Source organism: Heterodontus francisci, chromosome 27 (genome assembly GCF_036365525.1).
Source record: "Heterodontus francisci isolate sHetFra1 chromosome 27, sHetFra1.hap1, whole genome shotgun sequence".
NCBI lineage: Eukaryota > Metazoa > Chordata > Chondrichthyes > Heterodontiformes > Heterodontidae > Heterodontus > Heterodontus francisci.
The window spans coordinates 6985380-8138812 of NC_090397.1; the positions used below are offsets into that span (position 1 = coordinate 6985380).

The window sequence follows — 1153433 nt, forward strand, 5'->3', positions numbered from 1 at the left end:
GACCTCCCTCCACCCTGCCAGTGGACCCCACTCGCCAGAGGCCCCTCCACCCTTCCAGTGGACCCCACCCGCCAGAGGCCCCTCCACCCTGCCAGTGGACTCCACCCACCAGAGGCCCCTCCACCCTGCCATTGACCCCCACCCCCCTACCCTCAGTAACACCTTCCAGTGACCTCCCTCCACCCTGCCAGTGGACTCCACCCGCCAGAGGCCCCCTCCACCCTGCCAGTGGACCCCACCCGTCAGAGGCCCCTCCACCCTTCCGGTAACCCCCTCCACCCTGCCAGTGGACCCCACCCACCAGAGGCCCCTCCACCCTGCCAGTGGACCCCACCCTCAGTGACCCCCTCCAACATCAGTAACATCCTCCACCCTGTCAGTGACCTCCCCAACCCTCAGTAACACCCTCCACCCTGCCAGTGACCCCCCCCCCAACCCTCAGTAACATCCTCCACCCTGTCAGTGACCCCCCAACCCTCAGTAACACCCTCCACCCTGTCATTGACCTCCCTCCACCCTGCCAGTCACCCCCCCCCCCCCTCACCCCCACAGGCATTCTAGGGGTTGGGGGAACTCCTCAGTCATTGCTCTGTGTAAGTGAGGTCTTTATCCAGCATAGTGACAGGGTGTGGAGTGAGGTGGTGAGGTTATGAGGTGTTTACTGGGAGAGGTTGTGAATATTTGGTGAGGGGGGAACCCACACTGGGAGGGACTAAGAAACTGTGCCCCAAAGAGCTGAAAGGGATGACTGTCTCTCCTGGTTATCAGGTTGGAATTCAATGTGCTCAAATCTACACCGGATTTTTGGGGGAAGGGGAGCTTGTGATCAGAGTGTTTGCACAGCTGGTCCTGGTGGGTAAATGACACCAGCCGGCTCTCCAAAACATCAAAAGTGAAACCATCCACTCTCAGTTCTAACACCACCAGGATCTGAGTCAGTAATATATCCCTGACTCTCCTCTTCCCCAACATCCTGCCCCATAAACACTTCAATATTCTAAGAGGATTAAAAGATTACCATAAGTGGATAAATATTATAAAAAGGAAGATGCACAATTTGATTTGAACAAAATTAATTTCCATTTTACAAGCCTTTTTTAAAATAATAGAATGGTTACAATACAGGAGACCATTTGGCCCATTGTGTCTGTGCCAGCTCTCTGCAAGAGCAACTCATCTGGCCCCACTCCCCTACCCTTTCCCCACAGCAATTCAGATCATTGTCCAATTCTCTTCTGAAAGCCTCAATTGAATCTGCCTCCACCACACGTTCCGGCAGTGCAGTCCAGATCCCAACCACTTGCTGTTTAAAAAAATTCTCATGTCGCTGTAACTTCTTTTGCCAATCCTCTGGTTCTCGAGCTTTCTGCCAATGGGAACAGTTAAAATTTTAAACGCCCCATTCACTTAGATACTCAGTTTTATCAAGATGGCTGACTGCCGGGAGGTTTGAGACAGCAAGTTGTCCCAAAACTGACCGCTGACCTCCGACTGGAGAGAAGGCAAACCCAACCCAACCTTTGGAATGGGGAATTGAAATTGTACTGTTTTGTTTTACCTTCCCCAGTGCTTTGACGTTGAGGCCCCATATATTTGGATTCACATCTGAAGAATGATCACAGACACTTAGGTGAAGAACCAAGTGAAGCCTAGTACCTGCATAGCTGCATGCAAATAAACTGAAACATGTCAACATTGTGACGTACAGCCTGTAGTTTTAAGCTGACAATCGACTGGGATACATCAATTGAAAAGCTGAGTGTATTTCTAATTCATGGCAACACTCTCGCCTCTGCATCAAAATGTTGTGGGTTCACATCCACTCCAGAGATTGAAGCACGTAATCTTGCACTGAAACGTCGGCTTAGATTGAAGGAGTGCTGCACTGTCAGAGGTGCTGTTTTTCAGGTGTGAAGTAGTCCTATCTACCTTCTCAGTTAGATGTAAAGATCTCATGACACTATTTGAAGAGTAGAGGAATCTTCAATTCTGGCAAGGAATAATTTGGTTCCTCATGGACGTTGTATTTGACACAATCTGTTACTTCAATTAAATTAGTCAAGCACGATCTGCCTTTTCCAAATCTATGCTGGCTCTCCCTAATTAACTCAACCTTCTCCAAATCCCTGTTGAGTTTTCCCCTAATTATTATTTTTAAAACCTTACCCACCACTGATGTTAGACTGACTAGCCTGTAGTTACTAGGGCTGTCCTTACATCTTTCTTTGAGTAAGGGTACCACATTTGCTGTTTTCCAATCCTCCGCTACCTCCCTCATGTCTAGGGAAGATTGGAAGATTACGGAAAGTCCTTCTGCTATCTCCACTCCCACTTCCTTTAGCAATCTGGGATGCAAACCATCCGGACCAGGTGACTGGTCCGGCACAGTGGCGCAGTGGTTAGCACTACAGCCTCACAGCTCCAGCGACCCGGGTTCAATTCTGGGTACTGCCTGTGTGGAGTTTGCAAGTTCTCCCTGTGTCTGTGTGGGTTTTCTCCGGGTGCTCCGGTTTCCTCCCACATGCCAAAGACTTGCAGGTTGGTAGGTAAATTGGCCATTATAAATTGCCCCTAGTATAGGTAGGTGGTAGGGAAATATAGGGACAGGTGAGGATGTGGTAGGAATATGGGATTAGTGTAGGATTGGTATGAGATGGGTGGTTGATGGTCGGCACAGACTCTGTGGGCAGAAGGGCCTGTTTCAGTGCTGTATCTCTAAACTAAAACTAAACTAAAAAATTATAAACAATAATCAGTATGCAAGATTTCAAGTCTTGAATGCTTAAACCTGTTGGTGTTTCAATAACTTTATATTCAGCATTCATGGTCTGCATAAAGATTTAAAAGATAAGTGGACACTATATATTTCCTGTGATATACAAAATCACTCCAACTTACTGCAGGAGCAGTACAGGTCTCACCAATACATTGCAATAGCACCCTCTGTTGAATAACTTGTGGGAAAGCATCAACTCACCCACAGCACAAAGAATTCATAAGAACAAATACTGCGGATGCTGGAACTCTGAAATGAGAACAGAAAGTGCTGGAAATACTCAGCAGGTCTGGCAGCATCAGTGTAGAAACAGACCCTGCTCTCCATGATTATGAATTTCTGCAATTTGGTATTCAGGGAAAAGTCTTCTCGACAAGTACAAATTAACCCTCCCCTTCCCCATTATATAAAACAAGAAAGATATCTCAGCTACCTGTGACTTTTTTTCCCAAAATATACTTTATTCATAAAAATTTGCAAAGATACATTGCAAAACAGTTCAAATTCCACATTTTGGGAAGTACAACAGAGATCAGATTTCTTCGATACAGAAAATCATGAAGTGCCTCACAATTCTTGCCATTCCATTTTAAATGCAATGTTCCATGGCATTACATAGTAAAAAACATTTTGGTGCATACAGCCCGGGGTGGGGTTTCACGGGTTCCAGCCCCTCAGTTCACTATGGTGGGAGGACCTTACACAGTGGCCTTTCCCCATTGAGCCTTTGAAGCAGCTGCCCCAAGCTTTAGTGCGTCCATCAGCACACAGTCCTGGACCTTGGAATGTGCCAGTCTGCAACACGCGGTCGTGGACAACCCTTTTCTCTGGAAGACCAGCACGTTTTGTGTGTCCTTCACCGAGTTGATGGTCCTCCAGTAACAGTTGATGTTTATTTCTGTGTGTGTCCCTGGGAACAGCCCGTAAAGCACAGAGTCCCGTGTTACGCAGCTGCTTGGGATGAACCTTGACAAAAACCACTGCATCTCTTTCTACAGCATGTAGTGACCCTTGGTGTTTAAATACTGTGGTCCCACGCACAAAAGTGGCCATCAGGATGAGAGCGATGTTGGGTACCCTTTTTCCCCCTTTATCCAGAGGTTTGAACATCATGTCCCTGTGGATACGGTCCATTTTTGATCTCCAGATAAAGCGGAAGATGGATCGGGTGACCGCCACGGCACAGGAGTGGGGTATGGGCCAGACCTGCACCATGCACAGTAACAATGTAAGCGCCTCGTACCTGATGACCAGGTTCTTACCCACAATGGAGAGAGAACGCTGCTCCCACATGCTCAGTTTATGTTTTACCATGACTATATGCTCCTTCCAGTTTTTGGCGCATGCCCCTGCCCCTCTGAAACATATCCCCAGCACCTTCAGGTAGTCTGACCTGATGGTGAAGGGAACAAAGGATTGGTCAACCCAGTTCCCAAAAAATATGGCCTCGCTCTTGCTACAATTTACTTTGGCTCCAGGCCAGTTCAAACTGGTTGCAGATGCTCATTAGATGTTCCCTTAACCCTTCACTGCTTCCAGTGTTTTCCAGCCCCGGGCCATTTGTCTCCTCTACCTCCTTGGTGTTTTGCCGCTTCTTTTGTTGATGGCGGCCTTCCTGCCCTTCCTCATCTGAGCAGGAGCAACCACTGGTGTCTGTCAGAGGCATCAGCCGCTTCTTGCCACTACTTTGCAGGGTGGCGTTCCCTTTTTCTGTCTTCTTCCTTGTAACAATTTGCCACTTTCCTTCTGCTGCTGCCTCTTCTTCCATTGAATCTGCTTTCTCTGGAGAAGTTAGAGGGGTTTGGTCAATTTCTGAAGTGCCCTTAGCATTTTGTTTGGATGCTATGCCCTCTTTCCCATTATTTCATGCACCAGAGGTCTTGGTGGAAGGTGGGGGGGAGGGGGGCAGCAGGCCTGGTTGTTGCTCCTGTTTTTATGGCCTGCGCATAAGTGAGTGTGTTTTGGGCAGGCCTTATGATGCAGCACTTGCTCTCTTTGCAGTCCTTTGTCAAATACCCTTCCTGCTTACAGTTCTGGAAAAAGGTTGCACTGCAATCGACAGCCAGGTGATCAGTTGTGCCACAGGTGCGACAGACTTTGGGTGACCCCGTGTAAACTAGGTGAATCATTTCTTCTCAAAGGCCTACTATTTTCTGAGGCTCCACTAGCTGCTCTGACATGGGTCATGGTGCAGCTCCACATCGTGGTGCTTCTTCCACTCGTGGCTGCAATTTAAATTGAACTTTACTGTCAGCTAGAAAAGCAGCCCTTGACTAACAGAGGTACACATACTAAACTGAATATTAAGCGGCTCCATGTAGTACTTAGTACTCAGAAAAAGCATCATGATGAATCAGTGAATATTTGTACATGAAGGTTTACTTTCTTTTGAAGAATACATGTAAGACTATACCTAATGGTAGATGAGCGTGTATTCTTTCTTATTCATTGAATCTTAACAATAGTACTATACCAAAGTGATACAGAAAGTATCAGACTGATGGAGCTTGATACCCAACCTCCTTAGTTACCATATCAAAGCATTTGTTGTCACATGAAGATAATAACACTTTGTGAAAGTACACTAGTTACACCAGGTAGCTTCTTTATGGACAACATTGAGAGAAGTTTATTTATTTATTTAGAGATACAGCACTGAAACAGGCCCTTCAGCCCACCGAGTCTGTGCCGACCAACAACCACCCATTTATACTAACCCTACAGTAATCACATATTCCCTACCACCTGCCTACACTAGAGGCAATTTACAATGGCGAATTTACCTATCACCTGCAAGTCTTTGGCTGAGAGAGGAAATCCACGTGGTTACAGGGAGAACTTGCAAACTCCACACAGACAGTACCCAGAATCGAACCCGGGTCGCTGGAGCTGTAAGGCTGCGGTGCGAACCACTGCACCTGCAACTTAGCCTATAATGAAGGAATACAGAGAATAAGCTCTAATTTTCCCTGTTGTTAGCTCACATGGAAATGATCCAAGTAGATTTATTCCAATATCCAATTCAATAGTCTTGTGTGGTCTTGAATCTATCTCATTTCAGTAAGAAACAGTATCTTGGAACTAAATGTGCTGATCGTCACCTAGAAAGTTGAAGCTGAATACACACCAAAATGACAATTCCTTTCACAGGAAGAAGTAGAAGTAGGCAAACCATTAACATTTAGAAAAATACAGCCTACTGGAGGTGGACAGCATAGTTTCTGAAGTAATAACTAGACAAATAATTCATTATGGCAAATAATCACAGCTGCTCAGAAGCCAACACTTTCACTGTCGCGGACTCAGCAAATTGTGCACAAAAGCTGAAAAGCTGCAGCAATTTGGATTTTTCCTGTTTTGCCGGAGCTCAAAGTTTTTGAAGGTATAATGGACCAGAATTTGCTGCAACAAGGCATGTCACGGCAAGTACCACGAGTTGGATCTTCAGCTCCAATTTGTTTTTGCGCCAAAAATTGATAACGGCAAGATCAACCCAGCATCTGGACCCTTGATAAATGAGCAGCAATTAGTTCATCTCCCTACCCAATCAAACAAAGTGAATGATGGAGAGAAAATAGGATGAATTAAGAGTCAAATTAGATAGAGAGAGAGAAACAAGAGGGATTGGATTGAGAGGGGAGAAAAGGATATGCAACATTAAAAAAACGCAAGAAAATCTCAAGAAACTATACACTACCTTCAGAAGTGAGGCTCCAGTTTTAAAGTGCTCCCTTTCTGGACCCTCGAGGTTGAATGGCATTGCAAAAACATAAACCTAGTCATTAAAAGAGTCCTCACATCATAAAGTACCAGCCCTATGCTGGGCTGGTCAAAAGATAAGACAATCATTTGCCCGAGTAGCAGCTCATTGCTTACAAATCTATTTAAATTCCTTCAAAAATAACTAAATGACTGAATCTAAATGTAATAATGCATTTGAATTTTCAGGAAGGATTTAATAATGCTTCTAATGTTAAGGTTCAAGGAATTAATAGGAATTTTGGTTTGTGGACTGAAAACTTTCAACTGAAAGGTAAAAATAAATCTAGATCAATCTTGTGCAACAAACCTCGACACTCACCATCAAGTCATGACATCTTTGTGACTAGCTTTGTATTGCAAGATAAAACCAGTTACAGTCCTTTGATGAGGAGTGGAAGTTACAGTGAAAATGAGATGTTCAATTATTCCATGGGGCATGGCATTTTCAGCAGTAATGTGGAGGTCGGGGTGCAGAGAACAAAGGTTGTCTCAGACAATTGGCCAGAGATGAATAATGAAGATGTAGCATGATCAGTATTTTCATGACTTAAAGGTGAAGTCCAGAGCTAGTTTAAGGTTAAATAGGAGGACCTTGCACTGATCATGGGGCCCGTCCATCAAATGCAGTACTTCTGGTGTGATTTTGACACCCTAAGTTAGTGTCCCTGGCATCCATAGCTATCACACATTGCTTCCATTATCACCTCAACTTTAAAAAAAAAGTGTAATAGGGGATGAAATCCCAAATTATTTTGGTGCAACGTAGCATACGGTTTTCTTGTCCAAATTATGCCTTTACAGCAGCCACAAAAAGGTTATTTCTTTATTTCATTGCCCGCAGCTTCACTCTAAACTGAATTTGGGTGGGGTGGGGAGAGGAATTGGCCTTATGAAGTTGGAGATAATCCTACAATTCTAACTTCTCTGCCAGGAGGTAGTTCTTCACTGAATCAGTGACCCTAGATAATTGCAGAGGATTGGAAGCAGTCCAGGATTTATTTTTCCTGTGGCCCTGGTGGTCTCTTGTATGTTCCCTGGCTTCATGTCTTCCCTGGCCTAAAAGGACGACCCTCTCCCTACCAGCAGTAATGTGGATGCTCAGCATTGAGCAGTCAGGAATTAGAGATCCTCAATTATATCTTAGATTTCTACCTAGGTACTAACCTAACCAGCTGAGCTGCAATCAGAATTGGGTAATTCTTTGCATAAACATTACCCAGTCAACTTGCTGCAGAAACCATTTTTACCTGAACTGTAGCTCAAGAATATGTGATCCTCCCCAGCTAGCTTTTGTCTGGAGTAACAGGCACCTTATTCTACACTGGAAGAGAACTTTATTTAACAATAAAGTCTGTTCAATCATCTGCTACAAAATATATAAGTAGGAGAGGCTGTCACACAATGTAGGACCTATATCCAAAGAAAGAATTTGCATTTATAGATCACTTTTATCATATCCTCAGGGCATCCCAAAACCTTTCACACCCAATGAATTTTTGCACAAACTGAGGTTCCACAAATAAATGTGATGAATAATCAGTTATTCTGCTTTTGGTCGTGGTGATGGGGAAAATTTGACCAGGACACCAGGAGAATTCCCCAATCTTTAAAATTGAACCTTGGACTTCTGCCCGCTGACCAGGGCGACTCCTGTAACTGAGGTAGATGTGTTTCTGCAAACATCAGGTGGGACCCGGTCTCCATTCAGTACACAGGCTCCTGATCTCAACCCACACTATGACCACTGTGCTCATTGAAACCCACTGACTCATTCTCAAGTTGTTCCATTGCCTGACTCCACCTCCTGGCTGCAATTTGTTACATCTCTACATGTTGGCACGTGTCTTCTAATCTCAGCTCTGCCATACTCAGTGTGGACCCTTGCTCTTTTCACTTGATGTCAGGAACTTCAGCTGTCACTTTCCTACACTCAAACTTTCCCTACAACTCTTTTTCACTTTACAAAGCCAAATAAAAACCTTAGTTCATATTTTGTCACCTCCTGTGACTTATCTCCCTTTTCCTGCTTAGTATCCTTTGGTCTCCAGTAAAGCTCTTTAATAAAATGTCAGCCTTGGTTCAGTGGTAGTATTCTTGCTTCTGAGTCAGAAGATTGTAGGTTCAAGCCCCACTCTCAAGGCTTGAGCACATAATCTTGGCTGACACTTCTGTACAATACTGAGGGAATGCAGCAATGGCAGACGTGTTGTCTTTTGGATGAAATGTTAAGTCAAGGCCCCTTCTACCCACTCAGGTAGTCATAAAAGATCCCATGGCATTAAAGAATAGCAGAGGAGTTCTCTCAGGGTCCTGGTCAATATTTATTCCTCAGTCAGCACTTTGCTTTTATATGAGTTTGCTGTGCACTTTACAATATCTCGATCGTCCGTTTCTGCCACTAATAACCAAGTTATGCCCCTACCTTAGCACCACCATTCGAGGGTGGGATAAACAGAACCGGACAGCTGAAGGAAATGGTCAGTGAGGATTCTGACATGACACAGCACTCTGGGTGTCGCATCAAGCTTTTATTTCTATCACTTTGGAGATGGTGAATCATCAGAAATAACTTTTTTTTTAAACCAGTAAAACACAAATATTTTTAAAACTCTACAAAGGACTTCAAAATTCTTACTTCATTAATAATTTTTGTTAATGTCTGGCTGAGTATTGAATTCAGTTTCTCAACAGCCAAGATGATACAAATCTCAGTGAAACAAAAATATAGCAATACATTTGAGAGAACACTGTACTAATTTTCAAATTTTCCATCCTATTTAAACACTTTTTTCTCAGCATCTCCAATTCGGAGTATTTTATACACCTTTGGATATGTTTAAATGTGCAATGTTCTTACCATATCACCAGCCTTACCTCTCCAAAAAATATTTGGTAACTGATTGTTTAAAAAAGATTGTATTAGCTTTAATTGGCTATCAAAGCATCCAAAGAGCAATAAACTCAATTTCCCTCTGAAATTACCGAAAATACAGTAAATCATTAAAATCAATAAAAATGCTAAATAGGCAGTGCTTGGCAGCTTTCAACTTTTACAAGCTGCATGTGACTATCAAATCCAAGTTTTCTTTTGTCAAAACAGTTTAATGATTGATCATAGGGTTATACAACACAGAAACAGGCCCTTCGGCCCACTATGTCCGTGCCGGCCATCAAGCCTATCTATTCTAATCACATTTTCCAGCACTTGGCCCATAAGCCTTGTATGCTATGGCGTTTCAAGTGCTCATCTAAATACTTCTTAAATGTTGTCAGGGTTCCTGCCTCTACCACCCTTTGAGGCAGTGTGTTCCAGATTCCAACTACCCTCTGGGTGAATTTTTTTCCCTCAAATCCCCTCTAAACCTTAAATCTATGCCCTCCGGTTATTGACCCCTCCGCTAAGGGAAAAAGTTTCTTATATACCCTAAATATGCCCCATATAATTTTGTATACCTCAATCAGGTCCCCCCTCAGCCTTCTCTGTGCGAAGGAAAACAATCCTAGACTATCCAGTCTCTCTTCATAGTTGAAATGCTCCAGCCCAGGCAACTTTCTAGTGAATCTCCTCTGCACCCTCGCCAGTGCAATCACATCCTTCCTATTGTGTGGCAACCAGAACTGTACACAGTACTCCAGCTATGGCCTACCTAGCGTTTTGTACAGCTCCATCATAACCTCCCTGCTCTTATAATTCTATGCCTTGGCTAATAAAAGCAAATATCCCATATGCCTTCCTAACCACCTTATCTACCTGTGCTGCTGCCCTCAGTGATCTATGGACAAGTGCACCAAGGTCCCTTTGACCTTCTGTACTTCCTAGGGTCCTACCATCCATTGTATATTCCTTTGACTTGTTAGCCCTCCCAAAATGCATCACCTCACACTTCTCAGGATTAAATTCCATTTGCCACTGCTCCGCCCATCTTACCAGCCCATCTATATCGTCCTGTAATCTAAGGCTTTCCTCCTCACTATTTACGACACCACCAATTTTTGTGTCTTCTGCAAACTTACTGATCATACCTCCTATATTCTCGTCTAAATCATTAATGTACACTACAAACAGCAAGGGTCCCAGCACCGATCCCTGTAGTACACCACTGGTCACAGGCCTCCAATCGCAAAAACAACTCTCGACCATCACTCTCTGCCTCCTGCCACGAAGCCAATTTTGGATCTAATTTGCCAAATTACCCTGGATCCCATGGGCTCTTACATTCTTGACCAATCTCCCATGTGGGCCCTTATCAAAAGCCTTACTGAAGTCCATGTGGACTACATCAATTACTTTACCCTCATCTGCACACCTAGCCACCTCCTCACAAAATTCAATCAAATTGGTTAGACGTCATCTCCCCCCGACAAAGCTATGCTATCCTTGATTATCCTCTGCCTCTCCAAGTGGAGATTTAACCCTGTCCCTCAGAACTTTTTCCAATAGTTCCCTAACCACTGATGTTAGACTCACTGGCCTGTAATGACTTGGTTTATCCCTTCTTGAATAATGGTAGCACATACGCTGTCCTCCAGTCCTCTGGCACTTCTCCTGTGGCCAGAGAGGATTTGAAAATTTGTGTCAGAGCCCCTGCCTCACATAGTAGCCTAGGATACATCTCACCTGGGCCTGGGGGATTTATCCACTTTAAGCCTGCTAAAACCACTAATACCTCCTTCCTTTCAATGCTAATTTGTTCAAGTATATCACAATCCCCCTCCCTGATCTCGTCACCTACATCGTCCTTCTCTATAGTGAACACAGATGAAAAGTAATAATTTAAAACCTCACCTACATCCTCTGGCTCCACACAAATTGCCACTTTGGTCCTTAACCAGGTTTCCCTGGTTATCCTCTTGCCCTTAACATACTTATAAAATACTTATAAATTTTTCTTTATCTTGCCTGCCAGTGTTTTTTCATGCCCCCTCTTTGCTTGCATGTGTTAAAAGAGGCTGTAAGTTGATTTCCCTTGATGTAGTAGCAAATGTTTTAATTTAACAGTGCTTTAATATTTAAAATACACAAAATATTATCTACATATTTATTGCTTAACATGTTTAATATAGCATATTTTCCATCAAAAATACACTGCAATTTAATTGTTATTTCAAAAATGAAATCCATACAGAAATTTTTATAAAATAGATGTGCTAAAACAGTGTACGGTTCAATATAAACAATTACTTAATTCTACACAACTGCTGAATGTCAGGTCAAGCAACAGTATATCAGAATTACTGTCTTGCTATTGACTGATCGACCTACTTATTCCAAAAACCCACTAAATCTGAAAAGGCACTTAAAACCATTCTTTCAGCATTGATGCGGTATTTTTAAATTTGCTTCTCCAGAGTCCTGAAAATACTGCTTGTACCAGAAACAGATATAAAGATACTGTCATCTTGTTTTTAAAGTACATGAAAAACTTAGGTACCTTGATAAGCAATCACGATTTAAGTATCTGAACAGATATGGCCACTGATGTTGTAGGACAAAAACCAACAGTTGCTACAAATCATAAAAAAGTAAGATCTAGAGTAGAAAAGGCCTCACTTAAAAGTCTCTTTGTTCAGAGAATTGCCCTTTTCCTTAAGTAATGTTTTCACTTGTTAATTTATTGAGAAATTTCTCTACAGTAGAATCTGGATAAATGCATATCTAATTCAATCTTTATTCTGATTATACTGAATTTCAACAGTATCCTTCCTCATTCATTCCCATTATGCAGAAGTCCTGATTCAAGCTTATTTCTTGGAAGGTTAGCTAGACATCTATCAGAATTCAGCTGTTTCACCTATGAAAACTCAGCTATTTACAGACCTGCAATGCTTTTATTCCAAACATTTTAATGCAATGGTATTAGCTCATTTTAGAACAACGGCTGATTAATTTGAGGAACTGACCTGTTTTATAAAACATTTAATATGTTAATTATTGTGAAACAGGTGGAAATCAGTGTTCACCATCTGGGCCTTCCTTGTTGCATGAAGTTATTGCTTCTTCTCAGTGTGAAACTCTCTTGCTGCAATGACGTACTGTTAAAATGTTGCCCGCAGTCTTTTATTCTCTTCTCGTAATCTCTCATTTTCTGCCACCAAAGCTTCATTAACAGAGTATCGTTCAAGTAAACCATGGATTTCATTCTGAAAGGAAAATGTAATATTTCTTGAGCCAATTGACAAGTCTACCTAAAAACCCCACTATAAAAGATGTTTCCAACAAATTCAATATAAACTTAGATAAAGTAAATCATTAAAGTGAAGCAGTTTACATAACCTTTGAGACGGTCAACTCACTCTAAAATGACAGGATGCGTTGTTTCCCTCAGTACCACTCCTTTCATTTTCCATTTCAGTTTGTAGGCCTCCTCTCACTTCCTCGGGGTTCTGCTAATATTTTATCTTGCCTCCCTACTTCATTTCCTGCTAGTTTCATTGTCCCAAAAGTTCATTTGGAGGAGGGTGAGCTTCATGCTTATTAAGATGGATGAATGCAATGCTGGGGAGCAGATATGTCATTCAATTTTTGTCCCATGACAACACCAAGCTCCCAAATCAGCCAGCTGCAGACCAGACTCAGTCCCAAACTCATAAAAGCACCCTCTACTGTACCAGTCCAATGTTCCCTATTTCTTCCCACCTCCCAGGGCATTAACCCCTTGCTGGCGTATGACTTCAGTCACTGACATCCTCTATTGCCTTACCAAGTGATTATTAACAGGTTAACTGACCATGGGGAGTGACAAAGCCATTCTCAATCCTGCACTCATTGAATATGCATACACATGACAGGACGGTCACAAGATAGAGATCAACACCCGGACACCTGCTTCACTTTTCCCCTTCCTAACCCAGAGGTACTGAGGGAAATCATATAATGACCTCCCCCGAATTACAGGCACAACTGCTTGGGAGGATTGTTCCGAACATTAGCTTTGAAGAGATGGTGGTCTGCTGTCTTGTCTTTTCTTTTGTGGATAATGTCCCATTTTCTAGCTGTGTAACTGCAATTTCAGTCTTTAGGTAAAGTAAAATGCTGCAATCTGAGTCACATTTTGCTCAATTTTGAAAGCATTCACAACTGTGATTGGCAAAAAGACATTTTGTGGGTTTCAGACAGATTCAGCTTTTAAAAATATTATTTAAAGAAAAAATAAGTCTGGTTAATGTGGGCCAGCAAACATTCTTTGGGAAACCCTCCCTCTCATTGCACAGCAGAGATAACACGATTGAGATCTGATGATGGAGAAAAAGGTAGCTGTTAGCAGGGGTGGAGTGACAAAATAAAACAAAGACTGATGCTCATTTGTGGAAATACGAAGTAAAAAACTAATTCTGCAGCTGCATCACTCAACTCTCAGTCATTCTAAATCATTTTATTTTCAGCTTCAAATTTAATCTTTAAGAAAGTACAAGTTAAAAAGTAAAGCAATCAACATTCATCAACTGAGTTCAACACTTCTGAAATAGAGAAAATGCTGGAAATACTCAGGTCAGGCAACATCTGTAGAGAAAGAAAGAGTTAATGGTTCATCTCAATGACCTTTCATCAGAACTAGGAGAAATGGAGCTGTAACAGGTTTTAATCAAGTATAGAGGCAGGGAAAGGGGAATGGGGAGGAAAGAACAAAAGAAAAGGTCTGTGACAGGATGGAGGGCAGGAGAGATTCAATCACAATGGTCCAAGGCAAAAGGCAATGGTAATGGGACAAGTAAAGAAACAAAAGATGGGTCCAGAGGAGCTGTAAATGGCAATAAAAAACCATTACCAGCACCTACTGTCCAAAACTGCTGAACTCCAGTAGTTTCTTGTACAAATTCATCTGTCTGGCTCTATTACACTACTCTTGATCCCAGCGCAACAGTTCTTGGATTCTCTCGTACAAACATCCACAGGGATTAAATAGCCTGCAAAATTTCAACTCTGCCAACCTTTGTCACTTAACTAATAAACACATTAAGTCAGCCTTGCAAACGACCCCAAATTGTGGAACTGGTCAGAAGCTGCTACCAGAGATGAAGTAGTATTGCTAAGTTGTCAAACAACGATATTTTGGAAACTGGGTTAAAAATTGGAATATCATCCTGCACTATTATGCATTAGTAATTTCTGCAAGAGACTCAATGCTTTCAGGCCACATACAACAGCTAAAATTCAAAAGGCGTTAATGTTTAATCAGTTTGCTAGTCACAGTATTAAGACAGGCTAAGTAGGATAATTCTCTTCCAGGAATGCCTACCTTGAAGTTCTGCTCTTCTCTCCGATGGGATTTTCGTTTGTCTCTTTTACTTTGTTCACCTTCATTGCTTTCTACTTCCCTCCTGGTATTTGGTAAAGTGTCTACCAAAACTCGTTTTCACAGCCACATCTCCTTCTTCAGTGCCTGTCTCCGGCTCGGACTTATTCCATGTGGATTCCAACTGCAGTTTCACCCATGTTTTGAATCCACCCAGGACTACAGGTATCTCCAAGAAATACAACGTTCCTTGGACTGCTATTCTCGCCGCATCCTGAGATCCACACTCAGTGCTATGCGCCGCCACATGTACACACTGAACCTCTCTTTCCCGCAGCACCGCCTCACCTTATCTCAAAGCTGTTCTACTCCGCAGTTTCATTTCATCCTTTGTTTCATCCGACGCATTAACAAAAAACTTTTTTTCTTTCAGATGTCAAGGAACGCAAGCTCCAGCAGCTGATGGGGACGAATGCTCCTCCAGAACCTCCTTCCCCGTCACTTCTCTCTGACCCCACCCCTTTTGATCTGACCCCTTGCCATGTATTCACTATACCTTCTGACCTCCCCCTCTCTGATGCTGAACGTTCTGTACTCAGCAAAGGTCTCAGTTTTATCCCCTTACGCCCCCACCTCAAATGAATTTTGCGCTCGGCACAATGTTGAGCTCTTCTTCCATCGCCTCCGCCTCTGGGCTCACTTCTTTGACCAGCAGTCCTCCTCCCCCCGACCAGCAGATCCATTCACCCGCCTCCAGCATTTTCCCTCTAACTGGACCCCTCCCCCGGCCTCTTACCCGCTCTTGATCTTTTCATTGAAAACTGTCGGCGAGACATTGGTCATCTCAATTTCTCTGCCCTCCCCTCACTCACTCTAACCTGTCCCCCTCTGAACTTGAGGCACTCCGTTCTCTCAGGTCTAACCCTGACATGGTCATCAAACCTGCAGACAAGGGTGGTGCTGTTGTTGTCTGGTGTACCGACCTCTACTTGCAGAGGCTCAGCGCCAACTCACAGATACTTCTTCCTACCTCCCTCTGGACCATGACCTCACCACCGAACATCAAGCTACTATCCACAGGACTGTCACTGACCTCATCTCCTCTGGAGATCTTCCCCCCCCTACAGCTTCCAACTTCATAGCCCCACAACCCCAGACAGCCCGCTTCTACCTCCTTCCCAAAATCCACAAACGGGACTGTCCCGGCAGACCCATTGTTTCAGCCTGCTCCTGCCCCACTGAACTTATTTCTTCCTATCTTGACTCTATCTTTTCTCCGCTGGTCCAGTCTCTTCCCACCTGCATCCGTGACTCTTCTGACGCCCTACGTCATTTTGACAATTTCCAGTTTCCTGGCCTCAACCGCCTCCTCTTCACTATGGACGTCCAATCTCTCTACACCTCCATCCCCCACCAGGACAGTTTGAGGGCTCTCCGCTTCATCCTGGAACAGAGGCCCAACCAGTCCCCATCCACCACCACCCTCCTCCGCCTGGCTGAACTTGTTCTCACATTGAACAACTTCTCCTTCAACTCCACTCACTTTCTTCAAGTAAAAGGTGTTGCTATGGGTACCCGCATGGGTCCTAGTTATGTCTGTCATTTTGTGAGATATGTCGAGCATTCTTTGTTCCAGTCCTACTCAGGCCCCCTCCCCCAACTCTTTTTCCGGTACATTGATGACTGTATCGGTGCCGTTTCCTGCTCCCGCCCCGAACTGGAAAACTTTATCAACTTTGCTTTTAATTTCCACCCTTCTCTCACCTTTACATGGTCCATCTCTGACACTTCCCTTCCCCGACTTCTCTGTCCCCATCTCTGGGGATAGGTTGTCTACTAATATCCGCAATAAGCCCACCGACTCCCACAGCTACCTCGACTACCCTTCTTCACACCCTGCCTCCAGTAAGGACTACAATCCATTCTCCCAGTTTCTCCGTCTCCGACACATCTGCTTTGATGATGCTACTTTACATGACAGCGCTTCTGATATGTCTTCCTTTTTCCTCAACTGAGGATTCCCCCCCAGTGGTTGACAGGGCCCTCAACCGTGTCCAGCCCATTTCCCGCACCTCTACCCTCACCCCTTCCCCTCCCTCCCAGAACCGCGACAGGGTTCCCCTTGTCCTCACTTTCCACCCCATCAGCCTCCATATCCAAAGGATCATCCTCCGCCATCTCCAGCGTGATGCCACCACCAAACGCATCTTCCCCTCCCCCTATCAGCATTCCGAAGGGATCGTTCCCTCTGCGACACCCTGGTCCACTCCTCCATTAACCCCACCACCTCGTCCCCTTCCCATGGCACCTTCCCCTGCAATCGCAGGTGGTGTAATACCTGCCCATTTACTTCCTCTCTCCTCACCATCCCAGGCCCCAAACACTCCTTTCAGGTGAAGCAGCAATTTACTTGTACTTCTTTCAATGTAGTATACTGTATTCGCTGCTCACAATGTGGTCTCCTCTACACTGGGGAGACCAAACGCAGACTGGGTGACCGCTTTGCGGAACACCATCGCTCAGTCCACAAGCAGGACCCTGAGCTTCCGGTTGCTTGCCATTTCAACACTCCCCCATGCTCTCATCTCTATCCTGGGCTTGCTCCATGACCTTCTGGTCAGCTATTCTGTGACCTTGTCTTATCTACACCACCTCCTTTGTTATCTCTTGCCCCACCCCCACTTTACTTGCTTATAACCTTTGACATTTCTAATAATTGCCAGTTCCGACCCGAAACGTTAACTCTGCTTCTCTCTCCGCAGATGCTGCCAGACCTGCTGAGTATTTCCAGCATTTCTTGTTTTTATTTCAGATTTCCAGCATCCGCAGTATTTTGCTTTTATACATATAAGTAGGATAGTTGCATGGGCACACCATTTTTTTTTTTTAGAAAAGGCACGGGTCAAATTTAGCTGATCTATTTTTAACCATTCCGGTTCAGAATCCAGTCTTCACCTTGGTCCTACACAAAAGCACACTGGAGATCACCTGCATTCTTCAATAGTTTCATGCAACTATGGAAATTTTTTATGTTTGCCCACTGACAGCCCAATACAGTCAGTCATTCTCAGCAACTATAGTGGTGAAATTCGCGAGACACTGGTCAGGAGCGCGATTACCTCCAACTACATCTTGCAAGATAAACTAATCTGGTGAACATTCAATAATACTAGAACTAAAGAACAGAACAGTTCAATTATTGTCGATTACCTGCTGGATTTGGAACTGTTTGATCATCTCCAGCTGTAAGTTTACGATGTCTCGATGCCATGCATCTCTGGGTTAAATAAAGAGAAGTTTCAGAATTTCATTACCATAATTTGACAAAAGTATGCCGAGTTTAAAACAGTGCTAGATTGAAACAAAAATGGAGAACAGAAGCAAAAATTATAGCTAGCTTCATCACTTTTCTTTTTAAGACACAATGTCAAGTCTCTAACAATAAAAGGTACATATTTACTTGTTTCAAGCAAGCAACACAAAACAATTAAGATCATAAGCTTGCCTTTTAAAATGGCTCTAATACAAGGCTTTTTAATCTCAACATTCCTTACTTGTAATCCTCCAAAGTTTCTTGTATGATGGTCTTAATTAACTGAATTTGAACTGATGTTAATTGCTGCTCAATGCCATCATTTCCAAAAGCATCCACAATTTTTTCAGACAGGTTCGGAATTCCTGCTGGAATCGGAATCATCTTTGCACCTGTAAAATGAGCACACACAACCACTGATCTGAACGGTTCGCAATATTCTTTACAAGTGGTAAAACTTGCACTTTGTAGCGACATATTAAAACTCCAGCATACAGAATACAACTGTGCCCAACTGGTCAGTATTTTATTAAACAAAATACATTAAAAGCTTTGTTCCTTCCTTATATATATTTCAGTTTAGCCTTTGGTAACTTTTCAAACTCTTGGTTGAATTTAAGTTCTTTGATGAACTAACAGAGTGTTGATGAGGGCTGTGGAGTTGGTGCGCCTCAAAGATAGCCTCGTTAGCAAAATTAAAGCCCATGGAATTAAAGGAACAGTGGCAGCGTGGACACAAAACTGGGTAAGGGACAGAAAGCAGAGACTAGTGGTGAAGGGTTGTTTTTCAGACTGGAGGTAAGTGTGCATTGGTGTCCCCCAGGGATTAGTATTAGGACCATTTCTCTTTTTAATATACATTAATAGTCTGGACTTGGGTGTACGGGGCATAATTTCAAAGTTTGCAGATCATGTAAAACTTGGAATTCTAGTAAACGGTGAAGATGACAACAACAGACTTCAGGAGGACACAGAGACTAGTGAAATGAGCAGAAACATTGCAGATGAAATGTAACAACGATCGGTGTGAAGTGATACATTTGGTAGGAAGATTGAGGAGGCAGTATAAACTAAAGTGTACAATTTTAAAGGAGGTGCAGAGACAGAGTCCTGGGGGCATATGTAGACACATTTTTGAATCTTTGGCTTTGTAAAAGTGGCTTAGGAGAACAAAATCAAGAAAATCATGCAAGGCCTTTATAAAACATTGGCTAGGCCCCAGCTGGAGTAGTGTGTTCAATTCTGGGTGCCACACTTCAGAAAGAATGTCAAGACCTTAGACAGGGTTCAAGGAAGTTTATTAGAATGGTACCAGGGATGAGGGACTTCAGTTATGTGGAGAGACTGGAGAAGCTAGGAAGAACCAGGTGCCTGTACACAGTGAGTTATGATCTGGAATGCACTACATGCAAAGGTGGTGGAAGCAGATTCAACAGCTGCTAAGTAAACTGGCTGAACTCAAACAGATGCGAATGAAGAGACTGCAAATTTCTGGCTCTGGTATTGTATGTTCCAGGACTTTTCAAATAAGATATGAAATATGCATTTGACATACTGGTTTTATTAACAGCCCTTTGTTCTGAGTTATGCTTGCTCGAAAGGTTGTATGAGAAGCTACTTTATTTCTGGTGAAGGCTGTCATGTCTGAATAGCAAATAAAATTCTTTAAAGGTAGAAAAGTGTTTCTGTTGATTCGGGACCTTTCGCATCCTAAATGAGAGAGGGGGTAACCCCAGTTTCTTAATAATGATTAATGCTCTATTGAAAGAATATAGCACTCCTCGAAACAAAGTAATGCAATTATTGGTTTGTTGTACCCTCCATTTTATTTGAAATTGCAATAACTTCTAATTTCCCTACATGCATAGTCACAAAGCACGTTTCCCTGTGAACAAACCCTCCTGTGTGTCTTGGAGGGTGGTTCAGTGATCTGCTTTTACACCTACAACAGTACCTCTGGTCTGGTCTCTCACTGTACCTCTGCTCATACCCTCCTTGTGAGTGAAGTTTCCTTTCTGTTTGACATCTCCTGTCAGTAATACTTCAGAATCTAGGAGCACTGCTGCATGCCTTTAACGTATGTATGCCCCAATGTCTGCAGGTGATGTTGTCAAGATTATCAGCCAAGTAACAGTAGAAAGGCAATCCCATTGAACTGGACGACAGAGGAGAGGCTTTGGAGAATGATGGCGTGGTTGACCATGTCAAAGGCTGCAAAGGGATAGGTAGGAAAGTATGTTGTGAAGAGGACATAAGGAGGTTGCAGACCGATATAGATAGGTTGAGAGAGTGGGCAAAAATCTGGCAGATGGAGTATAATGTGGGAAAACGTGAAGTTGTTCACTTTAGCAGGAAGAATAAAAAAAGCAGAGTATTACTTAACCGGAGAATGACTGCAGAACTCCGAGGTGCAGAGGGATTTAGGTGTTCTAGTGCATGAGTCACAAAAAGTGTCATGCCAGCCCCCACCTGCCAAGAATGGGGCACAGATATTTCACCACATGGACATTACATTTTAAAATTGTTGCTGGGAAGAAAAGGCGGCCTAATACAAGGGGTTGCCAAGCCCCTGACTGAAAAGACATTTGCATAGTAACAGACAGTGCTTGGAAAGGACAAAGGGGCCACTCCCTGCTCCAGGTTAATCCACAATAGACTTGATTACCAGATGTTGAAGGTGGAGAAGCTAGCCTTCTAGGTTAACTGCTACGATGGCCGAATACACAAACTGACGTGGTCAGACCAGTTTAGTCACATGAATAACTGGCTGTTGGAGTTTTTTTGAATTGGCTGCGTTTGCTGACAATGCCACATGCGCAAATGCAGCTTGTGCCACTAAAATGTCAGTCTGCGACGTCAGGCAGCTGCCAGGATTAAAGATGGCGCTGCTCAAATAATCACACGATTGCAACCCACAATGGCTGGAGGGGAGGGAGCGGGCCGGGGAGGGAGGGAGGAGGGAGGGAGCGAGCGGGCCGGGGAAGGGGGGAAGGAGCGGGCTTGGGAGGGAGGGAGGGAGCGGGCCGGGGAGGGGGAGGAAGCGAGCGGGCGGTTGAGCCACCGATCGGGGGCTGGGGCAGCTGTGAGCGAGCAGGCGGGCGGTGGGGGTTGGGAGCGGGCGGAAGGAGGAGAGCACATCTGCCACCAGCAAGGTCTTCAGCCGCGCTCTCCCCGCACCCGCTCTCTACCCGCTCCCAGACCCCCTCTTCCCCCACCCCTGCTCTCTCCGGCCCGGATCCCCACACCATCTTCCCGCGTTACACGATGACGTCATCTGCGCATGCGCCAACCCCATCTGCCCGTGTTACGATGACATCATCTGTGCATACGCCAACCAGACCTGGCACTGCGGAACACAGCGCATGCGCAGAGGGTAGGAACCAATCTTCGGATGACGTAAGCTGCCGGCTGCATTGTCAGTAATCACTTTGTTTTTTTAATTTGAAATCAGAGAATTTGAATTCAAAGCTCTTTGCTCCTTGACTGAGAACATCTCTCTGCTGTCTTCTCCCATCTCTTTCTCATGGAACTGAAGACCCACTGAAGACATGTGAACCCCGAGAGAGAAAAGTCTCCTACAGTGAACAAGGTTTAAGAAGAATACTGGGCCCCAACAAAAAGCAAGACTACCTACAAAAGGACTACAGTGAGCTCGAAGTACAGTAACAAGAAAGTCATCTGACATTGCCTCAAACCCCTCTACATTATTTTTTTCTTCTGCTTTTTTTGTCTCTATTTGCATGTGCTTATCGCATATGCATGCTCGCGTGGGACCCAAGGAGGCCTGCTTGTGCTCATTTCTTTGCCTTATAATTGGAAAGCCGTGAACAAGGATTCACCAAGGGGGAGCTCAAAACTGTGTTTAAAATTAAGCCCTATTACAATAAGACCAGATAAAGGCTGAAAGAGACACCTTTCTCACCTGGTCATAACAACAGGTACAGAAAGTATTAAAGAAAGCTAATGGAATGCGATCCTTTATTACGAGGGGAATTGAAAAAAGTAAGGATGTTATGCTTCAGTTATACAAAGCATTGGTGAGACCACATCTCGAATACTGTGTGCAGTTTTGGTCTCCTTATTTAAGGAATTGTGTGAATGTGTTAGAGGCGGTTTAGAGCAGGTTTACTAGATTGATACCTGGAATGAGCGGGTTGTCTTATGAGGAAAGGTTGGACAGACTGGGCTTGTTTTCACAGGAGTTTAGAAGAGTGAGGGGAGACTTGATTGAAGTGTATAAGATCCTGAATGGTCTTGACAAGGTGAATGTGGAAAGGATGTTTCCTCTTGTGGGGGAGTCCAGAACTAGGGGGCACTGTTATAAAATTAGGGGTCGCCCTTTTAGGACAGAGATAAGGAAAAGTTTTTCTCTGAGGGTTGTGCGACTTTGGAACTCTCTGCCTCAGAAAGGTCATTGAATAATTTTAAGGTGGGGGGGTAGATAGACTTGTGTTAGACAAGGGAATCAAAGGTTATCAGGGGTAGATGGGAGTGTGGAATTCGAGACACAAACAGATCAACCATGATCTTATTGAATGGCGGAGCAGGCTAGAGGGACTGAAAAGCCTACTTCTGCTCCTAATTCGTCTGTTCGTAATCAGTCATATAGCATATAATGTGAGATTGATGAGGGCTGTTTGAGTGCTGTGACAGGGCTAGAAACCTGACTGGAAAGATTTAAACAAAGCTGCAGGAAAGACTGGCATGGATTTGGGAGGTTACAACACATTCAAGGACTTGAGATAAAAAGGTTGAATTTGGGGCAGGAATTTGCATAAGTAGAAGGGTTGAGGGTGGGTTTTCTGATGAAGACAGTTTTGAAAGGAAGGGAAGAAGGTGAAGAGAGGGGATGGAGTTGTCAGGAAGAATAGTTGTGACGGAATAGGATCAAGAAGTAGGAGGTCCATCACATAAATGAGGGAAACTTGGAGAGATGGACTGCTCTCAGCTAAGTATGTGTGGAAAGAGCAGGGAGTGGGATTAACTGGATAGCTCTTTAAGACACATGATGGGCCAAATAGACTCCTTCTGTGCTGCATGATTTTATTTACAACAGGGAAGGTTGTGGCACAAATGTCACTCCCATTGACATTGAAACCTTTAAATAAATCACAGGTTGCTGCACTGATTGCACAGGGAAGATTTTAACAGCTGAAGACCAGCAGTAAAAACTACTCATGCTACTGTGTGGATTAAATTCCAAGTTTGGTCAACTGTGATATGAACCAAGGCAAGATTTTTGAACACACAAGTTATATTAAGACATGAGGGGAGCTGCACAAAGCTCATTAAGTTTTTAAGCAGGTCGCAGTTAAAAGAACAAAAACACAAACAGGCCTTATGTAAAATGCACTAAAATCTTCTAGTTAAACTAATATTATACTGTTCTTAAAAATTCAATTTTGCTCTGCTCCATTCTCTTTGGTATTCCTTTATACTTTCTGTGCCTGTTAAATTCGTAAAATATTTGGCCCATCCAGTCATGCCTTTCAGAACAAGTACAAATATAAACCAATGATTGCTCACTGAGTTGTGGAATACTCACCAGTTGTAGAGGTAACCTGCTCTGGGGATTCCTGAGGAAACTGAAATTCTCTTCCTTTTCTTTCACAAACATCAGGCGTTTTCACCATAGATGATGTTAGCGGTGTCCCCAAGGTCCCACACTCAGCAAAAGAATTTAACTTTGTAAACATATTGAAACCATTAACAAATTAACATCTTAAAACAGAAACATTCAATGCCTTTGAGGATTGAAGTGAGATTTCAAAATAGAAACAAAAAGATGTTCCATTATGTTCATTTATACTAACATTCACAGTTGTGTTATTTTCCTTCTTTAGTATTTTACAATATCCGTGCAAGCTGCAGAGTCTACTCTAGAGGTTCTAAACAAAACTATCCATCTCAAATACTGAACAGATCCAGTCATGTACAGTTTAAAGACAAGTATTCCCTTCAGTTGTAACAGCTTTTTAAAAAGGTATTTCAAAAAATCTAACAAATCTAGCAAAGGATGCTAAAGTATGTCAAGCTAAATAGGTTTACAATAAGTTGAGAGGGGAGGTAAAGAGGAAAATAAGACTGTCAGAGAGAGATTGGAGAATAGAATGGGAGTCAACATAAAAGGGAACCCAAAAATCTTCTACCGGCATGTAAATAGTAAATAGGTAGTAAGAGGTGGAGTGGGGCCTATTAGGAACAAAGAGGGTGATATATGCTTAGAGGTGTCGGGAAAGGCTAGAATACTTAACGAATACTTTGTATCAGTGTTTACTAAGGAAAAGGAACATGACACTATATCAGCAGAAATGGAGAGAGTAAAGACAATGGATAGGGTAAAAATTGAAAGGGAGGAGGCACTGGAAATGTTGGCTGTGCTTAGGGTAGATAAGTCACCTGGTCCAGAATGTTTGCATCCCAGGTTGCTAAAGGAAGTGGGGGTGAAGATAGCTGAACGGCTCACCATAATCTTACAATCTTCCCTAGAGATAGGGGAGGTGCCAGAGGATTGGAGTGTGGCAAATTTGACACCCTTATTCAAGAAAGGGTGCAAGGACAGCCCTAGCATCTACAGGCCAGTTAGTTTATCAGTGGTGGGTAGAAACACTAATCAGGGGGGAAAAAAAAAATCACCGGGCACAACCGAGGTTGGAATTAATTAAGGATAGCCTGCACAGATTTGTAAAAGGCAGATCCTGCTTGACTAATCTATTTAAATTTTTTTTATGAAATAACAGAAAAGATTGACAAAGGGAATGCGGTGGGATGTTGCCTCTATGGACTTTAAGACTGCCTTTGACAAAGTATCACATAAAATTGAGGCTCATGGAATAGGATTATCAGTGCCCAATTAGATAAAAAAAAATTAGCTTAAGGACAAAAAACAGACAGTCATGGTAAATGGCTATTTTTCAGACTGGAGAATGATAGACAGTGGTGTTCTCCAAGGGTCAATGGTAGGACCATTGCTTTTTCTGATTTTATATATAAGTTTAGTTTAGTTATACAGCACTGAAACAGGCCCTTCGGCCCACCGAGTCTGTGCCGACCATCAACCACCCATTTATACTAATCCTACACTAATCCCATATTCCTACCACATCCTCATCTGTCCCTATGTTTCCCTACCACCTACCTATACAAGGGGCAATTTATAATGGCCAATTAACCTACCAAACTGCAAGTCTTTGGCATGTGGGAGGAAACCGGAGCACCCGGAGGAAACCCACACAGACACAGGGAGAACTTGCAAACTCCACACAGGCAGTACCCAGAATTGAACCCGGGTCGCTGGAGCTGTGAGGCTGCAGTGCTAACCACTGCGCCACTGTGCCGCCCCATGAATTGGATCTTGGAATATAGAGTAAAATTTCAAAATTTGCCAATGATATCAAACTTGAAGGAGTGACAAACAGTGAGGATGATACCTATTGACTGCAACAGGACATAGATAAGCTAATAGAATGGGCAGACAAGTGGCAGATGAAGTTTAATATAGAGAAGTGTGAGGTGATGCATTTTGGCAAAAGGGACAAGGTGAGGCAATGTAGACTTAATGGCACAGTGTTATGAAGATGCGTCCATTGTGTTTAAAAGACTGTGGAAAATAACTGATGAGATGCTGGACTTGGATTGTTTTTTTAAAGGGTCACTAGAAGGACACTTGGGATTTTGTTTTAAAACAAACACTTACTGGAAGTTACATGTCTTAAGCTAAGTAAACAGCCAGAGCCTTTTGGACTGTGGAACTGTTTGGACTTAGAGAAGTCACATGTCCTGGTTTATGGCTAGGGAGTTTTGGTTTCGTTTTTGGATATTGTTTGGAGTTCAGTTGGGATGGCAGTCTGCTGAGAGAGACAGATGCAACCAACCCATCCTGTTCCACCTCTGAGAAACCCTGAGAATCCAGTGAGAGAGCTGGAAAAACTGATGCAGCATTTCTCCTGAGAAGCTTCCGCAAGACTTCCTCTCGACATCTCGAATGAACTGCTTCTGAAAAGATCCCAGTGACAACCACGTGTCTAGTGACACCCGTCTACGTGTGCCCAGATGCCAGACCAAATGTAATGTAATCTGGAACATTCCATACCTTATCCTTTTTCCTCAAGGATTAACAAATATATGGCCAAAGTATTTTTGTTTTTGTAAAGTTGATCACTGCAGAGAAAGTTTCTTTATTTATCCTTTACCCGGTGTGTGTTTGCGTGCGCATACGTGCTTGCATGTTGGGTTACTTAAAAGGGAATATATATATTTACTTCATATTTCAACCTGTGTTAATAAGCTTTGCATCTTTATTGTGTTATGACCAAGACGGGAGTAATGTGCTGTTAATTCAGTCCCACTACTTCACAGGTCACAACATATTAGTAAATTTTCCCACCTACTGGAAAGTAGCCAAATCAAACACTATTTGTCCCCCAGAATAAAGCACACCAAACCAGGTATCTTGAAACAACAATATTAATTATTTATTAATAAATTAAGTCTTAATCAATAATAAATCTAAATATGAAAAGCTTATTTTCAAACTTCTTAATCTTCCTAACCCTCATGCACACACACATACATTCAAAAACCAGTTAACCGGGGAAAAAGGCTTTTTTGGTGTTCAACTGTTTCATAGGAATAAGAATTGTGTTTTCATGGTCTGGTTGGATACTTTCGGGTTGGTGAGGTGCCCCAGAGTCAAATAGTCAGATGCCACTCAAGTTTTCTCCAGTTGAGGTTGACGAACAGTCTGCAATGGGTAGACATTCGTGGCACTTCGTCTGCAGCAGGCATCACACAGATCTTTCAGCAAAGGGTGAAGCAACAGGTCTACTTGGGTTTTGAAATAGCAGTCTAGCAATAGAAGCTTTCTTAAGTTTGCAGGATCTCCCAAAACATTAGCGGCAACAGGAATCACTCTTGAGGCAGGGATTTTTCAGGGACTGGAGACAACAGGAGTCTGCTACCTTTTAAAATGCAGGGCTTCCTCTCAGCAAAAGGAGCCTTTCTCCACAGAGAACAGCAACTCCTCTTTTCTTGGGTCTTTTCCTCTCTCCAGGCAGACCACAGCCACCACCCCAAATGTAGAATTTCTTTTTTTAAGTGGGGAAAATCTTCCTTTTAGGGAGTAGGTCTTTTTCTTCCTCTGGTCTGCAAACACAGGTCCCAGCCAGCTCACTGGTCTTTTTCACACTAAAAAACTGAAACGAAAACCCACAATTAAGTCATGTGACAGTCATAAGGCATCGTCATTTCCCTGAGTGTTGCTTGGAAACAAGTGCCTTGCAGTCTATGCGCTCAGTTCAAGTACCAAGTTTCAGCATTCAATGTTCACAAAAAATCCTTTTTCTCAGTGTTACGACCAGGTGAAAAAGATGTTTAGGGGTCCCTTTCAGCCTTCACCTGGTCTTACTGTAACAAGGTTTAATTTTAAACACACTGTGTTTTGAGCTCCCCCTTGGTGAATCCTTGTTCACCGCTTTCCAACTATAAGGCAAAGAAATGAGCACAAACAGGCTTTCTTTGGTTTAAAGAAGAGAAATTTATTAAAACAAACTTTATTCGGTTAACATCTACGGATACACGTTGCACCCCACACTAGCATGCATACGCCAAACGCACATGCAAATAGAGACAGAAAAGAAAAGATAAAGGGGAACAGTTTGAGGAAATCTCTGAGGAGGGTTTTTTGTTACTGTGCTTTGAGCTCACTGTAGTCCTTGAATGAAGATATGGTCTTGCTTTTTGTGGGGCCCAATATTCTTCTTAAACCTTGTTCACTATAGAAGACTTTTCTCTCTTGGGGTTCATGTGTCTTCAATGGTTTTCAGTTCTGAGAGAAAGAGATGACAGCAGGCAGGAGAGGCTGTGGCAAGCCAGCCACGAAAGGTCTTTTCAGTCCAGGAGCAAACAGCTTTGAGTTCAAATTCTCTGTGGCAAGTTAAAAAAAAAACTATAACAGTCAGTCATGTGACAAAACTGGTCTGACCACGTCGGTTTATGTATTCAGCCATCTTAGCAGTCAACCTGGAATGCGAGCTTCTCCACCTTCGACGTCTGGTAATCAAAAGTCTACTGTAGATTGAATGTGTCAGGGCATAGTCTTTTGTCCCTTTTAAGCACTGTCTGTAAATATGCAAATGTCTTTCCAGTCACGGGTCTTTTTTTTTAAAAAAAGCATGTTCTTTGTTTACTCCAATAACAGTTTAAAAATCAATGTTCATGTGGTGAAAATAATGTGCCTCACTCTTGGCAGGCGGAGGCCGACATGACATGAGTCTATAAAAACACAGAATTCTTAGCTTTCAATAAAAAAACAAAACTCCTGTGACAATTGAATGAGTCTTGTTTTATAATAAATTAATAATTTCGTTATTTATTTTTTAAAAACCTGGTTGGTGGATTTGTATTTTGAAGTGGATAGAAAAGTATATAATTGGCTTTACCCATAAATGGTTAAAATATTTTTAAATATATGTTGTGACCAGTGGAGTAGTGGGACTAAAGGGAGACAGTGACTCCTCCAACCTCAGTTGTAAAAACAGTCCTAAAGAATGGTGTAGGAACAAAGAGACCTGGGTGTGCATGTACATAGATCTTTGAAGGTGGCACGACATATTGAGAGAGTGGTTAGCAAAGTTTATGGCTTTATAGATAGAGGTATTGAGTACAAAAGCAAGTTATGCTGAACCTTCATAAAGCTCTGGTTAGGCCCCAATTAGAATATTGCGTCCAGTTCTGGTCACTACACTTTAGGAAGGATGTGAGGGCCCTTGAGAAGGTGCAGAGGAGATTTACCAGAATGGTTCCAGGGATGGGGAATTTTAGTTACAAGGTTAGGTTGGAAAAGCTGGGCTTGTTGTCCTTGGAGCAAAGGAGATTGAGGGGAGATTTGATAGAGGTGTACAAGATTATGACAGGCTTAGATAAGGTAGACAAAGATAAACTATTCCCACTAACTGATGGCACAAGTTCTATGGGACACAGATTGAAGTTTTTGGGCAAGAGATGCAGGGGAATATGAGGAAGAACTTTTTTAACGCAACGAGTGGTAATATGCTGGAACTCACTGCCCACGAGGGTGATAGAAGTGGAAACAATCAATGTTTTCAAAAGGAGCTTGGATGGGCACTCGAAGGAAATAAACCAGCAGGGCTTCAGGGATCGAGTGGGGGAGTGGGACTGACTAGATTGCTCGACGAGAGGCGGCATGAACTCGATGGGCTGAATGGCCTCTTTCTGTGCCATAAATGACTATGACTCCATATTCAGATAACTGAGTATATTCAAGATAGAGATCGATATATTTTTGGATACCAAGGGTATCAAAGGATATTGGGATAGTGCGCGAAGGTGTAGTTGAGATAGATCGGCCATGTTCTTAATGAATGACAGAGCAGGCTCAAACGGTCAAATAGAAACATAGAAAATAGGAGCAGCAGTAGGCCATTCGGCCCTTTGAGCCTGCTCCGCCATTCATCATCATGGCTGATCATCCAACTCAGTAACCTGTTCCCGCTTTCGTCCCATACCCTTTGATCCTTTGAAACCCAAGAGCTATATCCAATTCCTTCTTGAAAGCATATAATGTTTTGGCCTCAACTGCTTTGTGTGGTAGCGAATTCCACAGGTTCACCACTCTCTGGGTGAAGAAATTTCTCATCTCAGTCCTGAAAGGTTTACCCCGTATCCGGTCTACTCCTGCTCTTATTATGTTAGGTAAAATCCTGGGGTGAAAACCATAAAGCCCTGGCTATTAGTCAGTCTTTTGTGGCATTAATTTTTCCAATACAGTTTTCTTGCTTACATTAACTTTAGTGAGTTCCAGCCCTTGATTCGTTATTAATTTCCCTGGCAGATCAGGCATATTATCCCCTTTGATATTAAGTGTCTACTATAACTGAATTCATGCATTTTAAATTGTAATTGGAGCTTAAAATTGATTTTTTACCAACTTCCATCATAAATTTTGGATTTTCTTCTAGTTGGTAGATCAATGAAAAGTAATTGTCTCTCAACTTTTCCACTAAGAAAATCATGTGCTCGTACAAAACTTCCAGCAAAATATTATTTCAAGGAAGTAAGGAGAAATCTGGATGACTTGGTGAGTTCAATGTGGCCGTGAAACATACAAGGGGCATGATAATCCAGTAATATAACGACTGCACTAACAACCAGAGATCTGGATTAATAAATCCCAGTTGGCAGTTTGAGAATTTGAATTCAGAAGCCAACACAAAGCTGTCAGATCGCTGCAAAAAACAACTGGTTTACTAATGTGCTATAGGGAAGGAAAACTGCCATCCTTACCTGGTCTTGCCTATATGTGACTCCAGTTCCACACCAACATAACTGGCTTTTAAAACTGCCCTCTAAAATGTCCTAGCAAGTTACTTTGTTGTACCACATTGCTATCCACCACGAATGTCTCATCCAAAACTCCCTCTCCAATAGTGCAGCACTCCCTCAATACTGCAGTGAAGTGTCATTGGATCCCAGAGTGGGCTTTAAACCCATGACCTTCGGCAAAAGTGCTACCACTGAATCATGACAGTTAGCTCAACTTTTTTTTTAAGAAAGTGCCCTACTTGTTTTCCTGACTTCTAGCGATGTTCCAAATAAAACTGGATTCCACATATTTTCTTCAAATTTACCCAGTTTTTTTCGGGCCCAATTATCCCACCCTGATTTTCTCTTTGTTTTGATGCTAAAATGAGACTGTAAACAAACATAAGTTTTTAAATTGGCAATAAAAACCCACTTTAATTGCCTTTAATAATGAAATATTTCCAATGTTGAAATTATTTGAAACATATTGCTCCTTCATTCCAGTTATTTAGGAAAGATTTAGAAAGCAGCAAAATTGACAGGTAAACTTACCAGCCACTAAAAGTAATGCATTTCCAAAGTTCCTATTTTGATTCCCTTGAATACAAAGATTTATACAACTGTAAAATTTGGCTTTGAAAGTTGTTGTTTTGTACAGCATGACCGACTCCTACCTGATCCAATCTTGCAGTTTCCAACTGACCATTGTGCTCCATCATTTTGGATTTCTGGGTCCCCACGACATCATTTCCCTGCTGAGAATTTGGGATACATACATCATTGCAGACTGAGATTTTTTGCATTAAAATGCTACCATTACACTCACATTTACGAAAATCAAGGCCTAGGGGAGGCTAAGAAAAACTATTCTCTGTAACAAATAATCTTGACATTACTACTAGCCAAATCTTCTCAATGGAAAAAGTTGGTCATAGCAAACTTGTTGTGCTTTGCATGCACCATGCTGCAATCAACGTAACAAGAAACAACTCAAATATACACCCTGAAAAGAGTCAATGGCACACATTAAATCCTCTATGCCAGATGGTAACATGTCGTTTAAACCAACAATTCTCCACGTAGCAAGACCCTCATTGCTGCCATACCAAATATGCATTGAGGCAGGTACTTCCAACAGAGTAATGAAAACACTGAAAATAAATCACTCCCAAAGCCTCTGTCACTCATTTTGTAATCTGCAATACAGAAAGATGATTGCAGAGTCTTAAGAACATAATTGCTATGTTGTGCACAGCAAGCAAGATATGGAAGGAGAAAATGTAAAATGACCTTGTACAAAAGGACTCTGCCATCATAAATTAAAAAAAATAATTTTAGCAGCAAACGAACAGGGAAAGGGCTGGTAGCTGATAAATTATGTCCTTATCCTTAAAATTCTGATTCCCCTGCAGTACTCTTGCGCTTCCCAGAAGCTGATCAGTTTTTCCATATAGGTCAAAATCAGTTAAACATTCTAAATATATGAAACACAAATACTTTTCTTCCCCATTTGCAAATTCTCTCCCTTCACAAAGGCATTACTCTTTCTACAGTTCCATAGCACCAATAATCCAAACAGTATTTGCCTTGACAGTGAACATTGTCAGGCTATTCAACCACAGGGGCCATCACAGCCAAACCACACACACTTCCAATGGGACTATTTGGAAAGAGCTCAGCAGCAGAAATTCTTGCCTCTCAAACCCAGAAGTTCTGCCGCTAACTGTAACGTGCCTCGTTTAGATTAGCCAACTCAGCACGGACCAAGGATCAAGCCTGGGATCGTCCTTGCCTATATGCTTCAATTATATACTGCATAAACCAGTAAACTATTAATTTAGGAACATGTGCAAGTCATTCAGCCACTCAAACCTGCTCCATCTTTCAATTAGATCATGGCTGATGTGTACCTCAACTTCATTCCATATCCTTTGATATCCTTACATAAAAATCTATCAATCTCAGTCTTGAAGATTTCAAATGACTCAGCATCTACAGTTTTTTGGGGAAGTGTTCCAGATTTCCACCACCATCTGGTGTGAAAAAATGCTTCCTTATGTCACCCTTAAATGTTCTAGCTGTAATTTTATTATACTTTCTTATTCTGAATTCTTCTCTCCACCCCCACCGCCCGCCCCCAGGAAATACTTTCTCTGTATCTACCTACTGAATTCCTTAAATATTTTAAACACCTCAATTAGATCACTGCATAATAAGCTAAACTCAAGGGAACACAAGCCAAATTTGTGACCTGCCCTCGTAATTTAAAAGTGAAAGCAAAATACGACAGATGCTGGAAATCTGAAATAAAAACCAGAAATGCTGGAAATATTCAGCAGGTCTGGCAGCATCTGTGGAGAGAGAAGCAGAGTTAATGCTTCAGGTCAGTGACCCTTCATCAGAACTGGCAAATGTTAGAAATATAATATGTTTCAAGCAAATAAAGCTGGAGGTGGGGCAAGTGCTGCCAGACCTGCTGAGAAATATAAAAGCATTGCTGTTATAGATTAGGAAGTACCTGGCCAACTGGCTCCTTTGAATCTTGCCTCCCGCTCTGGAGTTTGCTAAGTATGGCGCTTATGTCTCTTTGCGGAGTCTGTTCTTTAATGGGAGATGGAGATCCAAAGCCCTGCAAGGAGTTCGAGTTCAACTCTTCCTGTGTACTTGCACCCACCGGATTACTTCTTGTGGAAAAGATGGTGTTCAACTGTGGCAAAAAGCCAGAACCTACAAAGAAAAATATGAGTCTTTAGTTCTCGAGGAGCAATAGTTTAAAACATGAAACCATAAAATGCAGGTATCCTTTAGAGTCACCTACCATTTCTAATGACTGGGGCAAGATTAGCCATATGGAAAAACAGAGAAATTAAGACGATGTACTGCTATGCTCAAATTTGGCTGGATCAATAGTTGATTACAGTTATGGTGAATTATATTAATATAAAAGCAAAATACTGCGGATGCTGGAAATCTGAAATAAACATAAAAGCAAAATACTGCGGATGCTGGAAATCTGAAATAACAAGAAATGCTGGAACCACTCAGCAGGTCTGGCAGCATCTGTGAAAGGAGAAGCAGCGTTAACGTTTCGGGTCAGTGACCCTTCATCGGAACTGACAAATATTAGAAAAGTCACAGGTTATAAGCAAGTGAGGTGGGGGTGGGGCAAGAGATAACAAAGGAGGTCTAGATTGGACCAGGCCACATAGCTGACCAAAAGGTCATGGAGCAAAGGCAAACAATATGTTAATGATGTGTTGAAAGACAAAGCATTAGTACAGATTAGCTGTTAATACACTGAATATTGAACAGCAGCAAGTGCAAACCTGAAAAAAAAACAGTGGGTAAGCAAACTGAACAAACTAAGATGAAATGAACTAAATGCAAAAAAAAAAATTGTAAAAAATGTAAAAAAAGAATGTAAAAAGAAGAAAAAAATAACTAAAAATGAAAGTAAAATGGGGGACTGTCATGCTCTGAAATTATTGAACTCAATGTTCAGTCCGGCAGGCTGTAGTGTGCCTAATCGGTAGATGAGATGCTGTTCCTCGAGCTTGCGTTGATGCTCACTGGAACACTGCAGCAATCCCATGTCCACTGGCCTTGCTACAATGGTTGCATTTCATACTCCTCCCTCGCCCAAATTTTGCTTTGTATGGAAATCTAGTGACAATGAACAGTTAATCATAGATGAAGGGCTGCTTAAAATTATATGAAAATTTACATGAAAAAAAGCAGAAATTTAGAGTTAGGAAAAGGCAATACAATCCTATTTGTTTTAATTTTAATTCATGTAAGTTAACAGTTGTACGAACAGTTGCCCCCAACCCCTCACTTAGCTGCTGTCCATTGATCAGAGAAACTTACAAATGTTCAGTTGCACTTAGTCAATTCTGTGATACGTTGTTGTAAAATTGGCAGAGCACAAAATCCCAGGTTATCAGTGGGAATGATTACCTATCAAAATGACTCCAGGACTTGATTCTAAAGGCCATCTGAAGATACTAAATTCGAGAGGTTGCACGACTGAAATCTTTAAGATGAGAGGGATGGATGACATAGATTTAACAAGGATTTTTGACTTCAACTGCAGTTCTGAGACTGCAGGACATTAATTCATGATAGTCAAACCTGACGAGGAGAAAGGTTTACAAGTTTATTGGAATTACTTCCTTTGCTTAGGGATTGATGTGCGTGGAATGGATTCCCAGTTAGCCAGTGCTCACTTAGCTCCCTTAAAAAAGCTATATGATCATTTAGCAGGAAGTTCATTTAAAAGAAATTGATTATAAAACTCTGTTTCAGCCTCAACTGGAGTACTGTTTTCAATTCTGGACAATGCACTTTAGGAAGGATGTGAAAACTTTAAAAAGGGTGCAGAAAAGATTTCCAAGAATGATTCCAGGGATGAGGGACTTCAATTACATGATAAGATTGGAGAAGCTGGGGCTCTTCTCCTTACAGAAGGGAGAGAGGAGATTTAATAGATGTGTTCAAGATCATGAGGAGTCTAGACAGAGAAGATAGGGAGAAACTGGTCCCACTGGCAGAAGGGTTGAGAACCAGAGGACACAGATTTAAGGTGACTGAAAAAGAACCAATGGTGACATGAGAAAAAACTTTTATGCAGTGATTAGGAATGCCCTGCCTAGAGTGTGGTGGAGGCAGATTCAATCGGTGCTTTCAAAAGGGAATTGGATAAGTACCTGAAAAGGTACAGGGAAAGGGCAGGGGAGTGGGACTAGATGAACTCTTCTTGCAGAAGCCAGCATGCACACAAGCCAAATGGCCTCCTTCTGCACCATAACCATTGTGATTCTATATTAGGAATGAAGGTTAAAGTCGATTTAGTTATAGGAAGTAATATAGCTATGAAATACTGCAGTATGGTATTCAGTACACAAGCAGAGAAAGCTCATGATTTTGGCTTTATTGAAGCTTTATGTGGTATAAATTCCTTTTTGCAGACATTCTGGATTGGGTTAGGTGGAAGCCTGCTATGTGGTGAAAATGGGTTAGATGGACTATGTAGCCATGCCTCATTCCACGTTTTCCTAGATTTCTAATGTTGATAACAGTCCCTCAGCACTGAAGCATGGACATGCAGTACCAATGATACTTCCTGTGAGAGTCCCTGATTACGGAGTGCAAGTATATGCCTTTTATGTCTATGTTATGGCCAGCATGAATTACTTGAATGATCTATACAATGTATAGAGTCTTTCAGCCCTTTGGGCCTACTCTTAGTTAGCCATGAATGCCCTATATCTCTAATCTCAATTCTTTACCCTTTCTTCACATGCTCTTAATTTTTTTTTATTAGTTTGTAGGATGAGGGCGCTGCTGGCTAGGCCAGCATTTATTGCCCTCCGTAATTGCCCTTGAGAAGGTGGTGAGCTGCCATCTTGAACTGCTGTAGTTCTTGGGGTGTAGGTTCACCAACAGTGTTGTTAGGAAGGGAGCTCCAGGATTTTGAGCCAGCGACAGTGAATGGTGACATAGTTCCAAGTCAGGATGGTGTGTGGCTTGGAGGGGAACCTGCAGGTGGTGGCGTGCCCATGCAGCTGCTGCCCTTGTATTTCGAGGTATTAGAGGTCATGGGTTTGGAAAGTGCTGTCGAAGGGGCCTTGGTGAGTTGCTGCAGTGCATCTTGCAGATGGTACACACTGCTGCCACTGTGCGTTGGCAGTGGAGGGAGTGAATGAATGTTGAAGGTGGTGGATGGGGTGCCAATCAAGCAGGCTGCTTTGTTCTGGATGGTGTCCAGCTTCTTGACTGTAGTGGGAACTGCATCCATCCAGGCAAGTGGAGAGTATTCCATCACACTCCTGACTTGTGCCCTGTAGATGGTGAACAGGCATTGGGGAGACAGGAGGCGAATTACCCACTGCAGAATTCCCACCCTTAGACCTGCTCTTTTAGCCACAGCTTTTATGTGGCTGGTCCAGTTCAGTTTCTGATCAATGGTAACACCCAGAATGTTGATAGTGGGGGATTCAGCGATGGTAATGCCATTGAATGTCAAGGGGAGATGGTTAAATTCTCTATTCTTTGGGATGGTCATTGCCTTTATGGTCTGAAATAGTGTATTCCAGTTTCTCATGACCTTTTGAGTGAAGATGGTCATCTCTGTCGTCGGCAGACCATTTTAAAATTCACAAATGTTGAAATGCCCTCCACCTACGTTTTATGACATCTATGATTTTACTTCAATGCATCTCAATAGTTCCAGCAACTGGGCGCTTATGCAAAATACTTAAGTGAAACTTTCATAAGACAGATCCTCAAGCAAGGAATAGCAGCATATAGGCAGTTATTCTGCCGCAGCATACATGCTGAACTGGCTTGAATATCTAGCATAGCTCTAAAAATTTGAAAGAGCCTGGTAAGAGACCATCCTCATCTGGAGTGAAATCTGAATGTAGAATTTCTTCTTGAGCCATGACTATGTATTCCCTTGAGCAGCATTTTAGGATATTTGATCTGTGCCTTGGAAAATCAATGGAAATACTTAACAGGACTGCAATCAACGAGCAGGGAACAGTGTCAGCCGTGGCTCAGTGGGTAGCACTCTTGCCTGTGTCAGAAGGTTGTGGGTTCACTCCAGGACTTGGACACAAAAATCAAGACTGACATTCCAATGCAGTCATGAGGGAGTGCTGCGCTGTTGAAGGTGCCTTATTTTAGAAGCAACATTAAACTGAGGATCCATCTGCCCTCTCAAGCGGATCATGGCACTGTTTCAATGAGGAGAGTTATCCCCAGGATCTGGCCAGTGGTCATCCCTCAAGCAATATCACAAATGTGGCTAAACATTAGCACCCTGCATCTGGAACAAGTACTCCAAAGTCAGTCCAAAGACTTTCCTCTAAACTATCCCAAAGATACACCTTAATCCCAACTTGAGATCAGCATAACCAAAATGCCAGTATTGATTTTTCACCTACTTACCTGGAGGTAGGACTTGTTTTGTCAACCCGTGCCAAACTAAGACATAATTTCTGCTGCTCTCAATGAAATCACTATTTTTGCACCCATGATGCCAAATTATGAGAGCCTTTGTAACTATGGGATTGTAACCACTAGGATTTAGATTCATAAAGGACTGCTGTAGCCAGTGGCAACTTTCATCCCATCAGTCCCAGCTACATTCAAATCCAGGCCCCAAAAAGGACACTGTGTTGCCCATATGTGAATTTCTAGATGCAAGTTAATTAGATTAATTGCCATGCGAGGAAGCCTATCCTACCATTTCCTCTTGCCACGCAGTCTTCACTTGTCTTTAATACTGCAACATCTATAAAAGCAAATCACAATTCATCATGACTAATTGTTATGTGGTTCATGAACTGTTTGCACAACTTAATAAATACCAATGAATGTTAATCTAAATCAACTTACCATCTCTGACTGGTGAGAATACGTCTCCAAAACTGTTTCTACCCACACAATCAAGGTTTTTAAAATTGCCACTATTATCTGCTCTTTTTGCATTTTCTGTCTCTTTGGATGGAATGACGTCCAAACTAGTGCTATGTGATAAACCTAGAAACAAACACAAAAGGCAAAGCAGGTTTTCATTGGCAATCAAAAATTCAATTTTGTCCCAGTTTAAAAATACAATGGGTACATTTATTCAAAGAATACTACTACCACAATCCCCAACAAACTAAAAATTCCTTAAGCACATGTTTTAAAAAGGGAAGATGAGGGCCTTTAGCCCAACAGTAATTTGATTCATTCCTCCTTCCCTTTTCACAATTCTCATCAGTTCTTTTCTCTGACAATATGCATCCACTTTGCTTCTGAACCTGTTTATGCCGTTCACTGCCATTCCCTGGAAAATTAGCCGACTAAATTTATTGTTTATCCCCTTTGCAGAAGCTAAATTTACCAATGCACAGGACTTCCAATGTTAAGATTTTAAATCTTTATGGCTGAGGACCACAAAATTCCCACTGCTCTTTCATTTGATCTCGAGATTAAAAGTCCGCTCAGGTCAGGAAAAAAATCCCGACCCGAACCCGACAGAACAACCAGACCAGAGTCGCTCCATTTTTTCCCCGAGCTCAACCCCCGGAATGTTTACTTCACCTACCTTCCAATTCCGAATCTGCAGGAAGCTGCAGCATGAGCGCGATGACGTCATAGAGACGCTCACTGCGCAGACTCAGAGTTTCCCTCCTTGACGTCCCGGACTCCCAGCTCAGGTAGGCTTTTCAACTTTTGACACTTACTAAACTCAACTTCCCAGCAGAGCAATACTTGATGTGTGTCCCCGATCCGGACCCTACACGACTTGAGCCCGAAAGTCGGACCCGGAAGAGCAACCCGACCCGAACCAGACACATGTCGTCGGGTCCGGGTCCGGTAGCAGGCCTTTACTGGAGATGTTGGGAACACTGGAAAATCAATATTCCCATCACAGGTCGCCCTGATGGCATTAAGGGTCAATCACTGTGTGGGAGTCACATATATAACAGAGTAGGTAGGGGTGGCGGGTTCCCTTTCATATAGAATCAGATATTTACAGCATGGAAGGTGGCCATTTGGCCCAGTGTGTCCATGCCAGTTGACAAGTAGCTGTCCAGCCTAATCCCACTCTCCAGCTGTTGGTCCATAGCCTTGTAGGGTACGGCATTTCAAGTGCATAGCCAAGTACTTTTAAATGTTATAAGGGTGTCTTCCTCTACCACCCTTTCAGGCAGTAAGTTCCACATCCCCACCACCCTCTGGGTGAAAACATTTCCCCCAAATCCCCTCTAAAGCTCCTAATTCTTACCCTAAATCTGAGACCTCTGGTTATGGACGCCTCAACCAAGGGGAATAGGACCTTCCTATCCACTCTATCTTTACCCCTCATGATTTTAGACACTTCAATTAGGTCTCCCCTCAGCCTCCTCTGTTCCAATGAAAACAACCCTAGTCTATCCAATCTTTCCCCATAACTAAAATTCTCCAGTCCAGGCAACATCCTCGTAAACTTCCTCATAAAATGTAATCGTTAATCAGACACGACCTTCCCTTAACAAATCCATGCTGACTGCCTTTGATAAATCAGTGCCTTAATGAAGAATTATCCTGACACGTAGAATTTTTTCCAATAATTTTTCCACCACCGAGGTTAGGCTGACTGGCTTATAATTACTCAGTCTAACCCTTTTTCCCTTTTTAAATAATGGTCCTCCAGTCGTCTGGCATCACACCAGCCGCCAGAGAGGATTAGGAAATGATAGTCAGAGCCTCTGCTATTTCTTCTCTTGCTTCCCTTAACAGCCTAGGATACATTCTTGTCTGGACCCAGAGATTTATCCACTTTCAAAGATGTTAAACCCCTTAATACTTCCTCTCTCACTGTTAATTTCATACTCCTCTTCCCTGATTGCAATGCCTGTATTGTCCCTCGCTTTTGTGAAAACAGATGCAAAGTATTCATTAAGAACCATAACTACGTCCTCTGCCTCCACACACAGGTTACCCTTATGGTCCCTACTCTTTCTTTAGTTGTCCTCTTGCTCTTTACGTATTTATAACAAATCTTTGTCTTTTTCTTGATTTTACTTGCCAATATTTTTGCATGCCCTGTCTTTGTTTTCCTAATTTTCATTTTAATTTCACCCCTACACTTTCAATACTCTAGATTTTCTGCAGTACTTAGCCCTCTGTATGTCATAAGCGTCCTTTTTTTTTTCTTTATCCTCGCCTTTAAGCTCCTTGATATCTAGCGGGCTCTGGATTTGTTAGTCCCACTCAGTTTCTTTAAAGGAACATGCTTGCTTTGAACCCTCACTATCATTGAATGCCTCCACTGATCTGGCACTAATTTACTTTCAAATAGCTGTTGCCAGTCCACTTAAGCTAAAACCACATCTCAGCTTAGTAAAATTAGATTTTCCCCTATTGAGAACTTTTATTCCTGGTCTATCTTTGTCCTTTTCCATTACTACCCTAAATCTAACTCAATTATGATCACTTCCCCAACTGCTAGCCCTTCCATCTGCTCAGCTTCATTCCCTAAAACTAAGTCCAGAACCGCCCCCTCTCCTGTTGGGCTTGCTACATACTGGCTAAAAAAATGTTCTCCTGAATGCATCTAAGAATTCTGCTCCCTTTGTGTCTTTCACACTAATTCTACATCCCAGTTATTAGGGTAGTTGAAATCCCCCAATATTACTGCCATATTGTTTTTGCACTTCTCAGAGATTTGCCTACATATTTCTCCCTCTGACTGTTTGTGGGTCTATAGTACACTCCTCAGTAGTGTGATTACTCCATTTTTGTTCTTCAGTTCAATCCATATGGCCTTATTTGATGATCCTTCTACCATAACATCCTTCCTCAAAGCTATAATTGTTTCTTTAATCAACATTGCAACCCCCCCCCTCCTTTTCTATTCCCCTATCTCGTCTGAAAATCCTGTAACCAGGAATGTTGAGCTGCCATTCCTGCCTTTCTTTCATCCATGTCTCAGTAATAGCTATAATGTCATACTCCCATGTGTCAATACATGCTCAGCTCATCTGCCTTATTCTCGACTTCTTGCATTGAAAAATTTAGCATTGCCAAACTCTCTTCTGGTCTATTTTCTAGCCTTTGCTTCCTCTGCCTTCCAAACACATTTACTACTTTTCCAGCCTTCCATTTCCAACTTTTTTCCCTTCTGAATCTACTCTCATGTTCCTGAAGGACATTAATGGACCAGCTTTCATAGACTTTTTTTGTGTACTAGCCTACTAATTGCTAGATATATTGAATTCAGTTTTACAACTTGCCATGGTGGGATTTGAACTCTTACCATTTGGACTGCTCATCCAGTATTAGAACCACTCAGCTACCACACCCATGCTGCTTTCAAGGGTAGACAGACAAAACAAAACGTCAAGACCTACTCAGTCAAACTGCACACTAAAAAAACTCCAAGGTTTTTGAAAAAAAATAAGATTTTAGGATTTGGGTAATGCAGGCAAGGCAACATTTATTGCCCATCCCTTGGTGCCCTAGTGGCATCAAGGCATTAAAAGTCAGTCATGCAGTCAAAATTTGGCCACAAAAGGATAAGGGATGGCAACTTTCACAGTCATTTTCTAGTACCAGCCGACAAATTATTAGATTAATTGAATTTACCCAAATAGATTACCAGCCTAGTACCATAGTAATAAGGCTAACATACTCCTTGAGTTGCAATCATAATTCTTTTTGTCCTCACTGTATGCCATTGTCCATTTAATTTAAACAGAAATAGTTCTACCTTTTACATCTAGATTAGCTTCAGCTCCTTTTTCTTCCATAATAGGATGTACTTTGACAGCAGGTGCAGATGTCACCAATGCAGTAAGCTCTGAGATTTCTTTTGCACTGCCACTACCTGAAGCACTGTTCACCTTAGATGAAGTCCTCTTAGTAGCTGTAGTGGACAATGAGGATGAAGCCCTGCTTGCAAAGCTTTTACCTGCATTTGACTAGAAGAGAGAAAAGGTCTATGTAAAAAAAATGCAACGAACCTGGTACTGACAACTGAAAGGCTGAAAATGTTAGTTATACGTGACTTGTACAACACATCTTGAAGGTTGCTGAAACAATAAGACTCACTACAGTTGGCACAGCACCTGTTATTTCTACAATGATGGGTTATCTACTAATCTAAAGTTACATTAAACTTAAAACAGATAACTTCAGTGTAATTCTCTTGATTCTTTCAAAGTGGTTTGCCGTCCAAGTACAAATGGACTGGCTGAGAAATCCAACAGAGGAAAAAAGAAATCTGACATGGATCTTGAAATTCTTCGAGACGCTTTACTCCCTTGGAGAGGGCCTGAAATATGGTTGGAGCCTGGATCTGACAGGATTCCGCCCTATTTGGGTAATTGTGTTGGGGGGCGTGGGGACCTTTAAGCAGATCTTTCATCCAACCCATCTGCCAAAGGGGTATGTAGGGCAGGGTTTCCTAGTTTCCACTCTTGAATGGCTCATGTTTGTTGATACCTTACAGGCCCTCCAAAAGCCCCACATCCTCATGAGAGTAAGATAATCGATGTCTGAGTGGATCGATTATTACTTGAGTTGGAGTGGCTCCAGTGGAAACCAGAGTTATTTTCTATGGCCCATTAGGGGTTCCAGAGGACTACACTCTGCCTTACAACAGTGGGTCAGTTCAGGCCCAGGGAGCTACTGCAAGTACATCCTTGTATCATAGCAACCCTGCAGCTATGCAAATGACATTATCCCCACTGTTAGTGACGTGGTCAAGCCTTGGACAAGGGACATCTGCGGTATCACTTCACCTCAGCAATTCCCAGATTATGATCTCTTTAAGGGTCAACAATATCTTCCCTTTCCATCAGAACTACATTTTAAAAATAAGAAAGACTGTGCCAACAAGATGACATTTTTTCCATTCAATTTCCATCCAAAAACAAATGATACTAAAAACTACAGAAAACTGGAAGTGGAAAACCTGATGCCCGGTGTTAAGACTAGATTAGAGCAGCATAAAAAGCATTCATTCATATAAACTGCCAGAACAAGAGCAATCAGGTTCCTCCACACCTTGCACACTAAGAATCAGGTCCCTATCAGACTGGATGGTGGCAAAAGAAGTTAGGGCCGTAACGTTCTCTGACTGTTCTTGCTTTGAAAAACACAAAGAAAACTGAGAGAGAGAAACTGGGAAAGATGGAAATAAGAAATAGAAACAAATGATAGAAAACATAAGGTCAATTAGCATTTGAAAGAAAAAGTCAGTTTGGATGAAATCTGTCGTCAGGAGTCATTTGAAAAGTAAATTTGCTGAAATTTGTTCTGTAATATAGAATCAGAATCTTATAGCACAGAAGAAGCCCTCGCAGCCGACTGTGTCTCTTTGAAAGAGCTATCCAATTTAGTCCCATACCCCAGCTTTTTCCCCCATAACCTTGCAAATTAGTTCTCTTCAAGTCCAATTGGCTTTTGAAAGTTCCTATGGAATCGGATTTCACCACTTCCAGGTAGTGTGCTCCAGATCTCAAAAACCTTCTGTGAAAAAATTTCTCATTTCCCCTGTAGTTCTTTTGCCATTTTTAAATCAATGGCCTCTGCTTACCAAAAAAAGTAGTTTCACCTTCATTGCTCTATTAAAACCGTTCAATTTTGAATACCTCCATTAGGTTTCCCCTTAACTTTCTCTGCTCCAAGGAGTACAATTCCAGCTTCTCCAATCTCTACGTAACTGAAGTCTCTCACCCCTATCATCGTGGTAAACCTTCGTCACGGCCTTGACATCCTTCCTACGTGTGATGCTTAAAATCGTACACAATGCTCCAGCTGGTTTGCCTAACCAGTGATGTGTAAATATTTAGCATGACTTCTTTGTTTTTGTATTCAGTGCCCCTATTTACAAAGCCAAGTATCTCATACACTTTAACTACCTTTTTGACTTGCCCTGCCACCTTCAATGATTGGTGAATGTACACCCACAGGTTGCTCTGCCTTTGCATGCCCTCAATATACTGCTATTTAGATTGCATTGCATTCTCCAGGTTGTTTTTCCCAAAGTGCATCATTTCATACTTATTTGCACTAAATTGCATCTGCCATATTTCTGCCCACTTCACCAGTCAGTATGCCTTCCTGAAGCTGCTAAAGTACTATCCTCTTTACTATTTACAGGTTCCCACCTTTTGTATCATCCACAATCTTCAAAATACGTCTCCACCAAAACAGACAAAACGTTATAACTAAAAATGGTGAGCCTCTGTAAACTTGAATGGAATAATGTCTGAAGGAAGAAATGAGGTGCCAGGCAAGGTTTTGGTGGTATACTTTGGGCCATGCTTGAATCTCTCCAATCAGGTTTCCACTCCTGCTGCAGCAGGACCTCAAAGTCACAAATGACATCCTCTGTGACTGTGAACTATCTGTCCTAATCCATCTCAATCGAACTGCTATCTGCGGCTAGTGTTCTCCCAAAGCCTCTCTTCCATTGTCCAGCTGGGTGGGACTGCTATTCCTGTCTATCCAGTCGCAGCCAGAGACTCTCCTACAAACGATTCTCTTCTTCCTTCTGCAGTTCCCTCTGGTGTCCCGAGAATCTGTCCTTGGCCCCCTCACATTTCTCATCTACATGCTGTCAGGTTCCATATATGCACTGATGGCACCCAGTTCAACCTCACCACTACCTCTCAATTCCTTCACTGCTTCTAATTTGTCACAAGACTTGTCCAACATCCAGTAATGCATAAGCGAAAATTTCCAATTAAACACTGGGAAGACTGAAGCCATTGCCTTCAGCTGTAACCATAACCTCTGTTCCATAGCCACTGACTCCACTTCACTCCCTGGCCATTGCCCAAGGCTAAACCGGAACATTCAGCAACTTGGTGTCCTATTTGACCTTGAGCTGAGCTTCCAACCCCATATCCTCTCCAATCACAAAGCCCACTTAATTCCATCTCAGTCATATCGCCCACTTACCCACCCATCTTAGCTCATCTGTTGCTGAAGCCCTCATTCAAACTTTTGTTACCTCCAGCCTCAACTATTCCAATGCCCTGCTGGTCAACCTACCAACCTTGATCCTTTTCTAAACTTCAGCTCATCTAAATCTCTGCCTGTCTGTGTTCTAACTTGCACCAAGTCCTGTTTACCCATCATCCCTGTGCTTGCTGACCTGCATTGGCTCCCAGTTCAGTAATGCCTTGATTTTAAAATTCTCATCCTTGTTTTCAAATGCGTCAATAGCCTCCCTCCTTCCCTATTTCTGGAACTTCCTCCAGACCCACAACCAGAGATCTCCACACTCAAACTCTGGCCTCTTGTGCATCCCTGACACTCAAATTGCTCCATCGCTGGTGACCATGCCTTCAGCTGCCTAAGCCCCAAGCTCTGGAATTTCCTTCCTAAACTCCTCCACCTCTTTACCTGCCTTTCTCCCCCTAAGCCACTCACTCAATGTACCTCTTTGACCAAGCTTTTGGTAACCTGTCCTAGTATCTCTAGGCTGCTCAGTGTCAAAATTTTGTTTGGTAACACTTCTCTGAAGCACCTACATTAAAGGCACTATATAAAAGCAAGCTGTTGTGAAATATTTAGACATCTTTGCTGAGATAAACTCAGACATAAAAATTAAACTGATGTATATAGTCTCACTAATGATTCATTCCGGGGCACCTTATAAAAGTGAACTGGTGTAAGCCTTAAAAGAAAAAGACTTGCATTTATATAGCACCTTTCGTGATCACAGGATGTCCCAAAGCACTTTACAGTCAATGAAGTATTTTTTGAAGTGTAGACACCGCTGTAATATAGGAAACACAACAGCCAACTTGCACATAGCAAGCTCCCACAAACGCAATGCAATAACAACTAAACAATCTGTTTTATTGATGTTGACTGGGGGATAAATATTGGCCAGGACACTGGGATAACTCTGCTGTTCTCTGAAATAATGCTATGGAATCTTTTAGGACCACCTGAGGGGGCAGTCGGAGCCTTGGTTTAGCATTTCATCCGAAAGATCACACCTCCAACAATGCAGCACACCCTCAGTACTGCACTAGAGCGTCCGCCTTGGCAGAGATCAACAAATTATTAAATTCCCTTCATTTTCCACACTTTTATTAAATGAAACAAATATGTACTGTGGTGATAGTTAGGTGCTTTGGTGTTTGCGTGGTACCGTGACAATATTGAATCACTTCATCTCAACATGTTTGGACTTAAAACTAAAAAGATATTACACAAGTTAGGATTGGTTCCAATGTTTTAAGATTTAGTAAGAGACACAGTCCACATACCTTGAATTGTGGAGAACCATTCTGAAACTTCAAGCACCGTACAGATTTCTTGTGGGCACTCACAACTTTTATTGGTGTAGTTGTCACTCGCAAATCATACACGTAAATTTTGCCCCTGATGGATCCTACAGCCAAAGTTGCTCCATCAGTCATAAAGTCTATTGCAGTCAAAGGAGCTTCAACAGAAATAGTTCTCAATAGCCTGCGCAAAATGAAATTTAACAAGATGACCAAAAAGTTTTAGCTTAAACAACAAAATGTTGAATAACTTTTCTGCTAAAACACACATAATTGTTCTATAAAGATATCTGTATAAAAATGTTTCGTCATCACATTTCAGATGTTGCATGCCCATGCACGAATTTCTAAGTTATGCTTGCACCTAATTTGTCAATATGAAATTGAATTCAAATAATGAAGCATCGTTACAAGTAAAACCAGCTCAAAATGAGCCAAAAACAAAAATACACAAATTGCTCAAAATATATTTTCTGAAAATCCTTTCAGCTACCATCTCACTCTCCACTAAGCTATTGTAAAAAGGTTTGCAACAAATTAAAAACAAAATAAAAAAAACTTATTGAACTATCCAGCGGCATTCATCTGTTAGCAAAGCAGAACAATTGGGGAGGAAAGCAAGTAACCTGAAAACATGAATGTTGCACAAAAAGGAGAATGGATCTTGTGAACTGCACCAACATTTAATCTGTAAGTAACTACTTGAAGTGGTCATTTTATCCATGTCTGCCATTTTTAATAAGTGTTCGGCCATTGCTTTAAGATTTCAAAGATTGTTTCCCTGGTCAATAGCAAGAATTTCACATGCAAACCATTTACTAAGTCTGTATTTTTACTTATTTTTACCCCAAAAATAAATAGTGTGAAGAATTGATTTATAATCTGACCTTCTTTGCATTTAATAATCGGCTAATTTTGAATATATACAATGCATGGTCCTGCATGAGCTAAAGCTAGACATAATGAAAGCACTGTAACTCCATGTTAATAGAACTGTGTATCTTCAGATGTTTAGTATATATGAATTTTCCTCCCACTCTCTCGAAGACAATGACCCATGCTTAGGTACAGTTCCATGATTGCTAGCAGCTCGATACCTCAAAATGGCCCATTGTTTTCTCCCTCAACTCAAATATTCGACGGACTATGATACCCTGGCAAGAGAGTCCTACGTGCCTTCTTCCCATTCACATTTATAGTACGAGTTCCTTCACAATATTCCGGACAAGTGAACGCTACTGCTTATGGTTATTTCTAGAAAAGTTTTTGTTTTTGAAGGCACACAATGCCAAATAGATAAACAACTTGCACTTATACAGCACCTTTAATGTAGTAAAACTTCCCAAAACACTTCACAGGAATGTAATCACATAAACCTTGACAGCGAGCCCCAGAGCTATTAATACAGATGACCAAAAGCATGGTCAAAGAGGTATGTTTTAAGAAGCATATTAATGGAGGGGAGAGGTGGGGAGGGTAAGGAAGGAAATACCAGAGCTTAGGACCGAAGCAGCTGAAAGAACAGCCAATGGAGGAGTGAAGGAAATTGGGATGTGCAAGAGGCCAGAACTGGAGGCGCACTGCGATCTTGGAGAGTTGTATGAGGAGTAAGACCATCGAGGGATTTGAAAACAAGGATGAGCATTTTAAAACCAAGTTGCTACTGGACCAGGAGTCAATGTAGGTCAGGAAGAACAGGGGTGATAGGTGAACACGACTTTGTGCAATTTCGGATACAGGCAGCAAATTTTTGGATTCATAAATGGGTCCCTAAAACACCACTTCAACAAATCATAATATGACGCACAAACAATTTTCTTCTACCAACAGATAGCACTAGATGAGAGCCTTACTCATTTGCTGCCTACCATCTGCTAGCAATTTGAAAAACTGTTGAATGCCCTGTGACATCTCATAAGTTAGGGTAATTCTACTTGAAAGACTAGTCTACTTTTGACAAAGATCATATATTCCGTACAAATGGACCGCTGGGTGGAGCACTACCTAGAACTGTACTCCAGGGAGAATGCTGTCACTGAGGCTGCCCTCAACGCAGCCCAGCCTCTACCAGTCATGGATGAGCTGGACACAGCCAACAAAATCGGAACTCAGTGATGCCATTGATTCTCTAGCCAGCGGAAAAGCCCCTGGGAAGGACAGCATTACCCCTGAAATAATCAAGAGTGCCAAGCCTGCTATACTCCCAGCACTACATGAACTGCTATGCCTGTGCTGGGACGAGGGAGCAGTACCTCAGGACATGCGCGATGCCAATATCATCACCCTCTATAAAAACAAAGGTGACCGGGGTGACTGCAACAACTACCGTGGAATCTCCCTGCTCAGCATAGTGGGGAAAGTCTTTGCTCGAGTCGCTCTAAACAGGCTCCAGAAGCTGGCTGAGCGCATCTACCCTGAGGCACAGTGTGGCTTTCGTGCAGAGAGATCGACCGTTGACATGCTGTTCTCCCTTCGTCAGATACAGGAGAAATGCCGCGAACAACAGATGCCCCTCTACGTTGCTGTCATTGATCTCACCAAAGCCTTGGACCTCGTCAGCAGATGTGGTCTCTTCAGACTACTAGAAAAGATTGGATGTCCACCAAAGCTAATAAGTATCATCACCTCATTCCATGACAATATGAAAGGCACAATTCAACATGGTGGCTCCTCATCAGACCCCTTTACTATCCTGAGTGGCGTGAAACAGGACTGTGATCTCGCACCCACACTTTCTGGGATTTTCTTCTCCCTGCTGCTTTCACATGCGTTCAAGTCCTCTGAAGAAGGAATTTTCCTCCACACAAGGGGGAAGGTTGTTCAACCTTGCCCGTCTAAAAGCGAAGTCCAAAGTACGGAAAGTCCTCATCAGGGAACTCCTCTTTGCTGATGATGCTGCTTTAACATCTCACACTGAAGAGTGCCTGCAGAGTCTCATCGACAGGTTTGCGGCTGCCTGTAATGAATTTGGCCTAACCATCAGCCTCAAGAAAACGAACATCATGGGACACGACGTCAGAAATGCTCCATCCATCAATATTGGCGCGCACGCTCTGGAAGTGGTTCAAGAGTTCACCTACCTAGGCTCAACTATCACCGGTAACCTGTCTCTAGATGCAGAAATCAATAAGCGTATGGGAAAGGCTTCTACTGCTATGTCCAGACTGGCCAAGAGTGTGTGGGAAAATGGCGCACTGACATGGAACACAAAAGTCCGAGTGTATCAAGCCTGTGTCCTCAGTACCTTGCTCTATGGCAGCGAGGCCTGGACAACGTATGTCAGCCAAGAGCGACGTCTCAATTCATTCCATCTTCGCTGCCTGCGGAGAATCCTTGGCATCAGGTGGCAGGACCGTATCTCCAACACAGAAGTCTTCGAGGCGGCCAACATCCCCAGCATATACACCCTACTGAGTCAGCGGCGCTTGAGATGGCTTGGCCATGTGAGCCGCATGGAAGATGGCAGGATTCCCAAAGACACATTGTACAGCGAACTCGCCACTGGTATCAGACCCACCAGCCGTCCATGTCTCCGCTTTAAAGACGTCTGCAAACGCGACATGAAGTCCTGTGACATTGATCACAAGTCGTGGGAGTCAGTTGCCAGCGTTCGCCAGAGCTGGCGGGCAGCCATAAAGGTGGGGCTAAAGTGTGGCGAGTCGAAGAGACTTAGCAGTTGGCAGGAAAAAAGACAGAGGCACAAAGAGAGAGCCAACTGTGTAACAGCCCCGACAAACAAATTTTTCTGCAGTAACATAGAAAAGTATAGCACAGTACAGGCCCTTCGGCCCACGATGTTGTGCCGAACCTTTAACCTACTCTAAGATCAAACTAACTACCTACCCTTCATTCTACTATTATCCATGTACCTATCCCAAGAGTGGCTTAAATGTCCCTAATGTATCTGCTTCTACCACCACCGCTGGCAGTGCATTCCACGCACCCACCACTCTCTGTGTAAAGAACCTGACATCTCCCCGAAACCTTCCTCCAATCACCTTAAAATTATGCCCCCTGCTGATAGCCCTTTCCACCCTGGGAAAAAGTCTCTGGCTATCCACTCTATCTATGCCTCTCATCATCTTGTACCCCTCTATCAAGTCACCTCTCATCCTTCTTCGCTCCAATGAGAAAAGCCCTAGCTCCCTCAATCTTTCTTCGTAGGACATGCCCTCCAGTCCAGGCAGCATCCTGGTAAATCTCCTCTGCACCCTCTCTAAAGCTTCCACATCCTTCCTATAATGAGGCGACCAGAACTGAACACAATATTCCAAGTGTGGTCGAACCAGGGCCTTACAGAGCTGCAGCATAACCTCGCGGCTCTTAAACTCAATCCCCCTGTTCATGAAAGCCAACACACCATACGCCTTCTTAACAACCCTATTAACTTGGGTGGCAACTTTGAGCGATCTATGGACATGGACCCCAAGATCCCTCTGTTCCTCCACACTACCAAGAATCCGGTCTTTAAGCCTGTATTCCGCATTCAAATCCGACCTTCCAAAATGAATCACTTCACACTTTTCCAGGTTGAACTCCATCTGCCACTTCTCAGCCCAGCTCTGCATCCAGTCAATGCCCCGTTGCAACCTACAACAGCCTTCCACACTATTCACAACTCCAGCAACCTTCGTGTCATTGGTAAACTTGCTAACCCAGCCTTCCACTTCCTCATCCAAGTCATCTATAAAAATCGCAAAGAGCAGAGGTTCCAGAACAGATCCTTGTGGAACACCATTGGTCACCGAGCTCCATGCTGAATACTTTCCATCTACTACCACCGTCTGACTTCTCTGGGCCAGCCAATTTTGTATCCAGACAGCCAACTTTCCCTGAATCCCATGCCTCCTTACTTTCTGAATGAGCCTACCATTGGGAACCTTATCAAACGCCTTGCTAAAATCCATATACACCACATCTACTGCTCTTCCTTCATCAATGAATGTTTTGTCTCCTATGACATTGACAGATGCTCCTGTATCTATGAGAGAATCTACGTCCGACAGCCAATGGTCACTGTCACATGTGGCTGTTTGCTGTGTCTGAGAGAGAGGACAAAAGTACAGTCAGGATCATCTGTCTTTATTTTGGTTACATTCTCCCACCCTTTTGCTATGGTATGCATCTGTGGCATCCTTCAGTTGGTATTGGTCTCAGTAGTTGATTTTACTGATGAACAACAAATATGAGCAAAGTGGTTGGATTTTCCACAGGCTTTGGATTGTTTACTAGTGACAAGATACTCGGACCTGTGGAAGAGTCTGTCACTCTAGAATTGGCCTTTATAGCCACTCCAGGCGCTGCTCCACACACCACTGACCACCTCCAGGCGCTTACCCATTGTCTCTCGAGACAAGGAGGCCAAAGAAGTCGTCTTAGAATAATACAGCACAGGAGGAGGCCATCCGTCCCAGCAAATCTGCACTGGCTCTTTCACAAAGCAATCCAGTTAGCCCCACTCCCTGCTCTTTCCCCAAATCCCTGCAATTTTTTCTCTATTTATCCAATCTCCTTTGGAAAACTACTATCGAATCTATACCTGCCACCTGTTCAGACAGTGCATTCGAAATGCTAACCGCTCGTGTGTAAAATATAAGTTTTTCTTCATCTGTCTCTGGTTCTTTGCCAATCACCTTTAATCTGTGCCCTCTAGTTATTGACCCTTCAGACACTGGTAAGTTTCTCTTTATTTACTCTACCTAAACCAGTCAGGATTCTAAACACCTCTATGAAATGTCCCTTTAGCCTTCTCTGCTCGAAGGAGAGGAGGGTGATGGAGGCAAAGACAATCAATGACTTCAAGAGGAAGTTGTGTGGCCACCTGAGAGAAATAGACTTGCAGGGCTATGGGGATCAAGCCAGGGAGTGGAACTAACTGAATAGCTCGGTGGAGAGCCGGCATGGACTCGAAGGGCCAAATGGCCTCCTTCTGTGCCGTAAATGACTATGCCTCGATGATTCTATGAAGTTTCTCCAATCTAGCCACGTACTGCAAACCCTCATCCCTGGAACCATTCTAATAAATCTCTTCTATATCCTCTCCAAAGCCTTTGAATCCCTCTTAGTGTTGTGCGCAGGATTGGACATAATACTCCACCTGGGCCGAACATGTAAGTTTAGCAAAGCTTGTTGGATTTTGTACTCTATGCCTCTACTTATAAAGCCCAGAATCTCATATGTTTTATTAACTACATTGTGCACAAAAATCTGTGCATGAATCCCCCCAGGTATCTGTTCCTGCACAGTCGTTAAAATTGTACCAATTTTTTTGTTTTGTTTCATGGGATGTGGGCCTTGTCACTGGCAAGGCCAGCATTTATTGCCCATCACTAATTGCCCTTGAGAAGGTGAGCTGCCTTCTTGAATTGCTGCAGTCCATCTGGTGTGAGTACACCCACAGTGCTGTGGGAGGGAGTTCCAGGATGTTGAGCCAGCAAGTGAAAGAATGGCAATATAGTTCCAAGTCAGGATGGTGTGTGACTTGGAGGGGAACTTGCAGGTGGTGTTCTCATGCATCTGCTGTCCTCGTCATTCTAGGTGGTAGAGGTTGCAGGTTAGGAAGGTGCTGTCGAAGGAGCCTTGGTGCATTGCTGCAGTGTATCTTGTAGATGGTACACACTGCTGCCACTGTGTGTCAGTGGTGGAGGGAGTGAATGTTTAAAGCAGTGGATGAGGTGATCAAGTGGGCTGCTTTGTCCTGGATGGTGTCGAGCGTCTTCGGCATTGTCGGATTTTCACCCATCCAGGCAAGTAGAGAGTATTCCATCACACTCCTGACTTGTGCCTTGTAGATGGTGGACAGCCATTGGGGAGGCAGGTGGTAAGTTACTCGCTGCAGAATTCCCAGCCTTTGCCCTGGTCTTGTAGCCACAGTACGTGTGTAGCTGGTCCAGTTAAGTCTTGGCTCAATGGTAACCCCAGGGTGTTGATAGTGGGGGGATTCAGTGACGGTCATGTCATTGAACATAAAGGAGAGATTCTCTTGCTCGAGATGGTCATTGCCTGGCACTTGTGTGGTGAGAATGTTACTTGCCACTTATCAGTCCAAACCTGAATGCTGTCCCGGTCTTACTGCATATGGACACGGACTGCTTCAGTATCTGAGGAGTTGAGAATGGCACTGATTGTACAATCAGTGAACAACCTCACTTCTGACCTGAAGAGGAGGAGGTCATTGATGAAACAGCTGAAGATGGTTGAGCCGAGCGAGCCACTCAGTTGCATCAAACCGCTACAAAGTCAATAAGAAATGGAACCAGACGGAACACCCGGCAGCCACCTAGGCACCGGAAATGACAACGACAAACCAGCCCAGACGACCCTGCAAAGTCCTCCTTACTAACACCTGGGGGCTTGTGCCAAAGTTGGGAGAGCTGTCCCACAGATTAGTCAAGCAACAGCCTGACACACATACTCACAGAATCATACCTTCCAATGTCCCAGACAGCACTATCACCATCCCTGGGTATGTCCTGTTCCACCTGCAGGGCAAGCCCACCAGATGTGGCAGCACAGTGGTATACAGGATGAAAGGAAATTGCCCTGGGAGTTCTCAACATCGACGCCTGACCCCATGAAATCAAACATGGGCAAGGAAACCTCATGCTGATTACCACCTACCGCGCCCCCCTCAGCGGAGTACTCCTCCATGTTGATCATCACTTAGAGGAAGCACTGAGGCTGGCAAGGGCGCAGAATGTACTCTGGGTGGGGGACTTCAACGTCCATCACCAAGAGTGGCTCGGCAGCACAATTACTAAAGGACATAGCTACGAGACTGGGTTTGTGGCATGTGGTGCGGGAACCAAGAGGGAAAAACATACTTGACCTCATCCTCACCAATCAGCCTGTCGCAGATGCATATGTTCATGACAGTATTGGTAGGAGTGACCACCGCACAGTCCTTGTTGAGACCAAGTCCCGTCTTCACATTGAGGCTACCTTTCATCATGTTGTGTGGCACTACCACCGTGCTAAATCGGATAGGTTTTGAACAGATGCAAAACTGGACATCCATGAGGTGCTGTGGACCATTAGCAGCAGCAGAATTCTACTCAAACACAATCTGTAACCTCATGGTCCTGCATATCCCCCACCCTACCATTAAGTTGGGTAATCAATCCTGGTTCAATGAAGAGTGCAGGAGGCATGTCAGGAGCAGCAAAAGAAAAAAACAGGCATACCTCAAAATGAGGTGTCAATCTGGTGAAGCTACAACCCAGGACTACTTGCGTGCCGAACAGCATAAGCAGCATGTGATAAGACAGAGCTAAGCAATCCCACAACCAACGGATCAGATCTAAACTCTGCAGTCCTCCAGTCGTGAATGATGGACAATTAAACAACTAACTGGAGGAGGTGGATCCACAAATATCCCCATCCCCCATGATGGGGGAGCCCAGCACATCAGTGCAAAGGATAAGGCTGAAGCATTTGCAGCAATCGTCAGCCAGAAGTGCTGAGTGGATGATCCATCTCAGCCTCCTACTGAAGTCCCCAGCATCACATGTCAGTCTTCAGCCAATTCGATTCAATCCACGTTATATCAAAACATGACTGAAGGCACTGGATATGACAAAGGTTATGGGCCCTGACAATATTCCGGCAATAGTACCTGGGCTCCAGAACTTGCCGCGCCCCTAGCCAAGCTGTTCCAATACAGCTACAACACTGGCATCTACCCAGCAATGTGGAAAAATTCCCAGGTATGTCCTGTGCACAAAAAGCATGACAAAACCAACCCAGCCAATTACTTTTCCATCAGTCTACTCTCAATCATCAGTAAAGTGATGGAAGGTGTCGTTGACAGTGCTAGCAAGCGGCACTTGCTTAGCAATAATCTGCTCAGTTTGGGTTCCACCAGGGCCACTCAGCTTCTGACCTCATTCCAGCCTTGGTTCAAACATGGACAAAAGAGCTGAACTCAAGTGGTGAGGTGAGAGTGACTGCCCTTGACATCAAGGCAGCATTTGACCGAGCATGGCATTAAGGAGCCCGAGCAAAACTGGAGTCAATGGGAATCGGGGGAAAACTCTCCTCTGGTTGGAATCATACCTAGCGCAAAGGAAGATGGTTGTGGTTGTTGAAGGTCAATCATTTGAGCACCAGGGCATCACTGTAGGCGTTCCTCACGGTAGTTTCCTAGGCCCAACCATCTTCACCTGCTTCATCAATGACCTTCCTTCAATCATAAGGTCAGAAGTGGGGAAGTTCGCTGATGATTGCACAATGTTCAGCACCATTCGCAACCCCGCAGATACTGAAGTAGCCCTTGTGGAAATGCAGCAAGACCTGGACAATATGCAGGCTTGGACTGATAAGTGGCAAGTAACATCCGTGCCACACAAGTGCCAGGCAATGACTATCTCCAACATGAGAGAATCTAACCATCGCCCCTTGACATTCATTGGCATTACGATCGCTGAATCCCCCACGATCAACATCCCTGGGGGTTACCAATGACCAGAAACTGAACTAGATCAGCGTTGGCTACAAGAACAGGTCAGAGGCTAGGAATCCTGCGGCAGGTAACTCACCTCCTGACTCCCCAAAGCCTGTCCACCATTTACAAGGCACAAGTCAGGAGTGTGATGGAATACCCTCCACTTGCCTGGATGGGTGCAACTGCAACAACACTCAAGAAGCTTGACACCATCCAGGACAAAGCAGCCTGCTTGATTGGCACCCCATCAACCACCTTCAACATTCACTCTCTCCACCACTGATGCACAGTGGCAGCAGTGTGTACCATCTACAAGATGCACTGCAGCAATGCACCAAGGCCCCTTAGACAGCACCTTCCAAACCCACGACCTCTACCACCTAGAAGGGACAAGAGCAGCAAGTGCATGGGAACACCACCACCTGCAAGTTCCCCTCCAAGCCACACACCATCCTGACTTGGAACTACATTGCCGTCCCTTCACGATCAGTGGGTCAAAATCCTGGAACTCCCTTCCCAACAGCTCTGTGGGTGTACCTACCCACAAGGTTCAAGGCGGCAGCTCACCACCACCTTCAAGGGCAATTAGGGATGGGCAATAAATGCTGTCCTAGCCAGCGACGCCCACATCCTATGAATGAGTAAAAAAAAGTACACTATTGTGAGAAACTCCTGCAGTAATGTCCTGGGGTTGAAATGACTGGCCTCCAACAACCACAACCAATTATCCTGTATGGTCTCTCCTCATTCTTTGAGCTAAACATTTCATCTCTCACTTTTCTGCATTGAATTTCAATTCAAGAATGCATGACTAGGCATGTTTTGTAGAGGATTCTGTAACTTTGAAGAATGAAGAAAGGCTACAAGGGACAGATTAACACTAAAGACCTGATTTGAACTTTGAGTGAGTGGGCTTTGAATGAGTTAAAATCTTGCCCTACCTCTGTCTTAATCAATAACCAGTTTTTTGTGTACACTCTTGGCATATTGCTACGTGTTCTGACTACTATCTTCCAAAGTGCATCCTTGGTGTTGTGTTTCACCCCGAGATGAAGTTTCCATCATGTACCCACATCATCACCAAAACCACTAACTTCTTCACGTACCAAACTTTCTCCAGTGGGTTTGTCAATTGCCAGATTTGACCCATAGTGCTTTACGATCACTTTACTTCATAGAATCATAAAATGGTTATAACACAGAAGGCCATTTGGCTTGTCAAGCCCATGTTAGCTTTCTGGAACAGCAATTTAGCTAGTTCCACGCCCTGCCTATCCCCCGTAGCCCTTTAAATATTTTCCTTTAAGGTTCTTATCCACTTCCCTTTTGAAAGCCACAATTCAACCTGCCTCCATGATATTCTCAGGTAGTGGATTCCAGATCCTAACCACTCGCTGTGTTTTCCTCCTGTTGCCATTAGTTCTTCTGCCATTCACCTCAAAGCATATCCTCTGATTCTCGACCCTTCTGCTAATGGAAACAGTTTCTCCCTATCTACTCTGTCTAGACCCCTCATGATTTTGAGCACCTCTATCAAATTTCCTCTCAATCTTCTCTTCTCGAAGAACTGTCCCAGCTTCTCCAATCTATCCATGTAACTGAAGTTCCTCATCCCTGGAACCATTCCAGAAAACCTTTTTGCACTCTCTCTAAAGCCTTCATATCTTTCCTATAGTGTGGTGTCCAGTTCTGGTCGCCTCATTATAGGAAGGATGTGGAAGCTTTAGAGAGGGTGCAGAGGAGATTTACCAGGATGCTGCCTGGACTGGAGGGCATGTCTTACGAATAAAGGTTGAGGGAGCTAGGGCTTTTCTCATTGGAGCGAAGAAGGACGAGAGGAGACTTGATAGAGGTGTACAAGATGATGAGAGGCATAGGTAGAGTGGATAGCCAGAGACTTTTTCCCAGGGCGGAAAGGGCCATCACCAGGGGGCATAATTTTAAGGTGATTGGAGGAAGGTTTTGGGGAGATGTCAGAGGTAGGTTCTTTACACAGAGAGTGGTGGGTGCGTGGAATGCACTGCCAGCGGTGGTAGTAGCAGATACATTAGGGACATTTAAGCGACTCTTGGATAGGTACATGGATGATAGTAGTATGAAGGGTATGTAGGTAGTTTGATCCTAGAGTAGGTTAAAGGTTCGGCACAACATCGTGGGCCGAAGGATCTGTACTGTGCTGTACTGTTCTATGTTCAATACGTCAGTGTTTCATAAAGGCTCATCATTACTTCCTTACTTTTTGTACTCTATTTATAAAGCCCAGGATCCCATGCTTTTTTTTTTAAAACCACTTTCTCAACCTGTCCTGCCACCTTCAATGATCTGTGCACATATACCCCAAGGTCTCTGTTCCAGCACTCTTTAGAATTTTCCCTGGTAGTTTATATTGCCTCTCCTCATCCTTCCTACCAAAATGAATCACTTCACACTTCTCTGCATTAAATTTGCCTATTTGCACAAAGTCTATTACTATCCTCTCTGCAGTTCACGATACATCCAAGTTTTGCATCTCCTGCAAACTTTGAAATTGTGTCCTGTACACCCAAATATGAGTCATATATCAAGAAAAGCAGTGGTCTTAGTACTGACAATACATAATTATGTAAACTAACTGCCAAACATCCCAAAACATACTCACATCTTGCTGGATGAATCATAGCAGTTTATCTTTTTATCCAAACCAACTGTGGCAAACAACAAATCATTTACTGGTGAAAAGCATAGTCCAGAAGCTGGAGCCTTGTGAGCATTCTCAAAGGTATGGTAAGGCTGTTGTGTATTAACATCCCAAAGAGTTACAGTCCCACTGTCATGGACACTTCCCAGTAAATTTTTCTTAAAGATGGAATACTTTAGGTTTTGCACTGGCTGAAAGAGGAAAAATAAAATCAAGCAGAAACACTTGAAATGTGCAGCTATGAAAGGAAAGAGAAATAGAATGAGAGATTTACTGTAGCCAACATGAAAAATAATTTTATGCAATTTTCTAGCATTTAACTTGTCAATTCATCAGTTAATTGTTTTATTGGGACAAAGAGTACTGCTTAAAGTTCTGCTGAAAGGTCATCGACCTGAAATATTAACTGTTCCTCTCTCCACAGATGCTGCCCGACTTGCTGAGCATTTCTAGCACTTTCTGCTTAAAGTCAATCTGATTTGTGAAAAAAATCTGATGTTAAATACATGGTCAAAATAGTTTAATAAATGTCTTACATTATACATTAAGCAGATTGTAGTAAGTCACTAATTGGAGTATAAAACAAAAGAAAGCTCAATTATAGAGAGATAGATACAGCACTGAAACAGGCCCTTCGGCCCGCCGAGTCTGTGCTAACCAACAACCACCCATTTATATTAATCCTACATTAATCCCATATTCCCTACCACCTACCTATAGAGGATCTGGATCGGAGCAGGCTTGGAGGGCCGAAGGGCCTGTTCCTGTGCTGTAATTTTCTTTGTTCTTTTGTTCTACCTACACTAGTGGCAATTTACAATGGCCAATTTACCTACTAACCTGCAAGTCTTTGACTGTGGGAGGAATCGGAGCACCCGGCGGAAACCCACGCGGTCACAGGGAGAACTTGCAAACTCCGTACAGGCAGTACCCAGAACCGAACCTGGGTCGCTGGAGCTGTGAGGCGACGGTGCTAACCACTGCGCCACTGTGCCGCCCCAAATTATATTTAAGTTTTTTGATCTGATTTGTGTAGGGCCATTCTGGTTCCATATATAGCAACAGACAATAGTTCCAATTTGATGGCAGATTAACGTGCAGATTTTGCAGTTATCAGCATTAAAAATATTTTGTTGGGAGCAATAAAATGATGAAAGTGGTGCTCATTAACTGAAGTAAAGCCAAACAACTTGAACTTCTAGTTAATGTACAGCTTTTCTGATAGTTTATTTACAGGAATGGGGAGGAGACAACAAATTAGTTGAATACTTTTCTGAATTTAGTTGATACGGCAATGTTTATTTTTGGACTCAACTAAACTAAAATATAAACATAACTATCTCCCAGAGAGCAGCAGCTGACAGGGGGAAAAAAAAAATCAGCAATGAGATTTCCCCAGGAACTTCTCTGCTCTCCATCCTCCCTCTCCCCTCCTACTTAAATCATTTGTAAAGATAGGCCAATAGATTCAGCAACAAGACAAAGGTGGAGACAAAGAACTTTAATTTTTTTTTAAGACGTTTTACCCACGTTTTACAAATAATACGTAACAGTGTAAATTTCTATGCTTCATTACAGACTTTAACAAACTGTTACTATAAAATAAAAACAGGCAAAATAAAGTTACCTCTTTTATTTATGCAAAGAAAGTGCATAACCTTATTTCATGTAAGCCACTGATAGCCAGCAGATACGAGAGATTTTCAACAAAGTCGTCTGGGCTAGATTTCATCTCCAATCCCGTAAATAAATAAAAAATCAGTGTCTAATGCCCTGCTCCTGAAAGGAGCTAACTGAAATAATAGTGGGAGCATATCATCACATAGGTGGAAAGTGAGTTCCTGCATAGGTACAACTTTAGAGGCAATTGATGTCCTAATTTGAAATCAAGCTTGGGATGGTAGTCAATTGGCGTGTTTTAAAACATTTAGCAAGTATTACATAAAAGTTACATATTAATCAGTTTCAAATCTAGAATCATAGAATGATACAGCACAGAAGGTGGCCATTCGATGCATTGTGCCCATGCAGGCTCTTTGAAAGAGCTGTCCCCCTCCCCTGCTCTTTCCTATAGTCCAGCAATTTTTCTCGCTTCAAGTATTAATCCTCTGAAAATTACTTATCTGCTTCCACCATCCTTTCAGGCAGTGCATCCAGTAAGTTATCCCAATAAAACCTCAAATCAAGATTATTTTTAATATCTTCTTGAACCAAACACTCAAGCCGAAAACTGTATCAGACAACTCATTTCGCATTTTCGCCAATATTCTGCCAGTTTTCAAAAGTAGAGAAAGAGCATATACAAAATTTTAAACTTCAAAGCATTGGTTGAAGAAATACGTACCTGAGTTTTACCATGGCCAAATGGAGCGCTCGAAATATTAGTTGTAACACTATGTACAATAATATCACCGCTACGGGAACCTGAAGCTATATAATGGTCATTCCAATTGAAACATACACTATTGACTTCGTCCCTGTGATCCTGTAATGCACATATTGTTGATTAATATAACACCATTAAATTGGAAGCTGTTGTTAGATACGGAAATTGTAAAAAAAAAATCTGTTAAACTCAAAACGTTAAAAGAAGGCAACACTAACAAAGTATTGTTAAACTTCCTCAAACAAGTCGGAATATAGGGAAATAGTGCACAATTTGGAAGTGGTATAGAATGCCTTAAGACACTCAAACACTAAAACACTTACTCTGAATGGAAAGGTAAATGTTACAATGCTAAGGGAAAATAGATGGGGTATTAAAATTCCAATCTGTTGTATATCTTCTCTGATCTAGTGGAGTCAGTTACTCCCATAAGCAGTCTGAGCATTTACTTTTGTGGGATTTGACTCAGACCGTCCTTTATCTACTTCTAAAAAAGAAAGACCTTGGATTCCATTAACAGTACACATTCCACAACCAGAACTAGATATTTTGTCTTTTACATCGTTATTCTCTATGAAGCAGAGCAAGGAAAGACTTGGTGAGGGTAGGAATCAAACAAATTATTTATCTGCTTTATTTGACAGGGAGGAAATGTACAGAACTGTTAATCACTAGCTTATCTTTATGTAATAACAAAGGACATGAGTGGCTCATCTTAATTAAGTATCTTGTCCATGCATTTGATCCTAAGGAACTTTAAATAAACAATTTTTGGCATTGGAATTAAAACTTTCACACTAAAGCAGCATATTCTTCTATACAAACAGACAAAGAAAAAAAAAGATGCTACAAAATACATTCCAAGCATACAATGTAAAATTAATTTCCAAAGCTGCAGACACAAACGGAGATTTTCATCAAAATATCTCTTACAACTTTCACAACACAATACTCAATGCATTTGTCTGTTTCTGTAGCTGAAACTTAATGCGTCAAAAAGGCGCAAGCCAAAAAATGTCCAGTTTGAAATTCATCATGTGGTATTATAAGAGATGGCTGGCATTTATTGCCCATCCCTAGTAGCCCTGACTGAGTAGCTTGATAGGGCAGTTAAGAGCCAACCGCTTATTGGGAGGAATTCACATGTGGGACAGGAGACGCATAGAGATCAAACCAGGTAAGGAGGGCAGGTTTCATTCCCTAAACGACATCAGTGAACCAATTGGATTTTTACAACAATCTGGCAGCTTCATGGTCACTTTGATATCCAGTAGACATTTTTTTTTCTTATTCATTCATGGATTTACTGCCCAACCCTAATTGCCCTCGAGAAGGTAGTGAGCTGCCTTCCTGAACCACTGCAGTCCATGTGGGTTAGGTACACCCACAGTGCTGTTAGGAAGGGAGTTCCAGGATTTTGACCCAGCAACAGTGAAGAAATGGCAATATAGTTCCAAGTCAGGATGGTGTGTGGCTTGGAGGGGAACTTGCAGGTGGTGGTGTTCCCATGCAACTGCTGCCCTTGTCCTTCTAGGTGGTAGAAGGTTTGGAAGGTGCTGTCTAAGGAGCCTTGGTGTGCTGCTGCAGTGCATCTTGTAGATGCTACATACGGCTGTCACTGTGCGTCAGTGGTGGGAGGTAGTGAATGTGTGTGTATGGGGTGCCAATCAAGCGGGCTGCTTTGTCCTGGATGGTGTCGAGCTTCTTTAAGTTGTTGCAGCTGCACCCATCCAGGCAAGTGGAGAGTATTCCATCACACTCCTGACTTGTGCCTTGTAGATGGACAGGCTTTGGGAGCAAGGTGAGTTGCTTGCTGCAGGATTCCTAGTGTCTGACCTGCTCTTGTAGCCACGGTATTTATATGGCTACTCCAGATCAGTTTCTGGTCAATAGTAGCCCCTAGGATGTTGATAGTGGGGGATTCAGCAATTGCAGTGACATTGAATGTCAAGGGGAGATGATTAGATTTTCTCTTGTTGGAGAAGGTCATAGTCTGGCACTTGTGAGGCACGGATGTTACTTGCCACTTATCAGCCCAAGCCTGGATATTTTCTACACGGAATGCTTCAGTATCAGAGTCGTCGCAAATGGTGCTGAACATTGTGCAATCATCAGCAAACATCCCCACTTCTGACCTTATGATTGATGGAAGGTCATTGATGAAGCAGCTGAAGATGGTTGGGCCTAGGACACTGAGGAACTCCTGCAGTGATGTCCTGCAGCTGAGATGATTGACCTCCAACAACCACAACCATCTTCCTTTGTGCTAGGTATGACTATATTGCTATATTGCCTACCTTGGAATAAACTGTAAGCTCTACGTTGCCCTGCCACCAAAACAACCTGCTTTCTTTCAGGTCCTCCTGATCCATATACTATTCCAGGGGCGAGGGGAGAAGCTGGCAAACTGCCCTTAACTTCTGCCAAAGGCTCCTAGCCCAGTATCGTTCCATGCAAGAAAACAATTCACATCAACTTAGTTTGATTCTCTCTCCCATCTGAAACGCAGAAAGTCTTTATTGTGCTCCACCAAAGATGAGATTAGGAAGTCATCATGTGGGGAATTAAGAGGATAAACCTGTGATATATTTGTCATGGCACAGTAAACTGAAATATCCATGAACACTTATCCATTGAACAGAATACCTTCAGTGTCCTATGAGATCTCTTCGACTTTATATCCCAGATATTGACTGTGTTATCAAGACCTCCACTTACAATACACTTGGAAGTGGAATTCAGATTTAGACATGTTTGCTTTTTCTGTGGAATGAAACAAAATCTGATTAAAACTGACTCACAAACACATTAAATAGAAGACATTTTACCCAAATTAATGAAGTTTAGTTACAAAGAATTTCCCAAACGTCTATAGACATTCTCCAATTTTAAAAAAAATGTTAGTTTCAAGTAAGATAAGGTCACCTACCCCTTCGGCAAGGTCTTTTATAGGAACTGGAGTAGATCTGCAGGATGACAGCACTATTTTATCACCACTGCTAGATGAGCTCACCAAACACTGATGTGGAGGAATGAAGGTAAAATGATTTCAGAAATAAAGTTGTCTCATCACAAGATCCAAATTACTATCTGAAGAACAAAAAGCTTTGCAAATGAAGCTGTGCCTTGAATATTCAGTGGCACTCAAATACTTGAAATTTCCTGAAAATTTTGCAAGAGGTTTATGATAGTTGAAACCAGGCTAAAAAAAAGTTCAATGTTCAAGCAAAAGATTCTGCTGATGCTACTTTATCCATTGTTTATTTTAAATAAATAAGTTTAAGTAGGCTCTGAAGGATTTTTTTTTATAATTTAGGAAGAACTGACATATGGGGAATTAGTAGACAATCACGGAAGCATTAGCCTTTAATTAAATGGAACTAGTGGTAGAAAGCAGCAGGAGGAAATCCAGCTACGATGTCAAGAGATCTGAAAGGAAAGGATGGAGGCAGGAAGAGACTAGCAAAAACTCAAGATTGGAAATAAAATGCAGAGACCTGAAAGAGACTTGAAATTCCAGAAGAACATTAAGGAACCTGAGAGCGGATGATCATGTCGATCAAATGTAGATTTTAAAAATAAATTCCTCCCTGCTTACTTAAAGTTATTGTTTTGCAAACCACAGAGCAAAACTTTTCCCTTACAATATCTTGACAAGTTTGGGGTTCTGTTTACAGATTACAAAATCAATTACAGCATTCTAATACTAACTGATTAAATTTCGCAGTTGAGTAGATTTACATAAATGCAATAATTACTGACAGCAATGAGCTCCAAAGGATATTATCAACAGTCCAGCAAACAGAAGTTACTTCACAGGGTTTCTTGTGATGGTTAAACTGTTCCACCACTGTCATGGAAACCGAATCCCAGATTTTAATGTCATCCCCGCACGAAGCTAACTTGATGCTATCCTGCATGGTATATTCTGCAAAGTATGAACATGGAATACATGTGAATACATGTGGAATATAGGCTCTTGTTAAGTATACAGTATTTTCTTAAACATTGAATAGGTACTGGATCTGAATATAGATTAATGGAAAGACAACAGATAACACACAGAACTTAAATATGTACAGTTTATACTATTCAGCTTTTCAAGTATGCATGTGTATTGCCATTGACAGCATTCGAACAGGTAACAACTTGCATTCATACAGCACCTTTAAAACATCCCAATGCACTCTGGAGTCATAGTAAGTGGGACAAACACTGAGCCAGGGGAGTGTGTTTAGGATGATTGAAAGCTAAGAGAAAAAAAGATAGATTTTAAGAAGTTCCATCAGTCTGATATATTGACTCCAAGCTGGAAGAACCTGATTTGACTAAAAATCAAATACTACGGCCAAAAAGGAGATCTTTAAAACTGCAATTATATATTACACAGAAGCCCACTTCCAGTGTTAAAACTGAAGCCTTTCATTCAACAGCAGGGTAAGCCATTTACAGTTTAACTAAGTAGAATTAATGGTAATATCTTCCCATTCTGATAATTTTAGCAAAAAGTAGACATAAATAAAAGGGGATCAGTAGAAAAAGGCTTGCATTTATATAGCATCTTTCACAACCTCAGCAAGTCCCAAAGCACTGCACGGCCATGAAGTACTTTTGAAGTGTAGTCACAGCTGTATGTAGGAAATGCTGCAGCCAATTTGTGCAAAGCAAAAACCCTCAAACAGCAATATGATAATAACCAGATCGTTTTAGTGATGCTGGTCGAGGGATGAATGTTGTCCAAGAGACTGGGGAGAACTGCCCTGCTCATCTTCAAAATAGTGCCACAGGTTCTTTTATGAATGAGTTGGAAGGCAGGGCCTCATTTTAACATCTCATCTGAAGGAAGGCATCTCCAGCAATGCAGCACTCCCTCAGTTACTGCACTGAATTGTCAGCCTGGAATATGAGAAGTGAGACTTGAACCCAAAATGCTCTGACTCAGAGGTGAAACTGCTTCAACTGATAATGTGTTTGCATTTGGCACTGCTTTCAAGATTTCTATCCTTCTCGGATAGGAGAGAAAAAGCCAATTTTTACTTGTAAAGCTCCACTATTGTGCTTCAAACTGCAATTAATGAGTTTAGCAAATGGGAAGGTTCTCAAGTATCACAATAAAAATGACAGAATTGCAAGGGCTCTTTTGTCACAGGTAGGGGCAGACAGATTGCAGAAAAGCAGGGAGAAGAGAAATGCTCCAAGATCAGACAGGAAAAAAGTACATCTTCACAATGGGTACCAGCAAGCAACCAGCTCACTGCAGAGGCAGCCATCTGTAAATGGCAAAGGAGCAGTGTGCAGGAGCAGGCAATGATTGACACATGCTATCTAGCCCAGTCATCCAGCTGCAATGCAAATAAAATATGGAAAGCCACCATTTGTTCTTAACTTTAATACCACAGGTTCTTCCCAGCACCCACATCAGAGGAGCCAGACAGTTTTTGCCAATTGCACCATAAATACTTTGCTTTGCTCACCAAGAAATATTTAGACTGCAAGACACCAATGATTTCGATACATGCCTGGAAGAGTAGTGTCGAAATTTGCAGATGTTTCCAAAATAGGAGATATAGTTAATTCTTTAAGAAGAAATATTAAAATGGGGAATAGACTAAAAAGGGTCATATGAAATTCAATGGCAGGAAGTGAAGTGATGGTTTAAAAAAAAAGCAGCATTTATAATCTAAATGTAAATGGTGGGCAGATTGCAAGCTGTGTGTGGAGATTAGTGTGTGGTGAGTGGGGATTTTAAGTGTTCTTATCTTTATAAAAGTCTGGTCTGCAGTTATCATTTAACTAGAATTTACCCTCCAGATAAAGTAAGGTTAAGTAAAGTGGTGTTAAGAAAGTAAAGAAGGGTTAAGGAAGTAAAGTAAGTTTCTTACAGTCTTAGGCAGGGATTAACAGGCTCTACTGCAGAGTAGCTGATTAATTAAGTAGCTGACCAGTCAAATCTGGTTGCTGCAGTTTCAGCTTCAAAAGGTATAAATAGAGGTGTCTGGGTTCAGCCTGTAGAGTGCAGATTGCAAGCTGAGTGTGGAGATTTGAGTTCGTTGAAAGGGATCGGAGATGCTCCATTTTTCTACTTTTTTAACCCTCCAGTATATGGTTCCTGCTTCGGTACAGTGGAAAGAGCTGTTTGGTGAGTATCTGGTAAGCTATTCTATTTATTATAAATAGTCTGTAAGGTTAAGGTATAGCAAAGCAGCTCTGCAGAGTGGAATGTACAGCCTGTGGCACGTGGGAAGTCATGGACGCGCCATGCGTCCGAGACAAACACATCTGCAGGATGTGCCATCGGCTGAAGAACCTTGAGCTCCGGGTTTCGGAACTCGAGCGGCAGCTGGAGTCACTGTTGTGCATCCGCGAGGCAGAGGACTACGCATGCAGGCAAATAGGGAATGGGTGACCGCCAGGGAGTCCAAGAGAACCAGGCAGGTAGTGCAGGAGTCCCCTGATATGATCTCATTCGCTAACTAGTTTTCCATTTTGGATACTGGTGAGGGTGATGTTTCTCAGAGGAGTGCAGTCAGAGGCACGTTTGTGGCACCACAGGTGGCTCAGCTGCACAGGAGGAGAGGAAGAGAAGTGGAAGAGCAGTAGTGATAGGGGATTCATTAGTTAGTGGAACAGACAGGTGTTTCTGCAGCAGTAAACGTGACTCCAGGATGGTGTGATGCCTCCCTGGTGCCAGGGTCAAGGATGTCATGGAGAGGCTGCAGGACATTCTTCTGGTGGAGGGTGAACAGCCAGAGGTTGTGGTCGACATTGGTACCAAAGACAGGGGGATGAGGTCCTGAAAGCAGATTTTAGGAAGCTAGGAAGATTAGAAAGGACCTCAAAATCAGTAATCTCAGGATTACTCCCAGTCCCACGTGCAAGTAAGCATAGGAATAGGAGAATTGAGTGATTGAACACGTGGCTAGAGAACTGGTGTAGGAGGGAGGGCATCAGATTTCTGAGGCATTGGGACCGGTTTTGGGGCAGGTGGGACCTGTATAAGGTGGATGGGCTGTATCTTAGCAGGACTGGAACGAATATCCTCGCAGGGAGATTTGCTAGTGCTGTTGGGGAGGGTTTACACTAAATTGTCAGGAGGACTGGAACCCGAGAGGGAGCTCAGATTGGAGGGAAGTAAAACTGTTAACTTGTCTGGGGTGTGGGAACCAAGAGCAAGTATTAGAGAGGAATACCAAGGTGCACAGAATACTGGGGGAGATAGAAAGCACGAGAGTAGGGAATAGTACGTTATTAGGTGGGGTCAGAGTAAGGGAGAAAGTAATAAAGTCTGAATCAGGGTTAATGTGCAAGTATGTAAATGCACAGAGTGTTGTTAATAAGACTGGTGAGGTACAGGCGCAGACTGCCATGTGAAAATATGATATTGTGGCTATGAGAGACCTGGCTCAAAGAAGAGCAGGACCGGGTGTTAAATATCCCTGGATACAAGGTGTTTAGAAAAGGGAGAAAAGGGGGAGGGGTAATGGTATTAAGCAGAGCACTGCAGTGTTGGAGAAAAAGGATATCCCAGAGCGGTCGAGGACAGAATCAATTTGGCGAGAGCTAAGGAACAAAAAGGTGCAGTTACATTGCTCGGTGTTGTCTATAGACCACCAGCTAGTGGGAAGGACATGAAGGAACAAATTTACAAGGAAACTACAGAGGTGCAAAAATTATAGGGTAGCGAGGATGGGGGGCTTTAATTATCCAAACATAGACTGGGATAATAATGTAAAGGGCATTGAGGGGCTAGAGTTTCTAGAGTGTGTTCAGGAAAATTTTCTAGAACAGTATGTTGGTAGTCCAATGAGAAAGGAGGCACTGCAAGTCCTGGTCCTTAGGAATGAGATGGGCCATGTGGATCAAGTATCAGTAGGAGAGCATTGCAGGGATAGTGATCATTGTAATTGTGATTCCTGGGATGACGCGACTGACTTATGAGGAGAGATTGAGTTGGTTAGGATTATATTCGCTGGAGTTCAGAAGAGTGAGGGGGGAATTTCATAGAAACCTATAAAATTCTAACAGGACTTGACAGGGTAGATGCAGGAAGGATGATCCTGATGGTGGGGAAGTACAGAACCAGGAGTCATAGTCTAAGGATACGGGGTAAACCTTTCAGGACTGAGATGAGGAGAAATTTCTTCATCCAGAGAGTGGTGAACCTGTGGAATTCGCTACTACAGAAAGCAGTTGAGGCCAAAACATTGTACATCTTACAAGGAGTTAGATATAGCTCTTGGGTCTAAAGGGATCAAAGGGTATGGGACAAAAGCAGGAACAGGTTACTGAGTTGAATGATCAGCCATGATCATAATGAATGGTGGAGCAGGCTCGAAGGGCCGAATGGCCTACTCCTGCTCCTATCTTCTATGTTTCTATGTATCATAAGGTTAGGCTGACAAGGGAAAGGACAAAGAGCAATCCAGGGTAAGAATAATTAACTGGGGGAAAGCCAACTTCAATGGGGTAGGAATGGAGCTGGGGCAAATAAACTGGAGTCAAAAGCTGGCAAGAAACTAGTAGATGAATGGGCTACCTTCAAAGGAGAACGAGTTCGGGCACAGTCAAGGTATGTTCGCACAAAGAGAAAAGGGCAAACAAATCCAGAGCTCCCTGGATGGCAAAAGAGGTAGAGATTAAGATAAAGAAGAAAAAGTGTGCTTATGACAGATGCCAGGTGGAAAATACCATTGAGAATCAGGCTGAATATAGAAGGTCCAGAGGGGAAGTGAAAAAGCAAATGAGAAGCAAAGAGAGAGCATGAAAAGAGACTGCTAGCATTAAAAGAAATCCCAAAGTTTTCGAAGACATATAAATAATAAGAGTGGTAAAAGGAATGGGGCTGATTACAGACCAGAAAGGGGATTTACACATGGAGAGCATAGGTGAGGTATTAAATGAATACGCTGCATCTATCTTTGCTACGGAAGACGAAGCAACCCAGGCAATGTTGAAACAGGAGGAAAGTCAGACACTAGAGGGGTTTAAAATTGATAAAGAGGAAGTATTAGATAGGCTGTCTGTACTTAAAGTGGATAAAACACCAGGGACGGATGAGATGCACCCAAGGATATTGAGGGAAGTGAGGGTGGAAATCGCAGAGGCACTGGCCATAATTTTTCAGTCTCCCTTAGACTCAGGGGTGGTGCCAGAGGAATGGTGAATTGCAAACATTACACCCTTGATCAAAAAAGGGAAAACTTCTCGAAAAAATAATTTGGGACAAAATCAATAGTCACATGGACAAATGCCAGTTAACTGAGGAAAAGCAGCATGGATTTCTTGAAAGAAAATCATGTTTAACTAATTTGTTGGAGTTTTTTGAGGAGGTATCAGAGAGAGTTGATGAGGGCAATGCTGTTGATGTAGTGTACTTGGATTTTCAAAAGGCGTTTGATGCAGTGCCACACAACAGACTTGTGAGCAAACTTGTAGCTCATGGAATAAAAGAGACAGTAGCAACATGGATACGAAATTGGCTGAGTGACAGGAAACAAAAAGTAGTGGTTAGTGGATGTTTTTTGGGCTGGAGGAAGGCTTGTAGTGGAGTTCCCCAGAGATCAGTGTTGGGGCCCTTGCTTTTCCTGATAAAAATGACCTGGACCTTGGTGTACAGGGCACAATTTCAAAGCTTGCAGATGATACGAAACTTGGAAGCATTGTGAACTGTGAGGAGGATAGTGTAGAACTTCACAAGGACATAGACAAGTTGGTGGAATGGGAAGACAGGTGGCAGATGAAGTTCAATGCAGAGAAATGTGAAGTGATTCACTTTGGTAGGAGGAACATGGAGAGACAACATAGAATAAATAAAGGGTACAATTCTAAAGGGGGTCCACGAGCAAAGGGACCTGGATGTATACGTGCACAAGTCATTGAAGGTGACAGGACAGGCTCAGAACGGTTAATAACGTGTACAGTATTATTAATAGGGGCATAGAGTACAAGAACAATTAAGTTATGTTGAACTTGTATAAGACATTAGTTTGGCCTCAGCTAGAGTAGTACGTCCAATTCTGAGAGCCGCTTGAGGAAAGACGTGAGGACATTGGAGAGGGTACAGAAAAGATTCATGAGAATGGTTCCAAGGATGAGGAATTTCAGTTATTAAGGTAGATTGGCGAAGTTAGGACTGTTTTCCTTGAAGAGAAGGCTGAGAGGTGATCTGATAGAGGTATTCAAAATCATGAGGGGTTTGGACAGAGTAAATAGAGAGAAACTGTTCCCACTTGTGAAAGGATCGAGAATGAGAGGGCACAGATTTAAAGTATTTGACAAGAGAAGCAAAAGTGACATGATGAAAAGCTTTTTCACGCAGCAAGTGGTTAAGGTCTAGAATGCACTACCTGAGAACGTGGTGGAGGCAGGTTGAATTGAAGCATTCAAAAGGGAAGAATGTGCAGGGTTATGGGGAAAAGGCAGGGGGGAATGGAACCGAGGGAGTTGCTCTTTCAGAGAGCTGCTGCGGACAAATGGGCCGAATGGCCTCCTTCTACGCTGTAATGATTCTGTAAGTTGGCTTGATGCTGTGGAAGAGTAGATGGATTTGGGAGCAGAAGTTCACAGAACATTAAAGGCAGCACCTCCCATTCACAAGGTTCAAAACAGCTAATCGAATTCTAGATTTTAGCACAAGAGATATGAAACATATAAGCCAAGAGGTAATTAACTTATAGAAAACCTAAAGACCTCAGTTAGACTACTGTGCACAGTACCGGCTCCACACTATAGCAAGGTTATTCAGGATTTAGAGGGGGTGCAACAGATTCACCAGGCTGCTGTCTGGTATGAGAAAATAGAAGGTTTTAAGTCATTTATGTCTTTTATTCATTAGAACAACGCAGATTATAGGGTGAGATGATAAAATGGGATACAGCACAGAGAAACAGACTTTCCAGGAATTGAGGGGACAAGAGGTCATCGATACAAGATTAAATGCAAGAGATTTAGAACAGAGGGTCGGAGAAACTTCTTCAGAGTTAGTGGCTGAGGCAGAAATTGTCAACATTCAAGATTAGATTGGATAGATGGATGAAATAAAGGAAATGGAAATTAAGGATGTGAGAACAGGGTAGGTGAATGTGATTGTTACAAGTTGCTTTTTTTTTTATTCACTCGTGGGATGTGGGCATCACTGCCAAGCCAGCATTTATTGCCCATCAGGATAAATGTTGTCACGATCCAGTCGGCCTGTCTTACATTGTGCATTCCACAGATTTCTATGTAGATACAATAAAAGTAAATTTTATTCAATGTAAACTGATAGTATTTCACATGTTTAATGCCTTTTGGAGCTGGGTTCAGTTATTATACATTGTGAACATATCAGTAATTAAATCACATTCTCAGCAAGCCACCTTTTGAAAACAACTAACCAGTCACAAACAACATGCAGTGATACATTATCCCTCTTTGTCCTCTCTGTAGTCTCCTAGTAAAACTGGTCACACCATCCTCCTCCAATGCCACTTTAGTGCTTGGTTCTGCTCTTACCTAACCAATAACAGCCTGAACATCTGTAGCTTAGACCATCTGAGTCCAAGAATCCATCTTGGAGCCCAACATTCCCTCTAAGCTGCATGGCCGTGTAGCAATCAAGAATGTGCTGCGCAGAGGTTAAACAGGCAATGCACAAGCACTGGTCCCTTTAAGAGGCATGCACAGCAATTTTAAAGGGACCATGCAGTGCAATGAACAGCCCATACACAGAGAAGGGAATGTAGAGGGAATATTGCTAGAGCCCTCCTCCTCATCTTACAGATGGACAAATCAAAAGAAGTAGCAAACGTTAATGAGCCCATAAAAATTAGACTGGAATTCATTTCTAGTGGGGATTAAAATAGAGAGGGGCTGAATAAGGAGAATAGTGTTAGTGTTGAGGGTATGGAGTTTATCAGGGAGCTGAAGACGATGGCTCAGTCTTCTCAGTTTAGATGGAAGTAGTTGTGGTTCATCTCAGACTGGATTTTGGACAGTGACAAGACAGAGGCGAGCTTGGTTCAGAGGCAGAGCTGGGTGTCATCAGCGCACATCTGGAAGCTGACTCCATACCTTTGGATGATATTGCCAGGCGTAGCATTACATAAAATGTACAGCACAAACAGATCATTCGGCCCAATTGGTCTATGTCTGTTTATGCTCCACAGAATTCTTGTCTCACCCCTCTTAATCTAACCTGATCATATCCTTCCATTCCTTTCTCCTTCATGTTTTTATCTAGCTTCTAATGGAATATCCCAATGACTCCATGTGGTAGTGAGTTCCACATTCTAACCACTGAGCAAGTAAGTTTTTCCTGAATTCCCTATTGGGTTTATTACTGACCATTTTGCATTTGTGGCCCCGAGTTTTGGCAGTTTCCACTTTCCACAGTTTCAGGTTCATTCAGATTGTATGGCTCCAAGTTAAAATCAAGAGGTATCCTCAACATCACAAAAACTGCCTCCATCCACCTTACATTGCCCAACTCCATCGCTGGCTCAACCAATTTGCTTTTGCCACCTTCATTAATGGTTTTATCACTCAGATCCAATTACTCAAATGCTCTTGTGACCAATTTCCCTCCACAAACTTGAACTTATCCAAATCCTATTTTGTACAATGTCATACCAGCCCATCACATCCATACAACCATTGGCAGCTGCACTGTCAAGATTCCATTCATTCACCATCCCCCACTCCTCTCCCAAAACACACCCTTCCACTCCTCCACCCTCAGCTTCTTTAAGGCCCGCCATAAAACTCTCTTTTGACCAGGCTTCTGGTCACCCTAACCTCTCCTTCAGTTCAGTGTCTGTTCTCTTCACACTTGAGGTGTGATATATATGCTAATTGTTGCTGAAAAGAAATAATAAAAGAACACATGGCATGCCAAAGGTGAGATGGTTGGACCATAGGTGGCAAGATTTCAACTCAGGAATACAAACAGACAGAATACAATCTGGAGACCAGTTGGCAAAATACCTGGCTTATAACTTAATTGATTTTACATTTTCTCTTGACAATACTGAAACTTTCCCAATTTATGTAAATGTTCAAAAAGAGCTTTACTTGCCTCAACATCTTGCATTAACAATGCTTTGTGATGAGAAGCTGAAATTGTAATTGTAGCACTCAGTGGTGGCACTCTTGCCCGAGTCCAATCAGTGATTTAAATCCCACTCCAGAGACTTGAGTCCATAATTCAGACCAACGCTCTCCAGTGCAGTACTGAAGGAGTACTGCACTAACAGAGATGCCACCTTTACAATGGAACACAGGCTCTGTCTGGTCTCTTGGGTAAAAGATCCCAGAACCAAATTTAAAGTAAAGCAGAACAGTTCTCCCCAATATACTGGGCAATACTTATCCCTGCTAAATTGTGTTGAGTCGAAGCGACGTAGTAGTTGGCAGGAAAAAAGACAGAGGCGCAAGGGGAGAGCCAACTGTGCAACAGCCCCGACAAACAAATTTCTCTGCAGCACCTGTGGAAGAGCCTGTCACTCTAGAATTGGCCTTTATAGCCACTCCAGGCGCTGCTTCACAAACCACTGACCACCTCCAGGCGCGTATCCATTGTCTCTCGAGATAAGGAGGCCCAAAAGAAAAGAACTTATCCCTCAACCAATATCACTAAAACATTATCTGGTCATTATCATATTGCTGTTCATGGGATCTTGCTGTGTGCAAATTGGCTGCTATGTTTCCTGCATTACAACAGGAATTCCACTTCAAAAGGACTTTACTGGCTGCTAAGTATTCTGGGACATCCTAAGGTCCTGAAAAGCGTGATGTAAATGTTAGTCTTTCTAATTAAGCAAGTATCTAATTAAGAAAGCAAACCCTTTTTCCCTAGAATGAGCCAGACTAGGGGAAAGTTGTGCCTCCTGTCAAAGAGCCGCTGTATTATCCAGCCTGAGTTGAGTTGGTTTATAAGGAGATTATCTACACCCAACCTGCACACAGAGCGCTCTTACCTGCAGCTCCCCGGAATGATAGGCCGCGGCTCGGGAAGCACCGCCCTCTACCCTTGGGGGAACGGCTGCAGCCAGGGGCCTGAGTGTCAGGAACGGGCCGGCCAGCAGGTAAGGGTCCCGGCACCAGCAGCGCGGCCTCAGTACAGACACTCCGTCCCTCCCCCTACAGCTCGGGCTCTCGGTCCATCCCAGCGCTACTTCTCCCCTGGCCACCACCGGGCCGGACACTCACAACCGCTTCGCGCCAAGAACCACCCTCCCCGTGGTGCGCGCGCACACCACCATGCAAGCCCCGCCCCCTCCCCGTGGTGCGCGCGCACAACGGCCTGCAAACCCCGCCCCCTCCCCGTGGTGCGCGCGCACAACGGCCTGCAAACCCCGCCCCCTCCCCGTGGTGCGCGCGCACAGCGGCCTGCAAACCCCGCCCCCGTTGGGCGCGCACACCACCATGCAAGCCCCGCCCCCTCCCCGTGGTGCGCGCGCGCACAGCGGCCTGCAAACCCCGCCCCGTTGGGCGCGCACACCAGCATGCAAGGCCCGCCCCCTCCCCATGGTGCGCGCACACCACCTTGCAAGCCCCGCCCCCTCCTCGTGGTGCGCTCACAGTTCTGCAAGCCCCGCCCTCTCCCTGTGGTGCGCGCACAGCACCCTGCAAGCCCCGCCCCCTCCCCGTGGTGCGCGCTCAGCGCCCTGCAAGCCCCGCCCCCTTCCCCGCCTCACCGCGATGCGCGCGCAGCACCAGACAACTGCTGACAGAAAAGGCATTCCCGCTCTCGGCATGGAAGCTGAATGTGGATATTGTGAGTCAATCACAATGATTACAACACAAGAGGCCTGATGAAGGGTCAAAAAGCTGAAACGTTAACTCTAGTTCTTTCTCCACAGATGCTGCCAGACCTGCTGAGTATTTCCAGCACTTTTTGGTTTTATTTCAGAAAGAGGCTATTTGGCCTGTCACGGCTCTCAATAATAATAAAAGCAAAATACTGCGGATGCTGGAAATCTGGAAAGCTACCTTGCAGAAGCTCAACGCCAACTCACAGACACCTCTTCCTACCTCCCTCTGGACCATGACCCCACCACCGAACATCAAGCCACCGTCCAAAGGACTGTCACTGACCTCATCTCCTCTGGAGATCTTCCCTCTACGGCTTCCAACCTCATAGTCCCGCAACCCCGGACAGCCCGCTTCTACCTCCTTCCCAAAATCCACAAACGGGACTGTCCTGGCAGACCCATTGTGTCAGCCTGCTCCTGCCCCACTGAACTTATTTCTTCCTATCTAGACTCTATCTTTTCTCCGCTGGTCCAGTCTCTTCCCACCTACATCCATGACTCTTCAGACGCCCCACGTCATTTTGACAATTTTCAGTTTCCTGGTCCCAACCGCCTCCTCTTCACTATGGACGTCCAATCGCTCTACACCTCCACCCCCCCACCAGGATGGTTTGAGGGCTCTCCGCTTCTTCCTGGAACAGAGGCCCAACCAGTCCCCATCCACCACCACCCTCCTCCGCCTGGCTGAACTTGTTCTCACATTGAACAACTTCTCCTTCAACTCCATGCAATTCCTTCAAGTAAAAGGTGTCGCTATGGGTACCCGCATGGGTACTAGTTATGCCTGTCTTTTTGTGGGATTTTTTTTAGATTAGAGATACAGCACTGAAACAGGCCCTTAGGCCCACCGAGTCTGTGCCGAGCATCAACCACCCATTTATACTAATCCTACACTAATCCCATATTCCTACCAAACATCCCCACCTGTATATTTCCCTACCACCTACCTATACTAGTGACAATTTATAATGGCCAATTTACCTATCAACCTGCAAGTCTTTTTGGCTTGTGGGAGGAAACCGGAGCACCCGGAGAAAACCCACGCAGACACAGGGAGAACTTGCAAACTCCACACAGGCAGTACCCAGAATCGAACCCGGGTCCCTGGAGCTGTGAGGCTGCGGTGCTAAACACTGCGCCACTGTGCCGAGCATTCTTTGTTCCAGTCCTACTCAGGCCCCCTCCCCCAACTCTTTTTCCGGTACATTGATGACTGTATCGGTGCCGTTTCCTGCTCCCGCCCCGAACTAGAAAACTTTATCAACTTTGCTTCCAATTTCCACCCTTCTCTCACCTTTACATGGTTCATCTCTGACACTTCCCTTCCCTTCCTCGACTTCTCTGTCTCCATCTCTGGGGATAGGTTGTCTACCAGTATCCATTATAAGCCCACTGACTCCCACAGCTACCTCGACTACACTTCTTCACACCCTACCTCCTGTAAGGACTCCATTCCATTCTCCCAGTTTCTCCGTCTCCGATGCATCTGCTCTGATGATGCTACCTTCCATGACGGTGCTTCTGATATGACCTCCTTTTTCCTCAACCGAGGATTTCCCCCCACTGTGGTTGACAGGGCCCTCAACCGTGTCCGACCCATTCCCCGCACCTCTACCCTCACCCCTTCCCCTCCCTCCCAGAACCGTGACAGGGTTCCCCTTGTCCTCACTTTTCATCCCACCAGCCTCCATATCCAAAGGATCATCCTCCGCCATTTTCGCCACTTCCAGCGTGATGCCACTACCAGTCGCATCTTCCCCTCCCTTCCCCTGTCAGCATTCCGAAGGGATCGTTCCCTCCGCGACACCCTGGTCCACTCCTCCATTACCCCCACCATCTCGTCCCCGTCCCAGGGCACCTTCCCCTGCAATCGCAGGAGGTGTAATACCTGCCCATTTACCTCCTCTCTCCTCACTATCCCAGGCCCCAAACACTCCTTTCAGGTGAAGCAGCGATTTACTTGTACTTCTTTCAATGTAGTATACTGTATTCGCTGCTCACAGTGTGGTCTCCTCTACATTGGGGCGACCAAGCGCAGACTGGGTGACCGCTTTGCGGAACATCTCCGCTCAGTCCGCAAGCAGGACCCTGAGCTTCCGGTTGCTTGCCATTTCAACACTCCCCCCTGCTCTCATGCTCACATCTCTGTCCTGGGATTGCTGCAGTGTTCCAGTGAACATCAACGCAAGCTCGAGGAACAGCATCTCATCTACCGATTAGGCACACTACAGTCTGCCGGACTGAACATTGAGTTCAATAATTTCAGAGCATGACAGCCCCCCATTTTACTTTTATTTTTAGTTATTTTTTCTTCCTTTTTTTTACATTCCTTTTTACATTTTTTACAATCTTTTTTTGCATTTATTTCATTTCATCTTAGTTTGTTCAGTTTGCTTACCCACTGTTTTTTTCAGGTTGTTTTTCTTCAGGTTTGCACTTGCTGCTGTTCAATATTCAGTGTATTAACAGCTAATCTGTACTAATGCTTTGTCTTTCAACACACCATTAACATATTGTTTGCCTTTTCTCCGTGACCTTTTGGTCAGCTATGTGGCCTGGTCCAATCTGCACCTTCTCCTTTGTTATCTCTTGCCCCACCCCCACCTCACTTGTTTATAATCTGTGACTTTTCTAATATTTGTCAGTTCCGAAGAAGGGTCACTGACCCGAAACGGCTCTCAACAAGTTCAACTCAGCTAGTTCTACTCCATCGTTAATGCATTTAAGGCTGGGACAGTCAGAGTTTTGGTCTCAAAGAAACAAGGGATGTGTGACTAGCGAGTGGGAAAGTGGAGTTGAAGCCTGAGATCAGCCATGATCGTATTGAATGGTGGAGCAGGCTCAAGGGGCCATATGGTCTACTCCTGCTCCTATTACTTGTGTTTTTGTTCAGGTAGTTACCCAGTTCCCTTTTTAATGCCTAATTAAATTTGCCTTCACCACACTCTCAGGCAATGCATTCCAGATCCTAACCACTTGCTGAATAAGAAAGATTTCCTCATGTTGCCTTTGATTCTTCTGCCAATTACGTTATATCAGTGTCCTCTGGTTCTGGATCCTGCCAATGGGAATAGTTTCTCCCTATCTGTTTCATCCAGACCTTTAATGATTTTGAAAACCTCTATCAAATCTCCTCAATCTTCTCCAAGGAGAACAGACACAGGTTCTCCAACCTATCCACATAACTGAAGTTCCTCATCCCTGGAATCATTCCTGTGAATCTTTTCTGCACCCTATCTAATGCCATCACATCCTTGTGAAAGTGCAGGACATGATACTCCAGTTGAGACCAAGTCAGTGTTTTATAAAGGTGCATTATAAATTCCTTGCTTTTGTATTCGTTGCCTTCAAAACTAGCAGTAATGGATTACCTTTTGTGGAACCGAAAGTCCTCCGGTCCAAATTTCTTGAAAAAGAAAGTCTCCCATTTCTCATACCACCTATCACAACCTCAGGATGTTATAAGAACATAAGAAATAGGAGCTGGAGTAGGCTGAAATTTCAAAATGTTTTACAGCCAATAAAGTATTTTTGAAGCATAGTCACTTGTTGCATTGTAGGAAATGTGGCAGCCAATTGGTGGAGGGATCAAGAACAAGAGGGCACACATTTAAGGTAATTGGCAAAAGAAGCAATGGTGACATGAGGAAAACTTTTTCACGCAGTGAGTCATTAGGACCTAGAATGCATTGCCTTACAATGTGATGGAGACAGATTCAATGGAGGCATCAAGAGGGAATTGGATTATTATCTGAAAAGGAAGAATTTGCAGGGCTACGGGAGAAGGCAGGGGAGTGTCAGTAGGTAAATTGTTCCTTCAGAGAGCCAGCACAGACATGACGGACAGAATGGCTTCCTGTGCAGTAACTGAATTCTGCGATTCAATTTCCACACACTGCAAGGTTTTGTGATGTTGATTAAGGATAAATATTAGGCAAGACACCAGGGATAACTCCCCTGCTCTTCTTTGAAATAGTGCCATGGGATCTTTCACATCAACTGGAGAGATAAGATGAGGCCTCAGCCTAATGTTTGATCTATTTGGCCGTTGCTTTAAAGTTTTTCAGCCAGTTTTACTTTTTATGGTTCAATAAAGAAGGTGAATCATAATCATTAATGTTGAACTTTCCTTCAGGGGATGAAATGTGTCCATCAGAGACAGGCCATTAGGTTGTCCCAGGAAAGTCTTGACCTCAGCTTGATGAACTGAATGGCCTTTTCAATGGGCTGGATCTTGTTAAACATAATGGTGTGCAAATGATTCATGTCATTATTAATGCACACAATGGCCAACAAGTTCAGGGCATTAAGAGGTACTCCATGACTTAACACCCAGCTTGAGAAATGGTGCAGGAAGGAGAGCTTCAGATTCCTGGGGCTTGAGGGACCTGCATAAGGTGGATGGGTTGCACCTCAAAGCTGGGACCAGTATCTTCTCAAGGAGGTTTAATAGTACTGCTGAGAGTTTTAAACTAATGTGGCAGGGGATGGGAAACCAGGAGTCATTAGAGAGGCGATACAACGTGCACCGAAAACTAAGAGAGAGACCAAAGTATGGAATAAACAGTAGTTCAGAAATGGGAGGGATCAGATGGGGGTAAATACGAGGCAAGCTAAGATGGGTTTGGAGTGCATGTGTGTAAATGCTGGGACCATGGTAACTAAGTTGCCGCATGGAACTACGATATAGTGGCAATAATGGAGACCTGACTCAAACAAAAGGAGGAATATACATTTAATATACAAAGTATTCAGCAAAAATAGGGAATGAATATGAGACAGAATTGTCAGTATTGATCAAAGATACTATTACAGCACTGGAAAGGCATGGTGTACTAGAGGGTTCACCCTGTGGTAGACAATTCCACAAGTTCACCACTCTCTGGGTGAAGAAATCCCTCCTCATCTCAGTCCTAAATGACTTACCACTTATTCTTATACTGTGACCCCTGGTCCTGGACTCCCCCGCCATCGGGAACATCCTTCCTGCATCTAATATATCCTTCCTGCTTCTAGACTTGATTGAAGTAGATAAGTTCCTGAACGGTCTTGACAAGGTGGATGTGGAAAGGATGTTTCCTCTTGTGGGTGAGTCCAGAACTAGGGGGCACTGTTTTAAAATTAGGGGTGGCCCTTTTAGGACAGAGATGAGAATTTTTCTCTCTCAGAGGGATGTGCGACTTTGGAACTCTCTGCCTCGGAAGGTGGTGGAAGCGGGGTCATTGAATATTTTTAAGGCGGAGGTAGATAGATCCTTGTTAGGCAAGGGAATCAGAGGTTATCGGAGGTAGATGGGAGTGGAATTTGAGACACAAACAGATCAGCCATGATCTTATTGAATGACAGAACAGGCTAGAGGGGCCAAATGGCCTACTTCTGCTCCTAATTCGTATGTTCATATGCAAGCTGCATGTAGATCCTAATGTGTCCCCACTTGTGCATCAACAGTGACGAATTACATTTCATGTCAGGAAACAGACAAAGAAGGAACTTCAACGGCTACTTGACCTTGACATTATTGAGAAAGTTGGGGATGAGCCTTCCCCTTGAGTCTCACCCATACAAGTTGTTAAAAAACCCAAGTGCAAGAACTAGATTAGGATCTGTGTTGATATGCAATCACCAAATCGAGCCATACAACGAGAAAGACACTTGACACTAACAATCGATGACATCATCGAGAAAGTGAATGGGGCTAAACACTTTGCTAAGCTTGACATCAATGCATGTTACCATCACATCAAGCTTGCAGAAGAACAGTGGCGCAGGGAGTGGCACAGTGGTGCAGTGGTTAGCACTGCAGCCTCACAGCTCCAGCGACCCGGGTTCGGTCTGGGTACTGCCTGTGCGGAGTTTGCAAGTTCTCCTTGTGACCGTGTGGGTTTTTGCCGGGTGCTCCGGTTTCCTCCCACAGCCAAAGACTTGCAGGTTGATAGGTAAATTGGCCATTGTAAATTGCCCCTAGTGTAGGTAGGTGGGGAGAATGGTGGGGATGTGGTAGGGAATATGGGATTAATGTAGGATTAGTATAACTGGGTGGTTGATGGTCGGCACAGACCTGGGCCGAAGGGCCTGCTTCAGTGCTGTATCTCTCTCTGACTATGACTCTATAATCGAGATATCTTACTGTGTTCGCTACTCACATAGCACATTTTTGATACAAAAGGCTCAACTTTGGAGTCAAATCAGTAGCTGAGGTATTTCAGCACTTGATTCAGTCTGCACTTCAAGGACTTGAAGGCTCGCTGAACATCAGTAATGAAATTCTCATCTATGGTCGCACTGAAAAAGAACTCGAGGCATGCCTACATGTATGCTTACAATGTCTCAGAGATTGTAACCTCAAACTGAACAAAGCCAAGTGCTTGTTTAGTGAAAGCTGCAGTGAATTCTTCAGTCATGTGTTCAGTGGTGAAGAAGTATTGTTATGACTGAGGTTGGGGGAATGCACTGTCTTTCTCCAGTTCCAGTACTCCACTGGTCACAGCATATATTTAAATGTTTTACCCAGTTACCGATATGGCCAATTATATACTTCATATTAGTTTCAGAATAAAATTACGCCAACCAGGTTTCTTTAATAAACAACAAAATTATTGATTTATTAGGAAACAAGACTTATTCAATAAAGATGCAAAGCTTCAACACACAGTTTGAAATATCAAAGTATAAAGAAACCCTTCTAAAATAACCTAACACACACAGACACCAGTTAAAGAGACAAAATAAAGAAAAATGAAAAAGCTGACTCTGCAGAGATGAACATTAAGAAAAATACTTTGGCCAAGTTATTATCCATTCTTGAAGAAAAAGGATAAGATATGCAATGTTCCAGATGGCCTTTGGTCTGGCATCCAGGTACATGTGGATGGCTGTCACTGGGATCTTTCTGGAGCAGTTCTTTTCAGGCAATGTCGAAGAGTTGTCTTGCAGGCTTTTTGGGAGAATTACTGCATCAGTGGTTTGAGTTATCACACTGGATTCTCAGAAGATTTTTCAAAACTGGTGGAAAAGGATGAGTTGGGAGACTTCTCTCTTAGCCAGCTCACACTACCAACTAACTGAGCATCCAAACAGTGCACGCCCAAATCAGAAAGCCAAAGCTCCTGACAACCATAAACCTAGATATATGACTTCTCTGTAAATAACTGCAATAGCCAGCAAGGGTCCTTATGTTTATTTAACACTTCATTGTCTCTTCCAGTGAGTGTTTTCTTTTAAATCCAAAGTGTCCTTCCAGTGAACCATTTTTTAAAAAAAAAGACACATCCATGGAATCTCTTCAGTCTTTCAAATGAACCAATTTCCACAATCTTTTCAACATAAGTCCTTAAAAAACATATTAATGATGGAAGCAGCTTCATGACATCTCCACCTTTGGAGAAATGAAAGACCATTTTTAAATGTGTTTCATTATAAAGTGTGCACAAAAAAGCAAAATATATTTTTAAAAAGTTAAAACACATTTACACACTTTTTTATTCATTCATGGGATGTGGGTGTCATTGGCTAAGCCATCATTTTTTGCCCATCCCTAATTGCCCTTGGTGAGCTGTCTTGAACTGCTGCAGTCCATGTGAGGTAGGTACACCCACAGTGCTGTTAGGAAGGGAGTTCCAGGATCTTGACCCACCTACAGTGAAGGAATGGCAATATAGTTCCAAGTCAGGATGGTGTGTGACTTGGAGGGGAACTTGCAGGTGGTGGTGTTCCCATGCATTTGCTGCCATTGTCCTAGCTGGTAGAGGTCGCGGGTTTGGAAGGTGCTGTCTAAGCAGCCTTGGTGCGTTGCTGCAGTGCATCTTGTAGATAGCACACAATGCTGCCACTGTGCATCGGTGGTGGAGGGAGTGAATGTTTGTGGATGGGGTACCAATCAAGCAGGCTGCTTTGTCCTGGATGGTGTCGAGCTTCTTGAGTGTTGTTGGAGCTGCACCGATCCAGGCAAGTGGAGAGTATTCCATCACACTCCTGACTTGTGCCTTGTAGATGGTAGACAGGCTTTGGGGGTCAGCAGGTGAGTTACTCGCCGCAGGATTCCTCGCCTCTGGCCTGCTCTTGTAGACATGGTATTTATATGGCTATTCCAGTTCAGTTTCTGGTCAATGGTAAGCCCTAGGATGTTGGTAGTGGGGGATTCAGCGATCGTAATGCCATTGAATGTCAAGGGGAGATGGTTAGATTCTCTCTTGTTGGAGATGGACATTGCCTGGCACTTGTGTGGCGCAAATATTACTTGCCACATATCAGCCCAAGCCTGGATATTGTCCAGGTCTTGCTGCATTTCTTCATGGACTGCTTCAGTATTTGAGGAGTTACGAATGGTGCTGAACATTGTGCAATCATCAGCGAACATCCCCACTTCTGACCTTATGATTGAAGGAAGGTCATTGGTGAAGCAGCTGAAGATGGTTGGGCGTAGGACACTACCCTGAGGAACTCCTGCCGTGATATCCTGGAGTTCAGATGATTGACCTCCAACAACCACAACCATCTTCCTTTGCGCTAGGTATGACTCCAACCAGCGGAGAGTTTTCCCCCTGATTCCCATTGACTTCAGCTTTGCTAGGGCTCCTTGATGTCAAGGGCAGTCACACTCACCTCACCTCTTGAGTTTAGCTTTTTTGTCCACGTTTGAACCAAGGCTGTAATGAGGTCAGGAGCTGGGTGGCCCTGGCGGAACCCAAACTGAGTGTCACTGAGCAAGGTTATTGCCGTTTGATGGCACTGTTGATGACAACTTCCATCATTTCACTGATGACTGAGAGTAGATTGACGGGGCGGTAATTGGCCGGGTTGGACATGTCCTGCTTTTTGTGCACAGGCCATACCTGGGCAATTTTCCATATTGCTGGGTAGATGCCAGTGTTGTAGCTGTACTGGAACAGCTTGGCTAGGGGCGTGGCAAGTTCTGCAGCACAGGTCTTCAGTACTATTGCTGGAATATTGTCAGGGCCCATAACCTTTGCAGTATGCAGTGTCTTCAGCTGTTTCTTGATATCATTTGGAATGAATCAAATTGGCTGAAGTCTGGCATCTGTGATGCTGGGGACTTCAGGAGGAGGCTGAGATGGATCATTAACTCAGCACTTCTGGCTGAAGATTGTTGCAAATGCTTCAGCCTTATCTTTCGCACTGATGTGCTGGGCTCCCCCATCATTGAGGATGGGGATATTTGTGGAGCAACCTCCTCCAGTTATTTGTTAATTCTCCACCACCATTCACGGTTGGATGGGGCAGGACTGCAGAGCTTAGATCTGATCCGTTGGTTATGGGATCGCTTCGCTCTATCGCATGCTGCCTATGCAGTTTGACACGTAAGTAGTCCTGTGTTGTAGCTTCACCAAGTTGACACCTCATTTTGAGGTATGCCTGTTGCTGTTCCTGGCATGCCCTCCTGCACTCTTCTTTGAACCAAGGTTGGTCTCCTGGCTTGATGGCAATGGTAGATTGGGGAATATGCCAGGCCCTGAGCTCACAGATTGTGGTTGAGTGCAATTCTGCTGCTGCTGATGGCCCACAGCACCTCATGGATGCCCAGTTTTGCATTGCTAGATCTATTCGAAATCTATCCCATTTAGCACGGTGGTAGTGCCACACAACATGAAGGAGGGTATCCTCAATCTGAAGGCGGGACTTTGTCTTCACAAGGACTGTTCGGTGGTCACTCCTATCAATACTGTCATGGACAGATGTATCTGCAGCAGCCAGATTGGTGAGGACGAGGTCAAGTATATTTTTCCCTCTTGTTGGTTTCCTCACCACCTGCCACATACCCAGTCTAGCAGCTATGCCATTTGGGACTTTGTCAGCTCGGTCAGTGCTACTGAGCCACTTTTGGTGATGGCCATTGAAGTCCCCCACCCAGAGTACATTCTGCGCCCTTGCCACCCTCAGTGCTTGCTCCAGTTGGTGCTCAACATGGTGGAGTACTGACTCATCAGCTGCGGTGGGGGGGGGGGGGGGGGGCGGTAGGTGGTAATCAGCAGGAGGTTTCCTTGCCCATGTTTGCCCTGATGCCATGAGACTTCATGGGGGACGGAGTTGATGTTGAGGACTCCCAGGGCAACTCCCTCCCGACTGTATACCACTCTGCCGCCACCTCTGTTGGGTCTGTCCTGCCGGTGGGACAGGACATACCCAGGGATGGTGATGGCAGTGTCTGGGACATTGTCTGTAACATATGATTCCATGAGTATGACTACGTCAGGCTGTTGCTTGACTAGTCTGTGGGACAGTTCTCCCAACTTTGGCACAAGCCCCCAGATGTTAGTAAGGAGGTCTTTGCAGGGTCGACAGGGCTGGGTTTGCCATTGTCGTTTCCGGTGCCTAGGTGGATGCCGGGTGGTCCATTCGGTTTCATTCTTTTTTATTGACTTCGTAGCGGTTAGATACAATGGAGTAGCTTGCTAGTCCATTTCAGAGGCCATATAAGAGTCAACCGCATTGTTATCATATCTAATATTTCAGACTCTTCCTGTTTAGCTGCACTGTCTGCATCAACCCTCCTCTTTGTGAAGCAAACACTAAAACTCATGAAGAACCCTACCCACATCTTCTGCATCCACACATAAGTTCCCTTGTACATCTCTGACAGGGTCCCATCCTTTCCTTCGTTATCCTGTTGCTCTTAATGTACTGACAGAAGGAAGAAATATGCGGACTTGTCCATATCCCTCTCTTGATGTCCATATCACTCTGTCATGTCCAACACCCCCGATTTTAGCCTGGGATGTCCGTATCTGAACCACACCCCCACGATGTCCAACACCCTTGTGATGTCTGTATCCTCCTGCGATGTCCATATCCCCAACCCAGGATGTCTGTTTTCCATTCCAACTGATATCTGACCACACCATCAATTGAAAACTGATTGACATCCACTCCCTCTATGTCTCCCAACCTGATAGGCAGCCAACCCGTCAATCTGTCTGGCTCTGAGGTGGAAAACCTTTTGAAAAAATTTAAAAGATGCCCTGCTGTTAACTTTGGCAAAACGTGCAGTAGACCCGATTTTCCGGGTTTCCCTTGCGAAATTCCTCCTACCTGGCCCTGCCCCCACGCCGTCCCCAACTCTGTGTAAATGTTGTGGCTATTGACTTAGTCCCCAGCAAAGACTCAATTCCTTCACTACTGATTTCATTCCTCTGCTTCTCGAATGTTCCAGGATATTTCCCTGTCAGGTTGGTGTGTTACTTGGAAGGGAAGAGTTCGCGGATTTGGGAAGAAGCCTTGGTGGGTTGTTGCTGTGCCTCTTATATATGGTACACTGCAGCCACAGTGCTCTGGTGGTGGAGAGAGTGAATGTTTTCTTTGTCCTGGAGTGTGTCATGTTTTAGTAGTAGGCGTTTGTCTGTCACCCAGGGTGTAAGTCACTTCTGAGTTGAACATCACCTATTGTGGCTGTAGAGGCCGACTCGTCAATGGCAATCCTTTCCATAGCTGGCACAGATGAATATCGTTGGTGCAAGGTAGACTGATATTTTTTCCTTCTGCTGGGTTCTCTTTTCAGCCATCTGATCGTTTCTTTTGTCCTTTGCTTTTCCCACACCCTTCTCCAGGAACACCGGTCAGCAGTAAGGACTTCCCATGTATCGATGCCGATCCCGGTCAACTTGAGGTCTCGCTTGCAGACATCCTTGTATTGCAGACGTGGGCGGCCTGTTGGTCTCATGCCAATAGCAGGCTCACCATAGAGCATGTCTTTGGGGATGCGGCTGTGGATTCGGTGCACTTGACCCAGCTAACAGAGTCGCTGCTGATTCAAGACAGCAAAAATGCTGAGGATCCCTGCACGCTGGTGTACTTCCATATTCGGCACTCTATCCTGTCAGAAGATGCCCAATATCCATCTGAGGCAGCGGAGGTGGAAGCTGTACAGCCGCTTTTCCTGGCTTGCATAAATTGTCAATACTTTGTGTTAAAGGAGGGTGCTGAGAACACAAGCCTGGTACATGTGGAGCTTTGTATTTTCAGTTAGTTTGCTGTTGGTCCACACCCGTTGTCTCAACTTTGACATGACAGCTGCAGCCTTGGCAATCCTGGTGCTGATTTTGTCATCAAGGAACAGATTACTGGTGATTGCTAATCCAAGGTATGTGAAGCTGTCGACGATCTCCAAAGTGAGGTTGTCAGTGTTGATGGAAGGTGCAGTCGCTACATCCTGGCCCATAACTTAGGTCTTCTGGACGCTGATTGTCAGTGTTTTTGGAGCTGCACTAATCTAGTCAAGTGGAGAGTATTCCATTACACTCCTGCCATGCTTTGCAGATGGTGGACAAGGTTTGGGGAGCCAGGAGGCCAGTTATATGCTGCAGAATTCCTAGCCTCTAATCTCCTCTCATAGCTATAGTAATTATGTGGCTGGTCCAATTAAGTTTCTAGTCAATGGTGACTCCCAGGATGTTGATGGTGGGGGATTCAGTGATAGTAATGCCATTGAATGTCAAGAGGAGGTGGTTAGACTCTCTCTTATTGGAGATGGTCATTTCCTGGCACTTGAGTGATGCGAATGTTACTTGCCCAAGATACTTGCCTTGTATCAGCCCAAGCCTGAATGTTGTCCAGGTCTTGCCGCATGCAAGTACGGACTCTTTCACTATCTGAGGAGTTGCGAATGGAACTGAACTCTGTGCAATCATCAGTGAATATCCCCACTTCTGACCTTATGATGGAGATCAGGTATTGAAGAAACAGCTGAAGATGGTTGGGCCTTCGGAAACTGCAGCAATGTGGGGCTGAGCTGATTGGGCTCCAACAACACAATCATCTTCTTTTGTGCTAGGTATGGCTGCATCCTAATGGATGCTCAAGCTAAAGGCACAGGTAATGGCAACAAAATTGCAGAAATATTTTCTTTGCCAGAGAGACTAACATGGTGCACTTGGCATTAGAAGCAGAGATCAAAAAAGCTATCAAAAAAGTAGGGGGAGATAATTGATCATCTAATCAAACTTAGACACTGTAAAACCTCTGATCCGGATAGGTTGCATCTGTGTATACTAAAGTCAGGGCAGAGTAGCAGAGGCATTATTACGTATATATATTCATTAGAAAAGGGAATAGTGCCAGAGGAAAGGCAGACAGCTAATGTGATTACTATATTTAAAAAGGGAGGTAGAACAAGTGCAAGGATCCAAAGACCAATTAGCTGAACATCGGTGGTAGGAAAGGGAATGGAATCCTTACTGGTCTTTGGATCCTTGGACTGGTTCTACCTCCCTTTTTAAATATAGTAATCACATTAGCTGTCTGCCTTTCCTCTGGCACTATTCCCTTTTCTAATGAATATATATATACGTAATAATGCCTCTGCTACTCTGCCCTGACCTCTTTTAGTCAAATATATTACATCTGCTACATTTGGATTTCCAAATAGCCTTTGATGAGGTACCATATCGCTTAGCATATCCATGACTATCACAGAATCACAGAATTGTTACAGCACAGATGGAGGCCATTCAGCCCATTGTGTCTGCACTTGCTCTCCAAATGAGCAATTCACTGAGTGTCATTCCCCTGCCTTCTCCCCGTAGCACTGCACATTATTCTTTTTTAGATAACTGTCCAATTCCCTTTTGAATGCCTCAACTAAACTTACCTCCACCACACTCTGGCAGTGCATTCCAGATCCTAGCCATTCATTGCGTGAAAAAGTTTTTCCTTATTTCCCATTGCTTCATTTGCCAATTACCTTAAATCTGTGCCCTCTCGTACTTGATCCTTTCACGAATAGAAACAGTTTCTCCCCATCTACACTGTCCAGACCCCTCATGATTTTGAATACCTCTATCAAATCACCTCTCAGCCTTTTCTTCTCCAAGGAAAACAGTCCCAACTTCTCCAATCTATCTTCATAAATGAAGTTCCTCATTCCTGAAACCATTCTTGTGAATCTTTCCTGCACTCTCTCGAATACCTTCACTTCCTTCCCAAAGTGTTGCATCCAGAATGGAACACAATACTCCAGTTGAAGCCTAACCAGTGTTTCAGACAAGTTTAACATAACCTCCTTGTTCTTGTATTTTAAGTCCCTATGAATAAAGTTTATGATACTGTATGTTTCATTAACCGCTCTCGCAACCTGTCCTGCCACCTTCAATGACTTATACACATGTACACCCAGGTCCCTCTACTCCTGCACCCCCTTTAGAATTGTACCCTTTATTTTATATTGTCCCTCTGTGTTCTTCCTACCAAAATGAATCGCTTCACACTTCTCCGCATTGAACTTCATCTGTCACTTGTTCGCCTATTCCACCAACTTGTCAATGTCCCTTTGAAGTTCGACATGATCCTCCTCACACTTCCCAATGTTTTTAAGTTTCATATAATCTGCAAATTTTGAAATTGTGCCCTGTACACATATGCACTCGGTCATTAATATATATTCAGGAAGAGTAAGGGTCCCAACACTGACCCTGGGGAACTCCACTACAAACCTTCCTCCAGTCTGAAAAACATCCATTAACCACTACTCTCTGTTTCCTATTACTCAGCCAATTTCGTACGCATGTTGCTACTGTCCCTTTTATTCCATCAGCTATAAGTTTGCTCATAAGTCTGTTGTGCAGTTTTGTATCAAATGCCTTTTGAAAGTCCATGTACACCACATCAACTGCATTGCCCTTATCAACCCTCTTTGTTACCTCATCAAAAGACTCCAGTAAATTACTTAAACACGGTTTTCCCTTAAGAAATCCATGCTGACTTTCCTTAATTTACCCACATTTGTCCATGTGACTAATAATTTTGTCCCGAGTTATTGTTTCTAGAAGTTTCCCCACCACCGAAATTAAACTGACTTGCCTGTAATTGCTGAGCTTATCTTTACACCCTTTTTTGAACAAGGGTGTAACATTTGTAATTCTCATTCCTCTGCCACCACCCCGAGTCTAAGGAAGACTAGAAAATTATGGCCAATGCCTCCACAATTTACACTCTCACTTCCCTCAGTATTCTTGGATGCATCCCATCCAATCCTGGTGTCTTATCAATTTTAAGTACAGACAGCCTATCCAATGCCTCCTCCTTATCAATTTTAAATCCTTCTAGTGTATTAATTACCTCCTCTGGTAGCATCTTCTTCTTTGGTAAAGATAGATTCAAAGTATTCACTTAATACCTCAGCTATGCCTCCTGCCTCCTTACGTAAATCCCCGTTTTGGTCCCTAATCAACCCTACTCCTCCTTTTAACCACCCTTTTCTATTTATATGCCTATAGAATACTATTGCTTTCCCTTTTATGTTAGCTGCCAGCCTCTTTTCATACTCTCTCTTTGCTTCTCTTATTTATTTTTTTCATTCCCCCTCGGAACCTTCTATATTCAGCCTGGTTCTGCATTGTATTATCCACCTCACATCTGTCGTAAGCACATTTCTTCTTTATCTTAATCTCCACCTTTCCTATTCATGGGAATATACCTTGACTGTGCCTGAACTATCTCTTCTTTGAAGGTTGCCCATTGTTCATGTACTGTTTTTCCTGGCAACCTTTGATTTCAATTTATCTGGCCCAGATCCATTCTTACCCCATTGAAGTTCGCTTTCCCCCAGTTAATTATTCTTACTCTGGATTGTTCTTTATCCTTTTCTATAGACATGCTAAACCTTATGATACAATGATCACTGTCCCCTAAATGTTCTCGTACTGACACTTGATCCACTTGGCCCGCCTCATTCCCAAGAACCAGGTCTAGCAGTGCCTCCTTTCTCGTTGGACTAAGGTGGAGTCAGAGGATGAGTAACAGAATGGATAGCAAGCTAGCTACAAAACAGAAAATAGAGAGTAGGAGTTAAAGGTAGTTACGCCCATTGGCAAATGATGGGAGGTAGTGTACAACAAGGATCATCGTTGGGACCACTTTTGTTCACCATTTATGTAAACAATTTGGACATGGGAATCAGAAGTAGAATTTCAAAATTTGCAGAAGGCACTGAAATCAGCATGGAGTTAATACAGAGGAGGACTGTGGCAAAATACAGGAAGACATTAATAAACTTGCAGAATGGACAAACAATTGGCATAAGAAGTTCAGTATGTGAGGTAGTTCAGTTTGGTATGGAGGATAAGAAGGCAACATACTCCTTGGAAAAAGTGTTTAAATTGGTTCGAAGAACAAAAGATCTGGGTTATAATTACACAAATCACTAAAAGCAGCAATGCAGGTTAAAAAGGCCATAAAAAGCAAACACAGCACTGGGGTTCAATTCTGCAGGGATAGAATTGAAAAACAGAGAAGTTCTGTTAAACTTGTATTGAACCTTGGTTAGATCACATGTGAACAGTTCTGATATCCATATTACGAAAAGGGCAAAGAGGTGCAAGAATTACTTACAAGGATAATACCAGAACTGTGAGGTTAGACCTATCAGGAAATATTAAACAGGTTGGGACTCTTTTCTCTACAAAAGAGAAGATTGAGGGGTGACCTGATGGAGTAGCTAGAAAACAATAAAGAGATAGAATCCACTCAACATCCAATGTTATCAAGAGGAAGCAAAAGAAAAATTAGACCAAAACATGTAAGAAACACAAGACATGAGCTTCATAATAAAGAGGAGATAAATGCAAACGATATTGGTGTTTGTGGTTTCCTGAAGGGGCACTGCCCTTTATGCTGGAGTACTTCTGTAATTCACTGTGGGCCTTGGGGCATCGCTGGTAAAGCCAGCATTTATTCCCCATCCCTAACTTCCATTGAGAAAGTGGTAGTGCATTGCCCACAGTCACAGTCATCCGTGTGGTCTAAATGCTCCCACAATGCTGTTAAGGAGAGAGTTCCAAGATTTTGACCCAGTAACATGAAGGAAGGCAATATATTTCCAAATCAGGATGGTGTGTGGCTTGGAGGGGAACTTGCAGGTGGTGGTGTTCTCACAGGCTTGCTGCCCTTGTTCTCCTGGAGGTCATGGGTTTTCAAGATGCTGTCAAAAGAGGCTTGAGTTGCTGCAGTGCATCTTGTATAGGGTACACACTGTGACTACTGTGCACTGGTGGTAAAGTGTGTGAATGTTTAAGGTGGTGGATGGGGTGAAGATTAGGCAGGCTGTGTTGTCCTGGTTGGTGCTGAGCTTTTTGAGTGTTGTTGGAGCTGCACCCATCCAGACAAGTGCAGAGTATTCGATCACACTCCTGGGTGGGCCTTGTAGATGGTGGACAGGTTTTGGGGAGTCAGGAGGTGAGTTAAACGCCGTGGAATTCCCAATCTCTGACCTGCTGTTGTAGCCACAGCATTTATGTGGCTGGTCCAGTTAATTTTACAGTCAATGGTGACACTCCCCCTCCCCCACCCTCTGACAGGATGTTGCTGGTGGTGGATTCAGCAATGGTAATGCTGTTGAATGTCATGGGGAGATTCTCTGTTAATAGAGATGGTCATGATCTGGCACTTGTGTGTCACTGATGTTACTTGCCATTTATCAGCCAAAGCCTGAATGTTGTCAAGTGTTGCTGCATGTGTACACTGCTTCGTTATCAGAGGAGTTGCAAATGAAACTGAACATTGTGCAATCATCAGCGAACATCCCTACTTCTGACCTTATGATGGAAGGAAGGTCATTGATGAAGCAGCTGAAGATGATTGCAAATGGAGATTAGTCCAGGTAATTGTGAGGTAATGCATTTGGGAAGGGCAAATAAAGCGAAGAAATGCACAATAAATGGGAGGATATTTAGAGGGGTAGAAGAAGTGAGAGACCTTGGAGTGAATGTCCACAGGTCCCTGAAGGTGGCAGGACAGGTAGATAGAGTGGTGAAGAATGCATATGGAATGTTTTCCTTTATTGGCCGAGGTATAGAATTCAAAAGCGGGGATGCAATGCTGGAACTGTATAAAACACTGGTTAGGCCACAGTTGGAGTATTGTATACAGTTCTGGTCACTACATTACAGAAAGGACATAATTGCTCTGGAGAGAGTACAGAGGAGATTTACAAGAATGTTGTCAGGGCTTGAAAGTTGCAGCTATGTGGAAAGATTGGATAGGCAAGGGTTGTTTTCCTTAGAACAGAGGAAGCTGAGGGGTGACTTAATAGAGGTGTACAAAATTATGAGAGGCCTAGATAGAGTTGACAGGAAGGACCTGTTTCCCTTAGCAGAAAGGTCAATTACCAGGGGACACAGATTTACGGTGATTAGTCAAAGGATTAGAGGGGGCGTGAGGAAAAACCTTTTCACCCAGAGGGTGGTGGGTGTCTGGAATTCACTGCCAGGAATGGTGGTGGAGGCAAAAACCCTCAATTCTTTTAAAAGGTACCTGGACCTGCACCTGAAGTGCTGTAACCGGCAAGGCTATGGACCAGGTGCTAGAAAGTGGGATTAGATTGGGCGGCTAGGTTTTTCGACCGGCGCAGACACGACAGGCTGAATGGCCTCCTTCTGTGCCGTAATTTTTCTATGATTTTATGATTAGGACACTACCCTGCAATGTCCTGGGGCCCCCAACAACTGCAATTTGTGGCACAGTGGCGCAGTGGTTAGCAGCGCAGCCTCACAGCAGCAACCCGGGTTCGGTTCTGGGTACTGCATGTGCAGAGTTTGCAAGTTCTCCCTGTGACCGCGTGGGTTTCCGCCGGGTGCTCCGGTTTCCTCCCACTGCCAAAAAGACTTGCAAGTTGATAGGTAAATTGGCCATTGTTAATTGCCCCTAGTGTAGGTAGGTGGTAGGAGAATGATGGGGATGCGGAAGGGAATATGGGATTAATGTAGGATTAGTATAAATGGGTGGCTGTTGGTCAGCACAGACTCGGTGGGCCAAAGGGCCTGTTTCAGTGCTGTATCTATAAATAAACAAAAAAACAAAATAAATAAATACGGACTAAATAAACACAGACCACTGTGCTAGGGGCTTAGATGGGGCAGAATTTGTAAGGAGCATCCAGGAGGGCTTCTTGAAACAATATGTAGATAGTCCAACTAGGGAAGGGGCCGTACTGGACCTGGTATTGGGGAATGAGCCCAGCCAAGTGGTCGAAGTCTCAGTAGGGGAGCATTTCGGGAACAGTGACCATAATTCCGTAAGTTTTAAGGTACTTGTGGATAAGGATAAGAGTAGTCCTCGAGTGAACATGCTAAATTGGGGGAAGGCTAATTATAACAATATTAGGCAGGAACTGAAGAATTTAGATGGGGGGCGGCTGTTTGAGGGTAAATCAACATCTGACGTGGGAGTGTTTCAAACGTCAGTTGATTAGAATCCAGGACCGGCATGTTCCTGTGAGGAAGAAGGATAAGTTTGGCAAGTTTCGGGAATCTTGGATAACGAGGGATATTGTGAGCCTGGTCAAAAAGAAAAAGGAAGCATTCGTAAGGGCCAGAAGGCTGGGAACAGACAAAGCCCTTGAGGAATATAAAGAAAGTAGGAAGGAACTTAAGCAAGGAGTCAGGAGGGCTAAAAGGGGTCATTAAAAGTCATTGGCAAACAGGATTAAGGAGAATTCCAAGGCTTTTTATACGTATATAAAGAGCAAGAGGGTAACCAGGGAAAGGGTTGGCCCACTCAAGGACAGAGGAGGGAATCTATGTGTGGAGTCAGAGGAAATGGGCGAGGTACTAAATGTGTACTTTGCATCAGTATTCACCAAAGAGAAGGACTTGGTGGATGATGAGTCTAGGGAAGGGAGTGTAGATAGTCTGGGTCATGTCGTTATCAAAAAGGAGGAGGTGTTGGGCGTCTTGCAAAGCATTAAGGTAGATAAGTCCCCAGGCCCTGATGGGATCTACCCCAGAATACTGAGGGAGGCAAGGGAGGAAATTGCTGGGGCCTTGACAGAAATCTTTGTATCCTCATTGGCTACAAATTCCCTGGAAATTAGAAGGGTAAGGGGTGATTTGATCATCAAGACATGAAGGGTAGATAGAGAGCTTGGAGGAGCAGAGCTTAGAGCCCATCTTCAGTGTATACGTGGCGGCCAATTCCATGAGAACACCTGCAGATCTGACCATGATGCAACGTGATCTTATCGCCAATGTCTCAGCTTCCACTGCAGCACAAACAGAAGCCAGGCAATGTTTGGGTGCTGCTACACAAGCTCAGACTGCTCTCATGCAAGCTCAGACTACTGTCATCATAGCCATGGTTCAAAGGGGCTTGCAGGCTGTCCCAGCAGTCCAGCAATTTGTCCTCTAATACTTTGCTCAGATTGCTGAGACACTGCCCCAGGGGAGTGGCAGTGGCACCATGGAGCATGAACTTGCGGTTGTCCCAACATGACCACTCCGCCAGTGCCCTTGCTGTTGCCTGTCAGCCAACCAGCCCAGACTGTTGCCGCCCATGCTGAGTGCTCGAGGTCACCCTCCAAGGCCAAGGGCAGTCTCCCATGTTGCAGCCACTGGGGTGGCACTGCATAGATCACATGGAAAGCAGGCCTAAGGGAATGCACAAAGGTGATTAGTTAACTTTTTTTATGCAATATGACATGGTTTGACTTATAAATTAAATATGGAATGTTTGTTTTGCGCTGGTTTTATTTTAGCATTGTGTTCAAGAGAATGTTCTGTTGAAAGATAAGGTAAGGACTGTTGGTGAATGGGGAATTAGGGTTGTGTTCACCGGTACAGCAGTCGGTGAGTTCCTCCCTCACCTCCTCTTCCTACTCAGCTGATCAATGTACACCTGGTGGCAAGGGCTCTAGCCTCATGATGGCGAGGTTGTGCACGATGCACACACGCTCAGCTGAGTACTGTCGGACTTCTCCAGAATGGTCCAGGCAGCCAACAGGTCGATCACATTTCATGTGGCAGCATGGCTATTGTTATATGCATGCTGCCTTTGTGCATGTAGGTTGTGCATCATAATCACGAGATATGTGGTTCATCGATAACTCTTATTGCCCATGAGCCGCCCTGTGGTTTCTCATGGTGGTTCAAATGCAGATAGTACAGTAGACTGATACAGAATTAAGACATCATGACTGCTGCCAGGAAGCCAGGCATTGACCTGTATTATGCACTGAGTATGGTCACACACCAGTGAACATTGAGGGAGTCGCATCCCTTCCAGTTGTGGCACATTTTAGGATTTATATGAGCTGTCAATGGCACCCCGCACCATGGGGAAGTCTTCAATCCGGGCAGAGCCATGTGCTCGTTCTACATGCTTATGTCTGGCACAATAGAATTCAGTTCTCTTGGAATACAGAGCCTCAGTGACCTCCCTTATGCAACAGTGGAGAGCGAAGATGTTGCAAATATCTCCAGCTCCAGCTTGGAAGGGGCCAGCACATAATAATTCATAGTCACCTTCACAGCCAGTGGCAATGCCGTCCACACCCTGCTCTAAAGCTGCAGTTCTGACAGCAACAGGGAGCAGATTTCAGTAAGCTCCTCTTTAGTGAAGCAGAGACATCTAGTAATCTGTTCGTCATTGAGGATGAGGTAGGAGAGTTGCTCCCTGAAAAACCTGGGCAGATATGACCTCCTGTTAAGAGCCTTTCTCCTCCTCCTCCCTCTTACAGCACTTTTTCCTGCTCTGTGTTGCCTCTGTTCATTCTTGTCGGCCATGGGGGATGCAATTACTGCACCCATGTCTGGGAGTAAGTGGTTTATGCAGAATCCTTGAAGTCATAACAAAATCCTTCAGCACATGTCACCCCACTCCCTATAGACCTCAGCAACTTCTTTGATTTTTTTACTTTGTTTCTTTCACTCTTCTTTGACCCTCTTCAGTTTCCCTCAATAGACTTGCAAAGCGACAGGGATCAAGCTGGCAAGTGGGACTGACAGCATTGGTCCATGGAGAGCTGGCAAGGACTTGATGGGCTGAATGGCCTTCTTCTGTGCCATAAATGACTTTATGACTCTACAATCACTGATTTCAAGAGGAAGTTGGATGGCCACTTGAGAGCAATAGAGGGCTGAATTTTGTTCTCCTCCAGGCTGTCGGGTTCCGTGGCTGGGGGGGGGCCTGAAGATGGCTCCGGATGGGGCCCATCATGGACCTCGATGCTGTGACGGCCCAGCCCGATCCTCCCAGCGGCAGCAAAGCTCTGTGGCAACCGCTCCCCCCACCCTCCCCCCCCCACCCCCGCCAACCACTGGGTGACTGCACCTCAATTAAAAAATTCAAATCAATAAAATGAATACATTTAAATAGACTTGCTTGCGATCTGACAGCCTGTCGCAAACTTCGGTGTGGCAATCGGCACTCCTGCACCTTCAAATCACCATCCAGGGAAACGTGGCACCACACTAGTGGGATGGGGGGAAGGAGGTACGATTTTCAGTGCAGGTGGTGGGGAGGAGCAATGGTGTCGGATAAATATAATGGTGTAGGGGATGGTGGGAAGGGTTGACCTTTACATTTTGTGCAGTTTGTGGGGGGAAGGTCAGATGTAAAAAATACTTTTTTTGGTGTGGAAGGGCAAATAGTTATTGTAATTATTATTGGGGGTTGGAAAGGGGCGTTACAAATTTATTTATTTAATTTTGGGTGGTTACGTCTTTACAAATTTAAATGTGATTTAAACTGGGAGGGTTGAGAAGGTCAATGCTGCGTGAGAGGACAATGGGTTAAGAAGGCCAAGCCAACAGTATTGATATTACAGAAAAAAGACCTGGGAGTATGAGACAGTGCAGGATGGCATCCCATGCAGGTGGGCAGAAGTTAATTTTACAACATTTCTATTTAAAATATATTTTGTTAGGCAAGTGTACTAATGGTCACGGGTCTAAGACAGGTAGATGGAGATAAGATAGAGAATTGCGGAACAGGCTTGAGGGGTTGTATGGCCTCCTCCTGTTCCTTCCTATGTTGGTTAATCAATGAAAAGTTAACAACTTAAATGTATTTTCACTTACCTGGGTTTCTTTGTCACAAATGTTGAATTTATTTAGACAGTATGTTACACCATGTGCAACAACATGCAGTAGAGTATCAGCTAATCATTACAGGACAATGTACATTAAGTGATTTCCTAGATTAGCATCAGAATCAGATCACATACACATACGGTAACACATATAGCTTAACATCTGTCTTAGGGAAAATGTTAGAAGCTATTCTTAAAGACGTTAGAGCAGGGCACTTCGAAAAATTCAAGGTAATCAGGCAGAGTCAACATGGTTTTGTGAAAGGGAAATCATATTTAACCAATTTATTGGAGTTCTTTGAAGAAGTAACATGTGCTTTGGCTAATGGGGAACTAGTGGATGTACTGTACTTAGATTTCCAGAAGGCATTTGATAAGATGCCACATCAAAGGTTATTGCGGAAATAAAAGATCATGGTGTAGGGGATAACATATTGGCATGGATAGAAAATTGGCTAGCTAACAGGAAAGAGAGAGTAGGCATAAATGGGTCATTTTCTGGTTGGCAAGATGCAACGAGTGGTGTGCCACAGAGATCGGTGTTGGGGCCTCAACTTTTTACTATTTATATAAATGGCTTGGATGAAGAGATCGAAGGTATGGTTGCTAGATTTGCTGATGACACAAAGGTAGACAGGAAAGTAAGTTGTGAAGAGGACATAAGGAGGCTGCAATGGAATGGGTCTCCTTATTCAAGGAAGGATGCAAATGCATTGGAGGCAGTACAGAGAAGGTTTACTAGACTAATACCTGGAATGGACAGGCAATCTTACGGGAAAGATTGGACAGTCTAGGCTTGTATCCGCTGGAATTTATAAGAGTAAGAAGCGACTTGATTGAAACATATAAGATTCTGAGGGGTCTTCACAGGGTGAACGTAGGAATGATATTTCCCCTTGTGGGAAAACCTAGAACTAAAGGTCACTATTTAAAAATATGGGGTTGCCCATTTAGGACAGATGAGGAAACATTTTTCCTCTCTTCCTCAAAAGGCAGTGGAAGCAAAGTCTTTAGATATTTTTAAGGCAGAGGTAGATAGATTCTTGATGAGCAAGGGAGTGAAAGGCTATTGGGGGCAGGCATTGTGGTTACAATAAAATGATACAATAACATGATCTTATTGAATGGTGGAGCAGGCTCGAGGGGCCAAGTGGCCTACTCCTACTCCTAGTTCGTAGGTTTGCATGGGGCCCGATGAGCATGAGGCACCATATTTCTTATATGGCGGGAGGCTATTGGGGGCTGGGATTTTGACTTCGGACACTGGAATGCATTTTGTGGCCTCTTGGGGCAGGCAGTTACCCAAAATGTTCTGCTGATAGTGTGGGAGGATGTCCAGAAAATTTCAGATAGGTGAACACCCGTCTCACCCACAACCTCACTGACTTTTCCACAGCAAGTACCAGTCATAGGCTGGCACACCCCGACCCTGTGGTATTTTATTATACTGTAGGCCAGTTCCTGTCCTGTTTTTAAAGGTAACATAAATTGAAGTACTGTGACATTACACAGTGAAGGATTCCTTCACCTTCGCAAGGACTATATGCGACCTGCATATCGATGGCAATGCAGTGTCTCTGTGCTCATTCGACATTGCAAGCCTATTCACTAACATGCCACTCAGGGGCGCCATGGACATTGGCTCCGTGTCACTATATCATGGAAATCTAGACACACCATCATTTTCTGAATTTGTATTCATTGAACTTATGAACTTAGCAACTTGTGCAGTTGAATTCAGCTTCAATGTCACAATGTATGCCCAAATAGATGGTGTCGCCATGGGATTCCCTCTAGGTCCAGCTCTTGCTAACATTTTCATCGGTTTCCATGAGAAACACGTTTTATATGCAATGACCCCTAGCTTCCTACCCCTTGCATATTTCCCATATGTAGATGACACTTTTGCTATATTTGAATCTGCAGCTGCATATAAGAATTACTTTACATACCTTAATGCGCTCCATCCCGCACTCAAATTCACCTTTGAAATGGAGCAGTCTAATGAGTTCCCTTTCCTCAACCTGCTAGTTGAGAAATCTGTGAATGGGTTCTCTAATACTGTCTACCGCAACCCTACCTTCACTGGTCAATATACGTGTTGTGATTCCGACAGCTCCATGCGCTATAAGATTGGCTTTATTGGCAATCTCGTAAATAGGGCCCAAGTTATTTGCTCACCGTGCAAGCTTGGTGCCGAATTAGGTCGTTTCAAAACTATCCTGCGAGATAATGGCTACCCCTGATCAGATCATTGCTTGTTGTCTATCGCACATACTCACGAATGGGCGTAAGGCCACCACTTTTGGACCTGAAAAGTGCCCAGTCTATCTCAAATTACCCTGGAAGAGTAAAGTATCTCAAAACTTTGAGCAACAGGTAAAGCTAGCTGTTTCACACTGTTACTATGCAGTAGCAACACAAGTGGTATTTTCCACTAACAGGATGCTGCTGTCAAGCCAAAAAGATGTTCTACGTACTACACAAATCAGTAATGTTGTATATGAATTTCAGTGCCAGTGCGATGCCAGGTACATAGGTCGTACGTCCCAACGACTGGTGGATCATATCAAACAGCACATCCCTTCGGCTGTTAGCAATAGGCAGAGTACTGACAGTACTCAAACTATAGTACTCAAACTGTACTTGCAAAACTCAGGACACAATGTCTAACATGACATGTGATTCTACGATTGAACAGCACTTACCGAACAACCCTGAGTGTGCTAAGAATTACACTAGCAAACAATTTAAGATTACCAGTCGGGCATTGTGGCTTATATAAAAGCTACATACGCAGGGACATATCCTCTGCAGGCAAAAGAAACATGTCTAAGCATTGTGCCTTTTTTTTTAATTAGACAAAAGCATGGGGAACAATAATTCCCTGATGCATTCTCCATGGCAATGCCTCGACCAATCAGAGTCAGCCTGCCAACCAATCAGCACCCTTTTCTCATGCAGTATAAATTGATGCTGCCTTTGAAATTTGGCATTCTTGCATCTGTCCTGATGAGTGCAAGATGAAAAGCTTCGACAGCATTATCTTTTTTTCAGCAATGCTCAAATTCTGTACTGCCAAGTGACTATTGTGATGTTATTAAACCAAAATGATCATTCTAATGACACTTGGTAGATTCGGAGAACTGAACAGTGATTAATGTATTCTGTTCAAATTTGAGCTAGGGAGGGAATGAAACCAGCAGGGTTAAGATTAATTCATGCTCTGTTTCCCATTGAACCTCACTTCTGTTCAGAACTTGCCTCAATGGTGTGACCTGGATTGGGAATTTACCACATGACAAATAATTTCTTGACTTGTTATGTGAGCACAACTTTGCAGAAATGTATTCTTTTTTCAGTTTTTATTTTGTTTCTTTCACTCTACTTTGACCTTCTGCAGATTCCCTCAATAGATTTGCAGGACTACAGGGATTGAGCCGGGATGTGGGACTGACAGCATAGCTCCTTGGAGAGCTGGAATGGACTTGATGGGCCAAATGGCCTCCTCCTGTGCCATAAATGACTCTATGACTCCATAATGACTGACTTCAAGAGGAAGTTGGATGGCCACTTGACAGCAATAGAGGGCCAGATTTTGTTCTCCCCCAGGCGTTGGGGTTCCATGGCGGGGGTGGGGGGTGCCAGAAGATGACTCCAGATGAGGCCCGCCACGGATCTCACTGCTGTGACAGTCCGGCCTGATCCTCCCAGCGGCGGCATGGCTCTGTGGCGGCTCCCCTCCCCCCTCACTCCGCCCGCCACTGGGCGACAGGGCCTCCATTAAAATATTCAAATCAATAAAATGAATACATTTAGAAAGACTTACCTGCGATCTTGAGGGCCTGCCACATTCTTCAGCTTGGCAGTCGACACTTCCACGCCTTCAAATCACCATCCGGGGAATCAGGGGGAGGAGGTGTGATTTTCAGTGTGGACGGGGGGATGGGGTCAAATAAACGTAATGGGTGTTGGGGATGATGGGAAAGGTTGACCTTTAAACTTTGTGCAGTTTGTGGGAGGATGGTCAGATGTAAAAGGTGTCTTTTGGGGGGTAGGGCAAATAGTTATTGTAATTGCGATTGGGGGTTAGGAAAGCGGTGTTAAGATTTTAGTTATTTAATTTTGAAGGGTTACTTCTTTACAAATGTAAATTTGCCAGCAAACGCCATTGCCGGTGACGGTCAGCCCACCCCATCTGGCCATTTAAATGAGCCGTCGTGCAGAAGATTGTGGCGGCTCTTTGGCATGCGGCCCATTGGCGGCGAGCTCTTAAAATCCAGCCCAGTCTTGCAGATTTTTGTTATTGCTCTGCCAGTTATGTCCTGCAGGTGATGCTATAACCCCATTGTACCATATTTTCATGTGAAGTGAGATGGATCCAACCACGAGTTTCATGGTATGTCCAATAATGTCTCACTCAAGGATGCTTCATTTGCAGGGACTGTACTTTGAGCGAGGAAGGGTTATAACTATATTAGCACACTGTTGATTGGTGAGCCACTAGTCAGATGTGGCTAATTGGGAATCCAGATGTGGCTTGTTGCATTTTGATTAATAAATGAAAAATTAGGGGAGGCGGTGGCGTCACTGTAACCCAGAGACCCAGGGTATTTCTCCGGGGACATGGGTCGAATCCCACCACAGCAGAAGGTGGAATTTGAATTAAATTAATAAATCTGGAATTTTTTAAAAAGCTAGTCTAATGATGGCCATGAAATTATTGCCGATTGTTGTATAAACCCATCTGGTTCACGAATGTCCTTCAGGGAAGGAAATCTGCTGTCCTTACCTGGTCTGGCCTACATGTGACTCCAGACCCACAGCAATGTGGTTGACTCTTACATGCCCTCTGAGATGGCCAAGCAAACCATTCAGTTGTATCAAACCGCTACGAAGTCAATAAAACAGAAAGAAACCGGACGGACCTCCCGGCATCGACTTAGGCACTGAAAACGACAACGGCAAAACCAGCCCTGTCGACCCTGCAAATTCCTCCTTACTAACATCTGGGGGCTTGTGTCAAAGTTGGGAGAGCTGTCCCACAGACTAGTCAAGCAACAGCCTGACATAGTCATACTCACGGAATCATACCGTACAATGTCCCAGACAGCGCCACCACCATCCCTGGGTATGTCCTGTCCCACTGACAGGACAACGCAGCAGAGGAGGCAGCACAGTGGTATACAGTCAGGAGGGAGTTACCCTGGGATTCCTCAACATCGATTCTGAACCCAATGAAGTCTCATGGGCAAGGAAACCTCCTGCTGATTACCACCTATCGCCCCCCCCTCAGCTGATGAATCAGTACTCCTCCATGTTGAACACCACTTGGAGGAAGTACTGAGGGTGGCAAGGGCGCAGAAGGTACTCCGTGTGGGGGACTTCAATGTCCATCACCAAGAGTGGCTCAGTAGTACCACTACTGACTGAGCTGGCCGAGTCCTAAAGGACATAGCTGCTAGACTGGCTATGCGGCAGGTGGTGAGGGAACCAACAAGAGGGAAAAACATACTTGACCTCGTCCTCACCTATCTGCTTGCCGCAGATGCATCTGTCCATGACTATTGGTAGGAATGACCACTGCACAGTCCTTGTGGAGACGAAGTCCCGCCTTCACATTGAGGATACCATCCATCGTGTTGTGTGGCACTACCACCGTGCTAAATGGGATAGATTTCAAACAGAGCTAGCAATGCAAAACTGGACATCCATGAGCCACTGTGGGCCATCAGCAGCAGCAGAATTGTACTCAACTACAATCTGTAACCTCATGAGATGAGGTGAGAGTTACTGCCCTTGACATCAAAACAGCATTTGACCAAGTATGGCATCAAGGAGCCCTAGCAAAACTGAAGTCAATGGGAACCAGGGGGGAAAATCACCGCTGGTTGGAGTCATACCCAGCGCAAAGGAAGATGGGTGTGGTTGTTGGAGGTCAATCATCTGAGCTCCAGGATATCACTGAGGAGTTCCTCAGGGTTGTGTCCTAGGCCCAACCATCTTCAGCTGCTTCATCAATGACCTTCCTTCAATCATAAGGTCAGAAGTGGGGATGTTCGCTGATGATTGCACAATGTTCAGCACCATTCGCGACCCCTCAGATACTGAAGCAGTCCATGTAGAAATACAGCAAGACCTGCACAATATCCAGGCTTGGGTTGATAAGTGGCAAGTAACATTCGCGGCACACAAGTGCCAGGCAATGACCATCTCCAACAAGAGAGAATCTAACCATGTCTTCTTGACTTTCAATGGCATGACGATCACTGAATCCCCCACTATCAGCATCCTAGTGGTTACCATTGACCAGAAACTGAACTGGAGTAGCCATATGAATACCGTGGCTACGAGCAGGTCAGAGGCTAGGAATCCTGCAGCAAGCAACTCACCTCCTGACTCTCCAAAGCCTGTCCACCATCTTCAAGGCACAAGTCAGGAGTGTGATGGAATACTCTCCACTTGCCTGGATGGGTGCAGCACCAACAACACTCAAGAAGCTCGACACCATCCAGGACAAAGCATCCCGCTTGATTGGCACCCCATTAACAAACGTTCACTCCTCCACCACCGACGCACAGTGACAGCAGTGTGTACCATCTACAAAATGCACTGCAGCAACGTACCAAGGCTCTTTAGACAGCACCTTCCAAACCCACGACCTCTACCAACTAGAAAGACAAGGGCAGCAAATGCATGGGAACACCACCACCTGCAAGTTCCCCTCCAAGTCACACACTGTCCTGACTTGGAACTATATCGTTGTTCCTTCACTGTCGCTGGGTCAAAATCCTGGAACTTCCTTCCCAAAAGCACTGTGGGTGTACCTACCTCACATGGACTGCAGCGGTTCAAGAAGGCAGCTCACCACCACCTTCTCAAGGGCAATTAGGGATGGGCAATAAATGCTGGCTTAGCCAGCGATGCCCACATCCCATGAATGAAAAAAAAATGAGTAATAGACACTGATGTTTGGCCTGTGGTCTCAATACACACAGTGTATGTATGTGAACTTTAATCTCTTCATGCATTTGTTGGTAAAATAGTAAAGATGATAGACAGAGGGCTGAATCTAATGATCCCACTGCTGTTCCCAGTGGCAGGTGCACAAAATGGCAGTGGCACCACTTGTCACGTGAGTGGCCACGCCACTGCGATTATGCAGCAGGCAGCCATTTTACTCAATGGAGGCATCTGTCTCCCCCAATCATGTGGCGGGGGTGGCAGGCGAGACGCCGTTCATGGTGTAAGCTGACCTCAGAGCAGATGCTGGTGCCATCTTTAATAGCGTGCCAGTCCTGCAATCACCCTCTCCTTGAATTCTACAGTAGCTCAGTCGTCGAAAACGTCTGTACATTAGCATCAGTTGCAACCTCAGCCAGTAGCCCCCCTGGGCAGAATGCTGAGAATGTCAGAGCTCAGAGCAAGGGTGGCCCCACACTTCAGTGATGCCTCCCTGCTGATTCTTCTCTGGGCTTTCCCCAGAGATAGCAAGAAGAGGTCCGCCCGCCTGACCAAGCAAGCCTGGACGAAGACTGCAGAGGAGGTCAGCAGCCATGGGGTCACCCGAACCAACGGGGTGCAGTGTAGGAAGAGGGTCAATGATTTCTTGCGTTCAGCCAAGGTAAGTACCATGTTTCAAAATTGCTTTGTGTGATTCAGGTGTCACTACACGGTGTGCCACGTGGTGAGGGTGTCACTGTGATTCAGGTGTCACTACACGGTGTGCCATATGGTAAGGGTGCCCTTGCCATTCCAAAGACAGGGAGGTCATAGCAGATTCATGGCAGGTGCATGGTTGCATCTGTGAAACAAGTCCCCCTCTTTTACACCTCAACCCAAGTAAATCCCATGACAGGGTGAGTCAGAATGAGATACATGACCTCTCCCAGTTGGTGAAGATGGGCCCATGTTAGCAGAACTGTGATGGTGAAACGTTTGGCAATTTTTAATTGTTACATCCTTGCTTTTGCAGAAGAAGAGGGCCAAAACAGGGGGGAGGTGGCCAGAACTGGTGGTGGAGTGCTGGACATGTGTCCTTTCAGCCAGGCTGAAGAAGAGGCCCTAGAACTAGCGAGTTGCCAAAGTGGGCGTGCTATTTCAGACAGGGAGATCAGGGTCCCTGCGCAAGAGAGTGATTATTTCTGATCAGCTAAAAATGCAATAAAAATGGAGAACCAGCTCGGCACGCTGTCCTTAATGGGATATGTGTAGCCTAACCCACACATGTTGTTTTCATTGTATCTTGCAGGTTGGCATTCGCAGGTGACTGCAGACACCGAGAGACTGACGGCAATATCTGAGGACGAGGAGCACTCAGAGGGTGTAGCATCCCATGACTGAAGTGAACTGGGTTACTAGGCTACAAGATAGATCAATAGAGAAGCAGTGGCAGACATTTGGGATATTTCAGAAAACTCAGAATAAGTATATTTCTGCGATAAAGAAAAATTCTAAGGGGAGGACCCACCATCCGTGGTTAACTAAAGAAGTCAAGGAAAGCATCAAACTTATGGAAAAAGTATATAATTGTGCAAAGATGAGTGCCAGGTCAGATGATTGATCAGAATCAAGAACGGCAGATAATGACTGAAAGGTTAATCAGGAGAAAGAAATTAGAGTATGAGAGGAAGCTAGCTAGAAATGTAAAAACAGAGAGCAAGAGTTTCGACAGGTATTTAAAAAGGAAAAGAGTAAGTAAAGTGAGTGTTGGTCCTCTAGAGAGTGAGAATGGGGAGTTAATAAAAGGTAATAAGGAAATGGCGGATGAAACAGACAAATATTTTCCTTCTGCCTTCACTATAGAGGATACAAAAAATATTCCAGTAATAGCTGTAAATCAGGAGGTGGAAGGAAGAGAGGAACTTGGTGAAATTATAATCACCAGGGAAGAGGTACTGACCAAACTGATGGAGCTGTGGGCTGACAAGTCCCCGAGTCCTGATGGGGTTCATCCTAGGATCTTAAAAGAGGAGGCTAATGAGGTAGTAGATGCATTGGTGTTAAATTTTTTTAATTCGCTAGATTTTGGAAAGGTTCCATCAGACTGAAAAGTAGCAAATGTAACCCCTCTATTCAAGAAGCAGTGGAGGCAGAAAATAGGTAACTATAGGCCAGTTAGCTTGACGTCTGTTGTGGGAAAGGTGTCAGAATCGATCATTAAGGAGGCTATAGTTGGGCACTTAGAAAAACTCAAAGTAATTGGGAACAGTCAGTATGGCTTTGTGAAAGGGAAATCATGTTTAACCAATTTATTGGAGTTCTTTGAAGGAATAACAAACACTATGGATAAAGGGGAGCCCATTGATGTACTGTACTTGGATTTCGAGAAGGCATTTGACAAGGTGCCACATAAAAGATTATTGCGCAAAGTAAAAGCTCATGGTGTAGGGGGTAACATATTAGCATAGATAGGAGATTGGCTGGCTGGTAGAAAACAAGAGTGTGCATAAATGGGTCCTTTTCTGATTGGCAGGATGTGACAAGTGGAGTTCTGCAGGGGTCTGTGCTGGGCCTCAACTTTTTACTATTTATATCAATAATGTAGATGAGGGGAGCGATGGCATGGTAGCTAAATTTGCAAATGACACAAAGATAGGTAGGAAAATAAGTTGTGAAGAGGACATAAGGAGGTTGCAGACCGATACAGGCAGGTTGAGTGGGCAAAAATCTAGCAGATAGAGTATAATGTGGGAAAATGTGAAGTTGTTCACTTTGGCAGGAAGAATGAAAAAGCAAAGTATTTCCTAAATAGGGAACGACTGCAGAATTCCGAGGTGCAGAGGGTTCTAGTGCATGAGCCACAAAAGGTTAGGATGCAGGTACAGCAATTAATAAAGAAGGCTAATGGAATGCTATCTTAATTACGAGAAGAATTGAAAATAAAGGTAAGGATGTTATGCTTCCATTATACAGGGCATTGGTAAGACCACATCTAGAATACTGTGTGCAGTTTTGGTCTCCTCATTTCAGGGAGGATGTGAATGCGTTGGAGGCGGTTCAGAGGAGGTTTACTAGATTGATACCTGGAATGAGCGGGCTGCCTTATGAGGAAAGGTTGGACAGACTGGGCTTGTTTTCACTGGAGTTTAGAAGAGTGATGGGAGACTTGATTGAAGTATATAAGATCCTGAATGGTCTTGACAAGGTGGATGTGGAAAGGATGTTTCCTCTGCTGGGTGAGTCCAGAACCAGGGGGCACTGCTTTAAAATTAGGGGTCACCCTTATAGGACAGAGACGAGGAGAAATTTTTTGTCTCAGAGGGATGTACGATTTTGGAATTCTCTGCCTCAGAAGATGGTGGAGGCGGGGTCATTGAATATTTTTAAGGCGGAGGTAGATAGATTCTTGTTAAACAAGGGAATCAAAGATTATCGGGGATAGATGAGAGTGTGGAATTCGAGACAGAAACAGATTAGCCATGATCTTATTAAACAACGGAGCAGGCTCGATGGGCTGAATGGCCTACTTCTGCTCCTAATTCATATGGTCGTAATGATTCACCTGCACCTTCCACCAGAGCAGATACTTTCACTTCGGTGGGAATCCACTCAGCTTTACAATCAGGGTCACAATCTGGTGAGAACACCAAACACACACCCGAGCAGCTGGCTGAGGCTGAGACAGCCGAGGTCTCTGACAGTCAGAAGACTGTGGGTGGTCAGGCCCAGGCTGAGCCCCAGGCTGATCACGAGCCTCTGGTGTCGGCAGCGCAGAGCATGCTGGAGTTGCAGAGAGAGGTAAGGCAACATCTGGCTGAGATACCATGAGCGGAAGGTGGGGGAGTCCATCCCTGCCATGACAGCTGCCATCTCCCAGGCATGTCTTCCTCCATTGAGAGGTTGGCGACCCTCCTGGAGTGCCGATCCCACAGATGAGCCATGCCCTGTAAACCCTCACCTTGGCCATGTGCTCAGATCAGCAGTGGCAAAGCGAGAGAAGGAACAGGAGCCTGGAGAGTTTTCCCACTCGTCGCCCTTCTCCGGAGAGTAGTAAGGTTCCAACGAGCATTGAGAGGGAGGAGGAGATGATGCCCTCAGGGTGTTTCAAGTGAGGACACTGGCTCCTCAGCTCTTCCACCAGTGAGTCCAGCTCCAGCAGCCTGAGGAGAGTCCTGCACTCCAGGCCTCAAGCACCCAGAGGTTAGTGACCGAAGTCATCGCAGGCCAAGGGGTAGCCTGATCAGCAGTCTGCCTCCAGCACAGCTGCTAGCACAGGGGTCACACCACACAGGAGCACCTGCAAGCAAGTAAAAAAAATCACCTAGCCACACATGGGATCCACAGGTGACATAACTGTGACCAGTATAATTTAATTAAATGCTTTTTTGTGCCAATCATTACCCATCTTCACCATGCCTTAATTGTGACCCTCTGAATCCCAAAACATCCCTTATAGCAGTGCCAATGTGATCGCAGACCTCATAACCATGGCAATGTGAGTGAAGAAGTAATCAACATATGCTCTCCCGTGGGCCATAATGCCTTCATTCAGGTAACACAGATGGAAAGGAGGCAGAAGACTACATGTAGGACTACATGCATGATGGTCAGTATATATTGCATTGTTATGAGGTTGTCTCTTGGCCTCCTTTGCGTATTGCTCACCATGTCTGGCCTCCATCGCCGTGTTGCTTGTTCCATTGCTGTTTGGCCCAGTCTCTCCTCCACATCCTCTTCATCGGAGGATGTTTGTTTCTCACACATATCTTCCTCATTTAAGGCCTTCCCCCTCTTAAGTGCTAGATTATGCAGAGCACAGCAGATCACCACGATCGTGAAATGGTTGCTAGGGCAAACATACTTCAGGGCTCCACCATATTAATCAAGGTCGCTGAATTTCATCTTGAACAGTCCAATAACCTACTTGATGGTCATTTGGGTGGAGCCGTGGCAAGTATTGTACCTCTCCTCCACAGAGCATTGCGAGGGTTCCTCACAAGCGTCAGAAGCCATGTTTTCAAGGGGTCGCCCATGTCCCCAAGAATCCATCCCTGAAGGCAAACGGGGAAGTGGAAAGCTGTGGCACCTGGGACTGTCGAAGTAAGTAGGCGTTGTGACTGTTTCCCGGGAAGTGGGCACACACTTGTAGGAAACACTTTTGGTGGTCGCAGACCAGTTGAACATTGATTGAATGGAAGCACTTCCTGTTGATGAAGGCGGCTGGCTGATCTATTGGAGACTTGATGGCCCCATGCGAGCAATCTATCACACCTTGCACCTGTGGGAATCCAGCAATGGTCCCGAACGTGATGGCCTGACTGCCAGGGTCTGCCTGGTAGCCCACAGAGTCGCTGACCCTCTTGAACAGGGCATTGGTCACTTCCTTGATGCAGCAGAGGGCTGTGGCCTGGGAGACCCCACACATGTCCCCAGTGGATCCCTGGAAAGATCCCAGTGCATAAAAGTTGAGTGCCACAGTTATCTTTAATGCCACAGGTATAGGGTGACCAACAAATCCCATTGTTTGCAAATCATTCTGCAGAAGGCCACATAGGTGTGTGACAGCCTCCCTGCACATCCGTAGCCTTTGCTGACAGTGTCGCTTGGACATCTGCAGGTAGGTGATGCGAGTCCTGTAGACTCTCTGGCATGCTGGGGTCCTTCTTGGCCTTGCCGGCTGTTGCTATTCGCATCTTGGAGCTTCAGGTTGAAGTGCAGCTGCCTCTTGGACCCACCTCCACAGAGGCACCTCAACACGCCAAGGGGATCCAGAAACACAGGGTGAATGAGACCCATGGCAAGTGCCCTGAGCCTTTCGGCTTCCATCCGATGCAGAGATGAGCCTGTCCAGCCAAATATCTTAGTAAATATTTGCTCGTCTGGATGCCTGATGTGGCTTAAGAGTCAAGGTTAGTGTTGGTCTAACATCTTTTCCAGCTGTTTGAGACAATACACAAAACAACATAATTTATGATACCCTCTAATGGCCCCCACATTCAACCAATATGCCTCCAGAGGACGTACCATTGCCAGAACTCCCTTACAGAGTACCCCAGGTACACATTTTTTTATTCATTCATGGGATGTGGGCATCGCTGGCTAGGCCAGCATTTATTGCCCATCCCTAATTGCTCTTGAGAAGATGATGGTGAGCCACCTTCTTGAACCGCTGCAGTTCTTGGGGTGTAGGTGCACCAACGGTGCTGTTAGGAAGGGAATTCCATGATTTTGACACAGTGACAGTGAAGGAACGGCAATACAGTTCCAAGTCAGGATGGTGTGCGGCTTGGAGGGGAACTTGTAGGTGGTGGTGCTTCCATGCATCTGCTGCCCTTGTCCTTCTAGAAGGTAGAGGTCATGGGTTTGGAAGGTGCTATCGAAGGAGACTTGGTGAGTTACTGCAATGCACCTTGTAGATGGTACACACTGCTGCCACTGTGTGTCAGTGGTAAAGGGAGTGAATGTTGAAAGTGGTGAATGAGGTGCTAATTAAGCAGGCTGCTTTGTCCTGGATGGCGTCGAGTTTCTTGAGTGTTGTTGCATCTGCACTCATCCAGGCAAGTGTAGAATATTCCATCACACTCCTGACTTGTGCCTTGTGGATAGTGGACAGGCTTTGGGGAGTCAGGAGGTGAGTTACTCGCCGCAGGATTCCTAGTCTCTGACCTGCTCTTGTAGCCAACATATTTATGTGGCTGGACCAGTTCAGTTTCTGGTCATTGGTCATATGTACAGGACATACCTAGGCAATTTCCCACATTGCAGGATGTTGATAGTGGGAGATTCAGTGATGGTAATGCCATTGAACATCAAGGGGAGATGGTTAGATTCTCTCTTGTTTGAGATAGTCATTGCCTGGCACTTGTGTGGCGCGAATATTACTTGCCACTTATCAGTCCAAGCCTGGATATTGTCCAGGTCTTGCTGCATTTCTACATGGACTGCTTCAGTACCTGAGGAGTCGCAAATGGTGCTGAACACTGTGCAATCATCAGCGAACATCCCCACTTCTGACCTTCTGATGGAGGGAAGGTCATTGATGAAACAGCTGAAGATCATTTGGCCTAGGACACTACTCAGAAGAACCTCTGCAGTGATGTCCTGGAGCTCATATGATTGACCTCCAACAACCACAACCATCTTCCTTTGCGCTAGGTATGACCCCAGCCAGCGGAGGGTTTTCCCCCTGATTCCCATTGACCTCAGTTTTGCTAGGGCTCCTTGATGCCATACTCGGTCAAATGCTGCCTTGATGTCAAGGGCAGTCACTCTCACCTGACCTCTTGAGTTCAGCTCTTTTGTCCATGTTTGAACCAAGGCTGTAATGAGGTCAAGAACTGAGTGGCCCTGGCGGAACCCAAACTGAGCTTCACTGAACAGGTCATTGCTAAGCAAGTGCCGCTTGATGGCACTATTGATGACACCTTCCATCACTTTACTAATGATTGAGAGTAGGCTGATGGGGCGGTAATTGGCCGGGTTGGACTTGTCCTGCTTTTTGTGTACAGGACATACCTAGGCAATTTTCCACATTGCAGGGTAGATGCCAGTGTTGTAGCTGTACTGGAACAGCTTGGCTAGGAGCGCGGCAAGTTCTGGAGCACAGGTCTTCAGTACTATTGCCGGAATATTATCAGGGCCCATAGCTTTTGCAGTATCCAGTGCCTTCAGTCGTTTCTTGATATCACTCGGAGTGAATCGAATTGGCTGAAGTCTGGCATCTGTGATGCTGGGGACTTCAGGAGGAGGCCGAGATGGATCATCAACTCGGCACTTCTGGCTGAAGATTGTTGCAAATGCTTCAGCCTTATCTTTCGCACTGGTGCTGGGCTCCCCCATCATTGACGTTGGGGATATTTGTGGAGCCACCTCCTCCAGTTAGTTGTTTAATTGTCCACCACCATTCACAGCTGGATGTGGCAGGACTGCAGAGCTTAGATCTGATCGTTGGTTATGGGATCGCTTAGCTCTGTCTATCGCATGCTGCTTACGCAGTTTGGCACGCAGATAGTCCTGTGTTGTAGCTTCACCAGGTTGACACCTCATTTTGAGGTATGCCTGGTGCTGCTCCTGGCATGCCCACCTGCACTCTTCATTGAACCAGGGTTGGTCTCCTGGCTTGATGGTAATGGTAGAGTGGGGGATATGCCGGGCCATGAGGTTACAGATTGTGGTTGAGTACAATTCTGTTGCTGCTGATGGCCCACAGCGCCTCATGGATGCCCAGTTTTGCATTGCTAGATCTGTTCGAAATCTATGCTATTTAGCACGGTGATAGTGCCACACAACACGACGGATGGTATCCTCAATTTGAAGGCGGGACTTCGTCTCCACAAGGACTGTGCGGTGGTCACTCCCACCAATACAGTCATGGACAGAAGCATCTGCAGCAGGCAGATTGGTGAGGACGAGGTCAAGTATGTTTTTCCCTCGTGTTGGTTCCCCACCACCTGCCGCAGACCCAGTCTAGCAGCTATGTCCTTTAGGACTCGGCCAGCTCGGTCAGTAGTGGTGCTACCGAGCCACTCTTGGTGATGAACATTGAAGTCCCCCACCCAGAGTACATTTTGTGTCCTTGCCACCCTCAGTGCTTCCTCCAAGTGGTGTTCAACATGGAGGAATACTGAGTCATCAGCTGAGGGAGGGCGGTAGGTGGTAATCAGTAGGAGGTTACCTTGCCCATGTTTGACCTGATGCCATGAGACTTCATGGGGTCCGGACTCAATGGTGAGGACTCCCAGGGCAACTCCCTCCCTACTGTATACCACTGTGCCACCATCTCTGGAGGTTACCTTGCCCAGAATTCTAGAATTCTCTTCCTCAAAAGGCAGCGGAAGCAGTGTCTTTGAATATTTTTAAGGCAGAGGTAGATAGATTCTTGATAAGTAAGGGAGTGGAAGGTTATCGGGGGTAGGTGGAAATGTGGCGTAATCAGTTCAGCCATGGACTTATTGAATGGCAGAACAGGCTCGAAGGGCTGAGTGGCCTACTCCAGCTCCTAATTCGTATGTTTGTATTAAGAGGAGGTTTGATAGAGGTGTTCAAAATCATGAGGGGTCTCGATAGAGTATATAGAGAGAAACTGTTCCCATTGGCTTAAGGATCCTGAACCAGAGATCACTAATTTTAGTTGATTGGCAAAAGAAGCAACGGCAACGTGAGGAAAAACCTTTTTACTCAGTGAGTGGTTAGGATCTGGAATGTACTGCCTGACAATGTGGTGGAGGCAGATTTAATCGAGGCCTCCAAAAGAGACTTGAATAATTATCTGGAGAAAATATTTGCATGGTTACAGGGAAAATTTGGGAGAGTGAGACTAGGTGAGTTGCTCTTGCAGACAGCCGACACAGACACGACAGGCCAAATGGCCTCCTTATGTGCTGTAACCATTCTATGACTCTATGTTGAGTGTATGCCTTAGTGTCCCTGTCTTGATGGACCACCTGAGATGGCAACAGCACTGAAGGAAAGGCCAACAAGGCCGTGTGAGGGAGAAAAGTGAAGGACTAACACAGATGTTTAAGGTTGGCTCAGGAGAAACATGCCTGTATGAGTGATTCTTGTGTCTCCCTGGCATGCATATCAACGCCCGTTAACATCGACCCCTTGGGTGCATTGCCTTTGGCTGCTCCGGGCCTCCTCCAGATTCTCCTCCTCCTTGGAGCAGGGTGCACTCTCAAGGAGATCCTCATTCTCCAGGCCTACTCCTCTCTGAAATGCCAGGTTGTGTACAGCACAGCATACCACGACGATACGTGACAGCCTTTATGGTGCAACTGCAGGGCTCCCCCAGATCTATCCAGGCACCAGAATCTAATTTTCAGAAGGCCTATGGCCTGCTTAATGGTTGCCCTTGTAGTCACGTGTCATCAGTTGTAAGTGTCCTCTGCCTGTGTGTTGGGGTGCTGCACAGGTGTAAGGAGCCACGTGCACTTATGAAGGCGTTCGGGTGGCCTGAAAAGCTGAAGCATCTGGAATTGCCTCAGGATGTAAGAGTCATGACAGCTTCCCAGGAACCTTGCACACACCTGCAGGATTTGTAAGGCAAGGGTAGATAGATTCTTGATAAGCAACGGGGTGAAAGGTTAAAGGGGCGTAGGCGGGAATGTGGAGTTGAGGTTACAATCAAATCAGCATGATCTTATTGAATAGTGGAGCAGGCTCGAGGTGCCGAGTGGCCTACTGCTGCTCCTAACTCATACGTTTGTACGCTCATTTGCAGTGGTCACATTCTAGATGTACATTCAGCGATTGAAAACCCTTCCTGTTGACAAAAGCTGCTGCCTGATCTGTGGGAGCCTTGATGGCCACATCCATGCAATCGATTACTCCGTGCACCCGGAGGAATCCAAGTGTAAACCGTGGAGCGGAGTCAACTCCCCCTTGTCCCCTTTATTCCCTATACCCAGTTGATCTTGGCCGTCACATGGGACTGAAGTCCTCTTAATTCAGGCTCAGGCTGAGTGTTTGGGTTTCAGGTTTCAAGAGAGCCACCCTCCAGCTTAATCCACAGCTACAGTTAATGGCTTAGTACAAAGAGGAGGAACTCAGTCCTTTCTTTTACAATCAATTTACTTTATTCACCTTGTTGTACAATGTAAGAATAAGGCTTATACACTTAGTTAGACAAAAGCATACAACTCCAATTGAGTTACACAGTTAATAACAAAACTAGCTAGAATTCATAAGCACACCCACTAGATTCCTCTGACCTTTCCCTGACCTAGTCACAGAATACAAAGGATATTACCCGAAAAAGGAAGAGTTAACGCTGGCCAGGCGTTCCGTTCTACTTTATTTCTTTTATTTTATTTAGAGATAAAGCACTGAAACAGGCCCTTCGGCCCACCGAGTCTGTGCCGACCATCAACCACCCATTTATACTAATCCTACACTAATTCCATATTCCTACCACATCCCCACCTGTCCCTATATTTCCCTACCACCTACCTATACTAGGGGCAATTTATAATGGCCAATTTACCTATCAACCTGCAAGTCTTTGGCATGTGGGAGGAAACTGGAGCACCCGGAGGAAACCCACGCAGACACAGGGAGAACTTGCAAACTCCACACAGGCAGTACCCAGAACTGAACCCGGGTCGCTGGAGCTGTGAGGCTGCGGTGCTAACCACTGCGCCACTGTGCCGCCCTTCAGTGCTACCTCGTCGCCGCGTCGCTCACGCAGGGTCTTCCGCTTCCACAATGGAGTCTTCGCTGGCTCTATGCCCAAAAAACTCTATTCTTATCCTGTTGCTTATCTCTCCAAATCTGAGCTGTGTCTTTCCGGTTGGCTTAACCTTGCTCACCTCGTTCACAGCTTCTCTTAATTGGCCCAGGCCCAAAGACCCTGGTATCACACCGTGTCCAAATAAGGCCCTTTTCCTGTGATGGATCCTTTGTTTGTCTCATAAAGTAACTAGTTCAAACTGGTTTTTACCAGCACAGGCCAGTGTCCGAGCTCCAGGTTACTACAGGTCAAACAATCCCAGCAGTTTGTAACTGATTCTGTGTTTCTTACAGCCCCTGGCCAACACAAGGATGGCCCTGAATCCAATCGCCCTCTCAGCTTGACTGGCCTGATCCATGCAAACATGTATGTATTAGCCTGCTCTCTGGTACAACGCATCTGTTAACAGCTTGATGCAGTGTTGGGCTGCTGACTGGGATATCCCTGGAATGATCCTGAGGTGTAAAAGTTGATGGCCGTGGTGACTTTCAACACCACAGACAAAGAGTGGCCACCACATCCCCTGGCCTTAAATCCTCCTCCAGCTTTTGCACAGCTCCAACACTACTTGCATGGACAGCTGCAGTCTCCGTAGACACACTGCTCCAGTGAATAGCTGGTAAGAGTTTCTGGTGAATAGCCTAGAAAGTAAAGGCATGGCAGGGAATCCCAGCCCCATGGAATGCACATCCTGTGTCATGTGGAAAATCCTGGATGCTTCTCGTGGCCTGGACCACCACACGTGCAGGAAGTGTTGCCAGATAGAGCAGCTCAATATACAGGTTTTGGAGCTTGAGCAGTGGCTGGAGTCACTACGGGGAATCCGTGAGGCTGAGAGCTTCATGGATAGCACAGTTCTGGAGGTGGTCACCCATTCCCTCTCTGCCTGTATATTTTTAAGTTGTGGGGTGACTGCCAGAACGACAGGAAGGTCCAGACATGCAGGGTAGGGATCCTCTGATTGCACAGGTGAGTGCAGGCAGAGCCAAGTTCATGGCACCACAGTTGGCTCAGCTGCACAGATGAATGGTGGGCGGAGCAGGGGGTGGGGGTTGAGAAAAAAGAGTGGAACAGCAACAGTGATAGGGATTCGACAGTGAGGGGAACAGACAGGTGCTTCTGTGGCCACAGACCTGACTCCAGGATGGTATGTTGCCTCGCTGGTGCCAGGGCAAGGATGTCACTGAGCAGCTGCAGGACATTCTGAGGGGGGAGGGTGATCAGCCAGAGGTTGTGGTCCGTATCGACACCAATGACACAATAACATAGGCAGAAAGAGAGATGAAGTCCTGCAGGCAAAGTTTGTGCAGCTAGCAGAGAGATTGTAAAGCAGGACCTCCAAATCTCTGGATTACTCCCACTGCCATGTCCTAGCGAGTACAGAAATAGGTGGCGCTGATGAATATGTGAATAGAAAGATGGTGTAGGAGGGAGGGCTTCAGATTCCTGAGACATTGGGACTGCTTCTGGGGGAGATGGAACCTGTACAAGACAGACGGGTTGCACTTAAAAGGACTGAGAACAATATCCTTGCAAGAAGTTTTGCTAGTGCTGTTGGGGAGGGTTTAAACTAGCTTGACAGGGGGATGGGAACCTGAAAGTAGATTCAGAAAGGAGGGAAGAGAAGTTGGAAATGGAAGGCAAAAAATTAGTAAGCGTGTTTGGGCAGAGGAAACAAAGGCTAGAAAATAGACAACAAAGGAGTTTGGCAATGCTAAATGGTATATATTTCAATGCAAGAAATCTAGGAAATAAGACAGAAGAGATGAGGAAACTGATTGACATGTATGGTATATCTATTACTGAGACATGACTCAAAGAAGGGCAGGAATGGTAGCTCAATATTCCTGGTTACAGGGTTTTCAGGCAAGATAGAGAGGGGGATAAAAAGGAGAGAGGGTCACAATATTGATGAAAGAAACAATTATACCTGTGAGGAAGGATGTTATGGTCGAAGGATCATCAAATGAGGCCATATTGGTTCAACTGAACAAAAAACAGGCAATCTCTGGGAGTGTACTCTGGGACTCTCCAACAGCCAGAGGGAGATAGAAGAGCGAATATGTAGACAAATTTTGGAGAAATGCAAAACCGATAGGGCAGTAATAGCGGGGGATTTCAACTACCCCAATATTAACTGGGACGGAATTAGTGTTAAAGGCAGAGAGGGAGCAGAATTTTGAAACTGCTTTGAGGAGAACCTTTTCAGCCAGTACATAGCAAGCCCAATAGGAGAGGGGGTGGTTCTAGACTTAGTTTTAGGAAATGAAACTGGTTATGTGGAAGGGGTAGCAGTTGAGGAGGACTTTGGTGGAAGTGATCATAATTTAGTTAGATGTGGGTAGTTATGGAAAAGGACAAAGATAGACCAGGAATAAGTTCCCAATTGGGGAAAAGCTAATTTAACTAAGCTGTGATGTGATTTAGCTAAAGTGGATGGGAAACAGCTACTTGAAGGTAAATCAGTGCCAGGTCAGTGGGAGGTATTCAAGAAAGAGATGATGAGGGTTCAGCGCAAGAATCGGGCGGCACAGTGGTGCAGTGGTTAGCACCGCAACCTCACAGCTCCAGTGACCCGGGTTCAGTTCTGGGTACTGCCTGTGTGGAGTTTGCAAGATCTCCCTGTGACTGCATGGGTTTCCACCGGGTGCTCTGGTTTCCTCCAAAGACTTACAGGTTGATAGGTAAATTGGCCATTGTAAATTGCCCCTAGTGTAGTTAGGTGGTTGGAGAATGGTGGGGATGTGGTAGAGAATATGGGATTAATGTAGGATTAGTATAAATGGGTGGTTGTTGGTCAGCACAGACTCGGTGGGCCGAAGGGCCTGTTTCAGTGCTGTATCTCAAAATAAATAAATAAAAATGATGGGAGTGACAATCCACAGCCCCCTTAATGTCAGGGGCTTAAAGGAGAGGATAAAGAAATAAAGGGAGGCTTGTGAAAAATACCAAGGGCTCCATACTGCAGAAAACCAAGAGGAATATAAAATTGTAGGGGTGAAATTAAGAAGGAAATTAGGAAAGCAAAGAGAGGGCATGAAAAAATATTAGCAAGGAAAATCTGAAGATTTTTTACAAATACATAAGGAGCAAGAGGATAACTAAAGAAAGATTAGGACCTATTAGAGACCATAAGGGTAACCTGTGTGTGGAGGCATGGACGTTGGTATGGTTCTTAATAAATACTTTGCGTCCAATTTCACAAATGAGAGGACGATACAGACATTGCAATTTTTTGAGGAGGTAACAAGGAGGGGCGATGAGGGTAGTGCATTTGATGCAGTTTATATGGATTTCAGCAAAGGTTTTGATAAAGTCCCACAGGGCATACTGGTCACAAAAGTAAAAGCCCATGGGTTCCAAGGCAAAGTGACAATTTGGATTCAAAATGGGCTCAGAGGCAGGAAGCAAAGGGTAACGGTTGATGAGTGTTGTTCTGACTGGAAGGTTATCTTCAGTGGGTCTCTGCAGGGCTCATTACTTGGTCCCTTTCTTTCTGTGGTGTATATCAATGGTTTGGACTTTGAATGTAGGGGATATGATTAAGAAGTTTGCAGACAATATAAAAATTGGCCATGTGGTTGAAAATGTAGGAGAAAGCTATCGACTGCATGAGGATATCGATGGCCTAGTCAGGTGGGCGGAACAGTAGCAAATGGAGTTCAATCTGAGGTGTGAGGTAATGCATTTGGGGAAGGCTAACAAGGAAAGGGAATACACAATAAATCTAGGACACTGAGAACTGTAGAGGAACAGAGGGACCTTGGAGTGCATGTCCACAGGTATCTGAAGGTGGCTGGACAGGTGGGTAAGGTGGTCAAGAAAGCATACGGGATACTTGCCTTTATTAGCCGAGGCATAGAATATAAGAGCTGGGAGGTTGGTTATGCTGGAACTGTAAAAAATACTAGTTAGGTCACTGCTGGAGTACTGCATGCAGTTCTGGTCCCCCCACTATAGGAATGATGTGATTGCACTAGAGAGGGTACAGAGGAAATTCATGAGGATGTTGCTTGGGCTGGAGAACTTTAGTTATGAGGAAAGACTGGATAGGCTGGAGTTGTTTCCTTTGGAACAGAGGAGACTCAGGGGAGGCCTAATTGAAGTGTTTAAAATTATGATGGATCTAGATAGAGTGGATAGGAAGGCCCTATTCCCCTTGGTTGAGGGATCCATAACCAGGGGGCATTGATTTAGGGTAAGAGGTAGAAGGTTTAGAGGGGATTCAAGGGTATATTTTTTCACCTAGAGAGTGGTGGGGATCTGGAACTCTTTGCCTAAAAGGGTGGTAGAGGCAGAAACCCTCATAATATTTAAAAAGTACTTGGGTATGCACTTGAAGTGCTGTAACCTACAAGGCTACAAATCAAGAGCTGGAAAGTAGGAATAGGCTGGATGGCTGCTTGTCAGCTGGCGCAGACAGAATGGGCTGAATGGCCTGCTTCCATGCTGTAAATTTCTATGATTCCATGATTCAATCCCCGTGTAGCAGATTCTTTGCCAGTAGACTCTTGTGGTTGGATAGTGCCTCTACGACCATAAGCCCCCAATCATGTCAGTTTCCACCCTCCCCATTCGCATAGTCTTTCAACCTTGTCAGGCTGCAGCCCCATTTCCTGTGCCTGCACCTGTCTCTGTCTCTCTCAGTCCCCTCCTCAGTGGAGGAGTCAAATTCTGAGTGCCTGAGACCCATTGCTAATTGATGCGCTCAGGTCTCAAAGTCTCTCAATCCCCTAACTCTGCAGGCATGAGTTGCACCTCAGAGATACCCTACCTATAATCTGCCTCCGATGTGTGCGTCCACTTGGCTGTACCTCCAGCTTCACCCTCCTATGTTTTATTGCCTCTCACTCTTCTGTATTGAAACACTGCTGCTCTCAAAGGCTTCCACCTCCAGTCACTGAGATCTCGGCTCCTTATAGATAGCAAGCTGCTGAAGCTCCCTGGATCCCATGCACCCCGGGTAACATTTATAAACCTGCTAAAAATAACCTTCAATTGACATCTTAACAGGCTTCAATTGCCTGCCCGGCACTGCCATGTTCGCTCTTGACCCCGCCACCCCACCACCTCTGGAAAAATTGGCCGGAGGTGGGAACACATGTTCCGTTCCAACGTGTCCCCTCACCATTTTACCAGCCACCCCACCTGCCTCCAATCCCATTGCCCAGGGCCACTATAATTCAGCCCATAATGTTTGAAAATAATTGGAGGCAGGATTTAGAAATATGTGATTACAAAAATATTTAAAGCAAAATTGGTTAGTTGTATTGGAACTCTGGAAGGGATGTGATGGAAGCGATAATGGAAATGTAGCTTAAGTTGGGACACAATTAGGAACTTAATAACTTCTTGTTATAACATTTTCAGGAGCAACTTTCAGTGCCCAATAACACTAAGGGCATAAAAACAATAGAATTGAACACTATTACCGCTGGAACTGAGAAGGCTAAGAGAAGATACAGTAAAATGATGAAGGACTTTAATCGAGCGAATCGGGAAAACAATTTCCTCTGTTTGGGGAGTCATTAATGAGAAAGCATGAGTTCAAAATTAACACTAATGTTTGAGGGGAGAGGTCAGGAGAAATTTCTTCACACAGAGGGTTATTGGAGCTTGGGATGCTTTGCCAGAAGAGGTGGTTGAAGCAGATACCATTGTATCTCTAAAGAGAAAATTGAACAAATATTTGAAGCAGAGGAAGATGTATGTCAATGGGCAGAGAGGAGGATGGTAGGATTAGTTTTAATTATTCTAGGAAAGAGCTAGCATAGACATAATGGATGGAATATTCTCAATGCTTTTAATTTCACTAGTTCTGTAAAGGTTTTTTTTCAGATGTTACATCTCCAGAGCAGTATTTTCTCTTTAACATGCTTCTCTTAATGGAAGTTCCCTTCAACTGAAAAGTGCTAATAAGATAAATTCATTTAAGGGAATAAATTGATTGGTTGCAGTGCAAATACTTCTCAGTGGCTCCAAACATTGAAAAAAACCCAGTTTTTTGGCAGTTAACCAATTCATTTAATGTATAAATGTCAACTTAGCTCATTTGCCTCAGGATCACAGGTTGTATGTTTGAGCGTACACATAATCTAACTAATACTCCAGAATAGGTTTGGATAAGATGTCAAACGAAGGACTCTGCTGCCTGTTCCTGTGGATGTGAAAGATCCATAGCACTCTTTGAAGGAGGGCAGAGGGTCATCCAGGTAGCTGGCTGATATTCCATCAACAAACAAGTAGATTTATGTAACTACAGGTAATTAAAGTCAAGGCATTGATGGTATAATGCAGGTATTTTAATTTGCAGAAACAATCGACTGATATAATTATTTGATTCTGATACAGAGCAAATACTGCTAAAGACTGATTGGAAGAAAGAAACCTATGGTTTTACATAGTACAAAAAGTAAAATGAATGGGACGGATTGTAAATTTAGAAAACACATTGTGAAATATTATTCAACAGCTTAAAAACTACAAACTATGCTTTAAAACAGTACCAACTCCTGGACGTGATAAAATATCATTTGTACTGCATCTGTCAAATGAATGCTCAATAGTGTGTCTAAGTTAGCTGCTAGAAGAGATGTCCAGGCGCATATTATGAATAAATGTGAAAGGAAAATCAATTTAAAATATTTTAAAGACATTGTTACCAGCTGCAAGTTCCAAATTCTATGAATGTAGTAAAGGTACAGTAATTCAATCTGATTCTATGCAAGAAATTAGCCACCTGAACAGACTCCCATGCTTTAAGATGTAGCCAACTTCAGGATTAAATATTTGTTCCAACTGGTCTAGGGTATGGAAGGAAATATCAAAGGGAACCTGTTGAGAAAGTAAATGCATTTACAACAATATATGAAACAGCCAACTCCTGTGTTAAATCTTCTATACTGTATTTGCTATAACAATAATATCAGAAAGAGAGCAAAAAAGATTTGCTTGTAAGGTTTGTGGCAATTCTCCCACAAGAGATTGATGGAACCCCTGAGCGAATGGCACAAAAGACGAAACGCAGTCATTTATACACTTTTCCGGGAATCCTGCCAAAGTTATGACAGATAATAGGAAGAACCCTCTGTAAATAGAAGGCAATTTAGTCCAATAAGACCATGTATAATCGTCTTGGACATTATCCCAACTTATTTACTTTCCTGAGGAAATATCCTGCAATCTCTCCCTAAGTGAATGTCAAGCATTAACTCCAGGACACGTGTCTAACCTTACATCCTGCATTATAAATGTCTGCTTTCTTTGGCATGAATGTCCAGTTCCAGCCACAGAAAACCATCATGTTTTATACACCACTGAATCCAGTACTTATAAACCATAATCAGTTCCTGAACCCAATACACTTCCAGATCATTTTAAAAAATGCAGTATTAAGTTTGTTAGCTGCAACTCGGTTCTACAAATCCACTCTTCTTCTTGAAAAAAATGATCTTGCTTGAGGCATGTTAATTTTATCCTCATTTTCTCTGCTTTTGCAATACAGTTGAAGATATCCCATGTAGAATCAATGTCTTCACTGTAAGTGAGGTGGAAGTCCTGTACAGGTTATACGGGCTAAACAAATACAAGGAGAGGTGGTATTTGTCCCACAGTGATGAGAGAGCCAAGGGAAGAAAATTGTGAAAAACTGATAATTATGGGAGAGAGGGAGGTACAAGAAGTTTGGAAATAGGCATATGTGATGCCCATATTTTAAAAAGATGGCAAGACTGACAGACAACTACAGACCCATTAATCTTCCATTCCACACTATATAATGGACTTGATTATCAAGAGTAAACTTCATGTTCATCTGTACAAAAATAATCAAATAAACAGAATCTTGAAGAAGATCCTGCCCGACCAAACTCCTTGGGGGAATTTTATGCATTCTTTCGTGGTGGATTTGTTGGCAAAAAGGGTGATATAATTAGGAATCCAAAAAAAACTTTCCACCTAACAGCAGGATATTTCAGAGGAATTAAGTTGGGGAGGATTTTCAGCTTTGCATTCATTTAAATAACATGAATACTCATTATCTTACGCATATTTATGATTCAGTCCTACCTGCCAGATTAAGTGAAGGGCAAGCAATATCCCCGTCCCACCCAATTCATGAATGTTTCAAATTGGCGTGCAGTAGTTGAATTTGTGCAGTTGAGTCTCAGGACTGTGCTCTCCTCTCTTTAACTCAGCTGCAAAACTATCTCCAGCATTGGAATAGATGTTTATCTCCATGCCAGCATCGTAATGGATGTTTGCCTCCAGGCTTGGCACCAGCAAAGGTAAATCATCTCAGACAATGGCAGCGATGGTATGGGCAGGGGCTATATGGAGAAGCAAGGGAGGGTGGTAGGGGAGGGAAAGGTGGAGTTGATCGGGCAGATGGAGGAGCAGAAGAGGGTGGAGAGGAGCGTCCAGCTTGTTGAATGGTTGATGTTGATGGTGAAGATGCATTTTATTAGCTGCGGGGTGGTGATCAGTACTGTGTGAAGATATTTGGCAAGGGCCTAAAGGGAGGGATGACTGCTGTCGACATCAGGGAGCTGTTGGGCAAATTGAGGGTGCTGGCTAGCAGAGAGAATAGTAACAGTCAATGGGGCAAATGGATTCTGCAGTGGGGAAAGGTCAAGACTAATAGGTGGGTATTCAACAGCTTCATATGGAGGGGAATGGAACTTGGCAACAAATGTCAGTTTGATGTGAGCAGGTTCAAGAATAAGAGTTGTCATGTCAATAGTAACAGGACTAGGACCAGCGGGGAGGGATGGCATGAATACATTGTTGATTATACTGTGCACGGTAACAGGGGAAAGCTCAGTGGTAACGGAGGGAAGGTAATGGTAACATTGGGTGGGTCAAGGGTGATGGGTTCAAGCTGGAAAGTTGCAGGTGGAGGTTGGAAGGTGGGGAGACTTGTCCCGAGTTCCATGTGCACCATCTTCTCCAACGATAATGGGAACCACGTGGATGCTCAAGGATTGCAAAGAGAGTGGGAGGAGGCAAACGACAGTGGGTGTGTCTTTAAACTGGCTGCAATTTGAAGGCAGATATAAGGGAACTCTTCATTGCTTTGATGTTTCAGCTCACTAGCAACTAAGGGCTAAATTGCCACGCTCTGCTTATTATTGTTCAGAAAAGCCACAGCGATATGGGTCTCATACACCTAATTTGTCCAGTACCACGGGAAGAAGAACGAAGAGTGAGACTAAGCACAGCTCTTTTTCCTCAACTCATGATGCCTGAGCACCAGCAACAGGCAGAACAGGAAGGTGAGGATGCTCCAAATGATAACATCCAGGAACAGCCTTATTGAAGACAGGCACTGGCACATCATCGCATCCTCAGGACAAGGGAAAATACCTTCAAATGTCAGAGAGGCAATGTCACAGATGCCTAAGGATGTTTGTGAAATAGTCACAGAAATTTGTAGGATCCTGCAGCATGACCTGCAGCCACTCGGCTTCAGTGGGAATCGCATGCCAGTAGTCCTCGAGGTGACTGCTGCATGCAGTTTTTTTCTCCAGCGGCTCCTTCCAGGGATCCACGGGCAACATATGTGGCATCTCGCAGTCTGCAACCCACAGGTGCGTCAAAGAGGTGACTAATCCCCTTTCTCGACATGCCAATGATTTCATCTACTTACCTGTAGATGAGGACAGCCAGGCAACAAGGTCTGCGGCCTTCGGCGCCATCGCTGGGTTCCCGAGAGTACAAGGGGTGATCGACTGTACTCATGTAGCCATTAGAGCTCCCTGGGACCAGCCTGTTGCCTTTGTCAATCGTAAAGGCTTCCACTCTTTAAATGTACAACTGGTTTGTGACCACAGGAGAAGAATCATGCGTGTTTGTGCACGTTTCCCAGGGAGCTGCCATGATTCCTACTTTTTGAGGAACTCTCACCTGCCAGCAGTTTTCAAGGAACCAGCCAAAGTGGACGGATGGATCCTGGGTGACAAAGGTTACCTGCTTTGTACATGGTTGATGATACCAGTACGTCATCCCCAAAGCATTGCTGAAGAGAGGTACAATGTCGCTTACACATCCACCAAAGCCATCATTGAGCACACCATTGGCATGCCGAAAATGCGATTTTGTTGCCTTGGCCAGTCTGGAGAGGCTCTTCAGTACGCGCCACAGAGGGTGTCACGAGTAATCATTGTCTGTTGTGCCTTGCACAACCTTGCAATTAGAAGCGGCAACATTCTGCTGATGGAGCAACAGGAGGAACACCAGTCCTCCTCAGATGAGGATGACTATGAAGAGGGTAAGGAAGAGAATGATGACGACAATGCCATCTTCGATATGAGGGCCATGGAGAGACATGCAAGGGGAGAAGCTCATTTATGCACTTTTCAGCCAACAATAAGCCACATCATCAAGGAATATTGGGAACAGAAACAACAATTTCCCACAGAAATTCATCTCTGCAATCTTAATGAAGCGTGGATGCACTTTGATGTGAACGGCATTTGAAATCATCTATGGGCTACGATGAATGTGACTACACACCACCGCAAGCAGCGTTAAGTTATGACCACAGAAAACAAAAGTAAGGCATGACAGTATTGGAAAAAGTTATTAATCATCAATAGGAAAACAGCTATCAGTCAGTGAAGGCTCAAATTCTAATGAAATATAGACACTGGAGATTTCCTGAGATGTTTTGCAAACATCATTGTGTTCCTGCCATAATCCTCCCACCTTAGTGATCAAAATTCTTTCAATTTCCTTTTTCTTCCACTATGTCTTGGTGCTACCCCGACATTAGCAGCTGAGGTAGAGGCAGTCTGCTCAGTCCGCTGCCCCATTGCTGGGAATGACACTGGCAGGCGTCCTCGGGAGGAACGGGACCGTGATGGTTCCATCCTACTGGGGGTCTGCAACAATGGTGCTTGAGTATCCCCTGTGTGATTGCCTGCTGGAGGTCAGGAGGTCAATGTCGGGAGGGAGATGAGAAGCCACCTACCCTGGGGGTGTCCTGTGAGCAAGGTCCCGGGGCAGCTGGCACGTGCTCCTCCTCTTCCATTTGTGTGCACGATGGCACCTGCCTGTCTCCCTGAGGGGAAGGAGCACCCGGAGGGAGGTCCAGGTTCCTCGTCCCCCTCTTGCTGCATGGAGCCCATAACAACAGCGATGGAGTGCAGGACAGAACGCATATGACTCGAGTGCTCAAACAGACTCACCACGGAGCTCGCCAGACTCTATGCTGAGAAGCCATACGCTCAAATGGCTGGGACATGGCAGACGTCATGGCTTGTGTGGATTCCTCCATGGCACGCACAAAGCCACCATGACCTCAGGCATCTCCAACATATTTTCCACATGGCTTTGCTGCACATCCAGCAGACTTCTCATAGCAACAAACAGAGGATCATCATGAGCATGGGGCTGAGCAGGGACCTGGTCCCCAGCAGTCCTCCGATTGTCAGGGGACCTGGCTGGCACATGCTCCCTCAGCTGCTGGGACGTGTCTGTGTCGTTCACACAAGATTATGACCCAGATTCTAATCTTAATCTCCCGCAGATCGTATGGATGTATCTACACTGGTGGAGGTGGAGGAAGAGGCAAGTGACAGTGCACCTTCTGGGGCACTGGCTTCCTCTTCCTCTCTGGAGGAGGATTCTTAGGAAGATAGGAACATGGGAGCAGGAGTAGGCCAGTCAGCCCATTGAGCCTGCTCCGCCATTCAATACAATCATGGCTGATCATCCATTTCAATGCATTTTTCCCACACTATCCCCACTTGAACCACACAGTGTTCTGCTACTCGAGTGTGGGCACCTGCAGTGGAGACACAAACAGAGGCACTTTAAGCATGTGCTTTTTCTTTTCATTCATGCTGCCAGGCCAGCATTTATTGCCCATCCCTAATTGCCCTTGAGAAGGTGGTGGTGAGCTGCCTTCCTGAACCATTGCAGTCCATTTGGGGTAGGTACACCCACAGTGCTGTTAGGAAGGGAGTTCCAGGATTTCGACCCAGCGACAGTGAAGGAACGGCGATATAGTTCCAAGTCAGGATGGCGTGTGACTTGGAGGGGTGTCATTTCCATTGCCTAGGTCGATGCCGGGTGGTCCGTCCAGTTTCATCATGAGTTCAAACAATTTCCTTCAGTTTCCACATATGGCTGCAAGAGCAGAGATGACACTTCATCCTTACGGCTTGTGGCTCCTGCCTCACCATCTCCACTTGCCCTGCCTCCCTCCTCTCTCACGATCTCCGAAGCCTCCTCCTCAGCTATGGTCAGTAGCCTGATGTCAGGGATCCCTCCACCTGTCTTAGCATTCTCACGTTTCTCCTGCAACAGACAGATTTAATGACATGGCAAATGATGCATCACAACCATTGCGTACATGCATCAACATCACTCATTCTGCATTGGGTTTCGCAAGACACATCCAATCACATAAACAATGCCAATCTTCATCAGTTAGTGACTGGTACCAAGGCTGCTCATGCATTTGACTGCATTCCTTGCATATCCTCTGCCTTAAAGACACGGAGCCATGGAAGAAAATGATGGAGCAGCCTTGCCAGGACCACTTACCCTCACTGATTTGAGCAAGCCATTGATTCACTTGGGGCACTGCACCCCTATTTTATGAGTTACTCCACTGTTCGAGACCTCCTTCGCTACCTCTATCCAGGCCACCTTAGTGAGGCGAGAGGGTCTTCGCACTCCATCTGCAGGGAAGAGGACCTCCCGCCTTCCTTGATGGCCTGGAGGAGAACCTGCAGGGAGGCATCACTGAACCATGGAACAGGTCGCTGCCTGCTGGCTGCCATGAGGGAAATAAGTGATATGAAGTTGGTGGTGAGTTTCATAAAATAAGGGAGGCAAAAACATTTTGATTTAAGTGAAAGCTTCAACTAAGTTATTTTGAATTTACTTACATGAAAGGAAGGCTGCTGCTTCTTGAGGCTCCAAGCACAGAATGTTTTATATCTGTGACGATCATGGTGCTTACGGCAGTGACGGGGGTTCCACCAATGAAAGGCCGACCCCGTTGCATGGTCCCATGTGATCCCCGTGCCCATCGCCACATGGCTAATTTAGATACAAAATCGCATGGGAAACAGTATTTGCAGCGGAAGCAGAAGTTACGACAACTTCCGATTCCGCTGTCGGGAACGCTGCGGCAACGATAAGATTCCACCCTTTGACTTATCTGAGGAAGTGACAACAAATGTACTCTGTTAAGCCCAATGGCATGGTGGATCCTGATTTCCAAAAGGCTTTAGGTCAAGTTTTACATGAAAGATTAATTCAACTCAAAGCTCTGGTGTTTCAGGGTAAAATCTGGGAACTGATAGGAAACTAGCTGAAAGGTAGAACAAATAAGTACTCATTGCAGGAGTTATATCAAGAAAGGTGAGAATTACTGAGTGGAGTGACTTGGAACTCAGTGTTTGTAGCCACTGTTATTTCAAATTTATATTGATGACATGGATTCAGGAACTCAATGTAAAGTGGTCAAAATCCAGATGGTACCAAACTATGAGAGGCAGTTGAATTGGAAGAAGCAGATGAAATATTATAGAATGTGTTCTACAAGCTCGGCAATTGGGCAAAACAATGTCAGATGCAATTTAATGCAGCCAAGTCTCTCATTTTATTGCTGGAATGGCCAGAATTTATTGCCCATCCCTAGTTGCTCTGAGGCAATTGTAAGCCTTCTTTTTGGACTGCTGCAGTTGTGTCATGAAGGTTTTAGTTTTAGTTTTAGAGATACAGCACTGAAACAGGCCCTTCGACCCACCGAGTCTGTGCTGACCATCAACCACCCATTTATACGGATCCTACACTAATTCCATATTCCTTCCACATCCCCACCTTCCCTATCACTTACCTATACTAGGGGCAATTTATAATGGCCAATTAACCTATCAACCAGCAAGTCTTTGGCATGTGGGAGGAAACCGGAGCACCCGGAGGAAACCCACGCAGACACAGGGAGAACTTGCAAACTCCACACAGGCAGTACCCAGAATTGAACCCGGGTCGCTGGAGCTGTGAGGCTGTGGTGCTAACCACTGCGCCACTGTGCCGCCCCACAATGCTGTTAATTATGGAGTTATTATTCTTTGTAGTGGTTTAATGCAGCTGAGTGGCTTGTTAGGCCACTTCGGAGAACAATTAGGAGTCAACCACTTTGATGTGGGACTGGAGTCAGACACGGTAGGGATAGCAGATTTCCTTTCTTAAAGGACATTAGTAAACCAGTTGGGTTATTACAAAAACCCGGCAGCTTTATGGTCACTTTTAATGTTATCGGTTATTTATTTCCAGATTTTTGAACTGAATTCAAGTTCTGAAACTGCCACGGTCGGATTTGAACTCATGGACCAGGATTTCATGGGACTTGCCGGATAAGGGAAGGCGGAAGTAGTAGCGGGTGGTGAAGGCCCTCCACTTCTGGCTTCCATCCCCTTAGCGATCTTGCACCGGCTGGCCAATTAACAGCCGGCAGATGGTGGACGGCCACTCAGCGGCTGGATGCAGGCTATCAGGTAGCAACCACATCATCACCTGACATGGAAGGAAGTGCTGGTGCCATGTTTGATAGGCCACCAGCACTCAAGCCCTGTTGCACACATCCATTGCTGCAGCTCTTGTCCCTGTAAGTATTCTGCAAGGACCCAGGCTGCCACCATCCAGCTGCCAGTCACCCCTCCAGCATCCAGCTGCCAGTCACCCCTCCACCATCCTCTGAAGAAATGCTCAGGAGAAACGCACTTATAGCCATACAGAAGCAAGATCTTGAGTGGCCCCATAGTTCAGTGACAGCTCCCTGCATGTTCTCCTCCAGGCTACATGGACAAGGTGGGAGATCCTATTCCTCAGGAACAGAAAGAGGAGACCTCCCCACCTAACCAAGCAAGCCTGGAAAGAGGTCACAGAGGAGGTCATCCACAGAAATTGGCTGCAGTGACTGACTCGATTCCCTTTGGAAGGCAGAAAATGGATACGTTTGAGGGCGTGCATGGTGGTGATGGCGAGTATACCATGTCGGTGGTCCAGATTGCCAAGGAGAGGGCTTGGACCAGTGTCAGTCAGGATGCTCACCATCCTGGTGCCCATAGAGCTGGAGGCTCTAGAACTGGCAGGTTTTCATGGCAGCAGCTCCATCATGGATGGTGAGGCTGGAGTGCACTCGCAGGAGGGTGAGTCGCCTCATCAGCATGTATGAGGGAAGCCTCAGGTGAGCATGAATATGGTGTTCAAGTGTTCTCCAATGTACAGACATTGATGTGAGGTGAAGGCCACTCTGTGAGCTCCTGTCTGGAAAGGCAAGGAATGCTGATTGTTCTGTTCTCTCTCCAGGTCAACCACAAGAACCTGAGGAGGTGGAGGGGAACTCAGAGGGCGCAGCATCACAACATTCACTCACACCCTCCACCAGCACAGAGATTTGCACATTGGTGGATATGCGTTTGCGAGTAGAATCGGAGTTACAATCTGGTGAGAGTACCACACATGCACATGATCAGCTGTTGGAGGCTGTGACAGCCAAGGCCACTGACACTCAGAGGAGTTTGGGAGGCCAGGCTCATGCTGAGCCTCAGGCTGATGATGTGCCTCGGGAGTCGTCTGTGAGGCGGTAGATGCTGGAAGTCAAGCGTGAGGTGCGTGAAGATCTGGCAGGGATTCCTGAGGGTATGCGCACCCTGGCTCGGACAGTGCAGGACTCCATCCAGGTCATGAGTGGTGCAATCTCCCTCTCGCCTGAGCGCGTGGCCTCCTGTATCAAGAGATTGGCGACTCTGATGGACAGCCACAACCAGCAAGCCAGTCCATGCAAGCTGGCGATGCGCTCAGACCTGCATGCCATTCCTTGTCCATAAGCTCTATCCAGCAGTGGCATGCAAGGGAGGGAAGAGGCACCTGGAGTGTCCAGGAGGTCCTCATCCTTCTCAGGTCAGCAGGGAGGTGCAATTGTGCCTTACAAGGGAGGACGAGCTTCAGCTTCTGGGGGCTCTTCTCATGGTGCTCCTGGAGTAGACAGCTCCTCAGTCCCTCTGCCAATGACACCAGCACCTCAAGTTGCTGCAACGATAGAGGAGGTTGGTGTGAGTATAGAGTGAATATAAGAGCCTCCCAAGCCTCCCTTGAGCATATGACATTGCGTGCTCCATGAGGCCCCACAAGTCTTTCAGGATCCTCAGCTGTTCATCAGATTCCTCATCTTTCTCCTCATGTGAGGACTCCTTGCGTTCTATTAAGTCCTCATCAACCAAGGCTTCTGCCCTCTGCAACGCCAGGTTGTGTAATGCGCTACAAACCACCACTATCCTTTCTGGGGCATACCGAAGCTGAAATGATCCCGGCACCTGAATCTTATCTTGAGGAGACCGATGGTCTGCTCAACACATGGCTCATGTTGTTGTGTTCCTCACTCTCTGTCATAAGGTTCCTCACAGATAACAGCAGTCATCTTTTCAGTGGGTATCCCTTGTCGGCAAGTATCCATCCTTGAATGTGCATGGGTGGGGGGGGTGGGGTGTTGAAAAGCTGTGGTACCTGGGAATGCTGGAGAATTCAAGTGTCGTGGCTGCTCCCACATGCACATGCAGGATCCGTTGATGGTGGTCACAGATGCGTTGCACATTAAGGGAATGAAATTTCTTCTGCTTAAAGAAGGCCACTGGCTGGTCTGTGGGAGTCTTGATGGTCACATACGTTCAGTCTATCACACCTTGTACCTGGGGGTACCCTGCCATGGCAGAGAATCCTCTAGCTCTCTCAGCCTGACTGTCAGCATCAGTTCGGTAATGGATTTACTGACTGACCCTCCTGAAGAGGGCATCTGTTACCACCTTGATGATTAGGAGATGCCACACATCTCTCCAGTGGGCCCCTAGAATGAACCTGAGGCATAGAAATTCAGGGCCATAGTGACCTTGATGGCCATTGGCATCAGATGCCAATCACTGCAATCAGAGCTCATCTCTTCTGCCATCGTGGAACACAGTCTACAGCGACACTGCCTCTCCGACATCTGGAGGTAGTTCCTCCTCTGTCTGTATGCCCTTGATGTAGGGAACCTTCGTCTCCACGCTGGTGCCTGCTTGTGGTCCCCTCTGCGGCCTTCTGCTATGTCCCCAAAGGGAGGCTGCCCCTGCAGGTGGCAATGAGCTTTCTGCTGTAATGATCCGTGTGCCCAAATGACCGAAAACTGTCTCCCTCGCCAGGTCCTGTTTTCTCAACTATCAAATGGCCAGCATTCCAGGGCAGAATAAAGAAAACACTTCAAAGACACTTGGAAGCTCTCTTTGAAGCACGGCAGCATTGGCATTGATGACTGGGAGGAGCTTACTACCAATCATTCAAAATGGTGACTACTTGTCCATCAAGCTGCATCTTGCTTTGAGTCCAAATGCTTTAATGATGAGGCAGAGTGGCAGCACAGAAGGAAAGGAAACAAATCCTGCACTCCAGATCCCACTACCTCATGGGACGTCCTGCCCCATGTGCTCAAAGATCTGCGGGTCGTGAATCGGCCTGTTCAGTCACCTGAAGACCCATGGCAGAAACCTGCAACCTTGAGTAGACATCATCCACGAACAGAGGGACCTCTGATGATGGCGCCGGTGACACCCACAGCTACCCCCCTCTAAGGTTCTCCTCCTCACTGGAGGAACCTCCACCGGAATGAACAATGTCCATGGCACTTGGGCACTGGTACTCCAGCTTGCACACCCTGCCAGTGGTTGCTCCAACCTTCCTACATCTCCAGGCCCTCTCTAATGAGTCCCCTGCCAGAAGCATGATCTCATCAAGGAGGCTCCCCCCCAAATCACTTGGCTGCCCAACTCCTTTCAACTACGTTCTGGTTGCCATGAAATAAGAGTGATATCCAAGAGCTGGAGACAATGCAAAGAATAACCATGGATCTGATTTGCAGTATCAAGAAAGATGGGAGAGACCTGGGAATTTCAGTCTGGAAAGGAGTTTTTTGAGATGTGATCTTATAGATAGTTACGGGCATAGAAGAAAGTAACCTGGAATATTACTTTAAACTGTGGGAGTAGAATTCAGCATAATGGGCTCAAAGTAGAGAAAGGTAATTTGACAAATGATGCCATGAAATTCTTCTTCAAAATGTAATCAACATGTGGAACAGACGTGCAGATAAAGCAGTGGAGGCATAAACCCTAGAATAATTTTTTTTTAAAATTAAATGGTACAGCGAGTGTGTGTGTGTTGCTGGGCTGGGCGCTGGGGTGTGGTGTTGGCAGGGGGAATGCACATTCAGATTTATCTGGATAGATAAAAGACATGCTAAATGGCTAACCCACATGTTCTGGAAATGCAATTTAGTTCCAGAAGAAACTACATAGTACTCTACCCAGTATTTATAGCACAGAAACAGGCCATTCGGTCCAAATGGTGCATGCTGATTTTTATGTTCCATATGAGCCTCCTTCCACCCTTCTTCATCTAACCATCAACATATCCTTCTATTCCTTTCCCCTCTTGTGTTTATCCAGTTTTCCCTTAAATGCTATTCGCCTCAAAAACTTCTTGTAGTAACAAGTTCCACATTCTAACCACTCTCTGGGTATAGAAGCTTCTTTTGCATTACCAATTGGATTTATTTGTAACTGCCTTATTTGTATGGCCCCTTAGTTCTGGTTCATGATCTTAAACACCTATATCAGGTCACCCCTAAGTCTCCTATGAAACAGAGCCCCAGCCTGTTCAATCTTTCTTGATAGATATAACCTCTCATTTCTGGTTTCATTCGATTAAACATTTTTTGTACCTTCTCCAGTACTTCCATATTCTTTTTATAATATGGAAACCAGAACTGTTCACAGTATCTGAATGTGGTCTAGCAAGGTTCTGTAAAAGTTTAACATAACTTCTCTGCTTTTCAATTCTATTTCTCTGGAAATGAACCCCAGTGCTTCTTTTATGGTCTTATTAGCCCGCACTGCTACTTTTATTGACTTGTTTATTTGTACCTCTAGATCCCTCTGTGCTCTACCCCATAGAGACACTTATTTTCCAAGGAGTATGTTACCTCTTAATTCTCTATCTATATTGAAGTACATTGTGTAAGTTTATTAATATCTTCCTGCATTTTGTTGTAGCCTTCCTTTTTCAATTACACCCAAGCAATTTTCACCTGCAAATTTTGGAATTGTGTTTCTGATTCCAGAGTAAAAGTTACATAAATTATAAACAACAGTGGCCCCAGGACTGATGCTTGTGGAACACCATTTCTCACCCTTTGCCAACCTCAGTAACTACCTTTAACTCCTACTCTTTGTTTTATATTTAGTAGCCAGCTTGCTATCCATCGTGGCACTTGGCCCCTGACTCTACATGTGCTGACCTTATATATTCAGCCCAATATATTTGGATTTTCAAAAGGCCTTTGATAAGATATCAAATCGTAGGTTCATGACTAAGGTCATGAATCCCCCGACATCGGGGGTCGTGGCAAGGGGGGGGGGTTGCTGGAAATGCCTCTGGCAAAGGCTCACCACAGGCCTTGACGCCGAAAAGACCTGGCCCAAGATTGCCGGTGGCGGCAAGAACTCGTGGCGGCCCCCCCACTGATCGGCAATGGGGGCCAAATTTACATATTTAAATAAATGCAAATTAACAAATTAATTACTTATCCACTCTCGCCATCTGTCCTGCTCCAATATTGGTGCCGGTGGTCGGCACTCCCGCGCCTTCGGATCTCCATCCGGAGATCCAATGCGGAACACTAGTGGGAGAGGGTGGTAGGTAAGTATTTCAATGTGGGGGGAGAGGGAGTGAGGGCCAAAACTAAACTGTTTGTGTAGGGGATGGTCAGAAGGTATGAAGTTAAAAGTTTATGAACTTTGTAGGGGGGGGGTGGGGGGAAGGTCAGACACACCAGTTAAGTATTTTGAGGGGAGAGGGCAAGGAATGAATTATATGGTTATTGGGGGGTGGGAGAAGGGCTAGAAACAGTTATTTAATTTTTTGGAATAAATTTTAAATGACTATCCCTTTAAAGATTTAAACTAAATGGAAGGGTTTGAAGCCCTTTAAAAATGGTGTCAGCGCTCGCGCAGTGGCGCCTGATGCGATTGCCAGGGACAGACCACCCGCCCCCTCCACATCATCAGGGGGTGGGGAGGGGGCAGTCCACCCTGGCCATTTAAATGAGCCACCGCGATATTAAGTACAGCCCGCACGCGTGGGTCGCCATTGTTTATGGCGGCGGCAATGTAAAATCCAGCCCATTACGTTAACTACATTACCCTAATCTATTAATATAGTTTGCAACTTACTGCTCTCATCTACACTATTTACTATGTCTCCTAACAGTGTAATCAGCAAACTTAGATAAGAACATATGAATATAAGAAATAGGCGCAGCAGTAGGCCACCTGGGCCCTTGAGCCTGCTCCACTACTCAACAAGGTCATGGCTTAACTGATTGTGCCTCTAACATCACTTTCGCATCTGCCCCATAACCCTTGCCTCCCTTGTAGATCAAAAATCTGTCTAACTCAGCCTTGAATATGTTCAATGTCCCAGCCTCGACATCATTGGAGGGGGCGGGGAGGGGGGGTTTGGTGGCGACAGCCCCGGCGATGCTAATGAGCCGCCGGGTTTGGAATCGCGGCAGCTTCGTGACATATGTCCCGTATCTGCAGGCCGTAAATTTGTTTGCGGGCTGGCTTTTAAAATGCAGCCCTTTGTGTCCTCCTCACAATTGCTTTCCTACTGGCTTGCCTATGTCTCTTTGTATTGTCAGCAAATTTGGCTACAATACACTTAGTCCCTTCATCCCAGTCATTAATATAGATCGTAAATAATTGAGGCCCAAGCACTGATCTCTGTGGCATCCAACTTGTTACAGTTTGCCAACCTGAAAATGACCCATTTACCCCAAATCTCTGGGGGGAATTTTATGCTCGCCCTAGTGGTGGGTTTGGAAGCTGGGAGAGCATAAAATCAGATGGGATGGTAGTGAGGTGGGGAGTGCGGGTTCCCCACTACCATCCCGCCTCCGTCAAAATTTAGTTCAGGACGGGATGGACTGTGAATGGCTTTCCTACCCCGTTGCCAATTGGAATTAATGCCCAATTGAGGGCCTCATCCCATTGCTGCCACAATTACCTGTGCGGAGGGTGGCCCTGTCGCTGCACGGGAAGCATGGCACAAGAAACCATGCAGGCTGCTTTCTGGTTTCGGCTTGTGGGGGGGGGGTGGTCTCGTTAAAAGTACCAGAATGTGGGACTCAGCATCGGATGGGGGTGCCTGCTGAGAGTCACACTTCCCACCCTTGCTACTGACCCCCCCCACATCCCTCTACCCCGCAAGACTCTCCCGTCCTCATCTACTTGTAGTCTGGGTCCAGTGCCGCTTCTGGGCCTCTGGTAGGAGCTCCTCCGGCAGCAGCCACCACCTCCACAGTAGTGCTGCTCAGTAGAAGAGCTGCCGGCCTCTGATTGGCTGGCAGCTCTCGAAGGGTAGGACTTCCAGCGACGGGATCCTTGATCCTGTGGAAGGCCCGCTGCTGTCCACTTAAGTGCCTAATTGGCACTAGATTTGGTGGGCTCTCCGGAGAATAGGCAGAGCACGGCTCGTGGCGTCACTTTCTCCAGCCATCGCGACCCCCGTCATGAGCATAAAATTCCGGCTCTGTTTCTGGTAGTTAGCCAATCCTCTATCTATATTAATATATTACCCCCAACACCATGAGCTCTTATCTTGTGCAGTAACCTTTTATGTGGCACCACATCAAATTCCTTTTGGAAATCCAAATATACTACATCTACTGCTTCCCCTTTATCCACCCTACTCGTTACATCTTCAAAGAATTCTGATAAGTTTGTCAAACACAATTTTCCTGTCACAAAACCATGTTGACTGCTCGATTGCATTATGATTTTCTAAATGTCCTGCTACTACTTCCTTAATAATGGATTCTAGCATTTTCCCAATGACAGATGCTAGGCTAACTATAGTTTCCTGTTTTCTGTCTCCCTCCTTTCCAATCCACTGGGACCTTTCCAGAATCTAGGGAATTTTAGAAGATTACAACCAATCCATCAGAATCTCTTGTCTCTCTGCAGCCACTTCTTTTAAGACCCTAGGATGCAGGTCATCAGGTCCAGGGGACTTGTCAGCCTTTAGTACCATTAATTTTTCTAGTAATAGTGATTGTTTTAAGTTCCTCTCTCCCTTTTGCCCCTTGATTTTCTATTACTATAAGTGTCTTCTACTGTGAAGACATTATCCTTTACAAATCCATGTTGGCTCTCTGATTAGTTCATATTTGTCCAAATGCTCAGTCACTCTATCCCTAATAACAGATTCTAGTAATTTCCCCAAAACTGATGTTAGGCCTATAATTTGCTCGTATATCTTTCTGACCTTTCTTAAATGATCAGGTGACCTTGGCAATTCTGCAATCCATGGGGACATACCTTCTAGGTGAAACAGCGATTTACTTGTACTTCTTTCAATTTAGTATACTGTATTCACTGATCACAATGCGCTCTCCTCTACAATGGGGAGACCAAATGCAGATTGGGTGACCGCTTTGCAGAACACCGCCATTCAGTCCGCAAGCATGACGCCAAGCTTCTGGTGGTTTGCCATATTAATTCAGCACCCTGCTCTCATGCCCACATTTCTATCCTTTGCCTGCTCTAGGGTTCCAGTGAGGCTCAACACAAGCTCGAGAAACAGCACCTCGTCTGCACTCTACAGCCTGCTGGACTCAATATTGAGTTCAATAATTTCAGACCATGAGCCCCATTATTTATTTATTTGTTTGTTTATTTTAATATATTTTCACTTACTTATTTTTATTATTTGTTTTTCACCATGTCCTCATCTTGAAAATGTTTTTCATGTTGTTGCTTTTGGATGGAGCTGTTCATTACTCTGCCATTAGCTCTCTCTCTGGACTCATGCTTTTATCTTTCACTACAACTATTTAGCACTCCATTTGCATTCTGTTCCATGACACCTGTCATTTAATCTCTCCCCCCTCCGCCCTATCACAGACCTTCCCTTTTGTTCTTCCCACCTCCCCCTTTCAGTTGTTCAAAGACAGTTACATTTCTAAACTTTGCCAGTTCTGATGAAAGGTCACAGACCTGAAACGCTAACTCTGTTTCTCTCAAAACAGATGCTGTCAGACCTGCTGAGTATTTCCAGCACTTTCTGTTCTCATTTCAGATTTCCAGCATCCGCAGTATTTTGCTCTTATTTTAGTGTTTAATTCAACTGCCACTTCTCTTCCAGGAATGCCTACCTTGAAGAGGTTCTGCTCCTCTCTCCAAAGGGATTTTCATTTGTCTCTTTTACCTTGCTCACCTTCATTGCTTTCTATTTCCCTCCTGGTGCTCGATAAGGTTTCTGCTAAAAACTTATTTTTGTAGCCGCATTTCTTTCCTCAGCGACTGTCTCCACCCTGCTCTCATGCCCACATTTCTGTCCTCAGCTTGCTGCAGTGTTCCAGTGAAGTTCAACACAAGCTCGAGAAACAGCATCTCATCTTCTGATTAGGTACTCTACAGCCTTCTGGACTCAATATTGAGTTCAATAATTTCAGACCATGAGCCCAATTATTTATTTATTATATATTTTCATTTTTATTATTTTTTTTTCACCATGGATTCCAACTGAAGTTTCAGCCTTCATGTTTCAATTCCACACTGGACTACAGGTATCTCCAAGGCCTACAATGTTCTTTGGACTGCTCTGTTCGCCACATCCTAGGATCTAGTCAGTGCCATGCGCACCACATGTACACAATCGACCTCTCTCTCTCTCCAACAGCACCAACTCACCCTCTGTCAAAGCTGTCCTGCTCCGCAGTTTGATTTCATCCTTCACCTTATCTGATGCATTAACAAAAAACCTTTTCTCTTCCTTTCAGGTGTTAAGGAACACAAGCTCCAGCAACTCATGGGTACCAATGCCCTTCCAGACCTTTCTTCCCCTTCCCTTCCCTGTGACCCCATCCCGTCTCCTAATCTCACCCCTTACCGTGTATTTACAATACCCTCTGACATTTCCCTCTCTGACGCTGTACGATCTGTACTTAGCAAAAGACTCAGTTTTATCCCCTTATGCCCCCACCTCAATGAATTTTGACGTTGAGCTCTTCCTCCGATGCCTTTGCCTCCAGGCTCACTTCTTTGGCTCAGAGTCCTTCCCCTGACCAACGGACCCATTCACCCACCGCCAGTATTCTCCCTTCATCTGGACCCCTCCCTCTGGTCTCTTACCCGCTCTTGATCTTTTTATTGAGCACTATTGGCGTGACATCGGCCGTCTCAATTTTTCTGCCCCCCTCACTCACTCTAACCTGTGTCCCTCGGAACTTGCTGCGCTCTGCTCTCTCAGGTCTAACCCTGGCATTGTGATCAAACCCACTGACTGAAGTGGTGCTGTTGTTGTCTGGTGCACCAACCTCTACCTTGCTGAGGCTGAGAGCCAACTCTCAGACACTTTTCCTACCTCCCCCTGGACCATGAACCTACCACCGAAAATCAAGCCACTGTCTCCAGGACTGTTGCTGAACTCATCTCCTCTGGAAATCTTCTCTATACAGCTTTGAACCTCATAGTCCCGCAGCCCCTAACAGTCCACTTCTATCTCCTTCCCAAAATCCAAAAACAGGATTGTCCTGGTAGACCCATCATTTCAGCTCCATTGAACTTATTTCCTCCTATCTTGATTCTCTTTTTTCTCCCCTTGTCCAGTCTCTTCCCACCTACATCCATGACTCTTCTGATGCCCTACATCATTTCAACAGTTTCCAGTTTCCTGGTCGTAACTGCCTCCTCTTCACTATGGATGTCCAATCTCTCTACAGTTCCATCCCCCACCAGGATGGTCTGAGGGCTCATCACTTCTTCCTTGAACAGAGGCCCAACCAGTCCCCTTCCACCACCCTCCTCCGCCTGGCTGAACGTGTTCTCACATGAACAACTTCTCTTTCAATTCCACTCAGTTCCTCCAAATAAAAGATGTTGCTATGGGTACCCGCATGGTCCTAGTTGTGCCTGTCTTTTTGTGGGCTATGTTGAACATTTCTTGTTCCAGTCCTACTTGGGCCCCCTTCCCCAACTTTTCTTCCAGTACATTGATGACTGTATCGATGTAGTTTCCTGCTCTCACCCCGAACTGGAAAACTTCATCAACTTTGCTTCCAATTTCCACCCTTCTCTCACCTTTACATGGTCCATCTCCGACACTTCCCTTCCCTTCCTTGACTTCTCTGTCTCCATCTCTGGGGGTAGGCTGCACACTAGTATTTATTATTAGTCCACCGATTCCCACTGCTACCTAGATTACGCTTCCTCACACCCTGCCTCCCATAAGGATTCTATTCCATTCTCCCAGTTTCTCCATCTCATCTGTTCTGATGATGCAACCTTCCACAACAGCGCTTTAGAATTAGAATTAGAATTAGAACATTACAGCGCAGTACAGGCCCTTCGGCCCTCGATGTTGCGCCAACCTGTGAAACCATCTGACCTACACTATTCCATTTTCATCCATATGTCTATCCAGTGACCACTTAAATGCCCTTAAAGTTGGCGAGTCTACTACTGTTGCAGGCAGGGCATTCCACGCCCCTACTACTCTCTGAGTAAAGAAACTACCTCTAACATCTGTCCTATATCTATCACCCCTCAACTTAAAGCTATGTCCCCTCGTGTTTGCCATCACCATCCGAGGAAAAAGATTCTCACTATCCACCCTATCGAACCCTCTGATTATCTTATATGTCTCTATTAAGTCACCTCTCCTCCTCCTTCTCTCCAACGAAAACAACCTCAAGTCCCTCAGCCTTTCCTCGTAAGACCTTCCCTCCATACCAGGCAACATCCTAGTAAATCTCCTCTGCACCCATGCTTCGGATATGTTTTCCTTTTTCCTCAACCAAGGATTCCCCCACACTGTGGTTGACATGGTCTTCAACCGTGATGACTCATTTCCCGCACTTCTGCCCACACACCTTTTCTTCCTCCCAGAACTGCGACAGAGTTCCCCTTGTCCTCACTTTCCATCCCACCAGCCTCCACATCCAAAGGATCATCCTCCACCATTTCCGCCACCTCCAAACACATCTTCCCCTCCCCTCCCCTGCCAACATTCAAAAGGGACTGTTCCCTCTGCAACACCCTGGTCTACACCTCCACCACCCCCTTCCCACAGCACCTTCCCATGCAATCGCAGGAGGTTATAGCTGCCCTTTTACCTCCTCTCTCCTCCCCATCCAAGGCCCCAAACACTCCTTCCAGGTGAAGTATCGATTTACTTGTACTTCTTTCAATTTAGTATACTGTATTCGCTGCTCACAATGTGGTCTCTTCTACATTGGGGAGACAAACACAGATTGGGTGACCACTTTGCAGAACACCTCTGCTTGGTCCACAAGCATGACCCTGAGCTTCTGGTGGCTTGTCATTTTAATTCAGCACCCTACTCTCATACCTAAATTACTGTCCTCGCCCTGCTGCAGTGTTCCAGTGAAGCACAACGCAAGTTTGAGGAACAGCACCTCATCTTCCAATTAGGTGCTTTACAGCCTCAATATTGAGTTCAATAATTTCAGACCATGAGCCCCGGTATTTATTGATTAATTTACTTATTTAGTATTTTTATTTTTTGATATTTTATTTTTTTTATTTTTTCACCAGGTCCTAGTCTTAAACTTGTTTTCCAGGTTCTTGCTTTCGTACAGAGCTGTTCATTATTCTGCCATTAGCACTCTCTCTGGACTCATGCTTTGTCATTCGCTACAACTTTAGCACTCCATATGCATTCTGTTCCATGACATCTCTGTCATTTAATCTCTCCCCCTCCGCCCTATCACAGACCTTCCCTCACGTTCTTCTTCCTTCCTCCCCCCCTTTCACTTGCTCAAAGACTGTCACATTTCTAACCTTTGCCAGCTCTGATGAAAGGTCACAGACCTGAAATGTTAACTCTGTTTCTCTTTACACAGATGCTGCCAGACCTGCTGAGAATTTCCAGCACTTTCTGTTCTCATTTCAGGCCAATTCCTGAATTGAAAGAGTTATGGAAGATCATGACTAATGCATCAACAATTTATAGAGTCACCCTCCTGGGTCTTACCATGGAGCCACTGCCAGTGAGGGAAATGGCTCAACACTTGTGCTTTTGAAATTTGTTAGCTGCCTGTAACAGGTTCCAACTGCTTCCTTGTAAAGTGTTAACGAGGCCTGATGCCCAATTTCAGGCCAGCTCCAGGCCTCGGTGGGGTATGTCACCTGCGAACGGAGCCTGAGCCCAGACAGATTTTTACCTCTGAAAATCTGCACTAATCTGGAATGGAAGTCAGACAAAAAGGGCAATAATTGCCTTTGTGAATTTAGTGCTGACTAGTTTCAAAGATGAACCTACCAGCAGGTTTAGGGTAGCATGCGTTTGTCATTTTCTAGGTTACTGACACCATTAGGAAATACGTTGAAGTCTATAGCATCTTAATCTAGTTTCTCTCCTATTTCTCCTCATGCCCCCTCTGAGTTCAACTTGTCCTTGTGACCCACCTCCTGTCCCCACCATTCAAATTCCCTTCTTGGCCCCCATGCTAGTTAAAGTTGTTACTCTACCCCTCTCCTTCAATCTTCTGTCATCACTCCTCTCCTCAAAAAACACCCTTGATCACTCTGTCCTTGCAAACTACTGCCCAATTTTCAACCCCCCTTTCCTCTCCAAAGGCTCCTCCCAAATTTGTGCCCATCTTTCTCGCAGCTCCATGTTTGCAATCAGGTTAATGTCCCTGCTATGCACAAAATGGCTCTTATCAAAGTCACAAATAACATCCTATGTGATTGTGATCATGGTAATCTATCCCTCCTCATGCTTCTTGACCTATTGTATCATTTGACACAGTTGATCACGTTATCCTCCTTCAATGTCTCTCCTCTGTCATTCAGCTGGGTAGGATTGCACTCGCCTGGTTCCTGATTCTTATCTGTTCAGTTGTAACCAGAGAATCACATGCAACCTGTTGCCTCGATACCTGACTAGTCCTATGCTCTCCTGGCCGACTTCCTATCTTCCACTCTCCAAAAGCCTGAGCTCCTCCAAAACTCTGCTGCCCATATCCTGACTCACACCAAGTCCCATTCATCCATCACCCCTTTGCTCACTGATCTACAACAGCTCCCAATCCTGTAATGCCTCAATTTTAAAATTCTCAACCTTGTTTTCAAATCCTTCCTTGACCTCATTCTCCCTATCGCTGTAAACTCCTGCAGCCTTACAACTCTCTGCGCTCCTCCAATTAAGGCCTCTTGCACATCCCTGATTTTAATGCTCAGCTGTTGGCGGCCTGGGCCCTAAGCTCTGGAACTCCCTCACTAAACCTCTCTGCCTCTCTACTGCTCACTCCTCCTTTAAAATGCTCCTTAAAACCTACCTCATTGACCAAACTTTTGGTTATGTGTCCTAATATCTCTTTTTGTGGCTTGGTATCAAATTTGTTTGATAACGCTCCTCTGAAGTGGTTTGGGATGTTCGACTACGTTAAAGGCACAGTATCAACAAAATTTGTTGTTGCTGTTGGATTTATCATGTTCATTTGCATACTACATGTAAAATAAACTCATTCAGTATGCCACTGATCAGTCACCTTCCAGAAGATAGGAAAAGGGCACTTGGGGCTATGTATGAGATTACAGTATTCAATACACACAACATGCAATATCATGCCTGGTAACATTATCATATGACTAGATATTGGGTAGCAAAGGTGAACTCCAGATTTTAGATGATATAGGGTTTGCTTAGAAGATGAACTATCTATTCCCAACCAGACAGAGTATCTAGTGCAGACCTGAAATTTGCACCACTTACCCAACTTTGGAAAACACAAACCTGCAGACTGAGTCACTGGATAGCAATGGGGAATGGGAACCTTGGGTGATTTTTCCCATCCTAAGCTTGAAGCTAACTATTGCACCCATACTGACACTCCAGATGAGTTCAATTAATTCAGCATAAACTGAAGATGCAACCAGGGAACTTTTTGATCTAATGTGGCTCAGTGTCTCATTGAATAAATTCATTGAGCTGTCAGGATAATTACAATTTTCTTTTAAGAAGAAAAATATTGGCATATTTGCCCAAACTTCAATATGAATTCCTGAAATAATCGTTAGTAAAGAGACAAATAAAAGTACTAATGTTTAGCGGTGACCATACCTCTGTCTCAGGCCTCACGATTGATCCAGGAAACAATAATTCTTTTATTTCTCTGCATAAATTCAGAACCATATCCTGTAAAATGGGTGAAAGCATTTAAAAATGGTCAACCTGGAAAGAATGTTATAGGCTGTCAAATCACATGTGATTAATATACCTGCAGTTTGTTTATTTATCAACTGTCAATAACATACTGGGAAAGTGTAGATCTTCATTTTTCTAAATGCAACGAGTGACAAATTGATACTGTTAGAAAGAAAAGCTTAGCCTATGGTTTTTGAAAAATGCCCCTTTGTTTAAATAGATAATGATCTATAAAGAATTAAACGCAGTTGTGAGTACTTACTTCCATATTGATAATCTCTTGATTCATTCCTAGGTTTTATTGGATCTAAATTTTCCATTTTTGCACCCTTTTCTCAAGCATGAACCAACAACGATGACAGATAGACGTGTGATAGACTGCACGTGATGATTTGTGCCTGTGCCTGGGTTGCTGCTATATTGGTCTTGAGTTTTTTTTAGGTGGCTATTGGGGCACAGCATAGATTTAAATATTAAAATGAGGGTCCTGCACCTAAATAATGGCCTGTTTCCTAAATTCTTCTGTGGAAAAGCCTGATTCTCTGGACCTTGCCCAGGAAATCATTGCCATAACGTTTTGGTGATTTTTTTGCTACTGTTTTGCTGAGTTGCACTCGGAGAGTGATTTCTGGGAGGTCCCGCACGCAGTCAAAAGACTGTCTTGCCAACATTGTTGGAGCATGGGTATTCTGTTTGGTTTCTTTGCGGCTGAGAAAGGAGCGCAAGCAGTAGAGGCAGCAGAGGGCTGTACAGGTTGATAGAAGAGCATGAAGGCGGGAAGAGTGGAGGAGACCTGACACCATTAGACTAAACAGGAACTGAATTTCCTACCTCAGCTTTACAGTGCATCAGGTAGCTCCAGTCTTCTGGGAGTCAGGGGTTGATCTCTACCACTTGCTGAAACAAGAATTACAGCCCAGCACCAGAACATCTATACACTGCCTGTGGCTGTGATGGTGCCTGTGACCCTGAACTTTTATGCCCACGCTCCTTCTAACAACTAGCAGGTGACATCAGTAACCCACTCCAATCAAGGATGTCAAAGACACATTATTTGCTACAAGCCAGGACTTCATCACTTTCCAAAAGGAGGCTGCCAAGCAGGAAAAGACCTGGTGAGGTTTGCAAGAATTGCTGCATTTGATTAGATGTAGGGGTCATCATCTGCCCACGTGACTCTGCTTGCTCCTGTACGGGTCTAAGCCCTCTGCTACAATCAGAAGGGATTCTACTATTTAACTGTGAAACTTGTCAGATTAGGCATCAAATTATACAAGTCAGTGCCTGGTGTACCAGTCCTGAAAGAAAGGAAATATTGAGGACAGGATCATGACTCCTGTCAGGAACCCAGGCACAGAGGTACAGCATGTATACAATGAGAGTTACACCAGAACCAAGGAGTTCATACAGCAGACCACCAGCCTCCTCAAATAAGGGTTCCAATGTCTCATAAGATCTGCAGGTGACCTTCAACCAAAGCAAAAGTCAAAATTTGTCATTGTGTGCTGCTTTGGAAAGGGGGAAAGTAATGGAGCTGCAAGAGCAGGAAGAAGTTGAGGAACAGAAAGAAGAGGATTGGAAAGCTGAGGCTGCAGGGGAATATCAAGGTTCAGCAGTTCTGCCAGAACTCTCAGGCAGCAACTCATTGATGAAAGACTTTCATTAAAGTTCTCTTCCCAATGCACCAACAGTCCTTCAATCAACTAATCCTAAGCTCACAACTACCATCTTTATGCCCTAATACAGTCCACCTTCATGGGTGTTGGCTTTATATGACTAAGAATGTCAAGTTCAACAATTTACTACACCAAGATACTTCATTACTCTTCAGTTAATAATAGTCCATACTGAGCATAGAGAACTAAAATTTATGATTGTGCAAAGCCTTATTGCCTGTCTTCTGCACTCGAAAATCTATTCCAGCACTCCTAAAATGTCCTCCCCAAGTGGATTTGTATGGCAGGTGAAAGACTGATGACGTTCCATTTAGGACTCCTGAGACGACTGCGATGGGCAGCTTCAAGTAGCTCTGACTGTAGAGGCTGTAGCTTCCAATGGCCAGGACAGTCTGGCCTAGCTATCTATCTTGCACTAACAAGGGTACTATTTGAGTGTGTGGCAAGGAAGCAGGCATGCTGACATGGGGAAGGACAGCATCTGCCTCTCAAATGGAACTAATGCCACTCCTGTGGGGCTGCTGTACATCTGAACAGAATGCAAGAGTGATGAGATGCTTCAAAGCCCTTATCATATTCTCCTTAATGATCTGAAATCCAGAGAAGATGGTGGAACCCAGAGGCAAGAAAGCAGCGGTCTCAGCATCCATCAAAGCTGCCACCAGAAGCTAAAACATTGTGGGTCCCAATGCAGTGAGCGCTCGCTCCATGGTTGTCTCCATAGTTTGAATACAGTACCCAAAGACCCTACACTAGTTGGAGCTGGAGACCTCCATGCTCCCTGTCATTGTCAGAAAATTGCTGTCTAGCTGCCCTTGCTTCTTCAGACTTTGTGCTTGGTGAATTTCCCAGTGGAGATCTCATGACTCTGGCCTCTAAACTATACATAGTGCCAGTCACTGAGTTGGTGCTTACTTGGGTAATGTTTAGTAATGCTGCATGTTCTGAAGAGATGTCCTCCTCTTCCTCCAGTCCCCTGGAGTTTCAATATCTGGAAGGGAAGTGTGGGACAAGGGTTAGCCGTCAATGGCAAGTGTAAGCAATGACTACAGCCCTTTCTCATGCAAAGTTTGAGAGAGTGAGATTTCAGTGAGAAGGGCAAGAGAGTGAAATGGTGAAAAAACTCCTGTGGAACTTCTCCTTCAACCTCAACAGAAATCATGCTCCCGGAACGCCCCTGCCCTAGTATCGATATGATATCTTCCAGAGAGGGCAGGATGGGTGCATAAATGCCAGGCCTTCTCCTACAGCTGCCTGCTCCACAGTTGTGTGCCAGCTTCTCCTGAAAGAAGGGAGTATATTAATGTTAGCCTGGTGAGAGGTTGTGAGGATGTGCATGTCAGGGTAAAATAGGGTGTGCAAAATGGCACAGGTGTAAGGAGCTGAGGGAAGTCACAGGACAAAATTTAATGGGCCCCCAGGAGATGGGCTAGAAGGTGGGGTTAAATAGAATTGTAATGGAAGGTGAGGGGGTAGAGGGCCCATCGCTTCTTGTCACATCATAATTAAGTTGGGGGCAGGAAAGGCCTGCCTCGAGGCCAATTGAGGCCCTTAATTGGCAATCACTAGCCATGTAAGGGCCTCTTCCTGCTTCTGCAGCTGGAATTAAACTAGCAGTGGGGAGTGGGAGTGCCTCCATCATGCAGAAAGGTCACCCAGTAAAACAAGGTGGGCTTGGTGGGGGGGGGGCCTCCTCTATGGGCAATCTGTGTCCCATGGAGGGCCCGCGGTGACAAAGGCTGCCCCTCTGTTGACAATGCCTTCAATGCCCACCCTTCACCACTCCCCCACCCTCCCCCATTGCCAGGGGCCTGCTGGACTGGCCCTGGCAACCCTGCCTCGTCACCTTTGGTCCAGGGCACCAGCGCTGGGCCTGGACACAAGCCTCTGTAGTACTGGCATTGGCTGCCACTCCTGGTGGCACTGCCGATACTCCTGAGCTGCTGGCCATCTGATTGGCTGCTGGTGCCAGGCAATTAATTGCCCGAGCACTGTTGAATCGCAGCGGAGGTTGGGGGCTCCAAAGGGCCAAGACGGAAATTCTCTTGCCTTTTCAGCCTAGCGCCGGGAGCCCCACCGGCTCAACTAAATTCAGTCCATAGTGTGGACAGCTGTAAGTGCAATATACTACAGTGATTGTAGGAAAGTGATAGGAAATGGAGAGGGAAGTGTTGAGGATAAAGGTAATCCAAGGTTAAGCAGAGAGTCATGAGAGATATAAGAATCAATGTTACCTTATCAGGCATTAAACTTTCTTCTACATTGCAGCCAGGTCCTTGGAGCAATGTTTCTGGCCTGACCTGCTCTACCACCTTTACCCACTGTTGCCAGGAAGCTACCTTCTTGCCACTGGGTGGTGTGATGGAGTCCATGGTTTGCAAGAGCAGTGGAGGAGCTTGAGCAGACTATTGTCTGAACGGCTAACTTGTTGACTTCTGTAAGGTGCACTAACTCTGGTTTCAAAGCTCATTTTTTTGAGACTGTCCCTAACATAAGTGTGAAACTAAAAACTTCAGGGTTCTGGCGAGACAGAAGTAGTTGGAACCAGATAAGGTACAGAGCCATTTGACCAGAGACATCTGAACAGAGCTTTCAAGCTAAGAGTACAAGATGGCAGCCAAGCTGCTGAGACTAGAACCTGATTCCGGAAGCTGGGAATTGGCAAATACAAGGTGCAGCAATGCTTTCAGAGACTTAAAGAAATACTGGTGGAACCACGTCATCAAGACTGTCATGAACAGGACCAAGGAGGGTTGAGAAGCGACAAGACCGAAACGTTGAAGAGAAAACTGCAATGTTTGCTATCAATGGGAAGGCATTAAATCACCGACTGCATCATGGAGCACAGAAGCTGGAAATCTACCTGAAGAAGTTCAGAATTTTGAAGAACTTTGTGGACTGCCCAGTAAATCTGTACGTTGCATCTGATAATTATCATGTAATCTGTAAACTATATATAGTGACCATGATTTATCTGTTATTTCATGTTTGATTTATGATGATTTTGGTTTGATTGTTGGAGTAAACATTATAAAGGTGAAATCTTGTCGATTTGTTTTTTTATTGGGCCTGTTCGGTAAATTCAGTTATTTTTGATTGTTGATCTCCATGGGGATCATAACAGTGGAAAGATAAGGGCCCTGTTCTTGATGACCTCCTTCCCCAGCCCCTCTAATGCTGCATCTGAGAACTGGGGCATCCTAATCATCTCTTCTGCCTGCCATTTTACTGGTGTTCACAATGAAGCTGATTGCAGCTGAGTGCACTTCCCCTTTAAGAGATGCCTTTAAATAACATAAGTGACTAACAATTTCCTGTCTCTACCCTTTGTTAGATGAACTACCAATGAAGGGTGTAAGTAGCACTGAAAGTTAAAAGTTTCACCATGTGGCACTGCTTGCCTGGTAACTCACAGTTCTATGGCAGGAGAGAGGGGGCCAGTGGTGAATGCACTGCCAAAACACCTCTAATTCCTCTTTCATTTATAAGGACTGTTCCTCCATTCAGTTGCTAATCGAGAAAAATCTCAGCAAATAAAGCAGAAATACATTTGGAAATTCCAACGGATCATTATTTTTATCGACTTTTTTCCACTCAGAAAAAGGCATTCTATTTGCTAAAGAGGAGAACATCCTGCTTGTCCACCCTAACTATGTTCGGTCACCCACAGGAAACAAAGATAAGCAACGTAAAGACCATTTATGCCTGTTCTCTAGGGCTTCCACGGCTCCTTCGTCACAGTTACACTGGACAAGTGGGAGACCCCCACAGAAATTCATCCCCTAAGTGTCACTTTAATCAGTCTTAACATTGTTTTGAAAGTACCTCTGTGTTTTGTTAAATATATTTTTTGAGGATTCATTTTTGAAAGATTGAAGAAATGTTAAACTTTGGGGTTTTCAAAGGGGTTGTGTAAAGGCCACTTGACTTTGAAAAACAGTCCCTGTAAATGTCTTAAAAGGAACACTGAGAGGTCTTGTGAGGAAAACAAGCCTTTCTGGGAAACCACTTGACTTCCAGCAACAAAGCAAGCCTTTCTGGGAAACCACCTGACTTCCAGCTCAATAAACAACAGAGAACTTGGAGACACCTGGAGAAGTTGTTTACAAAGAAGTGACAGGTCAAAATTGACGGAGGTCAAAAGGTTGACCTCATGTTGTCGGTTTCACTTTTGAATTGTTTTGAGTTAGGATTGAACTGTATAAATAGGAAGGAAACTTCCAAGGAGAGAAGAGAATTCCCAAGGAAGGAGAGAAGACCACAACCCAGCTCAGCTTTCCAGCACTTCTCTAAAGGACCCTGAGAAGTGCGCTGTGTCAACTCATCTCGACTCCTGTCTTTGAAGAAAATCCTGCTAAATTAATTCTCAATGCCGCCAGAAAATAGCTGTTCTAAAAGATCCCAGTGACCCATCTACGTGTACTTGGAGTCCAGACTGTATGTTAATTTTGGAACACAGCATATCTCTGCTGCTGTTTCTTCAAGAATAAGCAAGTATTCAGTCCAAGTGTTTTTTGTCTGTAATAGAGCTCGAAAAACAAAAATCCCTTTATTTTTCTGGTTAACTGGTGTATGTGTGAGTGTGAGAGGCTAAGGTAAAAAGGGAACTTTAATATTTCAATCTGTGTGTTTATGCTTTACTTCATTACTGGTTCAGACTTGTTTTATAATAATATGATAATTTTGTTGTTTATTAAAGAAACCTGTTTGGTGTGTTTTATTCTGGGATAAAAAATCTACACCACCGGAATGTCTTTTACAGTTGCTAAGACTTTTCTGGGGATGAAGGATGTATCCCTGAGTGATTTGAGGAACTTAGCCAAGGTTAAGCTAACAGCATTGGCAGCAAAATTGAAGTTAGGGTTAGGGTTAAAACCAAATAAAGCAGTCATACTTGAAATAATAGCACAACATTTGCAATTGGAAGAAGACGAAAAGCAAACAGAGGGTAGTGCAGTTGAATGAGCTAAATTTCAGTTACAGCTTGAGCTTGAACAAAAAAAGGAGGAAAAGGAATTGAAAGAACTTGAACTTGAAAGAGAATTGACAATGAAGAAACTTGAACTTGAGGAAAAAGAAAGAGAAAGAGAAGGAAAGGAATTTGAATGAAAAAAGATGGAACTAAGACAAAAGAGTGGCCTTGGCTCCAAGGTAAGTTCTGGTGAGCAAAGATCCGGCTCCAGCCCAGGACCCAGTGTCGAGCTGTTTAAATTTGTGCAAGCCCTCCCTAAGTTTGAGGAAAGGGACGTAGAGGCATTTTTCATTTCTTTTGAAAAGATAGCCAAACAGATGAAGTGGCCAAAGGAAAGCTGCACACTGCTTATGCAAAGCAGGTTGATGGGCAGAGCACATGAAGTTTATGCCATGCTTTCTGAGGAGGCTTCTGCAGATTATGAGATGGCAAAAAAGGCTATTCTCGCTGCGTATGAGTTAGTCTCTGAAGCCTACAGGCAGACATTTTGGAACCTCAGGAGATTGTCTGGGCAGACTTATAGAATTTGAGAAGGTAAAGCAAATTACTTTTGATTGTTGGATAGGGGCACTAAAGATGGAAGCCACTTATGAGAACCTTAGGGAACTAATTCTCCTGGAAGAATTTTAAAATTCACTCCCTCTGTTAGTAAGAACCCATGTAGAGAACCAGAAGGTTTCAATAGCCAGACAGGCAGCGGAAATTGTTGATGATTATGAGCTTGTTTATAAGCCCAAACCCTTTGTCTGTCACTCCCATAAACCCAAGAAGGATAGAAGGTGGGAGAGTGAAAGGAAGGCAAGTAGCCAGGAACAGGAAGGGACAGCTGGGAATGCCCAGGATCTCCTCCTCAGGACAGAAAGGAAGATACTGATGGTGCAAGTGAGGTTGCAAGCCAAAATATTATCATTATCACAGGTGGGACACCTTCGTGCAGAATGCTGGAAGTTGCGGGGTAAACCCATGTGACTTATTGGGGTACACAAGGCCAATGTTGAGAAAGGGGCCCTGACCGACAGCACAGCAGATCAGGCTATAGCTCTGAATGCAGCTGTAAGGCCAAATATGAAAACCAATGCGTGCAGGGATTGTGAATAAGATACCTGAGAGTTATAGGGAATTCTTGTCAAAAAGAAAAGTAACTCATTATTTCTCAAGTGAGGCAGGCAAACCAATACAGGTGCCACCCAAACTCTTTTGCTGGGGAAAGGTATAATATTTCCACCAGAGAGCGCACTGAATACTAAGGTTTTATTGAATGGTATTGGCGGGGAGTGTATACCCGTACCTTTGTATTGGGTGCACCTAGAGTTTGACCTAATGTCTGGAACGGTAACTGTAGGAGTTGTCCATAGTTTGCCAGTAGAAGAAGTTGACCTACTCCTGGGGAATGATTTGGCCAAAGCGAAAGTAGTAGCTTCTCCAGTAGTCACGGAAAATCCAAGTGAAGTTAAAGAGGCAGAACAGTTACACGAAAAAGTTCCAGGAATTTTTCCTTCATGTGTAGTAACCCAAGCAATGGCTGAACAAGTTCCCTTATTTATTTATTTAGAGATACAGCACTGAAACAGGCCCTTCGGCCCACCGAGTCTGTGCCGACCATCAACCACCCATTTATACTAATCCTACACTAATTCCATATTCCTACCACATCCCCACATATTTCCCTACCACCTACCTATACTAGGGGCAATTTATAATGGCCAATTTACCTATCAACCTGCAAGTCTTTGGCATGTGGGAGGAAACCAGAGCACCCGGAGGAAACCCACGCAGACACAGGGAGAACTTGCAAACTCCACACAGGCAGTACCCAGAATTGAACCCGGGTCGCTGGAGCTGTGAGGCTGCGGTGCTAACCACTGCGCCACTGTGCCGCCCCTTGTCAGATGTAAAACTGACACCATCAGATAGTAGAATATCTGAAACTTTTCTGGAGGATTTTAATAATCCGAAGGAAATGTTTAATATCTCTTCTCCGATCAAGGCTCAGCAAGCCAATCCAGAGTTAAATAAAGTGGCAAAATCAGCTCCAACAGAAGTTAAGGCAAAAGGAGTTCCATAAGGCTATGAAGTTAAAAATGGGATTCTCATGAGGAAGAGGAGACCTCCTCATAGACCTGCAGATGAAGAATGGACGGTCGTTCATCAGATAGTAGTACCGCCCAAGTATTGCCCGGTAATATTAAGGATAGTGCATGAATTTTCTATAGCGGGACTTGTGGGATCCGAAAGACCAAATCACATAAAAGTTGACATTTTTACTGGCCAGGTCTTTCCAAGGACGTGCTGCAGCTTTGTAAAATGTACCATATGTGCCAGATTGTGGGAAAACTGCAACCTGCCATAAAAGTGGCAACTCTAATTCCCATACCACTTATTGGGCAACCATTTAGTAGGGTGTTGGTAGACTGTGTAGTACCTTAACTGAAAACTAAAGCAGGACACCAATATATACTCACTATCATTGTTATGGCTACTCAGTTCCCAGAGGCCATTCCCTTTAGAACAATTTCTGCTAAGGTAGTGGTCGAGAAGTTAACCCAGTTTTTCACTGGATATGTATTACTGATTGAGATTCAGTCGGATTGCGGTTCCAATTTTATGTCTAAAATTTTTCAGGAAGTTATGGGTAATTTGGATATAATACAGTTAAAGTCTTCAGCATACCATCCACAGACACAAGGAGCTTTAGAAAGGTACCATCAGACCCTCAAAACGATGGTCAGGGCATACTGTCATGAATATCTCCATGATTGAGATAAAGGGCTAAATTTCTTTTGTTTGCCACTAGGGATTCACCTAATGAGTCTACCGGTTTTAGTCCTTTTGAATTAGTTTATTGACATGAGATAAGAGGCCCTCTAAAACTAATTAAAGAAAGATTTTTAGAAGACAGGGGTGAAGCTTCTGTGCTAGATTATGTATCCATGTTCGAGGAACAGCTCATACAAGCTTGCAATGTGGCTCAGGAACACTTTCAAGTTTCTCAAACAACTATGAAAAAAGGATGCCGAAACCCGAACATTTCAACAGAGGATGAGGTGTTAGTATTACTGCCTTTACAGAGTGAACCGTTGAAAGCACGGTTCAGTGGTCCATATAGAGTGGTCAAGAGAATTGGTAAGGTAAATAAAAGCAAAATACTGCGGATGCTGGAAATCTGAAATAAAAACAAAAAATGCTGGAACCACTCTGTGGAAAGAGAAGCAGAGTTAACGTTTCGGGTCAGTGACCCTTCTTCGGAACTGACAAATATTAGAAATGTCACAGGTTATAAGCAAGTGAGGTGGGGGTGGGGCAAGAGATAACAAAGGAGGTGTAGATTGGACAAGGCCACATAGCTGACCAGAAGGTCATGGAGCAAAGGCAAACAATATGTTAATGGTGTGTTGAAAGACAAAGCATTAGTACAGATAAGGTTTTAACAGAATGAATATTGAACAGCAGCAAGTGCAAACATGAAAAAAAACAGTGGGTAAGCAAACTGAACAAATTAAGATGAAATGAAATAAATGCAAAAAAAAGATTGTAAAAAATGTAAAAAAGAAAAAACGAAATAATAACTAAAAATAAAAGTAAAATGGGGGGGCTGTCATGCTCTGAAATTATTGAACTCAATGTTCAGTCCGGCAGGCTGTAGTGTGCCTAATCGGTAGATGAGATGCTGTTCCTCGAGCTTGCGTTGATGTTCACTGGAACACTGCAGCAATCCCAGGACAGAGATGTGAGCATGAGAGCAGGGGGGAGTGTTGAAATGGCAAGCAACCGGAAGCTCAGGGTCCTGCTTGCGGACTGAGCATAGGTGTTCCGCAAAGTGGTCACCCAGTCTGCGCTTGGTCTCCCCAATGTAGAGGAGACCACATTGTGAGCAGCGAATATAGTACACTACATTGAAAGAAGTACAAGTAAATCGCTGCTTCACCTGAAAGGAGTGTGTGGGGCCTGGGATAGTGAGGAAAGAGGAGGTAAATGGGCAGGTATTACACCTCCTGCGATTGCAGGGGAAGGTGCCATGGGACAGGGACTGTATTCCCCGGAAATGTTTTGTAAAAGGAGCACTGAGAGGTCTTGCGAGGAAAGCAAGCCTTTCCGGGAAACCACCTGACTTGCAGCAACAACAAGCCTTTCTGGAAACCACCTAACTTGCAGCTCAATAAACAACGGAGAACTTTAGACGACTGGAGAAGTTGTTTACAAAGAAGTGACAGGTCAAGATTGATGGAGGTCAAAAGGTTGACCTCCTGTTGTCAGTTTCACTTTTGAATTGTTTTGAGTTAGGGTTGACCTGTATAAATAGGAAGACTACTTCCAAGGAGTGAAGAGAACTTCCAAGGAGAGAATTCTCAAGGAAGGAGAGAAGACCATAACCCAGCTCAGTTTTCCGAAGAAGGGTCACTGACCCAAAACGTTAACTCTGCTTCTCTTTCCACAGATGCTGCCAGACCTGCTGAGTGGTTCCAGCATTTCTTGTTCTTATTTCAGTTTTCCGCCACCTCTGTAAAGACCCTGAGAAGTCCACTGTGTTAACTCATCTCATCTCCCATCTTTGAAGAAAAGCCTGCTAAATTAATTCTCAACGCTGCCTGAAAAGAACTGTTCTAAAAGATCCCAGTGACCCGTCTACATATCCTTGGAGGCCAGACTGTATGCCAGTTTTGGAACACAACATATCTCATTTGCTGTTTCTTCAAGAATGAGTATTCAGCCTAAGTATTCAGTCTGTAATAGAGCTCGAAAAAGAAAAATCCCTTTATTTTTCCAGTTAACCTGTGTGTACGTGTGTGTGAGTGTGAGGGGCTAAGGTAAAAGTGGAACTTTAATATTTCAATACACGTGTTTATGGTTTACTCTATTACTAGTTAAGATTTGTTTTCAATAAACTGATAATTTTGTTGTTTATTAAAGAAACCTGGTTAGTGTGTTTTATTCTGGGATAAAAATATAGCCTATGATTGACAGTAATGGTCAGTGGGAAAAAATTTAAATATATGTTGTGTCCCACGGAGAAGTGGAACTAGAACAAACAATGCACTCCTCCTGCCTCAGTTGTAAGCACACCATTCTTCAAATTAGAGTCATAGAGTTTTACAGCACAAGAAGCAGGCCCTTCGGCCCAACGAGCCTGCGCTGACCATCAAGCACCCGTCCAAAACTAATCCCACTTCCCCACACTTGGCCTGTAGCCTTGTATGTTATGCCGTTTCAAGTGCTCATCTAAATACTTCTTAAATGTCGTGAGTGTTCTTGCCTCTGCCACCCCTTCAGGCAGTGTGTTCCAGATTCCAACCACCCTCTGGGTGAAAACATTTTTCCTCAACTCCCCTCTAAACCTCCTGCTCCTTACCTTAAATCCATTCCCCCTAGTTATTGACCTCTCTGCTAAGGGAAAAAGTTTCTTCCGATCTATCCTATCAATGCCCCTCATAATTTTGTATACCTCAATCAGGTCCCCCCTCAGCCTTCTCTACTCCAAGGAAAACAACTCAAGCCTATCCAGTCACTCTTCATAGCTGAAATGTTCCAGCCCAGGCAACATTCTGGTGAACCTCCTCTGCACCCTCTCCATTGTAATCACATCCTTCCTATAGTGTGGTGACCAGAACTGTACACAGTACTCCAGCTGCGGCCTAACCAGCATTTTATATAGCTTCATCATAACCTCCGTGCTCTTATATTCTATGCCTCGGCTAATAAAGGCAAGTATCCCATATGCCTTCCTAACCACCTTATCTACCTGTGCTGCTGCCTTCAGTGATCTAGGTACAAGCATGCCAAGGTCCCTCTGACCCTCTGTAGTCCCTAGGGTCCTACCATCCATTGTATATTCTCTTGCCTTGTTAGCCCTCCCAAAGTGCATCACCTCACACTTCTCAGGGTTAAACTCCATTTGCCACACTCTCTGCCCATCTATATCGTCCTGTAATCCAAGGCTTTCCTCCTCACTATTTACGACACCACCAATTTTCGTGTCGTCTGCGAACTTACTGATCATACCTCCTTTATTCACGTCTAAATCATTAATGTGAACTACAAACAGTAAGGGTCCCATCACCAATCCCTGTGGTGCCCCACTGGCCACAGGCCTCCATTCGCAAAAACAACCCTCAACCATCACCCTCTGCCTCCTTCCACGAAGCCAATTTTGAATCCAATTTGCCAAATTACCCTGGATCCCATGGGATCTTACCTTCTTAACCAAGCTCCCATGCGGGACCTTATCAAAAGCCTTGCTGAAGTCCATGTCGACGACATCGACTACTTTACCCTCATTGACACCTCTAGTCACCTCCTCGAATAATTCAATCAAATTTGTTAGACACGATCTGCCCCTGACAAAGCCATGCTGACTATCCCTGATCAAACCCTGCCTTTCCAAGTGGCGATTAATCGTGTCTCTCAGAATTTGTTCCAATAATTTCCCGACCACTGGCGGTAGACTCACAGGCCTATAATTACCTGGTTTATCCCTGCTACCCTTCTTGAATAATGGTACCACATTCGCTGTCCTTCAGTCCGCTGGCACCTCTCTTGTGGCCAGAGAGGATCTGAAAATTTGTGTCAGAGCCCCTGCTATCACCTCCCTTGCCTCACGTAGCAGCCTGGGAAACATCTCATCTGGGCCTGGGGATTTATCCACCTTTATTAAACCCTGGTTCAATGAAGAGTGCAGGAGGGCATGCCAGGAGCAGCACCAGGCATACCTCAAAATGAGGTGTCAACCTGGTGAAGCTATTACCCAGGACTACTGGCATGCCAAACTGCATAAGCAGCGTGCAATAGACAGAGCTAAGCGACCCCATAAACAACGGATCAGATCTAAGCTCTGCAGTCCTGCCACATCCAGCTGTGAATGGTGATGGGCAATTAAACAACTAACTGGAGGAGGTGGCTCCACAAATATCCCCATCCTCAATGATGGGGGAGCCCAGCACATCAGTGCGAAAAGTAAGGTTGAAGCATTTGCAACCATCTTCAGCCATAGGTGCCAAGTTGATGATCCATCTTGGCCTCCTCCTGAAGTCCCCAGCATCACAGGTGCCAGTCTTCAGCCAATTCAATTCACTCCGCGTGATATCAAGAAACGACAAAGGCTATGGGTCCTGACAATATTCCGGCAATAGTACTGAAGACCTGTGCTCCAGAACTTATCGCACCTCTAGCCAAGCTGTTCCAGTATAGCTACAATACTGGCATCTACCCTGCAATGTGGAAAATTGCCCAGGTATGTCCTGTACACAAAAGGCAGAACAAGTCCAACCCAGCCAATTAACGCCCCATCAGTCTACTCTCGATCATCAGCAAAGTGATGGAATGTGTCATCAACAGTGTCATCAAGCAGCACTTGCTTAGCAATAACCTGCTCAGTGATGCTCAGTTTGGGTTCCGACAGGGCCATTCAGCACCTGACCTCATTACAGCCTTGGTTCAAACATGGACAAAAGAGCTGAACTCAAGAGGTCAGGTGAGAGTGACTGCCCTTGACATCAAGGCAGCATTTGACCGAGTATGGCATCAAGGAGCCCTAGCAAAACTGGAGTCAAATAGGAATCAGGGGGAAAACTCTCTGCTGGCTAGAGTCATACCTAGCGCAAAGGAAGATGGCTATGGTTGTTGGAGGTCAATCATGTGAGCTCCAGGACATCACTGTAGGCGTTCCTCAGGGTAGTTTCCTAGGCCCAACCATCTTCATCTGCTTCATCAATGACCTTCCTTCAATCATAAGGTCAGAAGTGGGGATGGTCGCTGATAATTGCACAATGTTCAGCACCATTCGTGACTCCTCAAATACTGAAGCAGTCAGTGTAGAAATGCAGCAAGACCTGGACAATATCCAGGCTTGGGCTGATAAGTGGCAAGTAACATGCGTGACACACAAGTGCCACGCAATGACCATTTCCAACAAGAGAGAATCTAACCATCTCCCCTTGACATTCAATGGCATTACGATCGCTGAATCCCCCACTATCAACATCCTAGGGGCTACCATTGACCAGAAACTGAACTGGAGTAGCCATATAAATACCGTGGCTACACAAGCAGGTCAGAGGCTAGGAATCCTGCAGTGAGTAACTCACCTCCTGACTCCCCAAAGCCTGTCCACCATCTACAAGGCACAAGTCAGGAGTGTGATCCACTTGCCTGGATGGGTGCAACTCCAACAACACTCAAGAAGCTCGACAAAGCAGTCCGCTTGATTGGCACACCATCCACAAGCATTCACTCCCTCCACCACCGACGCACAGTGGCAGCAGTGTGTACCATCTACAAGATGCACTGCAGCCAAGCACCAAGGCTCTTTAGACAGCACCTTCCAAACCCGCGACCTCTACCACCTTGAAGGACAAGAGTAGCAGATGCACGGGAACACCACCACCTGCAAGGTCCCGTCCAAGTCACACACCATCCTGACTTGAAACAATATCGCCGTTCCTTCACTGTCGCTGGGTCAAAATTCTGGAACTCCATTCCTAACAGCACTGTGGGTACACCTACCTCACATGGACTGCAGCGGTTCAAAGAAGGCAGCTCACCACCACCTTCTCAAGGGCAATTAGGGATGGGCAATAAATGGTGGCATAGCCAGTGACGCCCACATCCCATGAATGAATTTTAAAAAGCCCTGTAATACTGCTAATACCTCCTTCTTTTCAATGTTAATTTGATCAAGTATATCACAATCCCCCTCCCTGATCACTACACCTACCTCATCCTTCTCCATAGTGAACACAGATGAAAAGTAATCATTCAAAACCTCACCTATGTCCTCCCGCTCCACACATAGATTGCCTCTTAGATCCTTAATGGGCCCCATTTTTTCCCTGGTTATCCTCTTTCCCCTAACATACTTATAAAATGCCTTGGGATTTTCCTTTATCTTGCCTGCCAGTGATTTTTCATGCCCCCTCTTTGCTCTCCTAATTACTTTTTTAAGTGCTCCCCTACACTTTCTATGCTCCTCTCGGGCCTCTGTTGTTTTCAGCGCTCCGAATCTGCTATACGCCTCCTTTTTTGACCTTATCCAATCCTCTATATCCTTTGACATCCAGGGTTCCCTGGACTTATTGGTCCTACTCTTCACCTTTACGGGAACATGCTAGACCTGAACTCTTGCCATTTCCTTTCTAAATGACTCCTACTGGTCTGATGTAGACTTTCCTATAAGAAGCTGCTCCCAGTTCACTTTGGCCAGATCCTGTTTTTTATATTTTATTTTGAGATACAGCACTGAAACAGGCCCTTCGGCCCACCGAGTCTGTGCCGACCATCAACCACTCATTTATACTAATCCTACACTAATCCATATTCCTACCACATCCCCACCTGTCCCTATATTTCCCTACCACCTACCTATACTAGGGGCAATTGATAATGGCCAATTTACCTACCAACCTGCAAGTCTTTTGGCTGTGGGAGGAAACCGGAGCACCCGGAGAAAACCCACGCAGACACAGGGAGAACTTGCAAACTCCACACGGGCAGTACCCAGAATTGAACCCGGGTCGCTGGAGCTGTGAGGCTGTGGTGCTAACCACTGTGCCACTGAAATCTGCCTTCCCCCAATTCAGTACTCATATTCCTGGCCCCTCTATGTGCTTTTCCATAACTACCTTAAATCTTACAGAGTTACTGTCACTATCCCCGAAATGCTCCCCCCGCCACTTCTACCAATTGTCCGGCTTCATTCCCCAGGATTAAGTCCAGTACCGCCCCTTCTCTTGTAGGACACTCTACGTGCTGGCTCAACAAGCTCTCCTGAATGCACTTGAAGAATTCCGCCCCCTTTAAGCTTTTTGCACGAATACTATCCCCTCTAATATAGGGGAAATTGAAGTCCCTTACTATTATTACCCTATTATTTTTGACCTTGCCTGAGATTTGCCTACATATCTGCTCCTCTATCACTGCCTGACTGTTCGGAGGCCTGTAGTACACGCCCAGCTAAGTGATAGCCCTCTTTTTGTTTTTAAGTTCTACCCATATGGCCTCATTAAAGGAACCTTCTAAGATATCATCCCTCCTTATTGCAGTAATTGACTCCTTGATCAACAGTGCAATGCCACCTCCTCTTTTACCCCCTCCCCATCACATCTGAAGATTCTATACCCTGGGATATTAAGTTGCCTGTCCTGCCCTTCCCTCAACCATGTCTCACTGATAGTAATAATATTATATTCCCATGTATTAATCAACGCCCTCAATTCATCTAAAAGCAAAATACTGCGGATGTTGGAAATCTGAAATAAAAACAAGAAATGCTGGAACCACTCAGCAGGTCTGGCAGCATCTGTGAAAAGGGAAGCAGAGTTAACGTTTCAGGTCAGTGACCCTTCATCGGAACTGACAAATATTAGAAAAGTCACAGGTAAAAAGCAAGTGAGGTGGGGGTGGGGCAAGAGATAACAAAGGAGGACTAGATTGGACCAGGCCACATAGCTGACCAAAAGGTCACGGAGCAAAGGCAGACAATATGTTGATGGTGTGTTGAAAGACAAAGCATTAGTACAGATTAGGTGTTAATACACTGAATATTGAACAGCAGCAAGTGCATACCTGAAAAAAAACAGTGGGTAAGCAAACTGAACAAACTAAGATGAAATGAAATAAATGCAAAAAAAAATTGTAAAAAATGTAAAAAAGAATGTAAAAAAAAGGAAGAAAAAATAACTAAAAATGAAAGTAAAATAGGGGGCTGTCATGCTCTGATATTATTGAACTCAATGTTCAGTCCGGCAGGCTGTAGTGTGCCCAATCGGTAGATGAGATGCTGTTCCTCGAGCTTGCGTTGATGTTCATTGGAACACTGCAGCAATCCCAGGACAGAGGTGTGAGCATGAGAGCAGGGGGGAGTGTTGAAATGGCAAGCAACTGGATGCTCAGGGTCCTGCTTGCGGACTGAGCGGAGATGTTCCGCAAAGCGGTCGCCCAGTCTGCGCTTGGTCTCCCCAATGTAGAGGAGACCACACTGTGAGCAGCGAATACAGTATACTACATTGAAAGAAGTACAAGTAAATCGCTGCTTCACCTGAAAGGAGTGTTTGGGGCCTGGGATAGTGAGGAGAGAGGAGGTAAATGGGCAGGTATTAACCTCCTGCGATTGCAGGGGAAGGTGCCAAGGGACGGGGACGAGGTGGTGGGGGTAATGGAGGAGTGGACCAGGGTGTCGCGGAGGGAACGATCCCTTCGGAATGCTGACAAGGGAAGGGAGGGGAAGATGCGACTGGTAATGGCATCACGCTGGAAGTGGCGGAAATGGCGGAGGATGATCCTTTGGATATGGAGGCTGATGGGGTGAAAAGTGAGGACAAGGGGAACCCTGTCAAGGTTCTGGGAGGGAGGGGAAGGGGTGAGGGTAGAGGTGCGGGGAATAGGTCGGACACAGTTGAGGGCCCTGTCAACCACAGTGGGGGGGGAATCCTCGGTTGAGGAAAAAGGTCATATCAGAAGCACTGTCATGGAAGGTAGCATCATCAGAGCAGATGCGTCGGAGACGGAGAAACTGGGAGAATGGAATGGAGTCCTTACAGGAGGTAGGGTGTGAAGAAGTGTAGTCGAGGTGGCTGTGGGAGTCGGTGGGCTTATAATGGATATTAGCAGACAACCTATCCCCAGAGATGGAGACAGAGAAGTCGCGGAAGGGAAGGGAAGTGTCAGAGATGGACCATGTAAAGGTGAGAGAAGGGTGGAAATTGGAAGCAAAGTTGATAAAGTTTTCCAGTTCGGGGCGGGAGCAGGATACGGCACCGATACAGTCATCAATGTACCGGAAAAAGAGTTGGGGGAGGGGGCCTGAGTCGCACTGGAACAAAGAATGCTTGACATATCCCACAAAAAGACAGGCATAACTAGGACCCATGCGGGTACCCATAGCGACACCTTTTACTTGAAGGACACCCTACGTCATTTTGACAATTTCCAGTTTCCTGGTCCCAACCGCCTTCTCTTCACTATGGACGTCCAATCGCTCTACACCTCCAACCCCCACCAGGATGGTTTGAGGGCTCTCCGCTTCTTCCTGGAACAGAGGCCCTACCAGTCCCCATCCACCACCACCCTCCTCCGCCTGGCTGAACTTGTTCTCACATTGAACAACTTCTCCTTCAACTCCACGCACTTCCTTCAAGTAAGAGGTGTCGCTATGGGTACCCGCATGGGTCCTAGTTATGCCTGTCTTTTTGTGGGATATGTCGAGCATTCTTTGTTCCAGTGCTACTTCCAAGGAGTGAAGAGAACTTCCAAGGAGAGAATTCTCAAGGAAGGAGAGAAGACCATAACCCAGCTCAGTTTTCCAAAGAAGGGTCACTGACCCAAAACGTTAACTCTGCTTCTCTTTTCACAGATGCTGCCAGACCTGCTGAGTGGTTCCAGCATTTCTTGTTTTTATCCCTCAATTCATCTGCCTTGCTAGTAAGACTCCTTGCATTAAAATAGATAAAATGCAGCCTTGCATTATTTGCTTGAGCCTTAACAGGTCTACATTTACTCTGTCCTCCAGACTGACTTAGCTTCTCATTTATATTTGATTGTAGAACGCCCCCTTACTGTGTTTCCACTCTGTATCCCATCCCCCTGCCAAATTAGTTTAACCCCCCACCCCCAACAGCACTAGCAAACCTCCCAGCAAGGATGCTGGTCCCATTCCGGTTCAGGTGCAACCCGTCCTTCTTATAAAGATCCCACCTTCGCCAGAAACAGGCCCAGTGATCCAGGAAACTAAAGCCCTCCCTCCTGCACTATCTCCTCAACTGTGCATTCATCTGCTCTAACCTCCTATTAATATACTCACTAGCCCGTGGCACCGGAAAAAACCCAGACATTACAACCCTTGAGGTCCTACTTTTTAATCTGCTACCTAGCTCCCTAAATTCTTTTTGCAGGACTTCATCCCTCTTTCTACCTATGTCATTGGTACCAACATGGACCACGACCTCCAGCTGTGCACCCTCACCCTCCAGAATACTTTGTAGCCGCTCAGTGATATCCAAGACCCTTGCACCAGGAAGACAACATACCATCCTGGAATCACGTCTGCGACCACAGAAACGCCTATCTGTTCCTCTAACCATAGAATCCCCTACCACTATTTCCCTTTTGTCCCTTTTTCTCCATCCCAGCACAGCTGAGTCAGCCATGACATTCTGGTGCATTCTCCAGAGGAACCCTCTCCCCCATCGGTACTCAGAACTGAATATCGGTTAGAAAGTGGGATGTCCTCTGGGGACTCCTGCACTACCTGCCCTGACTTCTTTGTCCATCCGGCAGCCACTCAGTCACCCCCCAACTGTGCTTGCCTAGGCACCGGGTTGACTACCTCCTGAAACGTGCCATCCACGTAGTCCTCCACCTCGCGGATGCGCCACGGTGACTCCAACCGCTGCTCGAGCTCCGAAACCCGAAGCTCAAGCTTCTGCAACCGGAGACACTTTCTGCAAACATGCTCGCCAAGGTCACATGGCACTTCCACAACCTCCCACATTGCACAGGAGGTACATTCCGCTTGGCCAAGCTGCCCTGCCATTACTTACTTTGACAATGAAAGAAAATCTTGCTAATGTAATAACTTACCAGCTATTTACAATCAGCTTTTATCCCCTGTGCCTTTGAGGCTGTGAAAGAAAAAGACCAAAGAGGACCTTCCACCGCCCCCAGCCAGTGAAAATACCCCCACTCAACTTACAGCTTCATGCAAACAGCACTAGTATAGCCAGTAAATACTAAACATTTACAGGTAGCTATATTAGGGCTTTAATTTAAAGGGAACCTCTTTATTAACTCCAATCAATCTCAGTTGCCCCCAGGCAATAACAGCTGCCGCCCACCGACCAATCAACGCACATAATTTCAGTGATGTCACTGTTCGTCTTTTTTACACTAAATCCAAACAGAGCGCGAGCAGAAACAGTCAGAGAGTCCGCTGCCGCCGTCCCCGACTTCAGGTTAGTGAAGGTACCACGGGTGAGGTACCGGAAGACTGGAGGATAGCTAATGTTGTGCCTTTATTTAAGAAGGGCAGCTGGGATAAACCAGGGAACTACAGGCCGGTGAGCCTTACATCAGGGGTGGGAAAGTTATTGGAAGGGATTCTGATAGACAGGATTTATATGCATCTGGAAAGGCATGGTCTGATTAGGGATAGTCAGCATGGCTTTGTGCGTGGGAAATCATGTCTCATGAATTTGATAGAGTTTTTCGAGGAGGTGACCAAGAGGATTGACGAGGGCAGGGCGATGGACGTTGTCTACATGGACTTTAGCAAGACCTTTGACAAGGTCCCACATGGTAGGCTGGTCCAGAAGGTTCAAACACATGGGATCCAGGGTGAGCTGGCAAATTGGATGCAAAATTGGCTTGGTGATAGGAGACAGAGAGTGGTAGTGGAGGGTTGTTTTTCAGATTGGAGGCTGGTGACCAGTGTTGTCCCGCAGGGATCGGTGCTGGGCCCTCTGTTGTTTGTCATATATATTAATGACTTGGATATGAATGTAAAGGACATGATTAGTAAGTTTGCAGATGATACCAAAATTGGTGGTATGGTATAGTGGACAGTGAAGAAGGTTGTCTAAGGTTACAACGGGATATAGATCAACTGGGAAAGTAAGCAAGGGAGTGGCAAATGGAATTTAACGCAGACAAGTGTGAAGTGATGCATTTTGGGAAGTTAAACTAGGGCAGTATATATAAAGTGAATGGCAGGGCCCTGGTGAGTGTTCTTGAGCAGAGAGACCTTGGGGTGCAAGTACATAGTTCCCTGAAAGTGGCAACACAGGTAGACAGGGTGGTGAAGAAGGCATTTGGCAAGCTTGCCTTCATCGGTTGAGGCATTGAGTACAAGAGTTGGGATGTCAGGTTACAGTTGTACATAACGTTGGTTAGGCCGCATTTGGAGTACTGTGTGCAGTTCTGGTCGCCGCACTACAGAAAAGATGTGATTAAGCTAGAGAGGGTGCAGAAAAGATTCACAAGAATGTTGCTTGTTTTGGCAGGCATGAGTTATAAAGAGAGATTGGATAGGCTGGGTCTGTTTTCCCTGGAGCGAAGGAGGCTGAAGGGGACATGATAGAGGTATATAAAATTATGAGAGGCATAGATAGGGTAGATAGCCAGAGGCTGTTTCCCATGGTAGGGATGGATTTAAGGTGAGAGGGAGGAGGTTTAAAGGGGATCAAAGAGGTAAATACTTCACACAAAGAATAGTGGGTATCTGGAACGAGCTGCCTGAGGAGGTGGTGGAGGCAGGATCAGTAGCGACATTTAAGAGGCATCTGGACAGGTACTTGAATGAGCAAGACATAGAGGGATATAGAATTACTGCAGGCAGGTGGGATTAGTATAGATAGGCATTATAGTCGGCATGGACGCGGTGGGCCTGTTTCTATGCTGTACGACTCCATGAAGGGCCTCGAGCCCCACTCTTTCTTTTGTAGGTCTGCTCGGGTAACATAGATTCAATATAGTTGGTAATCCTTTATGCTGATGGAGTAAAATTAATGGATACTGGATTGAATTAGCATTAGCCATGCCGAAAATTCCAATCTATTATCGTTTAATTTTTTTTATTATTTGTTTCATGGGATATGGGCATCACTGCCCATCCCTAATTGCTCATGTGAAGTTGGTGGTGAGCTGCCTTCTTGAACTGCTGCAGTCCATGTGGGGTCGGTACACCCAGAGTGCTATTAGGAAGGGAGTTCCAGCATTTTGACCCAGCGACAGTGAAGGAACAGCAATATAGTTCCAAGTCAGGATGGTGTGTGACTTGGAGGGGAACTTGCAGGTGGTGGTGTCCCCATGCATCTGCTGTCCTTGTCTTTCTAGGTGGTAGAGGTCGCGGGTTTGGAAGGTGCTGCCTGAGTAGCCTTGGTGTGTTGCTGCAGTGCATCTTGTAGATGGTACACACTGCTGCCATTGTGCATCAATGATGGAGGGAGTGAATGTTATGCCAATCAAGGGGGCTGCTTTGTCATGGATGGTGTCTAGTGTCTTGAGTGTTGTCAGAGCTGCAGGCAAGTGGAGTGTATTCCATCACACTCCTGACATGTGCCTTGTAGATGGTGGACAGGCTTTGAGGAGTCAGCAGGTGTGTCACTCACAGCAGGATTCCTAGCCTCTGACCTGCTCGTATAGCCATGGTATTTATATGGCTACTCCAGTTCAGTTTCTGGTCAATGGTGACCCCCAGCTTGTTGATAGTGGGGGATTCAGTGATTACTTATTTTATTCAGAGATACAGCACTGAAACAGGCCCTTCGGCCCACTGAGTCTGTGCCGACCAACAACCACCCACTTATACTAATCCTACATTAATCCCATATTCTCTACCACATCCCCACCATTCTCCTATCACCTACCTACACTAGGGGCAATTTATAATGGCCAATTAACCTATCAACCTGCAAGTCTTTGGCATGTGGGAGGAAACCGGAGCACCCGGAGGAAACCCACGCAGACACAGGGAGAACTTGCAAACTCCACACAGGCAGTACCCAGAACTGAACCCGGGTCGCTGGAGCTGTGCGGCTGCGGTGCTAACCACTGCGCCACTGTGCCATGGTCCTTTATGACTTTTGCTAGTTCACCAATACCTAATACAAATATTTTAAAAATCTTTGTCCTCGTCTACAAATCCATCCATTCCACCTCAGCAATGTCCTCTGACTCTACATTCCAGCTCAACCCTCTGCTCATCTGAGTCATTCTCCCTCTGCTCCAGCATTAATACTGGATTGGTTTTGATGGCCTAAGGGGGTTGGAGATGTATTTTCCAGAGTATATTTTCCCTTAATGGCCCTGGGTTTTTTCTCCATTGTTTTTGCCTCTCTATGAAATTTCATGGCTGTGAAAGGGAGCAAGTATTTAATCAGCATGGCCATCATGAATGTTGTCCAGGCTCAACAGACCATCTAGTCTTTTCCTGTCAATCAATTTTGTATGTTCATATTAATAGAAATGCCATCAGCTATCGTACGCCGTGATTGCTTCCAAAATCCCTTGGCCATGCCACATCTCTTCGGCTTTCCAAAGGCCTAAACCTAAATTTCCAATGGCCTCCTTTAGCCACCTTTCAATTCACATTTGCACCTTGGGAAGTTTTACTATTGCTGAAAATAAAGACACGTTGTCGAAGCTTTTCGTCTTGCACTCATCAGGACAATCGCAAGAATAACCAATGTAAGGAAAACAACAACTTATACTGCATGCAAAGAGAGTGCTGATTGGTTGGCAAGTGAACTTTGATTCGTAGAGGTGTTGCCATGGTGAACGCACCAGTTTACGGTGACTGACAGGTAACTGCCAAGAAGGGAATAGAGGGATATGGGCCCCGGAAGTGCAGAAGGTGTTATTTTAGGCAGGCATCAAGATCAGCGCAGGCTTGGAGGGCCGAATGGCCTGTTCCTGTGCTGTACTGTTCTTTGTTCTTTGTTTAAAATTTAAACCAGGCAGCTTGACTCTGATTGCTCAATGCATTGCCCTGAGGAATGAACCAGCAAATGGCTGTCACTTATTGATTGGACAACATTTGCTAAATAACCCACAGTGCGCTAAGAATTAGACTGACAACCAATTTAAGATTGTCAGTAGGGCTCGCATTGTGGCATATTTGCGCGTACTGGAAGCTACATATATTAATACACAGGGCCCTGTTCTTTGCAGGCAGAAAGAATATGTACAAACATTGCGCCTGTTTCAGCTGAACAAAATAAGTGTCAGCCATTTGCTGGTTCATTCCTGAGCGCAATGCATTGAGCAGTCAGAGTCAAGCTGCCTGGTTTAAATCTTAAACAAAGCTTGGCAGTTAACTGTCAGTCATCGTACACTGGTGTCTTTGCCATGGCATCACCTCTACCAATCAGAGTTCACTTGCCAACCAATCAGCACTCTCTTTGAATGTGGTATAAGTTTTGTTTTCCCTTACATTGGTTATTCTTGCGATTGTCCTGATGAGTGCAAGATGAAAAGCTTCGATAACATGTCTCTATTTTTAGCAATACTGAAGTTTTACTACGTTTAAGGTGCTATTTAAGTTGAGAATTTTGTTCTCTCACCATTCCCAGCTGTTCCACTGTGGTGCCTTGGCTTCTTGGTTCACATCTGTCGGCAAATTATCAATTTTATCTTTGCAAACATCAAACAATACTGAATCCAGATGTTTTCAAAGCAAAGCAGCATGCTTCACCAATGGAGGGATTTCTGTACCTCTCCTGCGAATGATAATCTCCAGGATTACAAAGATCACAACATTGACAATCGCACCACTGATGCGACATTATTTTATTCATGACAACATGTAAACTTTCAAAATACCTTGACAAATAAAACTGAAACAAGTAAACTTGCTATTCTAAAACCTATTTTGACTTACATCCAACGGCGTAGATAGTTTTCCAACACTCATTGCAGAATCAGTTCGACTATACCTTTGCCTCAGTCTATGGTGACTGCGCTGAATTGAAGCAGATGCTGGAAGTTCTGGTTGCAAGGACGCCTCAGCCTTTTGTTTTAATGCAACAAGTTTCTTGTGCAACAAATTAAGTCTAAAAAAGATGGAGACACATTAAAACCTTAGTGTCTAGGAATACATGACTATAAAAACATTGTGATGAAAGTCCATATTGTTAGTATGCTACAAAGCTATGTACTCAACGCATAAATGATTGAACACACAGGTAATTCGGGTTCAATAGGTATAACAGAGATTAGAAGAGAGATGTTCTGGTTGTAACTAGAGGTCCTTCTACCTTATTCCAGATGTTTACCTGAAGACAGGAGCGGCGGAGGCTGGCGGATCTGGGCGGAAGCTGATCCATTGTGGGAGCTGTAAAAGACAGCGCGGGGCTCGAGGCCCTCACTTACCTGAGGACAGGAGCGGCGGCTGGCAAACCTGCTCTCCCTCTCGGCGCGCGCTGAGACTCGAAATAAAATTACAGTGACATCACGGGAAATCTGCAAGGTGATTGGCTGGGTGAGTAGCAGCTGTTCGTGCATTTAAATAGCTCAAAAAAAGGAAAGGTTTTTTTTGCTGAAAAAAACCTCTAGTGATAAGGTGAGTACTACTAAATTATTTTTTTTAATTCAATGTAACTTATTAAGGACCTTAGATTGTAGTGGGTAGAACAAGACCCCTAGTGTAATTAGTATTTTTTAATTAAGGGAGTAACTGATTAATCTAAGGGTAAGTGATGGCAGGAGAGCTCAGCCCCGTGATATGCTCCTCCTGCGCTATGTGGGAAATCAGGGACACTGGACCATGTGTGCAGGAAGTGTATCCATCTGCAGCTACTGGTTCCTGCATTACGGAGCTGGAGCTGCGAGTGGATTCACTGTGGAGCATACGCGATGCTGAGGACGTCGTGGATAGCACGTTTAGCGAGGTGGTCACACCGCAGGTAATGGCTGCGCAGGGATGGGTGACCACCAGACGGAGTAGTAGGCGCAAGCAGTTAGTGCAGGAGTCCCCTGTGGCCATCCCCCTCTCAAACAGATATACCGCTTTGGATACTGTTGGGGGGGAATGACCTCCCAGGGGAAAGCAGCAACAGCCATGTTCGTGGCACCACGGAGGGCTCTGCTGCGCAGCAGGGGAGGAAAAGGGTTGGAAGAGCCATAGTGATAGGGGATTTTATCGTAAGTGGTGCAGATAGGCGTTTCTGTGGCCGCAAACGAGACTCCTGGATGGTATGTTGCCTCCCTGGTGCTAGGGTTAAGGATGTCTCGGAGCGCCTGCAGGACATTCTGAAGGAGGAGGGTGAGCAGTCAGAGGTCGTGATACACATTGGTACCAACGTCATAGGTGGAAAGAGGGATGAGGTCCTGCAACAAGAATTTAGGGAGCTAGGTAGCAGATTAAAAAGCAGGACCTCAAAGGTTGTAATCTCTGGATTACTCCCGGTGCTACGTGCTAGCGAGTATAGGAATAGGAGGATAGAGCAGATGAATGCGTGGCTGAGGAGATGGTGCAGGAGGGAGGGCTTTAGGTTCCTGGATCGCTGGGTCTGTTTCTGGCGAAGGTGGGACCTGTACAAGTTGGACAGATTGCACCTGAACTGGAACGGGACCAACATCCTTGCTGGGAGGTTTGCTAGTGCTGTTGGGGGGAGTTTAAACTAATTTGGCAGGGGGATGGGATTCAGAGTGTAGGTACAATAGGGGGTGAGGCACAGCCAAATATAGAAGAGAAACTGAGTCAGTCTGGAAGGCAGAGCAAATATAGACCTGTTAAGGCACAAGTGAAAAATGTAAGGCTGGATTGCATATACTTTAATGCAAGGAGTCTTACAAATAAGGCAGATGAATTGAGGGCATTGATTATTGCTATCACAGAGACATGGCTAAGGGAGTGGCAGGACTGGCAACTCAATATTCCAGGGTATAGAATCTTCAGGCGTGACAGGGGAGGGAATAAGAGAGGAGGTGGTATTGCACTGTTGATCAACGAGTCAATTACTGCAGTAAGGAGGGATGATATCTTAGAAGGTTCCTCAAATGAGGCCATATGGGTAGAACTTAAGAACAAAAGGGGGTGCAATCACTTGGCTGGGCGTGTACTACAGGCCTCCAAACAGTCAGGGAGAGATAGAGGAACAGATATGTAGGCAAATCTCAGAGAGGTGTAAAAATAATAAGGTAATAATAGGGGATTTCAACTGACCTAATATCAACTGGGGATAGTCTTAGTGCAAAAGGCTTAAAGGGGGAGGAATTTTTAAACTGCATACAGGACAGCCTTTTGAGCCAGTACGTAGAAAGTCCTACAAGAGAAGGGACAGTACTGGACCTAATCCTAGGGAATGAAGCTGGACAAGCGGTAGAAGTGTCAGCGGGAGAGCATTTCGGGGATACTGACCATAACTCTGAAAGACTTAAGGTAGTTATGGAAAAGGACAAAGATGGGCCAGAAATAAAGGTACTGAATTGGGAGAAGGCCGATTTCAATTTGATAAAACAGGATCTGGCCAAAGTGGACTGGGAGCAGCTACTTGTAGGAAAGTCTACATCAGGCCAGTGGGAGTCATTCAAAGAGGAAATAGTGAGAGCTCATAGCCAACATGTACTCATGAAGGTGAAGGGTAGGACCATCAAGTCCAGGGAACCCTGGATGTCAAGGGATATAGAGTATTGGATCAGGAAAAAAAAAAGGATTATGGCAGATTCGGAGCACTGAAAACAGTGGAGGCACTAGAGGAGTATAGAAAGTGTAGGGGGATACTTAAAAAAGTAAGTAGGAGAGCGAAGACGGGACATGAAAAAACACTGGCAGGCAAGATAAAGGAAAATCCTAAGGCGTTTTATAAGTATATTAAAGGCAAGAGGATAACCAGGGAAAGAGTAGGGCCCATTAGGGACCAAAGTGGTAATCTGTGTGTGGAGCCGGAGGACATAGGTGAGGTTTTAAATGATTACTTTTCATCTGTTTTCACTGTGGAGAACGGCGATGTAGGTGTAGAGATCAGGGAGGGGGATTGCGATATACTTGAGCATATTAACATTGAAAGGGAGGAGGTATTAGATGTTTTAGCAGGCTTAAAAGTGGATAAATCCCCAGGCCCAGATGAGATGTATCCCAGGCTGTTGTGTGAGGCAAGGGAGGTGATAGCAGGAGCTCTGACACTAATTTTCAGATCCTCTCTGGCCACGGGAGAGGTGCCAGAGGACTGGAGGACAGCGACTGTGGTACCATTATTCAAGAAGGGTAGCAGGGATAGACCAGGTAATTACAGGCCGGTGAGTCTAACATCAGTGGTTGGGAAACTATTGGAAAAAGGGACAAGATTAATCTCCACTTGGAGAGGCAGGGAATAATCAGGGATAGTCAGCACGGCTTTGTCAGGGGGAGATCGTGTATAACTAACTTGATTGAATTTTTCGAGAAGGTGACTAGATGTGTAGATGAGGGTACAGCAGTTGGTGTAGTTTACATGGACTTCAGTAAGGCTTTTGATAAGGGCCCGCATGGGCGATTGGTTAAGAAGGTACAGTGGCGCAGTGGTTAGCACCGCAGCCTCACAGCTCCAGGGACCCGGGTTCAATTCTGGGTACTGCCTGTGTGGAGTTTGCAAGTTCTCCCTGTGACCGCGTGGGTTTTCGCTGGGTGTTCCGGTTTCCTCCCACAGCTAAAGACTTGCAGGTTGATAGGTAAATTGGCCATTGTAAATTGCCCTTAGTGTAGGTGGGGAATATGGGATTCCTGTAGGATTAGTATAAATGGGTAGTTGTTGGTCGGCACAGACTCGGTGGGCCGAAGGGCCTGTTTCAGTGCTGTATCTCTAAATAAATAAAGGTAAGATCCCAAGGAATCCAGAGCACATTGGATTCAAAACTGGCTTGGTGGCAGGAGGCAGAGGGTGATGGTCAAGGGTTGTTTTTGCGACTGGAAGCCGGTGACCTGTGGTGTACTACAGGGATCGGTGCTGGGACCCTTGCTGTTTGTAGTGTACATCAATGATTTAGATGTGAATATAGGAGGTATTAGTTTAGAGATACAGCACTGAAACAGGCCCTTCGGCCCACCGAGTCTGTGCCGACCATCAACCACCCATTTATACTAATCCTACACTAATTCCATATTTCTACCTCATCCCCACCTGGCCCTATATTTCCCTACCACCTACCTATACGAGGGGCAATTTATGATGGCCAATTTACCTATCAACCTGCAAGTCTTTGGCATGTGGGAGGAAACCGGAGCACCCAGAGGAAACCCACGCAGACACAGGGAGAACTTGCAAACTCCACACAGGCAGTACCCAGAATTGAACCCGGGTCGCTGGAGCTGTATGATAAGTAAGTTCGCAGATGACACGTAAATTGGTGGTGTCGTAAATAGTGAGGAGGAAAGCCTTAGATTACAGGACGATATAGATGGGCTGGAAAGATGGGCGGAGCTGTGGCAAATGGAATTTAATCCTGAGAAGTGTGAGGTGATGCATTTAGGGAGAACTAACAAGGTAAGGGAATATACAATGGATGGTAGGACCCTAGGAAGTACAGAAAGTCAGAGGAACCTTGGTGTACCTGTCCATCGATCACTGAAGACAGCAGCACAGGTAGATAAGGTGGTTCGGAAGGCATATGGGATACTTGCTTTATTAGCCGAGGCATAGAATATAAGAGCAGGGAGGTTATGATGGAGCTGTACAAAATACTAGTTCGGCCACAGCTGGAGTACTGAGTACAGTTCTGGGCATCACACTATAGGAAGGATGTGATTGCACTGGAGAGGGTGCAGAGGAGATTCACCAGGATGTTGCCTGGGCTGGAGCATTTCAGTTACGAAGAAAGACTGAAAAGGCTAGGGTTGTTTTCCTTAGAACAGAGAAGGATGAGGGGGGATATGATTGAGGTATACAGAATTATGAGGGGCACTGATAGGTTAGATAGGAAGAGACTTTTTCCCTTAGCGGAGGGGTCAATAACAAGGGGACACAGATTTAAGGTAAGGGGCAGGAGGTTTAGAGGGGATTTAAGGAAAGAAATTTTCACCCGGAGGGTGGTTGGAATCTGGAATACACTGCCTGAAGGGGTGGTAGAGCCAGGAACCCTCACAACATTTAAGAAGTATTTAGATGAGCACTTGAAATGCCATAGCATACAAGGCTACGGGCCAAGTGCTGGAAAATGGGACTAGAATAATTAGGTGCTTGATGGCCGGCACAGACATGATGGGCCGAAGGGCCTGTTTCTGTGCTGTATAACTCTATGACTATGGCTCTATGACTTTGTATCAGATCGATGAAAATGGTTACACCCAATTATCTGGTACTTTAGCTTACTATATTTTAAAAAAAGGCAAGGATCTCTCACAGTTTGGTCGCTCTTCTGATGGTACTTGGAGGTGTGGGGGAGATTTTCCTCTTCATCAGTCATAGCTGAAGGAAAGCCATTGTCATCAGAATTTCTGTCGGTTCGTGGAGCTGTCAGTTTGTTTTGGGATACCTACCTTGTGTCTGGACATCAATCTTCATCTGCAGCTGTTAATACTACTGGATTGGGAATCCAGTGTTCCCACCTACTGTTTAGGTGGGAATCGAGTGCCATTTTGGAGATTTGCTGGAGAATAGCAGTGGCAGCATTCAACATTTTGTGCCTTTGGAGTTTTGGTCAGTCAGAATTTGATCTCCACGCCTGTTCTTTGACGTACTGGACTTAACCTAATTGTGAGCTCACAATCGGCATAACTGCAATGGAACATTCACAATGGACTTGGAATAAAGCAAGGTCTAACTTTGTTATATCCATTGTATAATGTATAATTCATATTGACTTTGGTTTGATTTAAAATACCAAAATAAGGAGAAATTTGTTTATTTTTTATTCTGGTCATTTGGTGAACCTATTCTTTTGTTTTGCTGATCTCAATGTGGATCATAACAACATATACTTGTAGAAACCTAGGCTAAAATTTTACTCAGCCCCACCCCACATCACCAAGTCTCATTCCCTGCTTGCTCAAAGCTCCATGCTTCCTCTCCACTGCAGGATCAAGCAAAGAGGATCGAGGCAAGAACCTATAGAAAATATAGGCTTCTCTACCCCTTCAAAATTTAATACTGCATAAAGTTCAAATCATCACAAAAGTTACAGCAATAATATCTATTTTTAATAAAACCTACTTTGGAAAGTGCCTCAGTGTCTGGAGATGGTGGAGTTATTAAATAAAATTATTGCATTCATTTTTGTGATGATATCAGCACTGGGGCTTTATTTCATATTCTAAAGGGAAGAGGATGCATTTTGCCACCATCTCCTGACGTCACATCAACAAGAGAATCTAACCCTCTCCCCTTGACATTCAATGGCATTACCATCGTTGAATTCCCCAGCATCAACAACCTGGGGGTTACCATTGACCAGAAACTGAACTTGACCAGCTACATAAATACTGTGGCTAAAAGAACAGGTCAGAAGCTGGGAATTCTGTGGCAAGTAACTCACCTCCTGACTCCCCAAAGCCTGTCCACCATCTACAAAGCACAAGTCAGGAGTGTGATGGAATACTCTCCACTTGCCTGGATGGGTGCAGCTCCAACAACACTCAGGAAGTTCGACACCATCCAGGACAAAGCATCCCGCTTGATCGGCACCCCAACCAGCAACTTAAAACATTCACTCCCTCCACTGCCGGCACACAGTAGCAGCACTGCTGCAACTTGCTAAGCCTCCTTCAACAGAACCTTTCAAACTCATGAACTCTATCACCTAGAAGGACAAGGGCAGCAGACGCATGGGAACACCACCACCTGCAAGTTCCAATCCAAGTCACACATCATCCTGACTCGGAACTATTTTGCCGTTCCCTCACTGTTGCTGAGTCAGAAATGTGGAATTCCCTTCCTAAAAGTGCTGTGCGTGCAGCTACACCAGATGCAGTGGTTCAAGAAGGCAGCTCACCACCACTTTCTCAAGGGCAATTAGGGATGGCAAACAAATGCTGGCCTTGCCAGTGATGCTCACATCCCATGAAAGAATTAAAAAAAAGGCCTCAAGCATTTCTATTTTACTGCTTCCTGGCACTGTGGTCGTTTCCTCCTGCCTGCTTCTTCCAAGCCTTAGCCTTATAATCCCAGGAAATCCATGACTCTGAGCTGGCTACATTCAGTCCCCTGCCTCACTCACTCCCATCCCTGGCTTACCCTCTCCCTGCCCTCCCAATCAAGTCTTCATTCACTCACTCACTCACTCATATCTGGCCTGGGAGAGTTTGGGTAGGGAATGCCTAGCCTCAGGCTGAGATGCAACAGCATCTCAGACTGCTGGTCCATGACTGGGAAAGATATACAACTATATGCAACTGTTCGTTGCACAACAGCTACTCATTGCCAGGAAGAGACATTTTAATGGCTACTGGAGGGTTAAAGCCAAATTTGCACTACAGATATTAATAGGAGAAGGCAGGGAAAAGAAAGAGTAAAGGAGAAACAGATAGATAGACTAAGTCATACAAATAGAAAGTATGAGAGAACCATTCAAAGAAAATAGCAAATATATAGGAGGTCAGACACAGTGAAATGGAGACTTTCAGAAACTAAGAGCGAGAGACAGAAAGAAGTTTATGAAAGAAAGTGTATGAGATGTACATAAGGATAAAAAGAGCCAAAAACATAACCCCCAACACAGTGACACAGATTCAACCCTGTCTCCATTTCCCTCCTATTTTGTGAGGCCATGTTGTGCAAGTTTCCCGGTAGCATTCTACATAATCCTCCTCATGGCATAGTTCTTTGATCTGCCTGATTGACTGTATGATATTCATAGTGACAAAGAGTATAACACAAGTGAAATTTTCAATGGCCAGCTCTTACAGCAGTAACATTCAGGGTACATGATGGTGGCAAAGGAGGCAGGAGGGGATGGTAAAATGACGCTGGTCGATGTGGAGTCCATGACGTCGTCCCGCCAATGACCAATTTCACGTGATGCAGGTGGCGGGACAGATCAGTGGCTGACAAATCAGCAGCGGGCAAGTAACTAACTAAGGTCATTAAACAGCCAATTGTCAGGTATTTTCCAACCTTTTTCTGATTTTACAAATGGCACATGGGATACATGGAGGCTCAGAGTCTCACCTCTTCAGACAAGATCTGAATGGCAATTGAGTTGTGGAGGGAACTGGCAGCCATACTGCAAAGCTGTCTGCTGGCTGTGTCTTGAAGAAGTGATACTATCAAGTTTGGAGGCAGTGCAGAGGGTGGGGCAAAAGTGAAGTAATACCAGTGGCAGGGTGTCTCCCAGGTCCAAAGCAGTCACTGAAGGCTGGACAAGGTTCTTGAAAGGCTTATCACAGTCGAGCCTTCTTCTAGCTATGGGGGTCAATGCTTTCAGACTTGACTCCTCTAGTGAGGAGGAGAGTGGCACAGAGATGGGAATGCCGCCACATGGAGCACCTGTGCAGTAGCTAGGGGGAGCTCTAGCAGTTTGAGGACGAGGAGGGTGCATGGGGGCAAGAGGGCAGCCTCATGGTCACAGAAGGCACTATCCAGCTCCAAGGGTGTACCGTCAGAGGTTGAGCTTCATGGAGATGTCCAAGAACCAATGTCTCTGAAGACTGCACCTCTCCATAGAGTTGATGGCATAGCTGTGCGGTATGCTGGAGTAGGAGTTGATGCCTTTTTTATTATTCATTCATGGGATGTGGGCAGCACTGGCTAGGACAGCAATTATTGCCCTTGAGAAGGTGGTGGTGATCTGCCTTCTTGAACCGCTACAGTACATGTGGGGTAGGTACACACAGTGAAATTGGGAAGTGGTGGACAATGAATGCCTGCAGCATTAAAGGCGACATTGCCATTCAACCTTTTCACCTGTGGTTCGTTCCAGGGATCATCCAGAGATTTATGTAGCATCACTTAGTCAGCAGCCCATCCCTGCATTAGGATGTCACAGATCCCATGTACTGTTAGGCTGGCCAATATATCAAGTTCACAAGCGAGCAGGCTTTGGGGCCGTGGCTGGATTTCCCCAGGTGCAGAAGGTACTCATGTGGCCATCAAGCCTCCCTCAGAGCAGCCAGGCACCTTTGTGAACAGAAAGAGATTCCACTCCCTTTGTGACCAGACACTGGGGTCAAGGGGTTTCCAAAGAATAAACGGCTTCAAACCCCAGTACGCAAACCCAACATCTAGGCAGAGGACACAAACAACCACTGCCATATGACGACAAGGGCCACCATCGAGCAGGCCATTGCACATTTGAAGATGAGGTTTAGATGCCTTGAAAGGTCTGAGGGAGCCTTCTGCACCCTCAAGGGTATCTCAAATCAGTACTGTTTGCTCTGCATTACTCAACCTGGCCCTCCAGAGGGGATTAGCACTGAAGTCAGGGGAAGGCAATGAGCGAGCCGCTTCCTCCTCCGAGGAGAATGAGTATGAGTTGCCACAACAGGTGCCAGCTGATGAAGATGTGCCGTGGGGCCCAGTTCACCGCGCAGTGACATGCGTGGCAGGGAGATTTGCGACTCTGAACAGCAGATGCTTCATTTGAGGTCAAGTGCAAGGGGCCATTGAAGCAAGAAGTTCTCTCTGAGGCAGACTTGCTGACCTTTCACAAGAGGCGCTTAGCATCTGTCTGTAACCTTCAACACTGAATGGCAAGGCCGTCTGTTACCATAGGTGCACATAAGGTGCCGACCTTTTCAGACCATCCATATACTTGAATCCACATTTGGCCACTGTTAACTGGTGTACAAAAATAAATATATGAATCGTTACACACTCTGACACGTGTTCCTACCTAGCCATGAATGACGAAGCCAATACCAAACATCAAGTCATTCCATCCAGCACTATCACTCACCAGCGGCAGCATAAAGGACGGGCCTGAGAGGCAACACAGTGAGACCAGTGACAGTATAAAGGACGGCCTGAGAGGCAACACAGTGAGACCAGTGGCAGTATAAAGGAGATACCTGAGAGGCAACACAGTGAGACCAGTGACAGTATAAAGGACGGGCCTGAGAGGCAACACAGAGAGACCAGTGACAGAATAAAGGACGGCCTGAGAGGCAACACAGGGAGACCAGTGACAGTATAAAGGACGGCCTGAGAGGCAACACAGTGAGACCAGTGACAGTATAAAGGACGGGCCTGAGAGGCAACACAGGGAGACCAGTGACAGGATAAAGGACGGGCCTGAGAGGCAACACAGTGAGACCAGTGACAGTATAAAGGACGGCCTGAGAGGCAACACAGTGAGACCAGTGACAGAATAAAGGACGGCCTGAGAGGCAACACAGTGAGACCAGTGACAGTATAAAGGACGGGTCTGAGAGGCAACACAGTGAGACCAGTGACAGTATAAAGGACGGCCTGAGAGGCAACACAGTGAGACCAGTGACAGTATAAAGGACGGGCCTGAGAGGGAACACAGTGAGACCAGTGGCAGTATAAAGGAAAGGCCTGAGAGGGAACACAGTTAGACCAGTGGAAGTATAAAGGAGAGGCCTGAGTGGGGACACAGTGAAAACAGTGGCAGGATAAAGGAGAGGCCTGAGAGGGAACACAGTGAGACCAGTGGCAGAAGAAAGGAAAGGCCTGAGAGGGAACGCAGTTAGACCAGTGGAAGTCTAAAGGAGAGGCCTGAGAGGGGACACAGTGAAACCAGTGGCAGTATAAAGGAGAGGGCTGAGAGGGAACACAGTGAGACCAGTGGCACAAAAAGGAGGCCTGAGAGGGAACACAGTGAGACCAGTGGCGCAAAAAGGAGAGGCCTGAGAGGGTACACAGTGAGACCAGTGGCAACATAAATGACAGGCCAAATGGGAACACAGTTCGACCAGTGGAAGTATAAAGGAGAGGCCTGAGTGGGGACACAGTGAAACCAGTGGCAGTAGAAAGGAGATACCTGAGAGGGAACACAGTGAGACCAGTGGCAACATAAATGACAGGCCAAATGGGAACACAATGAGACCAGTGGCAGTATAAAGGAAAGGCCTGAGAGGGAACATAGTTAGACCAGTGGCAACATAAATGACAGACCTGAGAGGGAACACAGTGAGACCAGTGGCAGTACAAAGGAGGCCTGAGAGGGAACACAGTGAGACCAGTGGCAGTTCAAAGGATGGGCCTGAGAGGGGACAAAGTGTGACCAATGGCAGTATAAAGCAAAGGCCTGAGGGGGGAAACAGTGGGACCAGCGGCAGCCTAATGCAGAGGCCTGAGAGCGGACACAGTGAGACCGGTGGCAGTATAAAGGAGATACCTGAGAGGGAACACAGTAAGACCAGTGGCAGTTCAAAGGAGAGGCCTGAAGGGGGACACAGTGAAACCAGTGGCTGCCTAATGGAGAGGCCTGAGAGGAGACACAGTGAGACCAGAGGCAGCATTCATGACAGGCCAAGAGGCAACACAGTGAGACCAGCGGCACTGCAAAGGAGAGGCTTGAGAGGGGACACATTGAGACCAGTGGCAGTATAAAGGAGAGGCCTGAGAGGCAACACAGTGAGACCAGTGGCAGTATAAAGGAGAGGCCTGAGAGGGAACACAGTGAGACCAGTGGCAGTACAAAGGAGAGGCCTGAGAGGGAACACAGTGAGACCAGTGGCAGTATAAAGGAGATACCTGAGAGGGAACACAGTGAGACCAGTGGCAGTATAAAGGAGAGGCCTGACAAGGAACACAGTGAGACCATTGGCAGTATAAAGGAGAGGCCTGACAAGGAACACAGTGAGACCATTGGCAGTATAAAGGAGAGGCCTGAGAGGGAACACAGTGAGACCAGTGGCAGGATAAAGGACGGGCCTGAGAGGGAACACAGTGAGACCAGTGGCAGAATAAAGGAGATGCCTGAGAGGGAACACAGTGAGACCAGGGGCAGTATAAAGGACTGGCCTGAGAGGGAACACAATGAGACCACTGGCAGTAAAAAGGAGATACCTGAGAGGGAACACAGTGAGACCAGTGGCAGTATAAAGGAGAGGCCTGACCAGGAACACAGTGAGACCAGTGGCAGTATAAAGGAGAGGCCTGAGAGGGAACACAGTGAGACCAGTGGCAGTATAAAGGACGGGCCTGAGAGGGAACACAGTGAGACCAGTGGCAGAATAAAGGAGATGCCTGAGAGGGAACACAGTGAGACCAGTGGCAGTAGAAAGGACGGGCCTGAGTGGGAACACAGTGAGACCAGTGGAAGTATAAAGGAGATACCTGAGATGGAACACAGTGAGACCAGTGGCAGTATAAAGGAGATACCTGAGATGGAACACAGTGAGACCAGTGGCAGTACAAAGGAGATACCTGAGATGGAACACAGTGAGACCAGTGGCAGAATAAAGGAGATGCCTGAGAGGGAACACAGTGAGACCAGTGGCAGTATAAAGGAGATACCTGAGATGGAACACAGTGAGACCAGTGGCAGTATAAAGGAGATACCTGAGATGGAACAAAGTGAGACCAGTGGCAGTATAAAGGACGGGCCTGAGATGGAACATAGTGAGACCAGTGGCAGTATAAAGGAGAGGCCTGAGAGGCAACACAGTGAGACCAGTGGCAGTACAAAGGAGAGGCCTGAGAGGGGACACAGTGAGACCAGTGGCAGAATAAAGGAGAGGCCTGAGAGGGGACACAGTGAGACCAGTGGCAGTACAAAGGAGAGGCCTGAGAGGGTACACAGTGAGACCAGTGGCAGTATAAAGGAGAGGCCTGAGAGGGGACACAGTGAGACCAGTGGCAGAATAAAGGAGATGCCTGAGAGGGAACACAGTGAGACCAGGGGCAGTATAAAGGACTGGCCTGAGAGGGAACACAATGAGACCAGTGGCAGTAAAAAGGAGAGGCCTGACCAGGAACACAGTGAGACCAGTGGCAGTATAAAGGAGAGGCCTGAGAGGGAATACAGTGAGACCAGTGGCAGTATAAAGGACGGGCCTGAGAGGGAACACAGTGAGACCAGTGGCAGAATAAAGGAGATGCCTGAGAGGGAACACAGTGAGACCAGTGGCAGTATAAAGGACGGGCCTGAGAGGGAACACAGTGAGACCAGTGGAAGTATAAAGGAGATACCTGAGATGGAACACAGTGAGACCAGTGGCAGTATAAAGGAGATACCTGAGATGGAACACAGTGAGACCAGTGGCAGAATAAAGGAGATGCCTGAGAGGGAACACAGTGAGACCAGTGGCAGTATAAAGGACGGGCCGGAGAGGGAACACAGTGAGACCAGTGGAAGTATAAAGGAGATACCTGAGATGGAACACAGTGAGACCAGTGGCAGTATAAAGGAGATACTTGAGATGGAACACAGTGAGACCAGTGGCAGTATAAAGGACGGGCCTGAGATGGAACATAGTGAGACCAGTGGCAGTATAAAGGAGAGGCCTGCGAGGCAACACAGTGAGACCAGTGGCAGTACAAAGGAGAGGCCTGAGAGGGGACACAGTGAGACCAGTGGCAGTATAAAGGACGGGCCTGAGAGGCAACACAGTGAGACCAGTGACAGTATAAAGGACGGCCTGAGAGGCAACACAGTGAGACCAGTGACAGTATAAAGGACGGGCCTGAGAGGCAACACAGTGAGACCAGTGACAGTATAAAGGACGGCCTGAGAGGCAACACAGTGAGACCAGTGACAGTATAAAGGACGGGCCTGAGAGGCAACACAGTGAGACCAGTGACAGTATAAAGGACGGGTCTGAGAGGCAACACAGGGAGACCAGTGACAGGATAAAGGAAGGGTCTCAGAGGCAACACAGTAAGACCAGCAGCAGTATAAAGGAGAGGCCGGAGACGGAACACAGTGAGAACAGTGGCAGTATAAAGGAGATACCTGAGAGGGAACACAGTGAGACCAGTGGCAGTACTAAGGAAAGGCCTGAGAGGGAACACAGTGAGACCAGTGGCAGTATAAAGGAGATGCCTGACAGGGAACACAGTGAGACCAGTGGCAGTATAAAGGACTAGCCTGAGAGGGAATACAGTGAGACCAGTGGCAGTATAAAGGAAAGGCCTGAGAGGGAACACAGTGTGACCAGTGGCAGTATAAAGGAGATGCCTGAGAGGGAACACAGTGAGACCAGTGGCAGTATAAAGGAGAGGCCTGAGAGGGGACACAGTGAAACCAGTGGCAGTATAAAGGAGAGGCCTGAGAGGGGACACAGTGAGACCAGTGGCAGTATAAAGGAGAGGCCTTGGAGGGGACACAGTGAGACCAGTGGCAGCATTAATGACAGGCCAAGAGGGAACACAGTGAGACCAGTGGCAGTATAAAGGAGAGGCCTTGGAGGGGACACAGTGAGACCAGTGGCAGCATTAATGACAGGCCAAGAGGGAACACAGTGAGACCAGTGGCAGTATAAAGGAGAGGCCTGTGAGGGGACACAGTGAAACCAGTGGCAGTAGAAAGGAGAGGGCTGAGAGGGAACACAGTGAGACCAGTGGCACAAAAAGGAGAGGCCTCAGAGGGAACACAGTGAGACCAGTGGCGCAAAAAGGAGAGGCCTGAGAGGGAACACAGTGAGACCAGTGGCAGTATAAAGGAAAGGCCTGAGAGGGAACACAGTTAGACCAGTGGAAGTATAAAGGAGAGGCCTGAGTGGGGACACAGTGAAAACAGTGGCAGGATAAAGGAGAGGCCTGAGAGGGAACACAGTGAGACCAGTGGCAGAAGAAAGGAAAGGCCTGAGAGGGAACACAGTTAGACCAGTGGAAGTCTAAAGGAGAGGCCTGAGAGGGGACACAGTGAAACCAGTGGCAGTATAAAGGAGAGGGCTGAGAGGGAACACAGTGAGACCAGTGGCACAAAAAGGAGGCCTGAGAGGGAACACAGTGAGACCAGTGGCGCAAAAAGGAGAGGCCTGAGAGGGAACACAGTGAGACCAGTGGCAACATAAATGACAGGCCAAATGGGAACACAGTGAGACCAGTGGCAGTATAAAGGAAAGGCCTGAGAGGGAACACAGTTCGACCAGTGGAAGTATAAAGGAGAGGCCTGAGTGGGGACACAGTGAAACCAGTGGCAGTAGAAAGGAGATACCTGAGAGGGAACACAGTGAGACCAGTGGCAACATAAATGACAGGCCAAATGGGAACACAATGAGACCAGTGGCAGTATAAAGGAAAGGCCTGAGAGGGAACATAGTTAGACCAGTGGCAACATAAATGACAGACCTGAGAGGGAACACAGTGAGACCAGTGGCAGTACAAAGGAGGCCTGAGAGGGAACACAGTGAGACCAGTGGCAGTTCAAAGGATGGGCCTGAGAGGGGACAAAGTGTGACCAATGGCAGTATAAAGCAAAGGCCTGAGGGGGGAAACAGTGGGACCAGCGGCAGCCTAATGCAGAGGCCTGAGAGCGGACACAGTGAGACCGGTGGCAGTGTAAAGGAGATACCTGAGAGGGAACACAGTAAGACCAGTGGCAACATAAATGACAGACCAAACGGGAACACAGTGAGACCAGTGGCAGTTCAAAGGAGAGGCCTGAAGGGGGACACAGTGAAACCAGTGGCTGCCTAATGGAGAGGCCTGAGAGGAGACACAGTGAGACCAGAGGCAGCATTCATGACAGGCCAAGAGGCAACACAGTGAGACCAGTGGCACTGCAAAGGAGAGGCTTGAGAGGGGACACATTGAGACCAGTGGCAGTATAAAGGAGGCCTGAGAGGCAACACAGTGAGACCAGTGGCAGTATAAAGGAGAGGCCTGAGAGGGAACACAGTGAGACCAGTGGCAGTACAAAGGAGAGGCCTGAGAGGGAACACAGTGAGACCAGTGGCAGTATAAAGGAGATACCTGAGAGGGAACACAGTGAGACCAGTGGCAGTATAAAGGAGAGGCCTGACAAGGAACACAGTGAGACCATTGGCAGTATAAAGGAGAGGCCTGAGAGGGAACACAGTGAGACCAGTGGCAGTATAATGGAGAGGCCTGAGAGGGGCCACAGTGAAACCAGTGGCAGTATAAAGTAGAGGCCTGGGGGGACAATGTGAGACCAGTGGCAGTATAAAGGAGAGGCCTGAGAGGGGACACGGTGAAACCAGTGGCAGTATAAAGTAGATGCCTGGGCGGACAATGTGAGACCAGTGGCAGTATAAAGGAGAGGCCTGAGAGGGCACACAGTGAAACCAGTGGCAGTATAAAGTAGATGCCTGGGGGGACAATGTGAGACCAGTGGCAGTATAATGGAGAGGCCTGAGAGGGAACACAGTGAGACCAGTGGCAGTATAAAGAAGAGTCCTGAGATGGAACACAGTGAGACCAGTGGCCCAAAAAGGAGAGGCCTGAGAGGGAACACAGTGAGACCAGTGGCAGTATAAAGTAGATGCCTGGGGGGACAATGTGAGACCAGTGGCAGTATAATGGAGAGGCCTGGGAGGGGACACAGTGAAACCAGTGGCAGTATAAAGTAGATGCCTGGGGGGACAATGTGAAACCAGTGGCAGTATAATGGAGAGGGCTGAGAGGGAACACAGTGAGACCAGTGGCAGTATAAAGAAGAGTCCTGAGATGGAACACAGTGAGACCAGTGGCCCAAAAAGGAGAGGCCTGAGAGGGAACACAGTGAGACCAGTGGCCGTATAAAGGAGATGCCTGAGAGGGAACACAGTGAGACCAGTGGCAGCATAAAGCAGAGGCTTGAGAGGGAACACAGTGAGACCAGTGGCAGTATAAAGGAGAGGCCTGAGAGGGAACACAGTGAGACTAATGGCAGAATAAAGGAGGGGCCTGAGAGGGAACACAGTGAGACCAGTGGCAGTATAAAGGAGACGCTTGAGAGGGAACACACTGAGACCAGTGGCAGTATAACTGACAGGCCAAACAGGAACACAGTGAGACCAGTGGCAGTATAAAGGAGATCCCTGAGAGGGAACACAGTGAGACTAATGGCAGTATAAAGGAGGGGCCTGAGAGGGAACACATGGAGACCAGTGGCAGTATAAAGGAGACGCTTGAGAGGGAACACAGTGAGACCAGTGGCAGTAGAAAGGAGAGGCCAGAGAGGGAACACAGTGAGACTAATGGCAGTATAAAGGAGGGGCCTGAGAGGGAACACAGTGAGACCAGTGGCAGTATAAAGGAGACACTTGAGAGGGAACACAGTGAGACCAGTGGCAGTATAACTGACAGGCCAAACAGGAACACAGTGAGACCAGTGGCAGTATAAAGGAGATCCCTGGGAGGGAACACAGTGAGACCAGTGGCAGCAGAAAGCAGAGGCTTGAGAGGGAACACAGTGAGACCAGTGGCAGGATAAAGGAGAGGCCTGAGAGGGAACACAGTGAGACTAATGGCAGTGTAAAGGAGGGGCCTGAGAGGGGACACAGTGAGACCAGTGGCAGTATAAAGGAGACGCTTGAGAGGGAACACAGTGAGACCAGTGGCAGTAGAAAGGAGAGGCCAGAGAGGGAACACAGTGAGACTAATGGCAGTATAAAGGAGGGGCCTGAGAGGGAACACAGTGAGACCAGTGGCAGTATAAAGGAGACACTTGAGAGGGAACACAGTGAGACCAGTGGCAGTATAACTGACAGGCCAAACAGGAACACAGTGAGACCAGTGGCAGTATAAAGGAGATCCCTGGGAGGGAACACAGTGAGACCAGTGGCAGCAGAAAGCAGAGGCTTGAGAGGGGACACAGTGAGACCAGTGGCAGTATAAAGGAGAGGCCTGAGAGGGAACACAGTGAGACTAATGGCAGTATAAAGGACTGGCCTGAGGGGGACACAGTGAGACCAGTGGCAGTATAAAGGACTGGCCTGAGGGGGACACAGTGAGACCAGTGGCAGGATAAAGGAGAGGCCTGACAAGGAACACAGTGAGACCATTGGCAGTATAAAGGAGAGGCCTGAGAGGGAACACAGTGAGACCAGTGGCAGTATAATGGAGAGGCCTGAGAGGGGCCACAGTGAAACCAGTGGCAGTATAAAGTAGAGGCCTGGGGGGACAATGTGAGACCAGTGGCACTGCAAAGGAGAGGCTTGAGAGGGGACACATTGAGACCAGTGGCAGTATAAAGGAGGCCTGAGAGGCAACACAGTGAGACCAGTGGCAGTATAAAGGAGAGGCCTGAGAGGGAACACAGTGAGACTAATGGCAGTATAAAGGACTGGCCTGAGGGGGACACAGTGAGACCAGTGGCAGTATAAAGGACTGGCCTGAGGGGGACACAGTGAGACCAGTGGCAGGATAAAGGACTGGCCTGAGGGGGACACAGTGAGACCAGTGACAGTATAAAGGAACGGCCTGAGAGGGAACACAGTGAGACCGGTGGCAGTATAATGGAGAGGCCTGAGAGGGGCCACAGTGAAACCAGTGGCAATATAAAGTAGAGGCCTGGGGGGACAATGTGAGACCAGTGGCAGTATAATGGAGAGGCCTCAGATGGGACACAGTGAAACCAGTGGCAGTATAAAGTAGATGCCTTGGGGGACAATGTGAGACCAGTGGCAGTATAAAGGAGATTCCTGAGAGGGGACACAGTGAAACCAGTGGCAGTATAAAGGAGAGGCCTGAGAGGGAACACAGTGAGACAAGTGGCAGTATAAAGGATAGCCCTGAGATGGAATACAGTGAGACCAGTGGCAGTATAAAGGTCGGGCTTGAGAGAGAAAATAGTGAGACCAGTGGCAGTATCAAGGATGGCCCTGAGAGGGAACTCAGTGAGACCAGTGGCACTATAAAGGATGGCCCTGAGAGGGAACACAGTGAGACCAGTGGAAGTATAAAGGACAGGCCTAAGACGGAATACAGTGAGACGAGTGCCAGTATAAAGGAGAGGTCTGAGAGAGAATACAGTGACACCAGTGGCAGTATAAAGGAGAGGCATGAGAGGGAACAGAGTGAGACCAGTGGCAGTATAAAGGACAGGCCTGAGACGGAGCACAGTGGGACCAGTGGCAGTATAAAGGATGGCCCTGAGAGGGAACACAGTGAGACCAGTGGAAGTATAAAGGACAGGCCTGAGACGGAGCACAGTGGGACCAGTGGCACTATAAAGGATGGCCCTGAGAGGGAACACAGTGAGACCAGGGGCAGTATAAAGGAGAGGCCTGAGAGGGAATACAGTGAGACCAGGGGCAGTGTAAAGGATGGCCTTCAGAGGGAACATAGTGTGACCAGTGGAAGTATAAAGGAGCAGCCTGAGACGGAGCACAGTGGGACCTGTATTAGTACAAATGTCGAGCCTGAGAGGTAACACATGGAGACCAGCTGTGGTATAAAGGAGCAGGCCTGGGAGGGAACACAGTGTGACCAGTATTAGTACAAAGGAGCGAACCTGAGAGGGAACACAGTGAGACCTGCAGAAGTATAAAGGAGCAGGCCTGGGACGGAACACAGTGAGAGCCATGGCAGTTTAAAGGACAGGCCTGAGAGGGAACACAGTGAGACCAGCGGCAGTATACAGAACGGGCCAACTGACTGCTTTCTAAAGTAAGTGAAAGTTTGATTTCACAGGGATGAAGGTAAGTGATTGTTTGGTGGGTATTTTTCTATTTTCTCTCTCTAAATCAGGGTATTAGTTCAAATTAGGTGCTGGGAATTTAAAAATATTCAATCGGGATCGTGTAGCACTAAGTGTTGTAATAAGAGTATCGGAACAGGGCACGTCTCGAGGTGTTAATTAAAATTGATAGTTTAAACAGGGTATAAAATAGATTGTTAAAAAAGGGAATAGAGAGTTTTTTTGGATCATGGATGGACAACTACGACTTGTTACTTGCAGTTCCTGTGCCATGCCGTAACCTCAGGACACTTCATGTGTCTTGGGCCACGTGTGTAGGACGTTTCTCCAGCTGTTTCAGTTTGAGTTCAGGATTTCTGAGGTTGAGGGGCAGTTGGAATAACTGCAGAATAGAGAGCAGAAGAGTTTCCTAGATCATATGTTCCAGGTGCTGGTCATCCCACAGGCAGTAGTAGGTCAGGATAGTCGGTAGGTCGCCATCTGGAGGACTAGGAAGAGGCAGAAAGTGCACTAGTCTTTTGCAGTGCTACTCTCAAACTGGTAATCAGCTTTCGAGACTGCTGGGAGTGACAACACCTTAAAGGAATGCAGTTCAGACCATGACACCATTGCATATGGGACTGTACAGGAGGGAGCAACAAAGGGCAGAAATGCAGTTGTTATAATTGATTCCATAGTCAGGGGAACAGACAGGTATTTCTGCAACCTTTATCATGAGTCCTGCATGTTGTGTTGCCTCCCTGATGCCAGGGTAAAGGACATCACAGATAGGATGCAGGATATTCTGCAGGGGGAAGGGAATGAGCCAGAAGTTGTGGCACACGTTGATACCAACAACATAGAGAGGGCAGATATTGAGGGCTTGTGGTCAGATTTTCAGGAGCTAGGGAGGAAATTAGGAGTAGGACCTGGAAGTAGTAATCTCTGGATTGCTCCCAGTGCCATGGGCTTGCGAGAGTAGAAACCGAAAGATAGGGAGGATCAATGCTTGGCTTGAAGCATGGTGCAGGAGAGTGCTTTAGATTCTTGGGGCACTGGGACCAGTTCTAGGGCAGAAGGTACCCATTCAAAAGGGACGGATTGTACCTCAACAGGACTGGGACCCATGTCGTCATGGGGAGATTCACTCGTGTGGTAGGGAGGGTATAAACTAAACTGACAGGGGGATGGAAACCAGCATTTAGAAGGAGGAAAGAGGAATATGGTGCATAATGTGAGAGTGTTCGACAGTACTAGAGAGGGGAGTACTTCTGTATAAGATGGAGTGGACTGAGAAGGACTACGAGGAACGCAAAGACAGGATTATAACGTCTGTGTGTAAATGCACAAAGTGTGGTGAATAAGGTTGGTGAGCTACAAGCTGTGTGGGAATATGATGTTGTGGCAATAACGGAAATGTGGCTGAAAAATGGTGAGGACTGGATGCTTAATATACAAGGATATAAAGTGTTCAGAAAAGATAGAGAAGGAAAAAAGGTGAGGTGGCAGTTCTGATCAGGGAAGACATTGCAGTGTGGGACAGGGAGGATGTCCTTGAAGGCGAAAGGACAGAATTCATTTGTTTAGAGTTGAAAATCAAAAAGTGTATCATCATGCCTCTCGGGGTATTCTATAGGTCTTCGAACAGTGAGAGAGATATAGAGGAGCAAATCTTCAGGGAAATCACAGGGATGTGCAAGAAATATAGAGTGGTGATATTGGGGGACTTTAATTACCCAAATATCGATTGGGATAATTTTCGAGTAAAAAGGAGGGGGAGGAATTTCTGAAATGTGTTCAAGAGAACTTCCTTGATCAGCATGTTCTCAGCCCAACTAGAAATGAGGCACTTCTGGATATGGTGCTGGGGAATGAGGTAACCCAAGTGGGCCAAGTATCTGTCAGGGAACACTTGGGTAAGAGTCATAATCATTTCGTTAGGTTTAGATTCGTAATGCAGAAAAGAAAGGAACAAAATAAGGTAGAATGTCTAGATTGGAAGGGGGCTAATTTCAAGGCAATGAGAAGGGACCTAACCAGGGTAAAATGGAACCAAAGACTGACAGGAAAAGTTGTAGCAGAACAATGGGGTATCTTTAATGAAAAGATGCTTCAAGTAAAGGTTAGGTACATTCCAACAAGAGCCAAAGGTAACAGAATCAAAAAAGGGCACCTTGGATGATGAGGGAGATAGAGAATATGACGAAAGAAAAAAGGTGTGTGGTGCATATCAGGTGAATTCTTCAACTGAGAACCAGGCCAAATACAATAAGTTGAGAGGGAAGGTGAAGCGGAAAGTAAGACTAGCAAAGAGAGAATGAGAATAGAATGGCAGTCAATATAAAAGGAAACCCCTTTCTACCAGTATGTAAATAGTAAGCGGGTAGTAAGAGGTGGAGTGGGGCCTATTGAGGACAAAGAGGGTAATGTATACTTAGAGGCGGAGGGCAAGGTTAATATACTTAGTGAGTACTTTGTATCAGTTTTCACTAAGAAAGAGGAATCTGACAAAATATCGGTCGAAGTAGAGAGAGTAGAGACAATTGATAGGATAAAAAGGAAAGGGGGAGGTACTAAAAAGGCTAGCTATGCTTTGGGTAGATAAGTCACCTGATCCAGAAGACTTGCATCCCAGGATGCTAAAGGAAGTGGGGGTGGAGATAGTGGAAGGGCTTGCCATAATCTTCCGATCTTCCCTGGATATGAAGGATGTGCCAGAGGATTGCAGAGTGGCAAAAGTGACACCCTTATTCAAGAAAGGGTGTAAGGCCAGTCCTAACAACTACAGGCCAGTTAGTTTAACATCAGTGATGGGTAAGGTTTTAGAAACAATAATCAGGGTAAAAAGTCAAGAGGCACATGGAGAGGTTTGAGTTAATTAAGGAGAGCCAGCACAGAGTTGTAAAAGGGAGATCATGCTTGACGAATCTAATTTAATTTTTTGATGAAGTAACAGAGAAGATTGATGAAGGGAATGCAGTGGATGTTGTTTCTATGGATTTTAAGAAAGCATTTGATAAGGTACCACATAAAAGGCAGGTTAACAAAATTGAGGGTGATGGAATAGGAGGTCAGTGTCTAATTGGAAAAAAAATTGGCTTGAGGACAGAAAACAGCGAGTCATAGTAAATGCTTGTTTTTCAGACTGGAGGATGGGAGACAGTGGTCTTCCCCAAAGGTCAGTGCTTAAGACCACTGCTTTTTCTGCTATACATATAAATGAGTTGGATCTTGGAATACAGAGTAGAATTTCAAAATTTGCCAATGACACCCAATCTGGAGGTGTGGCAAACAGTGAGGATCATATGAAATGCCTGCAACAGGATATAGATAGGCTAGCAGAATGGGCAGACTGGTGGCAGATGAAATTTAATACTGACAAGAGTGAGGTGATGCATTTGGCAGAAGGAACAGGGAAAGGCAATATATACTTAATGGCACAGTGCTAAAGAGTGCTTAGGAACAGACGGACCTGGGGGTGCATGTGCATCAATCTTTGAAGATGACAGGATATATTGAGTGGTGAGTAAAGCATATGGGATCTTGGGCTACATAAATAGAGGCATAGACTACAAAAGCAGGGAAGTTATGCTGAACCTTTCTAAAGCTCTGGTTAGGTCACAACTAGAGTATTGCATCCAGTTCTGGTCCCACACTTTAGGAAGGATGTGAGGGTCCTTAAGAGGATGCAGAGGAGATTTACCAGAATGGTTCCAGGGACGGGGGATTTTAGCTACACGGTTAGGTTTGAAAAGCTGGGTTTATTCTCCTTAGAACAAAGGAGATTAAGGGGAAATTTGATAGAAGTGTACAAGATTATTGCAGGTTTAGATACGTTAGACAGGTGTTATGACCAGGTAAAAAAGGTATCTAGGAGTCTTTTCTGTCTTCACCTGGTCTGATTGTAACAGGGTTTAATTTTAAACACACTGTATTTTGAGCTCCCACTTTGGTGAATCCTTGTTCACAGCTTTCCAATTATAAGGCAAAGAAATGAGCACACCAGGTTTTCATAGGTTTAAAGAAGAAAAGTGAAATTTATTAAACCTTAAACTTAAACTCTAATATGGTTAACGCCTGCGGATATACAATGCGCCCACGCTAGCATGCACACATGATACACACGTGCAAATAGGGACAGAGCAGAAGAAAATAAAATGGAGAGGTTTGAGGCAATCTCTGAAGAATGGTTTTTACTGTGCTTTGAGCTCGCTGTAGGGTCCTTGATAGTAGGTAGCCTTGCTTTTCGTTGGGGCCCAGTATTCTTCTTAAACTTTATTCACTGTAGGAGACTTTTCTCTCTTGGGGTTTATATGTCTTCAATGGTTTCCGAAGCTGGTGAGAGCGAGATGAGGGCAGACAGGAGAGAGGTCATTTCCAGTCCAGGCTTTCTGATTTCAAATTAAACAGCTTTCTGATTTCAAATTCCTTGTTGGAAGTTCAAATTCAAAAAACTCCAACAGTCTGTTAGTCATGTACCTAAACTGGTTCGACCACGTCTGTTTGTGTATTCGGTCATTTTAGCAGTTAACCTGGAAAGCTAGCCTTTCCACCTTCAACGTCTGGTAACAAAAAATCCATTGTGGATTAAATTGGAGCAGGGAATAGCCCCTTTGTCCTTTGAAGTACTGCCTGTTGATATGCTAATGTCTCTCTCCAACCAAAGCCTCCAATTGTTTTTTAAAGCAAGTTTTTTCTTCACCAACAGTCCAAAATCAACGTTCATGTGGCAAAATTAATTTTCCTCATTCTTGGCAGGTGGTGGAGGGGGCAGGGGGGATGGGCTTGCCTGACACAGCGTATAACTGTTTCCAATGACAAATGATACAAGGACTAGGGGACACATATTGAAGGTTTTGGGCAAGTGATGCGAGGGGAATATAAGGGAGCAATTTTTTACATAGTGGGTGGTAATAACCTGAAACTCGCTGCCCACAAGGCTGGTGAAAGTAGAGACAATCAGTGATTTCAAAAGGAAATTAGATGGCCGCTTGAAGGAAATAAACTTGCAGGCCTATGGGGATCGAGCTGGGGAGTGGGACAGATTGGATTGCTCCGTGGCGTGCTGGCATGGACTCGATGGGCCAAATCGCCTCCTTCTATGACCCTATGACTTTATTTCTGCCAGAGATCTTCCCTCCATGGCCTCCAACCTCATAGTTCCCCAACCCCATACAGCTCGCTTGTACCTCCTTTCCAAAATCCATAATCAAGACTCCGCTGGCAGACCCATTGTTTCAGCCTGTTCCTGTCCCCCGAACTGATTTCTTCCTATCTCAACTCTATTTTTTCTCCCCTTGTCAAGACTCTACCCACCTACATCTGTGACTCTTCCAATGCCCTCCGTCACATCAACAGTTTCCAGTTTCCTGGCCCTCACTGTCTCCTATTCACCATGGATGTCCAATCTCTCTACACCTCCATCCCCACCAGGATAGTTTGAGAGCTCTCCGCTTCTTCCTTTCTCCAGCTCCTCTTCTTGGTTGTTCTCATGTCCAATGTTCTCACATTGAACAACTTCTCCTTCAACTCCACTCACTTCCTCCAAATAAAAGGTGTTGCAATGGATACCCGCATGGGTCCTAGCTATGCCTGTCTTTTTGTTGGATATGTGGAACATTCCTTATTCCTGTCCTACTCAGGTGCCCTCCCTCACCTCTTCATTCAGTTCATTGATAACTGTATCAGTGCTGCTTCCTGCTCTCACCTTAAACTGGAATAGATCATTGACTTTGTTTCCAATTGCCACCTTTCACCTTCACATATTCCATTTTGGACTCTTCCATTCCCTTCCTTGACTTCTCTGTTTGCATTTCTGGGGATAGACTGTCAACCAAATTCACTATAAGCCCACAGACTCTCACAGCTCCCTGGACTGCACTTCCTCACACCCCACTTCCTGCAAGAACTCAATTTACATTCTCCCAGTTTCTCCTCTCTGTTGTACCTGTTCGGGCGTTGCAACCTATTATACTAGAGCTTCTGATATGTCGTCCTTTACCCTCAACCAAGGATTCCCCCCCAATGTGGTTGACAGGGCCCTCAACCGTGTCTGATCTATTTCATGCATTTCTGCTCTCATCCTGTTCCCCCACCTCCCAGACTATTATAGGGCTCCTCTTGTCTTCACCTTCTACCCCACCAGCCTCAGTATTCAACGGATCATCCTTCTCCATTTTCACCACCTCCAGCATGATGCCACCACCAAATACATCTTCATCTCCCCTCCCCTTTTAGCATTCCGAAGGGACCGTTCTCTCTGCGACATCCTGGTCCACTCTTCAGTCACCCTGAACATCTCCCCTGTTTCCTTCGACACCTTCCCATGCAAGCACAGGAGATGCAACACCTGCTCTTTTACTTCCTCTGTTTTCACCGTCCAGGACCCCAAACACTCTTTCCAGGTGAAACAGCAACTTATTTGTAAATCTTTCAATTTAGTATACTGTATTCGCTGCTCACAATGTGGTCTCCTTTATACTGGGGAGACTAAACGCAGTCTGGGTGCAAAACATTCCGTTCAGTCCTCAAGCACGACCCTGAGCTTCCTGTTGCTTTTCATTTCAGTTCTCCATCTTGTTCTCACACTGACCTCTCTGTACATGGCCTGCTACAGTGTTCCAATGAAGCTCAACGCAAGCTCGAGGAACAGCACCTTATCTTTCGACTGGACTCTTTACAGCCTTCCGGACTCGACACTGAGTTCAATAATTTTAGATCATAACCTCCGCCCACATTTTTTCTTTTCTCATGTTTTTTTGCTGATTCGTTTTTACCCCTACCCCTCGTTTCTTTCGTCATCGCTTTACTTTGTGTTCGGACGGCTGCTATCCTGCCAGCCAGACACATCTTTTGCTTCTTTACTTGTCCCATTACTACTCCCTTTGGCTTTGTTCCATGAAACCTTTGTCACTTAATCTCCCCTGCCCTCCACCATATCACAGTCCTTCCTTGTTGTTCTTCTTGCCCCATCCCCCCTTTCACTTGCTCAAAGATTGTGGACTGATTCCAATTCCTGCCTATAAATAGCTTAACACAAGGTAGAAGATGGAGTGGACATCTTATGTATCCTCTGGTAAGTAGTTTGTCATGATTCAGGTTAATTGTTAAGTGTTTTTTACACTAATTAAATGAGACAAAGAATGAAGGTGCAGGTTTCAGTTAATATGAGACTGTGAAACAATCATCAAATATGAAAAAGGGCTTTGGGAAAAAGTGGAAATTGTAACACTTTGAATTTTAACTTTTACCTATAAACTTATTACTCTTAGCAGTTTAATTTGTTCTCAGTGCAGTAATGACGTCTTGTATTTTGTTCCTTTTCTAACACATTTGAAGAACATACAAGTTTACTTTACGTATTTTTAGTTCTCAGATGCATGACAAGTAAAACATAACTGAACAGCTAAGCCAAAGGTACCTGCAATAATCTGCTGAATCACTATTAACTGTTCTAAAGGAATTTAAACACAATAAAAAAAAACCTCAGCCCATCAATCCAGTTGTGAAGTCAGAAAAATTGGGCGCTCATGGAAGGAACAAAATGATGCCGAAAGCCTGTTTCACAGAAGAGGCTCCACAGATCACTGTGGATAGTAAAAGGGAACAGCACAAAGCCCTCTACAGAATGGTGACAGACCACCAAATAAAGGACCCAGTAAACAAGAAGGCAAAATTACTGCACCTCTACATAGAATTAACCTATGTAAAGGGCAAGTTGCTAACATATGCAGAAGAATAATTTGTGCAGAAGAATAATTGCTCTTCTGTTTAATAAAATACTGTTATATATCTCAGGTTTCAACTTTAAGGGCATTTAAGTGGTCATTGGATAGACATATGGATGAAAATGGAATAGTGTAGGTCAGATGGTTTCACAGGTCGGCGCAACATCGAGGGCCGAAGGGCCTGTACTGCGCTGTAATGTTCTATGTTCTATGTTCTATGTTTCACATCAATGATTATGAGCAAAATAACATATATTTAAAGAACTTTTCCCCTTTTAAAATAATTATTCTTCTCCAAGCAGAGACCCACAAAACATTTGCGGTGAAATTAGTATCTTTGTTGCAATAAGACATCTTTAAATTATCATCCCATGCCATTGCATCCTTCCCATGCCATCCCTCTCATGCCATACACATCCCATTCCTTTCATTCCCATCCAAACCGCATCCTATACCTTCTTCCAATGCTATTCCCATCCCCTATTCGACACCTCCCAGGCCATCCCACCCAATCCCCCATTCTCCCTCCCATACTGCTTCTCCTCCCCCTCCCTTTCTCCCCTGCTGCTCCCCCCTTCCACATTGTAACACCACTCTACCAACGCCCCCCCCCCCCCCACGCAGCTCCCACATCCCATGCCGTTTTCCCCCACCCATGCTGTCTCCCCTACCATCCCCCTTGTCATGTTGTCTCGAACAGGAATGGTAGCATCATGGTAATGTTACTGGACTAGTAATCTAGAGGCCCAGACTAATGCTCTAGAGACATGGGACAGAATTTAATGTTGGGCGGGAGCCATGCTGGGATTTTTCAATCCCCAGGCCCTTAACTGACCTTGGGTGGGGCTTCCACCTCCTTGAGGCAGCAGGTCGACAGCTCTTAGACCCAACAGTACCACTGGGAGCGGTGGCCACTGCTGGGACTACACCCAGCTTCAGCAGAAAGAGGAAGGTCAGCCCTGGAACACAGGTAAGTTTTTGAGGCCCCAGTGAGGCAATGGGTGGGGTGGGGGGGGGGAGTGTTGTGCATTGGGGGGTGATTGGGGCTTCAGGGATGGCCCTCCGTGGGGTACTGGGTGCCCGATTAGGACGGCCCTCCCCCCCCAGCCTGCAAGAAGGCCGGCAGGCTTTACCAGGTGGTGTTCTTGGGGCCTTTGCCGCCCACCAGCCACGAGAAAAATACCAGTGGCAGTGGGAAGAGGCCCTTAAGTGGCAGTTAATTGTCCACTTAAGGGCCTTGAATGGCCTGGAATGGGTGGGCCATTTCTCACTGTCACTGCCATGGGTAAAATTACAGCGGAGCCGGGAAGGTGCCGGTAACAACACCCCCCCGCCTCCCAGTCAATTTTTCGGCCCCCCCCCCCCGCCACCAGCCCAGTCATTGGGGGGGCTGTAAAATTCCAGCCATGAGTTCAAATCCTACCATGATAGTTGGAGGAATTTAACTTCAATTAATTAATAAATCTGCAATTAAAAAAGCTAGTCTCAGTAATAATGATGATGAAGCTACCAGATTGTTGTAAAAACCCATTTGATTCACTAATGTCCTTCAGGCAAGGAATTCTGCCATCCCGACCCAGTGTGGCCTACATGTGACTCCAGACACACAGCAATGTGACTGACTCTTAACTGCCCTCTGAAATGGCCTAGCAAGCCACTTAGTTGTATCAACCTGCTACAGAAAAAAGCACTGTGAGTGTACCTACACCACATGGATGGCAGCAGTTCAAGAAAGCAGCTCACTACCACCTTGTCTAGGGCAATCAGAAATGAGCAATATATGTTGGCCTTGCCAGTGATGCTCACATCCCAAGACAATTTTTTTTAAATTACAAAAATGTTTTGTTAATACCGTTTTAAATGAATCCACTTGTAACCACAGGAAGCATTAGTTAATGTGCTTGTCTTGAGGCTGACCAGTGTAATAGGCTTTTCATTGTAAGCATACAGAAATAAGATCTGAATGAAAGAAAAAAAGACAATTTTATTTTTTTTTTGGATTCCTCATTCATACATGATATTTGCAATGTAATTTTAAAAATTACCCCCTTTTCAGTAAAATAAAAGCAAACTACTGCGGAGGCTGGAAATCTGAAATAAAAACAAGAAATGCTGGAAATACTCAGCAGGTCTGGCAGCATCTGTGGAGAGAGAAGCAGAGTTAACGTTTCAGGTCAGTGACCCTTCTTCAGAACTGGCAAATATTAGAAATGTGAAAGGTTATAAGCAAGTAAAGCGGGGGTGGAGCAAGAGTTAACAAAGGAGAAGGTGTAGATAAGACAAGGTCACAGAATAGCTAACCAGAAGGTCATGGAGCAAAGGCAAACAATATGTTAATGGTGTGTTGAAAGACAAAGCATTAGTAAAGATAGGGTATTAATGGACTGAAAATTGAACAGCCACAAGTACAAACATGAAATAAACATTGAGTTCAATAATTTCAGAGCATGATGGGGCCCCCATTTTACTTTCATTTTAGTTTTTTTTTCTTTTTTTAATAATTTTTTGTGTTTATTTTATTTTATTTCATCTTAGTTTGTTCAGTTTGCTTACCCACTGTTTTTTTCATGTTTGTACTTGTGGCTGTTCAATTTTCAGTCCGTTAACACCCTATCTGTACTAATGCTTTGTCTTTCAACACGCCATTAACATATTGTTTGCCTTTGCTCCATGACCTTCTGGTTAGCTATTCTGTGACCTTGTCCTATCTACACCTTCTCCTTTGTTATCTCTTGCCCCACACCCGCTTTACTTGCTTATAACCTTTCACATTTCTAATATTTGCCAGTTCTGAAGAAGGGTCACTGACCTGAAATGTTAAGTCTGCTTCTCTCTGCACAGATGCTGCCAGACCTGCTGAGTATTTCCAGCATTTCTTGTTTTTATTACCCCCTTTTCAGTGTTTGTTTTATTTCTCTCCTCTGCAAACCACTGTTCCCTGTGGCCTCCCAACTCCACGATTGTCCATTTTACTGCATGTCCATGTAGCACAAGGTGCTATTCAGACTGGGTGCAGCATTTTGAACTTTTATCTATATGGCCTAAAAGGAATATTGTTTTAATTCATGCATGCAATGATATTGCTATAAAGGTGCAATTCAGCTACAAAAGGCCACTTTGGTGCATGGTTGGACAAAAGCAACTTTACAACATGTTAAAGAATGTCAGCACATTTAGTGAATTGTAATGCTTGTGACACCTGAATACAAGCAATACTTTAGATTATGTGGTATTATTGTGGGATATGTTTGCATAGTTTGCTTGGAGAGTTTTAAAGTGGCCTTTGTGACTTATACCTAAATCCTCCCTTAGCACAAAGTAGATGAGGGTTGCTGATTTAGCCATCAGTCCAGCTGCTTGAGATTTCTAAAGCTAAGCTCGTGTCTACGCTGATGAAATTTCAGTGTCAGGAGCTTACTTTGCCACAGTCAATATGGTTTTATTGCTTCCTAGTGCAGCATCTCCAGGCCAGGAAAGGCGGCAATGAACCACCCTTGATAATGGTTGCACTTAAGGTTTCCCAAGACAGTCAAATGTGGCTTTGATTGTTTCTTGAATCTTGCACCACATATCATTAATAGCAGCAGTGTTAACCATTCAGGAGAGATGCTCCAACTGTGTGTATATGGTCAGCATTACTGAAGTCAAAAGTGCAACTGTCACTACTGAAATTCTCTGCTGCAGGCAGATTCATTGATCACAACTATTCTTTCACCTTTACATTGCATCACATAAAGTCAACATACTAGGTGCTCTTATCAACATCAGTTGGAAGCAATGCACTCTTTGTCTTTCTCTTTGGCCTCCTTGTCTGGGGAGACAATGGGTAAGCGCCTGGAGGTGGTCAGTGGTTTGTGAAGCAGCGCCTGGAGTGGCTATAAAGGCCAATTCTAGAGTGAGGTGCTCTTATCAACATCAGTTGGAAGCAATGCACTAAGCATAGGATAAAGAGGCAAGTCACAGTGGCATGCAACACCCAAGCCCTTAGTCTCCACCACTAGTCTCCTATAATAAATAAAAACAGAAAATTCTGGAAATACTCAGCAGATCAGGCAGCATCCATGGTGAGAAAAACAGAGTTAACATTTCAGGTCGAAGACCTTTAATCAGAACAGGGAAAAGTTAGAAATATAATAGGTTTTAAGCAAGTAAAATGGAGGGGGGGGGGGGGCGAAGGGAGTGGTAATGAGACAAGTAAAGAAACAAACCTTGTGACTAGAGGAGGTGTGAATAGCAAAATGATGAAAAGCTGCTGTCCAAAAGCAAAAATAAGAGAAAAACGAGACCGAAACATGCAAAGAAAAGGAAACAAAATGGGGGCAGAGATTACGGTCTGAAATTGTTGAACTCAAAGTTGAATCCAGAAGGCTGTAAAGTGCCTAATCGAAAGATAAGGTGCAATTCCTCAAGCTTATGCTGGCCTTTATTGGAGCACTGCAGTAGGCCAAGGACAGAGCATGAGAGCAAGGTGGAGAATTAAAATGACAGGTGACTGGAAGCCCAGGGTCACGCATGCGGACTGAATGGAAGTGTTTAAAAAGCTGCGTTTTGTCTCTCCAAGGTAGAGCAGACCTCACTGTGAGCAGTGACTAGAGTATACTAAATTGAAAGAAGTACACATAAATTGCTGTTTCAACTGGAAGTGGTGAAAGGGCAGGTGTTGCATCTTTTGCACTTGCAAGGAAAGGTGCCGTGGGAAGGGATGGGGGTGTTGGGGGCGATTGAGGGTTGACCACATGACAGCGTGTCATGAAGGAAATGGTTCCGTCGGAATACTGAAAGGGGAGGAGAGGAAGAAGTGTTTGGTAGTGATGTTACACTGGAGGTGGGGGAAATGGTGGAGGATCATCTGTTGAACATTGAGGCTGGTGGGGTGGAAGGTGAGGACAAGGGGAACCCTATCATGCTTCTAGGAGGGAAGGGAGGGTGTGGCAGCAGGTGCAGGAACTGGGACGGACAAAGTTGAGGGCCCTGTCAACCACAGTGGGGAGGAATCCTCGGTTGAGAAAAAAGGAAAACATTTCAGAAGTGCTGATATGGAAAGTGCATCATCAGAGCTGATGTGACTGAGATGGAAAAACCGGGAGAATGGGATGGCGTCCTCACAGAAGTAAGGTCTGAGAAAGTGTAGTCGAGGTAGCTGTGGGAGTCAGTAGGCTTATCCCCAGAAACGGAGACAGAGAGGTCAAGAAGGGAAGGGAAGAGTTGGAGTTGGACCATGTGAAGGTGAGAGAAAGGTGGAAATTCAAAGCAAAGTTGGTGAGATTTTCCAATTCAGGACAAGAGCAGGTAACATCACCAATACTGTCATCAATGTACTAGAAATGGAGGTGAAGGAGAGGGCCTGAGTAGGACAGGAACAAGGAATGTTCCACAAATACAACAAAAAGGTAGGCAGAACCAGGACCCTTGCTGGTAGCCATAGCAACATCTTCTACTTGGAGGAAGTGAGTTGTGTTAAAAGTGAAGTTGTTCAATGTGAAAACAAGTTCAGCCAGACGCAGGGGGTACGGGTTGGTGGGGACTGATTGGGCCTTCGTTCAAGGAAGAAATGGAGAGCCCTAAGACCGTCCTGTTGGGGAACAGAGATGTAGTGAGATTTTATTTTATTTATTTAGAGATACAGCTCTGAAACAGGCCCTTCGGCCCACCGAGTCTGTGCCGATCATCAACCACCCATTTATACTAATCCTACATTAATCCCATATTCCTACCACATCCCCACCTTCCCTCAATTCCCCTACCACCTACCTATACTAGGGGCAATTTACAATGGCCAATTTACCTAAACCTGCAAGTCTTTGGGTGTGGGAGGAAACCGGAGCACCCGGCAGAAACCCACGCGGTCACAGGGAGAACTTGCAAACTCCACACAGGCAGTACCCAGAATCGAACCTGGGTCACTGGAGCTGTGAGGCTGCGGTGCTAACCACTGCACCACTGTGCTGCCCATGGGACAGGAAATTGGAAACTGTTAAAGTGATGGGGGCATCAGAAGATTCATGGATGTAAGTGGGGAGAGACTGGACAAGGGGACAGAAAATTGAGTTGAGATAGGAAGAAATCAGTTCAATGGGGCAGGAACAGGCTGAAGCAATAGGTACACTAGGGCAGTTCTCTTTATGGATTTTGGGAAGGAGATAGAAATGGATTGGGGAACTATGAGGTTGGAAGCCTTGGAGGGAAGATCGCCAGAGGAGATGAGGTCAGTGACAGTCCTGGAAACAATGGCTTGATGTTCAGTGGTGGGGTCATGGTCCAGGGGGAGATAGGAAGAAGTGTCAGAGAGTTGGTGTTCGGCCTCTGTTAGATAGAGATCAGTTTGCCAGACAACCACATTACCCTTGTCAGCAGGTTAGATAACAATACCGGGGTTAGACCTGAGAGAACAGGTTAGAGTGAGTGAGGGGAGCAGAGAAATTTAGACAGCCGATGTCATGCCAGCAGCTCTGAATGAAGAGATCAAGAGGATAAGAGGCTAGAGGGAGGAGTCAGGTGGAGGGAGAATAACTGGAGATGGGTTAAAGGGTCCACTACGGGGGGGGGAGGACTCCTGCCCAAAGAAGTGGCCATAGAGGCGAAGGCGAGGAAAGAAAAGCTTCGCGTCATGCTGAGATCGAAATCCATTTGATGTGGGGACATAAGGAAGTGAAGCTGAGGCCTTTTGAGAAGAACAGATTGTTCAGGGTCAGAGCGGGGATGGTCAGATGGTGTTGCGAATACAGGGCAAGGGTTGAGATTAGAAAGAGGAATGGGGTCAGAGGGAAGTGAAAGGCAAGAAAGATCAGGAGGGGTGTTGCTACCCATGAGTTGTTGGAGCTTACATAATCACCTTTGATATGCATTTCAAAGTAGGCTGCCTCTCAGCTCGATAAATGATAGCCACACACTTTCTGTCCATGGGCTTTGTGCCAGTTAATGCAAAATGCTCTGGTGAATGATGCTGTATTAGGTTTGCTACAGACTTTCACCATCTGTGAGAATGGATGGCACTTTAATTGATTTGGCTATTATTGTACTATTTTATGGCCTATTAACTACTCTTCCCTAAGAGTGTGTGAAGACATAGAATGTAATATGTAGTGGGCTGGATGAATATGTGTTTTGAAAGATATGACTTCATAACATGGCTCTCCAGAGAGATGTGGACCTTGAGGGCAATAAGGCCCGGGAAGGAGGCAGCTCATCGGGGGAGGAGCAGGAGGTGACAGAGGTAGAGGAAGAGGAAATGGAGGAAGATAACACTGAACAGAGAGGTCTCCCTGCTGCATGATAAGGTGGTCTCCTCCTGCCACCCTTTGGAAAGAGGACCTCCCTACTCTTCCTCAAGGCCTGCAGCATTAGATTCAGGTCAGCATCAATGAAGCTGATGGTCTGTCTTGCCCCCGGTCCCAGGTCTCCAATTGCCAAGAGACATCTCATTTCCCTCTGGTGCAGTGGAAGGCTTTGGCACAAATTGCAGATCTCTCCCTCAGGACAACCAGCAGCCTCAGTGATGTTTGCCATGGGAGTTCAAATCAGTCCCACTCTTCATCTAACCCTCCTCCGTTCTCACCCCCACCAGTTAGGGCTCACCCGGTGAAAACTTGAACTTTAATCAGTTTCCCACCGGAGGCAGGTTTCAGACCTGAAAACAAACCCAGCTCCTGTTTTCAGCCTCTGCGGCAAAAATTCAGCCCTTGATGTCCAATCTCTTCAATATCTGAGCCTTCCACTGCTCTGTGCTGAAGAGCTCCTGAAAGTGTTGGTCATATGGTGTTAATAAGTAGTGCTGGTGCCGCATTGACCTGTTCTTCTCCTTGCTTTGCTGCTCATGTAAATCTGACTTTTAGACTCACAGGTGTTTAATTTTCTCTGGAATGAGAGAGTTGGCAATTAATGCCAATGCCACCTCCCTCCGTATGGCACTTCCTCCTATGGACACCCAGCAGTTTGTCTTTCCTCTGCCCTACTTCATTGAAGTTTTACCATTCAACTTACTGAAGCTGTGGCTCTTCTCATGACTCTGTGCTGTGCCCTTGTCCACCCTCTGGCATTATTTGGCAGCTGCTGCTTCAGTAAGCATTTTTGAAAAGCGGCATAAAAACATTCATGAGATATCCAGTTAAGATATCTGGCAGTGAACTGAGTTTGCTACTTAACTGCTGCTCCTCCAGCCTATGACTGCAATCAGAATCAGCTTTTTAAAGCAATTTGCAATTACCCCAGCACATTTCTCCTGTTTTACATGAGATTTACACCAATGGATATGCAAATAAGTTGACCCACAAAATACTTGTGGAAACAGCTCTCCAGGTGATCAGCAGGCACAACTTATGTCACATCAGTGAAAATGTGGTGCAGAATTTCAGGGCCTAAATCTGTAATTGGTTCGTCTCATTAGCTATTTTTATGCTGTTTTGCACCTAGTTATTACCTTCTGGGTTTCGCAACTTGTTGGAGGTATTGCCAGAGCTGGCAAGTACCACTGGACACGTAGCTCTTTGGCCGTAGAATGTACTGCAATGCTCATCTTGGGATGAAGTTGACCAGTGTAACTGTCCCCTGGTGTTGTTAGCATATATTCTCCAAAGACACTTGTGTAAATCTGCAACATACAAAATTATGAATTAATGTCTAATTAGTAAAGACTTAAAGTTTGATGCCTCTGCTCATGTTTGGAATATAGAAACAAGAAAACACTGAACTGGTAACATTAAACACAGCTACTAATTGTTTTAGAACAGCTAATGTAATCTCTAAAAGCTGGAAGCAAGTTCTGGAAATTACAGGCCTCTTAACTAGGGGTTGACCGTGGAAAAAATATTGTTGTCTATTGAAATCACAAATCCCAAGTGGCTAGTGATGTAAAGTCAATAGATGTGAGTTGATGTGGGTTTATGAAAGGGAGATCATGAGCAAGAATTTCCTCACAGGTACTGTTGCTCTACTGTGTAACTTGGCCAGATGCAGAGCGTAAACTACACTTCCGTCGCACTTTCTGTGAAGTTAAAGCGTTAAGAGTGGCAGCAACTCTGAGGAAATTCCTGACTCATGTCACTGAGGAGTATTTTGTCAGACGCCAATTACATCTGACACCCACTAATACTAACTGTTTGGGCAAAATGACATTTTTCAGCTTCCTGAAGAATTTCAGCTTATTAATTTGTGCCAATGCTTAAGGGGGAGAAAACTGAAAGGGTATTCAATGCGCAGTGAGAAGGGGTCAGGGAATTGATGATGCCAGCTGTTGCAAATCAATCTGGGAATGGGCCCGACATGCCATTAAGGTTCCCAGGTTTGATCCATGGTCTATGCTGAGCTTGCTGATCTCAAATGCTGCAGGAGTATAGGCACTACAAATGGTTTCAGCATCCCTAGGTCAGAGAGGGGAAAATCATGGTCCCCATCCCTGATTGATACCCAGTGACCACTGTTGGACATTTTTATGTGTGGATATCAGATGGTGATAGAAGCAGATTTGTCTCTGATGCACAGAATGTTAACATCTAGGTTTATACATCAGAAATTGTCACTTAGGTGAGGTGCCAGAGGGCACCTGGCAGTCATGGAACTGTACTTTGGGGGAAGGAAATCAACACCTTAAGGATGGAGAGGGGAAATGGGGAAATGGTAGAGTGGGAAAAAAGTGTTAATCAATAACAAGACTTAGATTTTTCAGCTTATTTCAGTATTGTTATTCATATTTTTCATTCTGAACTACTTTTCTTGGATATTAGCTGTGTACATTTTTCATTGGCTGCATTTCATATTGCTCTACACTAATTTTAGGAGATTTTAATAATTTCCTTGGGTCACTCTGACTGCAGATCATAGGCTCGAGGCAAATGCAAATGTAAAAACATACAATCCTAAATATTGTTAATCTACTGTTAAAAACAGATACACAACATAGGTTGAGCTGCAATGTGCACAATTTGAATTAGTTGGTAATGCCAAAAGTTTAAAAAGTGAAGCCTGGGGTCTTTATCTAAGCCAGAAGACTTGCAGGTTGATAGGTAAATTGGCCATTATAAATTGTCACTAGTATAGGTAGGTGGTAGGGAAATATAGGGACAGGTGGGGATGTTTGGTAGGAATATGGGATTAGTGTAGGATTAGTATAAATGGGTGGTTGATGTTCGGCACAGACTCGGTGGGCCGAAGGGCCTGTTTCAGTGCTGTATCTCTAATCTAATTACCATTATAATCATTTGCTACAATTTGTAAAACACTTCAGCCAAATCTTTATTTTGCAAAATGTAAATGTAGGCAATTTAATTTCTTATTTGGAAACGTCTGCAGTGCAGCTGACTCAGACACCTTCGATTCTGTGATCAGTTTTGAGATCTGGATGCCAATTCTGTGTGAGAATCTATGAAATAAGGCAAGGCTTAATTTTTTCAGGCTCCATTTTGGGTTTTGTTGTCTTTAAAATTTTAACTCATAGTGTTCAAATGAATGCGCTTATTTGAAGTAATCTCTTCAAAATAGCGCATGAATTAGAGCACTGAAGGGACTCTTGGCAGTATTTGTATACAATATTACCTTAGCAGCTCAAAGTACATAGTAGGCTAGGTTGTACAAGACTAATGAAAGTAATGAGTCTGATGGGCTGAATGGCCTTTTCTTAATCTGTGCTGCCTGATATCACTAAATATGAGTGTACAGCAAACAGTTATAATGAACTAAACTTTCACAAAATAACATTACAAGAGGCACTAATGGACTGCTAATATTTTTATTGGTGTGATACTGAAAATTAGCCTGTGTATGCCATTCAAGAAGCTTATTCTCGGAAGTCATTGGAAAATATACCACAAAATATTACAAACATAAACTTCACCTCAGGGTGGAAGTCTGGTAATTTCAGGCTGCCGTCAAACATTTCATACAGGATTACAGGAACGCTCTCAGCACAGCAAGTATTATTATATGCAGGTAGGTGGGTCTTTAAAAATGAATGTATTAGTTCCAGACGTAAACAAATGCCTGTGTTAAATACAGGTGTATGAACTCCATCTTCAGTGTCATTCAGAGCACACTTTAAGAAATCTATATTAACTGAAGCAAAAATATTTAAGGATTCAATTTTAAAATACAAAAATAAAATATCTCAAGCATTCATAACTAAACATCCTTTGTTCCACAACAATAAGCTAATAGGATACCCATGACTGGGGTTAATTGCTACACTTTTGGAACCATAATTAATTTTTACATTGCTCAGTTTTTAACCCATATTACTAACTGAATATTATACTCACCAATCTCTTTGAACCAACAACATTCACTAATATGTGAGACCATAAAAATAAATTTAAACTGTGGAGGCCACATGATGCAGTAATTAATACACTGTCCATTCACATTGTCAGTTCAACTCTTGGGTCTAGGCTTGAATTTGCCAATAAGAGAGTCCCTTTTCTTGCCTAGTGTAATCAAAATGAGTGAACAATCTTAAGCCAAGGTCTATTGCACAAAACTACCTTTATTTCACAATCCCACTCATGGCTGGAGTGAAGAATGAAGATATTCATAGTGATGTAATAAGAATTGCTCTTCTGATGTTGTGGCTAAGTCGTATTGTTGGGGCAGATGGAGAGAGTTTCACTCTTCACCTAACTCAAGTTATTTAGATTTAGATTTTTTAGATTTAGAGATACAGCACTGAAACAGGCCCTTCGGCCCATCGAGTCTGTGCCGACCATTAACCACCCATTTATACTAATCCTACACTAATCCCATATTCCTACTACATCCTCTCCTGTCCCTATATTTCCCTACCACCTACCTATATTAGGGGCAATTTATAATGGCCAATTTCCCTATCAACCTGCAAGTCTTTTGGCTTGTGGGAGGAAACCGGAGCACCCGGAGGAAACCCACGCAGACACAGGGAGAACTTGTAAACTCCACACAGGCAGTACCCAGAATTGAACCCGGGTCGCTGGAGCTGTGAGGCTGCGGTGCTAACCACTGCACCACTGTGCTGCCCCCATTTGTAAGTGCTTGATAATGACAATTGATGGCAAAAATAAGCAAAAATATTCACTTAGAAGAAGTACATAAAACTTAGAATAAAAATTAACAAAAAAAAACACAAAATGAGAATTTTATTTTTGAGGGTTTGGAGGTCCAGGAGCCAATGTAAGTCAACAGGGATTGGGGTGATGGGCGAATAGGGCTTGGTGTGGCATAGGATACAGGCAGCATAGTTTTGGATAAGCTGAAGTTTATAGAAGTTGAACAATAGGAGACCAGCTAGGAGTACATTGGAATACGCAAATGTGGAAGTGGTGAATGGATGGATCAGGGTTTCTGCACAAAGTGGGCTGAGGCAGGGGCTGAAGTGGAGCTCATATTACTGAGGTGGAAGTAGGCAGTTTGGGTTAGTGAGTACTTGGAGTTGGAAGTTCAGCTTGGAGTTGAATAGATGCTAAGGTTGCAGAGTCTGATTTAGCCTGAGACAATGGCCAAGGAGGAGGAATCAGTGGTCAGGGTAAGGGGTTTGTGGTGGGGACTGAAGACAATAGCTTCAGTTTTCCCAATGTTTAACTGAATCCTCAAGAGGCTCCAAGGTAATAAAGCAAGGTAGGAAGAGAAGTCATTGCTGAAGATGTTCTATTATTAGATAAGGAAGAGTAAAATCAAGTGAGGAAATCTCAATGAGCTGGAAAACAGAGGAAAGACATTGGAGGAAGATGATGTTTGTGACCATGTCAAAGACTAGAGGGAGGTCAAGGAGGATGAGGAGAGCTAATGCACCAATGTCACAGAGGATGTGATTTGTGTCTTTGCTCAGGGCCGTTTACATTCTGTGACAATTCTGCGTGTAGAGATTCAAATTTGAATTTGATGGATAGATGGGTACAGTTTTGGGAGATGGCAACATATTCAAGAGTTGGCCATTTAGTGAATATAGTTGTCACAAAGGATGTAGGGATGTGATGTCAAGCAATACATACAAGTGGTTGAAGATGGCCTTGGATTTAGAGAAATGGAAGTAGCCAGGGAGATGTTAAGGTTTAGAGAGTGGCTATGAAGATAGGTAGGAGAGTCTAGAGCAGCTGGGAGTGTTCCCCTTAGAGCGAAGAACAAAGAAAATTACAGCACAGGAACAGGCCCTTCGGCCCTCCAAGCCTGCGCCGATCCAGATCCTCTATCTAAACATGTCGCTTATTTTCTAAAGAACAAAGAAAATTACAGCACAGGAACAGAGCAGAGAAGGTTAAAGGGATATTTAATAGAGGTGTTCAAAATTATAAATGATTTTGATAGTGTAGATAGAGAGAAGGAGGAGGGTCAGTAACCAGAAGGCACATATTTAAAATAATTGGCAAAAGAACGAGATAGGAGATGAGGAGAGTTTTCATAAGCAATGCATTGTTATGATCTGGAATGTGCTGAAAGGGCTAAATTTTATGCGCCCCCGGAGAGGCATTTGGAGGCAAGGGGGCCATAGAATTGCAACAGGGGCAGGGGGTGGAAGACCCATCGCTACCCTGTCGCAACGCAATTTTGTCAGAGGTGGGATAGGCCAAAGACAGCCTTCCTGTCCAGAGGCCACTTGAGGCCCTTAAGTCACCTATTACCAGCCACAACCAGTCCTCTTTCTGCCGCCGCTGGGATTTAACCGGTGGCTATGGGGGCCTCCACAACACGGGCAGGTCGCCCAGTAAAACGAGGCAACCTCTCTGGGGGTCTGTGGTGGGGATCCATCCTCCATGGGAAATCTGGGGCCTACAGAGGACCCCCGCTGGAAAACCACCCACCTCCCTGAACCTTCTCCCCCTGCACTGTGCCCATCCTTCCCCCACCCTCGCTGGGGCCTGCTGGTCTGGCCCTGGCAACAACTGCGCCCCCACCACCTCCCCCCACCTCACCACTCACCTTGGCTCCGGGCTCCAGTGCTCGGCTTCTGGAGTACCGGTAGTGGCCACTGCTCTTGCTGGTGCTGCCAATTCTACTGAGCTGCCAGCCCTCTGATTGGCTGGCAGCTGTTGGAGGCAGGATCCCCATCTTCATCTTTAAAGGTACAGGCTCCCGACACTGGACACTGAAATGCCTGAACGCCTGAAATGTAGATCGTGCTAGGGGAGCTCCGAAAGGCTGAGGCAGGATTCTGCCCGCCTTTATGGCCCAATGTCCGGAGCCCTGCCGGCACCACAAAACCCAGACCAAAGGGTGTAGATTCAATAGTAACTTTTAAAAGGCAATTGATTGGATACTTGAATAGGAAAAATTCGCAGGGCAACGGGGAAAGAGCAGGGAACTGCGACTTTCAAAGAGTTGGCAGAGGCACAATGGGCTAAATAGCCTCTTTATTTGCTTTATGACACTTGAGAGTTTATATGGAGGGAGATATTTAAAGAGGACAGGACGACAGTGAGTCCAGAGCAGAAATGGCAGGGAGCTGAGATGGAGATTGAAATCACTGAGGCAGAGGAATTTCTCAGTGCAAAGGATGAGGGAGGAAAGGAGGGAAGATAGCTGTGTGGGAAAAACAGAGTCAGGCTTATGAGAATAGAGAACAAGGACATCAAAAGGAGAGAAGTCGAACAAGTTCAGGTGCTCAAAGGAGGATAAAGTACCAGAGGAATAGGAGGTGCGATTAGGTTCACAAAAACAAAAAGTGCTGGACATACTCAGCAGGTCTGGCAGCATCTTGGAGAGAGAAGCAAAGTTAATGTTTCAGGTCTGTGATCTTTCATAAGAACTGGCAAAGGTTAGAAAAGAATTAGGTTTTAAGCAAGGAGAGGGAGGTGGGGGAGAGAACAAAGAGGAAGGTTTTTGATAGGACAGGAGAGATTAAATAACAAAGCTGTCCTGGGACAAAGGCAAAGTGTGTGTTAATGCTTGTGGTGAAAGACAAAGCATTAGTCTAGAGAGAGTGTTAGGTTCTATGGTTCTAAGAGCTAAACCACTATTGTAGCGGTTTGGGCAAGGCAGGTACTGGAAAATATAACCAACATGCAAGGCTTTGTTCAGGGCCAAGGTGTCATCACCCATGAGCCAAGTTACAGTCCAAGCCAGATTGTCAATGCAACCTTCCACAATAAGGTAAGGGCCTTATTCATGAGTGAATGGCCATTCTGGAGGTGGCATGGCTGGGCAACAAGAAATGGAGGAATCAGGAAAGAGGGGCCCCAGAAGGGCCAAGGGGAAAAAAAAGCACACGTTATCTACAAACTGAAGATCTCTCTACACTATGCTATAATAACACACACAATTGCACTTGATGGTAATTTCCATTTCCCACATGTACCACACGCTTATATCAATGGAAGATTGTTCAAGTAGTGCTGAATTATGAAAAGCTTAGGGTTATGAATTCATGTCCAGTAATGGAATCAAACTAATTGAACTTATAACTTAGTGCATTTATGACCCCTATGTTATCAGAAAGAGAAAATTTTAGTTGTGTGCAGTTCTGGTCACCTCATTATAGAAGGGATGTAATTGCACTAGAGAGGGTACAGAGGAGATTTATAAGGATGTTGCCAGGACTGGAAAAATGCAGCTATGAGGAAAGATTGGATAGGCTGGGGTTGTTCTCCTTGGAACAGAGAAGGCTGATTGAAATGTGAAAAATTTTGAGGAGCCTGGATAGAGTGGAGGTGAAGGACCTATATACCTTAGCAGAGAGGTCAGTGACTAGGGGACATAGATTTAAAGTGATTTGTAGGAAGATTAGAGGAGAGAGGAGGAAACATTTTTTCACCCAGAGGGTGGTGGGGGTCTGGAACTCACTGTCTGAAAGGGTAGTAGAGGAAGAAACCCTCAACTCATTTAAAAGGAACCTGGATATGCACCTCAAGTGCCGTAATCTGCAGGGCTACAGACCAAATGCTGGAAGGTGGGATTAGATTAGGTGGATTGTTTATTGGCCGGCACAGACGTGATGGGCCAAGTGGTTTCTTTCTGTGCCTTAAACTTTCTATGATCCTATTCTATGATCAGTCAGTGCTAGAGTTCTCATATTAATCAAGACAACGTACAAGAAAAACAGATGAAATTGAGACCAAATTAGAAAAAGAATTGCATCTGCCCATGAGATCATTTGATCAAAATATGTACTGGAACTATATTTGGCTTTGCTTTATGAAAATAATGAATTAAAAATGTGTCTCCATTTACCTCCATGGATTTGCCCCTCAGAAAGCTCAGCAAAATGAAACTTGAGATCAGGATGTTCTGGCACTTCAGCATTCACATTTTTAACTGTACTTCGAACTAAAAAGAAGTAAGCATACAAAATTAATTGTCAAATTATCAACTATATTTCAATTCAAAAAGTAAATTATTTACTGTTAAACCTAGTAGTCAACATTCTTGGAATCTACACACTATGTATACTGCAGCCAATCCAACCAAAATCCCTTTATCTGTTTGGCACTAGGAATGAGTTTGTTGACATACATACTGGCCTACAAAAGCTGATGAATTGCTTCAGATAAGCTGCCACAGTCTCAAAATAATGTGACAGAACAAAAAAATGCACAACAGAGAAACAGTTGTGAGATTCAATAGTAAATTTCAAAAAGCAATTGGATAAATACTTGAAGGGAAAAAATTTACAGACTATGGTGAAAGAGAACAGCAGTGTGACACATTCCTCTCCATGCACTAGTCTGCAAATGTGTGTGTCTATGTGAGTATGAGAGCAGCAAAGTCTGCATGCCGAAGCTGTTTACTAATGGATTGCTCGAGAAACCAAATAGCATCATACTGGATTGAACTGGGCCTCTCTCCATGGTTCAGGAGGTGGAGGAGAAAGGTCCACTATCCACAGGGGACCAGGAGGCCCTCCAAATAGACATTGCAGTGATAGACAAGGCAGTGAGACCAGATAGCCGTCATGGTCAATGTGAGCAGTGGAGCCTTGAAAACCTGGATGCAGTGCCTCAAGAAGTTTGATGACCTTGCAATGCCATATGCTACCAACTGCACCATTAGCCTCACACACAGGCCCCATCTTCAGTCACTTGCCAAGAATCGCTATGAATCTGTGTCAATCATGACTCGTACCTCACATTCATATTTTCAGCTCACCCTAGGACACTGCTGGAAGCCTCGCACCCACATCTCACAGTTTGCACACACTGCCAGCTATTCACCCATGGCAGCCACTTAACTAAAACACATGGCACCACACTTAAAGACATACTTCCCTCTCTCCCAGGACAAGGTGGTGCATAACCAGACGAAGCAGTGCTAAATTGGTGGAGGACAGGCCTGGCTGCATCTCCTTACCCTTTTGGAGGAGATGGTGGTCACCAGCAATAGACTGGCCATGACTGAGGCTGTGGCCAGGGGCGGAGCTGATACCATCAAAGATGAGGGTATCCTCACACCTAACACACCTTCTCACATATCACTCCGTCATCATTCCACAATCTCTTCCCTCTTCCGATTTAGAAGCTGCAGATGGTGTAAGCATATAAAAACAAGAAATGTTGGAACCACTCAGCAGGTCTGGCAGCATCTGTGGAAAGAGAAGCAGAGTTAACGTTTCAGGTCAGTGATCCTTCTTCGGAAATCTTGGGTTCCAAAGAAGGGTCACTGACCCGAAACGTTAACTCTGCTTCTCTTTCCACAGATGCTGCCGGACCTGCTGAGTGGTTCCAGCATTTCTTGTTTTTATTTCAGATTTCCAGCATCCGCAGTATTTTGCTTTTATGATGGTGTAAGCATGCTCCTCTTGTTTTCCCCACCACCGCCCCCCCCCCCACCCCTTACCATAACCCATTGGCTGGATTTTGTGCTGGAGACTGGGCTCCCAGCGTTGGGCCAAAAAGGCAGGGGTGAGGGAGAGGGTGGGGCGGTGTCCTGCTGCCCTTTTCATGCTGCCGCACCCCCCCCTGCAAACCCAGAGCGATCATCTTTCTTTTCACTCAAAATTTTAGGAGGCGGGAACCCCGTTTCCATCAAAGATTTTAAAGGAGCGGGGATCCTGCCTCCAAGAGCTGCTGGCTAATCAAAGGGCCAGCAGCTCAGCAGTATCAGCAGCAGCACTGGGAATGGTGGCCACTGCCGGTACTGTAGAGGCCTCGGACCCAGGGCTAGCCGTGGAACCTCGGAACAGAGATGGGTTAGGCACCGGGGCCAGTCCAGAAGGCCCCAGCAAGGGGGTGGGGGTGGAGGGGTGGTTATGCAATCCAGTGGGAGGGGCAAGGGGTGTCCTGTGGGGATAAAGTTGTTCCCGGTGGGGGTTCTCCATGGGCCACAAATTGCGCAGGAAGAAGGGACCCCACAAGACCGCAGGAAGGGTAAGATCCCAGCAGCAGTGGGAAGAGGCCCTTAATTGGTCATTAATAGGCCACTTAAGGGACTCAATTGGCCTCTGGGTGGGAAGGCCGTCATCAGCCTATCCCGCCCCTGGGACGACTGCTTGGTGACGGGGAGGCGACGGGCACTCCGCACCACTGGTCCCCCCACAACCCATTGCGATACTCCGTGCCCCTCCCATGATCCTGCCTCGGGGAAAAATCCCAGCTTATGTGTGTGCCTTTCTCCTTTCAGATACCCAAGAGCTGCAACCTGTCCAGGCAGTGGTGGAAGAGAAGAAGGTGGAAGAGCAATAGAATACTGCTGATGAAGAAACACTGTCACTCAATTTCACAGTCTTGGCCACCAGCTGAGATACTGACGCTGCATGTGTTGTAGAGGGTAGCTTAGAGACAGGATCTGCATTTAATAACACACTGGGCATGAATGGCTCGCAGCCAGGGCAGGAGCAAGAGGAGCACAGGTGCCTGCTCACCAGAAGACAAGATTGTATACAAGTTCTACTACTGATGAGGATTTTGATGGGCCAATAGGCATGGATACTGAAATCTTTGATACACTGGTACATTGGCAGGTCTGCCAGGAAGCCTGCAGTCACTGTCAAGGGCCATGGAAAGATCCAGCACCAATCAGACACAGGAATTTGTGCAGAGCTTGGAGCCCATCCTTTCCAGTTTGGAAGTGGTGAAAATTCTGTGAAAACCCTTGCAAACCTATCTATGATGTAGTGTCTGATGACCAATGTCTCAGCTTCCATTGCAGTAAAGGCATAAGCCATCCGGCATCTGTGCAGCTCCAGTGAAAGCTCAGACTGAAGTCATACAAGCTGTTCAGCGCCATGCAAGCTCAGACTGCTGTCATCATGGCTGCAGATACCAGTGTTCAAAATGGCTTGCAGGATCTCACAGGACTCCAGCAATCTGTCCTCCAACAGATTGCTGGGATGCTGGCTGTGGGAGTGGCAGTAGCACCATGTAGCACAAACTTGCATCCTCTCTCTAAATGACAGCATTCGTCCTCCCACCACTGCCACTCCGCCAGTGCCTTTGCTGCTGCCTGTCAGCCAGCCAACCCAGACTGCTGCCACCCATACTGAAGTGGTGCAGTCAAAGCTGCACCTTCTAGGGCCAGAGCTGCTTGAGGTTGCTCACCGAGGCCATCTGCAGTCTCTCCCCACTGAAAGTCAGCAGCTTTCCACCAGCCATGCTGTAATCAATGGGGTAACACTGCATTGGAGCACAAGGCCAGGCAAAGACACATGGAAAACAGGCACTAAGGGAATACAGAAGGGTGATTAGTTGACTTTTGTAGGGAATATTGAATGGTTTGATTTATAAAGTTGTTTTGAAATTGTTTGTTTTGTGGTGGCTTTTATTTCAGAAGGTTGGTGAATAGGGAATTGGAGTTGTGTTCACTGGTACCACAGTCAGGTGATACAGAAACGTTCACCACCACGGTCACCTTCACAACCACTGGCAATTCCATCCTCACCTTATTCTGAGGCTGCAATTCAGGCAGATTTCAATGAGCACTTCCTTGATGAAGTGGAGACGTCTGATGCACTGTTTATCACTGAGGTTGGTCGGAGAATTACTCCCTAAAGACTCTGGGTGGATATGGCCTCCTGCTGAGAGCCTTTCTCTCCTCCTCCTTCCTCTTTCAGCAGCTGTGTTACTTCTGCTCATTCTCCCTGTCATGTTGCAGGCCAAGTTGGATGGTAACTGGAGCACCCATGAAGGAGAGTAAGTGATCTGAGTAGAACCCTTGAAATCAGGACCAAGGCCTTCAATGTGTGCCACACCACTCCCTGTAGACAGTGACTTTAAATAATGTACAAACCACCAGAAATTCAGCAACAGCGAGAAGAAATCAATCAGCAACAAACCTGAAAGAAGTTGATGATTCTAATACCGCTGGTGGGGGCATTCTTCTTGCTGCTGAACGGATGTTCAGCTATCAGATGTTAAGAGAGGGCATTAGTTGAAGCGTTCAGGTTATAAATGATACTGCTGGCATCAAATCAGCATTACATGCTGAATGACTTCACAATCTGCCTACTCTGCATGTTTCTGGCACAAGCTCACTGTGCCTGCACTAATGCCCTCATCAAAGGGATGCCAGGATGGCCAGCCCCAGATGTCTGCGCAAGCACTGCAGATGTCATTTTCGACCGAAATGGCATCCAAAACGTCGAAAATACAGGCACTATAGAGGCAAACTTTGCGGACATAGATTTTCTTTGTTTCCATCCCTTAGTAGAGATCCAAAATACAGCTATTAATAAAACCTCACCTACTTCATAGAATCAGAGCACCATAGAATGGTAACTGCTCGGAAGGAGGCCATTTGGCTTGTCATGCAGTTTTGGTCCCCTTAGTTTAGGAAATATATTATTGCCAAAGAGGGAGTGCAATGAAGGTTCACCAGACTTGTTCCTGGGATGGCGGGACTGTCTTTTGAAGAGAGATTGGGGAAACTGGACCTATATTCTCTAGTTTCGAAGAATGAGAGGTGATCTCATTGAAACCTACAAAATACTTAAAGGGATAGGCAGGGTTGATGCAGGTAAGATGTTTCCCCTTGTTGGGGAGTCTAGAACCAGGTGACACAATTTCAAAATAAGCATGAAGCCACTTAGGACTGAGATGAGGAGAAATTTCTTTACTCAGAGGGTTGTGAATCTTTGGAATTCTCTACCCCAGAGGGCTGTGGAAGCTCCGTCATTGAGTATGTTTAAAGCAGAGATTGACAGATTTCTAAATACAAATGACATAAAGGGATATGAGGATAGTGTGGGAAAAAGGCATTGAAGTGGATGATCAGCCATGATTGTACTGAATGGTGGAGCATGCTCGATGGGCTGAATGGCCTACTCCTGCTCCTGTGTTCTTATGCCAATGCCAGGTCTCTGTAAGAGCTAATCAGCTAGTTCCATTGCCCTGCCTTTTCTCTATAGCCCGACACTTTTTTTCTCTTCAGATAATTATCCAATTCCCTTTTGAAAGCCTCAATTGAATCTGCCTCCATCACACTTTCAGGACATCTATTCTAGATCCTAACCACTCACTGCGTAAAAAGGTTTTTTCTCATGGTGCCTTTGGTTCTTTTGGCAATCACCTTAAATTGGTGTGGTCTGGTTCTTGGCCCTTCCATCAATGGGAGCAGTTTTTCCCTGTCTACTCTCTCCAGGCACCTCATGATTTTGAACACCTCTATCAAATCTCAGCCTTCTCTTCTCTAAAGAAAACAGCTCAAGCTTTGCCAATCTATCCTTACAACTGAAGTCTCTCATCCCTGGAACTATTCTCATAAATCTTTTCTGCAACACTTTAAAGCAGTCACATCCTTCCTGAAATGTAGTACCCAGAATGGACACAATACTCCAGCTAAGGCTGAACCAGTCTTTTATAAAAGTTTATCATAACTTCCTTGCTTTTGTACTCTATGCCTTTATTTATAAATCCCTGGATCCCATATGCTTTATTAACCACTTTCTCAATCTGCCTTGCCACCTTCAACAAATTGTCCACATATACCCACAGGACCTTCTACTCCTGTACCCCCTTTAGAATTGCATCCTTTATTTTATATTGCCATTCCTCATTCTTCCTACCAAAATGTTTCATTTCACATTTCCCTGCATTAAATTTCATTTGCCATGTGTCTGCCCATTCCACCAGCCTGTCTATGTCCTCTTGAAGTCCATCACTATCCTCCTCAAGTTCACAATACTTTCAAGTTTTGTGTCATCTGCAAATTTCAAAACTGTGCCCTGTACACCCAATTATAGGGCATTAATATAGATCAAGCAAAGCAGGGGTCCTAATAACAATCCCTGCGGAACCCCACTCTGTACCTTTCTCCAATCCAAAAAAGAACTGTTCACCACTACCCTCTGTTTTCTGTTACTCAGCCAACTTTGAATCCATGCTGCCACTGTCCCTTTTCTTCCAAGGGCTTCAGCCTTGCCAACAAGCTTGTCATGTGACACTTTATCAAACATCTTGTGGAAGACCATGTACATCACATCAACCGCATTACCCTCATTAACCCTTTCTGTTAGATCATCGGAAACCTCAATCAAATTAGTTAAACACGGTTTGCCCTTAACGAATCCATGCTGGCTTTCTTTAATTAATCCACGTTTGTTCAATTTTGTCCTGGATTATTGTTTCTAGAGGTTTTCCCACTACTGAGATTAAACTGACTGGCCTGCAGTGGCTGGATTTATCCTAACACCTTTTTTTGAATAAGGGTGTAGCATTTGCAATTCTCCTGTATCTAAGGAGGATTTGAAGATTAAGGCCAGTACCTCCACAATTTCCACCCTTACTTCCCTCAGTATACTCAGATGCATCTAATCTGGTCCCGGTGGCTTATCAACTTTAAGTACAGCCAGCCTATCTAATACTTCCTCTTTATCAATTTTTAGCTCATCCAGTGTCTCAACTACCTCCTCTTTCACTACAACTTTGTCAGCATCTTCTTCCCTGTTCAAGGCAAATGCAAAGTAATTATTTTGTATCTCAGCCATGCCCTCTGCCTCCATGCGTAAATCTTCTTTATGGTCCCTAATCAGTCCCACTCTTCCTTCTACCACCCTTTTAGTATTTATATGCATATAGAAGACTTCTGTATTCCCTTTTCTGTTGGCGACCAGTCTCTTCTCATACTCTCTCTTTGCTGCTCTTATTTATTTTTTCATTTCCCCGCTGACCTTTCTATATATAGCCTAGTTCTCATTTGTTTAATCAACCTGACATCTGTCATATGCACCCATTTCCTGCTACATCTTACTCTCTAGCTCTTTCGACATTCAGGGAGCTCTGGCTCTGTTTGTCCTAGCTTTCTGCCTCTTGGGAATGGACCTTGACTGGACCCGAACTATCTCCTCTTTAAAGGCAGCCCATTGTTCAATTACAGTTTTACCTCCCAATCTTTAATTCCAATTTACCTGGGCCAGATCTGTTCTCACCCCATTGAAATTGGGCTGTCCCTCAATTAATTATTTTTACTCTGGATTGCTTGTTGTCCTTTTCCATGGGTAACTTAAACCTTACGATTCTAAAATCACTGTCCCCTAAATGTTCCCTTACTGACACTTGATCCACTTGACCCACTTCATTCCCTCAAACCAGATCCAGCAACAACTCTAAAATAAAAGCAAAGTACTGTGGATGCTGAAAATCTGAAATAAAAACAAGAAATGCTGGAAATACTCAGCAGGTCTGGCAGCATCTGTGGAGAGAGAAGCAGAGTTAACGTTTCAGGTCAGTGACCCTTCTTCAGAACCCTGAGCATTTCTTGTTTTTATTCCAGCAACAACTCCATCCTTGTTGGGCCAGAAACATACTGATCTAGAAAATTCTCCTGAACACACTTTAGAAACTGTTCCCCCTCTCTGCCCTTTAAACTATTACTATCCAGTCTATATTAGGATAATTAAAGCCCTCCATTCTAACTACAATATAATTTTTGCACCTCTCTGTAATTTCCGTGAAAATTTGTTCCTCTCTATCTTTCAAACCAGTTGGAGGCTTATAGAATACACCGAGTAGTATAATGATACATCTATTGTTTCTGAGCTCCGACTAAATAGGTTCTGTTGTTGACCTTTCTTGGGCATCCTCTCTCTTCAGCACTGCAATATTCTCCTTAATCAATACTGCCGCCCCTCCTCCTTTCTTTCCTTCCCTATCTTTCCTGAACACCTAGTAACCAGGAATATTTGGTAACCAGTCCTGCCCTTTTTTGAGCCAGGTCTCCGTTATCGCCACAGCGTCATACTTCCATGTGGCTACCTGCACTTGCAGCTCACCAACCTTATTTGCCACACTTCGTGCATTCACATACATGCACCATGAATCTAATTTATTGTATTTCCTCTTACTCTGACTACACCTGATACCTTACTGTTTCTTACTCTAGTGCTATCTGTCACTCCCAATTCTTTGTGCAGCTTGTTTTTTCCCCTTTGATGTTATCTCCTGGTTCCGATTCCCCTGCCATTAGTTCAAGCCCTTCCCAATAACACTAGCAAACCTCCCCATAACGACATCAGTCCCGGCTCTGTTCAGGTGCCACATGTGCAACCTGTACAGGTTCCATCGCCCACAGAACTGGTCCCTATGTCCCAAGAATCTAAAGCCCCCCACTCCTGCACCATCTCTCCAGTCACGCATTCATCTTCTCTATCCTACTATTTCTATATTCATTAGCAAATAACACCAGAAGTAATCTGGAGATAATTATCTCTGAAGTCCTACTTGCTAGTTTCTTTCCTAGCTCACTAAAATCTGCCTGCAGGACCTCACCCCTTTTTCTACCTATGTTGTTGGTACCAATATGTGCCATGACCACTGGCTGTTCACCCTCCCCCTCAGTGTGCTTTGCAACCACTCTGTGACATCCTTGACCCTGGCACCAGGGAGGCAACAAACACTGAATTCATGTCTGTGGCTGCACAAATGTCTGTCTGCTCCCCTAACTATAGAATCCCCTTTCATTACTACTTTCCCTACCTTCCTCTTCCCCTACTCCCTGTGCAGCTGAGCTAATGGCGGTGCTGTGCGTTTGGCTCTGGCTGCACTCCCCAGAGGAACCATCACTCTCACCAGAATTCAGAACTGAATACTCGTTGCAGAGCGAGATGTACAGGTACTCCTGCACTACCTGCCTGGTCCTTTTTGACTGCCGGGCGGTTACCCATTCCCCATCTTGCCTGCATACCCTTAAGCTGAGGGGAGACCACATCCAGAAATGTGCTATGCATAAAACTCTCAACCTCGCAGATGCACAACAGTGACACCAGCTGCCACTCAAGCTATGAAATCCAGATCGCAAGTTGCTGCAGCTATTTCATGCACATGTGAATGTCCAGGCCACGAGAAGCATCCTGGAGTTCCCACATGGAACAGGATGTGCATTCCACAGGACTGAGATGCTCTAGCATGCTTCTATTTATTAGACTATTAACTGATTTAACAGAAATAAATTTAAAATTTAACTAAAGACTCACCAGCTACTCACCAATCAACTACTTCCCTTGTATGGCCGACACTTTATTTTATGGGAAGTTAATTTAAATGTTTTACTTAACTCTTACTGTCTATGTACCTCAGATGCTAATTTACTGAAAAGTTTATAGCCTCCTTGTTTAATTTCAACTTTATCACCTAAATTTGATTAATCTATTGTACATTGATTAGAATTATATGATAAACAAACAACTTGACTTTTCATTTTTATACTAATTAATTGATCTAGTCTTACTTTAGAGTTGATTAATATATATTAAAATAAAAGCTTACCAGTATACTCACCCCACATGACTCTTTGACCTGTGATGTCACTTAGTGATATTTTTGTTTCTTTCCCTCCCTTTTGATTCAGACTCAGTGTCAGTGTGGCTCTGCCCCCGGGCCACTCCTTTTGTCCGATTATTCAACATTTCTTTGTAGTTATATTAATTAGTTTAACTATAAACTTCTGTAAAGAGGTCAATAAAGTGACTTATTGACAAGGACACCCAGGTCCCTTTGCACATCAACACTTTCTAATCTCTTCCCATTTAAGAAATACTCTGCACATCTATTCCTCCTACCAAAGTGCATAACCTCACATTTTTCCACATTATATTCCATCTGCCATGTTCTTGCCCACCCACTCAGTCTGTCCAAATCCCCTTGAAGTCGTTCTGCATCTTTCTCACAACACACATTCCCACCTAGTTTGGTGTCATCGCGAACTTAGAAATATTACATTTGGTTCCCCACATCCAAATCATTGATATATATTGTGAACAGCTGGGGCCCAAGCACTGATCGCTGCAGTACCTCAACAGTCACAGCCTGCCAATTTGAGAATGACCCGTTTATTCCTACTCTCTGCTTTCCGCCTGTTAACCAATCCTTAATCCATGCCAGTATATTATCTCCTATCCCAAGTGCTTTAATTTTGCTAACCAACCTCCTGTGGGGCACTTTACCAAAAGACTTCTGAAATTCCAAGTATACCTCATCCACCGACTCCCCTTTATCAATTCTGTTAGTAACAGCCTCAAAAAACTCCAACAGATTCATCAAACATGATTTCCCATTCATAAATCCATGTTGACAATGCCCAATCAGATCATTATTATCCAAGTGTCCATTTATCACATCCTTTAGAATAGATTCTAGCATTTTCCCAATGACTGATGTAAGGCTAATAGGTCTGTAATTCCCTGTTTTCTCTCTCCCTCCCTTCTTAAATAGTGGTGTGACATTTGCTACCTTCCAATCTGCAGGAACCACTCTAGAATCTACAGACTTTTGAAAGATGATCACCAATGCATCCACTATCTCCATAGCTACCTCTTTCAACAATTGTATGTCGAATATCAGGTCCTGGGGACTTATCAGCCTTCAGCCCTATTAATTTCTTCAATACAACCTTCTTACTAATACTAATTTCCTTCAATTCCTCATTCTCCCTAATCCCTTGGATCTCTAATTCTGGGAGATTTCTTGTATCTTCCTCAGTGAAGACAGACACAAAGTAATTATTTCGCTTTTCTGCCATTTCTCTGCTCTCCATTATAAATTCTGCTGACTCTGCCTGTAATGGACCCACATTTGTCTTAGCCAGAAGTTTCCTTTTTATGTACCTACAAAAGCTTTTACAGTCCTTTTTTATATTTTTTGCTAGCTTACATTCATATTCTATTCTCCCTTTCTTTATCAGTTTCTTCATTCTCCTTTGCTGTATTCTAAAATCCTCCCAATCCTCAGGTTTACTACTATTTCTGGCAACTTTATAGGCCTTTTCTTTTCATCTTATACAATCTTTAACTTCCTTTGTTATCCACGGTTGACTGCCTTTACTTTTGGGGTTTTTGTGCCTTGAAGGAATGTATAGTTGCTGTAAACTATGTAATATTTCTTTAAAAACTATTAATTGCCTATGTACTATCAGTCTCACTGAGAATAAATACCAGGTAACTTACCTGGAAGTAGACTGATGTTGTATAGCTTGCGGAGGTGATTATTGTAACGTAGAAGCTGGACTGAGGTCAGTTTTTGTGCAGCCCTTCTATATGGTGCCATAATATTTGGAATTTTAACTGATGCCAATTCTTTATTCTCCTGTTCCTCTTCTTCCACGTTTTCTCCTGGTGCCAATTCTTTGTTCTCCTCTTCCTCTTCTTCCACTTTTTCTCCTTGTATAGTAGTTAAGCTTGGCAACAGTTCATCATTTTCTACAGCAAGATCATGTGCAACAAAAATGACAAACTTTATGAAAGGAACTAACTGAAAATTGTGTGTTCTTTTGATCATTGTAAGTAGTTGATTACATTTTATAAATAATTTTTCTATAATAAATTTGGAAAGATATTGTTGTTTAAAAAGAGAGGAAGGGATAGACCAAGTAATTACAAGCCAGTCAGCCTAAACTTGGTGGTGGGCAAATTGTTGAAAAAAATTCTGAGGGATATTATATATCATTTAGAAAGGAATGAATTAATCAAGGTCAGCAAACATAGATTGTTAAGGGAAGGTTGTCTCTGACGAACCTGATTGAATTTTTTGAGGAGGTAACAAGGAGGATCGATGAGGGTAGCACATTTGATGTAGTCTACATGGATTTTAGAAAGGCTTTTGACATGATCCCACATGGCAGATTGATCAGAAAAGTGAGAGACCATAGGATCGAAGGGCGAGTGTTAAGTTGGATCCAAAATTGGCTCAGTGGTATGAAGCAAAGGCTAATGGTCCACTGGTGTTTTTGTGACTGGAAGATTGAACATGGGCTTACAGTCTCAGAAAAAGGGGTCAGGTATTTAGGACCGAGATGAGGGGAAATTTCTTCACCCAAAGGATTGTGAATCTTGGAATTCTCTACCTCAGACAGCAGTGGATGCTCAGTTGTTGAGTATATTCAAGACAGAGGTTGATAAGAGTTTTGGGTACTAAGGGATTTAAGAGATATTGGGTTTGTGTGGGAAAGTGGAGTTGAGGTAGAAGATCAGCCATGATCTGATTGAATGGCTCGAAGGACCAAATGGCCTAGGCCTCTTCCTATTTCTTATATTCATATATTCTTATGTGTGTTTGATCATAAGGAAGAAAGCTGTAAACTGGAGGAAGATCTCAATGGACTGGTCAGGTGAGCAGAAAAGTGGTAAATGCAATTCAGACTGAAGAAGTGTGAGGTAATGCATTTGGGGAGGGCAGACAAGGTGAGGGAATGTTTCAGCATATTCCTGCCCACTGAACTGATTTCTTCCTATCGCGACTCTATTTTTTCCCCTTGTCCAGTCTCTTCCCACCTATAATTCGTGCCTCTTCAGATGCCCACAATCACTTTAACAGCTTCCAGTTTCCAGTTTCCTGACCATGAACATCTCCTTTTCACTATGGACATCCAATCCCTCTACACTTCCATCACTCATTAGGAATTTCTGAGAGCTCTCCATTTCATTCTAGAATGGGGGCCCAATCAATCCCCATCCACCACTGACATGCTCCGCTTGACTGAGCTTGTTCTCACATTGAACAACTTCTCCTTCAACTTCACTCTCTTCCTCCAAATAAAATTTGTTGCGATAGGTACCCAGATGGAGCCTGCTTTTTTGTGGGATATGTGGAATATTCTGATTTCCAGTCCTACTCAGACCCTCTCTCTCACCTCTTTTTACTGTACATTGATGACTGTAAAGGTGCCGTTTCCTGCTCTTGCCCTGAACTGCAACATTTCATTGACTGCTTCCAATTTCCACCCTTCGCTCACCTCCACATGTTCCATCTCTGACTCTTCCCTTTCCTTCCTTGACTTCTCTGTCTCCATTTCTGGGGATAAGCCATCAACCAATATTCTCTATAAGCCACTGGCACCTATAGTCACCTTGACTGCACTTTCTCACACTCTGTTTCCTGCAAGGACTCTAATCCATTCTTCCAGTTTTTCCATCTCTGTTGCATCTGTTCTGACAATCTAATGTTCCATACTAGCGCTTCTGATGTGTCTTCCTTTTTCCTCAACTGAAGACTCCCCGCCCCACCGTGGTTGACAGGACGCTCGACCGGGTCTATTTTATTTCATGTACTTCCGCTCTCACTCCTCCCCCTCCCTCCCAGAACCACAATAGGGTTTTCCTTGTCCTCACCTTCCATTCCACCAGCTTCCGTATTCAATAGATCATCCTCCTCCATTTCCACCATCTCTCGGATGATGCCACCATCAAACACATCTTCCCCTCCCCTCTCATGATTCTGAAGTGACCATTTCCTCCCTGACACTCTGTGTTCCACACCTCAATCACTCCGAATAGCCCTCCCCTTCTCAGGGCATGCTCCATGCAAGTGCAGAAGATACAATACCTGCCCTTTTACCTCCTCCCTTCTCACTATGCAAGACCCTAAATACTCCTTCTTGTACTTCTTTTAATTTATTATTCTGTATTCCGTGCTCATGATGCAGTCTCCTTTATACTGGGAAGACCAAATGCAGACTGGGTGATCACTTTGCAGAACACTCAGTCCGCAAGCATGACCCTGCTCTTCCAGCCAGATCTGCTAAGTATTTCCAGCATTTTCTTTTTTATTTCACATTACTGCAGCATTTTGTTTTTGTAAACAGGATACTTTCTTTTATTAGCTGAGGCATAGAATGTAGGAGCCAGAAGGTTATGATAGAACTGTATAAAACACTATTTAGGTCACAGCTGGAATACTGCACACAGTTTTGGTCATTGCAATTCAGGAAGGATGTGATTGCAATAGAGATGGTACACAGGAGACTTATGAAGATGTTGCCAGGAGTGCAGATTTTTAGTTATGAGGAAAGATTGGAGGAGGCTGAGGGGGATTTAATGGAAGTCTACAAAATTATGAGGGACCTAGTTAGAGTGGATAGGAAGGACCTATTTCCCTTAGCAGACAGGCCAAGATCAGGGGCATACATTTAAAGTAAGTGGCAGAAGGATTAGAAGGGAGTTGAGGAGAATTTTGTTTCATCCAGAGGGTGGTGGGCATCTGGAACTCACTCGAGGCAGAAACCCTCATTGCATTTAAAATACTTGGATAGGCATTTAAAGTGCTGTAACCTACAGGGCTATGGACCAAGAGGTGGAAAGCGGGATTAGGCCGGATAACTCTTTTTCAGCTGGAACAGACATAATAGCTTCCTTCTGTGCCATAAATTTGCTGTGATTCAATGCTTCGATTTCCTAAAAAAAAAATCACTTTATATATTTGTAACAAGTTAACTTTATGAGTAAGCACAAGCTTGCAATAATGTGGCTGTGAAAAATGATGGTGTGTGAATAGGGGAGAGTTCTGGTTATATTGTGAGACTTCACCTTTTTCTTCTAGCTTGTTAACCTTCAGGGAGAGGAGCAGGTCCCTATTCTGTGGTCAGGGAGCCATTGTTAGTGGCTCAGCAGAGGTCCAGCTGAATGACTTTAGCTCAGTTTTCCTCTTGCTGGTAGAATAACAGTGGGGGCTCAGGTAACCTGCGGGACAGACTCCCAGCAGATGCCCCATGACCAAGAGGATGCAGTATAATTGCAGCACCCAGACAGGCAGTGAGGATTTAAAGGGAAGAAGAGCCTTGAAGAGGAAAGATTACATTTTATTTTGGATCGTGGCCTTGACCAAGGTAGGTAGATTTTTGGGGACCAATATGCAGGCAGATGCTCTCCCCTTCCCTAAGCAATGCTTACTGGCTTACTCCAGGGACTACTGCCAGCTTTCGGCTGGAGGTCCCTGGGGTCAGTGGCAACCACAGTGATAATTAGAGGAACAGCATAACTTGCTGGGATAACATTTACATATGGCAGGTGAGGAAGGGGCAACCAACGGCCATCCAGGTAGGGCAAGGGGGGATGACGTTGAGTTTTGGCTAACAGCAAAACACAAGGTTCCACTACCCAATTTACCCACTCTTTCTACCACATCCTGCTTGATTGCAGACAGGATAGTGGAGGAAAATCTAGCCCACTGGCAAATAACACTGACAGACCCCACACCTCAGGCCACAACTACTAATCACGTTTATTAATAAATCAAGTTAGCTGAAGCAATAATTACATGGCAGCAGATAGAAAATCATAGTGGTTCAATTAATCTTAAAAATCTGTTACAAAACAGATATCTTTAGCAGTTTCTGCAGTACTAAAACTAACTTGCATTCTTGAGAAATACCTTTATGTAAGAAAAACAAACTCAGGGGGGTAATTTTGACTTTGGGAGATACTGTGAAATGGGTGATATTGGACCAGCAGTCCATTATGCATCCCTCCCAATTTTTATTTCTGCTGAAATCAATGACAATAATAACTGGGAGGGATGTCTAATCCAATATTGCCCATGTTACACGATCTCCCCAAGTCAAAATTACCTCAAGGGAGTTTTCCATTTGTCTCTGCTCCTGCAACAAAGGAGGGAACGAGTGAACTGGGATGATATGGAGTTAATTGTCATACCTTCTTTGGTTAAGAGCTGATTGCAATGTTGGCATGACACCTGACAATTGTATCAGAAACCTAATTCTGGTCTGCTCCTGTGGTGACCAAAAGAAATACATTCCCCAACATGGATATTTATTTTAAAGAAAATCTGGGAAAGGTACAAATGGTGTCCGGTAAAGATTATACTCACTCACAGTATGAAGCACACGGTGCTATAGCATGTAAAACCTAATGAACTCCACATAACTGTCCATAATAAAATATTATATTTATGCTGCCATTGATGTTTCACTAAGAATTAATTTGCATTTAACCTTGTGTGGTTTAAATCACTTGCACTTGTGCTTAGGTTAACCTATATTGTGTGGAAGTCTACAATATTCTGATTATTTTCATAAATGTGAGCGGAAAGAATGAGTTTGCTGAGATGGATCTGATCTGCGTGGAGACAGGATACAAGATAATTCACTGGAGTTCCAAGAGCTCCCCGAGGAAACCACAGTGGCTGGAGGTGTGAAATTCTTCTGGAGCTCTCTGCCAGCCCCATATGCCATCTCACAATTTCTGGCATTCTTCACCACAAGTGACAGGAAATATATATGGGTGTATGTATTCAAAGAGCACATAAATTGGTTGAAGCTATGTGCCTAGCCAACTTCAAGACAAAAATAGTTAAAAAGCAGATGCAGGAGACCAAGACTTGTTAAGTCTGAGATCAATAACAGCTAACATGATGAAACTGATCATCAGGAGCAACTCTGAGAATTATCGAAGAAGGGTCACTGACCCGAAACGTTAACTCTGCTTCTCTTTCCACAGATGCTGCCAGACCTGCTGAGTGAATCCAGCATTTCTTGTTTTTGTCTGAGAATTATCTGTATGATACTAACTGAGTAAAGGTTTATTCATTTAAAAAGGTAATGGCTATCCTGGAATATTAAGTGTTACTGTATATGATAATGCCATACTGACGCTTTGAAAACCTGCAGCATAATTAAGACTATTGAAATAGTGGAAGTGAATGTTCTTACCAGTTTGAAAATCTTGATAAGATGCCAAAATATCCAGAAGCATATATTCATGCAATTCATTTTGAACTAATCTTTCCATTTTTGTCACACTTATTGTGTTGTCTCTAGTTAGTGCCTGGCAGCCATGCAGCATTTTGAGGGCCTAATCAACAGACAATATTTATGTGCAAGAGCAGAGGTACAGCAGCAAAAACAACTTGTATTTATATAGCACCTTTAAAATAGTAAAACATCACAAGTTGCTTCACAGGAGCGTTATTGAACAAAATTTCACAGTGAGTTCCATAAGGAGATAATAGGGCAGGTGATGGCTTTTAGGATTGTCTTAAAGGAGGAAAGAGGGGGAGAGACTTGGGAGGGAATTGCAGAGCACAGGGACTTGGCAGCTGATGTTACAGCCGCAAATGACGGAGCAATTAAAATCGGAGATCGGTAAAAGGCCAAAGTTGGAGGAACGAAGATATTTCGGAGGGTGGTGGTGCTGGAGATTACTGAGACAAGGAGGGCCGAAGCCATGGAGGGATTTAAAAACAAGGATGAGAATTTTAAAATTGAGGAGTTGTTTAACCAGGATCCAACATAGGTCAGCGAGAACAGAGGTTAGTGGTAAATGGGACTTGGTGCGAGTTAGGTCACGGGCACAGAGTTTCGGATGACCTCAAGTTTACAAAGGGTAGAATGTTGAAGGTCGGTCAGGAGAATGTTAAAATAGTCAAATCTAGAGGTAACAAAGGCATTGACGGGGGTTTTAGCAGAAGATAAGTTAAGGTAGGGGCCAGATCTGGCGATGTTGTGGAGGTGGACATAGGTGGTTTTAGTGATGTCGCAGATATGAAGTTGGAAGCTCATCTTGGGGTCAACTATGATACCAAGGTTGTGAAGAGTCTGGTTCAGCCTCAGACCTTCATCAGGGAGAGGGATGGAGTCAGTGGCTAGACAATGGAGCTTGTGACAAAGACCAAAGACAATAGCTTCAGTCTTCCTAATATTTAACTGGAAGGATTTCTACTCATCCAATTCTGGATGTCGGATAAGCAGTCTGATAACTTAGAGACAGTGGAGGAGTCGAAAGAGGTGATGGCAAAACAGAGCTGGGTGTCATCAGTGTACATGTGGAAATTGATGCTGTGTTTTCAGATGATGTTGCTGAGGGGCAGTTTATAGATCAGAAATAGGATGGGGCCAAGGATAGATCCTGGGTTAATGGTGTGGGAATGGGAAGAGCTGACATTGCCAGTGGACAGGTGAATCTCTGGCTACTAATGGATAGATAAGAATGGAACCTGATGAATGCAGTCCCACCCAGCTGGATGACACTGAACAGGCATTGGAAAAAGATGGTGCAATCAAAGGTGCCAAAGGCTACAGATAGGTCAAGAATGACGAGGAGGGATAGTTTACTTTTGTCACAGTCACATTGGATGTCATTTGTGACTTTGATGAGAGCTGTTTTAGTACTGTGGCGGGTTGGGGGTGGGGTGCATGCGGGGAGAAACCTGTTTGGAGGGATTCAAACATGGAGGGTTTAAACTAGTTTGGCAGGGGGATGGGAACCGGAGCCACGGATCAGTGGATGGGGTAGCTGTTAAACAGGCAGATACCGAGTGCAGAGAGTCTGTGAGGAAGGTTAGACAGTTGACAGGGCAAAGTTGCAGCCAGTATGATGGGTTGAAGTGTGTCTATTTTAACGCAAGAAGTGTCAGGAATAAGGGTGATGAACTTAAAGCATGGATCAGTACTTGGAGCTACGATGTTGTGGCCATTATGGAGACGTGGATATCACAGGGGCAGGAATGGATGTTGGATGTTCCGGGGTTTAGATGTTTCAAAAGGAATAGGGAGGGAGGTAAAAGAGGTGGGGAAGTGGCATTGTTAATCAGGGATAGTATCACAGCTGCAGAAAGGGAGGTCGTCGAGGAGGGTTTGTCCACTGAGTCATTATGGGTGGAAGTCAGAAACAGGAAAGGAACAGTCACTTTGTTGGGAGTTTTCTATAGACCCCCCAATAGCAACAGAGACACGGAGGAACAGATTGGGAGGCAGATTTTGGAAAGGTGCAGAAGTAGCAGGGTTGTTGTCATGGGTGACTTCAACTTCCCTAATATTGATTGGAACCTCCTTAGTGCAAATAGTTTGGATGGAGCAGTTTTTGTCAGGTGTGTCCAGGAAGGTTTCCTGACTCAATATGTAGATAGGCCGACTAGAGGGGAGACTATGTTGAACTTGGTGCTTGGCAATGAACCAGGCCAGGTGGCAGATCTCTCGGTGGGAGAGCATTTCGGTGATAGTGATCACAACTCCCCGACCTTTACTATAGTCATGGAGAGGGACAGGAGCAGACGGGATGGGAAAATATTTAATTGGGGGAGGGGGAATTACAATGCTATTAGGCAGGAGCTGGGGAGCATAAATTGGGAACAGATGTTCTCAGGGAAATGCGCGACAGAAATGTGGAGGTTGTTTAGGGAGCACTTGCTGCGACTGCTGGATAGGTTTGTCCCGATGAGGCAGGGAAGGGATGGTAGGGTGAAGGAACCTTGGATGACAAGAGATGTGGAACAGCTAGTCAAGAGGAAGAAGGAAGCTTACTTAAGGTTGAGGAAGCAAGGATCAGACAGAGCTCTAGAGGGTTACAAGGTAGCCAGGAAGGAACTGAAGAATGGACTTAGGAGAGCTAGAAGGGGACATGAAAAAGTCTTGGCGGGTAGGATTAAGGAAAATCCCAAGGCGTTCTACACTTATGTGAGGAACACGAGGATGGCCACAGTGAGGGTAGGGCCGATCAGGGATAGTGGAGGGAACTTGTGCCTGGAGTCGGAGGAGGTAGGGGAGGTCCTAAATGAATACTTTGCTTCAGTATTCACTAGTGAGAGGGACCTGGTCATTTGTGAGGACAGCGTGGAACAGGCTGATATGCTCGAACAGGTTGAGGTTAAGAGGGAGGATGTGCTGGAAATTGTGAATGATATGAGGACAGATAAGTCCCCGGGGCCAGACGGGATATACCCAAGGATATTACGGGAAGCAAGGGAAGAGATTGCTGCGCCTTTGGCGATGATCTTTGTGTCTTCACTGTCCACTGGAGTAGTACCGGATGATTGGAGGGTGTCAAATGTTGTTCCCTTGTTCAAGAAAGGGAATAGGGATAACCCTGGGAATTATAGACCAGTCAGTCTTACGTCGGTAGTGGGCAAATTATTGGAGAGGATTCTGAGAGACAGGATTTATGATTATTTGGAAAAGCATGGTTTGATTAGAGACAGTCAGCATGGCTTTGTGAGGGGCAGGTCATGCCTCGCAAGCCTTATTGAATTCTTTGAAGATGTGACAAAACACATTGATGAAGGAAGAGCAGCAGATGTGGTGTATATGGATTTTAGCAAGGCATTTGATAAGGTTCCCCATGGTAGGCTCATTCACAAAGTAAGGAGGCATGGGATTCAGGGAAAGTTGGCTGTCTGGATACAAAATTGGCTGGCCCATAGAAGTCAGAGGGTGGTAGTAGATGGAAAGTATTCAGCATGGAGCTCGGTGACCAGTGGTGTTCCACAAGGATCTGTTCTGGGACCTCTGCTCTTTGTGATTTTTATAAATGACTTGGATGAGGAATTGGAAGGCTGGGTTAGCAAGTTTGCCGATGACACGAAGGTTGCTGGAGTTGTGGATAGTGTGGAAGGCTGTTGTAGGTTGCAACGGGACATTGACAGGATGCAGAGCTGGGCTGAGAAGTGGCAGATGGAGTTCAACCTGGAAAAGTGTGAAGTGATTCATTTTGGAAGGTCGAATTTGAATGCGGAATACAGGCTTAAAGACAGGATTCTTGGTAGTGTGGAGGAACAGAGGGATCTTGGGGTCCACGTCCATATATCGCTCAAAGTTGCCACCCAAGTTGATAGGGTTGTTAAGAAGGCGTATGGTGTGTTGGCTTTCATTAACAGGGGGATTGAGTTTAAGAGTCGCGAGGTTATGCTGCAGCTCTATAAGGCCTTGGTTCGACCACACTTGGAATATTGTGTTCAGTTCTGGTCGCCTCATTATAGGAAGGATGTGGAAGCTTTAGAGAGGGTGCAGAGGAGATTTACCAGGATGCTGCCTGGACTGGAGGGCATGGCCTACGAAGAAAGATTGGGGGAGCTAGGGCTTTTCTCATTGGAGTGAAGAAGGATGAGAGGTGACTTGACAGAGGGGTACAAGGTGATGAGAGGCATAGATAGAGTGGATAGTCAGAGACTTTTTCCCAGGGTGGAAAGGGCTATCACCAGGGGGCATAATTTTAAGGTGATTGGAGGAAGGTTTCGGGGAGATGTCAGAGGTAGGTTCTTTACACAGAGAGTGGTGGGTGCGTGGAATGCGCTGCCAGCGGTGGTAGTAGAAGCAGATACGTTAGGGGCATTTAAGCGACTCTTGGATAGGTACATGGATGATAATAGAATGGAGGGTAGGTAGTTAGTTTGATCTTAGAGTAGGTTAAAGGTTCGGCACAACATCGTGGGCCGAAGGGCCTGTACTGTGCTGTACTGTTCTATGTTCTATGAGTTCCGGGAAAGATGGGCACGAGTAAATAAGTAGAGCTGCAGATTCACAGAACCTGTTCTATGCTAAAAGATTGCTCATACTATCTTCTTTTTAATGTTAATCTGTTGTGTTATTTCTAAATAATTTCCTATACCTGTAGCAAAAAAAATTAGCAATTTGATTGTTTTAATATTAAGCTTCAATAACGAATAGTCAACGGTAAATTGGCAAATTACAAATATTGGTGAACCCTAATTATATGTTAGGCTTGGGGCTCCTGATTTTCAGGTTTAACTGGTCAATCCTACAAAATGAAAAATTCTGAAATTGGTGTTTCTGTTGACCACTTAATAAAACATGAAAAGGTACTAAAACAAATGATAAACAGCAAACAAAATATCATCAGAAGCTCTCCATCTGTTAGTTTGATCACTTCAGAAAATTTGAGATCAAAGGATTTCTCAACTTTAATTTCCTTTTCTAGTCAATCATAATTTTGCCACTTTTTAAGCCACTTTTAACTTATTTAACAAAACAAACTGGTGAAACTGAAAAATTGATAAAATTGCCTGATGAAATGAAAACTTAAAACATAATTATGTTCCGGTGTGCATAAAACTTTAAACAATGGAAGTGGTTTCAGATCTGAAGAGAACCAACCAATATTTTTGGGTACCAACCAATATGATTAATGGCTAGCCTGAGGCGTCAGCATGTTTCTTCAGGGCCAAGCCAAGCCATGCTATTCTGGAGGATCCCACGCTCAGTTTCTAGTCCAAGCTATTTAACTGATAGCAACTAGAGTGGGAATTGGGAATGGCAGTTTTCACCGATTCACCCAAGTCAGGAAGGGGAAAATTGTTCTAACCTTTATAAAGCTCTGGTTAGGTCCCAATTGGACTATTGCATTCAGTTCTGGTCACTATGCTTCAGAGATGATGTGAGGGACCTTGAGAAGGTGCAGAGGAGATTTACCAGAATGGTTCCAAGGATGGAGGATTTTAGTTACAAGGTTAGGTTCGAAAAGCTGGGTTTGTTCTCCTTAGAACAAAGGAGATTGAGCGGAGATATAATAGAAGTGTACAAGATTATGACAGGCTTAGATAAGTTAGACAAGGAAAAGCTGTTCCCATTAACAAATGCTACAAGGACTAGGGGACACAGATTGAAGGTTTCAGGCAAAAGATGCAGGGGGAATATGAGAAAGCACTTTTTAAAGCAGCGGGAGGTAATGACCTGGAACTCACTGACCCTGAGGGTAGTGGAAGTGGAGACGATGAATGATTGTCAAAGGAATTTGGATTGGCACTTGAGGAAATAAACTTGCGAGGCTACGGGATCAAGTGGTGGAGTGGGACTGACAGCATAGCTCCTTGGAGATTGGCATGGACTCGATGGGCTGAATGGCCTCCTTCTTTGCTTAAATGACTCTATCACATCTCACAGGAATGAATATTAACAAACACATTACACCATTTGTACACGTTACACCCCTGGATCATTTGGAAAACTTGCAAATTCTCACTGCCGCCTTTTAAAAATGGCATTTCTCAACCTTTTGTTATAAAAATTGAAACTCTTATGACTACTAGTATTACAGAATATTTTTGAACTCAGTGATTTAACCAAGCGTAATACCTCTGACTTTCTCACTTGTCTGTTGTGCAACCATATCCATTCCACACCAATAGCTTCCAGTTAAATCATTAAGTACAAACATTTTCTTTATACATTGAGAAATTTAGGTGAGTGGTCAAGGTCCATATTGCTCGATAATGGCACAAATAAAAAGGCAGAGGACATCATAAATAAAGCAGTGATCAAGTGATACTGATCCTAAGATTAAAAGCCTGTAGATTATAGGAGAAAGAGAAGACTATGGGAGATAAGGAATTCCACAATTCTCATAGGATTACTTGAGTGTACAGGACTTGAAAAGTCTCTGGCGTCTATCCATCAGTCTCAAAAACCCCTCAAATTCCCCTCACATATCTTTCTAGTTCTCCTTTAAATTTTCCTCACTGCACGTACTGCCTATCAGGGGTATCCATTTCTCATGTTCACCACTGTGTAAATTGGTTAAATCTAAACTGTCTTGCACTTTCCCTCTTCGATGTGTTCTCCAGTTTTAGATTTTGTAGTAACCTCAGCCATGTTATCTGATTTCAATGTATTTATTCCCTTAAGGACCCTGAATGCTTGATTATCTCACAGGAGAGTGTGGCGCTGCTGGGAGTGCTGAGCTGCCAGCACTTCAATTGGCCGGCAGCTCTTGGAATCTTGCCCCTTAAAGGGGATGGCATCCAGACGATAGGCATTTAATTTAACTGAATTCGGGCAGGGTTCCGATAAAGGGCCAAGGCGGTTCAAGCCCATCACCAGGATTCCCATCACCAAAATAAAATCCAGCCCTCTCTCTGTGTATACTCTATCAAAATATTTCACAATTTTAAAGACCTCTATTAGATCACCCGTCAACCTTCTCTTTTCAAGAGAAAAAAGATCCAGCCTATTTTCATTGATTGACTGGTATAGCCTGGCATTTCAGGTATCATCCTTGTAAATCTTTTTTGCACCCTCTCCAATGCTTCTATAGATTTTTAATAATATGCTGACTAGAACTGTACACAGTGCTCTAAGTGTGATCTAACCAAGGTTTGATATAAGTTTAGCATAACTTCTTTACTTTGCAATTCTATACCTCTGAAATAAACCCACGTGTTTAATTTGCTTTTCTTCTGGCCTTATTAACTTATATCGCTACTTTTAGTGATGTGTATTTGTATTCTCAAATCCCTCAGATGTCTAAAGCTCAGGATATGTTTGGCTGCCATTTTCTACCCTGTCTCCCACTCAAGAAAAATAAAGTGGAAAAGCTTGAGGCGATATCTGAAGAGTCGCTGTTACGATTCTTCGACCTCACTGTAGAGTCCTTGATTGGAGGTAGATCTTGCTTTTCATTGGGGCCCAGTATTCTTCTTAAACCTTGTTCGCTGTAGGAGACTTTTCTCTCTTGGTGTTCATGTGTCTTCAGTGGATTCAGGGCTTGTGAGAAAGAGATGGGAGCAGACAGGAGAGATCTTCTCAGTCCAGGAGCAAACAAACTTTCTGCCCAAACTGTTTGTACAAATTTTAAATACAGGTTGCCTAGCAGGTTAGTCATGTGACTAGCTGGTTTGACCATGTCCGTTTGTGTATTCAGCCAACTTAGTCGTCAACCTGGAATGTGAGCTCCCCGACCTTCAATGTCTGGTCCATTGTGGGTTGAATGTGTCAGGGAATGGCTAATTTGTCCTTCCAAACACTGTCTGTTAATATGCAAATATATTTCCAGCCACAGCTGATCCATTTAACAAGTCCTTTCTTCAGTCCAGTAACAGTTTAAAATCAATGTTCATGACAAAATTCATGTGCCTCATTCTTGGCAGGTGGTGGCCAAGCATGACAACAGTAATCTACTGCAGCACAAATTGCTTGACGACTGTGAGACCCAAGCCCGTGTGTAGCAGCAAGAGCGAGAGCACATCAAGATCAGCGGGGAGGATAAAAGAGCTAGGGAGGAGATCAGAGCGGGTCAACTGCATTTGGAAAGAGCTAGGGAGGAGATCAGAGCGGATCGACCGCGTTCGGAAAGAGCTAGGGAGGAGACCAGAGCGGGTCGACCGCGTTTGGAAAGAGCTAGGGAGGAGACCAGAGCGGGTCGACCGCGTTCGGAAAGAGCTAGGGAGGAGACCAGAGCGGGTCGACCGCGTTCGGAAAGAGCTAGGGAGGAGACCAGAGCGGGTCAACCGCGTTCAGAAAAAAAAATCAAAGTGTGGCATCACAGGAAAACAGGTAATTGATTGGTTAGTGAATATTTCTCTTTTTCTCTCTTTAAACTAGGGCATTTGTTCAAACTAGCAGCCGGGAAATTAAAAAATTCAATCAGGGTAAGTATAACTGTATATAAGAGTATTAGCACTGAGCAAATCTAGAGGCATGAATTAAAATTAGTAGTTTAAACAAGGTATTAACAAGTTTGTAAAAGAAGGAAAAGAGGGTTTCTTTAGATCATGGATGGGCATCTGAAACCTGTGCCATGTGGGAACTTCAGGACACTTCACATGACTTGGGGGACCAGGTGTGTAGAAAGTATCTCCAGCTGCTTCAGCCTGAGCTCAGGATTTCCAAGCTTGAGGGTCAGATGGAGTCTCTGCAGAGCATCAGGGACTTTGAAAGTTTCTGGATGATATGTTCCAGGAGATGGAAGACAATGGGTTAACTACTGCTGGTTGAACTGGTGCCTGTGTGTCTGCAAATTGTATTGATCTGTGTTGATCAGACCTCCCTGGCAGAGTGCTAAAGTCATTAAGTCACAAACAAGATCAAGAAACTGGTGGACATATGTATGTGACAAGGATAGTATAAATATCAGCTTGGCTTTGGGTTCTGAAGAAGACCAAAAGGAGGCTATTAGCCCACGAAAACAATTAGAAGAAGCTAGGAAAAGAAATAATAACCGAGAAGCGATAGTTAGTAGGCTCATGAAGGAGTTAGAAAAGCTTGTAGCAGAGAAGGTTAAAACAGAAACAATCTGTGAGCAAACAGTAGCCTTTACAGGGCATGTAAGGTGATAGAAGAGGTGAACGAATATAAAGAGTTATATTATAAAGCAGATGGAGAGGCAGAAAGTTTCAGAAGAAAATGTGAGGATATGAAGGCTATGATAAAGGAATAGAGCCATGAAAGGGCAGACCATAGCCAGTGTCAGAGAACAAAACAGGAGCTGAAACAACAAGTAGCTGCCCAGCAGGGAGTAATCAACCTTATGGGAGGAGATGAAAAGAAGCCCAGGAACAGGTTGACTACCTGGAATACAGTGATGCCCCTGATATTACAAGAAGACCATCTCCTATGGCCCCTGTTCATCAGACCAAATACGGACCCCTGCCAGCTGGCGGAGGATAACTGCCAATAGTTCAACAGTACATGCGGGGATATACTAGTATTCAGTTGAAGGACCATTGACGGGGGTGCCACTCTTTCAACACAGAGGGAATATTATCTCCTATATCCAGGAGATTGAGTGGCTCCAGCCCATGCATGGATGGGATAATGATAAGAAAAAGAAGGTGGCCTGAATCGTATTGTCACCCTCCGTATAGAGAGGTCTGGCGTTAATGGCCAAGATGGGCCAGGGGAACTGGGACACTTTTAAGGATACTTTAAGGATAGTCATGGGTCAGGGTAGGTGGTCCCATTAAAGGTCGTCTCGGACACTAAACAAGGGGATCAGGATGTGGTGAACAGTTATGATGAGAGGAAATGGAGGGCCTCCTCTCATGCCATAGGAGGAGGATTGGTACGAAATCAGTTACAAGGGGAAACAAAGCAAAGTGGCTGAGGACCCCAATTTTGGGAATGAGGGCTGGAATACAGGATAAATGGAAGATTGGTATGACCTCAGTCATCATGCCATAATAGAAGCTTGAATGGTTAGGAAAGCCACCTTAATGCATTAAAGTACCCCAGTCCCTGGAAAGAAAGGGCAGTTGCACTGGGGGCAACCTGGTACAGGAAGAACAATGGGAGCTAGTATGACCATCTGGAAACAGGAGGGAGCTAAGCCCAAAACCCCAACAGGTAATAAGGGCCAGTGTCACAACTGTAGGAAGCCAGGCCACTTTGCAAAAGAATGTAGGCCATCTCCAAAAGGGGGACGGAATAATTCCAATTGGAAAACAAGGGAAGAACCCAGGGAACAACTGACTAGTGTCTTGTCTGGGGAAGATTTAGTGAAACTGTTGGCAATTGCCACACAGCTAAAGGAAGAGTGGAAAACCAAAAAAAAATGTTGCCACAGGACCAGTACCCAGTACCCCCAGAGGGATCCTGGGGAGGAGCAAGCAACAATGAAGGAGCCCCGCCTGGCCAGAGTACCTGTGCCCCCTCAGGTACAATTCATGAGGTTCACAGCTGTTCACAATCTATATAAATGATTTGGATGTGGGGACCAAATGTAATATTTTCAAATTTGCTGATGATACAGAACTAGATGGGTTGTGAGTTGTGAGGAGGATGCAAGGAAGCTTCAAAGGGACTTGGACAAGCTAACTGACAGGCAAGAACAGGGCAGATGAAATATAACGTGAATAAGTGTGAAGTTATCCACTTTGGTAGAAAAAAACAGAAAGACAGCGTATTTCCTAAATGGTGAGAAGTTGGGAAGTGTTGATGTCCAAAGGGACCTGGGTGTCCTTGTTCATGAGTCACTAAAAGCTAGTATGCAGGTGCAGCAAGCAATTAGGAAGGCAAATGGTATGTTGGCCTTCATCGCAAGGGGTTTTGAGTACAGGAGTAAAGATGTCTTGCTGCAGTTGTATAGAGTTTTGGTGAAACTGCACCTGGAGTATTGTTTTGGTCTCCTCGTCTAAGGAAGGATATACTTGTCTTAGAGGGAGTGCAACAGAGGTTCACCAGACATATCCCTGGTATGGTGGGATTGTCTTATGAGGAGAGATTGAGGAAACTGGGCCTGTATTCTCTAGAGTTTCGAAGAATGAGAGGTGATCTCATTGAAACTTACAAAATTCTTACAGGGTGGATGGAGATAGGATGTTTCCCCTGGCTGTTGAGTCTAGAACCAGGGGACACAGTCTCAGAATGAGGGGTAGGCCTTTTAAAACTGATATGAGGAGGAATTTCTTCACTGAGAGGATGGTGAATCTTTGGAATTGTCTACCCCAGAAGCCTGTGGAAGCTCAATAATTGAGCATGTTTTCGACAGAAGTTGATAGATATCTGGATACTAATGTCATCAACGGATATGGGGATAAAGTGGGAAAGTGGCATTGAGGTAGATGACCAGCAACGATCTAACTGAATGGCAGAGCAGGCTCCATGAGCTGAATGGCCTACTCCTGTTCCTATGTGTTCATATGACATCCGGGACCCCTGGAAAGGTGAGTGGGGTGAGGGTCTAGTGCTGTTCAGGCAGGCCACATCAATGGAGTGGGGGGCGGGGGGATGGTTGTGGTGGTTGGTAAGGATGGGATCTGTCTTGCCGGGGTGGGGAGGGGGACAGCAATTCTCACTGGGGGCCTTCAGGGGGACCCAGATTGCCTCGAAAGAAGGGTCCATGCCCTGACCCCATTAGGACGCCGCTAGGCTTTACCTGGTAGCATCTCCCCTTGGCGGTGGGCCCTTCTGCCTTCCCCAAAATTGAGGTGGAGGCAGAAAGAGGCCCTTAAGTGGTCATTAATTGGCCACTTATAGGGCCTCAATTGTTCTGTGGGGGGAAGACTATCCTTGGCCCTCCCCGTCCCGAACAAAATGGCAGGGAGACTGGGCAACGTCGGGAATGGCGCCCCAGCCATTTCATTTGGTGCTCCCCGCCTCTGTGCCTGCCTTAAAGGGCAGCAAAAAATTCTGCCCAAGTGTTTGGAAAAGAGAGGGAAGGAAAAAAAGGTGGGGGGGGGGGGGAGGGGTGGGTTGTGGGGTGGCCATACTGATTAGGGAAGACATTATAGTATTGGAAAGAGAGGATGTCCGTGAGGAGGCAAAAACAGAATCCATTTGGTTAGAGTAGAGAAGCAGGAAAGGCATAATCACACTACTAGGGGTATTATATACGCCTCCAAATAGTGTGAGAGAGAGATAGAGGATCAAATCTGCAGGAAAATCACAGAGATATGCAAGAACAATAGAGTGGTGATATTGGGGAACTTTAATTAACCAAATATCAATTGTGATAATGTTAGAGTAGAGGGTAAAAAGGGGTGGAATTTCTGAAATGTGTCCAGGAGAACTTCCTAGACCAGTATGTTCTCCGTCCAACTAGGAAGGAGGTATTGCTGGATGTGGTGCTGGGGAATGAGGTGGGCCAAGTGAACTGTGAGGGAACGCTTGTATGGGAGTGATCATCATATCGTAAGGTTTGGATTAGTAATGGAGAAAAGAAAGGAACAATCTAAAGTAAAACTTCTAAATTGGAAGAGAGCTAATTTCAATGGGATGAGAGGGGATCTGGCCAGGGTAAAATGGAGCCAAAGTCTGAAAGGAAAAACTGCAGCAGAACAGTACATGATCTTTAAGGTGGAGATTTTTCAGGTACAGGCTAGGTACATTCCAACAAGGGCAAAAGTTAGAGGAACCAAAGCCAGGGCTCCATGGATGAAAAATGCAATAGAGAATATGATGAAACAAAAAAAAACATGCATGATTCATGTCAGGTGAATTCTTCAAGCAAAAATAAGGTCTAATACAATAAGTTGAGAGGGAAAGTGAAGAGGAAAATAAGACTGGCAAAGACAGAATATGAGAATAGAATGCAGTTAACATAAAAGGAAACCTAAAAATCTTCTACTGGCATGTAAATAGTAAGTGGCTAGTAAGAGGCGGAGTGCATCCTATTAGGAACCAAGAGGGTGATATATGTTTAGAAGTGCAGGACAAAGCCAGAATAATTAATGAGTAGTTTGGAGTGGTGTTGCTAAGGAAGAGGATGCTATTGGTGGAAGTGTAGATGATAGAGGTAATGGATGGAGTGAAAATTGAGAGGCAGGATGTACTGGAAAGACTGGCTATGCTTAGAGTGGATAATCCTCCTGGTCCAGATGGCTTGCATCCCAAGTTGCTAAAGGAAGTGGGAGTGGAGATAATGTTAGAGTAGAGGGTAAGAAGGGGTGGAATTTCTGAAATGTGTTTGGAAAACTTCTTAGACAATCTTCCCTAGATACAGGGGATGTGCCAGAGGATTGGAAAGTGGCAAAAAAAGAAAGGGTGTAAGGACAGTCTAATAATTACAGACCAGTCAGTTTAACATCAGTGGTGAGTAAGATTGTAGAAATGATAATCGGGAAAAATATCAACAGGCAGTTGGAGAGTTTTGAGTTAATTAAGGGTAGTTAACACAGATTTGTAAAAGGCAGATTGTGCTTGACTAATCTAATTAAAGTTTTTAATGAAGTAACAGAGAAGGTTGATGAAGGGAATACAATGGATGCTGTCTATATGGGTTTTAAGAAAGCATTTGATAAAGTACCACATAAAAGGCTGATTAAAAAATTAAGGCTCATGGAATAGGAGGGTCGGTGTCCAATTGGTTAAAAAGTAATTGGCTTAAGGACAGAAAACAATGACTCGTGATAAATGGTTGTTTTTCAGGCTGGAGGATGATAGACGGATGTGTTTCCCAAGGGTCAGTGCTTAAGACCACTATTTTTTGATGTATATCATATATAAATATATACATATATATATATACACATGACTTGGATATTGGAATAACGAATAAAATTTCAAAATTTGCTGATGATATCCAACTTGGAGGAATGGCAAACAGTGAGGATGCTACAAATCGACTGAAATAGGACATAGATAGGCTAGCAGAATGGACAGACAAGTGGCAAATGGAACTGAATACAGAGAAGTGTGAGGCAATGCATTTTGGTAGAAGGGATAGGGAAAGGTGATATAGATTTAATGGCACAGTTCTAAAGTGTGTGCAGGGACAGTGGGACTTGGGGATTCATGTGCATAGATCTTGGAAGGTGGTGAGAGAGTGGTTAGCAAAGCATATGGGATCTTGGGCTTCATAAATGGAGGCATTGAGTACAAAGCAGGGAAGTTATACTGAACCTTTATAAAGCTCTGGTTAGGCCCCAACTGGGGTATTGCACCCAGTTCTGATCACCACACTTAAAGAAGCATCTGAGGGTCCTTGAGAGGGTTCAGAGGAGATTTAACAGAATGGTTCTAGGGATGGGGGATTTTAGTTACAAAGTTAGGTTAGAGAAGCTGGTGTCGTTCTCCTAGGAGCAAAGGAGATTGATGGGGTATTTGATAGAACTCTCCAAGATTAAGACAGGTTTAGAAAAGGTACACTAAGAAAATCTGCTTCCATTAGCTGATGATACAAGGAGTAGGGGACATAGATTTAAGGTTTTGGGGAACAGGTGCTGAGGCGATGTAAGGAAGAACGTTTTTACGCAATGACTGGGAACTCGCTGCCTCCGAGTGTGGTGGAAGCGGCGGCGATCAATGATTTCAAAAGGAAATTGGATGGGCACTTGATGCAGATAAACTTGCAGGGCGATGGCGATAGAATGAGGGACTGGATTGCTCTACGGAGAGCTGGTATAGATTCGATGGGCCGAATGGATGCTTCTGTGCCATCATGACTCTATGGTCCTGCAAACCCCTTTGAGCACTGGTATCCACAGCCATGATGCAACAGTCTGAGCCCGCATGGCAGCAAAACGGAGGTTTCATGGCCTCAGTTTGAACTTCCATTACGGTACTCAGATGTTGGATGGCTTTTGTCTGTGCTGCAATGTAAGCTGAGATATTGGTCATCAGCCACTGCACCACGGTTTGGTCCACAAGCGTTCTCATGAAGTTGGCGACCACTTCAATGTTGGAAAGGGTGGGCTCCAAACTTTGGACAAATTCCTTTGCCAATCTCAAGCTAGATTCCTCCATGCCAACTGATAGTGACAACCATCAGTCCTTTTTCTATGCACCCCATCAAAGTCCTCATCTGAGTCCTGAGCAGAAGAACTCATGGGCAACCTCTCTGGGGAGCTGACACACACACTATTTTTCCCCCATTTTGGTTGCAGTGCACTCACGATTGGTGACTCACCACATGCATATCCCTCTAAAGTACTTGCAGTGCCAGTACATGACTGTAAGATCAAGTGATGGTGTTTCTTCCTCAGCCGTCTGCTCTTCCTCTCAGCCTTCAGCCACAGGCACCACTGGACAGTCAGTGGCATAAAGGCACAAGGGCAGGGTTGGGGCGAGGGAAGGCAGGGGAAAGCTAGAGGTGCTTGGTTACACCATTTGCAGCTTGCAGAGATTGTCAGATGAGGGTGAACTGGGATAAGAGAAGGTGCATTAGGCAAGAACATACTGTCTCTCATCCACAATGGCTTCCACAATGCCGCTGGCCACTGCTTCAGTGATGGCTGCTCCAATTAATCCCAGCACCTTCTCCTTATATGGGTCAGTGTATGCAGACATTCCTTTCCCCTACTGGGTAGCAGCTGCTACCTTCTATCATGAGCCATCCTGTCCTACAAAAGAGATGGAAGTATGTCAGTGAATGTATTGCAATGTGTTTGGGTGGTGCGCCTGCCACAGTTGAATGCAGTATGTGCAAGCTGTGAGATGTGAGTGTGCAGCTTCCAGCAGTGTTAAGTGCGTGAAGGTGAGGTGAAGCTTATGAGTGTGAGGCTTAAATTGTAGTGATTTGGATTGTTGGTAGGCGAGTGAAGGGTGAATGGAGCAGTGCGTGAGGTTGGTGGTGCAGCTCATAGGATTTGGCATGTGAGAATGCATTCACTGACCTTGACTACTCGTGTGAGGTCATTAAACTTTTTGTGGCACTGCATCCAGGTCCTCGGCACATACTATTGTCATTGACTGCCAAGGCCACCTGCTTCCACTGCGTTCTGATCACTTGTTTGAAGGGCCTCCTGGCCCCATAATGGAAGAGAACCTCTCTTGTCTGATCCACCTCCTGCACCAGCAACTCCCCAGTGCATCTGAAAACCTGGGAGTACACCTTTGTCCCATTTCAGGTCTTTCCTGAAGGTCTTCAAATGCAGTTCCAGCCTATGTTGCAGCCAGAATGCATCCAATCTTTAACTGGCACAGTCTGGCTTTAAGTTGTGCTTGATAGCTTTAAGTGGTACTAGCCTCACACCAACTTAGGCCCCCTATTATGGCTTGCAGCCACTCAGTAGTACGTTCAGCACTGGGCTACATGACACGATCATGAAAATAAGCGGGCAGCATGAAGTTTGCATGCTGCCTGCATCACTTTGATCGGGTGTGGGGTAATCATACATCACGATCTGCCCGCCCAATTCAGGGACTATCTAATTTAGCTTCCCTAGCTGTGGCTTATGCAGGCTCAATATTACATCTGGGATTGTGTTGTATCTTATTTCATGCTATTCTAACTATTCTAATTAGCTATATTGACCAGTTTCTTAACCTACTTGTTTTTATATTCATTTCAGTCCACGATGCCACTTGAAGCTTTGTACTTTAGAATAGGGTAAATTTTTGCTTTCGCCTCCTGGGCAGTAATCTTGCAGGGCAAACCACATATCAAAGAATGATACTTCACAGAAGGAGGCCATTTGGCCCATCATGCCTGTGTTGGCTCTTTGTAGAGCTATCCAATTAATCCTACTCCCCTACTCTTTAACCAGGCTCCAGCAACTTTTTTTTTTGCTTTAAGTATTTATCCAATTCTATTTTGAATGTTGCTATTGAATCTGCTTCCACCACCCTTTCAGGCAATGCATTCCAGATTATAACAATTCACTACATGTTTCCCATATTACCTCTGGTTCTTTTGCCAATTACCTTGAATCCTCTGGTTACTGATCCTTATGTCACTGGAAACAGTTTCTTCTTATTTACTCTATCAAAACCGTTCAAAATTTTGAACACCTCATCAAATCTGCTCTTACCCTATTCTGCTCTAAGTAGAACAACACCAGCTTCTCTAGTCTTTCCATATAAACTGAAGTCCCACATCCCTGGGATCATTCCAGCAAATTTCTTCTGCATCCTCTCCAAGGTCTTGACATCCTTCCTAAAGTGCGGTGCCCAGAATTGAACATAATAATCCAGCTGAAGCCTAACCCGTGTTTTAGGAAGATTAAGCATAATATCCTTGCCGTTGTACTCTATGTCTCAAATAATAAAGTCGAAGATTCTATATGCCTTTTTAGCAGCCATCTCAACATTTCCTGCCACCTTCAAAGACTTGTGTACATATAACCCCAAATTTGTCTGTGCCTGTACTCCTTTAAAACTATACTGTATAAGTTCATATTGCCTCTTCTCATTCTCCATACCAAAATGTTTCACTTCACACTTCTTTGCATTGAATTTAGTCTTTCATGCATCTGCCTATTTTACCCGTCTTGCTATGTCTTCCTGCAGTCTGTTAATATCCTTACTGTTTACCACATTTCCGAATTTGCAATTATGGCCCTGCATACCCTAGTTCAGGTCATTAATATATATCAAACAGAGCAATGGTTCTAATGCTGACCCTTTCCTCCAGTGTGAAAAACAACCATACACCACTACTTCCTGCTTTCAGTCCTAAGCCAATTTTATATCCATGCTGCAGTGTCTTTTTAATCCAATGGGCTTTAACTTTGCTAACAAGTCTATTATGTGGCACTTTGTCAAACGCCTTTTGAAAGTTAATATAGACATCAACCTCACTGACCTCATTAAATCTCTCTGTTACTTCATCAAAATAACTGAATCAAGTTAGTCAAACATGCTTTGCCTTTAACAAATCTATATTGACTTTCATTTACTAACCCATACCTTTCAATGCCAATTAATTGTGTTTCAGATTAATGCCTCTAAAAGTTTCCTACCACTGATGTTAGGTTGACTGGCCTATAATTGCTGGGTTTATCCCTTTCCCCTTTTCTTTAAAACTTGAGTATAACATTTGGAATCCCCCAGTCCTCAAGCACAAACCCCATATCTAAGGAGGATTGAAAGATTGTGGCCAGGGCCTCTGCAATTTCAATCCTTATTTTCCTCAGTAACCTAGGATGCATCCCATCCAGACTGGTAACTTTTTTACTGTGAGCACTGTCAAGCTTTTAGGTACAACTGATTTATTGATTTTTATTCTATCCAATATCACTATGCCTCCTCCTTTACATTGGCAGCATCCTCTTCTCAAGTGAAGGCAGATGCAAAGTGTTCATTTAGTATCTCAACCATACCCTCTGGCTCCAGAAGGAGATCAGTTTTTGGTCCCAATCACCCACCCTTTGACTACCTCTTTACAATTTATGTGTTTATAATGACTCTTGGATTCCCTTTTATGCTGGACACTAACCTATTTTCATGCGTTCTCTTTGCCCCACTTTTAGATATCCTCTGTGCTTTCTACAATCAGCTTGGTTCTCTACTTATTATGGACCTTACAATAGTCATAAGCCTCTTTTAACTGTCTCATTTTAACCTCTATAGCATTAGTCATCAAGGGAGTTCTGGCTTCGGATGCACTTCCTTTCCCTGTTATAGGAATGTTCCTACACCTTACCCAAACGATTTCCTCTTTGATTTCCTCCTTTCATTATTCAATTACTGTTTAGTCTACCAGTTTTGATTCCAATCCATTTAGGCTGGATCCCTTTCCAACTCACTGGTGTTAGGCATCCTCCAGTTTAGTATTTTCAATCTTGATTATCCCTTCTCCTTTTCCATAACTATTCTAAATCTAATGATATTATAATCACTGTTCCCTAGATGTTGTCCCAATGAAACATGATCTACTTGACCCACCTCTTTCCCCAGAAATAGATCAGGCACCACTTCCTTCCTCATTGGGCTGGAAATGTACTGATCAAGAAAGTTGTCTTGTACACATTTCAGGAATTCCTCCTCTCTTTGCCTTTATGCTGTTACTCTCCCATCTATATTAGGATAATTAAGTCCCCTATTATCACTACTTCTAGTTCTTGCATTTTTCAGTAATTTGCCTGCAAATTTGCTCCTCTATCTCCTTCTCACTCTTTTTGTGGCCTATAGTATACACCCAGTAGAGTAATAGCTCCCCTATTGTTCCTTAATTTTAACCAAATGGATTCAGTCTTTGGCCCATCAACTACATGCCTCTCCAGCGCTATTATAACTTCTTCGAATAAAATTGCTACCCCCCTCCTTTTTCCTTTCCGTATCTTTGCTCAATACCTTGTAGTCAGGAATATTAAGTTCCCAATCTTCCCCATTTTTGAGCCAGATCTCTGCATTTGTCACTATATCATCGTTCCATGTGGTGACTTCTGCTGCAGCTCACCAACCTTACTCCATGCATTTATGTAAATGCACTTCAAACCCATTCCAGATTGCTTCACATTTTCCCCATGCTTGATTCTTCCTTTATATAAACTACTCTTTACTTTACTGCTATCTTCCTCTTCCAGTCCTCTGTGCATCTTGTTTCTCCCCTCTAATGTTTCATCCTGGTGCCCATTCCCCTACTAAATTAGTTTAAACTCTCCCACAGAGAATCAATTAACCTTCCCACAAGGACATTCGAGTTCTGTTAAGATGTTCCCATGTGGACCATGACTTCTGGCTCTTCCCCTTCCCCTCTCAAAATGTTCTGCATCCTCTCAGAGGTATCCTTTATGCTTATCTACCTTCTAGACTATTGAATTCTCTATGACCACAGCATTTCTACATTGTGCTGCACCTCTTGTGCAGTCATTCACCCCACAATGCAGTGGACATGTTCCAGGTGAAAAGCAGTTTGAGAATGCCACACTCCCGGAAGATTCCTGCACTGCTTGCCGCTTTCTACCCTGCCAGATGGCCACCCATTTAATATTCTCCTGAAGGAAATTCTCAGCCTCCCATATGCCCTGTAGCCATCTGCTCTGTGAGCTCAGAAATCTTAAGCTCGAGTTTAAGCAACTGTAGGTTTCTCCTACACACGATTATCCTGGATATGTGAAGAGTCCTGGAGTTCCCACCTGACACAGGAATTTCAGGCAACGGGTCTCAGCTATCCCATCACTTAAATTCAATGGAATGCAAATCAGATGAGCTCTCCACAAAGGGAAGGACAATCTTCAGCCAAATTACCACTCAAGCAGTAAAGCAAAAAAAAATTCTATTGCTGTTTATATTGATTTTTACAAGTTTGATGCATCTGGTTTGTACTTTTTGTACAGTATTTATAAATATAGTCCACTTTTCCTCGACACTTTTCCCTTATAAATTGGTGGTGTAGTTGATAATGAAGAAGAAAGCTGAAGACTGGTCAGGTGGGTGGAACAGTGGCAAATGGAGTTTAGTTCGGAGAAGTGTGAGGTAATGCATTGGGGGAAGGCTAATAAGGCAATGGAATACACAGTAAATGTTAGAGATACTGAGAAATATACAGGAACAGAGGGACCTTGGAGTATATGTCCACAGAACCCTGAAAGTGGCTGGACAGGTAGATAAGGTGGTGAAGAAGGCATCCCGATAATTGCCTTCATTAGTCGAGGCATAGAATATAAGACCTGGGAGATTATGCTGGAACTATATAAGTACTAATTAGGCCACAGCTGGAGTACCGTGTGTAGTTCTGGTCACCGTACTATAGGAAAGATATGATTGCACTACAGAGGGTATAGAGGATATTTACAAGGATGTTGCCTGGACTGGAGAATTTTAGCTATGAGAAAAGATTGGATAGCCTAGGGTTGTTTTCTTTGGAACAGAGGAGGCTGAGGGAAGACCTAATTGAAGTGTATAAAATTATGAGGGGTCTAGTTAGAGTGGATAGGAAGGTCAATAATGGGGGTGGGGGCATAGATTTAGGGTAAGAGGTAGGAAGTCTAGAGGGGATTCGTGGGGAAATTTTCTGCGACTAGAAGGTGGCGGTGGTCTGGAACTCACTTCCTGAAAGTACTTGGATATGCACGAAGTGCTGTAACCTACAAGGCTATGGACCACGAGCTGGAAAGTGGGATTAGGCTGAATGGCTATGTGTTGGCTGGAGCAGGCACGATAGGCTGAATGGGCTCTTTCCGTGCTGTAAAGTTTTATGACTTCTATGACTGAGATAACAATGTTATCCAATTCAGTTTCCTTCGATCACACGTCATCACCTCAAAAACCTGCCTTTCTAAAGTTGTATGATTCTACTATACCCATTCTCTTTGTGATCATTAACCTAGCCTTAAACTACACATTGGTACTAATGACATAGGCAGCAAGAGTGCCGAGGTCCTGCAGGGGGAGTTCAGGGAGTTAGGTAGAAAGTTCAAAAAACAGGAACTCTCGGGTTGTAATCTCGGGATTACTCCCTGTGCCATGTGCCAGTGAGGCTAGAAATAGGAAGAAAGTGCAGCTAAACACGTGGCTGAACAGCTGGTGTAGGAGGGAGGGTTTCAGATATCTGGATCATTGGGATCTCTTCCGGGACAGGTGGGACCTGGACAAGAAGGACGGGTTGCATCTAAACTGGAGGGGCACAAATATCCTGGCTGCGAGGTTTGCGAGCGTCACTCGGGAGGGTTTAAACTAGTGTGACAGGAGGGTGGGAACCAGAGCAATAGGTCAGCACGTGAAATAACTGAGGGGGAACTAGTAAATAAGGCCAGTAATACTAAGAGGAAGAGCAGGCAGGGAGATGTTGCTGAGCACAGCGGGACTGGTGGTCTGAAGTGCATTTGTTTCAATGCGAGAAGTATAACAGGTAAGGCAGATGAACTTAGAGCTTGGATTAGTACTTGGAACTATGATGTTGTTGCTATTACAGAGACTTGGTTGAGGGAAGGACAGGATTGGCACCTAAATGTTCCGGGATTTAGAAGCTTCAGGCGGGATAGAGGGTGATGTAAAAGGAATGGGGGAGTTGCATTACTGGTTAAGGAGAATATCACAGCTGTACTGCGGGGGGAGACCTCGGAGGGGTCATGCAGCGAGGCAATATGGGTAGAGCTCAGGAATTGGAAGGGTGCAGTCACGATGCTGGAGGTTTTCTACTGGCCTCCCAACAGCCAGCAGGAGATAGAGGAGCAGATATGTAGACAGATTTTGGAAAGATGTAAAAGCAACAGGGTTGTAATGGTGGGTGATTTTAACTTCCCCTATATTGACTGGGACTCACTTAGTGCTAGGGGCTTGGATGGGGCAGAATTTGTAAGGAGCATCCAGGAGGGCTTCTTGAAACAATACGTAGATAGTCCAACTGGAGAAGGGGCCGTACTGGACCTGGTATTGGGGAATGAGCCCGGTCAGGTGGTCGAAGTCTCAGTAGGGGAGCATTTCGGGAACAGTGACCATAATTCCGTAAGTTTTAAGGTACTTGTGGATAAGGATAAGAGTAGTCCTCAGGTGAACGTGCTAAATTGGGGGAAGGCTAATTATAACAATATTAGGCAGGAACTGAAGAATTTAGATTGGGGGCGGCTGTTTGAGGGTAAATCAACATCTGACATGTGGGAGTCCTTCAAACGTCAGTTGATTAGAATCCAGGACCGGCATGTTCCTGTGAGGAAGAAGGATAAGTTTGGCAAGTTTCAGGAACTTTGGATAACGAGGGATATTGTGAGCCTAGTCAAAAAGAAAAAGGAAGTATTCGTAAGGGCGAGAAGGCTGGGAACAGACGAATCCCTTGAGGAATATAAAGAAAGTAGGAAGGAACTTAAGCAAGCAGTCAGGAGGGCTAAAAGGGGTCATGATAAGTCATTGGCAAACAGGATTAAGGAAAATCCCAAGGCTTTTTATACGTATATAAAGAGCAAGAGGGTACTAGGGAAAGGGTTGGCCCACTCAAGGACAGAGGAGGGAATCTATGCGTGGAGCCAGAGGAAATCGGCGAGGTACTAAATGAGTACTTTGCATCAGTATTCACCAAAGAGAAGGACTTGGTGGATGATGAGCCTAGGGAAGGGAGTGTAGATAGTCTGGGTCATGTCATTATCAAAAAGGAGGAGGTGTTGGGCGTCTTGCAAAACATTAAGGTAGATAAGTCCCCAGGGCCTGATGGGATCTGCCCCAGAATACTGAGGGAGGCAAGGGAGGAAATTGCTGGGGCCTTGACAGAAATATTTGTATCCTCATTGGCTACAGGTGAGGTCCCAGAGGACTGGAGAATAGCCAATGTCGTTCCTTTGTTTAAGAAGGGTAGCAAGGATAATCCAGGAAATTATAGGCCAGTGGGCCTTATGTCAGTGGTAGGGAAATTATGGGAGTGGATTCTTCGGGACAGGATTTACTCCCATTTGTAAACAAATGAACTTATTAGCGTGAGGCAGCATGGTTTTGTGAAGAGGACGTCGTGTCTCACTAACTTGATCGAGTTTTTTGAGGAAGTGACGAAGATGATTGATGAAGGAAGGGATGTTGTCTACATGGACTTCAGTAAAGCCTTTGACAAGGTCCCTCATGGCAGACTGGTATAAAAGTTGAAGTCACATGGGATCAGAGGTGAGCTGGCAAGATGGATACAGAACTGGCTCGGTCATAGAAGACAGAGGGTAGCAGTGGAAGGGTGCTTTTCTGAATGGAGGGCTGTGACTAGTGGTGTTCCGCAGGGATCAGTGCTGGGACCTTTGCTGTTTGTAGTATATATAAATGATTTGGAGGAAAATGTAGCTGGTCTGATTAGTAAGTTTGCGGACGACACAAAGGTTGGTGGAGTTGCGGACAGTGATGAGGATTGTCAGAGGATACAGCAGGATATAGATCGGTTGGAGACTTGGGCGGAGAAATGGCAGATGGAGTTTAATCCGGACAAAAGTGAGGTAATGCATTTTGGAAGGTCTAATGCAGGTGGGAAGTATACAGTAAATGGCAGAACCCTTAGGAGTATTGACAGGCAGAGAGATCTGGGCGTACAGGTCCACAGGTCACTGAAAGTGGCAACGCAGGTGGATAAGGTAGTCAAGAAGGCATACGGCATGCTTGCCTTCATCGGTCGGGGCATAGAGTATAAAAATTGGCAAGTCATGTTGCAGCTGTACAGAACCTTAGTTAGGCCACACTTAGAATATTGCATGCAATTCTGGTCGCCACACTACCAGAAGGATGTGGAGCCTTTGGAGAGGGTACCGAAGAGGTTTACCAGGATGTTGCCTGGTCTGGAGGGTATTAGCTATGAGGAGAGGTTGGATAAACCTGGATTGTTTTCACTGGAACGATGGAGATGGAGGGGCAACATGATGGAGGTTTACAAAGTTATGAGTGGCATGGACAGAGTGGATAGTCAGAAGTTTTTTCCCAGGGTGTAAGAGTCAGTTACTTGGGGACATAGGTTTAAGGTGCAAGGGGCAAAGTTTAGAGGGGATGTGTGAGGCAAGGTCTTTACACAAAGGGTGGTGAGTGCCTGGAACTTGCTGCTGGGGGAGGTGGTGGAAGCAGGTACAATTGCGATGTTTAAGAGGCATCTTGACAAATACATGAATAGGATGGGAATAGAGGGATACGGACCCCGGAAGTGCAGAAGGTTTTAGTTTAGATAGGCATCAAGATCGGCGCAGGCTTGGAGGGCCGAATGGCCTGTTCCTGCGCTGTATTGTTCTTTGTTCTATGTTGCCAAAATATTCTAACCTGCTACACCATCTCCTGATTGTTCCATGATTTCAGAACCAATTGCACCCCTGCCCACATGGGATCCTTGACCAATTTATTTTGCTTATTCACAAGATGAGTGCCGTAAAGAGCAGAATTTATTGCATTTATTGTTCCATGTAACAATAAATATTATACCCAGGATTATATTTTCACTCCTACGTTATCTCAATTTTCTAGGGATAGATTGCAAATTCTCCCTTTATAGATTTCTCAGTCTATTGGTCGTAAATTGAAGTCACTCAAAACAACTATCTATTCCTCTCCATACTTTTCTTGTCCAACCACAAACTTCTCGATCATATCCCTTTTCCTGTAACAGATGCCTACAGTCAGTTCCCTTCCCTTCATGTCTCTCATCATTACCAAAGGATTTCCATATTTTCTAAACTTGGACCAGACATGTCTATCCCTGTTAGTCTACAATACCTGTCTGTGGAGTTCCATATCAGTTAGACTACAATTTCTCCCATATGACATCCAATTACTGTCTGTTATATATATGCTAAGCAGAGAAGCAAAAGATTATAAGGAAGACTTAATTTGAATAATAGCACAAACCTGACTTGCAGCTCTGATTCCAATCCACGCCAGCATTTTACATTTTGGAGGCACCTTCAAAACGTATTGCAGTATTTCTATAAGTCTTCCCTGGCCAGTAATCTTGTTAAAAAAACAAAGTTATTGACAATTAATAAACTGTTTCCTTAAGTTTGTCAAACTATGCATCCCCAAACATAGAACAATGATTTTTTGAAACTGCAAGAAGCTAGGTTTAACCTAACCTAAGACTGGAGTTATTGTGATAAATAATGTCATAAATTGTTTTCAGGGTGTGGATAGTAAACTGGTTTAGCACACTCTTCTTTCACCTCTGTGTCTTGACATATTCAGCCAATATTGACAGAATGAAAGTCTCCTCTTTTCTGGCTGTAGGCTTTACACAAAATAAGCTTGGGGAGCTCCAGTCCAATTCTCTCAGCATGAACCATAATGGAGACCTAACCCTAATTTGGAATAATGGCACTGAATTGTAAAACAGACAGGGAAGTGGAAATAGAGTTAACATGAAAGGTCAATACCTGAAAAAAGCTGTGTTTCTCCCTCTATAATTGCTGCCTGAGCTCCTGAGTGTTTCCAGCATTTTCTTTTATTTTAGCTTTCAAGCTTTTTATGCTTCCCTTGGCGGCATAGTGGCGCAGTGGTTAGCACTGCAGCCTCACAGCTCCAAGGACCCGGGTTCGATTCCGGGTACTGCCTGTGTGGAGTTTGCAAGTTCTCCCTGTGTCTGCGTGGGTTTTCTCCGGGTGCTCCGGTTTCCTCCCACATGCCAAAGACTTGCAGGTTGGTAGGTAAATTGGCCATTATAAATTGTCACTAGTATAGGTAGGTGGTAGGGAAATATAGGGACAGGTGGGGATGTTTGGTAGGAATATGGGATTAGTGTAGGATTAGTATAAATGGGTGGTTGATGTTCGGCACAGACTCGGTGGGCCGAAGGGCCTGTTTCAGTGCTGTATCTCTAATCATTAAAGCTTATCTTGTACTTGCCCTGGAAGCGCTTACTACCAGCAGCATATACCATAAATGGGAAACTGTTCTATTCCTCAGCATTATCATTTTTTGCCTTGATAAGCTCAGGAAAAAACACACAAGGTCTGTGATTGTGCTGAAAAGATCAGGGATATCTGTGTTTTAGCGCATTTAGATACGTTTACACCATTACTGCACTGAACATTATTCAGCAAATTCTTCATTGACTGATGGACTGCAGTGGCAGCACGTCAACCATACCTTTTTCTATTCATCCTACCAGATGACACCAAATCAGCTGTCTTTGGCCCAGCAAGGCCTTTGTGAAGGTGTCTGAACCTACTGAACAATCTATTTCCTCGCTTACTGTAATGTTCATAAATAACGAATCACAAGACAAATCTCCAGAGTTGTTGAAAACAAACATTTCTGTTAATGCAAACTCATGCAGTAGAGGGTTTTGTGTGTGTATCAGGATAAGGCTGCCAGTTAAGCAGTGTATGGTAATTGTGATAGGGCAATTGAAATGAACAATGTGGGAATTTAAAGATGTTTGAGTTGAGGAAGAGGTTTTGGGGTTGTGCAAGGTGTGTGTTAGCGGATTTGTAGATACCTTCATCCAGAGTGTAGTGTGAAGAATTAGTAATGTTTGCTGCTTTAAAAGAATGAAGACATAGACCAGTTGATATCTCACCTTCCCTAAGATTCACATTTACTAAGTACAACCCAAATATAGGAATAATGCTACTCTGCAGGCGTTTTATCTAAACCACTTGTTTATACTGTCAAACAGTGATAATTTCTGTATTCTTACCTTTTTTTTAGGCTGCTTCGGAACTAAAATTAGTCCTGATTTCAATTGCAGCTTGTTTTCTGATCCTAGCTCTTGTTTTAAATTATTCTCTGCTTCTTTCTCATCCTGATCGACCATATAGAAGTATAACAAAGCAAGTTCCAAATATGACTGCCTGATCAACCTACAAGATTTAAAAAAATCACTTTGTGTTCGTCATTATTCATTTAAAAACAATGGCTGAAGTTTCCTCCTAGTGGCAGGACAAAACCTCCGCCCACCCACATGACTCAGCCACGAACCCACTCAATGTTCTCCCCAGGGTCCTCATTATGAATGCAGGTAATACCATTCCTCATTGGCTTACTGGCACTAGAGAGGAGGGAAATACAGTTTGGTAGCAGCCTTTAAAAGGCAGCACATAGTTAAGAGAAGACACCATTTTTCAGCAACGTAACACTGCATGACATTGGAAGAATGAGTAGTCTCAGGGGAAGCCAGCAATAGAAACAAGGGCGAAAGATAGGGGAACAAAAAACAGAGCTCCTTGGGTGACAAGGGAGATAGAGATTATGATGAAACTAAATAAAAGGATGTATGATGCATGTCAGATGAATTCTTTAAATGAGAACCAGGTTAAATGCAATAGGTTGAGAGGGGAGGTGAAGAGGAAAATAAGACTGGCAAAGAGACGATGAGAACAGAATGGCAGTCAACATAAAAGGGAACCCAAAAACCTTCTGCCAGCATGTAAATAGTAAGTGGGTAGTAAGAGGTGGAGTTGGGTCTATTAGGGACAAAGAGGTTAATAGATGCTTGGAGGCGCAGGGCAAGGCTAGAATACTTAATGAGTACTTTGTATTGGTGTTTGCCAAGGAAGAGGAATCTGACAAAATATCAGTAAAAGCAGAGAGAGTAGAGGCAATGGAAAGGGTAAAAATTGTGAGAGAGGAGGTACTGGAAAGGCTGGCTATGCTCGGGGTAGGTAAGTTACCTGGTCCAGATGGCTTGCATCACTGGTTGCTAAATGAGGTGGGAATGGAGATATGGGAAGGGCTTGCCATAATCTTCCAATCTTCTGTAGATATGGGTGAGATGCCAGAGGATTGGAGAGTGGCAAATGTGACACCCTTATCTGAGTAAAGTGTAAGGACAGTCGGAGCAACTACAGGCCGGTTAGTTTGACATTAGACAGGTTTTAGAAACAATAATCCGGGAAAAAATTAACAAGCACATGGAGATGTTTGAGGATTAAGGAGAACCAGCACAGATTTGTAAAACGCAGATTGTTTTTGACTAATCTAATTTAATTTTTTGATGAAGTAAAAGAGAAAGTTGATGAAGGGAATGCAATGGAGAGTGGTTAGCAAAGCATATGGGATCTTGGGCTTCATAAGTACAGGCATTAAGTACAAAAGCAGGGAAGTTATGCTGAACCTTTATAAAGCTCTGGTTAAACCCCAACTAGAGTACTGCATCCAGTTCTGGTCACCACACTTTAGGAAAGAAGGTGAAGGTCCTTGAAAGGGTGCAGAGGAGATTTACCAGAATAGTTCCAGGGATGAGGGATTTTAGTTACAAGGGCCAGACTTTTACTCCCTTCTCTCCCCAGGAGCAGGCTGGAGGCAGGGAGGGAATGGGGGGGGGGGGGGGGGATATCGAGTAGGAGGCGGGGGGTGCTGTTCCCGTCGCCTACCTGCCCCCTGCCATTTTACAAGCAGCAGGGGAGGTTGCAAACAGCCTACCCATTCCAGGCCAATTGAGGCCTTAAGTGGCCAATTAATTTCCATTTAAGGGCCTCCTCCTGCCACCGCTGGCATATTACCAGCAGCAGCCAGGCAGTTCATCAGCTGAGGAGGCTGCCTGGTAACACTAGGCGGCCTCCTTGAAGCCCAGGGCGGGTGGGGGGGAGCCTCCAGGTTGGAATCCCTGTGCCCCACAGAGGGCCCCTCCAGCAGCATCAGCTGCCCCTGCTGGAGAATCTCCCTCCACCCTCTGAGTGACCCCCACCCACCTTGTGGGGTCCAGCTGATTGTCCCTGGAGAGACCTGAAACCCCACTTATCTATTTCAGATCTGGCGTCCCGCCAGCTCCTCATGCAGGGTGTAGCCCCAGCAGTGACCTCTGTTCCTGGTGGCACAGCTGGTGCCCAATCACGAGGGCCCATCCCCGAGCCCACAAGAAGGCCACCAAGTAAAACCTGGCAGTGTTCTTAGGGTCTTTGCCACCCACCCACCATGGGTAAAATAGCTGTGGTGGCAGAAGGAGGCCTTTAAGTGGAAGTTAATTGGCCACTTAAGGGCTTTGATTGGCCTGGGATGGGCGGCCATTTCTCACTGCCGCCACCCTGCGTAAAATTGTGTCAGGAACGGCAGCCCCCACCTCCCACTCAATTTTTCGGCTCCCCTCACCACCAACCCACTTGTTGAGGGGTCATAAAATTCTGGCCTATGTCTCTAATAGTGCTTTGTGATTCACCCAGTAAAAAGTCTTCATGGAATCATGGAATGATACAGCACAGAAGGAGGCTATTCAGCCCATCTTGCCTCTGTTGGCTCTTTGAAAGAGCTATGCAATTAATCTGAGTCCCTTGTTCCTTCCCCAAAGCCCAACAAATGTTTCCACTTCAAGTATTAATCCAATTGCCTTTTGAAAGCTATTATTGACTCTGTTTCCATCACCCTTTCCAGCAGTGCATTGCAGATCAAAACAACTTGCTGCATTCAAAACAAAAATTCCACATGCTGTCTCTTTTTTTGCCAAACAGTGTAAATCTGTGTCCTCTGGTTACTGACCCTTCTGCCACAGGGAACAGTTTCTCCTTATTTACGATATCAATATCCTTCAAGATTTTAAGCACTGCTATCAAATCTCCCCATAACCTTCTCTACTCTAAGGAGAAGAACCCGAGTTCCTCTATTCTCTCAATGTAACTGAAATCTTTCATCCTTAGTACCATTTTAGAAAATCTCCTTTGTACCCTTTCTAAGGCCTCGACATCTTCCTAAAGAGTGGTGCCCAGAATTGGATGCAATACTCCAGATGGGGCCCAGCCTTCTCAACTTCTCCTGCCAACTTGAAAGAGATGTGAGAGACCCCAGCGTCTGAATTTTCATTCTGGAGTCAGGAACCCGACACCTGAATCATTTCCAGGTCCCAACTGCACTCCATGGCAGCACGCTAACGTTATTTTTAAGTGTAAAGGACCTAATTGGCCAGGGGGTGAAAGTGGTGTTCAACTAGTGGCATTGGGACCGGCATGGAGATAGGACTTTTTTCAAATTCATTTTTGGGATGTGGGCGCCGCTGGCCAGGCCAGCATTTATTGCCCATCCCTAATTGCCCTTGAGAAGGTGGTGATGAGCTGCCTTCTTGAACCGCTGCAGTCCACGTGGGGTAGGTACACCAACAGTGCTGTTAGGAAGGGAGTTCCAGGATTTTGACCCAGCGACAGTGAAGGAACGGCGATATAGTTCCAAGTCAGGATGGTGTGTGACTTGGAGGGGAACTTGCAGGTGGTGATGTTCCAAAGCATTTGCTGCCTTTGTCCTTCTAGGTGGTAGAGGTTGCGGATTTGGAAGGTGCTGCCTGAGTAGCCTTGGTGTGTTGCTGCAGTGCATCTTGTTGATGGTACACACTGCTGCCACTGTGTGTCGGTGATGGAGGGATTGAATGTTTGTGGATGGGGTGCCAATCAAGCGGATTGCTTTGGCCTGGATGGTGTTGAGCATCTTCAGTGTTGTTGGAACTGCACCCATCCAGGCAAGGGGACGGTTTTCCATCACACTCCTGACTTATGCCTTGAAAATGGTGGGCAGGCTTTGGGGAGTCAGGAGGTGAGTTACTCGCCTCAGGATTCCTAGCCTCTGACCCGCTCTTGTAGCCACGGTATTTATATGGCTACTCCAGTTCAGATTCTGGTCAATGGTAACCCCCAGGATGTTGATAGTGGCAGATTCAGCGATCATAATGCCATTGAATGTCAAGGGGAGATGGTTAGATTCTCTCTTGTTGGAGATGGTCATTGTCTGGCACTTGTGTGGCGTGAATGTTACTTGCCACTTATCAGCCCAAGCCTGGATATTGTCCAAGTCTTGCTGCATTTCTACATGGACTGCTTCAGTATCTGAGGAGTCACAAATGGTAAAGGAGAGGCCTTTGAAAAGGCGAGTGGCAGGAGACCTCCATGAAAAGAGATGAAACGGGTAGGCATCCATGGATGGCCCCACAATTCTCAGATGCCTCCTTTGAGGCATTAACGGAGGCTATCAGCAACAGGCGAAACATCTTCTTCCAACCACCTGGAAGAAGGAACCTGTTGAAGGAGACACAAAAGGCATGGATAGAGGTGGCGAGTGAGATCAGCGGCAGTGGAGTGACCCGAAGGACATGGGTCCAATGCCACAAGAGATTCAACGACCTCTTCGGGTCCAGAAAGGTGAGTGGCAAGCAGCACCTGGGTGACAGGTGACCAGCAGAATGTAGGCAAACTGGGCTCACAGAATGTCCATAAGTCTCCTAACATTGTCAGATCAAGCAGCCATTTCTATCACTGAGCCGGCAGCCACCCCAACATATGGGTGATATTCGGAAGGGGCATCACTGAGAACACCAGAACGCAAGAAATCGGAGCATGAATAGACCATATGACCCATCGAGCCTGTACCACCATTCTACTCCACTTTCCTGCCCGCTCCCCATATCCCTTGATTCCCTGACAGACCAAAAATCTGTCTATCCCAGCCTTAAATGTATTCAATGATAGAGCATTCACAATCCTCTGGGGGAGAGAATTACAAAGATTCACAACCCTCTGAGTGAAGTAATTTCTCCTCATCTCAGTCCTAAATATGCTGAACATTGTGCAATCTTCAGTGAACATCCCCACTTCTGACCTTATGATTGAAGGTCATTGATGAAGCAGCTGAAGATGGTTGGGCCTAGGACATTACCCTAAGGAACTCCTGCAGTGATGTCCTGGAGCTAAGATGATTGACTTCTAACAACCACAACCATCTTCCTTTGCGCGAGGTACAATTCCAACCAGCAGAGAGTTTTCCCCCGATTCCCATTGACTTCAGTTTTGGTAGGGCTCCTTGATGCCATAGTCGGTCAAATATTGCCTTGATGTCAAGGGCAGTCACTCTCACCTCATCTCTTGAGTTCAACTCTTTTGTCCATGTTTGAGCCAAGGCTGTAATGAGGTCAGGAGCTGAGTGGCCTTGGCGGAACCCAAAGTGAGCGTCACTCAGCAGGTTATTGCTAAGTAAGTGCCGCTTGATAGCACTGTCAATGACACCTTCCACCACTTTATTGATGATCAAGAGTAGATTGAGAATATGTCCCTTACTAGTTACATCATCATTAGTAAAACCATGTTGACTTGTTCTAATTACACTATGCTTTTCTAAGTGCATTGTTAAGACTTCCTTAATAATAATTTCCAGCATTTTCCCAACGACTGATGCTAACTGGCTGTATTTCACAGTTTTCTCTTTCCCTCCTTTCTTGAAAAGCAGTGCAACATTTTTCAACTTCCAATCTGATGGGACTGTTTCCGCATCTAAGGAATTTTGGGCATCACAGCTAGCACATGCACTATCACTGCACTCTCTTTTAGAACCCTAGGGTGCAGTACACCAGTAGATGCAGTTTACCTGGATTTCCAATAGGCATTCAATCAGGTGCCACGCAAAACGTTAATAGGCAATATAAGGTCTCACGAAGTTGGGGGTAATATACTCGCATGGATAGAGGATAGGCAAAGAGATATAGACAGGTTGAGTGAGTGTCAACAATGTGGCAGATGGAGTATAATGTAGGGAAGTGTGAAGTTATGCATTGCGGTCGTAAGAATAGAAAAGCAGAATATTTTTTAAAAGGTGTGAAACTATCAGGTCCTGGGGATTTGTCAGATTTTAATCCCTTAAGTTTCTCCAATACTTTTTCTCACTGATGTTAATTTCCTTAATTTCCTGACTCTTTTTAGCCCCTAGGTTACCATCAATTTCTGAGCAGAGCGCCAGTGCAAGTGAATGTGATGCTGGAATATGTGAAGGAGGGCATTCTACAAATGAATCTTTCTCTATTCATCCTGCAGGAAAAGAGAGACCACAATTCCCGTGAAATGGCCAGAAGGGGTGGTGGCGTCCCCGAGCTGCACAGTCTCACGCCAATGCAGGAGGAGGCACAGCTAGGGTGCCGATGCGCCAGACTGTGGGTGATGGGGAGATGAAAGACCGAGATCAACAGGGTCATTTAAAAGTTTTATGTTGGATGAAGGGCATGGAGGACACTCCTGCCCAATAAGCACTCCACTCTGAGTGGATGCATGAGTAGCACGCAGATATGCACAGAAAGAGTGAGACTCTCTGCAGCATTGACTACTCAATGTCACTGATGGCACTGAGATGCTCAGAATGGATTCCAGCTGCGTCCATGTCGATGGCCTTATTCAGCATCCAAGGGCGTCAGGAAAGGGCTAAGATGGCCAAAGCAGCACTCCTCAGGTGGCACTGGCTTCAAACTTCGGTCTCTCGTTGCCCTGACCCAGGAACCATCTATGTACCAAAGCCCTGTGAAAGAGGCTGCTCCTGCAATGACACAGGCACAGCAGTCTGTGAAGGACATCCCATGGGCACCTCCAATAAGAGGATGGAAGCCATGGGCGTCTTAGCCGGAGGCAGAGAGTAGGGAGCAGGCTGCCGTCACCTCACCGGGGGAGCACCCCTTAGAAGTGATAGGGAAAGAAAAAGACACCTGGCCGTTGATTTCACTTAATAGGTCACCCAGATGCTGTTTTCCACATTTGTATGCTGTTTTGTTTTCATTTCAGTATTAATTGTTAATGCATTCAGACTGGTATGTGTGTTAATGACGCTTCATGTCAGAAGGGGGATGGAGTTTCGTTAGGTGGGTAGAGGGACCAGGGGATGCCTGGGATTGCTGTATTTCCACGCTCTGTGATGTTGGAGAACGTTAGTGGTGAAAACCTCATTCTCCATGGTTATATTGCTCTTTATCTGGAAGATGAATTATAGGGTCATCTGTCAGAGGCGATCAGGTGAAACATTGCTGAATCACATGGCCCTTATGGCCATGCAGCCTGCCATTCACCCTGAGGTCTGGGATGGCATCAGCAGATATCCTCCAATGGCTGGGTGCCGGCCACCTCTGGAACGATCCCTTCCTCCTCCTCTTTCCTCCTCCCAGTCCTCCTCTGAGGTGGAGAGGTATTTCAGCTGCTTCTCTTTATCGAGCTCCAGGCCTCTTTGTATTGTCAGGTTGTGCAGGGTGCAGCAGATGACCACAATAGAAGACTGACTGGCTCGTACTGGAGGGAACCACTGGTCAGTCAAGGCAATGGAAGCTCATCTTCAAGAGGCCAATGGTCTGTTCAATGCAGATCTGTGTTAGTTCAATGCAGATCTGGGTGTCGAGACTCTCTGCATCTGTGTCTGGGAGATGTACGGGTATCAGGAGCCATCCTCTCAGGGGATAACCCTTATCCCCCAGCAGCCACCCACAGATTCTGGATGTGGGCCTGAAGAGATGCGGCACTTTCAACTCTCGCAGGATAAACAAATCATGTCAGCTGCCCAGCAAACTAGTGTAGACCTGCAAGCTTCCCTCCATGGGGTCACATACCAGCTGGACATTCAACTTTCTGTTTAAGAATATAGTTGGCTAGTTTGTCGGTACCTTGATGGCTATGTCGGTGCTATCAATGACCCCTTGGACCTGAGGGAATCCATCAATGGCACCAAACCCCAATGCCCTCAGTGCCTGCACTGACCCATCTATATTAAAATGAATGCAGTCCCCCTCCCTCTGGAATAGGGCATCCGTGACCTGCCTGATGGCGTGATGAGCTGCTGAGTGCAAGATGCCACTTAGATCAGCAGCTGATCCCTGGAACCACTTGATTGCATCAAAATTCAATGCCATGGTGACCTAAAGGACTGCCATGGGGGTCGCAAGCCCTCAGGTCATTGCGGACCAAAGCACAAATGTTCGAGACCATCTGCCTGGATAGGCACAGCCTTCTATGGCGTTGGCGCACTGTCATTTGCAGGTACCTGACTCTTGGGCAGTACACCAGATGTCTTCAATAGCGCATTCTTCACCTTGCAGCTCCCACCATGTTTCTCTAGCCTCCTTCTGTTGAGGAGGGTACATCTGCTGAAGCTCCTCCTGGCTGCCCTGTCCGATGTCAGAGTAGTCTGCTCCAATCTCAATTCCCTCAGTTCTACAACTTCTACAACCTACCGTGTTCCAGACATCGCGTTTTCCGCTTGCCCTTCTGTTGAATATTGCTAACTGCTCTTGACAAGCTTTTCAGTGCGTGAGCTCCTCAACAAGCTCAACGAGCTTGAAGGCTTGATTGAAGGTGTACAGGTTTCCTGTTTTCCCACCCTCCTGGCAACCCTTTAAAAATCACTTCATGTTCCGGAGACGATGGAACCCAGAGCTGCCCTCCAGGAATGTGATTTTCAACTTGTGCACACACCTACTTACGTCCCCCATTGGCATTTAAAATCCAACCCCAGATCTCTCTGCTCCTACACCCCTTTTAAAATTATACCATTTAGTTTGTATTGCCTCTCCTTATCCTTCCTACTGAAATGAATCACTTCACACTTCGCTGTGTTAAATTTCATCTGCCATGACTCTGCCATTTCACCAGTCTGTTACTATTAAGTTCTGTGACATCTGCAAACTTTGAAATTTTCCCTGTATACCTGAGTCCAATAAATATCAAGATAAGTTGTAGTCACAACGCCAACCCCAGAGGACACCACAGTCTAGTTCCTTCCATTCTTAAAGACAATGGGCATAAAACTCAAATTAGGAGCAGGAGTAGGCCACTCGGCCCCTCAAGCCTTCTCTGCCATTCAATAACATCATAGCTGATCTGATTGTAACCTCGACTCCACATTCCCGCCTACCTCCGATAATCTTTCACTCCCTTGTTTATCAAGAATCTATCTACCTCTTCCTTAAAAATATTTAAAGACCTGCTTCCACTGCCTTTTGAGGAAGAGAGTTCCAAAGACTCACGACCCTATGAGAGAAAAGATTTCCCCTCATCTCTGTCTTAAATGGGCGACCCCTTATTTTTAAATAGTGACCCCTAGTTCTAGATTCTCCCACAGGGGGAAACATCCTTTCCACATCCAGCCTGTCAAGACCCCTCAGGATCTTATACGTTTCAATCAAGTTGCCTCTTACTCTGCTGAACTCCAGCGGATACAAGCCTAGTCTGTCCAACCTTTCCTCGTAAGACAACCCCACCCATTCCAGATATGGGTCTAGTGGTCTAGTAAACCTTCTTTGAACTGCTTCCAACACATTTACATCCTTCCTTAAAAAAGGAGACCAATACTGTATACAGTACTCCAGATGTGGTCTCACCAATGCCCTGTATAACTGAAGCACAACATCCATACTTTCGTATTCAATTCCCCTTGCAATAAACGATAACATTCAATTAGCTTTCCCAAGTACTTGCTGAATCTGCATACTAACCCTTTGTGATTCATGCACTAGAACACTCAGATCCCTCTGCATCTCAGAGATCTGTAATCTCTCACCATTGAGATAATATGCTTCTTTTTTATTCTTCCTGCCAAAATGGACAATTTCACATTTTTCCACATTGTACTCCATTTGCCAGATCTTTGCCCACTTACTTAAGCTATCTATATCCCTTTGTAGCCTCCTTATATCCTCTTCACAACTTACTTTCCTACCTACCTTTGCAAATTTAGCAACCATTCCTTTGGTCCCTTCACCAAGAAATTTATATAAACTGTAAAAAGTTGAGGCCCCAGCACTGATTCCTGCAGCACATCATTCATTACATCTTGTCAACCAGAAAATGACCCACTTATGCCTACTCTCGGTTTCCTGTTAGCTAGCCAATCTTCTATCCATGCCAATATGTTATCCCCTACACTATGAGCTTTTATTTTCTGCAATAACATTTGATGTGGTACCAAATCAAATGCCTTCTGGAAATCTAAGTACAATACATCCACAGGTTCCCCTTTATCCACAGCACATGCTACTTCTTCAAAGAAGTCCAATATACTGTGTTGCAACCAAGGCGGGAGTAATGCACTGTTAATTCAGTCCTACTACTCCATAGGTCACAGCATATAAATAAAGTTTCTCACCTACCAAAAAATAGCCAAATTAAACACTTTATTTATCCTCCAGAATAAAGCACACCAAACCAGGTTTTTTCAAACAACAACAAAATTAATTATTTCTTAATAAACTAAATCTTAAACAATGATGGGATAAATCTATATATATGAAAAGATTTTACAACTTCTTATTCTTCCTAACCCTCATGCACATACATATACATTCAAAAACCAATGGTTAACCTGTTTTAAAAGGATGATTGAATTAGAACTGTTTCCTAGGAATAATAAAATGATTGGTTGTCATGGTATGGTAGGATATTTCCGGATCGGTGAGGTGTCCCAGAGTCAAATGCCACTCGAAGTCTCTCCAGGCAAGATTAATGAACAGATTGTGATGGGTAGGCATTCAAGGCAATTCATCTGCAGCAGGTGTCACACAGATCTTTCAGCAAAAGGATGTAGCAACAGGTCTATTTGGATTTTGAAGTAACAGTCTAACAGTAGAAGTTTTCTTGAGATTTCAGGATCTCCCAAAAACACAGAAGTAACAGGAATCACTCCTGAGGCAGGGATTTTTCAGAGACTGGAGGCAACAGTAATCTGCCACACCTGAAATATAAAGGCCACACCTGAAATACAAGGCTTCCTCTCTGCAAAGCAGTGTTCCTCGACAAAGTGTAGCAACTCCTCTTTTCCTGGGTCTTTCCCTCTCTTCAGGCAGGTCAAAACAACATCTTAAATGCAGAATTTCTTTCAAAGAGATGCAAGGCTTCTTTTGCAGAGAGTGGTAACACTTTCTGGGTCTTCCGCTCTTTCTAGGCAGACACAGCAACAAGGCTCTTAGCTCCCATACATTGGAAGTTCTTTTAACTTCTTGAAGAAATTAGAATTTCACTTGATGCAGGAATTATTTTCAATAGAAAGAGCTTCTGGGTTGTCTTTGGCAGGTCTCTGGCAGCAACTGAACTCAATCCAAAACAAAGCTAAAAATTTTCAATAGTCAAGTCACAAGACCATCATAAATCTTCCTGTTTGCTTAGAAACTAGTCTTGCAGTTTGGACACTTCAAACACCAAAGGTTGGATTTTAAAGCCCCTCCACCGTCAGAAACGTTGGTGGGGGGGGCAATGAAGATCAGTGCGGTGGAGACCCACCACCAACCCCGACAGCAACAAGCTCCGTGCCAATCTCAGCGCTGGTGGCGAGGCCTCGTGGCAGCACCCCCCGCCGCTCGGCGATGGGACCCCATTTAAATATGGAAAGTACTTTACATACCGGAATTACTAAGGGTCCTGTCACTTCCTAATTCGCCCCACCGATCTGCATTCAGGCGGCCTTTGAATCTCCATTCGGGGAAATGTGACATGACACCTGTGGGGAGGAGTTTTTTCTCTGCGTGGAAGTGGGGAGCGAGGTTAAAATGATGCAGATTGGTCGGGGGGTGGTAATGGGAAGGGGGAAAGGGCAAATTCTAAATATTCACATTCTGGAGGGGGTGGGGAGGGCACGAATGTCCGGAAATGCTATTGGGGGGCTGGGAAAATGCATTCCGACATCATGAAATTATGCTTTGGTGCAATGTGACCTACCTGGCCCATTAATTTTCAAATGTCCATGAAGGGCTATAAGCCCTTTAAAAATGGCGCCACGCCTGCACATTGACGCCAGACACCATTGTCTGCGATGGCTTGCCCGCACCCTACATGTCATCGTGAGGAGTGGGCACTGCGGTCATGCAAATGAGCCACCATGTTTAATATTGCGGTGGCTCCGTGACATGGTGCTCGTGCAGGTGGGGCGCATTTTTTTTTACGTCCGCCGCCTACATCAGCAGCGGACTCTTAAAATGCAGCCTCAAGTGTCAGCATTCAGTGTTCACAGAAAATTCTTATTCCAAGCTTTCATAAACGCAGCTTTCAACAAGAAAAACTCTTGCGACAATTGGTTACAAAACCATGTTCATTCTGCCTGATTACCATGAATTTTTCTAAGTGCCCTGCTGTAATGTCTTTATTGATAGCTTCTAACATTTTCCCTAAGATAGATGTTAAGCTACTGGCCTGTAGTTTCCTGCTTTCTATCTTCCTCCCTTTGTGAATAAAGGAAATCTGCTGTCCTTACCTGATCTGGCCTACATGTGACTCCAGACCAACAACAATATGGGTAATCTCTTAAATGCCCTCTGAAGCGGCCTAGCAAGCCATTCAGTAGTATCAAATTGCTACAAAGTGAATAACGATTCAAGACGGCGGCTCACCACCACCTTACGAAGGGCAATTAGGGATGGGCAATAAATGCTGTCCTAGCCAGCGATGCCCACATCCCATGAACAAATAAAAAAACAAATTGCATTCGCTATTTTTCAATCTACAAAGAACAAAGAACAGTACAGCACAGGAACAGGCCATTCGGCCCTCCAAGCCTGCACCAAATCTAATGGAACCTTCCCTGAATCTAGGGAATTTTGGAAAATTAAATCCAACGCATCAACTATCTCATTCGCCACTTCTTTTAGCACCGTAGGATAAAGTCCATCAGGCTCTGGGGACCAGTCAGCCTGCAGCTCCAACATTTTACTCAGTACTTGTACTGAGTCCTAGTTATGCCTGTCTTTTTGTGGGATATGTCGAGCATTCTTTGTTCCAGTCCTACTCAGGCCCCCTCCCCCAACTCTTTTTCCGGTACATTGATGACTGTATCGGTGCCGTATCCTGCTCCCGCCCCGAACTCAAAAACTTTATCAACTTTGCTTCCAATTTCCACCCTTCTCTCACCTTTACATGGTCCATCTCTGACACTTCCCTTCCCTTCCTCGACTTCTCTGTCTCCATCTCTGGGGATAGGTTGTCTACTAATATCCATTATAAGCCCACCGACTCCCACAGCTACCTCGACTACATTTCTTCACACCCTACCTCCTGTAAGGACTCCATTCCATTCTCCCAGTTTCTCCTTCTCCGACGTATCTGCTCTGATGATGCTACCTTCCATGACGGTGCTTCTGGTATGACCTCCTCTCTCCTCACTATCCCAGGCCCCAAACACTCCTTTCAGGTGAAGCAGCGATTTACTTGTACTTCTTTCAATGTAGTATACTGTATTCGCTGCTCACAGTGTGGTCTCTTCTACATTGGGGAGACCAAGCGCAGACTGGGTGACCGTTTTGTGGAACACCTCCGCTCGGTTCGCAAGCAGGACCCTGAGCTTCCAGTTGCTTGCCATTTCAACACTCCCCCCTGCTCTCATGCTCACATCTCTATCCTGGGATTGCTGCAGTGTTCCAGTGAGCATCGCATCTACCGATTAGGCACACTACAGCCTGCCAGACTGAACATTGAGTTCAATAATTTCAGAGCATGACGGGCCCCCCATTTTACTTTCATTTTTAGTTGTTTTTTCTTTTTTCTTTTTTTCTTTTTTACATTTTTTACAACCTTTTTTTTGCATTTATTTCATTTCATCTTAGTTTGTTCAGTTTGCTTACCCACTGTTTTTTTTTTCATGTTTGCACTTGCTGCTGTTCAATATTCAGTCCGTTAACACCTGTTCTGTACTAATGCTTTGTCTTTCAACACACCATTAACATATTGTTTGCCTTTGCTCCATGACCTTTTGGTCAGCTATGTGGCCTTGTCCAATCTGCACCTTCTCCTTTGTTATCTCTTGCCCCACCCCCACCTCACTTGCTTATAACCTGTGACATTTTAAATATTTGTCAGTTCCGAAGAAGGGTCACTGACCCAAAACGTTAACTCTGCTTCTCTTTCCACAGATGCTGCCAGACCTGCTGAGTGGTTCCAGCATTTCTTGTTTGTATTTCAGATTTCCAGCATCCGCAGTATTTTGCTTTTAATTTACTCAGTACCACTTCCCCGATGATCGTAATTTTCTTGAGTTCCTCCCTCCTTTCTATTCCCTGATTTACAGCTATTTATGGGATGTTACTTGTATCCACTATAATGAAGATTGATGCAGAATATCTATTCAATTCATTTGCCATCTACTTATTTTCCCTTCTTAATTTCGCAGACTCACTTTTTATAGGACCAATACTCACTTTGTTCACTCTTTTCTTTTTTAAATATCTATAGAAACTCTTACTATCTGTTTTTATATTTCTAGCCAGCATTCACCCGTATTCTAATTTTTCCCTCCTTATTCATCTTTTAGTCATTCTTTGCTGTTTTTTATATTCTGTCCAATCTTCTGACCTGCCACCCATCTTTGCACAATTATATGGCTTTTTTTAAAGTCTGATAATATCTTTAATGTTTTTAGTTAACCATGGAAGTTGGGTCTTCCCCTTGGACTTTTTCGTTCTTGTTGCAATGTATCTATTCTCCTTATGCTGAAATATCCCCTTAAATGTCTGCTACTGTATTTTTATTGATGTATCCTGTAACCTAATTTGCCTGTTCACTTTAGCAGGCTCTGCTTTCATGCCCTCATAAATGCCCTTGTTTAATTTTAAAGTGCTAGTCTTGGACCCATTCTTCTCTCCCTCAAACTGAATGTAAAATTCAATCATATTATGATCGCTGCTACCTAGGGGTGCCTTCAGTATGAGGCCATCAATTAATCCTAACTCATTGCACAATACCAGGCCTAGTATAGTCTGCTCTCTGGTTGGCTCCAGAACATGCTGTTCTAAGAAACTATCTTGAAAACATTCTATGAACTCCTCATCTAGGCATCTTTGACCATCTGATTCTTCCAGTCCATATGTAGATTAAAATCCCTCATGATTATTGCCGTACCTTTCTGACAAGCTCCCATCATTTCTTCCTTTATACTCTATCCTACCATGTAGTTACTGTTAGGGGGCCTGTACGACACTCCCACGAATGACTTCTTACCTTTATCATTTCTCATCTCTACTCAAACCACTTCTATATCCTGGTTTCCTGAACTGTAGTCATTCCGCTCTATTGCACTAATACCATCATTAATTAACAGAGCCATCCCTCCACCTTTTCCTAGCTGCTGACCTTTCTAAATGTCTTGTACCCTTCAATATTCTGGTCGCAATCTATTTCATCCTGCAGTCATGTCTCTGCAATGGCTATCAGATCGTATTTATTTATTTCTATTTGCACTCTCAGTTCATCTGTTTTGTTTTGAATGCTACATGCATTCAGATACAGAGCCTTTAGTTTTATCCTTTAATTATTTTTGTAATGTCTAGCCTTGACTGTTGATTTACGCTTAGATTTGTACTCTCTATCCCTTCCTGTCACGGTCTGTTTATCATTTCCCATATTAATACCTTTCTGTCTTGTCTTGTCGCTACTCTTTGATTTACCACATCTTCCCAAATTTGATCCCTTGCCCCCACTATTTAGTTCAAAATCCTCTCTACTTCCCTAGTTATGCGACTCACGAGAACATCAGCCCAAGCATGGTTCAGGTGCAGATCGTCCCAACGGTATGGACCCCACTTTCCCCAGTACTGGTGTCAGTGCCCAATGAACCAGAAACCACTTCTACTACATCAGTGTTTGAGCCACGCATTAATTTCTCTCATCTTATTCTCCCTATGCCAATTTGCATGTGGCTCAGGTAATAATCCAGAGATTACTACCTTTGAGGTTCTGCTTCTTAACTTGGTGCCTAACTCCTCATACTGACTATGCAGAACCTCCTTTCTAGTCCTGCCTATGTCGGTACCTACACGGACCATGTCGACTGGATCCTCCCCCTCCTCTTGTAAGTTCCTCTCCAGCCCTGAGCAGATATCTCATATCCTGGCACTGGGCAAGAAACACAGCCGTCTGGACTCTCGCTCTTTGCTGCAGAGAACAGTGTCAATCCCCCTGACTGTCCTCTACTGCCATTACATTCCATTATGCTCCACCCACTTGAATAGCTTCCTGTAGCATGGTGCTATGGTCAGTTAGCTCATCCACCCAGCAGTCCCCGCTCTCATCCAAAGAAGCTGAAAGAACTTCATACCTTTTGGACAATCACAAAGGCTGAGGGTCCTGCACTCCTGCCCTCTGGGTCCCCTTATCTGCCCCAGCTGTAGCCACACTCTCTGGTCCCTGACCACTGACCAAATCAGAAGACCCTATCCTAAGGGGTGTGACCCCTTCCTGCTACAAAGTGTCCAGGTAACTTTCACCCTCCATGATGCATCGCAATGTCTCTAGCTCAGCCTCCAGCTCAATGACTCTGATTCAAAGCTCCTCGAGGCACAAACACTTAGTGCAGACGTGTTTGCCCTGGATTACACTGACATCCAGGAGCTCCCACAAACTGCAGCTGTGACACATCAACTGTCCTGCCATCCTTAATGTGTTTTAATTAACTACTTAATGATATTATTCAATTATTTATTTTCCTTTTTTACATATTTTATTAAACTTACCACCAGTTCCTGTACTATATTAAACCTTAGGAATAGAATAGACCATAACCACTTAGCAGATAGTCACCAAACAGCTGGCTTCTTCCCCTGTTGTAGAACAAGAACCAAATCCTACAGGGTGAAAAATTTTGTAAACGCAAAGGAGCACCTCTTTCCTCTCCTCACCCAACTCCCTCAAATCACCCAACTCCTAGCACTCTGTTCAAGTTGCATTCAGCCTCTTTTTTTAACAATCTAACTAGTAACCTGTTTAAACTGTCAATGTTATTTATACCACTAGTCCTGCTTTGTGCTCATACTCTTTTTACAACACTTACTGTTACACTACCCAATCAAATATTGTTAATTTCCCAGGTCCTAATTTGAACCAATAGACTCCCTGCTAGTCTCTCTCTCTCTCTCTCACACACACTCTGTGTGATAAATTATAAAATGCAGCCTAGTTTTTAGTTTATATACTCACGAATCGATCAAGTCTTATTTCATATTTGATTGACTTAGATTGTAGGAAAGTCTACATCAGACCAGTGGGAGTCATCAAAAAAGGAAACAGTGAGAGTTCAGGGCCAACATATTCCCATAAAGGTGAAGGGTAGGACCAACAAGTCCAGGGAACCCTGGATGTAAAGGGATATAGAGGATTGGATAAGGAAAAAAAAAGGAGGCTTATGGCAGATTCAGAGGACTGAAAACAGCGGAGGCCCAAGAGGACAATAGAAAGTGTAGGGGGTACTTTAAAAAGTATTTAGGAGAGAGAAGAAGGGGCATGAAAAAACACTGGCGGGCAAGATAAAGAAAAATCCCAAGGTGTTTTATAAGTATATTAAGGGCAAGAAGATAACCAGGGAAAGAGTAGGGCCCATTAGGGACCAAATGGCAATTTTTGTGTGGAGCCGGAGGACATAGGTGAGGTTTTAAATGATTACTTTTCATCTGTGTTCACTATGGGGAAGGACGGTGTAGGTGCAGAGATTAAGGATGGGGATTGTGATATACTTGAACAAATTAGCATTTAAAGGGAGGAGGTATTAGCGGTTTTAGTGGGCTTAAAAGTGGATAAATCCCCAGGCCCAGATGAGATGTATCCCAGGCTGCTACGTGAAGCAAAGGAGGAGATTTCAGGGGCTCTGACACAAACTTTGAAATCCTCTCTGGCCACAGGAGAGGTGCCAGAGGACTGGAGGACAATGAATGTGGTACCATTATTCAAGAAGGGTAGTAGGGATAAACCAGGTAATTACAGGCCAGTGAGTCTAACGTCAGTGGTAGGGAAACTATTGAAAAATATTCTGAGGGACTGGATTAATCTCCACTTGGAGAGGCAGGGATTAATCAAGGATAGTCAGCATGGCTTTGTCAGGGGGAGATCATGTCCAACAAACTTGATTAAATTTTTCGAGGAGGTGAACAGGTGTGTGGATGAGGGTAAAGCAGTTGATGTAGTCCACATAGACTTCAGCAAGGCTTTTGACAAAGTCCCGCATGGGAGATTGGTCAAGAAGGTAAGAACCCATGGGATCCAGGGCAATTTGGCAAATTGGATCCAAAATTGGCTTAGTGGCAGGAGACAGAGGGTGATGGTCAAGGGTTGTTTTTGCGATTGGAAGCCTGTAACCAATGGTGTACCACGGGGATCGGTGCTGGGACCCTTGCTGTTTGTAGCGTACATTAATGATTTAGACATGAATATAGGAGGTATGATCAGTAAGTTCACAGATGACATGAAAATTGGCGGTGTCATAAATAGTGAGGAGGAAAGCCTTAGATTACATGACGATATCGATAGACTGGTAAATTGGGCAGAGCAGTGGCAAATGGAATTTAATCCTGAAAGTGTGAGGTGATGCATTTTGGGAGGGCTAACAAGGCAAGGGAATACACAATTGATGGTAGGACCCTAGGAGGTGCAGAGGGTCAGAGGGACCTTGGTGTACTTGTCCATAAATCACTGAAGGCAGCAGAACAGGTAGATAAGGTGGTTAGGAAGGCGTATGGGCTACTTGCCTTTATTAGCGGAGGCATAGAATATAAGAGCAGGGAGGTTATGATGAAGCTGTATAAAATGCTAGTTAGGCCATAGCTGGAGTACTGTGTACAATTCTGGGCACCACACTATAGGAAGGATGTGATTGCACTGGAGAGGGTGCAGAGGAGATTCATCAAGATGTTGCCTGGGCTGGAGCATTTCAGCTATGAAGAGAGACTGGATAGGCTTGAGCTGTTTTCCTTCGAGCAGGGAAGGCTGAAGGGGGACCTGATAGAAGTATACAAAATTGAGAGGCATTGATAGGTTAGATAGGAAGAAACTTTTTCCCTTAACTTTTTCCCATAGCCATTTTGTCACTGGGTCAAAATCCTGGAACTCCATTCCTAACAGCACTGTGTGTGTACCTACCTCACATGGACTGCAGCGGTTCAAGAAGGCAGCTCACCACCACCTTCTCAAGGACAATTAGGGATGGGCAATAAATGCTGGCATAGCCAGTGACGCCCACATCCCATGAATGAATAAATAAATAAAAAATTAGTCAATAACCAGGGGACATAGATTTAAGGTAAGGGGCAGGAGGTTTAGAGAGGATTTGAGGAAAAAGTTTTTCACCCAGAGCGTGGTTGGAATCTGGAACACACTGTGTGTAGGGGTGGTAGAGGCAGGAACCCTCACAACATTTATGAAGTATTTAGATGAGCGCTTGAAATGCCATAGCATACAAGGCTACGGGCTAAGTGCTGGAAAATGGGATTATAATAGATAGGTGCTTGTTGGCCGGCAGACACGATGCACCAAAGGGCCTGGTTCTGTGCTCCATGACTCGATGACGCTATTAAATTAAATTAAAAGCTTACCAGTATACACACCCCTGACAGCTTTCTGTTTCCTGCTGCTCTCTCTGTTGATTGTGATATCACTCTGATGTCACTTTTTGATTTCTTTCTCCCACTCTGTTCCCGCTGCTCTCTCTCCGGCCTCCTAACTTTTGGTGCGCTTTTTAAATCTCCGCTCTGCTCTCCCTTTGGCCTCTGACCTTTTGGTGACTGCACACACTTCAGCATGGGCAGCAGCAGAGTGGGCTGGCTGACATAGAGGCAACAGCAGAGGCACTGGCAGAGTTGCCAATGTAGGAGCACGAATGCTGCCACCCTGAAAGAGACCATCAGGTTTGTTATCCACGGTGCTACTGCCACTTCCACGGGGCGGAATCTCAGCAATCTTAATAATCTGTTCAAGAACAGATTGCTGGACTGTCATGAGAGGCTGCTTCCCCTGTGAGCACTGAAATCTGCATCCATGATGGCATCAGTCTGAGCCTGCATGGCACCAAGCTGGGCTTGCATGGCAACAAGCATGAATCTCATGACATCCGTCTGAGCTTCTACAGCAGCACTGAGACGTTGGGTGGCCTCTGCCTGTGCTGCAGTGGATACTGGCCACCAGACACTCCATCACAATTGGGTCTGCTACAGTACTGGAATTGGCCACCCACTGTGGACAGGATGTGCTTCTGCTAGAAAGAGGGCAGAATATCAGTGATTGTGTGGTACTTTGCTTGGGTGATATGGCCTGCCATAGCTGAATAGATAGAAGTATGTGGAGGCAGTGAGAGGTGGATGTGGGCCTGGCATCAGTGGAAGATGACTGTTAGGTGTGAGTTCTGAGTGCTACTGAGAGATGCTGGGTAAATGTTGGGAGTGTGGAGCATGGAGCAGTGTGATAGGCTGGTAGTCTGGTGGGTATGAGAGTTGATGTGAAGATTCATTCACTGACCTTGACCATGCATGTAAAGTCATTAAACTTCTTTGGCACTAGTTTGTCAAAGGGATGGGAACTTGACAGGTAGCTCAAATTGGAAGGAAGTAAAGCTGATAACAGGAGGTAGAAAAGTAGCAAGTGACATTAGAAGGCAGGCAAAACAAAGGCAAGCATCAACTAGGCTTAGAATACAGAATGTCAAGAAGACAATGTTAAGGGCACTCTACCTGAATGCACACAGCATTCACAACAAGGTAGATGATTTAAAGGCCCAAATAGAGGTAAATGGATATGATCTAATTGCCATAACGAAACGTGGCTACAGGGTGACGAAGACTGGGAACTGAATATTCAATGACATTCGAAATTTAGGAAGGATAGGCAAAAAGGTGTTGCGATGATAAGAAGGGATGGGATCAGTACATTAGTAAGGGAGGATCTCAGATCAGAAGAACAAAATGTGGAGCTGTTTGGGTGGAGCTAAGAAACAGCAAGGGGCAGCAAACATTGGTAGTAGTTGTTAATAGGCCACCAAACAGTAGTGGTAGTGTGGGGCATGGTATTAATCAGGAGATTAGAGAAGCATGTAGCATGGGTAATACAGTAATCATGGGTGACTTCAATCTGCATATAGACTGGGTAAACCGAATGAGCACTAATGCTGTGGAGGATGAGTTTCTAGAATGTGTTAGCGATGGTTTTCAAGAGCAGTATGTTGAGAAACCGACTAGAGAACAGGCTACTTTAGATCTAGTATTATGTAATGAGAAAGGGCTAATTAATAATCTTGTTGTAAAAGAACCTTTAGGGATGAGTGACCATAATATGATGGAATTTTACATTATGTTTGAAAGTGAGGTAGTTCAATCTGAAGCCAGGATGTTAAATTTGAATAAAGGAAATTATGAAGGTATGAGGGGCAAATTGGCTGAGGTGGATTGGGAAAATACATTAAAAGGTACGACAGTACATGGGCAATGGATAGTCTTTAAAGAATTATTACATAGTTTACAGCAACAATACATTCCTTCAAGGCATAAAACCCCCAAATGTAAAGACAGTCAACCGTGGATAACAAAGGAAGTTAAGGATTGTATAAGCTTAAAAGAAAAGGCCTATAAAGTTGCCAGAAATAGTAGTAAACCTGAGGATTGGGCGGATTTTAGAATACAACAAAGGAGAACAAAGGAACTGATAAAGAATGGGAAAGCAGAATATGAATGTAAGCTAGCAAAAACTATAAAAATGGACAGGAAAAGCTTCCAGAGATACGTAAAAAGGAAACATTTGGCTAAGACAAATGTGAGTCCATTATAGGCAGAGTCAGGAGAATTTATAATGGGGAATAGAGAAATGGCAGAGAAGCTAAATGATTACTTCTTGTCTGTCTTCACTGAGGAAGGGACAAGAAATCTCCCAGAATTAGAGATCCAAGGGATTAGGAATACTATCTATATTAATGACTTGGATGAGGGGACAGAATGTAATATATCCAAATTTGCTGATGATACAAAAATCGGTGGGATGGAATGTGGTGATGAGGACGTAAGGATTCTGCAAGGGGATATAGATAGGTTCAGTGAGTTGGAAAAAGACTTGGCAGATGGAGTTTATTGTAGGAAAGTGTGAGGTCAGGACCAGGGGTCACAGTCTAAGGATAAGTGGTAAGCCAATTAGGACTGATGAGGAGAAATGTCTTCACCCAGAGAGTGGTAAATCTGTGGAATTTTCTACCATGGAAAGCATTTGAGGACAAATCATAAAATATATTCAAGAGTTAGATATAGTTCTTAGGGTTAATGGGATCAAGGGATACGGGGAGAAAGCGGGAACAGGATACTGAGTTTGGATGATCAGCCATGATTAGATTCAATTGCGAAGCAGGCTCGAAGGGCCGAATGGCCTACTCCTGCTCCTATTTTTTCTATGTTTCTACGTCATGCACTTTGGTAGGAAGAATCAAAAGGCAGACTATTATTTAAATGGAGAGAGACTCCAAAACAGCAAAGTGCAGAGGGATCTGGGTGTTCTTGTGCATGAAACACAAAAAGTTAGCATGCAGGTGCAGCAAGAAATTAAGAAGGCAAATGGAATTTTGACCTTTATTGCTAGGGGGTTGGAGTTTTAAAATAGGAAAGTCTTGTTACAACTGTACAGGCTTTTGGTGAGGCCACACCTGGAGTACTGTGTACAGTTTTGGTCCGCGTATTTAATAAAAGGATATTCTGGCATTGAAGGCAGTTCAAAAGAGATTCAGTAGGCCGATTCCTGGGATGAAGGGATTGTCTTATCAAGAACGGCTAAACAGGTTAGGCCTTTATTCATCAGAGCTTAGAAGAATTAATCTTATTGAAACGTCGTGGGTTTGCCGGCGTAGATGTTGAGAAGATGTTTCCACTAGTGGGGGAATATCGAACTAGGGAACATAGTTGCAGAATAAGGAGATACTCATTTAAAACTAAGATGCGAAGGAATTTCTTCTCTCAGAGGGTAAGTGAATGTCTGGAATTCTCTCCCCCAGAGAGTTGTGAAGACTAGGTCACTGAAAGTATTTAAAGAGGAGGTAGATAGATTTTTGAAATATCGGGGAGTTGAGGGCTATGAGGAGCTGGCACGAAAGAGGAGTTGAGGTCTGGGGCAGATCAGCCATGATCTTATAGAATGGCGGGGCAGGCTTGAGTGGCCGAATGGCCTACTCTTGCTCCTACTTCTTATGAATGAGGAATTGAAGGAAATTAGTATTAGTAAGAAGGTTGTATTGGAGATAATAATGGGGCTGAAGGTTGATAAGTCTCCAGGATCTGATATTCTATATCCAAGAGTGTTGAAAGAGGTAGTTATGGAGATAGTGGATGCACTGGTGATCATCTTTCAAAATGGAGCAGTTCCTGCAGATTGGAAGGTCACAAATGTCACCCCACTATTTAAGAAGGGAGGGAGAGAGAAAACAGGGAATTACAGACCTTACATCAGTCGTTGGGAAAATGCTAGAATCTATTCTCAAGGATGTGATAAATGGACACTTGGATAATAATGATCTGATTGGGCAGAGTCAACATGGGTTTATGAATGGGAAATCATGTTTGATGAATCTGTTGGAGTTTTTTGAGGATGTTACCGACAGAATTGATAAAAGGGAGTTGGTGGACATGGTATACTTGGATTTTCAGAAGGCTTTTGATAAAATCCCCCACAGGAGATTGATTAGAAAAATTAAAGCACGTGGGATAGGAGGTAATATACTGGCATGGATTAAGGATTGGTTAACAGGCAGAAAGCAAAGAGTAGGAATACACGGGTCATTCTCAAGTTGGCAGGCTGTGACGAGTGGGGTACAGCAGGGATCGGTGCTTGGGCCACAGCTGTTCACAATATATATCAATGATTTGGATGTGGGGACCAAATGTAGTATTTCCAAGTTCGTGGATGACACCAAACTAGGTGGGAATGTGTGTTGTGAGGAAGATGCAAAGCAGCTTCAAGGGGATTTGGACAGACTTAGTGAGTGGGCAAGAACGTGGCATACGGAATATAATGTGGAAAAATGTGAGGTTATCCACTTTGGTAGGAGAAACAGATCTGCAGAGTATTTCTTAAATCGTAAGAGATTACAAAGTGTAGATATACAAAGGGACCTGTGTGTCCTTGTCAATAAGTCACTGAAAGCTAACATGCAGGTGCAGCAAGCAATTAGGAAGGTTAATGGTATGTTAGCCTTTATCGCAAGAGGATTTGAGTGCAGAAGTGGTGAATTTTTGCTTCAATTGTGTGGAACCTGTTAGACTGCACTTGGACTATTGTGTGCAGTTTGAGTCCCCTTACCTTAGGAAGGATATTATTGCCATGGAGGGAGTGCAACGAAGATTCACCAGGCTTGTTCCCGGGATGGAGGGACTGCCCTATGAAGAGAAATTGTGAAAACTGTGCCTGTATTAGAGTCATAGACTCATAGAGTTATACAGCACAGAAACAGGCCCTTCGGCCCATCATGTCTGTGCCGGTCGTCAAGCACCTATCTATTCTAATCCCATTTTCCAGCACTTGGCCCGTAGCCTTGTATGCTATGGCGTTTCAAGTGCTCATCTAAATACTTCTTAAATGTTGTGAGGGTTCCTGCCTCGACCACCCCTTCAGGTAGTGTGTTCCAGATTCCAACCACCCACTAAGTGAATTTATTTTTCCTCAAATCCCCTCTAAACCTCCTGCCCCTTACCTTAAATCTATGCCTCCTGGTTATTGATCCCTCCGCTAAGGGAAAAAGTTCCTTCCTATCTATCCTATCAATGTCCCTCATAATTTTGTATACCTCAATCAGGTCCCCCCTCAGCCTTCTATGCTCTAAGGAAAACAACCCAACTTATCCAGTTTCTCTTCATAGCTGAAATGCTCTAGCCCAGGCAACATCCTGGTGAATCTCCTCTGCACCCTCTCCAGTGCAATCATATCCTTCCTATGGTGTGGTGACCAGAACTGTGCACAGTACTCCAGCTGTGGCCTAACTAGTGTTTTATACAGCTGTATAGAGAACTATATTCTCTATGGTTTCGAAGAATGAGGTGATCTCATTGAAAGCTACAAAATATTTAAAGGGATAGACAGAGTCGTTGCAGCTAAGATGTTTCCCCTGGTTGACGAGTCTAGAACCAGGGGACACAATTTCAAAATAAGGGGGAAGCCACTTAGGACCGAGATGAGGAGAAACTTCTTTACTCAGAGGGTTGTGAATCTTTGGAATTCTCTACCCTAGAGAGCTATGGAAGCTCAGTCATTGAGTATGCTTAAAACAGAGATTGACAGATTTCTAAATACAAATGACATAAGGGGATATGGGGATTGTATGGGAAAAAGGCATTGAAGTGGATGATCAGCCACGATCATAGTGAATGACGGGGCAGGCTCGATGGCCTACTCCTGTTCCTAATACTAGGACCTTTGGGCCAGACTCCAGGCATTTACCTCCCTCACTACCTGCTCCCACTCTATTTGTAAGGTCTGGTGTGAGGGTCTCCTGGCCCCCTGTGGAAATATTGCCTCTCTCCTTAAATCCACATCTGACACTAGTGTCTTCAGCGCGGCATCTGACAACCTTGTAGCCCGCTCCTTGGCCTGGTGTTCCAGTTTCTTTCACTTTGACAATTTCAATATTATTTAGCTGCAGCCTATAGATTACAAGTGTATCTGGTAATCTTAAAAGAGACAGGCTGCTTTTAAGATCTGGGGACTAGCTAGAACATGTGCTAGCCTCGCACAATCTTAGGCTCCTGTAGTACGTGCAACCAGCCAGCAGTATGGGTTGCACTGAGCTGCATGCTGTAATCAGTTATATGAGGAGGTAGCACAAAATTTACATGTTGCCTATCATAACCAGGATCGGCGCTAGCAGGTCGTGAATTGTGACCCCTATGCCGAAATAATGGCACAATCCAATTTTTATCCTAACCATTCACCAATACACTCTGCATTCAATATCTTAGCCAATTTCAAATCCACAAAGGCACTGCCCATTAATCGCATGCACTTCAATATTGCTAACAACACAATTATGTGGCACTTCATCAAATGTCTTTTGAAAGTCCATATACATAACATCAACCACATTACCCTCAGCTCTCCCCTCCATTACTGCATCAAGGAATTCAATCAAACATACTCTGCCTTTAACAAAATCCATGCAGGCTTTCATTTATTAATTCATATTTTCCAAGTGCCAATTAATGTTGTCCCGGCTTAGTTTAATAATTAAAGTTTCCCCAACACCGTTGTTGGCCTATAATTGTCAAATTTATCCTCTTCCCCTTTTGAACAGGGTTGTAAAATATGCAATTGCTAGGATGCATCCCATCTGGACTTTGAGCACTACCAACCTTTTAAATGTATCCCCTTTATCTATACTCATCCTATTCAATTTCTCTACTACCACCTCCTTTTAGGTGACATTGGCAGCATCCTCCTCTTTAGTGCAGACAGATGCAAAGTATTAATTCAGTATCTCAGCTATGAAGATCTTATTTTTGGTCCCTGATTGGCCCCACCCTTCCTTTGATTACCTTTTTACTATTCATATGTTTACACAAAACCTTTGGTTTCCCTTTATGTTATCCATTAATCTATTCTCATACAACCTCTTTACTTCTTTTCTTTCGTTTTACAGTTCTCCCCTGTACTTTTTACATTCAGTTTGGTTATCTATGAACCCCATATTTAACAGAAGCTTCTTTTTTATGTTTCATTTCAATCTCTATATCTTTACTCATCCAGAGAGCTCTAGCTTTGGATGCCCTTCGTTTCCACCTCAAGGGCATGTGTCTAGTCTTTACCTGAACTATCTTCTCTTTGATAGCCTCCCATTGCTCATTTACAATTTTACCTGCTAATCTTTGATTTCAATCCATCTAGGCCAGATCAATTTTCAATTCATTGAAGTTATCTCCCCTACAGTTGAAAATCTTCACATTTCATTTTTCCTTGTCCTTTTCCATAACTACTCTAAATATGATGATATTGTGATCACTGTTTCCCAAATACTCTCTCACTGAAACATGCTCCACTTAACCCACTTCATTCCCCAGAATTACATCCAGCACTGCTTTCTTCCTGGTTGAGCTGGAAACACACTGATCAAGAATGTTTTCTTGTAGAGCAATCCAATCAATCCCATTTCCCTCCTCTACCCCCGTAGCCTTGCAAGTTTATTTCCCTCAAGTGCCCATCCAATTTCCTTTTGAGATCATTGATCATCTCTACTTCCACCACTCTTGTAGGCAGCGAGTTCCAGGTCACTACCACTCACTGCGGAAAGAAGTTCTTCAGCACATCTGCCCTGCACGTCTTGCCCAAAACTTTAAATTTGTATCCTTTAATCTTTGTACCATCTGCTACTGGGAACAACTTTTCCTTGTCTACCCTATCCAAATCTGTCATATTCTTGTACACCTCTATCAAATCTCCCCTCAATCTCCTTTGCTCCAGGGAGAACAACCCCAGCTTCTTCAACCTAAAATTTGTAGCTAAAATCCCTCATCCCTGGAACCATTCTGGCAAATCTCCTCTGCACCCTCTCAAGGACCCTCACATCTTTTCTAAAGAGTGGTGACCAGAACTGGATACAATACTCTAGTTGGGGGCTAATCAGAGCTTTATACAGGTTCAGCATAACTTTCCTGCTTTTGTACTCAATGCCTCTATTTATGAAGCCCAAGATCCTATATGCTTTACTAACCACTCTCTCAATATGACCTGCTACCTTCAAAGATCGATGCATCCCAGGTCCCTCTGTCCCTGCACACTCTTTAGATCTGTGCCATTAAGTCTATATTGCCTCTCCCTATCCCTTCTGCCAAAATGCATAACCTCACACTGGTCTGTATTAAATTCCATCTGCCAGTTGTCTGCCCATTCTGCTAGTCTATCTCTATCCTGTTGCAATCGATTAGTGTCACCCTCAAGTTTGGTGCCATAGGCAAATTTTGAAATTTTGCTCTGCATTCCAATATCCAAATCATTTATATATATCAAAAAAACTTGGCTCTGGCACTGGACTTTGGGGAACACCATTGTCTACTATCCTCCAGTATGAAAACAACCATTTACCTTGACTCCCTGTTTTCTGCCCTTAAGTCAACTTTTTAACCAAGCTGACAGTGACCTTTCTATCCATGAGTCTCAGTTTTATTAACCAGCCTTTTACATGGTACTTTGTCAAACACTTTCTTCAAATCCATGTAGACAGCATCCATTGTATTCTCTTCATCAACCTTCTCTGTTACTTCATTAAAAAACTGAAACGTCAAACATGATTTGCCTTTTACAAATCCGTACTGATTCTCCTTAACTCAAACCTCTCTATGTGCCTGTTGATCTTTTCCCCTGATTATTCTTTCTAAAATCTGACCCACCACTCATGTTAAACTGACCGGCCTGTAGTTACCAGGAATGTCTTTACACCTTTTCTTGAATAAGGGTGTCACATTTGCCACTCTCCAATCTTCTGGGGTGATATATGCTTAGAGGCGCAGGGCAAGGCTAGAATACTGAATGACTACTTTTTATCTGTGTTTAATAAGAGGATGCTGCCAATATCGGTAGAAGTGACGACGATGGAGGTAAAGCATGGGGAGAAAATTGATAAGCAAGATGTAATGGAGAGGCTGGCTATTCTTAGGGTAAATAAGTTGCCTGGTCCAGATGGCTTGCCACCCAGGTTGCTAAAGGAAGTGGGGGTGGAGATAGCAGAAAAGCTTGTCATAATCTTCCAATCTTCCCTAGATATGTGGGAGGTGTCAGAGGATTTTCCCCAGTCTATCATTGGATAGTTGAATTCTCTCATTATCATTACTTTAAAGTTTTTGCATTCTTCTGTAATTTGCCGGTAAATTTGCTCCTCTATTTCTAGGTGAAGGGCAAAGAGGGGGAGAAATTCCTGAAACGTGTACAAGAGAACTGTCATGACCAGTGTGTTTCCAGCCCAATGAAGAAAAAGAAAAACTTAAGATTTGTATAGCTCCTTTCACAACCACAGAACTTCCCAAAGTATTTTATAGCTGATGAAGCACTAGTGAAGTGTAGTCACTCTGGTAATGTAGGAAACTCAGCAGCCATTTTTACACAGCAAGATCCCACAAACAGAAATGCAACAGTGACCAGATAATCTGTTTTTATGATGTTGTTTGAGGGATAAATATTGGTTAGGACATCACGAATAACTCCCCTGCCCTTTGTCAAAGTAGTGTCATGGGATCTCTTACACCCACCTGAGGGGGCAGACAAGGTCTTGGTTTAATGGCTCATCCCAAAGAAACCACTTTCAACAGTGCAGCACTGATTTTTGTACTTAAATCCTGGACTGGGACTTGAACCCACAACAATTGGATTTAGAAACAAGAGCAGCACCAACTGACCCACAGCTGACACTGAAGGGTCACTGCTGGATTTAGTTCTGTGGAATGAAGTGGAGCATGTTTCATTGGGAGAGTACATTATTAGGTTTAGAGTAGTTATGTAAAAGGACAAGGTGCAATCAAAGATGATGATACTCAACTGGAGGAGAGCTAATTTCACTGAGTTGGAAAGGGATCTGGCTCAGGTAGACTGGAATCAAGGATTGGTAGGTAAAACAGTTAATGAGTAATGGGAGGGGTTCAAAGAGGAGATAGTCCAGGTAAAAACTAAACACATTGTCATAAGAGTTTTTTTTGAAAAAACAAAGAGGTCTGTGTGCCTTAAAGACTGAAAATAAAGACTCTGTGAACAATGACTGCAGAGCCTTAGTGTTTACAGAGTGCAGACTGTAAGACCAGTTTCCAAGCCACCAGAAAGACTTACTGCAGTCTTGTGATTTGGATTAAAAACAAGAGATGCTGGAACCACTCAGCAGGTCTGGCAGCATCTGTGGAAAGAGAAGCAGAGTTAACGTTTCGGGTCAGTGATCCTCTTTCCACAGATGCTGCCAGACCTGCTGAGTGGTTCCAGCATTTCATGTTTTTATTTCAGATTTCCAGCATCCGCAGTATTTTGCTTTTATTTTTGTGATTTGGATTGTTGGGGGCTTTCAGTTTCATTTTGGCAGTATAGAAAATACCAGGGCAGCTGTGAGCAGCTAAAAAGAGTTACTGCTGGAGACTGGCCATGAATACAGCCCAGAAAACTCTCCCTCTCTTGAAAAATAATTCCTGTATCAAAGAGGAAGAACCCCAGAGAAAAGAGGTATTGCTACACACTGTGGAGAAACACTGCTTTTGAGAAGGGAAGTCTGTGTTTCGGGTGTGGCGGGTTGCTGTTGCCTCCAGTCAAGAATCCCTGCCTGAAGAGTGAGTTCTGTAGTTGCTGTGCTCTGTGGAGAAGGCTCCTTTGCTGAGAATAGGTCCTGTTGACTTTTGTGTTTTTGGAAGTTCCTGAACTCTCAAGAAAGTTTCTACTGTTAGACTGCTACTTTAAAATTTAACTAGACCTGTTGCTACAACCTGTTGCTGAAAGACCTGTGTGATGCCTGCTGCAGATGAACTACCTTGAATGCCTACCCACCGGAGACTGTTCGTTAATTTCACTGGAGACTTCGAGTGACATCTGACTATTCGATTCTGGAACACCTCACTGATCTGAAAACACCCACCAGGAGTTACAACCCGGTTATTTTTATTATCTCTAAGAAACTGTTATAAAATCAATATAACCATTTTCCCCGGTTAACCGTTGGTAATTGAATATATGTGTGTGCATGAGGGTTGGGAAGATTAAAGTGTTATAAAGTCTTGTCATACAAAAAGATTCATCTCATTATCATTTAAAACTTGGTTTATTAATAAAGAGTTAATTTTGTTATTGTTTAAAGAAAGCTGGTTTGGCATGCTTTATTATGGGGAGAAATAAAGTGATTAATTTGGCTATTTCGCCAGTAGGTGGGACACATTACTAATATGCTGTGACCTGTGGAGTAGTGGGACTGAATTAACAGTACAATACTCCCACCTCGGTCATAACATATCAATGGGGGGCTCTTGCAGGATTCAAATCCGACACTAGTTACGTGAACTGTAAGGGAAGTAATAATTTGAAAGATAAAATAAAAGATTCAGGTTTCTTGTATAAGGGTAAAGGCTATATCATCTGAATGCATGAGCAGATGCAGCAGCTTTTCTGGGAAAGAAGAATGCGAAAACTTTAACCAAGAATAAATTGATAGAGTTGGCAACAAAATTGGGATAAGAGTTGAAACCAGGTGCTAAAAAAGCAGAGATATTTGATATAATAGTCCAACATTTAAAATTGGAAGAAGAAGAGGAACAAGAAGATAGTAAGTTGGTGAGTGATTCAATGAATTGGCTAAGATTCTGTTAGAAATGAAAAAATTTGAGCAGGAACAAGAAATAAAAAAACTTGAGCCTGAAAAGAAAAAAAGAAAACTTGAACAGGAAAAAGAAACAGAAATAGCATTGGAAAGACTTAAGCTTGAATTTCAGAGAGAAAGTGAAAAAGAAGAAAGGGGATTCTAATTAAGGAAGATGGAACAAAGACAAAGCGGTCATCTTGACTCCAGAGTAAATTCTGGTCAGCCCAGGATCTAGCAAAAAGCTGTTTAAATTTATACAAGCTCTCCCGAAGCTTGAAGAAAGGGACGTAGAGGCATTTTTCATTTCTTTTGAAACAATAGCCAAACAAATGAAATGGTCAATGGAAAGCTGGACACTGCTTATGCAAAGCAAGTTGATGGGCAGAGCTCATGAAGTTTATGCCATGCTTCCTGAAGAGGCTTCTGCAGTTTATGAGATAGCAAAAAAGGCTATTCTCGCTGCGTATGAGTTAGTCCCTGAAGCTTACCGTCAGAAGTTTCAGAATTTACGGATTGGCTGGGCAGACATTTGTAGAATTTCAGAGTGTGAAGCAAATTAATTCTGATCATTGGATATGGGCATTTAAGATGGAAACTATGTATGAGAACCTTAGAGAATTGATTCTCTTGGAAGAATTTAAAAATTCAATCCCTTCAGTAATGAGAACTCATGTAGATAACCTGAAAGTTTTAAAAGCCAGGCAAGCAGCGGAAATTGATGATTTTTGAGCTTGTAAATAAGCCAAAACGTTTTGTCCGTCACATCCCGAGAAGGCTAGAAAGTGGGAGAGTGAAAGGAAGGCAAGTAGCCAGGGATCAGAAGGAACAGTTGGGAATGCCCCAGGATCGCCTCCTCAAGTCAGAAAAAAAGGTGCTGAGGGTGGAAGTGAGGTCCACAAGTCGAAGCATTCACTACCATCTTCGTTCAGAATGCTGGAAGTTACGAGGTAAACCCATGGGACTTACTGGGGTACACAAAACTAATGCTGAGAAAGAGCCTCTTCCTCTGACTGAAAGTACAGCAGACCAGGCTGTAGCTTTAACAGCAGTTGTAAAACCAGACACTAAAACTAAAGTGAGTATAGATGTTAAGAATAAGATACCTGAAAGTTATAACAAATTCTTGTCAAAGGGAAAAGTAACGCCATATCCCTGAAGTGAGGCAGGAAAACCTAGCGTTATACTTAGGGATACAGGAGCAACCCAAGCTATTTTGCTGGGAAAGGTATAACATTTCCACCACAGAGCACACTGAATGCTAAAGTTTTAGTTAATGGAAATGGCGGGGACTATATACCTGTACCTTTTTATAGAGTGCACCTAGAGTGTGACCTAAGATCTGGGATGGTAACTGTAGCAGTTGTCCATAGTGTTCCAGTAGAGTCGGATCAAAAGTATCAGTTTCTCCCATAGTCAAAGAGAAACCAAGTGAACTTAAGGAAACGGAACAATTACAGGAACAAGTTCCGGGAATATTTACTGCATGTGCAGTAACCCGAGCAATGGCTAAACAGGTTCCATTGTTGGAGGTAAAACTGGCACCACAGACAGATAGCCAAGTATCTGAAACTTTATTTAGGGATTTGGATAATCCAGATGAGATGTTTAATAAACCTTCTATAATTGCAGCACAACAAGCTGATCCAGAGTTACATAGAATAGCAAAATCGGCTCTGACGGAAGCTGAGGCGAAAGGAGTTCCAGAAGGATGGAGTTTTGAGGAGGAAATGGAGACTGCCTCATAGACCTGCGAAGAAGATTGGATGGTTGTTCGACAGATAGTGGTACCACCTAAATATCGCCAGGAATTATTCAGGTTAGCACATGACATTCCTCTATAAAGACATAGGGGTATTCAGAAGACCAACTCACGTATAAAGTCAACATTTTTACTGGCCAGGACTTACAAAGGACATGAAGCAGTTTTGTAGGACATGCCATACATGCCAAATGGTGGGAAAGTCCGAGCTACCATAAAACCAGCACTACTAATTCCCATACAAATTACTGAGGAACAATTTAGTAGGGAATTGGTAGACTCTGTAGGACTCTTGCCAAAAGCAAAAGCAGGACATCAATATATACTTACTATCATGCATATGGCAGCTTGACTTCCAGAGACTATTCCCTTGAGGACAATGACTGCTAAAGTAGTAGTAGAGAAGATAACCCTATTCTTTACGAGATATGGATTACCACTTGAAGTTCAATCAGATCAAGGTTCAAATTTCATGTCTAAAATATTTCAAGAAGTCATGGGCAATTTGGGTATCAGACAGTAAATACCTTCAGCATATCAGCCAGACACAGGGAGCTTTAGAGAGGTACCATCAAACTTTCAAAACAACGATTTGAGCCTACTGTCATAAATATCTGCATGATAGGGATAAAGGGATAGAGTTTCTTTTATTTGCCACCAGAGATTCACCGAAAGAGGTCCTCTAAAACTCATCAAAGACAGATTCTTAGAACAAAGGAATGAATCTTCGATACTAGACTATGTGTCTGTGTTCCGGGAAAGGCTATGAAATCTTGCAAAATGGCTCAGGAACACCTCAAGGCATCCCAAGTCAATATGAAAAAATGGGCAGACAAGAATGCAAAGACCCGAAATTTTCAACCAGGGAATGAAGTATTGGTATTATTAATGTTACAGGTTGAACCATTAAAAGCACGGCTCAGTGGTCCAAGTAAAGTGGTCAAAAGAGTGGGTAAGGTAAATTACTTGATTGACACCCCTGATCATCTGAAGAAAAATCCATTGTGTCATATCAATATGTTGAAGCAATATTATCGCAGGGAGCAGCACAGGTACGTCAGGTAATGGGGACAGTTGAGAAGGAATAGCAAGGATGAGGCAGAAGGAGGCCTAGACAATTCTAAGATTAAACCTCTTACTATCCAATTAGCGAATACAAAATGGCTAGGAAAATTGGACAACATGCTTTTGTACTTAGATGCAGAACAATGTGAAGACCTAACCAGGCTACTCACAACATTTAGAAGGTTCTGTAGGGATAAGCCAGGATGTACAACCTTAGTCACACATGATGTGGATGTGGGGGAACCCGTTCCTTTAAAACAGCATCCTTGCCGCTTAAGTCCAGACAAACAGGCCCAAGTAAAATCAGAAATCCAATATATGTTGGAAAACAACTTAATTGAACCTAGTCAAAGGAGCTGGAGTTCACCAATAGTGTTCGTGCCTACACCTGACGGGTTAACTCGACTTTGTATAAACAACAGAAAAGTCAATGCAGTAACAAAGGTAGACTCCTACCCAATTCCTCATTTAGAAGACTGTATTGATAGAGTGGGCAATGCTATATTTCTTACAAAGATAGATTTGTTAAAGGGATAATGTCAAATTACTTTGACACCCCAAGCTAAGGAAGAATCAGTTTTGTTACACCGGATGGGCTTTTTCAGTATCAAGTGAAACCACACAGGTTAATGGGTACTCGAGAAACCTCTCAGAACCCAGTAGTGGCCAGTGTTCCTAACTGTGCAGTTCACCTGGCTGAGGTGATGGTCCATAGGGACACTTGGAAGGAAAACTTGAAACAACTTGGGGACTATGTTTGGAAGGTTGCAATTGGCTGAATGGGACAGCCTTAGTGGGAAAAATTGAAAACCAAAATGCTAGAATATTTAGATGGAGTTTATTTTTACAGCCTGATCACTTGAAAACTGTACACATTTCGGGAAAAAACAATGTTATCACCGATGCTGTGCCACAGGTTTAATCTTGTTGAGTTACATGAGTAACAATGGTCCGACGAAAAATTGTGTTAACTATGGGTAGAGTGAATGAGGGCATGAAGGCGAAATATGATTATAATGGTTTTTTTCATTTTTGGTTTACAATGTAATGAAACACATTCAAGAACGGTGTTTCATTTGGCGAAGGGCAGAGGTGTCATAAGAGTTTTCTTTTTAAACTAAAAGGCCTTTAAGACTGAAGAAAAGACTCTGAACAATGACTAGAGAGGCTTAGTGTTTGCATGGAGCAGACAGTAAGACTAGTTTCCAAGCAACCAGAAAGATTTATTGCAGTCTTGCGATTTGGATTGTTGGGGGCTTTCAGTTTCATTTTGGCAGTGTAGAAAATACCAGGGGAGCTGTGAGCAACTAAAATGAGTTACTCATAGAGTCATAGAGTTATACAGCAAAGAAACAGGCCCTTCGGCCGATTATGTCCATTCCAGCCATCAAGCCTATCTATTATAATCCCATTTTTCAGCACTTGGCCCGTAGCCGTGTAGCTATGGCGTTTCAAGTGTTCATCTAGATACTTCTTAAATGTTGTGATGGTTCCTGCCTCCTCCACCCCTTCAGACAGTGTGTTCCAGATTCCAACCACCCTCTGGGTGAAAAGAATTTTCCTCCAATCTCCTCTATAAACCTCCTGCCCCTTACCTTAAATCTATGTCCCTGGTTATTGACACCTCGGCTAAGGAGAAAAGGTTTCTTCCTACGTACCCTATCTATGCCCCTCATAATTTTGTATACCTCAATCAGGTCCCCCCTCAGCCTTCTCTGCTCTAAGGAAAACAAGCCGAGCCTATCCAGTCTCTCTTCATAACTGAAATGCTTCAGCCCAGGCAACATCCTGGTGAATCTCCTCTGCACCCTCTCCAGTGCAATCACATCCTTCCTATAGTGTGGTGCCCAGAACTGTACACAGTACTCCAGCTGCGGCCTAACTAACATTTTATACAGCTCCATCATAACCTCCCTGCTCTTATATTCTATGCCTCAGCTAATAAAGGCAAGTATCCCATATGCCTTCCTAACCACCTTATCTACCTGTGCTGCTGCCTTCAGTGATTTATGGACAAGTACACCAAGGTCCCTCTGACCCTCTGTACTTCCTAGGGTCCTATCACCCATTATATATTCCATTGCCTTGTTAGCCCTCCCAAACTGCATCACCTCAAACTTCTCATGATTAAATTCCATTTGCCCATCTTACCAGCCTTTCTATATCGTCCTGTAATCTAAGGCTTTCCTCCTTAATATTTACAACGCCCTGAATTTTCATGTCATCTGCGAACTTACTGATCATACCTCCTATATTCACGTCTAAATCATTAATGTACACTACAAACAGCAAGGGTCCCAGCACCGATCCCTGTGGTACACCACTGGTCACAGGCTTCCAATCGCAAAACAATCCTCGACCATCACCTTCTGCCTCCTGAAACTAAGCCAATTTTGGATCCAATTTGCCAAATTGCCCCGGATCCCATGAGCTCTTACCTTCTTAACCAATCTCCCATGAGGATCATATCAAAAGCCTTACGAAAGTCCATGTAGACTACATCAACTGCTTTACCTTCACCTACACATCTCGTCACCTCTTTGAAAAATTCAAAAATTCAATCAAGTTTGTTAGACATGATCTCCCCCTGCCTCTCCAAGTGGAGATTAATCCTGTTCCTCAGAATTTGTTCCAATAGTTTCCCTACCACTGATGTTAGAATCACCGGCCTGTAATTACCTGCTTTATCCTTGCTACTCTCCTTGAATAATGGTACTACATTCTCTGTCCTCCAGTCCTCTGGCCCTTCTGTAGCCAGAGAGGATTTGAAAATTTGTTATCGCCTCCCTTGCCTCACATAACAGCCTGGATACATCTCATCTGGGCCTGGGGATTTATCCACTTTTATACCCACTAAAACCGCTAATCCCTACTCCCTTTCAATGCTAATTTGTTCAAGTATATCACAATCCCCTTCCCTGATCTCTACACCTACATCATCCTTCTCCATAGTGAACACAGGTGAAAAGTAATCATTTAAAACCTCACCGACATCCTCCGGCTCCACACACAGATTGCCACTTTGGTCCGTAATTGGCCCTACTCTTTCCCTGGTTATCCACTTGCCCTTAATATACTTATAAAACGCTTTGGGATTTTCCTTTATCTTGCCCACCAGTGGTTTTTCATGCCCCTTCTTTGCTCTCCTAATTGCTTTTATAAGTACCCCTACACTTTCTATACTCCTCTACTGCCTCCGTTGTTTTCAGTCCCCTGAATCTGCTATAAGCCTCTTCTTTTTTCCTTATCCAATCCTCTATATCCCTTGACATCCAGGGTTCCCTGGACTTGTTGGTCCTACCCTTCACCTTGACAGGAATATGTTGGCCCTGAACTCTCACTATTTCCTTTTGAATGACTCCCACTGGTCTGATGTAGACTTTCCTGCAAGTAGCTGCTCCCAGTCCACTTTGGCCAGATCCTCTTTTATCACATTGAAATTGGCCTTCCTCCAATTCAGTACCTTTATTTCCGGTCCACCTTAAATCTTACAGAGTTATGGTCACTATCCCCGAAATAAAAACATAAAAACATAGAAAATAGGAGCAGGAGTATGCCATATGGCCCTTCGAGCCTGCTCCGCCATTCATTATGATCATGGCTGATTACCCAACTCAGTAACCTGTTCCTGCTTTCGCCCCATATCCTTTGATCCCTTTAGACTCAAGAGCTATATCTAACTCCCTCTTGAAAACATACAATGTTTTGGCCTCAACTGCTTAATGTGGTAGCGAATTCCACAGGCTCACCACTCTCTGGGTGAAGAAATTTCTCCTCATCTCAGTCCTGAAAGGTTTACCCCGTATCCTTAGACTATGACCCCTGGTTCTGGACTCCCCCACCATCAGGAACATCCTTCCTGCATCTACCCTGTCAAGTCCTGTTAGAATTTTATAGGTTTCCATGAGATCCCTCCTCACTCTTCTGAACTCCAGCGAATATAATCCTAACTGACTCAATCTCTCCTCATGCGTCAGACCCACCATCCCAGGATGGTGGTAAACCTTCGCTGCACTCCCTCTATAGCAAGAACATCGTTCCTCAGATAAGGAGACCAAAACTGCACACAATATTCCAGATGTGGCCTCACCAAGGCCCTGTAGAATTGCAGCAAGACATCCCTGCTCCTGTACTCGAATCCTCTCGCTATGAAGACCAACACACCATTTGCCTTTTTTACCGCCTGTTGCACCTGCATGCTTACCTTCAGCGATTGGTGTACGAGAACACCCAGGTCTCGCAGCATATTCCCCTCTCTCAGTTTAAACCTGTTCAGATAATAATCTGCCTTTCTGTTTTTGCTACCAAAGGGGATAACCTCACATTTATCCACATTATACTGCATCTGCCATGCATTAGCCCACTCACTCAACTTGTCTAAATCACCCTGAAGCCTCTCTGCATCCTCCTCACAACTCACCCTCCCACCCAGTTTTGTGTCATCTGCAAATTTGGAAGGTCCCCCACTGACACTTCTGCCACTTGTCCGGTTTCATTCCCTAGGATTAGATCCAGTACCGCCCCTTCTACATGCTAGCTCAAAAAGCTCTCCTGTATGCATTTTAAGAATTCCGCCCCTTTTAAGCCTTTTGCACTAAGACTATCCCAGTTAATATTGGGAAAGTTGAAATCCCCTACTATTATTACCCTATTTTTACACCTCTCTGAGATTTTCCTACATATCTGCTGCTCTATCTCTCTCTGACTATTTGGGGGTCTGTAGTACACTCCCAGCCAACTGATTGATTGCCCCCTTTTTGTTGTTAAGTTCGACCCATATGGCCTCATTTGAGGAACCTTCTAAGATATCATCCCCCCTGACTGCAGTAATTGACTCCTTTATCAACAGTGCAATGCCACCTCCTCTTTTACACCACCCCCACCCCCCCGCCCCCCACACACCCCACAACCCCTGTCATGCCTGAAGATTTTATTTCCTGGAACATTGAGCTGCCAGTCCCGCCCTTCCCTCAACCAGGTCACTGTGATAGCAATGTATCATATTTCCATGTGTTAATCAACGACCTCAATTCATCTGCCTTACTTGTAAGACTCCTTGCGTTAAAATAAATGTAATCCAGCCTTGTATTATTCGCTTGTGCCTTAACAGGTCTATATTTGCTCTGTCTTCCAGACAGACTTAATTTCTCTTCTATATTTGGATGTGCATCACTCCCTACTGTACCTCCACTCTGTATCCCATTCCCCTGCCAAATTAGTTTAAACGCCGCCCCCAACAGCACTAGCAAACCTCCCAGCAAGGATGTTGGTCCCGCTCCAGTTCAGGTGCAACCCGTCCAACCCTCGCCAGAAATAGACCCAGTGATCCAGGAAACTAAAGCCCTCCCTGCAGCACCATGACTTCAGCCACGCATTCATCTGCTCTATCCTCCTATTCTAATACTCACTATCACGTGGCACCGGGAGTAATCCAGAGATTACAACCTTTGAGGCTCTGCTTTTTAATCTGCCACCTAGCTCCCTAAATTCTTGTTGCAGGACCTCATCCCTCTTTCTACCTATGTCAGTGGTACCAATGTGAACCACAACCTCTGACAGTTCACCCTCCCCTTCAGAATGTCCTGCAGCTAGGAGAGGCGGTGGCATAGCGGTATTGTCACTGGACTAGTAACCCAGAGACCCGGGACAGCAGAAGGTGGAATTTGATTTAATTAATAAATCTGGAATTAAAAGCGAGTCGAATGATGGCCATGGAACCATTGTCGATTGTTGTAAAAACCCATCCTTTAGGGAAGGAAATCTGCTGTCCTTACCTGGTCTGGCCTACATGTGACTCCAGACCCACAGCAATGTGGTTAACTCTTACATTCCCTCTGAAATGGCCTAGCAAGCCACTCAGTTGTACTTCACCGCTACGAAGTCAATAAAAAGGAACGAAACCGAACGGACCACCCAGCATCGAACTAGGCACCGGAAACGACAACGGCAAACCCAGCCCTGTCGACTCTGCAAAGTCCTCCTTACTAACATCTGGGGGCTTGTGCCAAAGTTGGGAGAGCTGTCCCACAGACTAATCAAGCAACAGCCTGACATAGTCATACTCACGGAATCATACCTTACAGACAATGTCCCAGAGACTGCAATCACTATCCCTGGGTATGTCCTGTCCCACCGGCAGGACAGACCCAGCAGAGGTGGCGGGACAGTGGTCTACAGTAGGGAGGGAGTTGCCCTGGGAGTCCTCAGCATCGACTCCGGACCCCATGAAGTCTCATGGCATCAGGTCAAACATGGGCAAGGTAACCTCCCACTGATTACCACCTACCACCCTGGCTCAGCTGATGAATCAGTACTCCTCCATCTTGAACACCACTTGGAGGCAGCACTGAGAGTGGCAAGGGCACAAAATGTACTCTGGGTGAGGGACTTCAATGTCCATCACCAAGAGTGGCTCGGTAGCACCACTACTGACCGAGCTGGCCGAATACTAAAGGACATAGCTGCTAGACTGGGTCTGCGGCAGGTGGTGGGGGAACCAACACGAGGGAAAAACATACTTGACCTTGTCCTCACCAATCTGCCTGCCGCAGATGCTTCTGTATTGGTAGGAGTGACCACCACACAGTCCTTGTGGAGACAAAGTCCCACCTTCCCATTGAGGATACCGTCCATCATGTTGTGTGGCACTATCATCGTGCTAAATGGGATCGATTTCGAACAGATCTAGCAATGCAAAACTGGGCATCCATGAGGCGCTGTGGGCCATCAGCAGCAGAATTGTACTCAACCACAATCTGTAACCTCATGGCCCAGCATATCCCCCACTCTACCATTACCATCAAGCCAGGAGACCAACCCTGGTTCAATGAAGAGTGCAGGAGGGCATGCCAGGAGCAGCACCAGGCATACCTCAAAATGAGGTGTCAACCTGGTGAAGCTACTACCCAGAACTACTTGCATGCCAAACTGCATAAGCAGCATGTAATAGACAGAGCTAAGCGATCCCATAACCAACGGATCAGAACTAAGCTCTGCAGTCCTGCCACATCCAGTCGTGAGTGGTGGTGGACAATTAAACAACTAACTGGAGGAGGTGGCTCCACAAACATCCCCATCTTCAATGATGGGGGAGCCCAGCACATCAGTGCAAAACATAAGGCTGAAGCATTTGCAACAATCTTCAGCCAGAAGTGCCAAGTTGATGATCCATCTCAGCCCCCTCCTGAAGTCCTCAGCATTACAGATCCAGACTTCAGCCAATTCGATTACCTCCACGTGATATCAAGAAACGACTGAAGGCACTGGATACTGCAAAGGCTATGGGTCCTGACAATATTCCGGCAATAGTACTGAAGACCTGTGCTCCAGAACCTGCCGCACCCCTAGCCAAGCTGTTCCAGTACAGCTACAACACTGGCATCTACCCGGCAATGTGGAAAATTGCCCAGGTTTGTCCTGTACACAAAAAGCAGGACAAGTTCAACCCGGCCAATTACCGCCCCATCAGTCAACTCTCAATCATCAGTAAAGTGATGGAAGGTGTCATCAACAGTGCCATCAAGCAGCACTTGCTTAGCAATAACCTGCTCAGTGAGGCTCAGTTTGGGTTCCGCCAGGGCCACTCAGCTCCTGACTTCATTACAGCCTTGGTTCAAACATGGACAAAAGAGCTGAACTCAAGAGGTGAGGTGAGAGAGACTGCCCTTGACATAAAGGCAGCATTTGACCGAGTATGGCATCAAGGAGCCCTCGCAAAACTGGAGTCAATGGGAATCAGGGGGAAAACTCTCCGCTGGCTGGAGTCATACCAAGCACAAATGAAGATGGCTGTGGTTGTTGGAGGTCAAACATCTGAGCTCCAGGACATCACTGCAGGAGTTCCTCAGGGTAGTGTCCTAGGCCCAACCATCTTCAGCTGCTTCATCAATGACCTTCCTTCTATCATAAGGTCAGAAGTGGGGATGTTCGCTGATGATTGCACAATGTTCAGCACCATTTGCGACTCCTCAAATACTAAAGCAGTCCGTGTAGAAATGCAGCAAGACCTGGACAATATCCAGGCTTGGGCTGATAAGTGGCAAGTAACATTTGCGCCACACAAGTGCCAGGTAATGACCATCTCCAACAAGAGAAAATCTAACCATCTCCCCTTGACATTCAATGGCATTACCATCGCTGAATCCCCCACTATCAAATCCTGGGGGTTACTATTGACCAGAAAATGAACTGGAGTAGCCATATAAATACTGTGGCTACAAGAGCAGGTCAGAGGTAGGAATCCTGCGGCGAGTAACTCACCGCCTGACTCCCCAAAGCCTGTCCACCATCTACAAGGCACAAGTCAGGAGTGTGATGGAATACTCTCCACTTGCCTGGATGGGTGCAGCTCCAACAACACACAGGAAGCTCAACACCATCCAGAACAAAGCAGCCCATTTGATTGGCACACCATCTACAAACATTCACTCCCTCCAGCATCAACGTCCAGTGGCAGCAGTGTGTACCATCTACAAGATGCACTGCAGCAACGTACCAAGGGTCCTTAGACAGCACCTTACAAACCCGCGACATCTACCACCTCGAAGGACAAGAGCAGCAGATGCATGGGAACATCACCACCTGCAGGTTCCCGTCCAAGTCACACACCATCCTGACTTGGAACTATGTCGCTGTTCCTTCACTGTCGCTGGGTCAAAATCCTGGAACTCCATTCCTAACAGCACTGTGGGTGTACCTACCTCACATGGACTGCAGCGGTTCAAGAAGGCAGCTCATCACCACCTTCCCAAGGGCAATTAGGGATGGGCAATAAATGCTGTCATAGCCAGTGACCCCCACATCCCATGAATGAATAAAAAAAAAAGCTTCTCCGTGACATCCTTGACCCGAGCACCAGGGAGGCAACATACCATCCTGGAGTCACGTTTGTGGCCTATCAGTACCCCTTACGATAGAATCCCTTATCATCATAGCTCCATATACATATATCACTAAACACTCATGGCTCTTCCTGCATTCCCCTGCGAAGCTATCTCCCCCAACAGTATTCAAAGCGGAATATCTGTTAAAGAGGGAGATGGACCCAGGGGACTCCTGCACTACCTGCCTAGTTCTTCTACTCTGCCTGGCGGTCACCCATTCCCTTTCTGCCTGAGCAGTCTTTACCTGCGGTGTGACCACCTCCCTGTACGTGCCATGCATGATGATCTCAGCCTTGCGGATTCTCCACAGTGCCTCCAGCCACCGCTCCAGATCCGAAATGCGGATTTCGAGTAGCTGCAGCTGGAGACACTTCCTGCACACGTGTTCGCCTTGGACACTGGAAGTGTCCCTGACTTTCCACATTGCACAGGAGGAGCACTGCACGTTGCCGAGCTGCCCTGCCATGACTTGCCCTTAATTTACTCAAAAATGTGAGATTATTTATTCTGGGGAGTTTGATTCCCAAAAACGACTACTTACTATATAAAAAATTAGTAATAATTACTAGTACTTATTAATAAATAACACTAATTAAAAACAAAAAACACATTTTATCGGTACTCACCTTATCAGTAATAAGGTAGGTTTTGAATTTTTTTTCAAAAAAATAACTTTCTCGCCCCTGATCTTTTTAAGCTATTTACTTACCCAGCCAATCAACTTACAGATTTCTCGTGATGACACTGTCAGTCTTTTTTTCCCTCCTTTGAAATTCAGCATGCGCCAGACCAGAGAAAGAGAGCCTGCCCCCGCCGCTCTGGTCCAAGTTAGGTGTAGGCCTTGAGCCCCACTCTTTCTTATGTAGGTCCCGCTCTGAATCCGCCTCCTCCCAGGTCCGCCTGCCGACACTGCTCCGGTCCAGGGTAAGTGTCGGCCTCGAGCCCTACACTTTCTGCTGGAGACTGGCCAGGATTACAGCCCAGAAAACTCGCTCTCTCTCTTGAAAAATAATTCATGTATCAAAGAGGAAGAGACCCAGAGAAAAGAGGTATTGCTACACTCTGTGGAGAAACACTGCTTTCAAGAAGGGAAGTCTGTGTTTCGGGTGTGGCGGGTTGCTGTTGCCTCCAGTCAAGAATCCCTGCCTGAAGAGTGAGTTCTGTTGTTGCTGTGCTCTGTGGAGAAGACTCCTTTGCTGAGAGTAAGTCCTGTTGACTTTTGTGTTTTTGGAAGTTCCTGAACTCTCAAGAAAGTTTCTACTGTTAGACTACTACTTTAAAATTTAACTAGACCTGTTGCTATAACCTGTTGCTGAAAGACCTGTGTGACGCCTGCTGCAGACGAACTACCTTGAACGCCTACCCACCAGACTGTTCATTAATTTCACCTGGAGACTTTGAGTGGCATCTGACTGTTCAACTCTAGGACACCTCACCACTCCAGAAACAGCCGACCAGGAGTGACAACCCAGTTATTTTTATTATCCCTAAGAAACTGTTATAAAATCAATACAATCATTTTCCCCAGTTAACTGTTGCTAGTTGAATGCCTGTGTGTGCTTGAGGGTTAGGAAGATTAAGGAGCTATAAAGTCTTTTCATACATATAGATTCATCTCATTATCGTTCAGAACTTGGTTTATTAATAAATAGTTAATTTTATTGTTGTTTAAAGAAACCTGGTTTGGCGTGCTTTATTCTCGGGAGAAATAAAGTGATTAATTTGGCTATTTTTCCAGTAGGTGGGAAACTTTACTAATATGCTGTGACCCGTCGAGTAGTGGGACTGAATTAACAGTGCATTACTTCTGCCTTGGTCGTAACAACATTCTCATGAGGCGGGAAGAGCCTGCAGTACCAATCCCCCTTGAGCAAAACCTGGAAAAAGCAGAGCCCAAAAATGGTCATCGAGTCATATACAGTACAGAAGGTGGTTTGAAGGTATTGGGTGGGAAATATGGGCCCTGTTAATTCTGTGCATAGAATATGTTTGCGATGGGAGTTACTATAAACAGAAAGAAGTAAGTAGGGGGAAGTGGCAGGAACAGCCCACAGAATCAGTTTCCACAATAATACTAATCATTTACTTAAACATGAAAAGAGGGAAACTGAATCAGGAGAAGGAAAACGGGGAATAGTTATTCCAAAGCTGGGGCTGAATTTTCAGCCCTGATGAGGGTGAAAACAGAGGCAGATGGGTGTGGAATTCTGCTGCCAGCCAGTGTGCCGGCTCCCCAGCTCCATCCTTCCCCGGGCCCATTTTCCCGGAGGCACAATGCGGGGGTGGGGTGGGGGAGTGGCACAGCTACCCACTCACAACCAATTAAAGAACTATTAAGGCCTGTTTTCAGAGGCCGAGTGCGATTTTCCAGTCAGCCTCCAGGTTCCTGGAGGTGGCAAGTAAAATGCAGCTGCCTGGAGGTGGCCTCCCGACAGCAGACCACCAGCACTCCATGCAGGCTTACAGGCCCTCCCCGCCTGCCAGGTTTCACCCGCAGGCCGCACTTGGAAGGGGCGCCTGCTCCACATTGGTGGCCCGGCTGCTAGATTTATTTTTTATTTTAAATTTAAGGGAGTTGGAGGCACCCTCTCCCTCACTTACCTTGAAAGGCAGCCTGCTGTTGCTTCCAAGTTGGAGGGCCTCCAGCATCGAGAGCTTGCTCAGTGTCCTTAATTGGATGGCAAGCGTGCCCCCTGACAACTAATTGACCAATTCGGGGAAAATCACAGGTGAGTGACAGTTCCCCAAGCTGTGTGGGCTTCTGACCCACATTTGAGCTTGCTAGTGGGGTCCTGAAGCCTGCAGAGAAAATCCTGTCCCTGCTATTGTGCTAGAGGGTGATTAGGAAGTTGGTAGTGCCCTGGGGCTGTGAGCTTCTTTAAATAAAGCTGCTCTAAGCACATGTATGGGGATCGGCAGCTTATGGGTCCCAACTGGTGACAGATGACAGGTAGTTTCACTATGCCTGATGGGATACTGGAAACAGATTCTTTAGTAGCTTTCAAAAGGGAATTGGATAAATACTCAAAGGAGAAAAAGAACTGCAGGGATTTTTGGAAAGAGCAGGGGAGTGGAACTAAATGGATTGCTGTTTGAAAGAGCCAGCAGAGATTTAATGAGACAAATGTTCTCCTTCTGTGCTGTACTGTTCTATGATTGTATGATATTCAGAGCCAGCCAATGTTCTTTCTAAGCTGTGTTGCTGTGCAGCCACCCGGACGTTACCATGCATGCACACCCACACAAAAAAATTTAAATGTACTGCACACTTAAATGAATAGGCAGCACACAGCAACAAAAAATTAAGGGGACATTGATTACAACATATAATCAGATTGAAAAAACTACATAACAAAAAGATGTTAAAACTGAAAAATTATGTAAATACACTGCAGGCTCATCAGTATTTGAAAAGAGACAAGACAAGTTAATATGCCTGCTGAAGAACTTTCCTCTGAACACAGAATGCTCCATATTTCCAGCATTTTTTGGATTTCAGTATTCACAGCTTTACTTTTCACCTCTACAAAGATTGATGCTGTTGTCACAATTGATACCTTCATCTATCCCATTAAACGTACCAGGTATGAAAAAAACAGAAATTACTGGAAATACTCAGCCTGTCTGGCAGATCCGTGGAGAGTGAAACAGAGTTAACATTTCAGGTCAGCGAACTTGCATCAGACTCAGCCTTTTAACGTATTAAGTGTGACTGTATACCCGAATCGATATTCAGATTTGGCATGCTAAAATGCAACACATATCTGATGAAATGCTGTTCACTCTGATTTCTTCTCCACAGAGGCTGCCTGACCTGCTGAGTATTTCCAGCATTTTCTGTTTCAATTTCAGATTCCTAAGGTTGGATTTTAAATGACTGTCGTCGGAATCGGCGGCAGGCAGAAAAAATGGCGGCCCACACATGCGAGCCGGGCGGCACCATGCCGCTGTAATCTACCATACAGCAGCTAATGTAAATGCGCCGGTTGGCCTGCTATCCCCCACATCTCCAATCATGTGGACGGGGCGGGCTCCCCAATGCTGGCAATGGCATCAGCTGCCTGTGCGCAGGCGCTGGCGCCATGTTTTAAGGACAACCAGCCCCTGCTGGCTAATTTAACTTTTTAAAGTGAATGCCCCCTCCTCCTTCCCCCCACCGCTGGTCCCATCAAAATTCTATCGCCCCTTTCCCACCCCCAATAACAATAAAATTAAATGTTTGCCCTTCCTCACAAAGACTTATCTTGCAAACATGACCTTTCACCCCAAACTGAACAAAGTGCAGAGGTCACCACTTCCCACCATCCCCTACACGAATGATGAAAATTTGATCCCGTCTTCCCCACTTCCACACTAAAAATTTTAAGTCCCCGCCCCCTTCCCCACCACTGTGGCACCTGCTTTCCCGCCACACAGAAGATCGCAGTCTGACTGTAAGATTTCAGGTAATTTTATTTAAATTTATGCATTTTGATCATTTAAATATGGAAAGCCGTGTCCTGTCTCCCAGCAGTGGAGGGGGCCGTCATGGGCCCTTGCCGCCGCAGGGAGGATCCGGCCCTCCCGGCATCGGGTTCAGTGGCAGGCTGCTGCCAGAATGATCTTCCAGCTTCCCTCCCCACCTGCCATGGAGCCCGACGTCGGGAGCTCTGTAAGATCCCAGCCCTAGTATGTGCAGTACTCTGCTTTTGTTTAAAGCTTACCAGAGATTTTGGTCATGAAAGTAAGTGATATTGATAGCTTCCATCAAAAAATTAGCAGCTTCCGGGCTTTTCCCAAAGTGTGCTTCAGTAAGTTGGCGCAGTACTTTTCCTAAAAAAAAGAAATAAACAATACACTAGCAATTTAACTCATTTGTTGAACGTCTCCCTTCGTTTAATACTAATCTGCACTATGAAGAAGCACAGCACAGTTATATTTCCTGATCTAAAAACAGAAAATACTGGAAAGAATCAGCAGGTCTAGCAGCATCGATGGCGAGAGAGTAGGGAAAAGTTAAAATTGTAATAGGTTTTGAGCAAGTGAATGTGGGGAGGGAAGGAAGAAGAACAAAAGGGAAGGTCTGTGATGGGGTAAGGGCAGGAGAGATTAAGTGACAAAAGATTTCATGGTGCAAGGCCAATGGGACAGTAATGGGACAAATAAAGAAACAAAAGCTGTGTCTACAGGAGGTGATTGGCAGGATAGCGGCCATCCGAACACAAAGTGAAGGAAAGAAGAGAGAAACAAGAAAAAAAACAAACCAGCAAGAAACAAAATGGGGGCAGAGGTTATGATCTGAAATTATTGAACTCTATGTTGAGTCCAGAAGGCTGTAAAGAGCCCAGTCGTAAGATGAGGTGCTGTTCCTCAAGCTTGCGTTGATCTTCATTGAAAAAAAAATCCCATGGGATCCAGGGAAATGCAGCATGGTGGATACAAAATTGGCTCAGTGGCAGGAAACGAAGGATAATTGTTCACAGCCGGTTTAGTTACTGGAGGGCTGTTTCCAGTGGCGTTCCGCAGGGCTCAGTACTGGGTCCCCTGCTTTTTGTGGTGTATATTAACGATTTTGGACGTAAATGTAGGGAGCATGATCAAGAAGTTTGCAGACGACACAAAGATTGGCCATGTGGTAGAGAGCAAGGAGGATAGCTGTAGGCTGCAGGAAAATATTGATGGTCTGGTCAGATGGGAAGAAAAGCGGCAAATGGAATTCAAGTTGGAGAAGTGTGAGGTGATGCTTTTAGGGAGGTCAAACAAAAGGAATACTCAATTGAGTAAAAAGGAAGACATATCGGAACTGTTAGTATGGAACATTGCATTGCCTGAACAGATACAATGGAGGCAGAGCACTCCTGCTACTCCTGGCCCACAAGGAATGCTATAAGAGGCACTTATCTTCTGGAACGGGCATCTCCTGTCTCCAATTTACTGCAGAGTTTCATGAGTCCTGGGAAACCCAACTAGCAGGTTAAATTGAAATCAGGCTCACTGTAGGCACTATGTGCCACTCTGTTAAGCCAGCCAACATCTTGGTGTGCATGCTCATCCAGCACTTCTGTATGCTGCCCTATCAAGGCCTTCATCTGAGTTCTCTGCAAATAGGACTTGTCTGCCACCTCATCCTCCAGTGAGCTGGCAAACAAACCATCCTTTACCCCTGACCTGGCTGTAGCCCACTCATGCTTGCACGACTAACCATGTGCTGATCCATCTCTATGCTAGCCTCCAAGGTGCCCGTATCTGAGCTGGTAGCCGCAAGCATGAGATCAAGTGATGGGACCTCGTCCTTAATGCTGTGCTGTTGCTCTCTTTCCACTTCCTGTGGCATCGTGGTTGTGCAGGCAGCAGTTCTTGGGTGTTTGAAAGCAGGAACTCAGAAGAGAAAAGTTGGTGTGATGGAAGGGGGTGGGGGTGGGGGTGGGGGTGGGAAGCAGGAGGTCCATACCATCTGCAGCTTGTTCATCATGACAGATATCAGGATGAGAGTGAGCTGGGAGTTGAGAAGAGGCATAAGACAAGAACATGGCATCATCCTCAATGTTCTCAGCAATGCTGGATGTTACAGACTCTGTCACAGCCGGTACCATGATGTAGAGAACCATCTCCTCTGTAGGGCTCAGGAAATGCAGGTGTCCTTGTCCCCCACTGGCTCTGCTCTGCTACTTTCTATTGTGTGCCTCTGTTTTTTAAATTCATTCATGGGAAGTGGGCATCACTGGCAAGGCCAGCATTTATTGCCCATCCCAAATTTCCCTTGAGATGATGGTGGTGAGCCTCCTTCTTAACCTCTGCAGTCCAGGTGATATAGCTACATCGACAGTGCTGGGAGGGAGGGAGTTCCAGGATTCTGACCCAGCAGCAGTAAAGGAACGGCGATACATTTCCAAGTCAGGATGGTATGTAAATTGTAGGGAACTTGTGTTCCCATCCATCTGCTTCCTTGGTTTTGCAGGTGGTAAAGCTCACAGATTTGGAAGTGGTTGTGTAGTATTATGTTTGGGTGATTAGGCCTGCCATAATTGAATAGCTGGAGGTATGTGGAGGCAGAGAGAGGCGAATGTGAGGCTGACAACAATGGCAAGTGTGTGAGGGTAAGGTGGAGCATCTGGATGTTTAGGCGTGATTCTTGAATGCCAGGGAGTGCTACTGGGTGAATTATGGGGTTGTGGTGCATTGAGCAGCATGAAAGGTTGGTGGTGCAATGGGTACATGATGTCATGTGAAGGTGCATTCACTGACCTTGACCACCCATGTGAGGATATTAGACCACTTGTGGCACTGCTTCAAGGTCCTTGGGTCCAGACTCCAGGAATTGACTTCTCTGACTACCTACTCCCTTCTGAAGGTGGTCATTGAGGGTCTTCCGAACCCCCGTGGGATCATGGCGTCTCTACTCCTGACCACATGCACCACTAATGCTTCCAGGGTTACATCTATCACTATGTCTGTCCTAGTAGTCACTTCATAAGAAATTACATTACGGCAATATTTTTGTGCAGCTTCCCTTTAAGATGCAGCCTGCCTTTAAGAAGAGGAGGCTGTCTACCACGTGATTGGCAAACTATGTTGCCAGAGCCTTCTGCTGCGTTCAGGAGCAGACAGCAGTGTTGAAAGTGCACCGACTAGCATCATCATCCAGCAGATGAGACAGATACACAAATTTTGCGTGTTGCCCACCTCGATCTGAACTGGCAGAGGCAGACCACGAATTGGAACTCCATGCCCAAAAAGCAGGGATAACCAATTCCTAGCCCAGCATGCCCAGAACTTTGGAACTTGGCCTCTATGCAGCACAAGTCCTCACTGGGCTTCAGCAATGCCATCTCCCTAATGATATTAAATCTCTGATTTAGGCATAGTATAGTCTGAACTGCATTCCTCAGACACGTAGGAGGAGCTCAGAGTACAGGTTGACTAAAAGGGTTTATTCTTTGCTAGTGCAATTAATATTGTACCATTGTGCAGACAAAACTGAACTGCACTGTCAAATATGATTAAAAGCAAAATAACAAATGTAAGTGTTTTGTTTTCTCTGATCTTGTGACTTGTAACTTTATGTGGGTGAATATGCAAATACAGTGAACATTGCAACTGATTTTTTTGCTGCATGTCTGTTAAAACTCACTGAAAGACAAGGGGATCCATTTTCTTGCTTTGTTGTTGCAACGTTAAAGCCTATATGGATATAGGTTCGTGTGATACATAGAGTTTCTGGTATATTTATCTAGTCCAATAGGATCATTTATTTCCTCTAATCTTGTAAAAACAAAGGTTAGTGATAAATTTTGTAACAGTTTGATTTTTATATTATGTCTTGATGATAAACTTCCCTCTTTAAATAAGCTGCATAACAGTAACGTTTTATTTTTCATATCTGAAGGTGCCATAGAATCATTGCACTTTACACCAATCTGCAAGTAATGGTTTAAGCAGTGGTCTTGACCACTTATCTATAACCAAAGTCACTGCACTGTTATGGTTTGTCCCTGCCAAAGTCATATGGGTAAGTTTTACAAGTCAGCATTCTTGGCATACAGCTGCAGTCAACAGTTGAACAGATCAGACAATTGTGTGTGGTTGTCAGTGCACCCCATTCGTGGCCCCAGTGATTTCTTAGTCATTAAAATAAATGACTGAAAAACAGAGGGTGCCAATCTCTACAACCAATGTTCGCTTTTGTTGAGCAAAGTTAGGAGTGCCAATTCATAAAGTTCACCTTGTAACAGGTTACTAAACATGTACATTTTCACAGTAAACACTGGCAATTTCTACAAACACAACACTTGGCTGCAAATGCTCAACCGGGGAGTCAGCCTAACATTTCTAAATCACTTCATTTAATATTTAATGTAAAACTACCTGAAAAAGCTGAACAGAAGATAAATGCAAATATGTTTATTGCAATATTCATTGGCAAGGCATGTTAATACTAAGTAGATGGTATACCTTTCTGAAACAGGAATTCTGCTTCTAAATTAATTTCCTTAGATGCTGCTTCTTTGTAAAGTTCAAGACCTGCATTGAAACAGAAAAGTGTTCCTTGCCATGCTGATAGGCTCCTTCTTTTGGATGAACATATTGCCAATTCTGCTGAAGCACATCCTTATATGGAAAGAAAAAAGGCAACTTGTTAAACACTATATATAAAAATATGCGGCAGCAACTTAGTCAGTCATACTGAGAGCCAAAATTTTGAAATAGTATTGACAATAATTCAGTTATTTTCAGGATACAGGTAAAAAAAAACAGCACAACTATCAGTCAGGGAAAAGTGCCATTACTTTTTGACACTTCAGCAATTTCCATTTTGGGAAAGATAACTTGTTCTTGTCAAGGTGAAATATGAGGAATATATTTCTCACTTTTGTTCTGGTACATCAACATCAGTGTTCCCTTGATAGTGACAGCATATCCACTTTCAATCTGCTTACATAGCCTTAAGCACAAGCTCAGAAGTATATGTTTTACCTCACACATGTGAATTTCATTCTCTGCTGGAGGCGGGCTTCCCGGCACTGGGCCGAAAGGATGGGGGAACTCCACCTCTGACTTTTAGCGCCATCCGCTCCCCCCCGCCAGGAGCGATCCTCCGGTGTTTTTAAATCAAAGTTTCAGCAGCTGGAATCCCTGTTCCTTTAAAGACGGGATCCCGCCTCCAAGAACTAGAGCCGGCAGCTTAGCGGTATCGGCAATGCCACTGGGAGCGGTGGCCACTACTGGTCGTGCAGAGGCCTCAGATTCAGACTCAGCGCTGGAAGCCCACAACGGAGGTAGGTAAGGCAGGGTCACTGGGGCCAGTTCAGAAAGACCCAGCAACGGAGGGTGGGGGGGGAGGTGGTGGTTGTGCAGTCCAGGGAGATGGTGGTCCCTGGGGGTAAAGTGGTTCCTGGAGGGGGTCCTCCTTGGGCCACAAATTAGCCAGGAAAGAGGACACCCCCGCAAAGTCTGCAGGGAGGGTGCCTCGTGTCATAAAGCATCTTCCCCACATCGCGGAGGGACTCCCCTACCGCTGTTAAGATCCCAACAGCGGTGGGAAGATCCCTTAATTGGCCATTAATAGGCCAATTAAGGGCCTCAATTGGCCTCTCGGAAGGCCATTGTCGACCTATCCCATCCCTGGGAAGATTGCTTGGCGATGGGGTGGAGATAGGCCCTCTGCACCCCCCAAACCCCACCCCCCCCACCACAACTCAGCGCAATACTCCGTACCCCCCAATCCCTGTGTCTGATCCTGCTTCAAGGGACCACACAAAGTCCCGGCCTTATTCTTACTTATACTCTATCAGAGTGCCATTGCAAATTGTTGCTTTGCCCAATTTAGGGAAATTATGTGTCAAGGCCACACAATACGAGATGGCACATGACATAGCAAGCTTATGGCCAACAGAGAGAGGAGATTTCATCCCCTTATTCCAGGATTTATTTGAACTCAAGTTCAAAGGTGAAAGAGCAATATACAAATCCAGCATAGGTAAATAAAGACCCAATAGACTTACTTCAATCCTGTGTAAAATAGTGATCAAGTATCAGCAGTATACATGAGAATTATCCATATATTAATAACCTAATAAAAAAAGGAGCCAATATGGATTTAGAAGGGGCAAATCCTGCCTGACCAAAATCCTCAAATCCTCAGAATGGACGTCAATGTGGAAAAGTGTGAGGTCATCCACTTTGGACCAAAGAGAGATAAGAGTAGCTAGGAACAGTAGAGAAATCACCAAAGGCTAGTGGACAGGAACAAAAAAAAATAATTAAACGGCTATTAAAATTAAAATTAATGTAATAAAATTTATTTTAATTAATGAAATAAAATTAAAAATACCATTAGAATATTGGTCTTTATGTCAGACACTGCCTTCACCATTCCTGGGTATATCCTGTCCCACCGGTGGTATACAGTCGGGAGGGAGTTGCCCTGGGAGTTCTCAACATTGACTCTGGACCCCATGAAGTCTCACGGCATCAGGTCAAACATGGGCAAAGAAAAACTCCTGCTGATTACCACCTACCACCCTCCCTCAGCTGATGAGTCAGTACTCCTTCATGTTGAACAACACTTGGAGGAAGCACTAAGGGTGGCAAGGGCGCAGAATGTAATCTGGGTGGGGGACTTCAATGTCCATCACCAAGAGTGGCTCGGTAGCACCACTACTGACCGAACTGGCCGAGTCCTAAAGGACATAGCTGCCAGACTGGGTCTGCAATAGGTGGTGAGGGAACCAACAAGAGAGAAAAACATACTCGACCTCATCCTCCCCAATCTGCCTGCCGCAGATGCACCTGTCCATGACAGTATTGATAGGAGTGACCACCGCACAGTCCTTGTGGAGACGAAGTCCCGCCTCACATTGAGGATACCCTCCATCGTGTTGTGTGGCACTACCACCGTGCTAAATGGGATAGATTTCGAACAGATCTAGTAATGCAAAATTGGGCAAACATGAGGCACTGTGGGCCATCAGCAGCAGCAGAATTGTACTCAACCACAAACTGTAACCTCATGGCCCGGCATATCTCCCACTCTACCATTACCTTCAAGCCAGGAGACCAACCCTGGTTCGATGAAGAGTGCAGGAGGGCATGTCAGGAGCAGCACCAGGCATACCTCAAAATGAGGTGTCAACCTGGTGAAGCTACAATACAGGACTACTTGCATGCCAAACTGCGTAAGCAGCATGCAATAGACAGAGTTAAGCGATCCCATAACCAACGGATCAGATCTAAGCTCGCAGTCCTGCCACATCCATCCCTGAATGGTGGTCGACAATTAAACAACTAACTGGAGAAAGTGGCTCCACAAATATTCCCATCCTCAATGATGGGGGAGCCCAGCACATCAGTGCAAATGATAAGGCTGAAGATTTGCAACAATCTTCAGCCAGAAATGCCGAGTTGATGATCCATCTTGGCCTCCTCCTGAAGTCCCTAGCATCACAGATGACAGACTGCAGCCAATTCGATTCACTTCGCGCATTATCAAGAAACGCATGAAGGCACTGGATACTGCAAAGGCTATGGGCCCTGACAATATTCCGGCAATAGTACTGAAGACCTGTGTTCCAGAACTTGCCGCGCCCCTAGCCAAGCTGTTCCAGTACAGCTACAACACTGGCATCTACCCGGCAATATGGAAAACTGCCCAGGTATGTCCTGTCCACAAAAAGCAGGACAAGTCCACCCCTGTCAATTAACGCACCATCAGTCTACTCTCAATCATCGGTAAAGTGATGGAAGGTGTCATCAACAGTGCAATCAAGTGGCACTTGCTTAGCAATAACCTGCTCAGTGACGCTCAGTTTGGGTTCCAGCAGAGCCACTCAGTTCCTGACCTCATTACAACCTTGATACAAATCTGGACAAAAGAGCTGAACTGAAGAGGTGAGGTGAGAGTGACTGCCCTTGACATCAAGGCAGCATTTGACCGAGTATGGCATCAAGGAGCCCTCGCAAAACTGAAGTCAATGCGAATCAGGGGGAAAATTCTCCGCTGGTTGGAGTCATACCAAGCACAAAGGAAGATGGTTGTGGTTGTTGGAGGTCAATCATCTCAGCTCCAGGACATCACTGCAGGAGTTCCTCAGGGTAGTGTCCTAGGCCCAACCATCTTCAGCTGCTTCATCAATGACCTTCCTTCAATCATAAGGTCAGAAGTGGGGATGTTCGCTGATGATTGCACAATGTTCAGCACCATTCGCGACTCCTCAGATACTGAAGCAGTCCATGTAGAAATGCAGCAAGACCTGGGCAATATCTAGCCTTGGGCTGATAAGTGGCAAGTAACATTCGTGCAACACATGTGCCAGGCAATGACCATCTCCAACAAGAGAAAATCTGACATTCAATGGCATTACCATCACTGAATCCCCCACTATCAACATCCTAGGGGCTACCATTGACCAGAAACTGAACTGGAGTAGCCATATAAATACCATGGCTACAAGAGCTGGTCAGAGGCTAGGAATCCTGCGGCGAGTAACTCACCTCCTGACTCCACAAAGCCATCTACAAGGCACAAATCAGGAGTGTGAATACTCTCCACTTGCCTGGATGGGTGTAGCTCCAACAACACTCAAGGAGCTCGAAACCATCCAGGCCAAAGCAACCCACTTGATTGGCACCTCATCCACAAACATTCACTCCCTTCACCACCGTCGCACAGTGGCAGGAGTGTGTACCATCTACAAGATGCACTGCAGCAACGCACCAAAGCTCCTTAGACAGCACCTTACAAACCCGCGACCTCTATCAACTAGAAGGACAAGGGCAGCAAATGCATGGGACACCACCACCTGCAAGTTCCCCTCCAAGCCATGTTGACTTGGAACTATATCACCGTTCCTTTACTGTCACTGGGTCAAAATCCTGGAACTCCCTTCCTAACAGCACTGTGGGTGTACCTACGCCACATGGACTGCAGCAGTTCAAGAAGGCAGCTCACTACCACCTTCTCAAGGGCAATTAGAGATGGGCAATAAATGCTGGCCTAGCCAGCAACGCCCACATCCCATGAATGAATTTAGAAAAATACAAGGGGGTGAAAGCTGTAGAGTTCTGGTTAGATAGCACTTGGAATACCGCATTTAGTCCTGAATACCACACCTCAAGAAGGATATAGCCCTGGAAGGGGGCGCAGCACAGATTTATCAGAATGATACCAGGTCTAGCAGGGTTAAATTAGGACTACAGGTTGCACATACAATGCTTGTATTATATTTTATGTAAAAGATTTTGGCTGATCCAACTAAGATGTTTAAGATGATTGATCGGATAAAGAGAAACTATTTCCTCTGGTGGGGGACCCCAGAACAAGGAGGCATAATGTTAAAATTAGAGCTAAGTCATTCAGGGGTGTCAGAAAGCAACCTCTTCACACAAAGGGGCGTGGAAATCTGGAACTACTCCCCATAAGTTTGTTGAGGCTCGGCCAATTGAAAATTTCAAAACTGAGATTCATAGGTTTTTGTCAGGATATTTGGAGTGTGATTGAGTCCGCAGCATGCAAGACCAGTGCGGGAGAGTGTGTGAGCTGTTGTCTGAACAGATGACTTGTCGAATGTTATGTTAAGTGTACTGACCCTGGTTTTAAAGCTTGTTTTTTTGAGACAAACCCTAACTGAAAGGGAAACTAAAACTGAAACAGAAACTCAAACCAAAACTAAATGGAAACTGCAACTAATATTTCAGGTTTATGGGGAAACAGAAACTGGTTGGAACCAAATAAAATGGAGACATAGCCATTCAAGATCAGAACACGTAGCAGTGGAGTCCCAGCAGGCAGAAGAACGTGAAGGCTGAATCTAGGAGGTGTTTCTTTACTTAAAGTAATTGAGTAACCAGACTAGGCCATACAGTGCATAGGTTGTCACTGAAGGGCACGTATAAAGATAATACAAGTGGATCCATGCCATCAAGACTCCTGTGAGCGGAGATGACTAGGTTCTGGAGTAGTGTGCCGTTTTGGGTAAAGACCGTACCTGTGGAGTTCGGGTTGAAAGGGAACTGCTGTCAGATGAGATATCAGTGGCTGCATCTTGGAAGCCAGGAGCTGCAGATCTATCTGAGGAAGTTCAGAATTTGAAGACCTTTCTAGCTGTAATTGGTGCCATATATGCTGACTGGACTGCTCAATGAATCTGTGGGATCTATCCTTGTTGCATCTGATAGTTAATGTGTAATTTGTAATTTATATATATAGAGAGAGAGACTGTGACTTGTCTGTTAATTCGTGTTTAATTTATGTTGATTATGGTTGGATTGCTAAAGTAAAAGTTATAAAGTGAAATCTTGTCCATTTGGTTTTTATTGGGGTTGTTTGGGTAAATTTGGTTCTTTTGGTTTGTTGATCATGGGGATCATAGCACAGACTACAGAACCAATGCTGACAGATGGAGTTAAGAAATAGATTATCAGTGCTCTAATCGAATGGTCCAAGGGGTTGAATGGCCTCCTCCTTTTCCTATCTTCTGGAGAAGTGACAACCCAAGTGGATTATTGGAAGCTCTATGGCATGGTGTACTTGAGTTCCAAAAGGCTTTTGAAGTAGTTCCACTGAGCTCTTTGAAGTTATTTCTAGATTGCCATCCTCAACAATTTTTATCTTGTGATCTCAAATTCCCCTCACCTATTTTTCTATCTTGAATATGACCTGGCAAATTACATTTTCAGGTTTATGATGCTTTGTGATTTTACTATTGTCAAGGCAGCATAAAATGATTACTGAATGTGAGGTTTATTTTTTTAAGTTTCACTTTTTGATTGTTTCTTTTCTCCATAATCATATTTGCATCTTTATCTAGGAGCTCGAAATGTGGCATCTGTCTTAACTATAATAATCACTGCACCTCCATAGACAAAAAGATGGGTATGGAAATAAAAGGAAATTCACATTTTACACATATGGAGTGCTTCATTGTAATGGCATTAAGAAACATGAAGAATAATTCAGCCTAATCAATGATCTCCTCAATGTAATACCTGTCATCATGGGGAAATTATTTCAGAAAGATTTGGGGCAGAAGTTGTGGGAAATGGGTCAGATGGGTTAACCACAACTCCTTGCCATCATATTCATGAAGCAGATCGGGTTCATGGCATTTCAATAAAGGGCACAAATGCTTTCTTAGGAACTAATTCAAGTGGAGCTTCTTTGTAAATCATTTAAGACAGTAATCTGTAAAAACCCATTTTACTCCGTTTACTGCCCAAATTCCATCACCCAAAAACAGACGGTAATTTGGAGGAAAATCGAGGCTCCTGGGTGACTGCCCATTAGCCCTCCTTGACCTCTTTTCCACCTACAGCCACTCCATTCTCCTTCAAATAAAAAAAATTTTATAGCGCTTTTCATGACCACCAGATGTCTCAAAGCACTTTACAGCAGTGAAGTACTTTTTATGGGCACAACACTTTAGGAAAGGCGTGAGGGCATTGGAGAGAGTCCAGAAAATATTCATGAGAATGGTTCCAGGGATGAGGAATTTCAGTTATGAAGATAGATTGGAGAAGTTAGGACTGTTTTCCTTGGAGAAGAGAAGGCTGAGAGGTGATTTGATAGAGGTATTCAAAATCATGAGTGGTCTGGACCAAGTAGACAGAGAGAAACTGTTCCCATTCATGAAAGGATCAAGAACTAGAGGGCACAGATTTAAAGCATTTGGTAAGAGAAGCAAAAGTGACATGAGGAAAAACTTTTTCACGCAGCGAGTGGTTAAGGTCTGGAATGCGCTGCCGGAGAACGTGGTGGAGGCAGGTTCAACTGAAGCGTTCAAAAGGGAATTAGGGAAGAATGTGCAGGGCTATGGGGAGAAGGCAGGGGAGTGGAATTGAGGGAATTGCTCCTTCGGAGAGCCAGTGAGGGCACAATGGGCCGAATGGCCTTCTTCTGCACTGTAATGATTCTGTGATTCTGTGAAATGTAGTCACTGTTCTAATGTAGAAAATGTGGCAGCCAACTGTACACAGCAAGCTCCTAAAAACAGCAATATGATAATGACCAAATAATCTGTTTTTATGAAATTGATTGTGGGATAAATATTGGCCAGGACACGAGGGATAACTCCCCTGCTCTTCTTTAAAATAGTGCCATGGGATATTTTATGTCCACCTGAGAGGGCAGAGAGAGCCTCGGTTTAAAATCTCATCTGAAAGACGGCACCTCCAACTGTGCAGCACTCCCTTCAGTCTTCATCTTTGTGCTCAAATCCTAGAGCAGTACTTACTAACTTGATTGTGTTTTTTGAGGAAGTAACAAAAAGGATTGATGAGGGTAGTGCAGTGGATGTGGTCGACATGGATTTTAGTAAGGCATTTGACAAGGTCCCACATGGCAGACTGGTCAGTAAAATGAAAGCCCATGGGATACAGGGGAATGTGGCAGGTTGGATCCAAAATTGGCTCAGTGATAGGAAGCAAAGGGTAGTAGTCGACAGATGTTTCTGCGAATGGAAAGTGTTTTCCCGTGGCATTCCACAGGGTTCAGTGTTAGGACCCTTGCTGTTTGTGGTATATATAATGACTTCAATGTGGGAGGCATGATTGGGAAATTTGCTCATCACACAAAAATTGGCCGTGTAGTTGATAGTGAAGAGGTTAGCTGTAGATTCCAGAATATCAATGGTTTGGTTGAGTGGGTGGAAAAGTGGCAAATGGAATTCAATCCAGAAATACGTGAGGGTAATGTATTTGGGGAGGGCAAACAAAGCAAGGGAATATACAATAAATGGGAGGATATTGAGAGGGGTAGAAGAAGTGAGAGACCTTGGAGTGCATGTCCACAGAACCCTGAAGGTGGCAGGACAGGTAAATAATGTGGTGAAGAAGGCATATGGAATACTTTCCTTCAATTGGCCGAGGTATAGAATATAAAAGCAGGGATGTAATGCCAGAACTGTATAAAACGCTGGTTAGGCCACAGCTGGAGTATTGCGTACAGTTCTGGTCACCACATTACAGGAAGGACATAATTGCTCTGGAGAGAGTACAGAGGAAATTTACAAGAATGTTGCCAGGGCTTGAAAGTAGCAGCCATGAGGAACGATTGGATCGGCTAGAGTTGTTTTCCTTAGAACAAAGGAGGCTGAGGGGTGACTTAATTGATGTACAAAATTATGAGGGGCCTAGACAGAGTAGACAGGAAGGATCTGTTTCCCCTAGTGCAGAGGTCAATTACTAGGGGGCACAGATTTAAGGTGATTGGTAGAAGGATTAGAGAGGACATGAGGAAAAACTTTTTCACCCAGAGGGTGGTGGGTGTCTGGAATTCACTGCCAAGAATGGTGGTGGAGGCAGAAACCCTCAACTCATTTAAAAGGTACCTGGACCTGCACCTGAAGTGCAGTAACCTGCAAGGCCATGGAGCAGGTGCTGGAAGGTGGGATTAGATTGGGCGGTTAGATTTTTGGCCAGCACGGACACGATCAGCTGAATGGCCTCCTTCTGTGCTGTAATTTTTCTATGGTTCTAAATCCAGAACCTTGTGACTGAGAAATAAGAAGGCTACCAAGTGAGCCACAGCTGGCACTCTAACAAATAAAGCTACCTAGCTCTGTCTTGGTTCCTTTCCTATACAGTGCAGCCATTTCTGCTTAAGCCATTTCTCTTCCTACACATACATGGCCACCTGTGGCGAGCCACAGAGCTCCATGCTTGGTCCCCTCATATATCATTTGCATGCTATCCTTAGTGGATTGTTCACCTTTCACAAGTTTGGTGACAAACAAACAAGTAATTAAGGAATGAGGCTCAGAAGAGGGATGATGAATGGAAAGGTCAGATCTAACTGCTTCACACAGAGAGTGGTGACTGACTGTCTGAAATGAACTGATTGAGGCTGATAAAATCAACAATTTTTACAAACAATGTATAGCACAGAAACAGATCATTCAGCCAACAGATCCATACCAGTATTTATGCACAATATGAGCTTCCTCCCACTCCTCTTCATCTCACCCAATCAGCATAACATATTCTTTTCGCCCTCATATGTTTAGTTACCTTCCCCTTAAAAGCATGTATGCTACTTTTGTTTCAACTACTCCACATTACAACCACTTTCCAGGTAAAGAAATTTCTCCTTAATTTCCAATTGGATTTATTAGTGTTTATATTATATTTATGACTCCCCCAAAATTAGGAGGTGGGGATTCTGATTCCTGGGACACTGGCATCAGTACTAGGGAAAGAGGGAACTGTTCCAGTGGGACGGGCTACACTTAAATCCAGCTGGGACCAGTGTCCTGGAAAATCAAATAACTCAGGCGGTAGGTGGGACTTTAAACTAATGCGGGGGTGGGGGGGGGGGAGTGAGAGAATTCAGGAAAAAATGAGAGGAATATTAAGGCCGTAGAGCAGAGTAACACTTTGGGTAAAAATAAGCAGGGTAGGACAAAAAAGGTACAAACAGCTTAGCAAGAAATGTCAATGGTGACACCAGGGAGAAACAAAAAAAAGTTAAAACTAAAGCATGTGAAGCATTCACCACAAAATAGATGAATTAATAGCATCGATAGAAATGAATGGGTTTGATCTAATAGCCATTACAGAGATGTGGGGCTGGATTTAGTTCGGAAGTAACAGGTCCCAACGTCGGGAACGGAACGAGTGTGGCTTCCATTCGGGCCATGAGCAGCTGGCTGCATGTGATTGAGCAGCGGCTTACCAATTAAGGTGAATGAGGTGTGCAGTGTGTCCAATGACGTGGACGATGGCAGGTGCAGAAGTGGCGACAGTGGCAACAGCTGACGCCATGGTGGCTGCTTGCGCCATATTTAAACGGTTGCCAGCACTGCATTTAATAAATGATTTTCCGTTACAAGATTTTCTTCAGGGAAGAGAGGCAACACAACTACGGCAGAAGAACCCGGGTAGCCCCACACTTTAGTGATGCCTTCCTCCAGGTCCTCCGCCAGGCTGCAAGGGAAAGGTGGGAGGTCCTCTTCCCAAGGGACTGGAGGATCAGATCGATCCGTTGAATAAACAAGCTTGGCTGTAGATAGTGGAGGAGGTCAGCATCCATGGGGCCACCTCAAGGACATGGATCCAGTGCCACAAGCAGCTCAATGACCTCATCCGGCCGTGAAAATGAGTACCTCATAAAACCTTGACCTCTTCGGCCTTGCATGTGTCAGAGCTGGACGGTGCATTGGTTGGAGAGTCATGGCCAAAGGGTCAGGCATAAAGACACGCTGCCTGAGGCATGGCTAAATGGCATTGAAAGGCACCTGTTTGTCATTAAAGACCCCCACAAAGTCCCTGGAAAGGACTGCACACAGGAGGCATCCGTGTACCCCCATCAATTACCGTTGGATTAGCACCAACATATGTCTTGGGATTGTCCCTGCTGACAGACCAACAACATTCATCTTTGTGTCTTCAGAAGAATGTAGCACACAATCGCAGAGAGTGGGCCAAGATCAGGGGTGGACTGCCACATCTCCATCTACTGAGCCCGAGGAGGCGATGGAGCTGGCACAGTCACAAGATGGACACTCTGTAGCAGGTGGAGAGACAGGAGCACCTTCAAACACAGAGTAAGGTTGTCATGGGGCACAAGGATGCATCCACAGTGACGGAACCATGCTGTTCATGTGGCATCTGTTGCCAACAGGAAGCTCCCACATAGGAGTGGTTGGAATGTCAGGAGGGGAGGCCCTTAACCCTTCAATGTCTATTCTCTCACGTAGGTTACCCAGATCATCAACAAAGAGCTGCTGAGACTGTGAGAGAGTCTGCCGTCTCTGTGGAGAAGGAGGGAGCTTCAGAGGGTGCTTTGTTACCTCATACCTTGCACGCTCCACCAGCACAGATGCTCTCTTGTCAGTGGGTATGCACTCGCAGTTAGATTCGGTCACACATGGGCCCAAGAAATAGGAACAGTTGTAGACCATATGGCCCATCAAGCCTGCTCCACTATTCAGAACAATTATGGCTGACCTTAGGATTCAACTCCACGTTCCTGCCCACAACTTGGTGAACGTAACGTCTGAGCAGCTGTCAGAGGCTGTGACATCCCAGGCTACTGACACTTGGAGGACTCTTGAGAGACCAGACCCAGGCTCATGACATGCCTCTGGTGTAGCCAGCATCATGGGAAATGCAGTAGCAAGAGATCAGGCAGAGATGTCAGAGGCTATGTGTTCCCAAGCATGGATGATGGCAGAGTCCATCCAGGCCTTGAGTGCTGCAATGTCTCTGACTGGTGTACGAGTGGCATCCTCCATTGAGATTGGCGTCTCTGATGAAAAAAAGGAAAGAGGAACGGCTGCCTCCTGCAGCTGGGGGCTCCTCTCAGGGTGCTCCTGGTGCAGGCAGCAGTTCCTCTTCCCTTGTAAGGCGCATTTGTGCCTCCCTGCTGACCTGAGAGGTAGAGAACCTGGTGGCTATTCCATGTCCTGTCTCCCTCTCGCCTTGCCACTATTGTCTTGAGTTCAAGGTCAAGGTGAAGGTATATAGGTCTGCATGAATCTCCTGCAGCCACTGAGTGTTCTGCTGGATGTGGCCTCCCTCTGCCAGTGATGCCAGATCTTCCTTCATCCATGACAACAGTGGGTACAGGAAGCCCTCGGCATGCCGAAGCCCTCCAAGCCTCAGGCATCCAAAGGTTGACCGCCAAAATCATCCCTAGCCAAGGGACAGCAAGGTCAGCAACCTGCCTCCACTTCAACTGAAAGCGCAGGGGGAGCACCAGATAGGAGCACACACAAAAGAATAAAGAGCACTTAGATGCAAGCAGGATTCTACTGTAAATAGAAAGGCTTGTGTTTGTCAGGGATAATAAAAATACACTTCTATCTCACAAGATCTCCATCCTTTTATTTATGGCCTTGGGGGCTTCATTTTACCCTCGCCTCTGTCAAGGGGCTCGAGGCGAGGGATCATGCTTCAAGGGGTCAAGTCTTGAGTCTTGCCAGCTGAGCGCTGTGCACCTGGGCAATGGCTTGCTAAAGGAAGGAAGGTGACAAAAGGGCTGCATAAAGGTGAGGCTTTATTGGTCAACTTACATCTGGTAGTAAGGATCATAGGAAACATCAATGTATAAGGGCATCGTAAGCCTTTGCATCTCAAGGTATCTTTCCTGCTGTCCCTGGGACCTTCATCTGGCAATGCTTGGCCAGCTTTCCTCTCCACATCCTCATCACTCGAGGAGGCATCATGCTCCTCGATATCCTCATTATTCAGTGCCTCCCCCCTCTGTTGTGCTAGGTTGTGCAGTGCACAGCAAGGCCACCACATTAAGCGAGACCCTCAACAGGGCATACTGAAGAGCTCAATCAGACCGATCTGGGCGCCTAAATCTCATCTCGAGATGGCCTGTTTAATGGTCGCTTGTGTTGTCCCATGGCAGGTATTGTACCACTCCCCTACATTGGTGTGTGGTTTGCTCACAGTCGTCAGGAGCCATGTACTCAGTGGGCAGCCCTTGTCTCCAAAGATCCATCCCTGAAGGCATGCAGGGGGCCAGAAAAGCTCTGGCACCTGGGACTGTCTCAAAATGTAAGCATTGTGGCAACTTCCCAGGAAGCAGGCACAGACCTGCAGGATCAATTTACGGTGGTCACAGGCCAGTTGTACATTGAGGGAGTGGAAGCCCTTCCTGTTGTTGAAATCTACTGGCTGCAGCCTTGATGGCCACATGTGTGCAGTCGATGGCACCTGGGGGATGGCCCCAAACTTAATGGACTTTTCAAATTGACTGTTGGGATCCATGCAGAAGTGACCATAGTCGCCAGCCCTCCTGAAAAGGGCACTGGTGACCTCTTCTTGCACCGATAGGCTGCTGACTGTGAGATCCCACAGTGCCCTCAGTGCATCCCTGGAATGATCCAGAGGCTTAGAAGTACAGTGCAATGGTGACCTTCAGCACCAGTGGCATTCGATTTCCACCAAATCCCCTGGGACTCAGCTCATCTTGCATCATAGTGCATAAGTTATTGACAATCTCCCTGTGGAGAGGCAGAGTCTTCATCGGCACAGCATCTCAGACATCTGTAAGTAGTCGAGCCTTGACTGGTACACCCTCTCTGGAGGGTAGCTTCTTCTATGTGGAGGAGGCTACTGGCATTTCCCTTTGTGCTTATCTCCATCATCTGGAGGCCACTGCTGACCCTTCTGTGGGCTTACAGGTCACTGCTGTGCCGCTGCTGGTGCCTGGACCTCCCTCCTGCTCTGCTGCACCTCCGCCCCAAAGCCTGGATGAATGAAGCCTGGGGCACAGCCCACCCCTTTCCCCCCACTTGTCACCTCTGATGAATTGGCACTTGCCCATTTCCCCCCAGTATGGCACCACTGCAGTACTGGCACCTTTGCCCCCATTCCTCAGTCCATTCCCTCCTTTAGGAAACGGAAAAATGCAATCTCGGTATCCTATTGAATGTAAGTTAAGGAGGTTAGTTCATTGTTGAGTAGAATTCTAAGTTTATGCATTGTGTAGCTCAGCTTGAAAAGTCAGCTAGGGTGGTTGATGGAGCTGAAGCAAGAATTTTGTTGCAGGAACTGATAAAGATGATTTCAATTTTGCTGCCGTCATGTTGCAGGAAATTTTGACTCATACATGATGTAATGTTGAACAAGCAAATTTATCATCTACCTACAGTAACTCTAAAGCTATTGCCATACTGCCCAAATGCTTCATATCTGACCTTCCCTCTTCGGAAATTAATCTCATAATTCCCTTGTTCTTCTCTGGATCAAGATAAATACTCTTCGGGCACAACTTGTTGATACTCTAAAGGTTCTTGAATACCTTAATAAGATATCCTCATATTCTTTTCTTTAGTGATGCCCACTTACTGCAAAACCTCTCTTTCCTCTCCTGCCAAAATCCTAATCCACACACTTGTCACCTTGAAGTTTCAGTTCTCAAAGATTCTGCTTGCTGTTCTGACTCCCACCCTTTGTTACTGCTCATGTTCTCTGTTTCATCATCATCCATCATCAAAGGTAAATCTTTCAGCCACTATCTCTGATCACTGGAACTTTCTCCCAAAAACTAGTTAACATTGATACTCTCCCCCACTCCTTCAAAAGTCTCCTAAAAATCTCTTTGATCATGCCCATCTCTTGTGCACACTTAATCTCCCCTGTCTCCTGCTCAAAATCCTTTAATCCCCTTTGTAAAGCAACTGGTGATGTTATTCTACATAAGGGATGCAATAAAAATGCTGCTATTGATAATAAACTGTTCATTCAAAGTGGTATCAGAAATTAATCAAATACTAATTTCACCTCCAGAATGGAATTAGAGTGTGGAGATAAAGTTTGTAATAGATACTCTTACCTAGTCTTAGTTTAATTTTTGCCATCACGATAATGTGTGGAAGATAAATATTTTTCAACGGGCATACCAGAATGGAGTAAATGCTTCCATCAGCTTGATGCTGCACACTTTCCCCCAGTAAAACAAGCTACACAAAAAACACAAACACATTAGTTCAGAACATCTTTTCAGCAAAGGTTCTTCAGTTTACTTATTTTCGATAAAGGAAAAGTAGTCAAATTAAAGATTTACATAGTATGTATGGATAAATTAAAATAGATTACATAGATCTCACAGCACAGAAACAGGCTATTCAGCCCAACTGGTCAATGCCAGTGCTTATGCTCCACACAAGCCTCTTCTCGCCCTACTTCATCGTAACCCCATCAACATATCCTTCTATTCCTTTCTCCCTTATGTACTTGTTTAGTTTCCCCTTAAATTCACCTATTCAGCTCAACCACTCCATGTGGTAGTGAGTTCACTGCTCTAACCTCTAACCAAGCAGTTTCTTCTGAAATAAAAACAGAAACTGCTGCAAATACTCATTAGGTCAAGCAGCATGAGTGGAGAGGGAAACAGAGTTAATGTTTGAGGACTGTTTTCCTTGGAGAAGAGAAGGCTGAGAGGTGATTTGATCGAGGTATTCAAAACCATGAGTGGTCTGGACAGAGTAGATAGAGAGAAACTGTTCCCACTCATGAAAGGATCGAGAACGAGAGGGCAGAGATTTAAAGTATTTGGTAAGAGAAGCAAAAGTGACATGAGGAAAAACTTTTTCACGCAGCGAGTGGTTAAGGTCTGGAATGCACTGCCCGAGAACATGCTGGTGGCAGGTTCAACTGAAGCATTCAAAAGGGAATTAGACAGTTATATGAAAAGGAAGAATGTGCAGGGTTACGGGGAGAAGGCAGGGGAATGGAACTGAGGGAATTGCTCTTTCAGAGAGCCAGTGCAGACACAATGGGCTGAAAGGCCTCCTTCTGCACTGTAATAATTCTGTTATTCTGTCAATGACCTTTCATTAGCACTGGGAAAAGTTAGAAATATCGTAGATTTTAAGCAAGTGAAATGGCAGAGAAAAGAGCCAAAGGGATAAAGGTGAAACAGGGTGAAAGACAGGAGAGATTAAATGGCAAAAGAGTTGATGATGCAGGAAGTGGTAATGGAACAAGTAAAGAAACAAAGAAACAAAAGGTGTGTCTGGAGAAGGTGCAAATGGCAGAATGATGAACAGCTGCTGTCTGAAAGCAAAAATAAGAGAAAAACAAGATTAAGACCGAAACATGCAAAGAAAAGGAAACAAAATGGGGTCAGAGGTTACGTCTAACATTGTTGAACTCAGTGTTGAGTCCCAAAGGTTGTAAAGTGTCTCATCAAAAAATGAGGTGCTGTTCCTGGAGTTAATGTCAGCTTCACTGGAACACTGCAGAAGGACAGAGAGGTCAGTGTGACAGCAAGGTGCAGAATTAAAATGACAGACGACTGGAAGCTTGGGATCATGTCTGCAGACTAAATGGAGGTGTTCCGCAAAGCAGTCACCCGATCTGTGTTTGGTCTTCCCAATGTAGAGCAGACCACATTGTGAGCAGTGAATACAGTACAGCTGTTTCACCTGGAAGGAGTGTTTGGGGCCTTCGATGGTGAGGAGAGAAAAGGTAAAAGGGCAGGTGTTGCATCTACTCTGCTTGCATGGAAAGGTGCCATGGGAAGGGTAAGGGGTGTTGGGGTGATTGAGGAGTGGACCAGGGTGTCGTAGAGGAATGGATCCTTCAGCATTTTGAAAGCGGAGGGGAGTGCAAGATGTGTTTGGTGGTGGCATCACGCTGGAGGTGGCAGAAGATGATCTGTTGAATACAGATGCTGGTGGAGTGGAAGGTGAGGACAAGGGGAACTCTGTCGTGGCTCTGGGAGGGAGAGGAAGCAGTAAGAGCAGAAGTCTGGGAAATGGGACAGACACAGTCAAGGGCCCTGTCAACCACGGTGATGGAGGATTCCTCAGCTGAGGAAAAAGGAAAACATATCAGAAGTGGTATGGTATGGAAGGCTCCATCATCAGATTAGATATGATGGAGACAGAGAAATTGGGAGAATGGAATGGAGCCTTGCAGGAAATGGGGTGTGAGGAAGTGTAATTGAGGTAGCTGTGGTGGACAGTGGGCCTATAGTGAATATTTGCTAATACCCTATTCCCAGCAATGGAAACAGAGAAGACAAAGAAAGGAAGAGTTGGAGATGGACCATGTGAAGGTGAGAGGAGGGTGGAAATTGGAAGCAAGGTTGATGAAAAGTTTTCCAGTTTAGGGTGAGAGCAGGAAACAGCACTGATACAGTCATCAATGAAGAAGAAGTGAGGGTGGGGTCCCTCAAAAAGGCAGGCATAGCTAGGATACAGGCAGGTATCCAATGCAGCACCATTTATTTGGAGGAAGTGAGTTGAATTAAAGAAGAAATTGTCCAATGAGAGTACAAGTTCTCTTTGCTTTTCTTTTCTTTGCAGAGGAGGGTGGTAGTGGATGGGGACTGGTTGGGCCTCTGTTCAAGAAAGAAGCGGAGAGCCCTTAGGGGTTGGTGGTGTCGAGAGATTGGATATTCATGATGAAGAGGAGACTGTTAGGGTCAGGAAATTGGAAACTGTGCAAGTAACATTGGAAGAGTTGTGGATGTAGGTGGGAAGAGACTGGACAAGAGGAGAAAAATAGAATTGAGATAGGAAGAAATAGTGGGGCAGGAACAGGCTGTAATATTAGGGGATAGGTCCTGCTTGTGGATTTTAGGAAGGAGGTAGAAGTAGGCTGTTCAGGTTTGGGGGACTATGAGGTTGGAGGGCATGGAGGGAAGATCTCCAGAGGGGATGAGATCAGTGCCAGTCCTGAAAACAATCGCTTGATGTTTGATGGTGGAGTCATAGTCCAGGGGAGGTAGGATGAAGTGTTGGAGAATTGTCGTTTGGCCTCTGCTAGGTAGAGGTCAGTATGCCAGACAACAGCACCAGCCTTGTCAGCTGGTTTGATGATAATATTAGGGTTGGACCCGAAAGAAGGGAGTCAGCAAGTTCAGAGGGAAACAGGTTAGAGTGAGAGAGGGGAGCAGAGAAATTGAGACGGCTGATGTCACGCCGACAGTTCTCAATGAACAGATCAAGAGACGGTAAGAGGACGGAGGAAGTGGTCCAGATGGAGGGAGAATACTTGAGAGGGCTAAAAGGGTATGTGGGGGCAGGACTCCTGGCCAAAGAAGTGGGCACAAAGGCAAAGGTGAGAGAAGAAGAGCGCAGCATTGTGCCGAGCTTGAAACTCATTGAGGTGGGGGCATAAAGGGATGAAGCTAAGGCCTTTACCAAGAACAGATTTCTAAGTTTCTTCAGAATTTCTTATTGGATTGATTAGGGAACATTTCTGGTCCTTAGTTTTGGATTCCTGAGAAGTGGAAGCATCTTCTCTACCACTAACCTACCAAACCCCTTCATAATTTTACAGACCTCTATCAGGTCATTCCTTCGCCTTCTCTTTTCTAAACAAAAAGAGTGCTCAATCTTCCATGAAAGGTATAACCTCTCAGTTCTAGTATCATCCTTGTAAATCTTCTTGTACATTCTCCAGTGCCTCTATATTCTTCTTATAATACAGAGAACAAAAAAGATGAAAATATTCATTCTATTCTGTATATTTTGTCAATGCACTTCCTAGTTAAACTTTACTATATTTCAAAGGAAGTTTTCTCCTTCTGGCAGCATTTTCAAATGCTTTGGATAAACATTCATTAAGGAAGGAATTCCTTTGATATTTATAAATGATTTTAAATTTCAAACTAAATGGAAATCAGAACAAACAGAACATTATTACAATTCTATAGGAAAGTTCATAATGAGATCCAAAACAATTGTATCAATGATTTAACTTTACTAAGAAGTTCAAATCTCTTAACAGAGATGAAATGCATCAATTTAAGAAATTATATAAATTAGGGAATAACTTACATGGAAAACACTTCCCAAATATTTTCTTTCGCCGCTAAGTTCTTATTTTTCAAAGACAGAGGACAAACCGATCTGACCTTAAAGCTGCTCTGCATCAGTAACAGTCCATTCATGTAACACACTGGAGCATTAACACATTGATCCATTCAGTGCTGAAATACTTTTTATTTTCTGCAATGACCTACATGCTGTAATGCTGATCTGATGTGGGTCATGTGGGTTTTTTTTATTCATTCATGGTATATCAATGTCACTGGAAAAGCCAACGTTTATTGCCCATCCGTAAATGCCTCACAGAAGGTGGTGGTGCTGCCTTCTTGAAGCGCTGCAGTTCATGTGGTGTACGTACATCAACAGTGTTGTTAGGGAGGAAGTTCCAGAATTTTGACCCAATGAGAGTGAAGGAACAGCGACCTAGGTCCAAGTCAGAAAGGTGTGTAATTTGGAGGTGAACCTGCAAGTGGTGATGTTCCCATGCGCCTGTTACCCTTGTTCTGCTAGGTGGTGGAGGTCACAGATTTGGAAGGTGCTGTCAAAGGACCCTCTACAACTTGCTGCAGTGCATCTTGTATTGAATTTCCTAATCTTTTATGAAGCAGCTAATTCTTCACTCGTGAACTGAGGGCCATTGTCGCTCATCACAATGTCTGGAATGCCGTAATGACTGAAGTCTGCTTTCAGGCATTCTATAATCTCATGGGTAGTCATTGAGGTCAGCTGGTCTACCTCCCAGGAGTCAGAATAGTAGTCTATGGTGACAAGATAATCAGTTCCTGTGAGAGTGAAGAGGTATACTCCCAACTTCATCCATGGCCTGTCTGTGAAGTCATGTGTCATCAGTAGCTCTTTAGCTTGCTTAGCTTGGTACTTGTTACATGCACTGCACTGGCTGATGTGGTCCTTGATTTCACTGCTCATGTTTGGCCAGAAGAGCACTTCTCTTGCCTTCCTCAGGTGCGCTTTAGCATCTCTTCTTTCAACTCCTTCGGGATAATGATTCTATTTCCTTTGTACAAAATGCCACAATCTCTGTATGCCGAATATGCTCTTGTGAACACGGGAGTGTCCTTGATGCTTTCAGGCCATCCTTTCATCACTACTTCTTATAACACTTGGAGAGTTGCATCTTGTTGGGTAGTTTGCTTGATTTAAGCAAGGCGCGTGTCTGTCAGATTCAATGTCTCTGCTGGTTTGATGACTTCCAGAGCATGTCGAGCTGCAACTTCACATTGGATCTGGAAGATTTCACACTCTGTTGTAGTAACCTCTACTTTCTACATAGGGAGTGTTGCTCTCGACAGCATGGCAGCAATGTACATCTGTTTCCCTTGCCTGTATGTCACATCCAGATGATATCTCTGGAACCGAAGTAACTTCTTTGCAGTCGCTTTGGAGCAGATAGTAGTGGCTTGTGGTAGGACTCGACTATCACTTTGTCTCTTCCAAGTAAGTATTGATGAAAATGTTCACAAGCAAAGACAATGGTCAGGCACACTTTCTCGATCTGAGCGTAGCATCATTCCGTTTGCATTAACGCCCTAGATGCAAATACAACCAGTTGTTCTTGCTGCGTTAGTGTTGCTCCAAGTCCTGTTTCATTGGCATCACACTGCAGGGTGACTTCATCTTTTATGTCATTTTATATATTGCTAAATAGTTGACAAATCCAACAAATCGTTGCACTGCTTTTATATCTGTTGGTCTCCACATCATTGCTACCGCTCTCATCTTTTTGGGATCCAGGTGAAGACTTTTTGCTGTTAGTACATGACCGATCTACTTGATTTCGGGCATCTTTAATTGTAATTGTTTCTTGTTCAGCTTCAGGTTCATCTGGCCAGCTCCAGCAGCCGCACTAGATTTTGATTGTGGTCAGCAATGATTATCAGCTGTAGCTTCCACTCCAGAAAGATCACTAACTATCTCATGCTGTCTGCATTGATTCTCCTCTGGAGCTCTGGAAATGCCAAACAGCATTCGTAACCATCTATATATATATCCTGAATGGCGTCCAGAATGGAGTTAGAAAGCTGCTGCTTTCATCCAGCTTCACTTGCCAGTAACCATCTTTCACATCTAAGGTAATGAGAATTTTTCCCTTTGCAAATTGTGGCGAAATTCCTTCGATGGGGTTGTCATGGGGTAGTGAGATCTCTTCAGAGCTTTATTTAGATCACTTGGGTTGATGCATACTCTTAGTTTTCCAGGTTGTTTCTGCTGCTAATCCATTCTGTAGGAGTTGTCACTTTCTTGATTACTCCCTTCTTTTACAACCCTTCTATCTTGTCTTTCAGGCTGGCCTTGAGGGCAGCTGAAACTTTCCTCAGCAGTTGCTGAATTGGTCTTACCCTCTCATCTACTTCGAGATGATATTCTTCAGGAAAACATCCTAAACCTGTAAAAATATAGTTGCACTTCTCCAGGATCTGTTCCACGGTCAATGGTTTAGTGTTCTGCAACACGTTGCACATCTCTTTTTGTATGTTGAGGGTTACAAGTCCAAGCTTTAGACTTGCTCCGGCTGAGATGAGTGGCTTTTGCTTGCCATCTATGATCTGGAACTCCAGATCTTCATTCTTGTCATTGCATTGGGCTCTCAGAGTAACTTGTCCTCTTAGCACTAATATGGTGCCATCATATAGCCTCAACCTTACTTTTGAGGGCTTCATTTTTGGATTGCCAGGTTGAGCCACTTTGCACAGGTCTGTGAAGGTCATGATGTTACATGACATACCAGTGTCTATCTGACACTTTATGTTGACTTGATGTTCACCTTCTGCAGTCATCATTCCAACAGTCACAAACCATTTATCATCTATTGACCAGACTGAATCAACCTGTTATATGGTGTATAGTGATTGGTCAGAATCTTTGGCTGATATCTCTCCAGTGACCATCTGTACCTGCTTATTGTGCTTCCTTCTAGCCAAACACTTGTGTGAAAAATGATTCAGCTTCTTGCAGTGAGAACACTGCTTTCCCCACGCTGGACATACCTCCTTTTCCTTTGTGTGATGTCTTCTTCAGTATTTGCATCCTGCCCTTTGTCCGTGATCTTTCTGCCCTTTTAGAGTCATAGAGTTATACAGCATAGAAACATGCTCTTCGGTCCATCTTGTCCGTTCCGTCCATCAAGCACCTATCTATTCTAAATCCCATTTTCCAGCACTTGGCCCATAACCTTGAATGCTATAGCTACGAGGGTTCCTTCCTCTACCACCTCTTCAGGCAGTGTGTTCCAGATTCCAACCACCCTCTGGGTGAAATTTTTTTTTCCTCAAATCCCCTCTAAACCTCCTGCCCCTTAGCTTAAATCTATGCCACCTGATTATTGACCCCTCCGCTAAGGGAAAAAAGTTTCTTCCTATCTACCCTATCTATGCCCCATATAATTTTGTATACCTCAATCAGGTCCCCCCTCAGCCTTCTCTGCTCTAAGGAAAACAACCACAGCCTATCCAGTCTCTCTTCATAGCTGAAATGTTCCAGCCCAGGCAACATCCTGGTGAATCTTCTCTGCACCCTCTCCAGTGCAATCAAATCCTTCCTATAGTGTGGCGACCAGAACTGTACACAGAACTCCAGTTGTGGCCTAACTAGTGTTTTATACAGCTCCATCATAACCTCCCTGCTTTTATATTCTAGTATCCCATATGCCTTCCTAACCACCTTGTCTACCTGTGCTGCTGCCTTCAGTGATTTATGGACAAGTACACCAAGGTCTCTCTGGCCCTCTGTACTTCCTAGAGTCCTACCACCCATTATATATTCCCTTGCCTTGTTAGTCCTCCCAAAATACCTCACCTCACACTTATCAGGATTAAATTCCATTTGCCACTGCTCTGCCTATCTTACCCACCCATCTATATCGCCTGTAATCTAATGCTTTCCTCCTCACTATTTACGACATCACCAATTTTCGTGTCATCTGCAAACTTACTAATCATACCTCCTATATTCATGTCTAAATCATTAATGTACACTACAAACAGCAAGGGTCCCAGGACTGATCCCTGCAGTACACCACTCGTAACAGGCTTCCAATCGCAAAAACCTGGAATATCCATTAGCAAAATATCAGCCTGGTCTGTTCTGCCATAACTATGTTCTAGCTGTTGATTTACAACCTCAGTACTTTTGCACAAGTCGATTGCTTTCCTGGGAGTAAGTTTGTCCTCTCTCAGTAGTGCTCTCACTACGAGTCTCTTAAGCCTAGTGCAATCCTGTCTTTAATTAGATCATCTTTTAGTTGCACAAATTCACAGGATTCTGCAAGCTGTATAATGCAGTTGCATATTGATCAATGGACTCTTTTTCACCTTGGGCCCTAAATTGAACACATACCATTCATAAGTTACGTTCACTTGGGGTTCAAAGTGTGCATTCAAGACTTTCAAAATTTCTGCTCTTTGTTTTGTTCTTCAGAGAGATTTAGGGTGGAATACATTTTGTAACAGCCTCTCCCCAACAGTGATAAAAGTGTAGCTACTCGTAGATGCTCTGGTTTGTTAATTAAATCTGTTGCAATTTTGCCATTGTGAGTGGAAAAACTGCCAGATCTTCTTCATATCATCTTTCATTTCGACTGGCGCCGGGAGAGCAACATTTGCAGCTATTGTGTCTTACCCAATGCTTTCAGCTGTGGCCTGCTTCTTTGTTCCTTTTCTGTGGCTTCCTGTGGCTTTTAGCAGCTCTGAAAATTCCTGTGTTCCTCTTTTAGTAGCTGTGCTTCTATACAGCTCTTTAACACTCAATCTCAGCTCCACTCTGACACCATGTTATGAGCTCACGGGACGACAGTCTTGCTTGTACTATGCCTTTTTTGAACTGCCTTGTGATGGCTGCCTGCAATGAGTGCCTCATTGTAGAGATCACTTAACTACTGCAAGCCAGGATGCACATTAGTACAGTATTGCATTTCTATCCCAAACATCCATAGAAATGAACCTCTAGTCTCACACGCGGCTCCATTCGCCACCTCCACTTCACTTACCAACCAACGTTCTCTATCAATCACGACTCATACTTAACACTCATAGCTTTACCTTACCCATCACACATTCAGGACTGCTGCAAGCTTCATACACACACATCTCTCAGCTTACACACACTGCCAACTATTCAACTATGACAGGAACAACACCCAAACATATTACACCATACTCACTGACTCACCTCCCTCTCTCTTGGAGACAACTGGTGGCGCACAGCTGGAGGCAGCAGAACCTAACCAGCAAGGGTCCGGCACAGCTGCACGTCCTCATGCCAGGGAGGAAACGGTGCTGGCAATCATTGGTGACTTGAAAAGGTAGCATAGAGGTGTGATCTGCACGTGCTGAGTCACTGGGCACGAGTGGTCTGCAGTCAGGGCAGGGGAAAGGGTAGCAGAAGTGCCAGTTCCCAGAGATTACGCAGATGAGGACCCCAACAAGGCATTGTGCAGGAAAAAGTTGATGGCCATGCACAATGATATGCTTTTGCATTGGCAGACTTGCAAAAAAAACTATTGTCATTGTCAAGGAGTATGTAGAAGTCCGGCACCAACTTGGGACAGAAATTTGCACAGAACTTGGAACTCATTCTTTCGAGTGTGGCAGCTGTGGCCGACTCTATTAGCATACTTGTGGACCCAACCATGGCCGATGTCTCAGCCGCCACTGCAGCAAAAGCAGAAGCCACCCAAAGTTTGGATGATGCAATGGAAGCTCAGGAGGTCAGGATCATGGTGAAGCAGGTTGGGAGCAGTGTGAAACAGACTGGGATCACTGTGAAGCATACCGGAATCAGTGTGAAGCAAACTGGGATCAGAGCAGTATGAAGCAGATTGGGATCACTGTGAAGCAGACTGGGATCAGAGCAGTATGAAGCAGATTGGGATCACTGTGAAGCAGACTGGGATCAGAGCAGTATGAAGCAAACTGGGGTCAGAGCAGTGTGGAGCAAACCGGGATCAGAGCAGTGTGAAGCAAACTGGGATCACTGTGAAGCAAACTGGGATCACTGTGAAGCAAACCGGGATCAGAGCAGTGTGAAGCAAACTGGGATCAGAGCAGTGTGGAGCAAACCGGGATCAGAGCAGTGTGAAGCAAACCGGAATCACTGTGAAGCAGACCAGGATCAGAGCAGTGTGAAGCAGACCGGGATCAGAGCAGTGTGAAGCAGACCGGGATCACAGCAGTGTGAAGCAGACTGGGATCAGAGCAGTGTGAAGCAGACCGGGATCAGAGCAGTGTGAAGCAAACCGGGATCAGAGCAGTGTGAAGCAGACCGGGATCAGAGCAGTGTGAAGCAAACCGGGATCAGAGCAGTGTGAAGTGGACCAGGATCAGAGCAGTGTGAAGCAAACTGGGATCAGAGTAGCATGAAGCAGACTGGGATCAGAACAGTGTGAAGCAAACCGGGATCAGAGCAATGTGACGCAGACCGGGATCAGAGCAGTGTGAAGCAGACCGGGATCAGAGCAGTGTGAAGCAGACTGGGATCAGAGCAGTGTGAAGTGGATCAGGATCAGAGCAGTGTGAAGTGGACCAGGATCAGAGCAGTGTGAAGCAGACCGGGATCAGAGCAGTGTGAAGTGGACCAGGATCAGAGCAGTGTGAAGTGGACCAGGATCAGAGCAGTGTGAAGCAGACCGGGATCAGAGCAGTGTGAAGCAGACTGGGATCAGAGCAGTGTGAAGCAGACTGGGATCAGAGCAGTATGAAGCAGATTGGGTTCAGAGCAGTGTGGAGCAAACTGGGATCAGAGCAGTGTGAAGCAAACTGGGATCACTGTGAAGCAAACTGGGATCACTGTGAAGCAAACCGGGGTCAGAACAGTGTGGAGCAAACCGGGATCAGAGCAGTGTGAAGCAAACTGGGATCACTGTGAAGCAAACTGGGATCACTGTGAAGCAAACCGGGATCAGAGCAGTGTGAAGCAAACTGGGATCAGAGCAGTGTGGAGCAAACCGGGATCAGAGCAGTGTGAAGCAAACCGGAATCACTGTGAAGCAGACCAGGATCAGAGCAGTGTGAAGCAGACCGGGATCAGAGCAGTGTGAAGCAGACCGGGATCACAGCAGTATGAAGCAGACTGGGATCAGAGCAGTGTGAAGCAAACCGGGATCAGAGCAGTGTGAAGCAGACCGGGATCAGAGCAGTGTGAAGCAAACCGGGATCAGAGCAGTGTGAAGTGGACCAGGATCAGAGCAGTGTGAAGCAAACTGGGATCAGAGTAGCATGAAGCAGACTGGGATCAGAACAGTGTGAAGCAGACTGGGATCAGAGCAGTGTGAAGTGGATCAGGATCAGAGCAGTGTGAAGTGGACCAGGATCAGAGCAGTGTGAAGCAGACCGGGATCAGAGCAGTGTGAAGTGGACCAGGATCAGAGCAGTGTGAAGTGGACCAGGATCAGAGCAGTGTGAAGTGGACCAGGATCAGAGCAGTGTGAAGCAGACTGGGATCAGAGCAGTGTGAAGCAGACTGGGATCAGAGCAGTGTGAAGCAGACTGGGATCAGAACAGTGTGAAGCAAACCGGGATCAGAGCAATGTGACGCAGACCGGGATCAGAGCAGTGTGAAGCAGACCGGGATCAGAGCAGTGTGAAGCAGACTGGGATCAGAGCAGTGTGAAGCAGACTGGGATCAGAACAGTGTGAAGTGGACCAGGATCAGAGCAGTGTGAAGTGGACCAGGATCAGAGCAGTGTGAAGCAGACCGGGATCAGAGCAGTGTGAAGCAGACCGGGATCAGAGCAGTGTGAAGCAGACCGGGATCAGAGCAGTGTGAAGTGGACCAGGATCAGAGCAGTGTGAAGTGGACCAGGATCAGAGCAGTGTGAAGCAGACCGGGATCAGAGCAATGTGAAGCAGACTGGGATCAGAGCAGTGTGAAGTGGACTGGGATCAGAGCAGTGTGAAGCAGACCAGGATCAGAGCAGTGTGAAGCAGACTGGGATCAGAGCAGTGTGAAGTGGACTGGGATCAGAGCAGTGTGAAGCAGACCGGGATCAGAGCAGTGTGAAGTGGACTGGGATCAGAGCAGTGTGAAGCAGACTGGGATCAGAGTGACAGGAAACAGAACAGTTGTGAACAGTTGTTTTTCGGACTGGAGGAGGAGATATAGTGGGGTACCCCAGGGGTCAGTGTTGGCACCCCCACTTTTCTTGATATATATTAATGACCTAGACTTGGGTGTACAGACCACAATTTCAAAATTTGCAGTTGACACAAAACATGGAAGTATTGTGAACTGTGAGGAGAATAACCTTTAAGAGGAAATAGACAGGCTGTTGGACTGGGCAGACACGTGGCAGATGAAATCTAATGCAGGAAAGTGTGAAGTGATTCATTTTGTTCGGAAGAATGAGGAGAGGCAATATAAACTAAAGGGCACAATTCTAAAGGGGGTGCAGGAGCAGAGGGACTTGGGGTATATGTGTACAAATCATTGAAGGTGGCAGGGCAGGTTGAGAAAGCGGTTAATAAAGCATATGGGATCCTGGGCTTTATAAATAGCAGCATAGAGTACAAAAGCAAGGAAGTTATGATCAACCTGTATAAAATACTTGTTCAACCTCAGCTGGAATATTGTGTCTAGTTCTGGGCACCACACATTCAGAAGGTCTTAAGCCATGAGAGAGTGTGCAGAAAAAATTCACAAGAATTGTTCCAGGGATGAGGAATTTCAGTTACATGGATAGATTGGTTAAGCTGGGTCTGTTCTCCTTGGAGAAAAGACTAAGAGGAGATATGATAGAGGTATTCAAAATCACGAGGGGTCTGAACAGAATAGATAGGGATAAACTATGCCCATTGGCCAAAGGATCCAGAACCACACCACACTGATTTAAGATGATTGGCAAAAGACGCAACAGCCATATGAGGAAAAATGTTTTCAGTATTGCTGAAGATAGAGACATTTTGTTGAAGCTTTCTGCCTTGCACTCATCAGGACAATTCACAAGAATACCAATGTAAGGGAAACAACAAATTTATACTGTATGAGAAAAGAGTGCTGATTGGTTGGCAAGTGGACTCTGATTGGTAGAGGCGTTGCCGTGGAGAATGCACCAGTTCATGGTGACTGACAATTAACTGCCAAGCTTTGTTTGAAATTTAAACCAGGCAGATTGACTATGATTGGTCAAGGCACTGCCCTGAGGAATGAACCAGCGAATGGCTGTCACTTATTTTGTTCAGCTGAAACAGGTGCAATGTGTGTCCATGTTCTTTCCGTCTGCAAAGAACAGGGCCCTGTGTATTCATATATGTGGTTTCCAGTACGCGCAAATGCACCACATTGTGAGCCCGACTTACAAGCAGCACTCTCTTCTCATACATTATAAATTTGTTGTTTCCGTTACATTGGTATTCTTACAGATTGTCCTGATGAGTACAAGACAAAAAGCTTTGTTGAAATGTCTCTATTTTCAGCACTGCTCAGTACTCTGTGCTACCAACGACTATTTGAAAAACTTTTTTACGCAGTGAGTGGTTAGGACCTGGAATCCACTGCCTGGTAGAATAGTGGAGGCAGATTCAATCGAGGCCTTCAAAAGAGAACTGGATAATTCTCTGAAGAGAAAAAATCTGCAGGGCTGGGGGATAAGGCAGGGGAGTGAGACTCAGTGAGTTGATCTTGCAGAGTGCTGGCATGGACATAACGGGCCTAATGGCCTCCTTCTGTTCTATTATTCTGTAATTATGAAATCTCAGCTTGATGACATGTAGACTCAGACTGCTGCCTAATGGCTACAGATAGCAGTGCTCAAAGGGGCTTTTTCACGGTGTCACAGCAGTCCAGAAATCCTTTTTTTATTCATTCACAGGATATGGGCTTCACTGGCAAGGCCAGCATTTGTTACCCATTCTTTACTGCCCTTGAGAAGGTGGTGGTGAGCCATGTGGTTTAGGTACAAACAGGTAGGGAGTTCCAGGATTTTGATCCAGCAACCGTGAAGGAGTAGCAATATTTTTTCAAGTCAGGATGCTGCATTCCTTGGAGGGGAATTTGTAGGAGGTGGTGTTCCCATGTGCCTGCTGCCCTTGTCCTTCTTGGCGATAGCGGTGGCGGGTTTGAAAGGATTCTGTCCTCCAACACATTGCTGAGGCGCTGCCCTGGGGGCGTAGCAGTGGCTTCATGGAGTATGAATCTGCTGTCCTCGGGATAACAACATTCATCCTTCCATCACTGCTACTCAACTAGTTCCCTTGTTGCCCAGACTGCTGCTGCCCTTATCAAGGTGGTGAAGTCCGAAGCTGGGTTGTCTCGGCCCAGAGTTGCTGGAGGGCATCCTGCAAGGCCATCTGCAGGCTCCCCACTAAAAGCTAGCAGCCATGCTGCAGCCACTTGATTTAGTACTGTACGGGTGATATCTTCTGAGCCCTGTGGAGGCGGGTTTGGATGCGGGGCTGGGAGCAAATCTATAAACTCATACAACATGTCGGCTCCCCAACACGTTCCCACCTCCAAGCACTCTTGACAGGGTGGAGTCATAGCGGCATCAGCTACATGCCCAGTCATGTCAGGCAGATAATTGAGGCATTAATTGAAGTAATTAGCAGCCATTCATTGAAGAGTCTGAAATTTAGCCGAGGACACACAGGACCCTGCTTTGTCTGCAGGTTGCTGATTCAAAGGAGGTTAGAGCAGAGCGGGAGGCCAAGGCATCATGAGATCAACACAAAATTTTAATTTTGAAGCTATAAACTAGCAATCCTCAGGCCTTCTTCCAGCAAAGGCTTGCAAATTAATTTGCGTCACCTGCAGACGCATCCACTGGAGAGTGCTGGGCAGGAGGGATAGGCTGCCAGTTACATAATGAGAATCGTGCCTCCATCTTGTGCTGCCCTCTCTTCCATGCAGATCAGCAGCTCACAGCCTTCACAGTGGGGCTGGCGCCTGCCCCAGGCTCTCCAATTGGCCCTGTCACCTGTGCAGCCTGCCTACCTTCCCTAATTGGATGGCAAACGCAGAGGCAAACTGTTAATTGGCCAAGCAGCCAGGTGGACCACAGATGCCAGTGGGTCCGGGACCCAGAACTGTTTCAGATATGAAAATTATTACAGAGTAAAGACTCCGCCCCTCACAAGCACTAGAACTGACACCCATGATACAGGTGCTTAGGGAATGCACAAGGTGATTAGTTGATTAGTATGGCATATTGGATGGTTTTGATAAAATTGGCTTGGAATGATTTTTTTCTGTGGTGGTTTTTATTTCAACAGTGTGGCCAAGAGGATACTGTGATGGCCAATGACCGAGGAAAGAGAAGGTGTGTGACTGGGAATTAGGGCCTGTGTTCACTGGAAATGTGTTCAGATGAGGTGAACACAGACAGCCCAGCCGAAATGGGGATGTGTTGGTTGCCTCCTTCCTTGCTCCTGCTCTGCCTCTTCCTATACCTCCTTTTCCTCCCTCTCCTCTTCCTCAGCTAATCGCTGTAATCCTGGTGGCTGTGCCCTCATGATGGCGAGATTATACAGGATATGGCAGACCACAACGAATTGTGACACATACTCCAGCGAAAACTGCAGGGTTCCTCCAGGAACGTCCAGGCAGCGGAACCACTGAGCACCCCAATAATCTGATCAATGGTGTTTTTTGTGGTAGTATGGTTCTTTTTATATGCATGTTGCCCACCTGTGGTTGGTTTGCACACTGGAGCCATGAGCCAGATGTCAGTGGATAACCTTTTTCACCAGCAACCACCCTCTAGTCTGACGTGATGGTTCAAATACTGAGGGAACAAAAGACTGCCATCATGAACACATCATGACTGCTGCCAGGATACCAGGCATTCACCTGTAGTATGTGCTGAATATGATGGTTGCCACTAACTGCACGTTCAATGATTAAAACCCTTTGAGGTTGTGGTACATCTCTGCGTTTAGATACGATGCCCACAAAGGCACCTGTGCGCAATCAATGGAGCACTGCATCATGGCGAAGCCCACTATCCTGGTAAAGCAATGTGCATGTTCTGCCTGCTTCAGGTCAGAGAGAGCACAATGTATTACCCTCTCCAGGCAGAAAGAGTATCAGTCACCTCCCTTATGCAGCAGTAGAATGCAAATTGGGAAATGTTAATTATGTTGCCTGCTTCAGCCTGGAAGGATCCCAACACAAAGAAATTCATGGCCATGGTCACCTGCACAGCCACTGGCAGTGCCGTCCTTGCCTTACTCTGAGGCTGCAGGTCTGCTTGCAAGAGGCAGCAGATTTCTACGAGCACCTCTTTCATAAAAAAGAGATGTCGCATATGCTGTTCCTCCCCCTTAGATGAGGTGAAGGAAATGCTTCCAGAGGACCCTTCTGCTGAGAGCCCTTTTACCCTCCTCCTCGCTCTGTGAGCAGCTTGTCCTGTTCTGTGCTACCTTTGCTCAATCTCCCTGATATGCTGCAAGCCAAGGGGAATAATTACAGCATCCATGACTGGGAGCAAGTGCTCTGACCAGAACCCATGAAGTCATGACCAAGGCCTTTACCATGTGCAACAGCACTCCCTGTTTACTTCACCAACTTTAAACAGAGTAGAAAATGCACAGCACTTCTGTAAACTCAGACAGAGCCAGTGGAAATCAATCAATCAACAACTAACCTGAAAGCAGTTGTTGTGCTGGTGGGGTTTCCTTGCTGCTGCTGAATGTATGTTCAACTGTGTGCATTTAAGAGAAGACGTTAGCTGGCGAGCCGGGGTCAAAAATGCAGTGCTGGTGTCAAATTGTTACACACTGACTGCGTCATGATCTGCCTATTTGCATACTTTGGGCACATGCTCCTAACAGCCACGCTACCGCCCTCAACAAAATGGCATCAGGCACAGGTCTTGCTAGAAGTTTGCATGCTCAGCCAGGTTGCACCAATGGTACCAAAACTATGGGTGCTACAGAGCTGAAATTTGTAGTCATACAATTCATAGAACATGTTTACTCTGGAGGATCATTACCTGTGTATTTATAGATGTATGAACACTGCCTACATTCTAAATTCCATGTATGAGACATAGCCCCCTGTTAATTCTGCTCTAAAACCTGCTGTAGAACACTCATTAAAGGATGACTCTTCCTCTGATTTGGCTTCATTCTCTACTTAGCTCTTTGTACAGCAACACTGCTGAGGTTTCAATTTAACAGTGTTGTCATGCACAGCGGAAGTGCAATGATATAACAATCATGGACTAAATCTGGAGAGTTATGAAGAATGGACTTTGTCTTTAAAAAAATGAACCTTTATTTTAAAAAGTGAACAATGGTCCAAAATAGCCACCAAAGTAAAAGGGATTGACCTTTTATGTATTCAAACTGTCTGGCAAAGACAAAGAACAAATCTTCAAAGCTAAGAGATGTTAATTGAACCCATCCTCCACCTATCGTATAACATTTCAGAATTGAATGTCTTCTTCTGAAATGAAAAAGGTATGAAGTAGCCACATCCTGGACCATTGTGCAATCACCCCCTTTGCTTATAAAGAATCTATCTACCTCTGCCTTAAAGATATTCAAAGACTCCACCTTTTGAGGAAGAGAGTTCCAAAGACTCACAACCTTCTGAGAGAAAAAAGTTCTCCTCATCTCTGTCTTAAATGGGCCCTAGTTCTAGATTCTCCCACAAGAGGAAACATCCTTGTTGCGGTCAGGTGGGGAATTGAACAGTGGGAACCACCATATACTCGTAACAGTGTGGACTAAGAGCAGGAGCAATGTTCGACTGCAATTTGACTACATGATTTGTTGCACACAAGTTACACTTGATATATGTCAGTTCTGTACAATAAAGGACAACGAAAAACATTTAAAAGTTAGTACCTGGTCAAGAATCAATTTCTGGGCTGAAAGACACATATTTATCTTCTCTTGCATGGCAGTAGTTTTTGAGATGCACAACGTTTCTGACTTTCTTAAATCAGACAACTGAAGAATAGTTTGAGCAAGAATCAAATGGGCACTGGGTGAAATAAACTGTTTTGCATTCAGTAGATCAATTATATTCTGTTTATGGAGTAAAGCATAGAAAACATAATTATTTTTAAAAAGCATAAAACAATAATACAAAATAAAATAGGACAGAACAAAAATTTGAAATGTCAGTGTTTCTGCTTGGCAAAAGTGAATGCACTTTCCACATTGGCTATATTTCACCAGTTAGCGCTCCCAGTGCAGACCATAGCAACTGGACACATATTGGAAATGCGGATGCAGAGGCCAGTGTGTTTAATTTGTAACCTACTCAACTTTCTATTATTGAAATGAACCAATGTAAAATTGTGAACTTGTAAAATGTACCCCTATAGCAACAAGGTGTAATGTGAGGGGTGATTTCCTGACATCTGATGCCCACACGCAGTGATATAAGAAGCAGAAGGTGTTTGTCAGAAACTTTCAAGATGGCAGGGAAGCATTTTGAAATTGACTCCTAGAAGCATGTTAATCTCTGCAATTAATCATTCCAGCCACTATTTAAGAATGCCAGACAATAAACAGCTGTTTCCTCAGAGGGTCTGGAAAATTTATGCCTGAGATAAGGTGAGGGGTGAATGGATTAAGATGGGAGATCTCATATTGTGGCCTGCATCTATTGGATTTTAAAAGAGCAAATAATCATATAATCATAGAAAATTTAAGGCACAGAAAGAGGCCACTTGGCCCATCGTGTCTGTGCCAGCTGAAAAACAATCCACCTATTCTAATCCCACCTTCCAGCATTTGGTCCGTAGCCCTGCAGATTACGGCACTTGAGGTGCATATCCAGACTCCTTTTGAATGAGTTGAAGGTTTCTGCCTCAACTACCCTTTCAGCCAGTGAGTTCCAGACCCCACCACCTTCTGTGTGAAAAAGTTTTTCCTCATTTCCCCTCTAATCTTTCTACCAATCACTTTAAGTCTATGCCCCTAAATCACTGACCATGCAGCACAGAGGTGACCATTCGCCCCTCTTGAACAGCTATCCGATTGGTTTCACTTCCAAGCTGCTGCCCAACATCCCTACATTTGTTTTGCTTTTCAAGTACATATCTAATACCCTTTTGAAACTTACTATTCAACCTGCTTCCACTACCCTTTCAGGCAGTGCATTCCAGATTAATCAGCTTTTTACCTAAAATAGATTCTCCTCATTTCCCTCTGGTTCTTTTGGAATTATCTTAAATCTATGTTTTCTGATTACCAACCCTCCTGCCAGTAGGACTGTTTTCTCCTTTTCTATTCTCTCAAAACCCTTTACGGTCAACATAATACCCACAATAACCTTGTTAATGATTTTTCGGGGGATGATGTGGCAAATTCCACTGGAGCAGATGAAAAACAAATCAGGGAACACTCACAGAATTAATATTCTGGTGCCCAGAAGGGATCCAGGTGTTATAGTCCAAAACACTCTGAGGTACATCTTGATAGTGTATATAGAATTTACAGCAAAGAAACAGACCATTTGGTTCAATGCCGGTGTTTATGCTCCACTTGAACCTCTCCCATTCTATTTACTTCATCTCACCCTACCTACATACCCTTCCATTCCTTTCTTTCTGATGTATGTGTCTGGCTTCCCATTAAATATTTTTTTATTTATTTAGAGATACAGCACTGAAACAGGCCCTTCGGCCCACCGAGTCTGTGCCGACCAACAACCACCCATTTATACTAACCCTACAGTAATCCCATATTCCCTATCACTTCCCTACACTAGGGGCGATTTACAACGGCCAATTTACCTATCACCTGCAAGTCTTTTAGCTTGTGGGAGGAAACCAGAGCACCCGGCAAAAACCCACGCAGACACAGGGAGAACTTGCAAACTCCGCACAGGCAGTACCCAGAATCGAACCCGGGTCCCTGGAGCTGTGAAGCTGCGGTGTTAACCACTGCACCACTGTACCGCCCATATTTTTATATTGCTATATTTATACTATTTGCCTTAACTACTCTATGTGGTTGTGAGTTCCACATTCTCACCATTATCTGAGTAATGAAGTTTCTCCTGAATTCCTTATTAGAGCCTGTTCAGATTTTCCTGATAGTTGCAGCTTCTTAGTTCTGGTATTACCTTTGTTTAACAGTTTTTCACTTTCTCCTGTGCTTCTATATTATTTTTATAATATGGAGACCAGAATTGTGCACAGTACTCCAAGGCGGAAATATTATACTCTCCCCCTCGGTGGGTTTGGAGGCGGGGAGAACATAAAATCGACAGGGATGGTTCTTGCCACCATCCCACCTCTGCCAAAATTGAGTCCAGGGCGGGAAGGCCTGTGAACATTCTTCCCACCCCGTTGTCAATTGAGGATTTTAACTGGACAGTTTTTTAACCCTCAATTAAGGGCCTTTTCCAGCTGCAGCCGCAATTAGCCGTGCAGCAAGCGGTCGTGTCGCTGCATGGGAAGCACGGCATGAAAAACCATGTGGGCTGCTTCCCAGCTCCGGGGCTGCTTCCAGGAGGGAAGGGGGGTGGGAGGGGAGTGGGAGGGAAGGGGGGGGGGGGGGTAGAGGGGGGAGGGGGGGCCCTCGTTTAAAGGCACTTGGTGCCTGAACGAGGGACCCAACATCAGGAAGGGGGGTGCCTGCTGGGGGTCATCCTTCTGCCTTTACTGACAACTGACAAACCTCCCCCGGCACCCACCCCCCCACCCCACCCCACGAGAACCCTCCCACCCTGATCTACCCGAGGCCTGGCTCCAGCAATGATCCTCAGCCTCCAGTACATGCACCTCTAGCAGCAGCCACCACCTCCACAGTGGTTCTGCACCTGTTGGCCTCAGATTGGCTGGCAGGTCTCCAAGGATGGGACTTCTGGTGATGGGGTCTTAGCTCCTGTGCAAGGCCCGCCACTGACCACTTAAGTGCCTAGTTGGCACTAAATTCAACAGGCCTTCTGAAGAAGAGGAACCCTGGGCTCTCGGCATCACTTTTTCAGGACCTTGAGACTCCTACCACCAGGAGAAAATTCACCCTAAGTGTAGTCTAACTATGGTTCTACATAAATTTAATATAACTTCTCTGCTTTTGAATTCCATTCTTCTAGAAATGAACTCCAGTGCTGTTTGTCCTCTTTCTGGCCTTATTAACCCAAATTGATCCTTTTAATTTTTGTATCTGTACTCTTAGATCCCTTTACTCCTCTACCCTATTTAGACTTTTATTTTCCAAGGTAGCCTTCTGATTCCTCCTACAAAAATGCACCATGCCATACTTATCAGTATTGAATTAATTTGACGTTTAACACCAATTCTGCGAGTTTGTTACATTTCTTCGTATTTTGTCGTCGTCTTCCTCTATATTAAATATAACCCACAATTTGGTATCATCCGCAAATTTTGATATTGCACTTCCGACTCCCGAGTCCAAATCATTTATGTTAAAAGTGAAGATACGAACATACAAAATTGATGGACAAGAAAAGACCATTTGGTCCAACAAGCCTGGCTGACAACAGTGATTCCTGCACCAAGCTCAGTGGGCCACTTACCACCTTCTTTCAGTCTGAACATCTACCTTTAACCCCTACTCCTAGCTTTCATGGTAGCTAGTTTGTTATCCATTTTGCTACTTGTCCCCTGACTCCACATACTCAGACTGTAGAAATGAGTCTACTCTGCAATACCTTATTGAAGGCCTTTTGTAAGTCCATACATATTACATCCACTGCATTAGTCTTATCATAGAGTGATACAGCACTAAAACAGGGCCTTCAGCCCACTGAGTCCATGCCAACCATCGACCACCCATTTATACTAATCCTACATTAATCCCATTTTTCCTTCTCATATCCCCACCTTCCCTCAATTCTCCTACCACCTGCCTACACTAGGGGCAATTTTGTTTGCAATGGCCAATTTACCTATCGACCCACAAGTCTTTGGCACATGGGAGGAAACCAGAGCACCTGGAGAAAACCCATGCAGTCACAGGGAGAACTTGCAAACTCGGCAGTACCCAGAACCGAACCTGGGTCGCTGGAGCTGTGAGGCTGCAGTGCGAACCACTGTGCCACTGTGCCGCCCTCTTTTTGTTACTTCTTCAAATAATTTAATAAGGTTGGTCAAGCATAATTCCCCCTTTTGAACACAGGAGGAGGCCATTCAGCCTCTCAAGCCTGTTCTGTCATTCAATTACAACATGGCTGACCTGTACCTCAACTACCCACCTTGGTTCCATAAACCTTAATAACCTTGTCTAACAAAAACCTATCAATCTCAGCTTTGAAATTTTCAATTAACCTAGCTTCAACAGTTTTTGTAGTGAGAGAATTCAAAATTTTCACTACCCTTTGTGTGAAAAATTGCTTCCTTACAGCATCCCTGAATGGCCTGTCTCAAATGTTAAGGTTTTAAGGCCCCTCTTCCTTCATGACAGAATTGAAATTATCATGACTTGAACTCCATGCTGTTTATTCTTTATTATATTTCCCAATTTTTGGATGTTTTTCTGTTACATCTTTGAGTAAAGATTCCAATATCTATCCTACAACTTAGTGCAAATCAGGTGATAGTAAATTGGCAGTTCATTTTATATCTCTGTCATTGAAGTCAATGAAAACAAAAATGACGAGAGATGTAAAACATGTTGCACCCATTTTACACTACTGCACAAAGAGAAGATTTAGCCCTCTGTGTGAATAAGATAATGATTGAACTTATCATCCGTATTTGAGTTCCCACCCCATTTTAGGAACCTAGGCTTTTTCAAGTGGATGTTTATCTATAATTTTACTTCATTTTCCCAGGTCATTAGGAATGGGAGAGACAGATATAGAAATAGAGGCATTTTTTATTGCGGTCAGTAAGAAGTGCTACATGAGATCCAGTATAGAAAATTTTAGTGTCTGATGTGCAGATATCAAGAAACAAATATAATGTGTATGAACATTTTTGGACATTTTACAGGATACAATTTATTCTAAGTGGCTCACAATTGTTTTCTCATTGTCTAAAATACTAAAATATAGTGAAGGAACAACTGGCAATCAGCACAAAATCAGTCAAGCAAATTGCTGAGAAAATGTTTTCAAACTCCTTTGAACAGCCATTTTTCTTTGTTCTCAGGCTATAATAGAGGAACATGAGTGGACCATTCAACCCCTCAGGCCTGTTCTGCAATTTAATTAGATCATGGCTGAAATGGATCCTAACTCCATCCACCCACCTAGGTTCTATATCCCTCTACTAGCAAAACTCTATCGATTTAAGATATAAAGTTATTAACTGAGCTAATATTTTACTGCTTTCTGTGGGAGAGTATTTTGGACTTCTACCACCCTTTGTGTGAAGAAGTGTGTCCTATCTTCTCTCCTGCAACAGGACATAGGCTAGCGGAGTGGGCAGACAGGTGGCAGATGGAATTTAATACTGACAAGTGTGAGGTGATGCATTTTGGCAGAAGGAATACAGAGTGGCTTAATGATACAGTTCTAAAGAGTGTGCAGGAACAGAGGGACCTGGAGGTGCATGTGCATCGATCTTTGAAGGTGGCAGGACATATTGTTACTCTGATTAGTAAAACATATGGGATCTTGGGCTTCATAAATAGAGATATTGAGTCCAGAAGCAGTGAAGTTATGCTGAACTTTTATAAAGCTCTGGTTAGGCCCCAACTGGAGTTCTGGTCAACACACTTCAAGAAGGATGTGAGGGTCTTTGAGAGGATGCAGAGGAGATTTACCAGAATGGTTCCAGGAATGGAAAATTTTAGATGCAAGATTAGGTTGGAAAAGTTGGGTTTGTTCTCCTTAGAACAGAGGGGATTGAGGGGAGATTATCACAGGCTTAGATAAGTTACACAAGGAAAAACCGTTCCCATTAGCTAATGGTACAAGGACTAGGGGACACAGATTGAAAGTTTTGAGATGCAGGGAAATATGAGGAAGAACTTTTTATGCAGCGGATAGTAATGGCCTGGAACTCACTGCCCACAAGGATGGTGGAAATAGAGACAATCAATGACTTCAAGAGGAAGTTGGATGGCCACTTGAAGGAAATAAACTTGCAGGGCTATGGGGATCGAGGGTGCAGGGATGGGGAGAGTGGGACTGACTAGATTGCTACGTGGAGAGCTGGCACCTGCTTGGTGGGCTGAATGGCCTCCTTCAGTGCCATAAATGACGCTATGATTGATCTAACTCTGATTTTCCTTGCCCTAGACACCTATACCAATGGAAAAAAATTCTTTCCATCTCCCTATCAATTTCTTCCTAAAAACCTCAATCAAATCCCCCTCAACCTTCTATATTCCAGCAAAAACAAGCATAGTTTTGTCTCATAATCTAGCTCTTTGAGTCTTTCTAAAGTGCTATGCCCAAAACTGCACACTGTACACTAGATGTGGTCTAACTAGGGCTTTGTATAGTTGTAGCAAAACTGCCTCCCCTTTATATTCGAGCTCTCTAGATATAAAAGCTGACATTCCATTATCCTTTTTGATTATTTTTTGCACCTAACCACCACATTTTAGTGATCTGTGTACATGGACCTGTAGATGTCATCCATTGTTCCTATCTTTTCACCATGTAAAAAATACTAGGATCTATCCTGTTTTGGTCTAAAACGGATGAGATCACTCTTACCAGTGTTGAAATCCATCTGCCACAGTTCTACCCACTCCCGCCTACACTAAATATGATGCCACCAACCTTTGTGTCATCGGCAAACTTGAATATATGGCTCCCTATCTTAGTAACTAATAATTATTACATAAAATTACATAGAATATATAGCATATAATCAAGCCATTTGGCCCAACTAGCAATACTGATCTTTAGACGCCATACAATTCTCCTTCTATTCCCTTTTCTCTCATGTAAGAAAAGAAAGACTTGCATTCATATTGCACCTTGCATGACCACTGGATATCCCAAAGGGCTTTACAGCCAATGAATTGGAAAACTGGCTGGATAGCACAATCTCAGGAAATTGGGAGCTTTGCACATGTAATTGTGATGGAATAGTCTCCTGGATGAGTGCATCTCCAACACTCAAGAAGCTTGACACCATCCAGGACAAAGCAGCCCGCTTGATTAGCACCCCATCCACCACCTTCAACATTCACTCCCTTCACCACCAATGCACAGTGGCAGCAGTGTGTACCATCTACAAGATGCACTGCAGCAACTCACCAAAGCTCCTTCAAAAGCACCTTCGAAACCCGTGACCTCTACCACCTAGAAGGACAAGGGCAGCAGATGCATGGGAACACCACCACCTGCAAGTTCCCCTCCAAGTCACATACCATCCTGACTTGGAACTATATCGCTGTTCCTACACAGTCGCTGGGTCAAAATCCTGGAACTCCCTTCCAGTTTCCTGTACGCCGTTGGTGTACCTACACTCCAAGGACTACAGCGGTTCAAAAAGGCAAACCACCACCACCTGCTCAAGGGCAATTAGGGATGGGCAATAAATGCTGGCCGAGCCTGCGATGCCCACATCCCACAAACGAATATATAAAAAATATTCTCCAACATGGAAGCCAGCGAACAAGGCCTCACTTACATTGTCATCACCATCCCACCCACCGCCTGCAGAAGACACAGATCAGATGGTAATTTACACACCCCAGCTTCAACAGCTTACATTCCTATAGCATCTTCAATGTAGAAAAGCATCCCATGGCACTTCACAGGACCAATTCTCAAATAACTGACACCTAGCCACATAAGGAGATACTGGGCTGAATTTGATGAGCCCCTCGCGTTGGGGGTCATAGTGGTGGGGGGGGGCCTGTAAAATTCTGCCGAGAGTGGCCCACCTTGACCCCTGATGTCGAGAAGGCCCCGCCGGATATTACCAGCGGCGGGGGGCACCTCAGTGCGGCTGGTGGGGCCTTTATCTAAATATTAAAATGAGCATTAATGAATGCAAATTTACTCACCGGCTGACGGCGGCTATACCACGCCGATTTTACATTCCACCAGATGCAACTCACGTGCCTTTGGAACTCCGTTGGAATTATGAGGCGAGACACTGGTGGGGAGGGGGTGGAATAAAATTATCGGGGTGGGGGAAAACATTTTTTATTGGTATGGGGATGGTGGGAAGAGGTTGAAGGGCAAATGTGAGAAGGTTGGAGGGGGAAGTTTGGGTCAGGAATAAAATAACTTTTCAGAATAAAGGGCAATGAAAACACCATTGTGGAGGGCAGGGTGTTGGGAAAGGGCCTCCATCTTCCAATTATTTATTAAAAACAAACTAAATGTAATATTCCTTTAAAAATGTAACATTTTTGCTAAGGGCTTGAAACCCTTTAAAAATGGTGTGGCGCCTGTGCGATGATGCCAGACACCATTGCCAGGGACACGGCGGCCACCCCCTCTACGTCATCGGGGGCAGCCGCTCCACCCCCTCTATTTAAATGACCCCTGCGGGGGCTCCGCAGTGGTGTGCTGATAAAATTCAGCCCATTAGGACTGGCAAATGCAGCCATATAATGAAACTGTTCTTTGTGGTAAAAGCAGTACAGGAGCAAACTCAATCCAAGTGTGACATTTACTGACTGCATAAACAATTGTAGTGTGGAGCAATGTGTGCAAAGAGTACTAATGGAGCATTTATCCGTGAGATGTGCTTCTCCCTCAACTCCCTGCTTTTGAAAGTTTCTTGAAATTCCCCCAGGAGTTCTCCTGATCGGTCACTGTAACATCAGTAGAAGATCAGCAGGATGCATAAATTGAATTTCCGGATGATCGGGAGAAGCGGCCAGGAAGTTCACAGCGAGCTTTTGAAAATACCATCTGCTGCTTGTTATACAACAATTTATACAGACTATTACAAGGTTGGATCTTTTATATGTCTTAATCCAGATTATTCAAAATTATTTGTATTTTAGGTCACTCTCATAGGGATTCTCATTCCTTTGAGAGTTTCCATTCCATCTACAGCTGTATACTTCTTGACATCCAGGGGGCTCTAGATTTGGCACCCACCCTTCTTCTCCATGGGAACATGTTTACTCCGAATCCCCTGAATCTCCTCTTTGAATGCCTCCTGCTACTCTGACACTGATTTACCTTTGAGTCGCTGTTTCCAATCCACTTTTGCTAAATCGCTGCTCAGCTTAGTAACATTGGCCTTACCCCAATTTAGAACTTTAAATCCTGTTCTAACTTTGTCCTTTTCCAAAATTATGTTAAAACTAACTGAATGATGATCGCTATCCCCAATATGCTCTCCCACTGTCACTCCTTCCACCTGCCCAGCTTCTTTTTTTATTCTTCCTGCCAAAATGGACAATTTCACATTTTCCTGCATTATGGCCGGAATTTTATGCCGCCTCAGCGGGTCGGTTGGTGGCGTGGAGGCGGCGTAAAATTGAGCGGCAGGCTCCGGGAGGCCTACCCGCCCTGCTTCCGCCTCCGGACAAGTTTTCGGTGGTCGGGCAGGGGGTGGTGGGGTCAGAAACGGCCCGCCTGCCCGAGGCCAATCAAGACCCTTAAGTGGCCACTTAATGGCCACTTAAGGGCCCTCGCCCGCCTCCACAGGTATTTTACCTGTGGCAAATGAGTGTGCTGGGGACGTGAAAGGCTGCCCAGCGATAGCTGCTGGCCTTTCCGTGCCCCAGCAGGGAGGGGGCATGGCAGTCGGGCACAGGGTGCCCAATTGAGGGCCATCCTCGCCTCCCAACCCACCCCCAGGACCCAAGACACCCCCCTCCCCCAAACAACCACTCCAGCCTCACCAGGGAAGTACCGATTCCCCTGGTGAGGCATGCCCCTACTTACCTTCTCTCCTCGATCCATGGTGTCGACTGGGCTGCAGTTCCAGCAGTGGCCACTGCTCCCGGTGGCGCTGCTGGGACTAAGAGCTGCCGGCCCGCTGATTGGCCGGCAGCTCACTGAGGCGGGACCTCTTCCCTCAAGTGGGTGGAAGACCCGCCACGGGACAATTAAAGCTCGGGAACCCGTAAAATACGGGACGGATCCCCAGGCTAGGCGGAAGCGGGTTCACCACCGACTTTCATGTCGGAGTCCGGCTCCCATCCATCCACTGTAAAATTCCGGCCTATACCCCATCTGCCAGATCTTTGCCTACTCACTTAACCCATCTATATCCCTTTGTAGCCTCCTTATGCCCTCTTCACAACTTACTTTCCTACATATAATGAAAGCAAAATACTTCATAAGCTGGAAATCTCAAATAAAAACAAGAAATGCTGGAAATACTCAGCAGGTCTGGCAGCATCTGTGGAGAGAGAATGCTTATAAATTGTAAAAACTGAACCCTGTGGCACACCACTCGTTACATCTTGCCAAACAGAAAATTACCCATTTATGTCTACTCTCTGTTTCCTATCAGCTGGTCAATCTTCTATCCATGCCAATATGTTACCTCCTACACCATGAGCTTTCATTTTCCGCAATAACCTTTGATGCAGCACCTTATCAAATGCCTTCTGGAAATCTAAGTACAGCACATCCATCGGTTCCCCTTTATCCACAGCACATGTTATTTCTTCAAAGAACTCCAATAAATTGGTTAAACATGATTTCCCTTTCACAAAGCCTTGTTGCTTCTGCCTGATTACCTTGAATTTTTCTAAGTGCCCTGCTGTAAAGCTTTTAAAAATAGTTTCTAACATTTTCCCTAAGCTAACTGGCCTGTAGTTTCCTGCTTTCTGTCTCCCTCCCATTTTGAATAAAGGAGTTATATTTGTTATTTTCTAATCTAACGGAACCTTCCACGAATTTAGGGGATTTTGGAAAATTAAAACCAATGCATCAACTACCTTACTAGCCACCTCTTTTAGGACCGTAGGATGAAGTCCATCAGAACCTGCAGACTTGTCAGCCCGCAGCTCCAACAATTTGATCAGTATCACTTCTCTGGTGATTGTAATTTTCTAGAGTTCCTCCCTCCCTTCCATTTCCTGATTTACAGCTATTTCTGGGATGTTACTTGTATCCTCTATAGTGAAGACCGATGTAAAATACCTGCTCAAATCATCTGCCATCTCCTTAATTTCCATTATTAATTCCCTAGACTCACTTTCTATAGGACCAACGCACACTTTAACTCTTCTTTTTAAAATATCTATAGAAACTCTTACTATTTATATACATTATACATATAATGTTTTTAAATTTCTAGCTAGCTTTCTAATACTCTAATTTTTCCTTCCTTATTAATCTTTTATTCATTCTTTGCTGTTTTTTATATTCTGTCCAATCGTCTGACCTGCCTCCCATCTTTGCGCAATTTTATGTTTTTTCTTTATGTTTGATGCTATCTTGAACCTTTTTAATTAACCATGGAAGGTGGGTCCTCCCCTTGGAATTTTTCTTTCACAGAATCGTTACAGCACAGAAGGAGGCCACTCAGCCCATTGTGCCTGCACTGGCTCTCCAAAAGAGCAATTTACCTAGGCCTGAATTTTATTTGGGCGCCGCACTTCAACGAGGCGCCCTTTGAACACAGCAGACTGCCCGCATTCAGTGGCTGCTGCTGAGCCTCCGCGATATTACGTGTGGGGCTCATTTAAATAGAGGGGGCAGAGCGGCTGCCCCCGATGACGTAGAGGGGGTGCCCGCTGCGTCCTGGGCAACGGCGTCCAGTGCCACCATGCAGGCGCCAGCACATTTTTAAAGGGCTTTAAGCTCTTACAATTAATTTTAATTATTAAAGGGAAATCATTAGTAATGTTTATTAAATATAAAATTAGGTGATGGGTTGCCTGAAATGACCTACAATTGATTTTTCAAATACCCGAACTTCCCCCCCAACTTTCAATCTTTTGCCCTTCAACCCCCTTCCCACCACCCCCACATCCAATCAAAATTGTTATCCCCGCTCCTCCACCCCTCCTGCCCTGAAAATTTTAGTCCTCTCCCTCCCCACCAGGTTCTCGCCTCGGAACGCAGGCTGAAAAATCATCGTGGGACGGCAGGTAAGTTAATTTGAATATCTTTAATGTCAATTTACATATGGAGATGAAGGGTTCGCCGCCAGGCAGGTCCCCCTGCCACCGGTAATATGCAGCAGGCCCTTCTCGATGTCGCAGGTCGAGGCGGGCCGCTCCCCACAGAATTCTACCGGCCCCCGCACCGCAACCTGCAGCGTTGAGGGGCCAGTAAAATTCAGCCCCTAAAGTCAATAACCCCTCCTTGTCCCCATAGCCCTACAGATTATTCTTTTTCAGGTAACAATCAAATTCCCTCTTGAAGGCCTTGATTGAAACTACTTCCACCACACTTTCCGGCAGTGCATTCCAGATCCTAACCACTCGCTGCGTGAAAAAGTTTTCCTCATATCGCCATTTCTTCTTTTGCCAATCACCTTAAATCAGTGTCATCTGGTTCTTTCTTGTTGAAATGTATCTATTCTGTGTATTCTGAAATATTCTCTTAAATGTCTGCCCTGCATCTCGATTGACCTATCACTTAGCCTAATTTGCCAGTTCACTTTAGCTAGCTCTGCTTTCATGCCCTCATAATTGTCCTTATTTAAGTTTAAAATACTAGTCTTAGACCCATTCTTCTCTTCCTCAAACTGAATGTAAAATTCAAACATATTATGATCGCTGCTGCCTAAGGCTGCCTTCACTATGAGGTAATTAATTAATCCTATCTCATTGCACAATACCAGGTCCAATATAGCTTGCTCTCTGGTTCGCTCTAGAACATGCTGTTGTAAGAAACTGTCCTGAAAACATTCTATGAACTCCTCATCTAGGCTACCTTTTCCCATCTGATTTTTCTAGACCACATGTAGATTAAAATCCCCCATGATTATCACCATACCTTTCTGACAAGCTCCCATTATATCTTCGTTTATACATGTCCTAACATGTGGTTAGTGCTAGGGGGTCTGTACACCACTCCCATACGAGTGACTTCTTGCCTTTATCATTTCTCATCTCTACCCAAACCGCTTCTACATCCTGGTTTCCTGAACTTAGGTCATCCCTTTCTGTTGTGCTAATACCATCATTAACTAACAGAGCCACCCTTTCACCTTTTCCTAGCTTCTTGTCCTTTCTAAATGTCATGTACCCTTCAACATTTAGGTCCCAATCTATGTCGTCCTGCAGCCATGTCTCTGTAATAGCTATCAGATCATACTTATTTATTTCTAATTGTGCTATCAGTTCATCTGTTTTGTTTTGAATGCTACATGCATTCAGATACAGAGCCTTTAGTTTTGTACTTTTATTATTTTTGTAACCTCTAGCCTTGTCTGCTGATTTACTCTTAGACTTGTACTCTCTGTCTCTTCCTGCCACGGTCAGTTTATCATTTCCCTATTAATACCTTTCTATCTTGCCTTGTCTCTACTCTTTGATTTACCACATCTTCTCAAATTTGATCCCTTGCCCCCATATTTAGTTTAAAACCCTCTCTACATCCCTAGCTTTGTGGCTCGCTACGACACTGGTCCCAACTTCGCACGCACCCCCACCAGGCAAACAGCACCACCGCTTGCTTCCAGCCCAGCAGTGGGATCATGGGAGGTGCTGAAAAATTCAGCCCTTAGTTTTACTAGTTTGTAAATTATTGTCTCCTTTTTCGTGTCAATTATATTACTTTTCCTTTTCAGCTCAATCTTCGAGTGAAGTGTTTATTTTTTCTCTTTTAATAAAAGGTGAGGCAAAGTAGTTATTGTATAATTCTGCTATTTCTCTGTCATTATCTGTGAGTTTATCTTCCTTCAGCAGGGCTATCCCTAATTTTCTTTTGTTATTTATCTGTCTACAGAACACTTTATTATCCATTTTATATTCTTTGATAATTTGATTTTGTAATTTCTCTTCACCTTCCTGATTTTTTTAACTCCTCTTTTGAGCCCTTTTGTCCTCCCCCTTAATATATTTTATATTTATTTTTTTTATACTTAGAGATACAGCACTGATACAGGCCCTTCAGCCCACTGAGTCTGTGCTGACCAACAACCACCCATTTATACTAATCCTACATTAACCCCATATTCTCTACCACATCCCCACCATTCTACTACCACATCCCCACCATTCTACCTCCACCTACCTACAGTAGGGGCAATTTACAATGGCCAATTTACCTATCAACCTGTAAGTCTTTGGCTGTGGGAGGAAACCGGAGCACCCGGAAGTATCTAAATACTTCTTCTATGTCTTTTTCTTTAGATTCAGTTTTTCCTATAATTCCTTATTCATCCACAGAGCCCCATAATTAGCTTGTTTTTTCTGGCTTTTATTTATTTAGAGATACAGCACTGAAACTGGCCCTTCAGCCCACCGAGTCTGTGCCGACCATCAACCACCTATTTATACTAATCCTACATTCCTACCACATCCCCACCATTCTACTACCACCTACCTACACTAGGGTCAATTTACAATGGCCAATTTACCTATCAACCTGCAAGTCTTTGGCTGTGGGAGGAAACTGGAGTACTTGGCAGAAACCCACACGGTCACAGGGAGAACTTGCAAACTCCGCACAGGCAGTACCCAGAATCGAACCTGGGTCCCTGGAGCTGTGAGGCTTCGATGCTAACCACTGCGCCACTGTGCTGCCCTTCAGCACAGTGTTCTCTTCAGGTGTTGTCCCTCTCGCCTTTAAATCTGCCAGCAACACCTCAACACACCAACCCTGCAAACTACAATCCCATCTCCAATTGCCCTTTCCTCTCAAGTCCTTGAAGGTGCTGTCGCCTCCTAAAAGCATTTGCATCTTTCCCAGAACTCCATGTTTGAATCGCTCCAGTTTTCCACCCCACCAGTACTGAAACAGCTCTTAGCAAAGTAACAAATGACATCCTGTGAGACTGTGAAAAGGTAAGCTTTCCCTCCTCATCCTTCTAATAATGGGTATGCACTGGAATTGGAAGAAAGTGACTTGTGTTCCATGAGTATCTGTGCTGGGGCTTCAGCTGTTCACTATAGAAATTAATGACTTAGATTATACAACAGAGCCATATATTCAAGTTTGCTGATGACACAAAGGATGGTAGTATAGTAAGTAGTGTAGATGGGAGCATAAAATTACAGAGAATATGATGGATTAAGTGAATGGGCAAAACTGTGGAAGATGGATTTCACTGGACCAAAATAAGATAGATCCGAGTATTATTTTTAATGGTGCGTAGCGAGGAACAGAGGAGGTCCAAAGAGATGTAGGGGTCTATGTACACAGACACTGTAATGTAATAATCAGATACAAAAATAATCAGAAAGACTAATGGAATGGTAGTCTTTATTTATTTAGAGATACAGTACTGAAACAGGCCCTTCGGCCCACCGAGTCTGTGCCGACCAACAACCACCCATTTGTACTAACCCTACAGTAAGCCCATATTCCCTACAACCTACCTGCACTAGGAGCAATTTACAATGGCCAATTTACCTATCAACCTGCAAGTCTTTTGGTGGTGGGAGGAAACCGGAGCACCCGGCGAAAACCCACGCTATCACAGGGAGAACTTACAAACTCCGCTCAGGCAGTATCCAGAATCGAACCTGGGTCGCTAGAGCTGTGAGGCTGCGGTGCTAACCACTGCACCACTGCGCTACTGTATTGCGCCACCCTTGAACTCTGTTGATTACCCTTTTAAAGATTTTTCATTGTTTTTCTGTCTCTTTGTTGTTCAAAGTTTTCTCCCCATATATCTTATTTATTTCCAACATCATTTCCTTATAATTTGCTCTTTACCAATCTATTTACCTTAATCTTTGTCCGACTGCTGTCATTCTCAATCCTTCTCTTGAACCTTACTATCGTGTGACTATTGTGATGCTCTCCTATTCTTAGTTCTCCTAACTATTCTGATTCATTCCAGACCTGCTGAGTATTTCCAGCATTTCTTGTTTTTATTTCATATTTCCAACATCTGCAGTATTTTGCTTTTATTCTGATTCATTACCCATTACCAGATTCGCAGTGATTCTTTTCTTGCTGGACTTTTTATGTACAAAGTGAGAAAGGAGTCTGAATAGTTAAGGCCCAAGCACAGATCCTTGTAGGACATAACTAGTCACTTCCTTCCATCACCCTGAAAATATATTTCTAATAAAAGCTATTAAAAAGAAGAAATAAAAAAAGCACTAAAAGTACGCATGAACTTACCCACGCTACCTAAGAAATGCCTGCAAAAGTTCCCACAAAAATCTGTCCTCTGTCTCCTCCCTGCAGCCTGGGCTCAGATTCAATTGCATTTCCAGACCTTGCATTCTTAATCCAGACATTCCCTTTTATTTCCCCTGCTCTCTAAATGAACAAGTTTGGTGCTTCCTCAACTCCTCTTTTGTGGCTTTGGTATATTATGGGCCTTCAGTGGCCCCCGGTGCTGGTTTGTTCAGTCCCTGGATTTCACATGTCTGAAAATCTAAAGGTTTGTAACTTTCTGCACATGTGTAGGTTTCTTTTCTGTCCTTGCAATTTTGTTTTGTATTATTGCTCTCATCTTCTTGTTATTTGTTTTTATATCACATGGTACTGGGATGAGCTGAGACACAACCAATGCTGAATTGTCACCATCAGACTAAGAACTGGAGCACAGCCAGGCACATTCTCAGACCCAAAAAGAACTGAGATGGTTAAGATATAAAAGGGAACATCAAACTGACTTTGGGGTGGAGACCCAAAGACACAACACAGTGTGTGTTGTGGCGAAGTGGCGCAGTGGTTAGCACCGCAGTCTCACAGCTCCAGCGACCCAGGTTCAATTCTGGGTACTGCCTGTGTGGAGTTTGCAAGTTCTCCCTGTGTCTGCGTGGGTTTCCTCCGGGTGCTCCGGTTTCCTCCCACATGCCAAAGACTTGCAGGTTGATAGGTAAATTGGCCATTAGCAATTGCCCCTAGTGTAGGTAGGTGGTAGGGAAATATAGGGACTGGTGGGGATGTGGTAGGAATGTGTAGGATTAGTATAAATGGGTGGTTGATGGTCGGCACAGACTCGGTGGGCCGAAGGGCCTGTTTCAGTGCTGTATCTCTAAACTAAACTAAACTAAACAAGCACTCCACAAGCTTTTCCTTCAGAAATCTCAGAAATAACAATCAAAGGTGATCCCTTTCTCTATTCAGAGATGCTTCAACAGAAGCCAAAGAAATTAAAAATGAATCTTTTCTTCAGCCTACTTGGGCCTCAGGAGAGCTTCAGGCAGAATGACAAATGCTGACCAATCTTAGAGGGGAATTTTATGTTGGGCTGGGACAGGCATCACTGATGTGCAAAGGGATAATCATTAAGGATATGTTTAGTTTAGTTTAGAGATACAGCACTGAAACAGGCCCTTTGGCCCACCGAGTCTGTGCCGACCATCAACCACCCACTTATACTAATCCTACACTAATCCCATATTCCTACCACATCCTCACCTGTCCCTATATTTTCCCTACCACCTACCTATACTAGGGGCAATTTCTAATGGCCAATTTACCTATCAACCTGCAAGTCTTTGGCATGTGGGAGGAAACCGGAGCACCCGGAGGAAACCCACGCAGACACAGGGAGAACTTGCAAACTCCACACAGGCAGTACCCGGAATTGAACCCGGGTCGCCGGAGCTGTGAGGCTGCGGTGCTAACCACTGCGCCACTGTGCCGCCCTAACTGACTCCGCCCTCAGGTAAGACTGTGTAGAAATCATGGGCTTGTCCACTCATGCTAACCGAGTAGCTCTCCAGAACTTCCAGGACATTATTTTTGATTTATACATTCACCTAACTAAAGGGTAATAACGACAGTCAAAAAATAAGAAATTGTTTTGTTTGAAAAAAATATTGAGGAATTTTGTTGCCCAATTTTTCCCTATTGTTTGTCATTTATATAAACGACATAGATGACTAAGTGGGGGGTAGGATCAGTAAGTTTGCAGATGACACAAAGATTGGCCGAGTGGTTAACAGTGAGGTGGAGTGTCTTGGGTTACATGAAGATATAGACGGGATGGTCAAATGGGCAGAAAAGTGGCAGATGGAATTTAACGCTGAAAAGTGAGAGGTGATACACTTTTGAAGGAGTAATGTGACACGGAAGTATTCAATGAATGGCCTGACACTGGGAAGTTCCGAGGAACAAAGGGACCTTGGCGTGTTGGTCCATAGATCTCTGAAGGCAGAAGGGCAGGTTAATAGGGTGTTGAAAAAGGCATATGGGACACTTGCCTTTATCAATCAAGGCATAGATTACAAAAGCAGGGAGGTCATGTTGGGGTTGTACAGAACTTTGGTAAGGCCACAGCTGCAGTACTGTGTGCAATTCTGGTCGCCACATTATAGGAAGGATGTGATTGCATTGGAGGGGGTGCAGAGGCGATTCACCAGGATGTTGCCTGGGATGGAACATTTAAGTTATGAAGAGAGGTTGAATAGGCTTGGGTTGTTTTCACTGGAGCAGAGAAGACTGAGGGGTGACCTGATCGAGGTGTACAAGATTATGAGGGGCATGGACAGGGTGGATAGGGAGCAGCTGTTCCCCTTAGTTGAAGGGTCAGTTACAAGGGGTCACAAGTTTAAGGTGAGCGGCGGAAGGTTTAAGGGGGATTTGAGGAAGAACTTTCTTACCCAGAGGGTAGTGACGGTCTGGAATGCCCTGCCTGGGAGGGTGGTAGAGGCGGGTTGCCTCACATCCTTCAAAAAGTACCTGGATGAGCACTTGGCATGTCATAACATTCAAGGCTATGGGCTAAGTGCTGGCAAATGGGATTAGGTAGACAGGTCAGGTGTTTTAATGCATCGGTGCAGACTCGATGGGCCGAAGGACTTCTTCTGCACTGTATTATTCTGTGATTCTGTGAATTTTCTGTTCACTATTTCTTTCCCTTTGCTACTTTTATTACTTTTGATTCAAACACATATGTGCTTTGAAAGGTGTTTGTCTTAGCTCAGTGGATGTAAGTTCATGCCCTTAGCAGGCTCTTACCTGCTAAGTCAGAAGGATGTAAGTTCATGCCCTATTCCAGCTATCTAAATACATCATCTAGCCTGTTACTTCACTGTAGTACTAAGGGAATGCTGCACTGTGGCAGATGCCATCTTTTGAATATGCAATGTTAAGCAGAGCCTGGCCTCTCGGGTGGATGTAAAAGATCTCATAACACTATTTAAAAAAGAGTAAGGGAATTCTCCCCTGTGGCCTAGCTTATATTTACCCCTTAGTTAACATCACTAAAGAACATGTAAAATCCAGGGACTGAACAAACCAGCACCAAGGGCCATTGAAGGCCCATATATCAAAGCCACAAAAGAGTTGAGGAAGCACCAAACCTGTGCATCTTACCCTAGCTTATCTTGCACATTTGCTACCATGTTTTGTAAGATCCCTACACATTGACTGTGAAGCGCTTAGGATCGTCCTAAAGTCATGAAAGGTGCAAGTCCATTTCTTTTCCTTGGAAAACAAGAAATGAAAGCATGGAGTTCCTCCTACTGAGTAACCTACCATCATTCAAAATATGTATTTGTTTATTCTTGATAGCTTTATGATCTCAAGAAAGAAATACAAATTACAAAATCCCTTATCTAAAATCTAGATGACATCCTCACCTGCAAAACTGTTTTGATGCGATCCTTAACATGTCCCAGTCGTAAATCAAGCAGAATAGCCTGCAGCATAAACTCGGCTTGTGTCTCAACATCACCATAGGCCTTTGCTTCTTCTATTCCTTCTTCACAGAGCTGACCAGTTTCCAGAAAGCCGTCTTCATCTTATTTATTTAAAAAAAGCCATATTTCCACAAGGTTAAAGACTTGTTTTTTATTCCCCATTTCCACTTTTCTTCCTAATCTAATCTCAAAGTTTGAAACTGAAATAGCATTGTAAGTATAATCTGCAACTCACACGGATAAAGCTGTGCATCACTAATAGAGTTTAAAGATTTTCAAAAATGACGCAACCAATAATAACATGAAATGTGAGGGAAGTAGGAAAAATATTACAACAATCTCTTACGAATGGTATCTGCCTTGCTAATAAAACCTTTATCAGGAGCCCACCCTTCCTTTTCGATTCTTAGATCATTCCTCTCACTTGCAATTTACACTCCTCCATTCTTAAAAGGAGGTGTGACCCCATGCTTTTTGGTGCCACAATCATGTAGCAATGTTTCTCTTCCATCCTAGATATGAGAGCAGTGAGCTACTCAACTATGGGGGCATCACAGGTGAGTTGATTCTGTCCTTTCCTGATAGCCACACAAAGAGCAAAGAACAGTACAGTACAGGAACAGGCCATTCGGCCCTCCAAGCTGTCTAAACTAAAACCTTCTGCACTTCCGGGGCCCATATCCCTCTATTCCCATCCTATTCATGTATTTGTCAAGATGCCTCTTAAACGTCGCTATCGTACCTGCTTCCACCACCTCCCCCGGCAGCAGGTTCCAGGCACTTACCACCCTCTGTGTAAAAAACTTGCCTCGCACATCCCCTCTAAACTTTGCCCCTCACACCTTAAACCTATGTCCCCTAGTAACTGACTCTTCCATCCTGGAAGATTGGCTAGCTAACAGGAAAGAAAGTAGGCATAAATGGGTAATTTTCTGGTTGGCAAGATACAGCGAGTGGTGTGCTGCAGTGATCAGTGTTGGGGCCTCAACTTTTTACATTTATATAAATGACTTGGAGGAAGGGACTGAAGGTATGGTTGCTAAATTTGCTGATGACACAAAGATAGGCAGGAAAGTAAGTGGTGAAGAGGACATAAGGGGGCTACAAAGAGATATAGATTTAGAGTTAGATTTTAGATTAGAGATACAGCACTGAAAAAGGCCCTTCGGCCCACCAAGTCTGTGCCGACCATTAACCACCCATTTATACTAATCTTACACTACTCCCGTATTCCTACCACATCCTCACCTGTCCCTATATTCCCCTACCACCTACTAGGTGGCAATTTATAATGGCCAATTTACCTATCAACCTGCAAGTCTTTAGCATGTGGGAGGAAACCGGAGCACCCGGAAGAAACCCACGCAGACACAGGGAGAACTTGCAAACTCCACACAGGCAGTACCCAGAATTGAACCTGGGTCGCTGGAGCTGTGAGGCTGTGGTGCTAACCACTGCGCCACTGTGCCACCCATATAGATAGGTTAAGTGGGTGGGCAAAGATCTGGCAAATGGAGTATAATGTGGGAAAATGTGAAATTGTTCTTTTTGGCAGAAAGAATAAAAAAGAAGCATGTTATCTAAATGCTGAGAGATTGCAGAGCTCTGAGATGCAGAGGGATCTGGGTGTCCTAGTGCATGAACCTCAGCATGTTAGTACACAGGTTCAGCAAGTAATTAGAAAAGCTAATAGAATAATAGGAAGGATGTAAATGTGTTGGAAGCAGTTCAGAGAAGGTTTACTAGACTAATACCTGGAATGGGCGGGCTGTCTTATGAGGAAAGGTTGGACAGGCTAGGCTTGTATTCGCTGGAGTTTAGAAGAGTAAGAGGCGACTCGATTGAAACATATAAGATCCTGAGGGGTCTTGAAAGGGTGGATGTGGAAAGGATGTTTCCTCTTGTGGGAGAATCTAGAACTAGGGGACACTATTTTAAAAAAAGGGTCACCCATTTAAGACAGAGATGAGGAGAATTTTTTTTCCTCAGAGGGTTGTGAGTCTATGGAACTCTCTTGCTCAAAAGGGAGTGGAAGCAGAATCTTTAAATATTTTTAAGGCAGAGGTAGATACTTGATCGCAAGAGGGTGAAAGGTTTTCGGGGATAGGAGAATGTGGAGTTGAGGTTACAATCAAATCAGCCATGATCTTATTGATGGGCGGAGAGGCTTGAGGGACCAAGTGGCCTACTCCTGCTCCTAATTCATATGTTCGTATGTATGTTCGTATGGTGCAAAAAATGTTACAAGGATGTATCAGGAATGCAGGTTATACCCATGAGGAGAGGATGAACAGGCTGGGTCTCTTTTATCTTGAAACAAAGTTCACTGTGGCATGGAAGTCGACACCTACAGGCATTTGGTACTTTTACAGAGTGGACTGCGGCAAAGACGAAAGCAGAGTAACACTTGGATCCTCCTCACTTCTGGGATCATGCAAAACAGCTGACAGAGTGGCAGCAGCAGCATGCATCCTTCCCCACTATAATCAAATTCCTTCGCGTAGGTTTTGCTGTAAAGTGTGACCTACAGACATAAAACCGAGTCCTACGGTGATGGGAAGCAGGTGAAGCAACAGGTTCAGTCACATTGGTAGTCGTAGTCCTCAACTTGCACGTAGGCAGTGCTTGCATGATGATCGGTAGCTCGATGTACCCGGAAGCAACATCAGCATCAGGGAGCACTATGTGACAACCCAGCTATCCTACTTAAGGATGCACAGCTGGCTAGTTTTTCCTGGGGGGTCCCATAAAAGAAGGCCTAAACAAAGCCTGCTTCTTAGGTTACTGCCCAGCAGTTGCGAGTGACTCAATCTAGCGATAAGAAGCTACAGAAGAAAGCAAAGACAAACACAAAGTCACCAACCGTGACAGTGGCATACTGGAATGCCTACAGCCTATTTGATTGTCAAACCAGCAATAGACCTAAATGCCATTTAGGTCTAGTAGCCAGGTAACTTAAAGCTGCCCTTAGCAAAACAAGACATGTAGGAGAAGGTCAGCTTGAAGAAACAGAAGCAGATACGATTCCTTTTGGAGTGGTATACCTCCTACAGAACATAGAGAGGCAGGGGTTGGTTTCACCATCAGGAGAGAGATTACAAAGGATCTGGAAAACCTTCCCAAAGGCATCAACGAACTCCTGATGAGCCTACGCCTTCCCCCGCAAGAACATGAGAGACGCACAACACTCATAAGTGTATATGCTCCCACAATGATGAACAGTGATGATATAAAGGAGGCTCTATGATGATGTGGACCAGGGTTGTTCAACATATGGCCCATGGGCCAGGATCTGGCCCGCCAAAGGTTTCCATCCGGCCCGCAGATGTAAACTGCATCCAGGACCATTCCTCATCCTCCCCAGGAGTCCATGACTGGAGATGAGAAATTCTGCATTGTCAGACTGGCTTTTAAAAAAAGGTCGCAAGTCATTTTCACAGCTGAGAGATCATGACATCGGGAACAGCAGTTTCTGAACTTCATACAGATTTGGAGGTTTTTAAAAAAGGCCGCTGGAAAACCCCGAATCTGTCCGAAGTTCAGAAACTGCTGTTCCCGATATCAGGATCTGTCTGCTGTGAAATTGGGTTGCAATTTTAAAAAGAACTGATCAACCATTTAGGGGTGGCACAGTGGCGCAGTGGTTAGCACCGTAGCCTCACAGCTCCAGGGACCCGGGTTCAATTCTGGGTACTGCCTGTGTGGAGTTTGCAAGTTCTCCCTGTGACTGCGTGGGTTTTCGCTGGGTGCTCTGGTTTCCTCCCACAGCCAAAGACTTGCAGGTGATAGGTAAATTGGCTGTAGTAAATTGCCCCTAGTGTAGGTAGCTGGTAGGGAATATGGGATTACTGTAGGGTTAGTATAAAGGGGTGGTTGTTGGTCGGCACAGACTCGGTGGGCCGAAGGGCCTGTTTCAGTGCTGTATCTCTAAATAAAATCTGCTGAGTGTTCCCACGCTCTGCAACAGTCAGAGGGAAAGGGGGACACAGAGAGAGGGAAAGGGGGACACAGAGAGAAGGAAAGGGGGACAGATGGAAAGGGAGAGAGAAAGAGGGGGAAGAGAGAAAGGGAGGGAGAGAGTAATCAAGGTCATTAGATCACTCCTGACAGAATGATATCCATCCAGAATACTCAACATTGCTACAACAAGTGTGTGGGCAAACATTGACTACTTGTGCAAGCAAAGAAATGCCAGGTATCTCACTAAATCAGTGTCCAACATAGTGACTAGAAAGTAAGTCAATAAATAAATTCTCATTTAAAGCTTCTTTACAAAAATGCACCTTTGTTGTTGTTTTGATTAACAGTAAGATAAATTTTAATGCCTTTATTTTTCCAAAATTGTCTCACCAACCCGCCCCCCCACCACCCACCACCCCGCCCCCCCGACCCTATGTAAGATAAAAATTGTAATGTGGCCCTCCACGTGAAAATGTTGGACAACCCTGATGTGGACTGTCTCCTACGATCAATCCATAAAATCAGCAAAATTATCCTTATGACTGATTTCAATGCCAGAGTGGACATGACCACATCATATGGGCAGGCATCCTCGGTCAACATGGAATTGGAAAGGAAAACTCAAATGGAACTCTCTGACTTTCATTGTGTGCTAAGTACGACCTTGCCATAACCAATACCATGTTCCGCCTGCAAGGAAAATAGGAAAAGGTTGATACCATACGAGGAGCTGATTGCTGGACAGACCACCGCCGAATCTGCACCTAGCTGAATCTAAAGATCCAGCTAAAACATTGTAAATCAATTTGCCAGGCACAGCCAAAGCTAGATGTTGAATTCTTCAAGAACACTATTATTGCCATGGACCTTGCTACCCAATTTGGCACCACTCTGCAGATCTTTCACTCCCGAGTGACACAGTTGAATGGAAACAGCTCCATGATCAGATCTTCAAGACTTCAGTGGACATCCTGAGATATTGCAAGCACAAGCATCAAGACTAGTTTGATGTGGGTGATGAAAACATCTCCCACTTTCTCAAACAGTAACTACTTGCACACGCAAGTTTTCCAGAAGCTCCACAGTCAATAACTAGCCATCAAGTCTATAAAAATGCTAAACACAACCTCCAGTGTGCTTTAACAGAAATGCAGAAGGTCTGGTGGAACACAAAAGCTGAGAGGCATGATCCATGTTTTTACAATGTGCTGAAGACTGCATATGGCCACCCACCACAACCTTTTCTCCTCTCCAAACAGCTGATGGAAATGAAGCTGTAATGGAAAGGTGGTGTGAGCACTTCGTTGTGCTCCTCAACAATGACTGCCACATCTTAGCAGGTTCTCTGCATCAAATGAAGCAGTTGCCCAAGAAAGAAAGCCTATCTCTTTCTCCTTCCACTGAAGAGATGACTATGGCAATCAAATCAACCAAACAAGGCAAGGCCCCTGGCCCAGATAGAATTCCAGCAGAGATATGAAAATGTCATGCTACACAGGTTGTTAACAAACTTACAACCATCTTCAAGAGTATCTGGGATCAGGAAAAAGTTCCTCAGAACCTCAAGGATGCCAACATAGTCAGCATCTGAAAGCAGGAAGGATCCAAAAATGTATGCGGCAACTATTGAGGAATAGCCTTCTTTAAATCGCAGGAAAGATCATCACAAGGGTCCTATTAAGCCATCTATTAGACAGCCTCATGGATGATGTTTTCCCGGAATCACAGTGTGGTTTTAGGGCTAACCATGGGACAGCTGCAGTTTGTAGAAAGACAACTACAAGAAAAGTGCAGAGAGCAACATCAGGATCTATACATGCTGTCCATAGATCTAACTAAAACTTTTGACAGTGGGCGTCGATCTGCTCTATGGTACTTGCTATCCAAGCTAGGATGTCCAAACAGGTTTGTCAAAATCCCTAACTGTATGATGGCATGATTGGATGAGTTTGTGCCTGTGGTGAGATTTCTGACACCTTTGCAGTAAGCAGTGGTGTAAAGCAAGGATGCATTCTCTTCTTTGTTGCAATGCTTAACGAAGTCACCAGAGACATGCCTGCAGGCATCAACATTAAGTTTTGTTCAGGGAAGCTCTTCAATCTCTCCAGCAAAGTCACGGAGGCAGTAATCAGCGAGCTTCTGTATGCAGATGACTGTGCCCTAGCTGACCACAGCAAGGAAGACATTCACACTATGGCAAACAATTTCTCGAGTACTGCCAAAAACGGTGGTTTCCAAATCAGTGTCCCTAAGACCAAGGTTATGTTTCGGCCAGCACCTGGCACACACTATGAAGCACCAGACATAATAACACCAGTCTTAAGGCTGTATAAAAATTCTCATACCTTGGTAGTGTGTTCTCTAGGGATGCCAATATTGATGATGATATCCGTGCATACCTCCAGAAAGCAAGCTCTACATATAGCCAACTCCATGATCTTGCCTGGAAGCAGCATGGCATGAAGCCAAAGACTAAAATCAAACTATATCAGCTATTGTCCTTAACACTCTGCTGCATGGCGCAGAATACTGGGCCTGCTTTGGCACCACAATAAAGCTCTGGAACGCTTCCATCAAAGACACCTGGGGTTCATCATGAGAATTGGATGGCAGAACAAAATCACAAACAACCATTGTGCTGGGTTCAACAGCATAAGGACCACCCTCCAGAAAATTCAACTTTGATGGGCAGGCACAAGGAATGCACAAGGTGATTGATTTATTTTTAAATGTATTATGTTATGATTGAATTTATAAATTTGGATTGGAAGGTGCATTTTCTGGTGGTTTTTATTCATTGAGTTGTTGGAAAGAGGACGATGTGTTGGAAAGGTAAAGAGCATGGGACTGCTGGTGATTGGGGTGGTATGGTGGAGGTTACTGGTGTCACGCATTAATTACTCAATCATGTACAGCCTGGACGGAAGGGGCTGTCTACGTGTATCCTCCCATCCTTTTCCTGTTCCACCATTTCCTGCTGCACTTCCCTCTCCTCTTCCTCAAGCTCCTGCTCCTCAGTCTCTTGTCTAGTAAGGGGTGACATGGGCTCTACCTTCTAAATAACCAGGTTTGAGCAGTATGTAGCATACCACCACAAATCTTGAGTCCTGCTCAGCTAAGTACTGCAGGTCTCCTCCAGAGCAATCCAGGCAGTAGAAGCATTACTTGAAGACACCAATGGTGTGCTCTATGGAAGCAGGGTTCTCATTGTAGGTGTGTATCCTGGGATCAAATATGACACCGAGGTTGCAAACAGTCTGGTTCATCCACAGACAGTTGGCAGGGAGAAAGATGGAATCAGTGGCGAGAAAGCAGTGTTTGTGGCTGGGACCAAAGACAATGGCATCAGTCTTCCCTATATTTTGATGGTTCATTGTTGTCATCTTCTTCCCAGATGGTTGACTGCCATGGATCTCCACCTCTGTCTGTCCTGTGCTGCCCTTACACATTCCGCATAAGTCAACTGCATCCAGTCCATTATATCCATCCATTTTCTCCTCTGTTTCCCTCTCCTACGTTTTATTTAATTTAGAGGAAATTTCTGTGCAGCCACTACTCGATGTTGAATAAGTAGTCTAACAATTCTGAGACAGTGAAGGGGTGGAGAGAGGTGGTGGTGGTGAGGTAGAGCTGGCTGTCATCAGCACATGTGTGGAAACTGATGTATTTTTGGATGATGTCGCCGATGGGCAGCAGGTAGATGAGAAATAGGAGGGGGCCAAGAATAAATCCTTGGGGGATACCAGAGGTGAATGTCTGAGAATGGGAAGACAAGCCATTGATGGTGATTCTCTGGCTATGATTAGACAGATAAGAATGGAACCTGACGCGTGCAGTTCCACCCAGCTGGACAACAGTGGAGGTGTTGGAGGAGGATGGTGTGATCAGCTGTGTCAAAGGCTGCAGTCAGGTCGAGAATGACAAGGAGGGATAGTTTACCTTTGTTACAGTCACATAGGATGTCATTTGTGACTTTGATAGGAGCTGTTTCAGTACTGTGTCAGAGATGGAAACCTGATTGGAGGGTTTCAAACATGAAGTTCCAGGAACAATGGGCACAAATTTGGGAGGCAACAACACATTCAAAGATTTTGCAGAGGAAAGGGAAGTTGGAGATAGGGCATTAGTTTGCAAGGACAGAGGGGTCAAGATTAGGCTTTCTGAGGAGAGGGGTGATGGCGACAGCTTTGAAGTAGAGAGGAACAGAATCTGAGGAGAGAGAACCAATTACAATGTCAGCTAACATGCAGCCAGAAAGGGATGTTGGTTGGTCAGTAGTTTAGTGGAAATAGGGTTGAGACAGTCCCAGGGGTAATGGTGTGAGAGCAGTAAGAGAAGTCATTGCAGGGTGTTGTGGTCAACCATGTCAACGGCTGCAGACAGGTCAAGAAGGATGAGAAGGGATAGTTTACCATGAACACTGTCACAGAGGATGTCATTTGTGGCTTTGATAAGGGCTGTTTCAGTGCTGTTACAGGGGAAACCAGACCGGATAGGATCAACATGGAGTTCTGGGAAAGATGGGCACAGATTTGAGAAATAATAACACGTTCATAGACTTCAGAGAGGAAAGAAACGTTTGAGACGGTGTGGTTGTTTACAAGGACAAAAGGGGTCAAAGGTTTTTTTTGAGGAGGTGGTGATGATCATACATTTACTGGAGAGGGAAACACATCCTGAAGAAAGGGATCCATTAACAACATCAGCTAACATAAAGGTCACCACCTCATTGCCACTTTTCTTGACTCCTCCACTGTTGCTCAATTATCAGACTGCTTATTCGACAGCCACTACTGGAGGAGCAGAAATTTCCTCCAATTAAATATTGGGAACTGAAGTCACTGTTTTCAGTCCCCGTTTCAAACTCTATTCCCTAGCTCCCAACTCCATCCCTCTCCCTGGCAACAGTCTGAGATTAAACCAGTCTGTTCACAATCTTGGTGCCAAATTTGACCTCTAGATGAGCTTCCTACCTCATATTCGTGCCATCACTAAGATCGCCTATTTCCACCTCAGTAACATTGCCTGGCTTCGTCTCTGTCTCAGCTCATCTGCTGCTGAAACTGTCATTCATGCCTTGGTTACTTCTAGACTTGACTATTCCAATGCACTCTGGCTGGTATCCAGATTCTACCCTCCAGAAACTTGAGGTCATCCAAAAAGCTGCTGCCTTAACTCACACCAAGTCACATTCTCCTATCACTCCTGTGCTCGCAGACCTACATTGGCTCCCGGTCAAGCAAAGTCTTGATGTTAGAATTCTCATCCTTGTTTTCAAATTCCTCTATGGGCTCGCTCCTCCCTATCTCTGTAATCTCCTCCAGTCCCATCACCCTCCAAGATATCTGCACTCCTCTAATTCTGGCCTCTTGGGCAGGCCTGATTTTAATTGTTCCACCATTGGTAGCTGCACCTTCAGTTGCCTAGGCCTCAAGCTCTGGAATACCCTCCCTACACCACTCGGCTCTCTACCTCACTTTCCTCCTTTAAGACACTTCTTAAAACCTATCTCTTTGTCCAAGATCTCGGTCATCTGTCCTAACATCTCCTGTGGCTCAAGTGTCATACTCTGTTTTATAATGTTTCTGTGAAGCACCTTGGGGTGTTTTATTATGTTAAAGGCACTATATAAGTTGTTATTGTTGTTGATGAAGTTAAGAGTCACAGTCACCTTGACAGCCACAGGCAATGTAGTCCTTGCCTTGCTTCGGCACAAGCTTTTAAATCAACAAAATGTACTTCAGCACGAGCCAGACGACCCTCTGTGGATTACTAAAACTCAAGGCGACTAGAGGAAAGCTTCAAAAACACTACAGGTACACCATCAGTCAGAAGAAGTAATTCAGCAACTAGCCTGTAGTTAATAATCTCTTCAAATAGTGCTGACGTGTTCAGCTGGGTAGGCTGAAGCGTGGTAGTCAAAAATGGCAACACTGACAGTGAGTCAGCATTAAACATTGATTGACATTATAATCTGACTGCTCTGCATGCTGCCGCTGGTCATTAAGATTGCATGTGCTAGCCACTTTATCAGGATGCCATCCAGCACACTCTCTATCAGAAGTGAGTGTAGGCATCCCAGACACCATTTTTGAGAGCTAAGATGCCTAAAAATGGGAGCTACACAGTCCACTGTGTCTAACCTAGTAGCTTAACAGTAAATGACAGTAAATGTGAAGTGTCTTTTACACACTTCTTAGCTACCAGCAATAACATTACAAAACAAACTCTGAAGTAAGATATTGAACTGCCCTGGAAAAAACTAGAAACCTGCTTAGATAAAACAAGTAAGAAAGATGGCTAAGATATCATGAAACAGAGCAAGCAGAAACTGAAAGCAAAATACCTTTCTTTAGTCCAACACCGTATACTTGAGCAGTCAGGGCAGTCACCATAGCCAACCGACATTTCAGCCAAAGACCCATGTGCAAGCGTTCACGGGCTTCCATGTTGTGAGGTTCTTGATGTAGATTTTTATTAACCATGTTTTCAATTGACTGGGGGAAATATTTTCCATTACATAGCGAAAAAGCATTTTAAGTTTACTTTCAATCGAAGCAACACATTTATTGTTCACTGGCCTCAGGTCAGGTAAAGGTCACATTGAACATTGCTCTGAACTCAATTGGGAGACCATCAAAAGAAAACCTTATATACACATATATCCCAATCTGAATTAGCAAAAATGTAAAAACCTCAAAAAGAAAGCTGACAATCTAAAACAACTTTGAATATAGGAAGTTATACTGAAAGGTCAGATTAGTCACAACTTCAGTATCAAGCATACTTCAATATTCTACCACCTATACAGTAAAAAGGTGTGAGAAGTTATCACTGATCAGTTGCTGAGAAATTGCAGGCTATAGAGCACACATACTGGTGCTCTGTTGCTAAATTTGATTGATAAATTGCTTTAAAATTGTTTCTATGGAGGCACCCATTGCCCAAAATTCATAGTGATGTTCCATGCCTGCTCTAGTTCAGTTTGTACTGGGACTCTGTTCCCTTTTCAGTTCATTCTGGCTTCTCACCTTTCCCTGGGTTCTTCTTACACAATTCTCACCCATCAGACGATGTGCCAGCATGAACTGGGGGAGGGGAAAGTGTCAGCAAAAACTCGGGGAGGGGAAATTGTGTCAGCATGAACCGGGGGAGGGGAACGTGTGTCAACACACTCATCGGGGAGAGGGTGGTGTAGTGGTAATGTCATTGGACTAATAATCCAGAGGTCTGGGGTAATGCCCTGGGACAGGGGTTGATGGCAACGGTGGAATTTAAATTCAATTAATTCATAAAACATCTGGAATTAAAAGCTAGTCTCAATAATAGTGCAATGAAACCATCATTGACTGTTGAAAAAACCGACTAATGCCTTTTAGGGAAGGAAATCTGCCATCCTTACTTGGTCTGGCCTACATGTGATTCCAGACCCACAACAATGTGGTTGACTCTTAACTGCCCTCTGAAATGGCCTAGCCAGTCACTTAGGTGTCAAGGGCAATTAGGGATGTCAATTAGGCAATTAGGAATGCTGGCCTTGCCAGCGATGCCCATATCCCATGAAAGAATAAAAAAAGCATGAACCTGGGGAGGGGAAAGTTTGTCAGCATGAATGTGGGGAGGGGAAAGTGTGTCAGCATGCACTTGGAGAGGGGAAAGTGTGTCAACAACAGCAACAATAACCATTTGTATTTATATAATGCCTTTAAGGTAAGAAAAGATCTCAAGGTGTTTCACAGGAGTGTTATGAAGCAAAATTGGATACCAAGCCACATATTAGGGCAGATGGCCAAAAGCTTAGTTAAGGAGGTAGGTTTTAAGGAGTATCTTAGAGGAGGAAAAGGATGTGGAGAGGCAGAGACGTTTAGGGAAGGAATTCCAGAGCTTAGGGCCTTGGCAACTGAAGGGACAGCCACCAGTGGTGGAATGATTAAAATCAAGGATGTGCTGAATATCAGAATTGGAGGAGCACAGCGATCTCCCAGAGGTTAGTAGGGCTTGAAAGGAACAAAAGTGAGGTATCCAAAATACCATCAACTATTATTTCTATTATTAATCTATACAGTGTTGAGAATAGCCAAGCAATGACAGGTCTAACTAACTGGGTGTGAAAGAGGTAGAGTATTACACTGGCATTGTGGTGAGCATGTTGGTGTGTTTAAAACTCATGCAATTAATTGTTGAACCTCATGGGTTCCTGCTTGATCCCATTTGGGAAAAACAGAGTGGTCCCTACAGGATGTTGCAACAACAAATTGCAGTTATATGGTGCCTTTGATGGAGAAAAAGATTCCAATGTGCTTCACAAGGGTGTAAGCAAAATAAAATGTCTGCCTTAATATTTACACCAGACTATGGCATTTTCTTTCAATAAAGGATTGATGCACAAATCTCATATAAATTGCTGTCTAACTTACAGTGTTCTTTTTCAATGTGCTTCTGAGTGCTGATGATGAAATTGTTGTAATGTTTTGTTTGTGTTGTACCAAGATTCTGGCTCTTTGTAAGAGTTGAATTGCAGATAATGCAATGGCAGCACTGTAAAAAATAGAAAACTGTCATAAATGGCTTCAAGTAACATTTAAGCCCCAGTTCATTGAAACATTATTTTTACTCAGAAACTATCACTCACAGTGTCAAATATTAGCTCTATGATGCAAGGACAAAATGGGGAGAGTAAAATAATGTTTTGAGGTATCTAAACATCCAGAGTGGAAATGCTTTCTCCATTGTACACACTGATTCTCTATATTCCTATTATTTTTCAGTAAGAATTGATTATTTTACTCAATCTGGCCCAGAGTTTTTAAACTACATTAATAACTTTAATATTAAATGAATAGTGAATTTAATGAATCTAATTTTCTTTGTCAACTGGTTCACTTAATATTTCTTTACTGTAGCTTAAACTCGCTATAAAAAAGCCTTGATTTTAATTCTCGTGGGAGATGTACAGAAAGGAAACCAGCCCTGATATTAACTCCCAGGTCTTATCTGCATGGACCTGGTCAGTCTACTGCCTGAACCTTGTGGGAAGTGGGACTTCAGGCAGGAGATGAGTGCCGCCAGGACCCAAAGTAATGGCTCCTGGCACTCACAAAAGTGGTTGTGAGGGGAGTCAGAAGGACCTCACATGCAGGGGAAAGGGAGCAGACAGCACGACAGAGGAGACATAAGGTCTTCTTGTGGGGCTGGGATGAGTACACTTACTCTTCCTGGTGCACGAACGAACAAACAGAAAATGATTAACTCATCTTTTTGGCCAGGTTGGCCTGTCAAGAAAACTACAGCAGTTTCCCACACAGGCCTCAAGTTAAAATTGCAGTTGAGCCCTGAGGGTGCCATTAGAGCCCCTCAGCATCTTTACAGAAGGACCTCACTGCCTTCCAGTGAGTGTTCCACTCACCTGCTCAGAAGAGCAAGTTTAAATTGCAACCCTCGAAAAGGAACAAGGATCAGCATAGGTAAATTGCTGAGGCCATTTTAACTGTACATTGCCCAGCTTCATTCACGCAAGGAGAGTGAAAATAAACCCTATAGCAAGTGTAGAAAAATAATTTAATCTTTAATTTGCAAGTCACATTGGGGCTAATGAAACAGTAGGCAACAGTGAAAAGTGGAACTGTCTCTTTTTGGTCACGTGAAGACAAGGAATTTTAACACCATTATTTTCAACTTTTTTTAAAACAATTTGTTTATATGCAGAAATTATCACCTATAATACCAAATATAAACCAAATATAAGAGCAAGGACAAGATGAGATCAGTTAGCAATTGTTTGAAATATCAAAACTTCGACAACAACAACTTGCATTTATATAGCGCCTTTATCGTAGTAAAACATCCTCAGGCACTTTACATGAGCATTATTGAACACAAAATCTGACACTGAGCCATTGAGGAAATTTTAAGACAGGTGACCAAAAGGTCTTACGTATTACAAAGTAGCAGGATAATTTAGGGAGAGAAGTCGAGATTCCTAAGGCGTAGGCAGCTGAAGCCATGGCCACCATTGGTGGAGCAGTGATAACTGAGGATGCGCAAGAGGCCAGAATTGGAGGAAAGTTGTAGGTCTGGAGGGGTTTAGAGAGATAGTGATGGACAAGGCCAGGGAAGGATTTAAAAACAAATAAGTGAATTTTAAAATTGAGGCATTGCTGTAATGGGAGCCAATGTAGGTCAGTTAGTAGAGGAGTGATGGGTGAATGGGACTTGGTGCAAGGTAAGTGCAAGATGAGAGGCCAAAGGAGCACTGAAATTTTCACTTCTCGAGGCAACGAAGGCAGGGAGTGAGGATTTCAGGTGTAGGAATGGTAGGCTAGAGTGGAGAGAGGCGATGCTGCAGAGGTGAAAGTAGGCAGTCTTAGTTGGGGCGAAGATATGGGGTCATAAGTTCAGCTCAGAGTCAAATAGGATGCCGAGGTTGCGAAAAGTCTGGTTTAGTTTCAAATCGTGGCCAGACAGGGCATGAAATCAGCAGCTAGGGAAGAGCTTGTAGCGGGGACCATCCAATACTGAATGTAGTAGAAGCACCTTGATAAATCAGAGGCAGTGGAGAGGTCAAGAGAGGTGGTAGTGAGGTAGAACTGAGTATTGTCAGTGTACATGTAGAACCTGACATTGTGTTTTTGGATATTGTCACCAAGAGGAAGCAGAGAAATAGGAGGGGGCCAAGGGTAGATCCTTGGGAGCAGTAAGAGAAGTCATTGCAGGGTGTTGTGGTCAATCAGGTCAAGGGCAGACAGGTTGAGAAGAATGAGAAGGAATAGTTTATCATGATCACAGTCACAGAGGATGTCATCTGTGGCTTTGATAAGAGCTGTTTCAGTGCTGTGGCAGGGAGAAACCTGATTGGAGAGGATCAACGTGGAGTTCTGGGAAAGATGAGCACAGATTTGCGAGGCAGCAACATGTTCAAGGACTTTGGAGAGGTAAGAGAAGTTGTAGCTGGGGTAGTATTTCCAAGGACAAAGGGATCAAAGTGTTTTTTGAGGATGTAGTGATGATGGTAGATTTGATGAACAGGGAAACACAATCTGAGGAGAGGGAACCATTAACAATATCAGCTAACATAAAGGCCAGGATGGAAGTTGAACTGTCAGTAATTTGGTGGGAATAGGATCAAGAGAGCAGGAGGTAGGTCTCATGGAAAAGTTGAGCTTGAAGAGGACATGAGGGAAGATAGGAGAGAAACTAGAGAAAGATGTAAGTTCAGGGCAAAGGTGAAAGAATCTTAGGGAAAGCTTCACTTGGGCTTAGGGAAGAGACAGAGGCAGCTAAATGGATGGTCTCAAACTTAGAGACAAAGAAGTCCATGTTGATGCAGGTGAGGGTGGAAAGGGCAGGGGACAGAAGTTTAAGAAGAAGGCTTGCAGTGAAAATACACAGAATTACATTACGTATCATTTTACAGCACAGGAACAGACCAGTCAGCCCAAATGGTCAATGCCAGTACTAATGCTCCACACAAGGCTCCTCCCACTGTACTTCATCTAATCCAGTCAGCAAATCCTTCTATTCTTTTTCCCCTCATGTACTTATCAATCTTTCCCTTGAATGCATCTATGCTATTCGCTTCAACTACAACTCAACTAGCAGGTTCCACTTTGCACCCAGGTTTTGGGTAAAGAAGTTTATCCTGAGTTTCTCATTTGATTTATTGGTGACTATCATATATTTATGACCACTAATTTTGGATTCCTCCGCAAGCAGAAATGCTTCCTCTACGTCTAACCTATCAAAGGCTTTTATATTTTTAAAATACCTCTATCAGGTCACCACTCAGTCTTCTCTTTTCTAGAGAAAAGAGGCCCAGCCTGTTCAGTCTTTTCTGCTAGTTATAATCTCTCAGTTTTGGCCTTATACAAGACCATCTTTTCAGTGTACATAGTTTTGTTACAGATGATTATGAATTTAATAGCAGGAATGAAAGTCATTCAATCATAATCCCTGTAGTAATGCTCCTTTCACACTTTGCAAGTATCTAATGAAGGAGTAAACTAGTATAAATGATGAATGATTTGTTAAACCAGCTTATGGAGAACATAAAACTATAGAAAAATGGCTCCATAAAATATTAGGGTTGCTCATTTCATTGAGCTCCTGTCAGACAGCATTTTGAAGATGTGTTGATGCTGTAAGACTGGGTTGGGTGTCCCACAAACCAGACAGAAGTAGCAGGGTGATATACCAAAGACTGAGTCAGCTCAGGACTACCTATATAAGAACCTGGGAAGTGATCCAAAAACTGTATTATAATTTGAAAAAGGATAGCTAGTTGAGGTAAGTAAATCACCTTGTCTTAATATGAAGATGTATAAATGTATAAAGATGACACTAAAAGGTAGACAGATAATAGTGAGGAGATTGTCTCCAGCAGTGACATGTGAGGAGAACAGTCGAAGCAGTCAAGTGAACAGAGAATCCTTCAACTACAAATGAACAGCAAATAATGCAGTAGAGAGGGAGGCTCTGAAAGGAATGGATCCATAGGAGGATGGAATGCTGTACAACCCACTTTCCACATAATAAGCACTATATTGAGCCTATATATTCTATAACAATATGTTACATCAGTAAGTTACTAGCTGGAATCTAAACCAAGGATATGGATGATTTACATAAAATAACAGGATATATGGCATCAATTTAAACTGGAATCTTAACAGAGATTTGAGTGGCTTATATACAGAATAACATATTGCGAGAAGGAAGTTACAGGTTAGAATGTAAGTGAGGGGCTGGGAGTGTATAAATAGAATAATTGATACATGGGAGTGAGATACAGACTGGAATCTATTCCAGGAGTTTGGGTGGTTTGTGTAGACTAAGATGCCTGTGTGTGAGATACAAGCTGCAATCTATTCAAGGGATTTAGGTTCTTTTTAAGGGTATTATTCATCATTCCTGTAAGTCATTGTGTGCTATAGGCCAATTCTGTGATTAATCACAGAATCACAGCATTGTTACAGTGGAGGCCATTTAGCACATTGCAGGCCAAAAAAGAGTTATCCAGTTGAATCCCACTTTCCAGCTCTTTGTCCATAGCCTGTAGGATATGGCACTTCCAGTACATATCCAAGTGCTTTTTAAATGCAATGAGGGTTTCTGCCTCTACCACCCTTCCAGGCAGTGAGTTGCCGATCCCCACCACCCTCTGAGTGAAAATAAAATTCTCCTAAACTCTCCTTTGAGCCTTCTAGCAATTACTGACCTCTCTGCTAATAGAAATAAGCCCAATCCTATCCACTCTATCTAGGCCCCTCATAATTTTATACACCTCCTCTGCTTCAAAGAAAACCATCCCATCCTCAGAGGTAAAATTCTCTATTCCTGGCAACATCCCCAGAACTGTATGCAGTACTCTAGCTCTGGTTCAACTAGTGTTTTATACAGTTCCAGCATAACCTCCCTGCTCTAATACTCTATACCTTGACTGATAAAGGAAAGTATCCCATATTCCTTCTTCACTACGTTATTTTTGATTTTTATGATTACTATGGAGATCATAGGCTGGATTCAGACCAGCTTCAGGTCCTGACCTCGCACGACGTGTTCCAGGCACATGCCCAACTGTATTTTTTAAAGGGCCAGGCCAATTAATGGCAGGGAGCAGCCTCTCCATCCAATTAAGGATGGCAGGCCAGCTCACGAGGCTGAAGGGCCAATGGGAGTCCCTCTAGCACTGAAACATTGGCAGCTCCACCAGCTGAGGCAGGAGCTGCCGATTTGTGATGGAGAGAGTGGGCGCCTCAACATGGAGGCATCCTCTGGAGGAGGCCAGCTTCTTAAAAATTTATAACGGCTGTGATGGTGGAGAGGCACCCCTCCACAAGATGGCCAGTGGCTACAGCTGTAGCCCGGTGGTCTTGACTGGTGTAAGTGGGGAAGTCCATTGCAGGATGAAGTGTGGCCCCAACACCGCACCCCCCGCCCCCGCACTTTCGACGTGAGCCCGCCATAGTTGCCCAGCCCTAGTTCAGGTCGATGTCTCTTGTCCACATTGCCGACTGGTAATTCCAGTAGGCTTGGGAACGTAATTTGCCCTAATTGACCTCATATGGCTACCCGCAATGGGAAAAGGTGTCATGTGAACTGAAAATATTTCTCTCATTTTCAATACTGCAACAACGCAACAGTAATGCTGATATGTACCTAAACGCCAGCTGCATCCTTTGGAAAGCAATTGCTGCTGCCTGACATTTAGCATCAATGGCCATCTCTAATTCAGCAGGTGCAAGGTTGGCTAATTCAGAGTCAGGTTCCTTTTTCAGTTTGTCCATTAACATTTTCAACTTATTTTGTGCTTCTGACAAGATGATGTCCTGCAACATAAAATGATCAATCATTAAAGTCAGAAACCATGTCATCTGAGGTGCAAAATAAAAAATGAAAAATGTGAAATAAGGAAAACAGACCACTGATGTACCAGCTCTATCTGCACTGATATACATCTTGCTTAACTTCATTCTGAAATTTCTCCTGAATTCCCAAATTTAACAAAGAAGAAACTGCAACACACAGCAAGTGCATTTATCTAATATTTATTGTGTTTATTAAGCAATCAGAACTCTTAATGCTCTTTGTGATAAGTTACATGGTTCATGGGCTAGCGTGTTCCTTTGTTGTGGATTTCAATCCTTGCTAATCCGTTACTATCCTTTGCCCTTTCTCCCCCAGTCTCCTCTCTTCCAGTGTCTAAGTTCCTCTGGCTCAAATAATTGGTATATTTAGCCTAACTACAAGTTCAAGTTTAGTGTTACTCAGGCTTTCCCCTGACTTTGCTCAATCTGGCTTCCACCACTACCTGTTCCCTGGCCATATTTAAATCTGTGTTCAAAAGCAAAATACTGTGGATGTTGGAAACCTGAAATAAAAGCAGAAAATGTTGGAAATACTCAGCAGGTCAGGCAACATCTGTGGAAAGAGAAACAGAGTTAGCATTTCAGGTCGATGACCTTTCATTGGAACTCAAATTTTAAATCTGTATTTTCTGCTGGCTGGTCTGCGCAACTGTACTGTTGGTTTCTCAGCTTTATTTTGCTACAGTGTAGTCAGAAATTGATTTTCTTGCACTGTTGTCCATTTTTATTGCTGCTTCCGGATCTTACGCTATCTTCCAAATTCTGCACCTCACATTCACAGCTTGCGCACGCTGCCAACTGTGGGAGGCACATCACCCCACATTGCACCATACTGACAAACTTCCCTCTCTCTTGCAGGACAAAGGTGGCCCAGAATAGGCAGCAGCAGAAATGAACCAGCAGGGTGCAGGCATAGCAGCATGTGCTCACCCCTATGGAGGAGATAGTGCTGGAAAGAATCACTGAGGCAGTGGCTAACAGCAGGACCGAAACCATCGAGGATGACGTTATGTTCCTGCCTAATCCACCCTCTCACATTCCATTTCACCCTCATTCTGCAATCTGTAATGATTTATAAGCTGCAGATGGTGTAACTCTTCCCTCACCTCAACTTTGATCTTGTACCTTTATGCTTTCAGATACCCAAAAACTGCCATCTGGCCAGCCAATGGCACAAGAGATTGGAGACAGAGAAGAAGAAGAGACTGACGGGGAAGAAGCACCGTCACTCGATCTCACATTCACAGCCACCAGCTTAGATACTGGCACTGCGCATACTTTAGAGGCTAGCATAGAGGCGGGATCTGCATGGCATTAGTCACCAGATACGAGTGGACTGCAGCCAGCGCAGGAGAAAGGGACAAGTTGGGTGTCAGCTCCCGGAGGGCAAGCCTGCACATGGATTCTGCTTCAGAGAACTCAGATGAGGACTTCGATGAGGCAGTGTACATAAAAAGGCTGATGGGCATGCACACAGAAATGCTTGGTGTATTGTTTGGTCTGCCAGAAAGCCTACTGTCACTGTCAAAGAGGTGCCATGCTCCAACTTGGCACAGGGCATCGCACAGAGCTTGGAGCCCATCCTTTCTATCATGGAAGTGATGACCAACTACATGAGGATACTTGCAGACCCAACCATGATGTAACATCTGATGGCCAATATCTCAGCTTCCATTGCAGCAACTAATGTCTCAGTGCTGCAAAGGAAACTTGGACTGAGTTCAAAACAATCTATGCTGTTATCCTGCAGGTTCAGACTGCTCCCATTATCGCTGTGGATGTCAATGCTCCAAGGGGCTTTCAGAGTTTGATAGCAGTCCAGCCATCTGTCTTCCAACAGATTACTCAGATTGCTGAGGTGCCGCCCAAGGGAGTGGCAGTGGCTTGTGTGGAGTCCAAACCTGCTGTCCTCTCTCAAGATGGCAGCAGCCCTGCTTCCACCACCACCACTCCGCCTGTGTCCTTGTTGTTGCCTGTTAGCCTGTCTGCTGCAGAATTCATTGGGTGCTATGGAACTGAACTTTGCACCCTAAGTGTTGAGCAGGTAACAACCCTGATAGAATCATGGTCAAATGCAGCTTATGGCTGCCTGCAGTCTTGACCTTAAGCCTGAGTCCAATGTGCCTAGCTAACAAGAGCCAATCAAAACTACTTTCCTCAGTGGCACTGGAGCTTCGTGGAGCGGATGAGAGGAGACACTGAGGGAGGCACCAAGGATGTCACTGCCTTGCTAGTGATAGAAATTACACCATCACACAGTGGCTGCCATCCATTAACCAGCCTCTTCCCAGGTTGCCACCGTAATTGAACAAACCAAGAAACCACAAAGAATGCAGTGGATCGATCATTCCAGTTGACAAATGGGTCCCATATCCAGGATTAAAGGCAGAGGACTCCCTGGCATACTCCAGGGCAGAAGGCATCAGCAGATCAAGGCACCATCGTCCACAGTCAGGGAGATTGTGCAACATGAGAATTTCCCCAAACTGATAAGTCCATTGCAATTTATTTTCCAGATACCTTGCCGTGGGCTGAAAGGCCAGCATCATATTGAACTTCAATGTGACCAAGAACAAGCTGTGTGTCATCTCAGAGCAGCTTGTGCACATGTGCCAAGACCTGAGTCCAAAATATTCATGTTTCTATGGCAGGAGACAACACACTGAATTGGGATGAAATGCAGAAGGTGGATGAGTTTTCATTTGATCTCTGCGAGGACAGCGGGAGGCCAGAGAACACAGCAGAGTAAATAGAGAAGTGGAGAGAGAGAGAAAGAGAGCACTGCAAAAACAGTGGGAAGCTCTTGAGCACAGCGTGGTAAAAGGAGTGATGTAGAGAGAGCACTGTGAGAACAAGGAGAGACCCAAGAGTATGGCAGAGATAAAAGAAGTGGTGGAGAGAGAGAGACCACTGTAAGACTAGTTTTTTTATTTATTCATGGGATGTGGGTGTTGCTGGCTAGACCAGCATTTATTGCCCATCCCTAATTGACCTTGAGAAGGTGTTGGTGAGCTGCCTTCTTGAACTGCTGCAGTCCATGTGGGGTAGGTACACCCACAGTGCTGTTAGGAAGGGAGTTCCAGGATTTTGACTCAGTGACAGTGAAGGAATGGCATTATAGTTCCAAGTCAGGATGGTGTGTGACTTGGAGGGGAACTTGCAGGTGGTGGTGTCCCATGCATTTGCTGCCCTTGTCCTTCTAGTTGGTAGAGGTCACGGGTTTGGAAGCTGCTATCTAAGAAGCCTTGGTGTGTTTCTACAGTGCATCTTGTAGATGGTACACACTGCTGCCACTGTGCGTTGGTGATAGAGGGAGTGCATGTTTGTGGATGGGGTGCCAATCAAGCGGGCTGCTTTGTCCTGGATATGGCGTTGAGCTTCTTGAGTGTTGTTGGAGCTGCACCTATCCAGGCAAGTGGAGAGTATTTCATCACACTCCTGACTTGTGCCTTGTAAATGATGGACAGGCTTTGGGGAGTCAGTAGGTGAGTTACTCACTGTAGGATTCCTAGCCTCTGACCTGCTCTTGCAGCCGTGGCATTTATATGGCTACTCCAGTTCAGTTTCTGGTCAATGGTCACCCCCAGGATGTTCATAGTGGGGGAGACAACGATTGTAATGCCATTGAATGTCAAGGGGAGATGGTTACATTCTTTCTTGTTGGAGATGGTCATTACCTGGCACTTGTGTGGCACAAATGTTACGTGCCACTTACCAGCCGAAGCCTGGATATTGTCCAGATCTTGCTGCATTTCTACACGGACTACTTCAGTATCTGAGGAGTCACGAATGGTGCTGAACATTGTGCAATCATCAGCGAACATCCCGACTTCTGACCTTGTGATTGAAGGAAGGTCATAGATGAAGCAACTGAAGCTGGTTGGACCTAGTATCCTACCCTCAGGAATGCCTGCAGTGATGTCCTGGAGCTGTGATGATTGACCTCCAACAACCACAACCATCTTCCTTTGTGCTAGGTATGACTCCAACCAGCGAAGAGTTTTCCCCCTGATTCCCATTGACTCCAGTTTTGCTAGGGCTCCTTGATGCCATACTCAGTCAAATGCTGCCTTGATGTCAAGGGCAGTCACTCTCACCTCACCTCCTGAGTTCAGCTCTTTTGTCCATGTTTGGACCAAGGCTGTAAAGAGGTCAGGAGCTGAGTGACCCTGGCGGCACCCAAACTGAGTATCACTGAGCAGGTTATTGTAAAGCAAGTCCAATTGATAGCACTGTTAACGACATCTTCCATCACTTTACTGATGATCGAGAGTAGACTGATGGGGCGGTAATTGGCCGGATTAGACTCGTCCTGCTTTTTATGTACAGGACATATCTGGGCAACGTTCCACATTGCCGGTTAGATGCCAGTGTTGTAGCTGTACTGGAACAGCTTGGAACAGTAGCAGGCCTGAGAGCATAAAGGAGATAAAAGGAGCAGTGGCGATATGAGCACTGCGAGAATAGTGGGAGACCTGAGAGCACAGCGGAAATAAAAGGAGAACTAGAGAGAGAGAGAAAGAGAGAGAGAGAAAGATGACTGTGATAGCAAATCAATAAAAGAAAAAAAAAATCAAGTGGTGACATCACAGGACGGCAGGTAGGTGATTAGTTGTTTAGAGAGTCTGCAGGTAAGGAGCGTGTACCTGAAGGAGTTTGGGTGCAGAGCAGCAGAGTGGAGTGAGCGTGAGCACTAGAGAACAAAGTATATAAAAAATTGAAAGTGACATCAGCACAAAGAGAGGAGCTGATTGGTGAGTAACCAGTGAATTTTAAAAGTTTTTAATGAGTCCTTATTTCTGTTAAGTTTAGTTAGTCTAAATAAATAGATGCATGGCAAGGCACCTCAGCACCATGGAGCGCACATCCTGTTCCATGTGGGAACGCCAGGATGCTTCTCGTGTCCTGGACAACTGCAGATGCAGGAAGTGACATCAGCCGGAGCAGCTCAAGCTCCAGGTCCTGGAGCTTAAGCAGCAGCTGGTATCATTGCGGTATATCCACGAGGCTGAGAGCTGCATAGATAGCACATTTCTGGGTGTGGTCGCCAACAGTTTAAGGGTGTACTGACAGAGAGGGAATGAGGGTAGCCAACTAGGACGAGGTAGGTAATGCAGCAGACCCTGAGTATATCTCACTCTCCAACTGGCATTCAGTTCTAAATTCTGGAGAGTGTGGTCATTCATCTGGGGAATGCAGCCAAAATCAAGTCCACAGCACCACCGGTGGCTCAGCTGCACAGGGGAGCAGGAGGAAGATTGGGAAAGCAACAGTGATAGGGCATTCAATAGTCAGAGGAACAGAGAGATGTTCAATCGGCCATGAATCTAGGATGAAATTTTGTCTCTCTGTACCAAGGGTCAAGAATGTCACTTAGAGGCTGCAGAGCTCTCTTGAGACGGAGGACGAACAGCTAGAAGTCATAGTTCATATCGGTACCAACAACATAGGTAGAAAGAGGGATGAGATCCTGCTGCCAGGTTTTATGCAGCTAGGAAGGAGACTAGCAAGCAGGATCAAAGGTAGTAATTTCTGGATTACTCCCAGTGTCACGCGGTAGTGAGTATAGAAATAGGAGGATACAGCAGATGATTGTGTGGCTGGAGAGATGGTGTAGGAGGGAGAGCTTTAGATTCCTGGGACATTGGGACAGGTTATGGGGGAGGGGGGAACTATAAAGGCCAGACAGGTTGCATCTCAACAGGGCCAGGACCAATGTCCTCATGGGGTGGTTTGCCATTTCAGTTGTGGAGGGTTCAAACTAACTTGGCGGGTGAATGGGAATAAGGATGTAGTATTAGAAAGGAAAAACACTGGTGAACAAAGGGTTGGGAGAGACAGATAGCACTAGAGGAAGAAATAGTAAGGTATTAGGTGGGGTCAGAGTAAGAGGGAATGCAATATGTTCTAAATTAGGTTCACAGTGCATGTATGTAAACACACAAAGCATAGCAAATAATGTTGGTGAGTTGCAGGCACAGATAACCACATAGGAATATTATGTGATAGTGATAACGGAGATCTGGCTTAAAAAAGAGCGGGACTGGGTACTAAATATTCTGGATACAGAATTTTCAGGAAATATAGGGAGGGAAAGAAAGGAGGAAAGGTGGCAGTACTGCATAAGAATAATATTACAGTGCTGGAGAGAGAGGATGTCCTACAGGGACCAAGGAAAGAATTGATAAGGTTAGAATTAAGAAACAATGAAGGTGCCATACTAGGTGTATTCTATAGGCCACCAACTAGTAGGAAAGATTCAGAGGAACAAATTTACAGAGAGGTGGGGGTGCAAATTTAGGTCAGTGATGGAAAAGGACAAGCAGCAATCTAAAGTAAAAATACTTACTTGGAGGAGGGTCTGTTTCATGGGGTCAGAACAGATCTGGCCCAGGTAAATTGCAATCAAAGATTGGCAGGCAAAATTGTAACGGAATAATGGCTTGCTTTAAAGAGGAGATGATTCGGGTACAGTCGAGGTACATTTCCACAAGTGGCAAAGGTAGGAAAAGCAAAGCCAGAGCTCTCTGGATGATGAAAGAGAGAGTAAGAAGAAGCAGAAAAAGGATGTGTATGACAGATAGTCTGATGAGGGGTCACAGACCTGAAATGTTAACTCTGCTTCTCTCTCCACAGATCCTGCCAGACCTGCTGAATATTTCCAGCATTTTTTGTTTTTATTTCAAATTTCCAGCATCTGCAGTATTTTGCTTTTATTATATGTGTATGACAGATGTCAGGTTGATAATACAAGTGAGAACCCAGGCTGAATATAGAAAGTTCAGAGGGAAATCAAAAAGATAATAAAAGGCAATGAGACAGTATGAGAAGAAACTGGCAGCTAACTTAAAAGGGAATTAAAAAATCTTCTATCCGCATATAAATAGTAAAAAGGTAGTAAGAGGTAGGGTGGTGCTGATTGGGAATCAAAAAGGAGATCTACACATGGAAACAGATGGCATGGCTGAGGTATTAAATGAGAACTTTGCATCAGTCTTTAGACAGGAAGAAGATGCTGCTTAAGTCACAGTGAAAGAGGAGGTAGTTGAGACAATGGATGGGTTAAAAGTTGATAAAGAGGAAGTATTAGAAAGACTGGTAGCACTTAAAGTTGATAAGTCACTAGGACCGGAGGGGATGCATCCGAGGATATTGAGAGAAGTAAGGGTGGAAAGGCAGAGGCACTGGCCATAATCTTCCAATCTTGTTTAGATACAAGGGTGTGCCAGAGGACTGAATAATTGCAAATGTTATACCGTTGTTCAAAAAGGGTGTAAGGATAGACCCTGCAACTACAGGCCAGTCAGTTTAACTTCAGTCTTGGGAAAGCTTTTAGAAACAATAATCCAGGACAAAAGTAACAGTCACTTGGACAAATGTAGATTAATTAAGGAAAGCCGGCACACATTTGTTAAAGTCAAATCATGTTTACTTAATTTGATTGAGTTGTTTGACGAGGTTGATGAGGGCAATGCCATGGATATGATGTACATGAACTTCCAAAAGATCTTTGATAAAGTGGCACATGATAGGATTGCCAGCCAAGTTAAAGTCCATGGACTAAAAGGGACAGTGGATATGAAGTTGGCTAAATGACAAGAAACAGAGAGTAGTGATGCACAGTTGTTTTTTAGACTGCATAAAGGTATAGAGTGGGGTTTCCCAGTGACGGTACTAGGACCACTGCTTTTCTTGATAAATATTATTAACCTAGACTTGGATGTACTGGTACAATTTCAAAATTTGCAGATGACATAAAAACTCGGAAGTATTGTGAACTGCGAGGAGGGTAGTAATAGAATAGAGAGGCTGGTGGAATGGGCGGATACGTGACAGATGAAATTTAATGCAGAGAAATTAAGTGATACGTTTTGGTAGGAAGATAATGGAAAGGAAATATAAGAGTGCAATTCTAAAGGGGATGCAGGAACAAAGAGATCTGTGGGTATATGTGCACAAATCGTTGAAGGTGGCAGGGCAGGTCAAGAAAGTGGTTAAGACAGCATACAGGATCCTGGGCTTTATAAATTGAGGCAGAGAGTTGTACAAAAGCAAGGAAATTATAATGAATCTCTATAAAATACTGGTTCAACCTCGGTTGGAGTGTTGTATTCTATTCAGGGTACGACACTTTAGAAAGGATGTGAAAGCTTTCGAGAGGATGCAGAAAAGATTTATGAGAATGGTTCCAGGGATGAGGAACTTTACTTACATGGATAGATTGGAGAAGCTGGGCTGGTTTTCCTTCGAGAAATAAAGGCTGAGAGGAGATTTGATAGAGGCGATCAAAATTGTGAGGGGTCTAGACAAAGTAGACAGAGAGACTTTGCATTGGCTGAAGGGTCGAGAATCAGCGCACACTGAAATAAAGTGAATGGCAAAAGAACCAATGACGAAATGAGGAAAAACGTTTTGATGCAAGTGATAATGATCTGGAATGCACTGCCTGAGAATGTGTTGGAGGCAGATTCAATCGTGGTTTTCAAAAGGGAATTGGATAAACAAATGAAAATTTAAAAATTGCAGGGCTACGGGGAAAAGGCAGAGGAGTGGGACGAGGTGAGCTGCTCTTGCACAGAGACGGTGCAGACATTACGAGTCAAATGGCCTCCTGTGCTGTAATCATTCTAAGATTCTATGACTTCAATTTTTAAAGCATCTTACAGAACCTCTGGACATCTTCACACCCAAATGAGTAACAGTGTAATTATTATTGTAAGGTAGGGTATTTAAAAATATATTTTATCACTGCTGTAATGTAGGGATTCACAGAATCATAGAATCACAGAATTGTTACAGTGCAGAAGGAGGCCATTCGGCCCATCGTGTTTGCACTGGCTCTCTGAAACAGCAATTCCCTCAGTTCCATTCCCCTGCCTTCTCCCCGTAACTCTGCATATTCTTCTTTTACATATAACTGTCTAATTCACTTTTGAATGTTTCAGTTGAACCTGCCTCCACCACATTCTCAGGCAGCACATTCCAGACCTTAACCACTCGCTGCATGAAAAAGTGTTTCTTCATGTCACTTTTGTTTCTCTAACCAAATACTTTAAATCTGTGCCATCTCGTTCTCGACCCTTTCACCAGTGGGAACAGTTTCTCGCTATCTACTCTGTCCAGACCCCTCATGATTTTGAATACCTCGATCAAATCACCTCTCAGCCTTCTCTTCTCCAAGGAAAATAGTCCTAACTTCTCCAATCTATCTTCATACATGATATGAAATTTCTCATCCTTGGAAACACTCTCGTGAATCTTTTCTGTACTCTCTCCATTGCCCTCACGTCTTTTCTAAAGTGAAGCACCCAGAACTGGACGCAATACTCCAGCGGAGGCCGAATTAATGTCTTATACAAGTTCAACATAACTTCCTTGCTCTTGTACTATATGCCCCTATTAATAAAGCCCAGGATACTGTATGCTTTATTAACTGCTCTCTCAACCTGTCCTGCCACCTTCAATGACTTATGCACATTTACACCCTGGTCCCTCTGCTCCTGCACCCGCTTTAGAATTGTACCCTTTATTCTATATTGTCTCTCCATGTTCTTCCTACCAAAATGAATCACTTCACATTTCATTGCATTGAACTTCATTTGCCACCTGTCTGCCCATTCCATCAACTTGTCTATGTCCTTGTGAAGTTCTACACTATCCTCCTCACAGTTCACAATGCGTCCAAGTTTCGTATCATCTGCAAATTTTGAAATTGTGCCCTGTACACCAAGCTCTAGGTCATTAATATATATCAGGAAAAGCAAGGGTCCCAACACTGATCCCTGGGGAACTCTACTACAAACCTTCCTCCAGCCTGAAAAACATCCACTAACCACTACTCTTTGTTTCCTGTTACTCAGCCAATTTCGTATCCATGTTGCTACTGTCCCTTTTATTCCATGAGCTACAAGTTTGCTCACACGTCTGTTGTGTGGCACTGTATCAAATGACTTTTGAAAGTCCATGTACACTACATCATCGGGATTGCCCTCATCAACTCTCTCTGTTACCTTCTCAAAAAACTCCAGCAAGTTAGTTAAACATGATTTTCCCTTGAGAAATCCATGTTATCTTTCCTTAATTAACATGCATTTGTCCATGTGACTATTGATTTTGCCCCGAATTATTTTTTCTAGAAGGTTTCCCACCACAGAGGTTAAACTGACTGGACTGTAGTTGCTGGGCTTATCTTTACACGCTTTTTTGAACAAGGGTGTAACGTTTGCGATTCTCCAGTCCTCTGGCACCACTCCTGAGTCTAAGGAAGACTGAAAAATTATGGCCAGTGCCTCTGCGATTTCCACCCTCACTTCCTTCAGTATTCTTGGTTGCATCTCATCTGGTCCTGGTGTTTTATCCAATTTAAGTACAGACAGCCTATCTAATATAAAATAAAAACAAAGAAATGCTCAGCAGGTTTGGCAGCATCTGTGGAGAGAGAAGCAGAGTTAACGTTACAGGTCAGTGAAATACTTCCTTAGTTTAGTTTAGAGATACAGCACTGAAACAGGCCCTTCAGCCCACCGAGTCTGTGCCGACCATCAACCACCCATTTATACTAATCCTACACTAATCCCATATTCCTACCACATCCCCACCTGTCCCTATATTTCCCTACCACCTACCTATACTAGGGGCAATTTATAATGGCCAATTAACCTATCAACCTGCAAGTCTTTGGCATGTGGGAGGAAACCGGAGCACCCGGAGGAAACCCACGCAGACACAGGGAGAACTTGCAAACTCCATACAGGCAGTACCCAGAATTGAACCCGGGTCGCTGGAGCTGTGAGGCTGCGGTGCTAACCACTGCGCCACTGTGCCGCCCTCTTTATCAATTTTAAACCCCTCTGGTGTCTGACCTACCTCCTCTTTCACCATTGCCTGGGTTGTATCTTCTTCCTTGGTAAGACAGATGCAAAGTATTCATTTCATACCTCAGCTATGCCCTCTGCCTCCATGCGTAAATCCCCTTTCTGGTCCATAATCGACCCCATTCCTCCTTTTACCACCCTTTTACCTTTTATATGTCTATAGAAAACGTTGGGATTTCCTTTAATGCTAGCTGCCAGTCTCTTTTCATGCTCTCTCTTTGCTTCTCTTATTTGCTTTTTCACTTCTCCTCTGGACCTTCTATATTCAGCCTGGTTCTCAATACTATTTTCTACCTGACATCTGTGATAAGCACACTTTTTCTTCTTTATCTTAAACTCTACCTCTTTTGTCATCCCGGGAGCTCTGGATTTGTTTGTCCTACTTTTCCCCTTTGAGGGAACATACCTTGACTGTGCCTGAACTATCTCTTCTTTGAAGGTGGCCCATTGTTCATCTACTGGCTTTCCTGCCAGCTTTTGACTCCAATTTATTTACCCCAGCTCCATTCTTGCCCCATTGAAGTTGGCCTTCCCCCAGTTAATTATTCTTACCCTCGATTGCTCTTTTCCATAGTCAGCTGAAATCTTATCATACAATGATCACTATCCCCTAAATGCTCTCCGACTGATACTTAATCCACTTGGCCCACCTCATTCCCAAGAATCAGGTCTAGCAGTGCCTCCTTTCTCATTGGACTAGCAACATACTGTTTAGAAAATATTCCTGAACTCTCGCCCATCACTGCCCTTTACACTGCTATTATCCTAGTCTATGTTTGGATAATTAAAGTCCTCCATTGTAACTACCCTATAATTTTTGCAACTCTCTGTAACTTCCTTGCAAATTTGTTCCTCCACATCCTTCCCAGTAACTGATGGCCTACAGACAACACCGAGCAATGTAACCGCACCTTTTTGTTCCTTAGCTCTAGCCAAATTTATTCTGTCCTTGACCCCTCTGGGACATCCTTTTTCTCCAGCACTGCAATAGTCTCCTTAATCAATATTGCCTCCCCTCCCCCTTTTTTCCCTTTCCTATCTTTCCTGAACACCTTGTATCCAGGAATATTTAACACCCAGTCCTGCCCTTCTTTGAGCCAGATCTCTGTTATAGCCACAACATCATATTTCCACACGGCAATCTGCACCTATACCTCACCAGTCTTATTAACCACACTCCACATTAACCCGGATTCAGACTTTATTACTTTCACCCTTACTCTAACCCCACCTAATAACTTACCATTCCCTACTCTAGTGCTATCTATCTCCCCCAGTATTCTGCGCACTTTGGTCTTCCACTCTGATGCTTGTTCCTGGTTTCCAAACCCCTGACAAGTTACCAGTTTTGCTTCCCTCCAATCTGAACTCCCTCTCATGTTCCCATCCCCCTGACAATTTAGTTTAAACCCTCCCCAACAGCACTAGCAAATCTCCCTGCTAGGATATTCGTCCCAGTCCTGCTAGGTTGCAACCCGTCCATCTTGTACAAGTCCCACCTGCCCCAGAACCAGTCCCAATGTCTCAGAAATCTGAAGCCCTCCCTCCTACACCAGTTCTCTAGCCACGTGTTCAATTGCTCAATTCTCCTATTCCTACGCTCACTTGCATGTAGGACTGGGAGTAATCCTGAGATTACTTCTTTTGAAGTCCTGCTTTTTAATCTCATTCCTAGCTCCCTAAAATCTACTTTCAGGACCTCATCCCACTTCTTACCTATGTCATTGGTACCAATGTGGACCACAACCTCTGGCTGTTCACCTTCCCCCAGAAGAATGTCCTGTAGCCACTCCATGACATCCTTAACCCTGGCACCAGGGAGGCAACACACCATCCTGGAGTCACGTTTGACTGCCGCAGAAACGCCTGTCTGTTCTCCTAACTACCGAGTCCCCTATCACTCCTGCTCTTCCACTCCTCACCTCACCTCCTGTGCAGCTGAGCCACTTGTGGTGCCACAAACTTGGCTCTGACTGCACTCCTCTGAAGAACCATCACCCTCAGCAGTATCCAAAATGGAAAACCAATCAGCGAATGAGATCATATGAGGGGACTCCTGCACTACCTGCCTGGTTCTCTGAGACTGCCTGGTGGTCACCCATTCCCTATCTGCCTGTGTGCTCCTAACCTGCAGTGTGACCACCTCCCTAAATGTTGTTATTGTCAGATACCCCTCCCTGACTTCAGCTCAGGTACTTGCAGTGGCTGTACGAAGCTGTTTCAAATACTTTGTCATTTTATTTTTCCATAAGTACAAATGTTTGAAAACATGAATTCAAGTTCAGACATCAAGTCTTTTAGAATCTGTTAATTCCAATGTCATGAACAGGAATGTATCTATCTACTGGATCGGAGTAATTGGATGAAAATCTAACAACCTATTGTCAAAGTATTTAAACTATATTGTTGTCCCTGAGCCTACATAAATGCAAGGGGAAGACTTACATTTATGTCTCCACAATGAATCATAAGTCCGCACTAACTACTATGTCAAAACTGAATGAACGTTTTCTCACTGGTATTCTGTTACCCTAGTAGGTTGCCCTGTTTCACAGGCCAGTAATATTGCAGTGCTTAGTGCTACATAATTGTGTTTTCAGTTGGTAAAACATAGTAGAAGAATTTAAACTCACCACTAATATGTTGACTGGTCAAGTTTCACAAATACAACGTTATGATCTAGTCGTGCCCAGTAAAGACATATGATATTCCTCCTTTTAAGATATGAACTTTATTCAATTTGGAATCTTTGACTTGACTTTTCCTTTAAAAATTGGTCAATGTGCTGCAAGGTGGCCACCGAATGTCAGCTGACTTGGCTATATATTCAAACTGTCTCACTGTCTCAAAAAGGATACATTCCAGACTAAGAAGTGTCAATTACACCCATTCTGAAACCATCAAGAGACATTCCTGAATTGAATGGCTTCTTCTGAAACAATGCAGGTGTGGAGTAGCCACATCATAACAGGATTATACCCATCCAGACATCAATTAATGGCCATGGATTCACATCCTTATCCATTGTCTGATCACATCAGGGGAGAGGGTCATGTGTCAACTAGCAATGACTCTAATTTGAAGGACTATGATCTTAAAAGGCAACCCTCTAGAGAGAGAGATCACATAAACCTCACAGAAGGAGTCTAGCCAAGAGCTGTGGAAAGACCCAGCCTAAACAAGAAGTAGGCCTGCTGCTGATTCTACACTTCAACCTGGTGCAGCAGAGAACTGAAAGTGACCACCACCTCCAATCTGAAGTTGTAACCACCAGAATTCTACAACATCTCAACAAGTCAAAACTACAAACAATACTGGCCTGCATCTTTAAAAGATACTGTCCTACCTAGAAGATTCAACAGGTTTACCAGAAACCACAAACACCTACCACACCTTGAACTCTTAACTTTTACCTTCTATTTTCTCTTGAGAGTGCAAGTGAAAGTGAATTCATGCTTGAGTGGTGTTACAAACATTTCGGGGAAGGATATTGTTCAATAAATAGTTAATCTTCTGTTTCAAACCTACAAGAAAACCTGTCACTATCTGTATATATGTATATTTGGCAAGCAAAACACTCAGGGTCTAATTCATCATTTTAAACAAAACACAATTGCGGTCAGTTGGGAGGTGATCAGTGCAAACCACCCACACCCCTTACCACCTGTCCAGAACAATCTTGATTTTCTTTTTAGGACAGTTTTTAAATTTGGCAGTCCTGAGTTGATGGCTAAATCTGCAGAGTATTTTGTGAAGACATAGCTGTGGATTACAAATTGAATTTCCAGTTTGTTGGCAGGAGTTACTCCAAAAATAAAATCCTTTGGTATGAGCATTTGGTTGAGTATGGATACCAGATTCCAATGTATAATATTCACAGCTCAACTATGGCATACTACAAAAAAACTCTACTGTCCAAAACACACTGCTAGCTGTCCATGCGCCAGATGCAACAACTTGTTGCACATAAAATCACAGCTTGTTGCACACTAACAGAAGTCCTTTTATGCCGTACATGTTTTTAAACAATGTTTTCCCATGTGTGTATATCACAACAAATGTCTGTTTTATTTGAAGGGTTTGATGCAAAACTTATTTTCCCTCCAAAGAGCGAATACAATTTGCTTAGAGGCTCTGAGAAACTATAGTAATTACACTTAACGTAGGTTTAAAAACTATGGGCTGAATTTTCTGGTCCTGCCCAGGATGGGATTGGAGGCAGACAGAGCCCAAAAATACTGGTGCTAGCCTGCATGCCACCTTCCTCATGCCATTTCCAGCCCCAGCCATGTTCACTAGGGCAGAGGGGAAGGTGGAATTGCGATCCCAGGCCGATCCCTGACTAAAGCCAATTAAGGTGGTTGAGTGACTCATTAAGAGCTGGTTAATGGTGGGGGGGGTGGGGGGGGGGGGGGGGGGGGTGGTGGGGGGGATGTGTTGAGATTTTTGCAGGAGCACACAGGTTGCACATGTTGTCTATGGCAGAACAGGTGATGGGAGGTGGATACACAGTGGGGAGCCAGTCATGGCCGACCCAGGGAATTACCTCAGCGCCATACAATGGTGAACGGCACAGAGAGGGACTTGGCCATTGACAAAAGGTGCCCTTGGCACTGTGCAGATGGCGGGCAGTAAAAAGTCGGACAGTTTAGGAGATCGTGAACCTCCTGGCATTTCAGGGGCACAAGAACAGGGGCCGAAGGTGCCAAGGCCAATTGGGCGGCCATGTGGCTATAAGGAAGGCAACAGTTGGCAATGGGGGCACAGTGGCGCAGTGGTTAGCACCGCAGCCTCAAAGCTCCAGCGATCCGGGTTCAATTCTGGGTACTGCCTGTGTGGAGTTTGCAAGTTCTCCCTGTGTCTGCGTGGGTTTCCTCCGGGTGCTCCGGTTTCCTCCCACATGCCAAAGACTTGCAGGTTGATAGGTAAATTGGCCATTAGAAATTGCCCCTAGTATAGGTAGGTGGTAGGGATAATATAGGGACAGGTGGGGATGTGGTAGGAATATGGAATTAGTGTAGGATTAGTATAAATGGGTGGTTGATGGTCGGCACAGACTCGGTGGGCCGAAGGGCCTGTTTCAGTGCTGTATCTCTAAACTAAACTAAACTAAAAACTCTCAAATTTTTGGCCCAATGGCAACGAGCAGCATCACCCTCTGCCAGAAGACCGGTGCCCTTGGCATCAAGAGGACTGGGGAGAGGAATGAGGGGTAGGAAGGACCCAGAGGTCATACCCTTAACATAGGATCTACATGCGAAGACAGAGTTACCTGGAGATGACTGAGAACCAGTGCCTCAGAAGACTAAGTCTCCCCAGGCAGGTAAGAACATAAGAAAAAGGAGCAGGAGTAGACCATACGGCTTATTCAATATGATCATGGCTGATCCTTGGCCTCAACTCCAATTTCCTGCTCCCCATATCCTCAATTCTTGAGAGACCAAAAATCTGTCTATCTCAGCCTTAAATATATTCAACAATGGAGCATCCAGAAACCTCCGGAGTACAGAATTCCTTCAGTGAAGAGAATTCTCCTCATCAGCCAGATTGGCTGACTGGCAGAAAATAGAGAGTATACATAAATGGGTCCTTTTTTGAGTGGCATGATGTGACGAGTGGAGTCCCACACGGGTCTGTGCTGGGGCCTACTCTTTTTACAGTTTATATCAATGACTTAGATGAGGGGAGCAATGGCATAGTAGATAAATTTGCAGATGACACAAAGATAGGTAGGAAAGTATGTTGTGAAGAGGACAGAAGGAGGTTGCAGACCGATATAGATAGGCTGAGTGAGTGGGCAAAAATCTGGCAGATAGAGTATAATGTGGGAAAATGTGAAGTTATTCTCTGTGGCAGGAAGAATAAAAAAGCAGAGTATTACTTAAATGGAAAACGACTGCAGAACTCAGGGGTACAGAGGGATCTGGGTGCTCTAGCACATGAGTCACAAAAATTAGTATGCAGGTACTGCAAGTAATAAAGAAGGCTAATGGAATGCTATCCTTTATTACGAGAGGAATTGAAAATAAAAGTATGGATGTTGTACTTCAGTTATACAGGGCATTGGTGAGACCACATCTCTCAAACTGTGTGCAGTTTTGGTCTCCTTATTTAAGGAAGGATGTAAATGCATTGGAGGCGGTTCAGAGGAGGTTTACTAGAATGACAACTTGAATGAGCGGGTTGTCTTATGAGGACAGACTGGGCTTGTTTTCATTGGAGTTTAGAAGAGTGAGGGAAGACTTGATTAAAGTTTATAAGATCCTGAATGGTCTTGACAAGGTGGATGTGGAGAGGATGTTTTCTCCTGTGGGTGAGTCCAGAACTAGGGGGCACTGTTTTAAAATTAGGGGTCACCCTTTTAAGACAGAGAGGAGGAGAAATTATTTCTCTCAGAGGGTTGTGTGACTTTGGAACTCTCTGCCTCAAAAGGTGGTGGAGGCGGGGTCATTGAATATTTTTAAGGCAGAGGTAGATAGATTCTTGTTAGGCAAGGGAATCAAAGATTATTGGGGGTAGATGGGAGTGTAGAATTCGAAAATCAAACGGATCAGCCATGATCTTATTGAATGGCGGAGCAGGCTCTAGGGGCTGAATGGCCTATTTCTGCTCCTAATTTGTATGTTCGTATGTATGTATCTCAGTCTTAAATGTTCGGCCCCTTATCCTGAGACTGTGCCCCCATGTTCTAGATTCCCCAGCCAGGAAAAATAACTTCTCAGTGTCTACCCTGTGAAGCCCCTTCAGAATCTTGTATGTTTTAATGAGATTACCTTTCATTCTTGTAAAGTCCAGAGAGTGCAGGGCCAATTTACTCAGCCTATCACCATAGGACAATTTTCTCATCCCTGGAACCAATCTAGTGAAACTTTGCTGTACTGCCTCCAATGTAAATATGGAGACCAAAATTACACACTCCAGGTGTGGTCTCACCAAAGACCTATACAATGTTGCAAGACTTCCTTATTGTTGTACTCCAATCCCCTTGCAATGAAGGCCAACATGCCATTTGCCTTCTGAATTACTTGCTGCACCTGCTTGTTAATTTTCAATGTTCCTGATATGAGTACACCCAAGTCACTCTGATCATCAACATTTACAAGTTTCACACCTATAAAAAATTTATTTTTCTATGCTTGCCACCAAAGTGAATAACCTCACACTTCCCCATATTATCCTCCATCTGCCACCTTGTTGCCCAGTCATTTAACCTGTCTATATATCTTTACAGCCTCTTTGTGTCTTCACAGCTTACATTCCCACCTAGCTTTGTATCATAAGCAAACTTAGATACATTATTCTCGGATCTTTGTCTAAGTCATTAATATAGATTGTAAATAGCTGAGGTCCCAGCAATAATCCTTGCAGCACTCCACCACTCAGCCTGCCAACTTGAAAATGCCCGGTTTATTTGTACTCTCTGCTTCCTGTCCGTTAACAAATCCTCTATCCATGCTAATATATTATTCCAGCACCACAAATCCTTATTTTGTGTAATAACCTTTTGTGTGGCACCTGATCAAATACCTTTTGGAAATCCAAGTACAACACATCTACTGGTTCTTCTTTATCTACCCTACTAGTTACATCCTAAAAAGCTCTAATAAATTTGTCAAACATGATTTCCCTTTTTTAAAACCATGTTGACTTTGTCCGATCATACTGGCATCTTCTCCAACCATCTCTGTGCCACAAGCGACACTGACAGGTCCAGGCTACACATTGTGGCATGCATCCTGTGGACATCAGTGCCCAGTTCCTACATGCACTACATGCTGCCACATAGTGTTCTCCTGTGACTCCTGAGGCCTGCATTTGTGCTCAGTTGAGCACAGCTGTATCTGTCCTCGCTCCTCCAATGGGAACTGCCCATAGATAGCTGCCTCTGCCACATCCTTCTGCACACTAGTACCATGCTCCTCACACAGTGCCACCCTATCTAAATGGGCACGAGGACCCACCAAGCTAAGAATATCTGTGCTGGTGATGCTGCACTTGTAAGGTGTGACTGCTTTTTTGATTCCTTGGTGGTCATTTGGGGCTGCAGAGGGGGAGGGAGAAGGTCTCATGAGGTCGACATCTGTACCTGTGGCAGAAACAAGAAGAGATCATGAGAGATAGCCTTGGAAAACAGAAGCCTCTGCAGTGCTGAGGCTTCCCAATGCAACTCAGTTGTCAGACTGAGCCCATTAATGAACCCATTAATAAGCACATTGCCCTCTGTAATTGCCATCTCCAACACGAGTTCCCATCTTGCCAGTGCTGACCTTCTTCTGGTCTGCAATCCTGGCTACTTCCATCACCTGCTCCTCGAGTACCGTGATGATCTGCAGATAGGGTGCCCCTCCACCTGTCAAGGCCCTCTCGCGGGCATTATGCGCTCATTTCTCCTGCAAAGCCAAAAGAGAGCATGAAATGGCACTGATGTTCTCCATAGCCAATGGCATCTACTCCAATTCATTGGAGGGTGCATGTTTCAGTGCTGGCGTATCCTAGCAGCACTATGGCTTAAAGCCATTCTGAGGGGTCAGTAAGTTCCATGGGCACACACCCCTCCCATGTTCAAGAGCAACATGTGCCCTGAGGCAGCTCAGCTGGTATGTCTGCTGGAGAGTGAATATCCAGAGGCCAGTCTTGAGAGTTGGTGGTAGCACTCAACTTGCCAGAGGTTATTAAAGCTTTTCCTGCACCTTCTCATGGCACCAATTCTGCCGCTTACAATGACAGCAATTTCTACCCAGGCCTGTTTGGTTGCTGTGGGTGGCCTCCTCCTGGCACCCTCTGGGAAAATCACCTCTCTTCTCTCCCTCACAGTCTCTAGCATGACATTGAGGTCAGCATCTGAAAAACGAGAACTGCCCTGCCCCAGGTTCCTGGCAGATCCTGAGACATCGTTAGGATCAGAAATCCAGCCCAAAGTTCTCTGTGAATCTTCACTGTGCACTTTCACCACTCAAACGGCAGCCACAGAATTGGCTGCAGTGGTGAGTTTAAATCGAGCCCACACTTGACTTGGCCGCTACTGCTCCCAACCCTGCACCGACTAATTGGCTGCCAAACCCTTCTCCAAATCAATTAAGGGGTCGCCCCCGTGAAACTCGGGTCTCATTTCTGTTTCCCCTCGGGTCTGGGTTGCGACTACAGTTTCCCACCCCAACATGAAAATTCAACCCCATAAATTTCCACTGACTTGTCCTGATGTGAAGCTATGTACTTGGGCGGAAGGAGAAGAGTTCAGATTAACTATTCAATGTAATATTTTAATTTATTTAATTTTCTTTTTCTTAACACACCAGCCCAAGAGCCATGCAACCTCTCACAAACAGCATTAGAAGTTCTGATTGCCAAATAAGCACAATAACAAGTCGTTAAATGCTCAAGAACTCACAGCTAACACATTTTAGAGTATGTTCCCACTCTAAAAATGTTTTTGCTTTTCTGGACTTTCATGGAGGAGCATCCAACACGAATAAAGGTATGTGTGCATGTCAGATGACACCACCACACGCAATTGGAACTGCGCATGTGCAAGAAGTTTGGATGATTTAGGCAAGCACAAACTAAGCATGATGCCACTCAGGTGAATGTAACTTGTAAAAGACCTGCCCAACAACAGTAAAGAAGGTATTTTCTTTTTACTAGTTTCTGCTAAATAAATAGCATGCACCATATCTATTGCATGAGTATAATTTTGTTTGCTCACACTTCACCCTTGCATTAATATTCCCATAAAATATGGGGTTGCAACTTTTTACCACTTGTCTTGTTAGGTTGTGACTTTTATACTAGAGGCCAAGCAAAGTCCAAAAAGAATGGTGTTCTATAGAAAATATCACTTCAACAGTAGTTGGTCTTATTAATATTAAACATTAAGCTTATATATTCAGGACTTTTCATTAGAATGCCCTCTGAACCTGAATATTGGTATAGCAGTTCCCACAGCTTGTCACTCTTTATTGCTATCTTTTGTTTCTGATCACTTTGGAATTCTGAGATAGAATTGAGGAAATGTAGCTGGTGTAACCATCTACAATGCTTAAAAAAACTCACTGATGCTCTGTTTAGTTTCTTGACACAATTTTGAGGTTTGGTGATCTGAACTGCACTTAAGATGCCCAATCTACCAGATCAGGTTGGATGGCACTAATGCAGCCTCAGAATGGGCCTCAGATGAGGACCAAGATGACTCGCAATAGCACCAGAAACAACCTGGTGGTTGCAGGCTCTTACAGCCACAGAAGAGAGGGCAGCAACAGAGAGCTGCAGCTCACAGGAGCTTCTGTACCTTTGAATCAGGCACCATGTATCAGTTCTATTCCTGTAATTAATTTGTAGCGAAGGCTGGCACTATTTTTAATCTGATAGTCGGTGCAGCTTTGGACCGAGACTGGGATTACCTGTCAGCAGTATTGAGCTGGGGTGAAATGGAAACAAGATCTGTCTCTCCTGCTCTAAATTGGCTTGGATTGGAAAGGTCTCTGGGCCTTGGAATGAGTGCGGGACGAACTACTTCTGCTGTCTGATTTTCATTAAATAAGGGAAGTAAGGGCATGAGACAATGGCGGGTAGGCTGTATAATAATAGTTACAAATTCTTACCACCAGCGTCTTAGGGCAACAAGAAGCAGGCGATAAATGTGGCTTTATTAGCATCACCTACACCCTGAGAACAGATTTTTTTTTAAGTCACTGCATGAGCTAAAAATTAAAGAAACTGGCCATCCGACAAAGATTGTAATTTCCTTGAATCTGTCAGCAATCTATCCATGCCTTTCACCATTTCATCTAGATACAAAACTGGCTAAACATGATTAGTCGAGTTTTTCTACCCTAGATTAGTTTGCATAATTACCTTCAACTGGGCCAATGTTAGCTTGTACTTTATGGAATGAAGGTCCAGAGCGTCTTTACGTGGTTGACATTCTATTACCTTACTTTGTACATGCTTGAATTCAGTGATAATTAGCGCATCTTCAGTATCCAGATCTATAACCCTTTCACCTGCAATAAGAGGCAGAAGCAGTTTACCCCTGACATGGTGCAGGAAATAAATCTTATAGGCATTATAAACATCAAACAAAATGTTACCCATTCTGGCTCACATGAAATACTGAATACCAAATGAGCTTTTATCAAGACAAATAGCATGTTGCTGAGTAAAAATAATAATTCATCACACATTTTTGTCAACTAAGCAGCACAGAATGCTTCATCTAATTGTCAACTTGGCAGTGGCAGTTAAGGGTGGCTGGATAACCCACAGATCTCACTAGTACTGTGAGCAGGTGTAAGGAGAGTGGTCAAATTCGGACAAAGCTTGTTTCTTGCCAGGTTCCTTCTTCCCAGCAATTTTACGTGAAAAGATGCATTCAGATGAAATGGACTGTCCATGTGTGATGGATCTCAAAAGGGGTAGAGGTTATTCATAGGTATTGTCCCATTTTCCCAATAAATTTTGAACACAATGTCATTGTTCCAATAAGTTTTACTTCATTTCTTTTCATTTTTTAATTGAATTTTTTTCTGAGGCAATTTTTATTTTGTTACGCGATAAGGTAATTGTATTTTAGATGCTTTCCCCAAGAAACAGCCAAATATTGTCATCAGAAAGTCAAATGCAAATGAAACACTTATTAAACTTCAGCAGAAGTGGAACAGATGAATATAAAAGAGGTAATATAAAAAAAACTTGCACTGGAGCTCAAGAAGTGAAACGGTGTTTAAAGGCATGCTAGAGTCAAGCCAAGATAAAATTAATAACAGATTTGATACATGGGGTAGATCTAAACTCAAAGCCTGGAATGAGTAGACAGAACAGTTGCCCCTTCATGCCAGTGGCAGGATTGGTCCATTACAAGGGAGGGTCTCATTACTGAACGGGTGTCCTGCTGCAGCTCACCAACTCTAAGCCCACACATAAGGAACATAGGATAGGAGGAGGCCATTCAGTCCAGCTCATCTGTCCCATCAATCCATTTGACTATGGCTGATCTGTATCTCAATTCCATCTACTTGCCTTAATCTTGTCACACATATTACTCTTGTCAAACAAAAATCTATAAAATTAAGTTTTGAAAATTTCAGTTCACCCCTAGTCTCAAGAGCTTTTTGGGGGAGAGAGGCCCAGATTTCCACTGCCCTTTGTGTGAAGAAGTGCTACCTGACATCACCTTTGAATAGGTTAGCTCTAATTGTAATTTTGTGTCACCTTATTCAGGACTCTCCCACCAGACAAAAATAGTTCCTCTATTTATCTATAGTGCTATTCTGGTGAATTGATACTGCACCCCCTCCAAAGTCAATATACCCTTCCTGAAGTGCGGTGCAAAGAACTAAATGCAATACTCCAGATGGGGTCTAACCAGAGCTTTGTATAACTGAAACATTACATCCATTCCTCTTGAGATGAAAGTCAAAATTCCACTATCTTTTAAAATTAGTTTTTGTACCTGTCTAGCTTTTTAAAATTCATTCACGGGATGTGGACAAAGCCAGCATTTATTGCTCATTCCTAATTGCCCTTGAGAAGGTGGTGGTGAGCTGCCTTCTTCAATGGTTGCAGTCCATGTGGTGAAAGTACATCCACAAAGCTGTTAGGGAGTTCCAGAATTTTGATTCATTGACAGTGAAGAAAGAGCACTATATTTCCAAGTGTGCATGGTGTGTGGCTTGGAGGGGAACTTGCAGGTAGTGGTGTCCCCAGGCACTTGCTGCCCTTGTTCTTCTAGGTGGTAGAGGTCATGGGTTTGGAAGGTGCAGTTGAAGGAGCCTTGGCGGGCTGCTGCAATGCATCTTGTAGATGGTACACAGTGCAGACATGGTGTGACGATGTTCATGCTTAAGATGGTAGATGGAGTGATCCACCACATTAGCTGCCACCTCAAAAAAATCAACGAGGTGCGTTGACGTGACTTACCTTTTTACAAATCCATGCTGGCTCTCTGATAGGTCATATTTGTCCAAATGTTCAGTCACTCTGTCCCTAGTAACTTCGCCACAACAGATGTTAGACAAATAAGCCTATAATTTCCTCGTTTATCTACCCTGCCCTTCTTAAATATGGCACGACATTAATTTCCCAAGCTATGAGGACAATTCCTAAATTAAGAGTGTTTTGGAAAATTATGACTAATATAGCATGAGTAATGCATCATCAGCTACTTCTTTTAATACCCTGGAGTGGAAACCATGAGGAGCTGGGAAACTGTATATTTTTAATCTCCTAATTTTTCCCATTACCATTCTTTTACTTATATTGAACCTAGTTAGCTCTTCCCCATGATTTAGTTTTACTTAGCTTCATATATATGGTGCGTTATCTTTATCTTCTACTATGAAGTACTAAGCAACTATTTAGCAAGTCTGCCATTTCCTGATTTTCAATTGCAATGTCAGGTAGGTCCAGGATGGGGAGCCAACCACAGCAGGGAGCTGACCTCAGTGGGGAGCCTGGAGGAACACTGCTACTTTTCCTGGGTGCTCAAAAACAATTATATGCTCATGTTACATTTTAGGGGCCTATTTGTTCTCACCGTGTGGTTCATAAGAGCCACCAATCAGAAGGCCCCTGTAAATAAGGCGGGATAGCAGTAAGTGGTGCACAGCAATTTTAACTACCATCTCTTTTCCACTGGGTATGTCGAGTAAAAAGCTGCTTTTAAATTTGATGGCACAGGATAAAAGATAGCATCCCAAAAAAGATCCACAGACACCAAATCTACAATGCCTGCCATCACCATCATTGATAGCTACAAGCCTTGGCACACTTACTTTTGGAGGACAACTGCCTCCATTGGCTCTGGGTCAGTGAACAACAGGTAGCAGAGCTTAGCCATCTGCTTCAAGGATACCTACTACACAGAGTTGGCTATGCCAGTGGGAGCCAACATCATCAACACCCTCAACTTTTATGGTTTTTAGCTCATTCCAGATAAATGCTGCAATATCAGCTACTCTGCTGTCCACACAGGTAACAAGTAACCAGTACACCTGATTTTGTGAGACAGGACAGATATGTGGGCGGCACAGTGGTTAGCACTGCAGCCTCACAGCTGCAGCGACCTGGGTTCGATCTGGGTACTGCCTGTGTGGAGTTTGCAAGTTCTCCCTGTGACCGCATGGGTTTTTGCCGGGTGCTCCAGTTTCCTCACACAGCCAAAGACTTGCAGGTTGATAGGCAAATTGGCCATTATAAATTGCCCCTAGTATAGGTAGGGGAATTGAGGGAAGGTGGGGATGTGGTAGGAATATGGGATTAGTGTAGGATTAGTATAAATGGGTGGTTGATGGTCGGCACAGACTCGGTGGGCCGAAGGGCCTGTTTCAGTGCTGTATCTCTAAACTAAATAAATAAATAAAAGCAGAATGGTGCTCATCCTGAAACAGGATAGCAGTCAACCTCAGAGAAGGAGCAGTCAGAGAATGCACCATCACATGATTCCCCTGCACCTTCCACCAGTGCAGACACTTTGGTTTACGCATGAATCAGGGTCACAAGCTGGTGAGAGCACCGCACACATGCCTGAGCAGCTGGCTGAGGCTGAGACAACCGAAGCCTCTGACAGTCAGAAGACTGTGGGTGGCCTGGCCCATACTGATCCCTAGGCTGATGACGAGCTTCTGCTGTCAACAGCACAGGGCATGCTGGAGTTGCAGAGAGAGGTAAGGGAACATCTGGTGGAGATGCCAGAGGCCATTCACAGCCATGAGTGGATGATGATGGAGTCCATCTATGCTATGAGTGCTGCTATGTCTCAGGCTCGTGAGCCTATAGCTTCCTCCATCGAGAGGTTGATGACCCTCATGGAGAATCAGATCCCACAGATGCACGTAAACCTGCACACCATCGCCTTGGCCATGAGTTCCATGCAACAGTGGCAAGGCAAGAGAAGGACAAGGTGCCTGGAGTCTTCTCCAGTTCCTCGGCCTTCTCTGGTCAGCAGGGATATTCAAGTGAGCCATTAAAGCTCCAGTAGCCGCATCACTTGAAGACAGTTCTGCACCTGTGGAGGAAACCCTCAGGCAACCGGGACCCTCCAGGTCTCCAGCAGCCAGAGGATGGCTGCCAAAGTCATTACAGGCTAAGGGGCAGCCTTCCTTCTGTCCAGCTGCCAGTCTAGGCTCAGCCCTCCTTTGTAATCACCTCCGATGTGCCAGAGCATGTGGGTGATCTGGGCACTAGGTATGGAACCCAAATAGAAAGGAGGCAACAGACTGAATGCTTTTAGGTGAATCTTTATTGCTTTCACTCTGAGAGGCCATTATGGTGGCTAGAAGCGGGTAACTATGAAACTGTCTCTTGCCTCCTTGGCCCATCGGTCAATGTGCCTGGCTTCTGGAGCAAGTGGTTCAACATCCTGTGCTGCATGGTCAGTTGAGGAGTGGCAATCAATCAGGCAAGGCCTCAGGAAAAAGCTCTTTAAAAGTGGAAAATTGAATGGTTTTGAATCTAATAATGCATAAAGTATTATTATCTATTTAAAAATGTTGCATTTAAAAGGTGGCAGAGTGGCGCAGTGGTTGGCACTGCAGCCTCACAGCTCCAGCGACCTGAGTTCAGTTCTGGGTACTACCTGTGCGGAGTTTGCAAGTTCTCCCTGCGACTGCAATTGGCCATTGTAAATTGCCCCTAGTGTAGGTCGGTGGTAGGAGAATTGGGGGAAGATGGGGATGTAGTAGGGAATATGGGATTAATGTAGGATTAGTATAAATGGGTGGTTGACGGTCAGCATGGACTTGGTGGGCTGAAGGGCCTGTTTCAGTGCTGCATCTCTCAATGACGGTGCGAATCAGTCACATCAGATCTTTTGAAAATGTCATCTAAAAGTGAGACCTCTGAGACTTTAAAGTGCTGCTTTTCAGGACATCACACCTCATTGTGGCATGTATCCACAAAGCAGACATTACCGTTGGCTGGAATGAAAACTTAGATTCGGCTGAGATGAAGTAAATAGAATGGGAAATAAAAACAAGAAATGCTGCAATCACTCAGCAGGTCTGGCAGCATCTGTGGAAAGAGAAGCAGAGTTAACGTTTCGGGTCAGTGACCCTTCATCGGAACCCTTCCGATGAAGGGTCACTGACCCGAAACATTAACTCTGCTTCTCTTTCCACAGATGCTGCCAGACCTACTGAGTGATTCCAGCATTTCTTGTTTTTATTTCAGATTTCCAGCATCCGCAGTATTTTGCTTTTATTAAATAGAATGGGAGGTGGTTTGTATGAAACATAATTATTGGAAAAGACCTGTTAGGCCAAATAACCTGTTTCTGTTCTGTAAATTATAACATTCTATGTAATAGTTAATAAGCATGTACCCAAAATATAATTACACAAATAAGTTACCTGCAGCTGGCTTTGTTATATTGACTTTTTCACAATCAAAGTTTTCCGATTCTGGAATCTGGTTTATAGTTTCAGCAAGTTTGATGACAAGGTATGTTCGGGCAAGTTCAAGTTTATTCACAAGGTAAGGACCATAAAGTGTATCTAAGGTTGGAGACAAAGTTGTCTTGAGTAGGTCCTCAATTGGCTGTGGATTAATAAATAAAATGATTTAGCATAACAGCAACATGGTAAACCCATGCATGATCCATCCCAGGCCAAGGCGTTTGGACTGCTTTTTCAGTATACATGTGGGACAAAGAAATAGAGGGATATAGGGACAGGGTGGGAAGAGGTAGAGTGAGAGGAGATTCAGATGTGGTGTAAACACTGGCATAGACCTGTTGAACCAAAAGGACTATGGGTGTTATGTAGCATGAGGATCAATACCTCCAAAGTGGCTATTCAGATTTTTGATGGATAGGAAATGGAAGGGAGGGAGCACCTCAAGAAAATTACAATCACCAGGGAAGTGGTACTGAAGAAATTGTTGGAGCTGTGGGCTGACAAGTTCCTGGGTCCTGATGGACTTCATCCTAGGGTGTTAAAAGAAATGGCTAGTGAAATAGTTGATGCGTTAGTTTTAATTTTCCAAAATTCTCTGGATTCGGGGACGGTTCCTTTAGAAAATAGTGAATGTAACTCCTTTATTCAAAAAGAGAGGGAGACAGAAAGCAGAAAACTACAGGCCAGTTAGCTTAACATCTGTCGCAGGGAAAATGTTAGAAGCTATTATTAAAGATGTTATAACAGGGCATTTAGAAAAATTCAAGGTAATCAGGCAGAGGCAACATGGTTTTGTGAAAGGGAAACCATGTTTAACCAATTTATTGGAGTTCTTTGAGGGAGTTACATGTGCTGTGGATAAAGGGGAACTGGTGGATGTATTGTACTTAGATTTCCAGAAGGCATCCGATAAGGTGCCAAATCAAAGGTTATTGCAGAAAATAAAAGCTCATGGTATAGGCATGGATAGAAGATTGGTTAGCTAACAGGAAATAGAGAGTCGGCATAAATGGGTCATTTTCTGGTTGGCAAGATGTCACGAGTGGTGTGCCACAGGGATCTGTGCTGGGGCCTCAACTTTTTACAATTTATATAAATGGGTTAGATGAAGGGACTGAAGATATGGTTGCTAAATTTGCTGATGACACAAAGTTAGGTAAGAAAGTAACTTGTGAAGAGGACATAAGGAGGCTACAAAGAGATATAGATAGGTTAAGTGAGTGGCAAAGATCTGGCAAATGGAGTATAATGTGGGAAAATGTGAAATTGTCCTCTTTGGCAGGAGGAATAAAAAAGAAGCATATTATCTAAATGGTGAGAGATTGCAGAGCTCTGAGATGCAGAGGGGTCTGGGTGTCCTAGTGCATGAATCGCAAAAGGTACAGCTGCTAAACAGGAATGTAAAAACCCAACTGGTTCACTGGAGAAGGGGACCTGCCTCCCCTACCTTGCTTGGCTGACATGTAAGTCATAAGGCCCTCAAATCAAGCTTCAAAGATGGCGACCTGCATGCGCGGGCCTTACTCCATGAGCCATTGTGATTTTAAACGCAGCTTCTCATTTACATGGTCGGGGCAGACTGCCCCGCCCCTCCCCAGACAGTGATGTGGAGGGGGCGGGCCATCTGTCCCCAACAACGATGGGGGGGGGGGGGGAGCTCACTGTGCAGGCGCCGATGCCATTTTTAAAGGGCTTCCAGCCCTTCAATTTAAGTAAAATACTTTCAAGCAATATGAGTGTAAAGAATTAAAGCTATCCCGACTCTCTCCCATCCCCCCAATGACCATCAAATTTATTACTTGTCCACTCCCCCCAAAAAACTTACCTTGGGCTCCTGACCTTCCCCCCACAAATTTCATAAACTATGAACTTTACCCCTTCCCACCATCCCCTAAACCAATTAAAAACGTGCTCCCCCCCACAGCCCTCAAAACATACCTGCCCACCCTTCCCCACCAATGTTCCGTCTCGGATTTCTGAATGGTGATCTGAAGGTACGGGAGTACTGGCTGCCGCCACCAATATGGCATTCGGATGGACGGCAGGAGCTGGTAAGTATTACTTTAAATACATTTACATATTTAAATTTTGATGCTGCCGCCGGCAATATGGGGCCGGGCCTTCCCGGCATCAAGATCCATGGCGGGCCTCTCCCAGAGGCATTTTCCAGGCCCCCCCACCACGACCCCCGACAGCGGTGTGGAGGGGAGTGGTGGCGGGGGGAGGGGAGGCGGTAAAATCCAGCCCGTGTCTAATGAAGAAAAAACAAATTCTACTTCAATAATATTGACTATATTTCTTACCAGCAAATTATTAGATATAAGTGTGCTTGAGTGATCAAACTTCATTTGAACCTATAAAGGAAAATAGTTAACATTTTCAATTGACTTTATATAGATCAATTTATCTAACAGAACTGTTCTCTTCCAATGTAAATATAAGAAAAAAAAGTGACAGGGAGGGTTTACACTAGTAATCACCAGAAGATATTTACTTCATGTCATTGTGGAGAAAGAAATAGAGAAAGAGCAAAAGAGTGAAAAAAGAAATTACATTTAGAAAGCAATTTATGACATTTCAAAATGCTTTACAACCAACGAAATACTGTTAACATGTTGTTAACACTGTTGCAATGTGGGCAAATGCAGCAGTCAAATTACACACTGGAAAGTCCCACAAATGGAAAATGAATGAATAAATAATCTTGACAGTGTAATATTTGCCAGGACTAAAGGAGCACTCTTCAAATCGTGTCATGGATCTATTACATTCAGCTGAACAGACAAACTTTGTTTAGTATCTCAACTGAAAATTCTCTGAAAATGCAGTATACCTTTAATACGACACTGAAGCCTAGATTATATGCTTAAATCTCCAGTGCGATTTCATCCCACAACTTTCAGACACAGAAGTAAAAGCCCTACCAACTAAGCCAAGCTGACACTCAGAGAGGCACAAAGTACAGGTAAGTGCTTTACTACAGGAGAGGACTCAGGGCTTAATTTAGTGAGCCCGTTTGAAGCAGGAATGGAGGCGTGGGGATGGCCAGAGAGTAGCAATTATACTCATCCGCCCGGAAAACCAATGCCGTAACATCAGTTCCAGATTTATTCAGTGGCAATAAAGCACATACGAACATACAAACACATGGATTAGGAGCAGAAGCAGGCCATTTGTCCCCTCGAGCCTGCTCCGCCATTCAATAAGATCATGGCTGATCTGTTTCTGTCTCGAATTCCACACTCCCATCTACCCCCATAACCTTTGATTCCCTTGCACTAAGGCGACGTCGCCAAACACGACGGGACTGTCACTTCAATTGCATGAACAGTTTTAATATATTTGCATGCAACTGACTGCAATTCAATGGAAGGCTTAGAATTAAGTGGATAACGGAGGCCCTCACATGCCTTCGGATCCCTGGCCATTGAAAGATGGCAGTACCAAGGCGAGGCTTCAGTGCCATGATGGGAGGCAGCCACATGGGCGGGCTTGGTCTCGGGTGCTCGGTACGGCTGGCCAAACAACTGGGAGAGAGGGTTGGCTATCAGCAAAGGGTGGGCACTGAGGGCCATCAGCGCATAAGTCGACAGTAGCAAAGGCAAAGATAACAGGGCAACTTTGTCACTGCAAGGACAATGCTCTTGAGAACACAAGAATACAAGAAATAGGAACAGGAGCAGATCATAAGACCCATCGAGCCTGCTCCGCCATTCAGTGCGATCATGGTTGATCTTAGGCTGCAACTCCATTTTCCCACCTGCTCGCATATCCCTTCATTCCATGAGAGACCAAAAATATGTTGATCCCAGCCTTCAAAGTATTCAACGATGGAACATCCACAAACTTCAGGGGTAGAGAATTTCAAAGATTCATAACATTTTGAGAGAAGCAACTTCTCCTCATCTCAGTACTAAATGATTGGTTCCTTTTCCTGAACCCCCGTGTTTTAGATTCTCCGATGGAGGGAGGGCCAGGAGGCAAGAAACAGTTTCATACTTACCCACTTCCAGCCACCATGCTTGTCTCTGAGTGAAAGCAAAACAAACTTACCTAAAAGCATTCAGTCTGTCACATCCTTCCTATTTTAGTTCAGTGCCTAGCACCCAGATCACCCATGCACTCTGGCACATCAGAGGCACTTACCAAAGAAGGGCTAAGCCAAGACTGGCAGCCCACAATGGGAGAAGGATGAAGTCAGCATTTCACAATTAAGGCATGAAGGAATCAGCATCTTTCAAATTCTTTGTTAACTTCAAAAGTGAATAAACTTCATAGCAGAAAAAACAAATGGCAAATTTCAAGCATCTCTGAAACTCCAAGTGTGTCTAGGTGTTTTTTTTTTCAAATACGTTTGAGTGCTTCTATACAGTCTGAGCCCAGCAATTGCAGCTGGACTGGAGGCAGGCTGCTGATCAGGCTGCCCCTTGCCCTGTGATGACTTCAACCTCTCGATGGAGGAAGCCATGTGCTCACATGCCTGAGGCCTGGCATGGGTGAACTCCTCCATTGTCCGCTCAAGGCTGCGCATGGCCACTGGCATCTCCACCAGATGTTCCCTTACCTCTCTCTGCAACACCAGCATGTCCTGTGCTGTCGATACCAGAGGCATGTCAACAGCCTGGGGCACAGCATGGGCTTGCCACCGACAATCCTCTGACTATCAGTGACCTCAGCACCAGCCAGCTGCTCGGGCGTGTGTGCGTGCTCTCACCAGCTTGTGACCCTGATTCAAGGTGAAAGCATCTGCTCTGGTGGAAAGTTCAGGAGAGTTATGTGATGGTGCATCCTCTGACTGCTCCTCCTCTGAGGTTGACTGATGTCCCCATTCTGATGGAGTCTCCTGCAACTGCCGAGCTGCATGAGAGAACACAAACATTTATGGGTTTCGGCCCATTTTGTCATGATATCCATGCATTATGTGAATCTCCAGAAGTGTGCTGGATGTCGATGGAAGACAATCCTCGCTCTCTTGCGCAGAGACTCCAGTCTCACTATCTGTAATTTAGCAGCTGCCCTGGATTCTCACTAATTCCAGTGCTTCATTCTCAGCTGCTGAGAGGCTGTATGTCAGCAATTCCTCTGCCAGTCTGCAAGGTCTCCTGTTATAATGGGCCTGCTTGTCAACAAAGAAAGAACAAAGAAAATTACAGCACAGGAACAGGCCCTTCGGCCCTACAATCTGCACCGATCCAGATCCTCTATTTAAACATGTCGCCTATTTTCTAAGGGTCTGTATCTCTTTGCTTCCTGCCCATTCATGTATCTGTCTAGATACATCTTAAAAGATGCTATCGTGCCCGCGTCTACCACCTCCGCTGGCAACGCGTTCCAGGCACCCACCGCCCTCTGCGTAAAGAACTTTCCACGCATATCCCCCTTAAACTTTTTCCCTCTCACTTTGAACTCGTGACCCCTAGTAATTGAATCCCCCACTCTGGGAAAAAGCTTCTTGCTATCCACCCTGTCTATACCTCTCATGATTTTGTACACCTCAATCTCCGTCTTTCTAATGAAAATAATCCTAATCTACTCAACCTCTCTTCATAGCTAGCGCCCTCCATACCAGGCAACATCCTGGTGAACCTCCTCTGCACCCTCTCCAAAGCATCTACATTCTTTTGGTAATGTGGCGACCAGAACTGCACGCAGTATTCCAAATGTGGCCGAACCAAAGTCTTATACAACTGTAACATGACCTGCCAACTCTTGTACTTAATACCCCGTCCGATGAAGGAAAGCATGCCGTATGCCTTCTTGACCACTCTATTGACCTGCGTTGCCACCTTCAGGGAACAATGGACCTGAACACCCAAATCTCTCTGTACATCAATTTTCCCCAGGACTTTTCCATTTACTGTATAGTTCATTCTTGAATTGGATCTTCCAAAATGCATCACCTCGCATTTGCCCTGATTGAACTCCATCTGCCATTTCTCTGCCCAACTCTCCAATCTATCTAGATTCTGCAGTATTCTCTGACAGTCCCCTTCACTATCTGCTACTCCACCAATCTTAATGTCATCTGCAAACTTGCTAATCAGACCACCTATACTTTCCTCCAAATCATTTATGTATATCACAAACAACAGTGGTCCCAGCACGGATCCCTGTGGAACACCACTGGTCACACATCTCCATTTTGAGAAACTCCCTTCCACTGCTACTGTCTGTCTCCTGTTGCCCAGCCAGTTCTTTATCCATCTAGCTAGTACACCCTGGACCCCATGCGACTTCATTTTCTCCATCAACCTACCATGGGGAACCTTATCAAACGCCTTACTGAAGTCCATGTATATGACATCTACAGCCCTTCCCTCATCAATCAACTTTGTCACTTCCTCAAAGAATTCTATTAAGTTGGTAAGACATGACCTTCCCTACACAAAACCATGTTGCCTATCACTGATAAGCCCATTTTCTTCCAAATGGGAATAGATCCTATCCCTCAGTATCTTCTCCAGCAGCTTCCCTACCACTGACGTCAGGTTCACCGGTCTATAATTACCTGGATTTTCCCTGCTACCCTTCTTAAACAAGGGGACAACATTAGCAATTCTCCAGTCTTCCGGGACCTCACCCGTGTTTAAGGATGCTGCAAAGATATCTGTTAAGGCCCCAGCTATTTCCTCTCTTGCTTCCCTCAGTAACCTGGGATAGATCCCATCCGGACCTGGGGACTTGTCCACCTTAATGCCTTTTAGAATACCCAACATTTCCTCCCTCCTTATGCCGACTTGACCTAGAGTAATCAAACAAGTGGAAAAAGGAGGTAGTCATAGAAAGAAGCACTGAGGGTAGCTAGGGCACAAAATGTACTCTGGGTGGGGGATTTCAATGTCCATCACCAGGAGTGGCTCGATAGCACTACTGCTGTCTGTGCCCTAAAGGACATAGCTGCTAGACTGGGTCTGCGGCAGGTGGTGAGGGAACTAACAAGAGAGAAAAACCTACTTGACCTCGTCCTCACCAATCTACCTGTCGCAGGTGCATCTGTCCCTGACAGTACTGGTAGGAGACAAAGTCCCGTTTTCACATTGAGGGGACCCACGATCGTGTTGTGTGGCACTACCACCATGCTAAATGAGATAGATTTCGAACAGATCTAGCAAGTCAAAACTGGGCATCCATGAGGCGCTGTGAGCCATCAGCAGCAGCAGAATTGTATTCAACCACAATTTGTAACCTCATGGCCCAGCATATCCCCTACTCTCCCAACACCATCAAGCTGGGGGACCAACCCTGGTTCAACGAAGAGTGCAGGAGGGCATTCCAGGAGCAGCATCAGGCATACCTAAAAATGAAATGTCAGCCTGGTGAAGCTACAACACAGGACTATGTGCGTGCCAAACAGCGGAAGCAGCATGCAATAGACAGGGCTATGCAATCCCATAACCAACGGATCAGATCTAAGCTTTGCAGTACTGCCCCATCTAGTCATGAACAACTGACAGGAGGAAGAGGCTCCACAAATATTCCCATCCTCTAGGATGGGGAGCCCAGCACATCAGTGCAAGAGACAAGGCTGAAGCATTTGCATCTATCATCAGCCAGAAATGCCGAGTGGATGATCCAACTCGGCCTCCTCCTGAGGTCCCATGCATCACAGAGTGATACAGCACTGAAACAGGCCCTTTGTCCCACTGAGTCTGTGCTGACCATCAACCACCCATATATACTAATCCTACATTAATCCCATGTCCCCTACCACATCCCCACCTTCCCTCAATTCTCCTACCACCTACCTACACAAGGGGCAATTTACAATGGCCAATTTACCTATCAACCTGCAAGTCTTTGGCTGTGGGAGGAAATCGGAGCACCCGGCGGAAACACACGCGGTCACAGGGAGAACTTGCAAACTCTGCACAGGCAGTACCCAGAACCGAACCCGGATGCTGGAGCTGTGAGGCTGTGGTGCTAACCACAGATGTCAGTCTTCAGCCAATCTGATTCACTCCGCGTGATATCAAGAAAAGGTTGAAGGCACCAGATACTGCAAAGGCCCTGACAACATTCCAGCAATAGTACTGAAGATTTGTGCTCTAAAACTAGCCATGCCCCGCGCCAAGCTGTTCCAGTACAGCTACAACACTGGCATCCACTCGGCAATGTGGAAAATTGCCCAGAAATGTCCTGTCCATAAAAAGCACAACAAATCCAACCTGGCCAATTACCGCCCTATCAGTCGACTCCCAATCATCAGCAAAGTGATATCAAGAGGCATTTGCTCAGCAATAACCTGCTCACTGACGCTCAGTTTGGGTTCCACCAGGGCCACTCAGCCACTGACCTCGTTTCAGCCTTGGTCCAAACATGGAGAAAAGAGTTGAACTCAAGAGGTGAGGTGAGAGTGATTGCCCTTGACATCAAGGCAGAATTTGACTGAGTGCGGCATCAAGGAGCCCTAGCAAAATTGGAGTCAATGGGAATCGGGGAGAAACTCGCCGCTGATTGGAGTCATACATAGAACAAAGGAAGATGGTTGTGGTTGTTGGAGGTTAATCATCTCAGTCCCAGGACATCACTGCAGGAGTTCCTCAGGGTAGTGTCCTAGGCCCAACCATCTTCAGCTGCTTCATCAATGACCTTCCCTCCATCATAAGGTCAGAAGTGGGGATGTTTGCTGATGATTGCACATAGTTCAGCACCATTCGCGACTTCTACTAAAGCAGCCCATGTCCATATGCAGCAAGAACTGGACAACATCCAGGCTTGGGCTGATAAGTGACAAGTGACATTCAGGCCAGAAAACTGCCAGGCAATGATCATCTCCAGCATGAGAGAACCGAACCATCTCCCCTTGACATTCAATGGCATTACTATCGCTGAATCCCCCATTATCGACATTCTGGGAGTTACCATTGACCAGAAACTGAACTAGACCAGCCACATAAATGATGTGGCTACTACAGCAGGTCAGAGGATGGGAATTTTGCAGTGAGTAACTCACCTCCTGTCTCGCCAATGCCTGTCCGCCATCTACATGGCACAAATCAGGAGTGTGGTGGAATGCTCTCCACTTGCCTGGAAGGGTGCAGCTCCAACAACACTCAAGAAGCTCAACACCATCCAGGACAAAGCAGCCCGTTTGAGTGGCACCCCCATCTACAACCTTCAACATTCACTCCCACCACCACAAACGCACAGTTGCAGCAGTGTGTAAGATCTAGAAGAACAAGAGCAGCAGATTCATGGGAACACTACCACCTGCAAGTTCCCCTCCAAGCTGCACACCATCCTGACTTGGAACGAGATCACCGTTCCTTCGCTGTCAAGATCCTGGAATCCCTTCCTAACAGCACTGATGGTGTACCCTAAGGACTGCAGCGGTTCAAGAAGGCAGCTCACCACCACCTTCTCAAGGGCAATTAGGGATGGGCAATAAATGCTGGCCTAGCCAGCAGCGCCCATATCCCCCGAACGAATAAAAAAAACCTACAAGCACATCCATTTTCTGGTGCCTCGCTCCTTGGGCGCATGAGCCTTTATCTATGTCAAACGGACTTCCAGTGCAGCTTTACGAAACCTTTGGGCATTGACCAACACAGACACTCCTGATGTTGATCTTCCGCTGTCCCTGGTATTGTAACTTGAGCTCCAGCTCTCTTTTTCTCTCTCTTCCCCTCACCCCACCGCCACAACTCTTTTATTTAAAACACCTTTGAAGTGCTGTAGTTAGACCATATTTTCCTCCTTCCCAGCAGCAGAGAACCAGTCAGGAGTAGAATTCATGCTTTAAACCCACCCTGAACTGAGAAAAGTCTGGTTAGGTGCCAGTGGTATGACAGGAGTAGGTGGAAATCAAGCTCCACCGTTTCCCTAACCAGGGCCAGCTCAGTCATAGGTTTTCTCTAATGACCTTCTTTAACCAGGAATTCCCCAGCTATACAACTATTTAGGGAATACACTGATCTTCTGCCAAAGTTACAGCAGCCGATTGGAAGAATTCGGAGGAAATTCCCAGAGCTTATCAAAATTCTACTTTATTCTGAACACACCTGTTAAATCTTAACATTCTTTGTTCTAATGAAAACTGCCACAGTTTCTCTAATGTGTCTTCATTAACTAAAACTTTTATGAAAGGGAAATCATGTTTGACAAATTTATTAGAGTTCTTTGAGGATGTAGCAAGCAGGGTGGTTAAAGGGGAACCATTAGATGTAGTGTATTTGGATTTCCAAAAGCATTTGATAAGGTGCCACATAAAAGGTTACTACATAAGATAAGAACTCATCATGTTGGGGGGAATATAGTAGGATGGATAGATGATTGGCTAACTAACAGGAAACAGAGAGTTGGGATAAATGGTTAGCAAACTGTAATTAGTGGAGTGCCACAGGGTTAGTGCTGGGGCCTCAACTATTTATGATCTATATTAATGACTTGGATGAAGGGACCGAGTGTATTATAGCCAGATTTGCAGATGATACAAAGATAAGTAGGAAAGCAAGTTGTGAGGAGGACACAAGTGTCTGTAAAGAGATATAGATAGCTGGAAACAGAGACATTTTGTCAAAGCTTTTCGTCTTGCACTCATCAGGACAATTTGCAAGAACATCAATGTAAGGGAAGACAACAATTTTATACTGTGTGAAAACAGAGTGCTCATTGGTAGGCAAGTGGACTCTGATTGGTAGAGGCATTGCCATGGAGAATGCACCAGTTTATGGTGACTGACAGTTAACTGCCAAGCTTTGTTTGAAATTTAAACCAGGGTGCTTGACTCGGATTGGTCAAGGCATTGCCTTGAGGAATGAAGCAGTGAATGGTTGTCATTTATTTTGTTTAGCTGAAACAGACACAATGTGTGTACATGTTCTTTCTGTCTGCAAAGCACAGGGCCCTGTGTATTAATATATGGAGCTTCCAGTGCACGCAAATACGCCACACTGCGAGTCCGACTGACAATCTTAAATTGGTTGTCAGCATAATTCTTAGCACACTGAGGATTATTTAGCAGATGCCTTCCAATCGCGGAATCACATCTAATGTTGGACACCGTGTTTTGAGCTTTGCAAACACGGGCTGGTTGGATACGGCCTGTACCTTGCCCATTGCGAACAGCGGAAGGGATATGTTGTTTGATACGATCCGCCAGTCTTTGGGACATACGGCCTATATATATAGCATCACACTGGCATTGAAATTCATATCTAACATTACTAATTTGTGTAATGGGCAGGACATCTTTTTGGCTTGATGACAGCATCCTGTTAGTGGTGAACACCACATATGTTGCGACTGCATAGCAGTAGCGTGAAACAGCTAGCTTCACCTGTTGTTCAAATTTTTGGGATATGTTACCCTTCCAGGGTAATCGGAGGTAGACTGGGCACTTTCACACAAATGAGTAATGTGATAGATAAATTTCAATGCCATTGTGATGCTAGGTATATAGGCTGTACGTCCCAAAGATTGGTGGATCGTATCAAACAACATGTCCCTTCCGCTGTTTACAACGGGCAAGGTACAGGCCGTACCCAACTAGCTCATGCTTGCAAAACTCAAAACACAGTGTCCAAAATTGGATGTGATTCTGCGATTGGACAACATTTGCTAAATAATCTTCAGTGTACTAAACATTACGCTGACAACTAATTTAAGATTGTCAGCAGGGCTCGTGGCACTTTTGTGCATACGGGAAGCTACATATATTAATACATAGGGCCCTGTTCTTTGCAGACAGAAAGAAAATGTACATACATTGCATCTGTTGCAGCTGAACAAAATAAGTGACAGCCATTTGCTGCTTCATTCCACAGGGCAATGCCTTGACCAGAGTCAAGTTGCCTGGTTTCAATTTCAACCAAACTGTCAGTCACCATAAACTGGTGCATTCTCCATGGCAACGCTTCTACCAATCAGAGTCCACTTGCCAACCAATCAGCACTCTCTTCCCATACAGTATAAATATGTTATTTTCCCTTACATTGGTATTCCTGCGAATTGTCCTGATGAGTGCAAGACGAAAAGCTTCGACAAAATGTCTCTACTTTCAGCAATACTCAAGTTCTGTACTGCCAAACGACTACAGATAGGTTAAGTGAGTGGGCAAAAATTTGGCAGATGGAGTATAATATGGGAAAATGTGGGGTTGTCCACTTTAACAGGAATAGAAAAGCAGAATATTATTTATATGGAGAGAGACTGCAGAATGCTGCGGTACAGAGGGATCTGGGTGTCCTTGTACATGAATCACAAAAAGTTAGCATGCAGGTACAGCAAATAATTAAGAAGGCAAATGGAATGTTGGCATTTATTGCAAGGGGGATGGAGTATAAAAGTAAGAAAGTTTTGCTACAATTATACAGGGCACTGGTGAGACCACACCTCAAGTACTGCATGCAGTTTTGGTGTGTCCTTACTTAAGAAGGGATATACTTGCATTGGAAGCATTTCAGAGAAGGTTCATTAGGCTTATTCCTGGAATGAAGGGATTGTCTTATGAGGAAAGGTTGAACAGGTTGGGCCTGTACACATTGGAGTTTAGAAGAGTGAGAGGTAATCTTATTGAAACATTAAAGATTCTGAGTGGGCTTGACAGGGTAGATGCTGAGAGGATGTTTCCCCTCGTGGGGGTATCTAGAACAAGGTAGCACAGTTTCAAAATAAGGAGTCTTCCATTTAAAATGGAGGTGGGGAATTTCTTCTCTCAGATGGTAGTTAATCTTTGGAATTCTCTTCCCCAGAGAACAATGGAGGCTGGGTCATTGAAAATATTCAAGATTGAGTTAGACAGATTTTTGATCTACAAGGGAGTCAAGCATTATGATTGGAGGGGGGGGGGGTGCAGGGGACAGGCAGGAAAGTGGAGTTGAGGCCACAATCAGATCAGCCATGATCTTATTAAATGGTGAAGCAGCCTCGACGGACCGATTGTCCTACTCCTGCTCCTAATTTCTTATGTTCTTATGTAACTTAGGTTCCTAGCACCATAGAGAATCATTTGTGCACCCTCGCCATGGCCTTTATATCCTTCCTAAAGTACAGTGCCCAAAACCGATCTCAATAATGTAACCTGGACCTTACCAATGATTAATTTCAATGAAACGGACCAAAATAAAATAATCTCGCTCATTTTCTGCAGAGCTGCCAGTGACTCTTTGGAATTGTTTTCATCCTCCTCCTCCTTCCTGTTTTTCTGCCATTGCCAGGACACTTTCAGTTTGAAACATGGCAAAGTGCTTCCTATGTATCCTAGCAACACAAATGTTGTTTTTCACACGCTTGCATTTAACAAATCCAAATCTAGCTGACTTGATTATCCCATGTATTTCTAAATACTTACTAATTTTTCCTCAAATTGTCGACTTTAAGGGGGTAATTTTCCCAGGCCGTTGGAGGCAGGTTCGGGGGCAAGCTGGGTGGGAAAGTCCCAGAAAGTGATGTCAGGTTGGGATCCCAATGTGAATCCACCCTCTGCCGGCTTTCCCCAGGGTGGGATTGAAGGAGAGCGGGGAACCCCCTTGGATCTATAAGGTAGGTAATTAAGAAGTGGTGTGGCTGTTAAGAAATCAATTATTCACTGTTTTAAAACTGAATCCTAAATTTCTCAGCTCTGGAACATGTTTCCCAAGCTGTCAGCAACTCGCCAACATCACCGAGGCAAGTGCACAGTGGAAAGAGCTTCTTCAGTGAAACTGACAAGCTGGGAAAGCTTTGATCTGTTACACTGAAGAGCTCCAGCCATGGTCATTAAGAGACCAATGTTCAAAACACTTCTACTCTCAGAGAGTGCTTTCACTGCTTGGCAGGTGTTTGCCAGCAACTTGGAAGACACCTCACCTGCCTTGCCCTTCACTCACCTTCAGCTGCACTTCCTTGTTGCCAGCCTTCAACACTGCCTGGAAGCAACTTTTGCAGCTCCACCTTCCATTTCTGCTGAAGGGCAAGAGCACAAACTACACCAGCACCAACTGCTCCAGCAGCAGCGGGAGCAACACCAGCAGCAGCACCATTTATCTTTTTCTCGGCCACATATCCCTCCAGAGGGCAGAGGAGATGAACATAGAGATCCAGCTGGAAGGAGGTGAGACTCCCAACACAGAATCTACAGGTAGAAGATCAGCTCTGTCAACAATGCAAGAGCATCAGCGCCTCAGGAGGATTAGGCTCTCACAGCAAGTCGCTGCTGACATCTGCAGTCTCCCAGAACCAAACCTCCTTCCCATTGGAGCAGGTGGGCACCCATTGCCAATGGTCAGCAAGGTGCCTGTCACTGGAGGGCACCCCCGGGTCTCTGCCTCTCACCAAGTTGCGGGCTGTTCTGTAAGCAGAGAAAGCAGAAAGATGTGAATGGTCATAATGGCTTGTGCGCAGAGGAGGGAAGGACAACATTTGTGGAAGGTGACTGTTAAGGTGTGAGAGGGCAATAGGCTGAGGGTGAGTGTGAGTGTCGGCTGCTTAAATGAGGATGTGAAGTGCCTGCAGGGACAGGAATGAGTGGAGCTGCAAGGTGTGTTGACCTGAGGTATGCTATATAGTTGAATGTTGGGCAAGTCAGAGTGTCGAGCTTGGTACCTGAAATTGTTATGGCACTCACCTGTCATGCCCTCCTGAACTCCTAGATCCTCTCAGTACACTCTCTCCAGGATGAAGGGAGCATACGCCTGCAGCTGATTTCCTTGGTCACTTCCATCCATGTATGTTTAGTTGGAGAGGTTGTCCTCTTCCTCTTGTCCTTGTGAGAGCTCAGCTCACTGCAGCCCCTTAGATTCCTCAGCAGGACCTCCAGGCACGATCGAGTGACCTGGTCGGGTAGCCTTCCCAGGTCTCCGCTCCATTCCCGTGGTTGTTACAGGCTGAACAATCAAAGTGCTATTGTGAGCTTTTCTGAAACATGTTCTGGTCCCTTTAAATAGAAATCCTTCCTTTGACAGGAGGGACACCTCATCCTGCCCTCCTTTCCTAATTGGTCGGGGAGCCTGAGGCGGGCTGTTAATTGGTTTGCTCTGATGAAGAGCAAACACAAAGTGCACACATCAAGGGGTTATGTTCCAAACCCAAAAATGGTTCCCCTGTTGTTCCAGGGACGAAGGCAGTAACATTCCACCCTAAGAGTTTGTCCACAACTGACTTTAGACTAACTTGTCCACATTTACTTGCTTTTCCCTTCTGTGCATTCTTAAACAAAGGTGTTATATTGGTCACTCTCCAGTGTCGTGGCACAATTTGAATATTTGAGGATTGAAAAATTGTAGCAAGAGTTTTCACTATCTGAAGTCTGACCTCTCAACAACCTAAGGTACACCAATAAGGGCCTGGTAATTCATCCACTGTGAATTCTGCTGCTTTTTTCAGAACCGATTCCATTTCTACAGAGTGATCGTTACCTGGTACGGGTGTACATACATAAACTTTGAAGTCAGTCAATGGGAAAGATCATAGGTTCCTCTCAAAGGAGGAATTGATGGGCTTAAATAGCCATGATTGTACTTCATATTTCATTGCAGGTTAATCAGGCCCAGTCAAGTATGACACTGGAAATGAAGTTTTGCTTGACAGCAGGCCATGAGTGATAAGGAGTCATAGAACATAGAACATAGAACAGTACAGCACAGTACAGGCCCTTCGGCCCACGATATTGTGCCAAACATTTAACCTACTCTAAGATCAAACTAACAACCTACCCTTCATTCTACTATCATCCATATACCTATCCAAGAGTCGCTTAAATGCCCCTAATGTATCTGCTTCTACTACCACCGCTGGCAGTGCATTCCACGCACCCACCACTCTCTGTGTAAAGAACATGTCAGAGAAGAAATCACATTAGCGGGATCATCACCCACGTCCCACTAAAAACAAACGCAATCGCTTTTGGCATTCCTTGTCAATTTATTTCTATGTTTTGTTTAGTTTTGTATCATGCTTTACCCGCTGAGGAAAATGTATCCCTCTGTGTGTTATATATTGGCAGAAGGAGAGATAGGAACATAGTAGTTATTTTCATATTATTAGTTATTAGAACATATTATCAAAACATATATTACAAAAAATGATCAGTTGACTGAATGAAAATACTGTTTCATACCTTGGACCCTAGAGTTCTGAAACCTCCCAAAAGTGTGTGTGGGATCTTTTTACCATTAAGCAAGAAAAATTGTTCCTCAAAAGCTTCTGCAAAGAGGCCCAAGTCTGTCAAAACCCTCACCTGTTTAGATTTATCAAAATAAAAATAAATTCACTTTAATCAATCAACAAATGATTGTAAAACTAAATCAAAACAAATTCCAAATTGGCAATGTTTAGGAAAAAGAAAAGGACCTATTTTTTCCAATCAATAGGTCAATACAACCCCTCCAAATAGTCTTATCAAGTTTGGTTTTTTAAATCCCTTATAAACAATTTGAGCAAGTATTAAGAAACACATTTCAACGTTCCTTCTATTTCAGTTGTGACTACTGCAGTAACAGATGAAGAATGCATTATAAAACATATTGTTCTCTTGGTAACTGTAAGGAATTAGCAAAACTATATTAAAAGCAAAATACTGCGGATGCTGGAAATCTGAAATAAAAACAAGAAATGCTGGAAACACTCAGCAGGTCTGGTAGCATCTGTGGAGAGAAAAGTAGAGTTAACGTTTCAGGTCAGTGACCCTTCTTCGGAACTGGCAAATATTAGAAATGTAAAAGTTTATAAGCAAGTAAAGTGAGGGTGGGGCAAGAGATTACAAAGGAGAAGGTGTAGATAGGACAAGGTCACAGAATAGCTGACCAGAAGGTCATGGAGCAAAGATATGTTAATGGTGTGTTGAAAGACAAAGCATTAGTACAGAAAGAGTGTTAACGGACTTCACACCCTGCCTCCTGTAAGGACTCCATTCCATTCTCCCAGTTTCTCCTTCTCCGACGCATCTGCTCTGATGATGCTACCTTCCATGACAGCGCTTCTGATATGTCTTTTTCCTCAACTGAGGATTTCCCTCCACTGTGGTTGACAGGGCCCTCAACCGTGTCCAGCCCATTTCCTGCACCTCTACCCTCACCCCTTCCCCTCCCTCCCAGAACCGTGACAGGGTTCCCCTTGTCCTCACTTTCCACCCCATCAGCCTCCATATCCAAAGGATCATCCTCCGCCATTTCCGCCACCTCCAGCGTGATGCCACTACCAAACGCATCTTCCCCTCCCTTCCCCGTCAGCATTCTGAAGGGATCGTTCCCTCCGTGACACCCTGGTCCACTCCTCCATTACCACCATCACTTCATCCCCTTCCCAAGGCACCTTCCCCTGCAGTCGCAGGAGGTGTAATACCTGCCCATTTACCTCCTCTCTCCTCACTATCCCAGGCCCCAAACACTGCTTTCAGGAGAAGCAGCGATTTACTTGTATTTCTTTCAATGTAGTATACTGTATTCGCTGCTCACAGTGTGGTCTCCTCTACATTCGGGAGACCAAACGCAGACTGGGTGACCACTTTGCGGAACACCTCCGCTCAGTCTGCAAGCAGGACCCCGAGCTTCCGGTTGCTGGCCATTTCAACACTCCCCCCTGCTCTCATGTTCATATCTCTGTCCTGGGATTGCTGCAGTGTTCCAGTGAACATCAACGCAAGCTCGAGGAACAGCATCTCATTTACCGATTAGGCACATTACAGCCTGCTGGACTGAACATTGAGTTCAATAATTTCAGAGCATGACGGGCCCCCCATTTTACTTTTATTTTTAGTTATTTTTTTATTTTTCCTTTTTAAAATTTTTTTTGTGTTTATTTTATCTTATTTCATCTTAGTTTGTTCAGTTTGCTTACCCACTGTTTTTTTCATGTTTGTACTTGCGGCTGTTCTAATTTCAGTCCGTTAACACTCTTTCTGTACTAATGCTTTGTCTTTCAACACCCATTAACATATCTTTGCTCCATGACCTTCTGGTCAGCTATTCTGTGACCTTGTCTATCTACACCTTCTCCTTTGTTATCTCTTGCCCCACCCCCACTTTACTTGCTTATAACCTTTAACATTTCTAATATTTGCCAGTTCTGAAGAAGGGTCACTGACCTGAAACGTTAACTCTCCACAGATGCTGCCAGACCTGCTGAGTGTTTCCAGCATTTCTTGTTTTTATTATAGCAAAACTACATGATGTACACTGAGAAAAGGAACCACCATTTCTTAACAAGTTGTCAAATTTCCACTTTTTCCCTGTGTAGTTAGATTTGTAAGAATGCATATGAGTGCTCATGCAGCTGTATATGGTGACGCATGCAGCAACTGCACGGAGCATATCCTCACCTCCTTTGGTTATTTTAATCTGAATGGAGTAATAGGAAAGTAGCTCTATAATTCTATGATGGCTCTAAATTTACATGGTTTAAAGAAAATCACACAAAACAACATACTCCAATAGCAATGTCCTGTTACCTTCAGTATCCTTCCCTCAACACTTCTGTGTACGTCACGACAGATTGCATTGACAAAGTACTGGTAGAGCGTGAACAAAGGTAGAGTCTACCATGTAAAACAGAGATACATGATTAAAACAAGCTTTTTCAACTGAATCAGTGGTAAGCTTTACATTGGGCAAGGCATCCTGTCATAAAAAGGTTGATTGCTGAGCATCCAATCCATTATTTCCTCTATCTTGCTGAAGTCAGCATTCCCGAATTGTGACTACCTGGTGTGTCCCCCATTTGTTTTGTTCAGTAATACTTAGGTGTTCACTTATCTTCCAGCTTCAGTTCAGACAAACCCAAAACACTAATTTGCCTTTTGTTTCTTTACAGGTGCTGACTGACCTGCATATTTCTGGCATTTTCTCTTTTTATTTCAGATATTCAGCATTTATGAATTATTCCTTTTCTGGGGATTACATAGTAATTATTTCAAATGTATAAACTGTGTGGACTGAAAACCATATACAATGAAGCAGGAATCATATTTATAGGCCAGCCTTTCAGGTATTTTACTTTCCGCCCTACTGTAGGTCAATTACTTCATTCTACACACTAACTACTCCCAGGCCTTTGCCAATGTTGCTCCTAAACAGCTTGGGGATGAATGGCAATGGCACATTAACACATAATATTTTCCCCTCCTCTTTTGCCAATTTGCTCCCCTCTCCCTCGAGGCACTGAATCTTTGTTAGGGCAGAGGGATCACTTGATAATGATCGGCAGTGAGAATCCTGACCAATTTTCCTCTTCCAATCTCACTGGTGCTCAAATCAACTGGCACTCAAATTAATCAAAGCAGCCCACCAGCTGTATCACTAAGCACACCTAACTCAGCACAGATTGTAGACTGAAGCTGCAACCTTCCTGGTCTCTCTCCCTCAAGCTACTTCTCCAGAATTTGACTTCTGTTTCCTCCCTCCCTTTCTGTGGAAATCAATGCTTTGCTTGCCAGCTTCCCCTGCAGCATAGCCAAATTAACCACCTCCAACTGCCACGCAAGTAATCGCAGGTTACTTTATTTCCATGGAACCACTAGATGGTAAAATACATCAGAGAATGAGCACCATATAATACACCTTTATTGCCTCCTGTGAAAAAAAAAATGTTTTTGTAAAATTGTTATTCACTAAAAGTTATTTTCTCTATCAAAGCACAAAATGCCACTAGAACATTGTCAAAATGAATCAGTCAATTTATACTTTATATAAGCTTTTTTCAATTGTTAATTTTCTTTCTTTTTAATGCACTCATCAAGTGGCACATGAGGTAGTAGGTGCCACTTGAGCCCTAGGTGCAGTGCTCCACACAAAATCTCAAACATTGATCTCAGCTGCATCAAGGTAAATCAGGAAGTAATGAATAGGTGACATTAGGCTTGAGTTTTGGTGACCTGAAGAAATATTAGGACAGGAAGACTTAGAGAGGTGTAGAGCTTTGAGGCCTCGGAAAAAAACTAACCAGAATAGGAAACCACACAATAAGTTCTTATTTTAACAGAGTGAAGAAACAATAAAGGGAAGAGTGTCTGGCAGAGTATATTTGCAGCTAAAGAGTTCAGTAGAAAAAAAAAGTTCAGAGGAGATCTGGGCATAGTAGTATTCATACAGTGGAAAGAAAGAGACAAGGAATTAAATGATTGGAGGTTAAAGGTGAAAAAGAGATTGCCTCCCATGCAGTAAACTTTTCCTTGTATCAAGTGCTACTACATGAAAGAGCTGCTAGAAAAGCTTTCCCAGATATAGAAGCAGCATTCAATTCTTAGCAGATTTGGGCAGAGTAGAGAATTAAGGAGTGTTGAAAGCGAGTGATGCACCTAGTATGTATGAAGAAAGCTTCACATTTAGCAATGGAGGACATCAGAGAAAAGAGTGAGGTTATGGATGGCAATAGATGAAGACAAATGACAGGAAGAGCCATCAAATGTAGCTGGGCTTGTAAAAGATATGAATAAACTATATCTTTAAAGGAAACTAAATAACCATGAAGAAAGTTTTGGTGGAAACCATATGAAGATAATTTTCTGTATGCACATCCACACAAGCGTATCATCAATAATTTAGTTCTTTGACTTAAATCATTCACGTTCTCTTCCAGTTTGGGGAGCCTTCAGATGTTAGCTGTTCTGTAGCAACTTGTTCACAACCTAGGGTGATGTGGTAGATCTTTAATTTGATTTCATTATTACTTTTTCTCTTCTTGTTACTATGCATTGGTTAGTTTAACACCTGATTGAACTATTTTTAGGTCAATAACAAGTTACAAAATCTCTACTTCTTTTCAGATCAAAACAGATAGGTCACACCGTAATTTCGTATCTTAGAACACTTCTAAAATTTTGTTTTAAGTTGAGATGATTTTTATGTTAAAAATATTAAAAAATTGAGATCAGAGCAAAACATTGATACAGAAATCTATTCAGTCAGATTTATCATTGGTGCAGCCTATTTTGGTAGTTTTCATACACCATCTGCCAATTGTCTAAAGAGGTATATTGTTTAGCAATTGAAATGCATAATTGGAAATGCTCCAGAGCAGCGGAGAACAAAAAGAGCTTTTATAAGTTTCTATAATAATTGACACTTTTTCTTGGCATCAGAATTGCACAACTTGTAAGAAAATACCAAGTTGTTAAAGGTGCAGAGATGACAAGTGAACTTATTACAATACATACATTAACATGGCAAATTCTATTTTCCGTAATATTTATGTCTAAATCAAGCCAAATTAAGTAAAAACAAAAGTATCAGTTACAATCAAAAATATAGGACAGAATTTAATCTCCCCCTCCCCCCCCCCCCAACTCAATGGAAGTGGGCTGGGAGGTTGTGGGGGGGGGGGGAGGGTGGTGGGGGATGCCGTAGAATGGTGGGGAGGAGGGCAAACCACCTCACCCTCCTCCCAACCCCCCTCCCCCGATTATGTCTGGGACAGGGAAGTTCAAGAATGGCCTTCCCACCCAGGGGCCAATCATACCACTGTTGGTATTCTACCAGCTTGGGGGGTTGTGGGGAGGAAGGGCATACACCACATGAGGAGGCCACCCAGTAAAAGCTGGCAGCCTCCTTGTGGGGTCGGGAGCGGGGAGGCCTCTGGATTGAGCACCCTGTGGATCATGGAGGGCCAGGCCCGCTGCAATAACCCCCCTGCTCTCACTAATGACGACCCCCCATTGCCGGAGAGCCCAACCCAACTTAACATAATTCTAGGGCCTCCTCCATAGCTGCACTCTGGGCCTCCTGCAGTACCAGCCGTGGTAACCACTCCCGGTGGCACTGCTAGAACTGAAGAGCTGCCAGCCACTTGATTGGCTGGCAGCTCTTGGAGGCGGGATTCTTCACCCTTAAAGGCACAGAGTTCCCACCAGTGGGCAGTTAGCTGCCTGATAGACTTTGAATTCCACTGGGGCTTCTGAAAATGGCCATGCTGGGGTTACCCTCAGCTTTCCTGGCCGGTGGATGGGCCCATAGTATTTGTCCGTTGAACTTTACATATAATTAATCTGTAGTTTAAGATTTCCTTACCTTTAGGTTTTGCTTAGCGCTATGTAGCTCATGGAGTAGGAAGTTTAGGCTTCCCACCACTGCGCGTATATCAGCTCTGAATCGGTCTGAGAGGAGATCAATCCCAGGAATGAGTTCAACAACCTCACAGTCAAACCCTATTTCATATGATGCATACTCATGATCAGATCGCGGGTGTGGAAATGTGGTCCTGAACAGGCCCTAAGACGAGGGATAAAAAGTAAAAATGTTAAACTGACTTTTTATTTGTTATATTTTATGATGCTTACTGTTTGTATTCAAATTTTTTGAACAAAGTTCGTCTAAGTCGTAGAACCATCCACAGTATAGCGCTAATTTGCAATCTCACTCAAACAAGCCACAAGAATAAGTGGTGCAGGAAATGGATTTGTTACACTGGTGATTTGGGGTGTTCTTCTAAGGCTGGAGTCACCACTCTGTGCCTCCCAAGCTGAGACTGGAAATTTGTAGGTGCAGACATGTGCTTATTGGGATAACTTCACTGCTCATCTTTATGCTGACAAGGTTAGAAAAAAGAACAAATATCCCAAAAATATTTTATTTGATCACCAATAAAATGATCAATCTAACCTAGCCAATTACCATCCTATCAGCCTACTTTCAATTGTCAACAAAGAAATGGAAGGAACAATCAACTGTGCTATCAAGTTAAAAAAAAAAGCTAGTCTAATGATGGCCATGAAACCATTGTCGATTGTTGTAAAAACCCATCTGGTTCACTAATGTCCTTTAGGGAAAGAAATCTGCTGTCCTTACCTGGTCTGGCCTACATGTGACTCGAGACCCACAGCAATGTGGTTGACCCTTACATGCCCTCTGAAATGGCCTAGCAAGCCACTCAGTTAAGGCAATTAGGGATGGGCAATAAATGCTGGCCTGGCCAGTGACGCCCACATCCCATGAATGAATAAAAAAAAAAGTGGCAGTTGCCCTGTAATAAATTGCTCACTGATGCTCAGTTTGAGTTCAATTAGGATCACTCAGCTCTAGCGTCATTACAGCATTGGTCCAAATATGAATTCCAGTGACAAGATGAGAGTGACAAAGCTTGACATCAAGGCAGCTTTTGATCAAAGGTGGCACAAAGGAGTCTCGCAAAACTAAAGTCAATGGGGATCAAGGGGAAAACTATTAAATAGCTGGTGTCATGCCTAGTACAAAGGAAGATGACTGTGATTATTCGATGCCAATTACTGCAGCCACAGGATATCGCTGCTTCAGGAGTTCCTCAGGGTCGTGTCCTAGGCCCCAACCATCTTCAGCTGCTTCATCGATAAACTCCATCTTGGGGTCAGATTCGCTGATGATGTCATAGAGTTCAGTTTCATTTGTTCAATTCCTCAGATAATGAAGTCCTTGCCTTAATGCAGCAAGATTTGGACAACATCCAGGCTTGCAATAAGTGGCAAGTAGTATTCACACCATACAAGTGCCAGGAAATGAACATCTCCATGAGGAGAAAGCATGTCTTATATTCTGCTTTTAATGTATTATGTACAACTAGTTCTTGAGCAAAGACTTAAGTGACTAGAATGACATCATCATTGAGAATAACTTTAGTGGCTGGTATAATAAATATAGGCAGAGGGTATAATATAAAAAGATAAGCTATTAATAAAACTATTGCTCAAAGGGTTCAAGAACAGTTAAGTCAGGAAGTCTGGTTTGAGGGAAGTATCTCGGAAGTAAAAAACCAGAACTGTTTACATAAATAGCACATTCGGGAACAGATACATCTGAGGTTTTATATGTGATCTGTACTTTTGATGTCGGCAAACTAAGGTGTATAAAGGAGCATGGTTTTCAACAGTTATTTGGAGTTTGAAAGATAGATACGGAAACAGAAATGCTACTTTCTATATAGAGTTAGGCTAATCACCTGTGCTGCATTTGAATAAAGTCTATTGTGTATACTTCAACAAGTGTCTCGTGTTTACTCAAAGCTTATCATTGTGAAACATAGAAGGAAGGAGGCTGACTAACAGGTGATCCTAACAATAACTCTTTCTAGGACTTTGGAGCAAAAAGGGTCAATGGGGATAGAGCGGTCGTCTGCAAGACAAAGAGGTGAAGGGCGTATTTTTTGAGCAGGAGAGTGATGGTAGCAGTTTTCAAAGTGAGTGGGACAGTACCGTGTCATTATTAAGTGTGTAGCAAATAACATCACTTCCGGTGGGGTCATAAGTATCATTATACCTGAAAAAAAAATGATGACAAGATGCAGCAATCATGTCTGAAGCTGAAGTTCAATGATGTAATAAACCTGTCAAAAGCAGAGCAGAGCATATTAATAATACAACAAACAAGGAGTTATGGAAATTATTCATATCAGCTGGAACGAAATATCAATAACTGTTTAGGAACTCTACCAGAACAAGTGCTCAGGGATAATTGAGACGTTTATATTATGATTAAATTGTGGCGTTAGTTCTTTTAAATTAATTCGACCAATGTTATCATAATGTAGACAACACAGAAAATGTACTAGCAAAACTGAAGAGCAAGAAAACAACTAAAACAAAAGGGTTAAATTTAATTATGATAACTTGAAGCTGCATGAATAAGATGATGATGTGGATGAAGTAACTTGATGGTTGAGATTTCCCAGGTCTATCCACCTTACTCAATAAAGACATAGGGGCTTATTATCTTCAATCGTGTGGCTGATAATATGATGTACTAAATGCATGAAACAAAATTATCACTGAAATTATATTTTTGAATTCATTCAAAGGATGTGGGCATCACTGGTAAGGCCAGCATTTATTGCCCATTCCTAATTACCCATGAGAAGGTGGTGGTGAGTCACCTTCCTGAATACAACTAAGGAGACAGTTAAGTGTCAACCATGTTGCTGTAAGTCTGAAGTCACATATAGGCCAGACCCCATAAGGATGGCAGATTTCCTTCCCTAAAGGACATTAGTGAACCAGTGGGGTTTTTATGATAATCCAGTAATTTAATGATCATCATTAATGATACTAGCTTTTCACTCCGGATTATTTAGTTAATTGAAATTAAATTCCCCAGCTACCACGGTGGGATTGGAACTCTTGTCTACAGATCATTGGTCCAGGCATCTGGAATAGTAGTCCTGTAACATAACCAGTACATTACCAGACTCTCTAACTTTATTTTATTCCATATATTAAAAATACAATGTTACCTCTCTGCTCTAACTTAAGCCCTCTTGAAATACTGCTGGAAATATTCAGCAGGTTAGGCAGCATCTGCTGAGCATTTACTGCATTTCCTGTTTATTTTCAGATTTTCAGCATCTGCAGTATTTTGTCTTGCTTTTATAATTGATTGATTTGCGATGAGTGGTCAGAGGAAAGGAGAAGTAAAGGTAATGAGTGCGGTATGCTAATCTGCATAACAAAGTTAATGGGTCTAACAGGAAATGAATAGCTTTGTCTACAAGAAGGCTGCGTTTGTTGCAACGACATGTCGACTGGTGCAAAGCTATATAGAGAGCAGAATGAAGTGGGATGTAATGAGGCTAAGACCTCCAAATTCCATGATGCTCACTACTGTTGAATCAGTAGCAGTCTGGCTGCAAACTCCATGGGTTAGTTATTCTAAAGTCAAAATTGACATGTGTGGTGAATGAATGGGACAGACTGCCCAAAGAGAAAGTAGAAGTAGATAGTGTCAACAGAAGAATTTTTGATTTAAAAAGCACTAAAGAAGTGTAAGCATTAGTGTACCGTTAAACTTTGGGAGTGGCCAAATGGATCGCATGTTCTGGGGGATGAATTTGGAGCCCTTTAAGTGTATCTAGAACCTCCAACTCATTAATGTAGAAGTCTGTAAATATACTTGGGCTATCTCTAGTCTAGATAGCAGGTACTATAGCCTGTTTTGCAAATACTTAAATTGTACTTAATACTTAAGTTACTAAATACTTAATACTTAAGTTGCTAAATTATCAGACTGCTTATCCAACATCCAGTACTGAATGAGCAGAAATTTCCTCCAACTAAATATTGGGAAGACTGAAGCCATTGTTTTCGGCTCCCGCTAAACACACTGTTTCCTAGCGACTAACTCCATCCCTCTCCCTGGCAACAGTCTGATTAAACCAGTCAGTTTGCAATCTTGATGTCATATTTGACCTGGGATGATCTTCCGACCACATATTCACACCATCAATAAGACCATCTATTTCCATCTCCGTAACATTGCCTTTCTTTGCCCTGTCATAGCTCATCTGCTGCTGAAACCCTCATTCATGACTTTGTTACCTCTAGACATGAGTATTCCAATGCATTCCTGGCTGATCTCCCACATTCTACTCTCCATAAACTTGACTGCCCATGTCCTAACTCGCACCAAGTCCCATTTAACTATCACCCCTGTGCTTGCTGGCCTATATTGGCTCCCAGTCAAGCAACATCTTGATTTTAAAATTCTCATCCTTGTTTTCAAATCTGTCCATGGCTTCTCTCCCTCCCACCTCTGTAATCTCCTCCAGCCCACAATCCTTTAAGATGTCTGCACTCATCTAATTCTGGCCTCCTGAGCATCCCTGAATTTAATTGCTCCACCATTGGTGGCTGCACCTTCAGTTGCCTAAACCCTAAGCTCTGGAATTCTCTCCCTACACCTCTCCACCTCTCCACCTCACTTTCCTCCTTTAAGACACTCCTTAAAACCTACCTCTTTGACCAAGCTTTTGGTCATCTGACCTAATATCTCCTTATGTGGCTTGGTGTCATATTTTGTTTTATAATGCTGCTATGAAGAGCCTTGGACACTTTATTCCATAAAGGCACTATATAAATATGTTTTTGTTGTACACATCTCTTAGAAATTCTACTGCAATTTAATAAAAGCCATAGCAAACACAGATTAATTAGCTAGTTATTCCGGTTTCCAAAAATTTATGCAACAATTTGTTAAATTTGTAGCTACTTGCTGCATTATCCTGGAACATACTAGAAAAAAAAGTTAGAGAACTTTTAACATCTATCAATACCATACATTAAAATGGAAGAACATTGCATGACGTAGGTTTACAAAATGAATGTAGAGCGTTGTGTAGAGGTCAGTGCTACCACATCATTTCTTCTCAACAAAAAATCTTGCAGAGTGCAATGATCTCCCCATCTGAATTACCGATCTTCTCCCCAGTCACACGCAATTGTATCTGGTGTGCTAATTTGTAAACTCTATCCTAATATCCTAACAGGAAACATAAAGCAACTTATGGTTTCTTATGGACTATAAAATAAGGCTGCGTTGCTAACAACGCTACCACTAGGTGGCGCTGCAGTGGCACATGCGCAAATGCAGCATGTGCCACCAAAACGTCACAGTCTGCGACTTCAGGCAGCTGCCAGGACTAAAGATGGCGCTGCTCAAATAATCACACGAAGGCAACCTGACCTAAACACATGGCAGCACACAATGGCGGGAGGGGGAAAGCGAGTGAGCGGGCCGGGGACGGGGGGAGCAAAGTGGCCCGGTGAAAGGGGGGGGAAGCGGAGCTGGCCGGGGAGGGGGCGAGCGAGCGGGCCGGGGATGGGAGGGAGCGGAGCAGCCGAAAGAGTGGAGTGAAGTGGAGCGGCCAGAGAGAGCAGCGAGGGGGGGAGCGGAGCAGCCGGCGAGAGCAGCGAGGGGGGGGAGCGGAGCAGCCGGCGAGAGCAGCAAAGTGGGGAGCGGAGCTTGACGCATGGGTTAGCGTGGCATTGCTGTACGCGTAAAGCACATGCGCAGAGCCTGACCAGGCGCGTTGCCCGAAGATGCACACGTCACGCATCGATGTCATCGGCGCATGCGCTAACCAGTGATAGCGTTGTCAGCAAACGCAGCCATAAAATAATGCACAACTGGTGGTACTTACTCAGCTATTTTCGCAGATAAGATTCCAGCCTGTAAACAACCCCAAATACCAGCTCGATTTAGCAAGGCTTCACTGTAATCTTTGGAATGTTTTAACGAAATGCTGTTGCTGCTTTCCAAGTGTTGCCAGTTATTTATAAAGTCAGTCATGTTTAATACTGCATCAATTGCTTGGCACCAACATGTAAAAGCTGCTCTGTAAAATAAAGTAATTTCTATATTAGGAAATCAATACTTTCATTGGCATAAACATTCAGGTTCCCAATCCTCCTGATTTGGGCAGCAGTATAACAGAATAGCCATTGATCTCCTGATCAGTGCTGTTGGTGACTCATTAACAATGATCCTTGTATGCACAGTATCCCGGATGCCGTAGCTTGCAGCCAATTCTTGTTGTCTGGGCCTTGCTTGTCTCCTTGCTATTCAGAAACACTGCTTCATTGCTGGCTGTGAGGATGGCAGCATTGGGGCCAACAAAAATCGCCTGGAAGCCCTATGAGTCCCAAGAGTGAAATTGAGACAGGAAGAGAGAGCATAACACAAACTGGGGGAGGAAGAGTGTGAGAGAAACAAACAACCAGTCACACGTTATCAGACTCGTAACTGAGTAAGAAACGGGACCAATGTCCTTGCGGGACGATTTGCTAGTGCTATTGGGAAGGGTTTAAACCAACTTGGCAAGGGGATGGGAACCAGGAAGCAACATTAGGGAGGAAAAACAAAATGCACAAAGAGACAGAGGTAGAGACAGATAACACTAGAGGAAGAGATACTAAAGTATTAGGTACAGTCAGAGTAAGAAGGAATGCAATAAGGCCTAAATTAGGTTTACTGTGCATGTTGTGAATGCACGGAGAGTCGTAAATAAGGTTCATGTGCTGGAGGCACAGATGGCCACATGGGAATCTGATGTCATGGAGACCTGGCTCAAAAAAGAACAGGATTTGGTACTAAATATTCTTGGATACAAGTTGTTCAGCAAAGATAAGGAAGGAAAGAAAGAAGGAGGGGTGGCAGTTTTGACTAAGCATATTCCAGTGCTGGAGAGAGATGGTGTCAGAGAGGGATCAAGGATAGAACCTATTGGGTTATAGCTAAGAAACAATAGAGGTACCACTACACTACTGAGTGTATACTAAAGGCCACCAACTAGTGGGAAGATACAGACCAACAAATTTGCAAAGAAATTACAGAGAGATGCAAAAACTATATAGTTAGAATGGGGAAGTTTAATTATCCCCATACAGACTGGGATAGTTATAGTGTAAAAGGCAGAGAGGGGGAACACTTTCTAAAGTATGTTCAGGATAATTTCCAAAGCAGTATTCTTCTGGTCCAAAGAGGAAGGAGGCATTGTGGATCTGGTTCTAGAGAATGAGATAGATCAAGTGGATCAAGTGTCAGTAGGGGAACATTTAGGGGACAATAATGATAGTATCATAAGGTTTAGGTTAATTTCAATAGGGTGAGAACAGATCTGGCCCAGGCAAATTGGAATCAAAGATTGGCAGGCAAAATTGTAATTGAACTGCCTTCAAAGAGGAGATAGGTCGAGTACAGTCAAGGTACATTCCCACGAGGGGTCAAGATAAGATGAACAAAGTCAGAGCTCACTGAACGATGAAAGAAATAGAGAATAAGATGAAGCAGAAAAAAGTTGCGTATGACAGATGTCAGGTTGATAATATGAGTAAGAACTGGCTGAATCTAGAAAGTTCAGAGAGGAAGTGAAAAAGAAATAAGAAAAACAGAGAGAGCATGCTAATGGTGCAAGGACTAGGGAACACCAATTTAAGGCTTTGGGCAAGAGATGCAGGGGAGATGTGAGGAACAACCTCCTATGCCGCGAGCGGTAATGACCTGGAAATCACTGCTTGTGAGGGTGGTAGAAGCGGAGACAGTTAATGATTTCAAAAGGAAATTGGATGGACACTTGAGGGAAATAAACATTCAGGACTACAGAGGTAGAGCGGGGGAATGGAACTGAGTGGTTTGCTCTACAGAGAGCCAGCATGGACTCAATGGGCCAAATCGCCTCCTTCTATGCGGTTATGACTCTATGAGAAGAGACTGGCAGCTAACATAAAAGGGAATACAAAAGTCTTCTATAGGCATATAAATAGTAAAAGGGTGATAAAAGGAGGAGTGGGGCCATTTAGGGATCAAAAAGGGGATTTCCGTATAGAGGCGGAAGGCATGGCTGAGGGACTAAATGAGTAGTTTGAATCTGTTTTTACCAAGGAGGATGATACTACCAAAGTCATAGTGAAAGAGGAGGTATCTGAAACATTGGATGGGTTAAAAATTAATAAAGAGGAAGTATTAGGAAGGCTGGCTGTACTTAAAGTTAGTAAATCAATGGGACTGGTACAGATGTGACTCCAGATCCACAGCAATGTGGTTGACTCTTAACTGCTCTATGAAATGGCCTAGCAAGCCACTGAGTTCAAGCGCAATTAAGGATGGGAAACAAATGCTGGCCTTGCCAGTGAGGCCCGCATCCCATGAAAGAATAAAAAAGGATGGATCCGTGGATACTGATGAAAGTAAGCATGAAAATTGTGCAGGCACTGGCCATAATCTTCCAATCCTCCTTAGCTATAGGGGCGGTGCCAGATGACTGGCCAATTGCAAATGTTACATTCTTGTTCAAAAAAGGGTGTAAGGATAAGCCAGTAATACAGGCCAGTCAGTTTAACCTTGGTGGTGGGAAAGTTTTTAGAAACGATAAACCGGGACAAAATTAACAGTCACTTGAACAAATATGGATTAGTTAAGGAACTCCAGCACAGATTTGTTAAGGGCAAATCATGTTTAACTAATTTGATTGTGTTTTTGATGACGTAACAGAGAGGGTTGATAAAGGTAATGTGGTTGATGTGAAGTACATGGACTTCCAAAAAGCGTTTGATAAAGTGCCACATAAGGCTTGTCAGCAAAGTTGAAGTCCATGGTATAAAAGGAGCAGTGACAGCATGAATACGAAGTTGGCTGAGTGACAAGAATCAGGGAGTAGTGGTGAATGGTTATTTTTCAGACTGGAGAAAGTTATATAGTAGGGTTCCCCAGAGGTTGGTGTTAGGATCACTGCTTTACTTGATCTACATTGGATCTAGATTGGAAAAAGCTGGAGGTATTCTCCTTGGAAAATAGAAAGTTGAGAGGAGTTTTGATAGAGTTTTAAATCATGAGGGGTCCATACAGACTAGATAGAGAGAAACTGTTCCTATTGCTGAAAGGGTCAAGAACCAGAGAACACTGATTAAAGGTGAAGAGCAAAATGTGGAAAAATGTTTCGATGTGGTGACTGATTAGGATCTGGAATGCACTGCCTGAGAGTGTGGTGAAGACAGACTCAATCATGGCTTTCAAAATGGAATTGGGTAATTACCCTGAAGAGAAAAAAAATTGCAGTACTATGGATAAAAGGCAGGGGAGTGGGACTAGCTGACTTGTTCATGTAGAGAACCAGCATGGACTCGATGGGCTGACCAGCCTCCTTCTGTGCTGCAACCATTCTATGGTTCTATGATAATCAGGTTCAATCACCTAACATATGCTGGTTTCAGCCACAGCAGTAGTAGAGGTGCTATAATCGGACTCGGCACTCTTGCATTACAAAGTGAGAATCCGACCCACCACATTCATTTCAAAAATAGAATAGCCTATATTCCCTGGAATATAGATTCTTTGAATACTTCTCTTTAGTATTATAAATAATGAATCCAACAGTCTACAGCTGTGTGAAAAATCCTGTGAAACCAGAAATCTCTCAGCTTCAACAAAAAATTTGGCAATAAATTCACAAGTTACAAGGTTCTATATCATCAAGGATAATAGTTTTAAAAAGCATGATTTTGAATACACAAATCCATTCTTTCCACAAGCCTTCAGCTTCAAAAAGCTTCAAATAATGTTAGTGAAAAATAGAAAAAGGACAAAACTAAAGGCACTATATCTGAACTTGCAAAGCAATCACAACAAAATAGGTAAATTAATACCGAAGAACTGAGTGGATTTGATTTAATTACCATTATGGAGATGTGGTTGCAAAAGGACCAAGGTTGCAAACTAAATATTCCAGACTATTTGACTTTTGGAATTGATAGGCAAAATGTAAAAGTTGGGGGTGGGTGGTGGGTAGCCCTGATAATAAAGGCTGGGATAAAGGCAGTAGAGAGAAAGGATCTTAGCTCAGAAAACCAAGAAGTAGAATCAGTTTCGGTGGAACTAAGAAACAACAAGGTACATAAATACTTATAGGCCCTCTGACAGTAATGGTAGCATCTGGCCTAGTATAAGTCAGAAAATTAGGGGTGTGCGTAACAAGTGTAATACAGTAACCCAAGGGAACTTTAATCTTCATATAGACTGGGCAAACCAAATTCTTAGAAATAGTTTGGAGGATGAGTTCATGGAATGTATATAAGATAATTTTTTACATCCGCATATTGAGGAACCAACTGGGAATCAGGCTATTTTAGATATAGTACTGTGGAGGGTTAATTAGGGTTAATTAATAACCTTGTAGTAAAGGAGCCTCCAGGGTATATTGATAGAATTTGTATTGAGTTTGAGTGATTTAGTTGAGCCCAAAACTAGGGTCTTAAATCTGAAGAAAGCAAATTACGTATGTATGAGAGGCGAGTTGGATAAGGTAGATTGGGAAACTACATTGAAAGATATGATAACAAATATGCAATGGCAAACATTTAAAGCATTAATTCCTAATTTCCAACAAATATACATTCCCTCAAAGAATAAAAACCCCATGGGAAAAGTGGTCCAACCGTCTAATAATGTTGCTAAAATGAGTAGTAAACCTGAGGCTTAGGAGGGTTTTAGAATTCAGCAAAGAAAGACCAATAAACTGGTAAGGAAAGAGAAAATAACATATGAGAGTAACTGACAAGACACATAAAAATAGATGGTTAAATATTCTATAGGCATGGAAAAAGGAAGAGATTAGCAATAGTAAATGTGGGTTCCCGACTGGCAGAGACAGGAGAAATTATAATAGGGGAATAAGGAAATGGTAGAGGCATTAAACAAATATTTTGTATCTGTCTTTAAGGTGGAAGACACAAAAACATAATGGAAATAGTGGGGAACCAAGGGCCGATTGAAAATGAGGAACTTAGGGATATTATTATTAGTAAGGAAATAGTACTGGAGTTATTGGGTTTTAAAAGAGGTGACTGCAGAGATAATGGATGCATTAGTTTTGATTTTCCAGAATTCCCTAGATTCTAGAACAGTCCTCATGGATTGGAAGGTAGCAAACCGAACCCCACTATTCAAGAAAGGAGGGAGAGAGAAGGCAGGGAACTATAGGCCAGTTAGCCTGACATCAACGGTAGAGAAAATGCTGGAAGCTATTATTAGGGATGTGATAACAAAGCACTCAGAGAATCATAATTTGACTGGGCAGAGTCTACACAGGTTTGTGAAAGGAAAATTGCGTTTGACAAGTCTGTTAAGAATTTTTTAACTAGTAGGGTAGATAAGGGGGAACCAGAGAGTGTCGTGTATTTGGATTTTCAAAGGGCATTCAATAAGATGCCACTCCAGAGGTTATCACACAAAATTAGGGCTCATTGGATTGGGGGGTAATATATTAGCATGGATTGAGGTGCAGTTAACGGATAGAGAACATCCAGTAGGAGTAAACGGATCATTTTCGGATAGCAGGTTGTAACTAGTGGGATATCACAAGGATTAATGCTTGAGTCTCAGCTATTTACAATCTATACCAATGACGTAGATGAGGGGACTTGAGTGTAATCAATCCAGGTTTGCTGATGATACAAAGTTAGGTGGAAAATTAAGCTGTGAGGAGGACGCAAAGAAGCTGCAAAGGAAATTAGATATATTAAGCGAGTGTGCAAGGACATGGCAGATTGATATAATAGAGGGAAGTGTGAAGTTATTTACTTTCGAAGGAAAACAGAAAAGCAGAATATTTTTTAAATTGTGAGTGACTGGGAAATTGGTATTCAAAGGGACATAGGTGTCCTTGTACATAAATCACAAAAAGTCAACATACAGTTACAGCAAGCCAATACTATGTTAACCTCCATTATGAAGGGATTGGAGTATACGAATGAGGGAGTCTTACTGCAATTGTATAGGGCCTTAATGAGACCACACCTGGAGTACAGTTTTCATCTACTTATCTAAGGAAGGATATACTAGCCTCGGAGGGAGTGCAGTAAAGGTTCACTGGACTGTTTCCTGGGGTGGAAAGAGACTGGCTAGGCTGGATCTATATTCTCTGGAATTGAGAAGAATGAGAGGTGAAACATATAAATTTCTTAATGGGTTTAGCAGGGTAGAATTTTTCCCCTGGCTTGGGAGTCTAGAACTAGGGGTCACAGTCTCAGAATAAGGGGTAGGCCATTTAGGACTGAGGTGAGGAGAAATTTCTTCACTCAAAGGGTTGTGAATCTTTGGAATTTTCTACAGGCTGTGGATGCTCAGTTGTTGAGTATATTCAAGACAGTGATCGATAGAATTTTGGATACTGAGGGAATTAAGGGATATGGGGATAGTGTGGGAAGGTGGAGCTAAGGTAGATCAACCATGATCATAACTGAATGATGGAGCAGACTCAAGGGGTCAAATGGCCTACTCCTGCTCCTATTTCTTATGTTCTGCTGTCCTTAGTAGTCATAAAAATATTGAAGATTGGAAAAATGGCTGTTTGGCTGACAGTCAAGAATCATCCAATTGGGTAACCAAGAATTTCTTCACATTCCAATTGGTGTTGAAAGGTGGTGTACTGCAAGATCATGCGATAAAACCTCCAGGAATACATTCAACCAGAGTTGACAACCCTAGTTAAGAATGACATTACAAAGTATTTCACAGAATGTACAGCATAGGAGCGGGCCATTCGGTCCAGCATCCACCTCATCTCAGCCTTTCAGCATATCTTTCCAGTCCCTTTTCTCTCATGTAGTCGTGTAGTTTCCTTTTGAAAGGATCTAAGCTATATGCTTCAACGCTTTCTTCTTGTGCTAATGTGTTTCACATTCCAACTTTTCTCTGAGTAAAGAAATTTCTCCTTATTTCGTTATTGGATTATTAGAAACTATCTTGTATTTATGGTCCCTAGTTTTGGATTCTCCCACATGTAAAAACATGCTCTTCACATTTACCCTGTCTAACCTGTTCATAATTTTAACGACCTCTATCAGTTTCCTCTAAGTCCTCCATTAAGAAAAAAGCCCCAAACTGTTCAACCCTTCCTGATAGCTGTAATCTCTCATTTTGATGCTGTCCATATAAATCCAGTATGCCCTTTGTCCAGTGCTTCTATGTCCTTTTTATAGTAGGGAGACCAGTACTGTGCACAGTACTCTAAGCAGAGCTGACCTGTATAAGTTTAGCAAAACTTCACTAATTTTGAATTCTATACCCTAGAAATAAATCCGATTGCTTTGTTAGCATTGTTAATTGCTTTTCTGACCTGTGATTGTGATTTTAACGATTTGTTCACCTGTATCCCTAGATCCCTTTGCTCTTCCACCCCACTCAGTTTCTTATTTTCTTGCTTGGAATGCTCACTAGAAAGCCAATAGCCACTTTAGTTACTTCTAGCTACATGAAATAAACAAAATAAAATTAACTGAATTCTCCCTGTTACTTCTAATATTACCTGTCAAGATAATACAATGTTCAAATATCAGATTAAGTTTCAAAAATACCTCCTGTTTCCTGCACAGAAGTGAAGATTTCCTTGTTCATGGAGGGCCTGTGCACACAAACTGTTCTGCCCATTTACTCGAAGTAACTCTATTTACAACCAGAATAAGATATACATTATAGAAAGGCCTTTGTATAATCTGTAACAGCAGATTTTAAACATTCACAGCTGAATTTCATTTGTTTAGAATCGATTATGGCCCATGTTGACCCACAATGCATTTCAGCATGTTGAAGCAGTGGGTTGAATTTCATGGGCCCCCTTAGGATGTGAGCGGAGGCGGGGGTGGCCCATAAAACTGCATGGGAAGGCGGGGGTGGGGGTGGGGCGGAGTGCCCATCGCCTTCCCGATGCCTTCCAAGTTAGCCCAGGGTGGGAAAGGCTGAGGATAGCCTGCTCGCCCCAGGCCAATTAATGGCCACTTAAGAGCCTCTTCCCACTTCCGCCTCAATTTAATAGGTGGAGGGACCTGTTGCTGCATTGAGATGCTGCCAGGTAAAACCTGGCGGCCTCCTAGCAGAGTTGGAGGGGTAATCTCTCCTTCTGGGGCATTGTAGTTCCTCCGGAGGTCCTCCCACCCCTGGGAAGACCCCCTCAACCTCACTAAACCCCACCGTCACCACCCCCCCCCACCCCCATCCCCTTGCTGGGGCCTGCCTGAATGACCCTGGTATCCCCGACCCCATTCACCTGTCCTGACGTCTCCTGACATCTTTGTACTGCAGGGCCTCCTGCAATACCAGTAGTGGCCACTGCTCCCAGGGGTGCTGCTGGTACTGCAGAGCTGCTGGCCCTTCTATTGGTTGGCAGCTCAGTGGGAGCTCATCCCTTAAAGGGACTGAATCCCTAACGGTGGGCAGTTAATTGCTTTCCCGCCATGTAATTGCAATGGGGGTCCAAAGGAGGGCCAAGGTTGGGTCTCCCCCTACCTTTCAGCCCACTGTCGGGATCCCCGTCATTACAACAAAATTCAGCCCACTGTTTCATCTCATTTATTTTTAGAAATTTTAGAAACTAATATTCAGAATAGCCTTCAATTCACTTTTCACAGCTCTTTTTCTTTCCAGAGTTATACTGGGACATCACATTGGAAGATGGTGTATTCACGCAGTGGTTAGCACCGCAGCCTCACAGCTCCAGCGACCCAGGTTCAATTCTGGGTACTGCCTGTGTGGAGTTTGCAAGTTCTCCCTGTGTCTGCGTGGGTTTCCTCCGGGTGCTCCGGTTTCCTCCCACATGCCAAAGACTTGCAGGTTGATAGGTTAATTGGCCATTATAAATTGCCCCTAGTATAGGTAGGTGGTAGGGAAATATAGGGATAGGTGGGGATGTGGTAGGAATATGGAATTAGTGTAGGATTAGTATAAATGAGTGGTTGATGGTCGGCACAGACTCGGTGGGCCGAAGGGCCTGTTTCAGTGCTGTATCTCTAAGCTAAACAAATATAGAGGGTATTTCTACACCAGGATAAGGTAGGACTTGTTCCAATTTTCTTCTCCTTTCTCCTTTTCTCCTGAAGGCTGAGATTCATCCTGGAGTGGGGTTTCACAGATGCCATCAACCCTTTAATACTTCACAAATCTGGACAATGATTGTTTGTGGAAACAACAAAGCCTCAGCCTATCCTCCTGTGCACTGCACAGTGTAGGTCACTGGATAGTATTCTGGAAAGGGAACCCTAACTGATTTGCCATTCTGTGGCTCAGAAGCAAAAAAGTGAATTACAAAACCTTTATTATTACCCCAGCTGAGATCAGTGAACTCAGTACAGACTGCACACAGAACCTAGAGTCACCCTGGGCTGCACAACACGAGGCAATGCATGTGCCCATCAACCCTTGCAAAAGGCAATTACTTTTTAAGAAATAAAGAACTATGAGGAGCATTTTGGATACTTGTGAATTGGAATTATTTTAAAACTTCAGATTGATGTGTAGATTTTGTGATCGTTTTGCCACAGTGAGCACAGCAACTAAATTCATGCAAAGCTCCCGTGGTGGTACTTCTAGCACTGCATATTTGTTAAAATTAAATTTATTAAAATTGGATGGGGCATACAGTATTTTTATGGTTGGTTAAGCTATCTATCAAAAACTTTGAGTGCTCCTCTGTTGGTCGATGCTTATGTCTTGTTCAGCTACAGAGATTTGAATAAGTGTCTTTCCAATAGGCAGAACCACAATGTAATATAAAAGCTCTGCTATCATATTGGTAGATATGTTCTTATTCATGTCCAATAAAAAGAGAAGGTAATGTGCATTTCTTACCAATGGTATGATCATACGATGAAATCACAAGAGAAACCTGTGACCAAGGCAGTGGCTTACACAAGATATTATCAAATAAAAGAAAGTCTTCATTTGACAGGTCAGCAGGTTTTGAATTTTCAGCATGTGTTGGTGATGCACTGAAGCCAACAGTTCCAGGTAGATGTTTCATGATATCTTTCCGTCCTAAAACGTAATCAGAGGGAGATTCAGGCTTTTATTGCAGCTCTTACTACAATTTGATGATATCCTTATCTGGTGAAATCTGAGAAAGCCACAACATTTTACTGCAGACAAATGTCATTTCCAGTTATCACACTGAAAATAGTTATTGTATAAATCAGCCTTATTTAATGCATATGATTTTCTCATTACGTAACATGCCTGTATCTTAAATCTTACGGGGAACTAAATTGGATAGGCCCTGAAAACAGGCATGGGGAGCACAATGTGTGACTTATTGTAATGCAGGCAGCACGCCATCTTTGTGCTGCCTGCTCATTATCACGGTTTCTGCATTCAGCCGGCAATAAGTGTTCATTGGCTGGATACATCAGCAGGGGGCCTCTTTATCGTTACTTGTTAGCACTGCTTAAAACTGGCCTACACTGCTTAATGCTAGGCTGCACCTCTTTAAAGGGACATGCATTGTGACTGTTGGAGGTGCAGATATTATTTGCAATAGTGCTGGCAACAAGGAACAATGATTAATCATGGGACAGAGGGTGCACCAAGGTTTTCCGATGCACAGGAGGTCTTAGTGGAGGGGATGGAAAAGGGAGAGATATCATTTATCTGCAGGGGGCCAGGAGACCCTCCAGACACACGGTGAGAAGGCAGTGGGAGCAGATAACTGCAGAGGCCAATGCTAGGAGTTTAACCCTGAGGACCTGGAAGCAGTGCTGCAAGAAGTTTAATGGCCTCATACGACTGGTCAAGGTCAGTGAATGCATCTTCAAATGCCATATCTTACCAACTGCACCACTAGCCTCAACCACTGCTCAATTCACCACATCTCTATCACTCACCTACAAACAATCCCTCTTGATCAGGACTCATACCTAAGATTCATATACTTCACCTCATCCTCACAGAATTAACACATATTCAACCACGATAACCACATGACCAATGATCCTGCTAAGCTGCACAGTGGCGCAGTGGTTAGCACCGCAGCCTCACAGCTCCAGGGACCCGGGTTCGATTCCGGGTACTGCCTGTGTGGAGTTTGCAAGTTCTCCCTGTGTCTGCGTGGGTTTTCTCCGGGTGCTCCGGTTTCCTCCCACAAGCCAAAAGACTTGCAGGTTGATAGGTAAATTGGCCATTATAAATTGTCACCAGTATAGGTAGGTGGTAGGGAAATATAGGGACAGGTGGGGATGTTTGTTGGGAATATGGGATTAGTGTAGGATTAGTAAAAATGGGTGGTTGATGTTCGGCACAGACTCGGTGGGCCGAAGGGCCCGTTTCAGTGCTGTATCTCTAATCTAATCTAAAATGTGCAGCCTGAAAGGTATTGCTCAGGCTTTGTTCTGTATTAAATAGTGCACCTGCGCAGTCACCATAAAAAGATTTATTTCAAACTGGCTGCTCACAACAACAAAATGCTACAGTGAACATTGCCCATGACCCAAATATATTGCATGATATACACTGACACACTTCCCTCTCCCTTGCAGACAAGGTAGTGCACAATCGGAGGCAGCAGCACCTGACCAGTGTCGGAGGAAGCCCCTGCAAGTTCTAAGCCCCATCGAGAAGATGTTGGTGGCCATAATTGGAAGGGGCATTGCTGAGGCTGTAGTCAGTGGTGGGGCTGAATCCACTGAAGGTGACGGTATTCTCAAACCTAATTCTCCTTACATCCCACTTCCCCGTCAACCCACAATCTCTTCTGACTGACAAGCTGCAGATGGTGTAAGGGTGCACTTCTTACTTTCCTCAGCCTCCTTTCACCACATTCTTAGCCTCGTGCCATTTTCCTTTCAGATACCCAAGTAGTGCAACTGAGCCAGGCAGTTGAGGAAGACTAAGGAAGACAGTGATGATGAAGACACTCCATCACTTGATTCCACACTTGGAGCCACCAGCTCAGATACTGACACTGTGCATATCTTAGAGGATAGCATAAAGGTAGGATCTAGACATGGTGAGACACCTGGCACAAGTGTGCTGCAGCCAGAGCAGGGAGAAGGATAGCGCAGGTGCTGCAACACCAGCCTCTCATGCTGCTCAATTCACCACACCCTTATCACTCACCCAGCAGCAAGCACTCCCTGATAATCATGACTCACACCTAACACCCAGATACTCCACATCACAACCCGACCAGCACTGCCAGCCTCACATCCACCTCCCACTACCTCCACATATCTCCAACTATTCAGCTATGGCAGGCACATCACACAAACACAGTGCTACACAACTATATTCGGCCTTTTTTTGGCAAGACTGAGCAGAACTGGCAGGAGCCAAGGCCACTGCATCTCCTGAGCCTACAGAGGAGACAATTCGCAGCATTATGGAGTCAGGTGTGACAGAGCCCACGGCATCCGATGTCCCTGAGAACATTGAGGATGACAGTATGTGGCTGCATTCTGCCACTGCTCAACTCCCAATTCACCCTCATTCTGCTACCTGGCATGATCAGCAAGCTGCTGATGGTGTGTCCATGCACCTCTTGCTTCCCACCCATCTTTCCTTACACCAACCTTCCCCTCTTAAATCTGGCTTTTAGAACTGCCGCCTGTCCAACCACAGCAGTCCTAGGAGGAGGAAAGAGAGCAATAGCACAATACTAATGATTCATTTGCCAGCTCACCAGAGGACAAACTGTCATATGAGTACTACTGCAGAACACTCAGATAAGGACCTCAATGGGGTGACATAAAGGAGAGGGCTGAATAGGCATGTACACCGAGATGCTGGATGCATTGGAGGGGTCTGGCTTCAACTTAGCAGAGGGGATAGTGCACAGCTCGCCCTCTCCACAGCAACTGCTCCGTCTCCCTCAGGAGTTGCCATGTGTCCATACTCGGATACCAGTGGCTGTGGTAAAAATTTTGAGGTCTGTGACTGGTAATTTCAGGGATGAGAAATTTCCCATTGGCTTCTTCCAGACCAGTCTGTTTTAAAAACATCACAGCCGCGGGTTCCAATTTTTTTTTAAAAGCTCGCTGAAAACCGTGACCTTATCTGAGGTTCGGAAATGCTGTCTCTGCTCGAAGCACCTGAAAGCTGGAAATTGATGGCTGCGGTTCTTTAAAAAATTGGACCAACCACAAAGCTGCTCTACTGAGAGTTCCTGCTCTCTGCAACTGTTAGAGAGGGGAGCAGAGAGAGAGAAGGGGGCAGGAAGATAGAGGGGGGATAGGGAGAGCGAGGGGGACAGGGAGAGAGACAGAGAGAAGGGGGGGACAGGGAGAGAGAGGGGGCAGGGACAGGGAGAGAGAGGGGGTCAGAGAGAGAGAGAGAGAGGGCAAAGAGAGAAAGAGAGAGGGGGCAGAGAGAGAGCAAGGGGGGCAGAGAGAGAGAGAGAGCAGCTAGGTTATTTTAAAAAAATGGTTTAAAGTCTTGTGTTATGTAAACTCATTTTAAAATGGCAAAAGTCACTTAGGGGATGTCTCGATTTCTGCGCTCTGGCATGCATTACTTTCACCTGGGACACAAGCTCAGTGACATGGTGAAAGTTGCTGGACTTTTACTTTTATATAAATGTCACAATTCTGCTGCTATTCATTTGAAATCACATTGTTTCAGAACTTGTATTGAGGGAAAAATGGGCAAGTAAATCCAAGAAATCTCCAGAAGTCAGCACTGTAAGTTCCTCATGAATACAACAGTGCAGTTTAATGAAGCTGAGTGATATTGACAAAAACTGGATGCTGCTGACCCATATACAATAGTTAGTAAATACAATGTAATGGATAGCTTTAATAAACCTTAATCTATGATGAACTGTCTATGATTCCTCAATAAAATCTATGCTTTGTAGTTTTAAAAACTGTCAGGGAAGACATAGGAAAAATGTATTATGTTTCAATGAGCATGTTAGAAATAGTCATTAACTGATTTTTATTGCTGTGAATGGAATTAAAGGACAAGTTTTGCAAGTATGTCAAAGATCAGTAACTCCAATGTGCATCATTTACTACCCGGTCTGAAGGCAGATGACCTGAGTGGATAATGTCATTTGAAAGTTATCTGTATGATACTGTGTTAAAAATGCACTTTTGCCAACAATTAATAGATTTGGCTTGGATATAAATTAGTTAGTCTGGAGTACAATCTTACAGATAGTGACGAAACATTTTGTAACTGAGTAACACATACATTAATAACTGATAACATTTTGCAGAAAAGATTTTTGTAAATAATTATCTTGTCAGAGCTGAATCAGAATTGACAGTGATAGACTGGGCTATAGACATAAATGAATTTAAGAGATTTGCTTTATTGGACGAACTGGAGGTCACTCTTCATTTGTAAGTGTGTTTATCTGTCAAGATAAATAAACTAGTCTTGGCTACCTACCATTAATCTCTCTGTCCCTTCCTGCCCCACTGTACTTTTCTGTTTTATATGACCCTTCTGAAGTACTATCAGCTTCACCCTATAACATTCTCCTGATTTAGAGATCACTGCCCTTTTGTTGGCTGCCCTGCCTTCTGATACGTTTTACAAGCAGGTGGAAAAGTTGCACGGGGACGATCATGAGTTAAATTGTCTTGTGACAACAGCAGCATGAGAAATGGTCCGCTTTCCTTTTGCTGATTTTTCTACTGCCTCCCTCAATGACCACAATAACATTCCTCTCCTTGGTTTCGTGGTTTATTGAATGAATTTGCAGTCCTGATACAGTGTGAATCCACAGAGGTCATCCGATAAGGTCCATCTACCACCCCATGACATGATGTTGCTAGCTCTATTCTGTCAACAAAAGTAATTCGCATTGGCATTGCATACCATTTTGCTTGCGAACTAGCTAATACAGTTGTGCTGCTCTCCGCTGATGTTTGTATGCTTAGCTACTTTATTTATAGGGAGAAATGTGCCTTAAATCGGATTATGTTTTGATGCCGTTAGATTGGCTATACATTTTATATACAGATTAATTGCCCCCATGTCCATGGCTGAGTCAATAATTTTGTCAAACGTCCTTGGCGCAACATGTTGGTGCCTATCTCTGGTCTCCCTGTCGTGCTGTAGACTCAGAGACAGTGCCCTGGCTGTCCCTCTATGTGTTGTAACATTTGGGCAGAATTTTAACATGCAATAGTGGGGAGGGGGTGGTTCTGGTGCTGTTGGAAGGATCCCGCTCACTTCCGCTTTTCAACAGTGCAGAACTGGGGGACAGCCTTCCCACGTTACACTTCCATTCTTCTTAATGATGAAACCTCAGTAATCAATCTGCAATGGAGCCATTATAACACCTGCCAGGGACCCTCTAAATAAAAATCCTATCATTGATGGATAAGGATCGTCACCATGCCCACACTCCGTGATCAGCTGCAAAACCCAAAAGCGGGATGCTAATTTCGTGGCTGATTTAAAGAGCCACAGCAAGGTCTGCTCCACTCAAAATCAGGTTCCTGACTTGCTGCCAGGCCCTCTGCTGTGTGCGGGTTGATTCTGTTAAAATTCTGCCCTTTGTGTGCACAGGTCATCTACTCCTCTGGCCCCATCTGTTAGGATGTGGCAACATCCTCTGGCAAATCCAAGAATTCACCAAAACACCTCCAAAAACAATCCTGAGTACTTCCAGGCACTTGGCAATAGAAACATTTCCAAAAATTTAATTAACTGGCAATCAGGGTGATTGGTCCTTTATATAACATAGCTGCAGGACCCCTGGAAATCACTGCAGGAGTTCCTCAGGGTAGTGTCCTAGGCCCAACCATCTTCAGCTGCTTCATCAATGACCTTCCCTCCATCATAAGGTCAGAAAGTGGGGATGTTTGCTGATGATTGCACAAGGTTCAGTGCCATTCGCGACACCTCAGATTCTGAAGCAGTCTGTGTCCACAAGCAGCAAGACCTGGACAACATTCAGGCTTCAGCTGATAAGTGGTAAGTAACAATCGCATCACACAAGTGCCAGGTGTTCCAACCTCAGTGAGACCGTTAACGTTAAAATATGAACCTCCAGACCAATTTAATAATTACACAAGATTTCACATTTTGACTTTTATTATAACAACTAAACAAAAATAAATCTCTGTGAACTATGTTACGACCGACCACTCCTGTCCAAAGCCCCCAATCAAAATATACGATTCTGATTGTGGTGGGAGAAACGCACTGATAATTCAATCCTGTCCCTCCACAGATCAGCTAACATATCATTTAAAAACTTTCCAAATTAAAGAAAGGCCTACCAAAGTGTACCATCTATTAACCCCTGAATGAGGCTAACCAAACTAGGTGTCTTTAAATCAACAAATTAACTCTTTATTAGAAGAACAAAATTCTTAAACAATATGAACATTTAAAAATAGAAAAATTAGAGTCCTTGCAAATTTACAATCCGATGTTGTTCGCAGTCCTCGCAGAATGTTGTTCGAAGTCAAGTAAATTTCAACAATTAATGACTTGCAAACACTTTCAACAGAATCAATCTGACTTTAGAATTTTTTGAGGGATAAAAGGTTGTCACAGTCTAACTTCCCTTTCTTCAATTTAAATTAGCAGAGATCTCTGTCTTGGCTTGACTTTCGAGAGATAATAATTAAACAGACAAAAATCCTATTTCCTTCAGTTTAAATGGTTGAGAGCTCTTCTTCAGTGCTGACACCACAGCTATCTGTGTCTTCTGTCCTGTTAGGACAAACTGTCTCATTAAAAACTAGTTCAAACTGAATTGAAACAAATGTATCGCATCAGGCTCACTCCCAGTGGCTGTTGCCATGGTATCGAGAATACACCCTTTGAATCGCAGTCTCCAAATGGCTGTTTCTAAGGCAACGAAAATGCACCTTCCGAGAACTCTTAGGGTTGCCAGCTCTTAAATCAATACTGATCCCTTGCAAGCCTTAAAGGCAAACCGCATATTCCGAAAAAAAAACTACAGGACCATGACAACTTAATGGTACTTTGTAAGTAGCTGATAGCCCAAATTACAAAGAAAGGTATTTCCTTTACTTATTACAATACTTGGAAACCTCACACCACTCTTATAAGTTACACAGTCCTCTTTGATGGTGAAATCTTTGCAGTTAAAAGTCACAAACTCCTCCCAATTGCAAAGGGTTGCATGTCCACGACATTTTCAAAATCTATGTTCTCTTTGCTCACTTCTCCGAGCATTTTCGACCAGGACATCTGTGAATAAGGCAATTCCTGGTGATCCTGTTGGTCTTTTACTTCTCCTCAAACTTCAACTTTCAAAACAAGTTCCAGGATTTCGCTGTCTCAGGCTTCTGACAGCAGATGTTCCCTCTCTTCCTCTCGAGGCTGCCACCACTGGTTATCTTCTTTAAAACTGCTCTGAGGCTGCAACCATTGGGGTCCCTTCATACAGTCTGCCTTCCTTCAGAAAATCTGTTAAATGTCTCTGGAGTCAAAAGTCAATAGCTTATTGTCCTGTTCCAATATGAAAAGTATAAAAGTCTGGTTTCACAGTGCTACCTGGGCTTTCCAGGTGTGAACAGCTGCCTGGTACATTTGTATGTTCAGAATCACTGACACCTTGTTTATGACTGGAAAGTTTGGAAGGGTGAAGCCCATTGTTCTTCAGGTGTTACCCCTGCAGTCCCTGTATCTTCAAGAAAAAAAGTATTTGATCGGTGTTCTCTGTTGTCCTGGTAACCAAGATTTCTGTAATGTCCTTTAGCAGAATGGATGTGAGGTTATCTGACTTTATGGACTCCATCTTAAACTTTTAAAAATCACAGTTTTTAAAACCTAATTGCATTACAAAGTCCAGCATTCATGACACAGGCAACAACCATCTCCAATAAGAAAGAATCTAACCATCTCCCCTTGACATTCAACGACATTACCATCGCTGAATCAATCACCATCAACATTCTGGGGGGGGGGGGGGGGGGGAGGGGGGGGTACCACTGACCAGAAACTTAACTGGTCCAGCCACATAAATACTGTGGCAACAAGAGCAGGTCAGAGCCTGGGAATTCTGCGGCAAGAAACTCGCTTCCTGACTCCCCAAAACCTAGCTACCAACTACAAGGTACAAGTCAGGAGTGTGATGGAATACTCTCCAATTGCCTGGATGAGTGCAGCTCTAACAACATTCAAGAAGCTTGACACCATCCAGGATAAAGCAACCCACTTGATTGGCACGCCATCCACCCCTGAAACATTCACTTCCTCCACCACCACCGCACAGTGGCAGTAGTGTGTGCCATATTGTTACGGATGAGGCAGGAGGACTGCACTGTCATTTCTAGTTCCACTTCTCACAGGTCACAACATATATTCAAATGTTTACCCGGTTACTGGTACAGCCAATCATACACTATTTTTTTTTTATCCCAGAATAAAATACACCAAGCAGGTTTCTTTAGTAAACAACAAAATTATCAGTTTACTATAAAACAAGATATAACCAGTAACAAAGCAAAGCATTAACACACATTGAAATATGGAATTCCCTTTTTAAATTCCCCAATTACACTCATACACACTGGAAAATACAGAAATTCTCTCTGCAGAGGTCTGTTACATAAAAGACAAAAAAAAAGACTACTTTGGCCAATTCTTGACAAAAAAAGATATGGAAGGAAGACAGTTTTCCCTTTTTTGTTCTGGTGTCTGAGTATATGGAGATGGGTCACTGGGATCGTTTCAGAAGCATTCCTTTCTGGAGATGTCGAGAATTATTCTAGTTGGCTTTCCAGGAGAATGTGGCATCAGGGTTTTACCGCCAGCACACACTTGAATCGCAGAATTTTTCTCAGCTTCTCAGGAGCTATGCCGCACCAGGGATTTTAGCTCTCCGACACTGGAGTCTTGCAGGATGTCTTCAAAGAGGTAGAGAAGGAGGTGAGCTGGGTAGTTTCTTTTTCCTTGGCAGGTAAACACCTACTGTCTTCAAACAGTTCACACCCCAACTAAACTGAAAACAATGTCCAAAACCCAAACAGAGAGTCGACCTCCTGACCTACCCTGACATGTGGCTTCTCTGTAACCATTTTTCCCCAAGTCACCAAGGGTTCTGTTGTTTTCTGAGCCCAAATCACAGGTGGTTTTCAAACAACATCTCAAGTGTCCTTTTGGTGAACTTGGTAAAAAAACACATTCATGAAATCCTTTCAGTTTTAACACAAGTCCTCAAAAAAATTGAAGCATTTTCGTAATAATATACAAGATGGACTGCAGCATCTCGCCAAGACTCCTTCGACAGCACCTTCTAAATCCGTCACCTCTACCACCTAGCAGGATAAGGGCAGCAGATAGATGCATGGGAACACCACCACCTGCAGGTTCTCCCCCCAAGCCATGCATCGTCCTTACTTGGAACTATATCACTGTTCCTTCACTGGTGCTGGATCAAAAACCTGGAACTCCCTCCCTAACAGCACTGTGGGGCTACCTACACCAGATGGACTGCAGCTGTTCAAGATGATGGCTCACCACCACCTTAAGGACAATTAGGGATGGGCAACAAATTCTGGCCTTGCCAGCAATGCTCACATCCCACAAAACAATAAAAGATCTTGCAGCTTCACAGTTGTTTTTCTTGAGTTAATGATGCAGACGTTGCCTGATATTCATTGACAAATTTTGGGATCCAGGCATCACGCCAGCCAGTTGGGTGTGTGACATCAGAATAGTGCTGAAACAGACCCTCGCAGCACATGCACGGGACACGCACCTGCATGTGCCCTTACCCTGGCAGAATGCCACATGGGCCACACAAGAAGACACTGGTAGAGTGGCGCCAGGTATTCATAAATGGTGCTGCATCAGTCAATCATATGCCCCTTGTGTTTTATGTAGCTGCATCAGTCCCTCTTCTGAGGTCATGATGAAAGATGTGGGGCACTTTTTGCACCTATCTCCTTGTTGAGATAATTCCTTCTTGTCAAGAAAAGAAGCAAAGGTCTGGCACAATTTGGTTTCCCCTCTTAAATTCCAGCCACACCATCCTAAAATGCCCCATCCCACCCACCCAGCCTCAAATTCTGTTCTTGAGGCATCCACCCATGCCTCTCTGCTGCAGGTGCCACCAAGAACCTACCAAACTATTTATAAAAGTTGGCCCCAGGAAATTGGCTGGGGTCAATGGTATAGTCAGGGGCAGAAGTCATAGCCAGCTAAAGCTACAACAGTGTGGGGGAGTAATGTCCTGTCCTGCTTAAGAGTTCCCAAATTAATTTTGCTTAACACCCTTACAGCCAGCAGACAGGAGAAACTTTCATCCCACCAGTAAGGAGAGATGTAAACATGCAAGCAGAAATGCAAGTCCAGCATCTAATTAATTACATTACCAGTGCTGAGTTTAAACAAATTACTGCTGCCATATTATGTGATTGACAAAATACAGATATGAGTTTTGACTATGGGTTAATATGGCTTAGGTTGTGTTGACAAACTATTTTATCTGTTAATGGTGGCAGGCATCATGCTGACTTACTGAGAACAAAGAACAAAGAACAGTGCAGCACAGGAACAGGCCATTCGGCCCTCCAAGCCTGCACCGATCTTGATGCCTGTCTAAACTAAAACCTTCTGCACTTCCGGGGCCCATATCCCTCTATTCCCTTCCTATTCATATATTTGTCAAGATGTCTCTTAAACATCACTATCGTATCTGCTTCCACCACCTCCCCTGGCAGCAAGTTCCAGGCACTCAGCACCCTCTGTGTAAAAAACTTGCCTCGTACATCCCCTCTAAACTTTGCCCCTCGCACCTTAAACCTATGTCCCCTAGTAACTGACTCTTCCACCCTGGGAAAAAGCTTCTGACTATCCACTCTGTCCACGCCGCTCATAACTTTGTAAACCTCTATCATGTCGCCCCTCCACCTCCGTCGTTCCAATTAAAACAATTCGAGTTTTTCCAACCTCTCCTCATAGCTAATGCCCTCCAGACCAGGCAACATCCTGGTAAACCTCCTCTGTACCCTCTACAAAGACTCCACGTCCTTCTGGTAGTGTGGCGACCAGAATTGCACGCAATATTCTAAGTGTGGCCTAACTAAGGTTCTGTACAGCTGCAACATGACTTGCCAATTTCTATACTCTCTGCCCCGACCGATGAAGGCAAGCATGCCGTATGCCTTCTTGACTACCTTATCCACCTGCGTTGCCACTTTCAGTGACCTGTGGACCTGTACACCCAGATCTCTCTGCCTGTCAATACTCCTAAGGGTTCTGCCATTTACTGTATACTTCCCACCTGCATTAGACCTTCCGAAATGCATTACCTCACATTTGTCCGGATTAAACTCCATCTGCCATTTCTCCGCCCAAGTCTCCAACCGATCTATATCCTGCTGTTCCTCTGACAATCCTCATCACTGTCCGCAACTCCACCAACCTTTGTGTCGTCCGCAAACTTACTAATCAGACCAGCTACATTTTCCTCCAAATCATTTATATATACAACAAACAGCAAAGGTCCCAGCACTGATCCCTGCGGAACACCACTAGTCACATCCCTCCATTCAGAAAAACACCCATCCACTGATACCCTCTGTCTTCTATGACCAAGCTAGTTCTGTATCCATCTTGCCAGCTCACCTCTGATCCCGTGTGACTTCACCTTTTGTACCAGTCTGAACTAATTCTTGGGATGTTGGTGTCACGAGCAAAGTTATTATCCGAAGTTGCCTTGGGAATGTGGTGATGGTTGTTCTTGCTCTGCTGCAGACCATGTAGTGAATGCACTCAGACAGTGCTGTTAGGTAAGGAGATCTAACGATTTGGCCCAGCAGTGATGAAGGAACAATGATATGTCTCGAGGTTAGGATGCTGTGTAACTTGGAGGGAACCTGGAGATGGTGGGATTCCCTTCCACCTGCTGTCCTTGATCTTTAAATAGCCCTAGTGGGGACTTCTGTCTGTTGCTGAACGCATGTTCAGTTGTGCATGTTTAAGAGAGGTTGTCAGCTGAAATGGTGAGGTCAAAAATAGCATTGTGTCAAATCAGCATTACACGTTGGTAGATTTCTGCCTGAGATAGAAGGTGTGATAGAACCTTAGTTAGGCCACACTTGGAATATGGTGTACAATTCTGGTCGCCACACTACCAGAAGGATGTGGAGGCTTTGGAGAGGGTACAGAAGAGGTTTACCAGGATGTTGCCTGATCTGGAGGGTATTAGCTATGAGGAGAGGTTGGATAAACTCGGATTGTTTTCACTGGAATGACAGAGGTGGAGGGGCGACATGATAGAGGTTTACAAAGTTATGAGCGGCATGGACAGAGTGGATAGTCAGAAGCTTTTTCCCAGGGTGGAAGAGTCAGTTACTTGGGGACATAGGTTTAAGCTGCGAGGGGCAAAGTTTAGAGGGGATGTGCGAGGCAAGTCTTTTACACAGAAGGTGCTGTGTGCCTGGAACTTGCTGCCAGGGGAGGTGGTGGAAGCAGGTACGATAGCGATGGTTAAGAGGCATCTTGACAAATACATGAACAGGATGCGAATAGAGGGATACGGACCCCTGAAGTGCAGAAGGTTTTAGTTTAGACAGACATCATGATCGGCACAGGCTTGGAGGGCCGAATGGCCTGTTCCTGTGCTGTACTGCGGGGTGGGTTCAAGTCCCATTCTATGATGAGCACAATAACTTCCGATAACAGTCGTTAAACTGAAGGCCTATCTGCCTTCTCAGGAGGACATAAAAGATCCCATGGTACTGTTTCAAAAAAGAGCAGGGGAGTTATCCCCAGTGTCCTGGCCAATATTCATCCCTCAATCGACATCACAAAAACAGATTACATGGTCATTATCTCATTGCTGTTTGAAGGAGCTTGCTGTGCATGATTGGCTGCCGTGTTTCCTACATTACAACCGTGACTAGACTTTAAAAGTACTTTATTGGCTATAAAGCGCTGTTGGACATCCGATGGTCATGAAAGGCGCTCTACAAATGCAAGTCTTTCTTTTCTTTTCTGATGTCACAATCTCCCGACTCTGCATACCTCTGATGCATGCACCTAATGCCTGCACTAATGCCCTCACCCAGATACCATTCAGCACGCACCATGCGAACACTATCTTGGTATCAAAACGGTACCTGCAGTACCGAAACAACTGCTGCTCTGCAGCCCAATTTTGTAGACATTGAATCACTGAATCTTACAACACAGGAAGAGGCCGTTTGGCCTAACATGCCTGTATCAGCTCTTTGAAAGAGCTATCCAAATAAGGCACACCCCAGCTTATTCCCCATAACCTCCTTTGATCTGTTGGCAAAGTAATTAAGGAGTGTTGAAGTTAAGAAGCCAATTATGAGGTATTTTAGTCCTGAATCCTGAATTTCTAAGACATGAAACATGTTTCCTCACCTGCCAGTTACTTGGCAGGGACACCGAGATGAGTGCAGAGCAGGAACATCTTCTTCAAGCTGGGAAGGCTTTGATCAGTTACACTGAAGAGCTATGGCCATTGAGAGACTGATGTTCAAAACACTTATTCTCGCAGAGAGTGTTTTCACTGCTTGGCAGTGTCATGAAAACATGCTATGTCGAACAATTATTTTTTTAATCCAGCAGCTGGAAACCTGACTATTAAACTGGTGGAGCCAAATCACCAAAACCTTGCAAGCTTCAAACTCTGCCTGCTACTCATGACCACTGAGGCATATCCCCTGCTGCAGACTGTAGTGTTCAGTGGTTTAATTGATCTGTGTTTGATTGTGTTCGTCTGTTCACCGATTAACATTCACTGTGCTTAATGACTTAAGCCTCAGGGTGGAGCTAGAGAGTTTTGAGAAGGTTCTGGAAAGAACAGAACCACCTCCCCGCCCCCCCACCCCCCCTTAAAGGAAATCATCTGCATTGTGTCACGGACTTGCATCCTTCTTCTCCTTGGATTAAAAACAGTGTGAGCCTTTAAGACTCTGTAAAAACAGTGTATCTTTAAGGGAAAGTTCTGGAATTCCTAAGGCACAGTGTGTCAGCAGCTGCAATTTGTTACCTAGGCAATAGCAGGAGAGAGAGAGGTCACATGGTGTAATGTTTCCATTTGGCTGTGTGTAAAACTGGCATAAACCGGCTGAAACCAGTCTCACCAGCGAAGCACACAAAGAGAAAGGAGCTGGTTATTCTCTCTCAGCAGAAATTCTACAAGGAGCTACAGGCCAAGATAATTCCCTAAAGAAAAAAGAAAAGCCTTTTTTTAAGAAACCATTTGTACTGCTGAATGGACTATTAATGCCGATTGCAGCTGAAGAGTTGAATGCCTATTAAGAATTGACTACAGCACGTGAAGACTTTGAATGGCCTTTGACTAATTCCACATTAGAATACCTCATCCATCAGGAACGTAACACACAAAAACGTACTTATTTTATTTATTCTTAAGAGACAGCTAATTTTAAAGACACCACTTTAAAAACTGGTTTATTACTGTTAATTTTGAATGTGTGTGTGTGAATGAGGGAGTTAGAGTAAAATAAGAAGTTATAAGGTGTCTAGACATAGGTTTATCTTAATAGTGTTTAAGATTTAGTTTTAATAAATCGTTAATTTGTTGTCTAACGATACCTGGTTTGGTCTGTTTTATTCTGAGGGTTGCTAGCGTGTTTAATTTGGCTGTTTTCTGATTGGGTGTGAAATAGAGAAACATAGAAAATAGGAGTAGGTCATTCGGCCCTCTGAGTCTGCACCGCCATTCAATACGATCATGGCTGATCATCCAAACTCAGTTCCTGCTTTCTCCCCGTATCCCTTGATCCCTTTAGCCCTAAGAACTTTATCTAACTCTTTCTTGAATATATTTAATGATGTGAAAGCTTAATAATATGCTGCGACCTGTGGAGTGATGGGACTGAATTGACAGTCTGTTGCTCCCGTCACAGTCATAACAATTGCTGCCTCCAAGAGAACCACCTAAACAGCCAACCACATCTTCAAACCAGAAGCCTCAGGACCACCAAAGTAAAGTTGCATAACCAATGAATTCAGCCTGAAGCCAGCCAAGTCACCAACCTCCACAGACTGTATACCCCTTTTATTTCTATGGATTCTAGTTCGACTAATCTATCCTGCCTCACTCTGTAACCTACTTGTGTGTGCATGTGTATGAAAGTTGGAGCGTGTTTTATTATTTTACTTAGATTGGTTGAAGTACAATAAAGCTAATCTCTTTCATTGTTAAACTCGAGAAAACTTGTGTTACGGTCAAGTGAGGAGGGGTCGAAGGGCTTCCCTCTTGTCCCTCTCCTTGTTTTTCCACAACAGGTTTAATTCCTTCCTAAAGTGGATGTACTGGGCAATTCAGTAGGTGTGTTGTTAATTACTTGCTATGGTCATAACAAGAATCAATTGGACAGGTTTCCTTGAGCTTAACAAAGAAAGAGGTTAATTTTATTTGTACCTAAATCGAACTAATGAAAATAATAAACTATGCGCCAACTTTCATTCACACACACTCACACACAATAGAGGTTTACACACACGCAAATAGGTTACAGAGAGGGGAAAGATAGATTGGTTGAGTTAGAATCCATGGAAAACGGGGTATACAGTCAGTGGCATTCGGTGATTTGGCTGGCTTGTAGCTTTTAGTTTGAAGAGGTAGATGACTGGTTTGGTGGGTCTCTTGGAGACAGTGTCACAAAGCTGCTTCCATTATTAATATTTCTTGAGGACTCGTGTTTAAAAGATTATGAAAATTGGTTCATTTGAAGGACTGAGGAGATGCCTGGATTTGTTTTTGTTTTAAACATTACTGGAAGGACACTTTGTATTTTTTTTATAACACTTGCTGGAAGAGACAATGACATGCTAAATAAACATAAGGACCCTTGCTGGCTATTGAAGTTGTTTAGAGAGAAATCACATGTCTACGTTTATGGTTGTGAGGGTGGATTGCTGAAAATGTGGTTCAGTGCACCATGGAGAGTAGTCAAAAAGATTGGTAAAGTAAATTATTTGACTGACACCCCAGATCTCCGGAAAAAGAATCGGCTGTGTCACATCAATATGTTGAAACAACATCACCACTGAGAGGAGGATAAGCAAGCACAGGTATGTCAGGTAGCAAGGATAGGGAAGGACAAAAGAAATAGTAGGATGAGGCAGAAGGAGGCCTAGGCAATTTCCAAATTGAACCTCTTACTCTCCGGTTAGCTAACACTGAATTGTTAGGGAGATTAGACACTATGCTTTCCCATTTAGATGCAGAACAACGAGGAGACCTAACAAGGCTACTGACAGAATTTAAAGGAGTCTATAGGAACAAACCAGGATGTACAACCTTAGCCATATATGTGATGGATGTAGCAGCATCCTTATTGCTTAGGTCCAGAGAAACAGGTCCTGATGAAAGCAGAAATCCAATACATGTTGGAAAACCACCTAATTGAACCCAGTCAAAGTAGCTGGAGTTCCCTAGTTGTGTTTATGCCTAAATCTGATGGTTCAACTCAATTTTGCATAGACTACAGAAAGGTTAATGCAGTAACAAAGGCAGATTCCTACCCAATTCCTCGCTGGCAGTGCCACATTTCTTAGCAAAATAGATTTGTTAAAGGGATACTGTCAGGTTCCTTTAACACCCCGAGTTAAAGAAATATTGGCCTTTGTCATACCTTCTTTTCCAATGCCGAGTGATGTCATTCAGGGTAAAAAAATGCCTCAGCAACTTTGCAGACACTAATGAACCAAGTGGTAGCCGGTGTTCCTAACTGTGTGGTTTACCTTGATGATGTGTTGGTGTACAGTGACACTTGGAAGGATCACTTAGAACAACTAGAAGCTCTTTAGAAAATCACAGTCAGCTGATTTGATGATAAACTTTGCCAAAAGTGAATTTGCAAAAGCGCGGGTAACCTACCTCGGGCATAGAGTAGGGCAAGGACAAGTGTTGCCAAGTACAGTAAAGGTACAAGCATTGGTGGTGTTCCCTGCCCCTAGACTAATGAGAAATCAAGAGGTTTTTGGGGATGTGTGGTTTCTACTGCAAGTTTGTACCAAATTTCAGCACTATAGCTGCTCCACAGATGGATTTTCTATAAAAGAAAGCCAAGGTAATGTGGTCAGGAAAGTTATGAGTTTTGAGAGACTGAAGGCATTTTGATCAATGAACCAGTGTTGGCTGCCCCAAATTTCATTAAGCCCTTCAAGGTAGCAATTAATGCAAGTGACCTGGAAATAGGTGCAGTCCTATTACAAGATGATGAATTGGGCATTGAAAGGCCAGTGAGATACTTTTCCAAAAAGCTAAATCGATACCAAAGAGATATTCTACAGTGGAAAAAGAAATCCTGGGCTTACTACTAACTCTTAAACATTTTGAAGTATATGTTCACCGTGGCTATAGGGAGACACTAGTATATACTGATCGTTACGCCCTAGCCCTTGTGGAAAAATTCAAAAACCAAATGCCAGACTATTTCGATGGAGTTTATTATTGCAGTCCTTTCACTTAAAGATTATCCACATTGCGATGAAAAACAACGTAATTGCTGATGCTTTGTCTAAAATTTAACTTTGCTCTGAGTTATTTGAGTACAAAGATGGTACAGGGCATAACTGTATTAGTTACAGGTGAAGAGTGAATGAGAATGAGTGTGTAAATGTGTTTTTTTTTAGATTTTGCTTTTTGTCCACACTTTATAACGAAACACATTTTAAAATAGCATTTCGTTCCTCCAAGGGTGGAGGTGTCATAAAGGTGCTTCCATTATTAATTTATTTTGAGGGTTTGTGTTTAAAAGATTGTGAAAATTGGTTCATTTGAAAGACTGAGGAGATGCCTGGATTATTTTTTTTAAGAAGGTTACTGGAAGGACACTTCGGATTTTTTTTTTTTAAAACACTTACTGGAAGAGACAATGAAGTAATAAATAAACATAAGGAGCCTTGCTGGCTATTGGAGTTATTTACAGTGAAGTCACATGTCTAGGTTTATGTTTGCCAGGAGGTTCTGGCTTTCTGATTTGGGCAGAGACTGTTGGAATGCTCAGTTGGCATGTATCCTGCTAAGAGAGAAGCCACCCAACGCATCCTTTTCCACCTGCTTTGGAAAATCTTCTGAGAATCCAGTGTGAAAGCTGAAACCACTGATGCAGTAATTCTCCCGAAAATATGCTGCGACCTGTGGAGTGACGGGACTGACTATTCCTCGACATCACCTGAACAGAACTGCTCCAGAAAGATCCCAGTGACAGCTGTCTACATCTACCCGGACGCCAGACCAGAGGCCATCTGGAACATTCCATATCTTATCCTTCTTCTTCAAGAATTGACAATAACTTGGCCAAAGTATTTTTTTAAAATAAAAGCAAAATACTGCAGATGCTGCAAATCTGTAATAAAAACAGAAAGTGCTGGAAATACTCAGCAGGATTCTGATGAAAGGTCACTGACATGAAACATTAAATCTGCTTTGTCTTTCAACACACCATTAACATATTGTTTGCCTTTGCTCCATGACCTTTAGGTCAACTATGTGGCCTTGTTCAATCTACACCTTCTCCTTTGTTATCTCTTGCCCCACCCCCATCTCACTTGCTTATAACCTGTGACATTTCTAATATTTGTCAGTTCCGAAGAAGGGTCACTGACCCGAAACGTTAACTCTGCTTCTCTTTCCACAGATGCTGCCAGACCTGCTGAGTATTTCCAGCACGTTCTGATTTTTATTTTTAAAGTTGATCTCTGCAGTCAGTTTTTTTTCATTTTACTTTATTTTTTCATTTATCCAGTGTGTGTGTATGCACGTGTGTGTTTGGTTATTTTAGAAGGGTATTTATACTTTCATATTTCAAACTGTATAAGCTTTGCATCTTTATTGAATAAGTCTTGTTTTATAACAAAAAAACAATTTTGTTGCTTATTAAAGAAACCTGGTTGGCGGATTTTTATTCTGAAACTAATATAAAGTATTTAATTGACCGTATCAGTAACTGGGTAAAACATTTAAATATATGTTGTGACCAGTGGAGTAGTGGAAGTAGAGAAAACAGTGCATTCCTCCAACCTCGGTCCTAACAACAGCAATGCAGATGATTTCCTCCAACGGGGCTTCTGATTGTAGCCGGAGTATGCAAAGGTGGTCAGTCAACAAGCAGAATTCGAAGCTTGTAAGCTGAAATGGAGAGCGAGAGAGAGAGAGAGGGATCCCCACTTGGGTCTGCATGTGTCAGAGTCCAGAAGCTTCTCCTTGCTGCTGTAGAGAAACACAAGCTTAAAACCACAGATGGGGAGGGGCTTGTCACAAGACCATCACCCAGTGATTCAAAAATGGTAGCAGTGTTTCTCTTAAAGGACAGGTAGTTCCCGTAAACTTCTTGGGTCTTGTTTCTTGCTGGGATGAACAGCCATTTCATCTCCACCTCACAGGCCTTGCAATGTAGGATACAGTGTTGCAAATAATTTTTTTCATCTGTTCTTTTTAAAATTCCTTCAAAAATATAAATTTAGATCTCCAGTCAGTAAAATAAAGAAAATTATCATTCAACAATGCAAATTGGCATGACACTTGTCTGATTGGCTCTTTTTATGATCCTGACGTGTAAACAGTTAAACATTCACTGAATTGGCACATATATCCACTTAAAAAATTAACCTGTTGTGGTTAAACAAGGAGAGGGAAAAGAGGTAAGCCTTTCGATCCCTCCTCACCTGATCGTAACAACAGGTGTTTGTCAACTGTTTGGACGTCACTTCATCTGTCTCACACTGCACTGACCTTCAGCTGCACTTCCCTGCTGCTAGCCTTCAACATGGCATGGAAGCAACTTATGCAGCTCTATTTTCCATCTGTGCTGAGGGGCAAAAGCAGTGAACACACCACTGCCAACTGCTCCAGCAGCAGCAGCTGTCTTCTCCTCAGCCACATGCCCCTCCACAGGCAGAGGAAATGGACACTGAGATCCAGATGGAAGGAGGCAAAACTCCCAACACAGGCTCTATAGGCAGAGGATCTGCTCTCTCGACAGGTCTGAGCACCACTGACTCAGGAGGCTCAGGCTCTCATGGCAGGTAGCTGCTGACATCTGCAGCCTCCTGGAATAAGACTTCCTTCCCAGTGGACCAGGTGGGCAAGCAGTGCCAGTGGCTGACATGGTGCCTGTCAGTGGAGAGCATGCTGCCACACTCCCGCTCCCCACTTGGGTCTCTGGTTCTCACCAAGTTATGTACTCTCTCTCCTGCAAGCGGAGAGGTGTGAGTGCTCGTAATGGCTTGTGTGCAGAAGTGGAAAGGACACCATTTGTGGACAGTGAACTGTGCTAGAGGGCAATAGGCTGAGAGTAGGCTGTTCAGATGGCGATGTGAGATGCCTGCAGGGAAAGGAATGAGTGAAGCTGCAAGGTGTGTTGACCTGAGGCATGCTATGCAGGAGAATGCTGGATAAGGCAGGGTGTGGGGTTTGGAACCTGAATGTGTAATGCCACTCACCTGTTCCACCCTCCTGAGGTCCAGGATCCTGTAGGTGCTCTGCCTCCAGGTCGGAGGGACCACACTTCTGCTGCTAATTTCCTCAACCACTTCTATCCACCTTGTTTGATTGGAGAGATTATCCTCTTCCTCTCCTTGGTAAAGCTCACCTGATTGCATCTCCTCAGATCTCTCAGCAGGATCTCCAGGTAAGTGTGAGAGACCGGTGGAGGGTTGAGCAGGGGGTGGGGGCAGCCTTCCCAGATCTCTTCTCCATTCCTGTGGATGCTGCAGTCTAAAATATCCAAGTTTCGGTGAGTTTTTCTGACATATGCTATGATCCCTTTAATTGGAAATCCTTCCTTTGACAGAATGGACACGTCATGCCACTCTCCCTCCCTAACTGGTTGGGAACCCGGAGGCAGGATGTCAGTTGGTTTGCTCTGGTAAAGAGGAACTGTCAGGCGTACAGTTCAGAGAATTGCATTTCAAACCCGAAAATGGTCCCGCCATTCCGGCAAAAACTAAAGTGGTAAGATTCCGTGTATTAACTCTCTGTTTCTCTCTCTACTGATGCTGCTGACCTGATGAGTATTTCCAGCATTTTATGTTTTCAATTCAGATTTCCAGCAATTGCAGTATTTTTCTTTTGTATGGAAGAGTGCTGATTCATCAGCTGAGGGAGGGTGATAAGTGGTAAACAACAGGAGTTTGCCTTGCCCATGTTTGACCTGAAGCGTTGAAACTTCTGGAGTCAATGTTGCGGACTCCCAGAACCACTCCCACCCTGCTATACACTACTGTGCGCCCACCTCTGTTGGGTCTCTCCGACTGGTGAGAAAGGACACACTCAGGAATGATGATGGAGAGTCTGGGATGTTGGTTGGTAGGTATTATTCTGTGAACATGACTATCTAAGGCTGTTACTTGACTGACCTGTGTGACAGCTCTCCCAAATTTGGCACACGTCCCCAGATGTTAGTGAGGAAGACTTTTCAGAGCCAAATAGACTGGGTGTGCGCTCATTGTGTCCGACCACGATGTCTAGGTTGAAGCTGAGTGGTTTGTTGATTTTTATTCTCTGTATCCTTTTCTGTGGCAGTTTGATACAACTGAGTGGCTTGCCAGGCCATTTCACAGGGCAGTTAAGAGTCATACAAACGTACGAATTAGGAATAGGAGTAGGCCACTCCGCCCCTCGAGCCTGCTCTGCCATTCAAAAAGATCATGGCTGATCTGATTGTAACATCAACTCCACATTGATGTAGGTCTGGAGTCACATATAAGCCAGACTGGTTGAGGAAAGTAGATTTCATTCCCTAAAGGACATTAGTGAACCAGCTGGGTTTTCATCATAATCAACAGCTTTGTGGTCACTTTTACTGATAATTGATTTTTACTCCAATTTTATTAATTTTTTAAAACTGAATTATTGGTACACCGCATATTGTACTTCACTCAACAAAATGCACTACAGATTTAGACCAATATTAAAAGAGAATCACAGAATTATGGAATAGTACAATGCAGAAGGAGGCATTTTGGCCCATCAAGTCTGCACTCGCTCTTTCAAAGAGTAATCCTAGTTAGTGCCACTCCCCTGTTCTTCTCCCAAATCCCTGCAGTTTTTTCTTCTTCATCCAATTCCCTTTGAAAGCTACTATTGAATCAGTATCCACCACCCGATCCGGCAGTACATTCCAAATCCTAACCACTCATTGCGTAAAGAAGTTTTTCCTCATGTTGTCTCAGGTACTTTTGCCAATCACCTTAAATCTGTACCTTCTGTTTATAGACCCGTCAGACACTGGAGACAGTTTCTCTTTATTTCCTACATCTAAACCCTTCATAATTTTAAACACCTCTATCAAATCTCTGCTTAGCCTTCTCTGCTCTAAACAGAGGAGCCCTAGCTTCTCCAGTCCATTCACATAAGTATAACCCCTCAACCCTGGAACCATTCTATTAAATCTTTTCTGTAACCTCTCCAAAGCATTCACGAACTTCCCAAAGTGTCCAGAATTGGACACAATATTCCAGCTGAGACCGATTCCAATCTGTAAACATATGTTCTTTCACTCTTTGTTTGTATCCTCACATTCTGCTTTTAATATGTACTACCATTATTTAATACTAATCAAACTAATTGAACAGTTAAAAATACTCATATTTTACTATTGTAACATAATTTGCACTTACTTTGCTGTGTATAAGCCAGGAGTAATGCCAGGAGTTTCCTACTATGCTTGAGGGCACAACTATCATATTTACTGTAGGCTAGTGTCTCCCTGAAGTTCCTCAGCGTATCCATCACATCCACTGGAACGGACACCAAAGCATTTGTTCTCATGTCACCTAACGGTGCAGTTACAGGTTTAGAATCTCAACATAAGTTTATGTTAAACCAAGCTTCAAAGAATAAAGTTTAATTCATTGCATAGGCAGTATAGCATATCTAAGTTAACAGACAGTATGTTAATGGAATATTTATGCGAAGTCACCTTTCATCAAGACAGTTGAATTCCTCATTCAAACCAAAAGTGGAAAAATAATAACATTGACTGGGTTGTTGCTTTATGGGTACATTTTCTTTGGCATATATAAGTGCAACTGACCTATTAGCAGCTGTCCATTTTTGTTTTATTAATTCATGGGATGTGGGTGTCGCTGGCTAGGCCAGGATTTATTGCCCATCCCTAATTGCTCTTGGTGGCGAGCTGCCTTCTTGAACCGCTGCAGTCCATGTTGGGTAGGGACACCCACAGTGCTGTTAGGAAGGGAGTTGCCGCTGTCATTTCCGGTGCCTAGGGCGATGGCAGGTGGTCCGTCTGGTTTCATTCTTTATTGACTTTGTAGTGGTTAGATAGAGTGGCTTGCTAGGCCATTTCAGAGGGCATTTAAGAGTCAACCACATTGCTGTGGGTCTGGAATCACATGTAGGCCAGACCAGGTAAGGATGGCAGATTTCCTTCCCTAAAGGACATTAGTGAGCCAGATGGGTTTTTACAACAATCAACAATGGTTTCATGGCCATCATTAGACTAGGTTTTAATTCCAGATTTATTAATTGAATTCAAAGTCCACCTTCTGCTGTGGTGGGATTCAAACCCATGTACCCAGAGCAATACCCTGGGTCTCTGGGTTACTAGTCCAGTGACAATACCCCTATGCCATCACCTCCGCTATTTTAAGAAAAATCGGTAACAGGAATCAATCTGATACTGCACTTGTTGTAACAAGTGCAAAATGGTTCAGTTTGTTTAGCTGGAAGGGCTTTATTCTTTGCGCCTAGTACATCATACACATACCGCTGGGAGCATGTTCCTGTATTTAATTATTCTGAACCTTCACATACGACAAGAGTCACAACTGGGAGGCAAGCTGGATTTGCCAGCTCAACATCACTCCAGCTGCATGTGGAGGGTGAAAAAGTAGGACTATTCAACAAGTTAAGGCATCCTCAATTCATTAAGTCTGAAGTATCCTGACACTCCACTGGAATTGAACATTTCTGTATGCCCAAAAGGCCTGATTTTAGCGGTGTACAGCGTGTGCAGGGGATTGAGTAGTGTATTTACTATTAAAACAAATATCCTCCCCAAAGTGTGCTCTAATGATCAGCTCAAACCACCAATGGTTGTAAGAGGCAAGTATTTGTAGCTGTGATGAGCTTTACTCATAGGAGACAGCAAACTTAGCAGTACGATTAACCTTAAGTTAGAGCCACAGTTACTTTAAAACACATTTGGTAAAAGAAAAATGAATTAAGGGATATAGTTATGCTGTATACTGGGCTAGCCAAAGAGACCAAAATGATTGTTTTCAATTCTTCTACAGAGTTCAATTCAGGAGATTTGCTATACTATGACAGAGTCATAGGGAATGGAAAGCCCCTGGTAATGATGGTCATGATGGTAAGACAATACTTGTTAAATATGGCGATCAAACTATTAAGGTTCATTCCTTACAATTAATTGGAATTAATTATAAAATCTTGGGCTCTGAGCAGTTGATAGAGGTAAACAAGGCACTCTGTACCTCCAATAAACACCTTTTTAAATGAGGAATGAACAGAATGTGGTAGATCATGGGCTAGATAGGGGTCATTTGTGTGACCATGACACATGACAGAACTATCACACCCACAGCACAATTGCCCACAGAGGGTACACATGTGACATATGTTCCAGAGGGAACTTCTGAACGAAGAGATGCAACATTTATGGGACATGCAGGAAAAGCTACAGGTAAGTATAGATTTTGGTTGAAGTCAAGTTTGGTTGATGGCCAAGAAGTGAGGGGCATGGACCGGCAGAATGGGGCAAAAGAGTGGAGAGTAGGAAAGTGCAGTGCAAGTAGTGATGGTGAGTCCGGAAGTAACTCTTGCGTCAGAAAATGATCATGAACTGCAGAAACAACCTCTGAAAACGCAAGAGAGAGATCTTGCTGTAGGAGTCCCAACAGACATTAAATTGGAAGTAGAGATGGTAGCCTGATTAGATTAGACAATGGAATAAAGGCCATAGAACAGTGACATAACAGAACTAGAAGCAGAAGTCGAAAAGACAGAAGAAAGGAAAAGGAGGGGCAGTGGTGCTGAGAGTAAAGGATGACATAAGGACACTATTGAGAAAGTATCTTGCCTTAGAAGATTAGGAAGTAAAATCAGAATCAGAGGAGATTTGCAATAACAATGGTCAGAAAATACTGGTTGGAGTAGTTCATAGCCTCCTCTAACTGTAATTATACCATTGGATGAAGCATTAAGCAAGAAATAATTGGAGTTGGAAAAGAGGCAATGGAATAATCAGGGGGTACTTTAATCTTCATAGAGACTGGACAAATCAAATTGGCAAAGGTAGTCTGGAAGATGAGATTGTAGAATATTTTTGTGACAATTTCCTGCAGCAATATGTTGCGGAACCCACTAGGGATGACGCTATTTTAGATCCAACATTGTGCAATTAGGCAGGCTTAATTAGTAATCTCATAGTAAAAAATCCTCTGGGAAAAAGCAATCATTACAATTGAATTACATATTAAGCTTGAAAGCAACGTACTCCAGATATGAGGGGAAAGCTGGCTAGGGTAAATTGGGTCAATAGACTCAAAGGTATGGCAGTAAATAAAGAGTGGAAAATATTTACCAAAACAATTCAAAATGTTTGACAAAAATACATTCCATTAAAATAACAAAACTTTAGCAAGAAAGATCCATCCATGGCTGGCAAGGGAAGTTAAGGATAGTATTGGATTTAAATGAAGAGGCTTATAATGTTGCGAAGAATAGTAATAAGCCTGAGGATTGGGAGTGTTTTAGAAACCAGCAAAGGGTGACCAAAAAGTTGATAAAAATGGAAAAAAAATAGAATGCGAGTGCAGGAGTCATGAATATAAAAAGGGATTGTGTGCTTTTATAAATATATAAAAAGGAGGAGAGTAGCTAAAGTAAGCATTGGTCCTTAGAGGCAGAGACAGGAGAGATCATCATGGGGAATGAGGAAATGGCGAAGATGTTAAATAAATATTTTCTGTCTGTTTTCACAGTCGAAGATCCAAATTAAATATCAGAAATAGGGGACAACCAAGGTGCTAATAAGAGACAGCAGAGAAAAAATACTGGAGACACTTAAGGGATGAAAGTATGACAAATCCCCTGAATCTGATGGCCTACATCCTCGCGTTCGAAAAGAGGTAGCTGCAGATAGCGGATTTGCAGGTTATGATTTTCCAAAATTCCCTAGAGTCTAGAATGGATTGGAAGTTAACAAATATAACAAGAAAGGAGGGAGAGAGAAAACAGTAAACAATAGACCAATGAGCCTGACATCAGGTGTCAGAGTATGCTGGGATTAAGGAAGTCTTAACAATGAACTTGGAAAATCATAGTATGAACAGGCAAAGTTAACATGGTTTTATGAAAGAGGGGCGGCACAGTGGCACAGTGGTTAGCACCACAGCCTCACAGCTCCAGGGACCCGGAGTTCGATTCTGGGTACTGCCTGTGTGGAGTTTGCAAGTTCTCCCTGTGTCTGCGTGGGTTTCCTCCGGGTGCTCCGGTTTCCTCCCACATGCCAAAGACTTGCAGGTTGATAGGTTAATTGGCCATTATAAATTGCCCCTAGTATAGGTAGGTGGTAGGGAAATATATAGGGACAGGTGGGGATGTGATAGGAATATGGGATTAGTGTAGGATTAGTATAAATGGGTGGTTGATGGTCGGCACAGACTCGGTGGGCCGAAGGGCCTGTTTCAGTGCTGTATCTCTAAACTAAACTAAAAATCATATTTGACAAATTTATTAGAGTTTATCTGAGGTGTAACCAGTTGGGTAGTTATATGTGAACCAGCAGATATAGTCTTGTATCTGCTGGAGTTTAGAAGAGTAAGAAGGTGACTTGATTGAAACATATATGATCCTGAGGGGTCTTGACAGGATGGATGTGGAAAGGATGTTTCCCCTTGTGGGGCAGTCTAGAATTAGGGGTCACTGTTTAAAAATAAGGGGTTGCTCATTTAAAACAGAGATGAGGAGAAATTTTTCTCTCAGAGTGTTGAGAGTCTTTGGAATTCTCTTCCTCAAAAGGTGATGGAAGCAGAGTCTTTGAATATTTTTAAGGCAGAGGTAGATAGATCCTTGATAAGCAAGGGGGTGAAAGGTTATTGGGGTTAGGCGGGAATGTGGAGTTGAGGTTACAATCAGATCAGCCATGATCTTTTGAATGGTGGAGCAGGCTCAAGGGGCCGAGTGGCCTACTCCAGCTCCTAATTCACATGATCGTGCGTATGTATGTATATTTGGATTTTCAAAAGGCATTCGATAAGGTGCCACACAAAAGGCTGAATTTTACGAATACGCCGCACTTTGTGGCTGCGCACTCTGATGGCGGTGTGCATCCCACATGGATCGCCGTCCCTGAGCCCCCACGATATTACACGCGGGGGCTGATTTAAGTAGAGGGAGCAGATCGGCCACCCCCGATGACGAAGAAGGGGCAGCTGCCATGGCCCCGGCAATGGCGTCTGGCACCACTGCGTAGGCGCCAGCGCAATTTTTAAAGGTACAGAATGCTTTATTTCTAATTAACAAATAATAATATGGAGGCCCTTCCCCAACCACCCCCCACCCCCCACCCCATGGTCATTTCATTGCCTGATATTGAATAAAATTGCCTTTTTCCCTACCCGTACTTTCCTCCTCAACCTTCTAACTTTTGCCCTTCAACCCTTCCCCATAGCCAATAAACATCGTTTTCTCCGCTCCTTCACCCCTCCCACCCTGAAAATTTTATTATTTCCCCCTCCCCACCAGATTCTCTTCGCGGAACCCCATATGGAATTCTCAAGGCGTGTGAAGGGCCGTAAAATGAGACTGGGATGGCCGCCTGCAGGTCAGTTTATTTGCAGCTAATTAATGTTAATCTGCATATGTAGATGAAGGTCCCCCGCCGCCAGTAATATGTGGCGGGTCCTGCTAGATGCCGCAGGTCAAGGCGTCGCTCCCCGCAGAATTTTACTGGCCCCACCCCCCACCCCGCTGCAACCCATCGAGGGGCTGGTAAAATTCAGCTCAAATGGTTAATAGACAAGATAAGGGCTCATGGAGTTGGGAGTAATATAATAGCGTGGGTGGAGGATTAGTTAACGGAAGGAAGCAGAGAGTAGGGATTAAAGGGCCATTTTCAAGTTGGTAGGCATTAACTAGTAGAGTGCCACAAGCATCAGTGCTGGCGCCTCAGCTGTTTACTGTCGATATTAATAACTTAGATGAAGAAACTGTGAGTAATGTATCTAAGTTTGCTGATGAATCAAAGTTAGGTGGGAATGTAAGCTGTGAGAAGGACACAACGAGGCTGCAAAGAGATATAGACAGGTTAAATGAGTGGGCAACATAGTGGCAGATGGAGTGTAATATTCACTTTGGTAGTAAAAATAGAAAAGCAGAATACTTTTTAAAAGGCGTGAAACTTTTAAATGTTGATGTCAGGGAGAGCTGGATGTACTCGTACAAGGAACACAGAATGTTGGCATCCAGAAAGCAATTCGGAAGGTAAATAGCATGTTGCCAATTATTGCAAGGGGATTGGAGTACAAGAATAAGAATGTCTTGCTACAGTTGTCCAGGGCCTTTGTGAGACTACATGCGGAGTACTGTGCACAGTTTTCATTTCCATATCTAAGGAAGGATATACTTGCCTTGGAGACAGTACAAAGGATATTCCTGAACCAGATGGGTTCTTATGACAATTGTTGATCGTTCCATGGCACCATTACTGAGACTAGCTTTCAATTCCAGATTTTTATTAATTAACTGAATTTAAATTCCACCAGCTGCTGTGGTGGGAATTGAGCCTGTGTCTCCAGGGCATTAGCCTGGGCCTCTGGATTACTAGTCCAGTGACAGTACCACTGCGCCACCATTGGTGGCTGCCAATAAATTTGAGGATAAACTCAGAGGAGGTTTACTAGATTGATACCTGGAATGAGCAGGTTGTCTTATGAGTACAGTGACTTATTCCTGGATGAGAGGGCTGTTCAATGATGAAAGGCAGAGTAAATTGGGTTGATAGTCTCTGGAGTTTAGAAGAATGAGAAATGACCTCATTGAAACATACAAGATACTGAAGGGGCTCGACAGGTTAGACACCAAGAGGTTGTTTCCCCTGGCTGGAGAATCTGGAACATGGGGTCACCATCTCAGGGATAAGCAGATAATCATTGAGATAAGCAGAAATTACTTCACTCAGAGGGTTGTGAATCTGTGGAATTTTCTACCTCAGTGTGTTGTGGATGCTCCATCATTGAGTATGTTTAAGACTGAGACTGTAGATTTTTGATCTCTCAGGGAATCAAGGGATATGGGGAGTGGGCAGGAAAGTGCAGTTGAGGTAGTAGATCAGCCATGATTGTATTGAATGGCAGAGCCGGCTCGAGGAGCTGCATGGGCTACTCCTGCTCCTATTCCTTTTGCTCTTATGTTGCGAAGTCCTCATGATCGTGAATTTCTTTTTTTATTCTTTCATGGAATGTGAGCATCACTGGCGATGCCAGCATTTGTGCCCATCCCTAATTGCCCTTGACGAACTGAATAACTTGCTAGCCCATTTCAGAGGGCAGTTAAGAGTCAATCACATTACTGTGGGTCTGGAGTCACAATGTAGACCAGGAAAGGATGGCAGATTTCCTTTCCTAAAGGATATTAGTGAACTAGGTGCTTTTTTACGACAATCGTTGATCGTTTCATGGCATCATTACTGAGACTAGCTTTCAATTCGAGAGTTTTTTTATTAATTAAGTGAATTTAAGTTCCACCAGCTGCTGTGGTGGGAATTGAACCCATGTCTCCAGGGCATTAGCTTGGGCCTCTGGATTACTCGTCCAGTGACATTAACACTGTGCCACCATTGGTGGCTGCCAATAAATTTGAGGATAAACTCAGAGGAGGTTTACCAGATTGATACCTGGAATGAGCAGGTTGTCTTATGAGGAAACGTTGGACAGACTGGGCTTGTTTTCACTGGAGTTTAGAAGAGTGAGGGGAGACTTGATTGACGTTTATAAGTTCCTGAACGGTCTTGACAAGGTTAATGTGGAGAGGATGTTTCCTCTTGTGGGTAAGTCCAGAACTAGGGGGCACTGTTTTAAAATTAGGGTTCACCCTTTTAGGACAGAGATGAGGATAATTTTTTTCTCTCAGAGGGTTGTACAACTTTGAAACTCCCTGCCTCAGAAGATGGTGGAGGCGGGGTCATTGAAAATTTTAAAGGCAGAGGTAGATAGATTCTTGATAGGCAAGGGAATCAAAGGTTATCGGGGGAAGATGGGAGTGTGGAACTCGAGACACAAACAGATCAGCCATGACCTTATTGAATGGCGGAGAAGGCTAGAGGGGCCGAATGACCTACTTCTGCTCCTAATTCGTATGTTTGTATGTTAATCTGCTTTGTCACACAGGTGTATTTCTACTGAAAAAGTCCTTGAGTTTAGTAGCTAGGGGCTTTGAAGATCGGCTGGGTGATAAAGATGTTAGTGTGTACTCTCCCACAGCTGGAAAAGTAATCTGAAAAATGTTTCTGTTTCTTTTGGACACATATTCATGTAGGTTAACTGACATAAAAGCTACATTTCTGCAAGACAATACTTTTTAGAGCGAAGTGTTTTTGAAACTGCCTGAAGAGGCAGAAGGAAAACTATGGAATTTCAACAAATGCACACAGGACCTGAATGATACTTCCAGGGTGTGGTATTTTTCGGTAAGATCTGTTTTACTGAAAATAGTTTGTGCTCAACTGAAAGCAGATCCAGCAATATTTTGCTCGTATCATAAGGGAAAACTTTCAGGCACCTTCATGGTGTTGGTTGGTGATTTTTTTCAAGGGGTGGCATGTGAAATTTGAGAAATGTGTTCTTACAGTAGAATTTAAAATTGGGAGTCAGGTTTGTGGGGCTTTTAAAGATATTGGTTTAGATATTAAGCAGAGTAGTTTTGGAATAACTGTAAATCAACAACTCTATTCATAGAGTGTTACTTGCATACCAGTTAATCATACGAGGTCATCACAGAAAGATGATGATATATCTAAAAAAGAGACAGAGCAATTGTGAAGCTTGATTGGGTCAGTTGAACTGTTTGGGCCGAGACGAGACCAGGTGCTAGTTTTGATGTATTGGAATTAAGTACTTCAGTGAAAAACCCTAAAGTAGAGAATGCTTCAAGGGCAAAGAAAGCACTAAAAAAATAAATCTAGGTGACCCAAAGAACATAAAACTAGCCATTTTAGTGATACTTTACATCTTAATCTATGTGATGGGTGTTTTAGAGCAGCTGGCTTCATAATATTTCTAATGGGCAAGAATGGGAAATGTTGTCCTTTAGCTTGGAAAGCTAAGAAAATAAAAAGGGTTGTTAAAAGTATTCTGGCTGCTGAAACACTAGCTCCTGTGGAGGCAGTGGATATGGTATAATATTTGACAAAAATTTTAAGTGAGATTCTGTACAATGGGCATACTGAAAATAGTATACACATTGACTGTTATGTACATAATTGTTCATTGTGGAGTAATGTAATGGATTCAAGCCACCAACTGCCAGATTGCGTTACTCAAAGTTGTGCATGTAGAAAGAAATTGTTAACAGTCTGAGAGGGTGGCATCTCGCAATGTACTGCTTTGTTCAAAATATGGAAGTTTTGACTTTGTTTTGGAAACTTTTGTTGTACAAATAGACCAGAATTTAGTGTTTGGACTAGAGGCCCTGCCCACCGGCCAAAAATGTAGGGGGCGAGGCCAATTCCACCGGGCCTGAAAGCCACGCAATGATTCTACGTGGCCCAAGCCCCTAATTAGCCTTAGGTGGGACTTCCGACCATTTGAGGCAGGAAGCCCCACTGCACGGAGTCAGAAGAGCAAGAGGGACGTCGGGCCTGGAATGAAGGTAAATGTGTGGGGCCTCACCAGGGAATAATTTTTATTTAAAGAGAGAGAAGGGAACCTGTTAATTGTATATTAATTGCATGTTTAATTGTATTCATTGGAGACGTAGCGGAACAGTTTTACAAGAATGGTTACAGGGATGAGAGACTTCTGTTACATGGATAGACTGGCAAAGCTGGGGCTGTTCTCCTTAGAGAAGAGAAGGTTGAGAGTAGATTTGATATAGGTATTTAAAATCATGAGGAGTCTTGACAGACTGGAGAGGGGGAAACTGTTCCCATTGGTGGAAGGGTCAAGAGCAAGAAGACACCGATTTAAGGTGATTAGCAAATGATCCAGAGGCGACATGAGTGATTAGGAGGTGAATGATTTGCCTGAGAGTGTGGTGGAGGCAGATTCAATCAAGAGTTTCAAAAAGGAATTGGATAAGCACCCGAAGAGAAAAAAATTGCAGGGCTATGAGGAAAGGGCAGGCAGTGGGACTAGCTGAGTAGCTTTCTCTGCTGCTGTAACCATTCTATGATTCTATTGGCGATGGGCATTAACTGGAGATTCATTGTGCTCCTAGATATAGGAGCAATCTGAAACTGTGTTGGTTGGGTTTGGAGGTGCATGTTTGTAATGCGTTTCTCTTTAAATAAAAGCTTATTAGTGTGTGAAGACTAGGCCCAAGTTCTATCTTGCACTGCCTGGTGATGAGAAATAGGAGGGAACCAAGTCCTTGGGGGACTCAAGAGGCAATATAGCACAAGTGGGAAAAGCTGCAAATTCAGGAGATTCTCTGGATATGACTGGTTGGATAGGAATGGAACCAAATGAAAGCAATTCCATCGAGCTGGACAATGGAGGAGAGGCACTGGAGGACGAATTGGAAACCAAAGGAACTGACTCAGGCATATATGAAAATTGCAATAAACGTGTGTCTTTGAAACCAGCTAAGAATCCTCTCTATATATGTCTTGAAAAACCTATAATGGCTGCCAAATGAAATGTATACGGAAATGTGAACATTCCTACCTGAGAACGCAACATTCTCATTAAGGTCGAAATGGCCATCTTGGTGTAAAGATGTTGTGACTATCAGTTGCTTTCCTATAAAGTTTCTGCAATTTATCTGAAAAATAATTGTTTCAATATTATTGCCTTTCTGTTTCTTACACCGAATCAAGAGATTTAAAACTTTTTTAAATATTTTAGATTGTTTTTATGTCACAGTACTTCTGGGGGGTTTTCAGCTTGTGAATTTAAGCCTTTGCATAAATCCATATACCACAAAAATCAGAGATAAAAATGAGAGCAGATATTTGATCCATCTCAGCTTATTCACAAGCCTGTTTCAAATTACCATTTGTGTTTGAACTTAATGCATTGAGAGATTGAGTTCATCACTGGCAAGTGATGTTTAATTTAGTTAAGTGCAGTGTTATGCATGTAGGAAAAGCAAATTAACATACAAACATAAAAAATAGGAGTAGGCCATTTGGCCCCATGAGCTTGCTCTGCCATTCAATAAGACCATGGGCGATCTGATCTTGGCCTCAACTCCATTTTCCTGCTGGCCCCCATAACTTTTGACTCCTTTGTCAATCAAAAATCTGTCGTACTCAGCCTTGAATATTTTCAATGACCCAGCCTCCACTGCTCTCTGGGGAAGAGAATTCCAAAGATTAATGACCCTCTGAGTGAAGAAATTCCTCATCTCCATCTTAAATGGAAGACTCCTTATTTTGAAACTGTGCCCCTAGTTCTAGATTCCCCCATGAGGGGAAACATCCTCTCAGCATCTACCCTGTCAAGCCCCCTCGGAATCTTACATGTTTCAATAAGATCACCTCTCATTCTTTTAAACTCCAATGAGTATGGGCCCAACCTGCTTAACCTTTCCTCATAAGACAACCCCTTCATCCTAGGAAGCAGCCTAATGAACCTTCTCTGAATTGTCTCCAATGCAAGTATAACCCTCTTTAAATAAAGAGACCAAAACTGTAAAGCAGTACTCTAGGTGTTGTCTCATCAATGACCTGTACAGTTGTGGCAAAATTTCCCATTTTTATACTCCACCCTCCCCCCCCCCCTTACAATAAAGATCAACATTCTACTTGCCTTCCTAATTACTTGCTGTACCCACATGCTAACTTTTTGTGTACAAGGACACCCAGACCCCTCTGCATCACAGCGTTCTGCAATATCTCTCCATTTAAATAATATTTTGCTTTTCTATTCTTCCGACCAAATAATCTCACGTTATATTCCATCTGCCAAATTTTCACCTTTTGGAAATTGTTATGATCCTCTAGTTTTTTTTTCTGGGAAGAATGCGGAGTGCCTTTAAGGCTGTAACAGGATCAGTACTGCTTTAAGGCAATAAGCTCCAGAGACTGAGTCAAAGAATGCATTCTCTTTCCTGGATACAGCCAAATGGAGAACAAGGACACGCGATACATTGTTGCCGATTGATATTTGAAACTAGCTGAAAAACTGGCTTTTGAGACACAGTTAACAGAGATACACACACACAGACTGTCTGCCAGCATATACTGAAGGAAAAGAGAGCTCTCTCTCGGTTTATCAAAACCCTATTTAATATACTCTCAGAATTCAAGCCAGATTAATTTCTTAAAAGAAAATAACCAATTCTTTTGACTACTGAACTGTAATTGTTGAAATTCATCGCTGGAAAAGAAGAGAACTTTTTTCCCCATCGGACAGCTATAAGGACTTCAAGCAACCTTGGACTGTTTTACATTGGAAGATTTCACTTCGGGAGGAGTATTAATATGCAAGGACACTAATTTTGCTGTTTTAAATGTTTTTTATATCTTAGTAGTGTTTAAGAATTTAGTTTTTCTAATTAAACAGTTAATTTGTTGATCTATAGACAACTGGTTTGGTTAGCCTCATTCGGGGGTTAATAGATGGTACAATTTGGCTGGGTCTTTCTTTAATTTGGAAAGTTTAAAATGATATGTTAGGCAATCTTTGGAGGGATGGGACTGAATCAACAGTGCGTTTTTCCCACCACAATCAGAATCGTAGATTTTGATTGGGGGCTTTGACTTGAGCGGTTGGTCATAACAAAATACAAATGCACTATATCTACTGGTTCCCCTTTATCCATCCTGCTTGTTGCATCCTCAAAAAAAGCTCAACATTTTTCAGGGAAAAGTATTAAAGGTGGAGAAAGAAAGAGATCTGGGAATTCTAGTGCATATATCTCTAATGGTTCACAAAAGTACATTCACAGACATAAAGACAAGAAATGCTGGAAATACTCAGCAGGTCTGGCAGCATCTGTGGAGAGAGAAGAACAGTTAACGTTTCAGGTCAGTGACCCTTCTTCAGAACTGACAAATATTAGAAATGCAAACGGTTTTAGGCAAGTAAAGTGGGGGGTAGGGCAAGAGATAACAAAAGAGGTGTTGATAGCACAAGGTCACAGAGAATAACTGACCAGAAGGTCATGAAACAAAGGCAAACGGTATGTTAATAGTGTGCTGAAAGACAAAGCATTAGTACAGAGAGGGTGTGAATTGACTGTAGAGCACAAAGCACTCCAAGCACTAACATTAATTTAAAAAAAAAACAGAACAGTGGGTAGGCACAGTAGAAACAAACTAACCAAACTAAAAAAACCTAAAATAAAAGAAAAAATAACTAAACATAAAAGGGGGGGCCCGTCATGCTCTGAAATTATTAAATTCAATGTTCAGTCCAGCAGGCTGTTGTGTGCTTAATCGGTAAATGAGATGCTGTTCCTTGAGCTTGCGTTGACGTTCACTGGAACACTGCAGCAATCCCAGGACAGAGCTGTGAGCATGAGAGCAGGGGGGGTTGTTTAAATGGCCAGAAACCTGAAGCTCGGGGTCATGCTTACGGACTGAGCGGAGGTGTACCACAAAGCGGTCACCCAATCTGCGTTTGGTCTCCCCAGTGTAGAGGAGACCACATTGTGAGCAGCAAATACAGTATACTAAATTGAAAGAAGTACAAGTAAATCGCTGCCTCACCTGAAAGGAGTGTTTGGGGCCTTGGATAGTGAGGAGAGAGGAGGTAAATGGGCAGGTGTTACACCTCATGCGATTGCAGGGGAATGTGCCTTGGGAAGGGGACGAAGTGGTGGAGGTAATGGAGGAATGGACGAGGGTGTCATGGAGGGAATGATCCCTTCGGAATGCTGAAAGGGGGAGGGGAAGATGCGTTTGGTGGTGGCATCACACTGGATGTGGTGGAAGTGGCGGAGGTTGATCCTTTGGATCTGGAGACTGATGATGTGGAAAGTGAGGACAAGGGAAACCCTGTCGCGGTTCTGGGAGGGAGGGGAAGGGGTGAGGGTAGAGGTGCGGGAAATGGACTGGACGCAGTTGAGGGCCCTGCCAACCACAGTGGGGGGGAATTCTTGGTTGAGGAAAAAGGAAGACATATCAGAAGCACTGTCATGGAAGGTAGCATCATCAGAGCAGATGCGTTGGAGAAGGAGAAACTGGGAGAATGGAATGGAGTCCTTACAGGAGGCAGGACATGTTAAACTTGCATAAAATACTGGTTCAGCCTCAACTAGAGTGTTGTGTCCAGTTCTGGGCACCACATTTGAGGAAAGATGTGAAGGCAAATAGGCAACTGATCATAAGATGAGGCATACTATTTGGTCCTTGTTGAAGATCTTGGCCAGTCGTCACTTGCAATACTTTGCCCAATTTTGTTCTTCTCACATGGCGAGTGATGTTGAGGCTTTGGAAAGGGTGCAGAGGAGGTCCACTAGACTAATACCTAGTATAAATTATCTTATCAAGATTACAGAATCACAGAATTGTTACAGCACAGAAGGAGATCATTTGGCCCGTTGTGGCTGCGCTGGCTCTCAGAGTGAGCAATTCACTTCTTGCTATTCCCCCACCTTCTTCCCATAAGCCTGCACATTCTTTTCAGATAACAGTTTAATTTCCTTATGAGAACCTCGATTGAACCTGCCTCCACCCACACTCTCAGGCAGTGCATTCAGATTCTAACCACTCATTGTGTGAAAAAAATTTTCCTCATGTCACCATTGTTTCTTTTGCCAATTACCTTAAATTTGTGCCCTCTCAGTCTTGATCCTTTGACGAGTAGGAACAGTTATTCCCTATCTACTCTGTCCATATCCCTCATGATTTTGAATACCTCTAACAAATCTCATCTCAGCCTTCTCTTCTCCAAGGAAAACAGTCCCAACTTCTCCAATCTATCTTCATAAATGAAGTTCTTCATCCCTGGAACCATGCTCGTGAATCTTTATTGCACTCTCTCCAATGCCATCACATCTTTCCTCAAATGTGGTGCCCAGAACTGGACACAATACTCTAGTTGAGGCTGAACCAGTGTTTTATGCAAGTTTAACATGCCCTCATTGCTCTTGTACTCCATGCCCCTATTAATAAAGCCTATAATACTGTATGATTTATTAAGCACTCTCTCAACCTATCCTGCCATCTTCAATGACCTGTGGACATATACACTCAGGTTCCTCTGCTCCTCCATCCTCTTTAGAATTGTCTCCTTTATTTTATATTGTATCTCCATGTCCTTCCTACCAAAATGATTCATCTCACACTTCTCCGCATTGGACTTCATCTGCCACCAGCCTGCCATTCCACCAACTTATCTATGTCTTTTTGAAGTTCCACACTATCTTCCTCACAGTTCACAATGCTTCCAAGTTTCGTATCATCCACAAATTTTGAACTTGTGCCCTGTACACCAAGGTCTAGGTCATTAATATATATCAAGAAGAGCAAGGGTCTCAACACTGAACCCTGGCGAACTCCACACGCACCTTTTTAAAGTTTGAAAAACTTCCATTAACCACTACTCCCTGTTTCCTATCACTCAGCCAATTTCAAATCCATGTTGCTATTATCCCTTTTGGTCCATGAGCTATAACTTTGCCCATACGAGCATATGAATTAGGAGCAATAGTAGGCCACTCAGCCCCTCCAGCCTGCTCTGCCAATCAATACGTTCATGGCGGAACTGCTTACTCCACATTCCCGCTAACCCCCAATAACCTTTTACTCCTTTGGTTATCAAGAACCTATCTGCCTCTGCCTTAAATATTTAAAGATTCTGCTTCCACCACCTTTTGAGGAAGATAGTTCCAAAGACTCGCGACCCTCTGTGAGAAAAAATTTCTACTCATCTCTGCCTTAAATGGGCAACCCCTAACTAGATTCTCCCACAAGAGGAAACATCCTTTCTACATCCACCCTGTCAAGACCCCTCAGGATCTTATATGTTTCAATCAAGTCACCTCCTACTCTTCTAAACTCCAGAGGATACAAGCCTAGCCTGTCCAATCTTTCCTCATAAGACAACCTGCCCATTCCAGGTATTAGTCTGATAAACCTTCTCTGAACTGCTTCCAACACATCTACATCCTTCCTTAAATAAGGGGACCAATACTGATCACAGTACTCCAGATGTGGTCTCACCAATACCCTGTATAACTGAAGCATAACCTCCCTATTTTTGTATTCAATTCCCCTCGCAATAAACGATAACATTCTATTAGCTTTCCTAATTACTTGCTGTATCTGCATATGAACCTTAGGCGATTCATGCACTAGGACATCCAGATCCCTCTGCACCTCAGAGCTCTGCAATCTCTCACCATTTAGATAATATTCTTCTTTTTTATTCTTCCTGCCAAAATGGACAATTTCATATTTTCCCACATTATATTCCATTTGCGAGATTTTTTCCATTAACTTAACCAACTATATCCCTTTGCAGCCTCCTTATGTCCTCTTCACAACTTACTTTCCTACCTTTCTTGGTGTCATCAGCAAATTTAACAAACACACTTTCGATCCCTTCACCCAAATCATTTATATAAATTGTAAAAAGTGAGGCCCCAGCACAGATCCCTGTGGCACACCACTCGTTACATCTTCCCAACCAGAATATGACCCATTTATATCTACTGCTGTGAGCTGGCCAATCTTCTATCCATGCCAATATGTTACCCCCTATACCATGAGCTTTTATTTTTTGCAATAACCTTTGATGTGGCACCTTATCAAATGCCTTCTGGAAATCTAAGTACAGTACATCCACCAGTTCCCCTTTATCCACAGCACGTGTTACTTCCTCAAAGAACTCTAATAAATTGTTTAAACATGATTTTCCTTTCACAAACCCATGTTGACTCTGCCTGATTACCTTAAGTGCCCTGCTACAATGTCTTTAATAATAGCTAAAATCTTCCCTATGACAGATGTTAAGCTAACTGACCTGTAGTTTCCTGCTTTCTGTCTCTGTCCCCAGTTACATTCGCTATTTTCCAATCTAATGGAACCTTCCCCGAATCTAGGGAATTTTGGAAAACTAAAACCAATGCATCAACTATCTCACTAGCCACTTCTTTTAAAACCCTAAGATGAAGTTCATCAGGACCCGGGGACTTGTCAGCCCGCAGCTCCAACAATTTGCTCCGTACCACTTCCCTGGTGATTGTAATTTTATTGAATTCCTCGTAGTTACATAAACATTCATGGACCATTAGGCTGTTAAGTAAACCTGGATCATTAATCATTACTAAATCTAATATGGCATGCACCGTGGTTGGCTCTAGGACATACTGATGCAGAAAATTATGCTGTTCAAACTCAAAAAATTCACTATCTTTCTAACATGAGCTAGTCTGCTTATCCCAATCCATATGAAAGTTAAAATCCTCAATTAAAACACTCTGCCTTTGCTACATGCTTGTCTAATCACTATGTTTATACAATCTCAACTTCATAGTTGCTACCAAGGGGCAAATACACAACTATACAACAACTCTCACTGCAGTTTTAAATCCTTTTCTATTTCTAAAATCTGCACCTACAGGTCCCACAACAGCACAACATGACTGGCTGGCGATTGTCATCCTCATCTGATATTCTATCAAAAGCATCCATGGCGCCCTGATTTTGATGGTGTCCATTTGAAAGCTTCTGAAGCACATCTACGATCACAAGAAAGCTCTGCAAAACATTTCCCAGAGGGAACTCCGAAAGCAGCTATAAGCACTGAATTTTCATTCATATCAGGTAGTATATTCTTTAAACACCCACATGAAGTTCTGCTCAATCTTGCCTTAATTTCACTGGCAAGTTTCCTAAGCCATGGGAAACCTGTGTGCTAGAGATGTTCAATTCAAATTCCTTTTGAAATCTCTTCAAATGTGCCTCATTAGCATGTGATACCGATAGACCAGCCTCTGCAGAGCAGATGACTTGCATGCACTCAATGTGCCTCCGTTAAGTGCAGAAGTGGGTGTTTTGGAGGCAGGTTGGTATGCAGTTTGAGAATTTAGAGATTTTTTTCTTCCCATCCACCCCCTAACTCACATGTCCTTGCCAGTTAAAATCCACCAACAGCACCTGTCTGTAATCATAGGTCATTGCAAAATACTGAGCTTCACCTGTCTGTAATCGAGAGATATTGCAAAATACTGAGCTTCACCCATCTGTAATCTAGAGGCATTGCAAAATACTGTCTAATCTAAGGCCATTCTAAAATACTATGGCCGTGAAATTTGAGAAGGCCCAAAAACGGATGTGGGTGTCATGTGTACAGTGTTGTGAGCCTTATACCTTCCTACGCTCTTTCTTTCTTACTATACCAAAAAAGCAAACAACATAAAAATGAAATCCAAAAGTTTCATTTTTTCCTTTTTGGAGGAGGTGTCATGATCACGTGACATGCAGCAATTGAAATCCAAAATAGAAACTAAAGTTATACAAAATTGACTTTTCTTTTTAAAAAGTGGACAATGTTCTTCAAAATGACTGCCAAAGGTCAAACTGTATATTCAAACTGTCTTACTGTGATAAAGACAAAAGAATACATTCCAAGCTAAGAGGTGTCAATTACACCGATCCTGAACACATCATCAGACATTTTTGAATTGAATGGGTTCTTCTGAAACAAAAAAGGTGTGAAGTAGCCACATCCGGCACCATTGTCGGTCACTAAAGGGAGGGGGCTCAAGTCTCCCAACAGAGGCAAGATGTGAGATATCTTCACCTTAAAAAGTAGCTCTTTAGAGAGGGAGAATGAGAGAGAAAAAAACAGGCCAAACATCACAAAAGCCTGTCCAGCTGAGAGTTGAGAGAAATCCAGCAAAAGTCAAAGAAGGTGCCCTGCTTTGAGTCCTACACTTCAACTTGTGCAGCAGAGAACAAAGTGCTCCCCCATCTCTAAATTGAAGTCCCAGCTACAAGAGAAATCAACAAAGCCCAGGCCTGCAACTTTAAAAGAGAAACTGATCTCCGAGTAAATTCAACAGGTTTACCATGAACCCTGAAAATCTACCTCACTTCAGTCCAATCACCCCTTTTCCTCTTTTGTGTGTGTGTGTGGGTGTGTGTGTGCATGCACGAGTGAATGTGTGTGCGCACGCGCGAGTGAATGCGCATGTGGGCGTGGATGCGACCATTTCAGGAATAAATATTCCTCAATAAATAGTTAATCTTCTGTTTTAAATCTAAAAGAAAAACTGTCACTGTCTGTTTATTTGACAAATAAAACTAAGGGGTTAAAACCCTAGTAGCAAAAAACAGAATTGGAATCAATTCTGAGAGACAGGATAAACTGTCACTTGGAAAGGCACAGATTAATCAAGGATATTCAGCATGGATTTATTAAGGGAAGATATTGTTTGACCAACTTGATGGAATTTTTTGAACAAATAACAAGATAGATGAGGTCGTGTAATTGATGTGGTCTACATGGATTTTTGCAAGGTTTCTGATATGGTGCCACATGGCAGACTGGTTAAAAAAATAAAATCCCATGGGATCCAGGAAAATGCAGCAAGCTGGATACAAAATTAGTTCAGTGGTAGGAAACAAAGAGTAATTGTTGATGGGTGTTTCAGCGACTGGAGGGCTGGTTCCAGTGGTGTTCCGCAGGGCTCAGGACTGGGTCACCTGTTTTTTGTGGTATATATTAACGATTTGGATGTAAATGTAAGGGGCACGATCAAGTCGTTTGCAGACAATATAAAGATTGGCCGTGTGGTTGATAGCGAGGAAGATAGCTGTGGACTGCAGTAAGATATCAATGGACTGGTCAGGTGGGCAGAAAAGTGGCAAATGGAATTCAACCCGGAGAAGTGTGAGGTGATGCATTTGGGGAGGTCAAACAAGGCAAAGGAATACACGATTAATGGGAAAATACTGAGAAGCGTACAGGACATCAGGGACCTTGAAATGAATGTCCACAGATCCCTGAAGGTAGCAGGATAGACCGATAAGTTGGTTAAGAAGATATATGGAATCCTTTCACTTATTAGCCAAGGTATAGAATATAAGAGCAGGGAGGTTACGTTGTAACTGTATAAATCATTGGTTAGGCCACAACTTGAGTACTGCGAGCAGTTCTGGTCACCTCATTACAGAAAGGATGTAATTGCACGAGAGAGGGTACAGAGGAGATTTACGAGGATGTTGCCTGGACTGGAAAAATGCAGCTATGAGGAGAGATTGGATAGGCTGGGGTTGTTCTCCTTAGAACAGAGAAGGCTGAGGGGAGATCCGATTGAAATGTACACAACATTTTGAGGGGCCTGGATAGAGTGAAGATGAAAGGCCTATTTACCTTAGCAGAGAGGTCAGTGGCTAGGGGGAATAGATTTAAAGTGATTGGTAGAAAGATTAGAGGGGAGGTTTGGAAAAAAATCTTTCACCCAGAGGGTGGTGAGAATCTGGAACTCACTGCCTGAAAGGATAGTTGAGGCAGAAACCTTCAACTTATTCAAAAGGAGTCTGGATATGCACCTCAAGTGCCATAATCTGCAAGGCTATGGACCAACTGCTGGAAGGTGGGATTAGAATTGGTGGGATCGTTTTTCAGCTGGCACAGATATGATGGGCCAAGTGGCCTCTTTCTGTGCCATAAACCTCCTATGATTCTAATATTATCCTTAACTTCTCTAGCAAGCCAAATATGAAGCTTGCTTGCTGAATTTTTGTTTTTCTAATGGAATGCATTTTTCTTGAACATTTTGAATTGTTTCCTTAAATAGAGTCAGAGAGAGATACAGCACCGAAACAGGCCCTTCAGCCCACCAAGTCTGCGCCGACCATCAACCACCCATTTATACCAATCCTACATTAATCCCATTTTCCCACTCTTAAGTCAACCTTATCCAGCTTTCCCCTCATACCTATATAACTGGCTTTGTTTAAGTTCAGAATTCTTGTTTGAACTATGGTTCTTTCAAACTTAATATGGAATTTAACTGTATTATGATCATATTTCACTATTTGATTATTAATTAAATATGTCTCATTACACAATACTAGATCGAAAATAGCTTTATTCTCAGCTGCAATTCCTCTTCCACTTTTGCTAATTTGATTTGTCCAGTCTATATGAAGATTAAAGTTCCCTACAATTTTTGTACTGCCTTTGACGAAGCTCCAATTATTTCTTGCTTAATGCTCTGTCCAATGACATAACTTCTGCTAAGGGACCTATAAATTACCCCCAACAGCATTTTCTGACCCTTGTTATTCCTAATCTTCACCCATACTGACTCTATTTCCTGATCTTTTCAACCAACATCCTTTCTCACTACTTTTACTAACAGGGCTATTCCTCCATTTCCATCTTTTCATTTCACATCTTTTTCAAAATGTTGTGTGCACAAGAACATTTATTCCTAACTTTGGTCACCTTGTAACCATGTCTCTGTAATGGAGATTAGATCTACACCATTTATCTCTGTTTGTGCTGCCAGTTCATCTATCTTATTGTGAATGCTTCGCCATTCAGATAGACATCACTTAATTTTATTTTTTACTACTATACTTTGCATTTTATACAGCTCCATCCTAACCTCCCTGTTCTTATATTCTATGCTTCAGCTGATAAAGGCAAGTATCCCATATGCCTTCCTAACCACCTTATCTACCTGTGCTGCTGCCTTCAGTGATCTATGGACAAGTACACCGAGGTCTCTCTGACCCTCTGTACTTCCTAGGGTCCTACCATCCATTGTATATTCCCTTGCCTTGTTAGTCCTCCCAAAGTGCATCACCTCACACTTCTCAGGATTAAATTTCATTTGCCACAGCTCTGCCCATCTATATTGTCCTGTAATCTAAGGTTTTCCTCCTCACTATTTACGACACCACCAATTTACGTGTCATCTGCAGACTTACCTATCATACCTCCTATATTCACATCTAAATCATTAATGTACACTACAAACAGCAAGGGTCCCAGCACCGATCCCTGCGGTACACCACTGGTCACAGACTTCCACTCGCAAAAACAACGCTCGACCATCACCCTCTGCCTCCTGCCACTAAGCCAATTTTGGATCCACTTTGCCAAAGTGCCTTGGATCCCATGGGCTCTTACCTTCTTAACCAATCTCCCATATGGGACCTCATCAAAAGCCTTACTGAAGTCTATGTAGACTACATCAACTGCTTTACCCTCATCTACACATCTAGTCACTGCTTCGAAAAATTCAATCAAGTTTGTTAGACGTGATCTCCCCGACAAAGCCATGCTGACTATCCCTGATTAATCCCTGCCTCTCCAAGTGCAGATTAATCCTGTCCCTCAGAATTTTTCCAATATTTTCCCAACCACTGATGTTAGACTCACTGGCCTGTAATTACCTGGTTTATCCCTGCTACCCTTCTTGAATAATGGCACCACATTTGCTGTCCTCTAGTCCTCTGGTACCTCTCCTGTGGCCACAGAGGATTTGAAAATTTGTGTCAGAGCCCCTGCTATCTCCTCTCTTGCCTCACATAACAGCCTGGTATACATCTCATCTGGGTCTGGGGATTTATCCACTTTTAAGCCCACTAAAACAGCTAATACTTCCTCCCTTTCAATGCTAATTTGTTCAAGGATATCACATGTCACAGCATTTTGTGTATATGTAGACGATAAAGCTTCTATCATTTAACATTAATTATTAACCGTTTTTTGTGCATGCCTTTGATATCTTTTCTCTTCCAGTCTTTATGGCAAAAGGAACTTACAGCAGTGTATGTATTGGAGTCCATTCAACAATTGCAGTTCTTTTATTACACTCTCCCCTGTTGTGCTAAAAGCCTGTTTGGTACATCTATGTCTTTGCAAAGTGAGTTCTAACCTAACACTCCAGTTCAATATTATATAGTTCTAAGTATTACAACTAGATACTCATTTCATACTCAGTATGTGCCAAGCCTTACACTGGTTTGAGGTGCTGTCTTTCAGATGAAATATTAAACCTACCTATTCAGACAGATGTAAAAGATTCCAATGCAAAAAAAATTGATGGAAGGAAGATGTCTTGATTAATATTTTCCTTCAACCAACATCAGTGAGAAAAACAGACTGACAATTTTTCTCATTGCTGCCTGTTAGGCCTTGATGTGTCAAAATTAGTTGCCATATTTGCCGACATTACATCTCTGACTGCACTGCAACAATACTTAATTCTCTGTGAAGTGCTTAAGGATGTCTTAAGATCATGCCAGTGATTTCCTTGGGGATGCTCCTGATTTTTGACATAACATCGGTATGAAATTAACAGAAACCCCCAAAAAAGCATAAATGAGCATTCTCTAGGTTTGCGCAAAAGCTACAGTAGCATGTGTGTGGAAATGCTATCCCCAAACCTATGGCTGGGGATTCTATTGTGCTCTTGGAAACCCTTGAATTTCCTGTACACCCCTGCCCCCATGTTAAAACGAATGCAAGAAAAGACTTGCTTTTATATGCAGCCTCTCATGAAAACCAAACACCCCAAAACACTTTACAGCCAATAAGACACTTTTGACTAAGACACAGTCACAGCTGAAACGTAGGAAACACAGCAGCCAATTTTTGCACAGCAAGTTCCCACAAACAGTAATGTACTAATGACCATATAACCTGTTTTTTGCAATGTTGTTTGAGGGGTAAATATTGGCCAGGATATCACTCCCCCACAAAATAGGACCATGGAATATTTTACGTCCACCTGAAAGAGCAGGTCGGGCCTTGCTTCTGTGTCTCATCTGAAAGACTATACTTCCAACATTGCAGCACTCCTTCACTACTCCATTAGAGTGTCAGCTTAGATTGTTGTGTTCAAGTGGGATCTGAACCCACAATCTCATAACTCAGAGGTGAGGGTGCTGCCAACTGAGCCATGGTTGACCTAATGGACTCTCCAAAAGAGCAATTCACTTAGTGCCATTCCCCCGCCTTCTCCCTGTAACACTGCACATTATTCCTTTTCATATGATTCCCTTTTGAATGCTTCAGTTGAATCTGCCTCCACCACACTCTCAGGCAGCGCATTCCAGACATTAACCACTTGCTGCGTGAAAAAGTTTTTCCTCATGTTGCTTTTGCTTCTCTTACCCATTACTTTACTTCTGTGCCCTCTCATTCTCAGTCCTTTCATGAGTGGGAACAGTTTCTCTCTATCTACTCTGTCCAGACCCCTCATGATTTTGAATACCTCTATCAAATCACCTCTCAGCCTTCTCTTCTCCAAGGAAAACAGTCCTAACTTCTCCAATCTATCTTCATAACTGAAGTTCCTCGTCCCTGGAACCATTCTCGTGAATCTTTTCTGTACTCTCTCCAATGCCCTCACATCTTTCCTAAAGTGCGGCGCCCAGAACTGCAGAAACAGCAACATTTTTCATCAGCTGTACTAAGAACAATGGTTGAAACTTTTTAGTGCAATTTTGAAACAATCTGGAAGGGAACAACTGTCTTGTTCTCTGACAGTGTCATCTCTGCAAATAAAAACACTGCTTTCATGACAGAGAACAACACTCTTAGTGATTAATGTGTAGCAACAGAAATAATGTGCTAGTTTAGCAACAATGAGAAAAATCTAGAGTCCAGCATTTTTCGGGACTCAAAGATGACAGTGAGAAATGTGCTCAGACCTAGAGAGAAATCTGATGACCTCAGATGGGCTTATAGATACAGGTTTGCTGCCTGCTGGATCGGGAAGCCACGCAATACCACTGACTGTCAAAGTCATCACCACCCTCAACTTTGTTCCCTCTGATCCCTCCAGGGCTCCACCAGAGCCATATCAAGGATCTCCCAGTTAGCAGCCCACAAAAAAGGCAGGTTACTAATGGATCATTTGCTAGGGCCAGAAATTATCTGAAATTCCCCTGCAGTGAGTAGGTTTAAGAAGGCAGAGCGAGGAGTTGGTGTGATGTGCACAGCAGGATACAGGTGACTGTGCAACTGTACTCAACTTTCCTGATCTGATTAGATCTTTAAAACACTTCCAGCACCTGAATCAATGAGCATGGCACTACAATCCTTCTGCTTATCTCCTGAGTCACCACCAGCGATGCCTTCTTGGTATCATAGAATGGTTACAGAACAGAAGGAGGCCATTTCAGCCCGTTGTGTCTGTGCCGGCTCTCTGCAAGAACAATTCAGCTCGTCCCACTCCCCCACCCTTTTCTCATAGCCCAGCAATTTTTTTCTCTTCAAATGCTTATCCAATTTTGAAAGCCATGATTGAATTTGCCTCCACCACACGCTCAGGCAGTGCATTCCAGATCCTAACCACTTGCTGAATAGAAAAGTTTCTCCTCCTGTCGCTGGTGGCTCTTTTGCCAGTCACTTTAAATTAGTGTTCTTTGGTTCTCGACCCTCTGTCAATGAGAACAGTTTTTCTCTACCCATCCCATCTTGACCCCTCATAATTTTGAACACTTCAAATCTCCTCTCAACCTTCTTTACTCTAAGGAGAACAGCCCCAGTTTCTCCAATCTATCCACATCCCTCATCCCTGAAACCATTCTTGTGAATCTTTTCTGCACCTTCTCTAAAGCCTTTGCATCCTTCCTAAGGTGCAGTGCCCGGAATTGGACTTAATACTCCAGTTGAAGCCGAACCAGTATTTCATAAAGGTTCATCATAATTCCTTGCTTTTGTACTCGATGCCTCTATTTATAAAGGTCATGATTCCATATACCTTTTTAGCCACTTTCTCAAACTGCCCTGCCACCTTCAACGATTTGTGCATGCATACCCTCAGGCCTCTCTGTTCCTGCATCACCTTTAGAATAGTATCCTCTATTTTGTATTGGCAGTCCTCAGTCCTCCTACCAAAATGATCACTTCACACTTCTCTACATTAAATTTCATCTGACTTGTGTCCACCCATTCCACCAACCTGTCTCTGTCCTCTTGAAGTCCATCACTATCTTCCTCACAGTTCACAATACCTCCAAGTTTTATGTCATCGGCAAATTTCAAAATTGTGCCCTGCCCACCCAAGCTTAGCTCATTAATACAGACAAAGAAAAGCAGTGGACTGAACACGGACCTCTGGGGAACCACACTATATACCATCCTTTAGTTTGAAAAACAGCCATTCACCTCTACTATCTGTTTCCTGTCACTCAGCCAACTTTGTACCCATCTACCACATTCCCTTTTATTCCATGGACTTCAACTTTGCTTGCCAGTCTATTATATGGCACTTTGTCAAACACCTTTTCGAAGTCGACATCAACCACATGATCCTCATCAACCCTCTGTTACCTCATCAAAAAAATCAGGTTCATTAAATATGATTTTCCTTTAACAAATCCATGTTGGCTTTCCTGTCCAAGTGATGGTTAATTTTGTCCCTGGTTATCGTTTCTAAAAGCTTTCCCACCACCGAAAGTAAACTGTCTGGTCCCTAGTTGCTGGGATTATCCTTATACTTTGTCAAATAAAAGTGTATCATTTGCAATTCTCCAGTCCTCTGGCACCACCTCTGTATCTAAGGAGATGTCAGGGGCAGATTACTTCCTCCAATTGCTGAGGAACAGTATCTCTCTCCAGTTCCTCACTGACCCCAGAAGCACATCAAGGGAAGCATCAATAACTCATGGCACAGCCTTTACTGTTCTTAAATTTCCATTTCCATTGTTTCCAACTTCAACTCCTCCAAATTCCATTTTCAGATTAGCCTTGTAAATACTGGAAATTGCATCATGCAGATCCACAATACAGCCACTGCTGTGCATTGGATGTCAAACTCTGAAGTAAAATGCTAACAAGCTGAGTTAACAAACCACAGACTAACAAACTTACTTCCAGGTGTCTTGTGCGTTATCAGACCTGCCTAGTCTCAATGTGTCTCTGAGTTAATATTGTGGCCAGTGGGCAGAACCTTATCACCTTATGGTGGAACCATTTCCGGGTCGGGAAGTCATCTCCCTGATTTGCACACCTTGTGATTGCTCTTTCCCAGAGGGGGAACTAGTAAATAAGGCCAGTAAGACTAAGAGGAAGAGCAGGCAGGGAGATGTTGCGGAGCACAGCGGGACTGGTGGTCTGAAGTGCATTTGTTTCAATGCGAGAAGTATAACAGGTAAGGCAGACGAACTTAGAGCTTGGATTAGTACTTGGAACTATGATGTTGTTGCTATTACAGAGACTTGGTTGAGGGAAGGACAGGATTGGCAGCTAAATGTTCTAGGATTTAGAAGCTTCAGGCGGGATAGAGGGGGATGTAAAAGGGGTGGGGGAGTTGCATTACAGGTTAAGGAGAATATCACAGCTGTACTGCGGGAGGACACCTTGGAGGGGTCATGCAGCGAGGCAATATGGGTGGAGCTCAGGAATAGGAAAGGTGCAGTCACGATGTTGGAGGTTTACTACAGGCCTCCCAACAGCCAGCGGGAGGTAGAGGAGCAGATATGTAGACAGATTTTGGAAAGGTGTAAAGGTAACAGGGTTGTAGTGGTGGGTGATTTTAACTTCCCCTATATTGACTGGGACTCACTTAGTGCTAGGGGCTTCGATGGGGCAGAATTTGTAAGGAGCATCCAGGAGGGCTTCTTGAAACAATATGTAGATAGTCCAACTAGGGATGGGGCCGTACTGAACCTGGTTTTGGGGAATGAGCCCGGACCGGTGGTCGAACTTTCAGTAGGGGAGCATTTCGGGAATAGTGACCATAATTCCATAAGTTTTAAGGTATTTGTGGATAAGGATAAGAGTAGTCCTCGGGTGAAGGTGCTAAATTGGGGGAAGGCTAATTATAACAATATTAGGCAGGAACTGAAGAATTTAGATTGGGGGCGGCTATTTGAGCATAAATCAACATCTGACATGTGGGAGTCTTTCAAACGTCAGTTGATTAGAATCCAGGACCTTCTTCCTGTAAGGAAGAAGGATAAGTTTGGCAAGTTTCGGGAACCTTGGATAACGTGGGATATGGTGAGCCTAGTCAAAAAGAAAAAGGAAGCATTTGTAAGGGTTGGAAGACTGGGAACAGACGAATCCCTTGAGGAATATAAAGACAGTAGGAAGGAACTTAAGCAAGGAGTCAGGAGGGCTAAAAGGGGTCATGATAAGTCATTGGCAAACAGGATTAAGGAAAATCCCAAGGCTTTTTATACGTATATAAAGAGCAAGAGGGTAACCAGGGAAAGGGTTGGCCCACTCAAGGACAGAAAAGGGAATCTATGTGTGGAGCCAGAGGAAATGGGCGAGGTACTAAAAGAGTACTTTGCATCAGTATTCACCAAGGAAAAGGACTTGGTGGATGATGAGCCCAGGGAAGGGAGTGTAGATAGTCTCAGTCATTTCATTCTCAAAAAGGAGGAGGTGTTGGGTGTCTTGCAAAGCATTAAGGTAGAAAAGTCCCCAGGGCCTGATGGGATCTACCCCAGAATACTGAGGGAGGCAAGGGAAGAAATTGCTGGGGTCTTGACAGAAATCTTTGCATCCTCATTGGCTACAGGTGAAGTCCCAGAGGACTGGAGAATAGCCAATGTCGTTCCTTTGTTTAAGAAGGGTAGGTAGGATAATCCAGGAAATTATAGGCCGGTGAGCCTTATGTCAGTGGTAGGGAAATTATGAGAGAGGATTCTTCGGGACAGGATTTACTCCCATTTGGAATCAAATGGACTTATTAGCGAGAGGCAGCATAGTTTTGTGAAGGGGAGGTCGTGTCTCACTAATTTGATTTGAGTTTTTTGAGGAAGTGACGAAGATGATTGATGAGGGAAAGGCGGTGGATGTTATCTATATGGACTTCAGTAAAGCCTTTGACAAGGTTCCTCATGGTAGACTGCTTCAAAAAGTGAAGTCACACGGGATCAGAGGGGAGCTGGCAAGATGGATACAGAACTGGCTCGGTCAGAGAAGACAGAGGGTTGCAGTGGAAGGGTGCTTTTCTGAATGGAGGGATGTGACTAGTGGTGTTCTGCAGGGATCAGTGCTGGGACCTTTGCTGTTTGTAGTATATATAAACAAAGTGATTGATGACAACGCTACATCATCAGGATGCGCCGCGGTGCGCACATGCGCACACGGTCTCGGGCCCTCTGCGCATGCGCTGCGTTCCGGATTGCCAGGACCAATTTGCGCATGCGCAGATGACGTCATCGCGAACGTCATCGTCCTCGGGGAACACGCCAGGTTGGCCTCTGCGCATGCGCAAACTGGTCCTGGCAATCCGGACCGCAGCGCATGCGCAGAGGGCCTGAGACCGTGTGCGCATGTGCGTCAATCTTCCGAAAGCTTCGGCGCGAGTTTTTGAAAATGGGAGGAGGGGAGGTTTCGTCGGGCATTTTATCTCAATTATTTAGTCATTTTGGACATTTGCTTCATTTTTATTAGACAGAGGAGATTGTTCCAAGGTAAGTTGCTTTGAAAATATTTACATTGTCTGGGGCACCGCATGTGGGACCTCCAGTCCCTGTTGTTAAGTTGGTCTGAAAACATTTCAAGGGGGGGGAGGGGGGAAGGGAGGGAGGGAAGTAGGAAGGAAGGGAGGGAGGGAAGGAGGAAGGAAGGGAGGGAGGGACGGGGGGGTGGGGAGGGAGGGACGGGAGGGGAAGGGAGGTCGGGGGGAGCAACGGAGCGGAAGGGGAGTGCCTTTTTCTGTGCATGCGCCATAAACACAAGGACTGGCTGATGAGATGGAGCCAATTAATTTGCCCAAGAATTGCCCGGAAGCACCTTCGGATGGAGGTGGCCATGCGCTGGACATCAGTCGCGTGCCACAATCCATGGATCCTGAGCGTTTCACCCCCTGGCTTAATGATCTGATGGACCATACATACGCCTGCCTGTTCAAAGCTCCACTTCCCCCACCTGCGGTACCCTCTCCTTGCTGTTCAGTTACACAGTCACCTGTTCCTGCACCCATCCGAGCAGTACACGTGGACACGCAGCCACATGTTTCCCCATCCACCCTTGAAACAACCATGCAGAGCCTTGTGAGACTCCGCAATTGCCAGATGCTGCCTGTCAAGCAGAGAAAGCGTCCAAAGGGGTCAAGCACTTGGGGAACATTCAGCAAGAAGAGACTGAGCACTAAAAGAAACAAGCATGCCGTGTCCAGTGGTAGCACAAATGTGAATGCTCTTGCTGCGTATACAACTGGTGAGGTGGGAGTGCAGCCACACCATTCTCCATCTTCAGTGTTGCTTTAAGGCAAAGGTAGATAAGAGTGAAAGAAATGGAAGATGATGCTGATAGTAGTAGGCAGGATTAAATGGGAATGGATGGGAAGACGCACGAGTAGCATAACCACTAGCAGGGAACAGCTGGGCTAAATGGCCTGCTTTATGTTCATCGTCCAAAAGAAATGTGCTTCTTTTTCCAGCACCCTCACATCATTCATGTTTTCCCTGAGAGCAGCATTGGACCATCACGAGATAGGGGCAGTTACATCATCCTGACTCCCACAGCTGAGGTGGGTACTAAGTGATTCATTGGCCTATACTGCAGATCATAAAGCATGCGCAACAGTAATTTCATTGGAGGGAGGGAAGCTCTGACACTGATGTTCTTTCATTATTTCCTTTCATGTAAAATGTGCCCTTGAGAAAACAATCCTTGACACTTAAGGATGGCATTCAAGCAAAGGAGGCAGTGCAGGAGATGACGCAAGGAAGTGATGATTCCTGCATCTGAGGTGGGTAATAAGTGCTTCATTGGCGACATTATCAATTGGTGCCTTCACTGCAGAACTTAAAAAGGTGTGCGCAACAGTAATTTCATTGGAGGGAGGGAAGCTCTGACTCTGATTTGCTTTTCTTCTTTTCATGTAAAACATGCCGTCGAGAAAACAATCCTCGAGACTTACGGTCAGCATTCAAGCAACGAAGGCAACTGGATCATGCTGCGGAGCTCATCACGATGTGGAAAGGAACATTGCATTTACGGATGAATTGGGAATGCACATTGGGATGCGCTTGGGGAACATTCACCAAGAATAGACTGAGCTCAGACTCTTGTGACTTTGCCTTCTTCACATGGACAATGCAGTAGTGGAATAGAGAGCCAAGCGTTCATTCACCACAAGGCTCTCCAGGAACAATCTCTTTAGCTGTGCATAGCAGAGACTCGGCCTGTCTGACTAACGGGAATGCTGGACACAACACTCATGTATCCATGAACAGCAGTTCCTCGGATACTTAATGAACTTAATAAAACTTTTCAATAATTAAACCCAGAATTGTTGAGGTTTTGTTTTGCATGCTATTTCCCCGACTTTGCAACTGCACTTCAGATATTCAACTATGGTGGAGGGGTAGAGGGAGGGGTGGGTGAAGAGGGGGAGGGGTGGGGAGAGCGGTGGGGAGAGGGAGCATGCAAAATGCAGGGACCAGACAGTTCCAATGCCTGAAGTACTGTGGAGAAGGGGAGAAAGCAATTGGATTGGGCATCCGCAGCTGGAGGGAACGGCTGAATGGATAGGGCTGGAAGCGAGAGGCCATAGAGAGCCGCGGGGAGCGAGCGTGCGAAGACCTTGGTGTCACCGGGTCCAGGGACTGGCCAGTAAGTCTTTTGCTGTTGTGTTTCTGGCGCATGCACAGAAAAAGGCACTCCTCTTCCGTTCCGCTGCTCCCCCCCCCCACTCTCCCCTTCCTCCCTCTCCCTCCCCTCCTCCGTCTCCCCCTCCCCCCCACTTCCCCCAGCTCTCCCCCCCCTCTTTCTCCCCCCTCCCCCTCCCTCTTTCTCCCCCCTCCCCCTCCCTCTTTCTCCCCCCCTCCCTCTCCCTCTTTCTCCCCCCCTCCCTCTCCCTCTATCTCCCCCCTCCCTCTTTCTCCCCCCCTCCTTCTTTCTCCCCCCCTCCCTCTTTCTCCCCCCTCCCTCTTTCTCCCCCCCCTCCCTCTCCCTCTTTCTCCACCCCCCCCGGCACCGCTACCGCTGGTCTCCCCGCGCTGCTCTCCCCGGCCCGCTCCACTCTCTCACTCCGGCCATTGTATTCTGCCACGTGTTTGTTAGGTTTCATCTCTGTGATTCTTTGAGCAGCGCCATCTTTAGTCCTGGCAGCTGCTACAGTCGCAAGCTGTGACGTTTTCGTGGCACATGCTGTTATTTGCGCATGTGCCAAAACAGCGCCACCTACCGATCGCGTTGTCAACAATTGCGGTCATATATAAATGATTTGGAGGAAAATGCAGCTGGTCTGATTAGTAAATTTGCGGATGACACAAAGGTTGGTGGAGTTGCGGATAGTGATGAGGATTGTCAGAGGATACAGCAGGATATAGATCGGTTGGAGACTTGGGCAGAGAAATGGCAGATGGAGTTTAATCCGGACAAATGTGACGTAATGCATTTTGGAAGGTCCAATGCAGGTGGGAAGTATACAGTAAATGGCAGAACCCTTAGGAGTATTGACAGGCAGAGAGATCTGGGCATACAGGTCCACAAGTCACTGAAAGTGGCAATGCAGGTGGATAAGGTAGTCAAGAAGGCATATGGCATGCTTGCCTTCATCAGTCGGGGCATAGAGTATAAAAATTGGCAAGTCATGTTGCAGCTGTACAGAACCTTAGTTAGGCCACACTTAGAATATTGTGTGCAATTCTGGTCACCACACTACCAGAAGGACGTGGAGGCTTTGGAGAGGGTACAGAGGAGGTTTACCAGGATGTTGCCTGGTCTGGAGGGCATTAGCTATGACGAGAGGTTGGATAAACTCGGATTGTTTTCACTGAAACGACGGAGGTGGAGGGGCGACATGATAGAGGTTTACAAAGTTATAAGCGGCATGGACAGAGTGGATAGTTAGAAGCTTTTCCCAGGGTGGAAAGTCAGTTACTAGGGGACATAGCTTTAAGGTGAGAGGGACAAAGTTTAGAGGGGATGTGCGAGGCAAGTTCTTTACTTGAGTGGTGAGTGCCTGGAACTTGTTGCCAGGGGAGGTGGTGGAAGCAGATACCATCGAGACGTTTAAGAGGCATCTCGACAAATACATGAATAGGATGGGAATAGAGGGATATGGACCCCGGAAGTGCAGAAGGTTTTAGTTTAGGCAGGCATCAAGATCGGCGCAGGCTTGGAGGGCCGAATGGCCTGTTCCTGTGCTGTACTGTTCTTTGTTCTTTGTTCAAACCAATTAGCAGCCCACCTCTGGGTTCCCCGACCAATCAAAGACGGCCCATGATGATGCAGCTAATGCACCAATGAAGGATCTCTATTTAAAGTGGCACTGGCAAAATTCACAATGGCAGCACTGTTTGGAGGAAAATGTCCAGTGTGAGGGAGGAAAGAGCAGGAGCGCAGATCCAAGATGTGGAAAGGTTGCTCTCCCAGTTCACTGACTCATCCTGGGGGTCACGATTCCAGCAATGAGGGCATAGACAGAAGTCCATCAGGTCAGCAGGAGGAGGTCAGACAGCCTCACGAAGCAGGCGTGGCTAAAAGTGACTGAGGCGGTGAAGTGCAGGAGTGTGAACCGAGGACCTGAATGCAGTACTGGAAAAGGTTCAATGATCTCATGAGATCTGACAAGGTGAAGTTATGCAACTCTCAGCTGGCAGCCATCCCTCTCTAGCTCCCCAACAGTCTTCTGCACAGCACGCCTTTGAACAACAGCTTGCTGTCATACACATTCCTTTCTTTCCAGCCTCTTCCTCAAATCTGCATCTCAACAGACAACACACACTCAGCCGCAACCTATTGCCCTCTCACTCCCATTCCTCAGTCACCCTCCTCAAATGCCTACCTTCCATTCTCACCAATCAGTAAACTCCTCAGAATCTGAACTCTCTGCTTTTTCTCATTGCAGGAAAAGAGAGCCCAAACTCCAGGGAAAGCCAGAGATCCAGGGGTGGAGCTGCAGCCATGGCCACCATGACATCGATGGAGGAACAAGCCCCTGAGATAACCAGTACAGGTGATTGCAGATAGAGAGTTCAGGGTGGCCCAGAGACCTGGTGACATCATTAGATATCACACTGCCACTTGGCATTTAACTGTCATTCATGTTGAATCAATGCCCCCAATACATTAACTGTCATTATCTGCACTATGCTACCTTGGAGCCCTATTTCATCTACATTAAGCAGTAACTCATGTCTTTCATCTCCCACCGGTGCCTTGCTGGAGCCGGCACAGGAGATGAGAGAGGAGCCCATGGTCTCCTCAGAGAAGGACAAGCTTGCTGAGGATGCAGTGTCACATGACTCCTGAATGCTCATACACACACATTGATGGGTCCAATCTCTCAGTTAGATAGGGTGGCACATGGTGAGAAGCACATCACTTGTGAGCAAGAGCAGGTGCTAGAGGCAGGGAGAGCAGTGCAGAGGGCGCAGGACACTTCAAGCTCTGCTTAGCTGGACACAGATGCTGAGCCTCAGGGGTAAGGGTACTGGTGGGGCAACAACTGGAGATGTGTGTGCATCAGTCAGCATTTCCAGAGGCAGTGCACACCTTTGCACAGAAAATGGAGGGGTCCATCTCTAGCATGAATGCCTTGATGGCTCAGGCATTTGTACTGATGACCACCTCCATTGAAAGGAGAATCAGATGCATCAGGCCACTAAGCGCATTCTGGCCCACACCAATGGCCTGCACTCTGGCTGCCAGGTTGCACAATATCAATTTCCACATAGAAACCACACTCACATGCAGCCAAGTGTTCTTCCATTCTTGGTTAACAGGGATGTGCAAGTGGGCCCTGAGAAGGAAGATAGAGAAAGGCTGATGGCAGTGTGTGCTCTTCTCAAGGCACACCCACTTCCCGGCCCTTGCCCTCACCCCCTGTGACATGCTGTGTCCTGCCCCGATGACAGAGTCTACCTCTGCACAGGTGCAGGTGGGGCAGTCTGTGGTGGAGTCCTCATGGGCCTCAAAACCCAGACAGCATCTACCACAGGCATTTCCTGCAGGAGAATGAGCAGCTTGCCTCTAGCTTTGCTGAAGCCACAGGGATGGCACCACCTAGAAGTAATAAAAACATACGAGGTAAAGGTCTTAGCTGCGCAAAGGGAATCACTTGGGTGCTTATTACATTGTCAGAGTTTCATCACAATAATGAGCATTAAGGGCAGAACAAATTTTTGTGAGTTAATTATTGTCATAGCTTCTACTTTGTTGAATCCCCCATTGACACTGGTCAGCTAAATTCCAATGATTGGCATGAGCCGCATTGATAAGGAGTTAAAGCTGTGCAATTGATGGATGGATACATGTCTGTAAGAAGGTTTGCTGCTGGGGGTGGTGGTTGGGGGTTTTGCACAAGGGTCTTAATGGAAAGCCTGTAATGCTGCAAGCACACTTTTCAAGTGAAGCGTGCCTCGATGAGTGTGTCATGTGTTCTCTGGCAGGTGGATCAGCGGCTGCAAACACTAACAACACTTCAGGATGCTCCTCCTCTGAGGATGCTGGGTGCTCTCCACCTTCCTCTGGTACCAGCTCCGGTCTCTGCAGTACCATGTTGTGAAGGGCACAGCAGACCACTAAGATCTGGGAGGCCCTTGCTGGGCCATATTGAAGGGTGCCTCCAGATCGGTAAGGCAGCAGAACCTCATTTTGCGATTGTGTCCCTCTGGGTGTATCTCTCCTGTGCCTCTGTGGTGGGGTTCCTCACTGGGGTCATTAGCCAGGTCTTGAATGGGTATCCCTTGTCGCACAGCAGCCAACCATCTGAGGCTGCCTGGTGGAGAGAGAGCTATGGAACCTGAAGCTGCCGAAGGATGAACGAGTCACAGAAGCTCTCTGGATACTTGGCATACACTTGTATTATCTCCTTACAGTGGTCACATACCAGCTGCACATTAAAGGAGTGGAATTTCTTCCGATTGATAAATATGTCAGGCTGTTCTGATATCTGATACAAGTAACAGCTGCCTTGAAACCGTGAACCTCGCTATCTCTCTTAACCTAAGGAACTTCTGCGAGGGAAACAAAGTTGACAGCCCTCCGGTGTGAGTGGCCTCATTCATCTCAAAATTGATATAGTTGGAAGCCCTCCCAAACAAGGCATAATTGACCTGGCTGATGCAGCTTTGGGCTGCAGATTATGAGATCCTACATGGACCAGCATGGACCCTGGATGGACCCAGCGCAAAGACATTGAGGGCTGTGGTCACCTTGACAGCCATGGGCAATGAGTGACCACCTGCTCCTCTTGGGTGGAGGTCTTCTTCAAAGAACTGTAGAGGTCTGCGACCAGCTGGCAGGAAAGCCTAAGCTTTCAGAGGCACTGCTGTTCAAAAAATGTGGAGGAAGTGGCCCTTGGCCTATAGACCCTCCTTCATGGTGCAGCCCTGTGTCCATGCCCTCTGTCCTGTGGAGCTGCATGTGGCTGTGGAGAAGGCAGCAGCTGCTGCTGCTGCTGCTAGAATTGCTGACCGTGCCACTGTGGCTGCTGAGCTGGAGGACACTGCACCTCCTCCTCAAAGGTCCTGTCAATTTCAGAATATGTAGACCCCACATCATAGGGAAGTCTCACTGGCAATAAGGTAAGATTACATTTAAATTGCAATAAGTTGTACAAAGTTGCTGTGCCCAACAAAATTACTGAGTTTAGGCTGAAGGAACTGCTCCTACCAGCACAAGCCTTTCACTGTGACTGACAACAAGTTTATTGGTTTCACCCTTTATACTGCTCATGTCAGGTCAGTTTTACTCTAGAATGACTTCCTGCTGTGCATTCACCTTCTCTAATCTGGCAAGCTGCAGACACAGGGCTGGATTCTGAGCTGGAGGCAGGGCTCCTGACGCTGGGCCGAAAGGGCAGGGAGAGCCCCGCCTCTGCTTTTTCGTGGTCCCCCCGGAGCGATCCTCCAGTGTTTATTTATATATTTATTTAGAGATATAGCACTGAAACAGGCCCTTCGGCCCACCGAGTCTGTGCCGACCATCAACCACCCATTTATACTAATCCTACACTAATCCCATATTTCTACCATATCCCCACCTGTCCCTATATTCCCCTACCACCTACCTACACTAGGGGCAATTTATAATGGCCAACTTACCTATCAACCTGCAAGTCATTTGGTGGTGGGAGGAAACTGGAGCACCCGGCGAAAACCCACGCAGACACAGGGAGAACTTGCAAACTCCGCACAGGCAGTACCCAGAATTGAACCCGGGTCGCTGGAGCTGTGAGGCTGCGGTGCTAACCACTGCGCCACTGTGCCGCCCAAAAATATGGAACGCTTCACGAATTTGTTCTTAAATGGAAGTCTCAGGAAATGGGATCCCTGGCCCTTTAAAGATGAACTGCCAGCCAATCAGAGGGCCAGCAGTTCAGCAATATCGGCAGCACCACCAGGAATGGTGGCCACTGCCGGTACTGCAGAGGCCTTGGACCCAGGCAAGCAGACAGGTAAGTGAGGCGGGGTCACCGGAACCAGTCCAGAAGGCCCCAGCGAGGAGGGCTGGGGAGTGGTCTTGCAGTCCAGGGAGTGGGGGGGGGGGGGGTCCCAGGGGTGAATTGGTTCCTAGAGGGGGTCCTCCGTAGGCCAAAAATTGATAAGATCCGAATGGCAGCGGGAAGAGGATCTTAATTGGCAATTAATAGGCCACTTAAGGGCTTCAATCGGCCTCTGGGCGGTGTCATGAACGGATGAAAATCAACTGTAAATGATAGTATTTTTATGCAATAGGTGTTATTGTCAGCTGTCATTATACACAGCATGTTAAGTTGATTTACTTCTGTGTTCAACTTGTTTAAGGTGGAGGGGGGGGGGGAGATCACTTCACCAACAGGAGGTGGGAAAGCTACTTGAAGGTGTCTGGTCACATGAACTAGAAGCCACCCTTTTTAGCCTGTCTAATTTTGAAACAGTTTCAGTTTAAAGAGAACAGCTCGTACAAGAAACTGCTGCCCTGAAACAGTGAACCTCACTGTCTCCGGGGCTCTGCCTGCAAGAAGAAAAAATCCACAGTCTGAAAAGCAGCAAGAAATCTATCTCCGCTCTCTGCCAGTTTCTCTCTCGTCGAAAAGAGTGAAATCAAGAACTAAGCTTCCTCAGCATATCTCCAAAAGTGCAAAAGAAGGAAGTTTAAGTGAAATTTCTAACAACTTCTACTCCACTCAGCATTTCCAATCAGTTAATTCCAACTTTGGACTTTTAAGTTCGAAAAAAAAGGACTTTGATTTCAACTGGGGCTCCCATCAGTTTGGAATTAAACTATTTTCTACTTGGTAAATATCCTTGACCTTCTTGATGCCTTTACCTTTCCTTGTATGTTTGTGAGCGTGCGTTGCAAAGTTAACACCCTCTGAGTTTAAGAGTGTGTGTTAATAAACCCCACTTTTTTTTTTTAACTTTAAAAATAGTGTTGTTTCGGTCCTTTAAAAGTCAGGGTTCACAAACTGAGGGAGTGAAGAAATTCCCCATCAGGGTTTCTTTTTTTTTAAAAAAAGGGATATTTAAATCACACTATGCTTATGGACAGGTTGTTGAAAACAGAAAAATTTGGATTGAAAATTATCTACCTATTCGTAACAGTGGCTGTCGTTGGTCTATCCTGGCCCCTGGAAGATCGCTGGGTGATGGGGAGACGACGGGCCCTCCACCCCGCCGCCCCCCTGCCATCTGTCGTGATACTCTGTGTCCCCCCCCCCCCATCTCCGATTCCATGTAAAATCCAGCCCACAGCGTGTGACCCATGCACTGTTGGCAAAGAGGGATTCCATGCTTAAAAAGGCTCCTAATTGCTTTTCAAACTACTTGAGTTGGTTTCCCGCCAGACCCATGAGGGTTTCCCGCTGGACTCACAAGCTGCTCTGGGGAAAGCCAGAAGAGGGCAGGATCACTTTGGGCTCCCAATCCGAGGTCCTTTTCTGGAACTTTCTCACCCTAGTTTCTCCTGAACACGCCTCTATCTGACTGGGAAAAGTCCGCCCAAAGTGTCAGAAATGCAATAGACAGCCTGTATATTGGGATAGCAACAGCTTCCAAATTCAACCTGCAGTGATAAATCTGCCTGATTCATCTCAGTGCTCAGCTCACTTCTTTTGGTTTGCTACCTTCTCAATGCTTTTCAGAGACATGTTTCCCTCTCTTCCCACCTCGAACCTCTAACTGAGCATGTTAGACTAAGCACACCTGAAGTACAAACTGACTGATGAGATTTGAACCTGCCGGTATTTATGAATCAGGTATGTAGACAGTACTGGCATAGGAAAGGCTCCTGGAAGGGGCTAGGGACAAAAATGAGGGAAGAAACTGTATCAGCCGAGGCTTGCATCAGCATTGATAGTAGCCAACTTCAGAATGCCTGTATATGCTGGCCATGCAAAAGAAAAGCTATGAGTCATTTTGATACTTCCAAATGTTTGCAGTGTACTTCTTCTTGGATCCTCTAATCTGAAGAAGGCTGGGCTTAAACACTAAGGACCACTTGTTATGGGCATCCCTGCATTGTGGCCCTGCTAAATGCAGACTGAGCAAAATGAGATGGGAGGAGCAATGACAACATCTGTGCCTCATTGCCATTCAATTTACATACTTTCATCTGCCCCAGTTATAATTGCTCTTCCCCTTGAGGAACATGCCCAATGTGTGCAGCAAAAAAGAGCAATGATCCAGGATCACAGTCTTCCCCCCCTTTTTCCTCTGCCTAGCATGTGGGATATAAGTAAACTTCGAAGTAATTTATCATAAAAAACACAACAGATGAAGTAGATACTTACAATTGTTCCTGAGTTGACTGCAGCTTCAACAAAATGAGGCTGTGGAGGAGGCGGACCATTGTACTCACTGATTCTTTTCCGAAGTTGGTTTTGGGCATAGACCAAGAGAGGAGTGACTTTCTGAGTGTACCGTTCACTAGTAAGCAGACAAAGCAAGAAATCAGCATATAAAATAACTTTGTGATATACTGCTTTTAAAGAGCTGGAAAGACAATGACTGAAGTCCAAAATATTCCATTCCCTATTTGAGGCTGTGATTTGCCACATGAAGGTGGGTGGGCAGGGTGTTTTCTGCATCATCTGCAATGGCAATCAACAAAGCAAACTGAATTCACAACTACCTGGCCAAGAATGTGAGATAAAACTGAGAGGAAGTAACACTTAAACCATACAGTGCTCTGCTTGATCCAAATCTAGAGTACTGTGCCCAGTTCTGGAAATAGGGATAGGAGGACAAGAATGATCTGCTCTCTACTATCAGGTGCCTGAGTTGGGAAAAGAACACAATTCTTGGGAAAAGTACTCTGGGATGCAGACCATCAAGCCCTGGGGATTTATCGGCCTTCAATCCCATTAATTTCCCCAACACAATTTCTCTGCTAATACGGATTTCCTTCAGTTCGTCTTTCTCACTAAACCCTGTGTTTCCCAACATTTCTGGTATGATATTTGTGTCCTCCTTTGTGAAGACAGAACCAAAGTATGCATTTAGTTGGTCAGCCATTTCTTTGTTCCCCATAATAAATTGCCTTGTTGAAGGCAGTGGATGCAGTGCCCATCAAGCAAGCTGCTTTGTCCTGGATGGTGACGAGCTTCTTGAGTGTTGTTGGAGCTGCACCCATCCAGGCAAGTGGAGAGTATTCCATCACACTCCTGACTTGTGCCTTGTAGCTGCTGGACAGACTTTGGTAACTCAGGAGGCGAGTTAGTCACCGGAAAATTACCAGCCTCTGACTTGCTCTTGTAGCCGCAGTACTTATATGGCTGGTCCAGTTCAGTTTCTGGTCAATGGTAACCCCAGGATGTTGATAGTAGGGATTCAGCATTGGTCATGCCATTGAATGTCAAGAGGAGATGGTTTGAGATGGTCACTGCCTGGCACTTGTGTGATGCAAACGTCACTCGCCGCTGATCAGCCTAAGCCCGAATGTTGTCCAGGTCTTGCTGCATATGGACACAGACTGGTTCAATATCTGAGGATTGCAAATGGTGCTCAACATTGTGCAATCATCAGCAAACATCCCCACTTCTGACTTTATGTTGGATGTAAGGTCAATGATGAAGCAGCTGAATATGGTTGAGCCTAGGACACAACCCTGAGGAATTCCTGCAGTGATATTTTGGGACTGAGATGATTGACCTCCAACAACCACAATCATCTTCCTTTGTGCTAGGTATGACTCCAACCAGCGAAGAGTTTACCCCTGTTTCCCATTGACTCCAGTTTTACTAGGGCTCCTTGATGCCACACTCAGTCAAATGCTGCCTTAATATCAAGAGCAGTCACTCTCACCTCACCTCTTGCATTTAGCCATGTTTTGTCCATGTTTGGACCAAGGCTGTAATGAGATCAGGAACTGAGTGGCCCTGGCGGAACCCAAACTGAGTGTCAGGGATCAGGTTATTGCTCAGTAAGTGGTGCTTGATAGCACTGTCGAAGACACTTTCCATCATTTTGATGATTGAGAGTAGACTGATGGGCGGTAATTGGCTGGGTTGGATTTGTCCTGCTTATTGTGTACAGGACACACCTGGGCAACTTTCCACATTGCTGGGTAGATGCCAGTATTGAAGCCGTACTAAAACAACTTGGCTAGGGGCACGGCCAGTTCAGGAGCTCAAGTCTTCAGTACAATTGCCAGAATGTTGTCAGGGCCCATAGCCTATGCAGTATCCAGTGCCTCATCTCATTCAAGCCACCTGTAAGGAAGTGTCAAACAAGGGATAGGTGCTATCCCACAGAAATTAGGAACATAAAAATAGGAGTAGGCCATTCGGCCCTTTGAGTCTGCCCCGCTATTCAGTAAGATCATGGCTGATCTTCTACCTCAAATCCACCTTACTGTGCTCTTCTCATATCTCTTGATTCCCTCAATAGGCAAAAATCTATTGTTAATTCAAAGTAATTTCTTTGCACCGTTGAAAAATTCACATTATACAGTAAATTAGAGAAAGCAATGGCATTAAAAGGATACAATCAATCCCCATGGATTATCTGGCCACTATTGCATTGTTGTTCGTGGAAACTTGCTATGTGTAACTTTTTAAATGCAATTCAAGTGATCCAGTAATTTAAAAGAAATAACTGAGTTAAGAGGTGTAAATAAACGAAAGAACTTGCTCAGGAAAGGAGGGGAACTCTTCTTCTTCCTCCCAGAACCACAACATAATTTCCCTTGTCCTCATCTCCCAACCCTCCAGACTCCACATTCAACGGATCATCCTCTGCCATTTCTGCAACCTCCAGCGTGATGCCACACCAAACACCCTCCCCTTTCAGCATTCCAAAGGGACCATTCCCTCCGTGACTTCGTGGTCCACTTTTCAATCATCCCCAACATCCCTTCTCATGGCAACTTCCCATGCAACACCTGCCCTTTTACCTCTTCTCTTCTCACTATCCAGGGCCCCAGACACTGCTTCCCTGTTTGCTGCTCACGAACAAGCATGACCCCGAGTTTCTGCGTCCCATTTTAATTCTCCGTCCCATTCTCACTCTCTGTCCTCAGCCTCCTGTACTGTTCTAATGAAGCTCATCATACGTTTGACAAACGGCAACGACACTTTTATAGCCTTCCAGACTCAACATTGAGTTCATAACATCTACCTCATTTTTTGGAAAGCATCTGTTGCTAATGATTCTGCTATTTCCATTTACACATTTTGTTTCTTTACTTGCCCCATTACCACACCCTTTTTCCTTGAGTTTCATTCCTTTTGTCATTTAATCTCTCTGCTTTTCACCCAATCACAGACCTTCCCCTTTTGTTCTTTTTCCACCCGCTTCCCTTGCTTAAAACCTATTAAATTTCTAACTTTTCTCAGTTCTGATAAAAGGTCCTCGACCTGAAATGTTGGGCTAGATTTTACGAGGCCCCCAACCTCGGGGGTCATGGCGAGGGGGCCCAGAAAATGCCTCTGGGAGAGGCCAACACAGGCCTTGGCACCAGGAAGACCCGGCCCCATACTGCTGGCGATGGCCAGGCTTCGTGGTGGCCCCTCTGGCACTCGGCAATGGGACATTCATTTAAATATGTTAATACATTAAAATGAACAAATAATTACTTATCTTGTCCCGCCGGCTGTCCTCCTCCGATATTACAGTCGGTGGCCGGTACCCCCGTGCTGGATGCGGGACACTGGTGGGGAGCTTTCAGGGCGGGAGGGAAGCGGGGTGAAACCTTTCTGATTGGTCTAGGGCATGGTGGGAAGGGGTAAAGTTCATTGTTTATGAACTTTGAGGGGGGAAGGTCGGGATCGTAAGGTACGTTTTATTGGATGGGAGACAGCAAGTAATAAATTTTATGGTCATTGTGGGGGAGAGGGGGTTGCGATAACTTTATTTAGTTTTTCACAATGAGGTTTCTTTAAAAATTCAAATTACATTGGAGGGCTGGAAGCCCTTTAAAACTGGTGCCGGCGTCTGTGTAGTTGCACCGGACACTGTTGCCGGGGACGGATCGCCTGCCCCCTCCACATCATCGAAGCAGAATTTTACTGGCCCCCAGGTGGCAGAAACAGAGGTGAAGGGGCTGGTATAATAGTGGGGAGCCGTGTCAGGACGGCTGCCTATGCAGTCCCAATGCCGGGGGAGTTTCTCAGCGGTGGGCTGCAATGTGGACTGGCAGCCTGCTCCGAGGAGGCGGGAAGCCAATTTGTATATTTAAAGGCTCTATGAAGGGCCATTTCATGGGGCTGCTGGCATTTTGCCGCCGGCAGGGTGGCGCCCCTGCTGCGAGGGGAGGCCACCAGCTTCTTGGAGCTGGCCTCCTGGAGCAGTCGGGAGGGCCACCGGAGCCTGAAGCTCCATGCCCACAGAGGGCCACCGGAGCCCTCGCAGCCCCCACAATCCTGCTGGTGGGATTTGCCCTGCAATCAGTAGGGCCTTCCCCCTCAGCTATCCTAAATTTTAAGTTATGCTTAACTCTCCGGGAGTTTCCATCACAACCTGCCTCAGCAGCATCTACCTCTCCGGGTGGTACTGCTAAGGCTTCAGAGCTGTGGCCCTCTGATCGCACTGGCAGCATCAGGAGTCTGTCAGTGTCTTTAATGGATGGCAGGCCCAGAGATGGCCAATTAGGACCACCTCCAGTAAAATCGCTAAGATGATCCTGCTGCCTTCAAGTGTGGACTCAGGAACCTTATTTGGTGCCAACGTCAGGATTCCAAAGCCCTCAGTAAAATCGAGCCCATTATTTCAAATGAAGTTACATCTTTGTTCAAATAACACACTCAATAATTTGGTGGCGATACGTTGACTGCGATAAAATACTGCACAATATTTCAATCACGAAGCAAGTTTCCCATGCTTTGCTGTTCATTTGGAGGAAACACAAGGTGAAATCAAGGTGCTTCACCACTGGGAGTGAGGGAAATTTGTGGGACTAGCCACCACAGTGCATCTCTCCTTAAACGATAGAAAAACACAAAATAAAATGGGGCAGAAGATTAAAACATCACTCACTGTGTAACTGCGTTGAAGTAGATGGCTAAGTAGACTAAGGATTCCCATTTTTTTTGATTGCAGAGCAATTCTATAGAGTACTGCACCACGGCACACACTAAGTGTAAGTCAACCACATTTACATCGTCAAATGGCTGTTCAAATTTCAAATTAAATCCACCTTCATCATCTGATATATCTCCCACACAGCTAGGTACACTAAAGACGTCATCTGGATCAACAAACTGATTAAGAAAAAATATAACGTTGAAGTTAATCATTGCATAAAAGTGCAGAAAATGATTCACCTACATGAAATGTAATTATATAAACTGAAATGTATTTGACATTTCCACCATTACCGTAAAGGAAGAAAATGAAATTGATGAGCCTGATGCAGATCATAAGAAAAACACTTCCACACTGCAATTACTGGCCAGTTTAAAATATGAACACAGTTGAATTGCAAAGTTACAAGCTTTGCCAATAAAAATAACAACAACTTGCATTTATACATCAGCGTCCCAAGCTGCTTCACAGGAGCATTATTAAACAAAACTGAACACCAGGCCACTCAACTATTACAGCAGAAAACCAAGAGCTTGATCAAAATAGGCAGGTGTTAAAGAGTGACTTAAAGGAGAAAAGGGAGGTAGAGAAGCAGAGAGGTTTGGGGAGGGGAAGTTCCAGAGCTGAAGGCCTTGGCAGCCGAAGGCACGACCACCAACGGTGGAGCAATTAATATCGGTGATGCTCAAAAGGCCAGAATTGGAGGAGTGCAGGTATTTCTCAGGGTTGTAGGCCTAGCAGAGTATACAGAGCTATGGAGGGGAGAGGCCATGGAGGGATTTGAACACAAGGATGAGAATTTTAAATACAGGTGCTGCTTAACCGGAAGCCAACGTAGGTAAGCAAGTACAGGGGTGATGGGTGAACGGGACTTGGTGTGACACAGGACACACTCCTTTGGCTTTTCTGATGATTCATGTTAAAACTCCATTTCTCCACTAAAACGGTTTCTCTTCAAATTTCTTGGAAATTACTCAGAACTGCTTCCGTCTTTCACTGCTGCTATTAACAGAGCAGGAACAGCTTCCAGGAATTCCCTGGCCTTAGATTCCACATTCCAGCCTCCTTAGTATAATCTTGAAACTGCTACCTTGATATTATTGTAAGTGTTCTGTAGTTCCACTATCATATCAAGGAGAGCCAGTGCGGCAAAGTTAAATGGAAGACAGAGGATACTCTTGACTTTGGCTGTAGTTAAAATGGATTTATTTGCTAAGTCCATGCCAGTAATGTACATCATTGCAATATGTGCACAGTTCCATAGAAGTCGACAGGCATTCTGCAGAGCTGTCCAATGGCGTCCACGGTGTGCAAGCACCTAAAATTACAGAACAATGCTTCAATGAAAATGTAAACTTGAGTTATATAGTTTATATTGCTGTTTTATTCCCACCTAATGAAACTCTTCGTTATGGGTAACTACGGAGAGGGAATATCAAGGAAATAATACTTTTTTAAAAATCAGGATTTCTGCAAAGGTGACACAGATATTTTAAATGGGCATTTAGACGCCATGAAAATGCTGATAGTGCTTCTCACGACCATCATTCCTGATATTACCAGAACAAATTCCAATCAAAGGAATAAATATTCAATCTGTCTCCACCTGACAGCATGGTATAAAAGGGCAACCAAGAGACCGTGTTAAATGTACAGATAGGCTTTTTCACATGTCCATTGTGAAAAATCAGCAGAAAATATTGCAGAGTTACATTATTTAAACTCTGGAGCATGGAATACTTGAAATTTTCTCAAGCAAGTCAAATCATGCACATGATCCTCATCATTCTCCTCTTTCTCGTGAGTCTCACCTTCCAACCTGCTAGCTGGAGGCTTACCCATTTCAAGGATGGATCTTTACAATGGAGCAGATACTGACAGTATGATCTCAGCTCTAGTGTTTGGAATAATGAAGGCTCAAAGTACCTGATTGAGACACTGAGGTTGTCCAATTGCATACAAATGGCATTTTGCTAAGGAGTTGGAGGCACCACAGAGAGGTCCATATCTTCCACTCCCAACAAAACCCTATAACCTGAGCACTGGCCAGGAATTGCAGAGTGCAACAACAGTGGACTCATTGAGGGTCAGGTATTATCCTCTTATGTCCAATAATATTACAAATTACTTTGGATGAGGCAGCTTACCAATAATGCCAGTGTACTTCTTCTGGTGAGCGACAGAACAGAAAACGGTCACTGATGCTGTAAGCAAAGAAGTTAACACATGGCCCAAAACAAGGTATTTTGCACAGGGAGGGATCGCGTGACCACTTGGCATGATTTTCTTAAAGGGACAGGAAGCAGGTAATTGTTATCCATGGATAATGGCCATGCCTATTTGTATATGGAGACCAAATGAATGAGGCAGAATTATTTTTGTAAGCAATGTCTACATATCAACCACCTAATTCTTTTCATTGGAAGGAATGTAACTTTAGGCAAACAAGTAACAAATTCAATGATAATCACCTTACTCATATCAAGCAAAATATTTTGTTAAGGAAATTACCACTGATCTTCTGAAGTGTAAAAAGGCTTTGTTTAATTGGTCTAGAATAAAAGTGGTTGAAGTGATTGGTTTGCCTGGTTCTTCTGGAGAGAGATCAGATTCTTCAGTGGTGATTTGAGTCAGTGGTGTATTCGCAGCACTTTCGGTGCTCTCAGAAATGCCATCGTCCCCTTCCACTAAGAGATTATACAACAAATAAATTATGGTCGGCATAAACATCAATACCAGATTCAGAAATCTGCTTTTTTTAAAAAATGTATTGCCACAACGAGATTAACTAGTTATGAGTTTTTAAAGTGGATTTTGCAATACAGCTTTAAATGATACCACTCCAACTAAACAGTACATGGGGCCTGTTAGTACATCCTTTCAACTAACATTAAAAATAATCTGTGATCATGGAATTGTATCCTTATCAGAGAGGAGCTATAGAAAAGACTGATCAGTAAAGGCCAAAATTCAATGACCAGTGATCCCGGTGGAGTTTGTAGGGGCCAATGATATTTGCATGAGGTAGGCAGGTGTAAGTGCCATTGGGGGTGTAGTTGTGGTGCCTGCCTGCCCCGACAGTAGAAATTCAGCCAGCATTATGGGCGAGAAAGAGAATAAATGCCTCCTCTTCAATGCTTGCAGTGCTCCTGATCAGGCCTGATCAAGAATTTTTTTTTAATAAAATGTTTTTCTTCTTCAAGGTCTAGGCTGCTTGCCAGATCTGAGTTCCCTCCTGGTGGGGCCCACATGCGCTTGGGGAGTTCTCACCCACAATTCTGGTACTCCAAACCCATTTTTCCACCCTAACATGGAAATCGGGAAATACCCTGAAAAGATGGAGAACCAACCTTAGCTGCTCTCCCTGGTTCTTTGGGGGCTCCATAGGTCTCCTGCCGAAGTTATGTAAAAGTTTGGGGCTTAATATATATTAACATGAAGGGTTGTTTGCAAACACTTCCCCAATTCCCACACAAAGAGTATGTGCAACTCATCCTTACTACTGCATAATGCTTCTTCACACAGTACGTTTATATGACTTAGCTCTCACTGGAAATTCGGTCGGATGTTTAAAAGATACTGCAAGCATATTTATTTTAGTCTGTCAGCAGCAAATCAGATGCAAAATGACCCATTGTATTGTGGAGTTTTTCATTTTACCATTTAGAATTTGTAATATTATGATTAAATTTGATTGCATGCCTAGTAATTGACTTTGTTTTTAGTTCACTAGCATTTGGCTGTGTTACACTAACAGCAGAATGAATATCCAAACCAGTTCCTTTGTATATGAACTAATATTTTCTGTTAAGCAATAGGCAGATGCTACAATTAACACAACCTGGAATAAGTCACTCTTCCAGTGGAAGCAATAAGCATTAGGGACAAAGCTGAGCAAGTACTTCATAGTTCAGTGCCCAGCTTCACAAATACAACAAAGATGGCAGCCTTAATTGTGAGGCATTTACTGCCTGTCCCTAATTGCCCTTGAGAAAGTGGCAGTGAGCTGCCTTCTTGAACTGTTGCACTGCATGTTGTTATAGGTACACCCACAGTGCTGTTCGGGAAGGAGTTCCAGAATTTTGGCCCAGCGACAGTGAAGGACCAGCAATATACTTCCAAGCCAGGATGGTGTGTGACTTGCAGGTGAACTTGCAGGTTGTTGTGCCCATGCGACTGCTGCTTTTAATTATTCTGGAACATTCTTTTAATGTTTGTTGAAAAAAGCACACATAGTTAATTGGATGTTTAGCAGCCTAACTATTTTTTAAATGCAGTGCAACCTACAGCCGTGTCCTGATTTTGATGGCATTTCATTTCTTCTGAGTGAATGCAGTGACATTTCAGGAGTTTGTCGTATCGTTTCTGAACCATCACTCTCTGTGTCTAAGAGTAGAGCACCAGAATTATGTAGAGTAAAAATATCAGGGTCCAAAAAGGAATATCTGTAAACAACATGAAAGCAACAATCTGTTAAAGGTAAACTCACTTTGTTTAACACGAGTCACTCGAGGAGCAGCATTTGCTGCAGAAATTTTAATTTAACGCAACAGAGTGAAAATTTGCTTTTTGGACTTGGACGAAAATTTTTCTTTCAGAGATGTTGTCTTAGGCCCTCACCCCATTCAAAAGCCAGGGTTTGTGATGTCATTCAGACGCCAACTACTTTTTAACTGACATAAACGAGGTCAGCGCTTGGTGTTGGCCTTGCCAGGGAAACCTGCCGCCAAGGGTCAGCAGACTCAGAAGGCCAAAACGGTCAAATTATTTAATTTTTTTGAAAGGTTTTCATAGGAACTAGAAACAACAGGAACCAAAGGCAGTGGCCTCCTGCCACACCTGCCCGACTCTGTCTGACGTCAATGTGGCCACGTTCAGGTGAGAGTTGGGACTTGTCTAATTAAATGTGGCCTGTGAGTTGAAAGGGTTGTGGCCTAAAGTTTGCGAGTTAGGATGAGTTAAAATCAGGGTTTATATGTTTGGAAATTGACTTCTGTTCTGGTGGCCCTGCATGAACTATATTAGAAAGAAGCAAGTTAAGCCAATCCTATCTACAGACACATTAGAAAAAAGACATACATGTTAGAAAACAAAAACCCAAATGAAAGAAACAATTAACCTGTGTCACCAAGCTATTAAGCAATGCCATAATCTAATAATTCTTGCATAGGTAGTACTAGGCGGGCATTCCAAGTGACTATTATGTCTTTGTTCATGTGGTATGAAATTAACATTGAAAATTGTTCAAGTAAAATGGTTCAGTTTCAATTCAATTTGTCTTAGTCATTTACACGGCAGAAGGAGACCATTCAACATATCGAGTCCACGATGGCTCTCCATGGAGCTATTCAGTCAGTCCCACTTGTCAAATGAGATATTCTGACCCAATATTTACGAAGAGCCAGGGAGGAAGCGGAGGAGGCTGAAAACAGCCGAAGAACCCAGCAAGGCCGGGAATGCGGAGGTCCTGCCATACTTAACGGTAGGATCTCATTATCATTTTTTAGTTATGTCTCCCACCCGGTAGCAGGGCAAATAAACCTAAGCAAAATACTGTGGATGCTCTGACACTTCCTCCTACTTCCCCTGGACCATGGCCCCACGACCAAACATCAAGCAATGGCTGTCACTGACCTCATCTCTATTGGGGTTCTTCCCTCCGTGGCCTCCAACCTCACAGTCTCCCAACCCCAAACAGTCCACTTCTACCCCCTTCCCAAAATCCATAAATAGGACTGCCCTGGTAGACCCATCATTTCAGCCTGCCCCGCTGAACTGACTTCTTCCTATCTCAACTCCATTTTTTCTCCCCTTGTCCAGACTCTTTTCACCTACATCCATGACCCTTCCAATGCCCTCTGTCACTTCAAAAGTTTCCAGTTTCTGAGTGCAAACCATTTCTTTTTCACCATGGGCACTCTACACCACCATCCCCACAGGATGGTCTGAGGGCTCTCTGCCTGTTCCAAGAACAGAGGCCCAACCAGTCCCCATCCAACACCATCTTCCTCAGCCTGGCTGAACTTGTTCTCAGATTGAACAACTTCTCCTTCAACTCCACTCACATCCTCCAAATAAAAGGTGCTGCTATGGGAATGAGCTATGCCTACCTTTTTGTGGGATATGTGGAACATTCTTTGATCCAGTCCTCCATTGGTCCCCTCCCTCACCTTTCTTTCCGGTACATTCGTGACTGTATTGGTGTCATTTTCTGCTCTCACTCTGAACTGGAAAATTGGCTTTGCCTCCAATTTCCACCCTTCTCTCACCTTCCCATGGTCCATCTCCAACTCTTCCTTTCCCTTCCTTGACTTCTCTATTTCTGGGGCTAGGCTATCAACCAATATTCACTATAAGCCCATGGATTCCCACAGCTACCTGGACAACATCCCCTCACACCCCACTTCCTGCAATGACTCAACTCCATTGTCCAAGTTTTTCTGTTCAGACGACGCAACCTTCCATAGTACCACTTCCAATGTGTCTTTCTTTTTCCTCAGCCTAAGATTCCCCCCCAACCATGGTTGACAAGGCCCTCGACCATGTCCGTTCTATTTCATGCACTTCTGCTCTCGCCCCTTCCCCTCCCTCCCAGAACCATGATAGGCTTCTCCTTATCCTCACCTTCCACCCCACGAGCCTCCATATTCAACAAATCATTCTCCACCATTTCCGCCACCACTAGCCGGATGGCACCATCAAACATATCTTCTCCGCCCCTCCCCTTTCAGCATTCCGAAGGGACTGTTCCCTCCGTGACACCCTAGTCCACTCCTCAGTTGCCCGCAATGCCCTCTCCCTTTCCTACGGCACCTTTCCATGCAAGCGCAGGAGATACAACAGCTGCTCTTAGACCTCCTTCCTCACCGTCCAAGGCCCCAAACACACCTTCTAAGTAAAACAACGATTTATTTGTACTTCTTTCAATTTAGTATACTGAATTCCCTGCTCACAATTTGGTCTTCTCTACACCGAGGAGACCAAACGTAGGCTGGCTAACTGCTTAGCGGAACACCTACATTCAGTCCGCAAGCATGACCTCGAATTTCGAGTCAGCTGTCATTTTAATTCTCCACCTTGCTCCCACTCTGACATTTCTGTCCTTGGTCTGCTACAGTGTTCCAACGAAACTCAACACAAGATCGAAGAAGAGCACCTCATATTTCAACTGGGCATTTTACAGCCTTCTGGACTCAACACTGAGTTCAACAATTTTAGATCATAACCTCTGCCCCCATTTTGTTTCAATTTTTTGCTGGTTTGTTTTTTTTTCTCTCGTTTATTAATTCCTTTACTTGGCGTTCAGATATCTGCTATCGTGCCCTCCACACCTCCTTTAGGCACATCTTTTGTTTCTTTACTTGTCCCATTACCACTCCCTTTGGCTTTGGACCCTGAAACCTTTTATTATTTAATCTCTCCTGCCCTCCACCCTATCACAGAACTTCCCTTTTGTTCTTCTTCCCACCTTCTCCACTTTCACTTGCTCAAAACCTATTACATTTCTATCTCTTCTCAGTTCTGATGAAAGGTCACAGACCTGAAACATTGGTCTGAATTTTAAGGAGTCCTTGACGTCAGGTACCGTGGCGGGGGGAGCCTGAAGCTTGCCCCAGATAAGGCCCGACAAGGAGCTGGGCGCCAGCAGTGCCTGACCAGATGCTCCCGGGGGCAGCGAGGCACAGAATCACAGAATAATACAGTGCAGAAGAGGCCCTTTGGCCCATCGAGTCTGCACCGATGCATTAAAACACCTGACCTGTCTACCTAATCCCATTTGCCAGCACTTGGCCCATAGCCTTGAATGTTGGCTCCCTGGTGCAGGGCGACTGGACTGTAATTTGAAAATTTAAATCAATTAAAATAATTAACTTAAATAAACTGTCCCGCTGTGATCTTTGGCCCAGTGGCTGGCACTCCCGTGACTTCAGATCCCCATCTGGGGAAACGAGGCACAATACTGGTGGGGAGGGGGAAGGAGGTAAGTTTCTCACTGCAGGGGGCGGGGAGCGGGGACAGGGTCAAATTAACGTCATGGATGTAGGGGATGGTGGGAAGTGTTGTAGCTTAAAGTTTATTCAGTTTGGGCGGGGTGGGAAGGTCAGATGGCAAAGGTAAGTGCTTGGGGGGGGGGAAGGGCAAATAATTAATTTAATTGTTATTGGAAGTGTGTGAGAATGGCTAAAGAGATGTATTTATTTAATTAAATCTTGCTTTAAATATTAAAAATGCCGATAGGGCTAACAGCCCTTTAAAAATGGCGTCAGCGCCTACGCATAGGCAGTTGACGCTACTGCCGGGGACGGACAGCCCGCCTCCACCATGTAATCGGGGTGGGGCAGCCCGCCCCGGCTATTTAAATGAGCCGCCACGCTTGGAATCGTGGTGGCTCGTTGGCGTGCAACGTGCACGGACAGGCTGCCATTCTTTTCACCCGCCACCGAAATCAATGGCGGGCTCATCAAATACTCTGTTTCTGTCTCCACAGATGTTGCCTGACCTGTTAAGTATTTCCAGCATTTTCTGTTTTTAGGTCAAACACCCAGGAGAGAACAGCAGCTGTAGCAGGCTGCAGCCGGGAACCCTTTTAACCCCAACAAAGATTGAATTGAGAGTGAGTAGGAGATAAAACCTTTAAATTTCTCAAACTCAATCCCAAGCTACTCACTCCTGGTTTTACCGCAGGTGGGTTACAAGGGTGGAGGGCAGGACGGGGTAACCAAACCACTCTTAGGTGGCAGATCAGTCAGTAGAATGGTTTAAAGAGCCTCCATTTTACCTACATTTTTATTTTTAATGCATGGACGTTGGTAAATGCATTTGCAGCACTGCTTGTGGACCAAGAAGAGCAAGAGTGCTTCCCCTGGCCCCTAAGCTAACCTCATAAAACCATGCTGTCAGACACATTGTTGTCTGATTCCCCCTGTCTGAAACCTTTCATTGCCCTCCACAAACCACAACCACCTGCATCTCCCACCCCACAATAACTGACTGCTTAATGCAATCTCCACATGCTCATCCTCACCACCCTGCCTCCACCCTGAATCCCCAACTACCTCCACCCTGAATCTCCAACTACCTCCACTGCAACCTCTGAAATGAATTGCAAGGGAAATTGAGCTGGATGTGTAACAGGCAATCAATCCAATAGTGCCAGCTTCCCCTATCGTGCACCCCTGCTGAAGTTGAAATTTTCCCTAAGTCACATCAATGTTTAAATGGGGGATATAAATGATTATCCTCGACTGGGCAAACAAGTCTGACAACACAGAGGAAGCCGAATGGTTGAGAGAGATGGTGGAGAGGTACAGCAGGTGTCATCAGCATACTTGTGAAATTGACCTATTGTCTGTGGATGATGTTGCTAATATCATATCAGTTAGGTGTCAATCATATTCAGGTGTTGGGTATTAATTGGCAACTCAGTTGTTCTTACATACATAGGAACATATAAAAAAGAAGCAGGAGTAGGCACAAAATAAGAGCTCAGGGTATTGGGGGTAATGTGTTGGCATGGATTGAAGATTGGCTAACACACACAAGGCAGAGAGTTGAGATCAATGGGTCTTTTTCAGGTTGGAAAGCCGTAACTAGTGGGGTGCCACAAGGATCGGTCCTAGGGCCTCAACTATTTACTATCTATATTAATGACTTAGAGGAAGGGACAGAGTGTAATATATCCAAATTTGCTGACGATACAAAAATAGGTGGGAAGGCATGTTGTGATGAGGACACAAAGAATCTGCAAAGGGATATCGATAGGTTAAGTGAGTGGGCAAAAACTTGGCAGATGGAGTTCAATGTGGGAAAGTGTGAGGTCATCCACTTTGGTAGGAAGAATAAAAAGGCAGATTATTATTTAGATGGAGAAAGACTACAAAATACTGCAGTACAGAGGGATCTGGGTGTTCATGTGTATGAAACACAAAAGGTTAGCATGCAGGTGCAGCAAGTAATTAGGAAGGCACATGGAATTTTGGCCTTTATTGCTAGGGGGTTAGAGTTTAAAAATAGGGAAGTCTTGTTACAACTGTACAGGGTGTTGGTGAGGCCACACCTGGAGTGCTGTGTACAGTTTTGGTCCGTGTATTTAAAGAAGGATATACTAGCATTGGAGGCAGTTCAGAAAAGATTCACTAGGCTGATTCCTGGGATGAAGGGGTTGTCCTATCAAGAGCGGCTAAACAGGTTAGGCCTTTGTTCATTGGAGTTTAGAAGAATGAGAGGTGATCTCAGAAACATAAGATTTTAAGGAGGCTTGACAGGGTAGATGTTGAGAAGATGTTTCCACTAGTGGGGGAATCTCGAACTAGGGGACATAGTTACAGAATAAGGGGGAACTCATTTAAAACTGAGATGCAAAGTAATTTCTTCTTCCAGAGGGTGGTGAATCTCTGGAATTCTCTGCCTCAGAGAGTTGTGGAGGCTAGGTCACTAAATGTACTTAAGGAAGAGGTAATTTTGAAATCTCGGGGAGTCGAGGGTTAGGCGGAGCAGGCCCGAAAGAAGAGTTGAGGCCTGGGACAGATCAGCCATGATCTTATTGAATGGCAGGGCAGGTTTGAGGGGCTGAATGGCCTACTCCTGCTCCTAGTTCTTATGTCCTTATGATCTTATTCGGCCCCTCATGCCTGCTCCAACATTCAACGAGATCATGGCTACTCTTCTACCTCAATACCACTTTCCTGCACTATCCCTATATCCCTTGATGCTTTTAATATCTAGAAATCTATTGATCTCTGTCTTGGACATACTCAATGACAGCCTCCACCACCCTCTGGGGTAGAGAATTCCTCCTCATTTCGATCCTAAATGGCCTACTTCTTATTCTGAGACTGTGTCCCCTGGTTCTAGACACCCCCAGCCAGGGGAAATATCCTTCCTGCATCTATCCTGTTGAGCCCTGTAAGAAATTTTATGTTTCAATGAGATCACCTCTCATTCTTCTAAATTATAGAGAATACAGGCCCAGTCTCCTTAATCTCTCCTCAAGGGACAATCCCACCACCCCAAGGATCAGTCTGGTGAACCTTTGTTGCACTCCCTCTATGGCAAGTAAGGAGACCAAAACTGTACACAATACTCAAGGTGCAGTCTCACTAAGGCTCTATACAATCGCAGCAAGACATCTTTACTTCTGTATCAAATCCTCCCGCAATACATAGAGGAGCAGGCTGAAACAAGGTTTTTTGTTGAAGGTGCATGGTATTCAATGTGTGTCTCTATAAATAAAAGCTCGTAAATGTATAAAGACATGGCTCCAGTATTCCATCCTTTACTACCTGGCTATGCACGGTTTAACATGGTAGGAGAGAATGGTTTCATAAAGCTGGAGGTTGGAAACAATGAGCTGTATTTTATATTTCCACCGCCGAAACAATGATGGCCCACGCATTTGTGGAGCCGCCGCGATATTAAATGTGTAGGCTCATTTAATTAGCCAGGGTGGACCGCCCCCCGATGACATGGAGAGCGTGGGCGGTCTGTCCCCGGCAATGGCATTAGCCACCTATGCGCAGGCACTGGTGCCATTTTTAAAGGGCTTCAAGCTCTGCATGTCAATTTAAATATTTAAAGAAATACTGACTTTAGAAAATTAAAGAAACTGATCCTGGCCCTCTCCCAAACACCCCCCCCACAATAACTATAGAATTAATTACCTGCCCTCCCCCACCAAAACACTTACCTTGTGCTCCCAACCTCCCCCGCCCCCGAAAAGTTCATCAACTTTAAACTTTACGCTTTCCCACCATCCCCTACACCAATGACATTACCCCCCTTCACCACCCCCGCATTGTAAAATTTGCTTGTTTCCCTCTCCCCACCAGTGTTCTGCCTCGGATCCCCGGGGATCAGAAGGCGCGGGAGTGCCGGCCACCGGCAACAATATTGCAGCAGGATGGATGGCGGAGGCAAGCAGGTAATTAATTCCTTTATTTACATTTCGCTAAGTATTGAAATTTGATTCCCCTCGCCTAGCAGCGGGGGGACTGTCAAGAGGCCTTGCTGCCACCGGCCAGATCACGTCAGGCCTTCCAGATGTCAAGGCCGAGGAGGGCCTCTGCTGGAGGCATTTTCCAGCCCCCCACCCCCCCCCAACCCCGCTCCCCAACGTCGGGAGGTCTGTAAAATCCAGCCCCATGCTTTCTTTTATTTCAGTCATACAATTTGAAATCCTGGTGGCTATTGTAGAAAATGACAAAGACAAAAATGACAGAAATCATCGAGATAGGATTACCCTCCGATATTTTTGGAGTTTGAACCATATCACCAGTGGAAGAATGAAATTGATATATAGACATGGGTTATCACTCTACCAAAGAAAAACAAGGCATAGTCTTCGCATTGTTGCTTCCTGAGAGAAGTAAAATCAGAGGTAAGGTATTTTCTGAGATGGATGCCACTGAGTTGGATAGTGATGAAGGTTTTGACTTTCTAATAAAATTTCTGAATGAAATCTACAAGATGGTCTGTTTAATGCCCTTGAAGCCATGACAGAATTTGACAGCTTTCCGAAAACAGATGGTCATGGGTTTTAACAAATTATACAAAAGTTTGACAAAGCTCAAGCTGAGAATCCCTGGATCGGTATTGACGTTGAAATCACTTCATGTGCTAAGTTGTCTCATAAGGACAGGCAACTGATCGTAACTGACATCCAGCTCTCAAAGGAGACTGTTGGATCAGATGTCTGCTGCCTTAAGAAAATTCCTGGGAAAACAATCATTCCCTCCAACCTTCTCGGAACAAATGAAGCTCTGCACTATGATATAGAGAATAGAAGACCCACCCGATAGTTACCAGGTTTCAGAATTTTCCAGATAGAAGACGCAGGCGTCAATGTAATGGGAGGATTAATGACAGGCAGAGTCATGACGAAAGCACAGATAACAAATCTGATTATATCAGCAGAAGATGAAATTGAATTCCCGAGGAAAAGTTAATGAATGCTTTAAATGTGACTTGAAGAATCATTATGCAGCAAATTGCCCAGAGTAAACCGGCAGGATACTTGAAATCATAGAATCATAGAATGGTTATAGAAGAAGGCCATTTGACCCATTGTTTCCATGCTGGCTCTCTGCAAAAGCAACTCAATTAGTCCCACACACCCAACCTTTCCTCATAAGCCTGCAAATTTTTATTCTTCAAGTGTTTATTAAATTCCCTTTTGAAAGACACGATTGAATCTGTCTCCACTAACCACTCACTGCATAACAAAAGCTTTTCCTCCTGTTGCTGTTGGTTCTTTTGCCTTAAATTGGTGCCCTCTGGTTCTTGACCCTTCTGCCAATGGGAACAGTTTCTCCCTATCTACCCAGTCCAGATTTTGAAAATCAAATCTCCTCTCAATCTGCACTACTCTAAGGAGAACAGCACCAGCTTCTCCAATCTATTCACGCAACTGAAGTCCCTCATCCCCGGAAGCAGTTTATTTATTTATTTATTTGGAGATACAGCACAGAAACAGGCCCTTGGGCCCACCGAGTCTGTGCTGACCATCAACCACCCATTTATACTAATCCTACACTAATCCCATATTCCTACCACATCCCCACCTTCTCTATATTCCCCTACCCACCTACCTATACTAGGGGCAATTTATAATGACCAATTTACCTATCAACCTGTAAGTCTTTGGCTGTGGGAGGAAACCGGAGCACCCGGCGAAAACCCACGCGGTCACAGGGAGAACTTGCAAACTCTGCACAGGCAGTACCCAGAATTGAACCCGGGTCGCTGGAGCTGTGAGGCTGCGGTGCTAACCACTGCGCCACTGTGCCGCCCCACAAATCTTTTTTGCACCTTCTCTAAAGCCCAGGATATCAATGCCTTATTAACCGCTTTCTCAAAATGCCCTGCCACCTTCAACGATTTGTGCACATATACCTTCAGATCCCTCTACTCCTGCACCCATTCTGGAATTGCATCCTTTACTTTATATTGCCTTGCCTCATTCTACCTACCAAAATGTATCACTCCACATTTCATTGTATTAAATTTCATCTGCCAGGTGTCAGCCCATTCCACCAGCCTATGTCCCCTTGAAGTTTATCACTATACTCCTCACAGTTCACAATACTTTCAATAACATAAAAGCAAAATACTGCAGATGCTGGAAATCTGAAATAAAAACAAGAAATGCTGGAAATACTCAGCAGGTCTGGCAGCATCTATGCAGAGAGAAGCAGAATTAACGTTTCAGGTCAGTGACCCTTCATCAGAACTGGCAGAGGTTAGAAATATAATAGGTTTTAAGCAAATAAAGTGGGGGCGGGGCAAAATATAACTAAAGTGGTGTTGATAGGACATGGTCACAGAGGATTTCAAGTTTTGTGTCATTCACAAATTTTGAAATTGTGCCCTGCACACCCAAGTCAAGGTCAATATATATCAAGAAAAGCAGTGGTCCTAATACCAAACCCAGGGGAATCCCACCATTTACTTTTCTCCTGTTCTTCTAGTTCTTTATATTTCTCAAATTCTGCAGTACTACCCCATAGGTACTGGAAGAACATGAAAAAAACATGATGAAAATAGTTTCGAGGAAGAGGATGAAGATAATGACAAATATGAACAGATTACACTGGCCACAAGGAATTTTAATCCTGTGATGAATGTATTAGTTGCAGACTCCTTTAATTGTGCAGTATTAGACAGTAAATGTACTTCAATTGTATGTGGGTTAGATTGGTTAAAATGTTATCTTGATTCAGAAAGTAGAGATGATTGGTGCATGGTTAAGGAATATAAAAGTACTATTTACTTTAGGGTTGGCAGTGACAACACCTTAAGATCGCTCAAAAGAGCAGTAATTCATTTGAAATAGCTGGAGTAAGCTATTTCATAAGTATGTATATAGTCTCTAATGAGATATCTATGCTGTTGACTAAATCTTCCATGAAAAAAGTGCAAATGAAACTTGACATGGAACACTATAAGGCAATTACTTTGGGGAAATTTGCTGGTCTGCAGTTTACCCAGTCAAGATATTATTGTATTCCCTTAACAAAACTGATATTTTTCATCACAGTGTGAGGCAAATATTAATGGAATCAAGAGAGAACAGAACAAATTGTCTTAAAGTTACATAGACAATTTGCCCACACTGTCTGTCAACAGTTAAAAATCCTGCTAAAAGATGCAGGTGTAGTTGATGAGGAGTATACGAAGCTAATAAAAGAGTTTAGTGAGAATGGAGAAATCTGCAACAAGTATCAAAGGACAGCCCCAGTTTTCCATTGACACGTGACTTTAGTGAGGTAGTTGTCATAGATCTAAAGATATTGGACAAAGACAGAAATGTTTTCATCTTGCACTTTATTGACCTAGCTACAAGATTTAGTATTTCTACACTAATGTATAGTAAGGACAAGAACGTTATTCTAGATATAATTATGCAAAAATGAATAGGGACTGGACGTCAGATAGCAGCAAAGTTTTTGACCAAAAATGGAGGAGAATTTGCTAACGAGGATCTTAGCGGTATGTGTAAAAATATGAGTACCATCACATGGAAACAACACCTGACAACCCTTTTAGCAATGGTCTTTTTGAAAGGAATCATGCTGCGATTGAAGATATGGTGCGTAAAATTTTTGCTGATTGACCAGCCTATAAATTGTCAACTGCATGGGCAGTTCATGCAAAGAATTCTCTTTAGATGGTTGGAGGATGTAGTCCTCACCAACTCTCTATGGGCACAATACCAAATTACATTCTGTTCTTTGTGGTAATTCTCCTGCTTTAGAAGGTACTACAATTAATGTCATTTATTTAGGAGCATTTAAATGCTTTGGATGCAGGGAAATAGGCTTTATCAAGGCTGAGATATCAGAGAAAATTTGTAGAGCACTGAGGCATCGGATTAGACTATCTGAGATAGAGTTAATTCAGAAGATGTGGTGTATTATAAAAGAGAGAGTCATAGGGAACGGAAAGGCTCCGGTGGAGTAATAGGTCGTGATGGTACAACAGTACTTGTCAAAAATGGCAATAAAACTGTTAAGGTTCATTCCTGACAATTAATTGGAATTAATTATAAAATCTTGGACTCTGAGCAGTTAATTAAAGTAAACGGAGCACCTTATACCTCAAATTTTTTGGTGAGGGCCCTGAGGAACAGAATGAGATTAATCAAGGGCTAGACAGGGATAATGTGAGTGATCATGACACACATGACAGAGCTATCACATCCACAGAACAATTAACCAAAGTGGGTACACGTGTAACATATGTTCCAGAATGAACTAATGAATGGGGAGATGCGACAATTGTGGGAAGTGCAAGAAAAGCTACAAATAAGTCTAAATTTTGGTTAAATGTTCAGGATGATGGCCAAAAAACTAGGTCTACAGACTGGGAGAATGGTGTAAAAGAGTGGAAAGTAAGAAAGCGCATTGCAAGAAGTGATGGTGAGTCTGGAAGTGACTTTTACGTCAGAATGAGGTGTACTCTCTCCCCCACATTCTCAACAAATAAGGGTACCTCCCTTCAATGCTCCCAGATACTGGGGCACTGCTCATCACAATGCTTCCATACCCTAAGATACTATTATCAAACTCCGAAACACCCAATAAGCATCAGACACTAGAAATCAACCAATTAACCAATTAAAATAAAATTCCTGGAATCATAGAATTATATAGAACAGAAGGAGCCATTCATCCCATTGTGACTGTGCTGATTGTCTGCAAGAGTTATCTAATTAGTTCTGCTTCCCAGCTCTTTCCACATAACCAGGATTTTTTTTTTCTTTTCCAATATATATCCAATTCCCATTTGAAATGTACTAATGAATCTGCTTCCACCATCCTCTCAGGCTACACATTCCCTATCATAACAACTTGATAAGTCAAAACAATTCTCCTCATCTCCCCCTGGCTTTTTTGCCAATTACCTTAAATCTGCTCTGGTTCTTACTGAAAACAGCTTCTCTGTATCAATGCGATCAAAACCCCTTATTATTTGGAACACATTGATTACATTTTCCCTTAACATCCCCTGCTCTGAGGAGAACAACTCCAGCTTCTCTAGACTCTAGAACTGGAGTCCTTCATTCTTGGTACCATTCTGGTAAATCTCCTCTGTACCTCTCCAAGGCCTTGACATCCTTCCTGAAATGTGATGCACAGAATTGGACACAATAATCCAGCTGAGGCATAATCAGTGGTTTAATGAAGGTTTAGGAAAACGTCCTTGCTTTTGTATCCCATGGCTCCAATATTTACTGTGAGCAAAGGGGAGGAGTTTTGTTCAGGTCAGCTAAACTCCAGAATGTGCCTCTTCTTTGTCTAGCAGTTTCACCACCTGGAAGCTAGCTTGATTGTCGGGTGAGGAATCTTCTGTAGCATTTTAGCATGGGAGTGGGTGTCCAGATCCTATGGGTGATGCTTCCTGATCCCTAATAGGGAGTGTCAGATCCAGGGGTTCCAATCCCCGATCCAGGGGATCTGAGTTCCCCATCCTGGGGTGTGGGGGGGGGGGGGTTGGTCCAATATCAGGGGACTGGATGTGGATGGGGGAATGGTCTGATGGCCGGGGAGGCGGAGTCCAATGGCAGGTAGATAAAAAAGGTAAATTTGGTGGGCTGGGAGCACTGTTCCTCTCGGCTTGCCAATGCAGTAAAAGCACTTAGCTTTTCCACAAAGCATGTGAACCTCCAGGTCTTTCTGCTTCTGCATCCCATTTAGAATTTTAGCAGTTAGTTTATATCACCTCTCACCCTTCTTCCTTCCAAAACACATTACCCAGCTCTCTTCTCTGCCTCTTCCCTAGACTGCCCACTGACCTTCTAGTTGTACTCGACCTGCCTGTCTCAGCTCCAACCCTGCCCTACCTTTCCACCCACCCACTTTACAGCTTAATTTCTGTTTTGGCCAGGTTCAAAATACTGGTGTAAAAACAAAAGTGCTGGAAAATACTCAGCAGGTCTGACAGCATCTGTGGAGAGAGAAGAAAAGTTAACATTTCAGGTCAGTGACCTTTCATCAGAACTGGCAAAGGTTAGAAATGTAATAGGTTTTAAGCAAATAAAGTGGGGGTGGGGCAAAAGAGAACAAAAGGGGAGGTGTTGATAGGACATAGGGTCACAGAGAATAACTGACAAGGAGGTCATGGGGCAAAGGCAAAGAGTGTGGTGAAAGACAAAGCGTTAGTGCAGAGAGGGTGTTAAAGGACATAATAATGAAAGCACTAGCCAAAAGCACAAACATGAAAAAAAACAGTGGGCAGGCATATGGTAGAACAAAAATTGAATGATGAAACAAAGTAAAATAAAATGAAATAAAAATAAAAAGTTAAACGAAAAATAAAAAAGGGAGGGCCAGTCATGCTCTGAAATTACTGAACTCAATTTTCAGTCCGGTAGGCGATAGCAGACCTTCCACAACAGCGCTTCTGATATGTCTTCCTTTTTCCTTATCTGAGGATTCCCCCACCCACTGCAGTTGACAGGGCTCTCAACCCGTGTCTGACCCATTTCCCGCACCTCTGCCCTCACCCCTTCCCCTCCCTCCCAGAACCGCGACAGGGTTCCCTTTGTCATCACTTTCCAGCCCACCAGCCTCCACATCCAAAGGGTCATCCTCCGCCATTTCCCCCACATCCAGCGTGATGCCACTATCAAACGCATCTTCCCCTCCCCTCCCCTATCGGTATTTCAAAGGGATCTTTCCCTCCGTGAAACCCTAATCCACTCCTCCATTACCCCCACCACCTCATCCCCTTCCCACAGCACCTTCCCTTGCAATCACATGAGATGTAATACCTGCCCTTTTACCTCCTCTCTCTTCACTCTCCAAGGCCCCAAATACTCCTTTCAGGTGAAGCAGTGATTTACTTGTACTTCTTTCAATTTCTTATACTGCATTCATTGCACCCAATGTGGTCTCCACTACATTGGGGAGACCAAATGCAGATTGGGTGAATGCTTTGCAGAACACCTCTGCTCAGTCCGAAAACCTGACCCCGAGCTTCCTGTTGTTTGCCATTTCAACACACCCCCCTGCTCTCATGCTCACATCTCTGTCCTGGGCTTGCTGCAGTGTTCCAGTGAACAATAACGCAAGCTCGAGGAACAGCATCTCATTTACCGATTAGGCACATTACAGCCTGCCGGACTGGACATTGAGTTCAATAATTTCAGAGCATGACTGCCCCCCCCACTTTTATTTTTAGTTTTACTTTTTATTTTTATTTCATTTTATTTTAGTTTGTTTCATCATTAATTTTTTTCGACCATGTGCCTGCCCACTGTTTTTTTCATGTTTATGCTTTTGGCTAGGGCTTTCATTACTTTGTCATTTAATACCCTCACTGCCCTAACGCTTTGTCTTTCACCATACTATTAACACACTCTTTGCCTTTGCCCCATGATCTCCTTGTCAGTTATTCTCTGTGATCCTATGTCCTATCAAAACCTTCCCTTTTGTTGTCTTTTGCCTCACCCCCACTTTACTTGCTTAAAAACTATTACATTTCCAACCTTTGCCAGTTCTGATGAAATGTCACTGACCTGAAACGTTAACTTTGCTTCTCTCTCCACAGATGCTGCTAGATCTGCTGAGTATTTTCCAACACTTTTTGCTTTTATTTCAGATTTCCAGCATCTGCAGTATTTTGGTTTTATTAAAATACTGGTGTCACTGGTTGCAACAGTGCAATCACTTCCTCTGCTCTCTAGCCCTGCTCCAGCATTCTCACCTTTCCCTACCTTTCCACAGCATCTCCAGATTTTTATGCAGCTATAATCTTCTCCAACCAGTCTCCAACTTTCACCATTCTTTCCTTAGCCACCTCTAAAAATGCTCCTGCTTCTCCTGCTTTTTAACCCTCCTCTACTCCCTATTCTTCCTAGTATCTAACCTGGCTCTACTTTCACTCTCTGGTCTCCAGTTTCACAGTCCTGCCCAAGGCTCATGTTACGACCAGGTGTGAAAGGTGGCTCGGGGTATTTTACTGTCTTCACCTGGTCTTATTGTAACAGAGTTTAATTTTTAAACACACTGTGTTTTGAGCTTCCCCTTTGGTGAATTCTTGTTCACCACTTTCCAATTATAAGGCAAAGAAATGAGCCAGATTTTCTTAGGTTTAAAGAAGAAAAGTGAAATTTATTAAAACTTACTTAAACTCTAAGTTGGTTAACTCCTATGGATACACGCCATGCCCACGCTAGCATGTACATGCGAGACGCACATGCAAATAGAGACAGAAAAGAGAGGAAAAATAAAATGGAGAAGTTTGAGGCAATCTCTGAAGAGGGCTTTTTTTACTGTGCTTCGAGCTCACTGTAGGGTCCTTGATTGTAGGTAGTCTTTCTTTTTGTTGGGGCCCAGTATTCTTCTTAAACCTTGTTCACTGTAGGAGTCTTTTCTCTCTTGGGGTTCATATGTCTTCAATGGTTTCTGCAGCTGGTGAGAGCAAGATGAGAGCAGATAGGAGAGAAGTCTTTTCCAGTCCAGGAGCAAACAGCTTTCTGACTTTTTAATCCTGTGGCCAGTTCAAATTCAAAAAACTCCAAGAGTCAGTTAGTCATGTGACTAAACTGGTCTTACCAGTCTGTTTGTATTGAGCCATCTTAGTAGTTAACCTGGAATGCTTCAATGTCTGGTAATCAAAAGTCCATCGTGGATTAAATTGGAGCAGGGAATGGTCCCTTTGTTCTTTGAAGTACTGTCTGCTATATGCTAATGTCTCTCTCCAGTCAAAGTCTCCAATTGTTTCTTAAAGCAAGTTCTTCCTTCATCAACAACAGTTTAAAAATCAATGTTCCTGTGGCAAAATTAATTTTCTTCATTCTTGGCAGGTGGGGGGCTTGCCTGACAGTTCAGTTCAATTATCCTCCACTTCACATAAAAACAGCACTTAGTCCTAGTTGGCCAGATAATGCCATGGGAAATTGTCTATCTCCATTTTTACCGTTTAGCTAATGATGCTACATTTTCTAAGACCTACATCACCAGCAGCTTATTAGGGTATTGCCTATAACATTCCATCCACAAAGATGCAAAATTGCAGAATCTCTGAATTTTTTTCTGTCCTGACCCAGTAAATCTAACATCTGATTTGAGAAACCTTCCCTATTCTTCCAGAGTAAAAGAATTGCTTTCACATGACACATCTTCATTTCTGGGTCTAGTGCACATGAGGTTACCCGCTTCTTTCAGTTTTATATCCAACAGATCATGCTCTAGTTTGTTTCCATAACAAAGTCCCTTGTTATGTGGACAGCTCATTTGTTTGCCTCACAATTATCTACCAGGAGAACTGGCTAGCTGCAAAGAAGCTCACCCCTCCACTCCCATCAAACACAAGCACCTCAGTCAACCCACTATTCAGAGACCAGAACTCTCATCGCTGCTCACCAGGACTGTTTGGAGTGGGACTCCGAACCATAACCTTGTGACTCAGAGGTGGAACGTGACCACTGACCTATGGATCATTCCTTATATTGCACATGTATAGTGACAATTTGTGAAAATATTTAGTAGTTGATTCCAAGGTACCTGCTAATGTTTGCTGAGGTCCAATCTTCTTCAGAACACTTCACGAATGAATTAAAGCACAGAATACCCAATAGCATGTTCAGCTGACTACGCCATGGCATCTCATTAATACAAGCTTGATTGAATTTTTTACGTTGCAGATAACAATGCACAACTTGTCTAAGCTGAGTTCGGAAAACTTCCTTAGCTCTCTTTTCCAATATATCCCTTTGTTTCCTAAACAAAACAATCAAAAATGTACACATATTACAGATTGAAAGAAAATTACATCAGTAAATTAAAAAAAATACACACAACTGGCAAACATTTTTCAAGCACTATTTTATTTTTGGATATTAATAGATAATTGCATTTTAAGTGAACTGTAAGCATTTCAACTATTCTGTACATATATCATACTCAATATAATGTACTCAAATTACAGATTCTTTCAAAAAATGCAGTATTCATTAGGACATGGTTCATCAATATCTCCTACTACTTTCACATCATGACCGAAGCATTCAATGGTTTTTGAAACAGAATTAAGTTTAAATAGAGGAAAATTTTGAATCTCTTCTTCACAAATAGATCCACAAGGTGGACAGGCCAAGTGAAATATTTAGTGGAAAGAATGCAAGAGGATATAATGAAATGTAAAATTTCCAGTTCTCTGAGTAGTTTCCGAAGGCAGAAACTTTCTCCTGGTGACTCCAATAATGTCCTTTTGTTCGAATATGAATGGTCTGTCTGTTGAATGGTTGAAGCTGGATTTTGGAACAGTATTTAAGGTAATCACGGAATGAATGCTGGAGGGAGCCTCGCAAGTGAGCAGCAAGAGCATAGCACTACACTCATAGATTAAGTGCAGGATGTACTTTAATGGCCTAACCAAGCCAGGAAAGATGAGTACCGTTGTACATTCACCTACATCCTGCTATGCACATCACCCCACCCTCTCACTCTACCTTCTTAAAGCTGCACTGTCACATGACTCCTCACACCCACTTACCTTGCATGCACACCCGTCCATCTCTAACTATGCACTTCCTCACATCCCCATCTATTCATCCATCACTGCCACTCATCCTCAACCTTATGCAATTTCATACCTCTCACTGGTAGTCATCCTCTCCAAATGCATTCCATCCATCGGGTGCACACTCACTCAGGGCACTGTTCTTTCCCTCATTGAAGAAGAGAGCAAAGAACATCAGGGAGAGGCAGAGAACCCAAAGTAGACCTCCACAGATTTCCCTCCTCTCAGCAGAGGAGGCGGCGCTGGAGATCAGTTGAGTCTTGGGGTCCCTGGCTGTTGGACATGAGGAGAAATGGGGCTCCCAAATACCTGGTGACACAATTAAATATCAGCGGCCTGTATGACATATGGCAGTCATGTTGACTTGTTTTCAACAACGAGTGAAATATGATCATCTTTATAATGATCAGTTGCATCATTCTTGCCTTGCCACAACTAATTTATGTCTTTTAACGGGGCGGCACAGTGGCGCAGTGGTTAGTACTACAGCCTCACAGCTCCAGGGACCCGGGTTCAATTCTGGGTACTGCCTGTGTGGAGTTTGCAAGTTCTTCCTGTGACCGCGTGGGTTTTCGCCGGGTGTTCCGGTTTTCTCCCACCGCCAAAGACTTGCAGGTGATAGGTAAATTGGCCATTGTAAATTGCCCCTAGTGTAGGTAGGTGGTAGGGAATATGGGATTACTGTAGGGTTGGTATAAATGGGTGGTTGATGGTCGGCACAGACTCGGTGGGCCGAAGGGCCTGTTTCAGTGCTGTATCTCTAAATAAAATAAAATAAAATAAATAAAACTCTGGGCTTTCACGCATGCAGCAGAGGTCAGTGGAGGTCAAGGATGACGATTCTTCAGAGGAGCTGAATCCTTCTGAGGATGCACCTTCACAGGACTCATGCAGATCATGCACTAACTCAAATACTCACACTTCGGTGACACCACTTCGACAGATAGCTTGGGTATATACCTGGTGGCTCACATTTCACAAGTGAGCAAGAGCGGATAGTGGAGTCAAGAACACGAGTGGCGGGTACAGACCTTGCAAAGCTCTGTTCAAGTGAACACAGCTGCTGTATCCTGGGGGCTGCGGATGAAAAGGAGAATCGTTGAGCAGCAGAGAATGTCAGATGCAGTAACAGGCCTTCCAAGCACACTGTCCATGATTGCCGAGAGAATGGAGGAGTCTGTCTCAAGAATGAGTGGGATAATGTTGCAGGACACTGGTGGCGAACCCGCTTCCGCCTGGCCTGGGGATCCGACACATATTTTGCCGGTCCCCGGGCTTTAATTAGTTTGAGGCGGGACTTCCACCTGCTTGAGGTAGGAAGTCCCGCCTATAGAGCTGCTGGCCAATCAGCGGGCCGGCAGCTCTCTGTCCCAGCAGCTCTCTGTCCCAGCAGCTCCACCGGGAACGGTGGCCACTGCTGGGACTGCACCCAGCAGTGCGGAGATGATATCGGGGAACCCTGGAACGCAGGTAAATTTTTGTTGCCTCGCCGGGGTGATCAGTCGGGGGGGGGGGGAGGGGAGGGGAGTGCTGGGTGTGGTTGAGGCATCAGGGGCGGCCCTCTGTTGGGCACAGAGTGCCCAATCATGATGTTCCCCCACCCTCCCAAGCCGTCAAAAGCCACCTGCTTTTGTCAGGTAGCTTTTCTTGGGACTTGGAGGCCTGCTTGCCATTGGTAAAATTCACGTGGAGGCGGGTGAAGGCCCTTCAGTGGCCATTAACTGGCCACATAAGGGCCTTGATTGGCCTGGGGCGGGTGGGGAGGGAAGGGCTCCCAGAGCCTCCTGCTCCATTTTACGCCACCCCCCTGCCACCCTCCCGCTCTTTGCGGGAGCGTAAAGTTCAGCGGAATGAGCCAAATCCAGCCTGCGCTACATAAAACTAGTCTGTACCTATTAAGGGGAGGTGCATTGTGGCTGGAGCAGGTTTGGAAGTTATTCCACAACTGATTCTGACCTGGGAAACTCAACTTAGGAAAGAGTGGGCTCCAAGATTCTCCAATGCTGCACTGGAGGTCTGGGTCGAGGAGGCGCAGAGGAGGAGAGGGGGCCTTTGAGACCTTCCAGACAAACTCTTACAAGGCAGTAGGACTAGATAGCTTTGGCGGTGCACGCCAAGAATCTATCCCTGAGGACCTGGATGCAGTACCGCAAAATGTTCAGCACCTCACACAAGAGGTCAAAGTTAGCGAATGTATTTCCAAATGCCACATCCTATCAACTGCATCACTAGCCTCAGACACTGCTCAATGCACAAAAATCCCATTAGTCACTTACCAACAATCTAGCTATCCGGATTCATATCTAACATCATATCTTCACCTCACCCTCACACATTCAGCACTACTGCATGCCTCACAGCATGTACACACTACCAGCTATTCAACGAAGACAGCCACATCACACAAATACATTGCAACACACTCAGTGACACACTCCCTCCTCTCTTGCAGGACAAGGTAGCACACAACCAGAGGCAGCAGGTGCTAACCAGTGTGGGACAGGCAAGGCTGTATATCTTTACCCCGTGGAGAGATGGCACTCGCCATCATTGGAGTAGCCATTGCTGAGGTTGTAGCCAGCAGTGGGGCTGAAATTATCTGAGATGACAGTATCCTCATAGCTAATCCTCCTTCCCACATCCTACTTCCATGCAGTGCGCAGCCAATTATATTAATAGAGGCGTGCAGCCCATCCAATTACTCAATGGGGGTGGTATTTGAGGTGCCGAATGCGGTGTCAAATGGAGCAACGTCTGCCACCATATTTAAAGCCCTGACAGCCCTCTTTTCATTCCTGCCTTTGAGTCATTTGCTGTTTGCTGCTAAAACTGGTGTTGGAGTGACTCCTGGATGCCCCCACCCCCAATAAGGGAGCCATAGTTTGGCAGAAGCAAGACACCCGGTGGCACCATGGTATTGCGATGCCTCCCTGCATATTCTCTTCCAGGCCGCAAGGAAAAGGCAAGAGGTCCTCTTCCTCAGGGATGGCAAGGCAAGGTCCTCCAGCCTTACCAAGAAAGTCTGTATGGAGATCACAGAGGAGGTAAGCAGCCATGGGGTCACCCCCGAACATGCATGCAGTGCAGGAAGAGAGTCAACGACCTCCTTCAGTCTGCCAAGGTGAGTGCTCCAAACCAGTCTCCTTTTTGGGGATTGCATGGTGGCCACACAGGAGGCATCACAAAGGAGCTGGCAAAGTGGGGGGAGTTAGGCGTCAACATATCCTGCCGGATGCATGGCTGCATCTCAGCCACAGGCCACTATCTTACGAAGCACACCCCCATCACCTCCCCTGAGAGCTGACATGGGGATGAGCCATATAGGAAACCCCAACAGGAAACGAGGTGTTGCCACGAGCATAAGTGTCCTGTAGCTCTTCCTGTGATGTATTGCTATCTTTCTCTTTCGATTTGCAGAAAAAGCGAGCCCCGAACAACATGGAGACCTCACGGACTGGCGGAGGAATTGCAGTCATATGGCCTCTCTCAGCAGCTGAGAGTGAAGCTTTGGAGTTTGTTGTGGGACGACCTGAAGAGAGGATCACCTTAAGAAGCTGTAAGTGAAGGTCACCGGAGGAAGTGATGTCACGTCACACATGACCAGGGAGTTTGGGGTGTAGCCAGACAGAGAGAGATGTGTTTAGATGTGGCTCATGCAGTAACTATTATAAAAACACATATTTTCTTTGGATATTACTTGTAAGCCTGTGAGTCTTAAAATAGTTCACATATCAAACGAACAAGTAATATTATATGGTGGCAGTGGTGGGATATATTTTTTCTGAAGACCACCAAATATTAGATCGTGGAAATGTTTGATTTTTTCTGAAGAACACACTATGAGAGAACAAAGAACAGCAGGTTGCCTACCTGGAGTGGCTGAAGATTTAGGCGAGAGCAGTTGGCAGGAAATCCCAAAACAGAGCAGTGAGCTAGGCTATAGACAGGACCCCGGAAGGAGTTGAAACTCTGAGTACGGTCGGCAATTTGCCAGGAGATCAGAGCTTTCAACTGATCTGGCAGTGGGTCGAAAAATTTGAAAAGCAGTTGCTGAAGGCATTACAGTTTTAGTTTTCTCATTTTTTTACTTCATGGGGAGGGCCTAAGCTGAAAAGAGAGGGAAGAGCTCAACAGCACCACTGGAGGTCCACAACACAGTGAGAAAGGCTGGTTGTGGCAGCTGCCTATACTGCAAGGTGCAACTGGCTGCAGAGAACAAAGCTGTCTCAGTTTTTAAAAATGAGCAATGCAAGCAGAAAGCAGCTGTGGTGTCTTACTCTTAAAGGGGCAAGCCTGCAGTAAACGAGTCTGTTTAAACAAGGAAAGAAATGTGCCTGTGTAAAGGAAACCTGTAAAAAGTCCTATATTTATAAAAAGCAGGATCATTAAGACAATGTCTTTCAGATATCCAGTTATAGATTGGAAGGCATAGGACATAACATATGAACTTAAACTGTTTTAACAACGAATCGAACTGTGTTTCCTGGATCAAGAAGTGAGTGAACCAGAGAAGCAAGCTATCAAGATTAAGATCGTACTGGGCAACGAGGGCCTGTAGTGGATCAATGCATCAGGATTGTCAGCTGAGGATCAGAAGGACCATAGCAAGATATGGAGGTAATGGTCAATTTCTGAGCATATAGGCTTGAGCTTATGACCTACCGGCAAATGCAAGATGAGTCCATTGACCAGTTTGTTGCGAGGTGCCGAGGCAAAGCTCAAGAATGCTACTTTGCAGATATCAAATTGTCAGAGTGTGTTATAGAACTAGTAATCATGTCTACCCCACTAGAGGCCTTTCAAAAAGACCTGCTAGAAGAGAAGAAATTATACACAATATATGCACTACTCAATAATGGAAGGAAATCTGACACTATCATGGCTGTGCGCCAACAGTTACAAGTGTTGGGGATGGCTATGACAATTGTTAAGCTAACCAAGGCTCAGAGGTCCGCTATGCCTTGGAGCATATGTGGCCTGACTCACCCAATTCACAGTTGTCCGGTGTACCAGGATAAAGCTTGTGGCATGCGAGGACATTGAGCAAGGTCGTGCAGAAGGCCGAGCTCAGATACTGCACAAAGTGGCAGACCTCATACAGAGAGAGCATCTGCAAGATAGGATAGCAAACACAACAAAAGGCATGCCAACACACAACAAAACCCCAAGCAGGAACAGCAGGTCAGTAGAGAAACAGATTGCCAAGAGGACACGGATGAAGAATGCACTCGTGTGAACAAGCATTTAATTTCATCCTTCCTAATCAACCTTGTCGAGCCCTGTAAGAATTTTGAATGCTTCAATGAAATCATCTCTCATTCTTCGAAATTCTGGAGAATAAAGGCCTAGTGTCCTCAATCGCTCCACATAGGACAATCCCGCCATCCCAGGAATCAGTCTGGTGAACCTTTGTTGCACTCCCTCTATAGCAAGTATATCCTCCCTTCGGTAAAAAGACCAAATCTGTACATCATACTCCAGGTACAGTCTCACCAAGGCTCTATACAGGTGCAATCTCACCAAGGCTCTACACAATTGCAGCAAAATTTCTTTACTTCTGTTCTTTGATCCTCTTGTAATAAAGGCCAACATCGCATCTGCCTTCCTAATTGCTTGCTGCACCTGTTAGCTTTCAGTGACTTCTGAGCAAGGATACCCAGGTCCCTTTGGACATCAACACTTACCACTCTCTTACCATTTGAGAAATATTCTGCATTTCTGTTTTTCCGACCAAAGTGGATAATTTCACATTTTTCCACATAATATTCCATCTGCCATGTTCTTGCCCACTCATTTAGCCTGTCTAAATCCCCCTGAAGCCTCTTTGCAACCTCCTCACAACTCACATTCCCACCTAGTTTTGCAGCATCAGCAAACTTGGAAATATTACATTTGGTCCTCACGTTAAAATCATTGATATAGATTGTGAATAGCTGCAGCCCAAGCACTGATCCTTGTGATACCCCATTAGTCACAGCTTGCCAACATGAGAATGACCCATTTATTCCCTCTCACTGTTCTCTGTTCATTAACCAATCGTCAATCCATGCCAGTATATTACCTCCAATCCCATGTGCTCTAATTTTGCTTACTAACCTCTTGCGTGGGACCTTATTGAAAGCCTTCTGAAAATCCAAATACACCACATCCACTCGTTCCCCATTATCTATTCTGTTAGCTACATCTTAAAAAACCTCCAACAGGTTTGTCAAGCATGATTTCCCTTTCACAAATCCATGTTGACTGTGCCCAATTCTACCATTATTTTCTAATTGTCCAGTTATCACATCCTTTATATACCGCTGATGTCAGGCTAACAGGTCTGTAGTTCCCCGTTTTCTCTCTCCCTGCTTTCTTAAATAGTGGGGTTATATTTGCTTCCTTCCAACCTTCAGGAACCATTCCAGAATCTATAGAATTTTGGAAGATGATCACCAATGCATCCACTATCTCTACAGCCACCTCTTTCAACACTCTGGGATGTAGATCATTAGTTCCATGAGATTTGACAACTTTCAGGCCCATTAATTTCTCCAGTACTACTTTTTTATTAATACTAATTTCTTTCAGTTCCTCATTCTCGCTAGTCCCTTGGTTCTCTAGTATTTCTGGGAAGTTTTTTGTATCTTCCTCCAGACAGACGCAAAGCATTTGTTTAGTTTCTCTGCCATTTCCTTATTCCCCATTATAACTTGTCCTGTCTCTGCCAGTAATGGGCCCACATTTGTCTTTACTAATCTTTTCCTTTTTACATACCTATAGAAGCTCTTACAGTTCAATTTATGTTTCTCACAAGTTTATTTTCATAGTCTGTTTTCTCTTTCTTTTTCAGTTTCTTGGTCCTCCTTTGCTGATTTCCAAAATGCTCCCCATCCTCAGGCTTATTACTTTTTTTGGCAACTTTATTAGCCTCTTCCTTTGATCCAATATAATCTATAACTTCTCTTGTTAGTTATGGTTGGATCACTTTCCTGTTGAGTTTTGTGTCTCAAAGGAATGTAAATTTGTTGTAAACCATGTATTAATTCTTTAAATGCTAACCATTACCTGTCTAACGTCATACCTTTTAATGTAGTTTCCCAATTTACCACAGCCAACTTACCCCTCATACCTTCATAGTTTCCTTTGTTTAGATTTAAGACCCTAATTTCAGATGAGTTACATCACTTTCAAACTTAATGTAAAATGCTATCATATTATGGTTATTCTTCCCTAGAGGCTCCTTTACGATGAGATTATTAATTAGCCCTTTCTCATTGCATAATATTTAGATGAGCACTTGAAACACCATAGCATACAAGGCTATGGACCAAGTGCTGAAAAATGGGATTAGAATAGTTAGGTGCTTGATGGCCGGCACAGACACGATGGGCCGAAGGGCCTGTTTCTGTGCTGCAAAACTCTGTGACTCTATGACACTAATACCAGATCTAAAATATCTCATTCTCTAGTTGGTTCCTCAATATATCATTCTAGAAAAGCATCTTGTATACATTCCTGGAATTCGTCCTCCATAGTATTCGTGGTAATTAGGTTTACCTAATTTTTGATCTGCCTCCGAACCTCCTGCTCCTCTCCTGCTGCTTCTCTCTGAATCTCCGAGGTTCTGGCGCGCTCCTTCCAAGGATTAGCTGCGGGCCTTGGCGGTATCTGGCAAATGGCTGCCCACCACTGATTTCACACGTTACTGACACCGTCTTTGCCAGAACTGGACAGTACATCCACAGAGGGCATTGGTTTTCGCTGCCATTGCTGGATTCTCCCAGGTGCAGAGCATTATTGATTGCACCAATGTGGCCATCAAGATACCCAATGGCTGTCCACTTAGATTCATCAAGAGGAAGGGCTTCCACTTCGTCAATGTTCAGCTGGTCTGCAACCACAACAGCTGCTTTCTCCTTGTGTGGTCTCGCTTTCCTGGCAGCTGCCATGACCTCCTTCATCATCAGCCAGTCCCGGCTGCCTCAGATCTTCACTTCAACCCCCAAAGTACGTGGATAGATCTGGGCGATAAGGAATATCCCTTGAAGACATGGCAACTCACCTCTCTACAGGAATCCCAGATAGAGGCACAGATGTGACACAAACACTGCCACCTGTTCAGTAGGATAGCCATTGAGCATGCCATTGGGCTTCTGAAGATGTGATTCTGGTGCCTGGACTGGTCAGATGGCACTCTCCAATGCACTCCTGCATTGCTCTCCATAACATGGACCTCCAGAGAGGAGTGGACCTTGAAGAGGGTGAGGCCCTGGAAAGAGACAGCTCATCAGGGGAGGAGCAGCAGGCAGCAGGAGGTGAGAGAGGTGAAGGAAGAGGAGGCTGAGGGAGATGGTGTTAAACATTGAGGTGCCCATGCTGTACAATAAGGTGACCTTCTTCTGCCACCCTCTGGGAAGAGGACCTCCATCTTCTCCCTCACAGCCTCCAGCATTAGATCCAGGTCGGCATCGATGAAACGAGGGGCAGCCATGCCTCCGGGTGCCAAGCCGCCGGCTCTCCTGTGACATCTCACTTCCCTTTGGTGCTGTGGAAGGCTTTGGGACAACCAGCAGATTTCTCCCACAGGGCAACCAGCAGCTTCAGTGATGGCTGCTGTGGGGAGTCTAAATCAGTTCCACACTTCATCTGACCTGCCTCCATTCCACCCCACTGGCTCTAATTGGACAGGAAACCTGTCTCCATACCAATTAAGGGCTAACAAACATGAAAACTTTAACTTTAATCCGTTTCCCACCAGAGGCAGGTTTCTGACCCAAAAACAAATCCAGCTCCTGTTTCCCGCCACTGTGGTGCAAAATTCAGTGAAAATGAAGTGATGCATCAGTTATAGAGAGCCTTGGCCAGACCTCATCTGGAATTCAATTTTGCGCACCAAACCTGAGGAAGAGTTATATTGATCTTGGAAGGAATACAGCACAGATTCACCAAAATGATACCAAGGCTAATTAGAACAAGTTGCAAAAACTTGCCTTGTACTTCCTTACATTTATAGAAGGTTGAGGAATGATCTAATTGAGGTATGAACGAAGTGATTCGCTAACATAGATACAGAGAAACTATTTCTTCTAATTAGTGAATCTAGAACAAGAACATATAATCTAAATTTACAGCTCGGTCATTTAGGAGAAAATTAAGGAACTGATATTCAAAAGTGAGGAAGTGATGCTTCAGTTCCACACAAGGCATAGTAGAAATCTGGATCTGGTTGCTGGGTCAATTGATATCAAGAGATATCACAGCCCCACTTTCTCTAAGGATTTCAGTGTGAATACCATCAGGATCAGCAGCAGATTCAGCCTTAAGTGTCCAAACCTTTACTAAGAATAATTCTGAACCAATCACCAGAGAGCATCTCAAGATGGAGGCGCCCTCATGTTCCCACTCCAACAGCAGCAGCACCTACCTCTGCTAGTGGGGCTTCCAAGGTAGCAGGCCTTCTGATTGGGTCTGCAGCCTCAGGGACCCGCACACAATCTTTAATTGGATGGCAGACCCTGAGGAGGCAAATTGGCTGCCTTCAGGAAGATCTCCCATTTGGGCGCCCTGATAGGCAAAGCAGGGTTGGGACCCGGAAATTGTCCCAACTTATGCTCATAGCCTAAGCATCAGCATCACATCGCTCATTTTCAGCAGCTGCAGCAGATGGATAGAAACCATTCAACATCACAATTACATCTTGGATACCAGACAAATATGCATCGCTGGTTCTTCCAAGATCCGATGCGATCTTGACCATCCACCAACTCATAAGAGCCTTGTGTCACTATCAGACCTATCCACCATACCTCTTTATGATAGATATCATGGGATATAGTATTTTATAGACATTGGAGCTTGCCAGATGTGCTGCAATAGTATTTTCAGGTCTTGTGATTTTCTATGTAATATTTGGAAGGAAATCTTTGGGTGGAATCTTTTACCCTTAGGCTATGAGCATAAGTTGGGACAATTTCCGGGTCCCAACCCTGCTTTGCCTATCAGGGCGCCCAAATGGGAGATCTTCCTGAAAGCAGCCAATTTGCCTCCTCAGGGTCTGCCATCCAATTAAAGATTGTGTGCGGGTCCCTGAGGCTGCAGACCCAATCAGAAGGCCTGCTACCTTGGAAGCCCCACTAGCAGAGGTAGGCGCTGCTGCTGTTGGAGTGGGAACATGAGGGTGCCTCCATCTTGAGATGCTCTCTGAAAAGGTGGCAATTTAATAAAATAAACAGTTTCCGCAGCTGTGAGACCACCCCTGTGGAGGGGAAATCCCGCCACAGGAGGGCCAGCGGCAGCAGCTGTGACCCACTGATGGCCATGGCTACGGTGTGGGGTACGTTGGTGAAGGAGGCCTAGCAGCCCTTCAGGCAAGCCGCCAGCAAGCCACCTCCAGGAACCTGCTGGGCTTGGTGCGAAGTGGGGGAGAGAGCAGGGGCGCTGGCTGTCCGTTGCTGGGAAGATCCTGGTGGCGGCCCCAATCAGCCCACAAATAAGCACTTAATTATGGAGATTGGCTACCTGTCACTGCCAGGTAGGTAGCCTCCACAGGTGATGACCCACCCCAGGAAGTTCACCCGGAGGCAGGGGCACATCGGGCCACTGACCTGACCCCAACTTCAGTGAAATTCATCCCGGTCCTGCTTTCAGGCTCGCCTCTGCAGGACCGGGAAGATTCCACCCTTTATTATCGTCAAATTAACAGTGAGGTTATGACATGCTTTTATCTTTTCTGTACTTTTGTATGGATTTCACATGCAGTTAACAATAGCACAGGAAGGGAAACAAGTGAGGATATTGAAAATTTGGTGCTACCAGAAGTTCTATGAATTTACAATACTGCGTGCAACACCAGTATTAAGGCAACTCACTGAAGTCAAAAAAAGACCTAAAGTGAATCTGTGGGCTGAATTTTACCGGTCCCTTGACGCCACCGGTCGTGGCACGGGGGCCGGTAAAATATCGCGGGGAGAGGCCCGCCTCGACCCACAACGTCGAGAAGGGCCCGCCACATATTACCGGCGGCAGGGAGACCTTGGTGCCCTCCACGCCGTCCCCCCCCCGCCACCCGCCGCATGGCAGCAGACCCCTCATCTGCATATTTAAATTGACATTAAGTACATTCAAATGAACTTACCCGCCGTCCTATGCTGATTCCACGGCCTCCATTCGGCCTTCACGCGCCTTTGGAACTCCGCATGGAATTCCGAGGCGAGAACCTGGTGAGGAGGGGGGGAGTAATAAAAATTTCAGGGCGGGAGGGTTGGAGGAGCGGGGAAATCAATTTTTATTGGATGTGGGGATGATGGGAAGGGGTTATAAGCCAAATGTTATAAGTTTAGGGGGTAAAGTTCGGGTAGGGAAAATGGAAATTCTTGGTCATGTCAGGCATTGAAATGACCACTGGGGGTTGGGGAAAGGCCATCCACATATTTCATATTGTTTAATAAAAATTTAATAATGCTGCCTGTTTAAAAATTTTAAGTAATTCTAAGGGCTTAAAGCTCTTTAAAAATGGTGCCGGCACCTGCGCAGTGGCGCCGGACGCTGTTGTCAGGGACGGGGAGGCCGCCCCAACATGTCATCGGGGGGCGGGCGCTCCGCCCCCACTATTTAAATGAGCCCCCACACAAAATATTGCGGTGTTATAGGTAAATCAATCGTGTGGCCGGTCATTATCTTCTACCAATGGTGCTTGAGGAGAGAAGGAATGGAAGAGGAGGAAAGGTTGAACAAGCTGGTAAAAAAAAAGTGCGAACATACACTAGGGTACAGAAACAGCAGTGATGTCAATTAAAAGCAATCAAGGCCAGTAATTAAAAACCATTCAGACATATAGCAGGGTCGTTAATAACATGCAGAAATCTTAGCTACCTTTGTGCAGTTGGGTCCGTCTTAAAGGCCGGATTCCTGAGAAAGTTGTCCAGGAGTTCCTTCAACTTTACTTTTTCCTTTTTTGGTTTTTTGCTCACAGGATTCTGAACAGTGGGAAATAATATTTATTGCATTGAAATTGCAAATTTCCAAATGAATGATTTCCCCGAATTAATTTCCTAAATTCTATAAATATTGTGAACTAAGGCAACATTATTCAACTGTGCATTCATGTCCAACTTCACTGACTCCAGTGTGCTTTTACATTTGAAAAACAATATCAAAATATTAATTCTTATGAGCAACTGCATTGTGTTTCAGGCTTCAAAATCAATAAAATATTGTACGTTTCTATAAAATACTTGAGCACATGTACAATGAAGTAACTTATTGTGCAAGTATGGATGTAAGGCTCGGTTTTGTCCATGCTAGAAGTAGGGATAGCTAGCTTTACTGAATTTTGAATGGGCTCTCTGCACGTGGAAAATGTATAAGGGAAATCTGGTCTGGAAGCCAGTTGGCTACAAGGTGCAAAATTAAAATGAAAGGGAAATAGTCTGTAATTGGAGTGCAGACAGTGCACAATAAGGACATACCATAGCCTATCTCCTTCAGTTGCAGGAATTGCAGTGAAAGAGCCTTGTTTGATGCTGAGGATAATATCCAAGCGCAAACTACATAGTTAAAGGTAACTGATCAGACGAATCTCCCAGGTCCACCAGGCAGCCAAACAGTGATCACTTCAACTCTCCAAAATCCACAAAAAATCTCTTTTAACAGTTTCAGGTATCATCTTCAACTGCTCCACAAGCAGTCAATATGCAGCTGCATGAGGCTGCTGTCATTTTCCTCTAACAAGAGATGGGCTGTTCCATGGAAATAGGAATTTCACTGGGAGCAAACGACCTGAAACGGGGACAATCTGCCAGGGTCTAGGGTGGGTGGAACTCTTGATTTACTGTAAGTGCACTGGGGTTCATCAAATTGAAAAATCCCAACAGCCAACCATCCATTCATTTTCTTGGGATGTTCAAATAATGAAAACACCACTCACCAACACTCCCCCCTGCTCTCATGCTCACATCTCTATCCTGGGCTTGCTGCAGTGTTCCAGTGAACATCAACACAAGCTCGAGGAACAGCATCTCATTTTCCGATTAGGCACACTACAGCCTGCCGGACTAAACATTGAGTTCAATAATTTCAGAGCATGACGGGCCCCCCATTTTACTTTTATTTTTAGTTATTTTTTCTTTTTTTACATTTTTTACAATTTTTTTTTTTTGTTCATTTCATTTCATTGTAGTTTGTTCAGTTTGCTTACCCACTGTTTTTTTTTTCATGTTTGCACTTGCTGCTGTTCAATATTCATTCTGTTAACACCCTATCTGTACTAATGCTTTGTCTTTCAACACACCATTAACATATTGTTTGCCTTTGCTCCATGACCTATGGAGCTATGTGGCCTTGTCCAATCTACACCTTCTTCTTCGTTATCTCTTGCCCCACCCCCGGCTCACTTGCTTATAACCTTTGACATTTCTTATATTTGCTAGTTCTGAAGAAGGGTCACTGACCCGAAAGGTTAACTCTGCTTCTCTTTCCACAGATGCTGCCAGACCTGCTGAGTGGTTCCAGCATTTCTTGTTTTTAACTCACCAATAAAAGCAGGAAAGGTACTTGTATTTGTGTATAGAATTACTTTTCTGTAGCCCAAACCCATCTACATATTTACACAATTGTATCTCTTTATTTCCATGTAAGCCCTGATAGACACATGGGTTCGATCTAGAACAAGTAGAAACAAGGTGCACAGAGGCCTGGGAGAGACATTTAGAGTTAGAAATAATATAGAATGAGATGTGATCACAGAAGATACAAAGAAGGCTAATTTAGGTTTGGAGTGGATGTGTGTCAATCCACAAAATGTTAATAAGGTTGGTAATCTGCAGGTGCAAATAGCCAGGTGGGATTATGATGCAGTGGTGATGACAAAGATCGGACAAATGAAAAGGGAGGATTGGAGGCTAAATATTCTAGGGTACAAATATTCAGGAAAGGTAAGGATGGAAAAAAGAATGAGGGATAGCAGTTTTGATTAAGGAAAATATTATAGTGCTAGAGAAAGAGAATATCCTTAAGGAGTCAAAGACAGAATCTATTTGGTTAATGTTAAGAAACAATAGAGGAGCTATTATACTACATTGTACATTTTATAAGCTACAAAATAGTGGCAGGGAGGTAGAGGAGTAGATTTTCAGGGAAATTACTGAGAGGTGCAAGGACTATAGGGTATTAATAATGGGGCAGTAATTGCGTTAAGGGCAGTGAGGGGGAAGAATTTTTGAAGTGTTCAGGATAGAACTTTCTTGATTCTACCAAATAAGGAAGGAGGTGTTACTGATTCTAGTCCTGGGAAATGAAGTGGGTAAAGTAGAGAATGTCACAGTGGGGGAGCATCTTGAGAATAGTGATCATTGTGTCATAAGGTTTGGATCAATTTTGGAGAAGGACAAGCAATAAAAAAAATACAAAACTGGAGAAGGACTAATTTCAGCGAATTGAAGAGTGCCTAGGTAAATTGGAGTCAAAGACTGTAATGTAATGGTGCCCTTTAAAGGGAAGATGGTTCTGGTACAGTCCAGGTACATTCCTGCAAGGGGTAAAGGGTGTGGGCAGCCAAAGCCAAACTTTCCTGGATGATGGAGTTAGAGAGCAGGATGAAAAATAAAAAGGGGAAGTATGACAAATGTCAGTTTGATAATTCAAGGCTGAATATAAAAAAGAGGAAAAGTGAAAAAGGAATTAAGAGGGGGCAAGGAGACAATGCAAGAATAGATTGCCAGCTAACATAAAGGGGAATCCAAAGGTTTTCTATAGTCAAATTAACAATAGAAGGGTTGTTAGATGAATGGTGGCGCTGACTAAGGACCAAAATGGAGATCTAATGGTGGAGGCAGAGGGTCTAAATAAGGTACTCAATGAGTACTTGCTTTGGCATTTATCAAGGGATAGAGCTTTGCCAAAGCTATGGTAAATGAGGAGGGTGTCACAATACTGGATGAGATAAAAATACAGAGGAAGAACTAGAAAGGCTGGCAGTACTTAAAGTGGATAAGTCACCCAGTCCGGATGGGGTGAGTCTTATGTTGCTGAGGTAAGTAAGGGGACAAATTGTAGAGGTGCTGGCCACAATCTTCCAATCCTCCTTAGAAAGAAAGGTAGTGCCAGAGGACTGGAGGAATGTAAATATTCCACACTTGTTTTAAAAAGGGGAGAGAATAAGCCGGAAATTATGGGCCAGTCAGTTTAACATCGAAGGTGGGGAAGCCTTTAAAAACATTAATGTGAGAGAAAATTGAACAAGTATAGACTAATAAAGAAGACCAACATGGATTTCTCCTCGTTCAATTAGGGACAGATGACAAATAGTGGTCCAGCAAGTGACACCCAGACTCATACCCACCACCGCAAATTTAACACAACTGAGTATTGTGTGGCTCTAAAAATAAACGGCATCAATTCGTCTGTGGCCAGTTTGCAACATTTGGCAAGTGGTGAACATATTGGACAACATTGGTTTACATAGAGTAAATAAACAGAAAATGTTTCCAATGGCTGAAGGATTGATGACCAGAGGTTTAAGGTGATTCAAAAGAACCCGAGACGATGTGAGGTAAAGGTATTTTATGCAATGAGTGGTTAGGATTTGGAATGCACTGCCTGTGATATGTGATGAAAGCAGATTCAATAGTAGCTTTCAAAAGAAAATTGGTACTGAAAGAGAAAAAAAAATCAAAGAGATTTGGGAAAAGAACCGGAATCGGACGAATTGGATTGCTCTTGTCAGGCAAGACCCCCACCTACCAAGACTGAACACACATTACTTCATCACATGAACATTAAAACTTAAAACTGCAAGTCCCTGACTGGAAGGATATTTGCATAGTAACTAGCAATGTTGGAACAATGGGGACCCAGTCGGTGCTTCCTCAATACACAGAAAAAGTGGTCAGACTAGTTTTTGTCACATGACTACCTGGCTGTTGCAGAGAATTTGAACTTCCAACAAAGGATTTAAACTCAGAATGCCGTGTGCTCCTGGAACTGAAGCAAGAATTACAGCCTCTCCTGTCTGCCTCCCATCTCTTTCCCACAGAACTGAATCTTGTGAAGCCTCCTACGTGAACAAGGTTTAAGAATACTGGGCCCCAATGAATACCGACAAGCAAGTGAGCTCGAAGCACCGTAAACAAGAAACTCTTCTGAAATTGCCTCAGACCCTTCTCTATTATATTTTCCTCTTCTCTTTTCTATCTGCATGTGTATATCGCATGTGTATGCTAGTGTGGGTGCGTCGTATATCCATAGGTGTGAGCCATATTAGAGTTTAAGTTTAAGGTTTCTTCTTTCAACCTGAGAAAACCTGGTGTGCTCATTTATTGCCTTAGAATTGGAAAACTGTGAACAAGGATTCACAAAAAGGGGAGCTCAAAACACTGTGTGTTTAAAATTAAACCCTGTTACACTAAAACCAGGTAAAAACAGCAAAAGACCCCCAGACACCTATCTCACCTTGCTGTAACAGAAATTTGGGTGCTAGCGTCCAGGATTTCACCCACAGACAAATGAGTGAAATTGGAAGTGGGAAGCCAAATTATTCCCAATCAAAAAAGGCAAAGAGTAATACAGGTTTTCTTGTGGTTGTGTATAATTGAATACTAACATGTCTGCAACTGAAGCTAGTAGCACACCAAGCCAGGGTGAAGTAACTTGGGATAAGTTAAAAGCACTGTATGTCGACAGTTGAGGAAAATGGCTGAGCAATGTGGGATTACTGTACGTGGCAAGGCTAGGAAGTCTGAACTCCTAAGGCTAGTGGCCAACCATTTTTCCCTTGAATCTGAAGAAGCAGAAATAGGGTTAGAAGTAGACTCTGACAGGGTATTGTTAGCAAAGATACAATTGGAACAAAGGAAACTTGAGTTTGAGGAAAGAGAAAGGGAGAAAGAAAGAGCCTTCCAAAAGGAATGTGAAGAAAATGAAAGGCAGGAGGAGGAACGAGACAGGAAAGAGAGAGAGACAGAAAGAAAATTCCGGAAAGAATGCGAAGAGAGTTGAAGTGGCTTGAGTTAATTAGGGAGCGACAGAGTAACCCCAGTGAAAGCATGGCCAATATGGAGGAACATAATGCAGGGTTGGGTACAAGATTGCTAAAACTCGCTCAATTCCAAAATTCAATGAGGAAGATGTGGAAGATTTTTTGTGTCTTTCGAGAAACTGGCAAGGCAGCTAAAATGGCCAGCTGAGACTTGGTCTCTTTTACTGCAAAGCAAACTAACCAGAAAAGCCCATGAGGTTTATCCCTTGTTGCCAGATGAGAGTTCATCAAATTTTGAACTGACCAAAAATGCTATCCTTGGGGCATATGAATTAGTACCTGAAGCCTATCGCCAAAAGTTTAGAACCCTCAAAAAGCAAACCAGTCAAACTTACCTGGAGTTCGAAAGAAGTAAGCAGCTGGCTTTTGACCAGTGGCTGAGGGCTTTAAAAATACAACTCAGCTAAAGACTCTCAGAGAAGTAATCCTGTTAGAGGAATTTAAAAACGCTCTCCCATTCTCAATAAAAACTCATGTCGAGGAGCAGTGGGTTCAGGGAGCCCTGCAAGCGACCGTTCTGGCCAATGAGTTTGCTTTAATTTATAAGTGGTTTCCCAGGGCAGAACCTTTCCAAATCACCCCCACAAATCCAAAAAGGACAAAGGGTGGGAAGGTGATAGAAGATCAGGCAGTCCTGGAAGAGAAAGGAAAACAGGAGACACGGGGGTCCTCCTCCAGCCAAAATGGAAGGTGCTGTGAGCAAGACCGAGACCCGGAGACCTGTGTGCTTCCATTGTAATAAGGCAGGGCATTTAAAAGCTGACTGCTGGAAACTAAAGGCGAAACCAATAGTGTGGTAGTGGTAATCAGGGCACACGCACTCAGCGAAGACGAGGGCCTGATGGAAAACACGGAACGAGCTGTGGCTTTGACTGCAGTAAGGGTGCAACCCAGGAAGCTTAATACGGCCAGTGCAGGAAAATTTAATAGGATTCCTGTAAGTTATCAGGGTTTTGTATTTGAACGGAAAGCAACCCCATATCGTCGCTATCGCTATAAAATGAAGGGTAGGTAGTTACTTATATCTTAGAGTAGGTTAAAGGTTCGGCACAACATCGTGGGCCGAAGGGCCTGTACTGTGCTGTACTGTTCTATGTTCTATATCCCTCGAGTGGGGCAAGCAAGCCATATTGATTCTCAGGAACACAGGGGCCACCAGATCCCTTTTACTGACCTTTCCCCAAGAGAGTGCAGTGAACACCAAAATGGTGGTGAACGGTATTGGAGAGCAGTGTATGCCTGTACCTGTACACTGGGCACACCTGGGACCAGTGACTGTAGGGATTGTCCCTAGTTTGCCTGTGGACGGGGTTGACCTGCTCCGAGGTAATGAACTGGCGGGGGTGAAGGTGGTAGACCCCCCAGCAGTGAAAGGAAGACTGCAGAAGGTCAGAGAGACAAGGCAATGGCAGGAGACGGACCCCTGCAGTTCCCCTGAATGTGTAGTGGATCAGGCCATGATCAAACCAGCTTCACCATGGGAGACTACATTGGCACTGCAGGCAGATGACCATGAGGTCTGCCTGTCTGAGACTTTCTTTGGAAAGTTAGGAGAGCCAGGGAATGAATTAAATGGATTTTCCCTAGGTGAGGCTCAGCGAGCTGACCCAGTATTGCGAGAGTTAGCGCAGGCTGCCCAGTCTGAAAGTGATCAGATGGAGTTGCTGCTTGCTGCTATTTAAAGAATGAGGTACTGATGAGGAAATGGAATTCTCCTCACAGACCCGAGGGCAAGGAGTGGACAGTAGTTCACCAGTTTGTGGTGCCACAGAGATACCAGGGAGAAATATTAAGAAGGGGCCATGAGACTACAGTGGCTGTACATGCCGGTATACGAAAGACCGAAGCCTGCATAAGATAGCAGTTTGACTTGCCAAAACTCCACAAGGATGTGGTGGAGTACTACAGGAGTTGCCGCATGTGCCAGATTGAGGGGAAACACCAACCTACAGAGAAACCAGCAGCCCTAAGTCCTGTACCGGTGTTAGGAGGACCGTCCAGCAGAGAGCTGGTGAACTGTAAGGGACCCCCGCCATGGACAAAAGGGGACAGGCAGGCACACGGCTGGCAAAGGTTTAGAAAGAAAAGGGGGAAAAATGACCAACAGGGCAGGTTAAAGGAAGTCCGGGAAGATCTCCGGATGAAAACCCCTACTGCCTGGTCAACCCAATCCCGAAAAACGTGAAAAGTTAGACCCCACAGCCTCCGATGTGAATGCAGAATCTAGAAGCACCCCAGCACAGTTGCTAGCAGCATTTACAGGAACCTGCAGAGACAAAGGGAGACCTCTAGGGGCAGAGAACGAACAAAGAACAGTACAGCACAGGAACAGGCCATTTGGCCCTCCAAGCCTGCGCCGATCTTGATGCCTGTCTAAACTAAAACCTTCTGCACTTCCGGGTCCGTATCCCTCTATTCCCATCCTATTCATGTAGTTGTCAAGATGCCTCTTAGATGTCGCTATCGTACCTGCTTCCACTACCTCCCCCGGCAGCAGGTTCCAGGCACTCTGTACACCTCTGTGTAAAGAACTTGCCTCGCACATCCCCTCTAAAATTTGCCCCTCGCACCTTAAATCTATGTCCCCTAGTAACTCACTCTTCCACCCTGGGAAAAAGCTTCTGACTCTCCACTCTGTCCATGCCACTCATAACCTTTTAAACCTCTATCATGTCGCCCCTCCACCTCCGTCGTTCCAGTGAAAACAATCTGAGTTTATCCAGCCTCTCCTCATAGCTAAGGCCCTCCAGACCAGGCAACATCCTGGTAAACCTCTTCTGTACCCTCTCCAAAGCCTCCACGCCCTTCTGGTAGTGTGGCGACCAGAATTGCATGCAATATTCTAAGTGTGGCCTAACTAAGGTTCTGTACAGCTTAGGCATGACTTGCCTATTTTTATACTCTATGCCCCGACCGATGAAGGCAAGCATGCCATATACCTTCTTGACTACCTTATCCACATGTGTTGCCACTTTCAGTGACCTGTGGACCTGTACGCCCAGATCTCTCTGCCTGTCAATACTCCTAAGGGTTCTGCCATTTACTGTATACTTCCCACCTGTATTAGATCTTCCAAAATGCATTACCTCACATTTGTCCGGATTAAACTCCATCTGCCATTTCTCCGCCCAAGTCTCCAACCGATCTATATCCTGCTGTATCCTCTGACAATCCTCATCACTATCCGCAACTCCACCAACCTTTGTGTCGTCTGCAAACGAACTAATCAGACCAGCTACATTTTCCTCCAAATCATTTATATATACTACAAACAGCAAAGGTCCCAGCACTAATCCCTGCAGAACACCACTAGTCACAGCCTTCCATTCAGAAAAGTACTCTTCCACTGCTACCCTGTGTCTTCTATGACCGAGCCAGTTCTGTATCCATCTTGCCAGCTCACCTCTGATCCCATGTGACTTCACCTTTTGTCGCAGTCTGCCATGAGGGACCTTGTCAAAGGCTTTATTGAAGTCCTTATAGACAACATCTACTGCCCTTCCTTCATCACTCATCTTCGTCACTTCTTCAAAAAACTCAATCAAGTTAGTGAGACACAACCCCCCTTCACAAAACCATGCTGCCTCTCGCTATTAAGTTAATTTGATTCCAAATGGGAGTAAATCCTGTCCCAAAGAATCCTCTCTAATAATTTCACTACCACTGACGTAAGGCTCACCGGCCTATAATTTCCTGGATTATCCTTGCTATCCTTCTTAAACAAAGGAACAACATTGGCTATTCTCCAGTCCTCTGGGACCTCACCTGTAGCCAATGATGATATAAAGATTTCTGTCAAGGCCCCAGCAATTTCTTCCCTTGCCTCCCTCAGTATTCTGGGGTAGATCCCATCAGGCCCTGGGGACTTAGCTACCTTAATGCTTTGCAAGACGCCCAACACCTCCTCCTTTTTATAACGACGTGACCCAGACTATCTACACTCCCTTCCCTAGGCTCATCATCCACCAAGTCTTTCTCTTTGGTGAACACTGATGCAAAGTACTCATTTAGTACCTCGCCCATTTCCTCTGGCTCCACACATAGATTCCCTCCTCTGTCCTTGAGTGGGCCAACCCATTCCCTGGTTACCCTCTTGCTCTTTATATACGTATAAAAAGCCTTGGGATTCTCCTTAATCCTGTTTGCCAATGACCTTTCATGACCCCTTTTAGCCCTCCTGACTCCTTGCTTAAGTTCCTTCCTACTTTCTTTATATTCCTCAAGGGCTCTGTCTGTTCCCAGCCTTCTAGCCTTTATGAATGCTTCCTTTTTCTTTTTGACTAGAAACCCATAAGCGTGATGCCTCACCTAGTTGAAGTGTCACAGGAGAATGCAGTTAAGTCTGCACAAATACCTGCAGGTAGGAGTGTCCCAGAGAACAAAGGGGAGAGTAACAAAGACACCTCCCCCACAGTCAGAGGAAAAGGGAACCACCCATCCCCTGAAGTCAAAAGTCTTTGCATGGATCAGGGAGTTCAGATTAGACCCACCCCCCTAACTAACTCTCCTGAGGAAAAAAAGAGAAAATTAAAGCAGCCCTGGCACCCGGATCAGACCATTTTAATAAGCTTTAAGATTGGTGAATGAATGGAAATGAATGAGAGAAATGCATGGTTTTTCTTTCTGTATCCTATATTTCTCTTAAACTCTGTAATGAAATGCGCCATTTTTCCTCAAAGCGCATTTCATTCCCCTGGGGGGAAGTGTCAAGCAAGCCTCCCACCTACCAAGATTGAGGCACACATTATTTTGCCACATGAACATTGAAACATAAAATTGCAAGTCCCTGACTGGAAGGACATTTGCATAGTAACTAGCGGTGTTGGAACAATGGGGACCCAGTCATTGCTTCCCCAATATGCAGAAGAAGTGGTCAGATCAGTTTTTGTCACATGACTACCTGGCTGTTGCAGAGAATTTGAACTTCCTATAAAGGATTTGAACTCAGAATGCCATGTGCTTCTGGAACTGAAGCAAGAATTAGAATTCCTGTTTGCCTCCCATCTCTTTCCCACAAAACTGAATCTTGTGAAGTCTCCTACATGAACAAAGTTTGAGAATACTGGGCCCTACCTACAAGCAAGTGAGCTCGAAGCACTGTAAACAAGAAACTCTTCTGAAACTGCCTCAAACCCCTCTCTACCATATTTTCCTCTTCTATTTTCTGTCCCTATCTGCATGTGTATAGAACATAGAACATTACAGCGCAGTACAGGCCCTTCAGCCCTCGATGTTGCGCCGACCTGTGAAACCATCTGACCTACACTATTCCATTTATAGAACATAGAACATTACAGTATATCGCATGTATGTCGCGTGTGCATGCTAGTGTGAGCGCGTCGTATATCCGAAAGCATGAACCATATTAGAGTTTAAGTTTAAGGTTTGATACATTTCATTTTTTCTTCCTTAAACCGGAGAAAACCTGATGTGCTCATTTCTTTGCCTTATAATTGGAAAACTGTGAACAAGGATTCACAAAAAGGGGAGCTCAAAACACAGAGTGTTTAAAATTAAACTCTGTTACACTAAGACCAGGTAAAGACAACAAAAGGCCCCTGGACACATTTCTCACCCAGCTGCAACACTCTTCAAAAGAGCCGGTGCAGACTCGATGGGTTGAATTTTTTTTTTTAGTTCTTGGGATGTAAGCGTCACTGGCAAGGCCAGCATTTATTGCCCATCCCTAACTGCCCTTGAGAATGGCCTCCATCTGTGCCGTACTATTTTCTGATAGTAAACCTACAGAAATATTCTCTTGTTAAAAGTGTTTTCCCCAGCCAACTTGCTTTGTACAAGTATAAATAGCCCCACTGGCGGCACAGCACCTTGCAAAATTTACCCTGTGAGAAATCATGGCAATTCTGCATTTTCTCTACATATTCAGTCACAGTGGATTTCAGCTTTTCCACAACTTTCATAGAGTCAAAGAGAGATACAGCACTGAAACAGGCCCCTCAGCCCACTGAGTCTGTGCCAACCACCCATTTATACTAATCCTACATTAATCCCATATTTCCTACCACATCCCCACAATTCTCCTACCTACACTAGGGGTAATTTACAATGGCCAATTTACCTATCAACCTACAAGTCTTTGGCTGTGGGAGGAAACCAGAGCACCCAGTGGAAACCCACGTGGTCACAGGGAGAACTTGCAAACTCCGCACAGGCAGTACCCAGAACTGAACCTAGGTCACTGGAGCTGTGAGGCTGTGGTGCTAACCACTGCACCACCCAGTATAAACACTTTTGTGAGAACTATCTTTTGCTACACAAAATTCAAGCTGGTAACTAGTAAACAATCAGAAATGCAAACCGAATATGCCAACTATAACTTACATTGTTATACTCTACCACAACTGCTGTATTTTTCAGGAGTTTAGTTCTTTTATCAGATGTTTTCTTTTGTCCAAGAAGAATTTTGTTCCGGCTGTTGAGTTAAAACAAAATATTGTTGTGCATTTAGGCAATCAAAGCAAATAACTAATGAATGATTTGATGGACATCTTAACCCCAATATTTACTGGCGTCAGGTTTCGTTGGTCGTGCGGGGGGCGGGAGGTGGTGGAGGAGTTATGGGCCTGAGACCATGGAGTTTTAACCGATTTTGAACAGGCTCCCAGCCAAGGAGCCAGCCTGATTGACAGGCTTGGCTGCCTGTCTCTTTGGGGACGCTCCAGAAAAGCGAGAAAATCAGAAAATGCTGGAAATACTCAGCAGGTCAGGCAGCATCTGTGGAGACAGAAACAGAGTTAATGGCCTGAATATTATGTTGTGGCAGAGGCCCCATCCACAGGCTTAAAGGTCAGGGGCAAGCCTACCTCCGTCGGGTCTGGAAGCCACGCTGTAATTATCCATGGCCCAGGCCCTTTATTGACCTCAAGCAGGACGTCCGTACCTCTGAGGCAGGAGCCTGCAGCTCCTGAGTCCCAGCAGCGCCATCAGGAGTGGTGGCCACTGCTGGGACTGCACCCAGCATGAGGAGCAAGAAGGACGTTGTTCCCAAAAAAGGTAAATGGGGTTTCGGGCCTCGCTGGGGACAATCGGCTGGGCTCCGCCAAGGGGGGTGGGGGTCGATCAGGACGGCAATGGGAGGTTCTCCAGCAGGGCAGCTTGTGCAGCTGGGGGGGGGCCCTTTGTAAGGCACAGGGTGCGTGATCAGGAGGATCCCCCCCCCCCCGGGCCCACAATGAGGTTGCCTAGTATTACTGGGCAGCCTCCTCAGCTGATGAAGTGCCCAGTTGTTGATGGTAATATACCAACGGCAGCAGGAGGAGACCCGTAAGTGGCAATTAATTGGCCACTTAAGGGCCTCAAGTGGCCTGGAGTGGGCTGGCTGCTTGCCACCACCCCTGTCACTGGTAAAATGGTAGCAGGGGCTGGTAGGCAATGGGAACAGCATCCCTCATGTCGCACTCGATTTTTAAGGGTGCAGCTTCGTGCATGCTGCTGGAAGAGATCGTCAGGGTGGGTAGAGAATGATTGAAAGGATCATAGGTGTTCACGGGATGGTGGAAGATTGTGGGGGGGGGGATGAGGAGAGATCAGGTGGGGGGGCATCAAAGAGAGATCAGAGGGCTCGGATATTGGGGACAAAGATGGGGGCTTGGGAGAGACGAATATCGGGTAGGGGGAGCAAGGAGTGATTGGAGAAGCGTTAGAGATTAGGGCCAGAGTAGAGGCAACCTGGGGAAGAGAAAGGGATAAAGGGAGCAGGGAGATATGGGTGCCAGAGATTAGGAAGTAATTGGATGGGGAAGAGTTCGAGATCTGGAGGGTCAGGGAGACATTGGACTGGGGTCGGAAATCAGGGGAAGAGAAGGATGTTCAGGAGTGAATAGGGGAAGGCAAGTAGAGATGATGGGGTGGCATAGCAAGTGGAGATCAAGGAGGTGAGGGCGGTGTTTACAGGGTAAGTTTATTGGGCCTGGAGGAAACATTCCTGCTCCTCCTAGCCCACAAGAAGTGCTGTAAAGTCGCTTACGTCTTGGAACCAGCCCTTCTCACCTCATTTTACCTGCCAGGTTTCCAGAGGCCCGGCAAGCCTAGCTGACTGTGCTTAAAAATAGAAACACTGTTAAATTGGCAGCATACAGCATCTTTAAAAGCTATCAATGACAGTACCTCCTGCTTAGAGCAGATTACTTGCCTGCCCCTCATCCTGTCTTAGTTAAAACTGAGTGGATGGGTTTGTGGTGGCTTGGGTTCCTGTTTCAGATTTTTAGCATTTTTAATTTCCTGTCTGACCTAAACTCACCAGTCTGTGGGGGGTTAAAATTACCTCCCTCATTTTCTTGTACTGTGTTCATTGGTTAAAAAATTAACAATTTCTAACAATAAGTTGTTTATGGCATTTGATAAGCAGTTATATATTAATAATGCAAATAAATATCTTTCATTTTTTTAAATGTTCAATGTTGGTGTACAGCCTTTTTTCACAATGGAATACTGATAATACTGGCCAGACACAAATCAAATTAATTGATTTAGCTTGCCAAAGCAAATTTTCTTTGAGAGCAACAAAAGAACCTTTTGAGCACATTTTCTGATCTGCACATGTTTGTCAACATTAACCAATAGTGTTTGATTTATAGAGGAAGGTGCTTACTTTCTTATAGACCATACAACTTCAGACACCCATTTTGATATAGGTGTGAAATTCTCCTCTCGTACCAGTCTGTGCAGCAGTAGTACAAAATACTCCAGAAATCGATTTTGGTCTCTAAACCTCGTGACTGTAACAGAGGAGATATAAAAATGGCTTTCAACAAAAGAATATTTCTGTAGGTTTACAATCTAATTATATTTCTTACAGGATTATTCTGCCAGATCAACAGACATGTTTCACAGTTATACAGGCAAGAATCTGGCAAATGATTAAGAATAAAACTAGATGGATCATCTGTGATTGACCAAGGCACTGGATTCGGATACAACAAAGACACACCCAGCCCAGTTGACCCTGCAAAGTCTTCCTCATTAACAACTGTGGATTTGTGCTAAAGTTAGGAGAGCTGACCCAAAGATCAGTCATGTGACAGCCTGACATAGTCATATGCGCAGAATTACACCTTTCAGCCAATGTCCCAGACCATTCCTGAGTATGTCTTGTCCCAACAGCACGATAGACCCACCAGAGGTGGTGGCACAATGGTATAAAGTCAGAAATGAGTGGCACTTAACATTGACTCCAGAATCCACGAAGTTTCATGGCATCAGGTCAAACAGGGACAAGGAAACCTCCTGTTGATTACCATCTACTGCCTCCTGAGCTGATGAATCAATACTCCTCCATGTTGAGCATCACTTGGAAGAAGCATTGAGGGTAGTAGGGGCACAGAACGTACTCTGGATGGGTAGGTTTCAATGTCTATCACCAAGAGCGGCTCGGAAACACCATTACTGACAAAGCTGATCGAGTCCTGAAGGACATAGCTCCCAAACTGGGCTTGGGGAAGGTGAGAGAACCAACACGAAGGAAAAACCAACCTGACCTTGTTCTCATCCAATCTACCTGTCACAGATGCCTCTGTCCATGGAGTATGGGTAGGAGCAACAACCGCAGTCCTTGTGGAGAAGAAATCATGTCTTCATACTGAGGACACCCTCCATCGTGTTGTGTGGCACACTGCATTTCCTTCCCTTTTGTTCTTTTTCCACCCTCCCCCCTTTCACTTGCTTAAAATCTATTACATTTCTAACTTTTCCCAGTTCTGATGAAAGGTCATCGACCTGAAACGTTAACTGTTTCTCTCTCCACAGATGCTGCCTGACCTGTTGAGTATTTCCAGCATTTTCAGTTTTTATTTTAAAAGTTTCACAACTTTTAAAAAATATTCTGGTTTTCTATTCTTATTACCAAAATGAATAACCTCACACTTCCCCACAATACTCCACCTGTCACCTTGTTACCCACTCACTTAACCTGTCTATATCTCTTTGTATCGACAGCAAACCTGGATACATTACTTTCAGTCTCTTCATCTAAGTCATTAATATAGTTTGTAAATAGCTGAGGCCCAGCACTGATCTTTGCGGCACTCCACTAGTTACAGCCTGCCAACTTGAAAATGCCCCATTTATCCCAGCTCTCTGTTTCCTGTCTGTGAACTAATCCTCCATCCATGCTAATATATTACCCAAACTCTATAAGCCTTGATCTTGTGTATTAAACTTTCGTGTGGCAGCTTATCGAATACATTTTAGAAATCCAAGTATACTATATCTAATGGCTCTCCTTGATCTACGCTATTAGTTACATCCTCAAAAAACCCTAATACATTTGTCAAACACAATTTCCCTTTCATAAAACCATGTTGATTCTGCGTCATCATACTATTATTTTCTAAGTGCATTGTTAAGACTTCCTTAATAATAGATTCCAGCATTTCCCTGACAATTGATGCCAGGGTAACTAGCCTGTAGCTCCCTGTTATCACTCTCCCTCCATTCTTGAAGAATGCATTTGCTGACTTCCAATCTGCTGGGACCGTTCCAGAATCGAGGGAATTTTATTTTTTTTTGTTTTTTTATTTAGAGATACAGCACTGAAACAGGCCCTTCGGCCCACCGAGTCTGTGCCGACCATCAACCACCCATTTATACTGATCCTACGCTAATTCCATATTCCTATCACATCCCCACCTGTCCCTATATTTTCCTACCACCTACCTATACTAGGGGCAATTTATAATGGCCAATTTACCTATCAACCTGCAAGTCTTTGGCATGTGGGAGGAAACTGGAGCACCCAGAGGAAACCCACGCAGACACAGGGAGAACTTGCAAACTCCACACAGGCAGTACCCAGAATTGAACCCGGGTCGCTGGAGCTGTGAGGCTGCGGTGCTAACCACTGTGCCACCCATTTTGGAAAATGATAACCAGCATAACCACTATCTGTGCAGCTACCTCTTTTAGAACCCTAGGATGTAGGCCATCAGGCCCTGGAGATTCATTGGCTTTTAGTCCCTTAAGTTTCTCACAGAATCATATAATGGTTACAGCACACAAAGAGGCTATTTGGTCCATCGTGTCTGTGCCAACTGTTATAGTCAAGTGAGGAGGAGTCGAAGGGCTTCCCTCTTTTCCCTGTCCTTGTTTGACCACAACATTTAAAGTGGATGCACTGGCCAATTGAGTGGGTGCTAGATTACTTACTTGCTATGATCATGACAAGAACCAATCAGACAGGTTTTCTTGAGTTTAAAAAAGAAAGAGATTATCTTAATTGTACTTAAACCGAACTAAGAAATATAATAAACTACATTCTAGCTTTCACACACACACAAATAGGTTACAGAGTGAGGAAGGGTAGATTAGTTGAGTTAGAGTCCATAGAAAAAAGGGGTATACAGTCTGTGGGGTTTAGTGATTTGGCTGGTTTCTAGCTGAATTCAATGGTCTTGCTTTTAGTTTGAAGAGATACATGATTGATTTGGTGGGTCTCTTAGAGACAGTGATGCAGTTGATTTCCTCCAAAGGGGTTTCTGATTATAGCTGGAGTATGCAGAGCTGGTCAGTCAGCAGGCAGGGTTCGAAGCTTGCAAGCTGGAATGGAGACAGAGAAGGGACCCCCACTTGTGTCTGCACATATCAGAGTCCAGATGCTTCTCCTTTCTGCTGCAGAGAAACACCAGCTTAAAAACACGGAAGTGTCGGGGCGGGGGGGGGGTCTTGTCACGTGACAGTCACCCAGTGATTCAAGCATAGTAGTTAGCAGTGTATTTCTTCTTACTAAAAAGAACATGCAGTTTCCTTAAACTTCCAAGGTCTTAGTTCTTGTTGGGATGAGCAGACATTTTGTCTCCACCTCACAGGCCTTTCAATGCTGAAAATTAGGTGGCCATCTTAAGCTGCTAGCAAAGTCATTTTATATCTGTTCCTTTATAAATTTGTTCAAAAAATATAAATTCAGATCTCCAGCTGGCAGACAGCCATAAAGGCGGGGCTAAAGTGTGGCGAGTCGAAGAGACTTAGTAGTTGACAGGAAAAAAGACAGAGGCGCAAGGGGAGAGCCAACTGTGTAACAGCCCCAAAAATCAAATTTTTCTGCAGCACATGTGGAAGAGCCTGTCACTCTAGAATTGGCCTTTATAGCCACTCCAGGCGCTGCTCCACACACCACTGACCACTTCCAGGTGCTTACCCATTGTCTCTCGAGATAAGAAGGCCAAAGAAAGAAAGATCACCAGTCAGCGGATTAAAGAAAATTATCATTAAACAAAGCAAGTTGGTGTGATGGCTCCCCACCATACAAAATGAAATGTGACGACAGGAGCATTTCATTATGAGGTCACAAATTAAAAAGAAACTGTACACACACATTCATTCTCAAACACTCACTTATCAGTCACAGCCATACTCTGGTTTAGTTTTTTTTCATCCGGGCTTGGCTACGAGCACAACTGTGGAACTCCAACTGCTCTGACTGGTCTCAATCAGCGTGTGCTCCAGCATATACTGAATTTCCTTCCGAACCTCAGTCAGTTTCCTGGGACTGAGGTAATAGGGATTTTGTTTTATGGGAGGGGGTCTCTCCTATATCCACATTGTGTAGGGTTAGGGTTGTGCACCCTGGTTTGTCCCTGCAGATCCCTTTAAAGGCTGTGAGCAGCCTTGTTAGGTCTCCTCTCTGTTCTGTGTTTAAATAGGAGAGTTTTTTTTAATTGTTCAAGGGATGTGGGCGTCGCTGGCTAGGCCAGCATTTATTGCCCATCCCTAACTGCCCTTGCGAAGGTGGTGGTGAGCTGCCTTACTGAACCACTGCAGTCCATGTGGGGTAGGTAGACCCACAGTGCTGTTAGGAAGGGAGTTCCAGGATTTTGACCCAGCGACAGTGAAGAAATGGCGAAATAGTTCCAAGTCAGGATGGTGTGTGACTTGGAGGGGAACTTGTGGTGTTCCCATGCATCTGCAGCTCTTGTCCTTCTAGGTGGTAGAGGTCGTGGGTTTGGGAGGTACTGTCTAAGGAGCCTTGGTGCATTGCTGCAGTGCATCTTGTAGATGGTACACACTGTTGCCACTTTGCGTCGGCGGTGGATAGAGTGAAGGTTTGTGGATGGGGTGCCAATTAAGCGGGCTGCTTTGTCCTGGATGGTGTCAAGCTTCTTGAGTGTTGTTGGAGCTGCACCCATCCAGGCAAGAAGGGGAGTATTCCATCATACTCCTGACTTGTGCCATTTAGATGGTGGACAGGCTTTGGGGAGTCAGGAGGTGAGTTACTTACTGCAGAATTCCTCGCCTCTGACCTGCTCTTGTAGCCATGGTATTTATATGACTACTCCAGTTCAGTTTCTGGTCAATGGTAATTGCCAGGATATTGACAGTGGAGGATTCAGTGATGGTAATGTCATTGAATGTCAAGGGGAGATGGTTAGATTCTCTCTTGTTGGAGATGGTCATTGCCTGGCACTTGTGTGGCGCGAATGTTACTTGCCACTTACCAGCCCAAGCCTGGATATTGTCCAGGTCTTGCTGCATTTCTACACGGACTGCTTCAGTATCTGAGGAGTTGCGAATGGTGCTGAACATTGTGCATTCATCAACAAACATTCCCACTTGTGACGTTATGATGGAGGGAATGTCATTGATTAAGCAGCTGAAGATGGTTGGGCCTAGGACATTAGCCTGAGGAACTACTGCAGTGATGTCCTGGAACTGAGATGATTGACTTCCAACAACCATAACCAACTTCCTTTGCACTAGGTATGACTCCAACCAGCGGAGAGTTTACGGTGTCCAATTTCTCTAACATTTCAATGTTAGCTAACCGGACGGTAGGGGTTTCAATTTGGGAATCCTCCAGGCCTCCCTCCACTCATGCTCACTGTCCCTTTCGCCCTTCTCTTTCCCGACTGTCTGACAGACCTGTGCTTGTTTGTCCCCCTTCCTGGCTGTGATAACGTTTTAACATATTGATGTGGCACAGCCTTTGATATTTCCTACGATCTGGGTTGTCAATTATATAATTCACCTTGCTAATTCGCTTTACTACTCTGTACGGGCCACTGAACCAGGCTTTCAATTTTTCTCCCTGTATTGGTAGTAGCAGTAAAACATAGGCTGAAATGTTCTGGCCTTGGCATCTTTATCCGCCTGTCTTTTCATAGCTATTGGGAGGTTTTGAGGTGTTCCTGAGCCATGGCACAGACTCTCGTAAGTTATTCTCGGAACATGGAAACATGGAGATGTAGTTAACAGGGAAAGATTGTCCCTGTGTACCAAAAAGCTTCCTTGATTAGTTTTAGAGGACCTCTCACTTCATGTCAATAAACTAATTTAAAGGGACTAAAGCCAGTGGACTCATTGAGTTAGTTCCTGGTAGCAAACAGAAGAAATCCCAGCCCTTTGTCCCAGTCATGGGGTACTCAGCAGTATGTCCTTATCATTGTATTAAGGGTCTGGTGGTACTGTTCCACAGCCCCTTCTGATTGTGGGTGGTAGGCTGAGGACTTTAGCTGGGTTATGCCCAGATTACCCTTGACCTTTTGAAAAATACTGGACATAAAATTCGTGCCCTGATCCAACTGGATCTCAGCAGGCAGCTCATATCGGGTGAAGAATTGGGTTAGCCCCTCCACCACTATCTTGGCAGAGATAATTCTTAGAGGGATAGCCTCTGGAAATCGGGTAGCCACATATGAACATACGAATTAGGAGCAAGAGTCAGCCACTCGGCCTCTCAAGCCTACTATGCCATTCTACAATACCATGACTGATCTGATTGTAATCTCAACTCCACATTCCTGCCTACCCCCAATAATCATCACCCCCTTGCTTATCAAGAATCTATCTACCTCGGTCTTAAAAATGTTCGAAGACTCTGCTTCCACTGCCTTTTGAGGAAGAGAATTCCAAAGACTCACAACCTTCTGAGAGAAAAAAAATTCTCCTCAACTCTGTCTTAAATCGGCAACCCCTTATTTTCAAATAGTGACCCCTACTTCTAGATTCTCCGCCCTCAACGCAGCCCAGTCTCTGCCAGTCATGGATGAGCTGGACATACAGCCAACAAAATCGGAACTCAGTGATGCCAGTGATTCTCTCGCCAGCGGAAAAGCCCCTGGGAAGGATGGCATTACCCCTGAAATAATCAAGAGTGCCAAGCCTGCTATACTTTCAGCACTCTACGAACTGCTTTGCCTGTGCTGGGACGAGGGAGCAGTACCACAGGACATGTGCGATGTCAATATCATCACCCTCTATAAGAACAAAGGTGACCGCGGTGACTGCAACCGTGGAATCTCCCTGCTCAGCATAGTGGGGAAAGTCTTCGCTCGCGTCGCTTTAAACAGGCTCCAGAAGCTGGCTGAGCACGTCTACCCTGAGGCACAGTGTGGCTTTCGAGCAGAGAGACCGACCACTGACATGCTGTTCTCCCTTTGTGAACTACAGGAGAAATGCCGCAAACAACAGATGCCCCTCTACATTGCTTTCATTGATCTCACCAAAGCCTTTGACCTCGTCAGCAGACGTGGTCTCCTCAGACTACTAGAAAAGATCGGATGTCCACCAAAGCTACTAAGTATCATCACCTCATTCCATGACAATAAGAAAGGCACAATTCAGCATAGCGGCGCCTCATCAGACCCCTTTCCTATCCTGAGTGGCGTGAAACAGGGCTGTATTCTCGCACCTACACTGCTTGGGATCTTCTTCTCCCTGCTGCTCTCACATGCGTTCAAGTCTTCAGAAGAAGGAATTTTCCTCCACAAAAGATCAGGGGGCAGGTTGTTCAACCTTGCCCGTCTAAGAGCGAAGACCAAAGTACGGAAAGTCCTCATCAGGGAACTCCTCTTTGCTGACGATGCTGCATTAACTTCTCACACTGAAGAGTGGCTGCAGAGACTCATCGACAGGATTGTGGCTGCCTGCAACGAATTTGGCCTAACCATCAGCCTCAAGAAAACGAACATCATGGGACAGGACGTCAGAAATGCCCCATCCATCAATATCGGCGACCACGCTCTGGAAGTGGTTCAAGAGTTCATCTACCTAGGCTCAACTATCACCAGTAACCTGTCTCTCGATGCAGAAATCAACAAGTGCATGGGAAAGGCTTCCACTGCTATGTCCAGACTGGCCAAGAGAGTGTGGGAAAATGGCGCACTGACACGGAACACAAAAGTCCGAGTGTTTCAAGCCTGTGTCCTCAGTACCTTGCTCTACGGCAGCGAGGCCTGGACAACGTATGTCAGCCAAGAGCGACGTCTCAAATCATCCATTGCAATGTAGGATACAGTGTTGCAAATTAGGTAGGTTTCTTAAGCTGCTAGCAAGGTCATCTCTTATCTGTTCCTTTTTAAATTTCTTTAAAAAATATAAATTCTGATCTCCAGTCAGTGGATTAAAGAAAATTATATTCAACAAAGCACGTTGGCGTGACACAGCTCTCTACATGAGCAACTCAGCTTCCCCTCCCCTTTCCCTATAGCCCTGCAATTTTTTTTCTCTTCAGGTGCTTATCCAATTCCTTTTTAAAAGCCAAATTGAATCTGCCTCCACTGCACTCACTATCAGTGTATTTCCAGATCCGAACCAACTGCTGCATAAAAAAGTATTTCTTCATGTCGCTGTTAATTCATTTGCCATTCACCTTAAATTGATGTCTTCTGATTCTCGATCCTTCCACAAATGGGAACATTCTCCTTATCTACTCCGACTAGACCACTCAAGATTTTGTACACCTCTATCAAATCTCCTCCCAACCTTCTCTTCTCAAAAGAAAACAACAACAATTTTTCCAATCTAACCACGTAATCGAAGTCACTCATCCTGGAACCATTCTCGTAAATCTAGTTTGCACCCCCTCTACAGCCTTTGTATCCTTCCGAAAGTGTGGTGCCCAGAACTGGGCACAATACTCCTGGTCAGGACGAACCCGTGTTTTATAAAGGTTCATCATAACTTCTTTGCTTTTGTACATGATGCCTCTATTTATGAAGCCCAGGATCCCATATGCCTTTTTAACCATTTTGTCAAACTGCCCTGCCATCTTCAATGATTTGTGCTCATATAGCAAGTCTCTTTATTCCTGCACCCCTTTAGAATTGTACTCTTTATTTTATGTAGCCTCGTTGTTCCTACCAAAATGTATTACTTCACACTTCTCTGCATTAAATTTCATCTGCCACATGTCCTCCCATTCCACCAGTCTGTCTATGTCCTCTCCTATCACTATCCTCTTCACATATCACAAAACTTCTAAGTTTTGTGCCATTTGCAAATTTTGAAATTATGCTGTGGATACTCAAGTCTAGGTCATTAGTATACATCAAGAAAAGCAGTGGTCCAAATATTGACCCCCGGGGAACTCCACTGTATTCCTTCCTCCAATCCAAAAACAAGCATTCACCACTACTCCCTAGCCAATTTTGTATCCATGCCGCCACTATCCCTTTCAATCCATGGCTCTGATTTTGCTGACAAGCCTATAATGTGGCACTTTATTAAATGCCTTTTGGAAGTCCATGTACACCACATCAAATGCAGTACCCTCATCAATTCTCTCTGCTACCTCAACAAAAAACTCAATCAATTTAGTTAAACACGATTTGCCTTTGAAGAAATCCGTGCTCGCTTTCCTTAATTAATCAACACTTGTCCAAGTGAAGGTTAATTTTCTCCCATATTAACATTTCTGACAGCTTTCCTACCACTGAGGTTAAACTGACTGGCCTGTAGATGCTGGGTTCATCCTTACACCCCTTTTTATTCAAATATAACATTATTACGTTTACAATTCTCCAGTCTTCTGGTACCACCCCTGTATCTAGGGAGGACTGGAGGATTATGTTCCACACTCTCAAAGTAATTAATATCAGCAGAGAAAAAGTTGGTCTCCTCTGTATCCTTTCAATAATTGAAATATCTTTGTTGTACTGTGGCATCCAAAACTGTACACAGTATTCTAAGCGTGGTCACATCAATGACATATAAAATGACAGGATCATCTTGCTATTTTGATTCAATATTGCCCTTTGAACACATCCACATATTGCTCTCATTTCTCACACACCATCTCCCAGTGCGTGGGCAGCCGCCAAGGGCATGGACTGAGCCCCAACCTTGGAAAGCCCCCAGGGTCAGCGATGGAGGTGAGCGATCTTTCATGGGATGTGAGCATCACTGGCAATGTCAGCATCAATAATTGCACTTGAGAAGATGGTGGTGAGCTGCATTTTTGAACTGTTGCAGTCCATGTGGTGTAGGTACACCTATAGTGCTGTTAGGAGGGAGTTCCAGGATTTTGACCCAGTGACAGTGAAAGAATGACGATATACTTCTAAGTCAGGATGGTTGTAGCTTGGAGGGGAACTTTCAGGTAGTGGTGTTCCCATGCATCTGCTGCCCCTGTCCTTCAAGGTGGTACAGGTCATGGGTTTGGAAAGTGGTATTAAAATAGGCTCGGTGAGTTGCCATCTTGTAGATGGTACACACTGCTGCCACTGTGCGGCGGTGGGGAAGGGAGTGAATGTTACAGATGGCGGATGGGGTGAGGTTCAAGCTTTGTCCTGGTTGGCGTTGAGCTTCTTGAGCGTTGTTGGAGCTGCACTCATCTAGCCAAGTAGAGAGTGTTCCTGCCTTGCAGATGGTGGACAGGCTTTGGGGAGTTAGGAAGTGGGCTACTCACTGCAGAATTCCCAGCTTCTGACCTGCTCTTGTAGCCACAGTATTTATATGGCTAGCCCGGTTAAGTTTCTGATCAATGGTAACCCCCAGGATGTTGATGGTGGGGGATTCATAAGCTCAAAAGAAATAGGATTGTGATTTAATCTGATCCAATTGTGGCTTTAACCTCACTTTCATGCCTGCCCCGACCCATAACACTTGATTCTCTTGTAGGTCAAAAATCTATCTTACTCAGCCTTGAACATTTTCAATGATCCAGCCACCACTGCTCTCTGGGTAAGAGAATTCAAATGTTTACCAACCCTCTGAGTGAAAAGAAAGTCCTCCTCATCTCCATCTTAAAAGGGAGACCCCTTATTTTGAAACTGTGCCCCCTAGTTCGAGATTCCCTCACAAGGGGAAACATCCTCTCAGCATCTACTCTGTCAAGCCCGCTCAGAATCTTATGTTTCAATAAGATCACCTCTCAATCTTCTGACCTTCAATAAGTATAGGCACAACCTGCTCAACCTTTCCTCATAAGAAAACCCCTTCATCCGAGGAATCCCAGAGAGGATTTTAGAATATAGCAAAGGAGGACGAAGAAACTGATAAAGAAAGGGAGAATAGAATATGAATGTAAGCTAGCAAAAAATATAAAAACAGACTGTAAAAGCTTCTATAGGTACATAAAAAGGAAACGTTTGGCAAAGACAAATGTGGGTCCATTACAGGCTGATTCAGGAGAATTTATAATGGGGAACAGAGAAATCACAGAGAAGCTAAATGATTACTTCGTGTCTGTCTTCACTGAGGAATCTGAATTAGCGATCCAAGAGATTAGGGGGTATGAGGAATTGAAGGAAATTAGTATTAATAAGAAGGTTGTATTAGAGAAATTAATGGGCTGAAGGTTGATAAGTCTCCAGGACCTAATATTCTACATTCCAGAGTGTTGAAAGAGGTAGCTATGGAGATAGTGGACGCATTGGTGATCATCTGGAGTGGTTCCTGCAGATTGGAAGGTAGCAAATGTCACCCCACTATTTAAGAAGGGAGGAAGAGAGGAAATAGGGAATTACAGACCTGTTAGCCCGACATTAGTCATTGGGAAAAGGCTAGAATCTATTCTAAAGGATGTGATAAATGGACACTTGGATAATAATGATCTGATTGGGCATAGTCAACATGGATTTATGAATGGGAAATCATGTTTGACAAACCTGTTGGGAGTTTTTTGAGGACATTACTAACAGAATTGATAAAGGGGAGTCTTGGATGTAGTATACTTAGATTTTCAAAAGGCCTTTGATAAAGTAACCCACAGGAGATTGGTTAGCAAAATTAAAGCACATGGGATAGGAGGTAATATACTGCAATGGATTAAGGATTGGTTAACACGTAGAAAACAGAGAGTAGGAATAAATGGGTCATTCCCAAGTTGACAGGCTGTGACTAGTGAGGTACCGCAGGGATCAATGCTTGGGCCCCAGCTGTTCACAATATATATCAATGATTTGGATGTGGGGACCAAATGTAGAATTTCCAAGTTCGCAGATGACACAAAACTAGGTGGGAATGTGTGTTGTCAGGAAGATGCGAAGCGGCTTCAAGCAGATTTGGAAACACTGAGTGAGTGGGCAAGAGTATGGCAGATGGAATATAATGTAGAAAAATGTGAGGTTTTCCACTCTGGTATGAGGAATAGATGTGCAGAGTATTTCTTAAATGGTAAGAGATTAGAAAGTGTAGATGTACAAAGGGACCTGGGTGTCCTTGTCAATAAGTCACTGAAAGCTAATATGCAGATGCAGCAAGCAATTAAGAAGCCTTTATTGCAAGACAATTTGAGTAGACGAGGAGTGAAGTCTTGTTTCAATTGTATAGAAGCTTGGTTAGGCTGTACCTGGAGTACTATGTGTAGTTTTGGTCCCCTTACCTTAGGGAGGATATTATTGCCATAGATGGAGTGCAACCAAGGTTCATCAGACTTGTTCCTGGGATGGCGGAACTGTCCTATGAAGAGAGATTGGGGAAACTGGGCCTGTATTCTCTAGAGTTTTGAAGAATGAGAGATGGTCTCATTGAAACCTACAAAATACTTAAAGGGATAGACAGGGAGAAATGTCTTTACTCAGAGGGTTGTTAATAATTTGGAATTCTCTACCCCAGAGGGCTGTGGAAGCATAGCCATAGAGTATGTTTAAAGCAGAGATTGACAGATTTCTAAATACAAACGACATAAAGGGGATATGAGGATAATGTTGGGAAAAGGCATTGAAGTGGATGATCAGCCATGATCATATTGAATGGCAGAGCAGGCTCGATGGGCTGAATGGCCTACTTCTGCTCCTATGAATCAGCCTAGTGAACCTGCTCTAAACTGCCTTCAATGCAAGTATATGCCTTCTTAATTAAGGAGACCAAAACAATATGCAGTACTCTCAGTGCAGTCTCAGCAATGCCCTGTACAGTTGTAGCAAGACTTCCCTGCTTTTATACTCTATCCCCCTTGCAATAAATGCCAACATTCCATTTGCCTTCCTAATTACTTGCAGTACCTGCATGCTAACTTTTTGTGATTTACGTACAAGAATTTTGCAGCCTCTCCATGAAAATAATATTCAGCTTTACTATTCTTCCCACCAAAGTTGGCAACCTCACATTTCCCAATATTCCATCTGTCAAATTTTTGCCCACTCACTTAACCTATCTATATCTCTTTGCAGACACTTTGTCTCCTCCTCACAACTTGCTTTCCTATCTGTCTTATCATCTGGAAATTTGCCTACAATACACTCAGCCACTTTGTCCAAGTCATGACTATAGATCATAAATAGTTAAGGCCCCAGCACTGATCACCTTTGGCACTTCACTAGTCACAGTTTGCCAACCTGAAAATGGCCCATTTATCCTGACACACTGGGACAAATTTTACAGGTGTCCAACGTCGGGGGTCGTGGGGGGAAGCCCACAAAATGGTCCAGGGAGAGGCCTGCCATGGGTCTCGATGCCAGGAAGGACCACCCCATATTGCCGGTGGCGACGAGGCCTCGTGGCAGACCCCAGCTGCTCAGCGATGGGAGCCAAATTCACATTGTCAAAACAATGTTAATCAATTAATGAAATACTTACCCACTCCCGCCGTCCGTTCCGATGTCATATTGGTGGCAGCAGCCGGCACTCCCAAGCCTTCAGAGATCTGATGCTGGCCACTGGTGGGGAGGGGGGAGCAGGTAAGTATTTCAGTGAGGGAGGAGCGCCCAAACTAATGGAGGGGATGGTGGGAAGGGGTAAAATTAAAAGTTTGTGAACTTTGGAGGGGAGAAAGTCAGGTCCACAATGTAGGTATTTTGGGGGGGGAGAGGGCAAGGAATGAATATATGGTTATGGGGGGGGTGGTGGGAAATATGTGTGTAATTTTTTTCAGTACATTTTAATGAAACTTTAAACTTTAAACTGAAATGTGAGGGCTGGAAGCCCTTTAAAAATGGTGTCAGCACCTGCGCAGTGGTGCCTGACACCATTGCCGGGGCACACTGCCCGCCCTCTCCCACTCAAGATCAGCGGTGAGCTTGTAAAATGCAGCCCACTGTTTCCTGTTAGTTAGCCAATCCTTTACCTGTGCTAATGTTTTCCCCCCAACACCATGAGCTCTTATCTTGTATAGTAACCAATTATTCAGTGGTTAACATTTATTTAAATATTTAAATTCAGTTTCTGTTGCCGAGCAGTGGGGGGCCCACCACGAGGCCTCTCTGCTGCCGGTAAAATGGGACGGGGCCTTCCTGGCATAAAGGCCTGTGGCGTGCCTCTCCTGGAAATATTTTCTGGGTCCCCCTGCCACAGTCCCCAACGTCGGGGAACTAGTAAAATCCAGGCCTACATCTACTGGTTCCCTTTTACCAACCCTGCTTGTTACATGATCAAAAGAACTCCAATAAATTTGTCAAACATGATTTCCCTTTCATAAAACCATGTTGACTCTGCTTGATTGCATTATGATTTTCTAAATGTCCTGCTACTATTTCCTTAATAATGGATTCCAGCATTTTCTCAATGACAGCTGTTAGGCTAACTGGCCTATAGTTTCCTGCTTTCTGTCTCCCTCCTTTCTTGAATAGAGTTGTTACATTTGCAGTTTTCCAATCCACTGGGACTTTTTCAGAATCTAGGGAGTTTTGGAAGATTACAACCAATGTACCCACTATCTCTTCAGCCACTTCTTTTAAGGCCTCCAGGATGGAGGCCATCAGGTCCATGGGCCTTGTCAGCCTTTAGTCCCATGTGTTTTCCTAGTACTTTTTCTCCAGTGATAGTGATTGTGTTCCTCCCTCCCTTTTGCCTCTTGATTTTCTGCTATTCTTGAGATGCTCTTTTTGTCTTCTACTGTGAAGACACTTACAAAATACTTGTTCAAAGTCTCTGCCATTTCCTTGTTTCCGATTATTAATTCCCCAGAGATGGAAGGTGTTGTCGACAGTGCTATCATGCGCCACTTAAACAGCAACAACCTGCTCACTGATGCTCAGTTTAGGGCTGCCAGGGCTGCTCAGCATCCTGACTTCATTACAGCCTTGGTCCAAACAGGGACAAAAGAGCTGAACTCAAAAGGTGAGGTGAGAATGATTGCCTTTGATATCAAGGCAGCACCTGACCGATGGTGGCACCAAGGAGCCCTAGCCAAATGAAAGTCAATGGGAATCAGGGGGAAAATTATCCACTGGTCGGAATGATACTTAGTACAAAGGAAGATGGTGGTAGTTGTTGCAGGCTAATTATCTCAGCCCCTGCAAGAATTCCTCACGGTAGTGTCCTAGGCCCAACCATTTCAGCTGCTTCATCAGTGAACTTACCTGCATCATAAGGACAGAAGTGGGGATATTCGCTGGTAATTCACAGTGTTCAGCACCATTCGTGACTCCTCAGATACTGAAGCAGTCCGTGTCCATATGCAGCAAGACCTGGACAACATTTAGGCTTGGGCTGATAAGTGGCAAGTAACATTCGTGACACACAAGTGACAGGCAATGACCATCTCCACAAGAGAGAATCTCACCATGTCCCCTTGACGTTCAGTGGCATTATCATCACTGAATCTCCCACCATCAACATGCTGGGGGTTACCATTGACCAGAAACTGAACTGGAGCAGTCCCACAATTACTGTGGCTTCAAGAGCAGGTCAGAGGCTGGGACGTCTGCGGCAAGTAGACTCCTGACTCCCCATCATCAAGCCTATCCACCATCTACATGGAACAAGTCAGGAGTGTGATGGAATATTCTCAACTTGCCTGAATCAGTGCGGCTCCAACAACATTCAGGAAGCTCAACGCCATCCAGGACAAAGCATCCTTCTTGATTAGCACCCTATCTACCACCTTAAACATTCACTCCCTCCACCACCAATGTACAGTGGCAGCAATGTGTACCATCTCCAAGATGCACTGCAGCAACTCACCATGCCTCTTTCAACAGCAACTTCCAAACCTGTGATTTCTTACACCAAGAGGAAAGCGCAGCAGACATGTGGGAACATCACCATCTGCAAATCACCCTCCAAGCAGCACACCATCCTGACATGCAAATATATCGCCGTTGTTTCACGGTCACTGGATCAAAGTCCTGAGACTCCCTCCCTAACGGCACCGTGGTGCACCCGCACCAGATGGAACTGCAGCGGTTCAAGAAGGCACCTCATAAACACCTTCTCAAAGGCAATTAGGAATGAGCAACAAATGTTGGCCTTGCTCAAAGCCCAGGAAATGAAGAAAAAAGTCTCATCCTCGAAGGGACCAATGCTTACTTTCACTACTCTCTTCCTTTTTATATATTTGTACAAGCTTTTGCTGTCTGTTTTTATATTTCTTGCTTGTTTACTCTCATACTCTAATTTCTCCGTCTTCTGGTTTAGTCATCCTCTGCTGGCTTCTAAAATTTTCCCAATCCTCTGGCCTACCACTAATCTTTGCAACATTGTACACCTTTCCTTTCAATTTGACATCATCCTTAACTTCCTCAGTTAGTTGTGAATGGTGCATCCTTCTCATAGTCTTTCTTTCTCAATGGAATATATCTTTGTTGAGAGTTATGAAATATCTGCTTAAAAGTCTGCCACTGCTTCTCTACCGTCTTACCTTTTAACCTAATTTCCCAGTCCACTTTAGCCAACTCTGTCTTCATAACCTTGTTTAAAGTTTAAAACACTAGTACCAGACCCAAATGAATCTAAATAAAGGAAACTGTGAAGGTATGAGGCGCAAGTTGGCCATGGTAGATTGGGGAACTTTACTAAAAGGGTTGACGGTGGATAGGCAATGGATAATATTTAAAGAACATGTGCATGAATTACAACAATTATTCATTCCTGTCTGACGCAAAAATAAAACCGGAAAGATGGCTCAACTGTGGCTTACAAAAGAAATTAGGGATAGTATTAGATCCAAAGAGGAGGCATATAAACTTGCCAGAAAAAGCAGCATCTGAGGATTGGGAGCAGTTTAGAATTCAGCAAAGGAAGACCAAGAGGTTGATTAAGCAGGGGGAAATAGAGTATGAGAGTAAACTTGCGGGGAACATAAAAACTGTAAAAGCCTCTATAAATATGTGAAGAGAAAAAGATCAGTGAAGACAAATGTAGGTCCCTTACAGTCAGAAATGGGGGAAATTATAATGGGGAACAAAGAAATGGCTGAACAATTAAACACATACTTTGGTTCTGACTTCACAAAGGAGGACACAAATAATCTCCCAGAAATGTTAGGGAACCAAGGGTTTAATGAGAGGGAGGAACTGAAGGAAATAAGTATTAAGTATCAGTAAAAAAGTATTAAGTTAGAAAAAAAGTGCTCTGGAAATTAACGGGGTTAAAGGCTGACAAATCCCCAGGGTCTGATAATCTACATTCCAGCGTACTAAAGTAAGTGGCCCTGGAAATAGTGGATGCATTGGTGATCATCTTCCAAAATTCCATAGACTCTGGAACAGTTCCTGCAGATTGGAGGATGGCAAATATAACCCCACTATTTAAAAAAGGAGGGAGAAAAAAAAAACAAGGAATTACAGACCAGTCAGCCTGACATCAGTAGTGGGGAAAATGCTAGAGCCTATTATAAAGGATGTGATATCAGAACACTTGGAACGCATAAATGGGATTGGACAAAGTCTGCATGGGTTTGCGAAAGGGAAATCATGCTTAACAAATCTACTGGAGCTTTTTGAGGATGTAACTAGTAGAATAGATAAGGGAGAACCAGTGGATGTGGTGTATTTGGATTTTCAGATGCTTTTGATAAGGTCCCACATTAGAGGTTAGTGTGCAAAATTAAAGCACATGGGATTGGGGGTAATATACTGGCATGGATTGAGAATTGGTTGACAGACAGGAAACAGAGAGTAGGAATAAATGGGTCTTTTTCCAGGTGGCAGGCAGTGACTAGTGCGGTACCGCAGGGATCAGTGCTTGCGCCCCAGCTAGTCACAATATATATTAATGACTTGGGTGAGGGAACTAAATGTAATATTTCCAAGTTTGCAGATGACACAAAGTTGGGGGAATGTGAGCTGTGAGGAGGTTGCAAAGAGGCTCCAATGTGAATTGGACAAGTTAGGTGAGTGGGCAAATGCATGGCAGATGAAGTATAACGCGGATAAATATCAGGTTGTCCACTTGGGTTGTAAAAACAAAAAAGCAGATTATTATCTGAATGGTAAAATAAAAGCAAAATACTGCGGATGCTGGAAATCTGAAATAAAAACAGAAAATGTTGGAAAAACTCAGCAGGTCTGGCAGCATCTGTGGAGAGAGAAGTAGAGTTAACGTTTCAGGTCAGTGACCCTTCTGCTCACAACGTGGTCTCCTCTACATCGGGGAGACCAAACGGAGACTGGGTGACCGCTTTGCGGTACACCTCCGCTCAGTCAAAAAGCATGACCCTGAGCTTCTGGTTGCTGGCCATTTCAACACACACCCCTGCTCTCATGCTCACATCTCTGTCCTGGGATTGCTGCAGTGTTTCAGTGAACATCAACGCAAGCTCGAAGAACAGCATCTCATTTACTGATTAGGCATGCAACAGCCTGCCGGACTGAACATTGAGTTCAATCATTTCAGAGCATGACCGGCCCCCCATTTTACTTTTATCTTTAGTTATTTTTTCTTTTTTCTTTTCTTTTTTGCGTTTATTTTATTTTAGTTTGTTCAGTTTGTTTCTACTGTGCCTATCCACTGACTTTTTCATGTTTGTGATTGTGGCTGGTCAGTTTTCAGTCCATTAACACCCTATCTGTACTAATGCTTTGTCTTTCAGCACACCATTAACATATTGTTTGCTTTTGCTCCATGACCTTCTGGTCAGCTATTCTGTGACCTTGTCCTATCAATACCTTCTCTTTTGTTATCTCTTGCCCCACCCCCGCTTTACTTGCTTAAAATCTTTTACATTTCTTATTTCTGCCAGTTCTGAAGAAGGGTCACTGACCTGAAAAGCTAACTCTGCTTCTCTCTCCACAGATGCTGCCAGACCTGCTGAGTTTTTCCAGCACTTTCTATTTTTATTATCTGAATGGTGATAGATTGGGAAAGGGGGAGATGCAACGAGACCTGGGTGTCCTTGTCACTAGTCGCTGAAAGCAAGCATTCAGGTGCAGCAAGAAGTTAGGAAGGCGAACAGTATGTTGGCCTTCATTGCAAAAGGATTTGAGTACAGGAGCAAGGATGTCTTACTGCAGTTATACAGGGCCTTGGTGAGACCACATCTGGAGTATTGTGTGCAGTTTTGGTCTCCTTATCTGAGAAAGGATATTCTTGCCATGGAGGGAGTGCAAAGAAGATTTACCATGCTGATTCCTGAGATGGCAGATTTGACGTATGACGAGAGATTGGGTCGAGTAGGCCTATATTCACTAGAGTTTAGAAGAATGAGAGGGGATCTCATAGAAACCTATAAAATTCGACTAGACAGGCTGGATGTAGGGAGGGTGTTCCCGATGACTAGGGAGTCCGGAACCAGGGGTCACAGTCTCAGGATACGGGCTATGCCGTTTAGAACTAAAATGAGGAGAAATTTCTTCACTCAGAGGGTGGTGAACCTGTGGAGTTCTCTACCGCAGAAGAGTGGAGGCCAAGTCATTAAATATATTCAAGAAGGAGATAGATATATTTCTTAACGCCAAAGGGATCAAGGGATATGGGGAGAAAGTGGGAACAGGGTACTGAATCAGATGATCAGCCATGTTCTTTGTTGAATGGCAGAGCAGGCCCGAAGGGCCAAATGGCCTACTCCTGCTCCTATTTTCTATGTCTTACCCTCAAACTAAATGTGAATTTCTATCGTGTTATGATCACTTTTGACTACAGCATCCTTTACTATGCTGCTCCCTGGTTGGTTCCAGAATGTACTGTTCTAAGAAACTGTCTCTAATACGCTCTAAGAACTCATCTGCTAGAATACCTTTGCCGATTTGATTAGTCCAATCTATATGAGGATTAAAATTGCCCATGATTATTGCAGTACATTTCCTACAAGCCACTATTATTTCTTGATTTATACACTGTCCTACAGTGTAGCTTCTGTTAGGAGGCCTATAAACTATTCCCAGCAGTGGCTTTTTTCCTTTGCTATTTCTTATTTTCATCCAAACTGATTCTATATCTTGGTTTTCCAAGCCAAGATAATTTCTCACTAATGTACTGATCTCATCCTTTATTAACAGAGCTACCCCACCTCCTTTTCCGTTCTTCCTATCCTTCTGCAACGTCAAATAGCCTTGAATATTTAGTTAATAAAACAAAGTGCTGGAAATACACAGCAGGTCTGGCAGCATCTGAGGAGAGAGAAGGAGCGTTTATGTTTCAGGTCAGTGACCTTTCATCAGAACTGATGAAATAATGGTGGTTTGTAGGAAAGGTACCGCAATAATCGTGGGCAATTTTCATCTTCATATAGATTGGACTAATCAAATTGGCAAAGGTAGTCTGCAGGATGACTTCATAGAGTGTATTAGGGACAGTTTCTCAGAGCATTCTGGAACCAATCCAGTTCTGATGAAAGATCACCGACCTGAAACATTTCAAATTTCCAGCATCCACAGTATTTTGCTTGAATATTTGGTTCCCAGCCTTTGTCACCTTGCAACCACATCTCTGAAATAGATATATCATACCCATTTATTTTTATCTGTGCTATCAATTCATCCATCTTGTTACAAATGCTGCATGAATTCAGATAAAGAGTCTTTAGTTCTGTTTTTTTAGCATTTCCCCTACTATAACCGTATTTGCTGGTGCACTCTTATGTTTGTACGCTCTGTCCCTTCCGGTCACACTCTGATTATCATTACTCGTATCACTACCCTGCACTGTTGCCATGTACTTTCTCATTAACTTTCTAAATTTCCCCTCACCTGAACCCTCTCCCTCCAATATTTGGTTTAAAGCCCTCTCTACAGCCCTAGTTATTCAATTTGCCAGGACACTCGTCAGATGAAGGCTGTCCCAATGATACTGCTCCCTCTTTCTCCAGTACTGTGAGGTGATCCACTTAGGCAGCAAAATCAGGAAGGCAGATTATTATTTGAACGACTATAAACTGAGAGAGGGAATATGCAACGAGATGTGGGTGTTCTCATACACCAATAGATGAAGGTAAGCATGCAGGTGTAACAGGTGGTAAAAAAGGCAAATGGCATGTTGGCCTTCATAGCGAGAGGATTCGAGTACAGGAGCAGGGATGTCTTGCTGCAATTATACAGGGCCTTGGTGAGGCCACACCTGGAATATTGTGTGTAGTTTTGGTCTCCTTATCTGAGGAAGGATGTTCTTGCTATAGAGGGAGTGCAGCAAAGGTTTACTGATTCCTGGGAGGGCGGGACTGTCATAAGGAGAGATTGAGTCAGTTAGGATTATATTCGCTGGAGTTCAGAAGAGTGAGGGGGGATCTCATAGAAACCTATAAAATTCTAACAGTACTTGATAAGGTAGATGCAGGAAGGATGTTCCCGATGGTGGGGGAGTCCAGAACCAGGGGTCATAGTCTAAGGATACGGAGTAAACCTTTCAGGACTGAGATGAGGAGAAATATCTTTATCCAGAGAGTGGTGAGCCTGTGGAATTCGCTACCACAGAAATCAGTTGAGGTCAAAACATTGTATGTTTTCAAGAAAGAGTTAGGTATAGCTCTTGGGGCGTAAGGGATCAAAGTATATGGGGGTAAAGCGGGAACAGGCTACTGAGTTGGATGATCAGCCATGATCATAATGAATGGCGGAGCAGGTTCGAAGGGCCGAATGGCCTACTCCTGCTCCTATTTTCTATTTTTCTATGTTACTGGTGCCAGTGCCCCAGGAATCGAAACCCATTTCTCCTACACCATTGTTTGAGCCGTGCATTTAATTCTCTGATCTTATTTACCCTATGCCAATTTGCCCGTGGCTCAGGTAGTAATCCAGACATTACCACCTTTGTGTTCTGCATTTTAATTTAGCCCCTAGCTGCTCATATTCCGTCAGCAGAACCTCTTTCTTAGTCCTACCGATGTCATTGGTAACCACATAGACCATGACAATTGGATCCTTTCCCTCTTACTCCAAGTTCCTCACCAGCCCTGAGGAGGTGTCCTTAACCCTGGCACCGGGCAGACAAATCAGTCTTCGGGGCTCACCCTCTCAATTGCAGAGAGTAGTATCTATTTCCCTAACTATAGTGTCCCCTCCGACTACTACTACATTCCTTTTTACTTCATCCACTTGAATGGTTCCCTTCACCACAGTGCTGTGGTCAGTTTGCTGATCCCCTTTGCAGTCTCTGCTCTTGTCCACACAATCTCGAACATGTTGAACAAGTGCAAGGGTTGCAGCTCTTCTATTGCTACCTTCTGGATCCCCATACCTGCTTCACTTGTAGTCACACCCTCCTGTTCCTGAGAACAGACCAAATCTGAGAACCTAGCCTAAAGGAGTGACTGCCTCCTGGAACAAAGTGTCCAGATAACTTTCCCCCTCCCTGATGCATCGCAGTGTCAGAATCTGAGACTCCAACTCACCAACTCTAAGCTGAATTTCCTTGAGCTGCAGACACTTACTGCAGATGTGGTTGCCGTGGATCACACTGATGTCCACCAGCTCCCACATGCTACAGTTGCAATACATCACCTGCCCTGCCATTTATACTGTGCTTACCTAATTAGGTTTCAAGTTCAGAAATATCACTATATAATAATTTTTAGTTATATCAAGTGGTTTAACTAGTTAAGCTACAAATCTAATACAATACTTATAGTGATGGTAATACTATCGAATGTCAAGGGGAGATGGTTAGATTCTCTCTTGTTGGAGATCTTCATTGCCTGGCACTTGTGTGGCACGAATGTTACTTGCCACTCATCAGCCCAAGCCTGAATGTTGTTCAGGTCGTGCTGCATATGTACATGGACTGCTTCAGTATCACGAATAGTACTGAGCATTGTGGTTGAGATGATTGGCCTCCAACAATGACAATAGTGCAATGTGTGATTCCAACAGTGGAGAGCTTTCCCCCCAATTCTCATGGACTTCAATTTTGCTAGAGCTCCTTGGTACCACACTCGGTCAAATGCTGCCTTGATGTCAAGGGCAACCACTCTCAGCTCACCTCTGGAATTCAGATCTTTTGTCCATGTTTGGACCAAGGCTGTAATGAGGTCAGGAGCCAAGTGGCCCTGGCAGAAGCCAAACTGAACATCAGTGAGAAGGTTATGGCTGCTTGATAGCACTGTCGATGACACCTTCCATCCCTTTGTTGCTGATCGAGAGTAGACTGATGGGGCGGTAATTGGCTGGATTGATTTATCCTGCTTTTTGCATACAAGATATACCTGTCATACCTGTATGATCTCAGTGATGGTTGGAGACAAATTGTATGAAAATGTACCATGTAGTGTTCAAATACAATTGAAGCATTTAATGTGTCACAAAGCTGAAACATTCTACCTGTATTGTAAGCAGTATTTATTGGTGCAGTTAAGATGGTTGTGTAAATCACAGCAGGGGCAACATTTCCAGTAAGCACTTCTGTTTTCACTGGAAGAAAAAAGAAGATATTTATCAATTTCAGAATTCATCGGTTTTACAAAAATGCAAAGTATTTGGATATTAATCCAAAATTTGTCTAAAACTGTTTTACATTCTAAAAGTGTTACATAGTTAGATCAATTAATTAATGTAGTGTTGAAATATAAAAGGGACAGATTTCCCATGTTGAATATTTATAGCAAAATTTCAAACACAGTGATAAAGAACAACATTAAAAGAAAATAAGCAACCTCAGGATGTCCCAAAGTGCTTTATAGCCAATGGAGTGCTTTTTGAAATGTAGGAACTGCGACAGCCAATATGCGCACAACTAGGTCCCACTAATAGCAATGTGATAACAATGTTAGTTGAGGAATAAATATTGGCCAGGACACCAAGGAGAACTTCCCCGCTCTTCTTCAAAATAGTGCCATGGGATCTCCTACATGGGCAGACAGAGCCTTGGTTTAAAATGTCATCTGAAAGATGATGCCTGCCACAGGATAGCACTCCCTCAGGACTGCACTGAAGTGTCAGCCTCGACTTTGTGCTCAAGTCCCTGGAGTGTGAACCCATAACCTTCTGACTCAGAGGCAAAAGTGCTACCACTGATCCACAGCTAATTGCAGCTTCACTACAAATTATGAACAACAGAAATTGTCTACATACTAAAGCAGTACACTGGCTGATATCATGCTTTGCCAAAAGGTAGTGACAATATTTTGTATTTTCTACCTTCCTTTTTCAGATCAGCCAAACCTTCGTCCATTGCCTTCACCTGCAGCTGCAAAGAGTTCTCAATTGCCAATTTCTGTTGGTTGGTGGTGCTTTCCCATTTGTTCTAAAAAAACAAAGTATGAGAATATTTAGAAAAAAAGTTTTTTTTATTCTGTTTATATCGAAAGAGGCCATTTGAATGGAAAGAGACTATCACATGTATGATTTACATCTTTCAAGCTGACAATTTATTCCACAAAAAATACCATCCACCCATCCATACACCTCTACCCACTTAGCACACTTAGCATTTATCAGCATTGTGTGCTGATAAAAGCTGACCTTTGACCTCCGTTGTTGGAGGACTACCTCCCAAAAAATGAGGTGGAGATGTTGAACCTTTCTATGTAGAAACATAGAAAATAGGAGCAGGAGTAGGCCATTCGGCCCTTCGAGCCTGCTCCGCCATTCATTATGATCATGTCTGATCATCGAACTCAGTAACCTGTTCCCGCTTTCGTCCCATATCCTTTGATCCCTTTAAACCCAAGAGCTATATCTAACTCCTTCTTGAAAACATATAATGTTTTGACCTCAACTGCTTTCTGTGGTAGCGAATTCCACAGGCTCACCACTCTCTGGGTGAAGAAATTTCTCCTCATCTCAGTCCTGAAAGGTTTACCCCGTATCCTTAGACTATGACCCCTGGTTCTGGACTCCCCTACCATCAGGAACATTCTTCCTGCATCTACCTTATCAAGTCCTGTTAGAATTTTAAAGGTTTCTATGAGATCCCCCCTCACTCTTCTGAACTCCAGCGAATATAATCCTAACTGACTCAATCTCTCCTCATACGTCAGTCCCACCATCCCAGGAATCAGTCTGGTAAACCTTCACTGCACTCCCTCTATAGCAAGAACATCCTTCCTCAGATAAGGAGACCAAAACTGCACACAATATTCCAGGTGTGGCCTCACCAAGGCCCTGTATAATTGCAGCAAGACATCCCTGCTCCTGTACTCGAATCCTCTCGCTATGAAGGCCAACATACCATTTGCTCTTTTTACCATCTGTTGCACCTGCATGCTTACCTTCAACGATCGGTGTACGAGAACACCCAGGTCTCGCTGCATATTCCCCTCTCAGTTTATAGCCGTTCAGATAATAATCTGCCTTTCTGTTTTTGCTATCAAAGTGGATAACCTCACATTTATCCACATTATACTGTATCTGCCATGCATTTGCCCATTCACTCAACTTGTCCAAATCACCCTAAAGCCTCTCTGCATCCTCCTCACAACTCACCCTCCCACCCAGTTTTGTATCATCTGCAAACTTGGAGATATTACCTTTAGTTCCCTCATCTAAATCATTACTATATATTGTGAATAGCTGGGGTCCTAGCACCGATCCCTGCAGTACCCCACTAGTCACTGCCTGCCATTCGGAAAAACACCCGTTTATTCCTACTCTTTGTTTCCTGTCTGCCAACCAATTTTCTATCCATCGCAATACACTAACCCCAATCCCATTAATTTTACACGCTAATCTCTTATGTGGGACTTTGTTGAAAGCCTTATGAAAGTCCAAATAAACCACATCCACTGGCTCCCCCTCATCAACTCTACTAGTTACATCCTCGAAGAACTCTAGTATATTTGTCAAGCATGATTTCCCTTTCATAAATCCATGCTGACTCTGTCTGATTCTACCACTGTTCTCCAAGTGCTCTGCTATAAAATCTTTGATAATGGACTCTAGAATTTTCCCCACTACCGACATCAGGCTAACTGGTCTATAATTCCCTGCTTTCTCTCTACCTCTCTTTTTAAATAGTGGGGTTACATTAGCTACCCTCCAATCTGTAGGAATTCTTCCAGTCTATAGAATCTTGGAAGATGACCACCAATGCATCCACTATTTCTAGGGCCACTTCCTTAAGTACTCTGGGATGCATACCACCAGGCCCTGGGGATTTATCGGCCTTCAATCCCATTAATTTCCCCAACACCATTTCTCTACTAATACTAATTTCCTTCAGTTCCTCTCTCTCACTAAACCCTGTGTTCCCCAACATTTCTGGTATGATATTTGTGTCCTCCTTTGTGAAGACAGAACCAAAGTATGCATTTAGTTGGTCAGCCATTTCTTTGTTCCCCATAATAATTTCCCCTGTTTCTGACTGTAAGGGATCTACATTTGTCTTCACCAATCTTTTTCTCTTCACATACCTATAGAAACTTTTACAGTCAGTTTTCATGTTCCCCACAAGCTTACTCTCATACTCTATTTTCCCCTTCCTAATCAATCCCTTGGTCCTCCATTGCTGAATTCTAAACTGCTCCCAATCCTCAGGTCTGTTGTTTTTTCTGGCGAATTTGTATGCCTCTTCCTTGGATCTAATGCTATATCTAATTTCCCTTGTAAGCCACGGTTTGGCTATCTTTCCCGTTTTTCTTTTGCGCCAGACAGGAATAAACAATTGTTGCAGTTCATCCATGCGCTCTGTGAATCTATGCCATTGCCTTTCCACCGTCGTCCCTTCAAGTAACGTTTCCCAATCCATCATAGCCAACCCGAGCCTTATACCTTCATCGTTTCCTTTACTAAGATTCAGGACCCTAATCTCAGAATCAACTATGTCACTCTCTATCTTGATGAAGAATTCTATCATATTATGGTTGCTCATCCCCAAGGGGTCGCGCACAACTAGATTGTCAATTATTCCTCTCTCATTACACAATACCCAGTCTAGGATGGCCTGTTCTCTAATTGGTTCCTCAACGTTTTGGTCCAGAAAACCATCCAGTAGACACTCCAAGAATTCCTCCTCTAAGGTACTGTGACTAATTTGATTTGCCCAATCTATATGCAGATTAAAATCATCCACAATTACAGATGTTCCTTTATCGCATGCATCTCTAATTTCCTGTTTAATGCCATTCCCAACATCACCACTACAGTTTTGGGGTCTATATACAAGCCCCACTAACGTTTTTTGCCCCTTAGTGTTTCTCAGTTCTCGTCATACAGATTCCACCTCATCAGAGCTAATATCTTTCCTCACTATTGTGTTAATTCCCTCTTTAACCAGCAATGCAACTCCACTGCCTTTTGCTTTTTGTCTGTCCTTCCTAAATACTGAATACCCCTGGATGTTCATTTCTCATCCCTGGTCACCTTGCAGCCATGTCTCCGTAATCCCAACTATATCATACTCATTTACATCGATTTTAACAATTAATTCATCCACTTTATTGCGAATGCTCCATGTGTTCAGGCACAAAGCCTTAAGGCTTGTCTTTTTAACATTACTTGGCCCCTTCCCACTATTTTTCACTGTGGTCCTGTTTGATTCTGGCCCTTGATTTCTCTGCCTATCACTTTTCTTATTCCCCTTACTGTCTTTTGTTCTTGTCTTTGTTCTTGACTTTCTCCACTTTGTACATGGAGCTTGAACAAAAGAGAAAGATGAAATTTCATCGAGCTGCATACAAATACTGAAATTTGTGGTTCTTCTAATATATTTTCATCAAGAAATGATGATTACACTGATACAGTCCGAAGCTCTGTATTAACTCAGGTACTCAGCATGACGTCCATGGGTCAGCTTTTGCTGCAATGGGACATCTCATGGGGTGTCACATTAGTTAGACAATTGCATATTTAGGTTTTAAAAACTTTTGTCTGCAAAGTTACTAAAAGTGCGAGATAATAATGGCGAGGCAAGGGCAACAAGGAATCTAGGACCTGTAAACAATGGGACAAACAATGTACCTCCTTTACCAATGAGATTAAAGGACTGAGAAATAAATAAAATAATAAATAAAAAGGAAAGAAAGTTTGGATTAAGAGTGATAAAAAGATTCAGAAAGGAAAAGCAAGAAAAAAATTTAAAAAATAAAATTTGACATTTTTAAAATTTCCTGAAACAATACACAACTTGAAGGAATGAGACTAAACACTCAATGTTTTACTTTCTGGGCAGGAGAGGTTGATTGGCAGTTATTAACAATTATCATGTTGCTAAAAGGGTACTTAACATTCTGTGGCCAATTTGATGAGTCAAAGTGTAAATGCAGCAATTTCATGAAAGTTACAGGGACATTAAAGACAAGATGCCATTTTCGGGATTCACACTTGACATTGTATCACTTCCTCAATAAAAAGTAGCGAGTAGATTTTCACATTAGTGACAGTGCCTGTCATTCATACAAAATCTGGCCCTTTGACTTTAAAAGACACATTATTGCTACTTATTGCTAATAAATAGGCATTTAGATCCAGTACTTGTGTTGTTTCAACGTCATCTTCAATTTCCACTGCCTTTTGTTCAACAGTAGTTTCCTGAAGTGCAGACTTCAGAATCTCTTTTCCAATATTTACGACTTCTAAAGCGAGATCATACTCTTTCCAGCATCGTAATATCTATTAATATAATAAAAAAAAAATTAAAACTAGTGCTGGAGTATCAGTTCTCAGTGAGGATTAAATAGCTTACCTCAAAATTTATAAAATTATATGCAAAGGTAAAAATCCCAATCCAAGAATGAAAGCAGACCATTTAATGGTCAAAAATGTAATTGCAAAATCCAGTGCAGTAGCCTCACATTATTGGGTGCTAAAACCATCGGCCAACGGTGCACCTGTAAAAAACACAGCAGTATATCATGGGGAAGTGCCTGTGGCATAGGGGGATTAAGCACCACATTCATAGCTCCATAATGTGGTTTTAGCCTCTGGAGCTGGAGTTCAGCACCAATATCGAACAGGTGTTCCATGGTTGGTCTTGGGATTTGATGCTTTATTTTTTTCGTGCCTTTGGACTTCTGCAGCTTCAACTTCATAAATATAGCCTCATGTGCCCTCTGTGGTTGTATGCTGAGGGAACAGTAATTGAGCTTGATCGAAACAGAGAGGATATCCCGGGGGGAACGTCCAGCGCAGCCTTTTGGGTAGAACTTCGAAATAAGAAAGGGGTGATCACTTTGATGGGATTATACTATAGGCCCCCCAATAGTCAGAGGGAATTGGAGGAGCATATATGTAGGGAAATCACACATAAGTGTAGGAATTATAGGGTTGTAATAGTAGGTGATTTTAACTTCCCTAATATTGACTGGGACTGCCTGAGTGCTAAGGGATCAGATGGGGAAGAATTTGTTAAGTGTATCCAGGATAGTTTTCTGAAGCAGTATGTGGATGGCCCTACTAGAGAAGGGGCTACACTCGTCCTCCTCTTAGGAAATGAGGCTGGGCAGGTGGTTCATGTGTCAGTGGGGGAGCACTTTGGGACCAGTGACCATAACTCTATTAGCTTCAAGATAGTTATGGAAAAGGATAGGACTGGTCCTCAGGTTGAAGTCCTAAATTGGGGGAAGGCTAATTTCGATGGCATCAGACAGGAACTCTCAAAAGTTGAATGGGAGAGGCTGTTTACAGGTAAAGGGACGTCTGGCAAGTGGGAGGCTTTTAAAAGTGAGATAGGAAGAGTTCAGGGCCGGCATGTTCCTGTTAGATGGAACGGCAAGGCTGGCAAGTTTAGGGAACCTTGGTTGGCGAGGGATATTGGGGGTCTAGTCAATACAAAGAAGGAGGCATATGTCAGGTATAGGCAGCTGGGATCAAGCAAGTCCCTCGAGGAGTATAGGGATATAGGAGTACACTTAAGAAGGAAATTAGGAGGGCGAAAAAGGGCCATGCGATTTCCCTGGCAGATAAGATAAAGGAGAATCCTAAAAGATTCTATAAGTATATTAAGAGTAAAAGGGTAGCTAGGGAGAGTGTAGGTCCCCTTAAGGATCAGTGTGGTAATCTACGTGTGGAACCACGGGAAATGGGCGAGGTCTTAAATGAATACTTCTCGTCTGTATTTACTGTGGAGAAGGTCATGGAAGGTAGTGAGTTCAAGGGAGGGAACAACGATATCCTGGAGCATATCAACATTACAGAGGAGGAGGTGTTGGAGGTTTTGAAGCGCATTAAGGTGGATAAATCCCCAGGGCCTGACCAGGTGTATTCTAGGATGCTATGGGAAGCAAGGGAGGAGATTGCTGGGGCCCTGGCAGAGATTTTTGTATCAGCATTAGCCACAGGTGAGGTACCGGAAGACTGGAGGATAGCTAATGTTGTGCCTTTACTTAAGAAGGGCAGCAGGGATAAGCCAGGGAACTACAGGCCGGTTAGCCTTCTATCAGTGGTGGGAAAGTTATTGGAAGGGATTCTGAGAGACAGGATTTATATGCATTTGGAAAGACAAGGTCTGATTAGGGATAGTCAGCATGGTTTTGTGCGTGGGAAATCATGTCTCACAAATTTGATTGAGTTTTTTGAGGAGGTGACCAAGAGGACGAGGGCAGGGCGATGGACATTGTCTACATGGACTTTAGTAAGGCCTTTGACAAGGTCCCGTATGGTAGGCTGGTCCAAGGTCCCGCATGGTAGGCTGGTCCGGAATGTTCGAACACATGGGATCCAGGGTGAGCTAGCAAATTGGATACAAAAGTGGCTTGGTGACAGCAGGCAGAGGGTGGTAGTGGAGGGTTGTTTTTCAGATTAGAGGCCAGTGACCAGTGGTGTGCCGCAGGGATTGGTGCTGGGCCCTCTGTTGTTTGTCATATATATTAATGACTTGGATGTGAATGTACGGGGCATGATTAATAAGTTTGCAGATGACACCAAAATTGGTGGTATAGTGGACAGTGAAGAAGGTTGTCTAAGGTTACAACAGGATATAGATAAACTGGGAAAGTGGGCAAGGGATTGGCAAATGGAATTTAACGCTGACAAGTGTGAAGTGATGCATTTTGGGAAATTAAACCAGGGCAGAACATATTCAGTGAATGGCAGGGCCCTGGGGAGTGTTGTTGAGCAGAGAGACCTTGGGGTGCAAGTACATAGTTCCCTGAAAGTGGCAACACAGGTAGACAGGGTGATGAAGAAGGCATATGGTATGCTTGCCTTTATCGGCCGAGGCACTGAGTACAAGAGTTGTACGTAACGCACTACAGGAAAGATATGATTAAGCTAGAGAGGGTGCAGAAAAGATTCACAAGATTGTTGCCTGGTTTGGACGGCTTGAGTTATAAAGAGAGATTGGATAGGTTGGGTCTGTTTTCCCTGGAGCGAAGGAGGCTGAGAGGGGACATGATAGAGGTATATAAAATTATGAGAGGCATAGATAGGGTAGATAGCCAGAGTCTGTTTCCCATGGTAGGGGTGACTAAAACTTGAGGGCATAGATTTAAGGTGAGAGGGAGGAGGTTTAAAGGGGATCAAAGGGGTAAATATTTCACACAAAGAATAGTGGGTATCTGGAATGAGCTGCCAGAGGAGGTGGTGGAGGCAGGAACAGTAGCAACATTTAAGAGGCATCTGGACAGGTACTTGAATGAGCAAGGCATAGAGGGATATGGAATTAATGCAGGTCGGTGGGATTAGTATAGCTAGGCATTATGGTCAGCATGGACAAGGTGGGCCGAAGGGCCTGTTTCTGTGCTGTACGACTATGACTCAATTACTCTAAACAGGACCGATGGGTGTCCTGCTGACCTTCGCACTCTACCTGCTGATGCTGGAGGAGGAAGAAGTTTAGAGCATAGTTTGACCCAACACGATTGTAACTAGATGTGCCAAAAGCGACTTCTCTCTGGAAAGGACCATTTCATTGGAACAAATGAAGAGAAATGCGCCAACCAAAAACAAAAGAGTACTCTGAGCAGAAGACATATGCATATCTGCGCAATCATTCATATAGCAAGACATTTAATGCTGCCTCTGTGGCTGTAGTATCTATTGACAAGATTCATTTAAACACAATATCCTTGCAAAAACAGTATCTTATCAGCCTCATCCCTAATAATCTGTCACATACACCAGAGCACCATTTGAGGTAAATTTTATTGCAACTTAAAGTTACAGCATATGCTGTTTATGATAGCATATGGGATGTCCTGTACATGCTAAACATGCTCCTTCTAAACATTTCCCGGGTGAAAGGAGAAAATAAGAGGGATGATTAATAGTGTGGTGGTGTCAACCTTCAAAAATGGACATGGCCTCCCTTTATTAGGTCACTATACAGACTGGGTCTTTATATATAAGATACATATGCAGTAATTTAGCAGTGCACTGGGTGTCATGGATGTGGCCCAAGTGACATTTTCAGCATCCATCCATTCTCCTGCTGGTAGGCACTCTCTCAGTCTGACAAGAAATCTACAAGGGAGCAGGCCACCAATCAGCAATGAGGCTTATCAGAGAATGGTAATATTTTCCCATTCTTTCTCTATTTGGGGAGCACAGGCTGGGATTGTGCGTCCATGGCTATTGATCTATGTTTAATCCCAGGGAAAACCTGATTCAAAACATTTGAAGTGAAATGTCTATAGTTTGGAAACACAGAGCAGGAAAGTATTTTATCTGAGGAAAAGGAAATGGACATAATTGTACAAAAATTTAAAAAAACGTAAAATATAGAACCATACAGGAAAAAGTAAAATCACAAATACTTCAACAGCTATCAAATAAATTAGGAGGGACAGTAAGTAGTGCAGATGGGATCAGGAAGTTGCAAAAGGACTTAGATTAAGTGATTGGGCAAAACAATGTCAGATGGATTTTACATGGCACTCAAGTCACAAGAAAGATAAACTGGAGTATTTTCTAAATGGTGAGAAATTAGGAACGGTGGAAAAGCAAAGAGATTTGGGAGTTCAAGTACACAAATTTCAAAAGAATTTGATAGGGCAAATAGAGAGATCTAATTTAATGCCGGAGCTGGCTTAAGGGCCTGAATGGGCTACTCTTGTTCCCTATTATTGTGATAAAATAACTTATCGTGTATTACTGCAGTAAAAAGCAAGATACAAAAATTATGGGTAAGTGTAAAAACCGTACCTTTGCTAAATGATACGTGACACAAGCTGTCATGTGTTGCAAACTTTCGGTTATTCCAAACTGTTTCCTTTGCCTGTATGCACCAGCAACGGCTTGTAGGACACACAGACATTTTATGAGAATCTGTTACATAATTATTGAAAATAGAATCATTCTTTTTGCATTAATGCATGGGAAATTTCCTCAAGCCAGTGCTATTGTATGTGTTTCGGAACAGTAAATTAAGAACACTTTGCTGAACATTGCTTCACTAAAATTGATGCCAATACCTATTTCAAGCCTGTTACCAGACAGGCATAAATATTTGGAATATGGACACATGCTACAAAATAATATTGAAAAGCAGAGAAATTACATCAAACTTGCACAAGACCTGGCAGACCTTCAATGAGGAGATGATTCAGGTACAGAATAGACACATTCCCATGAGGCCAACTGGTCTGCACCTGCTCCTCAGAGGTCCAAGCAACTACAGAATATATAGTCCCCATTCTACAGGGAAGTTTCACAGGCAAAATAGAATCACAGAATGGTTACAGCACGGAAGGATTGAAACTGACGATGGTCAATGGGGGATGCAACATAGCAACATGGGCAGCACAGTGGCGCCGTGGTTAGCACCGCAGCCTCACAGCTCCAGGGACCTGGGTTCGATTCTGGGTACTGCCTGTGCGGAGTTTGCAAGTTCTCCCTGTGTCAGCGTGGGTTTCCTCCCACATGCCAAAGACTTGCAGGTTGATAGATTAATTGGCCATTATAAATTGCCCCTAGTATAGGTAGGTGGTAGGGAAATATATAGGAACAGGTGGGGATGTGGTAGGAATATGGGATTGGTGTAGGATTAGTATAAATGGGTGGTTGATGGTCGGCACAGACTTGGTGGGCCGAAGGGCCTGTTTCAGTGCTGTATCTCTAAACTAAACTAAACTAAACTAAACTAAAAGCCTATCCCATAAACTCATTGTTTCATTCAAATAAAGAGCATGAATGGTAACCATGAAGAGCATCAAAGGAATTTCGAGTCAGCAACCTGCAAACCTCATCTTGCAGAGATTAGATATCAAGCAACCTTACAGACTAGACTGGAACATCCTGATCTCACTGCTGATTCCACTCCAGAAGAATTCTGGGAATACATCAAAGCGGCAGTACTGAATGGTACAGTAACAAAGTAATAAGCACCTAAACGATTCCCTTTGTGCAACTAAAATGTTTTCTTCTTAACATTTTCCATTAATTCTACACCTGTGGCTTCAGCAGACCTACAGGCAGGATGTTCATTCCCCTGCTCTAATACATAAGATGCCCATGGCAGATTTCCTCTGGGTTTTGAAGCCTGTAGGGCCACGCCAAAGACTGCCCCACTTGCACCTGCGCAGGAGCAGAATCAGTCATCAGGGGAGAAGGCACTGTGTGTGGCTTTGTCTGAGGGAGGAGGGCAAGGGCCGAGAAGTGGGGCACTTTGAGAAGAGCCCCCACTGCCATGAGTCTTTTCTCCATCTTCCCTCTCAGGGCCCACCTGCACTTCCTTGCTAACCAGGAGCAGGAGAGCATTTTGCTGCAAGTCAGTATAGCTTTGCTCAATGTTCCATATGTCCAGTGGGGACTCTCCACTGCTGTCTCTTTTCCAGCAGCTGCTCCTGTGATGTGCTCCTCACCTATCTATCTGAGATGCTGGAACCACTGAGGTGTATGTATCTGCTGGTGGAGGGTGTGCAGCAGTCATGTAACATGCATTCTCAGAATTCTGGTCCTACTCTGAGGACTCCTCGGGCACATTCGTCTTTTCTCCATTGGTACCGTCAATGTATCTGTGGGAGCTGAAGGGCGAGGTAGTGCTGAAAGTAGGTGAGATTGGGTTCCAAATTAGTTTACTGCAGATCATGACTTTTAATGTATTGGTGACATCGATTCAACATGAGTGACAGTTGTTTGCCAAGTGGAAGTATGTTATCTAATGCTGTCTGGGCCAGCCCCCATCACTCCATTGACAACGGCCTGTACTGATGCCATCCTGCCAATTTCCAGAGCTTCCTCCTCCACCACAGTCAGGGTGGCCATGTCTGCAGGGCCATCTTGGTTCTTTGCCTCTCCCTGGAGTTGTTAGCCGTTTTCTCCAGCAATGGTAAAAGGCAGAGAGTAAGGAGTGTGAGAAGTGAACGTCTTGCTGAGGATGAGGGTGAACATTTGCGGAAGTCACTGTGTGGAATGGGCGCAAGAGGAAAATAGGATGAGGGTGAGTTTGAGTGTGGTCTGTTGGGAGGGAAATTTGAGAAGGAGGCTGGAAAGAAAGTAATGCATGTAACACAAGGGGCTGAATTTTACCGGGCTCCGACATCAGGGGTCGTGGCAGGGGGCGGGGAGGGGGGCCCGGAAAATACTTCAGGAAAAGGCTTGCCATGGGAAGGCCCCGCACCATATTACCAGCGGAAGCAGGGCCTCATGGCGGCCCCCCTGCCACTCAACATCGGCATCACAATTTACATATGCTAATATATGGCAAGTAATGAATTAATCACTTACCTGCTGCAGCCGGCCATCCTGTTGTGATATTCCGGTCGGTTGCTGGCACTCCCGTGCCTTTGGATCTCCATTCGGAGATCCGAGGAGGAACACTGGTTGAGAGGGGGTATCAGGGTGGGGGCGGGAGCAGGGAAACCTACTGCGATTGGTGGAGGGGATGGCAGGAAAGGGTTGAAGGTAAAAGGTTTTCAACTTTGTGGGGGGAGAAGTAAGTTTTTTGGGGGGAGAGGGCAATTAATAAATTGATTAGTCATGGGGGGGTGGTGGGAGAGGGGATTGAAACTTTTATTACATTTTTCTTTTTCATTTAATAGGTTATGTAACTTTACAACATTAAACTGAATATGAAGGGCTGGAAGCCCTTTAAAAATGGTGCAGGCGCCTGTGTGGTGGCACTGGACACCGTTGCCGGGGACGGAGCGCCCACCCCTCCCACATAATCAGGTGAGGCGGTCCGTCCTGGCCATGTAAATGAGCCACAGCGCTAAATATCGTGGTGGTTCCGTGGTGCAAATCCCGCGCATGCGCCACATCGTTTTTCCTCCTCAGCTGGTCACCGTGTAGCTGGAGGGAAAGACTGTGCCCTCATCATGGTAAGCTCGTGGAACATGCAGCAGACTGCCGCAAATCTTGACATGCACGCAGCTGAGTAGCCCAGAGCAGTCCAGGCAGCGTTGTTTAAGCATTCCGTTGGGCTGCTCAATCACATTTCATGTGGCTGCAGAGTTTTTGTTACATGTATGCTGCCTACATGTGTGTGGGGTGTGCATTGGTATCTTGAGCCATATTGTCAAAGCATAGCCCTTGTCACCCAGTAGCTACCATCTGTCTTTTCATAGTGGCTCAAATGGAGATGGGCAGCAGATGGCTGAAGTACGAAGGCATTGTGACTGTTGTCATGATACTGGGCATTGATCTGCATGATATATTGCGTATGGTTGCACATCAGCTGGACTTGAGGGAGTGAACAACAAAGGAAGGGAGGAAGAAACCAACATAGCTCCGTTCTAGTCCAGCTGTCTGTAATTGACTCACCTGACTGCGATACAAGGAAATGCAACCCCAATTCCCCATTCGCCAACAATTACCTTCCCTCTGTTATTAACCATCAAAGTAAATGCTTGGCCACAGAGTTGGCATGCAGCTCCCACAAGACGACATGGGTGCAGTTAATTGTAACCTGCACCATGGGGAAGTCTCCAATTCTCGCAAAGACATGTGCTTGCTCCATCTGTTTCTCTCTGGCAAGAAGGAATGGAGTGTATTCAGCCCTTTTGGAATATAGAGCTTCAGTGACCTCCCTTATGCAACATTTCACTGCAAATTAGGAGACGTTACAAATATTGCCTTCTTTGACCTGGATACTGCCAAACACATAAAAGTTCATGGCCATGGTCACCTTTAGAGCTACAGGCAATGCCTCGTTGCCTTGATCCGAGGTTACAGTTATGGCTGCAGCAGGTGGTAAATTTCAATGAGGATTTCCTTATTGAAGTGGAGACGTCAGACACAGAGTGAGATTTTAATTCATTCAAGATCCACACACTTGCAGAGCGTTAAAATTGGGCCCACTGTTCATTAGGAGAATTACTCCCTGGTTGGATACTGCATCCTATTGAAAGCCTTTCTTCCCCACACCCCAACCCACCCCCAACTCCTTCCTCTTCCAGCAGCTTGTCCTGTTCTATCTTGCCTCTGCTCATTCTCCCTGACATGTTGTGGCCCGAGAATGCAAACTATTGCACCCATATCTGGGACCAAGTGGTTTGTGCAGAATCCTTGAAGTCGGGACAAAATCCTACAATACGTGCCATACCATTCCACCATTCCTGTAGAGTTCAGCAACTTTAAATAACTCTGGAAACCATCGAACGGTTCTACAATCATGGCAACAGCCAGTGGAAATCAATCAGCAACTAACCTAAAGGTAGCTGATGATCCCTTTAAATGCGTTGGTGGGGGGTTGCAGGTGAGTCGTTACTGCTGCGGAATGTGTGTACAGCTGTGCAAGGTTAAGAGAGGGCGTTAGCTGGAGCACGAGCTCCAAAATGGCAGTGCTGGTGTCAATTCAGTGTTACCCGCTGACTGACATCACAATCTACCTATTCTGCATACTTCTGGAGATCACTTCCTGCACCCGTGCTAAACCCATCCTCACTAAAATGGCATCCAGTGCGGCTAACACTGGAAGTGTACTCAGCACTGAAAATGCATTTTGGAAAGAAAAAGACTTGCATTTATTTAGCAACTTTCACAACCACAGGACATCCCAAAGTGCTTTACAGCCAATGAAGTCCTTTTGAAGTGTAGTCACTGTTGTAATGTAGGAAAATGGATGCAATGGCACACATAGCACCAAAAAAACGAGCACAATAGAGCCAAATTTTGTGGCCCTCTTATTTTTCATGCATTCTGACCTGCACAACGGAAGTTGATGGGATTCTATGAAAGATCATAGGTGCAAGAAGTCCGTAGCACTGGACAACAGCCTGCAAAGCTTGATTGGCATCGTTGATCCAACCGGCAATTTCAATGGCCACCAGAAGTCTTTCACATTTAGCCAGTCTACCAAGCTGAAAATTAAAACAATAGGTTAGTAACCAATGGAGCAACTCTGCTTTGATTTCAAACACAAAACTGTGTTTTTATTCAGAGACTGTGACAGTCTAGAAATAATCTGATTTCTTTGCCTTAGATATAGATTTTGACGGTACTTGAAAGGATTAATGATACAAATTATCACCACTGTAAAAAGAAAAGTGAAGCACGTTCAGAAAACTTTAATTGATACAATATTAAAAAGGAACATTTGCTTGAATTAGCAAATAGTTAGAACATGGCATGCCTTTGTTTTCTCTTGCCAGACTCTTGTTTTGAATTCATGCTTTTTGTACTCACTGTTAAATTTGAGAAGTCCAGTATTGGATTCTGCTGCTAATTTGTGAATCATAGAAGTTAGAGCTGTACGACCGACAGATAGGGACTAAGTAAGAGTCTTTCACTAACCCTTATATTTTAATTAATTTGACAATCTGTCCAAATTGGAAATTTTGATCCTTCCTTTTCGTTTAACTCGAATATTTGCAATCCAGTAGCTAAATGATCAATTTTAGATTCCTGCCTGAAATTGTGGAGGATTTGACTGGACTAGAGCCTCAAAGAGTCAGCAAAGTAACTTCATTTCTTCTAACTTAAAAATGTTATAAGTGCTTTTTCTACTAAAAACAAACAGATGATACAGATTTTTCACCCAACTTGGTCAAATATATTCACCAATATAAACAAAAGAACATCTAATTTTCAGTCTGATTGAACACTGTGTATAAAAGATACCATTACCACGCAAGCAAAATGGTCTCGAGTTTCTTTTAAGTCACAGTGGCAGTGGAACTTTGGTGGGCCAAGGGCGAGACTGGACTTAACCCTGTTTCTTTTCTGTGTCCCTGATTCTGCATTGCTGGAGAGCCCACTTTGGGGGTGGAGGTGACGGGTGCAGCGGAAATTGTTGCAATGCTTTGCCACAGCATCAGCAGTCGGTAAAAGATTGGAAAAAAACTTAAAAGATTTTGAAGTTCATGTTTTACCGAAAGTACAATTGAAAAATTGGGCATTTAAAATTTAAATAAAGCCCTGTGACCCATAACAACACTGGTTGCCAGGGTTCTGTACGTGGTCCTAGCACCCAGTGTTGCTATGGTACATGTAATGTAAAATACATTATCTATATTTGGGAAAATTTACTATATGGCATTTCTGGTGGCAAATGCCAGAAGCTAGTCAAGTCACAGGGAGTTGCTGGAACACCTCTATATCCAATTTTCCCTAATCTGACAGGAAAATCAGCCACAAACACAAAAATAAAATACTGCAGATGCTGGAAATCTGAAATAAAACAGAAAATGCTGCAAATTCTAAGCAGGTCAGGCAGCGACTGTGGAGAGAGAGTTAACTCTCCACTTGTTGGAGTCATACTTAGCACAAAGAAATATGGTTGTGGTTGTTGGAAACCAATCATCTCAGCCCCAGGACTTCACTGCAGCAGCTCCTCAGGGTTGTGTATTAGGCCCAAAAATCTTCAGCTGCTTCATCAATGACCTTCCCTCCAACATAAGGTCAGAAGTGAGGATGTTTGCTGAAGAATGCACAATGTTCATTACCATTCGCAACTCCTCAGATACAGAAGCAGTCCATGCCCGCGTGCAGCTCGACCTAGACAACATTCAAGCTTGAGCTGATAAGTGGCAAATAACATTCATGCCACACAAGTGCCAAGCAATAACTATCTCCAACAAGAGAGAATCTAACCATCTCCCCTTGAAATTCAATGACAATACCATCACTGAATCCACCATCAACATTCGGGGGGGGGGGGGGAGCGGTGGGTGGGGGGGTTACCATTGATCAGAAACTGAACTAGATCCATCATATAAATACTGTGGCTGCAAGAGCAGGTCGGAGGCTGGAAACTCTGCACATTTAACTCACCTCCTGATTCCCCAAAGCCTGTCTACCATCTGCAAGGCACAGAGTACCCAGATCCTAATTTCCTGAATTTCTGTCACACTCACAGCAGGGAACAGCCTTTCCTGCCCTCGGCACTGTCATTGGGGCATGGAGCCTCCAGCTCCAATGGCTCCCCAGCCTGTCACAGAGATGCCGCCTCCAGTGAGCTGGCGGTCTCCGCTTGCAGCAGGGGGCCGCTCTGCCGACAGCAAAATGCCGGTGAGGCCGCAAAATCACCCCTAATTGGGTAATTAGCCAATTAACCATCTTTATTGGCTGCCCACCTCCGTGAAGCAGCAGCCAATATTCCCAACCCACCCTGGGAAAGATCCCTGGTGGCAGGAATGCATTGTAGAGCCGTCCAGACACAGCTCCCCACTATTTTCCTGGCAACCCCTTCGCCTCTAAGTCCACCATTGTGGGGCTGGGAAAATTCAGCCCATTATGGGGGAGGAGGTGGTGTAGTGGTAATGTCACTGGACTAGTAATCCAGAGACCCAAGCTAATGCTCTGGGACAAGTTTCAAATCCCATCATGGCAGGTGGTGAAATTTGAATTCAATCAATAAAAACCTGGAATTAAAAGCTAGTCTAATGGTGACCATGAAACCACTGTCGATTGTTGCAAAAACCCATCTGGTTCACTAATGTCCTTTAGGGAATGAAATCTTCTGTCCTTACCTAGTCTGGCCGACATGTGACTCCAGACCCACAGCAATGTGGTTAACTCTGAAATGCCCTAGCAAGTCACTCAGTTCAAGGGTAATTAGGGATGGGCAATAAATGCTGGCCTAGCCAGTGACACCCATATCTCACGAACAAATAAAAAGATGGGCTGGATTTTACCAGCCCCCCGACGTCGGGGTCATGGCGGGGGTGGGGGCCAGAAAATATCTCCGGGAGAGGACTGCCACGGGCCTCGACGCCGGGAAGGCTTGCCCCATTTTATCAGCAGTGGCAAGACCTTGGGGTGGCCACCCTGCTGCTCGGTGACAAACACTTAATTTAAATATTCAAATAAATGTTAACTCGCGAATAATTACTTACCTCGTCGCAACGGCCATCCCACGCCGATATTCCAGCTGGCTGCCGGAACCCCCGTGCCTTTGGATCACCGTTCAGAGATCCATGGCAGAACACTGGTGGGGAGGGGGGAGGAGTGAAGTTTTCAGGGCAGTTGGGGGCAGGAACGGCAAAAGCTAACGCAATTAGTTGAGGGGATGGTGGAAAGGGGTTGAAGGTTAAAGTAAAGAAAGTTCGGGCGGGAAGGTCGGGATCGAGAATGTACTTTATTTGGGGAAGAGGACAAATAATAAAATGATTGTTCATCCGGGGGATGGCTGAGGGGATTGGAAGTGTGAATAAATTTTTATTTTAATTTCTTTCCAAACCTGTGCCTTTAAACATTTCAATGAAACGGAAGGGCCTGAAGCCCTTTAAAAATAGCTCCAGTATCTGCTTGGCGGCGCCGGACGCTGTTGCCGGCAAAGCGGTGCCCGCCTCCTCTACGTCATCAGGGGCGGGCATTCCGCCCTCTCCATGTTAATGAGCTGCCGTGCAAAGTATCGCGGCAGTTCCGCGGCGCACATCTTGTACATGCTCTGCACCCTTTTTGAAGCTCGCCGCCGAGATTGGCAAGCTGTAAAAGTTGCCCTCTGTTTCTCTCTTCACAGATGCTGCCTGACCTGCTGAGTATTTCCAGCATTTCTGCTTTTATTTAGGAAAATCAGGCATATGTTTTACAGTGAATAATTATGAAAAAATATTCTTTAATGTTTGAACTTACTGTACCTGTTGCACATATATTTAATTACCAATTCTATACTTAGTCATCAAATTTACTCCAGAACATACTTGTCCATTGTAGAGCGGTCCACTATCAGACAGAGAGTCACAGAAAACAGCTCCTTCCTTGCAACTAATATCAGAATCAATGAAGATGCTTCCCAGAAAACTCCGCAGAAGGATGGGAGATGCCAGAGATTTAGCACTATTGTTTAAGCTAAAAAATCAACAATTATGAATATGGTTAACATGATAAACACAGAGTTATGAGCTGTAGTTTTGTTCAAAGCAGTTATGTTCACTTATTTTACTGCTTACTGTTAGATACTTCAACACATTTGAATTAGTCTGCACATCTCGGCTGATGGGGTTGGAGGGGGCTGGTAAAATAGCAGGGAGCCATATCAGGACAGCTCCCTGCGCATTTCTGCCTCAGGGGCCTTTCCCGGGCAGACTGGGAACCAGGTTGGCTGCCTGCTCTATGCAAGCAGGTAGCTAATTAAGGCCCCACTTAAGGGCCATTTTGCGACAGCACCATAATCTTCCCGCTGTTGGAGTGGCCCCACACTAAGCACAGAAGCAGCCAGCTCAATGGAGACGGCCTCCTGGCTGCAGGCTAGGGTGCCATCACAACTGGAGGCTCCATGCCCCAATGAAGGGGCCACAGGAATGAAAGGCCACAAACGTGTCCGTCACTACTCTCACGGAGGGGTTTCCTCTCCAATCCAGTGGACCTACCAGCTTCAGGCCTCGTTATTTGATGACTTCAATGCAGGCAACTGAGGACGCCTCCTTGTTGAGGCTCCTGCACCCTCGCCTGCCTGTGTCAGCAACGCCCACCCGCTCAGTGGGACTGCCAGCCTGACATCACTGCGGGCCCTCTGATTGGGCCTCCAAACCTGGAACTTGAGTCCCCCAGAAAAATCAGCCCTCTGTGTCACTTTCGTCACCATTATACAAAGTCAGTTTGGCTCAATTTGCAGCACCCTTGTTTTCAAATCAAAAGGTTGTGGATTGAAGTTATAATCCAACATTGCACTAAAAATCCACAGCTTTTTTGGAACATTCCTGCTGATTGCGATAGAAGTTCAGGAAATTAGGATCTGCATACTCTGGATCCTAGCCTTCCTCACCAATTGGCCATGTTTGGGACAGAACCTCCACCACACCACATGGGGGTCCAGGATTAGACTCCAGAAATTATTTCAAGTTTGTTTTCAACTAGGCAACTTCAGCATGTTTCCCATTGGGGCAGCAGCATCTTCTCCACCCACAAAGGAGATAACCTGGACCAGAAATTCTCAGTCTCCCCTGAAATGCACGCTAGCAATATGGACACTTGCTATTGATATTTTAATAATGGAGGAGTCAAGAGAAGACCACATAAACATTTATGCCAGGATGTTAAATGGAAATCTTGTCCCTGTGGTTTGCTGGTCAACATCATCAAAACACATAAACTAGTCAATCATTCAACTGTTGTCTGGGATCTTATTTATTTAAATTAACAGCTTTGCTTTCAATAATATCCTGTTCATGCAGTCTAGGGAATAAGGCCGATGAGCTGAGAGCATAGTTTGACACATGGAATATGATCTTATAGCTATTACCAAGACATGGCTCAAAGAAGGGCCAGAATGGCAGCTCAACATTCCTGGTTACAGGGTTTTCAGACGAGATAGAGAGCAGGATAAAAAAGGAATGTCAGAGATGGTCGTAATATTGATTAAAGCAATAATTATAGCGGTGAGGAGGGATGATTTGGTAGAAGGATCATCAAATGAGGCCAAATGAGTTGAATTGAAAAACAAAAAATCACTCCACTTGGAGTGTAGTACAGACCCCCAAACAGTCAGAGGGAGATAAAAGAGCAAATATGTAGACAAATCACTGAGAAGTGAAAAAACAATAGGGGAGCAATAGTGAGGATTTCAACTACCCTTATATTAACTGGGATAGAAGTAGTGTGAAAGGTTTAAAGGGAGCAGAATTCTTCAAATATATTCAGGAGAACTGTTTTAGCCAGTACGTAGCAAAAGAGAGCAGGCAGTTTGGCACCTAAATTTAGGGAATGAAGTTGGGCAAGTGGAAGGGATGGTAGCAGTTGGTGAGCACTTCACTGGAAGTAATCATAATTCAGTTAGATTTAGGGTAGTTATGGAAAAGGACAAAGACGGACCAGGAATAAAAGTTCTCAATTGGGGAAAAGATTAATTTTACTAAGCTGAGATGTGATTTAGCTAAAGTGGACTGGGAACAGTTACTTGAAGGTATCAGATCAATGGCAGGCTTCAAGGAAGAGATAGTGAGGCTTCAGAGCAAGTATATTCCCTTAAAGAATAAGGGAGGAACTCACAAATCCAGAGCACCCTGGATGTCAAGGGCTTAAAGGAGAGGATAAAGAAAAATGGGAAGCTTGTGACAGATACTGAAGGCTCAATATTGCAGAAAACATAGAGGAGTATAAAAAGTGTAGGGGTGAAATTAAAAGGAAATTAGAAAAGCAAAGAGAGGGCATGAAAATATATTCACAAGTAAAATCAAGGAAAACCCAAAATGTTTTATAAATATAATAAAGAGCAAGAGGATAACTAAAGAAAGAGTAGAGCCTAGTAGGGACCTTAAGAAACGTGTGTGGAGGCGGTAGACATTGGCATTGTTCTTAATGAATACTTTGCATCAGTCTTCACAAAAGAGTGGGACGGTACAGACATTGCAATCAGGGAAGAGGAGTGTGAAATATTACATGACATTAACATAGTGAGAGAGAAAGTATTAAGGGGTTTAACATCTTTAAAAGTGAATAAATCCCTGGACCGGACGAAATGTATCCTAGGTTGTTAAGGGAAGCAAGAGAAGAAATAATGGAGGCTCTGACTATCATTTTCTAATCCTCTCTGGCTACAGGTGTAGTGCCACAGGACAGGAGGACAGCTAATGTAGTACCATTGTTTAAAAAGGGAGAAAGGGATACACTGAGGAATTATAAGCCAGTCAGCCCAACCTTGGTGGTGGGAAAATTATTGGAAAAAATTCTGAGGGACAGGATAAATATTCATTTGGAAAGACATGGATTAATTAAATAAAAACAGGAAGTGCTGGAAATATACAGCAGGTCTGGCAGTATCTGTGGAATTCAGCATCCACAGTATTTTACTTTTATTTTACAAATAGTCGTTTGGTAATACAGAACTTGAGAATTGCTGAAAATAGAGACATGTTGTTGAAGCTTTTCGGCTTGCACTCATGTAAGGGAAAACAACAACTTATACTGCATGAGAAGAGAGTGCTGATTGGTTGGCAAGTGAACTCTGATTGGTAGAGGCGTTGCCATGGAGAATGCACCAGTTTATGGTGACTGACAGTTAACTGCCAAGCTTTGTTTGCCAGTGTGATGCTAAGTATATAGGCCGTACATCCCAGAGACTGGTGGATCGTATCAAACAACATGTCCCTTCCACTGTTTGCAATGGGCAAGGTACAGGCCTTACCCAACCAGTCTGTGCTTGCAAAACCCAAAATACAGTGTCCAACATTAGATGTGATTCCCCAATTGGACAACATTTGCTAAATAATCTGCAGTGTTCTCAGAATTACGCTGACAACCAATTTAAGATTGTCAATAGGGCTCGCAGTGTGGCGCATTTGCGCGTACTGGAAGCTACATATATTAATATACAGGTCCTATTCTTTGCGGACTGAAAGAATATGTACACACATTGCGCCTGTTTCAGCTGAACAAAATAAGTGGCAGCCTTTCACTGGTTCATTCCTCAGGCAATGCCTTGACCAATCAGAATCAAGCTGCCTGATTTAAATTTCAAACAAAGCTTGGCAGTTAACTGTCAGTCACCGTAAACTGGTGCATTCTCCGTGGCAACACCTCTACCAATCAGAGTTTACTTGCCAACCAATCAGCACTCTCTTCTCATGCAGTACAAGTTGTTGTTTCCCTTACATTGGTTATTCTTGTGAATTTGTTTGTTGGGTGGCACAGTGGTGCAGTGGTTAGCCTCACAGCTCCAGCGACCTGGGTTCAATTCTGGGTACTGCCTGTGCGGAGTTTGCAAGTTCTCCCTGTGAACCGCGTGGGTTTTCGCCGGGTGCTCTAATTTCCTCCCACAGCCAAAGACTTTCAGGTTGATAGGTAAATTGGCCATTATAAAATTGCCCCTAGTATAGGTAGGAGAAGGTGGGGATGTGGTAGGAATGTAGGATTAGTATAAATGGGTGGTTGATGGTTGGCACAGACTTGGTGGGCCGAAGGGCCTGTTTCAGTGCTGTATCTCTAAATAAAATAATTGTCCTGATGAGTGCAAGATGAAAAGTTTCAACAACATGACTATATTTTCAGCTACTTAATTTACAGATTAATCAAAGACAATCAGCATGGATTTGTTAAGGGAACGTCTTGTCTAATTTACATGATTGAATTTTTTGAGGTCGTAACAAGGAGGTTGCTACATTTGATGTAATCTATATGGATTTTAGTGAGGCTTTTGATAAGGTCCCACATGGCAGACTGGTCACGAAAGTAAAAGCCCATGGGAGCCAAGGAAAAGTGGCAAGTTGGATCCAAAGTTGGCTCAGAGGCAGCAAAGGGTAATGGTCAATGGGTGTTTTTGTGACTGGAAGGCTGTTTCCAATGGGGTTCCACAGGACTCAGTACTAGATCCCTTGCTTTTGTGGTATATGTGAAAGATTCGGACTTGAATAAAAGAGTATAATTTGCAGACGGTAGAAATATTAGCCATGTGGTTGATAACGAAGAAGAAAGCTGTGGACTGCAGGAAGATATCAATGGATTAGTCAGGTGGGTGGAACAGTGGCAAATGGAGTTCAATTCGGAAAAGTGTGAGGTATTGCATTTGGGGAAGGCTAACAATGCAAGGGGATACGCAAATTAATGGTAGGATTCTGAGAAGTATAGAGGTACAGAGGGACCTTGGACTGCATGTCCACAGATCCCTGAAGGTGGCTGGACAAGTAGATAAGGTGTCAATAAGGCATATGGGATACTTCCCTTTATTCATCGAGGCATAGAATATCAGAGCTGGGAGGTTATGTTGGAACTATATAAGATGCTAGTTAGGCCACAGCTGGAGCACTACATGCAATTCACTGCACTATAGGAAAGATGTGATTGCACTAGACAGAGTACAAAGGAGATTTATGAGAATGTTGCCTGGACTGGAGAATTTTAGTTATGAGGAAAAATTGGAATAGCTAGGGTTGTTTTCTTTGGAACAGTGGAGGCTGAGGGGAGACCTAATTGAAGTGTATAAAATTATGAGGGGTCTGGATAGAGTGGATAGAAAGGCCCTATTCCCCTTGTTTGAGGGATCCATAACTGGGGAAATAGATTTAAAGTAAGAGGTAGGAGGTTTAGAAGGGATTCAAGGGGAAATCTTTTTACCCGGGGGTGGTGGAGATCTGGATCTCACTGCCTAAAAGGGTGGTAGAGGAAGAAGCCCTCATAATAGTTTTAAAATATTTGGATATATACGTGAAGTGCCTGTAACCTATGAGGCTATGGACCAAGAGCCAGAATATGGGATTAGGCTGAATTGCTACTTGTCGGTCAGCACAGACACGATGGGTTGAATGGCCTCCTTCCATGCTGTAAATTTCTATAATTCTATGATTTTTGAGAGACATGTTTAAGTGATATGTAAATTTTTTTCAAAGCTTTTTAACATGGTGACATTCTTACACCAGTGCTCAGAATGCAACCTGCCTTACTACATGGAGAAACAAGGATTGAGATTATTGTTGGCAGTGTGACCATCCAAAACTTTAATCCTTAAAAGGAAGAGGTATTTGTTACATAGAGTCAGAAGAAAGAATGTTGATCTGCCGCACAATCTCGAGTAGAAATGTGGCAGTGTGGGCCTAATGCCCAAGCACCTAATTCATAACTGAACCCAACAAATGTTTAGGTGTTAGCCTCATTTAAATATCTTGGGGGCTTCCAGCAGTGTTCCTGCATCTGATGGGAACTACCTCCTGATCCCTTGCTCATATTCCCACCAAACTCCTGACCACCCAATTTCTCTAACCCCCCTTCGGCCCCATCTCCAATCTCCCTTTCCTCTCCAAAGTCCTTGAATTTGTTGTCCCCTCCCAAAACGTTGCTCATCTTTCCCAGAACTCCATGTTTGAATCCCTCCAATCAGGTTTCTGCCCCGTCTCAGTACCCAAATGGCTCTTATCAAAGTCACAAGTGACCTCCTAAGTGATTGTGACAAAGGTAAACTATCCCTCCTCTTCCTTCTCAACCTGCATGTAGCCTTTGACATAGTTTCCCACACCATCTTCCTCCAACTCCTCTCCTCCGTCATCCAGCTCAGTGGAACTGCACTCACCTGATTCCATTCTTATCTATCCAGTCATAACTAGAGTATCACCTGCAATGGATTCTCTTCCCATTCCTGCACCATTACCTCTGGAGTTCCCCAAGGATCCATCCTTGGTTCCATATTTTTCAGCTACATGCTGTGCTTGAAGACATTACCCGAAAACAGAATGTCAGGTTCCATATGTACATGGATGGCATGCAGTTTGACCTTACCACCACCTCTCTCAACATCTTCATTGTCTCTCAATTGTCAGGCTGCTTGTCTGACATCCAGTACTGGATGAGTGGAAATTTCCTCCAATTAAATATTGGGAAGATCAGAGCCAGTGTCCTTGGTCCGTGCCACAAACTGCATTCCCTAGCCAGCGACTCCACCCCTCTCCCTGTCTGGGGATGAACCAGACCATTCACACTCTCAGTGTATTATTTGAAAATGAGATGATCTTTTAACCACATATCCATGCCTTCACCAAAGCTGCCTACTTCCACCTCCATTTCATCATCTGATTCCGCCCTAGCTTCAACTCAACTGCCACTGAAACCCTCATCCATGCTTTTGTTACCTCTAGACTTGAGTCTTCCAACGGTCTCTTGGCCAGCCTCCCATCTTCCACCCTCCATTAACTTGAACTCAGTCAAACCTCTGCTACCCATATCCTAACTTGTATTAAGTCTCGTTCACCTATCACTCCTATGCTTGCTGACCTACATTGACCTACAAGATGGTTGGGCCTGGGAAATTCCTGCAGCGACGTCCAGGGCTGAGATGATTGACCTCCAACAATCACAACCACCTTCATTTGTTCTGGTCTGACTCCAACCAGTGCAGAGTTTTCCTCTTGGTCCCCATTGACTTCAATTTTACTCGGGCTCCCTGATGCCACACATGGTCAAATGCTACCTTGATGTCAAGGGCAGTCAGTCCCACCTCATTTTTGGAATTCAGCACTTTCTTCCACATTTGGACAAAGGTTGTAATGAGATCTGGAGCTGAGTGGCCCTGGCAGAACCCTAACTTACTGGGTCTATGCCCGCCTGAAGTTCATTACTATCCACCTCATTGTTCATTCCATTTCTGAGATTTGTATCATCTGCAAACTTTGAAATTATGCCTTGTATAGGCATTGACAGCTATCAAAAAGAGCAGTGGTCCTAATATCGATCCCTGGGGAGCACCACTGCATATTTTCCTGCAGTTAAAAAAAACTACTCACTGCAATCTGTCCCTTAGTCAATTTTGTATCCATGGTGCCATTGTCTCTTTAATCTCATGAGCTTTAATTTTGCTGGCACGTCTATTACATGGTACTTAGTCAAATTTGTGCAGTGGCACACTGCAGAATAACAAAAATTGACTTTACATAAGCAAAATTCTAAACATATGAATTCATATGGAGATAAAAGTTGACCCAAAATTAGATAAAGAATTCAAGTTGTTCAGATAGGAAATGTGAGGAGATATTAAGGGTCTAGAAATTGAATAGCCCCGTTTCTTTGTGCACAGGGGTCGCAATTTGCAACCTGCCTGCACCCATGCCGATCAAGGTGGGCAACATGCAAATATGGTGTAGCCATCTCATCTGCATGATTGTAGCATAGTGTCAAGCAGGCCTGGTGCTGCTGTCTGTACCTCCAAGCTACCTGCCGTCTCTGTGCTCAGCAGGGGTGGCCAGCAGCATTGTTTGCAGAACAAGTACTTCTTAAAGGCAGGCTGTATCTGAAAGGGAAGTTGCGCAAAATATTGCTGCAATGTAAACTATTGCAAAGTGAACACCAGAGCAGAGAGAGGGTTCCAAAGGAACAGATGTGGTGCTGGTGGGCACAAAGACAGGCGGCATGGTTCCACGGGATGCCAGGATGACCACAAGGACACTCCTGAGAAGGGAGTGGCAGCAGGTGACCAGGTAGGTGAACTCCTGGAGTCAAGACCTGGCTGCAGTGCCACAAGAAGTCTAATGACCTCACACAGTGGTCAAAGTCAGTGACTGCATAATCACATGTCATCTCCTACCTACCACAACACCAGCCTCTCACACTGGTTATTGCACCATACCCCCATCACTCAGCTATCAGCAGTCTCTGGAACTCAGCACTTATGCCTAATGTTGAAATACTCCACCTCATATCAGTGCTTCCAGTTTCACACTCACCTCTCACTGCCTCCACATACACCTAGCTATTCAGTTCTGGCAGTCACATCACCAACACAGTGCTACACAACCAATGACTCTCTTATAGGACAAGCTGGCACAAAATAGAGAGGAGCACAGCAGAACTAGCAGGAAACAGGATACTTGCATCTCCTGAGTCCCACAGAAGAAACAGTTATCTGCATCATGGGGAGGGCGCTTGTGGCATCTGATATTGCAGAAAACATTGAGGATGATAGCATATTTTTCCCGTATGCTTCTTCTCAACCCAGCGTGCTCTCATGATGCTGATGGTGTGACCACAGACCTCTTGCTTCGCACTCCACCCCCATTTCCTCATGCTCTTCTGAGTTCCTGCCCTGAAACACCTAAGAACTGCTGCCTGCACAGCCACAGCAGCCTCAGGAGAAGGAATGAGAGCAACAGCACAGCATTAATGAAAAGGGACTATCACTTGAGCCACCACCTCAGATATTCACACCGCACATACCTTTGAGGCTAGTGTAGAGTTGGGATCAGCACATGGTCAGTGATCCAGGCATGAATGGCCTGCAGCCAGGCCAGGGGTAAAGGATGGATTGTTTGCCAGCTCACCAGAGGGTGGATTCACAGATGAGTTCTGCAGTGCAGGACAGAGATGAGGACCTCGATGGGTTGTCATACAGGAGACCACTGATGGGCACACACATCAAGATGCTGGGAGCATTTGCTGGTGTGCCAGATAGCCTCCTTACTGTCAAGGAGCATGGGAGAGTCCGGCTCCAAATTGACAGAGGGCATGGCACAGAGCTTGCTCTCTCCATAGCCTCTGCTCCATCTCCCTGACATGCTGCAGGCACTGCCACTGCTTTCCCCATACCTGTCACAGCCTTTGAGTGGACAGATCACCAACCCTTCTGGCCCCTGCCATGATGATGTGGAAACAATCTCTGGCAAATGCAGGAATTCACCAGAACACCTCAAAAAACACTCCAGAGTACTTCCAAACACTTTGCAATGGAAAGCATTCCAAAACATTACCTTGCCTGCAAGGTTGGGTGCCTGGCCCTTTAAATAACAGCACAGGGCCCATCTTGCTGCTTCACACTTGTTATTTGCAGAGTGAACAATGGAGAGGCTGCCGACACATTCGCTGATCAAATTTGGAATCTTAGTATCACATCAGTTGGTTGGGTTATGTGACATCAGGATAGCGTCCATTCAAGGACTTCCGGAACACGTAGGAGATGCCCTTGTGTCCGCCGATATCATTCAGCAACATCGTGTGGGCCGCACAGGAAGCAACTGGCAGCACGGGGCAGACAGGCAGAAGCGGGCAATTTTGCTCCCTTGATTTTTAATTAAATATCTTGAATAAAATGTATTTACATTTATTTAGTTTAAAATCTGCTTTCAATTCTGAATGAGATACTAAAATACTGCTTCCAAAGGCCAATGATATTCAAATTAATCTTCTTTGGCAAAATAAATTGTACATGGAGTGGGAAAAAAGAGTCCTGGAATTTGTAACAATTGTACCTTTTCTGAGTGATGCACCAATCAGTCTTGTCAGAAACAAACCATTTATCTGATGGTGGTGGAGATGCCTGTGAAACAAAGTGCTTCCATAAAACTGAGAAAGCTGCCTTTGCCACTGGATAATGTCCCAACTGATATGCAGCCTAAAAACAAACATTAAGTTAAAATTACAATTTAATTAGAATACAACATTTTTTGGAAAAAAATTTTCAAATGATTCTGTGACAGAGGAACAGCAGTTTTTTAAATAAAATCCCCCTCCCTCCCCACCGTTCGTCGGGGCCCCAGCTCTTTAAAATAGACATAGGAACATAGGAAATAGGAGTAGGAGTAGGCCACTCAGCCTGTCGAGCCAGCCATGCCATTCAAACAGATCATGGCTGATCATCTACCTCTATGCCATTTTTCCCCACTATTCCCATATCCCTTGATGTCATTAGTCTCCAGATATCTATCAATATCGGTCTTGAACATGCTCAACGATTGAGCTTCCACAGCCCTCTGGGGTAGAGAATTCCAAAGATTCACAACCCTCTGAGTGAAGAAATTCCTCCTCATCTCAGTCTTAAAAGGGCTGCTCCTTATTCTGAAACTGTGTCCCCTGGTTCTAGACTCAGCAGCCAAAGAAAACATCATATTCACATCCACCCTGTCACGCCCTGTAAGAATTTTGTAAGTTTCATTGAGATCACCTCTCATTCTTCGAAACTCTAGAGAAAACAGGCCCAGTTTCCACAATCTCTCCTCCTAAGAGAATCCTGTCATCCCAGGGATTAGTCTGGTGAACCTCTAATGGTGGTGCTGCCAAGGATGCTGAACTCTCTGATTGGGCCAGCAGCTCTTGGAGGCGGGCCACCGTCCTTAATTGAATGGCGGCCCATCGGTGGCCTCTTAATTGGCTGCTGCTGATAAAATGTCACCCCAGTCTGCATGGGATTGGGTCCCACTTTTGGTCGCAGGAGCGGACTTCTTAGCTCGATAGAATTCTGCCCATTGTAGCAGCAAATTAAGGAGCTTCTATCCCTCAGCAAAAAGATAGCAATAATATTCAGAATGGCAGAGACCCAAGACCTAGGTCAGACTGTTAAATCAAGGTGTAAGTAGTACTATTACATTAACATTGTCAGGAAACCCCTCCATGCCAAATGGGAAATATTCATTTCATCGGTTGGAAACTTACAATAGATTTTTAATGGAAAAATCCTACAAGTTAACTTTTTAAAAAATAGCAGCCAAGATGACCACGGCAATCTACATGTGAAACACTGGGAGACTGAACTGAAGACGAGAAGGCTAACAACAAAGAAGAACAATGGCTTGCTCAAAGTGATTGAATTACTAGAATGGCTTTATTAGCACGGCTGTCATGGCTATTCCCACCCATTGACTTTGAAAGAGCCAAACCCTCCAAGTGTGACTGGACATCCTAAGACATGTAGTACCTTGACTTTCAGAGAAGATTCCAGAAAAAATCTCATTAATAAAAAGCACTGTGGTAGAACCATATGACTGCTTACGCAGCTCTGAAGAAACTGTACATTTTGTCACACAGACTGCAGACAGCAATAACTGAAATGCCAGCAATGAAGCAGGCTCTCTCTTTCTCTCCCCAGAAAATATCAAGAGAAGATCCAGCGGCAACTGGGAACCCACCCGCACCACCCCACACCCCCCAAGCCTACAGACCGCTACAGCCAGCAACCAGGAAATGAGAATCAACCCTGCCCGACCTTCTGCCTTCAGGAGCCCTGAGAAAAGCAAGCCAACCACCGTGCGCATAGCCCAGCGAGGACATCAAGGCAACAACTTCAGCCGAGGACTACTGGACTCACATGCTGCATTTAAATTCCATTTATTCCAGACTTTAATCCAACCACCAAATCTGTTTCCCTCTATAATCTATTTGTGTGTGTGTGACTCTTGTGTGAATGTGTGTGTGTGAATGTGTAGCATATTTTTAGTATTTTAAATCGGGTTAGAGTGTTAAGTGTAATAAATTTACCTCTTTCCTATTTAAACTCAAGAAAACCTATCTGATTGGTTATTTTATAATCACGTTAGAGGAACAAGAGCAAACGCTCACTGAGGTGGTAAGTTCAACCACTGTGTTAAAAAAGGATAAACCCTGTTGCAGTCAAACAAGAGAAGGGGCGAAAGTGGAGACTGAGACCCCCTCCTCACCTGGCCGTATGAGAAATTTGGGGACGATTGTCCGGGGTTGTAACCCAAAGACAAATGAGAAATTGGAAGTGGGAAACCAAATTGATCCTGATATAAAAAAACTCTTGTGTGAATGTGTGTGTGTGAATGTGTAGCATATTTTTAGTATTTTAAATCGGGTTAGAGTGTTAAGTGTAATAAATTTACCTCTTTCCTATTTAAACTCAAGAAAACCTATCTGATTGGTTATTTTATAATCACGTTAGAGGAACAAGAGCAAACGCTCACTGAGGTGGTAAGTTCAACCACTGTGTTAAAAAAGGATAAACCCTGTTGCAGTCAAACAAGAGAAGGGGCGAAAGTGGAGACTGAGACCCCCTCCTCACCTGGCCGTATGAGAAATTTGGGGACGATTGTCCGGGGTTGTAACCCAAAGACAAATGAGAAATTGGAAGTGGGAAACCAAATTGATCCTGATATAAAAAAACTTCAATACAGGTTTTCTTGTGGTTTTTGCTGCTAGAGGACTAACATGTACTAGCATCTGAGGCCAGTACCTTCCCAAGTCAGGGTGAAGTAACCTCGGATAAGTTAAAGGCCATATCTATTGAAGAGTTGAGGAATGTAGATGGGCAGTTTGGGATTACTTTCCATACAAAAGCTAAGAAATCCAAAATCCTAAGACTTGTGGCCAACCATTTTTCACTTGAACCTAAAGATACAGAAACAGGATTGAAGTCAGACACAGACAGGGTTATGTTAGCTAAAATATAATTAGAACAGAGGAAATTCAAATTGGAATTCCAGAGGGAAGAGAGGAAAAAAGAGAGGGAAAGAGAGAGGGATGAGAGGGAAAGAGAGAACTTCCCAGAAGGCGAAGGAGGAAAGAAAGCTAAGGTGGCTTGAATTAACTAGGGGGCAACACAGTAACCCTAGTGAAAGCACGGCTAGTAAGGAACCTTCCCTCAGCTCAGGGCCGTGTGTTGAGCTCTTAAAGTTCTCCCAGTTGATTCCAAAGTTCAATGAGGGAGATGTGGAAGCATTTTATGTCACTCTTGAAAAGTTTGCAAGACAGTTGAAATGGCCAGCCAAGAGCTGGACTCTGTTGTTGCAAAGCAAGCTAACAGGAAAAGCCCATAAGGTTTATTCACTGTTGCCAAATGAAAGTTCATTAGATTATGAATTGACTACAAATGCTACCCTAGGGGCTTATGAGCTTGTACTGAAAGCATACCGCCAGAAATTCCGAACCCTCTGGAAACAGCATGATCAACCTTACCTTGAGTTTGAAAGAGTTAAGCAGCTGGCTTTTGACCTGTAGCTAAGGGTTAGGGTTAGGGACTATTGCACTCACACACTACATTTAAATTCCATTTATTCCAGACTTTAATCCAACCATCAAATCTGTTTCCCTCTATAATCTATGTCTGTGTATGTGACTCTCATGCGAATGTGTGCGTGAATGTGTAGTGTATTTTTAGTATTTTAAATCGGGTGAGAGTGTTAAGTGTAATAAACTTACCCCTTTCTTGTCTAAATGCAAAAAAACCTATCAGATTGGTGCTTTTGCAATCACATTAGAGGAACAAGAGCAAACACACACTAAGGTGGTAAGCTCAACCACTGTGTTAAAAAAGGATAAACCCTGTTGCGGTCAAACAAGAGAAGGGGCGAAAGGGAAGCCTGGGACCCCCTCCTCACCTAGCTGTAACAGGATGAACAATTGGTAAAAATGCATTCACTACATTCTGTTATGTCAGCATTCACACTTCAGTGGGGTCAGGAAGATATTTAGGGCAGAATTTTACCAGATGGTGTCAGTAGGAATGGAGGCTGAGAGGCCAGTAAGTGTTGGCACGTGTCAGCATGGCTCTCCAACGTGAACCTGTCGCCAACCAATTTTATCAGATGCGGGTGTGGGGGATGGATCAGCGGTAGACACATCTGCAGAGGACAGGTAATTTAAGGTCATTGAATAGCCAGTTGTTAGGTATTTTCCTACCTTTTTCGAATTTTACAAATGGCATAGGGGATGTAAGGCGGCTCAGACTCTTGTCCACTCAAATAAGGTGAGTTCTGAACGGCAGTTGTGTTGTGGAGGGAACTGGCAGCCATACTTTGACTCTGTCTGCTGGTTGCATCTTGAAGAAACGATGCTATCAAGTGTGGAGGTACTGCAGAGGATGGGGTCAAAGTGAAGTGTTGCTAGTGGAAAGGTGTCTCCCAGGTCCACAGCAACCACTGAAGTCAGGACAAGGTTCTTGAGAAGCTCATCACAGTGGAGGCTTCCTCTGTCTATGGGATCAATGCTTTCATATTTCAATTATATAAATAAATAAAACTCCTCCAGTGAGGTGTCCATGTTTGAACCAAGGCTGCAATGAGGTCAGGAGCTGAGTGGCCTTGGCAGAACCCAAGCTGAGCGTCAGTGAGCACATTATTGCTAAGCAAGTGCCGCTTGATAGCACTGTCAACGACACCTTCCATCACTTTACAGAAGATTGAAAAGACTGATGGGGCGGTAATTGGCTGGGTTGGATTTGTCCTACTTTTTGTGTACAGGACATACCTGAGCAATTTTCCACATTGCAGGGTAGATGCCAGTGTTGTAGCTGTACTGGAACAGCTTGGCTAGGAGCGCGGCAAGTTCTGGAGAATAGGTGTTCAGTATTCTCACCGGAATGTTGTCAGGGCCCATTACCTTTGCAGTATCCAGTGCATTCAGTCGTTACTTGATATAATGCAGTGTGAATCGAATTAGCTGAAGACTGGCATCTGTGATGCTGGGACTGCAGGAGGAGGCCGAGATGGATCATCAACTTGGCACTTCTGGCTGAAGATTGTTGCAAATACTTTTGCCTTATCTTTCACACTGCTGTGCTGGGCTCCCCCATCATTGAAGATGGGGATATTTGTGGAGCCACCTCCTCCAGTTAGTTGTTTAATTGTCCACCACCATTCACGACTGAACGTGGCAGAACTGCAGAGCTTAGATCTGATCCGTTGTTTATGAGATTGCTTAGCTCTGTCTATCGCATGTTGCTTAAGCTGTTTGGCATGCAAGTAGTCCTGGGTTGTAGTTTCACCAGGCTGACACCTCATTTTGAGGTATGCCTGGTACTGCTCCTAGCATGCCCTCCTGCACTGACCCCAGCTTGATGGTGATAGTAAAGTGGGGGATATGCCGGGCCTTTAGGTTACAGATAGTGGTTGAATACAATTCTGCTGCTGCTGATGGCCCACAGTGCCTCATGGATGCCCAGTTTTGCATTGCTAGATCTGTTTGAAATCTATCCCATTTAGCACGGTGGTAGTGCCACACAACAAGATGGAGAGTATCCTCAATGTGGAGACGGGACTTTGTCACCACAAGGACTGTGCGGTGGTCACTCCTACCAATACGGTCATGGACAGATGCATCTGCAGCAGGCAGATTGGTGAGGACGAGGTCAAATATATTTTTCCCTCTTTTTGGTTCCCCCACCACCTGCCGCATACCCAGTCTAGCAGCTATGTCCTTTAGAACTCGGCCAGCTCGGTCAGCAGTGGTGCAACTGAGCCACTCTTGGTGATGGACATTGAAGTCCCCCACCCAGAGTGCATTCTGTGCCCTTGCCATCCTCAGTGCTTCCTCCAAGTGCTGTTCAACATGGAGGAGTACTGATTCACCACTTGAGGAAGGGTGATAGGTGGTAATCAGCCAGACGTTTCCTTGCCCATGTTTGACCTGATGCCATGAGAATTCATGGGGTCTGGAGTCAATGTTGAGGACTCCCAGGGCAACTCCCTCCTGACTGTATACCACTGTGCTGCCAACTCTGCTGGGTCTGTCCTGCTGGTGGGACAGAACATATCCGGGGATGGCAATGGCGATGTCTTGGACATTGTCTGTAAGGTATGATTCCTTGAGTATGACTATGTCAGGATGTTGCTTGACTAGTCAGTGGAACAGCTCTCCCAACTTTGGCACAAGCCCCCAGATGTTAGTAAGGAGGACATTGCAGGGCTGGGTTTGCCGTTTCTGGTGCCTAGATCGATGCCGGGTGGTCTGTCAGGTTTCATCCCTCATTGGCTTCGTAGCGGTTAGATACAACTGAGTGGCTTGGTAGGCCATTTCAGAGGGTATTTTAAGAGTCACACGTAGGCCAGACCAGGTAAGGACAGCAGATGTCCTTCCCTGAATGACATTAGTGAACCAGATGGGTTTTTACAACAATCGACAATGGTTTCACGGCCACCATTTGACGAGCTTTTTAATTCCATTTTTTTTTATTAGCTGAATTCAAATTCCACCTTCTGCCATGGTCCTTTAGGAGCAATACCCTGGGTCTCTGGGTTACTACTATGCCACTGGCTCTCCTTTCTTCCTGTCGGGATCTGCAGGGGAATTGTTAGATTACATTCGTTCTGAGTTTGAGCTTTGACATGGAAGTCTGCAGGGGTGGATCCACTCCGACCTCACTTTCAGTGGTCTGTTGAGTCATCCAAATGCTGCTTACTTCAGGGTATTGTTGATTTCCTTTTCTCCTGACTGTGGGGGAGAATTCTTTGCTAATCTTCCTTTTGTCTTCTGGGACACTCCTGCTTACAGTTATTTGTCCAGATTCTACTGCACTCCCCTGCAACACTGCGACTAGGTGAGACATAACCCTCAATGTTTCTCTGTCCACTTGAGGACTTTCTTTGTCGCTGCAGGTTTCTGCAAATGCTGTTAACAGTCCTGGTGGGGTGCTTCTGTTGTCTATATTAACATAGGAAGATGTGTGGTCTAATTTTTCCAACATTTCAGGGTTGGCTGACCGGACAGTAGGGGTTTTCATTTGGGAATCCTCCCAGACGTCCTTTAACCTGTCCTCTTTGTCTTTTGCTCCACTTTCCTCTCTAACTCTCTGGAAGACCTGCGCCTGCCTGTCCCCTTTTGTTCTCAGAAGGGGTCTCTTACAATTCACCAGCCCTCAGCTGGAGGGTTTCCCAAAAGCCGGTAAAGCAATTAGGGGTGTAGATTTCACTACAGGTTGGGGCTTCCCTACAACCTGGCACCTGTGGCAAGTTTATTTTATTTATTTAGAGATACAGCACTGAAACAGGCCCTTCAGCCCACCGAGTCTGTGCCGACCATCAACCACCCATTTATACTAATCCTACACTAATCCCATATTCCTACCATATCCCCACCTGTCCCTATAGTCCCGTACCACCTACCTATATTAGGGGCAATTTATAATGGCCAATTTACCTATCAACCTGCAAGTCTTTGGCGGTGGGAGGAAACCGGAGCACCCGGAGGAAACCCACGCAGACACAGGGAGAACTTGTAAACTCCACACAGGCAGTACCCAGAATTGAACCCAGGTCACTGGAGCTGTGAGGCTGCGGTGCTAACCACTGCGCCGCCCAAGTTTTACAGTACTCCACTACATTCTTGTGGAGTTTTGGCGAGTCTTATGCGAAACTGCTGTCTTATGCAGGCTTTGGTTTCTCGTATACTGACATGTACAGCCATTGTCAACTCATGCACCATTCTTAATATTTCTTTATGGTACCTCTGCAGCACCACTATCTGGTGAACCACTGTCCACTCTTTGTCCTCAGGTCTGCGAGGAGAACTCTACTTCCTCATCAGTATCTCATTCTTTGAATTGTAGCAATCAGGGACTCCCTCTGCTTCAATTTCAGTCTGAGCAGCTTGTGCTAACTTTCTCAATACTGGGTCAGCTCGCTGTGCCTCAGTTAGGGAAGCTCCATTTAGTCCATTCTCTGGGTCCTCTAACTTTTCAAAGAAAGTTTCAGACAGATAGGCAGCATAGTTATCTATCTGCACTGCCATTTCAGTCTCCTCTGGGGGAGCTGGTTTGGCCATGGCCCATCACTACACAGGTAGGGGAATTGCAGGGGCCATTGCCTCCTGCCACTGCCCTGTCTCTCCGACCTCCGTCGGTCTCTCTTTCACTACTGGGGAAGCTATCACCTTTGCCCCCACCAGATCATTACCTAGGAGCAGGTCAATCCCATCCACAGGCAAACTAGGGACAATCCCCACAGTCACCAGCCCTGAAACTAGGTCACACTCCAAGTGCACCCGATGTAAAGGTACGGGCGCCCTCCAATACCATTTACCACCATTCTGGTATTTACTGTACTCTCTGGGGGAAAGGTCAAGCCTTTTCCCAGCAAAAGAGATCTAGTGGCCCCTGTATCCCTGAGTATTACTATGGGCTTGCTTGCCCCACTCAAGGGGTATGGGGTTACTCTCCCTTCAGATACGAAATCCTGATAACTTTCAGGGGTTCTAATAAATTTTCCTGCACCCAGTATTTTTCTGGGTCTTACTGCTGCTGCATTTAAAGCCACAGCCTGCTCGGGTGGTTTTCCATTAGGGTCTCTTCTCGTGCACTGAGCGGGTGTGCCCAGATTAACCCTACAGGCTTTCCCCATAGTTTCTAGCAGTCAGCTCTTAGATGTCCAATGTCTTATTACAATGGAAGCACAGAGGTCTCTGGTCACACTCCTACATTCAGCACTATCCTTTCTGGCTGCAGGAGGGCCCCAATGAGTGTACAAATCTTCTTTCTCTCCCAGAACTGCTTGGGTTCTTATCACCTTCTCACTCCTTGTCCTTTTCCGGTTTGAGGGGATGACTAGGAAAAGTTTTCCCCTGGGCAACCAACTTGTTAATGAGAGTGAGCTCATCAGCTAGAACTGCGGCTTGCCTCGCTCGATGTACTTTTTGTTCCTCCACATGGGTCTTTATGGAGAGGGGGAGAGTTTTTAAATTCCTCAAGGAAAATTACCTCTCTGAGGTATGTGGGCTATACTTTAACAGCCCTCAACCACTGGTCAAAAGCCAGCTGCTTACTCCTCTCAAACTCCAAGTAAGTTTGATCAACTTGTTTCCGGAGGGTTCGGAACTTCTAGCGGTGAACTTCCGGTACTAGCTCATATGCCCCGAGGATAGCATTTTTAGTCAGTTCATAATTTGATGAACTCTCGTCTGGCAACAGGGAATAAACTTCACGTGTTTTTGATCCCACACTGCTCAGCCATATTCCTCAACTCCTCCATAGATAGTGCCTTTAACCTATCCCAAGTTACTTCACCCTGGCTTGGCGAGGTACTGGCTTCAGATGCGGACATATTGTAGCACACAAACCACAAGAAAACTTGTATTGAAGTCTTTTCTCTTTTTGTTTGGGATCAATTTGATTTCCCACTTCCAATTTCTTGTTTGTCTGTGGGTCCAATCTTGGATGATAGCCCGAAAATTTCTGTTATGACCGGGTGAGGAAGGGGTTTCAGGTTCCCCCCTTGCCCCTTTCCCGGTTTGGCCATAACAGGGTTTATCTTTTAAAACAGTGATTTTAGCTTACCACCTCAGTGAACCCTTGCTCACTGTGCTCTCATTACAATTACAAATGAACCAATCAGACAGATTTTCTTACGTTTAAATAAAACAGATGTAAGTTTATTCGCCTTATCACTCTAACCTGGTTAAATGTACTAAAATTCGCAATGCAACCACGCTCACATGCATACAAGAGGCACACACACACACATAGATAGAGAGGGAAAGAAAGAATTGAGGTGGATGGGGGTTGATGTAGAGTTTGTAATAAATGGAATTCAGTTTCTGAGTGGTAATGTCCTTGATACAATGTCCATATTAAAGCTAAGGTCATGGAGTCCTCACTGGGCCTCAGTGCACAATTTCAAGCTTGCTTCTCTGGTACCAGAAGGCTGAAGAGAGGCTTTGTCTGTAGTCTTGAAATGTAGAAGCTGCCACTGTGGTTTTCCTGGGATTCTACTGGAGAGAGAGACAGACAGAGAGAAAGATCTTCTCCTTGGTGTTCGAAATGCAGTCTTTTCTCTGAGCACATTTCAAAAAACTCCAATCTTACCAGCAAGTAGTCATCTGACCATCTATTTGTTTGAAACAGCAACTTCTGGGAGGGTTATTAGATTTCAGAGACTCCCAGATATACATGGTGGGGGGGGGGGAGTTTTGTCTCTTACAAAGTCAAAAGCTGTCTTTTGATCATCACTATTGTCCAGACCAATCTTGTTATTTGAATCAAGGAGCACCCCCATTGTCTCTCCTTTCATGTCTCTCAGAATGCTAATGTGCAACTATGTTTTCAGCTGCTCAGTTCTGTTTTTTAAACAAGTTCTTTGCAATGTCCAGTAAAAGGTTTGAAGTAGTGTCCCATATAACAAAATTAATATGTTCCCATTTGGCAGGTGTGATTTCCGTCATAGGTACAAATGCTTCAAGCATTGTCTTTTGCACTGGTGTGATGGGCTCCCCCATCATTGAGGATGGGGATTTCTGTGAAGCCTTCTCCTACTGTTAGCTGTTTAATTGTCCACCACGATTCATGACTGGATGTGGCAGGACTAGAGAACTTTGATTTTAACTGCTGGTTGTAGGATCACTTAGCTTAGTCTATCGCATGCTACCTCCGCTGTTTAGCATGCATGTAGTCCTTGGAGCTTCAACAGGTTAGCACCTCATTTTGAGGTATGCCTGCAGCTGGTCCTGGCATGCTCTCTCTGCACTCCACACTGAACCAGGGTTGGTAATGGTGGTAATGGTAGAGTTAGGGATATGACAGGCCATGAGGATACAGCTGCACAGCTCACATATGGTCCAGGGAATGTTGGATGCAATCATTGCTTTACTCAGTCTCCAAGGCCACCACACCTGCCCATCACCCTCAGTGATAGGCTGCCCTGCCGTGACCCATCTGATGTCCATGGCTTTCTCCTCCATCAGTGTCACCATGACGAGGAAAGGCACTCCAACTATGGTGCGTTGATGCTCCCTGGCATTCTGAGACTGCTTATCCTGTAAACACAAATATACTTAGTGTCACACCTGACTCAATTTTATTTCTTCATGGGATGTGGCCATCGCTGGTTAGGACAGCATTTATTGCCTATTCCTAACTGTCCTCGAGAAGATGGTGGTGAGCTGCCTTCTTGAGCTGCTGCAGTCATAGGGGTGTAGGTACACCCACAGTGCTGTTAGGAAGGGAGTTCCAGGATTATGACCCAGCGACACTGAAGGAACGGCGATCTAGTTCCAAGTCAGGATGGTGTGTGGCTTGGAGCAGAACTTGCAGGTGGTGGTGTTCTCATGTATTTGCTGCCCTTGTCCTTCTAGGTGGTAGAGGTCGCAGGTTTGGAAGGTGCTGTTGAAGGAGCCTTGGTGAGTTGTTGCAGTGCATCTTGTAGATGGTACACACTGCTGCCACTCTGTGTCGGGGTGAAGGAAGTGAATGTTGAAAGTGGTGGATGGGATGCCAATCCTGGAATGTGTCGAGCTTCTTGAGTGTTGATGGAGCTGCACCCATCCAGGCAAGTCGTGTGCATTCCATCACACTCCTGACTTGTGCCTTGTAGATAGCAGACAGGCATTGGGGAGACAGGAGGTGAGTTACTTGTCGCAGAATTTCTAGCCTTTGACCTGCAGTTGCAGCCACAGCATTTATGTGGCTGCTCCAGTTCAATTTCTGGTCAATGGTAACCCCCAGGATGTTGATGGTGGGGGATTCAGCGATGGTAATGCCATTCAGTGTCAAGGGGAGATGGTTAGATTCTCTCTTATTGGAGGTAGTCATTGCCTGGCGCTTGTGTAGCACGAATTTTACTTGACACTTATCAGCCCAAGCCTAGATGTTGTCCAGGTCTTGCTGCATCTGGACATGAGCTGCTTCAGTATCTGAGCAGTCATGAATAGTGCTGAACATTGTGCAATCATCAGCGAACATCCTCACTTCTGATGAAGGGAAGGTCATTGATGAAGCAGCTAAAGATGGTTGGGCTGAGGACACTACCCTGACGAACTCCTGCAGTGTTGTCCTGAGACTGAGATGATTGACCTCCAACAATCACAACCATATTCCTTTGTGGGATAGGTATAACTCTAACCAGTGGAGGGCTTTCCCTCAATTCCCATTGACTCCAGTTTTTCAAGGGCTCCTTGATGCAATACTTGGCCGAGTAGTGCCTTGATCTCAAGGGTAGTAACTCTCACCTCACCTCTGGAGTTCAGCTCCTTTCTCCATGTTTGGACTAAGGCTGTAATAAGGTGAGGAGCTGACTGGCCCTGGCAGAACCCAAACTGAGCATCAGTGAGCATGTTATTGCTGAGCATATGGCGCTTGATGGCACTGTCGACGACACCTTCCATCACTTTGCTGATGATCAAGAGTAGACGAATGGGGCAGTAATTGGCCGGGTTGGTTTTGTCCTGCTTTTTGTGGACAGGACATACTTGGGCAATTTTTCACATTGCCGGGTAGATGCCAATGTTGTAGCTGTACTGGAACAGCTTGGCTAGGGGCGTGGCTAGTTCTGGAGCACAAGTCTTCAGTACTATTGCCGGAATATTGTCAGGGCCCATAGCCTTTGCAGTATCATGGTTTATCTGTGCTGGTCACTCTGAGGCACTGTAAATGTGCAGCACCACGCTGATGGCAATGGTGAGGAAGCCATTCAGCCATCTCAATGAAGCCTTCACCCATCACTGACCATGTGTGTGAACTGGGCGCGTCAATGTGGTCATTGCTGCCCATTGTTGTTATCTGCGTGGATCTACCACCTGGCCTCACTTTTCACGGACACCTTTTAATTTATGCTGGGCTTCCAGTTGGCAACTCTAAACGCCAATCACCTTTCCAAACTGCAGCAAGTCATGAAATCGCTTCCTGTACAGGATCCAGTTTCTTGCTGACTAACTCTGCCACCTCCGGCCATGCCTTCTTGGCCAGACTTGCTGGACTCCTCCTCCCGTCTGCTGGAAACAGGACATCTCTCCTTTCTCTTCCTGCCTGCAGGAGCACCTCCAGGGAGGCATCGCTGAATCGTAGAGAGACATTTTCTCATGCTGAGCTGTTATTTCACTGCCTCCATTGATATAAACCTCTTCTGTTGTAGCCTGTGTCTGCAGCCTGTCTGAATGCTGCACATGTGCCTTTAAAACTGGTACCTCACAGTGAGCAACCAGCATTATACCCCGTCCACCCCTTAATTGGCTGGCTCCCCTGACAGCCGCCCCTTAACTAGCTCTTCCTTGTAAAATTGGTGTGAGTGCCGCCGACTGGGATATCACAGAATTGTTACAGCACAGGAGGCAGCCATTCAGCTCATCGTGTCTGCATCAGTTCTCTGAATGAGCAATTCTCTGAATGCCGTTTCCCCGCCTTCTCCCCATAACCCTGTACATTCTTTTTTTGATTGAACCTGCCTGCATCATACTCTCAGGCAGAGCATTCCAGACCTTAACTACTCGTTGTGTGAAAAGGTTTTTCCTCATGTCACTTTTGCTTCTTTTGTCAATCACTTTGCATCTGTGCCCTCTCATTCTCAATCCTTTCACGAGTGGGAAAAGTTTTTCCTTATCCACGCTGCCCAGACCCCTCATGATTTTGAATACCTCTATCAAATCACCTCTCAGCCTTCAAGTAAAACAGTGCCAACTTTGTCAATCTAACTCCATAACTGAAGTTCCTCATCCCGAGAACCATTCTCGTGAATCTTTTCTGCACTCTCTTCAATGCTTTCACATCTTTCCTAAAGTGCAACACCCAGAACTGGACACAATACTCCAGCTGATGCTGAACTTGTGTCTTATACAAGTTCAACATAAACTCCTTGCTCTTGTACTTTATGCCCCTATTAATAAAGCCTAGGATACCGTGTGCTGTATGTACTCCCAACATCGGGTCATCCACCAGATCTGTAAAATTCAGGCCTTAGTATTTGGTCAGCTTTGTCCCCAGTATACATGGGAGGTAATTTTGTCTTTGTGCAACAGTGATAGTGAGTCAGCAGACCATTTTACGTCCCAGATAGTGACTTTATGGAGATACAATTAGGAAGAAATATAAAATGGGTGCCCGACACACTATTACACAATCACACAAAGTCAAAATTACCCCCATTCTGTCCATATAGGAACTAGTTGTACCTGACAAAGGTATGTCCATGCTGTAAGGATGGGAAGAGGATAATATGCGAGAATTGGCTTTGTTGTCTCTCCTATTCCATTTCCAATGATATTTCCATCTTCTGAGTAAGCAGCAACAGCAAAAATGTATTTTTCATTAGGTTCGAGGCCTTTTACCTTCAGTAAACACTCTCCAAGTGCAGGTACCTTCAGTTAGAAGAAAAGTGATATTATTGTTTCACACAATTTGATAGGTACAATATAGAATCTTAAAAAGATAATGCCTCATTAAAAATTACTAAATGGAAATTGTATAACACTAGGGGCTGAAATTTATGCTGCTGCCGCTGATGCAGCCCGCACATGCGGGCCAAGCTTTGTGGAGACGCCGTGATATTAAACGCAGCAGCTCATTTAAATGGCCAGGGTGGGGCGGACTGCACCCCCACTACCCCCCGCTCCCCCACCCTCCCCCACAATGTAGAGGGGGCAAGTGGTCCATCCCCGGCAACAGTGTCAGGCACCACTGGACAGGCGCCAATGACATTTTTAAAGGGCTTCGAGCCCTAGAGAGCAGTTTAAATTTTTAAAGGACGACTCATTTTTTAGAAATAAATAAAGTGATCCCAACCCTCTCCCACCACAGCCCCCCCCCACAAATAGGCTTACAAGTAATTACCTGCCCTCTCCCCCACCCGAAACATTTACCTTGTGCTGCCGAGCATTCCCCCCAAAGTTCATCAACTTTAAACTTTACCCCTTCCCACCACCCCCTAGACCAATTGGAGGAGTTTTACCCCGCTCCCCCACTCCCGCAAAGAGAAACTCATCTACTTCCCCCTCCCCACTAGTGTTCCGCCTCGGATCTCTGGATGGGGATCCAAAGGTGCGGGGGTGCCGGCCACTGGCACCAATATGGCACCGGAGAGAACGGTGAGAGTGGGTAAGTACTTAATTCATTTATTCACATAATTTTGCCAATGTAAATTTGTCTCCCATCGACAAACAGCAGGGGGCTGCCGCGATGCCTCGCCACCACCGGCAATGTCGGGCCTGGCCTTCCCAGCGTTGAGACCCGTGGCGGGCTTCTGCCAGAGGCATTTTCCGGAACCCCTCACCACGACCCCCAACTTCGGAGGGGCTGTAAAATCCAGCCCTAGATATTACAATATGATCATTAATCATCATTCAATTATTGGAACATAATTTGGCTTTCCTCCTGTACCTCTTGCCCCGTACCCTGAAGGTGAAAATCCATCAGCCGAACTTTGAGAATGCTTCCTGTTGCAGAACGGCCAAAAATGCAATACCAGTGAACCTTAACAAAAAGAGAGGAAAAGCTTTCAGCATGCTTTCAATACTTAAAAATATAAATATACAAGAATTAGTTAAATTATTTTTCCAGACTATTAAATTTGCCATACCTTATTAGGTTAACCTAATGTTATATGCTACAATGTATTTAGACAAAGAATGTGGTGATCAAGATTGAATGCCCACTGCACAGTATTCTGCACCACAAAACGTTAACCATATAGCGACAATTTAGACTTTGGAATCAAAAACATAACTTCTAAATTTGCAGATGAGACCAAATTGAGGGGACGGGGGAGAATCCTGTGGCGGGTACCTCACCTCCTGTCTCCCCAAAGGCTGTCCACCATCTACAAGGCACAAGTCAGGAGTGTGATGGAATACTCTCCACTTGCCTGGATGGGTGCAGCTCCAACAACACTCAAGAAGTTCGTCACCATCCAGGACAAAGCAGCCCCGTGATTTTCACCCCATCTACAAACATTCACTCCCTCCACCACTGATGCACAGTGGCAACGGTGTGTACCATCTATTGCAGCAAAAACAGGAAGGCAGATTATTATCTGAACGGCTATAAACTGAGAGAGGGGAATATGCAGCGAAACTTGAGTGTTCTCATACACCAGTAGCTGAAGGTAAGCTAGCAGGTCCAACAGGTGGTAAAAAAGGCAAATGGTATGTTGGCCTTCATAGTGAGAGGATTCGAGTACAGGAGCAGGGATGTCTTGCTGCAATTATACCGGGCCTTGGGTGTGGCTACACCGAGAACATTGTGTGCAGTTTTGGTCTCCTTATCTGAGGAAGGATGTCCTTGCTATAGAGGCAGTGCGGCAAAGGTTTACCAGACTGATTCCTGGGATGGCGGGACTGATGTATGAGGAGAGATTGAGTCGGTTAGGATTATATTCGCTGGAGTTCAGAAGAGTGAGGGGGGATCTCATAGAAACCTCTAAAATTCTAACAGGACTTGACAGGGTAGATGCAGGAAGGATGTCATCTCAGTCCTGAAAGGTTTACCCCGTATCCTTAGACTATGACCCCTGGTTCTGGACACCTCCACCATCGGGAACATCCTTCCTGGGATTGGGATATTTGAGGAGCCACCTCCTCCAGTTAGTTGTTTATTGTTGACCACCACTCACAACTGGATATGGCATGACTGCAGAGCTTAGATCTGATCCATTGGTTATGGGATCGCTTAGCTCTGTCTATCGCATGCTGCTTATGCTGTTTGGCACGCAAGTAGTCCTGGGTTGTAGGTTCACCAGGTTGACACCTCATTTTGAGGTAGGCCTGGTGCTGCTCCTGGCAAGTCCTCCTGCACTCTTTATTGAACCAGGGTTGATCCCCTGGCTTGATGGTGATGGTAGAGTAGGGGATATGCCAGACCATGAGGTTACTGATCATGGTTGAGTACAATTCCGCTGCTGCTGATGGCCCACAGCGCCTCATGGATGCCCAGTTTTGCACTGCTAGATCTGTTTGAAATCTATCCCATTTAACACGGAGATAATGCCACACAACACGATGGACGGTATCCTCAATGTGAAGATGGGACTTTGTCTCCACAAGGACTGTGCAGTGGTCACTTGCACCAATACTGTCATGGACAGATGCATCTGCAGTAGACAGATTGCTGAGGACGAGGTCGAATATATTTTTCCCTCTTGTTGGTTCCCTTACCACCTGCCACAGCTCTGTCCTTTAGGGCTCGGCCAGCTCGGTCAGTAGTGGTGCTACTGAGCCACACTTGGTGATGGACATTGAAGTCCCCCACCCAGAGTACATTCTGTACCCTTGCCACCCTCAGTGCTTCCTCCAAGAGGACTCCCATGGCAACTCCCTCCTGACTGTATACCAGTGTGCCGCCACCTCTTCTGGGTCTGTCCTGTAATATTCTATTATAACTAGAATAGCTTACTAGGTACTCATCAACCAGTTCCTTCCACTGCACCAAAGCAGGAATCAAATACTGAAGGGTTAAAAAAGTAGAAAAAGTAGAAAAATGGAGCACCTCCTCCCACTTTACCGAACTCGCCACTCACCAAACTTGAATCTCTACACTCAGCTTGCAATCTGTATTCTGTTTCTTGTGCAAATGCTGCATGCCTTCAGATAAAAACATTTAATTCTGTCTTTTTACCATTTTTCCCTACTGTGACCTTATTTGCTGGTGCACTCTTATGTTTGTACGCTCTGACTCTTCCTGTCACACTCTGGTAATCTTAACACGTGTCGCTACCCTGCACTATTGCCTTGTCCCTTTTCATGAACTTTCTAAATTTCCCCTCACCTGAAACCTCCACCCCCACTATTTAGTTTAAAGCCCTCTCTACAGCCCTAGTTATACGATTCCTCTAGGACCCCGGTCCCAGCGCAGTTCAGGTGACAGCCATCCCAATGGTACCGCTCCCTCTTTACCCAGTGCTGGTGCCAGTGCCCCATAAATCAAAAGCCATTTCTCCCACACCAACCTTTCAGCCAAGCAATTAGCCAGCTGATGATGTTTACTTTATGCCAATTTGCCTGTGCCTCAGGTAGTAATCCAGACATCATTAACTTTGTGGTTTTGCTTTTCAATTTAGCCCCTCACTGTTCATACGCCCTCAGCAGAATCTCTTTCTTAGTCCTACCTATGTCGTTGGTACCCACATGGACCATGACAACTGGATCCTTCCCTTCCCACTCTAAGTTTCTCTCCAGTCCTGAGGAGATGTACTTAATTCTGGCAACACTTCCAACGGAACTCACGCTCTCGACTGCAGAGAACAGTATCTAGCCCCCTAACTATACTGCCCCCTACTGCTACATTCCTTTTTACTCCCCCCATTTGAATAGTGCAGGTTGTGCTGCATGTGAACATTTGCACTTCTGAACGTATGATGGAGGGAAGGTCATTGATGAAGCAGCTGAAGATGGTTGGGCCTAGAACACTAGCCTGAGGAACCCCTGCAGAGATGTCCGAGGGCGAAGATGATTGACCTCCAACTACAACATCTTCCTTTGTGCTAGGTATGAAGAATTTTCCCCTTGGTTGCCATTGTCTTCAATTACTCCAAGGGCTCCTTGATGCCACACTCAGTCAAATGTTGTCTTGATATCAAGTGCAATCACTCTCAGTTCACCTTCAGGAACTCAGCTCTTTTGTCCATGTTTGGACCAAGGCTGTAATGAGGTGATGAGATGAGTGGCTCTGGCAGCACCCAAACTGAGCATAAGTTAGCAAGTTATTGCTGTGTAAGTACTGCTTGATAGCACTGTCACTGACACCTTGCTTCACTTCACTGATGCTTGAGAGTAGACTGATGGGGCTGTAATTGGTCAGATTGGATTTGTCCTGCTTTTTGTGGACAGGACTTAACTGGGCAATTTCCCACATTGCTGGGTCGATGCCAGTGTTATAGCTGTACTGGAATTGCTTGGCTAGGGGCACGGCTAGTTCTGGAGCACAAGTCGTCTGTACTATAGGTGGATTATGACAGGGCCTGTAGTCTTTGCTGTATCCAGTGCCTTCAGCCATTTCTTGGTATCACATGGAGTTGGCTAAAGACTGGCATCTGTGATTTATTTAGAGTGATACAGCACTGAAACAGGCCCTTCGGCCCACCGAGTCTGTGCCGACCAACAACCACCCATTTATACTAATCCTACATTAACCCCATATTTCCTACCACATCCCCACCTTCCTTCAATTCTCCTACCACCTACCTAAACTAGGGACAATTTACAATGGCTAATTTACCTAGCAACCTGCAAGTCTTTGGCTGTGGGAGGAAACCGGAGTGATGTTGGGGAGCTCAGGAGGAGGCCGAGATGGATCATCCACTCGCTATTTCTCCTGAAGCAAATGCTTCAGCCTTGGTCTATTGCACTGATGTAGTGGGCTCTCTCAACACTGAGGATGGGGATGATAGTGGAGCATCTCCTCCTGTTAATTGTTTAATTATCCACCATGTTACAATCCTCGTGGAGACCACCAACAAACAAAAAGTATTGACTACAACAATTGACCCCAATTTAGGAAACCAAACCAAACAGACAATATTTCACTTTTATCATTTTAACTTTCACACTCAAAACAAAACCAACTTGAGATGGGTCTCAAGGTTTCACTGGGCTGTCCACTCAGCATATATGGCAACAATTACAGTCATACAGTTCTTCACAACTCTGAAGTTCCTCAAGTAGATTTTTGGCTCCTCTCTTCAAGGATTTAGCCACTGTTCTTCTCCTGACAGCAGATCCCCCTCAATCCAAACTCCACGGGTGTGGTCTTCACCAAAAGGTGCACTTCTCCAGAACTTCCTCAGCTCTGCTCATGACAGTCTTGATGGCGTGGATTTACCAGTCTTCACTTTCTCTGAGTCCTTCAAACGACAACCTGTTGTCACGCACTCTGGAAGTGCGATGACATAACAATCAAAGGCTAATCTGAAGTGTTATGAAAAACAGACTTTGTCTTTAAAAAAGAATGTTTAATTTCAAAAAGTGAAGAATATTCAAAATGGCCATCGAAGAAAAGGGGAATTGGCCTTTTGTGTATTCAAATAGTCTGACAAAGACAAAGGATAAATCTTCAAAGCCAAAAGATGTTAATGAAACCCATCTTACACCTATCCTAAAAGCAATTCCAGAATTGAATGTCTTTTTCTGAAACAAAGGAGGTGTGAAGTAGCCAAGTCCTGGACCACTGCGCAATCATCATGGGGCTGAGAAGAGAATGACTCCTACCAGAAGGTGAAAGGTGACACAGTTTTACCTTAAACAAAGACAGCCAGAGTGAGAGACTGACGCAGAGGTGAAGCTACTTGTAACAGCTCGAGTTCCAGCCAAGCCAGGCCAGGAAGCCCAGTATACTGCAGTGAGAGCTAGAAGTAACCCACAATCTTTAATAGAACCTTCAATCAAGACAGAGGTCTACAATGATCTCAGGCCTACATCCAACTAGAACTTGAATCTCAAGAGAAATCAACAAGTTTAACGTAATCTTTCCCCCCCACTGAAAACCTCCTTCCTCCTTTCCTTCTGTTACAACCAGGTGAGAAAGAGATCTAGGATTTCCTTTCAGCCTTCACCTGGTCTTACTGTTACAGGGTTTTATTTTTCAACACACTTTTTTTTTAGCTCCCCCTTTGGTGAATCCTTGGTCACCGCTTTCCAATTATAAGGCAAAGAAACCAGCACAAAAAGGCTTTCATAGGTTGAAAGAAGAAAAGTTGAAATTTATTAAACAAACTCGAATTTGGTTAACACCGACGGATACATGCCGCGCCCCACACTAGCATGCATATGCGATACACACACACAAATAGAGACAGAAAAGAGAAGAAAAATCAAGTGGAGAAGTTTGAGGCAATATCTGAAGAGTTTTTGTTACAGTTATTCGAGCTCACTGTAGAGTCCTTGACTGTAGATAGATCTTGTTTTTCATTGGGGCCCAGTATTCTTCTTACACCTTGTTTGCTGTAGGAGACTTTTCTCTCTTGGGGTTCATATATCTTCAGTGGATTCAGAGACTTGTGAGAAAGAGATGGGAGCAGGCAGACAGGAGAGAGATCTTCTCAGTCTAGGAGCAAACAGACACTCTGGCCAAACTGTTCCTACAAATTCAAAAAATTTAAGCTCCCCAGCAGGTTAGTCATGTGACTAGCTGGTCTGACCATGTCCGTTTGTGTATTTGGCCACCTTAGCAGTCACCCTGGAATGCGAGCTTCCCCACCTTCAACGTCTGGTGATCAAAAGTCCATTGTGGGTTGAATGTCAGGGAATGGCTGCTTTGTCCTTCCAAACACTCTGCTAATATGCAAATGTCTTTTCCAGCCATGGCTGATCTGTTTAACAAGTCCTTTCTTAACTCCAGTAACAGTTTAAAATCAATGTTCATGACAAAATTGATGTGCCTCGTTCTTGGCAGCTGGGGGCCTACCATGACACTTCGCGGTCTTTGTCTTGAGTTTGTGTGTGCGCGAGCGAATGCGTGAGTGGATGTGGTTGCGACAATTTCGGGATAAGGTGTATTGATCAATAAACAATTGTTTTTAAAACCTGCAAGAAAACCTGTTGCTGTCTGTTTATTTCAGAAATAAAACACTATGGGGCTAGATTTTAACACAAATACACTTGCTGTGGCCAGGTGGGGAGATGAACAGCGGGAACCACCCATGTCACACCACGTGGCCGTAACAAATTGGGGTCTCAACCGGGATCTGAACTCCCAGACAAACGAGAGATTTGGAAAGCAGGAGGAAAATTGACTTCAAAAATTATGGAAAAATGAAAAAAACAGGTTTTCTTGCATTCTTTGTTTTTTCTCTACAGTGCTAGAAACAAAAGAGTTGGCCACATTTAATGCGAAGGAATTTAGAAAGCAGGGAGATATATCCCATGAGAAGTTAAACAAATTAAGTGTTAAAGATTCAGAAAGCTTAGCTACAGAGATGGGAAACAATTTCGGTCAAAAAGCAAAATGTAGCCAACCACTTTAAACTTACCACTGAACTAGAAGAAGAAAGCCTAGAATCAGAGTCTGAAAAAGTAATTGTAGGCAGAATGCAGTTACAGATGAAAAAGGAAGAATCACAGCTTCAAAAGGAAAAGGAAGAAAAGAAGTTTCAACTTCAAAAGGAAAAACAGGAAAGAGAATTTCAAAAGGAAAAGGAAGAAAGGGAGTTACAGCTTCAAAAGGAAAAAGAGGAAAGAGAGATGCAAAGTGAGGAAGCAGCAAAAAAGTTTGAGTTACAGAGACTGCAAACCCAAAATTAAAATGCTGCTCGTCACTCAAACCATATCCCCAATGCAGAGTAAAACTCTGATGTGCTGAGACACTCAAGACTAGTGCTAACATTTAATGAGGAGGAGGTTGAGTCATATTTTATCTCATTTGAGAAAATAGCTACCTGGCTAAAATGGCCAAAAGAATTCTGGACTCTCCTCTTACAAAGCGAGATTGTGGTAGGGCTCGTGAAGCTTTTTCCCTCTTATCAGAAGAATATTACTCTGATTATGAACAAACTAAAACTGCAAAACAAGCTGTGCAACAACAGATTCCATCACAACCACCATTCATGACTGGCAATACTGCAGAGCTTTGATCTGATCCTTTGGTTGTGGTACGGTTTAGCCCTGTCTATCGCATGCTGCTTCCACTGTTTAGCATGCATGTAGTCCTGTGGTTTAACTTCAACAGGTTGGCACCTCAATTTTATATACGCCTGGTTCTGCAGCTGGGATGCTCACTGAACCGGGGCGGGTCCCCTGACTTAATTGTCATGGTAGAGAGAGGGATACGCCAGGCCATGAGGTGACATTTTCTGACTGAATACAATGCTGCTGCCGATAGCCCAACAGTGCCTCATGGATGCCCAGTTTTGAGCTGCTACATTTGTTCTTAATCACATTGCTAGTGCCACACAACACAATGGAGGATATCCTCAATGTGAAGACGGGACTTCGTTGCTACAAGGACTGTGCAGTGCTTATTTCTACCAATACTGTCATGGACAGATGCATTTGCAACAGACAGATTGGTGAGGGCAAGGTCTAGTTCTCCCTCTCTCACCACCAGATGCAGCCCAGTTTGGCAGATATGTCCTTCAGGACTTGGCCAATCGTAGTGCTACCGAGCCACTCTTGGTAATGGGCATTGACATTCTCTCACGCAGGGTAAATTTTGTGCCCCTGCTACCCTCAGTGTTTCTTCCAAGGTGGTGTCAACATGGAGGAGTACTGAAACATCAGCTCAGGCTTATTGGTAGTTAGGAATCAGCAGGAGGTTTCTTTCCCAATGGTTGACCTGATGCTGTGAGAGTTCATGAGGTACGGAGGCAATGTTGAGAACTTGCAGGGCCACTCCCTTCCGACTGTAAACCACTGTGCCGCCACCTCAAGTAGATCTGATACAAGGATGGTGATGGATGAGTTTCAGACATTGGCTATAAGGTATGATCCGGTAAGTATGACTCTCTCAGGCTGTTGCTTGAGTAGTCTGTGGCACAGCTCTTCCACTTTTGGCACAAGTCACAGATGTTAATAAAGAGGACTTTGTATGTCTTTGTCACTTCCCGTGCTCAATGAATATGCCAGGGGATCCATCCAGTTTCATCCTCTTTTGATTTTACTGCAGTGGTTTGATACAACTGACTGGCTTGCTAGGCCATTTCAGGGGCTGTTAAGAGTCAACCACATTTCTGTGGGTCTAGTGTCACATGTATCCAGACCGGGTAAGAGGACATTCGTGAATGAGATGGGTTTTTATGACAATCCAGTAGCTTCATGAGAATAACTTTCTATTCCAAATTTATTAATTAATTGAATTTACGAGCATACGAATTAGGAGCAGGAGTAGTGCACTCGGCCCCTCAAGCCTGCTCCGCCATACAATAAAGATCATAACTGATCTGATTGAAACTTCAATGCCCCATTCCTGCCTACCCCCAATAACCTTTCGTCCCCTTGCTTATCAAGAATCTAACTGCTTCTGCCTTAAAAATATTCAAAGACTCTGCTTCCACTGCCTTTTGAGGAAGGGTTCCAAAGACTCAAGACCCTCTGAGAGAAACAATTTCTCCTTATCTCTGACTTAAATGGGTGACCCTTTATTTTTAAACAGTGACCCCTAGTTCTAGATTCTCCCACAAGGGGAAACATCCTTTCCACATCCACCCTGTCAAGACCCCTCAGGATCTGAAATGCTTCAATCAAGTCGCCACTTACTCTTCTAAATTCCAACAGATACAAGCCAAGCCTGTTCAATCTTTCCTCACAAGACAACCCGCTCATTCCAGGTATTAGTCCAGTAAACCTTCTCTGAACTGCTTCCAACGCATTTACATCCTTAAAACAACGAAACCAATAAAGTACACAATACTCCAGATGCCATCTCACCAATACCCTGTGTATCTGAAGCATAAGCTCTCTACTTTTGTTTTCAATTCCCCTAGCAATAAACAATAACATTCTATTAGCTTTCCTAATTACAAAGGACAGAGAACAGTACAGCATAGGAACAGGCCATTCAGCCCTCCAAGCCAGCGCCGATCTTGATGCCTGCCTAAACCAAAACCTTCTGCACTTCCGGGGACCGTATCCCTCTATTCCCATCCTATTCATGTATTTGTCAAGATGTCTCTTAAACGTTGCTATCGTACCTGCTTCCACCACCTCCCCCGGCAGCAAGTTCCAGGCACTCACCACCCTCTGTGCAAAAAACTTGCCTCGCACATCCCATCTAAACTTTGCCCCTCTCACCTTAAACCTATGTCCCCAAGTAACTGACTCTTCCACCCTGGGAAAAAGCTTCTGACTATCCACTCTGTCCATGCCGCTCATAACTTTGTAAACCTCTATAATGTCGCCCCTCCACCTCCATCGTTCCAGTGAAAACAATCAGAGTTTATCCAACCTCTCCTCATAGCTAATGCCCTCCAGACCAGGCAACATCCTGGTAAACCTCTTCTGTACGCTCTCCAAAGCCTCCACGTCCTTCTGGTATTGTGGCGACCAGAATTGCACGCAATATTCTAAGTGTGGCCCAACTAAAGTTCTGTACAGCTGCAGCATGACTTGCCAATTTTTATACTCTGTGCCTCGACCGATGAAGGCAAGCATGCCATATGCCTTCTTGACTACCTTATCCACCTGCGTTGCCACTTTCGGTGACCTGTGGACCTGTACGCCCAGATCTCTCTGCCTGTCAATACTCCTAAGGGTTCTGCCATTTACTGTATACTTCCCACCTGCATTAGACCTTCCAAAATGCATTACCTCACATTTGTCCAGATTAAACTCCATCTGCCATTTCTCCGCCCAAGTCTCCAACCGATCTATATCCTGCTGTATCCTCTGACAATCCTCATCACTATCCTCAACTCCACCAACCTTTGTGTCATCCGCAAACTTACTAATCAGACCAGCTACATTTTCCTCCAAATCATTTATATATACTACAAAGAGCAAAGGTCCCAGCACAGATCCCTGCGGAACACCACTAGTCACAGCCCTCCCTTCAGAAAAGCACCCTTCCACTGCTACCCTCTGTCTTCTATGACTGAGCCAGTTCTGTATCCATCTTGCCAGCTCACCTCTGATCCCGTGTGTCTTCACCTTTTGTACCAGTCTGCCATGAGGGAGCTTGTCAAAGGCTTTAGTGAAGTCCATATAGATAACATCCACTGCCCTTACTTCATCAATCATCTTCGTCACTTCCTCAAAAAACTCAATCAAATTAGTGAGACATGACCTCCCCTTCACAAAACTATGCTGCCTCTCGCTAATAAGTTCATTTGTTTCCAAATGGGAGTAAATCCTGTCCCGAAGAATCCTCTCTAATAATTTCCCTACCATTGACGTAAGGCTCACTGGCCTATAATTTCCTGGATTATCCTTGCTACCCTTCTTAAACAAAGGAACAACATTGGCTATTCTCCAGTCCTCTGGCACCTCACCTGTAGCCAATGAGGATGCAAAGATTTCTGTCAAGGTCCCAGCAATTTCTTCCCTTGCCTCCCTCAGTATTCTGGGGTAGATCCCATCAGGCCCTGGGGACTTATCTACCTTAATGCTTTGCAAGACACCCAACACCTCCTCCTTTTTGATAATGAGATGACTGAGACTATCTACACTCTCTTCCCTGGGCTCATCATCCACCAAGTCCTTCTCTTTGGTGAATACTGATGCAAAGTACTCATTTAGTACCTCACCCATTTCCTCTGGCTCCACACATAGATTCCCTTCTGTGTCCTTGAGTGGGCCAACCCTTTCCCTAGTTACCCTCTTGCTCTTTATATACGTATAAAAAGCCTTGGGATTTTCCTTAATCCTGTTTGTCAATGACTTTTCATGACCCCTTTTAGCCTTCCTGACTCCTTGCTTAAGTTCCTTCCTACTGTCTTTATATTCCTCAAGGGATTCGTCTGTTCCTAGCCTTCCAGCCCTTACGAATGCTTCCTTTTTCTTTTTGACTAGGCTCACAATACCCTGCGTTATCCAAGGTTCCCGAAACTTGCCAAACTTATCCTTCCTCCTCACAGGAACACGCCGGTCCTGGATTCTAATCAACTGACCTTTGAAAGACTCCCACATGTCAGATGTTGATTTATGCTCAAACAGCCGCCCCCAATCTAAATTCTTCAGTTCCTGCCCAATATTGTTATAATTAGCCTTCCCTCAATTTAGCACCTTCACCCGAGGACTACTCTTATCCTTATCCACAAATACCTTAAAACTTATGGAATAAGGTCACTGTTCCCGAAATGCTCCCCTACTGAAACTTCGACCACCTGGCCGGGCTCATTCCCCAATACCAGGTCCAGTATGGCCCCATCCCTAGTTGGACTATCTACATATTGTTTCAAGAAGCCCTCCTGGATGTTCCTTACAAATTCTGCCCCTAGCACTAAGTGAGTCCCAGTCAATATAGGGGAAGTTAAAATCACCCACCACTACAACCCTGTTACCTTGACATCTTTCCAAAATATGTCTACATATCTGCTCCTCTACCTCCCGCTGGCTTTTGGGAGGCCTGTAGAAAACACCCAACATCGTGACTGCACCCTTCCTATTCCTGAGCTCCACCCATATTGCCTCGCTGCACGACCCCTCCGAGGTGTCCTCCCACAGTACAGCTGTGATATTCTCCTTCACAAGTAATGCAACTCCCCCACCCCTTTTACATCCCCCTCTATCCCGCCTGAAGCTTCTAAATCCTGGAACATTTAGCTGCCAATCCTGTCCTTCCCTCAATCAAGTCTCTGTAATAGCAACAACATCATAGTTCCAAGTACTAATCCAAGCTCTAAGTTTATCTGCCTTACCTGTTATACTTCTCGCATTGAAACAAATGCACTTCAGACCACCAGTCCCGCAACATCTCCCTGCCTGCTCTTCCTCTTAGTCTTACTGGCCTTATTTACTGGTTCCCCCTCATTTATTTCACTTGCTGTCCTACTGCTCTGGTTCCCACCCCCCTGCCACACTAATTTAAACCCTCCCGAGTGACGCTAGCAAACCTCGCAGCCAGGATATTTGTGCCTCTCCAGTTTAGATGCAACCCATCCTTCTTGTACAGGTCCCACCTGTCCCTGAAGAGATCCCAATGGTCCAGATATCTGAAACCCTCCCTTCTACACCAGCTGTTCAGCCACGTGTTTAGCTGCACTATCTTCCTATTTCTAGCCTCACTGACACGTGGCACAGGGAGTAATCCTGAGATTACAACCCTCGAGGTCCTGTCTTTTAACTTTCTACCTAACTCCCTAAACTCCCCCTGCAGGACCTCATCACTCTTCCTGCCTATGTCGTTTATGTCAATTACTTGCTGAACCTGCATACCAATGTTTTGTGATTCATGCAGTAGAACATCCAGGTCCCTCTGCATCTGAGATCTGCAATCTCTCACCAATTAGATAATTTGATTCTTTTTTTATTATTCCTGCCAAAATGGACAATTTCACATTTTCCCACATTGTACTCCATTTGCCAGATCTCTGCCCACTTTCTTCACCTATCTATATCCCTTTTAGGCTCCTTATGTCCTCTTCACAACTTACTTTCCGACCTACCTTTGTGTCATCAGCAAATTTAGCAACCATATCTTCGGTTCCTTCATCCAAGTCATTTATATACATTGTAAAAAGTTGATCCCTGCGGCACACCACTCGTTACATCTTGCCAACCTGAAAATGAACCATTTATGCCGATTCTATTTCCCATTAGCTAGCCAATCTTCTGTCCATGCCAGTATGTTACCCCCTATACCATCAGCTTTCATGTTCTGCAATACCTTTAACGTGGCAGCTTATCAAATGCCTTCTGGAAATCTAAGTACAGTCTATCCATCGGTTCCCCTTTATCCACAGCACATGTTACTTCTTCAAACAACTACAATAAATTGGTCAAACATGATTTCCCTTTCACAAAGCATGTTGACTCTTCCCTGATCAGCTTGAATTTTTCTAAGTGCCCTGCTATAACATCTTTACTAATAGCTTCTAACATGGGGCGGCACAGTGGCGCAGTGGTTAGCACTGCAGCCTCACAGCTCCAGGGACCCGGGTTCGATTCTGGGTACTGCCTGTGTGGAGTTTGCAAGTTCTCCCTGTGTCTGCGTGGGTTTTCTCCGGGTGCTCCGGTTTCCTCCCACAAGCCAAAAGACTTGCAGGTTGATAGGTAAATTGGCCATTATAAATTGTCACTAGTATAGGTAGGTGGTAGGGAAATATAGGTACAGGTGGGGATGTTTGGTAGGAATATGGGATTAGTGTAGGATTAGTATAAATGGGTGGTTGATGTTCGGCACAGACTCGGTGGGCCGAAGGGCCTGTTTCAGTGCTGTATCTCTAATCTAATCTAAAATCTAATTTTCCCGAAGACAGATGTTAGGCTAACTGGCCTGCTTTCTGTCTCCCTCCCTTTTTGAATAAAGGTATTACATTCACTATTTTCCAATCTAAAGGAACCTTTCCCAAATCTAGGGACATTTGGGAAATTAAAACCAACGCATCAACTATCTCGCTAGCCACTTCTTTTAAGACCCTCGGATGAAGTCCATCAGGACCCAGGGACCTGTCAGCCCACAGCTCCAACAATTTGCTCAGTGCCACTTCCCTGGTGATTATAATTTTCTAGAGTTCCTCCCTCCCTTTCATTTCCTGATTTACAGCTATTTCTGGGATGTTAATTGTATCCTCCATAGTGAAGACTGATGCAAAATACCTGTTCAGTTCATCTGCCATATCCTTATTTTCCATTATTAAGTCTCCAGACTCACTTATATAGGTCCAATGCTCACTTTGTTCACTCTTCTTTTATATCTATACAAACTCTTACTATCTGTTTTTATATTTCTAGCTATCTTTCTCTCATACTCTAATTTTTCTCTCCTTATTAATCTTTTAGTCATTCTTTAGTGCTTTTTATATTCTGTCCAATCTTCTGACCTACCTTCCATCTTTGCGCAATTATATGCTTTTCCTTTAAGTTTGATACTGTCTTTAACTGTTTTAGTTAAGCACGGATGGTAGGTCCTCCCCTTGAAATATTTCTTTCTCGTTGGAATGTAACTATTCTGTGTATTCTGAAATATCCCCTTAAATGCCTGCCACTGCATTTTTATTGACCTATCCCTTTACCTAATTTGCCACTTTACTTTAGCTAGCTCTGCTTTCATGCCCTCATAATTGCCCTTGTTTAAATTTAAAATACTACTCTTAGACCCACTCTTCTCTCCCTCAAACTGAATATAAAATTCAATCATATTATGATTGCTGCTGCCGAGGGATGCCTTCACTGAGGTCATGAATTAATCCAATCTTGTTGCACAATATCAGGTCTAGTATAGCCTGCTCTTTGGTTGGCTCCAGAAAGTGATGTTCTAAGAAACTATCCCGAAAACATTCTATGAACTCATCTAAGCTACCGTTGCCGATTGGATTTTTCCAGTCTATATGTAGAATAAAATCCCCCATGATTCTTGCCGTACCTTTCTGACAAGCACCCATAATTTCTTCCTTGATAATCCGTCCTACTGTGTGGTTACCTTTAGGGGGCCTGTACACCACCTCCACAAGTGACTTCTTGCCTTAATCATTTCTCATCTCTACCCAAATCACTTCTACATCCTGGTTTCCTGAACTTAAGTCATCCCTCTCTGTGGCCCTAAAACCACCATTAATTAACAGAGCTACCCCTCCACCTTTTCCGAGCTTCCTGTCCTTCCTAAATGTCATGTACCCTTCAATATTCAAGTCCCAATCTATGTCACCCTGCAACCATGTCCCTATCATGGCTATCAGATCATACTTATTTATTTCTATTTGCGCCATTAGTTCAACTGTTTTGTTTCAAATGCTGTGTGCATTCAGATACAGAGCGTTGTCCTTTTATTATTTTTGTAACCTCTAGCCTCATCTGCTGATTTACTCTTAGATTTGTACTCACTGTCTCAGTCTGTAATTATTTCCCATAAGAACACCTTTCTCTCTTGCCTTGTCTCTATGCTTTGATTTACCATATCTTCCCAAATTTGATCCCTTGTCCCCACTATTTAGTTTAAAACCCTCTCTACTTCCCTCACTAGAACACAAGTCCCAGCATGGTTCATGTGTCCCAACGGTACAGTTCCCACTTCCCCCAGTACTGGTGCCAGTGCCCCACAAACTGGAACTCACTTCTACCACACCTGTCTTTGAGCCATGCATTCATTTCTCTAATCTTATTTGCCCTATGCCAATTTGCATGTGACTCAGGTAACAATCCAGAGATTATTACCTTTGAGGTTTTGCTTCTTAATTAGATGGCTAGTTCCTTATACTGACTATGCAAAACCTCTTTCCTTGTCCTGCCTATGTCGTTGGTACCAACATGAACCACAGTGACTGAATCCTCCCCCTCCCATGCAAGTTCCTCTCCAGCCCTGAGCAGATGTCCCGAACCCCGGCGCTGGGCAGACAACACAGCCTTCTGGATTCTCACTCTTTGCTGCAGAGGACAGTATCAATCCCCCTCACTATACTGTCCCCTACTACCACTACTTTACTTTTTACTCCCACCACTTGAACGGCTTCCTGTACCATGGTGAGTCTGCTCATTCATTGTACATTCCTCGCTCTTGTCTATACAAGCTGCAAGAACCTCAATCTTGTTGCTCAATTGTAACGGCTGCTCTACTTCCACCTTCTTGATCCCCTGACCTGCCTGACTCGTAGTCACACCCTCCTGTCTCTGAACAATGACCAAAACAGACAACTCTATCCTAAGGGGTGTGACTCCCTTCTGGAACAAAGTGTCCAGGTAACATTCCCTTTCCCTGATGCATCGCAATTTCTGCTGCTCGGCCTCCAATTCATCTACTCTGAGCCAAAGCTCTTCAAGCCACAGGCACTTACTAAAGACATGGTTGCCATGGATTGCCGTGGAATCCAGGAGCTTCCGCATACTGCAGCCACAACACATCATCTGTCATGCTATCTGTATTGTCGTAATTAAATTAAATTTATTTTTCTTAATTTATAGTTCCCCTCCTCACTGAACTCCCTCACTTACCAAATTCCCTTCTACACACTCCGTGCACTCAAGCAGCACTAAGTGCAGACGAGCTGCACTCAGAGACCCCTTAATTTATACTCTCTGAAAACAATGATGAATCAGCTTTGCTGGAGCTCAGAAACCAGTTTAAGCTAGCTACCCAATTAACTAGCTATGGCTACTCTCAGAAAGTATGTATAGCTCTCTTTAAAACTGTAAGAAAATTAATTTATCTATTAACGTAAACAGTAATTTAAGTTAATTGCTGAATTTAAACGGCGCAGTGGTTAGCACTGCAGCCTCACAGCTGCAGGGACCCGGGTTCGATTCCGGGTACTGCCTGTGTGGAGTTTGCAAGTTCTCCCTGTGTCTGCGTGGGTTTTCTCCGGGTGCTCCGGTTTCCTCCCACAAGCCAAAGACTTGCAGGTTGGTAGGTAAATTGGCCATTATAAATTGTCACTAGTATAGGTAGGTGGTAGGGAAATATAGGGACAGGTGGGGATGTTTGGTAGGAATGTAGGATTAGTATAAATGGGTGGTTGATGGTCGGCACAGACTCGGTGGGCTGAAGGGCCTGTTTCAGTGCTGTATCTCTAATCTAATCTAATCTAATCTAATCTAAACAAAAAATAAACTTTAGAGAGATTAACCCTTAAAATCTCATCACATACCAACATCCTTCTTCACACACAAGCAGCACTCCATCAGTTGCCATGGTAGGATTTGAACTCCATGTCACAGAAGCATTATCTGGGTCTGTGGGTTACTAGTCAAATAACATTACCACTAAACTACCAACCCCCTCAATTATTGTACTAACCATTACTAGTACTAAAATAAAAATGTTAAATGTTATGTGTTATGACAGCTACGAACATAGTGATGACCATTTTTGCACTGGCAGAAATATATATACATTTATGTATAAGCACAACACAGTTCAAAAGAATACTTCAAAAGTTTGCCAACCTTTTTAGATGAAGCAAAAGGAGCTGGTTTGAATATCACAGAATTGTGTGTTCTGGACAGCAAGATGGGGGCTGGTACAACATCAGTCTTCTTGTTATCTGTTGTTGATTGTTGTGTGCTTAACAAATATAGTCTCTTTTCCTCAGCTTCAGCCTTCCGTAGAAGAGTCGCAGCTTCCTGTAAAATAATCTCTTTTCTTTAAGAGGAGCTCTCAATATCAGAGACAATTTTAAAACTTAACTAATTACAAACAATTATGATTACACTGTCATTTTTTAATGTACATTTCTGTTAATTTTAAGATATTTATGTTTAAATTGTGGCCTTAAATTAACACGTACAGCTGACACTGAAGCACCTGTTTATAAACGACCACTGGTGGGAAATTCCTCAAGATTTCTTCTGCTTTGCCGAGAAAACTTCAGCAGAGGTTTAGTAGAAACCCTGTTGTCACACATTAATGGGGTTTTCGTCAAGCTTCCAATAAAGTTACGGTGAAGTAGGAGATGCCACGAGGAAATGCCCAGCATATCTCTACTTACGCTATTCAACCCTCTCATACTTCATTCAATTTAATCACGCCTGATGACATCATCAGCACTTGTTTTTCAGAAAAAAAAGTTCCCAAAAAAACACAATTCATCAGCACATTTTCTTATATGGAAGCTTCTTGTAGTTGACTGCTATAAATGCACTATTTATAGAACAGCAGCAAAACTGCAATCTAACCATTAACAGTGAGGAAAATCGACCAATATGTAAACAGAAACTTCATCAATGAAGTCACCCATAATACAGTTTGAAAATCTTTCATTCACTACGTTCCTTCTCACAAACTTTTCATAATCTAAGCTCAAAATTAGGTATCTGACATAACAAAGGCATAATGAATTACACACTACACAATTGCTATTCACCAATCAATTTGACTTTTGTATTTTGGAGTAATTTAACAAATGTTTTGCTTGGAAGACTCAACCTCTCTTGAAAGCCTAATCTTTAGAACATACAGGGCCAGAAAAAACAATTCAATCTATCTGGTCAGTCCCACAATTCAATAACAGGATACACAGTTCACTTTCTCTATCTCTTAATTGCTTTAAAAATCAACCTGAAGGTCAAAACTCCAGCTCAGCCTGTTCCATCTCTTTGAAAAGCCTGTCAGTTTTTCAATCTCTTTGAGAAGCTCTTAGAACTGAGCGCAAGAAATAGAGAAATTGATGATGTATTCCTCCTGAAAGACCTGCCTGAAACCCCGGTTGCCACATTTCTCCTGAGACACTGGAAACACCTGCCAGATAAATCCTCGATGCTGTTTGAACAAATTGCTCCAGAGAAAGATCCCCGTGACAGCTGTCTATGTGTATTTTGGACGCCAAACCAAAAGAAAGGACATCTGACATCATCTTTCCATACCTTTCCCTTTCTCTTCAAGAATTAGCAAGTATTTGGCCAAAGTATTCCTTTTTGTCTTTTTTTTTGTAACAGAGCTCTAAAAAGAAAATCTATATTTTTTTTCCGGTTAACGTGTGTGTGTGTATGTGAGGGGCTAAGACAAAAAGGAACTTACATATTTCAATCTGTGTGTCAATGCTTTGCTTCGTATCTGGTTGTGTCTTGTTTTATAATAAACTGATAATTTTGTTGTTTATTGAAGAAACCTGGTTTAGTTTAGCTTAGTTTAGTTTAGAGATACAGCACTGAAACAGGCCCTTCAGCCCACCGAGTCTGTACCGACCATCAACCACCCATTTATACTAATCCTACACTAATTCCATATTCCTACCACATCCCCACCTGTCCCTATATTTCCCTACCACCTACCTATATTAGGAGCAATTGCTAATGGCCAATTTACCTATCAACCTGCAAGTCTTTTGGCATGTGGGAGGAAACTGGAGCACCCGGAGGAAACCCACGCAGACACAGGGAGAACTTGCAAATTCCACACAGGCAGTACCCAGAATTGAACCCGGGTCGCTGGAGCTGTGAGGCTGCGGTGCTAACCACTGCGCCACTGTGCATTTTATTATATGGTGCATTTTATTCTGGGATAAAGAGTAGAGTCTATGATTGACCTTATCAGTAACTGGGGAAACATTTAAACATATGTTGTGACCTGTGGAGAAGTGCAACTAGAAAAGACAGTGCACTTCTCCCACCTCGGTCGTAACATGTTGCCATTCAGTTGGATAGTGATGAAGCTTTGGTCTTTCTAATAGAATTCCTGGATGAAATTTACAAGAATACAAAAATAACACCCTGGCAAATACCTATGAGGTCCGGCAGAATTTGAATGCTTTTGGAAAACAGATGGTCATTCCATGGAAGAATATATCATGGACTTTAAAAAATTGTACAAAAGGTTGATAAAGCTCCAGCTGGGGATTCCAGAATTGGTACTAGTGTTTAAATTATTAGATTGTATTATGGGAGGTAGCTGGTGTCCAGTTCTGAGAAAGTGACTGTTGGATCAGATGTCCACTGCCTTAAAAAATCCTGAGCAAACAATCATTTGATTCAGCCTTCATGGAAAAATTGAGGCATTCTGCTATGGCACAAAGATTACCAGGTTTCAAAATATTCCAGATACCGGATGCAAGGGTCAATGAAAAAAAAGGATTAAAGAGAAGCAGAATGGTGCTGATAGCATGTATAAGCAATCCAATTAGATCAGCAGATGAAATTGGAACATTAATAATGGGAGAATGAATCCCAGGAATGCCCAAGGAAAAGTTAATAGCTGCTTTAGATGTGACTTGGAGTATCATTATGCAGTAAATTACCCAGAACAAAGGGGCGGGGTCTTTGAAATTTCATATGAAGAAAATAGTTCTGAGGAAGAAGATGAAGATAATGATTAATATGAACAAATTATACTGGACACAAGAAATTCTAATCCTGTGAGGAATGTGTTCGTTGCAGTCTCCTTTAATTGTGCAGTATTAGATTGTACATGTACTTCAATGGTATGTTGGTTCGACTAGTTAAGCGTTATCTTGATTCACTAAGTATTGATGATCATGCAAGATTAAGGAATGTAAAAAGGACTACTTGCTTTAGAGCTGGTCATGATAACACCTTGAGGTCAGTCAGGAGTGTATTTTCCATGTAAAATAGCTGGGGTAAGCTATTTTGTAAGTATAGATGTAGGCTCTAGGGGGATACATATGCTGTCGAGTGAACCTTCCATGAAAAGGGCACAAAATAAACCTCACATGGAACACAATAAGGCAATTATTTTGGGGAATCAGTTGATCGACAGTTTACCCAATCAGGAGAGTATTATATCCCCTTAACAAAACCTGATGTTTATCATTAGATATGGGGGCAAGTATTTATGATATTGATATCAGGTGATAAGGATAAGAGAATAAAAAGCAAACTGTCTTAAAATCACATTGACAATTTTCTCACCCTACTTGTCAATGGTTAAAACTCCTGCTAAAATATTTATTTAGATACAGCACTGAAACAGGCCCTTCGGCCCACCGGGTCTGTGCCGACCATCAACCACCCATTTATACTAACTCTACATTAATCCCATTACCCTCTCACATCCTCACCTTCCCTCAATTCCCCGACCACCTACTTATACTAGGGGCAATTTATAATGGCCAATTTACCTATCAACCTGCAAGTCTTTGGCTGTGGGAGGAAACCTGAGCACCCGGCGGAAACCCACACGGTCACAAAAAGAACTTGCAAACTCCGCACAAGCAGTACCCAGAATCGAACCCAGGTCGCTGGAGCTGTGAGGCTGCGGTGCTAACCACTGTGCCACCCATATGCAAGTGTAGTTGATGTGGCGTATACAATGCTAATAGAAGAGGTTTAATAAGAATTGTGAAATCTCTAAGTATTGAAAGATGCTCCACCTCATATTCGAAGTCTTCCATTAGCACATAACTTTAGCAACTTGCCATGTATCGAAAGACGTGGAACAAAGAATTGTCTTAATCTTACATTTTGTTAACCTTGCTACAAAATTTAGTATTTCTACATTAATGTGTAGTGAGGAAAAGTAAGTTATTATGGATAAAATTATGGAAAAATGGATAGGTACTGGACTTGGGACCACAGCAAAGTTTTTGACCAATAATGGAGGTGAATTTGTTAATGAGAGGTTTAGGAACATGTGTCAGAGTATGAATATCATTGCAATCAATACAATGCCAGAGAGTACTTTTAGCAATGATCTTGGTGAAAGGAATCAAGCAGTCATTGATGACATGGTGCGTAAAATATTGCCTGATTGACCAGAGCGTAAATTTTCAACTGCCCTAGCATGAGCAGTTGAAGCAAAGAGTTTACTTCAGATAGTTGGAGAATATAGTCCTCACTAAGTAGTCCATGGATACAATCCCAAATTATCTTCTGTTCCTTGTGATAATCCTCCTGCTCCAGAAGATACTACAATTAATGTCATTTTTTTCTGAGCATTTAAATGCTTTGCATACAGGGAGACAGGCTTTATCAAGGCTGAAATATTAGAGAAAATTTCTGGAGCACTGAGGTGTTGTATTTGACCATCTGAGACCGCATTCCATTCAGGCAATTTGGTATAGTCTCAAAGAGAGAGTCATAGGGAATGGAAAAGTCCTGGTAAGGTACAAAAGGTGAAGTCACACGGGATCAGAGGTGAGCTGGCAAGATGGATATAGAATTGCCTCGGTCATAGAAGACAGAGGGTATCAGTAGATAGGTGTTTTTCTGAATGGAGGGATGTGACTAGTGGTGTTCCGCAGGGATCAGTGCTGGGACCTTTGCTGTTTGTAGTATATATAAATGATTTGGAGGAAAATGTAGCTGGTCTGATTAATAAGTTTGCGGACGACACAAAGGTTGGTGGAGTTGCGGATAATGATGAGGATTGTCAGAGGATACAGCAGGATATAGATCGGTTGGAGACTTGGGCGGAGAAATGGCAGATGGAGTTTAATCTGGACAAATGTGAGGTAATGCATTTTGGAAGGTCTAATGCAGGTGGGAGGTATATAGTAAATGGCAGAACCCTTAGGAGTATTGACAGGCAGAGAGATCTGGGCGTACAGGTCCACAGGTCACTGAAAGTGGCAACGCAGGTGGATAAGGTAGTCAAGAAGGCATAAGGCATGCTTGCCTTCATCGGTCGGGGCATAGAGTATAAAAATTGGCAAGTCATGTTGCAGCTGTACAGAACCTTAGTTAGGTCACACTTAGAATATTGCGTGCATTTCTGGTCGCCACACTACCAGAAGGACGTGGAGGCTTTGGAGAGGGTACAGAGAAGGTTTACCAGGATGTTGCCTGGTCTGGAGGACATTAGCTATGAGGAGAGGTTGGAAAAACTCGGATTGTTTTCACTGGAACGACGGAGATGGAGGGGCGACATGATTGAGGTTTACAAAGTTATGAGCGGCATGGACAGAGTGGATAGTCAGAAGCTTTTTCCCAGGGTGGAAGAGTCAGTTACTGAGGGACATAGGTTTAAGGTGCGAGGGGCAAAGTTTAGAGGGGATGTGCGAGGCAAGTTTTTTTACACAGAGGGTGGTGAGTGCCTGGAACTTGCTGCCAGGGGAGGTGGTGGAAGCAGATACGATAGCGACGTTTAAGAGACATCTTGACAAATATATGAATAGGAAGGGAATAGAGGGATATGGGCCCCGGAAGTGCAGAAGGTGTTAGTTTAAGCAGGCATCAAGATCGGCGCAGGCTTGGAGGGCTGAATGGCCTGTTCCTGTGCTGTACTGTTCTTTGTTCTTTGTACTTCATGATGATAAGACAGTACTTGTCAAACATGGCAAGCAAATTGCTAAGGTTCATACATATGATTAATTTGAATTAATTATAAAATCTCAGACGCTGAGCAATTGATAGAACAATAGCACTTCAATTACTCATGTTTTTTATGAAGGCCCTGAGCAACAGAATAAAGTAAATCAGGGGCTAGATAGGGGTAATGTGAGTGATCATGACACACATAACAGAGCTATCACACCCACAGAACAAATACCTGCAGTGGGTACAACTGTGACATATGTTCCAGAGCGAACTAATGAATGGAGAGTTGCGACCATTAGAAACGTAGAAAAATAGAAGCAGGAGTAGGCCATTCAGCCCTTCGAGCCTGCTCCGCCATTCAATACGATCATGGCTGATCATCCAAACTCAGTAACCCATTCCCACTTTCTCCCCGTATCCCTTGATCCCATTAGCCCTAAGAACTACATCTCACTCTTTCTTGAATATATTTAATGATTTGGCCTCAACTGCTTTCCATGGTAGAGAATGCCACAGGTTCACCACTTTCTGGGTGAAGAAATCTCTCCTCATCTCAGTCCTAAATGGCTTACCCCTTATCCTTAGACTGCGACCCATGGTCCTGGACTCCCCCGCCATCGAAAACATCCTTTCTGCATCTAGTCTGTTCAGTCCTGTTAGAATTTTGTAGGTTTCTATGAGATCCCCTCTCATTCTTCTAAACTCTAGCGAATATAAGCCTAAACGACCCAATCTCTCATCATACGTCAGTCCTGCCATCAACGATTGTACAGGGTGTCACTTCAGATGTTTGCCAAGTAGAATCCACTGCCTCCACAAGAGTTAGTGTTTAAGCAGCCAGAGTACTTTTAATCACCTTTTTATTTTCTTAACCTCCCAATGTAAAGGAAAATATTTCCCACTCTCATGCATAAGAAATATTATGAAACTTGCTGCACTGGAATACCCATCAGGAAGATTAGCATGTAAAGAATTGCTAGAAATAATTTCATTCATTTGACTATGTTAATAGCCCAGCGGTGGGGAGGGGAGGTGCTGCCATGGAGCCTTGCCGCCGCCGTGAAGATCGAGCCGCGCCCTCACGGTGTCGAGGTCCGTGGCGGGCCTCATCCAGAGCCATCTTCAGGCCCACCCCACCACAGAACCCGACGCCTGGGGAGAACAAAATACAGCCCAAAATTTTATGAACGTCTTTCAGTTTTATAAATCATTAAAGAACTGATAGATTTTTAAGTAATGCTTAATGTATATTAGCTGTGATTACCTGAAGAAGGCGATATTCCTTGCTGTCCAGAATCATCACTTTTTGCATTAGAAATAAGGCCTTCAACACGTTGTTCTCCTTGACTTCTTTAATGATGTCTGCCTCTGATTGGACAAAAATGAAAAGGTACTACGCAACAACTAAAAACATTACAAACTAGTTTTTAACCTGGTGTTATAATTTTCATAAGCATCCTGAATTGTATCTAATTTACCTTCCTCATATTCTATCATAAAAAGGTAAACAAAGAAACGGGAGCTGCAGTACTACAGAATTACCAGTCAGGTATCTATGTAGTAAGAAGCAGCATAACTAACAAAAATACTTCTATAACTAATAGGTTATCTTAATTATAAAATACCTAGAGCATTGTGTACAGTTTTGGCCTCCTCATCTAAGGAGGATATACCTGCCACAGAAGCAGTGCAACGAAGGTTCACCAGACTAATCCCTGGGATGGTGGGATTGTCTTATGAGGAGAGATTGAGGAAACTAAGCCTGTATTCTCCAGAATTTCAAAGAATGAAAGGTGATTTCATTGAAACTTACAGGGCATAATAGGGTGGATGTAGACAGGATGTTCCCCTGGTTGGTGAGTCTAGAATAAGGGGTAGGCCATTTAAGACTGAGATGAGGAGGAATTTCTTTGCTCAGATGGTGGTGAATCTTTGGAATTCTCTGCCCCAAAGGGCTGTGGAAGTTCAATCATTGAGCATGTTCAAGACAGAAATCAACAGATATCTGGAGACTAATGACATCAAGGGATATGAAGACAGCGGGGGAAAGTGGCGTTAAAGTAGATCATCAGCATTTATCTAATTGAATGGCGGAGCAGGCACAATGGGTTGAATGGCCTACTCCCGCTCCTATGTTCCTAATGTGTCCAGTTCCGTGCACCATACTTTAGGAAGGATGTGAAGGCTTTAAAGAGGGTACAGACAAGATATACGAGAATGGTTCCAGGAATGAGGGATCTCAGTTATGTGGATAGATTGAAGAAGCTGGGGTTATTCTCATTGGAGAAGGTTGAGAGGAGATTTGATAGAAGTGTTCAAAATAATTAGGGGTCTAAATAGAGAGAAACCATCCCCATTGGCAGACGGATCAAGAACCAGAGGACACGAATTTCAGGTGATTGGCAAAAGAACCAGCGGCGACATGAGAAAAAGCTGTTTTACAAAGCAAATGGTTAGGTTCTGAAATGCACTGCCTGAGATTGTAGTGTAGGCAGATAGAATCAGACCTTTCAAAGGGAACTGGATAAGAACCTGAAGAGAAAAAAATGGCAGGCTACAGGGAAAGGTCAGGGGAGTGAGACCAGCTGAGCTGCTCTTGCAGACAGCTGGCACAGACATGACAGGCTGAAGGACCTCCTTTTGTGCTGTAACCATTCTTTGATGCTATAATTCCTGTCCATTTTACTACTCATTTTCATGCATTACACTACAATATAAATAGTGTTTGTTGATTTCCACATACTATTCCATTTGGATTTACCTGTTGAAATGGTAAAGTCATAATTTTCATCAGCACCAATGGTTTCTTGACTGCGGTTTTTGGAATTCATTGACTCTTCAGGGGGTAAAAGAGAAACAGTTGAGGGCATCAGAGACTTATTAGTAATTTTCTGTGATTTATACCACATATATTGATTTACCAGCTCTCTTTTTTATTTGGGATTCTCACACACCACTGTTGGAACTACTTCCAAATGTTGAATTTCATGCTTCAGTCCAAATTCACTTACTACTCTGCGTTTTCTCTCATGTATTGCTTCTGCTTTTCCAGATATGTAAGAGTTTATCTTTTCTTCAACATTGTGAACAGTGACATCCTAAAGGACAACTTGTCTTTATGTAGTGCTTTATACATAGAAAAATGCCCCAAAGTGCATCCCAATTCAGGGTCAAACCAGAACAGGAGCAGTAGGGCAACTAATAGAAGTAGCCAAAGTATCTTTGAAGAAGTAAATTTGAAGAAGGCTTTTGAAGGTACAGAAAGATGCATCAAAGCAGAAGCAATTAGAAAGAAAATTTCAGCATGTGGGGGCAACATGGTTGAAATATCTGCCATCGATGCTGCAGACGAGGTGGTGGGGGGGGGGACAAGCAGGGATACAGGGTTGAAGAAGGCTGCAGAAGTTGAGTGGACTGAAGTCATGCAGGCTTTTGTTGACAAAGATAAGGATTTAACTGGTATCCCTGACAATACTCATCTGTGTTGGTCCAAGGTGCTGATATCAACAGTTAAATGCGCCAAAGGAGAAGCAGAGCACTGCCCCACAAGTAAATAGTAACTGGAGAGTCAATCAAAGAACAAAGAACAGTACAGCACAGGAACCGGCCATTCAGCCCCCCAAGCCTGCGCCGATCTTGATGCCTGCCTAAACTAACACCTTCTGCACTTCCGGGGACCATACCGCTCTATTCCCTTCCTATTCATGTATTTGTCAAGATGTCTCTTAAACGTCGCTATCGTATCTGCTTCCACCACCTTCCCTGGCAGCAAGTTCCAGGCACTCACCACCCTCTGTGTAAAAAACTTGCCTCGCACATCCCCTCTAAACTTTGCCCCTCGCACCTTAAACCTATGTCCCCTAGTAACTGACTCTTACACCCTGGGAAAAAGCTTCTGAATATCCACTCTGTCCATGCCGCTCATAACTTTGTAAACCTCTATCATGTCGCCCCTCCACCTCCGTCGTTCCAGTGAAAACAATCCGAGTTTTTCCAACCTCTCCTCATAGCTAATGCCCTCCAGACCAGGCAATATCCTGGTAAACCTCTTCTGTACCCTCTCCAAAGCCTCCACGTCCTTCTGGAAGTGTGGCGACCAGAATTGCACGCAATATTTTAAGTGTGGCCTAACTAAGGTTCTGTACAGCTGCAACATGACTTGCCAATTTTTATACTCTATGCCCCGACCGATGAAGGCAAGCATGCCGTATGCCTTCTTGACTACCTTATCCACTTGCGTTGCCACTTTCAGTGACCTGTGGACCTGTACGCCCAGATCTCTCAGCCTGTCAATACTCCTAAGCCTCAGTAATTCTGGTAATTCTGTAACTTAGGAACAGGAGTAGGACATTCAGCCTCTCGAGTTGTACCACCGTTCAAGTAGGTCATAGCTGAAATGAAATGAGATGAGGAGGGATTTCTTCACCCAGAGAGCGGTGAACCTGTGGAATTCTCTACCACGGAAAGCAGTTGAGGCCAAATCATTAAATATATTCAAGAAAGAGTCAGATATAGCTCTTAGGGTCAATGGGATTAAGCACAGGGAGAAAACGGGAACAGGTTACTGAGTTTGGTTGATCATCCATGATCGTATAGAATGGCAGAGCAGGCTCAAAGGGCCGAATGGCCTCCTCCTGCTCCTATTTTTCTGTTTCTATACAATAACTCCATCTACCAACAACAAAAACAACTTCTACTTATGTAATAAAATAGTCCAAGGTGTTTCACAGGAACAATATCAAACAAAATTTCACACTGAGACAAATAAGGAGATATTAGGTCAGATAGTAGGTTTTAAGGAACGTCTTAAAGGACGGAATTCCTGACCTCAGGATCTTGGCAGCTGAAGGCACAACCACCAATGGTGGAGTGATTAAAATCAGGGATGCTGAAGATGCCAGAATTGGAGAAGTGCAGATATCTCAGAGGGTTGTGGGGCTGGAGGGGTTTACAGAGATAGGGAGGGGTGAGGTCATGATGGAATCTGAAAATAAGGATGACAATTTTAAAATCAAGGTGTTGCTTAACCGGGAGCCAATTTAAGTCAATGAACACAGGAGTGATAGGTGAATGGGACTTGGTGCGAGTTATACACAGGCAGCAGAGGTTTGGATGACCTCAAGTTTACAGAAGGTAGAAAGTGGGAGGCCGGCCAGGGGTGGCTTGGAATCGTCACGTCTAGAGGTGGAGTCGGACAATGTTACAGAGTGCAAATTGGCGGTCTTAATGCTGGCATGGCTATGTGGTCAGATGTTCAATTCAGAGCCAAATACAACATCAAGGGCTGAATTTTATAAGCCCCCTGACATCAGGGATCATGGCAGGGGGGCCCGGATTATCCTTCCAGGAGAGGCCTGCCACGGACCTCGATGCCAGTAAGACCCCGCCCCATTTTACCAATGGCGGCAAGGCCTCATGGCGACCTCCCAGCCATATGGCGACGGAGACTTTATTTTAATATGACAATTACATTAAAATGACTGCATAAGCACCGACCTTATCCCGATGGCTGTCCCATGCCGATATTCTAGCCGGTGGCCGGAAGTCCCACAGCTGGGGATCTCTGGAGATCCGAGGTGTAATGCTGGTGGAGCAGGGGAGGAGTGGAATTTTCAGGGCAGGGTGAGGAGCGGGTAAACTGTTTCGACTGGCTGAGGGGATGATGGGAAGGATTTGAAGGGCAAAGGTAATGAAGTTCGTGGGGGAAGTTCAGGATGGGAACAACATTTTTTTTAGTGGGGAAATAACAATAAATGAAAGTGTATGGTCATGGCGGGGGTGGGGGGAGGCCTTTGATCTTTTATTAAACTTATAAATTTCCATGTCACATCCATTTCACTTTAAAAAGTAAAAACACCAACAAGGGCGTGAAGCCCTTTAAAAGTGGCACCAGCGCAATGATGCTAGATGCCATTGCCGGAGACGAAGTGCCCGCCCCCTCTATGTAATCAGGGTGGGCAATCTGCCCCCTCTATGTTAATGAGTTGCCGCACGAAATATCGCGGTGGTTCCGCGGCGCACGTGCATGCACCACGCTGTTTTTGAAGTATGCCGCCGTTCTCGCTTCAACAGCTTTTTGGGAGCGAGCGTTCCTGATTTCCACGACCCTTCGTGTAAAGAAGTGCTTCCTGACATCATCATGAATGGCCTGGCTCTAATTTAAGATTATGCCCCCTCGTTCTGGACACCTCCACCAGAGGAAATAAGATTTTCTCTATTCCCACCCCCTTAAGATAAAGGCTGGCATTGCATTTGCCTTTTTAATTAATTTTTGCACCTGTCCACGAGCTTTTAGTGATTTCTGTACTTGCACCCCTAAATCTCTGTGCTCCGCCCCAGTCCCTAATTTCTCACCATTCAGAAAATACTCTGATCTGTATTCCTTAGGTTCCAAATGGATGAACCCAGACTTCTCCATGTTGAATTCCATCTGCCACAGTTTTACACACTCACATAATCTATCAGTGTCCCTTTGCAACTTTCTGCTCCCATCTACACTATTTACTGTGCCAGTTAACTTGGCGCCATCAGCAAACTTGGATATACGGCTCTCCATTCCTTTATGTAAATCATTTAAAAATATAGTGGAAAGCCGAGGCCCAGTACAGATCCCTGAGGGACACCACTAGTCACGTCCTGCCAATTTGAGTACGTACCCAAAAGCCACTATTGGACTGAGGGGGAGATGTCACCAAAACACAGAAATAGGAAAACAACTGGAAGAAATCAGCATTCAAATTTACGAACGACCTTCACTAAGGAGCAAAAGTGGATTTTACAGCAGAATACGGATCTTATATAAGCAGCAAAGTGTCACAGAAAAATAGGCAATCAATATGCCACAGAAGAGGAAATTCCCACCTAGCAGAATTGCTGACCTCAGTTGTGCTACAGAATAGAGATCCTTTCCACAAAGGGAGAGAAGAGGAAGCAGACAGCTAGCTAAAAGTAACATTGGCTGGTGCCTAACAGCAGGTCACCTCATCCACTCTTAACGAGCAGCTGCAAGAACTGGAGAGAAATTAAGGAATCCATATTATGATAAAAATTGCTGCCACCTGACCAAAAAATAAATAAATTCTCATATATAATTTTAAATGTTACAAGATATCATTTTAATTATTATATTAGTCTATTAAATAATTAAAGATTTACAAAGTTGGAAGAGGCATTAACTAACCAAGATTTGTCTTGAGAAGTTTAAATGCCACTCTGTAATAAACCTGAATAAGCTCAAGATGTAAATCCATGATAAGACTGTGGACAGCTGTTGCTTTATAAGATTCAGCTTGTGAATCTTCATCTTGTTCTTGTAGATCTGATCGGCTGGTTGACTGGTGAATAGGCTCCTCTAACTGCAACAAAGACAAAATAAATTGAACAGTGCAACTGTTCAACATCCTGGGGGTTACCATTGACCAGAAACCGAACTGGAGTCGCCACATAAATACCGTGGCTATAAGAGCAGGTCAGAGGCTGGGAATTCTGTGACGAGTAACTCACCTCCTGACTCCCCAAAGCCTGTCCACCATCTGCAAGGCATAAGTCAGCAGTGTGATGGAATACTCTCCACTTGCCTGGATGGGTGCAGCTCCAACAACACTCAAGAAGCTCGACAACATCCAGGACAAAGCAGCCCACTCCATCTATAAACATTCACTCCCTTCACCACCGATGCACAGTGGCAGCAGTGTGTACCATCTACAAGGTGCATTGCAGCAACACATCAAGGCTCCTTAGACAGCACCTTCCAAACCCACGACCTTTACCACCTAGAAGGATAAGGGCAGCAGATGCATGGGAACACCACCACCTGCAAGTTCCCCTCCATACCACACAACATCCTGGCTTGGAACTATATCGTCATTCCTTCACTGAGGCTGGGTCAAAATCCTGGAACTCCCTTCCTAACAGCACTGTGGGTGTACCTACCTCAAATGGACTGCAGTGGTTCAAGAAAGCAGCTCACCACCACCTTCTCAAGGGCAATTAGGGATGGTCAATAAATGCTGGTCTGGCCAGCGTCATCCACATCCCATGAATGAATAAAAAAAAGGTCAAGCAAGCAATAGGAAATAATAATGTTTTGGGGTTGGTTTTTTTGCCCTTTGCCCTGGGAAAATTCCCAATCCACAGATTCAAAGGTCAGAAAACAAAGTCAGAGACTGTGGACTGGGAGCAGTTACTTGTAGGAAAGTCTACATCAGATCAGTGGGAGTCATTCAAAGAGGAAATAGTGAGAGTTCAGAGCCAACATGTACCCGTTAAGGTGAAGGGTAGGACCAACAAGTCCAGGGAACCCTGGATATCAAGGGATATAGGGGATTGGATAAGGGAAAAAAAGGAGGCTTATGGTAGATTCAGAACGCTGAAAACAGCAGAGGGACTAGAGGAGTATAGAAAGTGTAGGGGAGCAAGAGGATAACCAGGGAAAGAGTAGGGCCCATTAGGGACCAAAGTAGCGATCTGTGTGTGGAGCCGGAGGATGTAGGTGAGGTTTTAAATGATTACTTTTCATCTGTGTTCACTATGGAGAAGGACGATGTAGGTGTAGAGATCAGGGAGGGGGAATGTGATATACTTGAACATATTAGCATTGAAAGGGAGGAAGTATTAGCTGTTTTAGCGGGCTTAAAAGTGGATAAATCCCCAGGCCCAGATGAGATGTATCCCAGGCTGTTATGTGAGGCAAGGGAGGATATTGCAGGGGCTTTGACACAAATTTTCAAATCCTCTCTGGCCACAGGAGAGGTACCAGAGGATTGGAGGACAGCGAATGTGGTACCATTATTCAAGAAGGGTAGCAGGGATAAACCAGGTAATTACAGGCTGGTGAGTCTAACATCAGTAATGGGAAATGATTGGAAAATATTCTGACGGACAGGATTAATCTCCACTTGGAGAGGACGGGATTAATCAGGGAAGTCAGCACGGCTGTGTCGGGGGATTGAACTAACTTGATTGAATTTTTCGAGGTGGTGCCGAGATGTGTAGATGAGGGTAAAGCAACTGATGTAGTCTACATAGACTTCAGTAAGGCTTTTGATAAGGTCCCGCATGGGAGATTGATTAAGAAGGTAAGAGCCCAAGGGATCCAGGACAGTTTGGCAATTTGGATCCAAAATTGGCTTAGTGGCAGGAGGCAGAGGGTAATGGTCGAGGGTTGTTTTTGCGAGTGGAAGCCTGTGACCAGTGGTGTACCGCAGGGATCGGTGCTGGGACCCTTGCTGTTTGCAGTGTACATTAATGATTTAGACGTGAATATAGGAGGTATGATCAGTAAGTTCGCAGATGACATGAAAAATGGTGGTGTCGTAAATAATGAGGAGGAAAGCCTTAGATTACAGGATGATATAGATGGGCTGGTAAGATGGGCAGAGCTGTGGCAAATGGAATTTAATCCTGAGAGGTGTGAGGTGATGCATTTCGGGAGGACTAACAAGGCAAGGGAATATACAATGGATGTTAGGACCCTAGGAAGTACAGAAGGTCAGAGGGACCTTGGCGTACTTGTCCATAGATCACTGAGGGCAGCAGTACGGGTAGATAAGGTGGTTAGGAAGGCATATGGGGTACTTGCCTTCCTTAGCCGAGCCATAGAATATAAGAGCAGGGAGGTTATGATGGAGCTGTATAAAACACTAGTTAGGCCGCAGCTGGAGTACTGTGTACAGTTCTGGGCACCACACTATAGGAAGGAAGTGACTGCACTGGAGAGGGTGCAGAGGAGATTCACCAGGATGTTGCCTGGGCTGGAGCATTTCAGCTACGAAGAGAGACTGAAAAGGCTAGGGTTGTTTTACTTAGAGCAGAGAAGACTGAGGGGAGATATCATTAAGGTATACAAATTTATGAGGGGCATTGATAGGTTAGATAGGAAGAAACTTTCTCCCTTCATGGAGGGGTCAATAACCAGGGGCATAGATTTAAGGTAAGGTGCAGGTAGTTTAGAGGGGAGTTGAGGAAAAAAAATTTCACCCAGAGGGTGGATAGAATCTGGAACGCACTGCCTGAAGGGGTGGTAAAGGCAGGAACCCTCACAACATTTCATAAGTATTTAGATGAGCACTTGAAACGCCATAGCATACAATGCTATGGGCCAAGGGCTGGAAAATGGGATTAGAATAGTTAGGTGCTTGATGGCCGGCACAGACACGATGGGTTTCTGTGCTGTATAACTCTATGACTCGATGAGAGACACTATTTGCCAAGTCTCTGAAAAACCTTTAAACTGCTCAGGATTTCCAGGACTGAGAGACAGAGCAGGGCCTGTTTCTGCAGTTAGTGCATGCCAAGTTAGTTCATAGAAATTAAGCAAGAGTATGTATTCCCAACCCTCTCATATCTATTTTCAGTGCATGCGGCCTTGGGGTACCCAGGGCTACTGTACACATTATACGTCACAGACACCAAAGTCCTGATAATGGGAGTCATACGACCAGAGGCCAAAGTGGACAGCAAACTGTCTGGCCCACAGTAGCGTGAGACCCATGAGATTTTAAGTCCCTGGCCTCATCTCTATGGACCCAATCAGGCCCTTACTGCCTGAACCTGGTGAAATGTGGGATTTCAGGGGGGCAATGGGCGCCACTGGGGATCTAAGGTAATGGTTCCTGGCACTCAGATAAGTGGTTGAGAGGTGAGCCAGGAGGACTTGCACTCATGGGAGAGGGAACATAGCCCAGGGCAGAGGAGGCCTAAGGTCTCCTTGTGGGGCTGGGATGAGCATTCTTATTCCTATGGCCCACGAACAAACAAGAAAATGATTAACTCATCTTTCTGGCCTGTTCTGATCTTGGATCTGTTCACCACCAGGTTGACCTGGCAGGGAAATTACAAACAGCTTTCCTGCTCAAGAATAGGTTAAAATTGCAGTTGTAATTGAGGATGTCACTGAAGCCCCATCAATATCTTTAGAGAAGGACCTCACTGCCTTCTAGCATGTGTCCATTTGCCTGCCCTAAAAAACTGGTTTAAATTGCAACCCATGGGAAAGGAGAAGGATTGGTGTGGATAAGTCGGTGAGGCCATTTTAACTATCAGTTGCCCAGTTTCCAACAGGTGTAGAGGGTTAAAATCAGCCCTTGAAATTAACCTTGAATTCACATCCATCGATGGCATCCTCAACAGTTTGAGATGGTAGATGGCCATAGTGGCCTTATTTAACAGATGTCACCTCCTTAGCTGACCTGCCAAAAGCACTCATCACTGAGGTCAATTGATAGCTTTTCTTACCTTTATACAGCTGTTGTCGATCAACAAGCTTCTATCTGTTGAACTAGCTGCTGAGCGAGCTGCAGCCATACCAAGCATTGCCTTCTCGAGCATTTTACATGCAATATCAAGTTGTTCAGCTGGGTGTTTCTGAAAAGTAAGTACAGTACATACCAATCACACCTTTGTGGTTCCCTTTAAGTCGGAAATTTTAAGGTTTTAGGTTGTTTTATTTTTTCTGGAATTTGCAAAAAACAAAGAAAAATTGGTTGAAATCAGCTGTAAGCTTTTCTGGATTTTTAAGATTAAAAATTAAACAAAAAATATTGGTTATCAGAAAACCTCAGTCTTAATTGAGAAAGTCCAGCAAATCAGAAAAACAGTCGGGGAGAGCTTGGATGTGACCCAAAATGGACGCAGAACGTTAAATTCATGCTGCCTATTGTTTTAAATGATTGCTGCACACAGCCAGCACTTCCTGCACTGTTCATTGGCTGCATACATCAGTGCAAGGGGATCGATATTGCAAGTGTTACTTAAAGGCAGCCTGCACCTCTTGGGCAAATGCATTGTGGCTGTAGGGAATGGTGGCAGTCTTTTGTGAACTGAATCTGGGCTATCAAAGACTGAAGAATGGCTGGGGATGCAAGAAACAGTGAACAATGGTTTTCTGATATTGGGCTGGAGGTCTTGGTGGAAGAGGTAGAAGTGAGGAGAAATGACCTATGTCGGCATGGAGGCAGGAGACCCTCTTGACGTATGCTCAGGAGGCAGTGGGAAGAAATAGCAGCAGATGTCAATGCCAAGAGCGTTGCTTGTTGAACAAGGATACAGTGAAGGAAGAAGTTAAATGATCTCGCCCGACTTGTCAAGGTGAATTACTTCTAATTCAAAAGCCATATCCCACCAACAGCAGCAACAGCCTCATACACTGCTCAATTCACCACACCCCCATCACTCACCTACCAATAATCTCTATCAATCAGAACTCAATAATAACATTCATAAGCTTTACCTCACCCTCACACACCTAGCTCTGTTGCAAGCTTCATACCCAGAACTCACAGCTCTCACACACACAGACAGCTATTCTACCATGGCAGCCATATCACCCAAACATAACACTCACTGATATACTTTCCTCATTCTTGCAGGAGATGGTGGTGTATAACAGCAGACAGCAAAGAACTGGACAAGGATAATCACATAAGAAATAGGAGCAGGGGTAGGCCTTACAGCCCCTCGAGACTGGTCTGCCATTCAGTAAGATCGTGGCTGACCATTTCACTTCTCTACCTGATCCCCATATCTCTTGATTACCCTACTGTCCAAAAATCTATCTCAGCCTTGAATATATTCAACGACTGAGCATCCACAGCTCTCTGCAGCAAAAAGTTCCAAAGATTCACAATCCTCTGAGTTGAGAAATTTCTCCTCACCTCAGTCTTAAAAGATCAACCCCTTATCCTGAGGCTAGGACCTCCTAGTTCTTGATTCTCCAGCCAGGGGAAACAGACTCTCAGCAGCTACTCTGTCAAGCCGCTACATAATCCTATATGTTTCAATGAGATCACCTCTCATCCTTCTAAACCTCTCTTTATAGGACAACACTCTCATTCCAGGAATCAATCCAGTGAACCTTTGCTGTACCACCTCCAAAGCAAGTATATCCATCAAAGCTATAGTTTGGGCACAAAGTATATTCCCTGTCATGAACAGATGAAAATCAACTGAAAAATTGTCATGAACAAATAACAACCAATTGTAAATTATGTTTTGTGCACTTGAGTATTATTGTCAACTGCCATTTTATACATGTTCAAGTTTTTACTTCTGTGTTCTAATTGTTAAAATGGAGAAGGGAGATCACGTGGGACAACTACTTGAAAGGATCTAGTTACAGGACCCAGGAGCTGCCTTTTCAGCCTGCCTGGATGTGAAACTAGGAGTTGAAGATACAGCTTGTTCAGAAACCATAGCTGCTTTGGGAAGACTAGCACAGCTGCCTGAAGTTGCACACCTCTCTTTACACTCTTCTCTGAGACCTTTCCTACAAGCAAGAAAATTAAAAAGACACAGTCTGCAATAAACAAGAAGAAAACCTGTTTTCTGCCAGCTTTTCTCTCCGTCGAAGGAAAAGGTGACTTCAGCAAATTAAGCTGCCTCCACTTATATCCGAGAGTGCAAGAAGAAGAAGAAATTGTAAGAGAAGAGGTATTCTCAACAACTCCTTCCCCTATCCGGCATTTCCAGTCGGTGATCTCCAATTTTGGACTTTCCATTAATTTAAAAAAAGGACTCGAGTTGTAACTGAAATCCATGTTAGCTTGTAGTTAAGATAATTTTCTATTTAGTAAATGTCTTTTTTTATGCCTTTAACATTTCCTTGTATGTTTTTTTTGTATGCGTGTGTTGCGAAGTTAATCCCCTTCCTGAGTTGAAGAGTATATGTTAATAAACCCTACTTCTTTGTTTTAACTTTAACAACCATGCTGTTGTTGCGGTCATTTACTAGTCAGGGTTTAAGGGAGGGAAAAATTCAAACATAATGTGTTTACGGACAGGTGGTGGGAAATACAGGGAAATTTGGTTTAAAAAAAATCAATTAACCACCTGCTCGTAACATCCCACAATTGGGAAAGGTAGGGCCAACAAATCCAGAGCTTCCAGGATGACAAAAGAGATAGAGATTAAGATGAAAAAAAAGTGTGCTTATGATAGATGTCAGGTGGATAATACAACTGAGAACCAGACTAAATATAGAAGGTTCAGAGGGTAAGTGAAAATGCAAATAAGAGAAGCAAAGAGAGAGCACGAAAAGGGACTGGCAGCTAACATAAAAGGGTATCCAAAAATCTCCTGAAGGCATAAAGATAGTAAAAGGGTGGTAAAAGGAGGAGTGGGGCCAATTAGGGACCAAAATGGTATTTACACATGGAGGCAAGGGGCGTAGCTGAGATATTGAATGAATACTTTGCATCTGTTTTTACCAAGGAAGAAGATGCTGCGCAAGTCATGGAAAAGAGGAGGGAATTCAGACACTTGAAGGGTTTAAAATTGATAAGGAGGAGGTATTGGTAGGTTGTTTGTGCTTAAAGTTGATAAGGCACCAGGTCCTGTTCTGTCTTCACAAAGGAGGACACAAATAACCTCCCAGAAATGTTCGGGAACCAAGGGTCTAATGAGAGGGAGGAACTGAAGGAAATCAGTATTAGTAAAAAAAAAGTGCTTGGGAAATTAATGGGGTTAAAGGCTGAAAGATCCCCAGGGCCTGAGAATCTACATCCCAGAGTACTAAAGGAAGCGGCCCTGGAAATAGCAGATGCATTGGTGGTCATCTTCCAAAATTCTATGGACTCTAGAGCAGTTCCTACAGATTGGAGGGTGGCAAATGTAACCCCACTATTTAAAAAAGGAGGGAGAGAAAAAACAGGCAATTACAGACCAGTTAGTCTTACATCAGTAGTGAGGAAAATGCGAGAGTCTATTATAAAGGATGTGATAGCAGAACACCTGGAAAGCATTAGCGGTCAGCATGGGTTTATGAAAGGGAAATCATGCTTAACAAATCTACTAGAATTTTTTGAGGATGTAACTAGTAGAATAGATAAGGGAAAACCAGTGGATGTGGTGTTTTTGGATTTTCAGAAGGCTTTTGATAAGATCCCACATAAGAGGTTAGTATGCAAAATTAAAGCACATGGAAATGGGAGCAATATACTGACATGCATTGAGAATTGGTTGACAGACAGGAAACAGAGAGTAGGAATAAACGGGTCTTTTTCTGGGAAGCAGGCACTGACTAGTGGGGTACCGTTGGGATCAGTGCTTGGGCCCCAGCTAGTCACAATATATATTAATGACTTGGGTGAGGGAACTAAATATAACATTTCCAAGTTTGCAGGTGACATAAAGCTGGGTGGATGGGAATGTGAGCTGTGAGGAGGATGCAAAGAGGCTCCAATGTGATTTGGACAAGTTGGGTGAGTGGGCAAATGCATGGCAGATGCAGTATAATGTGGATAAATGTGAGGTTATCCACTTTGGTTGTAAAAACAGAAAGGCAGATTATCATCTGAATGGTGATAGATTGGGAAAGAGGGACATGCAACGAGACCTGAGTGTCCTTGTACACCAGTCGCTGAAAGCACGCATTCCGGTGCAGCAAGCAGTTAGGAAGGCGAATGGTATGTTGGGCCTTCATTGCAAGAGGATTTGAGTACAAGAGCAAGGATGTCTTACTGCAGTTATACAGGTCCTTGGTGAGACCACATCTGGAGTATTGTGTGCAGCTTTGGTCTCCTTATCTGAGGAAGGATGTTCTTGCCATGGAGGGAGTGCAAAGAAGATTTGCTAGGCTGAATCCTGGGATGGCAGGAGAAACGTATGAGGAGAGACTGGGTCAACTAGGCCTATATTCACTAAAGTTTAGAAGAATGAGAGGGGATCTCATAAAAACCTATAAAATTCGAACAGGACTAGACAGGCCTGAAGCAGGAAGGATGTTCCTGATGGCTGAGGAGTCCAGAACCAGGGGTCACAGTCTCAGGATATGGGGTATACCATTTTGAAACCGAGATGAGGAGAAATTTTGGGTGGTGAATGTGTGGCATTCTCTACCGCAGAAGCGAGTGGAGGACAAGTCATTAAATATATTAGTCGGGGAAGGCGGTGGTGTAGTGGTATTGTCACTGGACTAGTAACCCAGAGACCCAGGGTATTACTCTGGGGACATGGGTTCGAATCCCACCACAGCAGAAGGTGGAATTTGAATTGAATTAATAAATCTGGAATTAAAAAGCTAGTCTAATGATGGCCATGAAACCACTGTCGATTGTTATGAAAACCCATCTGGTTCACTAATGCCCTTTAGGGAAGGAAATCTGCTGTCCTTACCTGGTCTGGCCTACATGTGACTCCAGACCCACAGCAATGTGGTTGACTCTTAACTGCCCTCTGAAATGGCCGAGCAAGCCACTCAGTTGTATCTAACCGCTACGAAGTCAATAAAAAGGAATGAAACTGGACGGAGCACCCGGCATCAACCTAGGCACCGGAAACGACAATCGCAAATCCAGCCCTGTCGACCCTGCAAAGCCCTCCTTACTAACATCTGGGAGCTTGTGCCAACGTTGGGAGAGCGGTCCCACAGACTAGTCAAGCAATAGCCTGACATAGTCATACTCACGGAATCATAAGTGACAGACAATGTCACAGACACTGCCATCACCATCCCCGGGTATGACCTGTCCCACCAGCAGGACAGACCCAGCAGAGGTGGCAGCATAGGGTATACAGTAGAGAGGGAGTTGCCCTGGAAGTCCTCAACATCGACTCTGGACCCCATGAAGTCTCATTGCATCAGGTCAAACATGGACAAGGAAACCTCCTGCTGATTACCACCTACTGCCCTCCCTCAGCTGATGAGTCAGTACTCCTCCATGTTGAACAGCATTTGGGGGAAGCACTGAGGGTGGCAAGGGCACTGAATGCACTCTGGGTGGGGGACTTCAATGTCCATCACCAAGAGTGGCTTGGTAGCACCACTACTGACCGAGCTGGTCGAGTCCTAAAGGGCATAGCTGCTAGACTGGGTATGCGGCAGGTGGTAAGGGAACCAACGAGAGGGGAAAACATACTTGACCTTGTCCTCACCAATCTGCCTGCTGCAGATGCATCTGTCCATGACAGTATTGGTAAGCGTGACCACTGAACAGTCCTTGTGGAGACGAAGTCCCGCCTTCACATTGAGGATACCCTCCTCCATGTTGTGTGGCACTACCACCGCGCTAAATGGGATAGATTTCGAACAGATCTAGCAATGCAAAACTGGGCATCCATGAGGCGCTGTGGGCCATCAGCAGCAGAATTGTGCTCAACCACAATCTGTAACCTCATGGCCCAGCATATCCCCCACTCTACCATTACCATCAAGCCAGGAGACCAACCCCGGTTCAATGAGGAGTGCAGGAGGGCATGCCAGGAGCAACACCAGGCATACCTCAAAATGAGGTGTCAATCTAATGAAGCTACAACACAGGACTATCTGCGTGCCAAACTGCGTAAGCAGCATGCGATAGACAGAGCTAAGCAATCCCATAACCAACGGATCAGAACTAAGCTCTGTAGTCCTGCCACATCCAGCCACGAATGGTGGTGGACAATTAAACAACTAACTGGAGGAGGTGGGTCCACAAATATCCCCATCCTCAATCTTCAGCCAGAAGTGCCGAGTTGATGATCCATCTCGGCCCCCTCCTGAAGTCCCCAGCATCACAGATGCCAGACTTCAGCCAATTCGATTCACTCCGAGTGATATCAAGAAACGACTGAAGGCACTGGATACTGCAAAGGGTATGGACCCTGTCAATATTCCAGCAATAATACTGAAGACCTGTGCTCCAGACCTTGCCACACCCCTAGCCAAGCTGTTCCAACACAGCTACAACACTGGCATCTATCCTGCACTGTGGAAAATTGCCCAGGTATGTCCTGTACACAAAAAGCAGGACAAGTCCAACCCGGCCAATTATCGCCCCATCAGTCTACTCTCAATCATCAGTAAAGTGATGGAAGGTGTCATCAACAGTGCCATTAAGCGGCACTTGCTTATTTCTTTTAAATTTATTTTATTTTATTTTAAGATACAGTACTGAAACAGGCCCTTCAGCCCACCGAGTCTGTGCCGACCAACAACCACCCATTTATACTAATCCTACATTAATCCCATATTCCCGACCAATCCCCACCATCTACCTAAACTAGGGGCAATTTACAATGGCCAATTTACCTAACAACCTGCAAGTCTTTGGCTGTGGGAGGAAACCGGAGCACCCGGCAGAAACCCACGCGGTCACAGGGAGAACTTGCAAACTCCGCACAGGCAGTACCCAGAACTGAAACTGGGTCACTGGAGCTGTGAGGCTGCAGTGCTAACCACTGCGCCACTGTGCCGCCCTTGCTTAGTAATAACCTGCTCAGTGACACTCAGTTTGGGTTCCGCCAGGGCCACTCAGCTCCAGACCTCATTACAGCCTTGGTTCAAACATAGACAAAAGAGCTGAACTCAGGAGGTGAGGTGAGAGTGACTGCCCTTGATATCAAGGCAGCATTTGACCAAGTATGGCATCAAGGAGCCCGAGCAAAACTGAGGTGAATGGGAATCAGAGGGAGAACCCTCCGCTGGCTGGAGTCATACCTAGCACAAAGGAAGATGGTTGTGGTTGTTGGAGGTCAATCATCTCAGCTCCAGGACATCACTGCAGGAGTTCCTCAAGGTAGTGTCCTTGGCCCAACCATCTTCAGCTGCTTCATCAATGACCTTCCTTCAATCATAAGGTCAGAATTGGGGATGTTTGCTGATGTTTGCACAATGTTCAGCACCATTCTTGACTCCTCAGGTACTGAAACAGTCCGTGTATAAACGCAGCAAGACTCGGACAGTATCCAGGCTTGGGCTGATAAGTGGCAAGTAACATTCGTGCCACACAAGTGCCAGGCAATGACCATCTCCAACAAGAGAGAATCTAACCATCTCCCCTTGACATTCAGTGGCATTACCATCGCTGAATCCCCCACTGTCAACATCCTAGGGGCTACCATTGACCAGAAACTGAACTGGAGTAGCCATATAAATACCATGGCTACAAGAGCAGGTCAGAGGCTAGGAATCCTGAGGCGAGTAACTCACCTCCTGACTCACCAAAGCCTGTCCACCATCTACAAGGCACAAGTCAGGAGTGTGATGGAATACTCTCCACTTGCCTGGATGGGTGCAGCTGCAACAACATTCAAAAAGCTCGACACCATCCAGGACAAAGCAGCCCGCTTGATTGGCACCCCATCTACAAATATTCTCTTCCTCCACCACCGACCACAGTGGCAGCAGTGTGTACCATCTACAAGATGCACTGCAGCAACGCACCAAGGCTCCTTAGACAGCACCTTCCAAACCCGCGAACTCTATCAACGAGAAGGACAAGGGCAGCAAATGCATGGGAACACCACCACCTGCAAGTTCCCCTCCAAGTCACACACCATTCTGACTTGGAACTATATCGCCGTTCCTTCACTGTCGCTGGATCAAAATCCTGGAACTCCCTTCCTCATACCACTGCGGGTGTATCTACCTCACATGGACTGCAGCGGTTCAAGAAGGCAGCTCACCACCACCTTCTCAAGGGCAATTAGGGATGGGCAATAAATGCTGGCCTGGCCAGTGATGCCCACATCCCATACATAAATAAAAAATATATATATATTCAAGAAGGAGATAGATATATTTCTTAATGCCAAAGGGATCAAGGGATATGGGGAGAAAGCAGTAACAGGGTACTGAATTAGATGATCAACCGTGATCTTTTTGAATGGAGGAGCAGGCCCTAAGGGCCGAATGGCCGACTCCTGCTCCTATTTTCTATGTTTCTCTGATGCATCCAGGAATACGGAGGGAAGTGAGACTGGAAATTGCAGAGGTATTATTCATAATTTCCCAGTCTTCCTTAGATTCAGGGATGGTGCCAGTGGACTGGAGAATTGTAAATGTTACACTCTTGTTCAAAAAAAAGTGTAACGCTAAGCCCAGCAACTACAGGCCAGTCAGTTTAATTCGGCACAAAATTAATAGTCACTTGGGCGAATGTGGGTTAATTAAGGAATGCCAGTGTGTATTTGTTCAGGGAAAATTGTGTCTAACTTGCTGAAATTTTTTGAAGAGTTAACAGAGAGGGTTGATGAGGGTAATGCTGTTGATATGGCGTACATAGACTTCCAAAAGGCATTTGATACAGTGCTGCACAACAGACTTGAGAGCAAAGTGAACTCATGAAATAAATGGGACAGTAGATGGGACAGAAGTTACATGGATACAAAATTGGCTGAGTGACAGGAAACAGACTTTTCAGACTGGAGGAAGGTTTGTAATGGAGTTCCCCAGGGTCGGTGTTAGGACTCTTGCTCTTCCTGATATAGGTTAATGACTTAGACCTTGGTGCACAAAGCACAATTTCAAAGTTCGCAGATGATACGAAACTTTTGTGAACTGTGAGGAGGATAGTGCAGAATTTCAAAAGGACATAGACAGGTTGTTGGAATGGGCAGACAAGTGACAGATGAAATTTAATGCAGAGAAGTGTGAAGTGATTCATTTTGGTAGGAAGAACACAGAAAGACAATATAAAATAAAGGGTACAATTCTAAAGAGGGTGCAGCAGCAGAGGGACCTGGGTGTATATGTGCATAAGTCATTGAAGGTGGCAGGACAGGTTGTGACAGCAGTTAACTAAGCATACAGCATCCTCAGCTTTATTAACTGGGGCATAGAGTAAAAAAGCAAGGAAGTTCCATTAAACCTCAATGCAAGTGTACTCACAGGCAGGTGAAAGCAAGTTGCATACCATGCTGTCCTCCTGGGTTAGAAAGGTGCATCTGAAACGTGCCTGAATCAGATGATGCCTGATGTTGTTGACATCCCGATGAGATCCTCGAGTTCTGCACTGGTCCCAGCCACCTCCCTGTGTAGCAGGGACACCTCTCCGTACTGCATCTTCTTCCTCCTCCTCCTCCTGTTCCACCTCCTGCCCGTCCTCTTCCTCTGATAAGCTGTGTCATTCCAGGGCTTCACCCCCTTCAAAGTCCACATCTCTCCAGAAGGAATTGGGAGCAGGAGTAGGCCATTTGGCCCTACGAGCCTGCTCCGCCATTTAATAAGATCATGGATGATCTTATTGTGGCCTCAACTCCACTTTCCTGCCTACCCCGATACCCTTTGACTCTCTTTGTTAATCAAGAATTTACCCACCTCTGCCGTAAAAATATTCAATGACCCTGCCTCCACCAGTCTCTGGGAAAGAGAGTTCCGAAGACTCACAACCCTCAGAGAAAAAATTTCTCCTCATCTCCGTCTTCAATGGGCAACACCTTATTTTTAAATCTCCTAGTACTAGTCTCTCCCACAAGGGGAAACATCCTTTCAGCATCCACCCTGTCAAATCACCTCAGAATCTTATATGTTTCAAGACAATCACCTCTCATTCTTCTAAACTCCAATGGATGCAGACCCAACCTGTCCAACCTTTCTTCATAAGATAATCCCAGGTATCAGTCAAGTGAACATTCTTTGAACTGCCTCGAATGCATTTATATCCTTTCTTAAATAAGGTGACCAAAACTGTACACAGTCCTCCAGATGTGGTCTCAGCAATACCCTATACAACTGAAGCAAAACATCCCTACTTTTATATTCCATTCCCCTTGCAATAAACAACATTTCATTTGGCTTCCTAATCACTTGCTGTATCTGCATACCAACCTTTTATGATTCATGAAACAGGACACCCAGATCCCTATGTACCTCAGAGTTCTGCAATCTCTCTCCATTTAAATAATATGCTGCTTTACTATTCTTCCAGCCAAAGTGGACAAGTTCACATTTTCTCACATTATACTCCATCTGCCAAATTTTTGCCCACTCACTTAACCTATCTATATGATATGAATATGAATATGCACCCTTTGCAGATTCCTTATGTCCTCTTCACAACTTACTCTCCGACCTACCTTTGTATCATCAGCAAATTTAGCAACCCATACATTCTGTCCCTTCATCCAAGTCATTGATATAAATTGTAAATAGTTGAGGCCCCAGCAGTGAACCCTGTGGCACTCCACTCGTTACATCTCGCCCCAAAAATGACCCATGTTTCCTGTTAGATAACCAATCCTCCATCCATGCTAATATGTTACCCCCATCACCATGAGTTCTTATTTTGCTAAGTAACCTTTGATGTGTCACCTTGTCAAAAGCCTTCTGGAAATCCAAGTACACCACATCCACAGGTTACCCTTTATCCATGCTGCATGTTACTTCCTCAAAGAACTCTAAAAAATTAGTCAAACACGATTTCCCTTTCACAAAACCATGTTCACTCCGCCTGATTACATTGAGATGTTCTAAGTGCCCCACTGTATCCTTTCTGTATCCTTTCCCTGGTGATTGTAATTGTTTTACAACCCTTTCACCTCCTGATTCACAATTATTTCTGGGATGTTATTGTATCCTCCACAGTGAAGATGCAAAATATCTGTTCATTTCATCCACCATCTCCTTATTTTCCATTATTAATTCCCCAGATTCACTCTACAGGACCAACACTCATTTTACTTACTCTTTTCCTTTTTCAATTCCTGTAGAAATTCTTACTCTCCGTTTTATATTTCTAGCTAGCTTTCTCTCATACTCTAATTTCTCCCTCTTTATTAACCTTATAGTCATTCTTTGCTGTTCGTTACACTCTGCCAAATCCTCTGACCTGCCACTCATCTTTGCAGAATTGTATGCTTTTTTTTTCATTTGATACAATATTTAACTTTCTTACTTAGCCACGGATGGAGCGTCCTTCCCTTAGAGTCCTTCTTTCTCACTAGAATGTATCCTGAAATATCTCCTTAAATGTCTGCCACTGCATCTCTACTGACCTAGCCCTTAACCTAATTTGCCAGTTTACTTCAGCCAGTTCTGCCTTCATGCCCTCATAATTGCCCTTATTTAAGTTTAAAACACGAGTGTCAGATTTGCCCTTCTTTCCCTCAAACTGAATGTGAAATTCGATCATATTATGATCACTGTTACCATGGGGTGCCTTCGCTATAAGGCCATTAATTAATCCTGTCTCATTGCACAGTATCAGATCTAATACAGCCTGCTCTTTGGTTGGCTCAAGAACATGTTGCTCCAAGAAACTGTCCTGAAAACATTCTATAAACTCATCATCCAGATTATCTTTGCCAATCTGATTCGTCCAATCTATATGTACATTAAAATTACCCATGATTAGCATCGTACCTTTCTCAAAAGCCCCCATTACTTCATCCTGTGTACCCCGTCCTATAGTGTGGTTACTGTCAGGGGGCCTATAAACCACACCCACAATTGACTTCTTACCTTTACTATTTCTCATCTCTATCCAAACTAATTCTACATCTTCATCTCTGGAAAAAAGGTCATCTCTCTCTATTGCACCAATGTCATCCTTAAAGGGGGAGGAGGAGGTGTAGTCGAAATGTCACCAGACAAGTAACCCAGAGCCCCAGGCTAATGCTCTGGGGACATGGGTTCCAATCCCAGCAAGGCAGACAATGCAATTTGAATTGAATTAATAAATCTGGAATTAAAAGCTAGTATAGTGGTGCTAGAGGTGACCATGAAACCATTGTCGATTGCTGTAAAAACACATCTGGTTCACTAATGTCCTTTCGGGAAGGAAATCTGCCATCCTTATCTGGTCTGGTCTACATGTGACTCTAGACCCACAGCAATGTGGTTGACTCTTAAATGCCCTCTGAAATGGTCTAGCAAACCACTCAGTTGTATCAAACTGCTACAAAGTCTAAGAAAAGGAATGAAACCGGACAGACCACCCGACATCGACCTAGGCACCGCAAACAAGAACGGCAAACCCAGCCCTATCAACCCTGCAAAGTCCTCCTTACTAATGTCTGGGGGCTTGTGCCAAAATTGGGAGAGCTGTCCCACAGACTAGTCAAGCAACAGCCTGACATAGTCATACTCTCCGAATCATACCTTACAGATAATGTCCCAGACACCACCATCACCATCCCTGGTTATGTCATAGAGTTATACAGCACAGAAACAGGCCCTTCGGCCCATCGTGTCTGTGCTGGTCATCAAGCACCCATTTATTCTAATCCCATTTTTCAGCACTTGGCTCGTTGCCCTGTATGTTATGGCGTTTCAAGTGCTCATTTAAATACTACTTAAATGTTGTGAGGGTTCCTGCTTCGACTTCCCCTTCAGGCAGTGTGTTCCAGATTCCAACCGTCCTCTGGGTGAAAAATTATTTCCTCAACTCCCCTCTAAACCTCCTGCCCCTTACCTTAAATCTATGCCCCCTGGTTATTGACACCTCCGCTAAGGGAAGAAGTTTCTTCTGATCTACCCGATTTATGTCCCTCATAATGTTGTATACCTCAATCGGGATCCCCTCAGCCTTCTCTGCTCTAAGGAAAACAACCCTAGCCTATCCAGTCTCTCTTCATAGCTAAAATGCTCCAGCCCAGGCAACATCCTTGTGAATCTCCTCTGCACCCCCTCCAGTGCAATCACATCCTTCCTATAGTGTGGCGACCAGAACTGTACACAGTACTCCAGTTGTGGCCCAACTTGCGTTTTATACAGCTCCATCACAACCTCCCTGCTCTTATATTCTATGCCTTGGCTAATAAAGGCAAGTATCCCATATGCCTTCCTAACCACCTTATCTACCTGTGCTGCTGCCTTCAGTGATCTATGGACAAGTACACCAAGGTCCCTCTGACCCTCTGTACTTCCCAGGGTCCATTTGCCACTGCTCTGCCCATCTTACCAGCCCATCTGCATCGACCTGTATTCTAAGGCTTTCCTCCTCATTATTTACGACACCACCAATTTTGTGTCATCTGCGAACTTACTGATCATACCTCCTATATTCACGTCTAAATCATTAATGTACACTACAAACAGCAAGGGTCCCAGCACCAATCCCTGCGGTACACCGCTGGTTACAGGCTTCCAATCTTAAAAAACAACCCTCGACCATCACCCTCTGCCTCCTGCCACGAAGCCAATTTTGGATCCAATTTGCCAAATTGCCCTGGTGCCCATGGGCTCTTACCTTCTTGACCAACCTCCCATGCGGGACCTTATCAAAAGCCTTACTGAAGTCCATGTAGACTACATCAACTGCTTTACCCTCATCTACACATCTAGCCACCACCTTGAAAAATTCAATCAAGTTTGTTAGACATGATCGCCCCCTGACAAAGCCATGCTGACTATCCTTGATTAATCCCTGCCTCTCCAAGTGGAGATTAATCCTGTCCCTCAGACTTTTTTCCAATAGTTTACCAACCACTGATGTTAGACTCACCGGCCTATAATCTTCCAGTCCTCTGGTACCTCTCCTGTGGCCAGAGAGGATGTGAAAATTTGTGTCAGAGCCCCTACTATCTCCTCTCTTGCCTCACATAACAGCCTGGGATACTTCTCATCTGGGCCTGGGGATTTATCCACTTTTAAGCCCGCTAAAACCGCTAATACCCCCTCCCTTTCAATGTTAATCTGTTTGAGTATATCACAATCCCCCTCTCTGATCTCTACAGCTACATCGTCCTTCGCCATAGTGAACACAGATGAAAATAAACATTTAAAACCTCACCTATGTCCTCCGGCTCCACACACAGATTGCCACTTTGGTTCATAATGGGCCCTACTTTTTCCTTGATTATCCTCTTGCCCTTAATATACTTATAAAACGCTTTGGGATTTTCCTTTATCTTGCCTGCCAGTGTTTTTTCATGTCCCCTCTTTGCTCTCCCAATTACTTTTTTAAGTACTCTCCTACACTTTCTATACTTCTCTAGGGCCTCTGCTGTTTTCAGCCCCCTGAATCGACCATAAGCCTCCTTTTTGTCCCTTATCCAATCCTCTATGTCCTGTACCATCGACAGGACAGATCCACCAGAGTTGGCGGCACAGTTGTATACAGTCGGGAGGGTGTTGCTCTGTGAGGTTTTTTTTATTCATTCATGGGATGCAGGCGTCATTGGCCAGGCCAGCATTTATTGCCCATCCCTAATTGCCCTTGAGAAGGTGGTGGTGAGCTGCCTTCTTGAACCGCTGCAGTCCATTTGGGGTAGGTACACCCACAGTGCTGTTAGGAAGGGAGTTCCAGGATTTTGACCCAGTGACAGTGAAGGAATGGCGATATAGTTCCAAGTCAGAATGGTGTGTGACTTGGAGGGGAACTTGCAGGTGGTGGTGTTCCCATGCATTTGCTGCCCTATTCCTTCTAGTTGGTAGAGGTCGTGGGTTTGGAAGGTGCTGTCTGAGGAGCCTTGGTGCATTTCTGCAGTGCATCTTGCAGATGGTACACACTGCTGCCACTGTGCGCCGGTGATGGAGGGAGTGAATGTTTGTAGATGGGGTGCCAATCAAGCGGGCTGCTTTGTCCTGGATGGTGTCGAGCTTCTTGAGTGTTGTTGGAGCTGCACCCATCCAGGCAAGTGCAGAGTATTCCATCACACTCCTGACTTGTGCCTTGTAGATGGTGCACAGGTTTTGGGGAGTCAGGAGGTGAGTTACTCGCCTCAGGATTCCTAGCCTCTGATCTGCTCTTGTTGCCATGGTATTTATATGGCTACTCCAGTTCAGTTTCTGGTCAATGGCAGCCCCTAGGATGTTGATAGTGGGGGATTCAGCGATGGTAATGCCATTGAATGTCAAGGGGAGATGGTTAGATTCTCTCTTGTTGGAGATGGTCATTGCCTGGCACTTGCGTGGCACGAATGTTACTTGCCACTTATCAGCCCAAGCCTGGATATTGTCCAGGTCTTGCTGCATTTCTACACGGACTGATTCAGTATCTGAGGAGTCACGAATGGTGCTGAACATTGTGCAATCATCAGTGAACATCACCACTTCTGACCTTATGATTGAAGGAAGGTCATTAATGAAGCAGCTGAAGATGGTTGGGCCAAGGACACTACTCCTGCAGCAATGTCCTGGAGCTCAGATGATTGACCTCCAACAACCACAACTATCTTCCTTTGCGCTAGGTATGACTCCAGCCAGCAGAGGGTTTTCCCCCTCATTCCCGTTGACCTCAGTTTTGCTCGGGCTCCTTGATGCCATACTTGGTCAAATGCTGCCTTGATGTCAAGGGCAGTCCCTCTCACCTCACCTCTTGAGTTCAGTTCTTTTGTCCATGTTTGAACCAAGGCTGTAATGAGGTCAGGAGCTGAGTGGCCCTGGTGGAACCCAAACTGAGTGTCACTGAGCAGGTTATTGCTAAGCAAGTGCCGCTTGATGGCACTGTTGATGACACCTTCCATCACTTTACTGATGATTGAGAGTAGGCTGATGGGGTGGTAATTGGCTGGGTTGGACTTGTCCTGCTTTTTGTGAACAGGACATACCTAGGCAATTTTCCACATTGCAGGGTAGATGCCAGTGTTGTAGCTGTACTGGAACAGCTTGGCTACGGGTGCGGCATTGACTCAACATTGACTCCAGACCACATGAAATCTCATGGCATTAGGTCAAACAAGGGCAAGGAAACCTGATTACCAACTACCACCACTGCCTCGGCTGATGAATCAGTGCTTCTCCATGTTGAACACCACTTGGAAGAAGCACTGAGGGTAGCAAGGGCACAGAATGTGCTATGGATGGGGGACTTCAATGTCGATCACCAAGAGTAGCTCGGTAGCACCATTACTAGCCGGGTCCTAAAGGACATAGCTGCTTGATTAGGTCTGCGACAGGTGGTGAGGGAACCAACAAGAGGGAAAAACCTACTTGACCTCCTCCTCACCAATCTACCAGACGCAGATGCACCAGTCCATAAATGTATTGGTAGGAGTGACCACTGCATAGTCCTCGCGGAGACGAAATCCTGTCTTCACATTGATGATACCCACCGTTGTGTTGTGTGGCACCACCACCGTGCTAAATGAGATAGATTTCGCACAGATTACGCAACTCAAAACTGGGCATCCATGAGGTGCTGTGAGCCATCAGCAGCAGAAAAATTGTATTCAACCACAATCTGTAACCTCATGGCCTGGGATATCCCCCACTCTACCATTACTATCAAGCAGGGGGACCAACCCTGGTTCAATGAAGAGTGCAGGAGGGCATACCAGGAGCAGTGCCAGGCATACCTAAAAATGATGTGTCAACTTGATGAAGCTACAACACAGGGATACTTGCATGTCAAACAACAGAAGCAGTAGGCAATAGACAGGGCTAAGTGATCCCACAAACAATGGATTAGACCTAAGCTCTGCAGTCCTGCCACATCCAGTCATGAATGGTGGTGGACAATTAAACAACTAACTGGAGGAGGAGGCTCCACAAATATACCCATCCCCAATGATGGGGGAGCCCAGCACATTAGTGCAAAAGACAAGCATTTGCATCCATCTTCAGCCAGTAGGGTCGAGTGGATGATCCATCTCAGCCTCTTCCTGAGGTGCCCGGCATCACAGATGCCAGTCTCCAGCCAATCCGATTCATTCCATGTAATATCAAGAAACAGCTGAAGGCACTGGATACTGTAAAGGCTTTGGGCCCTGACAACATTCCAGCAATAGTACTGAAGACCTGTGCTACAGAACTAGCTGTGCCCCTAGCCATTCTGTTCCAGTACAGCTGCAACACTGGCATCTACCCGGCAATGTAGAAAATTGTCCAGGTATGTCCTGTAGGACAAATTCAACCCAGCCAATTACCGACCTTTCAGTCTACTCTTGATCGTCAGTAAAGTGATGGAAGGGATCATTGACAGTGCTATCAAGCGGCATTTGCTCAGCAATAACCTGCTCACTGATGCTCAGTTTCGATTCCGCCAGCGCCACTCATCTCCTCACCTTATTACAGTCTTCGTCCAAACATGGACAAAAGAGCTAAACTCCAGAGGTGAGGTGAGAATGACTGCCCTTGACATCAAGGCAGCAACTGTCTGAGTATGGCATCAAGGAGCCCTAGCAAAGCTGGAGTCACTGGGAATCAGGGGAAAAACTCTCCACTGGTTGCAGTCATACCTAGCACAAAGGAAGATGGTTGTGGTTGTTCGAGGTCAATCATCTCAGTCCCAGGACATCACTGCAGGAGTTCCTCAGGGTAGTGTCCTAGGCCCAACCATCTTCAGCTGCTTCATCAATAACCTTCTCTCCATCAGAAGGTCAGAAGTGGGGATGTTCGCTGATGATTGCACAATGTTCAGTACCATTCACAATTCCTCAGATATTGAAGCTGTCAGTGCCCACGTGCAGCAAGACCTGGACAACATTCAGGCTTGGACTGATAAGGGGCAAGTAACAATCACTCCACACAAGTGCCAGGCAATGATCATCTCAAACAAGAGAGAATCTAACCATCTCCCCTTGATATTCAATGGCATTACCATCGCAGAATCCCCCACCATCAACATCCAGGGTTTTACCATTGATCAGAAACTTAACTGGACCAGTCTTATAAATACCATGGCTACAATAACAGGTCGGAGGCTGGGAATTCTGTGGCGAGTAATTCACTTCCTGTCTCCCCAATGCCTGCCCACCATCTACAAGTCAGAAATGTGATGGAATACTCTCCACTTGCCTGGATGGGTGCAACTCCAACAACACTCAAGACGCTCGACACCATCTAGGACAAAGCAACCTGCTTGATTGGCACCCCATTCACACCCTCTGCCACTGACGCACAGTGGCAGCAGTGTGTGCCATCTACAAGATGCACTGCGGCAACTCACCAAGGCTCCTTAGACAGCACCTTCCAAACCCGCGACCTCTACCACCGAGAAGGACAAAGGCAGCTGATGCATGGGAACACGACCACCTGCAAGTTTCCCTCCAAGCCACACACCATTCTGACTTGGAACTGTCTTGCTGTTCCTTCACTGTTGCTGGGTCAAAATCCTGGAACTCCTTCCTAACAGCACTGTTGGTGTACCTAAACCCCAAAGACTGCAGCGGTTCAAGAAATCAGCTCACCACCACCTTCTCAAGGGCAATTAGGGATGGCTTAGCCAGCAATGCCCACATCCTACAAAGGAATAAAAAAAATTAACAGAGCTACCCCTCCACCTTTTCCTAGCTTCCTGGCTTCCTAAATGTCATGTATCCTTAAATATTCAGGAGCCAGTCTTTGTCCTCTTGCAGCAATGTCTCTGTAATGGCTCTCAGATCATACATATTTATTACTATTTGTGCTGTCAATTCACCTGCTTTGTTATGAATGCTACGTGCATTCAGATACAGAGCCTTTAGTCCTGTCTTTTTACTATTTTTGTAACCCCTAGTCTTATCTGCTGGTGCACTCTGAGGTTTCAACAATCTGTCCCTTCCTGCCACACTAATCATCATTTCCCTTATTGCTACCTTGCTCTCTTGCCTTGTCTTCTCTGCTTAATTTATCACATCTTCTCAACCCTGATCCCTCGCCCCCACCTTTTACTTTAAACCCCATTCTACTGCCCTGGTTATACGACTCGCCAGAACATTGGTCCCGGCACAGTTTAGGTGAAGACCATCCCAACAGTATAGGTCCCACTTTCCCCAGTACTGGTGTCAGTGCCCCATGAATCAAAACCTATTTCTCCCACACCAATCTTTGAGCCACGTATTTAACTCTCTAATCTTATTTACCCTATGCCAATTTGCTCATGGCTCAGGTAATAATCCAGAGATTATCACCTTTGAGCTTCTGCTTTTTAATTTAGACCCTAGCTGCTCATAACCCCTCAGCAGAACCTCTTTCCTAGGTGGCAATTTATAATGGCCAATTTACCTATCAACCTGCAAGTCCATTGGCTGTGGGAGGAAACCGGAGCACCCGGAGGAAACCCACGCAGACACAGGGAGAACTTGCAAACTCCACACAGGCAGTACCCAGAATTGAACCCGGGTCACTGGAGCTGTGAGGCTGCGGTGCTAACCACTGCGCCACTGTGCCGCTCTACATTCTGGGTCCCCATACCTGCCTCACTCACAGTCACACCCTATTGTCCCTGACCATGGACCAAATCAGTAGACTCTATTCTAAGGGGTGTGACCGCCTCCTGGTACAAAGTGTTGAGGTAACTTTCCCCCTCCCTGATGTGTCGCAGCGTCTGCAGTTCAGTCTCCGGCTCATAAACACTGAGGCGAAGTTCCTGCAGCCATAGACACTTCCTGCAGACGTGTTTGCCCTGGATCACACTGGCATCCAGAAGCTCCCATATCAGGCAGACACAATACATCACCTGCCCTTCCAATTTTATTATGTGATAATTCATTTTTTTTTTACTTAATTATCTTATCATTATTGAATCCTACTACTAATACTAATAAAACCTTACAATTTCTGATAAATTACCTGAGTTTTGAAAGATAAATGTGAAAAATAGCAAAATACTCACCAACCAATGACCTACCTGTTTCCCTGTGACATCACTTTTTATTTTTTCTCCAAATGTGGTGCGCTCACAGACTGAGACCCAGACTTAGCCCCAGCCCCAGCCCCAGGCTCAGGCCCAGCCCCAGCTAGCTGTTATAAAGCTCTCGGACAGTTCCCCTTTCGCGTTGTTTTGAAACTCTCTCTCTAATGGAGAACACAGTAGACCAACGCAATGCATGAGATTCTTGCATGAGTATACTGCTGGGCGTCACCCGACTGGTCCAGGCACCGGAACCACATCTTCAGAAGCCAGATGGCCTGCTCGATGATCATCCTTGTGAGTAGATGGCTTCGGTTGTAGTGCCTCTGTGTATCCATCTCGTAAAGGGGTGAATAGCCATCTCTTAAAGGGATAACCCTTGTCCCCTAGAATCGATCCATGCAGTTTTGGCGGGTGGAATGAAGAACTGCTGGACTGCTAGACTGCTGGAGGATGAAGGAGTCATGGCAGCTGCCAGGAAAGCAAGCGCATACATGCATGAAACTTTTGTTGTGGTTGCAGACCAGCTGTACTTTGAAAGAGTGGAAGCCCTTCCCGTTGATGAATCTCACTGGCCGGTCAGTTGGTGCCTTAACGGGCACATGGGTGCAATCGATGATGCCCTGCAGCTGGGGGAATCCAGTAATGGAGGTGAATCTCACCGCCCTTTGTGCCTGTGAGACCCCATCTGTTTGAAATTGTATGTACTGTCCAGCTCTCGCAAAAAAGACGTCAGTGACCTGCAAGATGCAGTGGTGAGCTGCCACTTGTGAGACTCCACCAAGATCCGCTGCTGATCCTTAGAAGGAGCCAGAGGTGAAGAAGTTCAATAACTTTCACGGCTACTGGCAGGGCATGGCAAGTAGTGCTGTGAGGTGTGAGGTCTTCTGTGATGAGGGCACAAATCTCAGTGACCATCTGCCTGGACAGGTGCAGTCTCCTGCAACGATGGTTCTCCGGCAGGTACTGAAAGTAATTAATATCAATAAAGAGGTAGTATTTGAAAAATTAACTGGATTGAAAGTTGATAAATCTCCTGGATAAGATGATCTACACCCCTGAGTATTGAAGGAGTTGGCTATAGTGATAGTGGATGCATTGGTGGATATCTTTCAAAATTCTATAGATTCTGAAAGGGTTCCTGCAGACTGGAAAGTAGCAAATGTAACCCCACTATTTAAGAAGGGAGCAAGAGAGAAAATGGAGAATTACAGGCCTGTTAGTTTGACGTTAGTAGGGAAAATGTTGGAATCTATTATAAAGGATGAGATAAATGGACACGGAAAATAATGATATGATTGGGCAGAGTCAACATGCATTTGTGAAAGAGAAATCATGTTTGACAAACCTGTTGGAGTTTTTTGAGGATGTTATTTGCAGCATAGATAAAGGAGAACCAGTGGATGTGGTGTCTTTGGATTTTCAGAAAGCTTTTGATAAGGTCCCACACTGGATGTTAGTAAACAAAATTAGAGCACATGGGATTGGGGGTAATATACAGCAATGGATTGAGAATTGGTTAACAGACAGAAAGCAGAGAGTAGGAATAAATGGGTCATTCTCAGGATGGCAGGCTTTTACTAGTGGGGTACCGCAAGGATCAGTACTTGGGCCACAGCTGTTCACAATCTATATAAGTGATTTGGATATGGGGACCAATTGTAATATTTCCAAATTAGCGGATGACACAAAACTAGGAGGGGATGTAAGGAGGTTTCAAGGGGATTTGGACAGGCTAAGTGAAAGGGCAAGAACATGGCAGATGAAATATGTGAATAAGTGTGAAGTTATCCACTTTGTAGAAAAAACAGAAAGGCAGAGTATTTCTTAAATGGTGAGAGGTTGGGAAGTGTTGATGTCCAAAGAGACCTGGGTGTCCTTGTTCATATGTCACTAGAAGCTAGTACGCAGGTGCAGCAAGCAATTAGGAAGGCATATGGTATGTTGGCCTTCATTGTAAGGGGATTTGAGTACAGGAGTAAATATGTCTTGCTGCAATTGTATACAGCCTTGGTGAGACTGCACCTGGAGTATTGTGTACAGTTTTGGTCTCCTTATCTAAGGAAGGGATATACTTGCCATAGAGGGAGTACAACGGAGGTTCACCAGATTAATCCCTGGGACGGCGGGATTGTTTTATGAGGAGAGATTGCAGAAACTGGGCCTGTATTCTTTAGAGTTTCAAAGAAAGAGAGGTGATCACATTGAAACTTACAAAATTCTTACAGGGCGTGACAGGGTGGCTGTGGATAGGATGTTTCCCCTGGCTGGTGAGTCTAGAACAAGGGGACACAGTTTCAGAATAAGGGGTAGGCCATTTAAGACTGAAATGAGGAGGAATTTCTTCACTCAGAGGGTTGTGAATCTTTGGAATTCTCTACCCCAGAGGGCTGTGGAAGCTCAATCGTTGAGCATGTTCAAGACAGAGATCGATAGATTTCTAAATACTAACGACATCAGGGAATATGGGAATAGTGGGGAAAAATGGCATAGAGGTAGATGATGAGCCATGATCTGTTTGAATGGCATGGCAGGCTCGATGGGCCAAATGGCCTACTCCTGCTCCTATTTCCTACGATCCTATGATCCTATATCCAGGTAGCTCCATCTTCGGTGGTACTCCCTATGCTGAGGGTCCATTTCCTTCCTGCCCCTCATTCCTCTCCTCTGCCCTCCTCATGCCCAGGGCTCGGCCTCTGCTGCTGAGGATGTTGATCCTCATCGCCACTCGACCCAATATTAGAGAATTCTGATCCCATTACCAGGTGTTGCGCTCATCTGTACTCACAAAAGTCTAAACCCCTCTTCTTTTTAGTTTAAAGCCCTATCCACAGCCCTAGTTATTTGATTGACCAGGACACTGATCTCCAGCTTGGTTTAAGTGGAGCCCGTCCCAACAGAACAGCTCCCTTTTCCCCAATACTGGTGCCAGCGCCCTTATGAATTGAAACCCCTTCCTCCCACACCACTCTTTGAGCCATTTAACTCTCTGATCTGCTTGACCCTATGCCAATGTGCACTTGGCTCAGGTAGTAATCCTGAGATTGTTATCCTTGATGTTCTGCTTATTAATTTAGACCCAGGTTCCTCAAACACCACGACTCCCTGCACAGCCTGGGTGCGTATCGATCACTCTCTGCACAACCTCTGCACACCCAATGGCACCTGTATGCCAATGTCAATGGCTGAGTGTCCCTCTCAGCCATGCTCCCTTTTAAGGGCTGACTTAATATCATGGTATGGCCATGAATGGCTCCCCGCTGTGTTGCCGCCCCCATGCACTTCGACTGTCCCTGTTCCAGTGTGCAACCTGTGCGCCCCCACCAAAATTCCAAACAGCCCCTCAACCAGCTGACAGTGAGCTCGATAACAACATTAATTGACCTCATTCCCAAATTGTGTGGGTTTCTGGGGCCCACCTTCCCCTATCTTGAGGAAAATCGCCGGCAGCAGGAATCCAGCACACCGGCCAGTGGCACTATTTTTAGCGCCGGCTCACCTCTGTCCCCACCCCCATCGGGACCCAAAAATCCTACCCCATGTCTCTGGAATGGCTATTAGATCAAGCACATTTATCTCTATTTGTGCCACTAGCTTGTTTATCTTGTTATAAATACCTCTTACATTCAGATTTTACACCCATTTGGATGACCTTTTGTACCATGATGCCATGGTCAGTTTTCCCATCTTCCCGGCAGTCCTCATTCTCATCCACATGGGTAGTAAGTACCTGTCGGACAATGTCAAGAGCCAAGGCTCCTCCAACACTGCACTTGGGGTCCACATATCTGTCTGACTTGCAATCTCGCCCTCCTGTCCCTAACCACTAACTAACTCAAAAGTACCACTTAACCTAAGAGGTATGACTGCCTCCTGGAACAAAGTATCCAAGTAACTCTCCCCTCCCTGATGCCCCGCAATGTCTGCAGTTCGAATCCAGCCCAATAACTCTGAGCCTAAGTTCCTCAGGTTGCAGGCACTTACCACAGATGTGGTTGTTTGGGATATTGTTGGTCTCCACAAACTCCCACATGCTGCAGTTATGGCACACCACCTTCCCTGTCATTTCTATCTAACCTTGTTCGATTTAATTAATTAGTTAAGGTTTGTATTCAATCAATATTTTAGTTTAATTACCGATTTAAAACCATCATGGAAAGGGGCTCCACAGAGACCATGGCCGCTGGCAGTGATTGATAATGAGGGTATCTCCGCATACCTAATCCTCCTTCTCTCATGCCATTTCTCCCTCAATACTCAATCTCTTCTGAATGAGAGCCTACAGACAGTATAAGCAGGCATTTCTTACTTTTTCCTCTCCCCTCACCACAACCCAACCCTTGCCCCTTTTCACTTCAGATACCCAAGAACTGGAACCTTCCCAAACAGAGGAGGAAAAAGAAGACAGCGAGATGAAGCGATACTATCACTTGATTTGACACAAACAACTGCCAGGTGCTGACACTATGCATATTTTAAAGGCTAGGATAGAGGAGGGATCTGCACATGGTGGGACACTGGGCACAAGTGAGCAGGAGCCAGGGTGAGTGAGAAAGGATAGCACAGGTGTTAACTCGCCAAAGGGAGAGGTCACACACTATTTCTGCTGCAGAGGACTCAAATGAAGACTTTTATGGGCCAGGCTACAGAAGGCAGATGGGTGTACATACTCAAATGCTTGGTGCACTGAAAATCCTGCACTGTCAAGCAGCATGGAAAAGTCCAGCACCAACTTGGCGTAGGGCTTTGCACAGAACTTGGAGCCCATCTTTTCCAATATGGTGTAGATCAGGATTGTCCAACAAATGGCCCGCGGGCCAGGATCTGGCCCGCCAAAGGTTTCCATCCAGCCCACAGATGTAAACTGCCGCTCATCTTCGCCATGGGTCCATGACTGGTAATTTCAGATATGAGAAATGTCCCATTTGATTCTTCTGCCAGACCGATGATTTTTAAAAAAATCGCAGTGTCAGTTTCACAGCTGACAAGTGCTTGGAGTGGGAACAGCAGTTTCCCAACTTCAGACAGCTTTGGGGTTTTCTGGCAGGCTTTGTTGCAACAACTGAGTGGGCAAACATTGACTACTTGTGCAAGCAACAAAATGCCAGGTATCTCACTATATCAGTGTCCAACATAGTGACGAGAAAGTAAGGCAATAAATTAATCTTCTCATTTAAAGCCTCTTCACAAAAATGCACATTTGTTGTTGTTTTGCTTAATAGGAAGAAAATTTTTAATGCCTTTATTTTTTCAAAATTGTATTTATAGGAGGGAGGTGTTATGAACACTGGTCTTCGTAGTATGGTTACGTTTTAAAAACTGTGATCTTTCATGCAGTGTAAAATGGATTCAGAGGAGACATGTGATCTCACATCAAGTCCACCCTGAAACAAGCCAGGGATCTTGGTTACCATGAACACAAGGAACCCAGATCAAAGAATCCTTTGAAGCAGGGTGCAAGTTTGTAACACCTGAAGGACAATGGGTTTCACTGTCCCAGACTCTCAGATGGCAAACAGGGAGCAAGAGGCTCTAAAAATGCAAATACAAGTTGCAATTGCTAACACCTGGAAACAAAGGAAGACGCCATTGTTTTTTTTATGATCAGACTTATGGACTCTGAATATTGTAAAAGGCAAACACCTATTGACTTTTGTTGTGGATAAATTTAACAGGCTTTCCTAGATTTGGCAGGCTGTAAGGAAGAAGGGACCAGCAAACAGTCAGCTGCAACTTCGAGAGAGAGAGAAACAACTGCTCTCAGATTACTGATACAGGAAAAAGACGGCTAAGACTTGAAACTAATTTCAAAGTTGAGGTTTGTCGAGGAGAAAACACCAACAGGTTCACCAGAGATTTCCTTATCAACAGAAGGCCAGTCGAATGTGCTCGGAAGAAGTGAGCGAAGAGAACATTGGCTATGAGAAGGAATGGGAGATCCAGCCCATTGTATCTGGGAGGCTTCTGGGACTTTGAACTGCAAAGATACCTTGTTTTTTGCTGAGCAAGTTGTGTAACTTATAAATGTGGTGTGGGGTTTACAAGTGTGTTAACAAGTTAATGGGAAATACCTTTCTCTGTAATTTAGTGTATTAACTACCTACTAAGTGCTGTTTAGTTAATGTGGATTTATAGTTTAGTAGTTATAGTACAAGTCTTAAAAATGTGAAATCTTGTCATGCAACTCTTTAATCGGTCTATGGAATTCATATCTCTTAATTTCAAGTTAATGGTCTCTACTGAGGTTGTAACAATGGTCATTGCCTGGAACTTGTGTGGTGGAAATGTTACTTGCCACTCATCAACCCAAGCCTGAATACTGTCCAAATGTTGCTGCATGACATGGTTTCAGTATCTGAGGGGTCGCGAATGGTACTGAACACCACTCAATCATCAGCGAACATCCCCACTTCTGACCTTATGATGGAGGGAACGTAATTGATGAAGCAGCTGAAGATAGTTGGGCCTTGGACACACGTGGCAATGTGTGAGGGTGAGGTTGTAAGAAAGGGAATGCCCGCCCAGTCAATGGCAATCGGGTCAGGATAAAGTAGATCCTTTAAGAGGAATGGCTATATCTCGGTCAACTGCGTTCGTCAGTCAGCATTGACTGTAGCAAGGTCACTCCAGAATGTCAACATGCAGGAGGCGTTTGTGTGCCCCCATCATGGACAGCTCGGCTGCCACCTGCTTAGGCGTTGTGCCTGTCTTTGTTGGGCAACTAACACTGTTCATTTTTGTTCCTGCAGGAAAACAGAGCTCACAGTGTAAAAGGGCCTACAATGGCATCAGGGTGCCCTTTCTTGCCATCCTAACACCTATGGAAGAGGAGGCTTTGGAATTGGCAGGACAGCATTGTGGCTGTTCCATCGCAGACAGTGAAACAGGAGTGTAGTCGCAAGGAAGTGAGTAACCTCATGGCCAGGCACAAGGGAGACTTTGTCAAACACGAGGGATGGACCTCTTGTGTCCTCCACTGGACACATATGGATCTACACACTAGTTGAATTTGGAAGGACGTGTTTGGAAGTGCAAAACCCTTTGATCTATCTGTTCTCTCACTCAGGTCAGCCACGGGGAACAGTCGCCCATTTCACTGGAGGAGAAGGGGACCTCGGGGTGCACTGGCACATCATTCCCCCACACCCTCCACCAGCACAGATATTCTCACATAGGTGGTATCTGTCCACACGTAGATTCAAGTTCACAAGCTGCTGAAAGCACCACAGATGCACCTGAGCAGCTGTCGGAGGCTGTAACAGCTGAGGCCTCTGACAGTGGGAGGGACTGTGGGAGGCCAGAACATTGCTGAGACCCAGGTTGATGACGTGCCTCTAGTCATTGGGAAGGCAGCAGATGCTGGACCTACAGCGTGAGGTGCATGAAGATCTGGCAGAGCTTCCAAAGAGTATGCGCACCCTTGCTCAGACAGTGGAGGAATCCATCCAGGCCATAAGTGCTGCCATTTTCCTCTCATCTGTGTGCCAGGCTTCCTCCATTGAGAGACTGGCGATCTACATGAGCCAGATTCAGCAGACCACTCAGTGGAGGCTGGAGATGCCCGCAGACCTGCACACCATCGCCGAATCCATGAGCCTTGTGCATCAATGACTGGGCAAGAGTGGGGTGAGGTATATGGCTTCGCCGCCAGGTCCTCGGACAACTCTGTTCTCGAACGCTCATTTTCACACCACTGAGTCATCACCAATTCGTGATCTGCTGAGAAGGAGGTAAAGAGAAAGTACGCAATGGATGAGGGCAATGGTGAGTGTATGCCTTGATGTCCTGTCATGACGAACCAACTGAGATGGTAAGGGTTTTCAAGGATGTTTCGGGGAGATAACTGAAGCGCGTGTATAGGCCTTTAAGGTTGGCTGAGGAGAAACGTGCCCATATGAGTGATTCACGTGTCTTCCTGGCACGCATGTCGCTGGCCGTTGGCATCGACCCTCGGGTACATTGCTATTGTCTGCCTGGTCTGAAGCCCCCGACAGATACTTCTCCTTGGAGAAGAAAGATGTGCACACGAGGAGATTCTCATTCGCCAAGGCTACTCCCCTCTGGAGCGCCAAGATGCACATAGCACAGCACACCACCACGATACGCGACTACCTTGATGGTGTAAACTGCAGGGCTCCACCAAATCTATCCAAGCACCAGAACTTCATTTTCAGCAGGCCATAGACCTGCTGAATGGTTGCCCTTGTAGTTATGTGGCAGTGGCTGTAGATGTCCTCTGCCTCTGTGTTGGGGTGCCACACAGGTGTAAGGAGCCCTTGTCACCCAATATCCATCCATGGAGTCATACAGGTGGCCTGAAAAGCTGAGGCACCTGGGACTGTCTCAGAATGTAAGAGTCATGACAGCTTCCCGGGAACCTTGTAGGAACCGTTTACAGTGGTCACATACTCATTGTACATTCAGTGAGTGGAACCCCTTCCCATTTGCAAAAGCCCCTGGCTGCTTTGCAGGAGCCTTGATAGCCACACGCATGCAGTCGATTACCCCCTGCACCTGGGGGAATACAGTGATGGCCCCGAAACAAACTGCCCTGTCAGCCTGACTGGACTGAGCTAGACAAAGGCATATGTATTGACCTGCCCTCTGGTATAAGGCATATGTGACCAGCTTGGTTCAGTGTTGGACCACTGACTGGGAGATCCCTGGAATGATCCTCAGGCATAAAAATTGAGGGCTCGTCATCACAGGCAACGGATGGCCACCATATCACAGTGGCCTCAAATCCTCCTTAAGCATTGTGCAAGCTCTGACACCAACAGCCTAGACAGCTGCAGTGTTCGTAAACACTGATGCTCCAACATCTCCATGTAGCTGAGTCCTTGCCGGTAGACCTATTTTGCAAAGTAATGCCTGCTGCGTCCTTTTGTAGCCATCTCCATCCTCCTTTTCCACATTCCCTATCACCCTCACGAGCCTGCTGCTCCTCTGGGGTTTGCTGCCCCACTCTGTAGGGCTGCACCTGTCTCCCTCTCATTCTCCTCCTCCTCAGTGGAGGAGTCAAAATCTGAGTACATGAGACCCATTGCTAACTGATGCACTCAGGTCTCAAAGCCTCTCAATCCCTCTACATAAAAGAGAACCCAAAGATCTTCTACCGGCAAATAAATAGTAAGTGAGTAGTAAAAGCTGGAGCTGGGCCTATTAGGGACAAAAAGGATAACATATGCTTAGAGGCACAGGACAAGGCTAATATACTTTGTATTACTAAGGGAATGAAATCTGATAAAATATCAGTAGAAGTGGCGAGAGTAGAGGCAATGGATAGGATAAAAATTGAGAGGGGGGAGGTACTGAAAAAGGCTGGCTATACTTAAGGTAGATAAGACACCTGGTCCAGATGGCTGGCATTCCAGGTTGTGAAAGGAAGTGGAGATGGAGATAGCGAAAGGGCTTGCCATAATCTTCCAATCTTCCCCAGAAACAGGGGTGGTGGCAGAGATTGGAGAGTGGCAAATGTGACACCCTTATTCAAGAAAGGGTGTAAGGACAGCCCTAGCAACTACAGGCCGGTTTTTTAATATCATTGGTGGGTAAGGCTTTAAAAACTATCAGGTAAAATATCAACTGACACTTTGAGAGGTTCGAGTTAATTAAGGATAGCCAGCACGGATTTGTAAAAGGCAGATCATGCTTGACTAATCTAATGAAATTTTTTGATGAAGTAACAGAGAAATCTAATGAAGGGAATGTGGTGGATGTTCTTCATATGGATTTTAAGAAACTGTTTGATAAGGTACCACATAAAAGGCTGGTTAACAAAATTGAGGCTCATCGAATGGGAGGATCAGTGTCCAATTGGATGAAAAATTAGCTTAAGGACAGAAAACAGCAAATTGTAGTCAATGGTTGCTTTTCAGACTGGAGGATGGTAGACAATGGTGTTCCCCAAGGGTCAGTGATTTTTTTTGCTATATATAAATGACGGATCTTGAAACAGAGTAGAATCTCAAAATTTGCCGCTGAAACCAAACTTGGAGGTGCGGCAAACAGTGGGGATGATATGAACTACCTCCAACAGGATATAGATAGGCTAGTGGAGTGGGCGAACAGGTGGCAGATGGAATTTAATACTGATAAGTGTGAGGTGATGCATTTTGGCAGAAGGAATAGAGAGAGGCAATATATAATTGATGGCATCTTTCTAAAAAGTCTGCAAGAGCAGAGGAGCCTGGGGGTGCAAGTGCATAGATCTTTCAAGGTGGCAGGACTAATTTCAAGTGTGGTTAGTAAAGCATATGGGATCTTGGGCTTCAAAAATAGAGGTATTGAGTACAAAAGCAGGGAAGTTATGCTGAATCTTTATAAAGCTCTGGTTAGGCCCCAACTGGAGTACTGCGTCCAGTTCTGGTCACCACATTTTAGGAAGGTGTTACGACCAGGTGGTAAGGATGTGGGTGGTTCCCATTGTTCATCTCCCAACAGACCGCAGCAAATGTTTTTGTTACTAGAGTTTTAACCCCTTGTGTTTTGTCAAATAAACGGACAGAGACAAGTTTTTGTGAAGGTTTAAAAAAGATTAATTATTTATTAAGCAATATTCATTCCCAAAATTGTCACAACCACGCACACATACACAAGGATAGAGAGGAAAAAGGTAAATGGTTTGAAGTGAAGTTGGTGTTTGGGGTTCACGGTAAACCTGCTGAAAATTCTCGGGGGATAGTTTATCTTTTAAAGTTGTAGGCCTGGGTTGTCGGTAGATTTTTTTTGGTGATTGAGACTTCAGTCTGGAGTGGTGATCACTTTCAGTTCTCTGCTGCTGCAAGTTGAAGTGTAGAATTCACAGCAAGGCTCCTTCTTTGGTTTTTGCTGGATCTCTTACAGCGCTCAGCTGGACAGACTTTTGTGAGGTGGTTCTGCTTCTCTCCCTCTCTCTCCAGAGAGCTACTTTTTAAGTTCAAAATCTCTCACATGTTGCCTCTGTTAGAAGATGCAGAGCCCCCTCCCTGTGGTGACCAACAATGGACCAGGATGTGGCTACTTCACACCTTCTTTGTTTCAGAAGAACCCATTCAATTCAAAAATGTCTCTTGATGGGTTCAGGATGTGTGCAATTGGCACCTTTTAGCTTGGAATATAACCTTTTGTCCTTAACAAACAGTAAGACAGTTTGAATATACAGGGCCAGGTTGTTTGACCTTCAGCAGCCATTTTGTAGCACAGTGTCCACTTTTTTAAAGGAAAAGTCAGTTTTTATCACTCTTCAGTTTGTGTTCTGTTTTTTCATCATTACACTTCAGGAGAGTGTGACAAAGGATTTGAGGGTCCTTGACAGGGTACACAGGAGATTTACCAGAATGGTTCCAGGAATGGAGGATTTTAGTTAAAAAGTTAGGTTGGAAAAAGCTTTGTTTGTTCTCCTTAGAACAAAGGAGATTGAGATGAGATACCATAGAAATGTACAAGATTATGACAAGCTTAGTTAAGTTAGAAAGGGAAAACTGTTCCCATTAACTAATGGTACAAAGACTAGGGGACATACATTGAAGGCTTTGGGCAAGAGATGCAGGGGAATATGAAGAAACACTTTTTTACGTAGCGGGTGGTAATGACCTGGAAATCGCTGCCCACAAGAGTGGTGGAAGTGGAGACAATCAGACTTCAAGAGGAGGTTGGATGGCTACTTCAGGGAAATAGACTTGCAGGGCTATGGGGATCAAGCAGGGGAGTGAGACTGACTGGATAACTCCATGGAGAGCTGACATGGACTTGAAGGGCCGAATGGTCTCCTTCTGTGCTGTAAATCACTCTATGACTCGCTAGCTCTGTATGCAGGAGTTGCACCTCAGAGATACCCTTCTCATAATCTGCCTCTGACAATCTTGCCCACTTGGCAGTGCCTCCAGCTTCTCCCTCCCATGCTTTATTGCCTCTCACCCTTCCTGTTTTAAAATGCTGTACCTCTCTATGGCTTCCACTTCCAGCCACCACTCAGCTGCCACTGAGCTCTCGCCTCCTTACAGCTAGCAAGCTGCTGAAGCTCTGTGGATCCTGAACACCCCCAGTAAAATGGGAAAAGCAGCTGAAAATTGCTTCTTAACAGGTTTAGCCTGCCGCCACCACGCACGATCCCAACACTGCCACCAGTGGATATGGGATTCTATTCGTCAAAAATCTTAAGTGAGATTCTGTACAATGGGTTTACTAAAGATAGTATACCCATGGAATGTTATGTAGATAATCATTCACTGTGACATTACATACACTCTACAAAAAGTGTGAGTGAGAAAAGGTTACAGATTAACCTTGCTGGCTTGAAACCAATGCTGGAGAGAAAGAAAATCTCTAAAATTCAATGGGTGGGTGCAAGTCATCAATTGTCTGATTGTTTTACAAAAAGAAATGCATGTACAAAGAAATTGTTCAGGATCTGAGAGGAAGACTGTTTTACACTATAATGCTTTGTGCAAAATATGGAGGATCTTGATTTAATGTGTTTTGAAATTTTGGCTGTGCATATGAATAATTTTTCTTTAAAGAGAGAAAAGGGAATCTGTTAATTGTATATTAATTGTGTTTAATTTTATGCAGACCGGGGGCATTAACTGGAGACTGAAACTGTGGTTGTTGGATTAGGAGGTGCATGTTTGTTAATGTGTAATTCTATAAATAAATACTCATAAAAGTGTTTAAAGATTGGCTCCCGTTCTATCCATCACCAAATTGGCTTTCTGGAATACAACCATCAAACCATTCAAGTGGCCTAATGTTACAGAGTGCATTTGTTAATACATCGTCATTACGCCATGTCAAAATGTATACTTTTAATAACAAATATTTTAAGTAATATATGTTTGTGTAATTTTGTTAGCAAGTTTCCTTGCAAATCTTTGACACTGTTAAATGGAAAAAGGGGAATCAGTAAGAGGCTTTGGCGGGCTTGCTGAACAAAGGGAAATTGTTAACTATATTTGACAATAGAGGGGTCACAGGGTCCAAGCACAGACATCCCATGGTCACTGCTGTGCTGGAACAATTGCTAGCTTCTAGTAAACAAGTTACCTACATAATGTGCCAACAAACCACATATGCCAGAAAAGACATGAAAAGCTAGCAATGGAGGCCAGCGCCCATCTATTCTCCAGAATGAGTTTATAGTATTTGTAGTGTTGTTAATAAAGAATCTTAACAAACAATCTGTTCTTGTGAGCCTGATTATGTGATGTTCTAAACTATAAGAGTTTTCTTATTCTTCCATTAGTGGAAGAATCTTGAACAAGTTGACATAGTTACAGAATAAGGGGACACTCATTTAAACTGAGATGCGAAGGAATTTCTATTCGCAGAGGATAGTGAATGTCTGGAATTCTCTACCCCAGAGAGTTGTGGAGGCTAGATCACTGAAAGTATTTAAAGGAGGTAGATAGATTTTTGAAATATTGGAGAGTTGAGGGCTATAAGGAGCTGGCACGAAAGAGGAGTTGAGGTCTGGGGCAGATCAGCCATGATCTTATTAAATGACGGGGCACACTTGAGGGGCCGAATGGTCTACTCCAGCTCCTATTTTTTATGTTCATATGTTCAGACAGACACTATTACAGCCTTAGATGCTCGACTGTATGTGGCCCTGCAAGAAGACACACTTCTTGGTGAACTGTAAAGTTTCCGTCCTATACATCAGAACCGCATGCGTCTGGGCTATGGGATCTGCCACACTAATTGCCACATGCTGAAAACACCTAGGCACACAATCCAAGCCTGCAGCAATCTACCATGAAAAGAATATGTGATGTTGCACCTCGAAGTGGACTTTCCACAACCACATCACTTCACCCTAACTCCAAGTAATTGTAGACCTTGAGAACGGGAAGAAAGGGCTAGGGTGAGCTTTAACAAAGAAAGGAAGACTTGCATTTGTACAGCGCCTTTAACAAATATAGAATGTCCCAAAGTGCTTTAAAGTCAAGTAAGTATTTTTCAAGTGTAGTCAATACCTACATTAGCTGTCTTCTCCACAGCCATAAGCATTCAACAAGTCAGAGGGGATGGACACAGAGTTCTAGCTGCAAGGAAGCTACACCCCCAGTAGAGGGCATACTGACAGAGAACCAGCTTCCTTGTCATGATGGAGCAACACTGCCTCAGGAGGCTCAGGTATTCAGGGCAGGTTGTTGTCGACGTAGAGTCATAGAATCATTACAGCACAGGAGGCCATTCAGCCCATTGAGCCTATGCAGGAACCCTGTACAACATTTCAATCAGTCCCATTCCCCTGCTCTATCCCAGTAACCCTGCAAGTTTATTCCCTCAAGTGCCCATCTAGCTTCCTTTTGAAATCATTTATTGTCTCTGCTCCCACTACTCTTATAGGCAGCGAGTTCCAGGTCATTACCACTCGCTGCGGAAAGTCGTTCTTACTCACATACTCTCTGCATCTCTTGCCAAAAACCTTAATCTGTGCCTCCTAGTCCTTGTACCGTCAGCTAATGGGAACAGCTTTTCAGCCAGAAAAAACAACAGACCTGAGGATTGGGAACAGTTTAGAATTCAGCAAAGGAGGACCAAGGGATTGATTAAGAAGGGGAAAATAGAGTACGAGAGTAAACTTGCGGGGAACATAAAAACTGACTGTAAAAGTTTCTATAGGTATGTGAAGAGAAAAGGATTGGTGAAGACAAATGTAGGTCCCTTCCAGTCAGAAATAGGGGAATTTATTATGGCGAACAAAGAAATGGCTGACCAACTAAATGCATACTTTGGTTCTGTCTTCACAAAGGAGGACACAGATATCACACTAGAAATGTTGGGGAACACAGGGTTTAGTGAGAGAGAGGAACTGAAGGAAATCAGTATTAGTAGAGAAATGGTGTTGGGGAGATTGATGGGATTGAAGGCCGATAAATCCCCAGGGCCTGATAATCTACATCCCAGAGTACTTAAGGAAGTGGCCCTAGAAATAGTGGATGCATTGGAGGTCATCTTCCAAGATTCTATAGACTCTGGAACAGTTCCTACAGATTGGAGGGTAGCTAATGTAACCCCACTATTTAAAAAGGGAGGTAGAGAGAAAGCAGGGAATTATAGACCAGTCAGCCTGACGTCGGTAGTGGGGAAAATTCTAGAGTCCATTATCAAAGATTTTATAGCAGAGCACTTGGAGAACAGTGGTAGAATCAGACAGAGTCAGCATGGATTTACGAAAGGGAAATCATGCCTGACAAATCTACTAGAATTCTTCGAGGATGTAACTAGTAGAGTTGATGAGGGGAAGCCAGTGAATGTGGTTTATTTGGACTTTCACAAGGCTTTCAACAAAGTCCCACATAAGAGATTAGCGTGTAAAATTAAAGCAAATGGGATTGGGGGTAGTGTATTGCAATGGACAGAAAATTGGTTGGCAGACAGGAAACAAAGAGTAGGGATAAATGAGTCTTTTTCCAAATGGCAGGCAGTAACTAGTGGGGTACCGCAGGGATCAGTGCTAGGACCCCAGCTATTCACAACATATATCACTGATTTATATGAGGCAACTAAATGTAACAGCTCCAAATTTGCACACGACACAAAACTGAGTGGGAGGGTGAGTTGTGAGGAGGATGCAGAGAGGCTTCAGGGTGATTTGGACAAGTTGAGTGAGTGGACTAATGCATGGCAGATGCAGTATAATGTGGATAAATGTGAGGTTATCCACTTTGATAGCAAAAACAGAAAGGCAGATTATTATCTGAACAGCTATAAACTGAGAGGGGAATATGCAATAAGGCCTGGGTGTTCTCGTACACCAGTAGCTGAAAGTAAGCATGCAGGTGCAACAGGCGGTAAAAAAGGCAAATGGTATGTTGGCCTTCATAGCGAGAGGATTTGAGTACAGGAGCAGGGATGTCTTGCTGCAATTATACAGGGCCTTGGTGAGGTCACACCTGGAACATTGTGTGCAGTTTTGGTCTCCTTATCTGAGGAAGGATGTTCTTGCTATAGAGGGAGTGCAACGAAGGTTTACCAGACTGATTCCTGGGATGGCGGGACTGACCTATGAGGAGAGATTGAGTCGGTTAGGATTATATTCACTGGAGTTCAGAAGAGTGAGGGGGGATCTCATAGAAACCTATAAAATTCTAACAGGACTTGACAGGGTAGATACAGGAAGGATGTTCCCGATGGTGGGTGAGTCCAGAACCAGGGGTCATAGTCTAAGGATATGGAGTAAACCTTTCAGGACTGAGATGAGGAGAAATTACTTCACCCAGGAGAGTGGTGAGCCTGTGGAATTCGCTACCACAGAAAACAGTTGAGGCCAAAACATTGTATGTTTTCAAGAAGGAGTTAGATCTCGCTCTTGGGGCAAATGGGATCAAAGGATATGGGGGGAAAGCGGAACAGGTTACTGAGTTGGATGATCAGCCATGATCAAAATGAATGGTGGAGCAAGTTCGAAGGGCCGAATGGCCTACTCCTGCTCCTATTTTCTATGTTTCTATGTTTGTCAACCTTATCTAAGCCTGTCATAATCTTGTACACCTCTATCAAATCTCCCCTCAATCTTTTATGTTCCAAGGAAAACAACAGCAACTTCTCCAACCTAATCTTGTTGCTAAAATCCCTAATTTCTGGAACCATTCTAGTAAATCTACTTTGTACCCTCTCAAGGACTCTCAAATCCTTCCTAAAGTGTGGTGACCAAAACTGCATGCAATACTCCAGTTTTGGCCTAACCAGAGGTTCAGCATAACTCATCTGCTCTTGTACTCAATTCCTTTATTTATGAAGGCAAGATCCTATCTGCTTTGTTAACTACTCTCTCAATATGTCGTGCCACTTTAAAAGATCTATTCACATGAACCTCTAGGTCCCTTGTCCCCATACACTCTTTATAACTGTGCCATTTAGTCTATACTGCCTCTCCCTATCCCTTCTGCCAAAATGCATCACCCTCCACTTCTATGTATTAAATTCCATTTGTCACTTGTCTGCCCATTCTGCTGGCCTATCTATGACCTGTTGTCATCTACTGGTATCATCCTCACTGTCTGCCACACCTCCAAGTTTGGTATCATTGGCAAATTTTGAAATTTTACCCTGTATCCAATATCTAAGTCATTTATATATCAAAAAAGCAGTGGTCCTAGCACAGAACCTTGGGGAACACCACTGTCTACTGTCCTCCAGTCTGAAAAACAACCATTTACCACGACTTGCTGTTTTCTGTCCTTAAGCCAATATTTTATCCAAGCAGACTCTGAACCTCCTATTCCATGATACTCAATTTTGTTAACCAGCCTTTTATGTGTTACTTTGTCAAACGCTTTCTTGAAATCCAGAGACAACATCCACTGCTTTCCCTTAATTAACCTTGGCTGGTACTTCTTCAAAAACTTCAACTGGATGAGTCAAGCATGATCTGCCTTTTACAAATCCATGTTGGCTCTGTTTAATTAACTCAAACTTCTCCAACTGCCCGTTGATTTTTTCCCTGATTATTGTTTCTAAAACTTTACCCACCACTAATGTTAAACTGACCAGCCTGTGCTTAATAGGAGTGTCCTTACACCCTTTCTTGAATAAAAGTGTTACATTTGCCACTCCCCTGTATCTACAGAAGATTGAAGATCATGTCAAAGCCTTCTGCTATCTCCACTCCTACTTCCTTTCACAGCCTGGAATGCAAGCCATCTGGACCAGACGACTTAGCTACTCCAAGCATAGACAGCCTTTCCAATACATCCTTCCCATCAATTTTCACCCCATTCATTACCTCTACCATCTCCACTTCTACCAAGACTTTGTCAGCATCCTCTTCCTTAGTAAAAACTGATATAAACTACTCATTAAGTATTCTAGCCTTGCCCTGCAAGAACCTCTAAGCATATATCACCCTCTTTGTCCCCAATAGGCCTCACCCCACCTCTTATTGTCCGCTTACTATTTACATGCTGGTAGAAGATTTCTGGATTCCCTTTTATGTTAACGGCCATTCTATTCCCATATTCTATCTTTGCCAGTCTTATTTTCCTCTTCAATTCCCCTCCCAACTTACTGTATTTGGCCTGGTTGTTGCCTGAAGAACTCACCTGACATACATCATACACCCTCTTTTTTGTTTCATCACATTCTCTATCTCTCCTGTCATCCAAGGATCCCTGACTTTGGTTCCCTTATCTTTAACCCTGGTTGGAATTTACCTAGCCTGTACCTGAAACATCTCTTCCTTAAAGATCACCCATTGCTCTGTTACCATTTTCCATCAGTCTTTAGTTCCATTTTACCTTGGCCAGATCCCCTCTCAGCCCATTGATGTTTGCCCCCTTCCAATTTAGAAGTTCTACTTTAGATTGTTCCTTGCTCTTCTCTTTTACTAATCTAAGCCTTATGATACAATGATCACTCTTACCAAAGTGTCCCTCCACAGACACTTGGTCCACTTGGCCTACCTTATTCCCCAGCACCAGATCCAGCAATGCCTCCTTTCTAATTGGGCTGAGTACATTCTGGTCAAGGAGGTCCTCCTGAACACATTTCAGAAATTCCTCCCCCCTCCTAACCCTTTACTCTAGAATTATTCCAATTAATATTTGGGCAATTAAAGTCCCCCAGTATTACCACTCTATTTTTCTTGCACTTCTCTGTGATCTCCCTGCAAATTTGCTCCTCTATTTCTCTCTCACTATTTGTAGGCCTGTCGAATGTGCCCAGCATCGTGATCAAACCCTTTTTGCTTCTCAGCTCTAGCCAAATGGATTCTGTCTTTGCCCCCTCAAGAACATCCTCTCTTTCCAACACTACGCTTTCCCGAATCAGTATTGCCATCTCACTTCCCTTTTTTTATTCCTTATCTTTTCTGAACACTTTGTATCCTTGAATATTAACTGCTCACTCCTCACCATTTTTAAGCCACTTTACTGTTATTGCCACTACATTACATTCCCACAAGGCTGTTTGTGCTAGTAACTCACCAACCTTATTGTTCACCACACTTTGTGCGTTTACATACATGCATTCTAAACCTGGCTTTGTATTCCTCGTAGTCCTTCTTAGTCTGTGCCTATCTAATCTGGTACTAATTCCTTCTCCAGTACTATCCAGACACTCTTATTCCTGTATGTACTTTATTCTTCTTTTCTACTTCTATATGTTGGTTTCCATCCCCCTGCCAATTTAGCTTAAAGCCTCCCAACCACACTAGTGAACCTCACCGCGAAGACATTGGTCCCAGTCCTGTTGAGGTGTAACCCGCCCCTTTTAAATAGGTCCCTCCTGTTCCAGAACTGATTCCAAAGTTGCAAGAATCTGAAGCCCTCCCTCCTGCAACATGCCTCACGCCACACATTGATCTCCCTATCTTCCTTTTTCTATTCTCACCAGTGCGTGGCACTGGGAATAATCCAGAGAGTGCTACCGTCAAGCTCATACTTTTTAACTTCCTCTCAAGGTCCTGAAATTCTGACCATAAGACCTCAATACCTGCTCTCGCTCAGTCATAGGTACCGATGTGTACCACAGCTTCTGGCTCACTCCATTCCCCCTATGGAACATTCTGCATTTTCTCCATGATGTCCTTTACCCTGTCACCAGGGAGGCAACACACCATGCAGGACATCTACCGCCTCATGAAACAAGACCTTCATCCTAGAGGACCAGGTGACATGCATTGCCAGTAGCTGTCAAGATATAACCATGAACCTGAATTTCTTTGCCTCTGGCTCATTCCCGTGATCTGCTGGTGACATCTGCAGGATCTCACAATCAGCTGCCCACAAGTATATCTCCCAGGTGACCAAAGCCACGTTTGCCAAGGCCACCACTTAGGTCCACTTTGGCACTAATGAGGCCTGTCAGACACAGAGGCCTCTTGCATTTGCTGCAGTCACCAGATTCCCTCAGGTACAGACAGATATTAACTGTGACCCATGGAGGTCCCTACAGAAGGTCCCCCAGTGGCAAAGGCTGCCCCATGCCCACACTACTTGTCTAACTGACTCCAGCAAACTCACCCCCATTTACTTGCTTCCAAGGCTGGCGTCCACATTGCCTCTTGCAGCTGTGTGCAATCCCAACAGTGGCCACCGCTCCCAGTAGCCCTGCTGAGACTACTTAGCTGCTGGCCCTTTGACTGGCCAGCAGCACTTGAGGCAGGATCCCCTTCCTTAAAGGGACATGAACCCCAGCGGCAGACAGTTAACTGCATGAGCATCGTAAAATGCAGCCGGGGATCTTCCAAATGACCAAGGCGGGGACTCCCCAACTTTCTGGCCTGGCATCAGGACCCCACTGCCTCCATAACATTCAGCTCCACGCCTTCTGTGAGGAGCCCTACCATTGATGCAGAGGAGAAGTACAACAAGAGCCACATGATCACAAGGACAATCATTGAGTAAGCCACTGGGTTGCTGAAGATGCAATTTAAGTGCCTGGGCAGATCTGGGACGTTCTTCAGTATGCACCAGCAAGGAACCCCAGAATAGTTGTGGTCTGCTGTGCCATCATAACATCGTGCTGCTGACAGTAATAGAGCTGGGTGCCTGCAGTCACACACCCAGCTGCCAGAGAAGCCTGTGACAGCCTCATACAGGCACACTTCAGCTAATCTGAGTGCGCGAGGCCAAAGGCAGTGCAATTTGGCCCCCCAACCCAGTCCACACAACCGCAACATAAATGATTCTCACAGTCAAAAGTCCAACTGTTACATTTACACTCAACCTGGTCATACCATTCACCTGAAGAATACCGTGCATTTGGAATTCAGAATGCAACAAAGTAGACAGCAGGAGAATGAGGAATTCAAATAAAGTAAAAGCAAAATACTGCAGATGCTGGAAATCTGAAATAAAAACAAGAAATGCTGGAAATACTCAGCAGGTCTAGCAGCATCTGTGGAGAGAGAAGCAGAGTTAACGTGTCAGGTCAGTAACCCTTCATCAGAACTGGCAAAAATTAGAAATGTAAAAGATTTTAAGCAAGTAAAGAAGGGGTGGGGCAGGAGATAACAAAGAGCTGTTGATAGGACAAGGTCACAGAGAATAACTGACCAGAAGGTCATGGAGCAAAGGCAAGCGGCAAGTTAATGACGTGCTGAAAGACACAGCTTTAGTACAGAGAGGGTGTTAATGGACAGAAAACTGAACAACCTGGTCCCAAGCACAAACATGAAAAAAACAGTGGATAAGTTGTAGAAACAAACTAAACAAACTAAAATAAAATAAACACCTAAAAATAACAAAAATTAAAAATAAAAAGGGGGGTCCATCATGCCCTGAAATTATTGAACTCAACGTTCAGTCCGGCAGGCTGTAGCATGCCTAATCGGTAAATGAGGCGCTGTTCCTCGAGCTTACGTTGACGTTCACAGCACCTCATTTACCGATTAGGCATGCTACAACCTGCCCGGAAGCAGGATGCTAATGTTGTGCCTGCGTTAAACAGCCACGGCAAAGCCCGCTGCTGAAACAAATGGGTTCCTGACCCGTTGCCGGCATCCCCTAACTCACACTTGTAACTCAGGTGAAATTGCAACTACTGAGCCACATTTGAAAATATAAGCTTTGCAACCCAAAAATTAGACATGCATTGAGGATTAACCTGGCACTTTGAGTTGTAAGGCTACAGACTACATTTCCATTGACTCCAATGGACGCAGTAAAGTCCCCAACACTTACACCATCCATGCTTAGCGCAGACAGCCGCCAATATCAGACAAATACTGCAAACTGTTTGCCATTGCTGTTACCCTAGGAGTCAAAAGCAAAGGCACAGCCTATAGCATATCAAGTGCACCAAATATTTCAGTAGTTCATTCATTTTTATCCTATACTTATCCATTTAAACAGCTCTGTTGATTTCAACTAAAGTTGGGTCTTCAAGCAGTTTCATTCAGCTGTTTTCACCTAATTAAAATGCGATTATCTTAGTGATAAGATTCTGTATTTAACTGCTAACAATTAGGCGAGACAATTGTGAAGTAAGATTTCCTGTTTTCTTAGATATGTTCGTTACTTACCTTTTTGGTTTTACCATCCACCAATACAGCAAGCAAATCGCATTAACACCAACACACTCACTAGTGGTGGGGACTGTACCTGTATAATCTTTTAAGAAGCAAAAGGGGATCAGGAAAGATTGAAAGGATATAGGATTGACATTAGGGCAAGCTGAAGGCAGTCTGGATATGTCAGAGAACATTTTATCATTCCTATTTCTTTTATTTACAACTTGATAATATAACTCACCATTAATAGGTTTGTTGGAGCACAGTGTTCTGTTTGCATAGATATTGCTGGACTTTGTGTAGATGTTGCTGTATCGCTTTGATTCTCATGTGCAGTAGTATTACCTGTCAAGGCAAGTATTGAAATTAATAATAAAGTGCTAGAATGTAATAACTAAGGAAAGTACTTGTCTGCTGAAAGAAATACCCACGAAGTCTTACTTCCCCTTGCATAAGCTAATAACAGACATAATGGGCGGCACAGTGGCGCAGTGGTTAGCACTGCAGCCTCACAGCTCCAGCGAACCGGGTTCAATTCTGGGCACTGCCTGTGTGGAGTTTGCAAGTTCTCCCTGTGTCTGCGTGGGTTTCCTCCGGGTGCTCCGGTTTCCTCCCACAGCCAAAAGACTTGCAGGTTGATAGGTAAATCGGCCATTATAAATTGCCCCTAGTATAGGTAGGTGGTAGGGGAATATCGGGACAGGCGAGGATGTGGTAGGAAAATGGGATCAGTGTAGGATTAGTATAAATGGGTGGTTAATGGTCGACACAGACTCGGTGGGCCGAAGGGCCTGTTTCAGTGCTGTATCTCGAAATCAAATCTAAATTTAGAATACACAAACATCCCAAGTTTTAACTTCGTAACTTAGTGAACAATTTGCATCAATGTAAAGTGCCTCATAACACATCAACTTTTAAATTTAAAAAAATGGATTTTATAACTTTATTCTTTGAAAAATATGCATCCTCCATACAGCAATGGAGTAAAGTCAGGACAGGATTCATTCGGGGGGATCCATGTCCTATATACACTCATTTAATTGCATTTCAGAGAAATTATCTGGGCTGTGCGACATGTGATATCTATTTCTATACCATACATAATCTCTGCCCACCCACTGGAACACAAATTTGTTTTAACCTATAGCTGGTCTAAAATCCTAAAACCCCAAAATAATGAATCACTGCAACCATTGAAAGGACAGTCAGGACAGCGTCTGTGGAGGATGCATATCTTTGAAATCTTTCTTTCTCTATTTGGCATCCTCTGTACATTCTGCAAGAATAACTAAGTCCGATGGCAGAGCCAACAACAACTCACATTTATACAGTGCCTGCAATGTAGAAAAATGTAACAAAACAATTCACAGATGCGTAATCAAAAAACGGACGTTGAGCCAAAAAAGATATTAGGAGGGGTGAGTAAAGCTTGGTCAAGGAGCTTTGAATTCTTGGCATCATCTGTGCACTCTCTACATCTTTAATGCGACACCAAAAATAACATACAGTACTCTAACTGTATTGCATATCTTTATCATTACTTCTTTATTTTTACTCCAGCCCTTATAAAACATAAAATGCTGTTGGCCTTTTCATACTTTATCTAGCTGCACTCATACTTTCAGGAATTATGTATTTCAACAACTAGGTCCTCCTCCAAACCATGAAGCATTTTTCTATTCAGAATATACTCTCATTCTATACTCTTCCTCACAAAACATATTACAACATCAACTTGTATTTATCTAGCGTATTTAACATAACAAAATGTCCCAATGTGATCACAGGAGTGTTAGAAGAACAGAAGAAATAAGAGCAGGAGAAGACCATATATGGCCCCTTCAGCCTGCTCTGCCATTCAATAAGATCATGGCTCATCTGATCTTGGCCTCGACTCCACTTTCCTGCCTGTTCCCCATAATCCTCGACTTCACTATAGTTCAAAACTCTGTCTATCTCAGCCTTGAGTAAATTTAATAGCTCAGCCTCCACTGCTCTCTGGGATACAGAATCCAAAGTTTCACGACCCTCTGAGCGGAGAAATTCCTCCTCATCTCCAGCTTAAATGGTGACCTCTTATTCTGAAACTATGCCCCCTAGTTCTAGATTCTCTCACAAGGGGAAACATTCTTTCAACATCAACCCCCCTCAGAATTTATGTTGCAATAAGATCACTTCTCATTCTTCTAAACTTCAACGAATATAGGCCCAACCTGCTCAACCCTTCCTCATAAGACAACGCCTTCACCCGAGGAATCAACGTAGTGAGTCTTCTCTGAATTGCCTCAAATGCAAGTATATCCCCTCCTTAGATAAGGAAACCAAACTGTACACAGTACTCTAGGTGCGGTCTCACCAATACCTTGTACAGTTGTAGGAAGGCTTCCCAACTTTTATGCTTCATCCCCTTTGCAATAAGGGACATCGTTCCATTTGCCTTCCCAATTACTTGCTATAACTGCATGCTACCATTTTGCATTTCATGTATGAGGACACTCAGATTGCTCTGTACTGCAGCATTCTGTAGTCTCTCTCCATTTAAATACTATTTTGCATTTTTATTCTTCTAACCAAAGTGGATAATCTCACATTTTCCCACATGATACTTCATCGGTCAATTTTTTGTCTATTCACGTAACCCATCCATATCCCTTTGCAGACGCTATGGGTTGAATTTTATCAGCCGTTGCGGGTCCCAGCAGTGACACCGGAAGTTGGTACCATCGCACAATCATGCGACGGCCAGCCAATTAACAAAACCGAGACATAGGGCCCATCCTGTTGCAGGATGTCGGGGGGGGGGGGGGGGGGGGGGGGTGGTTACGAGGCACTGATAGTGGCATCAGATGACTAGAACACAGGTGCCAGCACCATCTTTAAAGTTCTGTCAGCCCTGCTTGTACTGCTGCATTTCACTGATGTGGTGAACCTGGAGTGCTGCTGGACCTCTCTGCTGCTGCTGCAACTCCTGGACACCCTTCCATCACTGCTGCTGCTGTAACTGCTAGACCCACCTATACCACTGCTGCGACTCCTGCACCAGGACTGCAGATCGACCAGATGGAGCGCGAGCCAACTGGGACCACATCTAAGGCAAGACAGCAGGTGGCACCACGGTTTAGCAATGCCTCCCCCGAGATTCTCCTCCAGGCTGCAAGGGAAAGGCGGGTGGTCTTCTTTCCAAGGGATGGCAAGAAGGGATCCTCCCCTCTGGACCAAGCAAGCCCGGATGCAGATCGCAGAGGTGGTCAGCAGCCGTAGGGTCAGCCCCGAAGCTGGGTCCAGTGCTGCAAGAAGGTCAATGACCTCCTTCGCTCTGCCATGGTGAGTCCTCCATACCCACCTCCTCTTTGGGGCTTGCATGCGGCTATGTGGGAGGCAGCGCTACATGGGGAGGGAGTGACCACAAACATGGTGGCAAGGAGGTTAGGCATTCCCACATCCTGGCAGATGCATGGCTGCATCTCGGCGACAGGCCGCCTTCTTTCAGAGCTCAATTCATTATGTCCCCGAGAGTGGACGTGGGAGGAGCCATTTAGGAAATCCCATCAGGGGATGAGAGGCTCCACAAGCACAAGTGTTCTGTTGCTCTTCGTGCAAAGTCTGTGTCCCTCTTTCCGCGTGCAGGAGAAACAGGCCCATAACACCAGGGAGACATCGAGGACTAGCAGTAGATCCCTGATGTGTGTCCTCTGACATCAGTAGAGGCGGCGGCTCTGGAACTGGCGGAGACCCAGGGCAGCCATGCAATCAGGGATGGTGAGACTGGAGTGTCCATATAAGAGAGTGAGGAGGCATTGTGTTCAACACACTTCTGGAGATCCATGTCACATGGCTGGCATGAGGAGAGCTAAACAACCTAACCCACAAATGTTTGTGTTTTCTCAAGCAGGTCATGGGACTATGGAGACAAGCACAGTCGCTGGGACAGGGGGCCTGCAGTCATCCTCTGAGGAGGAGGAGGAACAGTCAGAGGATGCACCGTTACATCATTTCCCTGCACCCTCCACCAGCGCAGATATTTTCACATCAATGGGTATGCGCTTGGGCTTAGATTCAGCATCACAAGCTGTTGAGAGCACCATGTATACACCTGAGCAGCTGGCTGTGGCAGAGACAGCCGAGGCCACTCTCAGTCAATCAACTGTGGGAGGCCAGGCCCATGCTGAGCCCCAGACTGATGACAAGCCTCTGGTGTCAGCAGAATAGAACATGCAGAGAGAGGTAAGGAAACATCTGGGAGAGCTGCCAGAGGCAATGCGCAGCCATGAGCAGACAATAGAAGAGTCCATCCATGCCATGATTGCTGCCATGCCTCAGGCATGTGAGCGCATGGTTTCTTCCATCAAGAGGTTAGTGATCCTCATGGAGAGCCAGATCCCACAGATCCAAGCAGACCTGCACACCATCACCTTGGCCATGAGCTCAATGCAGCAGTGGCAAAGTGAGACACAGATGAGCTCAATGCAGCAGTGGCAAAGTGAGACACAGATGAGCTCAATGCAGCAGTGGCAAAGTGAGACACAGATGAGCTCAATGCAGCAGTGGCAAGGTGAAAGACAGAGGAGAAGCCTGGAGTCTTCTCCAGGTCCTCATTCTTTTCTGGTGAGCAGGGAGGTTCAAGTGAGCCTTGAAAGGGAGGAGGAGAGGCTGACCTCCACATCTGGTGGCTCCCCTCAGGGCGCTCTGAGTGTGAACACCGGCTCCTCAGCTACTCCACCAGTGACCCTAGCTCCAGTAGCTGCAACGACTAAGGAGACTCTTGTACCTGTGCAGGAACGCCTCAGCCAGCCAGGGCCCTCCAAACCTCAAGCAGCCAGAGGACACCCACCATAGTCATCCCAAGCCAAGAACAGACCATCAGCAGCCTGCCTCCACCTCATCTGGCAGTTCAGGGGTCACACCGCATAGAAGTGCACGAAAACAAATGAAGAAGAGCACATAGACGCACTTGGGTATGACACGTGTATAAAATGTGGCCTTTGCATTGGCTTGTGCAATTGTGTTAATGAATAGATGTCAGTTTCATTACTATAAATGGCTCATGATTTCATTGCTGAATTGTGAGATGCTACCTTCACCCTTGCTCCCTCAATGAGCTGCCAGTGTAGGCATAGGCCATGTTTGGTCAGCGCCTCAGATGTGGTGAATCTGGGCACTAGGCACTGGAGTGCGATAGGAAGGAGGTGACAGGTGGAATACAGTGAGGTGAGTCTTTATTGAGTCCACTTTGAGAGGCCATCATGGTGGCAGGAAGTGAGTATGTATGAGATTGTGTCATGCCTCCCTTGCATGCCTCTCAATGGCCCCAGTTTTCGGTGCAAGGGAAGCAAGATCCAGTGCTGCCTTCTCAGTAGCCTCCTCCTCATCGGATGATGACTGGTGATTGATCATGTCCCCTTCATGCAAGACCTCCCCCTTCTACTGTGCTAGATTGCGCAGAGCACAACAGACCACCACAATACACAAGACCCTCACTGGGGCATAATGCAGGGCTCCACCAGATCGATCCAGGCAACGGAATCTCATCTCCAGCAGCCCAAAGGCATACCCGATGGTCACTCAGGTGGACCCGTGGCAGGTGCTGTACCTCTCCTCTGCTGTAGTGTAAGAATTCCTCAAAGGTGTCAGTAGCCACATCTTCAATGCGTAGCCTTTGTCCCCGAGAATCCATCCCTGAGGGCAAGCGGAGGCCTGAAAAGCTGTGGCACCTGGGACTGTCGAAGTATGGAGGCATCGTGCCTGCTACCCAGGAAGTGGGCATACACCCGCAGGATGTACTTTTGGTGGTCACAGACCAGTTTTACGGTGATGAAATGGAAGCCCTTCCTGTGGATGAAGGCCACTGGCTGCTCCATGGGAGCCTTGATGGCCACATGCGTACAGTTGATGACACCTTGCACCTGGGGGAAATCCAGCAATGGCTCCGAAGCTGATGGCCCTCTCTGCCTGACTGTCAGGGTCAGTCCAGTACCACTGCGGCACAGTGGCGCAGTGGTTAACACCGCAGCCTCACAGCTCCAGCGACCCGGGTTCAATTCTGGGTACTGCCTGTGTGGAGTTTGCAAGTTCTCCCTGTGTCTGCGTGGGTTTCCTCCGGGTGCTCCGGTTTCCTCCCACAAGCCAAAGACTTGCAGGTTGATAGGTAAATTGGCCATTAGCAATTGCCCCTAGTATAGGTAGGTGGTAGGGAAATATAGGGACAGGTGGGGATATGGTAGGAATATGGAATCAATGTAGGATTAGTATAAATGGGTGGTTGATGGTCGGCACAGACTCGGTGCGCCGAAGGGCCTGTTTCAGTGCTGTATCTCTAAACTAAACTAAACATGTAGTCGCTGGCCCCCTTGAACAAGGCACTGGTCGCCCCCTTGATGCAGTGGGGGGTGCTACCTGGGAGACCACACACATGTCCCCAGTGGATCCCTGGAAAGAGTCAGACATCTCTTTTCACAGATGCTGCCAGACCTGCTGAGTGGTGCCAGCATTTCTTGTTTTTATTTCAGATTTCCAGCATCCGCAATATTTTGCTTTTATTTATAGAAGTTGAGTGCCATGGTAATCTTCAGGACCAACGGGCATTGGGTGTCCACCGAAGCCCACGGGTTGCAGCTGATCCTGCAGCATGGCGCATTAGTTGGTGATGGCCTCCCTGGAAAGCCGCAGTCTTTGCTGACAATGCCGCTCGGGTATTTGGAGGTAGCTGAGGCAAATCCTGTACATTTTCTGACACAGATGGGCACTTCTTGGTGTGGCCAGCTGCTGCCGCTCTCCTATTAGAGTTTCACGGCCAGGCCCAGCCGGATCCTGGCCCTCCCTCACTCTGAGCACTGCTGCACAGCACGGGGATCCACAAAGACTGGGTGTACGAGACATATGCCAGCTGTTAGTTAGCCAATCCTCTTTCCCTGCTAATATATTACTTCCAACACCATGAGTTCTTGTCTTGTGCAGTACCCTTTTATGTGGCACCTCATCGAATCCTTTTAGAAATCCAAATACAATAAATCTACCGGTTCCCCTTCATCTACCCTACTCGTTACATCCTCAAAGAACTCTAATAAGTTTTGTCATGCGAGGGCCCCACCTGCCAAGAATGAGGCACATTAATTTTGTCATGAACATTGATTTTAAATTGTTGCTGGAGCGACGAAATGACTTGTTAAACAGATGAGCCGTGGCTGGAAAAGACATTTGCATATTAACAGACAGTGCTTGGAAGGGCAAAGGACCATTCCCTGACACATTCAACCCATAATGGACCTTGATCACCAGGTATTCTGTGTAAGAGGAGCATTCCAGGGTGACTGCTAAAATCATACAATCCAGGACTGGTTAGACCAGCTGGTCACATGACGCCCTGGCTGTTCCAGGGTCTTTTGAACTAGCCGCAGAGAGTTTGAACGCAGAAAGACTGTTTGCTCCTAGACTGAGAAGTTCTCTCCTGTCTGCACCCATCTCTTTCTCACAAGCCTCTGAATCCACTGAAGATACATGACCCCAAGAGAGAAGTCTCCTACAGTGAACAAGGTTTAAGAATACTGGGCCCCAATGAAAAGCAAGATCGACCTACAATCAAGGACTCTACAGTGAGCTCAAAGAACCGTAATAAAAACTCTTCAGATATTGCCTCAAATTTTTCTACTTTATTTTTCTTCTGCTCTTTTCGGTCTCTATTTGCATGTGTGTATTGTGTATGCATGTTAGTGTGGGCGTGTCCGTTATCTGCAGACGTCAACTGAATTAGAGTTTAAGTTCAAGTCTAACAAATTTCAACTTTTCTTCTTTAAACCTAAAAAAACCTGTTTGTCCTGGTTTCTTTGCCTTATAATTGGAAAGTGGTGAACAAGGATTCACCAAGGGGGAGCTAAAAACACGGTGTGTTGAAAATTAAACCCTGTTACGGCAAGACCAGGTGAAGGCTGAGAGGGGCCCCTGGACACTTTTCTCACCTGGTCGTAATAGTTTGTTAAACATTATTTCGCTTTCATAAAACCATGTTGACTCTGCTTCATTGCATTATGATTTTCTAAATATCCTGCTCCTACTTCCTTAATAATGGATTCCAGTATTTTGCCAATGAAGATGTTAGGCTACAGTTTCCTGCTTTCTGTCTCTCTCCTTTCTTGAATAGTAGCACGACGTTTGCAGTTTTCCACTCTGCTAGAACCTTTCCAGGGAATTTTAGAAGATTGCAACCAATGCATCCACTATCTCCGTAGCTACTCCTTTTAAGACCCTAGGATGCAGGCCATCAGGTCCAGGGGATTTATTAGCCTTTAGTTCCATTAGTTTGCTTAGTACTTTTTCCCTGCTGATAATTGTTTTAAGTTCCTCCCTTTTGCCCCCTGATTTTCCACTATTATTGGCATGAACAAAAAACAAAGAACAGTACAGCACAGGAACAGGCCATTCGTCCCTCCGAGGCTGCGCCGATCTTGATGCCTGCCTAAACTAAAACCTTCTGCACTTCCGGGGACCGTATCCTTCTATTCCCATCCTATTCATGTATTTGTCAAGATGCCTCTTAAACGTCGCTATCGTACCTGCTTCCACCACCTCCCCCCGCAGCAAGTTCCAGGCACTCACCACCCTCTGTGTAAAGAACCTGTCTCGCACATCCCCTCTAAACTTTGCTCCTCGCACCTTAAACCTATGTCCCCCAGTAACTGACTCTTCCAGCCTGGGAAAAAGCTTCTGCCTATCCACTCTGTCCATGCCATTCATAACTTTGTAAACCTCTATCATGTCACCCCTCCACCTCCGTCGTTCCAGTGAGTACAATCCGAGTTTATCCATAGCTCTCCTCATAGCTAATACCCTCCAGACCAGGCAACATCCTGGTAAACCTCTTCTGTACCCTCTCCAAAGCCTCCACGTCCTTCTGGTAGTGTGGCGACCAGAATTGCACGCAATATTCAAAGTGTGGTCTAACTAAAGTTCTGTACAGCTGCAGCATGACTTGCCAATTTTTATACTCTATGCCCCGACTGATGAAGACAAGCATGCCGTATGTCTTCTTGACTACTTTATCCACCTGCATTGCCACTTTCAGTGACCTGTGGACCTGTACGCCCAGATCTCTCTGCCTGTCAATACTCCTAAGGGTTCTGCCATTTACTGTATACCTCCCACCTGCATTAGACCTTCCAAAATGCATTACCTCACATTTGTCCGGATTAAACTCCATCTGCCAATTCTCTGCCCAAGTCTCCAACCGATCTATATCCTGCTGTATCCTCTGACAATCCTCATCACTATCCGCAACTCCACCAACCTTTGTGTCGTCCACAAACTTACTAATCAGACCAGCTACTTTGCCTGCAAATCATTTATATATATTACAGAGCCCCCAGCAATGATCTCTGCGGAACATCACTAGTCACATCCCTCCATTCAGAAAACCACCCTTCCACTGCTACCCTCTGTCTTCTATGACAGAGTCAGTTCTGCATCATCTTGCCAGCTCACCTCTGATCCCGTGTGACTTCACCTTTTGTACCAGTCTGCCATGAGGGACCTTGTCAAAGGCTTTACTGAAGTCCATATAGATAACATCCACTGCCCTTCCTTCATCAATCATCTTCGTCACTTCCTCAAAAAACTCAATCAAATTAGTGAGACATGACCTCCCCTTCACAAAACCATGCTGCCTCTCACTAATAAGTTAGTTTGTTTCCAAATGGGAGTAAATCCTGTCCCGAAGAATCCTCTCTAATAATTTCCCTACCCCTGACGTAAGGCTCACCGGCCTATAATTTCCTGGATTATCCTTACCACCCTTCTTAAACAAAGGAACAACATTGGCTATTCTCCAGTCCTCTGGGACCTCACCTGTAGCCAATGAGGATGCAAAGATTTCTGTCGAGGCCCCAGCAATTTCTTCCCTTGCCTCTCTCACTATTCTGGGGTAGATCCCATCAGGCCCTGGAGACTTATCTACCTTAATGCTTTGCAAGACACCCAACACCTCCTCCTTTTTGATAACGAGATGACTGAGACTATCTGCACTCCCTTCCCTCGGCTCATCATCCACCAAGTACCTCTCTTTGGTGAATACTGATGCAAAGTACTCATTTAGTACCTCGCCCATTTCCTCTGGCTCCACGCATAGATTCCCTTCTGTGTCCTTGAGTGGGCCAACCCTTTCCCTGGTTGCTCGCTTGCTCTTTATATACGTATAAAAAGCCTTGGGATTTTCCTTAATCCTGTTTGCCAATGACTTTTCATGACCCCTTTTAGCCCTCCTGACTCCTTGCTTAAGTTTCTTCCTACTGTCTTTATATTCCTCAAGGGATTCATCTGTTCCTCGCCTTCCAGCCCTTACGAATGCTTCCTTTTTCTTTTTGACTAGGCTCACAATATCTCTCGTTATCCAAGGTTCCTGAAACTTGCCAAACTTATCCATCTTCCTTACAGGAACATGCCGGTCCTGGATTCTAATCAACTGATGTTTGAAAGACTCCCACATGTCAGATGTTGATTTACCCTCAAACAGCCGCCCCCAATCTAAATTCTTCAGATCCTGCCTAATATTGTTATAATTAGCCTTCCCCCAATTTAGCGCCTTCACCCGAGGACTACTCTTATCTTTATCCACAAGTACCTTAAAATGTGTGGAATTATGGTCGCTGTTCCCGAAATGCTCCCCTACTGAAACTTCGACCACCTGGCCAGGCTCATTCCCCAATACCAGGTCCAGTATGGCCCCATCCCTAGTTGGACTATGTACATATTGTTTCAAGAAGCCCTCCTGGATGCTCCTTACAAATTCTGCCCCATCCAAGCCCCTAGCACTAAGTGAGTCCCAGTCAATATAGGGGAAGTTAAAATCACCCACCACTACAACCCTGTTACCTTTACATCTTTCCAAAATCTGTCTACATATCTGCTCCTCTACCTCCCGCTGGCTGGTGGGAGGCCTGTAGAAAACCCCAACATCGTGACTGCACCCTTCCTATTCCTGAGCTCTACCCATATTGCCTCGCTGCATGACCCCTCCGAGGTGTCCCTCCGCAGTACAGCTGTGATATTCTCCTTAACCAGTAATGCAACTCCCCCACCCCTTTTACATCCCCATCTATCCCGCCTGAAGCTTCTAAATCCTAGAACATTTAGCTGCCAATCCTGTCCTTCCCTCAACCAAGTCTCTGTAATAGCAACAACATCATAGTTCCAAGTACTAATCCAAGCTCTAAGTTCACCTGCCTTACCTGTTATACTTCTCGCATTGAAACAAATGCACTTCAGACCTCCAGTCCCGCTCTGCTCCGCAACATCTCCCTGCTTGCTCTTCCTCTTAGTCCTACTGGCCTTATTTACTAGGTCCTCCTCATTTACTTCACTAGCTGTCCTACTGCTCTGGTTCCCACCTTCCTGTCACACTAGTTTAAACCCTCCTGAGTGACGCTAGCAAACCTCATAGCCAGGATATTTGTGCCCCTCCAGTTTCGATGCAACCCGTCCTTCTTGTACAGGTCCCATCTGTCCCTGAAGAGATCCCAATGGTCCAGATATCTGAAACCCTCCCTTCTACACCAGCTGTTCAGCCACGTGTTTAGCTGCACTATCTTCCTATTTCTAGCCTCACTGGCACGTGGCACAGGGAGCAATCCCGAGATTACAACCCTAGAGGTCCTGTTTTTTAACTTTCTACCTAACTCCCTAAACTCCCCCTGCAGGACCTCGTCGCTCTTCCTGCCTATGTCGTTGGTACCGATGTGTACCACAACCTCTGGCTGTTCACCCTCCCCCTTCAGAATGCCCCCTGTCCATTCAGAGACATCCTTGACCCTGGCACCAGGGAGGCAACATACCATCCTGGAGTCTCTTTCACGTCCACAGAAGCACCTATCTGTGCCCCTGACTATACAGTCCCCTATAACTATTTCTCTTCTGCGCTATGTCCCTCCCTGCTGAACAACAGTGCCAGCCGCGGTGCCACTGCTCTGGCTGCTGCTGTTTTCCCCCGATAGGCCATCCCCCCACCCAACAGTATCCAAAACGGTATACTTGTTAGAGAGGGGGATAGCCACAGGGGATTCCTGCACTGACTACCTTCCCCTTCTAGCGGTCACCCATCTATCTGCCTGCACCTTGGGTGTAACCACTTCTCTAAAACACCTGTCTATGACGCTTTCTGCCATCTGCATGCTCCTAAGTGCATCCAGTTGCTGCTCCAACCAATCCATGCGGTCTTTTAGTGTTTTCTACCATGAAGGCAGATAGAAAATATTTGTTGAAAGTCTCTGCCATTTCCTTGTTTTGCATTATTAGTTCCCCAGTCTCATCCTCTAAGGGACCAACATTTACCTTAGATAATCTTTTCCTTTTTATATACCTGTAGAAACTCTTACTGTCTGTTTTTATATTTCTTGCTCGTTTACTCTCAGTCTATTTTCTCTCTCTTTTAGTCATCCTTTACTGGTTTCTAAAATTTTCCCAATCTTCTGGTCCCCCACGAATTTTCACAACTTTATATTCTTTCAATTTGATACCATCCTTAACTTCCTTAGTTAGCCACAGATGGTTCATCCTTCTTGTTGAGCCTTTCTTCTCTCATTGAAATAGATCTTTGTTGAGAGACTTATGAAATATCTCCTTAAATGTCTGCCATTGCTTGTCTACCGTCTTCCCCTTTAATCTATTTTCCCAGTCCACTTTAGCCAACTCTTTCTTCATACCTTTGTAATTACCTTGATTTAAGTTTAAGACATTAGTTTCAGAACCAGGTTTTTAACCCTGAAAATGAATGTGAAATTCTCTACAGGATCCTGAACTATGAAATCATTAATTCATCCTGTCTCAGTACACATTATCAGATCTAAAATAGCCTTATTCCTGGTTGGTTCAAATAACGTATTGTTCTGTTACAGACAGGAGGTTCCTATTGTTCACCTCCCAACTGACTGCAATTGTGTTTTGTTTAAAATGATGAGTTTGCCCTTGTGTTTTATATTTGTCAAATAAACAGACAGTAATAGGTTTTCTTGTAGGTTTAAAACAGAAGATTAACGACTCGTTGAACAATATTTATTCCCCGAAATGTTTGCAACACCACTCATGCACACATTCATTCTCACATGCACTCTCAAGAGAATACAGATTGAAGGTAAAGGTAAGAGTTCAAGGTGTGGTAGTTGTTCGTAGTTTACATTAAACCTGTTGAATCTTCAAAGTAGAATAGTCTCTTTTAAAGGTGCAGGCATAGGTTGTTTGTAGTCTTGAATTTGTTAAGGTGTTGTAGATTTCTGGTTGTTACAATTTCAGACTAGAGGTCTGCTACACCAGGCAGAGGTGTAGAATCAGCAGCAGGGTTTCTTCCTGTTAGGCTGGATCTTTCCACAGCCCTTGGCTGAACCCCTTCGGTGACTCCAGAAGGTTGCTTTTTAAGATCAAAATCCATCAGAGACTTTGTTAGTTGACACATGGCCCTGTTCCCTGGTGTGACAATAAAATGGACCAGGATGTGGAATCCATGGCCATCCATTTATGTTTGGATGGGTATAATCCTGTTAAGATGCGGCTACTTCTTACCTTCTTTGTTTCAGAAGAACCAATTTAATTCAGGAATGTCTCTTGATGGTTTCAGGATGGGTGTAATTGACACCTCTTACTGTGGAATGTATCCTTTCTCCTATCGAGACAGTGTGATAGTTTGAATATACAGGCCATCTTGCAGCACTCTGGCCACTTTTTAAAAGGAAAAGCCAATTTCAAAGATTCCACATTGAATAAAGTTTGTATCTTAAACATAGGAATGTGATGATGTCTTTACTGGGCATGACAGTTCTAAGAAACAGTCCTGAATACACACATAGGAACGTAGGAAATGGAGTAGGCCATTCAGCCCATTGTGCCTGCTCCGCCATTCAATTAGATCAATGCTGATTATCTACCTTAATGCCACTTTCCCGCACGATCTCCATATCCCTTGATGTCATTAGTCTCCAGATATGTATCAATTTCAGTCTTGAGCTTCCACAGCCCTCTGGGGTAGAGAATCGCAAAGATTCACCACCCTCTGAGTGAAGAAATTCCTCCTCATCTCAGTCTTAAATGGCCTAACCCTTATTCGGAGATTATATCCCCTGGTCCTGAACTCACCAACCAGGGGAAACATCCTGTCATGCCGTGTAAGAATTCTGTAAGTTTCATTGAGATTACCAATCATTCTTCGAAACTCTAGAGAATACAGGCCCAGTTTCTGCAATCTCTCCTCATAACACAATCCTGCCCATCCCAGGGATTAGTCTGGTGAATCGTCGTTGCACTCCTTCTATAGCAAGTATATCCTTCCTTAGATAAGGAGACCAAAACTGTACACAATACTTCAGCTGCAGTCTTAACAAGGCTCTATACAATTGCAGCAAGATTTCTTTACTTCTGCTTTCAAATCCCCTTGCGCTGAAGGACAAAATACATTTTCCTTCCTTATTGCTTGCTGCACCTGCATGCCAGCTTTTGGTGACTCATGAACAAGGACACCCAGGTTACTTTGGACACCAACACTTCCCAACTTCTCACTATTTAAGAAATATTCTGTTTTTTTCTACCAAAGTGGATCACTTCACACTTATTCACATTATATTCCATCTTCCATGTTCTTGCCCATTCACTTAGCCTATCCAAGACCCCTTGCATCTTCCTCAGAACTTACATTCCCACCTAGTTTTGTGTCATTAGCAAATTTGGAAATATTACCATTGGTCCCCACATCCAAATCATTTATTTAGATTGTGACCAGCTGTGGCCCAAGTACTGATCCTGGCAGTACCCCACTAGTAACAAGCCTGTCATCCTGAGAATGACCCATTTATTCCTGCTCTCTGCTTTCTGTCTGTGAACCAATTCTCAATCCAGACTAGTATATTACCCCCAATCCCACGTGCTCTAATTTTGTTTACTAACCTCCTGTGTGGGACCTTATCAAAAGCCTTCTGAAAATCCAAATACACCACATCCACTGATTCTCCCTTATCTATGCTACATCCTAATAAAACTCTTAACAGGTTTGTCAAACATGATTTCCCTTTCATAAATCCATGTTGACTCTGCCCAATGTTACCATTATTTTCTAAGGGTCCAGTTATCACATCATTTATAATAGATTCTAACATTTGCCCTACTCCTGACTTCAAAATTAGAAGTCTGTAATTCTCCATTCTTCCTCTCCCTCCCTTGTTAAATAGTGGGGTTACATTTGCTACTTTCCAGACTGCAAGAACTTTTCCAGAATGTATAGAATTTTGAAAGATCACCACAAATGCATCCACTATCTCTATAGCCACCTCCTTCAACACTCTGGGATGTAGCTCATCTCAGGGGACTTATCAACCTTCAATCCATTTAACTTGTCAAGGACTATCTCTTTACTAATGTTAATTTCTTTTGGTTCCTCAGTTTCACAAGTACCTTGGTTGTCCAGTATTTCATGGAGATTTTCTGTATCTTCATCTGTGAAGGCAAAGTAAATGTTTGATTTCTCCACCGTTTCCCTGTTCTCCACTATAAATGCTCTTGTCTCCACCTGTAATGGGCCCACATTTGTCCTAGCTAATCTTTTCATTTTCACATACCTAAAGAAGCTTTTACAGGCCAGCTTTATGTTTCTCTCTAGCTTGCATTCATATTCTCTTTTCCCTTTCTTTATCGGTTTCTTGGTCCATCCTTCAATGGATTCTAAATTGCTCCCAATCCTCATGCTTACCACTTTTTCTGACATCCTTATAAGCCACTTACTTTGATCTAATGCAATCTTTAACTTATTTTGTTAGCCACGATTGATTCACCTTTCCCATTGGAGGAATATATATCTGTTGCAGACCCTGTAGTACTTCTTTAGATACTAGCCATTGCCTGTCTACCCTCAAATCTTTAGTGTATTTTTCCAATCCACGAGAGCCAACTTGTCCCTCATAACTTCATAGCTGCCCTTGTTCAGATTTAAGACCCTAGTTTCATACAAACATACGAATTAAAAACAGGAGTTGGCCACTCGGCCCTTCGAGCCTGCTCTGCCATTCAATAAGTTCATGGCTGAACTGATTACTCCACATTTCCACCTACCCCTGATAACCTTCCACTCCCTTGCTTATCAAGAATCTATCTACCTCTGCCTTAAAAATATTCAAAGACTCTGCTTCCACTGCCTTTTGAGGAAGACAATTTCAAAGACTCACAACACTCAGAGAAAAAAATTATCCTCATCTCTGTCTTAAATGGGCAACCCCTTATTTTTAAACAGTGACCCCTAGTTCTAGATTTTCCCACAAGGGAAAATATCCTTTCCATATCCACCCTGTCAACATCCCTCAAGATCTTATATGTTGAAATCAAGTCGCCTCTTACTCTTCGAAATTCCAGTGGATACAAGCCTAGCCTGTCCAATCTTTCCTCATAAGACAGCCCGCCCATTCCAGGTATTAGTCTGGTAAACCTTCTCTGTACTGCCTCCAAAGCATTTACATCCTTCCTTAAATAAAGAGACCAGTACTGTACACAGTACTCCAGATGTGGTCTCACCAATGCCCTGTATAGCTCAAGCATAAACTCCCTACTTTTGTATTCAATTCCCCTCGCGATAAACGATAACTTTCTATTAGCTTTCCCAATTACGTGCTGCACCTGCATACTAACCTTTTGCAATTCATGCATTTGGACACCCAGAGCCCTCTGCATCTCAGAGCTCTGCAAACTCTCACCATTTAGATAATATACTTCTTTTTTACTCTTCCTGCCAAAGTGGACAATTTCACACTTTCCCACATTATACTCCATTTGCCAGATCTTTGCCCATTCACTTAACCTATCTATATCCCTTTGTAGCCCCCTTACGTCCTCTTCACAACTTACTTTATGTCATCAGCAAATTTAACAACCATACCTTCAGTCCCTTCATCCAAGTCATTTATATAAATTGTAAAAAGTTGAGGCCCCAGCATAGATCCCTGTGGCACACGTTACATCTTGCCAACCAGAAAATGACCCATTTATGTCTACTCTGTTTCCTGTTAGCTAACCAATCTTAAACCCATGCCAATATGTTACCCTATACAATGAGCTTTTATTTTCTGCAATAACCTTTGATGTGGCACCTTATCAAATGCCTTCTGGAAATCTAAGTACAATACATCCACCGGTTTCCCTTTATCCACAGCACATGTAACTCCCTCAAAGAAATCCAAAAAATTGGTGAAAAATGATTTCCCTTTCACAAATCCATGTTGCCTCTGCCTGATTACCTTGAATTTTTTTCAATGCCCTGCTATAACATCTTTAATAATAGTTTCTAACATTTTTCCTAAGACAGATGTTAAGCTAACTGGCCTGTAGTTTCCTGCTTTCTGTCTCCCTCTCTTTTTGAATAAAAGAGTTGCATTCGCTATTTTCCAATCTAACAGAACCTTCCCCGAAACTAGGGAATTTTGGAAAATTAAAACTAACGCATCAGCTCTTTCACTAGCCACTTCTTTTAACACCCGGGGACTTGTCAGCCCGCAGCTCCAACAATTTGTTCAGTACCACTTCCCTGGTGATTGTAATTTTATTGAGCTCCTCCCTCCTTTCCATTTCCTGACTTACAGCTAATACTGGGATGTTACTTGTATCCTCAATAGTGAAGACCGATACAAAATATCTGTTCAATTCATCTGTCACCTCCTTATTATTCATTACTAATTCCCCAGAATCACTTTCTATAGGACCAAAGCTCACTTTGTTAACTCTTCCTTTTTAAATATCTATACAAACTCTTACTACCTGTCGTTATATTTCTAGCTAGCTTTCTCTCGTACTCTAATTTTACCTTGCTTATCAATCTTTTAGTCATTCAGAATGAACTATATCACATTCAAACTTAATATAAAATTTGATTATATTATGGTCACAATTTCTCAAAGGCTTCTTTACAGCAAGGTTAATAATTAACCCTTTCTCATTACATAATACTGAATCTAAATTAGCCCAATCCTAGTTAATTTTTCAACATACTGCTCCAGAAACCCATCTCATACACCAGGAATTCATCCTCCACAGCCTTAGTGCTAATTAGGTTTACCCAGTCTCTATGAAAATTGAAGTCACCCATTATTCCTGTATTACCCACGTTACATGCATCTCTAATTTTCTGAGTAATGCCATCCCCAACAATACCACTAATGTTTGATGACCTATAAACAATGCCTACCAATGTTTGCTTCCCCTTGCTGTCTCTTAGCTCCACCCAAACTGATTCTACATATTGATCCTCTCTCACTCATGTACTGATCTCGTTCCTTATTAAGAGCATCACCCCACCTCCTTTTCCTTTTTGCCTATCCTTCCAAAATGACGAATATCCTTGAATATTTAGTTCCAAATCATGATCACCCTGAAGCCATGTCTCTGTAATGGCAATTAAATAATACCCATTTCCCTCAATTTGTGCCTTCAAATCATCAACCTTATTGCGAATACTGCATGCATTCAGATAGAGTGCCCTTAATTCTGCCTTTTTAACATTATTCTGTATTCTGATCCTATTTGATGCTTGCCTTTGCTTTGTTTGTCTTCTAATTTTGCTTACTACTTTTCTACTTCCTGTTATCAGTTTTGCTTCCCTCCAATCTGAGCTCCCTTTCAGGTTCCTATCCCCTGCCAATCAAGTTTAAACGCTCCCCAACAGCACTAGCAAATCTCCCTGTGAGGATATTAATTCCAGTCCTGCTAAGATGCAACCTGTCCATCTTTTACAGGTCCCACCTGCTCCAGAACCAGTCCCAATGCCTCAGAAATCTGATGCCCTCCCTCTTACACAAATTCTCCAGCCACTTGTTCAATTGCTCAATTCTCCTATTCCTATGCTCACTAGCACATGGGACTGGGAGTAATCCTGAGATTACTGCTCTTGAGACCCTGCTTTTTAATCTCCTTCCTAGCTCCCCAAAATCTGCTTTCAGGACTTCATCCCCCTTCCTACCGATGTTGTTGGTGCTCATGTCAACCACTACCTCTGGCTGTTCAACCTCCTCCAGAAGAATGTCCTGTAGCTGCTCAGTGACATCCTTAACCCTGGCACCAGGGAGGCAACATAATATCCTGGAGTCACATCTATGGCCGCAGAATCGACTGTCAATTCCCCGAATTAATAAATCTCCTATCACTCCTGCTCTTCCATTCTTCCTCCTCCCCTCCTGTGCAGCTGAGCCACCTGTGCTGCCACGGATTTGGCTCTGACTGCACTCCTCAAAGGAACCGTGCCCTCACAGGATCCAAAATGGAATACCGATTAGTGAGCGAGCTCGCTCAAGGGACTCCTGCACTACCTGCCTGGTTCTTTTAGACTGCTTGGCGGTCACCCATTCCCTATCTGCCTGCATGCTCCTAAGCTGCAGTGTGACCACCTCCCTAAACGTGCTGTCCATGTAGTTCTCTGCCTTGCGGATGCACCACCGTGACTCCAGTTGCCGCACGAATACGAAAACTCGGTGCTCAAGCTTGTGCAGCTGGTGACACTTCCTGCAGATGTATTTGTCTAGGACACATGGTGCGTCCATGAACTCGTCCTCAAGTCACATAAGAAGATATCAAAGTAGATGACCAGAAGTTTAGTCAAAGAGGTAGGTTTAATGTGTGTCTTTAAAGGATGAGGAAGATGTAGAGGCAGAGAAGTCCTGGGAGGAAATTCCAGATCTTAGGACCCTGGCAGCTGAAGGCACAGCTGTCAGTTTTGGAGCGGGTAAAATTGAGGGTCTGCAAGGGATCAGAATTCAAAGAGCACAGATATCTTGGAGGGTTGTAGGGCTGGATGAGGCTACAGAGATAGGAAGGGGTGAGGCCATGGAAGCATATGAAAACAAAGATGAGACTTTTAAAATCGAGACATTGCTAAACCACAAACAAGGATTCGGTCAGCGAGCACAGGGATGATGGGTGAACAGGACTTAGTGTGAATTAGGATACAGGCAAAAGGGTTTTGGATGAGCTTAAGTTTCTGGCGGGTAGAAGATGATTACCCCATACATCTTGACATTAAGCTGTATCTGCCAGCTGCCTACCGATCCTACCATCCTCCTTATGTTCTTCCGAAGTCATTTACCATTACCCTTACTGTGACCTTCTGCATTTGTGTGACAGCAAATTTCATTATTGTATTCCCTACCCCAAATCCAAACCATGTACATGTGTAGTGAGAACAAAATCAGGTCCAGCATAACCTCTGGTGTACACCACTTCCACCCTCCTCAACAGCACCCATTGACTCTCGCCCATTATTTCCTTTATATCAACACACTTTCCGTCCATGGTATTACACTTCCTGTTTGATGACTGCTTGTCAAAAAGCTTCTGAAGATTCACATGCATCACATGTGATGCATTTCCAGAACTTGTCCAATTCATCACTTGTTCAAAAATAATTACTAATTCTGTTAAGCAAAACTTGTTTTAACGAATTCATGCCAGCCATTCAGGACCAATCTTTGAATTTCTAAATGCATGCTTAGCGGCAGTTCCTTGTCTGGTACAAACAGTCTTTCCCAAAAATCTTCTTCACATCTTCTGTGCTGGAAATAACAAAAATCTAATTAGTGTGCAATTTCCAGGCTCCTGTATGGATCTCCATCACATCGGCATTTGATGCTTGGTGGCTCTCCCCACATACAGTTTCACTGTAAACAGTGTTCACAGTTTACGTTTAGTGATGCTGTTGTCCCTAAAAAAAGACTGTTGGCAGAATGTGAGACCCATGAAAAGATTTCTGAGACATTGGGATTGGTTCTGGGGCAGGTGGGACTTGTACAAGATGGACGGGCTACACCTTAAAAGGACCAGAACTAACATCATCGCAGGGAGATTTGCTGGTGCTGTTGGGAAGGTTTAAACGAGCTTGTCAGGGGATGGGAACTTCAGGGGTAGCTCAAATTGCAAGGAAGTAAAGCTGGTAACAGGAGGTAGAAAAGTAGCAAGTGACATTAGAGGGCAGGTGAAACAAAGGTGAGCATCAACCAGGCTTAGAATGCAGAATGTCAAGAAGACAAGGTTAAGGGCACTCTACCTGAATGCACGCAGCATTCACAACAAGGTAGATAATTTAAAGGCCAAAATAGAGGTAAATGGGTATGATCTAATTACCATAACGGAAACGAGACCACAGGGTGACCAAGACTGGGTGCTGAATATTTAAGGATATTCAACATTTAGGAAGGGCGGGCAAAAAGGAAAAGGAGGTAGTGTTGCGCTGATAATAAGGGATGGGATCAGTACATTAATAAGGGAGGATCTCAGTTCGGAAGAACAAAATGTGGAATCTGTTTGGGTGGAGCTAAGAAACAGCAAGGTGCAGTAATCATTGGTAGGAGTTGTTTATAGGCCACCAAACAATGGTGGTAGTGTGGGGCATTGCATTAATCAGGAGATTAGAGAAACATGTAGCATGGGTAATACAGTATTCATGGGTGACTTCAATCTGCATAGAGACTGGGTAAACCTAATGAGCACTAATGCTGTGGAGGACGAGTTTCTGGAGTGTGTTAGGGATGGTTTTCTAGAGCAGTATGTTGAGGAACTGACTAGAGAACAAGCTATTTTAGATACAGTATTATGTAATGAGAAAGGGCTAATTCATAATCTTGTTGCAAAAAAACCTTTAGGGATGAGTGACCATAATATAATAGAATTTTACATTATGTTTGAAAGTGAGGTAGTTCAATCTGAAGCCAGAGTGTTAAATTTGAACAAAGAAAATTATGAAGGTAAGAGGGGCAAATTGGCTCAGATGGATTGGGAAAATACATTAAAAGATATGACAGAGACAATGGATAGTCTTTAAAGAAATATTACATAGTTTACAGCAACTATTCATTATTTCAAGGCACAAAACCCCCAGAAGTAAAGGCAGTCAACCGTGGATAACAAAGGAAGTTAAGGATTGTATAAGATTAAAAGAACAGGCCTGTACCGTTACCAGAAATAGTAGTAGAACTGAGGATTGGGAGGATTTTAGAATACAGCAAAGGAGGGTGAAGAAACTGATAAAGAAAGGGAGAATAGAATATGAATGTAAACTAGCAAAAAATATAAAAACGGACTGTTAAAGTTTCTATAAGTACATAAAAAAGAAACGTTTGGCTAAGACAAATGTGGGTCCATTACAGGCAGTCAGGAGAATTTATAATGAGTAATAGAGAAATGGCAGAGAAGCTAAATGATTACCTTGTGTCTGTCTTCACCGAGGAAGATAGAAGAGATCTCCCAGAATCAGAGATCCCAGGGATTAGGGGGATTGAAGGAAATTAGTCATAGAGTTATACAACACAGAAACAGGCGCTTCGGCCCATCATGTCCGTACTGGGAATTATTAGTATTAGTAAGGAGGTTATATTGGACACATTAATGGGGATGAAGGTTGATAGGTCTCCAGGACCTGATATTCTACATTCCAAAGTGTTGAAAGAGGTAGCTATGGAGATAGTGGATGCATTGGTGATCATCTTCCAAAACTCTATAGATTGTGGAGCGGTTCCTGCAGATTGGAAGGTCACAAATGCCACCCCACTATTTAAGAAGGGAGGGAGAGAGAAAACAGGGAATTACATACCTGTTCGCCTTACATCAGTCATTGAGAAAATGTTAGAATTTATTCTAACGGATGTGATAAATGGACACTTGGATAATAATGATCTGATTGGGCAGAGTCAACATGGGTTTATGAATGGGAAATCATGTTTGACAAACCTGTTAGGAGTTTTTTGAGGATGTTACTAACAGAATTAATAAAGGGGAGTTGGTGGACGTGGGATACTTGGATCTTCAGAAGGCTTTTGATAAAGTCCTCACAGGAGGTTGGTTATCAAAATTAAAAGCACATGGGATAGGAAGTAATATACTGGCATGGATTAATGATCGGTTAACAGGCAGAAAGCAGAGGGTAGGAATAAATGGGTCATTCTCACATTGGCAGGCTGTGACTAGTGGGGTACCTCAGGGATATAGTGTTTGGGCCCCAGCTGTTCACAATATATATCAATGCTATGGATGTGGGGACCAAATGTAATATTTCCAAGTTTGCGGATGACACAAAACTAGGTGGGAATGTGTGTTGTGAGGAAGATGCAAAGCGGCTTCGAGGGGATTTGGACAGACTGAGTGAGTGGGCAAGAATGTGGCAGATGGAATATAATGTGGAAAAATGTGAGGTTATCCACTTTGGTAACAGGAATAGATGTGCAGAGTATTTCTTAAATGGGAAGAGATTAGTAAGTGTAGATGTACAAAGGGACCTGGGTGTCCTTGTCAATAAGTCACTGAAAGCTAACATGCAGGTGCAGCAAGCAATTAAGAAGGCTAATGGCATGTTAGCTTTTATCACAAGAGGATTTGAGTACAGGAATAGTGAAATATAGAAAGTAGGAGGAGTAAGCCATTCGGCCCTTCGGGCCTGCTCTACCATTCAAAAAAGATCATGGCTGATCGTCTAATTCAGTACCCTGTTCCTGCTTTCTCCCCATATCCCTTGATCCCTTTGGCATTAAGAAATATATCTATCTCCTTCTTGAATATATTTAATGACTTGGCCTCCACTGCCTTCTGCAGTAGAGAATTCCACAGGTTCACCACTCTCTGAGTGAAGAAATTTCTCCTCATCTCAGTTCTAAATGGCATACCCCATATCCTGAAACCGTGACCCCTGGTTCTGGACTCACCAGCCATCGGGAACATCCTCTTTGCATCTAGCCTGTCTAGTCCTGTTAGAATTCTTTAGGTTTCTATGAGATCCCCTCTCATTCTTCTAAACTCTGGTGAATATAGGCCTAGTTGACCCAATCTCACCTCATACGTCAATCCTGCCATCCCAGGAATCAGCCGAGTAAATCTTCTTTGCACTCCCTCCATGGTAAGAACATCCTTCCTCAGATAAGGAGATCAAAACTGCACACAATAGTGAAGTCTTGCTTCAATTGTATAGAAGCTGGGTTAGACTGCACCTGGAGTATTGTGTGCAGTTTTGGTTCCCTTACCTTAGGAAGGATATTATTGCCATAGAGACAGTGCAACGAAGGTTCACCAGACTTGTTCCTGGGATGGCAGGACTGTCCTTTGAAGAGAGATTGGGGAAACTGGGCCTGTTTTCTCTATAGTTTCGAAGAATGAGAGGTGATCTCATTGAAACCTACAAAATAATTAAAGCGATAGACAGGGCAGATGCATCTAAGATGTTTCCCCTAGTTAGGAAGTCCAGAACCAGGGGACATAATTTCAAAATAAGGAAGAAGCCACTTAGGACAGAGATGAGGAGAAATTTCTTTACTCAGAGGGTTGTGAATCTTTGGAAGTCTCTACTCCGGAGGGCTGTGGAAGCTCAGCCATTGAGTATGTTTAAAGCAGAGATTGACAGATTTCTAAATACAAATGACATAAGGGGATATGAGGATAGTGTGGGGAAAAGGCATTGAAATGAAAGATCAGCTATGATCGTATTGAATGGCGCAGCAGGCTCAATGGCTAAATGGCCTACTTCTGCTCCGATGTTCCTATATGACTCTCTTGATGCTACAGCATCTCAGGATGTGAGCAGATTTACTGTGGGCAGTGGTTTCCACAGCAGAACTTTGAGTCTACTACATCAATGGCACTTGCAACATAAAGGTGCCTGTTAAATCAATGAAGTGCAAATGTATGCTATCATACAAAACTGAACAGGCTAGATTACAGGTCTAAATATTCTATTATACTAACAGTGAACATATCAGCATGACATTCATAAAATGAATAATACTGTATGTCGTTTACATACCTCTCAGCTACATGCAAGATCCAATATACAAGTGAATTTGTTTGTTTTTTTATGCTACTGATAAGAGCTGACATTCATATAGTGACTTATCAAGTCTCAAAAATATCTCCAATCATTTCAAATAAAATGATTACATTGTGCCATTACTGTTCTTATTTGGATAAACTCAGCAACTATTTTGCACACAGTAAGATTCTACAAACAGCTTTACAAAGTATTTACAGCACTGACACTGGCCATTCAGCCCAACAGGATAATGCTGGTGTATATGTTCCACACGAGCCTCCTCCCACACCTCTTTATCCAACCCCATCTACATATCCTTCTATTTCTTTCTCTTATGTGCTAATCTAGCTTCCCCTTGAATGACTCTTTGCTATTCATCTGAAATGCTTCCTGTGGTCGTGAGTTCCATATTCTAACCATTCACTGGGTAAAGAAGAGCTCCTGAATTCCTAACTATATTTATGAGTGACCATCTTACATTTATGGCCCCTAGTTGTGATCTCGCTCATAATGGAAACATCTTATCTATGTCTACCCTATTAAACTCTTTCACAATTTTGAAGACCTCTATTACTCTTCTCTTTTTTAGCGAAAAATGACCAGCCTGTTTCATTTTTCCTGATAGGTCTAACTTAAGAAGGCTGCAGCAGCAAGGTGGTCCAAGTCATCATGGTTCTCCCACCTTGCAGCCGATGAGACGCACAGTGTTCCTTCGCCTGTTCTGCCTTTGAGGACTTTTTGGACCACACTTTGTCTGACACCTTCCCCCGACCTTGCCGCCATGGGTGGCCCTACCAGGAGCAAGGAGCTCCCGACTGCATCGCTCAGGGGATCGTTGGAGTGCACAAGTCTCTCCACCATGTCAGGGTGGCGATCCATGGAGGGCTTTAGTGGTGACCTAATGGGCAAGAACACCAATTTCACACCACTGCATTGATTTCACTGTCAAATGTATCGGCAAAGACAGTTAAAGCAAAATGCCCTTCGCTCACAGGATGGCATTTCTCTTCTTAAGGATGACAATGCCATCTGTCAACACTGGAAAGAACATTTTCAACAACTCCTCAACATTGAATGCACAGTGGCAGCTGATACTCTCCAGGCTATTCCCCCAGTACCCTGTGGTAGAATCTATGGGTGAATTACCATCGATGGGAGAGCTGCAACAAGCATTCAAATGGATGAAAAAGAACAAAGCCTGTGGCCCCAATGGTATTCCAGCTGAGGTCTGCAAAGCTGGTGAGCTTTTGCTCACATCAAGACTCCATGTACTCATCCTATGGATTTGGGAGGAAAAAGAACACCCCCCCACCACCAACTTCAGGAATGTGACAATTGCAACTATTTTCAAGGAAGGAGTTAAATCATGCTGTGAAAGCTATTGAGGTTTTCGCTCTTGTCCGTAGCAGTGAAAATCCTGACATGGGTTCTCCTGAATTGCCTACTTTCTGTGGCTGATAAAATCCTCCCAGAGACACAGTGTGGCTTTAGACTTTCCAGAGGAACCTCCGGCATGGTCTTTGTTGCCAGACAAATTCAAGAAAAAGGTCAAGAACAGCACCAGGAACTCTTCAGAGCATTCATTCATCAATCTGACCAAAGCGTTTGACTCAGTAAATCGTGAGGCTCTGTGAATTGTGCTCCAAAGATTTGGATGTCCAAGGAACGTCATCACAATCCTGCAATTGCTTCACGATGATTTAACTGCAACTGTCTTGAGTGGGAGATCTGAAACACAGGCCTTCAAAATACGGACTGGGGACAAGCAAGGCCATGTGATAGCCCCCATACTACTTACAATCTACCTGCCAGTGGCTATTCACTTCAAAGATCAGCTTCCGTTTGGAGTGAGTATTAAATACTGTCTAAATGTAAAACTCTTTAACCTCAGTTGCCTCCATGCTAAAACTAAACTGACCACCACAGACATACATGATCTATGGTTTGCAGATAACTGCAGTGTCATTGCCCACTCTGCACCAGATTTACAAGCTCTCTATCTCTTCAATTCTGCTCACAAGAGACTCAGCCTGTCCTTGAATGTTGCCAAAACAAAACTCATATCAACCCACACCTGGGTCAGCCAAATATTCCAGCTTCCACATATATTGATGGAGAGACTTGGAATATGTTGAGCACTTCCCATACCTTGGCAGCCATCTCTCTCAAAAGGTCACCAATGACCAAGAGATCCAAGACCGGATTAGCTGCGCCAGCTCAGCCTTCGACAAACTACAGCAGTGAGTGTTTGACAACAAAGACATCTGCAAGCCAACACACTCCTGTACTGCAGTGAGATCGGGACTGTGTATCAGCAACACATAAAAGCGCTAGAGAAATTCCATCAGCAATGCCTCCACCGCATCCTCTGGATTCATTGGGAGGACCGACAAAAAAACTCCAGTACCTCTCTTGAAGACGTTTCCACATGCATTAAGGTAAAACTCCTGCAAAACCATCTTTGATGGACTGGACACCGTGTCCGAATGTCTGAAAAACATCTCCCTGCCAGGTCCTGTTGTCTCAACTCTCAAATGGCCAGCATTCCAGGGAAAGACAAAGAAAATGCTTCAAAGACACTCTGAAGCTCTCTTTGAAGCACAGCAACATTTACATCGATCACTGGGAGGAACTTGCTAACAATCGTTCAAAATGGCGACAACTTGTCCATCAAGCTACATTATGCCTCGAGTCCAAAAGCCTGAACGATGAGTCAGAGCGACAGCAGAGAAGGAAAGAAAACAAAGCAAATCCTGCACTCCAGATCCCACTACCTCGGGGGACGTCCTATCCCACATGCCAAAAGATCTGAGAGTTGAAAATCGCCCTGTTCAGTCACCTGAAAACCCATGGCAGAAACTCGTGACCTTGAGTTAACGTCATCCTTGACTTGAGGGACAACAGCCAATGATCACTAAAGATGCCAGAGGAATTTAGGCCTGCTGCATCCAGGAGTAAATGAATTTTTAACGGTGTGATAAGTAATAATTATTGCCAAATGTTCTCTCTGGCCTGGAAAATTTAATTTTACTAGTGTGGAGTCTCATTCCTTTAGAAGTTGATTAGCGTTGGGGACTTTGTAAAATAAAAATGTTTGTCTTTTACTTTCTCAGTCTGTCTCTTTTATCTCTCAATCCTATCTGTCTTTCCAAATCTTTACTTTGTTTTTTGTGCATGCTTTAAATCTAATTTATATGTCCTGCTTTATACTTTCCGGTTTAGACTCTGCATGTCTCAGTGAGGTTTCAATGGTTGGTTGAAAATGTTTGTGGGTAGCGGTGAGTTGGTGAATAGCGAACTGTTTATTTCCCATTGACCACAAAATCCAGGTCATTATGACAAAAAAAATACAAAATATCTACTTTTTGCAAACTGCAGAGGAGTTCTCCCAGGTATTCTGGTCAATATTTATCCCTTAACCAAAATCATTAAAAATAAATTCTGTGGTTATTATCACATTGCTGTCCATGGGACCTTGTTATGCACAAATTAGCTAACATGTTTTCTACATTACAACACTAACTACACTTCAAAAATACTTTGTTGGCTACAAAGCACATTGCGACCAACTGAGGTTGTGAAAGGTGCTTCATAAACGTAAATCTTTCTTCTTTCTCTTCTTATTTTATTCTCTATTATGTGATTAGCTATAAAATATATTACTAAATGTAAACACATTGCCAGCAATAAAATCTCATTTTTCTTCATCTATTTGTTTCCCATGATTAAATACCATACCTGGCTTTCTCTTGGATTTCACACTTGATTCGGCCAGGTTTTCAAGCAACCCTGCTGAGTACAGTGTAATATCTATCATCACTACTGGGTCAACGTCTGCTAGGTTGCACCAAATAGTCACTTCTTGAAGTATGGACAAGATGTGCAGCCACTGGGAAAAAAAACAAGATAAAGAAATCAGTAGTGTGAAAAGGTAAACTACTTGAGTATTGCGGAAAACAGAGACATTTTGTCTAAGCTTTTCATCTTGCACTCATCAGGACAGTCCACAAGAATTCCAATGTAAAGGCAAGCAATAAATTTATACTGTATGAGAAGAGAGTGCTGATTGGTTGGCAAGTGGACTCTGATTGGTAGAGGCATTGCTATGGTGAATGCACCAATTTACGGTGACTGACAGTTAACTGCCATGCTTTGTTTAAAATTTAAACCAGGCAGATTGACTATGATTGGTCAAGATATTGCCCTGAGGAATGAACCAGCGAATGGCTATCACTTATTTTGTTTAGATGAAACAGGTGCAATGTGTGCACATGTTTTTTTTGTCTGCAAAGAACAGGGCCCTGTGTATTCATATACGTAGCTTCCAGTACACGCAAATGTGCCACACTGCGAGCCCGACTGACAATCTTAAATTGGTTGTCAGCGTAATTCTTAGCACGCTGAGGATTATTTAGCAGATGTTGTCCAATCGCGAAATCACATCTAATGTTGGACGCGGTGTTTTGAGTTTTGCAAGCATGAGCTGGTTCGGTACGGTCTGTACCTGGCCCGTTGCGAACAGCATAAGGGACATGCTGTTTGATGCGATCCGCCGGTCTTTGGGACATATGGGTCATACGTGATGCTAGCCGTATATTGGCTGCCACATTTCCTATATTACAACAGTGACGACACTTCAGAAATACTTAATTGGCTGTAAAGTGCTTTGGGATGTCTTGAGGTTGTGAATGCTGCTATATAAATCCAAGTTCTTTCTTTTTGCCTTTTATTATATCTATATGGTGTGGGGCAGTACTAAGTAAAGCAAATAGGCTTCTGGGTTATATTACCAAATCAGTTAAGTACAAATGCCCAGAGGTAATGCTGAGGTTGTGCAGGGCACCAGTCATAATTCACCTGAGTGCTGCATATAGTCTGGTCACTACAACACAAGTGGCCCACTCAGGCCCTAGAAATAGTGTAAAAAAGAGCTACAGTTCTGACATACCCACTATCAGAGGGAAGGATTTGATAACTTAGAGTCCATCAATCTTCTAAAGGAAGTCGCAGATGGGAAACAATGAGGTAATAAAATATTTAACAGTTAAAGAAAGTAAATCCATAGTAATACTTTCAAATATGCCTTGGCACTATAGGTTCTAGTTCAGCATAGTGAAGAGAGAATCTAGGATAAATGTCAGGAAGCATTTTGATACAACTGTGGCCCTCAGGAGCGGGACAGAAGGTGGGGGGGCAGAAAATCGGGAGGGGACGCACTCGTCTGGAACTCCAATGCCAAGACGTCGGTTCCGCACTTTACCAGTGATGGGAAAGATCCAAGGCAGTGTTGCCACTGCGCCACAGTGGGACTGCAATTATGCTCGTTGACAAGGTAGTAAGAATAATTTGCATGTACTTGACTGAGATTTTACATGGAGCTTGGCATTTTACAATTGATGAATAGGGACTTCAGATCCCCAACCGGCTCAGGCGGGCAGCACCAAGGCGAGGCCACAGTGCTGCCTATGGAAGTCAGACATATTGAGCTTGTTGGTTGATTGCTGCTTGCCCTGAAGGGGAAGAGCATGAAGCGGAGGCCATGGCTGGCTTGCGGTAGAAGGCCTTTAAAGGTGAGAGCTGCTCAGGGTGGTGGACTCTCAGCAACAGTGGGAGCTGCTCAGGGTGGTGGGCTTTCAGCAACAGTGGGAGCTGCTCAGGGTGGTGGACTCTCAGCAACAGTGGGAGCTGCTCAGGGTGGTGGGCTCTCAGCAACAGTGGGAGCTGCTCAGGGTGGTGGGCTTTCAGCAACAGTGGGAGCTGCTCAGGGTGGTGGGCTCTCAGCAACAGTGGGGGTTGCTCAGGGTGGTGGGCTTTCAGCAACAGTGGGAGCTGCTCAGGGTGGTGGGCTTTCAGCAACAGTGGGAGCTGCTCAGGGTGGTGGGCTTTCAGCAACAGTGGGAGCTGCTCAGGGTGGTGGGCTTTCAGCAACAGTGGGAGCTGCTCAGGGTGGTGCTTTCAGCAACAGTGGGAGCTGCTCAGGGTGGTGGGCTTTCAGCAACAGTGGGAGCTGCTCAGGGTGGTGCTCTCAGCAACAGTGGGAGCTGCACAGGGTGGTGGGCTCTCAGCAACAGTGGGAGCTGCTCAGCACGGTGGATCCTCAGCAACAGTAGGAGCTGCTCAGGCTTTAGGGTGGAGGGGTCCAATCTGGAGGCAAGGGATTCTCTGCAGAGCTGCTGTAGTGACTGCAATGTGCAAGGCTGGACTAAATGCAGGGCTAGCTGCCTTTAAAAATGGCGCCAGCACCTGTCTCCGATTCAGGTGACACCAAAGTCATCACTTCATGGTCCACCCCGCAATAGCACTGGATGGGCCTTGCGCCTCCAGGCCATTAATGGGTTGGCTGCTGTGTGTGCCCCATTTCTCCTGTGTGGCAAAGGCACCTGCTTTCGGGGCTGCCGCTGTGTGCCCTGCACACTAAATTCAGCCCATCCATTCCCATTATTGAATTGATTTTAATTTCATGGATGTGGAGGGTGGAGAGATGATTTAAATCTCACAAGTTTCGGGAAGTTGGATCAGTGCTTTGAGGGTCACATGACTGCTGCTGCAAGTGGGTATGATTGATGGTGCAACAGTGGTCCAGTGGACATTGGTCGCATTGAACCTACATGCACCCCTTGTGTTTTGACAACAATATGTACTCTTCTGTGTGGGATGTTAATGTAGCATCGTCAGCAAAGAGGAGTTTTCTGATGAGGACCTTCTGCACTTTCGTCTTCACTCTAAGATGGGCAAGGTTGAACAACCTGCCATCTGATCTTGTGTGGAGGAAAATTCCTTCTTCTGAAGACTTGAATGCATGTGAGAGCATCAGTGAGAAGAAGATCCCGAACAGTATAGGTGGGAGAACACAGCCCTGTTTCACACCACTCAGGATAGGAAAGGGGTCTGATGAGGCTGAATTGTGCCTTTCATATTGTCATGGAATGAGGTGATGATACTTAGTAGCTTTAGTGGATATCCGATCTTTGCTAGTAGTCTGAAGAGACCACGTCTGCTGATGAGGTCAAAGGCTTTGATGAGATCTATGAAAGCAACGTAGAGGGGCATCTGTTGTTCGCGACATTTCTCCTGTAGCTGGCGAAGGGAGAACAGCATGTCAATGGTGGATCTCTCTGCTCGAAAGCCGCACTGTGCCTGAGGGTAGACTCGCTCAGCCAGCTTCTGGAGTCTGTTTAAAACGACTCGAGCGAAGACTTTCCCCACTATGCTGAGCAGAGAGATTCCACGGTAGTTGTTGTAGTCACCACGGTCACCCTTGTTCTTATAGAGGGTGATGATATTGGCATCGCGCATGTCCTGTGGTACTGCTCCCTCATCCCAGCACAGGCAAAGCAGTTCATGGAGTGCTGAGAGTATAGCAGGCTTGGCACTCTTGATTATTTCAGGGGTAATGCCGTCCTTCCCAGGGGCTTTTCCACTGACTAACGAATCAATGGCATCACTGAGTTCCGATTTTGGTGGCTGTTCGTCCAGCTCATCCATAACTGGCAGAGACTGGGCTGCACTGAGGGTGGAATCAGTGACAACATTTTCCTTGGAGTACAGTTCGAAGTAGTGCTCCACCCAGCGGTTCATGTGCTTGCGTTGGTCTGTGATCGTGTCGTCTGATTTAGACCTGAGGGGGCGATCTTCTTGATGGTTGGCCCAAAAGCTCTCTTGATGCCATCATACACTCCTCTGATGTTTCCAGTGTCGGAGTCCAGCTGAATACGACTGCATAGGTGTTGCTAATAGTCATTTGCACAGCGCCTGGCTGTTGTTTGTGCAGCGCTTCTGGCTACTTTAAGTGCTACGGATGTTAACTTGCTGGGGGCTTTCTTGTAGTTCAACAGTGCAGTGCGCTTAGCGGCTATGACAGGTTCCAGCTCTTCAAAGTGTGATTGAAACCAGTCTGCATTCTGCTTCTCACGTTTGCCAAAAGTGGTCATTGCTGACTCATAGATGGTGTCTCTGATGTGGGCCCACTTCGTCTCTGCATCCCCTGCAGGAGTGTTTTGAAGGGTTTTTTCAAGTGGATTTAGAAACTTATGTAACAGCTGTGGATAAGAAATTCTGTTAATGTTGATGCACGGGCGGCCCTTCTGCTTGGAGTGATGTAGCTTCTTTGGTTTGCGTCAAACTTTGCTGCACACCAGGGAGTGGTCGGTGTCGCAGTCCGCACTGTGGAAGCTGTGTGTGATTTGGACACGGTTTATAGAGGCTCGCCTTGTGACGATGAGGTCCAGCTGGTGCCAATGATGTGATCTTGGGTGCCTCCATGAAACCTGGTGACATGGTTTAGTATGGAAGAACGAGTTGGTGATGCAGAGGTTGTGATAGGTACACAACTCCAGCAGTCTCTGTCCATTCTCATTCATCCTTCCAATGCCATCACGCCCAAGGCAGGAGGGCCATGAGTCATGGTCAGCTCCAACCACGGCATTAAAGTCCTCCAGCAGGGACAAATGTTCAGTATTAGGAATGGTACTAATGATATTCTGGAGTTCCTCGTAGAACTGGTCTTTAACTTCAGGTGGGGAGCAGAGTGTTGGAGTATAGATGCTGAGTAGGTATACTGGACTAGAGGTGGTGAGCAGTCGGATGGACAGTATGCGAAGGTGGCCATTTGAAGGTGGCTGTATTATGCTGAGCAAAGAGTTTCTGATGGTGAAGCCCACTCCATGCTGTCTTGGTTCTTCAGGATCCCTACCCTGCCAGAAGAAGGTATAGTCTTGCTCTGTTAGAGATCCACTCGCAAGGAGGCATGCCTCCTGAAGTGCTGCAATGTCCACATTGAGTCTACTGAGCTCATTGTTAATGATGGCAGTCTTTTGAGAGTCGTTGGTTTGTGTAAGGTCTTCCGACAGGCCAGGACACACAGTTCTGATGTTCCAGCTTGCAAAACGAAGGGCTGGTACCTTCTTTCCTTTTTTTGTCGTACTGTTTGGTGCGGTATTACAGTCCACTTGTCGGGCAATGACCCTGAGTTCCAAGCACCCATTGAAGCAGTGGGACTGTGGCGGGACAGAACCTTTCTGACCAGGGGTTACATGGTTTGAGGCAGGCAGTAGCTGTCCAGTGAGATGCCATGATCTCTCCCACTGACAAAGGCAACCCGTGGCACCCAATCTCTACGCCAATTGAGCTGGATTTATAACCCGTAACTGCTGCCTTCCGTGTTGTTTTGGTCGCTGTGAGGCGACTATGGAGTGACCTCTCCATGGCGCATGCCTGGGCGGAATGTAAGGAGGTTGCGAGTTGCCCAAGCATCAAAACCTTGCCAGTGGGGTCCAAAGGAGTGCAGAGCATGACGTTTGGAACCGGTATGGCTGCAGGAACTGCCGGAAACGTACCAAAAGTGACACATGACCGCCTTAGGAGTTCTGCTCCGGATTTTCTGTTAGGGTTTACTCCCTTAGTCTTGGTCTCTCCCGAGACACCCACAAGGCAGTGGGTTACTGCTCTGAGTGGCACTGCCAGTACTGCAGACCTGCTGGCCTTCTGCTCTGGAGGTGGAAGTTTGTCCCTTAAATGGAGAATGCCCCCAACAGGGGGCAGTTAATTGGCTACCCGCTGTAGAATGGCTTTGGGGGTCTGACGGAGGGCCAAATCAGAGTCTCCCTCAGCCTTCCAGCCAGCCGTCGGTACCTCCGTCACAAGAATAAAATTTAGCTCTCTGTTTCCTGTTAGTTAACCAATCCTCTATCCATGCTAATATATTACACCCACCAACGTGAGCTCTTATCTTGTGCAGTAACCTTTTATGCGGCACCTTATTGAATGCCTTCTGGAAATCCAAATACACTACATCTACTGGCTCCCCTTTATCCACCCTGCTCATTACATCTTCAAAGAACTCGAATAAACTTGCCAAACACAATTTTTTTTCACAAAAACATGTTGAGTCTGCTTGATTGTACTATGATTTTCTAAATGTCCTGCTACTACTTCCTTAATGAAGGATTCCAGCATTTTCCCAATGACAGACGTTAGGCTAATCGGCCTATAGTTTCCTTCTTTCTGTCTCCTTCCTTTCTTGAATAGGGGCATTACATTTGCAGTTTTCCAATCTCCTGTGACCTTTCCAGAATCTAGGGAATTTTGGAAGATTACAACCAATGCATCCACTATCTCTGCAGGCACATCTTTTAAAACCCTAGGATGTAGGCCATCAGGTCCAGGGACTTGTCACCCTTCAGTCCCATTAGTTTTCCTCGTACTTTTTCTCTAGTGATAGTTTTAAGTTCTTGCCTCCCTTTTGTCCCCTGATTTTCTATGATTATTGGGATGCTTTTAGTGCCTTCTCCTGTGAAGACAGCTACAAAACATTTGTTCAATGTCTCTGTCAGTTCCTTGCTTCCCATTATTAATTCCCCAGTCTTATCCTCCAAGGGACCAACATTTACTAGAGCTAATCTCTTCCTTTTAATATATGTAGAAGCTTTTACTGTCTATTTTTATATTTCTTGCTAGTTTACTCTCATATTCTAATTTCTCCCTCTTTATTTTTCTTTGTCATCCTTTGCTGGTTTCTAAAATGTTCCCAATCTTCTGGTCCACCACTAATCTTCACTGAATTGTACACCTTTTCTTTCAATTTGATAGCATCCTTAACTTCCTTAGTTAGCCACAGATGATCCATCCTTCTCATCGAGTCTTTCTTTCTCAATCTAATATATCTAGTTATGAAACAGCTCCTTAAGTGTCTGCCACTGCTTATCTACTGTCTTCATACCCTTGTAATTGCCTTTACTTAAGTTTAAGACACTAGTTTCAGATCCAAGTTTCTCACCTTCAAACTGAATGTGAAATTCTGTCATGTTGTGATCACTCTTCCCGACAGGATCCCTTACTATGAGATCATTAATTAAACCAGTCTCATTACACATTACCACGTCTAAAGTAGCCTGTTCCCAGGTTGGTTCCACAACATATTGTTCTAATGAACTGTCCCGAATACATTCCATGAACCTTTCCTCAAGGCTAACTTTGACAATTTGACTTGTCCAATCTATATGAAGATTAAAATTGCCCATGATTATTGCTGCATCTTTCTTACAAGCTCCCATTAGTTCTTGATTTAATCTCTGTCCTACAGTGTAGCTACTATTCAGGGGCTTATAAACTATTCCCACCGGTGACTTCTTTTCTTTCCTTTGCTATTTCTTATTTCCACCCAAACTAATTCTGCAACTTGATCTTCCAAGCCAAGATTATTTTTCACTACTGTACTGATCTCATCCTTTATTAACAGAACTACCCCACCTCCTTTTCTTTTCTTCCCATCCTTTTGAAATGTCTACTACCCTTGAATATTCAGTTCCCAAACCTGCTGAGTGCTTCCAGCATTTTTTGTTTTTATTTCAGGTTTCCAGCAACCGCAGTATTTTGCTTTTGTCATAAATCATGGAATTAGGCTGATGGTGAATGAATGCTCTTACCTTCCCAAGGTTATCCATTTTCTTTAGGTACTTAGTGGAACCAGTAATCCCGAAGTTCCCTCTCTGCAGAACTGTTTTGCACTTCTGCCACAGAAAAAGAACGGCATCCACAACCATGTCTATGTCTGCCATGGTATCCTAGAAATGGATGAAAGAAACTTCAGTGGTAACTGATTTTTTTTTGTAATATTATCTTTGACAATATGTTACTTTCTAATTATTTCCTATTTTTTCTTTGGCTTAGCATGTTGTTTTGAACTGACGATGAAGAGCCAAATTGAACCTTTCAACTTGGAGGACGCATTTCTCGCGCTACCAGGTAATGCTAATCCCTTGCTGTCAGTCTTTACTGAAGGAAGACTTTTTCCCTTCCTAGACATCTGCATCAGGATCACAATTGGACCATGCTGCTATCTGGAATGGGGCATCAAGCCTACACCCCACCATAGGGTGCACTGGTGCTTCAAATGCTATGCTACTACTCTTCATATTTTAACATATATTTGGCTATTCAGCACCCTGCCCCTCTGGTATCCTTTCACCATCAATTCTCATACTTCACCTTGAGGTTCTTCAACCACATCACTATCTAATAGTATAAAGTATCTAGGCACAAAACCCGGATCAGTACTGTCACTGGAGACAGTGTTATTGAAGCCCTCTTCAGGGTGCCTACTGCAGCACCAGCTGCTTCCGGCATGGCCCACGCAGTGCACCATCTTGAGAAGAGCACTCTCACGGGCGTCTCCTGCAAGCACTGGAAGCAGTTAAAATGGTGCTATCCTGATGTCCTGCAGCCCTGTCGGCTGATGTGACACCTATTAAACAAATTTGGAACACACAGATCTATTCAACAAACTTTCATATCATTCAACAAAGGTCAAGCCTTTGGCTGCAAGAGGGGCCCTGCACTAAATTATTTAAAGGGCCAGGCACCCAACTGACAGGTAAGGTGATTTTGAAGAACTCCCGCTATTGCAAAGTTTCTGGAAGTACTCTGGCGTGTTTTTGGAGGTGCTGTGGTGAGTTGCTGGATTTGGCAAGGAGTGCTGCTGCATTCTCAAAGGGAGGGCAGAGAATTTGGTGATCTGCCCACACAAAGGTTGCAAAAGGTTTTGGGGCTGCAGTTGTAATGCCTCTGTGTCTGCAGCATGGCAGGGAGATGAAACAGAGGCTGCAGAGAGAGCACACTCTGTGTGATACCCTCTGCCAAGTTGGAGCCGGACTCCTCCATGTTCCTTGACAATGACAGTAAGGTGACTGGCAAGTCAGCCAATGCACCCAGCATCTCAGTTCAGCATCAGCATTCTACTGTATGCCACCCCATCGAAGTCCTCATCTGATTTCCCTGGAGCAGAACAATTCTGCCACCTTGCCCTCCGGGGAGCAGGCAAGCAAACTATTCTTTACCACTGGACTGGCTACAGGCCACTCATGCCTGGTGACTCATCACATACTGACTCAACTCTATACTAGCCTCCAGTGTACAGTACCAGTAACTCAGCTGATGGCTGTGAGTGTCAGATCAAGTGATGGGGCCTCTTCTTCAGTGCTGTGCTGTAGCTCTCTCTCCTCCTCTTGGGGCTGCTGTGGCTGGACAGGTGGCAGTTCTTACGCGATTGAAAGCAGAATATCAGAAACCAGAAGATTGATGTGAGGGAAAAAGGGTTGGGAGGAAAACAAGAAGTCCATGATCACACCATCCGCAGCTTGCTGATCATGCTAGATAGCAGGATGAGGGTGAGCTGGGAGTTGAGAAGAAACATAATTCAGGAACATGCCATGATCCTCAATGTTCTCAGTGATGTCAGATGCCATGGGCTATGTCACAGCTGGACACATGATGTGGGGAACCATCTCCTCTGTTGGGTTCAGGAGATACAGGTGTCCTTGTCCCTGCCCCAATTCTGTTCTGCTCCCTCCTGTTATAGGCCAGCTTGTCCTGTAAGAGAGAGGGCAGAATGTCAGTTACTGTGTTGCTATGTGTTTGGGTGATTTTCCTGCCACAGCTTAAATAGCTAAAGGTATGTGGAATCAGCAAGAGCTGGGTTTAAGGCTGGCAACATTGGTAGTTATGTGAGGGTAAGATGGAGTATCTGGATGTTAGGCATGAGTCCTGAGTGCCAGGAAGTGCTGATGGGCAAGTGATGGATATGCGATGCTTTGAGCATGACAGGTTGGCGGAGCAATGGGTAGGAGGTGTCATCTGAAAATGCATTCACCAACCACAACCACCACGTGAGGTCATTATACTTCTTGGGGCACTGCTGCTAGGTCTTCGGGTCCAGACACCGAGAACTGACCCTCCTAGCTACCTGCTCCCAATCCCTTCTAAGGATGGTCCTTGAGGGCCTCCTGGCACCCTGTGAACCATGGCGTCGCTCCTCCTGTCCACCTCCACCACTTAAAGTCTCCAGCACCGCATCTGAGACCCTGGAGCCATCTCTCTGCCCTGGTATTCCATTTTCCTTGTTTAAAATTGCAGTAATAACATTCAGCAGCAGCCTCCTATAATTCAGTGCAGCTTCCTTTCAAGAAGGACAGATTGTCTTTAAGAACAGAAGGCTGGTTGCACCACATGTTTTTAGCACAACACTGCTCAGCTCCCTGCTGAGCGCAGAGGCAGCCAGCAGCATAGCAGACACTCGGCCCTATGCTACTAACCACTCAATAAGGTGGCAGCACCAAATTTATATGCTGCGTACCTCCACTGGAACCAGCACAGAGAGATCTTGAATCATGACCCCAGTGCCCGAAAAATGGGGCAAGCCAATATTCAGCCCTTTGCATCTATGCTACTGCTTAATGCAAGTGCTTGTGGTAACCTCTTGGTATTCTAGTGACCCTCTCTGGGTTCATGCTGAAGAGCACTGTGTTCCTGCATTCTGAAGAAAGCAGACAGAACATGATGATTACATAACTACACATACCCATTTAGTTATTTTATTATCATTGCATGTGTACAAACATATTGACAAAACATATCATAAGACATATGATTAACAAACAACCTGCCAGTTGATCTGTGCAGCCCTCTAACTTCTTCAAGCCCAATGCCATTGTGAGCCGCCCTACCAAATCATTAAATAATTATCTGTCCATATTCAATAGTTAAAGGTACTTGCTGGTAAGGGTCATCACCTGTAAATTGCATGTTACTTTTTTTTTGAAACATAACTGCAGTGTGGTTCAAGATGGAGCAAGATGGCCTGTACAAATTCCAACCCACAGTATAATCTCTTTGCCACATCCTTCCTGGGCACAAATGGATTAGATCAGATTAGAACCTGACTATTGGGCTGGATTGGATTGGACTGGACTGGACTGGACTGAAATAAAGGTTTAGCAATAATTTCCTGGCTTTTGTAATCTGTGCCTGTTTATAAAGCCCTGGATTTCATACGCTTTATTAACGGTTCTGTTAACCTGTCCTGCCATTTCCAAAGATTTGTGATCTATAACAACACTCCCTTCCCCAGGTGTCTCTGTTCTTGCAGCCCCTTTAAAACTGTACCATTTACTGAACCCTGGAAAACACCACTGTATACACTCCCTCCAGTCTTAAAAGCAGCCATTCACTACATTTCTTTGTTTTCTACCCATTAGCAAATTTTGTGTCCATGCTGACCCCTTTATCCCATGGGTTTCAATTTTGCTGACATGGCTATTATGTGGTACTTTATCAAACGCCTTTTGAAAGTCCGTATACACAATATCAGCTGCAGTGCCTGCATCCACCGTCTCTGCTACCTCATCAAAAATTCAATGAAATTAGTCAAACAAGATTTGCCCTTGTCAAATCTGTGCTGGCTCTCCTTTATTAGTCTATGCTTGTCCAAGTCACTGTTAATTTTCTTCTGGGTTAATGTTTCTAAAAGCTTCCCACTAGCCTGTAATTGCCACGTTTATCCTTCTCCCCTTTTTTGAACAAGGGTGTGTAACATTTGTAATCCTCCACTCCTTTGGCATCACATCTGTATCTAAGAAGGATTGGAAAATTGTGGCCAGCAGCTCTGTAATTTATTTAATTTAGAGATACAGCACTGAAACAGGCCCTTCAGCCCACCAAGTCTGTGCTAACCAACAACCACCCATTTATACTAATCCTACATTAATCCCATATTTCCTATCACATCCCCACCATTCCCCTCCCACCTACCTACACTAGGGGAAATTTACAATAGCCAAATTACCGATCAACTTGAAAGTTTTTGGCTGTGGGAGGAAACCGGAGCACCCAGTGGAAACCCACACAGTCACAGGGAGAACTTGCAAACCCCGCACAGACAGTACCCAGAACTGGACCCGGGTCGCTGGAGCTGTGAGGCTGCGGTGCTAACCACTGCGCCACTGTTGTAGAAGTGGGCAGCACAGTGGCGCAGTGGTTAGCACTACAGCCTCACAGCTCCAGCGACCCGGGTAATTATAGAAGTGGGCAGCATTACTTCCCTCATCAACCTAGTCTGCATCCTATCTGGACTGGGTGACTTATCTACTCTGAGTACTTTCAACCTCTAGTATCTCCTCTTTATCTATTTCTATCTTTTCCAGTAGCCTGACAACCTCCTGGCTTATCACAGCTTTGGCAAAGTGCTCATCCCTGATAAACGCTGATGCAAAATACTCACTTAATGTCTCAGCCATACCTTTTGCCTCCACCAATAGATCTCCATTTTGGGCCCTAATTGGCTATACTGTTCCTTTGACAACCCTTTCACTGTTAAAAGATTAATGTGGAAAATGTGTATTTACATCAGCTAGAATATGCTTTACACATATGGTAACTCTAAAAAAAAGCAACAAACTAAACAAAACCAGCTGGATTGGGAAACCAGTTGAAGCAACGTTGCATCCCCTGTTTGCACTTCCAAGCGCACTGGAGTACAAGAATAATGAAGTCTTGTTGCAATTGTACAGAGCTTTGGTGAGACCACACCTGGATCACTGTGCATAGTTTTGGTCTCCTTATTTAAGGAAGGATGTAAATGCGTTGGAGGCGGTTCAGAGGTTTACTAGATTGATACCTGGAATGAGCGGGTTGTCTTATGCGGAAAGGTTGTCAGACTGGGCTGGTTTTCACTGAAGTTTAGAAGACTGAGGAAAACTTGATTGAAGTTTATAAGATCCTGAACGGTCTTGACAAGGTGGATGTGAAAAGGATGTTTCCTCTTGTGGGTTAATCCAGAACTAGGGGGCACTGTTTAAAAATTAGGGGTCGCCCTTTTAGGACAAAGATGAGGAGAAATTTTTTCTCTCAGAGGGTTGTGCGACTTTGAAACACTCTGCCTCAGAAGGTGGTGGATGCAGGAACGTTGAATATCTTTAAGGCGGAGGTAGATTGATTCTTGGAAGGCAAGGGAATCAAAGGTTATTAGGGATAGATGGGAGGTGTAGAATTCGAGACACAAACAGCTCAGCCATGATTTTGTTGAATGGTGGAGCAGGCTCGAGGGGCCAAATGGCCTACTTCTGCTCCTAGTTCGTATGTCTGACTGCCTTAGAGGCAGTACAGCGAAGGTTCACTAGATTGGTCCCTGGAATGAGAGGGTTGTCCTATGAGAGGCTGAGTAAATTGGGTCTATATTCTCTGGAGTTTAGAAGAATGAGAGGTGATCTCATTGAAACATACAAAGTTCTGAGGGGGCTTGACAGGGTAGACACTGAGACGTCGATTCCCCAGCTGGAGAATTTAAAGCACAGGGGTACAGTCTCAGGATCAGGGGCTGATCATTTAGGACAGAGATGAGGAGAAATTTCTTCACTCAAAGGGTTGTGGATGCTTCTTCATTGAATATATTTAAGGCTGAGATAGACTTTTGGCTTCTCAGAGAATCAAAGGTTATGGGGAATGTGCGGAAAAGTGGAACTGAAGCCGAAGATCACCCATGATCATACTGAATGGCGGAGCAGGCTTGACCAACCATATGCTCCCATGTTCTGATTGAATCACTGTGGAAGATTTGCTGGCAGCAGAGATGAGTGACAGGGTTTTCCCCTGTTTTCCTGATGCCTCCCTGGATATCCTAGTAGAGGAAGTGAGGGTCAGGAGGGAAGTAGTCTTCCCAGCACCTGGAGGAGCATCCCCAGAGCCATTGTCTGGCAGGCCTGGACAGAGGTGACTGTTAGGATTAGGGAAAGCAGCATCATCCCAGAACCTGGGTTCAATGTAGAAAGAGATAAAAGGACCTCACAAGTGTAAGTATGCCTCTCAACTCACCTTTTCCCCCATCAATCTTAACTACTACTTGCCCTCCATCACTTCTTCAACAAGGCACCCCAAAATACTTCTCTTGCTCATTTCAATAGTGACCTGTTCCTTTGCTCTCATCACACCACATACTAACAATATTCTCTTCTCCCAAATGAACATTTTCACAACTACCAACAATTGTCACCACTACTTCCTCACTTCACCTCACATAAAAGTCCCTTTACATTCAGCACCTCCCTATGCTGAGTCCATTTTGATTCTGCTACACCCTTTAACACACACACACACACACACACACACACACACACACACACACACACACACACACACACAGCGCTCCGTCTGCAGGACAGTACCAGGGAGAGTACAGGACAAGGTGTGGAATCCCAAATATCCTCAACTTTACATGGACAGCACAAGAAATCCTGGGAAGCTGGTAGGATCATGAGCATCGGGGAAGAAGAGACTGGTAGCTAACTGAGCAGAGTGTCTGCCTATTAATGTCTCTGAGGGAATCAAGGGACATGGGGAGCAGGCAAGAAAGCGGAGTTGAGGCATACCTCAGACATGATCGTATTGAATGGTGGAGCAGGCTCCAGAGGCTGGATGGTCTACTCCTGTTCCTATTTCTTATGTTGTAACCTATCATTCAGCTCAGCACAGATGCAATAAGCTTAGCAACTTTCAAACTGCATTCTCAAGACTGCCACCTGATCACAGACTGCTTCACTTTTCCATCCTAAGTCCTCCCTTTTATCTTTCTTCTAGGGCCTTCTCAACACCAAGAGATTCCTGCCGAACAGACCTCAGAAGAGCACAGTCCCTTTGAAGGTGCACAGTCAGGTGCTCCATCCCCCGCAGGCATCCATTCACATATTGGCATACAGCATAGGTTCGACGAAGAGTTACACCGATCTGCACATGTTTAAAACACCCAGCACCAGCAGATCCTGGTGACAGGGACAGCACAGAAAACACCACGTCAGAGGGCAAGGTCCTCTCTAGCTCTGCTGAGAAAAAGAAATGAGGGCTTTGAGGGCCCCGCCATGAGAATAAATCTGTTCACCTCACACAAACAGCTGTGCAAGGTATTGGAAGGTGTATCAAAGAGTTTCATCACTATTGTTGAGAGTGTGGAGGACTCTATATCCAGCCCTGGCAGTGAGTTCTAACATGGCATCACCACTCAACAATCTACACTGCAAGTGTAATCACCTCCAGGGACACTACAGCTGGGCCCGCACAACAGTCCATGGTAGTAGGCCCTACAACTTTGGTGGAAGCTCAAATGGCTGCCCTGAAGGCTCTGTGTTCCCCAATGGAGAGGTTGGTGGATCAAATGCATAGGGGCTTTGATGGGATTGACCATTTTCTGCAATCTTCTCTGCCCTGGCAAAGAGGGCATTGGTCATGCAGACTGAAAGGATCCAATGGCATAAAAGTTCAAGGCTGTGGCATGCCTCCAGTAATCCAGCAGGCATCAGATCCTACTCGGAAATTGCACAGGTCTGCAACAGCCTTTCTGAAGAATCACAGCTTCTGCCTACACTACTTCACAGAGAGGTCCAAGAAGTGTTAAATTCTAGAAAGCTTGTTGTGGAAGGATGATGCTGGAGCCTATCTTTATTCAGTTTCACCTTTATTGCACAGAGTAAAAGGATTACAAACATGTCGCTCCTCACTCAAAAACCTCCCCCAGTCTCAGTAAGTGTTTGCTTATAAGTGCTCAAGTCAGACCCCAATTAACACCTTCCACCTGCATTTAATTAAAGAATTAATACACAATTAAAAGATTAGCAAGAAGGTGTCTCCTGGCCTGTAGATCCTGTGTGCTGGCTATGGCTTCCTGAATGCAGCCCCCAACCACCCTGCCCCCTGAAACCCATCACATGTTATTTTTTGAGAGGTCATGTGCTGGTGTTGGTTGCTGAGGCTACTGCTTTTCCTCCTTCAAGTCTTGCTCCATCCAGAACAAAGAGGAAAAATGGCTCCCATAGCAAGTAGATAAAGCTGACTGTAGGGTGGTAGGGTAATAAAAGTGTAGAAGTAGGGATTTAGAAGCTTGAAACTTTCCTGGAAAACCACAGTAAAACAGATGATGATCCAGTGAGCTCCTTTTTATACTGTCAGAACCAATCATGCTTAGTTTTTCTGGTGATCTGAGACTTGGTGGGGTAATGCGATTTCATGTAAAAATGCAGTGAGTGCAGGTAAGGCGTTATTTCAGTGTCACTTTGACCATTTAATTTGGACACTGCTTGCCTGGGGTGAGCATCTGACCTAAAGGCAAAATCTGCCGAGTTAAAATAGTGGGGACGGGGACAGTGCACAGTGACCCCAGGTAAGACCTTACCCCGCCTACACGTCCCCTTTCCGTCGGGTAGGTTGGTTTAAAAGCAGCCCTACCAGCATAAATCAAAGTACTCCATCTAGTATTATAAATAAATTAAATTGATGTATGTATTTTAAAGCAAAAGCATTCCCTTCTCGTGTTTGAGAGTTCTGATGAAAGGTCACAGAACTGAAATGTTACCTCTGCTTCTTTCTCCATAGCTACTGCCAGACTTGCTGAGTATTTCCAGAATTTTCTATTCTTATTATGGATAATAATGTTTTTCTTTCACTGTTGTAAGCCTACTGATAGTCCTTTAAGATTTCAAATATATCAGTAAACTAAACCATTGATGCTGTCTTTTATTACACTAATGCCCTAATTTGAAGACCTTGTTCTTGAAATTTTTACATACATACCTGCAGTGGGGTACAGATATATGCAAACATTGCTTCCGCTAGTATCACAAGATTATCACATAAAACGATGGTCCCTCCAGGTTGAAGTGTTCCTCCTGCAATAAATAAACAGATTCCTGTACGTTATTGACTGCAATTCTACAATGATCTAATCTCCCTCCAAAAGTCATTGAGGAATTGAAAATCAGTCTGCAGCAGAAAGACTTTGCTACAAGTAATTTAGTTGTTGAAATGAGCCTCTGCAGAGACTGAGGTGTTTGATGGAACAGAAATTGTTCACCAAGTGCTTCTAAGGTTCTGCATCCAACATCTGGCCATGAAGGAGGAGACCTGACAGTTGCTTCACTGGGTAACTTAGTAGTAGCCTTCTCACAACGATTTATGTTGTTCTATCGGGAGGTAAGGCTGAGTGAAAGCCACATGCTTCCAAACAATGGAAGTGAGAAAATGATAGAAGCAGCGACCCATCAGTGTCCTCAAGTGTTTCCTAGCCGCTACATCAAGAATAGCAAATGCCAGAACATAAGAACCCAAAGACATAAGAAATAGGAGCAGGAGTAGGCCATTCAGCCCCTTGAGCCTGCTCCGCCATTCAATAGGATCATGGTTGCCCTGATTGTGGCCTTATCTCTACTTCCCTGCCTCTGCCCCATTACCCTTGACTCCCTTGTAAACCAAAAATCTATCAACCTTAAGGTAAATTGCATGGGCATGGTGCATTCCACATTGACTGATTGAGTGCTGTTTTCCTGCACCCCATTTTTCTTATATGCCCAAATCAATAATGAGAGAGATATCATCTATTCCAGGTAGCTTTGCCCTATTGCAAGACTTGGAACCCTGGAGTGCCATTCACGAACAAAACACTAAAGAATTGTAGCATCACATTTCTCCTCGAGTCTATTCCATGGTTCTTACATTTCTGTCTTCAATTGCACCTGCTTCCTCCACTTGCTTCCCTTCCCCTTTGCAATGATTCTGATGGCCTTAGTGTCCACCATATCTAATTGATGTCTCTGTTGCCTAAAGATGTAGGGCTGAATTTTACTAACCCCTCGGCATCATGGATCATGGCAGGAAAGCCTGTAAAATGCTTAAAGGAGCGGCCCACCACGACCCACAACACCGAGAAGGCACCGCCGCATATTAGCCTCAATGCGGACCTCCGTTGTCAAGTGGCGGGGCCTTCATTTCAATATTGAAATTATGTAAAATAAATGCAAATCTCCTTACCGTATGGAGTTCCGAAGATGTGCGAGTTTCGGGACAAACACTTTTTATTGGCTGCGGGGATGATGGGAAGGGGTTGAACGGCAGATGTGTTGAGGTTAGGGAGGAAAGTTCCATCAGATCGGACGATAAAAACACCATTGTGGGCATTGGGAAAGGGCCCACATCTTTTAATGTTTTATTTCAATGACATGTGCTGTTGCAACGCTTTAAAAATTTATATTAACCTGAAGGGCTTGATGCCTTTTAAAAATGGCACCGGCGCCTGCGTGGTGGTGCAAGACGCTGTAGCCAGGGACACGGTAGCTGCAACCTCTATGTCGTCAGGGGTGGCCGCTCCGCCCCTTCCATTTAAATGAGCCCCTTCCATTTAAATGAGCCCATGTGCATAAGATCGCAGGGGCTGTGCGGCAGCACTTCCTTGTCAGAAGGCCGCCGCCTTCACAGCACCGCCGCGCAGCACGGCACGCTGATAAAATTCAGCCTGTAGAGTCCTTCTGGACCGCTGGGCTGTTAAGATTACCTACCTATTGCACAGTTTCCTCCTACAGGATGACCATGCTTGGGTTTGCGGGTTGAAACGAATGGTTCCATAGCAATCAGTAGATCCAAATCCAGCTCATAACCTTTCCAGGCCAGATTTTCATTTTGCTAGAAAAGACAAGAAAAGTGCTATTTTGAAAGAAAAATAGGTGATTCAGTTTACTGTTCACTTTGTTCATCAGTACAGGACTTACCCTTAAGAAATTTAGAAGTGGTGCAATGATGGCATCAAATGTTTCCAAATTCTCATAGCAGAATGCAGCCTTTGCAAACCTCACAGCAGCTTCCACAGACACACCATCTTCACCTACAAACATCAATTGAAAGAATGGGTGAGAAATATTGCACAAGCATTTATAATTTTTTTAATTCATTCTTGGGATGTTGGCATTGTCTATTTACTGCCTATCTGCAGTTGCACTCTGAAGGTGGTGGTGGTTTGATACAACTGAGTGACTTGCTAGGCCACCTCAGAGTTAACTTGGACTGAAGTCACAGAGAGGCCAGACCGGGTAAGGACTGCAGGTCTACTTCCCTCAAGGACCTTAGGGAAGCAATTTGTTTTTTTACAACAATCCGGTAATGACATGGTTATTTTAACAGATATTGGCTTTTCTATTTCTATATTTTTTGAACTGAATTCAAATTCTCAAACCGCTATGGTGGGATTTTGCAGAAGCAGTGAATGATACAGTACAGAAGGAGGTAATTTGGTCCACTGTACCTTTGAAAGAGCTTTTCAATTAGTCCCATTCTTCTGCTCTTTCCCCCATAACTGTTTCCCTTCAATTATTTATGCAACTCCTTTTTGAAAGTTATCAGTGAATCTGCTTCCACTGCCCTTTATCGCAGGGCATTCCAGATCATACAAACTCACTGCGTATATTTTTTCCCTCATGTCACCTCTGGTTCTTTTGGCAATTATCTTAAATCTGTGTCTTCTGGTTATCGATCCTTCAGTCACTGGAAACAGTTTCTCCTTATTTACTCAGCCCTTGCCATAAACTCTGTTTCCCAGCCACAAACTCCATTCTCTCCCTGGCCACTGTCTGAGACTGAACCAAGCTGCAAGCAACCTCAACATCCTTTTTGACCCTGAGCTGAACTTCCAACCCCATACCTTTCCATCACCAAAACCAATAAGTTCCACCTCTGAAACATCGCCCATCTCCACCCACCTCCCCCGCTTCAGCTCACTTGCTGCTGAAACCCTCATTGATGCCTTTATTATCCCCAGACTTAATTATTCCAATGCACTCCTGGCTAGACTCCCACCTTCCACCTGTCATAAAGCTGAGCTCATCGATATTTTTGCTGCCCGTATCACATGCGTTCAAGTCTTCAGAAGAAGGAATTTTCCTCCACACAAGATCAGATGGCAGGTTGTTCAACCTTGCCCGTCTAAGAGCGAAGACCAAAGTACGGAAGGTCCTCATCAGGGAACTCATCTTTGCTGATGATGCTGCATTAACATCCCACACAGAAGAGTGTCTGCAGAGATTCATCGACAGGATTGCGGCTGCCTGCTACGAATTTGGCCGAACCATCAGCCTCAAGAAAACGAACATCATGGGGCAGGACGTCAGAAATGCTCCATCCATCAATATCGGCGACCATGCTCTGGAAGTGGTTCAAGAGTTCACCTACCTAGGCTCAACTATCTCGATGCAGAAATCAACAAGCGCATGGGAAAGGCGTCCGCTGCTATGTCCAGACTGGCCAAGAGAGTGTGGAAAAATGGCGCACTGACACGGAACACAAAAGTCCAAGTGTATCAAGCCTGTGTCCTCAGTACCTTGCTCTACGGCAGTGAGGCCTGGACAACGTATGTCAGCCAAGAGCGACGTCTCAATTCATTCCATCTTCGCTGCCTCCGGAGAACCCTTGGCATCAGTTGGCAGGACCGTACCTCCAACACAGAAGTCCTCGAGGTGGACAACATCCCCAGCATATACACCCTACTGAGTCAGCGGCGCTTGAGATGGCTTGGCCATGTGAGCCGCATGGTAGATGGCAGGATCCCCAAAGGCACATTGTACAGCAAGCTCGTCACTGGTATCAGACCCACGGCCGTCCATGTCTCCACTTTAAAGACGTCTACAAACGCGACATGAAGTCCTGTGACATTGACCACAAGTCATGGGAGTCAGTGATCGCCAGAGCTGGTGGACAGCCATAAAGGCGGGGCTGAAGAGTGGCGAGTCGAAGAGACTTAGCTATCGGCAGGTAAAAAGACAGAAGCGCAAGGAGAGAATCAACAGTTTAACAGCCCCGACAACCAATTTTATCTGCAGCGCCTGTGGAAGAGTCTGTCACTCTCGAATTGGCCTTTATAGCCACTCCAGGCACTGCTTCACAAACCACTGACCACCTCCAGGCACTTACCCATTGTCTCTCGAGACAAGGAGGCCAAAGAGAGAGAAGAGAGAGATCCTAATTCGCACTAAGTCCTGTTCACCAATCACCCCTGTGCTCACTGACCTTAGTGGTTCCTGGTACAGCAATGCCTCAACTTTAAAATTCTCATCCTTGTATTCAAATCCCTCCTTGGCCTCATCCCTCCCTATCTCCGAAATCTCTTCCAGCTCTACATCCATCAGAGATCTCTGCAACCCTCCAATTTTGGTCTCTTGTGCATATCAAATTTTCTTTGCTCCATCATTGATCGCCATGCCTTTAGCTGCCTCGGCCTTTCCCTAATTCCCTCCCTAAACCTCATTGCCGCTCTACCTCTCCTTCTACCAATTCTTCTGTGCAGCACCTTATTAAGTTAAAGGTACTATATAAGTTGTTGCTAACTACTCTTTTCACATCGCATGCACTGACTTGTAGCATCCTCTTTTGCCTATCGTCTGCACCATATGTAACAAAAATCAAAAACTGTTTGGACAGTATGTTCAGTAAGGTGTAGGTTTGTTCCTGAAATTCCCCATGCAGAAGTCATAAGCATGGTTGCAACAGGAGGAGTTTTAGAACAGACTGCTTCATCACAGGGAGGAGGAGAAAATCACTTAAAAAACTGGCATCACTGTTGCCATATCCACCTATTGTTAACAAGAGCAGAACTGAAAGAATCAGGAAACCAAAAAAAAAATGAAAACGTCTAATTTAAAATGATATTACATTCCTCTCCCATTATTTTAACAGAGACGTTGTTCCATTTAAAGTACACAGATTTATGACCCATGGTTAAACTATGAATATAACATTAACATTTTTGACTGACATATATAGAAAATGTTAGCCTGAAAATGACTGAGTGGGGAAAGGAAATGACAAGCAAGTTGTGGAAGGAGGGAGGGATGAAGGCAGAAAAGTAGGGAAAGAGGATCAGAGCCATAGAGCAGGCTAGAGAAAAAAATTAGCATCAGCCAATTGTATTGTTTAATATCTTTGTAAGTGAATGATATCCAAGGATTTCAATGGATATTGATTTCAGGCAGAAAGACTGAGAGAAGCGGCCTCCTGGCCCAACAATTAAAGTTAAAACAAAAATATTACACTTACCTTTTTGGGCCTCTTGTGATCCCAATACATTTCCTCACTGGGTTGGCCTGGCGGGAAGCTCAGTACCACTTGCCGCAAGCCTCCTAGTAAAAACTGCAGTCGGACCTGACGATATCATTGGCACCGTACATGCATATGTTAAAAAAGGACCTTACTGGCTGGCCCGGGGCATATATCTTTGCCGTCATGTGAAAATCATTGCAAATCAGCTACCAGTGGCTCCAGATAGGGCAAGTTACCCAAACGATTTTATCAGCCCACGTGTCTGATTTCCACCAGTATGATAGGGTTAATATCCCTCCCTGCACACCAACCCCCCCCCACCCTGCCCACCCACTGCCCATAGTTAACACTGAGTTTTGGGCTGTGGTCAAAATGACAAAAATGAAATGTACATCAATATGGCAAGTTACCACAGATATTTTGGAAATCAGTGAAACGTTAGCAAGCAGTCCAGCTATTTAATCAGCAAATCTAAGCCACACAATTAAAATTCTGAGTTCTTCTGTCACCCCTCTCACCCGAAATTCTTTGCTGCACAGAGAAAGATAACAATTCAGAACAAGAGTTCTTACCAGCGGCTGCAAGCTGTATAAGGGAACTTGATTTGTTTATCCCACCAATCGGGTCTGTGCAGGCAGTTGCACTAAGCTGAGTATTACCACCACCACCTAAGGAAACAACACAAGTTTCAGTATGTTTACCATCTTTACAGTGGTTGCATGTAGCCTATCCTTGATCGTTCACTAATTTCTGCAAAACGTATTTCCTGAAATACGTTAAAATACTGCTGCATTGTTTCTGGAGGAATAGAATTCAAAAGCAGAAATGTTACATTGAACTTATATAAAACCTTGGTTAGATCAGACCTGGAGTACTGTGAACAAATAGTTCTAGTCTCCATGCTGTAAAAAGGATGTAGAAGTACTGGAAAAAGTGCAAAAGAAGATTTACAAAAATGACAGCAGAACTGAAAGGGAAAGTGTAACATGAAAGATTGAACAAGCTGGGGTTCTTTTCACTAGAAACGAAAAGGCTGAAGGGTTACCTGACAGAGGTCTTCAAGATTATGAAACAGTTTGATAAGTTTAGATGGAGAGATGTTTTCATTTGTGAGGAGTCCAAAAGTAGGGCCCATAATTATAGGATAGTCACTAATAAATCCAAAAAAGAATGCAGGAGAAACCTCTTTACTCAGAGCACGGTAAGAAAGCAGAACTCACGACCACATGGAGCGGTTGAGCTGAATAGCATAGATGCATTTAAGTGGAAGCCAGATAAGTAACATAGAAAATAGGAGCAGTAGACCATTCAGCCCTTCGAGCCTGCTCTGCTATTCATTATGATCGTGGCTGATCATCCAACTCAGTAACCTGTTCCCGCTTTCCCCCTATATCCTTTGATCCCTTTCGCCCCAAGAGCTATATCTCCTTCTTGAAAACATACAATGTTTTGGCCTCAACTGCTTTCTGTGGTAGCGAATTCCACAGGCTCACCACTCTCTGGGTGAAGAAATTTCTCCTCATCTCAGTCCTGAAAGGTTTACCCCGTATCCTTAGACTATGACCCCTGGTTCTGGACTCCCCCACCACTGGGACTATCCTTCCTGCATCTACCCTGTCAAGTCCTGTTAGAATTTTATAGGTTTCTAGGAGATTCCCCCCTCACTCTTCTGAACTTCAGCGAATATAATTCTGACTGACTCAATCTCTCGTCATACGTCAGACCCGCCATCCCAGGAATCAGTCTGGTAAACCTTCGCTGCACTCCCTCTATAGCAAGAACGTCCTTCCTCAGACAAGGAGACCAAAACTGCACACAATATTCCAGGTGTGACCTCACTGCAGCAAGACATCCCTGCTCCTGTACTCGAATCCTTTGAAGGCCAACACACCATTTGCCCTTTTTACCGCCTGTTACACCTGCATGCTTACCTTCAGCGACTGGTGTACAAGAACACCCAGGTCTCATTGCATATTCCCCTCTCGAAGTTTATAGCCATTCAGATAATAATCTGCCTTCCCGTTTTTGCTACCAAAGTAGCATTGATCCACATTGTACTGCATCTGCCATGCATTTTCCCACTCACTCAACTTGTCCAAATCACCCTGAAGCCTCTCTGCATCCTCCTCACAACTCACCCGCCCACCCAGTTTTGTGTCATTTGCAATTTGGAGCTATTACATTTAGTTCCCTCATCTAAATCATTAATATATATTGTGAATAGCTGGGGTCCTAGCACCGATCCCTGCAGTACCCCACGTGTCACTGCCTGCCATTCGGAAAAAGACCCGTTTATTCCTACTCTTTGTTTCCTGTCTGCCAATCAATTTTCTATCCATCGCAATACACTACCCCGAATCCCATGCACTTTAATTTTACACGCTACCCCCTTATGTGGGACTTTGTCGAAAGCCTTCTAAAAGTCCAAATAAACCACATCCACTGGCTCCCCCTCATCAACTCTACGAGTTACATCCTCGAAGAATTCTAGTAGCTATGTTAAGCATGATTTCCCTTTCATAAATCCATGCTGACTCTGTCTGATTCTACCACTGTTCTCCAAGTGCTCTGCTATAAAATCTTTGATAATGGACGTCAGGCTGACTGGTCTATAATTCCCTGCTTTCTCTACCTCCCTTTTTAAATAGTGGGGTTACATTAGCTACCCTCCAATCTGTAGGAACTGTTCCAGAGTCTATAGAATCTTGGAAGATGACCACCAATGGGGCCACTTCCTTAAATACTCTGGAATGTAGGTTATCAGGCCCTGGGGATTTATCGGCCATCAATTTCCCCAACACCATTTCTCTACTAATACTGATTTCCTTCAGTTCCTCCCTCTCACTAAGCCCTGTGTTCCCCAACATTTCTGGTATGTTATTTGTGTCCTCCTTTGTGAAGACAGAACCAAAGTGTGCATTTAGTTGGTCAGCCATTTCTTTGTTCCCCATAATAAATTCCCCTGTTTCAGACTGTAAGGGATCTACATTTGTCTTCACCAATCTTTTTCTCTTCATATACCTATAGAAACTTTTACAGTCAGTTTTTATGTTCCCCGCAAGCTTACTCTCATACTCTATTTTCCCCTTCTTAATCAATCCCTTGGTCCTCCGTTGCTGAATTCTAAACTGCTCCCAATCCTCAGGTCTGTTGTTTTTTCTGCCAAATTTGTATGCCTCTTCCTTGGATCTAATGCTATCTCTAATTTCCCTTGTAAGCCATGGTTTGGCTACCTTTCCCGTTTTACTTTTGTGCCAGACAGCAATAAACAATTGTTGCAGTTCATCCATGCGCTCTTTGAATGTTTGCCATTGCCTTTCCACCGTCATCCCTTTAAGTAATGTTTCCAAATACGTCATAGCCAATTCATGCCTCATACCTTCGTAGTTTCCTTTATTAAGTTCAGGACCCTAGTCTCAGAATCAACTACGTCACTCTCCATCTTGATGAAGAATTCTATCCTATTATGGTCACTCATTCCCAAGGGGTTATGTGATGCCTTCGGACCCCATCCAGGGAAACGAGGTGCCACACTGGTGGGGAACGGGGAGGATGTAAGCTTCTCAGTGCAGGAGTGGGGGGATCGGGGTCAAATTAACGTCATGGGTGTAGAGGATGGTGGGAAGGGTTGTAGTTCAAACTTTGTGCAGTTTGGTGGGGGAAGGTCAGATGGTAAAGGTAAGATGCCTTAAGTTTCCCTTTATACCAATAAAACATCGCAGGATCTGCTTTTAGTTGAACACAACCAATTTTCAACAAAACAGATCTCACCAAGAAATACCACACCCTGGAAGCATCATTAAGGTCATAGACGCATTTGTTCAGTTTCCATAATTTTCCTTCTGTATCTGCTGCCTCTTTAGGTTGTTTCAGAAACACTTCTTTCTGAAAAGTATCACCCTGCAGAAATGCTGCTTTTATATCAATGGATCTACACTCCCATGAATATGTGGCCAAAAGAGCAAAAAAGATTTTCAAGATTACTTTTCCAGCTGTTGGAGAGTTCACTGTAACATTGGTATCACCCAGTCACTCTTCAAAACCCCTTGCAACTAGCTTTGCTTTAGCCTTATAAGTTCCTTATGATTTTTTCAGTACAAATCCATCTATGTGACAAGGTTGGCTGTCCCCTATCTGGTACCTCATAATAAGCTCCGAACTCTCTCCAACACATTCTTTGCTTCTCTTATAGTTTATCCTCAAGTTTATTGGCGGCCAGTAAAACCTCACGGTCAAGAGGACTTCTGCTTCTAGTTCTATTCAGAGACTGCTCTCTCGCCTTCATTTCATTGTGGAATCTGCTCAAACTATGGCCTCTATTAACACATTGATGTCTTCAGGACCACTGCTAGAAGACCTCCCTCGCACATTATTGGAGGCTCTTTCTCCAGTACGTGATCACTTCCTTACACAAGAGTCACTTCCAGACTCACTATTAGAAATTGCACTGCGCTTTCTTACCGTCCACTCTTTCACTCCATTCTGTCAGTCCTTGCAGGACCTTGCTTCTTGGCCATCATCTTGAACATTTATCCAATATTTAAACTTGTCAGTAGATTTTCCTGCACGACCCACAATTGTTGCATCTGTCCATCTATTAGACCCTAGTTATATGTTACCCAAGGAGCAACTCAGGGCAATTGTCCTTTGGATGCGATAGCTCTTTCTTGAGCATCATGATCTCTCACATTACTATCCAATCCTTGACCTATCTTATTCTGTTCCTCATGACCTTCATCACAAAACACATGAGTATTTGGGGTACAAGGTGCATTGTTTTCCTCTATCAACTGCTCAGGTTCTGAGAGTTTGTAATCAGCCCTGATCAATTGTGAGGAATGAACATTTTCAGTTTGATTTCCATGCTTGATAACTACTGTTTTACCATCACGACCTATTACCTGACCAGAGCCCTTCCATTCCCTATGACCCTCTCTTTCATAATACACCAAATTTCCCAAATTAAATTCCACCTCAGATAACCTTATACAATGCCTCAGAGCTCTCCGAATTTTCTCTCAGACCTCAGCCCTGATGAAAGCCCATCTCCCTGCATGCAAAGCATTCAAATGTGCAGAAAGAATGGAACTAATTGTCGTACCTTCTACAGCAGGAGGACTGTCGCACAGTACAGAAGGCAATTTGGGATTCCGCCCATAGATCAATTGATAGGGACTATATCCTCCAACCATCTGAAGCGAATTCTTCACATGAACTGTCCATGCCTAATATTGTGGTGTGCCGCAGGGATCGGTGCTGGGCCCTCTGTTGTTTGTCTTATATATTAATGACTTGGATGTGAATGTAGGGGGCATGATTAGTAAGTTTGCAGATGACAACAAAATTGGTGGTATAGTGGACAGTGAAGAAGGTTGTCTAAGGCTACAACAGGATAGAGATAAACTGGGAAAGTGGGCAAATGGAATTTAACACAGACAAGTGCAGTGATGCATTTTGGGAAGTTAAACTAGGGCAGGATATATACAGTGAACAGCAGGGTCCTGGGGAGTGTTGTTGAGCAGAGAGACCTTGGGGTGCAAGTACATAGTTCCCTGAAAGTGGCAACACAGGTAGACAGGGTGGTAAAGAAGGGGCATGGCATGCTTGCCCTCATCGGCCGAGGCATTGACTACAAGAGTTGGGACGTCATGTTACAGTTGTACATAACGTTGGTTAGGCTGCACTTGGAGTACTGTGTGCAGTTCTGGTCGCCGCACTACAGGAAAGATGTGATTAAGCTAGAGAGGGTGCAGAAAAGATTCACAAGATTGTTGCCTGGTTTGGAGGGCTTGATTTATAAAGAGAGATTGGATAGGCTGGGTTTGTTTTCCCTGGAGCAAAAGAGGCTGAGAGGGGACATGATAGAGGTATATAAAATTATGAGAGGCATAGATAGGGTAGATAGCCAGAGTCTGTTTCCCATGGTAGGGGTGACTAAAACTAGAGGGCATAGATTTAAGGTGCGAGGGAGGAGGTTTAAAGGGGATCAAAGGGATAAATTTTTCACACAAAGAATAGTGGGTATCTGGAATGAGCTGCCAGAGGTGGTGGAGGCAGGAACAGTAGCAACATTCAAGAGGCATCAGGACAGGTACTTTAATGAGAAAGGCATAGAGGGACATGCAATTAATGCAGGCAGGTGGGATTAGTATAAATAGGCATTATGGTCGGCATGGAGGCGGTGGGCCGAAGGGCCTGTTTCTCTGTTTTTTTTATTCATTCATGGGGTGTGGGTGTCGCTGGCCAGGCCAGCATTTATTGCCCATCCCTAATTGCCCTTGAGAAGTTGGTGGTGAGCTGCCTTCTTGAACTGCTGCAGTCCATGTGGGGTAGGAAGGGAGTTCCAGGATTTTGACCCAGCGATGGTGAAGGAATGGCGAAATAGTTCCAAGTCAGGATGGTGTGTGACTCGGAGGGGAACTTGCAGGTTGCGATGTTCCCATGCATTTACTGCCCTTGTCCTTCTAGTTGGTAGAGGTCGCGGGTTTGGAAGGTGCTGTCTAAGGAGCCTTGGTGCGTTGCTGCAGTGCATCTTGGTATTTATATGACTATTCCAGCTCAGTTTCTGGTCAATGGTAGCCCCGGGATATTGATAGTGGGGGCTTCAGCGATGGTAATGCCATTGAATGGCAAGGGGAGATGGTTAGATTCTCTCTTGTTGGAGATGGTCATTGCCTGGCACTTCTGTGGCGCGAATGTTACTTGCCACTTATCAGCCCAAGCCTGGATATTGTCCAAGTCTTACTGCATTTCTACACAGACTGCTTCAGTATCTGAGGAGTCACGAATGGTGCTGAACATTGTGCAATCATCACCGAACATCCCCACTTCTAACCTTATGATTGAAAGAAGGTCATTGATGAAGCAGCTGAAGATGGTTGGGCCAAGGACACTACCCTGAGGAACTCCTGCAGTGATGTCCTGGAGCTCAGATGATTGACCTCCAACAACCACAACCATTTTCCTTTGTGCTAGGTATGACTCCAGCCAGCGGAGGGTTTTCCTGCTGATTCCCATTGACCTCAGTTTTGCTAGGGCTCCTTGATGCCATACTCGGTCAAATGCTGCCTTGATGTTAAGGGCAGTCTCTCTCACCTCACCTCTTGAGTTCAGCTCTTTTGTCTATGTTTGAACCAAGGCTGTAATGAGGTCAGGAGCTGAGTGGCCCTGGCAGAACCCAAACTGAGTGTCACTGAGCAGGTTATTGCTAAGCAAGTGCCGCATGATGGCACTGTTGATGTACAGCACTGCTGTATGACTCTATGCCAGGGCAGTTGTCAACTTGCAGTTTGGCTGGTCAGCTAAGCTTTTATGCAGCATTTCATCAACCACTGGATGATTCCTTTCACAGAGTCCATTGCTGAAAGGATTTTTAGCTGTAGTATTCATAACCATAATATTCATGTTTATACACATGTCTCTGAACTCGTTATTGGCAAATTCCCCTCCATTATCTGGCAGAAACTTAGCTGGTGCCACAAGTCCAGTCTCAATCCAATTCTTCATAATTTTATCTACAATCACCCTTTTGTCCTTGCTATTTATTATTGTACAAGGACTAAATCTAGTTGCTAGGTCTATAAAATGTAGAATGGAAATATTCTTGTCTTTGTCCCACACCTTTAAATCCAACACAACTACCTCTTTAAAGTCACGTGCCAATGGAAGACTGACAATAGGATGTGATGGTGTCCTCCGATACTTTTTACACGTTTCTATTATCCCCATATACTCTTCATCAATCACACCTGCATCCTTTCGCAGGGTTTTTAATCTCTAAAAAGAAAGGTGAGCAAATTGTCTGTGTAACTTTCAGACAATTTGCTTTTTATCTCTCTGATTCTTAGCAGCGGATACCATAAATACTTCTCTAACATGCAGGCTAGAAACATCAGGCTCTGTTAAGGGGATACAATAATTCCCTGACTGGGTAAACTGCAAATTCACTGACATTCGAAAAACAATTGCGTTATCATGCTCCATATCAATGTTCATTTCTGCCTTTTCTATTGAAGGCTTACTCAACAGTAAAGGTATCTCACTAGAGACTACATCAGTACTGATAAAGTGGCTTACTCCAGCTATTTTACATGGAATTACTACTCTCTTCAGTGACTTCAATGTGTTGTCATCACCAAACCTAAAGCTGGTAGTGCCTTTATACTCCTTAACCTTGTGTCAATCCTCACTATTGAGTGAATCCAGACAACATAGTAGCCAATCAGTTCCGCACACTGTCAAGTGCAAGCACTATCCAATACAGCACAGCTGAACGAATCCGCAACTAACACATTCGTCACAGGACTAAAACTCCATGTGACTAGTACAATTCACTTAAGATTCATCAGCATCTTCCTCTTCTGCCTCAGAGTTCTCTGCATCGTGTGTCATTTCGAAGACTCTAACCCTCAGCTCAGGGCAGTTAATTGCATAATGATTCTTTGAGTAAAACTGAAGCACCTATTAACAGTTCATTGGGCATTCCTGGGATTCATTCGCCTATGAATGCTGTTCCAATTCTGTCTTCCACTGTAATAGTCAGACCTGCTAAAGGTGCTTTCATTCTCATTCCTCCTGTCTTTAACTCTTCTATTGAATTTATGCCTGCTTCCAGTATCTGGACCATTTCAAAATCTAGTAAACATTGAGTCCTCCATTCTTTGTGTCACCGCACAATGCCCTGCTTGTTCTACCAGGGCTGCAGGAAATGACTGTTTCCCCAGGAATTTCTTTCAGGCAGAAGGCCTTTGATCCAGCAGGGAGTTTTTGTCCAAGAACCGAACCCCAGTTAGAACCAGGAGTCTGTCCATATGCAACACCCTAGTACAATCTAGCAATTTAAATGCAAGCACTGAACCAGGGCTATCCAAATTGAATTTCCTCAATCTTCTATTCTTCTTTCTTCTTTGGCCTCCTTATCTCGAGAGACAATGGGTAAGTGCCTGGAGGTGGTCAGTGGTGTGTGGAGCAATGCCTGGAATGGCTATAAAGGCCAATTCTAGAGTGACAGGCTCTTCCACAGGTGCTGCAGAAAAATTTGTTTGTCGGGGCTGTTACACAGTTGGTTCTCCCCTTGCGCTTCTGTCTTTTTTCCTGCCAACTGCTAAGTCTCTTTGACTCGCCACACTTTAGCCCCGCCTTTATGGCTGCCCGCCAGCTCTGGCGAACGCTGGCAACTGACTCCCACGACTTGTGATCAATGTCACAGGACTTCATGTCGCGTTTGCAGACGTCTTTAAAGCGGAGACATGGACAGCCGGTGGGTCTGGTACCAGTGACGAGCTCGCTGTCCAATGTGTCCTTGGGGATCCTGCCATCTTCCATGCGGCTCACATGGCCAAGCCATCTCAAGCGCCGCTGACTCAGTAGTGTGTATAAGCTGGGGATGTTGGCCGCCTCGAGGACTTCTGCGTTGGAGATACGGTCCTGCTACCTGATGCCAAGTATTCTCCAGAGGCAGCGAAGATGGAATGAATTGAGACGTCGCTCTTGGCTGACATACGTTGTCCAGGCCTCGCTGCCATAGAGCAAGGTACTGAGGACACAGGCTTGATACACTCGGACTTTTGTGTTCCGTGTCAGTGCGCCATTTTCCCACACTCGCTTGGCCAGTCTGGACATAGCAGTGGAAGCCTTTCCCATGCGCTTGTTGATTTCTGCATCTAGAAACAGGTTACTGGTGATAGTTGAGCCTAGGTAGGTGAACTCTTGAACCACTTCCAGAGCATGGTCGCCAATATTGATGGATGGAGCATTTCCGACGTCCTGCCCCATGATGTTCGTTTTCTTGAGGCTGATGGTTAGGCCAAATTCATTGCAGGCAGCCGCAAACCTGTCGATGAGACTCTGCAGGCACTCTTCAGTGTGAGATGTTAGAGCAGCATCGTCAGCAAAGAGGAGTTCCCTGATGAGGACTTTCCGTACTTTGGTCTTCGCTTTTAGACGGGCAAGGTTGAACGACCTGCCACCTGATCTTGTGTGGAGGAAAATTCCTTCTTCAGAGGACTTGAACGCATGTGAAAGCAGCAGGGAGAAGAAAATCCCAAAAAGTGTGGGTGCGAGAACACAGCCCTGTTTCACGCCACTCAGGATAGTAAAGGGGTCTGATGAGGAGCCACCATGTTGAATTGTGCCTTTCATATTGTCATGGAATGAGGTGATGATACTTAGTAGCTTTGGTGGACATCCAATCTTTTCTAGTAGTCTGAAGAGACCACGTCTGCTGACGAGGTCAAAGGCTTTGGTGAGATCAATGAAAGCAATGTAGAGGGGCATCTGTTGTTCGCGGCATTTCTCCTGTATCTGACGAAGGGAGAACAGCATGTCAACGGTCGATCTCTCTGCACGAAAGCCACACTGTGCCTCAGGGTAGATGCGCTCGGCCAGCTTCTGGAGCCTGTTTAGAGCGACTCGAGCAAAGACTTTCCCCACTATGCTGAGCAGGGAGATTCCACGGTAGTTGTTGCAGTCACCGCGGTCACCTTTGTTTTTATAGAGGCGGATGATATTGGCATCGCGCATGTCCTGAGGTACTGCTCCCTCGTCCCAGCATAGGCATAGCAGTTCATGTAGTGCTGAGAGTATAGCAGGCTTGGCACTCTTGATTATTTCAGGGGTAATGCTGGGGTAATCTTCTATACAGTCTGTTAAAGTCCATGATATATTCTTCTATCAATTAACCATCTGTTTTCCGAAATCTATCAAAGTCTGACCAATTAATAGCCACTTAAGGGCCTTTTTCCGCAGTTACTGGTATTTTACCAGCAGCAGATGGATGCTTCAACACCTGGGGAGGCTGCCCAGTAAAACCTGGCAGCTTCCCTTGGGGCTGGGGTGGGATCCCTCCTGATTGGGCACCCTGTGCCCCATGGACAGGTTCCCCAGTGGCACAGGCTGCACCCGCTGAAAGTCTCCACCCCCCACCCCGCCCTTGCATGTGACTGTCCTACCCCTTGCCAGTGCCTGGCTCAATGGCCCGAGCGAGCCGCCACCCAACTTAACAGCACCCCAGGGCCTCCTAATGGCTGCTCTTCTGGGGACTACTGCAGTCTAAGCATTACCACCACTCATGGTGGCGCTGTTGGGATTGAAGAGCTGCCGACCCTCTGATTGACCGGCAGCTTTTGGAGGTGGGACATCCTGTCTCAGAGGGGTGGAAGCCACAACCTCGGGCAATTAATTGTCTGAACCACACAAAATAGCATCATGGCTTCCACAGCTGGTGGAGGCGGGCTCTTCCCCGACTTTCCAGCTGGTGGGCGGGGCCACCACCTCTTCATTAAATCCCAGCCTTTGTTCCTAAAACTCCAGGTCATTTGTACCATCTACTTATAAGTCCAAAAAGTCTGAGTGCTCGTTTTCCTCTGCCTTGTGCCTGGGAATTGCCATTCTCTGCCACAGGTGTTACAACTAGGTGAGAAAGAGATCTATGGGTCCCTTTCAGCCTTCACCTGGTCTTACTGTAACAGGGTTTTATTTTTAAACACACTGTGTTTTTCGCTCCCCCTTGGTGAATCCTTGCTCACCGCTTTCCAATTATAAGGCAAAGAAACCATCACAAACAGGTATTTTTAGGTTTAAAGAAGAAAGGTGAAATTTTATTAAACAAACTCTAATTTGGTTGATACCTACGGATACACGACGCACCCATACTAGCATGCATATGCGATACACACATGCAAATAGAGAGAGAAAAAAGCAGAAGAAATAAAGTGGTAAAGTTTGAGGCACTATCTGAAGAGTTGTTGTTACAGTTCTTCGAACTCACTGTTGAGTCCTTGATTGTAGGTGGATCTTGTTTTTCATTGGGGCCCAGTATTCTTCTTAAACCTTGTTAACTGTAGGAGACTTGTCTCTTTTGGGGTTCATGTGCCTTCAGTGGGTTTTTGGAGTTCCGTGAGAAAGAGATGGGAACAGACAGGAGAGCTGTGGCGAGCCAGCCAGGAGAGGTCTTTACAATCCAGGAGCAATGAGCTTTCTGCCAGTTCAAACACTGTCTATACAATTTCAGTTGGCCAGCAGGGTAGTCATGTGACTGACTGGTATAACCATTTCTGGCTTTGTATATTGTGTGTATCAGGGAATGGTCTGTTCTCTGCAAACACTGTCTGTTAATATGCAAAAAATGTCTTTCCAGCCAGGGGCCTGGCAACCCCTTGTCTTCCTCCCAGCAACAATTTGAAATTTAATGTTCACGTGGTGAAAGTAATGTGCCTCATTCTTGGCAGGTGGGGGCCTGCATGACAAAGGCTAGAGGAAAGAAGCATGGAGACCTGCTATGTCAGTGAACCCCGCATGCACTTCTCTGGGATTTCAAGTGGCATTCCCAGCAGACCTAAGCATAGCTACAGCTGAAGTGGGTGCATTCCCAGCCTTGAATCCTTGGATTTTCACTCATTTGGTGATCCACAGGGAGAGGTACCTGAAAATGTATGGTTCAAGGGCTTGTGCCTAGACTACAGGGGTGCTAGGGTAAGCTGAAGATCATGCATGTAAGTGAATAAGATTGTTACGAGCTCACAGGACAAAAGTCTTGCTTGTACAGTGTCTTTATTGAACTGCCTGCTGATGAATCCCTGCAGTGAGTGCGTCATGGTAGAGATCACATGACTATGCAAGCCAGGAGGCACATTAGTACAGCATTGCATCTCTATCCCAAACATCCTCTTTTCATACAAAAAAACATTAAAAAATTGCATGCATTATCATTTACATTTGAGTTGCCCAAATTACCAACAATGCACACAACTGTTCTCATGCATTGAAGTTTGATTTCAGCAAGGCACTTGTCTATCAGATTCAATGTCTCTGCTGGATTGATGAATTCCAGAGCATGTTGAGCTGCAGCTTCATGTTGGATCTGGAAGATTTTACACTCTGTCGTAGCATCCTCTATTTTCTTCATAGGGAGTGCTGCCATCGACAACATGTCAGCGATGTGCCTCTGTTTCCCTTGCTTTTATGTCACGTCCAGATGCTACCTCTGTGACCAGAGTAACATTCTTTGACATTTGACAGTAACATTTCCTTGCAGACGCTTTGGAGCAGATAGGAGCAGCTTGAGGATAATGCTTTGAAGTGGCTTGTGATCAGACGTGACTGGCACTTTGTCTCTGATGAAAATATTCACAAGCAAAGACAGGCACTCTTTCTCGATCTGAACTTAGCGTAATTCCATTTGCATTAACGCCCTGGATGCAAATGTAACCGGTTGTTCTTGCTGCATTTGGGTTGTCTCAAGTCTTATCTCGCTGACGTCAAACTGCAGGGTGACTTCATCATTTACGCCATAGTATTTCAGCACTGGTGTTGCCGTCACTAGTTGCTTGATTTTAGTGAATGCTGCTTCTTGTTCTATGCCCCAATACCACTGCACATCCTTGGCAGTGAATTGGCATAATGGTTCACACTCCGATGACAAATTGGGCAAGAAGTTTGCTAAATGGTTGACGAAACCAACAAATTGTTGCACTGCTTTTACATCTGTTGGTCATCTCATCACTGCTACCTCTCTCACATTTTCGGGATCCAGGCAAAGACCTTTTTTTTTATTTGTTCACAGGATGTGGGCGTTGTTGTCTAGGCCAGCATTTATTGCCCATCCCTAATTACCGTTGAGAAGGTAGTGGTGAGTTGCCTTCTTGAACCACTGCAGTTTATGTAGGGTAGGTACACCAACAATGCTGTTGGGAAGGGAGCTCCAGGATTTTGACCCAGCAACAGTAAAGGAATGGCAATATAGTTCCAAGTCAGGATAGTGTGGGGCATGGAGGGGAGCTTGCAGGTAGTGGTGTTCCCATGCATCTGCTGCCCTTGTCCTTCTATGTGGTAGAGGTCGCAGAATTGGAAGGTGCTCTCCAAGGAGCCTTGGTGCATCTTGTAGATGGTACAGGGTGGCACAGTGGTTAGCACCGCAGCCTCACAGCTCCAGCAACCTGGGTTTCGTTCTGGGTGCTACCTGTGTGGAGTTTGCAAGTTCTCTGTGTGGGTTTCCGCCAGGTGCTCTGGTTTCCTCCTACAGCTCTTCACTGAACCAGGGTTATTCCCCCAGCTGATGATAATGGCAGAGTGGGGGATATGCCGGGCCATGAGGTTACAGATTATAGTTGAGTACAATTCTGCTGCTGCTGATGGCCACAGCGCCATGGATGCTGAGTTTTGCATTGCTAGATCTGTTCGAAATCTATCCCATTTAGCACGGTGGTAGTGCCACACAACATGATGGAGGGTATCCTCAATATGAAGATGGGACTTTGTCTCCACAGTGACTGTGTGGTGGTCACTCCTACCAATACTGTAATGAACAGATGCATCTGCGGCAGGCAGATTGATGAGGACAAGGTCAAGTATATTTTTACCTCTTGTTGGTTTCCTCACCACCTGCCGCATGCCCAGTCTAGCAGCTATGTCCTTTAGGACACGGCCAGCTCAGTCAGTAGTGGTGCTACCGAGCCACATTTGGTGATGGACATTGAAGTCCCCCACCCAGAGTACATTCTGCTCCCTTGCCACCTTCAGTGCTTCCTCCAAGTGCTGTTCAACACGGAGGAGTACTGATTCACCAGCTGAGGGGGGGGTGGTAGGTGGTAATCAGCAGGGGGTTTCCTTGCCCATGTTTGACCTGATGCCATGAGACTTCATGGGGTCTGGAGTCAATGTTGAGGACTCCCAGAACAACTCCCTCCCGACTGTATACCACTGTGCCGCCACCTCTTCTGGGTATGTCCTGCCGATGGGACAGGACATACCTAGGGATGGTGATTGGTGATGGCGGTGTCTGGGACATTGTCTGTAAGGTATGATTCTGTGAGTATGACTATGTCAGGCTGTTGCTTGATTAGTCTGTGGGACAGCTCTCCCAACTTTGGCACAAGCCCCCAGATGTTAGTAAGGAGGACCTTGCAGGGTCGAGAGGGCTGGGTTTGCGATTGTCGTTTCCAGTTCAGGTCAATGCCGGGTGGTCCGTCCGTTTTCTTTCCTTATTAACTTTGTACTGGTTAGATACAACTGAGAGGCTTGTTAGGCCATTTCAGAGGGCATTTAAAAGTTAACCACATTGCTGTGGGTCTGGAGTCACATGTAAGCCAGACCAGGTAAGGACAGCAGATTTCTTTCCCTAAGCGGACATTCGAGAACCAGATGGGGTTTTACAACAATTGACAACGGTTTCATGGCCATCATTAGACTAGCTTTTAATTCCAGATTTATTAATTTAATTCAAATTCCACCTTTTGCTGTGGTGGGATTCAAACCCATGTCCCTAGAGCAATACCTTGGGTACCATTTCCTCTCTGCATCACATGTTATAAATGAGGAGAACCACCCCTTTATAATTCTGCCCATTTATAATGGTATAACTGTTATAATGCTATCAAGAAAACACAATACTGTGCAAAGTTGATGTCAAAACTCAATATCACACCTGCGAGGAGCAGCAGACCCGCTAGGAAAAGTTCGGTTGTCACATCAAATACTTCATGTTCAGCAGGAAAGGGAGGCTTAGTCCGTAGCACACGTCTATTACCACTCGACAATGCCTCTGAAATAGCAAGGAACTGGGCTGCACTGCCATTAAACATTTCTGCCAATAGATATTCTGTGGCATTGTGTGGCCAGGGTAACTGTAAGAAATTAAAGGAGAACATTAGTCAGGAACAAAACAATAAGAATAATTGTACCAAAATAAATTGTTTTTGTTTGTGATTTATGTGGCCTTAATGAGTTAATTTTCTTGGTAAGTTATCAAGGCTGGGAGTGAACACTTTCATATTTCAGGCAGTTAGTGCATAAAGCATTCCTGGGTCAGGTACAGCAAAACTATCTACAGAACTAAACTCCCCGTATTTCACTAATATAACATTTCAATTTCCACTCCAGCAAACACTGTGGCTTTTCTGCAAGATATTATTCATTCAATTTAAGTTTAGGACAGTTTTGTGAGTGATCATACACCTATTAGGAACTGCTTAAAACCTTTTATATCTCTAAATTTCTCCAGTTCTAACTGAAGGTCATCGCCATGAAACATTGGGTAGAATTTTAGCAGGCTGGGGCGGGGTGGGTGGGCGGATTTGGTTGTGGGCTGGAGAAGATTAAATCCTCAAAAAAGGGCACAGTATAAGAAAACCAATATGATCCCACTCAGTTCCGTCTTTAACCGGGGCACAGAAAAGTGTGGGAAACTCCTGTGGAGATGTTGGGTCTGTAATCTAAATATGTTATTGAATTATTGAATATTAAATTCTCATTGAAACCTACAAAATACTTAAAGGGATAGACAGGGTAGATGCATCTAAGATGTTTCCCCTGGTTGGGGAGTCTAGAACCAGGGGACACAATTCCAAAATAAGCCATTTAGGACTGAGATTAGGAGAAATTTCTTTACTCAGAGGGTTGTGAATCTTTGGAATTCTCTACCCCAGAGGGCGATGGAAGCTCAGTCATTGAGTATGTTTAAAGCAGAGATTGACAGATTTCTAAATACAAATGACATACGGGGATATGAGAATAGTGTGTGAAAAAGGCATTGAAGTGGATGATCAGCTCTGATCATATTGAATGACGGGCCAGGCTTGATGGGCTGAATGGCCTCCACCTGTTCCTCTGTTCAGAGCTAATTAATTCTAGCTTTAACTCAGCATTCTGGCTTTAACAGCCAGTGCACGGGTTTCCCCAGCTATGTGAAACTCACCAGGGTCAACAAGGTGAGAGCACATCGGGGATTTATTGCTCAGTGAAACTGCCAGCCTGGAAAGCCTTTAAAGAGTGAAACTACACAGCTGCTTCCTTGCCATGGTGAAATGATTGTGCTCACAGGATTTCTTCCGAAAGTGTGCTTTCACTGCATTACAGGTGATTTCCAACTTTTTGGAAGTCATATTTCACCTATCTTAGAGTTTACTCACCTTGATCTGATTTTCCCCACTATCAGCCTTCACTGCAGCATGGGAGCAGCTTATGCAGCTCTGCCTTTGACCTCCGATGGGAAACAAAGAAGCAGCAACACCAGCACCCACAGTAGTAGCGGCTTCAGCCACATACTGCTATAAAGAGCTCCAGCTCCAAGGAGGCAATACCGCCAGCACCCAGTATACCAGCAGAGGATCAGTTTTCTCAGCATTACAGAGCAACAGTACCTCAGGAGGCTCATGCAGGTTATTGCTGACATCTACAGCATCCTGGAACAAGTCCTCCTTCCCAGTGGACCAGATGGACATGCATTGCCAGTGGCCATCAAGGTCACCGCAACCTTGAATTTCTTCACCTGTGGCTCCTTCCAGGGATCTGCTGGTGACATCTGCTGGATTTCACAATCTGCTGTCAACAAGTACATCACCCAGGTGACCAATGCCATGTTTGCCAGGACTGCCACTTGAGTCCACTTTGCTACTGATGAGGTCAGTCAGAACCAGAGAGTTTTCGCATTTCTTGCAGTGGCTGGATTCACACATAGACTGCACACGTGGCAATCAAGGCACCTTAGATCACCCAGCCATCTTTGTCAATCGGAAGGAATTTCACTCCATCAATGTTCAGCTGGCATGTGACCACCAGAGGGTTTTCATGCATGCCTGTGCAAGATACCTGGAAGCTGCCTTAATTCTGAGCCAGTCACATCTCCCACATCTCCAAGCAGACTCAGAGGCTGGCTCCTTGAAGACAAGGGCTACCCTCTCAGGAAACGGCTGATGACACCCATGAGAAGTCCTACCACTGATGCAGAGGAGAGGTACATGCAGAGCCACATGAGCACAAGAGTGCTCACACAGCAAGCCATTAAGTTGCTGAAGATGTGATTCAGGTGCCCAGAAAATCTGGGGAAGTTCTTCAGTCTGCACTAGCAAAGGTATCCAGAATGGTTGTGGTCTGCTATGCCTTGCACAACATCACGCTGCAGAGAGGACTGGAACTGCAGATGGAAGAAGCTGACGAGCACTCTGCATCCTCAGGAGGAGGAGGTGGTGCAGGATGAGGGGGTGCCTGATATGGCCAGGGGGCCTGCAGCTGCTCATCTAAATGCCAGAGAAGCCCACAACGGACACATCCAGGAACAGTTCAGATAACCTGAGTGTATGAAGCCAATGGCAAACCAATACTGAACCCATCGTTCCCCGCTTCCCAAAAATTAATCATTCCAACGTTCAGAAATCCCTCCATCTCATTCACTCCCTTTGCTCATCTTCCACTCTGGTCATCCCATTCTCCTCAAGACTAATGTCCATTTGAAAGGCAGGAGGCAATGATAGAGATGAATGGGCAACGGAAACTTGAAATAAAATTCATGATTCATTTATATTTTGGAATATATTAACACTGATATTATTTATAATCACCCAAGTGAAACCCCTTTGTGCAACTAAAAAGTTTTTCTTTCCTTATCCTATCACTTATATGTTCTCCTATGGCTTAGCAGAGCTAGAGGCAGGCTGCTCATTCCCCTGCTCTGACAGATGCAATGCCTGTGACAGACGTCCTCTGGGTTTGGGGCCTATGGAGGCCCCACCAAAGACCACCCCACCTGCACCTGCCCTGTCCTCAAACAAATTGGGATTCTGATCCCCTGCTGTTTCCCTCTCACCACCACCATCCCCAACACCCCACCCCTGCTGCAAGTAGGTCTGTAAGGTGAAAATTCTGGTGCTTCTCTCTCCACATATGCTGCCTGACCTGTTGCATGTTTCTAGCATTTTCTGTTTGAAATTCAGATTTCCAGCAGCCATAGTATTTTACTTTTGTATTTGTGTCAGACTTCTCAAACTCATTTTACACTGGGCTATATCACTGAACCTGTGTACTATCCAATCAGGAATATAGTTCACAAACATCAGAGCCTCTTGATTACATCTCCTCGAGCCTGTCGTCAGCCTCATTTTGTGTATCCCTGTGTAACTTAGCAACATAAAATCTAAACCAACAGCTTCTGTCATGTATCTGATTGCATTACATCAGTGATTTTTTAATACTATATTTTAGCACTGGTGAAGAGCCCTTTTTAGCACAGACTGAACATCAAACACAACCTTTTAGCATGATGCTGATTTAGCATAAATCAAGCACGATGGGCTGGATTTTCCTCCATTGTCTCACTCAAAATTGGGCAGAATAACAGCAGAATATGGGGCAAAATTGGGTAGCAAGACCTACCTTCATACTCCTGCCACACATTATGATTGAATTTTACATTTAGTTTGAGGGAGAGAAGAGTGGGTCCAAGACTAGTATTTTAAACTTAAATAAGGGCAATTATGAGGGCATGAAAGCAGAGCTAAAGTGAACTGGCAAATTAGGTTAAGGGATAGGTCAATAGAGATGTAGTAGTAGACATTTATGGGGAAATTTCAGAATACACAGAATAGATACATTTCAAGGAGAAAGAAAAATCCCAAGGGTGGTTAATTAAAATGGTTAAAGTTGTATCAAACTTAAAGAAAAAGCCTATATTTGCACAAAGATGGGTGGCAGGTCAGAAGATTGGACAGAATATAACAAACAGCTCAGAAGGACTAAAAGATTGAGAAGGAAGGTAAAATTAGAGTACGAGAGAAAGCTAGCTATAAATATAAAGACAGATAGTAAGAGTTTCTATAGATATTTAAAAAAGAAAAGAGTTAACAAAGTGAGCGTTGGTCCTATAGAAAGTGAGTCTGGGGAATTAACAATGGATAATAAGGAGATGGCAGATGAATTGAACAGATATTTTGCATCAGTCTTCATTATTGAGGATACAAGTAACATCCCAGTATTAGCTGCAAGTTAGGAATGGAAGGGAGGGAGGAACTCAAGAAAATTACCATCACCAGGGAAGTGGTACTGAACAAATTGTTGGAGCTGCGGGCTGACAAGTCCCCGGGTCCTGATGGGCTTCATCCTAGGGTGTTAAAAGAAGTGGCTAGTGAGATAGTTAATGCGTTAGTTTTAATTTTCCAAAATTCCCTAGATTCAGGGAAGGTTCCGTTAGATTGGAAAATAGCGAATGTAACTCCTTTATTCAAAAAGGGAGACAGAAAACAGGAAACTACAGACCAGTTAGTTTAACATCTGTCAAAGCGAAATTGTTAGAAGCTATTATTAAAGATGTTATAGCAGGGCATTTAGAAAAATTCAAGGTAATCAGGCAGAGTCAACATGGATTTGTGAAAAGGAAATCATGTTGAACCAATTTATTGGAGTTCTTTGAAGACATGTGCTGTGGATAAAGGGGAACTAGTGGATGTATTGTACTTAGATTTCCAGAAAGCATTTGATAAGGTTATTGCAAAAAATAAAAGCTCATGGTGTAGGGGGTAACATATTGGCATGGATAGAAGATGGGTTAGCTAACAGGAAACATAGAGTAGGCATAAATGGGTCATTTTCTGGTTGGCAAGAGGTTAACGAGTGGTGTGCCATAGGGATTTGTGCTGGGACCTCAACTTTTTACAATTTATATAAATGACTTGGATGAAGGGACTGAAGGTATGGTTGCTAAATTTGCTGATGACACAAAGATAGGTAGGAAAGTAAGTTGTGAAGAGGACAGAAGGGGGCTACAAAGGGATATAGGTAGGTTAAGTGAGTGGGCAAAGATCTGGCAAATAGAGTATAATGTCGGAAAGTGTGAAATTGTCCACTTTGGCAGGAAGAATGAAAAAGAAGCATATTATTTAAATGGTGAGAAGTTGCAGAGATCTGAGATGCAGAGGAATCTGGGTGTCCTACCGATCTACCGATTAGGCACACTACAGCCTGCCGGACTGAACATTGAGTTCAATAATTTCAGAGCATGACAGCCCCCCATTTTACTTTCATTTTTAGTTATTTTTTTCTTTCTTTTTTTTACATTCCTTTTTACATTTTTTACAATCTTTTTTTGCATTTATTTCATTTCATCTTAGTTTGTTCAGTTTGCTTACCCACTGTTTTTTTCAGGTTGTTTTTCTTCAGGTTTGCACTTGCTGCTGTTCAATATTCAGTGTATTCACACCTAATCTGTACTAATGCTTTGTCTTTCAACACACCATTAACATATTGTTTGCCTGTTCTCTGTGACCTTTTGGTCAGCTATGTGGCCTGGTCCAATCTGCACCTTCTCCTTTGTTATCTCTTGCCCCACCCCCACCTCACTTGTTTATAATCTGTGACTTTTCTAATATTTGTCAGTTCCGAAGAAGGGTCACTGACCCGAAACGTTAACTCTGCTTCTCTTTTCACAGATGCTGCCAGACCTGCTGAGTGATTCCAGCATTTCTTGTTTTTGTTTCAGATTTCCAGCATCCGCAGTATTTTGCTTTTATTTGGGTGTCCTAGTGCTTGAATCACAAAAGATTAGTCTGCAGGTACAGCACGTAATTAGGAAAGCTAATAGAATGCTATCGTTTAGCGCGAGGGGAATTGAATACAAAAGTAAGGAAGTTATGCTTCAGTTATACAGGGCATCGGCGAGACCACATCTGGAGTACTGTGTACAGTACCGGTCTCTTTATTTAAGGAAGGATGTAAATGCTTTGGAGGCAGTACAAAGAAGGTTTACTAGACTAATACCTGGAATGGGCGGGCTGTCTTACGAGGAGAGATTGGACAGGCTAGGTTTGTATCCGCTGGAATTTAGAACAGTAAGAGGCGACCTGATTGAAACATATAAGATCCTGAGGGGTCTTGACAGGGTGGATGTGGAAAGGATATTTCCCCTTGTGGGAGAATCTAGAACTGTTTAAAAATAAGCAGTCGCCCATTTAAGACAGAGATGAGGAGAATATTTTTCTTTCAGAAGGGTGTGAGTCTTTGGAATTCTCTTCCTCAAAAGGCAGTGGAAGCAGTCTTTGAATATTTTTAAGGCAGAGGTAGATAGATTCTTGATAAGCAAGGGAGTGGAAGGTTATCGGGGGTAGGTGGAAATGTGGTGTAATCAGTTCAGCCATGAACTTGTTGAATGGCGGAGCAGGCTCGAAGGGTGGAGTGGCCTACTTCTGCTCCTAATTTGTATGTTCGTATGCAACTTAAATTTCTTAATCTCCTGCCCTTGCCAGGACAGCCCTTCCCTGCCCATTGCATGCAAATGCCAGCAGAGAGGTAGAACCCAGTAAATGATCAGATTTCCCAGCTTACCACCACTATCATCACTGACCCCAGGGCCCATCAGGAGAAAGGTGACAGCAGCCTCTGGGGTAGAGGAGTAAGCACCCAGTGGGCCTCTCTCACTTCATACAGAGTCCAAACACGAACCTTTAAAACCTTAAAAAAGAAATCCTCTACTTCTCTTCAGTGTTTTCCCTATCCTTTTAAATCTCTAGCCACCACTGCAGCTACTGCAACAGTGGTCTTGTGTTAGCAGCGCTGGCACCTTCTTAGTGGTGAGGGTTCCACTGGGAGACCCCTGCATGCCAAGTGAGTGGCAACCAAAGAAGACAGGTTGGGGTTGCAGCAGGGTCACAGTGGTGGGCAGAATTCCAATCCTACAACTATCGTACCAGCAAGTGAAGAATTCAGCCCTGATTGTGCAATATGAATTTCACATCAGTACACTGTTAGCAGCAACTGCTAGAATAGATAGTAAAGAAGGGCTTTGGTCCTAATATAAATAAACTGGGGTGGCTTATTGTCCCACTGTTCATTTCTTAATAATTAATAAGAACTGAAGTGAAAGCTCTTTTTATTTGTTAAAATACCATGTTGGAATGGACTACAGTGAACAGCATTTCATGTAATAAAAACAAGAAATGCTGGAACCACTCAGCAGGTCTGGCAGCATCTGTGGAAAGAGAAGCAGAGTTAACGTTTCGGGTCAGTGACCCTTCTTCGGAACGAGCAAATATTAGAAATGTCAAAGGTTATAAGCAAGTGAGCCGGGGGTGGGGCAAGAGATAACAAAGGAGAAGGTGTAGGTTCTCCTTTGTTATCTCTTGCCCCACCCCCGGCTCACTTGCTTATAACCTTTGACATTTCTAATATTTGCTCGTTCCGAAGAAGGGTCACTGACCCGAAACGTTAACTCTGCTTCTCTTTCCACAGATGCTGCCAGACCTGCTGAGTGGTTCCAGCATTTCTTGTTTTTATTTCAGATTTCCAGCATCCACAGTATTTTGCTTTTATTATAACAGCATTTCATGGCTGTGTTTGAGTTTACACAGATGCAGCTCTTGCCTCGGCCAACTTGAAAGTGAACACCTTACAGCAGTAAGAAATTTAAGCAGAAGCATTTTAGAAACCAATCACAAATAAAGCATGGATAATTAAAAACTTACATTTTGCATCTCTTTGTAGTTAGTTCTTTGTTTAGGCCGTAAAATCCCTTTTGGTTTTCTTCTACTTTCAAGTACTGCTCTTTTGAAGATCATTACTGATACCTTAAGGAAGCAAAACATTTTCAGTTAAATGGATTGGTTAAGTGGAAGTGAATGTTACGTTTCAATTGGTATCATTTAACATTGCTGCTCCTGGTACCTTGACAGTGGCCTCCCTGAAGGCTTTTGCAACTTCAGGACTTTGAGGAGAGGAGCCCATTGTTTCCAGCTGGCTTAATTCACGGATCTTGCCTAAAGCACGACGAGCAAACGACTATTTTAAAATAATAAAAACAACATTAACTTGCTGAATGAAGATAAAAGAATGTATGCAATCTGAGCAGCCATGAAATGTTACACATATTAAAATTAATCTTCATAATCAACTTACATTTCTATTACTGAATTATTCACAATATTGTCAGAGGCAATATAATATTTTATTTACTGATTTCAAAATTAATTTGAATAGTCTCCTTTATGCTCTGGAATTCATCCATTGATGCACATCAGATTAAAATTAATGTGTAATTTATATAATTCTATCCAATGTGCAGTTTAGACACCCCATTAATGAAAGGATATCAGAGCCATAGAAAAGGTGTGCCATAAATTTGCTAAGATGTTACCAGAGATGACAGGGTGCAGTTATGATGACCTGAAAAAAATCGAGCTGAATTCAGTGGATGACAGAGGATTAAGCGCAAATCTAACAGAGGTGATCAAAATTTCAGAGGTTAACATCACAGTACATTGGGTCTGTTTATTTCTAAGAAAACACCAAAATTAATCCCATTGCCATACACTGAAATGGGGCATTACAATATCTCACAAAAATAAAGTGGTAAAGCAGATAGGGTAAAGGGCACAGACAATGGGATAACGGGAAAGGAGTGGTTGAAGTACAAACAACTTTATGAAGGCAATCTGCAATGGCTTCTTCATAAAAAATGTAAACATAGAACCTGAGCAGATGTTATGAGATTAGTAGTCTACAAGAACTCGCTCAAAAGCGGGTAACTATGTGGGTTCCAGTGACCTTTGTACAGTTCCATTGAACATAATTAAGGCCAAGAACAAAAGTAAGAAAATGGTCATGCAAAAACATAGACAAGTAACCGTTGGAAGTGTAAGAAGAGCTCCAGAAAAGATCACCTGGAAAGTGCAGCTAGAAAATTCACTAAAAGGAGAAAAATGATGGCCCTCCATACCGGTCCCAATAGCTGAGACGTTCACCACTATTAAGGGCCGCAACAGCACTGCAGCTTCCAGCAAGCCCACTTACACTGAAATCCAGAACTTGCTGTGCACCTGAATGGGCCCCACAATGATGGTACCACCATTTCTATTCTTAAAGCGGCATTGACCATTAATTCGTAAACTTTGCCTATTTGTCCACAACTTGCATGGATTTTTATGTGCAAAAAGTTACAGCTCAGAGGCACAGGGACAGGCAGAAGTAAGCAAAGTTAGTAACCTGTCAGGCAGGGTATCTTTGAAATAAAAATGGCCTTCATGATTTCCCCAGCCACCCCCACGTCCCCCCCGGCTCCTTTCCCCACACCCCAAGCCCCACGCCCCAGCTTCTCTACCAGCAACCCCACCCCCCCCCCCCACCCCCTGCTCCTCCAACTCCACCCCCCAGCTCCTCTTCCCCCTGCACCCCTGGCTCCTTCTGCTCCCCAGGCTCCCCGCACCCCTGGCTCCCCCCAGCCCTCCCCAGGCTCGACCCCCAACTCCACTCTCCTCTGGCTCCCCCCTGCACCCTTGGCACCCTTCTGCCACACCACCCCCACCACCCCCCAGCAACCCTGGCTCTGCTCCCTGCCTGGGCTCCTATCACCCCATCTCCCCCATGACTCCTCTCCCCAAACTCCCGCCCCTCCCACAACTCCAGCACTGCACACGCCCCACCTTCTCCGGCTCTTCCCCCACTTCCCTACCCACCCCCTCTCGGCTCTTCAGTCACACCAGAAACAGCAGAAGGGTTTTCCCTCAGGGGAGCTGGAGGGAGCCAGGGGTGCTGGTGGGGGGACGGGGGGGATTCAGGGGAGTGCAGGAGGAGCCGGGTGTGCCAGGGGTGTTGGGGGGGGTTGGGGGGAGAACCGGAGGAGCGGGGGAGAGCTGGCAGAGGTGGAGCCAGGGGGAAGCTGGACAAGCCAGGGGATTGTGGGGGTGGCAGGGGACAGCCAGGTGTGGGAGAGGAGCTGGGTGGCTTGAATGTCCCCAGCCGACATTTAAAATTGTTATAAAAGTACTAAATGTATTTTAAAGTTTAAACAGTTTGAAAAAGCATCCTTATTGTTTTAAAATATTAAAAATCATTATAAAAAAGTACCTGTCGTTGACCTGAACACAGACCTCATGCGGCATGACTTCAACCCATGGCATCAAAAGAGGGCATGGCTTCTCTGGCCGTATGCGGCCCTGGAACCCCATGCTTCTTGTCCTGACGGTCAGCCCTGCTTCAGGAACAGCAGGAAGTTTTCACTGAAAACTACGAACCGGGTGAGTTCGGAGAGCATAAGCCACAGCTTCACTGCTGACAAGAAGATCTGGACCGATATCTTTTCAAGACTATTCTAAGAGCTGTGGAAGGGAACTATTAAGGTAATGTCCTGACCAACACCGAGCATTGACAGATGTGAATGTAGGTCAGAGAGGGTTTGTATTTTTCGATCTATTATATCCTACTTTTTGAAGTATGTTTGATATGCACTAATTGGCAGATACAAAAAATTATGCAACCTTCACACCAAGAATGCAATAGATAGATTTTGCAATAAAACTAATAAAAGACTATATACCTCTGCAAGTATGCCAGATTCACAGTCATAGTAACACTGACACACAGCAGTATAAAGAGTAGCTCTCCATCTTAGATACCGAACTGTTGAAAGTGGGACAGATGATTCCATGCAGATGCTGGCCCACAGTATATATTCAAAGGCCTACACAAACAACAAAATAGTTATGTAACATTGTCAGATTTGTCAAATACTTAACACAACCATTCGTGGCAACCAGAAAATAATTGACTCCAATTAACTTACATTTTAACAGAGTGATTGTGATTGTCACTCAGACAGCGGGAACCAGCGAGAGTGGGGCCGGAGCACAAAGAGACCGGGAGAGAGAGAGAGAGTTCACTCAGACAGCGGGAAACAGCGAGAGCGGAGCCGGAGCACAAAGAGACCGGGAGAGAGAGAGAGAGTTCACTCAGACAGCGGGAAACAGCGAGAGCGGAGCCGGAGCACAAAGAGACCGGGAAAGAGAGAGAGAGTTCACTCAGAGAGCACCGGAGGTTTGAAAAAATAGTCAACAGTGACATCACAGGAAAGTTGCAAGGTGATTGGTTGGTGAGTAACTGCTGTTAGGGAATAATTCTAAATAGCTGGGTTCGTAACTAAAGTAAAGAGAAAGATGACAGTTCTTTTTTAATATAGTAGGTAGTGTTTTTTTGTGGGGGGGGGGGGGGGAAATCAAGGTTCCTAGTGTAATCAATCTAATTTTTGGGTAATTTAAGGGAGTAAAAACAGTGAAAAAAACAAAGAGTGACATCACAGGAAAACCATAAGTTCCTTGGTTGGTAAGTAACTGCTAATTTAAATTACCTATTCTAAGTTGATTTCAGATTAAAGGTGAATAGGAGAAATATTTTACAGTTTAAAAACTAAAGGCCAGTCAGAAATTTTAAAAACAAATTAAAATCTAATTAAATAAAATAGAGATGCAGGGCCAGGCGATGTGTTGTACCTGCATGATGTGGGAGCGTCTGGACCCCATTGTGGTACCTAGTGACCACTTCTGTAGCAAGTGTTGGCTGCTCGAGGAACTCCGGCTCAGAGTTGATGAGCTGCAGTCTGAGCTTCGGACACTGGAACACATCAGGGAGGGGGAGAGTTACCTGGATGCTGTGTTTCAGGACACAGTCACACTCCTTAGATTAACTACCCTGAATTCGGCCAGTGGTCAGGTACAGGAGGGTGTGACTACGAGTGAGGCAGGTAGAGGAGGTAGTTTTGCAGGAGCCTCAGCCCTTGTCCTGGTCCAACAGGTTTGAGATTCTTGCTCCCTGTGTGGACGAGAGCAGGGACTGTAGGGAGGATGAGCAAACTGACCATAGCATCGTGGTACAGGGAACCATTCAAGTGGGGGGAGAAAAGAGAAATGTAGTCGTAATCGGGGATAATGTAGTTTGGGGCGTAGACATTGTTCTCTGTGGCCAGGATCGAGAGTCCCGAAAGCTCTGTTGCCTAGCTGGTGCCAGGGTTCAGGACATCTCATCCGAGCTGCAGAGGAACTTAGAGTGGGAGGGGAAAGATCCAGTTGTCGTGGTCCACGTAGGTACCAACGATATAGGTAGAACGAGGTTAACGGTTCTGCAGAGGGAATATGAGCAGCTAGGGGATAAATTAAAAAGCAGAACCAAAAAGGTAATAATCTCCGGATTACTACCTGAGCCACGAGCAAATTGGCAGAGGGTCAATAAGATTAAAGAGGTAAATGCGTGGCTCAAAGATTGGTGTGGGAGAAATGGGTTCGAATGCGTCGGACATTGGCACCAGTACCGGGGAAGGAGGGAGTTGTTTCGATGGGACGGGCTCCACCTGAATCATGCTGGGACTAGAGTCCTGGCGAATCGCATAACTAGGGCTGTAGATAGGGCTTTAAACTAAATAGTGGGGGGGGAGGGGGCGGGCTTCAGTTGCATGGAAAAACAGGAAGTTAAAGGAGAAGGTAGGAATGCAGGTTAGTGGTGAGGCTGATTGTTACCAAACATGCAAGAAGTATGCTGGTTAAACCAGAAGAGAGAAATAATAAATAGGCGAATAAAGCATCAGTGCTGAGGGACAGGTTAGGGGGTATAGCCCAAATAAGAGTTCTATATACAAATGCACGGAGTGTAAGGAATAAACTAGATGAGCTGCAGGCGCAAATTCAAATGGAAGACTATGATGTGGTGGCCATTGCGGACATGTGACTGCAGGATGGTCGGGACTGGGAACTAAATATACCTGGTTATAAAGTTTACAGGAGGGACAGGGAAATGGCAGAGAGAGTGGAGTAGCCTTCCTGATTAGAAATAATATCACCTCATTGGTGAGGGAAGATATAATGAGGGGAAAGCATCCAGTGGAGACCTTATGGGTGGAATTGAAAAGGATCTAAAACTGTACTAGGTGTTGTGTATAGACCTCCTGGTAGCAGTCCTGAGGTGTTAGATTGTATAAATGCACAAATTAGGCAAGTGTGTAACAAAGGCAGAGTAGTATTAATGGGGGATTTTAAACTTACACATAGATTGGGAGAGGCAAACAAGCACCTGCCAGAAAGGTAGTGAATTTCTAGAATGTGTTCAGGATAGTTTCCTACAGCAATATGTCCCAGATGTAACAAGGGGACAGGCAATATTAGATTTAGTTAGGAGTAATGAGCCAAATTTAATTAGTAGCCCAATTGTGCGTGAACATTTATCAAATAGTGATCACAACATGATCGAATTCAAGGTAGCATTTGAAAATGAAAAGTACGAATCAGCTACTAGAATTGACTTTAACGGGATGAGACAGAGACTGTCCACGGTAAACTGGGTAGATCTGTTAATGGGTCAAACGACTGAAGAACCGTGGAGAATATTTAAAGAAACATTTAACGAAATACAGAGCGAGTATATACCCCTGAGAGGAAAAAGCACCACTTCACAGAAAAAACAGCCATGGACAACTAAAGAGATTGGGGACAGCATAAAACAAAAAGAAAGGGCTTGCAAAAATGCAAAACACAGCACAGATCCGGCCGAATGGGATCGATACAAAGACCAGCAAAGGGTCACAAAGCAGCTTACAAGAGCTACTAAAAGAGATTATGAAAGGAAACTTGCAAGGGACATCAAAATCAATAAGAAGAAATTTTATAGTTAAATAAAGGGAAAGCGGGTGGTCAAGAGCTATGTAGGCCCACTAAAAGCTGAAAATGGAGATATTGTCATTGATAATGGGGAAATGGCAGACATGTTGAACAATTACTTTGCCTCAGTATATACAGCTGAAAAGGAGGATAACTTATCGGAAGTTCTGAAAAAATTAATAGCCGATAGGGGACAGGGACTTAATACAATTAACGTAAGTAAAACATCAGTAATAAGGAAATTAATGGAACTAAAGAATGAGAAATCCCCAGGACCTGACGGTTTCCATCCGAGGGTGTTAAAGGAAGTAGGGGAGCACATTGTAGATGCCCTAACTATAGTCTTTCAGAGTTCCCTAGATTCAGGAGTGATCCCTCTGGATTGGAAAGTTGCACATGTCACTCCACTTTTTAAGAAGTGTAAAAGGGGGAACCAAGGAAATCACAGACCAGTTAGCCTGACATCTGTGGTGGGCAAATTGCTGGAGCCTTTAATCAAGGATAGGGTCACTGAACACCGAGAAAATTTTCAGTTAATCAGGGACAGCCAGCATGGATTCATGACAGGAAGGTCATGCCTGACAAATCTCATTGAATTTTTTGAAGAGGTGACTAAGGTAGTGGACAGAGGAATGTCTATGGATGTTATTTATATGGACTTCCAGAAGGTATTTGATAAAGTTCCACAAAAGAGACTATTAACTAAGGCAGAAGCTCATGGAGTTGAGGGCAAATTATTGACATGGTTAGGAAGTTGGTTGAGTGGTAGGCGACAGAGAGTGGGGATAATGGGTAAGTACTCTGATTGGCAGGATGTGACTAGTGGTGTCCCACAGGGATCTGTGTTGGGGCCTCAATTATTCACATTATTCATTAACAACTTGGATGATAGCATAGTAAGTCATATATCCAAATTTGCTGATGATACAAAGTTAGGCTGCATTGTAGACAGTCTAGATGATAGCATAAAATTACAAAGAGATATTGGCAGACTAGGTGCATGGGCAAAACTGTGGCAGATGGATTTCAATATGGGCAAGTGTGAGATTATCCATTTTGGACCAAAAAAGAATAGAGCAGGGTACTTTCCAAATGGGAAGAGGTTAAGAACAGTGGATGTCCAAAGAGACTTGGGGGTTCAGGTGCATAGATCTTTAAAATGCCACGAGCAAGTGCAGATAATAATCAAGAAGGCTAATGGAATGCTAGCCTTTATATCTAGAGGATTGGAGTATAAAGACACAGAGGTTATGCTGCAGATGTACAAAACCCTGGTTAGACCCCACTTGGAGTACTGTGAGCAGTTCTGGGCACCGCACCTTCGGAAAGATATATTGGGAGTGCAACGTAGGTTTACAAGAATGATACCCGGACTACAGGGGTTAAGTTACGAGGAGAGATTACACAAATTAGGCCTGTTTTTGCTAGAATTTAGAAGGTTAAGGGGTGATCTGATCGAAGTCTTCAAGATATTAACAGGAAAATGCAGGCTAGATAAAGATAAACTATTTCCACTGGTTGGAGATTCTAAAACTAGGGGGTATAGTCTAAACGTTACGACCAGACCATTCAGGAGAGATGTTAGGAAGCACTTCTTCACACAAAGGGTGGTAGAGGTTTGGAACTCTCTCCCACAAACAGCAGTTGAAGGTAGAACAGTTGTTAATTTTAAATCTGAGATAGATTTTTATTAAGCAAAGATATTCAGGGATATGGGCCAAAGGCAGGTATATGGAGTTAGGCCGTGGATCAGCCATGATCTCATTGAATGGTGGGACAGGCTCGAGGGGCTGAATGGCCTACTCCTATTCCTATCTTCCTATGTTCCTATTTTAATATCTCTTTTACATGTTCATCTATATTCTCTGTCTCCTGTTCACACACTCACTCTCACATATACAGATAGCATCAGCAGGCATCTAAAGAAATTTAGTTACATACATATTAAGACATACGCTAAAAAAAGGTGGATCCTTTAATATATATAAGATAGAAATATTACTGAGCCCAAAAAAAAGGAAGAATTCTTCATAGCACTCTATACAAAATGAAGGGTATGTATAAAGAGCACCTGGAAATCCACCACAATATCTGCACACCTTTCAGCTCCTGCTCCTGGCGTTTGTTACTTCCATGTTTCTAAGACCCCCAGGGGTAATTTTTTATCTTCACTGCATGAGCAGGCTAGCACTCATCCATTATTTCATTCCTCTGATTTTAATACATCGAAGATTGGGTGGGTTCGGTAATGGAGGACAGGGAGGGCTCTGCTCTGCCGAATTACCGCCTATGTGGTGAAGATGAAAATGTACTCCCTGTACTTTTGTCTCCATGACACTAAGCATTTACATAAATCTTTTCCAAGATTTTTCCCTCTATGCCTGCAAGTTGACCTGCAGCATCTCCAAGGTTATCCCTCCTAGTCACACTCCATCTCACTGAGAATCCCTCTCCTATTCTTTCATCTCCAAGCTCTTAAGTCCCACCCTCCCATTTTTGCATATTTTCATATTTTTAGATTCCTCCCACCCAATAAAGATTCTACATTTCCCCGCCATTAAGATGTCTCTTAGAACTTTCTCCACATTAAGGATGCAATATTTAGAGTTTGGCATGGTTTCCAGTTGGCTTTTGGGTCCACTCTGAATTACACCCGTTCTTGCTATCTTCTGCTCTTTTCCTGTTCAGCTCACCCAGCTCCAATTTCATGTGGACTTGACCAAAAGCAAATTGCACTTTATCTTCTGAAGATCTGCTGCTGACCTAATTCTCCTGTACAGTTGATTTTACACAGACAGAGAAATACAGGCACATGGATGAACAGAGTGAGGAAAACACCCAAGGAAACAGAAAGACCACACACGATGGTATTGGAAGTGACATGGTGAGAGAACAACAGATATATATTATGACAGAGAGCAAGTCAGATTGTCAGGCAAATCCCCCACCTGCCAAGACTGAGGCACACATGATTTCACCACATGAACATTAAAACTTAAAACTGCAAGCCCTTGACTAGAAAAACATTTGCACAGTAACCAACAGTGTTGGAACAATGGACAATGGGGACCCAGTCGTTGCTTCCCCAATACACAGAAGAAGTGGTCAGACCAGTTTTGGTCCCATGACTGACTGACTGTTAAGAGTTTTTGAATTTGAACTTCCAACAGAGGATTTAAATTCAGAAAGCTGTGTGCTCCCCATTAGAACAGAACCTCCTCTCCTGCCTGCCTGCCTCCATCTCTTTCCCACAGAACTGAATCTTGTGAAAACACGGGAACCAAAGACATAAAAGACATGAATATGAAGGTTTAAAAATAATACTGGACCCCGACGAATAGCAAGACTACAATCAAGTGAGGTCAAAGCACAGTGAACAAGAAACTCTTCTGATATTGCCTCAAACCGCTCTCTACTATATTTTCCGTGGAGGAAGTCAAACCAAAGGGAAGGGTCCATGAAATGAATGCCAGTGAGGGTAATAGGAAGGAATGGTGACAGGAAGGGGTTAGTACCGACAAGTCCAGGACTTGTTTAGGGTGTGGGAAGATGGGACACTGGAGGCGAGACTGCCTGTTCCCAAAAGGGTAGATGCCAGTCCAAGGGGGTCCTCCAGTGTAAAGGTCACGTGTTAGAGGCAGAGGGGATGACTGACGAGTCATTCGAGCTTCTGGTGGCTGCCCTACGGAAGGCGATGGGGAAGGACAAAGTCAAGTTAGACGCTGCTGTGAGCAGTGAAGCGCCTACCGCACCCGTACGCCCCCCACCCTGACTAAAACGCGCCCAGCCTGAGCACCTGTGTCTGTTCACATACGACGAGTGGGGAAGGCCCTGTGTAAAGATGGGGGTGGAGACGGTGCAGGGGAAATATTTGGTGGACACCGGGGCTTCCAGCACGGTGGTCCATTCGAAAAACCTGACCAAGTCACCCTAGTCTAGAGGGTCACATTCAGCCTCGTGGGGTTCACAGGGAATGAACAGGCTGGGGCCATCTCAAAACACCTGGCCATAAAACTAGCATCCCTCCATACTATGTGGGAGTGCATCCTGATGCAATGGGAACAGCCAGGATTAGGAGTCCTCAGGGCTGACTTTAAGTGAGCCAACTGAGTGATTGTGGATTTAAGGAATCACTGCCTATGGGGGCAGTGGATTCAGATAAAGCTGAGGAGGTGCTAGTGATCCCAAGATAGGGAAGGAAAGGGTAGTGTGTGCACTATGAAGCCCAAGGGGAATTACAACCCAGAGCAGTTGGTCTGTAAAACCCCAGCCAAATATCAGGCAAACGTGCGGGACCACCTCACCGAATTTGCCATTCACAAGCATGACTGTGGCAGTGTGACAGGGGTAGAAATCAGAGTGCAAGGGGACCCCATGTCACGGCCACAGAAACAGTAGCTTCCCCAGAGAGGCAGAAGCCAACTTCGAGACAGCACTGGGATCCCTCATAGAACAGGGGGTTTTGAGGCCGATAGCCACACTCACGTAAACTCACCACTTTGGCTGGTCAAGAAGCCCAACCAGTTGTGGAGGGCTACTGTGGACTATCGTGCGCTCAATAAAAACATCCCAGCCTGCGCGCCACAGTCGTGGCTGTTGCTGACCTCATAGGGAGCATTCCAGCAACCGCAACAACTTTCACGGTGCTGGATATCTCCAATAGGTTCTGGTCAATTCCCCTTAAATGGAAAGACCAGTACAAATTTGCCTTTAAAGGGCAACAGTACACCTGGACATGCCTTCCCCAAGGGTTTCACAACAGTCCCTTCACATTTCACCAGTGTATGGCAGAGGCACTCAAAGGCTTCAGCCGACCCAATCAGCTAATCCAGTATGTGGACGACTTGCTTTTGTTCTCTGCGGAGGGGGAGGAGCACGGGCCACTGCTGAACTAGCTGTTGAGGGAGACCGACTTTAAAGTGAACCCAAAGAAAGCCCAGATCGGTCGGGAGGAAGTCAATTTCCTTGGGCTGACCATGAGGGCTGGTGAGTGAGCGATAGATGAGGCAAAAAGAAAGGCAGCACAGGAGTTACCAGCCCCCAAGGATGTAACAGGGGTAAGATCCTTCCTGGGACTCACAGGGTACTGCAGGGACTTTATATAGGGTTATGCAGCCACAGTAGCCCCGCTGCTTCGGCTCCTCTGAAAGGGACTCTGGTGAGAATGGGACCAGAACTGCCAGGAAGCGTTCACCCACCTCATGGAAAAGCATGGTTTGATTAGAGACAGTCAGCATGGCTTTGTGAGGGGCAGGTCATGCCTCACAAGCCTTATTGAATTCTTTGAAGATGTGACAAAACACATTGATGAAGGAAGAGCAGTGGATGTGGTGTATATGGATTTTAGCAAGGCGTTTGATAAGGTTCCCCATGGTAGGCTCATTCAGAAAGTGAGGAGGCATGGGATACAGGGAAAGTTGGCTGTCTGGATACAAAATTGTCTGGCCCATAGAAGACAGAAGGTGGTAGTAGATGGAAAGTATTCAGCATGGAGCTCGGTGACCAGTGGTGTTCCGCAGGGATCTGTTCTGGGACCTCTGCTCTTTGTGATTTTTATAAATGACTTGGATGAGGAAGTGGAAGGCTGGGTCAGCAAGTTTGCCGATGACACAAAGGTTGCTGGAGTTGTGGATAGTGTGGAAGGCTGTTGTAGGTTGCAACGGGACATTAACAGGATGCAGAGCTGGGCTGAGAAGTGGCAGATGGAGTTCAACCTGGAAAAGTGTGAAGTGATTCATTTTGGAAGGTCGAATTTGAATGCGGAATACAGGCTTAAAGACAGGATTCTTGGTAGTGTGGAGGAACAGAGGGATCTTGGGGTCCATGTCCATAGATCACTCAAAGTTGCCACCCAAGTTGATAGGGTTGTTAAGAAGGCATATGGGGTGTTGGCTTTCATTAACAGGGGGATTGAGTTTAAGAGCCGCGAGGTTATGCTGCAGCTCTACAAGGCCCTGGTTCGACCACACTTGGAATATTGTGTTCAGTTCTGGTCGCCTCATTATAGGAAGGATGTGGAAGCTTTAGAGAGGGTGCAGAGGAGATTTACCAGGATGCTGCCTGGACTGGAGGGCATGTCTTACGAAGAAAGGTTGAGGGAGCTAGGGCTTTTCTCATTGGAGCGAAGAAGGATGAGAGGTGACTTGATAGAGGGGTACAAGATGATGAGAGGCATACAGTGGATAGCAAGAGACTTTTTCCCAGGGTGGAAAGGGCTATCACCAGGGGGCATAATTTTAAGGTGATTGGAGGAAGGTTTCGGGGAGATGTCAGGTGTAGGTTCTTTACACAGAGAGCGGTGGGTGCGTGGAATGCGCTGCCAGCGGTGGTAGTAGAAGCAGATACATTAGGGACATTTAAGCGACTCTTGGATAGGTACATGGATGATAATAGAATGAAGGGTAGGTAGTTAGTTTGATCTTAGAGTAGGTTAAAGGTTCGGCACAACATCGTGGGCCGAAGGGCCTGTACTGTGCTGTACTGTTCTATGTTCTATGTTCAAGGAGAATTTACAGACGGCACCCGCGTTGGAAGCCATTAACAGTCGTGAGAAATTCTTTTTGGAGGTAGCAGCCAGCAGGGATAGCTTGAGTGCGGTGTTGCTACAGCAAGATACGACCCGTGGTCTACCCCTCAAGGGTTCTCACTGAGGGAGAAAGGGGACACTCCAACTATGAGAGGCATCTCCTAGCCACGCACTGGGCCATAAAGCGCTCCCAGCTCTTTATGAGAGCATCCCTGATAACTTTACTAACTCACCACACCCCACTCAGATGTTGTTCGATGGGAGGATAAAGGACAGAACCGTGAGCACTACCCATATTGCTCACTGGACTTTATTGCTCTCGCAAATGAATCTGAAAGTGCAGGGGTTGACATAGCCAAAGCTGGCTATGAATTTAATCTACCCAGGGACTGCCCTTGCGCATACTGTAGAAAGGGTGTGGGACGTAGATGTGGGATTCCAGGCCGGGATACACCCAACAGGACGTGACATGTACACAGATGGGTCCAGTTTGGTAGTGAACAGGGAGCGTCTCACCGGGTGCGGGATTTATGACCCCACAGCTAAGGTAGTGAAGGACATTAAATTCCCCAGCACGCTGAGCACTCAGCATGCCAAACTGTCGGCGGTGGCATACGTGGTTACCCACCCCAATGAATTCCCCACCTCCGATACCATCTGTTTGGATTCCATGTTCACCTTTAATTCGTGTACAGAGTACTTGGCCATTTGGGCCAGGTACAAAGAACAAAGAACAGTACAGTACAGGAACAGGCCATTCGGCCCTCCAAGCCTGCGCCGATCTTGATGCCTGCCTAAACTAACACCTTCTGCACTTCCGGGGCCCATATCCCTCTATTCCCTCCCTATTCATATATTTGTCAAGATGTCTCTTAAACGTCGCTATCGTACCTGCTTCCACCACCTCCCCCGGCAGCAAGTTCCAGGCACTCAGCACCCTCTGTGCAAAAAAACTTGCCTCGCACATCCCCTCTAAACTTTGCCCCTCTCACCATAAACCTATGTCCCCTAGTAACTGACTCTTCCACCCTGGGAAAAAGCTTCTGACTATCCACTCTGTCCATGCCACTCATAACTTTGTAAACCTCTATCATGTCGCCCCTCCACCTCCGTCGTTCCAGTGAAAACAATCCGAGTTTTTCCAACCTCTCCTCATAGCTAATGCCCTCCAGACCAGGCAACATCCTGGTAAACCTCTTCTGTACCCTCTCCAAAGCCTCCACGTCCTTCTGGTAGTGTGGCGACCAGAATTGCACGCAATATTCTAAGTGTGGCCTAACTAAGGTTCTGTACAGCTGCAACATGACTTGCCAATTTTTATACTCCATGCCCCGACCGATGAAGGCAAGCATGCCGTATGCCTTCTCGATTACCTTATCCACCTGCGTTGCCACTTTCCTGTATGCCCAGATCTCTCTGCCTGTCAATACTCCTAAGGGTTCTGCCATTTACTGTATACCTCCCACCTGCATTAGACCTTCCAAAATGCATTACCTCACATTTGTCCGGATTAAACTCCATCTGCCATTTCTCCGCCCAAGTCTCCAACTGATCTATATCCTGCTGTATCCTCTGACAATCCTCATCATTATCCGCACCTCCACCAACCTTTGTGTCGTCCGCAAACTTACTAATCAGACCAGCTACATTTTCCTCCAAATCATTTATATATACTACAAACAGCAAAGGTCCCAGCACTGATCCCTGCGGAACACCACTAGTCACATCCCTCCATTCAGAAAAACACACATCCACTGTTACCTTCTGTCTTCTGTGACTGAGCCAGTTCTGTTTCCATCTTGCCAGCTTCACGTCGGCAGACTGGAAGCCCCTAGCAACAGCACCGTTGCTCAGGAGAATTTTAGAAGTCACAGGCACCTGGGAAGATTACTACATACACAAGGTTAAAGCCCATTCAAAGACAGAGCCCAAGTAGGAAGGCAACCAAAAGGCAGACGAGCTGGCCAAACAGGGGGCCAGGGAAGGAGTATTCCGGGATCCGAACAGAGCAGGTCCAGTAGCAGCAATCCGGGACAAGGGAGGTACACAGGGGCTTTGGCCCTGGACTTAACACAAGTCCAAGCGCAGGATCCCGTACTTAAGGCTGTCCTTGTAAAAAGGGAGAACAGCGAACTGGTAGAAGGTCCGTTCGGGGCAGCGGACATCACGGTTAAGGAGGGGATGCTTTTCAAGGGGGATCGTTGGATAGTTCCAGCACAGCACCAGGAGAAATTCCTCCAGTTGACCCACGGGGACCCAGGAACAGGATACCCAGAACCGGAAACTACCTGGCAAAGGGTAGAGGAGTGGGTTGGTGGCCGTAGTGGCCAGTCAAAGGATTCTGTGCGAATTGTTTGATGTGTGGGGCTAACAACCCGAATCTCCAGCGCAGAAAAGCCCCCATAGGACACACCAGAAGGGTAGAGGGACCATGGCGGTCCCTGTAGGTCGATTTCATCGGATCACTACCCACCACAAAAGCAGGTAACAAGTACTGCTTTGTCCTGGTGGATGTATTCTCGAAGTGGGTGGAGGCTTCCCATGCTGAGCAGCCAAGGCACGAGCGACAGCTAGGATCCTAGTGAGGGAAGTGTTCTCTCGATGGGGACTGCTACAGGTCATGGAGTGCGACCAAGGAACCATTTCACAGGGCAGGTGATGCAGGCCACCTTAAAACTTTTGGGAATACAAGTGAAGTGGCAGGTAGCTCACAACCCCCAGTCATCAGGGATTGTGGAGCACATGAACCCGACACTGAAAAAAAGACTGAGGAAGGAGATAAGCCCATTCCCGCAGAGATGGGATGAGGTCTTGTCTCTTGTCTTAATGGGTGTCCTGGCTAGCCCCTCCAGAAGCACAGGGTACTGCCCACATGAGCTCATGGCCAGGAGGATTATGCGCACCCCAACCCACGTGTTGGCGCCGGTTCTTACAGAAGCTCAGGTCAGGAAGGTAAACCAGGACAGGTTTGTCCAGAATCTGTTTGACACTGTAAAACAGATTCACTGGCAGGCAGCCAGTAACCTGGGGAGCCAGCACCGGAAAAATCGGTTGTTGCTGGAGCCCCAGAAAACCCACGAGTGGAAGGTAGGACACCAGGTAATGCTCAGGAACTATGCCCGCGTAGGGGCACTTGAGCCACTATATATGGGGCCTTATAACATCGTAGATAAGACGAGCCCCATGGTCGGAACAGATCTGCCCAACAGGTGTGTCAATTGCCTTTTCGCGGCAATGACAGGATTCCGGGACTGGGATCGGAGTTTGGACTTCTGTGTGATCCCAGACCCTCCCAACACAGCAAATGCCACAGAACTTGTTGCACAGGAGAAGCCCCTGCCCACAGCCCCACAGGTACAGGGAACAGAGATTAGGTGTCCCGCACCACATCGTGACCAAGAAACGGATTAGTGTTCATCCCAACGGAAAGATCTTGTATCGTGATGTAGATTGTGAGGTACGGTCGGTCATTTTAAATCTAACCCATGTGCAGCTTCCCCGGTGCTGTCCAGTAGAAACGGAGAAACTTTACGAGACCTTGTTGAAAGAAATGTTCCGCCGGTTTTACGAGCTGAGTTACAGGGATGAGAGTCGGGAAGGGTTATATACATTTAATACGGACAGTCGCATTGGTTTGGGGAGACAGAGGAGAGGGGTGTTCAACTATGCTGCCACGCCGTTTAGCACAGGAACGTCTCTAATAAACAGTTTGGACGATGTACAACTGCAGATGCAGGTCAACACTTTAAGGGACCAGCTGCGAAAGATACTGGGGGAGGGTAACGAGCTAGAGGGGTCGGAGTTACGGCAGGACCAGGCTATGACCATACATTTAAAGGAGGTCATAGCCGAGCTGGAGGCGTATGCACAGATGATCAATAGTTTGATCAGGGAGGATCAGAATGCGTCAGCACATGCAGCTAGAACTGATGCGTGTATTTTGTACAGTGCGTGGCTGCTGAACGAAGGGCGTAGTAATTTGGAGGACCTGCAGCAAGGTCGCGTCCCTTCCTGGGTTAGCAACCGGCACCTCACCACGCTGAGCCCGTATGATAATCTGATGAGCCCATGTCAACTCCGACCGGGCTCAGAGGCATACCTGGTTCCAGTTGATTGTAGCCAGTTCAACCACACAGTAATGGGGATTGTACTCCGGATGCCGGTAATGGGCAGGTCACAGCGGCCAGCACCGGTATACCAGATAGAAAACAGTGGCGTCCTGAGGAACGGGGTACACGTGCAGCATCATGGGGCCCCACCGTTCGTAATAAAGTGGGAGCACGCCATGACCGACACTGACCTCAAGGGTTGCCAGAGCAGGGGTGCGCACGTTGTGTTGTGTCCCTAGCACCTGAACACGTTCGATCGGCCAGTGTGTGGGTTTGAATCGGAGAGTGAGGAGCCCATTAATTGCGCCACGGAGGTGATGGCCCAGAGCCACGTTCCACCCCAGGTAGCATATGCAGGCAATGGGACGTACTGCATCACAATGAACGTGGACCAGTACACAATGACACTTGGTGCCCTGTTGCCGACAAAACTTTCTGCTTCAAACCCCACACAGAGGTTCAGGTGGCGCAAGAACGCAACATCCCCATTTCAGATTTCACCGTGGTACACCTCACAGTGAACAACACGGTACAGGACCTGCAGCAATATGTAACACGGTTCGAGTATGAAATTCTTCTTCTGCCCGAACACCTGACAAAATTAATACAGAAAGTTGGACTCTCTCAAAAACATTTCTACACCCTCAAACAACAGAACAGGGAAGCAGGGGAAGAAATAAAAGGAATAGCTTCCTTTCCTGGTGGGACTTTGGTTTGAATGTCGAGATCCCTTCATGGATCCAAATAGTTTCACACATAATAGTAATAGTACAACTAACCATGGTGTTGTATCTGTTAAAAGTTATCCTATAAAAAGAGAAGGAAAGCACTCCAAAATCATTGGGAGGCCCTAATGAAAGAGTAACCAGGAGTTTTACTGTCTGTAAATATGTTGAATCGTTTGAATGGCATAAGAAGCGGGACCCCAAATGTAATTGATAAGTAATGTACGGTTTGGTTGAGACCCACAATGCGCCTCCCACAGCAGAAAATGACAAAATTCCTGATATTTCTGGTTTTGGTAATGAAATATCAAAGGGGGGAATGTAGCACCAGCTTTCTGGCCATTTTTATGAATCACGTTTTAAATCCAAAACCCCAATAAAGAACTGTACTGTTTGGCAAGCTTGTGGAAGGAGCTTAGGAAATAGGATCGACTGGCAGGAGTTTCGAGCCAAGCTAACCTGACTAAGGTGTATTCATATGTAAACGGACATTTCACACTGACGGGCTGGGTGGAAGGGAACCCAGGCCGGTTGACATTATCACCATCTTACATGATTACTGGGAACAATACTCTGAGAGGTAACTCAGTAAAGCACAGTCACGACTCAGTCCCAACCAAAACTGGTGGAAGGCCAGGAGATGGCCGGGCCATTGCCTTCCAGGAGATAAGCCAGTTAAGCAAGATCGGTTTGAGACTGAAACCCATTACCTGTTAATGGGGGCCGTTAACTCAGGCAACAACAGACATTCAGTAATCAGCACTAATTGTCTCTCCAGGTGCCAGGCCTGGGAGCAGGAAAAACAAATATCATTTTTCATAAAGATTCCAAAGGTTATGAGTCACTCCAGGCCACGGCAGGGGTGGGGGGGGCGGGGGGGGGCGCGTCCAGACAGATCACTTGAGTCAATACATCGATCAGTATTGGCGACAGAAAAGGTGATGGTTTTTGGATATATATGGAGCCGTTTGGCAATGGTGCTGCCTCTTCTCTCTTCTCCTTGGCATCAATCTACAGCGAGTCTCCCAAGTGGGGCTCGGCTCGATTCAACAGAACACTGCCAGAAGCTGAGAGCTGCTCTTCATCCGTCATCAATGGCCCTCAACTCAAAATGGAACTTGGATACTGCGTCGGAGGTAACCAGGAGCGAGGCGTACAGGAAGAAGCTGCAAGCAAGACAACGGGCAATCGGGGTGAGCATATTGCCTGCGCCTACACATCCACAAGATCACTTAGCTGTGTGACGGGATGATTGTAAATCCCAACCAAACCTTAGAGGGATTTAGTGCTGAGGTTCCTGTGTTAGTTTAATTCACGGGAGGGTTCTTTTATTAGGCTGTGGTAATTTATCACGGTAGGGTTTGTTGGACAAGCCAAGATTGTACTGTTTGTACTGTTTACGAGTGTTATTGTTAATCTTATTAAACACAATATGGTTGAGCCCAAAAAACGTGGGTCCGAATCTGATCTGTCCATATAATCCCTATCATCCAGAACTTGTAGTAAGAGGTGTGTTTTCAGTAAGCCCGAGAAAACCATTTACACAACCAGCATCACTGAAACAGTTTATCCATTACAACAGTGACTACATTTCCAAAAGTACTTAATTAGCTGTAAAGCACTTTGAGATGTTCCGAAGTCATTAAAGGTGCTTTATAAATGCAATTCCGATCATTCATCACAAAAAGAGCACGATGGAAAAAGAACAGTTGATACACATTCGGATAGAGAGAGAATCAAACACATACAAAGGGACAGAGAAAGGCAGAATCATCACTACACACAGAGATAAAATGAAAGAGTATTAGAAACATAGGACAGAGGGAAACATATAGGTATCAACTTTTGTTTGATAACACTTCTGTGAAGCGCCTTGCAACATTTTACTACATTAAAGGCACTACATAAGTGCAAGTTGTTTTGTTGTTGTTATAAAAAAAAAGGATATACATGGAGTATTGAGAGTATTTTCTGGTATTTACTATAAAGGTCAAACTTGTTGCAGCAACACATCGCTGGTGAAGCAGGGCCTACTGAGTATAAAATACAATTATTTTGCTCCCTGACTGACACAATCTGCTACGTTACTAGAACAGCCACCACAGTAAGAAATGCAGAAGATCAAATTTAATATTCTTGTTGCTTTACCTTAGCGTAAAGTGCTAAAGCCATCAAATGTCTACATATGGTGTAAATGTAAATTGTACCTAAAAACACATAAAAACATGTTAATGCATTTCAACCAATAATTGAAAAGATAAATTTAAAAACTCATATACTTTGTTTTTCTTAAAAGAAACTGATATTTAGAAAAGTCAGAAAAAACTATTGATCAAAACTTTTTTTGTCGTCCATAAAATAGAAATTACAATTTTAAGTGACTGTCAGGATACATTACCTTGATTTTCAGATTATCTGGTATTTACATGAATAACACAGGGGTAATTTTGTAAAATTGTGTTCCCAACACATTAAAAAGGATATGTTCTCTAAGTTCATAAATAGTGTTTTTAAACCATTGATTTGAAAACTACGGAGGCAGACAATTACAACTGCCAATAATTACAGAGCTAGGTTCACAATAAAGCAGCTGTGATGACCACTTTGAAACCAGAATGGTCTCGAAGGCAATGGCAGCAGTAGGACCAATAATGTCCAAAGGGGAGAAAGTGGCAGTGTTGGCATTCCAGCAAGCCTATAAAAATGGTAAACATTTAAAACTTTACATTTAAAAGCAAACTTTAATAGGAAAAGTATTCCTCTGTCAAAAATAGAGAGCTCAATGAAAGCTGAAAAACTTTAACAACTGCTCCACTATGACAACTGGTGGTCAAATTCAACAACAGCATGCAAACCTAAAGCAGTTTGTAAAGTATTCGAGTGGCACAGACTGCCACAATAATGGGAAAATCCCATTAAAAATGTGACAAAGCAGGTGTCACCAACATGTAACAGCGGTGTGGACACAACTAATATTGAAATGACCACAAGGAATGCTGTCTGATGACAGAACATGTCTGTTTTAAAATATATATTGGTTATTAAGGATCTATCATTTGGGAAATCATCCACAGAGTGATACAGGGATCTGGCTGGAGGAAGGTTACCAGTACTGCAAATTATTAACCAGTTTTCTCTGTTAACTGTGCCTCACCAAATTATATAATTGTATACATCATCATCTCACATCAATGTATGTCAATCATGGGAGCCATGGGAGCTAATCAGTCGTGGCTCCCAACAACACATGTAACACATGTACTTGCATCACTACCTGGTATCCCTTCAACTGCATTGGTGCAAAGTCCCAATAATTACACAATGAGCAATCAACTTGGCTGCATTTTTATCACAGAATCATAGAGCATAGCAAGAACCCATTCAGCCATCATATCTGTGCTAGTTCTTTTAAAGAGCCAACTACTCCCCTGATATTTTCCATATCCCTACAACGTCATCCTTTTCAAGTATTTATTCAATCCCCTTTTGAAATTATGATTGAATCAGGCTCCAGTTAGAGGCCTGCTTTAGGTCGGGAAAAAGAACCCGAGCCGAACCCGACCGAACCACAGCGGGCCCAGCCCAAGTCCCTCCGATTTTGTCCGAGCCCGACCCAACCCGAACCCGCCACTAGTCGGCCCGACCCGAGCCCGACCCAACCATCCCTTTACTTACGTACCTGACATCGAAACTGCAAGAAGCTGCAACGCATGTGTGAGACGTCATAGTGACATCGCTCGTTCACTGTGCAGACTCAGTCTCGTCCTGGACTCCCAGCGCAGGTAAGATTTTTTATTTTTAATACTTACCAGCAGAGCACTTACCATGTGTGTCCGGCCCGACTCGATCTGGACTCGGCCCGACCCGACCCGAACCCGAAAGCCGGCCCCGGAGGATGGGCCCGACCCGACCCGAGCCCGACACATGTCAGGTCACGTCGGGTTCGGGACGGGTAGCAGGCCTCTACCTCCAGCACCCTTTCAGGCAGTGCAGTCCAGATCATAATTCACTGCATTAAAAAAAAGTTTTATTTCCCACAAGGTTCTTTAATCAACTATTTTAAGTCTGCATCCTCTGGTTACCAACCCCCTTGCCAGTGGAAACAGTTTCTCTCTATCTACTCCATTAAAATCCCTCATAACTTTGAACACCTCAATTAAATCACCCTTAACCCTCTCTGCTCTAAGGAGAACAATCTTAGCTTCTCTAGTCTTGCCACATAACTGAAGTCCCACATGCCTGGTACCATTCTAGTAAATCTCATCTGCACCTTCTCCAAAGCTTTCACATCTTTTCTTAAGTACAGGTTATTAATCTACATTAAAAAGAGAAGTGGTCTTAATACTGTCCTCTGTGATTCACAATTCAATCAGAAAAACAGCAGTTCACCACTACTATCTGCTTTCTATCTCTTAGCCAATTTTGGATCTAGGCTGCCCTTTAATCCCATGGGCTTCAATTTTGCTAACAAGTCTATGACGTGGCACTTCATGAAACCCTTTTATCAAAGTCTATGTTCACAACATTAACTGCACTCCCTTCATCAACCCTCTCCATTATTTAATCACACAGAACAAGTTTGTCAGACATGATTTGCCTTTAACAATTCCATCTTAGCTGTAATTTATTAACCCAAATTCTTCAAAGTAACAATTAATTTTATCCCAGATTACCATCTCCAGAAGTTTCCCTGCCACCTACTATGGGCTGATTGGCCTGTAGTTGTAGGATTCATCCCTCTGCTCATTTTTGAACAGACTAATGGCATTTGCAACGTTCCAATCCTCATTCCCATAACTAAGGAGGATTGAAAGATTGCAGGCAAAGTGCTGCGACTTCCACCCTTACATCCTTCAGCAACCAAGGATTCATTCCATTCAAACCTTTCTAATTTGAGCACTACCAGCCTTTTAAGTACCTCCATTTTAACTACTTTTATCCTATCCAATTTATGTACCCACTCCTCTTTTACAGGTCATGGCAGAATCCTCTTCTTTAATGAAGACAGATGCAAAGTACTCATTCAGTACCTCCACCATGCCCTGTCTCCACAAGAAGATTCCTGTTTCTGCCCTTAATCAGCTCCACCCTCTCTTTGACTACTCTTTCACTCTTTGTATGTTTATAAAATACTTTAGGGTCCCTTTTTTATGCTACCCACAAATCAAGATGAGCACAATACAATACCATTGAAAATAAGCCAGCAAAGCTCTTCTTTTGGCAGGGCCACTTGCATAATAAGTCGAAGGAACTTCAGAATGCTTGTGCACTTTCTCTGTGACTCCAGTTTCAGTAGTTTCGGATCAGCTTTTTTCACCAAATGATAACTGCAAATGCTGTCCATTTGCAACACATGAAGCTACAGAGCAGCAAATAGAATAATAAAGAATAATTAATTTCTGAGATGGGTACATAATAATGAAATAATTCACTTAAAGAATACTGTTTAGTCAACTTTCACTCTCCTGTTCTTGAATATAGTGAAAAATACTTGTCTTATAATGCTGCATTATAAAATGTGTGTATTTAAAAAGCTCATGTGGAAATATATGCCCAGTTTCAATATGAATGAGTCGCCATAAGAGCTTATTCAGATGTTATCTGTAATCAGCTGATTTATTTATTTAATGCTGCTTAACCAGTAATCATCCAAATTATTTAATGTTGCTATTCTATGGCTCTTCAGGAGAGGGAGAGGGAAAAATTGGATAAGGCCCGAAAACAGCCACAGAGACTGCGATGCACAATTAACCCATGCCCATTTGTTGTGCCAAAGGCAGCATGCAAACATCATGCTGTCTGATCATTTACATGATTGCAGCATGCAGTCAGCATTAAGCATGGAAACATAGGAACATGAGTAGGCCATTTAACCCCTTGAGCCTGTTCCACCAATGAGATCACGGCTGGCCTGCGACCTAATTCCATATACCCACCTTTGCCCCACATCTCATAACCTTTGGCTAACAAAAATCTATCAATCGCAGTTTTAAAATTAACAATTAATTTAGCATCAATTGCCATTTGCAGAAAAAAGTTCAAAACTTCTACCATCCTTTTTGTGTAGAAGCGGTTCCTAATTTCACTCCAGAAAAGTCTGATTCTAATTTTTAGATTTCGTCTACACTTCCTGCTTTCCCTCTATCTACATTATCTGTTCCCTTTAATATCTTGAAAACTTTGATCAAATCACCCCTTAGCCTTCTAAATTCCAGGATTACAACCCTAGTTTGTATAATCTCTGCTTGTAATTTAACCCTTGGAGTCCAGGTATCATTCTGGTAAATCTACAATGTACTCCCTCTAAGGCCAATTATCCTTCCGAAGGTGTGGTGCCCAGAACTGCCCACAGTGCTCCCCTCTCGTATTCTAATCCTCTAGATATAAAGGCCAGCATTCCATTACCCTTTCTGATTATTTTCTGTACCTATTCATGACAATTTTATTCACCCGGTGGGTAGTGGCAGTCTGGAACTCACTGCCTGAAAGGGTGATACAAGCAGAAACCCTCACTGCATTTAAAAAGTACTTAGATATGCATCTGAAGTGCCGTAACCTATAAGGCTACGGATCTACAGCTGGAAAGTGGGATTAGGCTACATGGCTCTTTTTAGGCTGGCATAGACATGATAGGCCAAATGGCCTTCTTCTGTACTGTAAATGTCCATGATTCTATTCTATGATCATTGTTTGCCAATACTGTTCTTCATTTTATTTTCCCAAGTTGTATTCTCAGCCCCTCAAAATTGGCTTTTCTAAAATCTTTTACCCTGGTCTTTGTCATGCTTATGTCCTTCCCAATTATTATCTTAAAGCATATATTACGGCCATTATTGCCTAGACGTTACCCTACTTTTAATTCTCTTATCTGCTCTGGTTCATTCCCTGTTACTGGATCAAGAAACAAATTCTCCCTTGTTGGCCTTCTTAAATACTGGGATAGAAAAGAGATCTGTACATTTTGCATTGGAATGTCAAATTTCACTTCACAGAATCACAGAATTGTTACAGTGCAGAAGGAAGCCATTTGGCCCATTGTGTCTGCAGCCTTTCTCCGAAACAGCAATTCCCTCAGTTCCATTCCCCTGCCTTCTCCCCGTAACCCTGCACATTCTTCCTTTTCATATAACAGTCAAATTCCCTTTCAATGCTTCAATTGAACCTGCCTCCACCACAGTCTTAGGCAGCGCATTCCACACCCTAACCACTCTTGGCGTGAAAAAGTTTTTCCTCATGTCACTTTTTTTTTAGATTAGAGATACAGCACTGAAACAGGCCCTTCGGCCCACCGAGTCTGTGCCGAACATCAACCACCCATTTATACTAATCCTACACTAATCCCATATTCCTACCAAACATCCCCACCGTCCCTATATTTCCCTACCACCTACCTATACTAGTGACAATTTATAATGGCCAATTTACCTATCAACCTGCAAGTCTTTTGGCTTGTGGGAGGAAACCGGAGCACCCGGAGAAAACCCACGCAGACACAGGGAGAACTTGCAAACTCCACACAGGCAGTACCCGGAATCGAACCCGGGTCCCTGGAGCTGTGAGGCTGCGGTGCTAACCACTGCGCCACTGTGCCGCCCACACTTTTGCTTCTCTTACCAAATATTTTTAATCTGTGCCCTCTCGTTCTCGATCCTTTCATGAGTGGGAACAGTTTCTCTGCTCTGTCCAGACTCCTCATGATTTTGAATACCTCTATCAAATCACCTCTCAGCCTTCTCTTCTCCAAGGAAAACAGTCCTAACTTCTCCAATCTATCTTCATAACTGAAGTTCTTCATCCCTGGAACCATTCTCGTGAATCTTTTCTGTATACCCTCCAATGCCCTCACGTCTTTCCTAAAGTGTGGCACCCAAAACTAGACGCAATACTCCAGCTGAGGGCAAACTAGAGTCTTATACAAGTTCAACATAACCTTCTTGCTCTTGTATTCTATGCCCCTATTAATAAAGCCCAGGATACTGTATGCTTCATTAACCGAGCTCTCAATCTGTATGCTTCAGAGGTTTGAGTTAAACAACAAATTTTTAATACATTTCCAATAGGAAGCATTTTTACACAATTTCAATTCAAGTAAAATAAGGACAAGGTTTTAAAAGAGCTGCCAGAGAAAAAGTGATTCTCTCTGTGACTACATTCTCACAGCAACTCCCATATCTGAATTCCCCGTGTGACACAGAATATCACTGTTCTTTTTTACACATGATGATGGCACTGTTTAATTACAAGGATTCAGATTCATCACAGTAGGGAATACAGTTATGTTGCACGGTTCAGTCCTTGCTTGGTGAGTGGGAGGACTCCAGCGCAGGAGTACTTGGTTGCATGGATTGAAATTTGCTTTACATTCTAGTCCAAAGCTGGACGTGAGATTCCCTCCCTACACTGCCTACAGTGCGGCTAATATGCCAACTCTGAATTCACAATCAACTACAGACACAATTTACTATTTTAAAATAACAGATTTTTAAAATATATATTTTGTAAATTTCAACTCCCATCCCCATAAACTTGAATCTTCCTATGTAAACAATGCTACAATGATCTTTAAAAATAAAATGTAGTGTGATGGCCACAGACTTGTACACTAATGAAAGAATCCTGGTAGGGAATTTGGCTGAGAGGTACTGTAAAGGAAAGAACAGGGAACATTGGAAAGGCATCAGCAAACAACAATGTAGGCTAATCTGTTCCACTCTCATCCCTAATTGCCCTTGAACTGAGGGGCTTTCAAGGCACTTCAGAGGGCAGTTAAGAGTCAACCACCGAGCTGTCAGTTTGGAATCACCAGGTAAGATCAACAGATTTCTTTCCCCAAAGGACATTATCAAGCCTGATGGGTTTTTACGACAACCGTTGATAGTGCCATGAAATTATTCCAATCCCAGACTTTTTTTTTAATTAATTAATTGACTTTAAATTCCACCAGCTGCCATGGTGGGATTCAAACCCATATCCCCAGGCATTAGCCTGGTCCTCAAGATTACTAATCCACTGACATCAACACTATGCCACCGTCTCTGAAGACATCAGCCACTCATGGTTACACAAAGTTTAACCCACTCTTTTTAATGGGTTTTTGTAGGAAAACTAGGCCATTTTGATACTGACTGTTTTAATTTAGTATATATTAATATTAATTACATATGGTTCATAAATAACTGCATTTGGAACAAGTACTTAGTATTTCACTTAAGTTTAGAAAAACAGCGAGAGAATTGCAATGCTACTGTACTTTCTTTGATTATATTTAGTAAATTTTCAAAGTGATGCAGGAACATTGTGGTAAAAAAGCAAGGCATCCCACTCGTCCCAGCTTCAGCTGAAAGAAAAATGAGTTTAGGATCTAAAAAACTATCAGTTTAGAACAGTGATCCGATACTAAAAAAAAACTACAGCAAAGGTAGAGACAATAAAATATGTAAAGAAATGACAAATCTCAGAGATTCAATAATAACAGAAGTGTATAACGAATATCGTTCAGCATTTCTCATTATAAAAACAGGCAGATTTCTGCACATACCGTTAAGCAAGCATTCTCCGTTTCAAATCCACCTGAGAAGAAGATGGTCTTAAATTTATTTATATCTGTGATGTCATCAATCTCGAAAGAACCGAACTGTTGTACGTATCGTCCATAGCACTGCCACAAGGCCAATTTATACAGCTGAGAGTGAATGCCAATATTCATTAGAATACCACACTACAAAAACATTTGATTATAATAATTATAAAAAATGATAAGGAACAGCTAGTGTGAGAAAAATTAACTACAGTGCTGATCACTCTATGGCTGGGATTTTACAGCAGTAATGAAGTCCCAGCATCGGGACCTAAAGCAGGTGGCATGGCCGCGCAGGCTGGGAAACAGAAATGGGAGCACGATATTCTCGGGACACTTCCGATTAACGACCAGTTAGGAGATGCGGACCGGAGCAAATATTGGCAATGCTGGCGCCTTGCGGAGTCTCACTTAGGTTCGGAATCATAGTCTGGACTGACTGAACACCAAATAATGTGTTAAAACAGCAATTTTTATTCAGCAATTGTCGAACAATTATTAATGATATATATAGGAAGGAAAGATAACTTTATTAAAAAGGAAGGAAAAGAGTATAGAAAGACAACAATCTTATAGTACAACTACTACAACCCCAAATTTGTCTGTTCAAAACAGCTCCCTAAAATGGTACCTTTCCCCCTTGGTATATACATCACCAAGTCTCCGGAAAACCTTGCACGGGGGTGGACTCACTCCTCCATGGTCTTCAGTGGTTGACTAGACCACTCCAGCTGCAGCCCTGAACATTGGATGCTGTGCCCCTTTGAGTCCAATTTCTGGCTCCATTCCAGCTGTCTGAGGTCTCCATCAGACTTTCTCAAAACAAGAGTCTGACAACCATGAGTCCATATCGAATTCTTCTCACAGGTACTATGAGGCTGTTCAGGCAGTTTACACATCCTTTGATGGTGTCTCGCATCTGCCACCAATTAGGTTAGACTGTCCATCAATTAAACTCCATCTCCTAACTCCACACCATAGTGAACCACCCCATGTGCAAGGCTGTCCATTGTCCTGGCTTGTAGTTCAAGGGCATCGAATACCATAAGAATTGACTCCTGTTTAAACAATAGCAAACAACTTATATTTTTAAGAAGAGAAAAACAGTTGTTTAAACAAAGTGACAGCTGCGAACATGGCCTGCTTTGACCAGCATGAAAAAAAAATGAAGTAGTTCTTTGGAAAAACAGGTTCACAGTTAATAATATTACTGCTGACTACCATTGATCAAATAATTGATTAATATCTGGGAGATTGTCTGCAATGTATGACTATGTCAGGCTGTTGCTTGAATGCACTGTGGGACAGCTCACCCAATTTTGGCACAAGCCCCCAGATGTTAGTAAGGAGGACTTTGCAGTGTCGACAGGGCTGGGTTTGTTGTTGTCGTTTCCGGTGCCTAGGTTGGTGCCAGGTGGTCCGTCCGGTTTCACTCCTTTTCTTAGACTGTAGCGTTTTTATACAACTGAGTGACTTGCTAGGCCATCTCAGAGGGCATTTAAGAGTCAACCACATTGCTGTGGGTCTGGAGTCACCTGTAGGCCAGACCAGGTAAGGACAGCAAATTTCCTTCCCGAAAGGGAATTAGTGAATCAGATGGGTTTTTAGAACATTCAACAATGTTTTCATGATCACCACCAGACTAGATTTTAATTCCAGATTTTTTTAATTAATTGAATTCAAATTCCACCACCTGCTGTGGTGGGCTTCGAACCCATGTCCCCAAAGCATTAGCTTGGGTCTCTGGGTTACTAGTCTAGTGACATTACCAGTACAACACCGCCTCCCAGATAAACAGGGTATTTTCAAGTTGGCAGGCTGTAACTACTGGTGTGCCGCAAGGATCAATCCATATTAATGACTTAGAGGAAGAGACCGAGAGTAATCTATCCAAGTTTGCTGATGATGAAACACCATAGCATACAAGGCTATGGGCCAAGTGCTGGAAAATGGGATTAGGATAGGTGCTTGATGGGCACGATGGGCCAAAGGGCCTGTTTCTGTGCTGTATTACTCTATGAGTCTAATTACTTGAGTTAATCAGAGCACAATCACACTTAGATTTAAATCAATACCTCAAAGTAACCTTTAAAAATTCAAAAATGCAATATAGTTTTTTTTAAATCAAGAACAAAGCAGAAGTAAAATGCAAAAATATAAAGTGCAAAATAAAGTGCAAAAAGTAGTGGTGCAAGCCCCAGGCCTACAGCCATCTTCAAAAGGCAGCAGCCCCAAAGGGAACAGTAAGGGAGTCCCGGCAATGACAGAAATTGTGACATGGCAGAAAGCAGAGCAAGGATGGCGCCCAGGTGCTCTGAAGCCTCCCTGGAGGTGCTCCTCCAGGTTGCACAGACTTGGAGGGAAGTCATGTTTCCTCGGAATGGGAGGAGGAGACTGGCTTGTCAGACCAAACAGGCATGGATGGAGATAGCAGAGCAGGTGAACAGCTGTGGGTTGGACCCACACACATGGCTGTAGTGTAGAAAGAGAATGACCTTATGAGCTCTGGCAAGGTGAGTGCAATGTATAATATAAAGCTTGCAGCCTTAAATGTGACTAAATATGAAATTGAAGAAGTGGGGCACCCATCCACTCAGCAGCAATGCCCAGGCATCAGCATTGGCTGTCAGATGCTGTGGAGGATATCAGTCAGTCAGAGTTGACTCCTCCACTGCAGGCCGTATGCAGGAGGCATTCCTGTGGCACCATGATGAACAGTTAGGCTGTCACCAACATAGGCATAGTGTGTGTCTTTGATGGGTGAGTAACAATGGAAATCTATGTGCTTGCAAGAGAAGAGAGCTCACAATACGAGAGAAAGGTCAAGAACCTGAGGCGGTGTGCCATACATGGCGATCCTCACACAAATGTTAGAAGAGGCATTGGAGCCTGGAGACATAAAGGCAGGGAAGGCAATCACTGATGGTGAGACGGGAGTGGAGCCCCAAGAGAGTGAGTGGTCTAATGGATGGGTGCAATAAACTCTGTGATGAGCACAAAGCATAGTGTTAATGTGTCCACCATTGGTCACATGGAGCTCCAGATGATGAGTAGTCAGAAGGACGTGTTGGAATGCGCATTGCCCTCCCATCACTCCCTCTCTCGGAGGCCATGGACAAGAGCAGCCTGCTGCCAAGTCTGTGGGACAGCCTTCCACCTCTAAGGAGGAGACCTCAGTAGATGCACCATCACACCATTCCCCCACACCCTCCACCAACGCAGATACTCTCACATCAGTGAGTATCACGCGCGAATAGCAACAGGTCACAATCTGGTGAGCACAGCACAGATCTGCCCAAGCAGCTGATAAAGGCAGCGACAGTTGAGGTTATTCACGCTCAGAGGACTGTGGAAGGGAACACCGATGCCTCTGGAGTCATCAACAAGGTGGAAGATGTTGGAGCTCCAGTTTGGGGTGCTTGAACACTGGCAGAGCTTCCAGAGGCATGTGCACCCATGCGTGAATGATGGAGGCCATGAGTGCAGCCATGTCTTTGGCATTGCGCGTATGGCATCCTCCATTGAGAGAGTGGCAATCCTCTTGGAGAGCCACATCCAGAAAACCACTCAGTGGATGCCAGAGACGTGCACGGACCTACATGCCACGGTGGATCTTCAGCCACTCAAGAGTGATACCAACGCCTCAAGTAGCCGTGATGACAGAGGCGGCTCCTGCACCTGTGCAGGAAGCCTCCAATATGCCTAGCTCTCAAGGCCTCAGGCAACCAGCAGACGACTGTCATGGCCATCGAAAGCCATGCAGCAGAAAGATAAGCAGCCTGCCTTCACCTCAGCTGACAGAGCAGGGGGTGCACCATGTAGGAACACCTGCAAATGCATGAGAAAGTCCACCTAGCTGCACTTGGGTTTCACTAGTTTAGATTATATATTGATGTCCCCTTGCTGTTTATTAGTCTGTAACGAATTCTGATATGCTGCACCACAAAAAAACCTTTAATTATTTATACACTTCTGGGCCATTAACAAATCGATATCTCTTTCAAAGGGTGTGATGGGAAGGACCACATCAAATGAGGTCAATGCATTTCCCATGCTGTTGCCTCATGTGATGACGGGTCCAGGGTTATGGTAAAGGCGTTCAGGAAAGAGCAACAGGCCTATAGAGGGCGGAAGATTTATTGAATTGAATGGGTGTGTAAGGAAATCTCACGAGAAAATTGTCTGTATCAGTGAGTCGCGAGCCTCTCTTGTATATATCTCATTGCACCTTGCCTGCTGTCCCTCAGGGTCTTCATCATATTGTACTCCTCAGAGGCGGCTTTGCGCTCCAGGATGTTCTCATTGTTCAACGTTTCTCCCCTCTGTAGCGCCAGGTTGTGCAGAGCACAGCACACCATAACGATACGCCAGACTTTTGTCGGGGCATATTGAAGGGCTGCACCAGATCTATCAATGCAACTGAACCTCATCCTCAGAAGCCCTATGGCCTCCTCAATGGTCAAGTTTTCCTGTGGCAGCTGTTGTATCTCTCCTCTGCATCTGGGCTTGGGTTCCGCACGGGCCTAAGTTGTCATCACTTCAGTGGGTAGCCCAGTCACCAGTATCCATCCTGGAAAGCTCGCGGGGGAACCTGGAAAAGTCAGGCGCCTGGGACTGTCTTAGTATGTATGACAGCTTCCCAGGAAACCTGCACAGACCTGAAAGATCTGTTTACGGTCGTCGCAGGCCAGTTGTACATTAAGCAAGTGGAAGCCCTTCCTGTTGATGAAAGTTGCTGCCTAGTCTGTGGGAGTTTTGATGGCTACACGCGTGCAGTCGATGACACCCTGCATGTGGGGGAATCCAGCGATGGCCCCGAATCCAATAGCCCTCTCAGCCTGACTGTTCGGATCAGTGGGACACCACATGTATTGTCTGGCCCTCTTGAACATGGCACTGGTGACCATCTTGATGCAACGATGAGCCACAGACTGGGAGAACCCGCAGATATCTCCAGAAGATCCCTGGAATGATCCTGAGGTGTAGAAATTCAGTGCTCGGTGACCTTCAATGCTACAGGCAATGGGTACCACCACTTCCCATTGGGCTCAGCTCCTCCTCCATCATGGCGCACAAGCTCAGTGACCACCTCCCTGAAGAGGCGCAGTCTTCCGTAACACAGCTGCTATGACATTTTCAGGAAGCAGAGCCTCGGATGGTAGATGTTCTCTGGTGGGTACTGTCTTCTGCGTGCAAAAGACTGGTTGTATGCCTCTCTGCGCGCTCCTTGTCCATTCCCCCTTCCAGCCTCATGATTCTGGTGCCTCTCTGGGTGCTGCAGTCCCGATGGCTGCAGCTCTCTCACTCCCTGATGCTCCTCCTCACTAGAGGTCTCAAGGCTTGAGTGAATTAGGCTCATAGCAAATTGCTGCACTCACTTCTCCACTTCTCCCACCCACCTTACTCTATACATACAAGTGCCAAGTCAGAAAGGACACTCAACCAAAATGCCTCCACTGTGCTAGCAAGTTTGGCTTGCCTCCAGATTGCTACTGCCACTGTATACTCAGTTTCACACTCCCTATTGAGCTACGTCCCCTTTTACAATGGCTGCCGACTGCAGTTAGAACTGTCCTTCTGCTGAGCTTCCGCCTCCTTTCAGTTAGCAAGGCTCTGAAGCTCCACTGTTCTTGTGCGCCCCTCATAAAATAAAAAATGTTTGTAATATTGCCATTAATTGCCCGCTCAACAAGCTTAATTATCTCCCCAAAGCCTTCAATCACAGCTGCCTCTAGGAATATTCCCTTAGCGGTGTAAACTTGTTGGGCTTCCCTCCTGACGCCATTCACTCCCATTTTCACTGCCTCCCAGCCCATCTCCACTGCGCTGACAAAATCCCAGCCTATGTTTCAGCAAAATTTCTAATTTACTGAGCTATGACTTTACCATTACTGACTATTACCATTGAATTTATTGCCAATTGGAAAAATATTGAGAACAATCTACACATTGTATTGATTCTCCAGCACGTTGCACTAACTGTTTTGGATTGTGGTCCCATTCTTTAATATGCACTCTTTCAGATTTTGCCTGCACCACAATTGTGAGGTGTAAAGTCATACAACGGAAGCCACCAGAGAAAGGAGGAAAATTAAACAGGCCAGACATGTCAGGCTACTCTGGTGTGCCTATTAATTGCAAGAAAATAAGAGACTATTAACAGAATAATAATTCCAAAGGCTTAGAAGCAGATCATGGACCTATCCTTTCTACTTTCCGACTGCACTGTAGTCAAATTTGCTGATGATACGAAGATGGGTAGGAAAGCAAGTTGTGAGGAGGATACAAAGAGTATGCAAAGAGATATAGGTAGGTTAAGTCAGTGGGCAAAAATCTGGCAGATGGAAAGTGTGCGAAAATGTGAGGTTGTCCACTTTGGCAGGAAGAATAGAAAGCAGAATATTACTTAAATGGACAGAGACTGCAGAATGCTGCGGTACAGAGGGACCTAGGTGTCCTTGTTCATGAATCACAAAACGTTAGCATGCAGGTACAGCAAGTAATTAGGAAGGCAAATAAAATGTTGCAAGGGGGATGGAGTATAAAAGTAGGGACGTCTTGCTACAGCTGGACAGGACATTGGTGTGACCGCACCGAGAGTACTGTGTACAGTTTTGGTGATTTTATTTAAGGAAGGGCATACTTTCATTAGAAGCAGTTTATACGAACATACAAATTAGGAGCAGGAGTCGGCCACTCAGCCCCTCGAGCCTGCTCCGCCATTCAACAAGATCATGGCTGATCTGATTGTAACCTTGACTCCACATTCCTGCCTACCCCAATAACCTTTCACCCCCTTGCTTATCAAGAATCTATCTACCTCTGCCTTAAAATTATTCAAAGCCTTTTGAGGAAGATGGTTCCAAAGACTCACGACCCTCCGAGAGAAAACATTTCTCCTTATCTCTGTCTTAAATGGGCGACCCCTTATTTTTAAACAGTGACCCCGAGTTCTAGATTCTCCCACAAGAGGAAACATCCTTTCCACATCCACCCTGTCAAGACCCCTCAGAATCTTATATGTTGAAATCAAGTCACCTCTTACTCTTCTAAATTCCAGCGGATACAAGCGAGCCTGTCCAATCTTTCCTCATAAGACAACCCACCCGTTCCAGGTATTAGTAAAACTTCTCTGAACTGCCTCCAACTCATTTACATCCTTCCTTAAATAAGGAGGCCAATACTGTACACAGTACGCCAGATGTGGTCTCACCAATGCCCTATATTACTGAAGCATAACCTCCCTACTTTTGTATTCAATTCCCCTTGCGATAAACGATAACATTCTATTAGCTTTCCTAATGACTTGCTGTACCTGCAGACTAACCTATTGCAATTCATGCACTAGGACACCCAGATCCCTCTGCATCTCAGAGCTCTGCAATCTCTCACCATGTTGCTAATATGCTTCTTTTTTATTCTTCCTACCAAAATGGACAATTTCATATTCTCCCACATTATACTCCATTTGCCAGATCTTTGCCCACTCAATTAACCTATCTATATCCCTTTGTAGCCCCCTTATGTCCTCTTCACAACTTACTTTCCTATCTATCTTTGTGTCATCAGCAAATTTAGCAAACATACCTTTGGTCCCTTCATCCAAGTTATTTATATAAATTGTAAAAAGTTGAGGCCCCGGCACCACACCACCCATTACATCTTGCCAGGCAAAAAATGATCCATTTTTGCCTACTCTCTCTTTCCTGTTAGCCAGCCAACCTTCTATCCATGCCAATATGTTACCCCCTACACCATGAGCTTTTATTTTCTGCAATAACCTTTGATGTGGCACCTTATCAAATGCCTTCTGGAAATCTAAGTACAGTACATTCACCGGTCCCCCTTTATCCACAGCACATGTTACTTCTTTAAAGAACGCCAATAAGCTGGTTAAACGTGATTCCCTTTCACAAAACCATGTTGACTCTGCCTGATTACCTTGAATTTTTCTAAGAGCCCTGCTATAATATCTTTATTAATATATTCTAACATTTTCCCTAAGACAGATGTTAAGCTAACTGGCCTGTAGTTTCCTGCTTTCCGTCTCCCTCCCTTTTTGAATAAAGGTATTACATTGACTCTTTTCCAATCTAATGGATCCTTCCCTGAATTTAGGGAATATTGGAAAATTAAAACCAACGCATCAACTATCTCACTAGCCACTTCTTTTAAGACCCTAGGATGAAGACCATCAGGACCCGGGGACTTGTCAGCCCGCAGCGCCAACAATTTGCTCAGTACCACTTCCCTGTTGATCGTTATTTTCTTGAGTTCCTCCCTCCCTTCCATTTCCTGATTTACAGCTATTTCTGGGATGTTACTTGTGTATGGTGAAGACCGATGCAAAATACATGTTCAATTCATCTACCATCGCCTTATTTTCCCTGATTAATTAATTCCCCAGACTCACTTTCTATAGGACCAATGCTCACTTTGTTAACTTTTTTCTTTTTTAAATATCTATAGAAACTCTTACTATTTGTTTTTATATTTCTAGCTAGCTTTCTCTCATACTCTAATTTTTTGCTCCAATTTTAATCTTTTAGTCATTCTTTGCTGCTTTTTATATTCTATCCAATCTTCTGACCTGCCACCCATCTTTGCACAATTATATGCTTTTTCTTTAAATTTGATACTATCTTTAACTTTTTTAGTTAACCACAGTTGGTGGGTCCTTCCCTCGGAATTTATTTTCTCGTTGGAATGTATCTATTCTGTGTATTCTGAAATATCCCCTTAAATGTCTACCACTGCATCTCTTTTGACCTATCCCTTAACCTACTTTTCCAGTTCACCTTTGCTAGCTCTGCTTTCATGCCCTCATAATTGCCTTTATTTGAGTTTAAAATACTGGTCTTTGACCCACTCTTCTCTCCCTCAAACTGAATGTAAAATTCAATCATATTATGATCACTGCTGCCTAGGGGCGCCTTCACTATGAGGTCATGAATTAATCCTATCTCGTTGCACAATACCAAGTCCTGCTCTCTGGCTGTTCTAAGAAACTATCCCGGAAACATTCCATGAACTCCTCATCTTGGTTACTTTTGCCCATCTGATCTTTCCAGTCTATGTGTAGGTTAAAATCCCCCATGATTATTGCCATACCTTTTTGGCTAGCTCCCATTATTTCTTCCTTTATACCCCGTCCTACCGTGACTGTTAGGGGGCCTGTACACCACTCCCACAAGTGATTCTTGCCTTTATCATTTCTTATCTCGACTCAAACTGCTTCTACATCCTGGTTTCCTGAACTTAGGTCATCCCTCTTTATTGCACTAATACCATCATTAATTAACAGAGCCACCTCTCCGCCTTTTCCTAGCTTCCTGTCCTTCCTAAATATCATGTACCCTTCAATATTCAGATCCCAATGTATGTCATCTGTCATAGCTATCAGATCATACTTATTTATTTCTATTTGCGCTTTCAGTTCATCTGTATTGTTTCAAATGCTACGTGCATTCAGATACGGAGCCTTTAATTTTGTCCTTTTATTATTTTGTAAGCTCTAGCCTTGTCTGCTGATTTACTCTTAGATTTGTGCTCATTGTCCCTTCCTGTCATGGTCTGTTTATCTTTGCCCATATTAGTAACTTTTCCTCTTGCATTGTTTCTGCTCTTTGATTTACCACATTTTCCCAAATTTGATCCATTGCCCCCGCTATTTAGTTTAAACCCCTCTCTACTTCCCTGGTTATACAGCGCGCTAGAACACTGGTCCCAGCATGGTTCAGGTGTAGACGGTCCCAACGGTACAGCCCCCACTTTCCCCAGTACTGATGCCAGTGCCCCATGAACCGGAATCCACTTCTACCACACCAGTCTTTGAGCCACGCATTTATTTCTCTAATCTTATTTATCCTACTCCAATATGCACATGGCTCAGGTAATAATCCAGAGATTACCACCTTTGAGGTTCTGCTTTTTAATTTGGTGCCAAGCTCCTCATACTGACTATGCAGAATCTCTTTTCTTGTCCTGTCTATGTTGTTGGTACCTACATGGAACACGACAACTGGATCCTACCCCTCCCAGACAAGATTCACGAGGCTAATTCCTGGGAAGTGGTGTTTGTCTTACGAGGAAAGGTTGAGCAGATTGGCCCTATACTCATTGGAGGTTAGAAGATCAAGAGGTGATTTTATTGAAACATATAAAATTCTGAGGGGGCTTGACTGGGTTGCTGAGAGGATGTTTTCCCTCGTGGGGGAGTCTAGAACCAGGGGCACAGTTTCAAATTAAGCAGTCTCCCATTTAAGACAGATATGAGGAGGAATTTCTTCTCTCAGAGGGTCATTAGTGTTTGGAATTCTCTTCCCCAGCAACCAGTGGAGGCTGAGTCATTGAATATGTTCAAGGCTGAGTTAGACAGATTTTTCATTGACTTGGGAGTCAAAGATTATGGGGGTGCAGGCAGGAAAGTGGAATGAAGGCCACCATCAGATCTGCCATGAGGCGCCAAAGGGCCTACTCCTGCTCCTATTTCTTATGTTCTTATGTCCTTACCCTGAACTATACACGACCAGGGAAGTGAAAGTAAAAATATTATCAACCGTTGTAAATTTTGTAAGTGTCAAGCTGAATTATGAGGAAGCAAGAACTGCAAGAATCCCACACAGATCTTAAAAGCAAGATCAAAGAAAGCTGGTGTTCTTTTTGGAAAATATTAATGACGAACAGGAGAAGCTACATTCTCCCTGCGGTCAGATTAGTCAAATACTGCAGAATTTATATACTTTTAGTATTTACATACTTTTATTAATACTGGAAATCATTGCAATACGGTTTCCTAGTTCCTGTTTCACTATTTCCAGCATTGCAACTGTAACTACAGTTCAAAAGTACTTAAATGGATGTAAAGTGCTTTTGAAAGGCATTATTTAGATGCAATTCTTTTTTCTATCTGCCCCAAAGAACTGTACAATAGCAACTTTTTGGCTAGTTGCAGCATGTTACAACAAGCAGATATATGTTGACTACACAATTATAAAACAAAGTTGTGCTCATCAGCAGTCCTTGTGGGTTTTGAAGTGTAATAAATGGAGCAGAGGTTAACTATGTGCGTATTGCCTTTCTGCCAATGAGAACCATTTTTCTGAACTTGTACACACCTCCTAAAGTGGGAACCAGGAGCAAGAAAAATAAGCCAAGTAAAAGATTAAACTTCATTTGTGAAAGATACCAATAATATGAAAAGGTGTGATAGATCAGAATTGGCAGAAAAGAGTAAAATCAAAAGTTTAAAAAGTGTCAGATTAAGTGACAGGGCCTCTTCATCATTGCTCAGCTATTGCTGTCTCTCCTCCTCCTTGGCCTGCTGTAGCTGAGCAGGGGACAGTTCTTGGGTCTTGGACCCCACAATTCAAGCAGCTAAGAGATGTGACAGTATGTGACCTTACCCTATTGTTACGACCGAGGCAGGAGTAATGCACTGTCAATTCAGTCCCACTACTCCACAGGTCTCAGCATATTATTCAGGTTTTCCACCTACTGGAAATCAGTCAAATTAAACACTTTACTAACCCCCAGAATAAAAACGCACCAAACCAGGTATCTTTAAACAACAACAAAGTAATTATTTATTAATAAACTAAATCTTAAACAATATTGAGATAAATCTACGCCTAAGACTTTATAATGTCTTATTCCTCCTAACCCTCATGCAAACACACATATACATTCAAAAATCAACAGTTAACCGGTTCTAAAATTATGTTTTTAAATTAGAGCTGTTTCTTCGGAATAATAAAACAACTGGGTTGTAAGTCTTGGTGGGTTACGTTCCTGGTTTGGTGAGGTGTTCCAGAGTCAAATAGTCAGATGCCACCCAAAGTCTCCAGGTGAGTTTGATGAACAGTCTGTAATGGATAGACGTTCACAGCACTTCGGCTGCAGTAGGCGTCACACAGATCTTTCAACAAGGACTATAACAACAAGTCTATTTAGATTTTGAATTAGCAGTCTATCAGAAGAAACTTTACTGAGTTTCCAGAACTCCCGGAAACAGAAAATACAACAGAAAGTCACTCCTGAGGCAGCGACCTCTGAGAGACTGGAAGTAAAAAGGACTTTGCTACCTCCAATAATGCAAAGATTCCTTTCCAGGGTTTTTTTCCTCTTTAGGCGAAACACAGCCTGTCGGCCAATGTAGATTTTCTGCTGAGAGAGACAACTTTTGCCTTCAAGGAAAGCACGCTTCACTGGTCTGCCAGATCAAACCGGTTCTATCCAGTGTTAATACACAGTCAAACTGATACAATACGGCATGTGACTGTATCTCTCTTGCTTTTGCTTAGGAACAGGCTTGTAGTTCGCACACACAGTCTTCAGAGAATATTAAACTTCTTTCAGTCTTAAAGGCACAAAGACCCCCTTTAGTTTTTAAACAACAAAAAAAACACTTTCATGACACTATCCAAAACCCATGAGGTCGATCTTCAGGACATCCTCAATCTCAGTATCCACACTGTGGACCTGCAAAACTAGGGAGACATCTGAATCTTTATTTGGGTTAAGCAACCTGCTCAAGGTGTCCAATTATGCATTTTGCTGCCCAGTTTATATCTGATGTCACAATCGTGGCCCTGGACCTACACCAAATGTTTCTGCAACTGCAGAGGAGCACTCGTAAATGGTTTGCGCCATATGGTTTCAAGTGGTTTGTGGTCAGTCTCCATGGTAAAATGTTTTCCGATCAAGTAGGTGTGAAACCTAACGATAATAAAAAATAGAGCCAAGGTTTCACGTTTGATGTTAGAATAATTGGATTGGGTTTGTGACAAACTCTCAGACACAAAGGCGATTGGCTTCCCTTCCTGCATGATGCAGGCGCCTAATCCCTTCGGGGACGCGTCAACCTCAAGCATGGTCTCTTTCGTCTGGTCGTAATACTGCAGCATGCTCCCTGCCTTTACAGAGCTAACTTTAAGTACTCAAACACCTGCTGGTGGTCTTCCAGCCACAAGTAAGGGGTATCTTTATGCAGTAGTTCCCTAAATGGTGCAGTTCACTCAGCGAAATTGGGGATGTATAGGGCCAAAACGTTGAACAGACATTGGTCTTCCCGGTCCCATGGAGTTGGCATGGCTCTGACATCTTCGATCTTATCTAGGTTGAGTGTATTCCTGTGGTGGAATATATCAACCCAAAGAACTTGATGTGCCCAACGTTGACCTGGCACTTCTTGCTAGTAAACACAAGGCCCTCATGACGAACAGCCAGCATTAGCTAATGCAAGTTTCGGTCACGCTCTGCTTTGGTCCGCCCCATCACCACAATATCATCAGCTATACAGATACAGCCCAGGACATTTTCCGTAATCCTGTGCATATATTGTTGGTGCACAGACCAAAAGGTAACCATCTGAGACATTATCCCCCGAATGGTGTTCTAAAAGTTGTGAATTCATGTGACTTCTTGGCTAAGTGGACAGTAACCATGCTTCGTGTCGAGCTTTGAAAAATACTTAGCACCAGTAAACTTAGAAAACAGCTCCTCCAGGGTCAGGATTTTATGCGGTCATCTCTTGAGGGCTAAATTCAGTTGCCGCGGGTCTAATCAAATCCTGAGATTGCCATCTTTCTTCAGCAGGCAAGTGCACTCGGCGAATGACTCCATTGCACGCTATCTCATTCAACTCCACTTTAAGCTTCGCTTGCAAGTGCACACTGCACTTCCTTGGGCGTCGACAGTAGGAACTGCATCCTCCCTCACGAGCAATGTGGCATCACCCTTGAAATCACCGACTGCATCAAACCTGTCTGGGTAAAGTAGTTTCAGGTCTCTAACCGACGCAATGCATTCTGTGCTGCAATCGTCTGTGCCTTTCATTGCAGTGCTAACATCATGTATTGTGACGATTCGTAAACCTCAGCATATTGGAATGGTGGCAGAGAGAACATCTGCAAGACAAGATGGCAATCGCAACAAAAGGTATGCCAACACACAACTGCATCCTCCCTCACGTGCAATATGGCATCACTCTTGACAGCTGGTCCAGTTGTATCTACAATATAAAACATTTGGGGTAGCCAATCGGAGTTCCCATAGCTGCACTTCAAGGTTATCGTTCCAATGCACAAGAACCATTGTAGGCAGTCAGCCTAGCTGTGATGGGTTAGATACATAGAAAATAGGAGCAGGTGTAGGCCATTCAGCCCTTCCAGCCTGCTCCACCATTCATTATGATCATGGCTGATCATTTAGCTCAGTAACCTGTTCCCACTTTCCCCCCTTTTCCTTTGATCCCTTTAAACCCAAGAGCTATATCTAACTCCTTCTTGAAAACATACAATGTTTTGGCCTCAACTGCTTTCTGTGGTAGCGAATTCCACAGGCTCACCACTCTCTGGGTGAAGAAATTTCTCCTCATCTCAGTCCTGAAAGGTTTACCCTGTATCCTGAGACTATGACCCCTGGTTCTGGACTCCCCCACCATCGGGAGTATCCTTCCTGCATCTACCCTGTCAAGTCGTGTTAGGATTTTGTAGGTTTCTATGAGCTCCTCCCTCACTCTTCTGAACTCCAGCAAATATAATCCTAACCAACTCAATCTCTCCTCATACGTCAGTCCCGCCATCCCAGGAGTCAGTCTGGTAAACCTTCGCTGCACTCCCTCTATAGCAAGAGCAGCCTTCCTCAGATCGGCACCACAGATCCCCATTTCTTTAAGTACATGTCCTTCAGTATACGGGTGGCAGAATATTTGCACTTGCTCCGATGTCAATTTTTACTCTGAGCTTATGCTTGCCACTTTCCTGCAAACATATAATTCCAATCATGACAAATGCCTCAGATTGCATGATAGCATTGACATGTTGATCAAAATGAACTACATGGAATACATGTTCACTGTTTGCACGAATGCCTTCTTCAACCCTGTCCTCCTGACAATCTATCTCTCTGCTGACCTGATGTACCTGCTTGGGCTTTTGTAGTATGTTGGCATACCTTTTGTTGCATTTGCTATCCTGTCTTGCAGATGTTCTCTCCGCATATGATCTGCCACCATTCCTGTCTTGATCAATCAGAGTCAAGCTGCCTGGTTTAAATTTCAAACAAAGCTTGACAGTTAACTGTCAGTCACATAAACTGGTGCATTCTCCATGGCAACGCCTCTACCAATCAGAGTTCACTTGCCAACCAATCAGCACTCTCTTCTCATGCAATATAAAATTGTTCTTTTCCCTTACATTGGTATTCTTGCAGATTGCCCTGATGAGTGCAAGACGAAAAGCTTCGACAACGCGTCTCTATTTTCAGCAATTATTTACTAGTACTAATTTCTTTCATTTCCTCACTCTAATATTCCTGAGAGGTTTTTTGTATCTTCCCCCTTGAAGATAGACACAAAGGGATGGATTTTAAGAGCTCGCTGCAGCTCATTTAACATGGAAGGGGCGGGCTGTCCGTCGTCATAATTGCATCTGCTGCCTATGCGCAGGTGCTGGTGCCATTTTTAAAGGCAGCCAGCCCTGCCGGCACATTTACATTTTTAAAGAAGTAACCTCCCAAAATTAAATAAATACATTTATAACGCAAATTTCCGAACACCCAATCACAATTACAGTAACTATTTGCCCTTCACCCCGCTCCCCCGCAAAACACTTAGCTTTTACATCTGACCTTTCCCTTCGCAAGCTGCACAAAGTATAAACGTCACCCCTTCCCACCATCTTCTATACCCATTACATTTATTTGACCGCTTTCCCCCCTCACCCCACCCCACACTGAAAATCTTACCATCTCCCTCCTCCCCATCAGTGTGGCGCTGCCTTTTCCTGGACAGGGATTTGAAGATGCTGGAGTGCCGGCCACTGCGCTGAAGATCGTGGCGGGCCCTCAAGATTGCAGGGGAGTCTACTTAAATGTATTCATTTTATTGATTTGATTATTTTAATTGAGGTCCCACTGCCCAGTGGCAGGGGGTGCCACCACGGAGCCTCACTGCTGCCGGGAGGAGAGGGCCTGGCCCTCATGGCACCAAGGTCTGTGGCGGGTCTCATCTGGAGCCATCTTCAGGCCCTCCGCATCACAGAACTCAACGCCTGGGGAGAACAAATTCCAGCCCAAAGTATTTGTTTAGTTTTCTGCCATTTCCTTAGTGGCGCAGTGGTTAGCACCGCAGCCTCACAGCTCCAGGGACCCGGGTTCGATTCCGGGTACTGCCTGTGTGGAGTTTGCAAGTTCTCCCTGTGTCTGCGTGGGTTATCTCCGGGTGCTCCAGTTTCCTCCCACAAGCCAAAAGACTTGCAGGTTGGTAGGTAAATTGGCCATTATAAATTGCCCCTAGTATAGGTAGGTGGTAGGGAAATATAGGGACAGGTGGGGATGTGGTAGGAATATGGGATTAGTGTAGGATTAGTATAAACGGGTGGTTGATGGTCGGCACAGACTCGGTGGGCCGAAGGGCCTGTTTCAGTGCTGTATCTCTAAACTAAACTAAAATCCTCCTGTCTCTGCCTGTAGTGGGCCCACATTTGTCTTTGCTAATCTTTTCCTTTTTACATACCTATAGAAGCTTATTAGGTTAGTTTTTATGTTTCTTGCCAGTTCACTTTCATATTTTATTTTCTCTTTATCAATTTTTTGGTCCTCCTTTGCTGAATTCTAAAAGTAAGAGACACCTGACGACGCAGCAGCCAGCCGACGATAACAGAGCACTCCAAGCTGTGCACATGTGCAAACGGACTCTTGCTCTCAGTGAGATGCTGCGCACGCGCAGCCTGCGTTTTGCCAGGACTAATTGGCCCATGTGCGGGAAAACGACATCGCGTAACACCAATATTATCACATAATGCCAACATCATTGCGTATCCGCGCCTCCCACTCAGCTGGTCGGTCGTCTGAAAGTGGAAAGAAGAGAGACTGGAGCGAGCGTTGAATGGGGGACTTTGAGGCTGGAGCTCTATCTCCCTCACTCGCTCCCCCAAACTCAGCTACACGCTCCCCTCAGCCGTATCCCCCCACTCAACTACTCGCTTCCACCTCACTGGCTGCTCTCGTTCCAGGCCTCAACGCTTTCTCCCCCTCCCCACTCCCCGCTTAACCCCCTCAGTTGCTTGCTCCAGACCTCGCCACTGCTCCCCCCTCCCTAGGTTGATTATTCACTGCTTCCTGCTCCCCCGCACCCCGGCCACTCGCTACCCAGCCCCCACAACTCCAGCTGCCAGTTCAAGGCCGCACCGCTTTCTCTCCTCTGGGCCACTCACTCCTACGTTACCCCATCACCCCTCATGGCCTGCCTTGCTTCTTCGGGCAACGCACGGAGAACAATCGAACGTGCAGACGTAGGGTGGCGGGGAGCGAGCGGCCAGAGAGCGGTGGGGGGGGGGGGGGTGGTGGGAAGCGAGGTGCGGGGAACAATCGGCCAAGGGGAGGGGAAGGGGGTGAGGAGAAGTGGCAATCTCTGGAGTGAGCAGCTGAGCAGTGGGGGGAAACAGCAAGGCTGTAGCGAGCGCTTAAGGGAAGGCAGCGGGGAGCCAGCGGTGAGAAGACAGGCGTAGGTAGGAAAGATAGAGAGAAGGGCAATGGCAGGAGGTTGCGGGGACTGTTGTGGATGGGATGAAGGTGGGGATGGCAACTATTGAGGGGATTTTTGAGTTGAATTTGTTTCTCTGTGATAATTTGAACAGCGCCATCTTTAATACTGGTAGCTGCCTAAACGTCACAGACAATGACGTTTCAGTGGAAGAGGCTGCATTTGCGCATGTGCTAGTACTATGCCACCTAATGGTTGCATTGTCAGTAAATGCAACCATGCTAAAATACTCCCTACCTCAGGCTTACTACATTGTTAGCAACTTTAAATGCCTCTTCCTTTGACCTAATACAATATTTAACTTCTCTTTTTTTGCATTTATTTCATTTCATCTTAGTTTGTTCAGTTTGCTTACCCACTGTTTTTTTCAGGTTGTTTTTCTTCAGGTTTGCACTTGCTGATGTTCAATATTCAGTCTATTCACACCTATTCTGTACTAATGCTTTGTCTTTCAACACACCATTAACATATTGTTTGCCTTTGCTCCGTGACCTTTTGGTCAGCTATGTGGCCTGGTCCAATCTGCACCTTCTCCTTTGTTATCTCTTGCCCCACCCCCACCTCACTTGTTTATAATCTGTGACTTTTCTAATATTTGTCAGTTCCGAAGAAGGGTCACTGACCCGAAACGTTAACTCTGCTTCTCTTTCCACAGATGCTGCCAGACCTGCTGAGTGAATCCAGCATTTCTTGTTTTTGTTTCAGATTTCCAGCATCCGCAGTATTTTGCTTTTATTTTAGTGTTTAATTCACTGCCACTTCTCTTCCAGGAATGCCTACCTTGAAGAAGTTCTGCTCTTCTCTCCGACGGGATTTTCGTTTGTCTCTTTTACCTTGTTCACCTTCATTGCTTTCTATTTCCCTCCTGGTGTTTGATAAGGTATCTACCAAAACTCGTTTTCACAGCCACATCTCCTTCCTCAGTGACTGTCTCCGGCTCCGACTGATTCCACGTGGATTCCAACTGCAGTTTCACCCATCATGCTTTGAAACCACCCAGGATCACAGGTATCTCCGAGAAATACAACGTTCCTCGGACTGCTACTCTCGCCGCATCCTGAGATCCACACTCAGTGCTATGCGCCGCCATATGCACACACTGGACCTCTCTCTCCAGCAGCACCGTCTCACCTTATCTCAAAGCTGTTCTACTCCGCAGTTTCATCTCATCTTACGTCTCGTCCGACGCATTAACAAAAAACTTTTTTTCTTCCTTTCAGGTGTTAAGGAACGCAAGCTCCAGCAGCTGATGGGGACTAATGCCCCTCCAGATCCTCCTCCCGCTTCACTTCCCTCTGACCCCACCCCTTCTGATCTGACCCCTTGCCGTGTATTCACTATACCCTCTGACCTCCCCCTCTCTGATGCTGAGCATTCTGTACTCAGCAAAGGTCTCAGTTTTATCCCCTTACGCCCCCACCTCAATGAATTTCGCGCTCGGCATGACGTTGAGCTCTTCTTCCGTCGCCTCCGCCTCCGGGCTCACTTCTTCGACCAGGAGACCTCCCCCCGACCAGCAGACCCATTCACCCGCCTCCAGCATTCTCCCTCTACCTGGACCCCTCACCCTGGCCTCTTACCCGCTCTTGATCTCTTCATTGAAAACTGTCGGCAAGACATTGGTCGTCTCAATTTCTCTGCCCCCCTCACTCACTCTAACCTGTCCCCCTCTGAACTTGAGGCACTCCGTTCTCTCAGGTCTAACCCCGACATGGTCATCAAACCTGCAGACAAGGGTGGTGCTGTTGTTGCATGGCGTACCGACCTCTACCTTGCAGAAGCTCAACGCCAACTCACAGACACCTCTTCCTACCTCCCTCTGGACCATGACCCCACCACCGAACATCAAGCCACCGTCCAAAGGACTGTCACTGACCTCATCTCCTCTGGAGATCTTCCCTCTACAGCTTCCAACCTCATAGTCCCGCAACCCCGGACAGCCCGCTTCTACCTCCTTCCCAAAATCCACAAACGGGACTGTCCTGGCAGACCCATTGTGTCAGCCTGCTCCTGCCCAACTGAACTTATTTCTTCCTATCTAGACTCTATCTTTTCTCCGCTGGTCCAGTCTCTTCCCACCTACATCCGTGACTCTTCTGACGCCCTACGTCATTTTGACAATTTCCAGTTTCCTGGTCCCAACCGCCTCCTCTTCACTATGGACGTCCAATCGCTCTACACCTCCATCCCCCACCAGGATGGTTTGAGGGCTCTCCGCTTCTTCCTGGAACAGAGGCCCAACCAGTCCCCATCCACCAACACCCTCCTCCGCCTGGCTGAACTTGTTCTCACATTGAACAACTTCTCCTTCAACTCCATGCATTTCCTTCAAGTAAAAGGTGTCGCTATGGGTACCCGCATGGGTCCTAGTTATGCCTGTCTTTTTGTGGGATATGTCGAGCATTCTTTGTTCCAGTCCTACTCAGGCCCCCTCCCCCAACTCTTTTTCCGGTACATTGATGACTGTATCGGTGCCGTTTCCTGCTCCCGCCCCGAACTAGAAAACTTTATCAACTTTGCTTCCAATTTCCACCCTTCTCTCACCTTTACATGGTCCATCTCTGACACTTCCCTTCCCTTCCTCGACTTCTCTGTCTCCATCTCTGGGGATAGGTTGTCTACCAATATCCATTATAAGCCCACTGACTCCCACAGCTACCTCGACTACACTTCTTCACACCCTACCTCCTGTAAGGACTCCATTCCATTCTCCCAGTTTCTCCGTCTCCGACGCATCTGCTCTGATGATGCTACCTTCCATGACGGTGCTTCTGATATGACCTTTTTCCTCAACCGAGGATTTCCCCCCACTGTGGTTGACAGGGCCCTCAACCGTGTCCGACCCATTCCCCGCACCTCTACCCTCACCCCTTCCCCTCCCTCCCAGAACCGTGACAGGGTTCCCCTTGTCCTCACTTTTCATCCCACCAGCCTCCATATCCAAATGATCATCCTCCGCCATTTTCGCCACCTCCAGCGTGATGCCACTACCAGTCGCATCTTCCCCTCCCTTCCCCTGTCAGCATTCCGAAGGGATCGTTCCCTCCGCGACACCCTGGTCCACTCCTCCATTACCCCCACCACCTCGTCCCCGTCCCAGGGCACCTTCCCCTCCAATCGCAGGAGGTGTAATACCTGCCCATTTACCTCCTCTCTCCTCACTATCCCAGGCCCCAAACACTCCTTTCAGGTGAAGCAGCGATTTACTTGTACTTCTTTCAATGTAGTATACTGTATTCGCTGCTCACAGTGTGGTCTCCTCTACATTGGGGAGACCAAGCGCAGACTGGGTGACCGCTTTGCGGAACATCTCCGCTCAGTCCGCAAGCAGGACCCTGAGCTTCCGGTTGCTTGCCATTTCAACACTCCCCCCTGCTCTCATGCTCACATCTCTGTCCTGGGATTGCTGCAGTGTTCCAGTGAACATCAACGCAAGCTCGAGGAACAGCATCTCATCTACCGATTAGGCACACTACAGCCTGCCAGACTGAACATTGAGTTCAATAATTACAGAGCATGACAGCCCCCCACTTTACTTTCATTTTTAGTTATTTTTTCTTCCTTTTTTTTTTACATTCCTTTTTACATTTTTTACAATCTTTTTTTGCATTTATTTCATTTCATCTTAGTTTGTTCAGTTTGCTTACCCACTGTTTTTTTCAGGTTGTTTTTCTTCAGGTTTGCACTTGCTGATGTTCAATATTCAGTCTATTCACACCTATTCTGTACTAATGCTTTGTCTTTCAACACACCATTAACATATTGTTTGCCTTTGCTCCGTGACCTTTTGGTCAGCTATGTGGCCTGGTCCAATCTGCACCTTCTCCTTTGTTATCTCTTGCCCAACCCCCACCTCACTTGTTTATAATCTGTGACTTTTCTAATATTTGTCAGTTCCGAAGAAGGGTCACTGACCCGAAACGTTAACTCTGCTTCTCTTTCCACAGATGCTGCCAGACCTGCTGAGTGAATCCAGCATTTCTTGTTTTTGTTTCAGATTTCCAGCATCCGCAGTATTTTGCTTTTATTTAACTTCTCTTGCTAGCCATGGTTGGATCACCTTTCTTGCTAGGTTTTTGTGCCTCAAAGGAATGTAAATTTGTTGTAACTATTAATTACACATATTAATTTTTTAAATGCTAGCCATTGCTTGTCTACCGTCATACCTTTTAATGTAGTTTTTCAATCTGCCACAGCCAATTTGCCCCTCATACCTTTGTCGTTTCCTTTGTTTAGATTTAAGACCCTAGCTTTGATTGAACTACGTCACTTTCAAACTTATTGTAAAATTCTATCATATTATGGTCACACTTCCCTAGAGGCCCCTTTACAATGAGAATATTAATTAGCCCTTTCACATTGCACAAAACTAGATCTAAAATAGTTGGTTCCTCAACATACTGTTCTAGAAAACCATCTCCTATACATTCCATTGAAGATGACACTGCTGACCATCTTGATGCCATAATGAGCCGCAGTCTGGTAGATCCTACAGATACCTCCAGACGATCGCTAGAATGATCCAAGTGTAGAAATTCAGCACTACGGTGACCATCAACATCACAGGCAATGGGTGCCCACCACTTCCCCTTGGTCTCAACTCCTCCTCCATCATGGTGCACAGCTCAGTGACCTCCTCCCTAAACAGGCACAATCTTCAGCAACACTGCTGTTCTGACAGTTGCAAGAAGCAGAGTGTCTGATGGTAGGTACCATCTTCTGCGCACAAGAGGATGGTTGCACGCCTCTCTGCATCCTCCTCTTCCCTGCTCCCTTCCAGCCTCATGATCCTTGTGCTCCTCTGGGTGCTGCTGCCCTACTCACAGTGGCAGCAGCTCACTCCTTCTCAGATGCTCCTCCTCACTGGAAGTCTCTAGGCCTGACTGAATGAGGCCCATAGCAAATCGCTGTTCTTACTTCTCAGGGTCTCCCACCCCTTCCCTCTTACTCTGTACATACAAGTGCCAACTCAGAAAGGGCACACAACCAAAATGTCTCCACTCTGGTAGCCATGTTTGGCTTGCCTCCATATTGCTACAGCTACTGTCTACTCAGTTTCATTCTCCATGCCAAACCACACTACTTCTCGCAATGGTTGTTGACTTCAGCCAAGACAGACCTTCCGCTGAGCTCCCGCATCCTTTAAGCTGGTGAGGCTTGAATGCTCTATTGTTCTTGTGTACCCCTTGCAAAATGGAAAAGCATTAGCAAAATTGCAATCAATTGCCTGTTTAACAGGCTTAATTATCTTCCCGGCACCTTTGAGCGCAGCCTCCGCCAGCCAGCCCAGCCGCCCGGGGAATATATCCTGACGACATAAACACATCAGCCTGCCGCCATTGCCCCATCCCTTTCGCTTCCTAGCCTGTCTCCAATGCACTGACAAATTCCCAGCCTATATTTCTGTGGGGGCTTATCACATCCTCAGGATATCCAAAGTGTTTCCCAACAAATTGATTACTTTTGAAGTTGTAATGTAGGGAACACTGCAGTAAATATGCACAAAACAAGGTCCCACAATCTGTTCTTGTTAGTATGGGCTGGAGGAGGAATGTAGGCCAGGAAACTAGAAGATCTCTCTGTTCCTTCTTTAAATAGTGCCAGGGCTTAGTTTATTGTCTCATCTGAAAAAGCACATTTGTGCACTGAAATGACAGGATTGGTACCCAAAATCTTCTGACATAGTGAACAAAGTGGAGCCAACCTAACACATATTTATCCAATATAGATAGTCATTTAAAACAGCTGTGTAGACAATTTCAGGAATAACATTTTATTTCAAATATAAATATCTTATTATGTATTGATTTTATCAATTAGTTAATTCAAACAGATGTACCTTCAGCTCTGCAAGAAAACCTCCAACCTTCAGCAATTTCTCTTGGTAATAACGAGCTGGTAACAGTTTCTCATACTTGTTCCAGATGCGAAATAAGACATTGGCTCTAACAAATTAAAATGAAGCAATGCTAATAATTAATCTGTTTTGGCAGGGGTCGGGGAAACAGACATCTTAACTTTCAATTTTGGGACAAACAAATAGATACGTAGGTGTTCATGCTACTGCTATTAAAAATGTTCCATTAACTCACACATTTAAAATACTAGTTGATCTCCTGTTGAATTGCACACAGAGACTCAAGAGCAAGCATCTTCAAGTGAAGTGGGATTAGAGAGTGGGAGATAATTTAACCAGGGCACACAAATGTGATTCTGGGGATCGGCATTTTGGTGCGGTGGAATTGAGAGATCAGGGAGATGAAGAAGAGAAAAATTATGAAGATATTTTTGAACCATCATAAGATAGATTAGGAAAACCTGTTTACCAATAGCTGGAGATTGAACAGGGGCAAGGGGAGAAGGTGGCAGGGAACTGGGGTTTGAGAAGAGGGCGACAGGAGGCTAAGGGGGTCGGGGGAGAGGGTTACAGGGGACTTGGGGTCAGGAGAGAACCTTACAAGGAACTGGGGGTTGGAGATGGGTCGTAGGGGTGGGAAGGAGACTTAGGAATGGGGGTCAAAAGAATGGGGCTCAGGTGAGAGGTGAGAGGGAGACTATGGACTGAGCATCAGGGCAATTGGCACTTGGACAGATGGACAGAGGAAAGGCAGGGACTAGAGAATGGGGCCCGGCATTTCTTGCAGAGCTATGAGGAGCAGCAACAACAACATAGTGACTGGGAGTGGGCTGTGAGAGGAGCAGCCAGTAATGGGGTGAGCGAAACCTGGAGCCTTTACTGTGGGTATAATGAAGGAATGTTAGCACTTTGGGTGAATGGGGAACTGGAGGACCAAGAAGGAGAATTCTCACTGCACATGAGCAGCTGCAGCCCCGATTTTACATCACAAGCTCAAATACATGGAGGATTGAGATTCAGGAGGAATGAGTATGAGCTGGCCGAGTTCCACACTAGTGCTGTGGAGCTGGGAGGAGCACTATTCCTCTATGTTCCTCCTGGCTTCACAGAAGGGGAAGTAAAAAACATTTTCCTTACTATTTCTTCACTAGCCACCACCAATCCCCTTAAGAACTGCTGCCTAGGCTTTTGTAGAATTTGGAAATACTAGTTGGAATTTGCTTCACCTGGTTCTTCAAACATTTTACAGAAGGGTTATGAAACAGTTATGGGACCCTTCTTTGCATACTTAAATTCGTAGGTGCACATTAGGTGCAGGATCTCACAACCAGAAATTCTTATTCACCTGGGTCTGTTTCACACCCAAAAGAGAAGCATAACAAGAACAACTTGCATTTAAATAGCACCATTAATGTGGTAAAACATCTCAAGATGCTTCCCAGGAACATTATCAAACAAAATTTGACCCTGACCCATATAAGGAAATATCAGGATAAAATCAAAATACTGATGATGGAAATCTGAAATAAAAACATACAGTGCAAGGAATACTCAACAGGTCTGGCAGCTGGAGAGAAAAGCAGAGTTAACATTTCAGATCTGTGACTTTCATCAGAACTGGCAAACGTTAGAAATGGAATAGGTTTTAAGCAAGTAAAGTGGGGGTGAGGGGAAAGAGAACAAAAGGGAAGGTGTGGGATAGGACAGAGGGTCAGAGAGATTGTCTGACAAGGAGGTCATGGGCCAAAAGCAAAGAGAGTGTGCTAATGGTGTGGTGAACACCGCCGCCTAGTCCGAAAGCATGATCCCGAGCTTCCGGTTGCTTGCCATTTCAACACATCCCCCTGCTCTCATTCCTACATTTCTGTCTTTAGCCTGCTGCACTGTTCCAGTGAACATCAAATCAAGCTCGAGGTACAGCACCTCATTTTCCAATTAGGCACTCCACAGCCTTCAGACTGAACATTGAGTTCAATAATTTCAGAGCCTGACTGGCCCTTGCTGAGTATTATTTTCTTTTATTTCATTATTTTTTTTTTAACCATATGCCTGCCTTAAACTGGGTTTTTCATGTATGTGCTTTTGGCTACGGCTGTTCATCGTTCTGTCATTAACACTCTCTCTGCACTAATGCTTTGTCTTTCACCACACCATTAGCACACTATCTTTGCCTTTGCCCCATGACCATCTTGTCAGTTAATCTCTCCGGCTCTCTGTCCTGTCACACACCTTCCCTTTTGTCCTCTTGTCCCCCCCCACCCCCGCTTTACTCGCTTAAAACCAATTACATTTCTCACCTTTGCCAGTTCCGATGAAAAGTCACAGACCTGAAACGTTAACTCTGCTTCTCACTCCACAGATGCTGCCAGATCTGCTGCGTATTTCCAGCACTTTCTGTTTTTATTAAGGAAATATTAGGACAGGTATCAAAAGCTTGGTCAAAAAGGTAGGTCTTGAGGACTGTCTTATACGAGACGGGTAGAGAGGCGGAGAGGTTCATAGAGGAAATTGTGGAACTTAGTGACACAGCAGTTTAAGACACGATCGCCATTGGGCTGCCACAGCAGTGCAAATCGGGTATGTGCAACAGGCTAGCATTGCAGTGCTGGAGAAAAAGATGTCCCAGAAGGATCGAGAACAGAATCAATTTGACTAGAGCTAAGGAACAAAAAAAGTGCGGTTGCATTGCTAGGTTGCAATGTCTATAGGCCACCACTAGTGGGAAGGACGTGGAGGAACAAATTTGCAAGGAAATTACTGGGAGAGGTGCAAAAATTATAGGATAGTTATAACAGGGGATTTTAATTATCCAAACATACACTGGGATAATAGTAGTGTAAGGGCAGTCAGGGGCAAGAGTTCCAAAAGTGTGTTCAGGAAAATTTTCTACAACAGTATGTTGCTAGTCCAATGAGAAAGGAGGCACGTCTAGAACTGGTTCTTGGAATGAGGTGGGCCCAGTGGATCAAATATCATTAGGAGAGCATTTAGGGGATAGTGATCATTGTATCATAAGGTTAGGCTGTCTATGGAAAAGGACAAAGAGCAATTCAGGGTAAGAATAATTAACTGGGGGAAGGACAACTTCAATGAGGTAAGAATGGAGCTGGAGAGAATAAATTGGAGTCAAAAGCTGGCAGGAAAACCAGTAGATGAACAATGGGCTACCTTCAAAGAAGAGATAGTTCAGGCACAGTCAAGCCATGCCCCTCGAAGGGGAAAAGTAAGGCAAATGAATCCAGAGCTCCCTGGATGACGAAAGAGATAGAGATTAAGATAAAGAAGAAAGAGTATGCTTATGACAGATGCAAGGTAGAAAATACTATTGAGAACCAGGCTGAATATAGAAGGTCCAGAGGGGAAGTGAAAAAGTAAATAAGAGAAGCAAAGAGAGAGCATGAAATGAGACTGGCAGATAGCATTAAAGGATATCCCAAAGTTTTCTATAGGCATATAAAAAATAAAAAGTAAAAGGAGGAGTGGGGCCGATTAGAGACCAGAAAGGGGATTTACACATGGAGGCAGAGGGCATAGCTGAGGTATTAAATGAATAGTTTGCATCTGTCTTTACCAAGGAAGAAGATGCAACCCAGGCAATGTTGAAAGAGGAGGTAAGTCAGACACTAGAGGGCTTTAAAATTGACAAAAAGGAAGTATTGGATAGGCTATCTGTACTTAAAGATGCATTCAAGGATACTGAGGGAAGTGAGGGTGGAAATCACAGAGGCACTGGCCATAATTTTTCAGTCTTCCTTAGACTTGGGGGTGGTGCCAGAGGACTGGAGAATTGAAAACGTTATACCCCTGTTCAAAACAGGGTGAAAGATAAGCCCAGCAACTACAGCCCAGTCAGTTAACTTCGGTGGTGCGAAAACGTCTAGGAAAAATAATTCGGGACAAAATCAACAGTCATATGGACAAATGAGAGTTAATTAACGAAAGCCAGCATGAATTTCTTAAAGGAAAATCAACTAACTTGCTGGAGTTTTTTGAGGAGGTAACAGAGAGCGTTAATGAGGGCAATGCTGTTAATGTGGTGTACGTGGACTTTCAAAAAGCGTTGATGCAATGCCACACAACAGACTTGTGAGCAAACTCATAGCTCATGGAATAAAAGGAACGGTAGCAACATGGATACGAAATTGGCTGAGTGACAGGAAACAAAGAGTAGTGGTTAATGGATGTTTTTCAGGCTGGAGGAAGGTTTGTAGTAGAGTTCCCCAGGGATCAGTTTTGGGACCCTTGCTTTTTCCAGATATATATTAATGACCTAGACCTTGCTGTACAGGGCACAATTTCTAAGTTTGCAGATGATACGAAACTTGGAAGCATTGTGAACTGTGAGGAGGAAGGATAGTGTAGAACTTCACAAGGCCGTAGACAAGTTGGTGGAATGGGCAGACAGGTGGAAAATGAAGTTCAATGCAGAGAAATGTAAAGTGATTCATTTTGGTAGGAATAACATGGAAAGACAATATAAAATAAAGGGTACAATTCTAAAGGGGGTGCAGGAACAAAGGGGCCTAGGTATATATGCGCATAAGTCATTGAAGGTGGCAGGACAGGTTGAGAGAGCAGTCAATAAAGCAAACAGTGTACTGGGCTTTATTAATAGGGGCATAGAGTACAAGAGTAAGTAAGTTATGTTGAACTTGTAAAAGACACTAGTTCAGCCTCAGCTGGAGTATTGCGTCCAGCTCTGGGCACTGCACTTTAGGAAAGACATGAGGACATTGGAGAGAGTACAGAAAAGATTCATAAGAATGGTTCCAGGGATGAGGAATTTCAGTTATGAAGATGGATTGGAGAAGTTAGGACTGTTTTCCTTGGAGAACAGAAGGCTGGGAGGTGATTTGATCGAGGTATTCAAAATCATGAGGGGTCTGGACAGAGTAGATGGAGAGAAACTGTTCCCACTCATGAAAGGATCCAGAACAAGAGAGCACAGATTTAAGGTATTTGGTAAGAGAAGCAAAAGTGACATGAGGAAAACCTTTCTCGTGCAGCGAGTGGTTAAAGTCTGGAATGCATTGCCTGGGAATGTGGTGGAGGCAGATGCAACTGAAGCATTCAAAAGGGAATTGAACAGTTATATGAAAAGGAAGATTGTGCAGGGTTATGGGGAGAAGCCGGGGGAATGGAACAGAGAGAATTGCTCTTTCAGAAAGTCAGTGCGGACATGATGGGCCGAATAGATTCCTTCTGCACTGTAATGATTCTGTGATTCTGTGAGGGAGTGCGGCAATCTCGGAAGGCTGGATGAGATAGAGGTACAGACTATGAATGCTAGGTTCTACAACAATCATAGAATCATAGAACAATGGGCGGCACAGTGGCGCAGTGGTTAGCACCGCAGCCTCACAGCTCCAGGGACCCGGGTTCAGTTCTGGGTACTGCCTGTGTGGAGTTTGCAAGTTCTCCCTGTGACTGCGTGGGTTTTCGCCGGGTACTCCGGTTTCCTCCCACAGCCGAAAACTTGCAGGTGATAGGTAAATTGGCCATTGTAAATTGCCCCTAGTGTAGGAAGGTGGTAGGGAATATGGGATTACTGTAGGGTTAGTATAAATAGGTGGTTGTTGGTCGGCACAGACTCGGTGGGCCGAAGGGCCTGTTTCAGTGCTGTATCTCTAAATAAATAAATAAAGTGGCGCAGTGGTTAGCACTGCAGCCTCACAGCTCCAACGACCCGGGTTTGATTCTGGGTACTGCCTGTGCGGAGTTTGCAAGTTCTCCTCGTGACCGTGTGGGTTTTCGCCGGGTGCTCCGGTTTCCTCCCACAGCCAAAGAATTGCAGGTAGATAGATAAATTGGCCATTATATAAATTGCCCCTAGTATAGGTAGGTGGTAGGGGAATTGAGGGAAGGTGGAGATGTGGTAGGAATATGGGATTAATGTCGGATTAGTATAAATGGGTGGCTGATGGTCAGCACAGACTGGGTGGGCTGAAGGGCCTGTTTCAGTGCTGTATCTCTAAATAAATTTAAGGCACAGAAAGAGACCACTTGGCCCATTATGTCTCTGCCAGCTGAAAAATGATCCACCTATTCTAATCCCACCTTCCAGCATTTGGTCCATAGCCCTGCAGATTACGACACTTGAGGTGCATATCTAGACTCCTTTTGAAAGAGTTGAGGGTCTCTGCCTCAACAACCCTTTCAGGCAGTGAGTTCCAGACCCCCACCACCCTCATGGTGAAAAGGTTGTTCCACATCTCCCCTCTAATTTTTCTACCAATCACTTTAAGCCGATGCCCCCTCGTCACCGACCTCTCTGCTAAGGTGAATAAACCCTTCATCTCCACTCTATCCAGGCTCCTCAAAATTTTGTACATTTCAATCAGATCTCCCCTCAGCCTTCTCTGTTCCAAGGGAAACAATCCCAGATTATCCAATCTTTCCTCATAGCTGCATTTTCCCAGTCCTGGCAACATCCTCATAAATCTCCTCTGTACCCTCTCGAGTGTAATTACATCCTTTCTGTAATGAGGTGACCAGAACTGCACACAGTACTCAAGTTGTGGCCTAATCAATGAGTTATACAGTTCCAGCATAACCTCCCTGATCTTATATTCTATACCTCGGCTAAGAAACAAAAGGATTCCATATGCTTTCTTAACCACCTTATCGACCTGTGTTGCTACGTTCAGGGATCTGTGGACATTCCCTCCAAGGTTCCTCACTTCCTCTACACTTCTCAGTACTTTCCCATTAATCGTGTATTCCTTTGCCTTGTTTGACCTCCAGGTTGAGTTCCATTTGCCCCTTTTCTGCCCATCTGACCAGACCATCAATATCTTCCTACAGCCTACAGCTATCCTCCTTGCTATCTGCCACAAGACCACTCTGTGTCGTCTGCAAACTTCTTGATCATGCCCCTTACATTGACGTCCAAATCGTTTATACCACAAAAAGCAGGGGACCCAGTAATGAGCCCTGCGGAACGCCACTGGAAACAGCCCTCCAGGCTCTAAAACATCTGTCAACAATTACCCTTTGTTTCCTGCCATGAGCCAATTTTGTATCCACCTTGTTGCATTTTTCTGGATCCCATGGGATTTTATTTTTTTAAGCAGTCTGTCATGGGGGATCTTGTCAAAAGCCTTGCTAAAATCCATGTAGACCACATCAACTGCACTACCCTCATCTATCTTCCTTGTTACTTCTTCAGAAAATTCGAGCAATTTGGTCAAACAAGATCTTCCCTTAACAAATCTATGCTGACTATCCTTGATTAACCTGTGCCTTTCTAAGTGACAGTTTATCCTGTCAATAAAATCCAATAATTTGCCCACGACTGAGGTTAGACTGACTGGCCTTTAATTATTTGGTCTATCCATTGCTCCCTTTTTAAACAGAGGTACAACGTTAGCAATTCTCCAATCCTCTGGCACCACAGCTATATCCAGTGAGGATTGGAAAATGATGGTCAGACCTTCTGCTATTTCCTCTCTTGCTTCTTTTAACAGCAGTACGTTTCATCTGGCCCTGGTGATTTATCAACTTTCAAGGATGCTGATCCCATTAATACTTCCCCTCTCCCTATGTTTATCACATCCAATACTTCACACTCCTGCTCCTTAACTACAATATCTGCATCGTCCCCCTCTTTTGTGAAGACAGGTGCAAAGTATTCATTAAGAACCATACCACCATATTCTGCCCCTACACATAGGTTACCTTTTTGGTCTTTTATGGGCCCGACTCTCTCCTTAGCTATCCTCTTATTCTTAATGTATTGATAAAACATCTTTGGGTTCACCTTGATTTTGCTTGCCAATATTCTTTTATGCCCTCTCTTTGCTATCTTAATTTTCTTTTTGATTTCACTCCTCCACTTTCTATACTGCTCTCAGCTTTCTATAGTATTGAGTTCTTGGTGTTCTGCCTTAGCTTACCCTGTGACAATGTGACCAAATAACTTCTACTGAATGTGGCCCATGCCAAGTGCTAAATTCAGGCCCGTCATGTAAATTGACTTTGACCCCAACCCGTCCAAGTTGAAAGGTAGTTGTTGCTCTACTGACGAGGAGATGCAAAATTGTGGCATTACAGCACCACAAAAATTTGCAGCAGGGTGCAATTGCAATGCGAAAAGTTTACATAGGTAGTTCCCATTATAAATGTTGATATAGGAATTTATAAAGGCTAAAAGTTGACATTAAAGTGTGGCAAAAACAGGAAGCAAGGTTTTGTAGGCGGAAAATGCACGCAGATGTCTATTTTTTAAATATATTAAATAGATTGGTCTGCCAAAAATTAGGAACAAACGTTCTACATTAGTGATCACCGCTGGCTTTAATTGGATATAAATCTGTACAGCCTCCAGAAAAATTAACAAAATACAAGAAGGAGCCTGGAAGCCGGGGTGGGCGATGGCGGAGTCGATATGACACGATCTGTTCTGGCTGTATAAGGAGGGGAGGTGGGTTTCAGTCTTACCCTCTGCTGTATGAGACGGGGGAAGTCGCCTTCCCAATACTTTTCATAAAGTCGTTCAGTTTTTGTTCAAATGAAGATACAACAGGGTTTTTCTGGTCGAATTTCCCATAAAACTCGGCGGGCATTGGCTCCATCGCAGCACTAACAGTAGGGAAGGGGTTCCTGCCCCCTCCTTCGCCACGACCAAACCTCCGCACCAACTGTAAAACAAGCCGTTGCTAAGAGACCGGCCCCGCCCCGCCCCGCCCCGCCCCGCCCTTGCCAACCGCCGAATCCTCCAAAGCTGAGATTCCCTGAGACTGATTGAAGCCTCTGGCCCCGCCCCACCGTCTCCACGGCAACAGTCCGCTCACGGATGGACATGTGAGCCCCGCCCACAAGCTGCTGAGCGCGCTGTCATTCAGAGGTTGGCGGACATCAAGTCGAGCAGTTGATCACCTGTCCGAGGGACGCTGACCCCATAATCAAACAGTTATTTACAGTTCAGAAAGCAAGAGATACATAAGTAAAATGAACTGCGCTTCCAGGGTTTGTGTTGGTTTCTATTTGTTAGAACCTTTTTCCCCAATGGTAGGTGCTGCGATGTATTAAATGGAAGGAAAATATTTTCAGTTCAATCAAGGAAGCACGTGGAGTTTCAGCACTGAGGTAACGGAGTTTAAAATAAGATAAATGTAATAAAAATCAAATATTTAACATGGTCACACTTACTATAACAGATCATAGAATCATGCAGTACAGAGGGAGGTCATTCGACCATCGTGCCTGTGGCGGCTCTTTGAAAATGCTATCCAGTTCGTCACACTCTGCTGATTTTCCTTTAGTCCTGCCTTTTTTTCCTATCAAGTATTTATCCAATTCCCTTTAGAAAGTTACCATTGAATCTGCTTCTGTACCTTTTCAGGGAGTGCATTCCAGAATATAACCACACTCTGCATTAAAAAAAAAATGTCCTGAGCTTTCCTCTGGTTCTTTTGTCAACTATCTTAAATTTGTTTCTGCTGAGTTACTGATCCTCCTGTTAGTGGGAACAGTTTCTCCTTATTTACTCTAACAAAATCCTTTTGAACATTTCTGTTAAATCTCCCCTCAACTTCTCTGTTCTCAGGAGAACAATTTCAGCATCTCCAATCTCTCATGACTGGTCCCATTCTAGTAATTTGAGTACAGGGGTAAATATGTCTTCCTACAATTGTGTAGAGAATTGGTGAGACTGCACCTGGAGTATTGTGTAAATTTTTGGTCTCCTCATCTAAGGAAGGTATACTTGTCATAGAGGGAGTGCAATGGAGGTTCACCAGACTGATTCCTGGGTTGGGAGGATTGTCTTATGAGAAGAGATTGAGGAAACTGGGTCTGTACTCTCTAGAGTTTCGAAGAATGAGAGTTGATCTCATTGAAACTTATAAAATTTGTACAGGGCATGACAGGGTGGATGTGGATAGGATGTTTCTCCTGGTTGGTGAGTCTTGAACCAGAGGACATCGTCTCAGAATAAGGGGCAGGCCATTTAAGACTGAGATGAGGAGGAATTTCTTCACTGAGGGTGGTGAATCTTTGGAATTCTCTACCTCAGAGGGCTGTGGAAGCTGAATCATTGAGCATGTTCAAGACAGAAATCGATGAATATCTGGATACTAATGACATCAAGGGATATGGGGATAGCACGTTCAAGTGGCATTCAGGTAGATGATCAGCCATGATCTAATTGAATGGAGGGGCAGACTTGAGGGGCTGAATGGCCTACTCCTGCTCCTATGTTCCTATGTACCTCTCCAGGGTCTTGACATCTTTCCTAAGGTGTGGTGCCAGAATTGGACTCAAGACTCCAGCTGAAACCGAACCAGTGATTCATAAATATTTAGCATAATGTCCTTGGTTTTTCTCTATGCCTCTATCTCTAAAGTAGAAATGAGGATTTACTGGTATGCAGATTTCCTCTTTAAAGATGTTACACTTTACATGATGGAAAACATTAAACAGATGTTCTTAAGTTAACTTCTACACTTTTTAAGAGTTATGTCCTGCACATCAGTAGTATCACACCTTTCAAAGACCTCTTTGGTGAAGTCATATGTAAGGGCACTACACCTCCAAAGCATCACAGGACGACAGGACAAAAATTTGGAATGAATGAAGTAACTACTTGTATGTTGACACCAATCAAATAATCAACTGGCAAAAAGAAAATTAATCAAAAGTTGAACAACTACCAAATGAGGAACACGAAACCAACAAGCTGCCATTTTTGAACCAGCATGCAACACAAATCAAATCAGTAAAAAAAATTCTTGACACTTTTTTATCTTTTATTTTCCATCTTCTCTAAGGTGGATGCAGCTAAAGATACCAATTCTGATATAAACACAAATAAATAAATTTTGAAAAACAATCGTGCCTATCAATAAAATAAAAAAGGACTTGCATTTATATAGCAAGGGAACAGAGTTTGTGGCAGGGACCAAAGGCAATGGCCACCGGATGTCTCAAAGTGCTTTATAGCCAATGAAGTATTTTTGAAGTGTGGTCACTGCTGTAATGTAGGAAACGCATACAGCAAGCTCCCCCAATCAGCAATGTGATCATGACCAGATTATCTGCTTTTTGTGATGATTGAGGGATAAATATTGGCCAGGACACCGGGGAGAACTCCCTTGCTCTTCTTCAAAATAGTGCAATGGGATCTTTTATATCCACCTGAGAGGGCAGACAGGGCCTCAGTTTAACATCGTATCCAAAAGGCAGCATTTGAGTGTTAGCCTTGATTATTGTGCTCAAGTCCTGGACCAGGATTTTCCCTCCAGGGTTGGGAAACTGATGTTGGGACCATTTCTGGGCCCAGGGCGGTTGGAGGGGTGGTGAGCAGTGAGTAGCAATTTTTGCAGAGACAGGCTGCTAATTATCTAGAGGACGGGTTGGGCAGTCAATTAGCAGTTGTGGGTACGGGATGGAGGCGGAACTCTATAAGACCGGACCCAGCAGACACTCCAGCTGAGGAGCCTGAGGGAACATGCTGCTCCTGAACATGGGAGGAAATTGCGCCCAGGGTACTAACTGTCCCCTCAGCAAGACTCAGAGCCCTAGTGCTGCTGAGGACTTGCCAGCACTGACACTTGCAGCTTCTTATGTATATAAGCCACTAGCATTAATCAGAAAGACCAGAGGTGCCTTATCTCTTTGCAGGAGAAAAGGGTGCACAATGCCAAGGAGAAGGTTCTGACTGGCAGAGGAGTGCCCTATTTCCATGTCGTCACTACCATGGAGGAAGGAGCCATGGAAATCACAAGGGTGACCCTGCATGAGCACGTCAGGGAAGGAGAGATGGGCATTCCTGGTGGAGAGGGTGAGAAGATATTGCATTCAATAGATGAAGAGGATGGAGTGCACTCCACCCCATCCGACAGCATGCCAAAGACTCAGCTGCATTGGGAAATCTGAGCAGGCTTCTGCTATCAAAGACAAGTTCTCATGATCTCCTCTTGTGTCTCCCACAGGTTCTGACGTGGAGGGGGAATGCATGAGTCCTGTCATGCTACCAGAGCCATCGCAAGAGCCAGCACCATCACATCTTACAAGTGCACCCTCCACCAGTGCAGATACACTCACATCAGTGGGTCCTTCTCTGCTCTTAGATAGTGTGGCACTCGGTGAAGAGCACAGTGCTAGTAAACAGGAGGAGGTGAGTGAGGCAGAGGCAATTGTGGGAAGTTGCCCTCAGAGGATGGAGGAGAGACACAGCCATTCTCAGCTGGGCACAGATGCAGGGCCTCAGGAATCACAAGAAAGCAGGCTCTGCTTAGACCAGCAGCAACAGATGTGTAACCACATGTTCCCTGAGGCAGTGAGAGGTCATGGTTGAGATTGGAGGGGTCCATTCAGCTCATGTGCACCACCATGGCTCAGGTCATTGAGGGAGTGGCCAACCTCATGGAAAACCATATGGGGCAGCACTCAAAGTGGATGCAGGAAGAGCACGCTGATATACACAGAATGCATGCAATGCTGTGTAGCATTGACCAGTCAGTGGGGCTGATGGCGCAAAGATGTTTGGAGTGGATGCCAGTTGTGCCCCAACTGGTGCTCCCTCCAGCTATCCAGAGCACCAGCCAAGGGCTGAGGCAGTCACTCAAGAGGATGAGCGTGCCACCCCTCATGAATCACCATCATCATCATCAGCCTCCTTGGGACATCTGACTGAGGGACCATACATGCAGCAGGGCCCTGTGACGGAGACTGTCCCTGCATTGACATCAGTGCAGGAGCCTCTGGAGATGCTCCCCCACAGGCACCTCCACAACAAGGACAACCGCCGCATGCATCTCAGCTGCCAGCAGAGACAAGCGAGCAGGCTGTCTCCACCTCATCTGAGGCCACAAGGGGAGCACGACGTAGAAGTGATCAAGAGCAGAGCTAATAGTGGTTCACTGGGGTTTGCTTCACTTTTAACTGTGCACTTTGTAACTTTTGGAAGACACTGTAAATGTTGACATATGACGCCAACATGTGAGCTTCCATTCTTTAATGGTGAAACTGGAAAAGAAGGAAGGGATGGTGAAGGGAAACAAAGGTCTTCAAAGGAAGTCAGTGGACAGATCTGCATCATTCATGCATTCCGGCATGGACTTGATGGGCCAAATGGCTTCCCTCTGTGCCATAATGACTCTATGACTCATTGGCAGTAAGAATGGATCCATTCAACATTGCGTCTTCTTCCTGGGTTAGAAGGGCTCACCTGAAACGTACCTGGATCAGGTAATCCCTATCATTAATGGGATCCTGACAAGACCTTTGAGACTTCGCCAGGCCCAACCTCCTCTTTGGGCAGCCAAGACACCTGCATCTTTCTCCTTCCCCTCCTCTTCCTCCGATGAGCTGTGTCATTCCAGGCTCTCATGCTCTTTAAGGTCCACACCTTTCCAGAGGGCTAAATTATGGAAAGCGCAGCAGACCAGCACAACATGCGAGATCCATGTAGTGGCACCAAACCCGCTTCTGCAGAAGCCTGATGGCCTGCTCAATGGTGATTCTTGTGAGCAGACGGTTTTGGTTGTAGCGCCTATGTGCCTCCGTCTCGGGATCATGTAAAAGGGTGAGTAGCCTTTTTGTCAAGGTACGTCCCTTGTCCCCTACAGTCCATCCACACAGTTTGTGGGGTGGAATAAAGAGCTGCGGCATCTTAGACTATCGGACGATGAAGGAGTCATGGCAGCTGCCAGGAAAGTGAGCATGCACACACATGAAGATCTTGTTGTGGTCACAGACCAGCTGAAGGTTGAGGGATTGGAAGCCCTTCCTGTTGATGAATCTCACTGGCCAGTCACTCGGTACCTTGATGGCCATATGGGTGCAATCAATGATGCCTGCACTGCAGGAATCAAGCGATGGAGGAGAATCCCACTGCCCTTTGTGCCTACGAGGCCACATCTGTTTGAAATTGTATGTACAGTCCAGCTCTTGCAAAAAGGGCATCAGTGACCTGTGAAGATGCAAAGGTGAGCTGCTGGTTGCGAGATGCCACAAAGGTCCGCTGATGATGGAGCCAGAGGCCAGGAAGTTCAAGGCAACAGTGACTATGATGGCTACTGGCATGGCATGGTGAACAGTGCTACAAGGTGTGAGGTCTTCCACGCAAGGGCACAAATCTCAGTGACCTTCTGCCTGGACAGGCACAATCACGGCACTGTTTCTCCAACATATCCAGGTAGCTCCGACTTCAGTGGTACACCCGATGATGAGGGTATGGCCTCCGTTGTCTTCCTGCCCCTCATCTTTCTCCTCTGCCTTTCTCATGCCCGGGGCTCGGCCTCTGCCACTGAGGATGTTGATCCTCATCGCCACTCGATCTAATATCTGAGAACCATAATCCCATCACCAGTTATTGCTTACATGTATCAGCTGCACTCACAATAATGTCTGGAACCCCAACTCCCTCCTCTTATGGCCCCGCAATACCAGGAGGGTCACAACCCCCTGCACTGCCCGAGTGCATAAAGACCACTCCCCCCTGCAACCTCTACATACCCGATGGCACCTGTGTGCCAATTGCTGAGTGCCCCTTTTAGCTGTGCTCCCTGTTTTGGTCCTAAACGAGTTGGCAGTGACCTCGTTAACAGGATTAATTGGCCTTATTTCCAAATCGGGCAGGTTTCAGGGGCCCGCCTTCCCTTGTCCTGAGGAAAATCTCTGATAGCAGGAACAGCGATATAAAACCGGCATGCTGGCTAGCAGCACTATTTTTAGTGCTCCCTCACCTCCGTTCCTGCCCCCATTAGGAGCTAAAAATCCTTTCCCTAGAGTGGGACTTCAACCCAAAACTTTCTGACAGAGACAAGAGTGCTACCAACTGAGCCACAGACGACCTTTCATCAGAACTCAGAAAGGTCACAGGCTCGAAACTTTAACTCTGTTTCTCTCTCTAGAGATGCAGCCAGACCTGCTGAATATTTCCAGCCTTTTCTGTTTTTATTTCTGATTTCCAGCTTAAGTTGTAGATTTCACTTAAAGGATGTTGCAGGAGATTAACAGTTACTGTGTACAAATTCTGTGTGCAAGAGAGACGCATCATTTGCATTTTTTTGCAATACTGATAGCTAGGCACTAACTTCATAATAACTATGGAGCATGAATAACGGGGAAAATTAAAAGTTTTTTTTCAAGGTTTTATGTCATTAAGTGCAAATGAGCTCATGCTGTTGTTTGGGATGTACTTTTCTGTTTGCTGCTAAGGAGTACAAGTGGTTGTGCCAGGACCAGTGGAGAATGTTTTTGAGGTGATTTTGTGGTAACCTCAAAGACTGTGGACAGATTCAGGCAGTCAGCCAGGTATAGACCACCATTGATGATCACTTCTTTACGTGCTACTTATTCAAGTCCCAGCAATGTCAGAAACTTTCCTGAGCAGAACTACATCAACAGTTTTGGAGAAGGCTGAACAATGAAATATGCTTGCATTTTAAATTAGTTTAGTAAAGCTATAATATATAGTACGTAATGCAAAAATTATATTTGGCATATTGTATTTCTCAGTATTAGTAAGGATTGCAGTATTTTTATTAGTCATGTGATATATTGGGGATAATTTTAACCAAACTCACCAGCATGAATATGATCGGATCGAGTTAACATTTCAGAGTTAATGTTTCAGGTCAGTGAACTGGCCAGTTCTGATGAAAGGTCACTGACCTGACCTGAAACATTAACTCTGCTTCTCTCACCACAGATGCTGCCAGACTTCCTGAGTATTTCCAGCATTTCTTGTTTTTATTTCAGATTTCCAGCATCTGCAGTATTTTGCTTTTATGTTAAAATTGGCCTTATCGCCTTAGAAGAGGAGGCAGCAAGAAAAACAAAGGTGCAAGGTAGTTTGCAAGTAGTTTTCCTTTGACACCATTGACCACACCATCCTCCAATACCTCTCCACTGTCATCCAGCTGGGTGGGACTGCTCTCACCAGGTTCCAGTCTTATTTATCTAATCATAGCCAGAAAATCAACTGCAATGGCTTCTCTTCCTGCTCAAGCACCATTACCTCTGGTATCCCCCAAGGATCTATCCATGGCCCCCTCCTATTTCTCATCTACATGCTGCCCCTTGGCGACATCATCTGAAAGCACAGCGTTAGTTTTCACAGGTATGCTGAGAACACTCAGCTCTACCTCACCACCCCCTCTCTTGACTCCTCCACTGTTGCTAAATTATCAGAATGCTTATCCAACATCCAGTACTGGATTAGCAGAAACCCCCTCCAGTTAAATATTGGGAAGACTGAAGCCATTGATTTTGGTCCCTGTTCCAAACTCAGTTCCCTACATACTGACTCCATCCCTCTCCCTGGCAACAGTCTGAGATTAAGCCAGTCTGTTCGCAACCTTGGTGTTACATTTGACCCCGAGATGAGCTTCCGACCTCATATTCATGCCATCACTAAGACCACCTATTTCCAGCTCCATAGCATTGCCCGACTTCGCCCCTGTCTCAGCCCATCTGCTACTGCAACCCTCATTCATTCCTTCGTTACTTCTAGACTTGACTATTCCAACACACTCCGAGCTGGTCTCCCACAATATACTTTCCATAAACTTAAAGTCATCCAATACGATGCTGCCCTTGTCTTAACTTGCATCAAGTCCCATTCCCCTATCACCTCTGTCCTCGCAGACCTACATTGGCTCCCAGTCAAGTAACATCAATTTTAAAATTCTCATCCTTGTTTTCAAATCCCTCCATGGCCTCGCCCCTCCCGATCACTGTAATCTCCTCTAGCCCCGCAACCCCCTGCAAAATATCTGCGCTCCTCTAACTCTGGATTCTTGTGCATCCCTGATTTTAATCACTCCACCATTTGTGGTCGTGCCTTCAGCTGCCTGGGCCCCAAGCTCTGGAATACCCTCCCACCTCACTTTCCCCCTTTCAGACCCTTTTTAAAACCTACTTCTTTGACCAAGCTTTTGGTTATCAGACGTAATATCTCCTTTTGTGGTTCGGTGTCATACTTTGTTTTATAATGCTCCTGTGAAGCTCTTGGGACATTTTATGACGTTAAAAGCGCTATATAAATATAAATTTATCCGTTTTACCGAGAGATTCTAGTCATAAAGGATTCTTTGCTCACAAAAGTGCATAACCATGTGTATTGTAAGAACAATATTGACAGTTGTCTATCTGGAGCCAGAGCAGTGCAGATAAAGAAAGGTTGGATAGCATCATGAAGAGGGAAGTAGGAGCAGCTCTGGTGACAATCCATATTCCTTTTATTCGTTCATGGGATGTGGGTGTCACTGGCTAGGACAGCATTTATTGCCCATCACTAATTGCCCTTGATAAGGTGGTGGTGAGCCACCTTCCTGAACTGCTGCAGTCCATGTGGGGTAGGTAGTTAGGAAGGGAGTTCCAGAATTTTGACCCAGCGATAGTGAAGGAATGGCGATATAGTTCCAAGTCAGGATGGTGTGTGACTTGGACGGGAACTTGCAAGTGGTGGTGTTCCCATGCATCTGCTGCCCTTGACCTTCTTGGTGGTGGAGATCACAGGTTTGGAAGGTGCTGTCGAACAAACCTTGGTGCATTGCTGCATTGCATCTGGTAGATGGTACACACTACTGCGTCGGTGGTGGAGGGTGTGAATGTTTGTTGTCAATCAAGCGGGCTGCTTTGTCCTGGATGGTGTCGAGCATTTTGAGTGTTGTTGGAGCTGCAGCCATCCAGGCAAGTGGAGAGTATTGCATCACACTCCTGACTTGTGCCTTGTAGATGGTGAACAGGCTTTGGGGAGCCAGGAGGTGAGTTATTCGCTGCACGATTCCTAGCCTCTGACCTGCTCTTGTAGCCTTGGTATTTATATGGCTACTCCAGTTCAGTTTCTGGTCAATGGTAACCCCTAGGATGTTGATAGTGGGGGATTCAGCGATCACAATGCCATTGAATTTCAAGGAGAGATGGTCATTGCCTGGCACTTGTGTGGCGCAAATGTTACTTGCCACTTATCAGCCCAAGCCTGCATATTGTCCAGGTCTTTCGGCATTTCTACACAGACTGCTTCAATATCTGAGGAGTTGCGAATGGTGCTGAACATTGTGCAATCATCAGCGAACATCCCCACTTCTGACCTTACGATTGAAGGAAGGTCGTTGATGCAGCAGCTGAAGATGGTTGGGCCTTGGACACTACCTTGAGGAACTCCTGCAGTGATGTCCTGGAGCTCAGATGATTGACCTCCAACAAACACAACTATCTTCCTTTGCGCTAGGTATGAGTCCAACCAGTGAAGAGTTTTCCCCCTGACTCCAGTTTTGCTAGGGCTCCTTGATGCCATACTCGGTCAAAGGGTAGTCACTCTCACCTTGTTAGGGTCTGAAGTTCTGTTAATGGATGATAAATACCTAGTAGTTCAAGATAATAGGGTGAACAGGTGTAGGGTGTTCATTAGTTAATTGTATTCAAGTGTGTTTTTATAAAGAACAGCCAGCTACCACTGGCTGGTGGTGTTGTTTGGAGAGTAGAAGTAAATTCTGTGGCAAGTGTCAGGATACTTTTTTGCGGGAGGGAAGAAATCTGTGGTCTAATTTTATACTGGCTCTTCCTAAGTTTGAGGAAAGGGACGTAGAGGCATTTTGTGGTGTGTCATTAAGTCAGCAAAGGATCAGTACTGCTTTAAGAACAAGCAAGCCTCAGGAGTTATCGAGAAGGTGCATTCTGGTTGTCATTGGATACAGCCCTACAGAGAGGGAACCAACTGATTTCAGCTAGTGCATCCTGGTTGCTTTGAACACAGCCACTCAAAGACTGAGGATAAATATACAATGTTGCGATTAACTTTTTGAAACTAGCTGAAAAACTGGTATTTGACAGACACAGACTGTCTGCCAGCATGTACTGAAGGAAATAGGAGAGCTTTCCCTCTGTCTGTTTGAACTCTATTTATTATACTTTCTTAAAATTTTAAAGAAGCTTCAAGCCAGATTAATTCCTGAAAAGGAAATAACCAATTACTTTACTGTAATCTGTATATTCATCTGGAAAAAAAGAAGAGCATCAATTCAACTGCTGAACTAGACTACTGGCTGTCGTACTGTTGAAGAATCTTTTTTCCCCCATTGGACACCTGTGAGGACGTCAAGCAACCACGTTGGAAGATTCTGCTTCAGCAGGAGCGTAAATCTCCAAGGACTTTGTTACTTATTTTTAAATGTGCTTTATATCTTGGTAGTGTTTAAGAATTTAGTTTTCTCTAATAAACAGTTAATTTATTGATCGAAAGGTTTGGTTTGCCATATTAGGGGATTAATACATAGTTCAGTTTGGCTATGGTTTTCTTTAATTTGGAAAGTTTAAAGTGATATGTTAGGCGATCTGTGGAGGGACGAGACTGAATTGACGGTGCTTTTCTCCCACCGCAATCAGAATCATATATTTTGACTGGAGGCTTTGACTTGAGCAGTCAGTCGTAACATGTTAATTGAGGGCTCTTCCGGGATTGAATCATATTTTAATTAAGTGGCCTGCATCTGGGATCAGAATCAGACTAATTTGGAGGGCTTGCATTTGGAATCATATTAATGACTCATCTCTGGGATAACATATTTAAATTGGGATCAATTGGATACTCGATTGTTGGGATCTAAATTGAATGCCATTTACAAAACTATAAAAGAACCAGATCTCTTGTATAATAAGGTACAGTCTATACCATTGATGGCATTAGTGGTTGCAGCAGAGTTTTTGGGAAAGCAGAATGTTTCCCTGAGTGACTTGATAACTTTAACTAAGAGCAAATTAAAAGGGTTGGAATTGAAATTGTGACAAAAAAGCAGAGATAATTGACAGAATAGCCAAACATCTGGAATTAGTGGATGATGGTGATGAAGGGCAATATGAGGGACAAGAAAGTAGTAGGTCCAAGAGTGATGCAGTGGAATTGGCTAGGATTCAGTTAGAAACTAGAAAACGTGAGGCTGAAAAATAATGAAAACTTGAACTGGAAAAAGAGAAAATGGAGAAAGAGGGAATTTAAGTTAAGAGCTAGAATGAAGACAAAGTGCTAGTCTTGAATCCAGAGAAGATTCAGATCAGGAAGAATCTGAATTTAGCTCAGGACCCAGCGAAAAGTTGTTTAAATTTATACTGGCTCTTCCTAAGTTCGGGGAAAGGGACGTAGAGGCATTTTTCATATCTTTTGAAAAAATAGCCAAACAGGTGAAATGGCTGAAAGCTGTACACTGCTTATGCAGGGCAGGTTGGTAGGCAGAGCTCAGGAAGCTTATTCCATGCTTCCTGAAAAGGCTTCTGCAGATTGAGATGGCAAAGTTATTCTCGTTGCCTATGAGTTAGTCCCTGAAGCTTACTGTCAGAAGTTGAGGAACTTATGGAGATTGGCTGGGCAGACATATTTAGAATTTGAGATGAAGCAAATTACTTTTGAAGATAGAAACCACATATGAAAATCTTCCAGAATTGATTCTGTTAGAGTTTAAAAACTCCATTCCTTCGGTAGTGTGAACTCATGTAGATAACCTGAAAGTTTTGAAAGCTAGACAAGCAACAGAAATTGCTGATGATTTTGAGCTTGTGACTAAGCCAACCTATTTTTTCCATCACCCCCATAAACTAGAGAAGGATAGAAAGTGGGAGAGTGAAAGGAAAGCAAGAAGCCGGGGACAAGAAGGAATAGCTGGGAATGCCCCACGATGACCTCAGGTCAGAAAGGAAGGTGCTGAGGGTAAAAGTAAGATTCGCAAGCCAAAATGTATCATTACAACAAAATGGGTCATCTTCGTTCAGCTGGAAATTGAGGTAAATCCATAGGACTTGTTGGGGTACACAAAGCTAGTGCAGAGGAAAAGACTCTGTCTGAGAGTATAGCAGACCAGACTATAACTTTAACGACAGCTGTGAAACCCGATACTAAAACTAAAAGGAGTGTAGAGGTTAAGAATAAAATACCTGAGTTAGTGAATTTCTGTCAAAGGGGAGAGTAACTCCGTATCCTGTAAGTGAAGCAGGAAAACTTAACATTATACTCTGACACAGGAGCAACCCAAACACTCTTGCTGGGGAAAGAGAACTTTTTCACCAGCGAACGCCTTGAAAACGAAAGTTTTCGTTAATGGATTTGGCAGGGAGTATATACCCGTACCTTTAGTATAAAGTACGCCTAGAGGGTGACTTAATATCTGCGATAGTAAATGTAGGTGTTGTCCACAGTTTGCCAGTAAAGGGAATTCATCTACTCCTAGGAAATGATTTAGCAGGATCAAAAGTATCAGTTTCTCCTATACTTAGAGGAACCAAGTGAAATTAAGGAAACAAAGCAATTATAGGAACAAGTTCCAGGAATATTTCCTGCATGTGCAGGCACCCGAGCAATGGCTAAACAGGATCGGAGGTAGAACATAAGAACTAGGAGTAGGCAGTTTAGCCCCTCGAGCCTGCTCCACCATTCAATATGATCATGGCTGATCTCATTTCGGCCTCAACTCCACTTTCCTGCCTGTTCTCCATAACCCTTCAACCCATTACTAATTAAAAATCTGTCTATCTCCTCCATAAATTTACTCAACGTCCTGGCATCCACCACAATCTGGGGTAGTGAATTCCATAGACTCTCAACCCTTTGAGAGAAGTAATTTCTCCTCATCTTTTTGTTTTAAATCTGCTACCCCTTATCCTAAAACTATGATCTCTTGTTCTAGATTGCCCCATAAGAGGAAACAATCTCTCTGTCTACTTTGTCAATCCCCTTAATCATCTTATATACCTCAATTAGATCTCCTCTCATTCTTCTAAATTCTAGAGAGTAAAGGCCTTAAACTGCTCAATCTCTCTTCATAAGACAAACCCCTCATCTCTGGAATCAATCTGGTGAACCTCCTCTGAACTGCCTCCAATGCAGCTACATCCCTCCTCAAGTAAGGGGACCAAAACTGGACCGAATACTCCAGGTGCGGTCTCACTAATGCCTTGTACAGTTGCAGCAACACTGCCCTACTTTTATACTCTATTCCTTTCGCAACAAATGCCAAAATTCCATTTGTCTTCCTTATTACCTGCTGCACCTGCATACTAGTTTTCTGCGATTCATGCACGAGGATACCCAGGTCCTTCTGCACCGACGTACTCTGAAGTTTCTTTCCATTTAGATGATAATTTGCCTTTCTATTCTGCCGACCAAAATGGATAACCTCACACTTATCCACGTTAAACTCTATCTGCCAAATTTTGGCCCATTCACCTAACCTATTCATATCCATTTGTAAATTTCTTATTTCTTTATTGCAACTTCTTATCCCACCTATTTTAGTGTCATCTGCAAATTTGGCTATAGTACCTTCTATCCCTGCATCCAAGTCATTAATATAGATTGTAAATAGTTGGGGCCCGAGGACCGAACCCTGTGGCACCCTACTAGTTACATCTTGCCAACCAGAAAAGGACCCATTTATCCCGACTCTCTCTTCTGTTGGTTAGCCAATCCTCTATCCAAGCTAATAAATTGCCCCTAACTCAACGTGATCTTACCTTGTGTATTAACCTTTTGTGCGGCACCTTATCAAATGCCTTCTGGAAGTCCAGATATACTACATCTACAGGATCCCCATTATTCACTTTACTTGTTACATCTTCGAAGAACTCTAGTAAATTAGTCAAACATGATTTACCCTTCATAAAACCATGCTGACTCTGATGGATTGCATTTTGACTTTCTAAATGTCCTGTTATTACTTCCTTAATAATGGATTCTAACAATTTCCCAACGACAGATGTTAAACTAACTGGTTTATAGTTTCCTACTTTCTACCTCCCTCCTTTTTTGAATAAAGGCATTATATTAGCATTTTTCCAATCCACTGGAACCTTCCCCGCATCCAGGGAATTTTGGAATATTATAACCAATGGATCCACTATCTCCACTGCCAATTCCTTTAAGACCCTAGGATGTAGGCCATCAGGCCCTGGAGATTTGTCTGCCTTCAATTCCAATAGTTTGCTTAGTACTTTTTCCCTAGTGATGATTGTTTTAAGTTCCTCCCTTTCTATTACCTGTTACTATTGGGATGGTACTAGTGTCCTTCACCAGGAAAACTGAGGCAAAATTCTGATTAAGTGTCTCTGCCATTTCTGCATTCCCCACTATTAACTCCCCAGTCACATCCTCCAAGGGGCCAACATTCACTTTAGCTACTCTCTTCCCTTTTATATACTTACAGAAGTTTTTGCTAGATGTTTTTATATTTTGTGCTAGTTTTCTTTCATAATTTACCTTTGCTCATTACTTTATTAGTAACCCTTTGATCTTTAAAAGTTCCCAATATTCCAGCCTGCCACTGGCCTTTGCAATATGGTATGCCTTCGTTTTTGTCTTTGTTATCCTTAACTTCCTTGCTTAGCCATGGATGTTTTTTCCCCCTCTTACAATCTTTCTTCCTCTATGGAATATATTTTGGTTGGGAGGAATTGATTATCTCCTTAAACATCTGCCCTACATTTTAGTCTTCCTGCTCAGTCCACTTGGGCCAAAACTGTCCTCATGCCTATGTAATTACCTTTGTTTAACTGCAGAACGCTAGTGTGGGACTCCAGTTTCTCGCCCTCAATGTGAATTTGAAATTCTAGCATGCTATGATCACTCTTCCTTGGAGGATCCTTAACTATGAGATCATTAATCAATCCCACCTCATTACATAATACCAAATCTAGAATAGCCTGATCCCTGGTTGGTTCCACAACATATTGCTCCAAAAAACAATCTCTAATACATTCAATGAACTCTCCATCAAGGCTACCCTTGCCAATTTAATTAATCCAGTCTATATGCATATTAAAATCACCCATGATTATTGCCCTACCTTTCTTACAAGCACCCAGTATTTCTTGGTTTATACTGTGCCCCACTGCGGAACTACTATTTGAGGACCGATAGATTACTCCCACCAGGGACTTCTTTCCATTTCTTATTTCTACCCAGACAGATTCTACAGTGCCTATATCATTTCTCACTACAGCACTGATCTCTTCCTTTACTAACAAAGCTACACCATCTCTTTTTCTTTCCTACCCTTCCGAAATACTGAATACCCTTGGATATTCAATTTCCAAACCTGGTTTCCTTGTAACCACGTCACCATGCTTCGTGCATTCAGATACAAAGCCTTTAAGTTTGTTCTATTATCAAATTTCCCTACTCTTGTGCGATTCCTTGGTGCAATATGACATTCACACGTTCTGTCCCTACCTATTTATTTTCTGGTAACAATCAGCTTCATCACTAACCTGCACACCTGCCTTCTCCTTTAACTTTGACTTCCTAATTTTCCATGCAACTGAACCCTCCCTTCCACTATTTAGTTTAAAACCCTATCTACAGCCCTAGTTATGCGATTCACCAGGACTCTGATTCCAGCATGATTCAGGTGGAGCCCGTCCCATCAGAACAGCTCCCTCCTTCCCCAATAGTGGTGCTAATGCCCCATGAATTCAAACCCATTTCTCCCACACCAATCTTTGAGCCACGTATTTACGTCCTTAATCTTATTGACCCTGAGCACATGGCTCAGGCAGTAATCCGAAGAAGGGTCACTGATCCGAAACGTTATCTCTGCTTCTCTTTCCACAGATGCTGCCAGACCTGCTGAGTGGTTCCAGCATTTCTTGTTTTTATTTCAGATTTCCAGCATCTGCAGTATTTTGCTTTTATATCTGGAGATTATTACCTTTTTGGTTCTGCTTTTTAATTTAGCTCCTAGCTGCTCATATTCTCTCAGCAGAACCTCTAACCTCGTTCTGCCTATATCGTTGGTACCTACGTGGACCACGACAACTGGATCTTTCCCCTCCCACTCCAAGTTCCTCTGCAGCCCAGAGGAGATATCCTGAACCCTGGCGCCAGGTAGGCAACACAGCCTTCAGGACTCTCGATCCTGGCCAGAGAGAACATGCCTATGCCCCTAACTATACTATCCCCGATTACAACTACATTTCTCTTTTCTCCCCCCACTTGAATGGCTCCCTGTACCATGGTGCGATGGTCAGTTTGCTCATCCTCCCTACAATGCTTGCTCTCGCCCACACAGGGAGCAAGAATCTCGAATCTGTTGGACATGGACAAGGGCTGAGGCTCCTGCAACACTACCTCCTGGATCCCTCCACCTGTCTCACTCATAGTCACACCCTTCTGTTCCTCACCACTGGCCGAATTCAAGGTAGTTAAACAAAGGGGTGCGACTGTCTCCTGAAACACGGCGTCTAGGAACCACAAATAGATAGCCAAGTATCTGAAACCTTATTTGTGGATTTAGATAATCCAAATGAGATGTTTAACAGATCATCTATCATTGCAGCACAGCAAGCTGATCCAGAGATATACCAAATAGCACAGATGGCTCTGTCAGAAGCTGAGGTGAAAGGAGTTCCGGAAGGCTATTATATGACAAACGGGTTTTTGAGGAGGAAGAGAACTGCAGACCAAGATTGGACAGTTGTTTAACATATAGTGGTGCCACCTAAATATCTCCACCTTTTATTAAGGTTCGCACACGACATTTCTTTTGCAGGACATAGGGGAAGTCGGAAAACCAAGTCACACATAAGCCAACATTATTACTGGTCAGGCCTAACAAAGGATGTGAGACAATTTTGCATTAAATGCCATATCTGTCAAATGGTGAGAAAACCACAGCCTACCATAAAACCTGGGGATGAAGTATTAGTGTCGTTACCATTACAGGGAGAACCATTAAAAGCACGGTTCAGTGGCCCATATAGAGTGATCAAAAGAGTGGGTAAGGTAAATTACTTGATTGACATCCCTGATCACCGGAAGAAGAACCGGTTGTGTCACATTAATATGCTCAAACAATATTACCACAGGGAGGAGGATAAGCCAATACAGTTATGTCAGGTAATCAGGACTGTTGAGAAGGAAAAGGATAGTGAGGATCAGGCAGAAGCGGGCATAGGAAATTCTCAGATTGAACCTCCAACTGTCAGATTAGCGAATACAGAATGGCGAGGAAAATTAGACAATAGGCTTTTGCACTTAGAGGCAAAACAGCATGAAGTCCTAACCAGGCTTTCACAATGTTTCAAAACGTTTGTAGGCATAAACCAGGATGTACAACATGATGTGGGTATAGGGGGAACCATTTCTTTAAAACAACATTCTTGCCGCTTAGGTCCAGACAGACAGGCCCAAATGGAAGGAGAGGTACAATGCATGTTGAAGGGCAGCTTAGTTGAACCTAGTCAGAACAGCTGGAATTCGCAGGTGGTCTTGATGACTAAACCTGATGGGTCGGCTCAAACTTGCATAGACTCTAGAAAAGTAACTGTGGTAAGGAAGGCAGACTCCTACCCAAATTCTTATTTAAAGGACTCTACCAACACCCTATTAAATGGTGTCCCCAAAACTGATATGGGAATTAGAGGTGCCGGTTTTATGGCAGTTTGCAGTTTTCCCACAATTTGGCAGGTATGGCACGTTTTACAAAACTCCACCACATCCTGTTACAGGCTAGTAAAAACGTCGGCCTATACGTGATTGGGTCTTCCGGATCCCCACATGTCGCACTATAGGTACTTTGGGATACAGATAGGCATTTCTGTAGCCGCAAACGTGACTCCAGGATGGTATATTGCCGCCCTGGTGCTAGGGTTAAGGATGTCACGGAGCGGCTGCAGGACATTCTGAAGGGAGAGGGTGAACAGTCAGAGGTCGTGGTACACATTGGTACCAGCGACATAGGTAGAAAGAGGGATGAGGTCCTGCAACAAGAATTTAGGGAGCTCGGTAGCAGATTCAAAAGCAGGACCTCAAAGGTTGTAATCTCTGGATTACTCCCGGTTCCACGTGCTAGTGAGTAGAGGAATAGGAGGATAGAGCAGATGAATGCGTGGCTGAGGAGATGGTGGAGGAGGGAGGGCTTTAGTTTCCTGGATCACTGGGTCTATTTCTGGCAAAGGTGAGACCTGTACAAGTTGGATGGGTTGCACATGAACTGGAACGGGACCAACATCCTTGCTGAGAGGTTTGCTAGTGCTGCTGGGGGAGGGTTAAATTAATTTGGCAGGGGGATGGGATCCAGGGCGGAGGTACAGTAGGGGGTGATGCACAGTCAAATATAGAAGAGAAACTGAGTCAGTCTGGAAGGCAGAGCAAACATAGACCTGTTAAGGCACAAGTGAAAAATGCAAGGCTGGATTGCATCTATTTTAATGCAAGGAGTCTTACTAGTAAGGCAGATGAATTGAGGGCATTGATTAGCACATGGGATCATGATATTATTGCTATCACAGAGACATGGTTGAGGGAGGGGCAGGACTGGCAGCTCAATATTCCAGGGTATAGAATCTTCAGGAAAGACAGGGGAGGGGGTAAAAGAGGAGGTGGCTTTGCACTGTTGATCAAGGAGTCAATTACTGCAGTAGGGAGGGATGATATCTTAGAAGGTTCCTCAAATGAGGCCATATGTGTAGAACTTAAAAACTAAAAGGGGGAAATCACTTGGCTGGGAGTGTACTACAGACCTCCAAACAGTCAGGGAGAGATAGAGGAGCAGATATGTCGGAAAATCTCAGAGAAGTGCAAAAAGAATAGGGTAATAATAGTAGGGGATTTCAATTTCCCCAATATCAACTGGGATAGTCTTAGTGCAAAAGGCTTAAAGGGGGCGGAATTCTCAAAATGCATACAGGAGAGCTTTTTGAGCTAGTACGTAGAAAGTCCTACAAGAGAAGGGGCAGTACTGAACCTAATCCTAGGGAATGAAGCCGGACAAGTGGTAGAAGTGTCAGTGTGGGAGCATTTCGGGGATAGTGACCATAACTGTAAGATTTAAGGTAGTTATGGAAAAGGACAAAGATGGACCTGAAATAAAGGTACCGAATTGGGGGAAGGCTGATGTCAATATGATAAAACAGGATCTGGCCAGAGTGAACTGGGAGCAGCCTTATAGGAAAGTCTACATCAGACCACTGGGAGTCATTCAAAGAGGAAATGGTTAGCGTTCAGAGCCAACATGTACCCGTTAAGGTGAAGGGTGGGACCAACAAGTCCAGGGAACCCTGGATGTCAAGGGATATAGAGGATTGGATCTGCTTATGGCAGATACAGAGCGCTGAGAACAGCAGAGGCACTAGAGGAGTATAGAAAGTGTAGGGGAGTACTTAAAAAAGTAATTAGGAGAGCAAAGAGGGGACATGAAAAAACACTGGCAAGCAAGATAAAGGAAAATCCTACGGTATTTTATAAGTATATTAAGGGCAAGAGGATAACCAGGGAAAGAAGGGGCTCATTAGGGACCAAAGTGTGTGCATCCGGAGGACATAGGTGAGGTTTTAAATGATTACTTTTCATCTGTGTTCACTATGGAGAAGGACAATGTAGGTGTGGAAATCAGGAAGGGCAATTGTGATATACTTGAACAAATTAACATTGAAAGGGAGGAAGTATTAACTGTTTTAGCGGGCTTAAAAGTGGATAAATCCCCAGGCCCAGATGAGATGTATCCCAGGCTGTTATGTGAGGCAAGGGAGGAGATAGCAGGGGCTTTGACGCAAATTTTCAAATCCTCTGTGGCCACAGGAGAGGTACCAGAAGATTGGAAGACAGCAAATGTGGTACCATTATTCAAAAAGGGTAGCAGGGATAAACCAGGTAATTACAGGCCGTTGAGACTAACATCAGTGATTGGGAAATTATTGGAAAAAGTTCTGAGGGAGAGGATTAATCTCCAGTTGGAGAGGCAGGGATTTATCAGGGATAGTCAGCATGGCTTTGTCAGGGGGAGATCATGTCAAATGAACTTGATTGAATTTTTCGAGGCGGTGACTAGATGTGTACATGAGGCTAAAGCAGTTGATGTAGTCTATATGGACTTCAGTAAGGCCTTTGATAAGGTCCCGCATGGGAGATTGGTTAAGAAGGTAAGAGCCTGTGGGATCCAGGGCAATTTGGCAAGTTGGATCCAAAATTGGCTTAGTGGCAGGAGCAGAGGGTGATGGTCGAGGGTTGTTTTTGCAAGTGGAAGCCTGTGGTGCAGCGCCGGGATCAGTGCTGGGACCCTTGCTGTTTGTAGTGCACATTAATGATTTAGACGTGAATATAGGAGGTATGATCAGTAAGTTCGCAGATGACATGATAATTGGTGGCGTTGTAAATAGTGAGGAGGAAAGCCTTAGGTTACAGGACAGTAAATTTGGGCTGGAGAGATGGGCGGAGCAGTGGCAAATGGAATTTAATCCTGAGAAGTGTGAGGTGATGCATTTTGGGAGGGCTAACAAGTCAAAGGAATATACAATGGATGGTAGGACCCTAGGAAGTACAGAGGGACCTTGGTGTACTTGTCCATAGATCACTGAAGGCTGCAGCACAGGTAGATAAGATGGTTCGGAAGGCATATGGGATACTTGCCTTTATTAGCCGAGGCATAGAATATAAGAGTGGGGAGGTTGTGATGGAGCGTGTAAAATGCTAGTTAGGCCACAGCTGGCATACTGTGTACAGTTCTGGGCACCACACTATAGTAGGAAGGATTTGATGCACTGGAGAGGGTGCAGAGGAGATTCACCAGGATGTTGCCTGGGCTGGAGCATTTCAGCCATGAAGAGAGACTGGATAGGCTAGGGTTGTTTTCCTTCGAGCAGAGAAGGCTGAGGGGGGACATGATTGAGGTATACAAAATTATGAGGGGCATTGATAGGTTAGATAGGAAGAAACTTTTTCCCTTAGCGGAGGTGTCAATAACCAGGGGGTATAGATTTAAGGTAAGGGACAAGCGGTTTAGAGGGGATTTAAGGGAAAAAAATTTCACTCAGAGGGTGGTTGGAATGTGGAACACACTGCCTGAAGTGGTGGTAGAGGCAGGAACCCTCACAACATTTAAGAAGTATTTAGATGAGCGCTTGAAACGCCACAGCATACAAGGCTACGGGCCAAGTGCTGGAAAATGGGATTAGAGTAGTTGGGTGCTTGATGGCCGGCACAGACACGATGAGCCGAAGGGCCTGTTTCTGTGCTGTATAACTCCGACTCTATGGGGCGGCACAGTGGCGCAGTGGTTAGCACCGTAGCCTCACAGCTCCAGCGACCCGAGTTCAATTCTGGGTACTGACTGTGTGGAGTTTGCAAGTTCTCCCTGTGTCTGCGTGGGTTTTCTCCGGGTGCTCCAGTTTCCTCCCACAAGCCAAAAGACTTGCAGGTTGGTAGGTAAATTGACCATTATAAATTGCCCCTAGTATAGGTAGGTGGTAGGGAAATATAGGGACAGGTGGGGATGTGGTAGGAATATGGGATTAGTGTAGGATTAGTATAAATGGGTGGTTGATGGTCGGCACAGACACGGTGGGCCGAAGGGCCTGTTTCAGTGCTGTATCTCTAAACTAAACTAGACTCGATAGGAATTTCATGTGCTATGTTTAATATTTCCCGCGATAGTTAGGCAGTACCACTGTCGGGTGAATTCCCGTCCATTCTTCGTCCACAGGTCTGTGAGGAGGTTTCCTCTTCCTCATCAGAATCCCATTTTTAATATAGTAATCTTCCAGAATGCCCTTTGCTTCCGCTTCAGTTAGAGCCGAGTGTGCCACTTTACTTAACTCTGGATCGGCTTACTGAGCCTTAATCAGAGAAGACTTACTGAACGTTTCCTTCGGATTATCCAAATCACCAAAGTCAGTTTCAGATATTCTGCTATCTGTCTGTGGTGCTCATTTGACCTTGAACAATGGAACTTGTTTAGCCATTGCTCGGGTCACTACACAAGAAGGAAAAATTCCTGGAACCTTTTCCTGCAACTGCTGTGTCTCTTTGACTTCACTTGGTTTTCCTTGATTACTGGAGAAACTACTACCTTCGCTCTGGCCAAATCATTCCCCAGGGGTAGGTCAACTCCATCTTCAGGCAAACTATAGACAATTCCTACAGTTACCTTTCCAGACATTAGGTCATACTCCAGGTGCACCCGATACAAAGGGACTCCCCGCCGATACCATTCACTAAAACCTTGGCAATCAGTGCGCTCTCTGGTGGAAAAGTTATGCCTTTCCCCAGGGTTTGGGTGGCTCTTGTATCCCTAAGTGTTACTATCTGTTTACTTGCCTCACTTGAGGGATAAGGAGTTACTTTTCCTTTTGACAAGAATTCCATACCTCTCACCTGCACTCACAGTGCTTTTTGTACTTGGCCTTACAGCTGCAGTCAGAGCTACAGCCTGATCTATTGTACTCTCAGTCTATTTCTCTGTATTGGCCTTGTGTACCCCAGTAAGTCCCATGGGATCAACTTCCAGCATTTTGCACAAAGGTATCCTCCCATGTGGCAATGGAAACACTTAGGCTTTCGGAACTTACTTCTACCCTCAGCATCTTCCTTTCTGGCCTGAGGAGGAGATCCTGGGGTGTTCCCAGCTGTCCCTTCTTGTCCCCAGCTACTTGCCTTCCTTTCACCCTCTCACCCTCTATCCTTCTCGGGTTTGTGGGGGTGACAGAAAAAGGGTTTGGGTTTGTAAACAAGCTTGTAATCATTAGTGATCTCAACTGTCTGTCCAGCTGTTGAACATACGAGCATACGAATTAGGAGCAGGAGTAGGCCTCTCAACCCCTCGAGCCTGCTCCGTCATTCAATAAGTTCATGGCTGAACTGATTACTCCACATTTCCACCTACCCCGATAACCTTCCACCCCCTTGCTTGTCAAGAATCTATCTACCTCTGCCTTAAAAATATTCAAAGACTCTGCTTCCACCGCCTTTTGAGGAAGAGAATTCCAAAGACTTACAACCCTCTGAGAGAAAAGATTTCTCCTCATCTCTGTCTTAAATGGGCGACCCCTTATTTTTAAACAGTGACCTCTAGTTTGAGATTTCCACATCCACCCTGTCAAGACCCCTCAGGATCTTATATGTTTCAATCAAGTCGCCTCTTACTCTTCTAAATTCCAGCAGATACAAGCCTAGTCTGTCCAATCTTTCCTCGTAAGACAGGCCACCCATTCCAGGTATTAGTCTAGTAAACCTTCTCTGTACTGCTTCCAACGCATTTACATCCTTCCTTAAATAAGGAGAACAGTACTGTACACAGTACTCCAGATGTGGTCTCACCAATGCCCTGTATAGCTGAAGCATAACCTCCCTACTTTTGTATTCAATTCCCCTCGCGATAAACGATAACATTCTATTAGCTTTCCTAATTACGTGCTGTACCTGCATACTAACCTTTTATGATTCATGCACTAGGACACCTAGATCCCTCTGCATCTCAGAGCTCTGCAATCTCTCACCATTTAGATAATATGCTTCTTTTTTATTCTTCCTGCCAAAGTGGACAATTTCACACTTTCCCATATTATACTCCATTTTCCAGGTCTTTGCCTATTCACTTAACCTATCCATATCCCTTTGTAGCCTCCTTATGTCCTCTTCGCAAGATACTTTCCTACCTATCTTTGTGTCATCAGCAAATTTAGCAACCATACCTTCGGTCCCATCATCTAACCAATTTATATAAATTGTAAAAAGTTAAGGCCCCCAGCACAGATCCCTGTGACACACCACTCGTTCCATCTTGCCAACCAGAAAATGACCCATTTATGCCTACTCTCTGTTTCCTGTTTGCTAACCCATCTTCTATCCATGCCAATGTGTTTCCCCCTACACCATGAGCTTTTATTTACTGCAATAACCTTTGATGTGGCACCTTATCAAATGCCTTCTGGAAATCTATGTACAATACATCCACCGGTACCCTTTATCCACAGCACATGTAACTCCCTCAAAGAACTCCATGATTTCCCTTTCACAAAACTTTCTGGTTCTCCACATGGGTTCTTACGAATGGAAGGAGTGAATTTTTAAATTCTTCCAGAAGAATTATTTCCCTAAGGTTCTGATACGTGGCCTCTACCTTTAGCACCCACAGCCAACCATCAAAGTTAATTTGCTTTTCCCTCTCAAATACTATATAGGTTTGCCCAGGCCTTTTCCAGAGGCTCCAAAATTTCTGCCTGTAAGCTACAGGGACTAACTCATAAGCAGCGAGACTAACCTTTTGTGCCATCTCGTAATCTGCAGAAGCTTCCTCAGAAAGCATGGCATAAACTTCATAAGCTGTACCCATCAACCTGCTTTGCCTAAGCAGTGTCCAACTTTCCTTCAGCCACTTCATCTGTCTAACTATCTTTTCAAAAGAAATGAAAAATTCCTCTCTGTCTCTTTCCTCAAACTTTGGTAGGGCTTGCACAAATTTAAACAGCTCTCCACTGGGTCCTGGGCTGGAGTCAGGTCTTTCCTCACCAGAACTTTCACTGGAGTCAAGGCCACCCTTTTGCTGTTTTAGTTCTAATTTTTTTAATTCAAATACCCTTTCTTGCTCCCTTTCTTTTTCTCTTTCTCTCTTTTTCTCTCTCCTTTTAAAATTGTAGTTTAAGTTTTTTTTTCATTTCTTTTTGCTGTTCAAGTTCAATTTTTTCACTTCCAATTCTCTTTCCTGTTCAAGCTGTTTCATCTGTAACTGAATTCTAGCTAATTCAACTGAATAATCATCCGGATTACCTTTTCCTTCTTCCAATTTCAAATGCTGTTCTACTACCTCAATTATGCCTGCTTTCTTAGTTTCTGGTTTTAACTCTAACTCCAACTTTGCTGCCATTTCCTTTAGCCTAGCCTTGTTTAAGTTTTTCAAATCACTCAGGGATAAGTCCTCCCTCTCCAGAAAGATCGTAGCAACTGACAAATGCATTCCGGTAGTGTAAACTTTACTCTAATGCACAAGAAACCTGGTGTTTTCCTTTTCCCCTTTTCAGTTATTGTTACCCCACTTACAATTGCACCTCGTCGGCTTTGGGTTATACCGCACAGAGCCCCCAATTATATGTTACAACCGAGGTTGAAGGAATGAATTGTCTTTCTCTAGTTCCACTTCTGCACAGGTCACAACAAATATTTAAATATTTACCCAGTTACCAATATGGCAAATTATATACTCGATTTTTATTTCAGAATGAAATCCACCAACTGGGTTTCTTTAATAAAAAACAAAATTAGCAATTTATTATATAACAAGATGTATTCAATAAAGATGCAAAGCATTAACACACAGATTGAAACATGAAAGTTCCCTTCTAACTTAGCCCAACACACACACACACACACATACATCGATTAAAGAAAAATTAAAGAGGTTTTCTCTGCAGAGATCGCTATACAAAAGAAAAGACAAAAAGAACTTTGGCCAAATACTTGTTAATTCTTGAAGGAAAAGGTTAAGATATGCAATGATATCAGTTGTCCATTTTCTGGCATCCCAAGTACACGTGGACAGCTGTCACTGGGATCTTTTTTGGAGCAGCTCTCTTCAGACGATGTCGAGGATTAGTCTGGCAGGCTTTCCAGGAGAAATGCAACATCAGGGGTTTCAGCTATTACACATTGGATTTTCAGGGTTTCTCAGAGAGTTGGAAAAAGGATGAGCTAGTTGCTTCTCTCAGCAGGCTGCAAACCCAACTGACTCAAAAGCATATCCAAACCAAAACCAACTCTCAACCACCATAAATCTTGACAAGTCAATTCTTTGTAAACAATTTCCATAGTCAGAAGACATCTGTTGTTTACTTAGCTGAAAACATGTGACTTCCAGTAAGTGTTTTTAAACAAAGTCCCAAAGTGCTTCCAGTGGCCTTTTAATAAAAACAAAGTCCAGCATCTGTGGAATCACTTCAGGCCTTCAAAGGAATCCATTTCCACAATTTTAAAACATGGGTCCTCACAAAAATATTTTAAAAAGAAAGTACTTTCTTAACATTATGGTTACATAGTGGTACTGTTACTGGACTAATATTCCAGATTAATGATCCAGAGACATAGGCCGGAATTTTCCGGCCCCCAAAAAGCTGGGTGGTGGCAGGGGGGGTGCATAAAATTGAGTGGGATGCGCGGGGGGCTGTTCCGACTTCCTCCCGCCCCTGCTGCAATTTTACATGGAGGGGCGGCAGCAAGAAACAGCTCACTCACCCCAGGCCAATCAAGGCCTTTAAGTGGCCAATTAGATGGCACTTAAGTGCCTCCTTCCCAGTGCCACGGGTATTTTACCCTCGGCAGCCTGATGGCAAAGGTCTCAAGAACCTCGCCTGGTAAAATCAGATGGCCTTCCTGATCAAGCACCCTGTGCCCCACGGAGGGTTGCCCCCGACGTCCCAACCGCTCCCAATGCACAACACAACCCCCCCCAATCGACCCTCCTTGCCTCGCCGGGGCCCGGCCGATTGTCCCGGGTGAGGCCCTAAAAATTTACCTCCTTTCCCAGGTCGTCCTTCCTCTTCCTCTGAAACTGGGTGTAGTCCCAGCAGTGGCCACTGCTCCCGGTTGCACTGCTAGGACTAAGAGCTGCCGGCCCACTGATTGGCTGGATGCTCCATTAGGCGGGACTCCCTGTCTCAAGGAGGTGGAAGCCTCGCCCAAAACCACTTAAGGGCCTGGGGAGCGCAAAATCCCAGCATGGCTCCCCAGGCCCAGCGGAGGTGAGCTCACCACCGATTTTTCGGCCGGGGCTTCCCGCCTAGTGTAAAATTCCAGCCATGAGTTCAAATCCCACCATGGCAGCGGGGGGAATTTGAATTTAATTAATTAATACATCTGGAATAAAATACTGGTCCCATTAATAATAATCATGAAACTACTGGATTGTCGTAAAAATCCTTCTGGTTCACTAATGTCCTTCGGGGAGGAAATCTGCCATTCTTACCCAGTCTGGCCTACATGTGACTCCAGACCCACAGAAATGTGGTTGACTCTTAACTGCCCTCTGGAATGGCCTAGCAAGTCACTCAGTTCAAGTGAATTAGGGATGGACAATAAACGTTGGCTTTAACGAATAAAAAAAACTAGGGCAGATCACCAAAAGCATGGTCAAAGACATTGGTTTTAAGGAGTGTCTGAAAGGAGGAAAGAGAGGTTGTGAGGTGGAGAGGTTTAGGGAAGGAATTCCAGAATTTGTGGCTGAGGCAACTGAAAGCACGGCCACCAATTGTGGAACAATTAAAATTGGGGATGCTGAAGAGACTAGAATTAAATGAATGAAGATATCTTGGAGGGTTGTGAGACTGGAAGAGATTACAGATATAGGGAGGCCGAGGCCATGGAGAGAATTGAAATTTGGGATGAGAATTTTAAAATCGAGGCATTGTTAGACCAGGAACCAGTGTAGGTCAGTGAACACGGGGGTGATAGGTGAATGGGACTTGGTACAAGTAAGAACACACCCAGCAGAGTTTTGGATGACTTCAAGTTTCCGGATGTGAATGTGGGAGGCCAGCCAGAGATGTGTTGAAATAGTCAAATCTAGAGGAAGCAAAGGCATCAATGAGGGTTTCAACAGCAGATGAGCTGAGGCAGAGATGAAAGTAGGTGGTCTTAGTGATGCGCTGATATGTGTATGGAAGCTGATCTCAGGGTCAAATTTGACACCAAGGTTGTGAAGAGTCTGGTTTATTCTCAGTTGCCAGGGATGGAGTTGGTAGCTCAGGAATAGAGTTTGATGTTGGGACTGAAGACAATGGCTTCAGTTTTCTCAAAATATAATTGTAGGACGTTTCTGCTCATCCGATACTGGATGTGGAATAAACAGTCTAATAATTTAACAATAGTGGAGGAGTCAAGAGAGGTGATGGTGAGGTAGAGCTGGGTGTTGTCAGTGTACCACGCTGTGCTTTCAGATGATGCTGCCAAAGGGAAACTTGTACATGAGAACTAGGAGGAGACCAAGGATAGATCCTTGGGGGACATCTGAGGTAATGGTGTGGGAACAGAAAGCAAAACCATTGCAAGTGATACTTTGGCTATGATTATATAGATAAGAGTGGAACCATGTGAGAGCAGTGCCACCCAGCTGGACGACAGTGGAGAGATGTTGAAGGAGGATGGTGTGGTCAACCGTGTTATAGGCTGCAGACAGGACGAGAAGAAGGAGGATGGATAGTTTACCTTTGTCACAGTCCATGAGCTCCTCACACTTATTGTTGGAGATTAAGGTGGAGAATGTGAATTGTTTATGAATTGTATTTAATCATATGCAGGTGGTGGGCAGAGATTCACTGTTGCCCCTTTAAAAAGAAACTGTGGTTGTCAGGTGAGGAGGTGCATGTTTGTAATGCGTATCTCTGTAAATAAAAGCTTATAAAAGTGTTTAAAGATTGGCTCTAGTTCTATCCTTCACCACCTGGATTTCTGGAGTTGAACGGCGGAGACTGGGGATAAGGGCTTAAGAAGATAGTTTGCAATAGAGAACAGAAGCCAGGGTTATCTTTGCATTCCATAATGATCCTGGAACAGTGAGCAGTTTTATGACAGCAGGACCCAGTTGTGGCTTATTTGATCCAGCCAGATCTAGCAGTGAATGGCTAAACCAGTGGGCTCGATACCCTGTCAAGTCTGCGTCCTTTGGAATTAAGGGAGTAAAAATGAGGTCTGTGCCTGGGGAACGGCCAAGGCCAGTGTAAATTATTGTTTTATTGGGGACGAGGGCATCAAAGGTGGAAGTGAGGATACAAATGAGCAAATCAGTAAGCTGCAAAAATGTTGTGGCGAGCAGCAGGCCAAAGGCTAGACAGTTGGAATTTTGAAAGTGCAATTGTAAGTGAATTGGGGTTGGGTTTTTTTTCCAGGTGTGGATAGAGAAGGAGGTAGGGTTGTGGTCTTGGAAAGGGGATCTGGATGCAAGGAAGTTATCAGAGTTGGCTTTATCTGTGATTGATACAATGGGAGTAGCAAGATCACATGAGATGACAAGGTCAAAGAGGTGATCATGTTTACATGGAGGGAGGGATTAAGGGAGAATAGGAGGACAGTGAACTCAGAGGAGAGAGAGCATGATGAGTTGAGATGAAGGTTGAAATCACAGAGAATGAAAAGTCATTGGGTGCAGAGGCTGAGGGAGGAAAGCAGTAAAGATACCCCGATGAGAACATTTTTCTCGTACTTAGGTGGGTAGGAGAAATGAGGATTTTGAATGAGAGGTGAGTGTGGTGGGACAAGGTGAGATGCTCAAAGGAGGAGAAAGTGCCTGAGCCGTGGGTCAGGCTAAGCCATGATTTAGTTTTTTAGTTTTTTTAGTTTTAGAGATACAGCACTGAAACAGGCCCTTCGGCCCACCGAGTCTGTGCCGACCATCAACCACCCATTTATACTAATCCTACACTAATTCCATATTCCTACCACATCCCCACCTGTCCCCCTATATTTCCCTACCACCTACCTATACTAGGGGCAATTTATAATGGCCAATTTACCTATCAACCTGCAAGTCTTTGGCATGTGGGAGGAAACCGGAGCACCCGGAGGAAACCCACGCAGACACAGGGAGAACTTGTAAACTCCACACAGGCAGTACCCAGAATTGAACCCGGGTCACTGGAGCTGTGAGGCTGCAGTGCTAACCACTGCGCCACTGTGCCGCCCATTTAGTGATGAGCACCACACCACCACGGTCTTGATGGGGAAAGTGGAAGGTATAACTGGGTGGGGAGGCTTCAGAATGTCAATGCAATCATCCATAATACGTTCACGGAAGGCAAGGGCCTTGTCTGCAAATGAATGGACATTTTGGAGGGTGATGCATAGAGTGGCGGTGAGAACTGATCTGCTGTCAGAGTTCACAGGGTAAGAGGGGTGAGTTGGACAGGAAGGAGATGTGCAAAATTAGCCCCTCAACAGGCGTACCTGGTGAGAAGTTCAGCGAGAGAGTAGGTTGGGGCAATTGGGGTTGCTGCTCGTAATGAGCCAATGTGAAGTGCCTCGAGTAGCCCTGCAGAAGATGCGAAGAGAAGTTTCAGGCTTATCTATCAGGGGGTCAAGCCTGGGACAGCGGCAGGAGAGCAGGAAGGTCGAGAAGTACTGAAGGGTTGGGATAGGTAATTTTGACGGCGTAGTACCTGAGAGGGGAGAAGTGAAAGGACGGATGAGGATAGAAGACAAGGGTATAGGAGGGGTAAAGAGAAAAGTAAAAATGAGAGAAAAATATGGAATTAGTAATGATGGGCTTGGGTCTGGGTGGCAGCCAAAATGAGCATGCGAATAGACACTGTGAAAGCTCAAGTTTCATAGGCCTGGTTACATAAAAATTAGGATGCATAAAAACCTGATAGTAAGTGGGAAATAAGAAACAGATAGGAGATAATAGGAGGGAGTTCAGAAACATTAACTTTATTTCTCTCTCCACAGATGCTGCCTGACATGCTGAGTATGTCCAGTATTTTCTGTTTTCATTAGGGAGAAATTGTTTCCTCTGGCAAATGGGTTGGTAACCAGAAGTCATAGATTTAAAATAATTGGCAAAAGAACTAGAGTAAAAATGAGGAGAAATTTACTCTGCTGAAAGTTGTTAAGATCTGGAAAGCACAACTTGAAATGGTGGTGGAATAAAATACTGTAAGAATTTTTTAGGGGCCATTGGACATGTACTTGAAGAGGACTAATTTGCAGCCCTATGAGGAAAAAGCTGGGTGTGGGACTAAATTAGAAAGCTCTTTCAAAGTGACAGCACAGGCATGAATGGCCAAATGGTCTCCTTTGCTGTAAGAATCTATGTAGGGTGGGAAGAGTTTTAACATGAAGGAGCATGTGGGTGGTTAAAACCAGACAAAATGACAGCATTTTGGAATCCGGCTCCAACCTGCTGACTTCTGCGTTTAACTACAGCACATTAGGCGGGAGAGAGAGGGGGGTTGCCTATTAGCATATGCTAATCACTCAGTTGGAGCGATATTCCCACAGATTTTTCAGTTTAATGTTTTGCTGAACTTCTTGAACCTTGCCAGTGAAAACAAGATGGGAACAAAGCAGCATTCGAGGGGTTCAATCAATCTTAGAGAAATATAGTGCTACATACTCAGTACTGCCAGCTGCTTTCTTTACCAACTTGTGGGAAAGGGTGTTCACAGTACGTCTGTTGAGAGTTTACACTCTACACTTTGGAGGTTTGATCTATCCGATCAATATTAAGACTGCTTATACGTCCTTAGATTGGACTTCTGGTGAGAATGAAAACCAGCAACAGCAACAACAACTTATATAGCACCTTTAACATAATAAAACGCCCCAAGGTGCTTCACAGGAGCATATAGAACAAAATATGACATCAAATCACAAAAGGAGACACTAGGTCAGATGACCAAAACCTTGATCAAAGAGGTAGGTTTTAAGGAGTGCCTTAAAAGAGGAAAATGAGGTAGAGAGACAGATCACTTTCGGGAGGGTATTCCAGAGTTTAAGGCCTAGGCAACTGAAGGCGCAGCCACCAATGGTGGAGTGATTAATATCGGGAATGCACAAGAGGCCAGAATTAGAGGAGCACAAATATCTGGGATGGTTGTGGGGCTGGAGGAGATTCAAGAAATAGGAAGGGGAAAGGCCATGGAGGGATTTGAAAAAGGATGAGAGTTTTAAAATCAGGACATTGCTTGACCGGGAGCCAATGTAGGTCAGCAAGCACAGGGGTGATAGGGGAATAGGACTTGGTGCAAGGGGAAGTGGTGGTGTAGTTGTAATGTTACTAGACTAATAATCCAGAGACCCAGGCGAACACTCTGGGGATATGGGTTCAAATCCCACCACAGCGATGGTGAAAGTGAATTCAATTAATAAATCTGGAATTAAATGCTAGTCTAATGGTGACCATAAAACCATTGTCAATTGTTGTAAAAACCTTCTGGTTCACGAATGCCCTTTAGGGAAGTAAATCTGCTGTCCTTACCTGGTCTGGCCTACATGTAACTCCAGACCCACAGCAATGTGGTTGACTCTTAAATGCCCTCTGAAATGGTCTAGCAAGCCACTCAGTTGTATCAAACCACTATGAAGTCTAAGCAAAAGAATGAAACCGGACAGACCACCCGGCATCGAATTGGGCACTGGAAATGACAACAGCAAACCCAGCCCTGTCAACCTTGCAAAGTCCTCCTTACTAATGTTTGGAGGCTTGTGCTAAAATTTGGAGAGCTGTCCCACAAACTAGTCAAGCAACAGCCTAACATAGTCATACTCACAGAATCATATCTTACAATGTCCCAGACACCACCATCACTAATCACCATCCCTAGGTATGCCCTGTCCCACCTGCAGGACAGACCCAGAAGAGCTGGCAGTACAATGGTATACAGTCGGGAGGGAGTTGCCCTGGGAGTCCTCAACATTGACTCCAGACCCCATGAAGTCTCATAGCATCAGGCCAAACATGGGCAAGGAAACCTTCTGCTGATTACCACCTACTGCCCACCACCCTCCCCCCACCCCCACCATGGCTGATGAATATGTGCTTCTCTATGTTGGACACCAATTTGAAGAATCACTGAGGGTAGCATAAGCACAGAATGTACTCTGGGTGGGGGACTTCAATGTCCATCTGGTGATGGCTCGGTAGCACCACTACTGACCGAGCTGGCTGAGTCCTGAAGGACATAGCTGTTAGACTGGGTCGGCGACAGGTGGTGAGGAAACCAACAAGAGGGGAAAATCTACTTGACCTTGATCTCACCAATCTACATGTCATAGATGCATCTGTCCATGACAGTACTGGTAGGAGTGACCATCTAACAGTCCTTGTGGAGACTAAGTCCCGTCTTCTCATTGAGGATACCCACCATCATGTTGTGTGGCTCTACCACTGTACTAAATGGGATAGATTTCAAACAGATCTAGCAACTCAAAACTGGGCATCCATGAGGCGCTGTGGGACATCAGCTGCAGCAGAACTTAAACCACATGGCCCGGCATATCCTCCACTCTACCATTACCAGCAAGCCGTGGGACCAACTCTGGTTCAATGAAGAGTACAGGAGGGCATGCCAGGAGCAGCACCAGGCACACCTAAAAATAATGCAGAAAGTTAACATGCAGGTACAGCAAGCAATTAGGAAGGCAAATGGCATGTTGGCTTTATTGTAAGGGGATTGGAGTACAGGAATAAGGATGTATTGCTACAATTGTACAAGGATTTGGTGAAATCACATCTGGAATACTGTGTATAGTTTTGGTCTCCACATTTAAGAAAGATATACTTGCATTGGAGGCGGTACAGCAAATGTTCACTAGATTGGTCCCTGGGATAAGGGGGTTGACCTATGATGAGAGGCTAAGTAAATTGGGCCTGTACTCTCTAGAGTTTAGACAAATGAGAGGTGATCTCATTGACACATATAAGATTCTAAAGGGGGTTGAGCGGGTAAATACTGAAAGATTATTTCAACTGGTTGGGGAATCTAAAACACTGGGGCACAGTCTCGGGATAAGGGGCCAATCGTTTAGGACTGAGATGAGGAGAAATTACTTCACTCAAAGGGTTGTGAATCTTTGTAATTCTCTACCCCAGAGGATTGTGGATGCTCCATCACTAAATACATTTAAGGCTGGGATAGACAGATTTTTGGTCTGTCAGGAAATCAAGGGATATGATGAGCAGGCGGGAAAGTGGAGTTGAATCCTAAGATCTGCCATGATTGTTTTGAATCGCGGAGCAGGCTTGATGGCCCATATGGTCTGCTGCTGCTCCTATTTCTTGTGTTCTTGTGAGGTGTCAGCCTGGTGAAGCTACAACACAGGACTGCTTGCATGCCAAACAGCGGAAGCAGCATGTGATAGCACCAAGCGATCCCACAACCAAGAGATCAGATCTAAGCTCTGCAATCCTGCTACATCCAGTCGTGAATGGTGGTGGACAATTGAACAACTAACAGGAGGAGGAGGCTCCACAAATATCCCCATCCTCAATGATGGGGGAGCCCAGCACATCAATACAAAAGGCAAGGCTGAAGCATTTGCATCCATTTTCAGCCAGAAGTGCCAAGTGCGTGATCCGTCTCAGCCTCCTCCTGAGGTCCCCACCATCACAGATGTCAGTCTTCAGACAATCCAATTCACTCCACGTGATATCAAGAAAACGCTGAAGACACTGGATACTGCAAAGGCTATGGACCCTGACAATATTTCAGCAATTGTACTGAAGACTTGTGCTCCAGAACTGGCCGTGACCCTAGCCAAACTGTTCCAGAACTGGCCATGTCCCTAGACAGACTGTTCCAGTTCAGCTACAACACTGGCATCTACCCAGCAATGTGGAAAATTGCCCAGCTATGTCTTGTCCACAAAAAGCAGGTCAACCCGGCCAATTACCGCCCTATCAGTCTACTCTTGATCATCAGCTCAGTGATGGAAGGAGTCATCGACAGTGCTATCAAGCAGCACTTGCTCAGCAATAACCTACTCACTGACGCTCAGTTTGGGTTCTGCCAGGGCCACTCAGCTTCTGACCTCATTACAGCCTTGGTCCAAACATGGACAAAAGAGCTGAACTCCAGAGGTGAGGTGAGAATAACTACCTTGACATCAAGGCAGCATTTGACTGCGTATGGCATCAAGGAGCCCTAGCAAACCTGGAGTCAATGGGAATCGGGGGAAAACTCTCCACCGGTTGGAGTCATACCTAGCAGAAAGGAAAATGGTTGTGGTTGTTGGAGGTCAATCAGCTCAGTCCCAGGCTATCACTGCAGGAGTTCCTCAGGGTAGTGTCCTCGGCCCAACCATCTTTAGCTGCTTCATCAATGACCTTCCCTCCGTCAAAAGATCAGAAGTGGGGATGTTCGCTGATGATTGCACAATGTTCAGCACCATTCGTGACTCCTCAGATACTGAAGCAGCCCATGTCCAGATGCAGAAAGACCTGGACGACATTCAGGTTTGGGCTGATAAGTGGCAAGTAACATGCATGCCACACAAGTGCCAGGCAATGACCATCTCAAACAAGAGAGAATCTAACCATCTCCCCTTTATGTCAATGATTGCTGAATCCTCCACTATCAACATCCTGGGGGTTACCATTGAGCAAAAACTTAACTGGACCAGCCGCATAAATACTGTGGCTACAAGAGCAGGTCAGAGGCTGGGAATTCTGGAGCAAGTAACTCACCACCTGACTCCCCAATGCCTATCCACCATCTGCAGGGCACAAGTCAGGCGTGTGATGGAATACTCTCCACTTGCCTGGATGGGTGTAGCTGCAACACCACTCAAAAAGCTCGACAACATACAAGACAAAGCAGCCTGCTTGATTGGCACCACATCTACAACCTTCAACATTCACTCCCTTCAGCACTGACGCACAGTGGCAGCAGTGTGTACCATTTGCAAGATGCACTGCAGCAACTCACCAAGGCTCCTTCATCAGCACTTTCCAAACCCGTGACCTATACCACCTAAAAGGGCAAGGGCAACAGATGCAATACCACCTCCTGCAGGTTCCCCTCCAAGCCATACACCATCCTGACTTGGTACAATTTTGCCATTCCTTCACTGTCACCGGGTCAAAACCCTGGAACTCCCTTCCTAACAGCATTGTTGGGATACACCCCAAGTACTGGGAATACCAAGGACTGCAGCAAGAAGGCAACTCACCGCCACCTTCTCAAGGGCTATTAGGGATGGGCAATAAATGCTGGCCGAGCCAGCAAAGCCCACATCCCATGAATGAATAAAATCAAATGATAGGGGAATGGGACTTGGTGCGAGTTAAGGCACAGCCAGCAGTGTGTGTTGGAATAGTCAAGTCTAGAGGTAACAAAGGCATGAATGAAGGTTTCAGCAGCAGATGAGATGAATCAGGAGTGGTCGGCGTGGTTACGGTGATGGAAATAGGCGATCTTAATGATGATGAGAATATGAAGTCAGACACTCATCTCGGGGTCATATGTGATGTCATAAGAATTTTGATTTTTTTTTAAAAAACTAAGAGGTCTGTGTGACTTTAAGACTGAGCAAAAGGACTTTCTGTGAACAGTGACTGCAGAGACTTGTTGTGGTATTTGAAGTGCAGGCTGCAAGGCAATTTGTATCCAAGCAACCAGTAGGTTTTATGACTATCTTATGACTATGTTATTGCTGAAAAGCTAGTTTCAGTTACTGCTGGAGACTAGCCAGGAATACAGTCCAGAAAACTCTTTCTCTTGACAAATAGTTCCTGTATCAGATGCAAATCTAATGTATAGGAGCTAAAACCCTTGTTGCTGTTTATGCCTGAAGAGAGGAAAAGACCCAGGAAAAGAGGAGTTGCTACATCCTGTGGAGAAACACTGCTTTGCTGAGAGGAAGCCTGCATTATTGAAGGTAGAAAAATTCCTATTGTCTCCAGTCTCTCAAAAATCTCTGCCTCAAGAGTGATTTCTGTTTTTGCATTGTTGAAGATCCTGAAATCTCAAGAAAGTTTCTACTATTAGACTGCTACCTTGAAATTTAAGTAGACCTGTTGCTACAACCTTTGCTGAAAGATCTGTGTGATGCCTGCTGCAGACAAATTGCCTTGAATGCCTACCCATCACAGACTGTTTATCAAGCTCGCCTGGAGAGGCTTCGAGTGGCATCTGACTATTTGACTCTGGGACACCTCACCGAACTGGAACTATCCTACCGGAAGTTACAACCCAGTTATTTTATTATTCCTCAGAAACTGTTGTAAAATCAATATACCCGTTTCCTCTGATTAACTATTGGTTTTTGAATGTAAATGTGTGCATGAGGGTTAGGAAGATTAAGGAATTATAAAATCTTTTCATTCTTATAGATTTATCTCATTATCGTTTAAAACATGGTTTATTAATAAATAGTTAATTTTGTTGTTGTTTGAAGAAATCTGGTTTGGTGTGTTTTATTCTGGGGATAAATAAAGTGTCTAATTTGCGGTAGGTGGGAAACTTTACTAATATGCCGTGACCTGTGGAGTAGTGGGACTGAAATAACAGTGCATTACTCCCATCTTGGTCGTAACAGTGACATCAAGGTTGCGAACAGACAGGCTTAATCTTAGACTGTTGTCATGGAAAGGGATGGCAAGGGAACGGAGTTTGGAGTGGAGTCTGAAAATAATGGCTTCCCAATATTTAATCGGAGAAAATTTCTGCTCATCCAGCACGGGATGTTGGATTAGCAATCTGATAATTTAGCAACACTGGAGGAGTCGAGAGAGGTGGTGGTGAGGTGGAGCTGAGCGTTTTCAACAAACCTGTGAAAACTAATGCTGTCCTTTTGTCAGCAAGTGGATGAAAAATAGGAGGGGGCCAAGAATAGATCATTGGGGGACACCAGAGGTAATGGTGTGGGAGAAGGAAGAGAAGTCATTGCAAGTGATTCTCTGGTTATGACTAGATAGTTAAGAAAGGAACCAGGTGAGAGAAGTCCCAGCCAGCTGGACCACAGTGGAGAGGCATTGGAGGAGAATGGTGTGGTCAACCATGTCAGTAGCTACAGGCAGGTCAAGCAGGGCGAGGAGGGATAGTTTACTTTCGTCACAATCATTTGTAACTTTGATAAGAGCTGTTTCGATACTGTGGCAGCGGTGGAAACCTGATTGGAGGGATTCAAACATGGAGTTATGGGAAAGATGGGAATGGATTTGGGAAGCGACACCATGTTCAAGGACTTTGGAGAGGAAAAGGAGGTTGGAGATGGGACGGTAGTTTGCAAGGATGGTGGGGTCAAGGGTTGTTTTTTTGAGAAGAGGGGTAATGACAGCAGATTTAAAGGAGAGAAGGCAACACCTGAAGAGAGAGAACTGTGTAAAATATCGGTTAACATGGAGTCCGGGGAAGGATGTTAGGTGGTCAGCAGCTTAGTGAGAATAGGATCGAGAGAGCAGGAGGTGGGTCTCATGGATAAGATGAGCTTGGAGAAGGCATAAGGGGAGTTAGGAGAGAAATTAGAGGATACAAGTTCAAAGCTAGGGCAGGGGGAGCTTTCTAGGATGTTTGGTCAGGTGGGCTAGTGGAAGGGAGGGATGTGGCAGGGGCAACTGATTGGATGGTGACAAAGAAGTCCATGAGCTCCTCACATTTATTGTTGGAGATAAGGGAGGAGGGGACAGGGGAGAGATTTTTAAGAAGAGGGCCGGGTGTTATCTTTGCACTCCAGGATGATCCTTGAATAATGAGCAGTTTCAGGAGACGACAGCAGGACCTGATAGTGTTTTAAGTGGCTCAGCCAGATCTGGCAACAGAACAAGCAGCAACCTGCTGGTGAGAAATAGCAGAGAAGGGAGAAGCACTGAGGTTTGGACCTGCAGGAGGACCGAGGCACAGAGCGCCGATCCTCTTTAGAAGATTCAGAGGAGGAGGAGAAAGGTAATGAGGGTAATGCACCACCAGCTGTGCACATTGCTACCTGGGATGCCTTGATTATTGCGAGGTTCACTTAGGTTCCACGTGTGAGCTGATCTCACAACCTGCAAACAACCAACCACACCTTTCACATCCCCCCATTGGCTTCCCATTCATCACCAAACAATTTAAAAAAACACTTGCCAGCCAGAAAACAGGAATATGCAAGATGGGAAAATTGCTTCAAAATAATATTTATGTGCTTTGAGAAAAGAACAGATACTTAATAACATAATAATGTCTAAGACAGCCATGTGCATACCCTTGTGCAACTATAAATCTATAATCTTCCTTTTCCTACTGCTCCTATCTGCAACCCCTTGGCTTCAGCAAAGGTGATAGAGTCAATACGGCACAAAAGGAGGCCATTCGGCCCATCAAGTCCATGCCGGCTCACTGCAGAGCAATCCAGTCAGCCCCATTACCCTGCTTCATCCCCATAGCCCTACAAACTTGTTTCCCTCAAATACCCATCCAACGCCCTTTTGAAATCATTTATCGTCTCCGCTTCCACCAGCATTGTAGGTAATGAGTTCCAAGTCATTACCACTCGCTGCATAAAAACGTTCTTCCTCACATTCCCCCGCATCTCATGCCCAACACTTTAAATCTGTGTCCCCCAGTCCTTGTGCCATCAGCTAAAGGGAACAACTTTTCTTTGTCTACCTTATCTAAACCTGTCATAATCTTGTACACCTCCATCAGAACTCCCCTCAACCTCCTTTGTTCTAAGGAGAACAACCTCAGATTCTCCAACCCAGCCTTGTAGCTAAATTCCCTCATCCCTGGAACCATTCTGGTAAATCTCCTCTGCACCCTCTTGAGCACCTTCACATCCTTCCTAAAGTGTAGTGACCAGAACTGGATGTAATACTCTCTCATTGTGGCCTACCCAGAGCTTTATCAAGGTTCAGCATAACGTCCCTGCTTTATTACTCAATACCTCTATTTATGAAGCCAAGGTCCCATATACTTTGCTAACTACTCTCAATTTGTCCTGCCACCTTAAAAGATACATGCACATGAATCCCCAGATCCCTCTGTCCTTGCACATTCTTTAGAACCGTGCCAGTATAAATTGCCTCTCCCTATCCCTTCTGCCAAAATACATCACTTCACACTTCCCAATATTAAATTCCACCTGCCACTTGTCTGCTCATTCTGCTCGCCTATCTATATGTCCTGTTGGAGTCAATTGGTATCATCCTCACTGTTTCCCCACCACCAAGTTTGGTTCATTGACAAATTTTGAAATTTTACTCTTTATTCCAATATCCAAGTCATCTGTATATATCAAAAAAATCAGTGGTCCTAGCACTCACCCTTAGAAACACCACTGTCTACAATCCTCCAGTCTGAAAAACAACCATTAACCATGACTCTGTTTTCTGTCCTTAAGTCAATTTTTTTTATCCAAGTTGACCCTGACCCTTCTATTTCATGAACTTCAATTTTGTTAACCAGCCTTTATGTGGTACTTTGTCAAACACTTTCTTAAAATCCATATAGACAACATTCACTGCATTCCCTTCATTAATCTTCTCTGTTACTTCATCAAAAAATTCAATTAGATTCATCAAACATAAGCTGTGTCCAGCTGAACGGAGCTTGGAGAGGGCTATGCCCTCTCACACAGATTCTCCACTACCTTTAAGGATCTGTGGAGATACATTCCAAGGTGTCCCTGTTCCTCTGCACTACTCAGTATCCTCCCATTTATTGTGTATTCCCTTGCCTTGTTGCACCTGCTGAAATGCATTACCTCACACTGCTGAGAAGTGCAAATAAATTGCTATATGACTTGGAAGGAGTATTTGGGGCCCTGGATGTTGAGAAGAAAGGAGGTAAAAGGGCAGCTGTTGTATCTCTTGTACTTGCATAGGAATGTGCCATGGGAAGGGGTGGGGGTACTGGGGTGATCAAGGAGTGGAATGGGTTTTTGCGGAATGAAAGGTCCATGCGGAAAGCTGAAAGTGGAGTGAAGGGAGGGGAAGACGTGTCTGGTGGTGATATCAGCTGGAGGTGGCAGGAATGGCGGAGGATGATCCATTGATTCCGGAGGCTGGTGGGGTGGAAGGTGAGGACAAGGGAAACCCTATCATGTTTCTGGGAGGTGGGGAAAGGGGTGAGAGCAGAAATCCAGGAAATGGAACAGACACGGTTGAAGGCCCTGTCAGTCACGGTGGGGAAGAACCCTCAGTTGAGGAAAAAGGAAGACATCAGGAGCGCTGGTATGACAGGTGGCATCATCAGAATAAATGTGACAGATGGAGAAACTGAGAGAATGGAATGGAGTCCTGACAAGAAATAGATGTGAGGAAGTGTAGTCAAGGTAGCTGCGAGAGTCAGTGGACTTATTGTGAATGTTGTTCCATAGCCTATCCCAGAAATGGAGACAGAGAAGTCGAGGAAGATTGGGAAGCGTCAGAGTGTCAGCGTCCGCAGTACTTTGCTCTTGTATCAAAACTAGCTGATTAACTGCTTAACTACCTTCTGTCTCAGACTCCTTTTCTTTTGCTTGCAGGAATATAGTAGTCTTTACAACAGAATATCTAGCACTGAAGACAGATCAGCTAAAAAATTATAGGGATTAGAAGGCCAAATCTGTGCCTAGAGTCAAAAGGAGGGTGCATTGTAACATAAAGCCCAAGCAGCGGCTGGTCATGTATATGGACAAATCAAACTTAAGCAGAAAATTCCGCAAACTAAAACTCAGGATAACAGCAATAGGTATCAAGCTCAGCTAAAGGCAACAATAGCTACTATCAGAGCGGGCACTGGGGATAAGTGATCAACTGTGATAGTAAAACTATTTATCACTATGCTATGACTCAGAGGAAAATAAAAGCTTGCATAGGGCTGTTAAAGAATTTCTTAAGGCAGATTCAGGTGAACTGCTTATAAGTGGCTTTAAATGGTCACTTTACATCAGTCGTTACTTCAGTATTTCTATTAATGCAGTGCACAGTTGACATTAAAGTTGTAAATGTCGAAGTGCATTCAGATGTAATCCTGGAAAGAATAAGGGATCTCAAAATGTTGTTGACTCTGTACTGCCCTCAGAAGTGGCCTAGCTCGCCATGAAATTGTATCAAACGACTTTTCAGGGCAACTAGGAATGGATAATAAATGCCAGACTTTCCAGCGATGACCACATCCCAAGAATGAATAATAAACCAAAAAAATCAGATGAGGCTATTGGTCCTGATGACAGTCATCTGAGGATTTTGAAAGATATCGGCAATGTGCTAAGTAACCTTACGTTTATATGTTTTACAGCTTGCAGAATGAGGAACTGTTTCCATGGACTGGAGGGAGGCTAATTCTGTTCCAATATTCAAAACAGACAATAACTCAGAACAAAAAAAAGAGACTCATTAGCTTGGTTTAGGTTAAAGGAAAATATCTAGAAGGGATCATTAGAGATATTCTGTATGACCACCTGGACAGAGCATGGGTTATTACAGACTCTCAGGGTGGCTTCTGGAAAAGATTGTCTCACCACAATGGTTAATTTATGTTGTGGAAATTACTATGTTGATTGATAAAGGATGTCAGATCAATCTAAAACTTTTGACAAGGTGTCACACAATAGGCTAATTTATAAGGTAGATTCTTGTGAGATCGGAGGGCAGATCCCGGGGTTGCAAAAGAATTGGTTGCATTCTCATAGACAGAGGGCTATTATTAATGATAGTGGTTACACATGGAGACCGTGATCAGTGCGGTCATACAGGGATAGGGACCATTGCTCTTCATTATCTATACTAATAATCTCAATGAAGGAGTTGGACAAAGTGTCAGAAAGATTTGTGCTGGTATTAGAACCTTGGATAAAAATGACTACAATCAGATCTCGGTGTGACAAGTAATAGGTACGTGCCTGGCTGTTAATATTTAATGTAGATAAATGCAGTGTTGTGTAAGTTAGGTAGGCTAAAGCTGAGCACACACACATAGGGTATTTATAAAAGAAAAGCATATGAAAGCATAAGTTATAATTTTTTTAATGTTAATTTTGTTAATGCTATGTTAATAATGCTGAAACTGACAGAAAAAAAAGTGAACTGTTGGAAAATTGGATTGAACAATGTATCACAAAAGATGGCAGTTATGTTGAAGCTTAGAAATTTAAACTGTATTGTGTTAAAACTTTAGGAATTATACTTTTGTATGCTACTTACAGTGTGTTTCTATCTTGTGTACATCCAAAGTTTAAGTTAAAGCTTAAAGTTGCACAAGGACTTTATAAACACCCTGTATATATCACATAGGGTTCTGAACTAAAATCAGCCGAGCAGGAAAGAGACATAGGTGTTATGGTGCATGAGTCGCTAGAGGTTTTGTGAGGCTATAATAAAAGTTAATATAGTTTTGGGATATATTGTAAAGACAATCCAATGTAAAACAAAATGCACTACAATCAAAACAAACGAGCAAGACCTTGAGTAGGCCTCATCTAGACTATTGTGTGCACTTCTAATCCCCTCATATGGTGGGTAAAATAGATGCCCTGGAAAAGTTTCATTTAGATTGACATTTAGGTTAAAGGCTATCAATTACTACCATAGGCTTAGAGAGATTGGTCTTACTACCCTAGAAAAGCAGGGACCTCACAGAAATTTGATTGAGGTGTTTATAGAGGGGACTACCCTACTCTGTCCGTGTAGATGGACTATTTGAATTAGACAGGTTAGGGGTAAGGGGACATGCTTATAAATTATATAAGCACAGAACTAGGTTAAATGACAGGAGGTTTTTCTTTCCACAGAGGGTCGTGGACCTTTAGAACAAGTTGACAGCTTGTGCAAGGAAGATGGATTCACTGCAAATGTTCAGGAGGGAGGAGACAAGTTCCTGGCTGAGGCCGATATTATTGCATCCAAAAGGTAGGTGGAATGCTGGATGATATGCCTTGTGGTCATTTTGGTCTGCTGGAACTTGTTTTGATCCCCATCAGGGGCTGGTAAAGCATTTCTCCCACAAAACTGGCCAAGCCCCTGACTGAATTAATAAGCACATTTGCACCAATTATGCCTGTTTGTGGCCCTTCGAGGAAGTTCTTCAAATTACACTGTATTTTTTAGGTGCAAAGACATTAATAGGCACCTTTAAAATGTTTTTAAATATTAAAAATAATAATTTACTAAGAAACTGACTAGTGCACACCAATGAAACTAACAGTTCAGTATAATCTTTTAAAAATTAGTTTTAGTTATTTAAGATCAAGTTAGTCAGGTGGTGGCCTAGACCCTCTTATTAAAAATGCACTGTTCATAGAAGACTGGCCGAAATTGTCCGAGGCAGGAATACCTGTGAACGACCTTCTTACCCCACGACCATTTGAGGCCCTTAACTGGACAATTAATGCCCAATTAAGGTCTCTTGCCGCCTCCACCGCAATTAGCCCAGCAACGGGTGTCCCTGTTGTCACATGGGAAGCACGGCAGGAAAAACCGTGTGGGCTGCTTGCCGGCTCTGGGGTTGTTGGACATGGGGTGGGGGGGCCTCGTTAAAAGTCACATAGTGCATCAACAAGGGACCTGGCATCGGGAAGGGGGGGGGACCTGCTAGAGCCACCCCCCTGCCCTTGCTGCCGACTCCCCTGCAACTTGCTCCTCCAGGACCCGCACCCTGCACGATCCCTCCTATCCTGACCTAACTGTGGACTGGGCCCAGCACCACTCCTGGGCCTCAGGTGGGTGCTTCACCAGCAGAAACCATCCCCTCCGTGGTGGTGCTGCTCAGTTAGATGGTTCCCGGAGCAGACCGCCAAAGTCATTTGGCGGAATGCCTCATCACCAGAACTTTCAAACAAGCACCAAGATGTAGCTTGGCTGGTGGTGAGAAGAGCCCTCCCCGTCAGATCCTTCCTGCACGCCTGAAGTCTCGCCCCCTCCGCGCAATGCCCCCGCAGTGGCTGTGGTGGGGAAGAGACGGTTGCCCACCTCCTCCTGGAATGTGTCTTTGCAAAGCAGGTGTGGAAAGAGCTGCAGTGGTTTTTGTCGAGGTTCATCCCAAGCAGCTCTGTAACACAGGAGTTTGTGCTCTACGGGCTGTCCCCAGGGACACACACTGAGACAAACATCAACTGCTGCTGGAGGACTATCAATTCGGTGAAAGACGCCCTTTGGTCTTCCCGAAACTTGCTGGTCTTCCAGCGCAAAGAGTTGTCCACGACCGAATGTTGCAGACTGGCACATTCCAAGGTTCAGGACTTCGTGCTGAGGGACGCACTAAAGCATGGGGCAGCCGCAGCAAAGGCTCAATGGGAAAAGACCACTGTGTAAGGTCCCCCCACCAAGCTGAACTGAGGTGCTGGATCCATGGGAAACCCCCCGAACTGTATTGGGAAATTTTTCATTTGCTGTAAAATGTAAAAATGAATCTGGCACGACAAATGAAATGGAAGGGTTGTGAGGCAACTCATGATTGTATTGAAGGAAACTAATCTCCCTTGCAATGTTTGTAATTTTTGACTTGGTGCTGTTAGAAACTGTTTGGTAATGTATTTTTAACAGATTTTTATGAATAAAGTATATCTTGGAAATAAAAAAAAAGTTAGAGAGCTGCCAGTCTCTGATTGGCCAGCAGCTCTCAGAGGGCAGGTCTTCCGTCACCGGAGATTCCGTGGAAGACCCACCGCTGTCCAGTTAAGTGCCTAATTGGCACTTGATTCAGTGGGCCTCCCACAGAAGAGGCAACGCGGGGTTCTCGCCATCACTTTTGCTGGATGTTGAGACCCCCTGTCGCTCAGATAAAATCCCAGCATTTATGTTTGTGATCATCCAAATAAGTTTGAGAGGAAACTTGAACAATTAGGGAGTATGTAACTAACACTGAGGAAGAATGCAAGATAATACAAGAAGACATTAGAAAACTTGAAGACTGGGTAGTTAAGTAGCAAGTGAACTTTAACATTGATAAATGTGAGGTGACACACTTTGGTAGGAAAATTAGAAACATCACCTGCACCTTAGAAAATAAGAAATTGAACAAAGGGATCATAGAATCATAGAAACCTACAGCAGAAAAGGAGGCAATGGGGTCCATCATTTTGGACTTTGGAGAGCTGTCATGCTTAGTCCCATACCCCTGCTTTTTTTCTGTAACCCTGTAAGTTCCTCATCCTCAAGTATCTGTCCAACTCCATTTTAATATTATTTATGGAATTAACAACCACCACATCCCCATTCCAAGTGAAAACATTTCTCTCATCTCCCCTCTGCTTATTGACCCATTCACCCGAGGGAGTATTTTTCTCTGTCTAAACAATCAAAACCTTGCATCATTTTGAAAACCTCTATTAGGTCGCCTTTTAACATTCTCAGTTCCAAGGGGAACAGTCCTAATATTTCCAACCTCTCATAACTGAGATTCCTCCTCCTTGGTAACAACCTGGTAAACCTCCTGTATATTCTTTCCAATACCTTTACATCTTTCCTGAAGTGTGATGCCCAAAAGCGTTCACAAGACTCCAGCTGGGGCCTAACAATTGATTTATAAAGTTCTAACATGATCTCTTTGCTTTCATATTCTGTTTGTCTATTTATAAACCCAAGTAACCCATATGCTTTCTTAACCACCTTATCAACTTGCCCTGCCACCTTTAAGGATTCGTGTATATGCACATCAAGATCTCTCTGCTCACCTACATTTTTCAAAATCTTCCTATTTATAGTATACTGTTTTCCCATCTTTGTCCTGCCAAGGTACATCACTTCACACTTCTCCACATTGAACTTCATCTGCCATGCTTCTGCCCATTTCGCCATCTTCTTGATGTCATTCCTGAAGTCTATATCCTCATCATTATCTACTATGTTGCCAAGTTTTGTACCATCTGCAAACTTTATAATGCTGTTCCCTACACCCTGAGTCTAGGTCGTCCAAGGGAGGCAGACTTGAACATCTGTGACAGACAACTGGCTTAACCATTCATCGCCAGATCTGGTTGGACAACATAAAGCACCATGGAATCTTGAAATAAAAACAGAAAGTACTGGAAATACTCAGGTGGTCAGGCAGCATCTGTGGGGAGAGAAGCAGAGTAACATTTCAGGTCTGTGACCTTTCATCAGAGCTGGCAAAGGTTAGAAAAGTTTTAAGCATGTGAAGGTGGGGGCAGGGTGGTGGTGGTGGTGATGGGGAAGAGAACAAAAGGGAAGGTGTGTGATAGGGCAGAGGGCAGGAGAGATTAAATAACAAAGATGTCCTAGGACAAAGGCAAAGAACTTGTTAATGGTTGTGGTGAAAGACAAAGCATTAGTCCAGAGAGTGTGTTAATAGAATAATGAGCAGCTCTGACCAAATGCACAATATGAAAAACAGGCACATGGTTAAAAAATAAAATATAATAAAACTAATTTTAAAAAGAAATTAAAAAAAGGCCAGTCATGCTCAAAAATAAAATAATTTTTTTTTAAATTAAAAAGAAAGTATTTTTTTTTTTTTATTTCTTAATTTCTTCATTTAATTTCTTCATAACATGCTCTTTGCCTTTGTCCCATGTTATGTAATCTCTCCTGCCCTATCACACACCTTCCCTTTTGTTCTCTTTGTCAGCACCACACCACCACGCCACATCACCCCCCCCGCCCCCTGCCACCACTTGCTTAAAACCTCATACTTTTCTTACCGTTGCCAGTTCTGATGAAAGGTCACAGACCTGAAACGTTAACTCTGCTTCTTTCTCCATAGATGCTGCCTGACCTGCTGAGTATTTCCAGCACTTACTGTTTTTATTTCAGATTTCCAGCATTTGCAGTATTTTGCTTTTATGACCATGGACTCCTGCTCGCACTTGCAAAAATTGTTCACTATTCCAGGATCATCCTGGAAAGCAAAGATAAGCCTCAATCTTCTCTTCTCTACAAATCGTCTTCTTGAACCACCCTGCCTCCTCCATCCTTACCTCCAACAACAAGTGCGAGGAGCTCATGGACTTTTTTGTTACAAAGATGGAGAGCATCCATTCAGCTGCGTCTGCTGCTTCCCTCCCTTCCCCTAGCCCACCAGGCTAACCTTCCCCTAAGGATCACCCCTCGCATCTTTTGCTAGATTCTTTCCCAATTCCCACCATGTTCTCTCCGGGATCATCTTGTCCATGAGACCCACCTCTTGCTCCCTCATCCCTATCCCCATGAAACTGCTGATCACCCAACTTCATTTCCTGGCTGCTATGTTAGCTGATATTGTTGACAGTTCTCTTTCCCCAGGTACTGTCTCCTTCCCCTTCAGATTTACTGTCATCATCCCTTCCTCAAAAAACCCAGCCTTAACTGCTCTGTCTTTGCAAACTATTACCCCATCTCCAACCTCCCTTTCCTCTTCAATGTCCTTGAATATATTATCACCTCCCAAATCCGTGCCCACCACTCCCGCAATTCCATGATTGATCTTCTCCAATCAGGTTTCTGCCTTGCCACAGTATTGAAAAGGCTCTTATAAAGGTACAAGTGATATTCTATGTAACTTTGAGCATAGTAAACGATCCCTCCTCATCCTCCTTGACTTGTCTCCAGTCTTCAACATGATTGACCACAACATCTTCTTCTAATGCTTCTCCTCCATTGTTCAGCTGGGTTGGATTGCCCTCACTTGGTTCCATTCTTATCTATTTAGTCATATCCAGAGAAACACCCACAATGGCTTCTCTTCCTACTCTTACATCTTTATCCTGGAATCTCCCAAAGATCAATCTTTGACTCCCTCCCCCTTCTATTTCTCAATTACATGCTACCCTGGTATTTTATATAAATAAATATATATATATATATATATACTGTGCATTGTGCAATGAGAGAGGATTAATTAACAATCATGCTGTGCAGGGTCCCTTGGGGAGGAGCGACCATAACATGACAGAATTCTTCATTAAGATGGAGCGTGAAGTAGTTGAATCCAAAACTAGGGTCCCGAATCCAAATAAAGGAAACTATGAAGGTATGAGGCATGAGTTGGCTATGGTAAATTGGGGAACTTTACTAAAAGAGTTGACGGTGGATAGACAATGGATAATATTTTTAAAATGTGTGCATGAATTACAACAATTATTCATTCCTGTCTAGTGCAAAAATAAAACAGAAAGGATGGCGCAACCATGGCTTACAAAAGAAATTAGGGATAGTATTAGATCCAAAGTGGAGGCATATAAAATTGCCAGAAAATGCAGCAAGTCTGAGAATTGGGAGCAGTTTAGAATTCAGCAAAGGAGGACAAAGAGGTTGATTAAGCAGGGAAAAACAAAGTATGAAAGTAAACTTGCAGGGAACATAGAAACTGACTTTAAAAGCTTCTGTAAATATGTGAAGAGAAAAAGATTAGTGAAGACAGATGTAGGTCCCTTACAGTCAGAAACGGGGGAAATTATAATGGGGAACAAAGAAATGGCAGAACAATTACACACATACTTTGGTTCTGTCTTCACAAAGGACACAAATAACCTCCCAAAAACATTAGGGAACCAAGGGTCTAATGAGAGGGAGGAACTGAAGGAAATCAGCATTAGTAAAAAAAATAGTGCTAGGGAAATTAATGGGGTTAAAGGCTGACAAATCCCCAGGGCTTGATAATCTACATCCCAGAGTACTAAAGGAAGTGGCCCTGGAAATAGTGGATGCATTGGTGGCCATCTTCCAAAATTCTATAGACTCTGGAGCAGTCCCTACAGATTGGAGGATGGCAAATATAACCCCACTATTTAAAAAAGGAGGGAGAAAATAAACAGGGAATTACAGACCAGTTAGCCTTACATCAGTAGTGGGGAAAATGGTAGAGTTTATTATAAAGGATGTGATAGCAGAACATCTGGAAAGCATAAACGGGATTGGACAAAGGCAGCATGGGTTTTCGAAAGGGAAATCATGCTTAACAATCTACTGGAGTTTTTTGAGGATGTAACTAGTCAAATAGGTAAGGGAGAACCAGTGGATGTGGTGTATTTGGATTTTCAGAAGGCTTTTGATAAGGTCCCACATAAGGGGTTAGTGTGCAAAATTAAGGCACATGGGATTGGGGGTAATATACTGGCATGGCTTGAGAATTGGTTAACAGACAGGAAACAGAGAGTAGGAATAAACGGGTCTTTTCCAGGTGGCAGGCAGTGACTAGTCGGGTATCGCAGGGATCAGCTATTCACAATATATATTAATGACTTGGGTGAGGGAACTAAATGTAACATTTCCAAGTTTGCAGACGACACAAAGCTGTGGGGGAATGCGAGCTGTGAGGAGGATGCAAAGAGGCTCCAATGTGATTTGGACAAGTTGGGTGAGTGGGCAAATGCATGGCAGATGCAGTATAACGTGGATAAATGTGAGGTTATCCACTTTGGTTGTAAAAACAGAAAGGCAGATTATTATCTGAATGGTGATAGATTGGGAAAGGGGGAGGTGCAACGGGACCCGAGTGTCCTTGTACACCAGTCGCTAAAATCAAGCATTCAGGTGCAGTTAGCAGTTAGGAAGGCGAATGGTATGTTGGCCTTCATTGCAAGAGGATTTGAATCCAGGAGCAAGGATGTCTTACTGCAGTTATACAGGGCCTTGATGAGACTACATCTGGAGTATTGTGTGGAGTTTTGGTCTCCTTATCTGAGGAAGGATGATCTGCCATGGAGGGAGTGCAAAGAAGATTTACTCGGCTGATTCCTGGGATGGCAGGATTGACGTATGAGGTGAGATTGGGTTGACTAGGCCTATATTCACTAGAGTTTAGAAGAATAAGAGGGGATCTCAGAGAAACCTATAAAATTCTAACAGGACTAGACAGGCTAGATGCAAGGAGGATGTTCCCGATGGCTGGGGAGTCCAGAACCAGGGGTCACAGTCTCAGGGTATGGGGAATGCCATTTAGAACCGAGATGAGGAGAAATTTCTTCACTCAGAGGGTGGTGAACCTATGGAATTCTCTACTGCAGAAAGCAGTGGAGGCCAAGTCATTAAGTATATTCAAGAAGGAGATAGATATATTTCTTAATGCCAAAGGGATCAAGGGATATGGGGAGAAAGCAGGAACATGGTACTGAATTAGACGATCAGCCATGATCTTTTTTGAATGGCAGCGCAGGCCCAAAGGGCCGAATGGCCTACTCTTGCTCCTATTTTCTATGTTTCTATGTTTACCCCACAGTGGCATCATCTGAAAACAAATCAATTTCCACATATACATTGACAAAACTCTGCTTTATGGACCACCACCTCTCTTAACCTTTTCACTGTCTCTGATTTGTCACCCTGCTTGTCCAGTATTGGATGAGCAGAAATTTCCTCCAACTAAATATTGGGAAAACCAAAGCAATTGGCTCGGTCCTGCCACAAACTCTGTTCCCAAGCTATCCCTGAAGTTGAACCAGACCATTCACAACCTTGTTGTTGTGTATTTCCTGGAGATAAGCTGCTAACCACATATCCACTCAATCACCGAGAATGCCTACTTCCATAAATACTTCTAACACTGCCATTGTTTCATCTTGCTGAAACCCTCCAATTCTGGAAGCTTGTGCATCCTCAATTTTAATCACTCCACCATTGGTAGCTGTGCTTTCAGATGCTGAGGCCCTAAGTGTTAATTGGAATTAATTGTATTCAAGTGGGCATTAATTGGGAACTCACTTCGCTCATATGTATAGGAGCAGGCTGAAGGTATGTGTGTTGTTGGAGGTCCACAATATGCTAATAAAAGCTTGTGTGTATTAAGAATAGGCTCCAGTGTTTTATGCTTCACTGCCTGGCTATCTGATTTCTAACACTAAACTTTTTAAATCCTCTAGGAATGATGGACTCAAATCTGACCCTTGGGGAATACCACTACAAACCATCTTCCAATCTGATAAACATCCATCCTTTGCTTCCTGTCACTGATCCAATTCTGCAACCATATAACCATTTTTCCCTTAATTTCAGAGGCTTCCATCTTCTTATCAAGCCTCCTGTGTGGCACTTTTTGAATGCCTTCCAAAGTCTACATATCGAACATCTACTGCACTACCTTGGTCAACCCCTGTTGCTATTGCATCAAAAAACTTAATCAAGTTAGTCAGAATCTAGAGATGCAAGTTGTAACGAAAACCACACTTGCCAACATTGAGATATATTAATTTCGTCATATTGAACATAATTTTGAACTGTTACTGAACTTGAAAACATGGCTGCACATTTGCATTCTAAAGGACAGTGGCTGGAAACATGGCTGCACATTTGCATTTTAAAAGACAGTTGCCTGAAGAAGACAATGGGAATGCATTCCTGATTCAATTAGCCAGATGGATTTTTGATCAAGAGACATTGAATGTATAAGAGCCAGCATTCCACTGCACCAACACCCGCCCCCCACCACCGCCCTCCACCCCCCCCCCCCCCCCCCCCGCTCCACACACACACATTGAGAGTGTCTGCTAAGCTAGGGGGAAATCCACAAACCTCGCTGGAAAGGTTGTTCTAAATAAGGAGCTGGTCACATGACTAACCTGCTGGCCAACTTGGAGTTGTTTGAATTGTGCTCACAGAACAGTTTTGGAAGAGACTGTAACATGAAGACAACAGAGAAGGAAGGTCTCTCCCTGTCTCTGTCTCTGTCTCACGCAGAGTTCCAGGGACCCACAGAAGTAACTCAAGCCTCAAGTCAGAGGACCATCAAAACAAGTTTGAAAGTATGCACTAGGCCCCAACGAGAACTGCAAGACTTAACTGTAATCAAAGACTTTACATCAAACCCAAAGCCAGTAACTGAACGCCAGCTATTGCTTCAAACCTTTTCTTGTTTGATTCTTTCTCCTCCTCTGTCCCTATTTGCATATGTGTTTATCGCAGTATGCATGCTAGCGTAGTCGCGTATATTTAGTAGTTTTAACTGAATTAAAGTTTTACGCTTAATAAACCTACACCTTTCTTGTTTAAATCTGAGAAAACCTGTCAGGTTAATTTCTTTGCCATTACAATTAAAGAGCAGTGAGCAAGGATCCACCAAGGGGGAGCTCTAAGCACCCCCTTGGTGAATCCTTGTTCACTGCTTTCCAATTATTAGGCAAAGAACTGTGCACAAACAGGCTTTTTCAGGTTTAAACACGAGGTGAAATTTATTAAAACTTAAACTTAAACTCTAATTTGGTTAACACCTACAGATACACGACGCTCCCACGCTAGCATGCATATGCGATACACACATGCAGATAGGGACAGAAAAGAGTAGAACAAAAAAATAAAGTGGGAGGTTTGAGACTATCTGAAAAGTTTCTTGTTACTATGCTTCGAGCTCACTGCAGTCCTTTTGTAGGTAGTTCTTGCTTGGAGGTAATTCTTGCTTTGCGTTGGGGTCCAGTATTCTTCTTAAACCTTGTTCACTGTAAGAGACTTTTCTCTCTTGGGGTTCATGTGTCTTCAATGGATTCCAAAGCTGGTGAGAAAGAGATGAGGGGAGACAGGAGAGAGACGTTCTCAATCCAGGAGCCAGAAGCTTTCTCCTTCAAATTTTCTGTGACCAATTTAAAACTCTCAGTTCAAAACTCTGCAACAGCCAGTTAGTCATGTGACTAAACTGATCTGACCATGTCTTCTGTGTATTGGGAGCAGGGACTGGTTCCTTTGTTCCAACACTGTCTGCTAGTATGCAAAAAAAAAGTCTTTCCGGCTAGGGGCCGGCAATTCCTTGTGATAGGCCCTCTTGTCTTTCAAGCAACAATTTGAAGTTTAATGTCCATGTGGCAAAATTAATGTGCCTCATTCTTGGCAGGTGGGGGCCTGCATGACTCTTTGAATTCAAAGTTTGTGGTTTTTTTTTCTGAGAGTCATTTACTGGAAATGAAACTAAAAGCTCCAGAGTTCTGGAAAGACTAAACTGGTCCTAACCAGTTTGAAACACACAGTCTTATGATCAGAGCTGTGACCAGAGACATGTGACTGGAGCTCAGGTTTCAGTTTAGAAGAATATTCTGCAGTGGTCGAAGCAAAAAAACTAGATATTGTTTTAAAGCGACAAGCTGGGAGCTGTTGGCAGTTGTTTTAAAGACAGGCTGTAGGTTGAGGAAATTGGCCTCTGGGAGCTGACCATTGGTGAATACAACTTATGGCAGCTGTTGTAAAGAGTTATCAGTGGAACCATGCCATCAGGGTGGTGTGGGCAAGGCCAAGGTTGTTCGATAGGCAACAAGACCGAACTGTTAAAGGGAAGATTGCATTGATCACTATTGACGGGACATCATTACTTCCATATCTGCATCCTGGATGACAGGACTTGGAAACTATCTGAGGAAGTTCCTGGTTTGGGACTGTTTGGTGCCTTCTTGCTGTTAAGGCTGTTCAGAGGATTCGTAAGGACTATCTTTGTTGCATCTGATAATTAACATGTAATCTTTAAGATATATATGTCGACCACAATTTAATTTTCAGTTCATGTTTAATTTGAGTTGGTTTTGGTTTGAGTGTTAAAGTAAAATTTTTAAAAGTGAAATATTGTCTTTTTTTTGCTTCCTAAATTGGGGTCAGTTGGTGGATTTGTTTCTTTTGGTTTGTTGGTGTTCTCCATGGGGATCATAACAAAAGATAATGTCTTTGATTCAAGGAACAGTTTTATGGTTGCGACCATTGTTGTTTCTAATGTAGCCAAGAAGATAAATGATTCTGAATGTGCGATTGGAAGGTTTTTTTAATCACAAGAATCAATAACCAAAAAAATTGTCTTAATTCTATCTTAAGTTAAAGTTTATTTCAAAGATGACTTTCTTGACAAAATTATAGTTAAAAAAACATTAATTCAGAGTTAGGTCTATTTTAATTTTGATTTTCAACACATGTTTTATTTGTTGTGGGATGGATTTAATGGACCCCCTGGAGATGGGCTCAGAGGTGTGGGGCCCATAGAATTGCAGCTGGATGCGGGGGGTGGAGGGCCCATTGCCTTCGCATGGCAATGTAATTAAGTTGGGGTCAGGAAAGGCCAAAGATGGTCTTCTCGCCTAAGACCAATTGAGGCCCTTAAGTGGAATATTATTAGCCACTTAAGGGCCTCTTCCTGCCACCTGGAATTAAGCCAGTGGTGGCGGGCAGGAGGGTGGCCTCCACCACGTCGGGAGGTTGCCAGTTAAACGAGACAACCTCCTGGCAGCCTTGGTGGGGGGGGGGGTGGTTGGCCTCCTCTGTGGGTGATCTGTGCCCCATGGAGGGCCCATGGAGGGCCCGCAATGGCCAACAACACCTCCCGTAACATCCCGCCCCCTGCACTCATAGCCCACCTGGTGGTGCTGCCAATACTACTACCCATCTCTTTGGCTGGCAGTTCTTAGAGGCAGTCCCTATGAAGACGGGGATCCCAGCACCGGGCACCTAAGTGCCTGAGCACCATACAATTGTATCGGCGGGGGACTAGGGTTGCTCTGAAAGGCCGAGGTGGATGTCGCACCGTCTTTTTGGCCTAGTGCTGGCCGTATATGTTCAAATTATGCATTCTACCAGAGCTGCTTGGCAATTTGCCAAGTATTTGGTTTAGAAATGCTGAATTTCATCTTGCAACCCCCAGTAGCTTTTATTTTAAGCAATTTGTACTTTGAAAAGGCTCTTCGGGTAAAATTGTTTGCAGATCCCGGAATAGAATGATCTGCTGAGAGGCTGAGATGAGGTAGATAGAATATGAGGAGACTCATGTGGCATATAAACAACAGCATGGAATAGTTGAGCTGAATGGTCTGTTTCTGTGCTGTATATTCTATGTAATTTACAACCCCACTTCAGACACAGTTTCAAGCATAATTTGTGCCCAGATTGCTGATTGTGCACAAAGTGGAAACTCTACCCATTCGTGTACAGCTGGATACAGCCCTGTCAACATCTCAGCTGTAGTACTGAAGACTAGTGCTCCAGAACTAGCCCCGCCCTAGCCAAGCTGTTCCAGTACAGCGACAACACTGGCATCTACCCAACAATACGGAAAATTGCCCAGGTATGTCCTAGCCGCAAAAAGCAGGACAAATCCAATTCAGCCAGTTCCCATCGCATCAGCAAAGTGATGTTGCCAAAAGTGCTATCAAATAGCACTTACTCACCAATAACCTGCTCACTGATGCTCAGTTTGGGTTCCGCCAAAGCCACATGGCTCCACACCTCATTGCCGCCTTGGAATTCCTTAGATTCAAGAATGGTCCCATCAGATTGGAAGTTGGCAAATGTTACACCGCTTTTCAAGAAAGGAGGTAGAGAGAAAACAGGAAACTACAAGCCAGTTAGCCTAAAATCAGTCATTGGGAAGATTTTGGAAACTATTATGAAAGAAGTCTTAACAATGCACCTGGAAAAACATAGTCTGATTATAACAAGTCAGCATGGTTTTACTAAAGGGAAATGTAACGAATAGGGTAGATAAAGGGGAACCAGTAGTTGTTGTATATAAAAACAAGAAATGCTGGAAATACTCAGCAGGTCTGGTAGCATCTTTGAAGGGTCACTGACCTGAAATGTTAACTCTGCTTCTCTCTTCACAGATGCTGCCAGACCTGCTGAGTATTTCCAGCATTTCTTGTTTTTATTTCAGATTTCCAGCATCCACAGTATTTTGCTTTTATTTTAGTAGTTGCAGTATACCTGGATTTCCGAAAGGTATTCGATAAGTTGCCACATAAACGATTAATCGGCAAGATAAAGGCTCATGGTGTTGGGGTAATTTATTAGCATGGATAGAGGATTGGTTTGCAGACAGGAAGCAGAGAGTGAGCATAAATGGAGCATTTTCAAGTTGGTAGGCACTGAATAGTGAGGTGCCGCAAGGATCGGTGCAGGGGCCTCAGCTATTTACATTCTATATTAATGACTTGGATGAAGAGACAGACAGTAATTTATCTAAGTTTGCTAATGATACAAAGCTCAGTGGAAGGGTAAGTTACGGGGAGGACATAGCAAGGCTGCAAAGAGATACAGACAGCTTAAGTGAGTGGGCAACAAGATGGCAAATGGAGTATAATGTAGGGAACTGTGAAGTTGTTCACTTTGGTTCTAAAAATAGAAAAGCAGAATATTTTTTAAAAGGTGTGAAACTGGTAAGTGTTGATATTCAGACAGACTTGGGTGTACTTGTAGAAGGAATGCACAAAGTTAACATGCAGGTGCAGCAGGCTATTAGGGAGGCAAATTGCATGTTGGCCTTTAATGCAAGAGGATTGGAGTACAGGAATAGAGAAGTCTTACTAAAATTGTAAAGGGCTTTGGTGAGGCCGCACCTGGAATTCTGTTTGCAGTTTTGGTCTCCACATTTACGAAAGGACATACTTGTACTGAGATGGTGCAGCAAAGATTTACTAAATTGGTCCCTGGGATGAGGAGGTTGTCCTATGATGAGAGGCTGAGTAAATTGGGCCTATATTCTCTGGAGTTCAGAAGAATGAGAGGCGATCTAATAGAGACATACAAGATTCTGAAAGGTCTTAATAAGTAGAAGCTGAGAGATTGTTTCCGCTGGTCGGGGAATCTGGAATACGGGGCCACAGTCTCAGGATAAGGAGCTGATCATTCAGGACTGAGATGAGGAGAAATTACTATAGATTAGATTAGAGATACAGCACTGAAACAGGCCCTTTGGCCCACCGAGTCTGTGCCGAACATCAACCACCCACTTCTACTAATCCTACACTAATCCCATATTCCTACCAAACATCCCCACCTATCCCTATATTTCCCTACCACCTACCTATACTAGTGACAATTTATAATGGCCAATTTACCTATCAACCTGCAAGTCTTTTGGCTTAAAGGGTTGTGAATCTTTGGAATTCTCTACCCCAGAGGGTTGTGGATCTCCATCGTTGAATACACTTAAGGCTGGGATAGATGGATTTTTGGTCTTGCAAGGGGATCAAGGGATATGGGGAGCAGGCAGGAAAGTGAAATTGAAGCCCAAGATCAGCCATGATCATATTGAATGGTGGAGCAAGCTCGATGGGCCATGGGGTCTACTTCTGCTCTTATTTCTTGTGTTCTTGTGTTCAAACATGGACAAAAGAGCTGAATTATAGATGAGAGGTGAGAGTGACAGCTCTTGACATCAAGGCAACATTTGACCAAATGTGGTATCAAGGAGCCTTAACAAAATTGAAATCAAAGGGAATTGTGGGGAAACTCTCCACTTATTGGAGCCATACTGAGCAGAAAGGAAGATGGTTGTGATTGTTGGAGGCCAATCATCTCAGTCCCAGGACATCGCTGCAGGAGATCCTCAGGGTAGTGTCCTAGGCCAAAGCATCTTCAGCTGCTCCATCAATGACCTTCCCTTCATCATAAGGTCAGAAGTGGGGATGTTCGCTTATGATTGCACAATGTTCATCACCATTCGCAACTCCGCAGATACTGAAGCAGTCCATGTTTGCATGCAGCAAGGCGAGGACAACATTCAGGCTTGGGCTGATCAGTGGCAAGTAACATCTGCACCACACAAGTGCCAGGCAATGACCATCTCCAACAAGAGCAGCTCCAGGGACCCGGGTTCGATTCTGGGTACTGCCTGTGTGGAGTTTGTAAGTTCTCCCTGTGTCTGCGTGGGTTTTCTCCGGGTGCTCCGGTTTCCTCCCACAAGCCAAAAGACTTGCAGGTTGACAGGTAAATTGGCCATTATAAATTGTCACCAGTATAGGTCGGTGGTAGGGAAATATAGGGACAGGTGGGGATGTTTGTTGGGAATATGGGATTAGTGTAGGATTAGTATAAATGGGTGGTTGATGTTCGGCACAGACTCGGTGGGCCGAAGGGCCTGTTTCAGTGCTGTATCTCTAATCTAATCTAATCTAATCTAAGAGAGAATCTAACAATCTCCCCTTGATGTGCATTGCCGTCACTGAATCCACCACCATCAACATTGTGGGTGTTACCATTGACCAGAAACTTTACTGGACCAGCCATATAAATACAGTGGCTACAAGAGCAGGTCAGAGGCTGGGAAATATTTAGATTAGAGATACAGCACTGAAACAGGCCCTTCGGCCCACCGAGTCTGTGCCGAACATCAACCACCCATTTATACTAATCCTACACTAATCCCATATTCCTACCAAACATCCCCACCTGTCCCTATATTTCCCTACCACCTACCTATACTAGTGACAATTTATAATGGCCAATTTACCTATCAACCTGCAAGTCTTTTGGCTTGTGGGAGGAAACCGGAGCACCCGGAGAAAACCCACGCAGACACAGGGAGAACTTGCAAACTCCACACAGGCAGTACCCGGAATCGAATCCGGGTCCTTGGAGCTGTGAGGCTGCGGTGCTAACCACTGCGCCACTGTGCCGCCCCACAGTGGCAGATAGCTCATCTGCTGACTCTTTAAGGCCTGTCCACCATTTACAAGGCACAAGTCAGGAGTGTGATGGAATACTCTCCATTTACCTGGATAAGTGCAGCTCCAACAACTCTCAAGAAGCTCGACACCATCCACCACCAACGCACAGTGGCAGCAGTGTGTACCATTTACAAGATGCTCTGCAGCAACTCATCAAGGCTGCTTCGACAGTACCCTCCAAACCCCCGACCTTTACCACCTGGAAGAATAAGAGCAGCAGATGCATGGGAACATCACCACCTGCAAGTTCCCCTCCAAGTCACACACCATCCCAACTTGGAACTACATCACCCGTTCCTTCACTGTCACCATCAAAATCCTGGAACTCCCTCCCTAACAGCACTGTGGGTGTACGTACACCATATGGACTACAGCGGTTCAAATAGGTGGCTCACCACCACATTCTCAAGGGCAATTAGGAATGGGCAACAAATGCTGGCCTTGCCGGCAATACTCACATCCCACAAATGAATTTAAAATGAGCATATCTTTCAATTTTCTTTTTTCTCATGTACTTGTCTCGTTTCCTTTTGATAGCATCTATGCTATTTGCTTCAAGCCCTTCCTTTGCAGCAAAGTGGCAACAATGATTGGACAAGAAGATGGCAGATGGAGTATAATGTGGGGAAATGTGAAATTATCCATTTTGGTAGGAAAAATGAAAAAGCAGAATTTTTTTCAAAGGTGAGAGACGAGTAAACGTTGGCAACCAGAGGAATTTTTGGGGGGTCCTTGTACACAAGTCAAAGAAAGTTAACATGCAGGTACACAAGCCTTTATTACAGGGGGGTTGGAGTTATAAGAGTAAGGAAGTCTTGTTGCACCTATATAGGGCTTTGGTGAGACCATACCTGGACCACTGCCTACAATTTTGGACCCCTTTCCTAATGAAGGATATATTTGCATTAGAGGGGGTGCAATGATGGTTTACTAGATTGATTCCTGAGATGAAAGGTCTGTCCTATGAAGCAAGGCTGTGTGGAATGTACCTTTATTCTTTGGAATTTAGAAGAATGAAAGGTGATCTCATTGAAAGGCATACATTTTTTAGAGAGCTTGACAGGGTAGATGCTGAGTGGTTGTTTCGCCTGGCTACCAGGGGTCTTAGTCTCAGGATAAGGGGTCAGCCATTTAGGACTAAAATGATGAGAATATTTTTCACTCAGAGGGTTGTGAATCTTTGGAATTCTCTACCCCAGTGGGCTGTGGATTCTCAGTCAAGGGGTATATTCAAAATTGCTGGATTTTTGAGCACTAAGGGAATCAAGAGACATAGGGATGGGGGGGCGGGAAAGTGGAGTTATATAGAAGATTAGCCATGGCCATATTGAATAGCAGAGCAGACTCAAGGGGCCATATGGCCTTCTCTTGCTTCAATTTCTTATGTGCTTATGGTATTCGTTTGCAGATATTATGAGGCATAAATTTGGTTGGGCAGTAGTGCAAAATGGTGATTTCAAATTGGCAGCCTTATTTGCATTCCATCTGATTTTCTTTTTCATTCACTTTATTGGAAAAGAAAATCAAGCAGCATGTAATATGGGCTGCCAATTTGCTATCACCTGTTTTGTGCTACTTCAAAGAATGAATTCATACACCTATGTTTGAACTTGAATTTACAATACACATCCCAGACAAAAAAGGCTTCTTTCTTCACAGGTCATTTTGGCTGGGATCAATATTGCTAATTTTCCTCAATATCTTTAATTTCTTGTACAAGTTCAGAGCTGAATTTATAGATCAGTTTCAGTTTCTGAACTTGATCTTGTTACGAAAGTGCCTCTATGTTTTATTAAATATATTTTTTGATGATTCATTTTTGAAAGATTGAAGAAATGTTAAACTTTTGAGTTTCCAAAGGGGGTCACGTAAAGGCCACTTGACTTTGAAAAACAGTCCATGGAAATGTTTTTTAAAAGGGGCACTTAGAGGTTTTGTGAGGAAAATAAGCCTTTCTGGGAAACCACCTGACTTCCAGCTCAGTGAACAACAGAGAACTTTGGACACCTGGAGAAGTTGTTTACAAAGAACTGACAGGTCAAGATTGATGGAGGTCAAAAGATTGACCTCCTGTTGTTGGTTTCACTCTTGAATTATTTTGAGTTAGGTTTGAACTGTATAAAAAGGAGAGAAAAGAAGTTCCAAGGAGAGAAGAGAATTCCCAAGAAAGGAGCGAACACCACATCCCAGCTTTCCAGCACCTCTCTAAAAGACCATGAGAAGTCCACTGTGTCAACTCATCCTGTCTCCCGTCTTTGAAGGAAAGCCTGCTAAATTAATTCTCAACGCCACCTGAAAAGAACTGATCCATAAGATCCTAGTGACCCGTCTACATGTACTCAGAGGCCAGACTGTATGCCTGTTTTGGAACACAACATATCTCATCTGCTATTTCTTCAAGAATGAGCAAGTATTCAGCCCAAGTGTTTTTTTTTGCCTGTAATGGAGCTCTAAAAACAAAAATCCTTTTTTTTCCGGTTAACCGGTGCATGTGTGTGTGTAAGTGTGAAGGGCTAAGGTAAAAAGGGAACTGATATACTTCAATCTGTGTGTTTATGCTTTCCTTCATTATTGGTTAAGACTTGTTTTATAATAAATTGATAATTTTGTTGTTTATTAAAGAAATCTGGTTGGTGTGTTTTATTCTGGGATAAAAATAGAGCCTATGATTGACAATATCGGTAAGTGGGAAAAAACTTAAATATATATTGTGACCCATGGAGAAGTGGAACTAGAATAAACAGTGCACTCCTCCTGCCTTAGTTATAACAGTCTCCATGTGATGGACAGAAATGGCATCTCACTCAAATGCTCCATATTGGAAAGTCTGCCAAATACTGCCCTCCAAAAATCTTGCAGATCACCCAACTGTACAAGAAATATCTTCTGAAAAGGACATTTTAAATTGTTGTGGACTGATCTCATCTCTACTGGTGTGTAACGGAAACCCCACATGCCACATGAAAGTATTAATTTTGTAGTATGGAGCTTTGCCTGAGACTTTTACTGGACATTATTATAAATAACTTTTAAAAAGCAGAACAGAGCAGCTAAAGATGGCCACACATGAATTTGCACAAAGGCCGACTGGAGACAGAGATGATTACTCAGTCTAGCCAGAACAATGGGCGTGTTCTCTGATTAAATTACCTAGAATGGTTTTGTCAATGTTGATCGTCAAAAGCCATCGACACCCATTAACTTTGAAAGAGTCAAACCCCCCTCCCAAGTATATTTGCACAGGTTGAGAGGAGATCCTTGAATTTCAAAAAAATCCTTACGGAAACTTCTGTTTCAAACACAAATCGGTGGTCACATCATACGACTGCCTGTGTAACTCTGGGAGTTTGTGAATTGTGCCTCAGAAAGTAGACAGTAACCGAACTCCAGGGAAGGAACATCTCCTCTCTCCCTCTCTTCAGCAAAGATCCAGAGAAGACTCAGCTGCAAACCTACAGCCCAGCATAGCCAATAACAAAGGGGACAAGGACAAAGCTCCCCTCTTCTGCCTTCTGGAACCTGAGCAGCAAGCCTGAATTGTGCACATGGCCCAGCGAGGACTTCAAGACTGCAATTTTAACTAAGGACACTGGGACTAAACTTCACTATTTAAATTCCATTTTTATTCAGGACTCTACTCCAACCTCCCAACTCAGTTTTTGTGTGTGTGTGCTCTCGTGTGCATGTGAGCTTGGGTGCGTCATGTATTGTAGTAATTTTAACCGGTTTAGAGTGATAAAGTTAATAAACTTACATCTTTCCTGTTTAAACTCAAGATAACCTGTCTGATAGGTTCATTTGCAAGTATATATTAGAGTTACAGGAGCAAGTGCTTACTGAGTTGGTAAATTAAATCACTGTGTTAAAAAGATAAACCCTGTTGCGGTCAAACCAGAGAAGGGGCGAAAGGGAAGGCCCCTTCCTCACCTGGGCGTAACAGGTGTTGAAATATTTGTACCTTGCTTTGTTTTATGCTTCTACATAATTATATCTCTTGCAAATAATTCTACCTATATTAACCCAAATGTAATGTTTTGACAGTGTGGTATTTGTGGTCTTTTGGAGCAGGATGGTGGACATCCCATTTGGTCTCCTGTGTGTTACACCATAATTGAAGTGTTGTTAATTGTATTGTCAAGATGCAGCTCAACCAGCTGAAGGATTTGACCTAACATTTGAAAGAGAACTCCCCCATGAGGTAGTGAGATTGCAGATGGTAAGTCCTGTATTCAGAAGTTTGTGAGCCACATTTTGTGAGACTAATAAGGGAGAGAAATGAGGAATAACATCCCCAGAATATCCCGGGAAAAATGGTGGGAAATTTTATAATCTTGTAATAAAAATAATATTTGACATATTGAGTAATCATAAACTGGTGGGCCTAATTAAATTGGATGGAATTGTAGAATGTAATCCTCAATACATTGCTAAATATCCAGAAATCCCACGTAATAAATGTAGAACGTGACTGATTCACTCACAATAAATCAGTGGACCTGCCCTTGATTGGCCTTCACCAAAGTACAAAGCTTGAATGTCCACTGGTGGGAAAACTGGTTTAATGGATCCAAGTACCACTCTTGTGCTGATTCTTATAAGAAACACCACTTTTCCAGTGAATCTAGCCTTTTAGATAGCTTTGCAGGATTATATTGCCCCTAGTAGAGGTAGGTGGTAGGGGGAATGTGGTAGGAATATGGGATTAATGTAGGATTAGTATAAATGGGTGGTTGATGGTCAGCACAGACTCGGTGGGCCAAAGGGCCTGTTTCAGTGCTGTATCTCTAAATAAAATAAAATAAAAAAATAAAATAAAAATAAAATAAATAAAATATTCCTGGGTAATAGCCTTTCCATATCATACAACCCCTGAAACACAACTGCTGAGTTAGTGATCAGTGAGGTGTCTAGATGATCAGCAAGGGCAGCTTTCACAAGTCAATCCAAACATCCATAGTACCGGATCAAAGAAAGGAAGCAATGACACATGGCTGAAAGGTTAATTTCTGGATCTTCATCCTGCTCTTCCTCAAGTGTCTTCCCTCTCATCCACCTTTAGAGGAAGAAGGGGTTCATGAAACAGAGCGATAGGAGCAACAGTAAGGAAGGTTTGTGTTTCATTTTGGCAGTTAAGTCTTTGGTTGTGAACTGATAGTTGCCTAATAGGGAAATGCAAGTGTCAAATCTCCTATTAAATGGCACCTGCCAAAGAAATGATGGTACTGACAAGCCACTGTAACCTTCCTAAAGTGCTAGCACCTGAATATCTTGCGGAAGTTAGAGAGAATATGTAGAGGTTTGTCTCTAAGAAATGCATGGGTGATCACGTCTATAAAAGGCTCAGAAAGATCTGAGACTCCCTGACTGCCACATTCATTCTTTAAACAGGATTCCTGCTTCCTGGCAATTACAGACTCAGTTGGGAGAGGTGAATATTGTAGCATTCATTTGTTGAACTTGAAGATTGACATCAGCAGATCTCCAATCCTGAGCAGACAGCTAGTCTAGTGGGGATTGTGACCTATTGGGACAAGGATATACCTGGAATCTAAGATAGCAGAGACTCTGGTGGATGCATGAGACGGTTTGTGGAAGAGGTGGGATAAGGTTTGAGTTAAATTTGTCATTTTGCATTCAGCAGGGTGCGTGAGGAGCTCTCACTCTCACTGTTGAGTCAGGTTATAAATTCAAGCCCCACTCCAGGTATTGAGCGTGTAATCTAAACTGACACTTCAGTGCAGTATTGAGGGAGTGCTGCACTGTCGGAGGTGTCTTCCAGATGACATGTTAAATGGAGACCCTGTTTGTTTAAGTGAAAATAAAAGATCTGAAGGCACCATCTGAAATCACAGAATTGTTACAGCACAGAAGGAGGCCATTCAGCCCATCGTGTCTGCACTGGTTCTCCAAATGAGAAATTCACCTTGTGCCATTCCCTGCCTTCTCCCCATATCCTGCACATTCTTCCTTTTCAGATAACAGTCTAATTCCCTTTTAAAAGCCTTTTGGCTGCACCAGATTCTCAGGCACCGTATTCCAGAGCTTAATCACTCGCTGCGTGAAAAAGTTTTCCCTCGGTCGCCATTGCTTCTGTTGGCAATTCCCTTAAATTTGTGCCCTCTTGTTCTTGATCCTTTCACGAGTAGGAAGTTTTTCCCTATCTACTCTGTCCAGACGCCTCATAATTTTGAATACCTCTATCAAATCACCTCTCAGCTTTCTCTTCTCTAAGGAAAACAGTCTCAACTTTTCCAATCTATCTTCATAACAGAAGTTCTTCATCTCTGGAACTATTCTTGTGAATGCCTCTGCAATGCCCTCACATCTTTCTTGACCATAGGATGTCTCAGAGCCCAATTAAGTGCTTGTGAAGTGTAGTCACTGTTTTAATGTAGGAAATGCAGCAGCTAATTTGCACGCAGCAAGGTCCCACAAACAGCAACTTAATATTGACCAGATAATCTGATTTAATGATATTAGTTAAATGATAAATATTAGCCAAAACTTCCCTGATCTTCTTCGCCAGGGATCTCTCACATCCACCAGAGAGGACAGATGCAGCCTTGATTTAATGTTTCATCTGAAAGACAGCACCTCCGACAGTGCAGCACTCCCTCAGTATTGCACTGAAGTGTCAGTGTAGATTATGTACTCAAGGCTCCAGAGTGGGGCTTAAACCCACAACCTTCTGACACCTTAGGCCTGGTTCTAAGTTGATATCTTTTGAGTGAGTTAAAATCTCGCTCCTAATGTCCTAGCCAACATTTATCCCACAACCAACACCACTAAAATATGTTAGCTGAACATTTCTTCTGATTGCTGTTTATGAAACCTTTCTATGCTCAAACTGGATGCCGTTTTTCACTAGATGACAACAGTGACAATGGTCTGGATTTTATGGTCACTGGTGAGGCAACAGTGCTCGCCATTTACCTTGAGGAAAACTGTCCAGAAAGATCTAACAATCCAGTGTTGAATCACTGACAGCAACATATGGATTTCCACTTTATTCTGAGCATGCGTGGACTCTAGAAATTGCTGTCAGTTTCAGTGGAGGAATGAGGGCAAGTACTGACAGTTTCCTCATCATTACCACCACAAAATCAGAACCTATATTTTATAGTGTGTCTCGGAGATTTTTTTTGCTGGAATGTAATTAGGTAGAATAGAACTAGATTTCATGGGTTTTTTATTCGTTCATGGGATGTGGGCGTCACTGGCTAGTCCAGCATTTCTTGCCCATCCCTAATTGCCTTGAGAAGGTGGTGGTGAGCTGCCTTCTTGATCTGCTGAAGACCTTGGGGTTTAGGTACACCAACAGTGCTGATAGGAAGGGAGTTCCAGGATTTTAACCCAGCGACAGTGACGGAATGCTGATATAGGTCCAAGTCAGGATGGTGTGTGGCTTGGAGGGGAACGTGCAGATGGTGGTGTTCCCACTCATCTGCTGCCCTTCTTCTAGGTGATAGAGATCATGGGTTTGGAAAGTGCTGTCAAAGGAGCCTTGGTGAGTTGCTGCAGTGCAACTGCACTGCTGCCATTGTGTGTTGGTGGTGAACGGAGTGAATGTTGAAGGTGGTGGATGGGGTGCCAATCAACTGGGCTGGTTTGTCACAGATGGCGTCGAGCTTCTTGAGTGTTGTTGGAGCTGCACCTATCCAGCCAAGTGCAGAGTATTCCATCACACTCCTGACTTGTGCCTTATAGATGGTGGACAGGCATTGGGGAGACAGGAGGTGAGTTACTCGCCGCAGAATTCCCAGCCTCTGACCTGCTCTTGTAGGCATAGTATTTATGTGGCTGGTCCAGTTCAGTTTCTGGTCAATGGTAACCCTCAGGATGTTGATAGTGGGGGATTCTGTGATCGTAATGCCATTGAACATAAAGGGGAGATGGTTAAATTCTCTTGTTTGAGATGGTCATTGCTTGGCACTTATGTGGCACGAATGTTACTTGACACTTATCACCCCAAGAGTGGATGTTGTCCAGATCTTGCTGCATCTAGACATGGGCTGCTTCAGTATGAGTCACAAATGGTGCTTAACATTGTGCAATCATCAGCGAACATTCCCACTTTAGACCTTATGTTGGATGGAAGGTCATTGAAGAAACAGCTGAAGATGGTTGGGCCAAGGACACTACCCTAAAGAACTCCTGCAGTGATGTTCTGGGATTGAGATGATTGATCTCCAACAACTACAACCATCTTCCTTTGTGCTAGGTATGACTCCAACCAGCGGAGAGTTTTCCCCGATTCCCATTGACCAGTTTTGTTAGGGCTCCTTGATGCCATACTTGGTCAAATGCTACCTTGATGTCGAGGGCAGTCACTGTCACCTCACCTCTGGTGTTCAGCTCTATTGTCCATGTACTGAGGTCAGGAGCTGAGTCACCTTGGCGGAACCCAGACTGAGCGTCAGTGAGCAGGTGATTGCTGAGCAAGTGCTGCTTGACAGCACAGTCAACAACCCCCTTCCATCACTTTGCTGATGATGGAGAGTAGACTGATAGGGCAGCAATTGGCTGGGTTGGATTTCTCCTGCTTTTTCTGGACAGGACATACCTGGTCAATTTTCCACATTGCTGGGTAGATGCCAGTATTGTAGTATAAGGGGCGAGGGCTTGCCCTGGTACCCAAAAACGCCTCAAGTCAGATGTCTTGTTGAAACGAGCAATCTTTATTATGAGCATGCAAGAAGTCCTACTTTCACGAATGATCATAGGGGCTCGACTAGTACACTGTTTGAGCAGTCAATTTATACAGTTACAAGAGATTTACTTGACAAGCTGTTTCTTCAATTACATCATCTTCCCACCTTACTCTCTTCCCTGATCTTATCTACCTCTTGATCAGATTATTCATGTGATTTTCTCTGTGTCTACCCCGACCTCTTCTACCTCTTGATTAGATTATTCTTGTGATTCTGTGTGTCTCAAAGACAGGCTTTTCTCAATTTTCAGGGGCCTAAGCTTTATGCCTAGTATCCCATGATCCCCATTTATCAGTCTCCCCTTACAGTAGCTGTACTGGAACAGCTTGGCTAGGCATGTGGCTAGTTCTGAAGCACAAGTCCTCAGTACTATTGCCAAAATGTTGTCAAGGCCCATAGCCTGTGCAATATCAAGTGCCTTCAGCCGTTTCTTGATATCATGTGGAGTGAATTGGATTGGTTGACAACTGGCATCTGAGATGCTGGGGACCTCAGGAGGAGGCTGAGATGGATCATCCACTTGGCACTTCTGGCTGAAGATGGATATAAATGATTCAGCCTTGTCTTTTGCGCTGATGTGCTGGGCCCCCTCATTGTTGAGGATGGGGATCTTTGTGAAGCCTCCTCCACCTGTTAGTTGTTTAATTGTCCACCATTCATGATTGAATGTGGCAGGACTGCAGAGCATAGATCTGATCCGTTGGTTGTGGGATCACTTAGCCCCATCGCATGCTGCTTCCTCTGTTTGGCATGCAGGTAGTGCTGTGTTGTAGCTTCATCAGGCTGACACCTCATTTTTGGGTATGCCTGGTGCTGCTCTTGGCATGCCCTTCTGCACTCTTCATTGAACCAGTGTTGGTCCCCCGGCTTGATGGTAATGGTAGAGCAGGGGAAATGCCGGGCCATGAGCTTACAGATTATGGTTGACTACAATTCTGCTGCTGCTGATGTCCCACAGTGCCTCATGGATGCCCAGTTTTGAGTTGCTAGATCTGTTCAAAATCGATCCCATTTAGCACGGTGGTTGTGCCACACAGCACAATGGTGGGTATCCTCAATGTTATGACGGGATTTTGTCTCCACAAGGACTGTGCGGTGGTCACATGGACAGATGCATCTGCGACAGGTAGATTGGTGAGGACGAGGTCAAGTAGGTTTTTCCCTCTTGTTGATTCCCTCACCACTTGCCGCAGACCCAGTCTAGCAGCTATGTCCTTTAAGACTCGGCCAGCTCGGTCAGTAGTGGTGCTACCGAGCCAGTCTTGATGATGACATTGAAGTCCCCCACCCAGCGTACATTCTATGCCTTTGCTACCCTCAGTGCTTCGTCGAATTGGTGTTCAACGGAGAAGCACTGATTCATCGCAAAGAAGGCGGAATGGGGGTGCGGTAATCAGCTTGAGGTTTCGTTGCTCATGTTTGACCTGATGCCATGAGACTTCATGGGGTCTAGAGTCAATGTTGAGGACTTCCAGGGGAACTCCCTCCTGACTGTATACCACTGTACATTACCTCTCATGGGTCTGTCCTGGGACAGGACATACCCAGGGATGATGATGGTGGTGTCTGGGACATTGTCTGCAAGAGTATGACTATGTCAGACTGTTGCTTGACGAGTCTGTGGGACAGCTCCCCCAAGTTTGGTACAAGCCCCCAGATGTTAGAAAGGAGGACTTTGCAGGATGGACAGGGCTGGGTTTGCCGTTGTCGTTTCCAATGCCTAGGTCGATGTCGGGTGGTCTGCCTGGTTTCAATCCTTTTCTTAGACTTCATTGCAAGGTGATTGGAGGGAAATCTAAAAAGGGAGAAGAAACTTGAAAGTATATTAATGAATGATGAAAGTGTAAGGGAAGTAGAATACAATCAGCTAGAAGAACAAAGACTTAAACATGAGGAAAAATGACGACTTGACGTTCATCTTGGGAGCAGCATCAGCAGTATTTTATTTTTATCTTGGGCAAAGGTGTCATAAAAATATGGCCTTTTTATAAAGGGGAAAAGTGTGCATATTGAACTGACTCAGGTTGACGCACATACTTCAAATTGGCTTTCTCTTCTCACCGCAGAATTTCAGTGGTTGTGGTCCCAGTTTCCGTCCTGGCAGTTTTAGGACGACAATGGAGTAGCAAAGAATGTTTTTGCGGCGGAGATCCGCCCCACTGCAATTCCTTGGAAAAAATTAACAGCCAGTCAAAATTTGTGTGAATACACGTGGCTGCTGAAAACAACACTGCCCTGTACAGTATTTACAAGGTGCACTGTGCATGACACTTCTATGCACAATATCGTTGGCGGAAATGTGTTTTCAATTCTGTGGCAGCAGAATGCTTTCTGAACGCAGTAAATTTTCGTATAATTTTATGTTTTTCACTTTGAGAAAGGGGCTGCGTTTGATGCAGTTACTGCAAGCCTCAGGCAGTTTCTTCCTTTAATGGTTTTAAATTATCAAGAGGGCTTCAATCCTACTGTTCATAAGCGTCAATTCCCTCCACACGCTGAGCACTCCTCGTTGGCTAACGCCCGATTTGCAGGTTCGGAACAGCTTCCAAGCCGCTGTTTCTTCCCGTACATGAGGTTAGGGATCCCGTGGTCCTTCTGCACCACCTTGTTCTTCTCCAACCCCATCCCTTGACCCGCCAGGTCCTGGGCCGTCTTTACTTCCGCACACCGCCTCAACTGCAGCCTGTGTCCGGACGCCAGAGGGAGCCTCGCTCGATGTGAAGCGGGCGGGGACGTGAATCGGTGTCCAGGCGGTCTTTGCTCGAGGGAATCTGGCGCTGCACCGAACCTTTTCGGCCACGCGTTTTACATGGTCCGCCCACGTCGGGTCTTGGCCTCGCCGCTCGAAGTTGTTCCCTCCGCCGGGTGGGGGGAGTGAACCCTTTCTGGCCGTTGTTTCTGGTCTCCGAGCAGCGGAAAGCGATCGCAGCCGGCTCCTGGGACTCCGGTATCTGCCTGACTGGGTTTGGCCACGGAGGCAGCGCCGGCCGCCGATCCCATTCTCCACAGCTGACTTTCGGATAGGCGCTGCCGAAGCCGGGACTGGCCCTCGGACTGCGCTCGCGACCGAGGAGGGGGAATTCGAAAAGAAACCGTCAACGGTCTCCTCGAGACCGGTAACCCGGGAGACCGGCGCGTGGCTACGGGGCGGCCGACAGGAGCCCTTGTTACAGGACGCGAGGAGCCGGAGTGAAGTGATCCGGAGGGGGAGGAGGTTATTGTTGCTGTCGAGGAGGGACCGGCCATACCCGAGTGAGTGAGTGAGCAGCTGGCACAAGTTCTTTTCGTCGGCCGGCAGCTGGCTTTATTATCTCAACAGGTAATGCATTTTAAATTTTCGGATTAAAGTTATGCGGCGGGTTTGTGCTAAAATGTCTCTGACTTTGGGAGCTTGTTTTCCTGCGATCCCGAAGTTACCGGTCTTGCCCTTTTATACCAGTCACCTCGACGATTGCTCGCTCATTAGGGACGGGTTCAATAACAGGAAATACAAGTTTTTATATCTTGCTGAGGGGAAGTGTGTGAAGCGGATGTCAGTCTGTCATGGAAACGAGTCCTGAGACTACAGGAACAAATTACAGCAAAAGAAAGTGACCGTGGGAAGAGGGTGACGCTTCAACATTCCCGGCCCATGATCTCATCCTTAATCAATAAGTGTCTCGTCCAAAATCCAGCTCTGTTTATTAATAATGTGACTAAACTGGTGACCAGGACAATCCACAGAAATTTGTGTGTCACACCACAAGATGCAAATGGCAACCTTTTACAGTTTCATTGCAGGAATCCTGTCTTACACTCCTCTGTAAATTGTCAGTTTCTTATATGTTTTAATTTATTTTAAGTTTATACAATGAAAATTGACGCTGGATATTGGCTTGATTTGACTTTGAAGCTGTTGGGTGTTTTCATAATATATCCATTGATATTTAAAAAGTTGCTGTTATCTGACCCATATCTGAAAGCCTCGTTAATGGCTTTGAGTTTAGTTTCTATTCATCAGAATATTAATGCTACACCAACATGCATATCATGCATTGTATTCAATGATCAACATAACTCATGTTGAGTAAGCCTACATTTATGTTTTCTTGAAAAAATAACTTAAACAAATTGAATTCTCATTTTATTTTTATGCTGTATACACTTGAGTAATTTGCCATGGCATTTTATTCCTGCCTATTCAAGTTAGCATGAAATAAATTTGCCCAAAATTTTCAATACTGAAACTGTACCAGGGTCGAAGAGAAAGGCAGCAAAATATGTCCTTGGTCACAAAGAGTTACTATTTCATCACATTGTCCTGACCTTGTGTTAGCCTTTTAAATTGATATTTGAAGTAAATTAAAATAATCTGAATTACAATACACTTCCCTGAAGACTTTAACAAGAATGATCATTTTATTTTTTGAAAATAAATCTGAGGTTCATTGCTGTAGAAGGCTGAGGGGGTCCTGATTGAGGTATACAAAATTATGAGGGGCATAGATAGGGTAGATAGGAAGAAACTTTTTCCTTTAGTGGAGGTGTCAATAACCAAGGACCATAGATTTAAGGTAAGGGCAGGAGGTTTAGAGGGGTTTTGAGGAAACAAATTTGAGGGTGGTTGAAATCTGGAACACACTGCCTGAAGGGGTGGTAGAGGCAGCAGCCCTCACAACATTTAAGAAGTATTTAGATGAGCACTTGAAACGCCATAGCATACAAGGCTACGGGCCAAGTGCTGGAAAATGGGATTAGAATGGATAGGTGCTTGATGGCTGGCCCAGACACGATGGGCCAAAGGGCCTGTTACGGTGCTGTATAACTTTATGACTCTGTGAATGTCTTAAACTTGTGGAGTTAGTCGAATAGCTGAACTTCGATATAGATAACTATGAAGTTGGTAGGATTTTGGCAGAAAGAATAAAGACGCCACACACCCTTCAGAAAATGAGTATCTAAATGGGCTAGAAGAACAGAGCGATCTGTGGGTACAGGTACATAGAAAGATAGAAAATAGGAGCAGGAGTAGGCCATTCAGCCCTTTGAGCCTACTCCGCCATTCATTATGATCATGGCTGATCATCCAACTCAGTAACCTGTTCCTGCTTTCACCCCATACCCTTTCATCCCTTTAAACCCAAGAGCTATATCTAACTCCTTCTTGAAAACATACGATGTTTTGGCCTCAACTGCTTTCTGTGGTAGTGAATTCCACAGGCTCACCACTCTCTGGGTGAAGAAATTTCTCCTCATCTCAGTCCTGAAAGGTTTACCCTGTATCCTGAGACTATGACCCCTGGTTCTGGACTCCCCCACCATCGGGAGTATCCTTCCTGCATCTACCCTGTCAAGTTCTGTTAGAATTTTATAGGTTTCTGTGAGATCCCCCCTCATTCTTTTGAAGTCCAGCGAATATAATCCTAACCGACTCGATCTCTCCTCATACGTCAGTCCCACCATCCCAGGAATCAATCTGGTAAACTTCGCTGCACTCCCTCTATAGCAAGACGTCCTTCCTCAGAACTCACCCTCCCACTCAGTTTTGTGTCTTCTGCAAATTTGGAGATATTACATTAAGTTCCCTCATTTAAATCATTAATATATATTGTGAATAGCTGGGGCCCTAGCACCGATCCTTGCAGTACCCCACTAGTCACTGCCTGCCATTCGGAAAAAGACCCGTTTATTCCTCCTTTGTTTCCTGCCTGCCAACCAATTTTCTGTCCATCGCAATACACTACCCCCAATCCCATGCACTTTAATTTTACACGCTAATCTCTTATGGGGGACTTTGTCAAAAGCCTTCTGAAAGTCCAAATAAACCACATCCACTGGCTCCCCCTCATCAACTCGACTAGTTACATCCTCGAAGAATTCTAGTAGATTTGTCAAGCATGATTTCCCTTTTGTAAATCCATGCTGACTCTGCCCGATTCTACCACTGTTCTCCAAGTGCTCTGCTATAAAATCTTTGATAATGGATTCTAGAATTTTCCCCACTACTGACGTAAGGCTGACTGGTCTATAATTCCCTGCTTTCTATCTATCTCCCTTTTTAAATAGTGGGGTTACATTAGCTACCCTCCAATCTGTAGGAACTGTTCCAGAGTCAACAGAATCTTGGAAGATGACCACCAATGCATCCACTATTTCTAGGGCCACTTCCTTAAGTACTCTGGGATGCAGACCAACAGGCCCTGGGGATTTATTGGCCTTCAATCCCACCAATTTCCCCAACGCCATTTTTCTACTAATACTGATTTCCTTCAGTTCCTGTCTCTCACTAAGCCCTGTGTTCACCAACATTTCTGGTATGATATTTGGGTCTTCCTTTGTGAAGACAGAACCAAAGTATGCATTTAGTTGGTCAGCCATTTCTTTGTTCCCCATAGTAAATTCCCCTGTTTCTGACTGTAAGGGACCTACATTTGTCTTCACCAATTTTTTTCTCTTCACATACCTACAGAAACTTTTACAGACAGTTTTTATGTTCCCCGCAAGCTTTCTCTCGTACTCTGTTTTCCCCTTCTTAATCAATTCCTTGGTCCGCTTTTGCTGAATTCTAAACTGCTCCCAATCCTCAGGTCTGTTATTTTTTCTGGCAAATTTATATGCCTCTTCCTTGGATCTAATGCTATCTCTAATTTCCCTTGTAAGCCATAGTTTGACTACATAAATCACTAATAATAGTGATGGGTTAAAAAAAAACCAAAGCACTGGGGTTCATTTTCTAGAGGGATAGAATTGAAAAGCAGAGAAGTTACATTAATCTTGTATAAAACTTTAGTTAAACCACATGTAATACTAAACAGTTCTCGTCTCCACATTATAAAAAGCATATTGAGGCATTGGAGAAGGTGCAAAAAAGATTTACTAGGATGATACCAAAACTGAGAGGTTATATCTATCAGGAAAGATTGAACAGGCTAAGGCTTTTCTTTCCAGAAAAGAGAAGACTGAAGGGTAACCTGTGAGAGGTTTTCAAGATTATGAAAGGGTTTGATAGGGTAACTGTAGAGAAGATGTTTCCACTTGCGGGAAAGACGAGAACTAGGGGTCATAAATATAAGATACTCATATCTCGTAGCAGCGAGAGCGGGGACAGGCGAGAGGAGCCGGGAGATAAAAGGAGCCGAAGCCAGAGACCAGAAGCAGTAGCAAGAGCGGGAACAGGCGAGAGGAGCCGGGAGATAAAAGGAGCAGAAGCCAGAGACCAGAAGCAGCAGCGAGAGCGGGAACAGGCGAGTGGAGCCGGGAGATAAAAGGAGCCGAAGCCAGAGACCAGAAGCAGCAGCGAGAGCGGGAACAGGCGAGAGGAGCCGAAGCCAGAGACCAGAAGCAGCAGCGAGAGCGCTCTGTTCTGTTCTGTTCTGTTGACCTGCTTGACCAGCAAAAATTGAAGTGTGACATCACAGGAGAGCTGGTAAGTGATTGGTGGGTATTTCTTTCTTCCATTTGAGCAGCGGGAGCGGTGAGAGCACGAGCCAGGGGGCAGCCGGGAAGGTAAGTTGAGCTATAAAGTACTTACCTCGTGATTCGGCGGACACGGGGACTGCTGGGTAAGTGAACATATATTCGGGCAGTGGCTAAACCCGAAACACTACACGTGTAGTGTCTCCCATCCATCCTCCTCCTCTAACCAAAAAAAAAAGGACTCTTGTGTGGAGGGTTTGGTAAGGTAAGGTTTTCCTTTATTTTATTTTATCAATCTCTTTTGTCAATTTAGAGCGGAGGGGATGGAAGCTAGGGCAGTTGCATGCTCCTCTTACAGGATGTGGGAGGTAAGGGTCACCACTTGTGTCCCTGCTGACTTCACCTGTGAGAAGTGCACCCAACTCCAGCTCCTCACAGACCGCTTTAGGGAACTGGAGCTGGATGAACTTTGGATCATTCAGGAGGCTGAGGGGGTGATAGAGAGCAGTTATCGGGAAGTAGTGACACCGAAGTTACAGGATAAAGGTAGCTGGGTGACCGTCAGGGAGGGAAAGGGAATAGGCGCACAGTCCAGGGATCCCCTGTGGCCGTTCCCCTCAATAATAAGTATACCGTTTTGGATATGGTTGGGGGGGGGGGGGGACCTACCAGGGGAAAGCCACAGCGGCCAGGTCTCTGGCACTGAGCCTGGCTCTGCGGCTCAGAAGGGAAGGGGGGAGAATAGGAGAGCAATAGTGATAGGAGATTCAATGGTTAGAGGAACAGACAGGAGATTCTGTGGTCGCGAACGAGACTCCAGGATGGTATGTTGCCTCCCGGGTGCCAGGGTCAGGGCTGTCTCGGATCGAGTCTACAGGATTCTTAAGGGGGAGGGGGAGCAGCCAGAAGTCGTGGTACACATCGGTACCAATGACATAGCTAGGAAAAGGGATGAGGACCTGAAAAGCGAATATAGGGAGTTAGGTTGGAAGCTAAAAGGCAGGACGAGCAGAGCAGTAATCTCAGGATTGATACCGGTGCCACGTGCTAGTGAGGCTAGAAACAGAGAGCGAGTGCAGCTGAACTCGTGGCTACAGAGCTGGTGTAGGAGGGAGGGCTTCAGATATGTGGATCATTGGGATACCTTCTGGGGAAGGTGGGACCTGTACAAGAAGGACGGGTTGCATCTGAACTGGAGGGGCACCAATATCCTGGGCGGGAGGTTTCCGAGAGCTCTTCGGGAGGGTTTAAACTAGTTTGGCAGGGGGATGGGAACCGGAGCTACGGATCAGTGGATGGGGTAGCTGTTGAACAGGCAGATACAGAGTGCAGAGAGTCTGTGAGGAAGGTTAAGACAGTTGACAGGGCAAAGTTGCAGCCAGTATGATGGGTTGAAGTGTGTCTATTTTAACGCAAGAAGTGTCAGGAATAAGGGTGATGAACTTAGAGCATGGATCAGTACTTGGAGCTATGATGTTGTGGCCATTACGGAGACTTGGATATCACGGGCAGGAATGGATGTTGGATGTTCCGGGGTTTAGATGTTTCAAAAGGAATAGGGAAGGAGATAAAAGAGGTGGGGGAGTGGCATTGCTAATCAGGGATAGTATCACAGCTGCAGAAAGGGAGGTCGTCGAGGAGGGTTTGTCTACTGAGTCATTATGGGTGGAAGTCAGAAACAGGAAAGGAGCAGTCACTTTATTGGGAGTTTTCTATAGACCCCCCAATAGCAACAGAGACACGGAGGAACAGATTGGGAGGCAGATTTTGGAAAGGTGCAGAAGTAGCAGGGTTGTTGTCATGGGTGACCTCAACTTCCCTAATATTGATTGGAACCTCCTTAGTGCAAATAGTTTGGATGGAGCAGATTTTGTCAGGTGTGTCCAGGAAGGTTTCCTGACTCAATATGTAGATAGGCTGACTAGAGGGGAGGCTATGTTGGATTTGGTGCTTGGCAACGAACCAGGCCAGGTGGCAGATCTCTCGGTGGGAGAGCATTTCGGTGATGGTGATCACAACTCCCTGACCTTTACTATAGTCATGGAGAGGGACAGGAGCTGATGGGATGGGAAAATATTTAATTGGGGGAGGGGGAATTACAATGCTATTAGGCAGAAACTGGGGAGCTTAAATTGGGAACAGATGTTCTCGGGGAAATGCACGACAGAAATGTGGAGGTTGTTTAGGGAGCAGTTGCTGCGACTGCTGGATAGGTTTGTCCCGATGAGGCAAGGAAGGGATGGTAGGGTGAAGGAACCTTGGACGACGAGATGTGGAACAGCTAGTCAAGAGGAAGAAGGAAGCTTACTTAAGGTTGAGGAAGCAAGGATCAGACAGGGCTCTAGAGGGTTACAAGGTAGCCAGGAAGGAACTGAAGAATGGACTTAGGAGAGCTAGAAGGGGACATGAAAAAGTCTTGGCGGGTAGGATTAAGGAAAATCCCAAGGCGTTCTACACTTTTGTGAGGAACAAGAGGATGGCCAAAGTGAGGGTAGGGCCGATCAGGGATAGTGGAGGGAACTTGTGCCTGGAGTCGGAGGAGGTAGGGGAGGTCCTTAATGAATACTTTGCTTCAGTATTCACTAGTGAGAGGGACCTTGTCATTTGTGAGGACAGCGTGAAACAGGCTGATATGCTCGAACAGATTGATGTTAAGAAGGGGGATGTGCTGGAAATTTTGAAAGGCATGAGGATAGATAAGTCCCCGGGGCCAGACGGGGTATACCCAAGGTTATTACGGGAAGCGAGGGAAGAGATTGCCGCGCCTTTGGTGATGATCTTTGCGTCCTCACTGTCCACTGGAGTTTTAGCAGATGATTGGAGGGTGGCAAATGTTATTCATTTGTTCAAGAAAGGGAATAGGGATAACCCTGGGAATTACAGACCAGTCAGTCTTACGTCGGTGGTGGGCAAATTATTGGGGAGCATTCTGAGAGACAGGATTTATGATTATTTGGAAAAGCATAGTTTGATTAGAGATAGTCAGCATGGCTTTGTGAGGGGCAGGTCATGCCTCACTAGCCTTATTGAATTCTTTGAGGATGTGACAAAACACATTGATGAAGGAAGAGCAGTGGATGTGGTGTATATGGATTTTAGCAAGGCGTTTGATAAGGTTCCCCATGGTAGGCTCATTCAGAAAGTAAGGAGGCATGGGATACAGGGAAAGTTGGCTGTCTGGATACAGAATTGTCTGGCCCATAGAAGACAGAGGGTGGTAGTAGATGGAAAGTATTCAGCCTGGAGCTCGCTGACCAGTGGTGTTCCGCAGGGATCTGTTCTGGGACCTCTGCTCTTTGTGATTTTTATAAACGACTTGGATGAGGAAGTGGAAGGCTGGGTTAGTAAGTTTGCCGATGACACAAAGGTTGCTGGAGTTGTGGATAGTGTGGAGGGCTGTTGTAGGTTGCAATGGGACATTGACAGGATGCAGAGCTGGGCTGAGAAGTGGCAGATGGAGTTCAACCTGGAAAAGTGTGAAGTGATTCATTTTGGAAGGTCAAATTTGAATGCAGAATACAGGCTTAAAGACAGGATTCTTGGCAGTGTGGAGGAACAGAGGGATCTTGGGGTCCATGTCCATAGATCGTTCAGAGTTGCCACCCAAGTTGATAGGGTTGTTAAGAAGGCGTATGGGGTGTTGGCTTTCATTAACAGGGGGATTGAGCTTAAGAGCCGCGAGGTTATGCTGCAGCGCTATAAAGCCCTGGTTCGACCACACTTGGAATGTTGTGTTCAGTTCTGGTCGCCTCATTATAGGAAGGATGTGGAAGCTTTAGAGAGGGTGCAGAGGAGATTTACCAGGATGCTGCCTGGACTGGAGGGCATGTCTTACGAAGAAAGGTTGAGGGAGCTAGGGCTTTTCTTATTGGAGCGAAGAAGGATGAGAGGTGACTTGATAGAGGTGTACAAGATGATGAGAGGCATAGATAGAGTGGATAGCCAGAGACTTTTTCCCAGGGTGGAAAGGGCTATCACCAGGGGGCATAGTTTTAAGGTGTTTGGAGGAAGGTTTAGGGGAGATGTCAGAGGTAGGTTCTTTACACAGAGAGTGGTGGGTGCGTGGAATGCACTGCCAGCGGTGGTAGTAGAAGCAGATACATAAGGGACATTTAAGCGACTCTTGGATAGGTACATGGATGATAGTAGAATGAAGGGTATGTAGGTAGTTTGATCTTAGAGTAGGTTCAAGGGTCGGCACAACATCGTGGACCGAAGGGCCTGTGCTGTACTGTTCTATGTTCTATAAATAAATCCAATAGGGAATTCAGGAGAAGCTTCTTTATCCAGAGAGTAGTTAGAATGTGGAACTCACTACTACAAGTAGTTGAGATAGATAAGCATAGATGTATTCAAAGATATGCTAATGGGGTTAGATGTGTTTGTGTGGAGCATAAATACTGGCATGCACCTGTTGGCCCAGTGGCCTGTTTCTGTGTTGTAAATATGTTGTAATCGCTAATATTGCAATTCTTTTAATGCTGATTAGGAAGACTAAAAATGGCACATTAGATTTCCACGGTATATTCACCTAAACCACTATCCAGCAGCATGTGGGACTCCATCTTTTTTATGCCCAGATGGTGGCTGCAAGATTTATGCAATGACTTATTGAGAACCTTCCCCACTTATCAGTGAATCAATGTGACCTGGGGATGATGGGACTAGTGAGGTTTGGGATATACTGGAGTATATTTTTGAACACTGGTCACTTAATTTGCTGTAGTTCTGAAATTATATTGGTATGCTACATACAAACTCATACTGCATTTATCTCCAGTTCTTTGCTCTGCTATTTTAGGGGATATCCTTATTTAAAAGGGGTTGGCAACTTCCATTAGAATAATAGAGACCGCGACTTCAAAGAACACAATTTGCACATCGGTATTAGTATTAAAATGTATCACAGTACATTATCAATGGATAGTCTTTAAAGAATTATTACATAGTTTACAGCAACTATTCATGCCTTCAAAGCACAAAAACCCCAAAAGAAAAGGCAGTCAACCGTGGCTAACAAAGGAAGTTTAAGGATTGTATAGGATTAAAGGAAAAGGCCTATAAAGTTGCCAGAGATCGTAGTAAACCTGAGGGTTGGGAGGATTTTAGAATACAGCAAAGGACGACCAAAAAACTGATAAAGGGAGAATAGAATACAAATGTAAATTAGCAAAAAGCATAAAAACGAATTGTAAAAGCTTCTGTCGGTACGTAAAAAGTAAACGATTGCCTAAGTCAAATGTGGATCCATTATAGGCAGAGTCAAAATAATTTATAATGGGGGAACAGAGAAATGGCCGAAAAAGTAAATGATTACTTTGTGTTTGTCTTCACTGAGGAAGATACAAGAAATTTCCCAGAATTAGAGATCCAAGGCACTAGGGAGAGTGAGTAATTGAAGGAAATTAATATTAGTAAGAAAGTTGTCTTGGAGAAATTAATGGGGTTGAAGGTTGGTGACTCCCCGGGACCTGATATTCTACATTCTAGAGTGTTGAAAGACGTAGCTATGGAGATGGTGGATGCATTGATGATCATCTTCCAAAATTCTATAGATTTTGGAATGGTTCCTACAGATTGGAAGGTAGCAAATGTCACCTCACTATTTAAGAAGGGAAGGATAGAGAAAGCAGGGAACTACAGACCTGTTAGCCTTACATCAGTCATTGGGAAAATGCTAGAATCTATTCTAAAGGATGTGATAAATGGACACTTGGATAATAATGATCTGATTGGGCATAGTCAACATGGGTTTATGAATGGGAAATCATATTTGACAAACCTGTCGGAATTTTTTGAGGATGTTACTAACAGAATTGATAAAGGGGAGTCAGTGGATGTAGTATACTTGGATTTTCAGAGGCTTTTGATAAAGTCCCCCACAGGAGGTTGGTTAGCAAAATTAAAGCACGTGGGATAGGAGGTAATATACTGGAATAAAAACAAGAAATGCTGGGAATACTCAGCAGGTCTGGCAGCATCTTGTGGAGAGAGAAGCAGAGTTAACGTTTCAGGTCAGTGACCCTTCATCAGAACTCATAATATACTGGCATGGATTAAGGATTGGTTAAACAGGCAGAAAACAGATAGTAAGAATAAACAGGTCATTCTCGCGATGGCAGGCTGTGACTAGTGGGGTACCGCAAGGATCAGTACTTGGGCCCCAGCTGTTCACAATATATATTAATGATTTGGATGAGGGGACCAAATGTAACATTTCCAAGTTCGCAGATGACACAAAACTAGGTGGGAATATGTGTTGTGAGGAAGATGCTAAGCGGCTTCAAGGGAATTTCGGAAAGATTTAGTGAGTGGGCAAGAACATGGCAGATGGAATATAATGTGGAAAAATATGAAGTTATCCACTTTGGTGGGAGGAATAGATGTGCAGAGTATTTCTTAAATGGTAAGAGATTAGAAAGTGTAGATGTACAAAGGGGCCTGGGTGTCCTGGTCAATAAGTCACTGAAAGCTAACATGCAGGTGCAGCAAGCAATTAAGAAGGCTAATGGTATCGCAAGAGGATTTGAGTACAGGAGTAGTGAAGTCTTGCTTCAATTGTATAGAACTTTCGTTAGACTGTACCTGGAATACTGTGTGCAGTTTTGATCCCCTTGCCTTAGGAAGGATATTGCCATAGAAGGGGTGCAATGAAGGTTCACCAGACATGTTCCCGGGCTGGCGGAACAGTCCTATGAAGAGAGATTTGGGAAACTGGGTCTGTATTCTCCAGAGTTTCAGTAAATGAGAGGTGATCTCATTGAAACCTACAAAATATTTAAAGGGATAGGCAGGGTAGATGCAGGTAAGATGTTTCCCCTTGTTGGGGAGTCTCGAACCAGGGTACAGAATTTCAAAATAAAGGGGAAACCACTTAGGAGCGAGATGAGGAGAAATTTCTTTACTCAGAGGGTTGTGAATCTTAGGAATTCTGTACCCCAGAGTGCTGTGGAAGCCCAGTCCTTGACTATGTTTAAAGCAGCGATTGACAGATTTCTAAATAGCAATGATATAATGGGATATGGGGCTAGTGTGGGGGGAAAAGGCATTGAAGTGGATGATCAGTCATGATCGTATTGAATGGCGGAGCAGGCTCAATGGGCTGAATTGCCTATTCCTGTTCCCATTTCATGGCACATACAATTTCAGGGCCCAAAAACTTTTCAGGTGTAACACCACATGGTTAATTTTTGTTGCTGGTATCAGTGAAGAAAATTCTTTGAGCTTTGTCCCTATTTCTATTGTTCTGTGTGTCCACACTGTTGTGAGTAAAGGCAGTGTATATAAATTGTGTTTCCTAATTTTGATAAGCTTTGAAAATCTTCTATATGGTTGACTGTGAGAAGAAACCTACTTAATTGTGTTTAAATCCCATTGTGGAAAGTTGTAAAATTGAAAATGACTGTGAATGTTTCTGGATTTTTTGAAAAAGGACTCGACTGATTCAGTGATACCCTTCATAAAATGGAACCTGCCAGCCCTGCCTGGTCTGGCCTCCATGCAGTTCCAGTTTAACACGATGAAGTGACTTTGTATTACTCTTACAAGTGAATGATTTGCAATCACGAGGAGGCCCATCACCTTCTCAGGAGAACTGGAGATGAGCCATAAATGGCTTTGTTGCTCACATCCTGAGAACAAGTATATGGAAAAAAAAAACTGAACAATAAATTTATAATGATTATTGGTGTTAGAACTTTAAAATTTACCTGCTTTTTTAAATTTTATGAGGTTCCCACTACTGTGAGTCACAAGTCCTCTCGTGAGGATCGCTGTCCAATAACCTTTGTATGGTAGTGTGTCTATATATTTACTCAGTATCAATTAACTTAAAATCTACAGTATCTTCAAATAAAGTGTGCTTTTTGTGTAATATTTTAAAATGTAATTCTTCCTCCCCCACCCCCCCCTTTCAGAATCATAATTGGAAGAATCTTTGATCCAAAATGATGCATTCCATCTGTGTGTGGTTTTCGGTTGATATGGATGTTAAAGTTGCATATAACACAAAGTTGGGGGATAACTCAACTCCGGATAAGTTATGTCAGATCTGATGCTGCATGGAGTGTAGCTCCAGTGCACTCTTGTCCTTGGTTTTAAAATGTGCCTAGGGGCTCCTTGGACTTGTTCACTACTTTTTAAATTTGACTTAAATTGAGTTAAATGTTCAGGGACTGAACACTTTTTAAACTTTTACATTTTAAATTTAAGTTTAACCAGTGGGAGAAGTTTCTGAGCATGCATATGAGCACAGGTGAATAGAGAGCTCTGCTGGACAGGAATATTGTAGTTACAGCCAGGCAATTTAATGGAAGTACTGCTGCCTGACTTGAAGCTGATACTGCAACTATCAATTGCAGAAATGTAATTGCAGCATAAATACACCAGAAGAAATTGTATCTACATGGTGTAATTTAATGTTTGTTTCAGTCGTTCCATAATTGAAATTGGGGCAGAAAACTTATGAAAAGGCATGAATATATCTTCAGTTATGCAATTGAATTTTTATTAAACCATAATGGTTGTGTGGAAATGTTACATGTGACCAAGTAATCTATTTTACTTTCGATTATCATAGGTATGTGGCTGTATCTGCAGCTACTTGGCTAAATGTTATTGTTAGTGCTGTCCTGTTACTATTGTAATATACTGTGTGTGTGATATGCTTCTCCAACACCCAAAAGTAAATTGTTTTTATAGCAGCAACTGTGGAAATAGATTCACGCAAACAAAAACAAATTATATCTGCACAAATATTTTAAGTTCCATTTCAAAATACAAATTGCCAACCTTAAAGATCAATATTTCAGGATTTGCAGCAGATCTAAACAAAAGTTAACTTCTGACATTTATTGTATGTGGCACACAGAACAAATGAGCCGTGAAAATTGGCCACAGTAACAAGTCAGCAGTTTTTAACCAATGACTTTCTTCCTCCTGCTGTAATTCAGAAGCCAAACAGCAAGTGACTTTTGCCTCCTTTTGTTTAATTTACTTGGCAGTATTGCTAAATCAGATTTGCTCTCCTCCTGTGCTGTGGTGCACATATGCTTTTTCCCTCCTGCAGAATGAGAGAAATAATGGAGGAGTAAGACAAGGATACCAGTGGGACCAGAGGCTAGGGTTGCTTTAAGATCTTTTTGACACTGGGACAGTATATGCATGATTTTCCCAATCCTTTACAAATAACCTTACCCATCTTATCTAATTGGTCTGCAAGTAAGTTTCTGTTGATGTGGCTGGTTAAGTGTGCTGACACCCAAGAGATCTTCTCCCTCTTAGGGCAGACTCCACTGTACATGTGATATTCAAGTATAACTCCAACGTGTGCCTCTTGGAGGTTGAGCTTGGTGCTAATTTGCCTTGGGCTGGATGAATCCTATGCCAATGGAGACGTTTGAGGCTGGATTTTACCAGCCCCTTGGCATTGTGGCGGGGAAGCCCATAAAATGCTTGCGGGAGCGGCCCACCACGACCCACAATGCCAAGAAGGCCCCGCCGGATATTACCGGCGGTGGCAAAGCCTTGGTGTGGGCGGCAGGGCCTTCACTGAAATATTTCAATGTGTAATAAACATGCTCATTAACCTACTTGCTCCCGGTGGTGGTCCCATGCCGATTTTACGGTCATCGGCACTCCCTTAGCACTGCACTGTAGTGTCAGCCTAAATTTTTGTGCTCAAGTCCTGGAGTGGGACCTCAACCCAGTATCTTCTAACTCAGAGGCAAGAGTGCTACCAACTGAGCCACAACTGACAAACAATGATATTTAACACCTTTGCTTTAGTTGCAGGTTCCAGGAACACCTACTACCTACAGTCCATACATGTCAGATGCAACATTTCTGTCCTGGTTAGGCTGGGAAGCACTGAATAAATAGGATTTCTTTCTGTGCAAAGAGTGTCCCAACATTCACTGCTGAGTTTCCTTTCAAACCTTGATGACTGATGTAATGGCACTTAATGGGATTTGCTGAAAAAGGGTGGGAGGAGGCTTGTGTGGAGCATAAACGCTGGCATATGGACCTTTTTGGATTGAATGATCTGTTTCTGTGCAGTAAATACTGTTTATTTGAATCTGGGTTCTTTTGAGTTGCAGAATTTCACTCCTTCATTTCTGTACTGCTTTTACATAATTCATTTGTATGTGCAAGTTGATTGTAGAAGCAAGATAGGACCATAGGACCAGGAGTAGGCCATTCAGCCCCTTGAGCCTGTCCCGGCATTCAATGAGATCATGACTGATCCGCGGCCTAACTCCATATACCTGCCTTTGGCCCATATCCCTTAATATCTTTGCTTAACAAAAATCTGTCTATCTCAGATTTAAAATTGACAATTGTTCCAGCTTCAACTGCTGTTTGTGGGAGGGAGTTCCAAACCTCTACCACCTTTTGCGTGAAGTGCTTCCTAACATCTCTCCTGAACGGTCTGGCCCTAATTTTTAGACTATGCCCCTAGTTTTAGAATCTCCAACCAGTGGAAATAGCCTGTCTTTTCCTGTTAATATCTTGAAGACTTCGATCAGATCACCCCTTAACTTTCTAAATTCGAGCGAAAACAGGCCTAATTTGTGTAATCTCTCCTCGTAACATAACCCCTGTAGTCCAGGTATCATTCTTGTAAACCTACGTTGCACTCCCCGCAAGGTGCCCACAGCTGCTCACAGTACTCCAAGTGGGGTCTAACCAGGGTTTTGTACAGCTGCAGCATAACCTCTGTGTCTTTATACTCCAATCCTCTAGATACAAAGGCTAGCATTCCATTAGCCTTTTTGATTATTTTCTGCACTTGCTCGTGGCATTTTAAAGATCTATGCACCTGAACCCCCAAGTCTCTTTGGACATCCACTGTACTTAACCTCTTCCCATTTAGAAAGTACCCTGCTCTATCCTTTTTTGGTCCAAAATGGATAACCTCACACTTGCCCACATTGAAATCCATCTGCCACGGTTTTGCCCACTCACCTAGTCTGTCAATATCTCCTTGTAATTTTATGCTATCACCTAGACTGTCTACAATGCCGCCTAACTTTGTATCATCAGCAAATTTGGATATATGACTTACTATGCCATCATCCAAGTCGTTAATGAATAATGTAAATAATTGAGGCCCCAACACAGATCCCCGTGGGACACCACTAGTCACATCCTGCCAATCGGAGTACTTACCCATTATCCCCACTCTGTCGCCTACCACTCAACCAACTTCCTAACCATGTCAATAATTTGCCCTCAACTCCATGGGCTTCTACCTTAGTTAATTTTATGTGGGACTTTATCGAATGCCTTCTGGAAGTCCAGATAAATAACATCCATAGACATTCCCTGTCCACTACCTTAGTCACCTCTTCAAAAAATTCAATGAGATTTGTCAGGCATGACCTTCCTGTCATGAATCCATGCTGGCTGTCCCTGATTAACTGAAATTTTTCTCGGTGTTCAGTCACCCTATTCTTGATTCTCGACTGCAGCAACTTGCCCACCACAGATGTCAGGCTAACTGGTCTGTAATTTCCTTGGTTTCCCCTTTTACCCTTCTTAAAAAGTGGAGTGACATGTGCAACTTTCCAATCCAGAGGGACCACTCCTGAACTAGGGAACTCTGAAATTCTATAGTTAGGGCATCTACAATGTGCTCCCCTACTTCCTTTAACACCCTCGGATGGAAACCGTCAGGTCCTGGGGATTTCTCACTCTTTAGTTCCATTAATTTCCTTATTACTGATGTTTTACATACATTAATTGTATTAAGGCCCTGTCCCATATCGGCTGTTGATTTTTTCGGGACTTCCAGCAAGTTATCCTCCTTTTCAACTGTAAATACTGAGGCAAAGTAATTGTTCAACATGTCTGCCATTTCCCCATTATCAATGACAATATCTCCATTTTCAGCTTTTATTGGGCCTACATAGCTCTTGACCACCCGCTTTCCCTTTATGTAACTATAAAATTTCTTATTGATTTTGATGTCCCTTGCAAGTTTCCTTTCATAATCCCTTTTAGTAGCTCTAATAAGCTATTTTGTGACCCTTTGCTGGTCTTTGTATCTATCCCATTCGTCTGGATCTGTGCTGCGTTTTGCATTTTTGCAAGCCCTTTCTTTTTGTTTTATGCTATCCCTAATCTCTTTAGTTGTCCATGGCTGTTTTTTTCTGTGAAGTGGAGCTTTTTCCTCTCAGGGGTATATACTCGCTCTGTATTTCGTTAAATGTTTCTTTAAATGTTCTCCCCTGTTCTTCAGTCGTTTGACAGATCTACCCAGTTTACCGTGGACAGTCTCTGTCTCATCCCGGTAAAGTCAGCCTTACCCAAGTCTAAAATTCTAGTAGCTGATTCGTGCTTTTTACTTTCAAACGCTACCTTGAATTTGATCATGTTGTAGTTGCTATTTGATAAATGTTCACGCACAATTGGGCTACTAATTAAATTTGGCTCATTACTCATAACTAAATCTAATATTGCCTGTCCCCTTGTTACATCTGGGACATATTGCTGTAGGAAACTATCCCGGACACATTCCAGAAATTCACTACCTTTCTGACAGGTGCTTGTTTGCCTCTCCCAATCTATGTGTAAGTTAAAATCCCCCATTAATACTACTCTGCCTTTGTTACACACTTGCCTAATTTGTGCACTTATACAATCTAACACCTCAGGACTGCTACCAGGGGATCTATACACAACACCTATTACAGTTTTAGATCCTTTTCTGTTCCTCAATTCCACCCATAAGGTCTCCACTGGATGCTTTCCCCTCATTATATCCTCCCTCACCAATGAGGTGATATTATTTCTAATCAGTAAGGCTACTCCACCCCTCTGCCATTTTCCCTGTCCCTCCTGTAAACTTTATCACCAGGTTTATTTAGTTCCCAGTCCCGACCATCCTGCAGCCACAAATTACTTGTAATTTTTTTAATAGCGTATTTCAACTTTCCATACAAAGCTGCTTCATATTCCTCCCTTTGACACTCTTGAGTGTGTCGCAAAGATAGTCATTGTGTGTATTTAAAGTCACTTGTTTCAGTTCCAGTTGATCTGCCTAATCCAGCCAGAATTGAGATGTGTTTTGCAATGAGGCACTTGTACATTGGGTTTGTGCAAGCAATCACCAGCTGACTAACATGGCCTCTATATCGTTAAACTCTTGAAGGGGCACTGTCTGGAATAGTCGTCTCGGATTTAATGGAATACTCAGTTGCACCAGCATGTTGGCTTCTAAACAAAAGCCATACTTACAGCCAATTAAACAATGCAACATTTTTCTCATCTTTTCGTCTAGACTGCAAAACAGATGGTGCTTCTGATTTTTTTTTGACATACATTTTGTGGCAGTGTGATCTTGATGTGATTTAATGTATATTTCAGAGTAACTGGGTCATGTGACCCACCACCTGTATTGTGGTTAGTTTGAAATAATACAACTTAATATTTCAAGAAACCCTAATGAATAACTATGCTGTGTGTAAGATTGATGTCTAATTTGACACGGAGATGAACGTCCGACCATGTATCCGCTTCATCAACAAGGCCACCAACATTCATCTCTAACATTGTCCGTCTCCATTTTCCCCTCACCCCAGCCTTAGCCTTAGCTCATTGTCTGCTGAAACCCTCATCGTGCCCTTGTTACCTCTATACTTGACTATTTCAATACTCTCCTGGCTAGTCTCCCACCTTCCATCCTAGATAAACTTGAGCTCATCCAAAGCTCTGCTGCCAATATCCTAACTCACACCAAATCCAGTTTGCCCACCACCCTGTGCTCACTGACCTGCAATAGATTGATCTTTGTTTTCACATTCCTGTATGGCCTCAATCTCTCCCTATCACTGGAACCTCCCCATGCCCTACAACACTGAGATATCTGCAGTTTTGGCCTCTTGCCCATTTTAATTGCTCAACCATTGGTGGCCGTGCCTTAAGCTGTGAAGGTTCTAAGCTCTATAAATGGCTCCCTAAACCCCTCTGCCTCTCTTTTCTCCTTAAGATGCTCCTTAAAATCTACCTCTTTGACCGAGCTTTTGGTCACCTGTCCTAATTCTCCTTACGTGGCTCCGTGTCAAATTTTGTTTGCTAACACTCCTTTATTTATTTGTTCTTGGGATTTGAGCGCACTGGCGAGGCCAGGATTTATTACCCATCCCTAATTGCCCTTGAGAAGGTGGTGAGTTGCCATCTTGAACAGCTGCAGTCCTTGGGGTGTCGGTACACCTCCAATGATATTAGGAAGGGAGCTCCAGGATTTTTGACCCAGCGACAGTTAATGAACGGCGATATAGTTCCAAGTCATTATGGTGGGTGGCTTGGGGGGGACCTTGCAGGTGGTGGTGTTCCCAGGTGTCTGCTGCCTTTGTTCTTCTAGGTGGTAGAGGTCACTGGTTTGGAAGGCGCTGATGAAGAACTTTGACAGTTGCTGCAGTGCATCTTCTAGATCGTACACAATGCTGCCATGGTGTACTAGTGGTGGAGGAGATATATGTTGAAGGTGGTATTGGGGTGCTAATCAAGCAGACTGCTTTGTCCTGCATGGTATTAAGCTTCTGGAATACTGTTGGAACTGCATTCATCCACACTCCTGACTTGCACCTTATAGATGATGGAAAAGTTTTGTGGAGTCAGGAGGTGAGGTACCTGCCACAGAATATCCAGCTTTTGACCTGCTCTTGTAGCCACAGTATTTATTTGGCTGGTCCAGTTAAGTTTCTGGAAAAATGGTGACACTCAGGATGTTGATGGTGGGGGATTCAGCAATGGTCATGTCATTGAATGTTTTGTGGGGGTGGGCGGGGGTAGATGGTTAGACTTTCTCTTGTTGGCGATGGTCATTGCCTGGCACTTGTGTGACATAAATGTTATTTGCCACTTACCAGCCCAATTGTCCAGGTCTTGCTGCTTGTGGACTACTTCTGTATTTTAGGAGTCACGAATGGTACTAAACACTGTGTCAGCAAACATTCCCCTTCTGACATTATGATAGAAGGAAAGTCATTAATGAAGTAGCTGCAGATGCTTGAGCCTAGGGAACTGCCCTAATGATTCCCTGCAGTGATATCCTGGGGATAAGATGATTGGCCTCCAACAACCACAACCTTTGTGTTGGGTATGACTCCAGCCAGTGGGGGTTTCCCCTTGATTCCCATTGACTTCAGTTTTACTAGGGCTGCTTGATGCATGCTCTTTTGCACTCCTCAATGAAACCGGGTTGATCCCCTGACTTGATAGTATTGGTAGAATGAGGGTTAAGCCAAGGTTACAGATTGTAGTTGAATACAGTTTTGTTCTTGCTGATGGTCCACAGCGTCTCATGGATATCCAATTTTGAGCTACTAGATCTGTTCTGAATCAGTCCCATTTAGCACGTTGGTAGTGCCACACAACATGATGGAAGGTGTCCTCAATGTGAAGATGGGACTTGGTCTCCACAAGGACTGTGTGGTGGTCATTGCACAATACTGTTGTGCATGGATGCATCTGTGCCTGGTAGATTGGTAATGATGAGAGTAAGTAGTGTTGGTTTTCTCACCTAGTCGGGCAGCTTTGTCCTCAGGTCTCAATCAATACTAGTGCTACTGAACCACTTTTGGTGATGAACATTGAAGTCCCTCACCCAGAGTATATTCTGTGCTCTTTCTACCTTCTGTGCTTCTTCCAAGTGGTGGGCAACATTAAAGAGTGCTGATTCATTAGCTGAGGGAGAGTGGTGGGTGATAATCATCAGGAGATTTCCTTGTCCGTGTTTGACCTGATGCCATGAGACTTCATGCAGTTTGGATTCGATGTTGAGGACTCCCAAGGCCCCTTCCTCCTAACTACCCCACTATGCCACCATCTGCGGTCGGTCAGGACATATCCAGGGATAGTGATGGACGAGTCTGGGAGGTTGGTTGGAAGGTATGATTCAATGACTATGACTGTTAGGTTGTTACTGGACTTGCCTGTGGGACAAATTCTCTCAAATTTTTGCACAGGTCCCCAGATGTTGGTGAGAAGGACTTTGTAGGGTTGACTGGACTTGGTGTGCTTTTGCCCTGTCTGATGCCAGGTGATCCATCCAGTAGACTTTTTTGTAGCAGCTGGATTCAGCTGAGTGCCTCGGTCATTTTAGAGGGCAGTTAAGAGTCAGCCACATTGCTTAGAGTCTGGAGTCACATATATACTGAACGAGGTAAGGATGGCAGAGGTCCTTCCCAAAGAGACATTAGTGGACCAGGTGGGTTTTTATGACAATCTGATAGTTTCATAGTCACCTGGTTCACTTTTATTTAATTACCTGAATTTAAATTCCCCAGGTGTTGTGGTGGGATTTGAACTCATGCTTTCGCATTAGTAGTTCAGGGCTCTGGATTAATCATCAAGTAACAACCACTATCGTACTCTATCCTAATTTTGATCATTAGCACCAGAAACATGTGTAACTTTTCCTTCTTTGGCCCAGGTGCCTAAATTAGGGATGGGCAATAAATGCTGACATTGCAGCGATGCCCACATCGCATGATTGAATTAAAAAAAAATACAGTTGTTTCAACTACTTCCTTGGCTGCGATTTAGCTAACTCTGCACTGGCTAGGACTTAAAACATGGACCTACTGCTCTTTATGGCTTGGTGCAGTGTGAAGTATTGCCTTTATGCATTATGTCAATGGGAAGCTAATTGAGTGTTTCAGTTTGTCAGCTTGGCTAAATTGGTAGCAGTCTTGTCTCTGAGCCAGAGGTTGTGGGCTCAAGCCCCACTTCCAAGATGTGAGTGCGTAATCTAGACTAGCATTTCAGTGCAGTACTGAGAGTGAACATAGAACAGTACAGCACAGTACAGGCCCTTCAGCCCACGATGTTGTGCCGAACCTCTAACCTACTACAGAGTGCTGCAATATCAAGATTTTTTTGGGATGTTAAACTGGGCATTGTCTGTAATCGATCTCACAGCACTCAGTGAAGAAGTGAAGAGTGTTCCTGGCCAATAGTCATCTCTCAACCAATATCAAAAGCAAATTATCTGGTCATTCATTTACTGTTTGCACAACCTAGCTGTGTACAAATTGGTTATCATATTTGCTAACATTTGGGGCTCCTGAAGATGTAAAAAGGCACTATGTAAATGTGGATTCTTTTAAATGTTTTTAATACTAGAAAACATGGCATTGTACTACCCTTTGATGGCTGAAATCACACTGATGCCATTTCATTCTCCCTGTTTTTCTTCTTGATATGGCGTTCAGGTCTTTGTTACCTGTCTGTTAGTCTAAATGCCTGGTTGTATCACTCACAGCTGTCACTAGTTCCTTTTAGTAATTTTATGTGACATCTCTCCCTTACAGCTAAACTTGTTTTGAGAGACAGGTATTAAAAGATACTGATCAAATCTAGAGGCAGTATTAGATTATAATTGGAATCATACAGCATAGAAAAAGGCCAATTATCCCTTATGCCTGTGCCGACTCTTTGAAAGAGGTATCCAATTCGCCCCACCCGCCTGTTTTCCCCCCATAGCCCTGCACATATTTCCTTTTCAGTATATATACAATTACCTCTTGAAAGTTGTTATTGAATATGCTTACAGCTTAATTTTATGACTCCTTTTCTATTAGAAAATAGCTTCAAGATTAATGTTGAAAATTACTTAATTTCTGGCTGTTGAAACTTTCTAATGACTGGAGGAAGCTCATGCTTGCCAACAACTGGAAAAAATGTATGCTGATTTTTGTTGCATGCTTGGCCTGCTCATGGTTGGGAAAGATGGAAGCAGCATTCTGCTTCCTCTGTAGATCTTTTTCTAATGAATATGGTGACCTTTTTGAGATGACTACCTGCACAGGAGTGTTGTAGTAATCCATGTTGTTGGTATTAAGAGGAAAGAGGATGAGGAGACCATTTGGGAAAGAAAAAAAATGCTGTGGTCAGCAGCTGAGTCTTTAGACCGCATATCAATAGCCTGGAGTTTGTAGTCAGCAGTGAAGCAAAGACACTCACGGCTGTCCTTGAAGTAGGCCTCGCTGAGAGATCTAGCAATCTCTGGTGAGATTTTCACCCCTATTGCTGTGCAGTGTTACTGCTACTGATTGCAGCATTCTTCACAGGCAGAGACAGGAGAATTTGTAATGGAGAATAGGGAAATGGCAGAGCAACTAAACAATTGATTTGTGTCTGTCTTTATGGAAGAAGATGCAGAAAATCTCCCAGAAATACTAGGGAACCAAGGGACTTGTGAAAATGTGGAACTGAAAGAAATCAATATTAATAAAGAAGTAGTACTCAAAATTAACTGGATTGAAGGTTGATACATCCCCTGGACTAGATAAACTATATCCCAGAGTGTTGATGGAAGTGGCTATAGAGATAGTGGATGCATTGGTGGTTGTCTTTCAAAATTCAATAGATTCTGGAAAGGTTCTTTCAGACTGGAAAGAAGCAAATTGAACCCCACTATTTTAGAAAGGAGGGAGAGAGAAAACGGGGAACTAGAGACCTGTTAGTTTGACATCAGTAGCAGGGAAAATGTTAGAAACTTAATATTAAAGGATGTGATAACTAGACACTTAGAAAATAATGTTATGATTGGGCAGAGTCAACATGGATATATGAAAGGGAAATCATGTTTGACAAACCTGTTGGAGTTTTTTGAGGCTGTACTTGTAGCATAGATAAAGGAGAACCAGAATGTGGTGTATTTGGATTTTCAAAAGACTTGTTAACTAACCTCCTGTGTGGGACCTTAACAAAATTAGAGCACATGGGATTGAGGGTAATATACTCGTATGGAATAAGAATTGGTTAACAGACAGAAAACAGAGTAGGAATAAACAGGTTATTCTCAGTATGGCAGGCTGTTACTTGTGTGGTACCACAAGGATCAGTGCTTGGGCCACAGCTGTTCACAATCTATATAAATGATTTCGATGTGGGGACCAAATATAATATTTCCAAATTTGCTGATGACACAAAATTAGGTAGGAATGTAAGTTGTGAGGAGGATGCAAGGAAAGGTTAAGTGACTGGCCAAGAACATGGCAGATGGAATATAATGTGAATAAGTGTGAAATTATCTACTTTGGTAGAAAAAAAACAGGAAGACAGAGTATGTCTTAAATGGTGAGAGGTTGGGAAATATTGATGTCCAGAGAGACCTGGGTGTCCTTGTTCATGAGTCCCTCAAAGCTCGCATGCAGGTGCAGCAAGCAATTAGGAAGGCAAATGGTATGTTGGCCTTCATTGTAAGGGGATTTGAGTGCAGGAGTAACAATATCTTGCTGCAATTGTATAGAGCCTTGGTGAGACTGCACCTGGAATATTGAGTGCAGTTTTGGTCGTCTCCTTATCTACGGAAGGATATACTTGCCATAGACGGAGTGCAACGGAGGTTCATCAGACTAATCCCTGGGATGGTGGGATTGTCTTATGAGGAGAGATTGAGAAAACTGGGCCTGTATTCTCTAGAGTTTCAAAGAATGAGAGGTAATCTCAATGAAACGTACAAAATTCTGAAAGGGCGTGACAGGGTGGATGGAGATAGGATGTTTCTTCTGGCTGGTGATTCTAGAACCAGGGGACGTAGTCTCAGAATGAGGGATAGACCATTTAAGACTGAGATGAGGAGGAATTTCTTCACTGAGGGTGGTGAATCTTTGGAATTCTCTACCAGAGAGGGCTCATTCAAGACAGACATCGATCGATTTTTGGATACTAATGAGATCAAGGGAAATGGGGATAGTGTGCGAAAGTGAGCTAGATGATCAGCCATGATCTAATTGAATGGTGGAGCAGGCTCAATGGGCTGAATGGCCTACTCCTGTTCCTATGTTCTCTGCGTGGAACTGGAGTCATCTCATCAAGTTGTCCAAGTAGCTAATCGCATTAAATGATTTTCAGACACCCAACCAGGAAACAAGCAGTGAAATAAAATCGCTGTTAAAAAAAATTTACATAGAGTAAATTAAAGACTGACATACACATGGGGTGAAGGTAGAAGCTAAAATATTCTGAATTTTTAAAAAATATATTAAATTTAGTTTTTAAAAACAACTAATCATTCAACAGCACTCCATGAATATCATTCTCTTTCAGGGCCAGTTTGGTGTTCATTTAAATTTTATTATTCTCATCGCCATTAACCCAGTTACACCTAATTGAGCAAGGTGTACATTTTTAAGGGGTTTCTAACGGCAATGTGGGAGTGGGAAAGTTGAAGTTCTTGTTGATTTCAATGCTTGCTGGTTCTGGATTGGGCCACAGCACAGCCTGTAGCAGAGCGATAGGTAATAGACCGCCACTTCAGATTTCCATTCTGATCAGTGTATGTGCTACATTCTGAAGTTGCGGCCAGTTTCAGAGGGGTAATGACAGTGATCACTGACAAACTAACTGCCCTGCCACAAAATGCAGGCTTTTGTCTCTTAATATTAATTAATGGTAGGGTTGCTGAGCAGTTTTTCCATTAAGTAACTATAGTTGAAGTTGTAATACAATCATGGGAGATGGGAGTGTTTTTTTAATGCTATTTGGGGAAAAGAATCGTGTAATGGACATACTAATTATCCCATTTTTTTTTAAGATTGCAAAATTTATGGTTTCAGCCCTTTGGTTTCCTTGCAGTTACATATTGACACAGATATTTGACCTTGCCGAGAATTTAGCGGAGGCAAAAATCTTCTGTGGCATTGCTCGTGGATAGTTTTGGAAATGGATGGGGAGTGGAGCAGTCAGGCAGGGAATGGAGTATGTGGCAGGAAGCAGAGTGGACAAGAAAATGGGAATTGGAGAAGGGACAGTTTCTGGGGAACTGTGAAGTACAGGACCTAGCTGATCCAGGAATGGCCAAATCCAGTGTATGGAGTAAGCAGAGGGCATTATAGGGCTGAGGCTAGGGAGAGTGGCAGGGTGATGATGAGGCTATAGGTCTTCATGTTAGTGTTATTGTAAAAGAAAAAAAATCTGGTGAATTCTTGCTCCCACCCCCACCCCCCCCCCCCCCCCCCCAACCACACCTCCCTTGTTTGCCTTTCTGTACTTTTGAATGACAGCTGTGTAAGTGGAAAAATGGTTATTTCTGTGGAATGTATGAGTCAGTGTTGAGGAACACGAACTAATGGACATGGACCCAAAATTGGGTAATTACTTCCACTGAAGTATTAAAATTTAAATGGGAATTTCCCATGGTGTTGCTCAAGGTTGCAATATCTGAGTGTAGGGGAGGAAGTCTTTTAGCCAGCGCGTCAGCTGCATGAAGTGAGAAAAGTGTGTGCAACAATTATCTTTTTTGTTCTTTCCATGAGCCATACAACAGCAACAACAATGTGCATTTATGTAGCGTATTTAATAAAACATCACAAAGTACCTCAGGAAAGCTAAAATAATTGGGCTCTGAACAGTAGTGGAGAAAAATTAGTAATGGTGACAGGCATAAAAGAGGAATGTCTTTTGAATAGAGTAAAAGTAGAAGGAAAAGAAGACAAGGCATTCACGATTCTGGTCATCCCAGAGTTTGGAATTGAAATGGCCGAAGGCCCTGAGATTGAAGCTGGAGCAGAGGAAAGGGCTGCCAAGGAGAACAGAATTAGATGAGCAGAGGAAATGTGGCCAAACATGAGATTAATGGTTGAAATGGGCTGATGCATGCTCCAGGAGATCAACAAGTGCGGAAGAATGTACTTAACGTGCATAGCTCAAAAAGAATGAGGGAAGTATTGTGGTTTAGTGGTACAAACCAATTTGTACACCAGTCCCATTTTATGGGGGTAATTTTAACCTAAGCCATCAAGTGGGTTTGGGTCTCCTGTTTTATACCCCATCCATTTTTACTCTCCTCTTAAATCAATGCAGAACAAAATCAAGTGGGGTGTAAAATGGGCATCTGACCCAAACTTGCCCAGAGAGTTCTGTTAAAATTATCCCATATGATTCAGTTTTGCCTTGAAAGAAAACAAATCTCTAATCAGAACTGGTCACAGAATGCAAATTGTGTTCAACCTTTATCTTACAGTTTCCTAACAACAGTTTAACTGTGAAATAAATTAAGTAATGAATAGCTAAATTGTCTGTTTAATGTCAAGTGATCTTTAAATTAAAATTGTTTTGAATTAACCAAATCAACTTCTGAGTGACAATCATGTTCTGCATGAGATGTTTATAAACTTCAGCACTCAATGAGTACTCATGATGCAAACAAGGAATGATGTGCAACTTCCAGCACTGTTTGCTGTAATATATATTCACCATGTTTGCAGTGTAAATAACAAACTAATAAATGTTCATCACTTTAGTTTCACTGTTGTAAAATATAGGAACTGTCTGTCTTAAGGGTAACTTCTGTTAATTCTTTCATGAGATGTATTGTCACTGGCACGGCTAGCATTTGTTGCCCATCCCTACTGGCTTAGCAGGTCACTCAGTTGTCAAGGGCAATTTCAGAGGGCAGTTAAGAGTCCACCACATTGCTGTTGGTCTGGAGTCACATGTAAGACAGACCTGGTAAGGATGGCTGATTTCCTTCCCTAAAACAATTGATAGTTTTATGGCACCATAACTGAGACTAGCATTCAATTCCAGATAATTTATTAATTCATTGAATTTATTAATTTCATTTCAATTCCACCAGCTGTCATGGTGGGATTTGAACCTGTGTCCCCAGGACATTAGCCTGAGCCTCTGGATTACTAGTTCAGTGACATTGTCACTACACCATCAAATTTTTATATTAACACATACATAAAGTCTTTCCTATCTTGGCACCAAGTGGATATGGGCTTGTAGCACAAAACTGTCACTAAATGATGCTAAGTTCATGTTCTTACTCAGATCACAGGATGGCTATTGGAACAGATGAAACATGTATAGTATTTCTCGCTTTCATGTTGAACCCATAAACCCTTTCCCTATCTCGGCTGCCAGATGCCGATTGAAAAATGATAAAATCTGTGTTTATTTTTTGATACTGAGAAAAAGCTTTAAAAAAAACCCCAAAGATGGTAAGTGTGTACACCAATAATTCAAAGTCTCTTTATTCTAAAAATAATTTGAATTAAACAGTGGAAATTTAGTGCCAAAAATTTGATCAGATCATTTGAAGTGAACATTTTTGGATTATGAATAAACTGTATCTAAAATATTGAGACATTGATTTGTTTTGGCTATTTGGAAGCAAGTGGAGGGAAAAAGGTTTTCTATTCATGATATGCATCCGATTTGAGAAAAATTGAACTCTCTGGAGACTGTGATGGGACCACTGGATTCAGATTTACCAAACAGTGTTCTCTGGCTTTCAAATGACTGAGGCCCAGAATAACATGCTATTAAAGCAAAGAGACAAATTATTACTCCTAACGATCAAGAAAAGTCTCTGCTTATGTTTTTGTCATTTTTGTCCTCAGTTTGTACAATTCAGAAATTAATTTTCTGGTTGTAGAGTTTTATGACTACGGTATTTATGAAGCTATCGGTATAGCTGATAAATATATTGACAGTCCAAAAATGCAAGGTGCACAAAAGCATATTTACTTATGCGCATATTTACTGACAGTTTTGTTCTTGTATCTACCTTTTTAAAATCTTTCAATAGAACATGAAAATGAGGTTACCCAGCGCCAACTTTTAAGGAGAAACTGAATAAAGGGCTGCTCTGACTCTCCACTCTGAAAATAGCTGGCTTATCAAGAAAAAGTCATAGGAATTGTTTGAGAGGATCCAATGCTGGGATGCTGTCTGATGTGAGGAAATACAAACCCAAAAAATCTTGAAATATTAGGTCATTGCTCCAGTGGAATAACACAGGTTGCAGGCTGATATGGTGGAAGTATTTAAATAATGAAAGGGTGAGACAATGTAAACGAAACAGACTGCAGTAGTTGAAGGGTCTAAAACACAGTACCATGAATGCAAAATTAAAAGTAAGAAATTTAGAACCAAGGGCAGGAGAAATGTTTGTTTTTATAGAGCTGAGACTATGGATTTCATTTCCAAGGCTAGTAATTTCTGCCTCAAATATGTCAGCATTTGAAGATAAATTGGATAAGTGGATGATGGAAAACGGGATGGAGGAATATGGGATGGGATGCTTCATATTTCCTCGCATGGAGGGTAAACACCAACATGGCCTACTTCCATGTTCTAACTTGTGTGTTTCTATATAAAAGTTTGCTGTCTCAGACCATTGAGTGTGAGACTAATACATAAGATTTTCACTTGTTTTTTACCTGCCAATATTTACTCTCTCAAACTAACAAAATTAAAAGCTGATAAATCACTGAAATGAATGCCAATCAGGAATCGAAAAAATGATATTGCTTTGATGCAGGTGTTAAATTCTGAGGTTATGCTATGCCATTTTAGTCCAGCATAGAAGGAACTTTTAGCATCTGCAGCAAGTCGTCAGTTATTATAGTGACGTCGTTTGGGGATAAATGTTGGCCAGCTACTCTTGAATAGTGCCACATTATCTCGAACATCCACTTCGGGGCAGACAGGGCCTCGGTTTAACATTTAATCAAAAGACTGGCAACTCGGACAGTGCAGCACCCACTCAGTGCTGTATTGGAGTGTCAGTCTAGATTTTGTGCTCAAAATTCTGCAGTTGAGCTTGAATCCACAACCTTTTGACCTGAGTGAGATTGATACTAGCTAAGCCACAGCTGACACCTAAATGCTGTTGGCTTTTTATCTGCACTTGCCCTTTCAGGTGATTATGCATTTGAACTCCTGGGTCTTGCTGTTCTTCCAATCTTTCCAGTGAGTGTAGACTCCCGTTCGATATTTTCCTTCCGTAATGTATTACTGCACACTTATCCCCATTAAATTGCACCTGTACCAGCCTGTCCATTCTGCGAACCTGTCTTGTCAGCTTTTACAGTGCTTTCTATTAATAGAAAACCCCCTACTTTTCTGTCATCAACAAATTTAGCAAGTGTACTCTCCATGCCAAAATTCTACAAACACGCAGAGAGCAAATGTCGACACAGCACTAATCCTAAGGTTACACTGATTCAACCTTTCTGTAATTTGACAAATACCCATTTATTCTTACGTTTTGTTTTCCTGGTCAACCAGTTTTCTCTTCATGCTGCTTCATTTCATCTTGTCATATATGTTTGCACTTTTCTAATGTGTTGAGACCTTCTGAAAATCCTCACGTTGACTGCATTTTAAACATCACCCCCCCCCCCCCCCGCCCCACCTAATCCCCATAATCAGGTACGTCGTAGTGAATTTTGACCATACTGTTGTAATTTTTTTTTTTATTGCCGCAAGGAAATAAAAACAAGTGAAAAGCTTTTTTGTTAACAAAGCAAAATGATTTGCTTCAACCAGTTAGCTTGCTAGTTAACCTGGGAGTGGAGTTAGGAGTGAAATTAAATTTATTCATTTTTTAGATTTGTCTGTAACATTCATTTTCTTGTGTTGGGAGAGAGGCCCAAGCAGTGTGCAGTGGGATTCCGTTCATTAACGCTTTGTAATCTGTCAACCATTATGTGTGTGTATGTGCGCATGTACAATATAGTTCCATAAAAGCAGAAAGAAACTATTGTTTTAAGGGTGAGTCTGCGTGTATATCACAGAATCATCATACATCCCCACCAGTCAGCACTGTAGGTGTACCTACACCTCACAGACTGCAGCAATACAAGAAGGTGGCTCACCACCACCTTTTCATGGGCAATTAGTGATGGGCAATAAATGTTGGCTTTGCCAGCAACGTCCATATCGCATGAACAAAGAAGAAAAAGTGCAGAAGGAGGCCATTTGACCCATCATGCTTGTGCTGAGACAGGAAACAGCATTGATACAATCATCAATGTACCAGAAAAAGAGTTTGGGGAGGGTGCCTGAGTAGGACTGGAAGAAGGAATGTTCAACATACCCCACAAAAAAAACAGGCATAGCGAGGATCCTTGTGGGTACCATAGCAACACCTTTTATTTGGAGGAAGTGAGTGTTTCAGATCGACCCAGGATTACAGGTATCTCCAAGACATGCATCATGCTTCAGACTGCTGTTCTCGCCACATCCTGAGATCCACACTTAGTGCCGTGCGCTGCCACATGTACACACTCGACCTCTCTCCTGAAGCACCGACTCGCCCTATTTCGAAGCAGTCCTGCTCTGCAGTTTCATTTCATCCTTCGTCTTATCAGCTCATTAACAAAAAGCTTTTTTTCTTGTCCTTTTAGGTATAAAGGAACGCAAGCTCCAGCAGGTCATGGGGATCAATGCCCCTCCAGATCTTTCTTTCCCCTTCACTTCCTTCTCATCCCTTCTCCTAATCTCCGCCCCCCTACCATGTATTTACAATACCCTCTGACATTCCCCTCTCTGATGCTGTACGAGCTGCACTTAGCACTACATTGATTGCATTTTAAATCTCAGTTTTATCCCCTCACGCCCCCACCTCAATGAATTTTGGGCTCGACATGACTTTGAGCTCTTCTTCAGTCTCCTTTGCCTCCAGGCTCATTTCTTTGGCCAGGAGTCCCTGACCAGCGGATCCATTCATCCGCCTCCAGTATTTTCCCTCCACCTGGACCCCTCCCTCTGGCCTCCTACCCAGTCTTGATCATGTCATTGAAAACTGTCGGCGTGACATCAACTGTCTTAATTTCTCTGCTCCCCTCACTCACTCTGACCTGTCTCCCTCTGAACTTGCTGCACTCCATTCTCTCAGGTCTAACCCCGACATTGTAATCAAATCTGCTAACAAGGGTGGTGCTGTTGATGTCTGCCGTACTGACCTCTACCTTGCAGAGGCTGAGCACCAACTCCCAGACACCTTCCTACCTCCCTCTGGACCATGACCCCACCACTGAATGTCAAGCCACTGTCTCCAAGACTGTCACTGACGACCTCTCCTCTGGAGATCTTCCCTCTACAGTGTCTCAACTCAGTCCCGCAACCCCGAACAGCACGTGTCTACCTCCTTCCTAAAATCCACAAACAGGACTGTCCTGATAGACCCATCATTTCAGGCTGTTCCTGCCCCACTGAATTTATTTCTTCCTATCTTAACTTTTTTTTCCCTCCCTGGTCCAGTCTTTTCCCACCGACAGACGACACAAAGCTGGGTGGGATTGTGAGCTGTGAGGAGGATGCAGAGAAGCTCCAGTGTGATTTGGACAGGTTGAGTGAGTGGGCAAATACATGGCAGATGCAGTATAATGTGGATAAATGTGAGGTTATTCATTTGGTGGCAAAAACAGAAAGGCAGATTATTATCTGAACGGCAATAGATTGGGAAAGGGGGAGTCATAGAGTCAGACAGCACAGGAACAGGTCCTTCGGCCCATCGTGTCTGTGCCGGCCATCAAGCACCTACCTATTCTAATCCCATTTTCCAGCACTTGGCCTGTAGCCTTGTATGCTATGGTGTTTTCAAGTGCTCATCAAAATACTTCTTAAATGTTGTGAGGGTTCCTGCCTCTACCACCTCTTCGGGCAGTGCATTCTAGATTCCAGCCACTCTCTGGGTGAAAATTCTTTTCCTCAAATCCCCTCTAAACTTCCTGCCTCTTAACTTAAATCTATGCCCCCTGGTTATTGACCCCCCGCTAAGGGAAAAAGTTTCTTCCTATCTAATCTTTCAATGCCTCGCATAATTTTGTATACCTCAAATCAGGTCCCCCCTCAGCCTTCTCTGCTCCAAGGAAAACAACCCTAGCCTTTTCAATCTCTCTTCATAGCTGAAATGCTCCAGCCCAGGCAACTTCCTGGTGACTCTCCTCTGCACCCTCTGCAGTGCAATCACATCCTTCCTATAGTGCAGTGACCAGAACTGTACACAGTACTCCAGCTGTGGCCTAACTAGTGTTTTAGGCTAGCCAAGCAACAGCCTGACATAATCATACTCACGGAATCATACCTGACAGACACTGCCATCACCATCCCCGGGTATGTCCTGTCCCACCGGCAGGACAGACCCAGCAGAGGTGGTGGCACAGTGGTATACAGTAGGGAGGGAGTTGCCCTGGGAGTCCTCAACATTGACTCCGGACCCCATGAAGTCTCATGGCATCAGGTCAAACATGGGCAAGGTAACCTCCTACTGATTACCACCTACCGCCCTCCCTCAGCTGATGACTCAGTACTCCTCCATGTTGAACACCACTTGGATGAAGCACTGAGGGTGGCAAGGGCACAAAATGTACTCTGGGTGGGGGACTTCAATGTCCATCACCAAGAGTGGCTCGGTAGCACCAATACTGACCGAGCTGGCCGAGTCCTAAAGGACATAGCTGCTAGACTGGGTCTGCGGCAGGTGGTGGGGGAACCAACACAAGGGAAGAACATACTTGACCTCGTCCTCACCAATCTGCCTGACGCAGATGCATCTGTCCATGACAGTATTGGTAGGAGTGACCACCGCACAGTCCTTGTGGAGACGACGTTCCGCCTTCACATTGATGATACCATCCTTCGTGTTGTGTGGCACTATCACCGTGCTAAATGGGATAGATTTCAAACAGATCTAGCAATGCAAACCTGGGCATCCATGAGGCGCTGTGGGCCATCAGCAGCAGCAGAATTGTACTCAACCACAATCTGTAACCTCATGGCCCGGCATATCCCCCACTCTACCATTACCATCAAGCCAGGAGACCAACCCTGGTTCAATAAAGAGTGCAGGAGGGCATGCCAGGAGCAGCACCAGGCATACCTCAAAATGAGGTGTCAACCTGGTGAAGCTACAACACAGGACTACCTGCATGCCAAACAGCGCAAGCAGCATGCGATAGACAAAGCTAAGCGATCCCATAACCAACGGATCAAATCTAAGCTCTGCAGTCCTGCCACATCCAGTCGTGAATGGTGGTGGACAATTAAACAACTAACTGGAGGAGGTGGCTCCACAAATATCCCCATCCTCAATGATGGGGGAGCCAAGCACATCAGCGCGAAAGATAAGGCTGAAGCAGTTGCAACAATCTTCAGCCAGAAGTGCCGAGTTGATGATCCATCTCGGCCTCCTCCTGAAGTCCCCAGCATCACCGATGCCAGACTTTAGCCAATTCGATTCACTCCACGTGATATCGAGAAACGACTGAAGGCACTGGATACTGCAAAAGCTTGGGCCCTGACAATATTCCGGCAATAGTACTGAAGACCTGTGCTCCAGAACTTGCCGCGCCCCTAGCCAAGCTGTTCCAGTACAGCTACAACACTGGCATTTACCCTGCAATGTGGAAAATTGCCCAGGTATGTCCTGTATACAAAAAGCAGGACAAGTCCAACCCGGCCAACTACTGCCCCATTAGCCTACTGTCAATCATCAGTAGTGATGGAAGGTGTCATCAACAGTGCCATCAAGCGGCGCTTGCTTCGCAACAACCTGCTCAGTGACGTTCAGTTTGGGTTCTGCCAGGGCCACTCAGCTCCTGACCTCATTCCAGCCTTGGTTCAAACATGGACAAAAGAGTTGAACTCAAGAGGTGAGGCGAGAGTGACTGCCCTTGACATCAAGGCAGCATTTGACTGAGTATGGCATCAAGGAGCCCTCGCAAAACTGAGGTCAATGGGAATCGGGGAAAACCCTCCACTGGCTGGAGTCATACCCAGCACAAAGGAAGATGGTTGTGGTTGTTGGAGGTCAATCATCTCAGCTCCAGGACATCATTGCAGGAGTTCCTCAGGGTAGTGTCCTAGGCCCAACCATCTTCAGCTGCTTCATCAATGACCTTCCTTCAATCGTAAGGTCAGAAGTGGGGATGTTCGCTGATGATTGCACAATGTTCAGCACCATTCGTGACTCCTCAGATACTGAAGCAGTCCGTGTAGAAATGCAGCAAGAGCTGGACAATATCCAGGCTTGGGCTGATAAGTGGCAAGTAACATTTGCGCCACACAAGTGCCAGGCAATGACCATTTCCAACAAGAGAGAATCTAACCATCTCCCCATGACATTCAGTGGCATTACCATCGCTGAATCCCCCACTATCAACATCCTTGGGGCTACCATTGACCAGAAACTGGACTGGAGTAGCCATATAAATACCGTGGCTACAAGAGCAGGTCAGAGGCTAGGAATCCTGAGGCGAGTAACTCACCTCCTGACTCCCCAAAGCCTGTCCACCATCTACAAGGCACAAGTCAGGAGTGTGATGGACTACTCGTCATTCTCCATCCAACCAGCTCCAACAACACTCAAGAAGCTCGACACCATCCAGGACAAAGCAGCCCGCATGAACGGCACCCCATTCACAAACATTCACTCCCTCCACCACCGACGCACAGTGGCAGCAGTGTGTACCATCTGCAAGATGCACTGCAGCAATGCACCAAGGCTCCTTAGACAGCACCTTCCAAACCTGCGACCTCTACCAACTAGAAGGACAAGGGCAGCAAATGAACACCACCACCTGCAAGTTCCCCTCCAAGTCACACACCATCTTGACTTGGAACTATATCGCCGTTCCTTCACTGTCGCTGGGTCAAAATCTTGGAACTCCCTTCCTAACAGCACTGTGGGTGTACCTACCCCACATGGACTGCAGCGGTTCAAGAAGGCAGCTCACCACCACCTTCTCAAGGGCAATTAGGGATGGGCAATAAATGCTGGCCTGGCCAGCGACGCCCACATCCCATGAATGAATAATAAAAAAAAAAATTATACAGCTCCATCATGACCTCCCTGTTCTTATATTCTATGCCTCGGCTAATAAAGGCAAGTATCCCATATGCCTTCCTAAACACCTTATCTACCTGTGCTGCTGCCTTCAGTACACCAAGGTCCCTCTAACCCTTTGTACTTCCTAGGATCCTACCATCCATTGTATATTCCCTTGCCTTGTTCGTCCTCCCAAAATGCATCACCTCTCACTTCTCAGGATTAAATCCCATTTGCCACTGCTCCGCCCATCTTACCAGCCCATCTGTATCGTCCTATAATCTAAGGCTTTTTTCCTCTGTGTCATCTGCGAACCTACTGATTATACCTCCTATATTCACGTCTAAATCATTAATGTACACTGCAAACAGCAAGGGTCCCAGCACCTATCCCTGCGATACACCACTGGTCACAGGCTTCCACTCCCAGCAACAACCCTCGACCATCACCCTCTGCCTCTTGCCACTAAACCAATTTTGGATCCAATATGCCAAATTGCCCTTGATCGCATGGGCTCTTACCTTCTTAACCAATCTCCCATGCTGGACTTTATCAAAAGCCTTACTGAAGTCCATGTAGACTACATCAACTGCTTTACCCTCATCTACACATCGAATCACCTCTTCGAAAAATTCAATCAAGTTTGTTAGACATGATCTCCCCCTGACGAAGCCATGCAGACTATCCCTGATTAATCCCTGCCTCTCCAAGTGGAGATTAATCCCGTCCCTCAGAATTTTTTCCAATAGTTTCCCAACCACTGATGTTAGACTCACCCACCTGCAATTACTTGGTTTATCCTTGCTACCCTTCTCGAATAATGGTACCACATTCGCTGTCCTCCAATCCTCCGGTACCCCTCCTGTGGCCAGAGAGGATTTGAAAATTTGTGTCAGAGCCCCTGCTATCCCCTCCCTTGCCTCACATAACAGCCTGGGATACATCTCATCTGGACCTGGGGATTTATTCACTTTTAAGCCCGTTAAAACAACTCATACTTCCTCCCTTTCAATGCTAATATGTTCAAGTATATCACAATCCCCCTCCTTGATCTCCACACCTACATCGTCCTTCTCCATAGTGAACACAGATGAAAAGTAATCATTTAAAACCTCAGCTATATCCTCCGGCTGCACACACACATTGCCATTTTGGTCCCTCATGGGCCCTACTCTTTCCCTGCTTATCCTCTTGCCCTTAAAATACTTATAAAATGCCTTAGGATTTTCCTTTATCTTGCCCGCCTGTGTTTTCTCATGGTGCAGCGAGACCTAGGTGTCCTTGTGCACCAGTCACTGAAAGTAAGCATGCAGGTGCAGCAGGCAGTTTAGAAGGCAAATGGTATGTTGGCCTTCATAGCGAGAGGATTCGAGTACAGGAGCAAGGATGTTTTGTTGCAATTATACAAGGCTTTGGTGAGACCACATCTCGAGTATTGTGTGCAGTTTTGGTCTCCTTATCTGAGGAAGGATGTTCTTGCTATGGAGGGAGTGCAGCGAAGGTTCACCAGACTGATTCCTGGAATGGCAGGACTGGCGTATGAAGAGAGATTGGGTCGATTAGGCTTGTATTCGCTAGAGTTTAGAAGAATGAGAGGGGATCTCATAGAAACCTACAAAATTCTAACAGGACTGGACAGACTAGATGCGGGAAGAATGTTTCCAATGGTGGGGGAGTCCAGGACCAGGGGTCACAGTCTAAGGATGAAGGATAAGCCATTTAGGACTGAGATGAGGAGAGATTTCTTCACCCAGAGAGTGATGAGCCTGTGGAATTCTCTTCCACAGAAAGCAGTTGAGGCCAAATCATTAAATATATTCAAGAAAGAGTGAAATATTGTTCTTGGGGCTAATGGGATCAAGGGATATGGGGAGAAAGTGGGAACAGGTTACTGTGTTTGGATGATCAGCCATGATCGTATTGAATGGCGGAGCAGGCTCGAAGGGCCGAATGGCCTACTCCTATTTTTTTTATGTTTCTAATTCCGTGACTCTTCTGATGCCCTATGTCATATTGACGCTTTCCAGTTTCCTGGCCCTCTCTGCCTTCTCTTCACTATGGACATCCAATCTCTCTTTACTTCTATCCCCTACATGGATGGCCTCAGGGCTCTCTGTTTCTTCTTTGAACAAAGGCCCAACGAGTCCCTATCCACCACCACCCTCCTCCACCTGGCTGGACTTGTTCTCACATTAAACAACTTCTTCAGCTCCACATATTTCCTCCAAATAAAAGGTGTTGCTATGGCTACCTGCGTGGATCTTAGTTATGCTTGTCTTTTTGTGGGGTATGTCAAACATTCCTTGTTCCATTCCTACTCAGACCCCCTCCCCCAACTCTTTTCCAGTACATTGATAGCTATATCGGTGCTGTTTCCTGCTCTCGCCCTGAACTGGAAAACTTCATCAACTTTGCTTCCGATTTCCACCCTTGTCTTACCTTCACATGGTCCATCTCCAACACTTCCCTTCCTCGACTGCTATGTCTCCATCTCTGGGGATAGGCTGTCCTCTAATATTATAATCCCATCGACTCTCATAGCTGCCTCAACTGCACTTCCTCTCACCCTGTTTCCTGTAAGGACTCCAACCCATTCTCCCAGTTTCTCCGTCTACAGCGCATCTGTTCTGATGACGCAACCTTCTACAACAGCGCTTCCATTATGTCTTCCTTTTTCCTCCATTGAGGATTCCCCCCCCCACCTGCCGCCCTGCTGTGGTTGACAGGCCCTTGATCGTGTCCGATGCATTTCCTGCACTCCTGCCCACACCCCTTCCCCTCCCTCCCTGAACCGCAACAGGGTTCCCCTTGTCTTCACTTTCCACCCCACCAGCCTCCACATCCAAAGGATCATCCTGCACCATTTTCGCCATCTCCATTGTGATGCCACTACCAAACCCATCTTCACCTCTCCTCCCCTATCAGCATTCTGAGGGAACTGTTCCCTCCGCGACACCCTGGTCCACTTCTCCATCAACCCCAACACCTTGTTTCCTTCTCGAGGCACCTTCCCATGCAATCGCAGGAGGTGTAATACCTGCTATTTTATCTCCTCGCTCCGCGCCATCCAAGGACCCTAACACTCCTGCCGGGTGAAGCAGCGATTTACTTGTACTACTTTCAATTTAGTATACTGTGTTTGCTGCTCACAATGTGGTCGTCTCATTGAGAAGAGCAAATGCAGATTGTGTGACCGCTTTGTGGAACACCTCCGCTCAGTCCACAAGCATGACCCCAAGTTCTGGTGGCTTGCCATTTTAATTCAACGCTCTGCTCTCACGCCCATATTTCTGCCCTTGGCTTGCTGCAGTGTTCCAGTGAAGCTCAGCGCAAGCTCGAGGAACAGCACCTTCTCTTCCAATTAGACACTCAACATTGAGTTCAACAATTTCAGAGCATGGCTTTTAAAAAAATTTTTTTTTTTTTAACTGTGTGACTGTCTTAAACTTGGTTTTTCATGTTTTTGCTTTCGAACAAGCTGTTCATTATTTTGCCATTAACACTCTCTGGACTAATGCTTTGTGTTTTACTACAACTATTAGCACTTCCTTTGCCTTTGTTTCGTGACACCTCTGTCATTTAATCTCTCCTGTCCTCCACCCTTTCCCTTTTGTTCTTCTACCCCCTCCTCCCTCTCACTTGCTCAAAGCTCATTACATTTCTAACCTTTGCCAGTTCTGACGAAAGATCACAGACTTTCTCCATAGATGCTGCCAGACCTACTGAGTATTTACAGCAATTTCTGTTTTTATATTATATGTATGTAATATGTGTTATCTTAAAACCATGATTTCTTTCTGGTTTTATCTGTCGATAATGTATCAAAAAATGTCTGCATGTACCATGGTTTCAAGTTACTTTTGTCATGTTTTGTTACATTTTATCAACTTTTTCCATTATGAATTTCTATTTCCAGATTAGAATAGATAGCAGTTCCTATATTTAAAAAGAAATAAAAAGCGCCTGCTCCTAATTTGTATGTTTGTATGACACCTGCAAGTGTTTCACCAAATATCACTGGATACCAGTAGTATGTCACAGGGATCTGTGCTGGGGCCTCAACTTTTTACAATTTATGTAAATGACTTGGATGAAGGGACCAAAGGTATGCATGCTAAATTTGCTGATGACACAAAGGGAGGTCAGAAAGTAACTTGTGAAGAGGACATAAGGGGGCTACAAAGGGGTATAGATAGGTTAAGTGAGTGGGCAAAGAGCTGGCAAATGGAGCATAATGTGGGAAAGTGTGAAATTGACCACTTTGACAGGAAGAATAAAAAAGAAGCATATTATCTAAATGGTGAGAGATTGCACAGTTCTGCAATGCAGAGGGATCTGGGTGACCTAGTGTATGAATCGCAAAAGGTTAGTATGCAGGTACAGCACATAATTAGGAAAGCTAATAGAATGTTATCATTTATTGCGAGAGGAATTGAATATAAAAGTAGAGCAGTTATGCTTGAGCTATACAGGGTATTGGTGAGACCACATCTGGAGTACCGTGTACAGTACTGGTCTCTTTATTTAAGGAAGGCTGTAAATGCATTGGAGGCAGTACAGAGAAGGTTTACTAGACTAATACCTGGAATGGGCGGGCTTTATGAGCAAAGATTGGACAGGTTAGGTTTGAATCTGCTGGAATTTAGAAGAGTAAAAGATGACTTGATTGAAACATATAAGATCCTGATATTGGGTGGATGTGGAAAGGATGTTTCCCCTTGTGGGTCACTGTTTAACAATAAAGGGTCACCTATTTAAGACCGAGTTGAGGAGAAATTTTTTCTCTGAGGGTTGTGTCTCTTTGGAATTCTCTTCCTCAAAAGGCGGTGGAAGCAGAGTCTTTGAATATTTTTAAGGCAGAGGTAGATAGATTCTTGATAAGTAAGGGAGTGGAAGGTTATCGGGGGTAGGTGGAAATGTGGAGCCATGAACTTATTGAATGGCAGAGCAGGCTCAAGGGGCCAAGTGGCCTCTTCCTGCTCCTAATTCCTATGTTGTATGTACCATTTGCGAATAGAAACCCAAGATGATGTTTTTTCCATCCTCTTTATCCCTTGCCCAGATCTCTGAGCTAGCTGTACTGCTCTGGATGTGTTTTGTTGATCTGATCTCAGTGAGTGGGTTTGACCTGGGACGACCTCATCTGCATGGCCTGGTGCTGCACTGAGTGATGTCTTTGTACTGGACTATTGGGAGCTAATGGATAATTTTCTAGCATTTAATAAACTTGCAACAGTGAGGGTTTGTGTACTTTTGCTAAGGTGCAGAAATAACAGGGTTGTTGTCATGGGTGACTTCAACTTCCCTAATATTGATTGGAACCTCCTGAGTGCAAATACTTTGGATGGAGCAGTTTTTGTCAGGTGTGTCCAGGGAGGTTTCCTGACTCAATATGTAGATAGGCCGACTAGAGGGGAGGCTATGTTGGATTTGGTGCTTGGCAGCGAACCAGGTCAGGTGGCAGGTCTCTCGGTTGGAGAGCATTTCGGTGATAGTGATCACAACTCCCTGACCTTTACTATAGTCATGGAGAGGGATAGGAGCAGACGGGGTGGGAAAATATTTAATTGGGGGAGGGGGAATTACAATGCTATTAGGCAGGAACTGGGGAGCTTAAATTGGGAACAGATGTTCTCAGGGAAAGGCACGACAGAAATGTGGAGGTTGTTTAGGGAGCAGTTGCTGCGACAGCTGGATAGGTTTTTCCCGATGAGGCAAGGAAGGGATGGTAGGGTGAAGGAACCTTGGACGACAAGAGATGTGGAACAGCTAGTCAAGAGGAAGAAGGAAGCTTACGTAAGGTTGAGGAAGCAAGGATCAGACAGGGCTCTAGAGGGTTACAAGGTAGCCAGGAAGGAACTGAAGAATGGACTTAGGAGAGCTAGAAGGGGACATGAAAAAGTCTTGGGTAGGATTAAGGAAAATCCCAAGGCGTTCTACACTTATGTGAAGAACAAGAGGATGGCCAGAGTGAGGGTAGGGCCGATCAGGGGTAGTGGAGGGAACTTGTGCCTGGAGTCGGAGGAGGTAGGGGAGGTCCTTAATGAATACTTTGCTTCAGTATTCACTAGTGAGAGGGACCATGTCGTTTGTGAGGACAGCGTGAAACAGGCTGATATGCTCGAACAGATTGATGTTAAGAAGGGGGATGTGCAGGAAATCTTGAAAGGCACGAGGACAGATAAGTCCCCGGGGCCAGACGGGATATACCCAAGGATATTACGGGAAGCGAGGGAAGAGATTGCCGAGCCTTTGGCGATGATCTTTGCGTCCTCGCTGTCCACTGGAGTAGTACCAGATGATTGGAGGGTGGCAAATGTTATTCACTTGTTCAAGAAAGGGAATAGGGATAATCCTGGGAATTACAGACCAGTCGGTCTTACCTCGGTAGTGGGCATATTATTGGAGAGGATTCTGAGAGACAGGATTTATGATTATTTGGAAAAGTATAGTTTGCTTAGAGACAGTCAGCATGGCTTTGTGAGGGGCAGGTCATGCCTCGCAAGCCTTATTGAATTCTTTGAAGATGTGACAAAACACATTGATGAAGGAAGAGCAGTGGATGTGGTGTATATGGATTTTAGCAAGGCGTTTGATAAGGTTCCCCATGGTAGGCTCATTCAGAAAGTAAGGAGGCATGGGATACAGGGAAAGTTGGCTGTCTGGATACAGAATTGGCTGGCCCAAAGACAGAGGGTGGTAGTAGATGGAAATTATTCAGCCTGGAGCTCGGTGACCAGTGGTGTTCCGCAGGGATCTATTCTGGGACCTCTGCTCTTTGTGATTTTTAGAAACTGCTTGGATGAGGAAGTCGAAGGCTGGGTTAGCAAGTTTGCCGATGACACGAAGGTTGCTGGAGTTGTGGATAGTGTGGAAGGCTGTTGTAGGTTGCAACGGGACATTGACAGGATGCAGAGCTGGGCTGAGAAGTGGCAGATGGAGTTCAACCTGGAAAAGTGTGAAGTGATTCATTTTGGAAGGTCGAATTTGAGTGCAGAATACAGGCTTAAAGACAGGATTCTTGGCAGTGTGGAGGAACAGAGGGATCTTGGGGTCCATGTCCATAGATCGCTCAAAGTTGCCACCCAAGTTGATAGGGTTGTTAAGAAGGCGTATGGGATGTTGGCTTTCATTAACAGGGGGATTGAGTTTAAGAGCCGCGAGGTTATGCTGCAGCTCTATAAGGCCCTGGTTCGACCACACTTGGAATATTGTGTTCAGTTCTGGTCGCCTCATTATAGGAAGGATGTGGAAGCTTTAGAGAGGGTGCAGAGGAGATTTACCAGGATTCTGCCTGGACTGGAGGGCATGTCTTAAGAAGAAAGGTTGAGGGAGCTAGGGCTTTTCTCATTGGAGTGAAGAAGGATGAGAGGTGACTTGATAGAGGGGTACAAGATGATGAGAGGCATAGATAGAGTGGATAGCCAGAGACCTTTTCCCAGGGTGGAAAGGGCTATCACCAGGGGGCATAATTTTAAGGTGATTGGAGGAAGGTTTTGGGGAGATGTCAGAGGTAGGTTCTTTACACAGAGAGCGGTGGGTGCGTGGAATGCGCTGCCAGCGGTGGTAGTAGAAGCAGATACATTAGGGACATTTAAGCGACTCTTGGATAGGTACATAGATGATAGTGGAATGAAGGGTATGTAGGTAGTTTGATCTTAAAGTAGGTTAAAGTTTCGGCACAACATCGTGGGCCGAAGGGCCTGTACTGTGCTGTACTGTTCTTTGTTCTATGTTCTATTTGAACAACCTTAATCATTCACAGAGCTTGTTGCACAGCACTTGAGATTCAAACAGAATATTTTGTTCCAATATGGCAGTCCAGCACAGAAGATATATTAGGTGTTACTGTTTAAATGAATTTAAATGTAATCCAACAAAGTAATAACTCAATACAAAAGAAATCCATAGACGAATATCTGAAGTTAAACAGGAAGCCAAGCAATAAAACGAGCGACCGCATATCCGGAATAGAGTACATCAACATCTTGCATGTATATAGTGCTGTTCACATAGTAGAACATCTCTAGTTTTTAGCAAGTAAAAAGATTTTTGTTTTACAAGCTAGTTCAGTTTGTTTTATAGAAATACAAGTCAAAATTTAAATATTAAAAAAAAACCTACAGCTATCCAGTAAAAATAAACAGCAAAAGAATGTTTTTCATAAAGAGGAATTAGTAAAATGGCAGTTCAAAGGACTGAAAAGAAATGTGCACAAAATCGTAACGGAATTTAAAATATGGTTAGAAAAGGAAAGACATCTTAGAAATCAGAAATTAAGTTGGAGGCTGGGGTGGTTGTCCTTGGAGCAAAGGAGGTTGGGGGGAGACTTGATAGAACTGTACAAGATTATGACAGGTATAGGTGAAAAGATTGGATGCCCACCAAAGCTACTAAGTATCATCACCTCATTCCATGACAATATGAAAGGCACAATTCAACATGGTGGCTCCTCATCAGACCCCTTTACTATCCTGGGTGGCGTGAAACAGGGCTGTGTTCTCGCACCCACACTTTTTGGGATTTTCTTCTCCCTGCTGCTTTCACATGCGTTCAAGCCCTCTGAAGGAGGAATTTTCCTCCACACAAGATCAGGGGGCAGGTTGTTCAACCTTGCCCATCTAAGAGCGAAGTCCAAAGTACGGAAAGTCCTCATCAGGGAACTCCTCTTTGCTGACGATGCTGCTTTAACATCTCACAATGAAGAGTGCCTGCAGAGTCTCATCGACAGGTTTGCGGCTGCCTGCAATGAATTTGGCCTAACCATCAGCCTCAAGAAAATGAACATTATGGGGCAGGACGTCAGAAATGCTCCATCCATCAATATTGGCGACCACGCTCTGGAAGTGGTTCAAGAGTTCACCTACCTATGCTCAACTATCACCAGTAACCTGTCTCTAGATGCAGAAATCAACAAGCGCATGGGAAAGGCTTCCAGTGCTGTGTCCAGACTGGCCAAGAGAGTGTGGGAAAATGGCGCACTGACACGGAACACAAAAGTCCGAGTGTATCAGGCCTGTGTCCTCAGTACCTTGCTCTATGGCAGCGAGGCCTGGACAACGTATGTCAGCCAAGAGCGACGTCTCAATTCATTCCATCTTCGCTGCCTCCGGAGAATACTTGGCATCAGGTGGCAGGACCGTATCTCCAACACAGAAGTCCTTGAGGCAGCCAACATCCCCAGCTTATACACACTACTGAGTCAGCGGCGCTTGAGATGGCTTGGCCATGTGAGCCGCATGGAAGATGGCAGGATCGCCAAAGACACATTGTACAGCGAGCTCGCCACTGGTATCAGACCCACCGGCCATCCATGTCTCCGCTTTAAAGACGTCTGCAAACGCGACATGAAATCCTGTGACATTGATCACAAGTCGTGGGAGTCAGTTGCCAGCGTCCGCCAGAGCTGGCGGGCAGCCATAAAGGCGGGGCTAAAGTGTGGCGAGTCGAAGAGACTTCGTAGTTGGCAGGAAAAAAGACAGAGGCGCAAGGGGAGAGCCAACTGTGTAACAGCCCCGACAAACAAATTTCTCTGCAGCACCTGTGGAAGAGCCTGTCACTCTAGAATTGGCCTTTATAGTCACTCCAGGCGCTGCTTCACAAACCACTGACCACCTCCAGGCGCTTATCCATTGTCTCTCGAGATAAGGAGACCAAAGATAAGAGATAGGAAAGATAAGATGAGGTAGACAAAGAAAAGCTGTTCCCATTCGCTGATCATACAAGGACTAAGGGATACAGATTTAAGATCTTGGGCGAGAGATGGAGGGGGGATGTGAGGAAGAACTGTTAACACAGCAAGTGTGAATGACCTGTAACTCTTTATTTTAGGGTGGTGGAAGCAGAGATGATGAATGATTTCAAAAGTACGTTGAATAGGCACTTGAGGGGAAATAAACTTGCACAGCTACAGGGATAGAGCAGGGGAATGGAGCTGACTGGATTGTTCCAGACAGAGTGGGCATGGACTTGATAGGCTGAATAGCCTCCTGTGCCATTATGACTTTATAAGAGAACTGTAAAGGAAACAAATGGCAATTTACAAAACGTTTAATCTAAAGTGGCATTATTCATGGACAAATTTTTAATTCCCTCATTTCTTGCCTTTCTTCTGTTGATGCTGTATCATATTCTCTCTCATTCTGAATTTCACATTGGTGTCTGACTTATTCTTTCTGCAAGCCTTTTCTTCCCCGTTTCTCTGCTTGCTTTTGTATTTCTTTCAAACATGGTATTGCACCAATTTTAATTAATTTACAGTTATATGTATTTAAAGTTTAGCGAACACACAACTAGATGGCAGTCAACGAGTACTGGATCAGAGTTGGTTATTGGGACTGTTTGAGAGAGAGAGAGAGAGAAACTGGGATTAATGCCTAACTTGGGATCCACTTATTCCCTGGATCTACCTGTTACTGTCCTGCTGAAGGTGAAGCCATAGGCACAAACTGTACTGATATGTCCTGAAATTAGTACAGCATGCGTGGTTAACAGACAAGCCAGGGAGGGTTTTTTTTTAAAATTCATTCATGAGATGCGGGCATCACTGGCAGGCCAGCATTTATTGCCCATCCCTAATTGCCCTTGACAAAGTGCTGGTGAACCACCTTCTTGAACTGCTGAAGTACTCGCAGTGCAGGTACACCCACAGTGCTGTTAAGTCGGCAGTTCCAGGATTTTTACCCAGTGACAGTGAAGGAATGGTGATGTGTTTTCAAGTCGGTTGATGTGTGACTTGGAGGGGAACTAACCTGCTGCTGGAGGTGTTCCCATGTGCCTGCTGCCCTTGTACTTCTACGTGGTAGAGTTTGGAAGGTGCTGTCGAAAAAGCTTGGCAAGTTGCTGTAGTGCATCTTGTAGATGGTACACACTGTTGCCACTGTGTTCCAATGGTGGAGGGAGTGAATGTTCAAGGTGGTGGACAGGAAGTGAGCTACTTTGTCCTGGTTGGTATTGAGCGTCTTGAATGTTGGAGGAGCCGCTCTCATTCAGGCAAGTCTGGAGACTTTGATCTCATTCCTGAATTGTTTTTCCCTCTTGTTGGTTCTCTCGCCACCTTCCGCAAACCCGGTCTGGCAGATACTTCTTTCAGGACTTGCCCAGCTCGGTTAGTATTCGTGCGACTGAGGCCCTCTTGATGATGGATACTGTGTACATTCTGTGCTCTTGCTACCCTCCATGCCTCTTCCAAATGGTGATCAATATGGAGGAATGCTGATTGATAGTTGAGGGAGGGTGGTTGCTATTTGATGCGACCAGGACATAAGACTGGAGTACAGAGAAATCAGGAAATTGGTTTAAGACTGGACTGAGGCCCACATTTGGTGAATGAATAGGTGCAGATGTTGGGCAGAAATTCTGAGACCAGGTGTGGTTGGGTTGTCTGTGTATCTGTTAATAGCAATAGTTTGATGTGGGCTCAGTCAGAAAGTTCATGGATGAATGCCACAGGTGCAGTAATTACATAGAGATGACAAAGAGAATTCAAAAAAAGTGTAAGAATAGGAAGGACTTGTGTATATAAGAAAGTGAGAGAAATTAATTTGAAGAGCGAAAAAACTGCAAAATAAGAAAATAAGGTAACTTGGATGTCTTTGTATGCACTTTATTCCAAATAATTGTCTACAAAATTGAACTGTTTCATATGTGTATAGCATCAATTTCAGCTGTACCATTTGGCTGACCTAGTTCTTTTAAGTTTGAAAGATCCAAAACTCCTGAGTGATCTGCAAAATTTTTATGTAAGAAATGTAGAACTTGGTAATTGGTTTATTATAATTCTCCAAACTGGAAGAAAGTTTTTTGTTGATAGTTATGGGAAGAATGCTTCTTATTTTATTGAAGCCTATTGTAAGTCTTCAAGCACAGTTTACAAAACAAAAGACTGCATTGCCATTAGTGAGATATTTTTACCTCTACAGTATAGCAATAAGTTTGGCTTTCAAGGGACTTCAAATTGATTCTTGTGTGATTTTATAGATATGGTCTAAAATAAAAATATCTACAGTCAGTGCTAATATAGCTGGAGGCAGCAATATAGGTGCTCAGACCTCCAAGCTTTTGCATTAGGGAGGGAAACTTTAGCTGTAGATTCGACTTTTTATTGCGACATAATGATTTGCTGAATGTCAGGTGAGAATAGTGCTGGAGTTAAAATGCTGGTAATGATGACCACGAAACTACCGGATTGCGACCTTTCATCAGAACAGTGAAAGGTCACAGACCTGAAACGTTAACTCTGCTTCTCTCTCTACAGATGCTGCCAAACCTGCTGAGTATTTCCAATATTTTCTGTTTTTACTGGGGGATTTCAATGTCAATCACGAAGAGTGGCTCAGTGGCATCACCACAGTCTGGGCTGGTCGAGTCCTGAAGCAGGCAGACTGGGCCTGTAGGAGGTGGTGAGTGAACCAACAAGAGAGCATAAACTACTTGACCTCGCCCTCACCAGTCTACCTGTCCCTGACAGTATTGGTAGGAGTGACCACCAAACAGTCCTTGTGGAGATGAAGTCACTTATACGTATATAAAGAGCAAGAGGGTAGCCAGGGAAAGGGTTGGCCCACTCAAGGACAGAGGAGGGAATCTATGCGTGGAGCCTGAGGAAGTGGGTGAGGTACTAACTGCGTACTTTGTATCAGTATTCACCAAAGAGAAGGACTTGGTGGATGATGAGTTGAGGGAAGGGTTTGTAGATAGTTTGAGTCATGTCGATATCAAAAAGGAGGAGGTGTTGGGCATCTTGAAAAGCATTAAGGTAGATAAGTCCCCAGGGTCTGATGGGATCCACCCCAGAATACTCAGGGAGGCAAGGGAGGAAATTGCTGGGGCCTTGACAGAAATCTTTGCATCCTCATTGCCTACAGGTGAGGTCCCAGAGGACTGGAGAATAGCCAATGTTGTTCCTTTGTGTGAGAATGGTAGCAAGGATAATCCAGGAAATTACAGGCTGGTGAGCCTTACGTCAGTGGTAGGGAAATTATTGGAGAGGATTCTTCGGGACAGGATTTTCTCCCATTTGGAAACAAATGGACTTATTAGCGAGAGGCAGCGTGGTTTTGTGAAGGGGAGGTCATGTCTCACTAACTTGATCGAGTTTTATGAGGAAGTGACAAAGATAATTGATGAAGGAAGGGCAGTGGATGTTGTCTACATGGACTTCAGTAAAGTCTTTGACAAGGTCCCTCATGGCAGACTGGTACAAAAGATGAAGTCACACGGGATCAGAGGTGAGCTGGCAAGATGGATACAGAACTGTCTCAGTCATGGAAGACAAAGGGTAGCAGTGGAAGGGTGCTTTTCTGAATGGAGGGCTGTGACTGGTGGTGTTCCACAGAGATCAGTGCTGGGACCTTTGCTGTTTGTAGTATATATAAATGATTTGGAGGAAAATGTAGCTGGTCTGATCAGTAAGTTTGCGGACGACACAAAGGTTGGTGGAGTTGAGGATAGTGATGAGGATTGTCAGAGGATACAGTAGGATATAGATCAGTTGGAGACTTGGCTGGAGAAATGGCAGATGGAGTTTCATCCGGACAAATGTGAGTAATGCATTTTGGAAGGTCTGATACAGGTGGGAAGTATACAATAAATGGCAAAACCCTGAGGAGTATTGACAGGCAGAGAGATATGGGCGTACAGGTCCACAGATCACTGAAAGTGGCAATGCAGCTGGATAAGGTAGTCAAAAAGGCATACAGCGTGTTTGCCTTCATCGGTCGGGGCATTGAGTATAAAAATTGGAAAGTCATGCTACAGCTATACTGAACCTTAGTTAGGCCACACTTGGATTATTGTGTACAAGTCTGGTCACCACACTACCAGAAGGATGTGGAGGCTTTGGAGAGGGTACAGAAGAGGTTTACCAAGATGTTGCCTGGTCTGGAGGGTATTAGCTATGAGGAGAGGTTGGATAAACTTGGATTGTTTTCACAAGAACGACGGAGATGGAGGGGCAACATGATAGAGCTTTACAAAGTTATGAGTGGCATGGACAGAGTGGATAGTCAGAAGCTTTTTCCCAGGGTGGAAGAGTCAGCTACTAGGGGCAAAGTTTAGAGGGGATGTGCAAGGCAAGTTTTGTACACAGAGGGTGGTGACTGCCTGGAACTTGCTGCCGGGGAGGTGGTGGAAGCAGGTACGATAGCGACGTTTAAGAGGCATCTTGACAAATACATGAATAGGTTAAGAATAGAGGGATATGGACCCTGGAAGTGCAGAAGGTTTTAGTTTAGACAGGCATCAAGATCGGCGCAGGCTTGGAGGGCCGAATGGCCTGTTCCTGGGCTGTATAACTCTTTGACCCAAAGCACAAAATAGCTAAGTAAGTACTTTTGAAGTATAGTTTCTGTTGTAGAAAATACAGCAACAGATTTGTGAACAGGAAGACCCCACAAACAGTAATGTGATGATGAACCTATCATCTGTTTTTCAGTGATGTTGTTACAGGGATAAATATTGTTCAGGACACTAGGGAGAACTCCCCTGCTCTATTTCAAATAGTACCATCAGATCTTTTAAGTCGACCTGAGAGGGCAGACAAGGCCTAGGTTTGATGTTTCATCCGGAAGGCTGCATCTCCAACAAGGAGCATTCTCTCTTTGTGCTCGAGTCTTGCAGTAGAATTTGAAGCCACACTTTACTGAATCTGAAGCAAAGCTGCTTCCACTGAGCCAAGGGTGACACTTTAGTCTGCTCCATCTTATTTCCATTTGCAGGTATGTTCTCTTGTCGGCAATGTTGGGGAGGCAAATGAGAAGTGGTCAGGTACTGTCACAAAGAGAAAGGTAACAGCTCGTATCCTAACTTGCACCAAGAGCTGTTCCCATTCACCCATCAACCCTGTGCTCAGTGGCCTACACTGGCTCCCAGTTAAGCAGTGCCTTGATTTTAAAATTCTCATCCTTGGTTTCAAATCCCACATAACCTCACCCCTCCTCCAGCCCTACAACTCTCTCTGATATTTGTGCTCCTCCATTTCTGGCCTCTTGCACATTCCCACTTTCAATTACAGCACTACTGTTGGCTGTGCCTTGAGTTGCCAAGGCCCTAAGCTCTGAAATTCCCTCCCTAAATTACTTTGCATCTCTGCGTTTCTTTCCTCCTTCAAGACGCTGCTCAAAACCTACCTCTTTGATCAAACCTTTGGTCATTTGCCCTAATATCTCCTTAGATACCTCTGTGTCAAATTGTGTTTGATAACACTCCTGGAAGTGCTTTGGGATGTTTTACTATGTTAAAGGCGCGATATAAATGCAAGTTGTTTGTGTTGTTATTGGGTTAGAATAAGTGGCTTTGTCAGAGGCCTCGCAGCAGATCACTACCTGTTTAAATTGGGATGTGTTTCAGGTAGACCTTGGTAAGAAATGTTTGTAAAGTTCCTTGGGCACAAGGTCACCATTCAAAATTGGTGTTTAGTTACGATCTTGTGTGCAAATGTCCATTGGATAACTTTTTTTGTGGGGGAAGAAGCAATGTTCGGGATTAAAAAAAGCAGTGGAAATTTTTCAATTTTTATGTTTTTAATTCAAGTGCTTATGAGTCTGTAAAGAAGTATTTGGTTTTATGCTGATTTGAAGTTTTTGTTACGATGGAGTACTGTTTGATAACATCTTGCTACATGTCATTGGCCATATCTAGTTTAAAGAAACTTTAAAGAAAAATTATGATGTGACAAAACCTAATTGTTGTAGGATCACTTTAAAAGTTGATCAAGACCGTTGTATCTCTTTCATAACCATAGAATCATACAGCACAGAAGGAGGTATCGTGCCTGAGCCAGCTCTTTGGCACTATCAAATTAGTCCCCACCCTGTTCTTGCACATTTTTCCTTTATAAGTAGAACTCTAATTCCCTTTAGAAAGTTATAATTGAATCTGCTTCCAGTGCCGTTCCAGGCAGAGCTTTCCAGGTCATCATAATGTGCTGAGTTTAAAAAAAAAATCTTCTGGTAACTGAAACATATCTTTCCTGGTACCAGTCTTGTAAATCTCTTCTGCATCCTCTCCAAGACCATGTCATCCTTTCTAAAGGGTGGTGCCCAGAATTGGACGCAATGTTGTATCTGATTTATAATGGCTTAGCATAACTTTCTTGCTTTTGATCTCTATGCCTCTATTTATCAAGCCAAGGATCCCTTATGTTTTTTTAAAAACAGCTTTATCAACTTATCCTGAGACCATCAGCGATTTGTGTATGTGAACTCCCAGGCCTTTCTGTTCCTTTACGCCTTTAAATTGTTCTGTTTACTGTCTATTGCTTTTATTTTTATTTAGACATACAGCACTGAAACAGGCCCTTCGGCCCACCGAGTCTGTGCCGACCATCAACCACCCATTTGTACTAATCCTACACTAATTCCATATTCCTACCACATCCCCACCTGTCCCTATATTTCCCTACCACCTACCTGTACTAGGGGCAATTTATAATGGCCAATTTACCTATCAACCTGCAAGTCTTTGGCATGTGGGAGGAAACCGGAGCACCCGGAGGAAACCCACGCAGACACAGGGAGAACTTGCAAACTCCACACAGGCAGTACCCAGAATTGAACCCGGGTCGCTGGAGCTGTGAGGCTGCGGTGCTAACCACTGCGCCACTGTGCCTTCTTGTCATTTTCCTTCTAAAATGTATTGCTTCACACTTTTCTGCATTAAATTTCATCGGCCATGTGTCTCCCCATTTCACCAATCTGGATGTCGTTCTGAAGTTTGCTACTATTGTCCTCACGATTTACTAATTTCCAAGTTTTGTGGCATCTGCAAACTTTGAAATTATGCTCTCTGTACCAGAGAGTCCAGGTCATCAATATACATCAAAAAGAGCAGTGGTCCCAATATCAACCCCTTGTGGGACGGTGGAATGCCATAGCATATTTTGCTCTATTACAAAGATGGGGGCGTCCAGGGCGGTGGTCGCGTAAGGCTGGGTGAGGAATTCATCGCAGAGAGAGGGAGAATGGCTGGCAATCCGGGAAAGGAATGCTGATGAAGACCCTGCCAGTGGTGCCAAGCTTGGCCAACTGGACAGGAAGGCCACTTGGCTGTGTTCGGGGAGCCCGTCCATGGCGGCGATCAGGAGGAAGAGCGGCCACATGGTCCCGGCAGCGGCTCCCCTTCACTTGGCGACTCCGCGCTGTTTCCACACAAACTTTCCCCACAACTCCGGCTCGGCTCCTGGATCCCAATCCCGATCCCAGTAATAGTACACCATTGTAAAATGGGCAATGGTGGGAGCTGATGCAATGTTTTATTACCTGCACCCCCTTCCCCCCTCCTTGCACCCCCATCCCCCCCCTCGCACCCCATTCCTCCCCCCCACCCCCTTCCCTGCACCCCTTCGCACCCCCTTCCCCCCCACCCCCCTCGCGCCATTTTCCCCTCGCGCCATTTTCCCCTCGCGCCATTTTCCCCTCGCGCCATTTTCCCCTCGCGCCATTTTCCCCTCGCGCCATTTTCCCCTCGCGCCATTTTCCCCTCGCGCCATTTTCCCCTCGCGCCATTTTCCCCTCGCGCCATTTTCCCCTCGCGCCATTTTCCCCTCGCGCCATTTTCCCCTCGCGCCATTTTCCCCTCGCGCCATTTTCCCCTCGCGCCATTTTCCCCTCGCGCCATTTTCCCCTCGCGCCCCTCTCCCCTCGCGCCCCTCTCCCCTCGCGCCCCTCTCCCCTCGCGCCCCTCTCCCCTCGCGCCCCTCTCCCCTCGCGCCCCTCTCCCCTCGCACCCCTCTCCCCTCGCACCCCTCTCCCCTACCCCCTGCAGCCCCCCTCCCAGCTCCCCCGCACCACCTTCTCTCCACCCCTTCCCACCGCACTCCTCCTCCTCGCACCCCCTCCCTCACCTGCACCCCCTTCCCCTCTTTTCCCCCTCCTCCACCGGCATCCACCTACCCCTGTGTGGTGGCCCCAACAACCCCACTGCCTTGTGGGCGTCTCGGGAGAGACTAAGGCTAAGGGAGTAAACCCTGACAGAAAATTCGGAGCGGAACCCCGAAGGTAGTCATGTGTCACCTTTGGCATGTTTCGGGCAGTTCCTGCAGCCATACTGGTGCCAAACATCGTGCTCTGCACTCCTTTGGACCCCACCAGGAAGGCCGAGAGGGGGGTTTTGACGCTTGGGCAACTCACAACCTCCATACATCCGCCCAGGCATGAGCCATGGACAAGTCACTCCATAGTCGCCTCACAGCGACCAAATCAACACGGAAGTCAGCAGTAATGGGTTATAAGTCCAGCTGAATTGGCGTAGAGATTGGGCGCCACGGGTTGCCTTTGTCGGTGGGAGAGGTCATCGCATCTCACTGTTCAGCTACCGCCCGCCTCAAACCGGGCAGCCCCCCGGTCAGTAAGGTTCTGGCCCGCCGCAGTCCACCTGCTTCAATGGGTGCTTGGAGCTCAGGGTCATTGCCCGACAAGTGGACTGTAACACCGACACCAAACAGCACGGCCAAAAAAGGAAAGAAGGTACCAGCCCTTCATTTTGTAAGCTGGAACGTCAGAACTATGTGTCCTGGCCTGTCGGAAGACTTCACACAAATCAACGATTCTCGGAAGACCGCCAACATCAACAACGAGCTCAGTAGACTCGATGTGGACATTGCAGCACTTCAGGAGACACGCCTCCCTGCGAGTGGATCTCTAAGAGAGCAAGATTACACCACCTTCTGTCAGGGTAGGGATCCTGAAGAACCAAGACAGCACGGAGTGGGCTTCGCCATCAGAAACTCTTTGCTCAGCATGATAGAGGCACCCTCAAATGGCTCGGAACGCAGACTATCCATCTGACTGTTCACCGCCTCTGGTCTAGTACACCTGCTCAGCATCTATGCTCCAACACTCTGCTCCCCACCTGAAGCTGAAGACCAGTTCTATGAGGAACTCCATAATATCAGTAGTAGCATCCCCAACACCGAACACCTATTCCTGCTGTGGGACTTTAATGCCAGGGTTGGGGCCGACCATGACTCATGGCCCTCCTGCCTTGGGCTCAATGGCATTGGAAGGATGAATGAGAATGGACAGAGACTGCTTGAGTTGTGTACCTATCATAACCTCTGCATCACCAACTCATTCTTTCACACTAAACCCTGTCACCAGGTTTCTTGGAGGCACCCAAGATCACGTTGTTGGCACCAGCTGGACCTCATCGTCACAAGGCGAGCCTTTCTAAACAGCGTTCAAATCACACGCAGCTTCCACAGTGCGGACTGCGACACCGACCACTCCCTGGTGTGCAGCAAGGTTAGCCTCAAACCAAAGAAGCTGCGTCACTGCAAGCAGAAGGGCCGCCCGCGCATCAACACTCGCAGAATTTCTCATCCACAGCTGTTACGTAAGTTTCTAAATTCACTTGAAAAAGCCCTCCAAGACACTCCCACAGGGCATGCAGGGACCAAGTGGGCCCACATCAGAGATGCGATCTATGACTCAGCAATGACCACCTATGGCAATCGTGTGAAGTGGAATGCAGACTGGTTTCAATCTCACATTGAAGAGCTGGAACCTGTCATAGCCGCTAAGCGCATTGCACTGCTGAACTACAAGAAAGCCCCCAGCGAGTTAACATCCATAGCACGTAAAGCAGCCAGAAGCGCTGCACAAAGAACAGCCAGGCGCTGCGCAAATGGCTACTGGCAACACCTATGCAGTCATATTCAGCCGGCCTCTGACACAGGAAATATCAGGAATGCATGATTAAGAGAGCTTTTGGGCCAACTGTCAAGAAGATTGCCCCCCTCAAATCTAAATCAGGGGACACAATCACTGACCAACGCAAGCAAATGGACCACTGGGTGGAACACTACCTCGAACTGTACTCCAGGGAAAATGTTGTCACTGAGACCGCCCTCAATGCAGCCCTGTCTCTGCCAGTTATGGATGAGCTGGACGTACAGCCAACAAAATCAGACCTCAGTAATGCCATTGATTCTCTAGCCAGCGGAAAAGCCCCTGGGAAGGACGGCATTATCCCTGAAATCATCAAGAGTGCCAAGCCTGCTATACTTTCAGCACTGCACGAACTGCTTTCCTGTGCTGGGACGAGGGAGCAGTACCACAGGACATGCGCGATGCCAATATCATCACCCTCTGTAAGAACAAGGGTGACCGCAGTGACTGCAACAACTACCGTGGAATCTCCCTGCTCAGCATAGTGGGGAAAGTCTTCGCTCGTGTCACTTTAAACAGACTCCAGAAGCTGGCTGAGCATGTCTATCTGGAGGCACAGTGTGGCTTTCGAGCAAAGAGATCCACCATTGACATGCTGTTCTCTCTTCGCCAACTACAGGAGAAATGCCGTGAACAACAGATGCCCCTCTACGTTGCTTTCATTGATCTCACCAAAGCCTTTGACCTCGTCAGCAGACATCGTCTCTTCAAACTACTAGAAAAAATTGGATGCCCACCAAAGCTACTAAGTATCATCACCTCATTCCATGACAATATGAAAGGCACAATTCAGCATCGTGGCGCCTCATCAGACCCCTTTCCAATCCTGAGTGGCGTGAAACAGGGCTGTGTTCTCGCACCTAAGCTGTTTGGGATCATCTTCTTCCTCTGCTCTCACATGTGTTCAAGTCTTCAGAAGAAGGAATTTTCCTCCACACAAGATCAGGTGGCAGGTTGTTCAACCTTGCCCGTCTAAAAGCGAAGACCAAAGTACGGAAAGTCCTCATCAGGGAACTCCTCTTTGCTGACGATGCTGCATTAACATCTCACACTGAAGAGTGTCTGTAGAGACTCATCGACAGGTTTGCGGCTGCCTGCAATGAATTTGGCCTAACCATCAGCCTCAGGAAAACAAACATCATGGGACAGGACATCAGAAATGCCCCATCCATCAATATCGGCAACCACACTCTGGAAGTGGTTCAAGAGTTCACCTACCTAGGCTCAACTATCACCAGTAACCTGTCTCTCGATGCAGAATTAAACAAGCGCATGAGAAAGGCTTCCTCTGCTATGTCCAGACTGACCAAGAGAGTGTGGGAAAATGGCACACTGACACAGAACACAAAAGTCCAAGTGTATCAAGCCTGTGTCCTCAGTACCTTGCTCTACGGCAGCGAGGCCTGGACAACGTACGTCAGCCACGAGCGACGTCTCAATTCATTCCATCTTCGCTGCTTCCGGAGAATCCTTGTCATCAGGTGGCAGGACCGTATCTCCAACACAGAAGTCCTCGAGGCGGCCAACATCCCCAGCATATACACCCTACTAAGCCAGCGGCGCCTGAGATGGCTTTGCCAATTGAGCCGCATGGAAGATGGCAGGATCCCCAAGGACACATTGTACAGCGAGCTTGTCACTGGTACCTGACCCACCAGCTGTCCATGTCTCCGCTTTAAAGACGTCTGCAAACGTGACATGAAGTCCTGTGACATTGATCACAAGTCGTGGGAGTCAGTTGCCACCGATCGCCAGAGCTGGCGGGCAACCATAAAGGCGGGGCTAAAGCGTAGCGAGTCGAAGAGACTTAGCAGTTGGCAGGAGAAAAGACAGAAGCGCAAGCAGAGAGCCAACTGTGTAACAGCCCCGACAACCAATTTTATCTGCAGCACCTATGGAAGAGTCTGTCACTCTAGAATTGGCCTTTATAGCCACTCCAGGCGCTGCTTCACAAACCATTGACCACCTCCAGGCACTTACCCATTATCTCTTGAGACAAGGAGGCCAAAGAAGGACCCTATCTCTGCCCCTCATAATTTTGTATACTTCAATCAGGACCCCCTCAGCCTTCTGCAGCAATGAACCTCAGATTTTTTTCAAAAAATAAAATGAGCATCATTTTTGTTAATGTCTTCAGAAAAGCGTATTGTAATTCAGATTATTTTAACTTACTTCAAATATCAAGTGCGTGAAGTCGTCATGTGCGCTGCAAAAGTTTCAATTTTCACAAACTTGTGCACATACTGTGTCAAATTGCAAATCAGCTTTCAACTGGGCGGCGATATCTGTCAGAAAACGCAAGTCACATTGTCACGCTTCATCCTCACAGTAAGGTGCCAACTTTCCTTTCTCAGCAAGAAAGTCTTGGATTGGAAAGAGCAAGGCAGGAAATCGTTGCAAGATTTTTCCACAACTCAGCCACTGTACATTCACAAAGTAATTGATTTTGGTGCAATCTGACTCCACTTCTTCCAACAACTCTACGAACTGTTGATGGTTTAGAGTGCTACCACTAATAAAATTAACTATTTTGACAACTGTGTTCAAGTCTTTCAGCATGCCTTCCCTCGCCTTTTTGTCAACTCTATTTTGGTCGCCAAGAGGAAACCTCCTATCAAACTCTTGCAGGCTTTGGAAATGCTTCATCAAACTGTCCACTTTGTTTTCCTTGAACTTTTTCTTTACACAACGGTTTCACGTTCCTTTTCACAACAGCAAATTCCAACTCCCATTTATTGTGAAATGTCCACTCAACTTTCTTCCAATCTCTGTTTCTTTGCTGCAGTTTCTGCCAAAGCACAGGCCTTTTCATCATCAGTCTTGGGCTCACTTTGCCATTTTCTGACAACAAACTAATCCATGTTTGAAATGTGGGGACAAAAAAATTAGGTAAATTAGAGCATCAATTCACCACATGCCTGTGAACAATTCGCCACATGTTGCAAGTGGTAAGCATTTTGGACAACACTGCTGTAGTGTAGCTGATTCCAATGCTAGTCTTGGAAGATGCAGGAACAAAATTGTAGAAGGAGGAGGTGATCTGGACTGATATTGACTGTGCTTTCTCTTTGGTACAAATTGGCTGTAGGTATATTTACAAACAGCTAATAATATAGATCTTCTATCTCTATGCCAGCACAAAGGCAATGCCTTTTCTGCCTACCCAATGCCAGAGAGGAGTGCCAGGGCCTGCAGTTGGGGTTATTAGCTTATTAACAATTGCAGGCAGTATGACCCTATTGCCTGCTGCTCTGCCTACCATTCCTTGTTTTATTGTATTTTATATGAACCACAATATAATGCAGCTAGAGCAGTTCTAAAGCACTTCTTGTGATTAATTTTGACTTGACTTGCTGACTACTACAGAACTCAAATGTCTTGTAATTTTGAGATCCCGTAAAAGTTTGTATTGCAAAAGATCCTTTTTCATGTTCATTTTCTCAACTCTTCCTATTCAAGTATTGGAAATGGCTCAAATCGAGTGAATTAGCAATGATTTCCTCCCACAGCCAAAGACTTGCAGGTGATAGGTAAATTGGCCATTGTAAATTGTCCCTAGAGTAGGTAGGTGGTAGGGAATATGGGATTACTGTAGGGTTAGTATAAATGGGTTGTTGTTGGTCGACACAGACTCGGTGGGCCGAAGGACCTGTTTCAGTGCTGTATCTCTAAATAAATAAAATTATTTAACTTCTATATAAACGTTATATATTTTTTGCAGAGAAAATATTCCCAAAACAATTTTGTAACTCTTTTATATAGAAAATTAAAACATTCACTAGCCTCCAGAGTTACTGAGAACAGAACATAGCAACCAATGCACCAGCATAAATCACATCCATATTCTGGACCATGCAACATTAACAAAATAGAGGATTACTACCGGTAAGCAGCATATACAGATCCCATTGTTATCACAGTTCAAGGATGGGGAAAGTAGGAGAGTTATTTCCTTTAGTCTTTACTACAGTGTTCTCCGGAAGGCACATGCTTACGATCACTTACAATTTCAAACACAACAGCAGCCCTCTGGTATCTCACCCAACCGACTATTTTAGTTTGGAAACCAATTGTCAGCAGTATTTCTGACCATTGGGTGGCCAGTTTTCCCTGCACTCAAAGTCCACACTGATGTATTTGTAGTAGATGTCACATTATTGGAGAAGTTTTGTTAATTTTCCTTCCCTCTAACTTATATCAACCCATATCCCTAATTCAGCACTGGCTGGAAAGCAAACCTGCATGCTTCCTGATCCACATAGCTCAGTGCATCATCACAAAGTGAGAGTTACCTACTGAAACTTTCGGGTGGGGAGTTAGAAGGTGGGGAACCAAATGTCATTTCTGATGAATGCGCGCTCTGGAGTTCATGGTAAAGAGCTATGTATTTCGACATAAAGAACAGTCAGTACATCAGATAAACAGCCATCTTCAGAAAAAGCACACAATACACTCTAGGATCTCTTGTGGTAGTAGTCAGTAAACAGCCTTGGGCTCTCACTAAACACCATTTCAAAATTCAGCAAATCACTGCATCCCTACTGATGTGTCAGGATTTTCCGCGCTTTGGACAAGAAGGAAATACCTCAATAGTTTCCACAGCATGATTTACCTCCCTTCTTGAAGATAGTTACAATTGTTGCATTCCTAGAGTCAGGATGGAGATTGGGGAGCGGAGTTCTTTTTCCTCCCAAATCCATAGGATGAGTGCGTTGAGTCTTGAAGTGAGCAGAGCCCACTAGCTTTGAAGACTCCAGCTGGAATACCATCGAGGCTGCAAGCTTTGTTTTTCATCTGTTTGATTGTTGCCACTGTGAATTCACGGTTGAAGAGTTGTTGAACAACGTTCTTTCCAGCGTTGACAGATGGCATTGTCATCTTCAAGAAGAGACACAACATCCTGTGAGCGAAGGGGATTTTGTCCAGTTGATCTTGGTCTATAGATGGCCTGGTGTCTTCAGAAAAGCTTTGCATGTCATGATGGTCACACATTGTTCGATCTCTCGGGCTTTCTCTTTTCCCCCCCCCCCCCCCCCCCCCCCACTTGTCCTTTATCTTCCAGATTCGTCTTTGGGTGTCCGCCTTGAGCTGTTGGAATGCTGCCTTCTTGACTTGCGACCTTGAGTTGTTCAGCCAGACAATTAAGGCTGCTCATTTTTTTGTTCCAGGAGGTCATATTTCTTCAGCATTTTCGTCGAACTAGCCCTGGTGAAGACGATGCTCGAACCCAACGGTCTGGGCAGGAGTCTAGTACAGCTGACTGTATTTGTTCCCACTCTTGTGAAACTGAGTTGGATGTGTGAAGATTTTCCAGATTGGTCGTGAGCTGTACTTGGAATTCCTCTCTTCAGTCAGGCTGCTTTCGGGCTGAGACTTGATCATCATCTTCTTGGACTTTTGTGTCTTGTGACGCCGTGGTGCTAGGTAAATGTTCATGACCGATTGAAAAAGCCGATGATCTGTCCAGCAAGCATCAGTTCCCTGCATAGATCGAGTGATACAGACATCACTTAGATCTTTGATTCAAACAATGACATAATCCAGAAGGTGCCAGTGCTTTGATCTAGGATACCTCCATGTGGTTTTGTATTTGTCCTTCTGGTGGAAGAGGGTGTTTATTATAATGAGGCCATGCTGAGCATACTGTCATCAGGAGGATACCATTTGCAATGGCTTTTCCCACCCTGTTTTTCCTAATAGTTCCTCTCCAGACATCAGAGTCACAGCCAATCTTGGCATTAAAATCCCCCAGAAGGATGATCTCTTCATTTGGTATGGCAGTGAGGACTTCGTCAAGATCAGAATAGAAATTTTCCTTAACCTCTTCATCGGAGTCAAGGGTCAGGGCATAAGCGCTGATGACAGTGGCATATTGATTACGGCTGAGCTGTAGGTGAAGTGTCATGAGTCTTGCATTTATGCAGTCAAGGAGTTCTGGCAGTGCATCCAAAATCCTATGCTGGATGGCAAAACCAACTGTGTGAACACAGAGGGCCGCTGTCAGCCTTTCCTTTCCAGTAGAAGGTGTATCCCCCTGCTTGTTCCTTCAGCTTCCCCTCTACAGGAAGGCGCATCTCACTGAGGGTGGCGATGTCAATTTGGAGTCTTGATAGCTCACGTGATACGATTGCAGTTCTTCTTTCTGGATGGTCACTCTTGAGATTATCTATGAGTGTTCTGACATTCCAAGTTGCAAAATTTAAAGTTTCTTTCTTTGACCACGAAGATGGCGATCTCTCAGGGTGTGGTTCCCCAGCCAGGAGCAAGTGGGACAGCCTATTTTTAGGGCACATTTTCCAGCCCCCTCCCCATGTGGGGTTGAGCAGAGGGTATCCTGAAGAGGACTGCTCAGTCACAGATGCTGTTGCCCAAAGGCATCTCTGTCCCAACACGGGTGTCCAGCAACCTTCATGCTTCTGCTGCCTGTGTGCGGATTCTTGACCAGGGACTCCCAGATTTACAGCCTTGTCCCCGTTGCCAATTCTCCTTCGCCACAGGACTTGGCAAATGGACCCTGGTGAAGTCTGCAAGTGACGTTGTTCAACATGGGGACCTTGGGGTGCCATCATTGTCCAAACGATCTTGATAGATTGGTGGTCAGATGTCGGTGACATGTCGAAAGACGATGACCGGGTCCACCTTTGCAACCGGCAAGACGCACAGTCTTCCTTCGTCTGTTCTGCGTTGAGGACTTTTTGGACCGCACTTTGTTTGGCACCTCTCCCGACCTTGCCACCATGGGTGGCCCTACCAGGAGCAAGGAGTTCCCGATGGCATCACTCAGGGGATCGTCGAAGCACACAAGCCTCTCCACCACGTCAGGATGGCAATCCATGCATTCTTCTGAATTGCCTATTTCCTGAGGCTGAGGAAATCCTCCTGGAGACGCAATGTGGCTTTAGACTTTCCAGAGGAACCTTCAACGTGGTCTTTGCTGCCAAATAAATCCAGAAAAGACGTCAAGAACAGCACCAGGAACTCTTCACTGCATTCATCAAGCTGACCAAAGCATTTGACTCAGTAAATCGTGAGGGTCTGGATTTTGCTCCAAAGATTTGGATGTCCAATAAACTTCTTCACAATCCTGCAACTGTCTTGAGTGGGAGATCTGAAACAGATGTCTTCAAAATCCGGACCAGGGTCAAGTAAGGCTGTGTGATAGCCCCCATACTATTAACAATCTGCCTGCCAGTGGCTATTCACCTCGTGAAAGATCAGCTGCCCTCTGGTGTGAGTATTAAATACCACCTAAATGGAAAACTCGTTAACCTCAGTCACCTCTGTGCCAAACCTAACCTGACCACCAAAGACATACATGATCTACAGTTTGCGGATGACTGCAGTGTTGTTGCCCACTCTGCACCAGTTTTGCAAGCCACTCTCGATTTCTTCAACTCTGCATACAAAAGACTTGGCCTGTCCTTGAATGTTGCCGAAACAAAACTCATATCAACACACATCTGGGTCAGCCAAATATTCCACCTCCCATATATGTTGAAGGAGAGACTTTGGAATATGTTGAGCACTTCCCATACCTTGTAGCCATCTCTCTCAAAAGGCCATCATTGACGAGCAGATCCAACACTGGATCAACTGCAAGAGCTCCGCCTTCTGCAAACTACAGCATGAGTGTTTGATAACAAAGACATCTGCAAGTCGAGGTATATAGAGCAGTTGTTGTCACCACGCTCCTGTACTGCTGTGCAACCTGGACTGTGCATCAGCGACACGTGAGTGCTGGAGAAATTCCATGAGCAATGCCTCCACTGCATCGTCCAGATTTAATGGGAGGACCATTGAACAAGCACCAGTATCCTTCTTGAAGCCAGCTCCACAAGCAGTGAAAACTCCTGCAAAACCAACTTTGATGGACTGGAAACTGTGTTCAGATGGCTGAAAACCGTCTCCCCAGCCAGATCCTATTTGCTCAACTCTCAAAAGGCCAGCGTTCCAGGGGAGGACAAGGAAAACACTTCAAAGGTTCTTTGAAGCACAGCAGCAATGACATTGATGACTTGGAGGAGCTTACTACCAATCGTTCAAAATGGCGACAGCTTGTCCATCAAGCTGCATCACGCTTCGAGTCCAAACGCCTTAATGATGAGGCAGGGTGGCGGCAGAGAAGGAAAGAAAAGGAAGCAAATCCTGCATTCTGGATCACACTACGTCGGGGGACATCCTGCCCCATGTGCCCAAAGGTCTACGGGTCGAGAATCGGTCTGTTCAGTCATCTGTAGACCCATGGCAGGAACTAGTTACATTGAGCAGACATCATCTTCAAATTGAGGAACAGCCAACGCGAGCCGATGATCCTTACTGGCGAGGGCTCCTTCACAATGCTGACCTCAGTCAAATATATCAGGCCACTGAGGTGTGAGAAAGCTAAACTGAAGGGTCAATCAAATTGCATGAAATTGTACAGAAATGAAATTCTACTTCTGTAAGGATTAGTCAGACTGTCTTGAAGCCTACTATGTTATACCACAGTTGATTTTTCTTTGCATTGTAGCAATGTTAGCCTTTAGCCTTTATTTGTTAAGCAGGGAAGTATGATTTCATTTTCAAATAGTAACCGACTGAAGTTTAGAGCTGAGGCTGACCTTACTTCATGGTCAGTTTCAGAACATGAATTTCAGCATGAAATAATCAGCTGTGTAAAGGAAAACCTGATTTAAAAATGTGCCACTGCATATTAGTTGATAGGTTTCAGGGAGATGTAATCACTGTTAATGGAACAAGGACAGCAGTTAGTTCTGCAACAGGAAAACATCTTGGTATACATCTTTTTAATTGGGTTTTCGGTAGAATAGGGGCATTTAACTGGTACCAAATGACAAAAAATCAAAGACAGCCTTATAACTAAAGATTTCACTTGGAATAGCAATTAAAGAAAGACTTGCATTTATATAGCACCTTTCACAACCTCAGGATGTCTCAAAGTGCATTGCAGCCAAATGAAATACCTTTGAGGTTAATCACTGTTATAATGCAAGAAATGTGGTGGCCAATTTGCGCGCAGCAAGCTCCCATAAACAGCATCATAATAATGACCAGATAATCTGATTTTTGTAAGGCTGACTGAGGGGTAAGGGATATAGAGCATTGGATAAGGGAAAAAAAAGGAGACTTCTGGCAGATTCAGAGGGCTGAAAACAGCAGAGGCCTGAGAAGAATATAGAAAGTGTAGGGATACTTAAAGCAATTAGGAGAGCACAGAGGCGACATGAAAAAACATTGGCGGGCAAGGTAAAGGAAATCCCAAGACGTTTTATAAGTATATTAAGGGCTATGGGTTAACCAGGGAAAGAGTAGGGCCCATTAGGGACCAAAGTGGCGATCCGTGTTTGGAGACGGAGGACGTAGGTGAGGTTTTAAATGATCACGTTTCATCTGTGTTCACTGTGGAGAAGGACAATGTAGGTGTAGAGATCAGGGAGGGGGATTGTGATACACTTGAACAAATTAGCATTGAAAGGGAGGAGGTATTGGTGGTTTTAGCAGGCTTAAAAGTGGATAAATCCCCAGGCCCAGATGAGATGTATCCCAGGCTGTTATGTGAGGCAAGGGAGGAGATAGCAGGGGCTCTGACACAAATTTTCAAATCCTCTGTGGCCACAGGAGAGGTACAAGAGGACTGCAGGACAGCGAATGTGGTAGCATTCAAGAACGGTAGCAGGGATAAACCAGGTAATTACAGGCGGGTGAGTCCAACATCAGTGGTAGGGAAACTATTGGAAAAAATTCTGAGGGGTAGGATTAATCAGGGATAGTCAACAAGACTTTGTTGGGGGAGATCGTGTCTAACAAACTTGATTGAATTTTTCGAGGAGGTGACTAGATGTGTAGATGAGGGTAAAGCAGTTGATGTAGTATACATAGACGTCAGTAAGGCTTTTGATAAGGCCCTGCATGGGAGATTGGTTAAGAAGGTAAGAGCCCATGGGATCCAGGGCAAATTGGATCCAAAATTGGCTTCGTGGCAAGAGGCAGAGGGTGATGGTCGAGGGTTGTTTTTGCGAATGGAAGCTTGTGACCAGTGGTGTACCACAGGGATCGGTGCTGGGACCCTTGATGTTTGTAGCATACATTAATGATTTAGACGTGAATATAGGCGGTATGATCAGTAAGTTCACAGATGACAGGAAAATTGGTGTCGTAAATAGTGAGGAGGAAAGCCTTAGATTACAGGACAATATAGATGGGCTGGTAAGATGGGCAGAGCAGTGGCAAATGGAATTTAATCCTGAGAAGTGAGAGATGATGCATTTTGGGAGGACTAACAAGGCAAGGGAATATACAATGGATGGTAGGACTCTAGGAAGTACAGAGGGTCAGAGGGACCGTGGTGTACTTGTCAATAGATCACTGAAGGCAGCAGCACAGGTAGATAAAGGTGGTCAGGAAGGCATTTGGGATGCTTGCCTTTATTAGCCGAGGCACAGAATATAAGAGCAGGGAGGTTATGCTGGAGCTGTATAAAACGCTAGTTCGGCCACAGCTGGAGTACTGTGTATAGTTCTGGTCACCACACTATAGGAAGGATGTGATTGCACTGGAGAGGATGCAGAGCAGATTCACCAGGATGTTGCCTGGGCTGGAGCATTTCAGCTATGAAGGTAGACTGGATAGGCTAGGGTTGTTTTCCTTAGAGCACAGAAGGCCAAGGTGGGACCTGATTGGGGGATGCAAAATTATGAGGGGCATTGATAGGATAGATAGGAAGAAACTTTTTCCCTTAGCGGATGGGTCAATAACCAGGGGGCATAGATTTAAGGTAATGGGCAGGATGTTTAGAGAGGATTTGAGGAAAAGTGTTTTCACCCAGAGGGTGGTTGGAATCTGGAACGCACTGCCTGAAGGGGTGGTAGAGGCAGGAACTCTCACAACATTTAAGAAGTATATAGATGAACACTTAAATGCCATAACATACAAGGCTACGGGCCAAGTGCTGGAAAATGGGATTAGAATAGATAGGTGCTTGATGGCCGGCACAGACATGATGGGCCGAAGGGCCTGTTTCTGTGCCGTATGACTCTATGATAAATACTGGCCAGGACACTGGGGAGAACTCCCCTGCTCTTCTTTGAGATAGTGCCATAATAAAAGAGCAAAACTTTTGATAACTAATCTAGGTAAAAAGAGATCAAGAAAGAAAACCAGTTTAAAGTTATGCTTAAGGGATAACTTCAATTAAATTTTCCTCATATGGAATTGCATTTCAACTTCTGTATAATCATATGATGCAGAAACATGCAAATTGTCATATAGAAAGGTGAGAGAAATATAAGTGGCAGACCGTCGTCAGTATTTGCTTTTAGGAAGGTCTGATCAACTGGTTGCTGGGTTCAGAACAGTAATATGTTTAAATTCCCAACCTAATCATCAGTATGGTTGTAAGTACCATATTTTTCAGGGTATGTTAAGTATTGGATGCACTGTATCTTTAATAAATCTACAACATTTGACCACAACATCCAAGAATCCTGATTAGAGGAACAGGTGGAAGATCTAAAAGTCATAATAAAACCTTACTCTCAACACTGCCATTGTCACCACAAAGCAGTGAATCTGAAGTAACCTAATGCACCCCCCCCCCCCCCCCCACCTTGATTTAGTAATTGCACTGTGAAAGTTTAAAGAAAAACTGCAATCCTTTATAGAAAAAAATGCTTTTCTTAATCATTAAGTATGAAAACAATCCACTTCAGTTTCAAATGCCTTAAAACCTTCATTATAAATTGCTTAAGCATGCAGATAATCTTGATGACAGTACCATACAGCTTAGGGAAATGGCATGCCTGTGAAGAGTTGCCAAAGCTTTTGGCACAGCGTACTGAAAAAGTAATACTAACCTAGATCAATTTATACTTATTAAATAACATGGATCCACAAATATTTTGATAAATTGTTATGACCAAGGCGGGAGGAGTGCACTGTTTATTCCATTCCCACTTCTCCACAGGTCACAACATATATTTAAATTTTCTCACTTACCGATACAGTCAATCACATACTCTATTTTCCCAGAATAAAACACACCAACCAAGTTTCTTTAATAAGCAATAAAATTATCACTTGATTATAAAACTAGTCTGAACCAGTAATGAAGAAGTAAAGCACAAACACGCAGATTGAAATATTAAAGTTCCCTTTTTACCTTAGCCCCTCATACTCACGCGCACACATACACTGGCTAACTGGAAAAATAAAAGGGATTTTTGTTCAGAGCTCTGTTACAAAAAAAAAACACTTTGGCTGAATACTTGCTAATTCTTGAAGAAAAAAAAGAGTAGATTTGGAAAAATGTCCTTTGTTTTACTTTGGCGTCCCAAATGCGTATAAACGGCTGTCACTGGGATCTTCCCAGAACAGCCCTTTCCAGGAGATGTTGAAAATTAGTTTGGGTAGGCTTTCCAAGAAATGCAGCTACAGAGGCTTCAGATAGGCCTTACAGCAGAAATGTGGCAACAGGGGTTTCAGTTCCCATCCATTCGATACGCAGGGTTTCTTCAAATACAGGAAGAAAGAGAAGACTGACACATTGGATACGCAGGGCTTTTTGCGAGAGAGAGGAAAAGATGAGCTGAGTTTTCCTGGCAGGCAAAAACCAACTGTCTTCCAAGCAGTTTACACTCCAACTCACTGTTCAAAGTGAAACCAAAACAATGTCACAAGGATCAAGCCCCCTGACCCCTATAAATCTTCACCTGTCACTTCTTTATAAACATTTTTCCCCAAATAAAACAACAAGCTCCCTGCTGGTATTTTATCTGTAAACAGGTGCCTTCCAGTAAAGACTTGTTTACAAGCCAAGTCCAGGAACCTTCTGGTGACTTCTTTTATAAAAAAAAACAAAGTTCAAACTTCCAGATGAATTAATGTCCATAATTCAACTATAAGTCCTTAAAAACATATTTTACAAAGATAGAAGCATTCTCAACACCACGACCCGTTGAGAAGTGAAACGCCATTTTTAAATGTGTTTCATTACAAAGTGCAAAAAAAAAGGCAACATTTTAAAATCGATCATTAAGGAGGCTATAAGCTGGGCACTTCGAAAAACTCAAAGTAATTGGGAATAGTCTGTATGGTTTTGTGAAAGGGAAATCATGTTTAACCAATTGACTGGAGTTCTTTGAAGCAATAACATGTGCTGTGGATAAAGGGGAGCTCGTTGATGTACTGTACTTAAATTTCCAAAAGGCATTTGACAAGGTGCCACATCAAAGGTTACTGTGCAAAGTAGGAGCTCATGGTGTAGGGGGTAACATATCAGCATGGATAGAAGATTGGCAGGCTGGCAGAAAACAGAGAGAACATGCATAAATGGGTCTTTTTCTGATTGGCAGGATATGACGAGTGGAGTCCCGTATGGGTCTGTGCAGGGGCCTCAACGTTTTACAATTTATATCAATGATTTAGATGAGGAAAGCCATGGCATGGTAGCTAAATTTGCAGATGACACAAAGATAGGGAAGAAAGTATGTTGTGAAGAGGACATGAGGAGGTTGCAGACCGACAGGCTGTGATAGAGCTAATTGTGCCACTTTATTGAACTCTGGATCGGCTTGCTGAGCCGTGATCAGAGAAGACTTATTGTACATTTCCTGTGGATTATCCAAATCCCCAAAGAAAGTGTCAAATATTCGATTATCTGTCAGTGGTGTCAATTTTACTTCTGTCATGGAAGTGTAGTTTTTTTTCCCTCTGTTTAGCCGTTGCTCGGGTTACTACACATGAAGCAAAAATTCCTGGAACCTTTTCCTGTAACTGTTCTGTCTCTTTAACTTCACTTGGTTTTTCCGTGACGATTGGAGAAGCTACTACTTTTGCACCGGCCAAATCATTCCCCAGGATTAGGTCAACTCTGTCTACTGGCAAACTATGGACAACTCCTACAGTTACCGTTCCAGACATTAGGTCATACTCTAGGAGCACCCGATACAAAAAGGTATGGGTATACACTCCCCAATACCGTTCACTAAAACTTGAGCATTCAGTGCGCTCTCTAGTGGAAATGTTATGCCTTTCACCAGCAAAAGAGTTTGGGTGGCCCCTGTATCCCTAAGTATAACTATTGGTTTGCCTGCCTCACTTGAGGAAGAAGGAGTGACTTTTCCTTTTGACAAGAATTCCCTAAAACTCTCAGGTACCTTATTCACAACCCCTGCACTCAAACTGGTTTTTGTATTTGGCCTTACAGCTGCAGTCAGATCTGATCTGCTGTGCTCTTGGTCAGGGCCCTTTTTTCTGCATTGGCTTTGTGTACCCCATTAAGTCCCATGGGTTTAGCATGCAACTTCCAGCATTCTGCACGAAGATGTCCCACCTTGTGACAATGGTAACATTTAAGCAGGCGGACCTCACTTACACCATCAGCATCTTCCTTTCTGGCCTGAGGAGGAGATCCCGGGGCGTTCCCAGCTGTCCATTCTTGTCCCCGGCTGCTTGCCTTTCTTTCACCCTCCTTCTCAGTTTTGTGGGGTGACGGACAAAGGGTTTGGGCTTGCATGCAAACTCATTGGAGTAGGCAGTGGCGTAGTGGTATTATCACAGGACTAGTAACCCAGAGACCCAGAGTATTTCTAGAGGGACATGGGTTCGAATCCCACCACGGCAGAAGGTGGAATTTGAATGTAATTAATAAATCTGGAATTAAAAAGCTAGTCTAATGATGGCCATGAAACCATTGTCGATTGTTGTAAAAACCCATCTGGGGTTTTCCCTAATGTCCTTTAGGGAAGGAAATCTGCTGTCTTTACCTGGTCTGGCCTACATGTGACTGCAGACCCACAGCAATGTGGTTAACTCTTACATGCCCTCTGAAATGGCCTAGCAAGCCACTCAGTTGTACAGACCCGCTACAAAGTCAATAAAAAGGAACTAAACCGGACGGACCGAGGCACCGGAAACAACAATGGCAAACCCAGCCCTGTCGACCCTGCAAAGTCCTCCTTACTAACATCTGGGGGCTTGTGCCAAAGTTTGGGAGAGCTGTCCCACAGACTAGTCAAGCAACAGCCTGACATAGTCATACTCACGGAATCATACCTTACAGACAATGTCCCAGACACTGCCATCACCATCCCCGGGTATGTCCTGTCCCACCGGCAGGACAGACCCACCAGAGATGGTGGCACAGTGGTATACAGTAGGGAGGGAGTTGCCCTGGGAGTCCTCACCATTGAGTCCGGACCCCATGAAGTCTCATGGCATCAGGTCAAACATGGGCAAGATAACCTCCTACTGATTACCACCTACCGCCCTCCCTCAGCTGATGACTCCGTACTCCTCCATGTTGAACTCCACTTGGAGGAAGCACTGAGGGTGGCAAGGGCACAAAATGTACTCTGGGTGGGGGACTTCAATGTTCATCACCAAGAGTGGCTCGGTAGCACCACTACTGACCGAGCTGGCCGAGTCCTAAAGGACATAGCTGCTAGACTGGGTCTGCAGCAGGTGGTGAGGGAACCAACACGAGGGAAAAACATACTCGACCTCGTCCTCAACAATCTGCCTGCCGCAGATGCTTCTGTCCATGACAGTATTGGTAGGAGTGACCACCGCACAGTCCTTGTGGAGACGAAGTCCCGCCTTCACATTGATGATACAGTCCATCGTGTTGTGTGGCACTATCACCGTGCTAAATGGGATAGATTTCGAACAGATCTAGCAATGCAAAACTGGGCATCCATGAGGCGCTGTGGGCCATCAGCAGCAGCAGAATTGTACTCAACCACAATCTGTGACCTCGTGGCCCGGCATATCCCCCACTCTACCATTACCATCAAGCCAGGAGACCAACCCTGGTTCAATGAAGAGTGCAGGAGGGCATGCCAGGAGCAGCACCAGGCATACCTCAAAATGAGGTGTCAACCTGGTGAAGCTACAATACAGGACTATCTGCGTGCCAAACTGCGTGAGCAGCATGCGATAGACAGGGCTAAGCGATCCCATAACCAACGGATCAAATCTAAGCTCTGCAGTCCTGCCACATCCAGCCGTGAATAGTGGTGGACAATTAAACAACTAACTGGAGGAGGTGACTCCACAAATATCCCCATCCTCAATGATGGGGGAGCCCAGCACATCAGTGCGAAAGATAAGGCTGAAGCATTTGCAACAATCTTCAGCCAGAAGTGCCGAGTTGATGATCCATCTCTGCCTCCTCCTGAAGTCCCCAGCATCACAGATGCCAGATTTCAGCCAATTCAATTCACTCCGCGTGATATCAAGAAATGACTGAAGGCACTGGGTACTGCAAAAGCTATGGGCCCTGACAATATTCCGGCAATAGTATTGAAGACCTATGCTCCAGAACTTGCTGCGCCCCTAGCCAAGCTGTTCCAGTACAGCTACAACATTGGCATCTACCCTGCAATGTGGAAAATTACCCAGGTATGTCCTATATACAAAAAGCAGGACATGTCCAACCTGGCCAATTACCGTCCCATCAGCCTACTCTCAATCATCAGTAAAGTGATGGAAGGTGTCATCAACAGTGCCATCAAGCGGCACTTGCTTAGCAATAACCTGCTCAGTGACGCTCAGTATGGGTTCCGCCAGGGCCAATCAGCTCCTGACCTCATTACAGCCTTGGTTCAAACATGGATAAAAGAGCTGAACTCAAGAGGTGAGGTGAGAGAGACTGCCCTTAACATCAAGGCAGCATTTGACCGAGTATGGCATCAAGGAGCCCTAGCAAAACTGAGGTCAATGGGAATCAGGGGGAAAACCCTCCGCTGGCTGGAGTCATACCTAGAGCAAAGGAAGATGGTTGTGGTTGTTGGAGGTCAATCATCTGAGCTCCAGGACATCACTGCAGGAGTTCCTTAGGGTAGTGTCCGAGGCCCCACCATCTTCAGCTGCTTCATCAATGACCTTCTTTCAATCATAAGGTCAGAAGTGGGGATGTTCACTGATGATTGCACAATGTTCGGCACCATTAGTGACTCCTCAGATACTGAAGCAGTCCGTGTAGAAATGCAGCAAGACCTGGACAATATCCAGGCTTGGGCTGATAAGTGGCAAGTAACATTTGCGCCACACAAGTGCCAGGCAATGACCATCTCCAACAAGAGAGAATCTGACCATCTCCCCTTGACATTCAACGGCATTACCATCGCTGAATCCCCCACTATCAATATCCTAGGGGCCACCATTGACCAGAAACTGAACTGGAATAGCCACATAACTACCATGGCTGCAAGAGCAGGTCAGAGGCTAGGAATCCTGATGCGAGTAACTCACCTCCTGACTCCCCAAAGCCTGTCCACCATCTACAAGGCACAAGTCAGGAGTGTGATGGAATACTCTCCACTTGCCTGGATGGGTGTAGCTCCAACAACACTCAAGAAGCTCGACACCATCCAGGACAAAGCAGCCGGCTTGATTGGCACTGCATCTACAAACATTCACTCCCTCCACCACCGATGCACAGTGGCAGCAGTGTGTACCATCTACAAGATGCACTGCAGCAATGCACCAAGGCTCCTTAGACAGCACCTTCCAAACCCGCGACCTCTACCAACTAGAAGGACAAGGGCAGCAAATGAATACCACCACCTGCAAGTTCCCCTCCAAGTCACACACCATCCTGACTTGGAACTATATCGTTGTTCCTTCACTGTCGCTGGGTCAAAATCCTGGAACTCCCTTCCTAACAGCACTGTGGGTGTACCTACCCCAAATGGACTGCAGCGGTTCAAGAAGGCAGCTCACCACCACCTTCTCAAGGGCAATTAGGGATGGTCAATAAATACTGCCCTTGCCAGTGACGCCCACATCCCTGAATGAATAAAAAAAAAATAAGCATCAGCAATTTCCGCTGCCTGTTTGGCTGTTGAAACGTTTTGGTTCTCTACATGGGTTCTTACTAATGGAGGGAGTGAATTTTTAAATTCTTCCAGGAGAATTCGTTCTCTCAGGTTCTCATACATGGCCTCTATCTTTAGTGCCTGTATCCAAAGATCAAAATTAATTTGCTTTACCCTGTCAAATTCTATATAAGTCTACCCAGACAATCTCCGGAGGTTCTGACATTTTTGCCTCTACACTTCAGGGACTACGTCACAAGCAGCGAGAAAAGCCTTTTTTGCCATCTCAATCTGCAGGAGCCTCCTCTGAAAACATGGCATAAACTTCATGCGCTCTGCCTATCAACCTGCTTTGTGTAAACAGTGTCCAGCTTTCCTTCGGCCACTTCAGCTGTCTGGCCATCTTTTCAAAAGAATTGAAAAATGCCTCTATGTCCCTTTCCTGAAACTTCGGTAGGGCTGGCATAAATTTAAACAGCTCTCCACTGGGTCCTGGGCTGCAGTCAGATCTTTCCTCACCAGAACTTTCACTTGAGTCAAGACCACCCCTTTGTTTTGGTTCCAGCATTTTTAATTTGAATTCCCTTCCTTCCCTTTCTCTTTCCTTTTCCTCTAGTTGAAGTTTCTTCATTGTTAATTCTCTTTCAAGATCAAGTTTTTTCATTTCCAAATTACAACTGAATTTTAGCTAATTCAACTGAACTACCATCTGGTTTGCCTTCGTCGTCTTCCAATTTCAAATGGTGTGCTATTACTGCAATTATGTCTGCTTTCTTAGCCCCTGGTTTTAACTTAAATTAGCACCAACAATTCTGCCAAATTCTTTAGCCTAGCCTTGGTTAAGTTTCTCAAATCACTTAGGCATACATCCTCCTTCCCCAGAAAAGTCATAGCAACTGACAAAGACATTCCAGTAGCCTAAACTTTACTTTAATGCGCAAGAAATCTCGTTTGTTTTACTTTTCCTCTTTTCAATTAGCATCAGCCCACTTACACTTTCACGTCGTCGGCTCTGAGTATCCCAGACGATGAGCCCGCTATTAGATGTTATGACCGAAGAGGGAATGCACTGTCCTTTCTAGTTCCACTTCTCCACAGGTCACAACATCTAATTAAATATTTACTCAGTTACTGATACAGTATACACTTTTTTTTATCCCAGAATAAAATACACCAACCAGGTTCCAAACAAATAGAAAGAAAAATTCTAGGAGGAGAATCCGCCATCCGTGGTTAACTAAAACAGTTAAAGATAGCATCAAACGTAAAGAAAAAGCATATAATTGCACAAAGATGGGTGGCAGGTCAGAAGATGGGACAGAGTATAAAAAACAGCAAAGATTGGCTAAAAGATTGATGAGAAAGGTAAAATTAGAGTACAAGGGAAAGCTAGCTATAAATATAAAGACAGATAGTAAGAGTTTCTACAGATATTTAAAAAAGAAAACAGTTAACAAAGTGAACGTTGGTCCTATAAAAAGTGAGCCTGGGGAATTAATAATGGACAATCAGGAGATGGCAGATGAATTGAACAGGTATTTTGCATGAGTCTTCACGATGGAGGATACAAGTAACATCCCAGAACAGGAAATGGAAGGGAGTGAGGAACTCAAGAAAATTACAATGACCAGGGAAGTGGTACTGAACAAATTGTTGGAGCTGCGGGCTGACAAGCCCCTGGGTCCTGATGGACTTCATCCAAGGGTCTTAAAAGAAGTGGTTAGGGAGATAGTTGATGTATTAGTTTTAATATTCCAAAATTCCCGAGATTCAGGGAAGGTTCCGCTAGACTGGAAAATAGCGGAGCAACTCCTTTATTCAAAAAGGGAGGGAGACAGAAAGGCCAGTTAGTTTAACATCTGTATTGGGCAAAATGTTAGAAGCTATTATTAAAGACATTATAGTAGGGCACTTAGAAAACTTCAAGGTAATCAGGCAGAGTCAACATGGTTTTGTTCAAGGGAAATCATGTTTAACCAATTTATTGGAGTTCTTTGAGGGAGTTACATGTGCTGTGGATAAAAGAGAACCAGTGGATTAGCTAGCTAACAGGAAACAGAGAGTAGGCATAAATGGGTCATTTTCTGGTTGGCAAGATGCAACAAGTGGTGTGCCACAGGGATCTGTGCTGGAGTCTCAACTTTTTACAATTTATATAGATGACTTAGATGAAGGGACCGAAGGTATGATTGCTAAATTTGCTGATGACACAAAGATAGATAGGGAAGTAGGTTGTGTAAAGGACATAAGAAGGCTACAAAGGGATAAGGACAGGTTAACCGAGTGGGCAAAAATCTGGCAGATGGAGTATATGTGGGAAAATGCAAAGTTGTCCATTTTGGCAGGAAGAACAACAAAGAAGCATATTAGCAGGTCTGGCAGCATCTGTGAAAAGAGAAGCAGAATTAACGTTTCGGGTCAGTGACCCTTCTGAAGGGTCACTGACCTGAAACGTCAACTCTGCTCTTTTCACAGATGCTGCCAGACCTGCTGAGTGGTTCCAGCATTTCTTGTTTTTATTTCAGATTTCCAGCATCCGCAGTATTTTGCTTTTATTAAAGAAGCATATTATCTAAATGGTGAGAGATTGCAGAGCTCTGAGATGCAGATACAGCACGTAATTAGGAAAGCTAATAGAATTGTTATCGTTTATCGCGAGGGGAATTGAGTACAAAAGTAGGGAGGTGATGCTTCAGTTATACAGGGCACTGGTGATACCACATCTGGAGTACTGTGTACAGTACTGGTCTCCTTATTTAAGGAAGGAAAGTAAATGCGTTGGAAGCAGTTCAAAGAAGGTTTACTAGACTGATACCTGGAATGGGTGGGGTGGGCTACCTTATGAGGAAAGATTGGATAGGTGAGGCTTGTATCTGCTGGAATTTAGAAGAGTAAGAGGTGACTTGGTTGAAACATACAAGATTCTGAAGGGTCGTGACAGAGTGGATGTGGAAAGGATGTTTCTCCTTGTGGGAGAATCTAGAACCAGGGGCCACTGTTTAAAAATAAGGGGTTGCCCATTGAAGACAGAGTTGAGGAGAAATCTTTTCTATGATGGTTGTGCGTCTTTGGAATTCCTTTCCTCAGAAGGCGGGGGAAGCAGAGTCTTTGAATATTTTTAAGGCAGAGGTAGATAGATTCTTGATAAGCAAGGGGGGTGGGGGGTGGAAGGTTGTCGGGGGTAGGTGGAAATGTGGAGTAATAACTTCAGCCATGGACTTATTGAATGGCAGAGCAGGCTTGAGGGCAGAGTGGACTACTCCTGCTCCTAATTCGTATGTTCTTATGTTCTTTAATAAGCAACAACATTATCAGTTCATTATTAAACAAGACTTAACCAGTAACGAAACAAAGCATTAACACACCGGTTAAAAAGTATGAAAGTTCCATTTTATAAAAATTCCCCAATTATACTCACACACACACTGGAAACAAAACAGAAATTCACTCTGCAGAGGTCTGTTACAAAAGACAACAAAAATGACTACTTTGGCCAAATTCTAGACGAAAAAAGAAGATATGGAAGGATGTCAGTTGTCCCTTTTTGTGTCTGTCATCCGGGTATACGGAGACAGGTCATTGGAATCATTTCAGAAGAAGTCCGTTCTGCAGATATTGTGAATTATTCTAGTTGGCTTTCTCGGAGAAATGTGGCATCAAGGTTTTTCCACCAGCGCAAACTTGAATCGCAGGATTTTTTCAGCTTCTCAGGAGCTATGCAACACCGGGGATTTTAAACTCTCCCACACTGGATCTCGACAGGATTTCTTCAAAAAGGTAGAGAAGGTGGTGAGTTGGGTGATTTCTTTTTCTCTTGGTAGAAGAACACCAGCTGTCTTCAAACAGTTCACACTCCAACTAACTGAAAACCGTGTCCAAACCCCGAACAGAGACTCAACCTCCTGACCTCCATAAACCTGGTCATGTGGCTTCTCTGTAACCATTTTTCCCCAAATCCCCAAGGGTTCTGTTGTTACTGAGCCCAAATCACAGATGGTTTCCAGCACAGGTGGTTTTCAAGCAACATCTTGTCCTGTCGGTGAACTTGACAAAAAAAAAGCACATCCATGGAATCTTTTCAGTTTTAACACAAATCCTCAAAAATAAAAGTATTAAAAATAACGGAAGCACGCTCGTAATACTATGTTAATTTCATCTACTATTTCACACTCCTCCTCCCTGATTGCAATGTATCGCCCCTCTCTTGTGAGAACAGATGCAAAGTATTCATTAAGAACCATACCAACGTCCTTTGCCTCCACACACCGCTTGCCATATGGTCTTGGGTAGGCCCCGCTCTTTTAGTTATCCTCTTGCTCTTTATGTATTTATAAAAAATCTTTGGGTTTTCTTTGATTTTACTTGCCAATATTTTTTCATGGCCTCTCTTGGCTTTTCCAATTTTCCTTTTAATTTTTTGTACTCCTAAGTTTTCTGCTGTATTCCGCCCTCGGAATCTGGCATAAGATCAGAGAAACTTGCAACAAAAACAGAGCAGTTATAGCAGGAGACTTTAACTGTGCTTTGCTCAGTTGATGTGAAAATTAGAGTCCCAGAGGCAGCAACTTTGAGTGCATTCAGGACAGCTTTCTGGGACTATTTCCTTGAACCTTAGACTGGGAGAGCTATAAAGAACAGCAAAGAGCATAAGTACAAGAAATAGGAGTAGGAGCAGGCCATTTGACCCATTCCACCATTCAACCCGAACATGGCTGATCTTCTAACTCAATGCCAAAGGCTTGGTCAAAGGGATGGGTTTGACAGGATGGTCTTAAAAAAAAAGAGAAAGATGGAGAGCTGAGGATTGGTGGGGGGGGGGGATGGAAATTAAGGACATATTCAAACAGGAGAGATGAGCATGAATTTGGGAGGCAACAACATGCTCAAGGACTTGAGAAGAAAGAGAAGCTCAAAATTAGCCACGAGATTGCAAGGATTGAAAGGCTGAGGGCGAGCTTTTAAAAAGCGGATAGTGGTCGAAACCAGCTAGTTTGAAAGAGGGACAATATCAAAGAACAGGGAATCATATGTAATGGAGGCCAGGAAGGGAATTTGAGGGGGTTGGACAGAAAGAAAAAAAACCAGATGGAATCAAAGCTATAGGAGTTGTGAGCTCAGGGCTTGGACAGATGGAGTGCCTTAGGGTAAGTTTGGTTTGGAGGTCAGGAGTAACAGAAGAAGCAAAGCCAGCTGAATGCGTGGTCTCAATCTGGGGTCATAAAGAAGTCCAGGAGCTCCACGCAGAAGTTGGAAGAAAGGATAGAGGAGGCAGGGGAGATGAATTGAAGATGTTGCTAGTGCAGAAAGAAGCCAGGGTTTATCCAGGATGATCCGACAATAGTGGGTGATTTAACAGGGGAGAATAAGTCCAATCGTGCTTGATGCTGTCCGATCTGACTAAACTAATTGTGCGCCAGATATGCTTGAAGTTGCATGAGGAATTGAAGATGGGAGCCATAGCAGGAGAAAAACCAGGATGGGAGAGTAAAGATTTTACCAGACACAATCCTTCAAAAATCAAAAATCACAGACATGAAACAGTGGTTTATGAAAATTGCTGTACTACACAAGTATTATGGTGAACAGAGGGCCAAAAACTAAGCATTTGCAATTTTTAAAAGTGCATTTGTAAATGAATTGGTTGAAGACTTTTTTTTTCCAGGGGTGGGCATAGAAAGGGTTCAGGGTAATGTGGATGGTGAGGGATAGACAGAAGTGGACAGAGATGGCCTTGTCCATAGAGACCATGGAAGTTGACAGGATATGGGAAATGGCAAGGTTGAGCAAGTGGCCACTAACATGGGTAAGAAAGTTGGATAGTAGATTTTTAAAATAGCAGTATGTAAAAGTGTATGGGAAGCAAGCAAGAGAGTGAGATTAAACTAGGTAGCTCATGAAGAAAGACACTGGGAAAGACTTGATGGGCCGAATCCGCTTTTTTCTGTGCTGTAACATTCTATGATTCTAGGTGCAGCTGAAACAGGATACAGAGAGATATGCAGCAAGAGGGACCGAAAGAGAAGCTGAAGAGAATATATTTGGAAATGAGTTGGGGAAGGAAGAGAAAAATAAAAACAAGATATTGGACAGTGAGAAAGAAAGAGATGGGCAAAGAAAAAGTTAAGTCAAAAAGCAGAGATATCGTGAAATAGAGATTGAGTGAGTAAATAAAGGAACAAAAGCGAAACAGAAGAGAGATTATTTGCCAGAAATTGGACAGCATACGAGAGAGAAAAACAGACGTGGCTCAGACCAATGACCAAATGAATTTCCCACAGATTTCTTAAATGTCAGTTTAAAAAATGCTTAATTATTGGTTAGATTCTAATGTTAAAAGGACCGTACTAAAAATCAGAGCTATCCAATGTGAAATTGAAGTAAAATTTGTGTACAACAAATCAGACATGAAAGAATGCTTTAGGAAAACTGATGTACTGCACAAGTATTATGGTAAACAGAGGGCTAAAAACTAGGCATTTGCAATTTTTAAAGTGCAGTTCTAAATGATTTGGTTGAAGACATTTTTTCCAGGGGTGGGCATACCCCTCCCCACCCCCCACAAAAAATATTCCTCCCTCCCTGAAGGTGTTGATTCTTTGCTGGGACATGGTTTCACATATGCCAGTTATCCACCAGTACCTTGTCCAAATGGCCAATGTGTGTGTGTGCACATGAACAGGGAGAGTCAGAATTACAGAATAATACAGTGCAGAAGAGGCCCTTCGGCCCATCGAGTCTGCACTGATACATTAAAGACACATGACCTGTCTACCTAATCCCATTTGCCAGCACTTGGCCCATAGCCTTGAATGTTATGACGTGCCTAGTGCTCATCCAGGTACTTTTTAAAGGATGTGAGGCAACCCGCCTCTACCACCCTCCCAGGCAGGGCATTCCAGACCATCACTACCCTCTGGGTAAGAAAGTTCTTCCTCATTCCTTTCATTGCAGCTGCTTATTCGGGAGCAGAGAGTGCGAGCGAGTGATCAGCTGGGAAGGTCAGTTTCAAAGTAAACTTAATTTCCTTTTGTTTTCGGCGGAGACCAGGGGGCTGCTGGGTAAGTAAAACCCTATATATTTGGGCCGTTTCTGAACCTGAGATACTACACGGGTAGTGTCTCCCACCTGCCCCCCTCCTCTAACCAAAAAACAAGGACTCGGTGGTGTGCAGTTAAGGTAAGGCTTTTTCTATTTCTCTTTTTTATTTTATCGCGTGATTGGTAAAAACTTTTCGTTCCTTTTTCATTTAACTAAGTTAAGCTTAAGATTAAAAATGGCAGGAGATCTCAGACCCGTGTCATGCTTCTCTTGCTCAATGTAGGAGCTCAGGGACACGGCTGATGTCCCTGACTCCTTCACGTGCAGGAAGTGTGTCCAGCTGCAGCTCTTGTTAGACCACATGACGGCTCTGGAGCTGCGGATGGACTCACTTTGGAGCATGCGCGATGCTGAGGAGGTCGTGGATAGCAGATTTAGCGAATTGGTCACACTGCAGATTAGGATTGCTGAGGGAGAAAGGGAATGGGTGACCAAAAGGCAGAGAGAGAGCAGGAAGGCAGCGCAGGATTCCCCTGCGGTCATCTCCCTCCAAAACAAGTATACCATTTTGGATACTGTTGAGGGAGATGGCTCACCAGGGGAAGGCAGCAGTAGCCAGGTTCATGGCACCGTGGCTGGCTCTGCTGTTCAGAAGGGCAGGAAAAAGAGTGGAAGGGCTATAGTCATCGGGGATTCGATTGTAAGGGGAGTAGATAGGCGGTTCTGTGGTCGAAAACGAGACTCCCGAATGGTATGTTGCCTCCCAGGTGCACGGGTCAGGGATGTCTCGGATCGGCTGCAGAACATTCTGAAGGGGGAGGGTGAACAGCCAGTTGTCATTGTGCACATAGGCACCAATGATATAGGTAAAAAACGGGATGAGGTCCTACAAGCAGAATTTAGGGAGTTAGGAGCCAAGTTTAAAAAGTAGGACCTCAGAGGTAGTAATATCAGGATTGCTACCAGTGCCACGTGATAGTCAGAGTAGAAATGAAAGAATAGTCAGGATGAATGCGTGGCTTGAGAGATGGTACAGGAAGGAGGGGTTCAGATTTTTGGGACATTGGGACCGGTTCTGGGGGAGGTGGGACTATTACAAATTGGACGGTCTACACCTGGGCCGGACTGGAACCAATGTCCTTGGGAGTGCTTTTGCTAACGCTGTTGGGGAGGGTTTAAACTAATGTGGCAGGGGGATGGGAACCAAATGAGGTCAGTGGACAGTAAGGAGGTAGTAACGAAAGCCTGTAAGGGACTAGATAATGAAGTCAGCGTGACTAAGGGGAAGAGTAGGCAGGGAGCAGATGATGAATGCAAAGGGAGTGGTGGTCTGAGGTGCATTTGTTTTAATGCAAGAAGTGTAGTAGGTAAGGCAGATGAACTTAGGACTTGGATTAGTACCTGGGAGTATGATATTGCTATTACTGAGACTTGGTTGAGGGAAGGGCATGATTGGCAACTAAATATCCCAGGATATCGATGCTTCAGGCGGGATAGAGAGGGAGGTAAAAGGGGTGGAGGAGTTGCAGTACTGGTCAAAGAGGATATCACAGCTGTGCTGAAGGAGGGCACTATGGAGGACTCGAGCAATGAGGCAATATGGGCAGAACTCAGAAATAGGAAGCGTGCGGTAACAATGTTGGGGCTGTACTACAGGCCTCCCAACAGCGAGCGTGAGATAGAGGTACAAATATGTAAACAGATTATGGAAAGATGTCGGAGCAACAGGGTGGTGGTGATAGGAGATTTTAATTTTCCCAACATTGACTGGGATTCACTTAGTGTTAGAGGTCTAGATGGAGCAGAATTTGTCAGGAGCATCCAGGAGGGTCTTCTAGAGCAGTATGTAAATAGTCCAACTCGGGAAGGGGCCATACTGGACCTGGTGTTGGGGAATGAGCCCGGCCAGGTTGTTGAAGTTTCAGTAGGGGACTACTTTGGGAATAGTGACCACAATTCCGTAAGCTTTAAAATACTCATGGACAAAGACGAGAGTGGTCCTAAAGGAAGAGTGCTAAATTGGGGGAAAGCCAACTGTACCAAAATAGGAGCTGGGGAATGTAGATTGGGAGCAGCTGTTTGAAGGTAAATCCACATGTGATATGTGGGAGGCTTTTAAAGAGAGGTTGATTAGCGTGCAGGAGAGACATGTTCCTGTGAAAATGAGGGATAGAAATGGCAAGATTAGGGAACCATGGATGACAGGTGAAATTGTGAGACTAGCTAAGAGGAAAAAGGAAGCATACATAAGGTCTAGGTGGCTGAAGAAAGAGGAAGCTTTGAAAGAATATCGGGAATGTAGGACCAATCTGAAACGAGGAATTAAGAGGGCTAAAGGGGGTCATGAAATATCTTTAGCAAACAGGGTTAAGGAAAATCCCAAAGCCTTCTATTCATATATAAGGAGCAAGAGGGTAACTAGAGAAAGGATTGGCCCACTCAAGGACAAAGGAGGAAAATTATGCGTGGAGTCAGAGAAAATGGGTGAGATTCTAAACGAGTACTTTGCATCGGTATTCACCGAGGAGAGGGACATGAAGGATGTTGAGGTTAGGAACAGATGTTTGATTACTCTCGGTCAATTCGGCATAAGGAGGGAGGAAGTGTTGGGTATTCTAAAAGGCATTAAGGTGGACAAGTCCCCAGGTCCGGATGGGATCTATCCCAGGTTACTGTGGGAAGTGAGAGAGGAAATAGCTGGGGCCTTAACAGATATCTTTGCAGCATCCTTAAACACGGGTGAGGTCCCGGAGGACTGGAGAATTGCTAATGTTGTCCCCTTGTTTAAGAAGGGTAGCAGGGATATTCCAGGTAATTATAGACCGGTGAGCCTGACGTCAGTTGTAGGGAAGCTGCTGGAGAAGTTACTGAGGGATAGGATCTATTCCCATTTGGAAGAAAATGGGCTTATCAGTGATAGGCAACATGGTTTTGTGCAGGGAAGGTCATGTCTTACCAACTTAATAGAATTCTTTGAGGAAGTGACAAAGTTGATTGATGAGGGAAGGGCTGTAGATGTCATATACATGGACTTCAGTCAGGCGTTTGATAAGGTTCCCCATGGTAGGCTGATGGAGAAAGTGAAGGCGCATGGGGTCCAAGGTGGACTAGCTAGATGGATAAAGAACTGGCTGGGCAGCAGGAGACAGAGAGTAGCAGTGGAAGGGAGTTTCTCAAAATGGAGACGTGTGACCAGTGGTGTTCCACAGGGATCTGTGCTGGGACCACTGTTGTTTGTGATATACATAAATGATTTGGAGGAAAGTATAGGTGGTCTGATTAGCAAGTTTGCAGACGACACTAAGATTGGTGGAGTAGCAGATAGTGAAGGGGACTGTCAGAGAATACAGCAGAATATAGATAGACTGGAGAGTTGGGCAGAGAAATGGCAGATGGAGTTCAATCAGGGCAAATGCGAGGTGATGCATTTTGGAAGATCCAATTCAAGAGTGAACTATACAGTAAATGGAAAAGTCCTGGGGAAAATTGATGGACAGAGAGATTTGGGTGTTCAGGTTCATTGTTCCCTGAAGGTGGCAACGCAGGTCAATAGAGTGGTCAAGAAGGCATGCGGCATGCTTTCCTTCATCGGACGGGGTATTGAGTACAAGAGTTGGCAGGTCATGTTACAGTTGTCTAGGACTTTGGTTCGGCCACATTTGGAATACTGCGTGCAGTTCTGGTCGCCACATTACCAAAAGGATGTGGATGCTTTGGAGAGGGTGCAGAGGAGGTTCACCAGGATGTTGCCTGGTATGGAGGGCGCTTGCTATGAAGAGAGGTTGAGTAGATTAGGATTATTTTCATTAGAAAGACGGAGGTTGAGGGGGGACCTGATTGAGGTGTACAAAATGGTTTTTGAGGTGGTTAGCACCACAGCCTCACAGCTCCAGCGACCCGGGTTCAATTCTGGCCTGTGTGGAGTTTGCAAGTTCTCCCTGTGTCTGCGTGGGTTTTCTCCGGGTGCTCCGGTTTCCTCCCACAAGCCAAAAGACTTGCAGGTTGATAGGTAAATTGGCCATTATAAATTGTCACTAGTATAGGTAGGTGGTAGGGAAATATAGGGACAGGCGGGGATGTTTGGTAGGAATATGGGATTAATGTAGGATTAATATAAATGGGTGGTTGATGTTCAGCACAGACTCGGTGGGCCGAAGGGCCTGTTTCAGTGCTGTATCTCTAATCTAATCTAATCTAAAATCATGAGAGGTATAGACAGGTTGGATAGCAAGAGGCTTTTTCCCAGAGTGGGGGATTCTATTACTAGGGGTCACGAGTTCAAAGTGAAAGGGGAAAAGTTTAAGGGGGATATGCGTGGAAAGTTCTTTACGCGGAGGGTGGTGGGTGCCTGGAACGCGTTGCCAGTGGAGGTGGTAGACGCGGGCACGAAAGCGTCTTTTAAGATGTATCTGGACAGATACATGAATGGGCAGGAAGTAAAGAGATACAGACCCTTTGAAAATAGGCGTCATGTTTAGATAGAGGATCTGGATCGGCGCAGGCTTGGAGGGCCGAAGGGCCTGTTCCTGTGCTGTAATTTTCTTTGTTCTTTGTTAAATCCCCCTTAAACCTCCCGCCCCTCACCTTAAACTTGTGACCCCTTGTAACTGACCCTTCAACTAAGGGGAACAGCTGTTCCCTATCCACCCTGTCCATGCCCCTCAGCAACCATAATAGCCAGGGCCAAACCTGTATTTCCCCAGATGCTCTCACACATACTTGCAGCAGTGGTCACTAAACATTGGAAAATTTCCTCTGTCCCAACTCAATTACAGCCAATTTCAAGGCCCATATTGCTGCAATGGCTAGATCAACAAACACAGCACAAACTAAGAATCAAACCCGGCCTTCCTGAACAGTACTGTTCAGCCACTCTTTGAATATGCTGAGTGTCCGAGAAGCAACGGAACTTGTAATACTCAAAATATCATGACTAATGTGTGCTTATGCTACATTTCATGAGTATATGTCAAAATGATTGATCATTAATAAAAGCCTTGGAGAAGAGTTACTTAAATCGGCAGAAACAACTGCCAACATCACTGACTGATTCTTGTGGACAAACAGATCTTAAAGCATATCTGATTTCACAGATCATTTGCAGAAGCCAAGCAGACTGCACATTTCCAAATAGACATGGTTTTTAAAAAAAAAATGGTATATACACAGGTATTCGTCATCATTTGTTAAAATGAAGTTGCTCCTGCATCACCCTTAACATTTTCTCACCACAACCCAATCAATTGCAACTCTACCCATGGAACTGAAGAAACCCAAATCATTCATATATTTTCAACAAGTCACCAACAGATCCCCCACATTATTGCTCAGTGAGTTGGAAGACATACTATTTTATAATGACAGGAGCATTATACCATGTGGCACACAATGCATTGAGAGAATTGGTCTCCTAGGGAATTCTCACAGCCAAAAAAACCCTCTTCTTGTAGAGGTCGGCTACCCGACCTGAACCCGACGACTTGCGTCGGGTTCGGGTCGGGCCCATCTTCAGGGTACGACTTTGGGGCTCGGGCCGGACACGCAGTAAGTGCTCTGCTGGTAAGTATTGAAATTAAAAAAACTTAACTGAGCTGGGAGTCCAGGACGAAACTGAGTCTGCGCAGTGAGTGAGTGACATCACTATGACGTCATCACACATGCGCTGCAGTTTCGTGGCGCTTCCCAGTCGGAAAGTAGGTGAAGGGATGGTTGGCTCGGGTCGGGTCGAGGCAGGTTCTGGTTGGGTCGGGTCGGGGCAAAATCGGAGGGACTCTAGGCAGGTCGGGCTCGGGTCCGCTGTGGTTCAGGTTGGGTTCTTTTCTCCCGACCTGAGCAGGCCTCTATCTTATTGTAACTGGTCCCTTATTTCTCATTTTTCAATTGTTATGATGTTGCTTTTAGTCTTCCACTCATACCGTCTGGTTTCTTATCCTTTTTTACTGTGGTGTGTGTCGCCCAAAAAAGAAAATTCAGAGTGAACTAGATGGACATGCTTTGTGAGCAAGCTGCAAATAAAAGATTAAACATATAAATACCAAATACTTTGCTCCAAGTAAAGTAACCACACCCACCTCTCGAGATGTGTTTAGCTACATGTCAAAATCATGCTTACTCTCCTCTAGCACACCTGGTCTGTTCCTCATCTAAAAACATTTCTAGCTTCTTCAGCTTTGACTACACAAGTCCTCTGGTCTGTTCGTTCTGCTTTTTGGCCCAATGCTGACTCTGCCATGGTTTGACATGGAACCACTATTGTTCTCCCAATAATTGTGGGTCATTCACAGGTCTGGCACACAACAACTTACATTTATATAGCTCCTTTAAACACAATGAAACATCCCAAGGCATTTACAGGAGCACTATAAATCAAAACTAAGCACTGAGCCATATAAGGCCAAAAGCTTGGTCAAAGAGGAGCATCTTAAACATTGTAGTTTTGGATGATGTTCCAAGGGTCAGAATGTTGATGAGAAAGAGGAGGGGGACACCAGAGATAAATGGTGTGGGAGCAGGAAGAGAAACCATTGCCGTTTCCAGTGGCTCAGTACTGGGTCCCCTGTTTTTTGTGGTATATATTAATGATTTGGGCGTAAATGTAGGGGGCACGATCAAGAGGTTTTCAGACAGCACAAAGATTGGCCGTATGGTAGATAGCGAGGAGGATAGCTGTAGGCTGCAGGAAGAATTGATGGTCTGGTCAGATGGGCAAAAAAGTGGCAAATAAAATTCAACCTGGAGAAGTGTGAGGTGATGCATGTGGGGAGGTCAAAACAAGGCAAAAGAATACGCGATTAATGGGAAAATACTGAGAAATGTAGAGGAAGTGAGGGGCCTTGGAGGGAATGTCCACAGATCCCTGAAGGTAGCAGGAGATGTCGATAAGGTGGTTAAGAAGGCATATGGAATCCTTTGCTTTATTTGCCAAGGTATAGAATACAAGAGGAGGGAGGTTATGCTGGAACTGTATAACTCATTGGTTAGGCCACAACTTGAGTACTGTGTGCAGTTTTCTGGTCACGTCATTACAGAAAGGATGCAATTGCATGAGAGAGGGTACAGAGGAGATTTACAAGGATGTTGCCAGGACTGGAAAAATGCAGCTATGAGGAAAGATTGGATAGGCTGGTGTTGTTCTCCTTGGAACAGAGAAGGCTGAGGGGAGATCTGATTGAAATGTACAAAATTTTGAGGGGTCTAGATAGAGTGAAGGTGAAGAGTTTATTCACTTTAGCAGAGAGTTCAGTAATGAAGGGGGCATAGATTTAAAGTGATTAATAGAAAAATTAGAGGGGAGATGAGGAAAAACTTTTTCACCCAGAGGGTGGTGAGGGTCTGAAACTCACTGCCTGAAAGGGTAGTTGAGGCAGAGACCCTCAACTCATTCAAAAGGAACCTGGATATGCACCTCAAGTGCCGTAATCTGCAGGGCTACAGACCAAATGCTGGAAGGTGGGATTAGAATAGGTGGATTGTTTTTCGGCTGTCACAGACACGATGGGCCAAGTGGCCTCTTTCTGTGCCTTAAACTTTCTATGATTCTATTCTATTCTAAGTGATACTCCGGCTATGATTAGATAGGTAAGAATGAAACTAGCCACGCCAAAGGCTGCAGACAGGTTGAGAAGGTCGAGGAGGGATAATTTACCCTTGTCGCCATCGCATAGAATGTCATTTGTGATATTGATAAAAGCTGTGATGGGGCGGAAACCTGATGGGAGGGTTTCAAACATGGAGCTGTGGGAAAGATGGGCACGGGAGGTAGCAGCACATTAAAGGACTTTGGAAAGGAAAGGGAAGTTGGAGATGAGGAGGTAGTTTGCAAGGATGGTAAGGTTAAGGGTTGGTTTTTTGAGGAGGAGTTGATGACAGCAGATTTAAAAGGAGGGAACACCTGAAAAGAGAGAACTGTTAACAATATCAGCGAACATGTGGACCAGGAAGGAAAGTTGGGTGGCCAACAGTTTAGTGAGATAGGGTAGAGGAAGCAGGAAGTGGGTCTCAAGGATAAGATGACCTCTGAGAAGGCATGAGAAGAAATAGGAGAGAAACCAGGAAAGATACAAGTTCAGGGCTAGGGTAGGGGGATCTTTAGAGGAGATTTAACCCGGTCGGATAGTGGAAGGGAGAGAGACAGCTAATCAGATGGCGTCAATCCTAGTGGTAAAAAAAGTCCGTGAGCTCCTTGCACTTATTGTTGGACATGGAGGTGAGGGGGGTGTCTAAAAAGACTGTTTGCAATAGAATAAAGCAGCCAGGAGTTATCTTTGCATTCCAAGATGATCCTGGAATAGTAGCAGTTGTAGTAAATGAGAGCAGGCGTAGCAGATGAGAGCAGGCATCGATAGTGTTTTATGTGGTCCAGTCAGATCTGGCAATGAATGGCTAAACGTGTTGTCTGTCATATCTTTTCAAGGCAGCGTCCCTTGGACTTAAGAGAGTGAAGTTGAGGGCTGTACCAGGGGAACAGCCAGGGTGAGAGAGTACCCAATTGTTTTATTAGGGACTAGGGCATCAAAAGGGGAGATGAGGGTGCGGGTGAGCTGATCAGTAACTGAAGAAATGTTGCGGCAAGCAGAGGGCCGAAGGCTAGACAGCTGGGATTTTGAAGGTGCAGTTGTAAGTGAATTGGGAGATAGGTTTTTTCCATGGCCAGATACTGAAGGAGGTAGGGTTGGGGTGTGGAAGGGGGATGTGGGTGGACAGTGATACAAGAAAGTTATCAGAGATGGCCTTATCTATGATTGATACAATGGGAGTAGCGAGACAAAATGAGATGGCAAGGTCAAGGGGGTGGCCAGGAATATGGGTTGGGGAGTTCACATGAAAGGAGAGATTAAGGAAGGGTAAAGGGGACAGTGATCTCAGAGTAGAGAGAGCACATGATGAATTGAGATGGTGATTGAAATTGATTGAGAAGCCACTCAAAGCAGAGACTGAGGGAGGAAAGCAGTGAAGCTACCTCAGCAAGAACATTTTTTTTTATACTTCAACATGTATTCTGGAGCATGCTTCCATTTCCACACTGCAGTGCTTGGCAGTCATCCTCATCTATTTTTTGTTTAAAACTGACTATGGTGAAACCTAGAGATAGTATGGTAGCAACCATAGAGGTTGTGAACCATGGCAAGTTGTGAAACTAAATTCAAATGAATCCAGGAATTTCTGGACTAGCATCAAAAAATGACTATTAAAGCTGCCAGATCATCATGAACATCCAACTGGTTCACTAACGTCCTTCAAGGAGGCAAAGTTGCCACCCCTAAGCAGTCTGTCCTATATATTACTCCTGTCCCACACTACATGGTTCAATGTGCTCAGGGTAACTCGGGATAATAAATATATACTACCATACCAAAAAACAGTAATGTGCATCTACAGCATATTTATCCAATTTTACTTTGGAGTCATCCGAGTTACCTGGCCTCCATGTCCTCCCTTAGTAAGCTATTCCAAAAATGGCCACCCTCTTAAGTAATGCTTTCTTACATTCTGCATCAATCTACCCCTTTCACAGCTTAAACTCAGTGAGGAGCCGGGGAGGGGCAACTCCTGAATTCCCAAAGCCTTTCCACCATCTACAAGGCACCAAGTACAAGTCACAAGCATGAATGAATACTCTCCACTTGCCTGGATTAGTTCAGCTCCAACACTCAAGAAGCTCGACACCATCTAGGACAAAGCAACCCACATGACTGGCACCACATCCAACACCTCAAACCTTCACTCCCTCCACCACTGTGGCTGCAGTGTGTACCATCTACAAGATGCACTACAGCAACTCGCCAAGGCTCCTTTGACAGCACCTGCAACCTCTGCTAAGGGCAGCAGACACATGGGAATACCACCACCGACTAGCTTCCCTTCAAATTGCACACCATCCTGTCTCAGGAATATATCGCGATTTGTTTATTATCACTAGGTCAAAATCTAGGAACTTCTCACCGAACAGCACTGTGGGTAAAACTTCACCACACAGACTACAGCAGTTTAGGGCAATTCGGGGGGGATGACATGGGACAAGCTGGAAAAGGCTAGGTTAAATCATCTTATTGGAATTTTGGCACAAGAGGTGAAGCCAAATTAAAGAGGGGAGGGGTTTAGCATGATTGACTGCAGCCAACCTTCTGTGAGAAGAGATTTCTCCTTTGCCTCCCTTGTTAATTATTTAAATCTATGACCTCTGTCACTGACCCAGAGGAAATAATTTCTCCCAACTTGCTCAATAAAAACGCCTCAATTTTTTCATACCTCTATTTGGCGCCTCAATCAATTTTGCTTAAAGGAATACAACCCCGGTTTCAGATGCCTCCACACATAACTTATCTGCCTCATCCCCAATATCATCTTGGTAAAACTCCACTATACCCTCTCCAAGGCTTTGACATCCTTCCTAAAATGTGATGCCCAGACATGTAATATGTAGTCTTATCACTTCCTAGATAGCATCTTCTCTTAGCATATCACACAAATAATTTATATTGAAAAACTGGTGACAAAATGATTAAATCAGCATTTCCTTAAACAAGTTTCCACAACACTAATAAGCAAGATAGGGTTCTCTTCCATCACATTCTGCAAGGAGCCCTGAACTGCAAAAACAAATCCACGCTGTTGAGGACATTGCAGTGTAATCCAAGCTTCTTTGCTAAGGAACTTTTAAAAATTCTTTCATAGGATGTGGGTGTTGCTGGCAAGGTCAGCATTTGTTGCCCATCCCTAATTGCCCTTGACAACTGAATGGCTTGCTAGGCCATTTCAGAGGGCAGTTAAGATTCAACCTCATTGCTGTGAGTCTGGAGTCACATGTAGGCAAGACCAGGTAAGAGCGACAGATTTTCTGCCCTGAAGGACATTAGTGAACCAGATGGGCTTTTACAAGAATAGATGATAGTTTCATGGCACCATTACTGAGACTAGCAATTCCAGATTTGCACGAATTGAATTTAGATTCCACCAGCTGTCATGGTGGGATTTTAAACCATGTCACCAGGGGATTAGCCTGGGCTTCTAGATTGCTAGTTCAGTGGCATGACCACTACGGCACCATCTGACCCAGCATTGCAGCCTGTTGCTAACAATGGGAACAGGATACAAACCAGAATATATTAATAGGCTTGGTCTACATATCTAGCAATGGGAGGGTTGTCATTGGACGTTAAGAGATTTCATTTGAGTCAAAAAATAAAGACCCTGATACAAGGTAATTACTTCAGAGCAGGTTTCTGGAACAATGTCTAGAGAAGAATCCAGAACCAGTGACAAAATTGAATCTTCTTAAAGAATAGATATGATAAAGGCCACAGAAGTGCACCATACCAGATCGGTTTCTCTTTTATATATCGCTAACCCAAGAAAACCAAAACACTGGTACATCACATACTTAAGTATGGATTTATCCTTTCCAAAATCAACTGATGTCTTAGCAAGCGCAAACATTCACATTTCATGCCCAGCAGCTCCACTTTGACACAAATTTGCTGGTAGTAATACAGGTACATAAAGTAGTCTGCATTATTGTGACAACTTCAAAGCTGTATTTTTGGCTTATAGAACAGAATATACCATACATATCCATTTCACTGCATTTTTCAGGTAAAAACACCAATATTAATTCAGTTTAAATTGTGTAACTGGACAGCAGGAGCTTACCATCTGCAGTAAATGCTCAAAGATTAAAAAGGACAACCTCACTAATTGTCATTCTATAAAAGGGCACTGCCAGCATCTTATTTCAAAAAATCCATTGAAGGCTCAAACAAGGGTTCCTCCTTCACTGTGGTATTGGAAGCATCCTCTTTTGTGAAAACAGAATGCAAAGAATTTAGTACTTTAGACAGACAGCTGTCTATACTGGCCAAAAGGCACTAACAATTTGTTATCACCGTAGGAGTCAATTACAAAAGATGCACTTAAACTGTATTAAGTGCACCAACTATTTTGGGCAGGTCGAGAAGCTGTTTATATCTCATTAAAGTGTGATTTCCCACCATTAAGTAATTTCAGGTGGCCCTGCCGACTTCAGTCACCGTGACCTGCGACGGCTACTTACAAAGATGAAAGGCTAGGGGGTAAAACTGAACAGACCAGAACTTCATTCCCACTCAGCCAGATCAAATATTCCCTTAATTAACTGCTTCCTCACTGCAGATCACAGTCGCAAGCATTCTTCAGTAAGCCAAGCAGTGGCCAATTTAACATAACTATGAACTCCTAAAATGTGCAGATTGAACACTCATTTAATTCAATTTGGTTAGCACTGCAGCCTCACAGCTCCAGCGACCCGGGTTCAGTTCTGGGTACTGCCTGTGCGGAGTTTGCAAGTTCTCCCTGTGACCGGGTGGGTTTCTGCCAGGTGCTCCGGTTTCCTCCCACAGCCAAAGACTTGTAGGTTGATAGGTAAATTGGACATTGTAAATTGCCCCGAGTGTAGGTAGGTGGTAGGAGAATGGTGGGGATGTGGTAGGGAATATGGGTTAATGTAGGATTAGTACAAATGGGTGGTTGTTGGTCGGCACAGACCCGGTGGGCCGAAGGGCCTGTTTCAGTGCTGTATCTCTAAATAAATAAAATAAATAAATATTGCATCTAAAGTGCTAATTTACAAGTGACCGGTGCATATAGTAATCCATTAAGCGGGTGCAACACTAGCTGATTGATGTTGAATATAGAATCTGCTACAACCAGTTCATTCAACAGATAAACAATCCTATTTAGAGATTGCAACTGTTTTTAATGGAAGCAAGATCAATCAAGAGATGGAAGATGAAGATTCCTTCTGTGTGGGGGACAGATTTAATCTGTACTCTATACGTCATCAGTGACTTTCGGAGAATGGATTGTTAATTTCCTAGTTATATTGGCCACCTCGTATAGGGGGGAACTAACGCTCACAGTGTAGTCACTGCTGAAATGTAGGAAATGTGGCAGTCAATTCATGCACAGGAAGCTCCCACGAACATTAGGACGCATAATTGGGAAGTGAACCAAGTGAGAGAGAAGTAAATTTTTTTTCACTTTTGTCCAACTCTTGAAACAATATCAAACAGTCAGTAATTTGTCTTTGTGCCAGTTTAAATCTGGGACAGAAGTTAGCAACAAAAAAGAAAAGTGGTTTGTGAAGCAAAAGTAGGAAGGGTGTGCCTGTTACTGGTAGTCAGTTCCAAGATCATAACGTCATTAGCAATAACAGGAATATATTTACTACTTGAGTGGTTAAACAATGAAGGATCGAGAAATTTGAAATATAACAAAATTAAAACTGTCTTTTAGGGTTGTGACTGGAATTCGTCATCTCTGTGGAAAAATAAAACTATTATTTATGTGACACCTTTTGCTATCTCAAGATATGCCAAAGTGCTTCAATAAACACTTTTAAAAGTGCAATCAATGTTATTTTGGAGACAAATGTGGCAGCCCATTTATGCATAGCGAGGTCTTACACAGAGCAACGAGATGGAGGACAAGACGTTGGTTTTGGTCAAGAGATGCAGCAGGGGGTGGGGGGGTGTGGGGAGAGGCGAGGAAATTTCTAATGCAGTGAGTGGTAATAACCCTGGACCCCGCTGCCTCCGAGGCTGGTGGAAGTCCTTTAATGCCCTTTAGGCAAGTGGTTGACTCTTAAATGCCCTCTAAAATGGTGTAGCAAGCCACTCAGTTCAAGGGCAATTAGGGCTGAGCAACAAATGTTGGCCTGGTCAGCGAATCCCACATCCTACAAACGAATAAAAAAAAATGCAGAGGCGATCAATGATTTCAAAAGGACATGGATGGGCACTTGCAGGAGATATATTGGAGGGCTACAGGGATAGAGCAGGGAATGGGACTGATTGGATTGCTCTACTGAGAGCCAGCATGGATTCGATGGGCCGAATGGCCTCCTTCCATGCTGTAATGATAGTATGACTGTATGAGTCCATATTTCAGTGATGTTTGTTGAGGGCTAAATATTGGCTGAGACGCCAAGAGAGCGCTACAGCTTTTCTTAAAGATACCATGGCATTATTTGATGTCCACCTGAGCAGTAGAGAGGGCTGAATTTAACGGTATATCCAAAAGACAGCACCACAAACATTGCAGTGCTCCCTTGGTATTGCACTACATGGCAGCCTGAATTATGTTCTCACTTTTGACAAATGGGTGCCTGTGAGGCTCAAATCCACAACCTTCTGATTCAGCGAATCATGATTGAGAATTAATATATTACGACTGAGGTAGGAGCAATGCACCATTAATTCAGTCCCCTCACTCCACAGGTCACAGCATATTATTAAAGTTTTCCCACCCAACCGGAAAACAGCCAAATTAACCACTCTTGTAACCCCCAGAATAACACAGACCAAACCCAGGTATCTTTAGACAACAACAAATTAGTTAAAAACTAAATCTTGAACACTATTAAGATAAACCTATGTCTAAAGACCTTATAATTTATTTTAACCTAATTCTCCCATTCACACATATACACTCAAAAAAACAACAGTTGAACAGTTTCTTTCTAAAAAAATGTTTTTAAAAATGAGCTGTTTCTTAAGAATAAATAAATAACTAGGTTCTAAGTCTTGTAGGTTACATTCCTGATGGGTGAGGTATCCTAGTGTAAAAATAATGAAATGCCACTCGAAGTCTCCATGTGAATTTGATGAAACAGTCCTTCAAATTGATAGGCATTCAAACACTTTGGCTGCAGCAAGCATCACAAAGTTGTTTCAACGATGAGCACAGCAATAGGTCTACTTAAATTTTTAAAAATCAGCAGTCTTTTGATAAAAACTTTACTCTAGCAATACAAATGGTCTCTTCAAAGGGATTTTTCCTCCTTAGACAATTAATATGGCCTGGAGCTCCTTGTAGAATTTCTGCTGAGAGAAATAGACAGCTCTTTTCTCCAGTAAGCACACTGAGCTCCCACTGAGCCAGAGTGGCCAATTGCTTACAGAAAGTGATAAAAGCTACTTCAAATAAAGACACAGCATTTGCCAACTATCATCCATATCTATAATCCAAACTAAATACAACTACTGCAATAAAGCAACACTTTGTCTACATTTGGTGTTAACAATACTCAATTCATAAAAATCAGAACTTTATTGCATTTACAGAAGCAGAACTTTGCACAAAGCCAATAAAGACAACAACGTTTGTGTTATGGTATTCTCACTCATGACTAATTCTTTTTTCTAATATATTTTGCCTTTGATGAGCCTCGACAGACATTTGATAGCTCCATGAGAGAAATGTTGTGGCTGGTAAGTCAATGCTTTTGAAACGTACATAGCACTGAAAGTTTCATATGAACCAGCCACAAAATACTAACTCTTAACACAAATTTCTCATTAAATTATTCAGAATACAGGAGGCCTGTAAAAGACGTCAGGATGACCAAGAAATGTCAAGATTGTGTTCCCTATGCACAGTGTAAATAAAGGGTAGAAGGTGGTATAGTGGTACTGTCACTGAACTAGTAATCCAGAGGCCAGGCGAATGCCCTGGGGACATGGGTTCAAATCCCACCACAGCAGCTGGTGGAATTTAAATTTAATTAATAAATAAAAATCTGGAATTGAAAGCCTATCATCAAGGCACTTCACCAAGGAAGAAGGGGGGAAAAAATGATGCCAAGCCAAACAGAGAAATTAGGAGAATGACCAAAAGCTTAGCCAAAGAGGTGGTTTTCAAGAAACATCTTAAAGGAGGGAATATATATTGAGAAGTTGAAGTTAGGAAAGGAATTAGAGTGTGGGACCTAGCCGGCTAAAGGCACGGTTGCTAATGGTGGTGCGATGCACAGCAGGCTACGTGCATGCATAGCAAATGCTAAATTAATCATGTGACTTTTTAATATCCATCTTGCAGGAAGAAAGATTAGATTAGAGATACAGCACTGAAACAGGCCCTTCGGCCCACCGAGTCTGTGCCGACCATCAACCACCCATTTATATTAATCCTACACTAATCCCATATTCCTACCAAACATCCCCACCTGTCCCTACATTTCCCTACCACCTACCTATACTAGTGACAATTTATAATGGCCAATTTACCTACCAACCTGCAAGTCTTTTGGCTTGTGGGAGGAAACCGGAGCACCCGGAGAAAACCCACGCAGACACAGGGAGAACTTGCAAACTCCACACAGGCAGTACCCAGAATCGAACCCGGGTCCCTAGAGCTGTGAGGCTGCAGTGCTAACCACTGCGCCGCCCCTCTTATTCATCGATATTTCATGGACCTTCATTCAATAATAAAATATGAGCATTTCCAATTATAAAGAAGAGCTCACTTATCTTTGTCTATCAGGAATTCACTTGAGTTTACAAAGAAAACAACACTGAATTTAATCTGGTTCTTCTGGATGATGGGCAAGGACCTAAGATCAAACCAGCGAATATATTCCTGAAGTAAACATTAATCCAGTGGAACTACTGTAAGCACTTTGTGACAAAAGTTCAAATCCATCAAAAAGTTCAAATTCTATCACTTCACATGAACATTTACAAAATCAATGCATTTTCTGGGCAATTGAACTGAAAAATTGTTTTTGTACAGCAACTCCAACATCAAAGGTTTTATATAAAAGGTCCTCCGAGTTTGAATAGAATTGTGAAACTGTATAAGGATTGAGATTATTTTCCAGATATGAAGTCCAGTGTGGGGATAAAATTGGCTGGAAGACAGAAAGCAGCATTCTGTAGTGAATGGCTGTTTCTCAGAGCAAAATCCTTCTTTGGCCTCTGTGTCTCGAGAGACTATGGGTAAGCGCCTGGAGGTGGTCAGTGGTTTGTGAAGCAGCGCCTGGAGTGGCTATAAAGGCCAATTCTAGAGTGACAGGCTCTTCCACAGGTGCTGCAGATAAAATTGGTTGTCGGGGCTGTTACACAGTTGGCTCTCTCCTTGCGCTTGTCTTTTTTCCTGCCAACTGCTAAGTCTCTTTGACTCGCCACACTTTAGCCCCCGCCTTTATGGTTGCCCACCAGCTCTGGCGATCGCTGGCAACTGACTCCCACAACTTGTGATCACTGTCACAGGACTTCATGTCGCATTTGCAGACGTCTTTAAAGCGGAGACATGGACGGCCGGTAGGTCTGGTACCAGTGACAAGCTCGCTGTACAATGTGTCCTTGGGGATCCTGCCATCTTCCATGCGGCTCACATGGCCAAGCCATCTCAGGCGCCGCTGGCTTAGTAGGGTGTATATGCTGGGGATGTTGGCCGCCTCGAGGACTTCTGTGTTGGAGATACGGTCCTGCCACCTGATGCCAAGGATTCTCTGAAGGCAGCGAAGATGGAATGAATTGAGACGTTGCTTTTGGCTGACGTACGTTGTCCAGGCATCGCTGCCGTAGAGCAAGGTACTGAGGACGCAGTCTTGATACACTTGGACTTTTGTGTTCTGTGTCAGTGTGCCATTTTCCCACACTCTCTTAGCCAGTCTGGACATAGCAGAGGAAGCCTTTCCCATGCGCTTGTTTAATTCTGCATCTAGAGACAGGTTACTGGTGATAGTTGAGCCTAGGTAGGTGAACTCTTGAACCACTTCCAGAGTGTGGTCGCCGATATTGATGGATGGGGCATTTCTGATGTCCTGTCCCATGATGTTTGTTTTCCTGAGGCTGATGGTTAGGCCAAATTCATTGCAGGCAGCCGCAAACCTGCCAATGAGTCTCTGCAGACACTCTTCAGTGTGAGATGTTAATGCAGCATCGTCAGCAAAGAGGAGTTCCCTGATGAGGACTTTCCGCACTTTGGTCTTTGCTTTTAAACGGGCAAGGTTGAACAACCTGCCACCTGATCTTGTTTGGAGGAAAATTCCTTCTTCTGAAGACTTTGAACGCATGTGAGAGCAGCAGGGAGAAGATCCCAAACAGTGTAGGTGCGAGAACACAGCCCTGTTTCACGCCACTCAGGATTGGAAAGGGGTCTGATGAGGCGCCGCAATGCTGAATTGTGCCTTTCATATTGTCATGGAATGAGGTGATGATACTTAGTAGCTTTGGTGGGCATCCAATCTTTTCTAGTAGTTTGAAGAGATGATGTCTGCTGACGAGGTCAAAGGCTTTGGTGAGATCAATGAAAGCAACGTAGAGGGGCATCTGTTGTTCACGGCATTTCTCCTGTAGCTGGCGAAGGGAGAACAGCATGTGGATCTCTTTGCTCGAAAGCCACACTGCGCCTCAGGATAGACACGCTCAGCCAGCTTCTGGAGCCTGTTTAAATCGACACGAGCGAAGACTTTCCCTACTATGCTGAGCAGGGAGATTCCACGGCAGTTGTTGCAGTCACCGCGGTCACCATTGTTCTTATAGAGGGTGATGATATTGGCATCGCGCATGTCCTGAGGTACTGCTCTCTCGTCCCAGCACAGGCAAAGCAGTTCGTGCAGTGCTGAAAGTATAGCAGGCTTGGCACTCTTGATGATTTCAGGGGTAATGCCGTCCTTCCCAGGGGCTTTTCCGCTGGCGAGAGAATCAATGGCATCACTGAGTTCCGATTTTGTTGGCTGTACGTCCAGCTCATCCATGACTGGCAGAGACAGGGCTGCATTGAGGGCGGTCTCAGTGACACCATTTTCCCTGGAGTACAGTATTAGGTAGTGTTCCACCCAGTGGTCCATTTGCTTGCGTTGGTCAGTGATTGTGTCCCCTGATTTAAATTTGAGCGGGGCAATCTTCTTGATGGTTGGCCCAAAAGCTCTCTGAATGCCATCATGCATTCCTCTGATATTTCCTGTGTCAGAGGCCGGCTGAATATGACTACACAGGTGTTGCCAGGAGTCATTTGCGCAGCGCCTGGCTGTTCTTTGTGCAGCGCTTCTGGCAGCTTTAAGTGCTACGGATGTTAACTCGCTGGGGGCTTTCTTGTAATTCAGCAGTGCAATGCGCTTAGCGGCTATGACAGGTTCCAGCTCTTCAATGTGAGATTGAAACCAGTCTGCATTCCGCTTCATACGATTGCCATAGGTGGTTATTGCTAGTCATAGATGGCGTCTCTGATGTGGGCCCACTTGGTCCCTGCATCCCCTGTGGGAGTGTTTTGGAGGGCTTTTTCAAGTGAATTTAGAAGCTTATGTAACAGCTGTGGATGAGAAATTCTGCTAGTGTTGATGCGCGGGCGGCCCTTCTGCGTGGAGTGATGCAGCTTCTTTGGTTTGAGGCTAACCTTGCTGCACACCAGGGAGTGGTCGGTGTCGCAGTCTGCACTGTGGAAGCTGCGTGTGATTTGAACGCTGTTTATAGAGGCTCGCCTTGTGACGATGAGGTCCAGCTGGTGCCAACAACGTGATCTTGGGTGCCTCCAAGAAACCTGGTGACAGTGTTTAGTGTGAAAGAATGAGTTGGTGATGCAGAGGTTATGATAGGTACACAACTCGAGCAGTCTCTGTCCATTCTCATTCATCCTTCCAATGCCATTGCGCCCACGGCAGGAGGGCCATGAGTCATGGTCGGCCCCAACCCTGGCATTAAAGTCCCCCAGCAGGAATAGGTGTTGGGGATGCTACTAATGATATTATGGAGTTCCTCACAGAACTGGTTTTTAGCTTCAGGTGGGGAGCATAGATGCTGAGTAGGTGTACTAGACCAGAGGCGGTGAACAGTCGGATGGACAGTATGCGTTCCGAGCCATTTGAGGGTGGCTCTATCATGCTGAGCAAAGAGTTTCTGATGGCGAAGCCCACTGCGTGCTGTCTTGGTTCTTCAGGATCCCTACCCTGCCAGAAGAAGGTATAGTCTTGCTCTCTTAGAGATCAAGATTTGAAATTTTTCTGCATCACCTGTGGAAGAGCCTGTCACTCTCGAATTGGCCTTTATAGCCACCCCAGGCGCTGCTCCACACACCACTGACCACCTTCAGGCGCTTACCCATTGTCTCTCGAGATAAGGAGGCCAAAGAAAGAAGAAAAACTACTACTGGGATCGGGAACCGGGAGCCAAGCCGGAGTTGTGGGGAAAGTTTGTGTGGAAACAGCACGGAGTCGCCGAGTGAGCGGGAGTTGCTGCCGGGACCATGTGGCCGCTCTTCCTCCTGATCGCCGCCATGGATGGGCTCCCCGAACACAGCCAAGTGGCCTTCCTGTCCAGTTGGCCAAGCTTGGCCACCACTGGCAGGATCTTCATCAGCATTCCTTTCCCGGATTGCCTGCCGTTCTCCCTCTCTCTGCGATGAATTCCTCTCCCAGCCTTACGCGACCACCGCCCTGGACGCCCCCATCTTTGTAATAGAGCAAAATATGCTATGGCATTCCACCGTCCCACAAGGAGTTGATATTGGGACCACTGCTGTTTTTGATGTATATTGATGACCTGGACTCTCTGGTACAGAGAGCATAATTTCAAAGTTTGCAGATGCCACAAAACTTGGAAATTAGTAAATCGTTAGGACAATAGGGCGGCACAGTGGCGCAGTGGTTAGCACCGCAGCCTCACAGCTCCAGGGACCCAGGTTCGATTCCGGGTACTGCCTGTGTGGAGTTTGCAAGTTCTCCCTGTGTCTGCGTGGGTTTTCTCCGGGTGCTCCGGTTTCCTCCCACAAGCCAAAAGACTTGCAGGTTGACAGGTAAATTGGCCATTATAAATTGTCACCAGTATAGGTAGGTGGTAGGGAAATATAGGGACAGGTGGGGATGTTTGTTGGGAATATGGGATTAGTGTAGGATTAGTATAAATGGGTGGTTGATGTTCGGCACAGACTCGGTGGGCCGAAGGGCCTGTTTCAGTGCTGTATCTCTAATCTAAATCTAATCTAATAGTAGCAAACTTCAGAACAACATCCAGATTGGTGAAATGGGCAGACACATGGCCAATGAAATTTAATGCAGAAAAGTGTGAAGCAATGCATTTTAGAAGGAAAATGACAAGAAGCAATATCAAGTGAACAGAACAATTTAAAGGCGTAGAGGCCTGGGGGTTCACATACACAAATCGCTGATGGTCTCAGGATAAGTTGATAAAGCTGTTTTTAAAAAAAAACATATGGGATCCTTGGCTTGATAAATCGAGGCATAGAGAACAAAAGCAAGAAAGTTATGCTAAATCATTATAAATCAGATCCAACATTGCGTCCAATTCTGGGCACCACCCTTTAGAAAGGATGACATGGTCTTGGAAAGGATGCAGAGGAGATTTACAAGACTGGTACCAGGAAAGATATGTTTCAGTTACCTGAAGATTTTTTAAAAAACTCAGCACATTATGATGACCTGGAAAGCACTACCTGGAACGGCACTGGAAGCAGATTCAACTATAACTTTCTAGAGGGAATTAGAGTTCTACTTAAAAAGGACAAATGTGCAAGAACAGGGTGGGGACTAATTTGGTAGTGCCAAAGAGCTGGCTCAGGCACGATACCTCCTTCTGTGTTGTATGATTCTATGGTTATGAAAGAGATACAACGGTCTTGATCAACTTTTAAAGTGATCCTATAACAACTAGGTTTTGTCACATCATAATTTTTCTTTAGAATTAGAATTAGAATATTACAGCGCAGTACAGGCCCTTCGGCCCTCGATGTTGCGCCGAGCTGTGAAACCATCTGACCTACACTATTCCATTTTCATCCATGTGTCTATCCAATGTCCACTTAAATGCCCTTAAAGTTGGCGAATCTACTACTGCTGCAGGCAGGGCATTCCACGCCCTTACTACTCTCTGAGTAAAGAAACTACCTCTCACATCTGTCCTATATCTATCACCCCTCAACTTGAAGCTATGTCCCCTCGTGTTTGCCATCACCATCCGAGGAAAAAGACGCTCACTATCCACCCTATCTAACCCTCTGATTATCTTATATGTCTCTATTAAGTCACCTCTCCTCCTCCTTCTCTCCAACGAAAACAACCTCAAGTCCGTCAGCCTTTCCTCGTAAGACCTTCCCTCCATACCAGGCAACATCCTAGTAAATCTCCTCTGCACCCTTTCCATAGCTTCCACATCCTTTCTATAATGCGGTGACCAGAACTGCACGCAATACTCCAGGTGCGGTCTCACCAGAGTCTTGTACAGCTGCAGCATGACCTCGTGGCTCCGAAACTCGACCCCCCTACTAATAAAAGCTAACACACCATATGCCTTCTTGACAGCCCTATTAACCTGGGTAGCAACCTTCAGGGATTTATGCACCTGGACACCAAGATCTCTCTGCTCATCTACACTACCAAGAATCTTCCCATTAGCCCAGTACTCTGCATTCCTGTTACTCCTTCCAAAGTGAATCACCTCACACTTTTCCGCATTAAACTCCATTTGCCATCTCTCAGCCCAGCTCTGCAGCCTATCTATGTCTCTCTGTACCCTACAACATCCTTCGGCACTATCCACAACTCCACCGACCTTAGTGTCATCTGCAAATTTACTAACCCACCCTTCTACACCCTCTTCCAGGTCATTTATAAAAATGACAAACAGCAATGGCCCCAAAACAGATCCTTGCGGTACACCACTAGTAACTAAACTCCAGGATGAACATTTGCCATCAACCACCACCCTCTGTCTTCTTTCAGCTAGCCAATTTCTGATCCAAAGCTCTAAATCACCTTCAACCCCATACTTCCGTATTTTCTGCAATAGCCTACCGTGGGGAACCTTATCAAACGCCTTACTGAAATCCATATACACCACATCCACTGCTTTACCCTCATCCACCTGTTTGGTCACCTTCTCGAAAAACTCAATAAGGTTTGTGAGGCACGACCTACCCTTCACAAAACCGTGCTGACTATCGCTAATGAACTTATTCTTTTCAAGATGATTATAAATCCTGTCTCTTATAATCTTTTCCAACATTTTACCCACAACCGAAGTAAGGCTCACAGGTCTATAATTACCAGGGCTGTCTCTACTCCCCTTCTTGAACAAGGGGACAACATTTGCAATCCTCCAGTCTTCCGGCACTATTCCTGTCGACAATGACGACATAAAGATCAAGGACAAAGGCTCTGCAATCTCCTCCCTAGCTTCCCAGAGAATCCTAGGATAAATCCCATCTGGCCCAGGGGACTTATCTATTTTCACACTTTCCAAAATTGCTAACACCTCCTCCTTGTGAACCTCAATCCCATCTAGCCTTGTAGCCTGAATCTCAGTATTCTCAACAACATTTTCTTTCTCTACTGTAAATACTGACGCAAAATATTCATTTAACACTTCCCCTATCTCCTCTGATTCCACACACAGCTTCCCACTACTATCCTTGATTGGCCCTAATCTAACTCTAGTCATTCTTTTATTCCTGATATACCTATAGAAAGCCTTAGGGTTTTCCCTGATCCGATCCACCAATGACTTCTCGTGTCCTCTCCTTGCTCTTCTTAGCTCTCCCTTTAGATCCTTCCTGGCTAGCTTGTAGCTCTCAAGCGCCTTAACTGAGCCTTCACGTCTCATCCTAACATAAGCCTTCTTCTTCCTCTTGACAAGCGCTTCAACTTCTTTAGTAAACCACGGCTCCCTCGCACGACAACTTCCTCCCTGCCTCACAGGTACATACTTATCAAGGACACGCAGTAGCTGCTCCTTGAATAAGCTCCACATTTCGATTGTTCCCATCCCCTGCAGTTTCCTTCCCCATCCTATGCATCCTAAATCTTGCCTAATCGCATCATAATTTCCTTTCCCCCAGTTATAATTCTTGCCCTGCGGTATATACCTGTCCCTGCCCATCGCTAAGGTAAACCTAACCGAATTGTGATCACTGTCACCAAAGTGCTCACCTACATCTAAATCTAACACCTGGCCGGGTTCATTTCCCAGTACCAAATCCAATGTGGCATCGCCCCTGGTTGGCCTGTCTACATACTGTGTCAGAAAACCCTCCTGCACACACTGGACAAAAACTGACCCATCTAAAGTACTCGAACTATAGTATTTCCAGTCGATATTTGGAAAGTTAAAGTCCCCCATAACAACTACCCTGTTACTCTCACCCCTGTCGAGAATCATCTTCGCTATCCTTTCCTCTACATCTCTGGAACTATTCGGAGGTCTATAAAAGACTCCCAACAGGGTAACCTCACATCTCCTGTTTCTAACCTCAGCCCATACTACCTCAGTAGACGAGTCCTCAAACGTCCTTTCTGTCGCTGTAATACTCTCCTTGATTAACAATGCCACACCCCCCCCTCTTTTACCATCTTCTCTGTTCTTACTGAAACATCTAAATCCCGGAATCTGCAACATCCATTCCTGCCCCTGCTCTACCCATGTCTCCGAAATGGCCACTACATCGAGATCCCAGGTACCAACCCATGCTGCAAGCTCACCCACCTTGTTCCGGATGCTCCTGGCGTTGAAATAGAAATTAAAGTTTCTTTAAACTAGATATGGCCAATGACATGTAGCAAGATGTTATCAAACAGTACTCCATCGTAAAAGAAACTTCAAATCAGCGCGAAACCAAATACTTCTTTACAGACTCATAAGCACTTGAAAAAAAACATAAAAATTGAAAAATTTCCACTGCTTTTTTTAATCCCGAACATTGTTTCTTCCCCCAACAAAAAAGTTATCCAATGGATATTTGCACACAAGATCGTAACTAAACACCAATTTTGAATGGTAATCTTGTGCCCAAGGAACTTTACAAACATTTCTTACCAAGGTCTACCTGAAACACATCCCAATTTAAACAGGTAGTGATCTGCTGCTAGGCCTCTGACAAAGCCACTTATTCTAACCCAATAACAACACAAACAACTTGCATTTATATCACGCCTTTAACATAGTAAAACATCCCAAAGCACTTCCAGGAGTGTTATCAAACACAATTTGACACAGAGGTATCTAAGGAGATATTAGGGCATATGACCAAAAGTTTGATCAAAGAGGTAGGTTTTGAGCAGCGTCTTAAAGGAGGAAAGAAACGGAGAGATGCAAAGTAATTTCGGGCCTTGGCAACTCAAGGCACAGCCAACAGTAGTGGAGCAATTAAAACTGGGAATGTGCAAGAGGCCAGAAATGGAGGAGCACAAATATCACAGAGAGTTGTAGGGCTGGAGGAGGGGCGAGGTTATGTGGGATTTGAAACCAAGGATGAGAATTTTAAAATCAAGGCACTGCTTAACTGGGAGCCAGTGTAGGCCACTGAGCACAGGGTTGATGGGTGAATGGGAACAGCTCTTGGTGCAAGTTAGGATACGAGCTGTTACCTTTCTCTTTGTGACAGTACCTGACCACTGCTCATTTGCCTCCCCAACATTGCCGACAAGAGAACGTACCTGCAAATGGAAATAAGATGGAGCAGACTGAAGTGTCACCCTTGGCTCAGTGGAAGCAGCTTTGCCTCAGATTCAGTAAAGTGTGGCTTCAAATTCTACTGCAAGACTTGAGCACAAAGAGAGAATGCTCCTTGTTGGAGGTGCAGCCTTCCGGATGAAACATCAAACCGAGGCCTTGTCTGCCCTCTCAGGTCGACTTAAAAGATCTGATGGCACTATTTGAAGTAGAGCAGGGGAGTTCTCCCTAGTGTCCTGGACAATATTTATCCCTGTAACAACATCACTGAAAAACAGATGATTGGGTCATTATCACATTACTGTTTGTGGGGTCTTCCTGTTCACAAATCTGTTGCTGTATTTTCTACAACAGAAACTATACTTCAAAAGTACTTAAATAGCTATTATGTGCTTTGAGTCAAAGAGTTATACAGCCCAGGAACAGGCCATTTGGCCCTCCAAGCCTGCGCCGATCTTGATGCCTGTCTAAAATAAAACCTTCTGCACTTCCGGGGTCCGTATCCCTCTATTCCCTCCTATTCATATATTTGTCAAGATGCCTCTTAAATGTCGCTATCGTACCTGCTTCCACCACCTTCCCCGGCAGCAAGTTCCAGGCACTCACAAAACTTGCCTCGCACATCACCTCTAAACTTTGCCCCTCGCACCTTAAACCTATGTCCCCTAGTAACTGACTCTTCCACCCTGGGAAATAGCTTCTGACTATCCACTCTGTCCATGCCACTCATAACTTTGTAAACCTGTATCATGTCGCCCCTCCATCTCCATTGTTCCAGTGAAAACAATGCAAGTTTATCCAACCTCTCCTCATAGCTAATACCCTCCAGACCAGGCAACATCCTGGTAAACCTCTTCTGTACCCTCTCCAAAGCCTCCACATCCTTCTGGTAGTGTGGTGACCAGAATTGTGTACAGTATTCCAAGTGTGGCCTAAGGTTCTGTACAGCTGTAGCATGACTTTCCAATTTTTATACTCAGTGAGCCAACCGATGAAGGCAAGCACGCCGTATGCCTTCTTGACTACCTTGTCCAGCTGCATTGCCACTTTCAGTGATCTGTGGACCTGTACGCCCAGATCTCTCTGCCTGTCAATACTCCTAAGGGTTTTGCCATTTACTGTATACTTCCCACCTGTATTAGACCTTCCAAAATGCATTTCTCACATTTGTCCGGATTAAACTCCATCTGCCATTTCTCCGGCCAAGTCTCCAACCGATCTATATCCTACTGTATCCTCTGACAATCCTCATCACTATCCGCAACTCCACCAACTTTTGTGTCGTCCGCAAACTTACTAATCAGACCAACTACATTTTCCTCCAAATCATTTATGTATACTGCAAACAGCAAAGGTCCCAGCACTGATCCCTGCAGAACACCACTGGTCACAGCCCTCCATTCAGAAAAGCACCCTTCCACTGCTACCCTTTGTCTTCTGTGACTGAGACAGTTCTGTATCCATCTTGCCAGCTCACCTCTGATCCCGTGTGACTTCACCTTTTGTACCAGTCTGCCATGAGGGACCTTGTCAAAGGCTTTACTGAAGTCCATGTAGACAACATCCACTGCCCTTCTTTCATCAATCATCTTTGTCACTTCCTCATAAAACTCGATGAAGTTAGTGAGACACGACCTCCCTTTCACAAAACCATGCTGTCTCTTGCTAATAAGTCCATTTGTTTCCAAATGGGAGTAAATCCTGTCCCGAAGAATCCTCTCCAATAATTTCCCTACCACTGACGCAAGGCTCACCAGCCTGTAATTTCCTGGATTATCCTTGCTACCATTCTCAAACAAAGGAACAACATTGGCTATTCTCCGGTCCTCTGGGACCTCAGTGGAGGTGTCAATAACCAGGGGCCTTAGACTTAAGGTAAGGGGCAGGAGGTTTAGAGGGGATTTAAGGCAACATTTTTTCACCCAGAGGGTGGCTGAAATCTGGAACACAGTGCCTGAAGAGATGGTCGAGGCAGGAACCCTCACAACATTTAAGAAGTGATTTAGATGAGCACTTGAAATGCCATAGCATATAAGGCTATGGACCGAGTGTTGGAAAATGGGATTCGAATAGATAGGTGCTTGATGGCCGGCACGGACACGACGGGCCGAAGGGCCTGTTTCTGTGCTGTTTGACTCTGACTTTCCAAATCTGCATCAATATGCGGAATGCATTGATTTTGACCGGCAGCACTATGTGAAGTGGTTGGAGAATCTGCATAGCAAATCTGACCAGCTCTTTGATTTTGAAAGTTTCGGACTGGCCTTTCAGGTCATTCAGAATCCATTTCGCTTTGTTATCTATGATTCTCGACAATGTCAGTATGCTCTCCCTGGACGGGCACAGTTTTGATTTGGATTTGCTTTCGCTTCAAAGCTAGATCAATCATCAGCCAAAAGATGAATTTGTCTTGATGCTGTGGAGTCAACTTTTGAAGGAAAATGAGTTCATGGTTCTCCACTCAGGCATTGCAAAGCTTTTCGATGTTGGGCTTGACGTGGCTTTGTGAATCTACCTTTTCTGCAGTAACTTTAGTGAAGTCGAAGTATCGATCACAGATACTGGGTATGAATCTGGAAGCACGAGTTAAGATGCTCAGCTTGTGAAACGTTTCTGACCAATTTCTTGAAGTTGATGAAAGAAATAGATGGCAAAGTGTTGCAGTGAATGTTTAAAATTGCAATAATAAATACAGTATCTGACTATTATGCTATGTTTATTTTGTTGGTACATGCTACTGCTGTTGCTTGCTTCTGGATAAATAGTTAACCATGTTTTACTGTGTATCATTCTAAACTGCTAAAGTTACTGTGTTTTACTGTGTATTGGTCTTGATTGATGGTTTAAAACAAAACTTATTTTCAAAAGATTACGCATTTGATTTACTAATATTGCATATATTTTGTATCATGTGGCAAAAATGATGATCTGATCACCACAAGTTTGGCGAGCGTCGAAATTCTATTGGACAATATTGCACTATAGCTGATGTGGTGCCTGCTCATGTATCAAATGAGTAACTGATGGATGAGTCAGCACAAAGCATTAGAACATTAGAACATTACAGCGCAGTACAGGCCCTTCGGCCCTCGATGTTGCGCCGACCATCTGACCTACACTATTCCATTTTCATCCATATGTCTATCCAATGACCACTTAAATGCCCTTAAAGTTGGCGAGTCTACTACTGTTGCAGGCAGGGCATTCCACGCCCCTACTACTCTCTGCGTAAAGAAACTACCTCTCACATCTGTCCTATATCTTTCACCCCTCAACTTAAAGCTATGTCCCCTCGTGTTTGCCATCACCATCCGAGGAAAAAGACTCTCACTATCCACCCTATCTAACCCTCTGATTATCTTGTATGTCTCTATTAAGTCACCTCTCCTCCTCCTTCTCTCTAACGAAAACAACCCCAAGTCCCTCAGCCTTTCCTCGTAAGACCTTCCTTCCATACGAGGCAACATCCTAGTAAATCTCCTCTGCACCCTTTCCAAAGCTTCCACATCCTTCCTATAATGCGGTGACCAGAACTGCACGCAATACTCAAGGTGCGGCCTCACCAGAGTTTTGTACAGCTGCATCATGACCTCGTGGCTCCGAAACTCGATCCCCCTACTAATAAAAGCTAACACACCATATGCCTTCTTAACAGCCCTATTAACCTGGGTAGCAACTTTCAGGGATTTATGGACCTGGACACCAAGATCTCTCTGCTCATCTACACTACCAAGAATCTTCCCATTAGCCCAGTACTCTGCATTGCTGTTAGTCTTTCCAAAGTGAATCACCTCACACTTCTCCGCATTAAACTCCATTTGCCATCTCACAGCCCAGCTCTGCAGCCTATCTATGTCCCTCTGTACCCTACAACACCCTTCGACACTATCCACAACTCCACCGACCTTCGTGTCATCCGCAAATTTACTAACCCACCCTTCTACACCCTCATCCAGGTCATTTATAAAAATGACAAACAGCAGTGGCCCCAAAACAGAACCTTGCGGTACACAACTAGTAACTAAACTCCAGGATGAACATTTGCCATCAACCACCACCCTCTGTCTTCTTTCAGCTAGCCAATTTCTGATCCAAAGCTCTAAATCACCTTCAACCCCATACTTCCGTATTTTCTGCAATAGCCTACCGTGGGGAACCTTATCAAACGCTTTACTGAAATCCATATACACCACATCCACGGCTTTACCCTCATCCACCTGTTTGGTCACCTTCTCGAAAAACTCAATAAGGTTTGTGAGGCATGATCTACCTTTCACAAAACCGTGCTGACTATCGCAAATGAACTTATTCTTTTCAAGATGATTATAAATCCTATCTCTTATAACCCTTTCCAACGTTTTACCCACAACCGAAGTAAGGCTCACAGGTCTATAATTACCAGGGCTGTCTCTACTCCCCTTCTTGAACAAGGGGACAACATTTGCTATCCTCCAGTCCTCCGGCACTACTCCTGTCGACAATGACGACATAAAGATCAACAACAACGGCTCTGCAATCTCCTCCCTGGCTTCCCAGAGAATCCTAGGATAAATCCCATCTGGCCCAGGGGACTTATCTATTTTCACTCTTTCCAAAATTGATAACACCTCCTCCTTGTGAATCTCAATCCCATCTAGCCTAGTAGGCTGTATCTCAGTAATCTCCTCGGCAACATTTTCTTTCTCTACTGTAAATACTGACGAAAAATATTCATTTAACGCTTCCCCTATCTCCTCTGATTCCGCACACAACTTCCCACTACTATCCTTGATTGGCCCTGTTCTAACTCTTATCATTCTTTTATTCATGATATACCTATAGAAAGCCTTAGGGTTTTCTTTGATCCTATCCGCCAATGACTTCTCGTGTCCTCTCCTTGCTCTTCTTAGCCCTCCCTTTAGATCCTTCCTGGCTAGCTTGTAACTCTCAAGCGCCCTAACTGAGCCTTCACGTCTCATCCTAACATAAGCCGCCCTCTTCCTCTTGACAAGCGCTTCAACTTCTTGAGTAAACCACGGCTCCCTCGCTCGACAACTTCCTCCCTGCCTGACAGGTACATACTTATCAAGGACTCGCATTAGCTGCTCCTTGAATAAGCTCCACATTTCGTTTGTGCCCATCCCCTGCAGTTTCCTTCCCCATCCTACACATCCTAAATCTTGCCTAATCGCGTCATAATTTCCTTTCCCCCAGCTATAATTCTTGCCCTGCGGTATATACCTGTCCCTGCCCATCGCTAAGGTAAACCTAACCGAATTGTGATCACTATCGCCAAAGTGCTCACCTACATCTAAATCGAACACCTGGCCGGGTTCATTACCCAGTACCAAATCCAATGTGGCATCGCCCCTGGTTGGCCTGTCCACATACTGTGTCAGAAAACCCTCCTGCACACACTGGACAAAAACAGACCCATCTAAAGTACTCGAACTATAGTATTTCCAGTCAATATTTGGAAAGTTAAAGTCCCCCATAACCACTACCCTGTTACTCTCGCTCCTGTCGAGAATCATCTTTGCTATCCTTTCCTCTACATCTCTGGAACTATTCGGAGGTCTATAGAAAACTCCCAACAGGGTGACCTCTCCTCTCCTGTTTCTAACCTCGGCCCATACTACCTCAGTAGACGAGTCCTCAAACGTCCTTTCTGCCGCTGTAATACTTTCCTTGATTAACAATGCCACACCCCCCCCTCTTTTACCCTCTTCTCTGTTCTTACTGAAACATCTAAATCCCGGAACCTGCAACATCCATTCCTGCCCCTGCTCTACCCATGTCTCTGAAATGGCCACAACATCAGGATCCCAGGTACCAACCCATGCTGCAAGCTCACCCACCTTATTCCGGATGCTCCTGGCGTTGAAATAGACACACTTTAAACCAAGTTCTTGCTTGCCAGTGCCCTCTTGCGTCCCTGTAACCTTATCCCCCACCTCACTACTCTCAACAGCCTGTACACTGGAACTATAATTTAGGTTCCCATTCCCCTGCTGATTTAGTTTAAACCCCCCCGAAGAGCACTAACAGATCTCCCCCCCCAGGATATTGGTACCCCTCTGGTTCAGGTGGACCATCCTGTTTGTAGAGGTCCCACCTACCCCAGAAAGAGCCCCAATTATCCAGGAAACCAAAACCCTCCCTCCTACACCATCCCTGCAGCCACGTGTTCAACTCCTCTCTCTCCCTGTTCCTCTCTTCGCTAGCACGTGGCACGGGCAACAACCCAGAGATAACAACTCTGGTTGTTCTCGCTCTAAGCTTCCACCCTAGCTCCCTGAATTTCTGCCTTAAATCCCCATCTCTCTTCCTACCTAAGTCGTTGGTGCCTATGTGGACCACGACTTGGGGGTGCTCCCCCTCCCCCTTAAGGATCCCAAAAACACGATCAGAGACATCACGTACCCTGGCACCTGGGAGGCAACACACCAACTGTGAGTCTCTCTCGTTCCCACAGAACCTCCTATCTGTTCCCCTAACTATGGAGTCCCCAATGACTAATGCTCTGCTCCTCTTCCCTTTTCCCTTCTGAGCAACAGGGACAGACTCTGTGCCAAAGACCTGCACCCCATTGCTTACCCCTGGTAAGTCGTCCCCCCCAACAGTATCCAAAACTATTTTTTACTTTCACATTTATTTTACTTTAACTTGAGTAATTCTGGGCACTTCTATTGCCACATACAGCCTGAAACAATATATACTGAACTTGTAGGCTTTTAATAATATGAAACAATTTTCAGCCTATGTGGTCACTGACCTTTTTTCGATTCCTTCTTTTACATTTTGTTGGCAGCTCTTTAAGGGCTGCTTGTGTGAATGCTTTCTCCCCACCATTTTTGTCAAGTTTGTGATGTCAAGTTGCATATCAGGCCAGAAGCTTGCCATGAATAAGTACTTGGGGACAGCATGCAGCACACTGATGAAGTTGGCCCACTGTGATATTCATTTGTAATCTTGCTGTTTTAATGTGCAAATCAAAAGGTTCATTCTGCTGTTCTTGGTTGTTTGGTGCAGAATAATACTTCATTTTTGTTTTCTCTCACAGCTGTTGGTTTATTTGTACAATCCATGATACATTTGGCTGAAAAATCTTATTGTCTCTTGCAAAATTGAAACCAATGAATCCCTTGACATTGTGTGGGAGTGAAAGACATTGAAACCCAATGTTATCATTCACTCAGTCAGGTGCATATTCTATAAATATTAATGGATGTATTGAATTCGTCTTGGCGAGAATTGAATCAAACATATTTGGAAGTGCATCGTGGATGCTGGTGTTTTTACTTCCTTTTGCGCACTTCTGCCCTTTTAATCTTAAAGCTACATTGAGCGTCAATCAATCCATGTTTCTGAGGTCATGTTCAATAACATCCACTATTGCATAGCACAGTGGCGCAGTGGTTAGCACCGCAGCCTCACAGCTCCAGCGACCCGGGTTCAATTCTGGGTACTGCCTGTGTGGAGTTTGCAAGTTCTCCCTGTGTCTGCGTGGGTTTCCTCCGGGTGCTCCGGTTTCCTCCCACATGCCAAAGACTTGCAGGTTGATAGGTAAATTGGCCATTAGCAATTGCCCCTAGTATAGGTAGGTGGTAGGGAAATATAGGGACAGGTGGGGATGTGGTAGGAATATGGAATTAGTGTAGGATTAGTATAAATGGGTGGTTGATGGTCGGCACAGACTCGGTGGGCCGAAGGGCCTGTTTCAGTGCTGTAACTATTAACTAAACTAAACATTACTAAAAAATCAGACCGTTTGTCTGATGTCCCTTTTTGGATGAGTCAAAAGTTTTATAGCTTCTTCCAGCTCAATATTGGGAAGACTGAAACCATCATCTTCAGCTCCAGCCACAAGCACTACTCTTTTCTCCCCCTTTCCTTTCACATTCTTATCCAGGCTGAACCAGCTTGTTTACAACTATGATGTCCTGCTTGAACCGGAGCTTGGATTCAGATCGCAAATGCTGCCCACCACCGCAAAAATTACTTTCTTCTATTTCTGCAACATTGCCTGGCTGTGTCCCTTCGAATGCTAAAACCCTGATAAATCCCAAAGTCAACTAGTCCAAAACACTGTCTGCGGTCTACTTTCCTGCAGCCCACATATGTCAGTATGCAAAATTCTGCTGCCCTCCCCTGTCCTGCAGTCTCACCATCCATATCTTTGCTCACCTGCATTAGCGTCATGTCACTTAAGCACTAAATTTAAAATCTTCATCCTTGTCGTTATATCCCTTTATTACCTTGCCCAAACACTATCTCCGCAGTCTCCTCCAACCCTATGACCACTCCATTCCTCTAACTCTAGCATTTTGTATTCTCCCCCTGTAACTATTGGTTGCAGAGCCTTCTGCTGACTGGCCCTACTCTCTCGAGTTCCTTTCTTAAACTCCTCTGATTCCTCCTTTTTTAAAAGCTTACTTAAAACCTATCTCCCCAACCAAACCTTTGGTCACCCCTCCTAATTTCTAAGCTTCTCGCTCAGTAATGCTTTTTCTTATGATTATCTGAAGTGCCTTTACATTATTGCTACATAAATGCAAATTGTTCTTGTTGATCAATTTATTTTATTGCTGATTTTGGTGGGTGAAGTAATAATGTTCTTCAAATATGGCAATACAAGAACATATGAAATAGGTGTAGGTCATTCGGCTCCAGGAGCCTGCTCTGCCATTCATTAAAATCATGTCTGATCTTCTACCTCAGCTACATCCTCTTATGTTGTTCCTTTATCCCTAATTCCCGTAGCATTCAAAAATCTGTAGATCTCTAACTTAAATATACTCAATGTCTGAGTATCCGTAGACTTCAGCAGTAGCGAATTCCAAAGGTTCGAAACCCTTTGAAGCAATTTCTCATCTCGGTCCTAAGTGGTTGCCGCTTATTCAAGAACTGTGCCCCCCCTCCTTACCAGCACCACCCCTCCCCCCCCGAAAAAAAATTATAGGCTCCCCATCCAGGGGAAACCTCATCCTCACCATACCTGTTGCAGTTGCATTTGTCCAAGACAGTGACCACCGCACAGTCCTTGAGGAGAAGTAGTCCCGTCTTCACACTGAGAATACTCTCCATCGCGTTATGTGGTACCACAACTGTGCTAAATGGGATAGACTCCGACAGATCTAGCAACTCAAAACTGGTTATCCATGAGGTGCTGTGGACCATCAGTAGCAGCAGAATTTTATTCAACCACAATCTGTAACCTCATGGCCCAGCATATCCCTCACTCTACCATTACCATCCAGCCAGCGGACCAACCCTGGTTCAATGAAGAGTGTGGTAGAGCATGCCAGGAGCAGCACTGGGCATACCTAAAAATGAGGTACCAATCTGATGAAGCCACAAAACAGAACTACATACATGCTAAATAGCAGAGTAAGCATGTTATAGACAGAGCTAAGCGATCCCACAGAAAAGGAATCAGATCAAAGCTCTGGAGTTCCGCCACATCCACTTGTGGATGGGGGTGGATAATTAAACAATTAATCGGAGGAGCAGGCTCCACAAATATCCCCATTGTCAATAATGAAAAAGCCCAGCAGGACAGTGCAAAAGACAAAGATCCATCTTGGCCTCCTCCTGAGCTCCCCATAATCCCCAATTATAGGCTCCCCATCAAGATGCCAGACTTCACACAACTCGATTCACTCCACGTGATATCAAGAAATGGCTGAAGGCACTGGATACTGCAAAGGCTATGGGCCCTGACAACATCCCGGTTGTAGTACTGAAGACGTGCTCCAGAACTAGCTGTGCCCTTAGCCAAGCTGTTCCAGTACAGCTACAACACAAAAGTGCCCAGGTATGTCCTGTCCACAAAAAGCAGGACAAATCCAATTGACCAATTACCATCCCATCAGCAATTTAATGGAAAGTGTCAGTGACACTGTCCATCAAGTATCACTTAGCAACAACCTTCTCACCAATATGCAGTTTGGCTTCTTCTAGGGCTGCTTGGCTCCAGACCTCATTACAGCCTTGGTCCATACATGGACAAAAGAGCTGAATTCCAGAGGTAAGGTGAGAATGACTGCCTATGACATCAAGGTAGCATTTGAACAAGTGGGGCATCAAGGAGCTCTAGCAAAACTAAAGTTAATGAGAATCAGAGAAAGCTTTCCACTGGTTGGAGTTATACCTAGCACGAAGGAAGAGGGCTGTGGTTGTTGGAGGTCAATCTTGTCAGCCCCAGGACATGACTACAGGTGTTCCTCAAGGTAGTGTCCTAGGCCAACCATTTTCAGCTACTTAATCATTGACCTTCCCTCCATCATAAGGTTAGAAGTGAGGATGTTCGCTGATGATTGCAGTGTTCTGTACCACTTGCAGTTTCTCATACTGTAGCAGTCTGTGCCCACATGCATCAGGAAAGTAACATTCATGCCACACAAGTGCCAACAACAGCCATCTCCAACAAGAGAGAATCTAAACATCTCCCCTTGATATTCAGTGACATTACCACAAGAGCACAAGAAATGGGAGCAGGAGTGGACCATATGGCCTGTCGAGCCTGCTCCGCCATTCAAAATGATCATGGCTGACCTTAGGATTCAACTCCACTTTCCCACCCGCTCGTCATATCACTTGATTCTGTGAGAGACCACCACTGAATCCCCTACCATCAACATCCTGGGGCTTATTATTGAACAAAAACTTAACTCGACCAGCCATATAAATACTGTGACTACAAGAGCAGGCCAGAGGCTGGAAATTTTGCGCTGCGTAGCTCACCTCCTGACTCCCCAAAGCCTGTCTACCATCTACAAGGCACAAGTCAGGAGTGTGATGGAATACTCTCCATTTGCCTGGATGGGTGCAGCTCCAACACCACTCAAGAAGCTCAACACCGTCCATGACAAAGCAGCCTGCTTGACCAGCTTAAACGTTCATTCCCTCCACCACTGGTGCAGTGACAGCAGTGTGTGCCATCTACAAGATGCACTGCAGCAAATAGCCAAGGTTCCTTTGGCAGTACCTTCCAAATCTGTGACCTCTACCACCTAGAAGAGCAAGCACAGCAGACACATGGGAACACCACTCCCTTCAAGATCCCCTCCAAGTCACTCGCCATCCTCACTTGGAACTGTATCACTGTTCCTTCACTGTTGCTGGGTCAAAATCCTCGTGCTCCCTCCTTAACAGCACTGAAGGCTGTCACTAGCTCCTTCTCGAGGCAATTAGGGATGGGCAATTAATGCTGGCCTTGCCAGCGCCGCTCAGGTCCCAAGAACAAATTTTAAAAAAAGATGCCTCCGAATACCAAATCTCGAAATCTGACCATTTAAAAAAAAAATTTCTACTTTTGTATTTTTTCTTACTGAATAACTTCACATTACTCCACATTATATTCCATCTGCTATCTTCTTAGCCACTCATTTAATCTGTCTAGCCTCTGCATCCTCCTCACAGCTTGCTTTCTCACTTTGTACCACAGGCAAACTCTGGTGCATTACATTAAGACCCCTCATTTAAGTTATTGATATAGATTGCAAATAACTGATGCCCAAGCACTGATCTTTGTGATACCTCACTAGTTACAGCCTACCAATCCATTAACCAGTCCTCAATTCATGCTAATATATTACCCCAATCCCTGAGCCCTAATTTTGTGTCATAACCTCTTGTGCGCTTTTAATTCTCAAAGTTGTTCAACATCGCTGTTTGGATCATTCTGCTCCTGATCATTAAATAATCCGAAAGTAATGTTTGCCCCATTTATTTCCACTGGTTTGAAATCCTCCCTGCCTAGGCTTATACAACTGTTGTTGCAAGTATATTGGCTAGAATCCAGTTTGCTATAGTTCGCTTCACTCAAATGTCACACAGCTATTCAGGAAAGGAGGGAGAGAGAAAGCGGGAACTACAGGCCAGTTAGCCTGACGTAAGTTGTCAGGAAAATGCTGTAATCTATTAATGATGAAGTTTTAACAATGCATTTAGAAAATCATAATATGATCTGATAAAGTCAACATGGTTTTACGAAAGGGAAATTGTGTTTGACAAGATTATTAGAGTTTTTTGAGTATGTAACGAGTCGGGTGGATAAAGGAGAGCCAGTAGATCTAATATATTAGGATTTCTGAAAGGCAGTCAATAAGGTGCCACACAAAAGGTTAATACACAAGATAAGGGGTATGGGGTAACACATTAGCATGGATAGAGGATTGGTTAATGGAGAAGAAGCTCTTAGAGTGGTATGTTCTGGAGCCAACCAGAGAGTAGCCTACTGTAGATCTGGTAATGTGTAATAGGACCGGATTAATTAATGACCTCATAGTAAAGGTGCCCCTTGGTAGCAGTAATCACAACATGATTGAATTTTGTATTCAGTTTGAGGGTGAGGAGAGTGGATCTGAGACTAGTGTTTTAAACTTAAATAAGGATAATGAGGGTTTGAAAACAGAGCTGGCTAAAGTAAACTGGGAAATTAGGTTCGGGATACGTCAGTGGAGATGCAGTGGCAGACACTTAAGGAGATATTTCATAACACTCAGCAAAGATACATCCCATTGAGAAAGAAAGACTGACTCCAGGAGAAGGACGCACCATCCATGGCTAACTAAGGAAGTTAAAATTAGTATCAAATGGAAAGAAAAAGCATACAGTTCAGCAAAGAGTAGTGGCAGGTCAGAAGATGGGACAGAATATAAAAAACAGCAAAGAATGACTAAAAGAAAAATGAAAGAGAATTTAGAGTGAAAGAGAAAGCCAGCTAGAAATATAAAAATGGATAGTAAGAGTTTCTACAGGTATTTAAAAAGGAAAAGAGTAAGTAAAGTGAGTGTTAGTTCTCTAGAGTGAGTCTTGGAAGTTAATAATGGAAAGTAAGGAAATGGTGGAGGAATTGAACAGTCAAACAGTACTGTTTTAAAAGTTAATTAATTTGTAAGCGTATAATGGGCTGTATAGATTAGCACAACACTGGCTGCAAGCAACAGCTACCCCTTACTCCCACTAGGAAACAAATGTTGCAACATTCGCATGACTTTCACATTGTCAAAATTGCGTGACTTTATGAATCATTCAGATGAGTGACATTACAAGAAGGCTTTAGTCATTGGGTTATGTTTTGATTTGACCCACTGGTCTCATGATAGGCTGCTGATCGCATTGTTCCACCAACACATGGACTTTGTGGCATGAATTTAAATGCCCCATGAACTTTGTGCATCCTGTGCTGAGTTAGCTGATCACATAGATTAGCTGATATGGGCGGCACAGTGGCGCAGTGGTTAGCATCGCAGCTCCAGCGACCCGGGTTCAATTCTGGGTACTGCCTGTGCGGAGTTTGCAAGTTCTCCCTGTGACCGCGTGGGTTTTCACCGGGTGCTCCGGTTTCCTCCCACAACCAAAGACTTGCAGGTTGATGGGTAAATTGGCCATTGTAAATTGCCCCTAGTGTAGGTAGGTGGTAGGGGAATTGAGAGAAGGTGGGGATGTGAGAGGGTAATGAGATTAATGTAGGATTAGTATAAAATGGGTGGTTGATGGTTGGCACAGACTCGGTGGGCTGAAGGGCCTGTTTCAGTGCTGTATCTCTTATATGTAACAGAGTTGCTGCATCTGTCTTCACTGTAGAGGATACAAATAACATCCCAAAAATAATTGTTAATCAAGAGTTGAAAGGGAGGCAGGAACTTAAAAAAATTACTATCACCAGGGAAAGGGTACTGAAAAAATTATTAGAACTAAAAGCTGATGAGTTCCCAGGTCCTGTTGGCCTTCAAGAAGTGGCTGCTGAGATAGAGGATGCATTGGTTTTAATTTTCCAAAATTCCTTCGATTCTGTACAGGCCCCATCAGATTGGAAAATAGCGAATGTAACTCTGCTATTCAAGAAAGGAGGAAGACTGAAAGCAGGAAACTACAGGCCAGTTAGCTTAACATCTGTCATAGGGAAAATGCTAGAATCTATTATTAAGGAGGCTATAGCAGGTCATTTAGAAAATCTCAGTGCAATCAGAGTCAGCATGGTTTTGTAAAGGGGAAATCATATTTGACTAATTTATGAGAGTTCTTTGAGGAAGTAACGAGCAACATGGATAAAGGGGAACCTGTGGATGTGGTTAATACTTGGATTTCCAGAAGGCATTTGACAAGGTACCTTCTTTTGGGCCTCCTTATCTCGAGAGACAATGGATACGCGCCTGGAGGTGGTCAGTGGTTTGTGAAGCAGCGCCTGGAGTGGCTATAAAGGCCAATTCTGGAGTGACAGGCTCTTCCACAGGTGCTGCAGAGAAATTTGTTTGTTGGGGCTGTTGCACAGTTGGCTCTCCCCTTGCGCCTCTGTCTTTTTTCCTGCCAACTACTAAGTCTCTTCGACTCGCCACAATTTAGCCCTGTCTTTATGGCTGCCCGCCAGCTCTGGCGAATGCTGGCAACTGACTCCCACGACTTGTGATCAATGTCACACGATTTCATGTCGCGTTTGCAGACGTCTTTATAACGGAGACATGGACGGCCGGTGGGTCTGATACCAGTGGCGAGCTCGCTGTACAATGTGTCTTTGGGGATCCTGCCATCTTCCATGCGGCTCACATGGCCAAGCCATCTCAAGCGCCGCTGACTCAGTAGTGTGTATAAGCTGGGGGTGTTGGCCGCTTCAAGGACTTCTGTGTTGGAGATATAGTCCTGCCACCTGATGCCAAGTATTCTCCGAAGGCAGCGAAGATGGAATGAATTGAGACGTCGCTCTTGGCTGGCATACGTTGTCCAGGCCTCGCTGCCGTAGAGCAAGGTACTGAGGACACAGGCCTGATACACTCAGACTTTTGTGTTCCGTGTCAGTGCGCCATTTTCCCACACTCTCTTAGCCAGTCTGGACATAGCAGTGGAAGCCTTACCCATGCGCTTGTTGATTTCTGCATCTAGAGACAGGTTACTGGTGATAGTTGAGCCTAGGTAGGTGAACTCTTGAACCACTTCCAGAGCGTGGTCGCCAATATTGATGGATGGAGCATTTCTGACATCCTGCCCCATGATGTTCGTTTTCTTGAGGCTGATGGTTAGGCCAAATTCATTGCAGGCAGACGCAAACCTGTCGATGAGACTCTGCAGGCATTCTTCAGTGTGAGATGTTAAAGCAGCATCGTCAGCAAAGAGGAGTTCTCTGATGAGGACTTTCCGTACTTTGGACTTCGCTCTTAGACGGGCAAGGTTGAACAACCTGCCCCCTGATCTTGTGTGGAGGAAAATTCCTTCTTCAGAGGATTTGAACGCATGTGAAAGCAGCAGGGAGAAGAAAATCCCAAAAAGTGTGGTACCACATCAAAGGTTATTAAACAAAATAAGAGCCCATGGTATAGGAGGTATCATATTAGCATGGATAGAGGATTGGTTAGCTAACAGAAAACCGAGAGTAGGCATGAATGGGTCGTTTTCAGGTTGGCCATTTGTAACTAGTGGAGTGCCACAGGGATCAGTGCTGGGACCTCCACTATTTACAATCTATATCAATGACTTGGCTGAAGGGGCAGAATGTATGGTTGCTAAATTTGCTGATGACACAAATATAGATAGGAGAGTAAGTTGTGAAGAGGACATAAGGAGTCTGCAAAGACATTTGGATAGGTTAAGTGAATGGGCAAAGATTTGGCAGATGGAGCATAATGTGGGAAAGTGTGAACTTGTCCATTTTGGCCAGAAAAATAGAAAAGCAGCATATTATTTAAAGAGAGTGAGATTGCAGAACTCTGAGATGCAGAGGGATCGAGGTGTCCTAGTACATGAAATACAAAAAGTTAGTATGCATGTACAGCAAGTGATTAAGAAGGCAAGTGCAATGTTGTCATTTATTGCAAAGGGAATGGAATAGAACATAAAAGTAGAAATGTTTTGGTACTGTTGTACAGGGCATTGGTGAGACCACATTTAGAGTATTATGTACAGTTTTGGTCTCCTTACTTCAGAAAGGATATTGGAAGCAGTTCAGAGAAGGTTCACTCGACTTATTCCTGGGATGAGATGGGTTATCTTATGAGTAAAGGTTGGACAGGTTGGGTTTGTATTCATTGGAGTTTAGTAGGATGAGAGGTGATCTTACTGAAACATATAAGATCCTGAGGGGACTTCACAGGGTGGATGTTGAAAGGCTGTTTCCCCTTGTGGGAGAGATTAGAACTAGGGGACACAGTTTAAAAATATGGGGGTCTCCCATTTAAGACGGAGAGGAGGAGAAATTCTTTCTCTGAGGGTGGTGAGACTGTGGATCTCTCTTCCCTGGAAAGTGATGGAGGTAGGGTCATTGAATGTTTTTAAGGCAGAGGTAGACAGGTTCTTGACAAACAAGGGAGTCAAAGAGTATCGGGCGTAGGCAGGAAAGTGGAGTTGACTCCACCAACAGACCAGCCATGATCTTATAGAATGCCGGAGCAGGATCGAGGGGGCGAATGGCCAACTCCTGCTCCTTGTTCATTTCTTTGGGGAGCGGGCAGGAAAGTGGAGGTGGAGGAGGCACAAGGGGCTGTACGGTCTACTCCTGCATCTATTTCTTGTATTCTTATGTGATGCTCCTATGTTCTAACATATGGAGATATCCATTTTTCAGAAGCAAATTAACCTGAGGAAATAGATGGTTGACTTAGAGAAGTGAAACATTAATTCTAAAAGTTGAATTATTTACAGAAACTACGGAAAATATCAAGGTATAAAAGTACTAAAATTCTTGGGAATTGGTGCAAATGTTTGTGCATTTTCATCTTTGTGCAGTATGTGAAAGCTGTCTTTGGAAACCCAACTGTCAATCATATTATATTCAAATTAAACGAAGTAAAGTCTTTTGCCTGTTTTGATGAAAGGTCACAGACCCGAACTGTTAACTCTGCTGCTCGCTCCACAGATGCTGCCTGACCTGCTGAGTATTTCCAGCACTTTCTGTTTTTATTTCAGATTTCCAGCATCTGCAGTATTTTGCTTTTATTTTGGCAACTGTTAGATTGGATGTGAGGATGGAAGCTAAGCTTGAGGACAGTGGTATGATGGGGTTACAAATCTCTAGACATAGGGTGAGGTGGCAGTCAGGGAGATTGGTGAGAAGTGAGGGCAGTGACATGCAGATGTTGGGATAAGCTTTAGTTTTACTGACGGAAGTTATGGCTCACACAGCTGTCGCTATCAAAAAGGATTCAAAGAGGTAGGGCTGAGCGATGTTTGTGGAAGCTGCTGTGCTGCCAGATGATACTGGGGCAAGATGAAAAGGAGGGGCCCAAGGATGAAGTTCTAAGGTACATCAGAAGTTACCATATAGTCACACAAGAAGTCATCATTAGAGGTGATGCAATACCTAAAGGTGACCAGTAGGAGGGGAACCATGAGACAATTGTGTCTTGAAAGTGAAAGAAACGCACAAGGATGAAGTGGTAACTGCATCAAGGGCAGCAGAGAGGTTAAGGAGGACCAGTCACATTCTCACAGAATATCATTTTGGGACACTATTGTGGCCTGGTTGGACGTCTGATTGGAAAGTATTGAACGGAGGAGTTTGTAACATAACTGAGGCAAAGATACTAAAGTTCTTGTTAATTTTAATGATCTGATGCCAATATCTATAAAAGAGCAGGATGTTCTTCTGGTTTCCCTTAACAGTTTTCCTGTCTCAACCAGTATCAAAATAGGTTAACATGTTCATTCATCTCATGGTTGCCTTGGAAGTTACAGGTATGTTTGTTTACTATAGCCACTGTATTTCAAAGGTGATTGAGTGTACAGAGCACTTTGAGATGTTTGCAAGACATTAAGGTGTTAAACGTCTTTTTCTTCTGGTCATACTGCTCTGTGCCAATAAGACTATAATATTTAGCAAGTACCTTTTATTTAAACCTGTTTTAAGTAGTGCACATGCTTTCGTAACTACTTCAATTTGCTTTAATTGCTGTGTTGCTGTTCTACACTTATTGTATCCTGGTACTGTAACATCTAACAGTGCTTCACGCACTATTAAACATCTTCAGATAAGCTGTTTATTCTGTTGTACTGTGTTTTTAAATTACAAAAAGTACATCTATTGTAGTTTCTCCATAACACGAATGTATCACATGAGTAATTTCTGCCAGCAAATTCACAGATTCAGTGGCCTAGACTTCTGATTGGTACATTGATGGTAACCCACTTAAAATGAATGAGTTATTGCTGGCATCACAATTGGAAAATCTAGGCAATTGTGTCAACATTTTTGATATTTTAAAGATTCATTGAAGTGTCCAAAAGTAAAGGACATTATAATTTCAGTAAATGGGACTCCCTTGGATAATGATTATGCAGTGTCCTATTTAGGACTTCTGACTCATTTGTGCTTCAGCTTTACTGGGAAACTTCCCACAAGAAGGCCTAAGGCCTTTGTTTCAGTGGCTGTTGTTTCAGGTGATGGGGAAGTGATAAAGTGCCTGATGTTTTACCTTGTCAAATGCTTACAGATATAGAATACTGGGGTTGAATGTTGCTCGTTTTGAAATTTAACTGTGTTGTATCTTTTCAGAATAATTTCCTGCTAATACTTATTAACCATTTTTTTCCTTTGCTAATTTCTTTCCTTTATTTATTTCTTGGATTCATTAACTCCTTTATGGTGTTCATAATTCCGTAGGTGGTGGTTTCAAACGACCATTATTCATATAAGTATCAACCGCAAATGACAGCAGGTGTGAGAAGTTCAGGTATCGGCACATCAGCTCAGATGCTGGCTTTGTGAGCTCAACAATTGAAATTGGTATTTTTTTCTTAACAATTTAGTGAATAGTAAAACTATAATCATGAGAATTTCTTTTAACCGCACCAATTACTCTTAACATACTATTATTAGTGTGTTTGGTTTGCTTTGTACAGCAAGCCAACATACAGACTATTTACTATAACTATTCCATTCTTATTACAGCACGTGCTTATCTACAAGAAGAATAGAGCAACTATTGGCTTCCGTGTGTCACTATTTCAGTAATTCACTCGAAGATTTGAAAAGTAGATTGTGAAAACGAACATTGAACTTTAGAATCCTGAAACTGAAGAATGAAAGCATAAAAGAATGACCAAAAGTAAGGACTGGAAACTGTGACTAAAATATGTGAGTAATTTTTGTTGTGAACATTAGCTTTGTTTAAAGTCTCAATATTTTTATTTATCACTAATTGAAGAAGAAAAATATTTGGCTGCAAAAGGAGTCTAGTCTTTTTGAGGAAAGTATTATTGGGAGCAGTCAGTCCCTATTTGTGAAAATAACTCATCTGAAATTCCTTAGTGCAACTTGCAGTTCATGTTTCCAGGTCAGAGGATTGAGCAGACAGGCATCAAATTTCCCAAAGCATCCAATTTATATGTCTTTTAAGCAATGCTAGGCTCTCTGATCTTTCAATACTCAGGCCGCTTAGTAATCATTTTTCTGGAGACGTCACAAGAGAGGGCATGCAATTGTTGGTAAAATGGCCTTATTTGGTTTTATCAAATTTACATTAGTGTACCCCCTATAGCGGGCTAGCTTTGGTTAATTGGTGGAACACACACACTCCTGAAACTGAAGATCTTGGGTTCAAGCCCCATTCCAGAGTGTTGAGCACATAATCTGTGTTGAGACTTCAATGCAGTAATAAGGCAGGACTGCACTGTTGGAGGTGCTGACCTTTGGTTGACGTGCTCTCTCAGATTTAAAGGATCTGATGACACTTTTTGAACAGGAGCAGGGGCGGTCTCGTGTCTCATTCATATCTCTGAAAGCACAGAAATGCTATCATTTATCTTGATGCTTTTTGTGCGACTTTGTGGAAACCAAATTGGTTGCTATGTTTTACCACAATACGATAGTGACCACATTTCAAAACACTTCAATAACTATGAAGCACTTGGATGCCCCGATGTTGTGATAGGCACAGTATAAATGCAAGTTTGTTCTTTCTGTACAGACAGTGGAACAGTAGATCTACAATTATTTCAGATCTTGCTGGATAAGAATAGCTTATTGTTCCTGCCAGTTGTTTGTGACCATGGTAACCCAAAAAAAAAATGCAGATTCAAGATGATGTAGGTGCTGCCCCTATTTCATCTGATTCATGAGGCAAGCTCAATGGTGTCTGTCCTGGAGAAGTTCTTGGGGCGCATTTTGAATGGTCCTTGTTAATTCCTCACTGGTGGTGATTGAGATAGACTTGATACATCCTTGCATTGGGGATCTTGGAACGGGCCAATCAGCATGGGCAGAGAGACTCCTTGGAAAACAAAAGGCCTCTCCCATGACGCTCGATCCATGTGCAGTAATGTCCAGGTTCATTCTCCCCTTAACTTCCTGACCATTTTTATCCTTTGCAGCGAGGCACTTGGCAGAGGCTAACTATCTCCCAGATGGAAAGAGGCATTGCCTTCATTGGCAACTAATGTATGCATATTGGGATTCATATTTAAGCCAAGTTTATAGGTTCTTGTACTTCCATTTTATAAAGGGAACCTAGAAGAAGAATCTAGTCCTTTGTGTCTCTGTAGGGCCTAAATTTGCATCTTCAAAAGTGCCATACCCTCTTTCTATCTATTATGGCCTTGTAGACTCAAAATGTTGCATTGAAAACATCACATTTTCTTTTGGACAAGTTCCTTTTACTTCCACCGGCTCTAAATATTACTCAGACGAAATTCCACCCCAGGTGCATCAACAGCGCTTACATTTCTCCAGAGATCATGCGAGGAGCTTCTGCAGATTTTACTCCATTCCCTCATTTACATCGTGTTCTCTGTATCTGATGCAGGGAGTACAAAGCCTGGGGGAGCAAATTTCTATGGCGGAAGCATGTGCAGCTCCTTAAAGTAGCACCTCTTGTCTAAAAATTCTTGAGTTCTCCTTTTTCTTGTCTGTGTATCATGCTGAGAAATGCAATGGTTCTGTCAATAAACAGCAGGAAGGAAAGACATCTCCCCTTTTAGTAAGGGAGCCCTACAGGTCATACTCTGGCTGTGCTGAGACTGGATAAGTTAGGTAGGATATGAGGATCCTTGAGAGGGTGCAGAGGAGTTTTACCAGAATGGTTCCAGAGATGAGGGAATTTGGCTACAAGGCTCGGTTGGAGAATCTGTGGTTATATTTCTTGGAGCAAAGGAGGTTGAGGGAAGATTGAATAGAGGTGTACAAGATTATGATAGCTTTTCTTTGTGTACCTAATCTAAAGCTAGGAGACACTGATTTAAGGTTTTGGGCAAGAGGGACAGAGGGCTACCATTAAGACTTAAAAGGGGTTAAAGGCAGACAATTTATTTTGTGTCACTGTCTCACACAATGCCAGAGTACTGGAGAACAGCTAAAGTTGTACAATTGTTTAAAAAGGGAGAAAGGGATAGACTTAGTAATTACTGACCAATCAGCCTAACTTCAGTGGTGGGAAAACTATTGGAAATTTTCTGAGGGACAGGTTAAATAAGTAGACATGCCAAGCTCAGATATGAAAGTCGGGGCTATCTGGCAAGAGCAAGTGGAGTGTTTGCACTCAAATTCGCCTCCAGGTTGGGGAGGATATTAAGGACTGAAATTGGAAATGGAATGATAGGTAATCTTTAAGGAAGAGATGTCTCAGGGACAGGTGAAGTACATTCCAACAAGAGGGAAAGTCCGTGATCCTTGGAGGATGACGGAGGTAAGAGAATATGAGGAAACAAAAGAAGGGGGTGCATTTTGCATGTCGGGTGAATTCTTCAAGTGAGAGCCAGGCCAAATATAATAATTTGAGAGGTGAAGTGAAGAGGAAAATCAGACTGGCAAAGAGAGAATGTGAGGATAGAATGCCAGTTAACATAAAAGGGAACCCAAAAATCATCATCTGGCATGTAACTAGTTAGTGGCTAGTAAGAGTTGGGGTGGGCCTACTCGGGACAAAGAGGTGCAGGGCAAGGCTAGAATACTTAATGAGTACTTTGTATCTGTGTTTATTAAGGAAGACAATGCTGACAAAATATCGGTAGGAGTAGAGATGGTAAAGGTAATGGATGAGGTTGCCACACTATAGGAAGGATGTGATTGCACTGGAGAGGGTGCAGATGAGATTTACCAGGGTGTTGTCTGGGGTGGAGCATTTCAGCTATGAAGAGAGACTGGATAGAAACATAGAAACATAAACATAGAAACCTAGAAAATAGGAGCTGGAGTAGGCCATTTGGCCCTTCAAGCCTGCTCTGCCATTCGTTATGATCATGGCTGATCATCCAACTCAGTAACCTGTTCCTGCTTTCCCCCCCATATCCTTGGATCCCTTTCGTCCCAAGAGCTATATCTAACTCCTTCTTGAAAACATGCAATGATTTGGCCTCAATTGCTTTCTGTGGTAGCGAATTCCACAGGCTCACCACTCGATGTGAAGAAATTTCTGCTCATCTTAGTCCTGAAAGGCTTACCCCATATCCTTAGACTATGACCCCTGGTTCTGGACTCTCCCTCCATCAGGAACACCCTTCCTGCATCTACCCTGTCAAGTCTTGTTAGAATTTTATAGGTTTCTATGAGATTTCCCCCCTCACTCTTCTGAACTCCAGCGAATATAATCCTAACCGACTCAGTCTCTCCTCATACGTCAGTACCGCCATCCCAGGAATCAGTCTGGTAAACCTTCGCTGCACTCCCTCTATAGCAAGAACATCCTTCCTCAGATAAGGAGACCAAAACTGCACACAATATTCCAGGTGTGGCTTCACCAAGGCCCTGTGTAATTGCAGCAAGACATCCCTGCTTCTGTACTCGAATCCTCTTGCTATGAAGGCCAACATACCATTTGCCCTTTTTACTGCCTGTTACACCTGCATGCTTACCTTCAGCAACTGGTGTACGAGAACACCCAGGTCTCGTTGCATATTCCCCTCTCTCAGTTTATAGTCGTTCAGATAATCTGCCTTCCTGTTTTTGCTACCAAAATGGATAACCTCACATTTATCCACATTATACTGCATCTGCCATGCATATGCCCACTCACTGAACTTGTCCAAATCACCCTGAAGCCTCTCTGCATCCTCCTCACAACTCACCTTCCCATCTGTGTCATCTGCAGATTTGGAGATATTCCATTTAGTTCCCTCATCTAAATCATTAATATATATTGTGAATAGCTGGGGTCCTAGCACCAATCCCTGCGATATCCCACTAGTCACTGCTTGCCATTCGGAAAAGACCCGTTTATTCCTACTCTTTGTTTCCTGTCTGCCAACCAATTTACTGTCCATCGCAATACACTACCCCCAATCCCATGCTTTAATTTTACATGCCAACCTCTTATTTGGGTACTTTGTCGAAAGCCTTCTGAAAGTCCAAATAAACCACATCCACTGGCTGCCCCTCATCAACTCTACGAGTTACATTCTCGAAGAATTCTCGTAGATTTGTCAAGCATGATTTCCCTTTTGTAAATCCATGCTGACTCTGTCCAATTCTACCACTGTTCTCCAAGTGCTCTGCTATAAAATCTTTGATAATGGACTCTAGAATTTTCCCCACTACCGACGTCAGGCTGACTGGTCTATAATTCCCTGTTTTCTCTCTACCTCCCTTTATAAGTAGTGGGGTTACATTAGCTACCCTCCAATCTGTAGGAACTGTTCCAGAGTCTATAGAATCTTGGAAGATAACCACTCTTTCTAGGGCCACCTCCTTAAGTACTCTGGGATGTAGATTATCAGGCTCTGGGGATTTATTGGCCTTCAATTCCATCAATTTCCCCAACACCATTTCTCTACTAATACTGATTTCCTTCAGTTCCTCCCTCTTACTAAACTTTGTGTTCCCCAACATTTCTGGTATGATATTGTGTCTTCCTTTGTGAAGACAGAACCAAAGTATGCATTTAGTTGGTCAGCCATTTCTTTGTTCCCCATAATAAATTCATTCCCCTGTTTCTGACTGTAAGGGACCTACATTTGTCTTCACCAGTCTTTTTCTCTTCACGTACCTATAGAAACTTTTACAGTCAGTTTTTATGTTCCCCACAAGCTTGCACTCGTACTGTATTTTCCCCCCTTAATCAATCCCTTGGTCCTCCTTTGCTGAATTCTAAACTGCTCCCAATCCTCAGGTCTGTTGTTTTTTCTGGCGAGTTTGTATGCCGCTTCCTTGGATCTAATGCTATCTCTAATTTCCCTTGTAAACCATGGTTTGGCTACCTTTCCCGTTTTCCTTTTGCATCAGACCGGAATAAACAATTGTTGCAGTTCATCCATTTGCTCTTTGAATGTTTGCCATTGCCTTTCCATCGTCATCCCTTTAAGTAACGTTTCCTAATCCATCATCGCCAACTCGCTCCTCATACCTTTGTAGTTTCCTTTATTAAGATTCGGGACCCTAGTCTCAGAATCAACTACGTCACTCTCCATCTTGATGAAGAATTCTATCATATTATGGTCACTCATCCCCAAGGGGTCTCGCACAACTAGATTGTCAATTATTCCTCTCATTACACAATACCCAGTCTAGGATCGCCTGTTCTCTAGTTGGTTCCTCAACGTATTGGTCCAGAAAACCATCCCGTATACAGTCCATGAATTCCTCCTCTATGGTATTGTGACTAATTTGATTTGCCCAATCTATATGCCGATTAAAATCACCCATAATTACAGATGTTCCTTTATTGCATGCGTCTCTAATTTCCTGTTTAATGCCATTCCCAACATCACCACTACAGTTTGAGGGTCTATATACAACCCCCACTAACGTTTTTTGCCCCTTAGTGTTTCTCAGCTCTACCCATACAGATTCCACATCGTCAGAGCTAACATCCTTCCTCACTATTGCGTTAATTTCCTCTTTAACCAGCTATGCAACTCCACCACCTTTGACGTTTTGTCTGTCATTCCTAAATACTGAATACCCCTGGATGTTCATTTCCCATCCCTGGTCACCCTGCAGCCATGTCTCTGCAATCCTGACTATATCATACTCATTTACATCTATTTGCGCAATTAATTCATCTACTTTATTGCGACTGCATGAAGCCTTAAGGCTTGCCTTTTTAACATTACCTGTCCACTTCCCACTATTTTTCACTGTGGCCCTGTTTGATTCTGGCTCTTGATTGCTCTGCCTATCACTTTTCTTATTCCCCTCACTGTCTTTTGTTCTTGTCCTTGATCCCCCTCCCCTCCTCTGACTCCTTGCAAAGGTTCCCATTCCCCTGCCATTTTTGTTTAAACCCTCCCCAACCACTCTAGCAAATACTCCCCCTAGGACATCAGTCCTGGTCCTGCCCAGGTGTAACCCGTCCAGTTTGTACTGGTCCCACCTCCCCCAGAATCGGTCCCAATGTCCCAGGAATCTAAAACCCTCTTCTTCACACCATCTCTCAGCCACGTATTCATCCAATATAACTTGCTATTTCTACTCTAACTAGCACGTGGCACTGGTAGTACTCCTGAGATCACTGCCTTTTGAGGTCCTACTTTTCAACTTGCTTCCTAACTCCCTATATTCTGCTGAGGCTAGAATTGGCTAGGGTTGTTTTCCTGAGAGCAGAGAAGGCTTAAGGGGGACCTGATAGAGGTATACAAAATTATGAGTGGCATAGATAGGGGAGAGAGAGGAAGAAACTTTTCCCTTAGCAGAAGTGTCAATAACCAGGGGGCATCGATTTAAGGTAAGGGGCAGGAAATTTAGAAGGGATTTGAGGAAAAAAATTTCACCCAGAGGGTGGTTGGAATCTGGAACACACTGCCTGAAGGGGTGGGTAGAGGTAGGAACCCTTGCAACATTTGAGAAGTATTTAGATGAGCACTTGAAACGCCATAACACACAAGTGCTGGAAAATGGGATTAGAATAGATAGGCTTGATGGCTGGCCGAAGGGCCTGTTTCTATGCTGTATAGCTCTGTGACTGTAGGAAAATTGATAGACAGGATGTACTGTAAAGGCTGGCTATGCTGAGAGTGGATAAGTCACCTGGTCTGGATGGCTTGCATCCCAGGTTACTAAGGGAAGTGGGGATGGACATAATGGAAGGGCTTGATATAATCTCCCAATAGTGGCAATTGTGACACCCTTGTTCAAAGGGTGTAAGGGCAATCCTAGTAATTGTAGGCTGGTCAGTTTAACAGAAGTGGTGGGTAAGGTTTTGGGAACGATAATCAGGCGAAAAAAATCAACAGGTACTTGGAGAGATTTGAGTTAATTATAGAGAACCAGCACTGATTTGTAAAAGGAAGATCGTGTTTGACTAATCTACTTGAATCTTTTGATGAAGTAGCAGAGAAGTTTGATAAAAGAAGCACAGTGGATGTTGTCTATATAGATTTTAAGAAAGCGTTTAACAAAACACCACATAAAAGGCTGGCTAACAAAATAGGAGAGACAATGTCAGCTTGAATAAAAAAAGAATTGGCTTAAGGATAGAAAACTTAGTTGTGTTAAATGCCTGTTTTTCAGACTGGAGGATGGTAGACAGTGGTGTTCTCCAAGGGTCAGAGCTAGGACCACTGCATTTTTTGGGTATATATGTGAATGACTTGGATATTGGAAAACAAATTAAAATGTCAAAATGTGCCAATGATAACATACTTGGCGATATGGCGAACAGTGAGCATGGTACCAATCGACTGCCACAAGACATAGATAGGCAAGCAGAACGGGTGGAGAAGTGGCAAATGGAATTTAAATGTGAGATGATGCATTTTGGCAGAAAGGATTGGGAGAGGCAACATATATACTTAATAGCACAATTCTAAAGAGTGTGCAGGGACGGAGGGACCTGGGGGTTCATATAGTTCTTTGAAGGTAGCAGGACATATTGAGGTAGGATATGAGGGCCCTTGAGAGGGTGTGGAGGAGTTTTACCAGAATGGTTCCAAGGTTTTAACAGCAATGTGGTTGACTCTTAAATGTCCTCTGAAATGGCCTAGCACACCATTCAGTTGTATCAAACTGCTATGAAGGCGAAGAAAAGGATTGAAACTGGCCGGACCACCCGGCATCGACCTAGGCACTGGAAATGACAACGGCAAACCCAGCCCTATCAACCCTGCAAAGTCCTCCTTACTAACATTTGGGGGCTTGTGCCAAAATTGGGAGTGCTGTCCCACAGACTATTCGAGCAACAGCCTGACATGTCATACTCACAGAATCACTACCTTACAAACAATGTCCCAGACACCACCATCACTATCCCTGGGTATGTCCTGTCCCACCGGCAAGACATACTCACTAGAGATGGCAGCACAGTGGTATACAGTAGGAAGGGAGTTTCCCTGGAAGTCCTCAAATTGACTCTGGACCCCATGAAGTCTCATGGCATCAGGTCAAACATGGGCAAGGAAATCTGCTGATTATCACCAACTGCCCTACCCTGAGCTGATGAATCAGTGCATCCCCTTGTTGAACGCCAGTTGGAAGAAGCACTGAGGGTGGCAAGGGCACAGAATGTACTCTGGGTGGGGGACTTCAATTTCCATCACTAAAAGTGACTCCATAGAACCACTACTGATCGAGTGGCCGAGTCCTAATGGACATAGCTGCTCGACTGGGTCTGCAGCAGGTGGTGAGGGAACCAACAAGACATAAAAACCTACTTGACTTAATCCTCACCAATCTGCCTGTCGTAGATGCATCTGTCCATAACTGTATTGGTCGGAGTGACCACCCCACAGTCCTTGTGGAGATGAAATCCTGTCTTCACATTGAGGAAACCCAACATCATGTTATGTGGCACTACCACCGTGCTAAATGGGATAGATTCCAAACAGATCTAGCAACTCAAAACAGGGCATCCATGAGGCGCTTTGGGCCATCAGCAGCAACAATCTGTAACCTCATGGCCCAGCCTATCCCTCACTCTACCATTGCCTTCAAGCCGGGGGACGAACCCTGGTTCAATGAAGAGTGCAGGAGTGCATGCCAAGAGCAGCACCAGGCATACCTACAAATGAGCTGTCAGCCTGGTGAAGCTACAATGCAGGACTACTTACATGCCAAACAGAAGAAGCAGCATGCGATAGACAGGGCTAAGTGATCCCACAACCAACAGGTCAGATCTAAGCTTTGCAGTCCTGCCACATCCAGTCGTAAATGGTGGTGGACAATTAAACAACTGACAGGAGGAGGAAGCTCCAGTTAAGTTTCTGGTCAATGGCCTGAATGACCATCTCCAACAAGAGAGAATCCAACCATCTCCCCTTGACATTCAATGGCATTACCATTGCTGAATCCCCACTATCAACATCCTGGAGGTTGCCATTGACCAGAAACTGAACTGGACCAGCCCTATAAGTACTGTGGCTACAAGAGCAGGACAGAGGCTGGGACGAGTAGCTTACCTCCTGACTGCCCAAAGCCTGTCCACCATCCGCAAGGCACAAGTCAGGAGTGTGTTGGAATACTCTGCACTTGCCTGGATGAATGCAGCTTTAATAACATTCAAGAAGCTCAACACCATCCAGGACAAAGCCCCCCGCTTGATTGGTACCCCATCCATCACCTTCAACATTCACTCCCTCCACCACCAGTGCACAGTGGCAGCAGTGTGTACCATCTACAAGATGCACTGCAGCAACTCACCAAGGCTCCTTCAGTAGCACTTTCCAAACCCATGACCTCTACCATCTAGAAGGACAAGGGCAGCAGGTGCATGGGAACACCACCAGCTGTAAGTACCCCTCCAAGCCATAAATAATCCTGACTTGGAACTATATCGCTTTTGTTCATGTCGCTGGGTCAAAATCCTGGAACTCCCTTCCTAACAGCACTGTGGGTGTACCTACACCAGATAGACCGCAGCAGTTCAAGAAGGCAGCTCACCACCACCTTCTTATGAGCCATTAGGGATGGGCAATAAATGCTGGCCTGGCAAGTGATGCCCACATCTTGTGCAAGAATAAAAAAAAGTAATGCCCAGGATGATGATGGTGGGGGATTCAGCAATGATAATGCCGTTGAATGTCAAGGGAGATGGTTAGGTTCATCTCTTGGAGATGGTCATTGCCTGGCACTTGTGGGGTGCGAATGTTACTTGCTACTTATCAGCCCAAGCCTGAACGTTGTCCAGGTCTTGCTGCATGTGGACAAAGACTGCTACAGTATCCGAGGAATCGCGAATGGTACTGAACACTGTGCAATTATCAGCGAACATCCCATTTCTGACTTTATGAAGGAGCAAAGGTCATTGGAGCAGCTGATGGTTGGGCCTAAGATATTGCCCTGGAGAACTCCTGCAGCGATGTGCTGGGGCTGAGATGATTGGCCTCCAACAACCACAATCATCTTTTGTGCGAGGTATACTCCAAACAGTGGAAAGTTTTCCCTCTGATTTCCATTGAATTAAATTGTGCTAGGGCTCCTTGATGCCACACTCGGTCAAATGCTGCCTTGACATCTAGGGCAGTCGCTGTCGCCTCATCTCTGGAATTCAGCTCTTTTGTACATGTTTGGACCAGGCTGTAATGAGGTTAGGAGTTGAGTGGCCCTGACGGAACCCAAACTGAGCATTGGTGAGCAGGTTATTGCTTTGTAAGTATTGCTTGGTAGCACTGTCGATGACCCATTCCATTACTTTGCTGATGATTGAGAGTAGAGTGACAGGTCGCTAATTGGCTGGATTGGATTTGTTCTGCTTTTTGTGCATAGGAAATACCTGGACAAGTTTCCGCATTGTCGGGTAGATGCCTGTGTTGTAGCTGTACTGGAACAGCTTGGCCAGGGGCATGGTTAGCTCTGGAGTACAATTCTTCAGTATTATTGTTGGGATGTTGTCAGGCCTTTGCTGTATCCAGTGCCTTCAACCGTTTCTTGATGTCATGTGAGTGAATGGAATTGGCATCTGACGACCTCAGGTGGAGGCTGAGATGGATCATCCACTCCACTCTGCACTTCTGGTTGAAGATGGTTGCAAATGCTTCAGCCTTGTCTTTTGCACTGACATGCTGGACTCCCCATCATTGAGGATGGGAATGTTTGTGGAACCTCCTCCTCTTAAGTTATTTAATTGTCCACCACCATTCATGATTGGATGTGGCAGAACTGTGGAGCTTTGATCTTATCCGTTGTTTGTGGGATCACTTAGCTTCTGCTGTTTAGGACGCACAGCAATGTGGTTTACTCTTAACTGCTCTCTGAGATGGCCTAGCAAACCAGTTAGTTGTATCAAACCGCTACAGAAAAGTCGATGAAGAATAAAACTGGACGTGTCACCAGGCATCGACCTAGGCACCAGAAATGACAAAGGCACACCTGGCCCAGTCAACCTTGCCAAGTCCTCCTTACTAACCTCAGAGCACTTGTACCAAAATTGGGACAGCTGTCCCACAGACGAGTCAAGCAAAATTTTGTACATTTCAATCAGATCTCCCCTCAGCCTTCTCTGTTCCAAGGAGAACAACCCCAGTCTATCCAATCGTTCCTCATAGCTGCACCTTTTCCAGTCCTGGCAACATCCTCGTTAATCTCTTCTGTCCCCTTTATCAGCTGCACTACCCTCATCTATCTTCCTTGTTACTTCTTCAAACAATTCGATCAAGTTGGTCAAACAAGATCTTCCCTTAACAAATCTATGCTGACTATCCTTGATTAACCTGTGCCTTTCTAAGTGACAGTTTATCATATCTCTCAGAATTGATTCCAATAATTTGCCCACTACTGAGGTTAGACTGACTGGCCTTTAGTTATTCGGTCTATCCTTTGCTCCCTTTTTAAACAGAGGTACAACGTTAGGAGTTCTCCAATTCTCTGGCACCACACCTGTATCCAGTGAGGACTGGAAAATGATGGTCAGACCTTCTGCTATTTCTTCTCTCGCTTCTTTTAGAGTCATAGAGTCGTACAGCATAGAAACAGGCCCTTTGGCCCACCACGTCCATGCCGACCATAATGCCCATCTATACTAATCCCACCTTACTGCATTAATTCCATATCCCTCTATGCCTTGCTCATTCAAGTACCTGTCCAGATGCCTCTTAAATGTTGCTGCTGTTCCTGCCTCCACCACCTCCACTGGCAGCTCATTCCAGATACCCACTATTCCTTGTGTGAAAAATTTACTCCTTTGATCCCCTTTAAACCTCCTCCCTCTCACCTTAAATCTATGCCCTCTAGTTTTAGTCACCCCTACCATAGGAACCATAGGATAGACTCTGGCTATCTACCCTATCTATGTCTCTTATAATTTTATATACCTCTACCATGTCCCCTCTCAGCCTCCTTCGCTCCAAGGAAAACAGACCCAGCCTATCCAATCTCTCTTTATAACTCAAGCCCTCCAAACCAGGCAACATCCTTGAGTCTTTTCTGCACCCTTTCTAGCTTAATCACACCTTTCCTGTAGTGCGGCGACCAGAACTGCACACAGTACTCCAAATGCGGCCTAACCAACGTCATGTACAACTGTAACATGACGTCCCAACTCTTGTACTCAATGCCTCGGCCGATGAAGGCAAGCATGCCATACGCCTTCTTCACCACCCTGTCTACCTGTGTTGCCACTTTCAGGGAACTATGTACTTGCACCCCAAGTTGTCTCTGCTCAACAACACGCCCCAGGGCCCTGCCATTCACTGTATATATCCTGCCCTGGTTTAACTTCCCAAAATGCATCACTTCGCACTTGTCTGCGTTAAATTCCATTCCATTTATTTAACAGCCTAGGATACATTTCATCTGGCCCTGGTGATTTATCAACTTTCAAGGATGGTAATCCCATTAATACTTCCCCTCTCCCTATGTTTATCACATCCAATACTTCACACTCCTGCTCCTTAACTACAATATCTGCATCGTCCCCCTCTTTTGTGAAGACAGGTGCAAAGTATTCATTAAGAACCATACCAACATATTCTGCCCCTACACATAGATTACCTTTTTGGTCTTTTATGGGCCCTGCACTCTCCTTAGTTATGCTCTTATTTCTAATGTATTGATGAAACATTTTTGGGTTCACCTTGATTTTGCTTGCCAATATTCTTTCATGCCCTCTCTTTGCTATCCTAATTTCATTCTTGATTTCATCCCTCCGCTTTCTGTACTCCTCTCGGCTTTCGGTAGTTTTGAGTTCTCGGTGTCGGACATAAGCTTTCCTTTTCTGCCTTATCTTACCCTGTGACAGTGTGACCAAATAACTTCTACTGAATGTGGCCCACCATGTAAATTGAGTTTGACCCCAACCCGCCGAGCTGAAAGGTAGCTGTTGCTCTGCTGACTGGGAGATGCAAAATTGTGGCATTACAGCGCCACAATTTGCAGAAGGGTGCAATTACAGTGTAAAACGTTTACACAGGTAGTTTCCATTATAAATGTAGCTATAGGAATTTATAATGGCTAAAAGTTGACATTAAATGTACTTGGATATGCTGTTGAAGTGCTGTAACACATAAGGATGCGGGACAAGAGCTCGAAAGTCTGATTGTGCCAGATGGCTACTTCTCAGCCAGCACGGACACGATGGGCCACATGGCCACCTTCTGTGCTGTAAATTTCTGATTCTGTGAATGCAATCATCACACTCCATTTTTGGAATTAGACTGTCCATTCACTAGATTCTGGAAAATTCACATTTTTATCCGCCTCAGGTATCCATGTTTGCATCAGAGACTTTGATAAACATCTCATTACAGAATTTTTACCACTTGCATGAAGTTGAAAGGTGTCTTTGAAATGTCACAAGGCCTGAGATCTGAGTGCCTGATGTACTACGGACCTACTGCAGGCTGCCCATAATATTCGATAATTTCAGCTGATTAACCCGCTAAAATAGGCATGGGGTTGGGCTCAGCAAATTGGGTATGTTTCAAAATGGATATATTTTTGAGGAGCACCAACTCTCCCTCAGCCAAATTCACTTGTGGCCACATTGTTTACTGCTTTGTTGAGGATATTTGTAGAAAGCATTTTTCTTCATGATAGAGGTTTACAAAGTTATGAGCGGCATGGACAGAGTGGATAGTCAGAAGCTTTTTCCCAGGGTGGAAGAGTCAGTTACTAGGGGACATAGGTTTAAGGGTCGAGAGGCAAAGTTTAGAGGGGATGTGCGAGGCAAGTTTTTTACACAGAGGGTGGTCAGTGCCTGGAACTTGCTGCCAGGGGAGGTGGTGGAAGCAGATACGATAGCGACGTTTAAGAGACATCTTGACAAATACATGAATAGGAAGGGAATAGAGGGATATGGGCCCCGGAAGTGCAGAAGGTGTTAGTTTAGGCAGGCATCAAGATTGGCGCAGGAGTGGAGGGCCGAATGGCCTGTTCCTGCGCTGTACTGTTCTTTGTTCTTTAGAAAGTTCTGAATAAGAGGGGGCTGTGAGGAAGATCTTTTTTACGCAGCAAGAGCTAATGATCTGGAATTTGCTGCTTACTAGGGTGGAAGTGGAGACAATTGATGATTTCAAAAGGAAATTGGATGGGCACTTGAGGGAAATAAACCTGCAGGGATACAGGGATAGAGTTGAGGTATGGGACTGACTGGTTTGCTCTGCAGAGAGCCGGCATTGACTCTGGGCTGAATGGCCTCCTTCTGTGCCTTTATGACACTATCAGTGAGACCTGCACTTACTTATGTGTTCATAGAGTTATATAGCACAGAAACAGGCCCATCGTATCTGTGCCGGCCATCAAGCACCTATCTATTCTAATCCCATTTTCCAGCACCTGGCCCGTAGCCTTGTATGCTATGGTGTTTCAAGTGCTTATCTAAATACTACTTAAATGTTGTGAGGGTTCCTGCCTCTACCACCTCTTCAGGCAGTGTGTTCCAGATTCCAACCACCCTCTGGGTGAATTTTTTTTTCCTCAAATCCCCTCTAAACCTTCTGCCCCTTACCTTAAATCTATACCCCCTGGTTATTGACACCTCCTGTAAGGGAAAAAGTTTCTTCCTATCTATGCTGCTCATAATTTTGTATACCTCAATCAGGTCCCCTCTCAGCCTTCTGTGCTCTAAGGAAAACAACCCTAGCCTATCCAGTCACTCTTCATAGCTGAAATGCTCCAGCCCAGGCAACATCCTGGTGAATCTCCTCTGCACCATCTCCAGTGCAATCACATCCTTCCTATAGTACGGTAACCAGAACTGTACACTACTCCAGCTATGGCCTAACTAGCGTTTTATACAGCTCCATCATAACCTCCCTGCTCTTATATTCTATGCCTCAGCTAGTGAAGGCAAGTATCCCATATGCCTTCCTAACCACCTTATCTACCTGTGCTGCTGCCTTCAGTGATCAATGGACAAGTACACCAAGGTCCCTCTGACCCCCTGTACTTCCTAGGGTCCTACCACCCATTGTGTATTCCCTTGCCTTTTTAGTCCTTTCAAAATGCAACACCTCACTCTTCTCAGGATTAAATTCTATTTGCCACTGCTCTGCCCATCTTACCAGCCCATCTATATAATCCTGTAATCTAAGGCTTTCCTCCTCACTATTTACGACACCACCAATTTTCGTGTCATCTGCGAATTTACTGATCATACCTCCTATATTCACGTCTAAATCAATAATGTACGCCACAAACAGCAAGGGTCCCAGCACCGATCCCTGCAGTACACCACTGGTCACAGGCTTCCACTCGCAAAAACAACCCTCGACGATCACACTTGCCTCCTGCCACGAAGCCAATTTTGGATCCAAATTGCCCTGAATCCCATGGGCTCTTGCCTTCTTAACCAATCTCCCATGCAGGACCTTATCAAAAGCCTTACTGAAGTCCATGTAGACTACATCAACTACTTTACCCTCATCTACACATCTAGTCACCTCCTCGAAAAATTTAATCAAGTTTGTTAGGCGTTATCGCCCCCTGATGAAGCCATGTTGACTATCCCTGATTAATCCCTGCCTCTCCAAGTGGAGATTAATCCTGTCCCTCAGAATTTTTTCCAATAGTTTCCCTACCACTGATGTTAGACTCACTGGCCTGTAATTACCTGGTTTATCCCTGCTGCCCTTCTTGAATAATGGTACCACATTCGCTGCCCTCCAGTCCTCTGGCACCTCTCCTGTGGCCAGAGAGGATTAGAAAATTTGTGTCAGAGCCCCTGCTATCTCCTCCCTTGCCTCACATAACAGCCTGGGTTGCATTTCATTTGGGCCTGGGGATTTATCCACTTTTAAGCCCGCTAAAACTGCTCCTATCTCCTCCCTTTCAAAACTAATTTGTTCAAGTATATCACAATCCCCCTCCCTGATGTCTACACCTACATCGTCCTTATCCATAGTGAACACAAATGAAAAGTAATCATTTAAAGCCTCACCTATGTCCTCCGGCTCCACACACACATTACCACTTTGGGCCCTAATCTTTCGGCAGCATCTGTGGAAAGAGAAGCAGAGTTAACGTTTCGGGTCAGTGACCCTTCTTAGGAACCAGTTCCGAAGAAGGGTCACTGACCCGAAACATTAACTCTGCTTCTCTTTCCACAGATGCTGCCCGACCTGCTGAGTATTTCCAGCATTTCTTGTTTTTATTTCAGATTTCCAGCATCCGCAGTATTTTATTAAAAAAATTTTTTTTTTATGTTAGAGATACAGCACTGAAACAGGCCCTTCGGCCCACCGAGTCTGTGCCGACCAACAACCACCCATTTATACTAACCCTAGAGTAATCCCATATGCCCTACCACCTACCTACACTAGGGGCAATTTATAACAGCCAATTTACCTATCACCTGCAAGTCTTTGGCGGTGGGAGGAAACCGGAGCACCCGGAGAAAACCCACGCAGACACAGGGAGAACTTGCAAACTCCACACAGACAGTACCCAGAATTGAACCCAGGTCCCTGGAGCTGTGAGGCTGCGGTGCTAACCACAGCGCCACTGTGCTTTTATTTTAGGGCCCTAATCTTTCTTTGGTTATCCTCTTGCCCTTAATATACTTAAAAAATGCCTTGGGATTTTCCTTAATCCTCCTTGCCAGTGTTTTTACCTGCCCCCTCTTTGCTCTCCTAATTACTTTTTTAAGAACCCTCCTACACTTTCTATACTCCTCTAGGGCCTCCGCTGTTTTTAGCTCTCTGAATCTGCCATAAGCCTCCTTTTTTTTTTCCTTATCCATTCCTCTATATCCCTTGACATCCAGGGTTTCCTGGACCTGCTGGTCCTACCCTTCACCTTTAGGGGAACATGTTGGCCCTGAACACACACTATTTCCTTTTTGAATGACTCCCATGACTTGCACAAAGAATTTGTCTTCAAATGATGCATGCTTGCATGGGATGCTTTTATCTTTATACACATCTTTTTGTATTTATCATGAGAACATGCACAACAAACCTTATGCTCTCAGAATAAATCCTCCACTGATGGTAAGTAGGGCCATTAAAGAATCACTTGCATGTTCCTGCACTCTTGTTTTGGCAAGCACAGTGATCAACTGCATAGCTATGGCAGACCTCAGGAAAGAGACAACATTTCATGAACCTCCTTTTGATCACAGGCAAAGGAGCCCAGAAAGAAAGTACCATTTATAAACTGGAGAGGCACATCAGATCTCAAGCCTTTGATGCACGTGGAAGAACTGACTACACATAAGGGCTGACCACTCTGTAGTTCCCACTAGGGAAGGGCTTGTAAGTTGCAGACCAGTCTCGCTGCCTTTGCTGTCTCCCAATGGATAATTGGAATTTTAAAAGGAATATCCATGCTATTTAGTGTGCCTGTTTCCGATAAAATATATTAAGTTGTTAGGGGAGTGGAACTTCAGTTCAAAACCACTGAAGGGAGCATGGAAAATGGCTTGGGTGGGGCCAATGAAGGGAGTATGGATATCAACTTGTCAACCTTGGTCATGGAGTTAAATTGCAAAAGGAGGGGACTTGCCATGAATGATGTAGACTGCTGCAAATTGGGAAAGTCAGGACATTGGTGGCTCAAAAAAATGCCCCAACCAAATTGTTAACGCATTGGCCAAATATGACAAATTAAACGCCAGACTTCTAAAATTGAACTGGCCGCTGGGGGGACAAAATATATTTTGGAGATTTGCAGCACTATATGGGTAACTGTAGGAGTAAGAATAAGTTTTTTTTTAATCTGTTGCATTATATAAATGAGAATGATACTCCTGAATTACATTTAATAATGTAACAGTGCATTTTCAGCTAATTGGAAAATCAAGTTGGAGGCTGAAACCCAGTTCACAAATTGATTTGAAAGATCTAATCACTTTCCTGCTGTTCTTTTACCCATAAGTGTCAGCAACTGAAATGAACTGTTTTTGATTTGTTGCAGTCATTTGGATGATTGGCTAGTAATATAACAAATTCTTATTTCATCCAATCACAATGTGTGTATGTACACTCTCGCACTTTTATTTTATTTGTTCATGTGATGTGGGCGTTGCTCGCAGGTCCAGCATTTATTCCCCATCCTTAATTGCCCTTAAAGTGGCAGTGAGCTACTGCCTTGAACCGTTGTAGTCCATGTGGTGAAGGTACTCCCACAGTGCATTTGGGTAGGGAGTTCAAGGATTTTGACTCAACAGCAATGAAGGAACAGTGAGCAATATATTTCTAAGTCAGGATGGTGTGTGATCTGGAGGGGATCATGCAGGCACCTGCTCCACTTGTTCTTCTAGGTTGTAGAGATTGTGGGCTTCAAAGATGCTGTTGAAGCCTTGGCCAGTTGCTGCCGTGCATCTTATAGTTGGTACAGGCTACAACCACAGGTGTGGCAGTGGTGGAGAGAGTGAATGTTAAAGGTGGTGGATAGGGTACCAATCAAGTGGGCTCCTTTTGTCTTGGATAGTGTGGAGCTTCTTCTGTATTCCGTCGCACTCCTGATTTGTGCCTTTGTAGATGGTGAACAGGCATTGGGGAGTCAGGAGGTGAGTTACTTCCCACGGGATTCCTAGCCTGACTTGCTGTTGTAGCCACAGTATTTATATGGATGGTCCAGTTAAGTTTCTGGTCAACGGTAACCCCCAGGATGTTGGTGGGAGATTCAGCAATGGTAATGAATGTCAAGGGGAGATGGGGGGTTAGTTTCTCTTTTATTGGATATGGTTATATGGTATGGCACGAATGTTGCTTGCCACTTATAAGTCCAAGCCTGAATGTTGTCTAGGTCTTGCTGCATATGAGCACAGCTGCCTCATTATTGGAGGAGTTGCGAATGGAACTGAACACTGTGCAATCATCAGCAAGCATCTGCACTTCTTATGTTGGAGAGAAGGTCATTGCTGAAGCAGCTAAAGATGGTTAGGCCCAGGTCGCTGCCCTGAAGAACTCCTGAAGTGATGTCCTGGAGCTGAGATGATTGGCCTCCAACAGCTGCAACCATCTTCCTTTGTGCTAGGTATGGCTGTAACCAGTGGAGAGTTTTCCCCCTGATTCCCATTGACTTCAGTTTTATTAGAGCTGCTTCATGCCACACTTGTTCAGATGCTGCCTTGATGTCAGAGGCAGTCATTCTCATCTCACCTCTGGAATTCAGCTCTTTTGTCCATGTTTGGACCAAAGCTGTAATGAAGTCTAGAGCAGTGTGGTCCTGGCAAAACCCAAATTGAGCATCAGTGAGCAGGTTATTTGGGAGTAAGTGCCACTTGCTAGCACTAACGACGACACCTTCCATCACTTTGCTGATGATTAAGAATAGAATGATGGTACCAGTAATTGGTCAGATTGTATTAGTGTTGCTTTTTATGAACACACGAACATACAGATTGGGAGCCAGAGTAGGCCATGCAGCCCCTCGAGCCTGCTGTGCCATTTGATAAGTTCATGGCTGAAATGATTGTGGCCTCAACTCTACTTTTCTGTCTACCTGCTATAACAATTGACTCCCTTGGCAATCAAGCAGCTGTCTAACTCAGCCTTAAAAGTATTCAATGACCCTGCCTCCACTGCTGTCTGAAGAAGAGAATTCCACAGACTAACAACCCTCAGAGAAAAAAATTTTCTTTATCTCTGTCTGAACTGGGAGACCCCTTATTTTTAAACTGTGTCCCCTAGTTCTAGTCTCTCCCATAAGGGGGAACATCCATTCAGCATTCATCCTAAGGCTAAACCCTAAGGCTTTCTATAGGTATATCAGGAATAAAAGAATGACTAGAGTTAGATTAGGGCCAATCAAGGATAGTAGTGGGAAGTTGTGTGTGGAATCAGAGGAGATAGGGGAAGCGTTAAATGAATATTTTTCGTCAGTATTTACAGTAGAGAAAGAAAATGTTGTCGAGGAGAATACTGAGATTCAGACTACTAGGCTAGATGGGATTGAGGTTCACAAGGAGGAGGTGTTAGCAATTTTGGAAAGTGTGAAAATAGATAAGTCCCCTGGGCCAGATGGGATTTATCCCAGGATTATCTGGGAAGCCAGGGAGGAGATTGCAGAGCCTTTGTCCTTGATCTTTATGTCGTCATTGTCGACAGGAATAGTGCCGGAAGACTGGAGGATAGCAAATGTTGTCCCCTTGTTCAAGGAGGGGAGTAGAGACAGCCCTGGTAATTATAGACCTGTGAGCCTTACTTCGGTTGTGGGTAAAATGTTGGAAAAGGTTATAAGAGACAGGATTTATAATCATCTTGAAAAGAATAAGTTCATTAGCGATAGTCAGCACGGTTTTGTGAAGGGTAGGTCGTGCCTCACAAACCTTATTGAGTTTTTCGAGAAGGTGACCAAACAGGTGGATGAGGGTAAAGCAGTGGATGTGGTGTATATGGATTTCAGTAAGGCGTTTGATAAGGTTCCCCACGGTAGGCTATTGCAGAAAATACGGAAGTATGGGGTTGAAGGTGATTTAGAGCTTTGGATCAGAAATTGGCTAGCTGAAAGAAGACAGAGGGTGGTGGTTGATGGCAAATGTTCATCCTGGAGTTTAGTTACTAGTGGTGTACTGCAAGGATCTGTTTTGGGGCCACTGCTGTTTGTCATTTTTATAAATGACCTGGAAGAGGGTGTAGAAGGGTGGGTTAGTAAATTTGCGGATGACACGAAGGTCGGTGGAGTTGTGGATAGTGCCGAAGGATGTTGTAGGGTACAGAGGGACATAGATAGGCTGCAGAGCTGGGCTGAGAGATGGCAAATGGAGTTTAATGCGGAAAAGTGTGAGGTGATTCACTTTGGAAGGAGTAACAGCAATGCAGAGTACTGGGCTAATGGGAAGATTCTTGGTAGTGTAGATGAACAGAAAGATCTTGGTGTCCAGGTCCATAAATCCCTGAAAGTTGCTACCCAGGTTAATAGGGCTGTTAAGAAGGCATATGGTGTGTTAGCTTTTATTAGTAGGGGGATCGAGTTTCGGAGCCACGAGGTCATGCTGCAGCTGTACAAAACTCTGGTGAGACCGCACCTGGAGTATTGCGTGCAGTTCTGGTCACCGCATTATAGGAAGGATGTGGAAGCTTTGGAAAGGGTGCAGAGGAGATTTACTAGGATGTTGCCTGGTATGGAGGGAAGGTCTTACGAGGAAAGGCTGAGGGACTTGAGGTTGTTTTCGTTGGAGAGAAGGAGGAGGAGAGGTGACTTAATAGAGACATATAAGATAATCAGAGGGTTAGATAGGGTGGATAGTGAGAGTCTTTTTCCTCGGATGGTGATGGCAAACACGAGGGGACATAGCTTTAAGTTGAGGGGTGATAGATATAGGACAGATGTTAGAGGTAGTTTCTTTACTCAAAAAGTAGTAGGGGCGTGGAACGCCCTGCCTGCAACAGTAGTAGACTCGCCAACTTTAAGGGCATTTAAGTGGTCATTGGATAGACATATGGATGAAAATGGAATAGTGTAGGTCAGATGGTTTCACAGGTCGGCGCAACATCGAGGGCCGAAGGGCCTGTACTGCGCTGTAATGTTCTAATTCTAATAATCCTGTCAAGTCCCCTCAGAATCCTATATGTTTCAGTAAGAGCACCTCTGATTCTTCTAAACTCCAATGGATACAGCCCAACCTGTCCAACCTTTCCTCATAAGATAACCCTTTCATCCCAGGAATCAGTCGAGTGAACCTTCTCTGAACTGCTAATGCAATTATACCCTTTTTCAAACAAGGAGACTAAAATTGTACACAGTATTCCAGATGTGGTCTCATCAATGCCCTGAACAATTGTAGCAAAACTTCCATACTTTTATATTCCATTCCACTTGTAATAAACGACAACATTCCACTTGCTGTACCTGCCTCCTAACTTATTGTGATTCCTGTAGCAGGACACCCAGATCCCGCTGTACCATCGAGTTCTGCAATCTCTCTCCATTTAAATAATATTCTGCTTTTCTATTCTTCCTGCCAAAGTGGACATGTTCACATTTTCCCACATTATACGCCATCTGCCAATTTTTTGGTCCACTCATTTAACCTATCCATATCCCTTTGCAGGCTCTTGATATCCTTTTCTCAACTTACTATCCTGCCTACCTTTTGTTTCATTAGCAAATTTAGCAAACATACATGAGGTCCCTTCATCCAAGTCATTGATATAGATTGTAAATAGTTGATGCTCCAGCACTGATCCCTGTGGTACTCCACGAGTTATAGCTTGCCAACCTGAAAACACCCCATTTATTCCTACTCTGTTTCCTGTTAGCTAACCAATCCTCTGTCCATGCTAATATGTTACACCCTACACCATGAGCTTTTATTTTGTGTCGTAACCTTTAATGTGGCACCTTATCAAATACCTTTTGGAAATCCAAGTACACCACATCGACAGGCTCCCCTTTATCCACCTTGCTTGTTACTTCCTCAAAGAACTCTAATAAATTAGTCAAACATGATTTCCCTTTCACAAAACTATATTGACTCTGCCTGATCACATAAAGAGTTTCTAAGTGCCTTGCTATAACCTCCTCAATAATAGATTCTAGCATCTTCCCTATGACAAATATTAGGCTAACTGGCCTGTAGTTTCCTCCTTTTTGTCTCCCTCCTTTCTTGAATAGAGGAGTTGCAATGGATGTTTTCCAATTTGATGGAACTTTTCCAGAATCTAGCGAATTTTGGAAAATTACAACCAATGCATCTATCTCAGCAGCTACTTCATTTAAGACCCTAGGATATAGGCCATCAGATCCTGGGGACTTGTCAGCCTTTAGTTCGAATATCTTTCTCAGTACTCTTTCCCTGATTTTTTTTATTCATTCATGGGATGTGTGTGTCGCTGGCCGGGCCAGCATTTATTGCCCATCCCTAATTGCCCTTGAGAAAGTGATGGTGAGCTGCCTTCTTGAACCGCTGCAGTCCATTTGTGGTTGGTACACCCACAGTGCAGTCAGGAAGGGAGTTCCAGGATTTTGACCCAGCGACAGTGAAGGAACGGCGATATAGTTCCAAGTCAGGATGGTGTGTGACTTGGAGGGGAACTTGCAGGTGGTGGTGTTCCCATGCATTTGCTGCCCTTGTCCTTCTAGTTGGCAGAGGTCGCGGGTTTGGAAGGTACTGTCTAAGGAGCCTTGGTGCATTGCTGCAGTGCATCTTGTAGATGGTACACACTGCTGCCACTGTGCGTCGGTGGTGGAGGGAGTGAATGTTTGTAGATGGGGTGCTTTGTCCTGGATGGTGTCGAGCTTCTTGAGTGTTGTTGGAGCTGCACCCATCCAGGCAAGTGGAGAGTGTTCCATCACACTCCTGACTTGTGCCTTGTTGATGGTGGACAGGTTTTGGGGAGACAGGAGGTGAGTTACTCGCCTCAGGATTCCTAGCCTCTGACCTGCGCTTGTAGCCACAGTATTTATATGGCTACTCCAGTTCAATTTCTGGTCAATGGTAGCTTCTAGGATGTTGATAGTGGGGAATTCAGCAATTGTAATGCCATTGAATGTCAAGGGGAGATGGTTAGATTCTCTCCTGTTGGAGATGGTCATTGCCTGGCACTTATGTGGCGCGAATGTTACTTGCCACATATCAGCCCAAGCCTGGATATTGTCCAGGTCTTCCTGCATTTCTACATGGACTGCTTCAGTATCTGAGGAGTCACGAATGGTGCTGAACATTGTGCAATCATCAGCGTCCATCCCCACTTCTGACCTTCTGATTGAAGGAAAGTCATTGATGAAGCAGCTGAAGTTGGTTGGGCCTAGGACACTACCCTGAGGAACTCCTGCAGTGATGTCCTGGAGCTGAGATGATTGACCTCCAACAACCAGGGGCGGCGCAGTGGTTAGCACCGCAGCCTCACAGCTCCAGCGACCCGGGTTAAATTCTGGGTACTGCCTGTGTGGAGTTTGCAAGTTCTCTCTGTGTCTGCGTGGGTTTCCTCCGGGTGCTCCGGTTTCCTCCCACATGCCAAAGACTTGCAGGTTGGTAGGTAAATTGACCATTATAAATTGCCCCTAATATATGTCGGTGGGAGGGAAATATAGGGATAGGTGGGGATGTGGTAGGAATATGGAATTGGTGTAGGATTAGTATAAATGGGTGGTTGATGGCCGGCACAGACTCGGTGGGCCGAAGGGCCTGTTTCAGTGCTGTATCTCTAAACTAAAACTAAACCACAACCATCTTCCTTTGTGCTAGGTATGACTCCAGCCAGTGGAGGGTTTTTCCCCTGATTCCCATTGACCTCAGTTTTGCCAAGGCTCCTTGATGCCATACTCGGCCAAATGCTGCCTTGATGTCAAGGGTAGTCACTCTCAGCTCACCTCTTGAGTTCAGCTCTTTTGTCCATGTTTGAACCAAGGCTGTAATGTCAGGAGCTGAGTGGCCCTGGCAGAACCCAAACTGAGCGTCACTGAGCAGGTTATTGCTAAGCAAGTGCCGCTTTGATGGCACTGTTGATGACACCTTCCATCGCTTTACTGATGATTGAGAGTAGGCTGATGGGGCGGTAATTGGCCGGGTTGGACTTGTCCTGCTTCTTGTGTACAGGACATACCTGGGCAATTTTCCACATTGCAGGGTAGATGCCAGTGTTGTAGCTGTACTGGAACAGCTTGGCTAGGGGCGCGGCAAGTTCTGGAGCACAGTCTTCAGTACTATTGCCGGAATATTGTCAGGGCCCATAGCCTTAGCAGTATCCAGTGCCTTCATTCGTTTCTTGATATCACGCGGAGTGAATCGAATTGGCTGAAGTATGGCAACTGTGATGCTGGGGACTTCAGGAGGAGGCCGAGATGGATCATCAATTCGGCACTTCTGGCTGAAGATTGTTGCAAATGCTTCAGCCTTATCTTTTGCACCGATGTGCTGGGCTCCCCCATCATTGAGGATGGGGATATTTGTGGAGCCACCTCCTCCAGTTAGTTGTTTAATTGTCCACCACCATTCACGGCTGGATGCAGCAGGACTGCAGAGCTTAGATTTGATCCGTTGGTTATGGGATCGCTTCGCTCTGTCTTTCACATGCTGCTTACGCAGTTTGGCATGCAGATAGTCCTGTGTTGTCGCTTCACCAGGTTGACACCTCATTTTGAGGTATGCCTGGTGCTGCTCCTGGCATGCCCTCCTGCACTCTTCATTGAACCAGGGTTGGTCTCCTGGCTTGATGGTAATGGTAGAGTGGGGGATATGCCGGGCCGTGAGGTTACAGATTGTGGTTGAGTACAGTTCTGCTGCTGCTGATGGTCCACAGCGCCTCATGGATGCCCAGTTTTGCATTGCTAGATCTGTTCAAAATCTATCCCATTTAGCACGGTGGTAATGCCACACAACACGATGGAGGGTATCCTCAATGTGAAGGCGGGACTTCCTCTTTCCTACCAATACTGTCCTGATGATTGTAATTGTTTTAACTTTCTCCCTTCCTTTCACCTCTTGATTTACAAGTATTTCTGGCATGTCATTTGTGTCTCCTACAGTGAAGACAGACACAAAATATCTATTCAACGCTTCCGCCATTTCCTTATTTCCCATTATTAATTCCCCAGACTCTCTCTCAAGAGGACCAACGCTCACTTTAGTTACTCCTTTCCTTTTCAACTACTTCTCAAAACTCTTGCTATCCGTTTTTATTTCTAGCTAGCCTTCGCCCATACTCTAATTATTCCCTCCTTTTTTTCGTCATTCTTTACTGGTTTTTAAGTTCCGTCCAATCTTCTGGCTTGCCATTAATCTTCGCAGAACTGTACACTTCTTTTCTTTCAATTTGGTACCATCTTTAACTTCCTTCGTTAGCCATGGATGGTGCATCCTTCCCATAGTCTGTCTTTCTCACTGGGATGTATGTTTGCTGAGTGTTATGAAATATCTGCTTAAATGTCTGCCACTGCAGCTCTGCTGTCCTACCCTTTAAACTAATTTTCCAGTTCACTTTAGCCAGCTCTGCCTTCATACCCTTGTAATTGCCTTTATTTAAGTCTAAAACACTGCTACCTAGAGGCTCCTTTTACTATGGGATCATTCATTAATCCTGTCTTATTGCACGTTACCAGGTCTAGAATAGCCTGCTCTCTGGCTCTAGAATGTACTGCTCTAAGAAATTGTTCCGAATACACTCTCGGAGCTCAGCTTCCAGACTCCCTTTACCAATCTGATTCGTCCAATCTCTATGTAGATTAAAATTACCCAGGATTATTGCTGTACCTTTCTTACAAGCCCCCATTATTTCTTCCTGTATATTCTGTCCGACAGTGTAGCTACTGTTAGGGCGCCTAAAAACTACTCCCACAAGTGACTTCTTAACTTTGCTATTTCTTATCGCTACCCAAACTGACTCTACATCTTCATCTTTAGAGCTAAGGTCATCTCTCACTATAGTACTAATGCCATCTTTAATTCCCCACCACCTTTTCCTAGCTTCCTGTCCTTCCGAGGTGTCAAATACCTTTTGAATATTCAGAACAGGACATATTTTGGCAATTTTTCACTTTGTCGGGTAGATGCCAGTGTTGTAGCTGTACTGGAACAACTTAACTAGAGATGCGGCTAGTTCTGGAGAACAGATCTTCAGCTCTAAAGCCAGGATGTTGCCAGGGTCCATAGCCTTTGTTATATCTCATACTCTCACAAATACTGTTTTTCTCTGAAAATTACAGACTCCTGATTTTTTTTTTACAGAAACGTTCTGCTGAGCCCACTCAGCCACACTATATATGCCACGAAAATGGGAGATGGGAGGTTGCCATTAAAAATAATTTTCTTTTACATCACAATCGTCTGGTGTGGGTCTAATTTCCTGTGAAGCATCATTGGAAAGTTATACCCAAAATTATGACCATTCTGCCAATGTCTGTTTACACGCAAATTTCCTGCCAAATTGTAGCATGCGAAATTTTAAAATGGGCATAAACAAACAGAAATTAATGTTAACAATTGAGGCCTGAGGAAAATGGCAAACTCACACCATATATTTCAGGTATCAAAATGAAAGTATCAAGTTATCTAACTATCACTCATGCACATTAGCCACAGCGGGCTTAAGAACATCCAGTCATGGAAGTGCTTCTATTTTTAAATGTGATTTGTACTGAAACTGTGAAAGTGCATTATAGGAAATAGAAATGATTGTGTGAGCCTCGGTGATAAATTCTTAAATTGCAGAGAAACCAGAAATGGTGCTTAAAATGCGCTAGTTTTACTCCAGTTTTGAACCAGTGTAACGGCAGATACATAAAAATAAAAGCAAAATACTGCGGATGCTGGAAATCTGAAATAAAAACAAGAAATGCTGGATTCACTCAGCAGGTCTGGCAGCATCTGTGAAAAGAGAAGCAGAGTTAACGTTTCGGGTCAGTGACCCAGTTCCGAAGAAGGGTCACTGACCCGAAACGCTAACTCTGCTTCTCTTTTCACAGATGCTGCCAGACCTGCTGAGTGGTTCCAGCATTTCTTGTTTTTATAACGGCAGATACATCTGTTTAGCCTGGTGTGTAGCCATTATAATCAGTATTTGGATGCAAGGGTCAATAAAATTGGCGTTAAAGAGCAAGGAAATTCAAGCATGGGGTCAATATGCATGCGATACACTTGCGACTAATTTTCCTCAATCTTTTACATCTCAATTACACTTCTTCGGACACAAAGACACTGAAAATTTCACCCTGTAGTATTTGTGGCCCTATTCTATCAATTGCAAATTGAAATTGAATTGTTTTTAAATGTTAACTTTTCCCAAAATTCAATTATTAAACCACAAAATATTGCAGATAATTTCCCCTTTAATATCCAGGCCTTGGCTCTCTGTGGAAATGTATACTCAGCATGGCTTAAGTTGATCTAATCGTGTTTTGTGTTTTGCTGACCCAAATATATAATTCTGGAGAAAGCTTAAAAAGGCAAAATAGTTGTAGAATGCTTAGTCTCAAATCATCTGGTTGCACAGAATTCTTCACCTACTGGCTTCTGTTTCCCCACTTAATTGATACTGCTGATGCTTGTTCTATATAATATAGGAAAATGGCTTTGGAAATTGTCAACCCAAATCTTTGCTGTTGTAGTTTCAGAGCCACTTTTGTACATAAAGCATACATTTCTACATTGGCGGAAATCCACAAAGTGCAATTGCAAGAGAAATCAACAGGCTGGTGAATAAATGTAAATAAAATTAAGGATCATTGTTGTGCTCTCGAGTCCTCTGCTGTTTTTGGAACAATCTCTGTTGGTTCCTGATTCATTCACCCTCTTTCAATGGATCGTGGATTCCTTCGATATCTCCCGGATTAAACGGCGCTCCTCTTCTGCTTCCTGAGCTGGACTTCATTTGAACCCTCAGGCTGATTTTTTCCACCACTAGTTCCAAGTTAAACCTTGACTTTCCTACTGACCCGCAAATCAGGCTTAAATTTGTCACTGAGTCGGGCTTCATGCCAATGTTGCTTCCTGCTTGGAGGCATACCTCCTTCAGACAGGCTGTTCGATATATTGGACTGGTTGTAGTTCTTATCTCAGTCATGACCTTCTCTCTCCACAGAAGCTGCCGGGACCTGCTGAGTATTTCCAGCATTTCTTGTTTTTATTTATGACCACCTGCCCATTGCCACTGGTCCATGTAAATTATCGTTTCTCTTTGCCATCATGCGCCTTGCTGTTATTCCAGAGCAGCAATCTGAATGTCACAACTTGCCGTTCCTGGCAACCATCTTCTTCAGCTTGCTCTTGAGGTTAATTTATCTAGCCGATCCCTAATGCCTCTTTTTCACTGACCCCCTCGGTGGATCATCAGTCATCGTCCCACCTCACATCACCCTCCTGACAGTTAGCTCAGCTCAACAACAACCTCAACAATAATATAAAAGCAGATGCTCCACAGATGCTGCTGAACAACCTCAACAACTTGTATTTATATAGCATCTTTAACGTAGTAGAACATCCCATGGGAGTGTTACCAAATTATTTAATGGCAGAGAAGGCTCAAAAGGCTGAATTCCTTACTCCTAGTTGAGCATAACATAAGAAATGTTTTATTACTTACATCATTAGATGAACCTATTATTTTAGATAGAATTAAGAACATAAAAATGAAGCAGCCGGGCCAGATAATACCCACCAGGGGGTCCTTAGGGAGATGGGACATGTGCTATGCGAGCCCCTAGCCTGTATTTTTAATAACTTACTGCACCCTAAGATGGTTCCCGTGGACTGGAAGGAAGCTAATGTAGTCTATGCCTTTTTTTAAAAAAAAAGGTGCCAAGATGAACCTGGGTAACTATATATCCATTAGTTAGATATCAGTAATAAGGAATATGCTTGAGGAAATCATTAGGGATGCAATTATATGACTGCTTGGCTAGGGAGGGACATATTAAGGACACCCAATATGGCTTAATAAAATTAAGGTCATGTCTCATAAGTTTGATTGTATTTTTCAAAGAAGTCACCAAGATGGTGGATGAAGGAAGCCCAGTTGACATTGCCTGCTTAGACTTCTAAAAAGCTTTGATAAGGTACCATCAAGAGGCTTCACTACAAGATCAAAGCCTCTGGTTATTAGTGATAATATACTGAGCTGGATTGAGGACTTCCTGGCAGAAAGTAGTTACAAATGGTTTTGATTCTGTGTGGAGACCAGTTGCCAGTGTTTTCCTGCAGATCAGGCCGTTGCTCTTTACTATTTTTATGAATCATCCAGATGTGGTTGTTAGGGGCGCAATCTGCAAATTTACAGACGATACTAAGATTTATGCAAGTGTTAAGTTTGTGGCCGATGCTGTACTTCTTCAGATGAATCTTGATATGTTGGGGCATTGGGCTCGTGACTGACAAATGATGTTTCGTTTGGAAAAGTGCAGTGTTGTGCATGTGGGCAGGGTGAATGCCCAACTTCCATACACCCTTCAGGAGAAAGCATAAAAGAAGGTGGAGAAAGGGAGATCTTGGCATTCGAGGGCATAGATCTCTAATGGCTTATGGGCAATGGTGTGAAGCAATAGCTTATGTGGAGTTGTTGTATATTCATAGGACTGTTAATTAAAAGGTGAGGCATACTGTTTTGTCCCTGTACAAGACTCTTGTACAGGCCTTACTTGGAATACTGTGACCAGTTTTCGTCTCCTGACATGGTGGGTGATATTGAGGCTTTGAAAAGGATGTAGAAGAGGGAAGCTAGACTAATTCCCAACACAAAGTATCTTAAAACATACAAACAATGATGGGCAGGTAAAGACCCTCTGGTCATTCAACTTGTCCCCATATAATTGTGGTACCTTGTGTATCATAATATATACACCCAATCCATCTGAAATCATGATTTCCTGGGAGAGACGAAAGCAGATTTGAAACCCCAAGACCAATTTGGGAGTGGGAGGGGGGTGATTGTGGGGCAGTGGGAAATCTGGAAAATTCCATTTCAACTCAGTTTGGCATGCAAAACTAGAGCAGCAGATCACTCAGGCCCTTAATGTTCAGTTGTACCTACTTTCTTAAGAGGTGATCTCTGCCCCAGCCAAAAATAGATCCAGCTGTCATTTGAAAGAATTTAGCGAATCAGTGTCCACTGAACAAAATGGCAGCCTGTTCCAGAGATCCACTTTTGTCTGGGAAAAGAACCACCTCATGACCTTTAACCTAGATCTGGTCTTACACAACTTAACATTTTTACCCCTGGTTCTCCTTATTAAAATAGGCTAAAGAGCCTGGACTCTACACTTTCAAGAAGTATAGACTTAGGGGTGATCTGATCAAGCTTTATTAGACAATGAAAGGAATTGATAGTTCCATTTGACCATTTGTTCCAATTAAATGCTTCCCTATGATCTATATTAATGACTTAAATGAAGGGACTGAGTGTATGGTAGCCAAATTTGCTGCCGATGCAAAGATAGGTAGGAAAAGAAGTTGTGAGGAGAACACAAAGCGGGGGGAGTTGTATCCTGGTGGCGGGTGTCTCCAACGTCCACAGAATCGGACGCCAAGATCCCTGCGTCACCTCTTCTATCTAAGGCATGCCAAATGTAGTGCCAATTAGGCACTCAAGTGAACAACGGTGGGCTTTCACGTGATCAAGGACCCCGTCTCCAGAAGTTCTGCCCTTGCAGAGCTGTTGGCCAAACAGAGGCTGGCAGCTGTCTGCAGCGCCACTGCTGAGATGATGGCTACTGCTGCAAGTACACCCAGTGGAGGCTGTGGAGCGTTGTTTGAACCGGGCCTCAGGTAGTTCAGGGCAGGACATGTCTCGTGGAGTGGGGATCACGGGGGAGGTGGGTCTCAATTGGCAGCGGGGCTGGAAGGCTGTTCACATGAACGGCCTTCCCGCCCAGAACTAAATTTTGGCGGAGACAGGACCCCCCCCTCCCCCCACCCAACCCCCTCTGCAGAGGATGTTTCCACTTGTGGGGGAATCTATAACTAGGGGGCATAGTTTCAAAATAAGGGACCTCTCTTTTAAGATGGAGATGAGGAGGAGTTTCTTTTCTGAGGGTCGTTAATCTTTGGAATTCTCTTCCAAGTATATAGATAGCTGTGGAGACTGGGCCATTGAATGTATTCAAGGCTGAGTTAGACAGATTTTTGATAGAATCATAGAGGTTTATGGCACAGAAGGAGGCCATTTGGCCCATCATGTCTGTGCCAGCCAAAAAACGATCCACCCATTCTAATCCCACCTTACAGCATTTGGCCCAGAGCCCTGCAGAGTACGGCACTTGAAGTGCATATCCAGACTCCCACCACCCTCTGGGTGAAAATATTTCCAAATCTCCCCCCTAATCTTTCTACCAATCACTTTAAATCTGTGTCCCCAGTCACTGACCTCTCTGCGAAGGTAAATGGGCCCTTCACCTCCCCTCTATCCAGGCCCTTCAAAATTCTGTACATTTCAATCAGATCTCCCCTCAGCCTTCTCTGTTCCAAGGAGAACAGTCCCATCCTATCCAATCTTTCCTCATAACTGCATTTTTCCAGTCCCAGCAACATCCTCTGTACCCTCTCTAGTGCAGTTACATCCTTTCTGTAATGAGGTGACCAGAACTGCACACAGTACTCAAGTTGTGGCATCACCAGTGATTTATACAGTTCCAGCATTACCTCCCTGTTTTTATATTCTATACCTTGGCTAATAAAGGAAAGGATTCCAAATGCCTTCTTAACCACTTTATCAGCCTGTCCTGCTACCTTCAGGGATTTGTGGGCATTCACTCCAAGGTCCCTTACTTCCTCTACAGTTTTCAGTATTTTCCCATTAATCGTGTATTCCTTTGCCTTGTTTGACATCCCCAAATGCATCACCTCCTACTTCTCCAGGTTGAATTCCATTTGCCACTTTTCTGCCCATCTGACCAGACCATCCAATATCTTCCTGCAGCCTACAGCTATTCTCCTTGCTATCTACCGTGCGGCCAATCTTTGTGTCGCCTGCAAGCTTTTTGGTCGTGCCCCCTACATTTACGTCCAAATCATTAATACGTACCACAAAAAGCAGGGGACCCAGTACTGAGCCCTGCGGAATGCCACTGGAAACAGCCTTCCAGTCACAAAAACATCCGTCAACAATTGCCCTTTGTTTCCTGCCACTGAGCCAATTTTGTATCCACCTTGTTACATTTCCCTGGATCCCATTAACCAGTCTGTCATGTGAGACCTTGTCGAAAGCCTTGCTAAAATCCATGTAGACCACATCAATTGCACTACTGTCATCTATCTTCCTTGTTACTTCAAAATATTTGTTCAAGTTGGTCAGACAAGATCTTCTCTTAACAAAGCCACGGTGACTATCCTTGATTAATCTGTGCCTTTCTAAGTGACAGTTTATCCTGTCTCTCAGAATTGATTCCAATAATTTGCCCACTACTGAGGTTAGACTGACTGGCCTGTAATTATTATGTCTGTCCCTCACTCCCTTTTTAAACAGAGGTACACGTTTGCAGTCCTGCAATCCTCCAGCACCACACCTGTATCCAGTGAGGACTGGAAAATGATGTTCAGAGCATCTGCTATTTCCTCTCTCGCTTCTTTTAACAGCCTGGGGTTCATTTCATCCGGCCCTATAAGGAAGTCAAGGGGGCTGGCAGGAAATTGGAGTTGAGGCCAGAATCAGATCAGCCATGATCTTATTGAATGGTGGAGAAGGCTCGAGGGCCAAATAACCTACTACTTCTCCTGTTTCTTATGATCTTCTGAATTGTGGACTTCTGGAACAGGCTGCTGACGTGTGCATTTTTCACCATTTAGCTAAATTCATTCGTGTGAACTAGACCTGTTTCCAGCTGGGGCGGAGATCACTCCGTTACAAAACGTAGGTCCTGCATAGAATTTAGGGGCAGAGAGATCTCCTGAGCTCGTTTTGACCTGCCTCGGGGTGGGGATGGGTGGGGGGGATGGTCGGAGAGAAATTTCCCAGATTTTTTTCCCCCAGGCTGACTTGGCTTTTTATCTTTTTTTTTGCCTGTCCCTGAAAATCACATGGTTTTGTGCGGGATCGAATGTCTTGTAGTATTCCAACTGCCCCGCCCCCGGGATATCCTCAGTGGATACCCTCTGGACCTCCTTCCCTAAACTTCTGCTCCCTCTACCTCTTGTCACATATTGGAATGTATGAGTAATCCTGCATATGCATAAATCATTAATGCAGTGGCATTTAGAATATGGTGTGCAGTTCTGCTTGCGACACTGCAAAAAGAATTCTGCAGCTATTAAGAGGATGCAGAAGAAGGCAACCAGAATGATTGAGGTGTTGGAGGGATTGGATTGTGATGAGCGGTTATGTATTTAGACTCTCTTTCATGGAAAAGAGAAGGTTGAGGGATGATGAGTTGAATTTTTAGCCCTGGACTGGGCCAGGAACAGAGGTGGGCGAGCGCGGAATTTCACGCCGTTGGGGGGGCTTGCCGGTTCCCTGGCTCCATTCTGCCCCGGGCCATTTTCCTGGACATGAGATTTTGGCGGGGGGCTGGTGGAGAGCATGATGCAGTGCTGCCTGCTGCTGCAATTGGCCTGGTTAAGGGACTGTTACGGCCTGTTGTCGGAGGTAGACAGGGATTTTCCAGTGAGCCTCCAGGTCCCCGCAGTGCAGCTGCCTGGAGGCGGCCTCCTGGCGACAGACTTGGGGACCAGCAGTCCAGGCAAGTTTAGAGGCCCTCCCTGCCTCCCTGGGTTTAGCTGCATTTGGAGGCCACCCTGTGGAGTGGTTTCCCTCCCCCCCCCACCCTCCATACAGTCGTGGTCCAGCTACAAAGGCCTTTTTTTTTTTATTTGAAAAAGTTAGAAAGGGGACACCTCCATTTTGGGGCGCTCTCTCCCTCACTTATCTGCTATGGCATCCTGCTGCTGCTTCCGAGCTGGAGGGCCTCCTATTGGCCCTCGAGAGCCCACCTGCCGTCCTTAATTGGACGGCAAGCCTGCTCTCTGGCCAATAATTGGCCAGTTCACACTGGTGAGTGACTGTTCCCCAAACTATGCAGATTTCTGACACCCATTTGAACCTGACGGCAGAGTCCTGAAGGCCGCAGAGAAAATCCTGCCCAACACAATATTGCCTTTTTAAGGTTCTAAAGGAGCTGGATAATGTAGACCATTTCAAGCTATTTCACCTTATCCGAACAGTGGAACCAGAAGATGGGGCCTGGCTTGAAGGAGCGATAATTTCAAAAGGAATCTACGGAAACGTTATTTCAGTGGAGTAGTGTGGTAAATCTATGATGCAGGGTCCCGAGGGAAATGGTGGAAGCAATTGGGATGATCTGTTTAATTGCACATTAGATTTATTTCAGAAGATAATATTTTGAAATATATATTAGTAATTTGAGAAATAGAAAATGGTTAGTGTAGCGTGCTTGGCAGCAACTTTGGATTTCCCTACTTTCCCAAGCTTTCCCTACTTTCTACCATTTTCCTCACATCTGTCTGAGTCTGTTATAAATGAATTGATAGAGTTGTTGATTAACCATGGCAATCAATATATCATTGTATCATAGGAACATAGGAGCAGGAGTAGGCCATTCAGCCCATCGAGCCTGCCCCACCATTCACTATGATCATGGCTGATCATCCAGTTCAAGACTTTTTCCCACACTATCCCCATATCCCCGTATGTCATTTGTATTTAGAAATCTGTCAATCTCTGCTTTAAACATACTCAATGACTGAGCTTTCACAGCCCTCTGGGGTAGAGAATTCCAAAGATTCACAACCCTTTGAATAAAGAAATTTCTGCTCATCTCGCTCCTAAGTGGCTTCCCCCTTATTTTGAAATTGTGTCCCCTGCTTCTAGACTCTCCAACCAGGGGAAACATCTTAGTTGCATCTGCCCTGTCTATCCCTTTAAGTATTTTGTAGGTTTCAATGAGATCACCTCTCATTCTTCGAAACTCTAGAGAATACGGGACCAGTTTCCCCAGTCTGTCTTCATAGGACAGTCCCGCCATCCCGGGATCAAGTCTGGTGAATCTTCGTTGCACTCCCTCTATGGTAATAATATTCTTCTTAAGTTAAGTGGACCAAAACTGCGCACAGTACTCCAAGTGAGGTCTAACCAAGGTTCTGTACAATCGAAACAACACTTCACTACTCCTGTACTCAAATTCTCTTGTGATAAAGGCTAACATACCATTCGCCTTCCTAATTGCTTGCTGCATGTGCATGTTAGCTTTCAGTGACTTATTGACCAGGACACCCAGGTCCCTTTGGACATCGACACTTTCTAATCTCTTACCATTTAAGAAATACTCTGCACATCTGTTCTTCCTACCAAAGTCGATAACCTCACAATTTTCCACATTATATTCCATCTGCCACATTCTTGCCCACTCACTAAGTCTGTCCAAATCCCCTTGAAGCCGCCTTGCATCTTCCTCACAACACACATTCCCACCTAGTTTTGTGTCATCTGTGAACTTGGAAATATTACATTTGGTCCCTCATCCAAATCATTGATATATATTGTGAACAGCTGGGGCCCAAGCACTGATCCCTGCGGTACCCCGCTAGTAACAGCCTACCAGCGCGAGAATGACCCATTTATTCTTACTCACTGTTTTCTGCCTGTTAACCAATTCTTAATCCATGCCAGTAGATTACCTCCTATCCCATGTGCTTTAATTTTGCTAACCAATCTCCTGTGGGGGACTTTATCAAAAGCCTTCTGAAAGTCCAAGTATACCACGTCCACCGACTCCCCTTTATCAATTATGTTAGTAACATCCTCAAAAAAACTCCCAACAGGTTTGTCAAACATGATTTTCCATTCATAAATCCATGTTGACTATGTCCAGTCAGATCATTATTATCCAAATATCCATTTATCACATCCTTGAGTATAGATTCTAGCATTTTCCCAATGACTGATGTAAGGCTAACAGGTCTGTAGTTCCCTGCTTTCTCTATCCTTCCCTTCTTAAATAGTGAGGTGACATTTGCTACCTTCCAGTCTGCAGGAACTGCTCCAGGATCTATAGAGTTTTGGAAGGTGATCATCAATGCATCCGCTACCTCCATAGCTACTTCTTTCAACACTCTTGGATGTAGAATATCAGGTGCTGCAGACTTAGCAACCTTCAGCGCCATTAATTTCTCCAATACAAACTTCCTACTAATATTAATTTTCTTCAATTCCTCATTTCCCCCTAATCGCTTGGATCTCTAATTCTGGGAGATTTCTTGTAGCTTCCTCAGTGAAGACAGACACAAAGTAATTATTTAGCTTCTCTGCCATTTCTCTATTCCCCATTATAAATTCTGCTGACTCTGCCTGTAATGGACCCACATTTGCCTTAGCCAAACGTTTCCTTTTTACATATCTGTAGAAGCTTTTACAGTCCGTTTTTATATTTTTTGCTAGTTTACATTCATATTCTATTCTTCTTTCTTCGCCCTCCTTTGCTGTATTCTAAAATCCTCCCAATCCTCAGGTTTACTACTATTTCTGGCAACTTTATAGGCCTTTGCTTTTAATCTTATACAATCCTTTACTTCCTTTGTTATCCACGGTTGACTGCCTTTACTTTTGGGGTTTTTGTGCCTTGAAGGAATGTATAGTTGCTGTAAACTATTTAATATTTCTTTAAAGACTATCCATTGCCTATGTACTGTCGTACCTTTTAATGTATTTTCCCAATCCACTTGAGCCAATTTGCCCCTCATACCTTCATAATTTCCTTTGTTCAAATTTAACACCCTGGCTTCAGGTTGAACTACCTCACTTTCAAACATAATGTAAAATTCCATCATATTTTGGTCACTCATCCCTAAAGGTGCTTTTACAATAAGATTATTAATTAGCCATTTCTCATTACTGAATACGATATCTAAAATAGCCTGTTCTCGAGTCGGTTCCTCAACATGCTGTTAGAAAATCATCCCGACCACACTCCAGAAACTTGTCCTCCACAGCATTAGTGCTCATTTGGTTTACCCAGTCTATATGCAAATTGAAGTTATCCATGATTACTGTATTACCCATGCCACATGCTTCTCTAATCTCCTGATTAATACCATGCCTCACACTACCATTACTGTTTGGTGGCCTGTAAAGGACACTAATGTCTTTTAGGGAAGCAAATCTGCTGTCCTTACCTGGTCTGGCCTACATGTGACTCCAGACCCACAGCAATGTGGTTAACTCTTACATGCCCTCTGAAATGGCCTAGCAAGCCACTCAGTTGTACCTACTGCTACTAAGTCAATAAAAAGGAATGAAACCGGACGGACCACCCGGCATCGACCGAGGCACCGGAAACGACAGCGGCAAACTCGACCCTGCAAAGTCCTCCTTACTAACATCTGGGGGCTTGTGCCAAAGTTGGGAGAGCTGTCCCACAGACTAGTCAAGCAACAGCCTGACATAGTCATACTCACGGAATCATACCTTACAGACAATGTCCCAGACACTGCCATCACCATCCCCGGGTATGTCCTGTCCCACCGGCAGAACAGACCCAGCAGAGTTGGTGGCACAGTGGTATACAGTAGGGAGGGAGTTGCCATGGGAGTCCTCAACATTGACTCCAGACCCCATGAAGTCTCATGGCATCAGGTCAAACATGGGCAAGGAAACCTCCTACTGATTACCACCTACCGCCCTCCCTCAGCTGATGACTCAGTACTCCTCCATGTTGAACACCACTTGGAGGAAGCACTGAGGGTGGCAAGGGCACAAAATGTACTCTGGGTGGGGGACTTCAATGTACATCACCAAGAGTGGCTCGGTAGCACCACTACTGACTGAGCTGGCCGAGTCCTAAAGGACATAGCTGCTAGACTGGGTCTGTGGCAGGTGGTGAGGGAACCAACAAGAGGGAAAAACATACTCGACCTCGTCCTCACCAATCTGCCTGCCGCAGATGCAACTGTCCATGACAGTATTGGTAGGAATGACCACCGCACAGTCCTTGTGGAGACGAAGTCCCGCCTTCACATTGAGGATACCGTCCATCGTGTTTGGCACTATCACCATGCTAAATGGGATAGATTTCGAACAGATCTAGCAATGCAAACCTGGGCATCCATGAGGCGCTGTGGACCATCAGCAGCAGCAGAATTGTACTCAACCACAATCTGTAACCTCATGGCCTGGCATATCCCCCCACTCTACCATTACCATCAAGCCAGGAGACCAACCCTGGTTCAATGAAGAGTGCAGGAGGGCATGCCAGGAGCAGCACCAGGCATACCTCAAAATGAGGTGTCAACCTGGTGAAGCTACAACCCAGGACTACTTGCATGCCAAACTGCTAGACAGAGCGAAGCGATCCCATAACCAACGGATCAGATCTAAGCTCTGCAGTCCTGCCACATCCAGCCGTGAATGGTGGTGGACAATTAAACAACTAACTGGAGGAGGTGGCTCCACAAATATCCCCATCCTCAATGATGGGGGAGCCCAGCACATCAGTGCGAAAGATAAGGCTGAAGCTTTTGCAACAATCTTCAGCCAGAAGTGCCGAGTTGATGATCCATCTCGGCCTCCTCCTGAAGTCCCCAGCATCACAGATGCCAGACTTCAGCTATGGGCCCTGACAATATTCCGGCAATAGTACTGAAGACCTGTGCTCCAGAACTTGCCGCGCCCCTAGCCAAGCTGTTCCAGTACAGCTACAACACTGGCATCTATCCTGCACTGTGGAAAATTGCCCAGGTATGTCCTGTACACAAAAAGCAGGACAACTCCAACCCGGCCAACCACCGCCCCATCAGCCTACTCTCAATCATCAGTAAAGTGATGGAAAGTGTCATCAACAGTGCCATCAAGCGGCACTTGCTTAGCAATAACCTGCTCAGTGACGCTCAGTATGGGTTCCGCCAGGGCCACTCAGCTCCTGACCTCATTACAGCCTTGGTTCAAACATGGACAAAAGAGCTGAACTCAAGACGTGAGGTGAGACTGACTGCCCTTGACATCAAGGCAGCATTTGACCGAGTATGGCATCAAGGTGCCCTAGCAAAACTGAGGTTAATGGGAATCGGGGAAAACCCTCCGCTGGCTGGAGTCATACCTCGCACAAAGGACGATGGTTGTGGTTGTTGGAGGTCAGTCATCTGTGCTCCAGGATGTCACTGCAGGAGTTCCTCAGGGTAGTGTCCTAGGCCCAACCATCTTCAGCTGCTTCATCAATGACCTTCCTTCAGTCATAAGGTCAGAAGTGGGGATATTCGCTGATGATTGCACAATGTTCAGCACCATTCGTGACTCCTCAGATATTGAAGCAGTCCGTGTAGAAAATATCCAGGCTTGGGCTGATAAGTGGCAAGTAACATTCACGCCACATAAGTGCCAGGCAATGACCATCTCCAACAAGAGAGAATCTAACCATCTCCCCTTGACATTCAACGGCATTATCATCACTGAATCCCCCACTATCAACATCCTAGGGGCTACCATTGACCAGAAACTGAACTGGAGTAGCCATATAAATACCGTGGCTACAAGAGCAGGTCAGAGGCTAGGAATCCTGAGGCGAGTAACTCACCTCCTGACTCCCCAAAGCCTGTCCACCATCAACAAGGCACAAGTCAGGAGTGTGATGGAATACTCTCCACTTGCCTGGATGGGTGCAGCTCCAACAACGCTCAAGAAGCTCGACACCATCCAGGACAAAGCAGCCCGCTTGATTGGCACCCCATCTACAAACATTCACTCCCTCCACCACCGACGCACAGTGGCAGCAGTGTGTACCATCTACAAGATGCACTGCAGCAATGCACCAAGGCTCCTTAGACAGCACCTTCCAAACCCGCGACCTTTACCAACTAGCTCTGTCAGCTCTGCTACAGCTCAGAAACCAATTTAAGCTCGCTACCTAATTCACTAGCTACAGCTACTTTGAGTGTTAGTATACCCCTGTTTAAAACTGCAAGAAACCTAACTTACCTCTTAACTGAAACAGGAATTTCAATTAATTGCTAGATGTATACAAAACAAAAACTAGTCTTGAGGGATTAACCCTTCAAATTCACTTACTTACCAAATTCTCCTCATCACACTCAGTGCATGCGATGGTACAAGGTGAACTAGGTAGGCTGAGGCCTTTCTCGTTATGTAATTCCTGTATGCTTATGTAGTTTCTGTGCGAGACTTCTAAATGAGCGCTAATCCAACCAAGTTAGCTTGTGTTGTTTTGACTGTCACTTTTCTGAAATAAATCTGTCTAATTTGCAATTAAATGGATCAACACTATTTGCCACAAAATGACTTCAATGTGTGCCTCATATTGTGTTTCTCCATTAAACTTCAGTTTAAATTTTTGTTGGAATCTTGGCCTAGAGAAAGAAAAACTTTAACTACTGCGTGAGCAGGATCTGCCCTTCACAGATACTCAGTCCCTTCAATGACATGTCTGAAATATCTCAGTTTAATGTTCTGTGTAAAGGAGGTGGCTGTAATAATGCAGTATTGCAACTGACTCTTCTTCTTTGGCCTCCTTATCTCGAGAGACAATGGGTAAGCGCCTGGAGGTGGTCAGTGGTGTGTGGAGCAGCACCTGGAGTGGCTATAAAGGCCAATTCTAGAGTGACAGGCTCTTCCACAGGTGCTGCAGAAAAATTTGTTTGTCGGGGCTGTTACACAGTTGGCTCTCCCCTTGCGCCTCTGTCTTTTTCCCTGCCAACTGCTAAGCCTCTTCGACTCGCCACACTTTAGCCCCGCCTTTATGCAACTTTATTGCAACTGGCTAGCGTAAACAAATCCAACGTAAAAATATTGGAAGTGAAGACTAGACATTGAGTAAACCAGTGGCATAATGCAACTCCCAACCATTGGAAATTGGTTTGAAACTCATTTTGCACTGGGTTGTACTGGTGCAAGTGCAATGTATCCGGTATGGTGTTGGTGTGCCACAATATAATGCATGGCATAGAACATTCTGTCTGAAAGGGAACTTGTGGGATTGTGGTATAATCATGGTGACTTTAGAAAAAAGAATTATACTATACATGTGTGTTTGAATTTGATCATTTTAGCACTTTAAAGGGGGAGAGCGAAAGAAATATGATCCTACGTGTATGTTTACTCATGTCTATCACCTATTCTGTCCTGTTTTTAAAATCTAGCCTAGAGTCAGCCAGAGAATTGTCCCTGATGTGACAACATAACCGGGAAGCATTGTTCCTCCCACCATTCATCATGTTAATTGAGCAAAGCTTTGTTTCTGTCACACTGTAAAACCACAAAGAACTTGTGTTCATATTGCGCCGTTTAGATCCCAAAGTGCTTCATCGCTGAACAAGTACTTTTGAATTGTCATCACTTGTTATGTAGGTAAATATGATAGTCAGTCTGCACACAGCGAGGTGTCGTAAATAACAATGAGCTAAGTGACTAGATAATCTATTCTGCTAGTGTAGGTTGAGGGACGAATATTAGCCAGAACACTGAAAAGTTCTTTGCTCCTCTTCAAATAGTGCCACAGGGATCTTTTGCATCCATTGAAAAGGGAAGATGTTGGTGGGGGGCCAGAGGCAAGGTGGGTCCTTACTTTAAAGTGTCATCCAAAGGATGACACTTCCGACAGTATAGGACTCTCTCAGTACTGCATTCGAGTGTCAGTCTAGATTAAGTGTTCAAGTTGCTGGAGTGGGGCTTGAATCCATAACCTGACTTAGGCAAGAATGCTACAATTGAGCTAAGCTAATTTAGCTACTAGTCTGGATAACCAGAAAAAGGCTGCAGATCAGTATTTTTTCCTGCAGATTGATTTTGTTTTGATTTACATAAACAAGATTACTATTTAACACACGAGTGGAAATAAAATATTGAACCACATTAGTTTCCACAAAATAGTGCCTTGTGTTTTAACAGTGATATCAGTGTGATTTCCTAAGTGTCGTAAGATTTATATTTTGCAGTTCTCCAATCGCACTCAATGACATAACAATATGCTGTTCTGCATGTTGTACCTCTTCAACTTAGACATTGCAAGTTGAGTTTGGAGATCCAGGGAACTTTTTGGGGGAGCACCTGTGAAATTATTTAGGTTTATACATTTAATCTGCTGCTATAATATAAGGTAACATAATAAACTACAAAATATGGAGCTTAAAAGAAGGAATATTTAGGGCAAATTATCAAACAGTCCACACCAGAGATTCAGTGTTTAGTGAGTTGGTACATTCTCCGTTGGACAGATATTTCCAACTTGTGTAGAATTATGTTTGAACTTCAGTACTCACTGGAAAGCCCTTTAAATTTAGATAGTAATTTAAAAAACAGTGGCTGTGATGATATGCAAGTTTTTCCCCCCAATTGATACTTTGAGTGGAGAAATTCTGAGGTGTTGATTGCTTTTTTAATAGTGCAGCTGAATCCTATTGCACCCCCTTCAATTTTTATTGATGGAACTAAATGAGCTTCCTATTAACTATCACTAACATGTTTAATTTCAGGCTTCTCTGAGTGGAGTATTTCATGGAAAAGATGAAAAAGTTTAAGCGACGGCTTTCTTTGACCTTGCGTGGCAGCCAAACAATTGATGAGTCTCTGTCTGAGCTTGCAGAGCAAATGACTATTGAAGAGAACAGCAGCAAAGATAATGGTGAGTTATTTTTATAGAATCAGAGAATCAGAGTTGTTACAGGACAGAAGGAGGCCATTTGGCCCGTTGTGTCTGCATCGGCTCTCCTAATGAGCATTTTACCGAGTGCCATTTCCCCGCCTTCTCCCCGTAACCCTGCATATTCTTCCTTTTTATATAACTGTCTAATTCCCTTTTGAGTGCCTTAACTGAACCTCCCTCCAGCACATTCTCAGGCAGTGCATTCCAGACCTTAACCACTCACTGCGTGAAAAAGCTTTTCCTCATGTTGCTTTTTATTAAAGCTTTTAAATTAACATAATGTGATTTTGTATGAGAAATAATCTGTTCAACCACTGGGCTGCTGTAAGCTTCACTTTCAAACTGAATACTGTACATTTATGTCATTTACTTTATCAAAAAACTTTTGAATTGAGGTGACTATAAACCAAAGCGAGAAATGACTAAACTAATTTTAATCTCACGACAAAATGGAGCATAATTTCGCTCATTGTTCAATCTGTAACACAGGTTTTGGTCAATTTTAGTCTGCTTCGTGTAATTTTTTGCACCCTGTAATTTTCTAAAGCAGGGGCAGATTGCTCTAGGAAGTCAGCTTATTGACTATAATGACTTTTTTGTGTCAGTCAGGCTGCTATAGACTATGGCAACTCTAGGGCTTTACAGTATATTCTGTGTATTTGCATTTCAAATTAAAGATCATAATAGCCTGTTTCATGGTACAGTGCTATAAGACTGAGAAAACATTGTAAGATTTTGTGACAGAGCATTGTATACTGCGGTAATTTTTTTTTGCATTTAAATTAGGGTGATTTGAAAGCATTTGTCCAAAATACTGGAGCAAGCTGGTTTTGACACCGTGTCTCCGATCACTACCGTTGAAAATTGTATGAGAAAGTACACAAAGGCATGTTATCTGGGATTTTATTTAATTTTTCACTCCTGTCAGTTCACGGAGCAGCCTCAGAATAGAGGAAAGTTGCATGGAAGGCAGTGAAGAATAAACCTGTCGTGAATGAATTGTTATCCAGGAGGACTAAGGAGAGTAGTAGCAGACTTCAGGAAGATGTGGACAGGCTGGCGAAATGAGCTGACATATGGCAGATAAAGTTTAATGCAGAGAAGTGTGAAGTGATATGTTTTAGAAGGAAGAATGAAGAGAGGCAATATAAACAAAATGGTACAAAGTACAGAGATTGACTCACCATTTCTGAGCAGTGTGAAATGGCAATTAACAATGCAAATAGTTCGTTGGGACATATTGCCCAGTCAGTTGAGTTCAAATCCCTAGAAGTTCTCCTGAATCTGTACCCTGTATACTGTAAATCTCTGAACAGGGGGTTTATGTACCCAAATCTTTGAAGGTTTGAAGGTGGCAGGGAAAGTTGATAAGGCTGTTCTTATTTTTGAAAAAGCATATGGGTCCTTGGCTCAATAAATAGAGGAATAGAGTACAAAAACAAGGAAGTTATGCTAAAGCATTAAAGATCACTAATTAGGCCTCCGCTGAAGTATTCTCTGGGCACAGCACTTTTTAGGAAGGATGTTAAGGCCTTGAAAAGAATGCAGAGGAGATTTACTAGAATGAGACCAGGAATGGAGGACTTGAGTTATGTGGAGAGACTAGAGAAGCTGGGATTGTTCTCCTGAGGCAGAGAAGGTTAAAGGCAGATTTAATAGAGGTTTAAAATTGTGAAGCATTTTGATAAAGTAAATAAGGAAAATTTGTTTCCACTGGGAGGAGGGTCAGTAACCAGAGGAAACAGATATAAGGTAATTAGGAAAATAAGCAGTGGGGAGCTGAGTTATCTTGTTACACAGTGATTTGTTATGACCTAGAACACACTGCCTGGAAGGGTGGTGGAAGTAGATTGAGTTATGACGTTCAAACAGAACTTCAGTAAAAAGGAGGAAATTGCAAGGCTATGGGAAAAGAGCAGGGAAATAGGACTAACTGGAAAGCTCTTTTGAAGACTGCCACAGACACGTTGGAACGAATGACCTTCATTTGTGCTGTTCGATTCCATGTTTCTGTGAAGCACATACCTAGATGCAAAAGGCAAATGAAAACTTCTAAATTGCATCAACTGGGAAATTTGAAATAGAAGAAAGGAAAAAAGACTTATGTACCGTGTAAAGAGATGGAACAGCCATTGGGCTCATCACAACCTCTGAATCAAAGCACTCAATGAAAGTAAGAATGGGAAGCAGATGCAGTCCATGGAGAGTTTGAACTTGCTAAGGGAGAATTTGAAAGAGACCTAGTGGTATTAGTTGACTCACCATATATGAGCAGTGTGAAATGGCATTTACCAATGCAAATAGTTAATTGGGACATATTGCCCAGTCAGTTGAGTTCAAATCCCCAGAAGTTCTCCTGAATCTGTGCCCTGTATACTGTATAAAGTTTTGGTAATGGCAACATTTTGAGACCATCAGAGGCAGTGCAAAGGATAATTTAAAAACTGATCCCTGGTATCAGAAGGGACAGCTATAATTGGGGCTCCTCTTGGGGTGGTAGGGATGGTAGTGGGCGAGCTTTATAGGTTTTGAAGGTACCTAATTGAAGAAAGTATAGCAATCATTTCAGACAAAATACATTTACGAGAAAGGACATAGGTTGTGAAGGGCAAATTTAAGATAGCCAGCAGCAATAATTTCAGCTGATCAGAGCAGGGATGGTTTGCTAGGTAGATTCCAAGTTAAAATGCATGGAACCATAGAAACTTATAGTGCTGAAGGAGACTATTCAGCCTATCCAGTGCTTTCTAGAAACATCCCAGTACTCTTTTTGTCTTCTTGACTACCCAAGAGTGTGCATCTCAGGTTTTCAGCCCTTGGTTTTATTTATTTTCACCATATCTGTTGCCCATAATCGACGTTTCCTCCAAGAAGGTGGCCGTGCAAAAGTTCCCCCCTTTAAGTTTCTGCATGTGTGTGGCTTCGTGGAAAAATTTAAAGGAGTTGCACACTTAAACAAATTGCCTGTGCGCTCGAAAAAAAAAGTTAGAGAGAATGTTGCTGTTACGACCAGATGAGAAAGGGGTCTAGGGTTCCCTCTCAGCCTTCACCTGGTCTTAGGGTAACAGGGTTTAATTTTAAACACACTTTTTTGTAGCTCCCCTTAGTGAATCCTTGTTCACTAACTTCCAATTATAAGGCAAAGAAACTAGCCAAACAGGTTTTCTGAGGTTTAAAGAAAAAAGGTTGAACTTTATTAAACTTAAACTCTAATTTGGTTAACGCCTATGGATATGCGACGCGCCCATGCTGGCATGCATACACGATACACACATGAGGGTAGAGACAGAAAAGAGCGGAAGAAATGAAGTGGAAAAGTTTGAGGCAATATCTGAAAATGGTTTTGGTTACGGTTCTTCGAACTCGCTGTAAAGTCCTTGATTGTAGGTAGGTCTTGCGTTTCGTTGGAGCCCAGTATTCTTTTTAAACCTTGTTCGATGTAGGAGACTTTTCTCTCTTGAAGTTCATGTGTCCTCAATGGGTCCAGAGGCTTGTGAGAAAGAGTTGGGAGCAGACAGGAAAGGTCTTCTCACTCCAGGAGCAAACAGTCTTTTCTCAGTTCAAGCTCTTTGTACAATTCAGAAAAACCCAGGTTGCCAAGCAGGTTAGTCATGTGACAAGCTGGTCTGACCACGTCTGTTTGTGGATTCTCTTGTCTTAGCTGACCCTGGAATGTGTCTTACACATAATACCTGGTGCTCACAGTCCATTGTGGGTTAAATTGGAGGAGGGAATAGCCCCTTTGTCCCTCCAAGCACTGTCTGTTAGTATGCAAATGTTTTTTCCAGCCATGGCTGATCTGTTTAACAAGTCATTTCCTCGTTCCAGCAACAGTTTAAAATCAAGGTTCATATGACAAAATTAATATGCCTCATTCTTGGCAGGTGCAGGGTTTGCAACTAAATTCAATCAAAAACAAAGCAGCTTTAGTCTGAAAATAAATGAAAAGGGACCTTGATTGCTGAGATGTCAGGTTGATAACTACATGGGTGTTTTGCTACCAGTGATATGTGGAGTGCTGAGCAGGAAAATTAGCATTAGAATTGCACTCTGTATAAGTGTAGCCTTATTATATATTTGCCTTTTGAGCTATATTAATGTGCTGTTAATTGGTCTTTTTGTAATTAGAAATATTAATTTTCTCTTTCATCATCCTTTTGATAAGACCATTGATTTGAGTGTAGGCAGTACTGAGAGTTCTGAGTTATTAATCAAATGTGTTTGGCTTTAGAGGGGTCTTTAACCCTTTGAGTGGCTGGATTTGACACCAGCTCCCATAAGAACTAGGAGCGGGAGTAGGCAATTTAGCCCCTCGAGCCTGCTCTGCCATTCAGTACGATCATGACTGATCTCATCTCAGCCTCAACTCCACTTGCCTGCCCGTTCTCCATAACCCTTCAACCCATTACGAATTAAAAATTTGTCTGTCTATCTCCTTTAAATTTACTCAATGTCCTGGCATCCACCGCACTCTGGGATAGCAAATTCCAGAGACTCACGATCCTTTGAGAGAAGTAATTTCTCCTCATCTCTGTTTTAAATCTGCCACCCCTTATCCTAAAACTATGACCTCTTGTTCTAGATTGCCCCACCAGAGGAAACATCCACTCTAGGTCTGCTTTGTCGATCCCCTTAATCATCATATATACCTCAATTAGATCTCCCCTCATCTAAACTCTAGAGAGTAAAGGCCTAAACTGCTCAATCTCTCTTCATAAGACAAACCGCTCATCTCTGGGAATCAATCTAGTGAACCTCCTCTGAACTGCCTCCAGTGCAACTACATCCCTCGTCAAGGGGACCAAAACTGTACGCAATACTCCAGGTGCGGCCTCACTAATGCCTTGTACAGTTGCAGCAACACTGCCCTACTTTTATACTCTATTCCTTTAGCGATAAATGCCAAAATTCCATTTGCCTTCCTTATTACCTGCTGCACCTGCATACTAGTTTTCTGCGATTCATGCATGAGGACACCCAGATCCCTCTGCAACGAAGCACTCTGAAGTTTCTCTCCATTTAGATAATTTGCCTTTCTATTCTTCCGACCAAAATGGACAACCACACACTTATCCACATTAAACTCCATTTGCCAAATTTTGGAGCATTCACCTAATCTATCCATATCCATTTGTAAATTTCCTATTTTCTTATTGCACCTTATTATCCCACCTATTTTAGTGTCATCTGCAAATTTGATTATAGTACCTTCTATTCCTGCATCCAAGTCATTAATATAGATTGTAAATAGTTGGGGCCAGAGGACCGAACCCTGTGGCACCCACGAGTTACATCTTGCCAACCAGAAAAGGACCCATTTATCCTGACTCTCTCTTCTGTTGGTTAGCCAATCCTCTATCCAAGCTAATAAATTGCCCCTAACCCCATGTGATCTTACCTTGTGTATTAACCTTTAGTGTGGCACCTTATCAAATGCCTTCTGGAAATCCAGATATACTACATCTACAGGATCCCCATTATTAACTTTACTTGTTACATCTTTGAAGAACTCCAGCAAATCAGTCAAACACGATTTACCCTTCATAAAACCATGCTGACTCTGATGGATTGCATTTTGACTTTCTAAATGTCCTGTTATTACTGCCTTAATAATGGATTCTAACAATTTCCCAACGACAGATGTTAAATAACTGGTTTATAGTTTCCTACTTTCTGCCTCCCTCCTTTTTTGAATAAGGGCATTATATTAACATTTTTCCAATCCACTGGAACTTTTCCCGCATCCAGGGAATTTTGGAATATTATAACCAATGGATCCACTATCTCTGCTGCCACTTCCTTTAAGACCCTAGGATATAGGTCATCAGGCCCTGGGGACTTATCTGCCTTCAATCCCAATAGTTTGTTCAGTACTTTTTCCCTAGTGATGATGATTGTTCTAAGTTCCTCCCTTTCTATAACCTCTGCATTACCTGCTACTATTGGTATGGTACTAGTATCCTCCACCGTGAAAACTGAGGCAAAATACTGATTTAGTGTCTCTGCTATTTCTGTGTTCCTCACAATTAACTCTCCCGTCTCATCCTCCAAGGGACCAACATTCACTTTAGCTACTCTCTTCCCTTTTATATACTTATAGAAGCTTTTGCTATCCGTTTTTATATTTTGCGCTAGTTTTCTTTCATAATTTACCTTTGCTCTTTTTATCACTTTATTAGTAACCCTTTGTTGATCTTTAAAAGTTTCTCAATCTTCCAGCCTGCCATTGGCCTTTGCAATATGGTATGCCTTAGTTTTTGTCTTTGTTATCCTTAACTTCCTTGTTTAGCCATGTATGTTTTTCCCCCCCTCTTACAATTTTTCTTCCTCTCTGGAATATATTTTAGTTGGGAGGAATTGAATATCTCAAACATCTGCCAGTGTTCATCAACTGTCCTACCCTTTAGTCTTCCTGCCCGGTCCACTAGAACCTAATCTGTCCTCATGCCTATGTAATTACCTTTGTTTAACTCCAGAATGCTAGTGTGGGACTCCAGTTTCTCGCCCTCAAACTGAATTTGAAATTCTAGCACACTATGATCACTCTTTCCCAGAGGATCCTTAACTATGAGATTATTCCCACCTCTTTACACAATACCAAATCTAGAATAGATTGGTTCCACAACATATTGCTGCAAAAAACAATCTCTAATACATTCAATGAACTCTCCCTTGTGGCTACCCTTGCCAATATAATTAATCCAGTCTTTTTGTATATTAAAATGATTATTGCTGTACCTTTCTTACAAGCCCCCAGTATCTCCTGGTTTATACTGTGCCCCACTGCGGAACTACTGTTTGGGAACCTATAGATTACCCCACCAAGCTCATCTTTCCCTTGCTATTTCTTATTTCTACCCAGACAGATTCTACGTCTTGATCTCCAGTGCCTATATCATTTCTCATTACAGCACTGATCTCTTCCTTTACTAACAAAGCTACACCACCTCCTTTCCCTTCCTGCCTATCCTTCCGAAATACTGAGTACCCTTCGATATTCAGTTCCCAAACCTGATTTCCCTGCAACCATGTCTCAGTAATCACCACTAAATCATCCCCATTCGTCTCTATTTGCACTGTTAACTCATTAATTTTATTCTGAATGCTTCGTGCATTCAGATACAAAGCCTTTAAGTTTGTTCTATTATCAAATTTCCCTACTCTTGTACGATTCCTTGGTGCAATATGACGTTCACACGTTCTGTCCCTACCTTTTATTTTCTGGTAACAATCTGCCTCATCACTAACCTGGACTCCTACCTTCTCCTTTAACTTTAACTTCCAGATTTTGCATGCAACTGAACCCTCCCCCCTCCCCCCCCCCACTATTTAGTTTAAAGTCCTATCTACAGCCCTAGTAATGCGATTCGCCAGGACTCTGGTCCCAGCATGATTCAAGTGGAGCCCGTCCCAGCATTACAGCTCCTTCCTTCCCCAGTACTGGTGACAATGTCCCATGAGTTCGAACCCATTTCTCCCACACCAATCTTTGAGCCACGCATTTACCTCTTTAATCTTATTGACCCTCTGCCAATTAGCCCATGGCTCAGGTAGTAATCCGGAGATTATTACCTTTTTGGTTCTGCTGAGGGAATATGAGCAGCTAGGGGCCAAATTAAAAAGCAGAATCACTATCATCATTCTACCTATATCGTTGGTACCTAAGTGAACCACGACAACTGGATCTTTCCCCTCCCACTCCAAGTTCCTCTGCAGTCCAGATGAGATATCCTGAACCCTGGCACCAGGTGGCCAACACAACCTTCGGGACTCTCGATCCTGGCCAGAGAGAACAGTGTCTATGCCCCTAACTATACTATCCCCGATTACGACTACATTTCTGTTTTCTCCCCCCACTTGAATGGCTCCCTGTACCACGGTGCTATGGTCAGTTTGCTCATCCTCGCTACAGTCCCTGCTCTCGTCCACACAAGGAGCAAGAATCTTGAACCTGTTGGACAAGGTCTGAGGCTCCTGCAACACTACCTCCTGGATCCCTCTACCTGCCTCACTCACAGTCACAAACTCTTGTCCCTGACCACTGGCCGAATTCAAGGTAGTTAATCTAAGGAGTGTGACTGTGTCCTGAAACACAGCGTCAGTTAACTCTCCCCCTCCCTGATGTGTCGCAATGTCCGAAGCTCAGACTCCAGCTCATCAACTCTGAGCCGGAGTTCCTCAAGCAGCCAACACTTGCTACAGAGGTGGTCACTAGGAACCACAATGGGGTCCAGACACTCCCACATCATGCAGGTACAACACATCGCCTGGCCCTGCATCTCTATTTTATTTAAGTAGATTTTAATTTGTTTTTTAAATTTCCGACTGGTCTTTAGTTTTTACTCTGTAAGATATTTCTCCTATTCACCTTTAATCTGAAATCAATTTAGAATAGGTAATTCAAATTAGTTACTTACCAACCAACTTATGGTTTTCCTGTGATGTCACTCTTTGTTTCTTTTTCACTGTTTTTACTCCCTTAAATTACCCAAAAATTAGATTATTTACGCTAGGAACCTTTATTCCCTTATTAAAAAAAACTCTACCTACTATATTAAAAAAGAACTGTAGACCTTTCTCTTTACTTTAGTTACTTACCGAGCTATATAGAGTTATTCCCTAACAGCTGTTACTCACCAACCAATCACCTTGCAGCTTTCCTGTGGTGTCACTGTTGACTTTTCTTTTCAAAACTCTGGTGCGCCTGGACTGCTCCCGGAAAGTAAGTCTCGCTCGCTGAGTGAACTCTCGCTCTGTCTCCCAGTCTCTTTATGCTCCGGCTCCGCTCTTGCTGTTTCCCGCTCGCTGAGTGAACTCTCGCTCTCTCTCTCTCTCTCCCAGTCTCTCTGTGCTCCAGCTCAGCTCTTGCTGTGTCCCGCTCGCTGAGTGAACTCTTGCTGTCTCTGCCAGTCTCTCTGTGTTATGCTCTCGCTGTGTCCCGCTCGCTGTGTGAACTCTCGCTCTCTCGCCCGGTCTCTTTGTGCTCCGGCTCTTCTCTCGCTGTGTCCTGCTCGCTGAGTGAACTCTCGCACTCTCCCCTGGTCTCTTTACGCTCCGGCTCTGCTCTCGCTGTGTTCTGCTCGCTGAGTGATCTCTCTCTCTCTCGCTCTCTCCCGGTCTCTTTGTGCTCCGGCTCCGCTCTTGTTGTGTCTCGCCTGCTGAGTGAAGAAAAATGAAGAAACAGTGCACTAATTCCCCTTGCAATCTAATTAACACTTTCCCTGCCAAATAGGCTTCCAGTTGGTTAGCAAACAAATACTACAACTGTTGCTTCAAGAGTTAATTATTTCATCATTGCATTTTAGTGAATAACAGAATGAATAAGCTTTAATGACCAGATTGCAGCTGGGAGCCATGATAGCTACTGCATTATATGAACAGCACCTCTATAATTATAAGCCAAACAGCTAAGAGGAAGGTGAGATGATATGAAGGGTGTAATTTTAAAATAACCAAAGTGTTAGCAGTTTAATTGTAATAATCTAGTGTTCTGCACTTGACTTAGTTGTATCATTAGAAGTATCAGCTGGTTTTCTTCTGGAGAAGGTCAGATCTAAGTGCCGACAGCAACAAGTGCCAGATGAATAAAAGGAAGAGGTCTTTGTTTCACTCTGAATTACTGATCATTCAAATGAATGAGATTAAAAAAAAAGCTGGTGAGGAAAACAAATTATTATGCATTTAACATAACTTCAAATACAATTTTTTTTTTAACTTGGAATGGGTGACAGACTTCAGCTCTGATGCTCTGCCAACTATAATTCGTTGTAACATTCTTAACCCAGTTTCTACTGAGTGTGAGGCCATAACACAGAACGGATCACCACTTAGCACAAATTGACATTAAATTGCAAATTGGTTTGGGGCCCCTAAAAAGTGGCTCTAGTGGGAAATGGAAAAAATCAAACTAGCAGCGGCTGGAGTCACTGTGGCGCATCCGCGAGGTGGAGGACTACGTGGATAGCATGTTTCAGGAGGTTGTCAACCCGGTGCCTAAGTGAGCACAGTCAAAGAGGGACTGGATAGCTGCCAGGTGGACAAGAAGGTCAGGGCAGGTAGTGTAGGAGTCCCCGGAGCACATCCCACTTTCTAACCGGTATTCAGTTCTGAGTACTGATGGGAAGGAGGGTTCCTCTGTAGAGTGCAGTGAGAGCCATGACCGGAACATCATGGGTGCCTCAGCTGTGCTGGGAGGGAGGAAAAAGGACAAGAGAGCAATAGTGGTCTGGAATTCTGTGGTGAGAGGAACAGATAGGTGTTTTTGTGGTCGCAGACGTGATTCCAAGATGGTATGTTGCCTCCCTGGAAAATGGAAAAAATCAAACTAGCAGCAGCTGGAGTCACTGTGGCACATCCGCGAGGTGGAGGACTACGTGGATAGCACGTTTCAGGAGGTTGTCAACCCTCATGGGTCATGGATATCAACAAGCGGCTACAGAGCATTCTGGAGAGCTAGGGTGCACAGCCGGAGGTCGTGGTCCACATTGGTACCAAGGATATAGCAAGAAAGAGGGATAGGGTCCTGCAGACTGAGTTTAGGGGGTTGGCAAGAGATTAGCAAGCAGGACAACAAGGGTAATAATCTCCGTATTACTCCCAAGGCCACGCGCTAGTGAGTTTCTTTTGGGCCTCCTTATCTCGAGAGACAATGGATACGCGCCTGGAGGTGGTCAGTGGTTTGTGAAGCAGCGCCTGGAGTGGCTATAAAGGCCAATTCTGGAGTGACAGGCTCTTCCACAGGTGCTGCAGAGAAATTTGTTTGTTGGGGCTGTTGCACAGTTGGCTCTCCCCTTGCGCCTCTGTCCTTTTTCCTGCCAACTACTAAGTCTCTTCGACTCGCCACAATTTAGCCCTGTCTTTATGGCTGCCCGCCAGCTCTGGCGAATGCTGGCAACTGACTCCCACGACTTGTGATCAATGTCACACGATTTCATGTCGCGTTTGCAGACGTCTTTATAACGGAGACATGGACGGCCGGTGGGTCTGATAACAGTGGCGAGCTCGCTGTACAATGTGTCTTTGGGGATCCTGCCATCTTCCATGCGGCTCACATGGCCAAGCCATCTCAAGCGCCGCTGACTCAGTAGTGTGTATAAGCTGGGGATGTTGGCCGCTTCAAGGACTTCTGTGTTGGAGATATAGTCCTGCCACCTGATGCCAAGTATTCTCCGAAGGCAGCGAAGATGGAATGAATTGAGACGTCGCTCTTGGCTGGCATACGTTGTCCAGGCCTCGCTGCCGTAGAGCAAGGTACTGAGGACACAGGCCTGATACACTCGGACTTTTGTGTTCCGTGTCAGTGCGCCATTTTCCCACACTCTCTTGGCCAGTCTGAACATAGCAGTGGAAGCCTTACCCATGCGCTTGTTGATTTCTGCATCTAGAGACAGGTTACTGGTGATAGTTGAGCCTAGGTAGGTGAACTCTTGAACCACTTCCAGAGCGTGGTCGCCAATATTGATGGATGGAGCATTTCTGACATCCTGCCCCATGATGTTCGTTTTCTTGAGGCTGATGGTTAGGCCAAATTCATTGCAGGCCGACGCAAACCTGTCGATGAGACTCTGCAGGCATTCTTCAGTGTGAGATGTTAAAGCAGCATCGTCAGCAAAGAGGAGTTCTCTGATGAGGACTTTCCGTACTTTGGACTTCGCTCTTAGACGGGCAAGGTTGAACAACCTGCCCCCTGATCTTGTGTGGAGGAAAATTCCTTCTTCAGAGGATTTGAACGCATGTGAAAGCAGCAGGGAGAAGAAAATCCCAAAAAGTGTGGGTGCGAGAACACAGCCCTGTTTCACACCACTCAGGATAGGAAAGGGCTCTGATGAGGAGCCACCATGTTGAATTGTGCCTTTCATATTGTCATGGAATGAGGTGATGATACTTAGTAGCTTTGGTGGACATCCGATCTTTTCTAGTAGTCTGAAGAGACCACGTCTGCTGACGAGGTCAAAGGCTTTGGTGAGATCAATGAAAGCAATGTAGAGGGGCATCTGTTGTTCACGGCATTTCTCCTGTATCTGACGAAGGGAGAACAGCATGTCAATAGTCGATCTCTCTGCACGAAAGCCACACTGTGCCTCAGGGTAGACGCGCTCGGCCAGCTTCTGGAGCCTGTTCAGAGCGACTCGAGCAAAGACTTTCCCCACTATGCTGAGCAGGGAGATTCCACGGTAGTTGTTGCAGTCACCGCGGTCACCTTTGTTTTTATAGAGGGTGATGATGTTGGCATCGCGCATGTCCTGGGGTACTGCTCCCTCGTCCCAGCACAGGCATAGCAGTTCATGTAGTGCTGAGAGTATAGCAGGCTTGGCACTCTTGATGATTTCAGGGGTAATGCTGTCCTTCCCAGGGGCTTTTCCGCTGGCTAGGGAATCAATGGCATCACTGAGTTCCGATTTGGTTGGCTGTATGTCCAGCTCATCCATGACTGGTAGAGGCTGGGCTGCATTGAGGGCAGTCTCAGTGACAGCATTCTCCCTGGAGTACAGTTCTAGGTAGTGCTCAACCCAGCGGTCCATCTGTTTGCGTTGGTCAGTGATTATGTCCCCCGATTTAGATTTGAGGGGGGTGATCTTCTTGATGGTTGGCCCAAGAGCTCTCTTCATGCCATCATACATTCCTCTGATGTTTCCGGTGTCTGAGGCCAGCTGAATATGGCTGCATAGGTGTTGCCAGTAGTCGTTTGCGCAACGCCTAGCTGTTCTTTGTGCAGTACTTCTGGCTGCTTTAAGTGCTGCGGATGTTAAATCGCTGGGGGCTTTCTTGTAGTTCAAAAGTGCAAAAGTGAGTTTAGTAATAGGAAAATACACCATATGACTGCGTGGCTGGAGAGATGGTGCAGGAGGGAGGGCTTCAGATTTCTGGGGCATAGTGACCAGTTCTGGGGTAGGTGGGACCTGTGTAAGCACCTGAACAGGACTGGGACAAATATCCTTGCAAGAAGGTTTGCTAGTGCTGTTGGGGATAGTTTAAACTAGATTGGCAAGGGGATGGGAACCTGAGCTGAGTCTTAGATAGGACAATTTCAGGGCAGAGAATGGGACGCAGAAAATTAGCAAAATTGGCGAGTGACTCCAAAAGACAGAAGAAGCAAAGGTTCAAAAGTGTGCAGCACAGGAATTTGGCAGTGTTAAAGGGTATTTATTTAAATGCAAGGTGTATAGTAAATAAAGCAGATGAGTTGAGATCACAGATAGACACATGGCAACATAATATTGTTGCTATAACGGAAATTTAAGGAGGGGCAAGAATGGTAGCTAAGCATCCCTGGATTTAGAGTATTCAGACGTCACAGAGAGGGAGATAAAAAAGTGTTGGTGCAGCATTATTAGTCAAGGAATCAATAACAGCTTTGAGGAGGGATGATATGCGAAATGAATCATCAAGTGAGGCCATATGGGTGGAGCTCAGAAATATAAAAGGGGCAGCCACATTACTATAGACCCCCAAATAGTGAGAGGGAGATAGAGGAACAAATATGTAGGCAAATTTCTGAGTGCAATAACTTCAGGGCCGGGATAGTTGGGGATTTCAACTACCCCAATATCGACTGGGTTACAACAGTTTGAAGGGTACAGAGGGACAAAATTCTTGACCTGCATTCAAGAGAACTTTTTTAGCCAGCAGAGGGGGTGCAATTCTAGATTTAGTTTTCGGTAATGAAGCTGGGCAAGTGGATGAAGTAACAGTGGGTGACCATGTTGGAGATAGTGACCATAATACAGTTAGTTTTAGCATAATCATGGAAAAGAACAAAGATAACACAGGAGCAAAGGTTCTAAATTGGGTGAAGGCAAATTTTACGAAACTGAGAGGTGACCTGGCAAAGGTGGACTGGATACAGCTTCTTGAAGGGAAATCAGTGGCAAACCAGTGGGTGGCATTTAAGAGTAAGATACTACCGGCACAGTGTAGGCATGTCCCCACAAAGATAAAGGTGCTACTGCCAAATCTAGAGCTCCCTGGTTATCTAGAAGTTTACAGGGTAAGTTAAAGCAAAAAAAGAAAGCTTATGATGATCACAAGTATCTTAATACTTTAGAAAGCCTAGAGGAGTATAGAAAGTGCAGGGGTGAAGTAAAAAAGGAAATTAGAAAAGCAAAGAGAGGACAAACAGCAAGGAACCTAACACTGAGCCCTGTGGAACACCACTGGAAACCGCTTTCCATTCACAAAAACGTCCATCGACTGCTACCCTTTGTTTCCTGTCACTGAGCCAATTCTGAATCCAACCTGTCACCTTCCCCTGCATCCCATGGGCTTTCATTTTACTGACCAGTCTGCCATGCAGGACCTTGTCAAATGCCTTACCAAAATCCACGTAAACCACATCCACTGCACTACCCTCATCAATTATTGGCAGGTAAAATCGAAGAAAACCCGAAAATGTACATTAAGAGTAAGAGGATAACTAAGGAAAGGGTAGGGCCCATCAAAGATGTACAAGGGAACTTATGTGGATGTAGAAGATGTGGGCAGGTTTCTTAATGAGTTTTTTGTCTCTGTCTTCACAAAGGAGAGGGTTGATGCAGACATAGTAGTTAAAGAGGAGGAGTGTGAAATATTCGATAAGATAATGAGAGAGGAGGTGCTTGAGGGTCTGACATCCCTGAAAGTGGATAAATTGCCAGGACCGGATGTTTTGCATCCCAGATGATTGGAGGTCTGTGAACGTTGTACTATTGTATAAAAAGGGTGTGAGAGATAAGCCAGGTGATTATAGGCCAGTCAGTCTGACCTCGGTGGTGGGTAAATTGTTAGAATCTATTCTGAGGGACAGGATAAACTGTCACTTAGAAAGGCATGTCAGGGATAGTCAGCATAGATTTGTTAAGGGAATGTTATGTCTTACTAACATGATTGAGTTTTTTGAGAAAGTAACAAGGAGGATTGATGAGGGTAGTGCAGTGGATGTGGTTTACGTGGATTTTGGTAAGGCATTTGACAAGGTCCTGCATGGCAGACTGGTCAGTAAAATGAAAGCCCATGGGATGCAGGGGAAGGTGACAGGTTGGATTCAGAATTGGCTCAGTGACAGGAAACAAAGGGTAGTAGTCGATGGACGTTTTTGTGAATGGAAAGCGGTTTCCAGTGGTGTTCCACAGGGCTCAGTGTTAGGTTCCTTGCTGTTTGTGGTATATATTAATGATTTAAACTTAAATGTGGGAGGCATGATTGGGAAATTTGCTAATGACACAAAAATTGGCTGTGTAGTTAATAGTGAGGAGGAGAGTCATGGACTCCAGAATGATATCAATAGCTTGGTTGAGTGGGCGGAAAAGTGGCAAATGGAATTCAATTCAGAGAAGTGTGAGTTGATGCATTTGGGGAGGGCAAATAAAGCAAGGGAATACACAATAAACGGGAGGATATTGAGAGGGGTAGAAGTGAGAGACCTTGGAGTGCATGTCCACAGGTCCCTGAAGGTGGCACGACAGGTAGATAGAGTGGTGAAGAAGGCATATGGATTGCTTTCCTTTATTGGCCTTTATTAGAGTACAAAAGTAGTGATGTGATGTTGGAGCTGTACAGTGCGCTGGTTAGGCCGCAGCTGGAGTATTGCATGCAGTTCTGGTCGCCACATTACAGAGAGGACATAATTGCTCTGGAAAGTGCAGAGGAGATTTACAAGAATGTTACCAGGACTTGAGGGTTGCAGCTATGAGGAAAGATTGGATATGTTGGGGTTGTTTTCCCTGGAATTGAGGAGGCTGAGGGGTGACTTGATTGAAGTGTACAAAATTATGAGGGGCCTAGATAGAGTAGACAGGAAGGACCTGTTGCCCCTGGCGGGGTGGTCGGTTACCAGGGGACACAGATTTAAGGTGATCGGTAGAAGGATTAGAGGGGACATGAGAAACTTTTTCACCCAGATGGTGGGTGTCTGAAATTCACTGCCATAATCGGTGGTGGAGGCAGAGGCCCTCAATTCTTTCAAAAGGTACCTGGACATGTACCCAAGGTGCTGTAACCTGCGGGGCTATGGACCAGGTGCTGGAAGGTGGGATTAGTTTGGGTGGATAGCTTATTCGGCCGGTGCAGTCACGATGGGCTGAATGGCCTCCTGTGCTGTATTTTGTTCTTCTAGTTTGATGTAGTGCGTGCGCTTCTGGGGCTGAGACAGACTAGAGGGAGCTATATCTGACTGCCCTGTACCTGTTCTGGGAATATGTGCTGACAGTGAATACCTAAAATGGAAAGTTCTAATTCTGAACACTAGCATCCCTCATATCGTTGAGCAGAAGCTTTGTAATATGTATTTCTTCATTCCTCTGTTTATGCAGTAATGACCACGCACTGGAGCATGAAGTCGTGGTTGGTTACTGTATCTCGTAATCCACAAATATTTATCCCGTAGCAGTACCACCATTTTCCAACTGGCTGAGACCAGTCACACCCCATGCTGCATGACCCTATTTTGGTAGCATGTGTTTTATTCTGGATAGGCCAGTAGACTGTTGGAGACATGTAGTTATTAAAGGAAACCGTGTTCAAGTCTGAGTAATGCTGCCTTGCCTTCAGAACAAGAATGCTGTTTTCTTCCACTTACCTCTGACTGGATAAGTGTATGTTACTATTTGCAGTTGAAAAGTGAGGAGATGCTTTCCTGAAATTTAAAAGAAGATAGCAACACTCATTCCCAACTGTACCGCTAAATGGGGGCAACCGAAACACGCAACTAAAAGTACTGCCCTGAATCCTAACTTCATTGCCTGTACACTATTAAAGCAACTGCCATCCAAGAGTCAACAATTACGCTTGACATCAGGCATGAAAGAATGATATAGTTTAACTTTGATTTTATTAGGACTGGGTTATTAAATTACAATTTTTTGTCTTTTTTTTGTTCTGATTGGATATGGAACACTAACTGAAAAACTCTTGCTTACATTCAGATCTTTTTTCATTTTTGACAACATTGTTACAGTGTTACATGAAGCAGAACTGTTTAGGACATGGTTTGAATTTATTCTAATATTGTCTTATGTCCAAATGTTTTTTACTGAATCTTACAGCAGTCATTAGCTACACTTTTAACTCTATCATTTTCTGTAAAAAAAAAAATTCTTACACTTAATTTATTCTGTAAACTTCTGCATAGTTAAAAGCATTTAATATAAACTATAAAGTTAATAGTTTGGCATTAATGTGTAATGAATTATAAATTATAGTTAAGTCTACTTGTTTTTAATGTTCTCTCAACCTCAGTTACTCTCATTGAGTTCTATAATTAGTTAATTAAATAAGATGTGATGTGAAGAATGTTATAGCCAACTGGCATTTAATCCAGGATTGTGCGCTAGTTTTGTTTGATCTTTCTGATCTAAAACCACAGCTGTTTGTCAGAGTTTTACCTATATATGTATATTCGAGCATAGCAGTATTTTTCCATTGTCAGTCTCCTCTACCTAGTCAAGGTTTGACTGTCAGCATAAGGGAAAAGTCATATGCCTGGTGCTTGAAAAGTTTGTGATGGGCCATTTCATCAATCTGTCCTATTTTTGTACTGTAACACTTTATCCAAAATATTGGGGGTTTTATCCATGGATTGCCTCTTTGTAGTTAACATATCTTTTATCTGTAGGAATTTCAACATTTGTAGGCTAATCATTACACATGTGGCATTGAGAGCTTTTCCAAGTAGGGACAATCTGTATTTCTGCATGTAGACAGCAGGGGAAAAGAATCAGTAAATTGCACTGAAGTGATCAGATCTGTGGTAGGTTTAAGCACTCCCTTCTTTGACTAAAGTGAAAAAGATGACCTCCGTCTTTGCATACTAAGGAAATGCACGGCGATTCTAACCTGTAAGGTTGTGGAACAGCTTCAAGTCAAACAAAAAACATGTAGACTGACGAAACAAGTTCTAAGTTGCTGCACTGGGTCTGCTGCCAGTATTGTCAGTAACCCAATACATCCACAATGGTTAGACATCTGAAGAGAAGGTAGAAAGAAGCTTGACATTGAAAGTTGATCAGACCCAATCCTCTGCTGAATAGACTGCTTGATTCTCTGTAGACTAATATTAACATTAGTTCCATAACTGTCTCTTTGGCTTATTGCCGATATAGATACTAGTGCCACCTGAGATAATCTAAGCTTGAATCAGCCTCAATACCATCTAACCATATGTAGCAGTTGTAACAGTCTAGCAGATTCCTAACTGATGGATTTAGATGACTCTATATTGAAGTTCCCAGTCTGTTTCAACTCAATAGGAGGACCATTTCAGAAGGTACACCAAAGGATAATTAGGACATGCACAGGGCTTCTCCCAATCTGAATGCTGACTGGAAGTTAAACTGATGATTTGTAGAGGAGACCTTTATTTGAAAAATCATCAGTACACATAAGTTAAAAGTAATCTCTTTTATAGTTTCAGTGAGAATTATGAACTTATTGTACAACACAGTGTCATACTACAATGGAAATATGAGGATAATAAAGCTTCTACACACAATAATACAATAATGCTGCTTTTCTGAATTTCTTCTCTAAACGCATCATCTTAGTCATGTATGTCTGCAAGGAAATAAGACATCCTGAGGATTAAGCATTGCTCAATGTTCAATCCATAAATGCTGTTAAATGAGTTAATTTTTTAATGTACAGGGTAATAGATTTATGAGAAATACTTGAAATCTGATTTACTCTATCAATTTGAAAGAGCAGCAATAATGTATTTGTAATTATATGAATGTACTATAATTAAGAACTTAAGCTATGAAATTTCCTTGCATTCAGTGCGACATTAGTATTTGGTCCACCTACAGCTTACCACCAGTAATCAGCTGATGAAACTCTTCAATATATAATTACATTCAATCACTGCCTTTGATTCCCAGTATATGATAGCAGAGTTTGCTGATGAAAATTCAATGGCATGTGTTCACTGTTCAGTATTGAGGCTTTCTGTAACATGATTCATAGGTTACACTATCTAAGCCATGCTGCTGAGCGATAGTCCTGGCTTTTCTTTCTTGCCTTTCTGACATTGGGATTGAAACATCTACCTAGCCCATTGTAGGCAAGAAAAACACACCGGTATAAATACATTCTCTATAATAGCCACTCTCAAAAAAAGGAGCTCGGTCTATTTCATGACCAGTGGATTTGAATTTATTTCTCTCAATTGTTTTCTTTCACATAACCAGTCTTGCACTTACCTTTCTTTCTCTTCTGCCCACTTGTAAAATGGCACTAATGAGGCTCCTATGTTAGCCTTACCAATGGGTAAACTTGAATAGCTTTGATCTGGAAGTATCTGTTCATGATTGTAAATTTAATTTCAATGAATTCTTCTGTTTTTTCTGGGCAGTTCCCTTATAGCCTGCTTCAGTTGCATTTGTGCACGTTTTTTATTCCTTTTGTTTTCTCTGTCCTCTCTCTCTTTTCATGTATGTAATGTATAAAACTATTTCTCATCTCCTCGTTCCTTTTTTTGAGAGAGCCAGTATAGGCATCAAAAACCTGTTAACAAACTTTTAGCAATTTTCTAACCTTGATTTGCCTTCTCTTCCTCCACATTGTTCCCCTGTCCCTATGATATTTTTAAGGATAATTTGCTCTAAGTTCTTACAAGAGCATTACTGTTCCCTTGTTGGAATTGGTGCCAGCTTGCACTGGGATTCCTGAAGATATTGCAAAAACTAAGATCTTCTCTTCCAAAATGCAAAAATACATTGAGATTCCAGAAACACTTTGAAGTGTTGAGGCAGAAATATAAACATTTGGGTTGAGTGTGCTCAGTGCTGCGAAAATAGATTTAGCAATGCAGAATTAAATGTTTTATAAGCTTAGTACATTCATATGACTTAAGAAACCTCTATTGGCTTCACCTAACCAGCATTATCACTAGGTAATGGGGCTTCATTATTGGCCACACCTGAAAGACCATTCAGATTGCAAAAAAAGACTCAGAAATTTGATTTTTTTAAATTATCGATTGTGATCCTGAATGAAAATATAAGTTGATAATGGTATAAGTATCAATTCAGCTCCGTAGATGAAAGATTTATTTGGAAGCTTTGTACAAAACTTCTTTGGAAGAATTAAGTAATGCAAAGAGTACTGTGTTTTTAAACTTGTCTGTTTAAAGTATTTCTTGTGTGTTCATTGACTTCACTTTAACAAATATTAAATACATTTTTTAAATTAAAAAGTGACTGATTTTAACTCTTCATCTTTGCTTTAAGTGTCTTAAATCCTTTAGCTAACCTAAACATACATTAAATAATGCCTTCCTTGTCTTTCTGTAGTAAACTGCATCCAAAAATATAGCTTTTTAATACTGCTTTGGTCTGCTGACAGGCTTTTTGCTGTAACTGCAGTGTATCTGATCAAAAGCTGCAAAACTAACCAGGTTTAAACCACTTCTTTTGCTACAGATCTAGAGTATTTTAGATGGCCCATCTCCAGATTGCCAACATCAGTTGAAAGGCAAAAACCTTTTTCCTTTAAATTTTCAAAATTTTGGTTGCTGGTAGTATATAGTAAAAGGGCCATAATTTATTCTTTGGGATCACTGTTTACTGGGCATATTTATTGCCATGCTGTGTGATCACATGGCTGTATTCTGAATTTATATCAGCAGTTAGTTTGAAACTACTTTTTTCTGTACCACTGTCATTATTTTTCTGTTGTTCGCACATGTTTTTGTTTCTGGTAAGATGCAAGAATCCCTGCAAGTGTGGAAAGTCTGTCTGTGTAGTAGATAAATATGTGTATGTGTGAGAGAATGTTGTTGAAAGCAAATCACTCTTTGCATAACTATTATTAAGGCCAATATGACAGGAGCAGACTCTCCAACATGTTTCTCTTGCTACCTGTCCATCAGCGGTTGACATGCTGCTGGTCATATTTTTTTTCTCTGTTGTCATTGCTTCAAGACAACAGCATGCTGGTGCTCATACTGGTTGACATAGCAGAACTCACTGTTTGCCACTGCCATTTGATTAGCTTTGAGATTTTTCAGCTGTCAACACTGATATTTCATAGCTAGAGTCTGCTTTTCACTTTCTGCCCACCCAATTTTGGCTTGACATATTCCAATTTGCTGTGTGCGTTCCTTTTCGACATTTTGTACTTATCTGTATAGATGTGTGTTGCAAAATAAGAGAAAGAAAGCCATGTCTTAATGTTGTGTGCTTCTGGTTTGAAGATTGAAATTTACTAGCACTTTCCTAACCAAACAACTGACTAAATATTCTGACTAATGTGATTTTTTAAAAATATATTTATAAAATATGATATGTCATTTGAGATTTAATGTCAGTTTCAAAACTTGTCATGGTGGTATTGAAGCAAATACCATTTCTCTGCTCTTGAAGTGTTTACTTAATATCCTCTTAATATTGTGGCTGACGCTGCTTCAATAGTCAGTTGTGGTGATGCATTCCATATTCTAGTAAGGCTTTGTCCAAAAAAAATTTTAAACTCTCTTGTGCTGATACATAGGTTACACACTTAGAATTAGTTAAATCTCACCAACCAGTGAAAGCAATTTTTCATTAACACCTAACAAATCCCTTTATCATTTTAAAGACCTTGATTAGATCACGCCTCAACCATCTAAACTCAAGGAAAGAATTTTCCATTAATTTTTGAATGCTTTTTGTACCTGTGCATCAGCTGTTTGTGATTTGTGTACACAGAAACCTAAATCCCTTTGCTCCTCCATATCACATTGTCTTGCATCATTAAGAAAGTATTCAGATTTGTCTTTCTCTGATCCAAAGTGGACAGTTTCATACTTCACCACATTGAACTCCATCTGCCATAATTTAGCCCACTCACTTAGTCTGCATCCCATTGTAACTTAGTTCTCCCATCGACACAGATTACAGATCACCTTAGCAGAGAGGTCAGCGACTAGGAGGCATAGATTTAAAGTGATTAGTAGAAAAATTAGAGGGGAGATGAGGAAAAACTTTTTCACACAGAGGGTGGTGGGGTCTGGAACTCGCTGCCTGAAAGGGTAGTTGAGGCAGAGACCCTCAACTCATTCAAAAGGAGTCTGGATATGCACCTCAAGTGCAGTAATCTGCAGGGCTGCGGACCAAATGCTGGAAGGTGGGATTAGAATAGATGGATTGTTTTTTGGCCAGCGTAGACATGATGGGCCAAGTGGCCTCTTTCTGTGCCTTAAACTTTCTATGATTTCTGTGTTAGTATCATCTGCAAACTTGGATATAAAACTCTGGTCCTCCATCCAAGTCATTTAATATTTATGGTGAGGCCGCAGTACAAATCCGAGGGGGACACATTTTGTTACGTCCCTCCAATCAGAGAATGACAATTTACTCCTAATTTGTCTCTTACCTCCAAATCAGTTACCAACCCATGATTCAAGGTTACCTTCAATTTTGTGCAATTTCAATCTTGAGCATCTCTCATGGAAATTTATTAAATACCACCTGAAAGTCCATATAGATGACATTCATAGATAAGTCCCCAATCCACCATGTCAGTGACCTCTTCTGAAAATCATTTTCTTTGGTCAATTCGCACTTTTCCAAGTATTCAGACTCTGATGGATTCCAGTAACATCTCAACAACTGATAGGCCTGTAATTGCAATTTTCCAATGCAAAGGTGTGATTGCTGAATTGAGAGAACTTTGTAAGATTACGACTAGGTCCTCTACAATTCCCCACCAGCTTCCTTTGATGAAAGCAAAATACTGGAGATGCTGGAAATCTGAAATAAAAACAAAAAATGCTGGAAATACTCAGCAGATCTGGCAGCATCTGTGGAGAGAGACATTCTGATGAAAGGTCATGGACCTGAAACGTTAACTCTGCTTCTCTCCACAGATGCTGCCAGACCTGCTGAGTATTTCCAGCATTTTTTGTTTTTATTTGTTTCCTTTGATACCCTGGGATGGAAACCATCAGGTCCTGGAGATTTGTCTGTCTTAATGGATGTGACTAGTAGTATCCCCCAGAGATCTGTACTGGGGCCTCAACTTTTCTTCCTATGTATTAATGAGTCCGATGAAGGAATAGAGAGTCATAGAGAGATACAGCACCGAAACAAGCTCTTTGGCCCACCGAGTCTGCAGCGACCATCAACCACCCATTTATACTAATCCTACATTAATCCCATTTTCCCTCTCACATCCCCACCTTCCCTCAATTCTCCTACCACCTACCAACACTAGGGGCAATTTTTTTTTTTTACAGTGGCCAATTTGTCTCTCAACCCGCAAGTCTTTGGCATGTGGGAGGAGCACCCGGGGGAAACCCACGCGGTCACGAAGAGAACTTGCAAACTCCACACAGGCAGTACCCAGAACCGAACCCGGGTCGCTGAAGCTGGAGCTGTAAGTCTGCGGTGCTAGCCACTGTGCCGCCATGATTTCTGGTGACTAAGTTAGTGGCACAGTAAATAGCGTAGATGGAAACAAAGTTGCAAAGGGACATTGATAGATAAGGAGAGTGGGCAAAACTGTGGCATATGAGTTCAATGCTGGAAAGTGTATGGCCATCCACTTTGGACCTAAGAAAAATAGATCAGAGTATTTTTTAAATGGAAAGAAGCTTGGAACTATGTAAGAATTTCGGGGTCCATATACTGTCTCCGCCACCCTCACCTTCAACAGCAGGTGCAATGAATTCATGAACTTCTTTGTCACAAAGATTGAGAGCATTTGTTCAGCTGCCTCTGCCACATCATCCCCTGCCCCTTCCCCTGGCCCACCAGACCATGCTTGCTCTCAGGTTCCACCCTGCCCTAACCCTGAATTTGCATCTTTCTCTAGTCTCTCTCTTATCTCCCATCATGCCCTCTCCAAGCTCATTTTATCCACAAGACCCACCTCCTGCTCCCTCGACTCTATTTCCGCGAAACTGCTGACCACCCATCACCCCTTCCTGGTGCCCCTGTTAGCTGATGATGTTAGGGATTCTCTCTCCAAATCTGTCATCATTCACCCCCTCTTCAAAAAAAAAACCCTTGACCCCTCCATCCTTGCAAACTACCACCCATCTCGAAACTTCATTTCCTCTCCAGTGCCCTTGAATGTGTTCCCACCTCCTAAATCCATGCCCTTCTTTCCCAGAGCTCATTGTTTGAATCCCTGCAAACAACTTTCTGCCCTTGCCATAATACCAAAATGGATCTTGATCAAAGTCACAAATGGTGTATCCTATGTGACGGTACAAAGGTAAACTATCCCTCCTTGTCCTTCTCAACCTGCCAGCAGCCTTTGACATAGTTGAGCATATTATCCCTCTTGCGCCTCTCCACCATCATCCCGCTGGGTGGGACTACACTCACTTGTTTCTGTTCTTATCTATCCAGTCGTAGCCAGAGAATCACGTGTAATGGCTTCTCTTCCCACTCCTGCACCATTACCCATGCTCTCCAAGGATCTATCCTTGGCTCCCTCCTATTTCTCATCTGCATGCTGCCCCTCAACAGCATCATCCAAAAACACGGCATCAGTTTTCACATGTACTCTGAGGACAATCAGCTCCACCTCACTACCATCCCTCTTGACCCTTCCACTGTCTCTAAGTTGTCAGACTGCTTGTCAGGTATCCAGCACTGGGTGGCAGAAGTTTCTTCCAGCTAAATATTAGGTAGAATGAAGCCATTGTCTTCGGTCCCCACTGGAGACTGTTCCCGAGCCACCAACTCCAATCCCCTACCTGGCAGCTGTCAAAGGCTAAACCAGACTGTTCACAAACTTGGTGCCATATTTGTCCCTGAGGTGAGTTTCTGAACACTTTTTTAAAAAAACTTATTCGGGAATGTGGGCAACATTTATTGTCCATCCTTAATTGCCCTTGCTGAGGTGTTGGTGAGCCACTTGCTTGAACCACTGCAGTCCTTGGTGTCGGTACACCCATGGTACTGCTTGGTAGGGAGTTCCAGGATTTTGACCCAGTGATTATGAAGGAGTGGTGATACAGCTGCAAGTCGAGATATGCGCCAGTGGAGGAGGAAGTGAATATTTACGGTGGTGGACGAGTTGCTAATCCTGGATGGTGTTGAGCTCCTTGAATGTGTTAGAGCTGCACTCATTCACACATGTGGAGAGTGCTCCATCAAACTCCTGACCTGTGCATTGTAAATGGTAGAAATGCTTTGGGGAATCAGGAGGCGAGTCATTCATCTCAGAATACCCTGCCTCTGATGGTTGGGGATTCATCAGCTGAAGGAGGGAATTTGGCGGTGATCAGCAGGAGGTTTCCTCACCCATGTTTGACCTGATACCATGAGATTTCGTTTGGTCTAAGACCATTTCCTCCCGAGTGTATACCACTATGCCACCACCTCTCGTGGGTCTGTCCTACTGGTGGGAGTGGACATACCTAGGATGGTGATGTAGGAGTCTGGGACTTTGGATGAAAGCTATGACTCGGTGAGTATGACTGTGTCAGGCTGTTTCTTGACTTATTCTGTGGGACATCTCTCCCAATTTTGGCACAATTCCCTAGATGTTAGCAAGGAGGACCTCGTAAGGCCGACTGGATGTCCTTTTGTCATGTCTGACGCCCTAGTTGATACCTGGTAGACTATCCATGTTTTATTCTTCTTTGACTTTTTTGTAGCAATTAAATGCAACTGAGTGACTTGCTAGGTCATTTCAGAGGGCAGTTAAGATTTAAACATATTGCCGTGGGTCTGGAGTTACAGATAGCCCAGACTGGGTAAGGACAGCAGGTTTCCTTCCCAGATGGATTTTTATGACAATTCTGTAGTTTTATGGTCACCATTACTGAAACTAGCGTTTTATTCCAGATTTACTTAATTAACTGAATTTAAATTCCCCAGCTGCCCTGGTGGTATTTGAACTTGTGTCCTGGATCATTCGCCCAGGTCTCTTGATTACTGATCCAGTAACACATCCATGCCATCACTAAGGCCACCTATTTGCAGCTCTGTGCGTCTCTTGACTTCACCTGCCACAGTTCATTTGCTGAAATCCTCATCCATGCCTTTGTTACCCCTAACCTTGACTATTCCAACATACTCTTGGCCAACCTGCCACATTCCATCCTCTAAACTTGAGGTCATTTGAAACTCTACTACCTTGAGTTCTAACACGCACCAAGTCATGTACATCTATCACCCCTTGTGCTCATTGACCTACATTGTTAAGTAACACCTTTTTAAAAAATTTTCATCCTTGTCTTTGAACTGTCAGATTTTGTTTGATAATGCTCCTATGAAGTTTCCTGGTCATTTTAGTATGTTAAAGGCACTAAATAAATACAGGTTGTTGATATTGTTGAACTCACTAAAAACCGCTGCACAGGTACAAAATGTCATTAAAAAGTCTACTGTAATATCAACCTTTATCTCAAAGGAATGGAAGTTAGGCTACGGTTGTATAAGGCTCTGGTGAGACAACATCTGGAGTACTCTGAAATAAAAACAAGAAATGCTGGAATCACTCAGCAGGTCTGGCAGCATCTGTGGAAAGAGAAGCAGAGTTAACGTTTCGGGTCAGTGACCCTTCTTCGGAACTGCTTTTATCTGGAGTACTCTGTTCAGTTCTGGGAACTGCACTTAGGAAGGATATATTGACCTTGGAGGGGGTGTAGCGTAGATTGATCAAAATGATAACAGAGCTAAAAAGGTTAAATTATAAGGGCAGGTTGACTAGATTAGTCTTGTACTTATAGAATTGCATAGAATTTTACAGCACTGAATAGGACTATGACAGTGTTTATGCTTTGCATGAGCCTCCTTGCACCTTCCTTCATCTCATCTGTCAACATTTCCTTCTACTCCTTTGTCCTTTATGTACTTATCTAGCTTTCCCTTAAATGCATCTATGCTATTTGCCTCAGCTATTCCATGTGGTAGTGAGTTCCATATTCTCGCCACGCTCTGTGTTTGTTTCTGCTGAACAGAAATTGAATTTATTAGTCAGTATTAATGGACTCTAGTTTTAGACTTCTCCACAAATGGAAACATCTTCTCCATGTCTAACCTATCGAACCCCTGCATAATTCTAAAGACTTTTATGAAGTCACCTCTCAGTCATATCTTTTCTGAAGAAAAGGACCCCAGCCTGTTGAGAATCCCTTGAGTATAAAAGACTGTAAAGGGAGTGACCATGAATAGAGCTAAAGTTGGGAATTTAGTGCGTCAGAATTTGGTGCACAGTGGGAAGGAGGTGCTTTTTTTTTTACCTCCAGTAATTGCAGTGGAAGTTTTAAAATTTTAGTCCACTGCTGAATGCAAGTTAGTATAGAAAAAAGTCTTGCAATAAACTAAATATAAATAATTTGAATGACGATCTGGCAGAGCAGGTTATGTGTCTGGACTGTGGTAACAAGGAGTTTGTGGGCAGTAAGACTGTCCCTAGTGAACATATATGCAGGAGATGTCTGTCTCAAATCTCTCCAGCTCAAAGTAATTGAGCTGCATATGAGTTGGAGACACTTGAACACATTAGGGAGAGGGAGCTGTTTCTGGACAGTTTGCTTCAGACTTTGGTCACATCTTGTAGAGAGGCACAGGTTTAGAATGGTGTTGGTGTAACCGATTAGTACACAGAGTAAGGGGAACTCAGGTGAGAGGAAACGAGGAACCACAAAAACTGATCCTGTCCAACACGTTCAATGCGTTTGCTACCTATGAGGATAAGGATAAAGACTTTTGGAAGGACAGCCAGAATGCAGGCCATGGCACCTTGGACTAGAAGGCTGCCCAAAGATAATCCAAAGGTTAAGCTACAAGGAGAGATTACACAAGCTAGGGTTGTATTCACTGGCATTTAGAAGGTGAATTTTATAACCGAGATATTTTCACTGCTCTCCTCCCTCGGCCTCTGCGCCAAACAACTTCTCATCCTCAGTAATTTCAAGTTCCATCGCAACTGGTCATGTTCTCTCTCCTCTGAGTTCACTGCCGCCTTATCCTTCATAAATTTCTCCCTGCATGTATCACTCCCTAACCCATATTCACGGCCACCCCATCGACCTTGCCATCTTAAGTGGTCTTGCTAGTCCCTTCGTATCAATTACAGATAAGGCCATCTCTGTATCACGCTCCGCCCACATCCCCCGTCCACGCCCTTACCTTACTTCATTCTGTATCTGTCCCTGGAAAATAAAACTATCTCCCTATTCACTTACAACTGCACTTTCAAAATCTCAATGATCTAACCTTTGGCCCTCCATTTGCCACAACATTTCTGCAGCTACTAATTTGCTCAACCACACCTTCACCTCCACTTTTGATGCCCTTGTCCCCAATAAAAAGACCGCTGTCTCTTGCTCCCGACCACTCTCCTTCGCTCCCTGGATTTTCCCTCTGGTATGGCCCTCATCACCTCTCCCTTAAGTCCAAGGAATGCAGACTTAAACGGATATGGCAAACAACTGGTATAGCCATCCACGCCAGATCTGGCCTCCTAAAACTGCTCAGTATTCCAGGATCATCTTGGAATGCAAAGATAATCCCCAGCTTCTTTTCTCTACTGCAAACCGTCTTGTTAAACCCCTCTCTCATGACCCTCCACCTTCACCTCCAACAAGTGCCAGGAGCTCATGAACTTTTATCATGAAGATTGAGACCATTCAACTGCCTCTGCCACATCCCCCCTTCTCCTAGCCCACCTGGCCAAACTTCCTATAATGGTCCTCCTGCCCTGGCCCTGACCTCGCATCTTACCCTAGTTTCTCTCCTATCTCCCCATGTGTCCTCTCTGAGCTCATCTTGTCCATGAGACCCAACTCCTATTTCCTCAATCCTATTCCCACTAAATTGCTGATCACCCACCTTCCTGTCCTGGTCCCCATGGTAGCCGATATTGTAAACTGTTCTCTCTCTTCAGTTGTTGTCCCTATCTCATTTTTAAATCTGCCAGCATCCCCTTCTCAAAAAAAAACCCCTTGATCCCACGTCCCTTGCAAGCTAACGCCCATCTCCAACTTCCATTTCCTCTCCAAAGTCCTTGAATGTGTTGTCACCTTCCAAATAGGTTCCCATCTTTCCCAGAACTCCATGCTTGAATCCCTCCAATCAGGTTTCCACCCCTGCCACAGTACCAAAACAGCTCTTCTTGAAATCACAAATGACACCCTATGTGACTGTGACAAAGGTAAACTTTCCTTCCTTGTCCTTCTCGACCTGTCTGCAGCCTTTGACACTGTTCACCACACCATCCTCCTCCACCGCCTCTCCATTGGTCCAACTGGCTGGGACTGCTTTTACCTGTTCCATTCTTAACTGTCTAATCACAGCCAGAGGATCACATGCAATGGCTTCTCTTCCTGCTGCCACGCCATTAACTCTGGTGTCCCCCCCACAAGGATCTATCCTTGACCCCCTCCTATTTTTCATCTACATGCTGCCCCTCAGTGACATCATCCGAAAGCACAGCATTAGTTTTCACGTGTATGCGGACGATACTCAACTCTACCTCACCACCACTTCTCCACTATTGCTTAAGTTATCAGACTGCTTATCTGACCATCAACCTGCTCCGCCATTCAAAAAAGATCATGGCTGATAGTCTAATTCAGTACCCTGTTCCTGCTTTCTCCCCATATCCCTTGATCCCTTTGGCATTAAGAAATATATCTATCTCCTTCTTGAATATATTTAATGACTTGGCCTCCACTGCCTTCTGCAGTATAGGATTCCACAGGTTCACCACCCTCTGAGTGAAGAAATTTCTCCTCATCTCAGTTCTAAATGGCGTACCCCATATCCTGAAACTGTGATCCCTGGTTCTGGACTCCCCAGCCATTGGGAACATTCTCCCTGCATCTAGCCTGTCTAGTCCTGTTAGAATTTTATAGGTTTCTATGAGATCCTCTCTCATTCTTCTAAACTCTAGTGAATATAGGCCTAGTTGACCCAATCTCTCCTCATACGTCAATCCTGCCATCCCAGGAATCAGCAGAGTAAATCTTCGATGCACTCCCTCCATGGCAACAACATCCTTCCTCAGATAAGGAGACCAAAGCTGCACACAATACTCCGTATGTGGTCTCACCAAGGCCCTGTATAACTGCAGTAAGACATCCTTGCTCCTGGACTCAAATCCTCTTGCGATGAAGGCCAACATACCATTCGCCTTCCTAATTGCTTGCTGCACCTGAATGCTTGCTTTCAACGACTGGTGTACAAGGACACTCAGGTCTTGTTGCACCTCCCTCTTTCCTAATCTATCACCATTCAGATAATCTGCCTTTCTGCTTTTACAACTAAAGTGGATAACCTCACATTTATCCACGTTATACTGCATCTGCCATGCATTTGCCCACTCACCCAACTTGTCCAAATCATATTGGAGCCTCTTTGCATCCTCACAGCTCGCATTCCCCCCCAGCTTTGTGTCGTCTGTAAACTTGGAAATGTTACATTTAGTTCCCTCACCCAAGTCATTAATATATATGTGAATAGCTGGGGCCCAAGCACTGATCCCGGCGGTACCCCACTAGTCACTGTCTGCCACCAGAAAAAGACCCGTTTATTCCTACTCTGTTTCCTGTCTGTCAGTCAGTTCTCAATCCATGCCAGTATATTACCCCCAATCCCATGTGCTTTGATTTTGCACACTAACCTCTTATGTGAGACCTTATCAAAAGCCTTCCGAAAATCCAAATGCACCACATCCACTGGTTCTCCCTTATCTATTCTCCTAGTTACATCCTCAAAAAACTCCAATAGATTTGTTAGCATGATTTCCCTTTCGTAAACCCGTGCTGACTTTGTCCAATCCCGTTTATGCTTTCCAGGTGTTCTGTTATCACATCCTTTATAATAGACTCTAGCATTTTCCCCACTACTGATGTAAGGCTAACTGGTCTGTAATTCCATTTTTTTCTCTACCTCCTTTTTAAAATAGTGGGGTTACATTTGCCACCCTCCAATCTGTAGGAGCTGCTTCAGAGTCAATAGAATTTTGGAAGATGGCCACCAATGCATCCACTATTTCCAGGGGCACTTCCTTTAGTACGCTGGGATGTAGATTATTAGACCCTGGGGATTTGTCAGCTTTAACCCCATTAATTTCCCTAGCACTATTTTTTTTACTAATACTGATTTCCTTCAGTTCCTCCCTCTCATTAGACCCTTGGTTCCCTAACATTTCTGGGAGGTTATTTGTGTCCTCCTTTGAGAAGACAGAACCAAAATATATGTTTAATTGTTCTGCCATTTCTTTGTTTCCCATTATAATTTCCCCCGTTTCAGACAGTAAGGGGCCTATATTTGTCTTCACTAATCTTTTTCTCTTCACATATTTATAGAAGATTTTACAGTCAGTTTTTATGTTCCCTGCAAGTTTACTCTCATACTCTATTTTCCCCTGCTTAATCAACCTCTTTGGCCTTCTTTGCTGAATTCTAAATTGCTCCCAATCCTCCGACTTGCTGCTTTTTCTGGCAATTTTATATGCCTCCTCTTTGGATCTAATACTGTCCTTAATTTCTTTTGTAAGCCACGGTTGCGCCACCTTTCCAGTTATATTTTTGTGCCAGACAGGAATGAATAATTGTTGTAATTCATGCCCACGTTCTTTAAATATTATCCATTGCCTATCCACTGTCAACCCTTTTAGTAAAGTTCCCCAATCTACCATAGCCAACTCGTGCCTCATACCTTCATAGTTTCCTTTATTTAGATTCAGGACCCTAGTTTTGGATTCAACTACTTCACTCTCCATCTTAATGAAGAATTCTGTCATGTTATGGTCGCTCCTCCCCAAGGGACCCCGCACAACAGGATTGTTAATACTTTCTCATTGCACAATACCCAGTCTAGGATAGCCTGTTCTCTAGTTGGTTCCTCAACGTATTGGTCTAAAAAAACCATCACGTACACAGTTCAGGAAATCCTCCTCCACAGTATTATTGCTAATTTGGCTTGACCAATCTATATGTGGATTAATGTCACCCATGATTATAATTGTACCCTTATTGTAAGCGTCTCTAATTTCCTGTTTAATGCCATCCCTTACATCTCCACTACTGTTTGGGGGCCTATAGACAACCCCCACCAACGTTTTCTGCCCCTTGGTGTTTCTTAGCTCCACCCATACCAATTCGACATCATGATCCTTACTCACTATTGCATTGATTTCCTCCTTTACTAACAACGCTACCCCACCTCCTTTCCCTTTTTGCCTGTCCTTCCTAAATATTGAATACCCCGGATGTTCAGTTTCCTTCCTTGGTCACCCTGCAGCCATGTCTCCGTAATCGCAGCTATATCATAACCGTTTATATCTATTTGTGCTGTTAATTCATCTACCTTATTGCGAATGCGCCGCGCGTTAAGACACAATGTCTTTAGACTTGTCTTTTTAACGTTGTTAGTCATCTTAGCTTTATTTTGCACTATGGCCCCATTTGTTTCTCGCCCTTGTTTTCTCTGCCTTCCACTTTTGCTTCTTACCTTTCTGTCTTTCATTTCTATCCTTGTTTGCCCCTTCTCTGTCTCCCTACTCAGATTCCCATCGTCCTGCCATTCTAGTTTAAACCCCCCCTGACAGCACTAGCAAACACCACCCACCCCCTCCCCCCCCCCCCCCCCACCGAGGAAATTGGTCCCGGACCTGCCCAGATGCAACCCGTCCAGCTTGTACTGGTCCCACCTTCCCCAGAACCGATCCCAATGTCCCAGGAATCTGAATCCCTCCCCCCTACACCATTTCTCTAGCCATATATTCATCTGATATATCCTGCTGTTTCTGCTCTTGCTAGCACATGACACTGGTAGTAATCCTGAGATTACAACCTTTGAGGTCCTAATTAATTTACGTCCTAACTCCCTATATTCAGCTTGTAGGACCTCATCCCTTTTTTTACCTATGCCGTTGGTACCGATATGTACCACAACAACTGGCTGCTCGCCCTCCCCCCTCAGAATGCCCTGCAGCAGCTCACAGACATCCTTGACCCTAGCACCAGGGAGGCAACATACCATCCTGGAGTCTCTTTTGCCGCTGCAGAAACACCAGTCTGTTCCCCTTACGATTGAATCCCATATCACTATAGCCCTGCCACTCTTCTTCCTCCCCTCCTGTGCAGCAGAGCCACCCGTGGTGCCATGAACTTGGCTCTTGCTGCTGTCCCATGAGCCATCTCCCCCAACAGTATCCAAAGCGGTATATCTCTTAGAGAGGGGGATGGCCACAGGGGACTTCTGCACGACCTGCCTACCACTATTCTGCCGGTGGTCACCCCATTCCCTTTCTGACTTTGCAGCATTTGCCTGTGGTGTGACTGCCTCGCTCAACGTGCTCTCCACGATGATCTCTGCATCGCGGATGCTCCACAGTGAATCCACCCGCAGCTCCAGCTCCGTAATAATGGGTATCCAGTAGCAGCAGATGGATACACTTCCTGTACACATGGTTGTCAGTGACACTGGAAGCTTCCCTGATTTCCTGCATAGCGCAGGAGGAGCATATCACGGTTGCAAGATCTCCTGCCATGGCTTACTTTTAGATTACTTAGTTACTCCCTTTAATTAAACAATACTAATTACGTTAGGGGCCTTGTTCTACTCCAAACACTACCCACTACAATCTAAAGTCCTTACCTTTACTTTTGAAGCTAATGAACTGCAGTAAAATAATTAGTAGAAAAACTCATCTGAACCTACTTACCAATCAGCTGCTTCCCTGCGTCCTGACGTCACTTGGAATTCCGCCGCCTGAAGGTCCCGAAGGTATGCCTCTCCTCAGCTCCTCTTGGGTCTCAGCCTCTCTGCCTCTGTTCGCGCACATTATCTTTCTCTCTCTCGCTCCGTCTCTTCTCAGCTCCTCTCTGGTCTCGGCCTCTCTGCCTCTGTTCGCGCCCTTTGTCTCTCTCTCTCTCTCGCTCCGCCTCTCCTCAGCTCCTTTGAGTCTCTGCCTCTGTTTGCGCCCTTTATCTCTCACTCTCGCTCCACCTCTCCTCAGCTGCTCTCGGGTCTCCCCGAGTTTGCCTGTATTCTCACCCCGGCGGCTCTCTGTTTCCCTGCTCTCATTGTTGATTGTGACGTCACTGTGATGTCACTTTTCGATTTTTTTTATTTTTTTATTTTTTTTTCCTTGTTCCGCTCTCCCACTCTCTCTGGCTCTGGTCTCCGACTCTGATTTGGCGTGCGTTTTAAACCTCCAGCTCCTCGGGGCTGTGCTCCGCTCTCCCACTCATTGCCCCTCCCATTTCTCTGTAATCTCTTGCAGCCCTACAACTGTTTATAGTATCTGCGCACCTCTAATTCTGCCCTCTTGTGCATTCTTGATTTTAATCACTCCACTGTTGGTGGTCATGCCTTCTGTTGCCTGGGCCCCAAGCGCTCGAATACCCTCCCTACACCTCTCCACTTCACTTTCCTGCTTTAAGATGCTCCTTGAAACCTACCTCTTTGATTAAGCTTTTGGTCAGCTGACCTGATATCTTCTGTGGCTTGGAACATAGGAGCAGGAGTAGGCCATTCAGTCCATCGAGCCTGCTCTGCCATTCAGTATGATCATGGCTGATCATCCACTTCAATGCCTTTTTCCCACACTATCCTCATATCCCCTTGTGTCAAGCTTTGTTTTATAATGCTCTTGTGAAGCATGAAGCACTTTGGGACATTTTAGTGCACTAAAGACGCTCTGTAAAGATAAGTTGGTGCTGTTGAGTGATTTGATCAAAGTTTCAATTTATTAAGCAGACCAGATAGGATAGATTGGGAGAATACTATTTCTACTAGTTGGGGAGTCTAGGACTAGGGGACATCGTCTGAGCATTAGAGCCAGACCTTTGAGGAGTGAAATTAGGGAACACTTCTTCGCACAAAGGGTGATAGAAGTTTGGAACTCGCTTCCATAAGTGGTAATTGATAATAGTCACTAATGGCATAGAAGGAGGCCATTCAGTTCTTCTAGTCCATGCAAGCTCTCTGTACAATCCATTCCTATTCCCGGCTCTATCCCCATAGCCCTGCACGTTTATTTCCCTCAAGCACCCATTCAGTTTCCTTTTGAAATCAATAGTCGTCTCCACTTCCACCACCCTCATAGACAACGTGTTCCTCAATCATTACCACTCACTGCGTAAAACAGTTCTTCCTCACATCTCCCCCTGTATCTCTTGCCCAAAACCTTAAACCTGTGTCCCTTAGTCCTTGTACCATAGCTAATGGGAACAGCTTTGGAGTTTAAGCTGAAACATTTATGGATAAAAAAGCCGCACACTAGTTTTAGCAACACAGTTTATTTTCGAGTTTGGTTCCTTTTCATACAGCAGCATTTTCTGAAATTTACGTGAAATTTGTGTGACTCAAAGCTGTGGTGATCCTTCTTTACTGTGAAGAAGTTACCCCTCCCTTCTGCAAGCTACTCTTTTTAATTCACCAAGCAACAACCTTTACATTGCTGAATGTAAATATATATAGGGCATTATTAAATAAGTTTCTAAATTTGAGTGCATAATTTTGCTGGGTCAGTTGTTGAATGTGATACCAAGATTGATAGATTTTTGTTAGCTAAAGGTATTTAGGGATATGGGGCAAAGCTGGGTATGTGGAGTTAGGCTGCAGATCAGTCATGACCTCATTGAATGGCGGAACAGGCTCGAGAGGCTAAATAGTCTAATATTCCTGTATTCCTACCAAGGGGTAAACTAATTGATGTTTAAAATGATAAGGATTTTATAGGTTAGATAAAGAGACACTATTTCCCCTGGTGGTGGAGTCCAGAACAAGGGGGCGTAACCTTGAAATTATGAGGCGGCCATTCAGGAGTGATAACCAGGAAGTGCTTCTTCACAGAGTAGTGGAATCTGGAACACTTTCCCCAAAAAACTATTGACATTAGGTCAAGTCAAAATTTCAAAGCTGACATTGATGGATTTTGTTAGGTATAGGTATTAAGGGATATGGAACCAAGGCAGTTAGTAACGTTGAGATACTGAGAAGCCGTTATCTAATTGAATAGCGGAACTGGCACAAGAGGCTGAATGGCCTGCTCCTTTTTCAGTATTTCTTAAGTTCCATTATTTACTCCATTGCCATTTGTTACTTATATCAAATAATATAGAAAAATAGGAGCAGGTGGAGGCCATTCGGCCCTTTGAACCTGCTCCGCCATTCAAATATGATCATGGCTGATCATCCAAACTCAGTAACCTGTTCCTGTTTTCTCCCCGTATTCCTTGATCCCATTAGCCCGAAGAACTTCCTCCCCTTGAGTTATTTTTAGGTCTACTTACACCATTGGTCCTCAACTGTAAAAATATATACAGAGTAGTTTTTTTTCTTTTCTCATTCATTCGTTTTCTCCCCCTTTCTCTCCTTTTAAGAAGCTTCTTAAATTCTCCCTCCTCATTTTCTTCCTGCTCTTTCTTTGAGAGGATACCCAGTTGTTTTTATTTGCTCAGCACTTTGTAGATGTGGATATGCAAGTGAGAGACCTCATCAGAGTTGTTTCGCCTAATGATTAAACCTTTGTTCATTATCATACTGCCTGCATGTCTTTGACTAAATGGATTGTTCCACTTCTAACTCTGTCTCTCCTCCTTCCAGCGTAGGAAACTTCCCCACTGCTGTTTTAAATTTTCAAGGTAGTTAAAACCAAGAGAGCGAAGGCGAGAGTAACATTGTAGTACCTTACCAAATAAGAATTTTTTTTCTGGCTTTTTAAAATATTTGCCAAACCAACTACTTGTTAGCTAAAAATTAACTACTGAGAGAGCTTTATTCGTCATTCTTTTACTGCTATAGGTGCTTGAAGGGAGCCCACCTTTCTTTTCCTTCGTGAGCAATGAGCAGATCCTGTGTTGGAAAATGCTGCTGTTAGAATTTGCCATGACTTACTGAGCCAGTAAGCTGGATTCTTGAATTCCAATGCTCTTTAATGTTCCACAAAATTCTTGCCTTCGGTAGTATTTGTTCTATCTGACCTGCAAAGCTACAGTGCCAATTTCTTGTTTACTCCACCGATCTGAAAAGGAGTACTGATACTGCTTTATGGCAGTAAATTGGTACTTTAACAATCAAAAGTAAACAGAAACTGAAATGAAAAATGTTAGAGGAAACAAAAACTCGAGTCTCCTGAGTTCAAACAACTAATAAGTTGGCTTATTAATGCACTGTATTTTGCCGCCAGCTCGTAAGAAGCAAGTCCCTGATAAAGTCTCTGACAAGATAAACAACAATCATTTGTGGCCGATATTTGGGCAAGTATTATTGTGGGGCATTAACTTTAGGTGAATAGGTCAATTTGTTAACAATCACCATTTTCCAAAAATTGAATTCATTTTTGGATTGTGGTGGTGCTGCTGAGCTCCACTGCTACACTTTTCATGGGCAGAGTTTTAACTGCATGGTTGGGGGGGGTGGGGGGTTGGTGGTAGCGGTGGCAGGTTCAGGTGCTTTTTGGGGCTTAAAGCCCAGTAAAGTGCCAGCGGATCATGATCCCGCCCACTTCCAGGTTTAACTCGGGTGCGTTTGGAGGCTCCCGTGGAGCCGTCTGATAAGTGATTTCAATATCTAAATAGTCAATTAATTGTGGACTCAACCCAGGATTCTGCCTTTAACAGCCAGCAAAGGGTTTCCCGAGCTGTGAGAAACTCGCCAGGGTCAACAAGGCGAGACTGTAGCAGTTTCATCACTGAAACTGATGGGTAACTTTAAGCAGTGAAACTGCACAGCTGCTCGGCTGCCTACCTGAAAAGCTTGTGTTCACAGCACATGTTCAGAGAGCCAGATTTCACTGCTTCATGGGTAATTTTCAACTCTTGGAAGTCATTCCACCTACCTTGGACTTGCTCACCTTGATCTGATCTTCCTTGATATCAGCTTTCACTGCAGCACAGGAGCAGCTTATGCAGCTCTATCTTGGACCTCTGATGAGGCCCAAGAAGAGCAAGAGCATTACAAGCAGCAGCAGCAGCTGCCTTCTCCTCGGCTACATGCTGCTCCACAGAACAGTGGGGATAGACACAGTGATCCAATTCAAAAGAGGCAATCGCCCAACATAGGGTCGAAAGGCAGAGAATCAGCTTTCTTGATATGTCTGAGTGCCAGCGCCTCATGACTCTCAGGCGTTCACAGCAGATCATTGCTGACATCTGCAGCCTCTTGGAGCAAGACCTCCTGCGCTGTGGACCCCATTGGCATGCACCTTGATGGCCACTGATAATGCGTAGAGTCATCGAGTTCTGTACTGTATGACTCTATGCATTTTTATTTATTTATTTTTTTTATTTAGAGATACAGCACTGAAACAGGCCCTTCGGCCCACCGAGTCTGTACCGACCATCAACCACCCATTTATACTAATCCTACACTAATTCCATATTCCTATCACATCCCCACCTGTCCCTATATTTCCCTACCACCTACCTATACTAGGGGCAATTTATAATGGCCAATTTACCTATCAACCTGCAAGTCTTTTGGCATGTGGGAGGAAACCGGAGCACCCGGAGGAAACCCACGCAGACACAGGGAGAACTTGCAAACTCCACACAGATGTCAGTGGCCATCAAGGTGGCTACTGCTGGGGGATCACTCCTGGTTCTCTGCCTCTCCGTAAACTTATGTGCTCTCTTCTGCAAGTAGAGAAAGCAGAGTTATGAGTGTGAGAAATGGCTTGTGCAGAGAGGATGCAATGACGTCATTTGTGGAGGGTGACTGAGGCCTGAGTGTGGGGTGCGAGATAAGATGAGGCTAAGTGTGAGTGTCAGCTGTTCAGATGGGCATATGAGAAGGCACAGTGGCGCAGTGGTTAGCACCGCAGCCTCACAGCTCAGGCAACCCGGGTTCGGTTCTGAGTACTGCGTGTGCGGAGTTTGCAAGTTCTCCCTGTGACCGCGTGGGTTTCCGTCAGGTGCTCCGGTTTCCTCCCACAGCCAAAAACTTGCAGGTTGATAGGCATTCAGTCATAATCCCACAGATGATAACGTCGCACCATTGGCTCCTCAGCCAAGCACATACACCAAATGTCTGAACCTGCGGTTCCTCTCATACTGGTAAATTGGCCATTGTAAATTGCCCCTAGTGTAGGTAGGTGGTAGGAGAATTGAGGGAAGGTGGGGATGTAGGAGGGAATATGGGATTAATGTAGGATTGGTATAAATGGGTGGTTGATGGTTGGCACAGACTCGGTGGGCCGAAGGGCCTGTTTCAGTGCTGTATGACTCTATATGCTCCATATACCTGGAGAAAGTGCAGTGAGTGGAGCTGCAAGGTGTGTTGGTCTAAGGACTACATTGCTGTTGCCCACTTCTTCAGACACTTTCATCCATGCCTGCATGGTTTGAGAGGCTGGGCTCTACTTCTCATCCACAGGAAATAGCATTTGCTTCAGTACCTCAGATCCTGCAGCAGGACCTCCAAGGAAGAGTCAGAGACCCGGGTCAGGGGGAGGGAGGAAGCCCTCTCACTTCTCTCTTCCATTACTGTGCTTGCTGAAGCCTCAGCAAGCAATGTAGAATTCAACCATTCTGATTCCTACCAGGGTTCCTTTATCTAGCAGTCCTTCATTTGACAGAGTGCGGTTGTCATCACGCACGCACTCTGCAATTGGTCAGGAAACCCAGAAGCGGGATGCTAATGCTGTGGCTGAGTTAAAGAACCACGGGTAAGCCTGCTGACAGAACAAATGGGTTCCCAACCTGCTGGCGGCCCCCCTGCTGTAAGTGAGTCTATTTCAGTAAATTTACTCTCCATGTCTCCATAAAACTTTGCTGATTTAAAAAAAATTTCTAAAAGATTTACATTAATTAATTTGGGTTGTCAATCTGTAATCCAGCTAGATATCTAGTTCATTTTTTAAAGTGAGGGAATGAGGGTCATTACTACCTATTGTGTATAACAATTTGGGTACTATTAAAGCAATTACAAGGATGATTTAAAGTGGGGTTTTAATGCAGTTTATTCAAACTGTTTGAAAACGCAGACGAAAAGCTGTAAAACCTCAGGTAAACCTGCCAGGGATTGCATTGAATTCAGCCCAAAAGATCTACACATGGAGGTACTTTCTTCCTAAAGAAAGGAAATGTGTTGTTATTGACCCAAGGAGGTAAACAGTATTGATTGCCTTTGGAATAAATCATGGAATCAGAATAGTCTGAAGGTGCCCAAGAATCATCAATACTATTTTCTGACTTGGAATCAACCTGCCAGTTCAGTAAAGCTGTTGTTTTCACTTCCTCCTTCCTTGCCCAACTCAAAGATCTTTCTGGTTTTCATCAGGATGAATAGTACTATGCATTAAATGGACACTTTTAAAACCTAAAATATATGTGCTTACAACGTGTCATGCCAATGCTGTAGTCTCTCGTTTTGATATTGGGCATAAATACCTTATGTAATAAACTTGGAGGATCAAGGAAAATTGTTATCTAAGGACTCTTTATTTCTAAACAACTACCAGCAACCAAATAATTACAAAGGTTTTCAAAAACTATTTTTACCATTTTTTGAACGAAAATAATGTCAGTTGCACAAAAATATGCTCTCATATGAACTGTTTGCTTCTTTGCTATTCTCTTTATGACCAAGACTGCGCAGAACTAATGATTTTGTTGATAAAGTCAACTGATGTCTGTAATTAGCTTTATCCTTCACTGATTGTATTTAACATTTACGTAGCTTTTTAAAAAGTTTAGCTACTGTTGATGTAAAAGTTAGTTATGTTTAGGTACAGTATATGTTGACATGAAGTGGAGTTTCTCTAAAAATATTGAATATGCTAATATACTGAAACGCAATGCATTACCTGTCAGACACCAAACAGTATGTTTATATTGTGTTTTTTTTCTTTCTTTCAATCAACCACCGTTTTACCTCTCCTTCTGATCTGTTTCTGCTTTATGGATTGCCTCGTTGGGACAAAACCGTTGGCTTTCAAAAATCACAGAGCCAATTGTGAAGAACGGCAGGCCTGCAACATCGCACAGTATGCACTCCTTTCTCCACCAGTACGCAGGCTCTTTCAAAAAGCCCCCTCTGCGGAGACCCCATAGCGTGATTGGTGGGAGCCTCGGCTCTTTCATTTCCATGCCCAGGAATGGTGGTGGTAGACTAGGTGATTACCAAGAGATTGTCTGTCTGTATAGTTTTCTTGCTTCTAAATGTTTTGCACAATATTGAGTTGCCTTGTGCATGAGGTAGCTTGCTATCTTAAATATTATCTTAATTATTATAATTTATTTGCTGTAAAATTGTTTTTAAACAAAATTTGTTTGGAGTTGTTTTCTGCATGGTTTTTGTTTCTTTACAAAATCTAACCTTCAATCTTCCAGGTGAGTGCAGGTAAAATGAATGTAATATGTATCTGTTGGTATAACCGACATACAACTATATATGTTGCAATTTAAGGTTGACTCCTCTCCAAAAATACTTACTTTAGCTAACTAATAAGTAACCTCGTGGATTGAATTTGATAATTGGAGATGAAGCTGACTTGTATTATTTGGCAAGAGCACAATTTGTGTGTAGTTGAATGTAGAAATTACATGGTTTGTACAACTTAACAGTTGTCAGGAAAAAAGACAGAAGCGCAAGGGGAGAGCCAACTGTGTAACAGCCCCGACAAACAAATTGTTCTGCAGCACCTGTGGAAGAGCCTGTCACTCTAGAATTGGCCTTTATAGCCACTCCAGGCGCTGCTTCACACACCACTGACCACCTCCAGGCGCTTACCCATTGTCTCTCGAGATAAGGAGGCCAAAGAAGAAGAAATGTCATAAATGTCAATTTTTTATCAAAATATTTATAATATGTCCTATAGCTTGCATTATTTGCAGATTTACAATATGAATCCAGTAAGTGAACTTCTTGGCTGGAAATATTTTTGCATGTATCTTTTGGAAAAAATACTTTAGCTGAACACATTTTGCTATCTTAAAGCCTGCATTCAAAGGTGTTCTTGAAGAAAAAATGATCATAAGCAATATAAATTCTCAATGGTCTTGAATGTAGTGCACATTAATTTCCATTGTAGCAATGTGTATAATTGAGAAGTTTGTTAATTTTATGTAAATTTTTGGCATTGTAATGTTTATAATGACCACAAGGTGCTATTTAGGAGGGAAAAAAATTAAAACATATTTTCCTGCTCCGATAATCCCTGCCTAAATCAATTTTAATACATAAATGCTGTCACGTATTGGTTCTTGTGGAAAGATCTTTCAGCACATTGTGCCTCCCCCTTAACTACATGAGTGACTGTGGTTGAACTGCCTCAATTGAAATGATCGAATTCGTATCATCACTTTTCGTATAAACTATTTGAGCTGCTATTTCTGATGAAATAACATTACTACACATTGTGAAAGACATAATATTATTGTGCTTCCTGCTGATTAGACCAGAAGTTTAAAGTGGGAATTTATATAAGGATTAAATTGTATACAGATGGATTATGCATGCTAATATATTGAGTTATATTTACATAAAAATAAAATTGTGATTTCTAGACTGAATTATGTAGTAAATGATTTGGAATGGAGTGACAGATATGGTAGTACTAAAACTGGTTTCACTTAATTAGTAAAACATGATCAAAGTTATTTTAAAAATAAGTGACTGCTCCTTATATAGGAATGTTATGTTGATTGTGCCAGGATTAAACTTTATCCCATTATGTTCATTACTGTAATCTGTTCAGTTTTAATTTTCAAAAAATGTATAAATGTTAGACAATCAGCCATGATCTTTTTTGAATAGCGGAGCAGGCCCAAAGGGCTGAATGGCCTACACCTCCTAATATGTGTTTCTAAATAGGAATATTTCGATCATAAATACGATAGGTCTTTCCTGTAAAATGACTACACATATGTACATTTTTTTCACAAATATTATCGTATGAAATAACTGAAAACATCTGTTGTCCTACAAATCAACATTTAAGAATGCAGACATAAATCTAAACCTGTGGGTTTTAATACTATTTATTTACATATTTTGAAAAGCTACACTTCCCTGTCCCCAAATTCTACATTTACATTTTTAAAATTTGGGTAAATAACCTTTTCTTCCAATTAATTTGAATGTCATACCTGGCTGTAAAAGTTTACATCTTAGACTATTATAAGAACTTCTGAGTCACCTAGGTACTCTCAAGAGTAAAAAAAATCAGGATGCCCTTGCTGACCCTGATTTTTTTTGTTTAGTGATTATGTGGCAGGCCTTAGTTCTAAACCGCTTTTATCTGTTGGTCCCAATGGCTCAAAATTGTGTCTGTAAATTAGCCATTCTGAAACATTGCTTCTAGGAACATAGGAGCAGGATCATCCACTTCAGTGCCTTTTTCCCACACTATCCCCATATCCCTTTGTCATTGGTATTTAGAAATCCATCAATCTCTACTTTAAACCTACTCAATAACTGAGCTTCCACAGCCCTCTGGGGTAGAGAATTCCTAAGATTCACAACCTTCAGAGTAAATAATTTTCTCCTTATCTCTGTCCTCAGTGGCTTCCTCCTCATTTTGAAATTCTGTACCCTGTTTCTGGACTCCCCAACCATGCGAAATATCTTAGCTGCATCTACCCTGTCTATCCCTTTAAGTATTTTGTAAGTTTCAATGAGATCACCACTCATTCTTAGAAAGTCTAAAGATTACAGGCCCAGTTTCCCCAATCTCTCTTCATAGGTTAGTCCTGCCATCCCATGAACAAGTTTGGTGAACCTTCGTTGCACTCCCTCTATGGCAATAATATCCTCCCGAAGGTAAGGGGGCCAAAACAGCATGCACTACTCCAGGTGTGGTGTAACCAAGGTTCTGTACAATTGAAGCAAGACTTTGCTATTCCTGTACTCAAATCCTCTTGCGATAAAGGCTAACGTGCCATTTAGCCTTCCTAATTGCAAGCATCTCACATTTTATTGCAACGTTTAAATCAGATTGATTTTAGCTTTCAATGACTTATTGACATGGACACCCAGGTCCCTTTGTACATCTACACTTTCTGATCTCTTACCATTTAAGAAATATTCTGCGCATCTGTTCCTCTTACCAAAATAGATAACCTCACATTTTTTCACATCATATTCCATCTGCCATGTTCTTGCCCACTTACTAAGTCTGTCCAAATCCCCTTGAAGCCACTTTGCAAATTCCTCACAACACACATTCCCATCTAGCTTTGTGTCAACGGTGAACCTGGAAATATTGCATTTGGTCCCCACATCCAAATCATTGATATGTATTGTGAACATCTGGGGCCCAAGTACTGATCCTTGCGGTACCCCACTAGTCAAAGCCTGCCAGCGCGAGAATGACCTGTTTATTCCTGCTCTCTGTTTTCTGCCTGTTAACAAATCCTTAATCCATGTCAGTATATTACCTCCTATCCTATGTGCTTTAATTTTGCTAACCAACCTCCTGTGGGGGACTTTATCAAACGGCTTCTGAAAATCTAAGTATACTACATCCACCTTTATCAATTCTGTTAGTAACATCCTCAAAAAACTCCAACAGGTTAGTCAAACATGATTTCCCATTCGTAAATCCATGTTGACTATGCCGTATCGATCATTATTATCCAAGTGTCCATTTGTCACATCCTTTAGAATAGATTCTAGCATTTTCCCAACGACTGATGTAAGGCGAACAGGTGTGTAATTCCCTGTTTTTTCTCTCCCTCCCTTTTTAAATAGTGGTGTGACATTTGCGACCTTCCAACCTGCAGGAACCATTCCAGAATCTATAGAATTTTGGAAGATGATCACCAATGCATCCACTATCTCCAAACCCACCTCTTGTGTGTTTATCGTATATGCATGCTAGCGTGGTCATGTCACATATTTGTAGTTGATAACTGTATGCCCCACACTTTCACCACTGTTTGGCCTATAAACCATTCCTACCAATGTTTGCTGCGCTTTGCTGTTTCTTAGCTCCACCCAAACAGATTCCACATTTTTTCTTCCGATCTGAGATCCTCCCTTACTAATGGACTGATCCCATCCCTTATTATCAGCGCAACGCCACCTCGTTTTCCTTTTTTTCTGTCCTTCCTAAATGTCGAATATCCTTGAATATTCAGTTCCCAGTCTTGGTCACCCTGTAGCCACGTTTCCATAATGACAATTAGATCATTAGGGCGGCACAGTGGCGCAGTGGTTAGCACCGCAGCCTCACAGCTCCAGGGACCCGGGTTCGATTCCGGGTACTGCCTGTGTGGAGTTTGCAAGTTCTCCCTGTGTCTGCGTGGGTTTTCTCCGGGTGCTCCGGTTTCCTCCCACAAGCCAAAAGACTTGCAGATTGATAGGTAAATTGGCCATTATAAATTGTCACTAGTATAGGTAGGTGGTAGGGAAATATAGGGATGTTTGGTAGGAATATGGGATTAGTGTAGGATTAGTATAAATGGGTGGTTGATGTTCGGCACAGACTCGGTGGGCCGAAGGGCCTGTTTCAGTGCTGTATCTCTAATCTAATCTAATCTAATCATACCCATTTGGTGCCTTTTGAATCATCTACCTTATTGCGAATGTTGCGTGCATTCAGAAAGAGTGCCCTTAACCTTGTCTTGTTGACATTCTGCATTCTAAGCCTAGTTGATGCTTGTCTTTGTTTCACCTGCCTTCTAATGTCACTTGCTCCTTTTCTACCTCCTGTTACCAGCTTTACTTCCTTCCAATTTGAGCTACTCTTCAGGTTCCCAACCCTCTGACAAGTTAGTTTAAACCCTCCCCAACAGCACTAGCAAATCTCCCTGCAAGGAAATTAGTTCCAGTCCTGTTAGGGTGTGCCCCGCCCATCTTGTACAGGTCCAACCTGCACCAGGACCAGTCCTATTGCCTCAGAAAGCTGATGCCCTCCCTTCTACATCAATTCTCCAGCCCTGTGTTCAATCAATCAATCCTCCTATTTCTATGCTCACTAGCATGTGGCACTGGGAGTAATCCTGAGATTACTGCTCTTGAGATCCTGCTTTTTAATTTCCTTCCTAACTCCCTAAAATCTGCTTTCAGAACCTCATCCCTCTTCCTACCTATGCCATTGGTACCAATGTGGACCATGACCTCTGGCTGTTCACCCACCCCCAGAAGGATATTGTGCAGCCGCTCTATGACTTCCTTGACCCTGGCACCAGGGAGGCAACATACCATACTGGAGTCACATTTAGTGCCACAGAAATGCCTGTCTGATCCCCTGACTATCGAATCCCCTTTCACTATTGCTCTTTCACTCTTTTCTTCTTCCCCTCCTCTGCAGCTGAGCCACCAGAGGTGCCACAGACATTGCTGTGGCTGCACTCACCTGAGGAACCATCGCCCTCACCAATATCCAAAATGGAAAACCGATTAGCAAGCAAGGTAGACCCGGGGTTCTCCTGCACTGCCTGCCTGGTTCTCTTTGACTGCCTGGCGGTCACCCATTCCCTCTCTGCCTGTATGCTTCTAACCTGAGGTGTGACCACCTCCCTAAACGTGTTAACCACAAAATCCTCTACTTTGCGGATGCAAAACAGTGACTCCAGCTGCCACTTGAGTTCCAAAACCCCAAGCGCAAGCTTCTGCAGCACTTCCTGCACATGTGCTCGTCTGGGACACGTGGTGCGTCCATGACTTCCCACATACTACAGCTTGTACATTCCACTTGGCCAAGCTGACCTGCCATACTGTAACTTTAAAAACTATTTATTACAATTAGAAGAAATAGAATAACTTACCAGTTACTCACCAATCAGCTTCTTCCTCTGCACCGAAGAGAGAGGCAGCTACTGGAGGCTGAAAAAAGGTAGAAAAAGAAAGGAGCCCCCCACCTCACTGAATTCCCTCACACACCAACTCGCACTTTACACTGTGTGCACTCAAAGTAGCTCTCAGTGCAGACAAATTTAGTTTCTCTCTTAATTTATAGTTCCCCTCCTTACCGATCTCCCTCACCAAAACTCCCTTCTTCACACTCTGCCCTCCAGCAGCACTCAGTACAGACAAGCAGAACTGAGAGTCCCCTGAATTTATTCTCCCTGTAAACAATACTGTGTCAGCTCTGCTAGAGCTCAGAAACTAGTTTAAGCTAGCTACCTAATTAACTAGCTGCAGCTGCTCTCAGAGCTTGTATATTGCTGTTTAAAACTGTAAGAAACCTAACTTTCCTGTTAACTTAGACAGTAATTTCAATTAATTGCTAAATTTAATCAAAACAAAAACTAGACTTCAGAGACTCTAGGTAGTTCAAAATTAAAATGCTATGTTTCTTTTGGCTGGTCAAAGATGTTTAAAATAAGTAACATTGTGCCATAAGAGTAAAAACGACATGGACTTGGCATTGTTTAGATTCAGTTTTAACAGTCTTAACTTGGTTGTCGGGAGAGGGAATGGCATTTGGCCAATCACAGGGAGGGGTGTTAGTCCTATGGTCACATTTTCTGAAGCTTTGATTGAAAAATAAAATTTTCTCAGTAATCTGTAGAAATCTCCATGCTGGTTTGTGTTTTTTATGTATTACTCTGATTTTCCGCCCCTTTTGGGTTACCTGGCTATCTTGATCAACCAGCTGAAGAGAATGGTCTAGCTAACAGTGCTTCTGTCTGAGCATCAGTGAAGTGGGGAAAGATGAAAAATTAGAGATTAGTCAGTGTCATTAGTTTTTGTCTCCACCTCCACAACTGTGATCCAACCAAAGTAAACTTTCACTCTTATAACGAATGACCTCACCGAACACGAGACATTCCTGTCACAACATTATAAAAGTAGTACAGTTAACAGGCAATGAAATTTACAGAGCTTATGTAAAAGGTTTGATTTCTGCATAATTTGTTTCTGTATTCTGAATTTTAAATTTGCATGTTTTTGCCAAGTGTAAAGTTTGCCCTCTTCCCTCCCTCCAAAAGATAAACTTATACAATGGGATAAAGGCCTTTCTCTATGTAGAAACGGTCCTGGATTGACTAAAACTCCTCATCACTGATTCCCCAACAACAACTTGCATTTATAGTGCTTTTAACATAATGAAGCCCTTTAGACATTTTACTGAGGTGTAATCTAGAAATGAACACTGAGCCAAAGGAGGAGTTATTAGAATGGTCAATGGGTTGTGTTTTACGAAGTGTTTAAAAGAAGTGAGGCAGAGGGCTGGGAGAGGGAATTACAAAGCGTAGGACCTAGGCAGTTGAAGGTGTGCGGAGGGTTGCAAAGGAGGCTAGAGTTGGAGGAATGGAGAGTTTGGGGATGTAGGGCTAAAATTTTAAATTGGTCATGTTAGGGGACCGGTTCGCAATGTAGGTAAGCAGTGATAGAGGTAATGGATGAGTGAGACTTGGTTCTGGATAGGCTATGGCCTGTAGAAGTTTGGCTGAGCTGAAGGTTACAGGGTGTGGCGAATGGGGGTGCTAGCTGGGAGAGCATTAGAATAGTTAAATTGTGAAGTGATAAAGGCTTGGGTGAGGATTTCAGCAGCATTAGGGCTGAGGTGGAAGTGGGCAGTCTTTGTAATAGAGAGGATATAGGATTCTTGTAAATCTGTGCTGTGGTGTTAATGTCTTTTCCATAACCGAGTACCCAAAGCTGCATGCAGTACTCTTAACTGTGGCCTGACTAATATATATAATTTATATAAATATATAATTTTATCATTACTACTTTACTCTTGTACTCAGCACCCTATTAATAAAGCCAGAAGGGCTGGTGAATTTTTTATGGCTTTTTCTACCCGCTCTTGCAATTTCAAGTTGGTTCATTCGCATTCTTCAATGGCTTTGTGTATACTCCCATTCTTTGTTTACCTTCCAAAATTTATTACTACTTGCATATCTACATTAAATTGCTTCTTATACCTGTCTACCCATTCTTCTTGTATGATAAGCCTGATATTCTTTTTCAAATTTCTTGAATCACCTTGTCAGATCTCTTCTGAAAATCCATAGACACTACATGCACTGCATTCCCTTTGTCCCATTGATCACTTCAAAACACTAAGATTGGATAAGACAGTGGGGGATTAATGCCCCCTTCTAAGGCAGGCACAGACTTGGCAGTAAAAGCTTTATTGTGAATTGACTTTATTGAGATAAAGGTAAGGACAAATTTATTAAGTTTTCAAATAAACCAGAGTCTCAAACCCAGGCAGCGATTAACAGTCTCACACAGATGCTACCCTTATTTGAGACTGGATGGCAGAGCACACGACTCTTTATCTTGTAGCTTCTGTCTTCTTATTTTTTGGTCAGCCTCTCTGTCTTGTCTCTTTACTTTGTACGGCAGACAAGGCTTCTTGTATCCTGGCTGCTTTCCAATTAACCCTCCCTTCTCCCAATCATCTTTGGCTTTGTGTTTAAAGGATGCCTTACTTAACCAATCAAGACTGCTAACTTTTCGGATTTACGTAAGTAATACCTCTTTATGTTAACAATTGTGTTCCATGCTTTTATGTTCCGAGGTTCCCTATCTCATTACAAGACAAATCTACATTTTGTTCTCACAAAAGCTGTTTTCACTGTCTGCTCTCAAGGTCTCTCCCTTTTACTGCAAGGAAGCATTTTAAAACTTGACATTATCTCCCAGAATCCCTGTACCTTGAGATCTTATCTATACTGTGCTCTGTTTCCTAAGTTTTCCTGCTTATCATTCTACAAAGATGGGTTCTAATAAAGCTAAATGTTAGTTTATAATAAGAAATCAGTTGTTAGTTTATAATAGCTAGATGTTAACATTAGTATTCTGATTAGTGACCTTTTTTAGTAACCAAATCATCTTCCAATTCCCCTGGTTAAGGGGAAGATATCCTTATCAGCCCCTCATGAACCATTTTACTATTTTTGAGAAAAACGGCGAGCTCTAAGCTTCGTGTCTTGTAGTGCACTTGTCGCACACGGTGCCTCAAATAGCAAAGAATGAAGAGTCCTACGAATAATACTATAGCCTGTGTTAGTATCATAACATGGACAGAGTCCGGAGCCATGGGTGTTGACGCACATTATATACAGTCTCCTACCATTAGTGGTTGCCTAACGGTTGTATTTCCTGCAAACTGTGGTCATTGTTCTGCATCATTTTTACCAAGTGTTTCTGTGAGGTGGTGGTCCTTTCTATTGCAGGCTGCGGTGCTGCTGTACCAATACCCAACCATTTCCCTTCCTTGATTTCAGCCTGTCTAATTGTGATGGCAACATCCATGGTCTCAAAAAGCGCTATATTTCTTTCATTACAATACAGTCATAATCCTTCCATCATGCATGGATTTAAAAGATTCTCTAGCTCTCTCTTTACCTGTATCCATCTTGTGGATAGTTCTTGCTAAGTATTATTTGCCTAGCCCTTCAACTGTCTCTCTGAACTATAATTTGACTCCCTCTTGATCATTACCATTACCAGTGTGTTTTATTTATCCTGATTATTGTAAAGTTATTTTCTCTATGAAGTATGTGTCAATGCCTTGATAATTTAAAATGTCTCACTGTACTGGCCACATTAACTATTTCATGCCGTGCTGTTTGTTCAGTAGTTGCACATAGATACCTTCTTCAGTGCAGCTTCACCATGCATTTTGCATGTTATTTATTTCACATGTAACAAATTACATCTGCACTCTTATACCAGTATCCCAATATCATGCCACACATTCTCTACTCTCAGGTGATCTTATCAAATGATCAAAAAAAAAGGGGGAGTGGTGTCTGTTTGAAATCTTTGCCTATCTCCACCTGCATGGTCCCGATGTTTCGGGTGGTGGCCAGACTATCAACTGCAGCTCTCTTTTAAAAAAAAACTGGTAGGCAAGGATACACATATCTCCAAGAGAAAGCTATCAAATTACCAGTCTTATCTACACTTTCCTGACTTTCACTGGAAAGTTCGAGACTTCTTGGAAATTCTGCATTCTATTAATTTAACAGTTTGATTTCTAATTTCACCATTGTTTGTCCCCAAAATTCCTTTATTAGCTCTTGCATCAGCCAGATCTAACTTCCAATTCCCACTAATTATAATTTTATTTCATTTTTGAGCCCTGGAGAAACTTTATTGTCCAGTATTCATAATATCTTTAAAACATAAATCAAACATTCCCATTTGATTCCAGACATTACCATATTTTGTTTGTTTGTACTTTATCTTAGATGACATTTTAGTTTCTTAAATTACACTGGACTTTTTACATCTCAAATTACCCAAATTCAAGTAACAGTGTTGCTGGGGTGACAGGTTTTGTTAATGTTCCATTTATTTCTCCCCATAGAAACCACTAGACTTTTTTTTAAAGATTTTTCTAAATTTGACTATCTCAAAGTTCAAATAAATTCCCCTTTGAGTGCTTGAAATAACCACTCATATCAATTTAATTTTATCGATTCCAATTTCTTATGTCCAGTCTTGATGGTATTGCATGATGTTTTACATTAAAGACAGAAATGCTTGCAACAAGTTTAGAGATAACTTCTATATCTCTCCTTCTGAAAAACTTTATCTTGGAAGATGACAAACTTCCAGAATGGGTTAAGGCAAAGCCTTTAGTCCAAAGATAAGTTCTTAAATTCTTATTTTAAAAATTGCTAGATCACTTGCTGTGGGATCAGTATTCATGTGGTCCTGGAAGCCATTGTCACCTGTTAAAAGAAAATACGAAGAATCCACTGTGACTCTGCCCCAGAGCCCAATGAGTTAATTTGTCCAATTATATTTGTCAGTTTAGAAACTTAAAATTTAATAATGTCTAATGTATAAATTTTACACTCAGTAGTACAAAAGTTGTATGGTACATTAAATGCAAAAAACAGCAGCTGCAGTGGGGTTAATTTCTCTCTTTGTTTACAAGGGGACAAAGCAAAACATTCTCAAACGTGCCATTTTATGCAAGTTTTTTTTTTAGAAAAGCTTTTCTGATCAAAAAAGAACTAAACTCCAATTTAAACTGTTTTCCAATTCTTTTTTGGTATCCTTAGGGATTGAAAACAACAAAAATCATTAGTAACATTATATACTTTAAAGGAACACATTTGCATTTTAAATTAAACTCCAATTGCTTGCAAACTTTTTAACATCTTTTTGTAAGAGATTTCTAACCCAAGAATTTTTTTTGATACAACTGAGATGATTCCAAATTCCAATTCACAGCAATAAACATTTTTAAATTTCAAAACTCCCAATGTTGTATGAACAAGCCTTATATCCGGAATTAAAGACTCCCTCAAAATGTGACATGATAACTTGGAAGTTTGTTGTGGCCATAAATGAAATTCCAGTTTTCTCAACTTAACAGGATAGTTAACCTTCATAATTTAAACTTAATTCAGACCAATACTTATTAATTTCATGCAGAACAGAATAGCAGGTGCTTTTTTAAAAAAAAAGAAAAGTTAAATTACGTCATTTTTCTTGTTCTTCAAGCGAAACTATAGACGAGGAACAAAACTAAAGGAAAAGTTATTTAACATTCTTACAACAAAAGACTTAACACCAGCCTCTTAAACGAACTTTGAACAGCCAGAATCTTTCCCATAGTTCCTTTATTTATTCTTTTTATCCCTCAAACCAATTTTCAATTCCTGATGTTTGCTACTTAAAACAGTCAGTATGACATATCTTTAATTTAAACAGCAAAAAAAAGCATTAGCAGGTTTTAAACATTGGTCCAAGTAAAGCACAGCTCCAAATCCCGAACCCGCTGGTTCAATCCTTCAACCTCTTTATGAGTCGCGGCCTTCTCTATCTTTAACTTTTTCTGCCCTATCCTATCTTGAATGAGCTCGAAAACTTCCTTGCATTTTTGCTTGATGACCTGTAGAACCTCTTTAGGTGGCATGACTTTATTTATTCTCTTTAGGCGCAAGAGGAGAGCCAACTGTGCAACAGCCCCAACAAACAAATTTCTCTGCAGCACCTGTGGAAGAGCCTGTTACTCCAGAATTGGCCTTTATAGCCACTCCAGGCGCTGCTTCACAAACCACTGACCACCTCCAGGCGCGTATCCATTGTCTCTCGAGATAAGGAGGCCCAAAAGAATTCTTGTATAAGAGCCTTTGATCACTGGGGGTCTGTTAAGATCTCCACATTCCCCAAAGGGTTTTCTCTACCAAGATGCATGTTGGCCTGACCCCCAAACTCAAGATCCTTCCTTTCTCTCAAAAAAAATGTTCACAATGTGCCAAATCCTGCTGGGGTCGCCAGATGTAAGATCAGATAAGATAGTGGGAATATAATGCCTCCTACTAAGACTGGAACAGACTTGGCGGCAAAAGCTTTATTGTGAATTGACTTTATTGAGATAAAGGTAAGGACAAGCTTATTAAGTTTTCAGATAAACCATAGTCACAAACTCAGGCAGTGATTAACAGTGTCATACAGATACTCCCCATATTACAGACTGGATGGCAGAGTACGTGACTCTTTCTCTTGCAGCTTCTGGTCTTCAAGTTTTTTGGTTGGTCCCTCTGTCTTGTCTCATGTTGTTTGAAAATTCTCTGCCGTACAGGGACAAAGTTAAGGCTTCCTTTAACCTGGCTGCTTTCCAATTAACCTTCCCTTTCCCCAATCATCTTTGCCTTTTGTTAAGAAAGGCATCCTTTAAACACAATCAAGGATTATTCTTTGGCTGTTGCTAACTTTTCAGATTTACATAGGTAACGCCCCTTTGTGTTGACTATTGTATTCCATGCTTTTACTTCCGAGGTTCCTTGTCTCATTACGAGACATATCTACATTTTATTCTCACAAAACTCTTTTCACGGTCTGCTCTCAAGTCTCTCTTTTACTGCAAGGAAGCATTTTAAAACTTGATGTAATCTCCCAGAATCCCTCTGCCTTGACATCTTATCTATGCTGTGCCCTATTTCCTAAGGTTTTCCACTTTACCATACTACAAAGAAGGGTTCTAATAAAGCTAAATGTTAGTTTGTAATAAGTCAGTTGTTAGTTTATAGTAGCTAGATTTTAACAATTAGTATTCTGGTTAGTGACCTTTTTAGTAACCTAATAATCTTACAGCACACATGATTTGTCATTAACAAATCCGTACTGGCTGCCTTGATTGCCCTATGTGTTTCTATGTTGAATTATGGATTCTTAGAGTTTGCCCAGAATTGGCAATAGATTAACTAGACTCAGGTACTCAGGTTGAAGTCCTAAATTGGGGGAAGGCTAATTTCGATGGCATCAGACAGGAACTCTCAAAAGTTGAATGGGTGAGGCTGCTTACAGGTAAAGGGACGTCTGGCAAGTGGGATGCTTTTAAAAGTGAGATGGGAAGAGTTCAGGGCTGGCATGTTCCTGTTAGATGGAAGGGCAAGGCTGGCAAGTTTAGGGAACCTTGGTTGACGAGGGATGTTGAGGGTCTGGTCAGGACAAAGAAGGAGGCATATGTCAGGTATAGGCAGCTGGGATCAAGCGAGTCCCCCGAGGAGTATAGGGGATGTAGGACTACACTTAAGAAGGAAATTAGGAGGGCGAAAAGGGGCCATGAGATTTCCCTGGCAGGTAAGATAAAGGAGAATCCTAAAAGATTCTATATTAAGAGTAAAAGGGTAGCTAGGGAGAGAGCAGGTCCCGTTAAGGATCAGTGTGGCAATCTGTGTGTGGAGCCACGGGAAATGGGCGAGGTCTTAAATGAATATTTCTCGTCCGTATTTACCACGGAGAAGGTCATGGAAGCTAGTGAGTTTAAGGGAGGGAACACCGATATCCTGGAGCATTTCAACATTACAGAGGAGGAGGTGTTGGAGGTATTGAAGCACATTAAGGTGGATAAATCCCCAGGGCCTGACCAGGTGTATCCTAGGATGCTATGGGAAGCAAGGGAGGAGATTGCTGGGGCCCTGGCAGAGATTTTATTATCATCGTTAGCCACGGGTGAGGTACCGGAAGACTGGAGGATAGCTAATGTTGTGCCTTAATTTAAGAAGGGCAGCTGGGATAAGCCAGGGAACTACAGGCTGGTGAGCAATACATCAGTGGTGGGAAAGTTATTGGAAGGGATTCTGAGAGACAGGATTTATATGCATCTGGAAAGGCATGGTCTGGTTAGGGATAGTCAGCATGGCTTTGTGCGTGGGAAATAATGTCTCATGAATTTGATAGAGTTTTTCGAGGAGATGATCAAGAGGATTGACGCGGGCAGGGCGATGGACGTTGTCTACATGGACTTTAGCAAGGCCTATGACAAGGTCCCGCATGGTAGGCTGGTCCAGAAGGTTCGAACACATGGGATCCAGGGTGAGCTAGCAAATTGGATACAAAATTGGCTTGGTGATAGGAGACAGAGGGTGGTAGTGGAGGGTTGTTTTTCAGATTGGAGGCCGGTGACCAGTGGTGTGCCGCAGGGATCGGTGCTGGGCCCTCTGTTGTTTGTCATATATATTAGTGACTTGGATGTGAATGTACGGGGCATGATTAGTAAGTTTGCAGATGACACTAAAATTGGTGGTATAGTGGACAGTGAAGAAGGTTGTCTAAGGTTACAACAGGAAAGAGATCAACTGGGAAAGTGGGCAAGGGAGTGGCAAATGGAATTTAACACAGACAAGTGTGAAGTGATGCATTTTGGGAAGTTAATCCAGGGCAGGACATATACAGTGAATGGCAGGGCCCTGGGGAGTGTTGTTGATCAGAGAGACCTTGAGGTGCAAGTACATAGTTCCCTGAAAGTGGCAACACAGGTAGACAGAAGGTGTATGGCATGCTTGCCTTCATCGGCTGAGGCATTGAGTACAAGAGTTGGGATGTCATGTTACAGTTGTACATAACGTTGGTTAGGCCGCATTTGGAGTACTGTGTGCAGTTCTGGTTGCCGCACTACAGGAAAGATGTGTTTAAGCTAGAGAGGGTGCAGAAAAGATTCACAAGGATGTTGTCTGGTTTGGAGGGCTTGAATTATAAAGAGAGATTGGATAGGCTGGGTCTGTTTTCCCTGGAGCGAAGGAGGCTGAGAGGGGACATGATAGAGGTATATAAAACTATGAGAGGCATAGATAGGGTAGATAGCCAGAGTTTGTTTCCCATGGTAGGGGTGACTAAAACTAAAGGGCATAGACTTAAGTAAGAGGGAGGAAGTTTAAAGGGGATCAAAGGGGTAAATTTTTCACACAAAGAATAGTGGGTATTTGGAATGAGCTGCCTGAGGAGGTGGTGGAGGCAGGAACAGCAGCGACATCTGGACAGGTACTTGAATGAGCAAGGCATAGAGGGATATGGAATTAATGCAGGCAGGTGGGATTAGTATAGATAGACATTATGGTCGGCATGGACGCGGTGGGCCGAAGGGCCTGTTTCTATGCTGTACGACTCTATAACTGGTCTATAGTTATCCAGTTCATGCCCCTCTCCCTTCTTTAACAAATATGTTACAATTTGCGTATTTATGGGTGACTGAATAATTTTGGCCAGAGCCTCTGCTACCTCCTCTTTGACTTCTTTCAACAACCTAGGGTGTATGCTATCAGGGACCTGCAACATAACCACTCTGAATTGTAGTGATGTTTCAGAACAGATTGCTTTTCTACAGTTATCTCCTAAGCATTATTCTGCATCCTTCTGTAGTACGCCTGTGTTCTCACTTACACAATCAATTGTGAAAAAGGAGGCAAAGTATTGTTTAATATATCTCGACCATTAGACTTGTTCATCCTTGAAATTTCTTACCCTTCTCGTTTCATGAAATAATAGAAACTTGCAGCACGGAAGAAGGCCATTCGGCCTGTCTTGCTCTGCTGGTTCCTTGAAAGAGCTGTTGTACTTAGCCCTGCTTTTTGTCCATAACCCTGTAAGTTCCTCATCTTTAAGTACCTGTCCAACTCCCTTTTAAAACAACTCATGAAATTTGCTTCCACCACCTTTTCAGATGGAGCATTCCAGATCCCAACAACTCTGGTGAAAAAATGTCTTCTCTCTCCTCTTTGCCAATGATTTTATATCTGTGACCTCTAGTTATTGTCCCACTCACCAGAGGAAATAGAGCAATAGAGGAAAAACTATCAAACTTCTCATTGTCTTGAAAACCCTTATTAGGTCTTCTCTTAACCTTTTCTGCTCCAAGGAGAACAACCCTAACAGTTCCTTCCCAATTTTTTGGGGGACTACGCGGGCAATTTAAGTGAGCAGCCCCTTTAATTTTTTTTGCGTGGCCACGCATGTGTGTTAATTTAAAGGGGGCAAACTTGTTCACGGCCTGAGTGGGGATTTTCAGGTTACTCCAAAATTCTCTAGATTCTGGAAAGGTCCCAGCAGACTGGAAAAGTGCAAATGTAACGTCCCTGTTTAGGAACGGAGGGAGACACAAAGTAGAAACTATAGGCCAGTTAGCCTAACATCTGTCATTGGGAAAATGCTGGACTCCATCATTAAGGAAGTAGTAGCAGGACATTTAGAAAATCATAATGTAATCAAGTAGAGTCAACATGGTTTTATGAAAGGGAAATGGTGTTTGACCAATTCATCAGAGTTCTTTGAGCATGTACCAAGCTGGGTGAATAAAGGGGAACCAGTAGATGTGTGCATTTGGATTTCCAAAAGGCATTCAATAAGGTGTCACATAAACGGTTACTGCACAAGATAAGAGCTCCTGGTGTTGGGGGTAATATATTGGCATGGATAGAAGATTGGCTAACTAATAGGGAACAGAGAGTCAGGATAAATGGATCATTTTCAGGTTGGCAAACTGTAACTAGTGGAGTACCCCAGGGATCAGTGCTGGGGCCTGAACTATTTACAATCCATATGAATGACTTGGATGAAGAATTATTGCCAAATTTGTTGACGGTACAAAGATAGGCGAGAAAGCAGGTAGTGAGGAGGACATACACAGCCAGAAAAGGGATATAGATGGATATTAAGTGAATAAGCAAAATTTGGCAAATGAAGTATTATGTGGGAAAATGTGAGGTTATCCTCTTTTGGTAGGTAGAATAGAAAAACAAAATATTTGAGTGGAGGGAGACTACAGAATGCTGCAGTACAGGGATCTGGGTGTCCTTTTACATGAATCGCAAAAAGTTAGCATGCAGGTACAGCAAATAATTAGGAAGACAAATAGAATGTTAGCCTTTATTAGGGAAGTTAGATGCTGAGATGATGTTTCCCTTCATGGGGGAATCTAGAACGAGGGTGCACAATTTCAAAATAAGGGGTCTTCCTTTTAAGATGGGGATAAGGAGAAATTTCTTCCGAGGATTGTTAATCTCTGGAATTCTGTACTCCAGAGAGCAGTTGAGGCTGGGTTATTGAATATATTCAAGGCTATAAGACAGATTTTTGACCTACAAGAGAATAAACTGTAATGGGGGGCAGGCAGGAAAATGAAATTAATACCACAATCAAATCAGCCATCATCGTATTGAATGATAGAACAGGCTCGAGGGGCCAAATAGCCTACTCCCGCTCCTATTTCTTATATTCTTATGTTACAACTGTACAGGGCGTTGGTAAGACCACGCCTAGAGTACTGCGTACAATTTTGCTCTCATTGTTTAAGGAGGGATATACTTGCATTGAAGGCAGTTCAGAGAAGGTTCACTAGGTTTGATTCCTGTGATGAAGACATTGTCTTATGAGGAAAGGTTGGACTTATACTCATTGGAGTTTGGAAGATTGAGAGGTCATAGAAACATAGAAATTAGGAGCAGGAGTAGGCCATTCGGCCCTTCGAGCCTGCTCCGCCATTTATTATGATCATGGCTGATCATCCAACTCAGTAACCTGTTCCCACTTTCCCCCTATATCCTTTGATACCTTTCACCCCAAGAGCTATATCTAACTTAGGAACATAGGAAGATAGGGACAGGAGTAGGCCATTCAGCCCCTCGAGCTTGTCCCGCCATTCAATGAGATCGTGGCTGATCCACAGCCTAACTCCATATACCTGCATTTGGCACATATCCCTTGATATCTTTGCTTAACAAAAATCTATCTATCTCAGAGTTAAAATTAACAACTGTTCTAGCTTCAACTGCTGTTTGTGGGAGAGAGTTCCAAACCTCTACCACCCTTTGCATGAAGAAGTGCTTCCTAACATCTCTCCTGAACGGTCTGGTCCTAATTTTTAGACTATGCCCCTAGTTTTAGAATCTCCAACCAGTGGAAATAGTTTATCTTTATCTAGCCTGTCTTTTCCTGTTAATATCTTGAAGACTTCGATCAAGGGGCGGCACAGTGGCGCAGTGGTTAGCACCGCAGCCTCACAGCTCCAGCGACCCGGGTTCAATTCTGGGTACTGCCTGTGTGGAGTTTGCAAGTTCTCCCTGTGTCTGCGTGGGTTTTCTCCGGGTGCTCCGGTTTCCTCCCACAAGCCAAAAGACTTGCAGGTTGGTAAGTAAATTGGCCATTATAAATTGTCCCTAGTATAGTTAGATGGTAGGGAAATATAGGGACAGGTGGGGATGTGGTAGGAATATGGGATTAGTGTAGGATTAATATAAATGGGTGGTTGATGGTCGGCACAGACTCGGTGGGCCGAAGGGCCTGTTTCAGTGCTGTATCTCCAAAAAAAAAGATCACCCCTTAACCTTCTAAATTCTAGTGAAAACAGGCCTAATTTGTGTAATCTTTCCTTGTAACTTAACCCCTGTAGTCCAGGTATCATTCTTGCAAACTTACGTTGCACTCCCTCCAAGGCCAATATATCCTTCCTAAGGTGTGGTGCCCAGAACTGCTCACAGTACTCCAAGTGGGGTCTAACCAGGGTTTTGCACAGCTGCAGCATAACCTCTGTGTCTTTATACTCCAATCCTTTAGATATAAAGGCTAGCATTCCATGAGCCATTTTGATTATTTTCTGCACTTTCTCCTGGCATTTTAAAGATCAATGCACCTGAACCCCCAAGTCTCTTTGGACATCCACTGTACTTAACCTCTTCCCATTTAGAAAGTACCCTGCTCTATCCTTTTTTAGTCCAAAATGAATAACCTCTCACTTGCCCACATTGAAATCCATCTGTCACAGTTTTGCCCACTCACCTAGTCTGTCAGTATCTCCTTGCAATTTTATGCTATCATCTAGACTGTCTACAATGGTGGTGGCGGCGCTATACAATAGCTTCTGATTTCGGCCCATTTTGATAAGATGAGGGATGTTCACACCTTTTTGTTGTGATTGTAGCTGGAGATGGAGCATCTGCTCGTGCCTTTGTTTTAGCTCACTTTGTGGATAGTTCACATCCATGTGTAATGAGCTGTTTAATTTCAATGCAGACGAGGTTAATGAATTACAGTTCTCGCAGACATGAATGTGTATTTCAGTGCAGGAGAAGGTGTGTGTCATGTGACTTTGTCCTCCATCTTGTTGAAGGCAAGTGTACCAGACTTGAATTTTGTTAAAAATATATTTTCATCACTGCACTCCCTGCAAGCGTGACTACCATTACCATGAAGCCAGGGCATACTACATCCAGTCGTGAATGGTGGCAGAGAATTAAATTAAACAGGAGGAGGAGGCTCCACAAACATCCCCGTTCTCAATGATGGCGGAGCCCAGCAAAAGACAATGCATTTGCAACCATCTTCAGCCAGAAGTGCCAAGTGGATGATCCATCTCAGCCTCCTCCTGAGGTCTCATCATCACAGATGTTAGTCTTTAGCCAATTCGATTTACTCTCCTTGATATCAAGAAACGTCTGTAGGCACTGCGTACAACAAAGGCACAGACCCTGACAACATCCCGCTGTAGTACTGAAGACTTGTGCTCCAGAACTAGCTGCGTCCCTGGCCGAGCTGTTGCAATATAACTACAACACTGGCATCTACCCGACAATTTAGAAAGTTGCCCATCAGTCTACTCTCAATCATTTTGCCTCCTGTATTAACTTGTTCAATTCCTTCCTGTACTTTCCATAATCTTCCTGGTTATTAACTGATATTGCTCCTACCATTTGTCATGAGCCTCCTTTTTATGTTTTATTTTCACTTTTATTTTCTTTGTCATCCAGACATTTGTCAACAAATTTGCTCATCTATCTCCTCACTGTTTAGAACTCTGCAATAAAAATAATACCCAACAATATAACAGTTACCTCTCTCTTCCAGTCAAGCCAAATCGATTCAGTCTAGAACATTCTAGTATATTCTTTCTATTTAGAACTGTACCATCATCCATAACCAACACTGCCATACCTCCTGCTCTTTCCTTCTCGATCATTCCTGAATACTTGGTAACCAGGAATATTAGAAACCCGTTCCCCACCTTGTTTGAACCATGCCACTGTGCAACCTCATCATTATCTCACATGCAACTTGTGTCTGCAGCTCACCAACCTTATTAGTTACAATATAAATATTAACATACATATAATGTAATACCTCCTTTGTCACTTTTGCTTCTTTCCTCAAACTGGTCTCGGCAATTCTTGGGATATTTCTCTTTGCCCTTTGATCTCAATGCTGCTCCTTTCTGCTATTTTCTGGTTTCCTCTTCTCCTGCCAAATTTTTATTCATTCATGGGATGTGGGCATCACTGGCAAGGTCAGCATTTATTTCCCTTCCCTAATGGCCCTTTGAGTAGGTAGTGATGAACCACCTTCTTGAACTGCTGGTGTTTGTGTGATGCAGGCACTCCCACAGTGCAATTGGGGAGTTTCAGGATTTTGGCCCAGTGATGATAAAGGAACCTTTCCCCAGCAGTACCAGTTAACCACTTAGCAAGAGCATTTCTGTTCAGGTGAACCTGTCCATGTTGTATATGTGCCCCTTCCCTCTATGCCCCAAAAATCTGAAACCCTCCCTGTTGCACACTTCTCCAGCCAGGCATTTACTTGCATCATCATCCTATTTCTAAACTCACTACCACATGGCACTGGGAGCAATCCTTAGATGACTACCTTTTGAGGTCTTAGTCTTTTTCCCAGCTCCTAAATCTCTGCTTGAAGGACTTTAACACTTTTTCTACCTTTTTGTATACTTAGAAAAGCCTTCTTACTCCCCTCATATTGCCAGTAAGCATTTTTCACATTCCCTTTTAATCTTGTAGTATCAATTCTTACCTCCCCTGATGCTCTTGGTATTCCACATAATTATTTTTAGTCCAGAAGTTATATAACCTCCCCTTTAAATTTTGTTTATTTTCAATTTATCCGTATCCTCTACTCTTTCTACCCCCTTTTTTAGCTTCTCGGAGTGTATTTATTTGTGCTGTATCTATATTGTGTATATAAGATTTCCTGCTGCTGATCCATCAACCTATTGTCTGACTTTTACACTCATTTAACGTGAGCAAGGTCCTTTCTTATCTCGCTGACAGTTTTCTTTATCCGGTCCAGCACTATTTTTGACTATTCATTATTCTTTTCTATTTTTGCATTGAATCTAACAATCTTGTGATTTGTTATTTTTCAATTTTTCTCCTGCTCCCTGATTTATTTGTCCACTTCATTTCCCAGCACTAAAGCAGGCAATACTTTCCTAATCTAATTTAGTTCTGGTCTCTTGAGGATCCCTTGTTTTAATTGCTCCACCATTGGTGGTCATGCCTTTAGCTGCCTAGGCTCTAAGCTCTGGAATTCCCTCCCTAAGCCTCTCCATCTCTCTCCCTTCCTTTAAGGCCCACTCCTTAAAGCCTACCTCTTTGACCAAGCATTTGCCCATCTGCCCTAATATCTCATTATGTGGCTCAGTGTCTAATTTTGCTTTAGAATGCTCCTGTGAAGGACTTTGGGACATTTTATTACGTTAAAGGCAGAATATAAATATAAGTTGTTGTTGGACTAGATACATACTGATCTAGGAAGCAGTTCTTATATTTAATTGAAACTAGTTCGGGAGGTAATTGTTTGCTACCATACAGAAAATAGAATACATATAATTTTCATAATTACACAGTTTTGGTTGTTAGTGTTGGTTTAAGGAGGAGTCAGAAATGAAACTTTATTTGAAATGCGCAAAATAACTTTCTTGCTTAAGCTGCCTTTATCTAGTAGCAATGATTTTCATACTGAATATACTGTTGTTGTAGTACTGAATTGGAGCAGATTTCCAGAAAATACATTCCATGTCATGTGAAATTGTACTGCCTTTGAAAAGTACGTTGTTAACTATGCTGAATTATTTTATTTATTTATTTAGAGATACAGCACTGAAACAGGCCCTTCGGCCCACCAAGTCTGTGCCGACCAACAACCACCCATTTATACTAACCCTGCAGTAATCCCATATTCCCTACCACCTACCTACACTAGGGACAATTTACAATGGCCAATTTACCTATCAACGTGCAAGTCTTTGGCTGTGGGAGGAAATCGGAGCACCCGGCAGAAACCCATGTGGTCACAGGGAGAACTTGCAAACTCCACACAGGCAGTACCCAGAATCGAACCCGGGTCGCTGGAGCTGTGAGGCTGTGGTGCTAACCACTGTGCCACTGTGCTGTTATAAACACTGTGTGTTATAAATTAATTAGTGAAACAAAATTGATTACATCAACCATTAACTGAAAATATATTTTTTCAAAACCTGTGGGACAACTTTAAAGTGAAGTTAATTTCCTGGCAGGTATTTTACATTAGTGACCAACAAATAGCTTTGACAGAGAAGGAAAAGATGTTTTGTTCAAAGTGAACCAAATTAATCATCTTAAACAAACATTCACTTTTTACGTTGAGCATGCACTACTGAAGCAATTTATGCAGTTTAAAAATTTGACATGGCATTTGGCATGTAAAATGTTTTAACGAAGAGAATGTTCCATGCAATGAAAACGATGATTATAGAACATTTAGAAGGTTTTAGTAAGTTCAAACAAACCAAATGTTAGTTGAAAATAAGGTTAAATGTGGGAGTCATATATTGGTTGTCACGAAACATAAATAACATAGCACTGTGCCAGAATGTTACTACATTTGATCATTTTTCTTTCTGTATATTTTTTTTAGAATAGCTTTTACTATTATATAAAAGTGTAGAAACATGCTCTTTGTGTCTCAGTAACAGATTTCAAGAAACTGTAACTGATTTCTCTTTCTGCCCTTCCTGTTCAGATATAGTACATGAAAATTTGAAAATAGGTTCAGATGGTGAGAGTGACCAAGCTTCTGGAACATCATCTGATGAGGTGCAGTCACCCACACGTGTTCGTATGAGGAACCACCTACACAGGAGAATCTCCATGGAGGTAGGACTTTATATAACAATTCAGGTGATACAAAAATGGCTTAAAATTACATTTGATTGCATGATCAAAATTATGTGGTGGAGTTTCCTTTGCTCATCTCAACGTTACGAGGCAAAAACAGTTGTACATTGTTCTAAATAGAATAGACCTTTAATGTGCAATGATATCATAAGGAGAAAATCTATACGTCTTACTGTCATCCAGCTGGGTGGAGCTGCTCTCTTATTTATTTAATCGTAACCAGTGAATTATTTGCAGTGGCTTCTCTTCCTACTCCCATACCATTCCCTCTGATGTCCCCCAAGGGTCTATCCTTGGCCGCCTTCTATTTCTCATCTTCATGCTGCCCCTTGGCGATATCAACCAAAAGCACATCGTTACTTTTCACAAGTATGCTGATGACATCCAGTTCTACCTTAACCACCACTTCTTTTGATTCCTCCACTGTTGCTAAATTATCAAACTGCTTATCTGACATCCAGTACTGGACGAGCAGAAATTTCCTCCAATTAAATATTGTGAAGACTGAAGCCATTGTTTTTGACCTCTGCTCCAAGCTTCGTTCCCTAGTTATCAACTCCATTCCTCTCCCTGGCAACAAGCTATTCTTGGGGAGGTGGTGGTGTAGTGCTGTTGTCACTGGACTAGTGACCCAGAGACTCAGGGTATTGCTCTGGGGACATGGGTTCGAATCCCACAATGGCAGAAGGTGGAATTTGAATTCAATTAATAAATCTGGAATTAAAAAGCTAGTCTAATGATGGCCATGAAACCATTGTCGATTCTTGTAAAATCCAATCTGGTTCGCGAATGTCCTTTAGGGAAAGAAATCTGCTGTCCTTACGTGGTCTGGCCTACATGTGACTCCAGACCCACAGCCATGTGGTTGACTCTTACATGCCCTCTGAAATGGCTTAGCAAGCCATTCAGTTGTATCAAACCACTACAAAGTCAATAAGGAATGAAACCGGATGGGCCACCTGGAATTGACCTAGGCACTGGAAGCTACAACGGCAAACCCAGTCCTGTTGACTCTGCAAAGACCTCTTTACTAACATCTGGGAGCTTGTGCGAAAATATGGAGAGCTGTCCCACAGACTAGTCAGGCAACAGCCTATCATAGTCATATTCAGGGAATCATAACTTACAGACAATGTCCCAGACACTGCCACCACCATCACCATCCCCGGGTATGTCCTCTCCCACCGGCATAACAAACCCAACAGAGGTGGCAACACAGTGGTATACAGTCGGGAGCGAGTTGCCCTGGGAGTCCTCAACATCGACTCCGGACCCCATGACGTCTCATAGCACCAAGTCAAACATGGCAAGGAAACCTCCTGCTGATTACCACCTACCGCCCTCCCTCAGCTGATAGATCAGTACTCCTCCATGGAGGAAGCACTAAGGGTGTCAAGGGTGCAGAATGTACTCTGGGTGGGGGACCTCAATGTCCATCGCCAAGAGTGGCTCGGTAGTACCACTACTGACCGAGGTGGCCGAGTCCGAAAGGACATGGCTGCTAGGCTAGGTTTGAGGCAGGTGGTGAGTGAACCAACAAGAAGGAAATACCTACTTGACCTTACCCTCACCTATCTGCTTGCCATAGATGCATCTGTACATGATAGTATTGGGAGGAGCGACCACCACACAGTCCTTGTGGAGACGAAGTCCTGTCTTCACATTGAGGATACCCTCCATCATGTTGTGTGGCACAACCACTGTGCTAAATGGGATAGATTTCGAACAGATCGAGCAATACAAAACTGGGCATCCATGAGGCACTGTGGGCCATCAGCAGCAGCAGAATTGTGCCCAACCACAATCTGTAAACTCATGGCCCGGCATATACCCACTCCACCGTTACCATCAAGCTGGGCGATCAACTCCAGTTCAATGAAGAGTGCAGGAGGGCATGCCAGGAGCAGCACCAGGCATACCTCAAAATGAGGTGTCAACCTGGCGAAGCTACAACACAGGACTACTTGCGTGCCAAACAACGTAAGCAGCAGGCGATAGACAGAGCTAAGCAATCCCACAAACAACGGATTAGATCTGAGCACTGCAGTCCTGCCACATCCAGTCATGGTGGTGGACAATTAAACAACTAACTGGAGGAGGCGGCTCCACAAATATCCCTCAATGATGGGGGTGCCCAGCACATCTCTGCAAATGATAAGACTGAAGCATTTGCAACGATCTTCAGCCAGAAGTGCCGAGTGGATAATCCATCTTGGCCTCGTCCTGAAGTCCCCAGCATCACAGATGCCAGTCTTCAGCTAATTCGATTCACTCCACATGATATCAAAAAACAAATGAAGACATTGAATACTGTAAAAGCTATGGGCCCTGACGACATTCCAGCAATAGTACTGAACACCTGTGCTCCAGAAATTGCCGCACCTCTAGCCAAGCTGTTCCAGTACAGCTACAACACTGGCATCGACCTGGTAATGTGGATAATTGCCCAGGTATGTTCTGTACAAAAAAAGCAGGACAAATCCAACCCCGCCAGTTACCGCCCTCCCAGTCTACTCTTGATCATCAGTAAAGTGGTGGGTGTCATTGACAGTGCTATCAAGCAGCACTTGCTGAGCAATAACCTGCGCAGTGATGCTCAGTATGTGTTCTGCCAGGGCCACAGCTCCTGACCTCATTATCACCTTGGTTCAAACATGGACAAAAGACCCGGTTCCGATGAAGGGTCACTGACCCGAAACGTTAACTCTGCTTCTCTTTCCACAGATGCTGCCAGACCTGCTGAGTGGTTCCAGCATTTCTTGTTTTTATTTCAGATTTCCAGCATCCGCAGTATTTTGTTTTTATTATATAAGCATAGATACAAGACTGACCTTTCCTTTTTGACCTCGTTGTCTCAAGAGACAATGGGTAAGCGCCTAGAGATGGTGAGTGGTTTGTCGAGCAGCGCCTGGAGTGGCTATAAAGGCCAATTCTAGAGTGACAGGCTCTTCCACTGGCGCTGCAGGTAAAGTTGGTTGTCGGGGCTGTTACACAGTTGGCTCTCTCTTTACACTGTTGTCTCTTTTCCTGCCAACTGCTGAGTCTCTTTGACTCGCCTCTCTTCATCTCCGCTGTTATAGCTGTCCGCCAGCTCTGGTGATCGCTGGCAACTGGCTCCCACGACTTGTGGTCAATGTCTCAAGACTTCATCTCGCGTTTGCAAACGTCTTTAAAGCGGAGGCATGGACTGCCGGTGGGTGTGATACCAGTGACGAACTCGCTGTACAATATGTCCTTGAGGATCTGCCATCTTCCATGCGGCTCACATGGCCAAGCCATCTCAAGCACCGTTGGCTCAGTAGGGTGTACATGCTGGGGATGTTGGCTGCCTCGAGGACTTCTGCGTTGGAAATACGGTCCTGCCACCTGATGCCAAGGATTCTCCGGAGACAGCGAAGATGGAATGCATTGACATACATTGTCCAGGCCTTGCTGCCATAGAGCAGGGTATTTAGGACACAGGCTTGAAACACTCTGACTTTTGTGTTCCATGTCAGTGCGCCATTTTCCCACACCCTCTTAGCTGGTCTGGACATGGCAGCAGATGCCTTTCCCATGCTCTTGTTGATTTCTGCATCAAGAGACATTTTGCTGGTGATGGTTAAGCCCAGGTAGGTGAACTCTTGAACCACTTCCAGAGTGTCGTCGCCGATATTGATGGATGGAGCATTTCTGACGTCCTGTCTGTCCCATGATGTTCATTTTCTTGAAACTGATACAAGACAGACCACCAAAGGTAGAAATGCCCATATAATACTAAGAAATGCTGTAGCCATAGAATCTTAAAGCACCGAAGTAGTCCATTTGGCCCATCTTGCCTATACCAGCTTTTTAAAAGAGCTGACCAATTAATCTCACTCTTTTCCCTCGGCTCTCTAAACTTTGCCTTTTCAAGTATATGTCAAATTCCTTTCTAAAATTATTATTGAATCTGCTTCCACCACACCACCTTTCTGGCAGTGCATTCCAGATAATGATAACGTTAAAAAAAAATTAATCTCCCCTCTGGCTCATTTGCTAATGATCTTAAATCTGTCTCTTCTGGTTACTGACCCAACTGCCAGTGGAAACAGTTTCTCCTTAATTACCCTATCAAAACCCTTCATAATTTCTCTCTATTAAATGTATTAAACCTTCCCTTGACCTTCTAAGCTTCTGTAGTTTTTTCATATAACTGAAATTCCTCATCCCTGATATTCTGGTAATCACCTCTGAACCCGCTGAAATCCTTAACATCCTTTGTAAAGTAAGAATTAGGTAGCTAATTTTTTTTTATACCAAGAACTATTTGTCTATCTTTTGTTTCAAAGATGTGCAAAACTAGCAATGCATAACTAACTGGTTTGTCTGTTTAATTCTTCTCCAAAGTGGTAAGAACTCCCTCTGTGCTCGCTGCAGAAGATGACTTGATTTGTGAATAAACCTGCTTGATAATTTAATCTATGAAAGTATCCAGTATGCCTGATGCCTTGTGAAATAACATAGGCACAATTATGAAGTTCTAATATATTTGGGACTAAAACATATCTGTTTGCACAAGACGTCTATTCCAGATTAAGTTTTGAATAGGGTCTCTCAATTTTGGATAAATGAACTTGCCTGTGGGAGTTAACTTTGACTTGAAATCCAGATCATGACTGCTTCACATTGGTGGTTGTTGCAGACTCTCAACAAGGGGAACCTTTTCATTTTGAAGATAGATTTTGCGGGAAAATCTGGTCAGATTGTTTTGGGGTCTGGGGTTGGTGCCCCATTCCTTTCTTGGGATTTGTGTTCTTTCGATTGCATCGACTGATGCTGAGGCTCTGTGGTCATCATACAATGCATTATACATTTCTCTTGCACACACAGATTGTCACATGATCAGTAATTCCCTGGCTAGTCTTGACCTCATTGTCATGTTACATGCTGGATATGTTGCCACAGAAGCAGCATGAAAGCTATAACTTACATGAATCATCTCTCTCATTGGCATATATGATCTGCACAGAAAAACAAGAAATTCTTGCCCCACATTTCCTTGCACCCAAGATTGAAGTGAAATTTTCAGATCAAACCTAGGCCCTTGATGGAAGGGTTGGGGCAAATTTCTTCAATTTCTAAATTAAATAACCAATTTTTTGACTTTTGCATTTCGTTTTCAGAATTGTATGATATTTTGTGTTGCATTAGTTCCCAATTTTATGCACTAACCTGAGCACAGAAGGAAAATGACAGCTAAAAACTGGGAAGAAATTTATTTCAGCAATTAGTCCATTCTGTGGTACTTTTAACATTGAGAGTGGTGGTGGAAATGGATGTATTTTTACAATTATCTGCAGATTACTCATCCTCGTGAATTATTTGCTACTTTTTTTTCAAGTATTTGTTCATACTTCATCTAACACATATTTGCTATTTGAATCAATCATGCTTTTTTAGCCTCAGAGGTGTAGCTGGTAAGAGTTTAGGAGGAGAGTCTTTGCTGCCCTCAAGTGGTTAATTTTAATTTAAAATGCAGGATTGTAGTATTATTTACTTCTCCGCTTCCAAGAAAAACAATGATGAAGGAGACTGAGGCCAAATACGAGATCAGAAGATAGTTATGGATGATGATGGCTATTAAGCCCATCTTAATTCATCTGTCTAGAGATCCTTAAATGACCTCCCCTCTCCCCATTTGTAGTATCCAATGTTTTTATTAAATGATTCCAGGGCCCTTGCTTCTACTACTCTATCTGGAAGTTTCATTCTACACATTGGTTACTTTTTCTGTGAAAACAAATTTCCTGACTCATTTTCTGAACTAAGTTGGAGCTCCTCAAGCCTGATCCACGATTCTATTAGATCCTGACTGATCCTATACCTCAACTCTACTCACCCACTAACAAAAATCTATTAATCTCTGTTTTGAAAATTTCAATTGACCCAGTGTCTACATACTTTTAGGGAGGCAGATTCCAGAATTCTCTATTGCCCTTTGTATGGGAAAAGCACTTCCTAATTTCACTTCTAACTGGCCTAGCTTTAATTTCAAGATTATACCCCTTGATCTAGATTAAGAGGAAATCGTTTCTTTGTATTTACTCTATCGAAGCCCTTTATCATTTTAAAGACCTTGATTACTTAAACCACAGCCTTCTAAACTTGAGAATGCAAACCAAGTATATAGTACCTGTCCTCATAATTTAACCGTTTACGTCTGAGTATAATGGTTCTTCTCTGCATTTCCTCCATTGCTTGAATGTCTCTGGTCGGCGACCAGGACTGGGTGTAATATTCAGTTTGATTATTATCTCCTCCTCTTCTACTATTCTGTAGTTTAATATCTTAATAGCTTTGATTGTTGCTGTGCATTTCTTTAATGTTGAGTTTACTATGACTTAAATGTCTTAGTTTATCCTTAGCTATTTCAATACCATTCATTGAGTATGTTGTCTATTTTACCTTCTTATCTGAAGCACTCTATACATGTCTGCATAAATTTCATCTGCCTGCCTACATCTTTGTCAAACTCATTCTGTAACTTCTATCAAACTCATTCTGTTTTCTGAGCTGTCTCCTCTAATTTCATATCCCCTCCTTGTTTGGTTTCATCTGCAAGTTTGCCCGCTTTGCATTGACTTTGAATCCAGATCATTTATGTAAATTAGAAACCAAGGCACTCCTAGCACTGAGCCACAGCACTTGCCTTGACCCTCCTCCCCACGCCCCCACAAGATTCTGGCATCACTCCTCCAACAACAAGTACTCACTGCTGCCTACCTTCAGATGTAATATTGATTTCTCACACTTAACCTGAATCACGACAGTTTAATTGATGGCCTCGAAGATTGAACTTTTTCAAAAGCCAAGTGGAAGCTGAGGTCCACCATGTCATGAGACTTACCACAGTCCACTTGTTGGTCACTTCCTCAAAGAGAAGATTGGTCAAGCAGGATCTTTCTCTTTCATACTAGATTCATTAGTTTGTGAGCTGCAACCTGCATTTTTGAATTGAGCAGAAAGAAGGGGAATGTCAATCTCTGAATTATCCTTTCAGTTTGTAGTGTTTCTGATTTGGATTTCTACTGACATTTTGCTAATGTAAAGAAAATTTCACTTTCCAGCATTTACCAAGATCAGAGTGAAGATAAGCATATGTGGTCAGCAATGAATAAGAGCAGGGATATTAAATTAGAAATAAACTAGAATGTTTTTAATGACTTGATGTAAAACATCGAGACCACATAGTGTGAAGTTATTTTTAATTGGGTTATTCTAACTTCGTTTGCACACACATTTATTTGCTATTTTTTCTGATGGAATGGGATTTTGTAATTTTGATCAAACTTTCAAATGTTAGAAGTGACCCAACTGCTGGAATTAGTCATGGACAAGAGAAACCCCCTGATTTGTATTAGTGGAATATATGGTACCCTCTCTGTTATTTTTCATAATTCATCAGCTTGATCTAACTGTCTTAATAATGGAACCAGATATCTATTTTGAAAACTACTTCAATCACTGTTTATTGTTGAAGGCATTTTTTCTATAATAAGGGTGGGACAAAAACTGGCCCACAGTGGCATAAACTTAAGATTAAAAGTATGGTTTAGAAATGCATTTTCTTCAGCTTCGACATGCAGGCAGGAGAGTGATAGCCAATCAGATAAAATCCCTATGGTTCCATCCTTGACCTCTCCTTTACCCAGTTTACAATGATTCCTCTTGGTAACACAGTTGATAGGCATATAATCAGTTTCTGTGGTAGCGCTGACAGCACCTAGCTTCACATGTTGAACATAAGAAATAGGAGCAGAAGTAGGCCATTTGGCCCTTCAATCCTGCTCATCCATTCAGTGAGAACTTGACTGATTTTCTACCTCAAGACCTTCCTGCATTGCCCCCATATCTCTTGATTTCCCTTAGTATCCAAAACTCTCTCGATCTTCAACTTTAGTGCCTGACAGAATCCACAATTTGTAACTTCATGGCCTGGCATATCCCTCACTCTACCATTCCAGTCAAGCCCAGGGATCAACCTTGTTTCAAGGAGGAGTATAGAAGAGCATGCCAGAAGCAGCCACCAATCTTACCTAAAAATGAGGTGCCAACCTAATGAAGCAACAACACAGACTACATGCATGCGATATGGCAGAAGAATAATGCTATAGAAAGAGCGACGCAATCCCACAACCAACAGATCAGATCAAAGCTCTGCAGTCTTGCCACATCCAGTCATGAATGGACAATTAAACAACTAAAGGGAGGAGGAGAAGGCTACAGGAGCATTCCAGTCCTCAATCATGGCAAAGCCCAGCACTTGAGTGCAAAAGACAATGCTGAAGCATTTGCGATCGTCTGCATCCATAAGTGCTGAGTGGATGATTTAACTCTGCCTGCTGAGGTCCACACCATCATAGTTTTCAGCTAATTCAATTCATTCCACGCGATACTATAAGAAATGGCTGAGGGCAGTGGATCCTGAAAAGGCTATGGACCTAACTGCATTCTGGCTGTAGTGCTGAAGACCTGTGCTTCAGAATTAGCTGCATCCTGAGCCAAACTATTTAGTACTGCTATGACACTGGTAGCTACTCGACAAAGTGTAAAATTGCCCAGCTATGTCCTGTCCACACAAACCAGAATAAATTCATCGGAGTCTGGAATAAGTAAGAATTTTATAATTAGAGAATTGTTCAGTGTTGATTGAGATTAATTTAGCTCTTGCAGTTAATGGAAGGACTCTCATAGTGAACAAAAAGATGAGACTTTTGCACTAAAAAATAAAGGAACACTTGCAGTTAAAGAAAAGCAACACTCCAACTCTCTGAATTTATGGCTATGTGGTGTGTTGTAAATTACAAAGTTTTTTTGTATTCGTTCATGGGATGTGGGTGTCACTTGCAAGGCCAGCATTTATTGCCCATCCCTAATTTCCCTTGAGAAGTGGGGCGGCACAGTGGCTCCAGCTCCAGCGACCCGGGTTCGATTCCGGGTACTGCCTGTGTGGAGTTTGCAAGTTCTCCCTGTGACCGTGTGGGTTTCCTCCCACAGCCAAAGACTTGCAGGTTGGTAGGTAAATTGGCCATTGTAAATTGCCCCTAGTGTAGGTAGGTGATAAGAGAATTGTGGTGATGTGGTAGGGAATATGGGATTAATGTAGGATTAGTATAAAGTGGGTGGTTGATGGTCGGCACAGACTTGGTGGGCCGAAGGGCCTGTTTCAGTGCTGTATCTCTAAATAAATAAAGGTGGTGGTGAGCTGCCACCTTGAACCGCTGCAGTCCATATGGTGTAGGTGGTGCTGTTGCGGGGGGTGGGGGTGGGTTTCCAGGATTTTGACCCAGCGATAGTGAAGGAAGAACAATATTGTTCCAAGTTGGGATGGTATGTGACTTGGAGGGAACTTGCAGGTGGCAATGTTGAAGTTGAACACACTAATAGTTTGTTTGGTTCTCATTTTACATGGTTCTGGTGGACCCCAGTAAAACCTGAATATAATAGCAGTTCATAATATGGATTGGATATTCATAGCAGAGATGACCAACCAGGATCTCCTGAGCTGTATGGAACTCTGTTGTAGCTGGATTTTTTTTTTGCATCTGTCTGGAGTCAAGCTATGAAATATGCAGCATAACATAAAGCAAGGTGTCCAACCTTTTGAGCTGGGGCCAGGGTTAAGTGCAACAACCATTGAAACACAAAGTTATTAAACAAAACCATGCATGATTCAGCATTGCCAAAATGTGGTTGACATGAATCCTGTGATGGTTGGATTTTATTTTATGAACATTCATGATTCACATCAAAAACCGAAATTTAGAAAACTAAGCTTCAAATGTCCCATTTGACTTGAATATTTAAACAAATTACATATAAAATCACAGGATTTCTGAATGTCAACAGAACTTTTTATTCCAATTGAGACTCGCGTTAAATAAACTGACATATGTTTTTTTTTTAAATTCAACTTTCCCTTCCACCACCCTCCCTGAACAAACCATTATATGCAAAATCCAAAGCTCCCCATTACACAAAAATTCAAACCTGACCTACGGCGAAAACATGGTTGGCTTCCCTGAAGTAGTTTTACTTTTGATTCTTCAGTTCCCTGCTGGTTAGCAAATTCATAATGGGAGGTCATTGGCTGAATATACTGTTGGACACCGCAACATAAATGATGCAATCAGTTATAATGAAACTGGCATCCTTTGTACTGTGGGAATAGGCAATGGATTACCGATGGAAAGAGAATGAGAGAGCGACTAAGAGAATTTTTTTGTTCTTTCAGTTCAGGATTAAGGTATTTTTATATAAAAAATCTATTTATGAAGTAAAATGATATTAAATGGAATGCACTATTTGAAATCCAGAAATTACTTTTGGGTTTTTGTCCAGTAATGCACATTAATGCATGCTGAGGGGAAGGGCATTGGAATGAAACATGAACTGCTTTTATTTCTCCTCTGATTGTGAGCATGAATTAATTGTGCTGTCAGCACAGTAGCTATCTATTCCTGTGATAAATCCTCAGAAAAGGTTGATGCAATCATTGTTTGTGAGAAAAGGTGTGCATGAAATCAAGTGGATACAACTTTGGGAAACTTTGAAAGTTGTGCGTATAGCTCATGGACTATTCTGGGTATTACCTTTAAGACCCCAGCTGAGTAATCATGGTATTGAAAACTGAAAATGCGGGAAATACTCAGCAAGTCAGACAGCATCTGTGGAGAGAGAAGTAGGTTGATCTTTCATCAGAACGGAACTTGCCTATAACAAAGTCGGGCTAATAACTAATTTCCTAATTATATTGTTCAAATATTCAAAAAAAAATTAGCCTTTCTCCAGTCCACGGGCACAATCTCTGACTAACAAGCTGTTAAAGATATAAGCAAGAGATTCATGCAACAGCTCCCATTTCTGTGAGCACTCTCAGGTGGGCAGCATTAGGGCCAGCAGTCTGAACTGATTTGAGACCCCTTATTGCATCAGCATCCACTTTAACACCTACAATATTAGTGTCAACTGTTATTTGCATTAATATCAACTGAACACAGTCTACAAGAGTGAAAACTGATGCAAAGTAGATATTTAAAACCTCTGCCATATTCCTGGGAGTTCACCTGATTCTCCCCTGAGAAATCCTTATGCAGTCCATTATCGCCCTATGATTCCTAACATAGCTTAAAAAAAATTACAATTGCAGTTATCCACTTTTTTCCAAATGATATTTTGGCTGCTCTCATAGCTGCTATTGTTGCCTTTAGCTGAGCTTGACGTGTTGCTATTCTCCTTGGAATTCTTTTCTTTTAATCTGTATAAGTACAGGTTTGTCCTTGTACATGATCAGTTAGCCACTTTACAAACAAACATACGAATTAGGAGCAGGAGTAGGCCACTCGGTCCCTCAAGCCTGCTACGCCATTCAATAAGATCATGGCTGATCTGATTGTAACCTCGACTCCACATTCCCACCTGTCCCCAATAACCATTCACCTCCTTGCTTCATCAAGAATCTCTCTACCTCTGCCTTACAAATCTTTAAAGACTCTGCTTCCGCTGCGTTTTGAGGAAGAATTCCAAAGACTCATGACTCTCTGAGAGAAAAAACATTCTCCTCATCTCTGTCTTAAATGGGCGACCTCTTATTTTTAAATAGTGACCCCTAGTTCTAGATTCTCCCATAAAGGGAAACATCCTTTCCACATCCAGCCTGTCAAGACCCCTCAGGACCTTAAATGTTTCAATCAAATCGCCTCTTACTCTTCTAAACTCCAGCGGATACAAGCTTAGCCTGTCCAATCATAAGACAATCCACTCATTCCAGGTATTAGTCTAGTAAACCTTCTCTACTGATTCCAATGCATTTACATTCTTCCTTAAATAAGGAGACCTGTACCGTACACAGTACTCCAGATGTGGTCTCACTAATGCCCTGTATAACTGAAGCATAACCTCCCTACTTTTGTATTCAATTCCCCTCGCAATAAATGATAACTTTCTATTAGCTTTCCTGATTACTTGATGTACCTGCATACTAACCTTTTGTGATTTATTCACTAGGACACCCAGATCCCTCTGCATCTCAGATCTCTGCAATCTCTCACCATTTAGATAATATGCTTTTTTTATTCTTCCTGCCAAAATGAACAATTTCACATTTTCCCACATTATACTCCATTTGTCAGATCTCTTCCCACTTACTTAACCTATCTATATCCCTTTGTAGCCCCCTTATGTCCTCTTCACAATTTACTTTCCTACCTATCTGTGTCATCAGCAAATTGAGCAACCATACCTTTGGTCCCTTCATCCAAGTCATTTATATAAATTGTAAAAAGTTGAGGCCCCAGCATTAATCCCTGCGGCACACCACTCATTACATCTTGCCAATCAGGAAATGACCCATGTTTGTGTGCTCTCTGTTTCCTGTTAGCTAGCCAATCTTCTTTCCATGCCAATATGTTATCCCCTACACCATGAGCTTTTATTTTCCGCAATAACCTTTGATGTGGCACCTTATCAAATGCCTTTTGGAAATCTAAGTACAATACATCCACCGGTTCCCCTTTATCCACAGCATGTTAGTTCTTCAAAGAACTCCAATAAATTGGTGAAACATGATTTCCTTTTCACAAAACCATGTTGACTCTGCCTGATTACTGTAAATTTTTCTAAGTGCCCTGCTATGACGTCTTTAATAGTTTCTAACATTTTCCCTAAGACGGATGTTAAGCTAACTGACGAGTTTCCTGCCTCCCTCCCTTTTTGAATGAAGGAGTTACATTGACTCTTTTCCAATCTAATGGAGCCGTCCCCGAATCAAGGGAATTTTGGAAAATTAAAACCAACTCATCAACTATCTCCCTAGCCACTTCTTTTAACACCTTAGGATGAAGTCCATCAGGACCCGGGGACTTGTCAACCCTCAGCTCCAACAATTTGCTCAGTACCACTTCCCTGGTGATTGTAATTTTCTTGAGTTCCTTCCTTCTTTCCATTTCCTGATTTACAGTTATTTCTGGGATGTTACTTGTAACCTCTATAGTGAAGACATTTGCAAAATACCTTTTCAATTCATCCGTCGTCTCCTTATTTTACCTTATTAATTCCCCAGACTCACTTCTAATAGGACCAGCACTCACTTTGTTAACTCTTTTAAAATATCTATAGAAACTCTTGCTGTCTGTTTTTATATTTCTCGCCAGCTTTCTCTCATACTCTAATTTTTCCCTCCTTATCAATCTTTAAGCCATTCTTTGCTGTGTTTTATATTCTGTGAGAGGGGAAAAGTTTAGGGGGGATATGCGTGGAAAGTTCTTTACGCAGAGGGTGGTGGGTGCCTGGAACGTGTTGCCAGCGGAGGTGGTAGACGCGGGCACGATAGCGTCTTTTAAGATGTATCTAGACAGATACATGAATGGGAAGGAAGCAAAGAGATACAGACCCTTAGAAAATAGGTGACATGTTTAGATAGAGGATCTGGATCGGCGCAGGCTTGGAGGGCCGAAGGGCCTGTTCCTGTGCTGTAATTTTCTTTGTTCTTTGTTCAATCTTCTGACCTGCCACCTATCTTTGTGCAATTATATGCTTTTCCTTTAAGTTTGATGCTATCTTTAATGTTTTTAGTTAACCATGGATAGTGGGTCCTCTCCTTGGAATTTTTCTTTCTTATTGGAATGTGTCTATTCTGTGTATTCTAAAATATCCCCTTAAATGTCTGCAACTGCATCTCTATTGACCTATCCCTTAACCTAATTTTCCAGATCACTTCAGCTAGCTCTGCTTTCATGCCCTCATAATTGCACTTATTTAAGTTTAAAATACTAGTCTTCTGTCCCTCAAACTGAATGTAAAATTCCGTCATATTATGATCGCTGTTACCTAGGGGGGCACCTTCACTATGAAATCATCAATTAATCCGATCTCGTTGCACGATACCAGGTCTTGTATAGCCTGCTCTCTGGTTGATTGCTGGATATGCTGTTCTAAGAAACTATCCCAAAAACATTCTATGAACTCCTTATCTAGGCTACCTTTGCCCATCTGATTTTTCCAGTCTACATGTAGATTAAAATCTCCCATGATTATTGCCGCACCTTTCTGACAAACTTCCTTTATATTCTGTCCTACCGTGTGGTTACTGAACGGGGGTCTGTACACTATTCGCATGAGTGATTTCTTGCTTTTATCATTTCTCATCTCTACCTAAACCGCTTCTACATCCTGGTTTCCTGAACTTAGGTCATCCCTCTCTAATGTGCTTAAACCACGATTAATTAACAGAGCCACCCCTCCACATTTTCCTAGATTCCTGTCCTTCCTCATTGTCCCTAAATAGAACCATAGAAAAATTAAGGCACAGAAGGAGCCCATTCAGCCTAATGTGTCTGCGCCTTCTGAGAAACCTAGTCGCCCAATCTAATCCCACCTTCTAGCACCTGGTCCGTAGCCTTGCAGGTTACAGCACTTCAGGTGCATGTCCCGGTACCTTTTAAATGAGTTGAGGGTCTCTGCCTCCACCATCATTCCTGGCAGTGAATTCCAGACACCCAACGCCGTCTGGGTGAAAACGTTTTCCCTCATGTCCCCTCTAATCCTTTTGCCAATCACCTTAAATCTGTGCCCCCTGGTAACTGACCTCTCCGCCAGGGGAAACAGATCCTTCCTGTCTATTCTATCTAGGCCCCTCATAATTTTGTACACCTAAATTAAGTCACCCCTCAGCCTCCTCTGTTCTAAGGAAAACAGCCATAGCCGATCCATTCTTACCTCATAGCTGCAACTTTCAAGCCCTGGCAACATTCTTGTAAATCTCCTCTGTACTCTCTCCAGAGTAATGATGTCCTTCTTGTAATGTGGTGACCAGAACTGTACGCAATACTCCAGCTATGGCCTGACTGGCGTTTTATATAGTTCCAGAATTACATCCCTGCTTTTGTATTCTATACTTCAGCCAATAAAGGAAAACATTTCATATGCCTCCTTCACTACACCTGTCCTGCCACCTTCAGGGACTTGTGGACATGCAGTCCAAGGTCTCTCACTTCTTCTACCCCCCCTCAATATCCTCCAGCTTATTGTGTATTACCTTGCTTTGTTTGCCCTCGCCAAATGCATTACCTCATACTTCTCCAGATTGAACTCCATTTGCCACTTTTCCGCCCACTTGACCAAACCATTGATATCATTCTGGAGTCTACAGCTATCCTTTTCACTACCAACTAAACGGCCAATATTTGTGTCATCAGCAAATTTCCCAATCATGCCTCCCACATTTACATCCAAATCATTAATATATACCACAAACAGCAAGGGTCCCAACACTGAGCCCTGTGGAACGTCATTGGAAACCGCTTTCCATTCGCAAAAATATCCGTCGACTACTACCGTTCTGATGAAGGGTCACTGACCTGAAACGTTAACTCTGCTTCTCTCTCCACAAATGCTGCCAGACCTACTGAGTATTTCCAGCATTTCTTGTTTTTATTTACGTCGACTTCTACCCTTTGTTTCCTGTCACTGAGCCAATTTTGGATCCAACCTACCACATTCCCCTGTATCCCATGGGCTTCAGTGTTGACTTTCATGTGCCCTTCTTTGATTCTCGGGGCTTGCATGGTTTCCTTTTGCATTAGAGTGTTTGTAAAGGTGGTGAATCTCTATAAAGCCTTAATAAGACCTCAGTGGAAACTACTGTATGCCGTTTTGGACTCCATGCTATAGGAAGCATGTTGGAGCAAAAGAGAGACAGCCATATAGTTCACTAGAGTGCTGCCAGGTATGAGGAAAAACAAATACAAAGAAACACTTTGAAGAATTGGGACTGTTTTTGTTAGAATTGAAGGTTACAAGATGCTTTGATAGAGATGTTTCCAGTGATAGAGGAGTCTAAAACAAGTGTGCATAGATTGAAGATTAAATATAAGGGATGTAGGGCAGAACATTTTACCCAGGTAATTGTGAGGCTGTTGAATTAAAGAAAATCATGATCTCTCTTTTATTTAAGCCAAAGAAGGAGATGCTCGCAGGGTGACCAAGGCTTGGTCAAATGGATGAGTTTTAACGACGATTTTAAAGGACAAGAGGATACGATTCTTAAAAAAAAGTTAAGATAGTCCAGGGTGTGGCACAAGTACCAAAAGTGAGATAAAGGGAGGGTGGATACACAAGAGGCCAGAGTTGGAGCAATAGAGTTTTTGGAGGAATTGTAGGGCTTGGAAAAAGTTCTGAAGATAGGAAAGTGCAAGACCATAAAGGGATTTAAGCACGAGGATGTTTTAAATTGTCGATGTTGAGGTAATAGAGCAAATGTAGATCAACCAGGATTGGTGAGTGAGGATATAGATCATTCAGGATGGGGATAATTGGCAAGTGGGACCTGACGTACTATAAGGTGCAAGTAGTCGAGTTTTGGATGAGCTGAACTTTATGGATGATGGGAGGCTTGTAAGGAGGGCCGTAGAGTAATCAAGTCTGGAGGTGGTAAAGGCGCAGAAGGGATTTCAGTAGCAGATGGGCTAAAATAGTGGCATATGGGGAAATTGTTACGGAGATGGAAGAAGGAATAAGCCAGAATCTCAGCTCATGATTGAACAGGATGCTGAGATTGCAAACTGTCTGGGTCAGCCTGAGACAGTAGCTGGGAGGGGGAAGGTGGAATAATGGTGAGAAAGCAGAATTTCTGCTTGGGGTGAAGAAGATGGTTTCAGTCTTTCCAGTGCTTAGTTGGAAAAGGTAATACTGACCCAAGATTGGTTGTCAGATAAGCTGCAGTCCAATAACCACAGGCAGTGGAGAAGTTGAGAGAAATGAAGTAATAATAGAACTGGGTGTCATCAGCATGCATCATCAAACTGCATGAGAAAGAGAGTGTAGGAAGAGAAACAATTGCTAAGCTGTTGAGGTAAGATTGGATCGGGAGAAATAGAACCAAGAAAGATAG

The 1153433-nt window shown here is 44.3% G+C and overlaps 3 protein-coding genes across 15 annotated transcripts in view; 1 reads left to right on the forward strand and 2 right to left on the reverse strand.

The window, feature by feature from the left end:
- Positions 1–11576: 11576 nt before the first annotated feature.
- On the reverse strand, positions 11577–74738 carry nedd1 (NEDD1 gamma-tubulin ring complex targeting factor). Of its 5 annotated transcripts, none has more exons than XM_068058755.1 (16): positions 74655–74738; positions 64482–64627; positions 63629–63721; positions 63346–63462; positions 60658–60798; positions 58275–58504; positions 46177–46378; positions 41655–41865; positions 37808–37951; positions 37656–37703; positions 32925–33133; positions 31081–31161; positions 23631–23769; positions 18327–18477; positions 17983–18049; positions 11577–12679 (listed from the first exon to the last, which is right to left on the reverse strand). In XM_068058755.1, exons 2-16 carry the CDS (start codon positions 64617–64619, stop codon positions 12575–12577), a joined length of 2076 nt encoding a protein of 691 aa, XP_067914856.1. In that variant the 5' UTR covers positions 64620–64627; positions 74655–74738; the 3' UTR covers positions 11577–12574. The 5 variants fall into 5 exon arrangements, with proteins under 5 accessions (XP_067914856.1, XP_067914854.1, XP_067914855.1 ...); XM_068058753.1 differs by having other exon boundaries at positions 31081–31158; positions 63629–63718; positions 64458–64627; XM_068058754.1 differs by having other exon boundaries at positions 23631–23751; positions 63629–63718; positions 64458–64627.
- Positions 74739–122842: 48104 nt separating this feature from the next.
- Positions 122843–835216, reverse strand: LOC137384622 (cilia- and flagella-associated protein 54-like). 7 transcript variants are annotated; one of them, XM_068058759.1, is made up of 70 exons: positions 834980–835216; positions 826523–826628; positions 803100–803243; positions 798749–798920; positions 795710–795768; positions 779099–779242; positions 776452–776565; positions 776253–776354; positions 768455–768653; positions 753606–753701; positions 749718–749830; positions 749508–749631; positions 747751–747845; positions 738789–738926; positions 731104–731254; positions 702829–702932; positions 660693–660821; positions 656638–656812; positions 652219–652293; positions 650722–650825; positions 643695–643871; positions 626617–626709; positions 625413–625598; positions 611285–611427; positions 601328–601475; positions 597389–597544; positions 592449–592571; positions 587841–587978; positions 583569–583674; positions 582753–582842; positions 559784–559910; positions 557515–557605; positions 546012–546115; positions 533141–533356; positions 515922–516079; positions 514146–514321; positions 512811–512952; positions 511587–511797; positions 506903–507038; positions 478012–478108; positions 467761–467916; positions 445048–445233; positions 442782–442869; positions 435074–435268; positions 431422–431488; positions 429205–429405; positions 425652–425738; positions 423324–423443; positions 409591–409641; positions 407243–407429; positions 401751–401899; positions 379817–379986; positions 374080–374200; positions 372009–372159; positions 361643–361803; positions 342011–342193; positions 324263–324389; positions 309433–309588; positions 305205–305313; positions 257720–257882; positions 255934–256035; positions 230749–230890; positions 225254–225505; positions 214117–214212; positions 208823–209040; positions 206414–206584; positions 199850–199956; positions 170766–170937; positions 145673–145747; positions 122843–123307 (listed from the first exon to the last, which is right to left on the reverse strand). In XM_068058759.1, the coding sequence occupies exons 1-70, from the start codon at positions 835111–835113 to the stop codon at positions 123182–123184; spliced, it is 9585 nt and encodes a 3194-aa protein (XP_067914860.1). In that variant the 5' UTR covers positions 835114–835216; the 3' UTR covers positions 122843–123181. The 7 variants fall into 7 exon arrangements, with proteins under 7 accessions (XP_067914860.1, XP_067914858.1, XP_067914859.1 ...); XM_068058757.1 differs by having other exon boundaries at positions 511587–511810; positions 512725–512952; XM_068058758.1 differs by lacking the exon at positions 145673–145747 and having other exon boundaries at positions 511587–511810; positions 512725–512952.
- A 70143-nt stretch (positions 835217–905359) lies between these two features.
- Positions 905360–1153433, forward strand: part of cdk17 (cyclin dependent kinase 17) — a 324668-nt gene continuing 76594 nt past the window's right edge. The window contains exons 1-5 of one of the 3 annotated variants that reach the window (XM_068058765.1): positions 905360–905993; positions 1029250–1029435; positions 1072397–1072545; positions 1113385–1113552; positions 1136370–1136503. In XM_068058765.1, the coding sequence (XP_067914866.1) occupies positions 1072419–1072545; positions 1113385–1113552; positions 1136370–1136503 (429 nt within the window). In that variant the 5' untranslated portion in view covers positions 905360–905993; positions 1029250–1029435; positions 1072397–1072418. The remainder of the gene's footprint in view (positions 905994–1029249; positions 1029436–1072396; positions 1072546–1113384; positions 1113553–1136369; positions 1136504–1153433) is intronic. The other 2 variants (XM_068058766.1, XM_068058767.1) reach the window with 2 other exon arrangements.

Excerpts from the sequence above, each read along its gene's own strand:
- nedd1 (XM_068058752.1), bottom strand. The coding sequence starts at position 64,619 with ATGCAGGATAGCATCAAGTTAGCTTCGTGCGGGGATGACATTAAAATC. Across the intron at positions 41,866-46,176 it reads ATGGTTCTCCACAATTCAAG|TCAAATGCAGGTAAAAGCTT; the intron begins GTATGTGGACTG and ends TCTCTCTTCTAG. Across the intron at positions 12,680-17,982 it reads AACAGTTCCAAATCCAGCAG|AATGAAATCCATGGTTTACT; the intron begins GTAATCGACAAT and ends TTTTCCTTTCAG.
- LOC137384622 (XM_068058757.1), bottom strand. The coding sequence starts at position 835,113 with ATGGAGCCAATGCCCGCCGAGTTTTATGGGAAATTCGACCAGAAAAAC. Across the intron at positions 776,566-779,098 it reads AATCTGGCATACTTGCAGAG|TCGTTTGCTCGTCGTGCTTT; the intron begins GTATATAGTCTT and ends ATTTTAAAATAG. Across the intron at positions 361,804-372,008 it reads CGGTGTTGGACTAAAGAAAG|ATGAAGACGGCTTTCTGGAA; the intron begins GTATTTTGCTTT and ends TAAATAAATAAG.